At 39.0% G+C, this 996922-nt stretch overlaps 3 protein-coding genes and 1 pseudogene across 6 annotated transcripts; 2 read left to right on the forward strand and 2 right to left on the reverse strand.

Moving 5' to 3' along the window:
• Positions 1–283468: 283468 nt before the first annotated feature.
• Positions 283469–912284, forward strand: KCNQ5 (potassium voltage-gated channel subfamily Q member 5). 2 transcript variants are annotated; one of them, XM_064287960.1, is made up of 14 exons: positions 283901–283922; positions 683372–683462; positions 702560–702950; positions 736954–737080; positions 787356–787531; positions 787791–787916; positions 809364–809474; positions 815978–816073; positions 827307–827401; positions 840584–840804; positions 874265–874373; positions 903619–903750; positions 905696–905822; positions 906813–912284. In XM_064287960.1, the coding sequence occupies exons 4-14, from the start codon at positions 736963–736965 to the stop codon at positions 907773–907775; spliced, it is 2274 nt and encodes a 757-aa protein (XP_064144030.1). In that variant the 5' UTR covers positions 283901–283922; positions 683372–683462; positions 702560–702950; positions 736954–736962; the 3' UTR covers positions 907776–912284. The 2 variants fall into 2 exon arrangements, with proteins under 2 accessions (XP_003404443.1, XP_064144030.1); XM_003404395.4 differs by lacking the exon at positions 702560–702950 and having other exon boundaries at positions 283469–283922.
• Positions 387070–389171, reverse strand: LOC100660154 (elongation factor 1-alpha 1-like; annotated as a pseudogene).
• Positions 912285–924176: 11892 nt separating the features above from the next.
• KHDC1L (KH domain containing 1 like) lies at positions 924177–925438 on the reverse strand. The gene is made up of 3 exons (XM_064287981.1): positions 924961–925438; positions 924630–924812; positions 924177–924367 (listed from the first exon to the last, which is right to left on the reverse strand). Exons 1-3 carry the CDS (start codon positions 925079–925081, stop codon positions 924288–924290), a joined length of 384 nt encoding a protein of 127 aa, XP_064144051.1. The 5' UTR covers positions 925082–925438; the 3' UTR covers positions 924177–924287.
• A 44258-nt stretch (positions 925439–969696) lies between these two features.
• Positions 969697–987863, forward strand: LOC100665748 (developmental pluripotency-associated 5 protein-like). Of its 3 annotated transcripts, none has more exons than XM_003404115.4 (5): positions 969697–969871; positions 974848–974960; positions 979096–979356; positions 979541–979720; positions 980470–987863. In XM_003404115.4, exons 3-5 carry the CDS (start codon positions 979143–979145, stop codon positions 980631–980633), a joined length of 558 nt encoding a protein of 185 aa, XP_003404163.2. In that variant the 5' UTR covers positions 969697–969871; positions 974848–974960; positions 979096–979142; the 3' UTR covers positions 980634–987863. The 3 variants fall into 3 exon arrangements, with proteins under 3 accessions (XP_003404163.2, XP_023400171.1, XP_023400174.1); XM_023544403.2 differs by having other exon boundaries at positions 974852–974960; XM_023544406.2 differs by lacking the exon at positions 969697–969871 and adding an exon at positions 970297–974088.
• Positions 987864–996922: the final 9059 nt, after the last annotated feature.

Here is a 996922-nt window from a genome sequence, read left to right on the forward strand (position 1 = left end):
ATTATTTATTATTATTTATACATGCCAGAATTACCTGCCCATCATTCCACAGGGCACAGATTGACTACTGCTCACCATGCAGAGCAGGAAGACCTGAAGCATTGGTGCACTTCTACTAGATTCCGTTCTGTCTTAGTGGCCAACAATCAACTAATTTTAATTGGGTAGTATCTTTCTATTTTGACCACTTGTCTTAACACTCCCCTGTGCTTTTAAATGAACTTCCAACTCATGTTATGTAAACATGTTTAATAAAATTTACTTTTCATGTCAGTTGGTAGCCATCTGTGTTCTATGTTTTGCCAGGTTTCCATTGTGGGTTCTGTGGTACAAAATGGAAGCCAGATCATGGGAAGGGGAGACTGGGATTTGTTGTTTGTTGCGGGCATTTGACTTGAGTTGTGACTGCACTATATATGTCTTAATCTACAGCCCAAAGGGTACTTTGCATCACATACAAGTTTTCACTTGTCAGCCTGTCTAAGTGAGCACATGATGACACTTCTGAAAAGTGGCATTATTAAAGACAATAAATCTCACTGAGAATCAAATGGAAGGTTGTTTTTCTGCTGCTGTTTGAGTGTGCTAATAAAAGAGGCAACCCTGTTGTCCAGTTGCCAAGTCATTTCAACACATGTGCCATATCAAAATACTGAGCTTTGCATCTCTCTTCATAGCATCTGGTTCCTCTTTCCGTGTCTTCCTTCTGAAAACCAAAGAAACCCAAACCCATTGCCATCAACTCAATTCTGACTCATCTATAGGACAGAGTAGAACCGCCCCATAGAGTTTATAAGGAGCGCCTGGTGGATTTGAACTGCCAACCTTTTGGTTAGTAGCCATGGCTTGCCATAGCTCTTAACCACTGTACCACCAGGGTCGCTATGCGTTGGAATCAACTAGGAAGCAATGGTTTTTCTTCCTTCTGAACGCTTCACTAATTTGAAAGCCTTGCCTTAGAGTAGGCAGACTGAACAAAAATAAGCAATACATTTACTGTAATCATCTTCAGTAGAGTCTTGGTGAGTAAACATATCTTCAAATATAGATAAGTCTAAAAATATTAAAATACCATAGTAAAAAAAAAGTAACTTTCTTAATTTCATGATCTTTCTCTTTTCTCCTTCAAAAGTACATTCATACATTTCACCGTCATCCCTCACAAAGCACTTGGCAAGCACTAATGGCATGTTGCATTGTGGTTAAATAACTGTCCAAATATAGTTTCCTTCACCTTCTGAGCACTCTTAATTTTTTGTAGACCACACTGGCTTTAACCTTCTAAAGCCAAATAAACACAGCTAAAACAATATCAAATTTGAGACAACAAAGCAAACCATATCACCAAATCAGTCATTTACAGTTTTTAAAACAGATGACTGAATTTTACTCAACCAGTTGTTTGGTCTACAAGACATGAAATTATCTGTTAGGCTGGGTGAACAGGAGGCAGAAGCAACCGATCAGTTTAAAACAAACTGTCAGAGTAAAGCTGTTCGATAGACAAACAATAAGATAGCACATACTGGGAGAGGGGCAGGGACAAGTCTGCCACTGATGGGAGGCAGCTGAAGATAATGTTAGAATTCCTTGTCTAGGCAGAAGTAGAAAAGCAGCCATTTCTCCTCAAATCAGATAAACGTCGGAAGCCTTCTGCTCTGTGTTACGATTTCAGGCCCTACGTTGGTAGAGAGAAGTAACTTGAGAAAAAGCAGTTGTGTTAAGTTTTTGTGGTTTCTTTTGGACTCTGACAACTTAAATTTCTTGAAATCCTAGCCTCAGGTATAGCATGTGATTATGCTTAACCAACAGTGTTAAGGGCTTTGTTGCATACCAGATATTAAGTAAGTATTTAATACAAAAAGGAAAAAAAACATTGACCCTACATGAAGGCACTCCTTACAGGTAAAGGAAGAATCACAATGCCATGTATTTGATTTGTTTACAAGAGACTAAGGAGCCCTGGTGGTGTAATAGTTATTCCCTCAGTTGTTAACCAAAATGTTGACAGTTGGGACTTACCAGCAGCTCCATGGAAGAAAGACCTAGCTATCTACTTCCCGTAAGGATTATAGCCAAGAAAGCCCTGTGGGGCAGTTCTACTCTATTGCACGGGGTCACTGTGTGTCGGAATCAACTCAAAGGCACACAAAAACATACCAAATGCTCTAGATTCCTTTGAAATCTCACAGCAGCTCTATGAAGTAAGTAGTATTATGACCCCCATTTTACATATAAAGATCTGAAGCTTAGGGCTAAACAACAGGCCAAAGGTCACAATGCTGGTTAGTAATGGAGCTGGCATAGGAATCCAGGTCTGGCTGACTCAGGAGCCTGCCTTCCTAGATACTCAGTTTCCTCCACTAAGCGCAGACACCTGAGCTGAATCTTTAAGCATGGTGAGGAGTAGGGAAAGGGGGGAGGTGAACTCTCTTCCATTCTGTGAACCCTCTAAGACTTCTCTATCTCTTTGCTCTGTGTCTTCCTCCGACTTCACTCAAACCATTTGCATTACCAAGCTGCGTGGAGGCATCATATGCAGCTCTCAAAAACAGTATGAGTAAAGGGGATAGAACAAAATTTTCTTTACTTGAATTCCAATTTTATTCTTTGGTTCCAAGTTACTATTGCCTTTTGATAACCCCAACCTGACTTCCTGCACCTGGTCCCAATGCAATGTTGTTGTTTTGTGCCATCTAGTCGATTCTGACTCATAGAGACTGCATGTTGAAGAGTAGAACTTCCCCACAGGGTTTTCTTGACTGTAATCTTTATGGAAGCAGATGGCCAGGTCTTTCTCCCTTGAAGTCACCAGATGAGTTCAAGCCACCGACCTTTGGTTAGCAGCCGAGCACTTAACCCTTGTGCCACCGTGGCTCCTTCTCAATGCAAAATCAAACCTGTTGCCTTCAAGTCTATTCCTACTCATAGCAGCCCTATAGGACAGGGTAGAACTGCCCCGTATAGTTTCCAATAAGCGCCTGGTGGACTGAACTGCCAACCTTTGGTTAGCAGCCATAGCTCTTAAGCACTACGCCACCTGGGTTTCCCTCAACACAATAAAAAAAAGTGTTCCTCAATTCTGTATCAGTCCCAAAAATTTGCATCTTAAAGGTGAATTGATCAGGCTTGAATCTTAGTCCCATAGACCCGCAGTGGCTTTTCAGTTCTTTCATAATCAGTCCATCTGCCTTCTAAGTTATTACTTCCAAAATAGATTCCATGGCTCTTCATACATGTGCAGAGTACCTTCTCCTCAGAGGAGCTTATTAATCCCTTGCAGAGCCCCCACAGCCTACACAGAGCTTCTGTCCTGAGTCCCCTCAGGTACCTCTCAAGAGGATACAACATATGTAAGTCTTCACATTTCCTCAGTGTGTCATGGCCATGACATAATGACATTTTTATTTAGTGGCCTCACGTAGGCTAAACGCGTATTTTGGGACAAAGTCTTAGCTTGTTTTTTAATTGCCACAAAAGGATTCTCCAGTGTCATCACGTTCAATCATGCTGAAACAGTTTCTTTTGTCCCAGTAGCCCCAAGATGAGAAATGTTATCCCCTGCCCCACTGATGGGCGTACATGTGATGGCACGTGTGATCTCAGGTAACATGGGGTCAGATCTTCATTGCTAATAAGACCCTTTCTAATTATATAAAACTTTTAGTTTCTCTCTCTCCCCTTTATGTCCATACTTTTCAAAAGCAGTCTTTCTTCTTCACCTCCAATACCTCACCCACTGCTCATCCAGTTTAGTGTTGCCAGATGAAATACAGGACATCTGGTTAATCTTAAATTTCAGGCAATCAAAGAATAATTAAATATTTTAAGAATTAAAAATAATTTATTGTTTATCTGGAATTCAAATTTAACTGGGTATCCTGTTTTCTTATTTGCTAAATCTGGCAACTCTACCCCTATTGCCGTCTGATTTGTGCCGCTACTACCTTGCTGATAAAGCTCTCCTAAATGCTGTCTAACCACAGACAAATGCCAACAACCTTTCTCAGCATAGTTTATTGACCCCTCTGTATCTTGGAAATTTTTCTTTACCCTACTCCCCCTACCTCTGCATTGTCCGAATGGATGGAGATTGAATTCTATTCCCAATTTTTTACTCCTTTTTGTTGGTGTGTGCCATCTAGTAGATTCTAACTCATAGCGACTCTATAGGATAGAGTGGGACTGCTCCATAGGGTTTCCTAGGCTGTAATCTTTACGATTACAGATCGAGAGCAGATCACCGGGTCTTTTCTCCCACAGAGCTGCTGGTGGGTTAGAACCACTGAGCTTTCAGTTAGTAGCAACATTCTTAACTACTGCACAACCAGGGCTCCTTTCTAAGGGAATTATATATCCACATCCATTGCTGTGTTACTTTGCAGTATGTACAATAGGCCAGGCAGGAAAAATACATATATTTCTATCCCACTGACCTTGGGCTTGGCTAGATGCATTGCTTCTGTGTATCAGGGAAAGTTAGTGATGACACAAGTAGAGGCCATTCTCCATGGGAAGGACTTGCCACAAGTAGGCTTTGCCCTGTCAACCTGGTCCTTGAATGACAGACACATGCATCAGACCTGAACCCAACTCCCAGCCTGAAGCAGAGATACCCCAGCCAAACCCCAGATCCATGGACAAGAAAAAATGTTTTTGTTATGAGCCACTAAGATTTGGAGGTTGGTTGTTATGAAGCATTATTATAACAAAACCTATTATATCATTCCATCTTTATCAGTTCCTCTTCATGCAACCACTATGTATGATTATTGTGCCAGGTACTGAGTAAGGAACCTTGTTTATTCCACAAGGTTCTGGCCTTGCTTTTCTTTTTCTGGTCTTTTTCCAGGATCTTATCTATTCCCAGATTTCAATTGTCATCTCTGTAAAAAAAAAAAAAAAAAAAATTTGCATCTGTAGTACTACAGTTTCTCCAGTTAACAGATCTGAGTCTCAAACCACATACAGGGTATCCTTCAGTGATTCAGCATCTCAAATTGAACAGGTCTAAGCTGAATTAGATCATATACCCGCAGTCATCCTATTTCTGTTGAAGATCACCACCTTCCAACATTTCAAATATTTGTTTAATTCCTGAAGTTGATAATAAAGTCAATGTAAGAATAATTAATGAAACAAAGTCCCTGAGGAGTTGAAGAGGATGGGTTTCATTCATACCTTATTCAGTCAACAGAGTTTTACTGAGGATTTATTTTATGCCGGATGCCTTACCATGTAACCAACCATATAATGTTAAAGAAATGGAGCCTTACCCTAAAGGAGCCTACAATCTAGTGGGGAAGAAAGGCATTATTCAAATAATGACTCATATACATAATGATAAATTATAACTAATTCTATGAAGTAAAATTACAGAGGGCTATGAAAGTATAAAACAGTCCACACTTGGGGCTAGGCTGAGAAAATGGTGTGGCTAGACTGTGAAGACTTTCTTTAGGAAACGAAGTTTCAGTTAAGACCCATAGGGTAGAGGGAAGAATAAGACGTTCCAGGCAGAGAAGACAAGCTATACAAAGGCCAGAGTTAGGAGAGAATGTGGTAAATTCTAAGAACTGAAAGGAGGGCACTGTGAATGAAACACAGAGAACAAAGTGGCCAGCAAGGTAGTCAAGGGTAGGTCATGAGATGATCTCTTTCACCTCTCAAAAAATCGCAGGGCCTTACAACTCTCTATAGTTCTTAAAATTATTGTTGTTGTTGCTAGTTGCCCTAGAGTCGATTCTAACTCATGAAGGCCTCATGCGTGTTAGAGTAGAACTGTATTTCATGTGGTCTGCAATGGCTGATATTTGGAAGTAGATCACCAGGATTTTTTTCTAAGGAGCCTCTTGAGTGGACTTGAACCACCAAACTTTCCATTAACAGCCGAACATGTTAACTGTTGCACCACTCAGGGGCTCCAGCTCTTGCTGTAGAACTCCTTTAATTAAAATTATATACCTGTGCAGCCCTAGTAGCACAGTGGTTATAGAGCTTGGCTACTAACCAAACGGCTGGCAGTTCAAATCCACCAGGTGCTCCTTGGAAACTCTATGGGGTAGTTCTACTCTGTCCTGTAGGGTCACTATGAGTCGGAATTGACTTAATGGCAATGGGTTTGGGGTTTTTTTTTTTTTTTTTTTACCACATAGTTGGAAACCCTGGTGGTGTAGTGGTTAAGAGCCACAGCTGCTAACCAAAAGCTTGGCAGTTCGAATCCACCAGGAGCTCCTTGGAAACTCTATGGGGCAGTTCTACTCTGTCCTGTAGGGTCGCTATGAGTCAGAATCAACTCGACAGCAATGGGTTTGGTTTTTGGGTTTTGGTTACCACATAGTTGGTGCTCAATACTTAAGTGGTATATGTATGTTAGGGGAGGATAACCACTGTGAAAAATAGACCCCCAAACATATAATGCCTTAAGCACAACAGAGATTTACTTCTTACTAGCTAATGGTATTGGGAGGGTGAACAGGTCAGTGGAATGGCCCTCCTCTGCACAGTCATTCAGGAACTCAGGTTGATGGAGGCCCTGGTATCTTCAACACATGGCTTCAGAAGCTTCTTGGATATTGGTTCCATTGCTGCCATCTAGAAGGGGAAAAGAAAATGAAGGAACACAGTGGGAGATGTTTATAGGGCAGGTCTGAAGTGGGGTACATGACTTTCACTGACATTCACCAGCTAGAATTCAGTCATGTCCTTCACCTGAGTGCCAGAGAGGGTGGGAAGGCCCAGAGTGGAACATGGACTTTAATGAGCAATGAGCAGTCTCTTCCCAGTGAACAAATGAATTATGGAAGTCAAAGTACCTTTTTATGCCAGTACTGGTGTCTTTAGGTTTGAGAACTTTCCTTTTGGTTTCAGCAACATGGCTAACACACTGGAAGCAATTAGAGGACAAAGCTGAGGCTAGGATGACAATCCCAAGACACACATCAGTTCTTCAAAAACCACTCAGCTTTGGCATGACCTCATCTTCAGAACACTTTCACGAGGCTCTCCAAATTACTGGCCCCAAGAAGCTTTCTCTCACCTTCGACTGGATCCAAGCAATCGGATCAGCCGTCAATTATTCAGTATTTCCACCTGCTGTGGAGACATTCTGTTCTTCAGGAATATGCTTCTTATTTATCACCTAACTGAGATATACAGTACTAACAGATTCTGCGAAGGGGTGCAAGTGGTTAAACTTGACTACTAAATGCACGGTTGAAAGCTCAAACCCACCCAGCGGCTCTGCAGGGACAGATTACCCAACAAGCAAGGTACATATGGGCTTACCTGTGCTTATTTAATAAGTGTAGTGCACAATTTCACCTGTGACTACAGAATAGTAAGTAAACACAATTAAACCTGTGCATACTTTCTTACTGGTTAATCTGCCCCTGCTACGTGGGAAAAAGACTTGACAATCTGCTTCCGTAAAGACTACAGCCTAGAAAACCCTATGGGGCAGTTTTCATCTGTCACATGGAGTCACTCTGAGTCAGAATCAACTTAGTGGTGCCTAGCCTAACAAGAATGCTTTTTGATGGAGTGATAGATATGTAGATGAAAGGCATAAACCAAATAAAGGAATTTATGGACTCTTATAATAGAAAATTCTATAGGTAGATTTGGTTGAGATAGAATCTGGAGCTAGTGGACTAAAGATATCACCAACAATCTGTCTCTCCCCACCTCTTAGTTTTGATGTCCTTCTATTGATGTCATGCTCAGGTAGTTACCTCTCATGCTGTAGCAAAATAGCTGCTGGCAGTCCTAGACTCACAAATCTCAGTTTAGCAACCTCAGAGGAAGAAGTACAAAAGCTTCCCAGGCATCCCGGCAAAATCCCAGCCCTGACACTTTTGGCTCATCTTGGGTCATTGCCTAACACTGAATTCAATTTCACTGGCCTGAGAGATGAAATACATTGATGGGTGCTTGTGTCAACTGTCCAGCCCTGGATCCAGGAAGTAAAATTCCGTTCAAACCACTTTGAACAAGAGTGAGGGTGGTTTCCCCAAGGCAACTCTGAAAGTCTGGATGTTATTAGAAGAAAGACAATGTTGCTGGTCTAACCTCTGTCAACTCTACATCTATTCTCTCAAAACTGGGGGGAGGTAGGACAAGAATTCTCCAGGCTGACCGTGCTCCACCACACCTACCCCTCTCTCTAATGGTACTCATCATTCACTGTCTTACAAATTAGGGAGCCACTTGTCTGCCGCCTAAAAGGTCTCTAAAGCTCCAAGCTGGCTTTGGAAGAATATGCCATTGTGATACCCATAGCAAACAGATTTATTTTTATTTACCTGTGAATTCCCAAGGCCAAGTTGATAACTTACCTTGGCTCACGCTTCTGGAAATATCTGAAACTGGGGACAGCTGCTTTTAACCATACTATTCTATTAAGAGTTGAATTAGCCTAAAATGCTATACAACGTAGCTGTTAAATGGCATAACAACCGTACCGAATTCACAGAGTTATTTTGAGGATTAAAGTAGTAAATATTAAATTCTTACGACAAAATCTGAACTCATAGTCCACTCAATAAATGTTCGCAATAATTGTTATGCATCAAATACTGATAATTATTCATCACAGTAAAACGTGTGAAAACTGCACATGAACATAGTTGTCGTTAGGTGCCATCAAGTTGATTTTCGACTCATGGTGACCCCACGTAACAGAGCAGAACTGCCGCATAGGGTTTTCTAAACTGTAGTCCTTACAGGAGCAGATTGCGAGGTCTTTCTCTCATGGAACTGCTGGGTGGGTTGAACCACCATTGTTTTGGTTAGCAGCCAAGCTGCTTAACCACTGCACCACCAGGGTTCCTTATGAACACAGTATCCTTGGGCAGATCTAGCCTTTAGTGCCTGCTTATTTATCCAACCCACCATCACTGATGGACTGTTCTGATGCTGGCAGCAGGGGCAGATTAACCAGTAAGCAAGGTATGCATGGGTTTACTTGTTTTTACTTACTAAGCTGAGGTGAACAATTTCACATGGGTTTCACCTTATTTTTGATGTGGTGAAAAACAGGTGAAATTGTTCACTACAGATTAGTAACAAAACACAAGTAAGCCGATTTGCACCTTGATTACTGGGTAATCCAGGCCTGGCTGGCAGATAAGACTAGAGGAAGATTTTCTGTTCAAGCCACAGAAGTTATTAGCTTTCATGGTCCAACCACACATGCTTTCTTCAGCCCACTCCATGCACCTTCAGTGGGGCTGACTGCTCATTCCTTTCCTAGACCAGCCCTCACTTTTAGTCAGCACCCCAACTTGGGAGAGGCAGAGAACATCCTCTCTGGCCCAGCCCAGCAGAACTGCTTTTTTGCCACCATTTTCAGCGCCATTACCTGATGATTTAATTAACAATCCCCGCAAATTTCCTGTTCCAGGTACTCTCCATCTCAAGGTTCTCTGACTGCTTCTGCTTTATAAGATTACCAGCCCACTCGCTGCTCCCGTGTCACTCGCTTCTTGCCAACTTCTCCAGATAGAGAGGAACATTTTTGCACTGAAATTGTCACTGTTTTCTCTCTCCCTTTCTGGATGCCCAATCTAGACCTATTTTTAAAGACAATGGGACACCTCTGAGGAGATGGTTATGCATTTAGCTGCTAACCTAAAGGTCAGCAGTTTGAACCCACCAGTTGCTTCATGGGAGAAGAGACCTAGTGATCAGCTCCAGTAAAGACTACAGCCAAGAAAACACTACGGCACATTTCTAGTCTGTCCTACAGGGTCACTGTGAGTCAGAATCCTCTCAACAGCACACAACAACAACAGGACATCTTTTCATCCTCCTCTATCAATACTTTCATTCCAGGAGACTCCTCCCCCTAATGTACCTCCTATAAGATGTGGCTATGGCTTTTCTGATTATTATTTGTTAGCTTATCTATCAATATATGAAATAAAATCACCAGAAACCACACTTTCGGATCATGCTAGTTTATCCCGTTACCATGTCCACACTACCATAATTTCCCTAAGATTTTCTCTAACTTTTTGCCTTGGCTTTTCACTGAGTGTGAATGAAAGATTCTTATTGCACTGGCTATATATTTTTCTCAAGGATATTTTCCATTATGTCACTCAATATCTTGCTTTTTACAAGTAGATGCACATGGCTTTTTGTTTTTCCTTTGTTTTATTGCTTAGTATTTAGTATTACCAATTTTTTTTTTTCTTATGGACTTTTTATTCATTCCTGTGCCATGGAGTTTTTAACCTCTTTATGCTTTGAGCCTTTTTGAAGCTTATAGCCTCTCTCAGAAGAATGACATGAACTGCATTTTTAAAGTATGCAGGATTAAAAGGGAACTAATTACACTGAAAACTAATACTGAAATGAAACTAATTTAATACATGTATGTATGTAATATATGTAGCAATATATGTAACTTCTTTATTAATGTATTCAACAAAATCTAGAGTGGCAGGTCCAGTAACTACTATATTTTTTGAAGAAGTGATGAGTATAAAGGGTCGAGATATCTGTAACATGTGTAATGTGATACCTGTGAGTTCTGTTGGTGTCAAGGTCAGGGAACTACTACGATACTGTGATTTGTTGCCTACAGTGACAATTAAAAGAAATGCCAAATTTAAATTAGAGGTTAGGAAGAAAAACAGAGATGTAATTATTTTTCTTGGCCAACTCAGAGACCTCCTAAATCTTTCCTGGGCCCACAGCAGTAATTATATAACTAACTCATTACTGTTGCTGTTATTACGTGCTGTCAACGTGATTTTTGACACAGGGTGACCCAATGTGACAGAGTAGAACTGCCCCATAGGGTTTTCTAAAGAGTAATCTTTATGGGAGTGGATTGCCAGGTCTTTCTGCCGATTAGCAGCTGGGTGGGCTCGAACTGCCAACTTTTCAGCTAGCAGTGGCTGCTTAACCATTGCTCTACCAGGGTGTCTTAATTTGCCCTGGCTACCCATGACACTGTACAATTACATGATCACAACGCCCGCCATAGAGCTCATGGCTGGCTTCTTTTTATGCCTGTCTTAGTTAACTAGTGCTGTCGTAACACAGGAGCCTTGGTGGTGAAATGTTTAAGTGCTCAGCTGCTAACCGGAAGATTGGTGGTTGGAACCTACCAGCCACTCTGTGGGATAAAGATGTGGCAGTCTGCTTCTGTAAAGATTTACGGCCTTGGAAACCCAATGGGGCAGTTCCACTTTGTCCTACAGGGCCACTATGGTCCAAATAGACTCAATGACAGTAGGTTTGGTTTTTTTACTTTGGTTGTAATAAAAATACCAAAAGTCGATGGCTTTAAAGAACAGAAATTTATTTTCTCATAATTTTGGAGGCTAAAAGTCCACATCAGGGTCTCAGCTGTGCCAACTCCTTCGATGTTGGTAGCCCCAGGCACTCCTTGGTCCTTAGTAATCCTTATATGGCATCTGTCTTCCCTAGTGTGTATCTAATCTGCTCTTTTTAGAACTCGGGAGTGATTAGGTTTAAGATATATCCCTCATTAACATAACAAAGAAAACCCTATTTCCAAACCAGATTATATCCACAGGAATAGGCGTTAGGGTTCTAATTTTTTTTTTTTTTGGTTATTGTTGTGGGGGGCGGGAAGGGATTCAATCTATAAAAAAGCCTTATTCCAATAATCTCATTATGAAATGGCTTGAAGAATCTCCTTGTAAATATTTTTGAAAAGATTCAAGGAAAAAAGAAAAAAGACATGAATTAGTACTTCCATGCCTGGGACATAGAATGTGTGCAAAAAGCATGATGGTAGAATGAATGAATGGCCAGAAGATTGAGGACTCAATGTTCTCCTATATCACTGTCTCTGTCTATTAAAATTTGACCTCCTTTTGATAAACATAAAAATATCATTCTTCACTCCCAACAGGGCTACAGTTACAATGTCCATAGATCCATGTCTATTCCTACCATTGAGAATGAAGGGAAAGTTTACATTTCATGGTTGCCGCTAGTCAATATTTTCTTGCATGCTGCTCTCTAGCCTGTAGTCCAAAAACAATACTTGTGTTTTGTTTTCCTTTAATTATATTATCCTATCGAAGCCACTGTTTTGCTTTCTCAAACTATGCATACCCATGTGGAGATTTCTATACTGGGAATGTAATAACCAGACTCATGAAAAGTCCAAGTATAACCAATAGGAAGTGTTCTATGACTCCAAGAAGGAAAAAAGTCCTCATTATTTTTTTTGCAACAGTATATTTTTTAAATTATAAGTTGATTTAAACTCTATAAATCACCTCCACTATTTCTAGCAGTTGGCCAGTTGGAGTCTTTTCCTTAGGGATTTCTTGTTCTTCTGAAAACAACCACAGCCTGAAGTCATAGTCTCAGCCAATCTGTTCTTTTGTAAAAGTGTAACAGCCACCCTGCCCCCACCTCCACCACGAGATGAAGTGAGGTGTGCTTGCTGGGAAGAAGAGAGGAGGGAAGGGACTTGAGAGCTTGAAGGGAAATAACTGCCATGGAGTCAGTTCTGACTCTGACCCTATGGAACTGCGTAGAACTGCCCCATAGGGTTTCCAAGGCTGTAATCTTTACCGAAGCAGACTGCCCTATCGTTCTCTCACTGAGTAGCTGGTGAGTTCAAACCTTTCAGTTAACAGCTGAGAACTTAACCACTGTGCCACAAGGGGCTCCTTCCTGAAGGAAAATAGAGAGGGCATTTCTGGAAACAGTGAGAAGAAATAAACAGCAACTTGCCCTGATCAGTGGAAATCCCTACCCCATTCCATCCAGTGGCCAGACTGTATCCCAAAGTAAAAAAAAAAAGTCATTGTTCAGTTTCGTTTTTTTTACTATAATGTTAGAACTGAGTTTTTAAACAATGTTTGACAGGTCACTAAGGTGTAAAAGAAATAGTAGCTACTCCCTGTATTGAATAGTCTACTCCCAATATTGTAAAATAATTTCTCCTTATTCTCCTTCTCCCTCCCCCAATTTAACCACCTCCCAGGCACCCCTACATACTAACCCTCTAATCAAAATGTCTTTCGTCGATTTCTCTGCTCTGAAGAGAGTGCAGATCTTCCCTGTGTTCTCAGCCAAGGACTCACATGCCAGTGACTCATCTGAGCCCTCCTAATCCAACCATGTAGCCTAGGCCATGGCCTCTCAAAATTTAATGTTCTCACCATTTACATGGATTGTTGTTGTTAGGTGCCATTGAGTCAGTTCTGACTCATAGCGACCCTATATACAACAGAAAGAAACACTGCCCGGTCCTACACCATCCCCACAATTGTTGTTATGCTTGAACCCATCATTGTAGCCACTGTGTCAGTCCCTCTCATTGAGGGTCTTCCTCTTTTTTGTGACCCTCTATTTTACCAAGCATGATGTCCTTCTCTAGGGACTGGTCCCTCCTGATAACATGTCCAAGTATGTGAGCTGAAGCTTTGCCAACCTCAATTCTAAGGAACATTCTGGCTGTACTTCTTCCAAGATAGATTTGTTCATTCTTCTGGCAGTCCATGGTATATTCAATATTCTTCACCAACACCATAATTCAAAGGAATCAATTCTTCTTTTGTCTTCTTTATTCCTTGCCCAGCTTTTGCATCCACGAGGCGACTGAAAATATAATGACTTGGGTCAGGCACACCTTAGTCCTCAAAGTGACATTTTTGCTTTTTAACATTTTATTTAAAGAGGTCTTTTGCAGCAGATTTGCCCAATGCAATATGTCCCTGGTCATTGATTGTAGATCCAAGTAAAATGAAATTGTTGACAACTTCAATATTTTTTCCATTTATCATGATGTTGTTTATTGGTCCAGTTGTGAGGGTTTTTATTTTCTTTATGTTGAGCTATAATTCATACTGAAGACTGTGGTCTTTGATCTTCATCAGTAAGTGCCTCATGTTCTCTTCACTTTCAGCAAGCAAGGTTCTGTCATCTGCCTATCACAGGTTGTTACAGAGTCCTCCTCCAGTCCTGATGCTTCATTCTTCTTCCTATAGTCTAGCTTCTCATATCATGTGCTCAGAATACAGACGCAACAAGTATGGCGTGTCAAGGTACCTGGGTATCTCGTTAAAAATGAAGATTCTGTTTTAGAGGTCTAGGTTTTGGCTTCAGACTCTGTGTGTCGAATAAACTCCCAGGCAGAACCTGCCACACAGTTTAAGGGGACCAGTGCAAAGTGGGAGTCCCTGGATGGAGCAAACATCTAACTAAAAGTTTACAGGTCCACCCAGAGGCACCTTGGGAGAAAGGTGTGGCCATCTACTTCCAAAAAATCAGCCATTAAAACCCCATGGAGCACATTTCTACTCTCACACACATGAGGTTGCCATGAGTCGGAACTGACTACACTGCAACAGGTTTTGTTTTTGATTTAGTGTAAAACGAAAATGCAGGGACTCTTGTTCAAAAATTAGCAAGAATTTCAGAATGGAGACAACAGAAAATTAAACCAAGTCCAGGGGCCCTTCTAAGCACCCAGTCACCTGTGACTGCACCAGTAGAGCACCTGTGAAGCTGGCCTGTTCCCAGCTGAGGAGGGGCTGCTGGATCACACTTTAAGTTGAGAGGTGTGAGTACTCAGGCCTGGAAAGCAGAACCTTGTGGTCGGCCACTATTTCCAGGAGCTTTCTCCCTGTGCAGACTGAACAAACAAACCAGCAAACAAACCAGTTGCCGTCAAGTAGATTCTGACTCATGGATATCCCATATGTGTTAGAGTAAAACTGTGCTCCATAGGGTTTTCAAGGCTGTGCCTTTTGGAAGCAGACCAGCCAGAACTTTTTTCCGAGTTGCCTTTGCATGGGTTCGAACCAAGCATTTAACCTTTTGCACCATCCAGGTACTCCTTACCTGGATCAGTGCCCAGATAAAACTGGTCGTGGTTTTTCAGCCCTTTAGATCTCTGACTCATTTGATTAAAATTGATAAGGTGATACCCCTGAAGCAATGTCTAGGAATTCATTTATTTTTCTTTGGGACAATGTTTTTCTTGACCAATGTTTTGCAAATTATGTTCTAGAGACACAAGGGGTAGTTTTTCAGCTTGCCTCTAGGTAGTAGTGAAAGAGACAAACGGGAAGGACAAGCAAGGGGGACTCAGAGCTTTCACTCTTGCTCCACCCAGACCTCTGGGCTTTAATCTGCTTGGGGGTTTTATGGGGGTTAGAGAAAGGGAATGTTGACGTGTGCCAAGTGGGAAAGTTCCACTGTTATGAAAAATTAAAACAACAAAAACAAAAACTCCAGATGGAGACTGAGAATGACTCTTTGATAGCAACCACACACAAATATGACTCTGGGCTATATTAACCCTCTTTCCTAAGTGATTAGGCCATCAAAACCCTATTTGTTAGAATGTTAAACAACAAACAAATAAAATGACAGGCAAACAAAGCTTCACGAGTTTAGGGTTAGGTGGCCTCTCAGTTTCAAATGTAACAGGAAGCTCAGGAGCCGGTTGGGTATTAGCTGTTGTGTGCCATGGAGTAGATTCAGACTCAAAGCAACGCTATAGGACAGAGCAGAACTGCCCCACAGGGTTTCCAAGGCTGACTGCCACATCTTTCTCCCACCGAGTGGCTGGTGAGTTCAAAGCGCCGGACTTTTGGTCAAAGCAGCCGAGCGTTTTAACCACTGCACCACCAGGGCCCCTCTGGGTATCAGCTAGCCTCCTTAAACTGTGACCTGCCTGCCTGTTACCACGACAGCATAGGATGGCTGGGAACTAAGAAAACTGGAAACTCAAAATAATTCATCCTGTGTCATGTTTTTTTACCTCCAGGGAGGCTGGGGAGTATTTGTGAATTTCCACTGCTTTAGCAAACAGCAATTGCATTAAATGGCTCTTACGCAATATTCAGTGTCAAAACGGTTAATATAAATTATAAACAAGGGTTTCAATCTCCAGTCAGGGGGCTCAATCCCTTCCTTTTGTGGATGAGAGCTAACCAACTAGTTGGCATAGAGTCATTCCGACTCATGGCAACCCTACGTGTTTCAGGGTGGAACTGCTCCATAGCTAAACCAAAAACCAAACCCAGTGCCGTCGAGTCGACTCCTACTCATAGCGAGCCTATAGGACAGAGTAGAACTGCCCCATAGAGTTTCCAAAGAGCACCTGGTGGATTCGAACTGCACTTTGGTTAGCAGCCATAGCACTTAGCCACGAGGGTTTCCCATAGCGGGACCTGTATGAAACAAACGGGTGTGGTGGCGCATCTAAGCCACAAGATGGCAGTCCTGCTTCATGCAGCTCTGGGAAGGGGCTAAAGGCCGGTCGTCGTCCTCTTGAGGAGGCAATACATTTGTGTAAGTCTTGAGCGAGATGGACTGTCTAAATTTTACGGTTAAGGACAAAACTGGAAAATTAGCCTTTTTCACGACATAAAAATATTTATCGTAATGTATAAATATTTCATAATTATAAACATACACAAACGTTCCCATCTTTATCTCCATCAAGAATCCGTTAAGAGGTCTTATCTGTCGTTAAATTAATTCTGCATTGTGACTCATCTTCCTAGATTTAGTATGTTGAAACAGTGAGTTCATCTTCACTCCCTGAATGTGTCTGATCAGAGAATCTCTATTGCTTCTGTTTTGCTAATAGAACCCCCAGACCAATGGCACCGTGCTGCATGCCAGCCTCCACATAGGTGGTAGGAGCTGAAGCCCAGTGCCAGGACAGTAGGTAGGAGGACTTGCAACATCAGCAGCACTGAAGGACCTTCTCAAGGCTGGACTCTTTGGGGCCATTGAAAAGTTTGCAGGGGTTCGGGGACAGGTAATTCTAACAGCTTTTTAATTATTCTCATTAGCACTATGAACTTTCAATAAATCTGAACAAATGCCAACAAATATCTGGCCAAGGGAGCAAAGTTGACCAGACTATGAATGTGTAAATTTCTCCAGACGAATCATTGGTAAAGAAACTCGCCTCCCCTGGAGATGTCCGAGTCTTCTGTGGTTTTATGAAATATTTCCTAATAACCTAAACGCAGGGAATGCAATGGTGTAACGGTTAAACGCTGGGCTGCTAACACACCCAGCAGCTCCTCGGGAGAAAGACCTGGTGATCTGCTCCCATAAAGATGACAGCCTAGAAACCCCAATGGGGAAGTCCTACTCTGTCAAGTGGGTTCACTTGCTATGAGTTGAAAATTGACTTGATGGCATTTAACAACCTAAACTCACTTGGTTTAGAGCATTTCAATAGTTTCTCTGTGTGTGTTGTTAACAGCAGTCATAATGATGATATTCTAATACATACGGGAATACTATAATAATGGTAAAAATACTCTGGTTAGTCTTTTATGGTGAATAGGTGTGAAAAATGGGACCTGAACTCTCGTTGGCTGTATGTCATTGGACAACTCACTTTACTCCTCTTTTTTGTCGTTGTTGTTTTTGAAAGTTGGGGTAATAATACCTACCCTGCTTACCTAAGAGGAATGTAGATAAAAGTGCTTCAGAATATAATAATAGCTTTCAAGAATGGCTGCTGTGCCTTTTTTGCCCTCTCCTACTTCAGCCGCACACACAGACACATGTGTGAGTGTGTGTACACAAACACAGCCTGAGCCAGTGTTCCTCACAATACTGGCCTCCGACCACCAGCATTGGCATCACTGGGAGCTTGCAGACGTGCAGAACGTCAGGTCCTGTCCCACACCAAATCTGCTGTTGATGCCCAGGTGATGCATATACATGTGAAAGTTTGAGAAGTTGTGCTCTGAAACGACCCCTGTTTGATAAGTTGCAGATACTGAATAAACCAGAAAACCAAACCAGTTGCCGTCGAGTCAATTCTGACTCATGCCAATTCCATGTATTTCGGAGGAGAACTGTAGCTCCATAGGGTTTTCAAGGCTGTGGTCCTTCAGAAATAGATTGCCAGCTTTCTTCTCTGGCACCTCTGGATGAATTCCAACTGCCAACTACCTGGGCTCTTAACATTTGTACCACCTAGAGACTCCTACATATACCGAATAGGGATTCTCAGTATTTTTCTGACCATTAGGGGTTCCATGGGAACCCTCCAAGTATGAGCAGGGGCTGGCGGAGAAGGAGGAGGGAAGAGAAAGCACTTTTATTCCCTATGTGGTCCCTCTTTGCTGACCATCTCAACAAGCCAGATTGTGAAATGTAATTACATTGCCCTGGACATCAGTTGGGTTTGTTGTTGTTGTTAGGCGTCATCAAGGTGGTTCCAACGACCCTAAATACAACAGAATGAAACAGTGCCCACCCCTGCCCCTCCTCACAGTCATTGTTATGCTTGAGCCCAGGTGAGTTTAGCTTTGATCAGTTTGGAAGATCCGTGGAGCTGTACTGACTTGGGAACCATACAATACTCTGTGATCTTGACTCTGATCTTTGAATGTGGCATTTTCACAGGCAGCTGAAAGAGTAACTGCAAGGGAGTGCCATGAACATTGGTTAAAAAAAAGTTAGGAGGACAAAAAGGAGCCCATTGGAAAATCCTTTGATTTTCCTCACTCCTGATTCCTTACAAGAAAAATGTGAGTAATGATGACATTCATCTCAGAAGATGAATTAAGAGGGTAAGGCCTACGTTGTGAAAACATTCCTGCTCTAAGTTGTCCAGGTAAAAGGTGCTATAAACACGAAATGAGGGCAGCTGGGTTGGTATTTGAGCGGGAGAGAGAGTCTTCGGCATCATCTTTTTAAAAGCAGGGAGTGCAATGGCAGAGCTACAGGGTTTCACTGGGCTCTGTTGTGGATTGGCATGCTCTCTGCCTGGGCTCTGGTTGCCAAGGAAACTGCTGTAGGAAAGACTGGGGCTGCCGGGGTTCTTAGTCTATTAGTGGAGCTGAGAGCAGAATTTCATATGAACGACATGTATTTTCGGTGACAAGGGGAAAAGCAAAGCACGGCCACTGGTAGAGATCATGACTATCTTCTCCTCTAGTCGTGCTCATTCAGATGGAAATTATTAGAAATGAGGAAAATAGCCTCTACAAGATCAACAAATAGGACTCAGAAACCTTAAACTGGAGTTATGGACTCTATGGGGAGCCATTGTCTTAGCTGGTCCAAGTCTTACCCTGCCACTTTGAGGGAGACCAGGGGAATGCGATGACTAGGCCAACCTCAGAAGCAGCATTGCCTGATCTTGGCGCAATGCTCAGTAAGGACCACAGAGAAATGTTGTCTTGCCATCTTCTCCTTTTGGGCAGGATGCAGGAGTGTGACTTGCGTTTAATTGTCTTGCTTACTAAACATCAGAACACTTTTCTTGACACCCACCCTCCCCCCAGGCAGATATAATTTTTCGTCTGTACTCCTATATTACAATATTCAAGACTTTATTACCAGATTCTATCGTACCCCCACGCGTCTGTCAGTTTGTCGTACTGTGGGGGCTTGCATGTTGCTGTGATGCTGGAAGCTATGCCACTTATATCCAAATACCAGCAGGGTCTTACATGGTAGACAGGTTTCTACTGAGCTTCCAGACTAAAACAGACTAGGAAGAAGGACCCGGCGGTCTACTTCTGAAAAAAACTGGCCGGTGAAAATCTTATGAATAGCAGGGAAACATCGTCTGATATAGTGAGCAGATGAGCTGCTCAGGTTGGAATACACTTAAAATAAGACTGGGGAAGAGCCGCCTCCTCAACGTAAAGTTGGCCTTATGATGTGGATGGAGTCAAGCTTTTGGGACCATCATTTGCTGATGTGGCATGACTCAAAATGAGAAGAAACAGCTACAAATATCCATTAATAATTGGAACATGGAATGTCGTATGAAGTATGAAACTAGGAAAGTTGGAAAGTGTCAAAATTAAATGGAACACATAAACATCCATCGATATCCTAGACATTAAAAGACATTAGAGAGCTGAAATGGACTAGTATTGGCCATTTTGAATCAGACAATCATACGGTCTACTATGGGGTGAATAACAAATTGAAGAGTAATGCCGCTGCATTCATTGTCAAAAAGAACATTTCAAGATCTATCCTGAAGTACAACGCTGTCAGTGATAGGATAATATCCACACGCCTACAAGGAAGCCCTGCTAACATGACTATTATTCAAATTTAGACACTAACCACTAAGGCCAACAATGAACAAAATTGAACATTTTTTACCAATTTATGCAGTCTGAAATTGATCAAACATGCAATCAAGATGCATTGATGATTAGTGGCAATTGGAATACAAAAGTAGGAATCAAAAAAGAAGGAACAGTAGTTGGAAAATATGGCCTTGGTGATAGAAATGACTCTGGAGATCACAAGACAGAATTTTTCAAGACCAACGATTTCTTCATTGCAATACCTTTTTCAACAACGTAAACAGCAACTATACACGTGAACCTCACCAGATGGAATGCACAGGAATGAAATTGACTATATCTGTGGCAAGAGAAGATGAAAAAGCTCAATATCATCAGTCAGAACAAGGCCAGGGGCCAACCGTGGAATCAACCATCAATTGCTCAAATGCAAGTTCAAGTTGAAGTTGAAGAAAATTAAAGCAAGTCCAGGAGAGCCAAAGAACAACCTTGAGTATATCCCACCTAAATTAAAGACCGTCTCAAGGATAGATTTGATGTGTTGAACAGTAATGACCAAAGACCACAGGAGTTGTGGTATGACATCAAAGACATCATACAAGAAGAAAGCAAGAGGCCATTAAAAAGACAGGAAAGAAAGAAAAGACCAAAATGGATGTCAGAAGAGACTCTAAACTTGCTCTTGAACATAGAGTATCTAAAGCAAAAGGAAGAATGTTGAAGTAAAAGAACTGAACAGAAAATTTCAAACGTCAGCTCAAGAAGACAAAGTATTATAATGAAATGTGCAAAGACCTGGAGATAGAAAACCAAAAGGGAAGAACACGCTCAGCATTTCTCAAGCTGAAAGGACTGAAGAAAAAAAAAAGAGATCAAGCCTTGAGTTGCAATATTGAAGTATTATACAGGGAAAATATTAAATGATGCAGGAAGCATCAAAAGAAAATGGAATGAATATACAGAGTCACTATAACAAAAGAATTGTTCAATGTCCAGCCATCTCAGGAGGTAGCATATGATCAAGAACCAGTGGTACTGAAGGAAGAAGTACAAGCTGTACTGAAAGCACTGGCAAAAACAATGCTTCAGGAATTGACCAAATACCAATCTAGATGTTTCAACAAATGGATACAGTGCTAGAAGTGCAGAAATTATTGAACACTATCAGTAATATGGAAACCCTGGTTGCATAGCGGTTCAGTGCTATGGCTGCTAACCAAAGGGTTGGCAGTTCGAATCCGCCAGGCACTCCTTGGAAACTCTACGCGGCAGTTCTACTCTGTCCTATAGGGTCGCTATGAGTCAGAATCGAGGGCAGTGGGTGGTTTTTTTTTTTTTTTTTTTTATCATTAATATCACTGTGATGGTTAAGATTGTGTGTCGACTTGGCTGGACTGTGATTCTCGGTGTTTATATGTGTTCACCTCCATAATGGGATTTGCTGTGAGTAGCCAATCCGTTAAAAGGAATTTCCTTGGGCATGTGGCCTACATCTGAATATAAGTGGACGTTTTGGCTTTTGCCTGCTCTGGATCCTGCAGCTGCCTCTTGTTCATCTGACCTCCAGTTCTTGGGACTTGAGCTAGTGGCTTACCTGCCTATCTTGGGATTTGTCAATCTTCACAGCCTGTGAGCAAGAGCCCTTCTCTCCAACCTGCCGACCTTGGGTTCACCAGACCCTGCGGCTACTTCAATTAGGAAAAGCCTCTAACCTGATATGTGGGCTTGGGATGTTCCAGATTCTACAGTCGTATGAGCTGTTTCCTTGATATAAATATATAGGTAGATTTATACACTTTACTGGTTTTGCTTCTCTAGAGAACCCAGCCTAAGACATTCACACACAAGTTAAATTTTGCTCAAGATCATTCGAAAGCAGCTGTAGCATTACATTGAAAGGGAACTGCCAGAAATTCAAGCCAGATTCAGAAGAGGGCATGGAATGACAGATATCATTGCTAATGTCAGATGGATCCTGGCTGAAAGCAGAGAATACCAGAAAGATGTTTACTTGTGTTTAATTGACTATGCAAAGGCATCAGACTGTGTGGAGCATAACAAATTATGTATAACATTGCAAAGAATAAGAATTTCAGAACACTTAATTGTGCTCATGAGGAACCTGGACTTAGATTAAGAGGCAGTAGTTTGAACAGAACTAGAGTATACTGCATGGTTTAAAATCAGGAAAGGTGTGTGTCAGGGTTGTATCCTTTTACCATACTTATTCAATCTGTATGCTGAGCAAATAACCCAAGAAGCTGGACTATATGAAGAAGAATGGGGCATCAGCATTGAAGGAAAACTCATTAAAAACCTGTGATATGCAGATGATACAACCTCGACTGCTGAAAGTGAAGAAGACTTAAAACACTTACTGATGAAGATGAAAGATCACTGCCTTCAGCATGGATTACACCTCAACATTAAAAAAGAAAAGAAAAAATCCTCACAACTGGACCAATAAGCACCATTATGATAAACAGAATACATATTGAAGTTGTCAAAGATTTCATTTTACTTGGATCCACAATCAATGCCCATGGATGCAGCAGTCAAGAAATCAAGCAATGTATTGCATCGGACAAATCTGCTACAAAAACCTCTTTAAAGTGTTAAAAAGCAAAGATGTCACTCTGAGGCCTAAGGCACCCCTGATCGAAGTTATGGTATTTTCAATTGCCTCATATGCATGCATGCAAAACCTGGACAATGAATAAGGGAGACAGAAGAAGAATTGATGCATTTGAATAATGGTTTTGGCAACGAATATTGAATATGTCATGAACTGCCAGAAGAATGAACAAATCTGTCTCGGAAGAAGTATGGATATAATGTTCCTTAGAAGTGAGGCTGGCAAAGCTTCATCTCACACACTTGGACATGTTATCAGGAGAGACGAGTCCCTGTAGAAGGACGTGTTCGGTAAAGTAGAGGGTCAGTGAAAAAGAGGCAGACCCTGGACAAGACGGACTGACACAGTGGCTGCAACAATGAGGTCAAGCATAACAATGATTGTGAAGGTGGTACAGAACTAGGCAGTGTTTCATTCTGTTGTACATGATATTATCATTAATATCATGTACAACATAAACAGTGACTATACACGTGAACCTCGCCAGATGGAATGCACAGGAATGAAATTGACTATATGAGTCGGAACCGACTCGAGGGCACCTAACAACAACAGCAACAGCAACCACAACCATAATTATTTTGGGGGTGTTGGTGGTTCGAACCCACTCAGAGGCTCTACTTCCGTAAAGATCACAGCCAAGAAAACCCTATGGGGAAGTTCTAGTCTGTCACATGGAGTTGCTGTCGGTCAGAATCAACTCGAAGGCACCCAACAACAGCAACAACTCCCTTTATCAGTCAAGTAAATTCTCTGTTCTCAGTGCCTGGCACAGGACCTGACACAGCAGGACTTCCATAATTATTCGAGTAAGTTACCCTTCCCTTAGTGAAGGCTGAGATGAGGTGGAGCAGACACAGCCAACAATTATGAGATTTTTCAGAAAACCTCAATGAAGCAGAGTCAATGTAGTCATCACATTGAGGATTTATTATTTGCCAGCACCTTATATAGTTATTGCATTTAACTCGTATATTCACAAAGTAGGTGGGGTTGTCCAACGTAATAGAAAAGGAAGCCGAAGGTTCAGTAACTTAATCAAGTGTCACAACCAGTCTTTTGCTGAATCAGGATTTGCACCCAGGTCTATCTTATGCAAAGCTATCTTCTTAGCCTTTATGCCAGACTCCCTCACTACCTTGAACTGTATCGTGTAGAGTCTCTCATATGGTGTTCTCCAGAGTGTGAAGGATACAGATTGCTTGTGGTACTGAAACCCTCCTTGATTAAACGGCATGAAGTAAGATAGCAGACTGAGTGGCATTCATCCAGGACCTGGTGATCAGTGCATGATGATGACAGGAGAATAGTATAGATGAGAAGCATTGGAGTCAAATCCAAGCTCCAACAATCCCTAACTTTGTAGCCTTTTACGAATAACTCAGACACTCTGTGCTCCAGATCCCTTATCTCCAAATTAGAGCAAATAAATATTACCTTCCTGTTAGAGATTGAATTGTGGCCCGCCACCCCCCCCCCCCATATGTATTAGAATCCTAACCCCTGTGCTTGTGGATATAATTCCATTTGGGAATAGGTTTTTCTTTGTTATGTAAATGAAATCATATCAGTGTACCTTACGCCAATCACTCCTGATTTATAAAAAGGGCAGTTTGGCACAGAAGAAAGGAAGCACAGATGGGGGAAGACAGATGCCATGCCACATGAAGATCACCAAGGAACAGAAGCTGAAAAGACGCAAGGACTTTCAAGAGCTGACAGAGAGAGGAAGACTTCCTCTAGAGCCAGTGCCCTGAATTTGGACTTCTGGCTCCTAAGCTGTGGGAAAATAAATTCCTCTTTGTTAAAGCCTCCCACTTGTGGTATTTCTGTTACAGCAACGCTAGATAACTAACTAAAACATTTCCTAAAGGGTTATTGTGAGAATTAAATTAGATCACATGTGCAAAAGTGCTCAGTACGATTTCCAGCACCTGGTATAACATTCAACTAATTATTATTATCTTTATATCTATTATCAATACCTTTACGATAATTTAATTATTGGTATTATTTTTATAACACAATGTGTTACTTTTAAAGGCTTAAGGAACTACTCAGTTTGAGTGTCACTTGAACCTCCTTTCAAAATCACCCCTCCATTAAAAGCTAAGAGAATCCAGAAAAGTGTTACCCAAGAGAAGAGAAAGGATCCTGTCTTGGCAGTTGACATTCGCATCACAACCTGCCAACAGATCCTTGTGGATTTGCATAAGTCGTTTGACATCTTTTCCACATCTGTGAAAGGAGGTAGTAAAATCAAAGAAAAATTTGTGGAAATGCTTCAAAATCTAAAAAGCACCATGAAAAGACTCTAATTTCATGTTCCTCAGCTAAAATTTACACACACACACACACACACACACACACATCCCATTTCTGTCTTTTTCCCTACTTAATTTGGACAGATTGGAAAACCTTTGGATTTCCTTACCTTCCCCATTAGCTTGTCAGGGGCGAAGACAGAAAAGGAACATGTTTTCTGTCCATGAAACTCATTGCTAACTTTTTAAGGACGTGGTCTTTGCTTTATATTTTTTGGTGACTTTCCTATTTCTGTAAATTCATTATCACACGCTAATCCATATCGCCATAATTAGAAGACTCTGTGTGGCCTGGAGAAGTTGTCTACAAGTAATTTGATAGCCTGAGAAGCACACTTTGTTGGTTACTTCAACCACTAGTTGCTGGAGGCTATGGGCAGAGCCAGTTCCCAGCTGAGCCTCTGTACTGCCAGTTCAGAGTATTTGCCTCCACAGCTCAGTCGTCTCTTCAGATCAGCTGCCTCAGCCTTTACTACTTAACAAGGGTACATAGCAGATCAATGGTTCTCTAGTTTCAAGCGTTCTTCTGGCTATCTTAAGACCGTTGTGCTGCAAACACCAAGTCAATGTTCATTTTAATTGGACATACTTGGTAACATTCACAGAACACAACACCTCCAGTCCAATGATGGCTCCATGAAGATTGCTAACTTTCATCCTATAGTGTTTATACAATTGGGTTTACTTTGCTCCAGAATGTTCTTCAGTTGATGGGATCCGTGTAAGCAGAAATACAGGCAGTCCCCAGATTACTAAAGAGTTAAGTTCCTAAATCTGTCTTTAAGTTGAATGTGCACGTAAGTCGGAACATTTAGGTACAGTTCATATCTAATGTCATTAGTCAAATGTTTGCCTTAGTATATAGTGTACCTTTCTATGCATAAAAAACATTAAAGAAACTCTTCCAGATGCACTAAAACATCTTTAACATAATAATAAAGTAATAATAATAATAATGTTTTGATGCATGTTCCTGTTTGTCATTAGGAACCATTGTATGTACCTCAAATTTTTAATATAATAGACTTTATGGGGTTGGTTTGTAACTATGAGAGTCAGAAGTTCATTAGCCAGGGACTGGCCATATTACAGCTCCAATGTTCGTTCGTTTATTCCGTTAATACAATCTTTGCCTTTGCAATTATCGACAGTTATTAAGGCTACACCTCTGCTTGAGATTCCTGCTGCTTTTCCAAAGACAGTTCTAGAAAGCCTGCAGTTATAGGCAGCACAGTTTGAACATGTTCAACATGCTCAAGCTATCTAGTTTTGAACCAAACAGGCTCATCTTGGCTTAGGCAAAGAAGCCATAAACAGAGGCAGAAATGCAGTTTAAAGTATTATATTTAGAATTGCATGTGCTTCGGTCAAAACCAGTCTTACAAAATAACAGTGCCAGAAACCTGCTTCAACTTCCTAAATATGACTGAATCCTAAAGTGGTAAAGCTGGAAGGAACTACTAATTTTATAAATGAAGTAACTATACCTAGAAAGGCGATGTGAGCTTTTTGCGCTCCTAGTTGGCGACAGAGCCAGGACTGGCCCCAGATTATCATTATCTCCAGTACCACCCTCACCAGTGTCTCACGGTCTCTCATTTTGTTTGTGCATCAGCGTTAATAAATTGTCTACAGACGTAATCTCATTTGATTGGCATGCATGTTGTATTGATTTCTGCAACAGTCTCTCAAGTGAAAAAGGAAGCATCCTGAGCTCATTTACCATTCCCCCTGCTTCACTCCTGGAGTTCACTACCCAACCAGAAAGACCTCAGTTTGGATCCATGCCTGAAATGTCAAAATGCCGGAAGTCAGAGATCCAGGTGCATGGAGACAGCTTCGCTCTCTTGTTTTTCTTCAATACAGGTTCAGGGATTCAGAGTAAACTGAGCAGGCTCAGGAAGAATTATTCAGTGACAGATACACAAAGGGACAAGACAAAGAAGACAGCACATGAGAGGGATCTGTTTGGGGAGAGACTTGTTCCTCATCCCTGGCTGTTGCAGACACTCAGAGGGATTAAAACGGAAGGAAGGATGAATATCACAACGGCCTGCTCACCAAGAGTGCAGTTACTGTGGGTCCCTGCTCTGTGCTGGGGGTTCAGAGCCCCTGCAGAGGGAGCAGAACTGCACAGATCTGGGTGGGTGATAGTATCAGGGGGCCTGGATTCCCACCCTGTTCCTGCCTCAAGCTTGGACAAGTCATCCACTCCCTCTCTACCCCTTTCCTCATCCAGGATATGGGAGAATTGAACCATATCAATGGTATTTAAATTTATTATTACTATTACTATTGCTACCGCTACTGCTACTGCTGTTACTATTAGCCACAGTAGAAGACGTTCTTCAGGGGTAAACAGAAGCCTAACCCATAAAGAATTTTTTTTTTTTTTTAATAGAGCAGCTGGCTTTGATGGTCAGAGTGGATGAAAACTCTCCCATTACAGGCCCACCCCTGCCCAGGCACGGGGAGATGCCCCTGCTCCTCTGCTGGGCAAAGTCTGAAAGCAAAGGGCTGGTCTCAAAGAGTCTCTCATTTCTCACCTTATTATTTTCATGTAAACCTGTCCTCCATGTACCTTCTAACACGTCACCAGGAGAGTGGAGGGAATCCAGATGGTTTACTTCAGACTCTGTCATCCCTAGAGTCAACGGGAACATTGCCTCTCAGATGGCACTGAAAATAAGATTTCCCTCATCCTCCTCACAACTCAGTGTCTTAAGACTTATAGCTAAAAGGTAGGAGCCCTGGTGGTGCACATGGTTAAGCACTCGACTGCTAACCGAAAGATTGGTGGTTTGAATCCACCCAGCCACTCTGCAGGAAAAAGACCTGGCAGTGTGTTTCCATAAAGATTACAGTGTAGAAAACTCTATGGAGCAGTTGTGCTCTATCATGGGGGCCTATGAATCAGAAGAGACTTGTTAACAGCTAACACCAGCACCTAAAAGGTAGAAATTAAGGAGAATTTTTTAAAACATATATATAAGATGCCTTAAAATTTTTAGGCAACAATATCAATAAGGCTATTCCTCTTCTTGAATACAAGATATGAGCTATATGAAAATTGACATAAAAGTCTTTTTGTTAATAAGGATGATGTCAACTGGGTACATTTCTCAGTTTCATGTCTTGCCATTAAGAGTGCGTAGGCCTTTATTAGGTTCAGCAGTTTGTTTCGATCTCAAAAATCAAACAACTTATTGCATTGGGCAAATCTCCTTCAAAAGACCTTTTTAAAGTGTTAAAAAGCAAAGGTGTTACTCTGAGGACTAAGGTATGCCTGACCCAAGCCATGATATTTTCAATCACCTCATATGCATGAAATGGAAAAAGGTATTTGCAATGAAGAAGTCATCAGTCTTAACAAAATTCTATCATGTGATCTCTGGCATCATTTCTATCATCAAGGCACCTTTTCCAACTACTGATCCTTCTTCTTTCTTTCTAACCTTCACATTCCAATCACCAGTAATTATCTTGATTCCATGTTTGATCAATTTCAGACTGCAGACGTTGAAAAAAATCTTCAGTTTCTTCATCTTTGTTGATAGTGACTGCTGTGTAAATTTGAATAATAGCTGTATTAACTGGCTTTCCTTGTAGGTTATGGATATTATCCTGTCACTGACAGCATTGTACTTCAGGATAAATCTTGAAATGTTCTTTTTGACAATGAATGAGATTCCTTTCCTCTTCAATTTGTCATTACTAGCATAGCAGACCATATGATTATCCGATTCAAAGCTGTCAATACCAGTCCATTTCAGCTCACTAATGCCTAGCATGTTGGTCTTTATGCTTTCTCTTTCATTTTTGACAACATCCAATTATCCTAGGTTCGTACTTAGTACATAACGCATTCTGATTATTAATGGATGTTTGCAGCTGTTTCTTCACATTTTGAGTCGTGCCACATCAGCAAATGAAGGTCCCTAAAGCTGAACTCCATCCATGTCATTGAAATCAACTCTACTTTGAGGAGGCAGCTCTTCACCAGTCATATTTGGAGTGCCTTCCAGCCTGAGGGACTCATCTTCCTGGCACCATATCAGACAATGTTCTGCTGCTATTGATAAGGTTTTCACTGGTAAATTTATTCAGAAATAGACTGCCAGATCCATCTTCCTAGCTTGTCTTAGTCTGGTTGCTCCACTGAAACCTGTTTACCAAGGGTGATCCTAATGGCATTTGAAATACCAGTGGCAAAACTTCCAACATCACAGCAACACATAAGCCACCATATTATGACAAACTGACAGATGCATGGTGGCAACGACTTCTTCATTGCAAATACCTTTTCCAGCAACACAAACAGCAATTATACACATGGACTTCCCCAGATGGAATATGCAGGAAGCAAATTGAATACATCTGTAGAAAGAGACAATGGAGAAGGTCAATATCATCAATCAGAACAATGCCAGGGGCTGACTGCAGAACAGACCATCAATTACTCATGTCTAATTCAAGTTAAAGTTGAGGAAAATTAGAGAAAGTCCACAAGAGCCAAAATACGACCTTCGATATAGCCCACCTGAATTTAGAAACCATCTCAGGAATAGATTTGATGCATTGAACACTAATGACTGAAGACCAGACAAGTTGTGTTATGACATCTAGGACGTTATACACGAAGAAAGCAAAATGTCATTAAACAGACAGCAAAGAAAGAAAAAACTAAAATGGATGTCTGAAGAGACTCTGAAACTTGATCTTGGACATAGAGCAGCTAAAGCAAAAAGAAGAAATGATGAAGTAAAAGAGTTGAACAGAAAATTTCAAACGTGGGCTCGAGAAGACAAAGTATTATAATGAAATGTGCAAACACCTGGAGATAGGAAACCAAAAGGGAAGAACATGCTCAGCATTTCTCAAGCTGAAAGACTGAAGAAAAAAAAATCAAGCCTTGGCTTGCAATATTGAAGGATTCTACAGGGAAAATATTAAACAATGCAGGAAGCATCAAAAGAAAATGGAAGGAATACACAGAGTCACCATACCAAAAAGAACTGGTCAATGTTCAACCATTTCAGGAAGTAGCATATGATCAAGAACTAATGGTACTGAAGGAAGAAGTCCAAGCTTCACTGAAGCATTGGCAAAAAACAAGGCTTCGGGAACTGAGAGAATAGCAACTGATAGTTTCAATGAACTGATACAGTGCTAGAGGTGCTCACTCTTCTGACTAGACTGCCAAGAAATCTGGAGGACAGCTGACTGGCTAACCTACTGGAAGACATTCATATTTGTACCCATTCCAAAGAAAGGTGATCCCACAGAATGTAGAAATTATTGAATAATATCATTAATATTACACACAAGTAAAATTATGCTGAAGATCATTCAAAAGCTGTTGCAGCAGGACATTGTAAGCGAACTGCCAGAAATTCAAGTCGGATTCAGAAGAGGACTTGGAATGAAGGATATCATTGCTGATGTCAGATGGACCATGACTGAAAGCAGAGAATACGAGAAAGATGTTTACCTGTGTTTTATTGACTATGCAAAGGCATTTGACTGTGTGGATCATAACAAATTACGGATAATATTGCAAAGAATGAGACTCCAGAACACTTAATTGTGCTCATGAGGAACCTGGACTTAGATTAAGAGGCAGTAGTTTGAACAGAACTAGGGGATACTGATTGGTTTAAAGTCAGGAAAGGTGTGTGTCAGGGGTATATCCTTTCACTATACTTATTCAATCTGTATGCTGAGCAAATAATCCAAGAAGCTGGACTGTATGAAGAAGAATAAGGCATCAGGATTGGAGGGAAACTCATTAAAAACCTGTGATATGTGGATGATACAGCCTTGCTTGCTGAAAGTGAAGAGCATTTGAAGCACTTACTGATGAAGTTCAAAGACCACAGCTTTCAGTATGGATTGCACCTCAACATAAAGGAAGCAAAAATCCTCAAGCAATAAGCAAAATCATGATAAATGGAGAAAATATTGAAGTTGTCAGAGACTTCATTTTATTTGGATCCACAATCAATGCACAAAGAAGCAACAGTGAAGAAATCAAAGGATGTATCTGCTGCAAAAGACCTATTTAAAGTATTGAAAAGCAAAGATGTCACTTTGAGGACTAAGGTGTGCCTGACCCAAGTCATGGTATTTTCAATTGCCTGATATGCATATAAAAGCTGGACAAAGAATAAGGAAGACTGAAAAAGAATTGATGCCTCTGATTTATAGTGTTGGTGAGGAATATTGAATATGCCACGGACTGCAAGAAGAATGAACAAATCTGTCTTGGAAGGATTACAACCAGGATGCTCCTTAGAATCAAGGATGGTGAGACATCATTTCACATACTTTGGACACGTTTTTAGGAGGGACCAGTCCCTGGAGAAGGACATCATGGTTGGTGAAGTAGAGGGTCCGTGAAAAAGAGGAAGATCCTAGATGAGATGGACTGACACAGTTGCTACGACAATGGGTTCAAACATAGCAACAATTGTGAGGATGGTAAAAGACTGGGCAGTGTTTTGTTCTGTTGTACATAGGGTTAGTATGAGTTGGAACTGACTAGATAACACCTAACAACAATAGTTTCCATTCAGAAAAGAATGTTGTTAAGTGCTGGGCACTGACAATTTCTCCTTCATTCTTTTATTTTTTGTCTTCATTTTCAATATCTAGTGTTTGACAGCAATGGGTTAAGGGGTTAGTGTTTAAAAAGTCAGGTCCTATACCCTGATTTAATACAACAAAGATCTTTCTGAGTAGTAATAGATGGGATAGTAATAACCTTTTTCCAGCTTCCATTGGTTCCTTTGGCTCTAGGCCTTTAAAATCACTTGAGTCTAGTACTTTGTAAACTCAAATTGTGAGCCCTTTTCCATAATACCTCATATTTTTATATCAGTGTTGTGCACCTATAATGTTTGTTGTTTGTCCCCAAAATGTGATTTCTATTGATTCCTAAGAGGTTTTACAAAACAATCATCAATGACACTTGAGGTATAAGTAATAATAGATGTATAACAGATACATAAGCCTGGGAGTGGAAGGAATGAAGATGGAGATGGGGTGGGGTGAGGTGGGTGGTTATAAATGGATAGCCAGAGATAGCATCACTTTGCCTAGGAATTCAGACAGCAGGCAGTCCCACATGAAAGGGTTCAGAAAGTCTGAGGAAATCCATAAAAATAAAATGACCCCAAATCTAGCATTTGGGCACCTGCCACACCCAGGAGGGCACCAGTGCTAGAAGACAACCTTCTCAGTCCCTTACTTCTCCTTCTGGATCTTAATGCAGCCCTAAAGTAGCCAGAAGCAATACAGATATGGAGGTGAGGAGGAATTCAGAAATATATGAAAATGGAAAGAAACTGGTCACATTCTCCAGTCCCCACTGCAGGTTTCTGAGCCTGAATCAGGACCATATTGGCACAGCAAAAAGCTTAAATTTGATGAGAGGTTGAAATTTTGATATTGGACTGCACTAGACTTTTTAAAAACTATTATGGAAAATTTCAAACATGCTAAAACAGAAATAATAGTATAATAAACTTCCATGTACCTACCACCCAGCTCAGATAGTTCTTACCTATGTAGACACTGGAGTCTTTGGGTGGTGTAAATGGTTAGCTGGCTGGGCTGCTAAGCTAAAGGTTGCAGGTTTGAGCCCACCCAGAGGCACCTAAGAAGAAAATCCTGATGATTTACTTCCAAAAAATCAGCTATTGAAAATCATATGGGGCACAGTTCTGCTCTGACACACGTGGTATTTCCATGAGTCGGACTCAACTTCACAGCAGCTGGTGTGTCTAGAACCTATGTACACCAATGTCCATATGAAGTTGAAGCAAAATTGTACTTGGCTATTTGAATACCTAAATGCAATAAAGAGCCTGACTCTGTTTTGAGGTTTGATCTCTGGAAGCTTTCAGGCCCCACTCCTCCCCCTTTCTTCCCCACTTCTAGGCAAACCAGTGAGAAAGCCCCTCTTGGTGCAAACCACGCATATATGTAGTAGTGCAGACTCCACAAATCTTCCGGCCTCTCCTAAATACTAACAAATAGTCTTATTTTTAGTGTTTTGTGGTTGCTTCATTGAGGGAGGGATCAATGCCCCACTCAGTATTGATTCCGGTGTCAGGACTGATGATGATACCACATGCACCCAGAAGGTATGAAAAGACATATTACTCATATAATGGGACTTTCTGGGACCAGTAGGCAGGCATCCAAGGCTTTCTGGACTGGCTTGAGCCAAGTGAGGAAGAAGTGATTTTGGTTTTTATTGTGCTGAGTGGGTGGGGGAGCCTGGGTGAGGCTCATGCAGCTCACCAAGCTCCCCACCCTGACCCCCAGACATCACCTCAGGGTGTCCATGCTTCCTGTGCCTGCGAGCTCTCCTGGCTGGGCCCTGAGGCAGTATCTGAACTAGAGACAAAAGTTGCTGCAAAGAGTGGTTCCTCCCAGCACAGCAGTCTTGTGCCAGAACACAGAGGCCAGCGGTGGTGTGGCACTTTTCCCAGTATCAGCTCTCACTGGGAACTCTGAACCTCCATTATATATTATAGCTCTTCAAAGATGAGTTTCTAGGAATATTTTTGTTCCCTATTTTTATTACTCGTTCCTCCCTACTGATAGATGCTAGGGACCTTAACTGGCTCACAGGAGATTCAGCAAATCATCCAGCAACACTGTGGCTTCCGCATCTGGATAAATTCATTGTTTTCAACCCCAGAATTTTGAGATTAGCTCATAAACTGAGAAGCTATTCAAGGTCCTGATAACTTTTGAATGGAATATCATAAAAACTTCCAGGGAAAATTGCTTCTTCCCTCTGAATTTTTTCAGGAATGATCCCAGCCCTCAATATAGTTTCTTTCTGGGGTTTATCACTTCTCAACTAAGAGCCCATTTTGATGGTATAAACAGTACTGTATTGGAGCCAGATCACAAGAGCTAATTGTGCTCATTTCTTCCCAATTCGGCATTCAGTGATGTCACATTGGTAGCTTGAAATAGCCATGATGGGGCATTTACACCATGGGAATTGACAAATGTTACAAATCGGGGCTTCCATTTCAGACAGCCAGTTGGTAAACACTTACCAGCACTCTACCAGTTAAGGTAGAACTAGGAGAAAACCAAAATTCTTGTCATAGAGTTGATTCCAATTCATGGTGACCCCAACTGTTCCATAGGGTTTTCTTGGCTGTAATCGTTACGGAGTGAGCCCTGGTGGAGCAATGGTTAAGCTCTTGGCTGCAAACAGAAAAGTTGGTGGTTCGAACTCATAGGTTCCACAGGAGAATGAGCTGGTGATCTGCTTCTGTAAAGATTACAACCTAGGTGTGATGGTTAAGATTGTGTGTCAACTTGACTGGGCCATGATTCTCAGAGTTTTGGCAGCTGTATAATGTTAAGGTTTAATACATGGTCAACCCCATGATGGGATTTCCTATGGTACCTGGGTGGGTGGTGCCTGCGGCAGAACACACCACACTCCCCTCCAGCCTTCATCACTCTCTGCCCTTAGCTGCCTAGCACTTCCTGCTCACTTTGCCAGAGCTTTTGCTTGTTCTAGATCCTGCAGCTGGCTCCTGTTCATCTGACTCCCAGTTCTTGGGACTTGAGCTGTTCACTTGTCTGCGGTCTTGCGTGCCTATCCTGAGATTCGTCAAACTTTACAGGCCACAACCACCCTGCTCTCCAGCCTGCAGATCTTGGATTCACCAGCCCCTGTGGCTACATGAATCAGCAGAAGTCTGCAGCAGCCCAGCTTTCGGCCTGCTGAATTTGGGGACGCTGGCCCCTGCCAGTAAGTGAATCAGGAGAATCCTCTTTTTTGACCCACAGACTTTGGACATTACAGACCCTAAAGACCGTGTAAGCTATTTTCCTTGATATAAGTCTCTCTCTCTTTCTCTCTCTATATATACTTTACTGGTTTTGCTTCCCTGGAGAAGCCAGTCTAAGACACTAGGAAACCCATGGAGCAGCTCTACTCTGTCCCATTTGGATCATCAAAAATTGCCTGAAGTGCACCTAGCAACAACAATCTTTACGGAAGTAGACTGCCAGATTTTTCTTCCATAAAGCCACTGGGTAGGTTAGCAGCCAGACCGCTTGTACTAGGAGAGAGGGAAGTAAATGAAACTTTGAAGATTTTACCTAATCATGGCAAAAATGTATAACTTTTTAAAGTGGAATGCCTTAATTCTCATCTCTCTTTCCTTCACTTTTACTTGACTCATCTCCTTGCTCTTTCTATGGAACAAAGTTATGCACTGCCATTTACCTTCATAATTCCAGGTTTGGTGCCTTGTAGGAGACACTAAGGCATCTGATTTAAGAACTTGGGCTCTGAAGTCAGAATCCTGGTTCTGCCACTTTCTAATTATGTGACCATGGGAAATATCATTAAGCCCAAAAATCTGTTTCCACAGTACAAAATAGGGATAACAAGAGTCCTTATCCTGTAGAGTTACAATGAAAAATAAATAAGACAATGCCTAGCATATAATGGGAACCTAATAGGTATTTCTTAAGTAAATGTATGTTATGAACTGAAGTGTGTCCCCCCAAAAGACAAGTCCTAATCCTCAGTACCTGTGAATGTGGCCTTGTTTAGAAAAAGGGTCTTTGAAGATGCTATCAGTTAACATGATGTCATACTGAAGTAGGGTGAATGTTAACCCCATCTGAGTGGTGTGCTTATAAAAAGAAGAGACACAGAGAGATACACAGAGGGAAGACAGCCCTCTGAAAATGCATCCTACAAGCCAAAGAATGCCAAGAATCACCTGGAGCTCCTGGAAGAGACAAGGTAAGATCTTCCCCCAGAGTGGACAGAAAGGGAGTATTGCCCTGCTGATGTCTAGACCACCAGAAGTATGAGACAACAAATTTGTGTTCTTATAAGCCACCCAGTTGGTGGTGTTTTGCTACAGCAGCCCTAGGAAGCTAATACCGCATATGAGTGCTTAAAAAAGCATTTGGTCAATGCCTACCATAAATCAAGTGCTTAATAAATGTTAAATAATACAATTAGTAATTTTAGTAGCCTAGAATTATATTCAGTTATTAATTCATTCACGTTCTTAATCCTGTCCACATACACATTAGTTTCTCAAAATGGTATAAATTAGGACCTATTTTTTCGTCTCTCAAAAGAATCAATACAAATTTATTTTCCCTCAAACAAAACTCCATTCACTGCTCAAATAAGCTGGAGAAGAAAGAGAGGCTAGATTGAGGATGGCAGATGTGAGCTGGTGCGTCCACGCATGACAGTTTGCAGATTCGGGATGGCTATAACATATCCTCAAGTAATATTTATCAACCATCCTTCTGTGCCTACTGCTTTATATGTTTTGAAAACATGACCTTTGAACATGCTTATCATAACACTCATTTTTATATTTGAATTTTAAAATTTATCTTAACAATCTTTAACTCTTACATTGTTCAGTTATCTTGGAACATTTAGAAAAAAATATATAACTAAAGAAAACAACACAGCTTAAAATTGCAGAATTTTTAATTTAAGTACCTATATATTTCTTTGAGTGTCTGTCTTATCTGGTATTGGGGGTAGATTTATGTCTCTCTGTAAAACTCATTGGAGAGATTAATGGTAGCAATAACCATTACAGGAAATAGAGACAATAAGAACTATTTGCTGCGCCCCAAAAGAAGGAAAAATAAAACAAATTGCAAATTTAATGCACTGGTAGTCAGCTGTCAGAGGAAGCTGTGCTTTCATATAGCAATGAGTATATAGCAGCTTATAAATCATATTTAGAATGGCGAGAACTTTCATAAGAAAAAGTAACCAGGATTAATGGAGGTCCCTACAGATTCTTCCCTGGTGATTTCCTTGCCACCACCACCTCCACTTCCTGTTTCTTTTCCATTCCCTGAAAATTGGTTCAAATTCAAGTGTCAGCAAATGAATTGCATGAGCAGTTAACAGCCTGTTCTGCAGGGAGATTTCAATTAGGTAACCCAGGTCCTTTCCTTCTTATAATTTTCCTCCTTCCTCTTTAGTACTCCTGTGGGAAACTGTAGCTCAAGCAATAAGTATGTGTTAAATATATTCTCAATGTTTTCTCAGGGTAGATACTACAAAAGTATGAAACATGGTGCCTGCCCCTCAAAGTTTTCAGCCTTTATAGGGAATAAAGACTTAGACACATGCTGTAATACTGAACAATATTGTTGTTATTAGCTATTGTCAAGTCTACCCCCAACTCATGGCGTACCCACCCCCCTGCCCCATGTACAAGGGATCGAAATGCTGCCTGCACCATCTCCATGATTGGTTGTGGATCAGATCACTGGTTTTTATTGGTTGATTTTTGGAAGTAGATCATCAAGCCTGTCTTCCTAGTCTGTCCTAGTCTGGAAGCTCCACCGAAATCTGTTCAGCATCACACAAGCCTCCACTGACAGACAGATGGTAGCTGGTTATGAGGTGCACTGGCCTGGGAATCAAACCCAGGGCTCCCGTATAGACGGGGGGAACAATACAGCACCATGCAATTTGAGATAACAGTCCACAACACCCAGGTGAAATAATTCAGATGCAGATGAAATCACTGAAACTCGAGGCCATCACAGTTGAGACAGAATTGCATTAGAACATTGGGAAGGGATAGTATTTGAATATTTAAGGGATATGAAAGATTTGGGAGTTGGGGTAGAGGCAAAAATGCCTGTCAATAGGGAAGCCAGCAAGGTTGGTCTATATTTGGTCTAAATATAGTCCTCAGGGCAAAGTTGGGGGGATATTCTACAGATCATCTCCAAGTCTCGTTTCCTCAGCACCTGGCTGATCTGTTTACTTTGTATTGGAACCCCAAAGTGTTGATTTTCCTTGTGAATTCTGTGCGCTTAAATGCAATCTGTTTATATTGGATTTGAATCATTTTTACTTCTGCCAGGTACAGGTTTTGAGTAGACAAAGGATGAGCTAGAAATTTGTTCTTGAAAATTTGCTATAGCAAAATGTACCTGTATTTCTCTATTTACTACCTAGGTTATGAAAAAAAAAATCAGAAATTTTCTTTTATATTTTATATAATAGAGTGGTGGTAAATGTTGTAATTGCTTGATTGTAATGTGCTTATTTTTTAATTAATGTAATAGTAGAGAATATAATGTCACATCACATAGCCACTATGGAAATATCCAGAGTTGGCTGCGTATTCTGTCAAAACAAATCCACAGTTGATAGACACTAAGATGCTAAAAGACCAGAGCACACCCATCCGGGGCTCTTAAAAGCACTTTTCTTTTTCATCATCAAATACAGCACACGATTTTCTCAAGATAAGAGTGACTTGGGGGTTTTCATTTGCAACATCACAGAAATTGTTAAAATGGTGGTTATAGTGACTATCATAAAACTGAGAATATTGGTTTAAGCCAACACCAAGGATAGCCAGCCTGGACAGAATAGGGAATAACCAAAAAGTTTCACAAATCAGTGTGTTTTTAAAGAAGATTTAATACCAAAAGCTTGGGAAAACTTCATTTTACCTCATAGTCATCGTTACTTAACAGATGGTAATTTAAAAAGACTAAGTAGTAACCTAAGGGCACGTTAAGGAGCCCTGGTGGTGCAATGGTTAAGTGTAGCAACATTTAAAAAGCTTTACATTTGTCCAAAACTTCAGTGCTTGCCAATTTACAGTCTAATTAACCTCTGTTCATCACCTTTCATTCCTTGTCTTCTTAGTCACATACGCACACTCACCCTGACTCACTCAACCAATCTCTCACAACCCCGAAACACCAGAAGTCTTGAGTCCAAATAGCTATTGACATGATTTTTATAAATCATATATAGGCTATTTGGATCTTATATTTAGCCATTATAGTGATGGTTACAAATAAGGCAGCAACATGGGTTCAGTAACAGTAAAGTCTTCTGGTGTCCAGGAACTAAATCAGTGCAACCCAGCCAAAGGCCTTTTCATTTTTATTCAGGCATTTTTAGTGTGTCTCTCATATGTCCCTAAACTGCCATCCCAGCCCTCTTCACACCTCCCCATATTCATGTCACAGGTTCTTGCATTCTTGCCATTTCTATGTTGTCAGGGACAGAGATTTTCTTCCCATCTGTGTTGTTATACCCTGTTGCTCCAAATGAGGGCGCCATCACTTTCTGTTTCTAATAACCCTAGTGTTATGATTCTTTCCTTTTATTTTATTTCAGTTTATGATGTCATAATACACTCTCCTGCCAGGAGTATCTCATCCTGGAAGCTGCCTCAGAGGCTGAAGATGCCACCATGATTCCCTAACATTACTATGAGTTTCCTATGTTCTGCCATTCTCCCTCCCATGAGGTCAATGGTGCCTCTGGATACACATGACCTACTTTGGCCAGTCCTGCCCTGGTAATCTCTACCATTAAGGAGCTCCCATTTATAAGACAGTAGACATACAAACTAATAGTTTTATTGCAGTGTTGTGAACACTTACACAAGTAAATATAACTTGCCATGGGAACAGAAAGAAAGGAGGTGCTGATTATGTCTAAGGTTGTCAGAAGAGATGAATGAGAGTATTTCCTATGACAGGGCACAGCACACTCATCAGAGAGGGTGCCATAGGTAAGGCATGGTACCAAAAAGAATATAAATGATTCCCAAAATTACAAATGGTGGACTGGAATTCCTACCATAGATGGAGAATTCTTGAGAGATAAGAGTAGGGAGGAAGAAAACCCCAGATTTTGAAGTTTCTCTCATGCTTCGCTATGGGATTTGGGTTTTATTAAAGGTCCTGTCTATTTGGAGCTGTTGGTAACTTGCTGTGAGTTGAGTAGCCACCTACCACCAAAAAGAATCAGAAAGCTATTGATCTATACTAAGACAGGGCAGTGGAGATTATAAGGAAAATGTATAGAATATATTCTACATGTATTGGTAAATGATTAGATATGAGAAACAAAGTAAACTAGGATGACTCTTCTAGCTTGGACTATAGGAGAAAGGTATTACTATTCATATTATTGAAAACGAAGAAGGAGAAGAAGGTCAGGAGGAGGCAATGACTGGTTATGATCTGGATCTTTTGAATTTAAGGTACCTGTGCAACACACCCAGGACAAGATACTCAATGGAGAGTTAAGAATCTGGTTTGGGGGCTCATGTCATTTGTGTGATTGCATCTCTGGAAGCCATGGATGTGGATGTGATTCACCCAGGGAGACCATGTAGAGTAACAGGAGGAGAGAATCCAAGAGTCGGAAACAATAATTCATGACACAGGGAGAGTAAGTAACAGTAAGGAGTGAGAGGCACTATTGTATTTCTTACTTAGAAAATTATTGGTGGTGACTTTTGTAAGCAAAGACATAGCACAGTGTGGCAGAGTCATGATGGCATGGGACTGAGCTACAAATTGGAGAATAGAAATCAGAAATATTGAGTATTGATTGATGTTATTCTTTCAAGAAGTTTGTCCATGAAGGAGAGAGAGAGAGTGTGTATTATACTTGTTACATTGGTCTATTTCTCTATTTGGTGACAAACACAATATACAAAAAGATAGGAAAGCATAGAGAAGATTAAAAACTTTAACGACAGTTCAGAAGGAATGAACATGACCATATTACTAGTGGAAGGAGAGTAATTGATTTAAAAGAAAAAAGTAAATAACTGCTGGCCAAATCTTTGGAGAAACCAGCAATGGTTGGGAGGGATTAGTTCTACACAGGGAATACGTTCCATGAAATTGGAAGTACCAAAGAAGGAAGCTGAAGGAAAGAATTAGTTTCTTTTCACTAGGGAGGAGGAGGCAAGGCCATCTGCCAAGAGGACTGGGGAGGGGACTTGAAGAATTAAACTGAGGCGTTGAGTTGAAGAGAGTGGTGGGAAGTGGGAAAGTGATGTTTCCAAGAACAAGGAAATCAAAGCTACATGAAAGGCTCAACTGACACTGGAAATCATACATTTGTACAAACTCCAATCTGAAAAGTTTTGAGATTTTTTTAATCTTTAGCAGGCCTCCCAAATCTTTGTGGAGGAGGAGAAAAGGTAGACAGATGGATGACTTGCGCAGAACTGTGTGTTTATAGAGCAGGTAGACCAGAAGCTCAAGTTGGCAAGACTGAATTATTGGGAAAGTTTAGTTGAAGTGGTTTGAATACAGTATTTGAGCAGTAAAGTTAACAAAGGAAGTCACCATAGGGAATTATCAATTGAATTAAAAGAAAGCAGTCAAAGAACTAAGGGTCTTTGTTAGTAAAAGGGCAGATTTAATGACATTAAATGAGTAGAGTGGGAAAAAAGGAGGTGTAGTTGTAGAGGGGCCTATCAATGCTATTTTTTCTAACAAGGATCCAATTAAGTTTCGTGTAGTTGCATTTGGTTATTATGTCTCCTTACCCATTGCCATTGAGTCAATTTCAACTCATGGTGACTCCGTTTGTTATAGAGCAGAACTGCTTCATAAGATGTTCTTGGCTAGACTCTTGACAGAAGCAGATTGCCAGGACTTTCTTCTGTGACACTGCTGGATGGGTTCAACCTGCCAATCTTTAGGTTAGTAATGGGCTGCAAACCACTTGTACCACCCAAAGACCTAAAAAGGTTGTTGTTTTTATTTATGGTTTCAGAGAAAACAATACAGATTAATAACAAGATAATGGTAATTGATTTAACATGGTCATGAAACTGAGCTTTGTCTATGAGATGGTTTATTTCCTTTGGAAATTAAATTCTTCCAGGGTTATGGCTGGAGGTGGGAAGAGCAAGATGTTTGAGCCAGATATTCAAATCCTCGAAGTGTGTCAGTGAACATGAGGAACTGCACATGACTGTATTGTTTATAACCAGAGAATGATAGAACGGCATGATATGATTCTAGAAATAATACTTTGATGTTCAGAAAAATGTGGGAAAGCAAGGACTCCAAGGGGCAATGGAGAATAACATGGATTTCTTCAGAATTCTTTTAGTTATTTAGGTGTTGGGCATGAAGAATAATGTTAAATCAAAATGCTCTATTAATAAACATAATACTTCCAAATAGTTTTTATAGCTCAGCTTTTTCATTTTTTAAGGTAGGTTCAACGTTCAGAAAACAAAATAAGTAAATAAAACAAGTTCTTAAATTTAAGTATGAGGATAATGGAAGCCATACTACGTTATAAGGAAACAGACCTGCTCAGTTCTAAAATAAGCAGTCATCCCTATCTGTCAATAGTAAAAGATATCTAGGAAACCCTAGTGGTGTAGTGGTTAAGAGCTACAGCTGCTAACCAAAAGGTCTGCAGGAAGTGGAGGTGGTGGTGGCAAGGAAATCAACAGGGAAGAACTCAGTAGAGACCTCCATTAATCCCAGGTACTTTTCCTTATGAAAGTTCTCTCCATTCTAAATATAATATATAAGCTGCTATATACTCATTGCTACATGAAAGCACAGCTTCTTCTGACAGCTGACTACCAGTGCATTAAATTTCAACTAGTTTCTATTTCTCCTTTTGGGGCACAGCAAATAGTTCTTATTTTCTCTATTTCCTGTAATGGTTATTCCCACAATAACTCTAGGAGGTAAGCACTGTTAATGTCTCCGATTAAACAGATGAGGAAACTGAGCCAAATGTAGCGTAGGCAACTTGCCCGAGTTTGTTGTTGTGGTGTTGTGGTGGTGTTGGTGTGCTGTGGAGTCCATTCTGACTCACAGCGACCCTATAGGACAGGGTAGAATTGCCCCATAGGGTTTCCTAGGCTGTACTCTTAAAGGGAGCAGATTGCCAGGTCTTTTCTCCCAAGGAGTTGCTGGTGGGTTCAAATCACTTACTTTTCAGTTAGCATCCGGGTGCTTAGCCATTACGCTACCAACGCCCCTTTGCCTGAAGTATAACCCTAAATAGTGGAACCAGGATTTGAATATAGGCAGCTTGGCTACAGAGCCCAGCTTTTGATCCCGATCAGTGTCTTGTCTTAAATGTGATTTAGTTTTTTCTGCTGTAAAAGCAATATATACTCACTGTAGAAAATTTGAAAAATACAGAAAAGAGAGGAAAACTTAACATTTGTGTATGTAGCTTCTAGAATGGCTTAAAACAACAGAAATGTATTCTCTCACAGTTCTGGAGGCTAAAAATGCAGATCTAGGGTATGCGCAGGGCCATGCTCTCTTCAAAGGTTCTAGGGGAAGAGCCTCCTTGTCTCTCCCTGCTTCTGGTAATGCCAGGCTTTCCTTGGCTCATAGTAGCTTAACTCTAGTCTCTGCCTCTGTCTTCACATGTCTGTTTTCCCTCTGTGTCTCTTTTCTTTTTATAAGGCTACCAATCACATAGGGTTAGGACCTATCCCACTGTGGTGACCTCACGTTAACTAATTGAAAAAAAAAAGAAAGTTTTTTTTTTTTTTCAATTACATATACAAAAATCTTATTTGGAATATGGTCACATTCACAGGTACCAAAGGTTAGCACCTCAACACATTTTGCGGGGGGGATACATTTTAACCCATAACAGGCATATTTTCTTCAAATTTAAAAAAAAAAAATAGGAAGTATGTACAGAAGAGCTTTCTACCACTCATGGCTAGATCTTTAATTCTTCCCTGGCTTATAATTCAAGGCCCAGCTCATTCTTCCTCCTCTCTCCAGCACTAACTCAATTTGCTCTCATCTTCCCACTCCCTGAACTTCTCCAATGCTAGATGTATCACTCAATTTAGCACTTGAGAATTCTGTGATTTGAAAGATGAAGAGTTTATGCTTTCCTTTACAAAATACACGTGCACGTGCATATAGTAACAAGACACACTGTTCTTCTTGCCAATTGGCGAAACAGCATGTCTCCCATCATCTACTCCAAGTTCTGGACTCTGACCATCATATTTAAAACGCGAGCCAGGTTAGGACTCACACAGAGTTGAAATGTGAGTACAGTCCAGATTCTCCAGAGGCTAAATTGAACACTTTCCCCTGAGCAAACCATCGGCAGGGGTAGCTCACAAAAGGATGGAGATGAGAATCCTCCTAGAGGGAAGCATGAAGACATGCCACTCTTTCTTCTTTGAGATTGGTGCCATTAAGACCTCAAGAAAGATAAGCTCTGTGGCTTTGACAGTCAGTACCAATCACAATGTTTCAAAAGCTTGCTTGGAGTGTAGCATACTATTTATAGGATGGACTCACTCTTTCTAGGGAATTTGCTAAAATGCTTTTCTCTGCTCTGGGCCACCAGAATAGTAATCCTGTATAGACATATTTTTGACAATTAGACATAAGCATTGATAGTTGTTTTTCTTCAAGAAGAACAGAGTGCCTTATTGAAATATGTATGTGTTTGTGTGTGTGTTTTCTAAAGGGAAATATGGATTTGTTAACCCTTTTTGTTTAAAATCAATTTCATAAGTAGTGAGTCCTTACTTGGAAGAGCATAGACGTTTGGTTTTGTTGATCCATGTAATTGAAAAAAAGCTCTGAAAGTCTAGTTTTGATTGGAACACATAGAACAGCATTTGATGTAGCACATAATGGATCAAGAAAAACGGTAGGGATTTGGCCTTACAAGGACTGGTTTGGAGAAAGTTTTGGGGGAGAGAGACGAGGTTTCCCAAAGGATTGTGTGCCTCTTGACATAGTTGGAGAGAGACTCTGAAAATATTTTCTTGTGATATGAACTAAAACCCCTTCTGGCACTGGGTTGAGCTGTGGCAGTAATGATTTAAATTTCTTCTAATTTTTTTCCTGGATTTGAGGTTTGTGTTTCTTTGGCTTCAACAGCCTGTTGAAACTGGCTTAAAGGCTGTCTGGCTTTGTGCAGGTTATACCAAACCATCAGCTGGAAAACCACTTCCACTAACCCAAAATACTAAACATGACAGAGGGTGCCATCCTATAGATAGTAACTATGACTGCACTTCTATTGAGAAGCAACTTCCCAAATGGGAGTTACACCAAGTGTGGATTTCAGGGGCAGATGCAATGGTGGATGAGTCCTAAGCAAATATAACAGATGACAAAGGTGAAGTCATCCTACGAGAAGGAAACAGAGCAGAGTGCTTCATGCCAGCTTCTTTGGCAAATACGTGTTAGAGTGAAGCTGAACAACTGAAGAGGCAGAAGAGTAAGCTGATGGAAAACTAAAGCCAGGAGGCTGTACAGGCTTTCTGGGAAGTGGCCAGGTTCTGTTTTGGTACGGTGAGTTCTACTTTTTAATTATATTTAATTAATCTTGGTTCTCTCCTGCTGTCCTTTTGGCATTTTGGAAACTGATAGATAATTCATTTCCATCATTAGTTTGACTTTAGAAGACGTAGTTAACCATTTTTTTTTTCTCCTCTTTCTTACAGTTGAACCACTCAGGTCATAAGTAATGTTGTCAAGTGCCCATCTTCTATGCTTCTGAGACTTGCAGTTCAGTAACTTCCCAGAAGGTGACACATATTCTCTTTTCCCTAACTCCTCTTCTCTCTTCTTCTCCATTTCTCCCACCACACAACACCTGCCCAAAAGAAATCTGTGAATTTTGAACGTAACTATGGATGTCCTGGTCTTTTCACTTCTCTATATCCAAATAAGTTTTATAAAAACACATCCCTGAACTTCTCGGTCAGGGCTAAGCCTCTGTTGTTATACCAGGAGATATGTTGTTCTGATTAAGAGTGCTGGTGGAATTATCAAAGGTCACTACTAGTAAGACGAGCATTTGGAGAAAAGAACCTTCTTCAAAGGCTTCAGCACTTTCTGACAGAGTGAAAATAAAAGAAATATTTCGAAAGAAGAAGAAGAAAAGCAAATGAAAGTCACTCCAAAAGAGCACCATATGGCCCACGAGATGTGTGGGTATGGAAAACTCATGTGCTGAGGGAAACACACAGATTCTGGAAATCAAAAATGAAAACCCCCCACAAAGTAGGTCATCCCTCATAACCAGATTTTAAGACCACATTTCTGTTGCATTAACATCTCATACTTCTAATTTAGTTTTCCTCTGCCGGCATAAGTGTATCTTTTAAAAGTGAATTCAATTCTCACCTCAGCGTGGTTCGTATTTGTGGATTGCTAAATGGCTTCATCTTAAGGGTGATGTTATGGAGCATATGCTCCTCAATTATAACATCATCTTCTGATTTAAAAAAAAAAGAGAGAGAGAGATGTATGTCTGAGCTCATTTTGGAAGTATATATACACAAAATTACTAACCTTTGCAATAGCTCACATCGCCATAAAAGTTGAAAGTGGGTTAGGAAGTAGGAGAGAACACTTGTGGCTTACTTCAGGGTAGGATCTGTCAACCTTGGCACTACTGACACTTGGGACTGGATAACTCTTTGTTGTGGGGGCTGTCCAGGGGCCTAGTTGTGGAAAATAGCACCTACGGCAGTTAGTTTTAAATTGCTGAATGATCCTTCACAGCTGGTGATGGAAACTGCAATGGCCAATCGAAACTGCTCATTGGTGCCCTCCTCAAGCAGTGCCCAGGGCATGCACCATACCTTCATTATGCCTCTGGGAGCTGTCCTGTGCACGCAGTATCCACGAGCTCTACCTAGTAGATTCTAGCAGCACCCCTTTCCCAGCTGTGACAATCAAAAATGTCTCCCCAACACCACTGCTGCCAAGTTGATTCCAACTCATAGCAACCTTATAGAATAGAGTAGAACTGCCCCCAGAGGGTTTCCAAGGAGCAGCTGGTGAATTTGAAGTGCTGACATTTTGGTTAGCTGCCAAGCTCTTAACCACTGCAACACCAGGGCTATAGTGTTGCTGTGAGTTGGAATCGACTCAATGGCCATGGGTAAACATATCTCTAAAAAAAAAAAACCCAGTGCCATTGAGTCAATTCTGACTCATAGCGACCCTATAGGGCAGAGTAGAACTGCCCCGTAGAGTTTCCAAGGAACCCCTGGTGGATTCGAACTGCCGACCCTTTAGTTAGCAGCTGTAGCACTTAATCACTACGCCGCCAGGGTTTCCAAACATATCTCTAAACCCTGGTGGGCAAAATTGTCAGCATTGAAAAATATTGTTTCAGACTTTATCTTTACCCCTGTAGGAAAAATAGGAGATAGATTCTCTCTTCTAGTTTCTTAAGAGGCATCGTCTGTGACCCCTCCTTGACTAAAATAGCAAAGCCTGGCTGGTTGTTTTATAAATACTTAATAACTCCAGCTAAAACCACTATAAACTCATTATAAATATTTGAGAAAGATTAGATGGTTTGTGGAATGGGGGTGACGGCAGAGATGTTCCTTAACAAAGACTTTCCACATGACAGTAATTCAGTGTCTTTCTCCAGGTTTATAAGACCAGAAGCTCAATACGTTTAAAATAATAAACATAGAAAAATTGATCAGACTCAAGGGTTTCAATTCACAGGAACAAAGCTCACAGGAGGTTATTAAATAGAACAGCCTTGACCATTCATTTGCAACAAGAAGCATCACTGTGAGAAGGACCAAAATCCATATTGGCTTTTCCTGCACAGTCTCCTCAAGTAGATCAGTTACATGGGGAACTAAACTGTCAGAGGGTGCTTAGTGAGCATGGCATCCAAACAGTCCAAACACTTCTATGGCCTCAGGATTTACTCAGCCTGATTACGCCCATCTCCACAATCAGGACACTGCTCTCTGCCCTCCGCTCTGTGCAGCCCTGGGGAGAGCAATGTTTGCATTATTGCTCCCACAGTTATTGTGCCAAAAAAGCATCAAGCAGCTAGTTAAAATTCAGATTCATGGGCTCCATGCCCAGAGATCCCAGTTTAATAGCACTAAGATGGGGCCCAGTCATCAGCATTTTAAAAAATCACCCCAGGTGCTGTGTGAAACATTGGTGTGTGGTCTCCTTTGCAACTGCCTTTTCCATCTGCTTCCCTGGGATTCTGATCAATCCTGCTCTAGTCAACACAATCATTCTTTTCATATATTAACACCTTGAGAGGTTGCAGCAAAGCCTGCCAGCCTGGAAAACTCTGTCAGGTGACTGAATATACGGGTATTGATTTCCACTTCATCAAAATGTAGTCATATCTGTCTTATTTCCTGGTGAGAATGGAGGGTGGAAGTAGGGTCCTATGGTATCAATCCCATGTGACACCTACATGTACTAAAAAAAATGTTTTTCATAAAATATTGTTGAAGATAATTAAAGAGAGGACGTTCCTCTCTTTTAAGCAGATTGAGACCATTCTGTCATTGGTTTTAGGGTGCTGATTTTAGTGAAATCACCTGACTCACGAGCAGAACTTTTCATACTGAGTAATAGGCATCACTTCTCTCACCAGTCCCCCAATTACTAATCTGAATGTCCTGTTATTTGTATTAAAAGCCCATCTGTCCATTCATTTGAGGAACATTTGAGTGTTTATTATGGGGCAGCTGTGATTATAAGTTTTTGAGACATAAAGCTGAGCTAGATAAATCCTCTGCTCTAAGGCTCACGGTTATAAGACTGGGGTTCAGGGAGGCAGAGACGTAAACAAAGCGTGCTCTGGGTGCAAAGAGGAGAAATATTAGAGTAAGGGGTGGTGTGGAGGTAGAAGGTGGGGCAGGCAAAGCTCCTCGAGGAGGTCATACCTGAACTGGGTCGAGAGGCTGAGGAGGAGCTCCCTAAGCAGAGCAAGGAAGAGATGACCTTCTAAGAAATTGAAACGGGATATGCAAGGACAGGGTGGTGGGACAGAGCCTGGCGCAGCCTGAGATCTCTCTGTTACTGGTTTGGCTGGAATATCGGATGCATGTGGGGATGCAATGGGCGGTGAGCAGGAGCCACTCCGTGATCAGTGTGGAAATGAGTCATTAGATGATTTTAAGCGAGGAAAGTGACAGGAGCCGGTTTGTGTTTCAGGGAGATCACACTACAGCAGAGGGGAGCTTTCCTGATGAGAGACTTGAGCAGGGGCTGAAAGCTTGACATGATGAAAGAGCATGAACAAGGACAAGGTACAGGATTGTCAAGCAGTGTCGAACATCTTGCTGCAGTTGCCTTAAACAATACATTTGCTTTAGGGACTTTTTCTGGCAGTGCTCAGAAGTCCAGTTGTATAACAGAGAAAGACGATGACTGAATTAATTCACAATTGTCACATGTAATTATTTTAGGTCAAGGGGTGAGAATGTACAGATTTGAACAAGAGCTGTGGTGGAAGAAGATGTTGGACAAGGAGGAAGAAGAAGGATCAAATACTATTAGGCCTTAGTGAATTTGAAGAGGATGTTTGCAGTGGCAATGAGGAAGTAAAAAAGCTAGAGAGAGATTGATCATGAGAAAAAGTGAAATGTTAAAAGATGAGCATTTAAGAGGCTGAACCATTCTAGGTGATGTGTCAGTACTGTGTATGACCATGCCAGGAAGTCACTGCAATAGATACTTTTTGGGGTATCTTCCTAACCCACTACTCATTCCCTTTCTCTTACCCTTGAAACCACAGTGGGCAGAATAGTGGGCCTTGTGCCCATATTGATGATACTATGTGGCACCTTCCATTAAACTGGATCAATCAGTTTCTCACTACGGGGACTCTGAAATCAGAATTATCAGTCATTCTGTTTTGCTTGAACTCTGGCTCTATGGTGCATCATCATCTTTGCCATGTGCCCAGATCAGCAGAGGAAACTGGCAGAGATAGAAAGAACATGCAGAGAAAAACAGGAATATGAACCCTTATACCCATGAGAGAGAAGAGCTGCTGTTTTTCCCCAGTGGCTTTTGAGTTCTCAATCCATTTCCTTGGATGTTTTTCCTAAGATTGGTTTTCCTGAGCTGGTCCTGTATGAGATAATTCCTTCGAGAAAAAAAAAATGCTCATTCACACATGTATTAAGCCGTTCAAATCTAAACAACATGATTAGTTTATCAGATAGGCTAAAATGTTAGTGTTTGGTAATAGCTTCAGTAATAGAAAGGAATACATATGGGCACAATCTTTCTGAAGGGCAATTTGGCAATATCTGTAAACATTTCATATAGACCTTTCTTTTGACATAGCGATTCCATCTTATGTATTTTCAAAAGTACATGAATTTTCTGTATGTTTTATTATATCTATTGCAATATTATTTTTAATAGGAAAAAGAAAAAAATGGAAAGGTAGTTCATGTCAACAAATGGATGTTTGATTGTTACATTATGACACACATATATATAATGTGATATGCTTATTCTACAGCCCTTGAATGGAATGAGATAGATTTATATTTCCCGATATACTAGCATTTCTAAGAAATATTAAATGAAAAAGCAAAATCCAAATAATGTGAATACCGTAAATCCATTTGTATACAGTTTAAAAGTGTACACATACATATGCAGATAACACACATAGTATTTTTCTGACTGGATACACAAGAAATTGCTTGAAGTGATTTACCTTTGGGGAGAAGGGCTTAAGTAGGTTGTGAGATAGAGGAGAAGGGAAGCTTTTTCTTTTAGTTTCGTGTCTCCATTCTGTACTATTTTTATTTTATTATATGCATGTATTACTTTGGTTTAAAGAATAAAATAAACCAGATTTCAGTAACAGTTCTAATGTAGATCATTTATACTGGGGCTACTCAAAGTACTGGTTCATGACAAGCTAAGGGCCTTATGTAAATCAACACATTGCTTCCTTCACTAAGAAAGTCCTATGAGAAAATACTGTCAACTAAACAGTGTGCTTAGTGATATAGTTGACTTACACCCCAGTGCAAGCTTGTTATCCCTCACTGGCTGGCAACAAACAGTTCTCATGTGGTTTTCAGATCATCCTTTGAGTAACACTGATTTATACTTTAATATTATTTTAGGACAAATTCATACCTCTATCAAGTGTACATGTATATTAATGGCTCTTTCTTTACACCGGGTAATAATAAATTTCAGACATATGCTTAAGGCATTTTCTTGGGCAGAATTCCTTTTCCAGTGCCCCTGGTCCATGCAGGCACTCCGGGACCCAGGCTAACAGAGGTTCTGCCACCTTTAATAAGCGGCTTTAAGGGTAGGTCTCTGTGTTAACATCGAAATAGCAGATGAGGAAGAAAGAGAGTACACTGGCAAGAACTAGGATGCAGTCCTGCCTATTTGCAAAGGGGGAAAGGGGAGGCACTGGAATATGCAGTCCCTGACTAGGCAGCTTCTTCCTAGCAACAACATCCTCCATACCAAAATGAGAAATGAATCTTTGGGATATCTCTGGCACAGCAATCTGGATTATCTGTTCCTCACTGAAATGCAAAACTATAAAAATTAAACGTGCTTTTCCCAAACAGGCACTGACATAATCCCATTCCCATTACTATTGAGTCGATTCCAACTCATAGTGACCCTATAAGACAGAGTCGAACTGCCCCATAGGATTTCTAGGCTGAAATCTTTACAAGCCTACTGCCACATCTTTCTCCCGTAGAGTGGCTGGTGGGTTGGAATTGCCTTCCTTTTGAAAGCGCCTTAACCACTTCACCACCAGGGCTCCTTACTGATATAATACCAAGAAAAAGAAAGCCAAACCCATTGCCATCCAGTCGATTCTCACTTGTAGCAACCTATAGGACAGAGTAGAACTGCCCCCTAGGGTTTCCAAGGAGCTGCTGGTGAATTCGAACTGCTGACCTTTTGGTTAGTAGCCGAGCTCAACCAGTGCACCACTAGGACTCCACTGATATAATAAGGAAAAAAAAAAAACCATTGCCACTGAGCCCCTTTTGATTCATGGCAACCCTATACGACAGAGTAGAACTTCGCCATATGGTTTCTAAGGAGCGCCTGGTGAATTTAAACTGCCAAGCTTTTGGTTAGCAGCCATAACAACCACTATACCACCAGGGCTTCCACTGATAGGGGGTTATAATTCTGACCTTTAACTTTAAATATATCTTTTTATATGCTAAGTAAAATGCCTAAATCTCAACTCAAATCAAATATCAAATACTTACTTTTTCTGACACTATGAGGATATAACAAATCCCTACTTACCATGGCTCTCTTCAGCTCTGACACCAGATGCCCATGTGGCACTTTTTCCTCTGACCCTAACTACCAGAATCTAGGTCAGATCTCACAGGTTAAAGGACACAATCTGGCAGACTGTCAAGTAGGCCTAAGACTTCAGATACTAGCAGCAAGCTTGGGGGTCCATAAGCTATCCACACTTTTGACCTTCTGGCTACAAATTTGGGAGTTCCTTCTATCTTCTCAGTATACCAGACATAAGCTCAGGGGTTGCCAGTCCCCCTCACATTTGACCTGCTGGCTCCCAGTACTCTCTTGGTTTGATAACTGTTGGAATGACTCACAGTTATGATTACAACTTTATTAAAGCAAAAAAGAACATAAGCAAAGAGATATGGGCAAGGTCTGAAAGATTTCTCAACTTGGAGCTTCCATGTCCCAAAAAAGGGCTGCAATACCCTCCCATGTGCATCGATGTCTTTCACCAACCAGGAAGCTCAAGGAACTTCTATGGTCAAAGCCTTGACTTTGTTACATAGGCATGATTGGGGCCTCATTGCTTAGGCATGAGTGATTGAATCATGCTTCCCCATTCCCTGAGGTTGCCTGATATCAGGTCAAACCCGTTGCTGTCGAGTCGACTCAGACTCATAGTGACCCTATGGGAAAGAGTAAAATTGCCCCATAGAGTTTCCAAGGAGAGCCTGGTAGATTTGAACTGCTGACCTTTTGGTTAGCAGCTGTAGCACTTAACCACTACGCCACCAGGGTTTCTTATATCTGGCCACCAGGTGGTATTTCTGGCTTGGCCAGCCCCCTACTCATTTGCACAAACCTTTAGGTGTTGTCTGGAAATCTTAGAAAATAACAGCATCTCAGTTACTCAGGAAATTTCAAGGGTTATTTCTCAGGAACATGGACAAAGGCCAAGTTACTTTGTGTAAGTTAATTCTTTACCTCACACCTTGCTTAAGCTATGAATAATAATTGATGTTTAACTCTTCTAAAGTGTATTTAATTTAAGAAAGCAGGGTACTATGGTAACTAACTTGGGATTTAATGTGATGTAGTAACCAATCCTACTACTGTTATAGATATATTTTTTGGTTGCCTCCCCAGCATATTTTGAGAATAGTTCATTCATCCAAGGGCATGAGCCCTGGCAGCCATGTTTAAATTGCAACATCCATTTCTTGTCCGTTGCCTGGAGTGAACTTGAACAACATAAGCCAATTCAATTCTTTTTAACAATCGGGATTGTTAAAACTAGTCAGTCTCTGCTGGACTCTTAATTAGGATATGATGTAAGGGGGGCTAAGGCAGCTGTTCTGGTAATGGAAGAAAAAAATTCAATTGGCAAAGAGGAGCGAATAAACGTAACTGTCATGTATAAGCAGAGATGAGAAAAACCATGTGGCCCCCAAAACCAAACCAAACTCACCATCTAGTCAATTCCGACTCATAGTGACCATATAGGACAGTGTAGAACTGTCCATGGGGATTCCAAGGCTGTGATCATATGGAAGCAGATTGCCACATCTTTCTGTCACAAGAGTGGCAGGTGGGTTCAACCACCAACCTTTTGGTTAGCAGCCAAGTGCTTTAACCACTGCACCACCAGGGCTCATGTGGCCTCAGAGAGTGAGATTTACTGCAAAAGTAGTGTCTGGGTCCTCATGGCTTTCCCGTTCTTGTTTCTAGTCCCCCCCAAAGTCTACTTGTACTCCTTGGATCTTTCTGATTAATTACCCCTTCATTGTTTGTTTAATAAGTTAGTTTTTGGTGGGCTTCTGTTACTTGCAAACAGCTCTAGGACACAGTTTTATCATTCCTTCTTTCCACATTTCTTGCTTCTGCAAATCAGGGTGTGAAGGAAAATCTTTATTAGCCCATAGAATTTAGGTGTCTATAACTTTTTTTAGGAGACCTGACTTAGGACCTCACATTTATTTCTGAGTAATTAATACAGAGGAGTCTACTCCCATGTTTTACTCCTGCAGACTTACTTGTTGCAAGCATAGGTGTGAGGCATAAAACCACTGGCAGTTCTGCTTTTTAAAATGATATTTTTTGCTTTCTTATGCTTTCATCTCATATAGCACTAGTTACTTCACCTTGTACCTTGCACCCTGACTCTATGCAAGACACTCCATACTTGACACATGAGCTACTACTCCAACCCACACTGAGTTCTTCATCTTTTGGCTCTTCACCAACTGTGGATTCACAATAAAAAGTACTCAAAGCTTTTGCTTGAATGATAACGAAACCCAAATTGCTGATTTTGATCCCAAAACCATAACTCCGAACATGAGCAATAATTTATTTTGTCCGTTTTCAAGGATCAGTTCTGTTATATGGAGGGTATTTTTCTTTCACTGACTTGCCTATCCAGATAAGTAATTTCCTTCTATGTAGTTTCAAAGGAAGTACATTTATACTTATTCCACAGATGCACCCAGTGGTGCGCCTGTCTTATGACTTTATCGTCACGAACAGACTTCCTCAGTCAAAAATACTTTCTCCCCTTTTCTACCTCTGTTTTATTCAGTAGTGCTCTCTGCTCTTTTTCTGCTCTGAATTTCCAGCGAGCTGTCCTGTAGCCTGAGAGACCCTGGGAAGAGACCTGTGAGCTGTGGGGCAGGCTGAGGTCAGGTGCCCAGGTCAGGCTGAGGAAAGGGCCTCATCGGGAAGCTTGATTGGCCTCTCTGTTTGTTGCAGATTGAGGTTAAGATGTTACTGTGTAAGGCTGGGGATGAAGATCATGAAAAGGGGAGGTTCTAATCAGTGTTATCAAAAAAAGTTTGTCATGGCTTGTTAAGGCTAATACCTTTAATACGCTCACCAAAAACCAAACCCAGAGCCGTCGAGTCGATTCCAACTCATAGTGACCCCAGAGAACAGAGTAGAACTGCCCCATAGAGTTTCCAAGGAGCACCTGGCAGATTCGAACTGCCGACCCTTTGGTTAGCAGCTGTAGCACTTAACCACTATGCCACCAGGGTTTCCTTAATATGCTCAGTTCATACTAATTCTTCCCCATTTCTCCTTGTTCATGAAAATCATGGTGTTTAAATATCTTTTCCAAGAGAATTGAAGTTTTCGTTAAGAATTTTAGGAAATCAGAGATGTATGGGTAAAACAAGATAAGGAAGAAATCAAGTCATATTTCAGCTAATAGCTTATTCCTTTTCATGATGTACTAAGATCATAGGAGCTCAGTGTTCTTACCCTAGATGACTTTTTTTTTTTTTTAATTAATGGCATGAAAACTCATTAGCTAAGGAGGAAGAGATTCTTATTTTCTCAGCAAGCCTTTATATGAATCCCTAAAATCTAGCCTGTTTTTACATGCCCATCTTGTTCCTCTCTCTGCTCTTTCTCCTCTCTGCCCTACCCCCGCTTGACTGATCTTACTTAAAAGCAATTATTGCAATTATCTCTTCCTCTTCAGTCTTTTGTGAAGCTCCCTATCTTTTATACCTGCAGACCTACAGCCTCAGGAGATAGTGGCATGCATATCAAACTTGTTTACTCTAACGAAGACTTTAATTGGAGACTGGTATTTGCTCTCAATCTCATTATAAGTGAAATTGATTCTGAATGTCTAACTTTCTCCTCCTACAAAGGGTGGTCTCCCCAGCTCTCTAGTCCTTTAATATTATATTGCTCTGTGTAATAGCTTGTATTAAGAGTCTTAGCCCACTTAGCTCTTTCGTGACCCAATTATTTTTTCCTTTTAATTTTGTGTTGGTACCATGTGTTTTCAGTAGTGGAGGGCATGCTGAATCATTGCGTGTCTGAATTTTTGGTAGATAATATGGTTTTTGTTTTATGCCTCATTCCACAAATCATACCCATGGAGTCCAGTGGTACATATGTGTCTTTCTTGTGAACAAAAACTCCACCCCCAGAGCCCCGGAAGTACATATGTGTACCAAATAAAAATGTTCAAAATGCATGTGTTTCCTACCAAAAATTCAATGATTCAGCACCACCTTGAACAATGCCCTGTAAAAACAGTAATTTGTAATATGTACTGGTTTTTTCCATTTCAAACTGTTATATAGGGCCCTGCTTGCTAGCAGCACATACTGTCAGTGGGATAGTAGCTTCCCAGTGAACCCCAGAGGTACAAAAAGCAAGTGGTAGCTACATAGACTGCCTGTCCTGAAAGGGTTAAATGTAGTGGTTATGAGCTTAATGATTTTCTATCTTATGTATATATATATTTAAAAAAAATATATCCAATATCATAACCATTTTTGATTGGGTATTTTGGGGGGATTTTGGGGGGATACCAAGAGATATTTGGGTTCAGAGTTGACCCTCTCCCAGCACCATGGAAACAGGAAATTCCTGTCCACTACCTATCACTCTTCTTGCCTCTTCTGTTTTTTAAACTTCTCTGGCTCTCAGTTTATTCATCTGGGAAATCCAGGATATTTGACTAGATAGTTCATAACTGTCCCTTCCAGCTCTGAAATTCTTGTCACCTTGTTCGTAAGGCAGTCAATTTTCTTTGTTACAAATATCTTTAGAACGGCCCCACAGAGAACTAGCCAAGGATATGTGCTAAGACTGTGATTCATTACCAGTTAGTTTCTCTAAGCCCCAGTTTTCACATATATACAAAGAGATGCTTTCTAAGACCTGTTTAAGACCTAAAATCACTACTAGACAGGTGATAGAGTCTTGCTGCCTTTTAATTTAGGAACATTTTTTCACTGCAGATGAATTTATATGTTTTCTGTTATCAGAAACCAGAAACTCTAGAGCCCCAGTGGATTTCCTGGCTATAAGAAAGTTTAGAGCCAAATCTATCCTCCAAATGCTGTAATATGCCAAATTCTGTAGCTGAGGAAAGCATCTATTTCCTTTCAGATGGATGGATTTTGTTCTCTATTATCCTCAAATGCCCCTACTTGGAGAGTTTTAATTTGTAGGTATGAGCAGAATGCAAGACTGAAATTCAATTCACAGTACAATTTTGAATTCTATGTTGATAAATTTTCAGGTTCTTGGTTACAAACTAATTGACTCATTTGCAATTGTTCACCTTCCCAATCTGCTGGGAGAAGTCTGTGAGCAAAGATCTATTATCTCCTGTAGGCATCTCATTCAGAGGATTAAGGGTCTATTGCAGAATTGCCATGCGAGAAGATAGTTCCTTAGAGATCGTAAGTCCATGGGGGCCAAAGTGGATAAGCTGTCTAGTAACTGTGGGAGTTTATGCAAGACATCTCCTCACCTGTGCTCGAATGGAACTGCTCTGCATAAACAGATCATATAGCTTCCCCTGGCCTGAAGTTTCCAATCTTCTATACCGTAGAGGGAGAGCCCTGGTGGTGCAGTGTAAAAGCACTGAGCCGCTAACAAAAAGATTTGAACCCATCAGCCTTTCTGTGGGAGAAAGATGTGGCAGTCTGGTTGCTTCTGTAAAGATTTATAGTCTTAGAAACCCCATGGGGCAATTCTACTCTGTCCTATAGGGTCACTATGAGTCAGAACCAACTCCATGGAGCTAAGTTTGGTTGGATACCCCAGAGGATAGCCCCAGTGGTTAGAAATATGTTCATATGCTGAGATCTGTCACTGGTTCGTTCTACTATATCTCAAAGGCCTTTTTTCTGGGCTCAGGGACCATGGGATTTTTGTGTTAAGTCAAAACAGTCATGTATAAGACTGAGGGTGCCCTAAAGTTGTGTAGTGCACTACCTGTACAACTGTAAACAGCTACCCTGCAGAATGCTTCCCTCATCTAGCTCAGGAGAGGTCTTTTTGATTCCCACTTTTAACTTTACTCAATCCCACACTACCCAAACTCAAATAAATGTCCAGAAATCAGGTTCTAACTAAGGATATTCCTGATGTCCTTAAAAATCACACAACATATGCTATTCATTGAATGTTAACCACCTCCTGTTTGTACTCCTACTCTCCTTTATCCAGTGTGAACTCAGTAGTAAAGGTGAACAATGGGGAGCATGGCAAAGCAACTACTAAAAAAAAAAAAAAGCAGCGGCAATATTTTTGAGGTATAATTAGGAAAAGAGAGATCAGTCAGCTTAAATAAATTAAATAATATATTCAATTACTGATATTATTTAAAAAATAACTCTAAAAAAGTAGAAATGAGTTTCAATTGCATCTATAGGAATTTAGTTTAGACTTTCTGCTAAGCCATGAAAAAGTCTCCAAGGAAATGTTAAGGATGTTAGTCTGTTCCTTAAAAAGCAAGTGAGATGTGAAAAGTGTTTTAAACTTCTATGTGTATTATCTCTGGGTCCCAGATCAAGGGCTAGGTTTTTGAGCTATAGATAATCTTTGATAAATTAGATTTTGTAAACAATTGTATTTATTTATTTTTATTTGCTGTCTGGCAGTTTTAGGGCAAAATAAATAAATAAATAAAAAGGGAGGCATTATCAAAGACTAGATTTATACTTTTCAGAGGAGGTTCTGTGGCTGGTACACATTCAGTTTACTTCTCTATAATATCAAAAGACAAAGATTGTTAAATTCTGTTTAAAACAATGACATTACAGCAGATGAGGGTCTAAAACACTAGCAAAACATTTAACTGTCTCAGCTTACCATTCTATTTCAGGCAGGATTAAAAAAAAAATGGGTGATTTAGAAAAAAGTCTCAATATAGGAAGAATTAAAACAAAAAGGTTTTTAGCTGACTGCTGAGTTATACACTACTTTGAAGCAATTTTTCTTAGAAAATAAAAATCTCATGATTTTATGTAAATAAAGAAACAAAACCCGAAAACCTCTGGTTTGAAACTAGTTTATAGAAAGCCTGAATTGGAAAAAGGGGATGAACCACTAGTTATTTCTTGAGGTTTATTTACGAGTCTCATGTCACTGCCCCATGCACGAAGAGTTTCCAGTATTCTATACTCCAGGCGACATTCCCAACATTGGGAAATATGTTTTCTTTCTGAGGAATTTCCCCCATATACCCTGCAAATCAGCAACCCAACTGCATGAAGACAGACACTCAGCATTCCATCTTGCCTGAGTCTGTGTCCTCACTCTCTGCCCTCCACCCATCTTGTCTTCACAGCACTTACCACGCACGGCTTGCCTTGATTTTAACTGTTCATTACTTGTCTTCCAAATGAGAGCGCAAACTCTATGAGGGTAGGGATTTTTGATGGTTTTGTCCATTGTTACAAACCCAGAACCTAGAACAATGCAGTATACATAGAGATCACTCCATACTTTTTTGAATAAATAAATCTTGGAGAATTCTACTAGTGAATTGTCCTTTATTCAGCTTTATTATGTGTCTAGGAAAAATCAGAATGCTAGCTGGAATAACTCAGCTTTTATGATACTCTGAGGTATTAAGTAAATGCCAATGATAAAAGTTTTTTTTATTTAAAATCTCTTCTATTTTCTTTACTGTTTGATAGTGCTTTGCTTTTGATTGTTTTTTTTCCTAATTATTTGTCTAGACACTGAAAGATTTGAATGCTTAATATCAAAATGTAAGTTCATCTCTAGGAAATATTTAATTCCACTCAGTTGTTCAGGCAATCCATCACCAAAATGGAGACACTAAGCAGAGCTAGGCAGTGAGTGTTCAATGAAATATTTCGCATTAGACAACACACAATATTTTTTGTAAAATGCAAAGTTCTCTTAAGAACTGGCAATATAGAACTCTGATTCTCATTTTAACTGGTTTCATGAACATCTTTTTCTTAATTGATACTTGTTTGGGGTAAAGTTTAATTTTATTCAACTTCGTTCATCAAGTATTATATTTAAAAACAATTTTATAGTGAAATAGGATAAACATAACTAAGAGTACATAAAACATACATTAGCAGTTTATTAAAAAATAAAATAAAAATCTCTGTAATCTTCCCTCAGGGTAAAAAAAAAAAGAGAGTATTACCAGCATCCTAGAAATTCCCTCAGACTTCTTCTCAATTCTTCCCACACCTGAATTTTTCCCACTAGCCTGAATTTTATTATAATCACAACTTGTCTGATCTTCGGTCACTAGTGTGCAGCGCATCAAATATGTTCTTGAGATGATCTCTAAATTCAGGCGGGATATACTCAAGGTCATACTTTGACTCTTGTAGACTTGTTCTAATTTTCTTCAGCTTCAGCTTGAGTTGCATACGAGCAACTGATGGTTTGTTTTGCAGTCAGCTTCTGGCCTTGTTCTGACTGATGATATTGAGTTTATCCACCATCTCTTTCCATAGATATAGTTGATTTGATTTCTGAGTATTCCATCTGGTGAGGTCCGTGTGTATAGTTGCAATTTATGTTGTTGAAAAAGGTGTTTGCAATGAATAAGTCACTGGTTTTACAAAATTCTATCCTGTGATCTCCAGCATTGTTCCTGTCACCAAGGCCATATTTTCCGATTACTCTTCCTTCTTCTTTGCTTCTAATTTTCACATTCCCATTACCAGTAATAATCAGTGCATCTTGATTGCATGTGTTATCAATTTTAGACTGCAGAAGTTGGTAAAAATCTTCAATTTCTTCGTCTTTGGCATTAGTGGTTTATGCTTAAATTTGAATAATGGTCATATTAATTGGTCTTCCTTGTAGGTATATGGATATTATCCTATCACTGACAGCACTGTACTTCTGGAAAGGTTTTGAAGTGTTCTTTTTGATGGTGAATGTAACACCAATCCTCTTCAATTTGTCATGCCAAGCATAGTACACCATATGATTTTTCTGATTCATAATGACCAATACCAGTCCATTTCGTCTCATTAATGCCCAGGACATTGATCTTTATGCATTCCATTTCATTTTTAATGACATCCAATTTTCCTAGATTCACACTTTGTGCATTCTACATTCTGATTATTAATGGATGTTTGCAGCTATTTCTTCTCATTTTCAGTAGTGCCCCATCAGCAAATGAAGGTTCTGAAAGCTTTACTCCATACATATCATCAAGATCGACTTTACTTTGAGGAGTCAACTCTTCCCCAGTCATATTCTGAGTGCCTTCCAACCTGAGAAGCTCATCTTCCAGCACTGTATCAGACAATATTTCACTGCTATTCATAAAGCTTCACTGGCCAATTTTTTTTTGGAGACTGCCGAGTCCTTCTTCCTAGTCTGTCTTAGTCTGGAAGCTCTGCTGACACGTGTACTCCATCGGTATTTGAAATACTAGTGCCATAACTTCCAGCACCACAGCAACATGCAAGCCACCACCGTATGACAACTGACAGGTGAGTGGTGGAATTTTATTAGGTTCTTGATATTCTTGTTATTATACAAATGTATCTTTTATAAATTTAATTTTCTAATATTTGTTGTATAGAGATATACAATCAATTTTTATTGATCATGTATTTAGTAATTTTGCTAAACTCTATCAAAATTGAAAATTTATCAATAGATTCTTTTGAATGTTTTGTTTCAAAATTATATAATTTATAAAAAGTGACAATTCCTTGCTGATTCCTTTAACATATGTATATATATTTTCCCTTATTGCAATTACTAAGACTCTGAATACTGAGATGAGTGGAAGTGGAACAGTGGCACCCTCAGTTTCTGCTTCAAAGCATCGTACCAGTAAGTACGATGTTTCCTGTAGATTTCTTTGTACATACTTCTTTTCAACTACAGGAAAGTTAATGACAGTCTTTTATTCTTATTTTTAAAGTCTTTCATCACAAATGAATGTTGAATTTTGGCAAATGCTTTTTCTACACCTATTCAAATGGTAATATAATTTTCCCACTTTAATGTGTTAATATGCAAAATTATATTGACTGATCTTTGAATGTCAAGCCAATCTTGAATTCTGTCATTAACTCAACTTAGTCATACATATTACTTCTTTTATATATTGCTGTACTTGTTTGCTAATTTTTGAAGGGTTTTTGCATCTATGTTCATTTGTGAGATTGACCTATAATTTTGCTCCTGTGATTTTAGTACCAGGTTTATGCTATCCTTATAAAATGACTTGGGGAGTCTACCCTCTTTTTTTCTACTAGTTAGAAGAGTTGTAAGATTAGAGGATTTCTTCTTTAAATATTTGGAAGACCTCTCTGACAAAGCCACTGGGCATGGAGTTTTCTTTGTAGGAAGGTTTTTAATTACTATTTCTTTGATAGTTGTAGATGAATTATTCAGGTTTGTCTTTTCCTGTCAGTTCTGGCAAGTTACTTCAATTTTATTACTTTTTAAAAGGACTAATGTTTGGCTCTTTTGATCCTCTTTATTGTATGATTTATTTCTATTTCATGAATTTCTGCTTTTATAGTCATTTTTTCCTTACTGTTACTTTTCTTGGCTTATTATGCCCTTCTTTCAATTACTCTTGAAATAGTTGTTTACTTCACTTATTTTCAACATTTCTAATTTTCTAATAAATGTATTTTAAATTAAAAAATCCCCCTTAGTAATCATTTAACAGCATCTCACAAGTTATGAAATGTGGTTTTTTCATTATCATTTAATTTGAAATATTATCTAATACATTATGATTTCTTCTTTGAACCATATGTTATTTAGATGATTGGATTTTTTTCTTCTTCTTTGAACCATATGTTATTAAGATACTTTCCAAATATATGGCTATTTCTTACTTTTATTGTTGCTTTTCATTTTAAACATAATTCTTTTATGATTGAAAACAATGCTTGTAGCATTTCAGTCCTTAATGTGTTGAGCCATGCTTTATGGCCAATATGTGGTCAATTTTTCTAAATATTGGTATGTGCTTGAGAAGAACGTGTACTCTGCAGTTTATTTTAATAATGAAAGAATGAATCAACAAATACACCCTGATGTCATAAAATACTATCAAAGAAAAGAAATTGAGTTACCCAAGAAAGATTAGATATCTCTTTTCTTCTTCTTATGCTGTGTGTTCTCCTGACTCCTTTACAGCATCTGGTGATAAGATGGAAAAGAAAGGGCCAGTTGTGTCTACAGTTACTGGTTCTATACAGTTCTTTCAACTTTGCTCAGCTGAGAGGCCCTCAGCAACGTGATTATGTCTAATCTTGTTTTATGTTTTTCCAATAAATGTGGAAACAGCATATTTTTAGAATTTCAAGTATGAGTAAAAAAATGCGTCTGGGAAAAAAGTTTGCTGTTAGTAACTCACGCCAGCTAACCTATAATGAATAACTATAAATTTCATGTTCTCCCTTAGAAAAGAGCCTCAGAGAGTAATATTTGAGATCGCTATTTTTTTTTTAACCTGGGCATTTGTTCTTAGTTTAGCACTATTGTGAAAAGAACCAGTTTTACTTTCTGCCTCTAGAAAAGCCATTTTATTTTCCCTTAATAATATACCTAGAATCACAGCAGTGTCAAAACAGTAGGGATGCCATAAACCAAAAAAAAAAAAAAAAAAACCAAACCCACCGCCATTAAGTCGATTCCAACTCATAGTGACCCTATAGGACAGAGTAGAGCTGCCCCATAGAGTTTCCAAGGAGCGCCTAGTGGATTTGAACCACTAACTTCTTGGTTAGCAGCTGTAGCACTTAACCACTATGTCACCAGGGTTTTCAGGGATGCCATGGCAAAGGAAAATCCAAGACAATGGGACCCCCTGAACAACGAATTTCCAGTGAATTTATGTAACTAGAAATATATAAGACCAGTTACAAGACACTGATTGATGTCCAGACAGCAAGAAGTAATGTGGTATAAAAAGCTTCTTTTGAATCTTGTTTTGAGTTTTCCAAATTCAGCTAGAATTCCATGAAGGCTGTGGCTCCATTTTTTAGTAAGTTTTCTATTATTTTGAATGGAAGGGCTTGAACAATATCCACTGAGGACAACGGAAATAATGGAGAGGTGGAGAACAAAGAGGCTGAGTGGAAATGAGTGTTTGTATCCCTACCCTTGGTGGCTGTGGCAACTTGAACAAAGGGCTTAACCCCTGTAGCCTCAGTATTCTCATCTGTGAAATTAGAAAAACCATACCTATATTGCAAGGTTGCTGTTGAGGGCTAAATGTGAGTATTCCTCTATGTGACTGTACAATATCCACGGCACATTGTGAGGGCACAGCACTTTGAAGATTTGATTATTTCTGTGATTTTTAGATTAGTTTTAGCCTCTGGAGACCTGGAGGAAAGTGAACCTGTAACACCAGGGGGAGGGACTTGCTGGTATTAGGAGGCAAATGGATAAAGGCTTTTAAAATAGCTAACTCTCTCCTTATGACTGTTTCCCAAAAGCAACAATTTCCATTTAAATCTAAGGAATTACAACAAGACAAAGTGCTTTTCAAATGACAAGGTTCATGCCAAGACACAAGTGGCTTTTACACAGAAAATAACTGGATAATCAAAACAATATCCAAAGCTTCCTGTCAGACATTATCCTCTTCCACTGTGATTCATTTCATTTCAGGTACAGACATGTTGGTGTCATTGTGGGGTCTGGTTTCTTTTAGATGTCCTTTCAGGTACAAAGGAAAATGATTTTTCAGGCTTTCTCAGACAGGAAAAGCAAAACACAATTAATTTATTTATGATTCTGTTTTGTTCAACTCAGTGAATTTTTTTTTCTCTTAGCTTTGTTCCACAAAAATAAAAATATGGCTCTCTTTACCAGAAAGGTTTGAGAAGGGAATACCTTCCTGAATGCCATCAAGTAATTCATTGTATTACTTAAGATAAGCCACTTAAATTGTCTCTCCCTAACATTCTACCTTAGAAAAATGGATAGTAAAAATATTCCTTCCTTAAGCAAAAAGAGACAGAAAAAAGCAAAGTTAATACAGTAATAATAGTAGCCGATGTTTTTTGATCACTGTCTATAAACCAGGTATAATTATAAGCACTTCACATGTTGTTAATAATTTTTAATCCACATAATAACCCTATACAAATGCCTCTAGATTATCCCTATTTTCAGATAATGAGGAAGCAGAGTCAGAGAGAGGTTAAATAACTTGCCTAAAGTCACAGAGCAGGAAGTGGTATTGTATTCAAACCCAAGCCATCTGTCTCCACAAGTGGTCCTTGCTGCTTTTCCAGTGAAATGACAGATATAAGTCCTCATCTCAAATACCAAACTTTAGTGGGTCAGCAGAGATCCACAAGTCTTAAAGTTAGTAATATTCTACCAATTTTATTTTTTAAAAGTAAGGCATCTTCTTCATGCCTCAGGCAAACATAGGTCTATGATTGCCTCTCTCTTTTGAGGAGGAAAGCCAGTACTTTGTAATCATTGTGATATATGAACAGCAAACATCTTACAGTTGTTCTGCAGTATCTTCAATGTGGCCCATCCTCTGAGCTCCAGGGCCTTATTCTGCATGTCTTCTCATGAGAGTTTCTTCTAGAAATCTTGGTTGAAGCGGAATTGGCCGCATGTCAGCCTTCCCCACCTGCATAGTCAAAGTCTCCAAAAGCTGGTTCCAGCTGTGCTTCATAATATTCTTGCAGCAACTTTCCCTCCCCACAATACACATATCTGGCTTGAGGGTGTTTCCATTCAGCTGAGCACAAAGTGTAAACTTTCACAACAAGCCTGCCAAGGCAAGGAAGAATTAAAATTGATGCTTCCTCGCTTGAGTTTCTCTTTCTGCTCCATCCCATACTCTGCTGTCAGAGGAATCTCTCTCCAGTATCAGAAAGGTTTATTGATTTCCATCATTCTGCCACAGAAAACAAATGCATTATCTTTCTTCCTAGGCCCCCTTGACCTGGTTGTACCTTGACATTCAACCCTGCCGTCACAGCTCTAGTTGGGCTGGACCACTCTCTAGTGCTGTTTTGCCTTTCTAGTTTGTTTTTTCCAATAAATACAGACTGAGCAGCTATTATGTGCTAGGTGTAGAGCAAAACATTTGTCAGGAGTGACTTCTCTCACAGTCTATAAGTTCTCACCCATATTTGAAATTCCCTCTCATTCTACTTCTTCCATTAACACCCATTGGACTTTTTCAGGACTGATTGTTTATTACTAATTTAATCCTGTCTGATCAATTAGATAACAGCTACTTTTTTACTTATAGGCTTTAGACTTCTGTATCCTTCCAAAGTGTCTAGCATTGTGCTGAGTAGATGCTACACCAGTTGCCACAGGGTTGACACTGGCTCACAGCAACCCAGTGTGTGTGGAGTAGAACTGTGCTCCGTAAAGTTTTCAACAGCTGATTTTTTGGAAGTAGAACGCCAGGCTTTTCTTCCAAGATGCCTGTGGGTAGACTTTAACTTCCAACTTTTCCATTAGCAGCCAAACACACTGTTTCTACCACCCAGTGACTCCAAAGAGATGCTAAGTGAGCAAAAAACACTTATTAGTAGAGAAACTTCAGTGAAACCCTCAGACTTATTAGAGCTTCATTTCAGCGAAGTTCACCAACCTTTACTTACAAAGTGATGATGAATTGTTAGGAAACTGATGAATTATTGCTGCCATCTGTGCAGATGTAAGTGCGGAACATGGAGTTACTTTTGCTCGTTAAAAACGGAGGGTGTTGACATGTGTCTGAGGACAGCGGGGGCGGAATGCAGGGAGAGAGAAGGAACATACTTTTAATACGACCCAGTCTAAATCCTTTGGTTTTCTACCTTAGTACCTTGCCACTAGTACAAAACTTCTTTTTGACATGTTATTGCTCCCATTTCTCTACATTTTCTAAGCACAATTTTTAAGATCTAGGAATTAACCCAGAACTCTGACCCCTGTCTTGTAAGATCACACTTTCTAAAATTCTTATTTTATGCTTATCCAGCCCTGGTGCTGCACACATAGTGTTTTCTTCGTTTGCTTTGCAGTATCTCAGCTGTTTCCAACATATTATCATACCGTAAGTATTTTGGCTTGCTCATATAATGAAAAGCTTACTTCGTTAATTTTACTTTGTAATTCAGTTCTCAACTCATCTTTTGCAGCACAATTGTTACGAATATTCAATTTATTTTTCTATCTATTTTTATAGCTGCCACTTCTACAGTGTGGCAAGCTTTTTTTCTCTTAACTTTAAAAACATCATTTCCGAAAGAAAGCTGTTCTAAAATCTGGCTTTTTCAGCAAACTGAACACCCACACAATGAAGAGAGAATGACAGAACTTTGGGGTGGAAAGATGCATAAGGTCACCTTGCCTGTTCTTTTAGCAAATACAAAGATACGTGTGCAATGATGTCTGAGTTTATGTAACTTCTCTTTTTAGACTTAGAACATGTTGTTGACCCTCCATTATCTATCCTCTTATCTACAGGTTTTGTTAGAACCTAATGAACTTTGCTATCAGTTCACATTTTCTTTGAAATTGATTTATATCCTTGTGGTAGAATCGGATAGTGTGATTGATTCCAAATTTACTTTGCCTTTTAAAGGATAAAAATAACTTTTTTTTTTTTTTTCTTAAACATGTCTTATTGTGTTTTTAGGAGTAATGTTCTCCTTATCTATTGCTTCATAACAAACCATATGAAAACTTTAATAACTGAAAACTGGGCTCAGGTAGGCAATTCTTGCTCAAGGTCTCTCATGCAGCTGTAGTCAGGGAGTGGTGGCAGCTGAAGGCATCTTAAAGGCTTCCTCACACACATAGCTATTGGCTGGAATTTCATCTGGGACTTTCAGTTGGAACACTTATTATTGGTCTTTCCAAATGGCCTGGCCTTCTCTCACAGCACGGGGACTTGATCTAAAGATCAAATATCTAAAGATAAAGGTGGAAGCTGTATTGCCCTGTATGAACTTGCCTCAATTAGTATCACTTTCACCAAGTAGTCACAAAGGACCACCCAAAATTAAGGGTTGGGAGGGAATTGAGGGTGTAGGGTGGGTGAGGTGGGGAAACAGACTCCACCTCCAGTTAAGGAAAGTAGCAAGGTCACATTACAAGAAAGACATGTGGGATGAGAGATATAGTTACTGACATCTTTGGAAAATATAATCTTCCACAAGTAATCACATAATCAACTACTTATTATTTGCCAATAGATAAGGAATTAAAGATTCCAATTTAGATACCAGTTTCAACCTCTTTTCACACCAAACCATACAAAAAACTAGTTGCCATTGAGTCAGCTCCAACTCACGACAACCCATGTGTGTCAGAGTAGAACTGTGCTCCATAGGATTTTCAATGTGTTTTGGAAGTAATTTTCCAGGCCTTTCTTCCAAAGTGCCTCTGGGTGGACTTCAGCCTCCAACCTTTCACTTAGCAGCTAAGCACATAATTGTTTGTACCAACCAGGCACTGCAAACCATATACAGGCACTACTAATAGATCTAGCAAAATGTAAAGCTCTTTACTTATTTTATCTTAGTGTTTCTTGATCATTCCCTTTAAACTAGATACAATCATCATAAAAGGGAGGAGAGGAAAAAAAGGCTTGCTAATTCACAGTCTGTACACTCTATCTTTGAACAATTGGCTCTAATCATATCCTTCTATGAGTGCGAGCTATTTCTCTACTAGCTGTGTGACCTTGAGCATCTGTTGACTTACCTGGGCTACAGTGTAGTTAAATTATCTCCACGTTGTCTTCTAGCTCTAATGCCCTTATCTTTGCAGGTCTAAAACTAATTTCATCTGTTAAAAATGAAAGTGCATGTTTATTTTTCCATTTTGAACCCCATGGAAAATCATGAAATCAATTCATATCATATGCTCCCTATTCCCAAATGAGATAAGAGGATTATGTTTCCACCTGGAGTTGAGTTTATCTAAATTACACACATTACTTTTCCTCTCCCTTTTATCCTAGAACAGTCCATCAGCCTCAGAAGTTTTCCAGTGAAAATAATAACATTATTCAGAAAACATGTCCTTAATAGGCTTGTTGATAACATCTTTCTCTATCAAACATGAATCTGTGGTAACACGCTGAAATGAAAAATCTGGATCCTACCAGAAACATGAAACTCAATTGGGAAACTAGTTAGTCATGTGTGGGTCTTTCATAACACAACAATAACTTAGTGGATGTATAAATTTGTAAAACCCAAATCTCCGAAATAGCCACTTGTTAGTTGCTGTCGAGTCAGCCTCCAGCGCGTGGCAACCTCAGGCACAATGGAACAAGATGCCGCCCAGTGCTGTGCCATTTCCATGATTGGTTGGGGATTGGAACATTGTCATCCACAAGGCTTTTATTGCTAATTTTCAGAAGTAGGTGGGTAGATCTTTCTTTCTAGTATGTCTTAGTCTGGAAATTCCACTGAAACATGTTCAGCATCATAGCAACACACGGGCCTTCACTGGCAAATGAAGGTGGCTTCACATGAGGTGGATTGGCCCAGATCTTCTTCATGGAAGGCAAGGATTGTACCACTGAAGCCCATTGCCCCCAAAACAGTCACTAAAGCTACCTAAACTGATGCTAACCAGAGTTGGCAAAGCAATATTTAATATTGGTCCCTAATGCCATAGTAATATAGGAAAAAAAAAAAATATATTGCCAGCAAGCTGACTCACAGCAACCCTATCTGCTTCAGAGCAGAACTGCCCAGTGTAATCTTACAGAAGCAGATTGCCAGGCCTGTCTTCTATGGAGCCTCTGGTTGGATTCAAACCACCAATCTTTCTGTTAGTTGCTGAGTGCAAATTGTTCGCACCATCCAGGGGCCTTGTAACCCAAGAGTAATCTTTTATTATTAGTCCCAGTCACTCTGAGTAAAATACTTGGTTAAGTATAAAAACAAGACCTTTTTCTTTTCTCTCAATTATAATTCAAGAGTTTAATTCACACTTTCCTGTATCTCCTAAGAGCTTTTCTCTATTTCCCCAGACTTGCTGTTATAAATAAGATGGTTTTTCTCCACTTCTTCAGTTTTCCCTCTCCCACTTCTGAGAGTGACTCAAAGCATCCTTCCCCCCTTTTTTATACAATAAACCATCCCTCTAAAAAGTTTTCCTGGTTTTCTTTACCCTGTGTCTAAATACAAGTTGTAATCCTAGATGAAATCCTCTGGGAATGCTCTGCTTACATGTATGGCCCTACTTACAAACATATGTACTGACACTTAGTGGAGTACTGGGGTAATATAGCTATTTTCTCTATCTTTATTCATTGTGTTTTGGTAGTTCTAGCTCCAGTCTTGACTATGCCTTTGAATTGACTTTTGTAAGCCAAACCAAGAATGGCTCAGGAGCTCTTCATCCCTGGGTCTCTGGAAGCTTCTAGTCAAGGCCAAGTGCAGAGCAGGAGTGCAGCAGAAGACAATGAGTGTCGGCTGTAGAGTATGGTCTCCTTTGAACCACCATGACTTATGCTCCTGAGGGGGAAAGTCAAAGCATTTTCTGGCTTTTCTCTCCATCCCTTATGTGTCATCATGCCTTGGAAGCAAAACATTTCTAAAGGCAGCTTGAGACTTAGGGGACAAAAGTGACCCACATTGAAAATGCCACTGTCTCATCACAGTCTGTTATCCAAATTAGCATTTGGAAAGTGGTTGGACCTAACACCCTATCAATGAACCTTGTTTACTTAATGATCTCATCCATAAATATCTGGCCAAGGAAAGGACGAGAAGGAATGTGTCTGCACTAACACTAGCAATATGTCACCTGGTGTACAGAAAGGCAAAGCTCCAGAGCAGCCCAGCACTGCACAGCATCCTTGCTATGGAAGGTAGTTTAGATGGCCCTTACCACTACTGCAGCCTACAGCTGCGGCTCCTTTTCTTTTTGTTGGAAAAAAAAAAAGTACTTATTTGAGTACCCCATTAGGGAAAATACAGAGTTTTTTCTCTTCTTACCTATCCCTAAAAGCAGGAATGCTATTTTCAACATATAGAAAAAAACACTGAAACTCATAAAAATCAACACTGTTCTTATGCTTCCCCTCTTCCATCCGTAAACACTACGCTTTTCATCCTTTAATGGCCAAGAGAATACATAAACGTAACTGAATTAAAAATTTTATTCTTAAAATTGAAGAGAATACTCATAATGTAAGCACATTCTGACAAAATGATAGAAACATCTCTCTACGAATTATGGTAAAAAAAAAAAGGAAAGAAAATTAGAAGAAAGACATATACACAGTCTGCACTGGCTCTAATTACAAATTAAAATCAAAAGTATGTTGGAGCAGACTAATAGGTAGGGTTGATAGATTTTTTGTTTTTTTTCTTTACCATTGAATGCTAGTGGCAGGGAAATGGAAATGGAGAGGCATTTAGGAGTCATGAGAATTAGCGATGTTTCTGATAATTGTTTCTGCTCATATAAACAAAATATTGTATTGCTAACGTAAACAGTTGAAATTCGAATGTATCTGCTGAAGTTACCAAAATTTCAAAAACCAAATATGGTGTCGAAGGAGGGGAACAGGACTGTTGGCATCATCTCCTTGGCAACCGTGGGCGTTTCTGTGGTGAGAGGGCTTAATTATCCTTCTCACTAACCTATGCCATGAACTACATAAATGTCTTGTTCCTCAGAAACACAAGTCTGGGCTTGAGGTAGTAGACCAGGGCCAGCTGTGCTGATGGCCAAACACACACTCACTCACTCACAGACTCACACCCAAACCAGTTATGCGCGTGTACAGTATGGGGGCAGAAAATACATTCACAAATTGTAAGTAGTCACTACAGCACTTGTATTCCTAGAACTAAGAACACTTTGTGCAAAGTTTAAGGTCAAGCAGAATATAAGGTTTACTTTTTAAACGGCAAAATTGCCACAGTTTGCATTCTTGGATGCATCTGTGTATTTGTTTTTAAGCTAAAATAGACTAATGGATGTCTCAATAGCTTACCTTAGGATGGAAATGAAAGTTCTGGTCATTTAGAATTCAAATTAAATTTGACAAAAATATATTAAATAAAACTTATTAAATAACCATTTGCTCTGGTCTATGTCTACAAAATGATGTCGCATTAATTTTTAAGACCCAATATCCTCTTTTATGAGTCTCCAAAAGGAGGTTCTACATGAAACCACAACCAGTTTGTCAGCTGCAGTCTATACTCAATGTCTTCTACCTTCTTCTTTAGCTCCAGTTGCCACTTGTCCATGATCTCTGGCCATGAATCTCCATGAAGACTCACAGACATTGTTGACTGCACCTGTTGTGTGAACACCATTATAACATTAAAGTTGTGTTTCTTGACCCTTCCAAAGCTTCCCAAAGCTGTTTTGAGTTGTCAGAGCAATAACGGTCTTAAAGAGAACGAGGTGCTCTCCCACTGTCTATCTCTTCTATCAGTTCAGGTTTAGATCTATCCAAACAATTTCTCCCTGATGCAATTTTTTTCCCTCCAAAGAAAATGTTTTTCTGTTAGAGCCACAGATTCAAAACAATCTGTATTTCAGTTGTGGGTTTTCTCTTACCTATACTTTACCAAAAACAAAGCAAAACAACCCCACCCCCAGCCACCAAACTGCAATCTTTTGTCTAAAATAAAGGAATGGTATGACACAAAAGTGATCTCCCTGAGGAGCACAAACAGTTAAGCACTTGACTACTAGCCAGATGATTGACAGTTGGAACCCACCCAGAGGCATCACGGAAAACAGACCTGGTAATGTATTTCTGAAAGGTCACAGCTGTGGAAACCCTATGGCGCAGTTCTACTCAGCACACATGGGGTCACCATGAGTTGAAATCTACTAGACAGCAACTAACAAAAACAACAGCTCTTGTACATAGAAAATAGCTTGAAGCTTTGAAATTACATTTTTTTTCCAATTTCTACTCTCCCTATGAAGATTCATAAGTTTAATTCAAGCTACTTTCAAAGCCCATGTGCTTCCTCTCCTCTCAGCAGTCTCTGAAAGCAGATAGTCTTGAATAAGGACTTAAATTCTGAATGATGATGGTGGGTTCTCAAAGGATGGGTTTTTCCATATTCCACTCTAGAAATAATGTCCTTTGCTTTTATTATGTAAAGCGTCTTATTAGATGCTTTGAAACTTGCAAAGGTTAAATACATACCTATCGTCTATTGGCATATAGCCTGGAAGAAAAAGGAGACTCATATATACACAATTCAATTCCAAGGCAATCTGTGAATGACTATAGTTATTGCATAATTTTGATCTGAGTTTTTAAGAATTCTTGGAATGGTTGAGTTTTGACCTGGGCTTTCAAAGATGAACAGTGCATTGACAGGCAGCTGAAAATAGGAAGGGCATTGCAGGCAGCCCCAAGGTAACAACCAGGTCAAAGTCATGGAGGCAGTGAAGTAGAGGGCGAGTTTGTGAAAGAATGGATATGAAGTAAGGAAGGAATATTGAGAAAATTAAAAGTGGTTAATTGAGATAACCAAATTTTTGAGACATGTCAGCAGCTGGCTAAGATGTTTGAACTTTATCCTTGTTTAAGTGATTGGATGTTGACTGTTTTGGAGCAGAGTAATATGACCAGATTTGGGTTTGAAGGAAAATAAAAAGCCCATGAGCTTAAAAAATAACTGATAACCTCAAAGTAGAGAGCTTGGGAGAGGCTAACTGTAATCCTTCATTCTACTGTGAAAAGCCAGTGATATCATGGACCCATCTGGGACTGTCGCATGACACCCAAAAATACTGGCTGTTAATAGGAAATAATGCTCTCAGTCTCTGCTTATCTCAAATTCAAATACCGATTTCTTTGCTTCTTGGCAAGAGAGCAAAGATAAATGTTGCGCAATTATATAAGGTTAAGTAAACCCTGTCTGGAAACAAACTTCTTCCTTTAAAGTGTTTTCTCCAAACGGTCTCATTGTTTATATAATAATAATCATGAATTGTGCTTGTGTGTTTTAGTAAGGATTTATATTTAGATATGATGATCTTAGACCATATTGTGGCAGTCTGGAAATATTTTCAAAACTGTTATCCCTTGGAATTTAGAAATATACTTAATGGCTGTGAACCGTGCAACCAGCTGAAAAAAATGACAAATGAAATGCATTTTATTATTCGAAGGAACAATTGGGCTAATCGTGCTGTCATCAAGCTATCAGTCTTGTATTGAGCTATTCACTCTCCCTGATGGCTTCATTACATAGCTAAGTCAGAACAAAAGCCAGTAAAAGGAAGAATCCCTTCCCTTAAAATCGAAACCACTGGAAGTGGAAATTCAGGAAGGAGAAAGCAGCAATTTATTGACCAGGACAGTTCTCCCTCCTTACTAAATTATCAAAAATAATAAAAAATTATCAAAGCAGTACATAAATTCAGAAAGTTCAATTTCAAAACTCCTTCTTAAATGGTACCGGTTATAATCCATAAATATTGTCTAAAGATTAATTCAAGCAATGCACACTTTGCAATCACGTAATTCAAGAGGTTGAAAGTGTTAAAAGCAGTTTCTTTGCTATTTTGCTTTTAGTCTTCAGTTTTATTCATGACTTTATTTTTCCATAGCAAGCGGATACTTTCTCCATATAGCTTCAGTGTTCTATTAGCATGTATATAGCAAAAGCTTCATCCAACTGAAAAGAAAAACTTTAATTTACAGCAGGGGTCAGCAAACTACAGCCCATGGATCAAATCTGGGCCATCATCTTTTATAAAGCCTGTGAACTAAGAATGGTTTTCACATTTTTAAATGGTTGTAAAAAGTTAAAAGAAGAATAATATTTTGTGACACGTGAAAAGTACATGAAATTCAAATTCCAATGTCCATAAATAAAGTACTATTGGAACACAGCCATGCCCATTCATTTACATGGCTGCTGGTGAGCTATGACGGAAGTTGAGCAGTTGTAACCGGGGCCTTATGGTCCACAAAGCATAAGATATTTACTATCTGGTCCTGTGCAGAAAAAAGTTTGTCAAACTCTGATTTATAGCTTTCCTGAAACAAGAAATCATCGAGTCACTTTTTTTTTTTTTTAAGCCAAAGAGTTTTTAAAAATTATATTTATCTACCAAGAGAGCAAAGATTTCCTTCAGTAAGGTTTTGGGTTGTGTGACAATAAAGCCAGAATTCCTACATGGGTAGTTGAAAGTATGTGATTTTGAACTGAGGAAAAATACGGGTGAACAAGTAAAATAATATATGAAAGACCACAGTGTAGGCTTGAGAAAATATTACTCTCCTTACAGAGTGTGTGCCTGTTTGCGTTTTCTCTTTGGCAGGCACGTAGAACTGAACTATTTATAGTGTATCAAGCAATGGATAAATGCATGCTAGTTAAAGAACTACCTTAGAAAATAAAGGAAATGTTTTTTGTTTTTGTTTTTTTGGGGGGGAGGGATAGAGGAGAACGTAGAAGGAAAAGCTACCTTAAATGAATCATAATAGTAAAAAGTGAAAGAAAAAGAAGTAAGACTTATTTGAAAACATGCACGCAAGGGAATGGCTAAACCCTCAAAGGCCTCTTGGCTTTAACCTACTCTGACGTCCTTAATCCCTCTCAGAGTACGACTGACTCCGCCACAGGATGCTTCCGGTTTCAGTCCCCTAACCTGGTACCTGAAGTCCATTCCAGCACGCATAGCCAGTGTTTCCAATGTCTTTACAAGGCATTTCAGACAGAATTGCGATTTTTCCATTCAGACAATGACAAATTAACCATAACGCAACTGGCAAACCCCTTGTGGTCTAAAACGGAAGAGGACAAAACAACCTTTAGAGGCTTCTGCTTTTATTTGCTATTCCCTACAGATCAAGAAAACAAAACCAAGCTAAAGGATTTCAGGCTTCCATGGCAGCATGCGCTGTTTACTGGCATCGCAGGACAAATGGGCTAATAAAACTGCCGCTCCTGTGAAAAAAGACGCGGAGCTCAAAGGGAGCCATTTGCAGCCCTCCATCATGACGCAGAACGTCTCATTTGGGCTTCCAGCGCCCTCCGGACATACCAATTTGTGCGTATTTTAATATACATCACTATGATTCATCTTTTCCTTTTTAAATCAGGGGCCAGTTCTGTACATCAGCACTCAGGCCCCCAGATGTCTGAATAGTGCCTCTGTTCTTTACAGCTGGCAGTGGGGAATCGGAGCATACTGCTTGCAGGAACAACTGTTGCTTTGGGGCCAGCATCGTTATTATTGCTTCACTTCCTTGGCATAGCCATTTTCTGTTTCACTACCTTAGCTTTGTGGCTCTGTCTAGCTTTTATTTGATTTCTCTATTTATTCATTGAATTTGAAGCAGCTGTTTTGAGATTCACTCAGACTTTTCTTGCTGTCTTTCATCCTTGCATACAGCTCCTTATTTCTCGAGTACTGAAAAAAGGAAAAGTATTTTCCTTGTATAAAAAAAGAAAATTGTTCTTAACTAACTGTGTGGGTTTAACCTGGTAACTCTAATTATGACATCTACACTTTCCCTCGGTTGGTGCTACCACCATTTTTCTGAGGTCTTGCTCTAGTTTTTGCAGCAGTTTCCAGTAAAAGAACAACCAACATACTATAATTTGGCAATCTCCTTTTAGCCGTTGGTTAACTTTTCTCCAAGTGTAACACCTCAAAATCTTAATTTCTCACTCACGCATCCAGTTAGAGCCTTTATAATTAGGGGTTTCATTGTGTGAACCACTGACATTTTTAGCAAAGTTAGAAAATTGACAGTCATCATCTAAAATGTAACAAAGATAAGAAACAAGCAATAATATGATAGGAAATAAGTACTAAAAGTTGGCAATCAGTGAAAATACTGAGAACATCTTCTGTGCCTAAGACTTATAAAAGTAAAGGAATAAATCCAGTGAAGAGAGAGAAAGATTCTAATTTATATGAAACATTATACAGAATGTAAAAGTATAAGTATTAAAATGTATATCAATTTGATCGTAGAAACACCTAACATAGAGAGATTAAAGAAAAATTTTAACCCTCATTTTATTGCATCTTAAGCTCTAAAATAACACTTTATCTAGAAATTATTATTTTAGCAAAATGTTCAACACTGTGATGGCTAGGAATTAAATTATCTCTTTGTGGGAAGAGGAAGTAAAGATATTCAATGGGATCATTGCAAAATTTGTTCACCCAATCAATTGTAAGTGGCAGACAGTGAGGTTGGGTGAATTTTCTGACAAATACAGATGCAATGTGTAATGCATGGTAAGCAGGTCTTTAAAATTATCACAGCCAGTTTGCAATCAAAAGAGCATAGGGTTTGAAATAAAATGGCTTGTATTTAATTACTGGTTTTATTCCTTATTCTGCAAAAGACTTCTTTAAAGTGTTGAAAAGCAAAGATGTCACTTCACAGACTAAGGTGAGCCTGACCTACGACATGGTATTTTCAGTCACCTCATATGCATGTGAAAGTTGGACAATAAATGAGGAAGACCAAAGAAGAATGGATGCCTTTGAATTATGGTATTGGTGAAGAATATTGAATATACTGTGGACTGCCAGAAAAATGAACAAATCTGTCTTGGAAGAAATACACCCAGAATACTCCTTAGAAGCAAAGATATCGGGACTTCGTCTTATGTACTTTGGACATGTTGTCAGGAAGGACCTGTCCCTGGAGAAAGACATCATGATTGGTAAAGTAGGGGGTCAGTGAAAAAGAGAAAGATCCTCAACAAGATGGACTGACACAGCGGCTGCAACAATGGGCTCAAGCATAGCAATGATTGTGAGGACGGTGCAGGAAGGCGCGGTGTTTTGTTCTGTTGTACATAGCATAGCTATGAGTAGGAACCAACTCAATGTCACCTAACAATTCCTTATTAGCTGGGTGATTTTAGACAAGTGACTTATATTTCCCAAATTTTGGTTTTTTTGGCTTTAAAAGCAAGAATAGAAATACTTGTCTCCACAGAGTTTGAGAAAAATATGTGAAAACTCTTTGTAAATCAGGGAGCAATGACATGAAAGTGAGTTTTATTAGACAGACTTTCTGTCTAATGTCAATACTACTGACATTACTAATAGTTTGTGTTTCTTGAGCACCTACTCTATACTAGGCCTCCTGCTAAGGGCTCATAGTACATTTTCTCTAGTCTTCATGCTCATAGTACATTTTCTCTAGTCTTCATAGCAACCCCGAAAAATTAGGTATTATTACAACTCTGACTACAGCACACACTTTCTGGGAACTTAGTTTTTATCTGTTACACATGCACAGCTTCTTCACCCACTATGTTGTAGAAGAAGTCCTAAATATCGGACTGTCTCTTATTCATCCTTCAAGAACTGACTTCAGTATTACCTGCACCCCCTGTACTGGGCCTCCCCTAAAGCTCCAGGCAGGGTACCTTCTGTGAGGGTGAAGACACTATCACAGATAAACAGGGTAAGGTACATAAGGACCTTCGGGGAGAGAATGGAGGAAGGAAGATCTTTGGATTTTGTATATATGACAAAAAAAAAAAAGTGATTTGGAGGAAAGGAATCAATGATGAATTATAATTATGGGCCAGGGACTGTGATATTTACAGATGTGGAGCCTGGGTGGCACAAGTGGTTTGTGCTCCACTGCTAAGCTGAAGGTTAGCAATTTGAACCTACCCAGAGGTTCCGTGGAAGAAGGCCTGGTAAACTGCTTTCATAAGGATTACAGCCAAGAAAACCCTATAGAGAAGTTCTGCTCTGTAACACATGGGGTTGCCATGGGTTGGAATCAACTCGATGGCAGTGGGTTTGGTTTTTAATCTTTACAGAAGCACATTGCCAGGCCTTTCTTCCACAGTGTCGCTGGGTGGATTCAAACTACAAACCTTCAGGTTAGTAGTTGAGCACAAACTGTTTTGTACCACCCAGTGACCTTTTAAAACAATAAATTTGAGTTTGGTGCTGGCGAGATTTTTAGACTAATGGGCCTCAACTTGCTATGAAGAAATGAACAACCTGGGGCCAATACACAGAGGCCATTTTGATTTATTTGTGTAACAGTCATGATAAATGACAGTTAAGGCATATAGCACCATGGAAGGAACAACAGGTCTGTCATAGTGACAAGCACAGTTAACGACACAGCTCCCAGCCCTTGCTTGCTACAACGTTGATTTGATACCGTCTTTTTTTTATAGGTACAAAAAATTTTTTCTTTTTTATAGGTGCAGTGGAAACCCTGGTGGTGTACTGATTAAGTGCTATGGCTGCTAATCCAAGGGTTGGTAGTTCAAATCCACCAGGTGCTCCTTGGAAACTCTACAGGGCAGTTCTACTCTGTCCTATGGGGTCCCTTTGAGTTGGAATCGACTTGATGGTACTGGGTTTGGTTTTTGGTTTATAGGTGTGCTGGAAATCTTGGTGGTGTAGTGGCTAAGAGCTACAGCTGCTAACCAAAAGGTCAGCAGTGCGAATCCACCAGGCGTTTCTTGGAAACTCTATGGGGCAGTACCACTCTGTCGTATAGGGTCGCTATGAGTCAGAATCGAATTGATGGCAATAAGTCTGGGTTTTTTTTTTTTAATAGGTGAGCTACAAGTTGGAATTGACTCGATGGCAATGCGCTTGATTTTCTTGGTATAGGAGCCCTGGTTGGCCAGTAGTTAAGAACTCAGCTGCTAACCAAAAAGGTCGGCATTTCAAATCTACCAACTGCTTCTTGGAAGCCCTATGGTGCAGTTCTACTCCGACCTATATAGTTCCTATGAGTTAGAATCAGCTGCATCTCGATGAGTCTGGTTTGGCTATAGGGTCTTTAAGAAGCCCTGATGACCCAGTGGTTAAAGTGCTTGGCTACTAACCGAAAAGTTGGTGGTTCAAACCCACCAGCCACTATGCAGGAGAGATGTGGCAATCTGCGTCCACAAAGATTACAGCCTTGAAAACCTTATGAGGCAGCTCTGTTCTGTCCTATAGAAGTTGCTGTGAATCAGAATCAACTCAATGGCAAGAGGTTTGGTTTGGTTTTAGGGATGCCTGCCTGAGTCCTCACCACACATTGCAGGTTTTTGTTATGGAACAAGGTAGAAACATACTGTGTTTAGATTAAAACCCTTGTTTTTTCACAAAGCATAATAAATTACCAGTCATCAAAGAGACACTACTAGATGTGTGCAGGAAAATAAAGTTATGAATGAGAAAATGAATCCCAAAGCAGGTGCTCTTATTCTCACAATGATCAAATACAGAGATTTCTCTGACACATTCTGTTAAACCTAAATGTTGCTAGAACGGTTGTCAAGCCACCAACTAAAGCAGGGTCCATTATGAGTTTTGTATGTTATAGACTCTTATGCCCTTCTGCCATTAAAAAAAAAAAAAAAGATACTAAAAATTATATATTATAACTGTGTTGGTGTACCCAACCCAGCCCAACTATATTCATATATTAAAAAACCTTATTCAACCTAAAAGTTTATTTTTTCTTCTGATTTTAAATGAAATGAAAACTTTTAAAAAACATTTTTAGTGTTCTTTAAGTGAAAGTTTAAAAATCAAGTCAATCTCTCATACAAAAATTATACACACCTTGCTATACACTCCTAATTGCTCTCTCCGTAACGAGACAGCACACTCCTTCCCTCAACTCTTTGTTTTCGTGTCCATTCGGCCAGCTTCTGACTCACTCTGCTCTCTCATCTCTGCTCCAGACAGGAGATGCAACATAGTCTCATGCGTCTACTTGATCCAAGAAGCTCATTCTTCACGAGTATCATTTTCTATCTCATAGTCCAGTCCAATCCCCGTCTGAAGAGTTGGCTTTGGGAATGGTTCCTATCCTGGGCCAACAGAAGGTCTCGGGACCATAACCTCTGGGGTCCTTCTAGTCTCAGTCAGACCATTAAGTCTGGTCTCTTGACGAGAATTTGGGGTCTGCATCCCACTGCTCTCCTGCTACCTCAGAAGCTCTCCGTTGCGCTTCCTGTCAGGGCAGTCATCTGTTGTAGCCAGACACCATCTGGCTCTTCTGGCCTCCGGCCGATCCAGTCTCTGGTTTATATGGTCCTTTCTGTCTCTTGGGCTCATAGTTACCTTGTGTCTTTGGTGTTCTTCATTCTGGCCTTCGAAGCATTCAGTTTTTTCAGGAAACTTCTTTGCTTTTAGTTCAGTCCAGTTGTGCTGACCTCACCTGTATTGTGTGTTGTCCTTCCCTTTACCCAAAATAATTCCTATCCACTATCTAACCAGTGAAAACCCCTCTCCCTCCCTCTCCCCCTCCCCCCCTCATAACTGTCAAAGAGTATTTTCTTCTCTGTTTCAACTGTTTCTCCAATTATTATAATAGTGGCCTTATACAATATTTGTCCTTTTGCAAATGACTAATTTCACTCAGCATAATGCCTTCCAGATTCCTCCATGTTATGAAATGTTTGATGCATAATATTCCATTGTGTGAATATACCATAATTTATCCATTCATCCGTTGATGGGCACCTTGGTTGCTTCCAACTTTTTGCTATTGTAAATAGTGCTGCAATGAACAGGGGTGTCCATGTATCAGTTCGTATAGAGGCTCTTAATTCTCTAGGATATATTCCAAGGAGTGGGATTGCTGGATCGTGTGGTAATTCTATTTCTAGCTTTTTAAGGAAGCGCCAAATCCATTTCCAAAGTGGTTGTACCATTTTTCATTCCTACCAGCAGTGTATAAGTGCCCCAGCCTCTCCACAGCCTCTCTAACATTTATTATTTTGTGTTTTTTGGATTAATGCCAGCCTTGTTGGAGTGAGATGGAATCCCATTGTAGTTTTGATTTGCATTTCTCTAATGGCTAATGATGGTGAGCATTTCCTCATGTATCTGTTAGATACATGAATGTCTTCTTTAGTGAAGTGCCTGTTCATATCCTTTGCCCATTTTTTAATTGGGTTATTTGTCTTTTTGTAGCTGAGTTTTTGCACTATCATGTAGATTTTAGAGATCAGGCACTGATCAGAAATGTCATAGCTAAAAACTTTTCCCCAGTCCATAGGTAATTTTTTTACTCTTTTGGTGAAGTCTGTGGAAGAGCATAGGTGTTTGATTTTTAGGAACTCCCAGTTATCTAGTTTCTCTTCTGCATTGTTAGTAATGTTTTGTATACTGTTTATGCCATGTATTAGGGCTCTTAGCATTGTCCCTATTTTTTCTTCCATGATCTTTATCGTTTTAGGTTTTATATTTAGGTCTTTGATCCATTTTGACTTTGTTTTTGTGCATGGTGTGAGGTATGGTTCTTGTTTCATTATTTGCAGATGGATATCTAGTTATGCCACCACCATTTGTTAAAGAGACTCTCTTTTCCCCATTTAACTGACTTTGGGCCTCTGTCAAATATTAGCTGCTCATATGTGGATGGATTATTTCTGGATTCTTAATTCTGTTCCTTTGGGCTATGTATCTGTTGTTGTACCAATACTAGGCTGTTTTGACTATTGTGGCAGTATAATAGGTTCTAAATCAGGTAGAGTGAGGCCTCCCACTTTGTTCTTCTTTTTCAGTAATGCTTTACTTATCCAGGGCCCCTTTCCTTCCTTATGAAGTTGGTGATTTGTTTCTCTAGCTCATTAAAAAATGTTGTTGGAATTTGAATTGGAATTGCTTTGTATCTATAAATAGCTTTTGGTAGAATAGACATTTTTACAATGTTAAGTCTTCTTATCCATGAGCAAGGTATGTTCTTTCACTTATGTAGGCAGGTCTCTTTTGGTTTCTTGCAGTAGTGCCTTATAGTTTTCTTTGTATAGGTCTTTTACATCTCTGGTAAGATTTATTCCAAAGTATTTTATCTTCTTGGGGGCTACTGTAAATGGTATTGATTTGGCGATTTCCTCTTTGATGTTCTTTTCGTTGGTGTAGAGGAATCCAACTGATTTTTGTATGTTTTTCAGTATCCTGATACTCTGGTGAACTCTTCTATTAGTTTCAGTAGTTTTCTTGAGGATTCTTTAGAGTTTTCTGTGTATAAGATCATGTCATCTGCAAATAGAGATATTTTTACTTCTTCCTTACCAATCTGGATGCCTTCTATTTCTTTATCTAGACTACTTGCTCTGGCTAGGACCTCTAGCACACTGTTGAATAAGAGTGGTGATAAAGGGCATCCTTGTCTGGTTCCCGTTCTCAAGGGGAATGCTTTCAGACTCTCTCCATTTAGGATGATGTTGGCTGTTCCTTTGTATAAATGTCCTTTATTATGTTGAGAAATTTTCCTTCTATCCCTATTTTGCTGAGAGTTTTTATCATGAATGGGTGTTGAACTTTGTCAAATGTCATTTCTGCATTGATTGATAAAATCTTGTGGTTCTTGTCTTGTTTTATTTATATGAGGGCTTACATTAATTGTTTTTCTAATGTTGACCCATCCCTGCATACCTGGTATGAATCCCACTTGGTCATGGTGAATTACTTTTTTGATATGTTGTTGAATTCTATTGGCTAGAATTTTGTTGAGGATTTTCGTGTCTAAGTTCTTGAGGGATATAGGTCTGTAATTTTCTTTTTTCGTGGTTTTTTTTTTTTTTTTTTACCTGATTTTGGTATCAGGGATATGCTAGCCTCATAGAATGAGTTTGGGAATATTCAGTCTTTTTCTATGCCCTGAAATACCTTTAGTAGTAGTGGTGTTAACTCTTCTCTGAAAGTTTGGCAGAACTCTGCAGTGAAGCTGTCCAGGCCAGGGTTTTTATTTGCTGGAAGTTTTTTGATTACCTTTTCAATCTCTTCTTTTGTTATGGGTCTATTTAGTTGTTCTACCTCTGTTTGTGTTAGTGTAGGTAGGTAGTGTGTTTCTAGGAATTCATCCATTCTTCTAGGTTTTCAAATTTGTTAGAGTACGATTTTTCATAGTAATCTGTTATGATTCTTTTAGTTTCAGTCAGGTCTGTTGTAATATCACCCATCTCATTTCTTATTTGAGTTATTTCCTTCCTCTTCTGTTTTTCTTTTGTCAGTTTGGCCAGTGGTTTATCAGTTTTGTTAATTTTTTGAAAGAACCAGCTTTTGGTCTTGTTAACTCTTTCAATCGTTTTTCTGTTTTCTATTTCATTTAGTTCTGCTCTAATTTTTATTATTTGTTTTCTTCTGGTGTCTGAGGGTTTTTTTTTTTTTTCTTTTGCTCTCTTTCTATTCAAGTTGTAGGGATAATTCTTTGATTCTGGCCCTTTCTTCTTTTTGTATGTGTGCATTTATTGATATAAATTGACCTCTGAGCCCTGCTTTCACTGTGTCCCAAAGGTTCTGATAGGAAGTGTTTTCATTCTTATCGGACTCTATGAAGTTCTTTATTCCATCCTTAACGTCTTCTATAACCCAGTTGTTTTTGAGCAGGGTTTTTTTTTTTTTTTTTTTTTTTATTGTTCAGTTTCCAAGTGTTTGATTTCTTTTTCTTGTTTTTTCTCTTATTGATTTCTACTTTTATGGCCTCATGGTCAGAGAAGATGCTTTGTAATATTTCGATGTTTTGGATTTTCCTAAGGCTTGCTTTATGTCCTAATATGTGGTCTATTCTAGAGAATGTTCCATGTGCAGTAGAAAAGAAAGTTTACTTGGCTGCTGTTGAGTGGAGTGTTCTGTTTATGCCTGTGAGGTCAAGTTGGTTGATTGTGGCATTTAGATCTTCCGTGTCTTTATTGGGCTTCTTTCTGGATGTCCTGTCCTTCACCAAAAGTGGTGTGTTGAAGTCTCCTACTATAATCGTGGAGCTGTCTATCTCACTTTTCAATGCAGATAGAGTTTGTTTTATGTATCTTGCAGCCCTGTCATTGGGTGCATAAGTATTTAATATGGTTATATCCTGCTGGTATATTGTCCCTTTAATCATTGTATAGTGTCCTTCCTTGTCCTTTGTGGTAGATTTAAAGTCTATTTTTTTGGATAATAATTTTTTTTATTATTGTTTGCTTGATAGATTTTTTTCCATCTTTTGAGTTTTAGTTTGTTTGTGTCTCTAAGTCTAAGGTCTGTCTCTTGTTGGCAACATAGAGATGGATCTTTTTTTATCTGTTCTGCCACTCTGTCTTTATTGGTGCATTTAGTCCATTTACATTTAGTGTAATTATAGACAGGTATGAGTTTAGTGCTGTGATTTTGATTTTTTTGTGTGTGTGTTGTTGACAGTTTCTTTTTCCCAGTTAATTTTTTGTTCTGAGTAGTTTGTCTTTATATATTGTCTTTTCTTCTTATTCGTTCTTGTTGATTTTGTTTCTCCTGAGTCTATTTTTTTCTTGTGTTTTATTTTGATGAGTAGGATAGTTAGTCTTCTTTGTGGTTACCTTAATATTTACCCCTACTTTTCTAAGTTTAAACCTAACTTTTATTTCTTTAGTATCGCCTTGTCTTCCTCTCTACATGAAAGATCTATGACTACATTCCTTAGTCCCTCTTTATTGTTTTAATGTTGTCTTTTTTTACGTAATAACATCGCTGTTTCTCTGTTTTGAGTGTTTTTTATCTTGATTTATTTTTGTGATTTCCATGGCTGGGTTGACATCTGATTGTTCTGTCCAGTGTTCCAGTCTTGGGTTGATGCCTGATATTATTGATCTTCTAACCAAAGAACTCCCTTTAGTATTTCTTGTAGTTTTGGTTTGTTTTTTACAAACTCCCTAAACTTCTGTTTACCTGGAAATATCCTAATTTCACCTTCATATTTGAGAGAGAGTTTTGCTGGATATATGATTCTTGGCTGGCAATTTTTTTCTTTCAATGCTTTATATAAGTCATCCCATTGCCTTCTTGCCTGCATGGTTTCTGCCAAGTAGTCCAAGCTTATTCTTATTGACTCTCTTGTGTAGGTGATTTTTCGTTTATCCCTAGCTGCTCTTAAAAGTCTCTCTTTACCTTTGGTTTCGGTAAGTTTGATTATAATATGTCTTGGTGACTTTCTTTTAAGATCTACCTTATGTGGAGTTCGATGAGCATCTTGGATTGATATCTTCTCATCTTTCATGATATCAGGGAAGTTTTCTGCCAACAAATCTTCAACAGTTCTCTCTGTATTTTCTGTTGTCTCTCTCTGTCCTGGTACTCTAATCACTCATAGGTTATTTCTGTTGATAGAGTCCCACATGATTCTTAAGTTTTCTTCATTTTTTTAAATTCTTTTATCTGAGTCTTCTTCAGATGTATTGGTGCCAAGTGCTTTATCTTCAAGGTCACCAGTTCTGCCTTCCACTTGTTCAATTCTGCTCCTCTGACTTTCTATTGAGTTGTCTAATTCTGTAATTTTATTGTTAATCTTCTGAATTTCTGATTGCTCTCTCTCTATGGATTCTTGCAGCTTATTAAATTTTTCATTATGTTCTTGAATAACCTTTTTAATTTTTTCAACTGCTTTATCTGTGTGTTCTTTGGCTTGTTCTGCGTATTGCCTGATCTCCTTCCTAATCTTGTTCCTGATGTCTTGAAGAGTTCTGTATATTAATCTTTTGAATTCTGCATCCAGTAATTCCAGGAAGGCACCTTGTCCTGAAGATCTGTTGATTCTTTGTTTTGAGAGCTTGTTGAGGCAATCATGGTCTGTTTCTTTATGTGACTTGATATCAACTGTTGTCTCCGAGCCATCTATAAGTTATTGTATTAGTTTGTTTTATGTTTGCTTACTGTGTCGTAGCTTCTCGCTTTGTTTTGATATGCCCAAATGGGTTGCTCGAGTGAGCTAGCTTGATTATTTTCACCTTTGAAGCTGTGACGTCTGGTCATCGGATGGCTAGAGCTCTTATCAGGTATATCAGTCTAGAATTCCATTCACTTTTCTTGTATGAATTCAGCTCATGTGTCCAGGTAGCTGGTCATCATGTGCGTGGTACATGCTCTGTCTTACAGTCATAGACGGGCAAGGGTGATTGGTGTAGGTACCTGTATCTGCTTGCAGCAGGGGGTCACACTCTGAATAAGGCAGGGGGCTGAGAACCATCCCCGAGTGTTTGTGAGGAAAGTGTGTCCCTGTTCTCTGGAGCATACAGGTGGGTGGGTTCTGCAGACAGACTATGGGCACCCAGGGCTTTTGGTTGTAAGGACTGGGAGGTACCAGTTATCCTTGGACCCCTGTCATGGGTGGCTGGGTGACCTGAGTGGAGCCACCAGGCCTTAGGCCCCTGATGTGGGTAGGTGAGAACCCTGTTTTATAGGCAAAGCAGTGTCGAATATCAAACACCACCTCTTCACCACACAGCTGAAACGGTTACAATCTGCCAGCAAGGGCCTATTCTCCTGCAATAGGCCCACACAGGTCCATGCAAGGGGAAAATGTATTCAAAGTCCACAGACCATTTATGATTGGACAGGAGCCACTTCTGTCCTGATATCCCCCAGTTAGTGGCCCTGGCAAATTATCTTTTCCACCGATTGTGAATTTATTCCTACTCCGAGGATGGTTCCAGACACTCAACAAGGCCTATCTCAGGCCCAGGGAAATCAACAGCCTCTAAAGCCAGCTTGGGGGCAGGGGGCATGGTAAAACACATGCAAGTAGTTAGCTCTGGCTGAGAGCACCGTTCTTCTCTGGTGCCAGAGGTGTGAGTAGGCTGTGCAGCTGGCTGCTTCTCTCTGAGGAAACTGCAGCCAAATGCTATTACCAGCCTGCTGCAGCCACTCCTGGGAATGGTGCCTAAGGGATCCCGGCGATTCAGGTCCAGCAAGTCCTCTCTGTTTCTGAACCATCTCTCTCTCCCCCTTCTACTCAGTCCATTTTCCAACTTCACCTTTGATGTTTAGGCCTCCTAGGTTGTCACAGATATAATCGTTTCGCTTGTTTTTTTGGGTCTTTGTTGTATGAGGGATTGCAGGAAGAGTCTGGCTATTCTGCCATCTTGGCCCTGCCTCCAAATGAAAACATTTTTATGGACCCCTGAGAGTATTGTGGAACCTGGGTACTGTGTCTCCTGTGCCCATTAACCAAGTCGTTCCTGGCATAATTTCCTTTTTAAATGATGGATTTATGTAACTATGTTCATAAATAAGAATGCTTTCTAGGTTCAAAACAAAACAAAACTTAAGCTGCTTTTGTCACATTCTGACATCAAGGTTACACTAGCTTGATTTAAAAAAAAAAAGGAATTTCCTTCTAATTTTTTTTTTTCTGAAAATTATGTGTTGTAGGAATCATCTTTTCTTTGAATTAAAACTTATCTAATAAAATTATTTGAACCCTGTTAGCACCTTGGGTGGTAATGAGGAAGAGAGAAGAATTCTTATTTTCATTTTCATTTCAATAACATTTTTTCCATTTCTTTTTTGGATATTAGTCTATTCCATGTTCCTTCTTCTACTTAGGCCAGTTTTCCCAGAAAAGTTATCCATTTTAGCACTTTCTTATTAGCCAGGACTTGAATATATTCTCCTAAAAATTTTATCTGCTTGGAATCCATGGTTGTCTAATAGTCCTCATTCTTAAAGTTCATATGTTTTCTTTCCCTGTTACTTGATTTGCTCTCTCAGAGGATTGGCTGTTTTAATCATCCTTTCAAATAAGATCTTTGAGATTATGGATCAATTCCACCATCATGATTTTCCTAATTTTTAAATTTCTATTTTATCTTTATTAAGCCTTTTGTCCTACTTTCTTTTTCTTTTATAAAAATAGATTCTTAGGATGAATGCTTATTTCATTAATTTTCATTCTTTTTAATTTAATAATGAAGTAATTTCAGTGATTTATTTCTCCTGATTATAGGTTTGGCTACATGCTATGAGTTTTGTATATAGGAGTTTCTTTGGTGATTTCTAATTAATCTTTGTAATTTTAATTTCCTCTTAATCCAAGAGGAATTCTTTTTTTTTAAATGCCAGGTGGTTGCTTTTGTGGTAGTTAACCCTTTTAAAAATAAAATTCTGCTTATATTTCATCATGCCAAGAAAATGTAGACTGTACATTTTCTGCTTTGGAATTTACTAAGATTTCCTTTCTAGACTGATAGTTTTAAAATTTCCTGAAGGCACTGGAAAATCAGATCATTCACTGTATGATAAAAGTTCAGTATAGATCTTTTAATTCCAGTTAATTACATTACCCAAATTCTATATATCTTGTGTGTTTATTTTTTTGGAATGTAACTAGTCAAAGATTAAGAGAAATATGTTAAAAAGCCCTCCCAGTATTATAATTTGTTAACTTTTCCTTTTTGTGTGTGTGAGTTTTTTTCTTTATGTATCTCAATATGAGGTATTCAGCTCATTAATGTTCATTAAAATTATATCTACATAATGATTTGGACTCTGTCAAGATAACCCACCACTTCAGTTCCTCATTTAACATTTTTCCCTTCATTCTTCTTTGTTTGATGTTTACTTCAACTCACTTGATTTCTTGCTTTCTCTTTATTTACTTACTATCCTCATATTTCCACCACGTCTCTGTCAGTTTGTCGTGCTGTGGTGCCTTTCCTGTTGATGTGATACTGGAAGCTTTGCTAGCCATATTTCAAATAGCAGCAGGATCACTCTTGGCGGACAGGTTTCAGTGGAGATCCCAGACTAAGACAGACTAGGAAGAAGGACCTGGTAATCTAACTTCTTAAAAAATGGCTAGTGACAATCTTATAAATAGCAGCGAAACGTTGTCTGATACAGTGTTGGAGATGGACCCTTCAGGTTAGAAGACACTCAAATGAAGACTGGGAAAGAGCTGCCTGCTCAAAGTAGAGTTGACCTTAATCGCATGGATGGAGTCAAGCTTTCAAGACATTGATTTGCTGATGTGGCATGACTCAAAATGAGATGAAACAGCTGCAAACATCCATTAATAATTGGAATGTAAATTGTACAAAATATGAATCTAGGAAAATTGTAAGTCATCAAAAATGAAATGGAACACATAAACATCGATATCCTAGGCATTAGTGAGCTGAAATGAACTGGTATGGGCCATTTTGAATCAGACAATCATATGGGCTACTACGGGGTGAATAACAAATTGAAGAGGAATGGCACTGCATTCATTGTCAAAAAGAACATTTCAAGATCTATCCTGAAGTACAACGCTGTCAGTGATAGGATAATATCCATATGACTACAAGGAAGACCTGTTAATACAACTGTTACTCAAATTTACCCACCAACCACTAAGGCCAAAAATGAAGAAATTGAAATTTTTACCAACTTCTGCAGTCTGAAATTGATCAAACATGCAATCAAGATGCATTGATAATTACTGGTGATTGGAATACAAAAGTTGGAAACAAAGAGGAAGGATTGGTAGTTGGAGAATATGGCCTTGGTGATAGAAATCACACCAAGATCTCTTGAAAGAATTTTGCAAGACCAACGACTTCTTGATTGCAAATATCTTTTTTCAACAACATAAACAGTGACTATACATGTGAACCTCACCAGATGGAGTACACAGGAATCAAATTTGTGGAAAGAGACTTTGGAAAAACTCAATATCATCGGTCAGAACAAGGCCAGTGGCCGACTGTGGAACAGATCATCAGTTGCTAATATGCAAATTCAAGTCCAACTTGAAGAAAAGCAGAACAAGTCCATGAGAACCAAAGTATGACCTTGAGTACATCCCACCTGGATTTAGACACCTTCTCCAGAATAGATTTGACGCATAGAACGCTAATGACAGAAGACCAAATGAGTTATGGGATAACATCAAGGACATCATACATGAAGAAAGGAAGAGGTCATTAAGGAGACAGGAAAGAAAGAAAAGACCAAAGTGGATGTCAGAAGAGACTCTGAAATTTGTTCTTGAATATAGAGTAGTTAAAGCAAATAGAAGAAATGGTGAAGTAAAAGTGCTACAGAAGATTTCAAAGGACAGCTCAAGAAAAAGTAAAGTATTATAAAGAAATATGCAAAGTCCTGGAGATAGAAAACCAAAAGGGAAGAACACACTCAGCATTTCTCAAACTGAAAGAACTGAAGAAAAACTTCAAGCCTTGAGTTGCAATAATGAAGGGTTCTATGAAAAAAATATTAAACAATGCAGGAAGCATCAAAAGAAGACGGAAAGAATACATAGAGTCATTGTACCAAAAAGAATTGATTGATGTTCCACCATTTCAGGAGGTAGCATATGGTCAAGAATCGATGGTATTGAAGGAAGAAGTCCAAGCTGCATTGAATGCAAAAAACAAGTCTACAAGAATTGACGGGATACCAATTGAGATGTTTCAACAAACTGATGCAGTGCTGAAAGCAGTCACTCATCTTTGCCAAGAAATTTGGAGGTCAGCTACCTGGCCAATGGACTGGAAGAGATCCATATTTGTATCCATTCCAAAGAAAGGTGATCCAACCAAATGTGGAAATTATCGAACAATATCATTTATATCACACATAAGTAAAATTTTGCTGAAGATCTTTCAAAGCAGTTGCAGCAGTACATCCACAGGGATTGCCAGAAATTCAAGCCAGATTCAGAAGAGGACGTGGAATGAAGGGTATCATTGCTGATGTCAGATGGATCCTGGCTGAAAGCAGAGAATACCAGAAAGATGTTTACCTGTGTTTTGTTGATATGCAAAGGCATTCGACTGTGTGGATCATAACAAATTATGGATAGCATTGTGAAGAATGGGAATTCCAGAACACTTAATTGTGCTCATCAGGAAACTGTTCTTAGACCAAGAGGCAGTCATTATATCAGAACAAGGTGTTTAAAGTCAGGAAAGGTGTGCATAGGGTTGTATCCTCTCACCATACTTATTCAATCTGTATGCTGAGCAATCTGTATGCTGAGAAGCTGGACTATAAGAAGAACGGGGCATCAGGTTTGGAGGAAGACTCATAAACCACCTGTGATATGCAGATGAGAGTACCTTGCTAGCTGAAAGTGAAGACTTGAAGCATTTCTTTTTTAAAATTTTTTTTATTGTACTTTAGATGAAGGTTTACATTGAAGCATTTATTGATGAAGAGCAAAGACCACAGCCTTCAGTATGGATTATACCTCAACATAAAGAAAACAAAAATCCTCGCAACTGGACCAATAAGGAACATCATGATAAATGGAGAAAAAATTGAAGTCGTCAAAGATTTCATTTTACTTGGATGTACAGTCAATACTTGTCATGGATTGAGTTATGTCCCCCCCCCCAAAAATGTGTGCATCAGTTTGGCTGGGCCATGATTCCCCCCGGTATTGTGTGATTTTCCTATATGTTATAAATCCCGCCTCTATGATGTTAATGAGGAAGGATGGGCTGCACTTGCGTTAGTGAGGCAGGACTCAGTCTACAAGATAGGATTGTGTTTTGAGGCAATGTCTTGAGATATAAAAGAGAGAAGCCAGCACAGAGACAAGGGGACCTCATACCACCAAGAAAGCAGTGCTGGGAGCAGAGTGTGTCCTTTGGATCCAGGGTCTCTGTGTGGAGAAACTCCTAGTAAGAGGGAAGATTGATGAGAAGGCCGGCAGAGAGAGAAAGGCTTCCCCTGGAGCTGACCCCCTGAATTTTTAGCCTACTTTACCATGAGGAAATAAACTTCTCTTTGTTAAAGCCATCCACTTGTAGTGTTTCTATTATAGCAGCCATAGAAGATTAAGATAACACCCATGGAAGCTGCAGTCGAGAAATCAAATGACACACTGTGTTGGGCAAATCTGCTGCAAAGGACCTCTTTAAAGTGTTAAAAAGCAAAGATGTCACTTTGAGAACTAAGGTGTGCCTGACCCAAGCCAAGGTGTTTTCAGTCACCTCATATGCATGTGAAAGCTGGACAATGAATAAGGAAGACCGAAGAAGAATGGATGCTTTTGAATTATGGTGTTGGTAAAGAATATTGAATATACCATGGATTGTCAGAAGAACAAACAAATCTGTCTAGGAAGAAATACAGCCAGAATGCTCATTAGAAAGAAGGATGGCAAGACTTTGTCTCACATACTTTGGAGAAATTATCAGGAGGGACCAGTCCCTGAATAAGGACATCATGCTTGGTAAAGCAGAGGGTCAGAAAAAGAGGAAGACCTTCAAGGAAATGGAATGACACAGTGGCTGTAACAATGGGCTGAAATATAGCAATGATTGTGAGGATGGCCCAAGAGCAGGCAGCGTTTCCTTCTGTTGTACATAGGGTGGCTATGAGTCGGAATCGACTGGACATCACCTAACAATAACATCCTTATTCTCTATTTTTTGATGTCGCTTTTTTTGGTGTAGTTCATACGGATAGCCTATCAGTGGATATTGCTTTTGACTCCATAAGAGTGTCTTCTTTATGTTTGTGTTTCTTTACTTGGAATGTTTAATCTATTTGTATTTTTCCTAAAACAAATATTGAGTCCTCTTTCTGTCATTTTATTCTAAACTCTTTCATAGCTTTCTATATAATTGTTTTTGTTCTTTTGATGTAAGGACTATTCTTTTTTATTAATTTGTTTTAGTCTTTCCTACAAATTTGAAAGCTACATTCCTCATTTTCTCCATTTTACTGATACCTTGCATTTTGTAAAAGCAGCATTCCATAATCTCTTTTTCTGTCTAATTATTAAACTAAAGAATAAAGTGAAATATTTTGAATCCTCCATACTCAAAAGAAAGATGTTTAAAATATTTTTATTTCTTCCCTTATCTCTTAGATTTTCAATCTTAGTAATACAATTGATGATTTCAAATACAGATTACTGCGATTAGTACTATTATTTTTACACTAATAATTTCTCTTTAAAATTTATATTTACTTTTATAAAAATCTTCTTTTTTCCCTCTTTTTCCTATTTTTATTTATTTTTTTAAACCTCTGTTATTGAGCCAAACCATGACCACCTGACTCAATCAGAGACAGTCTGAACCTTAAATGAGATTTTTATATATGAATCTGTCGAGAAAGAAGTCTTTCTTTCCTCTTGTGTCAGATGCTATAAGCATATGATTTAGATGGTCTCTCTTTATAGCAGTGCTTGAGATAGAGACAGGTTTACCAAAAGAAGCTGAGATAAGAGATGGAGAGAATAAGAGTTTTGAAAGTGTCACTTAAGTTGAAAGAGTGAAAGAGAGAAATGTCTAAAGCCAGCTTACTCTGTTTCCTTACACTATTACATTCCTTTAATTATGTATACTAGGGTTGCTATAGAGTCACTATGAGTCAGAATCAACTTGACGGCAAAGGGTTGGTTTTGGTTTTTGGTATTATGCTAATTAAACACTATTTTCTTATTCATCTTTCTATTAAAAATATTTACTGTGGTGCCAAACTTGCACATAACAAATAATAAATGTTTTTTAACATTAATTACTAGAAAAAAACCTGTCCCAAAGCTCCTAATAGAGATCAAATACATTGTAATAGAGAACAAATAGAATTATTTCTTTAAGTGTCACCTCCCTTGGTTGTACCAGGTTCTTGGATGAATGAAAAATTTCTATCTCTAGAACTGGCCACCACTTTACCAAATAACAAATGTAAAACTAAAAAGAACCTATTGCCCTTGAGTCAATTCTGACTCATAGCAACCCTATAGGACAGATTAGAACTGCCCCATAGGGTTTCGAAGGAGTGGCTGGTGTATTCAAACTGCCAACCTTTTGGTTAGCTGTGGAGCTCTTAACCGCTTTGCCACCAGGGCTCCATAGCAAGTGTAAGTGAAGCTAAACTAATGTCTAATATGGTTACTGAAGGCCAAGTATCTCTGAAGAGATAATAATATTCACCTACTCATCAAATACATATTCATGGATTATCTACCACCTTCCAGGCCTATATCAAGTATTGGGTATATGCTGATGAGTAAGAAGACATGATGCCTATCCTAACAGAGCTTATAGTACTGTCTTGTTGATTCTCAGAAGTTGACCATATTTTAGCTATACCTTTTTGCTTTTTTGTACTTAAGAACTGTAGTCATCTAAAAATCAACATTGGATACTCATGTGTAGGTAGCAGTGAGAGAAGATGGCGTAGTAATATTTGGAACTAAAGAAAAAAATTCTAAAGTCTTTTATATGTATGTTTGTCAACAAATCTCACCTCCCATTAGTAAACTAATAAAAGTAGAGATATGCATTTTATATTCATCTTATTTATTTATTTTGGTAGTTAAATATTTCTTTTCCATCTCCAAGCTCCTGCATCCAAAAACAGATCCATTTTCCTGCATTTCTTTTATATTTGCAAGCCATGAATTTTTGGAGTCACCACTGGAAGTGTGGCCCAATATGGGGGTTCTTCTACTAAGTTAGCTGCCACACAAATTTGTACAGATTAAGTTAGAAAACATCATATGTTAAGGGCCAGTTCAAAATTTGCTACCTATCTGATGTTGCTCTCTATCCTATTCTTCTTCTTATCCATCCTCCACTCAACCCAAACTCAAAAAAATTAAGAATAACCTCTTGGAAACTTTCCATGAAAAAATTCCTGTCACAGCCTCAGAGGCTGTAAGAAGACATGGGCAGGGTGTCAGGTCCCAGTGACAGTCCTGTCTCCTCTACCAAATAATTGTGTGACTTGAACAAGCTGTTTTTCTTTTGGAGTTTTCAGTTTACTCATGCATAAAATGAAGATCTTGGTCAGATAATATCTAAAATCTCTTCCATCTCTGACAAGCTATGTTCTCATGAATGTTTGGAATCAAAGATGTTTCATCAAAATAAATTTGTTCCTTTTTTTCTGTGACACAATTATAGGCCTACAGTATTCCTTGTATCTGCAAAGTTGGCTTGATGTTGATATTTGATCTTAAAACATACAGCATACACTCTGTCAACATGTGTCTCTAAAGATGGGTTGTACTTTGTATATCTTAAATTTTATAGCAAAGACACACTTACAGATATAAATATCTATATGTAGGTTAAATACTTCTGTTGTCTAGCTTTTATTTTTAGGTAAAATTGAAAATGTTATTTGAATGGGTAAGAGTAATTACTTTCTACATTGTTATAAAACAATATTGACTGTAAAGGAAATCTCATTTTCCCATAGACCTACTTTTTAACGTAAAGGATTTGGCCTCAAGGAAAATGTCACTCAGTAAATTGACAAGGATACTTCTGACAAACAAGGGGTTAAAATGATGGGCAAGACATACATCAGACTAGGCATCATAATATCATGAGTATTTTTATTGTACTTTGTAGATTTCTAGATCCTCTCCCCACTATTAATTTTACAGCTGTCTCCTAAGAATTTCTCCATATCTAGAATCAGAATTTCGTTCTCCTTCTTTTGGCTATAATTAAAAAGTGATTTATGAAGAAAGATTTAAAACAAGAAAGAGTTTGCACATATATAATGTCCCAGTCATTCTCTTATCAATCACCTCATTTAATTTTCACACAATCTTTCTATATGTATTATTGTATAACGGAAGACATAGAAGTTCAGAAAAGTGAATTAACAGGCTAATAAATGGTAGAACAGAATTGACGCCAAGTGTGTCTGACTTTATATACCATATAATAAGATTCTAGAAAGAAATGTTGAAAGGTCTTTTCCGTGTAACTGGGAAAGACTGTACAGTTTTTTATATGGTTTATCAAACATTTAAGAACAAATATCAGCTTCAAAAATTGATTAAAAATGAACTTTTGTTGTTGCTTTTTTTTTTAAAAACTAATGGTAATAACAATGTTATTATTACTTGGCCCTGAGTAAGGGCAACTTGAAGTTTAATAGAATAAAACATTGTCTGGTCCTCTCGGCGTCTTCATGATCATCGGTATGTTTGAGTCCATTGTTGTAACTACTTTATCAATCCATCTCCAGGGTTTCCTTTATTTTTGTTGGCCCTCTATCAAACATGATGTCCTTTTCTAGCTATTGGTCTTTGTTGATAATGTGTCCGAGGTAAACAAGTAAAAAATGAAGCCATCCTTGCTTCTAAGGAATATTCTGGCTGTATTTCTTCTAAGACTGTTTTGTTAGCAGCAAGTGGCTTAAGCATTTGCACTATCCAAGGCCTCAATAGCTACCATTTATTTAGCACTTATTAAGGGCCAAGTACTGTACAAAATATTATATGGTATCTTTTAATCCTCACACGAACTTTGTGCAATGGGAACTCTTATTTCCACTTTACATATTTATATTTTAAGGCTCTGTAAGGTTAAGTAATTTGATTTGTTCAAAGTATACAGTTAGTAAGTAGAAGAGCTAGGAACTTAGGTCTTAGGTGTCCCTGGCTGTAGGGCCCAAGCTTAATCACTATACTGCAGTACTGGTCACTGGATTAGAAGGAGAGCTGGGTTCTATGCTGATCTCCCACTAACTCACTGAGTAACTTTGATAATTAATTTCAGTTCTCTTGGCCTCAGCTTTCTCCTCTGTAAAGTTAAGGGGTGGAACCAAAGTATTTTTAAGATTCTTTCCTCTTTTTAACATACTGTGAGTTTCCATGGCTTAGGGCAATTATCAAAAGTGCATAGACCAAACTCTCCAGACTTCTTCCACCCTGACTCAGAATGAAAAAAATTAAGACTCAGCCTGCCATTTCTGAACTTACCCCACGCTGAGTTTTGATTTGGGAAATACTACTGGTTTCCTACTGCCTGTGACACAAATAATGACTGAGTTCATAACTCAATCTGTACATGGTAGCCTCCTGTGCAAGTTTAGGATTTAGTATGAAAGAGTGGAGCCCTGGTGGCATAGTGGTTAAGAGAATGGCTGCTAACCAAAAGGTTGGCAGTTTGAATCTACCAGCCCCTCCTTGGAAACCTTGTGGGGCAGTTTTACTCTGCCCTATAGAGTCACTATGAGTCGGAATTAACTCAGTGTCATTGAGTTTATGAAAAAGTACAATGGTTTATAAAAGAGGGAATTTAAAATTATTGTATTTTAAAAATCAGAGTAAAAACAGCAGAATCTACAACAAACCCATAATTTTTTCCCCATATTTAAAAGTTTGAACAGGTAGGAGAAAAGTCTCCAACTATGTCAATAATCAAGATGGTTGGTGGAAGAAAATCACATATTCTTGTACTTTCTTTTTACAAATTGCAAAATATACAGACAGGAGCATTTTACATACATGTACAATGTGCGTACACAATTCATCTTAAGGAGTAGAGTATTACCAGATCCACTGAAACCCTGTGTGTCTGCCTCAAATCACAGCCCCAGTCATCCTCCTAGAGTTAACCTCTCAACCGATCTTTGTGTTCCTGATTCCCTTGCTTTTCTTTATGCTTTTGCCATTCAAGTGTATACCAATAGTGATTTAAGGTTTAGTTTTGCCTGTTTGTGAACTTTATATAAATCAAATATTCACACTGAGTATATTTTTCTATGACTATTCTATACATTTTCACACTTTATTCCTTAAATATTCATGCATGTAGTGTTTATAGCTATTCTTTCTTTGTCACTGATTTATAGCATTTTATTGTACTATTGGGAAACCCTGGTGGCATAGTGATCAAGAGCTATAGCTGCTAACCAAAAGATTGGCAGTTCAAATCCACCAGGTGCTCCTTGGAAACCCTATGGGGCAGTTCTACTCTGTCCTACAGGGTCGCTGTGAGTCGGAATCAACTCTACGGCAATGGGTTTTTTGGTCTGGATTGTACTACTGCATCATGATTTATTTATCCATTCTATTGTTAACGGACCTGTAGGTTATTCCCGTTTTAATCCTGTCACAGGTATGAACACTCATCTACCTGTTCTCTGGAACTACAAGCAAGAGTTATCTAGCATTATACATGGGAGGGGGATTGCAGGAACTTTGGGTACACACATTTCAGTGGTTAAGAGCTCGTCAGCTAACCAAAAGGTTGCACTTTGAATTCACCAGCCATTCCTTGGAAACTCTAGCGGGCAGATCTACTCTGTTTTATAGGGTTGTTATGAGTTGGAATTGACTTGACAGCAATAGGTTATTATAAATAGTAAAGGAGGCCTGGTGGTGCAGTGGTTAAAGAGCTCAGCTGCTAACCAAAAGGTCAGCGGCAGTTTGAACCCACCAGCTACTCTGCAGGAGAAAGGTGTGGCAGTCTGCTTAGAAGCCCTATGGAGTGGTTCTACTCAGTCCTATAGGGTTACTATGAGCCAGAATTGACTCGAGAGAACAGTGGTTTTTTATTTTTATTTTTTATAAGTATTTAACTTTCCAGAACATGAAAGAAATCATAAAACCAGACTTCCTAACTGTACATTAAGCATATGTTGTTGTTGTTGTTGTTGTTGTTGTTAGGTGCCATGGAGTCAGTTCTGACTCACAGCTACCCTATGTACAAGAGAATGAAACACTGCCCAGTTCTGCGCCATCCTGATGATCATTGTTATGCTTGAGCCCGTTGCTGCAGCCACTGTGTCAATCCATCTCATTGAGCGTCTGTCTCTTTTTCGCTGACCCTCTACTTTACCAAGCATGATGTCCTTCTCTGGGGACTAGTCCCTCCTGATGACATGTCCAAACTGTGTGGGACGTAGTCTCACCATTAAACATATACAAGAATACTATTCCCAGTTAATCTCAAATGTCTTGAACCATGATATTAGTAAAACCCATAAGGACAGCAGAACTTTACCCTGAGCTGGGCTACTGAAATAAGGAGAAATGGTCAGTTCATAAGAACTGTAAAAAAAAAATCAGCAAAGGCATGGACAAATGAAGAAAGTAGCAAGTAGGAACTTCAGGCTCTTCTCTCCCTAGAAAAATAACTTAAAAGTGTGGGCAGGTCTTGTTTCTTTTCTATGAAGGATTAGTTACTATGTTATTTCAGCCCCCTGAACATGACCAGCTTTCTGTGAATTTTATATCAATGAATGTAAATATACAAACTAGGAACACCAAATAAAGAACCTACGTTGAATTTACCTCACCCATAAAAAAAAAAAAAATTTTTTTTTTTTTTTTTATCCCTCTCATAGGAGCCCTGGTGGCATAGTAATTAAGAGCTCAGTTGCTAGCCAAAAGGTTGACAGGTCAAATCCACCAGCCTCGCCTTGGAAACCCTATAAGGCAGTTCTACTCTGCCCTATAGAGTTGCTATGAGTTGGAATCAACTTGAAGGCTTTTTGTTTTTAATCGTTGTTTGTTTATCCTTCTCACCCACACCTCGTCATTCCTCCTCCCCACTCCGCATACACCATTTCCATTTATGCCAATTCAGTCATTATCAATTCTAAGAATAAGTTTCTACTCATACTTTCGATGAAACTCCATGGAATTCATAGTGTAGAAGATTAAAAAAAGCTCAGAATATTCCAGGTAATTGACATCCTAAGGAACATATTCTTAGAAATGTAAAAGACAGTACGGAGTTTGCATTTATTTTATGAGTTTGTTCTGTTTTCCGTTCTGGAATCTCTTGGGAATCATTTCAAATGACTCTCAAAAAGAATTGCATGAATGTCCCTCAATACAATTCAGTATTGTCACTCAGAAACACAATTTCTTCCAGACCAGAAAATAATTATTATACTTATTACTACTGTTGCTAACTATTAGAAAGTAATTCATTAGCTGTGAATATACATGTAGATGTGTTTATTCTTTTTCTTCATTTGAACTTTTTTTCAAGTACTATAAAAATCACACCCCCTACATCTAACTCAATTTCATGATTGAACTCTTCAAATAAAAATAAAAATAACAAGAATGACTCTTCAAATGGCTAAGACTCAGCATAAGGATTTCTCTTGCTAACTCCTCTCAGAGAACTGCTAAGGAAAATAAATAAACTGGCTTCTGACAATGTTTTCATATATAAAACAAAGTATAAATGACAGTGTTTTCATTACTACTAATAATGAAAATATTACTGTCTAAATGTTTATACTCTGGAAAAACATGAGATGAGAGCTTGACTGAATTTTTAAAAGTTGTTGTTGTCAGGTGCCATCAAGTCGGTTCCAACTCATAAGGACCCTATGTACAACAGAATGAAATGCTGCCTGGTCCTGCACCATCTTCACAGTCATTGCTACGTTTGAGCCCATTGTTGCAGCCACTGTGTCAATCCATCTTCCTCTTTTTCACTGACCCTCTACCTTACTAAACATGATGTCCTTCTCCAGGGACTATTCCCTCCTGATAACATGTTCAAAGCACATGAGACAAAGTCTCGCCGTTTTTCCTTCTAAGGAGTTTTCTGGCTGTACTGTTTCAAGACAGATTTGTTTATTTTTTTGGCAGTCCATGGTATATTCATTATTCTTCACCAACACCATATTTCAAAGGCATCAATTCTTCTTTGGTCTTCCTTATTCATTGTCCAGCTTTCACATGCATATGAGGCAGTTGAAAACACCATGGCTTGGGTCAGGTACACCTTAGTCCTTGAAGTGATAGCTTTGCTTTTTAACACATTAAAGAGTACATAAAAAATAAAACGTGTGTTGATCGCTGAAATCGATTTTTTTTTTTTTTAATTTATGGAACAATTGGTGTCTAATGCTCTGTGAGGAGTTGCGTGCTCTTAAGATGAGAGGATTCTTCAAGAGAGAGGGAAAAGTTGGGAGAGGAAAAGATGAAGCAAATATACCAAGGAAAATGATGAATTATTTTAAAAAATTCTTAATTAGATGATCCACAAGGTCCCCACTCTTGTTTTTTTCCATGGATCCGTCAATAAATAACAAGCTTGAGAGAGTTCATGTAAACAGTGTCTTGGCATCAGAGAAAGGTGAGATTAAAACTGACTCCTGGAAGAGGTCCTGGCAGCTTCTTTGAACCGAGCGGTTCCTTGGTGTGAGTTGATCCACAGAGATTATGTGCAGGACACTATTATAAATGTGACACAGTTTTTTCTTGCTTTACCTTTCAGTAGAAACTTTTCTTTTCCCACATAGAAAGAAAAATTTTGCAAGGGCAATACCAGGCTAAGGAATATTAGTGTGTACCTTTTCTGGTTGGAGAGTGAGGGTGGTCTCTGTATAGAATGTTTGGAGTCACTGACAACCCTAACTGCTAATAAGCAGGGAACGTCTACAAGGTCAGACTCCTTGTAGGAGGCTGGACCCTGAATCTTAGTAATAATAACTCCAGACAAGTTCCTGGACTCAAAAATACATGATTTCCTCAAAGCAGAGTGTTCCCAGGCAGTTACTTCCGATTACTTATTTCCCATTCTGAAAGGACAATGAAAACTCTCTTCCTCTTGAAATTGACTGCTTCCACATTGCAACAAGATCCCCTTAGCTACTAGATACATGCCTTGCAGTAACTTTATAGTGGTCCTTCTGTTACCCCAGACAGGTTCTGCTCAGTGTGGCTACTCGTCAATGAAGACACACTGAGGTAAAGAGGGAGGAAGAGCATTTATTGCAAGTGTGCAGGCAAGGAGCAAGGAGGTGTATATCTCAAATCAAGCTCCCTGGACAAAGGGAGGCAGAACCTTTCATACCGTCTCTCACAAAGAAGTACATACAAACATTATGGACTATGAAGTTTATGATGGCGCACAGGTGCAATAAGGCAAATTGCATCTTTTTTCCTTTGGCACGTAGGTTAGTAAACTGGGTTTGACTGGCTTGGGCCACACCCAGAACTTTGAGGACAACAGACAGGTGGGGCAGGTTCTGATTGGTCTGAGCATCTCCCAATTTAGCCACACCCACTGCTATCACTTAAGACTTTGTTTCATGATGGTTAAACAGCTCCTGGAGCCGTGGTCGTGCAGCGGTTAAGAGCTACAGTGAGCTACAGCTGCTAACCAGAAGGATGGCAGTTAGAATCCACCAGCTAGCTGCTCCTTGAAAACTCTGTCCCATAGGGTCACTATTAGTTGGAATCGACTTGACGGCAACGGGATTGGTTTTTGGTTTTTAAGGAGCTCCTGGCTACATTGGCTATCATTTCTACTAGACTGAATTGATTTTCTCCCCCAAAACAAGAGGGTGTGTTTTGTTATGTGTTCAAACTTTGCTTATATTTCAAAATTGTGTCAACTTTCTCATCTTAGATTCAATTAGACATAATGCGCACCAATCCTGGCAATGCTTCTATTTTGTGAAACAGTGTAACAAGCAATTAAGTACAACTATCAAACCATTCCTAATTCTGCTTGGCATCTGAGGCATTTAGGTTTCTGTGTCGACTGCTTTAGAGCAATCCTGCAGATTTTTGGCATTGTAATTTTGAATTTGTTTAACATACAATGTTGAATTGTGTCATCCTCAAGGCTAATATGTGGGAACAAGTCACTTGGTCCAGCTGGATGCCCTGGGGTATAAAAAAAAAATTTTTTTTTTTTAATAGAACTCTCTAATTAAAATTGATTCATGTTACCACTTCACACCCCCTAGGATGGCTACTATGAGACAAACTTCTAGAAAATAACAAATATTGACAAGGATGTGGAGAAATTGGAACATGCCATTGCTGGTGTGAATGTAATAAGGCTCGGCCGCTATTGAAAACATTCTGGCTGTTCTTCAAAAAGTTAAATATAGAATTTTCCCATATGACCCAGCAATTCCACTTTAAATTTAAAAGATTTAAAAGCAGGGACTCAAACAGATACTTGCACATCAATGTTTACTGCAGAATTATTCACAATAGCCAAATGGTGGAAACAACCCAAATATGAATGGATAAACAAAATGTAGCATACACATACAATGGGATATTATCAACCATAAAAAGAAGTTAAATCCTGGTATATTCCACAACATGAATGAACCTTGAGAACATTATAATAAGTCAGACACAAAAGGACAATTTTTTTCTTTTTTTTTTTTTTTATAAAAGGACAGATATTTTATGATCCCACTTACATGAAATAACTAGAGTGGGCAAATGTATAAAGGCAAAAGTTTATTAGTGGTTACCAGAGGCTGAAGGAAAGGGGGAATGGGGAGCTATTACTTAAGGAGTACTGAGTTTCTATTTGGGGTGATGAAAAACTTGGAAATAGATAGTAATAGTGGTTGTACAACATGGTGAATGTAATTAATGTCACTGAATCGTACACTGAAAATGGTTAAAATGGCAATCTTTTTGTTATACAGTGTACATAATTTACCACAATTAAAAAAAAATTGGACTCACGTTATACCAAAAAAACCAAACCAAACTCATTGCTCTCCAGTTGATTCTGACTCATAGCAACCCTATAGAACAGAATAGAACCCTACAAGGTTTCCAAGGAGCATCTGGTGGACTTGAACTGCTGACCGTTTGGTTAGCAGCTGTAGCTCTTAACCACTATACCACCAGGGTTTCCGACTCATGTTATAGAGTACCTAATCTTATGGAGATATGAAAACTCTGTTTCTTGTTGAAAAATGATTCCCTCAGAGAAGCCGTGCTTAACGTTTTAAAGAAATCATCCAAAATGAAAATGTCAAAGTTTGAGAGAGTACCCTACAAATAACAAAGGCTTGTGTAATTAATATTTTCATGTTTTCATGGTATAAAACAGTTCCTTCTAGAAACTTTTGAGAACATCTACATTAGGGTTCTGAGTTACACGAGACGTAACGAATTCAAATGAAAAAAGAAAAAAAAAACCCTGCCGTTGAGTTGATTCAGACTCATAGCGACCCTATAGGACAGGGTAGTACTGCCTCCACAGGGTTTCCAAAGAGGGCCCGGTGGATTCAAACTGCCAAACTTTTGGTTAGCTGCCATAGCTTTTGACCACTACACCATGGAGCTTTCCATGGGATCATTCAAAAAATACACAAATAAAGAGGAATTCAATGTTTCACGTAACTGAAAAAGTCCAGGGAGCAGGGATGGCTTCAGGTGTAGCTTGGTGTGGTGGCTTAGTAGGTATCACTCAGCCCCTTCCTCTGAGTTGGTGGCTCATGCGGGTTCTTATTTCCTAGTAGCAAGATGGCTGTAGCATTTATCCTCATATCCTCCTACCCTTGAGTCTAACGGAAAGAGTCCCTTCCTCTGTCATATATTCCCAGTGCAAAGTTTCATTATGTCTGATTGGCTCTGATTGTGACACTTATCCACCATTTAATCAATTACTGCAACAAGGAGAATACAAGAATTCAACGTGCTGTTGGTCTTAGGTCTTAATCACATATTCTACAGCTAGAGCTGGGCATGGAGGCCCATCAGACTAAAGGAAAAAGAGAGTGGGAAATAAATGGAGGCATAAACTAAAACTGGAAGCTTTTGCTGGAAGAGTGGTCACTGTTGGTAACACAAAATGCTCATTATTCCACCCTCCTGGAGCCTTTTGCCATCAGCTCATCAGATACAGCTTCATCTAGTAATTTTCCTTATCCGTCAAGGATGGTTAAAAAGCTATGGATAAAGGTGTAATTTTATAGATCTAATAAAAACAAAATAAAACCCATTGCTGTCAAGTCAATTCCCACTCATGGTGACCCTATGTGTTACAGAGTAGAACTGCTTCATAGGGTTTTCTTGGCCGTAGTCTTTACAGAAGCAGATCTCCAGACCTTTCTTTTGTGGCATGCTGGGTGAGTTCAAACTGCCAACCTTTCAGTTAGCAGTCTAGAACAAACTGTTTGTGCCACCCAAGGACATTATGTTGTTGTTGTTAGGTGCCGTGGAGTTAGTTCCAACTCACAACTGCCCTGTGTACGACAGAACAAAACACTGCCCAGTCCCGCGCCACCCACACAATCGTGCTCGAGCCCATCGTTGCAACCATTGTGTCAATTCATCTCATTGAGAGTCTTCCTCTCTTTTACTTACCCTCTACTTTCCAAAGTATGATGTTGTGACTGTAATACTCCCCCACATGTTTTCTCCTTTTGAGAATGGGAAACTGAAAGCTTTTCATAACTAACACCATAATGAACCCATAAGTTCTTCTTCCTCTGCCCGCCTGCTCCTTCACATACCTTTGTTTGATCTAATGGCAATGACTTTGTTCTTTGTTTTGATCTGATGCTAATGACTTCGTTTTGTTCTGTCCAGCCACCTGTGACTTAAAACACCCCCCCTCCCATGGAGATTAGAGCCCAGGAGTCTGACATGAATATCTTTAGCCTGATAAGAACATGCCCAGCATGTATCTCTTTAGTCTGGTAAAGAGTCTCTTGTCTCTATCTTGTAATGATTAATTCCTTCAGTCATGCCATCTGAGGGCTACAAAGACACTTCTAAGTCTTGTAAACATTCTATGTAAGCTCTAACGTAAAAGTGCTTTTTGGGACTCCATAGAGACAGTCTGCACTACTGTCAGATCCCCAGTGTGTGGACAGCTCCTAAATAAACTTTCTCACTCTTTCTGACTTGGAGTACATTTCTTTGGCTTGGCTGCTCCAGGACACGGACCCTAATTGGGCAACAATGTCCTTCTCTAGGGACTGGTCCCTCTTGATAACATGTCCAAGGTATGTGAGACAAAATCTCACCATCCTCACTTCCAAAGAGCACTCTGGCTGTATTTCTTCCAAGACAGGATTGTTCATTCTTCTGGCAGTCCATGGTATAGCCAATATTCTTTACTAACACCATAATTCAAAGGCAACAATTCTTCTTTGATCTTCCTTATTCATTGTCCAGCATTTGCTGTAATGTAAAAAAAAAAAAAAAAAATTTTTTATTATTTAAATCACTAATAAAAGTAGTGTTTTTTTAAATATTGAATTCAGTATTAACTACTGCATAAGTGGGTTCTTTGTATTGATATGCACAAATACTTGTAATTTTAATCCAAAATGCAGAGTTCAAATTTTATTTTCTTCAATTTAGGGCAAAGGATAATATTAGGATAATTTATACTGTCATTAATGTAAGCAAAATCATTAAACTCTTCCCTCCCTGCCATGAAAGCATTGTGTAAAGTATTTTTTTATCAAGATTTAAAAAATAATAAGAGCAAGATCATTTAAAAACAGTATGAGCTACAAATAGTACAGAATAAAGATAAAAAGATATTACAAGGTGTAAATACTCCAAGAAGCACATACAGGAAAAAAAAAAAAACCCTCCATCATTATAGTTTTTAAAGTACTACCATATTTAATATCATATTAAATACTAATTTTTCATGGCTGAAAGGGACTATACCAAAAAACGAAAGAAAACCCACTGCCATCGAGTCAATTCTGACTCACAGTGCCCCTGTAAGACAGAGTAGATCTGCCCTGTAGGGCTTCCAAGGCTGTAAATCTTTACAGAAGCAGATTGCCACATATTTCTTCCAAGGAGCGGGTTTCAATATTGGATCTTTTGGTTAGCAGCCGAGTGCTTTAACCACTGCACCACCAGGGCTCGAAAGGGACTATAACCAAAAAAAACAAACTTGTTGTCTTCGAGTCGATTCCGACTCATAGTGACCCCATAGGGTAGAGTAGAACTGCCCCATAGGGTTTCCAAAGAGCAACTGGTGGATTTGAACTGCTGACCTTTTGGTTAGCAGCCTGAATTCTTAACAACTGTGCCACCAGGACTCCAAAGGGACTATAGAGCTCATTTAATCCTGAAATTCATTAATAAAAATATTTTCTCTGTAAGCTATTTGTAACCATTTTCTCCATAACACAGTGCAGCCAGGAAGACAAGGAAGAAATTTATAATTAACGTTGTCAACTGAAATAGAGTAATTTGGGGCTGGTTTGGCCAAGAGTGACATTATTGGAGGGGAAAGATTTGACATTATATTTGAGAAAATTTTTGAAAATAAAATCTAAAGATACATTGGTTCTCAGCAATTTTTAAGTCACTGAATTCCATCAAGTTTTTTTTTTCCAGTGTACTTTTTGAGAGGTTCAATAACCTGCCTCAGCTTTCTGAATGAGATTCAATAAAACTGCCATTCTGTGACAGCCACATTCTTTTATTTTACAAATGGTATATAAGCAATGACACCCTAGGAACAATGATGCCTAAACTCTATAGTTTTCTGGTTAGTGCAAATAACTGTTGATGGTTGGCCTGTATTTCTGATCTGGTAAACTCAAGTCTCTTTGCTGCTGATTGAACTCACAGACACCTTTTGATGTGTAAAAAGATGCAATAACTCGGGGTGTCTGTATTTGAAAACCTTCTGAATCATACCATACTTTATAGATACCAGTTTATAAAATCCATACATTTACATGATACGAAGTACTTTACTAATCAGTAAAAGTAGTAGACATGATATATACACTCTGCGGATATTGACCCTTAAGCAAATGCTATTTCTTAAATTAAAAATGATGTTGGAATGATTACATGCTTTGCAAATCTCCCATTCTGACCCCACTTCCGCCTTTCCTTCCCTGGCTCCTTCAGTACTGGTCTTGCCCAGAGTCCCCTTGTAGGTCATTCCCAAATCACTGACACTGCTCCTGAGATCTTGACCTTCATGTCCAGCTACTCAGGTAAGAAATATTTTTGAGAACCTATTCTATCTCAGTCCCTATTAAATATCTCCCTAAGATGAACCTCCAGCAACTCAAAACCACATATCTAAAAATTAATCATCAGGCCCTCCTCAAATCTACCCTTTAAATATATCCACTATCTCAGCCAGGATTAACATAATCCGCTTGCTGTAGCTGAACAGCCCATTGCTTTACTCACCGCTTGCCTTCATCACTCCCTGCCCTCAAACTCCAGTCACAAGACCTACTGCTCTTCCTCTTAAAACTCTTTCAAATCTTCACCTTTTTCTGCTTTCACTAAATAAGAGCCTTGCTGCACACTCTTGTCAACTCTAATGTAATAAACTCACAGTGGGTTTCCTTTCTTCCAAGTGGGGCCCGCTTGCCAATTCATCCTTGCAATCCAAGCCATCTATTAGAAAGGCCGATCTAATGCCACTCGTGTGATTGAAAACTTCAAGCAGGATGTTTCCTCATTACTTTAGGATAAAGCACCTCAATTAGGAAACAGGACCCCTAGGAATGTGCTCTTTCACCCTTCAGCTATAATATGACGCCAGCCTTCCCCCACCCTCCAGGCTTCAGTTGCAAATGACTTCTTGTTCTGTGGGTACTTCAGTTTTCATGTCTATGCATTTGCCCCTCCTTCTGTCTCCCTGTCTTCATTACACTTCATCTTTCAAGACTCAGTTCTAATATTACTTCTCTGCAGAGGATTTTCAGTGCTAGGCCCACATGCTCCCCTGCCATAACACTTTGTCCATCTATTTACCAGGACACTTGCATGAAGTTTACTACAATCATTTGTTCATGTCTCACTCTCTCACACTCAGCCAAACCTTCTGGAGCATGGATTACCTTTTTATCCTCCAGGATGCATGAAATATAATCAGTGTTCAATAAACATTTGTTGCACCAGTATTGGTAACTATAATAATATTTTTAAATGGCTACGATGCAATGAATTGGTTTTATAAGGCCTTTCTTTTTTTTTTTTTTCTAGCCATGGTCTTGTAACTACCACAAAATGATTGACGGGGCCACAATCTTACAATGGATTGGCTGGATTAATATGCAAATTGTATGATTTTTTTATGATTTTTATGATTTATGGCCCACCAAGGGGATTGGTCAGTTTACTATGCAAATTGAGTGACTTACAGTCCTCTAAGGGGATTGGTCAGTTCATAGTCCTGGTGGGAGGGCCATGCCCTGAAATTGACAATGATTTTGCTAATATAAGGGCCAATCCTGCAGAGGTTTAGGCGACCTCACAGAGTAAGTCCTTTGCACCTAGGACCCAGGATCCCTGAGCTGAGAACCCCCTGGACCCAGAAGAAAGAGCAGATGGTAAAGATGGTATGAGATCACAAGACAGCGGCAGTGGGTTTGCTAGTCCACAGAGCAAGGAGAATGTAGTGGGCGTGCCAGCCCGCAGAGCAAAAGCTGAGTGCCTACGGGCAGGAGGCTTGCTGGTGGAGCTAAAAGAGCTGTAATACTTGTCCATGCAGGTCAGAGGCCTGAGTATGGCCAGTGCAGGGGTTGCACACCTTCCCGCCCTGGGCAGTGGGGGCCCAGTAACCTGGCAGCAAGACAGCCCTGCAGGCCTGGGTAGTATGGCAGAGGTTTGGAAGGGAAGCAGGCAGAGACATGGGAAATCCTGTGCAGGGGTCTTTCCACTGGCAAGTCAGAGCCCAGTGAGGCCCAGCAGCAGAGCAGAAACCTTGGGAAGTGTAGTAGTAGCCAAGGGCAGCAGTGACGTGAAGACAGCATCTGACATCTGACCTGAACCATGGTGTACCAGATTAATGATATTAGATTAAAAAAAAAAAAAAAACCCTGTTGCCATCTAGTCGATTCTGACTCATAGCAACCCTATAGGACAGGGTAAGACTGCCCCATAGCAGTTCCAAGGAGCACCTGGTGGATTTGAACCACTGACCTTTTGGTTAGCTGCCATAGCTCTTAACCACTATGCCACCAGGGCTTCTGTGATATAAGATGGACCTGAGGGATAATCTGTTCTCCTTTAGGGAATCTGTTGTTCCTGTTTACTGTTTTGCTTTCTTGAAATAGTAATAATGGCTTTCACTTTGTCAACACTGTGTAAGTGTCTCACGTGTCTGGCTTGATCACAGATGAACACAACACCCATTGATTGATTGATTGACTGGTTGATGCCAGTGGGCGTGTGTGTCTCATTCCAAGAAGTCTTATGACTGTCTGGAAGTTTGAGGCACAGTCTGTCTGTACATGCAATGCAGACAGACAGACATGAGCTAACTGCTTAGCGTGTTCTAAATGTTTTAGCAAGTTTGGGAGAAACACACACAAGATCAAGGAAAGAATTGAATTAAAGCTTGAGTAAGAATAAATAGGTAAACGTAATGAACTCACTATGAGGCTCGTTTAACAGAATGGCTTTCAATTTTTTTTTTTTCCACCACTAACAATAAAAATATATTTTATGTCATGGCCCTTCACCATCCAATCATATAGAAAATGGAAATAAAAAATTTAATAAGAACAATGACTCTTACTACGTATGATACATTCTCATATTTTTTCTATAACCGTTTCATTTTTTAAATGCTGGCTATAAACTACTAAATGTAGTTCTTGGCTTATTATTTTTTAATTCAGCTTTAGCACTTTTACCATATTTGCTTTATGCTGGTGTTCATTAGTACAACTTCTGTAAATAATTAATCATGCATATCAAAAATAAATAAGCAATTTGTTCATTTTTAGGGTTACTCAACACTCATCAATTTCCTAAACATGCCAATACCACCACTATTTTTAATGACAACAAAGAGCTGGTAATGAGAATTTTTTGACATATTTCATGCACCCATGAAGATCATTAGAAGCAGAGTGAGTGACCCTGAGCAGGGTTTGGAATCACTGGATTGGCTGGTTCCCATTTTCAGTCTTCTATGTTGAGTCTAAACACTGAATCCACATTTCCTGTTATAAAAGAGTTAAGACTCTCTGGTGGCACTCCATTTCTATTAGATGTGCTTTCTTTCTTTTTTTTTTTTTATAATCCTTTAGTATAAAACACAATTATGACATAGTTCTCTCAAAACTGGCGATACAAATCAATGCAACGTATATATTCTTCCCAGAATATTATTTCCTATTTCTTTTCTTTCCTATTTCTCGGCAACTCTATTACTGTGAATAAATCACATATAGCTCTCCTATCACCATGAATGTTTGGCAAGGAAATTTGCAATGTTTCTTCTTTAATCTTCAGAAGCACGTGTCTGCCAAGTTTTATGTTGCTTCATGAAAAGTAATAAATACTACACTTCATATGTCACGGCTTCAGTGCCCGGGAAAGGAGTGAACAGTCATTGTTTTTCTAAATGAGAGTATAAAAATTTCAGAAAGGTAAAAAGATTTTTCTTTCAAAAAAAAAAAAAAATCTGTTACAAGAACTCTCCAGGGCTGGGGACATGGATGGTGATGATATATGCCTTCGCCACTAAAGTTGTGAATGTTTTAAACTGAGATTTTGAAAAGCACAATGTATATAAATAAGTGTTGTGCTTTTAAATAATTTACTGTTCTAAACAAGATTTAAGCTGTGTTGAGAAATTTGTCAAAATTAAATTTCCATCCCTATCCTCCTGCTAAGTATAGTAGCACAGATGCCATGAATCCTAAATTTGAGTACATAACTTGTATAATTGGGACATGGAATGCCTTTTCTCAAATAGAATATGAGGTCCTCTTGATATGTCTCAAGGCCATGAGTTTTCTTCTTACATTTTGCCAACTATTCTGGTGGTGATACTAAAACTGAAGGCTTCTTCATAGAGAATGTAGGTTATGTGATATCTATCCTCATATCGGTATTTCGTTAATGTATATGACTAAACAGAGGAAAATTATTCCAACTAGAAATGTCAAAGTTATTTATTGCAAATTTTCCATATTGTTTGTGGATTTAAAAAAAACAGGTGAGGATGATTTTTCATAGGAGGGCAGCCCCACTCAAGGTGCGGAAGGAGAATGTTCCCACCAAGGGTGCTCAGATAGTCCACAGGGTGGGGGGTGGCAGGGATCTGCAGTGGTGGTTTTCCAACATGGGGTGTCAGTGCCTAAGTGGGGTGAGGAAACCACTTGAAGAGAGATGACATAGAGTGTTGTAGCTACAGGGGGGCCAGTAGGGGGCTGCTTAGGGGACAGTAGTGATGGTACCCTGGCAAGTGGTGTGAGAGCCTAAGTAAAGTAGGAGGGTGTCAGTGTAGTTAGATAGGAGGGGGCAGCAATACTAATAATTGGCTATATAGAGAGGGTGTCTGATGAAAGAAGAAAAAATATTAAGGATAATGGGAGCCAGGTTTCTTACAGTCAGGGAATTAAACGAAAACCAAAGCTTTGCCATCAAGCAGATTCCAACTCATAGTGACCTTATAGGACAGAGTAAAACTGCCCTATAGGGTTTCCAAGGAGTGGCTGGTAGATTCGAACATGCCAACCTTTTGGTTAGTAGCTGAGCTCTAAACTACTGTGCCACCAAGGCTCTTCATGGTCTGAGTAGAGCTGCCCCATAGGGTTTCCAAGGAGTGGTTGGTGGATTCGAACATGCAAACCTTTTGGTTAGCAGCAGAGCTCTTAACCACTGCACCACCAAGGTTCCTTAAGGTGGGAGAAGGGAGGTACAAATATGGAAAGGGAGAAAACTAGGATGTATCCTGTGGTATGACACTGAAATTGGAGATACTGATGTGAACTTATGCTCTTCAATATATTTAGATAGACATAGAAATAAATGTAGATGTCAGTGTGTGTGCATGCTTTTGTGTCTGTGTTTAAATGACCTAGCACCCAAGTCTTTGTTATTAAATACTCTTCTCCCTTAAGAGGAGTCAGGGCTATTTGGAGTGACAACTGAATGCAAGGGTGGACAAGGAAAGTACAATATGAGCCTGGAACATCTTGTAATGCCATAAAGTAAGGAAATGTTTAAAGAATGATGAGGACGTGTCAAAAGGAACCAGCTGGAAGAGGATTCCCCTGGCCAAATATGGGACAATTTGAACATCAAAATAATAATAGCAACAAATTATAACAGCATACTCATATTAATATTTTAAAAGTTTGGAGGAATGGGATATTTACATGATCTCAAAGTACATTCCCACTAAATATGTATTAATTTCAAAGAGAGCAACAGTCACTTTCCAGTGAAGAATCCTGGCAGACACTTCTTAAATCCAGTGGTCAATGTTAACATACACAGTAATAATAAAAAAAAAAAGGCCAAACCCATTGCCATCAAGGCAATTCCAATTCATAGAGACCCTATGGACAGAGTAGAACTGCCCCATAGAGTTTCCAAGGAGCACCTGGTGGATTCAAACTGCCGACCTTTTGGGTAGCAGTTGTAACTGTTAACCACTATGCCGCCAGGGTTTTCTACACACAGTAATAGGATGAATCAAATCATGGCCTAGCTGATAAGATGTGCAATGAAAAGAGCACAGTATCACTTCTGTAGTACTACTGCACGAAATAAAACGCATATCTTGAACCTAATTATAAAGAAACACAAGACTCAAGCATACCAACAATTATGAGGATGGCACAGGACCAGGCGACGTTTTCTTCTGTTGTACCTAAGGTCGCCATGAGTCTGAGCCAACTCTACAGCAAATAGCAACCATCAACTCCACCAACTACAAACTTGTATGTAACTGAACTGTAATTAAGATTTGAGGTTTTGGAGGAAAACTATAATTCAGAACAGAAAACAACTTGCAACCTACAATAGATGTTCCTAAAGATCGTAGACTTTTCCCCAACATCTCTTGTTAACCTTTTCTCTGCTCAGGCTCCAGCCTACCAATGTATTGTGAGACTTCCACCTCCACCGACAGAGATTTTTCTCCCAGCATATTCTCAATGCTTCATTGTCCAGAAAATTTAGCTTCACCTGTCTCACATTTTCTCTCTTAAATAAATCCATACATCTGATTCACAGAGTGCCACTAATATGTCTTTCCAAGCCAAAGAGCTATCCCCTACCCTTGATGGGAGAGTGGCTCTATTTGAAAAGAGCAGAGCTATTATATCCCTCATTTTAGATAACTGACTTCTGTCGACAATGTCTAATACTAAATTTAGTTTCAGATTAAGCACGTTACACAACTGACTCATTGAATACTGTTTAGTTGAAATTTTTAAGTCTTTTACAAGGGTTGCCTTTAACTGCATCTCTCTCATACTACACTTGTTCAGTTGGAATTTTAACCAAAGTGCATAGCATTTATCCCTGTTAAGTTTCATCTTATTATACTTGGCCCATCACTTCAGCCTGTCAAGATCTTTTTGAATCTTGATTCTGGCATGCAATACAGTCACTATCCCTGCCAACTTCATGTCAAATGCAACTTGCTTAAGTATGTTCTTTATCCTTACATAAGCCACCCAAAATGGCTAATAGGCATGTGCTGTTTTGTTACAGGATTCCAAGAACTAAAAAGAAGATAAAATAACCAAATAATCGTGCTAAGGACAAGCATTTTCACATTGGAAGTGAAGGTCTCATGTTCAGGCATGAGCCTCATTTCTCTTTATAATTCCTTAACTACTTACTTTGAGTTATGAGCTGTTGTGGTGACGGAATGGATCATGAAATGGGTGGGAACCTTCAAAAATGTTATTATGTGGCAGGGCTAAGGTAAGGCAAGTGAGAGAACAGAGGCATACATTTTAAGGAGTCACTCATTCTCAGGGTCTTATAAGAGCAGGGTGGCATCCTTAAATTTTGCATTCTAGGCTTCTTACTTGTCTCACCCTAGCCCAGGCCCTATAATGTGGAGAAGAATTTAACTTACAGAAGGTGTCTTTGTCAAAGATTTCTCTTTGAACGTACACTTGAACTGTCATATTACCACCTTCCTCACTGCTGGCTGAAAACTACACAGTCGATAACCCTGGCAACCTTCAAGCCAGGTTTAAATTTGTCTTCAGTTCATTTCTCTAGTGACCCAAAGTCACAGCTACTGAGGGAAATTGCAAGCAACAGTAATAATAAGTAATTGGCTTATTCCAACTTTTAATTAAGAACATACACCAACAAGGTCATATTTGTTATTCTTAAAACATTTTAGAACCCTCTGTGCCAGATACTGCATCATTTTCTTTGCTCTGCCTTCCCTATTTCTTTGCAGCTTGGTCTACCAATACCCATCATCTCCAGGGACACCAGGTTAAAAACCAATTCTGGCCTGGTTAGAAGTTGTATTGGGATCCTCATGGTATCCCTGTGTTGGAGCATGGGATTAACATGCCCTGTCCAGATCTGCTCAGCACCATTTCTGGGGATCTGTGTTTCTGCTACTCTGAATCCACTCCAGGACTAATGCCTAAGTGATTATGTAGCCCCAAGCAACGGCATTGCTCCCTTTCCCTTTCCCTTTCCTCAGGCCCATGACTATTTCACCAGTGTGCTGAGGGCTTGTGGAGGTTGTATGCTCTGCTAAAATACTGTATGTTGCTTGATCCATGCTGGTTTTCATATAGCTGTTAACTTGGTTTTATATACACAATCCCACCTCCTTTGCTTTTTTAAGTAGTAAGTATTTCGTTGTTTTTGATGAGTGGATGGATCAACTAACGAGGATGAGCAATAGGCACTAGGGATCCAACACTCGTGATTAAATTAACTTCCCTTCTAAACTACCTTCCAGTGGAAATGCTTGGGAGCCAGGCATTATGGCAGCTGTGACACCTGGCATCTCCAATACAGCTGCTCCTCATCACCTGTGAAGAGTGCTTTACTTAATCACCCTATCTGGCCAAATCATAATTAACAACTTCAAAGCCGAATTAATAAAGAGGATTCAGAGAACTATAATGAAAATGGTGCACACACACCATTTAAATATAAATTCTAAATGGCAGCTACTCCCAAAACAAGCCAAGTTCTTTTCCAATCTTTGGTATTAAAAGTTTGCTCCAGTATCACCCTTTTCATTGCTCAGGAACAACTAGCTATGGTGGTCTCAATTAGCTAAAGTAGGTTATTACGTTAACATTTTCGGTTTTGATATAACTGGATTAAAAGTTAAATCTTTATTTTTGTATTTGCACATTCTCTTGTTAGGTCTTTACAATTTCTGTTTGCCCTTTCAGTGACTATATTTTAAGACATTATTAGACATTACGATAGGCACTGGGGATACAGCAGTGAAAACACTCATTATCCCTACCTTGATAGAGCTTATAAACTAGAGACAGACAGAATTGAACCTTACTTAAGGAAACATTCTATTAAAGATGTATTTTATCTTCTCCACAAAGATCCTCATTAAAATGATATGAATCCACTATTTGGAAAAAGAAGAGGAGAGGGACCATTGATAGATGGGAGATTTTAACAAATTTATGGAATGCATAAAGGAAGTGGAAGCATGGTAACTGGTGAGTTAGGTCAGAGGAGATCTCTAGCCTAGAACACACAGAGAGGCTTATAGTCTAATTTCATCTGAAATGCAGAATCTGGGATATGCTTAGGACTAAAAATGCTAGATTCCATTGAAGACAAAGTTAGGCAGGAACCTAAAAATAGGAGGGATAATAGAATTTCTGTATTTGGAACAGTTGACTAACTCCCACACATAAAGCTTCCTAACCCCCAAATGAAGATGCTCAAAAGGAGGCTCTGTGCACCAGGCAATGAAAGGAGGGTACGTCCCTAAAGTTCAGCAGCCCTAGAGAAAATAGCTTAGTTATTTTCCTCAGTATAAGAAGGAGCCCTGGTGGCACAATGGTTAAGTGCTAGCCTGCTAACTGAAAGGCCAGTGGTTCAAGTCCGCGAGCCCCTTTTCAAGAGAAAAGACCTGGTGATGGGCTCCATAAAGATTATGGCCTAGGAAACCCTATGGTTCAGTTCTACTCTGTCCTATAGGGTTGCTATGAGTCGGAATCAACTGAACGGCACACAACAACAGCATAAGAAACTTATATACAAGTAGGATTCCCTAAGTGTCCCCTACATTGCAATAAAGAAGTGCTTGTCTATCAGTTAACATGGTCAACATACACAAAGCCATCGACTAGCTTTTTTATTGCTTTTTTTGTAAAAATAAATGGATAAACAAGATGCAGTGAAACCTGCAAGAAGCCTTCAGTATTAAAGTGTGACCAAAATAAGCAAAAATAAAACCTAACCTCAACAAAAAACATAATTTTTTTCCTCAGACTCATGAAGAAATTAGTCACAAAACTAGTAGCTACAAAAGCAACGAAGAATTAAAAGGATTTCTTTCACGCGAAATACACTGCTGCCAAAAAAGACAGATTAAAAGATAAAGATGAAGAATTCTCCCAGAACATACAGCAAAAAAAATACTGAAGATATGAGTAAAAACATTAGAAGCGTAGAAGAAGCAACCAATCCAGAATAGACTAATAGAATAGAATAGAATTTCTAGAAATAAAGAGTAGATAAAATAGATGACAGAAATTGTCAAATAAATAGTTGAAGATGAGTCTCCAGAGTAAAAGGTTCAAGTCTCCACATTGCAAGAGAACACTAACTATAGACAAAAAAAAAAAAATTTTTTTTTTAAATGAATTAAAATAGACCTCATCTGGATTCCTCAATTCTGGAACTTCGGACCACTAAATATATAGGTAAGGTTTTTAAATCTTTCAGAGGGGAAAAGTCAAGGCGTGTACAAAGGTGAGGGAATTGCCAAGTGTGAGTTTTTGTTTTGTTTTGTTTTTTTAACACCAACTGTGGTTACTGGAAGGTAATGAAGTAATGTCATGGGAGTTATAGGAATTATTTTCAGCCTAGAATTTTATATTCAATCAAAAGTTGTATCAAGTGAGGCACTAACCAACACTACCCCCTTTTTTTTGCAAAAAAAAAAAAAAATTGCTGTTGACTCAACTCCATCTCATAGGGGCCCAGAGTAAAATTGCCCCATAGGGTTTCCAAGGAGTGGCTGGTGTATTCAAACTGCTGACCTTTTGGTTAGCAGCCTGAGCTCTTAGCCACTGTGCCACCAGCGCTCCTAGTGTGAAAAAAAAAAAAGTTTCAGACATGTGAGGAATCAGAAAAATTACCTTCCCACACTTACAGATAAAGGGAAGTCTCTAGATGCTAGCTGTGCATCAGGCTTAGAGAAGAACAAGTGCAGACTGAAGCAGAAAGATTGAGGCTATGCATGTAGCTTTGTAAGAAGACAACAATTAAAATGTCCAAGCATGTGTAATGGCTGCATAAATCATGGCCCTTCTATACAGCCTGATAAAATAAATGTCATCCAAGACTATTTATGGTCATGTTCATTATATCTTAATTAATAAAAACAGGTTACAAGACAGCAATTTGCTGATTTAAGTACACTGTGTATGTGTGTACCTTTCCACACATACAAAAATTCTGTAAGATTGTACACTAAAATTTAAAGATCAATAGTGGTTTTCTCTGAAGTTGCAAGCGTTTCAACACCTGAAATTTTACTTCCCCAATGAGCCTATATTACTTTTATGATAAAGATACAAAGAAGCATTTGGTTGCTCTATGGTTTTTGTTCTTAAGTAGCCTACATATACTGTCTCCACTTCCTGTTTTTTTTTTTTTTTCCAGTTCCTTCTTAATCCTCTGCAATCTAGCCTCTGCTCCCAAGTTTTCATAAAAACTTCTCTCACCAAGGTAATAAATGGCTTCCTAACAGCAAAAGCTGAAGCCCTGGTGGCACAGTAGTTAAGAGCTATGCTGCTAACCAAAAGGTCAGCAGTTCGAATCCACCAGCCGCTCCTTGGAAACCCTATGGGGTAGTTCTATTCTGTCCTATAGGGTCGCTATAAGTCGAAATCGACTTGACAGCAACAGGTAATAGCAAAAGCCAGTGGGTATTTGTTGTTATCATATTATTCAACCTCTCCATGCTATTTGGTATTATTAATTACTGTCCTTTTCTTTAAATTCTCAAACCCTTTGGCTTCCATGAGCCTACGTACTCTGGGCTTCCTTCCTACCCCTCTGTACTCCGCCAGCTGCTCCATGGCAGAAAGATGTGGCAGTCTTCTTCCATGAAGATCACAGCCTTCGAAACCCCATGGGGCAATTCTACTCTGTCCTGTACAATTGCTATGAGTTGGAATCATGAATTTGGTTTTTGGTGGTTATATGCCGTTGGCCCTGTTATCTGTATTTCTAATTCGGATTTCTCTTGTGGTCTCAAAAGAGTAGAGTTAAGCTGCCAGCTAGATAAGTCTACTTGGATATGTAAAACTGGGTTTATTATGTTCATCCTTGCCCTCATCCAGATCTAATTCTCCTGTAGTTCCTATCTCAGTTTTACATACCCAGCTTCTGGATTCCTCTCTCAGGTTCATTCCACACGAGTTCCTTATTTCCCTAGTGTAATTGACCCCACCTCACCACTTTTTTGCCATAGCTTTTGCGTAGATCATTTATCACTTCACATCTATAGTGAAGCAATAACTTCTAAGTGATCTCCCAGCCATTAGTCCTGTCCAACTAAAGCTCCCACCACCACCACCACTACCTGCCCCACACACTACTGCTAGAGTGATCTTCCCAAAATGCAAATCTTTCTTTTCATTTCCTCCCTCAAAATCATTTGATGTTACCCAGTTGCTCTCAGTAAAAATCTCTCTACCTAAGAGGCTTTGTGGTTGAAGGCTATTTCTCCAGTTAAACCAAAAAAGAAAGAAAAAAAAAAAAGAAACCCGCTGCCATCTAGTCAATTCGAATTCATAGACTCATAGCAACCCTATAGGACATAGAACTGCCCCACAGCGTTTCCAAGGAGCACCTGGTAGATTCCAACTACCGACCTTTTGGTTAGCAGCCATAGCTCTTAACCACTACGCCACCAGCTTTCCATTTCTCCAGTTCGGACGCATCATTTTCCTGATTGCCTCCTAGAATTTAGATCTCTCCGTGCATACTTCTTTCCAGTCAGAAAGGACATTCTTTTCCAGGAAACTTCACCCAGCTCTTTTCACTCATCCTTCTGGATGCAGCTCAAATATTTCCTCAAGGAAGCTTTCCAGAATCCCTCAAACTTATAATTTTGTTTATTTTGTGAGTTTTCTCTACTAGATTATGAGATCTTCTTGGAAGGAACTACATTTTTCATTTCTATTAAATTGAAAATTGGGAAATTGCTGTTTTTAGGTTAAAAATGGTCATATATTAACAATTTCATGTGATTTAACTTAATTTATCCTAGCACATAATACCTGGCAAACTTGATGAATGTTGGATACTGTTTTTGTTGAAGGAAAAATAGATTTTTACCAAAAATCAGGGAAAGTTACTCTTGACATCTGAATCTGAAATTTATCAGTACCATACAAGAATAAAAAATAAAAGCTTCATTGTTATACAGTCAATTATTTAGTGTTTTAAGATCAGAAACTAAACTGACAGTATTTATGTCAGTGAAGTATATTAATGATTCCAGCAATACTAGTATTTTTGGAGTGCAATCACAAAACCCCTCAAACACAGGAAGGGAATCATTAGTTGGAATACGAAGAATGCCATGAATATGAAGCAAAAATGCACTTAATTCTTAATGTATAAATTACAGAGTGCTTTTCTATATGATCTATGTGAAGAGATTTTTTCTTATGGAAGAGAGACATAGATTTGCTATTGAATGTTCTGTCTTCTGCCTCCCTGTGGTTAATTTTCAGTTAACAGTATGTGGTAAAATCGAACATATTTTTCAGTCGTTCTTGGTTTACATGGATGTTTAAAAGAATGCCACCTGCTGAATTGAGAATGAAAAACTATTGATTGGGCTTAGTGAAATCTGTTGGACCTTTTAGTGTTTTACATGTGTTTGTTTCCTAGTAACTTTTAAACAGTTTGACTGATTTTGACCGAATCTGCTGCACTCCAATTTTAAGTATCAAAATCAAAGCCACTCTTAGGAGAAACTTTTTGGTAGGCAAGGCTTGTCTTCAGGTTAGACTAGAGCATTTCTTGAGTGAAATCTTAAAGTGGATCCAATATGTCCCAGATAACCCTACATCTACATTTTCTCTATTTTCTGTTTATGTGACCTCCCTTTCCTTTCCATACTGGGATCAGACCCATCTCTAATTAGAAATTCAAAGGTCTTACTCTTGGCAGAGGAAGTGTAGGCATCAATGAACAAGAGCAAGGGATTAATAGAGGCAGCAGGCTTTCCACCACCTCTGAAAGCATCCCAGGTTCCATGGCATTTATTAGTAGCATAGGCTCTGGAGTCAGAACAATTTGTAGTTTGAATTGTTTTTATTATTTGTGAAAACTAGGGAAACTAACCTTTCTTAGCTTCTATTTTGTCATCTGAAATATGGATTAATACCTATGTCACAAATTTGAGTATTAAAAATATCCATAGACCCATGAGTAAGACCAGTAAATATGGCTATTATTCATATTTACCCATCAACAACTAATGCCAAAGATGAAGAAAATGAAGAATTTTACCAACTTCTGCAGTCTGAAATTGATCAAACATGCAGTCAAGATGCATTGATAATTACTGGTGATTGGAATGCCAAAGTTGGAAGCAAAGAAAAAGGATCAGTAGTTGGAAAATATGGCCTTGGTGATAGGATAGAGATTGCATATAGAATTTTGCAAGAACAAGGACCAATTCATTCAAAATACCTTTTTTCAGCAACATAATGGTGACACATGGACCTCACCAGATGGAATACACAAGAATCAAATCAACTACGTTTGTGGAAAGAGACAATGAAGAAGCTCAATATCGTCAGTCAGAATAAGGCCAGGCGACAACTGCAAAACAGACCATCAGTTGCTCACATGCAAATACAAGCTGATGCTGAAGAAAATTAAATAAATCCAATAGAGCCAAAGCACAACACTGAGAATATCCTACTTGAATTTAAAGACCACTTCAAGAATAGATTTGACACTTTGAACACTGATGACCGAAGACCAGACAAGTTGTGGGATGACATCAAGGACAGCATAAATGAAGAAAGTAAAAGGTCATTAAAATGACAGGAAAGAAAGCAAAGACCAAAATGGATGTCAGAAGAGATTCTTAGTCTCTTAGTGCATGGAGCAGCTAAAGAAAATGGAAGAAATAATGAAGTAAAGATAAAGTATTATAATGACATGTGCAAAGACCTGGAGTTAGAAAACCAGAAGGGAAGAACACACTTGGCATTTCTTAAGCTGAAAGAACTGAAGAAAAAATTCAAGCCTCGAGTTGCAATATTAAAGGATTCTATGGACAAATATTGAAATATGCAGAAAGCATCAAAATAAGATGGAAGGATTACACAGTCACTGTACGAAAAAGAATTGTTCATCAACAATCAACCATTTCAGGAGGTTGCATGTGACCAAGAAGCCATGGTACTGAAGGAAGAAATCCAAGCTGTACTGAAGGCATTGGCAAAAAAACAAGGCTCCAGGAATTGAAAAAATACCAACTGAGGTGTTTCAACAAATTAATGCAACAGTAGATGCTCTCACTCATCTATGCCAAGAAATTTGGAAGACAGCTATCTGGTCTACCAACTAGAAGCGACCCGTATTTGTGCCCATTCCAAAGAAAGGTGATCCAACAGAATGTGGAAATTATCGAACATTTCGTTAATACCACAAGCAAGTAAAATTTTCCTGAATATAATTCAAATGTGGTTGAAGGAATACATCGACAGGGAAATGCCAGAAATTCAACCCAGATTAAGAGGAAGATATGGAACTAAGATATCATTGTTGATGTCAGATAGATCTTAGCTGAAAGCGGAGAATACCAGAAAGATGTTTACATATGTTTTATTGACTATGCAAAGGCATTTGACTGAGGGAATCATAACAAATTATGGAAAACATTGTGAAGAATGGGAATTTCAGAGCACTTAGTTGTGCTTATGTGCAACCTGTACATAAAACAAGAGGCACTTGTTTGAACAGAAAAAGGGGATACTGCAGAGTTTAAAATCATGAAAAGTGTGCGTCAGGGTTGTGTCCTTTCACTGTACTTATTCATTCTGTATGCTGAGCAAATAATCTGAGACGCTTGAGTATATGAAGAAGAACAGGGCATCAGGATTGGAGGAAGGATAATTAACAATCTGCGATATGCAGATGACACAAACTTGCTTGCTCAAAGTGAAGAGTCCTTGAAACAGTTACTGATGAAGATGAAAGACCACAGCCTTCAGTATGGATTACACCTCAATATAAAGAAAACAAAAATCCTCACAACCAGACCAATAAGCAGCATCATGATAAATGGAGAAAAGATCAAAGTTGTCAAAGATTTCATTTTACTTGAATCCACAATCAATGTCCATGGAAGCAGCAATCGAGAAATCAAACAACGTATTGCAACGGGCAAATCTGCTGCAAAAGACCTCTTTAAGGTGTTAAAAAGCAAAGATGTCACTTTGAGGATATAGGTGGGCCTGACCCAAGCCATCGTATTTTCAATTGCTTCTCATGCATATGAAAGCTGGATAATGAATAAGGAACACCTAAGAAGAATTGATACCCTTGAATGATGGTGTTGGAGAAGAATATTAAATATACCATGGACTGCCAAAAGAACAAACAAATCTGTCTTGGAAGAAGTACAGCCAAAATGCTCCTTAGAAGCGAGGAAGGCAAGACTTCGTTTCAAGTACTCTGGACATGTTATCAGGAGAGACCAGTCCCTGGAGAAGGACATCATGCTTGGTAAAGTAGAGGGTCAGTGCAAAAGAGCAAAACCCTCAAAGAAATGGATTGACACAGTGGCTGGATCAATGGGCTTAAACGCAGCAATGAATGTGAGGATGGCTCAGGACTGGGCAGTGTTTCATTCCATTGTACATAATAGGGTGGCTGTGAGTTGGAACCAGCTGGACAGCACCAAACAACCAAACACCATATTAAAAAAAATCCATATATGTAGTTCATAGCAGAGCACTTGACATATATTGATTATTTGACAATTTTTAGCTATTGACATTATCCTTCCCCAAGCAGATGATATCTAGCTTACCCCTTAAAACCAGAAGTAGAGGTTCCACAACCTAATTTTACTAAGGCCCTTTTCTGAACTTTTTATTATTCACAGAAAGATGCAAAAATAAAGAAATAAATAAAACAAAAACTATATTATGGCGGTCCTGCATACCCTTCGTCTGATAACTTCTTGCATAATTATAGTAGAGTATCATATCCAGGAAATTAACATTGGTACAATCCACAAAGCTTATTCAGATTTTACCAGTTTTGCATGCATTAATTTGTGAGTGTGTGTATGTGTGCATGTGAGTGTGAGTGTTGTCGCTGTTAGGTGCTTTAGAGTTGGTTCCAACTCATACTGACCCCACGTACAACAGAACGAAATGCTGCCTGGTCCTGAGCCATCCTCACAATCATTGTTATATTTGAGCCCGTTGTTGCAGCCACTGTGTCAATCCACCTTGTTAAGGGGCTTCCTCTTTTTGCTGGCCCTCTATTTACCAAGCATGAGTTCCTTCTCCAGGGACTGATCCCTCCTGATAACATGTCCAAAGTATGTGAGATGAAGTCTCACCATCCTTGCTTCTAAGGAGCATTCTGGCTGTACTTCTTCCAAGACAGATTTGTTTATTCTTCTGGCAGTCCATGGTATATTTACTATTCTTCACCAACACTATCATTCAAAGGCATCAATTTTTCTTAGGTCTTCCTATTCATCGTCCAGCTGTCACATGCATATGAGGGAATTGAAAACACCACGGCTTGGGTGAGGCATACTTTAGTCCTCAAAGTGACATCTTTGCTTTTTAACACTTTTTAAAGAGATCTTTTCCAGCAGATTTGGTCAATGACATGCGTCGTTTGACTTCTTGACTGCTGCTTCCATGGGCATTGATTGCAAATTCAAGTAAAATGAAATCCTTTACAACTTCAATCTTTTCTGTTTATCGTGATGTTGCTTAGTGGCCCAGTTCTGAGAATTTTTGCTTTCTTTATGTTGAGGTGTAACTCATACTGAAGGCTGTGTTCTTTCATCTTCATCAGTAACCCTAAGGGGCAGCTCTACTCTGTCCTGTAGGGTCGCCATGCTTCAAGTCCTCTTCGCTTTGAGCAAGCTTTGATGTTCTTCTTACGAAGAAGATCTTTTATTATACTTCCCACATATTTCTGAAGCTCTGTTTATTTATTTTTTTATTCAGTCTATATCTCTCTATTGTTCAGATTGGGCAATTTCTATTGTACTATTTCTATTGTTCTATTTTCAAGTTCACTCACACACACAAACTTTAAAAGAGTTTAGAAACAGGAGTTCCCAAACTGGAGATTAACCCAATTAACACTACCTTATAGAGATCTGACTTCCATTCCTGACTACATCCTTGCATTCTCCATCATCTTCACTCTTTAGGTTTTGGATTTCTGGCTTTTCCTGGAATATCTCAGGTCTTCGAAATGTAAATACATTGCTCACCCCAATGGCCATGCAGAAATATGTCTCTAGATGACCCATAAATTCTGTCCTAGGATCACGTGTCCTAGGATCACGTGTCCTTATCGCAGTGAAGAATAACAGCAGCAAAGGGAGGGAATGCTTTTAGTCCTTTAACACATCCAGAAGCCCTTAAAGATAGGTGAAAATAGCACATTGGAACAAACAAGAGTATTGGGGTCAGAATTCAGCAACCAGGAGCAACAAAATCTCTTTTCAACAATGTCTAGACGTAAGACCCAGATAAAAAGAGGATTGGAATCTGGAAGAACTGAAACAGAACACTCTCTCTACCCAACTCACTTATATTTCAATATCCCAACTGCTGGAGGAAAGAAAAGCAGCCTGATACCATCAGTTAATATATTTTTGTTCAACTTCCCATCCTGCACAAGGAATGTATGCAAGCTCCAAGTATTTGGGGTGCCAGTACCATCACATCTCTTTGATATCTCCAAGATAAATTTAAACCAACTCAATTGCCTCCCCTATGAATTTGGCAGAGAGCCCAGGATCTCCCCAGTGTAAGAAAATGGCCTCTACCTCCTGGATTGTTCAAAAACTCTGGGGTTTATGCAGTCCCAAAAGGAAGTTTGCCCATCATCCACTTCTAACTCTTGCCAAAGAGGATAAGAGCCCTGCTGGCTTTCAGTCTGCTGCTGCCCACCCTATCCTGCTGTCACAGAAGATACAAAACCCTAAAACCCAAAAGGTGAATTCTACTCTCCCTCTCAGTTTGATTGTCTCTGAGGAGACATGTTCACCATTTCTGGTACAAGTCTCTATGCAGTAGTCAAAAAGGGAGTTACTGTCTCAAGGTTGAGCAGAGGGATTTATGCTAAAGTGGGGAGGGGGGGTGGGAACAGGTTTAGCCTTCAGCAGGTAATATGTTACTTTCTTCTTTGTCAGGACTGCTTGCTACGTTCATTTTTACCAATGAATTTAATCAAAGACTTTATTTTGAGGTAAAATTCTGAGTTGGTGAAACCCTGATGATGCAGTAGCTTAAGAGCTTGGCTGCTAACCAAAAGGTCGGCAGTTTGAATCTACTGGTCACTCCTTGGAAACCCTAAGGGGCAGCTCTACTTTTTCCTGTAGGGCCGCCATGAGTCAGAATCAACTTGATGGCAACAGGTTTGGTTAAGAGTTGGTCTGTGCTGAGAACTTAACTAGGTGTTATTTGGCTTAGGCTAACGTAACTATGATTAATAGCAGTTAGAAAGTATTTATTTAAAAGAATCTAGAGTTCCTATGTACTTTGCCTTACACTTCCTTTAGCTTCTTGAAGAGGTTATAATGGCAATTATGAAGAAGAAGCTATTAGTAACCAGGATATTTGAGAGAGGAACATTTTGTGAAATATGAATTCTCAGAGGAATTGATTACTAATAGTCTCTAAGTTAGAGTGACATTTGGTACACTTCAGGTAAGATTCCTAAAACCAAAGCTTCTCTTCCACTTCACCTATAAGAGCTCTTATGATCACTTTGCTCACCTAAGCAATCATACTTCACAAAAACCAAAGAGCTTTGGGCTCAAAATATCCCTTTTGGAAGAGAGCCTTGAAAATCTATGACAAGAAACCTCTGTCTCCTTGTTTAAGTGCTTTTCAACTCCTGGAATGATTTCTTATTATTTCATTTTGTGCCTCACTGAGTATTTCTCACTTACTCAGCTCTCTTAATCCCTAAGCTGTGGGTTTTTTTCCCCCTGTCATCCTTTAGCTTTTCATTTCTTGTCCTAAAGAAATATCACTCCCATAGATGTTTCCTTCTTTCCTGGGAGTGTAGAGACTTCTAAAATTGTTCCATTGTGCCAGGTGGTGAGATCTTTTCAACCACTAATGAAATGATGTTCACAGAAATTAAGCCAGTTTCATAAAATATATGGTATCCAGACACTTTAGTCATTCGTAACTTTATTAACTATTCTCATGGTGCACCTTTCACAACTCTGTTTTGAGGTGAGCATAGATAACAGAGTCAAATAATGTGTGGAAGTTACAGGGAAGGGTCCAACTCTCTGGCACAGAAAACTGCAGAATTTATTCAAATGTTAAAATATCTACCTGTATTTAGAGAAATATAATTGGGCACTGCAAGTGACAAATAACAGTTTATTTATACAGAGGGATTATGGCCACTAACGAGATCAAAATGGGAGAAAAATGATCATATGAACAAATTACATGAAATGAACAATTTTCTCTTTCTCCTTAAAAGAAGTTTAGCAATTACCTGTTTTTCAGCTTTTCTCTAAAAGCCACCACAGAAATTCAAGATAGAAGAGCTTAAATGGCCCCCAGATATAACCACATTCCTGAAAAATAATCTTTCAGCCTATTTCTAAGCACCTCCAGCAATGGAAAATACCACTTCCAAAGGCAGCCTTTTCCCCTGGATTTCTGACTTTCCCTGGAATAACTCAGTGCCTCTATGAATAAACACTTCAGATAACCACTGTCCCCACACAGGATGCTGCCTCCACATTATCTATAATCCTCCTTCATAGTAAACCAATATCTTTTTTCTCCCTAAAACTTGGACACATTGGTTCTAGCTTTGCCCTCTGAGGCTACACAGAATAAATCTAATCCATCTTTTTTAAACGTAAAAACACCATATTCAGAGACCACCCATCATGTGCCCTCCCTCAAGTATTCATTCCTATAAACTAAACATCCCATTCTCCTACAACCATATGATATGGTTTGTAGACCACTAGCCATTCCAAACCTCTCCTTCTGGACTCCCTTCAGGAATAGCTTTAATGATCACTGAACAGATGATTCCTGGTGAGGTCTAATCAGCACAAAATCCAGCAAGACCACTTAGACACTTTCCATAAACCTAGCCTAAACCACATGAGCTTTCTTGGCAGACACATCTGCTCTTTATTCATTAAGCTCACAGTTGACTAAGCCAAATATCCTCTACCCTAGATCTGTACCATTTGACTTTTCAACCTAAACATGTAACTTTGCCTTTAGATCTTATATTTCTTGGTTGCATTTATCCAAGCATTGTAACTTTTTAAAGTTAGACTCCTGCTTGTTTATCCAACATACTGTTTTTCCTAATTTTCAATCTCTGGATTTGATTGACATAATATTTCATTTGAACTGCTGAATAGAACAGGATGACTGACAGAGACTTTTGCCACGTTCCTACAGAAATCCACCCAGGTTGACATCAGTACAATGATCTTTCCCATTCTCTTCAGGACATGGCCACTGTAACCCAACAGATCCAGACTGTCTTGTTTCCTGGTGCTCACTTCATAAATAATCATCCTTCCCTGCTCTTTCAGTGTGGGAAAAGACAGGGAAATCTAACAATACTTTGCTGAGCTTTAGATACACCACTCCTCCCCTTGAGTACTCAAAGCCCTACTGGCCTGCACAGTGATAAAAACAGCCGAGATTGTTACTGGTGATGCAGGATGGATATATTTAGAGATTTTTTTTTTGTTCCAGGATCCTTTTCATAGCATATCCTGTACATGTGTCATCCCAGCTGCACTGCACTCTACAAGAAAATAAAATCTAAGTGTGTTTGATCCCAAACCAAATTGGGAAGACAAAGGTTGTCCTCAGTGTGTTTCGCCTCTGTATTACACCCCTCTCAGCATCTACCCTTGTCCAAGAGAGTGAAACAGGTGTCCCTCATGTCAACCTCCATCCTTCTACTATGGTGTCCAAGCCAAATCTCACAATACCAGGAATTACCACATACTCCAGAACTTCTTCCTTCCACACTCCTCCAAACTAAAAGCATATAGTCCATGTTTGATACTCTCCTAGAAGTTGCCTATTTTTGTAGGCAAATCTTATTAAATGTATTTGAGTTAAGGTGTTAGGGTTGGCAAGAATTAAAATACCACCACACCAACTAATATTAGCATTTTAGCAAAGGTTGTCAATGTCCTGACAACCACAGAAATAGGCATTGGAGAGGGGTTTGCTGTTAAGCATTCCAGTATTCCTTAAATCAAATCTTGTCAAGGGGGCAGCTATATACCTCCACTCACAGGCAAAGCCATCCCTTAAACCCACAGCCATCCTTGTGTGGCCAGGAAAGCTGACCTGTATGCAGGTGACTCCCCCCAAGGAGAATATTTCACTATCTTTAGTTTTATTTTATGTATTAATGACCAGTCCTGTTGAAATTTTGTTGCCTTCTTTAACATTCCTTAGTCAGAATTAGTGATTTTTTAAAAAAGCTACCTGTTCAGTAAGCATCCATCTTTTACCCCAGAGCTCAGTTTTCTTGTATACTTAAAACACTCAAGTTGAGAACAAAATGTCAGAAAGATTTCAAAAGCAATATCCAAAAAACTATTATCCACAAAAGCAATAATAATACTGCCAATGTAACCAACGCATTGTACCAATAGCCGTAAATGTCAGCTTTCACTGTAAAATATCTCAAACACTGTCTTTGATGCTGCATCTCATCTTCATTAAAACATAATCAAGCTTTTAAAACTGTCATAACAATACCTACATCCAAATATCAGTTTACCAGATCTTGAGTGTTTTATCATTTTTTACCCAATTTAAAGGAAATTAAGCTAATTCATATACATGCAAACATATATGAACATTTTTGGACTGCTTATAAGAAGTTTCAATAAAAAGTTTATTTGTCCCTAAAAATCTTATGGCAATTCTAGCAAGTTTAACAAAGAAAGGGTTTGTTATCAAGTGCCTACCTCAAGTGGTTTGTTAAAGAAAAATTATCATTAAAAATTCACAGCGTCACAGCTTCATAAGGATTTAGAAGGGATATAATAAAAAGTCATCTTTAACTGTTAACTGTGTAGGCTTAAACCAAAGCTAAACTGAAAGAGGTGAGTAACCATTCTTTTTTCTATAGAGATTTATTCCAAAGATTCCATAATCAAGAGCTTCCACGTTTGTCATCATCATTGTTATTAAATAAAAACAAAAACCTAATCACTGACGAAGAACATAACAACCCTGACTTTTTGAAAATCCTCTTTGTGGTCATCCTATTGTTAGTGGAGTGAGAAACTCTTTATTATAATGCATAATGTCCTTGGAAGCTCTTCTGAGGTTATCATGAATTGTCTTTTCTCAAGTTCAAATTCAAGAAAGAGGTAATGCAGAGAAGAAATTTGTCAAAATTTTATCCCCCGAGGAGTTTACTGAGGCTGTTAACCTTCGGAAGTCAGAAATTAACCACTACCACCAACCTTTGAATGTGCTTTACAGTGAAACCAAACCCATTGCCGTCAAGTCGATTCTGACTCAGCAACCCTACCCCTTCACAGCCACCCTAAATTAGTCACTATTACCATGTTGCAGGAGTGCAATAGGTAATAGCAAGGATCCTAGAATCAGATTATGTGGGTTCATATTATTGACTGTATACTACACTGATTAATTTGGCAAGTCACGTGAAATTTTTAACCTTCAGCTTAAGCTTCGGTTTCCTTTCTCATAAAATGAGTATGGTAACAAGATTGATGTGAGGACTTAATAACAAGATGTACGAACCTTACTGCAGTCCTCTGTAAACCTGTAAGCACTTCAGAAAATTTAGTTGTTTCTTCTTGTTCTTGATCTTCCTCCTCCTCACCATCATCCTTATCATCTCATAGCCATTATCATTTAGGCAAGTAACTTGCCCTGGCCACAATTACGTGTTAGAGCTAGACCTTTTGGCTCTAAACCCCAGACTTTTCCCTATACAGTAACTCTCCATTACACTTAACCTTCAACTGCATAGGGAAACGACAGAAGATAAAATAAATCAATCATCGCTGAAACAAGTGAAACTAACAAGTGAAAAGCCTCATGGGCCGAGAACCAGCATGGTCTACTTAAGTGGTTCTAGTATAATGTTGCCAATTCACCATATCATCCACCATAGGAGAAGAGCCTAAGACCTTACGGGACCTTCACAAAAACCTGTGTCAGACAGGGCTGCCAACAGGTTCAGAGGTAACCCAGATTCAGAGAACTTAAACGTCTGTTCATATTGCTTAGGTAGTAAATATTAAACTGGGACCCAAACACAGGTCTCCAGCTTTTAAGCTTGGAACGTTTGCAACCACCTACTCTTCCCATTACTTACTATAAATCATTTTGCCTGAAGCCTAGCTTTACTTTCAATGTACCCACAGTGTTGGGCGCATAGTCAGTGACACTGCTAAGTGAGAAGAGTCCATTATATTTTTTAGAACACTATCGGTTAAAAATCATTTTCCCATTCCACATGAAGGAAAGATTTTTCACTTTTATGCTACCCATGGCTTTTTAGCAGGTTCTAAATGGACTGTAATAAAATTAGCCTTACTGTTGATCACATAGATTTGGCTGATAATTTACCCAATATGCAGCCCCAGAGTCATTTCAGTCAGTGTCCCACATGACTGCAGCCTTGGCCCTGATTGTGAATTTCCTAAATAGCCATCATTTGGTTTTATATCTCTCCAGGTACTTGGTTGAGTTTAAACCACGCCGATCAATCTCTTTTGCCTTGCTGCTTTAAGCAATCTGTGTTGATAGTGCTATGCCACCCTCAGGAATTTTTGATTACAAAAGATTTGCCTATATAAAGATTCTGTAACTTAGTAAAGATGGATTTGGGCACAAAATCAGATTATCTTAGATACATATGTAAGAGCATTCACAAGTGCGTTTATTAATATTTGATGCACTTAAAAAAAACAGAATGGGGAGGGAAGCATCTGTGGTGAGATGAGCATATGTAGCAAGTTTGTTCATTGCTTGTTTGAGACTGTTGACCTGTCAACGTATATGCTCGGTAATTACTCAGCTTGTAAATTCAAGTGCTTAATCTGAGGGATCTGCTAAGAGAAGAAGTACAGCAAATCAGAGTTAGCTAGTATCCAAGAATAGAGACTATTAAAATGCATGGAGGTAAATCTTCCCAAAGGCAGTTCGTAGGTCCCTTGTTCAACCTTAGAAGAGAAGAACACAAGGATATAAACTGCTTTAGTCAACATCTTAGAATTTGCAACAAGGGCATAAAAAAAGATATTATCACTCCACAATATAATTTTCTTAAAATGCCATCTTGACAAAGTTTTGAGGTCCTATCTGGAAGCTGTTCTCCTTCTTGAGAAATTGATTAAGTCCATTCTCCTATCACTCCCCTTATCAGGTTCTCACACTCCTGGGCCACTATGTACCCATCTTAATCACCCTGAGGCTAAGTACCCGACAGCTAGAGACAGTACCTACGTCCCCGGAGCCTGCAGAATTATTCATAATGCCCAGTCCCCCTCCTCACTCCCCAAGCCTGCACTACCTGGCTAACCTCATCCTACTTGCCATACATAAGCCCACTCCTACAATTGCAGCTTCATCCCTAGGTGCAACCCCCTTTGTGGCCCTGCATCATGGCACACGGTGCCTGCTGGTTTCTGGAAGCTGTGAGTATAATAACCCTAATTACATTTCATGACCTCTGTGACTCCCCTTGCCTGCGTTGCACTAAATTACCATTCCCAAATTTGTTAGAAAAAATTTCCTTATGAAAAATTCTTCCTGATGAGTTTTGGCATTAGTCTTCAAATATTTTGTTCACTGCGATCAGTCTTCGGAAGAAAAAGAAAAACCTGTGAGAGTCTATTAGGAGCAGAATAAACAAGATATGGAAGCAAGAGTTAAAGGGCCATTTAGGGGTTTTGTTGAAACAGTAAAAGTAGACTTGTGTTTATTTAATATCACCTTTACTTAACAGAGTGCTAATATAAATGGGATGAGTAATTTGCCTCCCTCGAAAGCCTGTATTCTGACTCTAAGCTGCTGAAAAGTTTGGTTTTCAAATTCAGACATAAACACACATCAACAACAAACCCATCTGCCAAAAGCATTAGTGTATAAAATTTCAGGTTATGCCTAGATATTTTTAGTAAATCTGCATTCTTTGGAATGTATGGAATGGTTTTTAGTTGATTTTAAGCTTTATATATGCGCCCAATTACGCTTGTGCAAACGTTTTGTGGTTTTTCTAATAGACTATGTGGCTACTTTTCAAGAGGCTCTATTAAACCAATTCCTCATTAAAACCTTTTTGGCTCTTTCTTTTTCACAAGTGGGAGGCATTTGGAAGTCTATCACTACCAGATGGAACAGAGAATATACACCCAGGCTGGATAATGCTACCGTGACATCGAGGGATAGAAAGGTTTCTAGAAGACTCTAAAAGTGGAAAAAAGTGCTCACTCTCCAATTGTTACTATTTGTTTTATCTTTTTGATGGGGGTTTTATAGAGGACAAGCATATGTAAACAATGTTTCCCAGATTACCACCCCCAACCAAGGGGAGCCAAGTAATACAGCAACAAAAGCAGCATTACAGGAATGCCATCCCTCCCACTTGAAGATGAATGGCATTGCATTCATCATCAAAAAGAACATTTCAAGATCTATCCTGAAATACAACTCTGTCAGTAATAGGATAATATCCATACCCCTACATGGAAGACCAGTTAATATGACTATTATTCAAATTTACGCACCAACAACTAAGGCCAAAGATGAAGAAGTTGAAAATTTGTTACCAACTTCTGCAGTCTGAAATTGATCAAACATGCAATCAAGATGCATTGGTAATTACTGGAGATTGGAATGTGAAAGTTGGAAACAAAGAAGAAGGATCCATAGTTGAAAAATATGGCCTTGGTGATAGAAATGATGCCAGAGATCACATGATTGAATTTTTGCAAGATCAACAACTTCTTCATTGCAAATATTTTTTTTCACCAACATAAATGGTGACTATACATGTAGACTTCACCAGACGGAATACTCAGGAATCACATTGACTACATCTGTGGGAAGAGACTATGGAAAAGCTCAATATCATCAGTAAGAACAAGGCCAGTGGCTGACTTCAGATCAGACCATCAATTGCTCATATGCAAGTTCAAGTTGAAACTGAAGAAAATCAGAACAAGTCCACGAGAGCCAAAATACGACCTTGAGTATATACTATCTAAATTGAGAGACTGTCTTAGTCATCCAGTGCTGCTACAAAAGAAATACCACAAGTGGATGGCTTTAACAAAGATAAGTTTATTCTCTCACAGTCCAGTGGGCTAGAAGTCTGAATTCAGGGTGCCGCCTCAAGGGGAAGGCTTTCTCTCTCTGTTGGCTCTGGAGGAAGGTCCTTGTCAACAGCCTTCCTTTGGTCTGGTAGCATCTCAGCAGAGGAACCTCAGGTCCAAAGGATGCGCTCTGCTCCCAGCGCTGCTTCTTGGTGGTATGAGTTTCCCTTGTCTCTCTGCTCCCTTCTTTCTTTTACATATCAAAAGAGATTGGCTTAAGACGCTACCTAACCTTGTAAACCTCATCAATATAATTGCTACTAATCCAACTTATTACATCATAGTAATAGGATTTACAACATATAGGAAAATCACATAAAATGGTGAGCAATCACACAGTACTGGGACTCATGGCCCAGCTAAGTTGACAGATATTTTCAGGGGACACAATTCAATCCATGACAGAGACCCTCTCAAGAATAGATTTGAGCACTAATGACTGAAGACCAGACAAATTGTGGAATGACATCAAGGATATCATACACGAAGAAAGCAAGAGATCATTGAAAAGACCAAAATGGATGTCAAGAGAGGCTCTGAAAGTTGCTCTTGAACATCGAGTAGCTTAAGTGAAAGGAAGAAATGATGAAGTGAAAAACTTGGACAGAAGATTTCAAAGGGCAGCTTAAGAAGACTAAAGTATTATAGTGGCATGTGCGAAGACCTGGCAATGAAAAACCAAAACGGAACAACATGCTCAGCATTTCTCAAGCTTAAAGAACTAAAGAAAAAATTCAAGACTCCAGTTGCAATACCGAAGGGTTTTATGGGGAAAATATTAAATAACGCAGGAAGCATCAAAAGAAGATAGAAAAAAAATACAGAGTCAGTATACCAAAAAGAATTGGTCGATGCTCAACCATTTCAAGAGGTACCATTGAGCAGAAACCAATGGTACTGAAGGAAGAAGTCCAAACCGCACTGAAGGCATTGGTGAAAAACAAGGCATCAGGAATTGATGGAATACCAATTGAGATATTTCGACAAACAAATGCAGCACTGGAAGTACTTACTCATCTATGCCAAGAAAATTGGAGGATGATACCTTTCCAACCGACTGGAAGAGATCCATATTTATGTCTATTCCCAAGAAAGGTGATCCCATCAAATGCAGAAATTATCAAACAATATCATTAATGTCACACACAAGTAAAATTTTGCTGAAAAGCATTTAAAAGTGGCTGCAGCAGTATATCCACAGGGAACTGCCAGACATTCAAGCTGGGTTCAGAAGAAGACGCAGAACAAGGGATGTCATTGCTGATGTCAGATGGATCCTGGCTGAAAGCAGAGAAAACCAGAAGTATGTTTACCTGTGTTTTATTGACTAAGCTAAGGCACTCGACTGTGTGGATCATAACAAATTATGGGTAATGTTGCGAAGAGTGGGAATTCCAGAACACTTAATTGTGCTCATGTGCAACCTGTACATAGATCAAGAGGCAGTCGTTGAAACAGAACAAAAGGATACTGCATGGTTTAAAGTCAGGAAAGGTGTGCATCAGGGTTGTATCCTTTCACCATACTTGTTCAGTCTGTATTCTGAGTAAACAATCTGGGAAGCTGGACCAGTTGAAGAAGAATGGAGCATCAGGATTGGAGAAAGACTCATTAACAACCTGCATTATGCAGATGACACAACCTTGCTTGCTGAAAATGAAGAGGACTTGAAGCACTTACTGATTAAGATCAAAGACTACAGCCTTCAGTATGGATTACACCTCAACATAAAGAAAACAAAAATCCTCACAACTGGACCAATAAGCAACATCATTATAAATGGGGAAAATGTCGAAGTTATCAAGGATTTCATCTTACATGGATCTACAATCAACCGCAATGGAAGCAACAGCCAAGAAATCAAAAAATGCGTTGCATTGGGCAAATCTACTGTAAGAGACCTCTTTAAAGTGTTGAAAACCAAGGTGTCACCTTGAAGACTAAGGTGTGCCTGACCCAAGCCATGGTGTTTTCAATCACCTCCTATGCATGTGAAAGTTGGATGATGAATAAGTAAGACCTAAGAATTGATGCTTTTGAATTGTGGTGTTGGAGGAGAATATTGAATATACCATGGACTGCCAAAAGAATGAACAAATCCGTCTTAGAAGAAATACAACCAGAATGCTCCTTAGAAGCAAGGGTGGCGAGACTACTCCTTGCATACTTTGGACATGTTGTCAGGAGGGATCAGTCCCTGGAGAAGGACATCATGGTTGGTAAAGTAGAGGGTCAGTGAAAAAGAGGAAGACCCTCAATGATACAGACTGACACAGTGGCTGCAACAATGGACTTAAGCATAACAACGATTGTGAGGATGGTGCCGGATGGGGCCCTGTTTCGCTTTGTTGTACATACCTAACAACAACAACAACAATTCTCCCACGCATCCTTTACCTCACTTGTAGGGTCCCACTGTGGCTCGCAACTTTACAATACTTTGCTGTTGACCCTACTAACCTTTCTTTCCACAGCTAGGAAATTTCTCCAAATCTGCTCCCAGCCTTGTGGCTCTTTGCTCCCCACTTGTACTGTTTTTCCCTCACAGTGGCCCAGATGAGCACTGTGGGGGGAACCACCCTATGCTCCCATCTCAGGGCTCTGCCACTCCCCTGTGTTCCCCCATCTCTGCACCTCCACAGTGCTCACACCCTTCCACATGGCTACCAGGTTATCTTCCTCTGGTGATGGTCAGCTTGCTAAGCTGCTGCTTTGGGGTAGGGGCTGGGCTTTCCCCTGACGCAGCCTTTCTGAGGGGATGCTTTTCTTTGGTATTAATCTCAGAGGAGTTTGAACCCTTCAGGGATTCACACATCATCCCTCCCCTCACATTTAGGGGTTATACTCCCTGGATGGTGCAGATGGTTAATAGTTAACATGCTCAGTCATGCTAGGCTGCTAACTAAAATGTTGGAAGTTTGGCAGTTCGAGTCCTATCAGAGGTGCCTCAGAACAAGGGCCTGGCAATCTACTTCCCAAACACCAGCCATTGAAAACTCTATGAAGCACATGAATCAGAACCGACTTGATGGAAACTGGAATAGAAAGCTCCTTTTTACTGGAGGGAGTTAGGAGGGACCATCCTTCAACATCCCTCTCAAAGTTTGAAGGGACTGGGTCTCTTCATGCTTCTACCAGAAAATTATTTTCCCTTACCTTGTGGTCTCCTCCTGCAGCTCAGCAAAATCGTAACTCTAATGGTTTTTTATATCTTCTGGATTCATTTCTTTCGTTGAAAACCTAAATTAGGGCCATGAAGAGAAGTGAAAGTGAATCAGCTATCCAGGTATCACATGTTAGCAAATAACTAGAAAGAGTGAGAAATGGGAAAAAGGTGGCATAGTGACACTTTCTTCAGTGTTAACAACCTGAGGCTCCACAGCCAAGCATAGAAGTGCTGGCTCATATCTGTTAGGGCCCCAGAAGCCATGTCTTCCTTTTACTTTTGTGTTCTACTGAATTACTCAGACTTCCTCCAGAAGCTGTATTGCAGAACAGTCCCCTCTGTACTTTAAGTGGGAAGCAATGACTTCTCTGGCTCTCGCAGAAGTCTCCAGCTGGCATCTTGTGAGTGATTCCTGCCCTGCAAATATGTTTACTTTAACCAAACTCACTCTTGTCAAGTTGATTCTAACTCATAGCGATCCAATAGGGTTTCCAAGGCTGGAAATCTCTACCAAAGCAGACTGCCACATCTTTCATCCATGGATTCGCTGGTGGTTTCGAACCACCAACCTTTTGGTTAGCAGTTGGTTCCTTTAACCACTGCACCACTATGATTCCTTATGTTTACTTTACCTACACGGTATTACTGAATAATCTAAATGTTAATGCCTTTAGGCAAGAGGGAGTATTGTCAAGTTTATTAAGTCCTCACCTTTATCTATCACAATACCCTTGGCTGACTTCACTTATTTGCATGATCTGAGTTTTAGGCCCTATAGGCTATGTGCCATGAAAATCTCAACTGCCTTTTTCACTGCGGGATTACTAATATGTTAGCATAATGCCTGACCCATAAGAGACACTCAATAAATATTGAATGAATGAGTGAAAATTTCTATTTGAAAAAAATGTGTGTGATGGGTGAAGAAAAGGTTGCAAAAATATAACAAAATTTATTGCAATCATAAACCCTGCTCAAATTAGATTATCTTCCCTTTCCCCCAGCATTAATATGTTCCTGAACCAGTCTTTATTTCTGAAATTTAGTCCATCCCTGAATATCATCATGTCCCCCGTGTTCCCCCCAGTTCAGTTAGGCTTCTTTTAGTTGTGCTTCCTCAGTACCCTGTTCTTAAGGGTTAGAATAAATGATACAAAAGGGTGTGCACTATAATCACTACTTCTCTGAATCCTTCACTAGTTTTTATTCAACCTGAGGGCAGGGGCTATGTCCTATTCATATCTATATCTATAACCAAAACCAACCCAAACCCATTGCCGTCGAGTTGTTTCCAACTCATAGCAACCCTATAGGACAGAGTAGAACTGCCCTATAGGATTTCCAAGGAGCACCTGGTGGATTTGAACTGCCTACCTTTGGTTAGCAAGTGTAGCACTTAACCACTACACCACCAGGGTTTCTGCTATATCTGTAGCACCCAGCAAAATATTTGACACCTAGTGGACTCTCAATTAATTTTTGTTGTGTAACTAAATAAATCATTCATTGACACAAAGAATTCCAAAATTTTAGTCCTCGTTTTATTTTCTTGCTGTTTTGTTTTTTGGAGCCCTGGTGGTACAGTGGTGAAGAGGTATGGCTACTAACAAAAAGTTGGGCAGTTTAAATCTACCAGGAATAAAGACAGACTCAGGAACGTACTGACGCTGGAGGACAGCAAAGACAATCTAATTTTAGCAGGGTTTATGATTTCAATAAATTTTGTTAAATCTGCCAGCTGTTCCTTGGAAACCCTGTGACACAGTTCTACTCTGTGCTATAGGGTCACTATGTATCAGAATCGACTCTATGGCAATGTTGTTGTTTTGCTTTGTTTTCATCTTTTATGTTGAGAGAGACCAGTCAAAACCACATTAAAATAAAAATACTTGAAAAAAAATGATTTAGCTTTTTTTCTAGTAGCTTAAAATTCATTACATCAGCTCTAAAACAATGACAGGTAAAGTTACTTCTGAGTTTTTGTGTGGAAAGGGAGAAAAGGACAAGAAAGAGAACTGGCTTCAGCGGAGGAATTGAATCTGCCCTTCCCAGATTGTAGCTTGTCTCTCAAGAGCAACATTCTAGCTTCTCAGTGAGATGTGAGGTTCTATCAAGTGAAAGAGAGAACAGCCTTCACCATCCCTCAGGAAGCTCTCAGGAAGAATATCTTTTTTACTCTGGGTATTTCACTGTAGTTTTAGCTATGCAGATTCTGTCAGAAGCAACTTCTTACCCCTCAGTTGTTACGGATTTAATTGTGTCGTCCAAAAATATGTATTAAAGTCCTAGCCCCTGTACCTGTAAATATGACCTGTTAGGAAATAGGGATTTTTCTTTTGTTGTGTTAATGTTATGTTAATGAAGTCATACCAGAGTAGGGTGGGTACTAAACTTAATCACTTGTGATCAGAATAGACACAAACAGAGGGGAGACAGATGACAAAGATCACCAAGAAAAGCCAAGAAACTCCCAGAACTATGAACAAGGAACAAGGAAGGACCTCCTCATAGAGATACTCCCTGAAGTCACATTTTTAGCCCTTTAAACTGTGAGAAAATAAATTCCTGTTCTTTAAAGACAACACTTGTCGTATTTTTTGTTACGGCAGCACTAGGTAATTGAGTTATTAGTGAGCTTGGAAAACAATAGTTCTGTAAGAATGGATCTTTAAAAGCTTTAATAGATTTTTCCTACTATTTTATCATTTTTTTCTTTTGCTTATCTCATTGGAATCCTACCTGTCTCTTGGAGCTTAATGTCCATCCTTGGGAAAAGGATGCCTACAACCCTAAAAAATCCTGCTGCTGGCAACTCAGCCAAATCATATTCTAAAGTTTTCTTTCAGGAGAAATCTTAGGACAGACACAAAGACAGCTCAGGAGATCTGCTGAAATAATGCTATCTCATCTTTAATTTCATGGAGGTGCTAAGTGAGAAAATTTGTGCATTAAATTGCAAAGCCTCCAATAAGACGAGGTTATGAAACAAGAAAGAGGATGGATTGTCAGAAAGATAGAAGAAAGAATGGTTGCAGTATTCTAAATGAAATATGATGAGGCACTAAGTAAAAACAGAGACTATGGGAATGGAGAGACATCTGGATGTGGGACTATATTGCCTTCCATATCCACTAACCAAGTTCAGGTCATCATGTCTCCTTTGGCCAGCTTTATGAACCCAGAGGTCCACATGGTTCTGTCTCAGAGCAATGTTTTGATTCAATAAAGGTAAGATAGCAAGAAAAAACATTTTAAGTTACTCAAGGTCTTTACTAGTATTTTTCTAAAACCATGAAAAGGATCCAAATACACAGAGTGCAATTAACATATTTAGATCCAACTTCTCTCCTACTTCTTTCCCTTGCCAAAACTGCTCCCATACCTCTGTCCAAATGCTCTTCTCCAAATCATTTTCCTGCACTTCTAGCCCTGTGCATGTTTATTCTTTCTCCAGCCCTGGACTCTTCTTGACCTTTGTGACCCCATACTTTCTTGTCATCTCTCCCTATTATCTTTGTTTTGTATCACATGATTCCAAAAAGCTGATTGGGCATCTTCAGATCATTTCCCAGAGAGTGGTGGACAGAAAAGCCTGATGGACAAAGCCAAAACTCCCTTTAGTAGGAAGACTGGAAAAGTAAGGCCAGATTAAGAATTTTGGTTCTAACAGTTAACCAATATGACTGCCTTCAGCCTCTCTAAGATTTGATGGTGCAGAACAGAAAAAGGTAGTAAGAAAGAGGCACAAATTGAAGATTACTCAGATGGCTAGTGCAACCAAGTGGATGTTGTAGTAAGTGATCTAAGTGTGGCCCAACATTTTCCAATTTTCATCTGGGAGAAAAAACAAGAAGGTCCCTAAGTCCTTGGCCTTAGCCCCTGACTCTAGAACTACTAGAACCCATTACAGTTCCTCACCGTCTTTGAGTATGAGTTTGCAAACTTTCTTTAGTAATCATTACATTTCTCTCACTGTGGCTATATACTCAGACTTTAATGATATGATTTTCAACATTGTCATGTAACGTTCCTGTAGATACTCTGAATTCAATATTAGGTTTTCACTATATAGACTGTTGTTAAGAGTGTAGACTAGTATACAATCCTGGGTGACTTTTTCCCTATTTCTACCCAGAGACCTGATTTCAATCTGTATAACCCTTTGCTGTCAAGTCAGTTCCAAATCAGAGCAATTCTATAGAACAGAGGATAACTGCCCCATATGGTTTCCAAGTAGCTGCTGGTGGATTTGAACTGCCAACCTTTTGTTTAGCAGGTGAGCTGTTAGCCACTGTGCTACCAGGCCTCCTGAATCCATATAGTGATACCCAGTACCCCAGTGCCATCGAGTCAATTCCAACTCATAGAGTGATACAGTTACCTATATCTTTGATTGTCTGGGATCCGCATGTGTGTGTGTGTGTGTGTCTTAGGAAGGATTCTGTAGAGAAGCAAAACCAGCGAAGCATATATACATATATACATACAGAGAGAAAGAGAGAGGGAGAAAGAGAGATTTAGCCCAAGGAAATGGCTCATGCAGTTTTAGAGGCTGGCAAGTCCCAAGCCCGTGGGTCAGGCATCAGGCTGGAGGTAAGTGTAAAAAAGTCTCCTAACTCACATAGCTGCAGGGGCTGACAAAACCCAAGATCGACAGGTCAGAGAGCAGGCTGCTAGCCCACAGGCTATGGAGGCTGATGAATCTCAAGATCAGCAGGCAACACAGGCAGCTGCTGGCACAAAGTCCCAAGAACTGGAGATCAGACAATGACGAGACAGATGTAGGATCCGGAGTGAGTGAAAACCAGCGAGATTTGCCAAAACATCCATATATATTGGATGCAGGCCACATCCCTGAGGAAACTCCCTTTATAACTTATTGGCTGATCATATCAGATCACATCATGGAGGTGATTACTTTATATGACAAAATGGAGGATAACTACATCATTACATAACTGCCAAACTGTATCATTATATAACTGCCAAACCACTGAGAATCATGGCCCAGCCAAGTTAACATACAACCTTAACTATCAGAGTGTGTGTGTGTGTTGTGTTTTACTCAAGAGCTTAATCAGTGTAAAAGACTTTTAAATGTCTTCCTCAAGGGTTTGTGATGATCACAGAACACTCTCAAGCTGAACATTTCTCCCTTGAGACTAACACATTTGAACTTCAATAAGTAGGGACAAGCTTTGTTCTTTAACACAGCAGATTTAAAATCTTTTGACACCTCTTCATAATTTCTAATGTGAAAAAAGGCTTATGCTGATGCCTGTGGTGCACATTCTACTCCTAAAACTTTTATCCGATTTGTCAAGAGTTGGAGAAAATTTCTTCAGGACTGTTAATAGCTCATCACTATAGTCCAGGCATCTTTGCTATAGAATACCAATTGCTTTGGCTTTATATTTTACATATTACCTTCTCTCCTATAATGAAGACATCTTTCTTCTCTGTCGATGTCTAAAATTTATGTTATCCTTGACCTGTCATTTTCAGGCCTATGTATCAGAGTTGGGTTTGGTATTAGAATCGCTTCAGACTTTGCACCCTACCTCCATTCACACCTAAAAACCAGTCTCTCTTAATTAGTCGCAAATCTCAATTTAGGTGTCTATGTGTGGTTTATTTGTGATTAAAACCAAAAACCAAACCTAGAGCTGTTAAGTCGATTCCAACTCATAGGACCCTGTAGGACAGAGTAGAACTGCCCCACAGGGTTTCCAAGTAGCAGCTGGTGGATTCGAACAGCTGACCTTTTGGTTAGCAGGTGAGCTCTTAACCAGTGCAACACCGGGGCTCATATTTGTCATAAGCCCAAGCAAGTTTACCTTAAATCAAATTTTGGACATTCGTTGACTTTATGAGCACAAATGCTATCAAATGATGTGTTTCTATAATTTTTGGATAACATGTACTCAATTGCAGAAAATGAGAAACCAAAAATCACAGTTTAAGAAAAAGTCATCCTTAGTAACATCAAGTGCTTAAGTAATGCTTATCGTGTACCAGGAACTTCTAAAAGCACAGTACATTTATTTACTTACTTAATCCTCACAAAATCCTAGGAAATAGATATACATATTTTGGTATAATACAATATATGTGTTCCTGGAAAACAAACAAACATACTCATACTTTGCAGAATTACACACTAACAAGGCTTATTGGAAAAACAGGGTTAGGGCAGTCAAAATCTATATACCATAGTACTAAAAGAAACAATAATTGATACCTTCAGAGTCAACTTTGACAGCCTAGAACAGCCTAGAAAGTTCAGAATGGATGGAGGCTCTCTCAGGGTGGGAAATGCTCGTTTGTAGGCATTTTGGCAATACAGATGGACTTGAAAAGATGAGAAGGTTGGGCTGCATTCAATCTGCATAGCAATACAATTATCTATACTTTTGATTGTCTATTAGGAACAGGAGGAAGTGAACCTGCCAGGAGCTAAAAACCATGCGAGATTGGAGGTGTGCTGTCTGGATGGGGAGTCCCAAATGCTGGTGCTCATTTTCTTAAAACTGATCTGAAAGAGCTTCTGCCTGTATAGAGGCTAAGCTAGGGCCTTTCTTTTCTACTGAAGGTTATAAGTGTGTGTCTACTCTTCTAGTTTCCTTCCCTAGGAAATATCAGATATGAACCAACATAACTTCTGTGATGGTTAAGATTGTGTGTCAACTTAGCTGGGCCATGATTCTCAGTGTTTATATATGATCACCCCCATGATGGGATCTGCTGTGAGTAGCCAGTCAGTTGAAAGGGAGTGTCCTTGGGTGTGGGGCTTGCATCCGAATACAAGTGGATCTTCTGGCTTTTGTCTCCTCTGGATTCTTCAGTTGCCTCTTGTTCCTCTGACCTCCGGTTCTTGGGACTTGAGCTAGCAGCTTATCTGCCAATCTTGGGATTCGTGGATCTTTACAGTTTGTGAGCAAGAGCCCTGCTCTCCAACATGCCCATCTTGGGTTCACCAGCCCCTGCAGCTGCATGAACCAGGAGAAGCCTCTCTCCTGATCCATAGACTTGGGGTGTTCCCGCCTCTACAACTGCATGAGCCATTTCCTTGATACAAATCTCTCTATATATATATTTATACAGTTTACTAGTTTTACTTCTCTAGAGAACCCAGCCTAAGACAACTTGGTTGTAATGCTACATGATTTCCTTATTTATCAATGGCATATGTGAGAGTTGTGTTATAGAAACCATATATTGTTATATTGTATCATAATAGATTTTACCATTATTATTGCTATTTCAGAGAAAACTGAGTAACAGAGAAGTTAAGGAAGTTGCCAAACACAGTTAATAAATAATGGAGAAGAGATTTGAGCTGAGGCTGTCTGAATCTAGTATCCAAGATCAATCACCATGACCTATTACTTCTTAATTATTCAAAGAAAATCACTAAATCTTCTATGAAATTAATTTCACATTGGGCATAATATTTTGAAATCTGCTTTGTACACTTACCAATATATTGTGACAATTTTCCTATGTCAATATTGTAACCATCACTTAGATATATAGAAATTATTGATTCAACCAAATATTACTGGATATCTACAATTTCCTGTGCATTTATATATTTTGCTGGGTGATTGAAGCATGATTTCCTTAATCCCCTATTTACAGTGTTTCTAAGTTTTTACACTTACCAATAATGCTTCAGTGGTGAATATAGTATATAGATTTCTATGTACATCTTCAGGTTTTTCTTTGAGAGAAATTTCTAGAAGTGGAACTGCAGGCTCAGAAAGAACATACATTTTTAAGTTTTTTATATGTATATTCAAATTGTTCTCAGGAAAGTGTATAACAATTAGCATGCCTAATAAAATTATATGATTGGCCACATACTGAAGCTCTTTTTTCAAATTTAAAATGGGCCCTTTATTAGTGGTAGTAAATAAGGTTTAAGTTTTATAGGCTTATTGGTTGTTGGAATTTTCACTTATATCTTTTACTATTTTTCTGATGATTTGTTCATCTTTTTATTATTGAGCTGTAAGAAATCTTTATACACAAGGACAGTAACTTTTTTTCCTTTTTTGTGCTTTAAGTAAAAGTTTACAAATCAAGTCAGTCTCTCACATAAAAACTTATATACAACCTGTTACATACTCCCAATTGCTCTCTCCCTAAGGAGACAGCTGGGTCCCTCCCTCCACTCTCTCTTTTCATATCCATTTTACCAGCTTCTAACCTGCTCTACCCTCTCATCTCCCCTCCAGGCAGGAGACGTCAACATAGTTTCAAGTGTCCGCCTGACCCAAGAAGCTCGCTCCTCACCAGCATCCCTCTCCAACCTGTTGTCCAGTCCAATCCCTGTCTGAAGAGTTGGCGTCGGGAATGGTTCCTGTCCTGGGCCAAAAGAAGGTCTGGGGGCCATGATCACGAGGGCCCTTTTAGTCTCAGTCAGACCATTAAGTCTGGTCTTTTTACGAGAATTTGGGGTCTGCATCCCACTGCTCTCCTGTTCCCTCAGGGGTTCTCTGTTGTGTTCCCTGTCAGGGCAGTCATCGATGGTAGCTGGGCACCATGCAGTTCTTCTGGTCTCAGGATGATGTAGTCTCTGGTTTATGTGGCCCTTTCTGTCTCTTGGGCTCATAATTACCTTGTGTCCTTGGTGTTCTTCATTCTCCTTTGATCCAGGTGGGTTGAGACCAATTGGTGCAACTTAGATGGACGCTTGCTAGCGTTTAAGACCCCAGACGCCATTCTCCAAAGTGGGATGCAGAATGTTTTCTTAATAGATTTTATTATGCCAATTGACTTAGATGTCCCCTGAAACCAGGGTCCCCAAATCCCCACTCCTGCTATGCTGGCCTTCGAGTCATTCAGTTTATTCAGGAAACTTCTTTGCTTTTGGTTTAGTATAGTTGTGCTGACCTCGCCTGTATTGTGTGTTGCCTTTCCCGTCACGTAAAGTAGTTCTACTATCTAATTTAGTGAATACCCTTCTCATACCCTCCCTCCCCCCTCATACCCTCCCTCCCCCCTCTCGTAACCATCAAAGAAGATTTTCTTCTCTGTTTAAACTACTTCTCGAGTTCCTATAATAGTGGTCTTATACAATATTTGTCCTTTTGCAACTGACTAATTTCACTGAGCTTAATGCCTTCCAGATTCCCCATGTTATGAAATGTTTCACAGATTCCTCACTGTTCTTTACGGATGCCTAGTATTCCATTATATGAATATATCATAATTTAGTTATCCATTCATCCATTGATGGGCACCTTGGTTGCTTCCATCTTTTTGCTATTGTAAACAGTGCTGCAGTGAACATGGGTTGCATATATCTGTTCGTGTAAAAGCTCTTATTTCTCTAGGATATATTTCAAGGAGTGGGATTGCTGGATCGTATGGTAGTTATATTTCTAACTTTTTAAGGAACCACCAAATTGATTTCCAAAGTGGTTGTACCATTTTACATTCCCACCAGCAGTGTATAAGTGTTCCAATCTCTCCACAGCCTCTCCAACATTTATTGTCTTGTGTTTTTTGGATTAATGCCAGCCTTGTTGGAGTGAGATGAAATCTCATTGTAGTTTTGATTTGCATTTCTCTAATGGCTAATGATCATGAGCATTTCCTCACACATCTGTTAGCTACCTGAATGTCTTCTTTAGTGAAGTGTCTGTTTATATCTTTTGCCCATTTTTTAATTGGGTTGTCTTTTTGTAGTTGAGTTTTTGCAGTATCATGTAGATTGTAGAGATCAGTCAGTGATCGGAAATGTCATAGCTAAAAACCTTTTCCCAGTCTGTAGGTAATCTTTTTACTCTTTTGGTGAAGTCTTTGGATGAGCATAGGTGTTTGATTTTTAGGAGCTCCCAGTTATCTAGTTTCTCTTCTGTATTGTTGGTAATGTTTCATATTACTGTTTATGCCATGTATCAGGGCTCTTAGCATTGTCCCTATTTTATCGTCCATGATCTTTATTGTTTTATGTTTAGGTCTTCGATCCATTTTGAGTTCATTTTTGTGCATGGTGTGAGGTATGGGTCTTGTTTCATTTTTTGGAGGTGGATATTCAGTTATGCCAGCACCATTTGTTAAACAGACTGTCTTTTCCCCATATAACTGACTTTGGACCTTTGTCAAATATCAGCTGCTCATATGAGTTGGAATCGACTTGACGGCACTAGGTTTTTTTTTTTTTTCATATGTGGATGGATTTATGTTTGGATTCTCAATTCTGTCCCATTGGTCTATGCATCTGTTGTTGTGCCAGTAGCAGGCTTTTTGACTACTGTGGCAGTATAATAGGTTCTAAAATCAGGTAGAGTGAGGCCTCCCACTATGTTCTTCTTTTTCAGTAATGCTTTACTTATCTGGGCCCTCTTTCCCTTCCATATGAAGTAGGTGATTTGTTTCTCCATCTCGTTAAAAAATGTCACTGGAATTTGGATCAGAATTGCATTGCATGTATAGATGGCTTTTGGTAGAAAAGACATTTTTACAATGTTAAGTCTTCTTATCCATGAGCAAGGTATGTTTTTCCACTTATGTAGGTCTCTTTTGGTTTCTTGCAGAAGTGTTTTGTAGTTTTCTTTGCATAAGTCTTTTACATCTCTGGTAAGATTTATTCCTAAGTATTTTATCTTCTTGGGGGCTACTGTAAATGGTATTGATTTGGTGATTTCCTCTTCGATATTCTTTTTGAAGGTGTAGAGGAATCCAACTGATTTTTATGTTTATCTTGTATTCTAATGCTCTGCTGAACTCTTCTATTTCAGTAGTTTTCTTGAGGATTCTTTAGGGTTTTTTGTGTATAAGATCATGTCATCTGCAAATAGAGATACTTTTACTTCTTCCTTGCCAATCTGGATGCTCTTTATTTCTTTATTTACCCTAATTGCTCTGGCTAGGACCTCTAGCACACTGTTGAATAAGAGTGGTGATAAAGGGGATCCTTGTCTGGTTCCCAGTCTCAAGGGGAAAGCTTTCAGACTCTCTTCATTTAGGTTGATGTTAGCTGTTGACTTTGTATAAATCCCCATTATTATGCTGGGGAATTTTCTTTCTATTCCTATTTTGCTAAGAGTGTCTATCAGGAATGGGTGTTAAACTTTGTCAAATGCCTTTTCTTAATTGATAAAATCTCGTGGTTCTTGCCTTTTGTTTTATGTATATGATGGATTACGTTAATTATTTTTCTAAGGTTGAACCATCCCTGTATACCTGATATAAATTCCACTTGGTCATGGTGAGTTCTTTTGATATGTTGTTGAATTCTATTGGCTAGAATTTTGTTGAGGATTTTTGCATCTAAGTTCATGAGGTATATACGTCTGTAATTTTCTTTTTTTTGTGATGTTTTTATTTGGTTTTGGTATCAGGGATATGCTAGCTTCATAGAATGAGTTAGGGACTATTCAGTCCTTTTCTATGCTCTGAATACCTTTAGTAGTAGTGGTGTTAACTCTTCTCTGTAAGTTTCGTAGAACTCTGCAGTGAAGCTGTCCAGGCCAAGGCTTTTTTTTTTTTTTTTTTTTTGGGCGTTTTTTGATTACCTTTTCAATCTCTTTTTTTGTTATGGGTTTATTTAGTTGTTCACCTCTGTTTGTGTTAGTTTAAGTAGGTAGTGTGTTTCTAGGAATTCATCTATTTCTTTTAGGTTTTGAAATTTGTTAGAGTACAATTCTCTATAGTAATCTGATATGATTCTTTTAATTTCAGTTGGATCTGTTATAATATCGCTCATCTCATTTCTTATTTGAGTTGTTTGCTTCCTAACCTGTTTTTCTTTTGTAAGTCTGTCCAATGGTTTATCAATTTTGTTAGTTTTTTCGAAGAATCAGCTTCTGGTCTTGTTACCTCTTTCAATTGTTTCTCTGTTTTCTATTTAATTCAGCTCTAATTTGTATTTCGTGGTTTTTTTCTGGTGCCTCAGGTTTCTTTTGTTGCTCTCTTTCTATTTGTTCAAGTTATAGGGATAATTCTTTGATTTTGGCCCTTTGTTCTTTTTGCATGTGTGCGTTTATTGATATAAATTGATCTCTGAGCACAGCTTTTGCTGTATCCCAAAGGTTCTGATAGGAAGTGTTTTCATTCTCTTTGGATTCTGTGAATTTCTTTATTCCATCCTTAACGTCTTCTATGACCCAGTCATTTTTCAGCAGGGTATTGTTCAGTTTCCAAGTATTTGATTCTTTTTCTTGCTTTTTCTCTTATTGATTTCTACTTTTATGGCCGTATGGTCAGAGAAGATGCTTTGCAATATTTCGATGTTTTGAATTTTCCTAAGGCTTGCCTTATGTCCTAACACGTGGTCTTTTCTAGAGAATGTTTCATGTGCACTAGAAAAGAAAGTATACGTTGTTATCGTTGGGTGAAGTGTTCTGTATATGTCTATGAAGTCAAGTTGGTTTATTGTGGCATTTAGATCTTCCATGTCTTTATTGAGCTTCTTTCTGGATGTCCTGTCCTTTACCGAAAGTGGTGTGTTGAAGTCTCCTACTGTAGTTGTGAAGCTGTCTATCTCACTTTTCAGTGCTGTTAGAGTTTGTCTTATGTATCTTACAGCCCTGTCATTGGGTGCATAAGTATTTAATATGGTTATATCCTGCTGGTATATTGTCTCTTTAATCATTATATAGTGTCCTTCCTTGTCCTTTGTGGTGGATTTAAAGTCTACTTTGTCGGATATTAATACTGCTACTCTTGCTCTTTTTTGATTGTTGTTTGCTTAATATATTTTTTTTTCCATCCTTTGAGTTTTAGTTTGTGTCTCTAAGGTGTGTCTCTTGTAGGCAGCATATAGGTGGGTCATGTTTTTTTATCCATTCTGCCACTCTCAGTCTCTTTATTGGTGCATATAGTCCATTTATATTCAGCATAACTATAGATAGGTAAGAGTTTAGTGCTGTCGTTTTGATATCTTTTGCTGTGTGTTGTTGCCAGTTTCTTTTTCCCACTTAATTTTTTGTGCTGAGTAGTTTATATGTTGTCTTCTCTTATTCGTTGTTGTTGATTTTGTTTCTGCTGAGTCTCTTATTTTTTTCTTAACTTTATTTTGATGAGTAAGATAGTCTCCTTTGTGGTTACATTATTATTTACCCCTATTTTTCTAAGTTTAAACCTAACTTTTATTTCTTAATGTCATCTTGTCTGCCTCTCCATAAGAAAGATCTATGACTACATTTCTCAGTCCCTCTTTATTATTTTAATGTTGTCTTCTTTTGCATAATAACATCGCTGCTTCCCTGTTGTGAGCATTTTTTTATGTTGGTTTATTTTTGTGATTTCCCTGTCTGGTTTGACATCTGATTGTTTTCTCCAGTGTTCTAGTCTTGGGTTGCTAACTGGTATTATTGATCTTCTAAGCAAAGAACTCCCTTAATATTTCCTGTAGTTTTGGTTTGGTTTTTATGAATTCCCTAAACTTCTGTTTATCTGGAAATGTCCTAATTTCACCTTCATATTTGAGAGAGAGTTTTGCTGGATATATGATTCTTGGCTGGCATTTTTTTCCTTCAGCGCTTTATATAAGTCATCCTGTTGCCTTCTTGCCTGTATGGTTTCTACTGAGTAGTCACAGCTTACTGTTATTGACTCTGCTTTGTAGGTGACTTTTTATTTATCCGTAGCTGCTCTTAAAAGTCTCTCTTTTTCTTTGGTTTTGGCATGTTTGATTATAATATGTCTTCTTGGCTTTCTTTTAGAATCTACTTTATGTTGAGTTCGATGAGCATTTTGGATAGATACCTTCTCATCTTTCATGGTATCAGGGAGTTTTCTGCCAACAAATCTTCAACAGTTCCCTCTGTATTTTCTGTTGTCCCTCCCTGTCCTGGTACTCCAATCAGTCATAGGTAATTTCTCTTGATAGAGTCCCACATGGCTCTTAAGGTTTCTTCATTTTTTTTTTTTTTTAATTCTTTTACCTGATTTTTCTTCAAATATATTGGTGCCAAGTGCTTTATCTTCAATTCTGCCTTCCACTTGCTCAATTCTGTTCCTCTGACTTTCTATTGAGTTGTCTAATTCTGTAATTTTATTGTTAATCTTCTGAATTTCTGATTGCTGTCTCTCTATGGATTCTTGCAGCTTATTAAATTTTTCATTATGTTCTTGAATAACCTTTTTAATTTTTTCAACTGCTTTATCTTTGTGTTCTTTGGCTTGTTCTGCATATTGCCTGATCTCCTTCCTAATCTTGTTCCTGATGTCTTGAAGAGTTCTGTATATTAATCTTTTGTATTCTGCCTCCGATAATTCCAGGAAGGCACATTCATCCAGAAGATCCTTTGATTCTTTGTTTTGAGAACTTGTTGAGGTGATCATGGTCTGTTTCTTTACATGACTTGATAGCGACTGTTTTCTCCGAGCCATCTATAAGTTATTGTATTAGTTTATTTTATGTTTGCTTACCGTGTCACAGCTTCATGCTTTGTTTTGTTTTGATATGCCCAAATGGGTTGCCTGAGTGAGTTAGCTTGATTATTTGGAACTCTGACCTCCTGTCCCCAGATGACTAGAGCTGTTATCAGGTATATCAGTCTAGGAGTCCATTCACTTTTCTTGTATGAATTCAGCTGAGGTATCCAGGTAGGTGATCATCAAGCGTGTGGTATAGGCTCTGTCCTACAGTCTTAGAGGGGCAGGGGTGATTAGTGTAGGTACTGGTACCTAGTTGCAGCAGGGGGTCACGTTCTGAACAAGCAAGGGGCTGAGAACCATCCTCCAAATGTCTGTGAGGATAGCATGTCCCTGTTCCCTAGAGCATACAGGTGGGTGGCTGCTAAAGATGGACCATGGGCACCCAATGCTTTTGTTTGTAAGGAATGGGAGGTACCAGTTATTCTTGGACCCCTGTCGTGGGTAGCTGGGTGACCTGAGTGGAGCCATCAGTCCTTATGCCCCTGATGTAGGTAGGTGAGGACCCTATTTAATAGGCAAAGCAGTGTCAAATATCAAACACCCATCTCTTTACTGCATAGCTGAAATGGTTGAAGCCTGCCAACATGGGCCTATTCTCCTGAAATAGGCCCACACAGGTCCATGCAGCGGAGAAACATATTCAACGTTCACAGCCCATTTATGCCTGGACAGGAGCCGCTCCTGTCCAGGTTAGTGGAGCTGGCAAATTATCTTTCCCCCCAGTTGTGAATTTATTCCTACTTTAAGGCCAGTAGGATGGCTCCGGGTGCTCAACAAGCCTATCTTAGGCCCAGGAAAATTAACAGCCACAGAAGCTGGCTTGGGGGCTAGGGGCATGGTAAAATACACGCAAGTACTTAGCTTTTGCCAAGAGCACTCTTCTTCTGTGGTTCCGGAGGTGTGAGTAGGCTGTGCAGCTGGCTGCTTCTCCCTGAGGAAACTGTGCCCAAATGTTAGTATCAGCCCACTGCAGCCACTCCCGGGAATGGTGCCTGAGGGATCCCAGCAATTCTGGTCCGGTAACTCCTCTCTGCTTCTGAACTGTCTCTCCGTACCCCTGCTTCTCAGTCCGTTTTCTGACTTTGTCTTTGATGTTCAGGGCTCCTAGCTTCCTATAAATATAATCATTTCACTTGTTTTTTCAGGTCTTTGTTGTAATAGGGATAGCAGGAAGCATCTGGCTATTCTTTCATCTTGGCCCCCTCCTCCGAGACTTTCTTTAGTGCCTTGTACAGTATATAAAGCATAAATTCCTCAATATTGATAATATTTTTCCAAAGTTTCCCAGGGTTATGCTGGTTTTTACGTTAGTATCTGAAATGACTACCATTCACCTGTCAGCTTGTCATACTGTGGTGGTTTGTGTGTTGCTGTGATGCTGAAAGCCATGCCATCAGTATTTCAAATACCAGCAGGGTCACCCATGGTGGACAGGTTTCAGTGGAGCTTCCAGACTAAGATAGACTATGAAGAAGGACCTGGCAATCTACTGCTTAAAAAATTGGCCAGTGAAAACCTTATGAATAGCAGCAGAACATTGTCTGAAATACTGTTGGAAAATGATCCCCTCAGGTGGGACCAGAAGAAACTAACCTGGTGCCCGTTGCATAGATTCTGACTTACAGCGACCGTATAGAACAGAATTGACCTGCTCCATGTGGTTTCAAGGCTGTAATCCCTACCGAAGCAGACTGCCACATCTTTCTCCCACAGAGCAGCTGGTGGGTTTATATTGCCAATTTTTCTATTAGCGGCTGAGCACTTAAACACTATGGCACCAGAGCTCCTTCCTCAGATTGGAAGGCACTCAAAATACAACTGGAGAAGAGCTGTCTCCTTAGAGTCAATCTTAATGACATAGATGGAATCAAGCTTCCAAGGCCTTCATTTGCTGATGTGATGACTCAAATGAAAAGAAACAGCTGCAAACATCCATTAATAATCAGAATGTACAATGTATGTAGTATGAATCTAGGAAAACTGGAAGTTGTCAATAATGAAACGGAACACATGAAGATCCATGTCCTAGGCATTAGTGAGCTGAAATGGACTGGTATTGGCCATTTTGAATCAGACAATCATTTCGTCTATTATGCCAGGAATGACAAATTGAAGAGGAATGGCATTTTATCCATTGTCAAAAAGAGCAGTTCAAGATCTATACTGAAGTCATTGATAAGATAATACCCATAAGCCTACAAGAAGGACCAGTTAATAGACTACAATTTAAATTTATGCATCCACCACTAAGTCCAAAGATGAAAAAATTGAAGACTTTTACAACTTGGCCCCTCAGGTCTCTTCAGCCAGCCCAGCCTTTGCCCTGCTTAAGCAAGTATTACAAAGCTCTTTAGCTCCACTGGTAAGTGCCCTGGAGCACCCCACCCCACCAGTAAGCCTCAGTTTGAAGGCACTCAGCTGTCTAGCTCCATGGGTTGGCAAGCCTAGCTCTGCCGACAAGTGCCCAGAGGTACCCCACTCCACCAGCAAGCCTGTCCCTGAAGGCACTCAGCTTTCTCTCTTCCTGGGCTGGTAAGCCCACCATGCTGCCTCCTGCTGGTCTCCTGGTCCTGCTGCCTTTGCTATCACCGTTTCTCTGCCACTGCTACTCACCATCTCTAATGTTACAGCTCTCTGTCTCCATCTCCTGGGTCTAGGAGGTTCTCAGTGCAGGGATCCTGGGTACAAAGGACATGCTCCAGTTGTAGCTCTTCTTTCTTGGTGGTAGTGAGGTCCCCTCTTTTGGCCTCTGGGATGGCTCATTTTAAGCCTACCAAGATGGCAAAACTGACCAATCTCCTCATTAGGGTTCCATACACCTTATTTGCATGGTCCCACCCCCAAAAGGTGCGATGTACCTTATTTGTATTATTATCAAGCTGTCCAATCCCCTTGGTGGGCCACAAGCACCTTATTTGCATAGTTTCACCCAATCATTTGGTGAGAACATGACCATGGCTAGAAAGGCCACATAAAAGTGATGCATTGCACCACAGTGCACCTGATCCAAGCCATGGTATTTTCAGCCACCACATATACATGCAAAAGCTGGACAATGAACGAGGAAGACTGAAGAAGAATTGATGCATTTGAATTATGGTGTTGGTGAAGAATATTGAATATTCCACAAACTGCCAGAAGAATGAACAAATCTGTCTTGAATGAAGTATAGCTAGAATGTTCTTTAGAAGTGAGAATGGTGAGACTTCATCTCATGAACTTTGAATATGTTTTCAGGAGAGACCAGTCGCTGGAGAAGGACATCATGCTTGGTAAAGTAGATGGTCAGTGAAAAAGAGGAAGACCCTAAAAGAAATTGACACAGTGGCTGCAGCAATGGATTCATGTGTAACAACTATGGTGAGGATGGCACAGGACCGGGCAGGGTTTCATTCTGTTATACATAGATAGGGTCCCTATGAGTCAGAACCAGCTCAATGGCATCTAAAAACAACCTGAAGTGGTAAAATGTGTTTGCCACCTATGCATTTGGAAATGTTATTGATATTTTTACTACCTCTCTACAAAATGGATAAAATTAAGTAAGACTATGAAAGGATTAAATTATGTCTCAAGAGTATTTCTGTTTCTAAGAATTTATGAATTCTGAAATGGTTATGATCAGAAAATCATGATTTTACTACTTCACTTAAATGAAAGAAAATTTAAGTGGTTACATAATCCACTTATTCCTCTCAGGGAAAATGATAATTAAATCACTTTTTATAGATGAGAATGTGTTCTATTTAATGTTTTCCAAAGAAAACAACTTGTTAAGTACCGTGATTGTACTATTTATCATTTCTGTCTTTAAAGAAGCTTCTTTTGTGCTGAGCCTATGTCTCCTGTCTCTTAGTTATCTCAGCCTTTTTCTGACCTACATGAAGAGAAATGCCAACAGCATTTGTAAATATTCAGGAAAAAGTGAGAATAATTCCGCTTTCTACCTTTGATCAATAAACAATCAAAATCATTGTAACTTTAAGAGATAGATATGATGCAGCTCTTATGTTATCATCCATCTCAAAAGGTTACTATGACAACACCATCACACCAGGACCAACTGGCTTTCCACGTTTTTGAAGAAGCTTAATAAAATGTCTCTGAAAAAGAAAACAATATAACCATAAAAATCTAGCATTTTCTCTATCCTTTAAATACTAGAGCATTATTTTATTTCCCCAAGTTGTTGTTTTTTATGTAGTACTTGATGCCAGCTATTAAATCAGTCTTCAGTTTATTCTGCACCAGGCAAGTCAATCCCTATTCTTATCATTCCTTCTCACAAATCTAATTTTCTCATCCTTTAACATTGTAGTGGCTTTTCTCTGAAATCTCTTCAAACCTATGCTCCTCTCAAGATGAGTCCTCATCATGTAACTTCCATCATCCATATATATATATATATATCTTGTACCTCTGCATGGAAACATTCATATCAATATAGATTGATGTTTCTAAAATTTTTAATTCTAGTTTAACCTATAGATTTATTAATGTTCCTATATGTTGAGAGCAATAAACCAAAGGGTTTCTGATATAAGGCCTTATCTAAGATAGCACTGAAATGGCATTAGAATCATAGGTTCAATCACATAACTTTAGAATGAATAGACAGATAAGTGTGTGATTTTTCTGAATTCTGTCATATACTTTTTTGTGTGGTAAAATTAACATAATATTTACCATTTTAGCCATTTTAAAGTTTACAATTCAGTGGCAATTAGTATATTAGCAATGTTACGCAACAATAACCAATATCTACTTCTAAAACATTTTCATCATCCCAAAAGGAAATTCAGTACCTAGCAAGTAGCTCCTCATTCCTCCCTACCCCCAGCACCTGGCTACCACTAATCTGCCTTCTCTCTCCATGAATTTGCCATTTCTGGCCATTTCATATACATGGAATCACAAAATATGTGGCTTTTTGTGTCTGCCTTCTTTCTCTCAGCATAATATTTTCAAGGTTCAGCCATATTGTAGCATGTATCAGTACTTCTTTCCTTTTATGGCCGATGTATGCCATTTTGATTATCTGTTCATCAGTTGATGGACATTTGGGTTACTTCCACTTTTTGATTATTGTCAATAGTGCTATTATGAACATCCTTCGTACAATTTTTTATTTGAACATGTGTTTTCAATTTTTTTCAGTGTATTCCTATGAATAGAATTGCTGGGTCATATGGTAATTCTACTTGAGGAACCATAAAATTGTTTTCCACAGCTGCTCCACCATTTTATATTCCCATCAACAATATATGAACATTCTAATTTCTCTGCATCTTCATCAGCCCTTCTCATTTTCTTTTTTAAAATTATTATACACATTCTGATTGCTATAAAGTGCCATCTAATTGTTGTTTTGGTTTGAACTTCCCTTTTTTGTTTTTTTTTAGTAATTAAGGATGTTGAGTGAGCATCTTTCCATGGTTTTGTTGATCATAGTATATTTTCTTTGGAAAAATATCTATTCAAGTCCATTTTTCAATTTGGTGGTCTAAGTTTTTTGTTGTTGAATTGTAAAAGTTTTTTTTTTTTTAAATAAGTTCTGAACAGTAGACTCTTCTCACATATATGATTTGCAAATACATTCTCCCATTTGGTAGACTGTCTTTTCACTCCCTTGATTGTGTCTTCTGGTGCACAAAAGTTTTCACTTTTGATAAAATTATTATTTTTTTTTTTCTTTTTGTGGCTCAGACTTTTGATGTTATACCTTGAAGCAAAATCCAAGGTTGCAAAGATTTACCTCTATGTTTTCTTCTAAGAGTTTTGTAGTTTTAGCTTTTACATTTCGGCTTTTAATTCACTTTTACTTACTTTTGCATATGGTGTGAGGTAGGGGTCTAATTTCATTCTTTTGCATGTGGATACCCAGTTGTCCTAGCACCATTTTTTTTTTTAATTTTTATTGAGCTTCAAGTGAACGTTTACAAATCAAGTCAGTCTGTCACATATAAGTTTATATACACCTTACTCCAAACTCCCACTTTCTCTCCCCCTAATGAGTCAGACCTTCCAGTCTCTCCTTTCGTGACAATTTTCCCAGCTTCCAACCCTCTCTACCCTCCCATGCCCCCTCCAAACAGGAGATGCCAACACAGTCTCAAGTGTCCACCTGATACAAATAGCTCACTCTTCATCAGCATCTCTCTCCTACCCACTATCCAGTCCCTTCCATGTCTGATGAGTTGTCTTCGGGAATGGTTCCTGTCCTGGGCCAACAGAAGGTTTGGGGACCATGACCACCAGGATTCCTCTAGTCTCAGTCAGACCATTAAGTATGGTCTTTTTGTGAGAATTTGGGGTCTGCATCCCATTGATCTCCTGCTCCCTCAGGGGTTCTCTGTCGTGCTCCCTGTCAGGGCAGTCATCAGTTGTGGCCAGGCACCAACTAGTTCTTCTGGTCTCAGGATGATATAAGTCTCTGGTTCATGAGGCCCTTTCTGTCTCTTGGGCTCATAGTTATCGTGTGACCTTGGTGTTCTTCATTCTCCTTTGATCCAGGTGGGTTGAGACCAATTGATGCATCTTAGATGGCCGCTTGTTAGCATTTAAGACCCCAGACGCCACATTTCAAAGTGGGATGCAGAATGTCTTCATAATAGAATTATTTTGCCAGTTGACTTAGAAGTCCCCTTAAACCATGGTCCCCAAACCCCTGCCCTTGCTCCGCTGACCTTTGAAGCATTCATTTTATCCCGGAAACTTGTTTGCTTTTGGTCCAGTCCAATTGAGCTGACCTTCCATGTATTGAGTGTTGTCCTTCCCTTCACCTAAAGCAGTTCTTATCTACTAATTAATCAGTGAAAAACCCTCTCCCTCCCTCCCTCCCTCCCCGCCTCGTAACCACAAAAGTATGTGTTCTCAGTTTACACTATTTCTCAAGATCTTATAATAGTGGTCTTATACAATATTTGTCCTTTTGCCTCTAATTTCGCTCAGCATAATGCCTTCCAGGTTCCTCCACGTTATGAAATGTTTCACAGATTCGTCACTGTTCTTTATCGATGTGTAGTATTCCATTGTGTGAATATACCACAATTTATTTAACCATTCATCCGTTGATGGACACCTTGGTTGCTTCCAGCTTTTTGCTATTGTAAACAGGGCTGCAATAAACATGGGTGTGCATATATCCAATGTGTAGGTGGTCTTTTTACTCTTTTGGTGAAGTCTTTAGATGAGCATAGGTGTTGATTTTTAGGAGCTCCCAGTTATCTGGTTTCTCTTCGTCATTTTTGGTATTGTTTTGTATTCTGTTTATGCCTTGTATTAGGGCTCCTAAGGTTGTCCCTATTTTTTCTTCCATGATCTTTATCGTTTTAGTCTTTATGTTTAGGTCTTTGATCCACTTGGAGTTAGTTTTTGTGCATGGTGTGAGGTATGGGTCCTGTTTCATTTTTTTGCAAATGGATATCCAGTTATGCCAGCACCATTTGTTAAAAAGACTATCTTTTCCCCAATTAACTGACACTGGGCCTTTGTCAAATATCAGCTGCTCATATGTGGATGGATTTATATCTGGGTTCTCAATTCTGTTCCATTGGTCTATGTGCCTGTATTGTACCAGTACCAGGCTGTTTTGACTACTGTGGCTGTATAATAGGTTCTGAAATCAGGTAGAGTGAGGCCTCCCACTTTCTTCTTCTTTTTCAGTAATGCTTTACTTAACCAAGGCTTCTTTCCCTTCCATATGAAGTTGGTGGTTTGTTTCTCCAACACATTAAAAAATGATATTGGAATTTGGATCGGAAGTGCATTGTATGTATAGATGGCTTTTGGTAGAATAGACATTTTTACTATGTTAAGTCTTCCTATCCATGAGCAAGGTATGTTTTTCCACTTAAGTAGGTCCTTTTTAGTTTCTTGTAGTAGTACTTTGTAGTTTTCTTTGTATAGGTCTTTTACATCTTTGGTAAGATTTATCCCTAAGTATTTTATCTTCTTGGGGGCTACTGTGAATGGTATAGATTTGGTTATTTCCTCTTCGATGTTCTTTTTGTTGATGTAGAGGAATCCAAGTGATTTTTGTACGTTTATCTTATAACCTGAGACTCTGCCAAACTCTTCTATTAGTTTCAGTAGTTTTCTGGAGGATTCCTTAGGTTTTTCTGTGTATAAGATCATGTCATCTGCAAATAGAGATAATTTTACTTCCTCCTTGCCAATCCGGATGCCCTTTATTTCTTTGTCCAGCCTAATTGCTCTGGCTAGGACCTCTAGCACAATGTTGAATAAGAGCGGTGATAAAGGGCATCCTTGTCTGGTTCCCGTTCTTAAGGGAAATGCTTTCAGGCTCTCTCCATTTAGAGTGATGTTGGCTGTTGGCTTTGTATAAAAAAAAGAGACCCTTTATTATGTTGAGGAATTTTCCTTCAATTCCTATTTTGGAGAGAGTTTTTATCATAAATCGGTGTTGGACTTTGTCAAATGCCTTTTCTGCATCAATTGATAAGATCATGTGGTTTTTGTCTTTTGTTTTATTTATATGCTGGATTACATTAATGGTTTTTCTAGTATTAAACCAGCCTTGCATACCTGGTATAAATCCCACTTGGTCATGGTGGATTATTTTTTTGATATGTTGTTGAATTCTATTGGCTAGAATTTTGTTGAGGATTTTTGCATCTATGTTCATGAGGGATATAGGTCTGTAATTTTCTTTTTTTGTGATGTCTTTACCTGGTTTTGGTATCAGGGAAATGGTGGCTTCATAGAATGAGTTAGGGAGTATTCCGTCATTTTCTATGCTTTGAAATACCTTTAGTAGTAGTGGTGTTAACTCTTCTCTGAAAGTTTGGTAGAACTCTGCAGTAAAGCCGTCCGGGCCAGGGCTTTTTTTTGTTGGGAGTTTTTTGATTACCGTTTCAATCTCTTTTTTTGTTATGGGTCTATTTAGTTTTTCTACTTCTGATTGTGTTAGTTTAAATAGGTAGTGTTTTTCCAGGAATTCATCCATTTCTTCTAGGTTTGCAACTTTGTTAGAGTACAATTTTTCCTAATAATCTGATATGATTTTTTTAATTTCAGTTGGGTCTATTGTGATGTGGCCCATCTCGTTTCTTATTCGGGTTATTTGTTTCCTTTTCTGTATTTCTTTAGTCAGTCTAGCCAATGGTTTATCAATTTTGTTAATTTTTTCGAAGAACCAGCTTTTGGCTTTGTTAATTCTTTCAATTGTTTTTCTGTTCTCTAATTCATTTAGTTCAGCTCTAATTTTTATTATTTGCTTTCTTCTGGTGTCTGATGGATTCTCTTGTTGCTTACTTTCTATTTGTTCAAGTTGTAGGGACAGTTCTCTGATTTTGGCTCTTTCTTCTTTTTGTATGTGTGCATTTATCGATATAAATTGGCCTCTGAGCACTGCTTTTGTTGTGCCCCAGAGGTTTTGATAGGAAGTATTTTCATTCTCGTTGCATTCTATGAATTTCTTTATTCCCTCCTTAATGTCTTCTATAACCCAGTCTTTTTTCAGGAGGATGTTGTTCAGTTTCCAAGTATTTGATTTCTTTTCCCTAATTTTTGTGTTATTGATTTCCACTTTTATGGCCTTGTGGTCTGAGAAGATGCTTTGTAACATTTTGATGTTTTGGATCCTGGAAAGGTTTGTTTTATGACCTAATATATGGTCTATTCTAGAGAATGTTCCATGTGCGCTAGAAAAAGAAGTATACTTTTCAGCAGTTGGGTGGAGAGTTCTGTATAAGTCAATGATGTCAAGTTGGTTGTTGTAGTAATTAGGTCTTCCGTGTCTCTATTGAGTTTCTTACTGGATGTCCAGTCCTTCTCCGAAAGTGGTGTGTTGAAGTCCCCTACTATAATTGTGGAGGTGTCTATCTCACTTTTCAGTTCTGTTAAAATTTGTTTTATGCCCTGTCATTGGGTGCGTAAATATTTAATATGGGTATATCTTCCTGGTCAATTGTCCCTTTTATCATTATCCTTTGTGGTGGATTTAACTTCAAAGTCTATTTTGTCAGAAATTAATTTTGCTACTCCTGCTCTTTTTTGCTTATTGTTTGCTTGATATATTTTTTTCCATCCTTTGAGTTTTAGTTTGTTTGTGTCTCTAAGTCTAAGGTGTGTCTCTTGTAGGCAGCATATAGACGGATCGTGTTTCTTTATCCAGTCTGAGACTCTCTGTCTCTTTATTGGTGCATTTAGTCCATTTACATTCAGCGTAATTATAGATAAGTATGTGTTTAGTGTTGTCATTTTGATGCCTTTTTATGTGTGTTGTTGACAATTTCATTTTTCCACTTACTTTTTTGTGCTGAGACGTTTTTCTTTGTAAATTGTATGTTCCTCTTTTTCATAGTATTTGACTTTATGTTTGCTGAGTCGTTACGTTTTTCTTCGTTTTATTTTGAGTTATGGATTTGTTATACCTCTTTGTGGTTACCTTAATATTTACCCCTATTTTTCTAAGTAAAAACCTAACTTGTATTGTCCTATATTGCCTTGTATCCCTCTCCATATGGCAGTTCTATGCCACCTGTATTTAGTCCCTCTTTTTGATTACTGTGATCTTTTACATATTGACTTCAATGATTACCTGTTTTGAGCATTTTTTTTTTAATCTTAATTTGTTTTTGTGATTTCCCTATTTGAGTTGATATCAGGATGTTCTGTTCTGTGACCTTGTTTTGTGCTGATATCTGATATTATTGGTTTTCTGACCAAACAATTTCCTTTAGTATTTCTTGTAGCTTTGGTTTGGTTTTTGCAAATTCTCTAAGCTTGTGTTTATCTGTAAATATCTTAATTTCACCTTCATATTTCAGAGAGAGTTTTGGTGCATATATGATCCTTGGCTGGCAGTTTTTCTCCTTCAGTGCTCTGTATATGTCATCCCATTGCCTTCTTGCCTGCATGGTTTCTGCTGAGTAGTCTGAACTTATGCTTATTGATTCTCCCTTGTAGGAGACCTTTCTTTTCTCCCTGGCTGCTTTTAAAATATTCTCTTTATCTTTGGTTTTAGCAAGTTTGATGATAATATGTCTTGGTGTTTTTCTTTTTGGATCAATCTTAAATGGGGTTCGATGAGCATCTTGGATAGATATCCTTTCATCTTTCATGATGTCAGGGAAGTTTTCTGCCAGCAGATCTTCATCTATTCTCTCTGTGTTTTCTGTTATCCCTCCCTGTTCTGGAACTCCAATCACACTCAAGTTATCCTTCTTGATAGAGTCCCACATGATTCTTAGGGTTTCTTCATTTTTTTTAATTCTTTTATCTGATTTTTTTTTGCTGTGCTGGTGTTAATTCCCTGGTCCTCCAGATTTCCCACTCTGCATTCTAATTGCTCTAGTCTGCTCCTCTGACTTTCTATTGCGTTGTCAAATTCTGTAATTTTATTGTTAATCTTTTGGATTTCTACATGCTTTCTCTCTGTGGATTCTTGCAACTTATTAATTTTTCCACTATGTTCTTGAATAATCTTTTTGAGTTCTTTAACTGCTTTATCAGTGTGTTCCTTGGCTTTTTCTGTAGCTTGCCTTATTTCATTTCTGAGGTCATCCCTGATGTCTTTAAGCATTCTGTAAATTAGTTTTTTATATTCTGTATCTGGTAATTCTAGGATTGTATCTTCATTTGGGAAAGATTTTGATTCTTTAGTTTGGGGGGTTGTAGAAGCAGTCATGGTCTGCTTCTTTATGTGGTTTGATATCGACTGCTGTCTCCAAGCCATCACTAAGATATTGTAGTGATTTATTCTATATTTGCTCCCTGAGGCTTATCTTGTTTTGTTTTCTTTCAATATATGTAGATGGGCTACTAGATTGCACTGTCTTGATTGTTGTAGCCCTTGACTCACTTATGACCTATTACCAGCTGGTTTGGGCTGTTACCAGATATATAAGCCTAAGAGTCCATTCACTATTCTTGAGTAGAATCTGATTTTGGGTCATCAAGTGTGTGATGCACACTGTCACCTATCCACCTTGAGAAGTAGTGGTGATAGTTGTGTGCACCAGATTCTATTAGCAGCTGGGGTTCACACTCCGGGGGGGCAGGATGCTGACAGGCTTCCCCCAAGTGTCAGTGAGGTAGGTGTGTCTCTATTCCTAAAGCACCTTGGAGGGTGGGCTCTGCAGCTGTACCTTAGGCCCCTAATCCAAGTACCTCTACAGATTGGTAGATGTCACCCTCCTTAGACCCCTAAGGCAGGAGGCTAGGTGGTCTGGGGGGAGCTTCAGCCCTCAGTTCCCTGTTGTGGGTCAGTGAGGGCTCTGTTGAATACGCAGAGATATCAGACCTGGGAAACTTGTCTTTCCAGTAAATCGGCTAAAACAAATGCAGTCAGATCCCTATCAGAAATGCCTTTGCATTGTAATAGCCACCTTGTTCCCTGTAGGGATGAAAGCCCAAGACTGTGGATCACATATGCTTGGCTGGAGCTCGTTCTGTGTTTTTAGTCCAATTAGGGAAGGATTTTTGGTCCCTGGGTTTTTGTGGTTGCTTCTCTCAGGCCAGAAGAATGGGTTAGGAAAAGACCAAAAAAAAAAAAAGAAAAGAAAGGAAAAGAAAAACCACGGAGCAGTTCTCCCTCTGGCTCAGGAAATTCCAATGTTAATGAAGCCACCTGGGAAGGGGAGGGGAGGGTTCAGAAAAACAGGAGAGAGTAGCACCCCGGAATATAGACAAAGTTACTTATCTTGCTTGGGATGACTCTTTTACCTGAGATTCCCAAGGGGCGCATCGCCTGTGTGTGCTGGCTGGGTAGAGATTGCCCCCGAGGGTCAGGCCCGCATCCCGTGCTTGTGCTGTCTCAGAAGCCGCGGTCAGTTCCTCCACTGCCAGTCCAACCTAGCACCATTTTTTGAGAAGACTATTCTTTTTCCCATTGGTCTTGGCACCCTTGTTGGAAATCACTTGACCATAGAAGTACCGTTTTATTTCTGGAGTCTCATTTCTATTTTATTGATCTGTATGTGTATCCTTATGCCAGTACCACACAGTTTTGATCACAGTAGCTTTGTAATAAATTTTGAAATCAGGATGTGTAAGTCTTTCAATATTGTTCTTCTTTTCCAAGATTTTTGGCTACTTGGAGTCATTTGTAATTCTATATGAATTTTAGGATTAGCTTATTAATTGCTGCCAAAAAAAAAAGTCATTGGAATTTTGATAGGGAATACATTTAATCAGTAGATTGCTTTGGGAAGTAGTGCCATCTTAACAATATTAAATTTCCCAACCCATGAACACAGGATGTCTTTTCGTTTCTCCTTACAAAGCCTTGTTCTGTAGTTTTCAGTGTACAAGGCTTCAATCTTTTTGGCTAAGCTTAAAAAAAAAAAAAAAAAAAAAATTTTTTTTTTATTCCTAAGTATTTTATTCTTTTCAGTGTTTTCATAAATGGAATTTTTTCTGAACTTCTTTTTTGATTGTTCGTTACTAGTGTATAGAAATACAACTGATTTTGTGTGTTGATCTTGAATTGTACAACTTTGCTGAATTAGTTTGGTAGCTCTAACAGTTATTTTGTGAATTTTTCAGGAGTTTCTGTATGTAAGATCACGCCATCTGCAAATACAAATAATTTTACTTCTTCCTTTCCAATTTGAACATTTTTATTACTTTTTCTTTTTTTATATCATTTACCTACACTCTAATCTTTATTTCCTCTCTTCTGGTAGCTTTGGTTCCAGGTTGCTCCTTTTTTTCCTAGTTCCTTAAGATATAAAGTTAGTTTATTGATTTGAGATTTTTTTTTAATGTGTTTACAACTATAAATTTACCTATGAGCACTGCCTTTATTTCATCCTGTAAGTATTGGTATGTTGTGTTTTTGTTTTCATCCAACTCAAAGTAGTTTCTAATTTCCCTTGTGTTTTCTTCTTTGGCCTATTGATTGTTTAAGAGTACGTTGTTAAATTTATACATATTTGTAAAATTTCCAGTATTCATTCTGTTATTGATGTTTAGTTTCATTTCACTGTGGTCAGAGATGATACTTTGTATGATTTCAATCTTTTTAAACCTGAGACTTATTTAGTTGCCTAAGAATGGCCTATCTTGTAAAACTTTCCATGTGCGCTTGAAAAGAATATGTACCCTGCAGCTGTTGGTGGAGTGTTCTGTATATGTCTGGCAGACCTAGTTGGTTCATACTGTTGTTCAAGTCTTCTTTTTCCTAATTGATATTCTGTCTAGTTGTTCTATCCATTATTAAAATTGAGGTATTGATGTCTCCAACTACTATTGTAAAACTGTGTATTTCCACCTTCAGCTCTATCAAGTTTTGCTTGGTATTTTGCAGTATTTTAGGGCTCTATCATTAGGTGTGTATATGTTTCTAATCAATATATATTTTTGATGGATTACCCTTTTACCAATATCTAATACTTTTCTTTGTCTCTATAAGAATTTTTGTGTTAAAGTCCATTTTGTCTGATATTAGCATAGCCAATCTAGCTCTCTTCTGTTTACCATTTGCATGGAATATCTTTTCCACCCTTTCAGTTTCAGTCTGTATGTGCCTATGGATCTAAAATGAGTCTCATGTAGATAACATATTATATATAACTGGATCATTTTTAATCCATTCTGCCAATCATTGCTTTTTAATTGTAGCATTTAATCTCGCTTAAAGTACATTTAAAGTAATTACTAATAAGGAAGGACTTCTGCCATTTTGCTATTTGTTCTCTGTTTTATATCATGGATCAACACCCTATTTTGTAAGTTTTATAGGGATGCAGCCACACCTATTCCCTTGCATGTTATCTGTAGCTCATTTCATGTTACAACAGCATAGTTGAATAGTTTTGACAAAGCTGAAAATATGTATGATCTGACCCTTTATAGAAAAAGTTCACAGACCCCTGGACTAAGGTACTGATACTAAATTTTGAGAAAAAAAGATTAAAGTCTCTATCTCTATTACATGTGTGTATGTGTACATGTTATAATTACATTACATTTCAAATACAGAGGAAGATGAAGAATAAATTATTAGAAGATATTTATTTCCTCTCAATATGGAAACAAAATCTCTTCATATAAAAGAGAAATTCCATAAAGGAAATATTGAAAGATTTGACTGCATACAATGAAAAAAATATTTATTAATGAAACAGTTAATAGGCTTACTGCATAGATAGCTTTTGTAAGTCAATGAGGAAAAAAGGTACATTGTAATATAAAAATGTAGAAATAACAAGCCTGGGCAATCACCAAATAAGAAATATAATAAGTAAAAATGAGGAAAAAAACATATTAAAAATGCCAATTAAAACTACAGATAACTACCGTTTATCACTTATCTATTAGCAAATATTTCTAAAACTGATAATACTCATTTTGGGGAAAGAAGCAATATCATATACTGTTGTTAGAAATATAAGGTTGTACATCTTTTTTAGAGGGTAATTTTGTAATACATATTAAATGCCTTAAAAATGTTCATTCTCGGAAATCTATAATTCTACGCCTAGAAATTTGTACTTATCAGACATGTGCACAAAAATTTGCCTATAAGTATGTTCAAGCAGGGCATTGTTTATAGCAATAGCAATTAGAAGCCATGTCACCTTTACTTGGCTAGGAATAACTGTACAATAGAGTGTTGTACAACAATTAAGAGTGCTTTTATAGAAGAATATTTAATGACAGGTAAAGATGCTTAGAATATAATATAAAGGAACAAAATTTGACTATAAGAAGGTATGAACAGCATGATTCCATGTATTTGTGCAGGCACGCACATGCCTATCTATACATTTGAAAAACCTAAAAAGATAAACTACAAAATTTCATGGTGGTCATTTCTTAGTGGTAATTATCACTTCTTCCTTCTGTGTAATTGTATTGTCCACAATGACTACACATTACTTTTATTATAAGATGCTACTAAAAATAAAAACAAAGCAAAATCAATACCATAAATTAACATATTAAATGAACAATTTTTCTTGACAGTTGATAAATTGATTCATTCAATAAAATTGATTTGCTATCCACAGCATGCCACAGTTACAGAAATCTGTATGTGTGGATCTGATAAGGGAAAGATTTGTAAATTTACTTTGTGATTATCTAGGCCTACAGCTTAACCTTTGTGTATAAGCCTGAGATTTTAAATATAATTTGCACATCACTCTATTATTACATTTTACCCATACAATTCTGTGCTGAAAATCATGTCCTGATTTTAGGCAATAGAGGGGTTCTATAATTACCTAGCATCAGAAAAGATGTGTTCCAGATTTGCAGGATAGACTTAGCCTAAAGAGAAGAGGATTTGTTTGTATTAAGTCAAAGAATGATTTGATACAGTTTCATGAAGGCTATTATAGAAACATAACCACTTGACAACTGACTAGACATTGATGAGGTACTCAATCTTAAAAGCAAGTAAATCCACCCAGAGAGACAAGGAAGCTGGTGAGGGATTATTTTACTGACCTCAGGAAAGAAAAGAATTTCACACTCATTTGTCACTAACACAATGTCCTATAGGGAGGACACAGTTTTGCTTCTCAGAAAGAAGACCTCAGCATTATAATAGTACTGGTGGAGAAGTGAGTCCAAAGAAACTGAGAAAATTAGTACTATAAAAATTGTTTTAGCCACAACACTCTTCAGCACACTTCTAATCACAGTGTTTTTTGCCTCTCGGGCACAAAGATTAGAGATATACATCATTTCTTTGCACCCTAAAGAACTAAGACTAGCACTAGACTGCTCTCTAGAAAGTGCTTGAACCAGTTTACCTAAAGCCTGAAAGCAATTACTATAAAAATACCTGAGCTATGTATTGCTACAAGGTTAGAACTTCTAAGAGCACTGCTGGCTCATAAAATGACATAAGGCAATATGCTTTTTATTGTCTTTCTTAATCTTGAAAGAATTGCTGATTTAATTAAAACAAAGCTTTTTTAGAGCAAGACTCAAATCATCAATATAAAGCAATGTATTTGGCCATCCCCAAGGACACCATCTGTGGAAAAAGACAAAGGAGAAAAGCTCAATATCATCAATTAGAACAAAGCCAGGGGCCGACTGTGGAACAAATCATCAATTGCTCATATGCAAGTTCATGTTGAAACTGAAGAAAATTAGAACAAGCCCACGAGAGCCAAAGCATGACCTTGAGTATATCCCACCTGAATTTAGAGACCATCTCAAGAACAGATTCGATGCGCTGGACACTAATGACCGAAGACCAGGCGAGTTATGGAATTGACATCAAGAACATCATACATGAAGAAAGCAAGAAGTCATTAAAAAGACAGAAAGAAAGAAAAGACCGAAATGGATTTCAAAAGAGACTCTGAAACTTGCTCTTGAATGTCAAGCAGCTAAAGGAAAAGGAAGAAATGAGGAAATAAAAGAACAGAGCAGAAGATTTCAAAGTACGTCTTAAGAAGACAAAATATTATAATGACGTGCAGACAGCTGGAGATAGAAAACCAAAAGGGAAAAACACGCTGGGCATTTCTCAAGCTGAAAGAACTGAAGAAGAAATTAAGCCCCGAGTTGCAATAGTAAAGGATTCTATGGGGAAAATATTAAACGATGCAGGAAGCATAAAAAAAAAAGATGGAAAAGAATACACAGAGTCATTATACCATAAAGAATTGGTTGACATTCAACCATTTCAAGAGGTAGCACACGATCAGGAACCCGTGGTGCTGAAGGAAGAAGTCCAAGCTGCGCTGAAGGCATTGGCAAAACAAGGCTCCAGGAATTGATGGAATATCAATTGAGATGTTTCAACAAATGGATGCAGCGTGGAAGTGCTTATTCGTCTATGCCAAGAAATTGGGAAGACAGCTACCTGCCAGCCAGCTGGAGGAGATCCATATTTATGCCTATTCCCAAGAAAGGTGATCCAACAAATGTGGAAATTATTAAATAATATCATTAATATTACACACAATAAAATTTAGCTGAAGATCATTCAAAAGCAGCTGCACCAGTATATCAACAGGGGACTGCCAGAAATTCAGGCTGGATTCAGAAGAGGATGTGGAACCAGAGATATCATTGCTGATGTCAGATGGATCCTGGCTGAAAGAGAATAACAGAAAGATGTTTACCTCTGTTTTACTGACTATGAAAAGCCATTCGACTATGTGGATCATAACGAATTATGGATAACATTGTGAAGAATGGGAATTCCAGAACACTTAATTGTGCTCATGAGGAACCTTTACATAGATCAAGAGGCAGTTGTTCAGACAGAACAAGGAGATACTGCATGGTTTAAAGTCAGGAAAGGCACACATCAGGGTTGTATCCTTTCACCATACCTATTCAATCTGCATGCTGAGCAAATAATCCGGGAAGCTGGACTATATGAAGAAGAACATAGCATCAGGATTGCAGGAAGACTCTTTAACAACCTGTGTTACACAGATGACACACCCTTGCATACTGAAAGTGAAAAAGACTTGAAGCACTTACTGATGAAGATTAAAGACTACAGCCTTTAGTACGGATTACACCTCAACGTAAAGAAAACAAAAATCCCCACAACTGGACCAATAAGCAACATCATGATAAATGGAGAAAAGATTGAAGTTGTCAAGGATTTCATTTTACTTGGATCCACAATCAACACCCATGGAAGCAGCAGTTAAAAAAATCAAAAGATGCATTGCATTGGGTAAATCTGCTGCAAAAGGCCTCTTTAAAGTGTTGAAAAGTAAAGATGTCACCTTAAAGACTAAGGTGTGCCTAACCCAAGCCACGGTATTTTGAATCACATCATATGCATGCGAAAGCTGGACAATGAATAAGGAAGAACTGATGCCTTTGAATTGTGGACTGTCAAAAGGACAAACAAATCTGCCTTGGAAGAAGTACAACCAGAATGCTCCTTAGAAGTAAGGATAGCAAGACTGCTTCTTACATACTTGGGACGTTGTCAGGAGGGATCAGTCCCTGGAGAAGGACATCATGCTTGGTAGAGGGTCAGCAAAAAAAAGGACGACCCTCAACGAGATGGATTGACACAGTGGCTGCGACAATGGATGGGCTCAAGCATAACAATGACTGAGACCATGGTGCAGGACCTGGCAGTGTTTCATTCTTTGGTATATAGGGTCGCTATGAGTCAGAACTGACTCGACAGCACACCTAACATCAACGACAAGGACACCATGTTAACTTTGTCTTTTAATACAACATATGAATGTCAATTAATGTCAAATTAAATCCAAAAAGGACACATTAAATTTCCATTGGCTTGAAACAGTTAATTAGAAGTTTTTGAACATTTTCCCTCATAGAGATTTTTCTTGTAATCATTGAAGAATGTGTGTCAGAAGTTGAATCTTTGCCTCTCATGGCTATACTGCTTCCCAATCTTCTAAATGTTATGTTTTCCCTGGAATTCACAGGTGATGAGGCTGGCAAAGAAACTGAAGCAAGCAAATACTGGCATCTGTAAAATCTGAAACAAGATACTTTAACCGGGTGACAACTGACAGTGTTTATACATGAATGTCTTTTCTATGGTTGAATATTATTCAGACCTACTTTGAGAACCCAGATTAATTAGCAATTCAACCTCTTAGCACTGTTAATACTCAAGGCATCATTACAAAGGGGTTACAAATCTGCAAAAGGAATTTTCTGTTAGAGTCTGAAATTATAAATGTATGTTGTCTTAGAGTTTAATTTTGTTTGTCTTTGTATTTGTCCTAAAACAAACCAACCAAACCCACTGACATCAGTCAATTTCAACTCATAGCAATCGCACGTATTACAGAGTAGAACTGCTCCACACGGTTTTCTTGGCTGTAATCTTTACAGAAGCAGGTCACCTTTCATCTGTATAAAAGCAGATTGCGTTTCTTCCTTGAAACCACTGGCTGGGTTCGAACTGACAACCTTTAAGGTTAGTAGTCAAGGCAAACCATTTGCACTACCCAGGGATCTTGTATTTGCCCTACAACTTTGAAAAAACAACAGGGAACTCTTAGAGCTTTGCTCCTCTGTATTTGGCTCCCTGCACAACTCCTTCACTTCACTCTGGTCTGACATCTTGTCTTCATCAAGCTTTGGCTCATTTGGTGCAGGAGAAGCATCATCAAACCTAGCTGAGACAGGGGACTTAAAGAATGCAAGAAAATAACAACGAAATCCTAATGCCATAGATCCAGGGTCACGGTGCAGAGCTTATAATCGTGCATTTAATAGAGAAGAAAAAGTAGTTGATTAAAATTTACCAACACGTATGTCTAGAAATCACACAGTTCAAAGAGGCCTTTTCATTTTTTATTTTTTTTAAATCTACTTTCTGATGCTTTGGTAAGGGTAGTGATGGATTTGAGAAGAAAAGAGAAAGCAGACTATCAGAGAAAGGAGTATGGCAGTACCTTTGATATGAGACTCTGAAATAAGAGGTTGTAGCATATCTTGTAGGAACGATCAGCATTGCTGCACCAAATTTGGTGTGAGAAGGGATTACAGTGATACCCAGAAAAATTATGAGAGGATGAATTTAATAGGATTATCTCCAAGTGAGTTGAACAAAACTCATAAAACATGGCCTTGGCTAGCAGTACTGGATCCTCCCTCCTACGCAGTAGGAACCAGGAAAGAGTTGAATTTATTGAGTGAGCTTTTGCAAACAACATTATGTTGTGTAAACAGAAACTATAAATACTGTGGGGAAGAAGAAGAAAAACAGAAACCTTGTCAAAAAATCAAACCCACTTGCCATCGAGTCAATTCTGACTCATAGGGGTCCCACAGGACAGAGCAGAACTGCCTATAGGGTTTTCAAGGCTGTAATATTACAGAAGCAGGATGCCACATCTTTCTCTCATGGAGCGGCTGGTGGATTTGAACTGCTGACCTTTTGGTTATGAGCTCTTTAACCACTGTACCACCAGGGCTCCTTTCAGGTATATTAGCACTGAAAATAATAGACCAATAAAAACTGAGAGCTGGACAAAGTTTTAATGATGCAAACCAAACCAAACCCACTGCCGTCGAGCTGATTCTGTCTCATAGTGACCCTATAGGATGGAAAAGAACTGCCCCATAGGGTTTCCAAGGCCGTAATCTATATGGAGGCTGACTGCCACATCTTTCTCCCTAGGAGTGTCTGGTGGGTTTGAATCACCGACCTTTCAGTTAGCAGCCGAGTGCTTAACCACTGCCCCACCAGGGTTCCTTTCTTTTATGATACCTACTACCAAACCAGGGACCACGTAGTTGAGTAGTCACTATGACTTAAAATATTTTATAAATCACCAGGAAACCAAACTCTTTATAAAGTAAGAGAGTAATAGAATTTCTGACATATAAATATTTTATAACAATGTGCTAGAAATAGATAAATAAATATTAAGCAAGCACTCCATCTAATTAAACAGTCAGTGATAATTTGATGGGAATTAACATCATCTACGTGTGGTGATTATAGGCAGCTTCTGAGGCTGTCTTCTTTATCAAATTTGGAGCTAGTATTCACTTTTACATTTTGATATTTTGGAAACATTGTAAATAACTTTCCTAAATGTGAAAACCTGTTGCCGTTGATTCGATTCCAAATCCTAGCGACCCTATATGACAGAGGAGAACTGCCCTATAAGGTTTCCAAGGCTGTAAATCTTAATGGAAGCAGGCTGCCATATCTTTCTCCCACGGAGCGGCTGGTAGGTTCAGGACTGTTGACATTTCAGTTAGTGGCTGAGTGCTTAATCACGGCATCACCAAGGCTGCTTCATAAGAAGGGATAGAAAACACTACTAACAGCATTCACTAACTTTATGCCCTCATTTGATAAATTCTATGGCCATTATTCCCGGATATCACATTGTAATTTAATGTGCAGAGGTATGTAATAGGTGTAGAGTTTTTAGACCTGGAAAGAATCTTCAAAACGTTCTCATTCCACTTCTTCAGATGAGAAAGCAGGAACCAAAAGGTGAAGTTATTTACTTAAAATCAGTTGGCAAGTTAGTAATAACTTGAGATGGGACAAATGTGCTAATCAACATGTATAAATGTGTTTTCTCATATGCAATCAAACTAGAGAAGGAAAATAGGTATAGCTACCTCAGGAGTTCATTAAATATTCTAGGATAAGCATAAGCAAAAGCTGCCTCTAATACAGGATTTTGCTCATTTTGTAATTTTCTGTTTAATAAACCTTGCTTTGTCTTAGTTAATATCCAGCACTACCCAATGCTTCCACTTTCAAATTACAATTGAAATTCCTAACACTGTTCCTTACAAATAGAGCAGTATGAGAACAAGTGGATTCTTGCCAATTTCCCAATCACTCATTTTGTAAACTTTCTATTTTTTGCCCTTATCCTGTGACTAAATCAAACCTATGAAGTCTGACTGCCTAATTTTCCTTCATCTTGTGTTGAAAAGAGTTCTTCCTGCAACTTAATGTACAATTGAAAAATTCAAACTGGTAGTAAATAGCATGGATTCCTGGGTTGGAAAGCAGGCCATCTGTGCACCAAACACCTGGGTGTAAGGAACAAAGCTTCTCATTATCTATTCAAAACATGAAGATAAATTGGAGAACTTTAGAATACCTCCAGACAAGACATCAGAAGGTGTTAATAAACTAAAAATTTCACACAGCGCCCTATAGATGTTCTTCAACTTCTCTTCAGTTTTTCTTCTTTTCATTTCTTTATATGCAGAGTTACCACCAGATTTAGCAAATAAAAGAACAAGACACCCAGTTATATTTGGATTTTAGATAAACAAATAATTTTTTTTTGTTAAGTATGTCCCATACAATATGTAGGATATACCAAACCAAAAACCAAACCTGTTGCCGTCAAGTTGATTCCAACTCATAGCGACCCTATAGGACAGAGTAGAACTGCCCCATGTGGTTTCCAAGGAGCACCTGGTGGATTCGAACTGCCGACCTTTTGGTTAGCAGCCATAGCTCTTAACCACTCTGCTACCAGGGTTTTCATGTAGGATATACTTATACTAAAACTATCTTTGCTGTTTATCTGAAATTCATATTTAATTGAGCATCATGTGTTTTCTCTTTCAATCCTATTTGTACGCAAATACATATAGGCTATCTCTGAAGATAATCTGGTCTTTTCTATAAAAAATGCATGTGATTTTCACAAATTTGGAGGAAAGAGATCTTCAGTCAGTGACCACCCCTCCAGCTCTATAAACTTTGCCTCAAGGACTAATTTGGAAATTTGCCAGATTTGATGAATAAGTTGTTCCAGGAGTTGGCAAGCTTTTACTCAAAGGGCAGAGAGCAAATATATTAGGCCTTGCAGGCTATACAGCTTCTGTCATGACTATTCAATTCTGCCTTTGTAGTATGGAAGTAGGAAAAGACAATACATAAATAAATGGGTATGGCTGGGTTCGAATAAAATTTTATTTACAAAAACAATGTCAGGAGATATTTGGCCCCCCAAAATCATAAAATAGCAAAATTATTAAGGGAAATGGAAATCAAAATTTTGCATATGCAATACAGTGAATTACTTAATATGGTTCTTTTAGCCATAGTCTTTGTAACTCACACCAAATGACTGAGACTATGCAAATGAGGTGCTTGTGGCCGACCAAGGGAATTGCATAGCTTCCTAATAATGTAAATAAGGTTTATGGTACATTTGTGGGGATGAGACCATGCAAATAAGTATATGGATTCCTAGTGAGGGGATTGGTCACTTTTGCCATCCTACTAGGCTTAAAATGAGCCATCCCAGAGGTGGGAAGGGAGGTTGTCAACATTACCAAGAAAGAATAGCCAGGAGTGGAGTGCATTCTTTGGAGCCAGGATTCCTGTGCTGAGAAGGTCCTGGAACCAGGAAGACTGAGAGAGAGAGCCATAACACTGAAGATGGCAATAAGCACCAAAAGAGAAACAGCAGCAGCGGAGGCAGGAGACTGGGAGAAGACTGGCAAGAGACAGCGCAGTGGGCTTCCTGGCCCATGGAGAGAGAAAGCTGAGTGCCTTTGAGCCAAGGCTTACTGGCAGAGTGGGGTGCCACAGGCACTTATCAGCAGAGCTAGAAGAGTTTTATAACACTTGCCTGAACAAGGCAGAGGCTGAAGGGCCAGAGGATGGCATGCCTGTGGGCACAGCTGAGAAGAGGCTGTCCTGATTAAATAACTGTATCCTGAGCGTTCCTGAATCTGAATCATAAGCTTTTACTTTCCTAATAAACCCTATAATCCTATTTTCTGTGAGTTCCATGTGACCATTGCAATGATTTACCAAACCTATTTTTTTTTTTTTTTTAGAGAAGTAGAGAGTGTTGTGGGAGGGCTGGTGGGTGTCAAAGTTGGTTATAAAAAAGAGACGGAGGAAGCATCTCTGACCTCTGCCTCACAGGAATCACCCCTGAGCTGTTGATCTTGATTTCCCTTCCCCCTTGTGAAGTTAGAGGAGCTGGCACCAGGAGCGGGATTTGTTGCAATAGCTCCAGACTCATGGAAGCATAAAACTTTGTAAGAGAAAGAATGAAGGGGTGTGGGAAGTGAAACTTTTGATTCTTAGATGGTTACTTTGGTTGTTGTCTGTAATGGCTGAAAGGAAAGTGAGAGATGTTATGCTACAGCTGAGGGGAGAAAAGCTGCATCTGGAGTGGCTTGGGGCATGGGCAGTCCTGTTAAATGGGATGATCGATAGGTGGCCAGGGTCATCTGGTTCAATCAAGCCAGAGGCCCAAGTCCATATGTATATAAATGGGAAGGTAGTCAAGCAGTGTAGAAGATAAAACTGAATGTTCTTAGAAAGGTTTATGTGTTTATTTGAATGTACTATGGATATTGCCTGTTTCTCCTACCTAGTGTTGTAAAACAAACCTAAATGTATGATAGAAATTAATATTGGGTATTAGAGATTACAGAGTGTGTAATCCTGCCTTCAGCCAATACTTGATTGGATATGCTAGAAAGGGAATTAGGATTTGCCCAAAAGAAACACAGGATGGTTTGAGTGCAGTAGCCCTGTGTAGAGTATTGGAGGCTTAGCTGGAAAACCTGAGCCCCACCCAGGAAATTGACATTTGAAAAGACATGCGGACCTACCCAGAGAACAGGAGATTCGCATTTGAAGGAAGGACCTGCAGGGAAAAAAAAAGGACTGTTTTGCTTTTGGAATTTCAAGGGTGCACTGAGGCAGGAAAAAATCAGTGCCCATCAGAAGAACCCCCTTCTAGGACTGGAAATTAAAGGAAGCTAATGATTTTTTTAATGACTAGACAGCCTGGTGTGCTTGTTTGCAGTGACCACTTCCGTGCACTAAAGTGGAAGTAGGGGAGGTGCAAGAAGATACGGTCTGAGTTTGGACATGTTCCATCGGTACCTGTTGACCTAGCCCACAGAGGCTAGGGATGAGAGAGAGAAAGGGCTAGCTGGTCTGAAGTGCAGGGAGTTGTGTAGACTCCTGAGCCTACGGGTGGTGCCTGTTCACCTAGCCCAGGGGGGAGAGGGGTGAGAGAGAGAGAGACTAGGGGCTGAATGGTCTGAAGTGCAGGGAGGTGTGTATGGAGGACTCCTGACCTTATGGCTGGTACCCATTGGCCTAGCCCACAAGGGCTAGAGATGAGCTGACACCAAAGACAGCAAGAAGTGGGGGCAGGGAAACAGCAGCAGCAGAGGCAGGAGAATGAAAGGTAGGCTTCTCAGCTCATGGAGTGAGAAAGCTGAGCAGGAGTCTTGCTGGTGGAGTAGGGCTCCTCCACACAGTTGGTAGAGCTAGGTTTGCCCACCCACAGAGCTAGAGCTGAGCCCCTTCTAGTTGAGGTTTACTGGTGAAGTAGGGTGCCTCAGGGCACTCATCGGCAGAGCTAAAAGAGCTTTGTAACATTTGCCCAAGCAGGGAAGACACTGAGGGGCCAGAGAGAAGCATGCCTGAGAAGAGGCTGTCCTCATCGAAAAACCGTAACCTGAGCATTCCTGAGCCTTAATTGTAACCTGTTACTTCTCTAATAAACCTGTAATCATAAATATTGTCTGTGAGTTCTGCTTGACCATTGCAAGAAATTATCATACCCAGCAGAGAAGTAGAGTGTCGTGGGAGGAACGGTTGGTGTCAGAACTGGTAAAAATGGGAGCGGGGGAGGCATGTATGAACTCCATCTCATAGGAATCAGCCTTGGGCTGTTGGTCTTGATGTTCCTACCCCCTTGTGAAGTTAGAAGATGTCAGATGCTGCCCCCACCATGTCATTTTTAGAGCATATATACAGGCATATCCTGTTCGTTTTATCCTGCTTCACTTTATTGCGCTTCACAGATATTGCATTTTTTACAAACTGAAGGTTTGTGGCAACCCTGCGTCGAGCTCACTTCATGAGCTCGCTTCATATCTCTGTGTCACATTTTGGTAATTCTCACAATATTTCATACTTTTTCATTATTATATCTGTTATGGTGATCTGTGACCAGTGATCTTTGATGTTACTATTGTAATTGTTTTGGGTGTCATGAACTGCCCCCATATAAGACGGTGAACTTAATTGATAAATGTTGTTTGTGTTCTGACTGCCCCACCTACTCCCATTCCCCCGTCTTTCTCCCTCTCCTCAGGCGTCTCTATTCCCTGAGACACAGCAATATTGAAATTGGCCAATTAATAACCCTACAATGGCCTCTAAGCATTCATATGAAAGGAAGAGTCATGTATCTTTCACTTTAAATCAAAAGCTAGAAATCATTAAGCTTAGTGAGGAAGACACATTGAAAGCCGAGATAGGCCAAAAGCTAGGCCTCTTGCACTAAACAGTTAGCCAAGTTGTGAATGCAAAGGAAAAGTTCTTGAAGGAAATTAAAAGTGCTACTCCAGTGAGCACACAAAAGATAAGAAAGCGAAACAGTTTTACTGATGGTACAGAAAAAATTTTAGTGGCCTGGATAGATCAAACCAGCCACAGCATTGCCTTAAGCCAAAGCCTAACCCAGAGCAAGGCCCTAACTCTCTTCAGTTCTGTGAAGGCTGAGAGAGGTGAGAAAGCTGCAGAAGAAAATTTGAAGCTAGCAGAGGTTGATTCATGAGTTTTAAGAAAAGAAGCCATCTCCATAACATAAAAGTGCAAGGTGAAACGGCAACTGCTGATACATAAAATGCAACAAGTTATCCAGAAGATCTAGCTAAGATAGTTCCTGAAGGTGGTTACACTAAACAACAGATTTTCAATGTAGACAAAACAGCCTTATATTGGAAGAAGATGTCATCTAGGACTTTCATAGCTAGAGAGGAGAAGTCAGTGCCTGGCTTCAAAACTTTAAAGGATAAACTGTCTCTCTTGTTAAGGGCTAATGCAGCAAGTGACTTTAAGTTGAAGCCAATGCTCATTTACCATTCTGAAAATCCTAGGGGCCTGAAGAATTATGCTAAATCTACTCACCTATACTTTATAAAAACCCAAACCAAACCCATTGCTGTCCAGTCAATTCTGACTCATAACGACCCTATAGGACAGAGTAGAACCGCCCCATAAGGTTTCCAAGGGGTGGCTGGTGGATTTGAACTGCCAACCTTTTGGTTAGCAGCCAAGCTCCTAACCACCACACCACCAGGGCTCTGTACTCTAGAGATGGAAGAACAAAGCCTGGACGACAGAGCATCTGTTTACAACATGGTTTGCTGAGTATTTTAAGCCCACTGGTGAGACTTATTGCTCAGAAAAAAAAGACTCCTTTCAAAACGTTACTGCTCTTTGACAATGCACCTTGTCACCCAAGAGTTCTGATGGAGATGTACAAGGAGATTAATGTTGTTTTCATGCCTGCTGACAGAGCATCCATTCTGTAGCCCATGGATCAAGGAGTAACTTTGACTTTCAAATCTTTTTATTTAAGAAATACATTTCCTAAGACTGTAGCTGCCATAGATAGTGTTTCTTCTGATGGATCTGGGCAAAGTAAATTGAAAACCTTCTGGAAAGGATTTACCATCCTAGATGCCATTAAGAACATTCATGATTCATGGGAGGGGGTCAAAATATCAACATTAACAGGAGTTAGGAAGAAGTTGGCTGCAACCCTCATGGATGACTTTGAGGGGTTCAAGACTTCATTGGAGGAAATAACTTCAGATGTGGTAGAAGTAGCAAGAGAACTAGAATTAAAAGTGGAGCCTGAAGATGTGACTGAATTATTGCAATCTCGTGATAAAACTTCAACAGATGAGGAGTTGCTTCCTATGGATGAGCAAAGAAAGTAGTTTCTTGCGATGGAACCTACTCCTGGTAAACATACTGTGAACATTGTAGAAATGACAACAAAGGATTCAGAATATTACATAAACTTAGCTGATAAAGCAGGGTTTGAGAGGACTGACCCCAGTTTTGAAAGAAGCTCTATGTGTATAATGCTATCAAACAACATCGCATGCTACAGAGAAATCATTCATGAAAGGAACAGTCAATCGATGTGGCAAACTTCATTGTAGTCTTACTATAGCCACCCCATCCTTCAGCAACCACCAGCCTGATCAGTCAGCAGCCATCAACATTGAGGCAAGCCCCATCACCAGCAAAAACATTACAATTCACTGAAGCCTCAGATGATGGTTAGCATATTTTAGCAATAGAACATTTTTTAATTAAGGCATCTACATTGTTTTTTAGGCATAATCCTGTTGCACACTTAATAGACTACCAAAAAAACCAAACTCATTGCCGTGGAGTCAATTCTGACTCATAGCGACCCTATAGGACAGAGTGGAACTTCCCCCGAGGGTTTCCAAGAAGCACCTGATGGATTTGAACTGCCAACCTTTTGATTAGCAGCCTTAGCTCTTAACCACTACGCCACCAGGGTTTCCTTGTATAGTATAAATATAACTTTTATATGCACTTGAAAACCAAAAATTCGTGTGACTCGCTTTATTGCACTATTCACTTTACCTCGGTCTTCTGGAACTGAACTGGCAGTATCTCCGAGGTCTGCCTAGTCTGAAATTTCGTACTTTATCCCTCAGCTATTGTAGGGAGATGACAATGATCATATGAACACTTAGGTTTGAGACACCATAGGAACTAATTAAATTTAGCATACTGTGCTGTTACATAGCTCATATTACAGAGTGACCCTGTAGAGACACTGTCTGTTATTTATAGAAATTATTACTTTTTAAAAAGGAAATTAATAGACATATTTAAAATTAAAAATGAGGGTGGGGACTGGCAGTTCATGGAAGATGGAAAATTTAAGTAAGAAATATCACGCTGAAAAAGGCAAGGAAAAAGGCATCTCATTACACAAGGGCAGCTGAGAGGCAGACAAATAACAGGATATGGCTGGTAGGATAAATAGAGGGAGACAAGTCTCGAGTAGTTTCCATGACTCATTGCTGAGCCGCAGTAACCAGAGAGGCTCAGAGACAGATTCAAAATGGATACAGGAAAAGTGTATATGTCACCAAAGAATGGGACAAAAAGAGTCAAGGACCAAGAGAGGATAAAATGGAGTGATAGCTTCAAGAGATACATTTCCCAGGGAGAAGTGTGGAAAATAGAAACACAGAGACTGGTTTCGTTTATGATCTCTTGCCAACAACTACTTGTTTACAATCCGAGGGTTAAGTAAAAGACGACGGGTGTACCTGACAATGACAGGAAAGCCTTTTTTTTTTTGCAGTAAGTGTGGTGTGCTTGTCAGAGGGTTTAGTCTGGTGGGAAGGATTCAGGCATACGTTTAAAATCAATCATGCATATGACAGCCAACCAGGCATTTCAGATAATCCATGGGAACAAATGTTTCACTTGCTAAATTTGAGACTCAGATAAAGAGATGCAAAAGCAAATTGAGTGGGAAAAAAATCACATCATTAAATAAGTTTCTTTTTTCTTTCCATCAGCCTCAAAGCCAGAATAAACCTGACACTGAAATGAAGCGAACAGGTTATTGTCATTGAATAGATATTCCCATGGCAATAGAAATAGATCCTGTTCACTAAAGAGTGGAAAGAATGAATGAATAATGAATAAACAGAATATGTATTCTGAGAGAACTCAGAATCAAGCTGATGGTTGTGAGGATGTTTCAGAAAAGATACACAGGAGCCGTGGTATAGACGACCAATGTTCTATCTTTGTAATAATGTGAGACAAAATTCTCCCCAAATTAGAATGCATATATAAAGAAATGACACAGGATAGCTTTAACTACAGCCTAATTATTATCACTAAAACCGTAACTGAGCTAATCTTAGGGAATTTATACACTCCGATCAAATAAACTTTTTTTTTTTAATTTCCATTTCCTGTGTGGTTAGATGTATTTTGTGTTTTGCATTTGTCACGCTAAAATATGTACGAAAGTCTTTTTTCTGATGAATCCACTAGACACCATCGAAGGTTACATTTACCTTGTTGGAATCATAATAACCCTTATTGAGCACTTTTTTTTTAAGTATCAAGCACAGTGGTAAAAGCTTTTACATAAGTCTCACAGCAAGCCAGGGAAGAAGATACTGTTGCTGTATATATTTACATATGGAAAAAAAGGAGGCTTGGAGAGGTTTAGGAACTTGTTAAGAAGTGTAACTAAGAAGTGGCAGTGCAGGAATTATACCACAAGCTGCCTTGCTCGAAAGCCTGGGTGTTGATCACTACTCTACCTTAAAGGGTTTTCTGCGTGTCTAGACTGAAATTTGGCCACTCACCACCACAGGCAACAGCTGATGTGACCTTCACTAACCGGCATCAGTTGTACCTGGGTTCTGTGGGCAAGGTTTCCTGTTCCGGGTAACAAGCATGGCTCACCCCTTCACTCATGGTCCTGGTTCCTGGCTAAAAGAGTGGTGTGGTTGTCTCGTCTGCTTCCACAGTTGATTCAGCTGATCCTCCTGTCTAAGCAGGGATCTCCTTCATCCCTTTCCACCCTGTGGGCAACCCGCCAGAAGCCCATTCCTTGGTTGTGGATATTCATAGAAGTCATTCCAGTTGCCTGATGGAATGAATCAGAGTGCAGTGACCACTTAGGGCAGTTCTGTTCCAAGTATGGTCCTCAAAATGACAGACCAGCAACACCTGAAAGCTTATTAGAAAGACAGCTTCTCAGGCCTCACTCCAGATTTACTATATCAGTATCTTTAGAGTCGAGGTCCAGGAATCTACATTTTACCAAGATTCTGGAGTGCTTTATAAGCATAGTAAAGTTAGAGAAACACCAACTTAGAGTACTTCTTATGGCTGTTACTTTTCCTTCTTTAGGAGATCCAAGGCTCAGTATCTGGGGTGTCTTCCAGGATCCATAATGATTTCTCAGAAGAGCCGAGTGCTGCTGCCATTCCCAACCTCAGCTGACCAGACATTTTTCTGGCTAGAGCTAATATATGTCAGTAGTAGCCACGCTTGAAAATGGCTCTTCTTTTCTTCATATAATTACAAATTGCATTTTTTCTTGGGAGGGAAGGTATAGTTCTCATCAGATGCACAAAGAAATCAATGACAAAAAGGATCAGGCCTTTTCCTGAATGTTGGTTTAATATTCAAGAGATTATGTCTGATTAAGAACCTAGTGCCAAATGAGGGGTTTGTAGTCTGCTTGAGGGAGCACTGTGAGTAAACTATACCAGGATAATAAAAACAAAACAAGAATTTGCAAACAAAATCATCAATTACTTATATTACAAGCTGTATCCAAACAGAACCTGGTCACTTTATTTACAAGCAAGCCCTTGTAAATAATTTGTGTTAAAATAAGGAAACTGGAGTTATAATTGTCCTGAGCCAGGGACCCTCAGTTAAAATCTCAGTATTTCAAAAGTGGTTAATATACGTTTCCTTTTATTTTAAAATTAAGTTTCTTACTATTTTTCATCTCATACTCAAGATTTACCCCCACCTGTCTCCACATCACACTTCCTCGTTGTCTATCTCTGTATCTGTCACCCCATCCTTGAAGTTTTTACATCTCTCTCCTTGTGATCACACAACTTATTTTAGATCTGGCCAGAGTTTCTTCAGAAGGTTTCAATCTGGACTCCTAACACCCAGAATTTAAATTCATTCTGCATCCTGGACAAAGCAGCCATGGAGACATGTAGAAACAGATGAGGCATGAAGGCAGATGCCAAACCATGGTGGGTTGAGCAAAAGACATGTTGAGAGAGCAAAATTCAGGTAGGAGAAAAATGAATCAATAAACACAAAAGCAGAAAGCTAGCTGCTCAAGGAGAATAAAGACTTTATGGAAAGAACTAAGGACAAAAGCAGAAAGCTAGCTGCTCAAGGAGAATGAAGACTTTATGGAAAGAACTACAGGATTTTACAAGGTCTAGTGAAAAGACTCTTTAAATTTCTGGGTATCTGAAACTTAGCCACTAAAATTGGTTTAATTGTTTTATAAATTAAATAGCATAATTTGACTTTATCTTCAGGTGGAATGGTCAAAGTCACTGTTATATCAAAATTTGAATTCAATGATTTTACATTGTAATATTTTGCATCAGCAAAATTATTGCATATACTGTAACTTTCAAAAAAAACAAAAATAAAGAAATACTTTGGCAAGTAGGCAGAGTAGGATATATGATCCAAAATACAGTTTTCAAAAGTGTCTCCTAATCTGTTGTGGATCCAAACAGAAGCATATCGTCAAGTGTGCGACCATTTAGTCTACTAAGAAGAACTAACCACATAAATCTCCATTTTGGCCCTTCTGTGTTGTTGTTGTTGTTAGGTGCCATCGAGTCAGTTCTGACTCATAGCGACCAATGTACAACAGAATGAAACACTGCCCGGTCCTATGCCATCTTCACAATTATTGTTATGCTTAAGCCCACTGTTCCAGCAACTGAGTCGATCCATCTCACTGAGGCTCTTCCTCTTTTTTGCTGACCCTCTACTATACCGAGCATGATGTCCTTCTCCAGGGATTGATCCCTCTTGATAACATGCCCAAAGTGTATGAGACTTAGTCTTGCATCCTTGCTTCCAAGGAGCACTCTGGTCGTACTTCTTCCAAGTCAAAATTTGTTCGTTCCTTTGGCAGTCCATGGTATATTCAATATTCTTCTCCAACACCGCAGTTCAAAGGTGTTAACTCTTCTTCGGCCTTTCTTATTCATCGTCTAGTTTTCACATGAATATAAGGCGATTGAAAACAATATGGCTTGGGTCAAGAGAACATTAATCCTCAAAGTAACATCTTTGCTTTTCAACACTTTAAAGAGGTCTTTTACAGCAGATTTGCCCAATGCAATACATGGTTTGATTTCTTAACTGCTGCTTCCATGGGTGTTGATTGTGGATCCAAGTAAAATGAAATCCTCGAAAACTTCAATCTTTTTTCCATTTATCATGATGTTGCTTATTGGTCTAGTTGTGAGAATTTTTGTTTTCTTTATATTGAAGTGTAATCCATACTGAAGGCTGTGGTCTTTGATCTTCATTAGTAAGTGCTTCAAGTCCTCTTTACTTTCAGCAAGCAAGGTTGAGTCATCTGCATATTGCAGGTTATTAATGAGCCTTCCTCCAATCCTGATGGCCCATACTTCTTCATATAGTCCAGCTTCTTGCATTATTTGCTCAGCATACAGATTGAAAAGGTATGGTGAAGGGATACAAGCCTGACACACAATTTTCCGGACTTTAAACAATGTAGTATCCCCTTGTTCTGTTCCAACGACTGCCTCTTGATCTCTTTACAGGTCCTCATGAGCAGCACAATTAAGTATTCTGGAATTCCCATTCTTCATAATATTATCCATAATTTGATATGATCCACACAGTTGAATGCCTTTCTATAGTCAATAAAACACAGATAAACATCTTTCTGGTATTCTCTGCTTTCAGCCAGGATCCATCCGACATCAGCAATGATATACCTAGTTCTGCATCCTATTCTGAGTCTGGCTTGAGTTTCTGACAGTTTCCTGTCAATATACTGCTATAGCCACTTTTGAATAACTTCAGCAAAATTTTACTTGTTTGTGATAGTAATGAAATTGTGTGATAATTTCCACATTTGGTTGGATCACCTTTCTTGGGAATAGACATAAATATGGATCTCTTCTAGTCAGTTGGCCAGGTATCTGTCTTCCAATTTTCTTGGCATAGATGAGTGAGCACTTCCAGCACTGAGATGTTTGTTGAAACATCTCAACTGATATTCCATCAATTCCTGGAAACTTGTTTTTTGCCAAAGCCTTCAGTGCAGCTTGAACTTCTTCCTTCATTACCATCAGTTCCTGATCATATGCTGCCTCCAGAAATGGTTGAATATAGACCAATTCTCTCTAGTATAGCGACTCCATGTATTCCTTCCATCTTCTTTTGATGCTTGCTGAGTCATTTAATATTTTCCTATTATTAGTTGAGCAGTAGGTAAACAGTTTTTATGTTTACTTCATATTTGAAAAATTAATTCTACAATCAAACACAACTAAATGTATTGTTTAGAGATACATGTGTGATATTACTAATTTTATGAAAGGAAGGGGATGATAAACATAAAATTTAGGATAAAAGTTACTTCCCACAATCTTTGATGGTTACTAGGGAAGGGAGGGATGGGGAAGGAAAACTCTAAATAGACAATAGATAAGTGGTAACTTTGGTGAAGGGTAAGACAGTACACAATACTGAAGATGTCAGCACAACTTGACCGAGGCAAAGTCATGGAAGCTTTATAGACACATCCAAACTTCCTGAGGGACCATATTATTGGGCTGAGGGCTGGGCACCATGGTCTTGGGGAACATCTAGCTCAATGGGCATAATATAATCTATAAAGAAAATAGTCTATATCTTACTTTCATGAGTGGTGTATGGGGTCTTAAAAGCTTGTGAGCACCCATCTGAGATACTCCACTAGTCCCACCCCATCTGGAGCAAGAGAGAATGAAGAAAACCCAAGACACAAGCAAAGATTAGTCCAAAGGACTAATGGACCACAACTACCACAGCCTCAACCAGGCTGAGTCCAGAACAACTAGATGGTGCCCGGCCACCATCACTGACTGCTCTGACAGGGATCACAACTGAGGGTCCCAGTAAGAGCTGGAGAAAAAGGTAGAACAAAATTCTAACTCACGTTTGAATGATCTTCAGCAAAATTTTACTTGTTTGTGATATTAATGAAATTGCACGATAATTTCCACATTTGGTTGGATCACCTTTCTTGGGAATAGACATAAATATGGATCTCTTCCAGTCAGTTGGCCAGGTAGCTGTCTTCCAAATTCTTTGGCATAGATGAGTGAGCACTTCCAGGACTGAGATGTTTGTTGAAACATCTCAACTGGCATTGGCAAAAATTGACAAAGACTGCAGAAATCCCAAGAGTATGGCCCCTGGACACTCTTTCAACTCAATACTGAAGCCACTCCTGAGGTTCACCCTTCAACTAAGGGTTAAACATACACATAAAACAAAATGAAACTAAATGGGAACGCCAGCCCAGTAGCAAGGACGAAAAGGCAGGAGGGGACAGGAAAACTGGTAATGGAGAACCCAAGGTCGAGAAGGGAGAGTATTGACATGTTGTGGGGTTGGCAACCAATGTTACAAAACAATGTGTGCATTAATTTTTTAATGTGAAGCTAATTTGTTCTGTAAACCTTCCTCTAAAGTACGATTTAATAAAAAGTTACTCCCCAGAAGAAGGCAATGGAATGCAATAAGGAAAAGCATGCAGGTACCTGAGATGGTATTAGTGATGTTCTAGTTCTTAAATTATATATATAGATGTAAATTATATATAATGAGTTATAAATTATATATAATGGGTATTTATTTTATTACTATCTGTCATAACTTACTATATAGTACATATTTTACATGCATCAAATGTTACATAATAAAAATTTTAATAAGTAATCCAAAATTTTCATTATCCTGCCAACTCTATAGAATGCCAGTTCAGAAAAAAACCCAGAGTTATGGGAATTTACATGTTTAAACGCCAGTTATGTGGGGGATTAAGGAAGGTTTATGCCCTGAAATATTTTTCCAGTTCAGTTGAAAGCAGAGAAGACATCGCTTTGCCAAAGAAGTCAAGCAAAGGACACCTGGCCCTTCTGTTTCTTGGTTGTTCGTGAACGTAAGAATGACGATTTTTACTTTTTCCAAAAATAATTCAAAAGCAATTTCTCTCAGAAATATGTTTTGCAGATATGCTAATATGTATTTTAAAACTGAATATTTTTCCTTAAATACTGAGGTATATTTTTAAAAGTGTCATTTGAAGTGTTTTATAAACCTTACATCATTTAATCCTTCCTACAATCCAATGAGAGAGATACTATTATCATTTTCACTTGTCAGATAAGGAAACTGAGGCTCAAACAGCTCACACAGCCAGCAGGTGGTAAGACTGATATTCATTCCAATGCTGAGTCCAGAACCCATTTTCTGATTTAACTAATCCAGTCATTCTCAATTCTAGCTAAATACTGGGATCATCTGGAGCACTATTTAGAAACATCAATATCTGAGTCCCACCCTCAGAGATTCAAATTTAATTTAATGCCCAACCATTACTAAAAAATAAATAAAATTAAACTCTTTTCAAGGTGACTCTGATGTGCACCCAGTGTTGTGAACTACTGCACTAGGCTATTCTATTTCTCCTCCTACCATTTCTGTGGTAGAAATGATAGCATAAATCGATACCAACAAAGCTGCCTTTCACCAGCTACCTCTAACTCACCTCAGAACCTACCAAGCTGCTTTCATACTCACCATCCACTCAAACTGCTCATGCTAAGGCAACAATGAACTTCTCACTAACAAATCCACCAAGACCAAAAAACCAAACTTGTTGCCGTTGAGTCTATTCCGACTCATAGCGACCCCATAGGACACGTTAGAACTGCCCCATAGAGTTTCCAAGGAGCAGCTGATGGATTCAAACTGCTGACCTTTTGGTTAGCAATCAAACTCTTAACCACTGTGCCACCAGGGCTCCAACAAATCCACAGTCCTTTTAATGTTCTATCTTCCTGCATCATTTGACACTATAAATACAACATTCTTCTTCATTTTGTAAAATGTTCTATCTAGCTGTTCCTTCTCAGTTCCCAGTGGATTTTCTCCCTTGACTAATCTCTATAGTATCGGCGTTTTCCAGGTTCCATATTCAACCTTTACACTTCTCATTCAACGCATTTGCTTTCCTGTAGAGTTATCTCGCCCAGTCTTACACTATCAACTACCACCTGTAGAAAGACAAACTTCTCTCCAGTCCATTCTCTCTGCTGGGCCCTAAATCCACATATGTAGCTACCTGTTCCAAATATCTCCACCTAGTTCACTGTAGAAGAAGGTGCCTGGGCCTTGATGGAGTTAGCGCCAAGGAGCTGGGGGTGTCCTATTTTATGCAGAACCTCTTTTTCTATGCATTGTGTAGGGTGAAAGTATTCAACTACTCCTTATCTCCTGAGGGTGAGGTAAATCCATAGAGCTTTACAGCCCACCCCCTTAAGCCTCAGAAAGTATTTTTAACTGTTGATATCAAAGCAAAAGATTACCAACAAGAGTATTTTAGAAGAATGCTAAGGAAATAGAAATTAGGAGAAGCATATTTTGCTATGTTCTTTGCCTATTTCCAAATTCTCCTTCTATACACACTTATTCTACAAGGCCACAAGCCAAGGGAGAAACTACTCACAGTCATGGTTGATTTGCTATATCTTAGATCTATTTTTATTTATTATAGCTATTGCTGATACCTATTTCCATATTCTATGGAAATACTCCATATTCATTTACCCTGCTACCTAGAACTGTTACATTCAGTTTTTTCCTTTTATTGCTTAGAACTGTTACATTCAGTTTTCTCCTTTTATTGCTTAAAATATTTAAGTAGGGAAATGTAATTTCTTTTCTAATTACTTCGTTAAAATTGATACATTTTCCTGCTTTTTCTCATTTCGAAGATCACGTTTGTTAAAACATGCTGCCTCTAATAAAGACATATTGTTAGTTATATGTTCCAATTTTATGATAAAATAATGGTCATTAATTTTACCATATAGAGTAATAATTATCCAAACTAAATCCCTTTATTATTTGCTATTTTTAAATTTCTTAGCATATTTCTAACACCCATGACACTGGTGAGAATAGAAATAATCGGTAAACTATTTTCTTTAGTGAAACTTTTTTACAATTTATATTGCCTATCGACTCAACGGCAAGGGGTTTTTCATTACTAGGATGCCAATCTTAAAATTTTTATCAGTAACATATCAGAACAGAAGAATATCGTATCGTCTCATTCTTTATTTTTACTGGAGTTATAAATGACTAATAAAGTTATATAAATTAAGCTCCTAGCCAATAACTAAAGTTTAGTGTATATAAGTTTTGAGCCCAGGAAGTGCTTTCTCAATATCAAGTGATAATTATCTGGGTCGATGCACCATTTTGTTTACAATAAGGCACAAGTGCTTTAGAATTTATACTAAGACAAAGATCCAAATGTAGTTATTCCATTACTGAATATATTAACTTTGTCATATTAAAATAATCTCCCTAGTGTTAAAATTTTTAATCCATTCCAGTCATAACTTCCTTGTGCTTACAAACTTATATGCATACCAGATACAAAAGCATTCAATGGACTCCTTTTTTGCTTCAGCAAGTCTTACACATGAGTTTAATATAAAAAACATGATTTTCACTGTGCTCCATGTAAAACTTGCTGAAACTTGCCTATGAGCAGTTTCTCCAAGGAACTGTAATTTTTCATTTCCCACTTCAAGTATATCCCTAAACCAAAAATTTTAGATAAAATGATTTATTATCTAATTTGTGACAGAAAAAGTTGAGTCAAGAGTTGGAATCTATTGCATTTTTTGATACTAATCATTGTATAGGTGAATAACAGGGAGAAAAACTCAAGTAAGTAGTTTTCCTTGATAAGTTCACCCTAGGAATGTTATGTATGGCCTTCATTTAAGTATGGAATAGGTGAGTTAGAGATAGATTTCACTTCGCTTTCCAACAGGGACCAACCAAAAATCAAGTGCCATTGAGTCAATTGCAACTCACAGCAACGCTATAGTACAGAGTAGAACTTCCCCATAGGGTTTCAAAGGCTGTAAATCTTTACAGAAGCAGACTGCTACATCTTTCTCCCTTGGACTGGCTGGTGGCTTCGAACCACCGACCTTTTGGTTAGCAGCCTAGCACTTTAACCACTGTGCAACCAGGGTTCCTTTCCAACAGGGAAGCACTACCTAATTTGTAAAATAAAAAACCTCCTGAGGAATCCGACTGACTACTGATCTCCAGCTTTATTTCTGAGGAAGCATTTAAGGAAGGAACCAGAATTACTTATCACAGACTATCTGGCCTTGGTCAACCCCAGGAGTCAGGCATTGACCAGTGCCCACCTGGCCTGCTTTGACCCACAGACATTTGCAGCGACTACCAGAGAGTGTTCCAGGCACATTATTCCTTCAGCCTGTGGGCCATAGAAATGCCAATGGAAATGGGATTTATTTTTTCTTAGCTGCCAGAACAACTTCTCTCTTTGGCTATCAAGCAGGAATGAAAAAAAAAAAGCAGGAATACTCAGCCAAAATTCAGAGTCTCCCAGCTCCATCCCTCATTTCGTTTCCCCATCAACACAACCACCAGTAATTAACAGCAAAGAATTTCTAGTTGATATAGAGCCCGAATACTAAAAACAGAAAATAATTAAGCCACTGGAATTTCAAGGGCAAAGACTAGGGGTTGGTTTCCATGTGTGTAGGTTAGGATTTTGTAGTCACTTGTCAAGGAAACTGGATTTCAGAAGAATATCCTATGGCTCTAACTGAAAGATGTGAAGAGTGATATGCTGCTGCTTTATGAAGCTGAATACTGGGACTGCTAAGGTTTATTTCAAGTGAAGGGAAGTATTTGGAGGCCTCCATCAGTATAAAAAATACCAGACATAGGGAGTGCTCTGAACTCAGGCTCTACAGATTTCCCTCCCAGCTAAGCCCCTGCTCTAGGTGCATCCTTCTGGAAGTTAGGAATCAGGCCTGCCTAGGTTTCTTGACATTCTTTTCAGCACATCTTTTGTACAATGGAGATCGTATAATGTGTTGGTTAAGAGCATGAGTGAACTTTGAAGCCAGGTAGCATGGACTTCAATCTCTGTTTTATCACCTGCTTAGCTGAGTGACTTCAGCAAGGTTATTTCACTTTTACCATTCTTAGCAGGGTTTTTTGTTTTTTGTTTAGCTGAAAGATGGAACAAGTAATAAGGTGGTGCGGTGGTTAAGCACCCAGCTGCTAACCAAAAGGTTGGCAATTCAAACTCGGCAGTAGCTCTGAGGGAAAAAGATGTGGCAGTCTGCTTCTGTAAAGATTTACAGCCTTGGAAACCCTATGGGGGCAGTTCTACCCTGTCTTGTAGGATCTCTATAAGATGGAATCTACTTGATAGCAATGGGTTTTTAAGAGTTGTTGAAAAATCGTTTGGGATATGTGCAAAGAAATTAGCACTATGCCTTGCATATAATACTCAAATGCTAACTAATTGCCAACATTTTATATTCTTTGATGATTTTTATACTCTTTAGAAGGTAATAGAATTGAGAGAGAAGAGAATGAGTCCTTCTGCCTTAAAGCCCTAAATTTTAACTCCCTTTCTACAGTGCTGAGCAATTTTCTTAATTTTCTAGTAGCCTTATTAGAGGGTCCCTCTTGCTCCAAGTATATGACTTTAAAAATTTAAAGGTTTTTGTGAGCTTGTGTGTTTAATTTCCTCCATTTCCCACTGTTATCTTTTCTGTGGAATGCATTTAAAGGTCAAGGGCAAGCTCTAATCTCAATTTATCGGTAAAGGTTTTTCTGACCCTCTCAGAATTACAAGTTTCCTCCTCCCACAGACAGCATAGTTCTTAGTTTATTGTCTTTGGTTAATTGTATATGAATGTCTCTCCCTGGATAGCATGTAAGTTCCTTGAGGGTAGAGACTATGACTTATTTGTCCTCATTGAACTTAACAGTGTGAAAAACAGCTTTAAAATACATTTTTTGGGGAAACAAATACTGAGAGTCTTTCTGACCAGCAGTATCAGTTGGCATTTGGAGAGCCACTGGGGATGGAAAAGAGTGGTCAGATGTCTGTTCGATTTTTATAGCAAATGCCACAGTAAAAAGTGACTGGGCATTTGAGAGCCCCCCTGGAGTATCACATTTTGAAGCAGCAGTTTTTGAATGCTGTGTTAGGACTTGTCTCTGCTCTTGATAATTTGTTGTTCAAAGACTATGCACAGCAGTTTATAAAATATCAGCAAATGGTTTTTTAATACTTTCCATCCTTTCTTTTTTTTTCCCCTAAAAGTAAGAGAAAACTATGTTTCATCTTTAAAGATCATTAACTGATCAAGACGTCAGCAATGATGATAATGTGGCTTTTGTTCCACTTCTAAAAGCCTCAAGACACAGAAATAACTTAATTCAGAGTTCAGCTTAGATTTCTAAAATATAAGAAAGATAAAAACAGAATAATTCATAATAACCGTACTCATGGGAGGTCAATGGCATTAGTGATAGCAATCTGAGTATTAATTTGCACTTGCTTAGTAGGTAACATACAACAATCTTTAACTATCCTTTGTAAAACTTATTGGTAATCCTGCTGCTTTAATAAATACTTTGCTCACATATATGGTATTTTTTTGGAGGGATGTAGAGGAGAAGCTCCAGCCAAGAAAGCCAAATAGCTAGTTCAAGAAAGGCACATCTTTCCCGATGTGATGAGAAAAGATCATTCTACTCCTAAATGCAACTTCACATCAATAAAAAATAAGAGAATCGGACTGGAGAATAGAACAGGGTAACAGCTGAACAAATTAAAATATAAATTAGTTTTGAATTTAAACCAAAAAAAAAGCTTAACTACTAGTACATTAACAGAGGGGGCAAAGCAAATTGTATCATCCATTATTCTGAAGACTAATGACTTTGAAGTAGATGGTGATTTCTGATAAATACATTTTAATAGAGAAGATTTTTAAATTTAAAATTATAAATTTTGTTGTGTTTGGGAAGACCTAACTGAGCCTCATGTTTAAAACAAATGAAAAAATTTTTTTTAATTTTTATTTTAACCCTGTTCTTCAGCAGAAACTGGCAAAAGATGGAGCTTTGAAAGGTAATTTCATTTTCCTTTTCAAAAATTACAAAATATTGTCTCTGCTTATAGGGTATTCTAGCTAAAGAAGAAATTAATATTCATTTCAGAAGAAAAAAATCTTTACCTACAATTCCTAGAACTATGATTTCCATTAAATTTGCTATGGGGAATTACATACTTACCAGTCTAATTTTTCTTCTTGAAAAGCAAGAGCGACGTTAGGAAAATTTAAATAGCACTATTAAGTCTAAATATTCCCTTGGCATCTAAAATTTACCCAGGAAGAAATATTCCAATCAACCCTATAATGTAATGCTTTCCAAGGATATCTCAAAAGTATAAACTTCCTTTAAAAAAAAAAAAAACTGCCATCTAGTCAACTTCAACTCATTCCAATCCCATGTGTCATGAATTGATCGTTTCTCCCCCAAATATGTGTCAACATGCCTAGGCCTCGATTCCAAGTATTGCGTGGTTGTCTACCATTTCGTGATCTACTGTGATTATCCTACGTTTTGTAAATCCTAACCTCTATGATGCTAATGAGGCAGGATTAGAGGCAGTTATGGTAATATAAGGCAGGACTCATTCTATAAGATTAAGTTGTATTTTGAGTCAATCTCTTTTGAGTTATAAAAGAGAATCAGGCAAAGAGGAGCAGAACCTCACACCATCAAGAAAGAAGCTCTGGGAGTGGAGTTTGTCCTTTGGACCCAGGGTTCCTGTGCTAAGAAGCTCCTAGACCAGGGGAAGATTGATGGCAAGGAACTTTCTCCAGAACTGTCAGAGAAAGAAAGACTTCCCTGGGACCTGGCACCCTGAATTCGGATTTCTAACCTCCTAGACTATAAGAGAATAAATTTCTGTTTGTTAGAGCCATCCACTTGTATAAGAGTAGAACTATGTAAGGGGATAAATTTCTGTTTGTTAGAGCCATCCACTTGTATAAGAGTAGAACTATGTAAGGGGATAAATTTCTGTTTGTTAGAGCCATCCACTTGTGTACGAGTAGAACTATGCTCCATAGGGTTTTCAATGACTGATTTTTCTGAAGTAGATCACCAGGCCTTTCTGGTGGGTGGACTTTAACCTCCAACATTTTGGTTAGCAGCTGAGCACACTAACTACTTGCACCATCCAGGGACTCTAATAGTTACAGATGGTGATAAAAAGTGCTACCTGGCAACTTAAAAATCTTTAACTAACAATGCCAGTTATCCTCTATACCCTAAACACATTAAAACCCATTGCAGTCGAGTCAATTCTGACTCGTAGCGACCCTACAGAACAGAGTAGAACTGCCCCCATAGAGTTTCCAAGGAGCACCTGGCGGATTCAAACTGCCGACCCTTTGGTTAGCAGCTGTAGCACTTAGCCACTATGCCACCAGGGTTTCTTCTCTATACCCTAGTGCTTAAGAATTAGAAATGTTATCAAACCAACTACCCAACCAACCCAGTGCCGTCGAGTCGATTCCAACTCACAGCGACCCTATATGACAAAGTAGAACTTCCCCACAAAGTTTCCAAGGCTACAGCAAAATTGAAAATAATAGTCTAACTATATGTACACAAAAATATTACTTATCACATAAGATGTAAAAATTTTTCATTCATGTTTCTCTTCCTCTAACTGGTTTGCAGACTTTGTTATTCATGGACCATTGACAACCATGTGATTGCTCTCCAGAGTTGCATAATTCAAACTTATTTGATCCCCAAACAATTTAAAAGTTATAATGTATTGACATAACCACAGCAGGAACTCATTAATTTGTGAACGTTTGATATGCCTTAAGTATTGAAAATATCACCACTGTGTGCTGAAGGTATAGAACCAGAAGATACAACGTGACCAGGTAGTCAATATCATTCTACCAGTGCCCAGGTGTTGGTGGAAACTGCTTCTGCTTTAACACATGGGCTAAAAGGCATGTGCTTATGTTACGGGTACTTTCCTTTTTGACTTCCTAGTTTTCTTGGGAATTTTCCTTAAAATTAGTTTGTAACTTAATAATAAAAAACAAATACATATTTTAGCTTTTTCTTAAATTTTGATAAAAGTATTATTAATGTTTTTACATAAGACGCCTGTTAACATCTTGAAAAACACTAGAATTCTAAAGAACCACACTTGAAAATCTCTGTGCTGGGTATTTAAGCCCCTTCAGAATCAAGGAGGAATATTCTATTGTAAGACCATAAGTGAACAAATAGTGTCTTCTCTTATTCTGGCAAACGTTGGCAAGAAAGTCAGCAGTGAAATTTGCTAAGCCATAGGGTCATGTCTTCTCTTAAGGGACACTGCAGGAAACAGTGCATACCATATTCCTCCAAAAGCTGGTAGTCTCCTAATAGACATATTCATACTGAGCATGTTAAGGGCGGCAAAAACTATTAAAACCTGTTGTTGAAGATGGAGAAGCTTCAAGAATTGATGACTACTAAATTCACAAATCTATAGTCCATTGGTGCCACAGTTTGCTATATGGGGCTTCCAGGGCCTCAGACCTGATAGGCATGTGACTTCCTTCTTCCCTCTCTACACAATAATCCTAGAGGGATTATTTCTACCTAAAGAAAATGGAACAGTAGCAATTATATATCTCTACTTTGCAGCAGGTGTCATATTTGGTTTTGTCTGTGTTATACGTAGAATTAATTTGATTTAAAATGTTCAATTAATGACAACAAAAGAACATGTAACTATTTCATAACGGCTACTTTTTAGAACGTAATGATGACTAGTAGCAGGAAGCCAAGTGGGGCATTGAAGAGTACTGTGACCACAGGCTATTCACGGAGACAGGATATCATTGAGTGATGCAGGCTTTCCAAGCTCTTCCCTGCTTTGTACATCCATATCCTCCAATGAATCAATTTTTAAAAATAAAATTTTAATTACTTAAAGAGAAGGACTTTATAAGCTATTTTTCAATTGTATTATGTATGCATTTCAATACTCGTTGCTCTTTATGGTTTTGATATAAATGTATGCTACTGATGCAAAAAAATGAAATAAATGTAACACATGCACACAAAAAAGTGATGTAAATTTGCACTATGATTACAAAAAATTTAATCTATAATAGAAATTATTTTTAAAAGGGAGCACTGGCTCAGAAACTTGCTTGATTTTTATTTTCCATTGCAGGCATTAACCTAGTTCAGTCTTTTTCTGTAGTTTAGATAATATTATTGATACCTAAAGATATCACCCACCATGCATCTGGTGGCTTGCCTGTTGCTGTGATACTGGAAGCTTTGCCACCAGTATTTCAAATACCAGCAGGGTCACGTTGGTGGACAGATTTCAGTGGAGCTTCCAGGCTAAGACAGACTAGGAAGAAGGACCTGGCAGTCTACTTCGGAAAATATTGGCCAGTGAAAACCTTATGAATAGCAGCAGAACATTGTCTGATATAGTGCCAGAAAATGAGCCCCTCAGTTTGAAAGGCATTCAAAATATGACTGGGGAGGAGCTGCCTCCTCAAAATAGAGTCGACCTTAATCATATGGATGGAGTCAAGCTTTTGGAACCGTCATCTGCTGATGTGCCATAACTCAAAGTGAGAAGAAATGGCTGCAAACACCTATTAATAATCAGAACGTGGAATGTACAAAGTATGAATCTGGGAAAATTGGAAGCCATCAAAAATGAAATGGAGCATATAAAGATCAATATACTAGGCATTAGTGAGCTGAAATGGGCTGGTATTAGCCATTTTGAGTCAGACAACCATATGGTCTTCTATATAGGGAATGACAAATTAAAGAGGAATGGCTTCACATTCATTGCCAAAAATATTTCAAGATCTATCCTGAAGTATAACACTGTCGGTGATTGATAGGATAAAATCCATAGGCCTACAAGGAAGACCAGTTAATAAGACTATTATTCAAATTCACACAACAACCACTAAATCTAAAGATGAAGAAATTGAAGATTTTTTTTACCAACCCGAAGATTTTTTACCAACTTCTGCTGTCTGAAACATGCAATTAAGATGCACTGATAATTACCGGTGATTGGAATGCAAAAGTTGGAAACAAAGAAGAATTGGTAGTTGAAAAATATAGTCTTAGTAATAGAAATGACACTGAAATCATATGATAGAATTTTGCAAGGCCAATGACTTCTTCACTGCAAACACCTTTTTCAACAACATAAGTGGTGACTATACACACATGGACCTTGCCAGAAGGAAAACACAGGAATCAAATTGATTATATTTGTGGAAAGAGACATGGAAAAGCTCAATATCATCAGTCAGGACAAGGCCAGGAGCTGGCTGCAGAACAAACCATCAATTGCTCATATGCAAGTTCAAGTTGAAGCTGAAGAAAATCGAGACAAGTCCGTGAGAGCCAAAATACAACCTTGAGTATACCCCACCTTAATTTGGAGCCCATCTCAAGAATATTTTAGGTGCATTGAACACTAATAACCAAAGATCAGATGAGTTGTGCAATGACATCAAGGACATCATACATGAAGAAAGCAAAAGGTCATTAAAAAGGCAGGAAAGAAAGAAAAGACAAATTTGATGTCAGAAGAGACTCTGGAAATTGCTCTTCGATGTAGAATAGCTAAAGCAAATGGAAGAAACAATGAAGTAAAAGAGCTAAACAGAAGACTTCAAAGGGTGGTTCCAGAAGACAAAGTAAAGTATTATAATAAAATGTGCAAAGATCTGGAGTTAGAAAACCAAAAGGGAAGAGCATGCTCAGAATTTCTCAATCGAAAGAACGGAAAAAAAAAAAAATCAAGCCTTGAGTTGCAATATTGAGGGATTCTACAGAAATACTGAACAATGCAGTAAGCATCAAAAGAAGATGGAAGGAATGCACAGAGTTACCGTGCCAAAAAGAACTGGTCAGCGTTCAACTCTTTCAGCAGGTAGCACATGATCAGGAACCAATGGTACTGAAGGAAGAAGTTCAAACTGCACTGTAGGCTTTGGTGAAAAAACAAGGCTACAGGAATTGATGGAATACCGATTGAGATGTTTCAACAAAGGGATGCAGCACTGAAGGTGCTGACTTGTCTATACCAAGAAATTTGGAGGAGAGCTGCCTGGACAACTGGCTGAAAGAGATCTATATTTGTGCCCATTCCAAAGAAAGGTGATAAAACACAATCCGAAATTATTGAACAATATCATTAATATTGGAAACCCTGGTGGCGAGGGGCTAAGAGCTACGGCTGCTAACCAAAAGATCGGCAATTTGAATCCACCAGGTGCTCCTTGGAAACTCCATGGGGCAGTTTTACTCTGTTCTATAGGGTCACTATGAGTTGGAATTGACTGGACAGCAGTGGGTTTGGTTTTGGTTTTATCATTAATATCACACACAAGTAAGTTTTTGCTAAAGATCATTCAAAAGTGGTTGCAGCAGTACATCAACAGGGAGCTGCCAGAAATGAAGGGGGATTTAGAAGAGGATGTGAAATGACAGATATCATTGCAGATGTCAGATGAATCTTGGCTGAAAGCAGAGAATACCAGAAAGATGTTTACCTGTGTTTTATTGACTATGCAAAGGCAGTTGACTGCGTGAATCATAAGAAATTATGGGTAACATTGCAAAGAATGGGATTTCCAGAACACTTAATTGTGCTCATGCTGAATCTTTACATAGACCGAGAAACAGTCCTTCAAACAGAACAAAGGCATACTGCATGTTTTAAAGTCAGGAAAGTTGTGTCTCAGGTTGGATCTTTTCACCATATTTATTCAATCTGTATGCTGAGCAAATAATCTGAGAATCTGGACTATATGAAGAATTTGGCTTCAGAATTGGTGGAAGACTCATTAACATTCTGAGTTATGCAGATGACACAACCTTGCTTGCTGAAAGTGAAGAAGACTTGAAGCACTTACTGATGAAGATCAAAGACTACAGCCTTCAGTATGGGTTACATCTCAATATAAAGAAAACAAAAATCCTCACAACTGGACCAATATGCAACATCTTGATAATTGGAGAAAAGATTGAAGTTGTCAAAGACTTCATTTTACTTTGCTCCACAGTTAATGCCCATGGAAGCAGCAGTCAAGAAATCAAACAATGTATTGCATTGGGCAAATCTGCTGCAAAAGACCTCTTTAAAGTGTTGAAAAGCAAAGATGTCACTTTGAGGACAAAGGTGTACTGGACCTAAGACATCGTATTTTCAATTGTCTCATAAGCTGGACGATGAATAAGGAAGACTGAAGAAGAATTGATGCCTTTGCTTTATAGTGTTGACAAAGAATATCGAAAATACTTTGGACTGCCAGAAGAGTGAACAAATCTGTCTTGCAAAAAGTACAGCTGGAATGCCCCTTGGAATCAAGGATGGTGAGACTTTGTCTTATGTACTTTGGACACGTTATCAGGAGGAATCAGTCCCTGGAAAAGGACATGATGCTTTGTAAAGTAGAGGGTCAGTGAAAAAGAGGAGGACCCTCACCAAGATGAAGTGACACAGTGGCTGCAACAATGGCCACAAGCATAACAACCATTGTGAGAATAGCATAGGACCAGGTAGCATTTTGTTCTTGTTGTACATAGGGTCAATATGAGTCAGAACTGACTCGATGGCACCTAACAACAACAAAGATATGATAACTTAACCATACATCCTGTAACAAATATCAGCTTGCTAAAGAAAAGCATGAGATAAAGATTGAGAGTGTAATAGACAAAAAGTTCTATAGCATTGCTTCTGTGGAAATGCAGAGAAGGAAGTAATGTGAAAGCATAGAGTTCACTGTGAAACAATGGGATATTTGCTTTGCCATCATTTGTATTACTCACCCCTTTTTCATGGAATATGAAAATTGCACACACTGTATTTTTATGCCTCCAAAGTTCTAACAATTTAATGCTTTTTAATCTAAGGATAAAAAAAGGAATAGCTGTGCTACCTCACATTTCAGAAAGTATCCCAATATTCTAATTTCTGGAAAAGGCATATTTGGAATATTGTAAGTTCTTCTTCTGAGTGGAAAGTAAAGTGTGTAGAACTTGCCGTATCCGTGATGTAACTTACCCTGAGAAGGTCGTGTTTAGTTAGTGTACCTCATTCTTCAGGCAATTTTCTGACCTTGAAGAGCAATTAAGGAAGGACTCTTCTTGGCTACTTTGCGAAATGTTCTTAGTGCCATCTGCTGCATGGTTTTGGCTACTGTACGGAAGACTACTGTACTTAATCACAGTTTATCTAACTAGAAAGAACTGACACCATATTTATCAATTTGCAGTCCATATGTGGAAAAAGAACACTTTATAATACCATCCTGACAGAAAACTCTTTTGAGACTCTCTTAGAATTAGTTAACTATAATGACTTAACTTTGTGATTCTTATACAAAAAATGTCTTTCATATACCCCATTTCTTCTATTAAAAAAAAATTTATGTGTAATAATGTCATCGAATAAATGGTTTATTAGCAGTTTCAGTGCTTCTAAAAATGAAGCAATTTTTATCTTTCAGCTTGTTCTCAAAAGACTAAAGACTCTATTGTATTTGGAGGCAGCAAAAATAATTTAATGGTATTAATAACAAAGCATATGGGGTGATATTCACATTGTTTTCTTTAAGGACTTCTTTTTGAATAAAAAGAAAAGCTAAGAAATAAGTGGGATACACATAGAAACACATGCAAAAACAGATGAGCCCATTATTCTGAAAAGCGTTTTTAAAATGTATGTTGATAGCAAACTATGATCAAAGTGGAAATAAAAGTTGGCTTGTGAAGAGGTTGTTTCGAGAAACAGGGCAACTTGTGTTCAGTTATGCAACCTGATGACTCTTTAACCAACGACACTATTTGGAGGGATGGTATATAACTCTTCTGAGGACTGGCGCATATCATATAACTATACCCCTTTGATTACTTCTAACTTAGGTCGTCTTTTTCTGATACAAAATTCATTGCTGTAAGATCTGATGTGTGTTTGGGTGACTGCCAGCTAGACCAAGCTCTTTTGTCTCCCCTGGTTCTAACTCATCCCTTGTTCTAATTCTGGGGGCCCTGAATCTTCCTGGTGGCGGAGTGGTTAAGAGCTCCCTGGAAACACTATGGGGCATTTCTACTGTGTCCTATAGGGTCGATATGAGTTGGAATGGAAGGGCTTGGTTTTTTTGGTTTTGAATCTTCCTAGGATTCAAGGAAGCATGTTGCCTAGAGTGCCTCCATTTTTGGATGGATGTTTTTCCAGTTCTTCACCTAGTGTATCATTCTTTGGAACACTTGCAAAGAGCTTAGTTAAGTACGAAATTTCAACTAGCTTTTCTCATTTGCTGTTAAATAAGCATGCTGATACATGCTTTGTGAGATAAAGATATCATTTATTCCTTGACAGTCAGATTCATTACCTAAAATATGCGAGTATAATATGCCCAAAGAGGATTAGCACAGTCTCTATCTCTAAAACTATCTACTAGCAACAGTCATTCTGTAACAATTCCTTGAGCTAGTTTTTCTTTTGGTTCCAGAGAATTACACCTTTCTTTTACCCTGACTGCAGACCACCTTCATCTGGTGCATAATCAAAATATTCAAGAACCCTATTCCCTAGAGCTTTTTGTTGTTGCTTTTTATTGTGCTTTAGGTGAAAGTTTACAGAGCTAATTCATTTCCCATTCGAAAGTTTACACATAAAGTGTTCCATGACATTGATTGGATTCCCCCCCATTTCTGCCCTAGATCCCCTGTTTCCTTTCGTCTGAATTTTCTACTCCTTCCTGCCCTCTCAGTTTTGCTTTTTGGCAAATGTTGCCTTTTTCATCTTCTATAACTGATTGCTCTAAGGGGCACTTTCCTCTCTGCTGTTATTGTTTGTTTTATGGGCCTATTGTCTGGCTGAAATGTGGTCCCTGGGAATGGCAGCAGTTCCAGGTCAGAAGGGTGTTTTAGGGCCATAGTCTTGGGGGTTCCTCCAGTCTCTGTCAGATCAATAAGTTTGATCTTTTTTGTGAATTTGATTTTTTGTTCTATGTTTTTCTCCCACTCTGCCCGAGGCCCTCTCTTGTGATCCTAGCCAGAGCAGTCACCCCTATAGTGTTTTAATAACATCGCCTCCTAAAATGCACAAAAGCCATTTCTTAATATTGGAAATAAAGTAGACAATGTGGTAACACAAAAGGTGTTTAATTATGTATAAGACAACTTGTCTCAGTCATCTAGTGCTGCTACAACAAAAATACTACAAGTTGATGGCTTTAACAAAAAGAAGTTTATTCTCTCGCAGTCCAGTAGGCTAGAAGTCTGAATTCAGGGCACTGGCTCCAGGGAAAGGCTTTTTCTCTCTGTTGCCTCTAGAGGAAGGCCCTTCTCATCAGTCTTCCCTTGGTCTGGGAGCATCTCAGTGCAGGAATCTCAGGTCCAAAGGATGTGCTCTGCTCCCTGCACTGCTTTCTTGGTGGTATGAGGTCCCCCACTCTCTGCTTACTTCCCTTTTCTTTTACCACTAGTAAGATAAAACGTGGTGCAGGCCATACCCCAGGGAAACTCCCTTTACATTGGATCAGGGATGTGGCCTGAGTAAGGGTGTTACATTCTACCCTAATCCTCTTTAACCACAGGCAGAGACTATGATTTATAATACATAGGAAAATCACAAAATGGAGGACAACTGCACATGGCCTAAGTTGACACATATTTTGGGGCAACACAATTCAATCCACTGCACAAAGTATAGTGTCAAAATTACAATGAAATTTGAAATATTAGGGTAAAAGACTACAAGAAAAAATATGATCAAAAGCCCTGCAAACTGTAACAGATATATTACAAAAAGTACTTGGATTATCAAAACACTTGAAAGATGATATCACTCATGGTTTCCAAAAGTCAACTGATCAGAGTTGAACAAAGTCTTTCCTAATGGTTCAGCAAATAAAATAGTGTTTCCATTGTCTTTTTCAGTCACTAAGGATAAATGTTATTTTGCATACAACAGAGATAGAAGTTCAGAGTGTCTAACGCAAGTGTTAATGTATTCCTTCCTAGGAATTTTTGTCATAACACCCTAAAATGATTTGGAAAAGAGCATTTGTTTTCCCAGAATGCCTAGAATATCTGCTCTATTTCTTTCCAAGATGTCTGTATTTCAGATTAGGAGTTAAAACTATGAGATGGCTACTGTATTCTGTCCCAAATCTCCCTTTTCTATCTTCCAGCCAATACCCAAGATTCTACGCTCTTCTGACCCTCTCATCCTGTTGTTGTTCTTAGGTGTCATCTAGTCGGTTCCAACTCACAGCAACCCTGTGCACGACAGAACCAAACACTGCCTGGTCCTGCGCCATCATCACAATCATTGCTATGTTTGAGCCCACTGTTGCAGCCACTGTGTCAAACCATGTCATTGAGGGTCTTCTTTTTCACTGACCCTCTACCAAGCATGCTGTCCTTCTCCAGGGACTGGTCCCTCCTGATAACATGTATAAAGTATGTGAGATGAAGTCTTGCCATCCTTGCTTCTAAGGAGAACTCTGGCTGTATTTCATCCAAGACAGTCTTCTCCTTCTTCTGGCATTCTATGGTATATTCAATATTCTTCACCATCATTCAAAGGGGTCAATTCTTCTTCAGTCTTTTTTATTCATTATCTAGCTTTCGCATGCATATGAAGTGATTAAAAATACCATGGTTTGGGTCAGGCGCACCTTAGTCCTCAAAGTGACTTCTTTGCTTTTCAACACTTTAAAGAGGTCTTTTGCAGCAGATTTGCCCAATGCAATACGTAGTTCGATTTCTTGACTGCTGCTTCCGTGGCGTTGAATGTGGATCCAAGTAAAATGAGGCTTTTGGCAACTTCAGTCTTTTCTCCAACTATCATGATGTTGCTTTTTGGTCCAGTTGCGAGGATATTTGTTTTCTTTATGCTGAGGTGTAATCCATTCTGAAGGCTGTGGTCTTCGATCTTCATCAGTAAGTGCTTCAAGTCCTCTTCATTTTCAGCAAGCAAGGTTGTGTCATTTGCATAACTCAGATTGTTAATGAGTCTTAGACCAATCCTGAGGCCAGGTTCTTCACATGGTCAAGCTTCTCCAGTTAATTGCTCAGCATACAGACTGAATACACATGGTAAAAAGGTAAAACTCTGACACATACCTTTATTGATTTTAAACCATGCAGTATCCCCTTGTTCTGTTCAAACAACTGCCTTTTGTTCTATGTACAGATTCCTCAGGAGCACAATTAAATGTTCTGAAATTCCCACTCTTTAAAATGTTATCCATAATTTGTTATAATCACACAGTCAAATGCCTTTGCATAGTCGATAAAACACAGGTAAACATCTTTCTGGTATTCTGTTTTCAGCCAAGATCCATCTGACATCAGCAATGCTATCCATTGTTCCACATCCTCTTTCATAATATTTTGTCTTCTCAAGGTGCCCTTTGAAATCTTCTGTTTAGCTCTTACTTCATCATTTCTACCATTTGCTTTAGATGCTTTACATTCAAGAGTAAGTTCCAGAGTCTCTTCTGATATTCATCTTAGTCTTTTCTATCTTTCCTGTCTTTTGAATGTCATTCCTCTTTCTTCATGTAGGATGTCCTTGATGTCTTCTCACTACTTGTCTGGTCGTCAGTTTTTTGTGTTCAATGTCTCAAATCTATTCTTGAAATGGTCTTCAAATTCACGTGGGATATACTCAAGGTCACATTTTGGCGCTCGTGGACTTTTAATTTTCTTCAGCTTCAACTTGATCTTGAATATGAGCAATTGATGGTCCATTCCGTTGTAATAAGTAAGTCATTGGTCTTACAAAATTCACATCGTTTCTATAACCGAGGCCATATTTTCCAACTACCGATCCTTCTTCTTTGTTTCTAACTTTCACATACCAATCACCAGTAATTATCAATGCATCTTGATCATATGGTGTTATCAATTTCTGCAGAAGGTAGTAAAAATCTTCAATTCCCTCATCTTTGGCCTTAGTGGTTGGTAAATTTGAATAATTGTGGAATTAACTGGTCTTCCTTGTAGGCATATGGATATTATCCTATCACTGACAGCATTTTACTTCAGGATAGATCTTGACATTTTCTTTTTGACAATGAATGTGCCACCATTCCTCTTTAATTTGTCTTTCCTGGCTAGTAGATCATATGATTTTCTAATTCAAAATGGCCAATACCAGTCATTTTCAGCTCACCAGTGCCTAGGATATCGATCTTTATGCAGTCCATCTCATTTTTGATGACTTCCCATTTTCCTACATTCCTAGATTCATACCACATATATTCCATTTCTGATTATTAATGGGTATTTGCAGCTGTTTCTTCTCATTTCGAGTCTGCCTCATCAGCAAATGAAGGTCCCAAAAGCTTGACTCCATCTACATTATTAAGGCCGACTCTACTTTGAGGAAGCAGCTCTTCCCCAGTCATATTTTCAGTGCTTTCCAATTTAAAGGGCTCATCTTCGGCACTATATCAGGCAGTGTTCTGCTGCTGTTCAGAAAGTTTTCAATGGCCAATTTTTTCAGAAGTAGACTGCCAAGGCCTTTTTCTTTGCCTTAGTCTGGAAGCTCCACTGAAACCTGTCCACCAAGGGTGACTGCTGATTTTTGAAATACTGGTGGCAAAGATGCCAGTATCACAGCAACATGCAAGCCACGACAGTATGACAAATGGACAGATACGTAGTAGCCTGTCATCCTAGATTCAATTAATCTGATAAACCTGTTCTCTAAAGTATGGTAATTTGATGTGTTTTTTTTTTTCTCCCATGGGAGACTATACATTATAAAAAGCTATGGAGTACCTACATGGAAAATGTAATGCCTTCTAAACACCGGCATATGCGAAGTAGACCTGACCACAGCTGTATGTTCGGCGGTTTGTTTATCCTTACCTATTATGTTTTTTTTTTTATTATGTTTAGAAAGTGTGTGCTGTATACACTATAAAAATGTTTTGATTTGACATTATTTAAGCCCTAATTGCTCAAGAGAAAGTAGTGGTAAAACTGGTATTTGGACCCAAGTCTGTCTAGCTCCAAAATATACCAACTAATATTAAAAGAGCTACATGAAACATAATGTTGGGTCATGAAATGGCAGATATTATCTGAACACACTTATATGTAATATCTAAAATACACAAACTTATAGAGACCAAAGTTTATTAGTGGTTACCAGGAGGAGGAGGGAGGGGGAAAGGGGAGGCATTGCTTAGAGGACGCTGAGCTTCTGTTAATGTTTTCTATGATGTGTTATGATCCATACAGTCGAATGCCTTTGCATAGTCAATAAAACATAGGTGAACACCCTTCTGGTATTCTCTGCTTTCAGCCACGATCCATCTGACATCAGTAATGATTGTATCCCTGGTTCCACACCCTCTTCTGAATCCAGCTTGAATTTCTGGCAGTTCCCTGTCGATGTACTGCTGCAACAGCTTTTGAATGATCTTCAGCAAAATTTTCCTTGTTTGTGGTAATGATATCATTCAATAATTTCTACATTCGGTTAGATCACCTTTTTTGGAATAAGCATAATTACGGGTCTCTTCCAGTCGGTTGGCCAGGTAGCTATCTTCCAAATTTCTTGTCACAGATGAGTGAGCACTTCTCATGCTGCATCTGTTTGTTGAAGCATCTCAACTGGTATTCCATCAATTCCTGGAACCTTTTTTCTCACCACTGCCTTCAGTGCAGCTTGGACTTCCTCCTTCAGTACCACTGGTTCTTGACCATGCACTACCCCTGAAGTGGTTGAATGTAGAACAATTCTTTTTGGTATAGTGACTCTGTGTATTCCTTCCATCTTCTTTTGATGCTACTTGCATTATTCAATATTTCCCTGTAGAATCCTTCAATATTGCAATTTGAGGCTTGAATTTTGTCTTCAGTTCTTTCAGCTTGAGAAATTCTGAGCATGTCCTTCCTTTTTGGTTTTCTAACTCCAGGTCTTTGCACATGTCATTATAATACTTTGTCTTCTCGAGCAGCCCTTTGAAATCTTCTGTTCAGCTCTGTGTGTGTGTGTGTGTGTGTATACCACAGTAAAAGAGTGAGAGACAGCTACATAAAAATCAGGGAATCAGAGTCAGGCTGAAGCCATTTCACAGGTTTCTGCCAGCGATCTACCCTATTCTGTTCGGAGACTTGGTCAAGAATAGAAAGCCAACATTTACGATTATTTTTCCACCAATGGTTTGGTTTGTTTATTAAAAGCTACTTTTTAAACTATTTGCCTGCCTACCTTCTTATGACACATTTAACATCTAGTCCTGATCACCAAAAAAAAAAAAAAAAAAAAGACTTGTTATCCTTTTCTAGTCCCATCTCAACACTTAGTTCAGCCTGGCTTTCCTGCTTCTCCTCCAAATGTCTTCCCCTTTGGGCTAACCCACATCCTCCATCACAATAACTCCTCAATCATATTTCTTTTCTCCGTTTGAGAGGAGGGTCTTCTTAAAACACTCGAGAAGAAAAGGCCTTGAAATAAATTCTGTCAAAAAAAGTGAGCTGAATATAAAATAAAACTTGCAGGAATAAGTTGGGATTATAAAACAGAAAAGAAGTTCAGGATTTACTGTGATGGAAGAATGGAACTGAACATTTCTAGGTAATGCTGGCTTCACAAAACAGAAAAGCCTCTTGACAGTCAACAGGCATTTCAACCAACACCAGGTATACAGGAATAAACTTTCTGAGAGAGCCTTACTTTAATATTTTATCAAGCATAAAACATCTAATATCTACCAACAAAAATGTAGAAAGTCACTCTTAAGACCCTCTTGGATTCACGCTTTGTTCAATGCCTAAAAATTAAACTTCAGTTCTGTCCCACAAGAGAATATGCTCAGGTGTACATTACAGGAATGAGGCTTCAGTCCTCAGAAGACATCTGGGTAATCTTCTCAGACTCGTCCATTAGCATTTAACGGAGAAAACGCTCTCTGTCCACGGCAATATGTTTAAACATCTCATGCGCCTTAGATGAGACCATCTGCATATTTTTTTCATTTTTTTTTATGCTGAATATTACTTCAGGATGGTATAGTTACCTTATTTCCTTTATGAAATCATACCCACCTCCTTCCTTCCCCCCGTCCCTAATGCATGCTAACCACTATTCTGTTCTCCATTTCTAAAATTTTGTCATTTCAAAAATGTTATATAGGTGGAATCATACAGTATGTAACCTTTTGGAATGGTCCTTTTTCACTCAGCATAATTCCCTGGAGATTCATCCAAGTTGTTATATATATCAACAGTTTATTCTTTTTCATTCCTCAGTATATACCATGGTATGATATAACACAGTTATTTTTTAAGAAATTTGAGTCGTTTCCAGTTTTTGACTATTACAAATAAATCTACTATGAACTTTCACGCACAGGTTTTTATGTGAGTGTAAGTGTTCATTTCTCTCATATAAACTCGCCACAGTGTAATTTGTTGGTTTATATGTTTCTGCATGTTTAGTTTTATAAGAAACTGCTAAACTGTTTTACAGACAGGCTGTACCATTTTACATTCCCACAAATAATATATGAATACTCCAGCTTCTCTACATCCTCACCAGCATTTGGCGTTATCTCTTTGGTGTTACTTTAGCCCTTTGATACGTGTGCAATGATACTCGGGATTTAATTTGTAATTCCTTAACAGTTAGTGGTGTTAACGTATTTCCATATGTTTATTTTCCACCTGTACACAGTTGCAATAGTATATTGACAGCGAACTGCCAGAAATTCAAGATGGATTCAGAAGAGAAAGTGGAACCAGGGATGTCATTGCTGATGTCAGATGGATCCTGGCTGAAGGCAGAGAATACCAGAAAGATGTTTACCTATGTTTTATTGACTGTGCAAAGGCATTTGACTATGTGGACCATAACATTTTATGGATAACATTGCAAAGAATGGGAATTCCAGAACACTTAACTGTGTTCATGAGGAACCTGTATGTAGATCAAGTGAAAGTTGTTCAAACAGAACAAGGGGATATTACATAGTTTAAAGTCAGGAAAAGTGTGCATCAAGATCGTACCCTTTCACCATACTTAACCTGTATGCTGAACAAATAATTGGAGAAGCTGGATTATATGAAGAACTCGGCATCAAAATTGGAGGAAGACTCATTAACAACCTCCATTATGCAGACGACACAACCTTGCTTGCTGAAAGTGCAGAAGTCTTGAGTCACTTACTGATGAAGATCAAAGACCACAGCCTTCAGTATGGATTATACCTCAACATAAAGAAAACAAAAATCCTTACATCTGGACCAATAAGCAACATCATGATAAATGCAGAAACGATTGACGTTGTCAAGGATTTCATTTTACTTGAATCCACGATCAACAGCCATGGAAGCAGCAGTCAAGAAATCGAAAGACACATCGCATTAGGCAAATCTGCTGCAAAAGACCTCTTTAAAGTGTTAAAAAGCAAAGATGTCACCTTGAAGGCTAAGGTTCACCTGACCCATACCATGGCGTTTTCAATTGTTTCATATGCATGTGAAAGCTGGACAATGAATGAGGAAGCCCAAAAAACTGACCCCTTTGAATTGTGGTGTTGGCGAAGAATATTGAATATACCATGGAGTGCCAAAAGAACAAATAAATCTGTCTTGGAAGAAATACAGCCAGAATGCTCCTTGAAAGCAAGTGTGGTGAGACTATGTCTCACATACTTTGGACATGTTATCAGGAGGGACCAGTCCTTGGAGAAGGACATCATGCTTGGTAAAGTAGAGGGTCAGCGAAAAAGAGGAAGACCCTCAACGAGATGGATTGACATGGTGGCTGCAACAATGGGCTCAAACATATCAATGATTATGAGGATGGCGCAGGAGTGGCCAGTGTTTCTTTCTGCTGTACATAGGGTTGCTATGTGTTGGAACTGGCTTGACGGCCCCTAACAACAACAATATAACTTCTTTGATGAAATGTCTGTTCATGTCTTTCATGCATTTTCCTCCTGTTGAGTTTTGAGAGTTCTTTTTATGTTTTAGATATAGTCCTTGGCCAGATATATAATTTACAAATATTTTCTCTTGGTCTGTAGCTTATCTTTTCATCCTCTTCACAAGCCTTTTGAGGAGCAAAAGTTTTTAATTTTCCTGAGGTCAATTGATCAATTTTTACTCGTATGTGGCATGACTTTGGTGTGAACTCTAAGCACTCTTTGCCTAATCCTTTATCCTTAAGATTTTCTCCTACGTCTTTTTCCTAAAATTTTTATATTTTTAAATTTTGTATTTAAGTCTGTGATATATTTTAAGTTAATTTTTTATAAGGTGTGAGGCTTAGATCGAGGTTCATTTTTTGGCTATCATGTCTAATTTCTCCAGCTCCATTTGTTGAAAAGGCTATCTTCCTTCCATTGAGTTGTTTTCTTCACCTTTGTAAAAAAATATGTTTAGCATATTTATGTGGGCCTATTTCAGCGTTCTCTATCCCATTCCATTGATCTATGTGTCTATCTCTTCACCAGCTCCACACCGTCTTGAGTACTGTGCTGTATAGCAAGACTTAATATCGAAAAGAGTGATTCCTCCCACTTCATTCTTCTTTGTAAAGATTGTTTTAGCTATTCTAGGGCCTGTGCCTTTTTGCATAAATTTTAAAATAAACTTGTCTGTGTCTACAAAAAAAATCTTGCTGGTGTATTTCTTTTTATTTATCCTTCTTGGGATACACTGGGCTTCTTGAATCTGTGCATTGGTGTCTTTCTTCAATTATCAGAATTCGTCTGCCATTATTTCTTCAAATATCACTTCTTCCCCATTCACTGTTTTCTCTACCCTTTTGGGACTCAGATTAGATTTGTAATTCATATGGTTAAGTCCAGAACTAAAAGCTGCTCTTACCTGGAGGGTATTTTTCTAATGAAAGAAACAGCTGTGGAAAGGAACTGTGGTTTTGGTAACCTCCAGGGTCCTAAGGAGTCAGACTACCCATGTTATTTTAGATCTTCTTAGTCTAGGTTCTTTGTCTCTTAGTGTCTCTTTGCATTTTCCATTTTTTGTCCTTCAAGCTGCTTTCTGGAAAATATGCTCTAACTTACTTTCCAGTTCACTAATTTTCTTTTCAGCTATTCCTAGTCATATGTTAAACCTTTCCATTGAGTTCTTAATTTTAGTTACACTTTTAAAGATGAGGAAGATTTATTTGATTTCCTTTTTCAAATCGGTGTTGCTTTTTATAATCTTCTATATCTTAAGTTGGTCTTTTTATATTTTTAAACTTGCAAGCATTAGTTGTTTTCTAAGATGTTAATTTTAATATCTGAATTCTTTATGGATCTTTTTTATTGTCTACCCCCCCCACCCCAGTTCTAATTTATGGCATCTTCTTTTCTTGTGTATTTAGTCATTTTTTTTTTTTTAATTGAAGGTATAATTTGAGGCTACCAAAGAGAATTTTCATTTACTTCAGCCAGGGACTTGGGAGCATTAACAAGGTAGCTTCTACTGAAGCTGAAAGTTTGAACAAGGGCTTATTCTGGCTCACTGTAACTCTGAGAGTACAGTCTTCACAGACTCTGCAGTAGGGTAGAAATTAATTTCTGTCCTCTGTTCCTCTTGCCCCAGGAGACTGTCCAAACCACAACTCAGTTCCACAGCTGTTTCTTTCAATTGACAAATACACTCCAGGCAAAAGCAGCTTTTATTTCTGAGCTTGACCCTCTGAATTTTCACTTTATCCTTGATTTTGGTCAGTAATTCCTCTCACTATCTTGTTAACTCACCTCAGCTTTCAAGAAAAGTTTTTAATATTTTATCCAGCTCTTTTTAGTTGTTAGATCAGGACACTGAAGTCTCATTAAATATCTTTTTACATGTTTTTTAGATATCAAATCACATATAGTACAAGTTTAGAAATTATACACACACACACACACACACACACAGTGGAAGGATTCCAAAGATACACTTGTGGGAGTAGGAAAATTTGGGAGAATTTTATCACAGCTACTCACACCATAATACTCTGTAAAATCAGCCACACAACCATGGAGTCTGTGTTTTGTTATTTACTTTTGAGGTTTTAAAAAAAGATGTACAGATTGCCAAGACTTCTTGGCACAAATACAACTAAAACACAGAATGGGGTGTAGGGGTGAGGAGAGCAGACTTATTTTCCATATTAATCACATTAGTGAGTTTACTACTGAAAGTTTCTAAGGCAGTTGAATTTAAAACAATTTATGTTATTTTTCTTTAGTTTTAAAAACTGTGCTTCAAATTAATTAAAAAGAAAGATAACTGGTACCATTAAATTCAGTGTGCCCTCAGCAGCCTGCTGAGCTCTGGAAAAGTCACTAAATGGAGTCTATGAAGATAAGAGAGTAAGAGTGTGTCCTACACAAGAAAGCTCATGCATTGATCTACAATTAACGAAGGCAGATCTCTACACAGCAGCAGCAACTTCAAAAAACAATAGCTTATTGCCTTTTAAATGCGATTTCTTGGTCAGCAATTATTCTTTAAGCAAAGTGTTACAGATTATAAATTTCTTGGAAAGGGGAACAAAAGTAACACTAATAAGGATAGATATAAGGACCCATACAAAGCTGAAAGAAGAAAAGAGTACCTACTTGTTGTCTTAGGCAAGGTTCTCTAGAGAGGCAAAACCGGTGAATCATCTGTATAGAGAGAGAGAGAGAGTGAGACTTTTATCAAGGAAATGGCTCACATGGTTGTAGAGCCTGGAAAGTCTCAAGTTTGTGGGTCAAACTGGAGGCTTCCCCTGAATCACATAGCCACTGGGGCTGGCGAACCCAAGATTGGCAGATCAGACATCAAGCCTCTGGCTCACAGGCTGCAGAGGCCAACAAATCTCAAGATCGGCAGGTAAGCTGCTAGTTCAAATCCTGAGAACCAGAGGTCAGACAAACGGGAGCCAGCTTCAGGATCCAGAGCGAGCAAAACCCCACCAACCTTGCCAGAAAGTCCACCTATATTGGCTGCAGGCCACACCCCCAACGAAACTTCCTTTCAACTTATTGGCTACAGCAGATTACACCATGCAGGTGATCACATCATATCAGATCTCATCATGGAGATTATTACGTCATTATATGACTGCAAAGCTACATCATAACTGCCGCACCACTCAGAATCATGGCCCTGCCAAGTTGGCACATAACCTTAACAATCACACTTGTCAAAGATATTTCTACTTAATATCCTGTAACAAAAAAAAGAAGATGCTAAATCATTTATAATGTAGACTATAAAGCAATACTTTCACATAAAAGAACTATAATTTAAGACAAAATATGATACTGTGGAATGTCTATAAGTGAAACCCATTTAACATTGTCAGTAAGTAAATATCATTCAATTTTAGCTAAAGTATCCCAAATTCACTCAGAGATAAAGCTGCGCTTTTTCCTTAAGATATTTTAAACCTCCACTTACAGTAATCTTAAGAATGTCAAAAACAGTAAAAATTCACTACCAAAAATGGCTTGGTAAGGTCAGAGGGTCTCTACATTGAAAACAGATTCTTAAGAAACTACACCAGGGTTAATTTTTTCAGAATCAGATCTACTCCTTGACAGATGAACTGTTAAAGGAACTTCCTCCGGTTTGTACACTGTGAATATGAGTTTGCCCTACAGCACTTATTGAAGATATTTTTTCTTAATTTTTTTCATCAAATATTGAGTAGCTACAAAAAGATAAGTATAAAATATGTGTAAAGTGTAAAAATGACAACACAACACTTTAATCAGCACATGTTTACTGACAACCCATTTTATACAACACAGCATGGCTACCGTTTGTAAATTCCCTAAATGACCTTCTCCAATTCCATCCCATTTTCAGGCGTTGCTGCCCACCTCAGGCAACAATAATCATATTTCCCTTTGCTTTTAAAAACAGTTATTGCTTATTTTTGCATGGTTTAGCACTTTATATAAATGGATTTATTAGGTATGCCTATATCTCCCTGGACTTACCTTTTTTTGCTCCAGAGATTCATCAGCGTTTTTTTGTGGTTGTAATTCACTCATTTTACTGATGTTTACTATTCCATTGTATGAATATTCTACAGTTTGCTTATTCAGTCTACTATTGAGTTGTTACCAATTTTTCACTGTTAACAAACAGTGCTCCTAAAAGCATTCCTGCCCTATCTCCTGGTACTCATATGAATGAGGCTTCTAGAAATAGACAGGAGTGGAATAGCTAAATCATAGGACTGGGGCATATTCAACTCAATTAGAAAACATCAAATGTTTTTGAAGTAATGGTTCCAATTTACACTTCCAACCAAGGGCCCATAGTGGTTTGGCGGCTCATATACTATCCAAAATATGATGTTCTTAAATTTTAAAATTTTGGCCAATCTAGTGAGTATGAATTAGCTTCTCACTATCATCTTAAATTCCACTCCCCTGATCCTTAATGAGATTGGACATCTTATATATTTTTTGTCTGCCTGTTTTCTTTCACACGAAATGATTCTTCAAGGTTTTTTTTCTTCTTCTTAGCCCGTTCTATTGGGTTATTTGTCTTTCCATTGCTAATTTTTATGACTTCTTTATGTATTCTAGACCCAAATGCTTTGTCCGAACTTAAGCACACCAAAGATCATGAAGATGGCATGGAACCAGGTAACATTTTGTTCTGTTACATATAAGGTCACCATGAGTTGGTATGAACTTGATGACAGCAACAACAAATCCTTTGTCACTACTGCATTGCAAATGTATTCTTTTAAATATGATTTATAATTTCATTTACTTTATGAATGCTTTAAGCAGAAGTTCTTTATTTCAACATACTTATTAATGGATTTTTGGGGATCATGTTTTAGAAAGACTTCTCTAAGCTGTGAACATAAGGACATTCACATCCGCTAGAAATTACCGTATTTTTACACGAACAACGCGTACCTTCTACGTTTGTTTGTCAAATGCTCCCTCCCGCCACCAGGTATTTTGTAAGCATGCTAAAGCGAATTTTTTTACAGCAACATGTTAAAAAAAAAAAAAAAAAAAAACAATTGGCACAGCAGCTCTTTTGAAAATACCTCAAGGAGGGGAGGACGCGGTTGACAAACAAATGCAGAAGGTACGCATATAATTGAGTGATATTACATTCTCCTAGTTGTACAACCAATCTCGTTATCCTTTTCTAAATGATTCCACCACAATTAGCATAAACTCAGTGCCCCCTAAGCAAAAACTCCCCCTTCCCCCTTCCCCTCCCACTGCTAGTAACCACTAATAATTTTTGGTTTCTATATATTTTTATATATATATATATATTTGCTTTTGGCTCTTGTAAGTAGTACTGCAATAAACATTAGTGTACAAGTATCTGTTTGAGTTACTGCTTTTAACTCTCTTGGGCATATACCTAAGAATAGAATTACTGGCTCATATGGCAATTCTATGTTTACCTTTTTTAGGAACCGCCAGACGATTTTCCACAGTGGTTGTACCATTTTATAATCCCACCAGCAGTGAATGAGGATTCCCGTCTCTCTACATCCTCGCCAATACCTGTTCTTTCGTTTTTAATCACAGCTATAAAAAAAAAAATTTTTTTTTTTCTATCCTAAAGGGTGTAAAGTGATACCGCATTGTGGTTTTGACCTGCAATTCCCTAACGACTGATGTTGGAAAACCTGGTGGTGTAGTGGTTAAGCACTGAGGCTGCTAACCAAAAAGTCGGCAGTTCGAACTCACCAGGTGCTCCGTGGAAATGCTCTACTCTGTCCTAAAGGACTCGCTGTGAGTCAGAAGCGACTCGAGGGCACTGGGTTTGGTTTCGGTTTTGGTTTTTGTTGTTCGAGTATGGAAATATAATTGATTTGTTTTCATTTGATTCATGTATCCACAGCTTTGCTAAATTTACTCAATAATTCCTGACAGGTTTCTATGTAGAAAATTATACCATTTGTGTAAAATTAAAGTTTTCTTTTTCTTTCCTATCCTAAACGTTAGTTTTCTTTTTCTTCTCTTACTGCTTGATAAAGTGTCCAACAGAAATAGTAAGAATCTTTGACCTTTGCCTTATCTTCGAAGGAATGCTTTCAAAGTTTTATCTTTAATTATGTTCTGGGGGTTTTAAGGATATCTTTAATTTGGGAAATTTTTTACTTTAAATTCTTGTTTTCATTAGACTTTTAACACAAACAGAAGCTGAATTTTATCAAATTTCTTATCTACATTTAGATGATTGCGCATTTGTTCTTAATTTCTAAAATTTATTTTTTGTTAAACCCCTTACATTATAAATGATCACTATTTGTCAGAATGACTCATCTCTTTTAAACTATGCCAATAATTTGCTTAAGATTTTAACATCTATGTTGACAAGTTAGTTTGGACAGTGATTTTCTTTTCTTATACTCACGGGTCTTGGAATCATGGTAATAAGAGCCAAACGAACAAAAAAGAATAAGAATGTTCCTCTACTTCTATAATCTAGAATAATTTGTGTACCATAGGAAGGAATTCAATTCTTTTAATTTTTGGTAAAATTCACAGGTAAAGTGTTTTTTTTTTTTTTAAAGTGTTAGAACCTTTTAGGGGGAATGGGTATGAGGAAAGACTTCTAACTACTGATTCAGCTTCCTTGGTAGTGAAAAACTTATTTACTGTTATTTTCATTTCTCCTTAAATTTGTTTATTTTTTATTTTCTATGAATTTGTCTATTTTATCTAACTTTTTAAATGTATGATATAAAGTTTTGAATAAAACTTATGATCTTTTTTTAAATTAATTTTTATTGTGTTTTAAGTGAAAGTTTACAAATCAGGTCAGCCCCTCATACAAAAATTTACATACACCTTGCTATACACTCCAAATTGCTCTCCCTCTGATGAGATAGCGCAGTACTTCCCTCCACTCTCTCTCCTTGTGTACACTCGGATAGGTTCTGGCCACCTCTGCCCTCTTGTCTCCCCTCCAGACAGGAAATTCCAACATAGTCTCACGTGCCGACTTGATCCAAGAAGCTTGTTCCTCACCAGTCTCATTTTCCATCCCCTATTCCAGTCTAATCCCTGTTTGAAGAGTTGGCTTTGGGAATGGTTCCTTCCCTGGGGTAACAGAAGGTCTGGGGTCCATGGCCTCTGGGATTCCCCCAGTCCCAGTCTGACCATTAAGTCTGGTGTTTTTGCGAGAATTTGGGGTCTGCATCCCACTGCTCTCCTGCTCCCTCAGGGTTTCTCTGTTGAGTTCCCTGTCAGGGCAGTCATCGGTTGTGGCCAGGTACCATCTAGCTCTTCTGGTCTCAGGCTGATATAGTCTCTGGTTTATGTGGTCCTTCTTGTCTCTTAGGCTCACAATTATTTTGTGCCTTTGGTGTTCTTCATTTTTCCTTCTTCCAGGTAGGTTGAGACCAATTGATGCATCTAGCATTTAAGACCGCAGATGCCACTCTCCAAAGTGGGATGTGGAATGTTTTCTTAATAGATTTTATTATGCCAATTGACTTAGATGTCCCCTGAAACCATGGTCCTGAAACCCCCGCCCCTGCTATGCTGGCCTTTGAAGTGTTCAGTTTTTTAAGGAAACTTCTTTGTTTTGGGTTTAGCCCATTTGTGTTGACCTCTCCTATATTGCATGTCGTCTTTCCCTTCACCTAAAATGAAACTTATCTACTGTCTAATTAGTGAATACCCCTCTCCATCCTTCCTGCCCTCCCCCTTCTCGTAACCATCAAAGAGTATTTTCTTCTCTGCTTAAACTGTTTCTCCAGTTCTCATAATAGTGGTCTTATACAATATTTGTCCTTTTGCAATTATCTGATTTCATCAGCATAATGTCTTCCAGATTTCTCCATGTTATGAAATGTTTCATGGATTCAACATTGTTTTTTATCAACGTGTAGTATTCCATTGTGTAAATATACCATAGTTTATTTATCCTTTCATCCACTGACAGGCACCTTGGTTGCTTCCAACTTTTTGCTATTGTAAACAGTGCTGCCATGAAAGTGGGTGTGCATATATCTGTTCGTGTAAAGGCTCTTATTTCTCTAGGATATATTCAAAGGAATGGAATTGCTGGATTGTATGGTAGTTCTATTTCTAGCTTTTTAAGGAAGTGCCAAATTGGTTTCCAAAGTGGTGGTACCATTTTACATTCCCACCAGCAGTGTATAAGTGTTCCAGTCTCTCCACAACCTCTCCAACATTTATTATTTTGTGTTTTTTGGATTAATGCCAGCCTTGTTGGATGGAGATGGAATCTCATTGTACTTTTGACTTGCATTTGTCTAATGGCTAATGATTGAAAGCATTTCCTCACGTATCTGTTAGCCACCTGAATGTCTTCTTTATTAAAGTGCCTGTTCATATCCTTTGCCCATTTTTTAATTGGGTTATTTCCTTTTTGTGGTTGAGTTTTAGCAGAATCATGGAGATTTTAGAGATCAGGCGCTGGTCGGAGATGTCATAGCTAAAAACTTTTTCCCAGTCTGTAGTTAGTCTTTTTACTCTTTTGGTGAAGTCTTTGGATAAGCATAGGTGTTTGATTTTTAGGAGCTCCCAGTTATCTGGTTTCTCTTCAGCATTTTTAGTAATGTTTTATATTCTGTTTATGCCATGTACTAGGGCTCCTAACGTTGTCCCTATTTTTTCTTCCATGATCTTTATCGTTTTAGATTTTATATTTAGGTCTTTGATCCATTTTGAATTAGTTTTTGTGCATGGTGTGAGGTATGGTTCTTGTTTCATTTTTTTGCAGATGGATATCCAGTTACGCCAGCACCATTTGTTAAAAAGACTATCTTTTCCCCAATTAACTGACACTGGGCCTTTGTCAAATATCAGCTGCTCATATGGGGATAGATTTATGTCTGGATTTTCAGTTCTGTTCCATTGGCCTATGTGTCTGTTGTTGTACCAGTACCAGGCTGTTTTGACTACTGTGGCAGTAAAATAGATTCTAAAATCAGGTAGAGTAAGGCCTCCCACTTTGTTCTTCTTTTTCAGTAATGCTTTACTTGTCTGGGGCTTCTTTCCCTTCTATATAAGGTTGATAATTTGTTTCTCCATCCCATTAAAAAAATGTCGTTGGAATTTGGATTGGAATTGCATTGTATATAAAGATGACTTTTGGTAGATAGACATTTTTGTAATGTTAAGTCTTCCTATGCATGAGCAAGGTATGTTTTTCTGCTTATGTAAGTCTCCTTTGGTTTCTTGCAGTAGTACCTTGTAGTTTTCTTTGTATAGGTCTTTTACATCTCTGGTTAGATTTATTCCTAAGTATTTTACCTTCTTGGGGGCTACTGTGAATGGTATTGATTTGGTGATTTCCTCTTTGATGTTATTTTTGTTGGTGTAGAGGAATCCAACTGATTTTTGTATGTTTATCTTGTATCCCGATACTCTGCCGAACTCTTCTATTAGTTTCAGTAGCTTTCTGGAGGATTCTTTACGGTTTTCTGTATATAAAATCATGTCATCTGCAAATAGAGATACTTTTACTTCTTCCTTACCAGTTTGGATGCCCTTAATTTCTTTATCTAGCCTAATTGCTCTGGCTAAGACCTCTAGCATGGTGTTGAATAAGAGTGGTGATAAGGGGCATCCTTGTCTGGCTCCCATTCTCAAGAGGAATGCTTTCAAAATGTCTCCATTAAGGATGATGTTGGCTGTTGGCTTTGTATAAATGCCCTTTATTATGTTGAGGAATTTTCCTTCTATTCCTATTTTGCTGAGGGTTTTTATCATGAATGGGTGTTGGACTTTGTCAAATGCCTTTTCTGCATTAATTGATAAAATCATGTGGTTCTTGTCTTTTGTTTTACTTATATGGTGGATTATATTAATTGTTTTTCTAATATTGAACCATCCTTGCATACCTGGTATAAATCCCACTTGGTCATGGCGAATTATTTTTTTGATATGTTGTTGAATTCTAATGGCTAGAATTTTGTTGGTGATTTTTGCATCTATGTTCATGAAGGATATAGGTCTGTAATTCTCCTTTTTTGTGGTGTCTTTAGCTGGTTTTGGTATCAGGGATATGCTGGCTTCATAGAATGAGTTAGAGAGTATTCCATCCTTTTCTATGCTTTGAAATACCTTTAGTAGTAGTGGTGTTAACTCTTCTCTGAAAGTTTGGTAGAACTCTGCAGTGAAGCTGTCAGGGCGCGGGCTTTTTTTTTTTGCTGGGAGTTTTTTGTTTAGTTGCTCTACTTCTGTTTGTGTTAGTTTAGGTAGGTAGTGTGTTTCTAGGAATCATTTCTTCTAGGTTTTCAAATTTGTTAGAGTACAATTTTTCGTAGTAATCTGATATGATTCTTTTAATTTCAGTTGGGTCTGTTCTGATATGCCCCATCTCATTTCTTATTTGGGTTATTTGTTTCCTTTCCTGTATTTGTTTAGTCAATCTGGCCAATGGTTTGTCAATTTTGTTAATTTTTTAAAGAACCAGCTTTTGGTTTTATTAACTCTTTCAATTGTTTTTCTGTTCTCTAATTCATTTAATTCTGCTCTAGTTTTTATTATTTGTTTTCTTCTGGTGCCTGATGGTTTCTTTTGTTGCTCATTCTATTTGTTCAAGCTGTATGGACAGTTCTTTGATTGTGGCTCTTTCTTCTTTTTGGATGTGTGCATTTATTGATATAAATTGACTTCTGAGCACTGCTTTCACTGTGTCCCAAAGGTTCTGATAGGAGGTGTTTTCATTCTCATTGGATTCTATGAATTCCTTTATTCCCTCCTTAATGTCTTCTATAACCCAGTCTTTTTTGAGCAGAGTATTGTTCAGTTTCCAAGTATTTAATTTCTTTTCCCTGGTTTTTCCATTATTGATTTCTACTTTATGGCCTTATGGTCCGAGAAGATGCTTTGTAATATTTCAATGTTTTGGATTCTGCAAAGGCTTGTTTTATGACTTAATATGTGGTCTATTCTAGAGAATGGTCCATGTGCACTGGAAAAGAAAGTATACTTTGCAGTTGTTGGGTGGAGTGTTCTGCATAAGTCTATGAGGTCAAGTTGGTTGATTGTGACAATTAGATCTTCCATGTCTTTATTGGGCTTCTTACTGGATATCCTGTCCTTAACTGAAAGTGGTGTGTTGAAGCCTTCTACTTTAATTGTGGAGGTGTCTATCTCACTTTTCAATGCTGTTAGAGTTTGTTTTATGTATCTTGCAGCCTTGTCATTGGGTGCATAAATATTTAATATGGTTGTATCTTCCTGGTAAATTGTCCCTTTAATCATTATGTAGTGTCCTTCTTTATCCTTTGTGGTAGATTTCACTTTAAAGTCTATTTTGTCAGAAATTAATATTGCTACTCCTGCTCTTTTTTGATTGTTGTTTGCTTGATATATATTTTTTCCATCCTTTGAGTTTTTGTTTGTTTGTGTCTCTAAGGTGTGTCTCTTGTAAGCAGAAAATAGCCGGATTATGTTTTTTTTTTAATCCAATCTGCAACTCTCTGTCTCTTTATTGGTGCATTTAGTCCACTTACATGCAACGTAAATATAGATAAGCATGAGTTTAGTGCTGTCATTTTGATGCCTTTTTTTGCATGTTGTTGACAATTTCATTTTTCCATTTACTTTTTTGTGCTAAGTTTTTCTTTTTAAATTGTGTGTTCCTCATTTTCATTGTAGTTGAATATATTTTTGCTGGATCGTTATGTTTATCTTGGTTTTTATTTCGAAGAGCAGAATTGTTAGACCTCTTTGTGGTTACCTTAATACTTACCCCTATTTTTCTAAGTAAAAGCCTAACTTGTATCACCCTATATCGCCTTGGTTTTCTCTCCATATGGAAGATCTATGACTCCTGTATTTAGTCCTTCTTTAGTGATTATCATAATCTTTTACATAATGACATCAATGATTCCCTGTTTTGACCTTTTTTTTTTTAAATTAATCTTATTTTGTTTTTGCGATTTCCCTATCTGAGTTGATATCAGGATGTTCTGTTCTGTGACCTTGTGTTTTGCTGATATCTGATATTATTGATTTTCTGACAGAAGAATTTCCTTTAGTAATTCTTGTAGCTTTGGTTTGGTTTTTGCAAATTCTCTAAGTTTGTGTTTATCTGTAAATCACTTAATTTCACCTTCATATTTGAGAGAGAGTTTTGCTGGATATATGATTCTTGGTGGCAGTTTTTCTCCTTCAGTGCTCTATATATGTCATCCCATTGCCTCCTTGCCTGCATAGTTTCTGCCAAGTAGTCCGAACTTATTCTTATTGATTCTCCTTTGTAGGTGACTTTTTGTTTATCCCTGGCTGCTTTTTAAAATTTTCTCTTTATTTTTGGTTTTGGCAAGCTTGGTGATAATGTCTTGGTGATTTTCTTTTGGGATCTATCTTGTATGGGGTTCAATGAGCATCTTGGATAGATATCCTTTCATCTTTCATGATGCCGGGGAAGTTTTCTGCCAACAGATCTTCAACTATTCTCTCTGTATTTTCTGTTATCCCTCCTTTTCTGGAACTCCAATCACACACAAGTTACTCTTCTTGATAGAGTCCTACATGATTCTTAGGGTTTCTTCATTTTTTTTAATTCTTTTATCTGATGTTTCTTCAAATATATTGGTGCCAATTGCCTTATCTTCCATCTCCCCAATTCTGCATTCCAATTGCTTGATTCTGCTCCTCTGACTTCCTATTGAGTTGTCTAATTCTGTAATTTTATTATTAATCTTTGAATTTCTGAACGTTGTCTCTCTAAGGATTCTTGCAGCTTATCAAATTTTTCACTATGTTCTTGAATAATCTTTTTGCTTTCTTCAACTGCTTTATCTGTGTGTTCCTTGGTTTTTTCTGTGGGTTGCCTTATTTCATTTCTGAGGTTATCCCTGATTTCTTGAAAGATTCTGTATATTAGTTTTTTATATTCTACATTTGGCAATTCCAGAAACGTATCTTCATCTGGGAAAGATTTTGGTTCTCTGATTTGGGGGTTTGTAGAAGTAATCACGGTCTGCTTCTTTATGTGATTTGTTATCAACCGCTGTCTCCAAGTCATCTATAAGTTATTGTAATCATTTTTTTCATATTTGCTCACTGAGTCTTATCTTCCTGTTTTGTTTTATTTCAGTGCACCCAGATGGGCTACTAGAGTGCACTAACTTGATTGTTGGAGCCTTTGAATCACTTATGTCCTGTTACCAGCTGGTTTGAGCTGTTACCAGGTATATAAGCCTATGAGTCTATTCACTATACTTGAGTACAGCTAAAGTGTCCTGATAGTGGGTCACCTAGTGTGTGGTGTAGGTTCCCACCTACTATCTTAGAGGGATAGTGGTGATGTTTGCATGCACTGGTTTCTAGTAGCTCCAGACGGTCACACTCCAAGGAGGGCAGGGTGCTGACAGCCTTCCCCCAAGTGCCAGTGAGGAAGGAGCATCTATGTTCTCTAGAGCGCTCTGGTGGGTGGGCTCGGCAGCTGTACCTTAGGCACCCAGTGCTTGCATCTCTAAAGATTGGTAGGCATCACTATCTTCAGACCCCTTTAGCAGGTGGCTAGGTGGTGTGGATGGAGCCTCAGCCCTCAGTTCCTTGCTGTGGATCAGTGAGTGTTCTGTTTAATAGGTAGAGTGGTATCAGATCTCCAAAACTTGCCTTTCCATTGCTTAGCTATAACAATTACAGTCAGATCTCTAACAGAATTGCCTTCACATTATAATAACCACCTAGTTCCATGTAGGGGTGAAAGCCAAAGAATTTGGATCTCTTATGCCTGTGTGGAGCTGGTTCTGTACTGTTGTTCCAGTTTAGTGAAGTTAGGAAAGGATTTTCCCCCTGATTGTTAATTGCTGCTTTTCCCAGGCCGGGAGAATGGGTTAGGGGGAAAAAAAAAAAAAAAACCCACAGAGCACTTCACTCTCTGGCCCAGGGAATTCCGATGTTAGTGAAGCGGCTGGGGCAGGGAGGGGAGGGATCAGATAGATAGGAGAGAGTATCATGGTAAAATAGACAAAATCACTTATCTTGTTTGGTGAGGACTGTTTTATCTGAGATTCCAGAGGGGTGTGTAGCCTGCGTGTGTTGGCTGGGTCCCCACAGAGATTGCCCCAGGGGGTTAGGGCTATGTCCCGTGCTTGCCTTGTCTCAGGAAGCCACCATCAGCTCTACGGCACTCTCTCCAAAGCCCAGCACCAGAGGATCAGGGCTGGGTGGTTGCTTATGTGTGGTCTCTCAGTCCCGTCACTCAGGTTGGTTTGCAGCCTGTGTATGCTGGCTGGGTCCCTGTGGTAATTGCCCCTAGGGGTTAAGGCTGCATCCGTGCTTGCCTTGTCTCAGGAAGCCGCTATCAGTTCCGCCGCACTTAGTCCAAAGCCCAGCACCAAGGTCTCAGGGCTGGGATGCTGTGCACCAGCCTCCGGAACCAGTCGCTGCTTCCACACAGTCTTTCGTTTCCCTGTCAGCTGCGTCGGTGTATAGCCCGTATGCACTGGCTAGGTCCCTGCCAAGATTGCCCCCAGGGGGTTAAGGCTGTGTCCCCTGCTTGCCTTGTCTCAGGAAGCCATGATCAGCCCCACCACTCTGGTCCCAAGACTGCTCGAGGGCTCAGGTCTGGGGAGGGCACACCGGGCTCTGGAACTGGTTGCTGCTTCAGTGTGTGTTTTCTTGCTCCCCTGAGGGCTCAGGGCCAGGGTGCAGCAAACTGGGCTCCAGAACTGGTCGCTGCTTGAGCGCATGGTTTCTTGCTCTCCTGTCACTCAGGTCAATTCCTTAGTTCTGTGTTTGATGGTCAGGGATCATAGATTGTCAGGTATGTAATTGATTCACTTGTTTTTTTGAGTCTTTGTTGCAAGAGGGATCAGCAGAAGCTTCTGCCTAGTCAGGCATCTTGGATCCGGCTCAATAATAATCATGATCTTTTTATACTATACAGAATGCCTAGTTGTGTTCCCCTTCCCTTTTCACTGCTGTGATTGTTAAGGTCATGTGTCAACTTGGCTGGGCTGTAATTTTCAGTAGTGTGGTAGTCTTATTATGATGTGATCGCTTCTATGATGAGATTTGATACAATGTGATCACCTCCATGATGGAATCTGCTGTGAGTAGCCAGTCAGCTGAAAGGGAGTTTTCTTGGGGGTGTGGCCTGGATTGAGTATAAGTGGACTTTCTGGCAAGGCTCATGGGCTTTTGCTCTCTCTGGATCTTGCAGCTGGCTCCTGTTCATCTGACCTCTGGTTCTTACGACTTGAGCTAGCAGCTTACCCGTGGTCTTGCCTGCTGATCTTGGGATTCATCGGTCTTCGCAGCCTGTAAGAGCCCTGCTCTCTGACTGGTTGATCTTCGGTTTGACAACCCCTGAAGCTACAGGAATCAGGAGAAGCCTCTGTCCTGACCCGCAGACTTGGGATGTTCCGGCCTCTACAATCAGGTGAGCCATTTCCTTGGTATAAATCTCTCTCTTTCTCTCTCTCTGTATGTATGTATATATATTAAAAAAAAAATTATTTATTTTTTTTTTATACACTTTACTGGTTTTGTGTATAGATAACCCAACCTAAGATTTTTGGTACCAGGAGTTAGGTGCTGCTCTAATAGGTACCTAAAATGTGGAAGAGGTTTTGAAACTTTGCATGGATAGATGCTGAGTTTTAAAGTGCCTAATAGTAAAAGCCTAGATTGCATTGAAGATACTGTTGGTGGAATTATGGACACCAAAGACAACCCTGGTGAGGGCTCAGATGGAAGCAAGGAGAGCTTTCACACTGGAGATGGCACAGACAGGAAGAAGCAGCAACACAGAAGCAGCAGCAGCAGAACAAGGAGACCAGTGTGAGACAGTGCTGGAGCTGACCCACAGAGCAAGAGAATTGAGTGCCTTTGCACAGGAGATTTCCTGGAGGAGTGGGGTGCCTCTGAGCAGTTATCACTGGAGCTAGGCTTGCCAACCCATGGAGCAAGAGAGCTGAGTGCCTTCCGGCTGAAGTTTACTAGCAGAGTGGGGTGCCTGCAGGCACTTGTCAGTGGAGCTACAGAGATTTGGAACATTTGTCCCAGCAGGGCAGATGTGGGCGGAGAAGTCTGAGGAGCTGAGAGGCCAAGGAACCAGGATTCAGAAGCTAAAGAAACAAGGAACACAGAAAGCAGAGCTGCCTCAGCCTGAAAAGGTAGGATCACGACTTCTGGGGCCTCAAAGTGTGGAGTTGCCATTCAAATGGACTAGGATAATGGTGCTGCCCAAAGCTAAGGGAGCTGAGTTGCCATTCCAGTGGGCCTGGAAGACAGAGCTGAAGCCCAGGACCAAGGGACCTCCACTCAGAATCTGGAGAGTGTGGCCAATACCTAAAGTCTGGAGGGCAGGGCCGTTGCCTAAATGGGCACAGAGAACACAGTATTATTTTCAAGGTTTGAGAACTAATGTAATGTGTACTGCTGACTTGCTTGGTGCCTGTTATACCTTCTTTCCCTCCAGTTTCTCCCATTTGTAATGGAAATGTCCAGCTTGTGCCTATTACACCATTGTACTTTGGAAACAGATAACTTGTAGTCTAGATTTCACAGATGAAGAGGAATTGTTAGATTTTGGACTTGGAGTTGATGAAGACTTTTGCTATGATATGATAGGATGGGGTAAATGTGTTTTACATGTGGCAAGGGCATGAATTTTGGGGGAGCCAAAGGGTGGAATGTTATGGATTGAATTGTGTCCCCCCAAAATTTATAGCAACTTGGCTAGGCCATGATTCCAAGTATTGTGTGATTGTCTACCATTTTGTCTTCTGATATGATTTTCCTATCTATAAAGCCTATCTCTACGATGTTAATGAGGCAGGATTAGAAGCAGTTATGTTAACGAGGCAGGATTCAATCTGCAATATTAGATTGTATCTTGAGTCAATCTCTTTTGAGATATAAAAAAAAGAAGTAAGCAGAGAGACGGGGAGACATTACACTGTGAAGAAAGCAGCACCAGGAACAGAGCTCATCCTTTAGATCCAGAGTCCTTGTGGTTAGAATCTCTTAGACCAGGGGAAGACTGATGACAAGGACCTTCCCCCAGAGCCAACAGAGAGAGAAAGCCTTCCCCCTGGAGCTGGCACCCTGAATTTGGACTTCTAGCCTCGCAGACTGTGAGAGAATAAATTTCTGTTTGTTAGAGCCATCCACTTGTGGTATTTCTGTTATAGCAGCACTAGATAACTAAGACAACTGCTAATATTAATTTTTTCACTTTTTTTTTTCTCCCTCAGTCTTACTAGAGGTTCGTCTTTTTTGCTATTTATTTCAAAGTATCAACTTTTGGCTTTGTTGATTCTCTCTATTGTATGCCTGTTTAATTTTTTTTTTTCTTTTTATTGTGATTTAGGTGAAAGTTTACAGAGCAAATTAGCTTCTCATTCAGCAATTCATGCACAAATTATTTTGTGGTATTGGTTGCAATCCCAGTGCTCTGTCAACACTTGTCCCTTCTCCATCCCAGTTTACCTATTTCCATTCTCCCCATATTCCTATTCCTTCCTGCCTTCTCATCTTAACTTTTAGTAAGATGTCACCATTTGATCTCATTTCCATGAATGAACTAAGAAACATTTCCTTACGTGTGTTATTGTTTGTCTTATAGACCTGTGTGATCTTTGGCTGAAGGGTAAACATTGGGAGTGAGTTCAGTTCCAAGTTAAAAGGGTATCCTGGGCCATAGTCTCAGGGTTCCTCCGGGCTCTGTCATACCAGTGTGTCTGGTCTTTTTTTGTGAATTTGACTTTTGCTCTACAGTTTTCTCCCACTGTGTCCGTGAGCCTCTATTGTGGTCCCTCTGAGTGGCCAGTGGTGGTAGCTGGGCACCGTCTAGTTGTTCTGCACTCAGACCGATGGAGGCAGTGGAACTTGTGTTCCATTAGTCCTTTGGACTGACATTTACCTTGTGTCTTTGGCTGTCTTCATTCTCCTTTGCTCTAGACAAGATGGGGCCAGTAGATATATCTTAGATGGCCACTTGAAAGCGTTTAAGACCCCAGACACTGCTCACCAAAGTCAGATGCAGAACACTTTCTTTACAAATTCTGTTATGCCAATAGACTTAGATGTTCCCAGACACCACGGTCTGCAGCCCTTAGCCCAGTAACTTGGTCCCTTGGGTTGTTTGAATGTGTCTAGAAAGCTTCTATGACTTTGCCTTGGTCGTGTTGTGCTGACTTCCTCTATAATGTGTATTTTCTGTCCCTTCACCAAAGTTGTCACTTACCTACTACCTAGTTAGTGATTTCTCCTTCCTCGTAACCATCAAAGATTGTTTCTTCCTGTGTGCAAAACTTTCTTCAGATTTTATAATAGTGGTCTTATACAATATTTATCCTTATGTGATTGACTTGTTTCACTCAGCATAATGCCCCCCAGATTCATCCATGTTGTGAGATGTTTCACAGATTCATCCACATAGTATTCCATTGTATGTATATGCCATAATTTTTTTATCCGCTCATCTGTTGATGGGGCACTTAGGTTGTTTTGATCCATTTTGAGTTGGTTTTTATATGTGATGTGGGGCATCGCGGTTATGTTGGCTTCATAGAATGAATTTGGAAGTATCTCTTTCTTTTCTATGCCCTGAAATAGTTTGAGTAGTACCGATTAGATCTCTTCTCTGAATGTTTGGTAGAATTCTCTAGTGAAGCCATCTGGGCCAGAGCATTTTTATTTTTTTGTTACAAGTTTTTTTAATTACCTTTTTAATCTCTTCTCTTGTTATGGGTCTGTGCAGATTTCCCACTTCAGTTTGTGTAAGTTTAGGCTGTGTTAGTCTGGGTTTTCTAGAGGAGCAAAACTAGTGAAGCATAAGAAAGAGAGAGAGAGATTTATGTCAAGGAAAGGGCTCATGTGGTTTTAGAGGCTGGAAAGTCAAGTCCGTGGATCAGGCTGGAGGCTTTGCCTGACTCACATCAATGGGGCTGGTGAACCCAAGATCAGCAGGTCAGACAACAGGCTTCTCACTCAGGCTGTGGAGACTGATGAATCCCCAGATTGGCAGGTAAGATACTAGGCCACTGGCTCACAGGCTGTGGAGGCTCACCCAAGATCAGCAGGTAAGTGGCAAGCTCGAATTCCAAGAACCAGAGGTCAGATGAAAAGCGAGATACAAGATCCAAATGGGAGCAAAAGCTCGTGAACTTTGCCAAAAATTACATATATATATATATATATGGTGCAGGCCACACCCCCAAGGAAACTCACTTTCAACTGATTGGCTGCTCATAGCAAATCTCATCATAGAGGTGATTACATAATCAGGTCTCATTATGGAGGAGATTACATCACTACACAGCTACCAAACTACATCATAACTGCCAAACCACTGAGAATCATGGCTCAGACAAGTTGCCACACAACCTTAACCATCCTAGTCCACCCCTTGTCAACTTGGCACGTATGCACATCTCCCTGAAACATACACAACAACTAAATAAAGACAGTTATAAAGTCATACACGTGCCTAACATGATACAACTAACACACATACTACTGGAAACCCTATTTTATAAGTGAAGAAAACAAAAATATTTGATGCACACATACAAAACAGAAATACTCATAACAATTACAGTCCTAATTTCTACAACTGATCATGTGGTCATAGCTGGTATATAGAACTGCCTTCTTCCACCACTCATTCCATATTCCCTTTATCCTCAGCAAGCACCTCAGTTGGTCCTGGTCCTTTGCTTGGTGAGGTGACCCAAACCTTCATTCCTGAAGGGTCTGGGCCATTAGTAGTCATGTTGGAATTGAGTTGCTATAGTTTTCCGTTGACGTTAATCACAGGGAATGGTAGCACTAAGAGATGTCCTGAGGGATCTCCTGTATTCCAGATATGCAGCTCTTTACCTCCATTATGTAATATCGATCCAATTTCCCCTTGGTAATCAGGATCATTTACACCAGCCAATACAGTAACTCCCTTCTTTGCCTGTTGATTCAGAGGCATGAGGAGCCCCAAGTGGCCAGGTGGCATTCTTAACTACCAGTTCACTGGAATCAGTGTTGTATCTCCTTGTGGAAGCATTTCTCCCTTTGGAACTAAGACTTCTAGACCTTCAGAGCTCAGGATCACGGGGTCAGGGAGCCAAAGTTTTGCAAGTGTGCCACTAGGGGTAATAGTGAATGGTGCTACTCTCATTTCCACCTCCTGATTTCTGGACCCATGAATCCTGGCTATGGGAAAAACTGCATCATATATTGATGCTGGTTTAGAGCGTATACAGCCTCCTGGAGAACTTTACCCCAACCCTGCAAGGTGTTGCCGTCTAGCTGGCACTATAATTATGTCTTTAAAAGACCATTCCATCATTCTATCAATCCACCTGCTTTGCGATGATGGGGAGCATGGTAAGACCAGTGAATTCCATGAGCAGGGACCCATTGCCACACTTCATTTGCTATGAAGGGAGCCCCTTGATCTGAGGTGATGCCATGTGGGATACCATGATGGTGGATTCTGTAAGTCCACAGATGTAGCTTTGGCAGAAGCATGGAATGCAGGGAAGGCAGTCCATGTCCAGAGTAAGTGTCTGTTCCAGTAAGGACAAAATGCTGCAATTTCCATGATGGAAGCAGTCCAATGTAATCAATGTGCTACCAGTTTGCTGGGTGACCACCTAGAGAGATGGTATCATATTAGGGACTCAGTGTTGGTCTCTGCTGCTGGCAGATGAGCACTTATCGGTGGCTACAGTCAAGCTGGCCTTGGTGAGTGAAAGTCCATGTTGCTGAGCTCATACTAACCTCCATCCCTGTGACCGTAGCCACTTTGTTCATGAGCCCATTGAGCAATGATGGGAGCAGCTTGGAAAAGAGGATGACTGGTTTCTACAGAACACATTAGCCTATACATTTGATAGTTAAAATCCTCCTCTGCTGAGATCACCCTTTGGTGGCCATTCACATAGGACACAAATATTTTCACTTCTTTGGCCCATTTAGGGAGGTCTATCCACATTTTTTTTTTTTATCCACATACCTTTCCCCAATCCCTCCTTGTCACCAATTTTCCAATCATGTTCCTTCCAAGTTCCTGACCATCCAGCTAAACCACTGGCCACACCCCATGAATCAGTATACAGACAGAAATCTGGCTATTTCTCCTCCAAAGCAAAGTGATCAACCAGGTGCACTGCTCGAAGCTCTGCCCTTGGGAAGATGTCTCTTCACCACTGTCCTTCAGGGAGATCTCAACAAGTGGCTGAAGTGCCGCCACAGTCCTCTTTCAGGTGGTACCTGCATAACATGCAGAACCATCTGTAAACCAGGCATGAGTTTTCTCTTCCTCAGTCCAACTGATCATAAAGAACTCGTCACGAAGCCACAGGTTTAAACTGGCAGAGGGCAGATAATGTGACAGGAGTGAAGACTATGAACATTTGGGCCACTTCCTCATGCAACTTACTTGTGCTTTCAGGTCCTGCTCAGGCCCAATCTCGTATATACCACTTCCATTTAATGATGGAGTGCTGCTGCTCATGTCCAACTTTATGGCTCTGTGGGTCACACAACACCAAGTTCATGATGGGCAGCTGAGGCTGCCTGATGACTTGGTGGCCCATGGTTAAGTGTTCAGTCTCTACTAAGACCCAGTAATAAGGCAAAACTTATTTCTCAAAAGGAGAGTAGCTATCTGCAAAGGATGGCAGGGCTTTGCTCCAAATCCTAAGGGTCAGCACTGTGATTCACCAAGATGGGTCAGCCAGAGACACAACTAGCATCTCTATCTGCCACTGATACTTCAAGCACCATTGGATCAGCTGGATCATACAGTCCAAGTGGTACAGGCGGCATTCATGGCAGCCTGAACCTGTTGCAGAGCCTTCTCTTGTTCTGGGCCCCACTCAAAACTAGCAGCTTTTCGAGTCACTTGATAAATAAGCCAAAATACACACCCAAATGAGAAATATGTTGCCTCCAAAACCCAAAAAGGTCCACCAGGAGTTGTGCCTCCTTGTTAGTTGTGGGAGGAGCAGATGCAATAACTTATCCTTCACTTTAGAAGGAATGTCTTGACATACTCCACACCACTGGACCCCTAGAATTTCACTGAGGTGGAAGGTGCCTGAATTTTTGTTGGATTAATTCCCCACCCTCTAGCAAACAAATGTTTTGCCAATAAGCCCAGAGTCACTGACGCTTCTTCTTTACTAGGTCCAGTCAGCATAATTTCATCAATGTACAGCATAATCTCATCAATGTAATGGACCAGTGTGACATCTTGTGGATGTGAAAGGTGATCATGGGCCCTGAAGACTAAATTATATCCATCATGGTAACCATGTCCACCTTGTCTTTGTTGATTGAGTGCTGCCATTTGGCCCCCATCATCAAGGGGTCCAATCAGCCCCATTGTAGTTAGGTGCCTTAGGTCAGTTAGGGCAGTTCCCACTGTCAAATCTGACTTATGTAAAATGGCGATCACAGCAGCCTTCAAGGATGCTGGGGCTCCCTTCAAAAATTTGTTCCTCACTCTTGAGGTAAAATGTGTGTCCTCTGGGCACTCCATGTGTGGGTCTGTGGGTCTAAGATGATAAATCCGCTCTAACGTGCCTATTTCCTGAAGCCTTTGGATACCTTCTTCTACAATATACCAAGGCAAAAGTCTGGTGCTTCAACTTGATTAGTGTAGTCTACTGAGTAATCCATGCTTCATCGAACCAACCAAATACACTATTAGATCCTTTCCTAATCTCTCAAGCTGAAACATTGAAAAAGAATCTGTGCTTACTTGGCCCATATCAATATTGTCAGTCTGACCCAACCTTCTGTTCCTTGCACCAGTATCCAACGTGTTTAATAGCCATTCCCATACATATTCCCCAGATTTTTGTCTGTACATATTAGAAAAGTAAAGCAGTTCTTTTGGGATGCACCGTGCCTCCTCCTGGGTCATGTTTTGTACTTTACCTTTTGGAGCTTGCTGGGACTTAAGTTTAGTGATAGGCCTAGAAGCAAAAATGGGTGGTAGGGATGCCTTGTAAGGCATCTGCCTCAGGCAATGTCCCAGGAAATGACTAAGATGCCTCTCCAGCAGATGACTCAGACTATGACTCTTCAAACACAGCTAGGTTAATCTCATCATATGGCATTGAGGGGTTAATAGTTCTACTGGGAAGGGTAGATTAGCAGAAAAAGATGGAGTAATCTCTTCAGATAGGAGTGAGAAGGCTGGTTCTGTCAACGGGAGTGATTGAATGGAATTTAGGGGCTCGGTATCCTGTTTCCTGATCATCTGACCATATGTCCCCATCCCATGTTTCAGGATCCCATTTCTTCCCAATAAATGCCATCTCTTTAGCTACAAACACTATTCAAGGTTAAAAACTCAATTGAAATTTAATTCAGTCACTCTTACATAAGACTCTGGGTTCAGTTTTCAACATTATCAGCTCTGTTACTACAAGAAATAAGGGTTTCCTTGTGAGCAGTCATGTAAGATGCATCAATTGGTCCCAACTTGCCTGGAGCAAAGGAAAATGAAGAACACCAAAGACACTAGGAAAATATTAGCCCAAGAGACAAAAGGGCCATATAAACCAGAGACTCCAGAATAACTAGATAGTTCCTGGCTACCACTAATGACTGCCCTTACAGGGAACACAACAGAGAGTCTGTGAAGGAGCAGGAGAAAAGTTTGGTGCAGAACTCAAATTCACGTAAGAAGACCAGACTGAATGGTCTGACTGAGACTAGAGGAGCCCTTGAACACATGGCCTCCGGACCTTCTGTTAACCCAGAATAAAACTATTCCTGAAGCCGACTCTTCAGACAAAGATTTGACTGGACTATAAAACATAAAATAATACTCATGAAGATTGTACTTCTTAGTTCAAGCAGGTACACGAGACTAAATGGGAGACTCCCGTCTAGAGGCAGGATGAGAAGTCAGAAAGGGATAGGAGCTGATTGGATGAACACTGGAAACCCCAGATAAAAAGGGAGAGTGTGCTGTCATATTTTAGGGCTTGCAACTAGTGTCACATAACAATATGTGTATAAGTTTTTGTATGAGAAATTAACTTGACCTGTAAACTTTCACCGAAAGCCCAGGAAAAAGAAAAAGAAGAAATGAGGCTTTCTTTCAGGGCAAAAGTGGCAACTTTGAGGTCGTTTATGTGGCATTTGAGCTTTCACTCTGAAGCCCTGAGCTCATCTCCTTCTTTCACCACTTTGTATAGTGAAAGTAGCTTCCTTATACTTCTCATTTTAACAAAATTGTAGAAAAATATTGAACACATGATCACCCATGTCCTCGCCTCTCACCAATGCTTGATCTATTTGTGGTGATATTTTGCCCATTTCTATTGCCACCTAAATGCCACGGATTATCAGTGACCTCTTTACTACTGAATGTAGAGCCGTCAACATATTTAAGGCTAACCAGACTTGAGAACAAATTTACAAAACTCATCATTAAGTTTTTTTTTTTTCTCTAGAGCCACACTTGGTACCAAATATTTAGGCTGGGTTCTCTAGAGAAGCAAAACCAGTGAAACTATATATATATATATACATATATATATATATGTATCTGTCAATACATATCTGTCAATATGTATCTGTCAACATATATAAAACCAAAAAGCCAAATCCATTGCCACTGAGTCAATTCCGACTCATAGCTACCCTATAGGACAGAGTAGAACTGCCCCATACGGTTTCCAAGGAACCCCTGGTGGATTCAAACTGCCAGCCTTTTTGTTAGCAGCCGTAGCTCTTAACCACTATGCTACCTGGGTTTCCGTCAATATATGTCAATATGTATGTCAATATATATATGTAAACATATATATGTATGTAAAAACCAAACCCATTGCCGGTGAGTCCATTCTGACTCATAGTGACCTCACAGGACACAGTAGAACTGCCCCCACAGGGTTTTCAAACTGCTGATCTTTTGGTTAGCAGCCGAACTCTTAACCACTGCACCACCAGGTCTCCATGTACATGTATATGTGTGTATATATAAGCACCCAGTGCCATATGTATATGTATATATACATATATATATGGAAACCCTGGTAGCATAGTGGTTGAGTGCTATGGCTGCTAACCAAAGGCACAGCAGTTCGAATCTGCCAGGCACTCCTTGGAAACTCTACAGGGCAGTTCTACTCTGTCCTATAGGGTCGCTATGAGTCGGAATCGACTCGACAGCACTGGGTTTGGTTTGGGTTTTATATATGTGTATACGTGTATATGTATACATATATATATATACATATGTGTACATAGAGAGAGACAGATTTATATCAAAGAAATTGCCCATACAGTTGAAGAGGTTGGAGAGTCCCAAGTCCATGGGTCAGGCATCAGGCTGGAGATTTCACCTGACACCCATAGCTGCAGGGGCTGGCGAACACATGATCAGCAGGTCAGACAGCAAACTGCTGGATCATGTGCTGCAGAGTTCTCACAGACCCAAGATCAGGAAGTAAGACAGTAGGCTGCTGGCTCAAGTACCAAGAACCAGAGGTCAGATGATGGCAATCCGGATGCAGAATCCAGAACAAGCAAAAGCCAGCGAGCTTTGCCAGAAGGTCCACCTATATTGGATGAAGGCCACATGCCTAAGGAAAATCCCTTTCAACTGATTGGCTGCTCATCAAGGAGGTGACTACATCATAATTGCCAAACCACTAAGAATCATGGCCCAGCCACGCTGACCCACAACTTTAACTATCACAAAATGATACCGAAATCAACAATAAAAATGAAAGATAAATTATATATGTAGAAATTTTTTCCTGGGTCAGTAGATTGATAATGCAGTGGGAATTATGGTTTGCCCTGAACTTGAGGAGTTTGTAATGTAACTGGAGTTACAGAAACTGTAGTCATAGGCCAAAAAAAAAAAAAAAAAACCCACATAGATCAGTGAATAAAGTAACATGTATGAAATAATATGACTTTTTCATTGAAATATATGGGAACGGACATTTCCTTTTAGTTACAGAATTTTTGAATCTTTATTAAAACCCCTAAATACATTGATGAATGCTAACGAACATAAAACTTTCATGTTCTGATCATTTACCAAAAGGAACTAGAAGTTAGAATTTTGATCCCTTTCAATACGTGTTATCAATTAGCTACAATGATCAACATTAAGAAGAAGGAAAAAATTTACACCTTTTGGTTGTTAGCATTAGGATTGTTATTTAGAAGGTGAGCAGAATCCTCCTCCTTCTCCTTGTCTTTATCCTTGCTAACATGTATTGAGGGCTCTTATGAGCCTGGCACGTTTTGGAGTGTTTTACCTGTACTAATGTCTTTTTTTTTTTTTTTAATGTCTTTAGTCCCACAACAATTCCAGGCGATAAGTAATGTTAATATCTCCAGTTAACAGATAAGGAAACTGAGCCAAATGTAGAGTAGGCAACTTGCCCGAGTTTGTTCTTGCGGTGGTGTTGGTGTGCTGTGGAGTCAATCCTGACACAGTGACCTCATAAAAAAATTTTTTTTTTTTTTTTAGGACAGAGTAAAACTGTCCCATAGGGTTTCCTAGGTTGTAATCTTTATGGGAGCAGATTGCCAAGACTTTTCTCCTGAGGAGCCGCTCTTGGGTTCAAATCACCAGTCTTTCAGTTAGTAGCCGAGCACTTAATAATTGTGCTGCTAGGGCTCCTTTGCCTGAGGTGTAACACCCTAAATAGTGGAACCAGGATTTGAATATAGGCTGTGGGCTTCTTTGCCACTCTTTTTCTATTTGTTCAAATTGCAAGGTAAAGGTATTGATTTTGGCCCTTCTTTTTTGATGTGCGCATTTATTGCTATAATTTTTTTTTTTTTTTTTTTATTGACCTCTGAGCACTGCCTTTACTGAGTCCCAAAGATTTTGGTATGATGTATTTTCATTCTTACTTGATTCTAGGAATGTTTTGATTCCATCTTGGATTCCTTCTAATACCCAATTGTTTTTAAGTAAGGCGTTATACAGTTTCCAAGTTTTTAATTTTTTTATTTCCCTTGCTTTTCTTGTTATTTTCTACTTTTATGGTGTTGTGATCAGAGACAATACTTTGTATTATTTTGATGTTTTGGATTTTATTGAGGGTTGCTTTGTGGCCTAAAACGTGGTCTATCCCTGAGAGTGTTCTACGTGCACTGGAAAAGAATGTATAATTTGCTGCTGTTGGATGGAGTGTTCTATATATGTCCGTGAGGTCAAGTTGATTGATTGTGGCCTTTAGATCTCCTGTTTCTTTGTTGAATTTCTTTCTAGATGTTCTGTCCTTTACTAAGAGTGGTGTGTTGCAGTCTCCTACTATTATTTTGTGGACCCGTCAATTTCTCTTTCCAGTGACTGTCAGACTTTGTTTTATGTATTTTGGAGCCCTGCCCTTGGGTATATAGATATTTATTAAGGTTATGTCTTCTTAGTAGATTGTTCCTTTAATCATTATATCATGTCCTTCCTTGTCTTTTATGGTTGATTTTGCCTTAGTATATTTTATCTGAGATTAGTATTGCCACTCCTGCTGTCTTTTGGTTGCTGTTTGCTTGATATATTTTTTCTATCCTTTGATTTTTAATATGTTTATGTCTTTGTGTCCAAGGTGTGTCTCTTGTAGAGACCACATTGATGGGTTGTGTTTTTATTATCCATTCTGTCACTCTCTCTTTATGGGTGTATTTAAGCCATTTGCGTTCAGTGTGGTTATCAATAGCTGTGAGTTTTTGTGGTCATTTTGTTGTACTTTTTTCATGGTGCTGACATTTTCTCTGTTCCTCTTACTTTCCTGTACTGAGTTCCTCTCGTTTGTGAAATTTCTTTTCATTTATTTTGTTATTATAGGTTTTGTGTTTATTGAGTCTTTATGTTTTCTTCTTTTTTTATTTTGATGAGTAGGTTTGTTAACTATCTTTGTGGTTATGTTGATATTTATACTTATCTTCATAAGTTTAAACGAGTCATTTATTAATTGAAATTGCCTTGATTTTCTCTCCATTTTAAAGTTTTTACCTACATCGTTTATTCCCCTCTTATTGTTTTGATGTTGTCATCATTTACAGCTTGATATCTCTGGTTCCCTACTTTAAATCATTTAGTTTTGTTTTTATTAATGAGATTTCTTTACCTAGTTGATGCTGTCCTTTGTTCTAGCCTCAGGTTGTTGTCTGTTCTCTAACTGATGGACTCCCTTTAATAATTCTTGTAAGTTTGGTTTTGTTTTTTTTACAAATATTCTTAAATTCTGTTTATCTGGAAATGTTCTAATTTTTCCATCATATTTGAGAGAGAGTTTTGCAAATTGTATTATTCTTGGTTAGCAGTTTTTTTCTTTCAAGGCTTTATACACGTCATCCCATTGCCTTCTTGCCTGCATGGTTTTTGCTGAGAAATCAGACCTTAGTTTTTTTTGTGTCACCTTTGTAAGTGCCTTTTCTTTTTTCTTGAGCTGCTCTCAAGATTCTTTCTTTGACTTTGGTTTTTGCAAGTGTGATTATGATATATCTTGGTGACTTTCTTTTAGGGTCTATCCTACATGGGGTTCATTGAACTTCTTGGATGGTCAGCTATTCACCTTTCATATTAGTGAAGTTTCCCGCCAACAAATCTTCAACAATTTTGTCTGTGTTTTCCATTTTCTCCCATCACATGCAAATTTTTGCTCTTGATTGTGTCCCACATAATTCTTAGGTTGTCTTCATTTTTCTTCATTCTCTTCTCTGATTTTTCTTCAAAGTGGCATGCATGGGTTTGTCTTCAACCTCCCTAATTCTGTTTTCCATTGTTTCAGATTTGCTCCTAAAACCTTCTATTGAGCTGTCCGTTGTTATCTTTTGGATTTCTAATTGCTGTTTTTTGTATGAATTGTCATTGTTCATTTATTTTAATGTTTTGTTCTTGTATTATTTTCCTGAATTCTTCTATTGTTTGTCTGTGTTTCCTTTGATTTTGGCTATGTTTTCACTGATTTGTGGATTTGTGTGTTTTTTCCATGCTTTTGTCTATTTTTTCCTTGAATTTGTTTGTATTTTCCTTGATCTCTTTCCTAATCTCTTAAAAAAAAATTTTTTTTTTTTGGACAGCTGTAAATATTAGTCTTTTGATTTGCATATCAGATAGTTCCACTGTCTTTTCTTCTAATGGAATGTTATCTGATTCTTTATTTTGGTTACTGGTTGGAGCCATCTTGTCTTGCTATTTTATGTTTTGATATTGTCTGCTGTCTTCGAAACATTCAGGTATTTATTTATTGATTGTATGTTTGTTTGTTTCATCCTGACTTTTTGTTTTGTTTTGATATGTCTGGGCAGGCAGGCCAGCCATGCTTTGTTTCTTGCTCATCTGCGAGCACTACAGCTCTCACCACTTTCTGTGAATTGGCAGGGCACTTTACTCAGCTTTAATGCAGTGGGGCAGGGCCAGTGGATAGGGAGGGCATGAGGCCTGGTTGCTCAGCTGAAGGGCAGATTCACAGGGCTCGTGGGAAGGGAGGGATGTGGGGCTGGGTCACTCAGCTGTGGTGCAACTGGATATGGCCAGCAGGGAGGAAGGAGCACGGGGCCAAGATGCTCACCTGAGGTGCAGTAAAGTGGAGCCAGTAGGAATGGAGGAGCCTGGGGCTGGGTGGCTTTGCTGCAGTACGGTAGGACAGAGTCAGTGGAGAGGTGGCAGTTTTCTCAGCTGTGGTGCTACAGGGGGGCTGGTGGGGTGGAGAGGTGCAGGGCCAGGTCACTTAGCTACAGCGCAGCAGGATTGGATGGTGGAGGGGAGGAGCCTCAAAGTTGGGTTGCCCAGCTGAGGTGCAGTGGGGTGGGAGGAGCACAGGGATAGAGGAGCACAAGGTTGGGTTGCCAGGCTATAGTACAGTGGAGCAAAGTCAGCAGGGGGGAAAGGGACATGGGGCCAATTTGTCTGGCTGCAGTGCAGTGCAGTGGCATGGAGATGGCGTAAAAGGATGGGGCACAGGACCAGGTCACCCAGATGGATTACAGCAGTGTGAAGCTGGCAGGGAGGGAGTGGCTGCCTGGGAGGGTCCCTCCTTTGTGATGCAGCTGGACTGGCCGAAAGGGAGGGAGGTGTTCAGAGCCAGGTCCCTTGGCGCAGCACAGCAGGGTTTGGCTAGTGGGAAGATAGAGGTGGAAGGAGGGACTGAGGGGCAGGAGCAGATGGGTATAGATGAGGAGGGAATTAGAGGGGTTGGTATTGTGGTTCTTGGCAGTTAGGGCTGCTGGGATGGGGCAATTCGTGCCACTACTCACCAGGAGGGCTGGTGTTGTAGGAGCGTGCTCCTCTGTTTACCATCTGAGAGTGTCAGGGCACTTTCATGAGCTGTAGCCAGTAAACGGGACTTTACTTCACTCTGGGTATGTTGCACTGTTCCTCTATCTTCTCTTGGGAGTCCCATGAAGAAGTCTTTTTGTGCACTTTGGAGGGGGGGACAGGGTTGGCTTTTTCTCAAGATGGCTGTGCTCCATCATGCCAGTTGTCAGGGAACCTTCATTCCGTATCTCTGCTTGTTTGCTATTTTCAATCAGTTTCTTCTTCTCAGTGACTTTCTCTCTAATACTTTATCCCTTCATTTAAAGTTCAGGGTTCCAGGATTGATGTCTGTATCTGTTTTACTTGGTTTTTCAGGTCTTTGTTGCAAAGGGATCACCTGGTACATCTGACTAGTCTGCTATCTTGGCTCTACCTTGTTTTCTTTTTATTAGTTCTCTCTTTGTTATTTTCTTCCCCTATTTGGGGAGACAAATTGATTTTTTTTTCTAATTTCTTAAGCTCATTCATTTTGAACATAAGGATTTAAAACTCTGTTTCCTTCTAAGAACCATGTTAGCTGCATCGCATAAGTTTGTTATGTGACCTTTTCATTATCATTCAATTCTCAGGGCTTTCTGAGTTTCATTCTGATTTCCTCTTTAATCAATGTGAGGATTTTTTTTTTAGAAATGTTTAATTTCTAAAAGTATGGATTTTATCTTGTTATCCTTTTTTAAATTATTTCTAACTTAATTTCACTATGGCCAGAGAATGTGTTCTATATTACACCAGTCATTCGAAGTTTGGTAAGCCTTGCTTTTATGGCACAATCTATGGTTAAATTTGTAAATGTTCTAAATGTCCTCAAAAGGAATGAGCATTTTGAAGTTGATCCATTAGGTTAACTTGTTAAGTGTATCATTCAAATCTTCTGTATCCTCACTGATTTTATGTACCTGATCTCCCAGTTATTGAGACAAATGTGTTCAAATCTCCCATTCTGATGGTGTATTAGTCTTTTCATCTTTTTCAGTTTATATATATAAAGATTGTTATTAAGTAGATAGATACATGTTAAAATGCTTAAATCTTCCTAGTAAATTGGAATTTTCTCCCCTTTTCAATTACCCTTTTATATCCACTAATGCTTTTTATCTTAAAATATATTTTGTCTGATATTTACATAGTTACATAATTCTTTTGATTATTGTTTTCCCAGTGTATCTTTGTTTTCATCTTCCATTTTCAACCTGTCTCATGATGTCTTACATGGGTCTTCTGTTATTTAATCAAAGCTGAAAATCTTTGTATTTTACATGGATCTTTGTCTATATATTATATTTCTCCATTCCTAGAAACAAAACTAGAAAGTATAATAATAATAATACAAAAAGCTGGATCAATTTCCTCAAACATAACTAATATACTCTCAAACTCATATAATAAGTCACCAAAGATTTCTGCATTATATAAAGCATTTAAGACACAAATTATTGAATTATTTAACAAATAATGGATGATTTATTGAGTATGTATTGTCTAGTGTGTGTATTCTGTGCAGTGTGGGATGCAGAGTACACTGAATTTCTATACTTTAAAATAAATATGTACTATTATGTAATTGTTATGGATTGAATTGTGTCCCCACAAAAATGTGTGTCTATTTAGCTAGGCCATGATTCCCAGTATTATGTGGTTGTCCACCATTTTGTGATCCGATGTGATTATCTTATGTGTTGTAAATCCTAATCTCCATAATTTTGATGAGGCAGGACTCAATCTACAGGATTAGATTGTATCCTGAGTCAATCTCTTCTGAGATATAAAAGAGAGAATCCAGCAAAGAGGAGAAGGACCTCATTACCACCAAGAATGAAGAGCCAGGAGCATAGCACATCATTTGGACCCAGGATCCCTTCACTGAGAAGCTCCTAGACCAGGGGAAGATTGATGGCAAAGGCCTCCCCCATAGCCAACAGAGACAGAAAGCCTTCCCCTGGAGCTGGCATCTTGAATTTGGACTACTAGACTCCTAGACTGTGAGAGGATAAATTTTTGTTAAAGCCACCCACTTGTGGTATTTCTATGCTAGCAGTACTAGGTAACTAAGACAATAACTAAACAAAGAAATCATATCTTAAATATAGTAAAGAAAAAAAAAAAGAGACTATCTAAATTGAATCTAGGTGTAGTGCCTCCAGGCAACTGGTAGAACCAAACACAGAGGCTAAACCCTTAGGAAAATAACATTAGCAGGAGTCAAAACATTATCAGGAAAACAGTGGAAATACTTCTGCAAGACCTGTAAAACCCCCTTCCTGAATATATGCGCAGCTAAACATTTTTGCTGGTGCATACGTGAATATATCCTAGTTGGTTTTCATTTCAGACAGTACATTATTGGTAAAATACAAGTCATTATTTCAAATGTCTAAATACTGACAATTCAGAAGTGAGGGATATCACTTCTTGAATTTTTGTAGGGAAGAAAGGGAGTTTATGTCTACTTTTCAAGTAAGGATACAGCCCTTTGGGGCTCTATGCAGGTTTTGTCTCCTGTCACTACCTGCCTTACCTTGATGACAACTTGAGAAAATTAAATGTCAAGTTCACCTGAGTTTGCATATATTTTCAGGGTGATAATTCTGCTTGCCTGTCAAAATACATATTTTCATTAGTTTTTGGCCTCTGAGAAAGGCTGAATCAGAGTGTATCTTCTTCTACAACGCCAGAAACAGAATACTAATAAAAAGTTTGTTACTTCAGTAATTTATATATATAAAACATCTGCCTACTGTGCATTAAAAAGTCAGTAATTATCTGAATTGCATGTAATGCTTATGTCTTAGGATAACATAAAGATACAGGTGTTTATTTAATAAGGATTTTTTATCATCTAACATTCTCATTTTTGGTTGTTTCACCTTTAGTTGCATTTGAATGCCATGGGAGCCCTTTGGGAAAATCCTCTACATAAAGCCTGTGACCCCTGACAACACCATATAATGATTTTACCTTCTCCTTGAAAGGAGATAAATGAAATTCACATTCTTGTAAATACGTAATGTCATCAAATTCCCTGTAAAGCCTTCGTTTTCATTTATCTTTCAAAATTACATTTGCTGTGTCAGAGTCCCCTAAGGTCTATGTAACAACTCACCTGCTGAATCAATCAGTCCTGAAAATAGATGATGCTGGAACATCAGGCCCATACCTGGCTGTCACTGGCAGTCAGGATGCCTATGAAAGGGACAAGAGCAGGAAGGGTGGCCATACGGCTGCCTGAATCCCTCAACACATGAGTGAAGGTGCAAAAATTCTCAACAAAACTCTAACCAATAGAATTTAGCATCATGTCAAAAAAATAATACACCAGGACCAACTGGGATTCATACCAATCATGCAAGGAAGATTCAACATCAGAAAATCAATCAGTGTAATCCACCACATAAATTAGAACAAAAGAATCACATGATTATATCAGTCAACACACAAAAAAGGCATTTGATAAAGTCCAACACATTCCTGATAAAAATTCTCAGTAATATAGGAATAGAAGGGAAATTACTCAACATAATAAAGGGCATCTATACTAAACCAATAGTCAACATCATTCTCAATGGAGAGAGGCTGAAAAGTATTCCCCCTGAGAATGGGAACAAGACAAAGATGACCTTTATACCACTCCTGCTTAACATTGTGCTGGAAGTTCTAGCTAAAGCAATAAGGCAAGAAAGGGAAAGGGCATCCAAATGGGAAATAAAGAAGTAAAACTATTCCGGTTCACAGATATTATGATCTGTGGCATAGTGGTTAAGAGCTACAGCTGCTAACCAAAAGGTCAGCAGTTCAAATCCACCAGGGACTCCTTGGAAACCCTATGGGGCAGTTCTACTCTGTCCTATAGGGTCTCTATGAGTCAGAATCCGCTCAATGGCAATGGGTTTGGTTTGTTTATATATAGATAACCCCAAAGATTCCCCACCCAAAAAAACGATTGGAACCAATAGAAAGATTCAGCAGAGTAGCAGGATACACGATCAACATACAAAAATCAGTTGGATTCCTATACACCAACAAAGAGAACTTCAAAAAGGAAATCAGGAAAATAACACCACCTATAACATCCCCTGAAAAGATAAAATACTTAGGAATAAATCTAACCAGGGATGTAAAAGACCTATACAAAGAAAACTACAAAACACTACTACAAGAAACCAAAAGAGGCCTACATAAATGGAAAATCATCCCATGGTCATGGATAAGAAGACTCAACATTGTGAAAATATGAATTCTACCCAAAGTGACCTACAGATATAATACAATCCCAATTCAAATACCCATAGCATTCTTTAATGACATGGAAAAACTAATTGCCAACTTCATATGGAAAGGAAAGAGGCCTCGGATAAGTAAAGCATTATTGAAGAAAAAGAACAAAGTAGGTATCACACTACCTGATCTCAGAATTTACTATATAACCACGGTAGTTAAAACAGCCTGGTACTCGAACAACGACAGACACATAAACCAATGGAATAGAACCAAGAATCCACACATAAATCTATCCTCCTATGGTCAGATAATCTTTGACAAAGTACCAAAGCCCATTAAATGGGGAAAAGAGAGTGTTTTTAACAAATGTTGCTGGCAAAACTGGATGCCCATCCACAAAAAAAATGAAACAGGATCCATACCTCACATTATACACAAAAACTCACTCAAAATGGATCAAAGACTGAAATATAAAACTTAAAATGATAAAGATCATGGAAGAAAAAATAGGGACAATGCTAGGGGTCCTAATACATGGCATAAACACAATGCAAACCATAACTAACAATGCACAAACACTGAAGAGAAACCTATATAACTTGGAGCTCCTAAAAATTAAACATTCATGCTCATTGAAAGATTTCACCAGTAGTAAAAAGAGAACCTACAGACTGGGAAAAAAATTTTGGTTATGACATATCCGATAAGGGTATGTCTAAAATCTACAAAATACTGTAACACCTCAACAACAAAAAGACAAATAATCCAATTGCAAAATGAGCAAAGGATATGAACAGACATTTCACCAAAGAAGGCATTCAGGTGGCTACAGACACATGAGGAAATGCTTGTGATCATTAGCCATTAGAGAAATGCAAATCAAAACTATAATGAGATACCATCTCACACCAACATTACTGGCACTAATTAAAAAAAACAAACAAACAGAAAACAACAAACGTCGGAGAGGTTGTGGGGAGATTGGAACTCTTAAGCACTGATGGTGGGAATGTAAAATGGTACAACTACTATGGAAAACAATATGGCGTCTCCTTAAAAAGCTAGAAATAGAAATAGAAATTCGACTCCTAAAAATATATCCTAGAGAAATAAGAGTAGCCACAAGAATAGACATATGCATACCCATGTTCACCGCAGCATTTTTCACAATAGCAAAAAAATAGACACAACCTAAGTGCCCATCATCAGGTAAGTGGATAAACAATGGAATACTATAAAACAGTAAAGAACAATGATAATCTGCAAAACATTTTCATAACATGGATCAATCTGGCGGGTATTATGCTGAGTGAAAAAAGTCAATCACAAAAGGACAAATATTGTATAAGACCATACACAGAGACCAAACTGAAGAAAAGGTTTACAAACAGAAAAAAACAATCTTTGGTGGTTACCAGGGAGGAGAGGGTGGGGAGGAGAAATCACTAACTAGATAGTAGACAAGCGTTAACTTTGGTGAAGGGAAAAACAACATACAATATAGGGGAAGTCAGCACAACTTGACTAAGACAAAGTCATGGAAGCTTCCTAGACACATCCAAACACCTTAAGGGGCAGAATTACTGGAGCTGAGGGCTGGGGACCATAGTCACCTAGAGATATCTATGTAAAGTGCCATAATACAGTACATAAAGAAAATGTTCTACATTCTACTTTGGTGAGCAGCGTCTGGGAACTTAAAAGCTTTTACCTGGCCATCTAAGATACTTCTATTGGTCCCATTCCACCTAGATCAAAGGAGAATGAAAAAAAAACAAAGACTCAAGGAAAATATTAGTCCAAAGGACTAATGAACCACATGAACCATGGCCTCCACCAACCTGAGCCCAAACGAATTAGATGGTGCCCTGCTACAACCACCTACTGCTCTGACAGGGATCACAATAGACGGTCTTGGGCAGAGCAGGAGAAAAATGTAAAAAAAAAAAAAAACCCGAATTTACGCACAAAAAAAGATCAGACTTACTGGTCTGACAGAGCCTGGAGGAACCCCTGAGACTATGGCCCCTGGACACTCTGCTAACTCTGAACTGAAGCCACTCTTTAAATCTACCTTTCAGCCAAAGATATGAGTTGGAATCGACTTGACGGCAATGGGTTTTATACAACAAACGATAACACACATGAGGAACATGCTTCAATCAATATACAAGACCAAATGGGCAACACCTACCCAAAGGCAACGATGAGAAAGCAGGAAGGGAAGTGGAAAAAGGGACGAATGGACACGGAACCTGAGGTGGAAAGGGGGAGAGTGCTGACATATTGCGGGGATTGTAACCACTGTCACAGAACAATTTGTGTATAAATTTTTGAATAAGAAATGAATGTATGCAGTAAACTTTCACCTAAAACACAATAAAATAAAAAAAATACTAATGCCGCCATTTGTACAAAATAATAGAGACAAACGGTAAGTAATTTATGTTCGAATGTCACTCACCACCACCACCACCACCACCTGTTGCCATCGAGTCGATTCCGACTCAGAGGTGTCCTGTAGGACAGAGTAGAACTGCCCCATAGGGCTTCCAAGGAGCAGCTGGGTAGGTTCAAACTGCCGACCCTTTGGTTAGCAGCCGAGCTCTTAACCACTGCACCACCAGTTCTCCTTGAATGTCACTATGAACCCACAATTTCTGCTCTGGGAAAAGTAATACAGGGTATCAGAAAATCTGACATCTTGGGCCGGTAGCTCATTCTGGCCAGTAGAGACAGGGCTACAAAGCTATAAGACATGCTGCTACTCTTTGCCCACCTGATCTCCAAAGGGTCAATGTCATCTCAGGATTCCAGAGCACTTGTATGTTTGAAAAATTTCACTGCAGGCAGAGAGCTGGAAGTACAGTATGTAATATTTAGGTGTTGATGGGCTCTACATTTGTAAGGAGTTAAACAGCATGTAAAATTTTCAGCCAAGTTCCTGCCTTTCATTATCCTGAAAATTTAATCTCACTACGTTATATTATATATTATTATATTTATGTTACATATTATTACATTTATGTTATATTATTATTATATATGTTCTATTATATTTATGTTATGTATTATTATATTTATGTTATATTATTATATTTGGAAACCCTGGTGATATAGTGTTTATATTAAAATAAGTTATTAAATAGAAAAACTAAACTGCAGTTTAGTCCCAATAAGGCAGGAAGCCCTGTGTTTGTCAAACCGCAGAAGAGTCAAACGTCCAGATGAAGTTGTTCAAGGGGAGTTGAACATTTACGTACAAATTTAAGTAAAAAAATTGCTTCCAAAGATAGATATTTAGGAATAATGACCATATAAGAATGACCACATAGGTGGGAGTTAAAGCCATAAAGGTGAATGATGTCACTTGAAACAGTGGGCCTCAAGCTTGGATGTATATGAGAGTCATCTAGAGAGAGCTTAAAACATACGTGGCTGGGCCCTGCTCCCATAGATTCTGATTCAGCAGAAGTGTAACTTAAAATGTATTTGACGGCAAATACCCAAACACCCAAAGAATAGTGACTTAAACAATAAGAACAGCTGTTTATTTAACAAGAAATCTGGAGGTGAGTGGTCTCAGGCAGCTCAATCCTTCTGCTCCACAATCCTGTAAAAGAAAATAAGAAATAGCAATAATAATAATTGTGTGTGTCCGTATTCCTATGGTGATAAGTATTATAAAGAAAATAATTCTAGTTAATGTGCTAGAAAGTGACTGGGGCTTCTAATTTCCTTTTCCATAATGTGTAAAGCACATCCATACCTCGGTGCCTTAACAGATACTATTTCCTCTCGCTTCAATACTCTCTGCTTTCATTCACTAGGGGACAATACACCTTCTGAAGGTCATCCCTTTTATGAAGTCTTCTCCAAACCTTCCAGCTTAGAAAGAATGACATTTTTTCTCTATTCCTGAAGCACTGTGTGCATTCTATTAGCAGAGTTTGGGGTTTACTTATATATTTTTCCCCTTTAGTTATATGCTTCAAGAGGGCAAACAACTATGAGCTGCTTAGCTACTTACCTTTGCATACATAGGCTCATGACAAAGAAGTTTAATAAGTGTTTGACGAAATTTTATTTTCTTTGAAAGACACTCTCCCAGTATTCTAAGATATTAGCAAGTAATAATGTATTAGACACAAACTGCTGTTCAATTTTTTATATAAAATTCCATTGGGAAAATTTGTAAAGATTATTTGGGTATTTATACTGAATTTTTACTTGTTTTTGTCATATAAAAAAAAGAGGAAGTGATATGTAGGTCAGTTTATATAAATGAATAGAGAGACAGTAAAGCTTAGAATAACAATTTATCATCATTTGAGTAATAATAAGGAAGGCAGATATTTCAACCACCCATAATGATTATTGATCATTTTCAAATTTTAAAATAACATACTTATAATCTTAATTTTTTTTTTTAATTCTCAGTTGCCATCTAAATCTTCTTAGATTAAAAGAAAATTTCATGTAATGCTACTTGGATTATGAGCATTTTAGTTGTCAACTTTTACATCAGCCTGTTGCAGTTGTAGTCACCTTTTGAAACTGTGCATTTAAAAAAATAAACCTTCATATCTATTATTAATATTATTTCTCAGCAGTTGTTTATAGATGGTCAAGGACAATTAATTAAAATGAAGATTGTACTCATTATTTGCCAAAGAAAATAAGCACTCAGAGTCACAGGTATTTTTAAGAGATGCCTGAGCAAAGCTACTGTCTAGTACATGCCTATCCTTGAGATAATCAAAACAAAACAAAAAAGCAAAAAACCCACCAAACCCTTTGCTGCCAAGTCCACTCCAACTCATAGCGACCCTATGGGACAGAATAGAACTGCCTTATAGGGTTTCCAAGGATCGGCTGGTGGATTTGAACTGTGGACCTTTTGGTTAGCAGCCAAGCTCTTAAACATTGTGCCAAAATTTAAATTCACCTTAAAGAATGTCAGTTATATTTGTCAAATATACTTTACTCACCATTTTAATTTTTATATTGCAAAATTAGCCATTTCAGACAAAGTAAACCAAACCCTATTGCCATCAAATCGATTCTGACTCATAGAAACCCTATAGAACAGAGAAGAACTGTGCCATAGGGTTTCCAAGGCTGTAATCTTTACAGGAGCAGAATGCCACGTCTTTCTCCCTCGGAACAGCTGGTGGGTTTAAACTGCCAACCTTTCGATTGGCAGCCCTGCACTTAACCACTGTGCCATCAGGGCTTCCTCAGACAAAATAGGCCCCACAAAAAGTTTATTATTATCTTTATTCTGAATTTTGCTCTTCTAATGAAAAAAAAAAATTTTTTTTTTTAATGATATGTAGCACATTTGGTACAACACTTTCAAAACCCTGGTAAAGTGTTCATTTCTTATAGCTTTCTTTACTAATAACACCTGCAGACTCTCTGAGATGGTTCATGCATACCATAATCATTGAAGTATAATAATAACAACAACAAATCTTGTTCTGGAGTTATTCATAAATAACCCCAGAAATAACAAGTGGCATTTTTTTCTTCAATCATCTACCAAAATTTTTTATAAATACTTATTTTGTGGCCACAATTCCGAGGAAGTGTTGACATTGGATATGATTCTGCCTTTATACCTTACAGTCTGTAGGAATTGGACTATCTCAAACCCTGGTGGCACAGCTGCTCCTTGGAAACCTTATGAGGCAGTTCTACCCTATAGGATCACTGTGAGTTAGAATCAACTCAGTGACAACACATTTGTTTTTTTTTAAGAAGACAATTATAAGGTATATTTCTAGCTATTTGTAGTGGACATTGGTCACGTTTTCTAAAGTGCCAGTCTGTTTTGAGTGCTCTTTCTTTGGGGAATTCTCTGCTGTAACAGCCTTACAATACTAAGATAATGGCAGAAGATAATAGGATGTTCCCATTTGAGATTTTGATTCAAGAAGTGAACAACTTAAGGAGGGAGGCCAAACTCAGACTCCATTTTGCCAATGAATATGGCAACCAAGGCAGTTGGCTTTATGGGTCATTGCTGGTTACAAGACCAGCTACTGGCTGAAAACAGGCATTATGCTGTTGGCAATTATGCTATGGTAAAGAGAAGTTCCAGCAAATATTGATGGCAACTATAGATTCAGTCTTCTCTGGAGGCGTTAGCCATGGGGGTTGTATCTTCATCAGACAAATTTTGCCTGGCGTGGCATATGTTCCTAAAAGCTTACTTTGGACTTGCCCTCAATAATATGTGCAACCCAATATTTTTCAGATAAACTTCTTTTTTAATTTAATTAGTCCGAGCCAGCTATTGTTCTTTGGAGTGCTACAGGTAGCAAAGAACTCAACAACTTGCAGCCTGGAAGGCTGGTGGCTTTTAATAGGTGTTAGTTAGGTGGTTGCATACTAAGCCTTGGGTGCAGACAATGTGCCAACTGAGGTTGGAATGTTAAGGAAAATACCATCAAAAATTCAAAATATTTTTGTGTGGTGGATCCAACTTTCTGCTTTTAGCAAATTCCTAAAATAAATAAACTTAGACTAGGACTAGCTGGCCTCCAAAAAGAGATGGAAGAAAAGAGCTGTCTGCCTGTGATTGCAAGGCCCATAATAGTGGCACTGAAAGTTTGGCAGGCCGTCTTCTTTGGTACCTCAAATGGAAGTTGATAAAAGAAGCTGCTGCCAAGCAGTAGCTTTGGAACTGCATAGATCAGGTTCCCAGTGCTTTGCCAAGCAATCTCTAGCAGGAATTTTCAAGCAAATAACAGAAGTTGCCCTCTGGCAAAGATCACATTAAGGGCATTTGTTATTTTGAACTGCTTTAACATAGTGACCATTAGCCAAAGGGCTAGAAAGCTGATGGACAAAAGTTCCATGTCTTCTGGCCTAAAAAGTGAAAAGGTATTTTCTTGTCATTACTGGGAGCTAGAGATTATGACTGACGCTAGCCTACGACTGTTCAATGTTTAATATAATATCAGCACCCAAATTTGTATCAGTGGAAAATTGGGCTGCTAACTAGAAGGAGCCTTCCAGGAGGACATCTGGTGGGACATCCCTAGATGTGGCCATGCTAATTAATGGAGAAGTAAGATCCTTCCAGAAGGAGCTCTGGTGATGTAATAGTTAAGCATTCGGCTGCTCACAGGAAGGTTGGTGGTTAGAACTCACCCAGCTACTCCTCAGGAGAAAGACTTGGTGATCTGCTCCTGTAAAGATGAAACCCGTTGAAACAAACCCATTGCCGTCAATTCAATTCTGACTCATAATGATCCTATAGGATAGATTAGAACTTTCCTATAGGATTTCCAAGAAGCAGCTGGTAGATTCAAACTACCGACCCTTTGGTTAGAAGCAGAGCCCTTAACCACTGCGCCACCAGGGCCCCTCCCTAGGAAACACTGTGAGGGCAGTTCTACTCTATCACATTTGGATCTCATGAGTCAGAAGACTCAGTGGCAACTAACAACAACAACAACAAGATCCTTCCAGGGGGCAGGGTAAAGGGCTGACCTTGGAAGTTACTTCACTGACAGAACAGGAAATTCTTGCTCCCCCATCCAGCCTGATTTGATAAATTCTACCTCTACCATTCTGTCCTTTCCCATGTTTTCCTTTCTCCCCTTTTCTGAATGGGGAGTTTTATTATAGTTTTTTTTTTTTTTCTTTTCTCAACACTTCTGTCCGAGGGTCGGGGACAAATAACTTGCTTGTACGTGTCTAAGTCACTGGACAGCTAAGAGTCACATCCAGACAGCTTGACTCTGAGGGAGATTTACTAGTTTGATAAGATTTAGAGAGTCAAAGGGATGGACTATCATAGCCATTATTGGTTGCATATCCATTTCTCATTAAGTGGATCTCAATTATTTTCCAATGGGTCCAACTAAATTTGCTTTCCTCATCTTAGTGAAGTTATACCTTACTTTGGAAACCCTGGTGGTGTACTGGTTAAGTGCTACGGCTGCTAACCAAAGGGTCAGCAGTTCGAATCTGCCAGGTGCTCCTCGGAAACTCTATGGGGCAGTTCTCCTCTGTCCTATAGGGTCGCTATGAGCCAGAATTGACTCGACAGCACTGGGTTTGGTTTTTTTGATTTATACCTTACTTGGAGGAAACCCTGGTACCTTACTTGGAAAGCAGACATAATGCCTGGAGATACAGCAGCCATTGTTATGATTATAAGGATGAAAGACATGCTAAAAAGGTGGAAGTGGCAAACAGGATGGGCTTGGACTTGATATGCCCGCTTGTCTCAAGACTTCCTTACTTAAAACAAATAAAACTTACTTAAACCACTGTTTGGGGGGTGGGGAGCTTTCTGTTTTTTGCAGCTGAACACATTCTTAATAGATACAATTATAATCTTTGCATTCAAATTACTCAGAAGTAGGGTATATATGTACCTTACTTTTCCCAGAGACACAAGAACCAGCCCATGAGAAGTGACTGCCCATCTCCTTCTCTCCTTTTCATAACTCTGGAGTGATCATTTTGACCCAGTATGTTTATAAGCTTTTACAATTGCATCCTTTTACTTCTCCCAAGTGTTGCTGCTAATGAAATTTCTAAAAAGATACCCCTCCTTTGCTAAGAGTATTTTCCAATTTGGGGAGATGTTATGGTTTTGTGGCTAAGACCACAACCCCTGGAGTCAGATAGCTATTGTTCCAGTTCTCACTTTCTCATTCCTGCCTGTACGATATTGCGTAATTGCTTCTCCTTTCTGAGCCTATTTTCACGTCTCTAAAATAGAGAGCAGAATAATGCCCACCTCATACAGTTGCTGGCAAGATTAAATGCAATCGTGCTGCAAAACATATTATGAGAGAAAAAATACAGCACAGCACCTGGCACCTAGGCAGCTATCAAACATATATTTACTTCTTGAACAAAGAGTTACAATTTTTTCAAGTGAACTATATTTTAGAATTTTTGCATTGCTTGAAAGGGATCTAAACCTCATCCCAACTCTAAAATTCAATAACTCTATCAAACATACGAGGGTTGTGGGGGCAGGGGAAATGCAGAACAGAATGTTGAAAAAAAAGCATTGAATTGGAGTAAGGAAGTGAACTTATTTAGATTCATGGACATGAATGTTTCCATATATTTATTTTAGCTTTGGAGCAATTAAAAACATGAGAATTTATACAGTTGGACTATTTTGGATGTGTCATTTAACCATGTTCTTTTAAAAGATAGATGTTTTAAAAACAAGTAAACATTCCAACAAGTAGTGACTCCTACAGCACTTTTTTTATTTTTCGTATACAAAAACTGCAAAGTATCTGTAAGCGTTATTTAACATTTGAAGAGCACCTACCAGGTGTAAGGCGCTTTGCATATATTATGTCATTTAATTCGTCTCCCAGCTCCAGAACCAAACCCATTGCTGACCAGTCAATTCCTACTCATAGCCACCCTATTAGGACAGAGTAGAACTGCCCCACAGTGTTTCCATAGAGGGCTGGTGGATTTGAACTGCCAACCTTTTAGATAGCAGGCATACCTCACCATATCTCTTAACCACTGCACCACCAGGGCTCCAAATCATCTCCCAGTAACCTTTTATTGTTTCCCAAACATTGTTTTTCTGGTGGTACACTGGTTAAGAGTTTGGCTGCTAACCAGAAATTTGGCAGTTTGAATCCACCAGCCGCTCCTTGAAAACCCTCTGCCCTACAGGGTCACTATGAGTCAGAATTGACTGGATGGCAATGGGAAAGGTAAGGTATTTTGAAAATAAGAAATTGCAGAACAGGGACTAAACAAAGTGTCCAAGTTCATGCGAATATTAGGAGGCACTGAAATTTGAACTACTCCAGGTTAAATCTCTGACTTTTTCAGTATAATACATAGCAGAAAACAATCTAGGACAAGTTCAAACATTTTCATTTAAGCCAAAAATTGAAACATTGTTCAAGGAGTATTAAGGAAATAGGAGTATTTTCACCATCCAAATTTGAAGAGCAGTTTCATTTTTCTTAAAGGAATGACTTTCTTTTCCAGAACAAAAAAGCTTAAGAAGCTTAGTTAATCAGTGATGCGGAAATAAATCCAATACTATTTAGAGTCTCTATGTGTCCATGGGCAAGAGCCCTGGTGGCACATTGGTCAAGCACTTGTCTGCTAACTGAAAGGTGGGCAGTTGAGCTCACCATGAAAGAGATGAGGCAGTCTGCTTCTGTAAAGATTTACAGCCTTGGAAACCCTATGGGGTCCTATAGGGTTGCTATGAGTCAGCATCAGCTTGATGGCAATGGGATCGATTGGTTTTTATGTGCCCGTGTGTCTATAGCAAAGCTGAATATGCATATGTTTATACATACAAAATAAATATTACCTATAGAGAACCTGGAAACCCTGGTGGGGTAGTGGTTAAGTGCTACAGCTGCTAACCAAAAGGTCAGCAGTTGGAATCCACCAGGTGCTCCTTGGAAACCCTATGGGGCAGTTGTACTCTGTCCAAAGGGGTCGCTATGAGTCAGAATCCACTTGATGGCAATGAGTTTGGTTTTTTGGGTTTATAGAAAACATAGCTTTGAATTAGCAAAGAGAGCTTAAAAACAAGCTCTGCCATAAAAAAAAAAGTAAGTTTTGGGCTTTGGCCAAAAAAAATTCATGAATAACATGACAGCAAGAAAATTTATTAAGCCACTTTGTTGCTTTTAATATTTTCCATTCTAACAAATTTCTTCTAACTCAGACCATTGTTATGCAATGAAAATTATTAACTACTATACTGCATTCATATATTAACTGAAGTAAAAAATATTGTCAGTTTGATATAGCTCTTAAGGTTATGATTACCACAAAGAATGCCTTTTTATTAAATATCTCAAAAAAAATGTAGCAACTTGAAATGGAAATAAACCCAAACCAAACCCATTGCCATCAAGTCGATTCTGATTCCTAGCAACCCTACAGGTCAGAGTAGAACTGCCCCCTAGGGTTTGCAAGGAACTGCTGGTGGATTTGAACTGCTGACCTTTGGTTAGCAGCCAAGCTCTTAATCACTGCACCACCAGGGCTCCAAAATGGAAATACCATACTAAAATGACAATCAGGCCAAAGGTTCATGCTTGGATGTCTCATAAAATACCTCTAGTGAAGTGTTGAATAGGCAACTATAAACCATGGTTACTTAAATTTGGTGATTGTCATTTTATTATCATCCTAATCTGAAGAGCTCTTGTATAAATTTATATGGAATTAGATAAGGCTTGATGAACCTATGGTGTCATGTGGAGGATTTGTATTCTACTGCAATCAAGAAATAATGTCTTAAACAGCCCTCAAAACTCTGAACCAATTGGCCTTTCATTTTTATATGAACATCTGGCATCATTTCCCCAGGCATACAGTGAAAACTAAAATTCTAACTGTAGAAACAAATGGCATGTAAACCAACATATATTACCAAATGAGGGCAAGCAAAACCCCCCACCTCAATACATTCAGAGGCTGATTTAAAGAGTTATGTCTAAAGCACAGTTTCTTAAGCTTGACAAGGGGCTATCCTGAATATTATAGGATGCTTAGTAGCATCCATGACCTCTGCCTCTACAGATCCAGTAGTACTGTTCCCCATCCTGCCCCACTTTTGTGCCAACCAAAATGTCTCCAGATATTGCAAACATTCCCAAAGAGGGGGAGGGGGGCTAAAATCACCACTGGTATAAAGGATTACTATGAATGAATGATTAAAAAACACATTGGTTGGTTTTGGATTATCAAGTTTTAATCTACAATTTCATGTTATGTGATTTAAATTTGCTCTAAAATCAACCAGAAGGTTTTAAAGTTTTTTGAAAATTCACAGTTCACTACAGTCTGCATTAGGATAGAGATAATGTCTTTCTTTTTCTACAAATTTTAGCTCATGGTAGCCACTCAATTAGCAATTATTGAATGAAATAATGAGTGGATGAATGAATGAATTCTCACTAAAAGAATGAGATGGGGTCTTATCTAACCTCAGGCATTAATCACAAACCAGCAAACCACTGTAGAACTGAGCTCACTGAGGGGCTGAGGCAAGGACTGGAGAGAACGACTCCAGATTTGGATGTGGTAAGAAATCTAGTCTAGTAGACAGGGAACAATATTCTGTTGCTACAGTACCATGCAGCAGAAGGTTATCCAATATATGTAACACGGTATCTAAAAGGAATAATGGAGACAGTGACAGCAAAGGTTCCAGTGGGTTGGGCAGGCAGGCAGTTGGCATTGCCAAAGTTGGGAACTCAGCATTAGACTCCAGTCACCATTTTGGGACTCAGGGTCAAGACTTCAATTCCTGGGAAAGACTTACAAGAACAAAGCTGAGAATTTCCCACCCTGGGGTATTAGTCAGGCAACAGTGAAAGGGATTTAAGCATAAAAACAACCATGTTTCATTCACCAGAGCTGAAGCCCAGGATGGGCCCATAATCTTCCCTGGTATTGCATAATTTGTTGATTCTTGGTGGTTTGCACATTTTGGTAGCAATATTTTAAAGCACTGGATTCCAATTATATTAATGTGTGTGTGAGAGAGAGAGAGAGAGAGATACTCACTTTGGATTTAAAATAACAAACTCTGGAAAATTGCTTTGGAACATAAATATCATTATTCTGGTAAATGTGCTCCTTTAGTATAGCCATATGAAGAAAGTATTGAGAGTTCAAGGACTCACACAATGCTAGCAGAAAGAGCCGTAACAGAGATTCAAAACCTCAGTTTTGTCAATTCAAAGGCTTTAGAATGATCATGAACTTTGCTGTCTAAGAACCCTCTTGATCAAGGCATCATCAGGGTAATCTCAAATGGAGACTGAAAAATAATCATTCTAGGACTAATCTAGGGTGGTCAAGGAAGTTCTTGCTACTTCTGATTTTCTCATCTGTCTAACACAAGCCATCCTAAAGACAGCCTCTAGAGAATCTCTGTAAAAGGCATTCCTCTGAGAGTACAGTCTAAGAACTCATAACCTGGGACCCATCCTGAGACTGGTTTTATTGATTATTTCAGAGTACCTGAGAACCCCAGAAGTAGTATGAACTATTATATGTATGTTTATCTGATTTTTTCTAAAGCTTTCATCAAATTTTCAAGCCTCCGATATCCAGAAAACCTTTAGAATCATAAATTCAGATATTTTAGAGTGATGAATTAAATACGTATCACCAGCGATCTAAAATATCACAGGTATTTTAGAGTGAAAGAATTAAACACCTTTTACCATTTGGATATTGCTATTAAAAGTAGAATAATCATTTCCAAAGCTATGCATGGTAAGGTTTACTTTGTTTTGTTATATCTAGTGGTCTTTAATAAAACACACGTCTAAGAGTGGTACATCATCAGATATCATTGTTTTCATTTGCTTTTCAGCTTCACAAATTGTTGACTTGAAAGCGCGCATCTGCAAAACTTAGTTTCACTTCTGGATTATCTCAAGGTTTATCCATAGGCAGAGCCAGATTAAGGCATGTGAAGGCCCTAAACACTGATAATCTGTTAAATGAATAATTTATAAGGACCAGCACAAAGCTAGTTCCTATGAGGCAGAGGTTAAAGATGTCCTAAATGTCCAGCTTTTCCAAGCTGCTGTACCACTCCATCATCTCTAACATCAACTACTGCCTCGCCCTCAATACTCTTGCTCTTGTCTTTGGGTTCCCTAATTCACTGCAACGTCACACCAAACTCACAAACTGAATAAAAGAAATGGCTCAGGTGCTTGTGGAGGCTGGCAAGTCCCAAATTTGTGAATCAGGCATAGACTTCTCCTTGGCCCTCAGTCTCTGCCTTGGACTGGGAAGCCCACTGTGCCGCCTCTTGCCAGTCTTTCCTTGGTGGTGGTGGCTCTTCTCTTTTCCTCCTCTGGGTGGCTCATTTCGAGCCCAGCAGAATGGGCAAAACTAACCAATCCCCTTGGTGGGCCACAATTACCCTATTACAAAGTCCCACCCAATCACCTCTGTGGGAGTTACAAGAACATGGCTAGAAATGCCACACAAAAAGCAGTCCATTACACCACATCTGCAGTGCTCCCTCCTCTGCTTACTCACTCATATGAACCAGATATGTGAGTTATATATACATAAGCCAATTGCCATTGAGTTGGTTCCAACTCATAGCGACTCTATATCCATATATATATATACATGTATGTATATATGTGTATGTGTCTTAGATATCCATGATGTAACTTATTTTTAAATGTGACTCTAATATTAGCAATTGAATGCAAAAGTGGTGTATGCCATTTTAATTGAATGAGATGAACTGGATTATAAAATTTTTAGAGGGTGAATGTAGCAAGACTTAAGACTTGACAGCCCACCCTCACCTCTTGTTTGTTAGAAAGAAATAGTATACTCCGAAGAGACCTACCAAGATAAGGTGCTTCAATTACACGAGAGGGGACCATAAGAAGCAGATGTCAACAAAGGTGTTGAAGTGGTAGAGGCCTTATAACTTAAAAAACCTTGCACCTTGTTTACCTACATGTACTTTATATCCAGCTGGCACATTATCACACACTGGAGCTAGTATCAATTTCATTTAGTGCCCTGCCAGTTCCCTTCCACTGTGATGGTCACTTTTCCTTGTGTCCTATCTGCTTGACATCTATGGGTCTTTGCTTTGGACAACTGGTGCCTCTGTTTTGTTGATACCCTAAGCACATGCTTACCTGTCATTTTGGGTAATCTGTCCCTGTCCATTTGTTGTTGTTGTTGTTGTTAGGTGCTGTCGAATCAGTTCCAGCTCATACATAGCAACTATATATTTTTACACGTTTATGTATTGGTAAACTTTGTGTGCGCTAAATTCCCATTAAATGTTAAAAAACATTACAGAAGAAATTTTTTAGAAAATTAACTAGTTATTGTTTCCAAAGTGCAGACTAGGTTAGAAATTGAATATAAGGTAAATCTTCATACCCTTTGTATATTGAGCCATATTTGGCCAAAATCAGTTAATTGATTCTAAATTTATCATGGAATAAATAGTTGGCCATATGAGAAATGCTAAGTATTGAAATTGAAAAACAATTCAAGAATGTGCTTCCATGTTAAATGGCTATATAGTATTTTTGGACATGCCCTTAAGAAGTTTTCAATGTAACTAAGCAACTAGAATTGACATATAACCTTCAGAGAAGAATAAATGCTAAGCTTTGTGTTAATTATTGTACATGCAATGGGAGCTCATAGGAGAAAGAACGCGGTGTGGACTTGTATATGCTTACAAAGAAGGTCCGGGAAGAGGTAGAGCATGAGCTAGCCCATGATAGATAAATAATATTTGGGTAAATGTAATGGAGAGAGGGACATACCAGGTGAGAACAATATGACAAAGTATTACCTGTTGGGGATGGTGAGCAGCTATGCATCATCAAGTGACAATGTATACTCTGTTTAAAATTAAAGTTTTATTGAGAGCAAAAGCAGCTCAAGCCAGGGACACATTGGAATCACAAAGTGGAAAACAGTACTCCAAAATGGCAGAGTTACAGAAGCATTTTTATGAGGTAAAAATACAACATTCTGGGTGGAAGTTGCAAGATGAGGTAAGCAGGAGGTGGGACAACTCGAAGTGGGGTGGGGGTGTGGCTCTACAGTGATTGGTTAACAAAGTATGTGTGGGTTAAGGGGACTGGGTAAACTCACATAATTGTGAAAGTACATGCTTGCAAGAGGGTCAGAAGATGATTGATAGGGGTCCAGGGTCTGCTGGTTCCACACAGCCAGAGGTTGTATGCATATGAATGGAAAAATTAGTCTGCTGGTTCCACCCAGTCAGATGCCCAAGGCCATATGCATATGTATGGGAATAAGTTAGTCTGCTTGTTTCACCCAGCCATAGGCCAAGGACCATATGCATATGAAGAAGTCAAGGTTACAATCTCAAAAATACAGAAGAAGTTACAAGATGGAATTGGGCCTACACCTGAGCCAGCAAACCTAGGCATGCCAGGCACCTCGGTTTTGAGACCATTGCACACCTGCATAAATAATATTAGTAGCAGTAGTTAACATTTATTGAGAACCTACTGTGTGCCAGCGCTGTGCTAAAGTCCTTACATGCACTACTGCATTTAATCCTCACAAAATGCCTGTGGTAAGAGTAATATTATGCCCACTTTAAAATGAAAGAAATAAAGAACTAGATTCCAAAACTCAGCTAGGAACAAGAATCCCAGTTGATAATATTTTTTTCTGATTCCAAATCCCAAGCAAGTCTAAAAGCAGTTTACTGGAGTCTATCGCTCCACTTTAGATTCTGATCCGCCAAAACATCACAATATTGGGTCTTGTGGCTCCCAGCTTCCTCCTCATTTTTAATCTTCCTACTCACTTCAGGAAATTTCTTCTTCCTTAAAACAATTTTCAACATTGTCTCTCTTTTTCTAAAAATGTTTTAATCTTACATACAAAATAATATGTGGAAACAAAAAGAAAAACCTTTAAAGCACACTAAGTAATACTCCCTCTACTTCATTTACCTTATAGTGTATTTCATCAAAATATTACCCTTAGTGGCAAAAAAAACTTGCCTGGCATTCCGCTTTGCTCTGTTTGTTTTCTAAGGCATTTACCTCTCATTCAAATTAACTGTTTTTACTTTCGAGATTCCTAATGTCTCTTTGTGGAAATCCTGGTGACGTAGTGGTTAAGAACTATGGCTGTCAACCAAAAAGTCAGTAGTGTGAACCCACCAGGCGCCCCCTTGGAAACCCTGTGGGGCAGTTCTACTCTGTGTTATAGGGTAGCTATGAGTCGAAATCGACTCAACAACAACGGGTTTGGTGTTGGGTTTTGTTTTTTTTTTTTAATGTTTCTTTGTAGCATCTTTTTCTTTCCTTTTTTTTTTTTAAGTGTGCAAATTAGTTTCTCATTCTAAAATTTATACACAGATTGTTTTGTGACATCAGTTGCAATCCACACAATGTGTCAGCACTCTCCCCCTTTCCACCTCGGAATCCCCATGTCTATTTGTCCACTTCTCTGTCCCTTCCTGCCTTCTCATCTTTGCTTTTGGTCAGGCGTTGCCCATTTGTCTTGTATACTTGGGCAGGCGTTGCCCATTTGTCTTGTATACTTCACCAAAATAAGAAGCACGTTCCTCTAGTGTGTTATTGTTTGGCTGAAAGATTTACTTTGGGAGTGATTTCAGTTCTGAGTGTGGGGTTCCTCCAGTCTCTGTTAGACCAGTAAGTCTGGTCTTTTTTTGTGAATTTGAATTTTGTTCTACATTTTTCTCCTGTTCTATCCGGGACCCTCTATTGTGATCCCTGACAGAGTGGTCAGAGGTTGCAGTCAGGCACCATCTAGTTCTTCTAGGCTCAGGCTTGCGGAGGTTTTGGTTCATGTGGTCCATTAGTCCTTTGGACTAATATTTTCCTTGTGTCTTTGGTTTTCATTTTCCTTTGCTCCGGATGGGAAGAGTCCAGTAGATATATCTTAGATGGTTGCTTGCAAGCTTTTAAGATCCCTGATGCTACTCACAATAGTAGGATGTAGAACATTTTCCTCATGAGCTATGTTGTGCTAATTTACCTAAATGTCCCCCAAGACCATGGTCCCCAGCCCTCAGCACCAGCAACTTGGTCCTCAAGGTGTTCGGATGTATCTAGGAAGCTTCCATGACTTTGCCTTGGTCAAGTTGTGCTGACTTCCCCTATATTGTGTGTTGCCTTTCCGTTCACCAAAGTTAACACTTGTCTGTATATATCTTGTTAGTGATTTCTCCTCCCCACACTTCCCTTCCCTTATAACTATCAAAGTTTTTTTTCTGTGTGTAAACCTTTCCTTGAGTTTTTAAAATAGTAGTCTCATGCAATATTTGTCCTTTTGTGATTGACTTATTTCACTTGCATAATGCCTTCCAAATTCGTCCACGTTATGAGATGTTTTGCAGATTCATTATTGTTCTTTATCTTTGCGTAGTATTCCGTTGTGTGTATGTACCACAATTTGTTTATCCATTTACCTGATGATGGGCAGTTAGGTTGTTTCCATTTTTTGCTATTGTGAATAATGCTGAAATGAACATGAGTGTGCATATGTTAATTCATGTGACAGTTCTCATTTTTCTAGGATATATTCCTAGAAGTGGGATTACTGGATCATATGAAATTTCTATTTCTAGCTTTTTAAGGAGTCATGATATCATGTTCCATAGTGGTTATACCATTTCACATTCCCACCAGAGGTGCATAAGTGTTCCAATCTCCCTGCAATCTCTCCAACATTTATTATTTTCTGTGTTTTTCAATAGTGTCGGTAATGTCGGGGTGAGATAGTATCACATTATAGTTTTAATTTGTATTTCTCTAATGGTTAATGATCAAGAGCATTTCCTCATGTGTCTGTTAGCCACCTGAATGTCTTCTTTGGTGAAGTGCCTGTTCATATTCCTTGTTCATTTTTCAATTGCATTATTTGTCTTTCTGTTGTTGAGGTGTTGAAGTATTTTATGGATTTTAGAGATTAGACTCTTAACGGACATGTTGTCGCCAAAAATTTTTTCCCAGTCTATAGGCTCTCTTTTTATTATTTTGCTGAAGTCTTTCAAAGAGTGAAAGTGTTGAAGTTTTAGGAGCTCCACGTCATCTAGTTTCTCTCTGGTGTTTGTGCATTGTTAGTTATGGTTTGTATTGTATTTATGCCATGTACTAGGGCCCCTAGCATTTTCCCTGCTTTTTCTTCTATGATCTCTATTGTTTTAGGTTTTATATTTAGGTCTTTGATACATTTTGAGTTAGTTTTTGTATATGGTGTGAGGTATGGGTCCTGTTTCATTTTTTGACAGAGGGACATCCAGTTTTGTCAGCACCATTTGTTAAAAAGGTTGTCTTTTCTCCATTTAACGGTCCTTTGTCAAAGATCATCTGACCATAGGAGATGGATTTACATCTGGGTTCTTGGTTCTGTTCCATTGGTTTATGTGTCTATTATTGTACAAGTACCAAGCTGTTTTGACTACCATGGCTATATAATAAATTCTGAGATCAGGTAGTGTGAGGCCTCTTGCTGTGTTCTTTTTCTTCCATAATTCTTTATTTATCTGGGGCCCTTTTCCTTTCCATGTAAACTTGGTCATTAGGTTTTCCATCTCATTAAAGAATTCTGTGAATATTTGAATCAGGATTGCATAATATCTGTAGAACACTTTATGTAGAATTCACATTTTCACAATGTTGAGTCTTCCTCTCCATGAGTATGGTATGTTTTTCCATTTATGTAAGTCTCTTGGTTTCTTGCATACCATTTTATACTTTTCTTTGTATAGCTCTTTTACATCCCTGGTTAGTTTTATTCCTAAGTATCTTATCTTTTTGTTGTTGTTGTTAGGTGCATTGAGTTGGTTCCAACTCATAGTGACCCTATGCACAACAGAATGAAAAACTGCCTGGTTCTGTGCCATCCTTACAATCATTGTTATGCTTGAGCTCATTGTTGTAGCCACTGTGTCAATCCACCTCGCAGAGGGTCTTCCTCTTTTCCGCTGACCCTGTACTTTGCCAAGTGTGATGTCCTTCTCCAGGGACTGATCCCTCCTGACAACATGTCCAAAGTATGTAAGACACAGCCTCGCCATCCTTGCTTCTAAGGAACATTCTGATTGTACTTCTTCCAAGACAGATTTGTTCATTGTTGTGGCAGTCCATCGTATATTCAACATTCTTCACCAACACCACAATTCAAAGGTGTCAATTCTTCTTCAGTCTTCCTTATACGTTGTCCAACTTTCACATGCATATGATGCAACTGAAAATACCATGGCTTGGGCCAGGTGCACCTTAGTCTTCCAGGTGACATCTTTGCTTTTCAACACTTTAAAGAGGTACTTTGCAGCAGATTTACCCAATGCAATGTGTCTTTTGATTTCTTGGCTGCTGCTTCCATGGCTGTTGATCGTGGATCCAGATAAAATGAAACCCTTGACAACTTCAATCTTATCTCCATTTATCATGATGTTGCTCATTGGTCCAGTTGTGAGGATTTTTGTTTTCTTTATGTTGAGGCGCAATCCATACTGAAGGCTGTGGTCTTTGATCTTCATTAGTAAGTGCTTCAAGTCCTCTTCACTTTTGGCAAGCAAGGTTGTGTCATCTGCATAATGCAGTTTTTTACTGAGCCTTCCTCCAATCCTGATGCCCTGTTCTTCTTCATATAGTCCAGCTTCTTGAGTTATTTTATTGGCATACATATTGAATAGGTATGGTGAAAGATACAACCCTGACACACACCTTTCCTGACTTTAAACCAATCAGTATCCCCTTGTTCTGTCTGAACAACTGCCTCTTGATCTATGTAAAGTTTCCTCAGAAGTACAATTCCCATTCTTCACAATGTTATCCATAATTTGTTATGATCTGCACAGTCGAATGCCTTTGCATAGTCAATAAAACACAGGTAAACATCCTTCTGGTATTCTCTGCTTTCAGCCAAGATCCATCTGACATCAGCAATGATATCCCTGGTTCCACGTCTTCTCTGGAAACCAGCCTGAATTTCTGGCAGTTCCCTGTCGATATATTGCTGCAGCCGTTTTTGAACGATCTTCAGCAAAATTTTGCTTGTGTGTAATATTAATGATATTGTTCTATAATTTCAACATTTCGGTTGGACCACCTTTCTTGAGAATAGGCATAAATATGGATCTCTTCCAGTCAGTTGGCCCGGAAGCTGTCTTCCATATTTCTTGGCATAGATTAGTGAGCACCTCCAGTGCTGCATCCATTTGTTGAAACATCTCAATTGATATTCTGTCAATTCCTGGAGGCTTATTTTTTGTCAATGTGTTCAGAGCAGCTTGGACTCTTCCTTCAGTACCATCCGTTCCTGATTATATGCCACCTCTTGAAATGGTTGAACATCGACTAATTCTTTTTGGTATAATGATTCTGTGTATTCCTTCCATCTTCTTCTGATGCTTCCTGCGTCGTTTAATATTTTCCCCATAGAACCCTTAACTACTGCAACTCGAGGCTTAAATGTTTCCTGCAGCTCTTTCAGCTTGAGAAATGCTGAGCGTGTTCTTCTCTTTTGCTTTTCTATCTCCAGCTCTTTGCACATGTCATTATAATACTTTACTTTGTCTTCTCGAGCTGCCCTTGGAAATCTTCGGTTCTTTTACTTCATCAATTCTTCCTTTGCTTTAGCTGCTCAGTGTTTGTGAGCAAGTTTCAGAGTTTCCTCTGACATCCATCTTGGTCTTTTCTTTCTTTCCCGTCTTTTCAATGCCCTCTTGCTTTCTTCATGGGTAATGTCCTTGATGTCATTCCACAACTCGCCTGGTCTTCGGTCACTAGTATTCAACGCATCAAATCTATTGAAATGATCTCTAAATTCAGGTGGGATATACTCAAGGTCATATTTTGGCTCTCATGGACTTGTTCTGATTTTCTTCAATTTCAGCTTGAATTTGCGTATGAGTAATTGATGGTCTGTTCCACAGTCGGCCCCTGGCCTTGTTCTGACTGATGATATTGAGCTTTTTCATCGTTTCTTTTTTTTTGATTCCTGTGTGTTCCATCTGGCGAGGTCCATGTGTATGGTCGCTGTTTGTGTTGGTGAAAGAAGATATTTGCAATGAAGAAGTCGTTAGTCTTGCAAAATTCTATCATCTGATCTTCAGCATTGTTTCTATCACCAAGGCTATATTTTCCACCTACTGATCCTTCTTCATTTCCAACTTTCGCATTCTGATCACCAATGATTATCAATGCATCCTGATTTCATGTTTGATCAATTTCAGACTGCAGTAACTGATAAAAATCTTCCATTTCTTCATTTTTGGCCTTAGTTTTTCATGTGTAAATTTGAATAATGGTCGTATTAACTGGTCTTCCTTGTAGGTGTGTGGATATTATCCTATCACTGATAGCATTGTACTTCAGGACAGATCTTGAAATGTTCTTTTTGACAATGAATGCAGCACCATTCCTCTTCAAGTTGTCTTTTTTTTTTTTTTTTTAGGGGATATTATAAGTGGTATTGTTTTTATGATTTCCTTTTCAAGTTCTCTTTGTTGGTGTATAGGAATCCAGCTGATTTTTGTATGTTGATCTTGTATCCTGCTACTTGGCTGAATCTTTCTATTCGTTCCAGTAGTTTTCTTGTGTAATCTCTGGGGTTCTCTATGTATGGTATCGTATCATCTGCCAATAGGAACAGTTTTACTTCTTCCTTTGCAATTTGGATGGTCTTTATTTCTTTTTCTTGCCTGTTGCTGTAGCTAAGACTTCCAGCACAGTGTTAAATGCCCAGTGCCATCGAGTCGGTTCCGATTCGTAGCAAGCAGTAAAAAGGGTATCTTTGTCTTGTTCCTGCTTTCAGCCTCTCTCTGTTGAGAATGATGTTGGCTGTCAGTTTTGTGGAAACCCTGGTGGCGTAGTGATTAAGTACTACAGCTGCTAACCAAGAGGTCAGCAGTTCAGATCTGCCAGGCACTCCTTGAAAACTCTATGGGGCAGTTCTACTCTGTTCTATAGGGTCATTATGAGTTGGAATCAACTCAACGGCAGCGGGTTTGGTTTTTTTGTGTTTTTTTGTTTTGTATAGATGCCCTTTATTATACTGAAAAATTTTCCTTCAATTCCTATTTTATTGAGAGTCTTTATCGGGAACAAGTGTTGGACTTTATTAAATGCCTTTTCTGTGTTGATTGAGATGATCATGTGATTCTTTCCTTCTATTTACTTGTAGAATTATGTTGATTGGTTTTTCTAAAGTTGACCCATCTTTTCATAACTAGTATGAATCTCAGTTGGTTGTGATGTATTTCTTTTATACAATACTGAATTCTGTTGGCTTGAATTTTTCCATCTATATTCATGAGAGATATTGGTCTGTAATTTTCTGTTTTTATTGTGTCTTTACCTGGCTTTTGTATCAGGGCTACGCAGGCTTCATAGAATGAATTCAGGAGTATTCCTTCCTTTTCTATGCTCTAAATCTAAAATAATTTGAGTAGTGCTGCTGTGAACACTTATCAGAATGTTTGCTTGAATTCTCCAGTGAAGCTGTTGAGCCTGAGCTTTTTTGTTGTTGTTGTTGTTGTTGTTTAAATTAATTCTTCTATCTTTTGTTATGAGTCTGTTCAGATTTTCTATCTCAATTTGTATTAGTTTAGGTAAGTACTGTGTTTCTAGAAAGTTGTCCTTTTCCTTTAGGCTCTCAAATTTGTTGGAGTATAATTTTTCATAATATTCTGTTATGATCCTTTTTATTTCAGCTGAGTCTGTTGTAATGTTCCTCATCTCAATTCTTATTTGGGTTATTTGCTTCTTTTCCTGTTTTTCTTTTGTCAGTTTGGCTAATAGTTTGTCAATTTTGTTGATCTTTTCAAAGAATAAACTTTTAGGCTAGTTGGTTCTTTCTATTGTTTTTCCTTTAACCCTGGTGATGTAGTGGTTAAGTGCTACAGCTACTAACCAAGAGGTCGGCAGTTCAAATCCACCAGGTGCTCCTTGGAAACTCTATGGGGCAGTTCTACTCTGTCCTATAGGGTCACTATGAGTCAGAATCGGCTCAATGGTGGTGGTTTTTGTTTTTTTGTTTTTTTGTTTTTTTTTTGGTTTGTTGCATTTATTCATGCTCTAATCTTTATTGTTTTCTTTCTTCTGTGGGCTCCTTTTGCTGTTTTCTTTCTATTTGTTCAAGTTGTAGGGATTTTGTTTTGATTTTGGCCTATCCTTTTTTTTAATGTGTGCATTTATTGCTATAAATTGACCTCTGAGTACTGCCTTTGCTGTGTCCCAAAGGTTTTTGTATGATATGTTTTCATTCTCATTTGATTTTAGGAATTTTTTTATTCCATCTTTGATATTTTCTATTATCCAGTTGTTTTTAAACAAGATTTTATTTATTTTCCATATATTTGAATTTTTTTTCTTGCTCTCCCTCTTATTGATTTCTATTTTTATGGCTTTGTGATAAGAGAATGTTTTTGTATTATTTTGATGTTTTGGATTTTATTGAGAGTTGCTTTGTGGCCTAAAATGTGGTCTATTCTGGAGAATGTTCCTGTGTTTTGGAAAAGAATGCATACTTTGCTTCTGTTGGGTGAACTGTTGTATATATGTCTATGAGGTCAAGTTGGTTGATTGTGGCCTTTAGATCTTCTGTATCTTTGCTGAGTTTCTTTCTAGATGTTCTGCCCTTTACCAAGAGTGGTGTGTTGCAGTCTCTTACTATTATTGTAGAACTGTCAATTTCTCTTTTCAGTGCTGTCAGAGTTCGTTTTATGCACTTTGGAGCCCTGTTGTTGGATGCATAGATATTTATTAAGGTTATGTCTTCTTGGTGAGTGTCCCTTTAATCATTTTATAATGTCCTTTTTTTGTCTCTTATGATTGGTTTTCTCTTAAAGTCTATTTTATCTGATATTAGTATTGCCACGGCTGCTTTTTTTTTTTGCTTACCCTTTGCTTGCTACATTTTCTTCCATCCTTTGATTTTTATAATATTTATGTCTTTGTGTCTGTCATGAATTGAATTGTGTCCCCCCCAAAATGCGTGTATCAGTTTGGCTAGGCCGTGATTCCCGGTATTGTGTGATTGTTCTTCATTTTGTTATCTGATGTGATTTTCCTATGTGTTGTAAATCCTGCCTCTATAATGTTAACAGGGATGAGCAGCATTTGATGAGGCAGGACTCAGTTTATGGTATTGAGTTGTGTCTTGAGCCAGTTTCTTTTGGGATATAAAAGACAGAAGTGATCAGAGAGACAGGGGGACTTCATACCACCAAGAAAGCAGTGCCAGGAGCAGAGCACGTCCTTTGGACCCGGGGTTCCAGCATGGAGAAGCTCCTAGTCCAGGGAAAGGCTGATGACAAAGACCTTTCTCTAGAGTCGACAGGGAGAGAAAGTCTTCCCCTGGAGCTGACACCCTGAATTTGGACTTTAAGCCTACATTACTGTGAAGAAATAAATTTCTCTTTGTTAAAGCCATCCACTTGTGATATTTCTGTTATAGAAGCACTAGATAACTAATACAGTGTCTAAGGTGTGTCTCTTGAAGACAGCATACTTATGGGTTGTATTTTTTTCATCCATTATGACACTGTCTGTCTCATTATGGATGCATTTAAGCCATTTACTTTCTGTGTGATTATCGATAGGTATGAATTTATTGCTGTCATACTGTCATCTTTTTGTTGTTGTAGTTGTTGGGCTGACCTTTTCTTTGTTCCACTTACTTTCTTGTGCTTAGTTCCTTTTGTTTGTGAATTTTGTTTTCTTTCATTATTATATATTTTGTGTTTACTGAGTCCTTATGTTTTTCTACTTTTTTACCTGATTAGTAGGTTTGTTCACTTTCTTTGTGGTTACCTTGACATTTACCCTTATCTTCCTATGTTTAAACCAATCATTTATTACTTGATATTACCTTGACTTCTCCATTTGAACGTTCTGTACCTACACTGTTTATTCCCCTTTTTATTGTTTGATATTGTCATCATTTACAGGTTGACATCTCTGTTTTAAGTATTTTAACATTGTTTTATTACTGAGAGTTCTTTACCTCGGTTTGTATCTGGCTGATGCTGTCCCTTGTCCTAGACTCAGGTTGTTGTCTGATGTCATTGGTTCCCTAACCAAAGGACTCCCTTTAGTAATTCTTGTCAGTTTAGGTTGGTTTCTACAAATTCCCTTAATTTCTGTTTATCTGGAAATGTCCTAATTTTGCCATTGTATTTGAGAGAGACTTTCCCAGGATATATTACTCTCGATTGGCAGTTTTTTTTTTCCTTCCAAGTTTTATATATGTCATCCCATTGCCTTCTTGCCTGCATAGTTTCTGACAAGTAATCAAACTCAGCATTACTGTTTCCGCTTTGTAAGTGACTTTTCATTTTTCTCAAGCTGCTCTCAGGATCCTTTCTTTGTCTTCGGTTTTGGCAAGCGTGATTATGACATGTTTTAGTGATCTTTTGGGGGGGTATATCCTATGTGGGGTTCATTGAGCTTCCTGGTCAGCTTTTTGTCTTTCATAATATTTGACAAGTTTTCTACCAGCAAATATTCAACAATCACCTCTCCATTTTCCATTTTCTCACCCTGTTCTGGCACTCCAATCAAGCACAAATTTTTGCTCTCAATAGCATCCCACATAATTCTTAGGTATTCTTCATTTTTCTTCACTCCTTTATCTAATTTTTCCTCAAACAAAGCAATGTCCATGGATTTGTCTTCAGTCTCACTGATTCTGTTTTATATTGTTTCAAGTTTGTTCCAAAAACCTTCTATTGATTTGTCCATTTATGAAATTTTGTTCTTTATCTTTTGGATTTCTAGTTACCATTTTTGTATGATTTCTAATTGTTTATTTATTTTGGCATTTTGTCCTTGTATTATTTTCCTAAATTCTTCTATTGCTTTGTTTGTGTTTTCCTTGATTTTATCTACATTTTCTTTGGTTTGTGTGTTTTCTATGATTTTATCTATTTTTCTGTGGTTTTGTGTGTTTTCCCTGATCTCTTGGAGAGCCCTAAACTTTTGAATTCTATATCAGATAGTTCAGCTGCCTTTTCTTCTACCGGAAGGTCATCTGTTTTTTTATTTTTGTCATTTGCTGCGGCCATATCGTACTGCTTTTATATATGTATATATTTTTGACATTGTCCGCTGTCTCTGAGATGTTGATATTATTTTTATTCATTGATTGTGTGTTCATTTGTTTTGTTCTGCTTTCGTTTTGTTTTGATATGTAAGGGCAAGTGGGCCAGGAGCACTTTGGTGCTTGCTCATCTGGGGGCACGATAGGTCTCACCACCTTGTCCAGGTGGGCAGGGCAACAGCAGGCAGGGCAAGCCCACTTTGCTGTACACTGTCTTGGCTAAGTGGCTGAGGGTGAACTGGACAGGCCCTGTCTGCCTCCTGATGTTGGTCCAGTGGTATGGAAGCATTCACAGACTCTCGTTAGATGGGTGGGAGTGCTGGAGAGGAAGTGGTACAGATTCACTGCCCATCCATCGCCAGGTGGTCTAGTGGCAGAAGAGGAGGGGCAGTGCGGGCTTGGTGTGTCAGTGGGCCTGAGCACTAGTGGTGCTCTGGTTGCAGCAGTGGGGGCTAATGAGGAGGATAAGGGAGGTGGTGTATAATGCTAGGTTGGATGGAGAAAGAAAAGAAAAGTGAGAGAGTGAGAAAAAATGGCAATGCAGAGGGAGCTGGTGCATGGGCCAGGGTAGACCTGAAGGCCAGCAGGAAGTGAGGGGCAGGTAGCATACCGGGAGGCAGAAAGAAAAGTGTCATAGGCTTGGCTCTCTAGAGAAGCAAAACCAGTGGAGCATGTAAATATATATATATATATAGACAGAGAGGGAAAGATGTTTATATCAAGGAACTCACTCCTGCAGTTGTACAGGCTGGAAAGTTCCAAGTCTGTGGGTCGGGCTGGAGGCTTCTCTTGATTAACATAGCTGCATGGCTGATGAACTGAAGATCAGCAGTTCAGATGGCAGGCCTCTAACTCACAGGCTATGGAGGTTGAGAAATCCCAAGATTGGCAGGTAAGCTGCTAGCTCAAGTCCCAAGAACCAGAGGTTAGATCTGGGATCCAGAATGAGCAAAATCCAGCAAGTTTTGCCAGAAAGTCCACATATATTGGATGCAGATCACACCCCCAAGGAAACTCCCTTTCAGCTGATTGGCTACTTATAGCAGATCTCATCATGAAGGTGATTACATTATATCAGATCTCATTATGGAGGTGATTATATCATTACATAGCTGCCAGACTACATCTTAACTGCCAAACCATTAAGAATCATGGCCCAGCCAAGTTGACACACAACCTTAACCATCAAAAAAATTAAGAAAGGAAAAAAAAAAGTGCAGCCTGGAGGTAGTTGGTTGGTGGGGGCAGGGTGGACTCAGAGGCTGGTGAGAAATGGGGGAGGTGGTGCACAGGGCTAGGTGGGAGGGAGGAAGGAAGGAAAGAAAAAAAAATGGTGGCATGGCAGAAGCCTGTGGGTGCGGGCGGGGTGGACCCAGTGAAGCAGTGGGCCTGAGCAATGGTGATTCTCTAGCCTCAATGGTGTGGTGAGGGCTGGCGGGAATGGGAGGGGGGAGGTGGTGTATGTGCCTAAGTAGAAAGGAGAAAGAACAGTAACAAAGGGGGAAAAAAAAAAAACCCAGGCGGCAGGAGCAGGTTGGGTAGGCCTGGGGGGTTGAGGAGCTCGTATTGTGGACCTCTTTGGTGGGGGAATCTTACTTCTATTCCGCAGAAACGGGGGGGAGGGAGTGTGTTTCACTGGTTACCAGGTGCTCTGTCTCCTGTTGGGAGCTCCATGAAGTTGCCTTTCCATATTCCCTGATCAGGGTCATTGCCGACTCTATCTCAAGATGGTGACACTGTGCTGTGTTAGTTGGCAGAGGGCCTCCACTCGTATCTCTCCTTATTCTCTATTTTCTGTCAGTTTCATCTTCCATTCAGTGTTTGATCTAGTTTTTACCCCTTCGTTTGATGCTTAAGGTTCCAGGATTGCATTTGCATGTTTTACTTAGTTTTTCGGGTCTTTGCTGCATAGGGACGACATGGTACGTCTCTCTAGGATGCCATGTTGGCTCTGCCCTCTTCTGTAGCATATTTTTTTTACTTTTTATTTTATTGTTTTAAATATATACACAGCAAAGGATATACCATTTCAACCACTTCTTCATGTATACTTTAGTGACATTGTTTACATTCTTCAAGTTGTGTAACCATTCTTTCTCTCCTTTTCCAAATTATTCCAACACCATCAACATATAATTACTGCCCCCTAAGTTGCTCATCTAATCTTTCAAGATGCTGTTGTCAGTTTGTTCATACATAGGTAAATCTTTGAAAGAGCACAATACTCAAGGAAGACATACTTTGACAGTTAAGCCAAATTGTTATTTGGTTCAAAGTGGGCTTCTGAGGAAAGTTTTGGTTTGAGGTTTAAGATCTAATGATTATCTCAGGGCAATAGTTTCAGGTATTCATTCAGCCACAAGGGACCCAAAAGTTCTGGATTCCATTGATAATTCTGATCCTAACCCTTTCCATAATCTAGCGCATCCCAGCCAGTGTGCTACATGCTTCAGAATGGCCAGAACCTTAGGCCTGTCTCCTCTGGATGCCATTGACCTCCTTCTTTTGCTCCAGTGGGCCATTGGTCTTATTTTGTTGCTGAGTTACAACTCAAAAAAGGCAGAAAATTTTATTCCAAGTACCCTTCAAAATAAGACGATTCTCCATTCTCTAGCAGTTTTCAAAATCAATTTTAACAGCTTACTTAGTGGTTGGAAACACTGGTGGCATAGTGGTTAAGTGCTATGGAGGCTAAACCAAAAAGTCAGCAGTTTGAATCCACCACACGCTCCTTGGAAACCCTATGGGGCAGTTCTACTCTGTCCTATAGGGTTGCTATGAGCTGGACTCAACCTGATGGCAAAGGGTTTGGTTTTTTAATTTATTAATATAATTTTATCCAGAAGCCTAATATATAAAAGAGAAAAACAAATCTCTGGTTGAAACTTCAGAAGTTTGAATGCCCCCCCACTCCTGCCCAGCTCCCGGAGACTGTCTGAGAGATTCCAGATATTCCCTCTAGCTTTCAACAGCTCTGTTTGAAAACTGTGTTGAATATTTAGCAGATAAGTGCTTTTTTTTTTTTTTTTTCCAAAATGTTTTTTTTCCTGGATGATCTGGTCAGTTCCTCAGCCTTTTATTATAAATAAAATGAAACTGTTTATCCAACATGCATCTCTCTTCCAGTTAAAACTAAACGTGATAAAAACATATATTTACTAAATTGAATTCTCTGGATATGTTGGAAATAAAAAAATGATTTTTTTTTTTTTAATTAAAACTATTATAAAAGCACTGAATAAAATCAATAGAAGCGGTCCGAGTTCTTTCAGACCTCACAGTTGACAGTGAAACATTGTCAGGCAGAATCACAACTCAGTTGTTCAAATGTCTTGCAGACTCAGCAGAAGGACCTGTGAGAGTGGCTGTGATGGTGACTTGAATCTCATGAGTTAACGTGGTGTTTTATTTAGAATTGTTCTCAAATCCAAATCTTCTATTAGCTAAGTCTCTCTCCTACCTTTTCTAATTATCTCCATTCCTTCATCTTCAAATTCTTTCTTTGCACACTCTGCTCTGATTTCTATGTCTACAATTCTTAAAAAAAAAAAAAACCACAAAAACTAAAACTTTTTCTTCAAATGACTTCCTTGTTGCCAAATCCTAAATCCTTACCTTATTTGCTCTCTTTCCAGCATTTCTCTATTGAAATTCTTTTCTTTTTCTTTTTTTGGTACTTGTGGCAGTAATCCTCGTTGGTTATTCCCTCTATCAACTTTCTATATTTCAGTGTCCTTTTCTTTTTTCTTGGAGCCCTGGTGGCACAATGGTTAAGCGTTCAGCTGCTAACCGAAAGGTCTGTAGTTGGAATCCACCAGCCACTCCTTGGAAACCCTATGGGGCAGTTCTATTCTGTCCTATAGTGTCACTATGAGTCGGAGTCAACTTGATGGTAATGGGTTTTGTTTTTGGGGGTTTCCTTTTCCTTCTTTCTCTCACATCCTAAATACTGAGTTTCACCAGGGTTGGGTCCTCAAAAAACAAACAAAAAAAATTTTTTTATATGGTTTCTCTCGATGGCATAAATGGTTCAGTGCTCCACTACTAGCTGAAAAGTTGGCGGTTGAAACCCACCCAGAGGTGCCTTGGAAGACAGGACTTCTGAAAGGTTGCAGCCTTGAAGTCCCTATGGAGCAGTTCTACTCTGTACGCATAGGGTCTCCATGGGTTGGTATCATTTCAAAGGCAACCATCAAGAACAACAACGTATGCTTTCCAGGTAATCTGGCAGATATCCATCCACCAACTGGATATGTCGACTGGGCTGTCTCAACAAGCCTGTCAAAACTCAATACAAAATTGAACTCAACATCTTCTCCTTCTCACTCCCCTTCGGTCTTTCCTAGTTCTGTGAATGATGCCACCATTCACACAGACACTCATGCCTGAAAAGTGACGTAACATCTGTCTGTAGATTGGTGGCTCTCACTAACCTCCAACATTGACACTGCACCGTTTTCATCTCTGAGACCCCAGGCTTGGAACAGTGTGTGCCACTCACAGGTGCTCCAAACACATTTTCTTCATTAAACTAGGCTGTGCTTTTCTAAAGTACTCCCTGGGTGGTGAGATGCTTAAAAACTAAAGGTTGGTGATTCAACCCGCCCAGAGGTACTTCAGAAGAAAGGCCTAGACATCTGCTTTTGAAAGTTCACAGTTTTGAAAAATCTATGGAGTGCAGTTGTACTCTGAAACACATGCGGTCACCATGAGTCATAATTCATTTGACGGCAACCGGTGTGTGTGTATGCATGCATGTGTGTGTGCGTGTGTATGCGTGCGTGTGTGTGTGTGTGCACATGTGCACGTGAGCTCTTTTAAGGTGCTTTTCTAAATATGAAAGTATGAACATGTAGATTTCTTGTGTAACATTCTTCAGTGGCTCCCACTCAATTCAGGATAAAACTCAATGTTCTTCACAACAGAGAACCCCTGAGGGAGCAGGAGAGCAGTGGGATACAGTCCCCAAATTCTCATAAAACCAGACTTAATGGTCGGACTGACACTGGAAGGACCCCGGTAGTCATGGCCTCCAGACCTTCTGTTGCCCCAGGACGGGAACCATTCCTGCAGCCAATTCTTCAGACATGGATTGGACTGGACAATGTGTTGGAGAGGGATGCTGGTGAGGAGTGAGCTTCTTGGATCAGGTGGACACTTGAGACTATGTTGGCATCTCCTGCCTGGAGGGGAGATGAGAGGGTGGAGGGGTTAGAAGCTGGTGAAAAGGACACGAAAGAGAGAGTGAAGGGAGAGAGCAGGCTGTCTCAAGGGGGAGAGTAATTGGGAGTGCGTAGCAAGGTGTATGTGGGTTTTTGTGTGAGAGACTGACTTGATTTGTAAACTTTCACTTAAAGCACAATAAAAATTATTAACAAAAAAACTCAATGTTCTTGCCCAGGCCCTTAGCCATACAGCCCCTTTTCCTGCTTCCAACTTACAGACACAGCCACACTCTTCAAAGACACCCCTGATCCAGATGGATTCAACTCCTTGTCATTCTCAGAGGATGATCAGTTAGTTCTCAAGACTTCACATTTTCTCAAATGGTTTCCCTTCGAATACCCTGCCCCCATGTCTTCACCAATATCCAGTTATTTCTCAAGACTTAATCTCTGCTATCACATACTTCAGGAAACTCTCTGTAGCTTCCTACAATGTCATGCGCAAACCTAAGTGAACTCATCACTTCATTATAACTACCTGCCTATTTATCCATCTCTCCCACTATTCCCTTAACATGAGAAGAATCAGGACTGTTTTTTTTTTAATCTCTGCACCTACTCCAGCTAGCACAGCACGTGCTGCTTAATGATTGCTGGGTGTAGGAATAAATAACATTTTGTGAGCTTGACCAAGGGTGCTTTCTTAATTCCCCTTTGAAAAATTAAAGGGAAATGTCAGTACCACTAGGGGGCACAGAATTATAACAGAATTTTCCAGTACACTAGCTCAAAGGAGATAGTTTGTATCAATCTCTTCACACAGTTTTTAAATACATGGGTCTTAAGAAAAGCAAATAACTTTATCCAAATTAATTCTAAAAAGAAATATTTAAGTAGTTAACTAAAAGAAAGTAGTACTGGCATGTTAGAAAACACGAAATTAGGTAGAAACAAATACAAACAACCCGCTGTCCTCAAGTCGATTCCGACTCATAGCAACCCTAAAGGACTGAGTAGAACTGCCCTACAGGGTTTCTAAGGCTGTAAATCTTTACGGAAGCAGACTGCCACATCTTTCTCTTGTGGAGCGGGTGGTGGGTTCAAACCACAAACCTTTTGGCTAGCAGCTGAACACTGAACCACTGCACAACCAGGGCTCCTCCAAATACAATAATCAGGGTTTTATTAATAAAACTGAAGGTAATGTTAAGAAAAAGATAAAAATGTAAACACAATTTCAAGGAATTGATACTATGAGACTTTGGACTGTTTCAAAATTTTCAATACAGAAAACAGTCTATGCACTGAAACCCTTCTGTAGGAAAAGTGAAGAGAAATATCAAAGACGTTTTTGTGTTTATAATAAAAGCCAAATTTCTGGTTCAAAACAATAGAAGCTTTTCAATACTTCTCTTTAGCAAAGAGAAATTGTCAAGATTATTAACACACAATAAGAGGCTAAGATTTTAATCTCAAATGTTGATTTCATTTAGTAGTTAAAAATCCATTTTGTTTTTGTTTTTGCTTTGTATGTGTGTGGGTGGGGGGATGGGGATTAGATAGCTCTAAGTTTAAGTCCTGACAGTGCTACCTATTACTAACTTGTCTATACCTCACCTATATGATTGTAATGCCTTCTTTATGAGACTATTGTCAGGATCAGATGAAATAATTCTTGTAAATCACAGTGCCTAGCACATAGTAAGGAGTTTCTGGATGGCTCAAATGGTTAAGCACTTGGGTACTAAAGATTGGAGGTTTGAATGCACGCAGAAGGGCCTCGGAAGAAAGGCCTGGCAATCTATCCCCCTGAAAGGTCGCAGTTATGAAAACCCTATGGAATGCAGTTCTATATACCGCAACATATGTAATCACTGTAAGTCAGAATGGATTCTTGGCAACTGGAACTGAAAGCACACAGTAAATACATGCTAAGTATTCACCATTATTTTCTTTCACAATGGTGATCACATTATTTTAGTCATTCCTAGAAAAGTAATTTTTTTTTATTTGTAATCTAGTAGCTGCTGGAATGAAAATGGTGAAACTTTACTGGAGCCCTTTTCCTGCTATTTTTCCGCCCCCTCCTACCCTCTCCTTACGTCCACATCCACTCACACCCACATCCTCTCTGCAACCGGGAGGCAGAGATCTTTCTGTAGGAGCCATGCCTCACTCCCTGTGAGATGCAGGTCTGGGGTCCCTACTGTGTTAGAACCTTCGTGCAGTCTGACCAATCTCAGATGACATCTGATACTGCCCTGGGTTCTCTGATTGATTTCTGCTTCTTCGAGAAACATTTTGAGAAGCTCTTATCTCTTAAAGATAAGAATTCCTGATTGACAAAAAAAAGTACTGTGGTACACTATGCTGATGCATTTAAAATAATAAGAGGTAAAAATATAAGTATTGAACCAATTGTTATGATAAGATACCTAAGAAATGCTATGTTTATTGGTTTTGTTATGACCTGATAAGAGGAGGAGGAGAAGAATAGAATAAGAAAGAGAAGGAGAAGGAGAAGAAGGAAAAATAATAATAATAAAACTAAGGAGAAGGGTGGTGTACTTTAAAAAGCATTCTATTTAGGAGTTAGGAGACTTTAGTTCTACTTTGAGGCATTCAAGGCAAATAGCTGAGCCTCGGGTAAGTCCATGAGTAGCAGCCAACCATGGATTTCTACTTCTTTATTAGTAAGTTCCCTTCTGCTCTAAAATCTGAGTATCCTGTTTATCATGACTGCTCTGGCCGGCCCAGGAATCTTCCCACTGGATGAAAGCGCATCCATATCACGAGAGTGGCACTATGCCACTCACTAGGTGGTCAGGATCATGAACATGGCTTGATGGGAGGGTGGGTTGGGGATGCAAGCGCTTGAGAAATTTGGAAAATGAAGAGGTATGGAGAGGGAAAGGAGAGTAACCAGATCACTGATATCTTGTGAAATCAGTCCAGGTTGAGTTATTCGGCCCCTCTGGTGGATGCGGAAAGCCTCTCTTGTGCACCTGTAGCTCATCTATGTAATTTTCAATATTACTATTTCAAAGGACCTTTCAGAAGAAAACTATTATGGGATAGAAAACACACCAAAATAAAACATTTCTAGTAAATATTTTCAATAGAAGCTATCTCCATCTTCAAAGGATAAACGGCTCCAAGGTCATAAATTTCAGGCAGGTATCTTATGTGTGTGTAGAATGAATGGTTGAAAGCAAACCCATCACTGAAGGATGGGAATGGCCAATCAACTCACATGCTCTACACTGGAAAAATATTTTTCCTTTGAAAAAAATCAGTTTTCATCTACCTCTTTAGCTCTTGATAATGCTCTAATGTAATTTTCACTCACAGAATCTACACTATATTGTTTCACTCTGTTCAGTATGCCTACCCTTCTTCTGATATTGGGTTTTAGTATTACAGCAAAAAGAACTAATAAAAGGCAGTTTCCTAGCAACATCTGTATTCAAAGGAACAACAACAACAAAACACTTTACTTTCCCCAAAGTTAATTCCTGCCTTTTGAGGGAAGTCGGCAAGGACATACAGAGCATCTTTGGGGGAGGCGTGCAGCCTCACCTGGGCTTTCCTTCTTGTGCATACCGTTCCTGAAAACAAGGGCAGGATGGTTAGCACTGGCAGCTAACCTGCCTTTCTGAATAGCAGTAAACACAGGCATTGAAAGAAGACCATGTGCTGTTTTTAAATCTTCTGCTGGAGACGCTCACTGCCAGGTGGAAGGAATACTGAACTGAAAGGCAAGGCTCTTAGAAACTCTCACACCACCTACCTGTGAACATTGGGTGGGTCCCCTTCTCAGGGCCTTATCTGTAACCCAGAGTTACTCTAGAATAGATGATCTCAAAGGTCCTTCCTAACTCGAAACCGCTGCTGATCACTGTATCTGAGTTGTTATTTTAAAAAGTGTAATGGCATTTGCTTAATCAACATTACAGTTTCACTAACATTATTGCTGCACTCCCAGGAAAGCATCACTTGGAAGTTAAGCAACTGGCTTTGTTCCAGGGGAACGTGTTCCTGTGTCCCGCCTTCCCCAGACTTCCTGCCTGCACAAGGGATCCAGCCGGCCAGCTAGATGGAAGTGACCTGACCTACTCAGCAGTAGTTGAACTCTGCAAGACAGAAAACAGCTTGGGTAAGAAGAGGTGGTTTTCATTTTACTGTCTGCAGAAAAGCAGAGTTTTTCAGTTTTAAAGTGTGCAACGAGTCATTTTAAGTATCTAGATCTATCACCCTGAAAGTCCCTTGCACAGATACTCCGCGGGGTATCTAAATATAGCAATAGCAAACTCCCCCCGCCCCCAGCCCGGGTCCCTGGGCAGCTCCAGGATTGGAGAGCTTGCTCTAGGGCGCTCTCTGCATCTGCCTCGAATAGCAAGGCACGGAGCATTCTCTCTCGCACCTCCACAGTGCGTGGGTGTGAAGTGTATTAGGGGAAAGCAAGAGTGACTCTGGTATTGGTGCTCGGCGCACAGTCAGTCACATGGCACTGCTGCCAGCTGCACCAAGCGGCCAGGAGCTGTTGCCTGTGTTGCTCTTCAAAAAGGTTGGAGGAAGGGAGGGAGGGAATCAGGATCCTGCCGGTGGCCAGGAGCCGGTGAGGGGGCTTCACACAGTTAATAACGACAACAATAAAAAATAAAGCGTTTAAATGGAGCTACTACCCCAGGCAGAAAGCCAGAGAGGCACTGCCGCGGGCGTGGGTGTGTGTACGGGAGTGAGTTCAGAGAATATCAGCCTTGCAGGGGAGGAGCCAAGCTGCAATAAGACTTTTGCTTTATTGTTTCAGTTTTAGCTTACGGGAACGAAAAAAGCACACAGAATCACCACCTTGCAACTCTCTGCTACGGCTTTGTGGTGGAAGCTTAGTTCTCCCTTCATTTTAACTTGGCAATCGTTTTCTTTAATATTTTGGGGGGAAATGCACTCCGTTGGAAGAAGTTCCCAAGCCTGGCTTCTTTGCAGTTTCCCCATGCTGATTGTGATGTTTAACACAGTTTTAATACACTGTTTCTGAAGGCCTCAGAGGCCGCAGCCAGAGGCAAAGTGGCCTCCCTCCCGGTCAAGGGTGAGCGCTCTGGGCCGCCCGAGTGACAGAGGTGGGGGGAGACCCACACACAGTCGCTCCTCGTCACAGGTCTTTAGCCGTGCAAGTTACAGCATACGGGGTGAAGTGAGGACCACCAGAAGCCCGCCTCCAGGGCTCCCCACCCTTCAGGATTCTTCTCTCAGGCACTGGGGCCACAGCTGCCCCTGCCGAGACTTAGCAGTTTTATGACTTTCTCGGACTTACATGGAAATTTCTTGCCCGAGGTAACTGGGTTCGTTCTCCCAGGGAGGGATTCTCCGCCGACTTTGCGCCGCTGTCAGGCGGAGCTGGTGGACAGCTTGCTCACTGCGGAGGAGCCCCTTTGGAGTTTAACGACCTCCCCACAATCCACCATCGCGCTGGGAAGGATATGCAGTTACTCGCGGGCTTCTTGTCTGATACTGGGCTGGGAAGTCACAGCTCGCAGGCTGGAGTGAGCCACAGGGAGATGCCAGGTCCCCACCTCGCGGGCTCAGCAGCCGCGTCCTGCGGATCTGCGCGTTGAAATGCCTAGGATTCCCCGGCTGCGTGGGGACCTGAGCGCCACTGCCGGCAGCATCGCCCTCGCGTCTGCTTGAGGACTGGCTGGTACCCAGAGGACAGGGCAGGGCAGGACGGTTTCTGCTCACACCCCAACGGAAGAATGGCAGGACCGGGAGCTGCAGCGTAGCGGCGGGACAGCGTAGCGACCTGCGTCTTCGGCTCCTACTCGGGGAACCTGGCTGACTTAACCTTCCAACAACCCTAAAGCCCCTAAGAGAACCAAACCAAACTCTCTCTTCTAACTGTAGCTTTGGAGCCCAGTCCCCTGCTGGGGGGGGGGGGCGGGGGGGAGGTGGGGCGAACGCAGTCCAGGCGTGGGGAAGGCGAGAAGAAAAGGGGAGCCGGGGGTTGGGTGTGCGCGCGTGGGAGCGCGCCTTGTAGCGCCCCGCACTCCTCGTCTTAGCCTGGGGACACTTAGGGGAGGAGGGAGTAGTAGTCTCAAGAATAAGAGAGAGCAAGAGAAAACCTCTCAAAGTGACTCCCCAAACAGGTCCAGATTTTGAATTCGAAGCTAAAGGCGGCTAGAAATTGGGACGCTTCTGCCTCCTCCGCAACCCCCTGCCCCCGCCCCGAGGCCCCGCGGTTTGCTGGCTGACTGCTTCCCCGCCCCCGGCTCGGGAGGTCGCGGGCGGGCGGGCGGGCGCCCCGTCGGCCGCTGGCTTCCTCTTCGCAACTCGCCGACGCGCATGAGGCCGCTGCCCCCGCCGCAGGCGCTGGCTACCCCCTCGCGGTGACCGTGGTGATGCCATGCCCCGCCACCACGCGGGAGGAGAGGAGGGCGGCGCCGCCGGGCTCTGGGTGAAGAGCGGTGCGGCGGTGGCGGCCGCGGGCGGGGGGCGCCTGGGCAGCGGCATGAAGGATGTGGAGTCGGGCCGGGGCAGGGTGCTGCTGAACTCGGCGGCCGCCAGGGGCGACGGCCTCCTGCTGCTGGGCACCCGCGCGGCCGCGCTCGGCGGCGGCGGCGGCGGCGGCCTGAGAGAGAGCCGCCGGGGCAAGCAGGGGGCCCGGATGAGCCTACTGGGGAAACCGCTCTCGTACACCAGTAGCCAGAGCTGCCGGCGCAACGTCAAGTACCGGCGGGTGCAGAACTATTTGTACAACGTGCTGGAGAGACCCCGAGGCTGGGCATTCATCTACCACGCGTTTGTGTGAGTACCCGCGCCCCTCGCGAGCCCCCAGCCACGCCCGCGCCGAGGGGAGGGGGAAGGAGGGTCGTGCTCCTGGCCCAGGGGACGCGCTTCGCGCCCTGGCCCACCGCGCGCGCTCGCGCGCGTATACACACACACACACACACACAACACAAACACACACAACACACACACACTCTCTCAGGCGCGCACACGTGGTAGCTTTTATTTCTTTGCACGTGTTTGTGATCTTCCCTCTAGAGCCTTCCGCCTCCCCTAGCTCCACTTCTCTGACCTCTACAGCTTGAACCTTCGCCCCTAGGACGCCCAGTGAGCTGCCTGGCAGCTCCAAGCACCGCGGGCGAGAGTACGGCAGATGCAACACTTGGGCGTCACGGATAACAGGGAGCGATTAGGTCCCAAGATACGTAAACTTCAACCGAGCGGGGCGCCCGGGAGCTGAGAAATGCAAAGGGAGGACGTGAGCCCGTGTGAGGCTTGTGAGTGTATTAGAGAGGTTAAGAGGTGATGGGGTAGGGCGAGGTGGAGAGAGGTGAAACGTTGGGTTGTGCCCTCAGTCCTGGGGGTGGAGCTGTGGAAGCTGTTACTCGTTGGGGAGAGCTACTAGTTTTTTAGTGCGCCCGGAAACACGCCTCGTCACCAACCCAGCCACCACCAAACGGAAAATCTGTCAGTGCATATAACCCTTCCCGCCACACCACAGAAAAGGTGGCCAAGGTCTAGAAGAGGCGAGCAGGGCCGGGCGAGGCTATACTCCCTCGTTGTGACCAGAGCTAGAGGGGAAACTGGGGTGCTATAGCGGACTCTCAAATGGGCCGCCTCGGACGGAGTTCAGGCAGTGGCTTAAGTAGGCATTTGTGGTGCTGAGTCAAAGTGTGTGAGTGTAAGTAAGCCCTCGCCATCTAGCAGAGAATGCTTAATGAGAAAATGATTGGAAGCAAATGTTTATTTTTCCCTTAGGCATTAAAAACCTTTCAGTGGCTTTAAAGTTTACTACTGTTTTTCCCACAACGTCCATTTATCCAGTCTCCTGCTAGAGTTAGGTTTATCTGGACATTTTAAGGTTGTTTTTACGCCTTTACGCTCAATTTTTTTTCTTCTTTTCCTTCTTTCCTTCCCTTTGCTTCTTTTTTTCCTCCTACTCCTCTCTCTCTTTTGTTTCCGCTTCTTATGTTAAAATGGAATGTAAAGGAATCAGCCTTAGCAGGCCAGTAGAGAGTTGTAGGCACTCACTGATGCATTACTTGTTCCTTAGTGAAATAGGTTTTAAACACACAAACTAGGTTTGTTTTTGAAATGAGGTATATCATCCAAACTTAACTCCCACCACTGATGGCATTCACACCAGAAACATTTTTTGAAATAACGTGGGAGAAAGGGCTGGTTTGATAATAGGTGAACCTGGAATTTGACCATGGAGGAGTCAGGAAATTGGTGGAGTCTACAATCGTGGGGCTCTGGTGTCTGGAAAATTTTACAGTCCCAGATTGATGTGAACATATAGCATTAGGTAGAATATTCCAGCCAACTTTCCGTTTTACAATATACACAAGGAGAAAGTTGTGTTACATCATAGTTGCGTCAAACAGCACAACTTTTATTATTAATTCAAGTAAAATTGACATTGATTTGGGTGTGGTTACTGTAATAAATGATAAACAGAGAGAAATGCTACTGATACTTTTCATGTTCATCTCACCTGAGTGGATACATAATTTATCTTATTAGGTGATGAACCTGATAAATTATTTTCAGCATCAGAATTTATTAAACACTTAGCAATAATGATCCGTGCTCAATTTGGGAGCAAGTATATACTGCGTAGATAATGATTTTTTTTTCTACAGAATTATGCTCAGTATATTCTTCAGCTTTGAATTTACAGTATCATACCTTGTACGGCCATTCATTTTTGGAAAATTATGCATTGTGTTTTCACAGAGTGTTAGAGAAAACTTTGGTTAGTCCACATATCTTATACCTTCTCACTGTTGTCTTTGAAAATGAATGAGGATTTCTTGCAATTTAACATTTTCTTTTCAAAATGTTAGTGTTTAAATAGGTTTCAGTGACTAAAGAATTTTAAAATTTTGATAAATGAGTTTTCAAAACGTTGAAGTTTGGATAATTCTTTATTCATCGGGCTTTATCAGTTTAGCCATGTCTTTAGTAGTAGAAAGGAAGTGTATTCTTATCAATACAATGTTGCTAATATGAAGTTTTGCATTATATATTTCTAGAGTCTGAAACTGTAATGCCTGAGCAATTAGATGGGGGTGCTAGATTCACATTAGCATAAAGAGAGAATGGATAGTATCATCTTCTGGGAGGGTTGTGTGTAGCTATAGCAGACCCTGGGGAAAGAGACTGCCTTTGGCAGTTGTTACTTATGATTTTAAATAAGCTTTAGAATAGCTGGACTTTACACATTAAATTAATAAACTCAAAGTTGCCTTGAGCTATAGGTCTAACAAGCTCATTAATAATAAAGAAATTAAAAGCAAACAATTTCTAGAAAGGTGTAATTAATTCCTTGCCAACCTGGGAATCCCCAAATCTTACTTTAATAACAGTTTTTGTAGCACATTAAGGTTCTTGCCAAGAACAAGTGCACTGTGATTAATGAGGTACTTCAGGGATGGATTTACTTGGTTGACCAGTATTTTCACTGCCAAGAAAAAAGAGAAGTATCTTTAAAGTTTGTGTTTCATGTAAGGAAAAACTTCTGTTAACTATGCAAAAATCATTATTATGATGATATTTTAATGGTATAAATGTGGTTTCAAAAGTATAGATCCTAGCCTACTGACGATATGGCTGGCAAGAGGTGACCTTACTCAAATACGTTCTTCCAATATTTATAAATTGTTGGAAATCAGGAGTGAGAGCCATGCTTGTTGTTCTTTAGGATTTACCAGATAGCCACGTGTCCTTTTTTCAGCTCTCAGATGAGCGCTTCAAATGTGAGGTAGCGATTTTTTTTTTTTTTTAAATACGGGTTGCTCCTTTTTAACTTCTCTTCTAAAGAAATTTTTTCAAGAATGATGTTGGTAATAGAGGAACACGTGACGGGGTCCATATGCAAATTTGCATTGATGTAGCAAATGTAGTTCTAAGAAATTACACAGGAAACAGCACTGTCAAGCCCAAGCCCACTGCCATTCAGTCGATTCTGATTCATATCAACCCTGTAGGTTAGAGCAGAATTCCCCTATAGGATTTCCAAGGCTGTAATCTTTACAAAAGCAGATTGCCACATCTTTATCCTGCAGAGCAGCTGGTGGTTTCAAACTGCCAACCTTTCTGTTGGCAGCCAAATGCTTTAACCACTGCACCACCAGGGCTCCAACAGTGTTGCAGATACATGTAACTCATCGCTTTGTCTCCGGTATCTTTGCCTGGTTTAATGCTGTGGATCAGAAATTATAATAATTTAAACTAGAGAAGCTTTAGATTATCATTCGTAAATCTGTTTTCTGAAAAATTACTTACTAGTAAACAGAAAAATGCCACCCAAGCTAGGAGCCCAGAAGTTGTCCTTGATGCCTTCATTTTTCTCATCCCTGCTCCTACTGGCCATCCAAAAGGTCATTAAATTCTCATTTGTTCACCTTCTAAATATCTCTCAAATCTATTCCCTCCTCTCCTTTCCTACTGCCACAATCTCACTCTCTTTCTCAATCTCTTGGATGGTTTGTAATGTTTTCCTGACTGATGATCTGATGTATGTACTTAGCTTTCCAGCTCTCTGACACCATAGTGCTTTTCCTAAAATGCAAATCTTGCCATATCATTCCCTTGCCTACAATTGTTCTGTGACTCTCCATCATTCATTCATTCATTTACTCAGCTATCTATCATAGCCTACTGTGTGCTAATTCCCAAATTAATAAGGCAAAGACCTCCACTTCAAGGTATGAGAAAGACTTCAGCTTGGAATTACTACAAGTGTGTGAACAATTAAGTGTGAAACAATGTTACAGGTACCATTACAGAGGTACATTCAAAGTCACATAGGAAAAGAGAAGGAAGTGGGGCAGATGGCAGCAGAGAGGTCAGTTTACCCTTTAAAGAGGAAGTGAGGCATGAGCTGAATTTTGATAGATCAGCTATTAATTTTCAGGTGAGCAAAGCTTGAGGGGAGGGTGATCAATCTTGATAGAGAAAACAGCTAGAGCAAAGATATGGAATTAGGAATTAGCACAGTAATTCTAGGTACTGTTAAGTATTTTCAGAATGAGGGCAGCACCAAGAAAAGAGGGGAAGAGCAAAGAACACGTATTTAACCTTGGATAGACTCAGATGTTGGCCATGGAGTCCGGTCTTTATCCTGTAGGTGGTAGTGGTCATTGAAAGGTGGTAAGTAGGGGAATGACATAATCAGATGAATTTTGGAAAGGTCTTTCTTTTAGCAGTTTGGTAAATGGATGGAAGGGTGCAAAAATGGAATTAATATGGCCTGTTAGTTGACAATTTTTCAATGAATTCATTCCACAAATGTTTCTTGACTATCCATTATGTGGCATGGACTGTTCTAGAAAAGTGAGAGATGGTTACCTAAGGAACTAAGGCATTAACTGTGGAGAAGAGAGAGGGTTTAATTAGAGAAATGTTAAGGAGGTAGAATTGGTATATAGTTTTCATGAGTCTGATATGTAGAGTAAGGAAGATGATTCTGGCTTGGGTAATTTGAGGAATGGAAGTGCCATTCACTAATACATGGGCCAAAGAATGAGGGACAGTCTTTCAAGGCAGTATAATGAGTTCTTGTTTTTACCATATTGAGTTTCAGATGTTTGTGAGTCATTTAGGTGGAAATTGTAAGTGGTAGAAATACTCATTCTCTTTCCAATGTACCTTAGATTGGCAACCAGAACCATTCCTGGTAGATAGCACTCAAATTTTTTTTTGAATGAATGAATGCATTTACAAATCTGGAGCTTAATCTGGATGTCTGGATCAGTGGCATCAGTAGGGGAATGTGAGGGGTGCAGACCCTACTGTGTGACACTATCAGAGGGAGTGACAGCAAAATAACTATCTATAAAATTTTTGTGCAGTGTTTCAACAGAGATTTATTATTTTTTATAAAAATATTCCTGTAGTTAATTATAACAACAAAACCTTTTTTTTATGAGTTCAGGTTACATATATCAGTATACCTGCAAGGCTAAAACTCTATGCTGATTTACTTTTTGAACCTTCTAATGTGCTCTGGTTAGAGCTGTCATTATTACTCAATTACAGTGATGCTTTGAATCACGTGATTTCATCTGCAGGCATGTACTATTGTTTTTGTTGTTGTCAGTGTTTTTATAGTTGCTGATTTTGTCAAATTTTCTGGTGTTTTAGCTACAATATTTTGGTAATTAGCATGGGGGTGTGACACCATGAGTTATCGTACTGTGTGACACCAACCCTAGTGGCACCATTGATCTGGATTTGAGATTTAGGTTTGAAGACTCTAGAAGTTTCATGCTTATTAAAACAGCAAATGAAATGAATGAGATAGCTCAGAAAATATAGAATGTGATGAAGACATGGTGGAGGACAGAGCCAGAGGAACACCAACATCAAGCAGTAGATGGAAGAGTAAAGGCCCACAGAGAAACCTGGAAAAATCATGACAGAGCAGCCAAAAGGCCAAGATGAAAGCCAGGAGAAAGCAAAGGAAGGAAGGTGTGCAGCAAAGAGGTTACGGTTAGCAGTTTCTAGTGCAGCAGAAAGGCGTAGAAAAGTTGGATGAGATTTCACGGTATTGGTCATAAAGTGTGTCACTGGTGGCCTTTACTGTGACAACTTCAGTGGATCAGTGAGGGTCATAAATGTGATTTAAGTGGATTGAGGAATTGTTAAGAATTGAGACAGTGAAGACAGTAGTGTAAGTTAATTCTAAACTCTTTGAAATGGCTCCCAAAACCCTTCATGACATGGCCTCTGCCCACCTTTCCTTCCTCATCTACACACCCTCCTCTCTAATATGCATCCTGAGCTCCAGCCTTACTGAACTTCTCCATCCTTTATCTCACTACCATGCCTTTGCTCATACTGTTCTCTTGGACTCTGCCCACTCCTTGCACTCTACCTACTTTTTCTTCAAAACAAAATTCAAAGATCACTTCCTCTTGGGCACACTTTACAGACAGTTCCCTCCATTTGCCAAGATGAGTTAGGAGCCCTGGTGGCACAGTGATTAAGCACTCGGCTGGCTGCTAACCAAAAGGTTAGCAGTTCAAACCCACCAGCTGCTCACAGGAGATAGATGTGGCAGGCTGCTTCTGTAAAGGTTATATATAGCCTTCGAAGTCCTCTGGGGACGTTCTATTCTGTCCTGCAGGGTCACTACGAGTCGGAATTGACTTGATGGCGCTGGATTTGGTTTGGTATCGGGTTCTATGGTACTCTGAAAATATTATTATAATGGCGCTTGTTCCAGTGTGCTGTAATTGTAGACTACTTGTCTATCCTTCCCACAAGATGGTGAGCTTCCCACATAGAAAATCCCTTACTTATCTCTGAAACTCAAACACTTAGCAAAGTGCCTTGTATCTAGTAGACCCACAATATGTGCTCTCTCAATGAGTAAGTAAATCATTTTCCTTGGAAGGCTTCCATGGAGGGCTTTCAGAGCAAGCCAATGTGGAAGGAACTACCAAGCCTTTCTGGTTGTCTTAGAAGTAAGACACTCCTCTGGACACCCTTTTAACTTAGTACTGAAGTCACTCCTGAGGTTCACCCTTCAGACAAAGATTAGACAGGCCTGTAAAACAAAATGAGACTAAATGGGCACACCAACCCAAGGACAAAGACGAGAAGGAAGGAGGGGACAGGAGAGCTGTTAATGGGGAACGCAAGATCCGGAAGGGGAGAGTGTTGACATGTTGTAGAGTTGGCAACCAATGTCACAAAACAGTATATGTATTAATTGTTTGATGAGAAACTAATTTCCTCTGTAAACCTGCATCTGAAGCACAATAAAAGAATAAAATAAAGAAGTAAGATACTGATCATTCATTTAGAAGAGTAAAGTACGGGGCTGGAAATAGGAGACCAGTGCTTTGCTCTCAGCTCCAGCGTTAATTAGCTTTACGATCCGGAGTAAAGTCACTTCACCGTCTGGATCTCCAGTTCTTCCTCTGTGAAGCAAGCACAATAATGTCTGTTTTCCATCAGAGACGGTGGAGGATACTGTTGAGAATCCAAAGCACTATGATAAAGTGAAGGAGTATTTGGAATAAAAAATAATCTGATTCTTTTATCATTTGCGTTCTTTATGTCTTAGTGCGAAAGCTGCCTCCTAACTGGTATCTTGAACTTTACTTTTCATCCATGTGGTCATGTGCCCCATAGTGGCCAGAGTGAGCTTTCTAAAGAGGTAAACAGAACATATCACTTCTCTGCTTGGAGGAAGAATCTGTTTATTGCCTGTCTCCCCTACCCAGTTTTTTAAACACCAGGGCAGTGTGTCTTGTTCCGTGCTGTATCACCAGAACAAGTGTCTACCACATAAAGATGCTCCGCACATATATGTTCATTCACTTACTAACACCCCAGATCTCCATAATACGGTACTAGGTCACTGTTGGAGGATGGAATTTTACTCTCCTGGCCACTCTCTGTGTCAAGACTCAATGAGACCCAATGAATTACTTTATTATTTACCTACATATTCTGTTTTGAATTAAGTCTGTATCTATAGAAATCAATGTTTGCATTTCATTTTGCTCCTGTGTGCAGAGAGGCCGTACACAAGTTATACTGCACTAATATTGTAACATAAAATACTCCATACCCTACAAATCAATCTGTCTTCAGAAATATAAACAATGCTATAATATTTGAGAATCATAATTAGAAATTTAAAAAAATTAAAATTTTAGTATTGGGAGTATTATTACTTCAAAAAACACACACACACACAAGAAAGAATATTTCAAAACAGAATGAAGTCTTGATACAAGAAACACTATAAACAAGGAATGTAGCCAGCAGCCTTTTGATAATTGCATTCAAAGTAATAGTGCCAGTTTTAATTTTTGGTTACAAATGGCTGTTTTGGCTGATGAAAATGCTAGCAGTGCGTGTTTTATCCTCGCCCAGTGGTGTGAAACAACTCGAAGTCCAACTGCGGAACAGCCACAGCTCATAGTTATGCTTAATGATTGGTAGATGCTTCCATTTTAATTTCCTTTTTGTTCAACCATTTATAAATATGTTAATTGAAATTTTATTTGGTTGCAATCTGGGGGAGAGATTGGCCACACAACTGCAGTTGTTCACAATTAGTGAAATCCTTAGATGGGTTTCAGAGTTTCAGGTGATGTTTTTATTCCTTTGCTAGCAGCTTGTCAAAAGAATGAGTTTTGTACAATGTTATTGAAGTCATCAGTTTATAAACATATGTATAATATATGGTAACTCTGGTGGTGTAGTGGTTAAGTGCTACAGCTGTTAACCCAAGGGTCAGTAGTTCGAATCTGCCAGGCGCTCCTTGGGAACTCTATGGGGCAGTCCTACTCTGTCCTATAGGGTCGCTATGAGTCGGAGTTGACTCGATGGCACTGGGTAGTGTAATATATGTGCGTATACACTCCATATACACACACACACTGTGTTCTTCAGCAAAGAAGTTACATTAGTGGAAATAATTATGTTTCCCTTCTTTTTGCTCCTCTAAAATGGAATAAAACACAAATTAAAAAAAGAATCTTAAGGTTAGTCTTGATAATGTGGAGATTGTACTGTATTTTGAAAGATATTTAAGTTTAATTCTACATGAAGAGAAGAGATAAACGTTTTAGAAACTCAGTCATAGAAGTCTTTGTTTCCATTTGTAGTACCTGTGAAATAATTCTAGCATCTTTATCCTTCATTGGCGGAATGGCCTTTTATAATTACGATTTTATAATCCCTTTCTCTCTCTCTCTTTTTTTTTTTTTTTTACAGTCCAGTCAGTTTAACATTTAATTAACAGCCACCCTGTGTACCAGGTAATGTACTAGATGCTGATGGCTCAGAAAAGGGGATGGATGATGTGGACCTCAAGGAAATTCTGTTGGGGAATATGATTCATATTTGGATTTAATTATCAACTCTTCCTTTGCTGATTCGATGACTCTGAGCAAGTTGCTTCGAATACGAGCTTTTTAATCTGTAAAAGGAGCCCTGGTGGTGCAGTGGTTAAGAGATTGGCTGCTAACCAAAGGTCAGCAGTTCGAATTCACCAGCCGCTCCTTGGAAACACCGTGGGGCAGTTCTACTTTGTCTACACAGGGTCGCTATGAGTTGAAATCAACTCAAAGGCAACAGGTTTGGGTTTTTTGCTAGTCAGTAAAATAGAGATGATCATTTTACATCAACGTGTTGTGATATTTTTTAAAATATGTAACACACTTAGCATGGTGGCTGTTATATATCAAGGACTTAAATGTGTTAACTATGATATTATTGAAACTAGAGAGAAAAATAGAGAACATGTGGTAAAGGGCTGTACTTGCTATGATAAAGGCCTGAAATTTTATCTTGTTGCAGGGTGGAGTTTAGGCAGGTAATAATATCATTAGATTTCCAGTTTAGATTGATCACTCTGCCAGTTCTGTGAATGGTGACTTGAAAAGGACAAAACTCTTCATGAGGAGGTCACTTTTGAAACGGTGGTTCCACCACAGGCAAGAGACAATGAGGGCTACGAGTGGGGCAATGGTAGTAAGGATGGAGAAAAAGTGTGGTGATGCAGCTCAGATATATTAATGAATGATTGTGAAAGATGAGGAATTTATTTTTTCCAAACAGGAGTTTCCTAAAGTTCTTCTAGCTTAAATTACATAGCAATTTTGTATTGAGGATTCAAATTGCTATAACTTGTTAATATCATTTGCTATGAATATTACATTACCAATTTATGCTTTCATTACAGGATACCTAAGAATCATTAACATGTAGCAGCAGTTGCTTCGTTTAAACCTCATAATGGCCGAATATAGAACATATTTATTTCGAACTGATTTAGTAGGGCTTGCTTTCTCTCTTCAACGAATAACACATCTTTTCTTCACGCTGATATAAATACATACCATTTACCTTCCATGCTTCTCCCTGTCTCTCCTCTCCCACATATACTTCTTCGCTGGACGTTTCTTCCTTTATTTTTCCACTCTGTCCTGTCACCCTCTACCTTCCAATTACAATATTCCTAGTTTGTTTTTTCCTCTTTCTCTGTGTATCTGCCTTTCTGGAATTGTTATTTCTCTTCATTCTTTTTACCGTGTTGTGTAATTCGATTTCTCTTTCTATTAAAGCTGTCTGCTCTTAATCAAGAGATGCACTGACCCTCTAATTACTGACGGAGACCAAGAGTGTAGTGCAGAAGCAGACTGGGCTACCTAATTTACATATCACTGTGCAGTAATTAACAGAGGTCTCCAGAAAGATGTGGGGGTTTGATGTGCAAGGGGAGAACCTTGTTTTTCTTGGAGTTTTACTTAGACTCAAATTTCTTAGTAAGGGGGTGAAGCCTTACAATTTTTCTGAAATCTGGGAATACTCAGATACTCAGTGAGTACTTTTTGAAAAGATTATGCTTTCCATTTGGGGAGTTGACTACTTTATTGAACTGAGAAATGTATCAGAAGTTAATTTTTATTCCAGAGAGAATTATTATAGAAAAAGGCACATTATTGTTCTTAGTTGTTGTCGAGCTCTGATGCATGGTGAGCTTATATATAACAAAACGAAACGTTGCCTGCTCCTCTGCTATCTTCATGATCGTTAGTATGTTTGAGTCCATTGTTGCAGCTCTTGTGTTCGTCCATCTCATTGAGGGTCTCTCTCGTTGTTGCTGACCCTCTCCTGTACCAACCATGTGTCATTTTCTGGTCTTTCCTGATGATGTGTCCATCTTCATTTCTCAGGAGCATTCTGGTTGTATATTTCCTAAGACTGATTTGTTTGTTTTTCTGGCAGTCCATGGTTAAATGAATAATTTCTTTTATAAGGATCAGCACAAAGCTGGTTCGTGTGAGGCAGAGGTTAAAGATATCCCAAATGTTCAACTTTTCCAAGCCGCTGTACCATTCCATCATCTCTAACATCAACTACTCCCTCTCCCCTCAGTGCTCTCTCCCTCCTGTTTTGGGGTTCCTTAATTTGCTACAATGTCTCACAAAACTCACAAACCATATAAAGGAAATGGCTTACGTGGTTCTGGAGGCAGGCAAGTCCCAAATTCGTGAATCAGGTGTAGACTACTTGCTGGCCCTCAGTCCCTGCCCAAAGGTACTCAGCTTTCTGACTCCGTGGGCTGGGAAGCCCACTGCACTGTCTCCCGCGGGTCTCTGCTGTGGATCTCTCCTTCTTCAGTGGTGGTGGGCTCTCTTCCCTGCTCTGGAATTGGCGCTTTTTGAAGGCAAAACTGACCATCCCCTCGGTAGGCTACAATCAACTTGTTTACACAGCTCTGCCCAGTCACCTGGGTAGGAGTCACAAGACCATGGTTAGAAAGGCCACACATAAAAGTAATTCATCACACCGCGATGGTATTTTCGATATTCTTTGCCAGCAGCACAATTTTAATGCATCAATTCTAAATAGGTTTGTAACATATCGTTACATAGCAGTTAACTTAAAAATATTTACCACTTAGACTGTTAGAGTTGGTGAGGGTTTCCTCGCTCAGTGAGCCAAGAAATAGATCTACAATTTGGCAGCAGAGAAGAGATCTGCAGTTTTCATGTTTAATTGGGAGGCTAAAAGGTGGTCTAAAAATGCAGGTGTATCGTCGGAGTACATATGAGGTAGAAAACCAACTGTATTTTTTCCTAGTTGAAGAATTTTCTGAAGCATAGGCTTTGGGAGAGCTATTCGCATAACCTTTTGTTGTATGGGAACAAAGTTTAGGGCTTCCTTTTCCCTAAACCTGTTTTCTTTTCACATCTGAATGAATAGGAAGACCAGATGGGCTTAAGAGTTTAGATTCTCCTCATGTTTTGAGTCATTGGATGCGTTTCTCAGCATTCTGACTTGTAAAATGAGTACATAATTCCTCAGTGTTGATTCGCTAACTTGACCTCAGGCTGTGTGTGAGATCCAGGAGTAGAAACTACAGGGCATAAAAGGTAAACCAGACAAGTCTATTCCGTCAAGGAATTCTTAGTTCAGAAGGATAGTAGTTTATGATTTACTGAGCTGCAAAAACCTTCTCTCTGACATGACTTAGGATAAAAGCAAAGGTTGGCCCTTTTTCAGCAGCATTTAGCTATTGCTTCTCTTGAAGAGCTTTACAAGGTAAACTCCAGGATCACCATGTAGGGAGCTGCTGATTGCCAGTTCTCTTGACCCCTTGGGAAACTTTGGAGCTGGGTGTTCAGCGCCTGTGCAGGTGGGCGTTCTGCTCAGGGTATTCCCACGCAGAGACCCAACACAGGAGTTCCCACTGATCATAGTAATTTCTAAAGAGTAGTAATTAAACGAGTTCGACTAAACATTCTAGTTAATAAAGCATTCTGAATATGTTTAATTTGCTCCAAAGTATTTTTAAAAATAGAAAAGAAACCAATGCTCTTTCATAATACTTTGTTTTGGGATTTTGCTTCCCCCCCAAAAAATGGCTTAAGAAAAATAATGTGAACTAAAAGTTTATTTTTTTAATCAAATGAGATAATTAGATGCCTGTTTATTTTCAGCATACGCTTCCAATATTGTGGGCTTTTTTTATTTTAGTACATGGAAAGAAAATATTATACTAGTCTTCCATGAAGCCTAAAATATCTTTCTCCTCCCTCCTTCCCTCCCTGCTTTCCTTCCTCTCTTTCTCCCTTTCTTAATATTATTGAGTTCCTACCACATATCATGTATTTGGAAACCCTGGTGGCGTAGTGGTTAAGTGCTACAGCTGCTAACCAAAAGGTTGGCAGTTTGAATCCACCAAGCGCTCCTTGGAAACTCTATGGGGCAGTTCTACTCTGTCCTATAGCGTCGCTTTGAGTCGGAATTGACTCGACGGCAGTGGGTTTGGTTTTTTTTTTAATCATGTCTTTGGAACACTTTGGAAACACTTCTTCCCAATTGATCTTCTCAAGGAGTATGAAAAATGTCTCTTTTTTTCAACTAAAGCTTGGTGCTTAAGAGTGAAAGCTAAGGTCAGTAAGTTTTAACATGGGTGTTCATTGTGATCCGTAAGATGCTCTTGATCCATTTTCTTTAGCCTACATCCTTAAACTTCAAATAGATTTCTGAACTAGATCAGCAGTCAGGGAGAACTGCCCCATAGAGTTTCCAGGGAGCACCTGGATGGATTTGAACTGCTGACCTTTTGGTTAGCAGACGTAGTAGCTCTTAACCGATATGCCACCAGCGTTTCCAGAGAAGTACAGGGAAAGATTAAACTAGTTTTAAATTTATCATGCCGGATGATAAAAATCCTATATTTCTGTTTTGCTCCATCAAATGGAAAATGCAGAGAAGTTGAATGACAATACAAATGATTTTTGGAGAACTCATTTATAACCTTCACGATAAGATCTTGAACCCAAGGAGCATCTACTGTTGTTCATGTAGTGCTGACATGACACTTTGTTTAGGGGCAGCACTTTTACCAAGCATGAACATTCCAGTGGGCATCCAAGTGTTTTCCCACAGAGGAAAGCCAAGTAAATTCCTTTAGATTCAGATCCACCAAGGGATACACAGAGTGAGATGGGTTAGAATCGGCCCAAAGGACCAGCCACCCTAGTCACCGGGTCCTACTTCAGGCTCCTACTGAGCTGGTCCTGCAGTCCTTTCAAAGTAGGACGTGAAACACACAAAGAGAAGTATCCAGTCTTTGTGTTTGTACCAGTCATGTTGACTTCTAGACAGTCACTCGGGCCACCAGTTTGATTTGACCATGCCACAGTATCCGTTTTTCCTTTCTTTCGTTGGAATGACCCTCAGCCATTCCACTGAAAGGTGGCAGTTAGAATTTTCACAGTAACTCTGACAGGGAGGATTTCCTTACATGGTTCTAGAGCTTTTGCCTCCCGTATTGGACTTGATAAGTTACTTTACCAATTACTGTTGCTAAACTAGTTGGGTCATGCTACTGAGAGCTGTTTTCCAGAGCTCGCGGGCATGGAGTTTTATTCCAGGCTTCAGGGCAGAAAGTGGATAATAAAAATAAGTTTATAGATGGCACTAAGTAAGGTAGCCTAGACAACCATAAACAAGAATAGTCAAGAAACTACCACATTGTGCTGGAGAAAAGAGACTATTCCTCTAATTCAGGGGAAAGTACCATAATTCACAGTTGTCATCAATGAGAGATCATACTTTTTTTTTCCTTCAAAAAAGGTTAAAGACAAGTGTGTTTTTTTTTTTTTCCATGTTGCTTCAAAGTCCTTTTCCACATTGTAAGATTAACATAAATTTCCAAAGCACATGATGATATACTGAAAAGATTGTATTATGGATTTTTTATACTTGCTTCCAGGACCGCATGTAAAGGTAGTGGCTGCTCCAGAAGAAGTGTTTGGGAGTGGTACAGCAATGTAACAGGACAAGGGCCTGGCCTTGAGTATCAGCTCAGAAATGTGTAGGAAGGGAGAATAGGGGAGAGTTCAAAAGGAGAGCCTGAGTTCCTAGTCCCTGATGAGCTTCTGGTAGGCAAACGAGATGAAAGTCAAAATTTTCAAAGTTTCAAACAACTATGACTGTGACCAAGAAGAAGTCGATTAATTCAGTTTTAGGGAGACCCAGGATACACAAATGAACACGAATCCTGTTTGGACTTTGGGGGAGAGATAAAGACAAAGGGTTGACAGTTACCAAAATAAAGGAGATGGATGAAAAAATAATAAAGGTGCTAGGAGAAGAGAGTAGGGAGATCTGTTTGGGGAATACTGGCACTCGGGAGATAAGAGGAGAAAGAGGTTTGTGAGAGAGAAGAGACGGACTAGAGCAATATGGCATCCACAGAGGAAAGGAGTCTCGAAGAAGGATTACAGTGGGGTGAGAGTATTAGAAAGAAGAGATGTGAAGATGTGAATTAAGAAAGCTAATAATGTGCATGGTCAGTATAAAGCAGGAGGGGACAGACCCTAGAAGAAAACTCAGTCATCTAGGAATGGCTAGCATCTGCAGCACCATGTGTTAGGACATCCAGTTTCATTGGAAAAAAATAAAATAGGATGTCCTGTTACAAAGCACTGCCCCCCCCCCCCCCCGCCTCCAATCCAACAACTAGGTAGTGTGCAGTCACAGTAACCAGCATCACAAAAGGCACCAAGCATGGTGAGGGGTGTCCCAGCAGGAGCAACTGGAATGTAGACTCCAGGGAAGATGGTAATATTTACAGAGCCTAGTGGGAATGCAGGGACATTTGATTTTGAAAGCTATCTTCCATTCCCTGCTAGAGATGCTGGTAAGTGCAAAGCAGTTCAGAAGAGCTTGAGATAAGGCACAAAACAGTGCTTGGAGAGGGAAGGAGACAGATTAGGCTGCTTAATTGAGAAGTTTAGCAATGAGTGGATAAAAAGAGAGAGAAAATGGTAGTTTAGGGAGCAACAAAGTAAAGCTAAACATTTTATTTCTCTAAGCAGCTGATGGTCTGCACAATTATAAAAGCATAGAGAGTGCTCCCCATAGAAGAGGAAAGATTAAAGCAATTGAGATAGCAAGACAGGGTGGAAAATAGAAGTTTGGGATGACAGCTTTGGGTGGTGGTAAGGTAGCCTTGACAGATGAATGACATGGTTTCTTGATAAGAGCAAAGGCCTTGATGGAGTTTTACCATGACCAGAGAGATGACTCTGTGTGCAATCCTGAGAAGTTCTCTAACAGAGTTATGCACAGGAAGTAAAAATGTAAGCGGAGCCATAACTCAGAACTGGCAACTGTGTAGCCAAGGTAAAGGGGAATAAGGTCTCCAGATGTACCCACATTGAACATGTGTGACTTTGTGCAAATCATTAGTAACCTCTCTAAGTACTAAAAAATGTGGAAATAATAAGGAAACAAGCTGTGAAAGCTCTTTATATAATTCCTGGCACACAAATCGTAGTATCTATGCTCGCTGACCAAATGTAATGTATTGGCCTCTTCAGGTGAAGAAAGGCTGCAGTAATAGGCACACTTAACAGACATGTTCAGTGAATAAATGAGTGAATAGAAGAAGCCCTTCAATGAGATGAATTGACACAGTGGTTGCAACAATGGGCTCAAACGTAACAACGATTGTGAGGAAGGCACAGGACTGGGCGGTGTTTCATTCTATCGTACATAGGGTCACTGTGAGTCAGAACCAACTCAACAGTGCCTAACAACAATAACAACAATACTTATCTTAAAACAGCATTTGTGTGTACAAGCTCACTGAGCTTGAGTAAAAAATTTTTCTCAGAAATCAGGAACTATTTTATAATCTTTTTATTTTTGAATACTTGGAATAAAGCATTTTTTTAAAGTTTCAGTTTGAAAAAAAATATATCAGGGACTACTAACTGCTTTGGCAAGTGTAGGTAATAGGATTATAGAGCTGAAAGGATCTGCTCTAACACCAATACTGTCCTTTCTTAGGTGGAAAAACTGAGACTGCAAAAATGTTAAGTAACTTGCTCAGATCAAACAGTTACAGTGGGAGCCAGCACTAATGGCCAGGTCTTCGTGCGGGGTACAGAAATCACTTCCATTTTTGATTATGTAATCTGCCTTAACCTTGCTCTTTGAAGGCACTCTATGCTTTTTAAAAACTCAATAACTCCCATGCCGTTGAGTCAATTCTGAACCATAGCGACCCTATAGAACAGAATGGAACTGCCCCACAGGGTTTCCAAGGAGTGGCTGGTAGATCCAGACTGTGGACCTTTTGGTTAGCAGCTGAGCTCTTAACCACTATGCCACCAGGGTTCCAAAAAAACTCATTAGTGACATTAATTTCAAGTACTAGTATTTGACTATTGGGTGAAGAATATTCTTTCAAAAAGCATTTTAGTAACTTTTCATTCTGTATACTAATAGAGCAAAATACATCTCCCTTTTAGAATAACCAGCAAAAGACAATTCCTGTAATTTTTTTTTCTTCTAAAGAAGATAAGTTCTGAAGAAGGGGTTTCTTTTGGGGTTAAAACATATATTTACTTGATCTTTAAAGGTTCCAGCAACTAAATATCTTAATCAAGGGGAAAAAAAAGTGTTTAGTTCATTCTTTTGCAGCACTGTGGTTTCTTTCCAGATGTGAAAATTTTTGTGATAACCATCTCCAGAATTTGAACAGGCGGTAGTGGGAAAGTGTGTGCTAATAAACATTACATGAGGATTCCAAGAGCATCTCTCTCGTCTCTCTCACACATGTGCTACCTGTGCATGTGTGTAAGCAAAAAACAATATCTCGTTGTTGTTGTTGTTAGGTGCCATTGCGTTCGCTCTGACTCGTGGGGACTTTACACACAAGAGAATGAAACGTCGCCTGGTCGTGCATCATCCTTACAATCGCTGGCATGTTTGAGTCCATCATTGCTGCTATTGTGCCAATATTATCTCCGTCTCTGCGAGGTCCTTCCACACCCTTGTTGCCCTCTATTTCACCAGATATGATTTCCTTCTCTAGCAATTGATCCCTCCTGATGATGTGTCCAAAGCAAGCAAGTTGGACAACCTTCTGTTGTGACCCATAAGGATTTGTTTGGCTAAGTTTTGGAAGCAGATCATCCGGCCTTTCTTCTTAGCCTGGAAGCTCTGCTGAAACCTGGCGCCCGTGGGTGAGCCTGCTGGTATTTGAAATACTGATGGCTAGCTTGCAGCACCGCAACAACATGAAAGCCACCACAGCACCACAGACTGACAGACGGGCAGTGGACGATCTCATTACACGTGGCATCATTAGGCCAAGGCAAATGTGTTCCTCTAGAAATTCACATAACCTCAAACTTTTAAATCTGCCGTGTTAAACAGACCCAGCATCCTGTTTATATGCCCAGAAGAGGCTGTCCCCCAACAGGCAGACACGCAGGTGCAGCCAGGGGAGAGGACCTTGACTCCTGAAAATCGTTCTTGCCCTACTTCAGGAGAACTGAGGCACACTGCCGGCTCTGCAAATGTCTTTTTTTCTTATTGTGAATGATTGGTATTAACTTAAGCTTGGTTACCACACTCCTGGTTTTTTCTTGTCTATATTTAATGCGTTTTTTATGGTTACTATTATCTTTAGAAAGGTAGTAGTTTCACTAATCATTTGTGAATTAGGTGGGAAAATGGAATTTTGGTGGTGGTTTAAAATTGTTGACATGTAAATGAACATTGCAGAGGTCACATCATACATCAGTACATATATATGTTGTTATATGTGCTTCTTCAGACATCTTCCTTCCTTTTAGCTAGAAAAATCATGAGGCATAGAAGTGACTTAGAAAAAATGAAGGGTCCCCATTTATGTATGTACACATTTAGTATTTTTGGGCTCCTACTTATTTTTATGAACATTTCTTTTTGCCCTAAGTTACTCCTGTAACTTTTTAAACACCTAGAATATTCTTTCTCAGTTGTTAAAATCTCCTCACTGATGGTTCTGATTCAGAGCTACTTCATTCAGAGTCTACAGCCTGAAGGAAGGGACTAGGTAAAGGAGGGAAGACCTGATTCCCTTTGGTCTGTGACTTGATTTTTCCTTCAGGGAAGAGGGTTGGTGTGGTACTTCAAGACATAGAGCACTTCACAAAGGCCTCCCATCATGGAACAGATTTGTACACAAACACGAGCACTTACCCTCAGATAAAGGGGCCCTGAAGTAACCCCAGCCCTACTACCCAAGGTCTAACTATGTGACATTTGTTAAACACCCTCAGTGTGGTGGCCGCTGCTCAGCCACCTCAGGTACACATGCCAAATCTACACCTCACGTAGCAGTATCAGTCCATTGAAATTTTTGATGGTGCCTAAAGACAGTCACAGCTGTTACATATTTGTTACAGAGACCAGACTTTTCTGTAATTCAGAGATGCATGTTTGCAAAGGTGTAAGCACAAGAGTGTTTCCTGAAGCATTATTTTGTCATTGATAAAATCCTAGAAACAACATATAAAAGTGGCATGGGGGTGGAGTCTGACCTCCTATCTCTTCACAAGGGGGAAGGAGTATCAAGACCAACAGCCCAAGGCTGATTCGTGTGTGTCAGAGGGCGGACATGCCTCAGCTCTCTGCAATTTTTACCAATTCTGACACCAATCGTGCCTCCCCTGGCACTCTCTACTTCTCTGTTGGATTCGATAATTCATTACAGTGGCCACACAGAACTCACAGACAATACTCAGGATTTGTTTGTGAGGTTTGTTAGGGAAGTAACAGGCCACAATTCAGGCTCAGGAGCACTCAGGATACAGTTTGTCCATCAGGACAGCTCTTCCCAGCAGTGCTTGCAGGCATGCCTCTCTGGCCTTTAGCCTCTGCCCTGCTCAGGCAAGTGTTACAAAGCTCTTTTAGCGCTGCTAGAGGCACCCTACCTCTCCAGCAAGCCTCCTGCCCAAAGGCACTCAGCTTTCTTGTTCTGTAGGCCTGGAAACCCACTGTGCCATCTCCTGCCATCATTTCTGTGCCACCACTTCTCGAGCTTGCTCTCTCTGTCTTCAGGTTCCAGGAGCTTCTCAGTGCAGGGATCCTGCGTCCAAAGGACACTCCTGGTTGTTCTTCCATGGTGGTGGTGGGCTCCTTTCCTTCCCACTTCTGGTATGGCTCATTTCAAGCCCATTGGGATGGCAAAACTGACCAATCCCCTTGGCAGGCCATAATTACGTTATTTACACTGTCCCATCTAATCACTTGGGTGAGAGTTACAAGACCATGGCGAGACGACCACAGAAAAGTGTTCCATCATAGCACACAACATCAGACTCTATCATTAGCAATTGTTTAAAATCAATGATGGCAAAATCATCCAAGGAAGAACTGTGCAGCCTTTGAAAAGAATGTGATGGTATGGCATGGTTGCAAAAATGAATTAGTAAGTGAAAAAAAGTGTATATAATATACACTAGTATTCACTTTTGTAAAAAAAATACATACATATCTATGTATATGTATGCAAATAAGATGGAAGGTTTCAGAAAGGATCAAAAGGAGACTGCTTAATGGAAGTTATCTCTGGGGTATAGGACAGAAAGGCTAGAGTAGGACTGGATGCACTTCTCATTATAACCCTCTCTGTCTTATATGACTTTTTTTTTTTTAATTTCTTCTTCCTTCTCTGTCCCCTCTCTTCCTCCTCTACCACCACTATTGCCATTTTTTCAACACACCGTGTGCATTTTCATACGAGCTGTAATGACAAAATTTCATTTGAATCATATTTATCATAGTGAGTACCCATTGAATCAGGCCCTTGGCAAAGTCAGTCAATATAATTTTACAAATAAAGAGTGTTTTTCCAGTGCTTTTTTTTTTTTTTTTTAAGTATGACACACAGAAAAAGATCTCCAGGTCATTTGGTTCCACAGAATATTATCACCCTCTCTCCCAGCACCTCAGGGAAGATCTGGACTTTGGGGCACTTTGGAACTGCTAAATGCTCTTGCTTAAATTCTTACCACAAGGTTGTCAGAATGGAAGTTTACTAAATAGAAAATAGATAATATTAAAAATAATAGGTGTTAATTTAGTATATGCCATATGGTCCGGAAATTTCCTTCAGGTAGAATCCCCATTTCTGGTCTCCTTTCACCTTGCTTTTAGTGGCAGAAGAGTGCCCTGGGTTTGATCCCCAATGGCTTCATCTTCATGGTAATCTTATGTGTTACAGAGTAGGACTGCTGTATAGTTCTTTTTTTTTTTTTTTTCCTGACTGTATGGAGGTAGATCTCCAGGCCTTTCTTCCATAGTACCACTGGGTGGGTTCAAAACTCCAACTTTCAGGGTAGTAGTAGAGCCCAAACAATTTGCACCACCTTGCCATGAGTCAGAATCAACTTGAAGGCAACGGATTTTTTGTTTTTGCTTTTTTTTTTGGCTTCGTGCTGGGTCCAATTAGAATTCCTAAGTCCACCTTCCCCAGGACGTCCATTTCTGGCTTGTCTTCAGCTTGTAAGGTTTGTTTCTTGGGCTTTCTTGAAATCTTGCCATTCGTAATTTGAAACCTTAAAAAAAAAAAAGGAGGAAAGAAGAAAAAGCTTTAATTTTTGCATATATTTTCCTTTCTTGCAAATGTCATAGTGTTCTTTTCTGTTATCACCTATGAAAAATCTGAATAGAAAATGACTTCTGGCCTCCCTGAAAGGCTTTCTTCCTAATTAATCTACAGGTCTCCAGCTCTCCCAATGCACTTCTTGTGATATACTGTATCCTTAGTTAAAGGTAGACTGAAACTAAGCAGACAGTGGATAAAGAAAAAATTGTAAAAGACATGTCCATTTCTAATTATAGTTAATTTGGGATATGTTAATATTAATGGTTTCCCATGGACTGTCACCTTATGTTCATTGTTAGTTTGTATACTAAAATAACTCAAATTTCTGTATAACTGGATTTTTATCAGCAGTATTCCATCCATTATTGTACCTCTTCTCAAATATTGAGAACATTGTCTTTCAGATATTTTTATGTGCATATACACAAGTATAATCAAAACGTGTGAAACACCCCTTCATTTAAAAAAACCCCACAGGCTTGAGAAGAATAACTTTAGCAGCAAATGGTAAATTTATTTTAAGAATAAACTTCATAAATGTATGGATCTCTAAAAATAAAAATAGTAAAATTTCTCAAATGTTTATTTTCCTTAGCAAATTTGAGTTTTCCACAAGTGGAACAGATTTTGGTTATGCCTGGTCCAATGCCTGCAAAACCACACGTGTTTTGGGAAAGAGCATATGGATATCTATTGGTCTGTATAATTTACTGTTGCATCTGTACACGAAAGCCTTCAGTAAAACTAATGGTACCTTTCCTGATCACCTTGTGTAGCTGATGTGTCTCTACCAGTCCAGGCTCAGTTGAATTATTGAGAAGCCTTTCTGATAGGTAACTAGCTGGGAATAAGTTCTTGTGAGATTGGTTTGGTGTCTGCTGCCAGTGGTAGTGGCAAGTGCACAGCCCAGATGCAATGTCCCATTGACAAATCATCATTCAGCCATGTCTATGAACATTGAGATATGAGTCGCCATTATTTTATACATACCAGTCATATTTGAAGGCGTTCTTCTTGCTTACTAGCCCTGTAAAACTCTGAAATGAGTTAGAATCCTCAAATTCCCGTAACTTTTTTTTTTTTTTAGCCTAATTCTCTTCATGAGTAGGCAGAACCATTTGCAAAATCAAACCATTATCAAAAGGTCTCTTGGCAAGCATAAGTAATGAACAGTCGGATTCTGTTCAGTCTATTAGTCATTGCCTATTTCTCTTCTGATTTGCTCTGAGGGATGTCAGTAGATGCCTCCCACTCACACTGCTTCAGGCTGCCATTGCCTAGGCTAAGGGTCAGTAACTCTGGCCTGTGGGCCAGAATCAACCCATCAGCTGTTTTTATGAATAAAGTTTTATTGGAATACAGTCATTCACACTTGTTATCTATTGTTGTTGAATGACTATTTTTGCGCTATGATAGTAGACCTGAGTAGTTAAGATAGCAACCTTATGGCCTGCAAAGTGGAAAATATTTACTATCTGACCCAGGCAACTATGTTTTCTGTCAAATGTCCCTGCCCTGTGGCAGATGACTTGTAGAGATCTGAGCTGAAAAGATGAACATGGTGAGCGAATTATCAGCAGGGTTGAAATTGAAAGGATGCCCTTAGGTGGAGTAAGGGTAATGGTGAGTGATGGACAGTGCAAGTTGAAATTATGAGGGAGCGGAAACCTTGAGAAAACAAAGGACCTGGAGACAGAAGAGTGGAGCAGACCCATAGAAAAGCAGAGCATGCCATAAGATGAGAGAGAGACCACATGGACAGAGATTAGCTCGTTTCTCAAGCTCTCTGGGTTTCTGACAGCTCCTGTGCAGTGCACAGGTATGGTTACATAACCCCCTTTTGGGCTATGTAGTACAAGGAGATCTCCTTGCAATCAAAAGAGAGGGGATAAAAGAGACCATTATGTGTTTGGCCATTATGAGACAAATTTATTTCCCTAATTTCTAAGTTCCTATTGGGATGACTCCCCTTTTAGATCTCAGTATTGACAGTAAGCACTAATATGCTTAGGTTTTTTACTAATAAGCTGGTTTGAGTAGCAGTCACTTGATGTAACAGATAAGGACCATGCTGATAGGAAACCTAAATGTAATGTGGACTGCAGTTAAAATACCCTATACTTAATGAAATTAAATAACATTTTCCCATTATATCCCTTGTTCAGTCATACAGTAAATATTGAAAACCTACAAAGCGTAAAAAACTTGTGCAAGACAGCTTGATGGGTGAGAACATGTATGTAACAAGACCCACTCCCGAGGAGTATAGGCAATCTCGTAAGAAGGTTGAGAGAGGTATACCAACATCTACCATACAGAGAAACCCATGGTAATTAAATTAATAAATATTTATGGCAGATTAATTATGTTCCAAAGTATAATGTCAGGTACCATGCATACTGAGATGAATGAGGCTGAGTCCTTGCCCTTGGAAGAACAACAGTGCTGTGCACGAGAAGGGAGAATCATTTCCTACATGGAGATGAGAGAAGGCATGATGAGGTATTGTGTAGATGAGTACATGGGATGTACTTAGAATGTTAATTGCAGCATCACTGGTAATAGAAAAAAATATTCATAAACAGAATAATGGGTAAATGAATAACATTGTCATCATATAGCAAAATACTATACAGTAGTTGAAAGGGATGAGCTAGATCTACATGGATAAATATTGAGAAATCTCAAGCCTAATCTTGACCAAAAATAAAGTTGCAAAAGCATTCTTACGGTATGAGACCAGTTATATAGAAATTTAAAAACATGGAAACCAATACTTATTATTATTTATATCAGCATATATATATGTTATAAACATTTTTTTTTTAATGTTTAGAACAGATAGATACAACAATCACTTTTAAATCTAGGGAAAGAGAGAGGGAAATGGCATTAAGGATGGGAATGCAGGAGGGTCAACTGTGTCTGAATATTTTAATTCTTAAAAAAAGAAAAAAACCGAGGCGGAGCCAAGATGGCGGACTAGGCAGACGTTACCTCGGATCCCTCTTACAACAAAGACACGGAAAAACAAGTGAATCGATCACATACATAACAATCTACGAACCCTGAACAACAAACATAGATTTAGAGACGGAGAACGAACTAATACAGGGAAGCAGCGATAGTTTCCAGAGCCTGGAGCCAGCGTACCAGTCAGGTACGGCACAAGCACAGAGACCTGCTCCACCCCCCTGAACTAACCCCGGGAGGGGGACCAGCCGGTTCCACGGGCGGCGTGGGACGCAGCCGGTAGGAGAAGTCCCCGGGAGGCTGTGACCGATCTTGGAGCAGAAAGAGCAGCATCCGAGCCGGGGAACCGTCCCGCAGGGATTTGGACTGCTCGCAGGTACGCCATAAACACGGAGAGTTGCTCCACCCCCTGAACTAACCCTGGGAAGGGGACCAGCCGGGTCGCGCGGGCGGCGGGAGGCAACGACTGGTATTGGAGTGGGGAGAACAGCGTTCCAGCCGGGACACTTGGTAGCGGCACAAGCACGGGGAGCTACTCCACCCATCTGAACTAACCCCGGGAGGGGGCCCACCTGGTTCACGGGGGCGGCACGGCCACGCGGCTGGAGGGACGAGAAGTCCCCGGGAGGCAGCGACTGATTTTGGAGTTGAGAGTGCACCGTCCCAGTAGGGGAGCCTTGACGCTGGGCGTGGGGCTGGAAGCGGAGGATCTGACCGTGACTCCAGCGGGCCAGACCCCCTGGGGGCAATCTCCACACAGCCAGCACACATAGGCGACGCGCCCGTGGGAATCTCAGATATAACAGTCATTCCAAGCAAGACAAGCAACTCTGGCTATATTCTGAGGTGCTACTCTCCTATCTCTCTGTTCCCTCCCCCACCCTCCCCAGGCGGCTTCATTAACATCTGAATAGCCTGAGCCAGAGGGAGAACTCTGATAGGGATCTGACTGCAGTTTTTTTTTAGCGGATTTTCTGGAAAAACTAGTTTCCCAGTGATGGCTCGGAGACAACAATCCATATCAAACCACTTAAAGAAGCAGACCGTGACAGCTTCTCCAACCCCCCAAACAAAAGAATCAAAATCTTTCCCAAATGAAGATACAATTTTGGAATTATCAGATACAGAATATAAAAAACTAATTTACAGAATGCTTAATGATATCACAAATGAAATTAGGATATCTGCAGAAAAAGCCAAGGAACACACCGATAAAACTGTTGAAGAACTCAAAAAGATTATTCAAGAACATACTGGAAAAATTAATAAGTTGCAAGAATCCATAGAGAGACAACATGTAGAAATCCAAAAGATTAACAATAAAATAACAGAATTAGACAACACACTAGGAAGTCAGAGGAGCAGACTCGAGCAATTAGAATGCAGACTGGGACATCTGGAGGACCAGGGAATCAACACCAACATAGCTGAAAAAAAATCAGATAAAAGAATTAAAAAAAATGAAGAAACCCTAAGAATTATGTGGGACTCTATCAAGAAGGATAACCTGCGGATGATTGGAGTCCCAGAACAGGGAGGGGGGACAGAAAACACAGAGAAAATAGTTGAAGAACTTCTGACAGAAAACTTCCCTGACATCATGAAAGACGAAAGGATATCTATCCAAGATGCTCATCGAACCCCATTTAAGATTGATACAAAAAGAAAAACACCAAGACATATTATCATCAAACTCACCAAAACCAAAGATAAACAGAAAATTTTAAAAGCAGCCAGGGAGAAAAGAAAGGTTTCCTTCAAGGGAGAATCAATAAGAATATGTTCTGACTACTCAGCAGAAACCATGCAGGCAAGAAGGGAGTGGGACGACATATACAGAACACTGAAGGAGAAAAACTGCCAACCAAGGATCATATATCCAGCAAAACTCTCTCTGAAATATGAAGGCGAAATTAAGATATTTACAGACAAACACAAGTTTAGAGAATTTGCAAAAACCAAACCAAAGCTACAAGAAATACTAAAGGATATTGTTTGGTCACAGAACCAATAATATCAGATATCAGCACAACACAAGGTCACAAAACAGAACGTCCTGATATCAACTCAAATAGGGAAATCACAAAAACAAACAAATTAAGATTAATTAAAAAAAAAAATACACATAACAGGGAATCATGGAAGTCAATAGGTAAAAGATCACAGTAATCAAAAAGAGGGACTAAATACAGGAGGCATTGAACTGCCATATGGAGAGTGATACAAGGCGATATAGAACAACACAACTTAGGTTTTTACTTAGAAAAATAGGGGTATATAATGAGGTAACCACAAAAAGGCATAACAACTCTATAACTCAAGACAAAAACCAAGAAAAACGTAACGACTCAACTAACATAAAGTCAAACACTATGAAAATGAGGGTCTCACAATTTACTAAGAAAAACGCCTCAGCACAAAAAAGTGTGTGGAAAAATGAAATTGTCAACAACACACATAAAAAGGCATCAAAATGACAGCACTAAAAACTTATTTATCTATAATTACCCTGAATGTAAATGGACTAAATGCACCAATAAAGAGACAGAGAGTCACAGACTGGATAAAGAAACACGATCCATCTATATGCTGCCTACAAGAGACACACCTTAGACTTAGAGACACAAACAAACTAAAACTCAAAGGATGGAAAAAAGTATATCAAGCAAACAATAAGCAAAAAAGAAGAGGAGTAGCAATATTAATTTCTGACAAAATAGACTTTAGACTTAAATCCACCACAAAGGATAAAGAAGGACACTATATAATGATAAAAGGGACAATTGATCAGGAAGACATAACCATATTAAATATTTACGCACCCAATGACAGGGCTGCAAGATACATAAATCAAATTTTAACAGAACTGAAAAGCGAGATAGATACCTCCACAATTATAGTAGGAGACTTCAACACACCACTTTCGGAGAAGGACAGGACATCCAGTAAGAAGCTCAACAGAGACACGGAAGATCTAATTACAACAATCAACCAACTTGACCTCATTGACTTATACAGAACTCTCCACCCAACTGCTGCAAAATATACTTTTTTTTCCAGCGCACATGGAACATTCTCTAGAATAGACCACATATTAGGTCATAAAACAAACCTTTGCAGAGTCCAAAACATCGAAATATTACAAAGCATCTTCTCAGACCACAAGGCAATAAAACTAGAGATCAATAACAGAAAAACGAGGGAAAAGAAATCAAATACTTGGAAAATGAACAATACCCTCCTGAAAAAAGACTGGGTTATACAAGACATCAAGGAGGGAATAAGGAATTTCATAGAAAGCAACGAGAATGAAAATACTTCCTATCAAAACCTCTGGGACACAGCAAAAGCAGTGCTCAGAGGCCAATTTATATCAATAAATGCACACATACAAAAAGAAGAAAGAGCCAAAATCAGAGAACTGTCCCTACAACTTGAACAAATAGAAAGTGAGCAACAAAAGAATCCATCAGGCACCAGAAGAAAACAAATAATAAAAATTAGAGCTGAACTAAATGAATTAGAGAACAGAAAAACAATCGAAAGAATTAACAAAGCCAAAAGCAGGTTCTTTGAAAAAATTAACAAAATTGATAAACCATTGGCTAGACTGACTAAAGAAATACAGGAAAGGAAACAAATAACCCGAATAAGAAATGAGAAGGACCACATCACAACAGAACCAAATGAAATTAAAAGAATCATTTCAGATTATTATGAAAAATTGTACTCTAACAAATTTGAAAACCTAGAAGAAATGGATGAATTCCTGGAAAAACACTACCTACCTAAACTAACACATTCAGAAGTAGAACAACTAAATAGACCCATAACAAAAAAAGAGATTGAAACGGTAATCAAAAAACTCCCAACAAAAAAAAGTCCTGGCCCGGACGGCTTCACTGCAGAGTTCTACCAAATTTTCAGAGAAGAGTTAACACCACTACTACTAAAGGTATTCCAAAGCATAGAAAATGACGGAATACTACCCAACTCATTCTACGAAGCCACCATCTCCCTGATACCAAAACCAGGTAAAGACATTACAAAAAAAGAAAATTATAGACCTATATCCCTCATGAACATTGATGCAAAAATCCTCAACAAAATTCTAGCCAATAGAATCCAACGACACATCAAAAAAATAATTCACCCTGATCAAGTGGGATTTATACCAGGTATGCAAGGCTGGTTTAATATCAGAAAAACCATTAATGTAATCCATCACATAAATAAAGCAAAAGACAAAAACCACATGATCTTATCAATTGATGCAGAAAAGGCATTTGACAAAGTCCAACACCCATTCATGATAAAAACTCTTACCAAAATAGGAATTGAAGGAAAATTCCTCAACATAATAAAGGGCATCTATGCAAAGCCAACAGCCAATATCACTCTAAATGGAGAGAACCTGAAAGCATTTCCCTTGAGAACGGGAACCAGACAAGGATGCCCTTTATCACCACTCTTATTCAACATCGTGTTGGAAGTCTTAGCCAGGGCAATCAGGCTAGACAAAGAAATAAAAGGTATCCGGATTGGCAAGGAAGAAGTAAAGTTATCACTATTTGCAGATGACATGATTATATACACAGAAAACCCTAAGGAATCCTCCAGAAAACTACTGAAACTAATAGAAGAGTTTGGCAGAGTCTCAGGTTATAAAATAAACATACAAAAATCACTTGGATTCCTCTACATCAACAAAAAGAACACCGAAGAGGAAATAACCAAATCAATACCATTCACAGTAGCCCCCAAGAAGATAAGATACTTAGGAATAAATCTTACCAAGGATGTAAAAGACCTATACAAAGAAAACTACAAAGCTCTACTACAAGAAATTCAAAAGGACATACTTAAGTGGAAAAACATACCTTGCTCATGGATAGGAAGACTTAACATAGTAAAAATGTCTATTCTACCAAAAGCCATCTATACATTTAACGCACTTCCGATCCAAATTCCAATGTCATATTTTAAGGGGATAGAGAAACAAATCACCAATTTCATATGGAAGGGAAAGAAGCCCCGGATAAGCAAAGCACTACTGAAAAAGAAGAAGAAAGTGGGAGGCCTCACCTTACCTGACTTCAGAACCTATTATACAGCCACAGTAGTCAAAACAGCCTGGTATTGGTACAACAACAGACACATAGACCAATGGAACAGAATTGAGAACCCAGACATAGATCCATCCACGTATGAGCAGCTGATATTTGACAAAGGACCAGTGTCAATTAACTGGGAAAAAGACAGCCTTTTTAACAAATGGTGCTGGCATAACTGGATATCCATTTGCAAAAAAATGAAACAGGACCCATACCTCACACCGTGCACAAAAACTAACTCCAAGTGGATCAAAGACCTAAACATAAAGACTAAAACGATAAAGATCATGGAAGAAAAAATTGGGACAACCCTAGGAGCCCTAATACAAGGTATAAACAGAATACAAAACATTACCAAAAATGATGAAGAGAAACCCGATAATTGGGAGCTCCTAAAAATCAAACACCTATGCTCATCTAAAGACTTCACCAAAAGAGTAAAAAGACCACCTACAGATTGGGAAAGAATTTTCAGCTATGACATCTCCGACCAGCGCCTGATCTCTAAAATCTACATGATTCTGTCAAAACTCAACCACAAAAAGACAAACAACCCAATCAAGAAGTGGGCAAAGGATATGAACACACATTTCTCTAAAGAAGATATTCAGGCAGCCAACAGATACATGAGAAAATGCTCTCGATCATTAGCCATTAGAGAAATGCAAATTAAAACTACGATGAGATTCCATCTCACACCAGCAAGGCTGGCATTAATCCAAAAAACACAAAATAATAAATGTTGGAGAGGCTGCGGAGAGATTGGAACTCTCATACACTGCTGGTGGGAATGTAAAATGGTACAACCACTTTGGAAATCTATCTGGCGTTATCTTAAACAGTTAGAAATAGAACTACCATACAAGCCAGAAATCCCACTCCTAGGAATATACCCTAGAGATACAAGAGCCTTCATACAAACAGATATATGCACACCCATGTTTATTGCAGCTCTGTTTACAATAGCAAAAAGTTGGAAGCAACCAAGGTGTCCATCAACGGATGAATGGTTAAATAAATTGTGGTATATTCACACAATGGAATACTACGCATCGATAAAGAACAGTGACGAATCTCTGAAACATTTCATAACATGGAGGAACCTGGAAGGCATTATGCTGAGCGAAATTAGTCAGAGGCAAAAGGACAAATATTGTATAAGACCACTATTATAAGATCTTGAGAAATAGTAAACCTGAGAAGAACACATACTTTTGTGGTTACGAGGGGGGGAGGGAGGGAGGGTGGGAGAGGGTTTTTTTATTGATTAATCAGTAGATAAGAACTGCTTTAGGTGAAGGGAAAGACAACACTCAATACATGGAAGGTCAGCTCAATTGGACTGGACCAAAAGCAAAGAAGTTTCCGGGATAAAATGAATGCTTCAAAGGTCAGCGGAGCAAGCGCGGGGGTCTGGGGAGCATGGTTTGCGGGGACTTCTAAGTCAATTGGCAAAATAATTCTATTATGAAATCATTCTGCATCCCACTTTGAAATGTGGCGTCTGGGGTCTTAAATGCTAACAAGCAGCCATCTAAGATGCAGCAATTCGTCTCAACCCACCTGGAGCAAAGGAAAATGAAGAACACCAAGCCCACATGACAACTAAGAGCCCAAGAGACAAAAAGGGCCACATGAACCAGAGACCTACATCATCCTGAGACCAGAAGAACTAGTTGGTGCCCGGCCACAATTGATGACTGCCCTGACAGGGAGCTCAGCAGAGGACCCCTGAGGGAGCAGGAGATCAGTGGGATGCAGACCCCAAATTCTCATAAGAAGACCAAACTTAATGGTCTGACTGAGACTGGAGGAATCCCGGCGGCCATGCTCCCCAGACCTTCAGTTGACACAGGACAGGAACCATCCCCGAAGACAACTCATGAGAAATGAAAGGGACTGGTCAGCGGGTGGGAGAGAGATGCTGATGAAGAGTGAGCTAATTATATCAGGTGGACACTTGAGATTGTGTTGGCAACTCTTGTCTGGAGGGGGGATGGGAGGATAGAGAGAGAGGGAAGCCGGCAAAATTGTCAAGAAAGGAGAGACTGAAAGGGCTGACTCAAGACGGGGAGAGTAAGTGGGAGTAGGGAGTGAGATGTATGTAAACTTATATGTGACAGACTGATTGGATTTGTAAACGTTCACTTGAAGCTTAATAAAAGTTATTATAAAAAAAAAAAAAAAAACCTAAGGCTGAAGGAAATGTGGCAAAATGGGTATACGGACATTTATTTTAATATTCTTAGGGCTTTTCCTTTTTTTTTCATATCTCAGAAAAACAGATAAGTATATGTTTATATGGAAACACAGCCCAAAGAAAGAAAACATGAGTGGTTATACTCAGCTAATCTCCCAAGCTGGATGATGCGGATTGGGACCCAATTTTAGTTCTGACCTCCCCAGTTTTATTATCTGCCTAATTATATTACCCATATTCGCTTTGTGAATAGAGTGAAGGCGCCACACCATGTGGTCCAGCTAATTAATGCACCCTGGAGATGGCTGTGTTTGAGCACAGGCTTTGTCCTGCTCACAAGTGTGCAGCTGTGCATCTATGGACAGAAGTAGAGGGATTTTGAGAACTCTGAGCAGCAAATATGTCAGGAATCCCTGGCCAGTTCTGCCACTACCAACTTTTTTTTTTTTTTTTTTTATCACAGCCCCTTTCAGGATCGGAAGAAAGCTGTAAACCATCTCTGTAAACAAACATGCATACGTTTCCAGAGGTCTGTAGACATGGATTCTAAGAATACTAGTTAAGGGCCACAGGTATAGACACACTGCCTTAGATAAGTTTGATCAAAAGCTCCAGTGAAGACAATGAATGGTGGTTTCTGTGAATATACAGCTCCTAGTTTTTTTTTTTTTAGAGATGGAGCTGAAGACGCAGTAACGAATTTGTGCAACTCAGTGAGACACAGTAACGAATTTGTGCAACTCAGTGAGACTTTCTAGGTGCATGGATTTAGATGCTCTGTTAACCACTATCAATCTTGGAGCACAAATATCCAAAATATACAGAATCTATACTTGCTAATTGTTTTATAATGGTTCCTTAAATAATGAAGCTACTGGCCATAGAAAATCCTTCAGCCATGAGTTCTATCACCTTATAGGCAATCATTTAGGATGGTGTGATCCAGCAGAAGTATTACATGTGAAAAGGAAGCTTAGATGACAACCAAATTTTTGGCATAAAACCTTGACCACCAAGGCAGAAAATGACTAAGGAATGAAATTTTTAGTGAAAGGTCACAGACAACATGAACTTAACACATTTTTATTCACCAGGTGGCAAAATAGAAATGAAATTGCAGAAGCTTGGTTCATTGAATAAAAATTGTAGTGACTGACACATCCAAGTATATCTAACACAGACAGTCTCTCATTTGAAAGTGCTCTGTTTTTTTCTGACTGTTAGGTATTTTTCTTCATGATCTAAATACTTAATGACTTGAAATATTAAAGTCCATTTTCAGTTGTTCTGAAATAATGTTTACATCATTATTTGGTTAGACAATTAAAATGCACTTACATGAGATATAAAATTAAGTTTCCTTTTCAGGAAACTTTGGTGGCATAGTGGTTAAGAACTATGGCTACTAACCAAAAGGTTGGCAGTTTGAATCCACCAGGTGCTTTTTGGAAACCCTACGGGCCAGTTCTACTCTGCGCTATAGGTTTGGTATGAGTTGGAATCAACTCGATGGCAGTGGGTTTGGTTTTTTGGTTTGGTTTTCCTTTTCTGGTCTTCTTTCTTACAGTTTAACCTGTATCAGATTATTCAACTAGTAATTGTGGTTCAAATAATTTACCCTAGCTTTTTTTTTTTTCTCCCTGAACTGGCTGACTAGCTGAAGTATATAAAAGTAGTGACTCACGGACATCTATTTTGAAATAACCAATATAAATAGGTACAGTCTGGTTGTACCGCATTTAAACAACTGTCCACCCAAATGAAATGAAAAAAGTAAAAAGTACTGTAAATACCTGGAAATGTGTGTTTCAGGCTGACTTTCAGAATAGGTTCACATTTATATAGCTGTGTAAAAAGCAAGGAAAGGAGAAATTCCAGAATATTTTCAAACCACTTAGGGATCTTGACACTCTACTATAATTTTTCTTTGCCAGGAGAGTAAATGAACGGTTTGCTCTCTGGGGGAAATCCGCTTAAGAGAGAAAATATTTTAAATTCTTACCTTCATAGAAAGAAAAAATAAAAAGCATAGTCCTTGGTAGTGGAGGGCACAGTGAAATATATTAGTGTGGGGTCTTCTTCATTTGTAGTTGTTTTCTTCCTTTCATCATTCATCACACATTTACCAAGATAAGCACTATGATATAAAGATGAAAGAAAAGACAACTGCCCTCAAGCAGTTTATAGCCTTGAGGGAGAAACCTCAGGAAACAATGCAGTGTTACATCATCTTAGAGATGCTCTGAGAGTCCAAAAAGGAGGAGGAGGGGAAGCAATGCTTAAGTTTGGTGGACAGGAGGATATAGAGGGTCAGCCTGTTTGAGGGGAGAGGTGGGCAAAAACAGGAACAGAGGCCAAATGCAAGAGAAAATATTTTGTGAACTGTAAATTGTACCCTGTTTGTGGAAGAGAGGTAAGAGGTGAGATTTCTGTCTTAGAATCTTGTTCTCACACCTTTCGTTCAAATGTGTAGGGTAGCACTGCTCTCATTGCAGTATAATTACCTGATTATACTTCAGTCTCCTCTGTACAGTCCTCAAGAGTAGGAACAGTACCTTATTCATTCTTATCCATTCCTCAGTGCCTAGCATAGGGCCAGGCACCTGGTGGGTACAAAATGAATGCTCTTTTAGTTGAACTGAATGAATGAAAGGATGTATGGATAAATGGATGGATGGACGGATAGATGGATGGACGGACGGACGGGTGGGTGGGTGGATGGATGGATGGATAGATACGCTGTATTTAGAAAGAAATGTATTTGGGCCATGACTGCCTGTGGAAAAAAGCAAGAGAGGAGGAAAAAGCTGTAATACACTGGGTGTGGTGGTAGCATGTAAAAATATTTTTACTAGAAATCCTCTTGGACTTTTCTACAAATTAGAAATTATTTTCTCCTATGCTTGGCCCTCCGAAAATTTCACACTCATGCATACACTAGTGTACTTGTTAAATTATTTGACTGAAATTTCTTTGATTCAGGGGTATATTCTTTCATTGAGGTGACAGTTTTTAACTAGTAAATAATGTTTTCCAATCAAAATACTCTGATTTTGCAATGTGTACCTCAATTATGTGAAAATAAACAGCTTAATACCTTGGAAAATCTTAGTTCTGTTAAACTCTTTAAAATCTTACTGCATATCAAAGAGCACACCTTTAAACTAATGGAGGAAAATAAACTAGCAGTGGAGACATGGAGAGAGCAAGCAGACAGCTGGAATTTTTGGGAAATGTCTGTGGTATTTGGGTTTATTTTTAAGGGGAAGAAAATTTTTCCATTAAATTTTACAATGCAATAACATTTAAAAAACTTATACTCAATAAGAATCTTTATAATGCTGATGTAAAACTCATTATATTTTATTTATGAGTTATAGATCTCCTTTTTTGTTGGGGGTGGGTAGGGGAAGAAATAGGTTTTTGTAAATGTCTTCTACCTCCTTTCATTATTGCATCCTCCCGTCTCACTGCACACACTCACACACAGATAAAGACATCTTTTTATTTTTATTTTTTGTGCAATCTATGTGTAAACAACACACACCATGCATAAATTAAAAAAAAACTGCAAATATTCACTGGAACATTAAAAGAAAATAAAACATAAAACATTCTGTAATGCGTAGGCAACTTTAATAGTGCTTGCAACAGAAGCAAAAAAAAAAAGTGAGAGAAAGAGGCTTGCTAGTTGTGTATGTCTTTTTTAGTTAGATATTTCAGAAGATTAAGAAATTTTAATTATGTGCTTCCTTAGCTGAGTGGGATATGCATTCTTCTGAATCATTCTCTCCAACTTTGAGTCCTACTTTCATTTTTCTCTCCTTATTTTCCCCAGACTTTCCCCTCCCCTGTCTTCTTTTCCTTTCCCTCCTTGCTGCCTCCACCCCCGCTCCCCCCCCCCCAAAAAAAAAAGGCTGAAAGAGCTTGCTGGTAATTCTCTAGAATTGAGCAGAGTTGAATGGGTAGTAATCTTACTTTCTTACTACTCTCTACCTTATCCCAAGCACTTTTGGGGATTTGAAAAAAACCTATATATCCTTGAATAATTTAGACTTTTCTTGTCCATATCATAGTCAGCTGCTCACCTCACCCTGGCTCCTGGAATTGCTCAGGATATTGAAGGCACATTTATTAGTATCAAAACAGCTTCATTCTGTTTTATCCCTGAAGAGAAGCTGTGTGATACAGAGGAACAAGCTCAGTTTTAGTCAGAAGGCAGTGTTCAGTCCAGCTTCACAAGTTACTCTTGAGTATGGTCTTGAGCAAAGAAACTCATCTATAAAATGAAAATGAGTAAGTGTCATAAGGATTATGTGAAATGATTGTAAAAAGCCAGGCTCCCAACTAGTGCCTAGTACACCGTTCCTTCCCTCTGTGCTGTTCACGGTGTTTTGGATGTCTTCCCATATCTATCTGTACCATTTATTCACAGATAGTCACAGGTATTCACTGATTGTAAGAATCACAGCAGTAGTTGCTTACTGTAGTTTGTTTATTCCACAAGAGTGGTTTTAATTTATTTTACGAGAGACATCTCCCCTGGGCTTTCATTACAGTATGTCTCAGCTGCTACATTTTCTAAATCTTCCACATCTCAAAGCCTTTGTGTTGGTGTTAATAACTCACCTACAGTTTGTCAGAATCAGTGGAGCAGACCGTTTACTGCTTCTCTTAGGTACACTGAATGATTCTTTCTTCCTTTAGTGCTTCAGTTTTTGCTCTAAGGATCCTCTTTTGTTAAAGTACATTTTTCATAGGTGTCTGCTTAGATAATTTTATCTCCATTTCTAATTGTGAAATTTGTTTTGTAGATGTTAATTTTCTTTCAGAACTATTCAGAGAGAAGAAGATAATGGATGACATCCAAAAGAGAAAGCTAAAAAATGCCCTTTTGCATTTTTACTGTATAGTGGCAATTTTTTTTTTATGAGCTATACTATGTTATGGAGCTCTGGTGGTGCAGTGGTTAAGAGCTATGGCTGCTAACCGAAAGGTCAGCAGTTTGAACCCACCAGCCACTCCTTGAAAACCCTGTGGGGCAGTTCTACTCTGTCCTATAGGGTTGCTATGAGTCGGAATCGACTCGATGGCAGTAGGTTTGGTTTTTGGTATCTTATGTTATTAGTTGTGGTCATTATTCTGCTATTAAAAACAGTTGTTTGAAATTATCGCATTGTCAGTCCCTCAATAATGTATTTATAAACATAGCATTTCATTTTGCCAGTACAATATGTATTAAATATCAATTCCTGTTGCGAAGTGTGGATACAGAGCAGTTCATTGTCTTGCTAAGGACATTCACTTATCAAAGTAAAGCAAAATTATCTTAACATTTTTTCAAGTCAACTATTTCCAAAAGTTTACTAAGGAAACTCTCCTAGGAAGAAAATTAAATTGTAGATATCAAGTATTTTACTGTGATGGGAACTTAAGTAAATTTGGACATCTAATAGTTCCACATACAATTACATATCCTTGTACTCAATAAATATTAGAAAGACTCTGTTTTCTTATCTGTAAAATAGAGATAATATTAGCATCTTCTCATTAGGTTATTTTGAAAATTAATAAAAATAATACATACAGCCCTTTATCCCAGTGTACAGCATGTGGTAAACATTTAATAAATGTTAGATATTATTATTGAGTCATGCTATAAATGTAGCCCAGAACAAGACCCCAGAGACATAATAATATTACTAATCAGCATTTTAGTTAGAAGAACATAAAGGAAATGAACAGAAGTGACTTTCATGTTTTGAGACCATGTGATGTGAGAACAGGAATAGGGAAAGGGGATTGGCAGGGTTTGGGGATTTGTGGAAGAAGGGGAAATACTAAGTTGTGTTTGGGATACAGTGAATTTAAATTGATAATAGGTCATCCTAACAGATGTACTGTAGTCATCTCATGGACTAGAACTTTTATGTTGTTGTTTATTTATTTATTCAGAAGATATTTATTATGGACCAACTATGTACTAGATATTGTGCTTAGATGAGAAACCTAGGATGGAAATATGTAAATTTGTGAGTCAGTGTTCTGAAGGAAGCTTAGGAGTGAGGAACGATGTATTAGGCATGAAGAGTTGGTTACTGATTATAAGTAACAGAGGAGAAAGAAGTCTCCATGAAACCAACACAGGAGGCTGAAGGTATATTATGAGTGTGCTGTATTAACAGGAGAAGAAAACTTCAAGAAATTGTGGTTGTTCAGCAGAATCACTTTATAAGAATTAAATATATTTTCTATAGTATAGGATCATTCTTATAAGTTATAGTGATAGAAAATGAAGATCAAGATAAATAGATTATTCTTGGCCTAAAACAAAACAAATGAACAAAAAACCAAATGTGTTGCCCTTGAGTCAATTCTGACTCATAGTGACCCTCTAGGACAGAGTAGAACTGTCCCATAGAATTTCCAAGGATTGGCTGGTGGATTTGAACTGTTGACTTTTTGGTTAACAGCTGAGCTCTTAACCACTGTGCCATCAGGGTTCCATTCTTGGCTTATATCTACCATATTTAAATATGAAAACAATGACATGTATCTACTTATTCTATTATGAAATCATTGTTTTTGTTAAAGGCATTGAAGTAGTTGTTTAGTGAACAATGAAAATGTTACTTTTGTCTAAATCCGGATTAAGTATGCTTTAATGCTTTAGTGTTTGAAAATGTTTAGCCCTGCGATTTTCTGCATAATTCATAGTAAACCAGATGCATTTCTGAGAAACAATGCTTACCTTCCTTATATTTAGCAACAGAGATTTTTTTTTTTTTTTTAAGAAAAATACTTTGGATGTTTTGGTTCAGTGGCTATGTTCAACCTAAAAGAGAAAAAAATCTGAAAAAAAAAAAGCCATAAGAATCAACTGTGTTGGAGCTATAATGTTTATAACTCAACCGTAAGAATCACCGAAGGAGACCTCAAATACTATTAGATACAGTTCAATTCAAAAACTATGTATTGACCACCCCTTTTTGAATAATATGTTAGGTTCTACAAACCCATATTCAAAAAAAAATGTATTGACCACCCCTTTTTGAATAATATGTTAGGTTCTACAAACCCTAGCTCACAATTTTCAAGTATGAAGAGACTGTTATATAAGTAACCATGATACAAATCACCATGATACTAATCACCATGAGACGTTTCTGAAGGATTATGAAGGTCCAAGGAGAAAGAGCCTATCCAGTTGAGAGACAGCAAGAAAAGGATCATGGAGAAGATAAAATTAGAGAGGACTGGGGAGTACAATAGTGAACAATGCCAGGTTCCAGGGAGCAGGAACAACATAAACACAAACATGGAGATGGTCTTGGCACGTGTTGTTCCTGGGAAAAGAGTGTCTTGTTGGCTGAAAGAAAAGAAACATAAAGGTAGGGGAGTGGTAGGAGATTAGGATAGAGAAGGAGGTGTGGGGGCATACTGTGGGTGCTAGGGTGTGGAATTCTGTTTGACTCAGTAGGCATGGAGAGCCATTAATGAATTCCACATAGGGAAATGACATTACTGGAGCTGCAATTTAGGAAAATTGATATGATAGCAATGCATAGTATGTTCCACAATGAAGACAGACAGGAGTTGGAGAAACTGACTGGGAACCTATTGTTATAGCCCAGCAGTTAAGGAAAGTCTGCACCAGAATGGAATGAAAAGGAAAGATTCTATCTATGGCTCTCTAAAATGCAAATATTTGCAAGCATTTCATGTGGAATTCCATAGAGCACACACTGGAGAGTTGTTTTAATTTTCTCCTTTGTTCTCAGATACTTGACAGACTGAACCATGCTCTGATTTGCCACGGGTGAATCTCTATTGCAGAGGACCACTTTTATTCTGATTTAAAGGCGTCGGTGGTTAAGTGTTTGGCTGCTAACCAAAAGGCTGGCAGTTGGAATCCACCAACCGCTCCTTGGTAACCCTATGGGACAGTTCTACTCCGTCCTGTGGGGTTGCTATGAGTCGGAATTGGCTTGATGGCAATGTTTTTTTTTTTTTTTCCTCACCTTTACTGAGCCACCAAAGTCGATACAGAAGAAAGGGCAGTTGCCACATCTAGTCAGCTTGTCCTGGACACTCACACAGCTAAATCTCACTGGGAATTCAGGACCATGAAACACAGTATAGTGTAGTGAACTGGTTGCCACAGGAGTTTTAGAGATGCTTCTTAATTGCCTTAGAGTGGAAGCTGCTCTCCTTATCCACGATGGTTTGGATAGTACAAATTTGCCCACTGGGTTCAGTCCTCAGATGCCCAGCATTCCATGAGGACTAATTATGACACCTTTGAAATTTATTGTTTTGTTTATTTTTCATGAATCTCAGTTTCCCACCCAGGAAAGAAAGTAATCTCTGAGCAAAGAACATTTTAGTTGTTTTCATTTATTCATCTGTTACATCTTTGCAATATTAAAACACATCTAATTATAATAAAACATCTAACAGAAGTAACTATGAAACAAGAATTTTTGACCATCAAAATCATCCTTAACCTTGTTTTTATCGAGCTTTTCACCTGATGAAAATTGAATTTAGTTTTCTTCATTTATGAATGAAACAAACATAAACTCAACTTCCTGATAATTATGCTCCATAAGGGTTTCTCTATCGCACATGTACATGCCCACTATTTCTGCCTCTCACACTTCGGCCTGACCCATTGACTGGTGGGATGCAGCTTGGCTCTGTCACTAGGTGCTTCAGAACATTATTACACAGCCTTATAAAACAAATTATTTTATTTTTGTAAACAAAATCCTGTGAGTTGAGGTACATTTTCAAGCCTAATAAAGTGATGAGGGGACCTTGCTTTTTTAATCCCATCCCACAAATTTATTTCAGCTTCTACTCAAATATAGCCAGTAATGATATTTTGTTCATAATAATTTTTTTAAGTGAGAGAGGACTTAAAAATGTAAGTAAGTGCCGATGTTGAACATTTAAGGGAGCCATTTATAATTTTTTTCTCATCTTCCTTCAAAATCCATCCCCTGATTGATAAATGGGCACTTTTTCAATGAAACAGTATTATAGTTTAGTTTCTTAGAGGAACAGAGGTTATCTGTTTTACTTTCAAAGTTTTCGGGGTTTGCTTTGTGAAGACTGTTAGCTCCTAAGTGAAAAAAAAAAAACAGTGTTTTGTTCACCCATGATGGTTCCTTGGAGATGCTCAACAGTTGCAGAATGTGCCAAGACCATAAGAATTCTTTTCCTCAAATGGAGTCCTTTGTAGATAGATAGCTGATTTCCAAATGGTGTTATGACATAGTCGTGGCTTATTTTTGTAATAGTTAAAATTGCATAATTATTATAATTTTATAGGATAATTTAGTCACTTGTTTATTGCAGCTTATAAAATAACATTAGCTTTCTTACAGGGTATTTTGGTTGAATGATTTTCCATTAAAATATATTAATAGTCATCCTCCAGTACTTCGTGAACTGACACATCAGTTCAGAACTGTGAGACTCAGTTAACCCCATTTGCTGCAGATCTTATCAGTGCCATATTTGTGGCAGCACTGACTCTGAGGTTTCATTAATACGAGTTGCAGAGAGCTGGGATGGCCAAATTTCAAGGCCTTTTTCAGCTTTGGTCATTAGAAATGTACTCAGGGAAAAATGATGAAATGGTTGTAATTCCTCTTTGATATTCCCAAATCTGCCCATTCCCAGTTGCTATTCTTATCCATCTTCACTTACTCCAACTTAACTTTTCTTGGGAAGATCCTTAGAAAAGGCTGTGATACACTCAGGTCCCACTAAGATAAAAATGATTACCAAACTTCTGAGTGTTTGCATTTTAACCCCGAACTTAGGTCCAGAGGAGTCATGGCTGTTTGTGGTATTTCTGCCATCTTCAGTTCAGGAGGTATGGTGGGCAGCCCAAGAAGCTTAACCCCTGAAATCCTTGCCGTCTGTGCTTAGAACAAACTGTCTGTATTGAAAAAGTAAATGCCCAAATAGGATCTTTTGAAAATAAAGTGAAGTTGTTCTCTGAATTAGATGCATTTCTTGTGGTCATTTTAAATAGCCAATTATTTAATGTTTAGAGATGTGAAGACAGATCAATTTAAAAAATAAGAATAGATTAGCTATAGGGGTGAAGGAAAGCCCATGAGGAAATATCTGCCATTCATATTGTCAATGTAGCAGGTTCCTAATTTTTTCTTTAGATCTACTTGAAAAGTCACTTCCTCTCTGAAACTTGTCCTGGGGTTGCTCGTTTTCATTGTGTGACTCTACCTCTGTGCTTCTCCTGAACTTTGAGAGAACATTTAGTAGGATAAATGGGAATTTCTCCCTCAGCAACCACGTGTTCCCTACTAGACTCCCCTAGGTCCAGGTTTGTCTTTTTTATCTTTACTATCAGTGCCAAGTGACTGGCTGGCTGAATGAATAATGCTAAATTATTAGAGATTATAGCCAGGTTCCAATTTGAATTGGGAGGAGCCATTTTAATATTTGAATCTTGCAACAAACAATGACTAGTGTTCTTTGGATCAATAGCTAAGATCAGTTAACTTCTTTCCTTCCTGGGTATTGGCCACTTCCTGTCTTCTTACTCAAAAATGCTCATTTCATGAGAGACCTTTCTTAGAATCGTGAATTTTTTCACAGTGGTCTGTGGTTTTAAAGAGTTTGAGATTTCTAGATGTATTTAACAACACCAATGTCAGGAAACCCTGGTGGCATAGTGGTTAAGAGCTATAGCCTCTTATTATCATTCCTGTTGTACATGTGAGAAAACTTACCTGTAAAACTTACCTATAGAGAGAGGTTAAATAACTTTCTCAAGATCACTCAGTGAGGTGGCAGAACTATGCTTTGGATTTAAGCAGTCAGATTCCAGAGCACGGGCACTAAATAACTAAGCTAAGTTTGTTTTTTTGCTATGAGTCAAAATCGACGCGACTGCAGTAGTTTAACTGTTCAACTTTGTGATATGATATATTGTTGTAAACAAGATCTATATGATAATCCATTTTTATCAATAAAAGACAAAAATAGCATGTAATATATTTTGAAGCAAAAAAAAACTCAGTGCGTCGAGTCGATTCTGACTCATAGCGACCCTACAGGACAGAATAGAACTGCCCCATATTTTGAAGGGATACTTTATAATGAAATTTCTTAGCATCCTCTTCATGTAAGAAGTAGTTAGTGTGTTGAGTAAACACCTGATACATTGGTCCTAGTAGCGTTTTAATCTTGCTGGAGCTACCACTGGTAAGTTTTAATGTTTATCTTGCATTTCAGTTTTCGTTGAAATTCTGCTAATCAATGTCTTATTTTGACTTTTCCACCATCATTGTGTAAGTGATGAGTATATGGTAAGTGCTGTTTCTGGAAAATTGCATTAATAAATTATATTCTTCATGAGGATTAACAGGAACTAAAATCCCTGTGAGTCAGAATCGACTCAACGGCAACGGGTTTTTTTTTTTTAAGCACTGTTAAAAGTGTATAGAAGAAGACCAATTTTTTGTAGGTGACAAAATTTTTCATATCACAAGTTGAATTATTATATGAACTTAAAAACCCCTTGCTGTGGAGTCGATTCCAACTCATAGCAACCCTATAGGACAGAATAGGGCTGCCCCCATAGGGTTTCCAAGGAGCGATTGGCACTATCAACCTTTTGGATAGCAGTTGTAGCTCTTGACTACTGCGCCACCAGGGCTCCTTATGAAGTTTAAGGCAAGTATAAATTTCATCCACTAAAGAGCCCTGGTGGTACAGTGGTTAAGTGCTAACCAAAAGCTCAAACCCACTAGCCACTCCAAGGGAGAGTGATTTGGCAGTCTCCTTCTGGAAAAATGACAGCCTTGGAAACTCTATGGGGCAGTTCTACTGTGTCCTACAGGGTCACTATGAGTTGGAATTGACTCGACAACAATCGGTCTATTTGTTTGACCTAGCTAATATATTTCTTCTTTTCCAATATTTCTTAAGATATCCACACCTCAATTACTGTCCAAAGGAAACTCATTAAATATAGTGAGATTTAACCCCTTTGCCAAGAGCTAAGCCACTAATATATTCTTTAATCCTTACCTTTTTTAGAAATATAAGTCTACAGAATTCATTATTATTTCTATTTAAATTGCACTAACGCCCTGATGCATAGTGGTTAAAGAGCTTGGTTGCTAATGAAAACGTTGGCAGTTGGAATCCACCAGCTGCTCCTTGGAAGCCCTATGGGGCAGTTTTACCCTGTCCTATAGCATCGCTATGAGTTGGAATCAACTCATCAGCAATGGGTTTGAATTTTTTTTTTCTTTTTGTTAATCACATACTGTGAATTTACTCAGTGAAGTACAACATAAAAATGACATGATTTTACATATTAATATAAAACTAGGTTAGTTTAGTTTTGCCATGCAGGCATATCAACTTTTTTAGCATGATCACTGTTGTAGAATTATGTAATGAAAATAATAAAAAGTGAATGCCTGCCTCAAAGTACTATTCTTAAATTGAGAATTACTCTTGGAAAAATACAAATTAATTTACCATCTGTAATATTATCAAATACTTTAAAATAGTTAAAAGCACATAGATGACTTTTTCCCATAGGAGCCAGCTTCCTTATATATGTTTTCCATTTATCCGGCTTCTTTTTCGTGTGTGTTAATTTAGGCTTGGAAATGTTTTGAAAATTGCCCTGTACTTTCAATGGCGCATACACCAATGTAGATCAGTAGAGTGCAGTGATTACATGAGCTTTAGAGACATAAAGATTTGGATCTAAAGGCTGGAACTGGAGTCCCTGGGTGGTGCAAAATGGTCAAGTGCTCAACAACTAGCCAAAAGGTTGGTGGGTCAAATACATCCAGAGGCACCTTGGAAGAAAAGCCTGACAGTCGGCTTCCTTGCTTCCGAAAGGTCTTAGCCTTGAAAATCATGTGGAGCGCAGTTCTCAGTTCTACTCTGAAACACATGGAGTTGCCATGAGTCAGAATTGATTTGATGGCAACTGGTTTTTGTTTTTTCCTTTTTTGGTTCTTAACTAGTTTTGTTGGCTTTGTAATTTGGTCTGGTTATTTCATTTAACCTCCTTACACTTGATCCTCATGGGTCCATACTTGTAAAACATTTATCATACTGCCTGGCATGTCATCAGCTATTTTTCTGGATTTCTAGAATCTGATCATGAGCTAGAATAAGCTCCTTGAGATGAAGCACTGTATTGTTTCCAATTTATGTATTGTCCTATCTATCACAGCACCTAATATGGTAGAGAGTGCCATGTACAAAATGAACACATGATAGAGGTGAGACCAAACATGTGGTTTCCCACATATTTGATCTTTTTTCATTCAGTGCTTAATTTTTGACTTTGCTCTACTAAACCCATCTTTGGCATGATCTTTTTTCCTATTTCTCTTTTCATCTGATGCATAATTTTTACCTGTTTGGAAAGCAACATCTGTGATTAGCTTTTTTCCTTTTAATACATTTACATCCTGAACCTGATTTTTTGGTGCAGCTGGGAAGAATAAATTATATTACCATGTAGGAATATTTACTTTATTCAAAATTAATGCTTAATTTTTTTTTATGATTACACGTAGCAAGCATGCAAAATAAATATTTATATTCTAGGGATAAGAAGAAAAGTAAACAAAATGTACTTTCTGTGTATAGTATTACATCTGTAGTTAGTGTCTATTTTATTTGTAACTACTTCAGAAGAGCAGTGGTGATGTGATGACGTAAATAACTTTTGTCTGGAATGAAGGCCTCATTTTTTTTTATTGATGAGCAGTTGGGGAGCAGCTACTAGGTGGATAACATTATACCACGTCCATAAGAGGCAATAGATAATTAAAAATTAAACAATATTCAAACTGAAGCAAGTAAGTGATCCAAAACTCCCGTTATCTCCTGGAAAAGAACATTTTTTTTTAATGTACTCAAGGAGATACTTTCCTTTCACCTTTAGAAAGGGCTCATGATGTCATTCAGCAACTACAGCATTTTAAGCAACCTAAAAACTGACTCATTCTTCATCTTTTCAGATTGCTTTTTATGAATTATTTTTCTGTTGTCATTGTTTCGTTTTGTTTTAACCACCTGTTATGGGTTAAACTGTGTCCCCCAAAAATATGTGCTGTAAATCCTAACCTCTCTGCCTGTGGTTATAATCCCATTTGGGAATGGGTTGTCTTTGTTATGTTAATGAGACAGGATTAGGGTGTGTCTTGAGTCAATATTTTACAAAATATGAAAAGAGTAGATTAGGACAAGCAAACAGAAACAGGGGAAGATTGATGCCACGCACCTGGAGATCTCCAAGGAACCAGGAAACAGAAGCTGAAGACACAAGGACTTTCTGCCAGAGCTGACAGAGAGAGAAAGCCTTCCCCTAGAGCTGGTGCCCTGCATTCAGACTTCTAGCCTCCTGAACTATGAGAAAATAAACTTGTATTTGTTAAAGCCATCCACGTGTGATATTTCTGTTGTAGCAGCACTAGGTAACTAAGACATCACCTTAATATATCGGTACAAGAGAAAAAATAAAGGCTGTATTTCATAGCTAAAACTTATAATGTGATGATCTAGAATAATTGCCAGACTTTCCCTGAATGTATAAAGGAATAAAGAATAATATCAATGAGTTTTGTGCTGCTCTTTTAAAACCTTCCAACATGAAATATTTTAAAGGTTTTCCAGAAAACTCATACATGGTACAGTAGTAGCTGCCTAATCATTAAAATAGTCATGTGTCCAAAGGAGACTAATGTTTCATTTCATTAAGATTTGCCAAGGTTGTGAAGTATCACATACTGGAATTATAATTATACTTGGTATTTAGCATAATTCACTTCTTGAGGGATATCCTTTCGAGTCAGTAATTTCAAAGTACTTTTTATCTTCTGCATATAAATGAAGAGACTGAGCCATGCTGAGTCCTGTCTTTCTAAGCCCTCTCCCAGTTCCTCTGCTCCTACAGCCATAGTGTGCACTCCACTCTTCTACGGCTCTCCCCCATTAGTAGTGGCTACTCCAAGGTTGGAGGTGATGTTGGGCCCTATACAAGAATTAATAGAGAAGTGTGGACAGCCTCAGGGTGCAAGCCCATGGCACCTTCAGGACCAGAGGACATTGCTGACTCTAGCTTAGGCCCCACATGTCCCGTCCACTTCTCCTCAGGATCGGTCTGGCCTCCTCTAGAAGTATTGTACAACCAGGTAACTGGAGGGCCATCGACACCTACAAAAAGGTGTAATTCCTTTAAGAAACCTCACAATTTATCCAGAACCCACTCTTTGGATACCTCTTTTATGGTTTTACAAAAACGAAGAGGTATCTCGTTAGAGGTCTCCTGTAAGTTATTTTCATCACACCCTAGAAGTAGAAAGAGAAGAAAACCTCGTGTGTTATCACCATCCTTGACAGGTCTAATAAGGAAACGCCTTAAGGAAAATATCTCCATGGGTTTCAGGGAGCAGTGATGCCAGCTTTTCAGGTAGCAGTGTTCTTCGAAGGTGTAGTATGAGGCCTGGAAGCAGATGACAATTTTAAACTTTCCCTCATATTGTACTGTATGTAGTTGTCATTAGACAATGAAATATAGTTTGTTCTGATACCTAACACTCTAAGATTCTTGCAAGATCACTTCAGAGCTGGAAAAAAATAAGAAAATGTTTACATTTCCATGGGTATATAGACAGGCAAATTTACCATCAAGTTAGTGAACCTTAAGTTCCATGGTCTCTCACTTGCACCTCCCTTTGCAAAGCCCTAGACTTAAGTTCCTAATTTTGTATTTGTAATATTGCATTCTTCTTTCTCGAGGAGAGATCTATCTTTGTATCTATTTTATAGTTCTGTGATAAATTCTATCTAGTTTTAATGTAACCTTAGTCTTGTGTGAAGGAACTCTAGGAAGTAAGCTCTATGGTATGGTGGATGACATAATTTTATCTACAACACTTATAATCATTGTAGTGAAATTTAGTGAAGTTTGGGATTATCTCTGGAGCCCTGGTTAAGAGCTATGGCTGCTAACCAAAAGGTTGGCAGTTCAAATCCATCATCTGCTCCTTGGAAACCCTATGAGTTGCTATGAGTCGGAATTGACTTGACAACAATGGTTTTTTTTTTGTTTGGTTTTTGGTTATGTAAACCAACCAGTGTTGCCTCAGAGCCTCTTAGTAGATTGAACCCTCTGACTCCCTTCTCTAGTATCTTTGGCCTCCTACAGTGTTGTCTAAGACTGAAATTAGGATTCAAGAAGTGAGTACTCTGAAAATACAGTCAGTGTTATCTTAAATGCTGCCCAACATTAAGTTTTTAGGATGTTATACTTCCCTAAAACCAAGCAGAATTTTTTAAAGTATTATTCAGATTTTGATTATAACTATAGGATGTAAAAGAAGAGTAAATTTCAAATTGGCATATCAGGTCAAAAAGATCCCAGGAACAACTGTCCAGATGGGGAAATTGCTTAGAGAAGCACTTTGCTTTTAAAGTATACTTAAGTTTTAAAATAAAATTTTCTTTGAAGGGCACCACTTTTTCAAATTTTGTGAGGTGAAATATGCAAATGTATTCTATAAAAATGCAGCTTATGTCAATGAAATACAATTTTAGTAAATATTATTTGGAAAGCTCTATGACAGAGGCAGGGAGAATAAGCTAAACTCATGAAATGTCAGGTTGAGAAAATAGTGTGATCATATACTTGATTTGAGGCCATGACTAAAACGAACTTTATTGGAATAATGGGAATTAAATAAATAAAAAGAAATATGGTTGTTATGGATTGAGTTGGGTCCCCCAAAACTGTGTGTTAACTTGGCTAGGTCATGATTCCTAATATTGTGTGATTGTCCACTGTTTTGTGATCTGATGTGATTATCTTATATGTTATAAATCCTAACCTCTATGATGTTAATGATGCAGGATTAGAGGCAGTTATGATAATGAGGCAGGACTCAATATACAGGATTAAATTGTATCTTGAGTCAATCTCTTATGAGACATAAAAGAGAGAATTGGAGCAGAGAGGAGAGAGACCTCCTACCACCAAGAAAGAAGAGCCAGGAGCAGAGTGTGTCCTTTAGACCTGGGGTCTCTGCACTGAGAAACTCCTAGACCAGGGGAAGGTTAATGACAAGGACCTTCCCCTATAGCCAACACAGACAGAAGGCCTTCCTCTGGAGCTGGCACCCTGAATTCAGACTTCTAGCCTCCTAAACTGTGAGAGAATAAATTTCTGTTTGTTAAAGCCTTTCACTTGTGTTGTTTCTGTTTTAGGAGCACTAGATAACTAAGACAATGACTTATTATTTAAAACTGTTACTGTCACTATTACTATTAAATCTATTTGTCAGCTTTCTTATAAATCTACCCTGCTAAATTTCTGAAAATATGAAGTGATTAGCTACATAGATATTTTATCTGATAGGCAGACAGACTATAGTTTACTATGTGCTAATTTATTTTAGGATAAAAATATTGTTTTAGAGAAAAACATAGGCTTTTTAAGTATACAATCAAGTCCTGCTTATAAATAAAAAAGTTCCCTTTTCATCAGACAGTGTTTTGTATACTACCTGTTGCACCAATTAAGAATTTGAATTCCAAAACTGTGTATTTTGGGAGAAAAATCCATTCATGTAGTGTGATGTTTAAAAATTACCAGAGTGTATTTTTGTCACTTAGATCCACCTAAAAAATGCCATGAATTTCTGGGAAGAGAATTAGTGGCATCCTTATAAACCTCTCAGTAGCTCTGTGTGGATTATTCATATTGTAGATTGGGCACTATACAAGAAACCACTTTCAGAAGCAGGACTTGTAGGAGATCGTTAAAACCAGGGTAACTCTGCCCAAAGCAATCAAGTTTCTTCCTTCCTTTCCATGTAACTATATGGATAGTCCACCTTTTCAAATTTCCTCCTTGTTTATGCTCATTGGCACAGACTATGAAGGGCTGTCTGTGTGAGAGTAGTTATAGCATTATGTAACCCACACCCTGTTTCCCTTGAGGTAATGTAATCCTGGGAGCCCACACAACTGGCATATTCCAGGGAGGCTATTTCTCAATGTCATTGAAATTGCCTTCAGAGTCACTTAATGAACCACATAAGAATTTCAGTCATTATTTGACTTCTGGTCATACGTGAAATAACCCCAAGCCTGTCACCTGTCTCCCAAATGACTTCATATTTTCATAATTAAATTAAAGAAAACAATTCCAAGCTAGGAGTTCCACAAAGAGCTTCAGTGGTAGGAGTAGAATAGGAATAATTTTATAGCTTCTCCATATAAGTGCATTTTATCCATGAGAGTAGAAGACTTGAGTCTTCAAGGATTTCATGAGGTTATTTCTACACTTTAAAAAATAAAATTAAATATCAGTAATTTAACAGCAAAGGAAAAACATAGAGACATCTTGATTTTAAAAAGGTCTTTAATCCTTTAATACCATTATAAATGATCCAGACTATAAACTTGTATTTATTTTAGAAGTCTATGAAAAGAAAATAACAAATGGAATACATTTTCATATTGATTTGTGGGGGAATCAAGCCTTATCCTAACTTCTTGATATTACCAACTCATTACTGTCAAAGTCATAAAACAAAACTAAAAATGAAAGAGGATTTAATTTTTTTCACCAAATTTAATAAACTGTTAAGTGATTTACCTCTATTTTGAATCGATTTGTCTGTAAGTTTGAATCTCATTTGTGCCTTGAAAAAAAAACTCTGGTTTCCTTTTGAATCACTTAAAATATTGAAACTAAACATAATGCCTATCATGTAGTGAAAAGATTCAGAATTCTTACAGGCTGTACTAGAAGGTAATCTGAAATACAGATTTATTCAGTGTTAACATGAAGACACAGGAAAAATTTTAATTATAGTGCTCTAAAGTAACTTCCTCATAAAAACATTTTAAGTGCACTATTGTAAAATTCACAATAAACTAATATGTAGAGAAAAGTTCAATTAGAAAATCATTAGGTATTGTCATGATATAATGGTGAACTAATTCCTAGGGTTCCAACTAAGTGTACAATTAAGTTACTAGGTTGTTGTTTCCATCTTCCGTAATTATATGTTCCATTATTTATACATGTACTGCAATAAACATTCCTAAAATATTGGCCGTGGTCAACCACCAAATAAATCTATTAAAAATTTTTTAAAAGATATGTGTTACTGTAACATTACCAAATATTCATTAAGAAATCAATGAAATGCCTTATTTACCAAAGGAGACATCAGAAACAGCCTTTGATAATGTGTCTGGTAGCTGCTGCCACTCTTTTCCCATCCTGCCCCTACATCTGTTTTCAATTCCTTTATAACAAACCTTAAAGCTGGCTCAGCTATAAAGCTGGATTCCATCGAATAAAAGGAGAAGAAAAGGAGCAGGATGGGCTTCATCTATCAAATTAAGGCAGCTAGCAAAGCTGACCTGAGCCTAATATCTGTCTCTGCTCTAGATTGAAACATCCTTGAGCTTCCTATTGTACTTACGTTTATCCCTCAGACTCTTATCCTGTCTTCATCCTTTACCTCAATATCTAGGGAAATCCAGGCCTTTGTCTTTTTCTTCCTCTAGAGAAGACTACAGTTGATCAATTTGTTTTGAAAGTTGACAGCTCAAAGAGAAGTTAAAAATCAGCATTAGGCAAAAACTGCAGAACTAATTGTTGCCGGCAAGATCTGTCAGTGAATACTAAAATGAGTAAATAAAATTTGGGGAGAAACAGGATATTTGCATAGTCACAAATATCTCCAAAGGTATTTATTAATTAAAAAGGGAAAAATAGTAACTTCAGAGTGGAGAAACCAAGCAGATACCACTTTAACCAAATGATCAAGATTAACAAAACCAGTAATAAGATGTATGTACATCATTTTTCCTGATCTGAAGATAATAGGATATACTGAATCACAGATCTGAAGATAATAGGACATATTGAAATCACATATTCCTAAATAATGGTATTCATGTTAATAATGCATAACCTCAGTATAATTCTGATAAAATATCAGACAACCTCAAATTGAGGGACATTCTATAAAATAACTGACCAGTAATCTTCGAAAGTTTTAAGTTCATGAAAGGCAAGGAAAGACTGAGGAACTGTCACACATTGGAGGAGACTAAGGAGATATGGCAGCTAAGTGCAATGCAGGGTATCACTTTGTCTCCTGGAACAGAATGAGGACATTAGTGGGAAAACTGGTAAAATTAAAGCCTCTGGCTTAGTTATTAATAATGTAATAATATTGAATCCTTGGTTTCGGTCATTGTACTATGGTTATATAAGATATTGACACTGGGGCAAGCAAGGTGAAGGGTATATATATACCATTTTTGCCTCTTCTGTACATCTAGAATTAATTCAAAATAAAAAATTATTTTTTAAAAAGGAAAGTTGAAGTTCAAACCAATCTAATTCAATTGGACTGACTTGGTAATTATCAAGAAGTTAGGATAAGGGTATGTTGAAGATAATGTGCTCCAAGAATTTATGGTTGGCTGAGAAAAATAAATTAAGCTAGTCATATGAGTATTACAACCTGGCACAAAGGAGGTAGAGATGACTTTCTATTGGGGCTATATATGTGTGTTTTGGGGGGGGATAGTAAGTTTAGAAAAGAATTTTGGGAGTGTGGCATGAGGTGGAACTTGGAGAGTAAATAGAATTTTAACAGGAGGCAGAGAAGAAGCATTCGGGAGAGAGCAGCCTAAAGGAAAGGCAAACCAAAACTGAAACCATACCCGTTGCCATTGAGTTGATTCCAACTCATAGTGACCCAATAGGACAGAGTAGAACTGCACCCATAGGATTTCCAAGGAGCGGCTAGTGGATTCAAACTGCCTACCTTTTGGTTAGCAGCCAAGCTCTTAACCACTCTGCCACCAGGGCTCAAAAAGAAAGGCAAGGGAGTGAGAAATCGAGGGTGTTTGGGAATAATAGGTGGCCCAGTTTGATAAGGCGTAGAATCTTACCATGGTAACATTCCAGGTGACTGATTAGTAGATAACCTGAACCTTGGGACAGTCCAGTGAGTCACTGGTTGAGGAGGAGAGGAGTAGGGCTACTTCGGGTGCTGATGAACTTCATAGGGCATCTACAGTGAGTGTTCGCAGGGCTATGCTGAGGGCTTAGATGTGCTTTTGTCAGAATAGTCAGAAGGTTTCTCAGTTATGATACCAGTGTTTGGATGTTGTTGTTATTAGGTGTCATCCAGTTGGTTCTGACTCATACCGACCCTATAGGACAGAGTAGAACTGCCCCATAGGGTTTCCAAAGAGTGCGTGGTGGATTTGAACTGCCGACCTTTCGGTTAGCAGACATGCTCTTAACCACTACGTCACCAGGGCTCCAGTGTTTGGGTAAAGTCACAGTAATTTGGAATACTCAGATTGTGTGAACGATGTCTCCAAACCATATACCTTTGCATTCCTTACTTGGGTTTTGTTTTTTAGAGAAACAAGGTAATGACAGTAAATACATTTTTAGTCATCACTTTAAAATTGTACTGCCTTTTGGATTTAAATTTCCAAATACCATTTATTCAAGAAATAGCATCAATTTTATATACAGTGTAGTAATTTCACCCATACGTACTGAAATATATTAGAATTGTCAAGAAGTAACCATGACAACAGGCTTCCTTGCAACAATGGCAGCTCATGTGGGATTCACAGATTCTTGGCAGGAAATAACATTTTTAAACACCGCTAAACATATCTGCTTTTGGTAATATTGATTATATATATCTTGCACCAAAAAATGTATGTGTGTATAAAACCAAAACCCATTGCCATGGAGTAAATTTTGATTCATAGCGACCCCATAGGGTTTCCAAGGCTGTAAATCTCTGTGGAAGCAGACTGACACATCTTTCCCTGGTGGAGCCGCTGGTGGTTTCAAACTGGCAACCTTTGGGTTAGCAGCTGATCACTCTAACCACTGCACCACCAGGTCTCCTTGTATGTGTCTGTGTATGGCTATATATATGTATTTTTTTTAAAACAGAAGGCAAAAAAGATCCACAAATATTGTGTATTCTACACTGTGGTGTTAATGGACAGCACAGTATTTTAGAAATAAAAGTTTTGGGTCAGAAGACCCATGTTGTAGTTTAGCCCTTGGTAGTTTCTAGCTATACAGGCTGGTAAAATTACAACCTTCTGGGGCTTCAATGTTCTCATCTGAGGAAAATGAGAGCCATATCCCCGTCCTGGAGCCCTGGTGCTAAAGTGGTTAAGAACTCAGGCTGCTAACCAAAAGAATCTACCAGTCGCTCCTTGAAAACCCTACGGGGCAGTTCTACTGTGTCCTATAGGGTTGCTATGAGTCAGAATCGACTCGACGGCAACAGATTTTTTTTGTTTATTCCCTGCCCTACCTTACAGAGTTGTCCTCATAATCAGAGGCCCTCATGCCCATTATTTCATTACTGTAATGATTATTTTATAATATTTCTCACTTTCAAGTTTCATAATCAAAGGTGATATTAAAAGTCTAGAGCTATCAGTATTACAGTAAAAATTATAGGAGTGAGAAAAAGCACTTGTAGAAAATGTTAAATGATTTGTAGAGATTATGCAAGAGGAAGAGAAGAGTGACAGGCTATTCAATAATTGTCTTCAAGCGCATGAAAACCATTCCAGAGAGTTAATAATGATGAGCAGATTGGGCAAGTTCAGCATGAGTTGTTTAGGCTAATTAAAGAAAATAATTTTCCAATAGTGAGAGTGAAATTGGCTTCTGGGGAGGTTGTGGAATTCTATTCTGTGACAACTGTCTCAATGGCTGGCACCATTTTCCCCTAACCTTGCTTGGAGGCGGGGGCCTGGACTCCAGGGTCTCAGTCTCCCTTTCAGCTTTGTGCTGTTCCCTATGAACCTAGGGTGCTTGATAGTGGGTGAGAGAACTTTTAATTTTCCTGGTAATGATTGCTAATGTGCAGAGAAAGAAACAAACACTGGAAAGCCACACACTGAGAACAAAATTCATCAAATGTATTTCCCCCCTAAAAAATAAAATGTTCAATTTTTATTTTTAAAATATTGGAAACAAGATTTTTATTTAATAAGTGTAGTAAAACATGCTGCTTTCCAGGGTTATGTCCATTTAAAGTGATTGAGTTGAGGGGAGAAGACAAAAGTGGGTGGAGTAGGAGGAGGAGAGGAGGAAGGAAAGGAGACCAGAGGGAGGGATCCGACAATGACGGTTGCATATTGAGGTGGAAATGGAGAGGAGAGTTGAAGAAGGAGGAATCTGAGTGAGAATATTTTAGGTTTAGTACAGGGCACACACCACTGGTGATGCAGTGGTTAAGCGCAGGCTGCTAACTCAAAGGTTGGTGATTTGAAACCACCAGCTTCGTCGCAGATGTGAACAAAGATGTGGCAGTCTGCTTCCATAACAATTACAGCCTCAAGAACCCTGTGGGGCAGTTCTACTCTGTCCTAAAACATTTCCATGAGTCAAAATCGACTCGACAGCAATGGGCTTTGGCAGGGCACACACTACTGTTCTTTTAGACTGTGGAATCAGTATTGCTATCCTTTATCTTTTGCCTTGGTAAGTTGGTTAGCTGATTAACCACTATGCCGAGATCTTCAATCCTCTAACCCTTACCTTTGTTGTTGTTGTTAGGTGCCCTTGAGTCGATTTCCACTCATAGTGACTTCAGGCAACAGAGTAGAACTGCCACATAGGGTTTTTTAGGCTGTAATCTTTATGGGAACAAATCACTAGGTCTTTCTCCTGAGGAGCAACTGGCTGAGTTCGAACCAGCAACCTTTGGGTTAGCAGCTGAGCACTTAACCGTTGTGCTATCAGGGCTCCTAATTCTTACCTTTACTCTGTGCAATAACTTGAGAAGGCCACGAGAGTGGATACTGGAAATTATTTTCTAGACTGGAATAGCAGTGACAAAGCAGTTTCACCCAAATTAAATCAAACCAAGTGTTTCTCCCCTTCAACTTTATGAAGAGGTTAGTATGAATCAGCTTTTAATTTTTAGAATTTCAACCAACCTTAGTACAATATACTATACTACAAGCATTGACACATTATTTTATTCTAATGAAACATTATTTTATAAATTATAGGCATTCCTGACATTGAAAACTTAAAAATCAAAACTATTCAATAAACAATAAATGAAGGAAAAAAAATCTGTATCTATATATCTGTATCATTTATCATCCCTTTTTAGGAAGAAATTATATTTCACTTTCCCAAAATTTTGATAATGATTAGAGTTCAATTTCTTAACTAGATGGATTGGAGGATGGATTCAAGAGATGCTAAATGGAGGCCCTTAAGAAGACTGGGTATAAAAAAAAAAATTGTCTTTTGATAGTCCAACTAAGGCTTATCTACTAATTTTGAGCCCCTCTTTTGTAGAATGTGTGTTTTATTGTTCAGTGAGTATATATGTATGTGAGCATAATTGTATGGATACTACTACATCTCTTTAAGTAAGATAATTATTACATAAAGACTTTTTGTAGAAAGTTCTTTGCTAAATTGCACTGTAGATTTTTCATTATGTAAGGCACTGTAGTTCAGTCTTTAAAAAATACCAGTAGTTATTTTTTGCTTTGGTCAGGCCTTTCTGAGATTTAAAAAAAAAAAAAAGACCCTCTTCTCTTTATATTTCCCAGAAGACGTTGTATATTGGTACCTGGGGATCTCTTGATTCTTTAAATTGAGTACCCAAAATAGTTTTAAGGACACATAAGTCTTAGTCATGAACTTATTTGTTAAATTATCAACTTAATTATACTTTCTGTCCAAGAGCTCTCCAAGAACTTATAAAATTGTCATCTGTTGTAAGTGGAAGTTTAATTCCCATGGAGAATTAGGGAAGGAGATCTAAATTGTATTAATTTATCTTAGAATTAGAGTGATATTTAAGTTAAAACACTGTGCTTTTGAATTCTGTTGTGGAAGGCCAGTCTTTGTTTATGGACCACTGACTGCCAGCTTTCAGTTCTAGCCCTGGTGCCTGCTGCTCTCACTTTGTCTTGAAGCCTTGCTTCTTACACAGACAAACAACAGCCATCTGAGATTAACCATCCGTGGTTAAGATTGAATGACTGGACAATAGTGAGAAATACCAGTGAGATAATGACTGTGAACTTTTTTGGCATGCTTCTCATACCAATTTTCTGAAGGTATGTGTCACAGTTTTCCAGAATGACTGCGAGTAAAACTCTGCCTTTATGGAATTCGTCATCTCTTATTTTGTGTAGATTCTTTTTGACTAAGCCTTAGTTCTTATGTTCTTACACTATTAATTTTTAGAAGGGTGATTTTATGAGATGGGAGCAGTGGCTTTAGAAGAATTGAACCATTTTAGAATTGGGGGAATACATCAGTGGACATTTTAACCCAGTTTGCTAGGATAGTCTTTTCTTTGTTTTTAACATATATCCCGTCTGAGCCTCTTACTGATTTTGAAACTGTCCATTGCTCCTCATGTAACTGTTTAACTAAATTCAGTGCATGGTATTTTTGGAGTTATTGGAGTTACCTTCTGACCTTTGAGGTTACTTAATGGGAAGTGAGCAACCTGCTTTGATCTACTACCCATCCTATTTTGCGTGCCAGAAAAAAGACTTTGTTATCTTCTACTCTTATCTTGAATGCAAAGACACCTCTTAACTTGTGAGCTAGGAATAAGAGAAGTGTTTGGGAATACTGTGCAACCAAAAGAGTGGAAATTTTTTTCTCTCTCTTTTTTTTTTTTTTTCTGGATTATTTAAACACTGGTCTTCTCCAACAAGAACTAATAGAATAAAAATCCCATTATAAAGTACTGCACTCTGTTATAAACTCAATTATACTGAGCAGAATTTGCTGAGGGATGTCATGTCCCTGTCATATGGTAAGTCTAAGAAGTAGCAGGTTGGTATTATATCCCTGAATTCCAGTTTTGGAAGTGAGTTTCTGGAATAAGCGTCTTAAACTTTCATTAAGAAGGAATATAAAGCTTTCCATGTGATAATGATGGAAGCCAAGACTCTGGTTATTCGAAAGGTTTATAGGGTTACCATGAGTTGGAATTGACTCGATGGCAACAGGCTTACTGGTTTTTAACTACTTCTTTATATTGCAGTTGTAACATTAATTTATCAATGTTACTTTTTAAAAATGCTGTCAGCTTTTCATTAGAATCTTACTTTTTCTCCTTCCCATAACTTTGACATTTTCTTAAATTTGGCAAGTAGTATATGTTATACTAATTTACCTTAGTTTCTTATAAAATGCTGATTTTTTAAAAAAACCTCTTTATATGGAAATGAAATTGATGTGTCTAGATCTTTTTTTTTTTTTTTTCATTCAAAAGCCTGCTAGAAAATATAAGACAAAACTTTAAGGATTCTTGCTGGCCTAAACTCATAGCCATGTTTTTAGATAACAGAGTATTATATTTAGGTCTTAGGTACAATTGCTTTTCTGGTTAGTAATTTTGTTTTGGGTTTCATTTGAGGTTTTGTGTGTATGTCTGTGTTTGCATAACAAGCTTTGAGTTTTTAGGCTTATCTCTTTGGGCTTCCAAATCAAATTAGCTCAGTAATTGTGGTACCAGTACATTTTGTCTCCTAACAACAGGATTAGCCAAAACCTGGTTGACAGACTCAAATGCACACCACACATTGGTTGAGTCTCTGAAACCGCACCCCCCCGCCCCCGCACTGCTCCCCCGGTTTGACATGTGGTCAGGTGATCCAGGGCTTGTAGCTGGGGAGCGAGCGTGCTGCCCCCGTCTAGAAACAAGTGTCAGCCTTTGGATATAATACCACCTGGTGTGATTATCTCCAGGAATGATGCAGGTGGGATAATAATTCCCACACAATTTGGGAACCCCAGGGATGGGAATGCTTATATTTAGATGTCATAACTTTCTTTGGTAAAAAAAAAAAATTACCATGACAATTTCTAAACTACTTAAACTTACCTTGAAATGTGACCTACATCTAATATCACAGAGAATAAATGTATCTGACATGAACATTTTACAGTCCTTGCCTTTCCTGAACCTTATCCTGTCGTTGGAAGAACTTGCTTATATTTTATTTGAAATACAGTCTGCCTTGGAAGGTTTAGGTAGGAAAACATGTTTTAACTTACTTTGTGTCTGTCACACCTAGCACGATACTAGGGAATTCAAATGAACAAGAGATTTATTCTGATGACCTACCATGTTCAAAGCACAGTGAGTACCTAGGAGTTACAGTATGAATGTAACACCAAACCCCTTGTTGCTGAGCTGACTTCAACTCATGGAGACCGCGTGTGTCACAGGGTAGGACTGCTCCATGGAGTTTTCTTCACTGTCATCTGGCTGGACGTAGATCACCAAGACTTTTCTTCTGCAGCACCACTGGGTGGGTTAGAATTGCCAACTTTTAGGATAATAGTCAAATGCAAACTGTTTGCGCCTCCCAGGGACCTTAGATGTAACACTGTAGAACTGTAAGTCAAATATGAACACAAAAAGTTGAATGAGCAGCCTTGTTTGTCCCTTTTCATTTTTTGTTACATTGATGGATACCACATGTCTTCCTTATGTGATTTTTTGGGGAGGTGGTTAGTAATTGCTGCCATTATTGTCTGTGATACAGCAGTGCTCAGATAGCAGCTATTCAGCTTATAATCAGATGAACAAGATATTATGTTTGGCTTTGTTTATGGAAAAAAGATATTTTATGAAATTGTGGTTAGAGGCCTGTTAGCAAAAGGATGAATGGTTTCTTGGAATTACAATTTGAATCTTTCGAGAGAAACAAACGAAAAATGTCTCACTCTAGGGCTGAATTGGTTTGTGACCTTGCTTCTTTAGCTGAAATCTGTGTGCTCTTATCAGAAGTTTTATTGGAATAAGAAATGATCCTATAAAATGTACATAAAGCAATGTTAAGAAAAACATGATGATGATAATAATAATGCCTTTAGCTTGTTGTGTGCCCAGTATCATATTTTAAATACAGTATCACATTGAATTACCACAGCCTTATATTATCCTCATTGAAGCCCTAGTGGTACAGTGGTTAAGAGTTCAGCTGCTAACCAAAAGGTTGTCCGTTCAAATCCACCAGCTGCTCCTTGGAAACCCTGGGGTGCAGTTCTGCTCTATCCTGTAGGGTCACTAGGAGTCAGAATCAACCCAACAGCATTTTACATTTTACTAATGGAGAAGCTGAGGCCTAAAGACATTAAGAAGCTTTCTGAAGGGCACAAATAGGAGAATCAGGATTCAAATTAGGCAGTCTGACCCCAGGATTGTTCTCTTAACTGCCATATTGCTATGCCTTATTTTTCAATTATTAAATAAAACCCTGCATTAATGACACATTCAAATGTGTAACATTTAAAAAATAAAGTAGCACTGATCATTTGTGTGTATATTTATTATAAAACTTAGGTTATTATTATTATTTTCTAATTGCATTAAGTTGCTAGAGGACCAAAATATAAAACTTGGCATTTCCTCAGCAAATGTGTATGATGCTTTAGTGTTTAAGATGTACTTGGAGCAACATTTAATTTGCAAAATCTTTTTTTATTAATATAATCAATTAAGTGATTATTTCTTTTCCCACTTTGGATATGTTCCATATTTGACTTTCTGTTGCTTTCAAGAAGCCACACGATATAATTCTTACTGAATCCCATTATAGACTCCACTTCATTCCAAAAAAAAGAAAACGAAGCAGTTCTTTAATCCTATTAGAAAAGCAAATGAAAAGAAAGAGTCTTCCAAGGCAGTTTTTTTTTAAATTTAAAATTGGCAGGAAATTTTGTTTATAAAACTATGGAAACCAAGTTGAAATTTATGTACAAGGATTTCAAAACTTGTTTTGGAAATGTAGTATCGCTGAGGAATGCACTGAACCTCCCAAGGTAAGCTCGTGGTGAATGTTTCTTTTGGGAAGGATGATTATGACAGGCAAGAATTTTCTAGGTAGAAAATTGAGATGTATTTCACATGCCATAAAACTCACCCTTTTAACATGTAAAATTAAGTGGCTTTTAGTATATTCAGAACTGTGCAAATTTTCATCACCAAAAAGAAACCCCACATCCATTAGCAGTCACTCCCCACTTCCCACTCCCCACAACTGCCACCCTAGTCCCAAACAATCACCAAATCTACTTTTGTCCCTGCAGATTTGCCTGTTCTAGAGATACATGGAATCAATATGTGGCCCCTTATGACCGGCTTCTTTCATTTACCATAGTGTTTTCAAAGTTCATCTGTGGGGTAGCCTATAGCAGTACCTCATTCCCTTTTTATTGCCAAATAATATTGCATCGTATGGCTAAACCATATTTAATTTATCCATTCATCAGTTGATGAGCATGATGGACATTTGGGTCCATGTATTTCTTTCATACTCAAACTTTAAAGGGTGGTAGCAAAAATGCAGTCCATGCTGGTTTCCAGCTAGTGAACAATAACACTCTTGCCTTCTCTCTTACATTAAACAAAATCACAGTCTATGAAAAGGAGATACCTTTAGGAAAAAAAAAAAAAAAGAAAAATCCTGACTTTCATTATACAGGCAATAGAGAGCCATGAGGATTTTTTTCCTCATGAAACTGCCTCATCAAGTTAATTTTGCTTTTTCTCACTTTGCCTGACATCTGGTAGTATAAATTCATTGGCTAGACCCCCCCCCCAAAATCTACATTAACAAGAATATAAGAAAAAATACCTCTTTGCACTATTGTGTACCAAATTAAGTCTGAAAATAATCAAAGTAGTAGAATGAGACCCAGAGTAGGAATTAGCATTATGTTTTCCTCATTGTCTTTGTTGGATTATTCCCAGATAACTCAAAAGGAAACATAAATTTCAATTTATAGTGAATTATGTGATCTGATACTTTAAGTGGGTGTTTAACAAGTGGCAATAGAAGAAAGAGCACTAGACTGCGATTACTTACTGCAAATCACAAGCTGCTAGAAATACCACTTACTAATTGTATACCAAAGAGCTTCAGTAAAAAAAGTGTGGATTGGAAAGGAAAGGTTGCTCATCTGGTTACTTGCTTCTGCAAACCATGAAGCAAATTGAATGACCTGTGTGGTTACCATATGATCCTGTAGGGAGACAGACTTCCTGTGTGCTTGGGAAATCACAGTATTGAGGATATGAGAAGCAGGCATGAGGGCGTGCCATGTGATGATACTGTCTGTAACTAGTACTGTAACAACAGCAACGATAATGGCAATGATAATAACAGATAATAACAGCAACTAGTATTCATTGAGTACCTATTATCTACTGGGCCATTTACATCTTTATTTACCTCTTAACTTCACAATCCCCCAAAATAAGTTTTATTTTTCCCATTTTACAGGTGACAAAAGGATGGCACTCTAAGAGTGAGGTGATTGTCCCTATGTCACATAGCTAATAGGTAATAAAAAGAAAAAAAACAAACCCATTGCTGTTGAGTTGACTCTGACTTCTAGCGACCCTGTAGGACATTGTAGAACTACTCCATGGGGTTTCCAAGGAGTGGCTGGTGGATTCAAACTGTGACTTTTTGGTTAGCAACCAAACACTTAACTACTAGGTAAATAAGGCTGGAATTCAAACACAGCCTTGACCAATTCCAAAGTCCTTCTCTTTGCACTAGTCAGAGGTGAGTAATTTTAATAATTAATTATTTAGATAATATATATACAGATAAAATAATTTTAAAAAATACATATACTTAATTAGATAATTAATATTTGTCATCAAAGCTGTAACTGTTACAAACCCGTGATGTTGATGATATGGTTTGCATGACCCAGAAGATGCAGACGTTTCATGCATGCCCCAAGTAAATCCCTTTCACCTGCTTTTGTGCTGGATCTTACACCTTCACGACTGCACCTTCAAACTTATCCCTTGTGGCCTGCCGTCATCCCCGATATTGTGATCTTAGGATATTAGAGATAGAGTTTCAATGGAATCAGCTTGTGAACCATCCTCCTTCAGTAACTTTAGTGCCTATTTCTGACTTACAGAATCTGGAATCACCCTAAAATATCTTAATTTTTTTCTTAAGGAGTCTCTGGACATACCCTGGACTTACTACTGGATTGCCTTGGAGGGGGATGGCGTTCTTCTCCCTTGAACTTCTAGAGTTCTCCAGGATTTGAGGATTTCCTGGAACATCAGGAGCTAGCTTCTTGCCTGTGAGACCCTTCAAATCCTATGACTGTTTTAAGCGCTTTGGAGGAAAGTGCCTCCTTAAGTTACCTGTTGCCATTGAGTCGATTCTGACTCATAGCGACCCTATAGGACAGAGTAGAACTACCCCATAGGGCTTCCAAGGAGCAACTGGTGAATTCAAACTGCTGACCTTTTGGTTAGCAGCCGAGTTCTTAACCACCATGCCACCATGGCTCCCTTAAGTTATCTCTGTACAAAGCCATATAGTAAATTATTTCTTTAAATATTTTAATGTTTAGCTTCCCGTATGGAACACTGAAGGAATTGGATGAATTCGTCCCAAAGTCATGTTCTTTGGGCCAGTACAATTTAATTATTTTTAATTACATTGTTTTTAGGGATGAATGCATCATTCATCAACATTCTCCACAGTCCCTTCTCTACTCATTGCCATTGAGTTAATTCCAACTCATATAGTGACTCCATGTGACAGAGTAGAACTGTTATCTTTACAGAAGCAGACTGCCACATCTTTCTCCCTCAGAGCACTGCTAGGCTCAAACTTCTGACCTTTGGGTTAGCAGCTGAGTACTTTAACCACTGCGCCACCAGGGCTCCTTTTAACAGTTCTCTCCAGTCTGTTGTGACACATCCAGCCCATTACCCTCATTAACATTCCCTCATTTACATGCCTGACCCCTGAAGGCATTTGCATCTGAAGCCTCTGGAAAAGATAATCTAGATTTTGTCCAGCACTGTTGCTGTCTGGTTCTCTGATTATTCTGTTTACAAAACAGGACTTGCACTTTTTTTTTCCCCCTTTAGCCCTACAATCAGACCCTCCTTGCTTCCCTCCCACCCTCTTTCCTTTAATGCCCAGACACCCAGTGCCCTCTACTCACCCTTGGCATCAGAGTTCCTTGCCACAGTCCTTCATAAGCTCCTTGCCCTCTTGCAAAGACCCAGCTCTCAAAGAACTCTTCATGTAACTCCCTTTATCCTTTTATTAAATGGTCTGGATCCTCAGTGTATCTCTGTGAGGAGTCATGAAAGTAAGTTGTTTTACTACATCACACTGAGAATGAATGATTCCAAAGACCACAACCTTCAGTATGGACTACACCTCAACATAAAGAAAACAAAATCTTCAACTGGACCAGTAAGCAACATCATGATAAATGGAGAAAAGATTGAGGTTGTCAAGGATTTCATTTTGCATGGATCCACAATCAATATCCATGGAAGCCCAAAACCAAACCCAACCCAACCCACTGCCGTCGAGTCGATTCTGACTCATAGAGACCCTATAGGACGGAGTAGAACTGCCCCATAGAGTTTCCAAGGAGTGCCTGGCAGATTCGAACTGCCGACATTTTGGTCAGCAGCTGTAGCACTTAACCACTACACCACCAGGGTTTTAGCAGTCAAGAAATCAAAAGCCACGTGGCATTGGGCAAATTGGCTGCAAAAGATTTCTTTAAAGTGTTGAAAAACAAAGATGTAACCTTGAGGACTAAGGTGCGCCTGACCCAAACCATGGTGTTTTCAGTCTCCTCATATGCATGTGAAAGCTGGACAATGAATAAGGAAGACAGAAGAAGAATTGATCCATTTGAATCGTGGTGTTGGCAAAGAATATTGAATATACCATGGACTGCCAAAAGAATGAACAAGTCTGTCTTGGAAGAAGTACAACCAGAATGCTCCTTAGAAGCAAGGATGGCGAGACTATGTCTCACATACTTTGGGCATGTTATCAGGAGAGATCAGTCCCTGGAGAAAGACACCATGCTTGGTAAAACAGAGGGTCAGCGAAAAAGTGGAAGACTGTTGACAAGATGGATTGACACAGTGGCTGCAACAATGGGCTAAAGTATAGCAACAATTGTGAGGATGGCGCAGGACCGGGCAGTGTCTTGTTCTGTTGTGCATAGGGTTGCTATGAGTTGGAATCGACTCAACGGCATCTAACAAAAACAAGTACCTCCTATCTTATGGTTAGGGTGAGGGTGAGAAAGTGTTTATGAACGCCAATGATTCTTTAATTGGTGGAATGCCAGGGTGGTAAGGGTAAAGGGATTATGGAGCGGAAAGACAATTCTGCTTATTTTGTAGTACTTCCCTGAGAGAGGAGAAGGGAAAGAGGAGGCTGTGACTCCCAGCTTCCAGGCAGCTCTTCTCCATCCTGTGATAAAAGAAGCAGCTGCTCCACTTACAGACTTTCCATTCCATTCCTCTCTGCAGTGTACACTCCCTCTAAGGACTATTCTGCCATCAGCACTACATGACTGGGGACCTCACTGTGTCTAACTTGCACTAGAGGCAGTGGATGGACAATGTTGTGCTTAATACATTGCATGTTTTATTTTATTTGTTTTCAATTCTACCAACGGTTCTACAGTGTCTCTGTTCCAGATGTATAGTGGTCACACATTTGAGGAGCAGGTATTGAACCTGGTCCTCAAACTAAAATATGCCTGAACCCAAAGCCACACCTTTGCCTTCAAACTTTCTTGGGCTCTCAGAACCCCTTTTCAGACACCTGTGTTGGTGGGAGGGAGAAACCCGCATGCGTAGTCCCACCCACTCTTGGACTGTGGTTGTTACAGGGACCTTGAAGCAAGTTCTTGTTAGGTACGTATACCCTTTCTCTTTGCCAGCCAATCTCAGTTACACATGGTTTAGCTTTCTCAGAAGAATGCCAAGGCAGCTGTTTGTGTAACTTCTTACCAACTGGGCCCAGTTACGATGAGCACAGGGATTATTTTTAAATGCTCAGATTTACATAGTCTAGAGCTTAGTTTTATAATAGTTGTTAACAACTAGATTTTTCTTTTAGATTTTAGACTTCCACAAAAATCATCATTTTCTTCCCTTACAATAACCCTGTTAGATAGACTTAGTATTTTTATTTTATCAATAATGAAACAGACTAAGAGAGTTACCTGACCTGCACGGTAAATGTTAACACCAGGCCTGGAATACAGGTCTTCTGACTCCAAATCTCATAAGTAAACTCTGGTCTATTTGTATCATGTCATCACCTATTATGTACCTGGTATGATCACCTGGTCTCTACAAGGCAAACAGGCCCACTGTGGCTCCCCCAGCCCCGCTTTCTGCATGAGAGTGATTCTGTCAGCCGTAGCCACCAAGGGCCTTCTTCATTTAAGGCCTCTCCTTAGTCAGGTCCTGGAGCTCTCTTTTGGCTGATGGAGATCATATCCCACACTGTCCCCAACCCCTGTAGGTCACTGATGGACAAGACCCTAGCACTTGCTAATTTTAAAGCACGTTCACATAATGTGGTGAGAGCCTGCACTGACAAACTATTTTGATTTCTTCCCAAGATATTACTTAACTATTTTGTCTGGAAAACTGGGACAGAAGGTAAACCCTTCCAAGAAACTTTTAATCAACGGCTTTTGGGCAGACCTAGCTCTGCCACCCAAGCATTGTTATCAAGCCCCGGGGCATTGTTTTATTCCTTTTACATTTGGGCTGCATTTCTTGGCATACAGGATTGTCTCTCCCTCTATATTATTTGTTTATACATCAGGCCAAAATCAAACAAGCACAAATAAACGTATAGAAGAAGAAAAAAGGGTTTTAGAGATGAGATGATGAGAGTAGGGCGTTGGAGGTGTGGGTTGTGGAGAATGATTGAATCCAGGCAAGCTTTTATTTAGCTTATAACTCTTATCTATTTTAGCAACCTCTATTTAAAGTCTGGGCCCAAAGAGCTGGGGGCCTAGTCCAATGATTTCTGTCTGTGACACACAAAGTTGCTAGCTAAACGCTAAGTAGTTTGCTTAGCATAAATTTCTCAAACCAGCAAAGATCACTGTTTTAAGCTGAAAAGCTGGGTTTTTAGTTAAAAAAAAAACCATTGCTGTTGAGTCAATTACGACTCATAGTGACCCTATAGGACAGAGTAGAACTGCACCATAGAGTTCCCAAAGAGCGCCTGGTGAATTCAAACTGCTGACCTCTTGGTTAGCAGCCATAGCGCTTAAGCACTATGCCACCGGGGTTAATATTTACCCCACGTATATTGGTTTTGTTTGTTTGAACTGGATATGCATGCACATAGCACAAAACTCGAAAGATACAAAATGGTTAACAGTGAGATGTCTTACCCATTCTTATGTGCCCAGATAACTACCTTCCTTCTCCAGGGGCAAACACTACTGTGGCCCTTTTTTTTTTTTTCATTTTGGTATCCTTCCAAACATGCTGTGTACCTTATGAGTATAGATGCAAGTTTTCTTCTTTTCATGTTGTGGTTGTTAGTTATCGTGGAGTTGGCCAACCCATGGTGACTTTATGTATAATAGAACAAAACCTCGTGTGGTCCTGTGCTATCTTCATGATCATTGTTATTGCCGTGGTTATTGTGTCAGTCCATCTCACTGAGGGCTTCCCTCATTTTTGCTAACCCTCTATTTTACCCACTTCTACTTTAATAACTTGCTTTCATAAATATTAGCATATCATCCATTCTGTATATTGTGCCATACAAGTTCATTTAGGGCTGCCTTGTTCTTTTTAAGAAACACTGCATAGAATTGCATTGTATTGATGTACACTAATTTATTTAACCAGTCCCCTGTTATTTCCAATATTATCTAATAACATTTCAATGAAAATACTCATATATATGTCATTTTGTTTTTTGTGTTAAGTATATCCAGAAGATAAACTCATAGAAGTAGAATGGCTGGGTCAAACAGTATTTACAAAATTTTGACATGCGCTGCCAAATTGCTCCACGTCAGGTCCTACTCATTTCCAATATACAAGTAAACCTTTGAAATGTTGCCAACGAAGTGTGTCATCAAACTTTTTGATGTTTCTCAAAATAAAAGGTCAAAAAATAGTAGCTCAGAGTAGTTTTAATTTACATTTCTCTTATTTTATATGAGGCTGAAGAACATTTCATATGTTTAGTAACTATTAGTATTTTCTGTGAATTAGCTTTTCACAGTCCTTGCACATTTTTCTGTTGAGTTGATGGACTTACTATTTTGTAGGAAATTCCTATCAGTCATGTAAATGTCCGTTGGCGCAAGGTATATACACATCCTTTATCCCTTCTGGCGATATCCGACCACATATACGTCTGTCATCCCATAAGGTTATTATTTTCTTTTTAAAGGGAAAGCAGCTTTCCTTTTGTTTATTATTTCCCCCTAATGGTTTTAAAGACCCCAAACTCCCAGAGTGAACTAGCGGTGGGGCTCCAGGGCTTATCCCAATCTCTGTAGTCCCTCCTCCTCCTTCCCCTACTTCTGGTTTCATTCACCCACCCAGCAGCCATGTAGCTGTTCGTTCCAGCACAGGGCAGTGCCTGCCAGGCTCTTCTGCTACTGCCAGAGGGGTGCCAGCAGGCCCGGGGTGCTCATGGGCTCCGGCTCCAGGCAGCAGCTGCTCATGATCAGGAAGCGACCGCATCAACAGGGCTGCTGCTGCCACCGCCAGCCGCACTCTCCACCTAAGTCATGCGTAAAGTCCTGATTTGGTGATCTGGCTGCCGGCTTGGTGCTCACCTGGCCCACAGTCACACACCTAACATTGCCAGCCTCCTGTATCTAGTAGGTACAGCTCTTGGGCTTTGTCAGGCCACAGACTGGGGAGGGGGTCCAGGGCCTGGGCTGCTCTTGCCCCTCAGGCTGGTGAATAGTGGATGGGGCTGGGCACGTAAGGTGCGACCGACCTGTATGGAGTAATGTGGTGTTCACAGGACATCCAAATTGCTCAAGTCCTATTTCACAAAATTAATGTGGATGTTAAGCAACACATGACTTTATACTAAAAATTAGCCCTTTGTCTCTGATATGAACTGTAAATACTTTTCCCAGTTTGACTTGAAGCTTTTGATTTTGTTAATGATGTATTTTCCTGCTGAATTAAAAAAAATTTTTTTTCTTGTGTCTCCATGCTGAGATTACAAAATATCTCATCCATCTTTGGTGTCAGAATCTTTATAACTTCATTTTTTATTTTTCAGTCTTTGATACATCTGGGATCATATTTATATAAGATATAAGGTGTCGTTGTTAGGTGCTGTCAAGTTGCTCCAGCTCATAGTGACCTTATGTATGACAGAATGAAACATCGCCGGGTCCTGTGTCATCCTCACAATCATTGCTATATTGGAGCCCATTGTTGAAACCACTGTGTCAATCCATCTTTACTAAGGGCCTTCCTCTTTTTCGATGACCCTCTACTTTACCAAGCATGATACCTTTCTCCAGCAATTGGTGCCTCCTGATGACATGTCCAAAGTAAGAGAAACAAAATCTAGCCATCCTCTCTTCTAAGGAGCATTCTGGCTGTACTTCCTCCAAGACAGATTTGGTCATTCTTCTCAAAGTCCATGGTATATTCAATATTCTTCACCAACACCACAATTCAAATTTGTCAGCTTTTCTTTCATTGTCCAGCCCCTTCGAGGTGATTGAAAATACTATGGCTTGAGTCAGGTGCACCTGAGTCATCAAAGTGACTTCTTTGCTTTTTAAGACTTTAAAGAGGTCTTTTGCAGCATATTTTCCCAATACGTCATTCAGTTTCTTGACTGCTTTTTCCATGGGCATTGATTATTGACCTAAGAAGAATGAAATCCTTGGCAACTTCAATTTCTTCTCCATTTATCATGATGTTGTTTATTGGTCCAGTTGTAAGGATTTTCATTTTCTTTATGTTCAGGTATAATCCATACTGAAAGCTGTAGTCTTTTACCTTCAACAGTAAGTGTTTCAAGTTGTCTTCATTTTCGGCAGAAATGTGTTATCTGCATATTTCGGGTTGTTAATGAGTCTCCCTCCAATTCTGATGTCACATTCTTATTTATATAGCCCAGCTTCTTGCATTATTTGTTCAGCACATAGGTTGATTAAGTAAGGTAAAAGAGTACAACCCTATCACGTACCTTTTTAAATGTTAAACCAGGCAGTATCCCCTTGTTGTGTTCTAACCACTACCTCTCGATCCATCTGCAGTTTCTGCCGAAGCATAACTAAGTGTTCTAGAATTCCCATTTGTCTTAGTTATCTGGGGCTGCTATAAGAGAAATAACACAAGTGGATGGCTTTAACAAACAAATTTATTTTCTCACAGTTTAGGAAGCTAGAAGTCCGAATTCAGTCACCAGCTCTGGAGGAAGCCTCTCTCTCTGTGGGCTTTGGGGGAAAGTCCTTGTCTTCTTAGCTTCTGTTTCCTGATTCCTTGGAGATATCCCTGTGACATGGCATCTGTCTTCCTCCATCTCTGCTTGCTTAATCTGTTCTTTTTATATTTTGTAAGAGATAGACTCAAGACATGCCCTATGGTAATCCTGTCTTATTAACATAACAAAGACAGCCCATTCCCAAATGGGATTATAACTACAGGCATAGAGGTTAGGATTTATAACACATATTTTTTTAGGACAGAATTAAGTCCGTAACACCATTCTTCACAATGTTATCCATAATTTATTTTGATCCACAGAGTCGAATGCCTTCTCCTAGCTTATAAAACACAGGTATGTTTCTGGTATTCTCTGCTTTTGGCCAATATCCATCTGACATCAGCAATAATATCCCTCCTTCCACATTCCCTTCGGAATCTGGCTTGAACTTCTGTCAGTTTCCTCTCAATTTTCAGCTGTAGCCATTTCTGAATTAAATTCATCAAAATTTTGGTACCATGTGGTATCAGTATTGTTTGGTAATTTCCTCATCCTGTTTGTTTGATGGCCTTTCTTTGAAATGAGCATGGGTGTGGATCTCTTCCAGTCAGTTGGCCAGGTAGCTGTCTTCCACATTTCTTGACATAGACAAGTAAGAGTTTCCAGCATTGTATCTGTTTATTGAAGCATCTCAGTTGGTATCCCATTAATTCCTGGAGGCTGGTTTTTCTCCAGTGAATTCGGCATGGCTTGTACTTCTTTCGGTATCAGTGGTTCTTGATCATATGCTACCTCCTGAAATGGGTGAACTTGAACCAGTTCTTTTTGGTACAGTGACTGTGTATTCCTTTGATCTTCTTTCAATGTTTTCTGCATTAATTCAACTTTTTGCCCATAGAATCTATCAATATTGCAATTTAAGGCTTGAATTTTCTCTTTAGTTCTTTCAGCTTGAGAAATGCTGATTGTGTTTTTCTCTTTTTTTGTTGTTGTTGTTTTTATACTGATTGTCACTCAGTTCTGTATCCGTTGTTTCTTTAAATAAAAGGTTAGTCTTATAAAATGAGGCGAGAAAACCTCATTAAGCCATAACAGCACTAATATAATATGAGCCGGTGTGATTAGCTATTGGTTTCAGTCACTCTAGAGACAATCTGGGTAATTCAGGTAACCTTTTATTTAAAGAAACCAGAGACAGAGAACAGTTAACTGACTGACAATCAGTATAAAAACAATAACAAAACAAAAAAGGGAAGAATGCAGTTGACGTTTCTCAACATTAATCTTTTTTAATCTCTTAATACAGAAGAGTAAAAAAAAAACTTATGGATTCCAGAATTTAGATTTACCATGTATATTTAAGAATAGTAAGATGTCATAAAGCTAGGATAAGTTTATGAAAGTCCTGTGTAACATTTTACCTCTGTTTATATTACATTGTGTCTCATGATAGTAGACTAATGCTTCATTTATTTGGCTTTTTCTTAAACAGTGTTCTTAAAATGTGAAAGGAAAAAGAACTTTAACCTCTAGTGTGCAAAATTTTAGCCTTTTTAGTGATCACTTTTCAAAATGTAAGTGCATGTCTTAATCTAATTATACCCAACAACAGATTTACACTTTTCTGGAGGTTTCATAAATGCCATCTTCTTTTATGTAGCACAGCACCTTCAGACAGTACTCAGGGTCCTCTGGGTATCGAGGTTCTTGAAGTTTTTAAAAAAATTTTTTTTTCTGTTCCCTCTGTTGTCTAGAGTCTAGACTGGAATGTAAATGTCAGTTGCCAGCTTTCTTCTATCTCTACTTTCTCTTTTGCTGCTTCTTCTCATGTATGGTTTGGGAAAAAAGATGAAGAATCTGGTCAGAATTAAGCCTAATAGAACTCACAGGATCCCTCTGGAAGCATGGAGGTTCCCCCTACACATGAAGTACACGGCTATTAGTGCCAGAACACAAGCAGTCAGTTTTGACTGTCATTAGATCTTTAAAATTATTGTTTATTTATCAGCAATGACCAGTACATTTGAGGTTTCTAGATAAGTTATCTGTGAATGGGTGAGGTATGGTCATACATAAAAAGTAAAATATAAAAAGATTTCCCTTAACATTTAATGTCATTCTTTCTACCACTTATTAAATTATGTGATATTTTCTACAAAAATATTTACTTTTTATTATATTTATCCATCAAACTTATTTTCTATGTTTTATAATAATGTAAAATCTCTAGGATTGCAAAAAAAAAGTGAGTTTTTTAAACTTTCAGGTTTAAAATGGTTTTTCCATTTTACCTGAGTTGCTAAAAGATACGAGCTCAGCGAACACCTATTACCTCTGGAAATATTTCATGTCAAAATAAATCACATGTAAAAGTAAAAATAATTGTTTAGAGTGCAAAAAACATATAGCTGTAAAAGTTATTGATTGAAGAGTTTTTACTGTTTAAAATGTCATAAGCCATTAAGCATTCTTTGCTCTCATTCAAAGTTTTCAAAATTGAGAAACTTAATTTACTGATGGGTCGTCTTCAATTACTTCTGAGGTTTAAAATAAACTTCGTAAAGGCAGCCCTCTAGAGTCCTCTGGTTAAAATATAAAAATCTTGCAGCAACTCCCATCATTCCCCAACTGTGTGGAGAGCTCTAACATCGGCAGTTGGAACAGAATGAGTGAGGGCAGTGACAGCCATCCAGTGACTAATGGACCTTAAGGTCACAAGTCTTATTCCCCCGTGGACGACTTGGCCTTCACACAGGAAAAACAAAACAGAATATCTCCAGCAAAAAGAGATAGTCCACCATCTCAGGCAACATCCCTAAACTCATTCAGGCCTCTCACAAACCTGGGTCATCTGTTACCAAGGGAACTGGGTGAGAGAGCACTGAGCATCCACTGAGAAATGAATGGCTCAGGAAGCATCCGGCCAGTCAATACAGGGTCCAGAGCAGCATCCTTGCTGACAGGGTGAAATGCATTTGTAATACATCCATAGCAGAAGATTTCAGTCCCCTTGGAAACAGAAGTATCAGAAGTGACTGACTTACAACAGCTGAAAATCTGTGTTCAGATATAAAGACTGTATATACCCATGCTTACAAAGTATTAAACTGTAGTTTATTCTGTATCCATTACATTAAGCTTTTTATTAGTGTTGAGGTAAAATTTGCATACATAAAATTCACTTCAATTCAGTGACATTACATCAAGTTTTAAAATGACTTAACTATATTTAGTTTTTTTAAGATTAAAAACAACAATTTTAATGCAATCTCAATACTAAACGAAAAAAAAGAGCTGAAACAAAACAAAATAAAAAACCCACAGTAAATTGTCAGTAATCTGTTTCAGTAACTCTGATTTCTATTTAAGCAGTTGCTTAGAGTACAAGATTAAATTTGTAACACGTGACTTTCAAAATTTAGCTAGAAAAGCATAAAAGCATGCTGTTTTGGTAGAATCCTTTTATCATCTAATCTTACATAGTCACTCTCGCGTGTTCATTAATGTAAGTGAATCAGCCTCATTATCATCATATATGCAGACTGGAGTTGGGCTCTCCTTAAATTTCTTATCTGCTTCCGATTTTCTGTGTTTCCATTCCCGCTCTTCCCTCTGCCTTATCTCACTCACTGAATTTTGTTTTTTGAAAGTAGGGCTTGTATCCTATTTAGCTTTGTGGACAGAGCACTAGTAAAATTTTGAATTGAATGAACTTGTTGAATTGAATGGACTTAAACCGTGTAAAACACTGATGTTACCAATTACTAGGCATCCTCCTACAATGACTTACAAGGCAAGAGGCAAAGCCAGTGTGGTGTCAACATAGATGACGCCATTGCCAATGCTGATGTCAACACTTGCTCCCTGCAGACACAAAGCTCTAATACAAGATAGCATATGACTCCTGGGATCTTTTGCCAAAAAAAACCAAAAAACAAAAAAAAATAGTCTGATATTTTAGATTTCTTAAGCTGCAATGGCAGTGGAATTGCATGAGTATTTTTTTTTTCTAGTTCTTTTTATTTCTTCACTCATAGGAAAGATGCCAAGGTATACTCAAAACCCCCGTGCTATGAGTATAGGAAAGATGCCAAGGTATACCCAAAAGCCCCGTGCCGTGTGTATAGTATTTATTAAATATCTTTTAGAGCACTGCACATGAATTTTATACAAATGGGCTTTAAAGAGCACATAAAGAGTGGAAATTACATTTATTCCGTACTTTTTCGTAATAATACACTTAGATTGTTACATATCAGATAATAATTTTTAAAAATCTAGAATTATTTGCTTTGTAATCATTCTATTTCTTAGCTTAGGCTAATAACAGACAATAAGTTGGCTTTGCTTCTTAGCATCAATTCTTGGAAGCTTGAACTCAAGGATCAGTAATTTAAAAAGAATAATAGTTTTAGTGTACTTGGCATTTTTTTTGGCATAATATATTTGAAATGAAGGTTTCTTTCTTTACCTATTTCGGGGATTGCATCTGACTTGTGTCAATTATATGGTTCTCTTTTTTTTTCCTCCATAGCCTTAATAATAAAGAGATTTCAAGTTGGAGTATATAGTTCTGTTTTTACAAGTATTGTTTAGAAACCAATTTATAAATGCTGTGATTTATTAAATGTTTCCGAACAAAACTCTCAATGTCTTTGGAATGATCCAAATGAAAGAGGGTCTTATACTGAGCAATTTGCAGTTGAAGACCTGCCTTTTACAATGGCTGTGCAGTTGACCCTTTAGTCCTATTTTGAGTCCCAGATGAAAATACGGCTTCCCTTCAAGTGGTAGTTGCTAAGGGCAACTGGTACTGACGCCAAAAGATGAATACTCTACCTTCTTAGTATAATGCCTACTTTGTGAGCTAAATAAAGGGCTAAATTGCAGAGAAGAAAGCCGTATAAATGTGAAATATCAAGAGAGGAATGGAAACAGGAATATTAGAGATGTGGAAGTCAGAAAAAGAATTACTGTCAGTATTTTTTTGGTAACTGGCTGGCACTTTGGATAGATGGCCTCATCTCCTGGGCACCCTGTTCTTCTCTCTATCACAGCCAGCAGAGCATTGTTCACTGGAGTAAGACTCTTTTGTAACACGAATGTGTTATTAGTTCTTAGTGGATTTAAAAAAAATGGAAGTGAGGCTCTCATAGGATTGCATAGGGACGTATTTGTCAAATTTTTTACCTTGGATCTTCACACACAAATATATTGTGCCAGCATAGTTGCCTTATTGCCAGAGCATATGCTATTTAGAAAACTTATAGTGGACTCAGTCAGTTATCTAACTGCAGTTCAACAATAGAAGGTTTTATATGTACATTAGTTTAATAAGAGAGACTTTATAGAATATACTTATAGCAGCATCCATAATCTCTGAAAAAAAAAGTTCTGTTTTAATATAGTCATTTGGGGTCACTGGTGGTTCATTGGTAGAATTCTCACCTTCCATGCAGGAGTTGTTGTTTGTGTTGTTGGGTGCCATCTAGTCAGTTCTGACTCATAGAGACCCTATGTACAACAGAACCAAATACTGCCCGGTCCTGTGCCATCCTCGTAATTGTTGTTTTGTTTGAGCCCATTGTTGCAGCCACTATGTTAATCCATCTCATTGAGGGTCTTCCTCTTTTTTGTTAACCCTGTACTTTACCAAGCATGATATCCTTCTCCTGGGACAGTTCCCTCCTAATAACATGTCCAAAGTACGTAAGACAAAGTCTTACCATCCTTGCTGCCAAGGAGCATTCTGGCTGTGTTTCTTCCATGACAGATTTGTTTGTTCTTTTGGCAGTCCATGGTATATTCAATATTCTTCCCCATAATTCAAAGGCATCAATTCTTCTTTGGCCTTCCTTACTCATCATCCAGCTTTTGTATGTATATAAGCCGGTTGAAAACACCATGTTTAGGTCAAGTGCACCTTAGTCCTCAAGGTGACATCTTTGATTTTCAGTACTTTAAAAAGGTCTTTTGCAGCAGATCTGCCCAATGCAATGCATCTTTTGATTTCTTGTCTGCTGCTTCCATGGGTGTTGATTGTGAATCCAAGCAAAATGAAATAATTGACAACCTCAATCTTTTCTCTGTTTATCATGATGTTGCTTATTGGTCCAGTTGTGAGGATTTTTGTTTTCTTTATGTTGAGGTGTAATCCATACTGAAGGCTGTGGTTTTTGATCTTCATCAGTAAGTGCTTCAAGTCCTCTTTCAGCAAAGAAGATTGGCATTTGCACAACATAGGTTGTTAATGAGTCTTCCACCAATTCTGATGGTGCTTTCTTCATATAGTCCAGCTTCTTGGGTTATTTGCTCAGCATACAGATTGAATAGATATGGTGAAAGGATACAACCCTGACGTAAACCTTCCCTGACTTTAAATCATGCAATATCCTCTTGTTCTGTTCGAACAACTGCCTCTTGGTCTATGTACAGGTTCCTCATGAGCACAATTAAGTGTCCTGGAATTCCCATTCTTTACAATGTTATCCCTAATTTGTTATGATCCACATAGTTGAATGCCTTTGCATAGTCAATAAAACACAGGTAAACATCTTTCTGGTGTTCTCTGCTTTCAGCCAGGATCCATCTAACATCAGCTATGATATCCCTGGTTCTGCATCCTCTTCTGAATCCAGCTTGAATTTGTAGCTGTTTCCTGTCAGTATGCTGGTGTAGCCACTTTTGAATGATCTTCAGCAAAATTTTACTTGTGTGTTGTATTAATGATATTGTTCAATAATTTCCGCATTTGGTTGGCTCACCTTTCTTGGGAATAGGCATAAATATGGATCTCTTCCAGTCAGTTGACGAGGTAGCTATCTTTCAAATTCCTTGGTATAGACCATTGAGCACTTCCAGCACTGCATCCTTTTGTTGAATCATCTTTATCGATAGTGCTTCAATTCCTGGAGACTTGTTTATTGCCAGTGCCTTCAGTGCATCTTGGACTTCTTTCTTCCTTTAGTACCATTGGTTCTTGATCATATGCTCCCTCCTGAAATGGTTGAACGTCGACCAGTTCTTTTTGGTATAGTGACTCTGAAGAAGTATGTTATTGTCATTAATTTGTTACTACACCTTTCTCTTTGTTTAAGCAATCATTGTTATAAGCAAAGCATCATATATCTGTATTTCATGATTTTAGTGCTATTAAAAAAGGAAATTAACTTCCTACCTAAGCCCAATAACATTTTTATTTTTTATTATGAATTTTTTAAGCTCAGAAAAAAGTACAGAAAATAATATTCTTGTACCTTTCTCTTAGATAAAATAGTACTGCCGTTTTGCCACATTTCTTTCAGATTTTGTTACAAAACAACAAAGGTTACAGATAACTGCTGAAGGTTCACTTCCCTATGCCTTTTTGATCTTTTTCTCTCCAAATGTTACCATTATCTTTAAGTTGGGGTGTGTCAGTCCCATGCATGTTTTTGTACTTTTACTACATGTGAATCTTTCCACAAACCATACTAAACCTGTACTTAAATTGTTTCATTCAACCCAAAATAATGCCTTGGGAGATTTATCAATATCAATACATATAAATGTAGTTCACTTTGGTAGAAGGCTAAATCCTACAAATTAGATTTGTAGAGCAAGTTGGCAGTATTGAATGGATTTTAGAGAGTGCATATCCTAAGGCCCAGCAATTCCCTTTCTAGATGTAATCTTGAAAAACTCTCACACATGTGCACTAAGATGTGTGTAAGGTTGTTCATAGCAGTGATTTTAATAGTGAGAATGTGGAAGTAATATAAGTATCACTGTTTTTGGTGGCACAAGAGGTTGCCTGCTAACCAAGAGGTCAGCAGTTGACAATCCTGATCCAAATTCCAACAGCATTTTTTAATGAGATGGAGAAACAAGTCACTAACTTCATATGGAAAGGGAAGAGGCCCCGCATAAGTAAAGCATTACTGAAGAAGAACAAAGTGGGAGACCTCACACTACCTGATTTTAGAACCTATTTTACTGCCACAGTAGTCAAAACAGCCTGGTACCGGTACAGCAACGGACACATAGACCAATGGAACAGAATAGAGTAATCCAGACGGAAATACATCCACCTATGAGCAGCTGATATTTGACAAAGGCCCAAAGTCCATTAATTGAGGAAAAAACAGTCTCTTTAACAAATTGTGCTGGCATAACTGAATATCCGTCTGCAAAAGAAATGAAACAAGACCCATACCTCACTCCATGTACAAAAAGTAACTCACAATGGATCAAAGACCTAAATATAAAATCTAAAATGATAAAGATCATGAAAGAAAACATAGGGACAATGCTAGGAGCCCTAATACATGGCATAAGCAGAATACAAAACATTACTAACAATGCACAAACACCATAAGAGAAACTAGATAACTGGGAGCCCCTAAAAATCAAACACTTATGCTCATCTAAAGACTTCACCAAAATAGTAGAAAGACAACCTACAGACTGGGAAAAAAAATTTGGCTACGACAAATTCAGTCAGCATCTAATCTCTAAAATCTACAAGATATTGCAAAACCTCAACAACAAAGAGACAAATAACCCAATTAAAAGATGGGCAAAGGATATGAACAGGCACTTCACCGAAGAAGACATTCAGGTGGCTAACAGATATATGAGGAAATGCTCACAATCATTAGCCATTAGAGAAATGCAAATCAAAACTACAATGAAATACCATCTCACCCCAACAAGGCTAGCATTAATCCAAAAAACACAAAATAATAAATGCTGGAGAGGTTGTGGAGAGACTGGAACACCTATGCATTGCTGGTGGGAATGTAAAATGGCACAACCACTTTGGAAATTGATTTGGAGGCTCCCTAAAAAGCCAAAATAGAAGTCACATACGATCCTGCAATCCCACTTCTTGGAATATATCCTAGAGAAATAAGAGCCCTCATAGGAATAGATACATGCACACCCATGTTCATTGCAGCACTGTTCACAGTAGCAAAAAGATGGAAACAACCTAGGTGCCCATCAGTGGATGAATACATAAACAAATTATCGTATATTCACACAATGGAATACTACGCAATGATAAAGAACAATAATGAATCCTCGAAACATCTCATAACATGGAAGAATCTGGAAGGCACTATGCTGAATGGAATTAGTCTCAAAAGGACAAATACTATATGAGGCCACTATTATAAGAACTCAAGAAAAGGTTTAAACACAGAAGAAAACATTCTTTGATGATCACAAAGGTGGGGAGGGAGAGAGAGGGATATTCACTAACTGGATGGTAGACAAGAATTATCTTAGGTGAAGGGAAGGACAGCACACAATACAAGGGAAGTCAGTACAACTGGACTAAAGCAAAAGCTAAGAAGTTTCCTGAATACAACCAAATACTTCAAAGACAGAGTAGCAGGAGTGGAGTTCTGGAGACCATGGTTTCAGGGGACATCTAGGTCAATTGGCATAACAAAGTTTATTAAAAAAATGTTCTGCATCCCACTTTGGTGAGTGGCATCTGGGATCTTAAAAGCTAGCAAGTGGCCATCTAAGATGCATCAATTGGTCCCAACCCACCTGGAGCAAAGGAGAATGAAGAATACCAAAGACACAAGAAAAATATGAGCTCAAGAGACAGAAAGGGCCCTGTAAATCAGAGACTCCATCAGCCTGAGACCAGAAGAACTAGATGGTGCCTGGCTACCACCAGTGACCACCCTGACAGGGAACACAACAGAGAGTCCCTGACGGAGCAGGAGAAAAGTGGGGTGCAGAAAGGAGAAAAAAAAAAAAAAAAGGTCAGCAGTTTGGTTCCACCAGTCGCTCACTTTCCTGTAAAGTTATTACATGTCGGAATCGACTCAACAGCAGTGGGGTTTTTTTTTTTTTTTTGTCCATTATTTTATTTTTTTTTAATGAACAAATAATGAAATAGTATACAGAAGATAAGGAGTCCTGGTTTTGCAACAGTTAAGTGCTTGGCTGCTAACGGAAAGGTTAGTGGTTGAACCAGCCCAGCAGCTCTGTGGGAGAAAGAGCTGCGATCTGCTCCCGTAAAGCCTACAGCAGTTCTTCTCTGTCACATGGGGTCACTGTGAGTAGGAAATGACTTGATGGCACCTAGCAACAAAAACATACAGCAGATGGAGTCCCTGTGTGGTACAAATCGACTACTAACCGAAAGATTGGCTATTCAAACCCACCCAGAGGAGCCTTGGAAGTAAGGCCTGGCCATCTGCTTCTTTAAGGTCACAACCTTGAATACCTTATGGGAACATTTTACTCTGCACATATGGGGTCACTGTGAGTCAGAATCGACTCAACAGCAACAATGACAATAATACAGCAGATAAAATAGAATTTTGATTAAAAAATTATGTTAATATTAGAAAATTACCAAACCAAACCATCAGGTACGTATAAATCCGTAAACAATACTGGGAAAAATCTAGGTATGGATAATTTTTAAAAGATTAAACATTTTATAAAACAAGGCATATATTCTTATATTACATCTCACCATGGTTTTTACATAATCCGTCTCCCTTTTAAACCGATGTATTGGGATTACATGAAATAAGTGCAGGAAAAAATAAGGCATCTTCAAGAGATTAAAAAAAAAAAAAATCACCGTCAAGTTGATTCCAACTCGCAGTGACACTAGAGGACAGAGTAGAGCTGTCTCCATAGGGTTTCCTAGGCTATAGTCTATACAGAAACAGACTGCCACATCTTTCTCCGCTGGTGGGTTCAAACTGCTGGCCTTTCGGTTAGCAGCCATACACCTAACCACTGCCCCACCAGAGCTCCTTTCCTCAGAGATGGCTTAATAAATAGGCACAATCTACTTTCCAATTTATACACTAATGTTTTTATGCAACGCTACTTGACAACTCTTTGTACTATATCTTAGTGGACCACAATCAGAGAAGGTCTTTAACTTAGAATTATTCATGGATTTTCTGCTTTAAGACAATCTGACATGTTAAAACATGGACTTAAAACACATATTAAATTGAGGATTTCTCAAAACAGAAGTATACTTGACTTTACAATTAGAAACACCTTTGCATAGGGACACTGCAGTATCTTAAATATGATTTAATATAGAAAATTAATTTTTTTTCAGGGCTTCAGGAAAATGTTGCATGGAGAAGTACATCCATACTTTGAAAGGTAGTAATTTTAAATACTAAACAATGATTGACACTTCAACACAACATGTTAGTAACAGCAGTGATAACTCCATTGAAGATGAGGATAACCAGGTTACTGCTGGCCCTTCCAAAGCCTGATATTTGTGGTCAATGGTGATTTCATTCTTCATTTCTATATTTTGACATGTTTATCACTGTAAAACTGAGATATGTTCTTTTAAGTCGTTCTATAGCACTAATATAAATCAGGTGGTCATTAAAGTCAAGCAGGGTTTATTTAGTTCTGTGATTTCATTCTACTTAAAAATTCATTTAGTGACCTCTCGCTTGTGAAACAGTGTTTCAGTACTCTTTGAAAACAGCCAATTCTGCAGCTATGTTATGACAGTTGTTTTTACCAGTCATTTACTTATGTTCAAGATCTTACCAATTATGCTTTTCTGGATATCATTGGAAATGTGGAGGGAGCATGTGAGATGCAGGAGAGGGAGAAAGGGTCACACAGAGTAATCATAGACTGGAATAACTCACGGTGGCTCACGACTGTGTTTATTTCAGCAACTTCTGCTGCTGAAGTTCGGAATACAGTTTCTATGGTTTATTCCTGAAAGGACACTTTTATTTGAACTATATGCAAATAATGCACATGGTGATGATAAAACCAACTATAATCCAAGATGAATTTCAGAACTGAAAAACTCAGAAAAAATGAAGATAAAAAATTCTTCAGGTTAGTGTGAAGAATAAACAAGGCAGGGGCGATGAGGAAGTATTTGATGCTGCAAGGCAAAGAGAATAAATCAAGAGGACAAAATGGAAGTTTTAAGACATGAATGTAGTTACTGCAGTTACATCGATGTTTACATTTTGAACCATGTAGTTAGTCATGGCTCTTACCTGCTATATGGTTTCCTTAAAAGGGTTCTTGACAAAACAAAATGACTTTTAAAAGTTGATGCATGCAATCGATTTCCCCTCAATGCCCAATCAAGTCAGTATTTTCAGGATAAATTTATTCTTTGTCTTAAAGCCCAAATACGTAAATCACCACTAAAAATTAAGGTATTTACATATTTATGTTATTATTTATGGAAACCCTGGTGGCATAGTGATTAAGTGCTATGGCTGCTAACCAAGAGGTCGGCAGTTCAAATCCGCCAGGTGCTCCTTGGAAACTCGATGGGGCAGTTCTGCTCTGTCCTATAGGGTCACTATGCGTCAGAATAGACTCGATGGCAGTGGGTTTGGTTTTTTTGGTTTTGGTTATTATTTATGTTATTATTATTAGAGAACTCTTTGGGCATTATGAAAAGGGGGGATGTTATTATTAGATTATTATGTGATTATTAGATTAGCTATTAGTTAATCTCTAATAGATTATTAAAGATTAACAAGAGGTGGTTTTTGCAGAAGTCAAAAGTTGTAACTGCCCCAACACTGGGCTAGTTTTTTCCAAGGTTTATATCAACTCACCAACCAAGATTAAATATTCATTTGTCCTGTCACAGCATATATGAACATGTTGACAAATATCAAAAAAAAGAAAAGGAGAATAAATGTTCCATGACAAATTTGGAATAGATTTATGCTTTCTTAACGATTCATTATGATTAAAAAAGGCAGACTAGGATTTACAATCTCATAATTAAGAGGGAAAATCTATTTCTTATTGGAGGTTTCAGAAGGCGCCCATCCTAAAGCTTATTTATAAAGAGGACTCTTTGGAAAGACTAGAGGTGGGATGGTGCATGAATGGTTAAATATCTAGAACAGCTAGGTCAGGGCCAGATCAGTGGCTAAATGCTCACAGACTGCCATTTAGAGACTTACAAATACTCCAGTGGCCAAAAGAGGATTGAAACATTTCCTTATTTATGTCAGCTTGGCTCTTTTCTTTACTGCTAAAATTAACGGTCAAAACTTTTTTTTTCTTTTTTACAAGAGTGTTAAATTATACTACTTGGTTGCTTATATCATCAAGTTAATTAAAAGATCACCAAATCATCCACTCATTGTGAGCTAAATATTAAAATTGAAGAACAAATTAAGGCTCTGTTAATCTCAAGAATTTATAATTTGATGAGCTGAGTTTTGGATCCACATAGTTTTGATCCTTAATCACGTACTTGGTTGGTGTTGAGATGAAATGACTAATATGAATTCAGATTAATTCGAACATTTAGCATAATATAAATTAAGCTAAATACTCTTATATTGAAGTACCCCCCCATTCCTTACACTGTTAGATTACATTTCTGTGACCAAATACTTAACCTTGTTGAGTCTGTGTTTCAAGCATCGTGCTTTCCATGTGCCCTGCCTTACTTTTCATTCATATTTAATTGGTCTTTATTTCTGCTCCCTCATCTGTAAAATGGAGATAATAACTAGACCCATTTCAAAGGCTTGTTTAAGGATTAAATAAAATCATTTATTTTTTTTTTTATATAAAGCACTTAGAATAGAACAGCAGAGAGTAATCAATGTAAGATATTAATATCAGCAATTTAGTTACTGAAAAGAGTCATATGAAACCAGTTGCCATTAAGCTGACCCTGACTGATGGCAATCCCATGTGTGTCAGAGTAGAATCATGCTCCATGGTGTTTTCAAGGGCTGATTTTTTGAAAGTGGATCACCAGGCACCTCTTTTGAGGCACCTCTGGGTAGATTTGAACAGCTAGCCTTTCAGATAGCAGCCGAACACATTAACCATTTGTCACTACCCGGGGACTCCACAGTCATACGAGACAGGTATTATTATCATCCCAATTTTTAAATGAGTAAGTATCTCACACAACTAGTACCTGGCAAAACTGAGATGCAGACCCAGTTCTGTTTGTTCCAGAGTCTAATCCCTTACCTTCATTCAAAGAGCTGAGTACCAATAAAAATTTTAATTTAACATAGTCCAAGTTTTTTAAACTAGTCATGCCATGAATAATCCCATCTCTGCTATTATTTCAATGGCACTGGGATTGGCTATTATTTACCTAGCTCAGGCCATTCAACTATTTCCCCCGACCCTTTTTTTTTTAAGCAAATTTAAATCAGGTTTAGTTGGAGTTTCTGTGTTAGAACACAACTTCCAGTTCTCTGCTTCTCAACCACAGTACCTGTGGTTCGGTGTGTCACAGGCCATTTTACTCATACCAGTAAAATAGTACAATAAAGAACTGAAGGTTATAAATGACTTTTTAAGCAAATTGCAGCAGATACAAGATTATTCCTATAACAACATCCCATTCATTCCCTTTGAGCCCTATATGCTTTCTTGAGCAGAAAGAAGAGCAAGGATGGAGTTACAACCAGTCCTCTGGGAATCTTACACAAACCACAGACCAATCCATCAGTCTGCGTATACCCAGGAAAGGGTTTGCCATGTCATCTGTCATGATTAAAAGATCCAGAGTGGCTGAGCAAGCCCACTTCTCAGCTAAACCTTTACTGAGTGAGGTTTTCCTCTTACCTTGAACAGGTTAAAAAAAAAAAAAGCATTACTGTACCTAGAATCATCAGATATCCTCTAAGTTCAGGACCAAAACACTATGTTTTCATTCTTCTATTTTCAGACTAATTACTAATTACTAAGTTCATTAATGGTTTCAGCTCATTTTAAAGATATGATAGCAACATGAACAAATTACTTCCAGTGGGCCTTTACAACCCAAACTAGGGAGAGGAGAGGGGAGATCCCTAATAGCTTTAGTTACTATAAATGACTCTGAGAAGACTGATAAATTGTATTTTGGTGCACTTTGTATGAAAGACTTTTTGTTAATTACCAGCTCAGGATAAAAGGATGTTTATTTAACGCTTTAGATTCATTAAAATTTAACAAGGCAGTCCAGAAAGTCAGCCACTTTTTACATTTTCGTGTAGTTGTTCAAAGGTTAAACTTAACGTATACTCGCACGTAAAGTTTAAAGCTTTTTTGTACCAACTTCAGACCCTCTGAAACAAATGCCTCTTGGTTTAACCTCCAAAATACTAATTTAGACCCCCCCTTTTTTTTTTTTACTTTCTGAAAAGGCAAGTACCAAATATTGTGATACCAGTTTTACAAGTAAAATACTGTCAAAGAATTAATAACAAATTTGGTAGTTTTATAAACAGCAGTACTGTGAACTCTGTAGTTTGGTATTATTTTGTGCTGCATATGTGTGAAGGAAAGAATAGAGCCTTGTAGACTGGGTTCTGACATAGTCAATGAATTCTGTACGGGCTATTACATCACTGTACATTACTGTTAAAGAGAATGTTCAACTAAATTGTTAAATTATTTCCGCAGCAGATTATTATAGGATAATTCAAAGCAAATACAATATTATTTTCTTGGCTATTCTTAATTGGTACATATTTTTCTAGAGTACCCTTTCAGAGGAAAGTTAATATTCACAAATTAATGACTACTCAGTGAAGACCCATTATGAGGCTGAAGTAGGGCAATGGGAGGGGCTGCTTAGATGAAAGGTAGGGGTCAAATGCAATCCCCAGTTCATGTGGCTCAAGGGAAATAAAGGTGGGCAATCCTGAATTATTGGCCAACCTTAAGGAATACAAGGTTTCTTTCTTTCTTTTTAAAGGAGTACAGTATATAAAAGGGTTTAGAGAACAGGTAATTTTTTGCAAGTGATAAAAATATAAAATGTTGGATGTTGCAATAAATAGCTATGGTTCAAATAGAGAGATGTGTTTTCTAATTTCAGGAGACAAAAACTCCCTTTGTTTGATTCCACTCTCTGTGGAAATACTTTTTTAAGACTAAGTAAGCCCTGAGGACTGCCTGGAGCATCAGATAAGTTCTGATGTTCTTCTCCCATTTTGTCCTCTGCATGTGACCCATTCAGATGTCAGAACATGCAGATACAAACATGAGTTCTAATTGTCAAGCAGTGCGCATTTCTCTAGATTTCATTGCAATGGAAAAAAAAAATTGACTTTATGGTATAATTTCACTTCATAAAGCTATACTTTTGGCAGATCTAGGTGAAAAATCATTCGTATTTGTTATTGCCTCAACTGTTCAGCCTTTTCACCTCCCTAAAATCCATCCTGACTCCTTTTTAAAATGTCTTACTAACCTTTCTCCTCCTCTCCATGTCTGGCATCACTGGCCTTACTCAGGTCGTATTTAACCCTCGCCCAGTTAAACCTTCCCCTAACTGAATTGTTCCTTCCGCACTCAATTGTCCTCACAAGAGAGTGGTCTACTGAGGATGCAGATGGTCCGCCCCCTTCTGGAGCCCTACAGCGGCTCCCCATGACCAGGAGACAGAGGACAAGCTCTAATTGCAGGAGACCACACTGCTTGTGGGCAGGAGGGCCCTGGGATATTTATTCAACTCCAGCAACCTTACAGCTTGCAGTTCCCTGCCCTTAGCCATTGCCTTTACCAGTGCCACACCCTTAGTGCCTCCCTCTTTTCTTTCACAGGCAGTCCCCAGATTACGAATGAGTTATGTTCTTAAATCCGTCTTTAAGTCGAATTTGTACAGAAATCAGGACAGTTACATTAGGTTCGTATCTAATGTCAGTCAAATGTTTGTCTATGTACTATAGTATATAGCATACCTTTCTATGCATAAAAACGTTAAAGAAGCACTTCTAGATACACTAAAATATCTTTAACGTAGTAATACAATAAGAATGTTTTGAAGCATGTCACAGAGTATCGCCCGCCCGTTTGTTATTCCGAACCATCGTAGCTACCTCGAATTTTTAATGTAATAGGCTTTACGGGGCTAGTTCGTAACTACGGGATGTAGGTAAGTTGGATGTTGGTAACCCAGGGACTGGCAATACTCTGATTTACTTCTCCTTTTAGACTCAGCTCCTATGTCGCCTGCTTCAAAGGCGAGTTGAGTGGCTAGCCCTTGTCTTTGAGTCCATGTCCTGGGCATATCTCAGTTAGTGCACTTCCATGTTATTTTGTAATGTTTGTTAAATGTTTGCCTCCTTCAGTAAATTGTGAACTTTTGGGGGATAGAAATGATGTCATAAAAATCCAACAACACCAGAAAGGCTGAAAATAGCTAGTTAAACCATCTCTTAAAAAATATTTTATTTGTCTGGAACCGAACAACAGAGACTTAAAATCTTGCAAAGAAGCAAGTTCAGTCCATAAACTAAGAAGTTTCGGTAGTTTAGCTGTATGTCAGCATTTTTAGATATTCTTTCATCTCCATCTGATTTTCTTTTTAAGCATCTTTCCATTTGCCTAATTCTGTTTGCAATGTGTACTTTAATTTTTAACTAAATTGCAAGAATGTATGGGGCAGTGGGAAGGAAGCAATTACCCAGGATGAGGACATTGGATATATTTGCTCTTCCTATGGAACTTGCGGAAACCCTGGTGGCGTAGTGGTTAAGTGCTACGGCTGCAAACCAAGAGGTTGGCAGTTCAGATCCACCAGGTGCTCCTTGGAAACTCTATGGGGCAGTTCTACTCTGTTCTATTGGGTTGCTATGAGTCGGAATCTACTCGATGGCAGTGGGTTTGGTTTTGGTTATGGAACTTGCAAAACTATTCATCCTAAGAGGTTTTCTCTTAGTAAGGAAGGTTTTTAAAAAGGGAAAATATTAGTGATTTGCTTGTGACTGCTTTTAAATACCAATATTTTGTGCCACATTTTTGTGGGCCTTAAAAAATAGGGCCAAACCATACTTTTCTATGAAAATAAAAGTTAACTCTAATTTAGTTCTCTTTGAATATTGGTAAGTGTATATAACATAAGGTATGAGTTATATTTTTAAACATCTGATTAATAGTTTCTATTCTAGAATTGAGTTTCACATTTTTAGACAGTATGTTTTTATTTTCATAATCGGGTTTTAGGGGAATCATTTCCTATTTTCTTTATTGTATATGCAATAAGAAATCTTTAGAAAAAGTATTTCCCCCTATGTTTATATATTATATATTACGTATCTAATGTGTGTATTTCCTCATATATTTATGGGGTGATAATTAGGTCATGTTAAATTTATTTATAAAGCTTGTTTTCTAAAGCCCACAGAGACCAAACCAAAATATTTGCAAGTTCACTATTTAAGTCTTTAAATAATACGTTCACAACATGCTTGTTCTCTTTATCTCTGTATAAATTGCCCTGTTTCTAATTTCTCAGAGATTACCCAATGAGAACCCTGGAGAGATAAAGCCTTCAGTGTCTCATCACGGAAAAGATTAGTACATGCTTGAAAGAGGTGCTCAATATGCTCTTTTAAGTGACTACAATGACTTTCCTTTGCTTAGTATGATGTATTTAGTATTTTGCAAAAATAAAAATCATGTATAGATATTTGCCAGGAGCAATTTTATAATTTGAAGGGCTGGGAGCCTTGGTGGCACAGTGGTTAAGAGCTCAGCCGCTAACCAAAAGATTGACAGTTAAAATCCATCAGCCGTTCCTTGGAAATCCTATGGGGCAGTTCTACTCTGTCCTATACGGTCCCTATGAGTCAGAATCAACTCGACTGCAATGGTTTGGCTTTTTTGGTTTCTTCATAAAAAGAGAACATAAATATGAGTTTCAACTTTGCATATGCCTTGTTCTTGCTTTTTAAAAAGATAATCTTGGTTTTTCTCAAAAATAATTGTTGTAAATGATGAAAGTTATTTCCAGTCATATAAAATGTGAAGTTTCCTCTTAGCTTAAAATTACCATTTCTGTAACTAGAAGGTTTTTTAAACACAGAATGCTATTATTTGACCTTTATCTACCTCTGGCTTCCCATTCTCTCCTATTACAAATCTGTTGATTCAGTGATACTATGCAGAATATTGTTTCCCTTTTTCTTCTCTACTCCATTAAGTTTACTGCATTTAAAAGATAGTTAGAATACTATTACATTAAATATAAAAGTTATTTACAGAGAAGATGTTACAGTTGTAGATGTTATTATATCATCCCTCAGTTCTGAAACAGTGAGAGGCATTCCACCGCTTACATAATACCTTAACACAATTTTCAAGCTATTTCTGACTTGATTCTTTCATGGTGTCTTTACTCCAAATAAACTGAATTGGTCAGCATTTCTCCAACAATTTCTGTTCTTTTCTACCTCTCTGCATTTGTTCAATCTGTTTCTTCCACCTGATGTGCTTCTCTCTGATTTTGAACCCAAATCCCATCCACAGCAATCCCCTTAACCATAGAATGAAGGATGGCATTCTTGACCCTTGATCCCTGGGTGTCCTAAATAACTACTTGTTCAGTTGGGTTTAGGTAGAAGTTATAAGATCAGGTATCCTGGATAATTAGAATTCACTAAGTGTCTATTAATCATTAGTAAGTTAAAACAACAGAAAACAAACAATATGTTTTGTAGTGAGTTCATTTACTTTTGATCTCAGAGTTTGACTAGCACAGACATCCTTTGCAAAATGTAAATGGTAGAATGGCCTCTGTAGAGTAAAAGAAATACTTGTTGCTTCCTTATAGATTCTCTGTGGTTTCTTAAGAGTAGGAAAGTTTAAGTAGACGCAGGTTGAAATATTCAAGTTTCTTTAATTGTGTAACTTCTTAAAAATATGCCTAGAGATTTTACTGTCAAAGTGTTTTTTATGTAAAACACAACCAATAGCTTAATATCTCCTCCAGTAGAATTTTGTGGTCCGTTTAGACAAAAGGTAGGTGAAAAAATTTCAAAGCAATTACCTGTCCTAATTTTTAGCATAAAAAGAACTGTCGGATTTTAGTCCTTAATTACTTTAATCTGGGAGATAATTTCTTATATTGTTACAATGTTGACAGACTCACATTTCTTGAAATAAATGGTCAAAATAAGGAGTCTATTATAAGATAAAAAAAATTTTATCCTTTTTGGTTCTGCTGCTTGACCACAAAATATGAGTTTTTTGTGTGAAAAGTTAAAAGAAACAATGGCAAAACTATTAAAATAAGATATTACGCTTGCATGAATTGGTTTTGCAATAAGTATTTGACAAATGTTTGCTGCATGAAGAGCTTGGTTAATTTACTTTGGAATTTTGGTTAAATGAGGCAACAGAAAGTCAGAAATATTAAAAACCATAAAAATTAAATTTGATTAAAATGCCACTCAAAATGTACTTGTATTTTTTTCTTTTATAATGAATTTTTGAGTGGGTCAAAAAGAAGCACTTTTTTGGCCACTGCAAATCTGGCTGTTATTTTCTATAGAAGCCCTAGATATTCTGAGTGCATGCGGTGAATAAAGAATGTTCTCAGTATAGGTAAGGAGACTCTGATAAATTTAATATTTTATAAAACATCTGTTACAATAGAAATTTAGCAGATACCTGTTTTAAGATAAAAATTTAAAAAAAATTGTCTTTATTCCTTGGACATTTACTGGTGCTTCCCCTGTGACAGGTACTGTAGTAAACATTCAGCATAGAGAAATGAATTGTATACTCTCAGTCCTCAGAGATTTACTCTCCAGTGGAGGTAAATAGACCTGTAAGCAAATGAGTGCAATAGAAACAACATATGCTATGTGGATGTGTGTATAGAATATAGTGGAAGCACACAAACAATGACCTTACTTTGCCCATGACTTTGTGGTGTGTTCTGAATTATTTGTAACATGTTGATATAAATGCGTATTATATAAATATAAGTGCATATCTTTGTAATTGCAAAACTCTGAGTACATATGCAGACATTCATGTTTTTAATCAGTTGTGTGAATAACAGTCCATTGCCATTTGTTTCATATTCCTTTCATTGCACTAATCACTTCTTGATACTAGATTCAGTGTGAAACACATCAACTCCTTTACACAATAAGCCAAACCCAAACCCATTGCCATTAAGTTGATTCCAACTCATAGTGACCCAATAGCACAGAGTAGAACTGCCCCATGGAGTTGCCAATGCTGTAAATCTTTATGGAAGTCAGCTGCCACATCTTTCTCTTATGGAGAAGCTTATAGATTCAAACCACTGACCTTTTGGTTAGCAGCCAAGCACTTTAACCACTGTGCCACTGGGGCTCCTTCCTTTATCAATAGGTTCTTTATTTAGGTCATTTCCTAATGTGGTATATCAATGTGGTATTATAGTGGCCTTGAAAGCATCAAGAAGCCTTCCTATGTAGCTAAATTAAAACCAAGGCAGAATACCATAAAGGAGAATGTGAATACTGCATCTGTTTTTAATGTCCATAAAAAGAAAAGTACAGAATAGTTTTTCTATAGTAATCCACACCATTAGAGATTATAAAGTGTCATCTTTATCTGTTCCCTTCTTGTCAAAAGAACAATACTTACAACCACAGGTAATAATTTTCTATGCTCATTCATATTCATAAACATGAAGACACCCACACCAACGTAATCATTGTATCTGTGTTATACCTAAGATAGTTTCAGGGAAATTTTGTTAACTTAATAATTTCTGGGTTTGTATATCAGGGAGCGAGATGTCTAGCTAACATGGTCACAAAAGCTATGGGTGTGTTCCCTGTGTGTGTCCCTGTTTAGACGTGTGCACCAATCAGGGTGTCCACCTGCAAATGACAATTAGCTACTTCATGAATGGTTTTTGGATTTGCATCTATATTCACAAAGCCACCTACTTTGTCAAAATGTTGACCATTTCCGTTACTAAATGTGAAATTTTGAATTTTACAAATGTTGCCTATCCCAGGAGAGAGCCAGTATTGATAAATACTCTTAACTATCAAGCCAGAAGTCCCTCATTAAACTAACATAAATTAGTGTCAGTTTTTCTTTATATTGGAGGTATTCTGTAGATGATCACTGTTGTCTCACCTGTAGGTGTTGTTGTTGTTGTGTGCGGTTGAGTTAATTCCGACTCATAGCAACCTTATAAGACAGAGTAGAACTGCCCTATGGTGTTTCCATGGAGCGGCTGGTGGATTTGAACCGCAGACCTCTTGGTTAGCGGTCGTGCACTTAACCACTGTACCGCCAGGGCTCCCTGTAGGCATTAGCCAGTTTTTTTTGCATGTGTGTTTTCAGAAGTTTAAGAAATAATATTATTATGGTTTAATACAGATTCAGTAGAAAATGAATTAAATTTGTATTTGTTAAGTGAAACAGATATTACTGAAAACCATCCAAAATAACCCTTGAGATAAATTATTCCTAAGATGAAATGCTTAGGAATGTTCAATTTATTCTATGATCCCTGAAGCTCCTGGAATTTAAATTATACATTAACTTGATAATAGTTAATTTAGATCAGAATAGAAACTAGACACCAGTTATAATTTTTATATGTACACGTTTAACCATTAAGCAGCCCCTGAACTTTGTAATAAAATCTGAATCAAAAAGATTTTTTTTTTTCCATTAACTATCCACAGCAGGTAGACAAGTGTTCTAGGACAAGCTGATATTCAGACCTTTACCCAGCCATCCAGCACAGGCAAAAATCTGACCTTGTCTTGGCTTTGACCCAAGTTTAGCTGCAAAAAATGTATTTTTTCCCCAGGTAAGATTCACATCTTCTCATTTCCTCCATTTCTTTTTCACAAGCCCTAATGCTGCAGTCCCACCTGGGATCACTCACATCATAAGCCTTCAAATCTGCTAATCTAGGACGTCCGACCACTTTAGCAGAAAGTCACCCACCTCTTCAAGTTCCAGCTAGAGTTTAAGAAACCCACCTCTGGCTTAAAAAAAACAAAAAAACCCTTTTTTTGTTTTTGTTTTTGTTTTGCTCCGGCTTAGCCATACCTTTATTTCCTGCCCATTGACATCCCGTCATATTCACCAAGTAACCCCCTAAAGCATTTTCTTCATCCTTTATTTCTTTGGTTTCTCTCAGTCTCTTAGCCCAGTTCTACTTTGGGCCTTTGCAGATATATTCTCCATGCCACATAAAAGGTAGTTTCCTCCTAATTTTGCCTTTCAAAATCCCATCCAGCTCCCAGAACCCATTCCAAGTACTTTTTATAAAGTTCTCCCAGGCATCTCCACTACCCTGGTTGCTCTCCAACTCACCAAACTCATTGCCATTGAGTCGATTCCAACTCCTAGTGACCCTATAGGACAGAGTAGAATTGCCGCATAGCAGTTCCAAGGAGCATCTAGGGATTCAAACTGCCGACCTTTTGGTTAGCAGCTGAGCTCTTAACCACTGCACCACGAGGGCTCCTCTAACTCACCAAAATATTTATTAGCAAGGTGGGACATCTGGGCATGTGTCTTGTGCTGTACTCAGTGGCATGTGTCTTGTGCTGTACTCTGATGATACTATCTCTGTAACATGACCTCAGCTTTTTAAGAGGAGTGTATCTTATTTTTCTATTTATCCTCACCTACAACACAAAGGGACAGAACTGCTACTCAGAAGATACTCCTTTATTGAGTAGGTTACATCATCATTATGAAACCTTGAAATCAGTGGTTCTCAATCAGGGCAATTTTGCCCCCTTGGGAATATTTGGCAATGTCTGGAGGTACTGTTGTTGTCACATCTAGGGAGGAGGTATGACTGGCAGCTAGTGAGTGGAAGTTGGGGAGGGGTCCTATTAAACACACTATGATATATAGCACAGCACCCACAACAATTACCCAATCCCCAAAATATCACCAGTACCAAGTTGAGAAATTGTGCTTTAAAGAAATGTTGCATTTAACTATAAGCAATGAAAAATTTTATATTTCCTCTAAAAAAAAAAAAAAAGCAAGAGAAAAGAACTTCTAGGGATTTAGCTATGGAACACACGTGTCTGTAATTTCTCTTTCTTCTCACTTTTAATGGAGGATCAGAGAAATGCTCTAGCGATAGCCAGAGGTGATTTGAAAACTTAGTTCTTTAAGCCCTTGTATGGCTACCAAACAATAAAATAAAAGATAAGCTAATTCTACACTGTATTTATAAAAATACAGTAGAAACCACTTTAACCCTTTGATAGCAGCTCTTTACTCTTCCTAAATTTACTTTGACCTGTGTATTCTGCAGGCTTTGCTCTCCCTTATTGATATTACCTCCTGTAATATGTTATTTTTTAAATGTATTTCTTGGTATTTAAAGTTTAGCTATAACTAAGTGGCAAAGCATTCATAAATTTGATTTTTTTCTAGTAGTTTCTATTATTAAGACGTATTTTATATGTATGAAGGTGTGAAATCAAAAGTCATGTTAGAAAGAAAATGTTGGAAATATTTTTAGAAGTGGAAAAGGGCTTTCCTCTAGGTAGAAAGGCAAAATAAAATGGCAGTAGGTGCGCTTCCTCTTTTGGCTCATGCCGTTTGCAACTAGGAAACAGGTTCCAATCAGGATATTTTGAGACAGAAAGGGCACAGTACTCTAAGAACTTGAAAATGTTAGATACGTAGTTTTTATTAACATATACCTATTTTGACAGATTCCACAATAAATTGTCTACCTACAATATTGGTCAGTTTTCCTTACTTTTAAGATTCCCTAAAAATAAAACAGGCATAGAGAACATATCCACTTTCTTCAAAGTACTTGCTTTGGAGTAGGAGTGATTCTAAGTGTGTGCTTTTATTGCCTTGTTTTTAAGACGTTTATTCAAACCATAGAAAACATCCAAATAATTTGGTCCTGGAATCCCATTCATTGCTGAACTAAAGAGACCATCCAGATGAATAATAATCTGGGATTACATTTGGTCCTTGGAAAGGAAATATTTCTAGAAACACAAATACTGTTTTTCTCATTCTCCTGTAATTTTCATAGCACTTTGATGGCAGTTTTATGGCCCCTAACAGAGATTTGGCCCGGAAAAGTCCTGCTTAAACTGAGGGTGCACCCCTGCTAAATCAAAATGAATTGTGAAGTAGCTAGAAATGCTACGACTTCTTTTCATGTTCTGCAAATAGGTTCAAGATGTTTTCTATAAACTTTCACTATTTTTGCTTTTATTATTATTTTTTCATTCATTCATTCAGCAAATATTATTAAGAACATACCACGTGCCAGCTACTAGGCCTTAAGTGCCAAATCACTGGCAAGTATAACAGACATTCTTCTTGCACTGTAGAGATTATGGTCTAGTGGCACAAACAGATATGAATCAAATAGTCATAAAAATAAGTACATTCATTTAATTATTGAAAACCTATAAAAAAATTTTTTTTTTTATGTATTGAGTACCTCCTGTGTTCCAGACTTGTTCTAGTCTTAGAGGATACTATGCCTGAACCCATGGAGTTTACATTCTGATGGACAAATAAGACAGTAAAAAAAAAAAAATGAAATTATTATGGAAAGTGGTCCTAAGGGGGATAAAACAAGCTATGCGAGGGCGTATAAAGTTTGGGGATTGGGGAAGTACGTTAGAATATGTTCTGTGGCCAGGATAGACCTCTTGAAGGGGTTGATATTTGAACAGAACCCTAAATGGAGGGAGGGGGCCATGAGAAAAGGATTACAGGTAAGAATATTAGAGGGTCAACAAGGACAATGGAATGAGTGAGGTGGAGAGTGCTAGATGAAGTCAGAGAGATAAGAAGGGACATGTCTTGTGCATGGCGAACAGTTTGGTCGTTAAACTGCGGGAAGTGCCTTGTAATGAGTACAGAGTATTAAAAGAACAGGTAACTGGGAGCCTTAACCCACCCTGGGGAGTCAGGGGAGGCTTCCCTAAGGAGGCAACCTTTGGGCTGAAAACTGAAGAAAGAATAGGAGTTAACCACTTGAAGAGAAGTGGAAGGGAATATCTTGTACAAAGTTTCCACATTTGCAAAGCACATGGTATGTTTGAGAATCTGAAAGAAGGCCATTGGCTGAAAAGTTGTGAGTGGTCCATGGAGAGATGAAGGACGTGAAGGGGAACCAAGTCATGCAAAGTCTGGTAGGTTCTGTGGAAGATTTTAGTTTTTATCCTCAATGGGCTGACATGAAAATATGTGCATTTTTAAAACATCACCTTGGCTGTGGAGAATTGGAGTACAGAAAAGGTGGGTGCACAGGGTGGATCCCAGAAGAGATACGATGGCCTGGACTGGGGTGTTAGTGGTGGAGGTGGGAAGAAATGGTTGATACTTAGGGATAAATTTGACAGGACTTGGGGTTCTGTTGGAAATGGGGGAAGAAGGAGAGGGAGCAACAAAGATTACTTCTGTGTTTCTGAGCTTTCAGATGGAAGGAAGTTGGTGCCATTCTTGAGGCAGGGAACACTGAACTCAAGATTTTACCTCTAAAGATGACTAGATCAACTTTGGACATATTGAATTTGAGTTACTCTGAAAGATTCAAGTGGAAAATCAGTAGGTGGATCAATCTGGAGCTCAGTGGCGATATAAATTTGGCGGTCATTAGCACATATTGGAAACCCTGGTGGCGTAGTGGTTACGTGCTATGGCTGCTAACCAAAAGGTCGGCAGTTCGAATCTGCCAGGCGCTCCTTGAAAACTCTATGGGGCAGTTCTGCTCTGTCCTACAGGGTCGCTATGAGTCGGAATCGACTCGACGGCACTGGGTCTGGGTTAGCATATATTAGCTGCACTGTATGAAAAAGAACAGGGCATCAGGATTGGAGAAAGACTCGTTAACAACCTGGGTTATACAGATGACACAACCTTACTTGCTGAAAGTGAAGAGGACTTGAAGCACTTACTGATGAAGATCAAAGACCACAGCATTCAGTATGGATTATACCTCCACATAAAGAAAACAAAAATCCTCACAACTGGACCAATAAGCAACATCATGATAAATAGAGAAAAGACTGAGATTGTCAAGGATTTCTTTTTACTTGGATCCACAATCAACAGGCATGGAAGCTGCAGTCAAGAAATCAAAAGATGCACTGTGTTGGGTGAATTTGCTGCAAAAGACCTCTTTAAAGTGTTGAAAAGCAAAGATGTCACCTGGAAGACTAACATGCACCTGACCCAAACCATGGTATTTTCAGTTGCCTCATCTGCATGCAAAAGCTGGACAATGAATAAGGAAGACTGAAGAAGAATCGATGCCTTTGAATTGTGGTGTTGGCAAAGAATATTAAGTATACCATGGATGGCGAAAAGAATGAACAAATCTGTCTTGGAAGAACTATACCAGAATACTCCTTAGAAGCAAGGATGGCGAGACTGTGTCTTACATGCTTTGGATGTGTTATCAGGAGGGATCAGTCCCCGAAGCAGGACATCATGCTTGGTAAAGTACAGGGCTAGCGAAAAAGAGGAAGACCCTCAACAAGATGGGTTGACAGTGGCTGCAACAATGGGCTCAAGCATAACAATAATTGTGAGCATGGCACAGGACCAGGCAGTGTTTTGTTCTGTAGTACATAGGGTTGTGATGAGTCGGAACCAACTCGAGGGCACCTAACAACAACTGCATATATATATATATGTATGTATATATGTGCTAACGACATATATATATATGGAGCCCTGGTGGCATAGTGGTTAAGAACTCAGGCTGCTAACCAAAATGTCAAGAGTTTGAATCCACCAGCCTCTCTTTGGAAACCCTATGGGGCAGTTCTACTCTGTTTTGTAGGGTCTCTATGAGTTGGAATTGACTCTACTGCAATGGGTTAGCATATGTATAGAAATTGAAACCTGCCACAATGTAAATTCCCTGTGGACAGGGATTTTGTCTGTTTTGTTCACTGATGTATCTTAAGTGTGTGGGACAGCACTGACATATAATACATACAATAAGTATAAAATAGATACGTGTTGAATGAATCCATGATTAGATTATATGGGGAAAGAAATCCAGAATGAATGAAATCTTGAGGAATACCAACATGTATAGGGTGTGGTAAAGAGAATGAGCTTACAGAAAAACCAGTAAAGGAACAGTCCAAGATAGGAGGAAAATCAGTATAGTCTGATGTTCTGGAAACCAGGGCTATAGAGAGTTTCAAGAAGGAAGCAGAGTCCATCCTCTGGAATGAGTGGCATGCAGCAGCAAGTCTGGCATGGGAATGAACATTTCTGGATCCTGAGGCCTAAATGAGCTTTAAAATACTTATATTTGTTACTGTTGTGACTCTTTGAATTTAAGGAAGATTTGATTTCTTATGTGTAAGATTTACTTCAGACAGTAGCCTCTTGGAACCACCTTTGAAAAATATATCTCTAGCACATTCACAGCGTGGGTATATATATATGTATATATATGTATATATTTACATTTTCATACTTTGTATCAAACTGAGGTCATAATGACAGGTAGGAAAAAATGTATTCAATTAACAGAATGCCAGTAGATACTCTTGACAGGTTCACTTGGAGCCTCCTTTCTGGATGAAAGCTCAACCCTTTTTGCCTGACTACCTCCTCCTTTCCTCCTTTTATTTCACTCTTACTTCCCTGCACTTCTGCGTAACAAAGGTTTTATTAGCTTCATGCATAACCACGTGATGAGTCATAATTAAGATTTGGGTGAGCGGTAAGAAATAATTTCATTTCACCACCTGTGTGTATTCCTTTAAAAAATTTTAAATGATATTCTGGTAAAGATTGTTGTATAATTTGTTTAATCCTAGTTATTGTCATATAGATTCTCTGCATTCCAGGATAGCTGTGGACCATTCCGGGGATTGTGCCTCACACTTATGAGCATGCTTTTCTTAGCACTAAATCAAAGCCACAAGTCTCAACCTAGAGATCAGGAATGTTCAGCAGAAAATCCTCCCTCTTCATCTCATCTGGATGACCTCTTCCTTGAGATGGATAATCTGCTCAACTTTCACATATTATCTGCAGTGGAAAGAAGAAAGAGAAAAGTCATTAACTAGCCTTTGGTTTAAATCTCAACTGTAGTTGACAAATATTTAGTTTAAGGACTATTTCTCCCTCTCTCTGCTTTATATTTCTTCAACATGTTTATCCTACCTGAAATTTTACTATACACAACTTCTCACTTATTGACTATGTTGTTATCTGACATTTCACATTTACAACAATAGTAAAAAATCTACTATCCAACTATTTTGTGAATTAACGATGTACATCTGGCAGTAATGAATGCTGAGATATGAGGTGAGAGTAACACTGGCTTTGATGGTTAAGGTTATGCGTCAGCTTGGCTGGGCCATGATTCTCAGTGGTTTGGCAGTTATGTGATGATGTAGTTTGGCAGTTATGTAATGATGTAGTCATCCTACTTTTTGTGATCTGATGTGGTCATCCTCCATTTTTGCATAAAACTGATTTCACATAACAACCTTGTCTTTAAAACCTAACTATGTCGATAAGTGAGGAGAGGGCTATGTTTATTATTTTATTTGGTTTTAGTCAGTCTTCCCTTGGAATGTAAGCTCAGTTAGGGTGGGAAATTGGTCTCTCCTGTTTGCTGCATCCAAAAGTATGCCTGACATGTTATAGGTGCTCAGTAAATATTTAAAGAATGAATTGATGAATAGATGCTTAAAGCGTACTATCAGGTGGGTATTATGCTGGTTGAGTTTAGAACCTAGTATAGGATGCAATTTCTGGTATCAAGTCACATATTTGAAATCAAAGACTGGCTTGCTAACATCTCTAGCTGACTTTTCTCATAAAATCCAACCCCACATTGAATGTTTTTACATGAAGGTCCAACAAGCACTTTGAACTCAAGGTATTCCAAATACAATTCTTTTTTTTTTTTTTTTTTGCACCCCATTACAATCCTTGCACCTCATTCTTCTCAGCTCTTATCTTTGAGAAAAGTATTACCATCCATCTGCTCAATTGAGCTAAAAACTCCTGTCTCTCCCTTGCCTCAGGCATCCAACCAATCATCAAATCCTATTAATTCTGCTTCTGCAATGCCTTTTATAATCATGTTCACCTTCCAAACCACCTGGCCCCTGTCCTGGTTCATGGAATGACACCTGGCCCCTGACATCCCTTTTCTGGACAGTTGCAGTAACCTTCTACGAAGTTTTGGTGCCTCTTGTCTCTCTCTGGTCCAGTGCATATTCTGTACTGTCAGCTAACAGCTGTTAAAATAAGGTAGTAACTAATTGATGAGGCTATTCATGTGCTGATAAGCAAACAGTTAAGAGTCTTTTATGTGTCTTTTCTAGGCTCAAGGAATAGTCCAAACTCACAGAGACTTCTTGTCTCCTACTAGGGGGAGTAAAGACTAGATATGCTCATGTCACTTCTCTTTTCAAAAATATACAAGAACTTCTCATTTAGAAGAATAAAATTTAAGGGGATCATTCCAGGCGTTTATGTTCTGACTCTCTTGCCGTTCTAGCTTCATCCCAAGCCCCTAAACACAAACACCCTGCATCACACACCTGTGTTGTTTCCAGAGACAGACTGCACTTCTGTTTTCGGTTGTGCTTTCTTTTCTCTCGTTCCCCTAATTGGAATGATTTCCCTTTTCCTCTTAGGCATGTGTAAAAATCCCATTCATTCCTCATTCTTCGAAGCCCAATTTAATTACTAGTTGCTGTTGAGTTGATTCCAGCTCAAGGCAAGCCCATGTGTGTGAGAAGTGAACTGTGCTCTGTAGGATTTTCAACTGCTGATTTTTTTGGAAGTAGGTCCTCAGGCTTTTCTTCCAAGGAACCTCTGGGAGAATCAAACCGCCAGCCATTCTGTTAGCAGCACAGCATGTTAGCTGTTTGACGCAGCCGAGCATGTTAACGTTTTGATGTTTTTTGTTGGTAGGTGCTATTGAGTCAATTTCGACTCGTAGCAACCCCATGTGACAGAATATAAGAGCCTCATAGGATTTTATAGGCTATAATCTCTATGTGAGCAGATTACCATGTCATTTCTCCCATAGAGCCTCTGGGTGGGTTCGAACTGCCAATCTTTGGGTTAACAACTGAGTGCTTAACCATCATACCACTAAACCACCAAAAGCCAACACCATTGCCATTGAGTTGATTCTAACTCATAGCAACCCTATAAGACAGAGTAGAACTGCCCCATATGGTTTCCAAGGCTATAATCTTTACAGAAGCAGACTGCCACATCTTTCTCCTGCAGAACAGCTGGTGGGTTCAAACCGCCCGCCTACCGGTTAGCAGCCGAGTGCTTAACCACTGCACCACCAGATCTTTTTGTACCACCAAGACTCCTTGAACCATTTGACAGAATTCATTTATTCCTTTGTAAGAGCACTTACACCCTGCTGCTGTCGAGTAGGGTGGGTTGAATGTGTAGCCCTCTTGCCAGATTCTGAGCACCTTAGAGAAACATGCTCCTGGTGAGTCCTTTTTTTTTGTTGTTTTTTTTTTTGCTTCATGTCTCTTCTTACGAAGTCTTAATCTTTGCTCTGTTACCTACTTGAGGTTTCCAGTTTTCATCAACTGATGTATTTCTAAGGAGTTCCTAGATTCCCTCCAATATGTTCTGTAAAGTGGTTAGCCATGGCTGTGCAATTCTGCAGTGGTTACTCTGCGTTTTTTTCTCTGAAATTCTTTGTCTCTGAGGTGTAGCAATGGAGGAACATTTTCTAGCCTCTTTGGTAGGAAGGCCCACACCCTCCTTGGAGTTCAATATGGAGATGGATCCTCCACTAAACCAAAAAAAAAGCATTCATAACACACTCTATGCAGTATCATTAAATACTTAGCTTTCCCTTCTCTTTCTGGTGTAGCTCAGGAATTGTTTGTGTACCTCATGCTTAATATTGTATGGGTTACAAAAGAAAATGAAAATATATTTTCATAAATATGGGGAGTGCTAGCCTCAGGTATTGTTTGATAGCTCTACTGTGCCTTTACTAATGACTGTGAGCCTCAGAGCTTAATTTTCAACTGACATATATCAGAACTCCTTAATATACTGGCTAATTTCCATCCATTTCTAAATGATAGCTGCTAATGCCAAGAGAGTTCAACAATAGCAAAAACTTGATTTCTCCTTAATATCCTGAGGATCATATTCATGGGCACCACAGAGGCCAGGCAATAAATCTGATGGATTTTTGCCATCATATTTAGAGCAAACAAATTAAGGCTAGAAACAGTTTCCTACTAGGAGATAATAAAGGAAATGGGCAAACAAAAATCAATGTTACAAAGAGGAAAAATACAGTCTCTGTGAGCAGATTAATTGTTTTCCCCTGCAAATTAGATAGAATTTTCTTAAATGTAGGAAAGGCTTTTTAAATTTTATGATTTAGCTAAATAACATAGCATGTGTTCCTATCTTAAATAGTTGTCTTTCTGTTGGGGCCAGAATTGATGCTTAAATATGTCTTATTACAAAGAAGCACTTGCCAAATTATTTACTAGTGAATGTTTTTTTCATTGGACTGAGGTAAGTGAGAGTGTGATTCATCCCTAATGGGAGTGTAATTTCAGGTGGGTCGTTGAAGGGTGGGTTTGCAGGATTAATTTCAGTCCCTGTACCTACCAGTGAAATCATTGAAGAACCCACTGGGTGTTTGTAGCACACAAAACGGCCACACACCAGGGAGTGCTCACGGAGGTGCACCACCAAGTCCCCCAGGCTGTCCCAGATCCCTCAGGCCCCTGGCTTTCTCCTTGCTGTCTTTGGCTGTCAGATGCAGTTAAAGAGCCGTGTATGCTGCAGGCTCTCAATAAGTGTTTGCCCTTTGATTATTGCAAAGCTTTCTTGGAACTGAGATTCAGACTAGATCCTGCAGCCTGGGATGAAAATAGAGCAAAGGGCTTAAGGAGCCAATTCTAAACTTTGCTGAAGCCAGCTCCTGCCTTCACATACTCGTGAGCCTCTTTGGTCCTTTTCCTAAAGCATAAAGAAGATTGACTCTTCCTGGCTAGAGGCTACCCACCAATTTAATAACATGTAATTTACTTTGAATTATAGGTAACATGTAAATAAAAAATGGAAATCATTGATAAAATGACATTTACAAAATATTCTTTAAAGATTTAGTTCTACACTATGATATTTTAATGATAATTAGATAATAATCAAATACTATGATATTTTAATGACCTTGTAATAATGACCTGGTTCTGAAAGGGATAATTATTACAGAAAATCTGAATATTCTAATACAGTTCTCCATTTTTTATTTTTCTTGAGATAAGCTACATGTAAAAAATTTTTTCCTTCATAAGTTATGTCAGAATTCAAAATTTAGTGATTGATGTTTATAATATAATTACTTTTTTATTGTTACATGTCAAATTGTGAAAATATATTTGAGATCATAATTGAACACCTATTTCAAGGAGATAAGAACTCTCACACGGTTTATTAAGAATGGTAAATAGAAGAGAATGTTTTTCTCATAAAACTAGAATCCACATCCAGAAACATGTTATCGGTTGTTGTTAAGTGTCATCAAATCCGACTCATAGCAACCCTGAATACAACGGATTGAAACACTGCCTGGTCCTGCACCATCCTCACAGTTGCTGTTTGAGGACATTGTTGCAGACACAACAATGTGTCAGTCCATCTCATTGAGGGTCTTCCTCTTTTTTGCTGACCCTCTACTTTACCAAGCATGCTGTCCTTCTCTAGGGACTGGGCCCTCCTGATAACGTGTCCAAAGCACATGAGACGAAGTCTCACCATCCTTGCTTCTAAGGAACATTCTGGTTTTACTTCTTCCAAGACAGATATTTTTGTTCTTCTGGCAGTCCATGGTATGTATATTCAATATTCTCAGCCAACACTGTAATTCAACGACATCAATTCTTCTTTTGTCTTCTTTATTCATTGTCCAGCTTTCACATGCATATGAGGCAATTGAAAATACCATGGATATTTATGTGTAGAATAGACAAATTATGCGATAGATTTCATGTTTAAGTTCTGAAAAATAGATACCTTCACGTAGAACACTTTTTTTTTTTCTTCTCATTAAACTATGTTTTAATGGGTTTCAAAATTCTGTGACAGATTTTTGGTCAAGTTGTCTCCATTTAAAAAGTACTGGTTTTAAAAAGTAGCAACTTAAAACTGCCACACAAAAAAAGAACCAAATGGCCCACAAAACATTCCTTTCCTCCTGAAGGTTTTACGATGCGTTGTTATCATTAACCAGTCTTTTACTATTAAACTTAAGTGGCCAATTGAGACAAACAGTTCTGAGACCATTATTCCACCATTGATTAAGACTGGGATGGCAGGTGTTACGGGTAACATTCATTTAGCCTTCTGAGCTTTCTGAGCAGACTTGGTGACCTTGTCAGCTCCAGTAGCCTTTTTGTCTACTGCCTTGATGACACCCACAGTAACTGTCTCATTGCAAACAGCAAAATGACCCAGAGGAGGATAGTCATAGAAGCTCTCAATACACATGGGCTTGCCAGGAACCATGTCAATGATGACAGCACCACCAGACTGCAAGAATTTGGGTCTGTCTTCTAGCTTCTTACCAGAACAACAGTCTTCTTTGAGCTCAGCAAACCTGCAAGAAATGTGAGCTTTGTGACAATCCAGCACAGGTGCATAGACAGCACTAATTTGGCCTGGATGGTTCAGGTTGATCGCCTGAGCGGTGAATCCAGCTGTTCTCATTGGTGGGTCATTTTTGCTGTCACCAGCCACATTGCCTTGACAGACATTTTTGTCAGAGACATTCTTGACATTGAAGCTTACATTGACCCCTGGCAGAGCTTTGCTCAAAGCTTCATGGTGCATTTCAACAGACTTTATTTCAGTGGTGGCATTGACTGGAGCAAAGGTGACCACCATGCCTGTTTTGAGAACACCAGCCTCCACTCTGCCCACAGGGGTGGTACCAGTACCACCAATTTTGCAGACATCCTGAAGAGGCAGGCACAGGGGCTTATCAGTTGGATGAACTGATGAAAAGATGCAGTCCACACCTGCAAGCGGTATGTTTCCACTGGCATTGCCATCCTTATGGGTGACTTTCCATCCCACGAACCAAGCATATTAATATTTGGCTCTAGTATGTTGCCACCATTCCAATCAGAAATTGGCACAAATGCTACTGTATCAGGGTTATACTCAGTTTTCTTAATGTAGATACTGATTTCCCTTAGCAGTTTCCTCGTATCTCTTTTGGCTGTAGGGTGGCTCAGTGAAATCCGTTTTATTAACACCAATGATTAGTTTTTTCACACCCAGTGTGTAAGCTGATTCTCGGAGATACCAACTTTAAATTCACCAACACCAGCAGCAACAATGAGAACAACAGTCAGCCTGTGATGTTCCTGTAATCATGTTTTTGATAAATCCTGTGTCTTGTGTCATAAATGATGGTCACATAGTACCTGCTGGTCTCAAATTTCTCTAGGGAGCTATCGGTGATGATGCCACGCTCGCATTCAGCTTTCAGTTTACCCAAGACCCAGGCATATGAAGGAGCCCCTTCCCATATCAGCAGTTTCCTTCTCAAAATTTTCAATGATTCTTTTGTTGATCTCACCACGTTTGTAGATCAGGTGAACAGTAGTGGTGGACTTGCCCAAATCTATGTGTCCAGTGATGATGGTATTGATATGGGTCTTTTCCTTTCCCATTTTGGCTTAGATTTTGCAATAGTTTTCAGCAAAACCTGTGTTCTTGTGGCAAACCCTTTGTGAAAAATCTAGAACACTTTTAGTTTATAAGATTTACAACAGATTAAAAGATAGCTGATGAGCTCTTTCAGTGTTTGCAAATATTAATTTTCACACTTAAAACTTTTGCTGTCTTGAACTTTCCATATCCTTATTTGACTTTTTTAGTACAAAGACTTTTTATAACAGATGTTCACTAATTTAGGAAAATAAATTGCCATCTTTCTACTAACTTATGGCAATAATTCTATGAATGTTACCTAATTTAAAAAAATTCCAAAGAACTTATAAAGATTATTAAAACATCAAGAAGTCCTAATATCTGTTATTGCACGTAAATCAGTTAACAAGCTGCATGTCATGAATTGAATTGTGTCCCCCCAAAATATGTGTATCAATTTGGCTAGGCCATGATTCCCATTATTATGTGACTATCCACCATTTTGTCATCTGATGTGATTTTCCTATGTGTTGTAAATTCTACCTCTATGATGTTAATGAGGTGGGATAGGCAGCAGTTATGTTAATGAGGCAGGACTCAATCTACAAGATTGGATTGTATCTTGAGGCAATCTCTTTTGAGATACAAAAGAGAGAAGCGGGCAGAGAGACAGGGGGACTTCATACTACCAAGAAAACAACTCCAGGAGTAGAATGCATCCTTTGGACCTGGGGTTCCTGCATGGAGAAGCTCCTAGTCCAGGGGAAGGTGGATAACAAGGACCTCCCTCCAGAGCTGACAGAGAAAGCCTTTCCCTGGAGCAGATGCCCTGAATTTGGACTTCTAGCCTACTAGACTGTGAGAAAATAAACTTCTGTTTTTTAAAGCCATCCACTTGTGGTATTTCTGTTATAGTAGCACTAGATGATTAAGATACTACCCAGACAACCACTACATATGTCAATTTGGAAGAAAGATCTAATGCTTAAAGGAAATAATATAAAGAATTGGCTATGGGAAAATGATCCAAAGTTGAATGTGAAGAACAGATCAAGTCAAGCACAGGTCAAATTTTCTTTCCCATAGATCCTCTAGGGGACATAAAAAAAAAATTTTTTTTTCATAGTTTCCATTATATTTGATATTTTAATACATTGTCTCTGATTGTGGATTATTTTTAGATCTATTATTAAAAATTATATTTCATTTCTAAATATATAATTTTAAAATGTTTGTAGCAATGTCATTACATGGAATTTCTTTGGGAGAAAAGAAATTCCAATGGTAACATTTACTTCATAACAGAAATCAATGAGGAAAAATCATTTCATTTAAAGCATGTCACAGTATAACCAAAGTTTTAGGAATGCATCTGTGGCAGTTAAGGTTATGTGTAAACTTGGATAGGCCATGATTCTCAGTGGTTTGGCAAAAGAAGAATTTTCTTGGGGTGGCCTGTATCCAATATATATGGATGTTCTGGCAAAGCTCTGTCTTTCTCTCAATCCTGTATCCTTCTTGTCATCCTCTGACCTCTGATTCCTGGGACATGAGCCAGCAACCTACTGCCTGACCTGCAGATCTGGGGATTTGCCAGCTCCCACAATCCTGTGAGCCAGAGCCTTCCACCAGACCTGCTGATTTTGGGTTCATCAGCCCTTGTAACCATTTGAGTCAGGAGAAACCTCCAGCCTCATTTCCTGACCCACAGATTTGGCACTTGCTAGCCTCCACAACTGTGTGAGCCATTTCCTTAAAATAAATCTCTCTATATATTTATTTTTATATATATTTATATATACACACTTTATTGATTTTGCTTATTTAGAGAACCCAGCCTAAGACAGCATCTTTAAAGGGTAAGTAGCAAATACTGAGATTCGAGAACACATACACATAAGTAAGACAGTGAGAACTGACCTTAATAACAGTTACACTGATAAACTTTGTACTCACTCCGATGATATTGCTATTGTTCAAAATTATCTTAGAGCTCCTATTTTGGATTTTCTTTTATAACCAAGTTATAAAATCACATAAAAATTCCTAAAATTTTAGAGCTACATCTTGTTTTTAACTCAAGTGAAATCACCCACCTTGATTATTTATATCATTTATTATAAATTATTTTCAAGGGGCTCCCCAAAATCAAATCCACCCTTGGAGTTTATTTATAAGAATGAACATAGGTTCTTTAGGTAGTTAAAAGTGATTTGAAATATTTCACTGGCTATTCATGAGAATACATGTATAAGCTCATAAATTAACTCTTTTATAGAAGAAAGTAATTATTTGGGTGAGTATAGCATGTACAGTCATATATTTTTATTCATTTATTTATGAATGAGCTACCATAATAGCATGAAAACTAGCAAGGAGTCATTTAAAATTTTTTTGGTTTTGTTTTAAGATTATTTGTTTAGTTGAATATTCATTTGACTTTTGCAGTACTGAAAGCGATGGGTGAATCCCTACCTTAGAGGCTTCTCCGTGGTCTGTAAGCCTTAATCTTAACAGATGCTTTACTTTTTACGCTTTAAGCCTGGAAAACACGTTTTGTGAAGGCTGGGCCTATAGCCACAAGATTAAATCTGTTTCACATTTTTTTATGACATGGATAAGAGCAAGTCTTTTTGGTTCGTTGTGTATGGCCATGATGTTGTCGTTGTTACGTGCTGTTGAGTCATTTCCAACTCATAGTGACCCCAGGTGACAGAATAGAACTTCTCCATAGGGTTTTCTTGGCTGTAATCTTTACAGGGAGCAGATGTCCAGGCCTTTCTCTGTGGAGCCTCTGAGTGGATTTGAACCACTGACCTTTAGGTTAGCTGCTGAGCACATAACATTAAGCCACCAGGGCTCCTTGTAGCCACAATAACCCGTTGCCGTCGAGTTGATTCTGACTTATAGTGACCCTATAGGACAGAGTAGAACTGCCCCATAGGGTTTCCAAGGAGCAACTGATGGATTCAAACTGCTGACTTTTTGGTTAGCAGCCGGATTCTTAACCACTACACCATCAGGGCTCCATCATACAGTAGGTACTGTATGTTGAGTGGATATCAGATGCCAGACACTCACCTTGACATGTTCAGGTTTCCTGACATTTGAGAGAAGTGTTCAGCTTTGATGAGACAAGACAGAAAATTGTGTTTTAATAAACGCAATCTTAAAAATAAATAAATTCAATCTTAGAGACCAGATTATAGGGATACTTATTCATAAAGTGACATATAAACCTCATGTTCCATTTTAGTCATTGTTTCTTCAGCTCCATCTTAAAGCAGCAATTTAAATTCATTTATGCATTTAATCAACAAAATGTTTGTTAAACACCTACTACATTGCAGAGTGTTCTAGGGATTTGGAAAATAGCAATAAACAAAACAAAGCTCCCCATGGAGCTTCTAGTTTAGTCCAGGGGAATGATAATGATTCCCAAAGATAATTGGCCTTTATTTGTGAGCACTCTTTCTGATTGTTGACAAAACATGAATAATGATCCCAGTGTAGTGGGATCTCACTGTCATAATTTGATGAGCTTTATAAATTGTATCAGAGCAGGGAGTGCCGGTTATCCAGGTTGAGCAAATTGCAACAATTTTGATGCTAACACCTCCTGTACTTTAACTGATGCTGTACAGGGACAACTTAAGAGGAATGTTTGACCACACTGGGTTTCCCAGGGGTTGCCAAGGAACACATTTCAGAGCACTCTTGGATGATATATGCTTTAGACAATAACACATGTGAAGGGTCAGAACAGGAATAATTATTTTTGGTATAAACTTAAATAAAAGCTAAAGGCCTTGGGGCTCTTTAACTTAGCATTAACCATGTATTTAAAGGGTAATAGGCACCGCATCACCAAAGTCATTAATTTAGAATCCTTCTCCATGAGGTTGCCTCTAGCTGTTTTTACCATGCATCTAAGCTACAGAAATAAAAAATAAGTGAACTCTTCATTATATACTAATGGATGAGCTTCACAATAGCATGAAAAATATTCCTGGCACTTAAAGAGGTATTCGAAAACTTCCTTTATTATTTTTTATTGTGGTAAAATGTATATAACAAAACATTTGCCATTTTAACCATTTTTAAATGTACAATTCCTGACATTAATTGCATTCACCACATTACATAACTGTCACCCCCATGCATTTTCAAATGTTTTTCATTCCCCTAAACCAAAACTTAGTACCGCTTAAGTAATAACTCTCCATTTCCCTTTCCCCCAGCCCCTGGAAACCACTAATAAACTTCTCTATGCATTTGCCTATTCTAAGTATTTCATACAAGTGGGGTCATGTTTCGTGCCTGACTGATTTTGCTCAGCGTGTTTTCAAGGTTTATCCATGTCGTAGCATGTATCAGAATTTCATTTCATGGATATAGCATATTTTGTTTATCTGCTTACCTGTTGATGGACACTTGAGCTGTTTTCCCTTTTTGGCTATTGTGAATAATGCTGCAGTTAACATTGGGGTATAAGTATCTGAGTCCCCGTTTTAAGTTCTTTGGGGCATATACCTAGGAGTGGAATTGCTGGGTCATATGGTAGTTCTCTTTGTTTTATGGTAGTTCTGTGTTTAACCTTTTTTAAGGAATTGCTGAAATGTTGAAAACTTCCTTTACTTTTAAAAGCCATTTGTTTAGTAGAATACTCACTCGGCTTTTACAGTACAGTATCACCTACAGTAGCTGGAATCCCTCCCGGAAGTCTTCCCAGCATGACCTCACATGAACTCACATGATTATCTTTTTGCCAATCAAACAGCACATTGCCAGTTGCTAAATGCAAATCTCTGGAGGACAAGGATCGTGTTTTATGTGTGTAGTAGCCCTTCCACCCCCCCGCCCCATGACCACCTCAAAGCATACGCAATGACTCATGAGTAGAGCACTTGGATGTCTTTTAAAATTGACTGTGGGGAAGAGGTGTGCAGAGATACCTCTTCTTGCCTTGTATTGCTAAAAGTTTGCCTTGAGTAGCTTTCCTGAGAAAGTGAGGTGGCCCTGGCAGTCAGCATTTACTTTCTCTGAATTACTTTAGCTATCCGTCATCCTACAAAAGAGCTGCTCCGAACTTATTCCTAAGAGGGTCTGGATAGTTAATTATGGTACAAACATATGCAGGGAGTCCTTTGCTGGTGTCTGAGCTCCGCTTGCCAGTTTTCCATCAGCAGTTGGTGGCATTAAGCAGCAGCTGCCTTCTCTTTACCTTGCTTTTCACTTGGAGATTTGGGAGCTAAGCCAGGTCTTGAGACTCTTCCCTTCTGCTGCTTCTTATGGTTTTATTTGAAATCCTTTCACATATATATGTATTTCTATATATGTTATATAAAAGAATATAGTATATATAATTTATATATAATATATAGTATATAGTATTTTTATATAGTATATATAATTTATATATAATATATATATAGTTTATAAAAATATACTTTTTTTGCCAATTCAACTTTTTACAGGTGTGCAATTTATTAACAGCAATTACAATAATTGGCTGTGCAATCCTTAATCAATGTGATATTTCAGTCATGGTAAACCCCCCTCTCCTCCTCCCTCCTGCCCCTGGTAACCACTAATAAACTTTATTCTCTATAGTTTTGACTTTTATTGTCTTCTTATGTAAGTGAGGTCCAATATTTGTCCTTTTGTAATTGGCTTATTTTACTCAGCATAATGTCTTTCATGTGTTTCTTCTTTCATATATTTGGGGTTGCCAGACAAGGAAGCACTAAAAAAAATAAGTTCTCCTCACTCCTCAATGGAAGTCTCGTTTTAGGTTGGATTTTGTATGTGCTTGTATTTTATAAGTTGCTGTTTTTTGCTCTGAAATATAAAAGTATTCTAGCTTTGTATTCTAAAACTAGCTCTTAAGAAATAGTTCAAACATGGATATAAAATCGTCAGTGGAAAAGAGACGCTACAGTGATCAGAGGAGAGGGGTGTTCATTCAGCATCTATTCATTCATTCAGTATCTATTTGATGAGTGTCTACTATTTGTTAGAATCTGTGGGGCATAAAAAGATGAACAAAACATAATTCTACTCCCTTAGAACTTACAGTATAGATGAGAAAATTGTAATTTTGCCCTGAACCAGCAGGAGTCTGAACTCCCACACGGATTTTTTTAGACCCCCACTGTGCCAGATTTTCTGATGGAAACTCTTTGCTGTGAGAAATATTTTTAAAGACTTATTACTGTGTCCCTTCCCCCAAAAAGAATCAGGATGGAATACAGAACCAGAGCTCTCTCCAGAAATCAGACATCCCTTGTTGTTCCATTCTACCTGCTGCTTCCAAAGGTAACTCCACTCAGAAGCCCCATTTGTCATGGGTTTCTCTGGGTGCATCCCAGATTTCTTAGTGTTGATTAAAATAATAGTAATCATAAGTTAGAAAAAATTTAAAATTAACTGAAAGTCAGCTATGTACCAGCAACATTTCATTCAATTCTCATAGCAACCCCTATATGTACATATTATTTCCAATTTTCCTGCTGAAAAACCAGGCTACTGAATGTCCAAGCTGAGCTGGGATTCAAAGCCAGGCCTAGGTGGCTCCAAAGCCATGCACTTTTTAAGTCCCAACTTTGTGGTCATCAGCTTACAGGTCCTTCTTTGTGAAGGTGGAATCATCTCTTTTCAGTGTTGGGTCCCAGTAGGCCCTGTGGAGGTGGCTCTCACAGGTCCCTCTGTCATCTCTGGTAACTCCCCTGCTGCCTCGAACAACTCTGCACTCCTCAGGGATTGGATATTGCAGTATTGCTCTCAGCATCATCTCCAGAACCCTCTGGTACTGGCAACAGGTCTCTACACCTCTCCTAAGGCAATTACTCAAGAATTGACACCCCTGACTTGGACTCTCCTGACTTAATACCACTCCTGACTTAATACCACACAGCCAGAGTCTATCACCAGTGTTTCAGACTATTGAAAGGTTTGACAGGAATCTCATCTTCTTCTGTGTGACTGCCCTTCCTATGCCTGGTATATAAACTAAATTCCGGTGGTGACTCAGTTAATGTTGACTCAATGATAGAGACATAATTCAAACCTGTATCTGCTAGCACCCAAGGCAGTGTCTGTTGTCATTCTACGAATAGGCCCCTGGGGTGTCTTTTGCCCCATACTAAGGAGCTTCAGACACTGTTTTTGAATACTGATTTTCATTGTTTGACTATCTTCTTCCTTGCTTTTTACTATAAGTATACAGCTCACTTAACCTTCTAGTAGGTTGCTGCTTCTAATCTGCTTTGGATTAGATAATCAGATTTTACAGTGCTTGTCCACACTGTATATAAAGTGAGTCTACAGGATTCCCAGTGAAGAATTCATCTATGAATTAGTGTATTAGCTTGAATTTCTGAATCTACTTGAATTGATTGTTGCCTGTTCTGAGGAAATTTTTTGTTTACACTATTGCTGTCATCTGCATCATCTTATTTTTGTTGCTGCATCCTTGGAAAAAGTGAATGGCAAGAGTATTTTTCCCTTCTTTGTTCCCACAGATTCTAGGCAGGGTTCAAGCAAGTGATTTTCTGCATTTTATTTCTTATTTAATCTAGCCATTTTCAGCCAAAGGGATTTCTGCTAACACACCTACTCATTTATCGACTATCTTATTACTGTCTACTGTCAGACTATTTTGTGTATTAATGATGTACATCTGGCAGTAACAAACTCTGAGAAGTGAGGCAAGAGTAATGGTGGCTGTGATGGTCAAGGCTATGTGTCAGCTTGGCTGGGCCGTGATTCTCAGTGGTTTGGCAGTTATGTAATGATGTAATTTGGCAATTATACAATGATGCAATTTGGCAGTTATGTAATGATGTGGCCAGCCTCCATTTTCTCATAACACCAATTTTCACATAATGACCTAGTCTTTGAAACCTAACCATGTCAATAAGTGAGGAGTGGGTATACATAGAAATCTGTCTTCAAGGAAATCATAATCCTATCAGTGTGAAGGGGTACGTGATGTTTTATGTGGTACATAATTCCTCATAAAACTCCAGAAATGTAGAACGGTAAGGGATATTAGGGATTTTCTCATCTAGCGCTCTTATTTTCAGATTGGGGAAATACAGACCATAGAGATGAAGGGATTTGTTCAAGATCTCATAGTTAGTAGGCTGAGAGCCAGGATAAACCCCAACCTCTGTTAACACATTTCTTTTTCTTAAAAAGCTATGAAATTATTAAATAGCTGTTATGGTAGATTTCCTATTTTTATTTTATGAGAAGAGTAGTTAATCCTCCCGTGGATTAGCATCCTCTGGAGGACAAATTAGAAAGCATATGAATTTAGAAGCCAGACAGACAATGACAAGCACTGTTGTTGTTAGCTGCTGTCAGGTCAGCTCCAGCTCGTGGCGACTCCACGTACAACAGAACAAAACGTTGCATGGTCCTGCGCCATCTTCATGACCATTAGTATGCTTAAGTCAATTGTTGTGGCTACTGTGTATTTTGTGTGCCTTCCAACCTAGGGGGGCTCCTTCTAGTACTATATCGGACACTATTCTGTTGTGATTCATAGGCTTTTCATTAGCTAATTTTCTGAAGTTCATTGCGAGGCCTTTCTTCCTAGCCTGTCTTAGTTGGGAAGCTCTGCTGAAACCTCTGCACCACGAGTGACACTGCTGGTATTTGAAATACAAATGCTGTCACTTTCAGTATCATAGCAACACACCAGCCACCGCAGTATGACATGCTGACAGGTGGTGGGACTAAATACTAGTTCTGTCATTTTCTAGCTGTGTGACGTTGGAGAAACTGTTTAATCCTGTTTAACTTCAGTTTTCTCATCCATAAAGCAGAGATCATAAAGCTAAACATGTAGAGTTATTGTGAGGAGTAAATGAATTAATACTTTATAGTACTTAAAATGGTGTCATTCCCATGGTGTGTGCTCAATAAATGGATGTATAAGAATTCTCAGATGTCTTCTTCATCTTTATCAGAAACAGGTAACTTTTTTCCTTTATGCTTAAAGTAGTGACTTTATTGTTGTTATTGCATTAAAATTATTTTAGGCTTATGATAAATGTTGCCAACAGGTATGCTCATAATTAGATTTCAAATGTGTATTTGTTTTGTTTTTTTTTTTGTTTATTTTTGATCCTGACCTGATTGCCTGCATGAATGCGGAAGGAGTGAATATAGAGTTATGAAGGGATTTAAGTGCTGTGGATCCACATTTCTCAATGCAAGATATTATCCCACTTGTGGGGCATCAGAGTCACCTGTGGGGCTGGTTTAAAAAGGAAGATTCTGGGCCCCACAGCAGACTGGGTGAATAAGAGTATCTTGAAACAAAGGAGCCCAGGAATCTGTATTTTATTGCAAATTAAAAATATGATTTTTATACCCTCAGATTTTAAGAATCACTGCTGCAGATGAATCATCCTAAAGGTCAGATTACTCAACCTAAATATTACTTTAATCATACCATTTCCCTTTTTAGATAACCTTCAGTAGCTTCACTAATCTCCAGCTTGACAAGGAAGGTCATCCTCCATCATGCTGTACGAAGTAGCCTGTCCTTTCTTGTAGTAAGTTAAAAATGGCCCCCCAAAAATGTCCATGCTCTAATGATATCTGGAATCTGAGAGTATGCTACCTCACATGGCAAAAAAGACTTTGCAAATATGCATAAATTAAGGATCTTGAGATGGAGATATTATCCTGAATTATTCAAGTGAGCCCATGTTACCACAGGGTACTTAGAAGAGGGAGTCAGGAGGACCAGAGATAGTAGTGGGAGATGTGGTGATAGAAGCAAGATGTTGGAATGATCCAAGAAAGAGGTCATAAACCAAGGGAGGCAGGTATCCTCTAAAAGGCAAGGAAGTAGATTATCCTCTTGGATCCTCCAGAATGAAAAAGCCCTGCCAACACTTTGTTGTTAGCACATTAGACTAACTTCAGACTTCTGTCCACCAGAACTGTAAGAATACATTTATGTTGTTTTAAGCTACTAAATTTGTGGTAATTTGTTACAGAGGCAATACCCAGTAGGAAACTTATACTTTCCTTCCCTTTCCTCCAAATACTCATCTTTCCAGACTCTTGGCCCCTGTTATCTCACTGGTTCTTACACTTTCCCAGAACTAGCCTTGTACTTTCTCGTCTCTGAACGAGGGGCTCATTTTCCACCTGCTAGGAATACTCTCCCCTTTGCTCTCCTTCTGTCCCTCAGTTCTATTAATTTTTCAAAGCTTTGAATAAGTCCTTTCTCCTATCTATATAAAAGTCTTCCTTGACCCTCCCAGACAAGAGTGATTTTCCCTTCTCTGAAATTCTAAAGTAATCAGGATCTCAGCAATTTATTGCACATCCAATTATGAGAAGCTGGAGAGTTTAAGTTAAAAACAAAAAATCTCTCAAATAAGAATGCCTGGATTTAAATCCTGCTTCTGCCATAACTACCTTGGAGAAGTTTCTTAAACTGTAACTCTGAGTGTCTGCACCTGTATTGACTGTGTAGGAGTGTGAAGTTTATAGAAGTGCTCCACCAACCTCAAAGTGAAGGTGGCATGGTAGTTGGAAAAGAGTAAGATCTCCATATGTGTTGACCATCACGTGAATTATCTTTCAGCATATCTCTACGTATTGTTTAGAACTGTTATTCAAACCGTATTGTTTAAATTTTCACATGTTCATGTTTTTGTTTCCCTATATGTTAACTCCATGAAAGGAATCAAGATGATAATGATGACAATGACATAGTGGTATAGTGGAAAGAATATACGTGGCATTTTGGCAGGCTTTTGTTTTAGTTCTGGCTTTACCACTTACTGGTTGTCTAAAAAAAGAAAGAAAATTGAGTTTCTCCATCTGTAAAATGAGAATAATAATGGTACTTACCTCTTAAAATTGATGTGAGGATTAAGTAGGATGATAAATTTAAAGATCTTAACACAGTGCCTAGCACATAGTAAGGGTTCAGTACATGTTAACTGTTATTAGTGTAGTCAGCATTCGATTTTTTTTTACTTATTCTATAATATGAATCGTGTTATACCTGTTACTTCACATATGGCAATAATATAAGAAAGAGGAGGAAGAAAATTTGTATATATCTACTGTCAAATGTCATGCCTTGCTATTGCATGTGTTATAGAATATGAATCCCCCAGGCTTTTAGGACTTGATGTTGGAGCAATGCTCAGATGACTAAAGTGTGCAAGAAACACCTCTAACCTTTCTTCCTTCACTCCTTCACTTCTTCTTTCCTTCCTTCTTTACTCCTTCCCTACTTGGCTCCTTTCCTCCTTCCTTCTATCTATCCTCTTTTTCATCTCTGTAGAATAGTTTGGTATTTTAAGTACTTTGAATACATTGGATTTAGATGAATTTCTGAAAAAAAAAAATCTGTGATTCACTACATTGCCGTTCATCATTACTTTTCCTTTACAACCCTTCATGCTATTTTAGTACAGATGAGCGCCTTCCTATCCCAGCTAATTTGAATTCATTTTTCAAGTAGGGTTCATCAGCTACTATGCTAAAATTAAGGCCTGTTACGTCTTCTGTACTTCCTTTGTCTGCTAATATTGTAATATGATTTTTAAGTAATTTTCTTTTGTCATGATTTCTTATTTAGAAACTTGGGCTTATTTATTTATTTTAATCTTTATAGGTGTTTTTATATTTTGTGTAGATATTTTCTCCCTCATTGCCCTCTAATTATTTTAGAGAGACATGGAATTACTCATTTTTACTTAAACCATATCAAATAGTTCCATATTAGCAGGGAAATATGACACAAGAATGCTAGGGAAAAAAAGATAATAATGTCTACATTTGTCATTAGAAGAAAGGAAGGGAAAATAAACGAATTCCTATAAGAAAAAATAATAAGTATACTTGAATGTACTAAAGCGAAACCTCAGAACTCACCCCTTCTCATTCGTTATTTTTAAAGCAAACAAATATTACCCCCCTGTCTTCTTCCTTTGCTTCATTTATTCCGAGATGTAATTTTGTGAATAATTTCGAGGATTAAATTTACCTAAAAGGCAACAGGGAATTTTCCTTATGACCTATAGAATAGTCTGTTCTTTGTGTCTTCTTCCTAGAATACAAAGGGAGCAATCACAGTGGTTATAGGCTCTCCCTGGAAACTTTGCCTAATAGCCTAGTGCTTTGGAAAATTGTCCCTTTTGCTTTAAGGAGACATCCTGTCTCTGGATACACACACCAATTGCGGATTTAATACGAGAATGGAAAATTCATTTGACAAAGTATAATACGTTTGCTCTTTTGAGAGACCTATGTCCCTTGAGTTCCTCTTTGGCCACCATGAATGAGTCTCATGGCTGAGAAGTAAGGGCCAGGGCTAAACAAAGCCCATACTACTTTATAGACATGGTGATGTGTGGTTTTACTTATGAATAAGCAACAACTCATGCTTGTACAAAATGTCTGTACTCTCTCACTGTGGGTCTCAGTTAAAAAGAGGCATTTGAAGTCAAATAGAAAATGCACTGTTTAACTTACCCTACGATTCAGTGCAGAAATACAAGTTATGTTTTAACTTTTATAAAATGTTTACATTAGAGAAGGAAAACAGCAAATGCGAACAACTCAGTTTAATTCTAATAATGTATTAATCTACCCATGATGAAATTAACAATCTGTCTTCAAAGAATGTTTTTTTAAATTAATTCCTTATGTACTAAAATAAGGATGTATTGTTTACTTACAAATTATACTCTTTACCCGTAAGCATGGCTCATTTTAAAAAATCGGCTATTAGGGGAAATCATGGTATCTTTTCAAATAGACTTTTTAATGCAGTATCAAATTATACTGCAATCTAATGAGTGATAAAATGACATTTATATTGAACTCAATATATATATTCTAAAAATGTACAAACTCAATATATGTAATGAAGGCCAAGTAGAATTCATTTTTCTTGTGTTTATGTAGATTTCCTCCAAACTGGGTAATCATATTAATTACTATTTTGGGGGGAATTTCACTGATGAATTTAAAAGTAATATATGTGGTAGAGTGTACTTTAGTTGAAAAGTGTAGTAGTAAAAAGTAAAACATGTTTAAGAATTATTTTTAGTCACTGAAGATAGTATAACTTGGTTATTTTTATTCTTAGCAAGAACCACATTCCGGATTAGATTATTTGAAATTTACAGTGAAAATCATTTATGAAATCAATCGTGCATTTATCAGTTAGTTTACTGTATAACAAAAAAGTGGATGCACCATCGTCATAGCTTCTTAGTGCAGTGTCCTAAAATGCCTGACTCCCAAAGTAGTTGATATGCAGAATGCATGGATTCATTGTATATAAAAAATTCTCATTTCATATAACCCAGGAGAAAAATTATGCAGGTAGGCAAAAAATTTTACGTAATAACAATAAATGATCTCTTAAATTTGTCATCAGAGAAGCCCAGGTTTTTCACAAACTGTAAAGAACATGTTTTTAATAGTGTCAGCTTCTTACAACTCCTTTTCATAAATTGCAACATTCAAGATACACGGGCGCCTTTTATTTTTCATTCCTGTCAAAAATGACTGGCCGATACAGAGGTGGAAAATAGGCAGAGATGGTTTGGCTATTAGAAAGAAATGTTACGTGGAGAATAAATTATGACATGTTATCAAAAAAATACCAAAAATATATAATATTTCATTCTATTTTGTGGTTAAAGAAAAGGAATAACAGTGAGGAATAAAAACAAAAGAAAAAGAGGAAACAAGAAGAGGGAGTGAAGACAGAGTGAAGGCTTTAAGTTTTGAGGTACGTTTATTAAAGGTAAGCTGTTCAGATCACACCTAATTGTGGCATGCAGGGGAAATTAGTTCTTTTTGAAATATTAGTTGGTTGGTTAACTGCTGTAACAAGTCAGTCCTTAAACATGGAAAAGTTTCTTGAAATAGGGTAAATGTAACCACTAATTTTTTAATTCTGATGAACCATATTCCCTATTAGGACAGCAAGGTTTAAGTATCAACTGCCACAGGGTAGGGGAATGAATGAGTAGTGAGCTATATTCAGAGCAGTAACATTTCACATAGAGAAGACTGTGGACTAGAGATTTCTACTTTTCATCTTGACCAAGACTTACGGGGAAATAAAAAGTAGAGAAAATGTCAAACCCATCTCTGAGATAATGATTCCTAGTTTAAGATTTTGATTTCCTAATAGCCAAACATTGATTGCATTAAGAGTAAATAAAATTACCTAATTAAATTATGATATTTAGGTACTGAATGTCCCTCCCTCTCAAAAAATATCCCCATTATTTTCTGAGTGGCAGCCATTGGATTTCATAATTTTCCTGGATCTTTTTTGGGCTTTGGTAGACATGTACTAAATTGCAATGATTTCCCAACCATTGCTTCTGAAATAAGTTGGAATCAATATCTAGCAACTGGTATTCTTTCAATAATTCTTCAGATTCCTGGATTGGTATATTAGTTAGTTGTTGCCACAATAATACTGTGTAATAGATTACTAAATCTCAGTGGCATTTAGGAAGCATTTATTTCTTGCTCACATGTTGGTTGGGGTTTGACTGACCTAGGTTGTCTCAGCTGTGCTTGGCTTCAAGTTGCAGATTGAGTCCAGGTCTGCTGTACCTTTCTTTCATCCTCTTTGGACCAGCAACTATGTGAGGCATATTCTCATGGCAAAAGGCAGCGTAAATGTATAAAAGCACAGCCCAGCAAGACCATTTTAATCCTTTCCTATGTCACTTCTGCTAACATTTCACTGGCCAAAGCAAGTCATATGGCCAAGCTTAACATCAAAGAGGAAAGAAAATGCTTTGTCTCTAGTAAGAGGTTCTGCAAAGTGATGTAACAAATGACATGGATATGGGAAGGGGTAGAGCATTGGGAGCAATAATTCAATAGCACAAGCTCCATTTTCTAGATCACAGTCATTTATTTACATGTCTTCCACACACAAAATGCCTTAATCCTGATATCTTCTTTCCCCAAACATCCCAGAATTCTCATCTGTTTATAGCATCAGTTCAAAATCCAGGATCTTGTGATCTCTATCAGATCCAGATGCAGCTTCTCTTGACCTGGAGACTTATGAATTTAAAAGACAAGTAATATCCCTCCTTACTCTAACATACACTCCCAACATATAATTGTGAAAGAGGGACTGGATTATCACAATGAACACTCCATTCAAAAAAGGATGAGAGGTGCATAGCAGTCACTGGTCCATTAAAAAAAAAAAAAAAATAGCAATTAGGAAATCCTACTGGACAAATTTTGCCAGGTATCATTATGCTGGAGGGAAAGAATGTTCCTTGATTATGTCCTTATTCTGTTCCCTAATAATTACCCGGAAACCATGGTGGCATAGTGGTTAAGTGCTACGGCTGCTAACCAAAAGGTCAGCAGTTCGAATCCACCAGGCACTCCTTGGAAACTCTATGGGACAGTTCTACTCTGTCCTATAGGGTCTCTATGAATCAGAATTGACTTGACGGTAATGGGTAAGAATTAGCTAGAGAGGAAAGGGGGTTGTATCAGCTCTTACCCTGGTGAATGTATTTAGAAGCCATCAGAGTTTTCAAGATAAACAAAGGAAAAAGTCCTTTTTGAATTACTTTTTACTTTTTCTGTGCTGCTTTAATGTGACATCTTCCAGGACAGAATCACATGGGTCTTCAGATTTGTAAAGTTTTCAGTGGTATGTAAAAATATCCTTTTGTTTCTATATTTTATTAAAAATATATCATTTTGTGATTGACTTATTTAGCACAGCATAATGCCACCAGATTCATCCATGTTGTGAGATATTTTGCAGATTCGTCATTGTTCTTTATCGTTTTGTAGTGTTCCATTGTGTGTATGTACCATAATTTGTTTATCCATTCATATGTTGATGGACACTTAAGTTGTTTCCATGTTTTTGCTATTGTGAATGATGCTGCAATGAACATAAGTGTGCATATGTCTATTTGTGTTATGACCCTTATTTCTCTAGGATATATTCCTAGGAGTGGGATAGTTGGATAGTATGGTATTTTTATTTCTAGCTTTTTAAGGAAGTGCCATCTTGTTTTCCATAGTGCTTGTACCATTTTACATTCTCACCAGCAGCACGTAAGAGTTCCATTCTCTGCACAAACTCTCCAATATTTGTTATTTACGGTGTTTTGGATTAGTGCCAGTATTGTCAGGGGGAGATGGTATCTCAGTGTAGTTTTGATTTGCATTTTTCTAATGGCTAATGATTGTGAGCATTTCTTCAAGTGTCTGTTAGTCACCTGAATCTCTTCTTAGCTGAAGTGTCTGTCATATCCTTTGCCCACTGTTTAATTGGAGTATTTGTCTTTTTGTTGTTGAGGTGTTACAGTATCTTGTAGGTTTTAGAGGTTAGACCCTTGTCAGATATGTCATAGCCAAAATTCTTTTCCCAGTCTGTAGGTTCCGTTTTTACTCTTTTGGTGAAGTCTTTTGATGAGCATAAATGTTTAATTTTTAGGAGCTCCCAGTTATCTAATTTGTCTTCTGATGCTTGTGCATTTGTTGGTTATGGTTTGTTTCCTATTAACGTTGTATATTTGGGCCCCTAGCATTGTCCCTATTTTTCTTCCATTATCTTTATAGTTTTAGGTTTATATTTAGGTCTTTGACTCATTTTGAATTAGTTTTTGTGTATGATGTGAGGTATGGGTCCTGTTTCCGTTTTTGTATAGATGGGCATCCAGTTATGCCAGCACCATTTGTTAGAATCTGTCTTTTCCTCATTTAATGGACTTTGGCCCCTTGTCGAAGATCAGCTGACCATAGGTAGATGGATTTACACCTGGGTTCTCAATTCTGTTCCGTTGGTCTATGTATCTGTCATTGTACAAATACTAGGCTGTTTTGACCGCTGTAGCTGTATAGGAGGTCCCGAGATCAGGTAATATGAGGCATCTGTCATGGATTGAATTGTGTCCCTCCAAAAATATGTGTCAGCTTGGTTAGGCCATGATTCCCAGTATTGTGTGGGTATCCTCCATTTTGTGATTGTAATTGTATGTTGAAAGGATTAGGGTAGGATTGTAACACCAGCCTTACTCAGGTCACCTCCCTGATCCAAGGTAAAGGGAGTTTCCCTGGGGTGTGGCCTGTTCCACCTTTTATCTCTCAAGAGATAAAAGGAAAGGGAAGCAAGCAGAGAGTTGGGGACCTTATGACACCAAGAAAGCAGCACTGGGAGCAGAGTGCATCATTTGGACCTGGGGTTCCTGTGCCTGAGAAGCTCCTTGACCATGGGAAGATTGAGGAGAAGAACCTTCCACCAGAGCCAACAGAGAGAAAAAGCCTTCCCCTGGAGCCGACGCCTTGAATTTGGACTTTTACCCTACTTTTTTTTACTGTGAGGAAATAAATTTCTCTTTGTTAAAGCCATCTACTTGTGGTATTTCTGTTATGGCAGCACTAGATGACTAAGACAGAATTCTACTTTGTCCTTCTTTTTCATTAATCCTTTACTTATCCAGGGCCTCTTTCCTTTCCATATAAAGTTAGTAGTTAGTTTTTCCACTTTGTTAAAGAATGATGTTGTATTTGGATCAAGATTGAGTTATAGCTGTAGATCACTTTGGGTAGGGTTGACATTTTCACAATGCTGAGTCTTCCTGTCCATGAGCATGGTATGTTTTTCCATTTGTGTAGGTCTCTCCTGGTTTCTTGAAGTAGTATTTTGCAGTTTTCTCTGTATAGGTATTTTATGTCCCTGGTCAGATTCATTCCTAAGTATTTTATTTTTTTAGGGATGATTATATGGTATTGCTTTCTCGATTTACTTTTCAAAGTTCTCTTTATGGGTGTATAGAAATCTAACTGATCTTTCTCTTTTTATTGTGTATCCTGCTACTCTGCTGAATCTTTTTATTAGTCACAGTAGCTTTCTTGTAGAATCTTTGGGGTTCTCTATGTATAGTATCTTATCATCTGTGATAGTTTTACTTCTTCCTTTCCAATTTGGATGCCCTTTATTTCTTTTTCTTGCTTTTTTGCTGTAGCTAGGACTTCCAGCATAGTGTTAAATAGGAGTGGTGATAAAGGGCATCCTTGTCTTCTTCCTGTTCTCGGGGAGAATGCTTTCAGCCCCTCTCCATTGAGACTGATACTAGCTTTGGGTTTTGTACAGATGCCATTTATTATATTGAGGAATTTCCCGTCTATTCCTATTTTGCTGAGAGTTTTTATCAGGAATAGGTGTTGGACTTTATCAAATGCCTTTTCTTTGTTGACTGAGATGATCATGTGATTCTTTTCTATTATTTATGTGGCAGATTACATTGATTGCTTTTCTAATGTTGAGCCATCCTTATATAACTGGCATGAATCCCACTTGGCTGTGGTGTATTATTTTTTTCATAGGATGCTGAATTCTCTTGGCTAGAATTTTGTCAAGAATTTTAGTATCTATATTCATGAGAGATATTTGTTTAGTGGTGTCTACCTGGCTTTGGTATCATGGCTATGCTGGCTTCATAAAATGAATTTGGAAGTATTCCTTCCTTTTCTATGCTCTGAAATAGTTTGAGTAGTACTGGTGCGAGCTCTTCTCTGAATGTTTGGTAGAATTCTCCGGTGAAGCCGTCCAGCCAGGGTTTTTTGTTGTTGTTGTTGTTCGGAGGTTTTTAATTGCCTCTTCATTCTCTTCTCTTGTTATGATGAGTCTGTTCAGATTTTCTATCTCAGTTTGTGTTAGTTTAGGTAGGTAGTGCGTTTCTAGAAATTTGTCCATTGCCTCTGCATTCTCATATTCGTTGGAGTACAATTTTTTATAGTATTCTGATATTTCAACTTTATTTCAGTTGGGTCTGTTGTAACGTCTCATTTCTTTAATTTAGGTTATCTGCTTCCTCTCCTGCTTTTCAATTGTTAATTTGGCCAGTGGTTTGTCTATTTTGTTGAACTTTTCAAAGAACCAACTTTTGATCTTGTTTATTCTTTTCTATTGTTTTTCTGTTCTCTATTTCATTTATTTCTACTTTAATCTTTATTATTTCCTTCCTTCTCATGGCTGTAGGCTTCTTTTGCTGTTTTCTTTCTATTCGTTTGAGTTGTAAGGCTTACATTTTGATTTTGGTCCATTGTTCTTTTTGATGTGTGTATTTTTTGCTATAAATTGACCTCTGTGCATTGCTTTTACTGTGTCCCAGAGGTTTTGGTGTGATGTGTTTCCATTCTCATTTGATTCTAGGAATTTTTTTTTATTCCCTCTTTGATTTTTTCTGTTACCCAGTTGTTTTCAAGCGAGGTGTTATTCAGTTTCCCTGTATTCGATTTTTTTTCCCCTTGCTCTTCCTGTTGTTGATTTCTACTTTTATGGTGTATTGATCAGAGAGAATGCTTTGTATTATTTTGATGTTTTGAATTTTATTGAGGGTTACTTTGTGGCCTAAAATGTGGTCTGTTCTTGAGAATGTCCCATGTGCATTGGAAAAGAATGTATACTTTGCTGCCGTTGGGTGGACTGTTCTATATATATGTATGAGGGCCAGTTTTTGATGCAGATCTTAAGATCTTCTGTATGTCTCTTGATTTTCTTTCTAGATATTCTGTCCTTTACTGAGAGTGATCCGTTGAAGTCTCCTACTATTATTGTGAAACTGTATATTTTTCTTTTCAGTGCTGTTAGCGTTTGTTTTTTGTATTTTTGGGCCTTGCCGTTGGGTGCACAGATATATTTATTAAGGTTATGTCTTCTTAGTGGGTTGTCCCTTTAATCGTTGTATAATGTCCTTCCCTGTCTTCTATTGTTGATTTTGCCTTAAAGTCTATTTTATCTGAGGTTAGTGTTGCTACTCCTCCCCTTTTATGGTTATCGTTTGCTTGGTATTCTCTCCTCGCTGCCTCTTCTCCGTCAGTTTCTTCTTACATTTGGTGCTTGGTCTAGTTCTTTATCCTTTCATTTAAGGCTTAGGGTTTGTATCTGTTTTACTTAGTTTTTTGGGTCTTTACTGCAGAGAGACATCATGGTGCTTCTGTCCATATCACCACATTGGCTCCTCTTTTTCTTTTAAGCAAACTGAGTTATTTTGATTTTTAAGAGTTAATGAATTCGGTGTTCTTTTGGGACACTTTGAAAAAATGAGAAAGACTTTGCTTATAATAATAGAGCAACTAGAACTTTAACATCCCTTTACTTGAATTTGAAAATTACTTTGAAAATTCATTTAAACTAAGATTATTGTTGATATATTTTAGTCTAAAAACTTTAAAAACAGAAAATTCTTAGTAGCAGAATTTGTAGTGTATCCCCTTCAAAAACGGTTTCTCACGTTTTGTTTCTTCTTTTGTTAATATTTTTATTTAAAAAAAAAAACATAATTTAAGATTCTCTCTCACACAGACGCATACACACATCGTCCCCAATTCAAATTTTTAACATAGAATTTGTGACACTGGCAATTTGTCAGAACACATCAAAAAATATAGGATATCTAATCTTTTGGATCCATGAATTCTGTTCTTAGGAGTGTATCCCAAGAATATAATTCAAAGGAAGAAAAATACTTTCCATGTTAAGAATTTTAGCAGTGTTATTTTTAGTATAAAAAAACTGGTAACAATCTAAATGCCCAATGATAAGAACATAATAAGTAAATTATGATACACTAGTTTTTTTTTTTTTTAGTGTTATGTTTTGCTGGGAGTATTATGTTTTAGTATTATGGGCTTTTGTATTGGCATAAATATATTACTAAGAAGAAATATGGAAGCTGCTTATGAAGTAATGTTAGATGAAAAAGTATAAAACTAATATAAGTTATGTATATGCTATGTAAAGATCTCAAGGGAAACAATTTAAATAGGCAAAATGTTCATGTGAGTGGATCATCATTTTTTAAAAGTGTTTTAAAATTGATATGATGATAAATTATAGTATAGAGTTTTTAAAGAATTGTCAAGTTATTATTTTTATATTAGTAGTAATAATGGTCACAACTTTTGTGTGTTTATCTCTATGGATATATAATTTAATATGAATAAAATAATGAAAGAATAAAACAGGAGAAATTAGAATTGCCACCGCAAGTGTAGTCCTCAATCCAGCAAGGCAAGCATTACCTCTGAGAGGGCAGAAAAGTACAAAGTATAAAGGTATGTGACTCCCTTCTCTGACGTAAATTTGAAAAAGTTAGTACTTTACCAACACCTAATTATAATTCACAAAGAGTTAATGAGAAAGCGGCTTGAAACCTGCATTTAGCTCCAAAGGACTTTGGAAAATGTAAGGCTTTTTTTTTTCCCCCTCTTTGGAAACCCCCAGACTGGCTAGAGTTAAAGGGTGCCTGAAGGGCCTTGGGTGAGTTTCAGAGGGTGATCTCCACCCTGTGGGTCCTGGTGTTTTCCATTATATTTAATTATTAATGAAGTCACAGTAGATATTGACTTTGTTATATTTTTACTAAATCACAGGTAAAACCCAAAAAACCTATAGGACAGAGTAAAACTGTTCCATAGGGTTCCCAAGGAGCTGCTGGTCAATTCAAACTGCCAACATTTTTGTTAGCAGCCGAGTTATTAACCAAAATCACACATGGTATATTAGAAAACAAACAAACCCATTTCTGTCAAGTTGATTCTGACTTATAACAACCCTGTAGGACAGAACAGAGCTGCCCCAAAGGGTTTCCCAGGAGCAGCTGTTGGATTTGAACTGCTGACCTTTTGGTTAGCAGCCACGCTCTTAACCACTGTGACACCAGGGCTCCTACACATAGTATCGTTAAGTATTATTTCATGAAATTTGTGTAAGTTGTGTGTGTGTGAGAGAGAGAGAGAGATACACAGGCAGAGAGAGAAAAAGAAGGAAGAGAAATAGAAGGGATGGCATAAAATGTATTACTTACTGAAAGGTCTAGGTGAAAAAAGTTTGAAAAATACTACCTTTTAAGGCAAAAATTATCTGTTGACAGGGAAAAGCAGTGAAGACCTTGACTTCCCAACTTCCTCAGTGTCAAAACAGCCTCAGGGTTTTTGTAACCTCATTCGTCTGAAGGAGTTCAATTTTCAGAGACTTCATTATAGAATCCAGATATTCTGGTTTGTACAATAATAATTTTATTATTTAAATGACTATAAAATATTTTAAAATTGTATTTAAAATTCTCAGCTTAAATAAATATATTATTTTTCAATATATCCAAAATGATATACAAATAAGCTGGTGAGGCTTTCCATTCACGTATTCCTGTGAATATCTTATTTTTCTTGATTTCTTTCTGCTTTTGCATTGTATTTATTATTTTTTATGCTCAATTACAAGAATTTGCATGGTCACAAAAAAATTATTTTAAAAAAGGAATTAGAAAATAATATAAGAACTCTGAAAAGAGTAAAATTATGGGAAATAATAGAAATCAGTTCTACGTTGAATAATTTCCATGGAGTAACTTTGCTGAAAAAGTCTGACAAATGTACTACACCTGAAGGCCAGAAGTTGCCATTTGTGATGTGTTATATGGGAACCAAAAAATAAAATAAAAAATTTTAATTTGACCAAAATTCTGTTTTTTCAATGATCTTTCCACTAACGGCTCATTTTAGTTTTATTCTGTTTAGCCTCTATTTCCTCTGAACTGTCATTTTATAACAGAACTTTTGCTGCTTCACTAACTTTCATTTAAAACCTATTCCTTGTTAGAAATAATAATATAGACAGAACTTTTACAAACACACGTTTAAAGAAAATTATAGCCCCTTAAATAATTTCTTTCTCTATCGGAGTAGGCAACAGAGGTACAGATGGTATGTTCAGTGAGCCGAGAATTTAGGGCTGAGGAGCTATTAATTCTCACGGCAGCTCTTCAGCTAATGTATTTCCTGGTCCCAGGAATTGATGTCATTCAGAATTGGCTTCATATACTATAAATCTATAAACTGAGAAAATAAAATTAGCTTTTGTGTTTTAAGACTATTTATAGCATATGATGGTTAAGGTTGTTTGTCAATTTGGCTGGGCCATGATTCTTAGCAGTTTGGTAGTTTTGTAATGGCATAGTTTGGCAGCTATATAATGATGTAGTTGTCCTCCATTTTGTAATATAATGTAATTACCTCCATGATGTGATCAGATGTGATCAGCCAATCACTTGTAAGGGGAGTTTCCTCAGGGATGTGGCCTGTAGCCAATATACATGGACATTCTGGCAAAGCTGGCTGGCTTTTGCTTGCTGTGGATCCTGCACCTGGCTCATCATCATCTGACCTCTGGTTCTTGGGGCCAGTGGCCTGCCATATTGCCTGCTGATCTTGGAATTCGTTGTCCTCCGCAGCCTGTGAGCCAGCAGCCTGCCATCTTACCTGCCAATCTTAGATTCATCAGCCTCCGCAGCTCATGTGCCTGCAGCCTGCCATATAACCTGCTGATCTTGGGTTCATTAGCCCCTACAGGTATGTCAGTCAGAAGAAGCCTCAAGCCTGACACCTGACCCATGGACTTGCGGCTTACCAGCCTCCACAACTGCATGAGCCATTTTCTTGAGATAAATCTCTCTCTCTCCCTCTATCTATATATAATATATATATACACTTCACTGGTTTTGCTTCTCTAGAGATATAAGCCCAAGATACAGATCTATATGCTTAGGTTATTGTATTACTTATCTATTCCAATGTAACAAATTACCACGAACTTAGCACTGAAAGCAACAAATTTTTTACAGTAAAACCTGCGAAAGCTGGAACCCGTGTAAGGCAAAACCTGTCAGAAAAGAAAAACTGAAATACGTATTTTCTACAAATTAGAGTGTGGTAGAAAACTGGTGACTGCGCCCTGTCAAAGGTGGAAAATTTGTCAGACCTAGAAAAACGAGGCCATCCTGTCGAGTTCTGGCTCTCACATTTTCACTGTATTTCAGTTTATGTGGGTTAGAAGCCAAGGCACAGCTTATCCAGTTTCTCTGTTTAGAGTCTTACCAGATTGAAATCAGTGTTGACCACCAAAGAGCTCACAAAAGATACTTACCAGGGAAATCGTTTTTCCAAATCTTTATTACTTTTGGTGGTCCTGTGGCCTTCTCAATGAGTGCATGATGTCTTCCGCAGATAGTGACATCTGCATAGAGCTGCTCTAATTTTTCCAACTATCTTCAGTTCAAAAATGTTTATTGAACACCTCTTATTTGTTAGTTCAATGCACTGGAGATACTGGATGAATAAGAAAATCTAATTTCAGGGAATTTATGATCTAGTAGTGAAGCACATTGAGGGCAGGATGTTAAGGGAGACTAAGCCTTAATCGCTTTGAGAGGAGGAAGGAAACTTGGAGTAGCTGCCCTGATTAATTTTTCTTAAGAGAAACTGCTAAGTTAGTGAATAACTGGAAATTCTCTGAAGATGATAGATTTGCTGCAGGGAAGTATTGTACTGGGAAAATACAGAGCAGCCTGCAGAGCTCATCTGAGGTGACAAGGGTCATCGCAAGAATATAAATCTGAGATGAGATTCCTAATGGAAGTCTTAAGTTAAAGCAGAAGTTTTATGATAGTGTTTGGAGAGATTGCTGGTGAGAGATTTCAGGTAATGGAAATACTTAGGAGAAGTGCCGTGTTTGCCCAGCCCCTAAAGAAAAAAAAATTCTGAGTAGAGGATACAAAACATGGATGAAGTCCCCTCTTAGCATAGGTATACAATCCTGAAAACTTCAACAAGCAGCTGGTGCCATTTATGCCTTTAACCCTAGATAAAAACCTAAAACAGCAGTCTCTAGGGATCTTTGCTGCTAAGGCCAGTCAGCTCTTGTTTCCTTGTCCAGTTCTTTCACCTTTCCTCCATATTGCCTCCTCTAATTATGCTTTGGTTGATGTCAGAATTGAGCATCATTGGGAGGTCTAGGAATTGTTCTACAATTTTTGGTCATGATGGAGGCCACATTCTAGTGTTTTGAGTATAATGAACCTTGTAATTGAAGTAGTACCACTAAAGGGCACTCTCCTGGGGAAGGGCTTAAGCATGTGAGGATAGCATTGATCATCTATAAATTAGGGAAGACAGTGCATGATTGGTGTTCAGGTTAAGTTCTTGATGTGGTTGCCCTTTTCCTGAGGGTGGGTGGCAGGCATCAGAAGGTTCAGGAGAGTTGAATTGGCAGCAAGTTGAACCTTGGTTGGCTTGAACTTTGATGTCAGATTGCCCATTGAATGGGTTCTCAAAGGGAGCTCAGTGATTATGGTGTAAAGTGTCACATCAGATAACACAAGGTTTCCTTTTCTATGGCCTTTCTAATAGTAGTGGATAACCAAGAAGATTTTGTGATTTAATTGAAGGGATGGAGTCCCTCAACTTTGTAGTGCTTCAGGAGCCAGCACAAAAAAAAAAAAAAAAAAAAGAGTCCCAAGAGTGAATGAGACTCAGCCTCTAACCTGGAGAAGCAAAATTCCAAATATGTCTTTGGGAAATGCTTCGTAAACTTCTGTGAGCCTATGAATCACTTGGGGGGTCTTATTAAAATCCAAGTTCTGATGTAATAAGTTAGGGGGTGGGAAGGGAATTTTTATTTCTAACATATTTTTAAATGATACTGATGCTTCTAATATATAGACCATACTTTTTGTAGCAAAACTTGGAACGTTAGAATAAAAAAGGCATACCTTAGAAAGTGTAATTATGGTCATTAATCACTGTGAATCTACAAAACAAGAGGAAACTTGGCTTATCCCATGAAGCTGATGTAATAAATTAAAGAACTCTTCAGGAATACTTCAGGATCTACAAGGAAATAACACAACCCAAACAAACAAAAACTATGCATATCTCTGTCATTTATTTGTAGTCTCTGTCTTTCCTAAAGGTCAGAAATGACAAGAAAGAATAGGAACTCTGACAGTTGATACAGAAGCAGACAAACCTGACTTCATTATTCCCTAACTCTGAAAGATATGGTTCTCTGTTTTAAAACAGGGGCCACTTATCACCAGCTAGTTAAAAAACGCTGCTACCACCACCCCAACGCTCCACCTACCGTTGAGCCCATTCCTACCACTGGCTCTCAAGGGTTATCATACAACAAGGAAGCAACTGAAGGTTTCTTGGTTTGGGAATGGATAATAGGCTTGATTGTTAAATACTATAGAGTGATTTTTTGTGGGGAAGGGGACACGGAATCTCTGTATGGGTGGAGTGGTAGTGAAGGCTGTTTATAGAATAGCTTTAAAAAAAAAAACCGAGTGCCGATTTATAGTAGATCGATCCTTCAAGTATTTAATGTAATGCAATTCAAGGATCACCAAAGAATCTGTATTTCTCTTAAAACTTAGTGTGATGAGAATTCCGTTGTGCAATTCATACTGTTGTAATGCAATCTTGGTAATAGTTTTCAAAGTTCATTAGGGTGCAAAAGCTCTACTTGATCTACTCACGTATATAAATGTGCCTTCCCCTGGTTCTATTGCTATTTATATCAGCTGTCCTACAGGAGATCGGTTTTCTTCTCAGTATCTGATATAAATAACCATAGTTCCCTAAGTATAATCTGCAGAAGATTTCCAGGTAGTTTATGGACTGATACCTGGTTATTTATAGTCATGATTTGGCAGTGATATGATTTTGTTACTAATATAAATTAATACTTTTCATATAAAACACAATAAAAGTTGTTATCTGACCTCAACAATGTTTTTATCACAGATTCTGCTTTTCTTAATGAGCAGGTAAACCAGGTTTGGTCACTGCAGGATCATTCAGAAACAAGCAGCAGTGGCGGTCTTTTTGAGGCCATACCCTTGAACAGGAATTTCCCCAGGAGACTTCAGTTAAGTCCAAATGCAGAAGTGAACATAACTTACTCAACAGGGTGCAGCTGTCTGATTTGCCCCAAGTCCGTTCTGATATCTTTCAGACGTTAAGGAGTGTGGGGTTCTGTTTATTTTCGTGCCCCTTACACTGTAACTGTAAGAAATTTGAATTCTTCGTGCTTTCTTGAGAAAAGCATCAAAATACAAAAATCCCTTTTTAGGGGTGAAACCAATTAATGATATTTTTAGCTTAAAATTGCCAATGTTAAAGGCTACTTGGTCTGGCTTCTGCACAAAATTCTTCAAAAGCCTTTGATCACTTAAATCATTTTAGGTGTATCTTGATCTAAAATGCACTCTTGATTTTTGGATAATGTAGAAATAATCATTAAATACTTACAAGATTTAAAGATCAAAGTATGGAATAAAACCAAAACCAAACCAAACCCAGTGCCGTCAAGTGGATTCCGACTCATAGCAACCCTATAGGACAGAATAGAACTGCCCCACAGAGTTCCCGAGGAGTGCCTGGCGGATTCAAACTGCCATCCCTTTGGTTAGCAGCCATAGCACTTAACCGCTATCCCACCAGGGTTTCCAAGTATGGAATAGAACTATATAAATAAAAGCATTAATAAATATGGGCTATAGTTTTTCTCTACTGGTAGTGAATCCAAAGATTATTAAATCTAATTAATGAAATCTTTCATAATATAAATAATGCATTTTATTTTTTATTATTTTAGTCATTAAAGTCTAATTTAATTATGTTAATAGATTTCAATGGAGTTTAACATTACCATGCAGCTTCATAATTTGAATTTGAAAATGAGTTCACAGTAAATACAAATCCATTTTATTTTTCATTTTTCATTAAACAATATAATGTATTACACCAGAATGTAATGGCAATTTTTATAAATTCAACTTACTGACGTACTTAGTATCGACTGTATCACTATTACATTACAGTAAGCATAAACCCTTGTAAAATCCAAATCTTGTCCTTACTGTCAGGACTATGCTTATATTCACGTTGTGTCTATTATAGGTAACTTACAAAGGAAAGAATGCTGGATCTGAATTCAAATTCTGGCCTGTGTTCTAATCAGATCTGTGATATTAAGACTTAGCTTTCTCTTTGGTGAACTGGTGATTCTAATCTGTGCCCTATCTATCTTATGGAGGAGCATTAACTGAGATGAAAATAAAAATATTGGATGTGATATGAAGTTTTTTTTTTTATTACATCTTTCATTGTTGGAATAATAACTGCAAAAAAAAAAAAAAAAAAGCTCCAAATCTGAGTAGCTTAAAAAACAAATGTTTATTTCTCCCTCATGCTGCACATCTAAAGAAGCTCTGCTCATTGTAGTCCCTTTAAGACCCAGGCTAATAGAAGCTCCATCTTGACATGTGCTTCCACAATCACTAGGGCAGCTGGAAAAGTGCTGGTAAATTGTGCACTGGCGCTTAAAACTTCCTCTCAGAAATGACCCGCCAATTCTACTCACATTTCATTGGCCAAAGCAAGTCACATGGCTGCACCTAACTTCAGAGCAAGTAGAGAAGAACAGTCTTACCATGTACCTACCTGGAAGCAGAGGGGAAGAGGAATATCTGTGAGGAGCTCTAATGACATCACAGATATTTAAAATATTTACTCTGAGACAAATTCAGTGAAGAAAGCATCTTTTTTTTTTTTAGCTTTTTTTCATTGTACTTTATATGAAGGTTTACAGAACAAACTAGCTTCTCATTAAACAGTTGGTGCACATACTGTTTCATGATATTGGTTGTCAGCCCCATGACACCTTGGGTTCCCCATTACTAGCTTTCCTGTCCGCCCCCCTGCCTTCTCATCCTTGCCCCTGGGCTGGTGTGCCCCTTTAGTCTCATTTTATTTTATGGGCCTGTCTAACCTTAAGCTAAAGGGTGAACCTCAGGAGTGACTTTATTACTGAGCTAAAAGGGTATCTGGGGGCCATACTCTTGAGGTTTCTCCATTCTGTCAGACCAGTAAATCTGGTTTTTTGTGTATGTGTGTGAGTTAGAATTTTGTTCTACATTTTTCTCCAGCTTTGTCTGGGACCCTGTATTATGACCCCTGTCAGAGCAATTGGTGGTGGTAGCCTGGCACCATATAGTTGTCCTGGACTCAGTCTGGTGGAGGCTGTGGTAGTTGTGGTCCATTAGTCCTTTGGACTAATCTTTCCCTTGTGTCTTTGGTTTTCCTCATTCTTCCTTGCCCCAGATGGGGTGAGAACAGTTGAGTATTTGACATGGCTTCTCACAGGCTTTTAAGACCTCAGACGCTACTCATCAAAGTAGAATGTAGAACATTTTCTTTATAAACTATGTTATGCCATTTGAGCTAGATGTTCCCCAAGACCGTGGTCCCTACAGCCCTCAGCCCAGTAATTCAGTGCCTTGAGGACTTTGGGTGTATCTGTGGAGCTTCCATGACCTGACCTTGGACAAGTTGTGACAGTTTCCCCAGTACTGTGTATTGTCTTGCCCTTCACCAAAGTTACCGTTTACACATCATCTTTTGCCTTGCAATGATAGGAGGGAAAGTTATGTAACTTTCTACTGTGAATTCTGGGTGTGTATAGTCAAGATTTGAGAAGGGAAGGTGTTTTGATAGAAAATTTAAAAAAAAATTAGGATACTTCCTTCAAGGCATAGGCACTGTTATTAGGAGCATAAAATACATATATATAAAATAGAGAAAATGATAATAAAGGCATAGAGACAACAGGCTTGTGAGGAGTCCTATGGCTAGACTGGGGAAGGTTTCTTGGAAAATGAGTTAAGGACTGGATATTGAAGGATGAGAAAGACATAGATTTATGGAGAGGAAAAGATGAACTAAAATACAGAGAAGTCGAATTCAACAGAGAAATTCTGATTTCCAGGTTATTCTTAATGAGCACATTTATGTTGTTTTTGCAAAATATCAGGACCTTTTAATCTAATGACTCAGCTTTTTTGTGTTTCTGTTGAACTTTGTCTTCTTGCTTTGCCATTTAAAAGTCCACTCATGAGAGAAATTTTGGAACTATGTCCATTTCTATGTATGCAACTGCACCTTAAAACTGTAAAGAACGTTTAGGAAATTATTAGCTTCTTAATACTTCTTTTGTCACCTCTGATCATTTAATTAAGGAGCCCTGGTGATGCAGTAGTTAAGCACTTGGCTGCTAACCAAAAGATCAGCAGTTTGAACCCACGAGTGGCTCCAAGAGAGAAAGATGTGGCAGTCTGCTTCCATAAGGATTACAGCCTTTGAAACATTATGGGGCATTTTTTTTTTAAGTTAATTACTTGAATTAAACTCTCCAGAATTAGCTGAATTAAAGATTAAATCAAGTGAGCAGTATGTAACTTTCACATTTCTTGTAATTTCTAGTTGCTACCCAGAATCGTTCAGCATTGACCTTTAATAGTAGCCTCAATCAAAACTTGGATGACTTAGGGTACTAGCAACTTTTCTTTCTTTCCTAAGCTTTAGCCAATATTTGTGAGGCTATTGGGACCATGTTCTCTTTAAACAGAATTTATATTTTGGTTTGGAATTAAAACAGCTTTTTGGGACAGAAATCAAGGTGCTGCCTTGGTACTGTTGTATTTAGTTGCCATCGAGTCTCCTTCAACTCATGACAACCTTATGTCTCCTTCAACTCATGACAACCTTATGTATACAGAACAAAAACACTTGCCATTCTCACAATATTTGCTATGTTTGAACCCATTGTTGCAGCCACCTTGTAAATCCATCTCATGGACAGTTTCCCTCATTTTTGATGATCCTCTGCTTTACCAGGCATCATGTTCTTTAGTAACTGGCCTTTCCTGATGGTATATCCAAAGTAAGCAAGACAAAGTCTTGCCATCCTTGCTTCTAAAGAGCATTTTGGCTGTACTTCTTCCGAGACAGATTTGTTTGTTCTTCTGGTAGTCTATCGTGTATTCAGTGTTCTTTACCACCACCACAATTCAGTTCTTCTTCGATCTTCCTTTTTCATCGTGCAGTTTTCACATGCATATGAGGCTATTGAAGGTACCATGGCTGGGGTCAGGCGCACCTTAGTCATCAGTGTGGCATCTTTGCTATTTAAGATTTTATAGGGATCTTTTACAGCAGATTTCCCAATGCAATACATTGTTTGATGTCTTACTATAACAGAAGTACCACAAATGGATGGCTTTAACAAAGAGAAATTTATTTTCTCACAGTCTAGTAGCTAGAAGTCCAAATTCAGAGCATCAGCTCCAGGGGAAGGTTTTCTCTGTTGGCTGTGGCCAAAGGTCTTTGTCATCAATCTTCCCTGAACTAGGAGCTTCTCCATGTGGGTACCTTGAGTCTGAAGACTCGCTCTGCTCCCAGCACTGCTTTCTTGGTAGTATGAGGTCCCCAAGCCTCTGCTTGCTTTTCTTTCTTTTAATCTCTTGTAAGATAAAAGGTAGTACAGGCCCCACTCCCGGGAAACTCCCTTTACATTGGATCAGGGATGTGACCTTAGTAAGGGTATTACAATCTCACCCTAATTCTCTTTGACATAAAGTTATAATCACAAAATGAAGGACAACCACACAATACTGGGAATCATGGCCCAGCCAAATTGATACATACGTTTTTTGTAGATATTATTCAATCTGTGACATTTGATTTCTTGACTGCTTTTTCCATGGGCATTGATTGTGGATCCAAGTAGCATGAAATCTTAACAACTTCAATTTCTTTGTCATTTATTATGATGTTGTTTATTGGTCCAATTGTGAGGATTTTCATTTTCTTGATGTTCAGGTGTAAGCCATACTGAATGCATCATCGATAACTGCTTCAAGCCATCTTCACTTCAGACAAGCAAGGTTGTTTCATCTGCATATCACAGGTTGTTAACATCTTAAAGGAGATGGTGTTATTGAAGCTTTCATGTTATTCTCTGGTACTCTGTATGCAGGATCCTGTGGGATCTCTTCCTTTCTATCCGGAAAATATATGACAGATACTAATTTTATCAAAAGGATTCGCTTTGCTTCTGATTGCCACTTAATTTAAAATTCTGCATCATTGTTTACTTGCCCTAAGGCCTGGCTCCTTGATATCAGCTCCTCTCTTCCTGGTGATTTTTCTCAGTGGGACTTGTCAAACTTTTACCTTCTTTCAAAAACCACTCGAGGCAGCTTGGGTGTACCAGAGTAGACATCGCAGTGATCAAGGGTGAGTCACTATTTCCCCCCTGTCAGGGATCTGCTGTCAGATACTAATGGTAGCTGTCATTGAACTGAATCTGAAGCAATGGTGAAAGAAAACAAGGTTGGCCCTGTGTTTTAATGAAGCTGTGGAAAGGTTTTGTTGTTGTTTTTCCCTCTTGCTCTTCAATAACTACCTTGAATACATTTAGCTAAATGCTTTTTGTAAATTTTAATCTAAGCAAAATCTTGGAGCACCATCATTTCTTTCAAAGTAACATTAATATTTTGAGTATGAAAATAAGGAAAAAAGTTAAAAGATTCCCCTAAAGACAGTACATAAATTGAAGCCAAACAGTGTTAAATTATGTTGAACTAATATATGCCATATTATACTAATGTAGCAGTTGCCCAAATTTATGAAATTATTTGATTCTATCTAGTAATTTCTTTTTTACTGCATATTTTTATACTTACAAAAGAATATGTTGCGAGTAAATATTGCCTAGAAGGGTACAAGAGTATAGGTTTTGATGTCTCTTGGAGATTATTTTAAAATTCTAATGTTTACCTGCCTCTAATTCAGGGGTCCATAACCTAAGTTCCAGAACTTGGATATAAAAAAAAAAATGTGTTTTTGTCACAAGGCCAGTATGAGCCCAGGAGACAGAAAGGGCTGCATAAACCAGAGACTACATCAGCCTGAGACCAGAAAAGCTAGATGGTGCCCGGCTCCAACCGATGACTACCCTGACAGGGAACACAACAGAGAATCCCTGATGGAGCAGGAGAGCAGTGGGATGTAGAACTCAAATTCTCGTGAAAAGGCCAAACTTAATAGTCTGACTGACACTTGAAGGACCCTGGAGGTCATCATCCCCAGGCCTTCTATTAGCCCAAGACTGGAACCATTCCCAAAGCCAACTCTTCAGACAGGGATTGGACTGGACTATAAGACAGAAAATGATACTGGTGAGGAGTGAGCTTCTTGGCTCAAGGAGACACATGAGACTATGTGGGCACCTCCTGTCTGGAGGCAAAATGCGAAGTCAGAGGAGGGCAGGAGCTGTTTGAATGGACGTGGGGAATACAGGGTGGAGAGGAGGAATGTGCTGTCTCATTAGCGGGAGAACAGCTAGGAGTACGTAGATGTATGTAAATTTTTGTATGAGGGTCTGACTTGATTTCTAAACTTGCACTTAAAGCATAATTTTTAAAAAATTCATTTTTTTCACATACCTCTAACTGAAATTTGATATTTCCCTCAATCATGAGTGTACACAACAATAGAAATTTTTAATCACATCACAGTTATTGTAAATATCTCAAATATAATTTATACTCATAGCTACTTCAAAATTATGTTAGTTATTAGACCTGCTGTTGACCTTGCTACATAACGCATTAGCAAAGAATCTTCTAATATTTTGGTAGTTGCCTCTATTAATTGATTTTCATTGTAATTTTTTATTTTATGCATTTTAAAACATTGTTTCAAAAATGGTTCCATGGGCTTCATGGGACTGCGAAAGTGATTGATGGCACAGAACAGGATAAGAACCTCTGTGCTAGTTTAGAGCCTTGTGTTTCACAGTGGCACGTTAAAAGATAGGCTCAATGTGAGCAGTAAGTACAACAATTTCTTTTTCAGTCAACCAACTTATTAATCATCTGGAGTCCTGCTTTTTTCTTTTTATTTGTTTGTTTGGAATACTGTGATGCCTGCAACTGGGATAAGTGACTGAAGAGAACAGAGTTTTAAAAATGGACGTATAGCATGTAATTCCTGCCCTTAATGAGGTTACAGTCTAGTTAATTAAGTAGCATATGAATTGCCTTTGCTTATGTTGTATCTTAAAATAAGGACTTATATTTGTTTGTATAAGGCTTTTAAAAACGTTTTCAGGATGGCATCCTACATAAGGACTCATTATATTGTTACCATCAAAGTGGTTGTTCCATTGGTAGAGCAATATCATACCTGATTTATAGGTAAAAAAGTAACTTTTTCTTAAGCAGCAAGAAGTAGAGTGTAAGAAAGGGTCAGCTCTTCCAAACTGTAATTCAGCGGGACTTCCATTTCACATTACTGTTACCTTAGAAAAACCCTCCATTAGAACAGCCTCAGTGTTTTGCAGTGTACAATCTATCCATCTCCTGAAAATGGCTTTTTAGGAATAAAGTAGGCTGATTATGTAAGACATAGAAGACCTCAGAAAGGGGAAAGAGAAAAATGGGGTATGATGATGGATAGGAGACTAGTTGTTGTTCATGAACTTTGATAAAGTTGATGTGTAATTGTTTTTTATCCCAACCTTTTCCTAAGTGCAAATACTGGCAAGAACTAGGGAAAGAAATGGAGTCACACTGAGATTAAACCCAATCTGGGTTCAAGATCCACTGGCTGGTTGTTATCCTCCTATCAAGGACCTGTGCCCTAGGCCCTTGTTACTCAATAGGTATGTCATAGACCAGGAGCTTGTTAGAGCATTACCTGGCAGCCTGTTACAAATAAGAACCTTAGCCCTACTCCCAGACCTACTGAATCAGAATCTGCATTTTAACAAAATCTCCAAGTGATTTGAATGCACATTAAAGCTTCAGAAGCACTGATGACTGTAAATTCAGCCATCATAACTGAGAAATTACCGTAAAGACCTACACCTTTCTCTTCCATGGTTTTAGGAATTTCTTGCCGTTGTATGTAAATTCATCAAGAGGGATAGGCCCATACTAATAAAAATGCATTTAATTATTACTTTGGGTGAAAACCTCATTAAATCAGGCAATTGTTATTAAAGAGCTTATAAACAGATTTTCATAATAGAGAGCACAGTGTATTAGAAAAGCCAGCCTATGTTGACTCCACACAAAGACTTGCCGGGAGAGCTGAGTGAATGTAAGCAGTAAATATTTAGAGGGAGTGAGAAAGGGCCAAGAATCGCATTTAGGCAAATCATGAGTGCATTGTGTGCCAGAGAAAACTAATGTTTTTCCTGCATCAACTCTGACATGTTCACGCATGAATGTATTTCATTCAGAAAAAGTAAAGGCTCTAGAATGGCATAGTCTGGTTTTATGAGAAACAGATGTGTCATGGTTCACCCACTCTGTAGCCACCTGTGGTTTGCCCATGACTCAACTTTCTTGAATAAAGGGAGTTAACTCTTGGACCCTAAACAAATTCTAAATTACCTATTTATTTTCTTTCTCCTCATATTTCTTCTCACTGCTCATTGCCATGACAGGACGTTAAGATCCAGAGAAGTCTAGATGAATTACAAAAGGAATCTCAACACTCCATGCCATTTTCATTTAAAAGCAAATCCTTGCTCTGATATTTAGATTGAGATTCTATTAAAAGTTCAAACAGAGTGCTAGTTTATCAGTCAATTAGAAAGAATTATTTTTGTTTATAGCTTAAAACCACTTGGTTATGAGGTGTTTTTATGTATTGCTTATTTTTTAGTTGAAGGAAAGAATTATTCTCATTCAGAAATATGTTTTTAGATGCCATTGGTCAGTCACTTAACCCTCAGTAACCCCTGTTCCTGGAATAATGTGGACAAATGAAAACCATTAGTATTCCTCAAAAAAAAAAGAAATTTTTTTTTTTTTTTCTCCTGTTAAATCTCACTCTGAACTGTTTGCTCCAATTGCTCACAAGTAGCCAAAGGAAGGATTTGAACTTCATTACATGTTATTTCTCCTGCCCTGCTGTGCTTTCCATTCCACAGCAAATGGGCAGGGAAATGGTCCAAGCATAGGTGAGTAGGTGGAAAAATACAAGGCACAAATAGACCACAGAGGCAATAATCATGACTTGGAACAGTCACCGATAATTTTTTAAAAATATTTTTATTTCCATTTATGCAATCAGCTTAGGGATGTTTTTGACATACCATTGAGGTACTTGGCTGTTTGTTGTTGTTATTTTCATAAAAGCTTCTTAAATAGAGTTCTTCAGAAACTGTCACCTAATTAAAATGCAAAGATGTAAATTAATGTAGCCAGTCAAGGAAATAGTCACTGTTTCCTAGGTCAGATTATAATCATAGTGACAACATTGTCAAAAAATAGTAAACACTTTTTTTAAATCCATAATTACTTCATTGTTTTAAAATGTTTAATTGAAATGCAAATAACGTGGAATTTAAATTCCATAAAGCCTTAGTCTGTATATCTTGTTATCGAAAAACTATTCAGAAATAGCCTGTCACAAGTTATATTTACTTTTAAAAAATGAAGAAACTTAAAAGACAAAGAAGCAAATAATCTGGCCACAATGTGAGTCATTGGCAAGCCTTGGAAGGGAACTCATGAACTGCGTTTCCTAAAAAAGTGTTTTACGAGTCCAACTACACCACCTCCGAAGTGGGGGTGTACTAGAAATCAATACTACGTAAAATCTAATACAAGTAAGTATTAACTATTTAGTAGTAAAGATTTGTTAGAAACCAATTTCAATGCTGTTTTGAGATTTACTTTTCAGAAAAAAATACCTCCTACTTCAAAACAATGGGTTTGGAAACTTAGCACTGCTTAAAGTTTACTCAGATCAGATAATCCTCAATTGAATTATCAGTGTTCTTTGGGATTTATTAGTTTTATAAACAATAAAACCAAATGATGGTAAAGTTTGGTCATAGACTGAGCTGTAGAAAAGTAATGAGCTTTTTTAAAGACAGGTAGCTAAAGTGATGTTTTACAAGGCCACAGGTATGATGCTTCTTAAGTCCATTTGATTTAAAAAGTCACTACACTAATGTTTCCAGATGTAAGTTACTCTGTATGATCAAACATGGTTCTATTTGATACATTAAAATCTCTGAACTTGGAGTTAAAATGCTTTGAACTAAGTAGATATATAATACAAATACTTTATTCATTGGTCACAAGTGTATTGATTAAAAAGTGTAACTTGCCAAAAATAATCCTAATTATAGTATCCTAAAAAACTCTTTAGCTGTCCAGGACTTCCAGTGCCATCCCTTCAACATATATGGAGTGAGTGCCATCAATTCATAAGTCATTAAACAATGTACAACTTCAGAGTGTAGCAGTTGACCAAATATTATTTTAGATGTTTGCTTAGACAGAGCAGGTAGGTAAAGGATGTAAAAATGGCCAAGATAGGGTTCCTACCATGAAATAGCTTAGAGTTCGGCTGAGGAGGAAAAGTCTGTCAAAACTTAGCTTTACTACAAGAGTCATCCAAAGTGGTGGTGGTGGAAAGAGGGGAGTGGAGGGTGAGTAAGAAATAGCATTTGCACTGGGCCTTAGGGAACAGGCATTTTGATAGAAATGTTTAAAAGTAATTCCAGGGAGAGGGTACAGTGTGAGCCAAGGCATGGACTCAGGAAAGTACAGGGCGCAATTAGGTGATGAGTCATCTGGCATGATTTGAGCTCAGAGTGGAGAAAGGTATTAGAAAACATGGATGGAAATATAAGTTGAGTCAAAATTTGGGAAGACTTGAATGATCAGCTGTGGAGCTAAGACTATTTAGGTAATAGGGGACCAGGGCAGAATTTTTGGTGACTTTTTCTTTCATCAAATCACATTGATTATAAAAAAGAGAAAGGATATGTATAATACAAAATTGTCAAATATTAGTTTGAACTACGTGCAAATGCCATTTTGGTGGTTAACAACAGTCGAATATCAGCTATTCCATATGATTCCAATACATTGTTCCTTGAATCTGAAACGTATATTTTACCTTTGACTTGTTTGATGAAAAGACATTCTTAAAATGTAATTAAGACTGAGAGAGCCATCACTGTGAGTTAGTGCAAGAAGCAATGAATCAATTCTATACTTTTTTGACCAGCTATTACGTACTAAATATACTGTGAGGTGTGTTGCATATCTTTATACGAACTTTGGGAGGAATTTTTACTAGACGCATTTTAAAGATAGGAAAATTATGCTTAGAATGTTAATATGAATTTCTCCAAATTATTAGCAAGTAAATGATGGCTTTGGAATTCACATGCACATGTTTTTGGCTTTGTTTCGGGTTTTAGTGATGGTTTTGCTGTACTGTACTCTTCACATTGGGGTTAAGCTGTCTCAGCAACATGACTAGTAATCCACCAGTGAAAAGTCAAGCATTTATTGAGCCCTGGCAGCGAAATGGTTAAGTGCTCAGCCGCTAACTGAAAAGTTGGTGGTTCAAACCCACCCAGTAGCTCTGCTGAAGAAAGAACTGGTGATCTTCTGTAAAGATTGCAGCCAAGAAAACCCTGTGAGGTGGTTCTGCTCTATCAAATGAGGTCGCTATGAGTCTGAATAGACTTGACAGCATACGACAGCAACATCCTGAACAAGGCATAGAATCAGGTGCTGGTGTACACTGGTCACCAAGACAAACATTGTCCTTTTTCTTACGTAGCTTGCATTTGAGTTGGAAGACGGATATAAAACACTAGTTACAAACTAATTACTTCACTAAAATTGTGCTGTGGGCTACAGATGAGGCAAGAGTGAATAAGGGGAGGAACTTGATCCACGCTGGGAGACAGGAAGAATGGCTTCAGGTATTTACGCTAAGACTGAAGATAAGTAGGAGTTAATCAGGTAAAGGAGAGGAGAGGATTTTGGTGGGGTGGTTGCTGTTGAGTGGATTCCTACTACCTAAGTAAAGATTTTTGTTTTCTCTTGGCAAATGAGCTTGGAAGTAAAAGCCAGTTGCCATCAAGTTGGTTCCAATTTGATGAATTTAATTAATAAAGTCCAATTTAACATTTTTACAGTTTTCCTTTTATGGTTCTTGTGTATGTGTGTTATCTGAAAAATCCATTACAAAAAAAATAGTTATTTTTAATTTCTTTGACTCTAGGCTGCATGTACTAAAAACAAAACTTTGGGATTCTTTCAAAATTCTTCTTATTATTAAGGAGCCCTGGTGGTGCAGTGGTTAAGAGCTCAGCTGCTAACCAAAAGGTTGGCAGTTGGAATCCACAGGCTGCTCCTTGGAAACCCGACAGCAACCGTTTTGATTGTTTTGGTTTTATTATTGTTAAATCAGAATTGAGACCGGGTTCTGCATATCAGAAGGTATGTTCGAGCTGTGTGGAATATGTATATATTCACTCAAATATAAAGAATAATATTGATGCTTATGGAATAATTTCACCTGCACTTATTCTGGGATAAAATATTGTGCAGAAATTTAACATTACATATGGATTAATATTAAAAAATGGGTGGACTATAATAGGGCATTTAAATTTAATTTTTCATGTAAGGTGCTCAGATGTTAGCCCTTAAAAATGTGAATCACCCAAAACTAATGCTGTGAGATAATCTTTAAACCTTTAACCAAAACTATCCCTTGAAAGTCCTCTTTAAATCAAACAACAGTTTGGCTTACCTAGTAAAGAATGTCTGCCTTGAGCATTGTGCTCTTTTAGAGAACTATGTATATGGGATCAAATTGACACAGTAACCCTGAAAGATTGGATAGGAAGCTTTGGGGGCAGTGAGTTTATGTCAATGCGGAAGGAATAATTCAGAAAAGGAGGGAGAGAATGGTTAGACAACTTGAAGAATGTAATCAATGTCAGTGAATTGTACATGTAGAAATTGTTGAGTTGGTGTTTTCTTCTGTGTATATTTTCAACAACAATAAAAAAATTTTGGAAAAAAAATGTGAATCATACTAAATCACAGCAGCTTTTTTTTTTTTTCACAGCAGCAGTGAGTGATGATGCATAATTGCCCAGTGAGGCACCTGAGGAAAATGCTATCCACATAACATTGCCTAATCAGTGTGCGTTTCAGTTATATTTAAAGGAAAAATATATACACGTTTGTATGTATGCCTTTATTATTTTACTTTTTAGAATTTTCTGCCATGAAGACGTTAAGATAATTAGGAAACTAACCCTTGATTTAAACCCATTTCTTGGAACAGAAGAAAAATTTTAAAAGAAGTTAATACATAAACCATAGCAATTAGCTCTTTTTGGAATTTACGTTTAGTATTTGAGTCAGAATGACTCAAGAAATATTTGAAAAAGACCAGACTTACTGACCTGACAGAGACTGGAGAAACCCTGAGAATATGGCCCCTGGACACCCTTTTAGCTCAGTAATGAAGTCATTCCCAAGGTTCATCCCTCAGCCAAAGATTAGACAGGCCCATAAAACAAAATGAGACTAAAGAGGCACAACAGCCCAGGGGCAAGAACTAGAAGGCAAGAAGGGACAGGAAAGCTGGTAATAGGGAACCCAAGGTTGAGAAGGGTGAGTGTTGACATGTCATGGAGTTGTTAACCAATGACATAAAACAATAGGGGGAAAAAAAATGTGTACTAACTGTTTAATGAGGAATTTGTTTGTTTGTAAACCTTCATCTAAAGTACAATAAAAGAAAAAAAAGAAAGACATAGTTGTTTGTCAGGCACAGACCAGGTACTTCAAGCAATTTCAGACATACAGATTCTGTTCTCAAGTGGCTTCCAGTTTAGTAGGGGGATGAGTGGATCTCCACTCAAGCGCAGGAAAACAGACCACTAGTGTAAGTGCTGAAGAGGCATGCAGGAGTTCAGAATGCACCGAGGCCTCCTATGAGCCGGGAGCGGGGTCTGCAGAGGATGGAGATTATGGAAGGAGGCAGAGGATAAAAAGGAATCCCATCTGCTTACCCTCATGGACTTAAAGCAGAGATTTTTCTTCTTTAAGAACAGGGAGTTCATGTGCAATTCACTAACATCTATCCAGCCCTCATTTCTGTCATCAGTAATTACTTTTTTATTTTGTTGTTCATATGGATGCACTTTAAAGCCATGCTATTTTAGAACTACCTTTATTTATTTTTCTGAGTTTACATATGTATATATACATACATAACCCTAAAAAACCTGTTGCCGTCGAGTCAACTCCAACTCATAGCGACCCTATAGTTCAGAGTAGAACTGCCCCATAAGGTTTCCAGGGAGCAGCTGGTGGATTCAATTTGCTGACCTTTTGGTTAGTAGCTGTAGCTCTTAATCACTGTGCCACAGGGGCTCCATATGTGTGTGTGTGTGTGTGTGTGTGTGTGTGTGTGTGTGTGTATTTACACATATATATATATAGAAGTTTAGAATGTTATAAATTTTTATAAGAAGATTTTAGTAATTTGAAAAAGCAGAATTCTATAGACTCTGTAGCCACAGATAATACAGGGGAGACATCCTGTTAGAATCAATGAAACATTTGCAAATTACCTCTTTCAGCCCCCAATAGTTACCTAACTATAAGCAAAAAAAAGAAAAAGCTTAGGTCAAACCAGAATTCGAGACAGAGTCGAGAGCTAAAGGCCTAAACTGAGAGCCAGGATTCAGCAAGAAGCTTTTGATGCTATCAGCTACTGGCCAGGAGGAAGTGTGAGAAGAGGCATGCAAACCAGTAAGAGCAGAGCTGAGAGTTAGGGCAATTGTAATATTTTGATTCAATGCCTGTAATCATCTTTCATTGTACTCATTTGTTTAACCACTGCCGTCAAGTTGATTCCAACTCATAGTGACTCTATAGGACAAAGTAGAACTGCCCCATAAAGTTTCCAAGGAGCGCCTGGCAGATTCGAACTGCCAACCTCTTGGTTAGCAGCCGTAGTGCTTAACCACTACGCCACCAGGGTTTCCACTCATTTGTTTAGATTCTGTAATTTGTGATGTGTATTTATTTTTTAATATTTCCGTTAGTTTACCATTCCAAAAACTCATTGCCCTCGAGTTGATTGTGACTCATAGTGACCCTTCAGGACAGGGTAGAACTGCAGCGTAGGGTTTCCAAGGCTGTCACATCTTTCTCCTAAGGAGCGGCTGGTGAGTTTGAACCTCTGACCTTTTGGTTGGCAGTAGAGTGCTTAATCACTGTGCCACCAGGGCTCCTAGTTAGTTTACCACTATAAAAATATATATAATAGCTTATGTATCCATAATAAGGAGGCATGTCAAGCTTAGACCGTCTCCAGAGTTCTTAGTAACTTGGTTGACCTGAAGATATGATCAGAGGAATGAAAGCATGTTAGGAAAAAGTGGTTATTAACATCACCCAGATTGGCCAGAAATTTCAACATGAGTAATTATGAGAGTCAGTTGAAACTAGAAGTTTCATGAGTAGGGGGAGGGGATCTTTGGCTTTCAAAAGGTTTGTACTTAAAGCCAAAGTCAAAGGCACCACCTAACGTTTCTTATTTCAGTTGAGCCTGGCTCTTCAGCCCAGCACCTCCGCTGAACCGCAACCAACACCTGAGGACTAAATAAGCACCTCATTAAGAGTCCTCTCTGACTTAAAGCTCAATAAAAATTGTTAAAAAAAAAAACAAAACAAAAAAAAACAGGTAAAAAAAAAAAAAAAGAGTCCTCTCTGAGAATGTGATAGAATGAGGTCTAAACGCAAAGACTCTTACCCATAAATTTTTGGAGCTGTAAGTCTGCAGCCAAGAGACATCAATCTTAGCAAACAAATTTCCTTTTCTTGAAGGCTTTTAGTTTCTTTTCCACTCCAGTTATAAGCAAAAACTAATTACGGCTGAAGAATGAATGAGCAGTCAAGCAGATCTTGGCCAAGACTCAAGGAGCAGCATCTCTAAGTTCAGTTTATCCAGTAACAGTATATCTCTTTCCACTTTTATTTCTCCCCCCGCCAAAAAAAATAATGATCGTGCAGCAACCATTTAAAAACAATTGTGTCTAATAAAGACATTTCTCAGTTCTTACCTGTAGACATGTGGAGGACTGTTTCCATATGGATAGGTAATCGGACCTCCCAGCTTGCCTGGTACAGTCCCAGTTTATGCCCCTTTTATTCTCAAAACATTGTAGTTTGGATATGAGTGTAAATAAATGGTCACCGTGCTGATGAACCACTCTTCTAGAGCTAGCCCATCTCTCAAGGGGCAACTAAGTAGCCAAAGGCACCCATGGAGAGTGTTACATACCACTGAAGCAAAAACTTTGTAAATTGTATAGCAGCATTAAAAGAACTAAAGTAGAAGACGTACAATATAAGTTAAAGAGATAGATCTTCACACACATACCTACACACACACACATACATAATCACTTCAGTCTTTTTTTTTTTTCAAATTGGCATTGAAGTGTTCCTATGAGACTTAAAAGTATGATTAGAAGAAAAGGGAGGAAAGTAGATAACACGCAAATGAGACAACTCTTACTAAAGAGTTCAAGGACAGGGAGAACCACAGCTATTGCTGAACAGAGCGTAGTGGAACACTCAGCATTTCTGCCCCAAGAATGACATAGGGCTCCTCTGAGCTTATAATGTTATGAGAAGGGAAGAAAAGCCCATTTCCAGATGACGGGCTTGCTCTGCACGATGAGGCTGTGCTGCTATTGGACTTTGTCTATACTTGGTAACTTCTTTAATGAACCAAGTACAGTAATTCATGCTATACCAAGAAAGGCTCTTGTTGGCAGAGCAGCATTAGCGTTCCAGATTTTGGTCTAATAGATGGTGTAGCAAGGTCTCTTGGGTAAAGCTTTAAGAGCAATTAGAGCTAATTAAAAGGACAGACTTGTCAGCACCTGAACAATGTGGAAAAAGAGAACCAGTGATTTGGCTTTTGATTTTGAGCTGCACCCAAGTTAAAGCAGAATACAATTGGTTATTCAGGAGAGAGAGAGAAAGAGAGTTGGGGGTAGGAGGGTTCATAAACATAGATACCAGTTCAGCTTTGGAATAAAAGTGAAAGGCATTCTTAGTTGCTTTCAAATCCTCTAAAAATAGCCACAAGTCTCTGCCAAAGCTAATATAGACAGGATTCCCATGGAAACCCTCTGGGCTAGAAGGGGCGGGTATTATTTTTTCATCAGTTATTGGTTAAATGTCTCCTGCTCTTTTTCTCTTATAACACATCACTCTTCTTCATAATGCATGGCTGTATTTATTGTAAAACTGATGAACCAACTCCTTAAAAACACCTGCTTATCTGGTCTACATACCTAAAGGGGAGAAAAAGCACAGCAGTGTCTATACTTAATAAAAATTTTATTCAAAGAAAGCTTTACAGAAAAAAAAAAAAGCCTGCGCTTGCCATGCTTGTGCTTTTAGTTTTTGTACCTATTTTTTAATTCCTTGTATGAGGCCGTTTATAATATTCATTCCATATATTTATTTGTGTTGATAGCCAACCTTCTTTACATTTTCTCATATTGGGGGTGCTTTTTTAGAACATATTTTTCAATTCTGAGGAACTATAAAGAATTAAAGATATAAGGTAAGCCTAGAATTTGGCATTGAAAAGCTAGCCCTTGAGCAGTATTTCTTCACTTTCAAGTTGAAGGTGAAAATTTCAAAGCATATTATGAGCCAAGAATGATCAATTTATTTGTCTCTTTTCTCTTGGAATTATAGCACCTTTGGGAAAAGAACTTTAACAAAATAACTAGTTGTTAGCACTATCATTTTAGAGATACTGGCATAATAAGAACTTAAATATCTTTAAAGGCTACAGCAAAAACGAATACAGTAAAATTTATAAAACTGTTTTCAAGCATTCTAATCGTTTCCTTCTTTCATTTTATTCTTTCCTCCTTTAGCCTTCTTTCTAATAATGTGTGTTTTCTAAGCCACGTTAGAAATAATAAACATATTCATGTAGTTCCTAATAGCCTACAAAATACTACCATATAAATCTAATTTAATCATCACACATATGAACATAAAAATTATGAAGTCGTAATTTTTTTCATGGTTCTCCCAGGATTGTTCAATAATATGCATATTCTTCATACCTCACTTCATTTCCTTATGCGGTTAACTTCATTTAACCTGTAGTTATAAAAGACATTTTAGTGGTAACTGCATTACGTGTGGAAACCCTGGTGGCATAGTGGTTAAGAGTTCGGCACCTAACCAAAAGATCTGCAGTTCAAATCCACCAGACTCTCCTTGAAAACCCTATCTGCCAGTTCTACTCTGTCCTATGGGGTCTCTATGAGTCGGAATCTACTCAACGGCAACCGTTTTTTTTTTTTTTGGTTTGTAATATGTGTGTTTTATTTCTTTGCTTCCTATTTGCATCTTTAAATAGAGATTGGAGAGAGGACGGAAGGAGCCCTGGTGGTGCAGTGGTTAAGTGCTTGACTACTAACTGAAAGATCCACAGTTCGAACCCACCAGCTTTGGAAACCCTATGGGAAAGTTCTACTCTGTCCTATAGGGTCACTATGAAAGAACTGACTCCATGGCAGCCCTATAGGGTTTTTTTTCCCCCCACAGTTTGGAGAGAGGTTATAATACCGGTAAATATTACAGCTTGCTCTCCCCAAATATATCTTATAGTTGCATTTTAGGATATTCTTATCCTCAAATGGCAATAGTATCAACTGAAAACAAACCTTTGATAAAGCAGATGTTGCCGAGATTCCTAGATAGTACATGAAAGTATCTCCAGAGCCAGTTGCTCTAAAGGTCTGGTTTTCTTCCCCTGTCACCGTGGTCAGGATGCCTATGCAGAGAAAGTTGTGGGTCCCACGCTTACCCTTCCCCATCACTAGAGCTGGATTAGGGGCAGATTCAGGAAACATTTTCCTTTTCCCCAGCCCCACCTGCAGGAGGCATTCACTGTTACCCAAAGAGAACCCCAGTGGATGACCCAGTCAATCTGAAATGTCTGCTGTTACTCTACATATGAAGAATTAGGAAAATTACATTAGAAGTTCATAAAGGTGAACCCCTAAAACCATTGCCCCGAGATAATCTTTAAACCTTAAACCAAAAATGTCCTCTGAAGTCCTCTTTAAAACAAACAACGGTTTAGCTTAACTAGTAAAGAATGTCTGCCTTGAGCATTGGTGCTCTTTTAAGGAAGTGTCTATGTGGGATCAAACTGACAACAGCAACTCAAAAGGGTAGATAGGAAGCTTAGGGGCAGTGAGTTTATGTTAATGGTGGAGGAACAGTTTGGGAAAGGAGGGTGAGAATCGTTGCACAATTTGAAGGATACAGTTAATGTCTCTCAGTTGTACATGCAGAAATTGTTGAAGTATGTTTTGTTGTGTATATTTTCAACAACAACAACAGAAAAGTTTGTAAAGAATTGGACATCACAGGTAAGAATGGAGTGTCCTTTAAAATAACTTTACAGACCTAAAATGAGTCACACATGACACCAGTTTTGTAGGAAGGCACAGAGAGGTAAGAAGTGGAGGCACAGTGTAAAAAACAAAGGCCTTGAAATTCCCCAGGTCTGGATTGGAAACACAGCTTTGCCACCAACTAGGTGGGTAACCCTGGATATTTTTTAAGTGTGTTTTTTATTTGGAATCTCTACATGTTTTGACTGAAGACAACACGTTTAGTGATATGAGATCACATCATTTATCATTATGATCATGGTCAAACAATGGTTGGTACTAAAGGGTGTTTAAAAATATCAGGACTAAAAGGCAGTGTAGTATGATAAAAAAAAAAAAAAGGTACTCTTGGAATCTACTAGAAAGTTAACTTAGATCCAAAAGTTGGCTATATTGTCTAAATAAGAAGATGGCACTGTGTTGTGATTAAATGAGTAATACTACACATTCTTTGCTACTATTTGAATAATTTGGATTTATTTTTGTCTCACACAAATTACTTAGGTATATTACATTCGTTCATTTTAGTTCAATATTCTTTTTATGCCTTCTGCTAAATTGGCCTGTCGCTATCATTTGAATCTAATTTAAGCATTTCGTTTCATCTTCCAAACATATAAAGCTAATTGGGTAGCACTGAAATATTTTGGTGATACTTGAAGTAAACACACAAAATTATAATGATAATTATATTGATTAGCCATTGTCCAGAGTCAGATCTGTTTTTGTATAACAATACTGAAAATTGGTTCCTTAAATATGACCACTGTAAATGGCAGGTCTCACTTCACATAGGAACTGTCAACAATGTAATGCACAGCTTATTTATTACAAAGTTAAAAAAAAAAAATCCACCTTTACATAAAGCAATAGTCTTATAATTTATTTTTCTGAGAAAGTGCTTGTGCCCTGGGCCTGGGGTCTATCACTTCCACAGCACATGGAACATTATTAACAAACCTTACATTAATTATTTTTTAAACAGGCTTAATAGCCACATAGGCAGGATGTGTTGGCCTTAAAGGGATGAGTTATTATAAACACTATCTGTGTAGACATTTGAAAGAAACAGCGTGGGAGTTAAAATTACAGGTTCAAGAACCTATTTTTCGTCTTTCTCCCACACATATACTCATCTCCTGTCATATTCTTTCCCAAAAGTTTGCAAATTTTCAGTGTTTCTCAGTAAATCTTTCTTTTAAATAAATGTATAACATGTCGGTTACAAGTCATGCTTGATGCCCTTTATTGTCTTTTGTCAAGAGTCTTCTTATATGAATGATTGAAATATAAGTTCTTAAAATTATAATACTTTAGCACCAGAACAAATCATGTTACTGGAAGAAAGATGTTTGTTTCAATTCTGAGGCTTCTATTGTAATTTCTGTCACAACAGGAGAGTTCCAGGTGGTGCTTTCCCTCTAAATTTCATGGTATTCTAGTTAAATTTTGGCAAGTAAGGAGACAAAAAGCCTGAAGTTGGAGGAGACATATGGAAGAACATTTCTGATGTTCCATGTTTTCCAAGTAGTCCCTTGGAGGGCAATCATGAGCTATTGTGGAAAGAAGACATTTATGGGGGAAAAAATACCTAAACTGAGTCCTTGAGCAAGTCACTTAATCTCTGCACACTTTAGTCTCCATCTCGAGATAATAATGAAAATAGGGTTTTTTTGGCCAGATCAAGAGCTCTCTTTTGTAAGATGGCTCTGTAAACTCTAATTTATCATACAGATAAATGTAAGGTCTTATTATTTTGACAATAGCCACCTAGAAGAGGGAAAGAAAATCTAAGTAAGTCATGTCCCTAGAAAGACTGTGTTTACCAAGGTCACACTCAGAAGACCAAGCAAACATTGTTAATATGTGACTTCTAATCACCAGAAACACTTTGCTAGTTTAATTGGAAATTTTATTTCAATTAAAAATTACACTCATTTGGAATGACAAAGAGAAAAAAAAATTATAGTACTTTATCAGACTATATTCCTCTGACTGAAAGTAGGTGCTTGACATTAGACAAGGTGAAAGAATACAAGCAATTTCATGCAACAAATATCAAGCTTCTGCTATGGGCCAACTACTGTGTTAGATGTTAGGGTTACAGGGTTGAACAAGATAGGCATAAGCCTTGATCCCTTTATATTCTAGTGTGGGGAGGCAGATAATCAATCATCAGTAAATAAGAATATCAGGTGAAGATGGGGCTAGGCAGAAAACTAAAACAGAGCAACGAATTATAGAGCGACTGGTACTTACTTCCCACAGGGTGGTCAGGGGAGTCCTCTCTCATGACGTAATATTTAAACTGGTCTGAATGACCAAAACAAGCCAGCCCTGTGAAGTTGATTAAGAGTATTCCATGCAGAGGAACCAACTAGCACAAAAAAGCCCCAAAATATGAAGATCATGGCTGGACTGTATTGGCCAAGGTGGAAGAGTAGAGTAACCACTGATAGGCAGGAGGTAGTTCACAGAAACCTTTGTACACCAGTATTAAGGAGTTTGAATTATAAGTGTGATGAGCTGCCACTGGGAAGTTTTAAGGAGTTTTAGCATGCTTTTATGAACATAGTTAAAACATAATGCTGTCTTCTGTGTGAAGGTTAGAATTTAGGAGGCAAGAATGGAATCTGGGAGACCTGTTGGGAGAATATTGCAGTGGTCAAGGCAAGAGACACTAGATGCTTGAACTGGAATGGTAGTAATGAAGATGTATTTGTTCACTTGTTTATTCACTCATTCAATAAATACCTACTGATGACCTTCTGGAAACCCTTGTAGTGTAGTGGTTAAGTGCTATGGCTACTAACCAAAAGGTTGGCAGTTCAAATCCACCAAGTGCTCCTTGGAAACTCTATGGGGCAGTTCTACTCTGTCCTATAGGGTCGTGATGAGTCAGATTCAACTCTGCAGCAACTTGTTTTGTTTTTGTTTTAATCCTTCTATGGGCCACCTCCTGTTCTGGGCATTGAGGATGTAGCAAGGATCAAAAACAAAGAACCTGCCCTAATGTAGCTTATATTCTAGTGAAAGATACAGACATAAGGGTGAATAAAGAGTGGTGGGGCTGGTTATAGATAGAGTGGTCAGAGAAAGCCTCATATCAGACCTAAATAAAGTGAGGGAGCAAGCACTGCAGTTGTCTGGAGAAAGAAGATCTTGAGCAAAGGGAATAGCAAGAAGACTCCTGCATGGGAATGCAGGGTCAGGTATGCCATGGAAAGGACTTTGGCTTTTGTTCTAAATTTTATGAAAAGTATTGAAAAGTTTTGGCTGGGGGAGTGACTTGATATGATCTATATTTTAAAAGAATCACGCTAGCTGCTGTATGAAGAATAGATAATAGACAAGGGATGGGTGACAGATTGAAAGCAGAGACCCATTTGGAGACTGTTGGTGTAAACCAGAGGAGAGATGATGGGACTAGGTTGATAGCAATGGAAGTGGTAAGAAGTGGTCATATTCTGGATGTAATTTGAAGGTAGAGCCTGCAAGATTTGCTAATGCACTGGATATTGAGAGAATGAGAATCCAAGAGAACTCCAAAGCTAGGACATTAAAAAAAATTATGCTGGGTGAAATAAGTCAATCACAAAACGACAAATATTGTATAAGACCACTACTATAAAAACTCCTGAAAAGTTTTACACACAAAAAGAAATGATCTTTGATGGTTATGAGGGAGGGGAAGGATGGGAAGGAAAAATACTAAATAGACAATAAATAAGTGGTAACTTTGGTGAAGGGTAAGACAGTACACAATACTGAGAAAGCCAGCGCAACTTGTCCAAGGCAAGGCCATAGAAGCTCCATAGATACATCCAAACTCCCTGAAGGGTCAGATTACTGGGCTGAGGGCTGTGGGGACCATGATCTTAGAGAGCATCTAGCTCAACTGGCATAATATAGTTTATAAAGAAAATGTTCTACATCCTACTTTGGTGAATAGTGTCTGGGGTCAGGGTCTTAAAAGCTGTGAGCACCCATCTAAGATACTCCACTGTTCTCACCCCATCTGGAGCAAGGGAGAATGAAGAAAACAAAGACACCAGGGAAAGATTAGTCCAAAGGACTAATGGACCACAACTGCCACAGCCTCCACCAGACTGAATCCAGGACAGCTAGATGGGGCCCGGCTACCACCTGACTACTCTGATAGGGATCACAATAGAGGGTCCTAGATAGAGCTGGAGAAAAATGTAGAACAAAATTCTAACTCACAAGAAAAGATCCAGACTTACTGGTCTGACAGAGGCTGGAGAAACCCCGGGAGTATGGCTCCCGGACATCCTTATTATAGCTCAGTAGTGAAGTCACTCCTGAGGTTCACCCTTCAACCAAAGATTAGAGAGGCCCATAAAATGAAATGAGACTAAATGAGACAAGGATGAGAAGGTAGGAGGGGACAGGAAAGCTGGTAATGGGCAACCCAAGCTCAAGAAGGGGAGAGTGTTGACGTGTCATGGGGTTGGCAATCAATGTCACAAAATAATATGTGCACTAATTGTTTAATAAGAAACTACTTTGCTCTGTAAACCTTCATCTAAAGTACAGTAAAAAAAAAAAAAAAAAAAAAAAACCTCCAAAGCTTTTGTTCTTAACAATTAGGTGAAATGGTGTAAGTTTGAGATGTCTTATTAAATATCCAAGGGGAATTGTCTAGTAGCTGAATATATAAGACTAGATAGAGTTCAGAGTAGAAGAAGCAGCTAAGGATATAAATTTGTGTAGTCACAAGGATATAGATAGTATTTACACCATGGGACTGGATGAAATTACCTAAGAAGTGAAGGTAGATAGAGAATAGAGGAGATGAAGAGAATAGATTTGGGATGTGTTTTCAAGATAGAGATAAGAGAACTTATTGATAGATCAGGAAAAAAAATTTAATCAACAATAAAATATTGCTTCTGGGTGTGTGTGTATGTGCCTGTATGTGTGCATGCATGTGTGTGTGTGTGTGTATGTAGTGTGTGTGTATATGTAGTATGTGTAATTCAGTTGTAAAATCCAATTCTGGATTCCTTTCATCATATCCCAGTCTGGGACCATCCTACATGATTTACATTTATAAATATTTTACTATCCACCTCACTGTTGGAGTTATGTGTTCGGCTTCAGCCAACAATTCTTACAGTGGAGAAAGAGGGAAACATCTCATTATGTGGAAAAGAACCACTCCCCAAACACCCAGCCTTCCTAGCCTTGGCTGTAGTCAGGCGCTACCCCAACAGTCCTCCTCCCCTAAATACTTTTCTTTTCCCAATTCTACTCATGTGATAAGATGAGCCACCAATAGAAGATCAGGATAGAGTAAAATAATGTTAACTAGAACAGAAATACTACATCATGACAACAAATGGATGGAGACAAGTACATATATTCTCAACTCTGCTCATCTTTTCAAAAGTGACTTTGGATTTTTTAAAATAACATGGGAATAAAATCAGTGATGTAATGTTTAATAATATGTACATAGTAAAAACACCACTTTTAAGGTAACAGTTGTATTTTGGGTTGTTTCATAGAATTATAAATTGTCAAAATACATCTAGCCATGATCCAATGCAAAATCATATATACATCACAAAATGTAAAGAGTTACCTGTATTTTTCAATCCTTCAAATCACTTAGGGAGCTTTTTAAAAAAGCTAAGTAATTCACCCCAGACCAGTTAAATTAGAATCTTTGGAAAGGGGCCTGAGCATTGATTTTTTTTTTTTAAGCTCTCTAGATGATTCATTGTGCAGCTAGAGTTGAGAGCCATTGAGCTGATCATTGAGAATTTTGGGCTGATCACTGGAAATGCACAGAACCGTATTACGAGCTCGTGTTCTGGACGTTGCAAACTGCCTACCACTGCCATGTGGAGGGGAAAAGCACTAAAATATACTTGTCTTCAGAAACTTCTCTAACTTCACCGCATTGTCTGAAAAGTTTGTGGAAAGGACAAGAAGTTAAAATGATAGGCTTTTTCTCTTGGTTCATTTCAAGAGAAGGAGCAATCTCACAATAAAAAGTTCAACAGACTTTGGAGATGTAAAGGATTCCACAGCTGTTAATTTGATTGAAGTGGGAAGCCAGCCAAACTATTTAAGAACTATTTTTAGGCACTGTGCTGACAGGTGTTATACCTTCTATCACACCCTCCTGGAGAGGGCTGGTCTAAAGTAGATGAGTTTTAAAATCTCTTTCGATTAAAAAAAAAAAAAAACAGAAGCCTATAAACCTGTAAACAGAGAAACAGCACTCCCATGTCAAGCAATGTGTTGAGAAGGATGAAATGTGAGGTATGGCTTAAAAATGGATTTTAATGCCTCACTGACTTAATTTCTTTTAGGGAGAAAGAAATTTTAGAAAATATTGGTATCTCTGTCAGGCAAAATCATTCTGTTATCAATAATCCAAAAATAGAATCAATGGGAAGAGAGGAAAGAGGCAGAAGGAGAAGCCTGCGTAGTTCTGGAGACGACCACCGTGTGTTACCTTACAAGACAACGGAGGACTTCTCTTCTGTGTTGGTATTAAGGGTGTTAAGGCATCGGTAGGTGATTGTGAGATGTTTCAGTGACTAGTTGATATCTGGGGAAGAAGAATGGCGAATAGATTTACTTTAAAGTAAAATTATTTAAAGAAATAAAATACAATGAAATTAAATATTATTGAAAGAAATAAAATACAATGACGTTAAATAATATAATCTGCAAACCAGTTTTATTTTTTAAAAAGTCTGTAAGATGACCTCAATTATTTACAAATGAAGATTATATAGTATGAAGTCCATGGTTATTTCCAGTAGAAAGGAGCCAGTATTCATATATGGAGACCAGTTTTATTTTCTACACTTTTAGGGTGCTCTATCGTAAGTGACAGTTCAGTGATGGAACTCTCCCCTTCCGTGCCAGAGACCCAGGTTCAATTCTCAGCTAATGCCCCTCATATGCAGCCACCAACTCTCTGCCACAGGAGGCTTGTGTGTTGCTATGATGCCGAATGGGTTTTAGTGGAACTGCCAGACTAGGACAGACTAGGAAGAAAGGCCTAGCAATTGACTCCCAAAAATCAGCTGGTGAAAACCCTATGGATCATTAACAGTCCAATTTGCAACTCATCATGAGGATTGTGCAGGACCAGGCATCTTTTTATCACCTTGTACGTGGGGTCACCATGAGTGGGAAGCCAACTTGACAGCAGCTAACAGCAACAGCATTGCTGTGGACTTAGGTATTACCATTCCTTGTCTGTTATGACGATTCCTTTAGTACTTCCATGTGAAGTTTATAAAATAAACTGAAAAACTAAAAGTAGGCACTAAAGGACTCCTTTGTGTATATAATCATAAATTAGCAATATTAGCCCCTAAGGGAAGGTATATATAAATAAACGTACAACTGTAGGGAAGATTCCTTCATTCATTTATTCACTCACTCACAAACTCTTATTGTTGGCTCAAGTGATAAACACTGTAGCAGGCATTCATATACTTAGCTAAATATGAAATCCTCAGTCTCGAGGGGCTCTGCATCTAGAAGTGGGATGGGAGAATTGTAATCAAACAATGGCAGTAAATCATGTGCGCTGAAATTCTTGCAAGTCTAGAGGAGGTACAGAGGCAACACTGAGCAGCTTTCTTGGAAAATGAGGTGAGGATGAAAGAGTCAGAAAAGGCTTTGCCAAGCACATCTACAGTTATATGTGGCTGTGATGGGGTGGGGGCAATGACAAGAGCAGATCTCAAAAGGTGAGTAAACACTCATGGATCAGACAAAATGGGGAGGGTACTCATTCATTCTAACTCAAGAAAATAGCAATTAACGTATTTTGACTTGCATCAAAAAAAAAAAAAAAAAACCCAGTGCCGTCGAGTCGGTTCTGACTCATAGCGACCCTACAGGACAGAGTAGAACTGCCCCATAGAGTTTCCAAGGAGCGCCTGGCGGATTTCAACTGCTGACCCTTGACTTGCATAAACCCTTGAAAAAAGGACTTGCTAAACATGGGGGCTGGGGAGTCCCCAGATGGTGCAAATGGTTAATGGAGCAGCTGGCTGCAAACCGAAAGATTGGAGGTTGCCATTCACCCAGAGGCACCTCAAAAGAAAGGCCTGATGATCTACTTCTGAAAAATCATTCATTGAGAACTTTATGGAACACAGTTCTACTCTGATGCACATGGGGTTGCCGTGAACCAAGGGCCCCTGTTCCAGCAACCATGGGGGAGTGTTTAATCCACTAGGTAACCAAAGTGTTCTTCTGGAATTTGAAAATGGTTTCTGATGGTAATGTGGTTTATAACTGGAAACTTTTATTTCCAGACTTCATTAAAACAGGATTTCTGCAATTTTGAAAAGAGATTTATTTAGTAGTTCTTGAGAGCTGAGAAGCAGAGAGGGGCGGCACTAAATATGGAATCCATGAACAGGGTGTTTATACATAGAGAACAAGGAACCCTGAACTCTTGCATGCAAAAATGTGTGTATGTGTATTTTTCTGAGGCGATGGTCTGTAGCATTCCACAAATTTTAAAATGATTCACAACCCCAAAAGTCTTAGAATCTTTTGCTTTAAAATAAGACTTATTTTACATATTTTATGATTCAGACTTTGCATTAATTCAGTGTCATTATTATTCTGAATTTGTGAAATGTTGCGCTATGAAATTTGGCCCTAAATTAGTGATTATATATCCCAAGGTATTTTTCTCTCTGGTACACTTGTTTTTTTTCCTTTAATGCTGTATAGCTTTTAGAATATTCGCCACAGAGAATACATTGATGTGAAAGATCTTACACAAAATTATGACTTCTGCCTGAGTTTATAATCAGCCACAGCAAAGTGCAATGAGGAAAGTCTTAAAGGCAATTATTGAAAAGTATAAATATTGACAGTTTTAGAAAGTTGATAGCAGTTTATAACATTTGTTCATAGTTCATTGTAAATTGGCAATGGGTTTTATATACCAAGCAGCAGAATTCCTTTTTTATCTTGGTGAAATAAATGGTTTCATAGAAGTGGAAGTTGTTTCAGTGAAGACACAGGTATTTTTGATGGCATTAACATGTATTAGCTTTGCAAACTGGGCATCCCTCCACTGCCTCCCTGGTTGTTGGAGCTGTTGAATGAGATAATATATGTGAGGTGCTGTGTGTCTCACATATACTGTTATCCAATACTAATTCAAAACTCCACTAAACTGCACTGAATGTATTGAAGGGGTGTGCAGAATCCTGACTGCTTAATCTGTCAGTTGTTGCTTGTTGGGCAATAAGACAATATTGTCTTTTTAAACCAGACTTCACTGAAATGAAACATTCGGTAAAAACAACAACAGTGCGGACCCCTATGACTTAAAACTCTATGAAATGTTTGTGTAGAGCTTTTTCGTAAGAATTTTGAAGCCACAGGAAAAAAAGAAAGAAAATTGTGTTATTGAGAAGATAATGTCAGCGCACAACCACCCCCGATTTGTGATGGTTACCTTATGGATATCAACCTAGATATTTCAATGTCACAAGTAGCCTGGATTTTAGCTTGAGTGTTGCACTTTATAAAACACATTGTGGAATATATCAATAAATAAAACTAAGAATGTATAGAAACTATTCACTGGTTTCAGTATTTTTAAATTTCAAAATCGTATTCTGTTTGAAGCTTTTTTTCATATCTGAAAATATATATATAATAAAAAAGGAAACCTTTTTCCTACTTCCCTAATGATCCAGTTATTTGGAAAAATCAATATCAAACCTCCTAAAATGCAACTGGAAATGCAAAAGCCCAACATAGTAGAGGGTTTCCAGAGGATTTACGCTACCAAATGCAAGACGTTATAAAGCCATAGCACTGGAGACAGTTGCAAAGATAGACAGTAATAGATCAGTGGAACATAATAGAGAGCCCAGAAACAGACTCACGTATTACAGGTCACTTGATTTATGACAAAGATGACACTTCAGTAAAAAAAGGATTGTTTTTGTTTGGTGGGTAAGTGGAGCAATATAAATTGGAAAGCCTTACGGAAAGATAAATGAATCTTGACCTCTTCGCAACATACACAAAAATCAATTGCAGGTAAATTGCAAATCTAAATACAAAAGGTAAAAAATAAATTTCTAGAATAGGGCTTGGGCAAACATGTCTAAAAGGCTAAACACTAAATATTTTAGACTTTATAGATCATGGTCTCTGCCACTGTAGCACCAAAGCAGCCATAGACGATATGTGAACACATGAATATGTCTGTGTTCCAATACTATTTATTTAGAAAAACAGGTGGCAGGCCAGATTTGATTTGCAGACTATAGTTTGCCTGTCCCTGCTCTAGAACATCTTTCTGATGTTGGAGTAGGCAGAGATTTCTTAAACAGAACATAAAGGTTGGTAACTGTCTTAGTCATCTAGTGCTTCTATAACAGAAATACTACAAGTAGATGGCTTTAACAAAGAGAAATTTGTTTCTTCACAGTAGTCTAAAAGTCCAAATTCAGGCCATCAGTTCCAGGGGAAGTCTTTCTCTGTCTGTTGGTCTTCTCATCAATCTTTCCCCGGACTAGGAACTTCTTCATGCAGGGACACTGGGTCCAAAGGATGCACTCTGCTCCCTGCAGTGCATTCTTGGTGGTATGAAGTTCCCCCTCTCTGCTTGCTTCCCTTTCCTTTTTATTTCTTGAGAGATAAAAGGTGGTGCAGGCCACACCCCAGGGAAATTCCCTTTACATTGGATCAGGGATGTGACCTGGGTAAGGGTGTTACAATCCTACCCTAATGCTTTTTAACATAATATTACCATCACAAAATGGAGGACAACCACACCATACTGGGAATCATGGCCTAACCAAGTTGACACAAATTTCTGGGGGGACACAATTCAATCCACAACAGTAACCCAAAAAGAAAAAAAATTTTTTTTATAAAGTACATTAAGATTAAAAACTCCTGTTTATCAAAAGACAGTATTAAGTTTGTAAGAAGGCGACCTGTAGCTTGGAAGAAGATACCCAAAATACGTATATCCAGCAAAGGACTCGTATCATCTCACATACTTTGGACATGTTATGAGGAGGGACCAGTCCCTGGAGAAGGACATCATGCTTCATAAAGCAGAGGGTCAGCAAAAGAGAGGAAGACCCTCAACGTGATGTATTGACACAGTGGCCACAGTGGTGGGCTGAAGCATAGCAGTGATTGTAAGGATGGCACAGGACCAGGCAATGTTTCATTCGGTTTTACATATGGAAACCCTGGCGGTGTAGTGGTTAAGTGCTACGGCTGCTAACCCAGAAGTTGGCAGTTTGAATCCACCACGTGCTCCTTGGAAACTCTGTGGGGCAGTCCTTCTCTGTCCTATAGGGTCGCTATGAGTTGGAATCAACTTGATGGCAGTGGGTTTACATATATATATATATATACATACACACACATATATATGTATATGTATCTAAGAAAAAAAGAGTTAAAAGTCTCACAAAAAGAAACTCCAAAAAAGATAATATTCAAATGGCCAATAAACTTATGATAAACTTCTTAACCTTATTAGTCATCAGGAAAATGAAAAAGAAAACTTCAATAATATACTACTACGTTCCTGCAGATGATAAAGTTGGACAATTCTAAGTCTTGTCAAGGACATAGAGCAAATGGAACTCTCCCGCCCTGCTGGTGAGAGTATAAATGGCTACAACTCATTTGGAAACTGCAGTATCTACTAAGGTTGATTATATGCATATTTTATGATCTAACAGTTTCATTCTTAGGTATAAACTCAACACAAATATCTCTGTATGTTCACTAAAAGACATGTCCTTGAATATTCATAGTGGCAGTATTCATAATCATCCCAAACTGAAATCTACCCAATGCCTACCAATAGAAGAAAGCACAAATGCATTCTGGTACCTTCACATGATGGAATGCTGTACAGCAATGAGAATGATCTCCACACATGGCACTGTATAGAGCACTGAAAATAATCTACAGGTAGACTTAGCAATATGAATGAGTCTCTCCCCTACTCAACCCCAAAAAATATTGAGTGAGAGAAGCCAGACACAAAATAATACCTATGATGTTATTTCATTTGGGTGAAGCTCAAAAACAGACAAAACATACCTATGCTGTTAGAATTGAGGAGAGCGGTTACACCAGCATGGAAACGAGGTAGTAAGTGGAAGGAAGTATGAGGCGCTTGTCAGAGTGTCTGTAATATACTGTTTCTTAAACATGGTTCTGGTCACACAGATTCGTTCAACTTGTAAAAATTCACTGAGCGGTACATTTAAGTGGACTTTTCTGTGTGCCTTGTACTTCGCTGTACTTTGCTGGATAGGGGCTTAAATCAGGTGATGAGAATTAGATTAGCATCAGGATAAATAAAAGTGATGTTCCTTGGATCCCTCTCCCATTCTCTGCTTTGTGTTTACTTTGTTCTCCTTTTACTTTAATATAAACTTTGTGTTTCAAAAATAACCCACAATCAAAGCCAGCACAACTTGAACAAGGCAAGGTCATGGAGCTCGATAGACACATCCAAACTCCCTGAGGGATCAAATTACTGGGCTAAGGGCTGTGGGGAACATGGTCTCAGGGAACATCTAGCTCAACTGGTGTAACATAGTTTATAAAGGAAATGTTCTACATTCTACTTTGGTAAAGAGCGTCTGGGGTATTAAAAGCCTGTGAATGGCTAACTAAGGTACTCCACTGGTCTCACCCCATCTGGAGCAAGGGAGAATGAAGAAAACTAAAGCTACAAGGGAAAGATTAGTCCGAAGGACTAATGGACCACAACTACCACAGCCTCCACCAGACTGAGTCCAGTACAACCAGATGGTGTCCAGCTACCACCACTGACTGCTCTGACAGGGATCACAATAAAGGGTCCCGGATAGAGCTGGAGAAAAAAAGTAGAACAAAATTTTAACTCACAAAAAAAGATCCAGACTTACTGGTCTGACAGACTGGAGAAACCTCAAGAGTATGGCCCCCGGACCCCATTTTAGCTCAGTAATGAAGTCACCCCTTAAAGTTCACCCCTCATCCAAAGATTAGACAGGCCCATAAAACAAAACGAGACTAAAGGGGCATACCAGCCCAGGGGCAAGGACTAGAAGGAAGGAGGGAGAGAGGAAAACTGGTAATAGGAACCCAAGATCAAGAATGGAGAGCATTGACATGGGGTTGTCAACCAATGTCATAAAACAATATGTGTACTAACTGTTTAATGAGAAGCTCGTTTGTTCTGTAAACCTTCATCTAAAATACAATTAAAAAGAAAAAGGCCTATAATCCATGAGGTCATGCTGGTATAAATAAATGATTGAATCAATTAATAAGTGGTAGAGAAGAGGCAAATGTTCAATGAAGAAGAATTCCAAATAATTTATGTGGATACTCTGCTCTCAATTTGATGATGCATAAACTTCCCTTCCCTGGCTTTCAGTTGGACTGCCCATCAGGACATGACTTCCTTCCAAAGATTGCAGTATGGAAAGGCAGGGAGGTAACTTTACAGTGGGGAAACCTGACGAACACTACCTCAGCCAGGTTAGCAAGGTTAACATCATCAGTGATGATTCATATTGATCATATGTACCTTTGATATAAGGAGTCCTGGGTGGTGCAAATGGTTAACACGTTCAGCTGTTAAGTGAAAGGTTGGAGGTTCAGTCCACCCAGAGGTACTTTGGAAGAAAGACCTGGTGGCCTACTTCTGAAAAATTAGCCATTGAAAACACTGTGGAGCACAGTCCCACTCTGACACATATGAGGTCTCAGGAGTCAGAATCAACTCCACAACAACTGGTTCAGAATTTTTGGTTTATTGGTTCATTAATTATGACAAATCTACCATAGTGGTGTAAGATGTTTTAAAAAGGGGGGAAATTGGGTGTAGGGTATACTGGAACTCTTTGTACTATCTTTGCAACTTTTTGGTAAATCTAAAATTATCCCCATTTTTTTATAAAGTTTATTTAAAAGAAGAGATAACCTACATGCTTAAACTGTGAAGCATGACCTATGATGAGTTATTAACAATTAAAAAAAAAATACAAGGACAGGAAACAATGACTAGTTTTGTAATCCAATAGCCAGTTATAATGCAGTAACTATCCTTTGCCTTCTTTATAAATTTTAATGCTTTTCTAGTGATTAAACTTTATGAATGTGAATTACTTCTGTTTACTTCAGCACATTAAGGTGAGAGCTTTATGCAATGTGACTTACTCAGAGATATTTTAAGTTAAACTCTTTGCAGATTAAACTTCATGCAGAAGAGCTGAGTAGTGACATAGGGAATGTTTTTGTTAGTAATTGTGGACTATTAAAAATAAATTTTCACTCCATTACACTCTTTCAACAAACATAATAGAAGCATCATAGAATGTTGGAACTAAAAGGGACATTTAAGAGATTAGTTCAGCTCCTTAACTTTATATGAAATAACTGAGAACCACAGAGCTTGGGACTTGCCCAAGGTCATAATAAATCAGTGGGAGAGCTGGAATTCATTTATTCAGTTGAAACAAGCATTTACTGAGTATTTATTATGTTTCAAGCACTGTGAGAGGAGCTAGAGATATAAAAATGAGTAAGACTATGCTTCAGGAGGAAGAGGTGGGGGTGGGGAGAGACAAACAAATGCATTTAAATACAGGATAATGTGGAAGCGATCCAATAGACATGTGTACAGGATGCCATGAAAATGAAGGAGCAGATCACCTGAGCAGCTTGGTTCAGGAGTCATTTGGGCCTTTGGAAGATGGGCAGGATTTATACAGGTGAGGAAGTTGGGGATGGATATTCCAAGCAACACTGATCACAGGAGCCAAAGGTGGTGGTTGTTGCTAGTTTCTGTCTAGCCGATTCCAACTCATGGTGACCTCGTGTGTGTAGAATAGAACTGCTCCGTAGGGTTTTCAAGGCTGTGACCTTTTGGAAGGAAATCACCAGACCTGTCTCCCACAGTGCCTTTGGGTGGGTTCAGATCGCCAGTGTTTTCGCTGATAGTTAAGTGCTTAACCGTTTGCACCACCCAAGGACTCCTGAGCCAAGGGTGAAAAAAAAAAGGGTAGAAGAGGTGAAATAAAGTGTTATACAGGAAACTCTATGCTGTCTTCTGTTTCTGCGGAATAGTGTAAGCAGGGATCAGGGGTAGGTTAAATGGAAAGTGCCAGGTCACAGATAGGGTTTCGTGCCATTTAATGAGCTGGATCTTTATCCTGTGAGAAATGGAAAGTTTTTTGAAAGATTCTGAATTTTAGGGAAGTCACTCAGATGACTCTGTGGAGGATAGTTTTGAGGACAAGACTGTCGCAGTTATGGCATTACTTGAGATGAATGGAAAAGGCCTGGTTTACAAAAGTGGTGATGAATATGAAAAGGAAGAAGTAGAATCAGGAAATATGTAAGAAAAATGATTGGTGAAGAATTGGATAGAAGTGAGGTGAGTGGGGTGGGTAGATGAAGGTGATGGCCAAGGAGTCTTTACATGGGTCCCTAGTCTATACCCAGGTCTTGAGAACTTCAGGTCTCAAAGAACACATATTAGCCCTAGAATCCATTTACACTTATGTCCACCTCCACCTAGAAAGCAGGTGAATACCAACAAATGAAGCAAGTTTTTTTTTTTTTTAATAAGTATTCAAAAGAAAACAAGCGACAACCATGAAACTCTTATCCTAGGACAAAATATACCTTTGCCAATTTTTAAATTAAATTCTGTCCTATTTTCACATAATCAAGAGAGATCATCAAGGTGATTCTTTGCAGAACCAAGAAGATTTGCTTTTGTCTTTACTCCTAGACTCCAGAAAGCCTACCTAAATTTCAAGTATAGCCCTTAGTGGATATCACCTTTAATCTCTGCCCTAAGGCACCCATGTTATATAGACTTCGGTGACTTGGAGGATGATTGTGTGCCTAAAAAGAGAGAGAATATAGGGATATGAGCAGATTAGAGAAAAGATGATGAGTTCTGCTCTAAATAAGCTAGATTTAAGATGCCTGTAGAATTTCAGGTAGAGAAATGCAAAAGGCAGTTGGATAATTGACACTGAAACTCAGTGTTGACAAACCAGTTCAGGGAAGATGAACCAATTTGAGAGCCATAGGTCATGGTAAGAAAAAAAAAAACAAGAAAGAGGAGGAGATTTCTCAAGGATAGGCTGTAGGATAAGAAGAACAGTAGAAAGAATAGCAAACCAAAATGTGAGGCAGAGGGTCAGCAGCATTCAGAGTAGAAGAAAAGTCTTCAATAGAAAGTTAAATGAAATAGAAATCTACCAGGAAAACTAGAATAGAGTCTTATTCCAGAGCATAGATAGTTTTTAGGACAAAGTGATCAATGGCATTAAATACAGAAGAGAAGCTACTAAAAACAGGACATAAAAGTTTGGCAGTGAGGAGGATATAAGGGATTTTAATGAGAGAAATTTCAGTGGAGTTAATGTCCTTGAATGCAGTGAGGGAGGGTTGATGAGTAGATAAGTGATGACAAAGTAGAGACCACTTTTCTGAATGATTCTTCGATGATATTGGACAGAGGAAGACCAGAAAATATATATAGGCAGAGCCAACAGAGACTCTTTTGTCTGTTTTATTTGAGATGAGATGTCTAGCACATCTGTAGGCTACCGGGAAAGATGCCCACTAGAAAGGGACATGTTGATGAAAGTCGACATGATGAGGCAGAGTCCTGGAGGAGGGGGGAGAGGGCACAGATGGAGGGGCTGGCATCAACAGGTGGAAGAGCACTTCCTCCTCTGAAACTGGATGAAAGGAAGCCAATATAAATAATTATGTAGAAAAGTTTGTAGGAGTGTGACTGTGTATGTTTGTCCCAGAGAGGGTGATGGGGCTGTAGGGAGTTGAGAGAGATCATGTTTGAAGACTTTATTTGCTTTTTTTTTTTTTTTTTCTAGTTGGAGCTAGGACCATTGGCTGAAAATGAAGAGGTTAAGTGGAGTCCTTGAGGAGAGAAGTGAGGATTTGAATGAAGGCTGAGAAGAGTGGGCAAAAAAAAATAACTGAAATAAAAGTAAAAAGCTTAAACTGAGGGCTTACTATTAAGGTCCAACTGAATGGGAGATCCTTCACTTGTGGCAGCAGTAATCTTCAGGCTTATATGATTTTTTCAGTTGTGCTCAGCTACCAGAATTTTTTTTAAGGCATTTATTGAGTTGTTATTTTTAGTTGACATAGAGTCGGCTCTGACTCACGATGACCCCATATACAGCAGAATGAAATGTTGCCCAGTCCTGTACCATCTTCACTGGTATGTTTGAATCCATTGTTGTAGTTATTGTGTATTTTGAGTGCCTTTCAACCTAGGGAGTTCATCTTCCAGCACCATATTGGACAATATTCAGTTGTGATATACAAGGTTTTTATTGATTAATTTTTGAAAGTACATTTCCAGGCCTTTCTTCTTAGTCTGTCTTCGTCTGTAAGCTCTGCTGAAACCTGTCCACCATGGGTAACCCTTCTGGTATTTGAAATACCCATGGCATAGCTTCCAGCATCATAGCAACACGCAAGCTACTATAATACGACAAACTGATAGATCTGTGGTAGATTTATTGAGTAGTCCTTATTGTATTCTTGTCATTATGCTTTGCAAACATTACCTCAGCTTCAGGAGGTAGGTACATTTATTATCCCGTTTATAGGTTAAGAAACTTCTCCAAGGTTGCACAGCTGGTAATAAGGCAGAGCCAAGTCTATATGACTCCAAATCTTATGTTCCTAACCAATGTGTTATATTTCCTCCCAAAGAGTTAGAACTCTGAGGAATGATGAGATACATTGCCTGGCCTCAGGGAGCTCCATATCTATAGAAGGAAATATGCCTACTATGTGATTATTTATGCTGATAAATTATCACAGGCAATTATGAGATATTTATAATGCATATCCTCAGAGAGCATAAAAGAGGAGTCCATTACTCTGAGACTTCAGGAAAGCCTGCTTAGGGAGCTGGCACCTGAGAACCCGAGCAGGCCAGAATTGATATTCACCAGGTGGTCAAGGAACAGGGGACATTCCTGCCTCTAGGACTGTATGTACAAAGGCAAGGAGGCATGAGAAGGCATCAGGCTTTTTCTCAATGCAACTGGGACATAGGGTGCCTCTTGCATTAGGAGTGGGAGAATTAGAGAGATAGGGGACCAGATAATAAAGGGCACTATCTCTAGTGAGAACTTAAGCTTTATCTACTGCTTGACTGGATGCCATGTAAGGTTTTAAACAAGAGAATAACCTCAGACTTGAGTTTTAGAGACATGACTGTCTTAGTCATCTAGTGCTGCTATAACAGAAATACCACACATGGATGGCTTGAACAAGGAGAAATTTATTCTCTCACAGACTTCAGGGCACCAGCTCCAGAGGAAGGCTTTCTCTCTCTGTCGGCTCTGGAGGAAGGTCCTTGTCATCAGTCTTTCCCTGGGCAAGGAACTTCCCAGTGCAGGGGCCCTGGGTCCCAAAGACATGCTATTCTCCTGGCTCTTGTTTCTTGATAGTATGAGGTCCCCATGTTTCTCTGCTCGCTTCTCTCTTTTACATCTGAAAAGAGATTGGCTTAAAACAAATCTACTCTTGTAAATTGAGTCTTGCCTCCTTACCATAACTGCCACTAATCCCACCTCATTGGCATCACAGAGGTAGAATTTACAACACATAGGAAAATCACATTAGACAACAAAATGGTGGAAAGTCACACAATACTGGAAATCATGGCCTGTGCAAATTGATACACTTTTTGGGGGGACACAATTCACTCCATGGCAATGACCCTGTCCATAATAGGAAAAATAGATTACAGAACAGAAAGACCATAACTGTAGTAATTATAAGCTGTCTCTTGTATGGTGCTTCCTGTGTGTCAAGCACTATGTAAGTGGTTGACATAGAGTCACTGATTTAATCATCATAGAACCCCTTCGAGGGAGGTATAATCATTGCCATTTTACAGGTGAGGAAATCAAAGCCCTCATAGGTTAAATAACATATTCAAGGTCTCAAAGCTAGTAAGCAGCAGAGGCAGAACTTGAACCCAGGTGGATTGGTTTAGGCAGGGATCTTGTTTGGGAGGCCGTAGCAATGGCCTTGGGCAAAAGATGCTAATGAGCAAGCCCAAGTTAGTAACAATGGAGCTAGAGAAGAAAAAACCAGCCCTAGGTTTCTAGCTCCGAGGCCAGTATCCTTTCCACTATTTCTCATTTTTTGTAGTTTCTTGTTTATATACAAACATAGATATTATGACACCTTTCTTTACTCAAGTTAAATTTGTAGTGTAAGTTATATTCGCATGTATTTAAAATTGCATACAAATAAGTGCATGGTTTATAAAGTATAACCACTCATGGTCGATGATTTCATGGCCTCGCCATGTTTACTGTTACCTCATTTCACTGCCATTTGCTCCATAAATTAACCAGATTTGGGTTCTCAGAGCAAATCTTGCTTTCATTTTTATATTGGTATTGTTACCAACACTCAAATATTTTGGGTTACAATAACAATCTTTTTTTTTTTTTTACCCTAGCCTGACAGTCATATGGAGTTAAGACTTAATTTATAGTTCAAACACCCAACTTTATGCCTGAAAAAAGCTATAAAAGTACTCTAGGCTGGCTTTTGCACTGATCCAGGAGGTGACAGTCTGCTTTTATTCAAGACTGGAAATATCTGGAGCTGTTTGCAAAGTGCATGATAAGCAAGCTAAGCAATCAGACACAAAGGGAATATTTCACATTTTATACAAAGCACTGAGTTTCCATAGTCTAGAATTGTAGAATTTTAAAGCTATCCAGATAGAATTGACATGAAACGAGTAAGAGTTAAAATCATTTTAATTTCCACCAATATAGTGATATCCACTTAACTTTAGCTCTACACCATTTGTTCTTTTCACTGTACATCATTTTCTTGTTGACATGCCACTTACATTTGCTACCTACTTTAAGAATGTTTCTGGAATGGGTTCTTTTTACCATTCATTTTTCACAGAGAAAACCTAGAAACAAATGTATTTGAGGCTTTCTGGGGCTGCCCACTCAGACTCATCAATCATAGAGACAGCCCTACACACACACACACACAAGTGCTTGGGATGCTCAGAGTATCTTCTCCACACCTGCTAAACCGATCCCATAAACCCAGTTCATTTTATGCTTTCCTATAAACAAAAGTATTGGAAGTTGGGTGTGCGCAAGGAGGTGAACACCTACACTGTTCTTCAAAAACAAAAATGCACTGTAGCAAACATGTACTACTTTTTAAATGAACTATTGTAATGTTCTTGCAATTGTTGTTTTGATGAATTAATAATATTAGGACACAGAGGGCAGCCCTTAGGATCCCTGATGAGATTACTGACTTTTAGATTTCAGCTGAAATGCCACTCCCTCAGGGAGATCTCCCATGCCTCTGTATTATAGGACCCCATTTTATTTTATCATAATACTTACTTGAGTTTTCTTATTCATTCATTAGTGTATTGTCTATCTGTCCAGCTAGCAGATCCTTAGCTGCCTCATTCAATGTCTAATCTTCAGAGCCTAGAACCATGCCTGGCACATCTAGGTGCTAATCAAATGTTTGTTCAATGAATACATTGGTGAATGCCAGCTAGATGTCCCAGGAATGGAAAAAGAGCTAGTGATAGAGACAGGGAGAAAGGAGCAGTGGTGGAAGGTATAGGTAGTGGAAGACAGAAGTTCTTTAGCAGAAGAGTAAAAGCAGAGAAACTGGCGGAGATCTAGGGCGAAATCTTGGGTAACACTGAGTAAATGTTGACTTCAGCTTCTGCAAGACAACAGAAGGAGGCATTCAGAGGAGGGACACAGAGCATCTATGGGTTGGGGAAGGAAAGGGCAATTCCTAAAGGTATGTTCTTGGGTCAGGTGTATAGAGAGGCAGTAAAAAATAAATAAATAACCAAACCCATCGCCATGGAGTTGATTCCAACTCATAGTGACCCTGTAAGACTGAGTAGAACCACAGCGTAGTGTTTCCAAGGAACAGCTGGTAGATTCAAACTGCTGACCTTTTAGTTAGCAGCTGAATGCTTAACCACTGCGCCACTAGGGTGTAGGGAATATGTAAGCTGAACTTTTCTAAAGCTTGCTTATGAAATGTGACAAGTAAATCAGACTCTCAAAAAAGGAAGTTACACCATTTCTAGAGGCTTTACAATAAGAATATGCTTTCGGAAACCCTATATATATATTCTCCATGTATCTATATATGTAAAATAGGAAATGGCATTGTAATATAGCAGTGGTGTACAATGCAGTAACATACTTAAAGGGCCTATTTTGGACTTTGAAATGAATTGACTACATTACAATACACAAAATACAGTCAAGCAAATATCCAGGTAAAGTACCTGGCTATGGAATGTACCTTTGCTTGTTCCGTCTGCCTCTGATCCCACATGACTTTTACAGGAAACAAGGGAGGCTTATTTCACCCAAAATATCCTAGGTATTTGCTTCCAGATGAAGAAATTGTAGAAAGAAAGCAGAAGATATCACTGTGTTGAAAGAACAGCAGCGAGCTGTAGCTACATCAACATTACCCAGTGTCACCTAGTTACATTTAAAAGTTCTGAATAAGCAGCTCGAGGGGAAAAACACGTTTTCCTTTTCTGAGTTAATATGCCTCTATGCTATTGTCTGGGCATCTTTTCAATTTTCATTTGTTGATTTTGCTAGTTTTGGATGGGAGGCTTCTTTTTCTATCTGTGGAGAGGAATGTTTTTGTAACTAGAGCCCGATGATTGTTCTGTGATGGCAAGACTTGTGTGGGTTTACCACAGAACGCAAAAGCCTGTGTCACCCATAAAAAACTGAAATATGTCCCAAACTGCTCAAGGGTTCACCAAATGGAGAAATAAAATCAACATTCCAGCACAGGGAGTTGCCACAACCACCTCTCCTGCTTCTACACCTCTGGTGGTGATTTTACCTTCCCTCTGATACTGGGCCTGAGCACATGAATTCGGCAAAGAGCTGTGCTGGACACTTTTTTGCTTGGGAAGAACACAAACAAGATCTCAGGTGGAGATGAGGAAAGGGAATCGGGGCTGCATGTGTTACTGATCATGGTTCTAAACTGTGTTGCTTTTTCAGGACACTGTATTTCTCCTTTGTGCAGGCTTTTCTGGGAATTCTGAATCTGCTGGGGAGGAGGGAAGGGAGAGAGCAGAGGAGAAGAGACAGCTGGATGGAAGATGTAAGAAAGGCACAGTCATTAAGAGATTTCCAGGAAGGAAAAAAAAAAAAAAAACTTTTATTGTGATATCATTACGAATAATAGTTGCAGTATTAGTTAAGGTTGTATTCACTGCAGGTCATAGAAAATTGGACTAACAGTGGCTTAAGAAGTAAGGATCTCTTTTTCTTACGCAAGAAATCTGGAGGAAGCGGGGCTTCAGTCATCAAGAACTGGGTCTGTGGGCTCTAGCCTCCTCAGTGTGTGATCCTGTTGTCCTCCCATGGTCACAAGATGGCTGCTCCACCTCCAGCCTCACAACTGCATTCCAGTCAAGTGGCAAAGGGACCAAGGGACTCCTTTTTATGGGAAACGATCCCCTCCCACAGATTTCTTCCAGTGTCCCTTTGTCTGGAACTGAGTTAAATGTCAATCCTTATCTGCAAGAGAGACTAAGAGCTTGGGGGTTTACTTTTCTCACCTCTGTGGTAGAGAAAAGCACAGGAGAGAGAGAAAGTGACGGTAATGGATTGTGAATGAACCACAATGGATCAAGGCCAAATTACCAAGTCATCAAAGGGAAAGAATAAATCTAAGCACCAGCCTGTGCAAAGCTAAGGAACACTTAGTATGATCAAAGGCCATGCAGGCAGAGGGCCACAACATCAGCCAGTTAGGATGGCAGCAATCACAGTCAATTGGCCAGTAACAAAATGCTTGTTGCCTTTCTTTGCTTTAATTTTCTGTCTTGTAAAACATTTCCATTCTTATACCACTGAAGAATAAATAGAATAGCAATATATATATTTTTTAATTTACATAGGCAATTTTCTCTCCTGGAATTTGGAGGGATTTGTGCCCACCTGAGTCTCTGAGGAACTATGCCTGTCTTCCTTTGCTCTGGGGAGAAGTAAGGGTTCTAGCAGCAAAGGCTGGCAACACCGTGGAGCTGAGACAGCGACTATAACATGTTACAGAGTTCCCGTAACAAAACAGGAACAGGGCAGAATTTATGTATTTTTCTCATCTGTCTTCTTCTTTGGTGAATTGGTGAACTCTTTGCCTTCAAGTCCAAGCTTAACTACCTCCTCCTCCTTGGTGTCTTCTCACATCTCATACCCTCTCTGGTAGCCTAACATAGTTGTCACTCCTATGTGCTCATATCACAGCTAGCATGTCCCTTTATTACAGTAACATCTGCCCACTAACAGAGAGTTATTTAGAGCCAACCATGTTCCAAGCTCTGTCACAAGCCCTGGGGGCAGAGCAGGTAGGTCCCTGTCCTCTACAGCAGCACTGTCCCATGGAAACATAATACAAGCCACGTAGGTAATTTTGTTTTCTATTATCCACATTTAAAAAAGACAAAAAAAAAAAAGTAAAATTAATTTTAATAATATATTTTATTTAAACAAATACATCGAAAATATCATTTTGACATGATAGTTATTATTGCATATAAAGACTATTAGTGAGATATTTTATGCTCTTTTTTTTTTGTACTAAGTCTTCAAAATCTGGCGTGTATTTAACATTTATTAACGTTTATAGCACACCTCAATTTGGACTTGCCATATTTCAAGTCATCAACAGGCACACATTGCTAGGAGCTACCATATTGGACAGCACTGCTCTAGAGCTTGCTGTTGTTGCTATTGTGTGCTGTCAAGTCAATTCCAACCCTATAGGACAGTGTAGAACTGCCCCATAGAGCTTCCTGGTCTATAATCTTTATGGGAGCAGATAATCAAGTCTTTTCTCCTATGGAACTGTTGGTGGCTTTGAACTATCAACCTTTTGGTTATCAGCCAAGTGCTTAACCATTGTACCACCAGGGCTCCTTGCTCTAGACCTTATGTACCTTAGATAATGATTTATAATAAAATATGCTGATAATTATGTCTAATAAATGTCTAGTATGTAGAGAGCGTGGCATGTAGTAAAGGAGGAAGCAAACTCATGTGATGAAAGCCAGTTGTCTTCCTGGTCACTTTCCCAAAGGAAGATATTTATCTTAGTGACTTCACCTTTGCCCAGAATCCAAATTTCAGCCTCATGGATTTAGAAAAATTTGATTTATTCAGAGTTGATTTACTTCAGAGCTCTAGCGGCGTGGTGGTTAAGAGTTCAGCTTTGAACCCAAAGTCAGCAGTTCTAATCCACCAGCTGCTCCGAGGAAACCCTATGAGGCAGTTCTCTGTCCAATAGGGTTGCTATGAGTCAGAATTGACTCGATGGCAGTGGGTTTGGATTTTTTTGCTTTTAATTTGCTTCAGAATCCTGGCTCCCAATGACAGAGCTCCTGAGAGACTGGTGTCTGAGAAGGAGAATTTGCAATGAGATGTGTCAGGAGGTGCATATTTGTGTCCTCTCCTTAGACCTGTGGTTGACCTCTCTTGCCTGCAAGCAAAATCCAGCCCACCCCGTTTTTGTACAGCTATGAGCTACGAATGGCTTTTACATTTTTAAATGTTGGAAAGAAGAATAGTTTTGTGAAATACACAAAAATTATATGAAATTCAAATTTCACTGTCTATAAATAAAGTTTTATTGGAACACAGCCATACTTATTCATTTAAGTATTGTGTATGGTGGCTTTTGTGTTACAATAGCAGAGTTGAATAGTTGCAACTGAGACCATATGGTCCAAAAATCCTAAAATATTTATTATCTAATCCATTACAGAAAACCCATGCCACTCCCTGCCGTAAACCAGTAGTTCTCAAAGCATGTTGTATATGTGAATCACTTGAGCTTTGAGGAAGTACAGCTATCTAGTACCCACCCCCATTACTGTGATTTAATTAGTCTGTAGTGGAGCTGTCCAAGCAAACAAACAAACCTGTTGCTGTCAAGCCGATTCCAACTCATAGCGACCTTATAGGAGAGAGTAGAACTAACTACCCCATAGGGTTTCAAAGGTTATAATCTTTACAGAAGCAGACTGCCACACCTTTCTCCCTCAGAACAACTGATGAGTTTGAGCTGCCGCAGCCCAACGCTTTAACCACTGTACCACCAGGGCACCTCTGATATTTCCAAAAAGAAATTTTGGTTCTAATTCTACAGACAACATGTAGGAAGCCAGAGTAAACAGAAGATTGCCTGGAGAGCATGGACTCAGAACAAAGGGAATCAAGAAAGTAACTTGAATATTCATCTTCACAGTCAGTCTCAGCCTGTCATCATACAGGCTACTGAGTCAGCATGCCAAGGCACATTCTTCCATGCCAGTGCTCATACAGACCCTGTCAATATTCACCTCTGTGACCTTGATGTTCTTATGCTTCCAAACTTAACCAGCTCCTCTGCTGATTGACACATTCTTCCTGTGCATTCACCAGTTAATCCAGCCTGGGGCCTTTCTGTCTCTCTGACAGGGTTTTGTTTATGTCAGTTCTGATTCACTATGTGATGCTTTTATAGCTTTCTCAGGACCAATCTGATTTTCCTTTTTTTTTTAACAAGTATTTCTTGTTTACCTCAGTGCCTGTGCCTTAAAAAAAAAAAAAAAGCCTTAGACAGCTTAAATTCTAATCTTTGCCATCCTTGGGTATCTTTGCGCCTGACATAAAACACTAGTCCCTTAAATGTTTGGTGAATGGGTTCGTTAGTAGTTGAATGAATAAATGAATGAATGAGGAAAGTAAGTTAGAAAAAATACAGAGGAACGTTACCGACTGTGAGTTGTGGCTATGGTGAGTTTAAAATCAGAACACCCAGATTCATATCCTGGCTCTGCTACTTTCCCTGGATAGCCCTTTGGGACGATCACTTCACCTCTCTGAAAAGAAGACTTTGAATAACAGTAAAATGGAGAAAGTAGCACCCACTTCGCAGTGCTGTGTGAGGATGATTTATAAGGTAGCGCCTAGCATAACACCTAGCCCATTGTTATTATTGTTGTTCGTTGCCATAGAGTCAGCTTCTTTTCATAGCAACCTTATGTTACAACAGAACAAATTGTTACCCCATCTTGAACCATCTTGAGCCATCTTCATGATCATTGGTATGCTTGAGTCCATTGTTTAGGCTATTGTGTCAATCCATCTCATTGAGGGTTTCCTTTGTTTTTATTGATCTTCAACTATACAAACTGTCACGGGTTGAATTATGTACCCCCCAAGATGGCTATCAATTGGGCTGGGCCCTGATTCCCGGTATTGTACGATTTTCCTATAAGTTGTAAATCCTGCCTCCATGATGTTAATGAGGGAGATTAGGTGGCAGTTGTGTTAGTGAGGCAGGACTCAACCTACAGGATTCGACTGTGTCTTGAGGCAATCTCTTGAGATACAAAAGGTAGAAGCAAGCAGAGGGACAGGGGGACCTCATATACCACCAAGAAAGCAGTGCCAGAAGCAGAGAGTGTCCTTTGGACCCAGGACACTTAGTCTGGGGAAAAATTGATGAAAAGGCTGACAGAGAGAAAGCCTTCCCCTAGAGCTGACACCCTGCATTTGGACTTTTAGCCTATTTTTCTGGGAGAAAATAAACTTCTCTTTGTTAAAGCCATCCACTTGTGGTATTTCTGTTATAGCAGCACTAGATGACTAAGACACCAATTGTTTTGTCCCTTACTAGTCTGCCCTGATGATATGTCTAAAGTGAACGAGCTGAAGTCTCACCATCCTTGCTTTTAAGAAGCATTCTGATTATATTTCTTCTAAGACTTGCTTTTTCATTCTTGTAGAAGTCCGTGGTATATTCAGTATTCTTCACTAACATCACAATTCGAAAGCATCAACTCTTTTGCCTTCCTTTTTCATTATTGAGATTTCACATGCACATGAGACAATCAAAGACCATAGCTTGAGTCAGATGTACCTTAATCATCAAAGTGACTGTTTGCTTTTTAAAACTTTAAGGAGGCCTTTTGCAATAGATTTATCCAATGAAATATGTCATTTGATTTCTTGACTGCTGCTTCCATGGATATTGATTTCTGATCCAAGTAGAATGAAATCATTGCCAACTTCAATTTCTCCTTTATTTGTCATGGTGTTATCAGTCCAGTTAGGAGAATTTTCATTTTCTTTACATTCAGGTGTAACTCATACTGAAGGCTATGCCTAACCCGTACTAGGTCTTTAATAGAAACTTTCCTCCTCCTTTTTTCTGCATGACTAAGACATCGTTTTGCACTTAAAAACCAAAACCAAACCCATTACCATCAAGTCGATTCCAACTCATAGCAACCCGATGGGACAGATTAGAATTGCCGCATAGGGTTTCCAAGGAGCAGCTAGTGAATTTGAACTGCCAACCTTTTGGTTAGCACCCAAACTCTTAACCACTGCACCACCAGGGCTCCATTTGCACTTCAGGGGCCCTGAATTGTTTATAGTTATAAATAGCTTTAGGTCTTACTTATTAAATTGTGGTGCTGATAGCAGTCATTATTAATAATGGCTTGGTAAAATTATTTATTTTTAGAGCATATATTGTATAATACAAATTTTAAAATAATTTTAGATAATAAAATTCTATAATAAGCTTTGTACTTAAAAGTACCATGGCTCTAATATTAGATTTTTTTCTGTATAATAAAAGTATCACATAAAACTATTCATTTTGTATAACATAAAATTTTATCTGTCTTCAAAGGCTTCTTAGGTTTTGAGGTGGGAAATTCCTTCATTTGAACCTGTCTCTTATCTGATGTATTTAGGGAAAACATGGTTGTGGTGCAATGGGTTTTATGTGGCCTTTCTGACCCTGGGTTTGTAATACTCCCAGAATGATTGGTTGGGCCACGACCTGCTAAAGGATGGGTCAGTTTACAATCCTCCTTTACACGAATTGGTTGGGGGTTTCCACCTAGTAGTTGACCTTTACTGGGATTAACTGGGGAAGCCTACCCAGTCTGACCCTTACCAGGATTGGCTGCCCCCCTCCAGTCAGAGACTGATAAAAATCCTAGAATGTGGGGGCTCCTAATCGACAGGGCCTGAAGAGGAACACACCCTTTGGACCCAGGATCCTTCTACTGAGGACCAACTAGATCCAAGTGAAAGGGCTGTACCGAGCTGGTAACACTGAAGACCAAGAGGAAGATGGCAAACACAGCAGGGCTAAGCAACAGAGAAATGGTGGTAATAGTGCAAGCAACAGGATTCGTGAGACCGGTAGACAGCAGTGGTGGGTGAGTTGGCCCACAGTGAAGATAGCAGCAGTGGGCAGAGTCAGCTTACAGAGTGGAGTTGGGTCGGTCCGGGCAGAGGTTGCCAATGGAGCAGGGCACCTCTGGCAGGAGGTCATCAGTGAAGCTGGGTGGCCTGTAAAGCAGAAGCAGCTGGGTCTGTGCAGGCAGATGCCCAAGAGAAAGAAGCGGCAGTGTGGGGATTTCACAAAGGGCCATTTTATAATAAACTTGGATGGGTCCCAGTGTAAGAGAATAGATGAATAGTATTGAGATGAGAGGATCCTGAAGTGTCCAAATAGAAGCAGAACTAGACTCAACTTGTTAGAATTAATGGTCTGTGTAATTTTCGTGTCTCTCCAAAATTCATGAAAATGTTGATTTAAACATTAACAATTTCTTATAGCAATACCCGTTAGGCTTAAAAAGTTATGCCAAGACATTATTCTTTATTCTTACTTGAATTCTAGATCTTTTGCTCTCTACAGAATGATAGGCCCTCAAAGTACTGAAAGTTCCTCTGTGTAAATGAAAAGGCCAGTGAAGCCCAGAGGAGCCAGCTAACATTACATGAATTAGAATGCAATGAAGGTGAATTTAATGGCTGATGCAGTTTGGCATAAACTTGAGCTACAGATTAAATACAGAAAAATAATGTATAGATGTGTCTTCCTGTGGAGCTTAACACCTATTTGGTAAAGCTAAAGTACCTTAAAAAGCTAAGGAAATGAAAAGTATAATGCACAAGATATTAAACATGAAAATAAAGAAGAGAATATTTAGGTTCAAAGAATTATGTTCAAGGTTCAGTTATTCAACAAAGAATTTTCTGAGTATCTGCTCTGTGCTGGGAACTGTACCAGGTCTGGAGGTAAGAGTGGTAAACAAGACAGTTGCTTATATTCTGATGTTGTTGTTAGTTGATGTGAAATCATTTCTGACTCATGGCAACCCCCTGTATGCAGAGTAGAACTGCTCCATAGGGTTTTTAAGGCTGTGACCTTTTGGAAACAGATTGCCAAGCCTGTCTTCTGAGGCGACTTTGGGTGAGTTTGAACCACCGGCCTTTCAGCTAGTAGTCAAGTGCTTAACTGTTTGCGCCACCCAGTTTACAGCCCACTTGCCTTCTAGTAAAGGGAAATCATCAGAATATACCCAACAAGTCAATAAAAACAAGATCATTGTAGCTTTTCAAGTGCTCTGATGGAAATGAACAGGGTGTGGAGTTAGAGAGTGACTGATGGGGGTAGTGGGAATGGTACCTTCCACTGAGAGTCAGGGAGGTCTTCGCTGAAGAGGTAGCCTTTGAGGTGAGATCTGAAAGCTAAGGAAGAGCCAGCCACTGGACAAGCCAGGGAGGAGCACATCAGGCAGAGGGACCAATTTGTGTAAGTCTCTGAGGTGGCAGCTTTGCATGAGGGCGGGAATAAAAAGGAGGCAGAGTGCATAGCACTATAGTACACACACACACACGCACACACACACACACACACGTGCACATACACACGCGCGCGCGCACACACACACACAGGTTCAACACACACCCTGAGTGCCGATCAAGTGCAAATATCAGCTGGACTACTATCCAGAAATCAAGATGGACAAATTCATTAGTCTCATATTTTAGGCATTCTAACTTAGTCTCCTCCCCATGCCTTCTCCCTCTCCCAAACACACACACATAACTTTGGAAAAGATTAAATATACCAGCTTCCAAAAAGGTGCATCTTTATCTTTAGTTCAGAACGTCATATTAGATGACTCCTACCTGTGCTTGGGTGGTAGATGGTTTTGATAAATTTAACTGTTTGGAAGCCAGAGGACTAGTATGCAGGAGAAGAAGCCTATCTTTTCGTGGAAAGAAAACTAACATAATTAAACTGTATAAATTGACACTCCCAGAAAATAAACTTCAAATTTCATAAGTATAAAACCTTGTTTTGAGATTCAGTTCTTAGTCATGGAGGCAAGTTAAATTGTTGAATACATTTGTGGCTACATAATTATGGGAAAAGCTGTTGTTTTATAGTCCAGTGATCCTTAAATATTTGTTCCTTTTGATCTGTTTTACAGCGTCCCATCTTTTATCTTTTTCTTTTACCACCTCCATGTATTTCTCAAGACCACTGTTCAGGAAACTTCCAAAACCTCATTTTAAATTCAAGCTCCATGTTGTTGTTGTTTCTGCTTTGCTAGGGGAAGATCTTGCTATGTCGTCTTTGCCTTTGAAGCACGATAAAACAAACGTTAGAGACATCTTCTCGTACCAGGATTTTGGAATCAATGTTTTTCCACGTGTCTTACAAGTAAATCAGCTCTTGAATGAAATAGATCTTTAAATAAACATGACTCTTAAAATGGCTTTATTCTGGTAATCATGAAGTCACGAATCAGAGCAGTTCAATGACAGACCATGTGTTTTTAATCTTAATTTAGAATCTTTTCAATTGGTTTTGAGATGCTGTTACCATTCAACCTACCTATGGTGTTTTATGTGCCTCAAAACTTGTTGCTACCGTATAATAACTAGGAGAGTATAACTGCAGGGCTCCAATTACTCTGGCAAAGAAACCTTATTACATTGTCTCTGATTAAGTGTGTAATTAATGTCTCTATTTCAAAGACATTTCAGCAAACTCAAAACTCAGAGACTATCCTATACATATTTAGTGATGCATAGGAACACATATTATGCCTGCACTGCAGTGGACAGTGATACCAGAGGAGTTCTTAGAAGAACATGGAATGAGTTACCATGCATTGCAAATAGCTTATTATAAATAAAGATGTGGTTTAAAATAAAGCATGTGTCACTCAGAAATCTCACTGGGTATAGAATCACCTTACCTCAAACCAAAAACCAAACTCATTGCCTTCAAATCAATTCTGATTCATAGCGACAGAGTAGAACTGCCCCGTAGAGTTACCTAGGGAGAGTCTTAAAAATGGGTGGAGGTGTTTTTACTTTGTCACAATGACTGAACAATGGTTGAAAATGCTAAACATCTCCAGTACATGAGCTAATTGCACTTTGAATATCCTGCCTGAACATTTGTGTAGGTGAAAATCTTGTTTAAAATCATCTTCATGTAAACCTAATTCCATTTTACATATAAACAGAAAGTATTTTAGCACAGTTTTAATATTCATGGCATTTTGCAGGAATGCAAATACCGTGTAAATCAAGAAAAGGTAGTAGTTAGTTGTGTTTGGAATTTACCAAGAATTGGTCACCATTTCAAAAAATCATGCTGTTGATTTCAACAACACAGCTTGTGGCATTTGAGTTGCCGATAAAACATGCCTGAATTATGATACATTTGCAGTAGCCGCAGTCACAAAGATTCTATGTATAGGTGCCACTGTCCAACTACTTGGAACCCTGCTGGTGCAGTGGTTAAGAGCTTGGCTGCTAACTAAAAGGCTGGTAGTTTGAATCCACCAGCTGCTCCTTGGAGACTCTGTGGGGCAGCTCTACTCTGTTTTGTAGGGTCAATATGACTCAGAATTGACATGACAGCAGCAGGTTTTATCCAAGTACTTAATTATGCCTTCTATTCAAGTGTATCATGCCCAAACATTTATTGAGATACATATTTTTTTATTTTGAATTATTTTACCTCATATTACAAGTTGTTTTTGGAATCGTGTGTTTAGGTAAATTGTTTTATCTATGAATTTCATTTTGGTATATTAAAGGGATATTAAAAAAATAATTGTATTTTCAGAAGGTCAGCTCAACTGGACTGGACCAAAAGCAAGGAAGTTTCCAGGATAAACTGAATGCTTCGAAGGTCAGCAGAGCAAGGGCGGGGGTTTGGGGACTATGGCTTAAGGGGACTTCTAAGTCAATTGGCAAAATAAGTCTATTATGAAAACATTCTGCACCCCACTTTGAAATGTGGCATCTGGGATCTTAAATGCTAACAAGTGGCCATCTAAGATGCATCAATTGGTCTCAACCCACCTGGATCAAAGGAGAATAAAGAACACCAAGGTCACAATAACTATGAGCCCAAGAGACAGAAAGGGCCACATGAACCAGAGACTTACATCATCCTGAGACCAGAAGAACTAGATGGTGCCTGGCCACAACCGATGACTGCCCTGACAGGGAGCACAACAGAGAACCCCTGAGGGAGCAGGAGATCAGTGGGATGCAGACCCCAAATTCTCATAAAAAGACCAGACTTAATGGTCTGACTGAGACTAGAAGAATCTCAGCAGTCATGGTCCCCAAACCTTCTGTTGGCCCAGGACAGGAACCATTCCCGAAGACAACTCATCAGACATGGAAGGGACTGGACAGTGGGTAGGAGAGAGATGCTGATGAAGAGTGAGCTACTTGTATCAGGTGGACACTTGAGACTGTGTTGGCATCTCCTGTCTGGAGGGGAGATGGGAGGGTAGAGAGGGTTAGAAACTGGCAAAATTGTCACGAAAGGAGAGACTGGAAGGGTTGACTCATTAGGGGGAGAGTAAGTGTGAGTATGGAGTAAGGTGTATATAAGCCTATATGTGACAGACTGACTTGATTTGTAAATGTTCACTTAAAGCTCAATAAAAATTATTAAAAAATAATAATAATAATTGTATTTGCAAATGAGAGTTAGGCATGATAGAGTGAAGAACAATTCTTCTAAAATATATCACTTCTCCAAGGAGAAGGGGCCTGATGTACATGTACATACAAGTGAATTTTAGCACAAAGGAAAAAAGTCAGGAGAGGGAGTTAGAGAATTGGCCTTGATGTGAGCTCCTACTGCGTGCCGGGCCCTGTGCCCAGCCCTTCATATGCATTATCTCATTTCTGTGCGCGGTGCGGGGAAATGCCATGTGTGTTTTGTACCTCCTGGCCACGCAGTGCCACGTTCTGAGCTGACTGCTTGACATTTGGAGAGCAGAGAAAGACAGGAAATGAGTAGATAAGTATTCTTGACATTGCCATAATGTTAAAATTATTTAAAAGTTCTATTAAGTAAGTGACAGTCTTGGAGCCTGATTTATGCTAGTTGATGAAAATTTTCACGGAAGAAGCATTATCATGAAATTTGAAAAATATAATAGGCACACATTTGAATTCAATACATATGAATGTAGGTGCATGTTGATGGGCTTGTGCTTTCTAGTTGGAACTTTCAGGACAAGTGATAAATGAACATTGAAATGTTACACATATGTTTATATCCGCTTTTAACTATGGGTTTGCTTCAAAAAGTGGTATCTCCTCTGAGCCAAATCTCAGACATTTAGAAAGTAAGAAAACTTTAAAATCTCTCAAGAGAACCAAAAAGAAGGGAGGAGGGGAGACAAGACTGAGAGATATGGCAATTGTAAATTTGATGCAAAACTATTTTTTAAAAGTACTGTATGGAAAATAAAACTTAACAACATTCATTAATAGTAAACCTCCTTTGTTGGTTGATTGTAGTTTTAAAGATTGATAAAAATCTGCCTTTCTGATACATAGATAGTACCTTGGCATTTTTATAAACACTGAAGATAATTTTATGGCATAATGTCTCAGAATTGTCATTGTAAACATATTATCATTTTGAATGGGTGACAGATTGCTTTCTTTTTAAATCCGCAGATAAGGCTAGAGGTTAGTGTTTCATAAGAAGTATGTATCTATGCATCTCATTTTTATTAACAAGAGTCTTGTTGTAAGAGGGGGAAAGAATAAAGTAGGAAAGGCTAAGTTCGGGAAAGACGGGTTCTGAGCTGAAAAGGTGGCATTTTGCAGCCACTCCAATAAAATTGAAGATTGCCTGAATCAATCTTTATAAACCTCTTGATCTTAGGATTCTTTGGGTTGCAAGTTGCAGAAAGTGAAATAAAAATGGTTTAAGCAAAAAAGAAAATGTGTTAAGCTCACCAAACTGAAAAGTCCAAGTGTATTTATTACTTGCTTCAGGCTAGATACAAGGACTGAAATTTTGTTATTAGGTTGGTCTTTTCTTCTCATTTTCCCATCTCTTGACTCTGCTCAGCTCCGTCTGAATTGGCATCACTTTAAAGTAGGCCTTCTGAACATGTTGGCTCACAGGAGCCTTATCCAAGTAAAATGGGAACTTTTTCCCAAAAATTTTTAAGAATACTGGGTTGTGCCTTAGTGAACTAATTTGGGTCACATGCCCATGAAACAATGAGTGTTGGTCGGGGGATGGATGGGAGCGCAAATGGTTAAACACATGAGTACTAACTAAAAGGTTGGTGGTGCAAACTGACACAGAGGAGCCTCAGAGGAAAGGCCTGGCAATCTGCTTCCAAAAGGTCACAGCCTTGAAAGCCCTATAGAGCATGGTTTTACTCTGACACACACAGGGTTGTCATGAGTTGGAATCGACTTGATAGCAACTGGTTTGGTGTGCTTTTGGTTTGGCATATGGATTATGCTGTTTGCTCAAGCCAAGAGCACGTGCCTTCATGGAGTAGGCAGGAGTGGCTGTCAGCTCTATCAGAACCTGGACCCAACGCACTGAAATTGGGGGAAATAAAATTCTACCACCTCCAACTGCCCGTGACCCACCCCAGGAGGAACAGCTAGATATTGAGAAGAAATGTTTTACATATACTGCAGTCACATAAATCCTAATTCTGTTCATCTATTTCTTCAGATTTAAGGATTCATACTTAGGGAATATTTTTTTACTTAGGGAATGACAGAATTTTAGAACCAAAAGAAATCTTGTAAATTATCTAGCTGAACACCATCAACTTAATTTTTGCGAATTCTTCTCTCATCTTTAAATTGAGCCTCGCTAATTGCAAGAGCTGAGTTACCTTGCAGCAGTACAAAATACTGGAGAGGATTAATATAAAATATGAATCAGAAGTTTGTTAAAAGCATTCAGTGTGTGCCCCAGAGGTATTTTAGGAATCACTCCTAGGCTTGGACAGCAAGGGTTACTACCAAAAATTTGTACAAAATTAAAAAAATAAATAAACCCCACCTTTTTCCCTTCCCTGCTAGTTTACCATTTCTAAAATTTTTATTATCATAGTAACTTGCTACTCAGTCTAAGATCTTTACTGAAAAGTAAATTCATTTTTTTTCTTTATATTTTTGGTTCCTCCGATCGCTATTTCTCCTAACTAGCATACCTATGTACAGTTGATATGCCCCCTTCACTAGGAAAAATAATCGTTCCAAAATTATGTATTTGATCATTTCAGAAAATGAGCACCTTTAAAAGGCATCCAAAATGATTCTCAAATGTGGACAGTTTAACTCAGAGAAATAAAGCATTCGAATATGAATAGATCTAACTAAATAGAGAAGTACTTGTGATTCTAATCACCAATGAGTATATAAATAGTTATGTTTACCTACTATGAACAAAAAATTATTATGAAATTATAACTTATGACAGCAGTTACAAAAATAATAGAATGTATATTGAACTCATTGCTGACTGCCCTGTACAGAGGAGGAGAAATTGGACCTCAAACCAATAATCTCCCATCATGTGAAGTTTAACCGCTGTCAATTTTGACTCTCCACATTTGAAAATCCTGTGACTGGCTGTCATCCCACTCCCTACCCCTGATAATGGTGTGAAGCAGGTGTTGTATTTCAAAGCCAGCCAGGACCCTGGGGAGCCAAAGGAACTTGTTTGCGTCTGCAACTGGTTAGGTCATTTCAGTTTATTAGAGCTGGTGATAATGAGGCCAAGGTCAGAGATCTGATCTCTTGGCATTCTCTGAGTGCTCTGGATCGGAGGCCACGGACCATAGCACAGTCATGGTCGTCAGGGGGTATACGACTTGAAAGGATACGGACAGGGTAATGCAGAGCCTCCTCCAGCTGCCAGCCCTATAAGGACATCACCCATCACACTATCCTGTGCTAGTAGCACACTCTTCTTTCCAGAGGCATTTGCATCATAAATGGAAATTGTAAGATGATGGGGAAATCACACTGATTTTTGCTGACCCGAGAAAGCCTATTTAAGGTTTCGACATAATGAGATGTCTTTGTCATATTAAAAACAGTCATATGAAATATCACAGGAAATACTAATTTAAAAAAATTCCAAAGGTCAAAAATTGAAATACAAATAGATACTGTAATAGGATTAAAGGGCAAGAAGAGCTAATGGTGAATCTGTTCATTGAATATAATGAGATTATTCTCCGGCAGATGAGTCCTTAGCTTCAACAAGAAAATGATCTATACAGAGCGGAGATGTAATATTGCATTTTCTATGAGCTCACTGCCTTTTCACATTTTGTTGATATACATTAATCTTGATTTCTTTTTGGAAAACAGAAATACTTGCCATAGAGTCTCAGCAAAGCTTCATGGAAGTAACTAAATTTTTATTTAATCTAAATTTACCTGTATTAACTAAAGTATTAACTATTCTAGTTAATTAATGCCTCATATCAGAACATCATGCCAAATAAAAACTCATAATGACTTGGAACTATGTCACTGTTGATTTATTGAAATCTTAAAAATAAATGCTGTTAGTTATATCGGCTAGTGCCCCTAATATGCTATCAGAGCTCAACCAGTTAAGTTAATGATATATTTAATAGTTTAGTATGGTGCTATTTTTGGAAACTCTATGGGGCTAGTTTGTACTCTGTCCTGTAGGGTCACTATGAGTCGGAATCGACTCGACGGCACTGGTTTTTTGTTTTTTGTTTTTTTTTTTATGGTGCTATTATTATTTAGTTCAATTGTGTTTTTCATTGCATGACTAGTATACATTACATATTAAGAAACTTTATTAGATTTCTATAAAATTATGACTGCAGTACAATGGATCACTTTTATATGACCTTTCTAGGTGTGATCTTGTAACTCCCACCGAAAGATTGAGTGGGACTATGCAAATAAAGTGCTTATGGCCCACCAAAGCGATTGGACAGCTTGCTAGTAATGCAAACAAGGTGCATGGCACACTTGTGGGGGTGAGGCCATGCAAATAAGGTATATGGAACCCTAACCAAGGAATTGGTAAGATTTCCCATCCTGCTAGGCTTAAATTGAGCCACTCCAGAGGCAGAAAGGGGGGACCTAACTACCACCAAGAAAGAAGAGCTAGTTGTGGAGCGTATCCTTTGGACCCAGGATCCTTGCGCTGGAAACTTCCTAGACCTAGGAGACAGAGAGAGAGCTATAACACGGGAGACGGCAAGACGGCTAGACGCAGCGGCACAGAAATAGTGGCAGCAGAGGCAGCAGAAGCAGGAGGCTGGCAGGAGACAGCACGGATGGTTTCCTGGCCCCCAGAGTAAGAAAGCTAAGCATCTTTGAGCAAGAGACTTGCTGTCAAAGTGGAGTGCCTCCAGTCACTTGTTAGCGGAACTAGGCTTGCAGACCCAGCTAGAGAGCTGAACGCCTTTGGGCTAAGGCTTACTGGTGGGGTGGGGTGCCCCTCAGCACTTATTGGTGGAGCTAAAGAGCTTTGTAATATTTGTCTGAAAAGGGCAGAGGCCAGGCCAGCCCAAGAGGCTCAAAAGGCCTGAGAGGCTACAGGCCAAGGAGAGGCCTGTCTGCAAGCACAGTGAGGAAAAAGCTGTCCTGATTGAAGAAATGTACCCGGAGTCATTTCTGATCCCGAATTATACCATTACTCCCCTAATAAACCCTATAATTATGGGTATTATCTGTGACAGTACTGTCTGTGAGTTCTGTGTGGCCATTGCAACAAGTTATCAAACCCAGCAGAGAAGTAGAGAATGCCGTGGGAGGGACAGCTGGCGTCAAAATTGGTAAAGGGGTTGGAGAGAGGAGGTATGCCTGACCTCCACCTCATAGCAACCTGCCTTGGGCCATTGATGCTGGTAATGATTCTCCTCCCCTCCTATGAAGTTAGATGAAGAGGCCCGATGCCATGCCGTCTGTACAGTAACTTATTCCATTAGTTACAACATAGATTTATGGTATGAATAAATAATAATAAATAAGGGTCAAACTTTGGCTAATATTTTCAGCAGAAAAAAATCAACATACTAAATCATTAATATCCTATTTGCAGTTTTTAAAACTCTAATTCTTCATTAGGATTATACCTTCTGTCTTCATTTCTAATCACCATTAATCAATTCTTGAGTGCATAAAATATGAATGTCACCAAGTGTAAGGCATTATGCTATCACTATGGGGAAACAAGTAAATATGAAAATTGTTGACCTTAAAGAATTTACAGCCTAGTTGGGTTTTAAGATGTAAAATATTTAAATAACATTAACAGTATAAAGCATTCTGTGATACCCAGTGAGTGATTTGGAGAGTGAATGCTCTAATAATTTAAAAACAGGGCAAGATTATTGTGGAAATTCAGCTAGTTCTTGAGAGATGAATATAATTCATATTGGCGGAATGTGTTTGGAAGTTCACAAGTATGTCCAGATAACTTTTTATCCAGATATTTCAGTAGATATAGTGATTCTACCTCTTCAAAAAATGTCTTTTTCACTTGAGACTGTGTTGGCATCTCCTGTCTGGAGGGGAGATGGGAGGGTAGAGAGGGTTAGAAACTGGCAAAATCGTCACGGAAGGAGAGACTGGAAGGAGGAAGCGGGCTGACTCATTAGGGGGAGAGTAAGTGGGAGTATGGAGTAAGGTGTATATACGCTTATATGTGACAGGCTGACTTGATTTGTAAACTTTCACTTAAAGCACAATAAAAATTATTAAAAAAAAAAACAAAAAAACTCCATGGAAGAGACTAGAGGAACCCCTGAGACTATTGCCCTATGATAGCCTTTGAACTTGGCACTGCAGCCACTCCTGGAGGTCATCTTTTAGCCAGATAATAGATTGGGTTATAAAATAAATAATATCACCCGTGATAAATGTTGGGTGAGTAATGTGCTGCCTTAAACAATTAGCTATGTGAGACCAAACTGTCAACATTTATCTAAAAGCAAAGATACACTTGAAGGCAAGGAGGGGAAGGGAACCTGGATCAATGGAAACAGAACAGAGTAGAAATAATGAAAATACTGACACATTGTAAAAATTGTAACCCATGGCATGGAACAAGTTGTAAAAATTGTCAAATGGACACCTAATTTGCTATGTAAACTTTCACCTAAACACAATAAAATATTATTATTAAAAAAAAAAAACCCAATGAGGAAAAAAAAATGTCTTTTTAAGCTGGTACTTCAGTTTCAGGTATGAGGTGTAACTTAAGCACATAGTAATATGTAATAATAATATTAAAATGTGAATATTGTCATAGAGGGCACAGAATTGGATGGATCAAGACCTCAGTTCATGGCACATTGACATTATTAGTCCAAAGACTCCATTTTTATATAAAATACAGTTTTTTAAATTGTATTTGTTTACTTCACCACTTATTTTCAATTCTGCTTTCCCACATAGGCACCTATCTATGTATATTTATATAGGACCTTTCACTCCACCTTTTAACTTACGTACATAACAATATACAATGTTTAGGATATTATTTTTAATTTCTAAATATTTAATTATATAAATGGAAGAGCATGGCTTCTGGTTCTCTGTCCTGCTTATCTCCCTTGCCTCATCATATAAATTTATTAACTAAAAATTGTGTGCAAATCTTCAGAGAATACATTTTGAACTTAACTAAGTTATATATCTTTTCTAACTGATGAACAAGGCAGAATCTGTATTCTCTACAGCCCAGTCTAGTAACATTTTCCTTAGATAAAACATAGAGGCTCCAGAGTTGGGATGTGAAATGGATATGAGGAAGGTACTGAAACTGGTTATTGGTGTAACAGTCCTTAACTCTGGGCTGCCCCAGAGTCCCGTTCTTGTATGAGAATAATAACCAAGCTTCATTGAGCACGTCCCATGTGCCAGACTCTGTACCAAGTGGTTTTCATGCAGCTTCATTCAGTTCTCTCAGCAACTTGACAAAATGCTTCCAAATACTATAACATGACTTAGATTTTTGGCCCTCTACATGGTGCTGAAGAAGTATCAAGTCTACTTTGAAAAAATATATATTCTAATTTTATTTAATTATCCTTATCACACAATTTTCTAATTACTGCCTTTTGGAATTATTCAGAATAATTAAGGTTAAACCAAGAAGGGGGGTGGGAAGCAGTTGACTTTGATTACTAGTACTTTATCATTGTGCACATTAGATCATGTAATTTTAATAACCAGACTAATAAATATACTCACTCCTCATATATCAACATGATTAGGTTCCAAAGACCAGGTCATTTCGTGAAAATCAGCATTATATGAAAATGGAAGATTTTTTTTCTGTTTTCAGACCACCCATTTGTCCGATTTTACTTTATTTAGAAAATATGATCATTGAAATAATAACAGCTAGGGTTTACTGATGTGCTTATCACTGGGAGGAGTCCAGCTATGGATTATTCTTCTGAGGAGAAGAAGTCTTGGAGAAGAGAAAGCTGCATAAAGCCGGGCTATGTGACTGGAGGGCCCATGGCTTAACTACTTCACCTTCCTCCTGTGCTGGGTCAGAGCTCCCTCCCGAGCCATCTCCTGGGCTCCACTCACAACTTGTGCCAGCCCTGTGCTCACGGTCCCAGAGCCTGCTCTGCCCCTTGGGCCCACTGGGTCACCAAGGCTCGTGGCTCTTGGGAGGGCACTGGGAGCCTGGCCCCGCACCCATCCCCACTGAGGCAGAGACTTCAGGCCCAGTTCAGCTCACTTTGGGTTATCATTAAACTCACACACATTTATTCCAAACACCGTCTCCAATACCTTTTTCTTTCCTCCCTTCCCACCTCACAGCAATTTTGACTACAGGGCCTCAGGCCATATAGGACCTGGGAACAGGCACCCAGTGGTTCTGCTGCCTGAACTTCTACCCAGAGCCGGTGGCCATAGAAGAAACCAGCCCCACCAGCAGCTGCATGTGGCAGAAGGGAGCAGCAGCGTGGCCCAGCTTCCTGGAGGCTGCCAGGAGACCCTCATCAAGGGAGGGAATGCTCTGCAGCCCTTGCCACCCATGCCCACTACCTCGTTAATGCACAAAATAGTCCGATAGTAGATCTTTTTGTCTTGTAAATGTGAAATGTCAGATAATGAGATAGTAGATAAGTGAGGAGTAGGTGTAATTATAAGGGAAAGGCTACCTTTATTTTCACCCACATGCCCCACTCCCTGAGTTACAGTTGGAGTTTCAAGGAGTAACGCCAAACAATTTTGAATAAAGTCTTATTTGATCTCTTACCCCTCGTGCAGCAAACAGTAGTAGTAATTTTAAATTACTCCAATATTTTACACGACAAAATAAAAAGTCCTCTTCTTACTTAATCTGTAGTTGAAGTTAACCACTGACTCACTTCCTATCCCTCCTACATGCAAAGCAAAACTTGACTTCATATAATTATTGAAACTTAGAATTTTGTTTATTTTAGCTATAGTCTCATTTCAGTAGCAAAGATCAATAGAAGACACATTCCTAAAGAAGGGCTTTTTGTATATTTCTGAATCGAGGTATTTAGTTTAGAAAGAATCTCGGAGTCCATATAGGGTAACCCTCTTGACATCTAAGAGCTCATGTCCTACAGCTAGTTAAAAATAGAGCAGACCAGAACTCTGACCCCCTACGCCAACCACAATCCAGTCCATCACACTGCGTTCTAGTCTTAATAGAGTTCAGTCTCATAAAATTTGTTTCTGCTTGTGAACTCTTCCCTCATATAAACATGCATCTCTGTGTTGAGCTTAAGGAGATTATAACATGTTATCATTATAAGATGATCACTGTTATGGTGAATGATCTTGTTTCCTTATGATTTTTCCACAGCTCTATCAATCCCCAGGCAGCACTGGTGTTAACGTTTCCAGAGGTTATTAGGGAGTTTTCTAAGCGATCCCACCAGCACACTTGTTCTGGTCTCTGACGGCAGGACCTGGCCTTAGTCTTGAGCTAACACAGAGTCCAGTGTCAGGCCAGCCACAATCAATATTTGTCTTGGACACAATCTTTGTTGTCTTCTTGTCATGCCCCTATTAATCCCACTGTTTTAAAATAAAATTCAAATGGGGAGTAGGGAGGTATGTGGAATGTCATCATATATAGGTTTATTTTCAACGTTTTAATTTATAACGTATACAAATCTATTTAACAGCCTCAGGAAAAATCTAAGCCAGGAACAGGTACTTAATGGGAAAAAGTCACCAGACTGACTTATTGCTGAGTCCTAAGAACCATGCCTTCCAGAGAGTCATGTGGGAATTGCCAAGAGGATACATTTCTCCAGGAACCTTAACTTTCATAGGTTTTTCCAAGAGTTTATGCTGAATGGTTTCAGTTTCTAAAAGTAGGGCTTGCTACACCATCGAGGCCTACCCATTGTGTCCACACTGGAATACCCCCCAAAGGATCTGTCCTGTACATTTTGTCCAATACAAGATTTCCCTGCAAAAATCTCCAGCTACAGCTACATTGTATGAATGGCTTAATGTTTTATGTACTTGCAAGAAAAAGAAAAGAGATGCCCAGTATTTTCACAGATCATAGTCACTACAAAGCATTGGTCCTGCTGTTTGTCATCAGAAACTTTGACTTAACTATTTGAGCACTTAATTCCATTTTATTTTCCTTGTGCGTCGGAGTCCTCTACGAGAAACTCTTCTTTCTTAGAAATATTTTCATTTGTGAAAAACCTAAGACCAATAATATTACTTTGAGGGTGCCTGGGTGGTGCAAACAGTTAAGGCATTCAGGCACTAATCTAAAGGTTGGAGGCTCGAACTCACCCAGAGGTGCCTCGGAAGAAAGGTCTGGTAATCTACCTCCAAAAAATCAGCCGTTGAAAACTCTATGAAGCACATTTCTACTTCTGATACACATGGGGAAACCATGAGTTGGAATCGACTTGACAACAACTGTTCCCTCCCCCGCCCCTTGAATAACTTTAGTAACTGGATGCCTTTAAGGAGAGGAATAAAATAAAACTTAGACTCTTGAATATAAGCAAAAGCATTTATAATTCATTTTTTTTATGACCTTACGTTTCACTGTTCTGGCTTTTTGAGAGATGCTTCACAATGTATTTTACTTCTTTCCTGGTGCTTGAAGCCAAATTTATCTGTGTAGCAGGCTAGGGATAGGTTTTCAAGCACTAATGCAAATGTGAATTTTAAAAATGAAACAATTTACATAGGATCTGTTTGGTGGTATGAAACTTAGCTGGTGTGCCCTTTCGGAGTGACATAATATTAAATATGGAAATGTTAATTACCAGGTAACGATGATCATCATTAGTGAATTATGTCATTACATTCATGGAAATAAGCACTCAGAATTTAAAAGAATTTAGTATAGGCTAATGAGAGCGAGAGCGAGAGCTAGAGGAGCCCTGGTGGTGCAGTGTTTAAGCCCTTGGCTACTAACTGAAAGGTCAGCTGTTCAAACCCACCAGCCGCTCCACAGGAGAAAAATGTGGCAGTCTGCTTCAATAAAGATTACTTAAGCCTTGGAAATCTTACGGGGCAGTTCTATGTCCTACGGGATCGCTATGAGTCAGAATCGTCTCGATAGCAACAGGTTTGGTTTTTGGGCTTTAATCTAAGCATTTTTTATGCAAGGAGCAAAAAAAAAAAAAAAAAAAAAAAATGGGACTGACCTGAAGGAATAGGAGTAGAAGCCCAGTACTAAACTTACAGGCCAAATACAGACTGGCATTTAATTTCCTAATTATTCATGCATTGACAAACTTCTTAGAATCTTGGAAATTTCAGACAAAGTTTTATTTCTCATGCAGGCCATCTCAAGATAACCTAATAAAGTTGTTTGAGCCTCATATTTTATGCTTACTAACATTCTATCTGTTGCTAGTTTTTCTTTTTTTTCCCCCCTGCAGTTTTGGTCTTTAGAGCTTTTGCTAAACTGACCCTAACTCCATATATTATTTTTTTGAGGCTAAATCATTTTCTTCTTCTCAATTTTATTGGCTAATTTTGTTTTATTTTTCCATTATTATAAGAATAACATCTACAGAGAGACTTAGAGTTTGAAAAATCTATTTTTTTCTAGCCATAATAAACATTCAACACTACAAGCAGCCTTTGTCTCTCTTCCTATTTGTTATATGTATGTTTCATTTTTCATAGACACTTGTCAATGGGAATGTTCTCTCAATCTGTGTGGCAAGGTGCTTTATCCTACTTGTGTATTTATTTGTGTGTTTGTTTATTTGTAATGTCAGGAAATCCTGCAGTTCTAATTTTATGAGTTCCATTATTTAAATTAGCCAGCCAAGCCAAAAAACCAAACCCATTGATGGAGTCAATTCTGACTCATAGCAACCCTATAGGACAGAGTAGAACTGCCCCACAGGGTTTCCAAGGAGCACCTGGTAGATTCGAACTGCCCACCTTTTGCTTAGCAGCAGAAGTCTTAACCACCACACCACCAGAGTTTCTGAAATTAGCCAACAGAGTAGCTTTAACACCGTGCAGGTTTTGATATACAAATATCTGGGTTCAAGTACCAGCTACCTCTTGTGAATACATACAGTATTCTTTCCTTAGGGCTTGGTTCTTCATAAGCACTCAGGAAAGTTTTATTTTTACCTCATGTTTATTTAGTGTTTATGTGTGTATAGTAATATAGTTTCATGGACATAATTGGTTTATGCAATAGTCATCTTTATTCTCGAGACATTTATCATGTCTCTTCTCATTTTAAATCAACAACATCTTTTTGTACTGAGACATTATTTCTCTATAGTACTTAATCTCTCTTATTCTAAATAATTTTGGGGTGAGGCACTTGTTCACAAAGTTTGGAGTGTATCACAACCACCTGGGGGAGCTTGTCAAATAGGTTTCTCAGACCTACCTCAAATCTGTTAAATAATAGGACTCAAGCAATTATGAGACTCAATAGGGTTTGTAAACCACACTGACTAACATTCTTATAGGGGTTTGTAGGCATCTAACTTTCTATTACTTATTCTTTGGCCCCCATAAACACCAGCTTCCTAGAAGAAGTGACATCTAAGCTAAGATCTGAAGAATAATAAGGAATTGGCCTAGGCAGGAGGCTGAGACAGGGTGCAGGATGGTGTTCTAGACAGAGGAAACTGCCAAGTACAAAGGCCTACAGGACAAGAGAATGTGGTCTTTGGGGATACCTGGAGGAAGTTCAGTATGTTATTGTTTAGAAAAGAAGTTGAAGTAAGTACTATTAAGTGATTTAGACTTGAGATTAATGGAGCCCTGGTGGCACAGCGTTTAAGAGCTATGGCTGTAAACCAAAAGGTTGGCAGTTCAAATCCACCAGCTGCTCCTTGGAAACCCTATGGGACAATTCTGCTGTGTCCTATAGGGTCGCCATGAGCCGGAATCAACTCCATGCAATGGGTTTGGGTTTGGTTTTGAGAGTAACAAATTGCCAAAGAATAGTTTGAAGCAGAAGGTAGATGTGATCAAATACATGTTTTACGAAGATCATTACTCTGGCAGCAGTGTGGAGAGTTGACTTGGGGCGGAACGGGGGACAGAAATCAGGAAAGAGTGAATGGTGGCCTTATCCAGGGTAGTGGCAAAGGAAATGGAGAAATTGGCTTATCTGAGAAAGAGACTATCTAAAGAAAAGGAAGAAGTCCCTGGGTGGTGCAAATGGTTAACGTGCTTGGCTACTACCCGAAAGGTCTGAGGTTTGAGTCCACTCAGAAAAAAAAAAAAAAAAAATGATGCCGTCAAGTCAATTCTGACTTATACCGACCCTGTAGGACAAAGTAAAACTGCCCCCATAAGGTTTCCAAGGCTGTAACTCTTTACAGGAGCAAGTTGCCGGGTCTTTTCTCCTGCAGAACGCCTGGTGGGTTTGAACTTCTAGCTCCTCAGTTTGAAACCGAGCACTTAATCACTGCACCACTAGGGTTCCTTGTCCACTCAGAGGTACCTCGAAAAAGTGCCTGCCTGGGATCAGCCGTTGAAAACCTTATGGAACAACCAAACAACAGTTTGGCTTAATTAATAATGGAAGTCCGCCTTGAGCATTGAGCTGTTTTCAAAGATTTATTTATGTGGGATCAAATTAACAGCAGCATCTCCAAAGGTTAAATGAGAAGCTTAGGGGGCAGTGAGTTTATGTTAATGGTGGTGGAATAAGTTTGAAAACGATAGCGAGAACGGTTACACAACTTGAAAAATGTAAACTGTCACTGAATTATACATGTAGAACTTGCTGAAATGGTCTATCCTTTGCTATGTATATTTTCACCAAGAAAATAAAGAAAACCCTACGAAGCCTAGCTCTACTCTGATACACATGAGGTTCCCTATGAGTCGGAATCGACTCAACAGCAACTGATTTCTGTTTTTATTTTTTTAAGACGAGGAAGTTGTCAAGTATGATTTTGAATTTCCTACTTAGCACAAGTGAATGCATGGTTATGTCACTCCCTGAGGAAGGAAATGCAGAAAGAATATAGACTGTGGTTTGAAGAAAGTGGGGAGGTGCAGCATAATGAAGTAGCAACTGAGTTGATTTGTTCTTGTTTGGTCTGAAATATTCAGTTAAGGCTTATATATCAACCAAGTGAAAAACATAACTGTTAAAAACGTATTTGTTTTACGTCCATGTCACTGCATAAGGCGTAGCCATCCCTAAAGCAGTGTTACCTTTTAATTAGCCAGAAATGTGTTCTCTTTCTTACGTTAGACATCCTGATGATCCACTGTTATTACTTAAAACAAATCAATTAAAAGCAAGAAAAATAAAAGGTGCATTTTATTTGTTATTTTTACTTCTTGTGCCCTGGCACTAACAAAGAGCCTTTCCCAAGCTAGGTGGTGAATGAAGAATGACTGTAAAAACGGCACCACGTTTTTTTGAGTCACATCCGTGTTGACTAAGCAAAATCTGGCGCACAGAAAAGAACACGTGTAAAAATAATAATCTGTGCAGGCTCAGTATTGACTGCATTTGATGGAAATTTGCACATAGAGCTCATGTCCGCAACTTAATCCTAATAAAACACCAGAACAAAGGGGGGCTAGTGACGGTCCATCTGCCTCCATAACAGTGATACGCTGCTTTCTAATGCTTCCTCTTACTTTCACTTCTTTCCAAAGTTCACAGATGTGCTCTTAATGTGGTCCGGGTATTTTTGTGAACTGCTGGAAAATTTCACTCACACACTAATGGTTCCAATGAACACAAAATACCTCTTCCAGAGAGCAGCTGCCAATAAGCAGTATTTTTAGAGGCACATGTCTCAGTTTCTGTTTGCCTCTGTTGTTACTGTTAACGGGCCCTCAATGATTAAGAAACAGCCTCTGATAAAAGTCATTACCCCACTGCTTCATTATATACTATGGGCAGTAAATGTTTAGTACACATTGGGCTCAAGCGAACATGTCATTAAACCATGTTCCAGTCACCTAAATTCCCAGTGCATGGCTGTTACTCACTTGAACATGTTTGTTATTTCCTGTGTCTGAAATAGCAGATCATTCCTTTTGGGCCTTTACAGCTAAATGCCCCTTCACAATGATGTCATATCACTTAGGCATGCTTCCTCAGGGAAGTATTTTAGTTAGTTTTCTAAATTCTTTGGAAAACTTTGCCACTAACTCTAGGAGAACATCCCTGTTTCTGATAATACTCTCTGGCCTGTTGAGTAAAGGAATTCTTTTCAGGGAAGTGGGAGATGGAGAACTCACATTATATGGTTCTAAACACTAGAGATGCTGTGACATTTTATTGCACAGAATGTATATACAATGATAATGCCATATGTCACTGGGAGTATCTTTCCTCTGGGGATTTCAGAACTGGGATTTCTGGTAGCTGTCCAGTGTAGAAATCTATTTTCTTTCCCACTGTAGGAGTAGAGACAGTATCAAAATTCCACATCCTCCATGTCTTTAGGGAACCTTTCTGTTTCTTCGACTGTGTTTCGAAATGAAAAAGGAAATGCTTGCTATGGAAAACACTCCCAGCTCCTATAATGCTAATGCTAGAAAGTATGACTGTGAGCAATTAGAGGGGAAAAGTCATTCAGGTGCCATTTTGGCTTTCCGTAAGCTTGGCTATAAAAATACAGAGCCTCTTTGGGCATGCTTAGTCATTACTTTGGGGTTAAGAATAAAGACAGAAAAAAAAGAAAAACTATCTGAAACACAAACATGTGTTTTTCATTCTGACATATAAACCCACCAAGTTAACATTATTTTCCGTAACTATAACTATAAAGGGTTAGTATCTTTTAATCTGTCCATTTTCTAAAACAACATGGTAACCTTTTTCTGCTGGTGAACCTGGAGGTGCTAATAATACCCTGTGTCTGGTCTGGTTCTCCTTGGTTCAGAGTATTCACTTTTATAAACTGATGAGGTTCATTTCCACGTGTTTATACAAGGGCAGGAAAAGGTCTTTTTGCCTAAAGCTGAGGCATGGCATCATCACACATGGCGTTGCTCAAACACAGACCTCGCCAGGTAGCTTCAGAAATACTCAGGAGGGGAGGGTTGCCAGGGTCAGAGCCTGTGGGCAAAATAAGCTGCCGTTTGATCAGGCCACAGTTGGCAGTGAACGTCCACAACAATTCTCTGTGCTGGGTTTGAAGCAGAGGAAAATTCTGTTGATGGTCAGTTCTGAAAAACATACTTCTGGTAGAAAGGAAGAATTGTGGAAGGAGATTTTTTTTTTCTTTCCTCCTCTTCCCAGAAGAATGTTTTGTTTATGCTTCTTAAACCCAAGGTAGTCTAAGAAAATCCGAATTCTAGAGAATAAATCATGAAGGCTTATTTTAATATCATCAGCTATTCAAGCATCATACATCCCCTCTTAGGAGAGGATTGTAATTTATTTCTCCTCTGTTCATGGGTAAATGTACTATAGATGATATGTGAGTGCATCTCTTTCCTTCTAAAAAAGAACACTATATTCCACCAGTAGTTTTCTTAAGACAGGCCCCTGTTAGAATTAAGCTTCTGTACTTCCACAACTGTATAGCAGTGGAGCACGACGTCTCTTGGTCGGCACTTATTAGAATTATTTAGGAATGATTCTTGCCCGCTGGATTGGGAGCCTGTGGGTGCTAAGTCCCAAGTCTCACTCATGCTTGGACTCCCACAATGCATAGGCCAGTACCATACCCATACCCTGGTGATGCAGAGGTTAAAGCACTTGGCTGCTAACCGAAAGGTCAGTGATTTGAACCCACCAACTGCTCCACAGAGAAAGGTGTGGCATTCTGCTTCCATAAAGATTTACAGCCTTGGAAACCCTATGGGGCAGTTCTGCTGTGTCCTCTAGGGTCACTATGAGTTAGAATCAACCCTATGGCAGTGGATTTGGTTCTGCCATACCCATAAACAAACACATTACTGTTCAGTAGATTCCGACTCAGCAATCCAATAGGACAGAGTAGAACTGCCCCATAGGGTTTTCAAGGAGCAGTTGGTGGATTCCAATTGGCAACCTTTTGGTTAGCAGCTAAGCTCTTAACTACTGAGCCACCAGGGCTCCTGCCATACCCAGTAGATGCTAAAACCATGTTTATTGAACAAAATCATATTGAACACAAAACACGCACACAGTGAAGTATTATTGATACTATACTGAAAACCATTTGGTGTCAGAAATCATTTAATGGCAAAACCCCTATTTACATCGTGTGTACTTTATCATGCACTTACTGCTAAAATCTATACACAGGTTAACTTGGAACTATCATGATAAAAATCAGTGAGAAAAAACTAAAGAACTACTTTGTGTGAGGAACGTCACTCCTGGCCAGGAATGGAGGCAGAGAAGGTAATTCACTTTGCATTGAATGAGTTAGGTTGATTGGATTGGCGTCAAAGGCAGGAGCTACTTAGAAGCCACAGTAAGTAACACTGTAAATGTACAGAAGCTTCATTTCTAACTGTAATGAAACATTACGAAGGTTTTAGAGAGCAAGTAAACAAAATAAGCAGCAAGCTAGCATTTAACCCAATACCTACTATAGACCATCATGAGAATTACGGGGTCATCAGTACCAGTTGCCATTGAGTTGATTCCAACTCATGGCAACCCCATTTGTGTCAGGGTAGAACTGTGCTCCATAGATTTCAGTGGCTGGTTTTTCAAAAGTAGATCACCAGGCCTTCCTTCCAAGTTTGGGTGGACTCAAACCTCCAAACTTTTGGTTAGCAACCAAGCACATTAACAGTTTACACCATCCAGGGACTCGAACGGAGGGGTATTTTAAAGTGCAAGCATTATTTTTTGTTATTTAAATGGACTGCAACGTATATTTCCCAAGGTGATTTATAATCTATTGAGAATTTATTTATAAGATAGTGTTACAGCATAGTATACAATGTCTTGGAGACATTCCAAAGGTGATTGCTTTCCTGGTGAGCACACATCGAGCATTAGTTTTTCCTAGAGGTGCTGTTTATTCCCTTGGAAGGAGCTGTGGTATTTCATCCACTTGATTTTTGCAGTTCATTGTATTTGTTTTTATCAGCAACCTATGACTAAAGTGAACAGTCTGAGGAATGTATATTTAAACCAAACAAAACTTTTTTAAAATAGCCTTTTTTCAGAGACTTGCTTCCAGGATTCTTCTAGTGTGAAGGTCTCACTCTGAGAATCTGTTCAGCTAACTGGGGGAACATTTATTTCTGAAGCCTACTTAGGGATAGTTTATTGCTTTGTAACAGCGATATGAGTTTAAAAGGTTTTTCAGAGGTTTATTAGCATGCTACACATACCTGAGAATAGAGCTATAATAATTTTTATCCAAACGATCCTCTTCTTCCTTTACTTCCCACAATAACGCACATCATTTTATCTCATTCCCACCTCATTCACCTTCACATACCACTTCTTAGCACAAAAGTTTCTTTTAAATTATTTTGTTGGACTCCTTGGATCAGGCATTTATGAATCCTCTCTGGGATATTGATAGATTATTCTGGGCTTGCTGACCTGGTTCGTGCCGCCATCACCCAGAGCCTGTGGGGCCAGACGGGATCAGACAAGAAAGAGAGCTGGCATGGTTGCTGTCAGAGCAAGAGGAGGGCCCAGCCATGGATGCACAACAGGTCAGGGCAGGGAGCCGGATGGAAGCAAAGTGCAGGGACTGAAGACAAAGAATGGTTTGGTACTAGAGAACAGCAGAATAGAGCAGGCTCCCAGCTGAGGGGTGGTGCTCCTGGCCGTCGAGCCTCTGGGGAATGTGAATTTTCTGAGAATAGGATGAATTAGCTACCATCCACTGTCACCCACCACACCCTGTAAAGAAGCAGTTCTTTGGACAACTGTGCAGTCAGGCTGCCTGTCTTCAAACCCTTACTCTGCTACTTACTAATTATGTGGCCTTGGGGAGTTATTTAAGTGCTCAGTGCCCTGTTTCTTCATCTGTAAAATAGAGGTTATAAAATTATTACCAACCTCATAGATTCTTGAAAGATTACTTGGATAATATACGATGCAACACCTGACACAGGAAGTTAAGTATTTTTGCATTGTATTCGTCTCCTGCAACTCCAAGTGCATGCCATTAAACTCTTTAATTCTGCATGGCTTTCTTCCACCAATGGTATTGTAAAGGATTTTTGCATCCTTATCAAATCGTTGGCAGTAAATTAATTTTTAATTTTAAATCCAGCAGTTTGCTCATGTGGAACACCTAAACCTAGAGCTTTAGTCCCACCTATGCCTTTTTCTTCTTGTTAATTGACAAAGGCACTATAGAAACTACCCATCCAGTCCATAGAGACATTAAGAAGAGTAATTTTTTCCTGTTTTATTTTATTTTATTTTTTGGAAGCATTTATTTTAAAGCAGAATAGAACTATTGCTTAGAGGTTTAAGTGAGAAAAACATTGGCAGAATAGAGCCTTCACTTAAAGTTTTAAGTAGGAAATAATTTCATATTCATAATTTTTCATGAGCTTTCGCTTAAAATCTGGTCAGCTGATTTCAGAAAAAAGAGCAGATACCAGCCAGTAGGGTGCATGGGATGGGGGTGGAAGAGTGGACTGTGGTCAGGAATCATTTGGGATCATTTATTTAAATTACATATGGCATTCCAGTACTTGGTGTTTTACCTACCTACTTGGTGTTTTAGGAGATGTTATATTGCTATTAGCAATTTCAGCACTAGAGGTACTAGTACAATGATTTGCACCGGTTAAACTTGAGCGTTCAATGAAAGAAGTTTATTCCGATTCACTGCGTTTTAAAAAGGAGGTTAATTTTGGAATTGTCTTTAGAGATTCACAAATCCTTTTCTTTTTATCTTCTGTGAGGGTTTGTTTTTGCTCTCCACTTAGTTATTGCCGTTTCATTTTACCTGTATATAAAATTATGTCATTTTTTAAATTTGGATCTACTGCCGCACATAAATTCAAATAATTGAAAATAAATAAAAATTACAAAACAAGTAAAATTTATAAAATATAATTTACATTTAAATTTGGACATTAACACAAAAATTTATATTTGAAAATTAGTAAGTAAAAAAATTGATTTCAAACATGTAATTTTGTTCTCGAGGTCTGAGATGGTCAAAAGAAGTAGTACATACAAGGCAGTCAGAAATAATTTCATTCATCATATGATGTTTGTTGGCAGGCCCTTCACAGTTCATTGGACAACTGCTGATATGAGATGGGAGTGAAAGTGATCACAAAGCACATGGCACAAATATAGGGGTATGCTCATCCTGAACACATGTTTTGGTTCACTTTGCATAGGACCAGATACGTCACAAGTGACATGATTATAGTGCCACTGGCACATTCTTATGTGGTCGACAAGAGAGAATTAACTGAATGTGAGGTTATATCCAGTCAGTCCAAAATGAAAGGAAAAATATAATTATTATTGTGTATAAAATTGTATCAATTTCATTTAGTGCTATGCCAGTTCCCTTCCACTGCGGCACTTGTTTTTCCTTTTGTCCTTTGCTTGGCATCTATGGGTCTTTGCTTTGGACAACTGGTACCCCTATCTTGTTGATGCCCTAAACACATGCTTACCTTGCTTGTTGGGTGATCTGTCCCTGGCAACAACACACAAAGAAATGGCAAGAAACCAGGAGAACACCTTGGAGTATCAGGGAAGCCTTGGAGGAAGAAAGTCTCAGAAAGGAAAGAGTTGTTGCAGGTAAATATGGAACCTGAGAATTGATGCTGAATTTGGTGACTAAGAGGAAACTAGTGACCTTTCATGAAAGTGGGAGAGTAGTGAGGGCCAAAGTTATGTTGTAAAAGATTAAGGAGAGAATATGTGGTGAGAAAATAGAATACATATACCAAAAACCAAACCAGTTGCCTTCAAGTTGATTCTGATTCATGGCCACCCCATGTATGTCAGAGTAGAGCAGTGCTCCATAGGGTTTTCCATGGCTGTGAACGTTCAGAAGTAGATCACCAAGCCTTTCTTCTAAGGTGCCTCTGGTTGGACTTGAATCTCCAACTTTTTGGTTAGTAACTGAGCCTGTTAACCATTTGCACAACTCAGGGACTCCAATAAGAGGACAGACATCTTGAAATTATCTTAATTCTATTACTTTTAGAAGTCACTAGTCTAGCTTGGCAACTTAAGGGAATAGTAGAATTCAGGTAACTTTTTAAGAACAGGAAGATTTCAACAGGCCTATAAACTGAACAGAACAGAAGATTTTATCGGGTGGCTCGAGAAGACAAAGTAAAGTATTATAATGACATGTGCAAAGAGCTAGAGATGGAGAACTAAAAGGGAAGAACACACTCAGTGCTTCTCAGGCTGAAAGAACTGAAGAAAAAATTCAAGCCTCAAGTTGCAATAGTAAAGAATTCTATGGGGAAAATATTAAACTATACAGGAAGCACCAAAAGAAGGTGGAAGAAATACACAGAGTCATTATATCAAAAAGAATTAGTCGACTTTCCAGCATTTCAAGAGGTAGCATATGATCAGGAACTGATGGTACCTAGGGAAGAAGTCCAAGCTGCACTGAAGGCATTGGCAAAAAACAAGGCTCCAGGATTTGATGGAATATCAATTGAGATGTTTCAACAAACAGATGCATCACTGGAAGTGCTCACTGGCCAACTGACTGGAATAGATCTATATACCCATTTCCAAGAAAGGTAATCCAACCAAATAGGGAAATTATCAAACAACATCATTAATATCACACACAAGGAAAATTTTGCTGGAGATCATTCAAAAGTGACTGCAGCAGTATATTGACAGGGAACTGCCAGAAATTCGGGCTGGTTTCAGAAGAGGACTTGGAACTGGGGATGTCATTGCTCATGTCAGATGGACACTGGCTGAAAGTAGAGAATGCCAGAAGGGTGTTTACCTGTGTTTCATTGACTATGTAAAGGTATTTGACTGTGTGGATCATAACAAATTATGGATAACATTGAGAAGAATGAGAATTCCAGAACACTTAACTGTGCTCATGAGGAACCTGTACATAGATCAAGAGGCAGTTGTTCGGACAGAACAAGGGGATACCGATTGGTTTAAAGTCAGGAAAGGTGTGTGTCAGGATTGTATCCTTTCAGTACACCTATTCAATCTGTATGCTGAGCAAATAGCCTGAGAAGCTGGACTATATGAAGAAGAACAGGCCATCAGGATTGGAGGAAGACTCATTAACAACCTGAGTTATGCAGATGACACAGCCTTGCTGGCTGAAAGTGAAGAGGACTTGAAGCACTTACTAATGAAGATCAAAGACCATAGCCTTCAGTATGGATTACACTTCAACATAAAGAAAACAAAAAATCCTCACAACTGCACCAGTAAGCAATATCATGATAAACAGAGAAAAGGTTGATGTTGTCAAGGATTTCATTTTACTTGGATCCACAGTCAACACCCATGGCAACCCAGACCCAGAACAACAGCGGTCAGGAAATCAAAAGACTCATTACATTGGGCAAATCTGCTGCAAAGGACCTCTTTAATGTGTTGAAAAGCAAAGATGTCAGCTTGAAGACTAAGGTGCGCCTGACCCAAGCCATGGTATTTTCAGTCGCCTCATATGCATGTGAAAGCTGGACAGTGAATAAGGAAGACCGAAGAAGAATTGACGCCTTTGAATTGTGGTGTTGGTGAAGAATACTGAACATACCAAGGACTGCCAAAAGAACAAACAAATCTGTTTTGGAAGAGGCACAACCAGAATGCTCCTTGGAAGCAAGGCTGGTGACACTGAGTCTTACATACTTTGGACACTTAGGAAGGATCAGTCCCTGGAGAGGGACAGCAGAAGACAGGAAGACCCTCAACAAGGTGGATTTACACAGTGGCTGCAACTATGGACTCAAGCATAACGACGATTGTAAGGATGGCGCAGGAACGGGCAGGGTTTCATTCTGTGGTATATAGGGTTGCTATGAGTTGGAACTGACTCGACAGCACCTAACAACAATAACTTAAACTGAAAGAAAGGCTTTGGTGCACCGTAAGAGAATGAATTTGAAAAATAATAGTTGGTAGTGCAAAATCCCAAAGGACATGATAGGATATAGGATTAATGACATAACTGATACGATTCAGTTTTATTAAATCTGTATTATGCATTTAGATTGTTGTAAGGATTAATGTGACCTACCTAACATCTCAGAACTGGTCGTGAAGAGAATCCCAGTGGTGGATGAGTTATTTTATGATCCAGCCACATGGATGCCCATGGATGTGGCTTATCTTCCCGTGGATGAATTGCTATATTTCTCTGTTACCATTGTCTTTCTATTAGTAGTATCAGAGAAATAGACTGAGTACTCTCTTCACAGGAGAGTTCCTCAAGATGTAATTAAAAAAAGACTCTCAATAATGTATCCACCAAGGAGGAAGGAGAGCATTCCTCCCCAAACCTGCTCTGCATTAGGAAAGACAGGGGTCAGGTACAAGTATTTCATTTACCTGGGAAATCCTGAAAGAAGACATTTGGAGTACTATCCAGGGGCTCCTAGGGTATGTTCAATGTCAATGCTGAGTAAGAATCACTCCAGAGTAAAATATTGGGAAAGACAGGATGAAGACTTGCCTACTTCCACAACCAAGAAAGGATATACAGAAGACTCCATCTTGAAAATATAATCATATTCAAATGCTACAAATTATTGTGGTTATTATTAATATTATTGTCACTAATAGAAATGGTGAAAACTTGTCTTTCCTCTTGCTACTGTTTCTAATTGAGGAATGGTAGAGCTAAGGCTCAATTTATCCTAGTTTAACAATAATTCAATTCAGAATTGAAAACTGATCATGGTATGCTCATTTTCAACACCTTAAATGTAATATTTATTTGGTTGACATTACTCGAAATTAGATTCTAGAAACATGAAACGTATGTTGTTAAAGCAGAAGAACACAGGCAGCTAAAAATGCAACATAAAAGTAGGGATACTGGTTCAGAAGAATGTCTTAAAATTTAGCGTAAGATTAAGAAGTCTCAGGGAGATCGTAGAACTGGAATTACTGTAAAGCTAGGTGGGACCTTGGAGATTGTTTGACAGCAGCCTCCTTATTTCATAATAGAAGAAACTGAGGCCAAGAACCCCATTGCATGAACATTACAGTTAAATCAAGAGCAAAACCCCTTCAGTGTGTAGGTAGAGCAAATTAAACTGTGACAGATTTTTACATTTACAAGTTAATTTTGTCAAATACATAAGCCCAGTTTCAGTGAACCTTAAGTTATGAGCAATATGATTTTCTTTTTTATCTCACAAGATTTAGGCAAATTTGTGAATAAGCACTCACACATGCTTATTTAAACTTGTGTTGAGTGTGAAGAAATGGTGATTAATTTTTTTAAAACTCCACCAAGAAGTCATATGTAAATTTCAGCATGGTTTTAAAAAACTAACTTGCTTGCTCTGTTGATTAAAACCATAAAGCTCCTTATTCAGTAGCTTTTATGGACACTTATTAATACATAATGCAATGTTGTGGGTAGTATTAAGAAACATCCATAGTTTTAAGAAACCGTTTACACACAGACGCATATTGCAAGAAGAGAGCTGCTAGGATGGGTATTTTTCTGCATTACACGTTTTAGTTTTGTTCATAGGGCAGAGGAAAGGATTTGAATTGTTAGTTTTATGAAAGCTAAGCCCAGCTACTTTAAATTCATATAAACATGACTATTAATATTTAACTGAAATCTATGCATTACTTAAAATGGATATGTTATACTTGACTGGTATTTTACGGAAGTCTAAGTGGTACACCATATGGGTGATACTCTTGACCTTTTTGTGTTAACAATTTATTTTAGAGATATTTTGGTAGTTTTTAATAATGGCACTGGTTGACTCGTACAGCTTCCTATTTCACAGTAATACTCCCACTGGATACATGAGAACACTTTGTTAGACTTGACACATGCTTTGAAAAGAGAGTTAATGTCCTTGCGTGCACTCATTACAGGGCAGGAAGGTCTTGCTATCATTGATGCCCATTGTTTCATGATTTGAAGAGTTGAGAAGTTAATAAGTTGTGTAATAGAGGTAGAGAATTAATGTTCATCTATCAATAAGCCCAGTTGCTGTCAGATCGATTCTGACTCATGGCAACCCTATGTGTTACAGAGTAGAACTGCTCCATATGGTTTTCTTGGCTATAATCCTTACGGAAGCAGTTTGCCAGGCTTTTTTTTTCACAGACCCACTAGGTGAGTTCAAACCGCCAACCTTTAGGTTAACAGCTGATCACAAACTGCTTATACCACCCTCATCCATCAGTAAGCTACTAATAAACAGTTACTCTGTGATGAAAGTAGCAAGAATTTTAAAGTGAAATCATGATATCACATAACGTTGTTCATATTTCTCCATAATTTAAGGGTCTTTTTTTTTTTTTCCACATAATCACTACTAAGATTGAAGCTCTGTAGTGTTTCTTCCAAAAGTAATCAAAAGTAAGAATTATCTAATAGTCCCAAAGCAACCCAAGTGAGGAATAACTAGGGTGAGTAATCAGTAAAGTTGATAGGGCCCTTTAGATGGTTCCCCTTGCTCCAGGAAAAACTGCTCTCCCTCATTTTCCACCCTCTGGTCTGACGCACGCCTCACTGGCACGTCTCACTCAGTGGAGTAACTTCTCACTTACCATGTTTTGCCAGCTCAGTTTTGGCCTTGTGCCTCTTGAGCTTCTTTGAAGGTGACCTGGCTTCCTTTTTGCCTGCCTATTGCTGTAGCACCTAATTTCTGCTCTCTGGGCAGCCTGCTGACTTTGGAGCATGCCTCACACTTGGCTTCTCCTCCTGGTCTATTTCCTTGCTTGTCCCTGGCTTCTCGCTCTCCTCTCAGCCACTGCCATTGCCTTATGAACCCCTTTATTGAGGCTCCTCCAGCTGGGCATTGCACTACCCCTCCACTTTCCTCACTCTCTACTTTGGGGCCTTGGAGTCCATCTCCCTGGTACCAATGTAGGCCCATTAGGGGCAGATGGAGACATGCTCTGCCATCGTAACCCTGTCTCAATAAGTAATGATTCAAATTTTCATGATTATTTAAGGTATTTATTTATTTATTTACAGTTTATTTGAATCAGGGTCCAAATAAAGTCCATTCAATTGTGACTGAATGGTATATCTTAAGTCCCTTTTAATCTACAGCTTTTTTCTTCATCTCTCTCTCTTTTTTTACTTACAATTTTTCTTGTTAAAGAAACACTAAACTAGCTATATTAAAAAAAAATTTTTTTATATACATGGAATTAAAAGTTTATTGCCAATTGTGCTAATGGAATTGTGGTTATGTTTTAAAAGAGTCCTTATCTTTTAGAAATAAATATTGAAATATTTACAAATAAAAAAACATAACGTGTCATGTCCTATTGTAGGGAGAGTAAAATGTATTAAAAACAGGAAAATAGAGTAGGCCTGGGGGAAAAGTTCAGAGGAGATGATAGTTTCTTTTACTCTCCCTGGCATCAAATCAAAGACAGAACTAACAAAAAAGAAATAGGCAACACTGGAGATATCAATGAAATGTATCATTCCCCTCTGTCATGAGGCTCTATCTCCAACCTCCCTATCCATCTTTAACTTACAGACCAGAGCACCAGTGGAGCCTTAGACTTATTGCACATGTAGCATTTATGAACTTAGAGTTTTATCAAAGTATCATAGAATTATTATTTTCCAAATAGTGTCTTGGATGCTCACCTTGTGATTGCTGAAATATTTTATGAGTATATTTTAAAACTGTGGAGGAGTTGCATTGAACTATCTCACTGGGCTTTTAGATGGACTTCTGGAGGAGTTGATACACAGGTTATGAACTTGCATGTTGCAACATGATAGAAGGACAGAGAAAGAAAACCAACAAGTTTCACCAATAACTCTGTGACTTCAAAGGCTGAGCGAAAGTGAAGATGATGTAGAGATGCTGAGTTAGAGACTGATAAAGCTGTAGTAGCTGTAAGGGACAGATGCTAGATGTTTGGCAGCGGTTGGGACTATATTGCTAATATAGTCGCAACTATATTTTGGTGGAATATTCAACATAGTCACCTAACACTTGTGTTCTCTAAGCGATCTGAAACCCTCCAGAAAAGGTGCTCTCTATTAAAACTCCAGTTCCATTCACACTGTACCCGTTGAAGAGCCACTCTAAGAAAGGAATACCAGAGACCAGTCCTGGGTTTTAATTCTGTTCTCACTAACATGGGGCACTTCCAGATATTATCTTTTTCCTTGAGCTCAACTGTGGTATTCGTATAAATGAGACATAAATTTACTTGTCTGTCTGGCAAAATGCCTTTCATTGGGTTTCATGTATTGTTTCTGTCACTGTATAAGACGTTTTGAGCTAAATATTTCATCACAACTTAAACACCATAGCCATTTATCTCTCCTTATGAACAGTGTTCGTTGTGGAATGGCCACTCATGACATTTCAAGGGATTTTTTAAAGACATGTTATCCATTTTCTCTACAGATCCAGACTTTTCCCTTTTCTCAAACCATCCCTCCATCTTATTAGCTCCTACTTTTATTAAAGATGCATTATTCTTTTTTTCTAATTTTGTTGTGGTAAATTTAAAATATATATAACATATAATTTGCCATTTTAACCATTTTTAAGTGTTCAATTTAGAGGCATTAATTATATTCACAGTGTTGTATAATCATCATCACTATTTATTTCCAAAAACATTTTCATTACCTCAAACAGTAGCTCAGTACCCCTTATGCAATAACTCCTGATTCCCTCATCCCATCTGCCCCTGGTAACCTCTAATTTACTTTCTGTCTTTATGAATTTGCCTATTCTGGATATTTCATAAAAGCGAAATCATACAAAATTTAATCACACCTGCAGAAGGGAGCCCCGCATGCAGTTGGCACGGCTGGGCCTTATTTGAGTCTCAGACCCAGGCCTTTTCTGGGTTCACCAGATGCTGTACATTTTCCTTCATGCCCTGCTTCTACGACACCACTGAGGTTTGCGCTTTGTGATCCAAACCATATGCTAGCTCAAGGACTCAAAAATAGAGAAAATTAAGATGAATTAAAAAATTCTAATTAACTTTGTGAACCAAATATGCCTGAATGGGTTGTATGGGTTGTGAGGACAACTCAAAGAGACCAAAAATGGTAGCTAAATTAGGAAATTGTTAGTTTTTTTATTGTATCAAAATAATCATTAATTTTAACATTTATTATGTGTTTTTAAAAGAATATTTTTCCCATCAGTTTTCCTCCTTGTGTTTGGCAATTATTGTTATTTTCTGTTGCCTGAATAATTCAAGAGGCTGCAAAATTAACCTGCCTTTTAATTTACACATTTACTTATGAGGGTAAAATCATTATTTTTACCCCACAATTGAGTGTGTGTTTTGCAGTGTAGCGGTCAGAGGAACAAAGCCGTGTGTGCTGGCCAGCAGCAGAGATTTGCAGGTGGGAGAGGACAGGTATCACTCGGATATGGTTCCCTAACAGTTTGATATATGTGTTTACAAGCCAAGCCGTGCAGCCTGTGTCTGTGTCTCTTTCATCTTTATACTGCAGTTAATAAGGTTTGGATACAGGAATAGCCACTCTACTTATCTCCAGCACGGCTCTGCAATAATAACGCCTTACCAGCGAGTAGTGCTTTCATTGTTTTCAAAGCACCTTTATAGCCATTCTCTCCTTTGATCCTCGCAAGGGCCCTATGACGTGGGCAGAAGGGATGTTAATATCCCCATTTTGACACATGAAGAGACCTCTTCAAGCATCAGTGTTTTCGGACCTCTGGGCACAGAAGCCTGTAACTGTACCGACGGAGTTCTGCTATAAGAGCAGTCTGGGGAGAAACAAAAAGTGAGAAAGCACATTTTGCCTGGTACACCTTTGGTAAACCCCAGCCCCCTCTTTCCTCTTTTACCCCACCTTCAAATGTTCGGTGCCATCAGGCTGTCTTCTTTCCCCATCTCCTCTCAAAATTCATTCTGCAGAGAGACTACAGTGCCCACCCACCACCTTCAACACTGTTCCCCTTCATTGTTTTTTTTTTTTTTTTTTTAACCGTTGGACAAACTATGTATTTCACTTATTTGCTTAATGAATTTGATGTGTGGATTCTCCCCTAGAATGTACCAAAAAAAAAAAAAAGCCCGTTGCTGTCAAGTCAATTCTCACTCATAGTGACCCTGTAGGACAGAGTAGAACTGCCCCATACAGTTTCCAAGGAGCGCCTGATGGCTTCGAACTGCCAGCCTTTTGGTTAGCAGCTGTAGCACTTAACCACTATGCCACCAGGGTTTCCCCTGGAATGTAAGCTCCTTGAAAGTAGGAATTTTATCTGTTTTGTGCGTATCTCCGCACCTCCCAGAATAGTGCCTGACTGCTGGCAAAGGGCAGCAAAGGTCAGTGTGAGTCACTGGCTGCAGACTAGAACTCAGGGCAAAAACGGTCAGGAGGTGCTTCAGCCGGGGAGTTCTGTCTTTTTTGTGGGTAAGGGGAAAATAGTCTTGTAAGCAAGACAGGTACAGCCTAAATTAAAGTAACAAACTGTCTGACCTTGGAATCAGCCATTTATAGAAGCTTCTGGAAACCCCACTGTACAGCATGCAAAACCTTGAGAACCCATGATAAGCTGAGTTTGGGAGCAGACTCTCCTGCTTGGAGGCAGGGAGTCCCTCAGTTCAGGTACCTCATTACTAGGCAATTTGGAAATAGTTGTTTCTAGAGTCAGTTCTGTTTGTCTATCCACAATGGCAGATGGGAGGTTCTCTGTTTGCCAAATGAATGAATGAAACCAGTCATTTGTACATTAAAATAAATCAATGTTATGGAATGCTTTGTTTTTAATTGTAGAGAGAAAGCCTTTAATTAGACAAAAAGGTAAGAAAGAAAAGACTAATGGATATCAGCAAGTATGGGAGGGTTATTTGGGGTCTGGAGGGTTGTCTGGTCACAGCTGCCTCCATGGGATCAACCTTAGGTGTTGTGCCAGCAAACACACTTCCCTCATTGAAGATCCACTCTCTCATTCTGAGCCCTTCTCCCACCACTTCGTTTTATACATCCATGGCAAGGATATTGACCCAGGAGACTATAATTCACACATACCAATTCAAGTTTGAAAAGCGAAAATCCAAGATTGCAAAGTAAAGATACCAGTTCAATCTGCTTTAACCATAAAAAAGATAGACATGCACATATATGACGTGAGGAAATACTTTAGTCACCAGTCTCTCTTCCTCTGAGATTAGCTATTAGATCCCCTGATTAGCCTTGTTAATGCCTTAGGAAAAAACAGATAATTATCATGACTAAATTTAGAAACAGCAGTCATTTTTTGTGGATTAGAAATAGTGAGAGTCAGTGTCTTTTATCAGTCTTTTCACCTCAGGAGCTACAAGAAAAGTAAAAGAAATAATGAATAGGAAGTAATATGGCCTGTGTCTATTTGAAAAAAATTGCTTTCATTTCCGTTCCCTTGTATGCCTATCAGCTTTTATTTAAACAAGTTTATGTCTATATTATCTCCTCAGTATTCCTACTGTGGTCTTATTTTTTTAATGTTTTCCTGGTTTTAATATAACCCACCAAGTTTAAAACACACACATGCAAATATATGATATAAACCCAAAAACCTATTAGTCATTAATTTGTTTAACTGTGACTGGTGTGGCCCACATCTGCTTACTGCTTGCCCATTTCTTCTCCTAGCTTACTGTGGCTCTGCAGGGATGCTTTCATGTACTTCTCACAGCCCCCCCACCCCGCCCAACCCCGCTGTTCCAGGAGTCCCACTCTGTAGGCAGACCTCTCATGGAGAGGACCTCATGAACTATTGTTGTTAATGGCTGTTGAGTAGGCTCCTAATCATGGTGACCCTATGTATAACAGAACAAACGTTGTCTGGTCCTGTATCATCTTCATGATTGCTGGTATGTTTGAATCCATTCTTGCAGCTATTTCAATTTCATTGAGAAATTCCCTTGTTTTTGTAGACCCTCTCCTTTACCAAACATGATGTCCTTTTTCTAGTGTTTGGTCTTGCCTGATGTCCAAAGTAAGCAAGTTGAAGTCTTGCCATCCTTGCTTCTAAGGAACATAATGGTTGTATTTCTTCTAAGTCTGGTTTGTTCATTCTCCTAGCAGTCCATGGTATAGTCAATATTCTTTGTCAACATTGATTCTAATCCATCAACTCTTCTTTTTTTTTCGTTATTCAACTTTTGTATGCTTATGAGACGATTGAAAAGACCATGGTGTGGGTCATACACACCTTAGTCCTAAAAGTGACGTCTTTGCTTTTTAAAACTTTGAAGAGGTCTTTTGCAGCAAATTAGCTCAATGCAATATGTCATTTGATTTCTTGACTGCTGACGAATTGTGGGATGACATCAAGGACATTATACATAAAAAAAGCAAAAGTCATTAAAAAGATAGGTAGGAAAGAAAAGACCAATGGATATCCGAAGAGACTCTGAAACTTGCTCTTGAACATAGAGTAGCTAAAGTGAAAGGAAAAAATGATGAAGTAAAAGAGCTGAATGGAAGATTTCAGAGGGCAGCTAGAGAAGACAGAGTAAAGTATTATAATGACATGTGCAAAGACCAGAAGTTAGAAAACCAAGACGGAAGAACACATTCAGCGTTTCTCAAGCTGAAAGAACTGAAGAAAAAATTCAAGCCTTAAGTTGCAATATTGAAGGATTCTATGGGCAAAATTTCGAATGACACAGGACGCATCGAAAGAAGATTGTTAGCCCAGAACAGGAACCATCCCCAAAGCCAACTCTTCAGACAGGGATTGGACGCAAATATGGAATGGAAAATGATACTGGTGAAGAACGAGCTTCTTGGATCAAGCAGACACATGAAACTATGTTGGCATCTCCTTTCTGGAGGGGGGATGAGAGGGCAGAGGGGGCCAGAAGCTACCCGAATGGACAGGAGGAAAGAGAGTGGAGGGAAGAACTGTGCTATCTCATTAGAGGGAGAGCAATCAGAAGTGTATGGCAAGGTGTATGTAAATTTTTATATGAGAGACTGACCTGATTTGTAAACTTTCACTTAAAGCGCAATAAAAATTAATTAAAAAAAAAAAAAAAAAGATCGAAGGAATTTACAGAGTCACTGTACCAAAAAGAATTGGTCGACATTCTCCATTTCAGGAGGTAGCATATGATCAAGAACCAATTGTACTGAAGAAAGAAGTCCAAGCTGCACTGAAGACTTCCGTGAAAAACAAGGCTTCAGGAATTGACGGAATACCAGTTGAGATGTTTCAACAAATGGATGTGGTGCTAGAAGCGCTCACTCGTCTATGCAAAAAAATTTGTAAGACCGTTATCTGGCCAGCCTACTGGAAGAGATCCATATTTGTACTCATTCCAAAGAAAGGTGATCCAACAGAATATGGAAATTATCTAACAATATCATTAATATCACACACAAGTAAAATTTTGTTGAAGATCATTCAAAAGCAGCTGCAGCAGTACATTGACAGAAATTCAAGCTGGATTCAGAAGAGGACGTGGAATAAGGGACATTATTGCTGATGTCAGATGGACCTTTGCTGAAAGCAAAGAATACCAGAAAGATGTTTACCTGTGTTTTAATGACTACACAAAAGCATTCGACTATGTGGATCATAACAAATCATGAATAACATTGCAAAGAATAGAAATTCCGAAAACGTATTTGTGCTCGTGTGCAACCTGTACGTAGAGCAAGAGGCAGTCGTTCGAACAGAACAAGGGGATACTGCATGATTTAAAATCAGGAATGGTGTGCATTAGGGTTGTTTCCTGTCACCATACCTGTATGCTGAGCAAATAATATGAGAAGCTGAACTATATGAAGAACTCGACATCAGGACTGAAGGAAGATTCGTTCACAACCTGCTATATGCAGATGACACAACCTCGCTTGCTGAAAGCAAAGAGGATTTGAAGCACTTACTGATGAAGATCAAAGAGCACAGCCTTCAGTATGAATTACACTTCAACATAAAGGAAACAAAATTCCTCATGACTGAACCAATAAGCAACATCATGATAAACAGAGAAAAGATTGAATTTGTCAAGGATTTCATTTTACTTGGATCCCCAGTCAATGCCTATGGAAGCAGTAGTCAAGAAATCAAAGGACATATTGCATTGGGCAAAATATCTCTTTAAAGTATTAAAAAGCAAAGACATCGCTTTGAGGACTAAGGTGCACCTGACCTGAGCCATGGTATTTACAATCACCTCATATGCATGTGAAAGCTGGAAAATGAATAAGGAAGACTGAAAAAGAATTGATGCCTTTGAATTATGGTGTTGGCAAAGAATATTGAACATACAATGGAATGCCAGAAGAACAAACAAATCTGTCTAGAAGAACTATAGCCAAAATGCTCCTTAGAAGCAAGGATGGTGAGACTTCATCTCATGTACTTGGGACATGTTATTAGGAGGGACCAGTCCCTGAAGAAGGTAAAGTAGAGGGTCAGAGAAAAAGAGGAAGACCCTCAATGAGATGGATTGACACAGTTGCTACAACAATGGGCTCAAACATAGCAACGATTGTGAGGACGGCATAAGACCAGGCATTGTATATTCTGCTGTATATAGGGTCGCTATGAGTTGGAACCAACCAATTCAAGGGCACCTAACAGCAACATAATGAAATCTTTAATAACTTCCATTTCCTAGCTGCTGCTTATTTCGGCACATTCCTGAAATCTGAAAAACCTCAAAACAACAAATGAATTCCTTTTTAAAAGTGGAATTTCATGCATCAGTTAGGAAGATGTGAAATTTTTTGGCCCAAGGCGTTTTTACAGCTCACATTATATAAAGGAACCTTCTTGGTTCTGCTTACAATTTACTTTTATTGTTGTTAGCAATAGTATTAAAGGCTTCTCTCTCTCAACTCTTTCATTCCTTCATTCAATACTTAATCACTGAATGCATTCTGTGTGCCAGGCACAGTGTTAGGAATGATAAGAGAGGTTTTGAATAAAAAAAATTAGACTCTCAAAAATTCTACCCAAATTTATGAATGAATTTGAATTTTCCACATGAGTAGTTTAGACAATTCTACAGGTGCCATATACGCTCTATAGAAAGAATCCTTCCTGCCCAACAAATCAGGGAGGCATTCAGGAGGAGGTGGCATCTAAACTAGCAGGAAGGTGTCTAAATACGAGTAGAAGTTCAGTAAATGTAGAAGGAGAGATCGCAATTCTAGGCAAAGGGAAAAGCACAATTAAAACATGTATATGGGAAGGTGAAATGATGTTTGAGACAAGGCAATTTTTCATGTTTACCTGAAGCAGAAGATTTCTCTAAGAAAGTGGGATTAGAAGGGTTAGTGGTAGACAGATTGTGGATAATCCCAAATGTGGGTTGAGGGATTTTAGATTTGTTTTTTGATAATCCCAAATGTGGGTTGAGGGATTTTAGATTTGTTTATTGATAGGTAAGCAAAGCAATTAAAGAAGTTTCTAAAGGAGGGACAGGGCTATCTGGATCCTCTAGTAGGGTTAAGCTGGTGTATAGAGAAGTTCAGAATGGGGCTTTAGGGAGGTGATGCAGGCCTGATTTTAGGAAGACTTTAAAATCAGGGCAAAGCTAAGTGATTGCGAGGGAGGAACATGGAGGTAGCAGATAGTGAGGAGTCACAGGTAGTCAGGATGTTAATCCAGGATGTCTGGAAGGATAGTGACGCCCTTAATGGAATCAGAAAACCAAGAAGAAGGTAATGACAGTCTCAGTTTCCTACGGATGATAGTAGGTCACCCATAGGGAAATAACCAGCAGGCAACAGGAAATATGGGATTAGGGTTTGGGAGGACAGTCTGAATTGAAGGCACATATTTGGGAGTCCCTCACATACAATCACTATTTGACGGCACTGGGTTTCACATACAATTGAGAATTGATGAGTTATGACAGTGGATGAGGATTCAAAAGAATGAGAGGAAAGAGAACTGAGAACAGAATCTTACTAGTTTTTAATCCAAATTTTAACAGCCAGACCTAGCTTTTATTGTTCTCTCTGTTTTAGATGACTCTCTACACCAGTGGTTCTTCACTATAGGTGATTTTGTTCTCTTGGGGACATGTGGCAATGTTTGGAGACAATTTTGATTATTACAACTGGGGGAGGAATGCTGCTGACATCCAGTGGTTAGAGACCAGGGATATAGCTAAACATCCTACAATGAACAGGACACCCCCACAAGAAAGAATTATCAGCCCATAATGTCAGTAGTGCAGAGATTGAGAAAAACTGCTATGTGGTTGCCAAAAGAAAAGCCTTTCAATGTCTTCTTTAGTAAAACAAGTAATATCTCCCAAATGCTCTCATTTCCACAAGAATTGAAAAAGAAAAAAAATTTTTTAGAAACAAATAAGTTCTTCTACCAAAACAAAAACCAAACTCATTGCCGTTGAGTCGATTCCAACTCAGACAGACCCTATAAGACAGAGTAGAACTGCCCCATAGGGTTTCCAAGGAGTGACTGGTGGATTCAAGTTGCCAGCCTTTTGGTTAGCAGCTGAGCTCTTAACCACTGTACCACCAGGGCTCCAAAGTTTTCCTACAAGAGTCTCTAACTCTTCTCTCATTCTTCCCCATAAAAGAAAAACTAAGTACTCTAGATCAAAATGCCAGATTTGAGCCAAATTATTTTCACAAAAACAGGAAACACTCTTCCTCTTTTTCAAGTAATTCCAACTAAACACATATGCAGTGCAATGAATTAATATGGCCCTTTCAGCCACAGCCTTTGTGATTCAAATGCAACGTTTGGTGGGACTCCGCAAATTCAGTGTATGCAACCTGTGATGGTTGCGGTTATGTGTCAACTGGCTAGGCCATGATTCCCAATAATGCATGATTGTCCTCTGTTTTGTGATCTGATATAATTATCCTCCACTTTGTGATGCATTGTGAATCCTAGTGTCTATGCCTATGGTTGTGTCAACAAGGCAGAATTAGGGAAGTATCTTGAGTCACCACCTTATTAGAGGGCGTGACTGAAGTCATTACCCTTACCCCAGTCACTACCGTTACTAAAGTTGTTGTTGTTGTTAGGTGCCATTGAGTTGTTTCCAACTCATACCAACCCTATGTACAACACAATGCAACACTGACCAGTCCTGCGCCATCCTCACAATTGTTGTTATGTTTGAGCCCATTTTTGCAGCCAGTGTGTCAATCCATCTCATCCGGGGACTTCCTCTTTTTCGCTGACCCTCTGCTTTACCAAGTGTGATGTCCTTCTCCAGGGACTGGTCCCTCCTGATAACATGTCCAAAGTAAAAAAAAAAAAACACGAGATGAAATCTCACCATCCTTGCATCTAAGGAGCATTCTGGCTGTACTTATTCCAAGACAGATTTGTTCATTCTTTTGGCAGTCGGTGGTATATTCAATATTCTTCAGCAACGCCATAATTCAAAGGCATCAATTTTTCTTCTGTCTTCCTTATTCTTGTCCAGCTTTCGCATGCATATGGGGCGATCGAAAATACCATGGCTTGGGTCAGGCACACGTTAGTCCTTAGAGTGATATCTTTGCTTTTTAACACTTTAAAGAAGTCTTTTGCAGCAGATTTGCCCAATGCAATACATCGTCTGATTTCTTGATTGCCACTTCCATGAGTGTTGATTGTGAATTCAAGTAAAATGAAATCCTTGACGTCAATCTTTTCTCCATTTATCATGATATTGCTTATTAATTCAATTCTGAGGATTTTTGTTTTCTTTATGTTGAGGTGTATTCCGAAGGCTGTAACCTTTGACATTCATCAGTAAGTGCTTCAAGTCTTCTTCATTTTCAGCAAAGAGTGTGACTCAAGTCATTGCCTTCTCAAGTAGGTGGAGTGTCTTAGGCCAGATTCTCTAGGGAAGCAAAACCAGTAACGTGTATAAATATAATAGAGAGAGATTTATATTAAAGAAACAGCTCACCCAATTGTAGGGGTTGGAACATCCCAAGTTCTTGGATCAGGATAGAAGCCTTTCCCAATTCACGGAGCTGAAGAAGCTGGTGAGCCCAAGATGAGCAGGTTGGAGAGCAGGGATCCCACTCACAGGTTGTGATGGTTGAGGAATCCCCAAGGTCGGCAGGCAAGACTGCAAGGTTTCTCATGAGTCACTTAGCTGCAGGAGCTGGTGAACCCAAGATAGGCTGGTCGGGGAGCAGAACTCTTGCTTGCAGGCCGTGAAGATCAGCGAATCCCAAGATGGACAGGTAAGGTGCTAGCTTAAGTCCCAAGAACCAGAGGTCAGAAAAGAGACAGCTGCTGGATCTAGAACAAGCCAACAACCTTTGCAAGGTGAGCAGGAAGGAAGTAGGCGGCAGAAGGTGGAGAGATGAAGGCTGAGATGGTGATGAGCCGCCGCAGGCCCCACCCCTGCCGGTACCACTGAGCAGATTCCAGCATGGGGGTAATCACATATCAAATTTCAACAGGAAAGTGATCACAACATTATACAACTGCCAAAGCACTGAGAATCATGGCGCAGCCAAGTTGACACACAATCCTTAACCATCACAGGGAGTTTCCTTGAGGATGTGGCCTGTATCAAATACATATGAATGCTCTGAGGAAGTTCTCTCTCTCTCACTTTGGATCCCGCATCTGGTTCCTAATCATCTGACCTCTGGTTCTTAGAGCTTGAGCCAGTAGCTTGCTGCCTGATCTGCCGATTCTGGGATCTGCCAACTTATGCAGCCCCATGAGCCAGCAGCCTATCATCTGACCCATGGGATTTGGAACTTGCCAGCCTCCCCAACTGCTTGAGCCATTTCCTTGAGATAAAGTTCGTGAGTTCTGTGAAATGTTGGAGCAAATTATGGGACTCAAAGACAGGAGGGAGGCTACTAGGAAGGCGTAGTTGATGTCAGAGATGATGGAGTGGGACGGCAGTTTGGAAAAGTTGGACATTTGGGACATCTTTAACCTCTGCCTCATAAGAACCAGTTTGTGCTGATCCTTATAAAAGAAATTATTCAAGAAATTACTCATTCAACATCTGTGGTAAAAATCATTAGGAAGAAAACCAGGGACAAGTTCACATTTGATCCTGTTTGTTCAGGGTGTTCACTGATAACACATGATAAATCAAAACTTGTTCATGTGCCTGAGCAACCCAGCCTGCCTTTAAGCCACCCTTCCTGCTTCCTGCTGATGATGAAAGCAGTTTATGATTGGCTGGTAACCTAAACATTGACAGTTGAAACCCATCCAGCAGCTCTGCAGAAGAAAGACCTGGCAATCTGTAAAAATTACAGCTAAGAAAACCCTGTGGAGCAGTTCCACTTTGCTAGACATGAGGTCGCCATGAGTCATGGGCTGATGCAACAGCAGCCAACAACAACAATGGCTTGCTTGCCAATGGCAGCATCAGCACACCTGGGCTGTGGTGTGCCCACACTTCACTGTAACCAGTTATTGTATCCAGGTTCCTAGTGTTTCTGCCCTTGGAAATCAGATTTTATTTCTGTAACTTCCTTAATAGATGGCTGTTTGATTCATTGTGATAAAATTAGAACAGTAAATAAATGTGAAAGAGTCAAAATATGCATGAACTCTAAGTGAGAGCACAGTGTTTAAGGGAGGAAGTTCTGTGCTTGTCTGCCCAGATCCAAACCTCAGCCACAACCTCTTATCAGTGTGAATTACCTAACATCTCTTTACCTCATTTTCCTCATCTGTAAAATGGGAATGATAACGTGCCCATCTCGCAGGGCTATTGTGAGGCCAGAATGAGGTAAGTGCCCTGCGCATTAGAAATCACATAGTGATTATTAGTTTTGATAGTTATAATAATTATGACCAATAAGCTACTTGTAAGAATTAAATGAATAGAAAATCTAGAACATAGTAGACATGCAAAAAAAAAAATGTTATCTAAGCTTGTTTGTATTCTTAAAGGTCTTGAATTTGTGTGGGTCCGACGTGATTGTCAGCAAACTATCATCAATAGCAGGAAAACAATGAGAATTTAAATATTCCTTATAACCTAGTTTATAAACAATTAGCTGTATTTCAAAAGATCTGGAACCATCATAATGACATTATTCAGCATTGCTTAGCATTTCACCAAACCAAATTCTTTGTATTCTATCATATTTTATGCTTTGAATTAAAATGGACCAACCTACAGGGGTACAGTTATTCCTTCCCTTGTGAGAGACATAAAAAGTGATCTCTAAATATTGCTTAGTGTGCCAAAAATAGCCTGTACATCAAGGGGTAATTTTGTAAATACATGTATCTTTAGAGCACCAGCATATCAAAAATATTAATAAGTTATTAATATTCATTCTACTTTCTACATCCCAGAATTAAAAGAGATTTTGTTCGTTTTTCACTTGGTTAATTTCTAAATTGTCCACATTGGGATTTAAGTTTTAAACTAGAAAATAGAAAAGAACAAAATTTTAAAGATTACAAATTGCATGTTGTTTCTGGGATTTTTTTAGAAAAATAGAAAATTAATTGTGGCTTATTTATATGGTGGATTAACTGTACAACAATTAAAAGGAATGACGTATCTGTATTTGTTAACATAAATAGATCTCGAAAACATTAAGTTGAACAAGTTACACAATAATATGTAAAATTATACTACTTATGTAAATTTAATATGAAACATTAAATAATACTGTATATGGATTAGATATGTGATAAAAGTATACAAATATAGTCTGCAAAGATATACACCTAAATTGTCATGGTAGTTGTATATGGTAAGAGAGGTAGAAGAATAAGCTTTATCAAGAGTTCTATAGATCTTTTATAAAACCAAATAAGTATATAAGAAGCAAAATGACAAAATATAACATTTGTTAATTTGGGGATAGATACATGAGTGTGGTTATATTATCCTCTGTACTTTTCTGTATTTTTTTAAGCTGAAAAGAAAAAAGTATTTCATGAATTGGGGCTTGAGTTTAGGAAAAAAATCAAACTGAGTAGACATTAACTACCCTAAAATTAAGGTAATTTTCTAAGACCTGTAGTGCTCAAAGGAAGTAACTCTTGTTCCCATTCCTGTGAGGGGTTCAGTATTGAATATTTGGGATGTTCATTTGACTCTGAAGTATGTACCTAACAGAATAAATGATTCTGTTTTTTGAGTAGAGACTCTAAAAGAATATATTTTAAAGATGCTTGGGGAATCTAGGGATTGCTTTTTATAATTTGAGAAGCCTGATTCCAGGTAGTCTGACACTTAACAAGAGCTTTACACAAAATAGACCCTGTGGTAAAATGGCTGAGATAATTAAGTTCTAACCAGTTCACATAAAACCAAAAAAAAAAAAAGAACCCAAACCCGTTGCGTCGAGTTGATTCATAGCGACCCTACAGGACAGAGTAGAACTGCCCCATATAGTTGCCAAGGAGTGCCTAGTGGATTCAAACTGCTGACCTTTTGATTAGCAGCCATAGCTCTAAACCACTACACCACAAGGGTTTCCATAAGGAAACTTTAGAATTGGCTCTCTGATGTTCTTTCTTTTATGTGGAAATGCGATTGCTGTACTCTCTGAAAAGCCAAAGATGGGCCTATCATTTTAACATGCATGTGTAACTTATGCCAACTGATATCCCAGATAATATTCCAGCGTCGTTATTTTTCTTGTATGGCTTTAAAATGGAATGTAGAAATATAGCTAAGAATGTTAACCTTTCTTTTGATTCCAAGTCCCATTTACTTTATATCATTTTCCAGCTGTCCCTTCCTCAAAAACTGTTAAATCAAGCAAGTTTTGTTTTCTTGCTTGTACTCTGAACCATAAATTATATAAATCCTGCATAAAGTCAAAATCATATTTTAGTCAACCTCCATTTCAAATTTGTGACACCCTCAAATCCAGGATTATGTTCAAATGCTGATTTTGTGTGTGTGTGTGTGTGTGTGTGTGTGTGTGTGTGTGGAGTGATACTTAAATTTTCTTCAGACATTCTAAACACAGACCTAGATTAATTTGTTGAATGTACATAATAGTTTTTCTTCTCCATCACTAATGCTTACTTAATAAAGCAACCATTGCTTATATATTAAAGTACTCTTTCCTACTAAGCCTAGAAGCAGCCTCAGAATCTTTCTCAACATCAAAATTTAGCCTGGTGCTCTCTGTTAGTCAGAATTAATATTTCTCATTGTAGATGTATTGCAGAATGTGTGGCATCCCCTTCTGCTTTATGAACGAGTTCCCTTTCATGAAGGAGTTGATTTAAAAAAAATTTTTTTGTTTATATATGTTTTTTCGTTAATGGAATACATGCAGAATCATTGAGTGTGTCTGAATTGTTGGTGGGTGTTATGGATTGTTTTCTTGCCTCATCTCACCGGTCCTACCCGCAGAGCCCAAAGGGACATATGGATTCCCCCAATTTTACCCCCAGAGCCCAGAGGGACATATGTGTCCCAAATAGTATTTATCAAAATTCATATTTCACCTACCAAAAATACTGATTTAGCACCACCTCATACAATACCCTGTAAAAACAGTAATTTGTGGCACACACCCATTTCTTCCATTTCAGTTACAAAGGTCCCTGCAGCATGGACTGTCAGCGTGGTACAGAAGCTTCCCAATAAACCTGAGAAGCAGAAAATGTAGATCGGCACTATGTGTCCCACTATTCATAAAAGGGTTAAAGTCCAGCTAATAAAACATTGCATCAATCATATTGGTTGAGACCATTTTCCCCTTTCAGTTTCTAGTAGATTGCCAACAGTGAACTGTGAAGCAAAATTGGGCTGTCACTTCTTAGATTACAAAATTAGAAATATATGTTCTCAGCAATAAAATTTCACTCATTTGTTTCAGCATGAGCAGCATGATTTTTTCAACCGTGTATTGTAGTAGTAACACTCTGCAATAATGCATTGATTGAATTATTATGTTTCAGACACTGTGCTAAAGGTCGTACTTTTTTTCCTTGTTTTATCTTTGCAATAACTCTACAAAATAGGCACTATTACTATACAGATGAGAACACCGAGGCCTAAAACGATTAAGCATTTTGATGAATAACACCTGAAAGTGGCAGAACTCAGCTTCAAATCCATGTATCACACCTTTAATGAGTACACTACACTCAGTGCTGTTCTGAAGCTGGCTCATACATGCCAACTATTGAATTTTCAGGAATTTTGCAGCAGCTTGTTGTTAAACATGGCCATTCTTAAAAATTAAATTATATAAACTTAAAATTAAATTAATTACATTAAAAACAAAGGTTTTTAATAAATACTCAGTGTCTATCACTTCCTAGTTATTGGCTGCATTTAGCTGTCATCACTCTCAAGTTTATGTAAATCTATTGTATCAAGTCAATTCTGACTCATAGCAACCAGAACGCTCCTTAGAAGCAAGGATGTCAAGATTACTTCTCACGTACTTTGGACATGTTATCAGGAAGGATCAGTCCCTGGAGAAGGACATCATGCTTGGTAAAGAAAACGGTTAGCAAAAAAGAGGAAGACCCTCAGTGAGATGAATTAACACCGTGGCTGCAACAATGACCTTAAGCGTAACAATGATTGTGAGCATGGTGCAGGACTGGGCAGTGTTTCATTCTGCTGTACCCAGGGTCACTATGAGTCAGAACCAACTCAACAGGACCTAAAAACAACAACACAGGACGGAATAGAACTGCCCCATAGGGTTTCCAAGGCTGTAAATCTTTATGGAAGCAGACTGCCACATCTTTCTGTCTCTGCTTGGCTGGTGGGTTGGAACCGCCAACCTTTAGGTTAGTAGTCAAACAGTTAACCACAGACCCACCAGGGCCTGGTAGAAATGCTATAGAATATGGTATTACTGATAGAATAGTGCATTAATGCATTCCTCTTTCCAGCTCCCCGTTCAGTGGCATCATGTTGGTAGCTTGAAATCAGCCATGGATGAAGAATTCGTGCTATGGAAATTGGTAAATGCTTTAAATCAGGGCTTTTGCGGGGAGGGGAGAAGCTAGTTGCTAAACATTTACCAGAACACCACTGACTGCATTGGTTTCATTTTTCTTGTTGTTTGTTTGGGTGGTTGGTTGGTTGCTGTTTTTGTAGCTGTTTTCACCTTCATTGTAGTTCTCACTACCAACATCATTTTGGGTGTGAGTTGAGATTTTTGTGGATATGTGTCTAATAAGAGGAGTCCCTAGGCGATGTGAACAGTTAATGGGTTCACTGCTAACCAAAAGATTCATTGTTCTGAGGCTCCTTGGAAGAAAGGCCTGGTAATCTACTTCCAAAAGTCAGCCACTGAAACCCCTATGGAGCACAGTTCTACTCTGATACTCACAGGGTCACCATAAATAAGAATCAACTCAAGAGCAACTGGCTTGGTCTGGGTCTGGGTCTAATCAGAAAGTGAGAAGAATGATGAGGTTTATTGGATTGTCTAGTCCAGCTGTGTGTAGGTTACTAACAAAACAGGTTGAATTTTAAGAAAAGAAATATTTATTAGATGAGAAATAGGAAAGTAAAGAATGGGGCTCCTGGGCATAAACTGAGGCCTGTGGGCATAATATTGCTTCTGAGCATAATACTGACCCTCAGGTACTTATATGAAGTTTAGATTGTATTTATTAGAACTAAACGAGAAGAGAATTTGGAAATTGGGTAGTATGTGTATTCACTTTTATACAAGCATGATGGTTTACTTTGTAGATGCCAGCTACTTGCAATGCCTGGGACCATTATAAATATCAGATGATCAATTGTTTAAATTTCTAGAGGAAAGCTGTGAGTTTTTGAGAACAGCGTCATGCCTTTTTATCATTATACTTCCATTTGTGATCCCAGCCCTTTGTCTTTGGGTGATGCATTGTAATTTGTAGGTGCTGATAAATGATTGTGAAATTCATTTAGCCACAAGATTGGTGCCTTCAGATGAATCATTTATCACCTCCTGGAGAGCCATAGGAAGTAAAATTTTTAACTTCATAAAATTAGGTCATTTTTCAGACTTTTTTTCATTCATTCCACAAATTTGAGTAAATACAATGATAATATAAGCATAATAATTACTATTTATTGAGCACTTGTTATGTCAGATCCAAACACATGCCCTTTACTTGCTCTCTTTTATGAAGTTGCTGTTATTATTATTCCCAATTAAAAGAAGACAAAAGTGTTGTTTGGAAAATTGAGGTTACTTGTCTAGATCTGAACCCAGAGAAGTGTTTCTTAATCCTGAGCTCTTAATCACCTAGTACCTGCCCCTATGCTTAACACCTAAGCCAGGCACTCTGTTGAATATCAGAGAAACATGTTATAAATATTGAAGAACTTTCAACCTCATTGTAGAAAAGACACATGGAAATGGTTACATAAAAAAAAAGATGAGTATATATACATTGACCAAATATATATATATATAAAAGGCAGAAATGAACAGCTTGCTTTTCAGTTTATAATACTGGTTTTGTTTTGTATATGATTTATTTTTTGCCAGTATAAAAAATTCATATTTTCAATCCCAGCAAGTAGATTTGAAAAATTATGTGTGTGTGTGTGTGTATACACTCTTTCCTAACTTATAGACTTGGTTAGTTAGCTTCCAAAGACCAGATAGTTACATGAAATCAGTGTTATACAAAAATGAAGGATGACCACATCAGATCACAAAATGGAGGATGACTACATCATTGCATAACCACCAAATTACATCATTACATAACTGCCAAACCACTGAGAATCATGGCCTAGCCAAGTTGACACATAACCTTAACCATCAAAGCCAGCATTACCCTCACCTCGCACCTTGGCCATTGTTACTGCCAGACATACATTGTTATTGCACAAAATAGTCAGTAGATTTTTTACTATTGTAAATGCAAAATGTCAGTAAGTGACACGGTGGCTGCAACAATGGGCTCAAACATAACAACTATTTTGAGAATGATGCAGGACTGGGCAGTGTTTCAATCTGTTATACTTAGGCCGGCAGGTTGAATCCACCAGCTGCTCTTTGGAAACCCTGTAGGGAAGTTCTATTCTGTCTTATGAGGTCACTATGAGTTGGAATTGCCTTGATGGCAATGAGTTTAACATATATGTGCATATATGTATATGCATGTGTATATATATACACGCACACACACACACAAAAAAAACCAAAAAACCCAGACTTACTGCCATTGAGTTGATTTTGACTCATAGTGACCCTGTAGGACAGAGTAGAGCTGCACCACAGGGTTTCCAAGGAGCAGCTGGTAAATTCGAACTGCCGGCCTTTGGTTAGCAGCTAAGCTCTCTCTTAACCGATGCACCTCCAGAGCTTCATACATACATTAATACCCTTGATATTTGAAGAATAGATTGAATTAAGATGGCTAAATAAAAACCTACTAATATATATCACAGAAGTATTCTATACACCTGGAAATTAAGTTTTTTGATATCTTTTGCACAGTTTCTTCAAACACCACTCTATATCAGCTACTCTCTGTGTCATTATCTAATACCTCACTAATTCTTTTCCTGTGCACACCACTACTGATTGAATAAATCCTTTGCTTCTTATATAATCTGCTAGAAAGTTCTCATCAAATATTACAAAATCGATCTGTGTTCCCTGAAGAAAAAACAAAATAATACTTTGTAAAAGGAAATCAATACATGGAATTCAAATTGTTACCAACTGAATTCTCAGTAATCAATCACGAATGCTCCTTAACATCTTTTCTGCTATGAATAATACGTACAAACTATATTTTAATAGCATTGTTCACAAATTATATCACTTTCTTTTTTCTTGAATTATTCTATTTATATATTTATATTATACAACCTAAATAAAGCACCAACGTTTAAAAGAAAAAGTTATAGACCAAAAATTTGTGAGAAATTAACTTCACACCATTTTATATAGCTGGTATTCTTTATAAATGTTGCTATATGTTGTATTTCCTGGAAGTCTGTTAGAAAATAGAACTGATTGAAAAATGTTGCATATGTCTGTTCTCACCTAAGATTGCCAAATAGTGTTTTAGCTTACTTCTTATACGGAGTTGATTCCAAGTACTTAAAAAGAGTTTTTCCTGGGTTAATTTTAACTGTTTTATAGCCTTTCAAGGGCAATAAATTTTATATTTTAGGATTTAGATTTTTCAGGAATATGTATTTGTCTGAAAACCCATTCAGCACTTTTGTGCAAACTAACAAAATACATCCCTTCCTCTAGACACTACTTCCATTTGTTTAGAAATTGTGTTAATATATTGGCTTTGGTATTTGTTTTTTATTTTGTCTGCTGAGATTTTATATCATTTTATTCACTATAAGCATATTTTGTTATATTCCATTGAGCATAGTTATAATTGCTGCTTTAAAATCCTTGTCTTATAATTCCAACATCTGGGTCATCTTGAGGTTAACATCTGATATATTTTTCTCTAGAAAATGTGACACATTTTCCTGGCTCTTTTTCAAGGAATTTTAAATTGTATTCTGGACATTGTGCATGTTATATTGTGTAGACTCTGGATTCTGTTATATTACTCTAAAGGGTATTGATGTTTTTGTTTTAGCAGCAATTATCCTGGTTAGACTCCGACTGCAAACTGTCTGATCAGTAGTTGGCAGCTCAGATTGAGGTTCAGATTGCTTTTAGTGTGTGCTGCACATGCCTGCTTCAAGAGTCAGTCAGAGACTTGTGCAGAGTTTATACACAAAATTTGAAATTCTTCTTCTCAGGCTCTCTCCTTTCTGAAGTTCTCTCACTCTTCCGTACCTCCTTCGTCTGGTTCCTCTAGCCAAAAAGACAGAGGGTTTTTCCACTGGAAAGAATTGAAGCTACCCTACCTAGGGTAAGACTGCAAAAACCTGAAACTCAACCCCTGTCGGTCACTTTCTCAAAGTTTTGACTCCCTTCAAAAATCTTCCTACTTTGGTCACTATCTAGGGCCCTCAGGTAGTTATATTCCTCTTTTTCATTAACCCTATACTTTATCAAGCATAATGTCCTCCAGGGACTGATCTCTCCTGACAACATGTCCAAAGTATGTAAGGCGTAGTCTCACCATCCTTGCTTCTAAGGAGCATTCTTGTTGTACTTATTCCAAGACAGATTTGTTTATTCTTTTGGCAGTCCATGGTATATTCAGTATTCTTCACCAACACCGCAATTCAAAGATGTCAATTCTTCTTCTGTCTTCCTTATTCATTGTCCAGCTTTCACATACATATGATGTGATTCAAAATACCATGGCTTGGGTCAGGCACACCTTAATCTTCAAGGTGACATCTTTGCTTTTAAACACTTTAAAACGGTCTTTTGCAGCAATTTGCCCAATGCAGTGCATCTTTTGATTTCTTGACTGCTGCTTCCATGGGTGTTGATTAGTTTTTGTAAAACTATCGTAATTCCCATTGTTATTGTTGCTATTGTTGGCTGTCATTGAGTCTCTTTTCACTCATGGTGACTCCATGTGTGCAGAATGGAACTGCTCCATAGGGTTTTCAAGGCTGTGACCCTTCAGAAGCAGACCACCAGGCCTGTCTTCTGAGGTGCCTCTGGGTAGGTTCCAACTGCCAACCTTTCTGCTCATAGTCGAGTGCTTAACCATTTACACCACCCAGGGATTATAATTTCCATTAGTTTTGTAAAAACATTATTTTGATTATGAACCTCTGATGTTGAAGACTGGTCAGGTGCCTCCTATTACTTAACAAATCGAGAAAAAACTTCTATCTAGCTTGAAAAACCTTCAGAATCTGTTCCGTCCTTCCAACTTTCTTTCCTACTGTATCATGGATAGAAACCCTGGTGGCATAGTGGTTAAGAGCTATGGCTGCTAACCAAGGGTCAGCAGTTCAAATCCATCAGGTGCTCCTTGGAAACCCTATAGGGCTGTTCTGCTCTGTCCTATAGGGTTGCTGTGAGTCAAAATCAAATCGACGGCAATGGGTTTTTGGTTTTGGTGTCATGGACATGCCCCATCCTTACCTAGTCATAGATATACCACATTATCCTCCATCCAGACCTTTTTAAAAAATGCTTAGAATTTTGAAAGAAATACCTCTATAATCTTTGCTTTAAAAAAATACAATTTTTATTCTTTTCAGAACGGTAATCCTTTAAAACTTTAGTGGCAGATTTTTATCTACATGCTGTTTTTATTCACCATGAACCCTAACTCCTTCTCTTGCCAGCGGTTCATCTAATTGTTCCTTAAAATTCATATATGCATGAAAATATTCTTCCTCTCATATAGATGTATAAAATGCTAATTAAACACTTAGTCCCAGTATTTAATTCTATTAAAATGTCGAACTCATATGTCCATTTTTATCAATAACAGATAAATTCTATACATTACTGTAAATCACTATGAAACATTTAAGTGATATTGTTATTTAAATTAATACAACATAAAACAAATGTACCAAATTGATGATGATGATAAATAATTTTCAGAAGATTGTGGGTCTTGATTGTCAAGGGATCCCCAGTTGCTATCGTATTGCTTCTTGACTAATGTACATGAAGCATAAAAATAATTTTTCAACAAAACTAACTCAAGAATAAAATAAATGATAATTATCATAGAATAAGTTCTATTAACTGGAGATTACTACACAGCAACAGTTCTGAGTGATCAGACTAAAAAATTCTAGTGGGGAGTGTCAAATCTAGGAAAGAGCATTTGGAAGTTGGTGGAATGTGGAAATGGGCATGCCAATATGTTGGCACTGCCTGTTGAAATGACTTCCAGAAAGAAAGGGAAAACCCTTTCTCCCTTATTAAGTTCATTGTCAAGTCTCCCATGTCAATTCTACTTTAACTCCAGCCTCCCTACAATAGCTGGAAAGTATTCACTCTATCCTTAGGATGAAACTAAAATTCCAGATAGCAATAGTAATGATCACAAGAATGAACACAGCTGTGAATCGTTGAATGTATACTCTAAGTATGTAATGTGCTAAACACTACATCCGTTAGTTCTGCAAGTGGCAAAACTGGGATCATAATCCAAATCCATCCAACTTTAAAGCCTGGGTTTGTAACTACTGCATGACACAGGCCCCTATGCTTTTGAGGGAATGAGCTCAGTGAATAAAAGCATACCTTGCAAGCTCTCTTTAGAAAGTCATAGAGATGTTGAAAAGCTTTGAAAGCCAGAGTGCTACAGAGATGCAAGGCATTGTTCCTCCTTGCTCGCTCATTTTTCTTTGTCTTTCCCCTTTTCTCTCATCACACTTGGTAAATAGATGAGTCATTCTGAAATTGTGCCCTCCTCTTCAGTTTATTCATCTCTGGATCTATTCTGTACTGAAATATATTCCTCAAAAATTGAAGGCAGCATAAAAATAGTAGAATTAAGGTCAAATAAGCCTCTATAATTCAAAGTCTACATATTAATCTATATTTTCTATTAATCCAACTTTCTGCAGTGCCAAACTGTAATACCAAAACATAGAAATCAACTAACCAATAAACCTTACTCGAGTCTTCACATTCAAGGACTACATAAAGGCAAAATTATAATGACAGAAATAAAAGTCCTACCTGAAAATCCTGCAGAGTGCATCATTTAAAAAACAGAAACGAAAACCCATTGATTATAAACCGATCAGTCCTATAGAAATGACATCCCTAACCTTTCCCTAAATTACATGAAGGTTGTGACATTTCATGGCCACTGGCATAGCTAAATATAAACAGAGATTATTCTGTGCCTGCTCCCTGTGCTTTTGCTGACTGACACAACAATTAAGGAAACAAGTTTCCTTTGTAAATTACAGCTCCACACAGCTTTGAGTAAGCAGAAAGTGTACATTAGAAATATTTTTAGCTTGACATGAAACTTTCCAAAGGCTCCTAATTAAGTATTTAAGCCCCAGAAACTATAATTGCAACTGCCAAAATAACTGGGAAATCAGACCTTTAGTGGGATCAATCTTAAACTAAAGCTATTGTTTGGAAAATCTTATGGGAAGGCTTTATTATTCTTCAACATCCTCCAAAACAGAAGGGTACTTCTAATATTGCCTACCCTGTGAGGTATTCAGGTGCATTGTTTGTATACAGAAAGTAAATAGAACGAATATGTAACCACATACAAGTGAAAAGAATGGCTTTCAGCACCATCCATTTGTGACTTGAACATAAAGGCTTCAGAGTCTTGTGCTAGGGAACCTCAGGGCAGAGCATCGCACACCCAGATCCTGGCCATGCAGCTTAGCTATCAGAAACATTGACAGTGCCTTATTAGAGCATCGTCTTCACCTGTAACTTGAGATCCAAAACTCTTTTAATCCCCTAGGCTGTGTCCCATTTCCAACAGAATAGTAACAGAGTTTTATGCAGAGTATCTCTATACAACTCAGACTTCAAATATTGTTATATGAAGGTAATATGCTTTTTATAGTTTAAATGTTCAGAGCTTTCAGACTATAACATCAGTTGCTTTAATGAGGACTTTCAGGGCTATTAGTATATATGAATTTAAAATAACAATCGTCTAGTTACTGTTGTCATAACAAGTATGTGTGGGTCACTGGTGCAGCAACCTAGATAGATCTTCTGTGAATATTTTTGGAAGATTTACTATCCTTGAATTTCCAAATAAATAATAATATGACAATAGTATGATTTATTTCTTTGTTATTTTTCATTTTAATTCATTTAAGCTATTCATCATTCCTATGATTTAGTTTAATCCCTGACCATGAATTTTGGCAACACAAAGTAGGCAACACAAATGCATGGCTCCCAGTAAAACTTTGGCGATGGCTGACGTTTGTGAAGCACTTACTGTGGGTCCAGGCAGCACATGTATTTACTCAATGAAGCCCCCAATAACACTAAGGATACGTACTATTGTTATATCCATTCTACTCAGTTGAGGAAACTGAGAGTCAGAGAGGTTGGTAACCTATCCAGGGCTCCACAGGGGAAAGTATCCTAATATGGATTTGAACCCAGCCAGTCTGGCTCCAGGTTCCTTCCTATGAACAGTGTGTTGACACATGCACCCTTGTTAAATTAGTGAATGAATGAATGATACTTCAGCTTATAGGAAGACATCAAAGCACTAAAAATATGACTAGAAAATGAAGCTTGTTTCTAAACAAATAACTGGCATTGGCTTTGCATGCATATAGTTTCAGAATAGACCCTTTGGGGTACTCATACACTCTTATTTTATACTAATGCCACCACCATTTCTCAAAACAGTTGTGGACCAGTCCTTGAGAATTGACTTTAGAGCCAATTTATAACCACAAACTCACACAACTTAGCCTTATTGTTTTATAGACCTACCAAAAGGGATAACCCTGCCTAATCATGCCCCTTCCTACCAGACTTGGTTCTGCATAACTTTTGGCTGTTACAAGAGCCAAATCGACCCTCAAACGGTGAAAATGTGCCAGATGTCAAGGTATTCCAGGGGATATGTAGCAATTTAATCAGTTCTGTAAATGTTTTGAGCAATAAAGATGTTATTATAAATGTATAATAATACACTAAGGTGGAAGCTCTGATGGAAATTCTATTCATTTGGATAATTAAGTTATTCAGAAGACCCCAAACAGGCTTCATTCTTTTAAAAACTCACGTGTGAAAATCTCTGCCTTGCACTATGTTCCGTGCTAGAGAATTGGGAATGGAGTAGAGAGCAAGGTGAATAGCTACCGGTGTTTTTTCCTAGAATGTGGAATGTTTTAAGGTTGATGTCCATGGACAAAAGCCTTTTCCTTTTGATATAGTCTTTTACTGGTGATGACGATAGATGAGTGATCAGTAGCAATTTACTGGAAATGGAAGAGTAAAGGATTTCGGGTAGCCATTGAGAATTAGCTTAGGTGAAATTTAGAAGTAGAAACTTTGTCTTTTGAATTCTTATTAGGTCCGCTTTCAGCCTGCTTCCTCTTCTAATTAAATTCTTCCTCCTAGACTCCTTTCCCAGGATCTCAATTTTTGTTCTATGCTGGCTGTCTGCTAACCAATGTTTGCCAAATTATTAACTGTTCGGGAAGGCACTAGCTAATAGCAGTTTGCCATATCAGCAAGCACTTACATTTGCTTTATACAAAGAAACCTTAAGAGAAGGAAAAAGCAACCTAACTCTGCCACAGAGGAAGGCTCCTATACTCTCTACCCGCTGCTCCTCCCTGATGGTAAACAGAGACTTGCAAACGATCTCTGAACCTTACAAAGGGTGCCAGCCCCTTCCTTAGTGGGGAAATCAAATAGCTTAGAAGCTTAAATTAAACTTGCTGATATAATCAGAACAATATAGCACAAGTAGTGAATACCTGAAGAGAACTTTCTTGAATTTCTGGCATTGTATCTCCATCCAGAAATGCTGTAAGAAAAACCATCCAGTTTCAAAGAAAATATCTGAAACCCCAATTTAGCCATGTCCTGGAAGGGGCAGGATACTAGGGCTGTGGTATTTGCAGAGCACTTGAAAGGCTGGCAGCTGCCTTCCTCATGTAAAATTGCCAGGATAAACTCTGAGGACACCCTTTTAACATCGATAACATTTTAACATTGGTAAACATTCACACTGATTAATGCTGATTCGTTAATAACAAATGTACTTAGTTAACAAGATTAAAGTTAAAATTTTCTTGTGCAATTTGGAATGAAGACAGGGGAAATCTAAACTGGCTTTATAACTCAAATAACTCCTTATCCATCCACAAAAGTATATCTAATCAAACAAGGAAAATGGTTACTAGGCAACTTATAAAGACATAATGTCAGCCTTCAGATTTCTGATAGACAAGGTTCAACATATTAATCCAAATCTGCTGCACTGTAAAACAGCCAATAGTGTATTGATTGAAAGAAAAACAAAAGAGAAATAGCCCTGTTTAATTAGCCAGATATCCAGCAGGATTTGGAATTTGAATTATTAAATCTAAGTGTGCCCAAAGCGATTATTAAATATTCAAGTAAATGGAGGAAGACCAAAGCAATGATCCAGGATCAAAGCTATTAAAATGTAAAGGAAAATGAGGGCAGATACTTCTGATTCCTCCTGAGGCACTTTTCTTAAGGAGGTTTGAGAGAAATACAGGTGGGTCATAAACAAGCACCATGAGGCTCTGTGTTGGCATGTGAAAAACTGATGGCGAGGTAGGAGGAGCTAGCACTAAATACTCGCCACACGGATTCAGGGGAAAGAAGATGCTATGCTTCTTTTAATCTAGCCCTGCATGACTGTAGAGAGAAAGTTCCTGTTCAAGCATTGCCCTGATGGCAAAATGGTTAAGAGCTTGGCCGTTAACCAAAAGGTTGGCAATACGAACACACCCAGCAGCTCTGCAGGAGAAAGACCTGGCAATCTGCTTCTGTAAAGATGACAGCCAAGAAAACCCTATGAGGCAGTTCTACTCTGTGACATGGGGTCTCTGTGAGTCGAAAATCGACTCAATGGCACCTAACAACCGGAAGCATGATTTTAGAGAGACATCCTGTTCAAGAGCTGCCCATCATCAGTGGGAGATTCCATGAACCATCCATCCTATGACATCATTCTTCCCCACTCAGGAGCCTCCCCCCTGCGCCTACATTGTAGTAAACTTATTTCCAGTAATTACAAATAGCCCCAGAGTCTCTAACCTTTTGGAACTTATAATAAAAACTGAGAAATACATTTTAGACACTCCTCTAGTGTTTTAAAAATACTTATCTGCATCAAATATACTCTTTATCTAAACATATTGGTCCACTGAGTACATTTTTTGAAAATAGCAACTTTTTGCTGGTTACCTTCTTGTAAACTTAATCAATATATGATTTGGAAAAGGTGAGATTTTTTTTCCTTTAAGAAAATAATAATAATTATTCAGAAACATTCATGATTTCTAGGGAGATTTATTGTCAGATAAAGATATAAGTGAGATGGATTGACACAGTGGCTGCAACAATGGGCTCAACCATAGCGATGATTGTGAGGATGGCATAGGGCTGGGTAGTGTTTCATTCTGCTGTACACAGGGTCGCTGTGAGTCGGAACTGACTCAACAGCACCTAACAACAACAAAGATATAAGCACTTTACTGAAGGCTGGCACAATCTTGGATTAGCCATTTTCAGGGTGGACAGATGGAAGATGGTTCAATTTCTGCCCTTCAGTTTGAATCTAAACTGGCTTACTTATCTGGACTAACTGCACACTCAGTACCATCAAAAATGACAGTTTTTCAAAGTTGCTCAGGGTCTGCTTTCCATGTCAAGGTGAGGCAGAGCTGTGGCTTCTCACCTCCATCTCTGATTCAGATGGATTAAATGATATTTATTAAGAGCTCCAACCCGGGTGGCACAGTGGTTCAGAACCAAAAGGTCAGCAGGTCAAATCTACCAGCCGCTCCTTAGAAACCCTATGGGGCAGTTCTACTCTGTCCTGTAGGGTCACTATGAGTCGGAATTGACTCAACGGCAATGGGTTTGGTTTTTGTGTGTGTGTGTGTTTACTAAAAGCCTACTGCATGCATAGCAGAAGTGCTCTATTAATTTCTTTGTGACTCCTGGCAAACATATCTCCTGTATGACTCCTTGCCCCCGATTCTCCTGTGGGAATAATAATCTTTCACATTTATCTAGTTCCTGGAGATGCTGTGAAAATTGACAAGTGAAATATTTGTAAAGTACGTGAAATCCTCAGATGAACGTGTTATATAAACAGGGAAGAATACTGCCTTTCCAGGCCAGAGTCAGAACCTGGAGCTTCTCTAATGAGCCAGGTTTTCCTGGTTGGGTGCTACTTGCCTGGGGCTGTGTTATTCTGAGATAGCTGGGTGCCTTTTATTGATCCGTATCCCTGACACATGGCCCAGTGGGAGATAAGAATATAAAAATCAAATTATATTTTACATGGACTAAATGTCTCCTAATCTCTTTCACTCCTTCTGAGTGGAGTGCATCAAATCTTTGTGATTTATTATACATGATAAAAAGAATGTGCTTTTTGATGAACAAATATCCCTTGTGTTCAGGAAGAGTCTTGCAAAGATGTTCAAAACTCAAAAGTAATTGTTTGCTTAGAAGGTAGTTCATATATAATCAAAGTGAGTAATTTTTTTTTAAGTCCCATTGAGTTCCAAAGCAATTTAAGAAGTCATTGCATTAAAATGATTCATTACCAGATTAAGGATGGTATTGTTATCACCTTTTCAGGTAGTTCAGGCATTAAAAAGCAATTCATATGAAGGTTTTTAAATGGATTTACTGAACATCTTGTGGATTTATTTTGTAACTTGCAGAAAACCTCTACTATTTAAACTTGTCAACATACTTCTAAAATTATTAGTTCAATGACACTTTCTGCAAAATACAATTTCATGCCTCTTGTAATGTGTGTCAACAGTTAGCATTAATTAGCACTCGGCAGTCAGGAACTGAGCTCATTTCCAGCTGTTAATCTGGGACCAACTCAACAAAAGACTCCTATGATCTAAACTAGTCTGGCTACTCGTCCTTCAATAATTGGGGATCATTATAATATGTCATATTTTCCTGAGTAGAGCTTTATTCCCCGCCCCCCCCCCCGCCTTTTTTTAGTACCTAAACCATTATTGCCACTGCTAGCTAGTAATTAACTCAAAAGGTCACTTTTGGAAGAAAATGTGAAAGGAATAGAGAGGACAAAACACAAAATCATACCTAAGGTGGATTGAAGGGCATTTAGCTTTTTGGCATAAATTCAATCAGTTTGAGTACTACCAACTTCTCTCTTCCCGTTAAAATGATTAGTATAAAACCTAGCTATTCTATAAACACTACAGGGAAAATTAACTCTTTTTCAATGACCTATAGTTGTTCATAAAGTTAAGAATATTTATGATTAGTTTTGTAAAATTCTATTTTTAACGTTGTTTTTATTGAAAATAATTGAGTTTTTTTCCAAAACATAGTTTATATTCATATGTGGATAGATATAGATAGATTTCACCATGTTAATCAATATACATTAGATAGATGATAGATAGGTTAAGAAAAAAAAAACCAAACCCACTGCCACGAAGTCAATCCCCACTCATAGCGACGCTATCGGACAGAGTAGAACTGCCCCACAGAGTTTCCGAGGAGCACCTGGTGGATTCGAACTGCTGACTTTTGGCTAGCAGCTATAGCTCTTAACCACTACACCACCAGGGTTTCCAATAGATAGATAAGGTAAATACAGACATATAGAGATGGAGATAGCAATGAGGTATTCACTACATATGTAAACACACCCACACATAGTATTAGTTAATAACAAACTATCCTTCTCATTTTTCTTTTAGAAAATCTAATTCTTAATCAGCAAATTTCTCTGTGGCCTTTCTAATAATGCTAAGAATAAACTCTTTAGCAATATTAAAAAGAGCACAAACACTAATTTGAGCATAAATAAGTACGATTTACTTCATTAAGTTTGTAGAAACATAAAATTGGAGATGGCTCACACCACCTTGTGAGAGCTGAATGCTAAATTTTCGGGAATTTTGTGCCCCAGTTGTTAAACATAGACATATTAAAATTTTAATTGTATAAAATTGTAATTAAAGAAATTACATTAAAAGCACATATCATAAGTACTCAAAGCTCATCATTCTCTAATTGTTTTCTTATCTATGCCCCTGAGATTATATGCATTTATTATCTATCCGAGGGGAATATTATATAATAACGTGATAATGCACATGTGTTCCCAACTCCTCGTTCAGCATCATCACTTTGGTAGCTTGAAATTAGCCATAGTGGGAGTATTTATAGCACAGAAATTGGCAAATGCTTATTAACTGCCCCATCCCACTGCAGAGAGCTGATTGTTAAACATTTACCAGCACACTACTGAACTATCTTTATTGGATAAATATCTAATTCTTTTGATTTCTTTATACCAGTTTATTCTCCTTCTTCTGATATACTTTAGTAAAAGTGAGAAAGGACAATATTGTATTTTCCAATCAAATATGCAGTTCTCTTGCCTTCTATAAAATGTGCTTTGAGATTTTGTGACTCAGCCCTCTTCTAAACTTGAAATTCAGGTGGGCTCTTGGGTAACACTGAAAAATTCACTTTAAATGCAGGTCAGCAAATAATTTTTGTACCCTTCTCTAGAGCAACCCTAGCTGATGTGCAGCCAGGTTGTACATCTTGCCTTTAAGTACAGTCACAAGAATGAAGCTCAGTTCTAACATCCCCTGAATGAGGAAGAGGAGCAACCTTGAAAAAAGGTGAGTATTCTCAGTCTATATGTAACTCACCAATAATAACTCATCAGTAGTACCCTTTCCATCAGTGGTCTCCAAGTCCTTACAATTCAGTTTCCATTCATTTTTATTTTGCAGCATATTATCATGTTTCTTGAAAACACTGAGAGAAATCTATAGTTGCATTACTAATATATACACTAAAACATAAAGTAACACTCTATTTATTAATGACTACACACCTTCTGGATGGAATTAATTTGCCTTTTTCTGTAAACCACTTCCAACAGGGACCATAACAGACCAGATTATGCCAGTCCCTGCTTTGTAGTGAAGTGTATGTGCATTGAGGTTACAATGGCCTAATAAATGGAAATACCATTAAAATAGTCCTCAAATTGTTAAACATAGAGTTTCCGTATGACCCAGGTATTCCACTTCTAGGTATCTACACAAGACAACGGAAGACATATGCCTGCACAAAAAATTGTATTCAAGTGTTCATAGCAGCATTATTCCTAATATCCAAAATTGGAAAAAACCCAAATGTCCATCAGTTGATGAATGGATAAACAGAATGTGGCCTATCCACACAGTGGAATATTATTTAAAAAAAAAATTAAATCCTGATAAATGCTACATTAGGGTGAGCCTAGAAAACATCATGCTAAGTGAAAGAAACCTGTTATAAAGGACCACGTATCATATGATTCCAGCTATGTGAAATATCCAGAATCTATAGACAGAAGGTAGATTAATGGTTGCCTTTTTTTTTTTTTTTTTTAGGGCTGAGGTTGGGGAGAAAGGTGGGAGGGACAGTTAAGGAGTGCGGGGTTTCATTTTGGGGTAATGAAAATATTCTAAACTTGATCTTGGTAGTGACTGCACAACTCTGAATATTCTAAAAGCCATTAAATTGTATACTTTAAATGGGTGAATTGCATGGTATGAATAATATAGCTCAATACCACTCTTCAAAAAAAAAAAGCAAAAAAAAATTTTTTTAAATATGCTTAGAGCATCACATTCAGGATTTAAATTGTTTTATTATTATTACTGTGTTTTCGGTGAATGTTTACAGCACAAATTAATTTTTCATTCAAAAATTTTATACACAAATTATTTTGTAACATTTGTTGCAATCCCAGCAATGTGCCAGGACTTTCCCCTTTTCTCTTTCCCTCTTGGGTTCTCAGTGTCCATTCATCCAGTTTTCCTGTCCCTGCCTTCTCATCTTTGCTTTTGGGCAGATGTTCCCCAGTTGGTCTCGTATACCTGACTGAACTAAGAAACATGTTCCTCATGACTTGCTAAAAGAGGGAATAAGTGTGAGTAACGCTTGTTGTTTTTGTTAGGTGCCGTCGAGTCTGTTCCAACTCACAGCGACTCTCTGTACGACAGAATGAAACACTGCCCGGTCCTGAGTCATGCTCACAATTGTTATGCTTGAGCCCATTGTTGTAACCACTGTGTCAATCCATCTCATTGAAGGTCTTACTCTTTTCCACTGACCCTGTACTTTACCAAGCATGATGTCCTTCTCCAGGGTCTGATCCGTCCTGTTAACACGTCCAAAGTATGTAAGACGTATTCTCACTATCCTTACCTCTAACGAACATTCTGGTTGTACTTCTTCCAAGACAGATTTCTATGTTCTTTTGGCAGTCCATTGTATATTCAATATTCTTCACCAACACCACAATTCAAAGGGGTCAGTTCTTCTTCCACCTTCCTTATTCATTGTCCAGCTTTCGTATGTACATGATGCGATTGAAAATACCATAGTTTCAGTCAGGCGCACCTTAGTCTTCAAGGTGACATCTTTGCTTTTCAACACTTTAAAGGGGCCCTTTGCAGCAGATTTACCCAATGCAATGTGTCATTTGATTTCTTGACTGCTGCTTCCGTGGCTGTTGATTGTGGATCCAAGTAAAATGAAATCCTTGACAACTTCAATCTTTTCCCCGTTTATCATGATGTTGCTCATTGGTCCAGTTGTGAGGGTTTTTGTTTTCTTTGTGTTGAGGCACAATCCATACTGAAGGCTGTGGTCTTTGATCTTCATTAGTAAGTGCTTCAAGTCCTTTTCACTTTCAGCAAGCAAGGTTGTGTCATCTGCATAACACAGGTTGTTAATGAGTCTTCCTCCAATCCTGATGCCCCATTCTTCATATATATATATATATATATGCACACATACACACCTATATATGTATACACACACACATCATGTTGCATGGGTGATCAAAGCACGTAAATTAGTATTATCATGTTGGTTAAGAAGTGTCATTTATGGATACACAATTTTCCTATTGTAATTACTTGGCCTTGTGGAAGAAAAGGCATAATTATCATTCTCAGCGTCCCTGGCCTCATTGAGCAAATAGCTCTTGATATTGACATTTTGTACCACGGATAATGATACTCTTCCTTCTTTCAAAGGAACAAGAAGTGCTCTATAAGCACTCACTCATCAGTGGCCATTGTTTTATCATCAATTATCGCACATTAGAAAAGAAACAGCACCAAACTTCACCCAGCGCAAATTATTGTTTTCACCAAGCCTTGACAGTATTAACATTCAAATTAAGTTCACACTTTTAATAGAAAGATAAGAAACTATACTAGGATAGACTGAAATCTTTTTTATGTGTTCTAGCGTTTTAAACATCCAAAGTAAAATTAAAGCAATTTGAAACATAAAATTCATTTTTAAGGACCACGCAAACCCTATGAGAATTAACTAGAAGTCTTAGTTACATTAAATGAATTATTTTACTAAGATGCCAGGTTAAAAATAAGGGTATCATTGCTAATGTCAGATGGATCTTGGCTGAAAGCAATGAATACCATGAAAGATATTTACCTGTGTTTTATTGACTATGCAAAGGCATTCAACTGTGTGGATCATAACAAATTATGGATAACGCTGCAAAGAATGGGAATTCCGGAATACTAAATTGTGCTCATATGGAATCTGTACAGAGACCAAGAGGCAGTCATTCAAACAGAATAAGGGAATGCTGCATGGTTTAAAATCAGGCAAAGTGTGCGTCAGGGTTATATCCTTTCACCATTCTTATTCAGTCTATATGATGAGCAAATAATATGAAAACTGGACTGTGAACAAGGACGTGGCATCAAGATTGGAGGGAGACTTATTAACAACCTGTGATATGCAGATGACACAACCTTGCTTGCTGATAGTAAAGAGCACTTGAAGCATTTACTGATGAAGATCAAAGACTACAGCCTTCATTATGGGCTATGTCTTAACATGAAGAAAACAAAAATCCTCACAACTGGACCAATAAACAACATCATGATAAACAGAGAAAAGACTGAAGTCGTCACGGATTTCATTTTATTTGGATCCACAATCAATGCCCATGGAAGCAGGAGTTAAGAAATCAAAGGACATTGGACAAATCTGCAGCGAAAGATTTCTTTAAAGTGTTAAAAAGCAAAGATGTCACCTTGAGGACTAAGGTGCATCTGACCCAATCTATGATATTCCAAATCACCTCATATGCATGTGAAAGCTGGACAATGAATAAGGAGGAATGAAGAAGAATTGATGCCTTTGAATTATGGTGTTGACAAAGAATATTGAATATACCATGGACAGCCAGAATGCTCCTTAAAACAAGGATTGTGAGACTTTGTCTCATATGCTATGGACGGGTTATCAGGAGAGACTAGTTCCTGGAGAAGGACATCATACTTGGCAAAGTTTGGGGTCAATGAAGAAGAGGAAGACCCTCAGCGAAATGAGCAGTGGCTGTAAGGATGAGCTCAAACATAGCAACAATTGTGAGGCTGAAGCAGGACCAGATAGTATTTCGTTCTGTTGTACATAGGATCACTATGAGTAGGAACTTACTCAACAGCACCTAATAACAACAGGTTAAAAAGGACAGTTATTGAAATAAGTGGCAATACAAATGAGGACAGGTAATCTATGTTTCTGACTATATTGGTGCACAAACACACACTCACAAAAATAATTTAAGCACATCTTAATTCTATACACCTCAGTCCAGTAGTATGTAAGACTAGAGTACAAATATTTTGTTCAGTTCAGTCAAGTGTTTTCAGTTATTCTGACAAGACACCAAGGAAATGATATTCTTATGGCTTGATGGATCTTAGAAAGGCACTCTGGTAAAATTTTAGATAATGTTAGACCGGGAGAAAAATCACTATTGTATACATCAAGGACTTGGAAGTAAGTGGTTTGCGGGTCAGGAACATATTAAGCTATAGAAAAACTGAGTGCTTCCAGCTGAGATATAAAATTCACCCTGCAGATTTCACCCTCTGGTACAGATGAGATTTTAAATTAAATTTAGTTAAAGGCTTGTCTTCTGAAAATCTTTTCTTATCTAAAAATAGTGCTTTGAGTGTGCTGGTATATCTGAGTTTACCTTGAGAATTAACCAAGAATCGAATATGGGGTTCTGTATAAAGCCATTGTACATCTATCTGTACCTCTCAATAGAAGCAAAAATGAGGGATTTTGCTCCCTATGAATTGAGGAGAGAATGCACTTTTGCAGTTTAACTTTTGAATGAACAATTTTATATTTATTTATTAGGCACATCTGCATACAATGGTGATTCTATTTTGGCTCTGTTGAGTTAAGAATTCTGTCACTGCCTTTTTTCCTCATCTTCTTCAAGCATTCTGAAAGCAGTTTTTCTGAGCAGTCACCATACATGAAATTTTGGGTTAGCTTACAGCCTGCCTGGCATGTATTGACTTGCCTAATTTTTTATTGTGCCAATGCTAGAGGCTGACAGTGCCATTAGTTGGTGGAGCCTCTTTTCCATAAAATGTTCAGATTGCCTAAGTAAATTTTAGACTCTTGGAGAAGGATTTTTTACATTGTTGGTAAAAGTATGATTTAAGAATAATTTAGTAATACAATTTAGCCAATTGTGGTTTCACCAAAGCCTTAATAGTGTGTTTGTATATACACATATACCTTTATATATATGGTGGTGCTGTGTGCTGTCAAGTCAATTCTGAGTCATAACGACTTTATAGGACAGAGTAGAGCTGCCGCATAGGGTTTCCTAGGCTGTAATCTTTATGGGTGCAAATCTCCAAGTCTTTCTCCCGTAGAGTCCCTGGATGGGTTTGACTGGAAAACCTTTTGGTTAGCTGCTAAGAGCTTAACCATTGTGCAACCAGGGCTCCTATATATATCCCATTGCTGTTGAGTCTGTTTCAGCTCATAGCAACCCTTTAGGACAGATTAAAACTGCTCCATAGGGTTTTGAAGGCTGTAATCTTTACAAAAGCAGACTGCCACATCTTTCTCCCCTGCAGAGCCTGGTGGGTTTGAACCACTGACCCTTCAGTTAGCAGCTGAGCACTTTAACCACTGTGCCGCCAGGGCTACTACATATGTTTGTGTGTGTGTGTGTGTGTGTGTAAATGCATGCATGCACGTGTGTGTGTGTATGTTGCTTGGTCTTTAGGTGCCATTGAGTTGGTTCCTACACACAACCACCTTATGCACAACAGAACAAAATGCTGCCCAGTCCTGTGCCATCCTCACAATCATTGGTATGTTTGAGCCCATTGTTGTAGCCACTGTGTCAATCCATCTCATTGAGAATCTTCTTCTTTTTTACTTTTTTACCAAGCATGATGTCCTTCTCTAGGGATGGTCCCTCCTGATAACATGTCCAATGTGCATGAGGCAAAGTTTCACCATCCTTGCTTCTAAGGAACATTCTGACTGTACTTCTTCCAAGACAGGTTTGTTCATTCTTCTGGCAGTCCATGGTATATTTATTGTCCTTTGCCAACACCATAATTCAAAGGCATTAGTTCTTCTTTGGTCTTCCTTATTTATTGTCCAGCTTTTGCATGCTTATGAGGTGATTGAAGAAATATGTGTGTTGTGTGTTATATATAACTTAAAATGAAGAAGGTTTCAGTATGGTGGAGAACTTGGGAACTGAAACATGGAAATTTGCCAACAGTTACAGTACAGAAAAATGCATTAAATCTGCATATATGGTATTGAATATGGCCAGTAAATAATCCTTTCAAAACTTATCTAATGATACAGGAATACTTGTAAATTAATTATGTAAATTAAGTAAATTTGTTTGATGAATATTCCTGTTTTGGTGCTAGTTCATATCTGCCTTAAATAAACTGACTTTCCAAAGATTTCTTATGGTAACTCTTAGCATTAATATGCCAAACTATAGGCAGTCCTTGATTTGCAGGGTTTCTGTATAAACCAATTTCAGTTACTGTGGTTCAGTTTGAGGTCCTGGTAGTGCAGTGGTTAAGAGCTATAGTTGATAACCAAAAGGTTGGAAGCTCAAATCCACTAGTCACTCCTGGGGAACCCTATGGGGCAGTTCTACTCTGTCCTACAGGGTTACTATGAGTCAGAATTGACTCAAAGCAATTTTTTTTCATTTAATTTATATTTGGTATGGTTCAGTTAAATAATATCAGTCCTCTAACAACATAGTTCAGATTTCAGTTACCACAGTATATTAACTGTGAGTAATTGCATAAAGTAACATACTTCATTGCCAACTCTTCATTTCACTAATCGTTTTGTAAATTGCAGGTATGCATCATAATCAGTGATCAATCTTATCACTGCTTTCAAGGTCTGTCATTGTACATCTGCTATTCAGTTCACGCACAGACAGCAAAGAGTGTATTTGGGTTGCCTCCTTGTCTCCCGGTATATAAAAAAAAAACACAACACTGCCATCAAGTTGATTCCAATTCATAGCGACCCTGTAGGACAGAGTAGAACCATAGGGTTTCCAGGAAGTTGCTGATGGATTCTAACTGCCAAGCTTTTGGTTAGCAGCTGAACTCTTAACCACTGTGCCACCAGGGCTCCACCAGTGATAAGCCATGTAACATTGTATAAAAATTGATAATCCAAAGAGGGAATTGACCAACAAAAATGAAACTGCAGCAAAGATACAAAAAGTGATAATGCTGGAAGTTAAATTTGAATCAAACATAAATGAAGTTATGGAAGAAATAGCTGACCATGAGAATTTTGACACTGCCACTACTCAACAAATTCTAGGTATACATCCAGAGAAACTTAATAAAGGGAACTTATCAACATTCATGAGGAAAGTGGTAATGATAAAAAGGATGAAGATGTCCAAGGGGAAGTGATCCTAGAAAAAAAAAAATTCTTAACAAAAGAATTCTGGGAGATATTTCATAACATCAGGATTGCAAAGGATAGAATACTGGAAGCTGATCCAAACTTAGGAAGGAAGATGACAATTTTCCAAGCCATAAAAAATTATTCCCTATATCATAAGTTATATGATGAGAACAAGAAGGCAATTACTGTCCAAACTACCCTTAATAATTTTTTTTTACCAAGAAAGAAAATACTTTAATTCTCAACGTTTCTAATGTTTTAAATTACAGTGTATGAAATAATTATCAAAGATCCCTGTGGTGCGGTGGTTAAGTACTTGGCTGCTAACTGAAATGTCAGTGGTTTGAACCCACCCAGCAGCACCACAGGAGAAAAGACCTGGCGATCAGCTCCCAAAAAGATTACAGCCTAGAAAACCCTATGGAGCAGGTCTACTCTGTCATATGTAGGGTCACTATGAGTCACAATCAACAACATACAACAACATAACAAATAAATATTCATTTCACTGTTTTTTTTTTTTTTCCTCATTTCCCCATTCATTTGTGAATGACAGTAAGAGAATTTTTCATGTTTTGACAAAAAATTTTGAAGGTCATGGAGCAATCGTAATTTTTCCCATTATTAACATCACTTTGCACAGTTTCATTTTCACAGTCCTGCACTACTGTGCAAAGCAAAAGCTACTGTAAACTTCTAATGTTGGCATCTTCATACAAGAAGAATAGTTTTACATGCAAAACAAGTTCACAAACTTATGTAAACTTCGCAGTCGTCCCAAATATTGACCCCGATAATCTGCCTTTTGAATTAAGTATAAAACTGAAAGAGCTTCGAGTGTAAATGAGCATCTACCCAGTGCAATACTTTGTATTTATTGCATATTTATAGGTTGGAGAGAGAAAACAATGGTGGCTTTGCTGACCCAGGATACTGCCTTGTGAGCATAAATAATGAGACTTCTCTCAGTATGTGTTGTATTACTCATCCTGGTTATTAAAAATCATTTACTGATAGCCCACTATGTACAAATATATTTACTAGTGTAAGATATTTCTTGCACCAAGTACTGGGTAAGTTCTTGGGAACATCAAAGAACAAAACACACAAAGAAATCTGCCTCATGGAACTTCTGTTCCACAGCACTGAGTAAGAAAAATATAGTTAAATGAAGAATAAATAAATACATAGTAAGGGCTTGAGAGTTTCTGGGGAGTCAAGGGAAAAAGCAGAATGTGAGCTGAATCCTAAGTAGTATGTTTATGTAAAAGCCAAAAAACCAAACCCGTTGCTGTCCAGTCAATTCCGACTAAAAGCGACCCTACAGTACAGAGTAGAACTACCCCATAGAGTTTCCAAGGAGTGCCTGGTGGATTCAAACTGCCAACCTTTTGGTTAGCAGCCATAGCACTTAACTACTACGCCACCAGGGTTTCCTGGGGTTATATATGGGGTATATATTAAAACAAAATAACTCTAATTTTTCCTATGGCATTTAACTTTAAAATATTGTTTTGCCTTGGAGAATTAACATATAAATATGGAGGGAAAAATTGCAGATACTGAGCTATGCTTTAAATTGTTCTTATATTTCTATTAAAACACCTGGAGGCAACCATTACGAAGCTCTCTGTCCTTGTCAAATGCAGTGGTGACAGATGAACAAAGTTGTTTCTATCAGCTATAGTTCTTCCCCTTCAAAAGGTATAGTCTAAGACTGATGCTAAACCTTCCTTTCTCCATGTGGACACTGAACTTTCTTCAGGCAAGTGCAGACTTTGGGTAAAACTGAGAGACTCTCCATGGCTAGAGAGAACTACCATTGATTATCCAGACCTAGTGATTGTCCTATATTTATAGAACTTCCTGTCCTTTTTCTGCTTTCATTGGATAGAAAACACCACAGGCCCACATAATGTATATGTATACGTACATGTATATGTATATGTAGTACATGTATATGTATGTGTATGTATGGCACAGAATCATTCATAGTCATATAGCCAGAAAATAGCCTTTCTCTTACCAAAAAAGAGCTAATCTCTAAGATTTCCAGGGTCTGAATTTGAAAAATATATTCAGCCATAAAATGTTTACAAAGAAGCAATCCTAAAATGAACATTTACATTTTTCTGTTCTTTTACTCCAATACCCTTTTCATGCCTGCCTTCAATACCAACACCCCCAGAATTATAAATTTCTTTGTGTAAAAAAGAAAAAAAATCTTTGTTACAGACTTTTTCTATCTCTAAGATAAAACTGTCACTTTTTTGGCACATTTTTAGCTTTTGGTCATTTCTATTCCATTGGAAGAGGTATTAACATAAAGGGCAAAGTATAATGCTTGGCACAGAGCATGTACTTAGTAAACTATTACTGTATTGCTGCTCTGTGATTCCTGGGTGATTGAATAAGAGTACTTTGTTTTCTTGTAATAGAGTTTCTGGCCGTACGTGACTAAAATAATAGGATATTTTTTCAGGTAACAAGAAATCCACACCCAGGGCAGATCTATGATTGGTTCAGTAGCCAGGGCTGTGGTTCAGCTTCTCTGGGGCTCTCTGGGCTTCCCCTCATAGTTGCAAGATGGCTGTAGCAGATCCAAGCATTTAGTACTCACAGAATGTCAATAGCAGGAAAAGAGAGAAGCCTTTCTCTCTCTCTTTTTCACCCTCTCTCTCTCAGCCAGAATGTTAGTAAAGCTGCTAACATCAACCCTTCTCTCTCCCCTACAGATATTACTAAGCAGACTCTTTGTCTCTCAGAACCCAACTCACTGAGGCCCTCCCTGACTGCCCATCTGTACTATTTCTTTATTCACTATCACACCACCCTGTCTTAATTTCTTCATAGAACATATTGCTATCTGGTATTTTCTTGTGCATATTCATATGTGTGTCCTGTCTTTCCCCACTGGTATATAACTTCCACAAGAGCAGGAACCCTGCCTGTCTTGTTCATGGTTGTATCCTCAGTGGTTCAGACAGTGCCTGATACGTAGAGGGTAATCAATAATAGCTGTTCAATGAATGAGATGTGGAGGATGGAGAGAGTGTACATGACTGGAAGGTGAATAATAAAAGGGGAAGACTCTCGCATTTCTGTATGAGTTGTTCTTTCAATCCACAATGCAAGAAAATAGCATTTACTAGATTTTTGTCTTGGTTATCTAGTGCTCCTATAACAGAAATACCACAAGTGGATGGCTTTAACAAAGAGAAATTTATTTCTTCACAGTAAAGTAGGCTAAAAGTCCAAATTCAGGGCATCCAGGGGAAGACTTTCTTTCTCTGTTGGCCTTCTCATCTATCTTCGCCCAGACCAGGAGCTTCTCTGCGTAGGAATCCCAGGTCCAAAGGATGCACTCTGCTCCTGGCACTCTTTCTTGGTGGTATGAGGTCCCCCTTCTCTCTGCTCAATTCTGTCTTTTATGTCTCAAGAGACTGCCTCAAGACACAATCCAAACTTGTAGATTGAGTCCTGTCTCCCCAGTGCAAAGGCCGCCCATCCTCCCTCATTAATATCATAGAGGCAGGATTTATAATATATAGAAAAATCACACAATACTGGGAATCATGGCCCAGCCAAATCGATACACCAATTTTGGGGGGGAACATAATTCAGTCCATGACAATTCTCAATAAATTTTTGTTGAATCGAACTGAATTGAACTGAAGTAGTTACCTGTTAAAAAGCAGTCAAACTTCTTTTCAGTTTCTTTTTCCAACTCAGCCACTTGACATAGACGTACTATTCACACGTAGCAGCTTAGTATTTTCAGGCAGCATGTCTAATAAATAGTCCTTTTTTTTTTTTTTTTTTATTGTCCTTTAGTATTTGTTCCAGGGTCTTTCTAAGGCCTTCTTCAGATTCCAGCTTACTAAAGACTCAGCTTACTCCTCATAACTGCAGAGCAGTTCACCTACTTTGTGACTAAAATCTCTGGTGGTTTCTCTTTTAATAGTGCTGCTTATGTCTTGAGGCTTCCATACTTCCCTTGGCCAACTATGGCAGCTGAATTGCTAGGGTTTCCAGGCATATGTTAGGAAAACTAAGAGCACATATAGCCCTGGCACATGTGTTGGAGTTCTGACTTCACCCTTCATTAAGTGTGTGACCTTGGTTTACTGGGTACGTAGTAGGTATTCATACCTAGCATTCAATTTTCTCATCTGTAAAAGAGTGGAAGTAATAAGATAGAGAAATTCTGAGGATTTTGAGGGATAATTCATGGAAAGCACTTAGCACAATATGAAAAAATTAATCAGCACATCACTGTATATTATGTTCTTCTCCTTTCTTATTTATCAGGGACAGTGATTTTTAGACAATCAATTTATTCATTTCCTAACTGTCAGAAATTTAATCAAACAAGTATCAAGAAAACATTCATTTTCCCCATAAAAATCCATTTATTCCAGATATAGTTCCCCTTCAAAAACATTATTGTATTTCATATACTTTGGGGTATGAATTTAATTCCTAAGGTCTTTATTTCTTTTATCTTGGTGTTAATGTATTTCTGACTCACCGCTGCCCCTTAATGCTCTCTAATCTATGTATGTGTGTGTTAGGGGGATAAAAAAAAGGGGGATAGAGAGAGAGAAAAGAGTTTGTTGTGGTTTGAATTATGTCCCCCACAAAAATGCGTGTATTTATTAGGCTGGGCCATGATTCTCAGCATTGTGTGATTTTCCTATATATTGTAAATCCTGCCTCTATGATGTTAATGACAGAAGATGGACGGCAGTTGTGTTAGTGAGGCTGGACTCAATCTACAAGATTGGATTGTGTCTTGAGGCAATCTCTTGAGATATAAACGAAAGAAACAAGCAGAAAGACAGAGGGACCTCCTACCATCAAGAAAGCAGTGCCAAGAACAGAGCGTGTTCTCTGAACCCGGGGTTCCTGTGCAAAGAAGCTTCTAGTCTGAGGAAAGATTGATAAGAAGGCCAACAGAGAAAGAGAAAGCTTCTCCTGGAGCTGACACCCTAAATTTGTACTTTTAGCCTACTTTACTGTGAAGAAATAAATTTCTCTTTGTTAAAACTATCTTACAGCAGCACTAGATGACTCACACAGAGTTCATCCTCCACTCTGAGTAGTTTTCTGTTTGATTGATTTTTTTGGTTCATTTCATGGTGATTAGAATTGAAGTATACAGTATGAGAAACTTCATCTGAAGTGTCCTGTGTATATTGGGGTTGATGGCTCACATTTTCAGATGGCAACATGAGTAGTGCTGTGCAGTCTCCTAAAGTATCCCAGGCTGATAGAATTAGAAGAGTGGCCACCAGGCAATTTGAAACCTTTCTAGGACGTGATCAGAATGGAGAAGTCTAGCCAAACAGAGAAACAGCATGTACTTCGTGAATTTTCTTCTTTCTTAATAATGACTCAAGAAGAAAGCAGATGGTTGTAACTAAACGGACCAACCAGCAGAGTTCCAAACACAGAAAATTACCATCAGAGATTCCTTTAAAAGATAATTTAAAACACAAGTAAATTCTCAGAAGGCCAGTAGCAAAACTGAAAAAGTAGAAAGACCAGCGAGGTGCGCGGGAGTTAGGCAATGACTTGGTGATGCCCTCAGGCTCCCAAGAGCATCTAAGGCTCCCAAAGGAATGGCAAGAAGAAAAGTGTCTTAGTTTCCTAATGCTGCTGTAACACGAATACCACAAGTGGTGGCTTTAAAGAACAGAAATTTATTTTCTCATAGTTCTGGAGCCTAAAAGTCTAAATCGGGGTATTGTCTGTGTCAGTTCCTTCCATGAGCCTCTTTCCTAGATTGTGGTGTCTGCTGGCAATCCTTGGTATTCACAGGATCTTCACAATTTTCTCTCTTTTCCTGTGTTTGTGTGTGTCTCTGAGCCTATTCTGGCCTTTTTATAACTCAGAAGTGATTTGGATCTACTCTACACTGGTCTGACCTCAACTGATTGATTGATTACATTATATTAGATTATATCATAGAAAGTAGCCTGCTCTGCCCAAGGCCAGCTGACTTAATCACATGTACTGATTTAATCACAACTGCTCCATGACAGGCAACTAGACTAGTGTTTGGCCCAACAACTAGGAAACATAGCCTAGCCATGTCGACAAATAAAATTAACTATTGCAAAAAGATTCACCAGAATGCCCCTAATTAGGTGTCTCTAGAAAATGATCCCTTAACCAAATCAGTCCTGAATCCTCCTGACCTACTGCAAAAGAACCCCCTGCCCCTTAGTATTGTTTTGGATTTTTTCATCAGGAATCACTGGGTGATGAACAGAGGTGAATGTAAACCTAACAGAGTTTAAGCCACAGAGCCCCTTACTTACATGGACCTCTATCTTGAACTTTGAATTGTAATTTTGAATTCTTCTGAAAGAGAGCTCCCAAAATGGTATACGTTTTAGGCCCCACGAAAAGTCAATTTACCTCCAGTTGTAAAACATAGAAACTCATTTAAACTAAATCAAGTAACTCATCTCTCGCAGGTTCTCTAGTTTCTTCCTTCTTTTTCTCAGTGTGGGTACTCCATTTTCCCGCCTCTCTGAAAACCAATTTTCTCTGCCTACTCATGGCTTCCTGGCCCTACTAAATCTTGGGCTTATGTGTAGCTCTGGCTGGCAGTGGTGCCAACTCTGGCTTAGGCTCTGCATGAACTTTCAAATTAAACCCCTTCAAGCAAGTCACCTGCTCCTGTCCTTGCTGCCCCTATTCTAAATTTCTAGGAGAGAACCCAGACTATCTGGCTCAAGTCAGTTGTCATGCCTGTTCCAAACAGCTGTGGCTAGTATAGTTGGGGAGGGTACTATCATGGGCTAATAGGGCTGTTGTGGGGGAACTAGGGAGGCAAATCCTCTAAGGAGAGGTGAGTCATGTGGCAATGAATATCATATCTACTGTATTTAAAAGAAGTTGACTCAGTGTTTTCAATCTACTTAAGAAATGCTAAAAATTGAGCAAGGAGGAGCAATAACAATTGACTTGCTTTCTCACTATAATTCACATACTGCTCAGAAACCTGTTTTCCAGCAGTCTTTTTCTTTGTGTTTTTTAATGATTTTGAAATCTTTCAGCAAGTAACTTTTAAAAGAGATTTTTACTAATTTAGAAAATATCTAAACTATTTTAGTGTTTAGCATCCTTATACTGATTCCACTGAATTAGAGAAATCCTTCTAGTGATTCCATTGGGGTAGGGGCAAAAAATCTAACCAGTGTATTTTTTATATCTAAAGACAGTAACAATTGTTTGTTTTTCTCTAGAGTGAATACCGTGCACTGTTATTCATAGGAACATAGCCAAGTAGAGAAATGATGTTATTTTTCTGGATAACCTAGATTAAAAACTGGAAGAAGCCTATAGCAGGCTTATTGGCTCAGTTGGCTTTATGTGCATAAACATACTCTGTAATGTGGAGAGGATGCATTTCTTAGGAAGTAGGTATGCCTTAAATATGTTAGGTGGGAATGTAGGAAAGGTATGACCCCAGACTTCTAGGAAAAAATCAGGCTTTTTCTAATATCTCTGTTTGTATGTCGATACTGTAAAGCCACATAGAGACTTCACAATTTTTCCAGACCCTTAAAAGTTAGTTCTTGTAAGTTGCCAAGTAGCCCAACATGAATAGGGTCAAGCAAGTCTCTTTCTCAAAAGGCAAAGTGTGTCATCCTGACACCTTAAATCATATCCACTTTAGAAATAAGTATTTCTTTGATCCAACTACCTTTTTTCAAAATATGTTCCTTAGACTTACATTTTTTGATTCCTGTTTTTGAATATGATTATGCAATTTTTTTTCATCATTTAAATCAATGCATTTTGTTGAAAATACTCTAGAGGGCTTAAGGGATGACGAACTTGGTTGTTAAATTGAGAACCAGCTAGACGGTTATTCTGAAAAAATAATAAAACTACTTTTAAAAAATAGCTCAATGGATGGTCTGGGCTAAACATGTACCCTAACTTGCAGAGACTCAATTGTAAGTCCTTCTTAAGGGTAGTCTTCATACCTTAGGTAGCTGAAGGGCATAGTACTTCTAGTTAGCTCAGTGCAGTTGTTATTGACAGTGACGATGATGGTGACAATGATGGAGATCCTAGGAAAGGATTGAAGACATCAATACCCCTCCCCTCTTCCCATTAGGTAAGGAGGGATAGGTAGACCCAGCCGAGACTGGTCAATTTCTACCTGGACCATGAAGTAGTTCATTAGTTTCCTCCAGATACAGGTATTTCTGTAAAAAAAAAAAAAAAAATAGTATTTTAAAAAAATTTGTTAGTGTTTCATTTATTCAAAAATTAATTTCTTTAAAAATATGGCTGAATATAGGTAACACAAAAAAATACAGCTGAAAATACCAAATATGATTTACTTACAGTATTATGGTTTACTTACAATATACAATACTACTAATGAATATTTATTAATATTGTATATTGTAAGTAAACCATAAAATTATAAATTTTCTTTTCTTTTGATTGCCTCTTCCTCCAAGCAGGGAAATAATGGCTCCCTGGTAGTGGCAGTTCATATTTGTCATGTCTCAGTTTGAATTTGTTGTCTGATAACTTGCATTGCTGAAATAGTACAGCCCCCCTCTGCAAGTAACTCAAGGCCCAAATATCAAAACTTTGTCTTGACTCTGCTGCTCATGTCACAAATGCTTTTATCTTAATATCTCATTCTCTATGCTTTACTTTTACTTACATTCTTGTTATTCCCTTATATCCATTCCTTTCTACTGTGTGTTATTATTGTTGTAATGAGTTGTTGACTCAATACCAACTCATAGCAACACCATATGACAGAGCAGAACTGCCCCATAAAGCTTCCTAGGCTGCAATCTTTACAAGAGCAGATCACCAGATCCTTCCTCCTACAGAGCCATTTGTGGGTTTGAACCACTGACCTTTTGGTTAGCAGCTGAGTACTTAACATTGTGCTACCAGGGCTCCCTCTTTTACCGTATACCCGTTACCATCTAGTCAATACTGACTCATAGTGACCCTGTAGGACAGAGTAGAACTACCCCATAGGGTTTCCAAGGCTGTAATCTTTACAGCAGCAGACTGCCACATCTTTCTCCCACAGAGTGGCAGGTGGATTCAAACCGCTGACCTTTCCATTAGCAGGTGAGTGCTTTAACCACTGCACCAATCCAGCATACACACTGGCCTCTTCTATATCCAGTGAATGCTGTTTCCAAAGCGACCTCACTCTCTATGCTGCTACTTTTTTGATAATCAGTAAGGTATTAATGAACCATCAGTACTACTCAGAATACAAAGCTAATTAGCATGCATATGTAGCAAATTACTTAGTGTTATCCTAGTAACCTTATTAACTTTAAGCCATTTCCAAAATGCCAAACTCTTTCCCCAAAAGCCGTGTTTGCTCATCAGAAAAATCTGGATCAGGACATGACCTTAGTTAGACTGCTTGTCTTTTCTTTATCTCAGCTATTTTTCTGTGGTATTAGCCTGGTTATTTGCAAAATAATATCTTCTGATACTCTCAGAGGATAATATTTAATAAACATTAATAAGTAGTAGCCAAATCTTGGGTTAATTTGATTTTAAGAAGCCATGGGGGATTATTTGAAAGTGCTAGTTTTTTTTTTTTTTTTAGTTTATATCAATAATAACATCAATACATAATTTAGTTTCACACAGATGCATTTATACACACACAGTGTCTCAAAAGTTTTGATGTAGTTTTAGGCTTTGTTGTTAGTTGCCGTGAAATAGGCTCTAACTCATAGCAACTGTACGTATAACAGAACGAAGCGTTGCCCAGTCCTGCTCCATCTCCATGATCTTTGATATGTTTGAGCCCATTGTTGAGGCTATTGCGTCAATCTGTTCTTTCACCCTGAGGAATTCATCTTCCAGCACTATATTGAACAACGTTCTGTTGTGATCCATAGTTTTCATTGGCAAATTTTCAGAAGCAGGTTGACAGGCTTTTCTTCCAAGTCTGTCTTGGTTTGGTGGCTTCTCTGATACCTGTCCACTATGGGTGACCCTGCTGGTATTTGAAATACTGGTGGCATAGCTTCCAGCATCACAGCAACACATGTCACCACAGTATGACAAACTGACAGATGGGTGGTGGGTTTTAGGCTTTACTAACTTAGAAATGGAGTCCCTGAGTGGTGCGAACAGTTAATGCTCTTGGCTGCTAACTAAAAGTTTGGAGATGTGAGTCCACCCAGAGGTGCCTTGGAAGAGACTCCTGGTGATCTACTTCTAAAAACTCAGTGGAGCATTGACACACATGGGGTCCTCATGAGCCAGAATCAACTCAATGGCAACTTGTTACTGGCTAACTTAGAAATATTAGTGCTACAAACTTACAAAAAAAATCAGCTGAAAGTTTACTTAGATTTCTTTTTCACTTATTTACTTTGTGAATTTTAAATAGTAAAATTTCAGTTTTAATTTTTTGATTCAGACATCTGTCACCTTCATTCAGAGGGACTGATGTGTGTTCTATGGAAATTGAAAAACTAGAGTAGTAAGAATTATACAGGATATTTCACATCTAAGTCAATATTTGAATATTGTTTCAATTAGCAACTAATAAAGTTTCTGCTATTTGGATAACCACCCCAGAATAAACATTTCATGTCTTTCACCCAATAAACATTTGTTGAGAACCTTCTACCTTTAGGGTCTGCATTCTGTGCTTGCATTGCCTCATTTAACCCTCACAGTGTCTTTGGAGGTGGGTGTTATAATCCTCACTTTGCAAATGAGAAACCTGAAGTCTAGAGTAGTGAAGTAACTTTACCATGACACTCAAATTTGTATGTAGGAACTTGGACCTGAATCCCAAATCACCTGGATTAGAATATTAAATTCTTCCCATCGCACTGTGTTGCCACTCTCTTTTTTGATGTTGTACGTATAGACTTAGTTGCTATTATGTGTGGATATCTCTAAAGTCATCAGGAAAATGTATGTTGAAAGACAGTCTTGGCCAAAGGAAAGAAAATTAGTAAACACAGCATCTCATAAATGCGTATCTCCTTCATCCACCATAATTAAATGAACTAAGTGGAATTAGTGGATTCACTACTGAATATTCATCCTGCCTCAGGGTCATGTAATAGTCCTGTCACCACCTGACTCTTTGTAAGATTGAGTGCATTATCTCTTTGACAGGCTAATCCCCATGCTGAGTTCTTTTGATCATAAGGGATCCCGAACAGGATGTTTTGCCATCCAGAAAACCAGCACTACTGTGATGCCAGCTGGAGACATGTCATGAAAACTTGGCCCCAGTTCCAAAGCCAACAGTGTGTTGAAATTAGGGCATATCATTTACTCAGTTCCTGGCTACATACTTTACAACTGACAACTGGAGATTATTAATAATGTCTTCTATGCATATGTACCCCTCATCCAGGATTACAAGTCATTATATCAGTGTTGTAGCTGTTATTTAACATTCTGACTATAGGATTCCTTTAAATCCCCAGAATCTTCAATGTGGGAAGATGAGAGGAGAAATAGTTTTCTGCAGAGAAGGGCTGCTGTACACATCTCCTCTGTGTGTGTCAATGAAAGCTGCAGAGCACATCAGTTCGAAGTGAAAGAGTACAAGCTGGTATTTGTAACCATCATTGGAAGCAAATAAAAATTATTAAAGATCTAAACCCAGCTATCCATTCCTTTAATCACCTCCTGGAAACAGATTACAAGTTCTGTAGAAGGATCCATTTTGTCTGCATCAACTTTCCTGATAGATAGATAACAACCATTTTATTAAACATATATATCCCAGGAGCTTTACCTAATATAATCTTAATTAATCCTTCCAACAATGCTTCAAAATAGATACTATTAACCCCATATTATGAACAGGCGTGCAAGACTCAGATAGATAACCTGGTAAGATAAAGCGACAGTCAGGATTCAATCCATGCTGATTCTGACCCCCTCCACCCTTTTTATTTCAGCCATCTACCTTTTGGTCCTCTACCAGGGTCATAGTCTGATGTAAAAAAAAAAAGCACAAATGCAGCAATGATATAGATGTGTGTTAATAGCTCTGTCTCCACATAGCTCTGTCTCCAAAACCTACTTTAGTCAAAATCTTTAGTTCACTTCAGTCCTTGCCCCACATCCACATCATCAGTTGATTGTCTTAAAAGCATGGAAACATTTTGAGAATTGGGACTGAGTCATCATCTAGCTACACTGGCTAAGGACCATGAACTTCATGACCTCTCTCATCACCATTGTAAATACCACTCAAGATGTAATTTAGAAGGTCTTTGAAACTCTATGGGGCAGTTCTATTCTGTCTTCTTGGGTCGCTATGAGTCGGAATCGACTCGACAGCACTGGGTATTTTTTTGTTTTTTGGTTTTTTTTTTCCCTTAATACAGAAAACTACATGAACGTCTTCGTTTTTACTACCTCCCCTTGGTCTGCATGAGCTTAAATTATTTGCTTCCAAAATGTATTTAAATTTTTTTCTGTCTAGAAATTATTCTAGTGCATTAAGCTCTGACACAGCTACAAGTGGTATAAGACAGAGATTACATATTACTTTAATAATTAAGTGATAAGTATGGGTGTGTGCAAAGACTTGAAGGGAGTAGTCTGAAATTATGTATGTGAATCCACATTTTCTTTATTGAGGAAAATAAGTTACTAAACCTTAATATAATTAAAATTTGCACACAAAATTGGCTTAAATTTTGCTTCTTCAGAGTAACTCAAAACTTTCTACTCCTTTAAAAAAAAAGGTGATCTTAAGAAAACACATTTGTTTGATAGTTGGTTTGTTAACTTGGAATACTTGATGTTTAAACTTCATGGTCTCTCTTGCCAGCCTATTTCAATTCTCTGCAATCTGAAACTGCTTTAAAAGAAACACAGAATGTTGTGCACAAACCTAATTATGACCCCACTCTACTCCACTTTGGTGAAACCAGCCTGGAGTATTGCTGTGTTCAGTTTAGGGTATAGTTGAAGAAAAATAAGATAATGGAAGTGTCTTAGGCTGGGTTCTCTAGAGAAGCAAAACCAATAAAGCATATAAATATATAGAGAGGGAGATTCGTATCAAGGAAATGGCTCATGCGGTTGTAAAGCCTGGACCGTTCCAAGTCTGTGGAGCCAGAATAGAGGCTTCTCCTGATTCACATAGCCTCAGGGGCTGGTGAACCCAAATCAGCAGGTCAGACAGCAGGGCCCTTGCTCACAGGCTGCGAAGATCAAAGAATCCCAAAATCGGCAGGCAAGACCGTGGGTAAACTCCTACTTAAAGTCCCAAAAACTGGAAGTCGGACAAACAGGAGCCAGCTGCAGGATTCAGAGCAAGCAAAAGCCTACAAGCCTTGCCAGAATGTCCACTTATATTCAATGCAGGCCACGAGCCCAAGGAAACTTCCTTTCGACTGATTGACTACTCACAGCAGATCCCATCATGGAGGTGATCTCATTATATCAAATTTCATCATGGAAGTGATCACAAAGTCATACAACTACCAAACCACCGAGACTCATGGGCCCGCCAGGTAGACACACAGCCTTAACCATCACAGGAAGCATGTTCCAAACAGAGCCAAAAGGAATATGAAAGGATTTGAAAATATTCCTGAAGTGGAATAATTGAAGGAACCTGAGATATTTAATCTAAAGACAAGAAGCTGCACAAGGAATAGAGTAGCTGTTACTAAATAATCGGAGAACTCTTCTATGCAAGAGCAGTTTAGACCTGTTATTTGAGAATTCAAGAAGCAGAACCAGGCCCAATCCATGGACCACCACATGGAGGTGTGTCGTGCACAAGGGCATCCAGTCAAGAGGATAAATGGGGATTGAAAGTTTTCCCATTCTCCTATGTCCATAGCCTTATTTAGGCTGTGGGAGGTAGACATACTTTTTTTAATTTGTTTGCCTAGAGGTGGTACCTTTTTCTGATTTTCACAAATGCACTGTGTACATTAGTGTATGCCCTGATTTCAAGTTCATGTAATAAAAATATTTCCATTAGTCATTAGTCGTCATAAGATAAAATGATCTTCCTTTAAAATTAGTGGATTCTTGGACCTTGAAGGCTCAAGAAATTGGATGATAGCTTAATAAAAATATCATCCTAACCTATAAGATAGACAGACATATTAACCATAGGTAGTCTGGAAAGGACGGGACCTGAACCTAAATTCAGACACTAGCTTTGAGAGCTGGGGTGGGGGACAAGCTGGAAGGGGAGGAAATGGTTTTAGGCAGGTGCCACATTGCATTAAGTGGGTATTGTGACAGGCAACAGAGGGCAGCAGCTGCAGCTAGCATCAAGAGCCAGGGAAGGTAACAGACAGGTGGAGCAGGTCAGGGGAAATACAGGAGCCAGCAAAATCTAGTGATAGAGCCAAATGGACTGTAGTCTACATCACGAAAAGTAGCAGATCTCCCAGTAAAAGGCGATGTTCTGAGAAATCTGAGGGGAGCAAGGGAGCCCCCACTTTCTCAGGAAGTTAATGAAAATAGAGATTCAGGCACAAGAAATAATGTTGAGAGCCAGTTTCAGAAGAGGACTTATTCTCAGATTAAAAAAAAAGAAAATACTGAGCCAGAATTAGCATTCATCTATTGAGCAGGATTTGTGGTGAGATCAAGTACTCTGAGAGTTGAACTGAATTCCTTTTATCCTTGCTGCCTGGGGAGCTGAGCTCAGGGCAGATTGACTTTGCAGGTGAGGGTCAAGTGACTCTTACCTGAAGCAAGAGATGCCTTATAAGAGCAGCGAACCAGGGGGCATATGGAAAAGTCAAATATTCAATGAGGGTTTAGGCTATATGGCCTTGTAGGTATTTTCCAGGCGTTTAACACACAGATGCTAATGTATGGACTTTTTTGCTCTTAATTTTTACATTTACTTTAGATAAATACATGAGAGCCTTTTCTTCCATAGGCTTCCTTGCTAATCTTTTATAAGCATAGCCCTTAATAAAGACACAAAATTTTGGCTCAGGCTTTTTGACTTTCTGTTACTTCAAGATGTAAAATTTTTAAAAAATAAATAAAGGGTGCAGTGTTTTCCAGTAATGAGCAGGAGAGATGTTCCTCCCCGATGCCATCCATCCTCCATGCTGATCTTCATCGGGTGAGTGAGGTACAGTTTCAGGTTAAGGCTGGACACGCGTTGCTCACAAGCCAGGGACATAAGGAGGGTCAAGAATAAAATGGAGATGACTTTTATGCAAATAACATGGTATTTTAAGAAGTTGAGAATTTAATGGCTTGCTCTATAGGGCATATTGGAATGTTCCCTTGACAAAATAGCTGCATCAGAAAGTCCACAGCGTCAAAATGGCCACATCAGAATTTTACCTGCCCATGCTCACATTGTAAAAATACAACTATTTCTGAATTGGTGGCATTTTTAATATAATTTTATTTGACTACTTCTATTAAAAAACAAATAGTAAGACTTGAAATTGTGGTATAATGATTACATTCATATACCTGGATTTTTACTATGATTACCATGACATCAGAATAACCCTGCTACTCCAGCCATATTATGTCTCTTAATATTTCCATACTGATATGCTCTAAAAGCTTGGCAAAAACATATGTATATAATAAATCCCTCATCCTTGTTAAACTGCACCTGAATAATTAAAGTCATCACTCATTTTTAAAATCAGTTTATCAAAATTCTATTGCCCTGAATAAGTTTTATTACTTTTTTGAATGCCCTTTTATCTAACGTGTAACTACGTGGAAACTTTATACTCAGAAAAAAAAATGCACCATTACAAGTAACCAGTAGTGCTAATTTATTGTGTATGTCATCATAATAACTAGAATTTATACTAAATAATATGATATATAAAAAAAAAACCAAACCCATTGCCGTCCAGTTGATTTCGACTCATAGCGACCCTATAGGACACGGTAGAACTGCCCCATAGAGCTTCCAAGGAGTGCCTGGTGGATTCGAACTGCCGACCTTTTGATTAGCAGCTGTAGCACTTAACCACTACGCCACCTAGGCTTATAAAAATCAAATACTGAACAGAAGAGGATAGTGGTTATTTTCCCCTTGCTTCAGTTTTCTCTTACATTAATTTTTCCTTTTATGTTTTAGTCATTTGAAAAGAACAGGGTTTCTAGCTTCTGGGTAGAGACCCAAGAATTTGCATACATAGGCATTGTTTTGGACTGCCTGATGCTTCACATACGGTAAGAGTCAGTGAGGTGACCCTGGTCAATGCTCTAGTCTTGTTCTCTCCTCGGACTGTATCCCTAATCACCACCACGTCCTTTCCAGGAAGGTACTAGTGTCCCCGTTTTATTGACAGAAATTTGTAGCACCAAGAGGGGGTACTTTTTGATGAAATTATTTTTAATTTGGGATAAAAGGCAATTTAAGTATGTGTCACTTCTATATTTGACTTCTAAAGATAGTTTTGAAAAAGTGAAAGATTTTAATATTTTCTTTAACCACACAACATACTGTGATTCTGATTATGTAAAACCTAGTGAGAAATGTTGTTGTCAGGTGCTGTCCAGTCGGTTCCAACTTATAGCGACACTGTGTACAACAGAACGAAACCTTGCCCAGTACTGCATTGTCCTCACAATCATTGCTATATTCAAGCCAATTGTCGCAGCCACTCTGTCAATCCATCTAGTCGAGGGTCTTCCTCTTTTTTGCTGACCCTCTATTTGACTAAGCATGATGTCCTCCTCCAGGGACTGATCCCTCTGACAACATCTCCAAAGTACATGCGACAAAATCTTGCCAACCTCGCTTCTAAGGAGCATTCTGTCTATATTTCTTCCAAGACAAATTTGTTTGTTCTTCTGGCAGTCCATGGTAAATTCAATATTATTCACCAACATCATATTCAAATGCATCAATTCTTCTTTGGTCTTCCTTATTCATTGTCTAGCTTTTGCACGCACCTGAGGCAATTGAAAGTACCATGCATCAGGTGCACCTTAGTCCTCAACATGACATCTTCCCCAGTAGGGAATTTGCTAGCTTTTCTCTTTTACTATTATTTCTCTACTCTAAGGTATTATTATCCATATTTTACAGCCTGGTGTGGTTAAGTGGCTAGACCAGGGGCACACACTAGTCATTGTTAGGTCCAGTATTTCAACCCAGGTCATCTAGCTCCAAAGCCTTTGCTTACTGCCTTAACAAAGAGAAAAATCATTCATTTCCCTATTTGTGCAGAAATGAGGACGTCTAGCTTCAGAGTTACCCTAATGAAATTTACTGCCATCTGTGGGGAGTATTCGAAGAGTATATCCTATAACCAAAATTTTAAAATAAATTTTCAAATTGTTTTCCATATGTTACACTAAATTATTTTTATATATAGTTATTCATTCATACAGATACTGGAGAACTATATATTTCTTATAGACTTACCAGGTGACCCTTTAATTAAAACAAAATCTGAAAGATATACATGATTTTTCTGCACCAAAAGTCTCCAGAAATGAAAATGGTCAAATTTTTCTTGGAGACTTACTCCAGCATCTTGCATACGGAGAGGAACAATTTCTTCTCCTTTTAATCTAAAACTCTCCTAAAATTAATATTGCATGCTTTCTTTTCAGTTAATGAGATCAGATTTTCACTCTCTATAAGGATTTTACTTTCAGATAATTTTTCTATTCACCTTTTCTGTCTGGTATTAATATTGCTAAAGCTAAAATAAAATGTTCCAATTGAAAGTGATACGAAGATTTAATTTTTTTTGTTTTGCGTACTTATTGGAACTTGTTAGATATGTTCTTCACCTAGAGAAATTTGAGAGCAATTATTGTAGGATATGGTTCTCTTTTCTATCTACCATAAGCATGATGTGTCCTTCCTGCAGGACATCCTCGATTTTCCAAAGCAACCTCAAACTCCACTAAATAAAGCAGTTTTGCCAGTACCTGTGTGGTTTCGGTGAGACTTCCTTTGCACCCATCAGAAAACCCACCCCCAGTGCCGTCGAGTCAGAAGTCTTATTTTAATACAATTCTCCAAACTTTTATGGGCAAAAAAAAGAACAGAAATGCTTATGCGATATTTCTACTTCCAGGTATCAGATGTGATTTATTACAGCCGGCAAAATGGTTTTAACTGGCTTAGAAAAGCCTAGCTGTACTTTCTCCTTGATCATGTTAGTAGCCATCTTAGTATTTAATTACATTTCCAGAGCATCTCGATAGGAGTAGAGTTTTTATAGTATATTAAAAATAATCTAGGAAAGCTCAGTTTTTGCCTCCTGAACAGTGAAAGGAGTGAGACCAGAAACATTCTAAGATAGCCATTTTAATAGGTACACGTTTATATTTTATAACTTTTACGAAACTTTAATCACAGTCAACAAATATTATGATGATAGTATAAGTTTGAGAAAGACTGTATCAACCCAGTAATATATAGAGTCAGAGAATGTAAGAGATAAAAAGGTACCTTTGGTTTAGAGTTTCTCATTCTACAGGTGAGTAGGCCCAGTAGTTAAGAGCTCAGGCTGCTAACCAAAAGGTCCACAGTTCAAATCCACCAGTCACTCTTTGGAAACTATGGGGCAGTTCTGCTCTGTCCTGTAGGGTTGCTATGAGTCAGAATTGACTCAACGGCAACAGGTTTGGTTTTGGTTTTATACCTACATCTAGCTGATTTTATAGTTAATGTTTTAATTATAATGTCCTTTAAGCATTAAAAATCATAGTTATTTAACCCAAATCAGAGTACCTCTTCCAATCTGAAAGTACAAATATTTTAATAATCTCAAAAACAATTAATCTTTGCTATAAAAAAAAAAATTTTTTTTTTTTTTATATTCAGAGTAGGAATGTCACTTTTAGTTTTCTGGAAAACACATTATGGATAATCTTACCACATGAGTGAGATAAGCTAGATACAGAGTTTTTCCCCCCTTAGGAATATTTTATAAAGTGAACACATTCATCTACCTAAAAGAAATAAATATGTACTGAATTTCTTAGAGTAAATAAAGCCTTAAGGTGGTAGAAATTGTGGGAAATATAGTTTTCAAACTTAGTAGGTAGCCTATTGACATAAATATGTATTACAAATGATTTAACAGTCATACAATTCTTTTTTGCAGGGAAATTCATTTTCAGTTCAATGACTAAAATAACTAAAAACAAAATGTGTTATTTCTCAAGTCTAATGGGAATAATTTAGTGAGAAGAAACAAAAGTCGACAGGCCTTTTGTCACACTACCAATAATAGCATAAATGATAATAATTGTAATCATAATAGCTGCCTCTTATTGAGTGCTTATCACAAATCAGGCACTGTGCTAGCCCACGGAAGTGTAAGTTCTCTCAACCCCATTTTACAGATGAAGAAACAGATTGTCATACACTAGTTAAAGGGCAGAATAAGAATTCAATCCCAGGCTGAATCTATAGCCTATGTGCCTCACTAAGTTATATTGTTATTATTAGGTCCCCTGGGTCACTTCCCACCCATAGCAGCCCCATGTATAACAGAACAAAATGTTGCCTGGTCCTGTGTCATCCTCACAATAGTAGGTATGTTTGAACCCGTTGTTGCAGCTACTACACTTCTATCCATCCCATTCAGGGTCTTCCTGTTTTTTGCCGACCTTCTACTTTACCAAGCATAATGTTCTTCAGGGATTGGTCCCTCTGATAACTGTCGAAAGAAAGGGAGATGAAGTTTCACCATCCTCACTTCTGAGGAGCATTCTGGAAGAACAGCCAGAATGCTCATTGAGTTATATACATTCCCCAAAATATTTATCTTTAGATGTTCACAGAAAAGCATAAAATGATCAGATGTGTGCAAAATAGAAAGACATTTCTCAAACAAGCATAGTAGGGCTTATACTCAAGCGTTATTTCCTTTAAATAGGCTGTATACAGTTCCACGACAACTTGTCTGTCAGTTTGTCATACCGTGGCAGCTTGCATGTTGCTGTGATGCTGGACGCTATGCCACAAGTATTGCAAGTACCAGCAGGGTCACCCGTGGAAGACAGGTTTCAGCGGAGCTTCCAGACTAAGACAGACTGGGAAAAAGGACTTGTTGATCTGCTTCTGAAAAAAAATTGGCTAGTGAAAACCTTATGGATAGCAACAGAACATTGTCTGACATAGTATCAGAAGATAAGCCCTTCAAGTTGGAAGGCACTTAAACTACAACAAGGGAAGAGTGGCCTCCTCAAAGTTGAGTCAGCCTTAATGATGTGGATGGAGTAAAGGTTTTGGGACCTTCACTTGCTGATGTGGCATGCCTCAAAATTAGAAGAAACAGCTGCATACATCCATTAATAATCAGAATGTGGAATGTACAAAGTATCAATCAAGGAAAACTGGAAGTCCTCAAAAATGAAATTGAATACTTGAAGATCGATGTCCTAGGCCTTAGTGAGCTGAAATGTACTCATGTTGGTCATTTTGAATCAGACAATCATATGGTCTACTATGCTGGGAATGACAAATTCAAGAGGAATGGCATTATATTCATGACTGAAAGGAATATTTCAAGATCTATCCTGAAGTACAACGCTGTCAGTGATAGACTAATATCCATACACCTACAAGGAAGACCAGTTAATACAACTATTATTCAAATTTATGCACCAACCAATAAGGCCAAAGATGAGGAAAAAGATTTTTACCAACTTCTGAAGTCTGAAATTGATCAAACATTCAGTCAAGATGCATTGATAACTACTGGTGATTGGAATGGGAAAGTTGGAAAGAAAGAAGGGTCAGTAGTTGGAAACTATGGCCTTGGTGGTAAAAGTGATGCCAGAGATGCATAATAGACTTCTGCAAGACCAGCAATTTATTCATTGCAAATACCTTTTTTCAACAACATAAACGGCGACTGTACATGTGGCTCAGGAGGTAGTATATGATCAAGAACTGATGGTATTAAAAGAAGTCCAAGCTGAACTGCAGGTATTGGCAAAAAACAAGACTCTAGGAATTGGCAGGATACCAACTGAGATGTTTCAACACACAGATGTAGCACTGAAAGTGCTCACTTGTCTATGCCAAGAAATTTGAAACACAGCTACCTGGCCAACCTACTGGAAGATATCCATATTTGTACCCATTTCAAAGAAAAGTGATTCAAAAAAATGTAGAAATTATCAAACAATATCATTAATATCACATGCAAGTAAAATTTTGCTGAAGATCATTCAAAACCAACTGCAGCAGTACATTGACAGGGATTTGCCAGAAATTCAAGCTGGATTCAGAAGAGGACGTGGAATGAGGGTTATCATTGCTGATATCAGATGGATCTTGGCAGAAAGAAGAGCATACCAGAAAGATGTTAACCTGTGTTTTACTGAGTATGCAAAGGCATTCAACTGTGTGGATCGTAACAAATTGTGGATAACATTTCAAAGAATGGGAATTCCAGAACACTTAAATGTGCTCATGCAGAACCTATACATAGACCAAGAGGTAGTCACTCGAACAGAGCAACGGGACACTGCATGGTTCAAAATCAAAAAAGGTGTGCGCTGGGGTTGTATCCTTTCACCATACTCGTGCAGTCTGTATGCTGAGCGAATAATCTGAGAAGCTGAACTGTAAGAAGAACAGGGCATCAGAATTGGTGGAAGACTCATTAACAGTCTGTGATGTGCAGATGACACACCTTGCCTGCTGAAAATGACATTTTTAAATTGTGAGGATAATGCAGGACTGGGCAGTGTTTTGTTCTGTTGTATGCAGGGTCACTGTGACTTGGAACCAACTGGACACAGTGATGTAGATCAAAGACCATATTCTTCAGTATAAAGGACACATTAACATAAAGAAAACAAAAATACTCACAAATGAACCAATAAGCAACATCATGATAAACAGAGAAAAGATTGACATTTTCAAAGTTTTCATTTTCCTTGGCTCCACAATCAACGCCCATTGAAGCAGCTGTCAAGAAATTAAGTAACGCATTGCATTGGGCAAATCTGCAGCAAAAGAACTCTTTAAAATGTTCAAAAGCAAAAATGTCATCTTGAGGACTGTCATGGATTGAACTGTGTCCCCCAAAAATATGTGTCAACTTGGTTAGGCCATGACTCCCAGTATTGAGTGATTGTCCACCATTTTGTCATTTGATGAGATTTTCCTATGTGTTGTAAATCCTATCACTATGATGTTAATAAGATGTATTAGTGACAGTTATATTGATGAGATCTACAAGATTAGTGTCTTAAGCCAGCCTCTTTTGAGATACAAAAGTAGAGAAGCAAGCAGCGAGACGTGGGGACCTCATATCTATCACCAAGAGGACAGCGCCAGGAGCAGAGTGCATCCTTTGGACCTGAGGTTCCTGCACTGAGATGCTCCCAGACTAAGGAAAGACTGATGACAAGGACCTTCTCCAGAGCAGAAAGAGAGTTTAGAAAGACTTCCTCTGAAGCCAGTGCCCTGAATTTGGACTTGTAGCCTCCTAGACTGTGAGAGAATAAATTTCCATTTGTTAAAGCCATCCACTTATGGCATTTCTGTTATAGGCAGCACAAGATGACCAAGAAAAGGACTAAGGTGTGCTTGACCCAAACCATCGTATTTTCAATCACCTCATATGCATTGGAAAGCTGCACAATAGATGAGGAAAACCAAGGAAGAATTGATGCATTTGAATTGTGGCGTTGAGGAAGAATATTGAATATACCGTAGACTACCAGACGAACTAACAAATTTGTCTCAGAAGAAGTACAGCCAGAATGCTCCTTGAAAGCTAGGATGGCGAGACTTCATCTCACATACTTCGTACATGTAATCAGGAGGGATCAGTCCCTGGAGAAGGACATCATGCTTAGTAAAATAGAGGGTCAGCAAAAAAGAGGAAGACCCTCAGTGAGATGGATTGACAAAGTGGTTCAACAATGGGCGCAAACATAGCAACAATTGTGAGGATAATGCAGGACTGAGCAGTGTTTTGTTCTGTTGTATGCAGGGTTGCTGTGAGTTGGAACCAACTGGACAGCACCTGACAACAAAAACAGCATGCAGTCCCACCAACAATGTTCCCATTAATGAAAATCCTGTGGAATCTGGCTTCGGAATTGCCTCCAAACCCTGTAGCACATTCCTCTTGATTATCTTCACTGGTGGAAAATCTTCGTCCATTGAGGATGGATTTCATTTTTAGAAACAGCCCAAAGACATTTAAAACTTTCTTTTGTGCATAAGGTGGGTGTTTACGGCCGTTAATGTACTATTTGCCCTTTTATAGAAAGTCCATTGTGAGTGGCAACATCGTCATAGCGAAGTCAGTCATGACACCAAAATCCCTTGACTTTATTTTAAACAAAATCTTTCAGATCCATCAAAATTAATTGAATATTTTACCCAGTAATATGAATTCTCTATGAAGAATGTCATTGATATCACAGGAATAAATCAACATTCATTTCACTTAGATTTTGGCAAGAAAACTTTTCTCCATATTGGACTTTCCACTGCAGACTTTTATAGTTTATTTCCAAGTTGTATTGGAAACAACATATTTCATTGTCACTTACTGTTTTCCTCAAATACACATTATTTTGTCCACTTTTCTTGACAGAACACAACAAATGTCAAGTTATCACTGTGTTTGTTCATCACTCATAATGTGTGAGACATCTTGGCAAAACCTTCATTCTTAAATTGTTTATTTTATTTCAAAAGAACATGTTTTGTTATATCATTTTAATTATTCAGCCATCCTCCTCACAGTTAATCTATTTAAACAGCCCAGATCTACTTCTGAAAATCAGCCAACGAAAACTCTATGAATCACAATGGTCTTATTTATTTCCATTGCGGATTACCATTCTTCTACCCTAAATTGCTTAGATTCTATATCTATATGGGCTGCAACTGAGTTCTCTTTCTTTATATTAACCATCATTTTATAGTCATTTTTTAGATAAACATTATATTTACAAGATCTTTCCATTATGTTGTTGTTAACTGCCTGCAATGTCACTATATTCACAAATACTTAAGGAGCATTTGAGGCAAAGCACAGACCAGACACTTGTAATGGGTGATTAACAGGCATTTATTACTTACAGAATAAACAGGACAGGGATGAGCAGAGCAGCATACATCATTAGCAGCCTGGGTTCCCCAAAGTTAAACTCCCATGTTCAGGACTAGACTGCACCCAAGCATGTCCCCGTTCTCACCTTGGGAGGGAAACACCTAAATCCCTTTCTCCTGGGATTAAATACTAATCAGACAGCCATGTCTACGTGCTAAATAACATGTTCAGAAAATAGGTAGGGGAGGGGGCAATAAAAGGGGATAATAAAGATAAAAGGTAGTAATAAAAGTAGGAGGCCCCCTGTAGGCAAGGGATATCATTTATTGCCCCTGTTTAGGCTGTTCTAGATTTACTGGTGCCGGAGAACAGCCCTTCTTCCTTGAACCCACTAAGATACGGCTCTGGGTTTTTCCAGAGCAGAGGGCAGTCATCTCCCCCTAAAACACATACTTCATTTTATGTCCAGTGGTAGCTATTACATCAATTAGCATCTAGGAAGACAATAAAGGGGCAATTATAGCAAGCCTGTGCATCTAATACTGCCATTGAGTTACCCCTCAACTCATAGTGACCCTATCTGTGCACAACAGAACAAAACATTACATGGTCCTGTGCCATCCCCATGATTGGTTGCAGACTGGACAGTTGTGATCTGTAGGGTTTTCATTGGCTAACTTTTGGAAGTAGATCACTAGGCCTTTGTTCCTAACCTGTCTTCGCCTGGAAGCTTCACTGAAACCTGTTCAGCATCATAGCAACATGCAGTCCCCCACTGGCAGATGGGTGGTTATAGCGCGTGAGGTGCATTGCCCGGGAATCAAACCCAGGTCTTCCACGTGGAAAGTGAGAACTCTACCACTGAACAACCAGTGCACCCTTCTTTCTGTTATATATGTGTGTGTGTATATGTTTCTTTTTTCATTTTAACTGGTAGTCCCTCATATGGATATACTGTATTTATCCATGAGATTTGTGGTTTGCTATTTTTTTTTTTTTTTTACTATTAGAGAAATGCTGTAAATGAATATCCTTATAAATGTCTCTGTCACCATGTGCTAGAGTTTCTCTAGGGTTTATATCTAGAAGGACAATTTCTAGAGTATAGGTCTATTTACTTTCCACTTGACTTAATATTGACGAAATATTCTTCAAACTGGGTTAAGGATTTGCACTCCAGCCAGGAACATGTGAGATTTCTGATTTCCCTTCATTCTCACGGATACTTTATATTGTCAGACATTTGACTTTTTTGCCAGTCTGATAACATGAAATGATTCCTTTTCATTATTTTACTTTTCACTGCTTTGCTTGCAAGTGAGGTTGAGCATCTTTTCATTTGTTTATTTATTATTCTGGGTTCCTGTTTAGTGAATTTCCTGTTCACATCCTTGGCCATTTCTCTTTTGTGTCTTCTTCTTTTTCTAAGTGATGTTATATAGTCTAGATGCTTATTGTTATTACATAAGTTCGTATATCATTTCTTTCAGGCACTTTACTTTTAACATTGTTCATAGTGTCTTTTATTGTGGAGGCCTTTTATTTTTGACTTAGCAAATTTATCAGATTTTTAGAATCCTGTGTTTGGTGTCTTGTATAAAAAATATTTTCCTGACTGACGTAGTAAGGATATTCTCCTATAAATTCAAGAGTTTTCAAGTTTTTTTCACATTTAGGTCTTCAAATCATTTGGAGTTTATTTTTATATATCATATGAAAACAGGTCTAATTCCCTTTTGTTTTCACTTCCAAAGGCATTGGCCTCTTGTCACTTAGAGTCCATATTTTCTCTGCTGATTTGTAAAACCTCTTTGTCATATACCGAAATTAATATATGCTTCAGTAAAAAAAAAAAAAAAACTTTTTTTTTTCAGTGGGTGTTTGGGTTCTTTACTCTTTTGTAATACTGTATTATTTGTTTATCCCTGCACCTATACTCTTTTGATTACTATTTATAACATCTGGTAGAGTAACTCTCCACTCCTTGGTTTTATTTATTGTTTTTATTTCTGATGCTCTTATCCAATCTTAGATCTTTACTCTTTTATAGGATAATTAAATTTTTTAAAACTCTCATGATTTTCTTGGAAATTGACAGAATTTAAAAATTAATTTGGAAGAACTGATATCTGGAAAATAATGTGTTTTCCTATCTATGAGTTAGTCTTATCTTGCCACTCATTCTGTTCTTCTGTGAGTAACAATATAGGTCACAGACACATCTGTGTTTGTTATATTTATTCTTGGGTACCTTAGGGTTTTAGCTGACACTCACAATAGTGTCTTTCTACTAGACCTTTGCTGCTGTATAGAAATACTACTGATTTTTATATATTGGTCTTATATCCCAAACTTTTCACAATTGCCTTATTAATATTATCTTCAATTTCTCTGTGAAAATAATCAAATCCATCAATTATGTCAGCCTTTTTCTCTATATTTCCAAAACTCAGATTCTTGTCTTATTACTTTGGCTAGAATCTCCAGTATAATGTTAAATGATAGTATTGATAGCATGCAAATGGAAAATGGCAAGAGCAAAACAATGGACAGTTGGATTGATCCAACATTGATAGAAAAGAAAGGAATTAAGGATGTTGATGAAGATTATATTTGAAACTATTGACTGGTAATCCAGCTGGATGGTGATGATGATGATGGCCAATAGTTAATGAGTGTTACATTGCAGAAAACTGTGCTAAATATTTTACATTTGTGTCATATTTCATCTTAGGAAAATCATATAAGGTAACTACTATTATCACCACCTAAGGGATAAGGAAATGAGTCCTAGAGAAGTTTAGTGACTTGTTCATGGTCATACAACTCATGATTGATGGATCTAGGCTCTCTCCCTTAGAATCCTTAACATTAGATGATCTGTTGATTCTTTAGTTCTGTGAAGAACAGAAGTAAAGATAATGGACTTCAACTCCAGCCTAAGTGACTTTAAGGTCATTTTCACTTCTTTCTCCAGTATGTCTCTGATTACTTTCTCAGGGGGTTTTATAAACCAGAATATAAATCCATGTGCTAAGCATCATGGGACATCCAAAGATAGCTAAATCATCATTTCATCAAAGAGATTTCCATATATTGAAGGAGACAAATGAGAATGTGACCAATCATAATTTTAGAATAATAAGTGTTAAAGGAGTGAACAAAATGCTACTTGGGAGAAAGCCAGGGAATAGATTTGATAACCTTTTGAGACACCTTACCACTGGTGATTCTGTAATTGAGTCTTGATGCTTCAACTTTCCGATAGTGTACTCACTGATAAAAGCAGCAAAAGGAGAAAGAGGGGTGAATTTCTATGAAGACTTGCCCATGTACTTTTTTTTTTCTTAAATGAACAGAATAGGAGGGAAAGAATGACAGTATACCATCCAGTTAAGTAATGATTTTATAAAATATGATTGCCACTTCAAAAACCAAAATATCCCAATTTAAATTTTAAAAGGCCAGCGCTATTATAGATATATTTAAGATCTGAATTTTAGTCCTGCTGTACAAAAAGAGCTTCATGTTACAAGTGGATGTGGATGTGGGCGGCTCTAAGTTTCATTTGCATAATTGTTAGTAATGCAGAGCAGGGTACAGGCATCAGCTGGGAAATAATCTCTTTAAAAGGCCTGAACTTGCATGAGCAAATCTTGGGTGAACTTCTGCTAAATAAACACCATAAAAATAAAGAAAAATGCACCCAAATGCAGTAGGGTGAAATGAAAGAATCCATCAGTTGGTAATGTCTTCAGGGAAAGCACAAGACAGCCATATCATATAAAGTTCTTAAGAGAATCAGATTTAAATGCACAGAAAATTTTGATAGGTTTACTTGACTTGTCTCTAACCTCCAGGTATTCACTTTTCTAAAAATCAGTGCTTTTTAAATACACTTTTCAGGCCTTTGGAGTAATAATTATGCACATGTATGCCTATATTAGAGATCGATTGCTCCGGAAGGTTAGCAGTTTGAAAGATGTGGCTGTCTGCCTCCGTAAAGATTTACAGCCTGGAAACCCTATGGGGTCACTATGAGTCAGAATCGACCAGACAGCAGTGTTTTGTTGTTACGTCTATATTAAGCAGCGTCATGATAAATGGAAGAAATATTGAAGTTGTCAAAGATTTCATTTTACTTGGATCCACAATCAACACCCATGGAAGCAGCAGTCAAGAAATCAGATGAATGTATTGCAGGCAAATCTGCTGCAAAAGACTCCTTAAAAGTGTTGAAAAGCAAAGATGTCACTTTGAGGACTAAGGTGCACCTGACCCAAGCCATGGTATTTTCAATCTCCTTATATGCATTCGAAACGTGGACAATGAATAAGGAAGACCGAAGAAGAATTGATGCCTTTGAATTTTATTATTAGCGAACAATATTGAATATGCCATGTCCTGCCAGAAGAACTAATGAATCTGCCTTGTAAGAAGTATAGCCAGAACGCTCCTTAGAAGCAAGGGTGGCGAGACTTTGTTCTATGTACTTTGGACATGTTATCAGGAGGGATCAGCTCCTGGAGAAGGACATCATCCTTGGTAAAGTACAGCATCAGCAAAAAAGAGGAAGACCCTCAATGAGATGAATTGACACAGTGGCTGCAACAGCGAGCTCAAACATAGCAATGATTGTGAGGATGGTGCAGGACCAGGCAGTGTTTTGTTTCTGTTGTACATGGGGTCACTATGACTTGGAACCAACTAGACAGCACCTAACAACAACATGCATATTTTGCTACTATTTTTTTCTTCTTTTCTGTCGCCACCATCAGCACATATCCTAGAAGCGATTTAACTCGTTTTTCTGCATTCTGCGTGGTTTTTGTTGATGGTGAGATGTTTTTCAGAGGAATTGAGGGAAGTTTGACAACAGAGTATGCATCATTTCAGGAGCTTTATGGTCTTTAATGTTGGAAGCAGCTTTTTTTTTTCCCATGTGGGAAAAATAGACCTATATCCCATTTTATTTTCAACTTGATTTAGATAGAGTTTTAATGTGACTAACAAGTTATGACTCATGCTGTTGTTGGTCTGTAATTAATCACAGGCCTAAGATCCATAAAAAACCCACTCTGCTGTGAGATTTCCAGCAGTTGTGAGACTTAGGCTCATCCATCTTTCTCTACCCTGAAGATGTATCAGGTAATCATTGTCTAATTAGAGCCGCTGAAAGTAAGAAAATCACCTGTGTACTACATGCCTTGAAATGTTAATTTAAACAAGATGGTATTTCCTCTTACGCTGCTTTCATCTATTTACTTATATCATCATTTCTTCTCAGAATAGTTGATGCCTCCTGTTCCCAAATGAACAATGTGTTTTTCCTGGGTGTACTGTCTTTATAAAACAAAGTGAGAATTATAACGTAAAAAATCCTGATAAGACTACTTTTCCTACTGAGCTCATGTTCTATTAAAAATCCCTGAAGCATCCATTGTTGGATTTTATAGACTCCTCTCAAAAAATCAAAGCCAAAACTTTTTAAAGGGATTAGGAAATGAAAGAAAAGAAAAAAAGGGGGGGAGGGGCAGGAAGAATCCAGTAGGAAACATGTACACTTGGGATGAAGCTGACTCGAAAAGAAAAAAGGAGTCATCAGAACAGAGCATTTGCAAGCCACAGGGATAGAGAAAGTCAGAAAGAGAGCATTGTATATGCATAGAGGCCAGGGTTGCAGGAGGACAGAACAGAAACGTTCCTATTGCTACCTGCAGGAAATTCTCATGCTGCAACTCATCACACAGCAGGCAATGGGTGAGAATGAGAGGAGACCTGGCAGCCACCTGGGTTGCCATAAAAGATAAGGAAGTGGAGAGAACAAAAAGAGCAAGAGGCTGCAACCTAAAATAAGGCAGATTAAGGGTACAGGGAGATTTAAAATGTCAAACAAGGAAGAGGGAGGCTGAATAAAGTACAAGTTGCTGCTGAATGGATGTCATTAGTGAAAGTAAATGCAACTATATATTACATAACAACTACTATTGACATTACTTGATGCAGATTAAGAATCTATACCGTGGGTGGGGGAGGCATACACAATATGTTTTCCTCATTTTCTCAGAATTTATATAAGATAAATATCTGCTTCATCAAGTAGATGTTCAAAGATTGAGCTCCATTAAAAATTCACATACATGTAAAATCAAAGTTTGAATTCTTTTAGCAAAAGCTTTCACGTTATAATTGGAATGGCATTAAAGATTCTCAATCCTCAATCCAGGATATGATCTCAGGACCCATCCTCAGGGATAATTCCCCTGTTTTCCTCAGAAATGTTCAAGTGAACCTCTGAAACCATGCATAATGTTGTGTCTATAACAACAAGTGGCTATTTTAATAATTCAATAGAAAGATTGTTTAATTTTTTTTTTAAGTTAGGTCTTGGCTGGTTTATCATAATAGTTATGCACTCCTCTTATGCTCTAATTAGTCCCATAGGGTTGCTATGAGCCAAAATCAATTCGATGCCAGTGAGTTTGGTTTGGTTTTCATACGCCACTTAGAAGTCTTTCTCTCAGCCTCAGGTTTCTTGATCTTTAAAATGAAATAACAATAATGGCAAACTCAAGAGGTAGCTAAAAACCAAAAACCCAGTGCCATTGAGTCGATTCCAACTCATAGCGACCCTATAGGACAGAGTAGAACTGCCCCATAGAACTTCCAAGGAGTGCCTGGCGGATTCGAACTGCCAATCCTTTGGTTAGCAGCCATAGCACTTAACCACTATGCCACCAGGGTTTCCAAGAGATTAATACGAGACTATAAATGTAAGCATTTATCAGAACAACAAAGCCATTTGTTGAACTAGTGTAGTGATTTTGAGGGAGCTCAGAGCTGATCAAGGAAGAAAATATGACCACAAGATAGTAGCGTTGCACAACAGGCTATTTATTGGTGCCCACAGCATTGACAGCTGTGTGTAGGTGGGCAGTCCCACACAGCAGGAGGTCTTCCACAGGCAAGCTGCAGCAGCAGCGCAGAGGGCCACCAGAAAAGGAAGAGACAAAGAAACTCCTGGAGAAGGGGTGGGAGAGAGAAGGCTTACGTATGCCTAGACGTTGTTCTTCTGCAGCAAGATGATGAGTCTCTGGGCCGGAGAGCTCTGAGGAGAGCGGCAACTTGGGGCCCTTATAACTACAGGGTTTTTATCTTGTCTTTTTTTTTTATGGCTAGTAGATGCTAGGTGTGATGTGTAAAGCAGGCTGACCGTAAGTGACTAAAAACCTGCTTATTTGGGCTATTTTTAAAACAATTGCATGTATACAAATTTGAGTTTGGCACTGGCAAACTATTGTTGGGCTAATGGGTCTCAACTTGCTATGAAGAAGTAAATGGACTATGGCCAATACATAGAGGCCATTTTTTGCTCTTTTTTTTTTTTTTTTTTTTATAACAAGTAGTAAGCCTAGGCGGCTACACAGGAGTTGGTGAGTAGTTGGACTTTCAGTATATTTTGAAAGTAGAGCTGATAGAATTTACTGATGGATTATATAATGTGAGAGAAAGAAAAAAATCCAAAGATCATTCCTTGATTTTTGGCCCAAGAAACTAGAAGGTCGGTGGAACAGATATGGGGGCGGGGGGGCCTGGAATGAGGCCAGGAATTTGGTTCCAGACATTTTGAGTTTGAGGTCTCTTCTGAGACATTCATGTGGAGGTGTTAAGTAGACATCATAAAGTGAGCTTTCTGTAGAACTAGAATATAGTTGAAAAAGAACTACACCTTCTCCTCACTTATTGACTGTCTCATTGTCTGTCATTTCACATTCATCATTTCACATTTACGACAATAGTAAAAAACCTGCTATCTGACTATTTTGCACATTAATGCAGTCATCCTCCATTTTCACGTAACACTGACTTTGCATAACAACCTGGTCTTTGGAACCTAACCATGTCGATAAGTGAGGAGAGGGTATATTTTGACCAAATAATCTGTACCAAATAATTCATATATATGGCCAACAATATTCATAAAACCAAGGATATAATATAAATCTCTATAATTGTTTAAAATAGAAAAATTTGGCCATGAGTCCTACAAATGAGCATATGTGAACTCAGGACATTGATTCACCAGGCCATGTAACTCAAGATTTTCAAAGTGAACTTTATTTTCAAGTACCATATTTTGTGTATGGTTCTTTTAAACCTTAGAAATATTCTGGAAATTCTAATACTATAATATGCAAAATATAATATAAGACTACTTCTTGTATATAGAAGTAACCTGGAGTCCCTGGGTGGCACAAATGGTTACGTGCTCAACTACTAATGGAAAAGATTGCTGGTTCATGCCCAGCCACAGGCGCCTTGGAGGACAGGCCTGGCGAACTGCTTCCAAAAGATCACAGCCTTGAAAACCCTATGGAGCAGTTCAACTTTGCACATGTGGGGTCTTCATGAGTTGGAATCAACTCCAAGGCTACTAACAACGACAACAAAAAAAAAGTAAAAGAAGTACACTAAATGTAAAATCTCTTTCAGTGCTAACATGCTGTGATTTTTTAAAAGTAAAATAAAAGTAGCCTAAACATATCTGGTCAGACAATATATTGCCATTTTTGGTTTGGAAAAGGTTAACACTGTAGTGTAGTATATTACATACAACACCTAAACCAATTCTATAGCATCATAAATTTAACCTGATTAATATATGGTTGTGCTAACCAACCAGTAAGTTTTTGCATGCTTATAGGATAGAAGGCCTTTTTACAGTTGATTTGGATGACCTAGAGTTCTTTAGAAAAATGATGATATTGTTGTTGTTAGGTGCCACTGAGTCAGTTCCAACTCATAGTGACCCTGTGAACAGAACAAAATACTGCCCAGTCCTATGACAGCCTCACAATCATTGCCATGTTTGAACTCATTGTCAGTCCATCTCATTGAGGGTCGTCCTCTTTTTCTCTGATCCTCTGCTTTACCAAGCATGATTTCCTTCTCCAGGGACTTGTCCCTCCTAATAATATGACCTCAGAACTTGAGATAAAGACTCACCATGCTCACTCCTAAGCAGCATCTAGCTGTACTTCTTGCCAGACAGATTTGTTGGTTCTTCTGGCAGTCCATTCAATGTTCTTTTCCGACACTATAATCCAAAGGCATCCATTCTTCTTCAGTCTTCCTTATTCATTGTCCAGCTTTCGCATGCATATGAAGTGACTGAAAATACTATGGCTTGGGTCAGGCACACCTTAGTTCTCAAAGCGACATCTTTGCTTTTTAACACTTTAAAGGAATCTTTTGCAGCAGATTTGCCCAGTGCAATACGTTGTCGTTGGATTTCTTGACTGCTGCTCCCATGGGCATTGATTGTGGATCCAAATAAAATGAAATTGTTGACAACTTCAACATTTTCTCCATTTATCATGATGTTGCTGGTCCAGTTGTGAGGAATATCGTTATCATAGAAAAATTATATAATATCTGAAATGTCACCCTTTTTTTTCAATTTATGTGTTTTTTCCTACAAAGCAGAGGTCATCATCTTAGAGTAACTCTGTCATTTACCTGCCCAACGAATACTTGTTATTGGTGGTGATTATGAGGCTGGTGATGTATCTCACAGATATATTCAAGTAAACACTTATCTCACTTTCGCCTCCCCCCCCATTCACCCACCTCTCTTACCATTGTTAGTTATTGAGCGTGTAAAACTGAGTAATACACCAAGCAGAGACCTGGACAGTGGTAGGAGAAACACACTAACCTTTACTGAGCATCTATAATGTGCCAAGCAGTAGAAACTCTACTCCTTTACCTCAATTCAGCAGCAAAATCGATTTATCAGTTTTCTGTGGCACAAAGAAGTGAGCACTTCACAACTTTTAGTGAAAAGTTTTAAAGACAATTGCCAAACTGTAATGCTAGAATTAAAAAAAAAAAGTCCCCAAGCCCTTTCAGAGATTTGATAAAGCACTCATTGCTGTTTGTATCCCTGTGTGCAAAAACCTCTGTGGTAGAACACAAGACAGAAAGAACTGAGATTAGAGCTGAATGGTGCTGGGAACCCACCCAGACTCCAAGAGACTCTGCTTATCCTCAGCCAGCAGGCACGGTACTCTCTGCCAGAAGAGGGCAAGATTAGCTCAGAATCATGGTTGGTCATTTGTGTGGCAACTGCCTGTCTTAGAGAGCTATCGTGGGAGTTGGTAGGGAGAGGGATGTGTGTGACAGGTCAGGCTCATCAGGTTGATTAGGATGTGTGCTAGTGGCTGACTCTGCTGGAGGCTGTATGCAGGGTGGTATGAACTCTGCCTGACTGTGGCATCACTGGCACCATTTGAGGGGGTAAAACACTAGGACACATCATGATCAAAGCCATCTTGCCTAGATTTTCATTCTCAATGGAAACACGTTTGTATTTTAGAAATCATTAGGTAAAAACCTTTATCTCTTAAGTAAAAGTGAAGCAGGGTCCTAGTGACAAGTTCTGCAAAACCATCACATCACATCAGGAGGTTCTAGAAGGAATGCTGAGTATCAAGACTGAAGCCAAACGTCTGGCCCTTGTAAAAGCATGTAGCTCTCCTTAGAGAATTCAAGTCTTTGGAGTGGAATGAACTCTATTCCTGGTACCTGAAAAAAACTTGTAAATGAGATTAATAAACCATTGTCCACCATTGTAGGAGAACTTTAGAATATGGGAAAGGTGCTGGAAGACTAAAGATAGACAAATGCTACTGCTGATTTATTATTGAGAAATTTCTGGAGCCAGTGAACTTCACATTGATTAAAAGCAACATTTTAAAATTGGTTATTTAATAGATATGAGGTGTCCTTGGGATCCTGTAGGGACTCATCAAGAATAAATCACATCAGACTTACCTTATTTCCTTGTTATATAGATTTACTAAATATTTCTACTGTGTTTACTTTGATAGTACTCAAGGGCACTGCTACAGTTAAATCCAGGTTTCAGCAAAGCAGTTGACAAAATCAGACATGAAAGTCTTAGGAAAATGTTGAATGGTTTAAGACTATGCTTAAGGGTAGGTATAAATGGTTGGATCAACATTTTCTAAAAGTGTCAATTCAGATTTCGTAGAAAGTTGTCAAAATTTGAATGAGGATATTCAGATAAAGGACCCTTCATACTCAGATTATCTATCATTCCAAGACTCATACCAGATGACTATGCTATAACCATTAATGCTGGTTAAAAAGTCTAGAAAAATGTAACAAATTAAACCCTATGTAACTGAAATTGCCTGCTATATAAAAAAAAAAAAAAATTTTTTTATATAGACATGTAATGAATGCTTAAAAAAAAATGGAGTTGTATAATATGCCCGTTGATATTAGAAACCAACACCCACCTAAAAGGCAACCACATCATCTTGTTTAATCCTTACCACAATGAAAAAATATATCAGTATATATCAAAGCTCTAGAGGCTTAATTTTAAAACAGAATAATGTCATCCTTATAATCAAGCAACACCGTTCTAGAATTCTATACCCATCAATTCCTCATTCACCTTGAGATCTAGCTGATAGTACTCTTGAAAGCAGAATGGTTTGAATGTCCATACATTGACATCTAGGTTCTCAGAGGCTCTCAGATATAGGATTAATAATAACAATTGTTATGTTAACAGCATCATGAATGCTACACTTTATGGTCAATTTAAAGGAGATTAAGGGTCTTTTTACCATGTGTAATTTCTGGTCTTATTATATTTAGAGCCTAACCTCCATTAAGATCCACCTGTACTGTTTGATTTAACTATATACGTACTATCTCAGAATAATGGACAAGCAGCTCTCTTTCCCCAAACAAAGAAAATCAATTAACATTTACTGGGTACTTGTTATATGAAGGAGCCCTTGTGGTGCAGTGGTTAAGACCTTGGCTGCTAACCAAAAGGTCAGCAGTTCGAATCCACTAGCTGCTCCTTGGAAACCCTATAAGGCAGTTCTACTCTGTCCTATGTGGTCGCTATGAGTCGGAATCAACTCGACAGCAACAGGTTTGATTTTGGTGTTTGCTATATGAAGAGCACTGTTTGAGGGTCCCTATGTACTTTAACTGAAACACAGACCCTTCCTTCAAGAAGATTCCCAGAACGTGCACTTGCAAACACCCCTTTTAGGTTCTTACTGGTCTACGCTATCCTGTGAGGAGCCAGGACCATGAATGTTACAGTCACATGATAGGTTAAATAGATGGTATATAGGTCAAGCTCAGTCAGATAATTTGCAGCCCCTCCATTGGTGAGCCCCTGGGCTTTAAATGAATGTATTTAGACACACACAGGGCTTCCCTAGTTTGGAGGACGAACGTTGCTAACTCACATCTGTGATGAAAATTCACCCAGATGCCTGTAGCAAACAACTAGGACCTTGGCATAACTTCAGACATACCACTCTGGCAGAATTGGAGAATTAGAGCAAATGTATCAAACTGTAATGTACTATGACAGATTTCCTCCACCAATCATGAGACTGGAAATGTCTGGGAACTGTTACTGAATGGGAAGCAAAGCTCTTCCAGCTGAAAAGCAATTTGCAGACTGACACTTATGCTACAGCAATTTTTAACCAGACATTTGTACTTTGTATGGAACCTGCCTTTTTTTTTTTTTTTTTTTTATGGAACCTGCCTTTACAAAAAAAAACACTTATATCATGACTTTTCTATATATTGAAACAGAATATCAATAGCAGAAAATATTTCTATTGGAAACCTCATCTGCTCTATACTAGAATAGCAGGGGGTGGGGGTTCTGCTTAAACAAGAAAGAAGTATAGTGTTTTAACAAAGTATATTGATTATCACACATGATTACTAAGCCCATAAAATGGAACCGTATGAATACAGTCCCTGTACAGTTATAATGAGAAGAATAGGCATATGGACATCCTGGCGTGAGGGGTGGGGAATGGTTTTTCTATTTTCCCACCCCAGAACTTACCATTTTGAGTAAAATTTTCCATCCTTGTGTGTCTACAAAACATGAAAATAAAAATTTTAAAACAGCTTTCTGAACATGGAGCAAGCACAAGAGTAGAGTTAGGCTGGATGACAGAACTAACCACGGGAATGCAAGGAATGTTGGGAAGCAGTGTGGGTCCTGCCCAGCACACGTGCAGTTGGAAGGGGCCATAAACACACTGGAGACTTCTCCGTCTTCAGCTGCATTGAAATGAGCAAATCAGGCTTCTGTATTTTTTTAAACTGCCGATTTTTTCCTTTATATAAAAAAGCTATCAAAAAAGAAGAGTAGCAAAATGTTTCCTCCAGTTTGTGAGTTTCTATGCTGGGCTTTGGACAAGCAACCTGGCTGTTGTCAGCAGGAAGGGAGTGGAATCACCAGGAGATTGGAAGAGATGCTTTTGTAACATAGTTGAGAGAAAATTTTGGCACATAGACTCACCAATTTAATCTGATGCAGTGCTTTAGGAGAGCCAGGTGCCATATTAGATACTTATTAAACTAAATATTGTACTGTTGTCTTGTCTTGGTATGCATTGACTTTGTGTCTTGTGAGAAAAATGATATCCTATATATAAATGAATTTGTGCTACTGGGCCACCTCAGTAAGAATATCCTTTGGAAGGTTTTTTTCTTCTGGTACTAATGATGGATTTATGGGTATTTATCTTCACCATTTTCTGTTATTCAGGTGACACTTTCAAGGCAGTTCACTCATGGTAAGTGTACAGTTCATAGCCATTCTTTCATTTAATAAATTTTAATTAAGCATCTACTATATGCTAGGGATGGAGCCCTGGTGGCACAGTGGTTAAGAGCTCGGCTGCTAACAAAAGGTAGGCAATTCAAATCCATCAGCTGCTCCTTGGAAACCCTGTGGGAGCAGTTCTACTCTGTCCTATAGGGTCACTATGAGTCGGAATTGACTTGACAGCAACAGTTTTGTTTTATGTGCCAGGCACAGTACCTGGCACAATCACGTTAGAAATGTTACCTCTACTACAAGCTCCTACATTTTGAAATTATATCTGGAAGCCCTAGTCCTTCCCAGGTCATCCCAAAGCTCTAACCACACAGCTCTTGTTACTATAACTTTGTTTCAATTATCAATAGATTTTTTTTCTCATAATCTATTCCTCCTACTCTAGTTACCAAAGCAATGATTCTCATGCTTCATGAAGTTCCAATCCTGTATAACCATTAGATATTGTGAGCTACTTTCACTTCTTAATGTATTAGAAGAGTTTATTCTATAAATTAAAGTAAATTGAAAATAGTTTTGTTTAGGACTTTATAGTTGCCTTCAGGATAACTGAAGACATTCTAGAACACTAAAATTCAAATAATCAAATGAATCTTGCCAGGATCCCTGGTATTGACTCAAGTGAGTTAAAGCAATTTTTTGACACTTGAAATTTTACCTATCATGTTTCCTAGGAAGCATAGGCTATACCCACTCCTACCCCCTCCCATGGGGCCAATATATTACATTTAAAGAGGAAGTCATTTGGAAAACAGCCATGAATACACAGTTATTCATTGCCTTGATGTTTCCCATTTCTTTGCTGGCATTCAACCCAACAGCTGTCACTATTACCTCTTTTACAGCTACTTGAGTAGCAGTGAGCTTTAATAGAAGGTCATAACACCTTTGTTAGAAATGATATACAGTTTCCAAGAAGTTATGTCTCAGGTTTTTATTCTGAAAGCAAGAAAGGCCAAAACACAAATTTCTTTGTAAATCAAATATTAAGAGGTGGTGTAAATGAATTTTCCTCTAGCTTTGTCTTGGTTGACAGTTCTTCTGAGATAAGGTTGATTTTTTTATTATTATTATTTCTCATGGAGACAGATCTGTCTGATTAAATGAAAACTAAACGAATATTATTTACATAAAATCATTCACTTTTAGAGGCTAATGAGAAAATTTGTCTTACATAGAGGGAAATTCAGGTACTTTACATTGGTTGCCTTATTTTGATTATCAAAAATAACATTTTGAATTCAGTATGATAACTCCCATGTTTCAGATGATTATTAATCTCAGAGAGAGTAAATAACATGGCCACACAATTATTAAAGATTTGAATAGATCTGCCCCCAAAACTAAAGCACAAACTCTAAAGCAATAGGACATTGTCTCTTAGTTGTCTACGGTTTCCTTTGAATAGATCTGCCCTCAAAACTAAACCACAAACTCTAAAGCAATAAGACATTATTTATTGCTTTGGTTGTCTATGGCTTCCTTCATAATGATTAGGGAAAGGCAATGATGTGACCTGAGGGTGTCCATGTGAACACACAAAAGTTGGCCTTGGCATCACACTTTCTGATTCAGTAGGTTTAAGGTAGGGCCTTGGAGTCTTTCTGTTTAAAAAGTTCCACAGGTGATTCACATGCTCACTGGAAGTTGAGAACCACCACCTGCCAGTTTACCTTCAGCTGGGCTGTGAAATGACAGGAATGCTGGACATACATCTGATAAATAATTCAGACATATGCCATTGAGAACATGATTTTTTTTTTTTTTTTGAAGAGAAAAAAGGTGACATGGATTGAATTATATACCCCTGAAAATGTGTGTATCAATTTGGCTGGGCCATGATTCCCGGTATTGTGTGGTTGTCCTCCATTTTGCAATTGTAATTTTATGTTAAAGAGGCTTAGGGTAGAATTGTAACACTCTTCCTAAGGTCCTAAGGTCACATCCCTGATCCAATGTAAAGGAAGTTTCCCTGAGGTGTGGCTTGCACCACCTTTTATTTTACAAGAAATAAAAGGAAAGGGAACCAAGCAGAGAGTTGAGGACCTCATACCACCAAGAAAGCAGTGCCAGGAGCAGAGAGCATCCTTTGGACCTGGGGTCCCTGCACGGAGAAGCTCCTAGTGCGGGGGAAGGTTGACTAGAAGGCCAACAGAGAGAGAGAGAAAGCCTCCCCTGGAGCTCATGCCCTGAATTTGGACTTTTAGCCTACTTTGCTATGAGGGAATAAATTTCTCATTGTTGAACCATCCACTTGTGGTATTTCTGTTATAGCAGCACTAGATGCCTAAGACATTCAGAACCTTTAAGAGAATACAAAACTGAAGAGAATCAGGGTAAGGAGGAACATTAACTGACACTTTGAATTATTCATTACCGTATACAGTATAATGAACTTGATTTACATGTTATCTAACCACTGATGGTATATTTATAGTCTACCCATAATAGACCTAACACATTCATTTAACTGTTTATATTGAAACTGTTAGTTTTTTTAAAAATGGAAAAAGGACTTTAGAAGCTTTTCTTTAAATCCAAAATGATCTATATTAATTCTGAAAGGATTTATAAAGTGTTAGAGCTCAGAAAGTCTTTTTCTCTACTCTAGAAAATCTATTTACTTACTAGAAAATTCACTGGGACACTTACTAGGTGAGTCAGACAAATTCCAGACTCCAGAGTTTTGGACATTGCAGATTTTTTTTTTTTTTAATACAATTTGCTTGAGTCACAAAATTTTATATTTCAGTATATACATGGGTTAGATTCTAGTGCCTTTCTTTGCAAGCCATATTATTTTATAACAATGTTATTTATAAGTTATTATAAAGTACCCCAATGAGAGTTTGTGAAGGTGGCTACAATGTAACTGAAATATCATATATTTGCCCTAAAAAATAGTAGATAGTGGGTAAAGAATTACTTTACCTCCAGTAATTTGGCCTTTGTCCTTGATTCCTGAGGGATAACCCTTCCAAAATCCAGAGTATGTGGTGTGCTGTTATTATTCAAGGCCTCCAGACCACCATACCTGAGGGTTTGTGCTCATCTGGCCAGGCCACAAAGATTACCCGGTGACCTGATACCAGCTGAGGGGTCACCAAGAGGGGTAGGGGCACGTGTCAATCAATCATGCCTATGCCATGAGGCTTCAATCACACCTTCATAATGAAGCCACAAAGGTTCTGGACACAGAAGCTCCATGAGCTTTCTGCTTGTCGAAAAACATCTGCTGTCAGAGAGGGTTTGCGCCCTTTTTGGGACATGGAAGCTCCACATTCACACCCTCCCAGACCTCACCCTATGCATCTTTCTTTTTTATGCTGATCCTGACTTGTATCCTTTTTTGCTATAATAAACCTGTAATCATAAGTCCAATATAGCACTTGCCATGAGCTCTGTGAGCCATTCCTGCGAATCATCAGACCCAAAGAAGTGGTGGGAGCCGGCAAGTCAGAAGTGAGGGGGGCTGTGAACTCCTGAGCTTACAGCTGAATCCTGAGGGTAGAAGAAATGACCAGATTTGTACCGAACAGGTTAGAAATGAGGCTACTATGTGAATTCCCAAATTTGTGACTTGCATCTGCCTATTTGGCTGTCTGAAGGACAGTATCCTTCTAACCTCTAAGATCTGACCTAGCTCCTGGTAGCTAGGATAAGAGAAAGGAGTGCTGTATGGGCAGCTGCTGTCAGAATCGAACAGAAGTGAAAAGTAGGGGTTCTTTATATCCTTGTAGACAATGACAGAAAAAGTGGATGTTTGATATTATATTTGACATGTTATACCACACAGTAGAAAAGAATACTTCTATAAGCACATTATTTAAAAGAAATTTTTTAATTAATTCCTATAATAGGTAGTGGGTTATAATAGGTATAACTGCATGGTTGGAAATGTCAGAAAGAAAGCAAGCTTTAAGTGTGTATATGTACTGTACCCTAAAGACACCCTCTGTAGATTTTCTCGGAAAACTGTATTGATGATGATCTCCATTAAATGTTTAGAGGAAATTTATGGAAAAGGATCTGAAGGAAACATCTAGGTGTTTTATAAAGTTTTTAGGGTAGTGATTCTCAAATCTCAATTAATAAGTAACTGAGAAACTTGTTTAAAATGAAGATTCCAGGCTCTAATTGCCAAGATTCAAACTCGGAAGGTCGAGAATCCAAGTGTCTATATTTTTTCACAAGTATAGAGCAAGAGGCAGTAAAAGCTTGTCCAGTACAGTTTTGCTTTTCACTTATTGCCGCGATATATTAATAATACCTACTTTCACTCTCAGTGCCCCAGTTTGAATGATAAATTATGGTCAGCTGAAGCTTAAAAAAAAAAATCTCCTTGCCATTGAGTCGATTCTGACTTATTGCGACCCTATAGTATAGAGTAGAACTGCCCAATAAGGTTTCCAGGGAACATCTGGTGGATTCAAACTGCCGAGCTTTTGGTTAGCAGCCTGAACTCTTAACCAGTGCCAAGAGCATCCAAAATTTCCTAAAGTCTCCCAAATGGTAAAAACAATCATCCTTCCTTAGTACATTTAAGATCTGTTTCTTTTATACATAATATTACAGTGAATATTACTGCATATGGCTTTTCCCTATTGCAGATCATTTACTAATGGTAGATTCATAATAGTAGGATTACTGGATCAAGCAGTATGAGGATGTTTGAGGCTCATAATACATATTTCCACATTACTTAGAAAATGAATTTGTACTCTTTACATATTCTGTGTATGTAAATTGCTGATTTATCACAAGTTTTATTATCTTTATGAGAAAATATTGTATTTATTTTTCTTAATTTACATTTCTTTGATTATTGGTTAGGTTAGACATATTTATCCATAATTTACCTTTTTGTAAATTTTCGTTTGTATTGTTGCCTATTTGCTAGTTGGGATCTTAATGTTTTTCTTCCCAGTTTGGAAGAGTTTTATAGTCAGTGGCTGTCAGCAGATTGTTAACCATGCTATGCTTTTCCAGCCAGGTTGTGATCTACCTTTTAAATTTCAATGTATTCTTTTGGATCGCATAGAAATTTAAATTTTTTATTACTTTTACTTTGTCCTATTGTACATGCTTTTAAAAGTCTGCCTTCATATTGATTGTCCATAAATAATCATTTATGTTTTTATTTAGAGTGTTTTGGGCTTCATTATCTATAGCTAATCCCAGTATGGAGCCCTGGCGGCACAATGGTTAAGAGCTCGGCTGCTAACCAAAAGGTCAGCAGTTAGAATCCACCAGCCAATCCTCGGAAATCCTATAGGGCAGTTCTACTCTGTCCTATAAGGATCACTATGAGTCAGAATTGACTCTGTGGCAACAGGTTTGGTTTTGGATTTTGTAACCCCAGTTTATTTGGAATTTCTGAACGGTGAATGAATGATGTGAGACAAAGACTTCAGATGATTTTTTTCTCCATAAATAGCTAACCACTTGTCCTATAATGATTTATTAATTCCTTTCTTCTCCACTAATTGTGACATTACCTTCATTATAAGTAAAATGAACTCCTGTTTGTGTTTCTTTCTAAGCTATTTCTTTACTTCCTTGATACGTCTCTTCATCTATTCTTATGACAGCCATGTATCATCTTAACTGTTATACTTTATATTTTGATTAAAATATAAATTTTCAAAACAGTTTATGACAAGTCATGAGAAGTGATTTTACTTCATTTGGAGAAGAAATTCTCACCTTCAACCTTCATTTGCAAAATAGGTTAGTTCAGGATTCTAAGCAAGCCAGTAAAGATTTTCCATAAAAGTGAATTTTAAGTACTTTTTTTAAAAAGAGGCTGTCACTTAAAAGATTTAATTCCCCAACCCCACATCATTAAGTAAAGGCTTAAAGGTGCATAAAATCAAAAAACCCATTGCCATCAAGATGATTCCAACTCATAGCAAACCTATAGGACAGAGTAAAACTTTCCTGTAGGATTTCCAAGGAGCAACTGATGGATTTGAACTGCTGACCTTTTGGTAGCATCCAATCTCTTAACCACTGCACCACCATGGCTTCTAAAGGTGCCTATTCTCTATTATTTCTAGTCAACTTTCACACTGTGACACCAATGGACATGTAGTCTTTTTCTTTTCCTAAATGATTAGTCCATACAAGAAGCCATGACAGGTAATTATGACCCTTGAGATTTTAATAATTAGGGACATTGTCACATGATGTTATTTTTAGACAGATATCCTAAATTGCTTTATGTTTAGTCTTTTCAATGACATATATCCTGTAAATTCTTTTTTATATCCTGTAAATTCTTAGGCTTCGAGTTAGGGTTTTTTGTTTTTATATCGCTCTATTTAGGGTTATGTCTGTCCCTTGATAGAGTTCTGAAACATAGTTCTTGTTTATTGAAGTGTAACACACAAGAGAGGTATGTATACATCATATATGTATAGCTCAGTGAATTATTGCAAAGTGATCACATTCATATAATCACCACTCCTCTCATGCTGCCATTTCCCCAGAAGTCTCTTCAAGTTAGTTTTAAATCTGCCTAAATGCTGGCATTGCACCTTACTGCTAAGAGGAAGAGGCCATCTGCTCCACTGGCTCCATCAGCCAAGATGAACAGTCCTAGTCCAAGACTGGCTTAAATTTACAAAGGAATAATGGTTAAGCTGGAACTTCAGTACATGTCTCCTGAATGTTGTTCCAGTATTCTCAAACCAGGCCCTCACAGTTTTTATATCAGTCCATGCCATTGTGTTGTTGCCTTATTGAGGTAGAGTCACAAGTTAATTGCCATTCAAGATAGGTATGTGTATTTTCTTGTGTTAAAAAACAAAAATTACAGCCCAGTCTGAATCAGTAATATTAATAGAAAAGTTTTGACAAGCAAAAATGTTTCCTTCCACAACTGCCTTTGCCAAGTAAGTATATTAGTTCAACATTTCTACCATCAAGAATACGCATTTTGATCATTATTTTTCCCTAGACATTTATCTCCAGAATAGATTTGACACATTGAACACTAATGGCCAAAAACCACACAAGTTGTGGAATGACATCAAGAATATCATACATGAAGATAGCAAAATGTCATTTAAAAGACAGGAAAGAAAGAAAAGACCAAAATGGATGTCAGAAGAGATTCTGAAACTTGCTCTTTAATGTAGAGTAGCAAAAACGAATAAAAGAAATAATAAAGTAAAAGAGCTAAACAGAAGATTTCAAAGGGTGGCTCAAGAAGACAAAATAAAGTATTACAATAAAATGTGCAAAGACCTGGAGTTAGAAAACCAAAAGGGAAGAACACCCTTGGCATTTCTCAAGCTGAAAGAACTGAAGAAAAAATTCAAGCCTTGGGGTGCAATATTGAAGAATTCTATGGGCAAAATGCCAAACAATGCAGGAAGTATTAAAAGAATATGGAAGGAATACACAGAGTCATCGTACTAAAAATAATTGGTCAACGTTCAATCATTTCAGGATGTAGCATATGATCAAGAACCAATGGTACTGAAGGAAGAAGTCCAAACTGCACTGAAGGCATTGGTAAAAAACAAGTCTCCAGGAATTCACAGGATACCAACTGAGATGCTTCAACAAATGGATGCAGCACTGGAGGTGCTCACTTGTCTATGCCAAGAAATTTGGAAGACGGCTACCTGGCCAACCAACTGGAAGAGATCAGTATTTGTGCCCATTTCAAAGAAAGGTGATACAACAGAATGCAGAAATTATCAAACAATGTCATTAATATCACACACAAATAAAATTTTGCTGAAGATCATTAAAATCGGCTGCAGCGGTACATTGACAGGGAACTGCAAGCAATTCAAGCTGAATTCAGAAAAGGACATGGAATGAGGGTTATCATTGCTGATGTCAGATGGATCTGGGCTGAAAGCAGAGAATATCAGAAAGATGTTTACCTGTGTTTTATTGACTATGCAAAGGCATTGGACTGTCTGGATCATAACAAATTATGCATAACATGGCAAAGAATGGGAATCCCAGAACACTTAATTGTGCTCATGCTGATACTGTATATAGACCAAGAGGCAATTGTTTGAACAGAACAAAGGCATACTGAGTGTTTTAAAATCAGGAAAGGTGTGTGTCAGGGTTGTAACCTTTCGCCATATTTATTCAATCTGTATGCTGAACAAATAATCAAGAAGCTGGACCATATGAAGGAGAATAGGGCATCAGGATTGGAAGAAGACTCATTAGCAACTTGCCATACAAGGAAGGGTCGCTATGAGTCGGAATCGATTTGACAGCACTGGGTTTGGTTTTGTTTTTTTTTTTAATGAGAGGAAGATACAACCTTGCTTAGTGAAAGCGAAGAGGACTTGAAGTACTTACTGATGAAGATTAAAGACTGCAGCCTTCAGTATGATTATTTTTCAACATAAAGAAAACAAAAATCCTCGTAACTGAACCAATGAGCAACATCATGATAAACAGAAAATACTGAAATTATCAAGGATTTCATCTTACTTGGATCCATTATCAATGCCCATGAAAGAAGCAGTAACAATATTAAATGATATATTGCATTAGGCAAATCTGCTGCAAAAGAGCTCTTCAAAGTTTAAAAAGCAAAGATGTCACTTTGAGGACTAAGGTGCATCTGACCCAAGCCATGACATTTTCAATCACCTCATGTACATGTGAAAGCTGGACAATGAATAAGGAATACCAAAGAAAGATTGAAGCCTTTGAATTATGGTGTTGGTGAAGAATATTGAATATATCATGGACTGCAAGAAGAATGAGCAAATCTGTCTTAGAAGAAGTACAGCCAGAATGCTCCTTAGAAGTGAGGATGGCGAGACTTGTTTCCCATACCATGGACATGTCATCAGGAGGGAACAGTCCCTGGAGAAGGACATCACTCTTGATAAAGTAGAAGGTCAACGAAAAAGAGGAAGACCCTCAATGAGATGGACTGACACAGTGGCTGCAACAACGGGCTCAAAGATAGCAATAATTGTGCTTTGCTGTTCATAGGATCACTACGAGTCGGAACGGCCTTGACAGCACCTAACAGCAACAGACATTTAAAAACATGTGAGAGAATATACTTTATCCGCAGGCTGATTTTCCGTATTCACTTAACTATGTCTCCAGAGAGCATTTATCAACAAAAGCTAAGCAAACAAACAGTCTAAAATTCTTTTGGAACTTGAAGACACTTTCGAATAGGGCTGAATGCAACAAGCTGTAGTGAATTATTCAAAAACAGGAGATCAAAGGAGTAGAGAAAATAACTTTTTTTTGGTAGATTCAAAGCTCTGTAAATTGATATGTGATGATATTTAGAATCACTTAATTTGGTGACGTGGAAGAGAACCAAATGAATCAAAAAAATTCTTATAAATCATCTTATCTTCTTTTTAAAAAATTAAAGTTATCTGCTAATTGGAATATGCCACCTGTGCTTTACTCCAAAGATAAACAACTCCTTTTTATAAATTGAGAAAAATGCATCTAATTCACAAATATTCCTCATTCTCTGCGATTTATATATATATATATATATAAAATATATATATATGTGGTCGCTATGAGTCGAAATCGACTTGACGGCAATGGGCAAGGCTATATATATATATATATATATATATGTCTTAATATTCTTATGAAATTGAATATAAAAAATATGAGAATTGTAACACAGGCCTTACTTTCTGGCCATTCTGTGTTCTCATATATTTTAAAATTGAAGCAATAACATTTCAATGGGGAAAGTTTTCAAATAAAAGGAAAAGCTATAGTGGCATAAGATAGTCAGATCTTAAATCATTTGAAAGAAAATGTAGGTATAAAGAAAAAAGTTACAGGTAATAAGATTTAATGGTTGTGAGAAATATCAGACAAAAACTGATAGCATTCTCTAGAGAAAATAGCTGTGGGGCAGAAGAGTAACAGAAGAGAAATGAGGTGTGATACTGAGTGAAGTTTTAAAAATAAAGAAAACTAAAACACTCATAGCAGAGAAAGAGCAAGAAGAAAAGAGAAGATTAAATCAGAGTATTGTATATAAAGAATCCTAAAACTTTTTCCTTGGTCAATCTAATGGAAAATGAAAACACTAAGTGTAAAAATTTTCTAAGTGACAATGATGATCTTTGACCAATGTCAGGTTACTTCCATGGATAAAAACTCAAAAATGGATAGGAATAAGTAAAGGTGACAGTTGTAGCTTATGTGGGGTGACAACCTGCCTTCGCTGTGGCTCTGGTCTAGGGCTAGGGCCATAAGAACTATGACGAAAGCCAAGCAATTCAAGAAGATACTTTCTAGTCTGTTCAGCCTTCATTGAACCTTAAAGGAGACTGAAAGAGTAGAAGAAACAATGTACAAAGGTAAGCCAATAGGGCCATCATATCCCTATTGGGAAGTTTCTTGGCTTCCTTAATATAGAAGACAGACAATTTAAAGCTGACATACCTAAAGGAATATCTGAGACATTTTTAAATGAATAGACTGAGTATGGATAATGTAGAAAAGAAAAGGACTTAAACTGATAATCACGGGCAATATAAGCTTAAGAAAGATCAAAGATTTAGGACATTCCATCAGAAGGACTTTGGATATCAAGCTCATATTCAGGACGTATGGATAGAATAAAAGGTAGTCATCAGTTAGAAGGGTCCCAGAATTATTCCTTACTTCTGGATGTTACTGAATTTCTTCAATACAGAGTTCTATGTTTGATAATAAAATGTGAGGAAATATACTAATCTTTCCATCAGATACAACACAGTTTTTTACTTGGATTCCATGATACTAGCACATTACTACTGCCTGCTTGAGATACACATAAATTTCAGGATTAACGAGACAGCTAATCTGATCATTGTGTGCGACATTAAACTCTGGAATTCATTATGCATTATTTCTTGCACATTTCTAAGAAAATGCCAATCAAATTATTTAATTTAGAGCTGGACATGACCGTAAAGTTCATTTCCTTTAAACTAGTCATCTTACAGTTGAGAAAATAAACCCATAAAGGTTAAATCTGCTCATGTTACCCAGTTAGTGACAGAGGTGCAAAAGGAACCATCTCCACTGCTTATAATGCTTGTTGAATATCATGAAAATAATATTTTTATTACTATCGCCTGTGAACCATTTTCTTACATGTCATCCTTCACCTGATGAGCTGATTTATGTATAGACCTTTATAAAATTAAAGCCATCCCTTTATAATAATTCTTACAGAATGAAAGGATAGTGTGTGTGTGTGTGTGTGTGTGTGTGTGTGTGGCTGATGAATTATGGTCTCCTGCGTACCACTCTCCTACCCATCATTCTTCACTTCTTGCCTGAACCTCCTACTCTTCTCACTCAACTCCCCTTGAGCTGTAAATTTGATTGCCCTAAGTCTCTGGACAACCTCCTAAATGAGAAGCTGAAAAAAAGAATAAAAATGAACACAAGTAACAATATATGTAAAGTGGTGGACATCACCATGACTTAGTACTCACCCTATAGACAGCATTGAGTCAGGTACTAAGATTCATGAGCATCACATCAGCCGATCACCTCAGGAAGCTGTAGAGAGATGACAGACATTGTCTTAGACACTTGCAAGGGAGAACGGATAGAGAGGCCTGAGTAAGGACATGCATACACAGGATCAGCAACCATGACTCTAGATGAGGCTGGAGAGGAAGACCAAGGCCAGATTGTGAACAGCCTTATTACTCTACTAAGGAGTATTGAACTTTATCCTAAGATCAATGGAAAGCCCATGAGGGGTCTAAAGCAGGAAAACAGCATGACCAGGTTTCTATTGTAGAAAACTCCTTCTGGCTGTGAGGAATGGAGACAGAGTAAGTAGGGAGCACATGGTGAGCAAGACCAATGCCTAGAATGGTGCCTGGAAAATAGGAGGTGATTAATAAATAATTGCTGAGTATGTAAGGCAGCAGAGAGGTCAATTAGGATGCTATTACAGAAATCCAGGCAAGAGAAAGGATTTCCCAGCCAGTGTGGTAGCTGTCATTGACCATGCACTAGGATTAAGTGTCCAATACAAGTCTGCAAAACTAAGAACATCCTATATATTCATGCTGTGTACTGAAACCAGAGTAAAGAAAAAGTTCTCAATTTTGTTTCACAAGATAGCACTTCACTTTGAGCAGTTTCTGTCCCTTAGGATTGTTACATTCTTTAACCACTAAAGTTACATTACTTCTGAGCTGGCAATTTTGCTGATGGCTTCTGTGCTTTAGAGGAGTTGTTCATACACTTTCTTCTTTCCCATTTGGCAGGACATATTTCCGCTGTCATTCTTCAGTGCAACATTCAAATACATAAGCTTTCTAACTACTAAAATTTAAAAGAGACGAAGTCGAAGAACAAACATGCAAATGTAAGCAGATACACAGCTGATGAGTTATTGCAGAGGCTTTCTATTAATTGATGACATTATCATCCCAAACGTTGGTAAATCAAGCTTCAATAAGATCCAAAATACTTAGCATCACTGACAATATTTAATTACTTGAAGGGAGTTGTATGTTACCAACAACACAGGTCTATGCAAACAGAAGATACATGAAAAACACTTAATGAGTTTGTTGTTGTTAGTGTCATCAAGTCAGATCTGACTTATAGCAACCCTGTGTACAACAGAACAAAACACTGTGTCATCCTCACAATCCTGTGTCATCCTCACAATCTTTGTTATATTTGAGCCCGTTGTTGCAGCCACTGTGTCAATTCATCTCATAGGGGTCTTCTTCTTTTTCACTGACCCTCTACTTTACCAAGCATGATGTCCTTCTCCAGGGACTGCTGCCTCCTGATACCATGTCCAAAGCATTTGAGACAAAGTCTCGCCATCCTTGCTTCTAAGGAGCATTCTGGCTATATTTCTTCCCACACAGATTTGTTCTTTCTTCTGGCAGTCTGTGGTATATACCATATTCTTCAAAACACTGTAATTCAAAAGCATCAATTTTTCTTTGGTATTCCTTATTCATTGTCCAGATTTCACATGCATAAGAAGCAATTGAAAATACCATGGCTGGGGCCAGGCACACCTTAGTCCTCAAAGTGACATCTTCATTTTTAACACTTTGAAGAGGCGTTAAAATTGGATCAATATGAATCAATATGCCCTTTGATTTCTTGACTGCTGCTTTGATGGATGTTGATTGTGGATCCAAGTAAAATGGAATCTTAGACAACTTCAGTATTTTCTCCATTTATCATGTTGCTTACTGGTCCAGTTGTGAGGATTTTTGTTTTCTTTATGTTGAGGTGTAATCCATACTGAAGGCTGCAGTCTTTAATCTTCATCAGTAAGTACTTCAAGTCCTCTTTGCTTTCACCAAGCAAGGTTGTATCATCCTCATATCATGGGTTGTTGATGAATCTTCCTCCAATCCTGATGCTCATTCTTCTTCATATAGTCCAGCTTCTTGCTTATTTGCTCAGCATACAGATTGAATAAGTGTGGTGAAAGGATACAACCCTGACACACATCCTTCCTGGTTTTAAACCACGTACTATCTCCTTGTTCTCTTCCAATGACTGCCTCTTGATCTATGCACAGGTTCCACATGAGCACGATTAAATGTTCTGGAATTCCCATTCTTTGCAATATTATCCATAATTTGTTATGATCCACACAATCGAATGTCTTTGCGTAGTCAATAAAACACAGGTAAACATCTTTTGGGTGTTCTCTGCTTTCAACCAAGATCCATCTGACATCAGCAATGATATTTCTCATTCCACGTTCTCTTCTGAATCCAATTTGAATTTCTGGCAGTTTCCTGTGGATGTGGATCACTTTTGAATGATCTTCAGCAAAGTTTTACTTGCGTGTGATATTAGTGATATTGTTCAATAATTTCTGCATTCCGTTGAATCACCTTTCTTTGGAATGGGTATAATTACAGATTTCTTCCAGTCGGTTGACCAGGTACCTGTCTTCCAAATTTCTTGGCATAGATGAGTGAGTGCTTCCAGGCTTGCAGCCATTTGTTGAAACATCTCCACTGGTATTCTATGAATTCTTGGAACCTTGTTTTTCACCAATGCCTTCAGTGCAGCTTGGACTTCTTCCTTCAGTAACATCAGTTCTTCATTATATGCTAGCTCCTGAAATGGTTGAACATCTACCAATTCTTTCTGGTACAGTGACTCTGTGTATTTCTTCCATCCTCTTTAGATGTGACATTCAATATTTTGCCCAAAGAATCCTACAGTATTGCACCTCGAGGCTTGAATTTTTTCTTCAGTTCTTTCAGCTTGAGAAACGCCAAGCATGTTCTTCGCTTTTAGCCTTCTAACTCCAAGTCTTTCCACATTTCATTGTAAACCTTGCTTTGTCTTCTGGAGCTTCCCTTTGAAATCTTCTGTTCAGCTCTTTTGCTTCATTATTTCTTCTTTTCACTTTAGCTACTCTACATTCAAGAGCAACTTTGAGAGTCTCTTCTGACTTCTATTTTCATCTTTTCTTTCTTTCATTTGTTTGTAATGACCTTTTGCTTTCTTCATGTAGGATGTCCTTGCTGTCATCCACAACTCATATGGTTTTCAGCCATTAGTGTTGAATGCTTCAAATCTATTCTGGAGATGGTCTCTAAATTCAGGTGAGATATATTCAAGGTTGTACTTTGGCTCTTGTGGACTTGTTTTAATTTTCTTCAGCTTCAACTTGAACTTGCATATGAGCAATTGATGGTCTGTTCTGTGGCCAGCCCCTGACCTTGTTCTTTCTGATGATATTGAGCTTTTCCATTGTCTCTTTCCAGTATCTGATTCCTGTGTTTTCCATTCAGTGAGTTCCCTGTATATAGCTGTCACTTATATTGTTGAAAAAAGTATTTACAATGAATAAGTCGTTAGTCTTGCAAAATTCTATCATTCAATCTCCAGCATTGTGTCTATCACCAAGGCCGTATTTTCCAACTACAGATCTTTGTTCTTTGTTTCCAGCTTTTGCATTCCAATCACCAGTAATTATCACTGCATCTTGATTGCATGTTTGATCAATTTCAAATTGCAGAAGTTGTAAAAATCTTTAATTTCTTCATCTTTGACATTAGTGGTTGGTTCATAAATTTGAATAATAGTGGTATTAACTGGTCTTCCTTGTAGGTGTGTGGATATAATCCTATCAGTGACAACATTATACTTCAGGGTATGTCTTGAAAAGTTAATGGGTTTATGAATCCATGATTTTTTCATAATGAGTATTTTTGGATTAAACCCGGTCACTGTTCAATAAATTTATAGAAATTTCCAACAGAGAATAAAGCTGTCGACTTCCTTGTTATTGTGGGGACTTTCTTGCTTAGTTTTAGAGTTTTTTGTGATTTCCCATCACTGGCAGCAACTGTTTTCCTTTTTGCTGGATTTATCAGAGAGTTTTGTAGCCTCATGGAGTGGAAAATGCTCAGGCTTTGACCGTACTGATTTGGGTTTAAATTCAAGTCGTGGGACACTTCAGCTGTGTGGACATGTGCCAGTTGTCAAATTTCCTGAGTCTGAGGATCTCCTATCTTATAAGTAATAAGCACAACTTCAAAGTGGTGGTGAGGGGTTTAATTAGATGGTTTAAGTTTAAAAATGTAGCACAATGCGAAGGAGGTTAGTAAAAGTTGTGTAATATATACCTTCATGACCATTATGTCAAATAAAAAAGCACTCCCAAGATTTCTTTGTCATATTTAAAAACATTACATGGGCTAAAAGTATTTTTAAATAGCAGCTTAAAGAAAACCAAACTGGTGTTACTTGAATTCGGTATTATTACTTGGAAGACTTCATTAAATTCTTTAAAAATGACACATACTACTGCATCTTTCATTCACGATATCTGCTTTAAGCTTAATTTAATTTAGGTAAATATGCTAACTTGAAATGTTTGGAGTAATATCTACAATCTGAAATTCCAGGTATGTCTTTCTACTTTTTCTTTTCTCACCAGCAGTAGATTTTAGATTTTAATCAATGGAATTGTTGATGCTAAACACATCTAAGAAACTATCAAGTTAATCCCTGTGGCAAAATTACAAAAATTCAGACTTGAAATAGATCTTCAAGGCCACCTGGATCATCTTGAGAATTTAGAGTAATAAGTGGCACCATGTCAACCGAAGTATTTTCTAGACCACTTGTTCCCATTATGTATCCTAAGGAGGATATTGTGACAAGGGGTCTACTAACAGTTGGCTGTAGAAAAGCAATATTGTATTTATGGTTATTTTGCAAAAGCATATGAATGCTATTGTCATTAGAAAAATAAAAAGTCACTCAAAATCATTACTGAATTCGGGTAGTGTTTTATGTGCTTTCCCAACCAACAGTTGCATAAAGTATATCTACTTTCATATGGCACGTTTGGACATTTCAAATGGGTCCTTGTACTTGAAGATTAGGGGCTTGGAGCTGTTTACATGGGTAAGAGCTTGGAATAGAGAAACCATGAATATGTCCAGATTGCATTTGGAATGGTTACTAACTCAGTCCAAGCTGGAGAAGACTGTAATAAGGAACTTGACAGAATAGAGTAATAAGAGTCCTAGAGAAAAACTGGGTAACACACTTTGGAAAGTTACATGTTGTTGTTATTGTGTGCTGTCGAGTCAATTTCAACTCATAGCAGCCCTATAGGACAGGGTAGAACTGCCTTTTAGGGTTTCCTAGGCTGTAGTCTTTATGGGAACATATCACCAGGTCTTTTCTCCTGCAGAGCTGCTGGTGGGTTTAGACCACCAACCTTTCCATTAGCAGCCAAGCACTTAGTCATTGCACCACCAGAGCTCTTTGGAAAGATACATAGATTTGTTTTATTGACAGGAGGAAGAGAAACAAGATAATTTGAAACTACAAGTTTTTTAATTTGTTGAATTACCAAAGGCAGTGCCTTAAGGATGGGGTTATCAAGGCTCAACGGAGGGCTGTCTTTTAGAATTCAGTCACTCTTGTGACCGCTCTTGTATAAAGAAAAAAAAAATTTCTTTTTCTTTATATAAAAGCGGTAAAGACCTCTTCAGAAGCGGGAAGGGGAAAAGCTGGTCTCATTTTTTCAGGCACCAGCTATCCACTGACCCACTGCCATGCTCCAGGGCTCTCTTTTCCCCAATTTAAGTGTGAAAATATAAAGCACGGTGAAAGCAGATAAACTAAAACTGGAAAACTCCTGTTGCTGTGATAAAAGCATCATCAAGGCAAGGCCCTAAATAACTGCCGAAGGATCAATCTTGGTTTCTTTACCAGGGAGAATGTTCTGTGAGGCTAAGTTGCAGGTGAGCTTTCCAGCCAGCTGTGGTAGCCCAGAGAGAGTCATTGGCCAAGTTCCTACACTCAGGCCTCAAGCCAGACTTGGACAGTTACATTTTTATACACCTGCCCTGGGGAGGGAGGGAGAAGCCTTACAAAAATGCAAGCCCAGCAAGTCTCCTAGTCAAAGGAGACAAGCAAGACGCAGACCACATAAACATTCCTGGCTCCTCTCTGGCTCCCTTTCTCTCCCTACTCTATAAAGAATGTTACCTTTTTTCTGGCTCTGCATTTTCGAAAAAGATGTGGGAAGAAAAGCTACAAGAATGATATAAGAACCAGAAAATAGAACCTATTAATTTAAAAAAGGTAAAAGGGAGTTGAGGTTATTTAGTTGAGAAAAGAGGTGCCAAAGGAACAACTTAATAACGGCTTTTAGCAAAAAAAAAAAAAAAAAATTTGTTGCAGTGAAAATGTAGATTTTTTTTCACACTGAGACAAAATAAGGAGAAGTAGCCAGAGTTGGAAGCAAGCTATATTTAGGTTAGACATGAGGAAGGACTTTTCAGTTATAAGGATGTCTATTCTAATTATAAGGGGCGTATTTTTTTATAGCTTGGCTGCTTAAGATGCAGTCTGGCTTCTAGGATGTTTTGCCTCTTATTTTGAAAAGATTAACTATTGATTATTCTTTCCCAAAAAAAAGGCTCAAATTTTTTTCTTGTTTAAAAAAAACAACCAAAAGGAGTTATAAAAATTGACCAAGTTGCTTCTATGTTGAGTAATTTTTATGAAAAAAAAAAATTTTTTTTTTTGAGCTGCCCTAAAATAAAATCAGACCTGTTGCTGTCAAGTTGATTCTGACTCATAACGACCCTATAGGACAGAGTAGAACTGCCCCATAGGGTTTCTAAGGAGTGGCTAGTGTATTCGAACTGCCGACCTTTTGGTTAGCAGCCATAGCTCTTAACAACTGAGCCACCAGGGCTCCACCCAAAAATAAGCATTCTTAAATCTTCCTGAAAATAGATGATTCTATGTCAAGTATAAATTTTACAAACATTATTTTTTAATAAGCCATGTATGTATCTTGAAGATTTATAGGATGGCAAACTTTTTCCAGTAATGTGTGTGCCTTACCTTGTACACGGACACTCACAAACAGGGACACTGACTAAATTTTAAGTGCTGTCAAAAATCTCCAACCATTAGAAGAATAACAAATTCATTCACTGTTCTTCTGTTTTCATGTCTAGCCTTGTGTAATTGTTTATGTAAGGCCCTATTTGAATATTAACACATAAAAATAAATCTGGCTTGAAATATAAGACCTACAAAATGTGCAGACGCTACTAAAAATCATCATCAGTACCAAGGTTCTCACTGGAACCAATACATGCTGGGAAATTCAAGTGCAAACGGAGCCCTGCACATGAATTTGGTAATTGAACCCATCAATAAAAAATAAATAAATAAAATAATATACTGTGGATATTAGGTGGCTTTGGGTTTTATCCTTGATATATAACCGTGGGGAATTGAGACCTAGCTATAGAATTGGTCTTTTGAAGACAAGTAACTTTTTTAATGTTAAAACTGAGCTCTTTTACACAACTCTGAAAACTATGGTGACAGTGCAGTTATTGGTAGTTTCTATGGCAGCGATTTCTCATTTTATGCCTTCTCCTCAGCCACTTCATTACTTACACAGGATTAGTAATGGGTATTAATTCCTAATACAAAGAAAAAAAAAAGAATTTAGGTTTTACCCTAAGCATTACATGGCCATAACCCAATAACTCAGATATTGTGCCTTTTTGAAATATTTCAGATGCAGCTTATATTAGCTCACACTCTCTTAGACCTTTCAGGGGAATCAGGAGAAAATCTAAGTGAGCAAGAGGGAAATTAAAAAAAAAAAAAAAAAAAAGAGAGAGATTAGGCTGATAGTAAGGAGGAGGAGGTTACTATCCTGAGAGACCAGTGTGGACAATCAACTTGCTCGTCTTTACAAACATTTGTGTGGATGCCATTGCTGCCTAAGCACTATCACAGAGGAAGAGCAGGTTTGCATTCAGCTTGATTGTTCGTTCCATCTATAGATCTTAGCAGTAAGCCTCTTCAGATCTAAAAGGGAAAGCATTCCCCCAGTTGTCAATCCATCCAAGGTGGAAGTGAGTCACCATAATACACACCCCTGTTTCCTGGGCCACTTCTGCCTCTGGAAATGATGTTTCCCAATAAGGAAGAATGTCGCTGAGCTGCATCCTCAAGTGTGGGAAGTTTCAACTTCTATAGTCACCTACAAGGCAGATTTGTGAGGTGCCAGGCAGACTCCCTCCCTCCCCCACCCCGCCTCCACCTACAGATACTTAATATTTCCATGTGAATGTTCATTTCTTTGTTGTCTTCCGGTACCATGAACATGATTCCTGACGATGGAGGAATTAGACTATAATTTTCTGATACGCTCACAGGAATGAGTTTTCTGTCTGGAAAAAAGAGGCTGGTAAGTCAAAAAGGAGCCCAGGGCATTTAAGGAAGAGCTGATATAGAAAGATGGCAAAGACAGGACAGTCCTCAAAATTGCCTCAGTCACACCACGGCCCCCTCTGTGGCTGCATATCTCCCACGGCATGTGGCAGAAATAAATTAGAGTGAGTAAATCTTGAAAAAGCGTGAGGCTAGGGAAGAAAATACCAGTACTTATTTCACCCTTAACTTTTCCTTTTATGTTGTAAATTTGAAACATTTTTAAAAGAATGAATATAATAGGACTAAGAGACGTGAAAAAGCTTTTTGTTAAACTGGGAACATTAGGGACCTGCAGAGAACTTATTCTGGTACAGATTCTGGGAGATTTAAAAGAGCTCTATTTCCATCAAGTGTTTTGCCCTGGGAAGGAGGGATGTGCCCAAGAAGCCAACTGCTACCCATCCTCCACCTCCTCCCTCACCCCCAGCTCCGCTGCTCACATTCCTGTTACTGTGACTGGACCAAGGTCATTCTAGAGCAGTGTTTCTCAGCTTTGGCACTATCAACGTTTTGGGTACAATGATCCTTTGTTGTGGGGGCTATTCTGGGCATTGTAGGATGTTTGGCCGCATCATGGCCTCTCCCCCACTAGATGCAATGGCACCGCTATCACCCCAAGTTAGGACAAACAGAAATGTCTCCAGGCGTTGCCAAATGTTCACTAGGGGCCCAAATTATCTCCAGTCAAGAATCACTGATCTAGAGTAATCTGTTTAAAGTGTTACTCTGTTCCATGAAAAGTAGCCTCTTGGGAACTGGTGCATACTCTCTCCTCTTCTAAAAGACTCCTACTGCACATTAAACCAAACCAAAAACCAAACCTATTGCCGTGAAGTCGATTCTGACTCATAAAAAACCAAACCAAACCCACTGCCTTGGAGTCGATTCAGACTCATAGCGACCCTATGATATTAAAAGCATATTAAAATCTCTCAGAAGTGCTAGAGTAAACAAACCCGCTGGACTTTAAGAACATGCCAAATTTATTTAAGCATGGAGCCCCTGTTTTCCACTAAAGTCTATCAGGATTTTATGGAACTCTGTCCTTGAAACACACTTGGGATGGATTTCACGAAGTATGTAGTACTAGAGGACATTTTATTATTTGGTCGGTTTATGTGTTCAAAAATCACTGAGGAAGAAGTTAATCATTTCTGTGAACTTGTTTGGAGATCATGAGAGAAAAGGGCATTTTTATGAAGACAAAACCAAACCAAACCCATTGCTATCAAGTCAATTCCAACTCACAACCATCCTATAGGACAGAGTAGAACTGCCCCCATAGGGTTTCTAAGGAGCAGGCAGTGGATTTGAATTACCGACCTTTTGGTTAGCAGGCAAATGCTTAACCACTGCACCATCAGGAGAAAGGTAAATTTTATTCTTCTCAGAACCTTGAGAATTTTAGGGAAAAGCAGAGCAATAGGGAAGAAATAAAGATGGAACTGACAGTAAAGTACCTGATCAAAACTTTGAACGAAATTGAATGCCAGTTGCCCCATCTTCCTTTCCCCTCCATAATATCACACCAAACCAAACCAATCAAAACCATGAGAGGGAGGTAAGTGAAACACATGGTCTGGATGGCTACCAAGCAAACCTTTGGGATCCTGTCTCCTCAGTGTGGACCCTTATGCCGTATAGACGTTATAGTGAAAAAACAAAAAGTCATGCAAACAAGCTCAAGTAAACAAGTGGCAAGTATTGAAAAGAAAGGTTGAATAGAAACAAAGTCCAGAATAGTTTTATAGAGACTAGGGCTGGGAACCAGGAAGACAAGGGACTGAACTGTTCTCTCCCCTCCATCTCCCACTCTCCCCCTTCTCTCTCTCTCTCTCTCCACGCTTCCTCATCTCTTCCATTCTCACAATGGCTGCTCCATTCTCTCCACATACAGGCTTCTATTTCCTCATGGTTTCAGTTCTCATAACTTCAGTTGACACATAACTTTGTTTTGCCCTGTAGCTGACTTTGGCCCTGATTCTTTATGACCTTTTCTAAAATGACTAGTTTGTCCATAACCATCCAGTGTACTGGTTGGCCTTTGGTCAGGTGTGTACCTTTGGACCAGCCAGCTACAGCCAAGGCAAGACGCAGAATATGTATAGGGTCATCTAGACCTGTCCACTCAGCTGGCTCTAAGGGCCAAGGTAGCTCTTAAAGACAAAGCTTATGAAATAGACAGAAACCCAAAAACATAGCTATTACAACCCACTGCTGTGTTCAGTTTACAACAATAGCACTGACGTGAACTAGAATAAAAATAATAATAACAGCAACAATGGCCACCATTTTTTGAGTGATTGGGTGTTATGTCAGGCACTTTTCTGAGTGCTTTTTAGACAGTCACTCATTTTATTCTCACAACAAACTTATGAGGTAGATACAATTTTTTTTCCCATTTTATAGGTAAGGAAACAGAGAACCAGTGAAGTTAAGAAAAGTTTCCAAGATCGAGCAGCTGATAAATGATGGAGCCAAGATTTAAACCTGGACAATCTGGGTTCTAAGTTTATGCTTCTTAGTTACTCTGCTGAATTTCCTTTCTGAAGAATAACCAGAAAATAAAATATAACTTAAGACAATCAAATGCCTAGATTATGACGAACTGTCCTGGATGAACTGGTATTTTAGAAAAAGAATTAGCCAATGTTAAGGGAAACCTGCCTTGGTTATAGATCAATTGTGAAGTTTGCATTGAGCTTCCATGCTCAAGATGGAGTGCTGTATAAGGGCTCACTAGTCACTTACAGCATTAGAGTTTGCCTATTGATTAGATACTGATAGGCTCAAGCCCAGCAAGACTCTACCCCAACCCATGGCTGAGCCCTGTTACTCACTGAAACTGTCTTGTATTAGCATTCCCTCTGCCTCCACCTACATGAGAAGTGGTTAAATTCTTGACCACTTGCCAAAAGGTTGGTGGTTTGAACCCATCCAGAGGCACCTCAGAAGGCAAGTCTGGTGATCTGCTTCCAAAAAGTCACAGCCTTAAAAACCCTGTGAAGTAGTTCTACTCTGCACATACAGGATCACTGAGTTAGAATCATCTGAATGGCAACCAACAACCACCTACGTGGGAGACGGGACCTTGCCTCCCTTTTCACCTCACAGTCTGCCTGTCCACCTGTATTCTGATCTGCCCTCTCTTCTGCATAGGTTAATCAAAAGAATTGTGTGAGCCCTTTAAATATAATGAAGAGTTTGAACCAGGGTGTTGGAATCCAAACCTAAGAAGACCTGTGACCTTACACGGATTATTTAGACTCTCCATAGCTTGCTCCATTGTTAATAGTGTGGCCTTACAAGCTACTTCCTGAAGACTTCTGCTCTCAGGTATTATTTCAGAATAGAGAAACTCTGATCTTTAACATTTTACTGGCATTTATTTCAGTGAAGAAAAGGCCCAATGCTCTTTTCTTTTTCTGTGTTCTACATTTTTGCTCAGAATAATATCATCCCCATCTTTTACCCAATTCCAGTCTGTTCTTTAGATTTTTTTTCTTACTAAATCTTAGCCAATCTCTTTTATATCTGCATTTAGTCTTTTATTTTTTTAAAATACGGTGGTTTTAATACACACTAAAATTTGAATGGATCAACCATCTTCCTCAACTATTGAGTCACTTGCTGCCATAGCATTGATCTAGCTTCAGTAGAAATAGTTTTAGGCTGTATATTTGAGTTGCATTCAACTGAGAACAAAAAAATTTATCTTAAACGTTATTCATTATGTGTTCAATTTAACTGAAATTCAGTGGACATTTATTGGAACACCTGAAACATGAAAAACACTATGGTGTTACCAATAGATTCAAAGAATAGTAAAACAAAGCCCTTCCACAAAGGGGTTTATTATCTGGTTAGGGTGAGAAGATGGGGAGGAGAAGGACTTAAAAAAGTGCTAGAGTAAGCAACCCCAAGTTTCAGAATAAGACTGACTTCATAACATAGGGAAGAATATACACATTATATGATCAATATCGTACATTCCAGGTTCCGATTATTAATGGATGTTTGCAGCTGTTTCCTATTTTGAGTCGTGCCACATCAGCAGATGAAGGTCCCAAAAGCTTTACTCCATCCACGTCATTAAGGTCAGCTCTACTATGAGGATGCAGCTCTTCCCCAGTCAACTTTTGAGTACCTTCCAACCTGAGGGGCTCATCTTCCAGCACTATATCAGACAGTGTTCCACTGCTATTCATAAGGTTTTCACTGGCTAATGCTTTTCAGAAGTAGACTGCCGGGTCCTTCTTCCTAATCTGTCTTAGTCTGGAAGCTTGGATCCACAATCAACAGCCATGGAAACAGCAGTCAAGAAATCAAAAGATACATTGCATTGGGTAAATCTGCTGCTAAGGACCTCTTTAAAGTGTTGAAGAGCAAAGATGTCACCTTGAAGACTAAGGTGTGCCTGACCCAAGCCATGGTATTTTCAATCACATCATATGCATATGAAAGCCGGACAATGAATAAGGAAGACCAAAGAAGAATTGACGCCTTTGAATTGTGGTGTTGGCAAAGAATATTGAATATACCATGGACTGCCAAAAGAACGAACAAATCTGTCTTGGAAGAAGTACAACCAGAATGCTCCTTAGAAGCAAGGATGGTGAGACTGCATCTTACATACTTGGACATGTTGTCAGGAGGGATCAGTCCCTGGAGAAGGACGTTATGCTTGGCAGAGTGCAGGGCCAGCGGAAAGGAGGAAGACCCTCAACAAGGTGGATCGACACAGTGGCTGCAACAATGAGCTCAAGGATAACAGTGATTGTAAGGATGGCTTAGGACCGGGCAGCGTTTCGTTCTGTTGTGCATAGGGTCACTATGAGTTGGAACCAACTCGATGGCACCTAACAACAACAACAACATGATCAATATCACAATAATGCTTGAGTTTAAAGGAAATAGCAATAATATTTTATCAGAAATGTATAACTGTATAGGAGAGGCTCCATTGGAGGGAACTGTGCTGGCAGTATAAATAGGAAGACAAAGTGGTCAAATATATGAGTGAAGATATGGAAATAGGAAGGAATATGGCAAGTTTAGAGAATGGTGTGATGGGTGATTGGGCTTAACAACATTTTAAATGTAGGGGAAGAGTGGGAGGTGTGCCAGAAGTATTTGATCAGCAACACTTCTGAAGAGCCCAAGTGTGTAGTCAGTGACAAAGAGCATGGCAGTGGTGCCAGGAGCATCAAGGCTCAAGTTTTGCCTGTGCTACTTACTAACTGTATGATCTCACTTGCAGAAGACACAAATCTCTTTGAGCCTCAATTTCCCTGTGTAAAATGGGGAAAATAAGAGAACCAACTTTACTAGTTTGTTGTAAGAATTACTTGAGCAAAACCATGTTAAGCACTTAGTACCTTACATATAAGGAACACTGGTAGTGCAATGATTGAGCACTCAGCTTCTAACTGAAAGGTTGGTGGTTCAAACCCACCAGTGGCTCTGGGGGAGAAAAGACCTGGTGATCTGTCCCCGTAAAGATTACTGCCTTGGGAATTGTATGGGGCAGTTCTACTCTGTCCTATAGGGTTGCTCTGAGTTGGAATCAACTTGATGGCACACAACAACATAATAAGTACACATAATAAGTATTCAAATTTTCTAGCTAATATTTTGTCCTAGAGAGCCTTGAATTGAACATTCTGACAGTAAATTTCCCAATAGACCAAATCAAAGCTGGGAACCAGGAATTCATAACTCATGGAATCACTGTATGTAAACCTAACTTGGCTTCTTGACACTAATAAAGTAACATATGATTGATTGTCTCAGCTTGAAACTCTTGATACTGTCAAAAGATGTTCCTACAAAAGGGAAAATAGTACCAGGAAAATCTGTTTGCTTATAGCATACTGAATAACAGCAATGATACATAACTAGCAATTCACTCAAAAGGTATCAGAGATAGTAGCTCAGATTCTATATTAAGACTGACTTCATATTTGTGGTCATGCTTTATATTATTTATAAATTTCCTGAAGAATCTAAGTGCATAGAACACTCAGTCAATTCCAGTTGATTATTTTTAAAAGAGCCTATCACTTTTTTCTGTGCTTTAGTTGCCTATTCTATAATGTTCTACTTCTGGTAATATACAAACTTTAAATAAAAGAGAACTATAAACACAGTTTTTGTCTTTGGGGATGATTTTGAACACAGTGGTTTCATTTTTAGGTCAAGATGAGTTTGAAGAAAGGTACTGAAATAATTCAATCATAGTTTACAAATGAAAATGTTCTGCTAATACATCATAGGTAACATTTAATTTGGGAGATATTTATACTAATTTTTATTTAAATTCTTTCCTAAAGAATTTTTAATGTGAAAAGAACTTTCCTTATAATTCATCTTCTTCTCTTCATTAAAAAAAAAAAAAAAATTTTTTTTTCTCTTCATTACATACCATAAATTCCTCATCAAAGACCTACCATTGTTTTCAAAACAACTTCCAATGTAGCTTAGATGTGAACTCATAACAGGATTTTTTGAGACTATGAAGCAGAAATAGACATTTTTTCTGAATAGAAATTAATATCTACTGTAAACATAGACTAATACCTATTGGCTTGGATCTATCAAGTCAATAATTTTATATAAAAGTCAAAATTGTAGTCGCCAAAATCCCAACTTCATGTTGAAGAGTTGAGATAAAAATGCCTTTTTGAGATGGGACCCATTCACACCTTGGTTATAGGTGTCATCTTGTCCTTCCAGACCCCACTGCCTAATTATCATCAAGCACACATCCCTAGCTCTGTGATTAGTTCAGCATGTTTTGAAATCTGCTGTTCAGGCTCAAAGGCTTCTCTAGGTGGCAGATCCCTCCCTTCCCTTCCCAGAGCTGTGCAGAATCCTTCTTTCACCCATTCCCCTATTCCCATCCCCCACATCCCACATACACATACCTACCTCTTCATCCCTCCAATCTCCCTTGTAGGATGAGCAACTATTCCAGTTTGCCTGCAACCACAGGATTTTTTGGAAAGTAATTCTAAAACCAGGAGAGTTGGTTACCTAGGTTGGTTACCTAAGGGGTTAATCTTTCAGCCATATATTGGACAATATTCTGTTGTGATCAATAGAGTTTTCATTGGGTAATCTTTGGATGTAGATCACCAGGATCCTCATCCAAGTCTGTGTTAGTCTAGAAACTTCACTGAAACCTGTGCACCATGGTTAACCCTGCTGCTATTTGAAATACAGGTAGCATAGTTTCCAGCATCATAGTGAAACCAGACCTATGGGTCCATGCCCAGTGTGCAAGAAGCGTAACTCTCAGATGCTGTCTTTGAGAGGAAGGAGTTTATTTTGCAGGCTAGCAAGCAGTAACTCAGAGATATTGACCTCAGGTTGAGTTCCCCAATCTGCGTAAGCAATGTATAATTTATACTTATACATATCCATTTAGGGGTGGAGCGAAATGGTAGGCAGGATCAGAGGTTTTACCTATTCATAATTTCTACCAACTATTTATTTTTATTTATGTATTATGAGGCGAAGCTAAGACTCAGCATGGAAGTGGCCAGCAGGCCAAACACTTTTGAAATGGACTTGACTATTGTCAATGATGCACTTTCGGTGATTTTGGTTCCTTGACATGAGTCTTGGTTTCTTGACATAAGTTCCCTTGCATTATTGAGCAGGTATGGCAGCCCAGGGTCGTTTGTCGGTCAACGTGGTCTGCTCAGCGCGTGTCAGGCTGCTCTGAGCCAGTTAGATCTGGACTTTTCCAGGGATCTCTGCAGGGTGTGAAAAACAACTTAGAGGAAGTGAGTGACGTGGTGGGGAGGTGACCAGAAGCAGCCTGATACCTGGTGAAGTACTAATTAATTAGATGTCTTCAGCCTCCAGAGTCCCCTAACAGTAGCACCATACGAGCCACCACAGTACAGCAACCTGACAGAAAGGTGGTAACTGACAGGTGGGAAGTAAAACATTAGGACCTCTTAATAAAAGAATAATTTTAATGATTTTTTTTCAGAAGGGTATATAAATAAGTATGCCCAATATTCTAGATAAGCCCATTCTTATATAGCACCCTGTGAACAGGTGGGAAAGGAGCAGTGGCAGGATATCAATCTACATGTTGTTGTTGTTGTTAGGTGCCATCAAGTCCATTCCAACTCACAGCCACCCTATGTACAACAGAACAAAATATTGCCAAGTCCCTTACCATCCTCACAATCATTGTTATGCTTCAGCCTGTTGTTACAGCCACTGTGTCAATCCATCTCGTTGAGGGTCTTCCTCTTTTTCACTGACCCTCTACTTTACCAAGCATAATGTCTTTTCCAGGGACTGATCCCTCCTGATAACATGTCCAAAGTATATGAGATGGAGCATTCTGGTTGTACTTCTTCCAAGACAGATACGTTCATTCTTCTGGCAGTCCATGATATATTCACTATTCTTCGCCAGCACCACAATTCAAAGGTGTCAGTTCTTCTTCGGTCTTCCTTATTCATTGTCCACCTTTCACACGCACAGAGGGCTATTGAAAATACTATGGCTTGGGTCAGACACACCTTAGTCTTCAAGGTAACATCGTTGCTTTTTAACACTTAAGTCTTTTGCGTCAGATTTGCCCAATGCAATATGCCTTTTGATTTCTTTTTTTTTTAATTTTTATCGTACCTTAAGAGAAAGTTTACGAATCAAGTCAGTCTCTCATACAAAGAATTATATACACCTTGCTATATACTCCTAGTTGCTCTCTCCCTAATGAGGTAGCACATTCCTTCTCTCCATCCTGTGTTTCTGTGTCCATTCAGCCAGCTTCTGTCCCCCTTGGCCTTCACATCTCCCCTCCAGACAGGAGGTGCCCACATAGTCTCACGTGTCTACTTCATCCAAGAGGCTCACTCCTCACCAGTATCATTTTCTATGTTATAGTCCAGTCCAATCCCTGTCCGAAGAGTTGACATTGGGAATGGTTCCTGTCTTGGGCTAACAGAAGGTCTGGGGACTGTGACCTCCGGGGTCCTCCTAGTCTCAGTGAGACAATTAAGTCTGGTCTTTTTACGAGAATTTGAGGTCTGCATCCCACTGTTCTCCTGCTCCTTCAGAGATTCTCTGTTGTGTTCCCTGTCATGGCAGTCATCAGTGGTAGCCAGGCAGCATCTAGTTCTTCTGTTCTCAGGCTGATGTAGTCTCTGATTTATGTGGTCCTTTCTGTCCCTTGGGCTCATAATTGCCCTGTGTCTTTGGTGTTCTTCATTCTCCTTTGTTCCAGGTGGGTTGAGACCAGTTAATGGATCTTAGATGGCTGCTTGCTAGCATTTAAAACCCCAGACACCACTCTCCAAAATGGGATGCAGAATGTTTTCTTAATGGATTTTATTATGCCAGTTGACCTAGATGTTGCCCGAAAACATGGTCCCCAAACCCCCACCTCTGCTACACTGACCTTCAAAGCATTCGGTTTATTCAGGAAACTTCTTTGCTTTTGCTTTAGTCCAGTTGTGCTGACCTCTTCTGTATTGTGTGTTGTCTTTCCCTTCACCTAAATTAGTTCTTTTCTGCTATCTACTTAGTGAATCCCTCTCTCCCTCCCTCCCTCCCTCCTTCCTCTCGTAACCATCAAAGAATATTTTCTTCTCTGTTTAAACTATTTCCTGAGTTCTTATAATAGCAGTCTCATACAATATTTGTCATTTTGCAACTGACTAATTTCACTCAGCATAATGCCTTCCAGATTTCCTCCATATTATGAAATGTTTCACAGATTCATCGTTGTCCTTTATTGATGCATAGTTTTCCATTGTGTGAATGTACCATAATTTATCCATTCATCCGTTGATGGGCACCTTGGCTGCTTCCATCTTTTTGCTATCGTAAACAGTGCTGCAGTGAACATGGGTGTGCATATATCTGTTTGTGTAAAGGCTCCTATTTCTCTAGGATATGTTCCAAGGAGTGGGATTGCTGGATTGTATGGTAGTTCTATTTCTAGCTTTTTAAGGAAGCACCAAATCAGTTCCAAAGTGGTTATACTATTTTACATTCCCACCAGCCATCTGTAAGTTTCGAGTCTCTCCACAACCTCTCCAACATTTATTAGTTTGTGTTTTTTGGATTAATGTCAGCCTTGTTGGAGTAAGATGGAATCTCATTGTAGTTTTGATTTTCATTTCTCTAATGGCTAATGACAGTGAGCATTTCCTCATGTATCTGTTAGCTACCTGAATGTCTTCTGTATTGAAGTGTCTGTTCCTATCCTTTGCCCATTTTTTAATTTGGTTACTTGTCTTTTTGTTGTTGAGTTTTTGCAGCATCATACAGATTTTAGAGATCAGACCCTGATCGGAAATGTCATAGCTAAAAACTTTTTCCCAGTCTGCAGGTAATCTTTTTACTCTTTTGGTGAAGTCTTTGGATGAGCATAGGTGTTTGACTTTCAGGAGTTCCCAGTTATCTAATTTCTCTTCTGGTGTTTGTACATTTCTAGTAATGTTTTTTATACTGTTTATGCCATGTATTGGGGCTCCTAGTGTTGTCCCTATTTTTTCTTCCATGATCTTTATCGTTTTAGATTTTATATTTAGGTCTTTGATCCATTTTGAGTTGTTTTTTGTGCATGGTGTGAGGTATGGGTCTTGTTACATTTTTTTGCAGATGGTTATCCACTTATGCTATCACCATTTGTTAAACAGACTATCTTTTCCCCATTTAACAGATGCTGGGCCTTTGTCAAATATCAGCTACTCACATGTGGATGGATTTATGTCTGGATTTGCAATTCTGTTCCATTGGTCTATGTATCTGTTGTTGTACCAGTATCAGGCTGTTTTGACTACTGTGGCAGTATAATAGGTTCTGAAATCAGGTAGAGTGAGGCCTCCCACTTTGTTCTTCTTTTTCAGTAATACTTTACTTATCTGGGGCCTCTTTCCCTTCCATATGAAGTTGGTGATTTGTTTTTCCATCTCATTAAAAAATGTCACTAGTATTTGGATCAGGATTGCATTGTATCTACAAATTGCTTTGGGCAGAATAGACGTTTCTACAATGTTGAGTCTTCCTATCCATGAGCAAAGTATGTTTTTCCACTTATGTAGGTCTCTCTTGGTTTCTTGCTGTAGTATCTTTTAGTTTTCTTTGCATAGGTCTTTTAAGTCTCTGGCTAGGTTTATTCCTAAGTATTTTATCTTCTTAGGGGCTATTGTAAATGGTTTTGATTTGGTGATTTCCTCTTCAACGCTCTCTTTGTTGGTGTAGAGAAATCCAACTGATTTATGTATGTTTATCTTGTATCCTGATACTCTGCTAAACTCTTTTGTTAGTTTCAGTAGTTTTCTTGAGGATTCTTATGTTTTTCTGTGTATAAGATCATGTCATCTGCATACAGAGATACTTTTATTTTTTTGCCAATTTAGATGCCCTTTGTTTCTTTATCTACCCTAACAGCTCTGGCTAGGACCTCTAGCACAATGTTGAATAAGAGCAGTGATAAAAGGCATCCTTGTCTGGTTTGTGTTCTCAAGGGAAATGCTTTCAGTCTCTCTCCGTTTAGGATGATGTTGGCTGTTGGTTTTGTATAAATGCCCTCTATGATGTTTAGGAATTTTCCTTCTATTCCTATTTTGCTAAGAGTTTTTGTCATGAATCGGTGTTGGACTCTGTCAAATGCCTTTTCTGTGTCAATTGGTAAGATCATATGGTTCTTGTCTTTTGTTTTATTTACGTGATGGATTACATTGATTGTTTTTCTATGTTGAACTACCCCTGCATACCTGGTATGAATCCCACTTGGTCATGGTGAATTATTTTTTTGATATGTTGTTGAATTCTACTGGCTAGAATTTTGTTAAGGATTTTCGCGTCTAAGTTCATGAGGGATATTGGTCTGTAATTTTCTTTTTTTTGTGGAGTCTTTACCTGGTTTGGTATCAGTGTTATGCCAGCTTCATAGAATGAGTATGGGAGTATTCCATCCTTTCTATGCTCTGAAATACCTTTAGTAGTAGTGGTGTTAACTCTTCTCTAAAAGTTTGGTAGAACTCTCTAATGAAGCCGTCAGGGACAGGGCTTTTCTTTGTTGGGAGTTTTTTAATTACTTTTTCAATCTCTTCTTTTGTTATGGATTTATTTAGTTCTGCCTCTGTTTGTGTTAGTTTTGGTAGGTAGTGTGTTTCTAGAAATTTGTCCATTTCCTGTAGGTTTTCAAATTTGTTAGAGTACAACTTTTTATAGTAGTCCGTTATGATTCTTTTAATTTCAGTTGGGTCTGTTGTGATACTGCCCATCTCATTTCTTATTCAGGTTATTTGCTTCCTCTCCTGTTTTTCTTTTGTCAGCCTGGTCAATAGTTTATCGATTTTGTTAATCTTTTCAAAGAACCGTCTTTTGGTCTTGTTAACTTTTTCAATTTTTCTGTTTTCTATTTCATTTAATTCTGCTCTAATTTTTATTATTTTCTTTCTTCTGAAGCCTGAAGATTTCTTTTGCTGGTCTTTTAATTTCTTGACTGCTGCTTCTATGGGTGTTAATTGTGGATCCAAATAAAATAAAATCCTTGACAACTTCAGTATTTTCTCTGTTTATCATGATGTTGCTTATTGGTCCAGCTGTGAGGATTTTTGTTTTCTCTGTGTTGAGGAAACTCTGTGGGGCAGTTCTACTTTGTTCTATAGCGTCGCTATGAGTCGCACTCAGCTCAACAGCACTGGGTTTAGTTTTTGGTTTGCTGTGTTGAGGTGTAGCCTATACTGAAGGCTGTGGTCTTTGATCTTCATTGGTAAGTGCTTTGAGTCCTCTTCACTTTCAGCAAGGAAGGTTGTATCATCTGCGTAACACAGGTTGTTAATGAGTCTTCCTCCAATCCTGATCCCTGGTTCTGCTTATATAATCCAGTTTCTCAGATTGTTTGCTCAGCATACAGATTGAATATGTATGGTGAAAGCGTACAACCCTGACGCACACCTTTCCTGACATTAAACCACACAGTATTCCCTTGTTCTGTTTAAACAACTGCCTCTTGGTCTATGTACAAGTTCCTCATGAGCACAATTAAGTGTTCTTGAATTCCCATTCTTCGCAATGTTGTCCATAATTTGTTATGATCAACACAGTCAAATGCCTTTGCATAGTCAATAAAACACAGGTAAACATCTTTCTGGTATTCTCTGCTTTCAGCCATGATCCATCTGACATGAGCAATGATATCCCTGGTTCCACATCCTCTTTTGAATCCTGCTTGTATTTCTGACAGTTCCCTGTAGATGTACTGCTGCAACCACTTTTGAATGATCCTCAGCAAAATTTTACAATCAATGTACGTAGAGTGTTGGAAATTTAAATGAGTTCCCAAGTGGAATTCTTCAATCTAAATGTGTCTCTTCAGTAAAGATGTTTACAAAATTCAGTCAAAACAGCAGTCAAGCATCTGAATCCATTAATTAAATGCTTTATACCTCAACTAGGTAATTTTGCATCTGGTAATTATACCCCTAATAAGCCAACATTGTCAGAATAGATCTACAAATAATCATTCATTTATGCATTCAACCATCTTTTTTAGTTGATCACCTACTATGTGCCAGTTGCTCTTCTTGCCATATTCTAGGCAAGTGTTGGTGCCTGGACTCATGAAGTTTATAATATAGTGAGGTATAGAATGAAAAACAAATATTCCAATAAACATATAATTAGAACTCATGATAAGTGCTTTGGAGAATATAAATAGGTACAACAATGGAGAGAAAAACAAAGTGGCCTTGTTGAAATCTGAAGGTTGGTATCCAGGCAGGGGTGCAGGAGGATTCCAGTTGGAGAGTACAGTTTACAGTTTACATGAAGGAGGAGGTGGCTTGGTAATTTAAAGAATCCCAGAGAGACACTGCAGCTGGAGTATTGTAGCAAAGGTAGAGATACTACAGAAGGTGACAGTCATCAATCATATAGAACCTTGCAAGATAAACAAATTTGTATATGAAATATAAAGAGAAGCCATCAAGGGGTTTTACACTTAGACTCTTAAATATGTAGTCCAACTGATGGTCTATAAAAATTACTCTGTCCACCTTAGTGAAAACAGACAGTGGAAAAAGAGAGAAATAGCGGAGTCAGAAGAGCCTGCATCTCAGCAACATGGTGGGTCCAGGAATGGGTCTCCTCTGCAGTCGGCAGTTGGGGATTGAGAGCAGAGACTTGAGTGTCTGCATGCTCACTCCTTTGCCTTCAGTTACCCACCCTCACTCATTCCACTGACTGCCAAGGAAGAGGACAAACTACTGTGCCCCACAGAATTTTATTGGTTTGGGACACAGAACTAACTAGAAAAGATTAATTAATATTATGGCTGCTAGAAATTATCAGCTCATGACAAGCTACACTGTATTAAAAACTAACATGCTTACGTTGTTTATGGGAAACATTTGTCCAGAGTGGCTGCTGAGGCATCATTTCTTCCCACTTCTCTGTGTTCTCTCTTGTTTTCTAGAAACCGATGTATTTTTTACTTCAGTCATTTCTTCTGGTCATGTAGTTGGTTATGTAAGCAATAGTACCTAATGATTCCATTAATCTTTAATTATATGAGCAATACCTATCAGGTGCCAAAAACCCTAGTGTTCCCTAGAATTTTCAGTTTAATACTTTGGGGAAAAAAAGCCTCTACTTTTGAAAATTCAAAATCCTCATCATATAACACTTTTAAGGGAAAGATAAGAAGACTTACATTTTCATTAAAGGCATGTAGGGACAAGTGATGTGCTCCAACAAGTTTCTCATTATCATGGGGACTTCTTATCTTTTTTAGTTCAACAAGTCATTTTTACAACTTAGTAAATGTTAGATACTCAAGATTCAGAGGCTTCATTTAAAAAAAATGAAGTCTCAGAAAATTTTGACACAAGGAATTAAATTTTACGAAACTGGCTAACTTTGGTCCCAAGGGGGAAAAATTTATAGTGGTTTCACTATTTAGTGTCTCTTCATTAGCTTTGAGGAAATGCTGAAACTTTTACAATCAGAATTCTGTAGTTTTATTATGTAGTAAATATCTCTGGACTAAGTCCCACTGAGCTCTTCAAATATTTCAACTATGATAAGTTTAATTTTTTTTTCCAGAAAATACAGCTTATTCATATCTCACTTTGGAAAACCAGCTTGTTTTTTACTACAAATCAGAGAAGCAAGTAATCTCTTATGATGAATTGTTTTTGTTAGGTGTTCTCCCACAACTCTGGAGGTCTTAGAGATTTCCGTAAACAAAGGCATTTAATGCAATGTACGTGACAATGAGACTAACACAATAAGAATTCAAATAAAATCAATGTCTCAGAATCATTTTAGTCTAGAAAAGTCTAGAGAAATGAGAAAATGGCGTAGGTGGGTAGGAGAATCTGGCTAATTTGTTCCTATGGGAAAAGAAGGTATTTAAGGATCCTGATGTACATGGAATGAATGACAACTCAAAAATACTCTGGCTTTTTTTAATATTGCATACTTCGTTGCCTTCATTAATTTTGAGTTTTCTAAGTTTATATTGCGTTTATCATTTTTTTATTTTTTAATTACACATATTGATATTAATTCATAGGCATTAATAGGTGACCAGTACAAGTGTTTTTCCCCCAGCATATTTTGTAAATGGTAATTCTGAACTCACAGATCTCTAGGTCATGGCAGGTATTCAACAAACATTGGTTCCCATTTCTGTACCTGAGGCCTTCAAAGCACTGGCGGAAGAAATAATATGACCCTTGGAAAACTTAGTCCAGGGAATAAATAGGTGAAAAGAAGGAAGAATGGAAAAATGGTGTTAAAAAAAAAAAATGTACTGCTTAAGAATTCTTCAAACAACAAAATTGTTCTTCCCAGCATAAGCAGACCTGTAAGGATGCCCGAAAAGAAACTGACATCTTCATGTTAATCTCTCTGGTCACAAGTGCTCACACACACAACAGATTCTGAAGGTCTTGGTTTGTGTTACTTTAATTCCACAGGCTAAAATCAGAATTACAAATTTGCTTTTAGCCAGTTATACTTGAAAAATACTTTATTGAGTGTTACACTGAATTTACAAAAGAGAATGTTTCAAAATATGCCCAAACATCTAATGGTAAGACAACAATAAGCAGTTGAAAGTTTCTATTCCAAAAAAAAAAACCAGAAGACTCCTGGAGATACCTCATACGGTGCTTCATAATTACTCTTTGGGTTACATTTATATTAATATCTTTTCTACATATGAAGAACCTTAGAGATTTTTTTATGAGTCTTTTAACAATCCCCCAAAGTTTTGAAGAATATTCATCCAAATTAAATTTAATATGAGGGAATGTAAGCAGGAGGCTCCATATTTTTCAGATCAGTGGTGGCATAAGAAATCTTCATTTTACTTTCAAATAAGCCTCAATTTAAAAAAATAAATAAACCCCTAGATAGATAATAGGTTAGACGATAGATAGATACATAGATGAAAGGAAAGAAAGTATAAGTATAATCTCTGAAATATGTCTATATATGTGTCTATGAAGAAAAGTAATTCCTAGTCTAATTTCTATGGAAATTAGACAGAATAAATGGCTCATATACCCAGGACAATTCCCTACTATGCAGATGCCAATAAACTTTTGAGTTTTCATTCATTAATGTCTTTATTCAGTCAACCAGTATTTATTAAGCATTCTGTGCCAGGCAGTTTGCTGAGTATTAGCAATATAAAGGTAAGTAAGACTTGGTTCTTTCGTTGGAAGACTCACAAAGCATCCTGAGGCTAGCTACCAGCCCTGAATCATGTGTACAGAAGTATAGCAGGGTTATTAAGATTATATAATTAATCAGTTATATAAATGAAAGGATCCTTGGTGGTACATTGGTTATAGTGCTCTGCTTCTAACCCAAAGGTTGGCAGTTTGAACCCACCCAGCTGCTCTGCAGGAGAAAGATATGGCAGTCTGATTCTGTAAAGATTACAGCCTTGGAAACCCTATGGGGCAATTCTGCCCAGCCCTATAGGATCGCTATGAGTTGGGATTGACTGGACGGCAGAGGGTTTGGGTTTTTACCTAAATGATATTTTAAAACCCTAACCTGACTATAACTGAGGCTACTTAACTGGTGGTAAAGCCATAAACAAGTCGCTTAACCTCTTAATGAATTGGTTTAGATTTTAAAATGTGGTGTTCAAACTAAGATCTCTTCTGTATGTGTAGAATTCAGCTGAGAGTGATCGTTGATCAAATGCCTCATTGATGTGGATGAGGAGAAGACAGATGAAAGCTTGTGTCAGCTAACCAAAGGAGAGAGAAAATAAAATTCTGTGGAATGAGACCAAATGGACAGTGTAAACTGCCCACCCCGCCTACAATCTCCCACAGGCATATAAAGTGACTGCCAGAAAATGCGCTTTCAGTTGACTGGGCACAAGGAACTATCTGGAATAGTCTCTTATTCGTTAAAACCCTAGATGTACTAATTAAGAACTTTATCTTTTGGAATTACAAAACCAGCTCCATGTGCTTCATGTGGTTTTAAACTGCAAAGCTGTCAATTGGCAAACCTTCAGTTGTGCCAAATGGAATACATACAATACATTAGGTTCAACCAGAAATTTAGTAGGGCATAGGAAAGTGACCCAGGGTAAGAATATGCAAAATCCAGAACATTCATTTTATCCAGGATCATTTAAATGTATGTAATTTATAAAATATAATTGTTGACAAAATTAATAAATACCATGAAAACCATTTACTAGATGTCAATATCAGACACAGCCTTGTGATGGGAAATACCAAGGGCATGGACTACATTTTATTCTTTTTTTTTTTTTTTTAATGAAACCTATGTTATTTAACTTATTTTCTTTTTGCCATGACCTTCAGACAGTTTAGCATAAGATTTGATGCTCCATCCCAGTAACTGCTTGCTTTCGCCTTCTTTTCTTATTCTGTTAATTTCATTATTATTATATTAGTAAGCATTTTTATAAGCATTCTTGAAACATCTTTGCAAAGAGGTGGTATATAATAGAAAAAATGTATCTTTATATCATAGAGTCGAACACAGTTTCTTGCACAGAGTAGGAGCTTAGCACACCTTCGAGGCACTAGTGTTAATTAATTGGTGGTATCATTCATACCTAAAGCAAGTAAGGAGAAGAAGATATCAACCAATTTATTAAAAGCAATTCAAATTCATCTTGGTAGAGCAACTACAATATGCTTTTTAACCTTAAAACTTACAGAGGGTAGTTGGTTTTATATAAAATGTGTTAGTTAAATCCAGAAAGATTGATACTTGATTGGCTTTTGTGTTTTTTAACCAGTCTTGGTTTACTAGGAAACCCTGGTGGCATAGTAGTTAAGAGTTCAGCTGCTAACCAAAAGTCTGGCAGTTCAAATCCACCAGGTGCTCCTTGGAAACCCTGTGGGGCAGTTCTGCTCTGTCCTATAGGGATGCTATGAGTTAGAATCGACTCGATGGCCACGGGTTTGGGTTTTTTTGGGGGGGAGGGTTTACTAAGTCATCTTGAAAACAGAGCACTTGATCCATGTTTGCTGCTACATAAGTAATAAGAGGTTTTAGTTAATTTTTTGAGGTCATTAATATAATGCACTAAATCACCTTAGTTAAGATTTATGAGCACTAATAAAAAAACCTTTGCCAGTGGTCCTTGAAATAAGGTTAAATAGATCTAATTTATGTTAAACTTTAATTAGCCATATGCATTCCTACACGATAACGTTCATGCATATGTTGCTTTCATTAATTGCCTTCATAAGTTAATTACTGCAACACACTTTGGCTTCTGTTCATTTGAAACTTAACAAATGTTCACACCAGCTGTGGAAGTGATCGAAGGCAATAAATGAGTGAGTAAACCATTGGTTTACTTGTTTAAATTAAATCTGCTGTCTCAAGCTGTCCTGTGTCTTAATACATTAGAAAAAACACCTGGGAATTGATGGTCGTGTAATTCTAATTTTTATCACTCTTTAGTCATACTTGTTTAAGTAACAGAATTATTGAACTTTAACATTTATTTGCTAACCTTTGCTCTGTCTAGTTAGTTGGGTCATCACTGACTGTGGTTTACTTCTATTGTAGCGGAATTGATCTGTTCTTTCACACAATCAAACATATGCCTTGTGCTTCTCCAGAAATACACAGACTATGCCATGTCTGCTGTCTTTTATGATCCACTTTTAATGGAACACTGAAGTCTGTGTTTAGAGAGATGATTCATATAGACAAATGAAATTTATAAAAATATTAAAACATGTCTTGTATTAACACAGAAGCCTACTTTTTATTACATCAGTTTTCCCCCTCTAGATCTTTTTCTTTTTTTTTTTTAGATCTATAGCGTATTGGCCAGTGTAGTATGATAAGAAGTTACTACTGAAGTATCTCATATGAAAAACTATATTTTTCTTAGGAAGTATTTGAGTCACTTTTATTAAGAATCATATTTCAGGATGTTTGGTTAAAGGTGGTAGATTGAACGTGTGCATTAGGGTCTGATAGCCTTCTGAAACCACAATAAAATGAGGATAAGGAGTATTTTAAAAGGCCCTAATCACTCTTCCACTGCCGTCAATTCTCGTTCCTAGCGACCCTATAGGAGAGAGTAGAACTCTCCCATAAGGACTCCAAGGCTGTAAATCTTTAGAGAAGCAGACTGCTGCATCTTTTTCCCCAAGGAGTGGCTGGTGGGCTTGAACCGCTGACCTTTTGTTTAGCTGCTGACTGCTTTAACCACTGTGCCACCAGGGTTCCTTCCTAATCACTAGGGCACAGAACATCAAAGAAAGAGCACAAACAACAACCCTGAAAAGCATATGGACAAGTGGTAACTGACTTAGCAGAACCTAAAACGTTAAATCCTAAGTCAGCAGCTGAGAAAGCTAAGAAGCAACCTGATTTATAATGCAGACCAAAAGGTACCAAGTACCACTGGAAGGGGGAGTGAAGGAGGGTTGCAACAGAAGCCTTCTTGTAAGTTTGTTTAAGGGCATTTAGACCCTAGAGCTCTGCCCCAATCCCATACAACCAAGTGACTGACCCTTCCCCACCCTGGCAAAAATTGGAGATGCATTCTCTAAAGAGGGTACAACAAGGAGCTTCTAGACTGGGGTCCTCAGGCCCGGTTGAGGGAGGAATACTGCACTAAAAACAGGGAGGTAAAATGAAAGTTGACATATCAGGGGTAAACTCTCTTCTGCCTAATTTCCAGAACATTTGTAAAGATGATTACACCATTCAGGCACTAGAAGAACCTTCTCTGGAAAATCCCTATATCCTAAGATCAACGACATTACTCCATGGAAATGGGGCATTCCTTATGAAAAGGCCCAGACAGTTTACCCAACAGAAGCTCACAGAGCTCCCAGTCGTCTTTTTAGCTCCTCACTCTTACAAGTGGTTAGCCAAGGAGAGTATCCAATATGAAAGATGGAGACAAAGCCAACAAAGAAACACTAAATCACCAGCAATGCCTTCAAGATTTTAGGGAAAAATTAAGCTGAATGTTAAATAAAATCATATTCAGATGAGCAATGTGTCAAGAAATTTACCTCCCATACATCATTTTTTATGATGCTGTAAGAAGACCTTACAGCATCTACCAAACAAAGGGAGTAGAAGATAGGCAATGCAAGAAATAGGGGACCCAGCACAAGAGGGAGGTGAAGATAACCCCAGGATATTGGTTTAGATACCAGGATGGCAACTCTGTAAGTCTAGAGGTCAACCAATCTAGACTAGATCAGGTCAAAAGACGCCAGGAGAGACTTCTTCAAGAAGACAAAATTGAAGACAAACTTAATGGGTATAAACGTATTAAGTGGAGATTTATACAACTGGGAGAGAGTTTGGGGATAAGAAAGTGATGGGTACATAAATAAATATCAGATTAAAAAACCAAGACACGTATTAACTGAAGGAAAATAAAAGGTTGTGCAGGAGAGCAAAAGCAAAGGGAGTCTACTACTTGACACTTGACTCAGCTGAGGGTAGGAATCGTATTGTCTTAATGGAAACACTGAACATGAGGTATGGGATGTATGTGAGTGTGCGTGTACGTGTGCCTGTGCGTGTGTGTGTGTAGTGAGGATGAAGGAGAAATGATAAGAGAGGGAGCTAAATCCTTATCTTCCTAATAGGAAGTCAATACGTTAAATCCTAAGTCAGCAGCTGAGAACCAAACACAAATAATCAAGAAGCAGCAAATAGGCATCTTATTTAGTTTTTATTTTTTAAATAAATTAAAAGATTGGAAAGCAGTTGGCTTGTGAGCAGAAAACTATTTGACTGTCTCAATGACATGCATGTATCACTGTGACAAAAATAAAAACTAAATTTAAAATTATAATTCATACTTACATAGCTCTCATTTTAAAAACACACTTTAAAGAGAGTAAGGAAAAGATAGCTGCAGTGGGTTTATTCTTTCTTTACCAATTCCCCAGACTTTGTCCTTTATAACTTGTTTTCATGTATAACCTCATGACTGTCTGCCCCTTTAAGACCCTCCACAGCCTTAGGAATTATCATATTAAATAGCTTAAAATATATCTGAAGAATAAAGTTTATGTGACATAAAATTTAAAAGAATTTTTTATAATTTTGCTTTTGAAGCTTTATTGCTTCAAGGAATTTGTTCCCTTTATGACTTTCAGCTTCTCTGGACCTTAGTTTACCCTAAAACCGTTTGTGAAAATGCTTTGAAAATGTCTCTTTAAATTTCCCATGAACTAGTGTGTAATGTTTTCTCTCTCAACAAATAACACAAATCTGCCGATTGGCTGTGATTTATATGAAACACAAATTAATTCTATTGCTTTGAAATGGGTTTTAACATGAAGAAACAGATGCAGCACCATTCTTGGGTAACAGTGCTCAAAAAAGCAGCAAGAAGGGGGAAAAAACTGAATTTTCATAAAGCAATGTATTTTGGAGCCTCTTAAATAAAAAACCACCTTCAGATTCTCAGATTGGAAGGAATTATGAACAGAATCTACTATGCTAATTGTTTTAGGACTTTAAATTAAAAACTTGGTAGGTATTATGAAAACCATAGGCGAGAGCCAAGGGGAAATATGATATTATCCTTCTCTGGGCTAGAATGTTTTATTTCTCAGCATCAGGTTAGTTCCTATCATCTCTTGAAGGATTATGCCCTTGCTTCTGATCACAGCTCATTCTTAACACTCATAGGATGAGCTTCCCAGTCCCACAACGGAGGCAGCACGCTTATCCTTCTCGGGATTTGCAGCCTCGCCTCTGACCAGGTTATATTAGTACAGGCTCTGCAGTGAGCGCTAATTAATTCCTTCCCTCATCTGCTAAGATTCTACTTGATTGTTTCAAATTAGCTCTAATGAGTTGACCAATACTTACCTTCTACTCTACAGACCTAAATTTGGAGATTTTTTAAAAATAACTTCCATTAGAAACATGAGTTAATAAATAATAATCATGCAAAATAATCTCAATGTATAATTGGATTCTCTTTAAATTATAAACTGTTATTATCTTCCTTTACATTGCATTGAGAAATATATCTTCCCATAATAATAACAGTTACTGCTGCTAGAAGAGTTTGCCTTTTCATTCACAAATACTGATTCATCACTGCTATATGCCAGTTATTCTAATTTTAGGCAAAGTCTCTAACCCCAAAGAATTTTATTTTTTGAGAAAGGCAATACAAACAGTAAACAAGTAAATGTATATTTCCCATTAACAATAAAACTCCATATAGCCGTAAGTGCAATAAGAAATTGGTTTTATGAACAGAGAGTGTGAGAAGGCAGGGGGTCCTCCTTTAGTCTGGGTGACTAGGCTGCTCTGAGGAGGTGATATTTGAAATGAAAACAAAATAGCCCAGAGGAGCCTGCTGAGCAAAGATATGGGGGCAGGGTGTTCCATGCAGAACCAGTGAAAAGGCTCAAATTAATTATAGCAACCCATTGTAGTGAGGCTGATGGTGATAGCGGTGATGATGATGGTGGTGGTGGTGATGGTGATGATGATGATAGATCACTGGTAATGATAATGATGATATTGGAGGTGATGATACCCTTCTTTCACAAATGAAGCTCAATACAATTAAATAAAATGTTCATGGCTAAATGATTAGTAAATAGTACAGCCTCAAATCAAAACAATTATTGACAACAAGATTTAAGAGGTCACCTGGAATTTGGCCTCTTGGCTGTTGTAGCAGAAAGATTCTTAGAATACTGGCATGTTTTTACAGGAAACTCCTAACTTCAGAATTCCTCGTTAAGCACTTCCCAAATTACAGGAGCTTATTCCATGCCTAAGGACCCTAATGTTCCAGCTGGATAACAAGCCCACCGTCGCTCTTTTCCGTTTGTCTGGGTTTTTGTGTTCTGCTTAGCTTCGCTAGGTGGTTTCACTGCACCAATCAACCATGTCACCTACTCTAAAAACTTAACTTTACCCCTCTCACTTCCTATCCTTCTAATACTTTGGTATCCCCAATGCTACTAAATCTTCAGCCCATTGGAACCTCCAATCCAGTAACCTTAACACTTTTCACTACCCATCACCACCCTCACATGTTCACTTCCCTTTTTCAGACAGTGTGAATTCCATGGCCCCTCACTATGACACTCCTTTGCAATCCCCTCTCAGCAAACCTCAATCCTTAGTAAATACAAATATCCACTTTCTCCTAGCCTATGCTTGAGAAACTAAACTGTGCTTGAGAAAACAGTCTCATGTTGATTGGTCTCGCTTTAAATTCATGACCATATATCTCAAATGAGTCTTCACCGTTCAGTGTACTTTCCAACACTCAGAGACAATCTGCATCAAACCTTCTCTCCTTTGCGTTGTTAATTGCTTCCTTTCTACTACATCTTTTTTTTTTCATTTTTTATTTAAGTGAAAGTTTACAAATCAAGTCAGTCTCTCGCACAAAAATTTATATACACTTTGCTATATACTCCTAGTTGCTCTCCCCCTAATGAGACAGCACGCTCCTTCTCTCCACTCTATTTTCAAGTCCATTCAGCCAGCCTCTGACCCCCTCTGCCCTCTCATCTCTCCTCCAGACGGGAGCTGCCCACATAGTCTCATGTGTCTACTTGATCCAAGAAGCTCACTCCTTACCAGTATCGTTTTCTATCCCATAGTCCAGTCCAATCCCTGTCTGAAGAGTTGGCTTTGGGAATGGTTCCTGTCTTGGACTAACAGAAGGTCTGGGGACCATAACCTCTGGGGTCCTTCCAGTCTCAGTCAGACCATTAAGTCTGGTCTTTTTATGAGAATTTGAGGTCTACATCCATGGCTCTCCTGCTCCCTCAGGGGCTCTCTGTTGTGTTCCCTGTCAGGGCAGCCATCGGTTGTAGCCAGGCACCATCTAGTTCTTCTGGTCTGAGGCTGATTTGTGCTACATCATTCTTATCAGCATATAAACATGATCTAATATCTCCCATTAGGAGCCCTGGTGGTACAGTGTTTAAGCACTCGGAGGCTAACAGAAAGGTCAGCAGTTCAAACCCACCAGCCGCTCCATGGGGGAAAGATGTGACAGTCTGCTTCCATAAGATTTACAGCCTTGGAAACCCTTTGAGACAGTTCTAATTTGCCCTTTAGGGTAGCTATGAGTTGGTTCAACTGGACGACAATGGGTAATATCTCCCGTTAAAAATACAAAAAAAAGCAAAAGAAAACGAACACTTTAGTCTCAGACTGCCACCCAGCTTTTGCCTATCTCTCGGTTCCTCTTCACGCCAGAACTTCTCAAACGAATGGTCTGTGCTTTCTGTCTCCACTTCCTTAGCCTTCCATCCACTTTAATTCATTCCAGTTGAGTTTCTGTCCCCACCTTTCTACCGAAACTGCTTTTGCCAAATTCAAAGTCTTCATGATGCCAAATTCGCTGGTATCTCCTCTGTTCTCTCACTCTGCCTCACAGCAGTATCCCATATGGATAACTAGCTTCCTTCTTGAAATTTTCTTTTCTTGTATTTTAAGACTCCACACTCTCCTGATTTCCTCCTCTCTCTTAGAAAAACCCTTTCAGTCTCCTTAATGGCTTCTCTAATCTACAACTACAGGTGGGATGGCCCCAGGGCTTAGCGCTGGGCTTTCTTTCTGTCTTTATTTTCACATTTTCCCTACATGGTCTCATTTCATACTGTATTTGAATCATTTTTTACATGTTGCCCTGACCTTTCCCATGAACTCCAGGCTCACACAACTAAAAGCTTCTTTGACATTTCCACTTACTCGTGTCAGAGTCATCTCAAACTTAACACATTCAACACAGACCTTGATGTCACCCCAGAAATATTACTCTTCTTGCAGTGATCCACATCTTCAGTAACGGGCACCTTCCACTAAGTTGCTTATACTGAAAAATCTAGGAATCATTCTTGACCCTTCCCTTTTCCTCATTTCACATCCAGTACATCAGAAAATCCTGTCAACTCAACTTTTAGAATCTTTCAAATCTGTCTACTTTTCTAACTCTGCTACTTCCCTAATAACTCAGCTCCCATCGTTTCTGCCTGGGTCACTGCAATAGCATACTAACTACTCCCTCTGCTTCCACTGTTGCCCTTTATAATCCTTTCTCCAACCAGCAGCCAAGATAACTTTTTAAAAATTAAGTCAGATTATGACTATTTTGCTTAAAATTTTCTTGGCTTTCTTAAAATAAGGTCTGCCTGTCTTAGTTATCTCGTGCTGCTGTAACAGAAATACCACAAGTGGATAGCTTTAACAAAAAGAAGTTTACTCTCTCACAGTCTAGTAGACTAGAAATCCAAATTCAGGGTACCGGCTCCAGGGAAAGGCTTTCTCTTTGTCAGCTCTGGAGGAAGGTCCTTGTCATCAGTCTTATCCTGGTCTAGGAGCTTCTCCACACAGGAACCCCGAGTCCAAAGGATGTGCTCTGCTCCCAGCACTGCTTTCTTGGCGGTTTGAGGCCCCCACGTCTCTCTGCTTGCTTTTCTCTTTTATATCTCAAAAAAGATTGGCTCAGGACATAATCCAATCTTGTAGATCGAGTCCTTCCTCATTAACATAACTGCTGTTAATCCTCTCTCATCACCATCATGGAGATAGGATTTGCATCACATAGGAAAATCACCTCAGATGGCAAATGGCAAAATGGTGGACAATCACACAATACTGGGAATCATGGCCTAGCCAAATTAATACATATATTTTTGGGGGATACATTTCAACCCATGACACTGCCCTTAAAATAAAATCTCAACTCCTTATCCTGGCCTGCAAGAAAATACATGATCTGTTCCTTGACTATTTTTTAAATTATTTTACCACTTTCCCTCTTCCTCACTAATTTCCAGACACCTTGGCCTTTCTGTTTCGGAAATACGTTAGACGTCTTTTTGCCTCAGGGTCTTTGTTCTTGCTATTCACTCCACAAAAAAGACCCTTCACACTCTGCTTTTCTCAGGATTTTCTTCTCTACTCGGGTCTCAACTCAAACATCCCCTTCATAAAAAAGACTTCCCTGGCCATCTTATCTAAAATAGCCTCTTTCCCCAGTCACTATCTGTCTTGTTACCTTTTTTAGTTTTCTTCGTTACACATGTTGCTATCAAAAATTCTTATTTATTGATCTTCTTGCTTTTCCAACTAGAATGTAGACTCCACAGGGGCAGGGGACTCACCTGACTTAGTCTAGCATTAGTCCCAGAGCATACAATCGTGCCTGGCTCATAAGAGGCACTCAATAAATATATGTTATTGAATTAGTGAGCAAATGAATGAATGAAAGATTGCAATACATTAAGCACTTCAGTGTAACTCAAAAATACATTTGAAAGATTTTCCTAGAATGAGGGAGGATAGTATAACATTAGGTGTTGTATTAAAACAAGTCATATGCAAAGTTTTAAACTGATACATTTACCATTTTTCCAAACTCTTACAACTGAAATTTCAACCATGACAAATATGTTTGACATTCTATAATTCAGTACAAAATTTATATACATAGACAAAGGTATATATATAGATAGATAAAGATATATACATATATATACTTTTTTTTTTTTTTAAGGAGCCTTGGTGTCTCATTGGTCAAGCCCTGGGCTACAAACAGATAGGCCAGCAGTTCATACCCACCCGAGCGCTCCACAGGAGAAAGACCTGGTGATCTGCTTCTGTAAAGATTACAGCCAAGAAAACCCTATGGGGCAGTTCTACTTTGTCACATGGGGTTGCTAAGAGTTGAAAATCAACTTGATGACACCTAACAACAACAATATATATATTAACCAGATTTTTAATTAATAAATTTACTTAACTCATTAAAATATAAAGTCTATATAGCAAATTCTTGGCTTTTGTCAAAACTTCTTTCTTGCCTCTCTCTCTTCCTTAACTTAAATTTCCACAAGTTATTTAATCTCGCTAGACCTTAGTTTTCTCATCTTGGACTTGGTGACTTCCCATTTTCAAACTCTCTGACTCCATCTTAATGTTTTTATTGTTGATAGTTGCTGAAGAGTCAGCCCCCAACTCATGGTGACCCCATGTGTTACAGAGTAAAACTGCTCCTTAGGGTTTTCTTAGCTGTCGTCTTCAAGGAAGCAGATCACCAGGCCTTTTCCTCCTCAGAGCTGCTGGGTGGGTTCGAATGCCAACCTTTCATTCAGCAACTGATGCAAACCGCTTGTGCCACCCAGGCTCTTAATATTTGCCTGTCTCAGTTATTTCCCCACATTCTCGACTGTGCATTTTGCATAACTGAGCTAGAACAGAGGTTGTAACTTGAACCAGGGCTGTAAGAGTCCCCAGGGAACCATTGCTCTGAGATACTCTTTAAATGAACCAGAACTGACCCCTGAGGTCACCTTTTAGCTGAATAACAGATTGGCTCACAAAATAAAGAATATCACCGTGAGTACTGTACTCCTTTAGGAAATAACCTATATGAGACCAGACTGTCAACAATTACTTTAAAACAATGATGAGGAGGTATGGTGTCCTCAAAAAGCTGTGCACTCCTAAATTAGCCAAATAACAGGAGGAAATGTTTGGGTTTAGAAACCCTAAATAATTTCTTCAATTCTCTATTCTGCATGTGTAAGCCTAATATTAAATTAAAAATAAAAGCTTATTGTACTACCATTCAATAAAGCCAGAGTTAAAGATAGGGAGTTTTTATTTTGAGCTTTATGTAAAACTCCAAATGTAATTATGTAGATCACACATTTTCTCAAAATTGTATCATCCTCATGGAGTATGAAGTAAATACTTCATAAGTTCGCAAAAGTCATAGCTTTGCCCCTTACAGCTGGGTGATTTGAGCACCCATCCTCTCTGGGTCTGTTTTATCATTTTTGGAAAGCATCATCCTGCCCTGACCACCTCACAATGTTGTAATGATGAGGTGAGATGACACCATATTAAAGTACTTTGTACACAAATGAAAGGTAGGATTTCATTAGCAGAATGTGCTGTATTCCTAGTACCCAGTTAATTAATTAAGACATTGATTTAAAGAATTTTTATTAAGTGCTTACTAGGTGCCAGGCATTTCCCTAGGCACAGGGGCTTCAAAAATAAATAGGACAACTCAACAATAAAGTGGTAAACAACTCAATTTAAAAATGGGCCAAGGACTTGAATAGGCATTTCTCCAAACACAGTGGCCAACAAGGACGTGATAATATGCTCAGTATCATTACTCATTCGGGAAATGCATAGCAAAACCACAATAAGATACCACTTCACACCCACGAGGATGACTGTAATTTTAAAAAGCAGAAAATAAATGGAGAAATTCGTACCCTCATCAGTTGCTCATGGGAATGTAAAATGATTCAGTCGCTGTGGAATAGTTTGGCAGCTCCTCGATAAGTTAAAAATAGAATTGCCATATGATCCAGCAGTTCCACTTCCTGGTATATCCCCAGAACAACTGAAAATAGGCGTTCAAACAAAGACTTGTACATGAATTATAGCAGCACTGTTCACAGTAGCCAAAAGGTAGGAACAACCTCAGTTTCCACCAAATGATAAATGGATAAACAAAATGTGTTCTATTCACACAATGGAATCTTATTTGGTAATAGAAAGAAATGAAATACGATACATGCTACAACACGGATGAACCTTGAAAACATTTTGCTGAGTGAAATAATTTAGACACAAAAGGACAAATACATCGTTCCATTTTTATGAAATATCTATTTTAGGCAAATTTATAGAGACAAAGGATATTAGAGGTTACCAGAGCCTGGGAAGGGGGTGGGAATGTGGAGTTAATTGTTAATGAGCATAGAGTTTCAGTTTGCCGTGATAAAATAGTTTTGGAAATAGAGAATGGTGATGGTTTCACAGCAGTGTGATTGTAATTAATGTCACTGAATTGCACGCTTTAAAATGGTTAAAATGGTGAATTTTTGGACATGTGAATTTTTCCACAATAAAAATAAAAAAAAAAAAAACACTAATTGGCTGAAGTAGTTTACATAGTGGTTTCCTTCGGCTAGGGGTCAGAATGGGAGTGAAGGCATATGAGCACAAGGTTTATACTTGGTGAGATGAAAATTATTCAAAATAAAATTGTGATGATAGTTGCACAACTCTGTCAATTTACTAATGATCATAGAATTGTACAATTAAAACAGGTGAATTTTATGTTATGTATATTATACCTCAATAAACCTTTAAAAAATAAATAAGACATAGTCCCTACCCTCAAAAAGCATATAGTTTAATGAGGAAGACATATATAAGCAATAGAGTGGTACAGTATGCTAGTCTACAGTTGTACATAACTATACTTAAATGTTTTAAGTGCTAAAAAGTAAACATTAAAGTACTACTAACTTTAGCAATACTGTTTCAAACCAAGAACAGATTTCGTGCTGTATTGAAAGACAACCAGTAACCCATTGTCGTAGAGTAGATTCCAACTCACAGTGACTCCCTGTGTGTCAGAGTAGTACTGTGCTCCAGAGAATTTGCAGTGGCTGAGGTTTTGGAAGCAGCTTGCCAGGACTTTCTTGCAAGGCACTTCTGGGTAGACTCAAACTGCCAACCTTTCGTTGCCAGCCATTCATGTTAACCATTTATACCACTCAGGACTTCTTGAGAGACATACAATGTCTAAATTGGCAAAACCCCATTAACCCTTATACCAATCTTGGCATGTATAGGACTGTATTTTAAGAAACAAGGCCTCAACCTGTCTAAAACTGTGTAGCTGGTACTGTCAATTTGATGTTCTTCAAACAAAAAAGAACCTTTAATGCTGTTTGAAGAGCAAGTGGAAGCTAGGCTGAGGAGAACGGCTGAGCCCTGGCACACTCACTTGCTTCAACCATTGATACTCATTTGCATTGTCCCCATGGGGACACTGGCTGGCAGGGCTCCCAGATTATTACAAAACAAGCAGGATAGGAGAGGACAGGCAGAGCGATGACCCCTATCCCACCCCACCTCAGAGGGAATGAATCAAAGATGCCAATTCATGCTGTCTCTTTTCTGCTTTAGGAAAATTTGAAAAACAACCTTGCTCTGAATTTTAAGTTTGCTATCAACACTTCTGAGTTTTCTCGTATTTCCAGCACTCAGCCCCTGGCCACCCCATAAGCCTGTGTTCCCTTAGCACAGAGAGGTCAGCGCTTCTTTACATTCGCTTCTGTTTAAGATGAGTAAAATGTGAAAATGAGTACAAAGATTAGTGGCAACAATCACATATTTATTGATTTTCTCAGCTTTGTAACTAAAAAAAAAATGTAAGGGTAGCACATAAAAAATGTTTATTCTCCACAGTATATTCCTCTTTCTGAGTCATTTTAAATCTGAGAGAGACATTCGTTCTTCTTAAACTGTCTTTCTGGGCCTTTGTTATGGATTAAATTATATCCCCCCAAAGTATGTGTTATAAATCCTAATTTCTATGTCTGTGGTTATAATCCCATTTGGGAATGGGTTGTCTTTGTTACGTTAATGAGACAGGATTAGAGTAGGGTATATCTTGAGTCAATCTCTTTTGAGATACTAAAAAAAAAAAAAAAGTGCCATCGAGTCATATAAAAGAGATTAAACAAGCTAAAAGAGGAGAGATGAGCTAAGGTAGATACCAAGGCACATGGAGATCTCCAAGGAACCAGGAAGCAGATGCTGCAAAGACAAGGACCTTCCTCTAGAGCCGACAAAGAAAGAAAACCTTCCCCTAGAGCTGGAGCTCTGAATCTGAACTTTAGCCTCCTAAACTGTGAGCAGATAAATTTGTTTTTGTTAAAGCCATCCACTTGTGGTATTTCTGTTAGACAATCACTAGATAACTAAGACAGCCTTAGTTTTCTTTACTATAAAATGAGGGGATTGGTTTCATGACCTCCATGGCCTCTTTAAGCTTGAATCATCTTTGATACCCTGAATCATAACCAAAAATCAACATTTATCTTCACAGTGAAGTTTGAAGAACCAAATTGGCTGACCGTTCCCAAAAACAAGACTTAGTAACTTGACTATTTCTACCAGAGAAAACATTTTATCAACCTGAATTATTTATACATTGTCACTGAAATGGTTATCATTTCTGTCAAATTATTAAAGTTTCAGTAGGAAAAGTCTTTTTGCCCAGCTCTGATACTTGTTTTCATGCATAGAATGGATGTCATCTAATTTTCCCTGAATCTTGTCTGACTGGAGAGTATCTCCCCAGCCCTCCTAACATCTCACCCACCGTGGCAGCAGTGCTTATGCCCATCCACTGGCAGTGTGGTCACTGGGGGAGTAGGAAGACAGGCCAGGTGTGAACCAGGATTCTGTGATGCTACCAGCTATCAGTCAACACTCCATGTTGGGGGCAGGCAAGACATTAGTATGTGTGTCCAGGCAAACCATTTTGGTTACAGTAATAAAGACCACTCAGGTATATCACCTGTTTGCTCAACAATTTGTTCATATGAAGAGGCAATATAAGGTAGTGGTTAAGTGCATGGACTCCAAATCTGTCCCGCCTGGCTTCAGATATACTAGCTCTGTGATGCTTAGCTTTAGTGTTTCCTATTGGTAAAATGGGAATAACATTAGGGTTGTTCTAACGATTAAGTGAAGTATATAAGGCATTTAGAAAAATGCCAGGCACCAATAAGCACTCTGTGTTAGTTATCTGCATGTTGTACCTTCATGTGAAAGAGAAAAAAAATTAAACCCACAAAGAAAATAACAGATGAGGAAGGAAAATGTGGTTATAAATATGAAGGGCACTGGCTTTGGATGGGGTATTGAGTTTGAATTTCTGTTTCATAAGGTTGTTATGAGGCTTAAGTGAGATGTTTATAAAGTGTCTACACTAAGGTAGGCCTCAGTATTAGTTCCCTTCCCCTAGCTTCAATTTCCTTTCTTTATATCCTTTTTCTCTTTCTTCTTTTCTTTATTTCCTCTTTCCTTTCTCCTTCCTTCCTTCCTTTATTTTTCTTCCTCCTTGCCTCTTTCCCTCTCTCCCTCCCTTCCTTCTTTCTTCCTTTTCTTCTTTCTTTCTTTCTAACTAATGATTGTTTGTTGCCTTCTTCATGATAGGCACTCTGTATATTCTGGGGATAAAATTGGGAAACAAAACAAACATTGTCCTGACTCTCATAGTCTAATGGAAGAGCGAGGTATTAACCAAATTACCAACCTAATGAATGTATAATTACATACTTTAGATAAGTGCTCTGAAGGAACAGAACACTTATGTAAGGGCATATGTCGGAAGAACCTGACCCATGAAGAGTGAAGGGAGTGTTGGCTATCTCTGAAGCCAGAAAGGAGTTTACCAGGTCCAAAAGAAGGAACGGCCATTCTCTGCTGAAGCCATAGTTTATGCAGAGGACCTGTGGCTGGAGCAGCCGTTTGAGGGACGTGGCTGGAGCTCAGGGAGGGAGGCAACAATGGTATGGAGGCTGAAGAGGGATGCAATGGAGAGATTTGAGAGAAATATCATAATATCTAGAAAAAAAATTCTTTGCCTTACAAGTAACCAAACAGTATCTTGTGATTTATTTCTAAATAAGATTTCTTTTCCATTTATGGAATAACGTATTTTAAAAATACATAAGAAGTAGTTCACTAATTTACCTGGAGTATTTAAATTAAACCTATTCCTATGGTTCTACAAATTTATGTTAATATAATTACCTTAATCATCCACAGATTTAGCCAAACATTCATCAAGGATTACTCCATTTAAAAATTGAAAAATGTAGTCATTCTTGACACATCAGCTCTGTACCTGTCAGGTAGGCATCTAGAATAGGCTCAAAAATACATTTTACAGATAAAAAATTAAAGAGATTGACAGACAAAAGAGTTCGAAAAATAACCTCAGTTGCAGAGAAATTCTGCTTTCGGTATATTAATTGCCTTCTAACTTTTCAGATTATTTGGGAAAAATTTGAATATAGAATTGAAGCTTCAAAAGTATAACTGAATTTTTTAAGTAGAAAGACCAGTTTCTTTTTCATTGAAAGAAAAAGCAAGCAAACAAAATAACAAAACTTTAATTTTTCCTTTGATATTCACTGTGATGATGTAGAGACACTGGTGACATGGGATTCCTGCAGTAGAAACGGTATCTAATCCCCTTGTCATCGAGTTGGATTCTGGCTCATAATGACCCTATAGGACAGAGCAGAACTGCCTCTTAGTGTTTCTAAGGAGTGACTGGTGAATTCGAATCACTGACCTTTTGGTTAGCAGCCAAGTTCTTAACCATTGGGCCACCAGGGCCTCTAGAAACAGTATCTAAAACCAAAACCCACTGTGGTAAGTCGATTCCAACTCATAGCGACCCTATAGGACAGACAGAACTGCCCCATAGGGTTTCCAAGGAGCAGCTAGTGGATTCGAACTGCCGACATTTTGGTTAGCAGCCATAGCTCTTAACCACTGTACCACCAAGGGCCCCAGAAATAGTGTCTAGAGCTAAATAAATAGTTAATTAGCCAAAAAAATTTATCACTTTAGTCTTGGACCGCATCTACATATATAAACCTATTTGGTGATTTTAGAAAGGAAAATTGTAATTTTTAATGGAAAATTAACCTTTCAAAGTTTTAATTTTTCACTTTATAAATAGCCTGTTTGGCAAACTTGGCCAAGTTTCACAGGCTATTTAAACTGATGAAGTTAAACTGTTCTGAGGGGAGATTTGGAAAAGAGATTATCAATTTTTCTTTTTACCCTTTTCATAATCACATCATTGAGGCAGCTAAAGAGGCAATTCAGCATTAAAACAAACACAGTATCTTCTCATTTACTATTGAAATATAGTCTTCACTGCTTAGTAATACATGTTACTGTCCCGCTTTTTTGTTTAATTAAACGTGTGGTTCAACTATTTTTCAAAAGTGCCAACTTCCTATACATTGAATTATAACTCTTATATCATTGAAATATAATTTTGCCCTCCCTTATGCCTTACAGAATGTGCATGAATCCATCCTAAACTACGGCTATTGTTGAGAATCCATCACTTCAGATGGACAATTCAGATGAACATAAGGAAGTTGTTAGTATCAAATGCATACAGAGCTGGTCTCACTGAGATGAGGCTTATTTTTAGTCTAACAATTTTTGAAGACTAAATTACAGAAAATAGCAATAATTTTCTAGTGTACTAGCTCTTAAAATTAATCAAGCAACTGTGTTAATAATAGCGTATTTTTATTAATAACCTACAGAAACACCTGTACTTATTCATCAGAAATCTTCCAAATGATATGCTAGCCAAGGAGTGTCAAATTATCATTTGAAAATTATTGAATAAATTCTCGGAGCAATTTATTATTAAAAGTGAATTAACTATATCTTCAGCAAATTCATTTGGGGAAAAACGGTGGCATAGAGGTTAAGAGCAAAAACTCTAGAATTAGACTACCCGGGTTACAATCTTAGTTTCAATATCTACTAGCTGTGTGACCTTGAGTAAGTTATTCAACTGCTCTGAGCCTCAATTTCCTCATCTATAAAATGGAGATGATAATGATTGCTAACATTTACATAGCTCCCGCTTTGCACAAGGCACTGTTTTAAGCTAGAGACAGAGAGAAAGGCAGAGAGATGATAAATATTACATGCCTGATTCTATTCTAGGATTATTTGTTTAATCTTCACAACAACCCTATGAGGCAGGAACTATTATCCCCTTCTCACAAGTAATAAAATTGGGGAACCAAGAAGTTAAATAACTTGCCAGAGGCAGCAAAGTGCCAGATCTCGTATTTAGACCCAGTCTGTCTAGCCCTAAAGTCCGTACTCAAACACTGCCCTATAATGCCTGATGCACACATCATAAAACCAAACCAAACCCATTGCTGACTAGTTGATTCCGACTCCTAGTGACCCAATAGGACAGAGTAGAACTGCCCCCATAGGGTTTTCTAGGACCGCCTGGTGGATTCGAACTGCCTGCCAACCGTTTGGTTAGCAGCCAAGCTGTTAACCACTGCACTAGCAAGGCTCCGCATAAATCACTACCCATTGCTGTTGAGTAGATTCCAACTCATAGCGACCGTATAGGACAGAGTAGAACTGCCCGGTAGAGTTCCCAAGAAGAGCCTGGTGGATTCAAACTGCCGACTTTTTGGTTAGCAGCCTTAGCACTTAACCACTACACCACCAGGGTTTCCGCACACATCATTAGAGGGTTGTTATTTAATGAGGTTGTATAAATGAACCACTTAAACCATTGTGTGGTTCTAGAACATATTCAATGAACATTGGTCACATTTATTATAGAGATTATTTGCATATTTTACTATATATTGTCTCTTTTATTAAACATTCATTTTCCAATAAAATTTTCTTTTTTTTTTTTACACTATGTTTTGCTGCACTTTGTGGGATTTGGTAAGGTTATCTTGGGATCTACATATACTGAAAGGCATTACACATTTTTTGGTTTTTATAATTTCATACACCAAACTGGGAAACAGTCAAGGTCGACTTTTTTAAAAGCACTGGTTCATTTATTCTACAAATATTTGTTGAGCTTCTACTACATGCCTGGTGCTATTCCAGGACCAATTCTAGAGCATTCGGGAGAGAACAAGACAGACAAAGTCCTGGCCCTCACGGAGCTTGCCTTCTAGTGAATCATTTTATCACTTACTGCATTTAGTCTTGCCCCTTTAATCCTGGGAAATAATGCCACTACTAGAGTTGAAATCTTCCATTGTTGAACTTGGGAAACTAGCAGGGAGACGCACTACACAGACCACTGCGCTATATTACAGGCTTTCCCCACCCCACCCCATGCACTTAAGAAACTGCTTCAGAGCAAACCTCTGACAAACCTGCCACCCACCTGTGCCAACCTGCCTCAAACCAGCAGCAAGGGACAGAGCACTGAGTCCAGAAATGAAGCCCATTCTAAAGGAATGCGTTTGGCCTTGTTTTTCTCCACTGGTACATTAGTGCATGAAGAAAAACCAAGATAGACACTGAGGATTCAAATCCCTGAAAACAGAATTTGATTTTCCATCTAGTTCCTTTATGTTATTTTCTCTTGCATTTCGTCCTTAAAAAAAAAAAATCATATTCTGCTACTATCAATGTCGTGTGAAATGATTAAATTAGTAAAAGCTTTTCATTTCAGATTATGCCATTTGACTATACAAGGAATTGTTATAACAATATTATTATTTAAGATACTTATTTTAGCAAATTTATTATTTGAGGGAATATTTTTCAGTTTATAAAAAGTTTAATTCTCTGAAAATGTAAGGGGAGAGCACGTGTGTTTCCTTTTTCTCCAATTCTTGTGATTTTTTTCTTCACAGATTACTGGGGGAGAAAGGAAATTTACATTTATCGACCACTCACAGATTTAGCACACACAATCTCATAGAATTAAATGTTGTCTTATAGAATTAAATACACTTTCTTCCAGCATTGATGTGAAGATTAACCTATCTACACGGGAAGCAAATTTATTTAACCTCCATTTAACCAAGTGAAAATAGAGTTACAGAAAAACCATATAACTGGCTCAAGTTCACTCAGATAGCAAAGCCAGGAGTTGCCAGGTCTGTTCAAAGACCATGTCCTTCCCAGGAAGCCTCAGCAGTCATGAAGATAAGTGTAAGAACAATGCTGTTTAAAAGATAAAGCAGTTCTGAACAGTTTTTATAGAGCTTATTCTTACATCCAAAAACCAAAAACCAAACCGAGTGCCATCGAGTCGATCCCGATTCATAGCAACCCTGGGTTTCCAATGAGTCTATGAGTATTGTTACATATATTGCATTAATATTAGCATGAAGAACCATCTCTACATTTTAAATTTGTAATTCACAGGATAAAAACATTAAATTAGTAGCCGTTTACAACATTTTTAATCAACTTCACTTCTCAGATTAAATGCTACCTTTTCAACAAATTACTTGATAATTAGATTAAAAGGAGTAAAAATGATGTAATTGGCATAGATAAGATTAGCAACTTTCCCCATTTATTTTATGATATACCTTTAAACTCATCATCATCATCAAACAATATTTGGTGGCACAGTGGTTAAGAGCTCAGCTGATAACTAAAAGGTTGGCAGTTCAAATCCACCAGCTGCTTCTTGGAAACCCTATAGGGCAGTTCTACTCTGTCCTATAGGGTCGCTATGGGTCGGAATCAACTCAACGGCATTGGCTTTTTGTTTGTTTATACTTCATAAAAGAAGTGCAGGTTATGCACTGGTAAACATAACTGAGATACAAGAAAAATTTAAAAACCCATTGCGGTCAAGTTGATTCCAACACAGAGTGACCCTGTAAGACAGAGTAGAACTGCTCCAAAGGTTTCCAAGGCTGTAAATCTTTATAGAGGCAAACTGCCACATCTTTCTCTCGTGGAGCGTCTAGTGAGTTTCAACTATCGATCTTCTGGTTAGCGGCCGAATGCTTAACCACTGTACCATCTGGGCTCCTTCAGCAAATCTTACTACTTATTTAATAAGTCGTGAGCCATTTTAACTACTGTAGAGGTGATAAGTATGTACTGACTTAGAATATCTAAAAATCAGCAGAGCATCTCTAACGAAACAACATCCTTAGAAGCGTTAGAGGGTTTTTCACTCTTAGTATAAGATTCTAATAGATACAATTGTCTGAGCCACACCCAGAACCATTATCTGTTTATGTCTCTGTACTTGGAAAAAAAAAAAAAGATTTCCCTTATAAAGAGAGCTCCATGGCATATATCTAGAAGTTTATCAACCCGTTTTTCTATCTTTCGTTGCCATTTTTATTCTGTAAAATTTTAAATAATGAGATTTATTATTACAGCCACAGAGGGTAGGTCTACTTGGAAAATTCTATAGATAGGTTACATAGAGATAGTTTATCGTTCATTTTGTTTCACAACACAATGCTTTAACTAGACCTTTGCCTTGTGCACAATTTAGATACAGTAAAATATAAACAACTACCTAAAAAAACTTTATGGAAGTCTTAGGGATCCAATTATACAATGTTATGAAGAGGTTCCAACATGCTGGGGATTTCCCAGGACACCAAAAAATCAATTACTGTAGCACCACATCTGTTTAAAAAGCAATTATCAACTTTCCCTCCCAACTCATGGTCAAATTTCTTGATGGTCAAATACTTAATTTTAAAATAATTACTGGGCTGAACTTTGATTAACAAGACCACAAATTTCAAAGAAAATTTAAGTTTCCTTGAGGTCATTCTTATGAGATTTAAAAAACAAGGACTGACTTTCCAAAGGTCCAAGACCTTGACAAAACCAGCTGGCTTACAAATTCAACTGACCTGTTGTTACTATACCTCGCAGTTAAAAATCTTGAGAACAACTTGTTCGGAATTTTCTGGCTGCCTCCCCACTCAGAGTGAGCATTGAGTATCTTCTGTAATTAGCATATAAACAGTGTTTTACTGAGTTTTGGCTTCCTTTTCTCCTATGGAGCAGATAATTCTTTTTATGTTTTTTATATGGTCAGTACCAACTTTTCCTCTCAAAGTATGTATTATGGGATAAGAGAAAGTGGAGATCAATTTTATACTATCTTTACATCCTTGTCAGTTTCTACGTCTCAAAGCTGAATCTATCCCTAAATAATATGTTTTTATGAAAAATATTTCCGTATGTTATTGTCTGTATTTCAGTATTTAGGTTACGTGTAGTACTAATAGATAAGCACATATCAAGAGTTTTTTTTTTTTTAATAGTCTCAGAAAGAAAAGCCTGAAAGAGCTAGAATTTTAACAAGATGAAGATTTTTATATGTGATGACTTTGATAACCAAAGTAAACTACATTATCTTCTTAAATTTCCATATGAGAGGATGAGAGCAGATCCGTGGGCCAAAGGAGGTTTTAAGCAGCAAATGAATGCGTGTATACTGTCTCTTTAGAGCCTGTAACACCAAGCTCCCCTTTTTTTCCTGTTTCTTTTTTAACTAATTTTTATACACATTCTTCTAATTAGTGTCATTTTGTTGTTAGTTGCCATTGAGTCAACTCCAACTCATAGCAACCTTACCTGTAACAGAATGAAGCACTGCCAGTTTCTCTGCCATCTTCATGATTGAGTCCATTGTCTTGGCCACCATCTCAATCCATCTCACCAAGGGCCTCCCTCACCTTCACTGACCCTCCACTGTTCCAACCATGACGTCCTTTTCTAGCTATTGGTCTTTCCTGATGACATGTCCAAAGTAAACCAAAGTCTCACCACCATCCTCATTTCCAAGGACCATTCTGGTTTTATCCCTTCTAAGACCGATTTGTTCATTCTTCTGGCAGTCCATGATATATTCAATATTCTTTACCAGCACCACAATTCGAATGCATCAATTCTTCTGTCTTCCTTAGTATTATTACTGAAGCAAAAATCAAAGCAGTGCCTCAACTGGCAGTATTCATATTTATTTATATTGACTTGGGGAGAAGCAGAACAGAATATTTTGGTTTTTAACTTTTTAAAATTAAAGCAAAACTCAGACACAAGATCTTTGGCCCTCTCAAATGGGTGCTCAAGCCTGGAAATTTGAGAGCTGGCTTGCAAATAATATTAATTCTTTACCACATTAAATAAAAAATCTGCCTGTACAGCCTCATATGACACATGAATAGTGTAAATACTGCTTCCTTTCCTGGAGATAGTATGGCATTTGGCTTTCATGGTCTGAAGTCAAAGGGTGCAGAATAAAATTACATGTGGCAAATAGCATTTCCAACCATGTAAAGTGGAGTAGTAACACTTGAATCCCCCATGTTGGAACAGAGCCTCCCCTGCTATAGTGATGGGCAAGGACAGCTGTAAATACCCTTGAACTTTTACATCTCTCCAGTTTCTTTAAAAGAGACTACTGAAATATAAACATCAGTCAATGTGAGTTTATATACGGTATCCATATTGTAATATCAGTATTACGAAATGTGCAGTAAAAGTTTAACTACATTGGCATAGCTTTAAAGGATTTAAAGGCATTGATATTGTTCTCATTTGTACATAAACCTCAAGTCAATATTTGGTCATATTCAGTTGCTGGAACTTGAATATGAATGGACATTTCTGCAGTGAATAATAAATCATTTTTGCCTTTCTTTTTCATAAATCACAGTGGAATGAAGGTGGCTGCTATCCCCCTGAAGTTACACTGGGAAGCAGGAGCAGCATTTGCTTGACCTCTCCTTCCCCACCAAAACTAAATTTATTCTGGAAAATGATTATCAACTTAATGCTATATTTAATCATAAGGGAAGAACAAGAGATTTTTTTCCCCTCCAAAACTCCCTACCCTCTCAAATTGTTTTTTATTCAAAACTATCTTGCACTACGTTTTTTATTCAAATTCCCAAAGGAAATGCAAGAAATTTGGGTTCGTACCTTAAGAAGCAGAATTAATATATCACAGAAATTTCTCTTGAATATTTTTTCCAGCCACTATTTTGGTTGAACCAGATCACTAAAAATCAAGAATAGCTAAGAAAACTTGAAAGCTGTGCTGTTAAGGTCCACTAGACATTTGATCCCTTACTATTTTTTTTTAACATGTCTTAGTTGTAGTTTGTATTAAAAATTAGTATATACAATATCATTTCTTCATGACATGCCACTAGCAGCCGATCTTGGTAAACAGACTGATTAAAAGATTGTCTGTCACTCAGCATTTCATCATCCTCCACACACTGATTCACTTGTTTGGAGTCAGGGTACAGTCTGAGGTCACTGAATGTAGATGATGACATGAATCCCTTACGACATAGAAATTAAGATACCAAAATGAAAAGCCAAACCCAATGCCATCAATTCCGACCCATAGAAATTAAGATTAAAAAAACAACCAAACCTGTTGCCGTCAAGTCGATTCCAACTCATAGAGACTCTATAGGACAGAGTAGAGCTGCCCCATAGGGTTTCTAAGGAGCACCTGGTGGATTCGAACTGCTGACCTTTGGTTAGCAGCAGTAGCTCTTAACCACTATGCCACCAGGGTTTCCATAGATAGTTGTCTAAAAATCAGGCAGAAAATCCTCACCACTTATTGCCAACTTGTGTGATGATTGAAAGTAAAGCTCAAACTGGTTGGGAAGACTCCAACTGTATGTTCTCCATTCATGAGTCAGAGGTGCCACAGGTTGTAACACAACTTCCCCAGCTGTCTCATTGCCCTGTGTGGCATGAACCACACAGTGACTGATGACTAAGACACTCACACCTGCTGCAACTGTGACCACACTGATGTTGTAGGCAGTTGTTGCACATCTGTGTGTGTGTTGGAGGGGATTGGAGAAGAGGTGAATTTCAGGGACTGAAGCAGTAGAACAATTCTATTCTAGCATGTCTGTCTTGAATTCTAAGGATATATTTTCATAACTTGTATGCAGGTCATATGGAGGATAGAAACCCAAAAATTGACTGTATCGCCAGTGAAGATGTCAGATGGATTAATTATCCAAACATAACTTTGTGAATGCTGAGCTCTACAAAAGGTCATGCGAAATCAAGTTTCTATTAATGATTAGATTAGAATTTGATTGTCAAGACCTTAAAACAAACTTCTCTAGCCCTTTCGCTACTTCATAGAGCTAAGATTATAGATTGTTTTTCTGAAAACTTTGAGCCTGATTTCTAGTTCCTTCTGCTGCTTCCCAGATCCTGAAAAACCATTGTTGAGAGCTTCAGTATTTCACAGCTGAAGAAGCATTTGAACATTGAGCAAGAGTGGACACACTCATCGTAATCTGAAATTTCAACTCTTTCCTTCTTCCCAGATCCTCTTTTCCCAAAAATTATTCTCCCTTGATTTGACACCTCAGTCTTGTAAAATAGAGAGAAAGATCTACATCCTCTAAGTATGTAACCTGTCAATAATAATGAAAATATATGTTCACCTTTTATTTAATGATAGTGTTTTTATCTCATTCAAATCCAGTTATTTTCCATAGAACATTCCAAGAACAAATACATTTAGGGATGAGGATTATTTACCTAAAACGAAGGCAGAGTTTAATTCTTACTACATGACAAAGAGATAAAGCTGATGTCATCCCTGAAGGGTGCAGAGAAATGTAATTTTAGAACTTCATCTTCTATCCAAAACCACTAAATTAAAAAGAGAGATTGAAGGGACTGGGTGGGAAAGTAGTTAACGTTTCACCAAACAAAATGGGAATCATCTCTCTGAAATTTAATAGGGTGGCTTGTATAACCCTGGTTAGATATGAAAGGGCCGTGTTAGTGCCTGACACTCTGAAGTAATAACTTAAGAATAATTTGTCCATGTTCATCCAGTTTGCTGAGTCAAAGAAGGGAAGCAAAGAGAAAGGATTTGGTAAGATTAGTAACATTTTGTTAAATAAAGGTAGTTGCTGTGTCACAGAAAGGAGCCAAGCCACAGCTTCAAAGAAAACTTTCCAAGAAAACACAGATGTGCACATACCCATACGTACTCAAAGTAAACACAGACACTCAGTACTCTCACTTTTACTTGTGCCTACAGTTTCTCCATTCTATTTGGCCGGTTGTTTTTAGTTGCCATGGAGTCTATTCCAACTCATGGAGACCCCACGTGTGCAGAGTAGAAGCGCTCCATAGGGTTTCCAAGGCTGTGGCCTTTTGGAAGCAAATCACCAGGACTGTCTTCAGAGTCACCTCCGGATGATTTCAACTGCCAGCCTTTCAGCAAGTAGACGAGCGTTTAAACATTTGCATCACCCACGGAGTCCCTCTGTTTGGCCTAGGATTCATTTTTTTATTTTTGAGATGTGTAATCATTTGCATCATTGAAAAGCAATTTTATTATATATGATACTAAGCCTACTTTTATACGAGCCCTAGTGGCATAGTGGTTAAGAGCTTGGTTGCTAACCAAAAGGTCTGTAGTTTGAATCCACCAGCCGCTCCTTGAAAACCCCATGGGGCAGTTCTACTCTGTCTGATAGGGTCTCTATGAGCCGGAACCGGCTCAATGGCATCTAACAACAACAAACCTAGTTTAGGACTTTGCATTTGTATATTCCTGTAATGTACGTAGCTCAGAACTTCTCCTTACAGACCATAGTATTCTAAAATCTGTTTCTTGCAGCTGTTTCCAGAAGCACTCCAAATTTTTAGAAAGAAAATATTTTCACGGTGGTGTGAAATCACCTTAATGAAATATTAAACTTCATAAAAATACTTTAGCACCCTACACCAAAGCTGGAGTCCTGGTGGTGCAGTGGTTAAGAGTTCAGCTACTAACCAAAAGGTCCACAGTTCGAATTCACCAGCTGCTCCTCGGAAACACCGTAGGGAAGTTCTACCCTGTTCTATAGAGTCACTGTGAGCAGAATCAACTCTACAGCAACGGGTTTAGGTTTGGTTGCACCAATGCTGAATTCTAAATCTAAGTCCATTTTGTAAATTATTTCCCAGTTTGAACTGAGCTTAGGTATTGTGAGACTTGAAGCCGGATTACCAGATTCTACCTTCTTTGAAGGAGTCCTGGTGGTGCAATGGTTAAAACACTTGACTGCTAACCAACAGGTCAGCCACTCTGCAGGAGAAAAGACCTGGCAATCTGCTTCTGTAAAGATTACTGCCTACTCTGTCTTACAGGGTCACTATGAATCGAACTCAATGATACACAACAACAACCTTCTTCAAAATTCCCTTTTCCCCCTTGATAATAACTTCTTCTTTCCTCAATAACTTTCTAATTAGCTAAGCTCTTGAAGACTTTTCTCAGAAATCTTCCATACTATTCATTTCCCCTTTCACCACTCTGCCAAAATCTTTCATCAACTGAAGCTTTTTTCTTCAGATAACTCTATTTTGTTGTTTTAAATCAAAAGACATAAGCTCATAAGCTACATTCAGGTTGTAAATTCCGGAAACAGAGATCTTCTCTCTTTCCCGATTTTTTGGTTTTTGTTTTTTTAAGGCCTGATAATGTTCTCCTAACAAAAAAACCACTGCTGCCAAGTCAATTCTGACTCATAGTGACCCTACAGGACAAAGTAGAACTACCTATAGGGTTTCCAAGGCTGTAAATCTTTACAGAAGCAGACTACCACGTCTTTCTTTTGTGGAATGACTAGTGAGTTCGAACCATCAACCTTTTGGTTAGCAGGTGAGCACTTTAACCGCTGCACCACCAGGGTTCCTAATGTGCTCCTGGATGCAATAAATGCATAGTGATAAATCTCCACTAGCTGGTTCCACCTAATTCTCTCATCCACCCAGTCATCAATTATTTGTTGAGTACTTACGTATGCCAGGCACAGTGGTAGCTTCTAGATACCAGGTGAGTTGAAGACTTAACTTCTGCCCTCAGGGATTTTATAGTTCAGTGATGAAGATTACGTAGAGAGAATTTCTCCTAACACACATTTTTTTTTTAATCCAATGAAGACGTACGTATTTATATAAACAATTAGACTAATATTTTCCCAGATGGTCTTCGGCCTGACTCGCAATCAGTTTACTATAATCCAAGATTTTCTTCTCATGCGTAACAATTTCAGTTGGCAAAACTGTGAATCACAAGACCTTTCTAGCCCTCAAAAGAAGAGCTGGTGATGCATCCTTTGTTTCTCAGAAGGGAGATTATTAACATTACAAGGCCATTCCTATTGGACCCTTAAGTGTTTTAGTTGTTGAGTATCTTTCTAACATAGAAAATGACATTAACAAATTGTAAAATGTTTAAACCTCGCCAAAACAACAATTACACCTAAACCTACCTTCGAATCCAACAAGTCGTACTAACCTGTCAGCTCTGCCCCCTTTCTCCCACAGAGTGAATCCTCCTCTCTTAGGGCAGCCCCCACCCTATCCCTACTGCCCCACATAGGAATTCTCCATGTTCATTCTTCTTGTCACTAAGAAATCTTGGACCATTTGTACGTGCTTCAAGAAACACAGCAAGGACTCTCACTTTTGTGATTACCTCCCACTGATTACCTAGGGAAAGGGAAAAGAGCTTTGATGGCACAGTAGTTAAAGCACTCAGCTGCTAACCAAAAGATCGGCTGTTCAAATCCACCAGCTGTTCCATGGGAGAAAGATGGAGCAGTCTGCTTCCATAAAGATTATAGCCTTGGAAGCCCCATGGAGCAGTTCTACTCTGTCGTATAGGGTTGCTGCGAGTCAGAATAGACTCAACGGGAGAGGGTTGGGTATTTTTTTCTTTTTCTTTTTTTATGGAAAGGAGAGCAGGATAAACAAAGTCAGTGGTGGAATGAGACTCCCTCAACATATACTTGTTACAAAATTTTGACTTTTGTGGAATGAGGGTATATTATCTACTCAAAAACAAAGCAAACAAAATTCAAAAGAAAATGAAGAGAAGCAACATGGTGAGAAAATGTACAATGTTGGAGGAGGCACCATAGCCAGTATTTCACTCTAAATCATCATCCATTACCTCATCTTTCTTTGCCTGGGGTGACTCAGGAGATTCCAGTTAACCATCCACTAGCAAAGAACAGTGGCAAAACTGAGTCAACAAATGTCCTTGGCAATCTTTCAAGGTTTTTCCTTGTAGGTTTCAATATGACCATGGGAGAATATAATGTCTTTGAGATCATCTTCGGGTACTTCACCCAGCTTCCTTGATTTGTGACACAGTACAACATTCACTCAGAACATACCAAGCTGGTTCCAACTAAGGCCTGTGCTAGAGGGTCTCATGAGAAAAATCAAGTGTGTCGCATCCGACCCATATGACTCCAGAACTGTGTTAAAGAGGAACGTGGAGGAGGGTAGAGGCTAGGAGAAGGAAGGCTTGGTGACAGTGGAAGTTGATGGTGAAGAATGACTAAAAAAAAGTACAAAACAATGTTGTCAGGAAAACAATTTGAGAAAACTAAGGCTGCATCCAAATGTGTCCACTTAAGGAAGGGTTATTAAATAATGCAGTTATATTTTTGTGGACAGGGGTTCACTTAGTATATAATTGTATTCTCGGAAAATTTTTCAAGATGTGTGTGTGTGTGCATAAAAAACTCTCATGTATAGCAAATGTCTTAAGCTATATCAGTGATTATGGAAAATATCACTCTATAGTAAGGGAGGATAGGAATTTAAGTATGGCTACACAATGTGCTTTTCTAGATATGCATCCCTCCTCTAGACAGACTTAGCAAAGCACAGAGTTAGCATAAATGGTTATCTCCATCTTTGTAGTAAAATTGTGTCTGACATCTGTTTAATAAGTGCATGGTGCTTGATAAAGATGGGTGAAGCTCAGTTCTGACCCTGACAGAATCTGGGAGTCATTGCACTGTGCGCACATGTGCCAGCTCATGAGCTCACTAGGTTTACCAGTCTTGTCAGCTGTTACTACCTTTTTATCTGGATCCTGTTAACTTGAGATTTGTTCTTAGCTCATGGAAAAGGTCTGCCTTTGTTTTCTCCCTACAGATAGGAGAAGTCTCTTGGCAGAGTTCTTCAAAGCCAGTGCACTCGGTAGCATCATGGAAATTTGGCAGCTACTTGAGTACTAGGGCAGCTTTAAACATTACTTTAGGTTATTTTCACAAGCAATTGTTCCATAATTTTTCATCCTTTTATTTCAGCAGTTAGCATAATCACTCACAGCCATCATTCCTAAAGTGATCCCTCTGGTCCAGTCTTATTGTTGTATAGTCTGAGTAACCATGAAATTTAAATTTAAATTGGATACATAAACATTATAGCAGAACATGAATAAATCATCCAAAGTTTTTCTCAGCTTTTCAGTTTACACCTCTTTAAACTCAATACAAAAAAATCCAATTGAAGACTTCGATTAAAAAAAAAACGAACAATTAGATTACTTTGATGTATACGCCTCTGGTAATTTTGTCTTTTTGCCTTTTAAATCGTTTTTAATTGCTTTGAGTGTTGCCATAGTACATACTCACTCTAATCGATTACAACAGCAAGTAGGAACTTTGTGCTTCCAATAAAACAAAGAGGAAATGCGTATATTCTAGGTGATTTAATCTACCTTATACTGGTTGGGTTACTTGAGGAGTGGTGCCGATTAATATAGAAAGAATTAGGACCTGGTCCTTGAATAATGTCTTGGATATTAACACTCTTGAGGCTGAATTATTTTGTATCTTGTATTTTGTACTTTGGAAGCACTGTGATGCACTAAAGTAATGTAAAAATGGGTCTTCTAACGTTATATTTTCTAAAGATACTATGTAAAAACAATAAAGTTCTCAAATTAAGGTCAACCTTAAAATTGTTTAAGCACTAAATTCTTTAGCCTATAATCCTAAAGATTGTTGTTAGGTGCCGGCAAGTCAATTCCAACCCATACTGACACCATGGGACAGAATAGAACTGCCCGACAGGATTTTCTAGGCTATAATAATTTTTACATAGACCAAGAAGCAGTCCTTGGAATGCGACAAGGGAATACTGCATGGTTTAGAATCAGGAAAGGTGTGTGTCAGGGTTGTATCCTTTTACCATAGTTCTTCAGTCCGCAGGCTGAGCAAATAATCTGAAACCTGGACTATATGAAGATGAAAGAGGCATCAGGATTGGTGGCAGAATCATTAACAACCTGCCATATGCAGATGAGACAACTTTGCTCACTCAAAGCAAAGAGGACTTAAAGCACTTACTGATGAAGATCAAACATTACAGCCTTCAGTATAGATTATACCTCAACATAAAGAAAACAAAAATCTTCACAGTAAGCAACATCATGATAAATAGAGAAAAGGTTAAAGTTGTCCAGGATTTCATTTTACTTGGACCTACAATCAGTGCCCATGGAAGCAGCACAATGTATTGCATTGGGCAAATCTGTTGCAAAAGACCTCTTTAAAGTCTTGAAAAGCAAAGATATCACTTTGGGGACTAAGGTGCACCTAGCTCAAGCCATGGTATTTTCAATAGCCTCATATGCATGTGAAAGCTGAACAATGAATAAGGAAGACTGAAGAATTGGTGCCTTAGAATTACCATGTTGGCAAAGAATATTGACTATACCACGGACTGCCAGAAGAACAAACAAGTCTGTCTTGGAAGAAGTACAGCCAGAGTGCTTTTTGGAAGCAAGGATGGTGAGAGTTTGCCTCATGTACTTTGGATATGTTATCAGGAGGGACCAGTCCCTGGAGAAGGACATCTCATGCTTGGTAAGGTAGAAGGTCATTGAAAAAGAGGAAGACCCTCAAACAGATGAACTGACACAGTGACTGCAACAATGGACTCAAAGATAGCAATGATTGTGAGAATTGCCTAGGGCCAGGCAGTGTTCATTCTGTTGTACATAGGGTGTCTATGAGTCAGAACTGCTTCGATGGCACCTAACAACAACAACAATAAATATATACGAAAGCAGATTGCCAGGTCTTTCTTCTGTGGAGCTGCTTGATGGGTTCAAACCACCAACTTTGCAGTTAGCAGCTGAGCACTTAACCATTTGCGCCAGTAGGGCTCCTTAATCCTATCTAACCTTTTATTAGAAATTCTTCCATTGCTGTCAACTAAAAGTGAAGAGAAGAAAATGGAGCTAATAAATTTTGAGCACCTTCTTCATGTTGGAAGCTGCATTTTGTGCTTTACATATGCTCTGTTGTGCTAAATGTTTTACTACATTTATCATTTCATGTAATACTTGTAACAACAGAGGACAGTATCCTTATTTTGCATATGAAAAATCACTGAGGCTTAGAGAGGTTACTCAAAGCCAGATAGCAAATCAGTTATCACGGAAGAGGTCCAAATCAGGGCCAAAATCATTTAGCAACCTCATAATTATATTGCCTTCAATACATAACCCTCGTTTATACATAAATACACTCTCAAGTATACCCGATACTCCTTGCCTTCTAGTCGATTCTGACTTATAGCAACCCTATAGGACAGAGTAGAAATACCCCCATAGGGTTTCCAAGGCTGTAGTCTTTACAGAAGCAGACTGCTTGCTACATCTTTCTTCCGTGGTACGGCTAGTGGTTTCACACTACTGACCTTTCTGTTAGCAGCTAAGCGCTTAACTACTGTGCCACCAGGGCTCCCTCTCAAGGATAGGAGTTCTTATTTAAATAAACATCTAAACAAGAACTCAAGCAATTATTCCTTAAGGGTAGGGAAGATGAAATTGATGTTCATTGTTTCAGCTTTTTTCTTTACATTAAATCCTATACAGAAAACCAATATATACAACAGATAAAAACTGAGATACTGTGCTTGAAGGAGGGAAGAAATAGAGAAGGCCAAACTCCTGAAATTCTGGCCTTCCCCCTTCCCTACCAGGATGGGCTTTTGCCATCTCAAGGGAGACATTTCAGGGGAATCACTGCTATAAGTTACATCAGACTTTCAGAATGTGTAGTAGAGATGATGTCGGTAGACTATCCAAAACCAATTGCCATCAGGTTGATTCTGACTCATGGCAACGCCATGTGTGTCAGAGTAGAACTATGCTCCATAGGGATTTCAATGGCTGGTTTTTCAGGGGATTGCCAGGCCTTTCTTCCTAAGTGCCTCTGGGTGCACTCGAATCTCTAACTTTTCAGTTAGTAGCTAGCGAGTTTGCAGTACCCAGAGCCTCCAAACCAAAAAAAAAAAAAAAAAACTGAACTCATTGCTATCAAGTCAATTCTGACTCACAGCGATCCTATAGACAGGTAGAAGGGTAGAACCGCACCATAGGGTTTCAAAGGAGCAGCTGGTATATTCAAACTGCTGACCTTTTGGTTAGCAGCCGAGCTCTTAACCACTGTACCACCAGGGCTCCAAAGCCTCCAGAAAATTCCTCAAAAGTCAACACGAACAAAAGCAGATGTTTGGAGCAATAGGTGTTCAGGCCACTTTCATTACAGTATCTAGAACCTAGCAGTATGACCTTGGGTGTGTCACTTAACCTTGGGGATCTGGGTTTTCCAACCTTTGAGGTGAGTGAGGGTTGACCTAGAGTAGTAGATCTCAACCCTGGCTTCACACTAGAATTAAACAGGGAGCTTTTTTAAGCTCACTAAGCCTCACCCCCAGACATTCCAGTTTACAGTGTTTGGATGAGGTCTGGACATGAGTATTTTTTAAACGCTCCCCAGATAATTCTAAATGCGCGACCAGAACAGAGAACCACTGGTCCGTGTGATCTCCCTGCTTCTTTCCATTTCTAAAATTGATGTTGCCGTTGAAATGCTAATGAGGATATTCTTAAGTGTCTCAGCCATCCTGCTCCAGAGCAGCTGGAGCTTAAGGAAAGTTCATTCTTGAAAATGTCATGCTCCTGGTGTTCCTATCATTCGTGGACTGCATGTAATCACCCGATTGGCCTTCCCACAGAAAACCTGAGGAAAGCAGATAGCTTAAGAGGTCTCCCAGGAAAGATCTCATTCCTGTCCTCATCCTTTTTTAGGTGATTTCAATGTTTCCTGTCAATCATTCTTAAGTCCTAAATCTTACAGATTTGAAAAAGAAAAATTCTGAGCCCTCTTTCAGAATGCCTACCTTATTTTACCAGATTCCTTGGGCAGGTACTATGCCTTTAAGTACTGTTGTGTCCCCATGCCTAACATAGGGAGTGCATAGAACATAACAGGTGCTCCTTTTTTTTTTTTTTTTCGTCTTTTAATGAATGAAAGGTATCTAACTCTAGCCAATGGAATTTTGAAAGTTGAGTAGTGTTGCAAAAATATGGTTCCCTCATGAAGCCTCAAACTACCCATAACAAGAGAATAATCCCATCCCAAGCTTACCAGTTAGGAAAATGAGCGATTAATTTGCTTGAATTACAGCATCAAAGATACAGATTGTCTCAAATAACCTATCTGTAACATATAGGTAATAAAGCACAAAAATGTTATGTTCGGTTTATGTACATTGTTTCACAGTTTTTTTTTATGTGAGGTAGACAGCACTGGGTTCTGGGTTATAATATCCTGCCCATCTAGCTCCACAAAGCCATTCTACACTGCCTCTGTAGTTCCCATAGGCACGAACAAAGCACTCTCCTCTATTATAAACATGCCCAGTTTTCTAGGTTTTCATTTGAAATTACATGTCTGTCCTGGGTGCTCTATTAAAGTCAAACATTGCCTCTCTATTGAACACCATGGTAGAGGAATTTAGATATTTTCATGTTGATATATTAAGGTACAACAATGTATGAAAACTGTGTGAGGGCTCACACACGACATGCACAATAAATATGTGTTAAATTGGTGTTGTTGAAAGGCCTTAAACTAAGGTCAAGAATCAGGCAGCAATCTTGTTGACATTAATGGGAGAACTGCCTTAATTGACACGAGAGAATTGAACACTAGGGAATATCATTTCTTACATTTTCAAAGTGCAATATATTATCTGAAAACAGGAAAACGTGGTAAACATCCATTAGTACCATGTTAGTACCACAGCTAGGATTCATTTTACTAATGACACCAACTAAAGCAAAGCTTCATGGAAACCTATATATGTGCTATCTGTTTAGTAAAATAGGATAAATGGGCTTGGAAATTGTTTTATCCATCTCTTTTGTCCTATATACTTTTGGATTCTATTTCAGTACACGGGGCATTAGCAGTCAGCCAGTACCCTTCACTTTCACTTTTGAAAATGTGAACTTTAAATCAGATTTTTTGCAGGAGAAAATGAGTTTAGTAATCTCTGGTCTTGTTATGAGGCAGAGCATGCATCAATAAGCAGAATAAAATGCATTTAGCTTTCAGGCTAGGCTTGGACAGTAATGATCCTGCAAATCAGAGCTAAAATTCTCGATGTGCTGCCTGGGAATCTTGCCCAGGGCCTTTTGGGCTCTCATTTTTGCTGCTTCATATTTGTTACCTCATTTACATGCATTAAATTAACAGTAGCTTTCGTACCTCAGCAAAAAGAAGACAACTCTGGCAAGTTGCTAGAGCCAAACTCTCCAAAGACCGTAGCTCCTAATCCAGTCTCAGGTTTCCATATTTTTAGAAAATATGTATGTATGTATATACACACACACACACGGGTTATCTACAAAAATATTCAGCGTACACCTTTAATTCTAGAAATTGCACTACTGATTAAGGACAGCATAAAAATAATTTAGGAGACATGGTTTAGTATAACATATCTGAATCTAAGGAGTGTAACAAGCAATATCATTTAGCTTGTATTATATGCTGGACAGCCCTGATATACAGAAATGTTAAGGAAAACAAGAATTCTTTCCTGTGGGGCTAATGAATAAATCACACTTTCTGATTTCAGAGTTTACAATACAAGATGATAATCTTATCATTAAAAAAAAAGAAAAGAAAAAAATTGCTTTGGGGGAAACGAAAACAGAAATTGTTGGTGAGTAAACTTATCTGTAAGCTTGAGGATCTAGAAGATTCACAATACAACTCAAATCTAATTACAATACAGGAATGACATCCCTGAGCACAAAAGTGTGGGAAGTGTCTTGAATGTATTTCATTTCTAAACTGAACGTTCAGTAATAGCTTTCTTCATCTAACACTTTCTAAGACAAATAAATATAATATGGAGTGATTTTTGTGCTGTTAAAGATTTTCAAAAACATGTCAACATGGGTCAGAGTAGAAACAGAATGCTTCGATACACATTATTTTGTGTTCTGAGTTTTCTTCTATGATATGCTGGAAGAAAGAAACTGAACCACACAGTCCTTCCACACACATTGCCATGACATCTGAGCTTGCCAAATAATGAGAATTACCAGCATAAGTCTGAGAACCCAACCCATTGCCAGCGAGTTGATTCCGACTCATGACCGCCCTACAGGACAGAGTAGAACTGCCCCATACGGTTTCCAAGGAGTGGCTTGTGGACTCAAACTGACCTTTTGGTTAACAGTTGTAGCTCTTAACCACTGCGCCACCAGGGCTCCAATAAACGAAACAATCATTACCCATGATGTCAATTTATAAAAACATTTATTTATAAAATAGACTATTACTTTATTACCTTTTTAATAGCTATTAAATGTATTCCTCAATGTTGTTTTAATGCCCCCAGATCAGTTACTTTTAAACAGAAAATCACATTCAACAAAAAAGTAGCTATTCTTAATAGTTAATAGTTCAATTAATTCACCTGTGAAGCTGATGCAATTTAGTAAACTAAAAAATTATAAAATATGATGCTGCTCTTCAACATCTGTTATGGACAAGAATGACATATATAAATTCAAAGTTAGATAACAATGTGCAAAAGTATATAATCACTCTAGAAGATGAAATCTGAGTGAAGTGGAGTGGACTGGAGAAGGCAAGATTTGTGGGATTTTGGATGTATTGAGATGGCAGGGAAAGGTATTTCAAGTATGAACTTGAAGAAGAATGCAGAAATGGCCATGAAAATGGTAAAACTCACATAGGGAATTCTGCCTATGGAGAGCAGTGGTTAACACATGACAATAGAAAGGCCAGATCTGGGTCAAGCATGATGGCCTTGGAAGGCAACCAAAACCTTGTTCAGTGCAAGAGGCCATACGGAGCCACTGAAAATTGTTGGAGTGGACTGATAAAAGGAGAATTTAGGAGTACTAATCTTTGCACAAGTGGTTAAGCACTCAAACTGCTAGCCAAAATGTTAGCGGTTCAAACACACCCAGAGGTACCTAGGAAGACAGGTCTGGCTACCTGCTTCCAAAAGGTCACATCCTTGAAAACCCTATGGAGCAGTTCTACTGTGCACACATGGGGTCACCATGAGTCAGAATCCACTCGGTGACAACTAACAACAACAACCTGACAGGGAGTCCCTGGGTGGTGTAAACAGTTTAGAAGCTCAGCTGCTAACTGAAAGGTTGGCATTTTAAGTCCACCCAGAAGCACCTTGGAAGAAATGCTTGGTGATCTACTTTCAAAAAATCAGTCATTGAAAATTTTGTGGAACACAGTTCTACACTGACACACGTGGGGTTACCATGAGTTAAAGACGACTCATTAGCCACTGTTGTTTTTTGTTTGTTTGTTTTTTTTAATCTGACAGCAGTTTGTGGACTATGGCAGCAGAGAAAAAGTAAAACAAGAGAGACCAATAAGAACCAATTGCAGGATCCAGTTGTGACGCTATGGGAGCCTTGAGTGGATTGAGGACAATTTTATTGCTTATCAAGGCCTTACTCTCTCTCTGTAAAGAACATTAAGCTTATTAAATGCCTACTATAACTAATAACTCTCTTACATTCAGAAATTTTATTACCTGAAGACTTGGACTCATATTTCTGGTATTTTTTCCCACTAGTAATGACATTTATATGTCACTCTTTTCTAAGGAAAAAAGTTTCATCCATGGCCTAATATTTACAAGCTAAAACATTATATTCCCCACGTGTCTGTCAGTTTGTTGTACTGTGGGGCTTGCATGTTGCTGTGATGCTGGAAGCTATGCCACCAGTTCAAATACCAGCAGGGTTACCCAGGGCAGACAGGTTTCTCCTGAGCTTCCAGACTAAGACAGACTAGGAAGAAGGACTCAGCAATTTACTTCTGCCTCCAGTTGCAATATTGAAGGATTCTACGGGGAAAATATTAAAAGACACGAGAAGCATCCAAAGAAGATGGAAGGAATACACAGAGTCACTATACCAAAAAGAATTGGTTGACGTTTGACCATTTCAGGAGGTAACATATGATCAGGAACCAATGGTACTGAAGGAAGAAGTCCAAGCTGCACTGAAGGTATTGGCACAAAACAAGGCTCTGGGAATTGATGGAATACCAGTTGAGATGTTTCAGCAAACAGATGCAATGCTAAAAGAGCTCACTCATCTATGCCAAGAAATCTGGAAGACAGCTACATGGCCAACTGGCTGGCAGAGATCCATATTTATGCCTATTCCCAAGGAAGGTGATCAAACCAAATGTGGACATTATTGAACAATATCATTAATATCACACACAAGTAAAATTTTGCTGAAGATCATTCAAAAGCAGCTGCAGTAGTATATCGATAGGGAAATGCCAGAAATTCAGGCAGATGACACAACCTTGCTTGCTGAAAATGAAGAGGAATTGAAGCACTTACTGATGAAGGTCAAAGACTACAGCCTTCGATATGGATTACACCTCAACATAAAGAAAACAAAAATCCTCACAACTGGACCAATAAGCGACATCATGATAAACAGAGAAAATACTGAAGTTGTCAAGGATTTCATTTTACTTGGATCCACAATCAACACCCATGGAAGCGGCAGTCAAGAAATCAAAAGACGCGTTGCATTGGGCATATCTGCTGCAAAAGACCTCTCTAAATTGTTAAAAAAGCAAAGATGTCACTTGAAGACTTACATGCGTCTGACCCAAGCCATGGTGTTTTAAATTGCCTCACATGCATGTGAAAACTGGACAATGAATAAGGAAAACCGAAGAAGAATTGATGCCTTTGAGTTATTGGTGAAGAATGTTGAATTTACCATGGACAGCCAAAAGAATGAACAAATCTGTCTCGAAAAAAGTACAACTAGAATGCTCTTTAGAAGCAAGGATGGCAAGACTGCTTCTCAACATACTTTGGACATGTTATCAGGAGGATAAGTTTCTGGAGAAGGACATCATACTTGGTAAAGTAGAGGGTGATCGAAAAAGATGAAGACCTTCCACAAGATGGATCGACACAGTGGCTGCAATAATGGGCTCAAGCATAACAACGATTGTGAGGGTAGTGCAGGACCAGGCAGTGTTCTGTACCCAGAACTGACTCGACAGCACATAACAACTCAAAAACCTGCCCACGCATCTAGGTTAATATACATATTTGCAAAAGAAAAAACATTCTGGAGCTGGTTGAATTTAAGTGACTGGAGATATTTTCAGACATTTTGGAGTTGGTTTCCTTAGGAGGTAGCAATAATTTTCAAGTACAGATCTCAAGTAAAAATAGGAAGTTATCTAATGGAGAAGGGAAAACAAAATCTCTTTGGTTGATCACTATGCAACACATGGGCTGCAAATATGGAGTTCGTACTTGTGAAGAATCTGTTTAAAGCTGAGTGCAAATATGATTTAACTAATTTATTTTAATTCCTGTGTTTCATCAAACAAACCTTAGTCTTGCTGAAATTAAATTTTTTATCTTAATTTATGACTACCCTTTCTCACTAAATGCCATGGAAAACCAATTTATAGCTACATGAAAATACCTAAAATCTAGAACAAGTATAAACCCATTGCCGTCGAGTGGATTCTGACTCATAGTGACCCTATAGGACAGAGTAGAACTGCCCCATATGGTTTCCAAGCAGCCCCTAGTGGATTCAAACTGCCCACCTTTCGGTTAGCAGCCATAGCTCTTGACCACTGCGCCACTAGGGTTTCCAGAACAAGTATAGTTTAGCAAATACACATTTCTTAAAGGATAGTAGAAAACATTCATGTTAAAGACTGTTTGAAGCTTTCATTTAGAATCTATAGCTATTAACCACAGCTCTTGTGTTTTTCTAGCTAAGTTTATTTCTTGTCAAGTCGGTCATGACAAGTCTCAGTGCCTCACTATAGTTGCCACAATAATCTACTGTTCGGAAAAATGAAAAAGAGTGGATATCTGCCTAAACAGATCACAGCAGTGTTCTCTTGGCCACTTTTACAACCTTAGTTCTCAAGCCACAGAGCCAGTGCCTTGGCAACTTTATATTTATTCAGTCAGTGTACTCAGTAATTGTAATTGTTCCCTGATAGGGCACAATTACTTTTAAGTGTAATCTGTGAAACATTAAGAATAATGACATCGTCTAAATTGCTCATTTTATTCCTCTGTATGACCCTGACAGTTGTATGTGGGTTATAGTAAGGATGTGGTCGAATGATTTGTGTTAATCAATAGTAGGAAGGAACAAGCCTCATTACTCTTACGTTCCCCGAGAGCGTTTGCAGCCTCCATCATTTTTCATGTTGTACCAGCCATTTGTTGATTCAAAAAGAAACCACCTTTATTCCCAGTGAAATTATGTGCACATGGAGACATTATTTTTATGTGAACTATAAATAATTTATTGATTTCACATACTCTGTGTTTATTAGAAAGTATTCTTTTATGCTAATATTTTACACAAATGGGTAATACTAGTATCATTCTTTGCTTGTTAAGTGAAGAAAGTAATGATATTTAGACATTTGCGTATCTTGAAATTTATTTGCGGTTTCTCCATACTTTCTTCTGCTTTGTTCTCTTCTAGAACCCGTTTTCCCAACATTTCATCATGAACCATGTGGCTTGGTTGAGAATGTGAAATGTATCATTTCAGCAGAAATTCCTATGCCCACTTTTCTTTTTCTTTTTTTTTTTTTACTATGCATTGACCCATAGCATCAAACGTTTTGCAGGCGAGAGGTAGCCCAGTAGTCTGTAGAAGTGTTAACCATTTGGTTGCTTATACACAATGATCAGACTGCTGTTAAGGCTTAGCTGATTATTAGGTTTACGCATTATCATTTAAATCCTTAGCATAAGTTTATAACTGGATTGTTTAAGTACAATAAAATCATATTGTTTTAGAGCTAGTCGTGCCTAACAAAGTGCTTTACGTGAAATAGAAAATAACCCACTTTGTCTACATATAAAAGATTCTAGAGCATACTTTTATATGGAGTAGTAATGTCATGGATTTGGATTTAGGTGAAAGAGATGTTTGAGCTCATGCTCAAACTTTTGGTTTCACAAAAAAGAGATGCCAATTCCACGGAGGTTAAAGCCCTAGGCAACGAGCCCGGGGCAGAGCCAGAGAAGTGCTACCTTCCAGTGGTGGTTGTGCTTCCTTCTGTCAGACCGCGCTTCCTGTGAGGTTCTGAAGCCAATTACAGGGCAGAGCATACATTTTTACTACCTTTAAGTGTCACTCCAAACCCAGCAGGAATTTCTTCTTCATGTCTATTAAACATTACTTTTTTTTTTTCATTAGTTAAGAACATGAGTTAAAAAAAAAAAAAAAGCTGTTGCAATTGAGTCGATGCCAACTCATAGTGACCCATGTGCTACAGAGTAGACCTGTTCCATAGGGTTTTCTTGGCTGTAATCTTTATGGAAGCAAATTGCCAGGCCTTTCTTCTGCAGCACCACTGAGTGGGTTCAACCTGCCTGTCTTTGGGTTAGTAGTTCAGCCACCTAGGGATGAAGTCAAATATTCCCAATTAGTTTAGGATCAGATATTTTATTTTCTCTTGTCATTGTAAAAGGAAAACTAATGTTTTGAAAGGTACCCTTCTCTTAAATTTGTGGTGACAATCAAATATCTATATTAAGCTGAACTTTCATTAAGAAAACAGAAACTCAACTGTGTACAATTGAAACCCATGACTAGATTATGAACAGGTCAAAGTGTGAGACACTGTGGGCTAGGGTAGCATTGCAAAGCAAGAGCTTCAAGAAGAATTTATTCCAGCCCAGCACTTCCTCTGTTACTCAATAACTGGCACCGGTGATTGGCAGAGGCTACCAACAGCTGATTTCAAATAAAATGCACTCAGTTATGCCTTGAGGACTCACTGTTTTTGGAGGGAGTTGGAGAAGTTAAGGAATGAAAACAGATTTTTTTAATATATCTTGTAGAAGTCAAAAGAAGATATACAAGGACAGAGATATATTTAAGGAACAATATTATTCCTCTATTTTTTTTTTATACATTTTATTATATGCAGCAAAATTTTAGCACTGGCTCTCTTCAGCTGTGACAAAAGAGAAAGTCAACAGTTACAAAGTTTTCCATTAGATTCCATCCACACATTGGAAGTGAACTGCCCAATGGTATTAATCTTAGGGTTTTATTTTCCCCTTTTCAGAGCCCTCTTTAGAACAGAAACATTTCTTGCCCTATAAATTTTCTAGTCAATAAATTTTTCAGGTTTTCTCAGTGATTTGATAATCAGTCTCTGTACTCCTCCCTATAATGACTTTTAATGAGTATACCAAAAACCAAAACCAAACTCATTGCCATCGAGTCATTTCCGACTCATAGCAACGCTATAGGACAGAGTAGAACTGCCCCATAGAATTTCCAAAGAGCCGCTGGTAGGTTTGAACTGCCAACCTTTTGCTTAGCAGCCAAGCTCTTAACCACTGTGCCACCAGGGTTTGTTTGGTGAGTATAGTGAGTAATAATGGCATTATGTAATCTTGAGGTGGACATATAAAACAAGAGGCATCCCTTTAATTAAATATAAATCAATCAATGAGAAAAATGTTTGGTGAAAGTCTCTGGCACGTATTTACTTCTCAATATAGTTTTTATTCCTTTCTTCTTATTTTTTTTCAACCATCTAAAGCAGTCAACAAATATTTATTGAGTACTTCGATGTTTTTAGAACTATGTTATGCACTTCCAGGGTCTCAAAGGGAATAAAGAACATGATCCCTGCTCTCAAGAATGTAATGTTTTCCACACCAGGTTCTAAAGGAACACAGGTGTCACTTAAGGTGTCAATAAGAGGTGGGTAGGAATGATATTCCTTGATCCAAGTTTTAGAAACATGACATATTAAAATCTCCCACTAGAAATACACCTTTTGGATTGAATGTTCAAATTTCTTAGAAGTCCTGCAATAAAGAAATCCAGTTACTGTCATTGAACCCAAAACCAAAAACACATTGCTGTTGAGTCAATTCTGACTCATCGTGACTCTATAGGACAGACTAGAACTGCCCCATAGGGTTTCCCAGGAACTGTTGGTGGATTCAGTCTGCTGACCTTTTGGTTAGCAGCCAAGCTCTTAACCACTGTGCCATCAGGGCTCCTCACTGAATTCCTAAATATTCCCTAAATATATTTGCCACAGAATTTTTTCTTCTTAATTTTTTTTTAGGAAGAGCTATAAAAATCTTTTGGGATGCTGGGACTCAGTGGAAAACAGTTTGGGAAATGCTGAATTAGAAAGCCATATGAGACAGTTTATTACTGAAGTTTGAGTGCAAATTTAAAATGCTGAAAGTGTACAGAAGAGAAAGATCATTATGACCTAGGCTGGTGAAGAAGAGTCTTAGAGGGGGCTGGACTTTAAAAGAAATAAAAGTATAGCTGAGAAAAGGCAAAACACTGGGGCGAGGAGAAGGAAACTATGTTTATATGTCCTAAGTAGTTGACACTGATTATTATTTTGAGGTCAAAAGTACAGGCAATGATCACTAGGGACTTTGACTTTCTACATTATACATTTTTCTATTGTTTGCGTTGTCTTTTCAATGAAGGTGGCTTATTCTTATAATCCAGATAGTTTCCAAAACTCACTAAAGTTTACCTATTCGATTATCTAAGAATGTGTATAGCTCTTTACTTCCGTATATAAACATGTACATATATATATTCAACATTTACAAAACCAAAACCTATTGCCACTGAGTCAATTCCGAGTCATAGTGACCACACAGGACAGAGTAAAACTGCCCCATAGGGTTTTCAAGGTTGTAATCTTTATGGAAGCAGGCTGCCACATCTTTCTCCTGCAGAGCCGCTGATAGGTTCGAACCGCTAACCTTTCAGTTAGCAGCTGAGCACTTTAACCACTGTGCCACCAGGGCTCCTTCAATTTTTACAAACGTGTGAAAATACAATATCTTGGCCAAAAACAAGTTGAAGCACCAAGTCAGCCTGAGTTGTAAACTTGGGCAACACCTGTTATTTATTCATCTCTCAAGTGTGGTTGATTTACGGATGAGAAATAAGCAAAGTGGTCTCTTACCAAGTTTCCCGTTTGGCTAGTCACCCAATCACTATGTGCTGACTTCATATCTGAAACTGAGTTGAGGAGCAAGCTGCCAGCTAGATTATCTGTGGGGCAAAGAACTACTTTACCTCAAGTAATTTTACCTTTGTCCTTAGTTCCTGAGAAACAACTCTAAACCCTTGGAGTTTTCTACGTTATCAGTTGTTATCTAGATCTTTAGACCACACCTGGGAGTTTGTGCTAATGGGGGGGGGGGGCTCACCTAACCAGAAGATCACCACTGGCCTGATACCAGAAGGCAGCATGATCCAATCAATCATGTCTATGCAATGAGGCCTCAATCATGACTACGTATCTTAGTCATCTAGTGCTGCTACAGAAATACACAAGTGGATGGCTTTAGCAGAGAGAAATTTATTTCTTCACAGTAAAGTATGCTAAAAGTCCAAATTCAGGGCATCAACTCTGGGGGAAGCCATTCTTTTTTTATCCACCTTCTCATCAATCTTACCCCAGACTAGGAGCTTCTCCGCACAGGGACCCTGGGTCCCAAGGATGTGCTTTGCTCCTGGCACTGTTTTCTTGGTGGTATGAGGTCCCCCGTCTCTCTGCTCACTTCTCTCTTTTATATCTCAAAAGAGATTGCCTTAAAACACAAATCCAATCTTGTAGATTGAGTCTGCCTCACTAACACAACTGCTGCCCATTCCCCTCATTAACATCATAGAGGCAGAATTTTACAACATACAGGAAAATCACACAGTACTGGAAATCATGGCCCACATTTTTGGGGACACATAATTCGATCCATGACACTATGTAATGAAGCCGATAAAAGCTCTGAACACAGAAATTCCATGGGCTCCCTGGGTGGTGAAACACATTGATGCATGTGGAAGGTAGGGAGACTTTTGGACATGGAAGGTTCGTGCTGGGAACCTCCCCAGACTCTCCCTAGGAGTTTCTTTTTTTTTTTTTTTGCTATAATAAACCTGTAATCGTAAGTATAGCACTTTCCATGAGTTCTGTGAGTCATTCCAGCAAGCTATAGAACCCAAAGGAGTAGTGGGAGCCAGCAGGTTAGAAGTAAGGATGTGTGGACTCCCCAGTTTGTGGCTGACGTCTACCTATTTGGCAGTCTGAAGGATGGCGTCCTTTTAACTTGTGATATGACCTATTTTAGGGTCAGAGAAAGACAGGCAACTAATGTCAGAACTGAACAGAAAAGTAAAAAGTGCAGATATGTCCTACCCTCACAGTTAAGGAAAGAATAGTGAAATTCTGAGATTTCCACACAGCACAGTTTCCTAACTACAGTTTGGCTTCTGTGAGAAAATTTTGGTTGTTCCTCAATTTGAGTGTATTCATTTTTAAGAGGATATTTTATATTGACAAATTCAGGTATTCTTTAATACTTAATAAACTATTTATCTCCAAAACACAAGGTACATTTTTTATCTGGAAATATAACCACGTTTGAAAGTAACTGAACTGAAGTCTTGCTATCCCTTTAGACAAAGGAAATGTTTTATATATATATTGTAGTCAGCTTGGAAAGCCATCTCTTTCTTCATCTGCCTAAGATATTAGTCTTAGGGGATTTTTTTTTATTTTGGAAAAGGATATACATGAACTTTGTGTCGGAAATATATATAAATATGTATTACTGTTGGTGGTGCTGTTGAGTCGATTCTGATTCATACATAGCAACCACGAGTGTCAGAGTAGAACTGCTGGAACCCTGGATGGGTTCAAACCACCAACCTCAGTTAGCAGCCAAGCGCTTAACCATTGCGCCACCAGGGCTCCCTATACATATGTATGTATATTGTTGTTATGTGCCATCAAGTCATTCATAGCGACCCCATGTGACAGAGTAAATCTTCCCCATAGGGTTTCCTTGGCTGTAATCTTCAGGAGAGCAGATCTTCAGGTCTTTCTCCCTCGGGGCACTGGATGGGTTCAAACCATCGACCTTTTGGTTAGCAGCCAAGCACTTAACTGTTCTGCCACCAGGGCTCTTTATATATAGGTACATGCATACATACATACACAGCAAACTATAAGCACAATACAAGTATAACATATAAGGTGAAACAAGGTAAAATTGCTGAAATTTGATCATTTATGACCTATGATAATGGCAGTTTCATGGTTCAACCTGGGAGTTTAGTTCAGTCATTAGTTAGTGGTCCCGACTCACCTGGGTAAAGAATTTGCCAGTTATATTGAGGTGGTATTTTGACTCCTGTCGCATTCCCAATTTAGGTCAGAATTCCTCTCTTCCTGCCTCTCCACTTATATGCCTGTCTATTATCTTTTTGTCTGTTTCTAAATATCACAGTAATTGTTAATGGACGGGCTGATTACTTATAGCAGTCTTTATATGCTCATCCTTTTCCTGGTTGGCAGTTTCTCAGACCTCTAACCTTAAAGGTCTAACAGAGTCCTTGTGTTGAGTTCAGTATCATGTACACAGAATTCATCAGCCATTGCTAATCTTTCCCTATTATCTGTTCTTACTTCTATTACACTTGTTGTTGTCCAGGAGTATCTAGAATATCCAAAAACACAGATACCTGAGCATTGCCTTGGGATGATAGCCTCTGACGTCTGCTGTCACCACTGAACTGCTTGGCAGGAGTTCTAAAGACCTGAATAGAAGACTAGTTCTGGGACAGATACTCTTCCGATAATTTATACATGCATATTTCTATTTTGTTACCTGTATTTCATTCTCCATTGCTTCCCCCCACTATGACTGTGGATCAAAATAGCTACCACATTCCATGGATTAAGTATCTAAACATTGACTTGTCTGTTCAATCATTTGATTACCACTGTGTATATATTATGTGGAAACCCTGGTGGTGTAGTGGTTAAGTGCTACAGCTGCTAACCAAAAGGTTAGCAGTTCAAATCCACCAGGTGCTCCTTGGAAACTCTATGGGGCAGTTTTACTCTGACCTATAGGGCCGCTATGAGTCAAAATCGACTCGACAGCAATGGGTTTCGTTTTGGTTTGTTTTTTTTTTTTAATATATATATTATGTCTACACATGTATACAACATTCAAAAATCCTTCCAGCTTTCTACACAATGATCTGAAAAGAGAAAATTACAGTGGGTTTTTTCCAAACTTAACTTCAGTAATACCAAATCTAATTCCCTACGTGAAGAGAATTAGACTTTACTTGTTGCTGTTGATAGTTGCCGTGAAGTTGGCTCTGACTCATGTCAACCTTACGTGTAACAGAATGAAACATTGCCCATTCCACTGCCATCTTCATGATCGTTGGTATGTTTGAGTCCATTCTTTTGGCTGTTGTGTCAATCCATCTCATCAATGGTTTCCTTTTTTTTTCACTGATCCTCTGTTTTATTAACGATGATGTCCTTTTATTAGTCTATTAGTTTATTAGGCTATTAGTCTTTCCTAGTGATGTGCCTAAAGTCAGTGAGCAGTAGTCTTGGCATTCTTGCTTATATTGGTTGTATTTCTTCTAAGACTGATTTATTCCTTCTTCTGGCAGTCTACAGTATGTTCAGTATTCTTTGCCACCACCACAATTCTAATGCATCTTTTCTCCTTCTCTTTTCCTTGTTCGTTGTCCAACTTTCACATGAATATGAGGCAATTGAAAAGACCATGGTTTGGGTCAAGTGTACCTTAGTCATCAAAGTCCTATTGTTAAGTGCCGTCTAGTCAGTTCTGACTCGTAGCAACCCTATGTACAACAGAACAAAACACTACCTGGTTCTGCGCCACCCTCACAATCGTTTCTATGCTGGAGCCCATAATTACAACCACTGTGTCAGTCTTATTGAGGGTTTTCCTTTCACTGACCCTCTACCAAAGTTCTGTTGTTGTTGTTAGGTGCCATTGAGTCAGTTCTGACTCATAGCAACCCTGTGTACAACAGAACTAAACACTGACCAGTCCTGCGTCATCCTCACCATCATTGTTATGCTTGAGCCCATTGTGCAGCTACTGTGCCATCCATCTCCTTGAGGGTCTTCCTCTTTTTGATCACCCTCTACTTTACCAAGCATGATGTCCTTCTTCAGGGGCTGATCCCTCCATATAACATGTCCAAAGTATGTGAGTCATATTCTCGCCATCCTTCCTTCTAAGGAGCATTCTGGCTGTACTTCTTCCAAGACAGATTTGTCCCTTCTTTTGGCGGTCCATGGTATATTCAATATTCCCCGCCAACACCATAATTCAAAGGCGTCAATTCTTCTTCAGTCTTCCATATTCATTGTCCAGCTTTCACATGCAAATGAGGCAATTGAACACACCATGGCTTGGGTCAGGCACACCTTAGTCTCCAAGGTGACATCTTTGCTTTTTAACACTTTAAAAGGTCTTTTGCAGCAGATTTGCCCAATGCAATGCGTCTTTTGATTTCTTGACTGTGCTTCCATGGGTGTTCATTGTGGATCCAAGTAAAATGAAATCCTTGACAACTTCAGTATTTTCTCTGTTTATCATGAAGTTGCTTATTGGTCCGGTTGTGAGGATTTTTGTTTTCTTATGTTGAGGTGTAATCCACACTGAAGGCTGTAGTCTTTGATCTTCATCAGTAAGTACTTCAAATCCTCTTCACTTTTAGCAAGCAAGGTTGTGTCATCTGCATAACGCAGGTTGTTAGTGAGGCTTTCTCCAATCCTGATGCCTGGTTCTTCTTCATATAGTCCAGCTTCTCAGATTATTATTTGCTCAGCATACAGATTGAATAAACAAGTCCTATAGGCTTTATTGGAAACCCTGGTGGCGTAGTGGTTAAGTGCTACTGCTGCTAACCAAGAGGTCAGCAGTTCAAATCCGCCAGGCGCTCCTTAGAAACTCTATGGGGCAGTTCTACTCTGTCCTATACGGTCGCTGTGAGTCAGAATCGACTTGACAGCAGTGGGTTTGGTTTGGTTTTGCTTATAGACTTTATTAAAAAAAAAAAAAAAAACTTGCCATCAAGTTGATTTTCTTGGCTGTAATTTTTACAGAAGCAGATCACCAGGCCTTTCTTTTGTGGTGCCTCTGGGTGAGTTCTAACCACTAGCCAGCCAAGTGCAAACCATTTGCACCACCCAGGGTCCTTATAGACTCTATAAAAACCAAAACCAAATCCAGTGCCATCGAGTCGATTCTGACTCATAGTGACCCTACAGGACAGAGTAGAACTGCCCCTCAGAGTTTTCAAGGAGTGCCTGGTGGATTGGAACTGCCAGCCTTTTGGTTAGCAGCCGTGGCACTTAACCACTACGCCACCAGGGTTTCCATAGACTCTATAAAAAAAATATATAGGAGGTACTAAATATGATCTAATGAGTTTTGTGGTAGATACTTTTTAAGCAGAAATAAAAACAATCATTTATTATGGCTTTTCCATGGTGGCAAAAGCGGCACTGTTTTCCTACGTATAAGGAAATTCTCTAACTGTAACACTTGTCACAGCCCCTACCTCTGGAAACCATTCTCGATCTGAATGAAATCTGCCATGCCAGAAGGCCAGTTTCCTTTCAGAATTCTAATTTAGAAACAGACACAGTCTTGTCAGGACCTGCGTTTTCTATTCATTAGTGATGGATCAATATTGATCTATCATTAAAAATAGCATTTAACCAAGAAAATTCGACAAATAAATATTGATCTGCTTATGTGCGTAAGGCCCTGGTATGCATCAAGTAGGTGTCCAACAAATTTTTCTTAAATTCAAAGAAGTAAGACAAACACCTGCTTTTAGGGACTTTATAATCCTCTCTCAGGAATGCCCTGTGTTTATATAATACTTTCATTTCATCACATACGTAATCAAATCCTGCTTTCACACAGCAGGTATTAGACTCCTCATTTTACAAATGAGGAAAACGAAGCCCAGAGGGGAGAAGGGCTTTGCCCAAGGTTCCAAGCTATGAACTAGTGAAGTTAACCTAAGATCTAGGCTTCCTGCTGCTAGTTCCACCGAATCTTACTGGCTCCCTAAATCAAACTGAAAAGGAAGAAAACAGTAGCCATTCATTCATTGATACCCCCAAATGGGTAGAAAAATCTGTCCTCTTTTTCTACAATGTGTGACTCTCAGTTAATAGTTTATAGGTCATAAGTTACTCGTTACCACAGGCATATCGTATTGCAAGGGCTGTAAATTTTTTTATCATTAAGAAAAACCCATATGTCTTAACATTTTTTTATTTTGCTCAGTGGAAAGAACCTTGGGGTCAACAGTACTTTTTTATAGATGCCATGAATTTTATTTAGAGCATTAAATGTTGGAGATTTAGTCTCAGAAGCATTAAAAAATGTGTGTGTGTGTGCATTAAAACATTTGCGTTTTTATTGCCATATAAGGATCTTGTGGAAATCCTTTAAAAGATTGAACGATTATAGAAAATCATGTTGAAACTTGAGAACACTATATTGCTCTGTTTCCCAAAGCTTCATGTTAAAAAAGGGACACTCTAGAAAGCTTTTCAAGTACTTAGGACTTTATAATGACATAAAAGTTGCCTGACACCCTTTACAGATAATAGGACCTGGCTAATGGCCTATTGCTTTTCTTTCAATTATGGTTTTCCACCAAGCAACATTAAACTCAGAAGACAAAGATCAAATACTCTTCTGATCAGCCAATACTCATTTTATCTACTACAAATGAAAAGCAATAATAAGAAAGAAAGGAAACTGATTTTCTCTGAGTTCTGTCAATCACAAAATAGCACTGAGGTACTTACAGAGAGCTTAGTTCCGCCAAAAGATTTCAAAATATGTGACACTGCTTTGCCTACATCTATTTGTCCTTTGGTTATTTTTGTATTTAAAGACACAAAAAATGTTCAGTACTGTGCATAAATTTTTTATGTGTTTTAAATCTATTTTTGAATGATAATCTTAAACTCTGCCATAAATTCTGAACTGAAAATGTATTCATAATGCACCCTTTATTACAAGGGCTTGAGTAGGAGGAGATACTGAAAACTTTTCTGGAGGATGAGTGGTAGATAGATGATAGATAAACAAATAGATAGATTTATTTCTGCCTTCAGGTTGACTCCAGCTCATGGTGACCTTACGTAGAACAGAATGAAATGCTGAAGGTTCTATCTCATCCTCACAGCTGCCTCTGTGTTCAAGTCGATCATTGCTGCTACTGTGCCAATCCATCTTCCAGAGGGTCTCCCTCACCCTTGCTGACCCTGTAGTTCGCCAAACTTGATGTCCTCCTCTAGGAATTGATCCACCCTGATAATGTGTCCAAAGTGAGACAGATAATGTGAGTCAGATAAATCCATAGGTTTTCGTTGGCTAATTTTTGGCAGTAGATCACCAGGCCTTTCTTCCTACTCTGTCTTAGTTTGGAAGTTCTACTGGAGCCTGTCCACCATGATGATCCTTCCTACTGATATTTGAAATACCAGTGGCATAGCTTCCAGCATCACAGCAACACGCAAACCACCATAGTGACAAACTGATAGAGGGATGGTGAATTATCATTGCCTTGCCCACTGAGACTGGGAAGCACGGTGTTGTTGTTATTACGTGCCGTTGAGTCGAATTTCAACTCATAGCACATCCATGTAACAGAGAAGAGCTGCCCCATAGGGTTTTCTAGACTGTAAACTTTATGGAAGCAGATCATCACGTCTTTCTCCTACAAGGGCGCTGGGTGGGTTCGAACCACCAGCCTTTCAGTTAGCAGCCAGACACACCATTGCACCACCAAGCTCCTTCAGGAAATCATATTGCTGCCCCTCAAAATACTATAGACCAAGAGTTGACAAACTGTGGCCTGTGGATGAAATTAGGCCTGCTGTTATTGGAACACAGCCTTGCCCATTCGTGTATGTATTGTCTATGGGTATTTTGTACTACAACAACAGAGCTGAGTAGTTGCAATAGGGACAATATGGCTTTCAAAGCCTAAAATAATTACTATCTAATGCTTTACAGAAAGATTGCCCACCCCTATCTAAACCTTTCCCCTTCTCTCCCACAGATGGCAATAGCTAGTGGGAAAAGAGAAAAAAAAAAATTTTTTTTTTTCATAGCCTAAAATCTCTTATGCCGAGAAGTAGAACATAATGCATGTTTTTGCCAGGATTTTGCAGTGGCTATTTCTGGGTCCCTGCCAAGCACATGCATTTTGAAGTGCCCAGGAATCTGAAGCCATTTCTGGTCATTCAACAGCATGACCTTCCTGCCTCCCCTCTCTGAACAGAAGCAGAGACATCAGGGTACGCGTAAAGAGCTGAATGCTTAACTGATGGGACATAAGGGCTCATTTAGTGCATCCCTGCCTCTTTACTGATAAGACAACTGAGACGTGTTTCCACTTAAAAATAGAAAGAAGGATGCCCATGAAAACTGAGAATTTGGGCTGAAATAGCCACACTAAGACCACTTTCTACTTTCACATCTCCCATTACTACTTAATTGTTTTTATTTCAATCACACACCTGCAACAATAGTAACAAAACTCAAGTAAACATCTTTGGAATTTTTAGTGACAGGTATAATATGTTAAAAAAAAAATAAAATAAAATAATATGTTAGATACATCCAATTTTGTCTTTTTTTTTTTTTCTTCAATGGTGTCTGTATCTACGTGGAATCACCAACTTCAACGTTTTGGTCAAAAAGATCCCTAATACCTCTCTATATAGCAGCACCATCAAGGGGCCCTGGTAGCACAGTGATTACGAGTTCAGCTGCTAACCAAAATGTCGGCAGTTCAAATCCCCCAGCCACTCCCTGGAAACCCTATGGGGTAGTTCTACTCTGTCCTATAGGATTGCTATAAGTTGGAATCCACTAGACAATGTATTTTTTATGTAGCAGCAAGGAGCCCTAGTAGCACAGTGGGTAAGCCCTGAACTGCTAACCCAAAAGTTGGCAGTTCAAACCCACCAGCCACTCCATGGGAGAACGATGTGGCAGTCTGCTTCCATAAAGACATACAGTCTTGGAAACCCTATGGGGCAGTTCTACTCTGTCCTACAGGGTCTCTATGACTAGGAATCGACTCCCCGGCAATGGGTAATGTAGCAGCAGCAAGAGAAAATGTTCGCTTTTACTTAGTGGACCACGGAGGAGTGTCTGCAGTTTTCAAAGCTGACTGTGAATATGTTTTGGAGGCTAAAGTACGTGTTCTCTACTGTCTACCCAATGCTTCCAAATTTTCTGGTCTTTAAAATATTTCAATGACTCCACATACTGCTGTGCTGGCTTTCAACTTCCTTTCAACTGTATTCACCAAAATCAACAAGTGCCACTGTATGGGGATCCTGGGAGAAATGGGTATCTTCTTTATTTCTTGGGCAGGTACTTACAAGTGTAGTAGTTTCAAAGTTTATGGTTATTACTCTCTGGAGACATCTGTCTGCTGGGTTTATTTTTTCCTGATGTTGTACCACATCATAAAGTCTCTTGCCAAGAGTACTTTAACTATTCAAGAAGATTTCATTTCCTGTTTTCACCACCGCTCTGTTTTAGCTGTGGCCTGGTGGCACGGTGGTTAAGGTTAAGCATTTGGCTGCTAACCATAAAGGTCAGCAGTTCAAATCCAGCAGCTGCTCCTTGGAAACCCTATGGGGCAGTTCTACTCTGTCCTACAGGGTGGCTGTGAGTTGGAATCACCTCGACGGCAATGGAGTTTCTGTTTTAGTCACTTTGATACTTAATTTCTCTAGGCCAAATAAGGTCAAGAAAATCAGCCATTCTCTGCTCCATAGCCCCCGTAGCATTACCTGGCTCGATTTGGTTGCAAGTTTTTATGCTGCAACAGCTTTAAAACACTCTCGTTGCTTGTGTTACAAAATGCTGTATTGAGATTTTTCATGAAATGTGAATGCCCTTCAAGGAAAATAAATTTTTTAAGAAAGTAGATCATATGGGTCTAATCAGGTGAAAAGAACGAAAACCACAATTGATTTTTTATTATCATATGTGGCACTTAAAAATAGCTTCTATTTTTCTTTGCAGGGGAAAAAATCTTCAATTCTATTTTTGTTCTCTTTTATTTTCATTAGTAATATTTATATAAATGTACTCAGGAATTTCTATTTTTCATTTGTGGATAATATATCATATATTCATAGAAGATGGCAATGATTAAGTCATTATTTGCCTAATAAATTTGCAACCTTTTTAATGGAAAAATTATTCAGTCCAGACAACTATTGTCAAACATCTTTTAACATACGTTTTCAACCTTTGCCATGGCTCACTTTCTTGCATAAACAAACCTTTTGAAACAAAGCACGGAAAATTTAATCCACACGGGTTCATATTATCAAAACTATTAGCCTGGATTATTTTCCATGGTGTCAGCATTGAAACTATCTCTTGGAAAGATGACTTTAAAAGGAACACTCACATAGATTTCACAAATTTTTTCTCCCCCTCACTGTTATGGATAACTTTTATTTCATTCATGCCTCTAATTATGTATCCCTAGAGGCAGCCCCTTGCTCGATTGTGGAGAAGTAGATTTCCGGTTCATTGGCATGGCATCTCGGTCAGCAGGGTCATTAGTGGTCATTTAAATGATAAATTGGAATAGCTTTCTGGCTAAATTAGCCAAGGCTCGTTCCCGTGTATGACTGTAGCCAAGCAGTTTCACTGTGTTACTTAGAACAGTTTCAAGTTATTTCCCAGAAATTAGAATAAAAAGGGAAGGATACTGAGGTCCAGCTTACCAAAGCTGTTGTGTACTGAGAAGATACTGTGACTAGAGAACTTTTTAAACTTGGAGGTACATGTTCAAACTCAGCTGTTAGATCGTCATTCTTCAAAGGGGTTTACTTAGACACAGTCAAGTGACTTGAGCACCTCAGACCTAGTTTCCTGTTTTCAAATACCCAGCTTTACGTGCAGAGATTTTAAATGGTGAATCAATTTAATTTTTTGTCACAATTGTTCCAAGTGTTAACGGTTTAGTTACTACTGGTTTAACGGTATACCAGCCACTTTTTATACCTCTGGACCTCGTAGGGAACGCTTATCCTGGTTCTCATGCATTTAGCATCAAGGTGGCCCCCTTTTGAAATGAGTGAAGCTCATCAGACCAGAGTTGGAGCCTCATTGTTGTATAGGCTGAGCATTCTATTAGGTGATACTTCCTGGATGTGTTGGTTTTGTAAACTTTTGCCTTTTTTTTTCCCTCTTAATTTCTGTGTGATTAGGCTTGCAAGCATAATTATGGCTTTCCCGTGTGATAGGGAGTCCTGATGGCTGTGTTTTGGTTTTTCTGTGTCATATTTGGAAAAAAGAGATTCCCCATGTAACCTCATGAAAAGGCACCCACGATAAATTCTCTATTTAGTTCTTATGAATATATTGTCATACCACAGATCAGTGGCTCAAGAGTGCCACTCACTTTATTGGTGGCTTGTATTACCAGATCATGTTTCTCAAAATCCATATTACCAACCAAAAATTTAAACACACTCAATTAATAGGCATGTATTCCAATACTGAAAACATGCCATCAAAAATGTGAAAAAGAAAAATTTGGTAGCTAAAAGGTTTTAACAAAGACATGTAGAACATATGTAGTACTCATGTGTCAATGTGACACTCAGTAGGCATTTTTTAACTCAATCTGTGTATTCACTCAAGATTTTAAAACACAGATTCTCAGTTTGTCACTACTCAATCCTTAAAGCAACTCTAGGAGAGAGGCAGTGAGATCTGTGGAAAAGGAGGCCGTGAGGTATGGAAACAGCATGAGCTTGAGGATTGGCTGGCTGCACATGGGACTTGCTGACTGTGGCTAGGGCAGTGGAAGCAGCTCAAGAAAGGATGAAGTTCTGCTATTATATTACACTGTGATTTTACACAGAAAATAGAATGGAGACTGGTCTGCCCAGAAGGTCTACTCTGGAGGAATGTCAGAATTAATATTCTGGTGTTGGATCTTAAAACCCAGACAAAGGTGTTTGGAGGCAATAGCAAGAGAGAGGAACCATAACTTTTCTGACAAGGATTTGCACCATAGAAGCAATTCTTCAAGGATAAGGATCTGGAAGGCCTATGCAGGCTGAATTCCAAATGTGCCATTGCTTTCACTTGATAGAACATGGGATTTCGCTTTTGCAATATGATGTCATCTTTTCAGTGAGACCTTCCCTGTCCACTCTGTCTAAAATGTCAACTCCCCCCATTTCTGCATACTATCCTCCTCCTTCTCTGCTGTGTTTTCTCCTTAGTGGTTATCATTCCCTAACACCAAACTATTGCTGTTGAGTCGAGTCCAACTCATAGCGTCCCTAGTACAGTGGATATTTATTTATTTATATTGTGTATGGGTGATATCTCCTTCTAGAATGTAAACACCATAAGGGCAGGGATTGTGTCTAGTTTATTCATTACTATACTCCCAGTACCTAGAACACTGGCTGGCACAAAGTTAAAGCCTGAATAATATATGTTACATGAGTAAATGAATTTACTAGCCTCTTATTCTGGATACTAGTGATAAAGTGGTGAATAAGAAAAACAAGATTCGTGCCCTCATGGAGCTTACATTCTAGCAGAGGAGACCAAAATAAACACTCAGATAAATAAGATAATTTCAGATGGTGCTATTTGCTCAGAGAAAAATGTAAAAGGGTAACAAGAATATAAAATAAAGAAGGTAAATGTGGCAGAATGATAGCAATGGGTGAATCTAATTGAAGGGTGTACACTGTATTTTTTTTTAACTTTTCAATGAGTTTGAAAATTTCAAAATAAAGAGTTAAAAAACATAGAATTCACAACTAATGCACTTCTGTTGCATGCTTTGAATATTTGACAGTGGGAAAGGCTTTGTTTTTCTTTCTTTTTTAAAAAAAATTTTATTGTGTTTTAGGTGAAAGTTTACAGCATGAATTAGTTTTTCATTCAAAGATTTATATCCAAATTTTTTTGTGTGTGTGACATTGGTTGCAATTCCCACAACATGCCAGCACTCTCCGCCTCTCCCTTTCCACCCTGGGTTCTCTGTGTCCATTCATCCAGTTTTCCTGTCTCTTCCCCCTTCTCATCTTTGCTTTTGGCAAGTGTTGCCCATTTGTTCTCCTAAACTGAATTGAATGAAGAAGAACATTCCTCATGTGTCTTATTGTTTGTTTTACAGGCCTGTCTAATCTTTGGTTGAAAAGTGGACTTGGGGAGTGGCTTAGGTTCTGAGTTAGCAGGGTGTCTGGGGACCATAGTCTTCTGGGTTCCTCCAGCCTCTGTCAGGCCAGAAGTCTGGTCTTTTATTGCAAATTTGTATTTTCTTCTACATTTTTCTCCCGCTGTGTATGGGACCTTCTATTTTGATCCCTGTCAGAGTGGTTGGAGGTGGTGGCCAGGCACCATCTGGTTCTTCTGGGCCCAGGCTGGTGGAGACTGTGGTTCATGTGGCCCATTATTCCTTTGGACTTATATTTCCCTGGTGTCTTTGGTTTTCTTCATGCTCCTTTGTTCCGAATGTGATGGGACCAAAAGATGTATCTTAGACGGCCACTCGTAAACTTTTAGGATCCCAGACACTACTCACCAAAGTGACATTTAGAACATTTCCTTTATGAACTATGTTATGCTAGTTGACCTAGATGTCCCCCAACAGTATGATCCCCAGCCCTCAACTCCAGTAACTCTCCCTCAAGGTGTTTGGGCGTACCTAGGAAGGCTTCTATGTCTTTGCCTTGGTCAATTTGTACTGACTTCCCCTGTATTGTGTGTTGTCTTTTCCTCCACCAAAGTTAACACTTGTCTATTGTCTAGTTAGTGATTTCCACTCTCCATCCACCCCCTCTCGTAACCATCAAAGATTGTTTTTTGTTGTTGCTGTTGTTTGTTTGTTTCTGTGTATAAACCTTTTGTTGGGTTTTTATAATAGTGGTCTCATTCAACATTTGTCCTTTTGTGATTGACTTATTTCACTCAGCATAATGCCCTCCAGATTCATCCATGTTGTGAGATGTTTTGAGGATTCATCATTGTTCTTTATTTTTGCATAGTACTCCATTGTGTGCATGTACCATAATTTGTTATCCATTCATCTGTTGATGAACACTTAGGCTGTTTCCATCTTTTTGCTATTGTGAATAATGCTGCAGTGAACATGGATGTGCATACATCTGTTCATGTGATGGCTCTTATTTCTCTAGGATATATTCCCAGGAGTGGGATTGCTGGATCATATGGTATTTCTATTTCTAGCTTTTTAAGAAGGAACCATATTTTCCATAGTGGTTGTACCAGTTTACATTCCCACCAGCAGTGCATAAACATTCCAAACTCCCTGCAAACTCTCTAACATTTGTTATTTTCTGTTTTTTTAATTAGTGCCAGTAATATTGGGGTGAGATGGTATCTCATTGTAGTTTTTATTTATATTTCTTTTCTCTATTGGTTAATGATAATGTCAGGATGGCCAAGTGGTCTAAGGCACCAGACTCAACCTTTGTTTCTGGTGTCCAAATGGAGGCATGGGTTCAAATGCCAATTCTGACATGGTTCTATTCGGAGCCCTGGTTGCACAGTGATTAAGCTTTCAGCTGCTAACCATAAGGTCAGTTGGAATTCACCAGCTGCTCCTTGAAAACCCTATGGGGCAGTTCTATTCCATCCAATAGGGTTGCTATGAGTAGGAATCGACTCAACGTTCACGGGGTACAGGTAATGGCTAATGATCGTGAGCATTTCCTCAGGTGTTTATTAGCCGCCTAAATGTCTTCTCTGGTGAAGTGTCTGTTCATATCCTTTGCCCATTTTTTAATTGGATTATTTGTCTTTTTGTTATTGACGTGTTGAAGTATTCTATAGATTTTAGAGTTTAGACCTTTGTTGGATATGTCATGGCCCAAAATTTTTTCCCAGTCTGTAAGTTCTCTTTCTAATCTTTTGATGAAGTCTTTTGATACCATCAGTGTTAAATTTTTAGGAGCTCCCAGTTATCTACTTTATCTTCTGATGTTTGTGCATTGTTATTTATGGTTTGTATTGAATTTATACCATGTATTAGGGCCCCTAGTGTTATCCCTATTTTTCCTCCTATGACCTTTACCATTTTAGGTTTTATATTCAGGCTTTTGATCTATTTTGAGTTAGTTTTTGTGTATGGTGTAAGGTATGGGTCCTGTTTCATTTTTTTTCAGATGGACATCCAGTTTTGCCAGCACCATTTGTTAAAAAGACTGTCTTTTCCTCATTTAATGAACTTTGGCCTTTGTCAAAGATCAGCTGATCATAGGTAGATGGACTTATATCTGGGTTCTCAATTCTGTTCCATTGGTCTATGTGCCTGTAGTTGTACCAGTCCCAAGTTGTTTTGACTACTGTGGCTATATAGTAGGTTCTGAGATCAGGTAGCTTGAGGCCTCCTACTCTGTTCTTTTTCTTCAATAATGTTTTGCTTATCTGAGGCCTCTTTCCTTTCCATATAAAGTTGATGGTTAGTTCTTCCATCTCCTTAAAGAATGCTGTTGGTATTTGCATTGGAATTGCATTATATCTGTAGATTGCTTTGGGTAGAATTGACATTTTCACAATGTTGAATCTTCCTATCCATGAGCATGGTATGTTTTTCCATTTATGTAGGTCTCTTGATTTCTTGCAATAGTGTTTTGTAGTTTTCCTTGTATAGGTCTTTTATGTCCCTGGTTAGATTTATTCCTTAGTATTTTGTCTTTCTAGGGGCTATTATAAGTGATATTGTTTTCCCGATTTCCTTTTCAAAGTTCTTTTTGTTGGTATATAGGAATCCAGCTGATTTTTGTATGTTGATCTTATATCCTGCAACTCTGTTGAATCTTTATTAGTTCCAGAAGTTTGTTTCTGGAATCTTTGGTGTACTGTATGTATGGGATCATATCATTTGTGAATAGGGGTAATTTTACTTCTATCTTTCCGATTTGGATGACCTTTATTTCTTTTTCTTGCCTTATTACTCTACTTAGGACTTCCAGCACAATGTTAAATAGAAGTGGTGATATGAGATATCTTTGTCTTGTTCCCATTTTGAGCCTCTGTCCATTGAGAATGATGTTGGCTGTTGGTTTTGTATACATGCCATTTATTATGTTGAGGGGTTTTCCTTCTATTCCAAATTTCTTCAGAGTTTTTATTAGGAATGGGTGTTGAGCTTTATCAGATACATTTTCTGCATTGACTGAGATAATCATGTCATTCCTTTCTTTTGTTCTATTTATGTGGTGTATCACATTGATTGATTTTCTGATGCTGAACTCTCCTTGCATACCTAGTATGAATCCCACTTGGTTGTGATTTTTTTTTTTTTTTTTTGATGCTGAATTCTTTTGGCTAGAATTTTGTTGAGAATTTTTGCATCTACATTCATGAGAGATATTGGTCTGTAATTTTCTTTTTTGTGGTGTCTTTGCCTGGTTTTGGTATCAGGGCTATTGTCTTAGTCATCTAATGCTTCTATAACAGAAATACCACAAGTGGATGGCTTTAACAAAGAGAAATTTATTCTCTCACCATTTAGGAGGCTAGAAGTCCAAATCAAGGGGCCAGCTTCAGAGGAAGGCTTTCTCTCTCTTTTGGTTCTGGGGGAAGGCCCTTGTCATCAATCTTTCCCTGGTCTTGGAGCTTCTCATAGCAGGGACCCCAGGTCCAAAGGATGTGCTATTCTCCTGGCTCTTGTTTCTTGGTGATATAAGGTCCCTATGTCTTTCTGCTCACTTCTGTCTTTTGTATCTCAAGAGAGATTGGCTTAAGACACAATCTAATCTTGTAGATTGAGTCCTGCCTCATCGACATAACTGCCGATAATCCCATCTCATTAACATCATACAGATAGGATTTACAACACAGGAAAATCACATCAGATGACAAAATGGTGTATAATTACACAATAAGAGGAATCACAGCCTAGCCAAATTGATACACATGTTTTTGGGAGGCACAGTTCAATCCATAACAGTTATGCTAGCTTCATATAATGAATTTGGGAGTATTCCTTCCTTTTCTATGCTATGAAATAATTTCCGTAGTACTAGTGTGACCTATGAGTTAGAATCGACTCGATGGCAGTGGGTTTGTTTTTTGTTTTTTTTTTTGTTTTAGTGTGAGCTCTTCTGTGAATGTTTGGTAGTATTCTCCAGTGAAGCTGTTATGGATTGAATTGTGTCCCCCCAAAATATCTGTCAATTTGGCTAGGCCACGATTCCCAGTATTGTGTGATTGTCCACCATTTTGTGATTTCCCTATGTGTTATAAATCCTATCACTATGATGTAATGAGATGAATTAGTGGCAGTCATATTGATGAGATCTTCAAGGTTAGATAGTGTCTTAAGCCAATTTCTTTTGAGATATAAAAGAGAGAAGCAACCAGAGAGACATGAGGACTTCATGCCACCAAGAAAGCAGTGCTGGGAGCAGAGCACATCATTTGGACCTGAGAGGTTCCTACGCTGAGATGCCCCCATTCCAAGGGAAGACTGATGACAAGGACTTTTCTCCAGAGCTGACAAAGAAAGCATTCCCCTGGAGCTGGCACCCTGAATTCAGACTAGCCTATTGGACTATGAGAGAATAAACTTCTCTTTGTTAAAGCAATCCACTTGTGGTATTTCTGTTATAGCAGCACTAAATAACTAAGACAGAAGCCATCTGGGCCAGCATTTGTTGTTGTTGTTGAGAGTTTTTTTTAATTGCCTCTTCAATCTCTTCTCTTCTTATAGGTCTATTCAGATTTTCTATCTCAGTTTGTGTTAGTTTCTGTAGGTAGTGCATTTCTAGACATTTGTTCATTTCCTCTAGGTTCTCAAATTTGTTGAAGTACAGTTTTTCATAGTATTCTGTTATGATCCTTTTTATTTCAGTTGGGACTGTTGTAATGTCTCCCATCTCATTTCTTACTTGGGTTATTTACTTCCTCTCCTGTTTTTCTTTTGTCAGTTTGGCAGTTGGTTTGTCAATTTTGTTGTTCTTTTCAAAGACCCAACTTTCAGTCTTTTTGATTCTTTCTGTTGTTTTTCTGTTCTCTATTTCATTTATTTCTGCTCTGATCTTTAATTTTTTCCTTTCTTCTGGTGGCTGTGGCCTTCTTTAGCTGTTCTCTTTCTATTTGTTCGAGTCATAGGACTAACACTGGTTACTTGCTGGAGCCATCTTATCCTGCTTTTTTTAACTTTTGGTATTATCTGCTGTCACTAAGACATTAAGGTATTATTTTCTGTATTTATCAATTGTGTGTTCATTTGTTTCATCCTGCTTCTTTGTTTTGTTTTGATATGTCAGGGCAGGTGGGCCAGCTGTGCTTTGCTGCTTGCTAGTCTGGGCATGATAGCTCTCACCACCTTGTCTGAGTGGGTAGGGCAGCAGCAGACAGGGTGAGCCTGCTGCCTGTGCACTGGTTTGGTGAGGATGGAGTGAGTTGATGCTGTCTGCCTCCTGCTGTTGGTCCAGCAGTGTGAAAGCATTCACAACCCCTCACCAGATAGGCAGGGGCATTGGACAGGGAGTGATGCAGGCTCACTTCCCTCTGTACAGCAGTTGGTTGAGTGGCGGGAATGGAGAGGCAGTACAGGCTGGTGTGGCAGCCAGCCTGATCCAGAGACACTCTAGTTGCAGTTGTATGGCAAGGACTAGTGGGAGAGTAGGTGGCATACGGGGCTAGATGGGAGAACAAAGAAATGAGAGAGAAAGAAAAAAAAGGGGAGCACACAGGTGGGGGTTTAGTGAGCCTATGGGCTGACAGGAAGAGGAGGAAGATGGTGTATGGACTTAGGTGTAAGGTAGAAAGTAAATCAAGAAAGGGAAAAAAAAAATCATGCAGTGGGACCCAGCAGGATGGGGCGGAGTGGACCTAAGCTGGTGGCGGACCAGTGGCTCTCTTCCCACAGCAGTGTGGTATGGCCCACCAGGGAGGGGTAGTGGTGGCATGCAGGGCTAGATGGGAGGGAGAAAGAAAAGAAAGAAAGGGGGGGGGATGGCATGGTGATAGCCAGCAAGTGGTGGTAGGGGGGGACCTGGGATGGCAGTGGACCACTGGCTCTCTAACCAAGGTGGCACTGTGTGGCCTGGTGGGAAGGGGTAGAGGTAGAATATGGGGCCAGGTGGGAGGGAGAAAGAAAAAGAGGAAAAGGAAAAAAGGAAGAAAAAAATGGTGTGGCTGGAGCTGGTGGGTGGGGGCAAGGCCAACTCGGGGTGACAGCAGGTCAGTAGTTCCCTAGCCAAGTAGCCTGGCACGGTCTGTCAAGAAGGGGTGGGGGTGGAATACAGGACTGGGTGAGAGGGAGAAAGAAAAGGAAAAAAGGAGGAAAAAACTAAAAAAAAAAAAGTGCAGCAGGAACCGGTAGGTAGGGGCAGGGTAGACCCAAGCTGACAGCAGACCAGTAGCTCTCTAGTGAAGTGGCGCGACATGACCCACTGGGAAGGAGTGGGGGTGGCATACTGGGCAGAAGGGTGAGGGGTAGGAAAGTGTGTTTCTCTGGTTCCTGAGTGCTCTGTCTCCTGTTGGAAGCTCCATGAAGTTGCCTTCCCATACTCCCTGTCAGTGGTCATTGCTGGCTGTGCTCCAAGATGGCAATACTGTGCCATGTTAGTTGGCCAGGGGTCTTCACTCCATATCTCTCCCCATTCTCTGTTTTCCTTTTGTTTCTTCTTCCATTTGGTGTTCGATCTAGTTCTTTATCCCTTCATTTGATGCTTAGGATTCCAGGATTTGATGTTTTACTTAGTTTTACTTAGTTTTTCAGGTCTTGGATGTAGACGGGTAGCTTGTTAGTTCCGCCTCCTTGTTTTTCATTTTTAATTCATTGTCTCCGAGCAATATATTCTGGTTTTCAACCCCAGGTACTTTTCCTGGAAAGGACAGAGAAACAAAGCTTGGAGAGGCAAGAGCTTAACTGTGACAGATTTCTAAATGCAGGCCTCAGGCATTTTAAGAAATATTGTTCTGTTCCCTGCTCTATTCAGAGAAGCTATTCCCAGCCATTCCATTTACCCACAAACCTCTAGCCTCATTTTCTAGGATAAAAACATGCTTTTTTGGCTGCTATAGAAAATAGAGATTTTCAATTAACTTTGATGGGCCATGATCAATTCAATTCATTCTAGACCAAGTGAGTGTCTTCAGGAAACTCCATGTGATAACACATGGAGATGGGGCAGCAATTGAGAAGAGCCTGGGCCTGCCCATCTTAAGGCCTCTTTTCAGGGGGGTTACAATCCTTTTAAAAATAAACATAATAATTATAATCTAGGAAAACAAATTTTTTTCATAATAATAATAAAAAAAGATATCTCAACCCCTGGACAGAGACCTATAAGAGAAACGAGCCTGGTGATCTCTAATAAGGTTATTTTCCAAACTTGAGGTCCTATGACCTGTGACTATAGATCAGAATGAATTTGAGGCTCAAAATGGAGAAATAAGCCCAATGGAAAAAAAAAAGGGGTGGTATCATGGAATGAAACCAAGCTTGTTCACCCAGAAATTCTACAAATGACTAGATTTTTATTTTTAAATACAGAGAAAATGAAAGGCATATAACTAAGGACATATACAAAAAAGAAGGAGATGTGGACTAAAAGCCAGATAAACCAGAACATGCCATCTCCACCCTCAAAAAAAAGTCTTTTTTCTTGGAAAAGAAAGAAAAGAATAGTAAGAATTAGTTCTACTGTTGGGGGCCATTATTATAAAGATAGCACAGAGAAGCAAAGCTTTTTAAATCCTGTCCTATTCCATATTTTCAATCAAAAAGGATTCCTTTCATATGAAAAGGAATAAAAATATTATTATGAAAATATAAAATGGGCAAATCGTTGGCCATTTTTAATGAATTCATGTTATGGGGGCAGATTAATTGTATTTAACATTTGTGGATAAAATTTAAGAATTTTATTAATAAACTTCAGTAAATCTTGATAAATGGGCTAGGTGCCAAAAGACTAGAGAGAGGAAAATACTATGAGCATCAAACAAGAGTACAATAGAAGGCCTTGGACTTTTATGTTGATAAACTTGATAACAATTCTTACAAATATGCAGATAGAACATTAAGTAAATGATTTATGGTAAATTCAGAAACATAGCTATAATTACTAGGAAGCAATAGAATTTCCCCCATGAACAACAAACATTAAACTATGTTTACTTCCTCTTTGTATCAGTTTATTATCTTGCTGCATCAGGGGAAGAGAGTAGATAAAACGTCTTGATTTCAGCAAAGCATGGAAAAGTGGTTTATAATATCCTTAAGGAAAAGAAAAAACAATGCAGGCTGTATGATAGTACTCTTGGGAGGACTTGTAGCTGGAGAAAAGTCTCCAGAGACAGCCACAAGATTTGTAAGAGAATCCTGAATACAAGTTTTAGAGGATAGAATTTCATGGACTAGAGAGTTGGTTGCTCATGCTAGGAATAAATGAATCAAGATTAACATAATGAAATGTAAAAGCAACAAATATAAAGACTTACCAGCAATCCAAGGGGGTAAAATCTGTGAGTTTTTGTTTACTTTAAGCTGATTCTGAGCCAGTAGTGTCATTTGGGTTTTTATAGGCTATATTAATAGCCCCTATTTTTATCAAATAGAGAGTAGTGACAGAAAAAGCACATCTTAATTGCTTTCATATGTTTTTAGTCAGGTATACCCTGCTTCATTCAAAAAGTATTTGAAGCTGCTAACAGAATATGTATAATGTAAATGGATGAACATAGGCAAAGGGTCTATCTTCCCACTAAACTGCAAGCCCTCTTAGGGCGTAGACTATGCCCAAGTCCCTAGTACCTGGTACAGTGCCTGTAAATATTGTGACTGAAATTACACAATGAAAGTAAGATAAGGTTTAAATAATATAAAGAAGCCAGAGTGGAGTTATTCCATAAACATATATACCAGAGTGATCTGCACCATTATTTTTGGTGGATCACAGATTCATCTCTGAGCTTCCTAGTAGTCAAAGCAAGAGATACATACATTAGAAGATCACCGTCTCCATAAACTAAAACCCCATCTTTTTCTCCAGAAGCATAGATTTTTCTTGCAGTAAAATCCCTAGAGAAATTTCTCACATGATGGCTCACTGATTGACTACAGTGCGAAGTACTGAGAAGCTGTTAAAACATAGTAAATTGAATGTTTTTACCCCAACTCAAGAAAGTAGCAGAAAACCAAATATTGTTTAGTCAAAGTAATTATATGAGGGAGTAAAAAAAAAAAAGGAACAAGGTCCAAGTATACAGGTTTTTGATGGCCTAGTTTACTCCAGGCTCTGTGGTGTGGTGGGAAAAGCATAGGAGATGAAGTAACTGCATATTCTCAAAACAATCCTCCATGAATATTATGTTTGAATCTTTACTGAGGAATAATTTATATGGAATACTATTTGCCAATTTTAAGTGAACACTGTGATGATTTTTCCCCCTTCGCTCCTCCCTTCAATCCCTTGGTAATCTTTTGTGTTTTGTGTTGACGGATTTACCTATTCCAAATATTTCATAGCAGTGGGATTATACAATATTTGTTCTTTTCTGTCTGGCTTATTTCACTCGACATAATGTTTTCAAGGCTCATCCATGTGGTAGCATGTATCAAAACCCCTTTTTTCATTGTAACTGAAAAATATTATGTGTTTACCCATTGTTGGTGGACACCTTTTATCTACTGTGAATACCACTGCAATAAACATTGGTGTGCATGTGTCTTTGTGAGTTGCTGCTTTAAGTTCTTTTAGATATATACCTAGGAGTGGAATTGCTTAGTCACCTGGTATTTCTGTTTAACATTTTAGAAACCACCAAACTGTTTTCCACAGTAGCTGCATCATTTTGCATTCCCACCAGTAATGTACAAATGTTCTTATTTCCCCACATCCTCACCAACAATTATTATTTTCTGGGTTGTTTTTTGTTTCAACAATAGCCATCCTTGTGGGTGTGAAGTCGTATGTCATTATTGTTTTGAACTGCAGTTCCCTGATAACTGATGATGTTGAGCATCTTTTTATATACTTGTTGGTCATTTGTATGTTTTCTTTGGAGAAATGTCTATTCATGTCTTTTGCCCCTTTTTTTAATTGGATTATTAGTCACTTTGTTATTGAGTTGTAGGAGTTCTTTATAAATTCTGGATATTAAACCCTTATCTGGTAGTTTCCAAATATTTCCACCCATTCTGTAGGTTGTCTCTCCACTTTCTTGACAATGTCCTTTGATGTACAAAAGTTCTGCATTTTGATGAAGTCCAATTTATCTATATTTTCTCTTATTGCTCATCATTTTGGTGTCATATCTAAAAATCCATCGCCTAAAAGAAGGTCTTGAAGCTTTACCCCTAAGTTTTCTTCTAAAAGTTTCATGGCTTAAGTTATTACATTTAAGTCCTTGATTCATTTCGAGTTAATTTTTATATACAGTGTGAGCTATGGGTCTAGCTTCTTTCTTTTGCATGTGGAAATCCAGTTGTCCCAAATACCATTTCTTGAGGAGGTCTATTCTTTCCCTCATTGAATAAATTTGGTACCCTTGTCGAAAATCAATTGGCCAAAATATACAGGTTTGTTTCTGGATTCTCAGTTCTATTCCATTGGTCTATATATGTCTATCCTTATACCAGTGCCACACTGCTTTTATTTCTGTAGCTTTGTAGTACATTTTAAGATCAGGAAGGGAAGTGTAAGTCCTACTATACTTCCTACACTGTTCATTTTTTTCAACATCGTTTTGGCTATTTGGGGCCCCTCGCAATTTGACACAAATTTAAGGATTAGCTCTCCCAGTTCTTCAAAAGAGACTGTTGGAATTTTACTAGGAATTGCATTGTATCTGTAGATCACTTTGGATAGAATTAACATCTTAATAATATTAAGTCTCTCAATCCACCATAAATGTTATTTTTTAAAACCAAATTTTTGTTAATAACTGGGCATTAGAAAGTTTGAACTTTGATTCCCGGGCAAGAACCTACAATGCAAATAATTTTGTGTTAGCTATTAAATGCCAATTCTTTTGCTTTAGCTGGAGTATTATGATAGATGTGAGTCTTACTCTGAGGGATGCAATAACAAACTGGGTATACTTAAAGAACAGTGACAGGGAGAATGACAGATGTGGACATTGTTTCATATGCAGAATGCACAAAGAACTGGGCTTGATGTATTCAATCTGAAGACTGACAGGAAAGTCATGATAAAACCAACTTCAGGTATTGTAAGGAGGAGGAAGTACATGTCCTCTGTGGTGATCTTGAACCTGAACTAGGACTAGTGAGTAAAGGTCCTATAAGGAGACAAGTCAGAGGGGAAAATAGTTTTCCAACAATAGAGCTGTCTGTAATAGGACTGTGCTTCCTTAAAAATACCAGGGGTTCTGGATGCTGGAAGGTTGTGAGAAATTGCACAACCATTTATCAGTGATATTTTAAGAATAATCCCTACTTTGAAAGGGGGGCTTAATAAAAAATCCTTCTAGCTACAGAATAAAAAAATCCTGGGATGAGAATCAGGCGAAGAATGTTCTAGGTCTATGAATCCAACGACTGCTCTGAGGGAATGCTCTCAAACTGTCTGTGGATTCTCTTGCATTGCTCTAGCTACTTTACATTAGCCATACTCCTCTAACAAAACACACTTTGCAAGCAGAAAGCACTATTTCCTATACCCTCTAATTTCCTCTTAACACCACACACATGGAAAATGCAACCTTTCATTTTTAAAAACTGTTAGCAGATAGGCCTGTTTTTACAACTTCACAGAGGTTACAGGGTAGTGTTTATTGATTAGGGCCTTTGTTAATATTTAAGGTATATTGCACTTGAAAAATAAAATCTTGCACTGTTTTTAATCAAATTTCCAAATTACCTTTAAAGATGCTAAAAATGCCATGTGTAATTTTTATTGCTTTGCAATGGAAACTGGACTTGCTGTAGCTGTATTTCATGTACAAAATGCACTTCCTTTCTAGAAGAATTATGCAGAAAGGACATTTTACAAAGTATAAAGTTTAGAAAGAAAGTTAAATTTAGAATTTTGGAACAAAAACTGGGCCCACCCAGTCTCTCTTATGATGAGGTTTTAATTTCATTAGGTGGCATGTCTTCCAGGCAGCATCATGGCCAGCGGATCATCTGTGGTCACCAATGCCAGCATGAGTACTCCAGTCATCATAATTCATGATACACTCACAAGGTCTTCCATCAAATGTACTGAAGTGCATATTTTATCAAAGCAAAACTTAAAATTCTATGAAAAGTCAGAGGTACAGTTTTATAAAAGTCAGAGGCACGGTTAAATTTCCTTTGATGGTTGTTTTTGAAGAATTGTTTTCCAAAAAGAATCTATATCTACTTCCTATTAGCATCCTTTATTTTAACACCATGATTCCATTTAAGACCTTTCTCCCCTCCCAAGTGCTTTCTTAATGAGTATAATTGACTTCTATGGAAAGCTGCACCACTGGACCACCAAGACTGCAAAGCTTATAGACCACAAAGCTTGTAGACCACCAAGCCTATAGACCACCAAGATGCTTACGGAGCTCACCTTCCAGGTGGGAACGTGTGGCAATCAGTACCAAAGCCCATGCTGTTAATTTGCCTGCTACATCAGACCCAGCTCAGAGAGATGTCTTCTTTAAACAGCAGCTCCATTTTTCCTTTCTTTGTGTGTATCAGGCTTGCATAATTCATAATTGCTTGTGAGTGTCTGGGGGTTGTGTGTTTGTGTGAATGACAGTGATGTAGCATGCCACAGTTTGTTTGACAAAGCAACAGCATAGTTTTTCTGAATGCTTTATTTTCATGCCGTTTTACTTCTTGCTAAAGGAATCCGTGAAATGGCTTTTTAAAGTGTTTTGAGAGGATGGTATCGTCAGGATGGTATCATCTCCCAGGGACTGAAGCATGAACTTAGGAAGCTGGACATCATCTGTTTCACAACTACCCATGAGATGTCCAAGTAAAACATTTTATCAAATTAAATCTGACAAATGAATTCCTAACCAACCCATAAGAAAAGTTGGTGGTAGTTTCCTTGAGTAAACTTAGAGGACTCTGAACTGATTTTTTTTTTTTTCCATAAATACCTTTCTTCTCCTTTTGCAATAATCAGTGCCTTCCAAGGAAGGCGTTTTGGATAAAAGATCTACATCAAAGTGAATTTCCTCAGAAACAAAATATAAATGATTGCTTCAGGAAAAATAAAGGCCAAGAGTGGAAACAGAATAATTTTGAAGGAATATGCAGCCTGTGATATCTCAGGATTTATGTATAAAAGAAAAATATCCATATTTGTCAAACAGATCATAAAATTCACCTGTGCCAAAATGGGCCATTTTTTCCACTCCCAGCCATGCCTTCCTAATCCTCCACCACAGACATCTTAACCTTTTGTGTGCCATGCACCTTATTAGCAGTCTGATGAACAATTCCTCAAAATATTATTTTAAAATACATAAAATATATATGATTATAAAAGAAAAAATATATGGAAATACTATTACTAAAATATTTTAAAAAGCAAATTTGTGATGTCATAATACATATGCTTTTTTATTAATGCATTTAAAAACAACATCTAGCAGTGGACCTAATAACTGCCATAATTTTAAAGTGTTGTTAGCTGTCCTCTCGTTGACTCCAACTCATGGTGACCTTAAATACAACAGAATGAAATGCTGCCCAGCCCAGGGTCATTCTTACAATCAATAACATGTTCAAGTCTATTATTGTGCCTATTGTGCCAATCCATCTTACCAAGGCTATCCCATGCCCTCTTTGATGCTCTACTGTACCAAACATGATGTCCTCTGCTAGCAATTGATTCCTCTTAATGACGTGTCTAAAGCAAGCTAGTTGAACAATGTTCTGTTACGATCCATAAGGTTTTTTTTTTATTATTTTGTTGCAGTTGTCTGGGATATATACAGTAAAACATACACCAATCCAACCATTTCCACATGTACAATTCAGTGACACTGATTACATTCTTCGAGTTGTGCAGTCGTTCTCACTGGCCAATTAACTGGGATGTCCATGAAACCAGGAACCAGATTCCATGAGGTTTTTAGTTGTTCATAAGCAGCCTCAGCAGCTACTCTTTTTATTTTTGTCATTGCTGTAAGTGTATCTATCACAAAACTTTTGCCAATTCAACTTTTTATGCATGTACAGCTATTGACAGCAATTTTAGTAATCAATTGTGCTTCCCTACCCTTAGTCAATGCAATTTTTCCATCATCCTTAACCCCTTCCTTCCTCCTTCCTCTTGCCCCCGGTAACCATTAATTAATTTTGGTCTCTATACATTTGCTTTTCTTTTCTTTTTATATAAATGAGGCCATACAATATTTGTCCTTTTGTGATTGACTTATTTCACTCAGCATAATGTCTTCAAGGTTTTAATTGGCTTATTTTTAGAGGTAGATTGCCAGACTTTTCCTCTTAGTCTGTCTTAATCTGGAAAATCTGCTGAAACCTGTCCACCACAGGTGAGACCCTGCTGGTATTTAAAATACCAGTCACATAGCTTCCAGCATCATAGCAGTATGAAAGCCACTACAATATGACAAACTAACAGATGGGTGATGGAATTTTGAAGTAGTGATGAACAAAAACAATATTCAAGATGGAACAATTACACTTTCATCAGCAACTGAAAATATCTGTGATTTCTATTAGTTACTAAATTACCCGTACTGCTAATACTATCATGGTTTGTTGCCAGGGTCCTTGGTTATTGTTAGGTGCCATCAAGTCAGTTCCAACTCATGGTGACCCTATGCACAGCAGAATGAAATGCTGCCTGGTCCTGTGCCATGCTCACAATCGTTGCTATACTTGAGCCTGTTGTTACAGCCACCGTGTCAATCCATCTCATTGAGGGTCTTCCTCTCTTTGGATGACACTCTATTTACCAAGTATGATGCCCTTCTCCAGGGACTGGTCCCTCCTGATAACATGTCTAGAGTAAGTGAGATGAAGTCTCACCATTCTCACTTCTGAGAAGCATTGTGGCTGTATTTCTTCCAAGACAGATTTGTTTCTTCTTCTGGCAGCCCATGGTATACTCGATATTCCTCATCAGCACCATAATTCAAAGGCATCAATTCTTCATCAGCTTATTCATTACCCAGCTTTCACATGCATATGAGGTAATTGAAAATGCCATGACTTGGGTCAGGCACTGCTACCTGTGGCATAGCTTCCAGCATCACAACAACACACAGCCACCACAGTATGACAAACTTACAGACAAGTGGTGGGTTGCCATGGTTATGAAATACAAATGTCTTTTTTTTCCCACCCAAGTTCTAAGACTCCCTAAATTCTATCCACAGACCCCTTGGAGGCACATGGACCCTAGATTAAGAAACCCTGAGGCCAGTGAGTCTTGCCACTGCTCCCACCTTTATCCAACCACTAGAAAGGTGGAAGTGTAATGGTTAATCTCCAGCAGGCACAGGTGTGCTTGGGACTCACAGAAGCAATGACATCAGCAGAACCACACTCAAACTCCAGCAATGTGCCATGTCACTGCCAGCGAGCCCAAAGTCTCAACACTGTGGCCTCAGAGGAGTCATTTTTTTGTCAGGCCAGTGCTTTCTTCACTGAAGGGGTCTATCTCTAGAAAGGCTATGAGGAGAGGATATGTTGGTCGTTCTCCATGAGATCATCCCCCAAGGTCAAGAATTGTTCCTGAAATAACCTTTATGTTTATTTGCCTAAACTTCTCCTAAACCTTACCTGCTTGGTCTCCACTGTCCTTAGTATAGCATATTCCATACATTTACTTGTTCCAGGAAAAAGGTACTTATATACCTCTCACTAGATTTTGTGCCCAAGGTTTATATCTACATTTCCATGTGGATGTCAAAAACTGAATTTATCATCTTCTCCCCAAAATTAGTTTTTCCTCCTGACTTCCACATTAGGAGAACCACCCATAACTACACATGAAAAACTTAAAGCCATTGGTCACTTTCAGCCACTATGCTCCCTTCCCAGCCTCTACTCCCCAGTCTTCTCCCCAGATGGTGTCTCTGATGATAGTAGTATCTTGCTCAAAAGTCTTCAATGGTTCTTCACTACCTAGTGAACTAAATGCAGATCCCGCCATACAAACTTCTCCCCAGCATGGCCCAGACTTCCAATCAGCTGCTGTGTCACCCTGTGCTACAGTCAGACTTGGTAGCTTTATGTTCCATGAAAACAAGGAGCAGAAGTTTTGCTTCATTTATTTTCCAGCTTGCTGCCTTTCTCATATTGTACACTCCTTCTGGAATGTGTTTCCCAGACACTTCTTTTGTTAAAATCCTACCCTTCAAAGCCTATCTCAAGCACCATGTTTTTTGAAGACTTTTTTGATTTGCTCCCACCTCCTCCAGTTGAATAGAGGCCATTCCCACTTTCAGCCCCTATAGCTTTTTTCAGTGCTTATCTGCCTCTAACTTTCATTATGGTCCAACTTGTTCACCCTGCCCACTTCACTAGATTATAAATTCCTCAAGAGTACAGATTGCTTTAATTTATCCTTATACCTCCTGTAGTGTTTGGCATAGTACCTTTCACGTGCTACTCAATAGATGTTTTCAATTGAACTGAAATTATTTCTATGCAAAAAATAAATTCTCGGTAATGACCTGCCTTACACTTCTCATGTATTGTAGAATGATTAGCTAGCTAGTGAGTGTTCACAAACCTTTGTTAACTGATTAATTAGTAAATTCTAATGATTCTCTTCTTCTGGTCTTCATCCTTACCATCTAATGGACTAGAGTGCTCTTTCTCCACCATCAGTGCCCTAACTCTAGCTGGACCCTCAGGTCTCAGTTTGGTCAGCACTTCCTCCGGGAAGCCTTGACTAACCCCAGGACTGGCCTCATGGGTGTGCATCTTGGTTTCATGCTCTACTGTTACCATCTTGAAATTCTTAATAATTTTTAAGCAAGACACCTTGCATTTTCCTTTTGCACTAGACCCTGGAAGTTAATAACCAGTCCCAGTTAACATTTTCCTCCTTGTATTTTCCATAGCTTTGTAATAATCATCACACAGAAATTTAATTTTTCATTTATATCTGTGTAGTTCTCTGTATGCTTCAATGGAACTTAGACTCTGTGAAGACCAAAAAAAGAAAAGAATTAGACTTGTTTACTGTTACTTCCCTGTGGCTCATACTAGCGTTACTATATGCTTAATCAGTATTTGCTGATTGGGTAAATGGATGAACAGTTGAATGAATGAATTCATGAATGAATGAGTGAATGAATTTGCCCATCAACAGCCCCTTGGACAGCCTAAGCTGCAGAGACACTCCTACGCACAGGTCTTTGACCTCTGCTGTGCAGATGGACCCCTGTAGAAATGAGAGAATGCTGGTACAAAAGCTACTCTTGTAAAAAAGGAGGATGAGATTATCTCAAAAAAGAAAATGGGCAAAGTGGGGACAGGAAAGAACAAGATTAAGCAAGACCAAATATTTATGAAGAAGAAACCCGCAGAGGACTCCTGATATAGATCTGTTTTGAACATAAGCATAACATCATGAAGATACTATTGGGATGATCTTGGAAGAAAAAGATGTCTCGGTTATTAAATAACCCTCTGCTTGCTTTTTAAAATGTTTTCTGGTAAAGCCAGAGTCAACAGGCATATTTAGATAGTGACTGTTCACCAGAGGGGTAATATCTGTCACTGTCCATATTTAATGCCACATCCTCTTCCCAACTATCTTAGTGATCCCTGAATTTCATTTTCTAATTGGTAGTGCAGGGATGATGGAGGTGCACTAGAATTTGATTTCTAGTTTATAATTTCCTGTCTGTTCCGGCCCAGTTAAAGTATAACCCAGAGTATCCTGAACCACTAGATGCATGAGTCAAAAGCATGATGAGTAGTTACTAACATCAAGTAGTAAGTTCTCTTCGCTAGTAGGTTCTTTCCCCTTGGAGGCTTTCTGTTGAGAATGGGAACTACTTCCCTCTCTATTTGAGGAGATAGAGCAGTATCCCCAAGAGTCTTGCGGGGCCAGGAAAGTTACCTGAGACTCACCTATGAATGCCTATTCTTCAACACTGTGTGGCAGCTTACACTACACAGACAGTGCTTGAAAACCCTCCTTCCACTACACAACCTTAGGGTGAGTTGGTAAACGTTCCCAATTCTCAGTTTCCACATCTATAAAATGGAGATAATGATATTTCTACTCCATAAATTTATGAGGATTAGGTGGACTAATGCATGTGAAAAGGGCTCCGCACAGTGTCCAGCATATAGGAAACTCCACAGTACATGAGCAGTTATAAACTTCCACTCCAGTTCTGTGTTGAGATAGATACAAAGAAATACAGGTCATACCATCTGTCACAACTACTCAGTTCTGCAGCTATAGCATGAAAGCAACCATAGATAATACATGAACAAGTGAGCGTGACTTGTGTTCCAATAGAACTTTATTTACAAAAACAGGCATTGGGGGCCATATTTGTCCTCCAGGCCGTAATTTGCCAACCCCCGGCTTTAAGCCCTTAGGAGACCCCAGTCAAGAATGGTAGAAAGACTTGTAATAGTTCAGTCAGGTCAAGCAAAGAGAAGGATGGGACTAACTCTGCTGCCATACTGGAAAACATGGAAGCTGATATTTTAAGGGAGCTTATTGTATAACTTCCCAGAAATTAGTGAAAATGAAAATTATAGACTACAGCAAGCAGGTCAAGTTTTTCTTTCTTTTTCAATCTTGTTTTTCAGGATAAGTAACATCAACTTTGAAACAAAGCTTTTATTTTTATTAGATATTTTCTTCAGGAACTCAGCTCCCTCTCTGGATCTCAGAAGTTCATATTACTAAGAATAAAAATGAATGTAGATTAATTGGTAGAAAATGCCTGCTCCTGACTTGTACTTTCTGTCATTATAGTAAGAACAGAGAGAGAGCTGAGGGTCATTTCTCTAAGCATTTGGCTTTAAGGAAGTGGAAAGTGCATGGGTAGCAAAGGAAATCATTCCCTTCCTCTTCTGTTCTTATTATCTTTATGAAGAAATGACAACTCCAAATCCATGAGCAATATCGGACTCTGAAAATGAGCCGTTGGCTCAGTAACAATCATTAGAACACTTGACGGTTTATCACAGCTACCAAAGGTGAGACAGACTCCGCCTCTTTGAAAGGAAGAAGGCTGTTAGCCTGTGCTCTTGGTATAAGAGAATTAGAACACACTTTCTGGGCCTTTCTCAGGATTCCTGCTTGGGAAAGGAATTGTGTGGGAAATTCATGGATTCTTAGACTTGGATCTTAAAATACAGCACACAACACATGCACACACACACACACACACAAACCCACACGTGCAACCTTCCATCAATAAATTTGCAAAAGCTCTTTATTTGCACTCTATATGGTATTTTGATATTCAAAATGTCAGTTCCTCCCAGTGATTTAATTGAACCTCTGCTAATTCAAATGGGTCTGATGCTTTATTAGAAACAAGAAATTAAGTCTGTAATAATAAATCAGTATTCTTAAAATCAAATTCCTCTTTTTTTTTTTTTGTCTCTTTTACAGTTTCCTCCTTGTCTTCGGTTGCTTGATTTTGTCAGTGTTTTCTACCATCCCTGAGCACACAAAATTGGCCTCAAGTTGCCTGTTGATTCTGGTAAGTGAAACATATGAACAAGAATCTACATAAAGTTTTTGTACTGTAAGAACTGTGTAAAATGTTTGTGTTATGCATTTTATCCTATAAAAAGTTCTATCTAGAAAAAAAGAGATTCAGTGGAGTATAAAATTTTCAAAGATCCTTGAAATATTTGTCAACTGTTTTAACCATTAGCCAATCCTCCGGCATACATACAAATATTTAGTGTTGCTATTACATAGCAGTGTCTTGTGTTGTATGTACATCAGAAATAGAAGGCAATACTTGGAAGCAGTTTTAATTATGGTCATCACTGCTAATAAACAAATTATAAGGAGAATCAGTAGCTATGAGATCTCTTATTATATTGCTAAAGGTTAAAGGATAGAGAACATTTTCCAATAACTGCAACTTGGCTGTGTTGTTGTTAGGTGTCCTCCAGTTGGTTCCTACTCATAGCAATCCTATGTACAACAAAAAGAAACACTACCCTGTCTTGTGCCAGCCTCACAATCGTTGCTAGCTTTGAGCCCCTTGTTACCCCACTGTGTCAGTCCATCTCATTGAGATTCTTCTTCTTTTTCGCTGACCCTCTACTTTACCAAGTGTCGTGGATTGAATTATGTTCCAAAAAAAAAAAATGTGTGCATCAGTTTGGCTGGGCCATGATTCCCCCCGGTATTGTGTGATTTTCCTGTATGTTGTAAATCCTGCCTCTATGATGTTAACGAGGGAAGATGGACTGCTGTCGTGTCAGTGAGGCAGAACTCATCTACAAGATTGGATTGTGTCTTGAGGCAATCTCTTGAGACATAAAAGAGTGAAACAAGCAGAGAGACAGGGGTACCTCATACCACAAAAAAAAGCAGTGCCGGGAGCAAGGTGCGTCCTTTGGACCTGGGGTCTCTGTGCAGAGAAGCTCCTGGCCTGGGGAAACATTGATGAGAAGGCCAACAGAGAGAGAAAACCTTCCCCTGGGCCTACGCCCTGAATTTGGACTTTTAGCCTACTTCACTGTAAAAGAAATAAAAGTCTCTTGGTTAAAGCCATCTACTTGTGGTATTGCTCTTATAGCACCACTAAATGACTAAGACACCAAGCATGATGTCCTTCTTGGTCCTTCCTGATAACGTGTCCAAAGCATGTGAGATGAAGTCTCGCCATCCTCCCTTCTAAGGAGCATTCTGCTGTACTTCTTCGAAGACAGATTTGTTCCTTCTTCTGGCAGTCCATGGTATACTCAATATTCTTCACCAACACCATAATTTATAATTCATAATTTGCCAAGAACTATAAGAATGTGGCATCTCATAGGAAAACAGAAAACCCCTTCATGCTTTTTTCAACCAACAGACTGCGTTATGAGTTTTGCTGCTAATACGGTTACCCGGTGAGAAATTCTTCAGTTTGTTCTGTTTCTATTATGCTGTCAATCCTCAACCACACAGAATTGCTCAATTTACTTTAAAATGGAAAAAGACCCCAAGATATTTTAGGATGAATTATTCTGGGCATTTTAGCTCTAATACTTTCTATTACAACTAAACTATACTGCTGTGTACTCAAATCACATCTGATTGAAAGTTTGGTTCATTTACATTCATTTTGACCCATTTACTTAGTCCAAAAATATCAGACTTGAGAGTCTTGGGACTGTCTGAATGAACTCTAAATGTGAACAACTCAATCCTTCTGTAAAGCCTGATGGACTATAGAGGGAGGAGAGAGAGAGAAGATATAGATGGCTTATGTGCCTAATAAACAGAAATTATGCATAGCAATAAGCATTTAATATTTAAAAATGATTCTTATCTTGAATGTGGAAACTGAAGGATGTCAACTCATATAACCTAAGAGGAGAGCAGATGCTTCTCCTACCTGGGCTTTCAGATGGCTAGTTTGTTCCTGAGGTTGTGCTTGAGGCTGCCAAGATACCATCGAGTCTTGAAAGGGAGAAATCGTTTTTGAGCCTGGATTTGTTTCCATACAAATTGTGTTCAGAGTATTTTGCTAATGTTTAGATTAATGTTTCAAAACTCAAGATAGACTAAAGAGTACATGAGGATTTTTTCCATTTATAAGGTTTCCAAGTGGGCGTTTAGCCTCATCTATCTCTTTGATAACAACGTAAGATCTGATCCCAAAGTCTAAGGCACAGCTGGCTTTTAAGTTCACATACAAAATTACAACCTGGAATTTTAAATTGAAAATATAAATCTTATTTTTAACTTGGGAACATGAAACACTCTGTGCACTGCATGACCAGGGGTATAAATAATGAATAAATCTATCATTAGGAATCCAATAAAAAGGTTTAATCCAAAATTTAGGTTTACATCTTTCAGATCTATATCATATAAATTCAGTCATTGCTGGTAAGATTCTAAATTGTCCAAAGAAACCCATGTAATCACAAATACCAAAGGTGATTTGTATGTTAATTTTTAAAATCTGTTTAACAGTGAGCAATTGATCAGTTTAGTAACTAAAGTACATTTTAGTAGATAAAAATGTAGAGGTTGTCTCTCATCCCCAGGTCTCGAATGCCTTTGGATTTAGCAAGGGTCTGTGCAAATGAGACCTTTGTTTTAAGCAATGCAATTAGTGCTACAGATAGAATTTCTCAGAAAGTTGTTTCTACATGGCTTTCCATAAGGGAGAGATTTGTTCACACTCCTGTTTTTGTGCTACAGTGATAAATTATCAAAATGTGTGTTTTAAACTAAAATGTATTCCTAAAATCTGCCTAGAAATATGCAGAGTATGTTACATATCTAAGATTTATTCACCAATGTTTTCTCCAAAATCAGATTTACTTAGACCAAAAAAAAAAAACCAAATATAGGCATGGTTTTCCTTCTTTGTCTCGGTTGGAATAATAATATATAATAATAAATTGGAATTTCTATAACAAATTGGAAACGCAGACACATTTTAATTATTTTGTTACAGTGAATTACTATAAACCAAAAAAACCAAGCCCACTGCCATCAGTCGATTCCAACTCATAGCAACCCTATAGGACACAGTAGAACTGCCCCATAGGGTTTCTAATGCTGTAAGCTTTATGGAAGCAGACTGCCACATCTTTCTCCCACAAAGTAGCTGGTGGGTTCCAACCACTGACCTTTTGGGTAGCAGCCAAGCGCTTTAACCACTGTACCACCAGAGCTCCTAGAGTTAACATAGTATATCATAAATATTCATTCAATTATAGAACATTGGAGAAAGCTTTGAGAAATGTTGGCATGCTTAACGATTTAGCAGATCTCTTATTATCTTTTAACATGTGTGTTTGAGCCAGTTAATCTGATTTCAAAGCCTGTCTATCCTCTGAACATCTAATCAAACAGAATCCATACAACACAATTCTGACTAGCTGTGCCTTCAGTTTCCAAGATGGAGCATATTAAAGGGTTAGCATATCCAAATAGGAGTAGGAATTACTTTAAAAATATTTGCAAAAAATTACAACAAAGTCACTTTTGTACATAAATCAAATCACAATTTTTTATTTTTTCATAACTGTCCCATTTATTTGTTTATTTTAACATTTTAAAATATGTTCAGAGATTTACCCATATTCTAACTCTACTTCTGTGCAAGTAAAAGGCACCCACACTACAGGCAAACTTGACCCCTGGACAAACTTCCCAGAGCCCTCTTTGGCACTCACTCTTTTCCACTGAGTTGTTTCCTCAAGGGCAAGAGCACATTGGGTGCATGCCATTGCTTTGAACTTTGTCTTACTCACCTCCTGCGGCACCCGTGGAGTCTGCAGCTCTCCATTCCACATTCCAAAGGAGACGCTCCCATTATTCTCATTATTCCACTCCCAATGCTACTCTTTAACTTGTAACTTCATGAACTTGCCTAGGTTGGAAGCCAAATGAATATCTATGTTATTTTGCTTGTTTAATTTTTTTCAGTTCAATGAACTGTGGTTTCATGCCATACACCAGATTCCCTTATTTCTCATCACAGAGGCGGTGGAGTATAGACTTAAGAATGCAGACTCTGTAGCCAGGCACCCTGCGTTCAAATTCCACTTCTACTACTTTCTAACTGTGTGGCTTTGGGAAATCACTTAACTTCTCTGTACTTTAGTTTTCTCATCTGTTAAAAGTGGATAATAATATACCCTACTTCCTAAGATTATTGTGAGGATTAAATAAATTCATGTGCCTAGAGCCAGGTCTAGCACAAAGAAAACTCTCAGAAACTAGCTAATATTATCATCACAGGTTCTTCCATATATAATTGGGACCTAATGGGGACACAAATACAGGTGACCCATGAAATATTTGAAAATGCCACATTCAAGAAAATATTGTACTTTCCAAATAGAAAGCAATTTTTTTAAAATAGTTTTCTCCTCACAATCAGACACTATTAATTATGACAGCTTTCTACACAAACATGTTCATCTAATTAAATGTGACTGAACTTTTTTTTGGGAACGGCATGTGTTTAGCATGCGTCATACGTTCACAGTAACTCCTCATTTCGGGTGACTAACAAAACAGAAATGTATCTGATGACAGTGTTCATGACTCGATCAGCTCTTCTCTCAATGTCTGAGTTGGCTGACACCGGAGCACTGAGCAGCGCTAAGCCCGGACCTGACAGACTTGCTTGCTCTGATCTCACTCTGGGGATAAAACTTATGAACTCAAGAACATGATATGAAGCTGGGCAGCCAAATTCCAAGGACAGTTAAAAATTGATGCTACTTTGTCCTGTGTTTTGTAAATTCTTCAAAACTGAAATGGAGCTAGCATTTTTTAAGTACCTTTCTTATAAAAAAAATAAACAAAACTTTGCAAGTATTATTCTCTACCCTTCACCAAATGGTTGGATGAGTTGAACAAATTGTCACAAGCGTAAGACGGAGCCCAGATTCCAACCCAGGCCTGTCTAACTGAAGAGGCTGGGTCGTCACCAGTGCGTCTGACTGCCTTAGGTTCACTTACCTCTTACTAAGGAATGACAGGTTCACCAAAGTACATCTACCACCACCTGATGAAGCACTAATATCTAAAGCTGTTTTTTGATCCCAAGCATACAAATTAATGCTTACAGCTCTTTTAATTAGGGTCATTTTGTTTGTTTTCTCATAAAGGGTTCATTTACAAAGTTATCACAAATGGGTTAAGTCAATCAGAGCACTAAACTTCTTTGTATCAAGAATCTAAATACTATTTGGTAAAGATAGTTGTAAGGAATTAAAAGACTAACCCACAGGATACATACCAAAATCAACCAAACCCATTGCCATCAAGTCAATTCTGACTCACAGTGACCCTATAGGACAGACTAGAACTGCCCTGTAGGGTTTCCGAGGTGGATTCGAACTGCCGACCTTTTGGTTAGCAGCCATAGCTCTTAACCACTTCACCACCAGGGCTCCGCAGGATACATAGTCAAGTATAAAATTGCATTGAAGTCCATGGATGGTTAACACATTCAGCTGCTAATGAAAAGGTTGGAGGTTCGAGTCCACCCAGAGATACCTTGGAAGAAAGGCCTGGTGATTGACTTCTGAAAAACCAGCCATCGAAAACCCCATGGAGCACAGTTCTACTCTGACACACATGGGGTCACTGCAACAGCAACTTTACCTCCCAGACAACTAAGCCTGCTTTGTTCAGGTGAACATCATGTTGTTAAAGTAAACTCTCCTATTTCCAGATTCAACTATTATGGAAAGGTTTTGTTTTGACTTGTTTTAGGAGGTTTTGTGTTCTAGCATTTCATATACCACCTTCTTGAAAACAGTGCTGTTTGGAGTGCATTTCTTCTCTATTGAACAACTCCTTGCCTTCCAGATTAATTTTAAAGTATTCGTTTTAGCCCTTTCAACATAGATTGTTTACTACATTGAAAACAGAAAATCCCTCTACTTCCTGGAAGTGACATATATTCTTTGCAAAATTTCCATTGAAGCTGGTCATTTCTAAAATTGCCCGTTTAAAATGGTAGGGCTCCCCCACCACCCACAAGCAGTAAAGGGACATTATAGATCTTAATAAGATGAGAGAGTGTCTCAGCGTATTTGTTCCTCTGCCTTCCTGCTGCCTTACAAGCCTCCAAACCACAAATGCATTGTGCTGAGCAGCTGGATGAGTACTCAAACACGTGGTCAAATATCCAAGTTTTCCCAAACATCTGGGTGTCTGGCACCTTCTAGATAGAGCATATGCATATTTGCAGCTTATGCTTTATGTAACAAAGCAAACATGGATTTGCGTTTTCCTTGCACAATGAATGAATTCCTATAACGTGTACAAATCCAATTTAGGCAAATCTAATTTTATCTTAAAGGCACTGGTGGTGCTTACTATTTAAAGAAAATCTGTAGTGAATCTTAGAAGAGGAGTTCCCTTGAAAAGCTAATAGCAACTACATAATTAATCTGTGTCACATGTTTGCTTTGTTTTTTTTTTCTAATATGGGTGCGTGTACTTTTTTTTTAAGCTACTATATATAAATATCCACTATATAACATGGTACTGAATAATTAGAAGAGACGTTGTTGCCATTTCCCAAAAAACCTGAAACCTGTTGCTGTCGTGTTGATTCCAACTCATAGCAACCCTATAGGACAGAGTAGAACTGCCCCATGGGGTTTCCAAGGAGCAGCTGGTGGATTCAAACTGCGAACCTTTAGGTTAGCAGCTGTGCTCTTAACCACTGCACCACCAGCGTTCCTGCCATTTCCTATCTACCAGTATGTTTGTAGAAGGAGAAAAAATGAGCCACAAACACATTTTCCAACCCTTGCAAAGTAGAAGGATTTGTGCATAAAATTGTATGGATTCAGTGTAGAAGGTATTATATTAAGTTTTTACATCTAAAGCTTCTGGCATTAAACATTGTAAGAGAGGATAACAGAGCATAAGGGTAAGAATCCATTCGAGGCTCTTCAATCTTGTGTTGGTAATGAAGTGACAGAAGATGAGATACAAAGCAATCAGATGTGAGGAATGAGTGATGCTTCTTTAGGTTCGTCACATCCCTGCAATTTACTGCAGAAAGCTCTTAAAATATCCCACTGAACATTGAAAACTGCAATTATTTTCCTTTGCTTTTCTTTCATCAAGGAAAATGCAAATAAACATTAAAGTGATTCATGGAGACTAACGACCCTCATCAATCTGCTGATGACTGAAAAGAAAAAGCAGGAGTAGTTTAACACCTACACTGAATCTTAACTGAGGGATGATAATATATTAAATTGCCCTGTGTAAAATACTTCAGATATTAGAGGAAAGAGTTGTTCAAGCTAAAGATAATGAAATCATACCTGAAAAAACCATGAAACTATCTACAGTTAAGAAAGGAAAGAACGTTTCACATTTCTGGCACAAGCTTTGGTATCTAACCAAGTGATCCAGTCTATACTACAGAACCTCTCTGAACAATTTCCTTTCCAGAATTTATGGGCAGCCCAGCAACTATCTTTAGAGCTATCGATGAGCCACACTCATTCAGTTCCACACCAACGCCGATCTGCTGTGTACTTTCTAGCTCCACAAAAGTATTCAACATAGAGAGGAAGAGAGACACAAGGTGGTGGGAAGAACATTACAGAATTGTTAGAATTCAAGATTGTTGGCAATGGAAGGAAGAAACCCTTCTCTTACCGTCTTTCCATGTTTAAATTATTTCCATCATTTGAAACCTGAACCAAACACCTCCTCCTTCCCGCAACAAGCTCTCTTTCCTCTAACTCCCCTCAGTGCAGTCTACTTAGTGTTGTAGTTCCTCCATTATTCACTTATTCTACAATATTAATGCAGCCCAATATGAGTAAGGCATTCTTTTCAGGACTGAGGATATATCAATGAACAAAACAGGCAAAATCTCTGTCCTAAGGTACCTCACATTTTTGTGGGAAAGATAGAATCCAAACAAATAAGTACTATGAATAAAAGTAAAGCAGGAATAGAATGCAGTAAAGTGTTTAGAAAGGTTATTTAGAGAAATTCACTCAAAAGAGTAGCATTTTAGCAGAAACCTAAACAGTGAGGCAACACACTATGCAGAGATTAGGGCAAAGAACATTCCAGACAGATGGAGCATCAAGGACAAAAGCCCTGGGCAGGAGTGGACTTGCTTAGCCAAGGAAGGGCAAGAAGGCCAGAGTAGCTGAAGGAAAGTGAGCTGGGGGCAGAGGAGAAAAGCACTAGTTGGACTGTAGACGTCTTGAGAATAGAATCCAAGGCTGATTCAGTGACAGCATTTAATACAGTGAGATAGATACCAGTAGCAAATTATCAGTAAATATTTGATGAAACATGACCAATTTTTAAATTGCACATCGATACTGAAAATTCTATAGTAGCATGTACATGGCAGCAAAATTAAAACAAGATGCGGGATTTGACTTTAGCTGCTATATAAATATCGACTATAGAACATGGTGGTCGTTCAGTGATAGAATTCTCACCTTCCATGCAGGAGCCCTATATTTGATTCCTGGCCAATGCACCTCATGCGCAACCACCACCTGTCTATCAGAGGAGGCTTTCGTGTTGCTATGGTGCTGAACAGGTTTCAGCAGAGCTTCCTGATTAAGACAGGCTAGGAAGAAAAGTCTGGTGATCTACTTCCGAAAATCAGCCAATAAAAACCTTATGAATCAGACTTTATCAGCCTGAGACCAGAAGAACTAGATGGTACCCGGCTCCCACCGGTGACAGGGAACACAACAGAGAATCCCTGATGGAGCAGGAGGAAAGTGGGATGCAGATCTCAAATTCTAGTAAAAAGACCAGACTTAATGGTCTGACTGAGACTGGAGGGATCCCAGAGGTCACGGCCCCCAGACTCTCTGTTTGCCCAAAACTAAAACCATTCTCAAAGCCAACTCTTCAGACGAAGATTAGACTGCACTATAAGACATAAATGATACTGGAAAGGAGTGTGCTTCTTAGCTCAAGTAGACACATGAGACTATGTGGGCAGTTCCTGTCTGGAGGCGAGATGAGAAGGCAGAGAGGGACAGGAGCTGGTTGAATAAAAAAAAAAAATTAGACACGAGAAATACAGGGTAGAGAAAAGAAGTGTGCTGTCACATTGTAGGGAGAGCAACTAGGGTCACATAACAATGTGTATGTAAGTTTCTGTGTGAGAAACTGACTTGAATTGTGAACTTTCACTTAAAGCACAATTTAAAAAACTTACGAATCGCAATGGTCCAATCCACAACCAATCATGGGCGTGGTGTAGGACTGGGTGGCATTTCATTGTGCATGGGATGGTCATGAATTGGCTGGAGGTAAGGGGGCAACTCAATGGTAGCTAACAACAACAGCATATCCCACAGTATTGAAAAATTAGATGTCATTACCGCTTTCCATTTACCACTATTAGTAGATGGAAGAAAAAGAGCCACAAACACATTTACCAATCCTTGCAAAGTGGAAAGGTTTGTGTGTAAAATTGTATGAATTCGGTATAGGAGATTATATTAAGTCCAAAAGCTTCTAGCATTAAAAATTGTAAGAGAGAACAGTGTAATTTTTACTCATGCCCTCTTTGCAGCTAGATATAATCATGACTTTGATTCTTTCGTTTTCCCCTTTCTGTTTCTACCTTCTTTCTTTTCTTTCCATTTGTTGAATACCTACAGCATCAGTTAGGGTGAGAAAAGCTGCTATATGAAATAAACACTAACATTTCAGTGGCTTAACATAATAGAAATGTTTATTTCACATAGCAGTCCAAAGCAGGTGATCCTCATTGGTGGTGGCTTTCTGTTATTCAGTGTCTCAGGGACCAGGATCCTTCCACGATGTGACTCTATGTGCATTAAAGCCCTGTCATCCCGTGTTCCCCTGTAATGGAGGGGAAAGAGACAGTATGGCAGAGGCACACCCATTGTAAAGACCTTAACCCAGAAAACAGACAATTCTGCTCATATTCTATTCTCAAGGACTAATCACATGACCTTTTTTTTTCTCATCTTGCTGCCACAAGGCTGTCAATGTAGTCCCTGGCTGAGCAGCCACTTTATCAGACTATGATGTAGAAAGCAAGCTGTTTCGCACCTACTCGGGATAAGGCCCTGACCAGGATACTCATAGTCCCCTTCCGGGAGCCAACCACTGGGGCGGCAGAAGATCAATACCTACCCCTTCAGTTACTACTTAGCTACAGGTTGCTTGCCTCCTGCCTGGTTTCATGTGCTGTTTGCTCTGTGGCTCCCATTTGCCCTCCACTTCCTCACTATCTCTCTGGTTTAGATTCCACCATTTGCTCTGAAATAAGTAGCCTCCAAATCACGGGTTTATGAGTAAAAGGTGAAGTTAGGATGTAAAGAAGCAAAGGGTTAATTTATCGTTTAAATTTTTTCACCTCAAGACATAGCCACAGAAGAAAACAGCCCTATCTCAAGTCATCAATTTCTCATGAAAATTCAAAATACGATTGTAAAACCCTACTCTCACTGATAGGTTACTGTGAGCCATGCTCGTGGATTGAACATTGGTTTGGTGGTGCACAAAGGCAAAGACCGGAAGCAGTGGGGTGGCGTACCGTTCAGGCATACATCAGGGATCATAATTAAGGCGAGAGGGCACATCACCCTTCTGCAAAGTAGATTAGAGAAAAAATTTTCCGAGCTGTAAATGGCAGCTTGACAAACAACGTTACAGTCTGGATTCGATGAAAATGCTGCAGGCCTGACTTCCTCCAGGGCTATAAATCACAGTGAGTCCAGAAAACATCACTGGAAAATGCAGAATAGAAAAGAGACTGCGAGTGATACAGGCCCTCCAGCCTTGACTCGATGAAGACTAATTGAGGAAGATTCAGTGCTGTAAGATCTCAGCATCATGGGAAAATCTGCAAAGTCCTGCTCATGAAAGAGCACTGCAGAACAGCCTTAACAAAGAAACGGAAACTGAAGATTAAACAACCCTCAGGCGAGGCCAGGGGCCTCAACAGTGAGGAGCATCACCTCTCGGCTACAGTGCTGGACAGACGGAGGACTCAAACTGCTTTCTCACTCCCTCCCCTCAATCTCCTGAATGTTATTTTTGGGTTCAGGTGAAATCAAGTACAAATCAAAGTCAAACGCAACCTCAAAATAAAGAGAATTCCCTCTATAGTTGGAATGGTGCTCTGCACAAGTGGGCCCAGGTGGGATGGAGGGAGCACCTGCCTCTTTGACTTAATCATATAATGACTAGAGAATTTTTAAGGTGATTAGACATTTATGATATGACAATTGGTGAAACCATCTGCTGCTCTCCAACAAGCTCCTTCCTGAGTCACTTTTCTAATCCTGACCTACAACTAGGGAAACTTGGATGCTCCGGGTCACAGCAGCCAGGCAGAGCTTGTGGGATGTATGACCAGGTAGGGAAGCTTGTCCATTTGTAGAGCTGAGTAAAAAGCTCTAGGCTGGAGGTCAGAGACAGGAAAGTTCTTGGGAAACCTCCAGCCAGGCCAGGCAGTGCCCAACACTGTGAGAACAAAGACTTCTTTGAGTCAACTCTGCAGACTGAAGGATATTTTTTTTTTAGCCCTGAACTGCTTATTCATTCATTCATTTGCTCATCAAATATTCACTGAGCACCTAGCAGGTATGCTGTGAGCCGAGGCACAGCACACATTACACACCATTTGTACATTGAGATACTTGTATGTCCCGATCGCTGTCTGTGATGCTCTTTTAAAATTATTTTACTAGTTAAATCAGGTGGAGTTTAGGGTATTATGCATATACTGTCTGTTCTACTACCTCACGTGTTTCCTTCATACAAATTACCTCTCAGGCACTTGTAAATAGGGTAATTATGTCAGCGTAACATGGAAATTAGAGATGATTTTTCCCAAATAACAGAAGCTGCGCATAAAGCACATCGGCCTAGCTGAACACAAGCCTCAAGGGATGCAATACTGTCCATTGTCTGCTTTCTTCTTTTTGACACTTGCTCTGTCTTGGAAGATCTTATAAGGCAACTCTCCCCAGTCCTTGAGCAAAAGACACAAACATAAGATGATAAACCAAAGCAATTCATGGGCAGCATCACTGTTTTTTGTGTAAAACACGAGCTCTCTCTCTACCTGTGTCATGTAATGTGGGACCCTTGTCTCTATAACTCAGCAACCTACCCCCTCCTTACATCCCTTCCATCGAGCTGTCTTCGCCTTTGTTTAAGTGAGTGAGAAGACTAATATTACTGCCCACCACCTGTCTATCATTTGGTCATGCTGTGGTGGCTTGTATGTTGCTGTGATGCCAGAAGTTATCCCACTGGCGTTTCAAGTGCTTTGGTGTACAGGTTTCAGAGGAACTTCTGGACTAAGACAGACTAGGAAGAAAGGCCTGTCGATCTACTTCTGAAAATTAGCCAGTTAAAACCTTACAGATCACAACAGAATAATATTGATCTAGTGCTGGAAGTTGAACCCCATAGGTTGGAAGGCACTTAAAATACACAATGACCCCCCTACACCAATGATCATGCAGATGGCACAGCACTGGGCAACATTTTGTTCTGGTGCCATGAGTCAGAGCCAACGCAACAGCAACTAACAATATTACTCCAGCATTTCCTTATTAGAATCTGACATCTTTGGAGCCCTGGTATTGCACCGGTTAAGAGTTCGGCTGCTAACCAAAATGTTGGCAATTCAAATCCACCAGCCACTCCTTGGAAACCCTATGGGGCAGCTCTACTCTGTCCAGTAGGATCACTGTGAGTCGGAACCTAACAACAGTAGTGTATTAGGATTGTTGTTGTTTTTGCTAGAGCTCCGTTTACAAAGTTCCATAGGTTTTGAGTGGTTTGCCTTAGCTCTATTTTCATCATAAACTTTGTTCTTTTTTAGTGTGCAATCTTGCATAAAACCAGTTGTTTTGGGCACTGTGTATATTGCACTGGGCTGAGTATATTGCCCTGTGGCAGGAAAGCCAGTATTTTATAAAATGGATATGAATTTACCCATTCTGCCTATTCGGATGCAAATGTTGCATTCTATTTGAAAATATGGTCTTTTCAAGTGAAAGGCATCAGCAGTACAAACAAAGTTGGGTAGTATCTTTAGGATAAAAACCTATACCTGACCATGGTTTGGAATAGTCTTCATTCAATCAAAGTTTTCTACTCTCCCTTTATCAAGGTATGTTAAGAAACCTTTAAGATTTACAAACCTATTCCTCTAAAGTTCAAATTTTTTAAATTTACCCAAATTTTAAGAAAGGAAACATATACAATTCAGACTGAAAAAATTTTTATAGGGTGCTGAGGGCAGAAACAAACTTAAAGAGTGTTAGAATAGAGCAAATTGAGGATGGTTTTATTGAAAATATAAGATAATTTGATTTAATAATTGTAAATAGTCCCACTTTAAGTATTTTGACATCTCAGTATGTATATCTGTACCATTTGGATTATTCTATCTTTTCCTGCTTTTAACCTTAAGTAAAATTCCAAATAATTTTCAGACTTAAAAGATCCAATTCCTAACCTTGACACACATGGCTTCCCACACTCTGGTCTTTCCGCTATCTCTAGGTCAATTCCTACAACAGTTTGCCTTAAAGGTGCTCACACAGGCCCCAGTACCTACATGCATGTGGCACACACAGTCATTCTCTAAACTTTGGTAATACTGGACCATTCATATTTTCCATGCACACTGCCTCTGTGCCTTTATAAATGAGGTTCCTTCTATTTGAGAAGCTTAGTTCTACCATTTCCCTTTGCTGCCTTTTTAAGTCTCAGCTCAAGGTCCCTCTTCATGAAAGCTTTTTCTGGCTTTCCAGGAGTTGTTAGATTCCTCTTCTCTATGTTCTGGCATCCAGCACAGCTTGGAGGGAATGGTCTTTAACAGTGATCATCACACTCTGGTGTAGTTATTGGCTTCCATACGTATGTTTTATTTCTGCCAGACTGAAAACTACAGAAGAGTAGGAACTGTGTGTCATTAGTCTTTGTATTTCATAGTATCTATGACAGTGCCTAGCACATTAAAAAAAAAAAAAAACCTGTTGCCACCAAGTCAATTCCAACTCATAGTGACCCTACAGGACAGAGTAGAACTGTCCGATAAAGTTTCTAAGGAGACCCTGGTGGATTCGAACTGTCAACCTTTTGTTTAAAAGCCTTAGCTCTTAACTACTACATCACCAGGGTTTCCACCTAGAACATAGGAGGTGCTCAATAAATGTGAAAACTAAATGACCTGACCATCCAATCTAAAGAAGTTGCCAGTAATTAATTCTCCATCATGTAAACCTGTCCTGTTGTCTTAATAGCATCTATTACTATTTGATATTTCCGTGCTTATTTGTTGTTGTTTTTTAAATTAGTGATCTTTGCCATAAGAAAATAAGCTCCCTAAAAGGAAGGCTTTGGTTGTCTTGTTCATCACCCTAGCCCCAGTGCCTAGAACAAAATAGGTGCTCAATACTTGGATGAAAATAGTTGCTAGATAGAACTATCACATGAGTGAAATGAATGAGTAGATCCAGATTTTGCTCTACTCTACTAACAGCAAGATTTTTAATAAATCAGCATATAGGCTTTTTTTTTTTTTTTGTGCCTCCATGGGGGATTAAAATGCTCTGGTTTCAGATGATCTTTTAATTTTAGCAGTATTCAATTCTGAAAATAATTTTTCACTCATTTGGAAAACCTATAAAAGCAAGAACAATTAAGTAATATGGGACACAAGTTTCAAAATCTAAAATAAATTTTTGCTAATTTTAGCCACTTTTCTCTCCCATTCTCATTTTTTACTAGGTTTCATTTACCCTTCTGAATCTGGGCTAATCCAGTATTTATGTTATTAAAGCCAATACTCTTACCTAATATCAAAGCAGGCTGATCATTAACATTAAATAATAATAGTATAACAAGTCTTTGGCCAACATCAAAAATGAATAGAATCATATAACAAGAGAGAATTACTGCATTGGCCTTGCCAGTTATTCAACACTAACATATTTTAATTAAGAAGTCATTTAGTAATGACTGAGTCATTCACTAATGGTCCCTAGAAGCAAAAAGAGGTAGATACTCATGTCTCCAAACAGCTTCTTATGGTAACATTTTAGACCCACTGAGCCTAATCATACTAAGACATAGTTAGCACTCTTTCCTCAGACCTCTCACAGTGCTTTATTTAGATTTCACTTTCAGTACATAGTTTGCTTTAAATTTAAATAAAAGCATTTCTTGAGTACCTACTGTATTTTAGGCTCTGTGATCTAGTCTAATCCCTGATCTCATTCACACTTAAGTGACAAAACCAAAAGTAAATGGATTAGATAGATTAGAACTGCCCCATAGGGTTTCCAAGGAGAGGCTGGTGGATTTCAACTACCAACCTTTTGGTTAGCAGCCACGCTCTTAACCATGGCACCACCAGGGCCCCATTAGAGTGTTATGTGATACATAAAGATGATAGTATAATAAAACCAAACCTGTTGCCATTGAGTCACTTCCAACTCGTAGAGACCCGATAGAACAGAGTAGAACTGTCCCATAGGGCTTCCAAGGAGAGACTGGTGGATTCAAACTGCCAACCTTTTTTTTAGAAGCTAGCTCTTAACCACTGTGCCACCAGGGGAATGTGTAAAAAAAGCACAACTGGTTACAACAGAGGGCACGGCTAACTCTCTACTGGGAGTTGGGGGAGGTTTCCAGAGGTGGAGATACTTGAGTTGGTCTAGAGTCCTTGGGAGGTGCAAACAATTAAACACAATTGGCTGCTAACCAAAAGTTTGGAGGTTTGAGTCCACCCAGAAGCACCTCAGAAGAACAGCCTGAAAATCTGCTTCCAAAAAAATCACCCAATAAAAACCCTATGGAGCACATTTCTCTCTGACATACATGGGGCCATGAGTCAGAATCAACTCAATGGTAACTGGTTTTGGGGTTATTGAGCATCACAGAGGCCTGAGTTCAGTCTGACTAGATTTTAGGGGGGTCAGACAGACAAACAGAAACTCAGAGGAAGGTTGGGACTAGACAGAGAAGAACCTAGTTTTCTAAATAAAGTCATTTGGATTTCATTCTGTAAGTGGTAGAAATAGAAAGCATGCCTTTAAGTAGGCTGATGACCTGATCAAATTTGGTTTTGAGACAGATAATTCTGACTACTCTTTGGAGGATATCTGAAATAAAGAAGGAACAGTGGAGGACAGGTAAGAATGGAAACAGTGCATGCCCAGGTGGCCCATAATTTGAATGTCTGGACTAAAACAGAGGAAGGCAGGATGGAGAGAAAAGGCTGAATTCAGGGCACATTTCTGAGACAGAGCCAACCAGGGGAGGTGATTGAGGTGAGAGACCAGAAGCTTTGGGGCAGAATGAGATAGTGAGGCCATTAGCCAAGACAAGATACAGGGCATTCAATAGATTCGGTGGAAAGATAGACTGGTTTTTAATATTTGATTCATGTGGGGACCATCAAGAGATATTGAAAATATATATCTGTATTCCAAGAGATGTGGGTATCTAAATTTGGGGATCACAGGTATATAGGGGAAATGAAGGAAGAGAGTGAAAAAATTAGACAAGGAAATAATAGCTGGATGAGCAGACCACTCTGAGAACAAATCCAATATTAACATCCTTTTCTTTGTGTCGCGCCCCTAGGAACCTTAATGTCAAGCACCATTCTGTTAAAATTCGGACTTGATCCACCCTTCAGCCAAAGATTAGACAGGCCTATAAAACAAATAAAAACATATGTGAGAAATGTGCTTCTTAGTTCAATCAACTATATAATACCAAATAACCAACACCTGCCCAAAAGCAAAGACAAGAAGACAGGAAAGGACAAGAAAACTGAACAAATGGACACAGAGAACCCAGGGTGGAAAGGGAAAGGGGGAGAGTACTGACACATTGTGGAGGTTACACCCAATGTCACAAAACAATTTGTGTACAAATTTTTGAACGAGAAACTAATTTGTGCTGTCAACTTTCACCTAAAACACAATTTAAAAAAATTAGATGAGGCATTTCATTAGGTGGTTCCCCAGAACATGACTTACCATCTACATCATCCTCAACCACACCGTTGAACTCACTGGAGTATTTGCTTACAGCTGTCTTCATCCAATTTTGGTCATCCCGAATGTCTGGAAGCAAAATTGGGATGGAGTTATATTCCTTTGAAGGAGCTATGGATCAAAATTGCACTGAGGACCCAGTGTGAATAATTAATAAAATGAAACAAACAAAAGCAAAATTTTAGAAAAAGGTTCACTGAGGACCATTCTTAATCCTGAATCTAGAATAAAAGTCGTGAAGCTTGAGACGATTGCAGTCACCCGCTGCTGCTCATTTTTCTGCAGGACAGAGGGATGAAGGTCTCCATGAAATGGAGCATCCAGGAGTGCTTCGTTTCTTCCATCTACATAAATGTCCAAGGTTGTATAGGATGGGCATTTTGCTGGACATCTAGTACCCTCTTCCCAAATGTCAGCTCTTTTGCCAAAAAATAATGGGTCAATCAAAATTGCCTCCCAGCACATCATAGGGAATGCCATGCCCCCTTTAAGTTTTTGTGAAACATAAGTAGTTAGTCTTTAGTCTTAATTTTCGAACATAAATAAGCCTGGTCAAATACCTGAGCAACAAATATAAATATTGGCACAACATCTGCATCATTCAAAAGGACAAAATTTTTTAAAGCTTTGGGTTAACTATATATGTGAACTACCCTTACTAGGTCATCAAATGATGCATTGTTGTTGTTGCTAGGTGCCTTCCAGTAGGTTCCAACTAATAATGACCCTCTGTACAACAGAATGAAACACTGCTCAGTCCTGCACCATCCTCACAATCATTGCTATGTTTGAGCCCATTGTTGCAGCCGCTGCGTTAGTCAGTCTCGTTGAGGGTCGTCCTCTCTTTCACTGACCTTCTACTTCACCAAGCATGATGTCCTTCTCCAGGAACTGATCCCTCCTGATAATGTGTCCAGGGCATGTGAGACGGCGTCTCGCCATCCTCCTTTCTAAGGAGCATTCTGGCTATACTTCTTCCAAGACAGACTTGTTCATTCTTCTGGCAGTTGATGGTATACTCAATATTTTTCACCAACACCATAATTCAATTGCATGAATTCTTCTTCAGTCTTCCTTATTCATTGTCCAGCTTTCACATGCATATGAGCTGATTGAAAACACCATGGTGTGGGTCAGGCACATCTGAATCCTCAAGGTTACCTCTTTGCTTTCTAACACTTTAAAGAAGTCTTTTGTAGCTAATTTTCCCAGTGCAATGCGTCCTTTGGTGTCTTGACTGCTGCTTCCGTGGGCATTGATTGTGGATCCAGGTAAAATGAAATCCTTGACAACTTCCATCAAATGATAGCTGGAGATTTTTTTTTTTTTAATTTAAGTTTAGGATTTGCAGTAGAGGAGGAGAGAAGGCAAGAGAGAATAACTAATTGCTTGGGAAAATCTCCAGGAAAAAAAGTCTGAAATGAGGAATTACGCTTTCTCTTGACTCAGTGATATTCAGAAAAGTAAAGGAATGAAATAAAATCTCAACATGATTTGGCCCTAGCCAGAGCCAGAATTCATTTTTATGTTTCTGTCAACTGCCAACACCTTTTTTTTTAATTATGTTTTTTAATATATAACCACTATGGTGGCTAGCCACATTTTGTAAGACTGACATTTCAGATTAACAATAAATTTACTTGGGTAGGTTCTCTTTCCAACGGACAAAATATAACTGAAGCAAATAATGCCACTCAACTTCTTTGAATCTGGCCCTGGCCTAGGATGCCCAGTGCACATTGCCTGAATGAGCGTTATCTTCACAACCCTCCTTATCACAGCATGGCACCATTGTTTTAGTCTCTCTCCTCAACACCCGAAGAAGTCAACATTTAAGTAGTAGAATCAATTATACCCCATATGTTTTTCTTAACATCTTGAACACTCGACATTTAGTTGACAGACAGGGGAAGATAGTACTATTTTGTCCCTAATCTCTTTGATAGTATCCCACTTGGTCACTCCATTACATGCAGCCCAAAGTTCAGAAAAAGGCAAATAAGAGAATTTTGGCTTAGCAGCCAGAAAAAGTGAAAAATGATCCAATTCTCACTATCTTCATACTCTTCTCCAGGGACTTCTGAGCCAGACATTTATCAAATTTGGAGAAAAAGAGAACAGTTTATCAAAATTGTTGCAACATGTTCGATGATCTTACTTCCCAGCAAGATGAATTTGAGCAGAAGACCAAGATAAGCAACCATTGTAGGGTTTATATCCTGTAAACCTATAAATAAAAACATTTAAGTGTTCTGGATTTCCATTTAAATTTATCTTGGAAAGTATATAAAAAGTCAAATGTAAGATGATTCTTTCCATATCTGCTGTTTTTCTTTCCTTTACTACAGATAAACAACATCAACCCTAACATGGTTTCTCATCTTCTCAAAGCCACTTTTGGAAGCTTGTCTGTTCAGGGAAGCATTGAAGACTAGGAATGAAGAACTGTGGCTTGGCACTTGACAGTGAGCAGAATAGCATCTACTTGAAGGTTCTGATAATTATGGGAAACCGTCTAATTAGGATATGATATGAGAATATATTTACATTTTTACACTCTGCTTTTAGCATGACAGGGAATGCAGTGTTCTTAGCTTAGCTTCCTATTCCTATTCCCTTGCCTAGAATAGACATATGGGCCCTGTCCCAGTTTCCATGCTCTGCTTCTTAGGTTATCTGTGGCTGTCCCGTTCCTCTCACAGAGATCTGTCACCTTTACCTAAGCCTGGTGAGTGACAAGAGCAGCTGTGGTGAAGGGACAGAGATTACAAACGGTTCTGCCTGAGGTCTTTGTCCTGGAACACAACTCTCCTTTTGTCTCAAAATAAAAGCCTTAGTTCTTACAATGACTTTAAAGAACCTACACATTCTGGCCCTCCATTCCCACCTGGCTTCACCTCCTACCACTATCCCTCTCAAAATTCGCTGAATTTCTGCCATCCCATCGCACTGTTCCTAATTCATACCCCAGGGCCTTTGCACCAGCTGATCCCTTTGCCTAAAAGGCTCTTCTGTCAGATTTTTGTTTGACTCATTCCCTTAACTCCTTTGAGTCTGCTCAGAAAAACCTACCCTGACTCTCCTGTTTAAGGCTGTAAATCTGCCAGCTCTCATCACCTTTACCTCCCCCCCCACCTTTATGGTTCTCTATAGCACTTATCTTGTAATGTTCTATAACATGTACTTATTTATTATGTTTATTGTCTGCCTCCCTCCACTAGAAGCATCAAGAAGGCAGGGATTTTTGACTTTTTGTTCACTTCTGTATCCTCAGCATCTAGAAGAGTAGGCACTCAATAAATATTGAATGAATGAATTTATTATATTCAACAGTTATAAAGTGATTTTTCTGTATCAGGCACTGTTCTAAGCACCTTAAAAATATTCACTCATTTGTAAATGAGTTAACTCATCTGTAAACTCATTGGTTAACCCTGGTAACAACCCTGCCTAGAGTCCTTGGGTGGTACAAACGGTTAACTCACTTGGCTACTAACCAGAAGGTTGGAGGTTTGAGTCTACCAAGAAGTGCCTCAGAAAAAAGGCCTGGTGATCTACTTGGGGGGAAAAAATCAGCCATTAAAACCCTGTAGAGCACAGTTCTACTCTGACACACATGGGATTGCCACAAGCCAGAGTTGACTAGACGGCAACAGTTTTTGTTCTGTTTTATTGTTCATTTTTACTGGTAACAACCCTATAAGAAGGCATTATTATTCCCATTTTACAAAGAAGACTGAGGCACAGAGAGGCTAATTTAAATTGACCACACAGCTAGAAAATGACAGAGGCCCTGCCTGCTCCTAACCCCTAAGCTCTGCTAAATGAGTGAATAAAACATGGTGGAATCTCCATTTTCTGGACTTTGTCCTGAGCTTCCCACTATGATGAAATTAATGACCCCAGCCTTAGACACTGACCTCATCACGTCACTGTGCTGGCACTCAGCTTTCCCTGGAATGTGAACTTGTAGCTTCTTAGGTCTCCAGGGGCCATCCCTCTAAGCCAGTATCAATGAGAGAGAGGCAAGAAGTCCTGTCTACTGGGGCAGGTCACAAGACAGATACAAAGAGAATTAGAACAGAACATGCAGATTCAGGGCAAGGGACTGGTGAAGACTGGGTCATGGAAATGGACCTCGAGCCCCTTGGATCAGTCAGAGAGCCCCTTCCTTTAGGTCCAGCTAATTATGCATCTACTAGGATGGGGGCTGCCTCCCAGGATCACAGGGGCCTAGAGGTAACTGTGTGATAGACTGACACTTATTTGCATGCTACCTTATACAGCTGGCTATAGCATATTGGAATGATTACCTCTAAGTTTGAGAAACATTTAAGATGACTGAAAGGGGGTAAATAGAATTTGGGAGGAGGCATATTTCTTACCAATTTTCCCTTGAGAAGAGATACTCTGCTAATAAACTGTTGCCAAATAAAGATCCTGCTGGGTTTTCTTTAATTAACGAGATGGCTTGGTATAATTATTCCATTAATTGTTTAAAGGCAAATAAGTGCTATTAAGAATCTTGAAAAGTGTTTCCTCTTAAATATAGTAAACCTTCCTGCTTGTCCTCTCATTTCCATTCTTAATTTGCCTAGTAAATCTTCTTTCAATAAATGGTACAAAAATAAATGTCAACCAAACTCTAGTGGAATGGTCACAAATTCTGAATCAGTGGAGTCTGAAGAGAAGTAACGAATTGTATTTGTGCTCTTGAAGAAGATAACATTCCACTGAGCCAACTTTTATTATGCAAAAAGGAGACTAAAATAATAGAAGAAAGTATACTTTCAACAGCATAAACAATGTATATATGCATTTTGATAAAATACAAATCTTCGGTATAAAAGGTAGCCTTTGAAAACCATCTTCAGTGACTCATAACCAAACTAGTTGCCACTCATGGTGACCTCATATGTGTCAGAGTAACTATGCTCCATAGGGATTTCAATGGCTGATTTTTGGAAGTAAATTGCCAGGCCTTTTTTCCAAGGTGCCTATGCATAGACTCGAACTGCCAACCTTTCAGTTAAGAGTTGAGCACGTTTACTGTTAGGTACTATTTATTTTTAAAAAAACTTTAATACAATTCTATTACCTGCCTGCCAAAAGACAAGATTAGGGGATTATGAACCACAGGGAAGAGACTCCACAATTCCCACACCTGCTTAGAGATTAGTGGGGCTTCAGCCATGAAAAGAGGCTGCAATGGATGTGACTGCAACTCAAGCCGCCTTGAGTTGAGGTGGGCCTCCCTGAGGGCTTCATGGACTGCCCTGGAAAGTAGGCAAGAGTGAAAAAGGAGGACACAGATAAGAGAGAGGAGAGAGCTGTTTCCCTTTCAGACAAGAAAACTTTCCCAGTACAATGCTTGTTTCAAGGGGAGAACCCACCTCTGTGTGTTCCTTGTTCCTTTTTCCTCCAGCTTAGCCACCACTGTTCACCCTGAGCCGGGCTGTAAATTTGCTTTCAACACACCTTGCTCCAGGACTTCTTTTGTCTAGATTTTACAAAAGGTCAGCGTGACACTTCTGTATCACTTTACGTCTACTCAGGCATTCCAGGCTGCTTAGGAAATGCTAAGGAGTACACTTTCTCTCGCAAATGCATCATTTCTGGGGCAGAGCCTTGCTTCTGAATACGTGGTTATTTTTGTTCAGAGCCTACTTGTTAATGGCCTGTAAAGTCAATGTATGAGTCTATATTCCCACAACTTTTGTCGCTAATTGTGCGCCGGATGCTTTATTCATTAAAATTCATATATTGTTACTCTACTGCCATGATCTCCATATCAAGTCTCACGTTGCCTGGGTAGGAATAAGTCTACAACGAAATAAAAGACCAGGCAAGAAGAACATGGTTTCAAGTTACTGTGACGATCCATTCCCTCCTATACTAAGTGATTTTCCAAATCAGTCCAAGTGATGACAATTTATCCAGCTGATGCAGGCCATCACCAATCAGGGGTTGTTTGGTGAGTGTGCATAATGAGTGACAAGCAGGCCGAAACCAAACAAAACCAGTTGCTATCGAGTCCATTCTGACTCACAGTAAACCCTTGTGTTTCAGAGTAGAGCTCCTCTGTAGGGTACTCGTGGCTGTGACCTTTCAGAAGGCCTTTTTCTGAGGTGCTTCTGGGTGGGTTCGAACCACCAAACTTTGGTTAGTTCAGCGCTTAACCATTTGTACAACCCTAACTTTCAAGCTGAAAGAACTAAAGAAAAAATTCAAGTGTCAAATACCAATATTGAAGGATTCTATGGATAAAATATTGAATGATGCAGAAAGCATTAAAAGAAGGTAGAAGGAATACAGAGCCACTGTATAGAAAAGAATTGGTCAATGTTCAGCCATTTCAGGAGGCAGTTTATGATCAAGAACTAATGGTACAGAAGGAAGAAGTCCAAGCTGCACTGAAGGCATTGGCGAAAAACAAGGCCCCAGGAATTCACAGGATACCAATTGCGGTCTTTCAATAAACAGATGCAGCACTGGAAGTGCTCACTCATCTATGCCAAGAAATTTGGAAGACAGCTACCTGGCCAACCGACTAGAAGAAATCCATATTTATGCCCATTCCAAAGAAAGGCGATCTAACAGAATGCAGGAATTATTGAACAATATCATGAATATCACACACAAGTTAATTTTGCTTAAGATAATTTGAAAAAATTACAGCAGTACATCCATAGGGAACTGCCAGAAGTTCAAGCCAGATTCAGAAGAGGACATGGAACCAGCGATGTCATTGCTGATGTCAGACAGATCTTAGATGAAAGCAGAGAATACCAGAAAGATGCTTACCTGCATTTTCATTGACTACGCAAAGGCACTCAATTGTATGGATCGTAACAAATTATGGATAACATTGCAAAGAATGGGGATTCCAGAACATATAATTGTGCTCTTGAGGAACCTGTACATAGACCAAGAGGCACTCATTCAAACAGAAGAAGGGGATATTGCATGGTTTAAAATCAGGAAAGGTGTGCATCAGGGTTATATCCCTTCACCATACTTATTCAATCTGTATGCTGGGCAAATAATCCAAGAAGCTAGACTATATGAAGAATTTGATATCAAGATTGGAGAAAGACTCATTAACAACCTTTGATATGCAGGCGACACAACCTATTTTGCTAAAAGTGAAGAGGATTTGAAGCACTTACTGATGAAGATCAAAGAGTACACACAGCCTTTGGTATGGATTATACCTCAACATAAAAAAAAAAAAGAAAAGAAAAATTCATAAAGCAACATCACGATAAACAGAGAAAACATTGAAGTTGTCAAGGATTTCATATTACTTGGATCCACTCAAAGCAGCAGTCAAGAAATCAAATGACATATTGCAAATCTGCTGCAAAGATCTCTTTAAAGTGTCAAAAAGCGAAGATGTCACTTTGAGGACTAAGGTGCACCTGACCAAAGCCATGGTATTTCAATCACCACATATTCTTGTGAAAGCTGGACACAAATAAGGAAGACTGAAGAAGAATTGGTACATTCGAATTATGGTGCTGGCAAAGAATATACCATGGACTGCCAGAAGAAGGAACAAATTTGTCCTGGAATAAATACAGCCAGAATGCTCCTCAGAAACGAGGATGGCAAGACTTCATCTTACATACTTCGGACATGTTATCAAGAGGGACCAGTCCCTGGAGAAGGACATCATGCTTGGTAAATTAGAAAGTCAGTGAAAAAGAGAAAGACTCTCAACAAGATGAATTGACACAGTGGCTGCAGTGATGGCTCCAAGTATAGCAATGATTGTGAGGATGGTGTGGGACCGGACAGTGTTTTGATCTGCTGTATGTAGGGTTGCTATGGGTCGGAACTGACTCAATGGCACCTAACAACAACACCAACAACCCTAAGCCATATTTTGATGATGTCTGCAGAGATGTTTAGCAGGAACAACATTCCAAATACAATTATGGACAAATAAAAGTGATGGTTTATGTACAGTAGGAGCCATCTCCATCTAAGTTAAAGGCTAGCCTTAAGAAGATAAGGCATTTCTCTCTGAACATTGAAGTTAGAAAAACAAATTGGGGTCAGAAGGTAGCTTGGTGAACAACACAACAGAGAAATGGATTATGATAGAAACAAGAGATACCCCCATGTATTCTTTATATTCAACTGTCAGGATAATTTACCATTAAATCAAATTGATAAATATTTACCACGTGGTGTGTCTTATGTTTAGAGATCATAAGAAATAGACATTCTGAAACACAAAAATTTCTTTGGTAGTTTTCTTGTTTTTATCCTCATCTCAGTTTTTCTTAAGTCAGTAGGTATAGAAAACATATTCATTCTTAGTCTATTTTTTAGTAGTTCAAAATGAACAGGCATAGAAGCTCATTAAATTAGTCGAAGGTTACCTATGAACAGGCCTTTCATCTTACTCAATTTAAAAGTATAATTGATTTATGGCATGGCTGGTCTTGGATGATTTTGATGGATGACTAGAAACAATGAGAGACATAAATAAATATTCCAGAATCATGACAGATTTCATAAGGAATACAGTGTGACGATCCAGATGGTTAATACAATTTGAACTATTAAAACAACTGATCTTGCATATATTTGATTTTGCATGTGTATGATCTGGATGTTCAAAATGGCAGAAAACGTCAAAATTTCCTTCAATTTAGAAACTGTTATTAATGGAATATTGTTATAATGCCATTGATTTCCATACTTTTGGAATACTTAATTTTTTATGTTTATTAGAGATTGAACTGTACTTTCTGTTTGTGGTGTTATGTTCTATTACTAGGGTCTGCTGTAGCTTTTGCATCCTTAGATTTATGTCCCACTTTTTCTTCTCCGTTAGCTTAATAGATTGAGTCCCAACATCAATTTTAAAGCTTTTGGGCAAATACTTGTACGAGTATGCATGCAACTAAGTGTGCTACTGTGTGTGCAATATGCACAGACAGAGGTGTCTGTCTTCCTACCTCTCAAAGACCAAAAGATATTACTCAAGTTTCCAGAGTATGTTAACATCAATAATACATACTGTAGTAATGGGGAAAATGTACAATCATAGGCAATAAAATGCACTTTGGTGCTTATAAGGAAAAATAATCATCATGGGTAGGAGAGAAGGAAGCCAAGATTAAGTTTTGAATCAAATTGGCCCCTGTTCTTCTAGGAAGTCTAGAGGAAGATGGGTCAGATGATCCAAAATAGCACCGAAACTTTCCTCACTGGCACATGGGTGTCTTCAATGCACTCTGTAGTTTATAGGCATAGAAAGAAAGCAAGATAGCATCTGGTTCCCACTGGACTCCAGCACTACTCTGCCCATAGCCTCTGTTTTTCTAAAAGCCATGGTCCCAAATGCTTCTATTTCTCTCAAGTTACGCCTGCTATTTTGAGCTTGTGCTACATATCCTACCAACAAGTGGAGTTTCTTTCTTACTGGACAGCTCAATAATTGAGGATCTCAGAGTTTAGCCTTTCTACCAACACAGCCTCTGCCTTCCTCATTACTGAGTAAACAAAGAACTGGCTGCTTCTGCTCAGGCCTGGGCTCCACTCTCAGGTTCCATTTACTCCAGAATCTAAGACAGTTGGGTTTTCTGCCAAAAACATGCTCAAATAAAAGAAATGAACTGTCCCTAGCTTTCCTTTTTTTTTCCCCTAGCCAATCTTAAGAAACTTTCTTAACCAATGATGAAAAATCCTATCATTCTTTAAGAAAGTAAAAAGATCAAAGATATCATCAAATGACCTCAAATTAAAACAAAATTGTTCAGTGTTATAAATCATAGGAGTAAAATTAGATAATTACTGTTATTGACCTATAGATTAATCAAAAGAAGCACATACTGACATGGAGACATCTTGTAATAAGAAGCCATTCACCCTCTTATTGCAATTAATGTCAATAAAGCTGAACATTCAAGTTAGAAAAAAAACATAGGCTAATTAACTTATTCCAGTATTTCCACCTTTGTTGTTATTAGTTGCTGTAGTGTTGGCTCCAACTCCAGGCAACGCCATATACAACAGGAAGAAGCATTGCCTAGCCCTGCACCATCTTCATAATCATTTGTATGCTCCAGGCAATTGTTGTAGCAACTGTGGTGTTTTTAGTGCCTTCCAACATGGTGTATATTGGACAGTATTCTGTTGCGATCTGTAGGGTTTCCACTGGCTAATTTTCAAAAGTAGATTGCCAGGGGAGCCAAGATGGCGGAATAGACAGATGCTTCTGGCAAGCCCTCTTTACAAGAAAGACCCAAAAAAACAAATGTAATGAGTATATTTGTAACAAGCTGGGAGACCTGAGTTTCAAAGGCAACCTTAGAAAATGAACTGAGGGGCAGCGGGAGGAAGAGACGGTTCAGAAGCAGAGAGGATTTACTGGATCTGAATTGAGGGGAACCCTCAGGCACCATTCCCAGAGCGGTGGCAGCAGGCTGGTACTAGCCATCGGCCGCGGTTTCCTCAGGGAGAAGCAGCCAGCCACACACCCTACTCACACTTCTGGAACCTGAGAAGAACGGCGCTTGCGGCAAAAGCAAGTCTTGCTTATATTTTACCGAGCTCCCCCCCCCCCCCCCCCGCTCAAGCCGGCTTCAGCAGCTGAATTCCCTAGGCTTGAGATAGGCCCTGTTGAGCACCTAGAGCCATCCTCCTGGCCTTGGGGAAGGAAAAAACTTGCAAATGGAGGAAAAGATAATTTGCTAGATCCACTAACTTTGGGAGCTCAGGACAGAAGCGGCTCCTGTCCAGGCATAAACGGTCTGTGGACTTTGAGCAACTTTCCCTTCTGCATGGACCTGTGTGGGCCTATTCAGGAGAATAGGCCCTTGTTGGCAGACTCCAACTGTTTCAGCTCTGCGGTGGAGAGGTGGGTGTTTGATGTTTGACATTGCTTTGCCTATTAAACAAGGTCCTCACCTACCCACATCAGGGACCTACGGACTGGTAGCTCCACTCAGGTCACCCAGCCACCCGTAACGGGTCCAAAGATAACTGCTACCTCCCAGTCCTCACAACCAAAAACTTTGGGTGCCCATGGTCTGTCTGCAAAACCCACCCACCTGCACATTCCAGGGAACAGGGACGCGCTTTCCTCACAGACACTCAGGGTCGGTTCTCAGCCCCCTGCCTTGTTCAGAGCATGACCCCCTGCTGCAATCAGATACCAGTATATATGGCAATCACCCCTGCCCCTCTAAGACTGTGGGACAGAGCCTGTACCACACACTTGATATCAGCTACCTGGAAACCTGAGCTGAATTCATACAAGAAAAGTGAATGGACTCCTAGAATGATATACATAATAACAGCTCTAGCCATCTGGGGACAGGACGTCAGAGCTCCAAAGGTGAAAATAATCAAGCTAGCTCACTCAAGCAACCCATAGGGGTATACCAAAACAAAACAAAGCAAGAAGCTACAACACAGTAAGCAAGCATAAAATAATACAATAACTTATAAATGGCTCAGAGACAACAGTCAATATCAAGTCACATAAAGAAACAGACTATAATCACTTCAACAGACTCTCAAAACAAAGAATCCAGGGAACTTCTAGATGAAAGTGCATTGCTGGAATTACCAGATGCAGAATACAAAAGTTTAATATACAGAACCCTTCAAGACATCAGGAAGGAAATGAGGCAATACGCAGAACAAGCCAAGGAACACACAGATAAAGCAATTGAAGCAATTATTAAGATTATTCAAGAACATAATGAAAGTTTAATAAGCTGGAAAAATCCACAGACAGCAATCGGAAATTCAGAAGACTAACAATAAAATTACAGAAGTAGACAACTCAATAGAAAGTCAGAGGAGAAGACTTGAGCAAGTGGAAGGCAGAATTTCTGAACTCGAAGATAAATCACTTGGCACTAACATATTTGAAAAAATCAGATAAAAGAATTTAAAAAAATAAAGAAACCTTAAGAATCATGTGGGACTCTATCAAGAGAAATAACCTACAAGTGATTAGAGTACCAGAATAAACCAGAATAGGGAGGGATAACAGAAGATACAGAGAGAATTGTTGAAGATTTCTTGGCAGAAAACTTCCCTGATATCATGAAAGATAAGAAGGTATCTATCCAAGATGCTCATCAAACTCCACATAAGGTAGGTGTTAAAAGAAAGTCACCAAGACATATTATAATCAAACTTGCCAAAACCAAAGATAAAGAGAGAATTATAAGAAAAGCGAGGAATAAACGAAAAGTCACCTACAAAGGAGAGCCAATAAGAATAAGCTCAGACTACTTGGCAGAAACCATGCAGGCAAGAAGGCAATGGGATGACATATTTAAAAAATTGAAGGAAAAAAATTGCCTGCCAAGAATCATATATCGAGCAAAACTGTCTCTTAAATATGAAGGTGAAATTAAGACATTTCCAGATAAACATAAATTGAGGAATTTGTAAAAACCAAACCAAAACTACAAGAAATACTGAAGGGAGTTCTTTGGTTAGAAAATCAATAAAATCAGGTATCGAACCAAGTCTAGAACACTGGGCAGGGCAACCAGAAGTCAACCCAGACAGGGAAATCCAAAAAACAAAGCAAGATTATTAAAAAAAAAAAAAAAAAAAAGCTCAAAACAGGGTAACAGCGATCTTATTATATAAAAAGAAAAATTATAAAAGAAGACAAAATTAAAATAATAAAGAGGGACTAAGAAATATAATCATACACCTTCCATATGGAGAGGAAGATAGGACGATACAAAGAAGTAAAAGTTAGGTTTAAATTTAGAAAAATAAGGGTAAATAATGAGGTAACCACAAAGGAGACAAACTATTCTACTCATCAAAATAAAATACAAGAAAAAATACTCAGCAGAAACAAAATCAACAACAACAAATATGAGGAAAGGACAATATATAATCTACTCAGCACATAAAATTAAGTGGGAAAAAGGAATTGTCAACAGCACGAAAAAAAAAGACATTGAAATGATAGCACTAAATTCAGACCTATCCATAATTAGCCTGAATGTAAATGAACTAAATGCACCAATAAAGAGACAGAGAGTGGCAGAATGGATTAAAAAACATATGCTGCCTACAAGAGACACACCTTAGACTTAGAGACACAAACAAACTAAAACTCAAAGGGCAGAAAAAAATATATCAAGCAAACAACAATCAAAAAAAAAGAGCAGGAGTGGCAATATTAATTTCTGATAAAATAGACTTTAAAGTTAAATCCATCAGAAAGGATAAGGAAGGACAATATATAATGATTAAAGGGACAATATACCAGGAGGATATAACCATATTAAATATTTATGCACCCGATGACAGGGCTGCAAGATACATAAAACAAACTCTATTACCATTGAAAAGTGAGATAGACAGCTCCACAATAATAGTAGGAGACTTCAACACACCACTTTTGGTGAAGGACAGAACATCCAGAAAGAAGCTCAGTAAAGACACGGAAGATCTAAATGCCACAGTCAACCAACTTGACCTCATAGACGTATACAGAACACTCCACCCAACGGCAACCAAGTATACTTTCTTTTCTAGTGCACATGGAACATTCTCTAGAATAGACCACATATTAGGTCATAAAGCAAGCCTTAGCAGAATCCAAAACATTGAAATATTACAAAGCATCTTCTCTGACGATAAGGCCATAAAAGTGGAAATGAATAACAGGAAAAGCAGGGAAAAGAAATCAAACACTTGGAAACTGAACAATACCCTGCTCAAAAAAGACTGGATTATAGAAGACATTAAGGATGGAAGAAAGAAATTCATACAATCCAATGAGAATGAAAACACTTCCTATCAGAACCTTTGGGACACAGCAAAAGCAGTGCCCAGAGGCCAATTTGTATCAATAAATGCACACATACAAAAAGAAGGGCCAAAATCAAAGAATTATCCCTACAACTTGAACAAATAGAAAGAGAGCAACAAAAGAAACCCACAGGCACCAGAAGAAAACAAATAATAAAAATTATAGCAGAACTAAATGAAATAGAAAACAGAAAAGCAATTGAAAGAATTAACAAGACCAAAAGCTGGTTTTTTTAAAAAATCATCAAAATTGATAAGCCACTGGCCAAACTGACAAAAGAAAAACAGGAGAGGAAGCAAATAACCCGAATCAGAAATGAGATGGGCGATATTACAATAGACCCAACTGAAATTAAAAGAATCATATCAGATTACTATGAAAAATTGTACTCTAACAAATATGAAAACCTAGAAGAAGTGGATGAATTCCTAGAAACACAGTACCTGCCTAACCTAACACAAACTTCCTTAAAAGCTAGAAAGAAAACTACCATACGATCCAGCAATCCCACTCCTCGGAATATATCCTAGAGAAATAAGAGCCTTTACACGAACAGATATATGCACACCCATGTTTATTGCAGCACTGTTTACCAATAGCAAAAAGATGGAAGCAACCAAGGTGCCCATCAATGGATGAATGGATAAATAAATTATGGTATATTCACACAATGGAATTCTATGCATCAATAAAGAACAGTGAGGAATCTGTGAAACATTCCATAACATGGAGGAATCTGGAGGGCATTATGCTGAGTGAAATTAGTCAGTTGCAAAAGGCCAAATATTGTATAAGACCACTATTATAAGAACGTGAAAAATAGTTTAAACTGAGAAGAAAACATCTTTTGTGGTTACGAGAGGGGGAGGGAGGGAGGAGGGTGGGAGAGGGGCATTCACTAATTAGATAGTAGATAAGAAGTACTTTAGGTGAAGGGAAAGACAACACACAATACAGGGGAGGTCAGCACAACTGGACTAAACCAAAAGCAAAGGAGTTTCTTGAATAAACTGAATGCTTCGAAGGCCAGTGTAGCAGGGGCAGGGGTTTGGGGACCATGGGTTCAGGGGACATCTAAGTCAATTGGCATAATAAAATCTATTAAGAAAACATTCCGCATCCCACTTTGAAGAGTGGCGTCTGGGGTCTTAAACGCTAGCAAACAGCCATCTAAGATGCATCAATTGGTTTCAACCCACCTGGATCAAAGGAGAATGAAGAACACCAAGGACACAAGGTAACTATGAGCCCAAGAGACAGAAAAGGGCCATATGAACCAGAGACTACATCATCTTGAGACCAGAAGAACTAGATGGTGCCCAGCTACAACCGATGACTTAACGGCACCTAACAACAGAATGTGCTAATTTTATTTCTGGTAGGAGTGTTAATTTTAAATTGTTAATTGCATTATTTGAGGGCAAACCCATAACAGGGAACATAACAGAGAACCCCCGAGGGAGCAGGAGAGCAGTGGAATGCAGACCCCAAATTCTCATAAAAAGACCAGACTTAATGGTCTGACTGAGACTAGAAGGACCCCGGTGGTCATGGCCCCCAGACCTTCTGTTGGTCCAGGACAGGAATCATTCCCAAAGCCAACTCTTCAGACATGGATTAGACTGGACAATGGGTTGGAGAGGGATGCTGGTGAGGAGTGAGCTTCTTGGATCAGGTGGACACTTGAGACTATGTTGTCACCTCCTGCCTGGAGGGGAGATGAGAGGGTAGAGGGGCTTAGAAGCTGGCAAAATGGACACGAAAAGAGAGAGTGGAGGGAGAGAGCAGGCAGTCTCATCAGGGGGAAAGTAATTGGGAGTGTGTAGCAAGGTGTATATAAGTTTTTGTGCGAGAGACTGACTTGATTTGTAAACTTTCACTTAAAGCACAATAAAAATCATAAAAAAAAAAAAAGTAGATTGCCAGACCTTTTTTCCCAGTCGGTCTTCGTCTGAAAGCTGTGCTAAACCTGTCCACTATGGCAACTCTGCTGGTATTTGAAATACCAGTGGCATAGCCTCCAGCATCATAGAAACATGCAAGCCACCACAGTACAACAAACTGACTGATGGGCGGTGGTTTTCACCTTTAGCTAGTTCTTTTTTTGATCCTAAGGGGTTGATAAAGCAGTATAAACCCAGTGTCTACTGGCTGGTTTTTGCTGAACCAGAAGCCTTGAACTGAAGGAACCCCCAACAAACATTTATGAAGGGCCTGCCTAGGTAGTGGAGTTACAGCAATGGGTAAGTAGTTTCTCAAGGACTGCCACTTAGATAGTACTTATACATCATTGTGTATGTGTGCTAGTATGTGACTTTTCTTCCCCAAATAGATTATAAACTCCTCTAGGGTAGTAGAACACATTGTTCTTCTCCCTATGCTACATGCTATTGTATTCCGTATGCATTTGTATTTGACTTGCTTACGTTGGACACATTACAAGAAAGAACAATTGCTAGAAAAGGACATCGTGTTTTGGTAAAGTGGTGGGCCTTCGAGGTCAAGGGAAGCCCTTGGTGAGACAGATTGACGTGATAGCCACAACAATGGGCTCAAGCATACCAACAATCATGAAGATGGTGCAGGACCGGGCAGTATTTCATTCTGTTATACACAGGGTCAGCACGACTCAGAGTCAACGCAACTGCAACTAACAACATACATTTGTAAAGTGAATTCATGAAAAACAGAACACCTATAAATAAACATTGCAGAGCAGTTAGTTATACTACATCATGTAAATACCTTTAAAAGAAAAAAAAAAGGAGGGAAGTGACAGGTTTTCTGGAAGTCAAGGGATCTCTCAGCAATTTCTTTGGTCTGGGAAATGCCAGCTCTAAGGGCAGAGACCTAACTCCTGAGTAAGAAAGTAAAAAGTTCTGAAGGTTCATGAGTACCTCCAGGTCTGACCTGACTCTCAGTCTCTCAATAACACAGAAGCAGTATCCACCTCAACCCACAGGGCTTTTTCCCTATGGCATAAATATCACCTACAGAAGAAGATAAGATTTGCTTTATAGTCAACTTGGGTGGCATGTACCAATTTCTTAAGGCCAGAGATGTCTCTTTGGATTAAAATACATTATTTATTTGTTTTAAGGAATTTTAAAGTTTTACGAGTGAAAAAAAGGAAACTCATTGCCTTTGCATATTTTCTTATAATAAAACTAATAGAATGGCCTGGAGCCCTGGTGGCGTAGTGGCTAAGAGCTCTAACCAAGAGGTTGGCAGTTCAAATCCACCAGTCACTTCCTGGAAACCCTATGGGGCAGTTCTACTCTCTCCTACAGGGTCACTATGAGTCAGAACTGACTCGACGGCACCTAACAACAGAATGTGCTGATTTTATTTCTGGTAGGAGTGTTAATTTTAAATTGTTAATTGCATTATTTGAGGGCAAACCCATAAAATTCTTAAGAGAAATAAAAGCCTATAGGTTATTGAGAAATTGATGAATTAGCAATTTGAATCAAATGGAAACCTGGCTTGATTTAATTCATTTTGGGGACTATCATGATGTGCCTGTTTTGATTTGATTTGAGGCTTTCAGTTTCAATTCAAATTGAACTGGTTTATTTGAGATTATTTGCAACGTTGTCACGGAGTGAATATCTGGGTTCAGTTCAAGGTGCAGCAAACCATTTTCAATGTTTCTGGTTTGGAGTTCATGATCCAGAGGTTTAGTCCTAGTCCCTGCTATATACACATGTGTCTGCATGCATACACTACTACCAGTTACTGTCAAGTCAATTCCGACTCATGGCAACCCCATGTGTGTCAGAGTAGAACTGCACTGCATAGGGTTTTCAATTAGCTGATTTTTTGGAAGGAGATCACCAGACCTTTCTTCCAAGGGCCTCTGGGTGAACTCAAACCTCCAACCTTTTGGTTAGCAGCTGAGCGCTTAACCATTTGCACCACCCAGGGACTCCACATGCAGACACAAGCCAATATAAACCTCAAACAAATTAAGGTATAATTAGGCTTGAGGTAGGGGAAGGTGGACAACTGAAGAAAACTCAGTGAGTCTGTTTTCTGTTCCCTGTGGAGGGGCAAAGAGAACCTGAGTAAATCCCACTGCATTGCCAGCTTTGGCTCCTTAATGAAGGGCACCATTCTGATCCTATCCCGTAGACACACCTTAGCCCAGTCAAGTAGAAGGGAAAGCCTAAGACATCCCTTTCGCTGAAGAAGATGTGACTTTAAGAACACAAACATGAACACAGTAGGGGTCATTTGAATGGCTGCCTCATACCAGAGAGGCATTACAGAGTGTGACCGAAATCATTACAAGAGTTCAAAAGTCCTCACCACAGCATCCTAACTGGCAGCTAGGATGCACAGGACCACTCCTAGGCTAAACTGTGGGGTAAAAGAAGAATGTCCTGCTGTTCCCAAAGGCTGTAGTGCTGCTCTTCTCCCAACAAGAAGGCGTCCCCTGCTTGTCCCCAGCCCATAATGCTCTCAACCTGTCCTCCAACCAAACCAAACCCGTTGAATGGAGCCGATTCCGACTCATAGTGACCCTATAGGACAGAGTAGAGCTGCCTTATAGGGTTTCCAAGGAGCAGCTGATGGATTCAAACTGCCAAGCTTTTGGTTTTTAGCAGCCGAACTCTTAACCACTGTGCCACCAGAGCTTCAAATAGCTAGAAAAAATCTGTCTTTGATCCTTTTTCGGTAACAAAGTATAGATCAGTCATTTGCAACAGGGCATTTTCAAACTATTCTCTGTGCCTCTCTGAAGAACCTCTGAGGTAAATGAACGTGATCATGTAAGTGTGTTTAAAATGGATTACTTTTCAGAGGGAGATTTATGTTTTAACAGGTATGAAAAACGTAAAGCAAAGGGTCAGATCATTTCTAGAGAAAATTCAGGGTTCAAACCAACCAAAGAAGGGAAGACCTATGGAGACACTGGATTTTCCTGGAACTCCTGAAACAAATTCATCTACCAATGTCTTCCTACACCTTCTTGCCAATGATATCAGTTATACTTTCACAGGTGTCTCAATCCCTTTCCCCTGAGGCAGGAAGCATCTATGCCCCTTTACAATGTATTCTAATCCCCCTCATCCCCATGCCACTTGACTTCTAGGCCTCCCTTCTCCCCACACTCCCACTCAGTGTCTACTAAGCATCTTAATATAGCAGGTCTGTCTTATTCTCATCACCATCCCCCACACAGGCATGATTCTTAAAGTACTGATGCATCTTCAACTCCAAGAGAAAAGCGGTCAAATCAACCCCTTTAGGTAAAAACATTCAGTCCTTCAAATGCTCTCCCAATGCACAAATAGTGGCTTAGAGTGTATATATTAGTGTATAACTATTAGTGTATAGGAAACCCTGGTGGCATAGTGGTTAAGAGCTACGACTGCTAACCTAAAAGGTCGGCAGTTCAGATCTACCAGGCACTCCTTGAAAACCCTACGGGGTAGTTCTACTCTGTCCTTTAGGGTCGCTGTGAGTTGGAATCAACTCGACAGCAATGGATTTGGGTTTTTGGCTTTTTGTTTTAATCAGTGTATACCACTACCCATCTGTCAGTTTGTTGTGCTGTGGTTGCTTGCATGTTGCTTTGATGCTGGAAGCTTATGCCACTGCTATTTTAAATACCAGCAGGGTCACCCATGGTGGACAGGTTTCAAAGGAGCTTCCAGATTAAGGCAGACTAGGAAGAAAGGCCTGGTGTTCTACTTCTGAAAATTAGCCAATGAAAACCTGATGGATCACAAAGTTTTCCTTGTGTCCAACTCACTTTCTTTGGACACCTCTACAGAAGAGATTAATTGCTACAAAAGGACATCATATTTGGTGAAGTAGAGGGCCAGTGAAGGCAGGGGATTGGCACAATAGCCACAACAATGGACTCGGACATGCTGGCAATCGTGAGGATGTTGTGGGACCTGGCAACATTTTGCTTTGTTGTATGTAGGGTTGTTATGAGTCAGAATCAACTTGATAGCAGCTATCTATCTGTCTATTAGTGTGTATACCTTCTCAGAAAGTGAAGAGAAATTTGAAAGGTAACTAGATTGGTGATAGCATGGGATGTCTGTAGGTAATGGCTAGTAGGCTAATGTTAAGGATTTTTTCTGCTTTTCAAAGACCCAAAACTCCAAAAGATTATTTGCTTTGTATATTTATTTACACATTCCGATTTAAGTGTGAAGCTATCTCTAGATCTTAATTTCATTACCTTAAAATTTATTATACTGGTAGAATTTTCCAAACTACTAAGAATTATAACTGCAACCCTTCTGACTGAGGCCTTGCTTTGAGATTTACAACTCAGTTTACGTCACAAATTCTTTCCCTGCAGGGATTCTGTGAGGAGACTTGCTGGTCTGCTAGTCCTATGTTACTTTAAGTAGACACACACAAAAAGGAGCAAAAATAGCTGAAAATTGATTATGTTGATATTCTGAATAAAAGCGATATCTCCACTTTTGTATGTCTAATTACCCACAGCTCTTTAAGAATTGGTGCAAATGTCACACAGTTTTTATGTTGGCATTTCATCTTTACAAAAATGGTATTTGATGGCATGAAACCAGAAAAGACTAATGGTCACAGCAGACAGCTTGTACATTAGACAAAGGTCACTGTGTTTTAATCAACAGTGCTGTTAATTAATGAGAACCTGAGCTGTTAAAAAAAAAAAAATAGGCACTGTGAATTTGCACACACAGATACACACATAAAATCAATCAATCTTTACCTAAAGCCACTTTGAGTAACTCAAAAAATAATAGTAACTGCAAGAACAGGTTTTACATCTCAAGTGATACAGCAAAGCCGCATTACAGTTCCATGGCATGGCATATGAAGATCCTTCCTCAATATCTAGAAAAGAGGGTTCATGCTAAATTAGTATTCTAGATACATATTCTAGATAGAATCTAGGACTAGCTCTACCATCGCTTCTTGGGTTTCTCAATTTCTATATTCATTTCCTTCATTTTTAAGAAGAATAAAAAAGATATTTTTACCTTAAAATTTTTAACTTTTTATCTATTTTGCCAAAATTCTGTGAAGACAAATGTGGAAACACTGTAAGTCCACCGAGACAGGTGGTAAAAATAATAAACATTTCCTTTGGTTCAGTGGAGGGCTGTCAAAGCCAAGCTTCTAAGGGAAGGACAGAACCATTGTTAATAACACCAGCTTTACATCATAGCTTTCTTCCAAGTAGGTAACGTACTCTAAATATTATTCGTTCTTGTTTTCAATTCCTTTAATAGCCATTTGAGTAATAGGGGGCATTTTATTTCAACACCAAGCCAGAGGAAATGAACCGATTCGTCTGAGGTACCGTAGCAAAGGCACCAGAACTTGTCTCATTGCTGACCCAGCCAGGTTCTGAAGAACTATCCCTAGTCTAAATCATTTCAGGTGAATGTAACAGATTTTGTGTTTGAAAACAAAATGAATAGACCCCCATCCAAAGGGTGATTTAGAGAGAACCATCAGCCAAAACACAATGAGGTCAGATCTAGCATCTGAACTTGAAGGGACCACCTTTCTTCTTATGAATCTACCCCATTAGCTAGAATACTGGCAATGACTTTTTTCAAAATTGAAATTTTTATTGATGTAACTGTAGATTCACATGCAGTCATAAGAAATAACACAGAGAGATCCCATAGACACTTTACCTAGTTTTCCCAAATGGTAACATTTTGCAAACTACAGTATAGTATCACAATCATCGTAATAATACTGATACTATCCACAAATCCTGGAGCCCTGGTGGTGCAGTGGTTAAGAGCTACTCCAGCTTAGCAGTGCGATGAATTCAAGAGCAGCTCCTTAGAAACTCTATGGGGCAATTCTCCCCTGTCCTTTAGGGTCACTATGAATCGGAATTGACTCGACAGCAATGGGTGTTTTTTTTGTTTTGTTTTTTTAATCCACAAATGTTACTCAGATTTCTTCAATTTTACTTGGATATGCTTATGGTAACCAATTGCTCCAACATCATTTGTTGAAAAGGCTATTCTTTCTCTATTTAGTTGCTTCTGCACTTTTATCAAAAACCAGTTGAGTATATTTGTGTGGGTCTATTTCTCAGTTCTCCGTTTAGTTCATTGATCTATATGTCTATCCCTCTACCTTACGGTCTTGATTTCCGGAGCTATGTAGTAAGCCTGAATGTCAGGTAGAATGATTCCTCCCATTTTGCCAAGATCGTTTTAGCTATTTTAGAGCCTGTGCCTTCCCACATAAATTTTAGATTAAGTTTGTTTATATCTACAAAAAAAGCCTTGCTGAAATTTTGATAGGAATTTCATTAAAACTACAGATCAATTTAGGAAGAATTCACCTCAGTACTATGTTGAGTCTTCTAATTCATGAACATGATATTTCTCTCCACATATTTTTGGCCTTCTCTGATTTCTTTCACCAGCATTTTGTAATTTTCAGCCTATAGATCTTGTACAAGTTTTGCTAAGTGTAGACCTAAGTAATTTTCTTTGGAATGATTGTAGATGGTATTGTGTTTTTAATTTCAGTTTCCACTTGTTCACTGCTAGTATTGAGATATATGATTGACTTTTGAGTGTTGTCTTGTATCCTGCAACTTTGTTGAACTCACCTATTGGTTCTAAGGGATTTTTTTGTAAATTCCTTGGGATTTTTCTCCATAGACAATCATGTCATCTGCAAATACAGTTTTATTTCTTTTTTTTTTCAATTTTTATGCCTGTTATTTATTTTACTTGCCTTATTCCAGTAGCTAGAACTTCTAGTACTATGTCTAATGTTGTTGTTGTTGTTATTAGTGGCTATTGTATCAATTCCAACTCATGGTGTCCCCAAGTATGCAGAGTAAAACTGCACTCCATAGGGTTTTCAAGTCTGTGACCTTTCTGAAGCAGATCACGAAGCCGTACTTCCAGGCACCTCTAGGTGGGTTTGAACTGCCAAACTTTTGGTTAGTAGTCCAGCACTTAACCATTTGCATCAGCCAGGGACTCGCCACTACATCTAATAAAAATGGTGAAAGTAAATAAACATCATGCCTTGTTCGTGACCTTAGGGGAAAACCATTTAGTCTTTCACCACTAAGTATGCTGTTCAAAAAAACCAAACCCAGTGCCGTCGAGTCGATTCTGACTCATAGCGACCCTATAGGACAGAGTAGAACTGCCCCATAGAATTTCCAGGGAGCACCTGCTGGATTCGAACTGCCGACCCTTTGGTTAGCAGCTGTAGCACTTAACCACTACGCCACCACGGTTAAGCTATAGATTTTTTGTAGATGCTCTTTATCAAATTGAGGCAGTTTCACCATATTCCTAACTTGCTGAGAGTTTTTATCATGAATAGTTGTTGGATTCTGTTACATGATTTTTCTTTGTCAATTGAAATGATTATGTGATTTTTCCTTCTTCATCTAGTTGATATAGTGGGTTACACTGACTGATTTTTAAATGTCGGATCAGCCTTGCATCCCTGGAATAAATCCCACTTGATCATGGTGTATAATACTTTTTACACATTGATGGATTCAGTTTGCTAATATTTTGTTGAGTATTTTTATATCCAAGTTCGAGAGAGACATTGGTTTGTAGTTTTTTGTTTTGTACTGCATTTGGTTTTATTATCAGGGAAATATTAGCATAATAAAATGAGTCAGGAAGTGTTTTCTTCTCTTCTGTTTTCTGGAAGAAACTGCAAAATTCTTGTTAATTCTTCTTTAAATTTTTGGTAGATTTTTCCAGTGCAATCATCTGGCCTGGAGATTTCTTTTTGGGGAGCATTTTAATTACAGATTTAATTTCTTTCATATTATAGGGTATTATGGACTGAATTGTGTCCCCCCCCCCGCCAAAAATGTGTGTCAACTTGGCTAGTCCATGATTCCCATTATTGTGTGATTGTCCACCATTTTGTCATCTGGTGTGATTTTCCTAAGTGTTGTAAATCCTACCTTTATGATGTTAATGAGGTGGGATTAGTGGCAATTATGTTAACGAGGCAGGACTGTTTTGAGATATAAAAGATCAGAGAGAGAGACATGGGGGACCTCATACCACCAAGAAACAAGAACCAGGAGAATAGCACATTGCTTGGACATGGGTTCCCTGCACTGAGAAGCTCCTCAACTAGGGAAGACTGGCAACAAGGACCTTCTCCCAGAGCCAACAGAAAGAGAAAGACTCCCCCTGGAGCTGACACCCTAAATTCAGACTTCTAACCTCCTAGGCTCTGAGAATAAATTTCTCTTTGTTAAAGCCATTTATATGTGGTATTTCTGTTAAACCAGCACTAGATAAATAAGACATAGGGTTATTCAGATTATCTATTTCTTCTTGGTTGAGATTTGGTAGTTTGTATTTTTTGAGGAATTGGCTCATTTCTTCTAAACTGTCAAATTTATGGGTATAAAATTACTCAGTGCTCCCTTGTTATCTTTTTAATGTCTGCAGGACCTGTAGTGATATTCCATATTTCATTCCCAATATTGGTGATTTTTGTCTTTTTATTTTTTATCAACCTTGCTAGAGGCTTATCAATTTTATAGATTTTTTTTCAAATAGCCAGCTTTTTGTTTCACTGATTTTCTTTATTGTTTTCCTATTTTTACTTTCATTGATTTGTGATCTTATCAAAATTATTTCCTTTTTTCTGCCGTCTTTGGGTTTATTTTATTCTTCTTTTTTCTAACTTCTTGAGGTAGGAATTTCGACTGTTGCCTTGATGCCTTTCTTCATTTCCAATATAAGCATTTAGGGCTGTAAGTTTTCCTCTCAGCATTGCTCCAGCTGAGTCCCACATATTTTGATATGTTCTGTTTTCATTTTCATTCATTCTATATATTTTTTTATTCCCTTTAAGACTTCCTCTTTGGCTCATGAATTATTTAAAAGTATGTTGTTTCATTTCCACGTTTATGGATTTGCTTGTTGTCTTTCTGTTATTGGTTTCTAGTTTGATCCCATTGTAGTTTCAGAACACACTCTTTATGATTTCATTCTCTTAAATTTGCTGCGATTTGTTTTATGGCCCAGGACATGGTTCAGCTTAGTGAAGGCTTCATGGCCTATATTCTGTTGTTAATCGATTGTGTTGTCCAGATCATTCTAGTAGTTATATCAGTTGCTGAGAAGGAGGCGATGAAGTCTCCAACTATAATTCCAGATTTGTCTGTTTCTCCTTTCAGCTCTATTAGCTTTTGCTTTATGTATTATGAGGCTCTTTTGTTTGGTGCATAGACATTTTGGATCATTATGTCTTCTTGGTAGATTGAGTCATTTATCATTATGTAATGTTGCTCTCTAACTTGAGTAGTTTTCTTTGCTCTGAAGCTGATTTTATCAACCGATACTATGCATAGCCAATAAATTAGCCAGTCTACTTTATAGCCAAATCTGCTTTTTTTTTTTAATTAATGTTTGCATGGTATATCTTTTTCTATCCCTTTACTTTTAAATTGAATGGCAGTGATTTTTTTATTCCTCATTTACTTCCAGATATTTTCTGAGAGTCTACTGTGTGCCCAATAGTGGGTAAATAGAGTGGAAGAAGGCTGGCATGTTTTCCTGCCCTAAAGCCCACGAGGCCTATGAAGAATGGTTGCACGTGCACTTGACATCTAGTAGACCATAGTACATGTTTGTTGAATGTTTATGTGAGGGTTTGTGAGAAAATTAGGTGCATCCACAGGAAACTCTGGACCCTGGCACCTTTCTTAAAGGCCCCATAAGAGTGAACTCAAAGCAGTAGATAGGAAAATTGGAAAAAAGTTATATTTTTTCCTACCTGTTCTAAGGCCTGCCAAATTAAAGACACTTTCCCTTTTCTAGGCCAATAGCACTTTGTTTTTTGTTTGTTTTGTTTTGTTGCTTTAATTGAAATAAGGTATAAATTTCAGAAACTAAGAGACAAAATCTGGTGAAAGTTTTTTCCCTGCAACATAAATGCCAAACCCAAGCCCTACAGAAACAACATCCCCATGGCCTGCAATTCTGGACTTGAAGGGAACTCTCAACAATCATCTACCAAGTTCTCATCTCATTGCTGCTCACTCAGAGATTGGAGGTTTTTTAGGTTTTTATTTTTCATCAGTCTAAAACCAAGCCCTTATAGGGATTACTAAGTGTTCCTGTTAGATGCTGTCGAGTCTGTTCCAACTCATAGCAACCCCATGTGCAACAGAATGAAACAATACCTAGTCCTGCACCATCCTCACAACTGTTGTTAAGCTTGAGCCCATTGTTTCAGCCACTGTGTCAATCCGTCTCATTGAGGGTCTTCCTCTTTTTTGCTGACCCTCCATTTTACCAAACATGATGTCCTTCTTAAGGGACTGGTTCTTTCCGATAACATATCCAAAGCAGTGAGACAAAGTCTCACCATCCTTGCTTCTAAGGAGCATTCTGGTTATACTTCTTTCAAGACAGATTTGTTTGCTTTTCTGGCAATGTCCATGACATATTCAATATTCCTCACCAATACTTCAAAGGCATCAATTCTTCTTTGGTCTTCCTTATTCACTGGTACATATGAGGCAATTGAAAATACCATGGCACAAGGAATAGTAAGTAATAGTCGAATAAGGAGAGGGGTATTCTGACCCTAGTATTTCTTTCATCAAGGCATAAATGAATCCAATTATGACTTCCTATTGCTTTATTAAGAAATGAACAAAACATCTTTCTAAGCTATAAATATAAAAAGGCAGCAACCAATATTCCTGAACCAGGAGCCTAAGAAAAGAATCTGTAGATGTCATTTATCCTGCCTAATGGCCATCCAAGTAGACCTGGTGGTTCAGTGGTTAAGTGCTTGGCTACTAACTGAAGGTTGGAGGTTCAAATCCACAAGCTGCTCCATGGGAGAAAGATGTGGCAATCTGCTTCTATAAAGATTACAGCCTTGGAAACCCTATGGGGCAGTTCTACTCTATCATATACAGTCTCTATGAGTCAGATTCGATTTGATGGCAACAGGTTTGGCTTTTGGTTTTAATGGTCATCCATCAATTAGCTTCATCTGTTCCCATGAAAAGGGAAAATCATATGGAAATACCTGGGCACTCAGGCCACATTTGGGATTTCCTTGGATATCCCTCATAGTATGACCTCTCACCCCTGGAGAGCCAAACTTACTGGCGTAAGTAGGAGTTAGGGACATGCACCAAAAAGTGGACCTGCCATTAAACCTAGATTGGGCTACAGAAAAAACCAAACCCATTACCGTCGAGTTGATTCTGACTTATAGCAACCCTGATTGGGGTACGGTCACGGTCAATGTCACCATGACAGGACTAAACATAAAGTCATGTTGGGCCTCGGCATGCTTTGTATAGGTGGAAAGATGTGTGGATTAAAGATAGGTGAGCTTTAGCCATTTAATGAATTAATAGAATCAACTACCTAAATATACTCTCAAGACCAAAACAAAACCCTCATATCACTAATGAATGTGTATTGACCATAGTTTTGGTTGTCTGTGTATGAAGTCATCTTCAGAGATTTGTACCGTAAGTAACTTTAAGCCATGGTAAGTAAACAATGATAATATTGGAGATTTGTTCCTCATCATGAAATAGTGCAAAATAAAAGAAGGGTGGAATGACATATCTCTACTAGACATTTCAAAAGTGCAGTATATCATCACTTGCTCTAACTAAAGAAACAGACATTTGCCAAAAGCTTACAACAAAAAGGCCGTTTTCTAAATTCATCAACAGTTTTTTTCTTGGGGCTTGGGGTGGGAGAGTGGGGAGTGGATTGGGACCTTTACTTTCTACACCTATATTTCTGCAGCATTTGAATATTTTAATAATGACCACATATTGCTTTTATAATTAATAAAAATGACTTAATACATATGCTCTTGTATTATAAAGATCAGGCCAACCCTTCTTTAAAAACAATCGAAGGAATTATTTTTAAAAGGAAAGCCAATTTTGATAAACTCAGTATCTGTCCCTAGGATGCTTTCCTCTTACAAATTCCATTTGGTTTTTCATTCTATGACTGACTGCTTAATGAACCACTTTAGTTGCCCTTTCCCCAGGGTTAACTCACGACTCTTCCTAAATAATCTCCAAATCAGTTTACTAGAGCAGGTGTTGTTTTCTAGGCAGCTCTTGCCAAAGGGCAGCATGATAATTAACAAGCTTCAGATCTGGAGAATTCAGGGTCTTATTTCTGGCAAGGAATACATGTGCTACATACACAATACAGGCAGTCTCCAGGTTGCAAATGTCTGACCAGTGGTTATGATCCAACCTCTATAAAGCCTAGTATATTAAAATTTTGAGGTACATATAATGGTTCCTAATAACAAATGGGCACTAATTTGTGATGTACATCAAATATTATTATTATTATTACTGTATTATCATGTTAAAGGTGTTTTATATTATCTGGAAGTGTTTCTTTAATGCTTTTTATGCATAGGAAGGTACACTATATACTATACACTAGAAGAAATATTTGACTAACTGACATTTCAATAAAACTCTACCTTACGGTTCCAATTTAAGTACAAATTTGACTTAAAGACAGACTTAGGGGAGGCGAGGCCAAGAGGACAGAATAGCTAGATGCTTCCTGCAATCTCTCTTACAACAAAAACCTGAAAAAACAAGTGAAACGGTTATATGTATGACAAGCTAGGAGCCTTGAACATCAAAGACAAAGTTAGAAAATGGACTGAGTGGCAGGGGCAGGGAGAGACACTTTAGAAGCAGAGAGGAATTACCAGATGTGAATCGCCAGGATCCCTCAGGCACCATTCCCGGGAGCGGCTGCAGCAGGCTGGTACTAGCATTCAGCCACAGTTTCCTCAGGGAGAAACAGCCAGCCGCACAGCCTACTCACACCTCTGGAACCAGAGAAGAATGGCGCTCCCAGCAAAAGCTAAGTACTTGCGTATATTTTACCACACCCCCCCCCCGCCCCCAAGCTGGCTTCAGTGGCTGTTGATTTCCCTGGGCCTGAGATAGGTCTTGTTGAGCGCCCGGAGCCATCCTCCCAGCCTTGGAATAGAAATAAACTCACAACTGGGAGAAAAGATAATTTGCCAGCTCCACTAATCGGGGGAGCTCAGGACAGAAGTGGCTCCTGTCCAGGCATAAATGGTTCATGGACTTTGAGTACCTTTCCTGCCTGCATGGACCTATGTGGGCCTATTTCAGGAGAATAGACCCTTGTTGGCAGACTGCAGCTGTTTCAGCCGTGCGGTAAAGAGGTGGGTGTTTGATATTTGACACCACTTTGCCTATTAAGTAGGATCCTCACCTGCCCACATCAAGGATATAAGGACTGGTGGCTCCACTCAGTTCACCCAGCCACCTTCAACAAGGATCCAAGGATAACTGGTACCTCCCTGTCCTTACAAACAAAAGCATTGGATGCCCATGGTCCATCTGCAAAACCCACCCACCTGTACAGTCTAGGGAACAGTGATGCACTTTCCTCAGAGACACTCGGGGAAAGAATCTCAGCCCCCTGCCTTGTTCAAAGTGTGACCCCCTGCTGCAACCAGATACAGGTACATACGCCAATCACCCCTGCGCCTCTAAGACTGTAGGACAGAGCCTGTACCACACACTTGATGATCAGCTACCTGGATGCCTGAGCTGAATTCATGCAAGAAAAGTGAATGGACCCCTAGACTGATATACCTGATAACAGCTCTACCCATCTGATGACAGGACATCAGAGAATCAAAGGCAAAAATAATCAAGCTAGCTTACTCCAGCAACCCATTTGGGCATATCAAAACAAAACAAAGCAAGAAGCTACAATACAGTAAGCAAACATAAAGTAAACTAATACAATAACTTATAGATGGCTCGGAGACAACAGTCAGTATCAAGTCACATAAAGAAACAGACCATGATCGCCTCAACAAGCTCTCAGAACAAAGAATCAGTGGATCTTCTGGATGAAGGTGCCTTCCTGGAATTACCAGATGCAGAATTCAAAACTTTAATATACAGAGCTCTTCAAGACATCAGGAACAAAATTAGGAAGGAGATCAGGCAATACACAGAACAAGCCAAAGAACACACAGATAAAATAGTTGAAGAAATTAAAAAGATTATTCAAGAACATAATGAAAAATTTAATAAGCTGCAAGAATCTATAGAGAGACAGCAATCAGAAACTCAGAATATTAACAACAAAATCACGGAATTAAACAACCCAGTAGAAAGAGGAGTAGAATTGAGCAAGTGGAAGGCAGAACTGGTGAGCTTGAAAATAAAGCACTTGGCACCAATATATTGAAGAAAAATCAGATAAAAGAATTTTAAAAAATGAAGAAACCCTAAGAATCATGTGGGACTCTATCAAGAGGAATAATCTATGAGTGATTGGAGTACCAGAACAAGGAGGCACAACACAAAATACAGAGATAATTGTTGAAGATTTGTTGGCAGAAAACTTCCCTTATACCATGAAAGATGAGAAGATATCTATCCAAGATGCTCATCGAACTGCACATAAGGTAGATTCTAAAAGAAAGTCACCAAGACATATTATAATCACACTTGCCAAAACCAAAGATAAAGAGAGAATTTTAATAGCAGCTAAGGAAAAAGAAAAAGTCAAAGGAGAGTCAATAATAATCTCACAATACTCGGCGGAAACCATGCAGGCAAAAAGGCAATGGGATGACTTATATAAAGCATTGACGGAAAAAAATTGCCATCTAAGAATCATATATCCAGCAAAACTGTCTCTCAAATATGAAGGTGAAATTAGGACATTTCCAGATAAACAGAAGTTTAGGGAATTTGTAAAAACCGAACCAAAACTACAAGATATAATAAAGGGAGTTCTTTGGTTAGATAAGCAATAATATCAGGTATCAACCCAAGATTAGAACACTGGGTAGGGAAATCAGATGTCAACCAAGACAGGGAAATCACAAAAATAAATCAAGACTAAGAAACGCTCCAAACAGGGAAACAGCGATGTTATTATGTAAAAGAAGACAACATTAAAACAATGAAGAGGGACTAAGAAATGTAGTCATAGATCTTTCATATGGAGAGGAAGACAAGGTGATATAAAGAAACAAAAAGGTTTAAATTTAGAAAAATAGGGGTAAATATTAAGATAACCACAAAAGAGACAAACTGTCCTACACATCAAAATAAAATGCAAGAAAAAAGTAAAGACTCAACAGAAACAAAGTCAACAACATCAAAGAAGAGGAAAAGACAATATATAAAGATAAACCACTTAGCACAAAAGTTAAGTGGGAAAAAGAAACTGTCAACAACACACAAAAAAGACATCAAAATGCCAGCACTAAATTCATAAAAAAAAAAAAAATTTTTTCTATCCATAATTATGCTGAATGTAAATAGGCTAAATGTACCAATAAAGAGACAGAGATTGGCAGAATGGATAAAAAAACATGATCCATCTATATGCTGCCTACAAAAGACACACCTTAGACTTAGAGACACAAAGGATAGAGAAAAATATATCAAGCAAACAACAATCAAAAAAGAGCAGGAGTGGCAATATTAATTTCTGATAAAATAGACTTTAAAGTTAAATCCACCACCAAGGATAAGGAAGGACACTATATAATGATTAAAGGGACAATATACCAGGAGGATATAACCATATTAAATATTTATGAACCCAATGACAGGGCTGCAAGATACATAAAACAAACTCTCACAGCTTTGGAAAGTGAGATAGACAGCTCCACAATTACAGTAGGAGACTTTAACACACCACTTTCGGTGGAGAACAGGACATCCAGAAAGAAGCTCAATAAAGACACAGAAGATCTAAATGCCACAGTCAACCAACTTGACTTCATAGACATATACAGAACACTCCACCCAACAAGCAGCCAAGTATACATTCTCTTCTAGTGTACGTGGAACGTTCTCTAGAATAACCACATATTAGGTCATAAAGCAAGCATTACCAGAATCCAAAACATCAAAATATTACAAAACATCTCCTGTGACCATAAGGCCGTAAAAGTAGAAATCAATAACAGAAAAAGCAAGGAAAAGAAATCTAACTGTTGGAAACTGAACAATACCCTGCTCAAAAAAGACTGGATTATAGAAGACATTAAGGATGGAAGAAAGAAATTCATAGAGTCCAATGAGAATGAACACACTTTCTATCAGAACCTTTGGGACATAGGGAAAGCAGGGCTCAGAGGTCAATTTATATCAAATGCACACATACAAAAAGAAGAAAAGGCCAAAATCAAAGAATTTTCCCTAAAACTTGAACAAATAGAAAGAGAGCAACAAAAGAAACCATCAGGCACCAGAAGAAAGCAAATAATAAAAATTAGAACAGAATTAAATGAAGTAGACAACAGAAAAATAATTGAAAGAGTTAACAAGACCAAAAGCTGGTTCTTTGAAAAAATTAACAAAATTGATAAACCACTGGCCAAACTGACAAGGTGAGGAAGCAAATAACCCAATATCACAATAGACCCAACTGAAATTAAAGGAATCATATCAGATTACTACGAAAAATTTTACTCTAACAAATTCGAAAGCCTAGAAGAAACAGATGAATTCTTAGAAACACACTACCACCTAAACTAACCCAAATAGGCAGAACAACTAAACAGACCCATAAAAAAAGAAGAGATTGAAAAGGTAATCAAAAAACTCCCAACAAAAAAAAAGCCCTCATCTAGATGGCTTCACTGCAGAGTTCTACCAAACTTTCAGAGAAGAGTTAACACTACTACTGCTAAAGGTTATTTCAGAGCATAGAAAAGGGTAGAATACTCCCAAACTCATTCTGCAAAACCAGCATATCCCTGATACCAAAACCAGGTAAAGACTCCACAAAAAAAGAAAATTACTGATCTATATCCCTCATGAACTTAGATGCAAAAATCCTCAACAAAATTCTAGCCAATAGAATTCAACAACACATCAAAAATGATTCCCCATGACCAAGTGGGATTCATACCAGGTATGCAGGGATGGTTCATCATTAGAAAAACAATTAATGTAACCCATCATATAAATAAAATACAAGAACCACATGATTTTATCAATCGATGCAGAAAAGGCATTTGACAAAGTTCAACACCCATTGATGATAAAAAAAACTCTCAGCTAAATAGGAATAGAAGGAAAATTCCTCAACATAATAAAGGGCATTTATACAAAGCCAACAGCTAACATTGTCCTAAATGGAGAGAGTCTGAAAGCATTCCTTTTGAGATCGGGAACCAGACAAGGATGCCCTTTTATCACCATTCTTATTCAACATTGTGCTGGAGGTCCTAGCGAGAGCAATTAGGCTAGATAAAAAAATAAAGGGCATCCAGACTGGTAAGGAAAAAGTAAAAGTATCTCTATTTGCAGATGACATGATCTTATACACAGAAAACCCAAAAGAAGCCTCAAGAAAACTACTGAAACTAATAGGAGAGTTCAGCAAAGTATCAGCATTCAAGATAAACATACAAAAATCGGTTGGATTCCTCTACCCCAACAAAAAGAACATCAAAGAGGAAATCACCAAATCAATACCATTTACGGTAGCCTGCAAGAAGATAAAATACTTTGGAATAAATCTTACCAGAGTTGTAAAAGACCTATACAAAGAGAACTAAAAGACACTACTGCAAGAAACCAAAAGAGACCTACATAAGTGGAAAAACACACCTTGCTCATGGATAGGAAGATTTAACATTGTAAAAATGTCTGTTCTACCAAAAGCCATCTATAGATACAATGCAATTCCGATTCAAATTCCAACAGCATTTTTTAATGAGGTGGAGAAACAATCACCAACTTCATATGGAAGGGAACAAGGCCCCAGATAAGTAAAGCATTACTAAAAAAGAAGAAGAAAGTGGGAGGCCTCACTCTACCTGATTTTAGAACCTCTTTTTTTTTATACAGCCACAGTAGTCAAAACAGCGTGGTGCTGTTACAAAAACAGATACATAGACCAATGGAACAGAATTGAGAATCCAGACATAAGTCCATTCATATATGAGCAGCTGATATTTGACAAAGGCCCAAAGTCAGTTAAATGGGGAAAACACAGTCTGTTTAACAAATGGTGCTGGCATAACTGGATATCCATCTGCAAAAAGATGAAACAAGACCCATACCTCACACCATGCACAAAAACAAACTCAAAATGGATCAAAGACCTAAATATAAAATCTAAAATGATAAAGATCATGGAAGAAAAAATAGGGACAATGCTAGGAGCCCTAATACATGGCATAAATAGTATACAAAACATTACTAACAATGCAGAAGAGAGAAACTAGATAACTGGGAGCTCCTAAAAATCAAACACCTATGCTCATCCAAAGACTTCACCAAAAGAATAAAAAGATTACTTGCAGACTGGGAAAAAGTTTTTAGCTATGACATTTCTGGTCAGCATCTGGTCTCTAAAATCTACATGACACTGCAAAAACTCCACTATGAAAAGACAAATAACCAAATTAAAAAATGGACAAAGGATATGAACAGGCACTTCATTAAAGAAGACATTCAGGTAGCTAACAGATACGTGAGGAAATGCTCACTATCATTAGCCATTAGAGAAATGCAAATCAAAACTACAATGAGATTCCATCTCACTCCAACAAGGCTGAAATTAATCCAAAAGCCACAAAATAATAAGTGTTGGAGAGGTTGTGGAGAGACTGGAAACTTACACATGGCTGGTGGGAATGTAAAATGGTACAACCACTTTGGGAAAATATTTGGCACTTCCTTAAAAAAGTTAGAAATAGAACTACCATACGATCCAGCAATCCCAGTCCTTGGAATATATCCCAGAGAATTAAGAGCCTTTACACGAACAGATATATACACACCCATGTTCATTGCAGTGCTGTTTACAATAGCAAAAAGATGGAAGCAACCAAGGTGCCCATCAACGGATGAATGGATATATAAATTATGGTATATTCACACAATGGAATTCTACGCATCGATAAAGGACAATGAGGAATCCGTGAAGCATTTCATAACATGGAGGAATCTGGAAGACATTATGCTGAGTGAAATTAGTCAGTTGCAAACGGACAAATATTGTAGAAGACCACTATTATAATAACTGGAGAAATAGTTGAAACAGAGAAAAATATATTCTTTGATGGTTACAAGAAGGGGGAGGGAGGGAGGGAGAGAGAGGAGTTTTCACTAATTAGGTAGTAGATAAGAATTATTTTAGGTGAAGGGAAAGACAACACAATACAGGCGAGGTCAGCACAACTGGACTAAACTATAAGTAGTTTCCTGAATAAACTGAATGCTTTGAAGGCCAGCGTAGCAGGGGCAGGGGTTTGGGAACCATCGTTTCAGGGGACACCTAAGTCAATTGGCATATAAAATCCATTAAGAAAACATTATGCATCCCACTTTGGAGAGAGGCATCTGGGGTCTTAAATGCTAGCAAGTGGTCATCTAAGATGCATCAATGGGTCTCAGCCCACCTGGAGCAAAGGAGCATGAAGAACACCAAAGATACAAGGTAAGTATGAGCCCAAGAGACAGAAAGGACCACATAAACCAGAGACTACATCAGCCTGAGACCAGAAGAACTAGATGGTGCCTGGCCACAGACAATGACTGCCCTGACAGGGAACACAACAGAGAACCCCTGAGGGAGCAGGAGAGCAGTGGGATGCAGACCCCAAATTCTCATAAAAAGACCACATTTAATGGTCTGACTGACACTAGAAGGACCCCAGAGGTCATGGTCCCCAGACCTTCTGTTAGCCCAAGACAGGAACCATTCCCAAAGCCAACTCTTCAGACAGGGGTTGGCCTGTACTATGGGATAGAAAATGGTACTGGGAAAGAGTGAGCTTCTTGGATCAAGTAGACACATGAGACTATGTGGGCAGCCCCTGTCTGGAGAGGAGATGAGAGGGCAGAGGGGGTCAGAAGCTGGACGAATGGACACAAAAATAGAGAATGGAGAGAAGGAGTGTGCTGTCTCATCAGGGAGAGAGCAATTAGGAGTATATAGCAACGTGTATATAAATTTTTATATGAGAGACTGACTCAATTTGTAAACTTTCACTTAAAGCACAATGAAAATTAAAATAAATAAATAAAGACAGACCTAGGAGAGGAACTCATTCGTAATCTGGGAACAGCCTGTAATGCTTTTGAAACTTGCTATTTTATAAGGACATTTTGAATCCATAACAAAATAACTCAATATATTTTTAAATATGTCTTCTTCTCTGAGAGCAGCTCTTAAAGGTGTAGAGATTATGTCATTCCTTGCAGCAAAATGAAACTCTGTCTTTTGTAAAACTTGCCATTGTGTCTCAGGGCCCACTCTTTGATTTCAGGTATTTCACATGTTACCAGATAGCTAAAGTCTACATATGCCATATAAGCTAGATCAGTTATTCAGCCTGCAAGTTTAGTATTGAAACTGACTCCTAAATGTGCCAAGTGTTCGAGGCTCGAAAAGGAATAATGTTCTATGATAGATATGCAGACAATGTGCGTTTCAGGTGTTCTCCAGGTTTAGTTGATTTGGAGAAAAGATGTTCTTAACTTTAGACATTAACCACTAGACATTTCAAACAAAATGCCTAAATGCCCAGAAATATCCATAGAGTTTCTTGCTGTGGTTTACTCCATAATGCTTCTCTCTGACACATTTTATTTGATATTTTAGGAGTTTGTGATGATTGTCGTCTTTGGTTTGGAGTTCATCATTCGAATCTGGTCTGCAGGTTGCTGTTGTCGGTATAGAGGATGGCAAGGAAGATTGAGGTTTGCCCGAAAGCCTTTCTGTGTTATAGGTGAGTTTCAAAGCCTGAATATCAAAATCCCAGGATAGGCCTAAGTTTAAAGTACCACATCTTTCTTGTCTGTTTCTTGTTTTGCAACATTTGGTTAATATTGAAAGCCAGCATTCATTGAGTACTAACTGTGGGTCAAGCAGTGTTGTGATTTAAAGTGTTGACTTATTTAATCCTCACCACAACACTGTGAGTTAGGTATTTTTATCATCCCCATGCTACAGATGAAGAAACTGAGGCAAAGAGCGGTGAAGTAAGTTGCTAAAAGTTACGCAGGCAGTAATTGGTGGAGCTGGGATTTGAACTCAGGTGTTTTGGCTCTAGAACACCAACTTTTATGAGCTAAGTTACACTGAAATATACAATAATAATAGTATAATAATAATTCGGTGTTACCCTGAATTAAGAAAGCGTTGATTACAATGAGTATAAAAATCCCTTTTTGCTCTGTGATATGACATCAGGCTATACTCTTGATCAGCTGGAATGAGTAACAGTGCATTAGCTCTGGTAAAGTACATCAATTAGAATGCTTCAAGAATGATTACAAGTGTGGTTTATTTTTTCCAATGATAACGTTAGAACTGATAAAGTGTTCTGAACTCTGAAATATGAGTCCTCCGTACCTGCAACCTCCAAATAAAGAGCACACCTCTATACCTCCCTAGCTGCTGTGATTTCAAAGGAACTCCATTCACCTGGGTACCAGCTTGAAATGACAATTCTTAATGAAAATGCCATATGACATTCTGGAATTAAGATCTGGCATCTCCCAGTAATATATTTAAAAGTATACCATAAAATTGTAAACCCTATGTATGTTATTACTATTATTATTAAAGTTTGATTCCCTTGGTCTTTTTCCCTTCTCAGTTCTTAGGCATCAATACAAACTCAAACACTGAAAGTTCTTGGTGAAGGTTTACTTATTTCAACTATTTCCAAGCTGGAAAAGTGAGTTTTGCATTTGCAAGGTAGTTTAGATTATTTCAGATTTTCCGTTTTAATAGTGAGGAAACTTTCGAGTAATCCTTTTATTTTCTCCTTTACCCCTTTTTCCTGTGGTGCAGGAAGCGTGGGTGAAGAAGGACTTGGACAAAGTGTCTCCCCAGACTTGGGGACTGTTAAGAAGAGTCCTTTATTCCAGCCTCTCTGTGTAGGCAGAACACTCCCCTGGGAATGGAAGAACTAGTGGTCTCCCTAGACACTCTCTGCCACTGAAGTAGTCCCACAGTATGCATACTTCAAAAGAGTCGCCATGTATTGAACCAAAATTTAAGGAAATTTGGCTGTTGATTGAGGCACTGGAATTACAAGAGTGAATCAAGAGAAAAATCTAAGTTAAATCAATCTTAAAATACCATGTTTGGCCTTCACTAGTGCAATGCTTGCCCAACCACCTCTCTTTTCCAAAATAGGATTTATTTCTTTTTGAAAGTTGTTAATGCTAAGGTGTAGAAGAAGGTAGGTGCTAAATTCCCAGCCTTGCAGGCCCATCAAGCCCCAAGGCATATTAATGAAGGCATTTGATTTTACACCCTGGAGGTTTTTTTCTCTTTCTGAATTCCCTGCTCATGCAGGATTATGAAGGACTGTAGCCTGATGTGAGGCTACTGCACAACAAGTACTTTCTGTCCCTTACAGGCCTAAACAAACCATTCACAAGGCAGATGGTTGGCCAAGATTCACTCAACTTCTGCAGGATAAGGTCGGTTCATGGATGACTACAGAAATGTTCCGTTCCAGATTTTAAAACCAATTAAAACTTGGTTTTGTTCCAATTCCAGAGGCAATGCCAACGTAGTTCTGGCCTCCAAGCTATAATGAAAGTTTCTCAGATGCCTGCTGCCTTTTGATAGCTGTTTTCAGCCATGGATACATCAGCCGATCTTAGTCCTTTAATCTTTCTTTTATTGTCTCAGATCCTCGCAGGTCTTCATAATAACATGTGATTCTAACAATGAGGTACATTGTCTCATTTGCCTTTAGACCCATCAATAGTGACCTTACAAATTCAGTATGACATGGTAACTCCACTTCAGTTAGCTCTTCAGGCCTTTGCTTCATTTGGATATTTTACCTCTAATAAATTAATTGCTTTGGAGGAAAATTTCGTAGATAAATAATGAATCCCCATTAGAACAAAGACAAGATTTATACTTCCATTTGTGATAACCGTGCATTTGGGGGGGGGGCGTCTTTTGTTGAATGCACGTGTAACAGTTTGATCCATGGTTCAAATGTGGCTCTTTAGTATGAGTTCAATAAAATTTAACCTACAGAGAAGAACCAAATGTCAAGCTACCCAAAGGCAACAGGTTTCACCGGATCACTGCTAAAACCCTTTCTACACCCGTTTAATAGGTCCATAAAAATGATTGATGTCACAGGTAAAATGATAAAGTAAAATGAGCCTTGTAGTTTCCTTGTTCAACCTAATTTACCTTGGTGAAATGAAAAAAATAGTATCTCACTCATCTGTTCATCTCTCAACTGTTCTGAGAGTTGGGAAACATTGTTAGACCTCTCAAGATTCCATGCATTTATAAGATTTGATTCCTCTGAACATGTCAAATACACATCCAAATGTTTTTAGAAGTTTTGAGCATTCAAAATAACATAAAAAAAGTTGTGGTAGCTTAGCTATGTCTTCAACATGGGAAATGCATTCTGTAAGTACACCAATGATATTCTTTCCAGTTGGTAACAGATTGATGCTGCTACCGTGTTAGCTAGTGAGCCTTGTACAGTGTTGAGCTCCATAGACCAACTGATAGTATTTGGACACAATTTAATAGAGGCCCAAGAGCTAATTCCCAAAGACTTTAGCACTTCCGCCCGCCCTTAAACTGTCCGTCCTCTTTACCTCTGCCCTCTAGCCATGGCCAGGAGTATTTCTAAACCTTGTTGATTTAAGAAATCATAAAATCATTGTAGAGTTGTGTTTGGAAAACATTTTAAACAATTGTAACCTAAAAGAAGAGTAAATCTATTTAATTTTTTTATTAGCTTGGTTTTGACAGTGTGTTTTATCCCTCTCAGGACTGGCGGTATGCAGCTACCACTTTTTGTGCCTCTGGGGTTCATTGGGAAGCTGCTGTCCCACTGACAGTATGTGCAGCCAGCAGACAAGCCCTATATAACAGTTTGAAAATGGAAAAAACAGGCCTGTTCTGCAAATTACTGTTTTTACAGGGTATTGTGTGATACAGTGCTGAATCATTGGATTTTTGGTAGGAAAAACATAAATTTTGAACTTTTTTTATTTGGTACACATATGTACCTCTGGACTCTGAGGGTAGAATTTGTGTCCACAAGGGGTACATATATGTACCTATGGATTCCGAGAGTACAGTTTGTGGAATGAAACACAAAACAAAAACCGTATTGCCTACCAAAAATTTACGCACATTCAATGATTACTGAAAATGCATAGCATCGGCAAAAAATTAAAAGGAAAAAAATAATTGGGTCATGAAAGGGTTAAAATTGGTAAAATCTTATTTTGAATTACAACATCTCTTCCTTATACCTATGTGTTCAATTTCCATCTCTCCCCTAAGACTGTATCTTAATAACATTACTACGGCTGTGGGCAACAATTGCTGCATTACCGATTTGGAGAGTCAAGACTATCTCGGGATGACGACCAAGTTGCCTTTCATTTCTCTGGGCTGGCCACCTTGCCGCATCACCAGTGCTTTATGATTTCTCTACATCCCAACACAAATCACTCACCCAGTGGCCTCACTGTTGAGAATGTGTGAAAGAACCCCAAAGACTGATTTCATAGTCATTCCTTTTCCCAACTTCCATTAATGACCTACCTGAAAATTGCAAATAGTATGAGAGGCTGGTACTTAGATTGTAATGAGCCTAATGTGTCTGGAAGCCAACAAATTGCTCCAAATGGTGGCTTTTTTGGATTCTTTGGTGACTCCTTCTACAGACAGTTGTTAACAGGCCCATATTTTCCAGTCTTGCAGTGGATCTCAGGGAAGCAGAAAGTGCTGGCCTGATATTAATCTTGGATCTGTATTTGGTGCTAAATATAAGTTGATTTTTTATTGCTATTTTAAGAGTTTTGCTACAATGTAAAATTTCCGCAGGAGAAATAGAGAAGCAAACCACAGCACAGATGTTTCCCCCATGAATCGAGCATATACGCCTTTGACATGAGATAGCAGTCTCTCAGGAAAATACCAACAACTGCATTTTTTTAATGAGAGAAAATATAGCCAGCTTCTTACCTCCTAAAACAAAGTTAAAGCGTTTATTAAAATCAACCACATGGAGGAGGTAACGCTAATATATCTGTGAGTTCATCTTGTGAAAAGGCAGTTTAAGCTGCTAATGTGTTCTAAAGTTAGATCGGAGACTACCAGAACTGCCACTGGCTTCTGAGCTGAAGACACAAGCCATCATTTGTCTGCTTCTCTGCCTTCATTATCTTTTGTTCTATGAAATGTGCTCTTGCATTGCATCATCTTCTATACCTTGTAATTTCTTCTCCCTTTTAGTAGAAATTATGTTCTCTCAGGTTATTTCCTGTCAGCCATGTACTCTTCTGCTCCTTCTCTTTACTTCTAAGTGTCCAAACTCCTCCAGCACACATAGACTCCTTAACTGGATCATCTGATGTTAACTAAACCCCATTAGGTTGATTGATCACCAAACATTAAAGCTATTTAAATCCCTTTAGTTAATAACAGCTAATGTTGATTGAGACCTATTATATGCTACATACTGCTCTAAACGCTTTGTAAATATTGCCGTATTTATCCCACATAAGTACTATAATCTCCCATTTCAAGAGCTAGGAAGATAGCAAGTGAAAGAACCAGGATTCACTGGTAGGTGATTTCACTCCACCTGACTGTGAGAAAATTGCCCCTATTGTTTATTAGTATTTTAAAATTCAGTTAAACTGAACCTGTCCATTGTCATCAACTTATAAACAAAGAACATCATACTTTTATGTTCACCATTAGCAATTCATAATCTTTGAATGAGAAACCAGACTTCACAGAATGACATTAATTGGAGAATAAACCTTAATTATATCAGCTGAATCAGGTAACTTTTGCTGCTTTCTCACCTGAAGAGGATCTCAAACAGACTTATTGGCCTTGTTTAAAATTGGCAAGTAAGCATACACTCTTGAGCAATGCTATTAGGAGGTTCCCTGGGTATTTCCCAACTGGAAACATCTTCAGGCTAAACAATGTTATCCCTGTGACTGCCTTAGAATGTTTGTTAACATTAATAGACCATCAGGAGATCTATTTAGGTAATTGTTGAGCCGGTGCATGAACTTGAACGCATGAAATAGTTTGATTAGCTAATGTGACTTGACTATATAGAGAATGTCCTTAGAGATAAATGAGTAACAAAAGATTATTCTCACTCCTTCTATAAACTTCAGTAGAGCACTATGCTATAATGTACTAATATTCTGTGCTATAATGTGTTATGTAAGAAAACTCCTTCACAAACAGAGTACATCTCATGTGCCAAGCGCGACCGTAGGTGCAAAGGATACAAAGATGAATAAAACATGGTCCCTGCCTTTAAGGGTGCATAACTGGAAGAGGTAGCGTCCAGAGACAAGCCTCCTGGTAGAGACTAAGAAGTAAACTATAAAACATCATCAAAACAGTGTGGTAATTGCTATAATAGAGGCATATTTGGGAAGGTCGAAGAGTGCTTCCCAAAGGATGTGCTGCCTGAGCTTCCTTGAAAAATGAAGAGGAATTATCTAGTCAGTGAGAGAGACGGTGGAAAGATGGGGAGAGGCAGGATATACCAGGCAGAGAAGACAGTATGTAGAGATGCTTGGAGATAAGAGAAGGCATGACGTATTAAGTAATCTGCAAATATTGAGAGTGCCTGGAGGGGCGTGCTAAGAATTGAAGTTCTGAGGTCAGACAGAGGTCAGGTAAGGAGAGGTCTTTTAAGTCATTCTCGGGAGATTGGATTCTAACCAGCAAGATACAATAAGACACTGAAGGATTTAATCTGGAGAGTGGTATTGTTATGGATTAAATTGTGTCCCCCAAAAATATATGTTGACGTCCTAACAACTAGATACCTGTGAAAATGGCCATGTTTGGAATTTGGGTCCTTGAAGTGTTATTAGTTAAATTAAGATGAGGTCATATTGGAATAGGGTGGGTCCTAATCCCATCTGAGAGGTCTTATAAAAGAGAAAAGAAACAAAAAGACGGAGGGAAAATGGCCATGTGAGAATGTAGTTGTGCTGCAGCTACAAGCCAAGGAATGCCTGAGGCTACCAAAAGCTGAACGGCATGAGGAAAATCTTCCTTGAGAGCCTTCAGAGAGAGCATGGTCCTGCCAAACCCACCAAAACCCACTGCCGTCGAGTTGATTCCGACTCATAGTGACCCTATCAGGCACTTCTTGGAAACTCTACGGGGCAGTTCTACTCTGTCCTATAGGGTCGCTATGAGTCAGAATCAACTCAACAGCAATAGGTTATGGCCCTGCCGAGGCCCTGAATTCACATTCCTAGCCTCCAGAACTGTGAGGCAATACATTTTTGTTTTTTCAAGCCACCCAATTTATGGTACTTTTTTACAGTACCCTGGGAAATTAATAATGGTATATCTAGGTTTGTCTTTTATAGAGGTTCGCACTCACACCAATGTATAGATTGGCTTACAGAAGGACAAAGCTGGAAGGAGAGAGATTAATTATGGTGACATACACAGAAAAGGTGACAGAAGTAGAAGTAGCTATGGAAAGAAGGCTACAGAATTTCATAACTGAATGGATAGGGCAGAGGAGTGAAAGATCCCCCCCAGGTTTTGAGCTTAGTTTTCCAACAAACATGTGTGCAGTGGCCATTACATGCAAGCATGGTTCTGAATTCCGGGGAGGCTCTGATTTACCAAATGGACAAGGTCTTCGTTCTCACAGAGCTAACATTCCAGTGGGCAGAGATATACACGAACATTATTTAAAAAAAAAAAAAAGACAATTTCAACTAGAGATGAGTACAATGAAGAAAATCTAACAGAGAGGGTAGGGGCTACCTTCGATTGGGTAGTCAGAGAGGGTCTTTTGAAGGAGTGGACCCTCAAGTTGATCTGAATATTAAAAAAGAGATGGCCATGAGAAGCGTTAGGCACAGATCCTTCCAGGCCAGGGAAATGGTAATTGCAAAGATACTTTAGAGCCAGTGAACTTGGCCTATACAAGAAAGAGACAATTGTGGCTGGAGTTCAAAGAGCAGTAGGACAGTAGTAGTAGGTGGAGGGGGAGACAGGCAGAGGTCACACCCTGAGAGCCAGGTACACCATGTGAAGGCATATATAATTTATCTTGATATGAGACAGCTTCCAGAGATGGACCACGAGGCTAAAGTCCAGTTGGTTACTGGCAGGCCTAACACTGACTATTTAGTTTGAAGAAACAACATTTTGATCAGATGACAAAAAGCATGACTATACAAAGCCATACTTTATATGGTTTAATCATCTATGCCCTTTGAGCTTCATATCAGCAATATATAAATTATTACCCATTCAAAAAAAATCTAAAATCATTCCCTCTGACTTTTCTACGTATCTGTATTTCTGCCCTGATAAACATGAAGTTTCAAGATTGAAAAGAAAATGCATTATTTTCTATGAGCAACTAGAGTTAAGAAAATGCAATAAAAACTCTTTTACGGCTCCATTGGTAACTATCTCCAAGAAGCATTTCCCAAGAGCCTTCTTACCAAAGAACTGTTTCAGACTCTTAGTAATGATGGTTGCAATGCAGATTTATTTCCTTAAAGATTATTTATTTCCTTTGAGAAGTTGTCCCTTTTTGCCTTGAGATGTTATCTGAAGACATGTGATCAATACGAAGCATTAAACTGTCACTATGGGGTAAATTTTCGAAGTGGTGCTTGGAGCTTGCCAGCATGAGTCCCATTAACTTCAGTGGAAGTCCTGCAGTTAGTACTGCACATGGCTTTGGAAATGTTCTACAGTACATCTATAATACGTCTTTAATAAATATCACAGAGCAACTCAGTGCACAGCTGATTGCAGTATTTAAGAACGTGGATAATGTACTGTTCAGTAGGAGGCTTTTAAAATTAGATTTTAAATCTTCCTTCCTATTAAGAGTCATAACAATATGAATACATCTTTAATTCTTCAAAGAGCACCTTTATGTGGAGGAATTGGGAGCTTATTTGGAATATAGAGCTCATAAAACAGCGCTGTGTCCCTCAGAGACGTTGTTTATCTCACTCTATAGATGGAAAAATTGAGGCACCATAAAGTGGGGTGCTTTGTCCTCAGCCGGTAAGTCAGCAGTGAAGCTAGGAATAGAATACCGGCCTCCCGGTAGATCATTGCTCTGAGGCACTCACTGCCTCTTGTTAGAGTCAAATTTAATTACAGTATAATCCGTTTAATCTACTCATGGAAGAAAAATGAGGGAGGCAGGAAAAACTGGATTTATTAACAGGTTGGTGGGAGACCACGTTATGTAGATTAGCAACTTTCTTCTCAGGGTTCCAATTTTCAGCATGTTCTAGGTGGTGCCTGATGCCGTGATAGAGATTACTGTAATTCTGCTGACCACTATTAGCAAAGGACTTTATTTTTCTCACTTTGAAACAAAAGGAAAATTTCCGTTTGAAAAAGCTGCAGAGCCATCTTTTTTGGTCAAGAATAAAACTTACCGATATTTTAAAAAACCACTATGAGTGAAGAGTGCATACTTCCCCTCTGAACGCTTCTGAGCTGAAAGAATTATTTTGAGTTTAATGCTTGGGTCACAGCCCTCTTTGAAACAAAGATGAATGTGCCTTCTGTTTTTTGTTTTTGTTTTTGGCTTTTAATTACTTTCCCACTAATTCACAGTGACTGCGTACGTGCTAACCTATCCCGTGTCTATATGTATTAGCGAAGGGACAAGAATTTAAGAGTTATCACAAAAAAAAAAAAAAAAAACAGGCTTACTGGTCTGACAGGGACTGAAGAAACCCCAAGAGTATGGCCCTTTGACACCCTTTAACTCAGTACTAAATTCACTCCCAAGGTTCACCCTTCAGGCAAATGTTAGACAGGCCCATAAAACAAAATGAGACTAAATGGGCACACCAGCTTAGGGGCAAGGACTAGAAGCCAGGAAGGTACAGGAAAGCTGATAACAGGGAACTCGAAATCAAAAAGGGGAAAGTGTTGACATGTTGTAGGGTTGGCAACAAATGTCACAAAGCAATATGTGTATTAATTGTTTAATGAGAAACTAATTTCCTCTGTAAACCTTCATCTGAAGTACAATTAAAAAATAAAAAAGCTAATTGAATAACAGGAGCGCTATTGCTGATATCCCATTAAAAAAAAAAAAAACTTTTTTGTACTGCTATACAAACCTAATCTTTGGAACTATGTTACATGGTGTGACGACCAAAAAAATAATAATAATAATTTAAGAGCTCTAGTAGGAGTCCCTGGGTGATGCAAGCAGTTGACACACTAGCCTGCTAATCAAAAGGTTGTTGGTTCAAGTCCATCCATATTGGTGCCTCAGAAGAAAGGCCTGGTGATCTACTTCCCAAAAACCAGCCATTGAAAATCCTATGGACCACAGTTGTACTCTGACACACATGGGGTCACCATGAGTTGGAATTGACTTGACAGCAACTGGTTTTATTTAGATAAGTAAATTTTCTTTGATGTTGGGAATAACAGGAGGTCAGGTATTGGGCTACCCATTAATACAACATAAATGTGAATAAATTTTATGGTTCAGATTACAAGTTGTATTTCTATACTCTCTCATATAACTCCCATGACAACTTACTGAAGATGGAAGAAGTTATGATTCCCATTTTATGCATTAAAAAACTGGAACTTAGATAGATTAAGGACCTTGCCAAAGTTCACACAATACATAAGCAAAAGAGCCAGAACACCAAAAAGAGAGTTTACTCTCTCCAAGTCCTGATTCTTTCCATAACACCATGTTATCTTCCCTGCACCATCCATGAGTGGGCCAGGCACAGATTAATAAACCGTATGATGAGGTCTACCTCCAAACTCCCCCTCCACCAAGGAGACATTATCTAACCTGAAATCTAAAAGAAAATAGATGTCGATGCCATAAAAGGTACAATTCCTTTTCTTCTCATTATATCTAAGATCTAATCTTTTTTAAACTTAATTTTGAGATAACTTTAGACTTATTTAGAAGTCACAGAAATAGTTTAGAGCATTCCCATGTACCCTTCACCCAGCCTCCCCCATCATAACATCTTGTATAGACACTGAGCAATTTTCAAAACCAGGAAATTGACATGGATACAATACTATTAACCAAACTACAAAGCTTATTCAGATCTATGGAGCCCTGGTGGCAGAGTAGTTAAAAGCGCTTAGCTACTAACCAAAAGATAGGCAGTTCAAACTCCCCACGGGAGAAAGATGTGGCAGTCTGCTTCTATAAAGATTACAGCCTTGTACACACTATGGGGCGGTTTTCTCTGTCCTCTAGGGTCACTACGAGTCGGAATCAACTCAATGGCAACGGGGTGATATATATATAGAAATATATATTTACATTTATATTGAAACATATATATCTGTGAAATTCTATCACATGCGTAGATTTGTTTAACCACCAACCACCACGTCAGGATACAGAACTTTCCTATCACCCTAAAGTAACTCCCTTGTGCTCTTCCTTTATAGCCTACCCCTCCCCCAGACCTAACCCCTGGGACACATTAATCTGTTCTCCATCATTATAATTTCTTCATTTGAGAATGTTATATAAATGGAATCACACGACAGGTACCCTTTGAGGCTGACTCTTTTTTTCACTTGGCATAATGCTCTTGAGATCCAGTCAAGTCTTTTTGCGTGTCCATAGTTTACTCCTTTTTGTTGCTGAACAGTATTCCATGATATGGACGTGCCACAGTTTGTTTATCCATTTACCTGTTCATGGTCATTTATGTTGTTTTTTCATTTGGGCCATTACAAATGAAGCTGTGGTGAATATTTGGGTATCGGTTTTTATATGAATATAAATTTTTAATTTCTCCAGAATAAATACCTAGGAATAGGAATACTGGGTTATATGGTGTTTGTTTAACTTTATAAGAAACTGCTGGACTGTTTTCCAGTGTGGCCATTCCTTTAAAAATATGAAAATGCCAAGAATGTTTCATGGCAATAAATTATATCTATGCTGACTTGAAAGACATTTTTTTCTTTTTATAGAAAACGCATTTTTTGCTTTCTGTTTTTCTATGAAAATTATTTTAATGAGCAGAAGTTACTTAAATTCATATTTCACCGTTTCGGTCAAAAAACAAATGAAAACATAGCCAATTAAGGGGCAGTTCCTCCTGCTTTGATAAATGAAGGTCAGTTTTATGTTTATGTAGATGAAGTGTTTAGAGACCAGTTAATGTAAGAAGCTAATACTGTACAAATTCCTGAAGGACCATTACTTAAATTTAACTTTACTTTGTAGAAAAGTCCTTATTCAAGCAAATTTTAGTAGACCAATACTAATGATGCCTGACTGCTAAACAATACATGTAGTCATCACATTAGTTAGAACCTCAGACATGATTCCAACAGAATAAAATGTTTAAAAGCACCACCAAGGTCCAATGGTGCTTTAAAGCAAGTATTTAGACCCAGTATTCATCTTCATGGTTCTAACGTGATCTAAAAAAGGTCATTTTTCTACCCACCTTCAGAAATCCTCATATCCTTAAGGCAGTTCTCTAAGACTTTGCTTTTCCTCCAAAACTCTCCTTAAAGTTTCCCAGTGTATTTTCCATCGCAACCAACAGATAAGTCATTTTCTCAAAAGCTAATAACAACCCCAGGTGGCCAAATTCAAGAGTTTCAACTTCATCCTGACTCTGGTTATAAATGGTATTGGACGAACTAAATACAAATTTGGAGAAAGATTGGTTGGATCCATGTCTACTTACCATATTCCAAACTAAACTCCAAATAGATCAAAGATTGTATTAAACCAAAAAATACTGTTATGCAGAGATGGGTAAATTCCCTTGTTAATTTTGGAAGAGGAAAATCTAACTAAAAATAAAGAAATCATAGAAGAAAATATTGATAAATTAGGCTACATAAAATCAAGAAATACTGCATGACAAAGCAAAATAACAAGCGAAGTCAAAACACAAATGTGGAAAAATATTTATGACTCATATCAGAGACAAAGAACTAATCACCTTAAAATATGAAGAGCTCTATAAATCAAGAAACCTTCAACAACCCAGTAAAAAATAAAAGATGGAAAATGCATATGAATAGGTCACAGAAAAAGAAATGTATATATATAATATCTTAAATATACTCAACCTCACCTATTTAAAAAAAAAAAAAAGCAATGCAAATGATAGCATTTTATCACCTATCAGATGGTCAAAAATTCCAAATTTGACTCCTTACTTTTTTTTAGTGAGACTGTCAAGAAACAGACACTTATACAAAGTGGTATGACCCTTATGGAAGAGAATTTGTCAGTATCTCCCAAAATTACATGAGCATTTACTCTTTGACCCAGAAATTCTACTTCCTAATAGTGTCATCAATATATAGTAAGTATTCAGTGTTGAATGAACTAAGGTACATCCACACAATAGAACACAATGAGGAAGATCTCTCTGTAGAGCTATAGAAGGATCTCAGAATATATTAAGAGAAAAAAATTATAATACTGTGTATGTAATATGCTACTTTTTGTGCAAGAAGGAAAATAAGTGTATATATTCATATTGTTTTTTTTTGTTTGTTTGTTTTTGTATAAAGAAGCATTAGAAGGATTTAAAAAAGGAAAGAAAAATGTTCCCCTGAAAAGTGGAGACAAAGTGAATGGTAACAGGAATGGGAGCAGGACTTCTCACTATTTACCTCTTTATATCATTTTGATATTTGAACCATATAAATATACTGGAAACCCTGGTGGCATAGTGGTTAAGTGCTACAGGTGCTAACCAAGAGGTCGGCAGTTCAAATCCACCAGGCACTCCTTGGAAGCTCTATGGGGCTGTTCTACTCTGTCCTATAGGGTCGCTATGAGTCGGAATCGACTAGACAGCAGTGGGTTTTTTGGTTTTATAAATATACTAATTATTCAAAGACTAAAAAGAACTGCTTCCTGGCACACAGTAAGTACAGTAGAAGTGTTGACTATTATATTTGCCTATCGATATTGGGGTGGATTGATCAGTTCATTCCTATTCATAAAAATATAATATATCCTTGTGCAGAATCTCATACTCAGGCATGTTTGTCATTGCAAAGAACAATGTCAAGGGTAATTTGCCATGGATTTTTGTGTGAATACCCTCAGTTCTATGAAAAAGTAACACAGGATTGCATCTTTAACTCTTTAACAGATCTCTAGTCTAAAAGGTGTTTTGTAATTTGCCCTCTATAGATTTCTTTATTTTAAACTTGGAATTTTGGTTGTACCTTCTCAAATGATTGCCCAAGAAAATTAAATGATATAATTGCATGTAAATTGCTTGGCTCAGTGCCTGGTATTTAATAGTCTATAACTGGTAGTTGTATTAACCTAATCATAAGAGTGGATGGATTCAGTATAATCTCTGATCAATCCTAGAACAGAATAAAAAATTTACCATCTCCATAAGACCTCTTTATATTGTTTTTGTTGATTACTTGTCCTCAAAACATCTGCATCAATACCGTATTCCTGGAATTTAATGGTTATTAATCGCCATTTAGTCGGCTTCGACCCTAGCAATCTTATGTATAACAGAATGAAACATTGCCCAGTCCTGTGCCATCTTCATGATGGCATGCTATGTTTGAGTCCATTGTTGTGGTTATTGTGTCAGCCCATCTCGTTGAGGGTTTCTGTCATTTTCACTGGCCTTCTATTTCACCAAACAAGATGTCCTTTTCTAGAGATTAGTCTTTCATGGTGTCCAGAGTAAGCAGGATGAAGTGCCACCATCCTTGCTTCCAAGGAGCATTCTGGTTTTATTTCTTCGAAGACTTATTTGTTTTTATTCTTCTGGCAGTCCACAATATATTCAATATTCTTTACCAATACCACAATTTGAATGCATCAACTCTTCTTCTTTCTTTTTCATTGTCCAGCTTAAGCCTGCATATGAGGCATATGTGAAAAGACCATGCCTTGAGTCAGGCGTAAGGTCCCCTGATGGCAAAAACGGTTTGCACTCAGCTACTACTCTAAAGGTTGGCAGTTCAAGCCCACCCAACAGTGCCACGGAAAAAGGCCTGCTGATCTGCTTTTCTAAAAGATTACAGCCAAGAAAACCCTATGGAGCAGTTCTACTCTGTAATACATGGGGTCTCCATAAATCGGAATTGACTCAATGGCAATGGGTTTGGTTTTTTGGGTTTTTTTGTTTTTGTTTTTTACTCAGGTGCACCTTAGACATCCTTTCTGTTTAAAACTTTAGAGTCTTTTGCAACAGATTTGTCCAATGCAATACTTCATTTGATTTCTTGATCGCTGCTTCCCTGGACGTTGATTGTTAATCCAAGTAGAATGAAATCCTTGGCAGCTTCAATTTATTCTTCATTTATCATGACAAAGAGAATTTGAGGTATATTTTTTTAAATAAGAGTAAATTTTATTTTTAAAACAGGGCGAGGTGGGAGAATGAATCAAGCCAGGTATTTTTTTAGTCTAGGGCTCTTTAGATATAATAAGTAATTTCAAGAATGGTTGTGTTATAGAACCCAAAAAAGTTGGGTTAATTAGAGGATTTTTTGTAGCTTTGGTTTTGATTGGTTGTTAATAGTGGCTTAACCTACATTTAAGAAGCCCTAGTCTTACAGTTGGTTAAGCCCTCGGCTGCTATCCGAAAGGTCAGTGTTTCAAACCCACCAGCCACTCCACAGAAGAAAGATGTGGCAGTCTGCTTCTGTAAAGATTTACAGCCTTGGAAACTCTATGGGGCAGTTCTACTCTGTCCTATAGCCTTGCCATGAGTCAGAATCATCTCGATGGCAATGGGTTTGTTGGTTTGATAACACAGGAGAGCTTTCTTGGCCTCTTAATGAGGTTAGCTGTCCCTGCAATATGCTCTTGTTTTTCTCCTATTATAACATCCAGAGGGTATCTGTCTTGCCTGCCCTATCAATGCCCTATCCGTGCCCTTAACTATTATATCTCCAAGTCCTAGCACACACAGTATGTCATCACTATAAATTTATATTGAAAGAATAAAAATTTTAGAAAATTGTAAGCTAGTAAACATGGACATGCAGGCCCCTTCCCCATCGCATCCCCTGCACACACAATGTAAAAATGACACATGCTACGTTAGCAAATGAAGACAAAATCTGAGGCAATTATCCAAGCAATGCAAGACAAAAATGAGTGCCTTTACCTCAGTTATCAGGAGTTTTCAGAAGAATAATTTTTTTCTGCATTATTTGTCTAATTGCTTTATTCTCTAATTTAGTTGTGTGAATGTGATTGCATTTTTTAATAAAGTGCCTATTTTATGTCTTGTCATTCTGGACTCCTTTACAGGAGGCTCTTCTACTCCCATACTGCCATTTTTACTTCTGGTTTTTTTCATAAAATTTTAAATATTTGACTTTAGCCACTACCACAAACTCCAAATCTGTATTTGGAATTTGGAGATCAAAGTACTGTAGCTAATCCTTGGGACATTTGCCATGGTATGACTCAAGAATCCATCTCTTATCAAGTTTCTGTGGATTTCTGCAGTATTTACTTGTCATGATGTTAAAATGTACAGATCTGAAACTATTTTGAATTACGTTGTCTTGATTCTTTTCCATATTTAGTTTATGGGAAAAATATCCAGCTCCCGAATAGTATTGAATTCTACTAGGCCATGTCTAGCCTCTTTATAAAGAATTCCTAGGTTGTATCATCACATGTTCTCAATAAGCCTTGTTTTTTGTTCTCCTTTAAACAGAGCATGTCTTATTCAAAAAGCTCATGATGGTAGGAAAGGAATTGATACTGAAAAGAGAAGTGAGTCCAAAGCAGGATTTTTCCCCGTAGCTTTAGGATTTGTTACGAGACAGTGTGTTTCATAGTCTGAGCTGCAGCTGCAGCTTCGGGAGTTGGTTACCATGAATTCTAATCCTGTCTCTGGAAGTAACTCATTGCATTTTCGTATACAAGCCCTTCTGGGACATTATGTCTTTCCTCTTAAGCAGATAAGAACAGCAATACACTTTGTGGGGTTCATAGTCAGTAACACAGAAAAGCAAATATGAATTTATGAAGCTCTAACAACTGCCCTCTATCTAGCATCAATGAAAGCAAATTTTGGCAAGGATTTTATAAGATGGGATTTAGATGCATAATTAAACATGGTCTATTTGGCTGATAATCTCCCTGAAAATAGAGATAGTTCAGTACATGCAACAAGCAGAATTTTCAAAATTATAATGACTTTCAGGTATTTATTTGTGTCTTGTATGTACTCAAATTCACTCCTTTAAAGCACTATCTTTTTATTCTTTCACAGAAGGAAAAGTCCATTTTCACACCCCAATGTTTATCCTTATGGATTATCCTAGAGTCAAAACTGTATCCATTTCTTATTGCTAAAAATATGAAATTGTGCATCGAAAAAGATTAAGAAAGCCAGGTGAACTAGGTAGTTCTCAATTTCCCCGGATAATAGTTGGAATAAATTTCCACCCATAGGTGTCCATTGCTTAGAGATATTTTAGCTAAGTGGTGTCTCCATCTATAAAATCCAAATAGCACAGTCTATTCAAAGAACTTCCTGAAGCTATCCTTTCAAAAACTTTTAGTAGTAGGTGATGATTCATCATAACCTTCATGCCATCTGAAAAGAAGTATCAAGTTTCTCAGAGAAAAACCACGTATCGCAACACTACTGAACATAATCAGCTGCCAAGATTCAAAGAGTCACTATCATTCAACTGCTTAGAGGAAGTGCAAAAAGGGAGTATTGAAAGTTAGGTTTAAGTTTACAGAGTAAATTGTAAGGGCGTTGTTTGCCTGTTGATCTATAAACATTCAGGTTATGACATTGAACGAGATACCCAAGCATTGGATTTCATCGTACGATGTTAGGGGATTTCCAGTAGACAGTTCGACTTTGACCATTCATTGGTGGAAATCCAAATCTTTTTTTAGATGTGTAGTCAAATACTGGCATGGGGCTGTATTTAGGAATTGAAAGTGACTGCAGTTTTGCCACTTGGTATGTATGAAAATAGGTGTGAGAAGAAAAATTTAAACAACTGAGAACATCAAAGCGCAAAATTGCTGCTTCTAAAGCCCTTTTTGAACACTAGTGCATTCTACAAATTTTAGAAACCTGAGGGATTTCTTTTTTTTTTTAATTTTTTTATGTAATACTTTTTTTTTAGTTTTTATAGTTGCATTTATGTATTTTCCATATAAAAACCAACCAAAAATCAAACCCATTGCCATGGAGTAATTCCAACTCATAGCAACCCTATAAGCCAGAGTAGAACCAACCCAAAGCGTTTCTAAGGAGGGGCTGAAGGATTCAAACTGCCAACCTTTTGGTTAGCAGCTCAGCGATTAACTACTATGCCACTAGAGCTCCTTCTGTATAAAGGAACATCATTTAAAGCTGCTGTGGAAATTGCCCTAAAACATGTTCTGAATCATCCAAAAATACACTGGACTTTTCATCCCTTTGATTTATTAAGGACGATGGAATTACACCCAGGCAAGACCAATTACCCAATAAGCAAGGTACCCATGGATTTACTTGTACATACTTACTAATCTGTGCTGAACAATTTCACATGTTTCCCACCACGTTAATGCGTGGTGAAACCCATGTGAAATTGTTCAGTGCAGATTAGGAAGTAAATACAAGTAAGCCTGTGTGTACCTTGCTTACTGGTGAATCCACCCCTGCACCTAGGTAATTTACTAAAAACAAGCCCTGCTAGCCAAAAGATCAGAAGTTCTAACCAATGAGCTGATCTGTGGGAGAAAGATGTGGCAGTCTGCTTCCGTAAATACTACAGCCTTGGAAACCCTAGGAGGCAGCTCTACTATGTCCCATAGGGTCACTGTGAGTCAGAATTGACTCAACGGCAATGGGTTTAGTTTTGGGGTTTTTTTATTTACTCAAGATACTATAATGTGCCTTAAATAGGGTATGTTTGCCTCCTACTTATTCACAATGACTCTCAGGAGACAAATGCTTCTTTCTTATTTTATAAATACAGGAACACAGCCTCCTTACATCCTCCAATCTGTAACCCTCATCTGAAATTAAACATTTGTAATCACACTTTGAAGCAATAGTTTCAGCAGATTACTGATATTGGAGGGAATCTGACTTGATATTTAATGTCATCTAGTTCTGGGGCTGCTAACCAAAGGGTCAGCAGTTCGAATCCGCCAGGTGCTCCTTAGAAACTCTATGGGGCAGTTTTACCCTGTCCTGTGGGGTCGCTATGAGTCAGAATTAACTCGACAGCACTGGTTTTTGACTGGGTAGTTCTGGGGCATTAAAAAAAAAAAAAAAACTAAAACCCTATCACCTGACTCTGCAGCCCTGACTTCTCCCTCAAACTCTAGCCTCTCCCACTGTCTATTAGGCATCTCAAAATTAACATGGCCAAAACCCAGCTATTGATTTTGCCCCGCAAAACACCCTCCACGGCCCCACCGCACAGTGTTCCCTATCATTAAATATTACTAGATTCATCCTGGAAACCCTGGTGGCATAGTGGTTAAGAGCCACAGCTGCTAACGAAAAGGTCTGCAGTTTGAATCCACCAGGCGCTCCTTGGAAACTATATGGGGCAGTTCTATTCTGTCCTATAGGGTCCCTATGAGTCAGAATCGACTCAATGGCAATGGTTTGGGTTTTCTGTTTTGTTATTGTTTTTTTGGTTTTCATCCAAGTGCTCAGGCCAAAATCCCTGAAGTTGCCCTTGACTCCCTTCTTTGTCTCACACTCCACAACCAATCCTTCAGCAAGTCCTGCCAACTCTACCTTCACAACATGTCCCAAATCTAGCCCCTTCCTACTCCCCTCAATTAAACCTCACTTTTATAAAGCCACTTTTGTTCTTTGTCCAGACCACGGCAGCAGCTTAACTGGTCTTCCTGCTTTCACTCTTGCCACCTACCCCGTCGCAGTCTGTTTCCCACACAGCAACCCAAATGATCTGGTAAAACAAGAATCTGATCCTGTTATTCCTCAGCCCAAAACCCTTTCACCCCTGCAGATCACTCTTAGAACGACATCTAAAACCATGATCATGGCCTCAGGGCTCTATGTGATCTGGCCAGAATCTACTCGCCCCCATCCTCACTCCACTCAAGCTAAACTGACCTCCTTTTGAACACAGTGATCATGCTTCTGCCTCATCTTTATACTTTCTGCCAGGAATACTTTTCCCACAGATATGGTTACGGCCACCTCTTTACTTCTTTTGATCTTGGCTCAAATACCATCAGATGTGCTTTCCCTGACCATCCCTTCCAACATAGCACCCCCTGCTCTTATGTGACTGCACCTCTTACCTTGCTTTTTATTTCCCCAGGGCCCTTGTCACCATTTGACCTTATATTCTGTATTTACATATTTGTTTAATGTCAACCTACGAACATAAGCTCCCAGAGGGCAGAACTTTTCTCTGTTTTATTCACTGCTCTATCCCTGGTGTTTGGCTCAGAGCAGACATGTAATAAAAAATATTTGTTGAATAAATTAATGGATAAATAAATAAACTACCTTATCAATTAACAAGAAAAACCATTTCCAAAACACTCCTGCTGATGCTTTGTAAACCTGGCATTGTTCAATGTTCTTTATGCTCTCGCACGTCTGTTCCTTTCGAGAGGTTAGAATTTTGTTAGGCAACTACAATCGAATGACAAAATTTCAATTCCTCCTTGTCTTGCTGCTCTGCTGGCATTAAATATATCCAGGCACAATATATACATGGGACACTAAAAAATTACAAGGCCTTGCAGAAATGGTCCCATGTAGTCAGGACAAACTGGCCAGTCTTTACACCCTGCTGTCCCATTAGACTCCATCTAAAATATAAACGTTTGTTAATTATTGGATTTCTGCTAAATTTGTCTGCATGTCAAACATTTGCAAGTAGTTATATTCCCTGTTACTAAATAATATTTACTCTTTGAGGTTTCACATTTAAGCTTTTATTAACTCTTTATCCCTGTTTACCTGTCTTTATCAAAAAAGAAGCACAAAATGAAATGTAAGTGCTTTGGAATCAGGCAGATGTGGGTTTGATTCTTGGCTCCAATTAACAAGAAAATATCCCTGGACAAGATCTTGAACTCCCTTAGTATCTTACTGGTCTATAAATGTGAACGGAGGTGTACAAAATAGTTTTTTTTTTTTAAGTCAACAGCTTAATGTCATCCTAAGCACGCTAAGGCAGACTAAGGGCTGTGTGGTATAATCTCATTTAATCCTCACAACAGCCCTGTGAGAAAAATAGTTCTATCCCCTATTTACAGGTAAGGATTCCAAGGGTCAGCAAGATCAATAGGTCCAAGGCCACACTGCTAGGAAAGGACAGAACTAGGAATCCCTGAGCTGTCTCACTCCACAAAGTCTACACTCATAACCTCTCTGTGCCTTCTCCAAAGGCCATTTCAGAGAAGAAGTGAAGTAATCTGTGAACTGAACACCCTGCATAGCCCAGTACATCAGAGGCAGTCAATGCATTTGCCATTTTCCTTTCTCTTTCCCTGCCACTAACTAGATAAATGACCTTGGTCAATTTACTAACCTTCTTGGGCTATTGGTTCTTATCTTAAATAAGTAATATTCTTCATTTTTCTCATTACAAAAGTAATACATGCTTAGTAAAGATCATTTGGACAAAAGGATATGTATCAAGAAGCTAAACTTTACCCATAATCCCACCCTCATAGATAACCGCTGTTAACACACTGGTTATATGTACTTACAGTATTTATTTTTATATATACTATAAGAATACGTACTCCTTTGGGGAGGCAAAATTGGAATCATCCCCTGTATGCTACTATCTAATCAATTCTTTACATAATGGTGTATTGGAAACATTTTCTGATGCCACCAATATTCTTCTAAAACATTGTTTTTTTATGGTTGCATAGTTACTCATTATAATAATGATAGTAAGATTTATTATATTTTAGCACTGTATTGACATCTGTCACGTGTGTTAACTTGTTTAATTTTCACAACAACATTATGACACAGGTACTTTTATTATCCTTATTTTACAGATGAAGAAACAGAGACACAGAGAGGTTTAGTAACTTAAACAGGGTAATCCAGTCAAACTGAGGCAGAACCAGGGTTGGAACTCACACAGATAGGCTCCACAGTCCATGTTCTAGAATGCATATACCATATTGTATTTAGTGAATCCATTTTTATTAGAAATTTGGGTTGGCTCTAACTTTTTATATTATTAACAATAGTGTGATAAGCATTCTTGTGTAAACCTTTGTGGACATCTCTGCTTTCTTTTAAGATAAGTTTCTATAAGTAGAATTACTTAAATAAAAGATATTCACATTGTTAATACTTACAGCAAATAATGCCAAATTTCCCTCCAAAAAAAATTATACACTTTATCCTTGCAGAAAATCTTCATGAAAAGATTTTTTCTTCTCCTCTTTGTCAATATTAGCTATTCATTTTTTTTTTATTTTGTCAGTTCGATAGGTACCTTAGTGCTATTTTTTAAATTGCAAGACCAGAAACCGTAAAGAACATCTTTCCATATATTTAATGGCCATTTTTACTTCTTTCTAGGCTAAATTTGAGGGGATGGTTCAGGAGTCTCTGGGTGGCACAAACAGTTAAGCGTTTGACCACTAGCCAAAAAGTTGTTTGTTTGAACCCATCCAGAGGCACCTTGGAACTGACAGGCCTGCTGATCAGCCTCCAAAAGGTCACAGCCTGGGAAGCCCTGTGGAGCAGGTCTACTCTGCACACAAAGAGTCACCATGAGTTGGAATCAACTCAGTGGCAACTAACAACAACAGTGGTGGCCCTCTGGTAGAAGCCTCACCTTCCATGAAGGAGACCTGGGTTCAATTCATGGCCACTGCACCTCTCGCACAGCCCACCACCCATCTCTTAGAGGCTTGCATATCACTGTGATGCCAAACAGGTTTCAGTGGAGCTTCCAAACTAAGATGAACTAGGAAGAAAGGTGATCTGCTTCCTAAAATCAGCCAATGAAAACCTTGTGGATCACAACAGCACAATCCACAACTGCTCATGGAGATGGTGCAGGAATGGGCAGTTCCGTTGCATGTGGAGTTACCATACATTGGGGGCCGACTGGACAGTAACTAACAAGAACAGACTAGACTTATGTTTGTGTCTTCTGTCCATTTTTCTATGGGCATGATTTCTTATTAGTTCATTTTTATATCTTGGGTTTTTTTTTAAGGCTGTTAGCCCTTTGTTCATTCATCACATATGTTGTAAAATTTTTTTCCAAATTTCTTTTTTGTATTTCAATCACTGTGGGGTTTTATTAACATAGAGGAATTTTGTATATTTTGTATATTTGTGCCTCAGTTTCTCAACAGCAAAATGAAGAAGATTTAACTTTATTGTTCCTAAGACCCTTGAAATTTTAAAACTGTATTCTGTTTTTTTGCTTATTACTAGTCACTCAGCCATCAAATAATTATTGAACATCTACAGTATGTCAGATACTGAGGTAGGCTCTAAGGTTACAAAGAAACATAAGCGCATCTACATGCCATCAATTTCTTACAGTCTTCTGGGACAGACCAGCAAGTAAACAAATTACTATAATAGTGGATACTAAGTGTTATGGCGCAACAGTTAAGTGCAGAGCTGAAAATGAAAAGTTGGTGGTTCAAACCCACCCAGCAGCTCCATGAGAGAAAGACTTGGTAATTGCTCCCATAAAGATTACAATCTAGAAAACCCTATGGGGCAGGTCTGCTCTGTCACATGGGATCGCTATGAGTCAAGATTGACTCAACATCAGCCAACAAGTGTTAACATAAGTGGGACACTAGTGGTATGATGCCTGTGCCAGTTTCTGGAAGCAAGGAAGAGTTAGCCAGGCAGGGAAGGGGGAAGGGCTTTCCAGGCAGAGTAGCTTGATTCTGTAGGGTGCTTCAAATGCCAGGCAGCAGCATTTGATCCTTTTTCTAGTACTGAAAAATTTTTGAGCAGGAAAGCAATATAATAGCTTTAACATTGTAAACTGGCTGTAGAATATAAAACGGTTTAGAGAAAGGAAAGACAGAAGAGTGGAGACCAGGTCAGAGATTGTAGAGATGGCCGGGAGAAAGGCAGCAGAGGCCTGAAGCAGAAGGAGACAGGATAAATAGAATGAAGAAAAAAGATGTAAGAGGTATTATGGAGGCTGAATCAATAGAACTTAACAATTCAGTGGATATGAGATGGGGGAGATAATGAAGAAGGAAATGTTAGTCTATAAATTGAATATGCTTCTAAGGGATGTTAGTGTATAGAAATATTTGTAAAAGGATAGACATTTTATTTACATGGTATTAGGAAACTTAGCTATCATATGGGATAAAAACTGAGGTGAATTCTCTGCAGAGACGAAATAAATTCCATGAAAGTTAAAGACTGTTTGAATTCCAGAACCAAACCCATTGTTACTGAGCTGATTCCAACTCATAGAGACCCTATAGAACAGAGTAGAAATGCCCCATACGGTTTCCGAGGAGCGGCTGGTGGATTCGAACTTGCGACCTTTCTGGTTAGCAGCAGAGCTTTTAACCAATGGGCCACCAGGGCTTCACTGTATGAATTAGGATAATATTGTTATAACATGCAAATCCCCAGATAGCATTAACTTAACAAGATAAAATTTTATTTCTTACTTGCATAATAGTTCAATGAAGGTGCTCCTTGTTGGGGTTTGGGGAATGCAATCATTCAGGTATCTAGGCTGACAAAAACATTGCCATCTTCACCATATGGCTTCTAAGGGCACCCTTGATACCAACTGGCAGATAGGAAACAAGAGTCTAGGTATGGCACAGGAGCTTCCACTTAGCCTGGAGGGGAAGTATCATTTCCACTTACCTTCCTTTATCTAGAACTTGTTACATCACCCCACCTAGAGGCAAGGAGACCTAGGAAGTGAGGTCAGTAGCTTGGCAGCCACTTCTTTTGAACAGTTCTATACCCTGAAAGGGAGGCACACATCTGTGGTGGACAGCTGGCTACCTTTGTCACAAAGACATTCTCAATGGTAAAAGTAAATACATTTACTAAATAAACATACAAATACGTGAAAATGTAGGAAACTATTTTTTATGATCTTGAAATTGGGGAAGTCTTTCTAGATGACTTGACTTCTGTGACTTGAAATCCAGAATCTGTTAAAAAAAAAAAAATGAGGAAGAAAGAGGAGGAGGAGGAGGAAAAAGAAAAACAATGATGTTTTTACCTATTAGACTGGCAAATATTAAAATTTATAGTATTCCCTGTAATACAGGAAAATGCTTAAAACCATTCTACGACATAATAAACAGTAAATTTTAGGTGTTACTATTACAATTATTATTATCATCATTATTATTTTGTATCAGCAAGGAGAAAGAGAAATAGTTACTTTTATACGCTGTTATTGAGAATTCTGCCATCATTTGGCAGGCATATTTATATCCATCAAAATTCAAAATGTGCCAACATTCAATCCAGCAATCTAAACTCTAGGAATTTATTGTTAAAAAGAATATCTACAAAACAGATGTACAGGGCTGTTCATTTCAGCATCATTTTGATAGCAAAATTGGAAGTAACCTAAAAAATCTATTAATAGGTCATCAGTTAACGAAATAAATTTGTTTCCTACCTTATATACATTTCTATTGTTTTGATATAACAAATATCAAATACTTTTATGTGACTAAACCATGTATTTCATTAAAGTTACCCAAAATTTTTCTAATAGTGAGGCCACTGATGATAGCTCAAGGAATTGGAAGAAAAAAGGTGAGGGAAGGGGAGGACCTAATCGCCAGAACATTGTGTTTGTTGCAGTTCTGTTTTTCCCAGGAAGAACAAAATAAAACGAGTTTAAAGTGCAAGAAGGAAGTTTATGTTAGACTCTAGGGGAAACTTTCTGAGACTCTGAATAATTAACAAAAATTTTAAAAGCCTGAAGTCTCTAGACAGTTTTTAGGAGTCAAGATACCGTCTCTGTGGTTTACTTCTAGAGAATTTGTCTATCCTTACAACTTCCACTTTTGAAGTGTTCAAACATGCTTTAATTCATATAGCTTAGTCCTTCCCATTGTGGTTTTAAGTTGAGCCAAGGGTATTAGGAAATCCTGGTGGCATAGTGGTTAAGTGCTATGGATGGCTATTAACCAAAAAGTTGGCAGTTTGAACCTACCAGGCACTCCTTGGAACTATGCTATGCTATGGGGCAGCTCTGCTCTGTCCTGTAGGGTTGCTATGAGTCGGAACTGACTCCCCAGCAATGAGTTTGGGGTTTTTTTTTTTTTCAAGAGTATTAAAATAAACTCTCTAATAGATGCATTATGTCGTGTAATTTTAGCAACACAACATAGCTCTTCAAGCACCGTTGGTCTTATGTACCCCAATCCTTAGGTCCATGAGAAGGTAATCTTAGATAGGAATCCATCATATGTTGTTGTTGTGTGCCATCGAGTCAATTCCAATTCCTACTGACCCTATAGGACAGAGTAGAAGTGCCCCATAGGATTTCCAAGGCTATTGTCTTTACAGAAGCAGATTGACACCTCTTTCTCCCATGGAGTGGCTGGTGGGTTCCAACCTCTGACCTTTCGGTTAGCAACCAAGTGCTTAACCACCATGCTATGAGGGTTCCTATCCACATTATAAATGAGGGCTTTTGAATATTTTGATGACTAATCATTTTTAGACAAGGGCCCAGTGTGACCAACACATACTGATTTTGCAGACCAAATGATACTGGTGCAAATTTCCAGTGGAGTCTAATAATAAGCTCTTTCACAGTCCCTATGTACCTTAAATATAATTATAGTATATACTTCATTCAAATCTTTGCAGTCTCCTCAAATCTCAAAAATTCATCTATAAATCATTGTTAAGTGAATCAGTAAGAATATGAACCTATTTCCAAATACCTATTAAGTCTGTATTTCACATTTACACTGGGCTGCTTTCAATCAATAACTGTTTCTTTGCTACTTCCCAACTTGTTCATATTTGTCTCTTTTGGGAGATGTAGATTTTAAGAGCTCAGGGATTACAATCTTTTTTTCATGCAATTTAGAGCTCCCCCTTGTTTATTAGCAGCTCTATTTCTTTCTCTAGCCCCATTTTCTCTTGATGCATCCATAAAAGTGCCATCTGTTTTGGGCATTTTATTTCTGCTTTATCCTCCCTGCACATCTTTCTTCCCTAGATGTTTTATGTGATAACAATTTGTTCTTGCTTCATTACCCACCTGTTTTCACAGCCTCCTCCTTCCTCCCCACCCCTGCCCTGAATTTTCTTTATCCAAGGTGTGGTGTACATAACCTTTAAGGGCCCAGCTTTGGAGTCAAATAAGAACAAGCTCTGCCTTGTGTGGATGTTGGGCCTTGGGCAGTTACTTGACCACTCACTACAAGCCTCAATTTCTTCATTTGTAAGAGAGAGATGGTAATAATATTATCTACCTCATATGGTTGCTTAGAGGATTAAATAAAATAATGTGTATAATGGCCTCTCAACCACATCACTGTTGACATTTTGGGCTGGATAATTCTCTGTTAAAGTCCCTAGCTGGCACTTGACTGCTAACCTAAAAGCTGGTAGTTCAAACCTGCCCAGCAGAACCACAGAAGAAAAGCCCTTAATGGGCTGCCTCTGTTAAGATTATAGTCAAGAAGACCCTGTGGAACAGCTCTACTCTGTAACACATGTGGTCTCCTTATGTCAGAATCAACTCAAAAGCAATTAACAATATTCTTTGTCGTGGTGCTGTCCTGTGCATTTTTGGATGTTTAATAACATCTCTGGCCTCTACCTACTAGATACCAGTAACAACCCACCCATGCCCCTAGTTGTGATAACAAAACGTGTCTCTAGACATTTCCAAATGCCCCCTGGGAGGAAAAATCACCCCCATTGTACATAAAGCATTCAGCACAGTGCCTGGGTGCATAGAAAGAAAAAAAAAAAAAAAACATTGCCATTGAGTCCATTCCGACTCATAGCAACCCTATAGCACAGAGTAGAACTGCCCCATGGGGTTTCCAAGGAGTGCCTGGTGCATAGTAGGCACTTGATAAATATTTGTAGAATGGATGCATGAATGATGAGTGGATGGTCAGATGATGAATGAATATTTATGTTTAATCCAAGTGTCTAATATAATCCTCAACACTCAATAACTGCTTAATGAATGAGCAAATAAACAAATTAAGGCTGGAACCAATGAGCTCTGACTGTCTAGTTTCTACTTGTAGTTTCTGTACTAAAATGTAATGTGAACTCTTGCCTTAAAAGGCTCCTATGTTTCAAAAAATGTTATAGATAATTAACAAAATTGTGCAACTTAAGCTACTCTCTCAATTTAACATACATAGGTGTGTGTACATATAAATGTATATGTATATATATGTATTCTAAACCTTAGTGAGATTTATTTTTATAAACTCTAATGGATGATAAGAGCCCTGGTGGCACAGTAGTTAAGTGTTAGGCTGCTAACCAAAAGGTCAGCAGTTTAAATCCAACAGCCATTCCTTGGAAACCCTATGGGGCAGTACTACTCTGTCCTACAGGGTTGCTATTAGTCAGAATCAGCTCAATGACAACAGGTTTAATGGGTGATAGTTATGAACTATTATGTTGTAGTAGAATTCAATGCTAAATATGAAAGTGACCCATACATTAAGAGTATTTTAGCCTGATGTACCAGTTATTAAGCCATTGATGTGGTAACAGAAAAAAGCTCAAGCTACATTTAAGTGTTTATTAATCTAAGTACATTCTATAGCTATAATATAATTCCAGAAAGATATTTACCTATGTTTTATTGACTATGCAAAGGCATTTGACTGTGTGGATCATAACAAATAATGGATAACAGTGCAAAGAATGGGAATTCCAGAACACATAATTGTGCTCATAAGGAACCTGTATGTAGATCAAGAGGCAATTGTTCAAACAGAGCAAGGGGATACTGCATGGTTTAAAGTCAAGAAAGGTGTGCATCAGGGTGGTATTCTTTCACCTTACTTATTTAATCTGTATGCTGAGAAAATAATCTGAGAAGCTGGACTATATGAAGAAGAACAGGGCATCAGGATTGGTGGAAGACTCATTAACAACCTGCATTATGCAGATGACACAACCTTGCTTGCTGAAAGTGAAGGGGACTTACTGGTGAAGTTCAAAGACCACAACCTTCAGTACAGATTACACTTCAACATAAAACAAAAATCCTCACAACTGGATCAATAAGGAACATCATGATAAACAAAGAAAAGATTGAAGTTGTCAAGGATTTCATTTTACGTGAATCCACAATCAACGCCCATGGAAGCAGCAGTCAAGAAATCAAATGATGTATTGCATTGGGCAAATCTGTTGCAAAGGACCTCTTCAAAGTGTTAAAAAGCAAAGACGCTTGACTCAAGGTACGCTTGACTCAAGCCATGGTATTTTCAATCGCCTCATGTGCATGCAAAAGCTGGACAGTGAATAAGGAAGACCAAAGAAGAATTGACGCCTTTGAATTATGGTGTTGGCGAAGAATATTGAATATGCCATGGACTTCCAAAAGAACAAAAATATCTGTCTTAGAAGAAGTACAGCCAGAATGCTCCTTAGAAGTAAGGATGGTGAGACTTCATCTCACATATTTTGGACATGTTGTCAGAAGGGATCAGACCCTGGAGGAGGACATCATGCTTGGTAAAGTAGAGGGTCAGGGAAAAAGAGGAAGACCCTCAATGAGATGGATTGACACAGTGGTGTAACAATGGGCTTAAGCATAACAATGATTGTGAGAATGGCTCAGGACCCGGCAGTGTTTTGTTCTGTTTTACATAGTGTTGCTGTGAGTTGAAGTGGACTAGACGGCACCTAACAACAACAGTAACAACATAACACCAAAATATAGGTTCCACAGGGTTGGAACTTCGTTTTGTTCACTAATGTATTCCAAATACCAACGACAGTGGTAGGCACTCAACATATTTACAGAATATGTTGTTGTTGTTGTTGTTAGGTGCCATCTGGTCAGTTCAGCATTTTACTTCATCATTTCTTCCATTCACTTTAGCTACTGTACTTTCAAGAGCTAGTTTCAGAGTCTCTTCTGACATCCATTTGGGACTTTTCTTTCTTTCCTGTTTTTAATGACCTTTTACTTTCTTCATGTATGATGTCCTTGATGTCTTCCCAAAACTCGTCTGGTCTTCAGTCGTTAGTATTCAATGCATCAAATCTATTCTTGAGATGGTCTCTAAATTCAGGTGGGATATACTCAAGGTTGTGTTTTGGCTTTCATGGACTTGTTTTAATTTTCTTCAGCTTCAGCTTGAACTTGCGTATGAGCAATTGATGGTCTGTTACACGGTGGGGCCCTGGTCTTGTTCTGACTGATGATATTGAGCTTTTCCGTCCTCTCTTTCCACAGATGTAGTCTATTTGATCCCTGTGTTTTCCATCCAGTGAGGTCCACATGTATAGTCAGTGTTATGAAGAAGTCATTGGTGTTGCAAAATTTTATCATACAATCTCTGCCATCGTTTCTATTACTAAAGGCCATATTTTCCAACTACCGATCCTTCTTTTTCATTTCCAACTTTCCCATTCCAATCACCAGTAATTACCAATGCATGATGATTGCTTGCGTGTTCCATCAATTTCAGACTGCAGATGTTGGAAAAAATCTTCAATTTCCTCTTCTTTGGCATTAGTGATTGGTGCATAAATTTGAAAAATAGTTGTATTAACTGGTCTTCCTTGTAGGCATATGGATGTTATCCTATCACTGACAGCATTGTACTTCAGGATAGACAGATCCCGGAATGTTCTTTTTGACGATGAACGCAACGTCTTTCTTCATTTTTTCATTCCTGGCATAGCAGACCATATAGTTGTCTGATTCAAAATGGCCAATATCATTCCATTTCAGCTCACTGATGCCTAGGATATTGATCTCTATGGATTCCATTTCATTTTTGATGACTTCCAATTTTCCTCTATTCATACTTCATGCATTCCATGTTCCTATCATTAATGGATATTTGCAGCACATCAGCAAACGAAGGTCCCAAAAGCTTGACTCCATCCACATCATTAATATCGACTCTACTTTGAGGAGACAGCTCTTCCCCAGTCGTATTTTGAGTGCCTTCTAACCTGGGGGCTCATCTTCCAGCGCTATATCAGACAATGATCCGCTGCTAGTCATAAGGTTTTCACTGGCCAATTTTTTCAGAAGTAGATTGCCAGGTCCTTCTTCCTAGTCTGTCTTACTCTGGAAGCTCCTTTGAAACCTGTCCACCAAGGGTGACCCTGCTGGTATTTGAAATACCAGTGGCAAAGTTTCCCGTATCACAGCAACACACAAAATACCCAGCAAGACAAACTGACAGACGCATCGTGCATCGTGTTATAGTCCCTAAAAAATGGGCAACTTAAGATTGAAGCCACACCACTAAAGACTGGGTAAAGTATCAGTGGAATATAAAATAATTGGCCAAAAAAAAATAAAGAATACAAAATAAAGTTAAAGATTACTTACAATTTGTAAAATGTTGTTGTTAGGTGCCATCAAGTTGGTTCCGACTCATATCAACCCTATGTACAACAGAACAAAACACTGCCCGATCCTGTGCCATCCTCACAATCATTTTTATGCTTGAGCCCATTGTTGCAGCTACTGTCAATCCATCTTGTTGAAGGTCTTCCTCTTTTTGGATCACCCTCAACCTTACCAAACGTGATGTCCTTCTCGAAGGACTGATCCCTCCTGATAAAGTGTCCAAAGTATGTGAGACAAAGTCTCGCCATCCTTGCTCCTAAGGAGCATTCTGGCTGCACTTCCCTCCAAGACAGATTTTTTTGTTCTTTTGGCAGTCCACAATATGTTCAATATTTCCTGCCAATACCGTAATTCAAAGGTGTCAGTTCTTCTTTGGCCGTCCTTATTCACTGTCCAGCTTTTGCATGCATATGAAGCAGTTGAAACCACCATGGCTTGAGTCAGTAGTACCTTAGTTCTTAGAGTGACATCTTTGCTTTTTAACACTTTAAAGAGGTCTTTTGCAACAGATTTGCCCAATGCAATGCATCATTTGATTTCTCGACTGCTGCTTCCATGGGCATTGATTGTGGATTCGAGAAAAATGAAATCCTTGACAACTTCAATCTTTTCTTCGTTCATCATGATGTTGCTTATTGGTCCATTTGTGAGGATTTTTGTTTTCTTTATGTTGAGGCAAATCTATACTGAAATATTAGCCTAGGAAATATTCTAGGTGGTACTGATGGCGAAATTCCAGTGGATGATTCTAACCCATCCAGTGAATGACTCTAGAAATTTTTGTGACTGCTTTTACACTTTGCCACTTGGTTTCTCATCTATGGTTTTATTTTACTGTATTCTGACTTTCTCCTCTGAGCTGCATTTCAACAATTGTATTAAATCAAACCTGTGGTTATGTTTGTGTATTTTGTGACTTCAAATATTTAAATCATGATTTACTGTTTACATAATTTTTTAATTGTCTGAAACCAGCAGTTTCAGGTTTTCTCTAATGAACTAATTTCATAGCATGCTTTTTGTGGTGCAGTCTATCAGATTTGTAGCAGTTTGTGTGTGTGTGTGTGTGTGCGCGCACGGGCACACAAGCTTTATGTGAAAGTTACAGCACAAATTAGTTTCTCATTCAAAAATTTGTACACAAATTTGTTGCAATCCCCGCAATGTGTCAGCACTCTTCTGCTTTCCCTTTACACCCCAGGTTTCCTGTGTCCATTCTTGCAGTTGTCCTGTCCGTTCCTGCTTTTTTGTCTTTGTTTTATGGCTGGTGTTGCATATTTGGGCTCATACACTTGATTGAACTAAGAAGCATACTCCTCATTTGTGTTATTGTTAGTTTTATTTAAAAAACCTATTGCCGTCAAGTCGATTCTGACTCATAGCAACCCTATAGGACAGAGAAGAACTGCCCCATAGGGTTTCCAAGGAGTGGTTCATGGATTTGAACTGCCGACCTTTTGGTTAGCAGCCTGAGCTCTTCACCACTTCATCACCAAGGCTCTGTTTGTTTTATAGGCCTGACTAAACTTTGGCTGAAAGGCGGGCTTCCGTAGTAGCTTCAATTCTGAGTTAGCAGGGTGTCCAGGGGCCATAGTCTCAGGGGTTCCTCCAGTCTCTGTCATACCAGTAAGTCATGTCTTTTTTGTGTGTGTATGAATATGAATTTTGTTCTACGTTTTCCTCCAGCTCTGTCCAGGACAGTGTATTGTGATCCCTGTCAGAACCCTCCATGGTATTAGCCAGGTATCACCTAGTTCTTCTGGGCTCAAGGTGGTGGAGGCTGTGGTTCATGTGGTCTGTCAGCCTTTTGGACTAATATTTCCCTTGTGTCTTTGGTTTTCTTGATTCTCCTTTGCTCCAAACATGATGAAACCAATAGAAGTATCTTAAATGGCTGCTCACATCTAAGACTCCGACCCTGCTCACCAAAGTAGGCTGTAGATCCTTTTTTTATGAACTATATTATCCCAGTTGACCTAGATGTTCCCTGACACTGCGGTTCTCAGCCCTCAGCCCAATAACTCTCAAGGTGTTTGGGTGTGTCTAGAAAGCTTCTATGACTGTGCCTTGGTCAAGTTGTGCTGACTTTCTCTACATTGTATGTTGTCTTTCCCTTCACCAAAGTTAACATTTCCCTACTATCTAGTTGTTGATTTCCCCTTCCCTTTACTCCCCTCCCTTGTAACCATCAAAGATTTTTTTTTTTTTCTGTGTACACTTTTCTTGGGTTTTTATAATAGTGGTCTCATATAATATTTGTCCTTTTGTGATTGACTTATTTCACTCAGCATAATGCCCACCAAATTCATCCATGCTGTGAGATGTTTCACAGATTCATCATTGTTCTTCACCATTGGGCAATATTCCATTACATGTATGTACCATAATTTAGGTTGTTTCCATATTTTTGCTATTGTGAATAATGCTGCATTGAACATGAGTGTGCATATGTCTATTCATGTGATGGCTCTTATTTCTCTAGGATATATTCCTAGGAGTGGGATTGCTGAATCATATGGTATTTCTATTTCTAGATTTTTAAGGAGGTGCCATGTTGTTTTCCATAGTGGTTGTACCAGTTTACATTCCCACTAGCAGTGTAGGAGAGCTCCAGTCTCCCTGCAACCTCTCCAACATGTGTTATTTTCTGTTTTTTTTTTTTTTTTTTTTTTTGGTGGGGGGGCTGGTTTTTGTTTTTTGGGTTTTTTTGTTTAGTGCCAGAAATGGGGTAAGATGGTATCTCATTGCAGTTTTGATTTGGCTAATGATCATGTGCATTTCCTCATGTGTCTGTTAGGTCTTCTTTGGTGACATGTCTATTCATATCTTTTGCCCATTTTTAAATTGGATTGTTTGTCTTTTTGTTGTTAAGGTGTTGAAGTATCCTACAAATTTTAGCAATTAGACCCTTGCCAGATATGTCATAGCCAAAAATTCTTTCCCAGTCCGTAGGTTCTCTTTTTACTCCTTTAGTGAACTCTTTTGATGAGCATAAGCGTTAAATTTTTAGGGGCTCCCAGTTATCTAGTTCATCTTCTGGTGTTTGTGCATTGTTAGTTATGGTTTATATTATATTTATGCTATGTATTAGGGCCCCAAGCATTGTCGCTATCTTTAATTCCATGGTCTTTATCGTTTTAGGATTTATATTTAGGTCTCTGATCCATTTTGAGTTAGCTTTTGTGTATGATGTGAGGTATGGGTCCTGTTTCACTTTTTTACAGATGGGCATCCAATTTTGCTGACACCATTTGTTAAAGAGACTGGGTCTTTTCCCCATTTAATGGACTTTAGTCCTTTGTCAAAGATCAGCTGATCATAGGTGGATGGATTTACATCTGGGTTTTTGATTCTGTTCCATTGGCCTATGTGTCTGTTTTTGTACCAGTACCGGGCTGTTTTGAGTACCACATCCATAAAGTAGGTTCTGAGATCAGGTAGTGTGAGGCTTCTTACTTTGTTCTTTTTCTTCGATAATGCTTTGCTTATCCAGGGCCTCTCTGCTTTCCATACAAAGTTGGTGATTAGTTTTTCCGTCTCGTTAAAGAATGCTGTTGGTATTTGGATTATGTCTGATTTTTAAACTAACACAATACATGCTTTTTGTGCCTCTCTTTTTTCATCTGTAAAATGGGATCACAAGGTTGTTAAGAGGTTAGATAATATTAAGTCTAAAGAAAGTGCCAGGCACATAGTAAGTCCCTCTTTCTAGCTTTTTCTGTAACCCTATTAGTCATTTACTTATTTCGCCTATTTCTAATATTTTAACATAGTAAATGGGGTGTTATTTTTTTCTTTTTTTGTACAGTTAGGAGGAAACAGTGTGTTTAAAATGAGAAATAAGGTAAAACATATATTCGGTAGGGCCATATAAGAGATGTCTCTGTCTATAAACTGCTAATCTCAGGAGTAAATCCCCTCAAATGATGAAAAGGAATAGATATGTTTACACATAACTCTTTTTTAAAAAATAGATTTTTTCTAATTACAAAAGAAATATTTATAAATGCTTATAAATTTCAGGCATCACAAAAATGAATAATTTAGAAAGTAAAAAACTCTTTACCCACATACCCCCATCCTTCTACCCCTAGACATAATTGATGTTAATAATATACATATATTCTTGCACATTTTTTCTATTCCTATACTAATATATACTTTTATTAAAATAAGATCACATTTTACACACTGTTTTTGTAACTTATTTTTTTTCACTTAAAGTATGTCTACAGCATCTGTGTCAACACACTCGATTCTTTTTCATTTCCAACAGGACAGAGAGCTATAACTCAAGGATGCACTTTTGGCTCTCTGTACTTTCCCACAAACTCACCCAGTGTTCAGATTTGTTTGGAAAAAGCCCTTCAGCTGACCCTTGCACTGCCAACCACTGACACTCTCTCTCCAACCACTGACTCAAAGGGACACTAGGAGAGTGGCTTGAAAGATCATCTCAGTCCATATGAGGAGACCTGACAGGGGACCAGAACTTTCCCAGTGCTTGGAGCCAGACCAAAATGAATGATGAATACTCATTCATACAACAGTTAATCCTGAGGATCACAGACATGTTATAAATTCAACACCCTTGAAGTGTTTAACTCTTCTTTGGAGTATGGAAGCCCAGTCGTGCACAGCCAACTTGGAACAGGAAGGAAATTTTATTTGAAGATGTTAAGGTCAAGCTTGCTTAAGTTAAAATTGCCATAGGAGGCCATTCATCCCCACTTCACTTCTCCCCCTTCAAAGTCTACTTCCCTCTTTTATCTTTTTTTTTTTTTAATCTTTCCTATGCTTTCATTAGCTGCTCTTTTTCTCTTTTTAGCTTACAAAAGGGTAGATATTTTGTAAGCCAAATGTCAATATGTCAAATATTAATTATCCATTTCCATGCAATGCATAGAGTACATAATTACATACATTGTTATAACAAATGTAATATTATTTAATTTGTGCAGTAGACTTACATATAATTGACTGACCAGGTATAAAGAAGACCCTATACAGAAAGCAGAGCATATTCATCTTTAGTTGAGGCCTTTGTCAAATAGTATGCAAAGTTGGAGACTCCGCAGCATAAGGAAATTTTTCACAGACTGTAACTTGTTTGAACAAAAAGCAAGAGACATGATTAAACTAAGTGGTGCCTTCATGCCTGGACAGGCCACAGTGCCTCTGCTGCATCATCCAGGAAACCATGTCTTTAGGACTGAAGCAAGAGCTCTTTTCTGCCGAACAGTAATATTAATGAAACCAGAGATGTTACGGAAGGCTGCGCAATAGCACTAAGGTCTCCTGAATCACTAAACATTCTAGGGGCCATTGTCCAATTTGTTGAGGTTAAATATTATGTGGTTCAAAATTGGATATGTAGGAACCCTCATCCATTGCTGGTTGGATTGTAAAATGGTGCGGCTGCTGTAGAAAACAGTATGGATGTTCGTCAAAAGTTAAACATAGAGTTACCATTTGACCGAGCAATTCCACTCCTAGGTATATACCCAAGAGACTTGAAAGCAGGAACTCAGATACTTGTACACCAATGTTCACTGCAGCATTATTCACAGTAGCCAAAAGGTGGAAACAACCCAAGTGTCCATCAACAGATGAATGGATAAACAAAATGTGGTATATACATACAATGGGATATTATTCAGTCACAAAAAGAAATGATGTTCTGATACATGCTACAACATGGCTGAACCTTGAAAACATTATGCTAAGTGAAATAAGTCATACATAATAGGACAGCTATTATATGATCCCACATATACAAAATATCTAGAATATGCAGATGCACGGAGACCAAAGCCTGTTAGTGGTTGCCAGTGGCAAGTGGGAGAGGAAACATGGAGTACTGCTTAAGCAGTTTCTGTTAATTGTGCTAAAAAAAAATGTTTGAAGTGAATAGTGGTGAACAGGACCAGATTAAGGCATGTGAGGGCCATAAAAACTGATAACCTGTAGTGCCCCTCCTCTGCCTACTCACACATTCGAATTGGATATGTGAGTTATATATATATATATGTGTGTGTGTGTGTGCATGTATGTATATATATATATATATATATATATATATGAAATTTGAAATGTGATCACCTGCATGATGGAATCTGCTGAGCAGTACTGGTGGGGGTGGGGCCTGTGGTGGCTCACCGCCCCCAGCCTTCATCTCCCCGCCTTCCGCCACCTACTTGTTCCTGCTCGCCTTGCAAAGGCTTGTTCTGGATCCAGCAGCTGTCTCTTGTCTGACCCCTCCTTCTTGGAAATTGAGCTGGCAGCTTACCTGTCCACCTTGGGATTCGTCGATCTTCACAGTCTGCAAGCAAGAGTCCTGCTCCCCAACATGCCTATCTTTGGTTCACCAGCCCCTGCAGCTAAGTGATTCAGGAGAAACCTCGTGGTCTTGCCTACCGACCTTGGGGGTTCCTCCACTGTCACAACCTGTGAGTGGAATCCCTGCTCTCCAGCCTGCTCATCTTGGGTTCACCAGTTTCAGCGACTCCATGAATTGGGAAAGGACTCTATCCGATCCAAGGACTTGGGACATTCCAACCCCTACAATCGCATGAGCTGTTTCTTTAATATAAACCTCTCTATGTATATTTATGGGCATTACTGGTTTTGCTTCTCTAGAGAACCCAGCCTAAGACATATATCTATACATATTCATACCCATATGTATATATGGAGCCCTGGCAGCACGGTGGTTAAGAGCTTGGCTGCTAACCAAAAGGTCAGCAGTTCGTATCCACCAGCCACTCTTTGGAAACCCTATGGGGCGATTCTACTCTGTCCTATAGGGTTGCTATGAGTCAGAACCAACTCGATGGCTATGGTTTATATATATATATGTGTGTGTGTGTGTGTGTGTCTTAGCTGCCCATGATGTAACTTCTTTTTAAATGCGACTATAATATCAGCAGTTGAACACAAATGTGACATATACCATTTTAGCGGAATGAGATGAACCAGATTATAAAATTTTTAGTGGCTGCAGGGTACTAAGATTTTTACTATACACCACGTTTTCTACAAAAAGAATATTCTGCATATTATACAGCAAAGAAAAGGAGCCAGTGAACTTAGTTGTTTCAATAATCAATGTAAAATTCTGTTGATCTCCCACAACAAAAAGTTGACTGTCCACCAATTTTGTTTACACAGCTTGTATTTCAGTTGTGATGCTTTTTTTGTAATAAATGCTATCATTATAAATGAACAAATGAAAAGATGTCATAAAAGAAAATTTAATGATCAGAAAACAAATATTGCAACAAATTACATACTTTATTTTTAGATAGATCTTTCATCTCTAATATGTTATAATTAAAAACATTTCTATTCTTTGCTTTTAAAAATTCTTCAATGATGTCATCACCATTAAGCTGCCAAACAATATCTACTTCCATACATAACAAGGATAATGAATCGAGTCTTTCTTGGATCATTGTTGTACACTAAGGGTTTCTGGGTCTCTTTAGGGACGAAAATGAGCATTCTGTTGTACAGTTTATGATCATTAAAGTTAGGAATATGGGTAAAGCAATTTCAACGTTGGGAAATATGCACTGTGTTTTATCTTCTATTATGGAATTATGCATGCCTACATGAGTAAAATTTGTCATTCCTGAATCTAGAAACTTAGTTCTCATATAAGAATAAAATTGTTGTACTTCCCTAGAAAGGTTTATATTTAAGTCATCTGGATAAGCCTGCACTAAGTTCTTGGATGTCTTCATACATTCTTTATCAGGTGAATTCACATTGTTTAAAAAGGAATTTATATGTGAAAGAACTTCATATACTTTCACGCTTCTTTCCATACAAGATTCAAGTGTGTCAATGATGGTGTATAATGTGGATACGCAAAATTGATCTCTGGCACTCAATGATACTTCTGGAGCACTTTCTTCATTTACTTGTTTCTTTCTTATGCTGCAACAGTGAATCGCTTAATTATCAGTATTTGACAGTATTTGTTTCATTGTGTTTTCAAAATTTTCAAAATCTACTCTTAAATTATGTAAATACCAAGGCGGGGCCAAGATGGCTGACTGGGTAGAAGCTACCTCAGATCCTTCTTGCAACAAAGAATCAGAAAAACCAGTGAATCGATCACATACATGACAATCTACGAACCCTGACCACCAAACACAGATCTAAAGAGTTGACCTGAGTGACAGGGGAGTGAAAAGCCATGCCCTGAAGCAGCGACCACTTCTGGAACCGGTGTCCCCCTTCACAGCCTTGAGCACTCGCAGCTCCCTGGTGCCAAGTGGCGGGGCTGATTGCGGCTGGCTGAGGCAGGGCAGGCACGGGACACAGCCCTAACCCCTAGCCCCCTGGGGTAACCTCGGTAGAGACTCAGCCAGTGCAAGCAGGCTGCACACTGACGCAGCTAACGAGAGAATAAGCAACCACAGGGAAGCAGCGACTGTTTCCAGAGCCTGGAGCCAGTGTCCCAGTCAGAAAACCTTGGCACCGGGCTCTGGACTGGGCACAGGGGAGCTGAGCATGGCTTCCTGAGAAGGTGCAAGCACAGGATGCAGCCCTAGCCCCCTGAAGTGACCTCGGGGGAAGCCCAGCCAGCATATGCAGGCAGCGCAATGATGCGGCAGACAGGAGGAGAAGTCACCGGGAGGCAGCCACTGGTTTTGGAGCCTGGAGTGCAGTGTCCCAGCCAGGGAACCTTGGCGCTGGGCTTTGGACTGGGAGCAGAGGAGATGACCCTGGCTTCTGAGACAGCACAAGCATGGGACGTGGGCCTGACCCTCGGGGGCAGTCTCGACCCAGCCAGCGCACACAGGCTACTTGTCCTTCGGGAATCTCAGATAAAACAGTCATCACCAAGCAAGATAAGTAATTTTGCCTATATTGCTGGGTGCTACTCTCTCCTATCTCTCTGATCTCTCCCCTCCCTACCCCAGGTGACTTCATTAACATTGGAATTTCCTGGGCCAGGGAGTGAAGTGCTCTGCGGTTTTGTTTTGTTTTTTTTTTTCCTAACCCATTCTCCTGGCCTGAGAGAAGCAGCTACTAACAACCCAGGGATGAAAAATCCTTCCCTAACTTCCCTAAACTGGAATAAAAATACAGAGCCAGCTCCAGCCAAGCATATGAGATCCACAGTCTTTGGCTTTCATCCCTACAGGGAACAAGGTGGCTATTATAATACAAAGGCACTTCTCATAGAGATCTGACTGTAATTGTTTTAGAGGATCACTGGAAAGACAAGTTTTCCAGGTCTGATATCTCTACCTATTAAACAGAGCCCTCACTGATCCACAACGGGGAACTGAGGGCTGAAGCTCCACCCAAACCACCTAGCCACCTGCCAAAGGGGTCTGAGGATACTGACGCCTACCAATCTTTAGAGGTACAAGCACTGGGTGCCTAAGGTACAGCTGCAGAGCCCACCCACCAAAGTGCTTTAGGAATAGAGACACACCTGCTTCACTGGCACATGGGGGAAGGCTGTCAGCATCCTGCCCCCCCCCCAGAGTGTGACTCCCTGCCGCAACTAGAATCTGGTGCACACAACTATCACCACTACGCCTCTATGTTAATAGATGACAGTCTACACCACACACTTGGTGACCCAAAATCAGAACACCTAAGCTGATTCTATTCAAGAATAGTGAATGGACTCTTAGGCTTATATATCTGGTAACAGCACAAACCAGCTGGTAATAGAACATAAGTGATTCAAAGGCTACAACAATCAAGACAGCGCAATCTAGTAGCCCATCTGGGTATACTGAAACAAAACAAGGTAAGACTCAGTGAGCAAATATAAAATAAATCCTTACAATATCTTATAGATGGCTCGGAGACAACAGTCGATATCAAACCACATAAAGAAGCAGACCGTGATTGCTTCTACAACTCCCCAAATTAAACAATCAAAATCTTTCCAAATGAAGATACAATCCTGGAATTGCCAGATGCAGAAGATAAAAAACTAATATACTAAATGCTTCATGACATCAGGGATGACCTCAGAAATGAAATAAGGCAATCTACAGAAAAAGCCAAGGAACATGCTGATAAAGCAGTTGAAGAAATCAAAAAGATTATTCAAGAACATAGTGGAAAAATTAATAAGCTGCAAGAATCCATAGAGGGACAGCATTCAGAAATCCAAAAGATTAACAATAAAATTACAGAATTAGACAACTCAATAGGAAGTCAGAGGAGCAGAACTGAGCAATTGGCATGCAGAATGGGGGAGCAGGAGGATAAGGCAATTGACACCAACATAGATGAAGAAAAACCAGATAAAATAATTTAAAAAAATGAAGAAACCCTAAGAATCATGTGGGACTCTATCAAGAAGAATAACTTGTATGTGATTGGAGTTCCAGAACAGGGAGGGATAGCAGAAAATACAGAGAGAATAGTTGAAGATCTGTTGGCAGAAAACTTCCCTGGCATCATGAAAGATGAAAGGATATCTATCCAAGATGCTCATCGAACCCCATATGAGATTGATCCAAAAAGAAAATCACCAAGGCATATTATCATCAAACTTGCCAAAGCCAAAGAGAAAGAGAAAATTCTAAAAGCAGCCAGGGATAAAAGAAAAGCCACCTACAAAGGAGACTTAATAAGAATAAGTTCAGACTATTCAGCAGAAACCATGCAGGCAAGAAGGCAATGGGATGACATATATAGAGCACAGAAGGAGAAGAACTGCCAGCCAAGGATCATATATCCAGCAAAACTCTCTCTCAAATATGAAGGTGAAATTAAAACATTTACAGATAAACACAAGCTTAGAGAATTTACAAAAGCCAAACCAAAGCTATAAGAATTACTAAAGGTCAGAAAATCAATAATATCAGATACGAACACAACACAAGGTCACAGAACAGAACATCCTGATATCAACTCAAATAGGGAAATCACAAAAACAAAATAAGATTAATTTAAAAAAGAAAAAAATGCTGAAAACAGGGAATCATTGAAGTCATTATGTAAAAGATCACAATAATCAAAAAGAGGGACTAAATACAGGAGGCATAGATCTTCCATATGGAGAGGAAAACAAGGCGATATAGGACAATACAAGTTGGGTTTTTACTTAGAAAAATAGGGGTAAATATTAAGGTAACCAAAAAGAGGTCTAACAATTCCATAATTCAAAAAAAAAAACCAAGAAAAACATAATGACTGAGCAAACATAAATTCACCTACTGTGAAAATGAGGAACACACAATTTACAAAAAACTTTTCAGCACAAAAAAGTAAGTGGAAAAATGAAATTGTCAACAACACACACAAAAAGGCATCAAAATGACAGCACTAAACTCATACTTATCTATAATTGCACTGAATGTAAATGGACTAAATGCACCAATAAAGAGACAGAGAGTCCCAGACTGGATAAAGAAACACGATCCGTCTATATGCTGCCTACAAGAGACACACCTTAGACTCAGAGACACAAACAAATTAAAACTCAAAGGATGGAAAAAATATATCAAGCAAACAACAATCAAAAAAGAGCAGGAGTAACAATATTAATTTCTGACAAAATAGACTTCAAAGTTAAATCCACCACAAAGGATAAAGAAAGACACTACATAATGATTAAAGGGACAATTTACCAGAAGTTATAACCATATTAAATATTTATGCACCCAATGATAGGGCTGCAAGATACATAAAACAAACTTTAACAGAATTGAAAAGTGAGATAGACAGCTCCACAATTATAGTAGGAGCCTTCAACACAGCACTTTCAGAGAAGGATAGGACTTCCAGCAAGAAGCTCAATAGAGACACAGAAGATCTAATTGCTACAATCAACCAACGTGACCTCAAAGACTTATACAGAACACTCCACCCAATAGCTGCAAAGTATACTTTTTTTTCTTGTGCACATGGAACATTCTTCAGAATAGATCACATATTAGGTCATAAAACAAACCTTTGCAGAATCCAAAACATCGAAATATTACGAAGCATCTTCACAGACCACAAGGCCATAAAAGTGGAAATCAAGAACAGAAAAATCAGGGAAAAAAAATCAAATACTTGGAAACTGAACAATACCCTGCTCAGAAAAGACTGGGTTATAGAAGACATTAAGGAGGGAATAAAGAAATTCATAGAATGCAACGAGAATGAAAACACTTCCTATCAAAACCTCTGGGACACAGCAAAAGCAGTGCTCAGAGGTCAATTTACATCGATTCATGCACACATACATAAAGAAGAAAAAGCCAGAATCAGAGAACTGTCCCTACAACTTGAACAAATAGAAAGCGAGCAACAAAAGAATCCATCAGGCACCAGAAGAAAACAAATAATAAAAGTTAGAGCTGAACTAAATGAAATAGAGAACAGAAAAACAATTGAAATAATTAGCAAAGCCAAAAGCTGGTTCTTTGAAAAAATTAACAAAATTGATAAACCATTGGCCAGACTGACTAAACAAATACAGGAAAAGAAACAAATAACCTGAATAAGAAATGAGATGGGCCATATCACAACAGACCCAACTGAAATTAAAAAAATCATATCAGATTATTACGAAAAATTGTACTCTAACAAATTTGCAAACCTAGAAGAAATGGATGAATTCCTAGAAAAACACTACCTACCTAAACTAACACAATCAAAAGTAGAACAACTAAATAGACCCATAACAAAAAAAGAGATTGAAACGGTAATCAAAAAAAAAGCCCTGGCGCGGACGACTTCACTGCAGAGTTATACCAAACTTTCAGAGAAGAGTTAACACCACTACTACTAAAGGTATTTCAAAGCATAGAAAATGATGGAATACTCCCTAACTCATTATACGAAGCCAGCATATCCCTGATACCAAAACCAGGTAAAGACACCACAAAAAAAGAAAATTACAGACCTATATCCCTCACGAACATAGATGCAAAAATCCTCAACAAAATTCTAGCCAACAGAATTCAACAACATATCAAAAAAACAATCCACCACGACCAAGTGGGATTTATACCAGGTATGCAAGTTTGGTTCAATATTAGCAAAACCATTAATGTAATCTACCATATAAATAAAACAAAAGACAAAAAGCACATGATCTTATCAATTGATGCAGAAAAGGCATTTGACAAAGTCCAACACCCATTCATGATAAAAACTCGCAGCAAAATAGGAATTGAAGGAAAATTCCTCAACATAATAAAGGGCATCTATACAAAGCCAACAGCCAACATCATTCTAAATGGAGAGAGCCTTAAAGCATTTCCCTTGAAAACGAGAACCAGACAAGAATGCCCTTTATCACCGCTCTTATTCAACATTGTGCTGGAGGTCCTAGCCAGAGCAATTAGGCTAGACAAAGAAATAAAGGGCATCGAGATTGGCAAGGAAGAAGTAAAATTATCTCTATTTGCAGATGACATGATCTTATACACAGAAAACCCTAAGGAATCCTCCAGAAAACTACTGAAACTAATAGAAGAGTTCAGCAGAGCTTCAGGTTACAAGATAAACATACAAAAATCACTTGGATTCCTCTACATCAACAAAAAGAACATCGACGAGGAAATCACCAAATGAATACCATTCACAGTAGCCTCCAAGAAGATAAAATACTTAGGAATAAATCTTACCAAAGACGTAAAAGACCTATACAAAGAAAACTACAAAGTACTAGTACAAGAAACTAAAAGGGACCTACATAAGTGGAAAAACATACCTTGCTCATGGATAGGAAGACTCAACATAGTAAAAATGTCTTTTCTACCAAAAGCCATCTATACATACAATGCACTTCCAATCCAAATTCCAATGACATTTTTTAATATGATGGAGAAACAAATCACGAACTTCATGTGGAAGGGAAAGAAGCCCCGGATAAGTAAAACATTACTGAAAAAGAAGAAGAAAGTGGGAGGCCTCACTCTACCTGATTTTAGAACATGTTATACAGCCACAGTAGTCAAAACAGCCTGGTACTGGTACAACAACAGGCACATAGACCAATGGAACAGAATTGAGAACCCAGATATAAATCCATCCACATAAGAGTAGCTGATATTTGACAAAGGCCCAGTGTCAGTTAATTGGGGAAAAGATAGTCTTTTTAACAAATGGTGCTGGCATAACTGGATATCCATTTGCAAAAATATGAAACAGGACCCATACCTTACACCATGCACAAAAACTAACTCCAAGTGGATCAAAGACCTAAACATAAAGATTAAAACGATAAAGATCATGGAAGAAAAAATAGGGATAACTTCAGGAGCCCAAATACAAGGCATAAACAGAATACAAAATATTACCAAAAATGATGAAGAGAAACCCGATAACTGGGAGCTCCTAAAAATGAAACACCTATGCTCATCTAAAGACTTCTCCAAAAGAGTAAAAAGACCACCTACAGATTGGGAAAGAATTTTCAGCTATGACATCTCCGACCAGTGCCTGTATGATTGTGTTAAAACTCAACCACAAAAAGACAAACAACCCAATTAAAAATTGGGCAATGGATATGAACACACACTTCACTAAAGAAGATATTCAGGCAGCTAACACATACATGAGAAAATGCTCTGGATCATTAGCCATTAGAGAAATGCAAATTAAAACTACGATGAGATTCCATCTCACTCCAACAAGACTGGCATTAATCCAAAAAACACAAAATAATAAATGTTGGAGAGGCTGCGGAGAGATTGGAACTCTTATACACTGCTGGTGGGAATGTAAAATGGTACAACCACTTTGGAAATCTATCTGGCGTTTCCTTAAAAAGTTAGAAATAGAACTACCATACAACCCAGAAATCCCACTCCTCAGAATATATCCTAGAGAAATAAGAGCCTTCACACAAACAGATATATGCACACCCATGTTTATTGCAGCACTGTTTACAATAGCAAAAAGCTGGAAGCAACCAAGGTATCCATCAACAGGTGAATGGATAAATAAATTATGGTATATTCACACAATGGAATACTACACATCGATAAGGAACAGTGATGAATCTGTGAAACATTTCATAACATGGAGGAAACTGGAAGGCATTATGGTGAGTGAAATTAGTCAGATGCAAAAGGACAAATATTGTATAAGACCTCTATTATAAGATCTTGAGATATAGTTTAAACTGAGAACACATTCAGGGGGGAGGGAAGGACGGTGGGAGAGGGTTATTTACTGATTAGATAGTAGATAAGAACTACTTTAGGTGAAGGGAAGGACAACACTCAATACAGGGAAGGTCAGCTCAACTGGACTGGACCATACGCAAAGAAGTTTCCTGAATAAACTGAATGCTTCAAAGGTCAGCGGAGCAAGGGTGGGGATTTGGGGACTATGGCTTCAGGGGACATCTAAGTCAACTGGCAAAATAATACTATTATGAAAACCTTCTGCATCCCACTTTGAAAAGTAGCGTATGGGGTCTTAAATGCTAACAAGCGGCCATCTAAGATGCATCAATCCGTCTCAAGCCACCTGGATCAAAGGAGAATGAAGAACACCAAGGTCACACGACAACTATCAGCCCAAGAGACAGAAAGGTCCACAGGAACCAGAGACTTATATCATCCTGAGACCAGAAGAACTAGATGGTGCCCGGCCACAACCGATGACTGCCCTGACAGGGAGCATAACAGAGAACCCCTGAGGGAGCAGGAGATCAGTGGGATGCAGACCGCAAATTCTCATAAAAAGACCAGACTTAATGGTCTGACTGAGACTAGAGGAATCCCGGTGGTCATGATCCCCAAACCTTCTGTTGGCCCAGGACAGGAACCATTCCCGAAGACAACTCATCAGACATGGAAGGAACTGGACAATGGGTTGGAGAGAGATGCTGATGAAGAGTGAGCTACTTGTATCAGGTGAACACTTGAGACTGTGTTGGCATCTCCTGTCTGGAGGGGAGATGGGAGGGTAGAGAAGGTTAGAAACTGGCAAAACAGTCACGAAAGGAGAGACTGGAAGGAGGGAGTGGGCTGACTCATTAGGAGGAGACTAAATGGGAGTATGTAGTAAGGTGTATATAAGTTTATAAGTGAGAAACTGACTTGATTTGTAAACTTTCACTTAAAGCACAATAAAAATTATTTTTAAAAAATTATGTAAATACCTTGTTGATGACTGTAGAGAGCTGTGCGTGTCTTTAAATTTACTCCTGAATCTTGGAGAGCTTGACTCATCTGATGAAAATTCCGCAATGTATTATTCCACATAAAACCCAAACCAAGCCCATTGCCATCTAATCGATTCCAATTGAAGCAGAGTAGAATTGCCCCATAGGGTATCCAAGGCTGTAATCTTTGCAGAAGCAGATTGCCACATCTTTCTCTCGTGGAGTGACCGGTAGGTTCAAACCACTGACCTTTCAGTTAGCAGCCGAACACTTACTCAATGCACCAAAAGGGCTTCTTCATTATTCCGCATAACCAACATAAATACACACTCTAGTGTTTGCGTTTTGTTGGCAATGTTTTCACCTTCCTTTTGGTATCTCCTTTTTGTGTCTGGTCTTCAGCAATATTTTCTAAGGCATCTAGAATCTGGGTGTATGATTCTAGGATTACACTCATCGCTACAGCCTGCGCTTCCCAACGTGTATTAGAAACAGATTTTAATACTCAATCATTTGCCTGAATATATTTTTAAGAACTGCCCATCTGTGAGCAGAGGTGGCAAAAATTGTGTAGAGTAACTGAACAGTAGAAAAAAAAAATCAACTGCTTGGGAACAACAATCTACTGCTCTGGATTCTACAGGATTACGTGAATGCACAGCGCATGGTATGAAAATGGCATATTCATTATGTTCTAAAATTGTCTGTTGCACGCCTTTATAATGCCCTGACATATTGGCAGCGTTGTCATAGGACTGGCCTCTGCACTTAGAAAAATCAACTTTGCAAACTTCACATAAATAGTGAAGTACTTGATTTGCAGTTTCTTCACCAGCATGACTTTCTAAGCTAGTAAATGTGATAAATTGCTTGGCAGGTGTTCCATCTGTTGGAGATACATATTTTAAAACAATACTTAGCTGATCTGTAGGAGAAAAATCAGGAGTGGAATCGATAAACACACTGAAATATAGAGCGATACTTATTTCATTGAAACAAGTTCATGAACTTTATCACTTATTAAATTTATTTAATTCATCATGCATTGTTTTAGACATATACAGTGGGTTGCCCTTTCCTGTGTTACCATATGTTGAGATGTGACCTGCTAAAAGTGGACAATAAGTTCAAGTAAACCCAAAAAATTTGCATTTTGTGGAAACCCAAACACTTCATTTCTTCCTCAAAAAGATAATCCACATTCAGCAGTCATTACAATGACAGGAACAATGCTTTGCAAAATGAATTTGCAGTAGTGATGCTCTTCATTAATTCGTGTTTCCAGTTTAAGCCAAAACCATGTCTTTGGTTTAAATATGACAACATACAATCTCTGTGGATTGAACTGTTTTCATGTTAATCAATCATATTTGAGTGGCACCAATCGCTAAATCCAACCATAGCAAATTGAGAATTGAGTGATTTAGGACTGCATCGTTTGCAAACAAAGCAATATACAGAGCTGACTGATGGGGAATACGGTAGCCACACTCTCTTAAAATTTTCGTCATTATCTTTGCAGCCTAGAAATATATTCCGGCTACAGAACCTTGTTTGTTTACCATCCAGAAACTTTCGCCACAATTTTCAAATGGCCCACTGTGATGCTGACAATCACTTGGCCCCCTTTCAATCCAGTAATTTATATCATTAAAAGAAAAATTATTCCACAAAGCAGAATCTGTATTTCTGTTACTTATGAAGTAAGCAGATGCAACAATTTCAGATTCTAAAATAGTTTCACTTTCTACACCGTTATTAATTTTTTTACTACAGCAAGGAATGATGCAGAACTTGGACCAAATTCTGTCATATTTGTATTACTATTAGTAATTTCAGCACTAGCAGTACTAGTACAATGATTTGCACCCATGAAACTTGAGCATTCAGCAAAAGAAGTCTCTTCTGACTCATGTAAGTTTTAAAAAGGAGGTTCATTTTGGAATTGTTTTTTAGGAATTCACAAACCCTTTTCTTTTTGTCTTCTGTGAACTTTTAATTTTTCACTCCACTTCATTATTGCCGGAAACCCTGGTGGTGCAGTGGTTAAGTGCTACGGCTGCTAACCAAAAGGTCAGCAGTTCGAATCCACCAGGCGCTCCTTGGAAACTCTATGGGGCAGTTCTACTCTGTCCTATAGGGTCGCTATGCATCGGTATCGACTTGACAGCAGCGGGTTTGGTTTTGGTTTAGTTATTGCCATTTCATTTTACCTGGATATAAAATCATATCACTTTTTAAATTTGGTCCTACCATAGCAAATAAATTTGGGTAATTGAGAATAAATAGAATTTACAAAACAAGTAAAATTTATAGAATTAAAATTTGCATTTCAATTTGGGTGTCAACACAAAAATTTATATTTGATAAACAGTAAGTAAAAAAATTGATTTGGGTCATGTGATTTTGTTATTCAGGTCTGAGATAGTCAAAAGAAATAGTACTTACAAGACAGAAATAATTTCATTCATTTGTCATACAATATTTGCTGGTTGGCCCTTCGCAGATCTCCACGAGTGCTTTTCATCTTGAAATAATACTTAAAAACTTGCACACTAACTTTCTGTCCTTTGATGCTACATCGTCACAGTTCATTTGGACTACTGCTGATCCATAACGGGGGCAAGAGTGATCACAAAGAGCATGATACAAATGCAAGGGCATGCTTATCCTAAAGATGTGTTTTGGTTCACTTTACAAAGGACCAGATCCGAATCACGCGATTGTAGTGCTGCTGACGTGTTCTTATGCGGTCAGTGAGAGAGAACTGAATGTGAAGTTATACCCAATTGGTTTGAAATTAAAAGGAAAATATAATTGTTATCATATACAAAATTTATAAAATGTTATCAATTTAATTTGTGCCCTGCCAGTTCCCTTCTTCTGTGGTGCTCACTTTTCCTTGTGTCCTCTCTGGTTGGCACCTGTAGGTCTTCTCTTTGGACAATTGGTGCCCCTATTTGTTGATGCCCTAAGCGTGAACTTGTCTTGCTTATTGAGTGATCTGTCCCTGAGGGTGATGGTTGCACAACATAGTAAACATAATTAAAGTCACTGAACTGTTTACATGAAAATGGTTGAAATGGAAAATACTATATATTTTTCACCAATTAATTTTTAAAAAGAAAAGGATAATAAAACACATGGCCAAGGGGTCAGACCTAAGGCAATAGATAGGTCTAGGTCATGTGCTCTGTCTTCACTCTTCAGTCATCATAGAGCTCAAGTAGTGCTATGCAAGGCTAGGGTTCAGGTTCTGTTTATTTTGTGCCTTAAATCAAAGTGAACCTTTCTAACATATTGTTTTGAGAAATAAAAATTCCTAGTCATGTTACTTATGGCTGTTTCAACCTGTTTCTTTCAGATACCATTGTTCTTATCGCTTCAATAGCAGTCGTTTCTGCAAAAACTCAGGGTAATATTTTTGCCACGTCTGCACTCAGAAGTCTCCGTTTCCTGCAGATTCTCCGTATGGTGCGCATGGACCGAAGGGGAGGCACTTGGAAATTACTAGGCTCTGTGGTTTACGCACACAGCAAGGTAAGATTTGCTTACTGAATTATAGAACAAGATCTTTAAACTTTTTCATTGATTGCTGCAATATTTAATGAACCTATCACAAGCAAACTAAGTCATTTCAGAAGTTAGTTAAAACAGTTTGGAGACATGGTATGTAACGGATTGTTGAAAATTCATCACAATTGTCCCAGAAGTAGCACAGTGAATGGAATCATGGGTCTTTTTTTTTTTTTTCAAATATTTTTTGCCTTTAAAAATCTTTCATTCTTCTTATATCTAGGAATTAATCACAGCTTGGTACATTGGATTTTTGGTTCTTATTTTTTCATCTTTCCTTGTCTATCTGGTGGAAAAGGATGCCAATAAAGAGTTTTCTACATATGCAGATGCTCTCTGGTGGGGCACAGTAAGTATACAAATCTGCTTTTTATTCATTGGATATTGTGAAGTGTTCCCTCTGAATGCCATGTAATGGTTCCTATGAATGATCTCAATAAAAATAGTAACTTTAGAATAGTAACTTCATATGAGGTAAAAAAAAAAAAAAAAAAAGGAATAGATGCTAAATGAAAGTTAGTAGAGGAGTAAAATCACAGCATAAAAGATGGAAAAGAGAAAACTGGTAATAGTGTTTCATATTAGAGATTACAACCTCATTTTTTTTTAATTTTTATTGTGCTTTAAGTGAAAGTTTACAAACCAAGTCAGTCTCTCATACAAAAACTTATATATACCTTGCTGTATATTCCTGGAAACCCTGGTGGTGTAGTGGTTAAGTGCTACAGCTGCTAAGCAAAAGGTCAGCAGTTTGAATCCACCAGGTGCTCCTTGGATACTCTACGGGACAGTTCTACTCTGTCCTGTAGGGTTGCTATGAGTCGGAATCAACTCGACAGCAGTGGTTTTTTTATATACTCCTAGTTGCTCTCCCTCTGATGAGACAGCACACTCCTTCCCTCCACTCTTTATTTTCATGTCCATTCAACCGGCTTCTGCCCCCTCTGCCCTCTCATCTCTAGATAGGAGCTGCCCACATAGTCTCATGTGTCCACTTGATCCAAGGAGCTCACTCTTCACCAGTATCATTTTCTGTCCCATAGTCCAGTCCAATCCCTGTCTGAAGAGTTGGCTTTGGGAATGGTTCCTGTCTTGGGCTAGCAGAAGGTCTGGGGACCATGACCTCTGGGGTCCTTCTAGTCTCAGTCAGACCATTAAGTCTGGTCTTTTTACAGGAATTTGGAGTCTGCATCTCACTGCTCTCCTGCTCCTTCAGGGGTTCTCTGTTGTGTTCCCTGCCAGGGCAGTCATCCGTTACAGCCGGGCCCCATCTAGTTCTTCTGGTCTCAGGTTGATGTAGTCTCTGGTTTATGTGGCCCTTTCTGTTGCTTGAACTCATAATTACCTTGTGTCTTTGGTGTTCTTTATTCTCCTTTGCTCTGGGTGGGTTAAGACCAATTGATGCATCTTAGATGGCCACTTGCTAGTGTTTAAGACCCCAGATGCCACTCTCCAAAGTGGGATGCAGAATGTTTTCTTAATAGATTTTATTATGCCAATTGACTTAGAAGTCCCCTGAAACCATGGTCCCCCAACGCCTGCCCCTGCTATTCTGGCCTTCGAAGCGTTCAGTTTATGCAGCAAACTCCTTTCCTTTTGGTTTAGTCCAGTTGTGCTGACCTCTTCTATATTGTGTGTTTTCTTTCCCTTTCCCAAAATAGTTCTTATCTACTATTTAATTAGTGAAAACCCCTCTCACCCTCCCTCCCTCTCTCCTTCCCCACTCTCATAACCATCAAAGTATATTTTCTTCTTTGTTTAAACTGTTTTTCAAGTTCTTATAATAGTGGTCTCATACAATATTTGTCCTTTTGCAACTGACTAATTTCACTCACCATAATGCCTTCCAGATTCCTCCATGGTATGAAATGTTTCATGGATTCATCATTGTTCTTTATCGATGCGTAGTATTCCATTGTGTGAATATGCCATAATTTATTTATCCGTTTATCCATTGATGGGCACCTTGGTTGCTTCCATCTTTTTGGTATTGTAAACAATACTGCAAGGAACATGGGCGTGCATATATCTGTTAGTGTAAAGGCTCTTATTTCTCTGGGATATATTCCAAGGACAAACAACCTCATTTTAAAGCTTTCCACTCAAACCCTGCTTTTCCTTTATATTGTTGTTAAAGAATAATTTCCAAAAAAATGATAAAATCATGGCTTAAACAGATATTTAACTCATATTTTTAAAAGTTAAATCATTATTAATGAGGGAATTTAGTAAGGTGTTACAACCATCTCAAAGCCTATCTGAAGAACAGACACATTTAAAGATCAAGAATATTGAAATGCATGTGCAAAGAAAGACAAAACTGTCTTCTTCCACACAGTTTGGAGAGAAGTCAGTTGAACCTCACCAGACAGAATTTAGTTACATGTCTATAAGACAAGAATTATTTTGCAATGCTACCTACCAGTTATCTACAACTTAAAACCTATTACTCTGGCGTCGATTCTGACTCATAGCGACCCTATAGAACAGAATAGAACTGCCCCATAGGGTTTCCTAGGAGCAACTGGTGGATTCAAACTGCAGGCCTTTTGGTTAGCAGCCAGGCTTTTAACCATTACACCACCAGAGCTCCATCTAGAGCTTATAGAATTGTAAAACAGCTCAAAGGCCGTGAAATGTGGTGGTGTTTTTAGGTGCCATCAAGTCGCTTCCAACTTATATCGACCTTATGTACAACAGAACGCAAGGTGCAGAGTCCCATAAAATTGAATCAGATAATCCAGAGTTGTGCTCTACACAAGGCAGCGTTTTCCATGGAAGCACATTGTAAAGAATGTAAATATTGCAAAGAATTTATAAAGCAATTCTTTTTAACATGTACCCTAATAAGGATGTCATACAATATGGAAGTGCTTCCTGAAATGTGTAAACTAGATTTCTTTTTATTTTATTCCTTTAAGACATTCCAAAAGGGAGTTATGTGAAAATATACAGCATTTTTGTGATTGTGTAGTTTCTGCATCTCTTTGATCCAACAAAATTAAGTTCTTTTATAAATTTTCAGGAGTTACTTCTTGAGTGTTAGATTATTGCTAAAATAAAAAATATATCATTTTCTTAAACTGTCATTAAAACCTTAACAGATTTTTTATTTGTTTGTTTGTTTTTAATTTTATGGAGCACAGATTTAAGATACCAATTGTTACATTGATCCATCACTCATCAGAAGCTCATTAACAGAAACTAGAAATCTTCAGAAACAAGAAAAATTTGTCAGGGCTTGTATTAAGCAGAACATGGTATGTTTGTTGATTGCATAGCAGCAATAAAATGGATAAGAATCAGAAATATATTCACCTGAAGATTAGTCTGACTTTTTTTTTTTTTTTTCTTAAACCGTTGGAGTAAATATTGACAAGATTGGGCCGTAGGTAACAAAGCATTCTATTGGTAATAATTTGGTTTCCAACTCCTCTTCCCCACTCACAAGCAACAATGGACATTTTGGAAAGATGCAAGTGGAAAACCTGAAAGGGAGCAGTTATCGGACATTCTTAAAATACTTTGTATATGTACAGGGCAAATGAAACTGTATGACTCATGATCGATAAGTTATGTAAACTGAGAAAACAGAAGGCTTTCCATGCCAACAAGGGGAAGACAATTTGTCATTCCAGCCTTGGAAGCAACATTTGAATTCAAGTTTAGTTTTTGTTTCTTTTGGATAATTCTAACCTAAATAAATTACTGAGGTATTCAGGTGCACCTTTTCCCATTGAAATACTGGTAATGGTGAATTCAGCCTGGCAGCTCTCTATCCTTCTTCCCGTTGGTCTTCCTTTTCTCCTTATTACTGTTAAGAATTGCTGTATTGTGTGTTAAACAGTGTGTGGGACACTCTTAATATACCTCGCACTTAGTCACCAGCTTGTTTCTTTTCCCAGAATAGCCGACGTAGCAAGTTTTCAAAGGTCATATTTGTGACTTTCAGGGGGAAGTAACATATTTTCATTGATCTCTTTATTTCAGTAATGCTATTTTGACTCAAGTTTAACCTGTACTTCACAGACTGCTGAATGGCCTAATTATGCCTCTATTTAAACAAACAAACAAAAAATCTAGTTCTGAATATGAGAGTAAACACTTTTCCAGATGTCAAGCTTCTAGGAATAAAAAAGGGCTGTTATTTCACAGTGTTTGTTTATATTAGCTGACTCATTAATGAAAGTGTCTGAAGCCTAAAAAGACACAAAAAAGCAAACGAAAGGGCTCATTACTTCTATTTGTTATATGAAGAGCATAAACTAGGTCTCCAGTGTGAAATAAAATAAATGTAGAATATTATGTCTTTATCATACATTAATCGAGACCTTAAACAAAATATATGACTGGATATTTTTTAGTTAAAATTTTCCATGTTGTGCATAATAAAAGCCTTAATAACTATGGAAGTATCCATAATAAATACAGAAATGAAAGCATTCTGCACTAAAGAAAGGAAATCGCCTTCATTAAAAGAGCCCAAAGAATCAACATTAAGTATCGAAATGTAATTTGTGTCCTATAGATTAAGTATCCCAAGGAATTCCAACTACCAAACTCCTTCCATTAAGACGTTGCTGGTTTGTTCATCAAAAGATTTTACACACAGCACAACTTGACCAAAGCAAGGTTGTGTAAGCTTTGTCAAGAGAGCCAGTGCCGTCGAGTAGATTCCGATTCATAGCGACCCGATAGGACAGAGTAGAACTGCCCCCCAGAGTTTCCAAGGAGTGCCTGGCGGATTTGAAACTGCTGACCAAATTCCCTGAGGAATGAAAATACTAGGCTGAGGACTGGGGACCATGGTCTCAGGGGACATCTAGCTCAATTGGTATAACATAGTTTATAAAGAAAATGTCCTATATCCTACTTCGGTGAGTAGCATCTGGGGTCTTAAAAGCTTGTCAGCGGCCACTGAAGATACCCACTGATCCCACCCTGTTTGGAGCAAGGGAAAATGAAGAAAACCAAAGACACAAGGGAAAGATTAGTCCAAAGGACTAATGGACCACAACTACCACAACCTCCACCAGACTAAAGTAATTCCTGAGATTCAGCCGAAGATTAGACAGGCCCATAAAACAAAATGAGACTAAATGGACACACCAGCCCAGGGGCAAGGACAAGAAGGTAGGAGGGAATGGAAAAGCTGGTGATGGGGAACCCAAAGTCAAAAGGGGAGAGTGTTGACACATCATGTGGTTGGCAAGCAATATCACAAAACAATATGTGTATTAATTGCTTAATGAGAAACTAATTTACTCTGTAAACATTCATCTAAAGCACAATAAAAAAAATAAGTTTGGAAAAAAAGAAAAGACTACAAAAAAAGTGAAAAGACAAGCTACTGACTGGGAGAATATCTTAGGAAACCATATATCCAATATGCATCTAATAACCAAAATATACATAAAACTTTAGCAACTTAACAAAAAGACAAATAACTCAATCATAAAATGCGCAAAGGACTTGAATAGACATTTCACCAAAGAGAACATTCAGATGACCACCAAACACATGCAAAGATGCTTAACATCACTAGCCATCCAAAAAAAACCAAACCCATTGCCATCAATTCTGCCTCAAAGCAACCCTGTAGGCCACAGTAGAACTGCCCCATAGTATTTCCAAGGAGCAGCTAGTAGGTTTGACCTGCCAACCTTTTGGTTACAGCTGAGCTCTTAACCACTGTGCCACTAGGACTCCCATTAGCCATCAGAAAGATACAAATCAAAACCACAATGAGATACCACTTCACTTCCACTAGGATGGCTAAGATTAAAAAAAGAAGAAGAAGAAAATAACAAATGTTGGTGAGGATGAAGGGAAATTGAAATCCTTATCCATTGCTGGTAAAAATGCAAAATGGTACAGCCATTAAGGAGAACAGTGTGACAGTTCCTCAAAAAACTAAAAATAGAACTACCATATGACCCAGCAATTCCACTCCTAGGTATATACCCAAAAGTCTTGAAAGCAGAGACTCAGAGACTTATACACGATGTTCATTGCAGCCCTTTTCACAATAGCCAAAAGGTGGAAACAGCCTAAATGCCTATCAACAGATGAATGGATAAACAAAATGTGGTACATACATACAATGGAATATTATTCAGCCAGTAGGAGAAATGAAGTCTTGAAACATGTTCATTACTGAACATTGTGGTCAAAGATCTATAGCAGAATCCTGATCAAAAAGAGAAAAATGCAGAACAGAATCTCAAATTCTCATGGACTCCAGACTTTCTAGAACCATAGAGGCTAGACGAACTCCTGAAACTATTGCCCTGAGATAGAACGTGAAGACATTATACTGAGTGAAGTAAATCAGTCTCAAAAGGACAAATACTGTATGACCTTACTTATATAAAAAAGATAAGAAAAGGGAAATGTATAGAGATCAAAGTTTATTAGTACTTACCAGGGCAGGAGGGAGGGGGAAAGGGAGGTTTATTGTTTATGGAGTACTGAGTTCCAGTTTCTAGTAATAGAAAAATGCATTGATTAACGGTGGTGTTGCACAGCCAATTATTGTTAAGTGCTGTCAATAAGTTGCACAGTTGTACAAAGAATTGACAAAAGTTGTATGATAGACATATTTGCAAAAATGACCCAAAAAAAAGTAGCTGCTGAGGCTGCTTATATACAATCAAACACCTCATGGGATTTGGTTTCTTGATTTGGAGGTTTAAGGTCATGGTTTCATGGGCTATCAGTTAATTGGACTAATAACAAATTTAGTGCTTCTGTTCTTCCTCCTATTTCATTGCATAGTTCCTAGGGTCTTAGACACTTGCAAGCATCCATCCAAGACACAATGATTGGTCTCTATTTGACTGGAGCAACAGAGGAAGAAGCAGGAAGAGGAGGAGGAAATGGAATGAGTGGCTAATTGCCTCCATGAACAACTGCCTTCTATGCCATGAGACCCCAACTAGATGGTGCCCAGCTACCATTACTGAACATTTTGGTCAAAGACCCAATAGCAGAATCCTGATCAAAAGGGGAAAAATGCAGAACAGAATTTCAAATTCTCATGTACTCCAGACTTTCTCATAGAGGCTGGATGAACCCTTGAAACTGTTGCCCTAAAATAAGCTTTAAACCTTAAATCAAAAATATCCCCGGAAGTCTTCTTAAAACCAAACAATAGTTTAGCTTAACTAATAAAAAAAAAAAAGTCCTCCTTGATCATTATACTCTTTTAAGAACTATCTATATAGGATCAAATTGACAACAGTAATGTGGAAGATTACATAGGAACCTTAGGGTACAGTTAGTTTATGTTAATAGGGTAGGAACAACTCAGAAGAGGAGGGTGAGAGTGGTTGCACAACTCAAAGAATGTAATCAATGTCACTGAGTTGTACATGTAGAATCTGTTGAATTGGTATATGTTTTGCTGTGTATATTCTCAACAACAACAAAATAAAATAAAAAAAGAAGATACAGAGGAGGGCTTCCTCCTGACTCTTTCCCTGCTCTTGAGACTGCCATCTGACTGGCTTTCCTCTATCCAGCATAGAGTTTGTCCTCTACAATCTCTGTTCTGTGTCTAAGAAATGGCCATAAGCCCTAGGCTCCTTTCTGAGAAATTCCTACCCCTCTCCAGAACAGGTTCAGAAACATTTGGCACTGGATCAGTAGTTTCATTTCAGAAAGGCAAAATCCAGACTATTAAATATAAGAAAGGAAAGTTGACAATCGTAGAAAAACAGCACTGACACTCAATGTCCAAGGACTTACTGCAGGTCAAGAAATTCCCATAAAGCCAGACCACAACACTGTATAGAACTTTCAGAGGAATGGGTATCTGGGACGAAAACTTTTTAGGCCTATTAGTTGGGTTGCTTTTGCTGCACGTAACAGAAAATCCCAACTTAAACTGAATAAAAGGAAATATATTGTCTCACATAAACAGGAAGACCAGAGGTAGGAATCTTAGGAGGAGAAGGCTGTCCCCAAGACAGGGCTACCATGGTATGTTAAACACTACTCAAAACCCATAACAATTCAAAGAATGTTTATCCCTAAAAGCAATTCCATACAAATGAATAACAACACCAAGCTCATTGTGTATATGAAATAACCCAAATAAAGAGCCTGGTACCAAGACCATAGCAAGTGTCTAGTCAAAGATGGTGGCTATTGTTGTTGTAGACATTGCTGTTCTGCTTATTAGATGAAAGCTCCTGTATAACAAAAGGAAATGAAAAGGAGCTATATGCTTCAAGGCAGACTCACAGTTTAAGCACAGGACGGGCTTGGGAATAGAGGGTTGTAATAAGATCACCTGGGTTCTACAGTGGCAACTAAAGAGTCACTGATGGCAGAAGAAGTGGAGAAGTAGGAAGAGGAGGTAACTCCAGCAGCTTGCAGCTGAGGCACTTGTAGCTACTGGAAAAGAGGATCTTTTGCTTGCCTGGTGGACCTACATTTAATGTTATTTCCTATTATTATTTTCCTACTTCTGAGTTGCTTTTGATTTATTCTGAAATAATTTAAAATTGGATTTTCCTGGAGTTATTTTCTATTGTTATCTCCTTCTTTCCTGTTATTATTTTTCTCCTTTTGATTTGCTTCATATTTATTCTGAAATAACTTAAGATGAGGTTTTCCTGAAGTAATTTTTTCTGCTAAAGACCTGTTCTTGAAGGCCAGCTTGTCCTCTTACTATTTACTGGTATTCCTGTGATGAAGATAGTGTTACAGGTTTATAAAAAAGATAAGTGCAACAGCAGATATATAAATCCGCTCTTGAGTAAGCATCTTAATAGAGCCTCCATCTGAGAGTATGTGCTTGAAATTATTACATCAGGCATGTAGAAAAATTTTATAGCAAGCCGAGTTAGTCCTGGAATTATACTGAAAATCTTACAATCTTTCTCAAAGTAATCAATATAGAAAGCTCTGCATGTAATGTACTGTGTACTCAACAAGTTGTGCAGGTCAAATATATACTGTGAGTCTTATCACCCCAAAACCATCTAACAGTAAAATAGTATGTAAATTGTGAACAAAGACCGCCTTGTCCTTGATAATACCAGTTACTTTTCAGAAAATCAACTCTCCTTACATTGGGTTCACCAGCACAAAATATTTTCTGCAACAACTTACAAGCTTTCTGACTCTGTGCTGGTACATTAAATGAAAGTTAAAATTTGTTTCTTACTACCAGTGCATTATTTGATGGTATCAAAGCTTTACCTGACCGTGAAATCATCAACACACCAGTTCATGACTGTTCAAGAACATTATCAAACACCAGGCAAGAACTGTCACATGCACTCCAGGCACTGCTTGCCAAATATCCTACTGTTTCATATAAGTCCCACACCTATCTTGATAGGATGCCTTTATGAAGTATATTGGTCATAAAGCTCTTTGGGGAATTCTTAAGGAGAGGCCTGTTCCTTTAATTATATCATCTCACACATGGCTCCGGAGCACTTTTGCTCAGTGAATATTATTCCATAACCACATGCTGTATTGAAAAGTATGGAAGAATTAGAGTCAGGAAACCTGGTTTCAGCCCCAATATTATGATTTAGCTGAGGTGTGATATTAAGCAATTATTTAACAACTCTACAAATGGAGACAATACTATTACCCAAGTACGAAGTTGTCATGTGTATTAAGTTAGATTAGGACATGTAGATGGACTTTATCAAGGCAAATGTTAGTCATTACTATTATTACATATTTGACAATAAGCCTGGAAGAATAATGTGGAATGCTAATGCCCTGAGCCACAGCAGAACCCAGATTATATGGTCTTACTTCTACAAGAGTTTCTGATATTTGAAAATGAAGACGTTTCTGATCCACTAGTTCAAGGTGACACAACCTTGCTTGCTGTAAGTGAAGAGGGCTTGAAGCACTTACCTCTGAAAATCAAAGACTACAGCCATCACTATGGATTACACCTCAGCATAAAGAAAACAAAAATCTTCACACCTGAACTAATAAGCAACATCATGATAAATGGAGAAAATATTCAAGTCAAGAATTTCATTTTACTTGGATCTACAATCAATGCCCATGGAAACAGCAGTCAAGAAATCAAACAACATATTGCATTGGGCCAATCTGCTGCAAAAGACCTCTTTAAAGTGTTAAAAAGCAAAGATGTCACTTTGAGGACTAAGGTGCACCTGACTCAAGCCACAGTGTTTTCAGTCACCTCATATGCATGTGAAAGCCAGACTGTGAATAACAAAGACCGAAGAAGAATTGATGCCTTTGAATGATGGTGATGGCGAACAATGTTGAATATACAGGCATACCTTGGAGATATTGCGGATTCGGCTCCAGACCACCACAATAAAGCAAATATCGCAAGTCACATGGATTTTTTGGTTTACCAGTACATGTAAAAGTTATGTTTATGCTATAATGTAGTCTATTAAGTGTGCAATAGCATTATGTCTTGAAAACCAATGTACATACCTTAATTAAAAAATACTTTATTGCTAAAAAATGCTAACCATCATCTGAGCCTTGTGCAAGTGGTAATCTTTTTGCTGGTGGAGGGGCTTGCCTTGATGTTGATAGCTGCTGACTGATCAGGGTGGTGATCACTGAAGGTTGGGGTGGCTGTGGCAGTTTCTTAAAATAAGACAATTCTGTTTGCCCCATTGATTGATGTTTCCTTTCATGAAAGATTTCTCTGTAGCATCCGATGCTATTTGATAGCATTTTTCCTACAGCAAAACTTCTTTCAAAATTGGAGTCAATCCTCTCAAGCCCTGCCATTCTTTATTAACTAAGTTTATGTAATATTCTAAATCCTTTGTTGTCATTTCAACAACATTCACAGCATCTTCACCAGGAGTAGATTCCATCTCAAGAAACCACATTCTTTGCTCATCCATAAGAAGCAACTCCCCATCTGTTAAAGTTTTATCATGAGATTGCAGCAATTCACTCACATCTTCTGGCTCTACTTCTAATTCTCCTTCTCTTGCTATTTCCACCATGTCTGTAGTTACTTCCCCCACTGAAGTCTTGATCCCCTCAAAGTCATCCATAAGGGCTGAAATCAACTTCTTCCAAACTCCTGTTCATGTTGAGGTTTTGACCTCCTCCCATGAATGGTGAATGTTCTTGATGGCATCTAGAATGTTGAATCCTTTTCAGAAGGTTTTCAGTTTACTTTGCCCAGATCCATCAGAGGAATCACCATCTGTGGCAGCTATAGCCTTACAAAATGTATTTCTTAAATAAGACTTAAAAGTTGAAATTACTCCTTGACCCATGGGCTGCAGAATGGATAATGTCATGTTAGCAGGCATGAAAACAACATTAACCTCCTTGTACATCTCCATCAGAGCTCTTAGGTGACCAGGTGCATTGTCAATGAGCAGTAATATTTTGAAAGGAATCTGTTTTTCTGAGCGGTATATCTCAACAATATTCAGTAAACCATGTTGTAAACAGATGTGCTGTCATCCAGGTTTGTGACTGTAACATTTATCCAGCACAGGCAGAGTTGTTGTTGTTAGATGCCATTGAGTCAGTTCTCACTCACAGCGACCCCAGGTACAACAGAACAAAACACTGTCCAGTCCTACACCATCCTCATGATTACTGTTATGTTTGAACCCATTGTTGCAGCCACTGTGTCAGTCCATCTCATTGAGGGCCTTCCTCTATTTTGCTGACCCTCTGCTTTACACAGCATGATGTCCTTCTCCAAGGACTACTCCCTCCTGGTAACACGTCCAAAGTATGTGATACAAAGTCTCGCCATCCTTGCTTCTAAGGAACATTCTGGCTTTTCTTCCAAGACAGATTTGTTCGTTCTTTTGGCAGTCCGTGGTATATTCAGTATTCTTCACCAACAACAAAATTGAAAGGCATCAATTCTTCTTCAGTCTTCCTTATTCATTGCCCAGGTTTTGCATGCATATGAGGCAATTGAAAACACCATGGCTTGGGTCAAGTGCACCTTAGTCCTTAAAGTGACATCTTTGCTTTAGAACACTTTAAAGAGGTCTTTTCCAGCAGATTTGCCCAACGCAATGTGTCTGTACACATGGACCTTACTGGATGGAATGCACAGGAATCAAATCAACTACATTTGTGGAAAGAGATGATGGAAAAGCTCAATATCAGTTAAAGCAAGGCCAGGGACTGACTGCGGAACAGACCATCAATTTCTCATATGCAAGTTCAAGTTGAAGCTGAAGAAAATTAGAACAAGTCCACTAGAGCCAAACTATGACCTTGAGTGTATCCCACCTGAATTTAGAGACCATCTCAAGAATAGATTTGATGCATTGAACGCTAATGACCAAAGACCAGAAGAGTTGTGAAAGGACATCATACATGAAGAAAGCAAGAGGTCATTAAAAAGACAGGAAAGAAAGAAAAGACCAAAATGGATGTCAGAAGAGACTCTGAAACTTGCTCTTGAACATCAAGTAGCTAAAGCGAATGGAAAAAATGATGAAATAAAAGAGTTGAACAGAAGATTTTAAAGGGTGGATCAAGAAAACAAAGTAAAGCATTATAAAGACATGCAAAGACCTGGAGTTAGAAAACCAAAACGAAAGAACACACTTGGCATTTCTCAAGCTGAAAGACCTGAAGAAAAAATTCAAGCCTCGAGTTGCAAGAGTGAAGGATTCTTGTGAACAACACAAGAAGCATCAAAAGAAGATGGAAGGAATACACAGAGTCACTATACCAAAAATTGGTGGAAGTTCAAGCATTTCAGGAGGTAGCATATGATCAAAACCTGAAGATACTGAAGGACGAAGTCCAAGCTGCACTAAAGACAATGGGCAAAACACAAGACTCCAGGAATTAATGGAATACCAATTGAGATGTTTCAACAAACGGATTCAGCACTGGAAGTGCTCACTCATCTATGCCAAGAAATTTGGAAGACAGCTACCTGGCCAACCAACTGAAAGAGATCCATATTTATGCCTATTCCAAAGAAAGGTGATCCAACTGAATGTGGAAATTATCGAACAATATCATTAATACCACAGACAGAGTAGTTTTAGTATAATTCTTAAGGGCCCTTGGATTTTTGGAATAGCAAATGAGCACTGGCTTCAAGTCACCGCTGTTACCCCCTAACAAGAGAGAAGCTTCGAAGCCAGGCATTGATTTCTCTTTGGCTATGAAAGTCCAAGTTGACGTCTTCTTTCAATATAAGGTTGTTCCATCTACAGTAAGAATTAGTTGTTTTGTGTAACCTCCTTCATCCGTTATCCTGGCTAGATCTTCTGGACAACCTGCTGCAACTTCTACGTCAACACTTGCTGCTTCGCCTTGCACTTTTATGTTATGGAGACGGCTTCTTCCCTTAAACCTCGTCAACCAACCTCTGCTGGCTTCAGACTTTTCTTCTGCAGCTTCCTTACCTCTCTCAACCTTCATGGAATTGAAGAGAGTTAGGGCCTGCACTAGATTAGGTTTTGGCTTAAGGGAATATTGTGGCTGGTTTGATCTTCTATCCAGACCACTAAAACTTTCTCCGTGTCATCAATAAGGCTGTTCTGCTTTCTTATCATTCGTGTGTTCACTGGAATAGCACTTTTAATTTCTTTCAAGAATCTTTCCTTTCCATTACAACTTGGTTGACTGTTTGGCACGAGATGCCTATCTCAGCTTTTGACGTGCCTTCCTCACTAAGCTTAATCATTTCTAGATTTTTATTTAAAGTGACAGATATATAACTCTACCTTTCATTTGAACACTTAGCAGTCACTGTCGGGTTATTAATTGGCCTAATTTCAATATTGTCATATCTCAGGGACTAGGGAGGCCGAGGAAAGGGAGAGAGACAGGGAAACAGCTGGTCAGTGGAGCAGTCAGAACACACACAATATTTATCGATTAAGTTCATCGTCTTATATGGACGCAGTTCGTGGTGCCCAAAACAGTTACAATAGTAACATCAAAGATCGCTGATCACAAATCGCCATAACAGATATAGTAATAATGAAAAAGTTGGAAATATTTTGAGAATTACCAAAACGTGACATGAAGTAAGCACATGCTGTTAGAAAAATGGCGCCAATAGACTTGCTCCATGCAGGGCTGCCACAAACCTTCAATTTGTAAAAAACAAAATGTCCGTGAAGTGCAGTAAATCGAGGCACAATAAAACAAGCTATGCGTGTACTATGGACTGCAGAAGAATGAACAAATCTGTCTTGGAAAAAGTATAGCCAGAATGCTCCTTAGAAGCGAGGATAGTGAGACTTCATCTCACGTACTTTGAACATGTCATCAGGAGGGACCAGTCCCTGGAAAAGGATATCATGCTTGTTAAAGAAAAGGGTTGGGGAAAAAGAGGAAGACCTGCAACAAGATGGATTGACACAGTGGCTGCAACAATGGGCTCAAACAGCAATGATTGTGAGGATGGCGCAGGACCAGGAGTGTTCTGTTGTACATAGGGTCGCTATGACTCGGAACTGACTTGACAGCACCTAACACACACACACGCAGTTCAAAGTGATCAAATTTTAAAATTAACTGCACAGATTCTATGACTACCCAGTCTCTGCAACTAGGTGATATAGAAATGGCATAGAGAGGGGAGCAGAAGAGAAAAGAAAGGAGAGTGAGAATAGAAAACAGAATTTTTTACAAACTGCCAACATGAATCATCTTCCCTTAGAGGACCCAAAACCAAAGCAAACCCATTACTGTGGAATCACTTTTGACTCATGGTGACTCTATGTGTTACAGAGTAGAACAGCTCCAGGGAGTTTTCTTGACTGTAATCTTTAGCTTAGGATGGGTTTGAACCACCAACCTTTAGGTTAGTAAAGGAGCATCAACCTTTTGTACCCCCCAGGGATCTTCCTTAAAGGATCTCATCTGAGGAAATCATGTTTTGTGGAAATCTACAGATAGTATAGTCTTAACTTGTTCACATGAATGCATTAGCTGTAAACTAATATTCTTAGTTGTATCCTTAAAATCAGGTCAATAAATATTTGTCGATTTGTTGTTTGAGAGAAGGGAAGAAGAATGGTCTGTAATTAACTATGCTATTTGAGGGAAAAAAAAACTGTAGCATAAACCAGTGTCTAAATTATAATCTGAGCATAGCATCTGCCAGCCCATAAAAAAAATCAAGAAAACTTGGATCAGAATTTACATTTGTTTTGCAGTATTATCCCTGAGGAAGAATTCTTGATTGCCAAACACACTAGGGAACCTCCACTCTACCTCAGACTTTGCTAGTACAATTACACCTTTATGCCAACATTTGTAGCCTACAGATTTTCAGAAAATGTATTTTTTCACCTCGGGTTTATATTGACTGCAATTGAGCATATGGAAGCTGAAGACAAAAATGTATCTGAGCTATACCCATCTGCCAAATCACCTTCAAGTAAATGGTCCAACTGAAGAGATGACACTAACTACCACTCATTTCTAAGGTAGACTGAGGTGCGGCAACAGGGTAAAATGAAGTAGGCCCTACTCACTCAGGTCTTTGTTCTTTCTGTCAGGCTACAAGCTGAGAGTCATCTGCTAGCTTCACCTCAGTATAGCAATAAATGGCATCCTCTCAATTAAAGTATTCATCTGCCTAAAACTGCACTGAAAGAGATGTTGGAATTTTTTTTAGGCAGTGAATTCAAAACTTCAAAACCATCCCAATGATACTGGAAATGCCATATTCAAAAGTCAGTCTCTAGAGAACTTAAATAGACATTTCTCCAAAGAAGATATACAAATGAGCAATAAAACACACGAAAAGATGCTAGACTTAGTCACTAAAAAAAAAATAAATAATGCAAATCAAAACCACATTGAGATGCCACCTCACACTCACTAACAAAGCTATTATCAAAAAAAAAGGAGGGGCAGGGATAACAACTGTCAATTAAGGTGTGGAGCAATTGGAACTCTTATACATTGCTGGTAGGATTGTAAAATGGCGTAGCCCACTGTTGATAACGGTTTGGTGGTTCCTCAAAAACTTAAGCATAGCATTACCTTAAAAAATAATAATAATGATGACCCAGCAATTCCTCCCCTAGGTACATACCCACTTGAAAGCAGTGACTCAAATAGATATTTATGCACCAATGTTTATTGCAGCATTATTCACAATAGAGGCTCTTACGACATTTCCTTTTCACTGACTGGTCTGACAAACCAACGCTCCGTACATCTTCCATGACTGACTGAGGACTGTGGCACACCAAATGCCCTTTAACATACATGATTTTTCTCTCACCAGTTGTTTGAATGCTTGCAAAGAGTCAGTCTGTTTGTTTCCAAACCTTTTTTATGCCCATTATAATTTGCAATTGTAATGGCATGGTTTAATTTAACATTATGGCATAAACCAATGAAATATGGTACAGAAAAAAAGGTTGACATTTTTATGAAAACTGAATATAATGCTTTAGAAAAAATCTGTAAATGCCAAATACTAAAAAATCATATGCATGTGAAAGGTGAACAATGAATAAGGAAGACCAAAGAAGAACTGATGCCTTTGAATTGTGGTTTTGGCAAAGAATATTGAATATACCATGGACTGCCAAAAGAATGAACAAATCTGTCTTAGAAGAAGTACAACCAGAATGCTCCTTAGAAGCAAGGATCACAAGACTACATCTTACATACTTTGAACATGTTGTCAGGAGGGATCAGTCCCTGGAGAAGGACATCATGCTTGGCAGAGTACAGGGTCAGCGGAAAAGAGGAAGACCCTCAGTGAGGTGGATTGACACAGTGGCTGCAACAATGGGCTCAAGGGTAACAACGGTTGTGAGGATGGCTCAGGACCCGGCAGCGTTTCATTCTGTTGTGCATAGGGTTGCTATGAGTCGGAACCAACTCGATGGCATCTAGCAACAACAACAACAAAAACTTACTGCTGTAGAATTGAGGAGCAGAACCACACAACTATGTGAGGAAAAAAATCCAAAATATCTAGGATTCTATACTCAGATGACGTTACAAAAGCCAAGTTCATGCTCTCCTAAATTAAGAAATAATAGCTGACGCAGTGTGGTGGGGTTCATGCAGAAAGACAAGGCAGAAACTCCATTGCAGAGCACATTCTTTATCAAGAATATTGGGAAATGAAAGTACATTTATGTACTTAAGTTAAAGTAAAACATTATATATATATGTTTGTATTTTGTGATTTTTGTGGTGTGAGTGTGATTATCTACTTTAATCATAATTTTCGATTAACCAACCAACTAGCTATCACAGGAGCCTCAATTAAGAAGGCTTCTTGTATATTCTCATGCATTAATATGTAATTTCAGAATACAAAGAATAATAGGACTCTCTCCTAAGGAAGTTAATTTTACATTGATTCACCTGTACCGTGTTTCAACTCATTCCCTTAAAACACATATGCTATGTAGAGGAACCCTGGTGGTACAATGCTTAAGCATTTGGCTGATTACTGAAACGTCAGCAGTTCAGACCCACCAGTGCCTCCATGGGAGAAAAGACCTGGTGATCTGCTCCTATAAAGATTACAGCCTGGGAAACCCTATGGAACAGTTCTAGTCTATAATATAGGATGGCTATGAGTCGGGGTGGAGCCCTGGCAGCACAGTGGTTAAGAGTTCGGCTGTTAACCAAAAGGTTGGCAGTTCAAATCCACCCGCCACCCCTTAGAAACCCTATGGGGCAGTTCTACTCTGTCCTGTAGCATCACTATGAGTTGGAACAGACTCGACAGCATGTAGCAAAAGCGTGAGTCAGCGTCAATTTGACAGCACACAACAGCAACAACAACATACAGAGTAAATGTCTGATGTATTATGATTCACTTTTAACACTGTGTACATTAGATGAGAATTACATGCTTTGACACAGGAATTATCAGCAATGTATTAGTATGAGAAGAACCCATTAACCAACCACACTTCCATTTTTTCTGTCGTCCTGAATTCCCCATCCCCATAATCCCACCCACCCCATCGTCAGGGCTCATCCAAGATGAAGAAGTCAGTGAGTTTGATTCCAGCATCATCACCTACTGGACTCAACTCTTGCACCCTAAGGCCATGTGCACATGTAGAACTGGCAGCGGATTACAAAACACGGGGATGAGGAAGGCATCTTCAGAGGAGGAACTGTATTGTTTACTTAATGTTGGACCTCTCAGTATACAGAGACTAGCCTTTTGGGAGAAGTGCATTATTTATTTGTTTTTCATTATAGCAATGCTTTATTATTAGATTTCATTTTTCCAAAATCAACTCTGGCTCTTTAGATTCATGCCAGCCCATATCACTGTGTTAACTGTGCACGGTAATTAATGATCACCACCTGTCCTTCTGGTTGGGTGTCACTGAGGTACTCAGTGTAGGAGCAGCTGCCACATCTCATTTCAGCTCTAGTGGCGAAGTGCTCCCAAGAGGTCTCCAGGGAGAGTTAGATCTTTTGACAAGCATTTCTTGTACTCCTGTTGCTCATTGGGCCCAGTTCACAGTCTTACTTTAAACCACTTCTAAAGGCAATGTAGATATGATGGATTCAATAGCATGAGTCATCTTGCCATGCCATCAGCATGCTACTATGTTCTTGCAGATTTGTGAAGATTTTTTCCAGAAAATGAATCAACTGCCCTATCAATCAATCCAGCCACAAAGTACAGGTGGGATTTTCTACAATCCCCTGAAGATTACCTATGCAATCTCACAGGGTTCTCTGAAACAAGCTGCTGTTCCCAGAGTTCCCCAAGGGTTAGGGTTCCTTCCTCTGACTCTGGACCCAAATGAAACTAATCATTCCAGGGTCAGCTACTGAAAGATTCACAAGATTCCTAGAAGGTGGAAATGGGTTCATTGTTTAGCACAACAATGGAAGAATAAACACCAAGAAGGTGTCTGCTACATAGTTCATGTGCAAAGGATCAACTGATGAACACTAGCAGGGCCTTCCAAGTGCTAGGAAAAGAAAAGGAACATAACATGTACTGTTCCAAGGAGAATTGCTGGTATATCAAGGACAGCTTGACCCAAAAATCCAGAAAATCAATGAATATCTATGCAGTGCTCATCTGAGGCAAGACCACCTCAGGATTTTATCGAATGTGGCTGGTCATTGCCTTAGAAAGCCAGCAGCTAGGTCAAGCAGATTGGTCAGTGTGAATTCCTGGAGAAGGCTCACATCTTTTTGTTTGTTAGAAAATAGCTTCATCATTGGTGCTACTTCTCATGTTCACATCATGAAGCCCAGTTATCTCCTTTGTACCCACAAGAAGTGAAATGATGCATGCTCCAGGCATGAAGCAAGAAGAAATCCCCACCAACCCCATCCCAGGAATGCAGAGAGAAAAAACTCTCTCCAACCCTCTCCCAGGAATCAGGTCTGGAGGAAAATGAAAGGCTCCACCAACCCTCTCCCAGGCATGGAGGGAGAAAAAACTATCCCTATTTTGCCAGATCCTTCTCAGGCCTAGCCAGGCAACACAAGGCCCCTGAACATCCAACCAAGCAACTTCCCAAACTCTTTTGAAACCAGAGTGGAAAAAGTTGTAGAGGCAGGGGACTCAGCTCTTGGTCAGTCAGGTCCCCTGCACTCAGCAAAAAGTGATTATCACAGAAACCGAACCAGAGTGCAGACAGGTGAGCGGAGCCTATGCCCTGGGCGCTGCTCTCAGAGTTCACAACATACTACTGTCCCCCACAAACTACCCCTCTAAGAGGAAGGGACAATTCTGCATACAGAATGTAAGAAGGCATCACTTTTCTGCATCTCATTCTTTGGAATAAGAGACAGTGGTTAAAACCTACTTTCTGAGCAACAGAATAACTTAAATGCAGTTTTTAAAATGTGAAGAAAACCGTGAAATATAACATTTTTGCTGTGACTAAACCGTGAGGTTCTTCCTTCAGATTATTGTTATGAATGATAATAAAAACACCCCATTGCTGTCAAGTTGATTCTGACTCATGGCAGCCCCATGTGTTACAGACTAGAACTGCTGCATAGAATTTTCTTGGCTGTAACCTTTACCGAGACAGATTGCCAGGCCTTGCTTCTGTGTTGCATCTAGGCAGGTTCAAACCATCAACCTTTAGATTAGCAGTCAAGTGCAAACTATTTGTGCCATTGAGGAAGCTACTGTAAAAAGATTAATGTCTACTTTGCAGAAAAAAATATAGTAGATTAATTTTTTCCCACAAATTTAAGATTACCCAAAAAACCCATTGCTGTTGAGTCAATTCTGACTCTAGTGACCCTACAGAACAGAGTAGAACTGCCCCACAGAGTTTCCAAGGAGTACCTAAAACCACTAAGAAAATTGAACCCGGAATTTTTTTTTTTTCTTTTGCCATCACAAGGACTTCTTTTGAGAGTCCCATATACTGCTGGTGACATCTAAATAACTTGGCTACTAGGTTCTGCTGCAGATTCCTTCCCTCTGACCCCGGAGAGCCTCATCATCCCAGTAGGCTTTTTGTTGACTTCTACTTGACATCCTCTCACATCTTCACAGCCCCAGATCTTTTCATCTTCCAAGCTCCTTTCACTCTTCACGGATGATCCCACCGTCTCTTTCATTGGAATTGAAGGTAATTGACACAAGCATTGCCAACCCTCCTGCTTGCCTCACACTGTGTCTGCATCTTTCCCCAAGAGTGGAAAAAGTATCCTTTCACATTGCCAAGGCTAACCCTTCAACTACATATTTCTTCTGCCTCCCTGGGCACCTTACCCCGTTAATTGAAGCCACGATTCCTTGCTCTTCAGTTTCACCCTCTATTCAAACATGCACAAATACATCCTAGAAACCTTCAGTTCAAGTCTGTGTTTCTCACTCTGATGCCAACCTTGTTGAAGTGATTCATTTATTTACTAAATATTTACTGAGTTCCTCCTACTTTGGGGCAAGCATCATGCTACGTGTTAGGGAGATCCTAAAGAGTAAGAATGATTCCTCCTTCAAGTAAAGAAAAACACAGCATATTACCACTTATGATAAGTGGTATTAAGAAGCAAGGTGCTGGGGGGAAAAAAAGAAACAACATGAGAAAATGGAGAGTGAGCAGGGACCCTACTGTAGACTGGTTGAGTAGGGCAGGCCTCTGATGAGAAAGTATTTTGGATAAGACCTGAAGGATGAAAAGGAGCCCTGGGAAGAGTCAGGGAGAAGAGTAATCCTGGCAGAGGAAACAAGATGGGCAAAGCCCCCGATGCAGGAAAGACCTTGGCTTGTTTAAGGAGATAAAAAGTCACCGTGGTTAAAGTACCATGAAAAAAAAAAAAAAAAAAGTACCATGAGCAAGGGGAAAATCAGGATGATCTTAGAGAGGTAGATAGAGACTGCCTCATGGAGCCTCTCATTAGCTTAGAATTCATTATGAATCCAATGAGTAGTCATTGAAGGATTTTTAGAGGGGAGTAAGAAAGTGAGACACCTTGCTGGTGTGTGGAGAAGGAACTGGAGGGAGACAAGAGCAAATCAAGCTGCTGCCGAAGCATCCCGAGTGAACAAAACACTGACTTGGTCAAATCCTAAATCCACGGTGCTATCATTTCTGTATCACTGATGGTTATCTACTTACTTAAATAAACTTTCTTTGAGTACACTTAGAAAAGATGGAAAATTGTGTTATAGGAGAGGAACAAGTATGTAGGTTATTCCTGTCCTTAAACAAAGACAAGTTCTGTTATGCGTCACGGAAAATTAAAGCATAGTAATAAAATGTGCCACCAAGACGTGTTGAATAATGATTTAGTGGAAACGTTGCTTTGTCTTCTGTTCATAGGTCCTAACTTTCCTCTCAAGTACTTAAGTTGCACGTTCTATTTATTCTGTTTTTAGATTACGTTAACAACGATTGGCTATGGAGACAAAACTCCCCTCACTTGGCTGGGAAGATTGCTTTCTGCAGGCTTTGCACTCCTTGGCATTTCTTTCTTTGCCCTTCCTGCCGTGAGTATCTTTGTAAAAATAAAACAGTTTGAACTAAGTCTTTAAGGTTTATTAGAGTGAGATGTCCACAAGCTGATATGCCTGTGAATATATCTATATCATTTACAAATGTAATTTTTATGATATAATGATGACTTTTTTCTAAATACTATATCTAGTTGAGTAATTTATAAGATGTGGTCTTCCCTTGGAGCCCTGGTGGCACAGTGGTTAAGAGCTTGGCTGCTAAACAAAAGGTTGGCAGTTTGCCAGCCGCTCCTTGGAAACCCTATGGGGCAGTTCTTTTCTGTCCTGTAGGGTTGCTATGAGTCAGAATTGACTCGACAGCAACAGATTTTACAGTCTTCTCTTAGAGATACTTAACCTGAGAATTTAATATCAACTAGGTGTTTATGACCAAATTATAACACAGAGGCATCACCTCTCAGTCAGCATGCTATGAATCCATTTTAAATGTTTGTAAAATTCTAAAGACATTTTATTTTTAAGCTGATAGCCCCAATTTGGCTTACGATGTGTGCTACTAAAGAGATGGGTGTGTACAAGTGGAGGATTTAACTCTTTAGGTCCATTTGAGTGAAAAGCATGTGACCTTACAATGTTTTAAATATGTCGGATGATTTATTCTTTGTGTCATCATTGATTTTTCTTAATGAGCAGTTTCTGCATCTTATTAGAATGATGTACACAATTATCTTGCCCCCAGCTTCTGATTACTTTCTCCTTAATAGATGAAGCTTGCCTTTCTGATCATTTTATCCTCTTATTTCTCTAAAGGCAGTTGGTTAAATATTTCAATTTGCCGCCATCCCCAAGCCCTCACTTCTGTTCATTCCACTCCAGGGAGAAGAGAGTCAACAAAAAGGAGTATTTAAGTGGTGGTGGCCCGCACACTTAAGGAGACTAGACCACCCCTCTTGTCCCAGACAAAAGCCGATGCTTTGGCACAGCCTCCACCAAGCAGAGACCTCAGAATACCCCTCAGAAAGAAGCCAAGAGAATAGGGAGGTCAGACGGGGATTTTCAGCAGTTTTAGCTCACAGAGCTTCTCCTCTTCCTGTTAATGAGTGCAGAGGACACTCTTGTCTTTCCTATAGCCAGCACCCAACTCTGGGTTGACCAGCTGGTTCTATCCAGACAAAACCAAATCAGTGCTGTTGAGTTGATTCTGACTTACAGTGACCCTGTGTGTATCCTAGTAGAACTGCACTCCATAGGGTTTTCAATGGCTGATTTTTCAGAAGTAGGTCACTAGACCTTTCTTCCAAGGTACCTCTGAGTAGACTCAAACCACCAGCCTTTTGGTTAGTAGTCAAGCACATTAACCATTTGCACCACTCAGGGACTCCTGGTTCTGCCCTACGCCACACAAAAATCACAGAGACGAGAAAGACCATACATAAGCCTAACATTAGATCTCAGTTTGAATTCTGTCTTTGTCATTCACTACCTATGTGACCTTGAGTACATTTCTTCATCAGTAAAATAAAGAAATTATATGAAGATCAAGATGATGAACTAAGTGCTTGTCATGAAGAAATTTTTTTTAATTTATTGTGCTATAAATGAAAGCTTACAAATCAAGTCAGCCTCTTATACAAAAACTAATACACACCTTGCTATGTACTCCTAGCTGCTGTCCCCCTAATGAGACAGCACATTCCTCCTCTCCACCCTGTATTCCCTGTGACCATTCAGCCAGCTTCTGTCCCCCTGGGTCTTCTCATCTCTCCTCCAGACAGGAGCTGCTGACATAGTCTCATGTGTCTACTTGAGCCAAGAAGCTCACTCCTCACCAGTATCCTTTTCTGTCTTACAGTCCAGTCCAATCTCTGCTTGAAGAGTTGGCTTCAGGAATGTTTCATTCTTGGGCTAACAGAGGGCGTGGAGGCCATGACCTCTGGGTCCTTCCAGTCTCAGTCAGACCATTAAGTCTGGTCTTTTTACAAGAATTTGAGGTCTGCATCCCACTGTTCTCCTGCTCCATCAGGAATTCTCTGTTGTGTTCCCTGTCAAGGCAGTCATTGGTGGTAGCCAGGATGAAGAAAATTTTTAGTAAATGTTACTTCCCTTTACCTGTCTAAATCTGGAAATGTATGTTTTTTATTGCAAAATGACAAAACCAAGGAGGATAATAAAAGCACCTCAGTTATCCAGAGTCAACTCCTCTAACAAACTTAGCAATCCAGAACAGAGCAGAGACTCACTCGATAACTAGATTCCCTAAGGTAAAATGTCTTTAAAAGCAATAAAATGCAGGCTTTTTTTTTTTTTTTACCCAAAAGAGTGGCATAAAATATCTGCTGATTTTGTGCTTATACTTATCCTGAGACCACATATACAACAACTTCTGTGATCCAGAGAAAAACTAAGACAAGGAAGTCGGCAACCTCTGAGCTATTAAAATAGACAGCAATGTGTTGCTGCCCTTATAGGAGAGTCTCCTCAGACCTAATTCATTGTCTATTCTTAATTTGGAAAATTCTGGCAAATGGGGTTATATAGTTTCACAATTCTTTGAAGATTAGAAACAGCATGTGCATGGGTGGCAAATAGTGCAACAGGAGCAGGAAGATGTGATGAAAGACTACCAGTGAGGGGGGGAAGAAAAACAGGAAGGAAACAGAAATTTAGCATTAGGGTAAAACCACCTCTGGAAGTGTGGCTGGTTCCAGCAAGGTGAAATACCCAGCATCCATAATGAAAATCTGGGCAATCACAGAGAGGTTAAACTGTGTCTGTATGTTGGGATACATGTCAAAGACTCCATAGTCCATCTTGGATAGGTGTTCCACAAAGTGATTACATTTTTTTAATACGTGAATTAAATTAATACATGTTGGAAATCTGAAAAACTTTCTTGCCCAGAACAGAACATTCCCTAACAATGCCAAGAAAAGTAGCCTTTACAGTGGAAGTTTTGAATGCAACCTCACAGTAGGTGCTGAGATCTTGCTGATCAAATGAAAGACTAAATGGTCCATATGTACCTTTAAAAAAAAAAAAAACCAAGGTGGCTGGAAACGTCATCCTGTCCCATGCTTCCTGGCAATCAACAGTGTTGTCTGATTGAGAGTTGAGAGAGTACGTTGGCATTCTGCTAAGAAAGTTAAAGGTGAATCGTGTGCCATTCCTATTTGGGGTTTCCTCCCACCAGGAAACCTGAGGACCAAGGAAAAGAAGTTCCCTCATCTTTCCTTCGAAGCAGAAGGACTCTCCTTGACATCTCAGAGTCATACAGACCACGGGGGTTCAGCTTTCCTGAGGCCCCAGCTCCTCTGTTTTGCCCAGACGAGCAGTTCTTCCTCTCTGAAGGACACTCCCTGCTACAGCTGAGACTATCTTTCAGCATTGCTTGTTCTTCATGTGTAGGGTACAAATTAGGTCATTTAATCTAAAAGATAACAGAAGGGTAATTATTAAGGTTTACCAAAACATGTTTTCTTTCCAGTTGGTGTTTATTTAGCACTGCTTAGCATAGTCCTAAAACTTCAAACCTAACAACTTAAGTTTGATTATTTTAGAACATGAATTAAAACAAAACTCAGTTTGTAAGAATTTGCATCTATTGGTGTCAATATGTGAAGGGATGGCACGTATGTTCAAAGATTAAGTTGTGTTGTGTGTGTATTTGTACGTGTGTGTGTATCATGATAGAATATTTTAACCGACTTCTATTTAGGTGCACTGATCTGTGTTAAGAGTGGTGGAGGAAAACTGGAAAGGAGTCCTAACAAGACAATGAGCAGACCTGGTTTAATAACTGTTGTAATGTACAGTCTGGCGCAAGAGATTATGTAGTAAACATTTGCCATCTACTAATATATGTTTCTAAGCAATGCCAATGTGATTTTCAGCACATTTTCATTTGTTTGGCAGATGGTAGATTTATGCTATGTAAGGCCTGTGTTCATTTTCCAAAAGGGATTTAACTCTGAGACTCGTATCCATATAATAAATGCTCAAAAATGATAGCTATTGCTGTTAATTCAATGTCTATACAACCTGAATTATGCTCCAAATGAGTGGATGTGTATGCTTATGTATGATGTACTGTAAATATATTCTATGAATTCTGATGTTTCATATTCCCTCACTTGTTTGTACTTTATGGAAAATGACATTAAGAGAAAAAAATCATTTTTTCTAAAATGATCTTAAATAGAGCAGAAAAAAAATTAGGAATGTGCACAACTAGAGTTGATCTTGATTTGGAAATGAAGTGCCATTTTTATAACCTCTAAATGGAGGAAAATAATGTTTAAGTCTGCAAGCAGGATCACAGAGACCAGGTTTTTATAACACTCAGTTTGTGCAGTCACAACCTGCATGGGATACAGAGCCTAGACATAAGGCGGTCACTGGAAAAAAGATGGAAAACAGATCCTATGACGTCGTCTGTAATTTCAAGGCAGCTATTTATCATAATTAGTAATGGAACGGATCATTGTTCATTAATAGCAAATAGTATTATTGTGTAATTCTGTATTTTAAATATGATTGCATTATTTATTATCTGGTTATTGTCACAGATGTACTCACAATTGTAGAATCTCAAAGGAAGTTTAAGGTCTTCTAGTCCTCAAAAATATCACGGCCAAGTTGTCATCTAGCCAAGTCTTAACACCTCCTTAGAGATGAGCATCCATCACTTCTCTGGCAGCCTGTACCATCTTTAAACTGCTTTTTTATTTTATTTATTTATTTTTTTACTGTCTTACTTTTCACCAAAATTACTACTTATCTATTGTCTATTTAGTTAACCTGCTTTTTTAAAAGAAAGAAAACAACCATTCCTTACCTATGGCAAATATTTCATTAGCTCTTATAAGACACTGGTCTCTAACCTAAAGGTTAGACTCCTTGAAGTTTAATAAAAAGCTAATAATTTATAGCTAGCAAGAAAAATCTACAGACTTGAAAGCTGTGGGACTCCAAGTCCTGCACATATAGACCAAGTGCAGAGACTGAATTTAGCAAGTCCCAGTAGCCAACCCAAAGCTGAGACAAAGTGTCCTGGCCTCTCAAATGTTAGACCAAAGCAAATTGAAAAGAGGAGGCAATACTAAAGAACTAGAATTTTGGCAGATCGAGATGATAAGCCAAAGGAAAGCAAACCAGCCAAAAAACTACTGTAAACGTGGAAGGGACATACTAATCTTACTAGCACCAAAATCTGAATTAAAAAAGAGAAACCATTGCCATGGAGTCAATTCCAACTCATAGCCACCCTTTAGGACAGAGTAGAACTGCACCATAGGGTTTCCAAGGAGTGGCTGGTGGATTCAAACTGTCAATGTTTTGGTTGACGGTCATAGCTCTTAACCACTGTACTGTACTACCAGGACTCCAAAATCTGATTAGGTGACCCAAAACCAAAAATGAATGCTCAGAATGTGAGAGTAAAGCTGAAGAAAATAGGAATGTGCTTTGCAGTAACCTACGTTCTTATCTTTATTGTATGAACACGGCAAAATAGAAAACCTTCTGCCTCTTCAGAACTGAATAACTGCCTCCACTCCCCATTATACTTTGTTTTGGTAGCTGTAAAATTATAGCATCATTGAGAACTAAAGCTAGGACAAATTTTAAACACTTCTCCCTCCATTTAATGGATGAAAATATAAAATTTTGTGATTTCATCATAGTAATTGAAATACTACCATGTCCACAGCAAGGCCTTGGTGGCTCACTGGTTAAGAGCTATGGCTGCTAACCAAAAGTTCAGCATTCGAAATCTACCAGGGAAGTTCTACTCTGTCCTCTAGGGTCACTATGAGTTGGAATCGACTCAATGGTAACGGTTTTGGTTTTGATATCCCAAAGTTAAGATCCTTGGGTGGTGCAAATGGTTTACGCTTGTCTACTAACTAAAGGCTGGTGGATCAAGCCCATCCAGTGGTTTGGTGGAAGAAAGGCCTGGCAACCTGCTTCTGTTAAGATCACAGCCAAGAAAACCCTATGGAGCAGTTGTACTCTGTAATACATGGGGTCAACATGAGCTAAAATTGACTTGATGGCAACAAGTTTGGTTGATTTTTTTTTTTATCCCAAAAACTTAAAACCTATCTCTGTTCAAAGCCAGAATTCACGGCCTGTCACTCCATCACTGAATAAGACCATTGACTGTAACTCAAGCATAAAGAAATGTCACCAAAATGGCCACACACAAAAAAAAAAAATTTTTTTAAATATTGTAGTTTTTATTTATAATTATGGTGCCTCTTAATATACCAAAAATGACATTGCCTAGCTGATTTACTAGAGAAAAGAAGTTGTTAGATTTTTGGCTGTATTGTCCCAACAACTTGCCATTAGCCAATGGCATTATAATAGTGATAGTGTTTGTTTTAATAAGTGACATACTTGTGGATAAGTTGCATAATGTTTGTGTTTTCTCAACCTCTGCTTAGAGGGTCTTTTTTAATATTCAGGTTATTTAACAGTGCTTTTGAAGTTTGTTTGGTTTTTTTTTTAAGTACTGTTTTTATATTTTGTTCCAGGGCATTCTTGGGTCAGGTTTTGCACTAAAAGTACAAGAACAGCACCGCCAGAAACATTTTGAGAAAAGAAGGAACCCAGCTGCCAATCTTATCCAGGTAAATGTCAGTATAATAGGCAGATGGCAACATCTATCTCCATAAGTGCTTGTTGCCTCTTTTTCCAATCTCTGTTCTTCATTGCTTGGTAGAGCACTGTTTTTTGAAAAATGAAACCAGTACTCAATGCACTGTCTTGGATTTAGGCAGGTGTTCCCACCCACCCCCATCCCCACAAAAAAAAACAGAAAAAAATATATTTTCAGCAAATAGCACATACATTGTTCAGATTAATTAACAGTACCAGCAAAGCCGTGCAGAGGTTAGGAGTCATATGGCTTCTGGAATGACCTAATCTGTCTTATGAATTACTTGGTGAAGCATAATTGATCATTAAGTGATGGAGCAAAACGTGGCATTGTTCCCTGCATTACAATTGCTTTCTCTAGTCAAATGTATGACACTGCTCTAAAGAACAACCTATTTGTGTTAATTGTCAAGGTTTAGTACCTGTGGAATTGCTTTTAATACCATCTCAGGCAATTACTTGGAATAGTTATCCCATCTAAGAGCTAGTGGGACTATAGAATACATCAATGTTTGAGAATACAAACAATAAGCATATTATTTATATAGGTTTTGTTTAGCATTTAATTTTCTTTTCAATAACTTAGGCTTGGCTTCCTCACTAATAGGAATACTTTCTCTTTCACCATTCATACTTCTCGGGAGCAGAGCCATCCTAGAACCAGATTGTTTCAGAACCACAAATTATATTTTTCTCTTGATCCATAATGTGCAGTCAACTTTTAGATATGGACAAGATGATTATACAATCTAAAGCTTCTCCTTGTCCTGCCAGACAGTGAAAGCTCCAAAAAACATCTAAACAGGAAGGGTTTGGGGTAACCATCTGAAGTGCTAGGAGACTTGTCTCACACTTCCAGAGGCGTGTTTCCAAAATATCCTAGGTCCAAAACTTATAGCTTGTCATTCTTTGGAGCTTCTTAACTGGTCATGAGGTGTTTCCACTCTTCTAATGAATTTTTTTTCTTGCTATTCTTATTCTTCAATTTCCCTTTACTCTAGAACAATACCTGCCAACCTTGAGTGCAGAAGGGTTCCTTGCATGAATAGGGGCAGCAAGTCCTGTCTATGCATGGAGCCAAAAATACATCTTACACATAGTTAGACTTCTTGCTTTTAAGACACTGGAGATACTCTTGTAATTAGTAAGGTTCACATTTATTTAAAATCTCTACTAAATTATTTATTAGCCTTTTTATTGTGACTTTTCTTAATTGACACATACTCAAAATACAACCACTTCTGTGTACAGATCCCTGATACTTCTGAACCTTAAAAGGGAAACTCATAGCAAAAAACTGCAAAACTATCAGCTGTTCTGTTAGAATGTGAACCCTTTGAGGAATTTCTTGTACATGTAGTAGTTGTACACTGTCCAGTACAGTAGCCATTAGCCACAAGTGGCTATCTAAATTTAAATTAAATTAGAAATTGTTCCTCACTGGCACTAGCCACATTTCAAGTGTTCAGTATTCACATGAGACTAGAGGCTACCAGACTGCATAAGACAGATATAGAGAATAATAGGAGGAACATGTCTGATCTGACTTAAGTTATCCTTGATTACTAAATTGTGCAAAAATAAGTTCAATGGAACTTGAAAATAAATTTCTATTCCTACACCAAAACATTAGGGTAAAGGCATTTGTATGTCTACAGCCCTGGTGGCACAGTGGTTAAGAGTTTGGCTGCTAACCAAAAGGTTGGCAGTTGGAATCCACCAGGTGCTCCTTAGAAACTCTATGGGGCAGTTCTACTCTGTCCTATAGGGTCGCTATGAGTCAATATTGACTCGATGTCAACAGGTTTTGGGTTAGCCAAAGCAAGGCAAGACCTCCCTCATAGGTAACTCGTAAGAGGTAGATAAGAGGCTGATTGGACAGTTTTGCTTGGAAGCCTAGAGGATTTTATGGCACTGAGTTATATAACATATATTGTGATCAATAATTGAACTTGTACAAATGTAGGTGATAAAAAAATTTTTCTTATACTTAAAACTCCAACTTAAATGTTCTTATCAAGCAAAAGCATGGAATCTAAAGCTTGAAAAATTCAAGTATACCTTAATATCTAATTTACAGTTTCCTTAACCAAAGTAGAATCTACTGATTTTTTAAAAGCAATTGCTACTCCATTCAAAGGCAATTAATGTATTTATCAGATTAGAAATAATAAGATGATTATTAAATTTATTCATTCTTCTTCCTTGCTGTGGCCGTTAGCCAGAATTCAGGGCTTTAAGTCTATATTGTATATTGTATAAATTTCTTTTTAAGGATGTACTAGATTGAAGAGCAAGCCTTATTTGCTGATCCATTCATTTTCTTACAGGCTTTGCTAAACACACAGAGCATCAAGACCAAGAGCAATCTCATTTGTTTTAAGCCAGAGACACCGTCTTTCTAAAAGGGCAACTGAGATGCCCAGGTTGCTTTGTCATTTGGTTAGTGAGACAACTAAATTAACCAACGTTGTAGGGTTTTAGGAAAAAGTTTAGAACCCCAGCAACTTGCAGCAAATTTAGCTGTGTCAATATCTTTGCATGATTCACTTAAATTAACTTTTCATTTTCAAGTAAAGCAGTCTGGGAAAAGAAAGCAGCTCTCTGTAACTTTTTGAATACCTGCCCAAATGTCACAGCTTTTATTAATAGTGCTATTTAGTTTGCAGAGTGCTTCTAATACATTGTCATTTAATCCTCAGGACAACCCTAGGAGGGTAGTGTTACCCTTAGCATGAGGAAGCTGAGCCCCAGAGAAATTACTGACTTGAGTTTATGCAATGATAAAATATGAAAGAGCTAGGACTCAAATCCCTGTTGTCTGAATCTGAATCTATTACTCCTCTCACTAGGTAACAGTTGCATCCTATATACACAGTACTGAATCTTTGAAATTTGCATTTAAAAGCTCATGTTAGAGGTTTATTTCTGGAGAAGTTGGACCTGTTGAGGGTGAAGGCCAGACACTTTACTGAAAACAGAACAGAGAAATTAAGTGTAAGTTTGTGAAGTGAAAGCTAACAGAAAGGCATTTCCTTCAGGGAAGCGATTAGAAGATGCTGCTCCGGAATTGAGAACCCAGATATAAATCCATCCACATATGAGCAGCTGATATTTGACAAAGGCCCAGTGTCAGTTAATTGGGGAAAAGATAGTCTTTTTAACAAATGGTGCTGGCATAACTGGATATCCATTTGCAAAAAAATGAAACAGGACCCATACCTCACACCATGCACAAAAACTAACTCCAAGTGGATCAAAGACCTAAACATAAAGACTAAAACGATAAAGATCATGGAAGAAAAAATAGGGACAACCTCAGGAGCCCTAATGCAAGGCATAAACAGAATACAAAACATTACCAAAAATGACGAAGAGAAACCAGATAACTGGGAGCTTCTAAAAATCAAACACCTATGCTCATCTAAAGACTTCACCAAAAGAGTAAAAAGACCACCTACAGACTGGGAAAGAATTTTCAGCTATGACATCTCCAACCAGCGCCTGATCTCTAAAATCTATATGATTCTGTCAAAACTCAACCACAAAAGACAAACAACCCAATCAAGAAGTGGGCAAAGGATATGAACACGGACTTCACTAAAGAAGATATTCAGGCAGCTAACAGATACATGAGAAAATGCTCTGGATCATTAGCCATTAGAGAAATGCAAATTAAAACTACGATGAGATTCCATCTCACTCCAACAAGGCTGGCATTAATCCAAAAAACACAAAATAATAAATGTTGGAGAGGCTGCGGAGAGATTGGAACTCTTATACACTGCTGGTGGGAATGTAAAATGGTACAACCACTTTGGAAATCTATCTGGCGTTATCTTAAACAGTTAGAAATAGAACTACCATACAACCCAGAAATCCCACTCCTTGGAATATACCCTAGAGAAATAAGAGCCTTCACAGAAACAGATATATGCACACCCATGTTTATTGCAGCTCCGTTTACAATAGCAAAAAGCTGGAAGCAACCAAGGTGTCCATGGATGAATGGTTAATAAATTGTGGTATATTCACACAATGGAATACTACGCATCGATAAAGAACAGTGACGAATCTGTGAAACATTTCATAACATGGAGGAACCTGGAAGGCATTATGCTGAGCGAAACTAGTCAGAGACAAAAGGACAAATATTGTATAAGACCACTATTATAAGATCTTGAGAAATAGTATAAACTGAGAAGAACACATACTTTTGTGGTTACGGGGGTGGGAGGGAGGGTGGGAGAGGGTTTTTTACTGATTAGTTAGTAGATAAGAACTGCTTTAGGTGAAGGGAAGGACAGTACTCAATACATGGAAGGTCAGCTCAACTGGACTGGACCAAAAGCAAAGAAGTTTCTGGGATAAAATGAATGCTTCAAAGGTCAGCGGAGCAAGGGCGGGGGTTTGGGGACCATGGTTTAAGGGGACTTCTAAGTCGATTGGCATAATAAACTCTATTATGAAAACATTCTGCATCCCACTTTGAAATGTGGCATCTGGGGTCTTAAATGCTAACAAGCGGCCATCTAAGAAGCATCAATTGGTCTCAAGCCACCTGGATCAAAGGAGAATGAAGAACACCAAGGTCACACGATAACTAAGAGCCCAAGAGACAGAAAGGGCCACATGAACCAGAGACCTACATCATCCTGAGACTAGAAGAACTAGTTGGTACCCAGCCACAACCGATGACTGCCCTGACAGGGAGCACAATAGAGAACCCCTGAGGGAGCAAGAGGTCAGTGGGATGCAGACCCCAAATTCTCATAAAAAGACCATACTTAATGGTCTGACTGAGACTAGAGGAATCCCGGCGGTCACGGTCCCCAAACCTTCTCTTGGCCCAGGACAGGAACCATCCCCGAAGACAACTCATCAGACATGAAAGGGACTGGACAGTGGGTAGGAGAGAGATGCTGACAAAGAGTGAGCTATTTGTATCAGGTGGACACTTGTGTTGGTATCTCCTATCTGGAGGGGGGATGGGAGGATAGAGAGAGTTGGAAGCTGGCAAATTTGTCACGAGAGTCTGGAAGAGCTGACTCAAGTGGGAGTACGGAGTAAGGTGTATATAAACTTATATGTGACAGTTTGACTTGATTTGTAAACGTTCACTTGAAGCTCAATAAAAGGTAATAAAAAAAAAAGAAGATGCTGCTCTGGGGAAGCTAACTGATCCAAAATATATGTTGAAATGTTGGCTTTTCTTGGTGAAATACTTTGGCCTTCACCTAGTTACCCTAAAGTGAGACTGGCAGTCGAAAAGTCCAAACCACTTAAACAGAGCTTGTATATCTTTTCTAGTGCCTCACTCATAAATAGAAACAGACTCAGAAAAAAAAAAAAAAGTCCTAGATGTGAAAAACATAACAGTAGGAAAAAAAAAACCACTAGAAGACGGAATAAAGTTGTAAAAATCTCCCAGAAAGTAGGAAAATAAGAAAGAAATGGAAAATAATAGAAAAAGTTGAGAAAATCAGAATATCCTTCCAGGAGGTTCAATATCCAACTAATAGGAGTACGTCGAAAGAGTAAAGGGAAACTGAGGAGAAGACTTTATTTAAAAAAAAAAATCAAATTACAATTATCTCAAGCTGAAGGACAGGAGTGGCCACAGTGAAAGGGCCCACCAAGTGCCTATCCCTATGGACAAAATCTTCACAGCAAGGATATCAGAAAGAAATATCAGAACATCTGCAAAAAGGAGATATTAAATGCTTTCTGAGAGAGTGAACAGGTCATAGCCAAAGGATCAGGAATCCAGATTACATTGGTTTTCTCATTAGTAACCCTAAAATCTGAAGGCCCCCAAGCCCATTGCCACTGAGTCAATTCTGACTCATAGCAGAACAATATTTTCAAAATTATGGAGGAAAATTATATCCAACCTAGAATTCTATATCCAGCCAAACTATTCAAGTGTGAATAGCATCAAGACATTTTTAGACGTACAAGATCTCAGAGAACTTACCTACTATTTACCCATACTCAGGAAGTTACTTGTATAGAATTGCTTTTCCAAAACCAGAGGATAAATCAAGAAAGAGAGAGATGGGATCCAGGAAACAAGAGATTCCACACAGGAAAAGAGCAAAAGGCATACTTAGGATGATGGTGAAGTAAAGTCCAGGACAAAAGGTACAGCAAGCCTGAAAGCACAGAGTGAACGGGAAGCTGGAGAGCTCCAGGAAAAAGGTCTTCAAGAAAACAAAATGGAACTGACAGAATTCATGATGTTTTTGATTGCTGTTGTTGTTAGGTTCCATCGAGTTGGTTCTGACTCCTACAACCCTATGCACAGCAGAATGAAACACTGCCCAGTCCTGCACCATCCTTGCAATCGTTGTTATACTTGAGCCCATTGTTGCAGCCACTGTGCCAATCCACCTTGTTGAGGGTCTTCCTCTTTTCCGCTGACCCTGTACTTTGCCAAGCATGATGTCCTTCTCCAGGGACTGGAGGAATTTTATAGGTCTGTTGGAGAATTCAGGAATGTGCTCAAAATAGGTACATAGAAAACAAAGCAAACCAAAAATAAAAATAGTTTTTATTAACTTCAAGAAACAAAAAATACATAAGGAAGAAAGAGTAGTCATAGTATATTACATTGCTGAACAGGGAACAATAGTTACATGGTCATAATAATGCAAACACTAAATACTAACTTAATTAAAAATTGTGATATAAAAATACTGAAAAGATGAGAGGAAAAGATGGGGTCTTTTAGGCGGGATATGTCATTTTTCCTGGTAGAAATTTCATTGATAATGCTTAAAATTGAAAGACGAGGAAATATAAGTAGGATCATAATTTTTTAAAATAAGAATCATTAAAAATAGAAAAAAACAACTATAAGAGTTGAGGGTGTTGTCTCTAAGGAACAGGAATTGAAATAAAGAAAGATTAGGAAAAGGTTTATCAGTTTTTTTCCTAAATATTTTAGGACCGTGACGTTTTAAACTCTGCACATGTATTACCTGAAAAAATTAAGTTTAGTATTAATTACATCATTGGATAGTCAGCTGAAACTAAAATGTCTAGCAAGGGTCAAATGCGCATTAACTGTAATACTGGAGATAATTCAAATTGAATGCTCCCTGAAAACAATTATGCTGACACTGTATATATAATTATAGACCAAAGTTTGAATTTGTTTGCCTGCATAAAACACCTAGGGTCACCTGACAAGTGCTAAATTTGGCTTTCATTTTCTTTTTGTTGACTTGCCTTTGGAGTATTTAAAAAAAAAAAAAAAATCAAACCCAGTGCCGTCGAGTCCATGCCAACTCACAGCGACCCTATAGGACAAAGTAGAACTGCCTCATAAAGTTAGCAGCCAAGTTCTTTTGGAGTATATATGCCACTAAATTAACCCTAAGACATCTCTCCAGGGCATTATTTTTCTTTTGCCAAACATTTTGTGATTTTGGCTTTAAATATAAGAGCATCAGCTACTTGATCATATGGTTGTGGGCTTGAGGTTCAGCTACTTGAAGCAATTAGCTGAGAAAGAGAGAGCTAAGGACCAGACAAAGTTATAAGAGTATAAGAGTAACGGGGTTACACTTTCCACTTCCATTTTGACTGTTAGCTAATATCAGCCCTGAGATAGATGCCACTTGCCCCTTTTGCACCTCTCATCTACAAGACATTTTTAGAAGAGTTATGAAAGAAATAAGAGCTTAGCTGTTAAGATCAATTTGATTTAAAAAAAAGAGAGAGAGAAAGAGAGCAAGAAGCAGATCTCATTGTAAAGAAAATTTTTAATTTTCTCAAAGTGGCCTCTTTTGCCCTCAATTCTTTATAACATTGGCAGATAATGTCTTGGTCCCATTTGTTGTATGGTTGTTTGGGATTTTTTTCACTGATATCTGGCAGTGCACACACCTGCTGTATGCTTCTAGGTTGACTGTGAGTCTGGCTTTCAAAGTATCTGAGTTTACGAATATATGATGGTCTCTATAGAAATCATTTAATTAAAAAGCAGTCATCTGTGTCGTCACAGAACTGGAGGATCTCTGGGCCTCACTACAGAAGAAGCAGCACTAATAAATCCATGTATGCTCATTGATTACTCTAAATCACTCTATAAATTGTGTAGTCATAAAAATTTGCAAAAACTAACATTTAAAGATGACAAAACAATAATTGCTTTATTCCCTACCAGATGTCAAGATTATTAACATAAGTTTTCACGGATTTGTATGAACCATGGAAGCAAGGCTCCGGGCAAAAATCCCTCCACCAATGATTTAAAACTTCCTTAATAATGTTAAAAAAAAAAAAAACCTCAGGCCCTACTGTATATTTTCCTAGTTTTTTGCTTCACATTTTGCATATTTTATTGAAGTATATTGTACACACAGAAAAGAACACATATCCTCAGAGAACCAAGTACCCATGTGTAATCAACACTTGGATAAAGAAACAAAACACGACCAGCACCTCAGATGCTTCCTGTATGCCCTTTCTCAATCCTTGTACCCCAAGGATAACTAGTATGAGGTCTTCTAACAACAAAGATTAGTTTTCCCTGGTTTTTGCACTTATTGGAAACGCAATCATACAGTTTGTACTCTTCGTGTCTGGTTTCTCTTACTCATTATTTGTGTAAAATTCATCCATATTATTGAGTGTAGTTGTAGCATACTACTGTTGTGTACTATTCTGTTATGTGAATATGCCACAGTTTATCTATTTATTCTGCTTTTGATAGATATTTGAGCATTTTCAGTTTTGGTTTAATAAAAATAGTACTGTTTTGAACATTATTGTGCATGTCTGTTGGTGAACATATGTAAGCATTTCTGTTGAGTATATACTTAAGAATGTGTAGCTGTATCATAAACCAAACAAAACCAAACCCAGCGCCATCGAGTGGATTCCGACTCTACCCTATAGGACAGAGTAGAACTGCCCCATAGAGTTTCCAAGGAGCACCTGGTGGATTCGAACTGCCGACCCTTTGGCCGTAGCACTTAACCACTACGCCACTAACAGCACTTAACCAGCTGTATCATAGGATATGTATATGTTCAGGCTTAATAGATAACACCAAATAGTTTTCCAAAGTAGTTGTACCAATTTTTAACTCTCTTATCCAGCAAACGTTTATTCAATATTATCCTCAGGAAAAGGAATATTATTCCACCACTCGTGTGTCAGTTTGTCATACTGTGGTGGCTTGAGTATTGCTGTGATGCTAAAAGCTACGCCACTGGTATTTCAAATACCAGCAGGATCACCCATGGTGGACAGGTTTCAGTGGAGCATCTAGACTAAGACAGACTAGGAAGAAGGACCTGACAATCTACTTCTAAAAAATTGACCAGTGAAAACCTTAGGATAGCAGCAGAGCATTATTATTAGATCATCGTTTTCTTTGTTGTAGTTTTCAAAATCGTGACTGATGGTTATATGATAAGAGATATGACTCATTTAAATTAGTTTGTCCTATAAAGTAGAACGTTCTGATTAATGAATTATAAAAGGAATTTTCTCTCAAGAAATTGGAGAAACACTTGGCCATTAGACATGTTTGCAGACTCATTACAAAGGAAGAAATCTAAAGAAACCTACCAAAACCTGCATGGCAAAGTAAGTTCAGACAACCTCTCAAATGAACACTTAAATTGGAAGCTTTTCCTACAATAGTCAGCAAGATACAGAAGAAAGATTTTAGGACCAAAAGCCAAGCAATCTGAAATATTGTCTCAACTCTATGAACCTTGTGAAAACTTCTTAATTTATCTGAGCCTTTGTTATCTAATCTACAAAACAGGGGTCTTCCGCATTCATTGCTGGTGGAAATGTAAGATGGTAGCCACCCAGCAATTTTATTCCTGGATATACACCCAAAGGAATTGAAAACATGGACTCAAACAGATACTTGTACACCAATGTTCACAGCAGCATTATTCACAATAGCCAAAAGGTGGAAAGTGTCCAAGTGTTCATCAATAGATGAATGGATAAATAGAATGTGGTATACATACAAAATGGGATATTATTCAGCCATAAAAAAAGAATAAAATGGATGGACCTTGAAAATATTATGCTAAGTGAAGTAAGCCAGACACAAAAGGACAAGGGTTATATGTTTCCACTTATATGAAATTTCTAGAATAGGCAAATTAATAGAGACAGAAAGTAGATGAGAGCTTGGAGAAGGGGGCAATGAGGAGTTATTGCTCAATAGGTAGAGTTCCTGCTTAGGGTAATGAAAATTTTTGGAAATAGTGGTGGTGATTGCAGAACGTTGTAAATGTAATTAATGTCACTGAATTCACTTAAAAATGACTAAAATGGTAAATTTTATGTTATATATATTTTAACACAATAAAGTCTTTAAAAATAGCAATTAGGTGTTCAATAAAGGCTAATCGAATCCTAAAAAAATAAAAAGAGGTCTTAATCTCTTCCTTGATTGTCAGGATCAAATGAAAATACTTTGTATTTTGTGTGTCATTTATAATGACATGAAGTAGAGAAAGCTTATGTTTTATGTCAAAGAGCTATAAACATATTCTTAGGCCCTCGCCTTAAATCCTTAAGTGCTTTCCAATTACATTCCTTGGAGAATGCGTTTTCCCTTACCTTGTTTTAGTTCTGCTTCTGATTACCATTATTTATCTTCATTTTTAGTATTAGAAGTATTGCACAGTCCAACTTTAGGGAATTTCACTAATTAAACCATTTACATACACTGGCAGTCATTAGTGGACTAGTTAGTTTACTAGTTGGATTGTGGATTTTCAGTAATTTTTAGTGTCTAACTTATCAAACATTAATTATGTGCAGCTGGTTCCTGGAATGCATGTTTGTGATAGGGTAATTTCTCTAACTAGTATCTTGGACATCAATACATACTGACCCGGCCAATCAAGACTTTTTTTGTTTCAGATAATATATCTTTCCCTAACCAATTCATGAATTACTTTAGGTTATACTTTTTGTACTTTCGGGTTTTGGTGTGAGTTGTTTTGAAAAGCAATTCTAGTAACGTGATGAAACATATTTAACAGCCAGCTAAAAGGTCAATGATAATCTTCTCCATCCTTTAGACATATGTCAAGGCCAAGTATGATAAGGAAAAGATTTTTATTGCATCTTAACTTAATAACCTTCTTTGTCATTTTCATTCTATCTTCTACTCTCTTTTGTTTTCCTTTTTTATGTTCCCTTGTATGCCATGTGCAGTGCGTTTGGCGTAGTTATGCAGCTGATGAAAAATCTGTTTCCATTGCGACCTGGAAGCCACATTTGAAGGCCTTGCACACCTGCAGTCCTACCAAGTAGGTATCAGTATGACAGCTGGTGATATAGTTGAGTCTCTTCAAGTTTATAAAATAAGCCAAATGCAAAAAAAAAAAAAAAATGTTCATTTTGGCTTGTCTTAATCTCTGTCGCTCTTTGAGAGATTCAAGCTTGCTTAGTAGCAACTCAGGCACAAAACTAAATGATTCAGTATCATTCTTCACCATCCACAGACTAGGCTTAAAGACTAAAGCAATCTGAACTTTTGTAGAGATTTATTTTTGCTACTTCATGCTTATTTTCTAACATCTCATCTCTTAAAGCCCAACAGAATTCTAAAAGTAAGCACCATTGATCTTGAAAAACAGTAATTATTTATCATCCACCCATCACCCAAACCCAAAAGGTCAGTGCTTTGAGAGCAGTATATCTTCTCACATTTAAGTCTCTCAAAGACATTCTTCACCTGGATCTCCTTAGGGGATGGTCCTTGAGCTTTCACTTGCAGATCGAATTAATATCAATAGCAAAGGAAGAGAAGAATCAGAGTCTTAATAGGATTATAGTTCATGATGAGACAATGGGATTAATGAGACTAAAATCTGAAATTAACATTCAGAATTTTTAAATAATGAAATTACTTCCATTCACGTTTCATTGACCAAAGTAAATTAGATGGCCGTGCCTAAACTCAAAGAGGGTAAGGAAATGCAATTCTACCATGTGCCTGGAAGGAGAGAGAACCAGAGAAATTACAAACAATTCTGATAATTATCACAATAAACTTTAATTTAAAAAAAAAAAAAATTCCTTAGTCATGGAATCCTGGACTCCAGTTCAAGCAGCAGAGCACATACATGTTACATCATACCAAATCAAAAATCCAGTGCTGTTGAGTCGATTCCGACTCATAGCGACCTTATAGGACAGAGTAGAACTGCCCCATAGAGTTTCCAAGGAGCGCCTGGCAGATTTGAACTGCCAACCCTTTGGTTAGCAGCTGTAGCACTTAACCACTCCGCCACCAGGGTTTCCATGTTATATCATAAAAAAAAAAAAGTTATAATCATAACCACCATTTAATTAAAGAAGCCGTCAGTTGAAACAACCAATGCAAATCAAGGGAAAGAATTTCCGTGAGCCATCTAGCGTGATTGGAATAGTCAGTTCCTCAGGTGGTTCCAAAGTTATCAAGCTGTTCATCTGAATTAGTATTTTAGCATACTTGCTGTTTCCCTTCATAGCCCAACAAAACTCGAATCCTAGGGCTTCATGGGTTTTGGAGCACCTAACTATGGTGACTCAGTCAGAAAGACCTCCTCTTTCTTCCTGATCTGGAAGGGTAATTGGCTAGGGAAAACTTTAAGACTTGTTCCCTGGAATTGGAGTCTTAAAGGAGGTTTGCAGTCCAGCAGAACACACACTGGGCTGGGAAGCAGCAGATCTAGTTTGCAGATCAAACTATTATCAGCAGCAAAAGAGAAGAATCAGGATCTTAATAGAATTATAGTTTACAATGAGACAATAGGACTAATCAGATTAAATTTTAAAGTTAACATTCAAATTTTTGCATTTGTCTATTTATATTTATTGTAAACAAATATTTGTATTATATTATTACTAATTGCATTGTTTCCCTGCCTTGCCCTGGACCTCAGTTTTCCCGTCCACAAAGTGAGGGACAAGGGCTGGGCAAGATAATTTTTAAACACTAATGGGACATGTCTCCTAGAGGTTGGTGTCTAAATCCTTGTCAACACCTGGGCTAGAGATATGCATAGACCCCTCTCCATCACCACCACCCCCCTCCCCTCCCCACGATCTTAGGGCTGGATGGAAACTTGGAAAGGCTAGAAACGCAAGTGCTGGTTGAATGAAAGTGTGGCTGAGAATCCTCTTTTTGTTTAGATCTTAAGATTTACTTGAATTTCCTTTATTGAGTATTAGACCCTTTCAAAACTGTGATATTAAAAAAAAATGAAGATAGCTCTTGTGCCAGCTATTCCTTGGATGTATGAATAAAAAAAGGCAATTATATAGAAATTGTTCTCCTTGTTTCACGAAGGTTGCTAGATAAATGAAAAGGGGGAAGGTTAGTAGGAAAACCAAGAGAGGATTCTCAAGTGACAGAAGAGAATGGTCTATTATCATACATGATTATTTGGCTTCCCACTTAATGCAGTTTTTGGATGAAACGTCATTCAGAAGCCTGGAAAACTACTTAAATAGTGAGTCAAATTCTCCCAGTGCATAAACTGTTACTTTATTTTCTCTTTTCCTCTGATATTTTCTCAGCCTTAAGTGGAGGTAGGAGAATGGAAGGGTTTAGGCAAACACCTGCATACATCTTGTCCCACCATGACTATCAACCATCTCCCTCACTCTCCTTTCCCTGCACCTCTCATTAACTTCTGAGTCTCAGCTCCATTTACTGAACAACAATTGTTTGTCCAGAAGGACACAGCAGTCACTGGCAAAGAACATGGGAACCTGGATGTCCTAACATCGCTCCTTCCAGCATACTTCATTGTTTCAAATTGCAGTGGTTCTTGTCGTTGTTGCTGTTCTTTGTTAAACCACCGAGAATGTGATGGAAATTATGGACTTTTTCTCAAGAAAAATATTCAATGCACAAAATATCAAAACTTTGAATACAATTTTAATGTATTCATATACTCCCTGAAGCCGAGTTCAGAACCTGTGCTTTAGAAAGCAAACCTGCTTTAATCAAGTCTGTAGATTTGTGAGGAGAATAATTCACAATGGTTTAGAGGGATATTTTTATATTTATAACTCACTGGCTTACTGAGTGCAGAGTAATGCCATGAGAAGCAGACTGGAACTTCTTTTTGTTTACATAGTTGCCTTTCCCTTTACATTTGGGATTTAATAACTTCTGGAAAGAAAGAGAATTCATTCATTCATGCATTTGATCAACAAGTATTCATTGAGCACCTATTATGTGCCAGGCACTGTGCCAGGCTCTAGGAATGCAGCAGTGGGAGAAAACAACAGGGTAAAATCCCAGCTCTCATAGAGTATATATTCAAGGGACCCTGGGAATAGACAATTAAAAATAATAAGTAAAGTGGTAAGTTCTAAGGAGAAAAGTAAAGTAAGGGAAGGATTTAGGGGGTATCAGAGGATGCAGTTTTAAATAGGTTGCCAGGGGAGAGGTCATATCATCATCAGTGTCGTCGTCATCATAGTCTTCATCCTCGTTTTTATGATCATCATAGAAAGGCACCAACCCTGTGCTCTTCTTGCTCCCCACAGTATTAAAGATACAGTGGGGTACTTTGACTCCACAACTTTATCCTGGGGAGTAGGATGGGAAAGAGTTCTGAGAAGCAACTGTTCCAGGGATGAGGGAGGAAGAAGAGAGAGAGGGAAACATGCCATACCCACTCAGATCTGCCAGGGATAGAGCCCAGCCATTTCCTATTCTCTTTCTTTTCTGCTCTGGTTTGCCTCTTCCATACACTTTGGAGGTCTTAGCAGTTGATATTTCAAAGTTTGGTTCTAATAGCAGAAGGCTTTATATAAGGAAAGTATTTGTCTTGATGTTCTTATCAAAGGGAGTGCGGGCTATGCAAAGGGTGAAACACAGGTAAATGTGTTATTTTAGGGAATGAGTCAGATATTTTATGAAGCTATGAGGAACTTTCAAACTCCAAGGATACCACATAGTGCCTTAAGAAGTTAGAGATTAGCTAGTCCAGTGCCTTCAATTTATTCACGAGAAAGGCAGGACCCACAGAAAATGATGCCCAAGGATGCACAGCTCATTTGCAAAGAGGAGGGACTCAGATGTGCCCCCTATACCATGTTGCCGAAACCTGAGTCATTAAACATGCCACTCAGCAGTAGGCTGGAAGAGTTCTAATAGATTTTCTATGTGCCAAATTTACTGCAAGGCAATTCATACTTTATACAATATGAAAAAAAAAATCTGCCTCAACAAGTGACTGAGGTACAAGGCCACAATCACACATGAATACAGATTAAGAAACTGAGATGTCCACCTAAAGCACAGGAACAACCGCTACAGTGTAACTAGCATTGTTCTAAGTGCTTTTGCTAATGCCAGTTAGATCAGAAACACTTTTTCTTAACCAAGGATAACTTTGGCTAAGAATCATCTATGGGTTTTGGTTACATGTAGACCGTATTGGTTTTAGAAGTTAATGTACTTTTTCAGGTCTGTGCCACAAAGAATATGGTAGAAAGTCAAGTGCCTTTTTAAAAAAGAATATTGCTTTTGTGGCTCTTGCTTGAAATGGGTGCTGAAGGTACCTGATTTCCCAATCTCCAATTTGGCCATTCTCAAGTGCTGTAAATGTATTCATCAGTTTATCATCATTTCTCTTCCGTCTGCACGCACCTGAAGGAAAGAACAAGGGGAAGCGTCGAGCAGGTTTGTGATTTCTCTTCTGCTACATGTTTGTTTATAAATCTGGTGCCTAACAGATGTTTTAAATGTGTCTTATATGAGTAAAATCGATCAACAAATACAGGATGATTAAAAGTGACCTTTCATAAGATTGCCTGCAAAGATTGATGCTTTACTGATTTTTTTTCTTTTTTTTTTTTTTTTTGTAACTTGGGAGCAGAAGTATCTTCCCCTAACTCACTCACTGCTTTTTAAAATCTGCAGGGTATGGAAAATTCTAGGGAGAAAAGTAATCATTATTGTCTTTGGTTATTTCTCGCTGCTATTTTCCCATAAAGAAGTCTTATCCAAGTGTTAGAATTCAGTGATTTAGGGGATGAAAGAAAGGAATATTTTTTTTTTCTGGATGTTATAGTCCCTGGAAACAATATAAGACATACCCCCCTTCATTTGGGCCCTTCTTCTGGGCTGAGAAATTGTTTTACTGGCAAAAGGAACACTGTGTACAGGAGCTGAGAGCAATATGTCTGTGACATCTCCAGCCCATTGGGGTTTGCTCTGATGATCTGAGCCCCCATCCTTTAGGACGAAAATAACCTTCCCAAAAACTTCACTCTTTAATGCCTCAGAAGATAGTGCATAATCAGACTAAATAGCAGAGTTAGACCTAGAAGGAATAGGAGGTGAAAGAGAATATTGATTTGTGTTAGAGAGTGTCAGGAAGTGTCCAGATATTGAAGGAAAGCCCTGAAGAATAGTTCCAGGAACATTCCAGCACTGATGTTGTGAGGAGTGGCAGAGGGAGAAGCAGAAGGAGAATCCCAGGTGCCCAAAAGGGAAGAAGGAACATGTGTGTATGTTTTTTTTCCTATCATTGTCATTTGCTTCAAAAAAGTGGAAACAAAGGAATCCCCCTGCTCAGAGTCAGTCCCTGAGCGGGGGTCAATGCAGGTCCAGGAATTGTTCCCTTAGTTTTGTACCATTTCAGTAAAAACATTAATAATAATATATTTATTTTTACAGTAGTGAAACTAGTTGTGAAGGTTTACTTGGGGTGATGAGCCTTTAGGTAATCTGTTTCTGCTTACTGTTAATAACATAAAAATTCACAAACCAAAACGTATATGTATTCATTTATGATGGGAGATAGAATAGATACAGTGGGACAAACATTGGGCACTCTCTCCTGGGTAGGTAGGCCTACACAAGGGATGGTATTAAAGATTCTTCTCTTATTTGGTAGACATAGAGTTAGAACAAAGGGCATTGAATATTCCTGGGTGATGTTTCCAGAAAGTTTTAGTAGCCTTAAGAGTTTCTCTTCTCCACTTCAGAGATATATTTCTGCCCGAAGAGATGTCCTCGTCATTAGACTCAGGGCGTTCTTTGCGTGGACACTGAAATAGGCAGGCTAATCGATTCTGACCCTTTAGCCCTCCTTTATCTAGACTCCATGCAGATCCCACCATCATTTTTTTTGTGACAGCTTTACTTTAAAAAAAAAAAGGCACTACAAAATAAATCATAGCCATTATTAGCTATGATATATATCATATATAATATAATTTTTTTATAATAATTTATAAATTATCTCCAAGGGTGATTTGTCTCCACATTCTAAGGACAGAGGCCACCTTTGGTGTGAACGCTATCGCTACCTGAGAACCTGCCTCAATTCCATCCTTCAAAAACAAGGTTGTCGACACATAAAGGGGAAGTTAGTAGGTGCTTGAAAAGCAAAATCCCTGCAGCAGTCTTGAGTGAGGAATCACCCTAGACCAACTCAGTGATGTTACACTTTTTCAAATGTTAGCAAGGCGGAGAAAAATGACAAAATTAATGTGTAATTATTGAGCTACTGCTCCCCAGTCCAAAAACAAACCTCCTCATCACCTGTCACAATTCAAGGGCTACCAACCAAATTTTCTAAATGTCATGATGTTCACATATATGTAAAATGTTAAAATCTATTCTGCATGTTTATGATTGAGGTTTTCAAAGGTAACTCACATGTAGGTTCCAATATGCACAGAACGACTGAACTGGGTTGGTGATTAGGAGAATCACACACAGATTTCTTGGGTTTTCTACGGTCGTTAGACATTTGGCAGAAAACCACACTGAACATGGCATATAGTACTATACCGTATACCTTACTTTATGCTTCATACACTTAAGTTTTTTATTCCTCCATCTGTCATGTCACCCTATATAAAGCCATGACAGAGAATGTGCTCCACAAGTCTTTATAAGTCATTTTTCGATAGAATAATAAAGTCCCTGACCTCAAGTAGTTTACATTGTAAACATAAAACAGCAACAAAAATGAGAAAAAAAGAAGGAATATTAAAAGAGAAAAATAAAAACATTGCAATAATCTGAAGGAATAAGCTGAAGTTTCTATTTTAATATTGCCTTAGCTTTTTTACCTTGTATTCCATATGCATTGCAATTTTCAGTACTGCATAATGAATGCAGAAAGACTGTCGTAATAGCAATAGCAGCAGTACCATCTTAGGAAATAACAAATTTGTCCTTACCAAAGCAAAACATGCACACAGGGAAATGCATTTATAATGAGAGCTCTCCCTTGGAAGAAAGCAGTTCTAGATCCAGAATATTGTTGATTAATTCTTGACTCAATTGCAGATAGGCTGATTAACACCACCCAAGTACAGAGCCATTTACTGCCGTTGGGTTATTGATTGTGATTCAGATAAACAGAATAAACAAGCTTCAACCCAAGTAGAGGCCAACTCTGTCATCTTTCAGGTATCTCAAAGCCTGAAATTTCCTACCTCCTTCTTCCTAGTTTTTATGGTTTGAAGAACTGGGGGTAACCTGATCATAGAGTAGTTCAATTTACCAGTGAGTAAATCTCTGTGGTGCCTGGCACTTTCTCCAAATGAGAGGGCCTTGTAGACTGGGCCATACTGAGATGCTCTTCTCTCTGCAGTGTGGATTGAGACATCACACACATTCATATACACCCTTAGTTAGCAATGTTCCCTGCTCTGGAATATTCTTATTAAAAAAAAGAAAAGGAAATTTTGTTTTTCTGCATCGAGGCGAGGATATATTTAAACAGAATTCATCTACAATGTCTTAGGCAAGAAAAGACATCCGATTCCAAATGGGTTTGTGACAGATTCAAAATTTTTCTTTAAAAAATACAAACCATCAGTCACAAGAATTGCTTCTTAATGTAGTCCAACTGAATGATAGTGAAAATGTCTCTTTGACTCTCTTTGGCACAGGGTCAGGTACAAATCACTATTAGTCTCAACTGAGCCAGCTCTGTTCTCTTTCTACCTGCACCATAAATACAACTTCCTTAGCATCATTTAATTACCCATTTGTTTTTCTCTTCCCACTAAAACAGTTCTAATCTCATACTAAGTGAGGTATAAATTATAATTTGCAGGGAATAGAATTTACCCATCTGACCATGTTAACCCAGTGTCCTCATCTCGAGGTCCTATGTCCTCCTCCCTTCCTCCCTACCACCTTCACCAGAAGGTTAGTCATCAAATAGTTAGTTCTCACTTAGTCATTCAATTGGTAAAAGAAGGATTTAACTTCTTCCTGCCTGCTAAGTTTTTATTACTATAAGAGTAGATCGTACGATATGAGGTTTGGGAATTGTCTGTAATAATAATTACACTGTATAAATTTTATGGTGCATAAAAATACACTGTCTGGGCTTACCCTGTCTCCTTTATCAACAATGGTTGCCTATATGACCCCTTCATGTGCTAAGCTGCTTTAGCCACAATTTATAAAGCATTAACAGAATTCTTTTAAGCTTCTTAGTAGATTATCTAAAGTTGCTTTAACAGGTATCCCTAAGATTGTTATAAAGGTGCATGTCATAGAAGTTAAAGCACAAATGATATGTTTATTACGTTAGTCTTGTGCTATGATCTGCTGAGTGCTTTATCTGAACCACTCCTTCTTGGTTGGCCTTCTGATGAAGTGTGTGACTGTGTGACTCTTGAGAGAAAACTCTAGAACAGTGGTAGATATGGCTGTGTGTTCTTTTTAGATTTTTTCTGCATTTATTTTCCAGTATTTACGTTTTCTTCCTTCTGTGTGCAATGAATGATCTGCATGTGTTGTTAAACTAAACCCAGTAAGACTAGACTCTTTTTTTAGCATAGTCAACTTGTGTCCTTATGGACAAAATGGTAGATTGTTTCAGAAACAATCTTTTCAAAATGGTCTATCCTTCTGTTCACCTGTATTGATAGAGGGAACACGTTTAGCCTTTAAAAAACACATCGTAGGACTTAAGAAACTTAATTTTTTTTTTTTTTAATAAACTAGTAACCAAGAATTTTTTCTTCTGTCTTTTTGAACATGTATTCTATCTGATAATTGGTTACCTAGACTAACTATAACTGCAGATCTTTCACACAAATCAATAACTTTTTTTTTCAAAGCAATTAATGTTATCTACTACATTGATTTCTGGAAATATTTGTTTTTTAAAGTCCTGAAATATTTTATTCCTCAATCATTTATACTATGTTGTATTGATGTTTATTACCAGGGCTGCTGTATTCTAACATGTCTATCCATATATATACATACATAGATAGGTATTTTCATGTGAAACAGATGTTGGCACATAGACTGCCATCATTTGTAATGCCTATTTCAAATCTAATTATTTGAAAGTAACCATTAAGAGTATCAGATATATTTCAAGCAGCACAATTAAGCTACAGAGTTAGTGCTTACTGCTAACATAGTCTGTGTATTTATATACGATAAACAGTAAAGCCAAATGGCTTTATTTTTAGAAAAAGAAAAAAAAAATCCCTAAGCACTTTCCTGGTGGTGAAATGCTTAGTAATGCCCTGCTCTATTTCCCTCACTCCTAGTAAGTTCTGTAGTAATAAGCAGAAGCTCTTCAGAGTGTACACCTCACGGAAGCAGAGGTACCCAGCATCCGGCTATTGACATGAGATTTGAGAATGCCAACTAACTTCAGGTGCATGACCGGGTTACACCGCCACCCTCACCTGAGCCCTGTTCAGAGACTCACTCTTCCTAGGGACTTCTTGAATGAGGTTTTCAACCCGCTTGTAATTTTACTTTGTTGCCTGTTGCCTGCTTTGATACTCTCTACCACTGGGGCAATAGGCAGGGTCCAGCGTAGTGCTGGCAGTCAGCCCCTTTGCGCCCCCTTGTGGATGGACAACTGCTGAGCTGCTGCCCGCACTGGATTGTTATAGCTCAAATGCCATATTGTGCCTGAGGCGAGAATTTGTAGAATGCTTATCCTGTGAAGGGCTGAAACCCTAATTAAGTATTACAATAACTACAGCATTCTAAATCCAAGAGGATTACTGTGGGGTTACAATGAAGCCACAGAGTTCCCTGGCAGGGAATATCCAGTAATAGACTAAATGCTGGGCCATTTGAACAGCTCGCACATCTGGTTCCTAGAGAGGGAAGAATTCCCTTGCAGAGCGGTTGTGCAGGCTCCCCTAAGTACAGTCCTCCGCTGGGGATGCAGGACTGAATGCTAAGAAAGATGCTCCAATCAATGACCTTAGTGACCTTTTGGTTACTTTCTCTGAAGAGAGACCTTCTTGGTCTCCCAGGCATAATTCCTGGCTTTCTTCCTAAAAACACTGTTGCATAAATCTTCCTGAAAAATCATGCTTGTAAGATGCCACAAAAGAAAAGCAAGAAAATAATGAAAACTAATGTGCCAGTGGGAAAGTCTATATTTTTAATCAATGTGTGTTTTCAATAATAGCTACCTAATCAGTTTAATAGCCATCTAATCAAGATGCTCTGTTGATTTCCAAAGGGGAGAGGAAGTAGAAAACTAGTAAAAAGGAGCTTTTCGTAAGAGGACACAAGAACAGATCTTTGCCTTTGGGAAGAAAATTTTGCCTGGTTAAAAAGTTCTGGATTAGGATCTTATTTTTAGCTTTCATACAGTTATGTCAAAATGAAGTGAAAACATTGCATTTTTTCTAATTTAGTGTGTAAGATGTTGAGTTCATTTTTAAAATCGTTCTTGAGAATTTTTGTTTAATATTAGACATTGGCAAATAGTCATAGTCCAGAAGGATGAACAGGTAAATGATATCCAGAACTAATTTATATCACCTTTAAATACTTTTTAAATGCTACTGGGATTCGGAGAATAATATTTTCCCCATTTTTATTCATTCTTAAAGGTAATATCGAATGTTTTATAGGGGTAATTTTAAAAAGTGTTTTCACAGGAACAATTTTAAAACACACTTTTGTTATTTTAGATAAATCATGGTGGATTTGATGCTTATGCCTTCATTTTAGATATTTTTTGGTTTTCAGTAACTGAAATTTTTAAGAAGGAAAAAATAAGGTTCATTTTAAATGATGCTATGATGCTTTTACCGGTTTCCTGTTTGTTTAGTTGGCATAAGAAAGACATATCTTGAAAGTTTGAGAAAATAATTTGGTATTAACCAAACCCAGCCTTCCACAATAATCAGTACCTGGTAGTTCTAGAAAGTTCTAGAAAAGGCAATAGGATCAGAAAAGGCAGAGTGAGGACACTTGTAAAGATAGCTATGTCAACGTGAGCCACTCAATAATACTAAAGAAAGGGGGGCAGATCATGGTAATGTTAAGTGATGGAACAGATGTGCTGAAACTAAAAAGAGATTTGGAATTTTTACAATTTAAAAAAAGAAAAAGCTGAGGAAAAAATAGACATTTTGGGCACTATCCCTTTGATGTGTTTGTTTAATTGAAGGCTTTTGGATGACATTGAGAACCCAGCCTGAGAATAAAAAGATGCAGTTTTATGATGTTATTGTTGCTGTTGTTTAATATAATCTATCATTTAATCACATTCGTGGAGTACAGATAAATCCTTCGACTGATGGGATTGTTTGAAAGAACTCTTGAACCCACCTGACCCCATCGCAAAACTGCCCAGCCCGTTCTTTGCATGTTGCCTTTCAGCTAATCGTGCTAGACTTAGCTGTGTTTGCATTTCAGAAGAGGAGCTGACAGTTGCATGGTGAACTTGTTTATTGTTACCAGGACTCTCTGACCACCATAGTTCACGATTTGATTTGTCTTCATATAAACACCCATAAAATGTGGTGTCTTCTTAGAATCTCATTTGTTAAACAATGAGGCATGGAAAAATAAATGTTGCTGTTTCTTCTTATACAAAACACAAATCCACTAAACACATTTGCTGTTGGCAAGCTGCAGTTTGGGACAGTGGACGTTGCAGTAAGTGGAAAAGGAAAGGCCTCCACTTCGTCTCAGATAATTCTTGTCCATGACAACAGGTCTCTGTATCTCAAAGTGGTCGCTCCAAGTGGCTCCCCGTCAAGCCCACTGTGCCATCATTTCTTTAGGCCCTGCGGAGTCCTGGATCTCTCACATTGCTAACAGTGTCACCATCTAATGAATATCACAAGTAGTTTCTGAAAGAAACAAGGAGACAAACAAAATGGGTACACAAAGCTTCTCACACATGACAACATTCCTGTGGAATGGAAAATAATCCCCATATGCATACGCTGAATGTGGGGTCAACCTCAACAGTCTATGCAGGGAACCAGACTTTTTTTTTTTTTTACTTTTCTTGTGTGTGGCAAATATATATGAACAGAATATTTGACACTTCGACAATTTTCATAGGTACAGCTGACATTTTGTTCATCATGTTGTTCAACCAGGGAACCAAACATTTTATCAAACGTTTACCATGTACCAGGCAGTTCACATACTCATTACAGTTCATTTGATCCTCACAAAAATCACTTAGCTATATTGCTGTTTTTATCTCTGTGTTAGAGATAAGGACTCCAAAACCCAGAAAGGTGAAGTGACTTGGCTGATAAGGCAGGGAAAGCTCGGATTCCAACCCAGTCCAGGTCTCTCTGACCCCACCATGCACTTCCTACCACATCACAACACATCTCTTCGTTAGGAAAGTATGGAGTACACTTTGGATTTTGTTGCTGCCGTTGTTTGTAATGCTTCCTTTATCAGCCCACAGGAATTCAATCTTAGCTGGCATCTGAGAACCGAATGGCTGGACAAATATAATTTACCAGTAGCTGCCACAGCAAAATCAATAACCTGTTTAATAGCAGGAAATTGTCTTAGCAAACATAACATCTCATTCCGTTAATCAGTCATTACATTCATTATATGTTGGAGCTGTTCTATCTTGCCTGTTTTTGTCTCACGAGAATGAATGAAAGCATAAAAGAAATGTGATGTTAAGAGTCGTGTGTTTAATATTATGTATGCAGTGCTACCAACTGCTATGAAATTGCATGAATTTATGGATATCATAATCTTGCCTGAAATATAAAATGCATGCAGAATGTAGATATATATGAAATTGTCATCCCGATTTTCCAGTAGAAATGTTTAGAAATTACAGAGAGATATGCTCCGAAATAAGAATTTTTTTTTTAATCTCCAGAGATGAGGTTAAAACTAAAATCACCCACCTTTTTCTAAAGTGAACGCCAAACCAGTTCTTGGTTGTTTCCAGTGCAATTGTGTACAAACTGCTGTACTTTGTCTCAGTCCTCTCTATGATGAATTCAAGAAGGAGTGTGTATACCTGTAGAATGAGATTAATTTCAAATGAATATAAACATAGAGATTAAATAAAGCTCAAATTTTCAATAAGGGGAAAAATGCATTGCTATGCTCCTGTTTACTGAAAACATTTTATCTATCAAAACGTTTAATAACCATCTAGAGTTTCATCAAATTATTTACCCAAGTGGAGTGGAAGAAATTGCTTGAAATGGAATAATCATGCCTCTGTTCTCCACAGTCAGAAGCTAAGTTTTAAGGAGCGAGTGCGCATGGCTAGCCCGAGGGGCCAGAGTATTAAGAGCAGACAAGCCTCGGTAGGTGACAGGAGGTCCCCGAGCACCGACATCACAGCCGAGGGCAGCCCCACCAAAGTGCAGAAGAGCTGGAGCTTCAACGACCGAACCCGCTTCCGGCCCTCGCTGCGCCTCAAAAGTTCTCAGCCAAAACCAGTGATAGATGGTAAGGCCTGTTTTTCCATAACCATTCACTGGATAGGCTATAGTGAGAGGGATTATGAAGTCATTCATTCACCATGGTACCACTTGAAGATAGAAGGAAACAACCCCAGGGAAAGAATTATTTGTTTTGTTAGAAATTTATTCACTACCTTGGGCAAAGGTAGAAAACGTTGTTTACTTTTGGAACCAGCTTTAGCAGCAAAATCTACATTTCAAAGAAGCCAAACAAAATTTTGTTAACTCCTCACTCAGATCTACAACACGCAGACCTGGTGTCACAGTGGTTAAGAGCTTGGCTGTTAACCAAAAAGCCGGCAGTTTGAACCCACCAGCTGCTCCTTAGAGACCTTATGGAGCAGTTCTACTCTGTCCTATAGGGTTGCTATGAGTCAGAATCGACTCAACAGCAACGAGTTTTTTGTTTTTTTAATCTACAACATATTATTTATTTCACAGACAAGATTTGTATCAAGATCAATGTGACTGTTCTGATATATATCTTGGATCTGAGAAGCAAAGGTCCAAGGACAATGGTGTTCTATGCGTGTCTTGAAATACAATTAGTTGAATAATAGCATCTTTCTGGACAACAGTGAAGGTGCCGTTACCATTTCCAATATGCTGCATCTACCGCTAAATCGAGACCACTGCTTACATTCTTTAGAAAGATTCCTGTTGAAAGTTCTTTCAAAATCTTCCAATGATAAATGAAATGCAAGTTCTTCTCCCAAGAGGAATTAACCTGTTTTATTTATCATATGATGTAGCAGAAGTTTAGTGGCCAACACGTTTTACTGAAAAAAAAAAAAAACCAAATTACTGAGTGCCACAGAATTTTCATGTTTATAAAATAAAACATTTTATTTTTCATTTAAGATTAGCTTGGCTTTCCTTTTAAGTATGCCCCCTGGGATCTCTTATGCTGGGCAAAGAACCAAAATCAAATAGCATCTTCTATTACTGTGTAAAAATTGCAAAGGCTATCAGCCCTTCTGTTCTCATTCCCTAGCATAACCTGTATTTTCCCAGGCCCTGGAAGCCCCAGGGATAAAATTAACAACTGTGGGTCAGTAATCGCAGTGGTCTCAGGCTCTCTGCAGAGAAATCCCTGGAACCTCAGCCCACGGTCCCTCCCTGATCATTCAGAGATCCTTGGGGACATTTCTCACACTCCCAAGTGACCAGTACAAGTCCCCTCTTCACATGTCCCCATTCCCCATGGACCGGTAGATCCCATGCTCTCCATGTCAACTCCAAGTTGTGACCTGGTTTGTCCCCTCCTGGCAGAGTTTACTGCTTCCATCTCAGTCCTAGGACATGCTGATCCTGCTACGCTTCCCTTCACCTGTTGCTGTGCTAAGGTGGGAGACGCCTCTTCCACTGGCGCTCAGCACTCCTCCATCAAGCCACTCGTGGTGTCCTGAGTCACTGCCGGCACAGCTTTTCAGTGTACTCCGGTTTCCACTCTTCTCCCTAGGAATTTGGCTGAAAGCCCAATAGCAGCTGAGTCAAGAGTAACTAGTGACAAAGCTTTATGCTGCGCTCAAAATAGACTCTCTGGATGTAAATGGGTGCACCCTTTCTGGAAGGCAATTTGGCAATATATACCAAAAACCTTTAAATATGCATAATCTTGGACACATACCACGCACCAATTCCATCTCTAGGAACTTATCCTAATGAAATAACAAAGGACTTAATTACAAGGAAATTCCTCCAAGTATTGTTTACAGTAGTGAAAATTAGTAAATAACTTATATTTCCAGTAGAGTTTTGAAAACTTATATAATCAACAGGGATTTGATTAAACAAATTAAAAAAAAATAGGATGCATTAATATAATAAAATACTATCAGACATTAAAAATGATACTGTAAATTGAAATTTATTGACAGGGAAAGATGATCACAGAGAAATGTTCCATTTTTGTTTATATATATACATAATATATATTTATATATACACACCCATTCCTCACTTATTGACATGGTTCTAAAAACCAGGTGGCTTATGCAAAAACTGGAGTTATGCTAAAATGGAGGAGGACCACATCAGATCACAAAATGCAGGGTGACTACATGATTACATAGCTGCCAAATTACATCATTACATAACTACCAAACCACTGAGAATCATGGCCTAGCCAAGTTGACACATAACATTAACTATCACAGCCAGGGTTACTCTTGTCTCACACCTGGGTGTTTGTTACTGTCAGACATATATTGATAATGCAAAAAAATAGCTGGGTAGCAGATTTTTTACTACTGTCATAAATGGGATATGTCAGATAATGAGATAGTCGATAAATGAGGACTAGTTTATATTATATATATATATAACATGAATATATAAATATATACATATAATACATATTACATATATATAAATAAATACATATATAATGCATATATAATAAATTCATGTATTTATAAAAAAGGGTCTGGAAAGATTTACAGCCATGTTTGTTTTTTGTTTTTTTTTTTATCAACAGTTACCTCCAAGTGGTGGGATGCTAGGTATATTTTGTTCCTTCATTTTTTTCATCTGTGTTTCCTACTATTTCTACAATGAACATGTAAAGATTTTATAATAAGAAAACAAAAGATTTTCCAGTAAAAAATTAGCCCTCCCTGTCACACATTGCCCTGTCCTCTTTGCCAACAACTGGAGGGGCCCTCAGTAGTTCTAACTGGAACTCACCAAACCTCTCTCCTTACGCTGATTTCCTCCCGACTGATGTGTTGCCTGGGTGGGTCCTGATGCTGGGGACCAGCCCTCATTGAGGGCAGCCATCTACTCTCTAATGAGATTTAACTGCTTCTGCTACAAACAGAGCTCCTGCTCACCCACATCACAGCATCCCTGGGTGTGCTGCCATGTAGATCCATATCTTCAACCCTGGCCCTGAGTTCACACTTTACAAGAAATGCATACATTACACACATGGGTCCATACTCTACTAAAGTGAGCTTCAAAGCACTCAGCTCCATGCTGTGAGGCCTTTAGGGTTGGCTTGGCACATTTAAATATAAAATTCATAGAACCTGGATCCTGAATATGGAAAATGAATTCTACTTGTACTGTTTGTCCAGAGGAAAAGAGTTTTTCAAGGACTTGCTAGAGCTAGCCTTATCCATCACAGTATTTTCAGTATGTGCAAAGATATCTAATGGTCAGATAGATAGAAAAAAAAAAAAAGATAGAAACAGAAGTCCTATTCCCTCTCAGATCACAAATTGGAAAGGCCTTCTGTCATCTCTTTTATGCATCATTTCATACAAGTGCAATTCTGTTTGGTGAGACAGGGATTGCTTTTCCCTGGTTGATGACCATCTCAGTTGGTTCTGAGTTCCCTGAGGGATCGGAGGCCTGCCTGCGGCTCTGTTTCAGTACCTGTGCTGGCTGCCCACCTGCAGCAGGAGATCATGGTTCCTGACTCATTTTACCTGATAGTCCGGTGTCTTGACCTCTGATTTAACTCGACACTAGGTCTTTGGAAAACAGAAATTTTTGTTATTGTTGTTGTTGGAAAAAACTGATGTAGCTGTTGGAAAAAAGGAATGTAAAGTTCAATTATACATTTTTAGTTATAGGGTCTCTCCAGGTTTTAAGTATTTCTGAAACCACTTACTAGCCATAGAAAATAATGTGTAAACACTACAGCCAACTCCCAATTATTCCAGGCCTATTTGCTTGTTCATTTGTAGAGCTCTTTTTTTTTCCTACTTCTCTCTTTCCTGTACGTACTTTAGGCATTTCAGTGCCCCTTAGCATGCTCAGGGAGAGTGGATGAATAGCAGATAGAATAATGGAAATTTAGATCAATCTTGTAGTTAATAACTAAAAGTTACTTTTGGAAAATAATGGGCCTGTAACTGAAAGATACTATAATAGAAAAACAAAAGAAATTTAGGATTAATGTATAAACTCTAATAATTGCTGCCAAACCTGAACCCCTTTACTTCAGATGGATCCCTGGTGGCGCAGTGGTTAAGCGTTTGGCGGCTAACCAAAAGGTCAGCAGTTTGAATCCACCAGCCACTCCTTGGAAACCATGTGAGGCAGTTCTACTCTGTCCTTACAGGGTCACTGTGAGTCAAAATAGACTCAACAGCAACAGGTTTTGATTTTACTTCAGATGGTATTTTTTTTTAATTTAATGACTTACAAAAGGTTATTGTCTCGGTCATCTAGTGCTGCTATAACAGAAATACCGTAAGTGGGTGGCTTTAACAAACAGAAATTTATTTTCTCACAGTTTAGGAGGCTAACAGTCTGAATTCAGGGTGCTGGTCCTAGGGGAAGGCTTTCTCTGTGTGTGTGTGTACTCTGGGGGAAGGTCCTTGTCGCCTTTCAGCTTTTATTTCGTGGTTTCATGGCGATCTCATTTGGTATGACATCTATCTTCCCCCATCTCGGCTGGCTTGCTTAATCTGCTGAATTCATTATCCCTTTTTTCCCTTCAGTTTCTCCATTTGAAGTGGAAATATCTGCTCTTTTGAATCTCTGAAGAGATTGACTAATGCTGCCTCATTAACATAAAAAAAACCCATTCCCAAATGGAATTATAACCACAGGTATAAAAAAAAAAACAAACCCAGTCCCGTTGAGTCGATTCCGACTCCTAGCGACCCTATAGGACAGAGCAGAACTGCCCCATAGAGTTTCCAAGGAGTGCCTGGCGGATTCAAACTGCTGACCCTGTGGTTAGCAGCCATAGCACTTAACCACTACGCCACCAGGGTTTCCAACCACAGGTATAGGGGTTAGGATTTACAACAAATCTTTTAGGGGGACACAATTCAATCTACAACTGTTATCAAATATCCTATTGTTTTTCTTTGCTGTAACGTTTTAATGGAATTAACATGTTACACTTAAACCCAAACCAGACCCAGTGCTGTGGAGTAGATTCCGACTCAAAGCGACCCTATAGGACAGAGTAGAACTGCCCCATAGAGTTTCCAAGGAGCCCCTGGCAGATTCGAACTGCCAATTCTTTGGTTAGCAGCCGTAGCATTTCACCACTATGCCACCAGGGTTTCCAATTTAGAGGTAGCATAATTGTTCCCTGATATTCTACGCTGTGTGTACCGAAGAGGTGGAAAGTAGCAGGCAGATATAGAAGCCAGAGATTTACAAGTGACAAGGGAGAAAGTAAATTATAAGAGAGCCCTCGTGGCATAATGGTTAAGAGTTCTGCTGCTGATAAATCAGCAGTTTGAATACACCCACCACTCCTTGAAAACCCTATGGGGCAGTTCTACACTGTCCTATAGGGTCACTGTGAGTTGAAATCAACTAGAGGGCAATGGGTTTGGTTTGCGCTTAATGTGGTGTTGTCATAGCAAATTTATTTTGACCGATGTGATGTGAATAATATTTACAGATTATAAATCCTATAATAAGACACAGAAATGTTCCATTAGTTAACCAACTAGCATTTAAGTCTCCTCATGTAATTTTATAAATTAGGAAGAATGGAAATTATATCCTTATCTCATGTATATAAGAGTAATAATAATAATTAACATTTATTGAATGCTTCTTTGTGGCCAACGTTGTTCTAAATTACCTCTATTATCTCATTTAATCCTCTCAACACTCTATGAAGTAGGTACATTCTTATGCTCATTTTATAAATGAGGAAACTGAGACTTGAAGCTAAGTGCTTGCCCAAAGTCTACCAGATGTCAGTAAGGGAGCCACAACCAGCAGCCTAATTTCAGGGTCCTCCTCTAGGACAGACCCTAAGAAGTATTCCCAAACATCGTATCAATTTCCTTTAAAAAAAAAAAAAAAAAACCATTGCCGTCACATCAATTCCGACTCATTTAGGCACTTTTATTTCTTCTTCTCCCTCAGCTTTTGCTCTTCTATCTTCAATTGGTCAGATTCCTCTTCCCATAAAGACCTTTTAACCTTGCCACTATCCCATCCCATCTTTCTCCCAGCCCCAGCTCCTGAACCTTTCAACTATATCATTTTCAAAGGCTGCCAGAGCGAGAGGATTAAGCAAATTGGGGAAGTGGCCATTCAATGACCTTGTGTTTTGATCAGGTATCTGGAGGAGACTAAGGATGGCAGCAGTGCTGGTCTAGGGGAGGGAAGCAAGTGGTGGGTCATTTGGGACCTGTGTCAAGATGCAAAAAGGCAGTAACAGAAGGTGGACAGCAATCAACAACAGGAGAGCAACTGGAAGGTGGTAGATTGCAAGTAAAAGGGATAAAACGGGTAGAGCTAGGGGAAGTCTTCAGGTTTAGGCGACTAGTTTGATATCAAGGAGAGCTACACTTCCTGACCCTACTGCACTTGGGATTGCCTTTCAGAATCGCACTATAAAGAAGAGAACATAGAGGTAACTCCAAACTGTAAACAAAACCAAACACCAAACCTGTTGCCATCAAGTCGGTTCTGACTCACAGCCACCCTACAGGGCATAGTAGAAGTGCCCCATAGGGTTTTCAAGGAACAGCTGTTAGATTCGAACGTGCTGACCTTTTGCTTAGCAGTCGTAACCCGTTGCATTCAAGTCAATTCCAACTCATGGTGATCTCATGTGTGTCACAGTAGAATTGTGCTCTGTAGGCTTTTCAGTGGCTGATTTTTCAGACGTAGATTACCAAAACGTTCTTCCAAGGCACCTCTGGGTACACTGAAACCTCCAATCTTTTGGTTAGTAGCTGAGTGTGTTAACCATTTGCACCACCTGGGGATTTCATTTCGAGCTGTAGTGCTTAAAAAAAGAGATTGGCCTTATATACATGTGTAACTGTGTGTATTTTAATGTATTTAATATTGTTTCTGCTTAGGGGAAAGGTATTGTTCCTGCTGAGCAATTCTCAGGTCTCATGCTGGCTGCTATGAAAGGTGCATCCTCACCAGGTGTTTATGGGACAGACTGGCATGCTGTGGGTATAGGAGATGTGTGGGGTTCATCTGAGTGGAGGTAGGGTGAGCTGAACAGGCTGACTAACTTCCAACCCTGGGAGTCCCTTAAAGCCAGTCCCCTTGTTCTGAGACACCACTGATAGCTCTTCTCTCTTCTATTCTCTTCCATGCTCCTTTCTTCCCTCAGTAGGTAAATCTGTTAAGATGCATTTGGCTGCAAGTCATAAAGCAACAGCTTCAGATACTTCAAACAACAACAAAATTCACAATACCACATGAAAAGGAGTTCAGAGATAGGACAGCTTCCCACAAGGAGCATCAGGGCCCTAGCTTCGCTTCTCTAAGATCCTCTTGAGTGTTCTTTTGACTCTGCCCCATCTGTGTGTCACAGCCTCATCTGGCTAGGAGCAAAATGCAATTCCAAGCATCTTATCCAGACACAACACTCCCAGAGGTAGAAAAGGGGCCATCTTATCCTTCTGTTTCTTCTTAAAAGTGAGGAAACCTGAACGTTTGCATCTCGTTTTCCAGAATTGGGTCTTGTGCTCATTACTGAAACCATCACTGTTAAAGTGAAAACGGAACCACTGTCATTGGCAGCCACGTCAGGACCAAGTGTCTGGAGCTGGGTCAGACTCCTCTGTTGTGCATGGGTCAAGTATGGGGTAAGGTACCTACCTAGTTAAATTTAAGTATAGGGACTGGATATCAGGAAAGCAAGGTCTGTCAGTGTCTGATACAGCCAACAAATCTTTTCTACTTCGTGAGCGATAGTGAGGAGGAAGTATGCTCTTAAACGTGATGTTTTCTCCCAAATATTTTGTCTACATGTCATTTCTGTTCCTCTAAGGGCCTTGGCTTTTTAAACATAAAACCAGGTTTAGAATTCCTTTTTTTTTTTTTTTTTTCTTTCTTTTCTGCTTTCTTTTGTCACATCACTTCCATAAGACAGTGAGCACCGACTGGCCTAACTCCTTGAGTTGCAAAGGACAAAGGGGTAAAGGAGCAACTAGGAAAAAAAATTAACTAGGATTGTGATAGTATAATCCCTCCTCACATACCATCGGCCCATGCATTTTCTTCACCACCACTGTCAAGAGAAAGCTGGTACATTTCCCTTCCTCACTACCTTGTCACCAGCCCCCACGACCCTTCACTCCCCAATCTGATTCCCTTGGTGACTTTGAGGCTAATGAAAACTTTAGTTTCACTAAAAACTGTAAAAATACACAATGTGGAAGATGCCAGAACACCCTAAAAGATAGCAAGTTCACCCCCTTCTTTTCTTCTTTAACCTCTCTTTTCTGGGCGCCAGACCCACCAGTCTACTAAATTGAGGCTATCAATTTAAAAAAAAAACAGACCCATTGCCATCGAGTCGATTCTGACTCATAGCTACCCTAAAGGACAGAGTACAACTGCCCCATAGCATTTCCAAGGAGCGCCCAGTGAATTTGAACTGCTGACGTTTATGGTTAGCAGTTGTAGCTCTTAACCACTACACCACCAGGGTTTCCGATTCAAGGTTGCTGAAAATACTGGCAAGGAAATACTGACATTTTAATGCATTGGCTTTGATACTGTCCTGAACTAACAATCTCCTATATCAACGATGGGATATTTTCTTCCAAGCAATATAAATCATAAACTATCAACATTTTAGAGTTGACTAATTTTATGCATATGGATCTTTTTTCTTAAACTAATCCCCTTTTGCATTTATTTTCCAAAGCACGTTCATCTCTCAGTCTCCCCAGTTGACATTTTTTGGTGTTTCCACAAAATACCAAGCAGTGCCCTAGACTTAACATTTTTTCTGACTTTCCATATTGATTGCCCAGCTTCACCCAGACCTTGGTTATAATTTTCCTCAGTATATAATACTTCCTGGCACTTTCTGAAATTGCCTGATAATGAGTCTGCAGTGTGTTGACAGAAGTAACTCTTGTTGAAGCAATATTCTGTTAGATCTTATACTTTATCTCTTTCTATACATTCTATACATTCCTGGCCTGGGATTCCTGACTAAGAAGTACACCCATTCCTGTCAGGTCTACCTGTGAAACATGCAGGTTTTCTTCAACAATTTTTTATACATTCTATACATTCCTGGCCTGGGATTCCTGACTAAGAAGTACACCCATTCCTGTCAGGTCTACCTGTGAAACATGCAGGTTTTCTTCAACAATGAGAACAAAAGGATTTATTGAGAATGGCTGGAAATATACACTCCATATTTAACTCTATACTCAACTTAATTGTTAACATAATTCTACACAGAAAATCTACAAAGGATATTCAGTAGGACCCTGAAACATACTTTCATGTCTCCCTCACTAAGGAATTGGTGAAAACCATTACCTGAAGGAATAGTCTCAGTTCTGGTCCATAGGTTTCTTTTCACTTTAGTTGTCCATGTTCTTCATTAAGTTTGTCAGCCGTTTCTTCATCCAAAAACATATTCTTATGCTCCCCTGTGTGTTCTACACTGTTCCTGTTCCCCGGAGGTCAGCTTCTGCATTCCAAAGTTCTTATTACTAATTGGGGGTGAGAGGATCCTCTCAGTGTCTGACTACAGACTCAAGATGACTAAGTATTTATGTTATTTCTGAGAAGGGTTGCTTCTTCTAATACTTTTAATGAAATGCCTGATCCTAGTTTTTAATTACTAGGGAAATGGCTTTTCTCTTTTTATTGGATTGGAATTTTTTCTGGCTTTCTACTTTAATGCAAGTGCTCTTTGTATTATACAAGATTTCTGTTCAGATTTCTCTAGGTTTTACCCAAATGTTTGCTGTCACCCTACAGTGATAGGGAAGATTATATTCTGTTCCTTTGGGCTAGAAAAATAGCACCCTGGTTGATATATGAGCAGTGAATGGATTCCACTGCCACCTCCCAGCAGAAACTAGGCTGCCAAATGACCTCTGAGTACAACGTTAAGCCACACCTTTCTGGCCTCCAAAGAACAAGACTTTGTTGAGTGACCCAGCATTGTAAAAAGGATCTCTGTATTTTGTTTCAAGAACAAAGTGTGTATGCATGTGTACGTTGATGCTGTAAAATGAATTAGAATGTTATATTACTTATCTATTGCTACATAACCCCAACCCCCAGTGCCGTCGAGTCGATTCTGACCCATAGTGACCCTATAGGACAGAGTAGAACTGCCCCATAGAGTATTGCTACATAACAGATTATCCCAAATATAGAGGCTTAAAACAACACTTATAATCTCAAAGTTCCTGTGGTCAGGAGTTCAGGAATTGCTTAGGAGGGTGATTAAGGCCTAGTCAAGCTGTCAGCTGGGGATACAGTCATTTCAAGGCTCAACTCAGGGAGGATCCCCTTCCAAGCTCACTCATGCAATGCCTGGCACGCCTTAGTGCCTCAGCACATGGGCTCTCCATAGGTAGCCTGAATGTCCTTATAACATGCAGCTGGCTTCCCCCAGAACTAGTAATTCAAGAGAATTATGCATGCATGCATGAGGAAGGGACAGAGCACCCAGACAGAAACTTCAATCTTTTATAACCTAACCTCAGAAGTGACATCCCATCACTTCTGCCATATGCTAATGGTCACACAGACCAAGCCTAGTACAATGTAGGAAGGGACTAAGCCAAAACTAAAACCAAACCCGTTGCCATCGAGTCAATTCCAACTCATAACAACTCTATAGGACAGAGTAGGACTGCCCCCATAGAGTTTCCAAGGAGCACCTGGTAGATTCGAACTGCCAACCTTTTGGTTAGCAGCCATAGCACTTAACCACTATACCACCAGGGTTTCCAGGAAGGGACTACACAGGGGTAAATACCAGAAGGCGAGTGTCACTGGGGACCATTTAAAGGCTAGCTGCCACATATGCCTTTAAATTGGGTATGTCTCTCAAGTCACCAGGCTTCCACTTCTCCCTGATGTCTTTCCAGGAACCCCAATAGCCAACTCTCCATCCTTTTCAAACATTTGTTTGCATTACCTGCCTGCCCCTAAAGGCACTTGAGTTTGTGACCTCTAGTCTAACCATTTCATGTCCAGTATCCTATGTATTATATCTGGGGGGAAAAAAAATCACATCCTGGCCCTCAACATTGATTACATTACAGCTAAAATATTATATTCTATTCCTGGTACAATCTTTCAAAATTTGCTGTTATTGTCGTTAGGTACTGTCGAGTCTTCCAACTTATAGTGATCCTATAGGGCAGAGTAGATCTGCCCCATGTGGTTTCCAAGGAGCAGCTGGCGGATTTGAACTACCAACAGTTTGGTTAGCAGCCAAGCTCTTAACCACTTTGCCACCAGGGTTCCAAGTTAATATTAACAAAATATTGAGCATACAATTATTGTGATTTAAAAAAAAAGTGGGAGCAAGGAACCAACTAGTGTTCTTATCTCTAATCCAGCACTCTTTCTTTAACCACGTGTGGCTCATCTTCAGCTACTTCAAGAGGTTGAAGTTAATGTCCTTAGTTACTTCAAAGGGCAGAGCCAGCACCACAAGGTGTGCAATATGGATTTTAGTTTAATATAATGACAGCCTAGCAGAGATCCCACAGCAATAGAGTGGATCCCATCGTTAGAAGTATTCAACCCAAACTTGGATGATAGTCAGGGATTTTTGGACTCTTCAGGTGATTCAGTGGTAGAATTCTCACCTTCCATACATGAGTCCCGGGGTGGAACAAATGGTTAATGCTTGGCTACTAACCGACAGTGGTAGCTTGAGTCCACCCAGAAGTGGCTTAGAAGAAAGCCCGGCTATCTGCTTCTAAAACTTCTAAAAAACCAGTCATTGAAAATCCTCTGAAGTACAGTTCTACTCTGACACACATGGGGTTAACATGAGCTGGGATCGACTCAACAGCAACTGGTTCCGCTATATGGGAGACCCAGGTTCATTTCCAGGACAACACTCTTCATCCACAACCACCACCCATCTGTCAGTAAAGGCTGGCATAGTTGTTATGATACTGAACAGATTTCAGCAGAGCTTCCAGACTAAGATAGACTTGGAAGAAAAGCCTAGCAGTCTACTTCCAAAAATCAGCCAATGAAAACCGTATGGATCAAAAAGATCCAGGGTTGAATGAGACTAAAGGGGCACTCCAGCCCTGGGGCAAGGACTAGAAGGCAGGAGGGGACCAGAAAGCTGGTAATAGGGAACCCAGGGTTGAGAAGGGAGAGTGTTGACTTGCTATGGGGTTGTTGACCAATGTCATAAAATAATATGTGTGTTAATTGTTTAATGAGAAATGGGTTTGTTCTGTAAACCTTCATCTAAAGTACAACAAAAAAAGAAAAATAGCAATAATAATAAAAAGAGCCAGGGTTGGTCCTATCCCAGCTGGAGCAAAGGAGAATGAAGAAGATCAAAGACACAACGGAAAGATTAGTCCAAAGGATGAATGGACCACAACTACCACAACCCCTGCCAGACAGAGTCCAGAAAAACTGGATGGTGCCCGGTTCCACCACCAGCTGCTCTGGCAGGATCACAATAAAGAGTCCCAGACAGAGGGGGAGAAAAATGTAGAAAAAAATTCAAATTCACGAAAAAAAGAAAAAAAATACCAGGCTCGCTGGTCTGACAGAGGCTGGAGAAACTCCAAGAGTATGGCCCCCGGACATCCCCTTTAAACTCAGTACTGAAATCACTCCTGAGGTTCACCCTTCAGCCAAAGATGAGACAGCAGCACACATAAGGGATGTGCTTCATAGTTCAATCACGTATACAAGACTAATGGGCGCACCAGCCTAAAAGCAAAGATGAGAAGGCAGGAAGGGACAGTAAAAGTGGATGAATGGAAGAAGAGAACCACGGGTGAAGAAGAGGAGAGTGCTGACACATTGCAGGGTTGGCAGCCCATGTCACAAAACAATTTGTTATTAATTGTTTAATGAGAAACTAATTTGCTCTGTAAACTTTCACTTAAATCAGAATTTAAAAAAAAAAAAAAAAAGGTCCGGGGTTGCCTTGAGTCCGTGGCCAAGTCCACAGCAACTAACAACAACAGCAAGGAGATCAAACCAGACAACCTCTAAGAAATTTTCCTCCAAAACTGAGTTTTCTATAATCCGCTCTTCTGGCCTGATGTAAAGTAACTTCCTTAGCCATTACCACTTATCCTCGCTGGCTAATACAAACTGAAACATGGGAAAGGGAGGGAAGGACTGACTGAGGAATGACAGGGACAAGTTTTCTGTTTTCTGTCATGGGCCTGGTCTCACCTTTCTTTGAGCCAGAAAAAGTGTTTCCTGTTGCTTCTTACCTCTTCACTAGTTCCACTCTTTTTCCTCCTGCTTGGCTGTCAGCGACAGCCCTTGATTTCCCCAGGAGCGAGTCATGAGTGTCCCACTTACAACTATGAGGTGTATGTGTGCCCCACACTGAGTACTCACAGAATTCGAGTGAACCCTCAACTAGCAGATTTCAGTTCAAGTCAACAAGTAATGTGGGGCTGCTTTTCAGGGCTAACGTTTTCCTGGGCGTGCTGTCTACACAACAAAGCAAGTAGACATCAGGACTGTCACCTCAAGAACTTGGTATTTGTTTTTAAGTTTCAGCTTTGCAACCCACCCCAGTTACAGCATTGATTGGCACTGGCAGGAACGAAAGGCATGTTCTTTACTTCTCAGACCTCACACTTTTTCAGGAATAACCCCTGAGTGACCTCTGAAATTCACACAAAGTTAACTATTACACAAATCACAGGATTTAGCCCATATTTAAGAGAAGCACTTTTCAGCTGCATGGTGATTTTTTGTTCGTATATCTCAAATTATTTCCTTCAAAGGCACATTTAGTTGTCTGCTTCACAAAGAAAAACCAATATGACACAATTCTAAAATTATATTTAATCACTTCCGTGGTGTGCTCTACTTGGTAAAGAAGGGGAAAAAAAGGTTAGGTAAAGGCCAGTATCCTTTTTCTGCAATACGCAGCTGACACAGGAAAAAGACAAGTTACCCAGGTTGTGTTTTTTGCTATCTGCAATATGAAACTCACTTATATTGTCCCAAATTTCTTTATTTAATGTTCATTACCTAATTTTTTCCAACTTTTCTTCTATTGCCATCTTTTTCCTGTTTCCTTGTACAATGTGTAGCAACAGTTTCTAAACTCGGAAAATATATAAAATCTCAGAAGAATATTGCCTGGGGAAAATTAACCTCTGTACATCCAGGTACAAAGATTCATTTGCACATGAAACCCTTAATTCCTACCAGTGAGAGATTTGCATCTTTCATGGATCTAATGCAGTAGAACTAAAGGTGGGAACTAATCATTCCCAAAATTGTTTTGAACCTATGTTCCCATGATACTGTGTTTTGGTTGGAAAATGTCATGACCCCATGCCTTCTTACGTTTGTATCAGCTATCTGTTGCTGCAGAACTACCCCCACCCCCACCTGTGCCCTCCCCACCCCCCTCCACACACACACACACACACACACACACACACATAATTTAATGGCTTAAAACAGCAAGCATTTATTTAGCCCACAATTCTGCTGGGCAGTTCTTCTGGTATGGGCTAGACTCACTTACACATCTGTGATCAGCTGCTGGGTTGACTGGGGCTGACTGGCCTAAGGAGGCCTCAGCTGAGATGACTCATGTCTGCTCCATGTAGCCTCCAGCAGGATGGGCTGGTCACATGGTGGTGGCTGGGTTTCCAACAGCAGTAAGAGTAGAACCTAAAAAATGTCTTGAAGCTTAGACTCAAACTGTCACAGTGTCACTTCACAGCATTCTGTTGGTCAAAGCAAATCACAAGGACAGCCCAAATGCAAGGGGTAGGAAAAGGGACTCTACTCTTAGTGTGAGGAGCTGCAAGTATTGTGACCATTATTGCAATCTACCACCCCAGCTGTTTGTAGCTTATTCACTTTTACTATTTTCAACATCCTCTTGGTTCTAACAGACTCAACAATGGGCTCAAACATATCAAAGATCATGGAGGTGGCACAGGACTGGGGAACATCTTGCTGCCTTATGCATAAGGTCTCCATGAGTTGGAGCCAGCTCAGCAACTAACAAGAACAGTTGGTTCTACGAGGACAGTGTTAGGGTTTAATTAATTATGTATCTCTCTCTGTGCTTTCTTTCCCTTCTAGAGCCTAAGAAGCACTGTTAGCACTTAATATATGCCAAGGATTCACTAGGCATTTTATATCTACTGAGTCACTTAATACCCAAATGATTGTTTTGCAGATGAGGAAATGGAGACCCAGAAAATGTATATAACTTCCCCATTTAACTCAGTCAAAATGCCAGAACTGGAGTTTGAAATTGCATATATGTCTAACTCCAAAGCTTTACTCTATCATGCTCCCTAATTTGTTTTCTTTCATGTAATTCAAATTACTAATGAGTTAGTGAATGAAGCAGTATAAATTGGCTGTATGTTTAGTGTTAGTCAAATGACCTGTTGTCTTCTTTTTCAATTAATATGCCAAATCTCCTCAATTCATATCCCTTTGTCATTTGTATACCAGTTGTCATGGAGTCAGTTTTAACTCATGGTGACCCCATGTGTGTCAGGGTAGAACTGTGCTCCATAGGGTCTTTAGTGACTGATTTTTCAGTAGTAGATGGCCAGCTCTTTTTTCCACGCACCTCTGGGTGGGCTTGAACCTCCAAACTTTCAGTTAGCAGCTGAGTATGTTAACACTTTGCACCACCCCAGGACTCTTTGTCATTGTATGCTCTACAAATATTCTTCCCATCCCCCTTCAAGTATCAATTAAGGTAATGTACCAGTAATCCCCATTATTCTTTTGAAAGCAACATTTCAGTTGCTATCTCTGGTCAAGCTAGTCTAAATGTATCCAGGTTAAAACGTTGGCATGGCATTTTCTGGCAGTATCACTGCTAGCCTAATAAGAGTTGAAAGTTGAGAATAATTTATCATTTCTACTTCCAATTCCCCACAGATCTGATTAATGAATGATGCATATTCGTGATTCTGCAGTTCGTCAGGCCAATGCAAACCATGACTGGTTTGATTGGAGTTAGATGTCTCTGAACATGATTCAAAGGAAACAAATCTCACCTTTGTGGAGACAGAATTTAACAAGTCCCCATATGTCACTTTGCCATAAATTCAGAATGTTTCTTCCCAAAGTGAAGAGGCATTGGCTGTCTTAGCCTAGGCTGGTAAAATCAGTTGATCGTTCTTTTCGAATTTGACCTAGTTCAGTTATGTTACTATTCCAACAAGGCTGTCTGAGATGATGCTATCAGGTGTGGAACAACTACTATCTCCATTATCTGAATGTGGTTGGTCACTTGGCTTTCCTGGAATTGCCCAAACATTTGTTCTAATCAAGGCATCCCTTCCAGATTATGAATTTACCTTGCTTTTGTTGCAAGCACCTAGATGATTTACTGGTGGTACTACAAAAAATCTACAAGACTACGTTTTTTGTGTGTGAGCAAAATGCTTTCACAAAGCTTTGAGTTTTATGTCTTTGATGTCAATTGGGAAGATTCACAATGTCTTGAGTATGGTGAGTTCCTAATTCAATTTTTTATAAAAATTGAATTAATCAGACACAGTGGTTAGGAACATGATTCTGGATGAAACAGGCTTGGGTTCAAATCTTTGCTCCCCCACTTACTGGCTGAATGAGAGACGGTAAGTGACTTAGTTTCACTGTACTTTAGTTCTCTGTGTGTGTGTGTCTGAAGTAGCAGGAGTAATACCTACCTAATAGGGCTGTCTGAGTACAAATGAGATAAAATGTATGTAAAGTCTTTGTACAATGCCCAGCACGCAAGAGGTTCTCAATAAATTGAAAATATTATTATTATTCATTCATTCATTAATGCTAATCTCTGTATCAATTATGATGAGTTAGAGTCCTAGGCTTGATTAATTTGCATGTTTTCCTCTTCCCTTCTTCCAGGACTTAGCAAATCCTATAGTAAATGGAAATCTAATATTAGCAATTCAAACGTTATAGCAGCATACAAACTTTACTTCTGTATACCTTGGGGTGAGCTTTAGGAATCCTGACGTTGAAAAGCTATCTTCATTATATGCCATGCTATTACTATCCGTCAGGCATCACTACCTACATTAAAGATGACAGACCTAGTACATTTGCTCTGAGACAAAGGGCATCCATTTACTGTGACAGCACCGTGAGTGATAAGTAACACTTGCTTAGAAAATATTTATTATGAATGAATTAATAATAAGCAGATAATGAACAAATCAGTGATTTGATATTTAGCTATAAAGGAGTCAATTAATTAAACCTTATCAATAAAAATTTCTTTGGGATCGTGAAAAGCCCCCACATACGAATGAGATGCATCAGCGAGGCACAGGGTGTAATATTATTAAAATTATTATTGCCAAGTCACAGAATACCAAGGTATTTAATAAAGTTGATATCTGAGTGATTTTTAAGAAGATAATGAAACCCCTGTATTGCTTTGTAGTGCCAATAATTTAGAAAGAACACGTAAAAGCATACTCTAGTGTTCTATTCAAATAAAGATTGCTAATATAGTAACATATGCCATTAAAAAGGACAAAGAAAACAAAATTCTTGCCTTTTTTTTTCCTTTTTTACCTTATAAGCCATTATTATGGTGTGATCAGCAGTTTTAGCAGTAGAGACCGTATTGCTTTTGAAAACTCTCTAGTGCTTCATATCGTCCCCTGAAACAGAAAGAGTCCTTTTAATTAAGTGTCAGGAACTCTTCCATGAAATCTTGCCAGCACTTCTGCTAGCTAGTAAGGTTAATTGGCAATGCTTAATAAAGAATCTTAGAGAAATTCATATCATAATTAACGTAATTTAAGATGCTGTTAATGCATGACCTATCTACTCGGTGTAAATGGGGTACTTGATCTTAAAGAGAAACTGGTCAAGTGCAGTAGTATCCCCTCATTAGTGTGAATTAGTATTTCTGAATATTGCTAATTAGCAAGCCTGAGAACAAATGCAATAAAAATCAAGTTTGCCAAATCACAAAATAGTGCTAGTTAGTGTATTTGGTAAACAAGTTTTGATTGCTGTTTTCATTGACCCCTCCTAGCGTGCTGTGGTTGGCAGGCACTGTGCGGCATTTCACTAGTCATAGGGATACTCAACCATGTACTGACATTTGTACTGACAGCTGAGATAATAACAATATTTGGGGAAGTTACAAAGAAGGTAGCTTTGTGAAGAATAAGGAGGTGGTGTTCTATTTCTGTGGTGACTGTAGAAAGGTACAGAAATTTGATAGAAGAGAAAATGACTGTCTTTCTCATTTTCCTGTTATGTGCCGTTGACTCATAGTGGCTCTATAGGGCAGAGTAGAACTGCCCCTCTAGGGTTTCCTAGGCTGTAATCTTTACAGGAGCAGATCGTCAGTTCTTTTCTCCCAAACGGAGTTCAAACCACAGAACTTTCGGTTAGCAGCCAAGTGCTTAATTATATTGTGCACCAGGGTTCCTTCTCGTTTTCCTAGGCCTTAAATATTTCTACTAGGCATTGAACCTACCCATATTCACTCTTGTACATTAAGGCAGTTATATTAAGCAGGCTGTAGGCCATGTGCGTATCTGGCCACCGCTAAGGGAGCATGTGAGAAAGGAACACAAAATAAACCCAAGATAAAAAAAAACAGCTTTTTTACATTTTGCATCAAAGAGCACTGGGTGTTCTTTTAAACAGCTGAGATAGAAAGGATTATGGAGAAGGTAGAAAAGATGAAAGATTGGAGAGAAGTAAAAATGAGGGATGTAAATCAGGCAGGGAAGACTCTCTAGAGTGCTTTAAAAGCTATGATAGAGTGTCATGAAGTCAAATGAATGAGTTATGATCAGCATTTTTTAATGAAATGAAATGGGGAAGGATGAGAAGTTATGGGGTAAGATGGGGTGGCGTTGGTCAGAATAGAATAGAATATATCACAAGCAGTTAAGAGCCAGTTTATTTTATGAAATAAACTTTTAGGCTTTTTTCAGTGGTTTTTTTTATCTTACTAAAGTAACACATTTACCTGGTCTTAAAAGCCAAATAATAAAAATTAACTCAAAATGGATCACAGTCTTACAAGTAAAACATGAGACTATAAAACTTTTGGGAAAAAAAAAATCAGAGAAAATCTTTGGTGTCTAGGGCTAAGCAAAGAGCTCTTAGACTTGACACCAAAAGTACGGTTCATAAAAAGAAAATTAATAAACTAGACTTCATCAAAATTTTATAATATTGCTCTGAGAAAGACCCTCTTAAGAGGATGAAAAGACAAGGTATAGACTGGGAGAAAATATTTGCAAACCACATATCCAACAAAAGACTAGTGTCTAGAATATATATAAGGAACTCTCAAAACTCAACAGTTAAAAAAATTCAATTAGAAAATGGGCAAAAGACATGAACAGACATTTCACTGAAGATAATATACAGATGTCAAATAAACACTTGAAAAGATGTTCAGCATCACCAGCCACTAGGAAAATGTAAGTTAAAACCACAAGGAGATATTACTACATATCCATCAGAATGGCTAAAATAAAAAATAGTGACAACATCAAATGCTGGCAAGGTTGTGAAGAAACTGGATATTGCTGGTGGAAATGAAAAATGATACAGCCTCTCTGGAAAACAGTTAGGCTTTGTTTTTGTTATAAGTTGTGGTCAAGTCGATTCCAACTCATGGCAACCCCACATGTGCAAAGTAGAACTTCTCCACACGGTTTTCAAGGTTGTGACCTTTTGGAAGCAGATCGCCAGGCCTGTCTTCCAAATCACCTCTGGGTGGGTTTGAACTGCCAGCCTTTCAGCTAGTAAGTAGTCAAGCACTTAACTATTTGTGCCACCCAGCCACTTAGAACAGGCAGTTTCTTTAAAAAACTAAATATTCAATGACCATACAACCCAGCAACTGTACTCTTCGGCATTTGTCCCAGAGAAATGAAAACTTATGTTAGCACAAAAAACTTATATACATATGTTCATAGCAGCTTTATTTATAGTAGCCAAAAACTGGAAACAATGTAAATATCCTTCAATGAGTGAGTGTTTGAACAAACTATGATACGCCCATACCACGGAACACTAAAAATGGAACACTAGACAGCAATAAAAGGAACAAAGTTTTGGTATATACAACAGTTTGGGTGAATTTTGTGGGAATTATGCTGAGTGAAAAAAAGCCAACTCCCGAAGGTCATATGATTCCACTTATATAACATTCTTGAAATGATGAAATTCTTGTAATAGAAACAGATTAGTGGTCACCAAGAGTCAGGGATGGGATAGGGAGGCCTGTTATAAAAGGGCACCATGGAAACTCAGTGGTGATGGCACTGTTGAGTATCTTGACTATACCAATGTCAGTATCTTGATTGTGATATTGCACTATAGTTTTGCAAAATATTACCACTGGAAGAAACCAGGTAAAGAGTACATGGAATCTCTCTATATTATTTCTTACAGTTGCATGTGAATCTACAATTATCTCAAAATAGAACGTTTAATTTAAAAAGATAAAATTAAAGTAATCAATTAAATACTTATAACAGAATATGATGGTTTCCTGCCTCAACTCTCCTAATCCCTCCATTCTTCTTTCCAGAAGCAACCGCTATTTTTTTTTAGCTGTTTCTTCTGATATTTTATTTACATATTTTTAAATAATATTTGTGTACTACTAACTTCTCATTGATCAATTTTGAACATTATTTACTTCTTATTCTGGTAAATGAGGCTTTAGCTCTTTTTCACTGCCTGATCCTCTGCTTATCCTCCCCTGCCCTTCCTGTATAACTTACTGTAATTTTTTATAAGACAAAATTCAGTGTCTTATTATGCCTGTGTACTATACTGTACTATCATTGTTTCTTTTAGTTAATACCTTTTTTTTTTTCATAATTCTTTTCACATCTTCCAGTGCGGAAGTAAAACTTTCTACAAGGTCAGTTGCATTAGGTAACCAATAAGTTCCATTGTGATTGCTCTTAGAAAATACGTCCTAAAAATCTCCATTCTCTTTTCATCTAAACTGGCTCCTCGCTAAGCCTACTGCACTATTCTTTGAATTCCTTTTGCCTTTCTCCTAGATGGGAGCCCTGGAGGCGTGGTGGTTAAGTGCTACAGCAGCTAATCAAAAGGTCTGCAGTTCAAGTCTACCAGGCACTCCTTGGAAACTCTATGGGGCAGTTCTCCTTTGTCCTATAGGGTTGCTATAAGTTGGAACTGAGTCGATGGCAACGGGTTTAGTTTTTTGACTCCCCTAGATTGTATTCTCAATTTTCTGGATTTCATGTTTTCTCCTTTCTTGAATTACTCCCTTATTTCAGGAAGTAAAAGTGCAATATTTTTTCAGGTAAAAAATGATAGGTGACCAGGGCATGACAATGACAGTTGTCAACATCCCTGTCTCTTGATTCACACTAGTCCTATCTGGACTGATTACCCTCTACCCCTGGTGCACTGCTGTCACACAAGGAGTTTTCTTCATCAGCATCCTGTGATTCCAAGTGTTTCTCTCATGTTTTCTGTGCCTGTGTCTTCCTCTCTCTTGGTTTACTTACCCCATTTTGAAGTTTATCCTCCAATACATTCTTGAGAAAAAGTACATGAAAATAAATGTTTTGAGACCTTGCATGTCTAAAACATGGCTTTATTCCATCCCCACACTGATTGATGGTTTGGCTTGATGTAGAATTTTAGGCTGGAAATTCCTTCAGAATTCTGAAAGCACTGTACCCTTGTTTGCTTGTTTTCAGTATTGTTGTTGTAAAGTCCAAAGCCATACTCATCTTCATATGTGACCGTTTTTTTTTTTCTTTTTATAAGCTGGTAGAATCTACTCTGCGCCCCCAACATTCTGAAATTTTTTAATGATATTCCTTGGTGTGGGTATATTTTTATCCATTGTACTGGATACTCAGTGGGCCATTTCAAACTGGTAATTCTGGAACTTTTTTTTTTTTAATGATTTACTCCTTTTTTTTTTTATTATTCTTTCTTTATGAAAATCTGTTATTTTAAGATTGGACTTTCTGGACTAGGCCTCTGATTTTATCTTTCCTCCCCCATTTTCCATCTCTTTGTCTTTTTGCTCTGCTTTCTAGGTTTGGCCATCTTTATCTTTCAGCTGTCTTACTGAGATTTTCATTTCTAGGAGTCCCTAAGTATTTCCTAAGTATTTCTTTATTTTGGCATCTTATTCTTATCTCATGTATCTCATGTATACAATATCTTGCCTTAATTCTGTGAGGATATTAATGGCAGATTTTTGAAATTTTCTTTTCCTTGCATACTTTTCTGTTTCCTTTTAGTTGCTTTTGATCTCTATCTTTACAAATATTTCCTCAGTTATTTACCAAACCTTGGCTATTTCCTCATGATTAAGTGTGGCACACTTGGAAGTTCCGAGTGTATGGTTGAGGCTTTCATCTTCACCGTAGATCGATCTGGTGTCAGTATATTTGTTTTTTTTTAATTCAGCTGGTGTCAGTATATTTAAGAATTCCTGGTGTCAGTATATTTAAGTTGTTTTTTTTTTAATTCAGCTGGTCAGATTTCTCAGAAAGAACTTATCCAAATTTCTACCTGGAGGATAAAAGTCTTGCTGCCATTGTTATTATGGTAGGGGAGTGGTAATGGGTAGTCAATGTTCAAGCTGTAGGTGGTCACTTAATGTCCCAGGTTTCCGTATAATACCCATGTCTTAGTCATCTAGTGCTCCTATAACAGAAATACCAGAAGTGGATGGCTTTAACAAAGAGATGTTCATTCTCTCACAGTCTGGTAGGTTATAAGTCCAAATTTAGGGTATCAGCTCCAGGGTAAGGCTTCCTCTCTCTGTCAGCTCTGGAGGAAGATTCCTTGTCATCAATCTTTCCCTGGTCGAAGAGCTACTCAGGTGCAGGGACGCCAGGTCCAAAGGATATGCTCTGCTCCTGGTGCTGCTTTCTTGGTGGTAGGAGGTCGCCAACTCTCTGCTTGCATCCCTTTCCTTTTATCTCTTGATAAAAGGTGGTGCAGGCCATACCCCAGGGAAACTCCTGTTACCTTGGATCAGGGAGATGACCTGAGTAAGGGTGGTAGTACAATCCCACCCTAATCCTCTCAACATAAAATTACAATCACAAAATGGAGGACAACCACACAATACTGGGAATCACGGCCTAACCACGTTGATACACACATTTTGGGGGTGACATAATTCAATCCATGTACAACCCATCTGTCAACTGGGCTTGATGACCCCTAGTCCAGAGACTTCCAGTCTTCTTCGAGAAGAAGAGACAGCCATATGCCCAAGGGGGTGGAGTAGTCTGCACACAATCTTCCTCATCTTAATTATCCCCCCTGTACCCCCTGAATTCAAAGTTACCTAGTGCTACCAATTCCTGAGACTTTTGAGCATTCCGAAGCACAAGCCTTGTTGTTTCTTAGCTTTTTCCACTGTTGGCATAGGGTTTTCTCTCTAATATCAGCTAGCCAGTTGCCTAACTTGTCCATCTGCTTTCCCATTTCCAGATTTGTGTTGTTGCTGCTTCCACTCCTGTTCTCTCTTTCCTTTATGAGTTTGTGTCTTTTTTTAAAGTATATCATTACTACAGTTTCCGTGTGTTTTTCAGAGGGAACAAGATTAGATGTGTACATTCAGTCTACCATCTTAACCCAAAAGTGAACTTCTGTTTTATGCTAGTTGTTGTTAGCTGCTGTTGAGTGGGCCCTGACTCATGATGACCCCATGCACAATGGAATGAAATGGTGCCCAGTCCTGGGCCATCCTCATAATTGGTTGTGGATCAGACCATTGTGATCGATGGGGTTTTCATTGGTTGATTTTCAGAAGTAGATCTCCAGGCCTTTCTTCTTAGTCTGTCTTAATCTGGAAGTTCCACTGAAACCTGTTCGGCATCCCAGCTACATGCAAGCTTCCAGTGACAGACAAGTGGTGGCTGCACATGAGGTACATTGACCAGGAATCGAACCTGGGTCTCCCACATAGAAGGTGAGAATTCTACCACTAAACCACCTCTGTTGAACTTGTTTTAATTATAAGCATAGCAAATCTTTGTGTGTGTACTGTATCACAATATGAAATGTATTTCTTATTGTGGATGGAAGTCAAAAAAGTTAAAAAACCATTGCCAATAACATGCCAACCATGCCAACAACAAAATAGGCAAGCTCAGTCAAAGGTTAATGGTGTTTGCTCTTAACAATGAGTATCTCCTTTAATGCTCAGAGAGTTTTAAAGGTATATAAGACCTTTTTTCAGAATTTGGTATTCACAGAAAACTAGACCTAATTCTAATGAGGAAAAAAATAATGGAAGCTGCACTTTATTTCTGTTTTAGGTACTAAGACTACTATTCTGGGTCACAAATTTTCTGCTCCACGTCAAAGATGTCATATCACTAAAAAGTAAAATAAAATAAACAGCAAACCAGCTAAATTACACAATATCAATCGGTAATCTTCAGTTGTGCTAATAATATTTGCTACATGAATTACATCAACTTTGGTGAAAATATAAAGGACAATGCAATTACTTGTTCAAATATTAGAAGTAGCTCTTTAACTAGAATATCGCTTTAAAAAGTTCAAAAGGATATATTAATTTTGAAACCAGTGCCTGTTGCAGATATGAATTTCAGACTTTTTTCAATTAATTTTTTCTATTTTTCAGAATTTTTTCAAATACTGTATTATTTTAATTTTACAGACTAAAAAAATTAGTAATAATGTGTTTATTAATGCATCAGAAATTCCATATAGCATTATCTTTTATTTCTATGGGAACTCAATGAGATGATTTCCTAATTCTTAATAAGAATTCATTTATAAGCTATTTACTCCAAAATTCCTAGAATTCAGAGTTAATTAATTGTGGCTGAAATATCACAATTTGTCCCTGTAGTGCCAGTAATATACAGTGCTGGGATAAGGTCGTATTTGGAAAAGCACATGGGAATGAAAAATCCAAAAGGAACATATGAAGTTACACTATATCTCACTGTAATATTTACACTACCATTAATATTACATTGTCTCTGAAGAGAAAATAAGTCCGGATTACCTTCTTTGCAGGAGTCTGGGTAGCACAAGCAGTTTGCAATCCACTGCTAACCTAAAAGTTGACAGTTCGAACCCACCCAGTGGCTCTGCAGAAGGAGGGCCTGGCAAACTGCTTCCATAAGATTACAGCCAAGAAAACCCTATGAAGTAGTTCTACTCTACAACACATGGGGTCTCCATGAGTTGGATACCAACTTGACAGCAACAAACAACAACCTTTCTTTGCTATAGTAATATGAATTAGAGAGAGAAAGGAGGGAGAGAGATCCCTCTTGCTTTTTGTACAGATGTTAAAATTCTTCTATTAGTTACAGTTATAAACTCATTGACTCAAGAATTTAGAGCCGGTCTTTAAGTTGCATTTCAACGTAAAATAAAAAAGTGTGGTATATAATATTTGTTATAATTCAATAAATATTTCCTGAGTTCTACTATAGAAGTTATTCATTCTTTAACTTTCTTTTGCCTCAAGTATTTTCACTGGCTACTGGGAGGAAATCCTACAAAAATTATATAAAAATTAAACATTACATACTTTTTTTCAAAGTAGTATGCTTAGTAATGAATGGTCATCTTTAAAAAAAAAAAGACAAAAAAGCCACAGTACAAGAAAGTGAAACTCATAGGATACTAGTCGTCAGTTATACTTTGTAGCCACTAAGATACATAGCGGGTGAGGTATCAGTGTCATCCTCAATAAAGTTTAGCTTGCACCTGGAGCAGAGGAGAATGAAGAACACCAAAGACACAAGGAAAATATTAGCCCAAGAGACAGAAAGGACCACATAAACCAGAGATTCCATTAGCCTGAGACCAGAACTAAATGGTGCCCACCTACCACCAATGACCACCCTGACAGTAAACAAAACAGAGAGTTCCTGAAGGAGCAGAAGAAAAGTGGGGTGCAGAACGCAAATTCTGGTAAAAAGACCAGACTTAATGGTCTGACTAAGACTGGAGGAACCCTGGAAGACATGGCCTCCAGATTCTCTGTTAACCCAGAGCTACCAACTCTTCAGACAAAGATTAGACTGGACTGTAAGACATAAAATGATCCTCGTGAAGAGTGTGCTTCTTAGTTCAATTAGATACATGAGACTAAATGGACAGCTCCTGTCTAGAGGTGGGATGATAAGGCAGAAAGGGACAGGAGCTGATTGAATGGACACAAGAAATCCCAAGTGGAAAGGAGGAATGTGCTGTCGCATTATAGAAGGAGCAACTAGAGTCACATAACAATGTGTGTATAAATTTTTGTATGAAAAACTAACTATAAACTTTTGCTTAAAGCACAAAAAAAAAAAAAAAAAAAGACTAGCTTGCTTACCATGCTCCGGGCATACTGTTCTAGATGCCGGAGATACATCAGAGAACAAAAACAGATACCACAGTCCCAGACTTAGTGGACCTTACATTCTAATGTTGTTATTGTTGTTTGCTGTGGAGTTGATTCCAGCTCATACCGACCCCATAGGACGGAGTAGAACTGCCCCATGAGGTTTCCAAGGCTGTCACCTTTACGAAAGCAGACTACCATATCTTTCTCCCAGGGAGCAGCTAGTGGGTTCAAACCACCATTTTTTCAGTTAGCAGCCAAGCACCTAACCACTGAGTCATGAGGGCTCCATTTTACAGTCTAGGAGGAAGGGTAAATAATAAATAAACAACTAAATTATTTAGTATGTTGGAAGATGACAGGTCCTATGGAAAAAAAGAAAAAAGAGAGCTGGATAAGGAGATACAGATTGGAGTGGGGTGCGAAGGTTTGACGTGGGGCAGGAGTTGCAACCTTAAATAATCCAGCATGTCCTCCTGAAGAGCTGATATTGAAAAGAGACTTAAAGGAGCTAAGGAAGTAGCCAGGAGGCTATCTAAAAAGACAGGAATATTTCAGGAAGAGAGAGGTGGCTGGCTCTTTCAAGAAGCAACTGGGAGGCCTGGGTGGCTAGAGGGGCAAGAGCAAGAAGGAGAGTAATAAGAGATGTGGTCAGACAAGTAAGTGGGGGAGGAAGAAGATCCACAGGGTTTGTAGGCCCTTCTGGACCCTTGGACTTTTACCGTGGAAAAAAATGAGGAACCATTGAAAAGTTGTGAGCCAGAGAGACATGATCTCAATTTTGAAAGAATTGCTGTGCCCTTAATAGCGCAGTAGCCTTAAGCAGGCCTTGAACCTTGCTGAGCTGCAGTTTCTTCATCTGTAAAAGGATTATAATATTTCCAATCTGGCAGAATTATTTTTATAGTTCATATTTGTAAACTACCTCACATAGAAGGGCTAAATAAATTATAACTTTCACTAATAAAATAAAGGACTCAACTTCCTTCCTGTATAGTACTCAAGGCAAAAGCCTTGAATTCAGCTATCCCTGCACGGAAAGTTGAAAAGCCAGGGCCATCTTGACCTCTCAGCTGCCAACTTCTTCAGTGAAGACACTCATCACCTAATATCCAGGGGATGATTCACTAAGTGAGTGAGAACACAGGTCCGATCTGAAACAGATCATGGCAATGGCATAGGACGGGGCAGCAATTCGTTCCATCGTACGTGGGTCACCATGGTCACCATGAGTCAGGGGCCGACCCCATGTCAGGCAACAACAACAATAACCCAATCTCATAGTTAATGTATTTTTGGAATCCTAAATTGAGATATTGTTAAAGTCAAGGGAAATGCTGTCATGGTGCCAGGGGAAAACTTAAGCATTTGTTATGCAAACATGCATTTCATATCTTCTTTGCACCAGGTACCACTGTTCTAGGTGCAGAAGATACATAAATGAGACGGCATGGTCCCTGGCCTCATGAAGCTACTGTCTAGCAAGGAAATAAGCTTATAAACAATCAAATACATTAGTGTGTAAGAACTGTTGTAATAGATATGTGTACACAATTAAAAGAAGAAAGTTTGAGTCAGTGTTGGGTGATGAGGAAGAATTTCATAAAGATGGTAGACTCTTGAAGGGCTTGTAGACAATTGCAGCACTGGATTTAAGGTGCTAAACTCTCCTGTCATGCTGCCCTACATCCCTCTTTGCTTTGAATAAAATAACTGTCAAATTGCAAAATAACGATTTTCAAAGTGACATAAAAGTTATGTGTATTCTGAAATTTAAATGGTTTGTTCTAAATGTTCTGATATTCTCCCCCATTTTTTGGTGCCCCTTGCTATGCTGGTGCCCTATGCATATCATAATCTGTCCATTCCAAACTCAGAAGGGTGGGTGGGATATGCAGACAACATTCCTTGGGAGAGTATCCAAAACGAGGGCAATGATGCTTACAACACCTCAAGAAACTGCTTATAGTTTCTCTGTGGCTGGAGCATGGGATGAAAAGGCCATGATAAGATAGGAGGGCTCCTGGCTATTAGAATAAAGTTCCCTCATGGCAACCAGAGACGTTCAACTTTCGATCTTTGTTGAAAGATTGACTTTAAACATCAGTTGATGCAAAGGAAAAGAGAGTGGAAGGGAATATGCCAAAATTTAGTAGTATTTACCTCAGAGTGTTAGAACCATTTTTTTCTCGTTTTTTTTATGATTTAATTTTCAAAGTTTCTACAATGATCATGCATTACTATTGTAATGAGAGAAAAATTAAGTTAAAACAAAAGGTATTTGAAAGGAGAAAAGTCTAGGAAAAAATATTTTATCTTGAGCATTTTTCTGGGCTCCTTAGTAATGCCTGGGAGACCCAGTGAGTGTCCTGATGACTTAGCCGTATCTAGCATGCAACAGAAAAATACAGCTATAGCCAAGGACATAGAGAAATGAAATGGTGCTACAGCATCAGAGTCCAAGCAGTTATCCTAAGCTCTAGTTGGATTAAGGGAATTGCCTTTGGACTAGCACGTGGCTAAAATGTAGCCTCTAAATTTAGGATGATATTTAAGGTGTTGGGAATTTATAATGGGGGAAGCGAGAGGTAGAAGGTTATTGAAACACAACCAGCAGCAGAAGGAAAGAACCTTTGGAAAATAGATTACAATTCATGACAGGTTGTAATAAATCAGTGATCATCGTCATTCTCAATGGCTGTTTTATTGTGTGTTCCCCATAGCATAACCAAATAGAATCATTACAAGCTTCATCTAAATTCCTAAAATAAAAATATATCATGGATTTCTAGCCCCATACTTTTACTGTAAGAAGCATACTACAATAGCATTTGCCTTTAAGTTGTAGAACTTGGAAAGATTTTTTTCTTCATTCTAATTGTTTTCTGTTTTTCAAATACTCTGTTGCAAAAAGCATATATTATCTTTGTGGTAGAAAAAACATTCTTATATTTCTTAAGGAACTCTAAAAGAAATACAAATCATTTATACTCTCATGCCCTAGTACAGTTCACTTCATTTTTACATATTTTCTTCAATCGTATTTTTACACAAATAATGCTCACCTTGTACATTTGTTTGCCAGCCACACCTCCCTCCCCCGGCAAGGTATTTTCGTAAGCTATGCTCATCATTTTTACAGCAACATGTAAAAACAAATTGGTATAGCAGTGCTTATGAAAATACCATGTGGGAGGAGGGCACAGCTGGCAAACAAACGTAGAAGGCGTGTGTTATTTGTGTAAAAATATGGTAGTTGGTTTTTCTTTTCACATGTTATACATAATTATCAACATGAGGGTTTAGTTTCATATTTTCATTTTATTGAACATTTAAAAATACTTTCATATTATTACATACTATTCATAATTATCTGTTTCATAGTTGTGTAGTACACAATCATTGTCAAATAGAATAATTTATAGTCTTCTACTTTGGACGTTGACTTTTATATAACTTTCTCTACAGTAGGCAACAGTGTAATAAATATTATTGCAAGAAGCTTTCTTTTTTTTCTTCTTGAAATTATTTCCCAGAGTAAACTTCCCTGGAAGATTGCACGGTCTAGTTTTTTGTTTTGTGTTGTTTTTTCCTTAATTTTTATTGGCATAAAAAATTTTGTTCCAATTTACATTGTTACCAAAAATGTCAAAGTGTACAATATTCACCTCAAATTTGCCAGTGTAAATTATTAGTCTTTTGAAAATTAAATAGGTATAAGTCCATACTTTCATATAATTTTTTTTTCCAGTAGAGTTGAATGGTTTTCAGTGATTGTTTGCTACTAATAGTCTCTCCTGACTCATTTATTTGCACATTTATATTTTAGATTGTGATCCATTCAAATAAACTCATGATACATTATAGATATTAAACCTTCCTTATATCTTGGAATTTTTTCTAATCAAGCATTTTTCTTTACACTGTAATTTAGTCATTTCTCCTTTTGAATTTCTTCTATTGCCCCAAGCCTAAGAACATTATCATTTCTCCACAGACATAACAAATGTTTTCTGCTAGGTTTTCAACAATTTAAATTTCTTTGATCCATGAAAATCCAAGCTTCTTGTGTATAATAAAAACAGTAATGACTCCTTTGAGAGAGAAAGAGTGCCTAGACCTGAAAACAGGGGGATTTCAGTTGGCTGGGAGTGGAAGAAACCAACCGGTGTTCAGACGGCTGAGGGCTTCAGTCTGTAACACTGTGGCTAGACAAAACCTTGTCCCTATATTACCAATTTGTAAAGGGATGTAATTTTTTTTTTCTGTTTTTTTATGATACGGTCATTTCCTGTTGTCTTGTGAGGCACCAAATATTATCTCAAATTGTTTTTGTGGAAAATATGCCAGTGGCACCAGGGGAAACACAGAGAAAGGCAGATTTGTCAAACACACTCTTCACTCTGGCTGAGGGAACCCAGGGGATATCACTTTCCCACCTACAATCAGTGGTCCTTACCCTTGACTGTGCATTAGATTCCTCTGGGGAACTTAGGGGGAAAAAAAAAACTCTAGTTTCTAATGTTACCGGGATTGGGTAAGTCCTGGATATCAGAATTTTTTTGAAAAAGCTCCTTAGGTGATTCTAATATGCAGCCAAGATCAAAAACCATTGTAATCATTTTGTCAAGAAATGTCAAAAAGGAATCTAATCTGAAATAAGAGGTAGCCAAGAAAAAGAACTAGAAACTGCCTTTCTGTCTTTCATCAATATCTGGACCTTGATGATGAAATTTCATAGTGGACACGGAAAAGCGGTCTTTGGCCATCACCAAGTTACTGTGTCTCACTTTCATAATCTCTAAAACAGGCAATAATAATAATAGATACCTCTTGGGATTTTATGGCAATTAATTAGAGCTCTTGGCACGTAATTAGATTTTCCTTAAAAACCTCTTATTGGTATTATTACCATCAACATTATCGTCCTTGAGTGAAAAGTTGAAAACCATGAAGAAAAGTCTTCCCAACTAAGACCAAGGTGGGTTCAAATTGGAGGAAGAAGTCATGAACAACTCCTGGAAGAACATCAGCTAACTTTGGGCGTGATGTTTACTGGGTAAAAGGGCTGTTTTGTGTGGGTGATCAATCAAGCAAATTGGGCCAGCTACCCTAGATGTCATCTCTGAGTCAGAACTATCAGAGAGTTCATTTGTGGCCAACTTCTCTGGAGAGAGTAGGGACATGGACAGCCTGCACCCATCAGGCAATATATGTTGGGAACTCTTGCCCCTGCTCTCTCGAGACTTGTTTTGTGCCACTATTAAACCCTGAACACATTCTGATTCTAAGTAATACAATTTAAAGGGCTTTAGAACCTCAGGGAACTGGATTTTATTAACACACACTGCAACTTACTAGCTCCACTTACCAGCTACATGGCCTCAGGCAAAGTACTTACTCTCTCTGAGCCTCAATTTCCGCATCTGAACACCGGGCATAATAATACCAGCGACTTTGTAGACTCCCCCTAAGTATGAAAACTAATATATGCAGAAGTGTCAACAGTGATAATAATAGCAACCCCTCATTGGATTTATGCCAGAGAGTGGTTGCTGTTATTATCACTATTGTAAAGTGGTAGTTATGCCTATCCACCTTACTAGGCTTGAGGGCAAGAAGGCTGGAGAAGATGCATCTACATGTATTCCATCATCTCTTCCCCACACCACCATCTCCACTCCCAGCACACAGTAAACTGAATAAACACTCAGTAAAAATTTAAATATAAGTCGAATTAAATGGGACACCAAATGCATTCAAAATATGAGTGTCTCAATGAATGGATCTCCAATAGCCTATCAAGGTTTTGAACCCAACCAGGACAGCCCATGGTAAAGTCCCTCCCTTTTGTAACTTAGCAAACGAACACTGGGAAGAGCAAAGGGGAGACAGAAAGCACTAATTAGTCCTTTAGTGTATGTCAGCTTTCAAAGAAGTTTGGACCATATAAAAATGGTATTTGGAGGCTATATAATTCATCTCTCATGAGTGTGTTTTCATCACTTTGTTGACTTTTTATTACAAAGGTAGTACATGTTCATTGCAGCAATGTTAGAAAATACAGCTTAGCAAAAAAAAAAGAACAATTTTTAGTCCCAGATAGATCAATATACAGATCTTTTTAACATATTTTTACATTTTTCCAGTCATTAATTTTCAACATCATTTTTAACAGCTTCATAATATTTTACTCTATAGACCTACCAATATTTATTTTACTTGTATCCTGTTGTTGTTTTGTGCTGTTGAGCCATTTCCAACTCACAGCAACCCTATAGGACAGAGTAGAACTGCCCCATACGGTTTCCTAGGCTGTAATCTTTATAGAAGCAGATCGCCAGGTCTTTTCTCCCTAAGAGCCGCTGACAGGTTCAAACCACTGACTTTTCAGTTAGCAGCTGAGCACTTAACCGTTGTGCCGCCAGGGCTCATTAACTCATGTTCTACTACTGGAATTTTAACTGGTTTTCAATATTTTTTATTTTGAAAACAGCCTCAATGATAGTTTATTCCTTACTGATTTTATAAAGCCTTCCCAATTTGACAATTGTCCAACCCTGCCCGCTTTCCAAACTTTGCAATGAACCTCAAAGTAAATTTGCTCAGTTTATGAGGAATTGATTTTCTTATTCAAACTACAAATCTGCCTTCAGCTTTGGCTTTGCTATCTTAAGCAAACTCTGTCCTGGACTTCCACGTCTAGGAACTGATAAGTAGTCAGCCTTCTTGGGTCTGGCTGCTTAGCTCACTTGTTCAGGGTGTGGAACTAATAGGGACATGGTCATGGGATTCAGTGTCCGTATATACAGGCTAGTAAGTTAAGTGTCTACACACACTTTCCCTAGCTCCAAACAGCTGTTATTTAAATACTAGCTGTTAGTTTCAGAAGAACCAGGCAAAAGATCATGGGTGGATCAACACAAATTTATCACCACTACTGGAAAGACTGTGTCAACAGCTTAATCTTCCCCTGGAAAACATTTTTTTTAAGTATTCGTGTCAAATCACATAAAATTGGTGAGATTGTAGAAAAGGAAGAAAGAATAATATTGGGAAAAACAATTGGCTAGACTCAGACCTCGGTTTACAAGCATTCCTATGTGAGACAAATTCAGCAGCATGTTTTAAATTGCTGGCTTGTTGTTTCTTAACTGGCGCTTCTCTCTTGCAGCTGACACAGCTCTTGGCACTGATGATGTATATGATGAGAAAGGATGCCAGTGTGATGTATCAGTAGAAGACCTCACCCCACCGCTTAAAACTGTTATTCGAGCCATCAGGTTGGTAAAAACCTTTGATAAAAATGATTGAGAAACCTAAAAAAATAAAACAAACCTAATGCTGTCCAGCTGATTCTGACTCATTGAGACCTTATAGGACAGAGAAGAACTGCCCTGTAGGGTTACCAAGGCTGTAATCTTTTACAGAAGCCGATTGTCACATCTTTCTCCTAAGTAGTGGTTGGTTCGAACCACCACCAGTTTGGTTTGCAGCCAAGTGCTTTAACCACTGTGTCGCCAGGGTTCCTTCATTCAGAGACCTACTACTGGTTATTTGAATTACTGTGTTGATAAATTTTTTCCCTTACGGGTAAATCTCCTGGAATAACTACTTTCACTTTCCTATTCATCCACATGCCTATTAAATTTTGAAATTTTTTTTCTTAATACAAAACTCTGCTGTGTTCAACACAAAGTATGTTACAAAAGGTGGGTGAAATTTGAAAAGCCAAGCCATGCCAGAGAGCTTACATGAGAATTGGCTTATCATGTGAATTCGTTACTTTAAGGACATTTAGTTTTATAGATACAACTGGATTTTTTTAATTATTTTCATGACTTGATGCTCCAATCCATGTTCAGTATTTTGAATCAAAAAAAAAAAAAGACCCTTTCGGTCATTTTCAAATAGGTTGAGTTCTGAAAATGGGAAACAAAGTGTTTTGCAATGACTTGCTCCCATTTTGCTGAAATGTTAACTTTTAAAAGCAGATCTTAATATGTTTCCTCAACTGATGGCCAAGAGCTAAGAAAGTCACTCAGAGCAGCTTACATTTTGGACCACTCTCCCCGGCCACCCCCCCAAAAAAAATCCAGGTTCTGGACTATACTAACTGCTTCACGTTCAACATTCAGCCTGCCCAGTTTAACCCCTTTGGGAGAATTTGTACCTATCGGGGAATACTGAATATATTACAAAGAAATATCTCTGCTCTTTTTGGCTCTTTCTGCCTCTTACCAAAAAACTAAAGGAAAAGTTTAAAATATCTGAACCAATTTAACTATTCTTTCTAATCCCAGCTATCAGTATGATTATTTCCATTTTTTGTTAGTTGTTTGGTATCAAGTTAGATATTGCCTTTCTCTATGATTGAAGTCACGAGGAAGCAGAAATTTTTTATAAAGATTCTGGTAAATGTTTGGGGGGCAAAGAAAATCATGGTATGATGAATATATGTGTATTCCAGAAGTTGTTTTAAAACTCATCTGTAACAGCAGCCTAAAAACAAGTGAAGTAAAGCCCAGTTACTTCCCATGAGAACCCTCAAGAAACCAACCCTATGTGTGGGGAGACCACACTTTCTTAATTTGCCTTGGAGAGTCCCATATTATGCCTCTTGTCTCGTCATAATTATTAATAACATTCTCTGTCTTTCTCAAAGTGCCATGATTTGAGCAACAAATTATATGGTCACTGTACCCCTGGGGAACCTAGGGATGTTTTAAGCCCAGAAAACCCAAGGATATGTATTAGAATGATGCCTGAAGCTTCCAGTTAAAGCAACAGAAAGGATCCAGAACTGCACTGTGCAATACAGTAGCCACTGGCCACACGTGGCTATTTAAACTTGAACTAATTAAAATTAAAGAAAATTTTAATTCAGTTCATCCATTGCACTACCATGTTTCAAGCGCTTGATAGCCACAGGTGGTTAGTGGCTACTGTATTAAATTGAGAAAATATAGAACATTTCCATCATTTGCAGAAAGTTCTCCTGGACATGGCTGGTCTAGAAGTCACCGTGAAATTCTTTACATGCATTAATTATATCCATCAAAGACCCTAAAATAAAGATGGGACAATTCAGTCCGTAGATTAGTCTAACCTGCAGCAAGTACCATAAAATCTTATCTAGTGGGAGCAGATTAGGTTTCCTAAATATCATACTTAACCCAGTTGTGTGTCATTTCCCAAGACCTTCTGCAGCTTTCTGCATTTGCCTCACCACCTATAAAAAGAATTTTGATCTGCAAGGAAGAAAATGAAATAGATTTATTTTGCTAGCTTAGCAGTGTAGCAGCCACTTAAGATTTACTTTATTATGCCTTCCTCTTGAAACTTGACCGATTTTTGTAAAGTCCTTTGCAGAATTTCTTTGCTTTTCAGAACTCTTTCTTCCTCCTTATTTTTTAACAAAATTTTATTACTTACAGGTCTATCATTTTTGTGGGTTTCTGAAGCTTTGTGCCTCCTACTTTGTGACACTTGAGGAAAGGGATGTTTTTCTCCCCCATAACCTGATTCTGCTCCCTGGGTTTTTTTTGTTTTAGTTTTTTGGGTGTTTTTTTTTTTTTTTATATATATATATATAATTTTAAGTTCCTTTTGAAATTATAGGGTTCTATAAAAACATAATAGATACATTCAATAGTTTAATAATTTAATTGGAACTCTTTGATTCTATATAGTGTTTAATTTCTAAAGATATTTGATTAAAAGACCGACAAATAAAATTAGCACATCTGAAAATGAGTTTATGGGTTTAAGCACTGAGTCTTACGCAAAAGGGACTTTTCCTGAGGAGTTCAATTACATAAATAAGTTCAAGGTCAGTTGGTCAGATTTTTTTGCCAGAAGATGCCCGTCTTTTGCACCTCACCTGAAAAGATATTTTATATGTATATTACACATTGCAGGTATGAACTATCTATTACTTTTCTCTAAAATTGTGACTTTATTTTGGCATTTTCCTTGTTATGTTTTGGCTGTTTGATTGTTTAATATGAACACTTGAATAGGCCTTTTGTATTTCAGTAATTTTTACAATAGTAGTTTCTCATAAAAGCTAAATTAAAATGTGTAACCGAAAATATGTATTTCACTGCAAGGATAAGAGTATAGAAAATAATATTATTACATTCACAAAGAGCGAAGAAGAAAATCTTATTTTCATTTATTAAGACTTATTACTTGTCACCTTTTTCTAGTTACTTTTGAGAATAAAGATTTCTCAGGCAACGAGATGATTTAGGGCAGACTCCAAACTTGTCTGGATCGTATTTCTCAAATGAACTTGGAGACTTTTTTAAATGAGTAATGTCACTTATTAATTTTATGTAGTAAAAAACAACTGTTCTTAAACTATTTCCAAAACATGTTTTTTACTCATAAGAAAACTTAGCTTTGTACATTTCTTCCAGGATTACCACAGATTTTTCTCAAAATGTTATTTTGTGGACTTGTAGGAAGTAGTTGAAAATGTGTTTTCAAAATTCATCTCTGAGAGTGGAGACTATACTTATTTTTAACAAAATCTCTGTATCTTGTATCTTAGTTATCTAGTCCTGCAATGACAGAAATACAAGTGGATGGCTTTAACAAACAGAAATTTATTTTCTCACAGTTTAGAAGGCTAGAAGTCCGAATTCTGAGTGCTGGCTGTTAAGTGAAGGCTTTCTCTCTCTGTCAGCTCTGGAGGAAGGTCCTTATCTCTCCAGCCTCTGTTTCCTGGTTCCTTGGAGATCTCCATGTGTCTCAGGATCTATCTTACCCCATCTTTCTTCTGCTTACTTGATTAATCTGTTTTATATCTCAAAAGAGATTGACTGAAAATACACCCTACACTAATCCTGCCTCCTTAACATAACAAAGACAACCCAATCCCAAGTGGGATTGTAACCACAAGCATAGAATTTAGGATTTACAACACATATTTTGGGCAGACACAGTTCAATCCATAATATCTTGTTAATGATTCAGTTCAAACGATGTTAGGTTTCCTTTCATCCACTCACAGAGATTAGTTTCTAAAAGGAAAGATAAAATTATTAGGGAAGTAAAGTAATAAGCAAATTGATAAACTCTAGAACATTCTGGAAACCCTGGTGGCGTAGTGGTTAAGTGCTACAGCTGCTAACCAAAAGGTTCTACTCATTTGCTCTTATTTATATCATGGTAACACAGCAGTTTTCCTATCACTGTTTGAAAAATATTTTCTTAAGCACAACATCAAAATCTTCAGATGAAAAATTTTAAAACCCATCAGTTACCTGGATATGTTCCTTCAAAATGTCAAGCAGCTGAATATTTGGGGATATCTGAAGGAACTGACTAACTGTTACCCCTCCTCCTACTGCTTGGCATCATGTAGACACTACAAAAGTATGACTCTCGGGCAAAATTTCATGCAAAAATTAATATGTCTTATTTGGAATAATAAATAGAATTTTGAAAGTCATATCCAAAACAACCAGAAAAGGATCTCAGAATAATATTTGTTAATACAAAAGAAATTGTGTTGTAACTTTTTTTCCTGTACTGAATTAGCTAGATAATTTCTCAGATGTGCACACCAAGGCAACATATAAGTGCTGTGTAAAGGATGGGCATTTGGGGAAAGAGCTTTGTCTGTTTAGATGACACAATGCAAAGCTTACACACTTCTTACCAGTATCTTTTTGGTAGAATTACTACATCTAGGACGGAGGCCACTCTTAATGAGATCCTCAACAACAATTTTTCTCTCATTAGCTTGTTTTATACAATCATGTTTTCTGTCAATCATCAAGAAACAAATCAAATTTATTGTACAACCCATTCTTCTTATGAAGATAATCAGAATAACCCAATGGAGATTACTCATTATTTTGAAGAGAAATGGCTGGGAAACTGTTGACTATATCATGTGCTTAACTTCTCTTAATACCTCCATGCAAAAATCGTCATGCCTGCTCTGTTTTACTCTATGCGGTCTTTTCCTGTCCAGGCCAAAACAAATAAAACTTGAAGATTTATTAAAGAAGAATTATTTGGTTGAAGCCGCAGCTTGACTTTACACTGGCACCATTAGTTGGTTCTGCCCTGGCTTTGCCCTTTCCCCAGAGCAGGTTAGGAAAGGTAGTCTAAGGAACGTGGCAACCTCTGTGTGCCTTTGGGTAACTCAGGTCACCTCCTTGTGCTTGCATGTCCTTAATGGTGAAGTGAGGATAGTAAAAGTATTTACCTCATAGGGTTGTGGCAAGGACTAAATTAATTAAAATTTTCAAAGCACTTGGAAGGGTATCTGGCACATGGTAAGCACTGTGTAAATGCACTATAATTATCCTTACTTTGTCTAGGCTCCTTAGTGCCTTCCCAGCATGCTGCTTCCAATGCCTATCCTCTGCTCTGTCCAGGTAGACCCTCTCCTCTCAGAACTCCACCTACTCCCGTGGGGAGTCACCTGAGAGGAGCACTCCTTTCACTCTTCTGAGGGGTGCTCCCAACTTTCAAATGCTTACAGCCTTGTCTGCCTGCACCTTTTCCCCAGAAAGCACTCAATGTTGCCTCCTGACATTACCTCCTTACCACCTGGGCAGGGACATTACTTGGAGTAGTCACTTAGGGCTGGAAGAGCAATTTTTACCCCAATCATAAGGCAATGTTACTAGTAGATCTCTCCAACTTCCTCCTCAGGATGAGCTTGCTGCTTCCTAGGGATCTTCTCAAGGAGTTAGGGTGCAGTGAGAAGTAGAAGTTACCCTCTTTTCTCCCTGCTCCACCCCACGCAGAGGCCTGACTATAAACTCTTTTAAAGATTCCCCCCAGGAGGTCAGTTCATGCACTCAAAAAACACTTGCTGAGCTTCTCCTCTGCACCAGGCACAGGGATAAAAGTTAACAAGAAAGATGAACCTCTGCTTAGAGTCTTGAGGGGCAACCAGAAAAGTAGAGTCAGTTGTAACATAGAGTAATGTGTCACTGCAATAATAGAGGTGGAGGATGGTGTAAGCAGATGTAAGATCAGCACTTATGTGGGAGGTAGCATTCCAGAAGGCATCCTGGAAGAAAGAGTATCCAAGCAGAGATCTGGTGGACAAATAGGTACTGGGGAGCAGAGGGATGCTTAGGCAGAGGGAGCTGCAATTACAAAGAACCAGAGGTGAAGTTAGAGATAAAAACCATGTGCACTGGTAGAAGACAGAGGATGAGGAAAGTAGAGATTAGACTGGAGAGAGGAGCAGGAATCCAAAGGCTTTTAAGTACAGAATTAAATTTATCAGATTGGTGCTTTTGATTTTAAACTTTAGATAGATGACTCTGATTGTAGTGTGAAGAATGGATTGGAAAGAGGGGACTATAATTGTAACAATAACTGTATCTGTTGGAACCTGAGCCAAGCAACCATGATGAAGAGTAGTGAAGGAAGGATTTCAGAGATCTTAGGAGATAGAAGGAGTCCCCGGGTGGCACAAATGGTTTGCATTGGTCTACTTACAAACCTAGATGTTCTAACCCGCCCAGCAGCACCATGGAAGGAAGGCCTGGTGGTCTGCATCCATAAAGATTACAGCCAAGAAAACTCTATGAAGCAATTCTACTCTGTAGCACATGGGGTCGCCATGAGTGAGAGTCAGGTTCAGTGTATAAGAAATAACAGAATTTGTATACTTACTGGTGGGAGAGGATGGAGCGAAAGAGCTGGAGTAATCAGGGATGGTACATCTGGGAGCAGAGGGTGCATTATTGTGAGAATTGAGTTTGAGGGGTCACAGTGGGGCCCAGCGAGGAGATGGATGTCTGGATCTGAAGCCCAGGAGAAACATCTGAGTTGCAGACAAACTTTTGGTAATCATCCGCACAGAGAGAGATGGTTTACAAAAGTCTCACCCCAAGAGGCGTGTGCAAGTATAAAGAGAAGGTGGCCAACACAGAATTCTAAGGCTCACAGGCATATAAGAGGCTGTGGAGGAAAGAAGGCTGTAGAGGAGACAAATTTGGAGCAGCCAGACAGATGGAAAAGCAGCAGAGCATGGTATAAGACGAGTCAAAGGAGGAGAGGGTTTCAAGGAAGAAGCAGTGGTAAACTGCGTTCAGGGCTACTAAGTGGTTGAAGAAAAAAAGTAAGCAAGTCCTCTGAAGTGGCAACAAGGAGGTCATCAGTGCCTCTGGGGAGAAATTCGGTAGAAGGGTAGGGTTTGAAGCCAGATTGTAAACAGCACACTTTTCAAAATTATCAGAATCTTTCACTCAAATATGAACATAGATGAGACATGAAGAGTCACTTTATAACTAGCCGAGACTTATCAACTCTTCTAAAATAGCTCAGATCTGATCGGCGAAGTGAAGAAGCACTGATGATATTTCAGAGCTCCTGAGATGGGTATGCAAATCAGGCCTCACAGTAACCCTGAGCTAGAGGATAAGATTTTCCGGTTCTCTTTCCCTTGTGAGCTTCCTATTCTGAAGAGGCACCTGCGGGACCATTCTCTTGACCATTCCCTCAAATGCAATTTCAACTCTGGATCCTTCTTAAATCTCACTTTATACTTCAGACAAGAATACTCCACAAAAAAGACCAGAGGCACAGGTTTGCCCTCGTGGGTTTTGTTAAATCTACAAGCTGTTTAACCATCGCCAGTTCTGAATTTTACTTATGGCATCTCTGCTATTTTAGCCGAGGTGATGAGTCTTTGTTTGCAAATAACTATGAAGACATTCTTGACAGCCAAGTCTATGACATGTTAAAGTAAAGGATGCTGCTAGAGGAACATTTTATGGGTTGTTTAGCACATATTTTAAAAATAAGCCAATATATTCCCTGGAATATTCCTTTTATTTTGAAGATAATTATGTGTGGCAACATTCTGCTTTGAGGCTGCAATAAATTAGGGTTTTCATTGAGAACACACTTATTTCATGTTGTTTTTGGGTCCCATTGAGTTGATTCCAACTCGTAGCAACCCTGTGTACAACAGAGCATAACACTGCACCATCCTCACATTGGTTGATATGTTTGAGCCCGTTGTTGCAGCCACTGTGTCAATCCACCCCGTTGAGGGTCTTCCTCTTTTTCACTGACCCTCTACTTTACCAAGCATGATGTCCTTTTTCAGGGATTGGTTCCACCTGATAACATGTCCAAAGAAAGTGAGACAAAGTCTTACCATTCTTACTTCTAAGGAGCATTCTGGCTGTACTTCTCCCAAGACGGATTTATTCGTTCTTCTGGCAGTCCACAGTATATTCAGTGTTCTTTGATTCTTCTTCGGTCTTCCTTATTCATTGTCCAGCTTTCACATGCATATGAGGCAATTGAAAATACCATCGCTTGGGTCAGGTACACCTTAGTCCTCAAGGTGACAACTTTGCTTTTTAACACTTTAAAGTGGTCTTTTGCAACCGATTTGCCCAATGCTATACATCATTTGATTTCTTGACTGCTGCTTCCCTGTGCATTGATTGTGGATTCAAGTAAAATGAAGTCCTTGACAACTTCAATCTTTTCTTCATTTATCATGATGTTATTTTACTGGTCCAGTTGTGAGGATTTTTGTTTTCTTTATGTTGAGGCATAATCCCTACTGAAGGCTGTAGTCTTTGACCTTCATCAGTAAGTGCTTCAAGTTTTCTTTGTTTTCAGTAAGTAAAGTGCCATCTGCATATCCCAGTTGTTCATGAGTCTTGCACCAATCCTCTTGCCACTTTCTTCATATAGTCCAACTTCTTGGATTATTTGCTCAGCATACCGATTGAATAAGTATGGTGAAAGGCTGTATATAACCCTGACGCACACCTTTCCTGACTTAAACCATGTGGTATCCCCTTGTTCTGTTTGAATGACTGCCTCTTGGTCTATGTACAGGTTCCTCAGGAGCACAATTAAGTATTCTGGAATTCCCATTCTTCTCAGTGTTATCCATAATTTGCTATGATCCACACAAGTAAATGCCTTTACATAGTCAATAAAACACAGGTAAATATCTTTCTGGTATTCTCTACTTTTTCAGCCAAGATCCGTCTGACATCAGCAGTGATATTCCTTGTTCCACATCCACTTCTGAATCCGCCTTGAATTTCTGGCAGTTCCCTGTCAATGTACTGCTGTAACCATTTTTTAATTGTCTTCAGCAAAATTTTACTTGCATATGATATTATTTGAAAATTTCCACATTCTGTCGGATCACCTTTCTTTGGAATGGACCCACATATGGATATCTTTTCCAATTGTTTGGCCATGTAGCTGTCTTCCAAATTTCTTGGCATAGATGAGTGACTGCTTCCAGCATTGCATCCATTTATTAAAACATCTCAATTAGTATTCCGTCAATTCCCGGAGCCTTGTTTTTCACCAATGCCTTCAGTGAAGCTTCATCTTCTTCCTTCAATACCATTGGTTCTTGATCATACACTATGGTACAGTGACTGTGTATTCCTTCCACCTTCTTTTGAAGACATTGTTCAATATCTTGCCCATAGAATCCTTCAATATCGCAACTCGAGGCTTGAACTTTTTCTTTCAGGTTGAGAAATACTGATCATGTTCTTTCTTTTTGGTTTTCTAACTCCAGGTCTTTGCACATTTCATTATAATACTTCACTTTGTCTTCTCAAGCTGCCCTTTGAAATACTTTGTTCAGCTCTTTTACTTTATCATTTCTTCCATTTGCTTTAGCTACTCTACTTTCGAGAGCAAGTTTCAGAGGCTCTTCTGACATCCATTTGGGTCTTTTCTTTCTTTCCTGTCTTTTTAATGACGTTTTGCTTTCTTTATGTACAATGTCCTTAATGTCATCCCGAACTCATCTGATTTTCAATCATTAGCATTGAACACATCAAATCTGTTTCTTGAGATGGTCTCTAATTCAGGTGGGATATGCTCAAGGTTGTACTTTGTCTCTTATGGACTTGTTTTAATTTTCTTCAGTTTCAACTTAAACTTGCATATGAGCACTTGATGGTCTGTTTCATAGTCAGCCCCTGGCCTTGTTCTGATTGATAATGTTAAGCCTTTCCATCTCTTTCCACAGATGTAGTCTATTTGATTCCTGTGTATTCCATCCAGTGAGGCCCGTGTGTATAGTCACTGTTCGTGTTGTTGAAAAAGGTATTTCCAATGAGTAAGTCATCGGTCTTGCAAAATTCTATCCTGTGATCTCCACTTACTTCACATCAGCTGATTTTTAACCTTTTATTTGGTTATAATTTAAACAGAATCTCCTATTCATTGCCATGACTAAAAATATTCAAGAGAAATCAACACTTTGGGGCACTTTGTTTGTTTACTTATTCATTTCAGACTTTAAATTTATCCAGGATTTTATACTAGGAAAACAAAATTCCCAAATTTAAAGTAAACAAAGTGAATCACTTACAGGCTTACTTGGGCCCAGAAGTTCTTACTTGGGTTTTTCTACTGTTATGCCTTCAAAGGGGTCCCTGGGTAGTGCAAACGGTTAAGCAGTATGCTGCTAATCGAAAGATCAGAGGTTCAAGTCCACCCAGAGACACTTCAGAAGAAAGGCCTAGTGTCTGTTCCGAAAAATCAGCCATTCAGTGTCCTATGGAGCACTGTTCTACTCTGACACACATGAGGTCACCATCAGTCAGAGTTGACCCTATGGCAACTGAGTTTATGGGGGGTTATCCCCTAAAAAGAAACCCCAACAGAAAAAAAAAAAAAAAAGAAGAACCTACTAAATCTTAAATGTAAAGAATAATAATAACAAGCATTAGAAGACCAACCCTACTCCCATTGGTGGAAGAACTATGACCACAGAAATTGTCCCAATGCCGTGAGTCAGTCAAATGGAATATTTGCTTGCCCCTGCAGATTATACAAAAGTGGAGCTAATTAACATGTCTGTATTAAGAGTTGAAGGCAAGAAAATGAGACTGGCCTGTGTGTCCAGGAATTGCTGAGTTTCTTTAGTCACTGCCCAATCTGAGATAAAAGAAGAGTGGAGGAGTCTTGGGCATATAATTCTATCATTTTTTCAGTCTTTCAGCCTAAATACTGTATACCAGTTGCCATCAAGTTGATTCTGGCTCATGATGACCACATGTGTTTCAGAATATAACTTTGCTCTACAGGGTTTTCAAGACTGTGACCTTTCAGAAGCAAATTGCCAGGCCTTTTCTCAGAGGCACCTCTAGGTGCGTTCAAAACACCAACCTTTCAGTTAGTAGCCCAATGCTTAACCATTTGTTGAGGGACTCCTCAATTCTGGCTGTATACAGAGTGCAAATCTGTATTATCTAATCATAATTATGTATTAAAAGAAAATCTGTGTTATCAAGTCATACTTATGTATTAACAGGAAAATAGTATTAATAACACTTCCAAACAAGTAACATAGACACCTTTAATAGTGAACCAGATCATCGAATTCAGTAGTCCTAGTTGTCTGCTGAATTTGCTCCATGATCAACATCATCCCTTGACCAACCTCTAAAAAAAATGAGAGAAAGCTGCCTTGGAGGAGTCCAGGCTCTGGGTCACCTCAAAGATGAGCCCTAGGACCCTTGCTTTCAAGCCAGAAGATAGATGCTGGATTTCTTGCAGAGTCAGAAATCAGGGAATAGAAGTTTCAAAATTGGGAAAAGGAGGTCAGGGAATGCCTGTCAGTAGAATAAATCTCCCCAACTTATCCACATAAAGTAAGGAAAGGGATGTGGGGACAAACATACATCCACACAAAAGCACAAGATCTGGGAACATAAGGGGCGCGTTTTAGCAGCCTTTAGAAACTTATGAGATGGGGGTACAGAGTGGGCAAATGACTGTCACCTCCTCCAGAAATAGTGTCCTATCACCTGTACCAGACTAGGTTAAACACCCCTCTCCTGCACTCCTGTATGAACCTGTGCCTCCCACCATCTCACAATGAAATTGGATTATAACTGTCTGCCCTTACTAGACTGGAAGCCCTCCAGCAACAGGGTTTATTTCTTCTTTCTTGTATCTCTCCCTGGCATCTAGGCACAGAGCCTAGAACATAGCCCGAAACTCCTCCATTGCTGTTGAGTCAATTCCAACTCACAGCAACCTTATAGGAGTAAAATTGCCCTGCAGGGTTTCCAAGGCGGTAATCTTTACAGGAGCAGATTGCCAGCTCTTTTCTCTCACAAAGCAACAGCTGGGTTTAAACCACTGACCTTTCAGTTAGCAGCCTGGCACTTAACCATTACACTACCAGGGCTCCTTTCATCACATAGTAGGTTTCTTCAACTCTTCCAGCCCCCTCCCACAGAGTCATTGCTCCTGTTCCTCAGAGCCTAGCACAGTAGCCAGGAAAACACAATGAGTGCTCAATGAATATTTATTGAAAGAATGAAGCTGTAGATCAGTCACTCGGTTTCCCTTCAAGGTGGTCCTTCAGAAAAATACTGACACTTCTTAACTACTTCTCGCATGAAATTTCAGGCCTCACTCAGAGAAGAGGAAGCAAGAAGCATTTGGGGACTGAAGAGAGTCCTGACAGTAGGTGCACCAACATTCTGACTTAATGGTTTTAACCTGTTCGAGTCAGGAGGTTTATGGAAAACCCACCTTGGCTTTTTTGCCTGGAGGCATGGAGATTGCTCCACCCTCTCCAAGCTCACCGCTATTTCAGTGGTTCTCAGGGAAACCCTGATGGCATAGTGGTTAAGTTCTACAGCTGCTAACCAAAAGGTTGGCTGTTCGAATCTACCAGGCACTCCTTGGAAACTCAATGGGGCAGTTCTGCTCCGTTCTATAGAGTCACTATGAGCCAGAATTGACTCGATGGCAGTGGGGTGGGTTGGTTGGTTCAGTGGTGAAGAGCTCAGGCTGCTAACCAAAAGGTGGGCAGTTCAAATCCACCAGCTGCTCCTTGGAAACCCTATGGGGCAGTTCTACTTTGTCATATAGGGTCACTATGGGTTGGAATCGACTCGAAAGCAACGAGTCTGGTATGTTTTGTTTTGTTTTGTTTGTTTGTTTTTTCAGAATGGGCTGCACCTTAGAATCACTTGAGGAGTTTTATAACATTTCTAGCCCACAGTCTAGACCAATTAAATCAGAATTCCTGGAGGCGGGGCCCAGGCATTAGCATTTCTTAAAGCTCCCTGGGTGATTCCAAGGAGCAGCCAAGCCTGAGAAGTACTGCTGGCTTTGCAGTCAATCAAAGTGCCTCCTCAGTTCACAGTCTGCTGCGCCCTCTCCACCCTGCACATGCTTTGGCTGCTGGCCGGGCTCGGCCATCTGTTTGGTGGCAGCCGTCACTGCTGCTTCTGTTTTCTAATCGTTCTTATCTCTGCATATTCATAGGCAATGTTTTTACCCTGATTTAGAGGGCTGGAACAAGACTTTTGCAAAATTTCATAACTCATGGCAGCACAACAAATGTACCTACATTTCCTTATAAGCGCACATGTGTTTGTGTGTATATATAGCTATAGTCTACCCAGAGTTTGACTTTGCTTTAGTTACTTCTCCACGCTCAGAAAATTGTATGCTCAGACCGCCTTCAGTTTCCTGGCAAGTTGCCATTTAGGTTTGTAATGCATCTTTTCCACCCTCTAGTGGTATTATTGGGGCATGTCATTTTTGTGTACCAGGTTTACTTCTCTTACTAGTTACTAAGAGCACCAGAAGAGACTGACTTTAGGGGTCTTTTGTTCTTTGTTGTGGTGTAATTTACCCTCATGAAGATAAGAAACCAGTGAGAGGGTAACTCACTTTTAGGCCTCGTGTTAGTCCTCAATAGAGCCTTCCAACAGTACCAAGAACAGGATACTGACTTAGAAAAGTTTTACTGAGCACCTACTATGTGCCAGGCATATGTGAGTGAAAAAAGCCATATATAAACCGGTTGTTACTTTGTGTTAAAATATTAAAAAAAAAAAAAAATCCGTTGCTGTCGAGTCGATTCCAACTCATAGCGACCCTCTAGGACAGAGTAGAACTTCCCCATACGGTTCCCAAGGAGCACCTGGTGGATTCAAACTGCTGACCTTCTGGTTAGCAGCTGTATCTCTTAACCACTATGCTACCAGGGTTTCCTGTTAAAATATTAATATCTTAATATTAACACAATAGTAGAACATTGTAATTAAGAGATCAGCACTGGAGCCAGGCTGGTTCAAATCCCAATTTGATATTTACTAGGGTTCAACTTCAGACAAATTACTTAACCCCTCTGTGCCTCAGCTTCCTCATCTGCAAAATGGGGATGATAGTAATACCCTTCTCATGAGTTTATACCATATACTACTGCCTAGTATTACCATCATCTTAATCATTAAATATATTTTAAGTTGCTCATTTATGGATAATTGTGAAGAATGGGAATTCCAGAACACTTAATTGTGCTCATCAGGAACCTGTACATAGATCAAGGGGCAGTTGTTTGGACAGAACAAGGGGATACTGAGTGGCTTAAAGTCAGGAAAGGTGTGCGTCAGGGTTGTATCCTTTCACCATACCTATTCAATCTGTATGCTGAGCAAATAATCTGAGAAGCTGGACTATATGAAGAACTGGGCGTCAGGATTGGAGGAAGACTCATTAACAACCTGCATTATGCAGATAACACAACCTTCCTTGCTGAAAGTGAAAAGGACTTGAAGCACTTACTGATGAAGATCAAAGATCATAGCCTTCAGTACTGATTACACCTCAACATAAAGAAAACAAGAATCCTCACAACTGGACCAATAATCAACATCACGATAAATGGAGAAAGGATTGAAATTGTCAAGGATTTCATTTTACTTGAATCCGCAATGGACACCCACGGAAGCAGCAGTCAAGAAATCAAAAGACTCATTGCATTGGGCAAATCTGCTGCAAAGGACCTCTTTAAAGTGTTGAAAAGCAAAGATGTCACCTTGAAGACTAAGGTGCGCCTGACCCAAGCCATGGTATCTTCAATCGCCATGTGAAAGCTGGACAATGAATAAGGAAGACCAAAGCAGAACTGACACCTTTGAATTGTGGTGTTCGCAAAGAATATTGAATATACCATGAACTGCCAAAAGAATGAACAAATCTGTCTTGGAAGAAGTACAACCAGAATGCTCCTTAGAAGCAAGGATGTCGAAACTGATTCTTACATACTTTGGGCATGTTGTCAGGAGGGACCAGTCCCTGGAGAAGGACATCATGCTTGGAAAAGTACAGGGTCAGTGGAAAAGAGGAAGACCCTCAGCAAGATGGATTGACACAGTGGCTGCAACAAATGGGCTCAAGCATAGCAACAATTGTAAGAATGGCACCGGACCAGGCAGTGTTTCGTTCTGTTGTGCACAGGGCCGCTATGAGTCGGAAGCGACTCGACTGCACCTAACAACAACAGCAACAGTTTTACTCTAAAAGTCCTGGGTGGAGCAAACTGTTAAATGATAGGTTGACAGTTTGAACTCACCCAGAGATACCTCAGAAGAAAAGCCTGGTGATACACTTCCAAAAGGTCACAGTCTTGAAAACTCTGTGGAGTGCAGTTTCACTCTACAACACATGGGGTCACCATGAGTCAGAAACAACTCAACAGCAACTGGTTTGGTTTGTTTTAGTTTAATTTTACTCTAGAATGACTTGCTCAAACAATCCTTTCCACCAGGCCATATATAGATCATATTAAACTTATTTTATAAGCATGTAAGAGACCACCAAAGCCTTCTGCCCCTTCCCTTGAGCTAACTCATGGTCTTTCATCTATTCCTGGCCTCAGACCTTCGTCATTCTTTTTCTTATCTAGACCAGGAGACAGCAAACTACAAGCCAAAGCCAAACTAGTTGCCATGGAGTCAGTTCCGACTCATGGTGACCTTGTATGTGTCGAAGTAGAACTGTGCTCCACAGAGTTTCCAGTGGCTGATTTTTCAGAAGTAAATCACCAAGCCTTTCTTACCAGGCACTTCTGGGTAGACTCAAGCCTCTAATGTTTCAGTTAGCAGCCAAGCACTTAACTGTTTGTACCACCCAGAGACTCCAGACGGGGCCAAAATCCAAACCAATGCCTGTTTTTGTGAAGTTGTGTAAATTCTATTGAAAGAGATCTACACTCATTTGTTTACAGATTGTCTGTCTGCTTTCATGCTATAGCAGCAGAGTTGAGTGGTTTCAACAGAGACTATAGGACTTCAAAGCATAAAATATTTACTATCTGGCCCTTGCCAGGAAAAGTTCCGTAAACAGAAAAAAGCAGCAAAGAAAGGTCACTCTGGATCTATGCCCAGCTGCGTTTTGAGAGTCGAGACGCGTAACGTTCAAGCTAGGCTGTGTGAGAACCAACACATGAAACCAGCTCGCTCTGCACCTGTCAACCCGGGACCCCCGCCCAAACTCGGGGCTCTCCCCTTCTCCCCTTCACCTTGTAGTTAAAAGTTAAAAGTACTGGAAATGCAATGGTCTTGGAGAGAAAAAAAAAATTGAAGATTTGCACGACTTCGAAATCATAGTCTGACAACTACTTTCAGATATTCTCCTAAATTTTCTGCACCCTCATATTCTCCTGAGGTCTATAATTACTCAACTCTGGGCTCAGTTTCTCCCCCAAAGTAACCAGGAAATGATCTACTCTCTCCTCTGTTCTCAAAAGCAATTTTGGAGCCTTTTGCTTAGGATGTTGCTGTTGTTGTTAGTTGCCGCCCAGTCAATTCTGACTCATAGCAACCCTATGTACAGCAGAATGAAACACTACCCAGTCCTGCACTATCCTCACAATCGTTGTTATGCTTGAGCCCATCTCGTTGAGGTCTTCCTCTTTTTTTCACTGACCCTCTACTGGGTTTTTACTGGGCTAGTTTACCATGCATGGTGTCCTTCTCTGGGGACTGGTCCCTCCTGATAGCATGCCCAAAGTATGTGAGACAAAGTCTCGCCATCTTGCTTCTGAGGAACATTCTGGCTGTACTTCTTCCAAGACAGATTTGTTCATTCTTCTAGCAGTCCGTGGTATAGTCAATATTCAAACAGTTTGTGCTCATCTACTTACCTAAAGGTTGGCAGTTCAAACCCATCCAGGAGTGCCACAGAAGAAAGGCCTGGTAATCTGCTTCCATAAAGATTACAGCCAGCTAGACAAAAGCAAAGCCATAAAAGTTTCCTAGACACATCCAAATACCTTGAGGGGCTGAGGTGCTGGGGCTGGGGACTGGGAACCATAGTTTCGGGGGACATCTATGTTGATTGGCATAACATAGTTCATAAATAAAATGTTCTACATCCTACTTTGGTGAAAAGTGTCTGGGGTCTTAAAAGTTTGTGAGCGGCCACCTAAGATCCATCTATTGGTCCCATCCTGTCTGGAGCAAAGGAAATGAAGAAAACCAAGGACACAGGGAAAATATTAGCCCAAAGAACTGAAGGACCGTATGAACCAGAGCCTCCATCAGCCTGAGCCCAGAAGAACTAGATGGTGCACAGCTACCACCACCGACCGCTCTGACTAGGGATCACAACAGATCCCGGACAGAGAAGGAAAAAAGTGTAGAACAAATTCACAAAAAAAGAGCAGACTTACTGGTCTGACAGAGACTGGAGAGACTCCCGAGACTATGGCCCACGAACACTCTAACTCAGACCTAAAACCACTCCCAAAGCCCACTTTTCAGACAAAGATTAGACAGGTCTATAAAACAAATGGAAACCCTGGTGGCATAGTGGTTAAGTGCTCCAGCTGCTAACCAAAAGGTCAGCAGTTCGAATCCACCAGGTGCTCCTTGGAAACTCTATGGGGCAGTTCTACTCTGTCCTCTAGGGTCAATAACATACTTGAGGAACGTGCTTCTTAGTTCAATCAAATGTATGAGACCAAATGGGCAACTCCTGCCCAAAAGCAAGATGAGAAGGCAAGAAGGGACAGGAACTGGACAAATGGACACAGGGAACCTGGGGTGGAAAGAGGGAGAGTGCTGTCGCATTGTTGGGATTGTAACCAATGTCACAAAACAATATATGCATAACTTGAGCTGTAAACTTTCACCTAAAGCACAATAAAAGTTAAAAAAAGATTACAGCCAAGAAAACCCTATTGAGTAGTTGTACTGTGTAACACACGGGATTGCCATGAGTCAGAATCAACTCCATGGCAATGGGTTTGGTTTTGGGTGTGAGATGCTATGGTCAAAAGCAAGATCCCTGACATCAACAAATTCCAGTGGGTGAGATACACTCCACACCCACAGATTTTGCTATGTGCCAGCATTTGTGAACATAGAGTAAGGTCATCTTCCCCACTGGGGTGGTCACAGAAGATTTCCTAGAAAGTCAATGCATCAACTGAATCTGGAAGAGTTAGCACCTTGGAGGATGAGCACTTTGGTGATAAGACCATCCAGAGGGCTGGAGTGCGCAGCATCCAAAGGGATAGAGGCGCAAAAGTATGATTGGATCATGTGCCCTTCCTTTCCTTTGTAATAGGTTCAAGGGTTCTTTGCTTTTCTATGATGAAGTCTCAACACAGTGTGGGCTTGGAAAATACCAGTTAAGTTTATAGGTGGAAGCACCTGGGGCAGGCCTAAACTGGTTATGGTTGTTTCTGGTTGACGGTTCTGGTACATGAAGGTGGGAAAATCTATGAGTGAAACACTGAGGGTGAGACACTACTACCAGAGGATTGGTTTGACCTGTAAAAATAAATAGTAAGCCTATTAACCAAAAAAAAAACCAAACCTGTTGCCGTGGAGTCGATTGTGACTCATAGTGACCCTATAGGACAGATTAGAACTGCCCCATAGGGTTTACATGGAGCAGCTGATGGATTTGAACTGCTGACGGTTTGGTTAGCAGCCAAATGTTTAACCACTGCACCACCAGGGCCCCAGTAAGCCTATTAGGAATTTTAAAATCAATGTGGCATACCTATCATCATGTAGCCATACTGAAACTACATAAAAGACTAGATCATTGTTTCCTACTCAGTATTGATCAAGATTATAAAACTGGATTTTATTTTGACTGGCTCACAGGTAGTGAATTATGTAGATAAAAGTGAAATTACTTAAGGTCGACATAAAATATTATGACTGGGTGAAGACTAGTGTGCAATATTGTCTATTGAATGCCTTAAAAATATATCTCCTGTTAAAACATGTATAAAAGGGAAAGAGAAAAGCAATGTGCAATTTTTAAACAAATTACCATGTAATGAACTCACAAAACTTCCCACCGAGGAACAAGGGCCGGTCCCCATTTGGGCAAGAAAAGATAATTCTCCTCGGAAGTGTGTGGGTCCACCTCTCAGCAGACATGACAGAGACCCCAAGTGCCTAAGCTACAGTCAGGGAACACATTAACTCATGCCAAAGCTTGCCCTTCTGCATATAAAGTAGCTTCTGCCACCGTGGGCAAGAAAGAACTCCCAAAGATGCTAGTCAGCTTTCAATTGGCCAGAGTTGACACCCCAGGAACCTGGAGATGGTCCAGGGGTGAGAACCAGACAGATCTGGGCTTCGCCTCGTACTGGCTACTTGTTTAGGGGAAAATCACTCCACTTCTCTGATCCTCAGTTTCCCTAAATACAAAAGGGAGCTAAGAATGACTCATTGAGTGCTATTGAAGGGATTAGAGATCAGGTATTTAAAGGACTTCACATAAAAAATGTAGCTCAGTAAGTGGTACACTGATGTTAATGAACACACAAGCAACAACAACAAAACTACCGGTTGTTGTGTGCTGCCCAGTTGATTCTGACTCCTAGAGACCCTATAGGACAGAGTTGAACTTTCCCATAGGGTTTCCTAGGCTGTACACAGAAGCAGATCTCCAGCTGTTGGTTTCTAACTGAGGACCTCTCGGTTAGCAGCCAAACACTTAGCCAATGCAGCACCAGGGATCCTTGAGAACCTGCTAGGGATACATAAACATGTTATCCCCTTTTTCCTGCCCATGCAAGCACCATTAGCTATTTCAAAGAAAAGCAAGGGAGGGTTTTGGACTGCTATGTTAGCTCTTGACCTAGTTTAATTCTTAGTATTATCCAGATTAGAAGACCTTTACTATTCTTTTCTCTCTTTCTTTCCTTGCCTTATTCAACAAATACTTCTTCAGCACCTGCCTGTCAGGAACTGTGCTGAGTTCTGGGCACACAGTATTGAAGAAGAACAGCAGTAGTAGCAGTAGGAGTAAGAGCAGTGGTGGTAACAATAAAAAAAAATAGCTAATGTTTATTAAGCACAGACTGTTACATGAGAGGCCCACCCCGCCTTCACATAACTGACAGTTTGATGTAGGAAGACAGAGGTTTAAAAATAATCACTAGGACCAGACATTTGACAGAATATGCATTTCACTATTATTCTCAGCTTTTCAACATAGGAGACTGAGATGCAATCAAACCTAAGTGCTGGTAAACAAATTCGGAACCAAAGTAAAACACTAAGAAATTGAAACGCAGATTTCCTTTACTTTCTGCAGAATAAATTTGCTCAAATGTCTTTCCAAATAAAGAAGAAGAAAGGAAAAAACTAACCTGAATAAAGAGGAGATTGGTGAAAAAAAAAAATCTTAGAGAACAGGAGTAAGAGTATGATGGATAAAAGTGATTCAGGAACAATTACCAAAATCAAACCTGTTGCAGTGGAGTCAATTCTGAATCATAGCAACTTCAGGTGTTACACAGTAGAACTACTCCATAGGATTCTCTTAGCTTTATGGAAGCAGTTCACCAGGCCTTTCTTCCACAGAACCACTGGGTGGGTTTGAACCTCCAACCTTTAGGCTAGCAGCCTATGGCAAACAACTTTTCCTACCCAGGTTCCTTCAGGAATCATTAGGGTACGACTAATTTGAAGTTAATAATACAATTATATGGTGGGGTTCGCGGGTTTTTAACCAATAAAACAGTTTGGATTCCTTGTAATCAACTATCACTTAAGATTAGTAATGGGTATTTGCTTCTTTTTTTTTTTTTCCATCTCAACAATTTCTACTTGTACAATTCAGCAACATTGATTACGTTCCTCAAGCTGTGCAACCATTACCACTGTCCTTTTCCAAATCATTCCAGCACCATTAACATAAACTCAATGACCCCCTTAAGAAAAAGAAAGAAAAAAAACCTCTTTATCCTTCCCTCCCACCCCTGGTAGCCACTAATAATCTTTATTTTCTCTATATTTGCTTATTTCATATAGTTGAGATCATACAGTATTTGTCCTTTTGTGACTGACTTATTTCATTCAGCATGATATTTTCCAGGTTCATCCATGTTGTGGTGTGCATCAAGACGTCATTTCTCTTTATGGCAGAGTAGCATTCCATTGTGTGTATGTACTACATTTTGTTTATCCATTTATCTGTTGATGGACATTGATGGACATTCTGCCCCTCTATTTTTAATACATTACTTGTTTCTGGACAGTAACTCCAAAGCTTGTCTTCATCATGACTTGCGGTAGTCCCGTACCAGTGGCTCCCTTTCTGCTCCTCACTCTCCAGGCAGTGGTAGGACTGAGTTTCTTGTGAAGGAAAAGGAAGACAGTCTGCTGTGTTGCTGTTGCCCCTGTAGTCTTGGTAGGTTGAAGGCGAAATAATAGGGCTCCTACACTGAGCTGCCACCATGAGGTGTTGCTGTGATGCTGGAAGCCATGCCACTAGTATTCTAACACCAGCAGGGTCACCCATGGTGAGGTATTTGCCTCTTAAACTCTACATTTGTTCTTAATTTTTCCACTTTCCACCAAGAGACGATAAATCTGGATACTTGAGCCTAGTTGACTGATTCCCAGACTAGAATCCATAAGTGTGGTAATGGGAGTCTACGAACATTTCATAGTTGACAAACGACAACAGGTTTTAAGGTTTACCTATAATAAGGCTACACAGACTAATTAAAATGTTACGTGTGCTTCTTCGCTTTCATCAGGAATCATATCAAATTATTGCAGTAACTGGTTATCTTAGGCAGATTGACTATTAACGACATCATGGAATTTATTGGTGCAACACTGTTTTAAAACATGGGGTCCATGTTGGGGGAGGCATTGTAATAAAAGAGATCTCTGGTTCTGAAAAGCTTAGGCACCCAACCTTAGTTGATGCGTGCATTAGTTTAAAACAAAAGGAACTTGGTTAACTAATCAAGCAGTATTCTGCAGAAATAACATATGAAAAAAATCTTGTTTTTTAAATTCCTATGCAAATGTACATTTCTCTAGAGAAAATAAGAGAGTTTTACAAACATCTGCATCTCTAAAATGCATGCAGTTATGTTAAAAAACATTTTAATAGTTTAGAGATTTTTTTCTGAATTTTTTAATTGGTTTTCTTTGCACTGCTTTTGTAACTCATTCCCATCAGGTCTTTCACTTTTAAGAATTATTATTATTATAAGTTAACTATGACCACTCTTAAGTTTTGTCATCTGGAGATAGGTTTTTACTTCGCTGACTCACTGAAAATGCTTGACCAAAATATTTCATCAAAAGATAGACTATATGGCCATACAACAAGGTGGTGCCCAGCTACCGCCATTGACTGCTCTGACAGAGATCACAATAGAGGGTCCCAGACAGAGCTGGAGAAAAATGTAGAACAAAGTTCTAACTGAAAAAGAATGACTAGTCTTACTGGCCCGACAGAGACTGGAGAAACCCCAGGATTATGGCCCCCAGACACCCTTTTAGCTCGGTAATGAAGTCACTCTGGAGGTTCACCTTTTAGCCTAAGGTTAGGCAGACCCATAGGACAAAACCAGTCTAAAGGGGCACACCAGCCCAGGGGCAAGGACTAGAAGGCAGGAGGGGACAGGAAAACTGGTAGTAGGGGACCCAAGCTCAAGAAGGAAGAGTACTGACATGTCATAGGGTTGTTAACCAATGTCATAAAACAATATATGTACTAACTGTTTAATAAGAAACTAGTTTGTTCTATAAACCTTCATCTAAAGTACAGTTTTAAAAAAGTGAAAAAAAAAAAAGATGGACTACATCAGTCTTACGAAAAAGGACTGTGATAGATACTTTGAACATGGTTACTACTGGACTGAATCAACAGAACTCTTGTGTAGACACTGCAGCTGATCCAGAATTGCATGAAACAGAAATTAACTACATAGGACTGCGTGGACTAAAAAAATTATGGGTTTTATGTGGGGATATTGCTGATGTTTTAATGTTCTATTTTCTGGATTAAAAAAAAAAAACCGTTTCTCCTTTCTCCTAAACTAATGGCTTCGTTTTTTTACATGCAGATTTGAACTGGTTCTTGTTATGCTATTCCTATGTGTTTATATATAGTCAATTAATGAACAGGACAAATAAGAAATATAAGAGGAACGTAAAATTGAGACCAAAAAAGAAGTTTTAGAAGGGATTAAAAGTAGAATTAAGAGATGAGGAAAACCCTTACCATAGGATATTGTGTAGCCAGCATAGTGCTATTAGTTATGGACATAGCCGACTCTTGCATTAAAGGAAATGAGACTAAATGGGTTTAGAATCGTATCTCTTGAATTAGAAGTTTCTGTTGATAAACTTAGCAAAGTTGTAGAGACATAACTAGAGAAGTACCTGAAGTTCGAGCTAGGACTTTATAAAATAGATCAGCATTAGATTTCCTGTTAGTGTCTGTGAAATGGCAGTAGGAGTAATAGGAGTAGCAGTGTCCTAACCTGTCTAACTTCACCAGGGGAATGATGAGAATTACCATCAGCACAAAGCTGATTCCTGTGAGGTGGAGGTCAGACATACCTCCACTCTCCAATCTTTTTATCAATTCTGACACCAACCATCCCTCCCACAGCACTCTCTACTTCTTTGCTGGGCTCAATAATCCACTGCAGTGGCTACACAGAAATCGCAGACTGTACTTACAGTTAAATTAAATGGTTTATTAAGAAACAGGGTGCAACTCGGGATCAGTATCAACAAGCTGCAACTCAGGATCAGGAAGCATGTAGGCAAAGTCTCCCGTCTTCAGTGCAGGACAGCCCTCTCAGCTCCTCTCAGCACTGCAGGTATCTCTCTCTCAGGACAATCTCCTCTTGGTCCTGCCATCTGTCACCACCTACTCTGCCCTTGGGCCCCTTCCAGGCCTGTTGTTGTCTTCAGTGTTAGAGTCCTTGACCCGTGTTATAGTTCTTTTAGGAGATTCCTTGCCTCCTCTGTTTGTTTCTTCTCTCTTCTTTCTTCTTTCTTCCTTCTGCTTCTCTTCCTGCTTCTCTCTCTCTCTAAAAAACCTGTCTGGGGATGGCTGCTTAAGTATACAAACTCCTTTTCAATTTTAAGGCATGGCCCTCCTACCAGGGCCGTGAATTGACCAATTCCCTCTTGGTAGGCCAGACACTTATTTTGCATGGTAGGCTACAACTCACCTCATTTGCATAGTCTATTGACCAATCCTTGCAAGGTACATACCAATCACAGGTCAGGCTGCGTACCAGGACCATAAAAAATGTATCAAACTAAGTTGTTTACAGCTTACCCAGGAAATATCAATCAACCTGGACAAAGGTAACAAATCCTCTGGGGTAGAAAACTAGGGCAAAAGTAACTCCTCAGGGCTTGGGGGAAAAATCTCTCAAGCTATTTTTCCAAAGGACCAAAGCAAAAGGCCACAAAATGAAGCTCATTTCATCACAGTCTCCCAAGGAGGAGTTTGTGCCTTGAAAGATGAATGTTGGTGATGGAAATGACTCTGGAGACAGAATGATCGAATTTTGTAAGAACAACAAATTCATTGCAAATACCTTTTCTCAACAACATAAATGGCAACTATACAGATGGACCTCACTGAATGGGAAACACAGGAATCAAACTAACTACATCTGTTGAAAGAGATGATGGAAAAGCTCAATATCATCAGTCAGAACAAGGTCAGGGGCCAATTGCAGAACAGACCATCAATTGCTCATATGCAAGTTTAAGTTGAAGCTGAAGAAAATTAAAAGAAGTCCACAAGAACCAAAATACAACCTTGAGTATATCCCACCTGAATTTGGAGACCATTTCAAGAATAGATTTGATGCATTGCACACTAATGACAAAAGACATGACGAGCTGTGGGATGACATCGAGGACATCATACATGAAGAAAGCAAGAGGTTATTAAAAAGAAAGGAAAGAAAGAAAAAGAAAAGACCAAAATGGGTGTCAGGAGAAACTTTCTCTTGAATGTAGAGCAGCTAAAATGAATGGAAGAAATGATGAAGCAAAAGAGCTTAACAGAAGATTTCGAAGGGGGGCTCAAGAAGACAAAGTAAAGTATTATAATGAAATGTGCAAAGACTCGGAGTTAGAAAACCAAAAGGGAAGAACATGCTTGGCATTTCCCCAGCTGAAAGAACTGAAGAAAAAAATTCATGCCTCAAGTTCCAACATTGAAGAAGTCTATGGGCAAAATATCAAACGACCCAGGAAGCATCAAAAGAAGATGGAAGGAATACACAGAGTCACTGTTCCAAAAAGAGTTGTTCGATGTTCAACCATTTCAGGAGGTAGTGTGTGATCAAGAACTAATGGTATTGAAGAAAGAAGTTCAAGCTGCACTGAAGGCACTGGCGAAAAACAAGACTCCAGGAACTGACCAAATAACCACTGAGATGTTTCAACAAAGGGATGCGGCACTGGAGGTGCTCATTCATCTATGCCAAGAAATTTGGGAAACAGCTAATTGGCCAAGTGACAGGAAGAGATCCATATTTGTGTTTATTCCAGAAAGAGGTGATCCAACAGAATGCAGAAATTATTGAACAATATCACTAGTATCACACGCAAGTAAAATTTTGCTAAAGATAATTCAAAAATGATTGCAGCAGTACTTCAACAGGGAACTTCCCGAAATTCAGGCCAGATTCAGAAGAGGGCATGGAACAAGGGATGTAATTCCTGATGTCAGATGAATCTTGGCTGAAAAAGTAGAGAATATCAGAAAGATGTTTACCTGTGTTTTATTGACTATGCAAAGGCACTTGACTGTGTGGATCGTAACAAATTATGGATAACATTGTGAAGAATGGGAATTCCAGAACACTTAATCGTGCTCATGTGGAATCTGTACATAGACCATGAGGCAGTTTTTCGAACAGAACAAAGGGATACTGTGTTTAAATCACCTAGTGCTGCCATAACAGATATACCACAAGGGGATGGCTTTAACAAAGTCAAATTTATTTTCTCACCGTCTAGTAGGTTACAAGACCAAATTCAGGGCATCAGCTTCAGTAGCTTCTCAGGCACAGGGACCCTGTGTCCAAAGGATGCGCTCTGCTCCTGGTGCTGCTTTCTTGGTGGTAAGAGGTCCCCAACTCTCTGCTTGCTTCCCTTTCCTTTTTATCTCTTGAGAGATAAAAGGTGGTGCAGGCCACACCCCAGGGAAACTCCCTTTACATTGGATCAGGGTTGTAACCTGGGTAAGGGTGGTGTTACAATCCCACCGTAATCCTTTTAACATAAAATTACAATCACAAAATGGAGGACAAAAACACAATGCTGGAAGTCATTGCCCAACCAAATTGATACACGCATTTTTGGGAGGACATAATTTAATCCATAACATACTGCATGGTTTAAAATCAAGGAAGGTGTGCATCAGGGTTGTATCCCTTTCACCATACTTATTCAATCTGTATGCTGAGCAAATAATCCAAGAAGCTGGACTATATAAAGAAGAAAGGAGCATCAGGTTTGGTGGAAAACTCACTAACAACCTACGATATGCAGATGACGCAAACTTGCTGGCTGAGAGCAAACTTACTAATGAAGATCAAGGGCCACAGCCTTCAGTATGAATTACACCTCAACGTAAAGAAAACAAAAATCCTCACAACTGGACCAGTATGCAATACCATGATTGTTGTTGTCGTTGTTAGGTGCCGTTGAGTCGGTTCCGACTCATAGCGACCCTATGCACAACAGAACGAAATACTGCCCAGTCCTGCGCCATCCTTAGAATCGTTGTTATGCTTGAGCTCATTGTTGCAGCCACTGTGTCAATCCACCTCACTGAGGGTCTTCCTCTTTTCGGCTGACCTTGTACTCTGCCAAGCATGATGTCCTTCTCCAGGGACTGATCCCTCCTGACAACATGTCCAAAGTATGTAAGACACAGCCTCGCCATCCTTGCCTCTAAGGAGCATTCTGGCCGCACTTCTTCTGAGACAGGATTTGTTCGTTCTTTTGGAAGTCCATGGTATATTCAATATTGTTCGCCAATATCATGATAAATGGAGAAAAGTTTGAAGTTGTCAAGGATTTCATTTTACTTGGATACACAACACCAATGAAAGCAGGAGTCGAGAAATCAAACGACACATTACAATGGGTAAATCTGCTGCAAAAGACTTCTATGAAGTGTTGAAAAGCAAAGATGTCACTTTGAGGACTAAGGTACGCCTGACCCAAACCGTGGTATTTTCAATTGCCTCATATGCATGCAAAAGCCGGACAATGAATAAGGAAGACAGAAGAAGAATAGATGCCTTCGAATTATGGTGTTGGTGAAGAATATTGAATATACTATGGACTGCCAGAAGAAGGAACAGAAGTACAGCCAGAGTGTTCCTTGAAAGTGAAGATGGCGAGACTTCATCTCTCATACTTTGGACATGTTATCAGGAAGGGCTAGTCCCTGAAGAAAGACATCATGCTTGGTAAAGTAGAGGAAAGACCCTTGAAGAGATGGATTGACACGGTGGCAGCAGCAATGAGCTCAAACATGGCATTGAGTGTACGGATTGCACAAGACTGGACAGTGTTTCCTCCTGTTGTACATAGGGTCACTATGAGTTGGAGCTGACTCGATGGCACCTAACAACAGCAGATGAATGTTGCTGTGTTTATATTAGTAATATGCAATCTGAGGTTTTGCAGAATGTAGCTGCTGTTGAAGAGTATGAAAAACAGTTCCTGATTCTGCTTGTGTATAAACAAACACCTCATGGATTTGTTTCCTTAGTTCAAAGACCTAGGATCATGGTATTTTTGGTCATTTCAGTCACTTGGCCTAATATTATTCTCAGTGTTTCTGTGTAGTTCACCGTGTAGCATCTGGGGTCTTAAAAGCTTGCAAGCAGATATCCAAAGTGCAACAATTGGCTTCTGTTCATCTAGAGCAGGAGAGGAAAGGAGAGCCAGGCAGAGGAGGAACTAGACTTTATGTCTGAAGTCCTCTATTAACAACCATCTCCTTTGCCATGAGGCCGAGAGAATTGGATGGTGCAGGCTCCCATTATTGAACATTTGTGATCAAATATTCTATAGCAGAATCCTGATCAATTGGGAGGAAATGAGAAACAGTTTTAATTTTCCTGGAATCCAGATTTCTGGGTCCATGGAGTTGGGATGACCCACTCAGGCCATTTGCCCTTAGGTGTCTTTTTGAACCTTGAGCCTTTAAGGAAGTGTTTCCATAAACCAAAGCCACTGCTGTCAAGTCGATCAGACTCATAGAGACCCCATAGGATTCCTGAGGCTGTGAATCGCTGTGGAACAGACGGCCACATCTTTCTCCCGCAGAGCCGATGGTGGTTTAGAACGACTGGCCTTTTGGTTAGCAGTTAATCACTTTAACCACTATGCCACCAGGGTCACCTTCAAGTCAAACAATAGCCTAGTAAGCATCTTATTGGAGATTGTTTTGCCTTAGGCTTTGGGCTCTTTTGGAAACTTACAACGACCTTCAGGAGACTGGAAACCCTGGAAGCATAGTAGTTAAGAGCTATAGGTGCTATCCAAAAGGTTGGCAGTTTGAATCCTCCAGGTGCTCCTTGGAAACCCTATGGGGCAGTTCTACTCTGTCCTATACGGTCGCTATGAGTCAGAATTGACTCAACAGCCAAAGGTTTGGTTTTTGGGGTTTTTTTTTTTGGTTCAGGAGACTACCCTGCCCAGACCCTGCCTGTATAACCTGTTTTCACTATCCCCTCTTTGGAGCACTTTCCCAATACTTCCGTGTTAACACTCCCAGATTCAAATCATAAATATATTGTTACACTAAAAAAAAAAAGTTTTCATAACCTTCATATTTTTTAAGGGAGGAGTCAGAATCGACTCGACAGCAACAAGTTTGGGTTGTTTGTTATCACTAGGGATTATAGGTGCCCTGATGGTGCAGTGGTTAAAGTACTTGGCTGCTAAAGGAAACGTCAGCAGTTCAAATCCACAAGCTGCTCCATGGGAGAAAGATGTGGCAGTCTGTTTCTGTAAAGATTACAGCCTTGGAAACCCTATGGGGCAGTTCTACTCTGTCTTATACGGTCACTATGAATCGGAATTGACTCCATGGCTAGGGGTTTGGTTTTTGTACTAGGGATTATATCTAGAATTTCTCAGGATAACATGTAAAAAGTACAATTGGATTTTGACTTTGATTTTAATCCAGGGTTTCAATGGATATTAAAAAGTTCAACACTTAGTATTTATAGTTTCCTTTTTAGTGTGATTTTCTATTCTCAAGGTCAGTCTCACATGAAATGTTCTTAAATTGTCTACCGTAATATCAGGTTTTTATGTTGCATTTCTCTAGGAGCATAAAACAATTTGGTGCATGGCTTTTTCCTCCAGAGTTTCTAGTATTTTAGTAAGCTATTTCTTTCAGTAAAATTAGGAAGATTAATATGTTAATATGTTGCTTTTACAGAATTATGAAATTCCATGTTGCAAAACGGAAATTTAAAGAAACATTACGTCCATATGATGTAAAAGATGTCATTGAACAATATTCTGCTGGCCATCTGGACATGTTGTGTAGAATTAAAAGCCTTCAAACACGGTAAGCCGTGAAAGTGTTATTCTTTGTAGTGAAATGGGCATAGAAACTCTCCAGGAGACACGTCTCTTTAGTAGAGAAAATTTATGAATTCCATATATGAGTCGGAATCGACTCAACCACAGCAGGTTTGGTTTTGGTTTCTATTCCTCTTCTAATCTATTTCTAATTCATTTTTAATGGACAGCCACACTTTTGCTTTTAACACAGATTTTATTTAAGGGTGTTAATCAGGCATTACAAGCCTCCAACTATACGCAGTGTCACAGTTTTCTCATCTGTAAAAATAGGGATGATATCCGTGCTTGTTTCAGAGGCTTGTCATGAAGATTAAATGAGTTAATACAGATAACATGGAGTACCTAATAGGTCTGGCACTGAGTGTTCAGTAAATATTAATGGTTGTTGCTGATATTGTTTGCATTATTGCTGCTGCTACTGCTCCTGTTGTTGTTTTTGTTGTTATCTAAATCCTAACCATCCTTCAGAAACTAGCTTGTCTTTCTCCTTCATTAAACTTTACCCAACTATCCAGCCCACAGAGCCAGACCTTGCCCTTCTCTGACCTCCTACCATAGTTAGAGCCTACTACAGAGCTTAAGAAGGAGCTCTGGTGGTACAGTGGTTAAGTGTTTTGCTGCCAACTGAACGGTTGACAGTTTGAACCCATCAGCCACTCCACAGGAGAAAAGACCTGGGGATCTGCTTTTATAAAGGAATACAATACAATACAATGCCTAGGAAATCTTATGGGGTAGTTATAGTTTGTTATATAGGGTCACTATGAGTTGGAATCTACTCAACAACACACAGTAGCATCAACAACGTACAGCTTAAGTAGTTTGTGGGTGGCACAAATTGTTAAGCATCCAGCTACCAATGGAAAGTTTGGCAGTTCTAATCCACCCAGAGGTGCCTCAGAAGAAAGACCTGGCAATTTGCTTCCAAACGGTCACAACCATGAAAATCCTGTGGAGCACTGTTCTACTCTGAAGCATAACCGGTCACCATTAGTCAGAATCAGCTCAACCACTACTGGTTTGAGTGTTTTGTTTTGTTTTGTTTTGTTTTGTTTTGTTTTGTTTTGTTTTGTTTTGTTTTGTTTTGTTTTGTTTTGTTTTGTTTTGTCTTGTTTTGTTTTACAGAGCATATAACCACTCACTTTTGCTATGCTGGGTCAGATAGTCAAGACTTAGAATGAGTGGTTGGCTGTTGTATTGTTTCCTGGTTCCAAGCGTGTTCTCCTTGCTCTTGACTAAGACCGAGCCCTTCTTTATTGTCCCTTATGATGGTAGGTGGTGGATTCCCACCTAGCATCATATGGGACAATAAAGAAGGTAGGAATCCATAGGTGGTGCAAATGGCTGACTTGGTTGGCTGCTAACTGAAAGGTTAGAGGTTCAAATCTACCCACAGGTGCCTCAGAAGAAAATCCTAGCGATCTACCTCTGAAAAATCAGCCATCGAAAACCCTCTGGAGCACAGTTCTACTCTGACACACTGGGGTCACCATGAGTCAGAATCAATTAGACAGCAACTAGTTAGGTTAGGTTTGTTTATGAAGCTAGATACACACCATCCTTCCCATGAGCATCTTATTGAGCAATTAAAAGAAGTGGGTTCAATATGCTAATTCCAACCACATGTGATGACTGTGTCGTCTCAAAGCCAAAATATTTAATCAATTCAGATTTTTAAGAGTCTTGCTTCACTATTAGGCACATAGTTACCTGCATTTGTGATTTAACAATTCTTAAAATGTAGGGACTGAGTCTTAAATATTTTTATATCCGCACAGCACACACTTAGCCAAGTGTGAGGCCTGTTCTAGACCCTTAATAAAAAGACTTGTTGATCAGTTATAGAGATCGCCATTTGTTCATTCATCCATTTACTCAGCAAATAACTACTGAGCCACTCCTAATCAGATTTCCTTTTTCTCTGACAGTGTCGATCAAATTCTTGGAAAAGGGCAAATCACATCAGACAAGAAAAGCCGAGAGAAAATAATGGCAGAACATGAGACCACTGATGACCTCAGTATGCTCGGCCGGGTAGTCAAGGTTGAAAAACAGGTACAACTCAACTACACTGGTTAACTTTTTAGCCAGAATTCTTTAAATCAAAATAGATTATGGGCAATTGGATGTATTTTGGTGATTAATATATTTTAAAAACAGTTTGCTCTGTAAACCTTCATCTAAAGGACAGCTAAAAAAAATTTTTAAATACATATATATTTTAAAAAGAATAAAATCGAGAAAGAATTAATGAAATTCATCTTTGTGTGTAGACAGTGTTCTCTAAAGCACCTTTGGATTTTCATATAAGGAACAGACAATTTCATCTCATCAATTAATACTAGAACTGGAAGCAACTGTGGATTTTCATTAGTAAAATAACCGAAACATGGTTTTCATTTGTGTTTTGGTTGATTTCATTATCTCTTTTGGTCACTCTTTTTGAAAACAAGACAAAACCTCGTTACAATTATGATGACACATTTATTGTTTGTTAACCCGGAGGCTATATCTTCACATACAAAGACTTTTTTTCTAGAAATCATATTACTCCCCCAATTTAATCAGAAATATTCCATGTATTAATTTTGAAACATTTTATACCTTTATTTTTACATTCAGAATCACCTTGACTGGTATCTTAATTTCATCATAAGTTCCCTATTAGATTGCAGTAGAGATCCAGAATGTCTTCCTAGAACCGGATTAGGAAAGGTAATCTGATTGGGGTGGAGGTTCTTGAAGTTCCATTTATATAGTGCTTCTATGATTTTGACAACATCAATTGTCCCTTTTAAAGAGTTAGGAGAAGGGGCTCCTGATGGTGATTATGTAGGAGCCAAAGCATCCATCTCCCTGTAAATTCTCCTTTTGCCCCACCGCCAATAGACTGTACATTCACTACAGCTCAGGACTGCATTGTACTTTACACTCAATGTTTATTTAACTGTGTTAACACACCTTGATTTCATTTTTTAATCCTAGAAGTGAAGTCCCTTCTTAATGACAGATTATACTCATGTGCAATCATTTCTCCCCTTTTAGGTACAGTCCATTGAGTCCAAACTGGACTGCCTACTAGACATATATCAACAGGTCCTCCGGAAAGGCTCCACCTCAGCCCTCACTTTGGCTTCATTCCAGATCCCACCTTTTGAATGTGAACAGACATCTGACTATCAAAGCCCTGTGGACAGCAAAGACCTATCCACTTCCGCACAAAACAGTGGCTGCTTATCTAGATCAGCTAGTGCCAACATCTCACGGGGCCTGCAGTTCATTCTGACGCCAAATGAGTTCAGCACTCAGACTTTCTATGCGCTTAGCCCTACTATGCACAGTCAAGCAACACAGGTGCCAATGAGTCAAAGTGATGGCTCCGCAATGGCGGCCACCAACAATATTGCAAACCAAATAAACGCGGCACCCAAGCCAGCAGCCCCAACAACTTTACAGATCCCTCCTCCTCTCCCAGCCATCAAGCATCTGCCCAGGCCAGAACCCCTGCACTCAAACCCTACAGGCTTACAGGAAAGCATTTCTGACGTCACCACCTGCCTTGTTGCCTCCAAGGAAAATGTTCAGGTTGCACAGTCAAGTCTGACCAAGGACCGTTCTCTGAGGAAAAGTTTTGACATGGGAGGAGAAACTCTGTTATCTGTCCGTCCCATGGTGCCGAAGGATTTGGGCAAATCCTTGTCTGTACAAAACCTGATCAGGTCAACAGAAGAACTGAATATACAGCTTTCAGGGAGTGAGTCAAGTGGCTCCAGAGGCAGTCAAGATTTCTACCCCAAATGGAGGGAATCCAAATTGTTTATAACTGATGAAGAGGTGGGTCCCGAAGAGACCGAGACAGACACTTTTGATACCACGCTGCAGCCCGCCAGGGAAGCTACTTTTGCGTCAGACTCTTTAAGGACTGGAAGATCACGATCATCTCAAAGCATTTGTAAGGCAGGAGAAAGTACAGATGCCCTCAGCTTGCCTCATGTCAAACTGAAATAATTTCTTCGTTTTCTTTCTAGACATAGCAATTCCTTTAGCCATACATATCATTGCATGAACTATTCTGAAAGCCCTTCTAAAAAGCTGAAATTGCAGTTATCAGGAAGAACATGAAAGGTAGTTTGTAAGCCCGTTATCTTTTAATTGCATGAAAATGCATGTTTAGGGATGGCTGAAATTCCAAGGTACATCGACATTAATCCACTCATTTAGTAACGTACCTTGAGTTACAAATTCTGAGAAACCAAACACTGTTAATGCTGGGGGGTATATGAAAAAGCCAAGCTTAGGTCAGTTAGAAGATTCGACACTGTGTCTTGAAATTATGGGTGGAAGCACCTTCAAATTTCAGGCATTTCTGCTTTGTGGTTAAATACAAAATACATTTTCTAAATTAGGCCATAATGTATATTTAAACGCAATGGTTACCAGCAGCTGCTAGCAAAGAACCAAGTAAAGCAGATTTGGGGAATAATAGAAATGGCTGCTTATTCCGAGATGTATTTACCAACTCATTCCTCTTCAGTCATTTTATTATTAATGTAATTTGAATGTCAATTTGTGTGCTTTTGGTGATTTAGTGCTGTGGCGAGCAGTTTCGCACATCATTTTCATATTGTTCTTTAAGATGAGAATGTTCTTCAGTTAGAAAGTGTGCAAATAATGAAATTCAGGGCCAGTGGAGCAGATAAACTATTTGACATATTTGACTTTATGGAAACATATTCCCTGCTGGCTGGATCAACTATATAAGTGGTCAACTTCTGCACATGCAGATAAACCACTGATGGATAGAATAGCCAATGTGACTGGGTTGATCTCTCTGCACTGGCGCCAACCCCAGGGGGAGTGTGAGAAGCTATTCTCATTAAGCTGGCATATGGGCAGGACCCTGGGCAGGGCGGAGGGGGACATTTGAGTGGGACTAGAATGGAAAAGGTTTGAGAAGAATGCAGAAACAACACTGGGAAGTAGATGAGGATAAAGAACATGGCTTCCCCCATCAGAGGGGAATGAGAAGGAGAGAAACCAAAATAGAACTAGATTTTTTTTTAAATAAGGATCGCTAGGAAATTTAACTACTTAAACATCCCTTATTCTTATATATAAACACAGACTTTTGAAAGGTATTTATTTTTTAATACGCCCTTGAATGTCTTTTGCTATTATGTAGTACATTTTGCATATGAAAGTCTAAAGCTGAACTGCCTTTACTTTTTATACTGTAGTGAACATTTTCTATCCTCCCCAAGAATGTTGCCCCAGATCTGAAATCGCCCTGCCAGGTAACGCCGGCAGGGTCTGCAAATCAAAACACTTAATAATACAAGCAGGGCAGCAAAAAGACCAAGGGAAAACCAATGGAAAACATTTGCCAGAGAGCAAGCAACGCTGAACTGCTTGTTAGAAACCAATCTAGCTATCTCAGATCACCAGAACTTCAGCCAGAGTAATGGCCTTCTAAAGACAAAGAGAAGAGAGGTGTCATTTAAACTCAGCTAAAACCAGCCACAAGAAAGCAGGACATTAGCAGACATTAGTGCTGCCTTCAGAAAAACTTCAGCAGCCAGGGAGAATAAGCAGGGATATTAACTCATTGTTCAAAAGAGGAAGGAGGTTGTACAACAGAAGATCCTTCCCAAGTCTCAACCCCAACAGTCTTCACCATTGAATCTCCTCCTACTTAAACTGCTTATTGGTTACCTGCCATCGTTTTGCTTCTGAACTTCACTAGGCTTCAACCAGCCTCCATTCCCAAGTCAATCACGTCTCCTCTCCACCTAAATTGTGCTTCTCAACGTTTTAAAATCTTTGTCCCTTTTGATAAGCACTGACATTTTAAAAGCTTCCTTTCCTCACCTCCCTGCATCCCAACACACTCCCCTGGAGTGTATCATTCAGAATCTTCTTGGCTGCTGGAGAGATACAGAAGACAGAGTCTAAATTTTACAGTACAGTTAAAAAGATTTTGTCAAGCTTTTAAAGCAATTATTTTCTTTTTCCAAATATAGAAATTTAGTAAATTATTTTTATCTACCTATGTCTCCACTCATCCAGAAGCTGTGATACACCTTCCCAGGGAGACTGTACTGGCACACACAGGCACACAAACACACCCCTCCACTGTCCTAAGCCAGATACCTGCCATGCACTCAGTAGGCTCTTTCCAAATATTAGCGGAGGAAGAAAAAAGAGGCAGCAACTTTCAGGTAGCACTGATTCTTGGACACACTGTCCTGGGTCGAACCCCACTGGCAGCAGGAATTGTGAATGTACTGGGGACCCCTCCTTAGGCCTCTTCAGACCTCAAACACAGGCAGTTCATCCAGCACTGCTGAGGACTGAACATTCAAAAAACAAAACCTAAACTCATCACTGCAGTCTTAATCATAGCAAAATGTGATAAACCATGTTGTGAAAAAATTTTTATACATTGAAGCCATTTTGTGTCTATCTTTCTCTAGCACAAAAACTCATGGATGTCAAAAGATAGTTGTATTGTGTGAAAACTGTAGGGTTTGTCTGTTGTGTTACTCTCTATGAATATTAGAGGGGTCTCCCATTTACACTTGGCAAAGTCCCATTGGTCAATCCCAGATGGTGTCTTGAAGCACAATTTAGTGGCAAACTGGGTAGCCATGTGCTTGCAGTTCAAGTTTGTCTGCCGCCTTCAATAGGTTGGGTTGATCAAGCTAAGACTTAATTGCAAACATCCCTTGTATGACGTGAACTAAAAAATTTTGGTGTGTCTGATCTAAATGTTTGCATTTTGTTCAACTAAATCAGTATCTGTAGATCGCAAGTTTTGTTAAAAGTAAGCCGCTTTTTTGAGTTTTTAAGTCTTCATCTCCTGCTCTAAGGTGCCTTTCTCACCTCCCATTGACTCAGCAATTCTGAAAGCTCTTAATTTGCAGGTAAAACAACCCTAATAAAAAAAAAAAAATAGAGAGGAGGAAATCAGGCACAAAGTGACTAATTCTCATGCCCATTTGCAAAGCAAAACTACAAGGAATGATGAAATCTAGCCAACTAAATTAGTGGAACACTTCGTTCAATCAAATTGAGGAAATATCATAAATATTAACTTATCTCCCTAGAAGCTGAATTTTTTTTTTTTTTGCCTTAAATGACATGGTTGTGTCTTTGTAAGAGAAACTTAATTTAATATAATTATGTGCGTTTAAGTGAGCAGTTCTAAAGTCATGTATGACAATGCAATTATCTGTTTCCTGAAAACAAATAAATTGGGAATATTATATCCATTTCAAGCTATGGTTAAAAAGTAATTTCCTTTGCTCTTTTACTGAGATTATTTGTTTTAAAGTAAAACATTAAAAAGATGTCTATAAACAGCTAGTGTGACTACTTTTATCTGGAACTAACTGGTTGCTTTGCTTCTGAACTGACTGGTGGAAGTCAACCAAACTATATACAGATTTTGGACTGAAATATAAAAGTTATCTTTTTGCAGTGTTGCTGAGGCAATCCTTAATAATTTGGGTAGGAGGAAGGTTTGCAAATGTTTTTTAAAGGTATCATAAGAAAAATTAATTTGACTCGATATTGATCAAAAGTCACATAGTAGCTCATATGAGCATTGTGTTAGCTATACAAAAAGAGTTTGTGAAACAAGTGATAAGAAATGGGGAAGAGGCAGGTGACCAAATGCTGTAACCCCTGGCTACTCAGAACTACTACTTTTAGCACCTACCCAGCTCTACCATAACGCAGGAGGGCTTCTGCTCCAAGGGGATCTTTTCTCCTTCCCTAGATATCCCGTTGCTTCTGTCCCACTAGCAAATGTGTACTAAGTGTCCATGATTAACTCCAGTGGAAATACCTTAAAGGAGGCTCAAAATGTTAGAACTTCTGATACAAAACACCAAAGTTCTAACAGTCATTTTGGACAGAGGGAAGAAGGAGGGAGTGTTATCTTGGGGGGGAGGGGAGACTTCCAGCATAGTTCTCATGAGATCAAACAGATACGTGCCTATTCTATGAAAATTGTGTGTGGAATATGCTTGCTTGACCAACTTAAAAACGTAAAGTGCTTCTAAACACTCTTAGAACTACTTTAGCAGTACCTCACAAATAAAAGCAAATAATGAATATGTTTACAACAATTATTCCACCATCACCACCTCTTAATTGATAGGAGTCATGGGTGGTGCAAAATGCTGTTAATTGAAAGGTTGGAGATTTGAGTCCATCCACAGATGTCTCAGAAGAAAGGCCTGGTGATCTACTTCTGAAAAATCAGTTCTTGAAAACCCTATGGAGCACAGTTCTGCTATGGCACACATGAGGTCACCCTATGGAGCACAGTTCTACTATGGCACACATGAGGTCACTATGAGATGGAATTGACTCACTGGTGATTGGTAACCACTGATAACAATAGATCCCCAGACCTTGAACTGGCAACTTTCATGTCTTAGACTGGGTTCTAAGCAAAACCAGTGAAGTTTTGGAGAGATTATCTCAAGGAAATGGCTCACTTGGTTGTGGAGAAGGCAAGTCCCAAGTATGTGTGTCAGGTGTCCGGCTGGAAGTGTCTCCTGCCTCACACAACTGCAGAGGCTAACAAACTCAAGATTGGCAGGTCAGATGGCAGGCTGCCGAATCATGGCTGTGGAGGTGAACAAACCCAAGGTTAACAGGTAAGATGGCAGACTGCTGGCTCAAGCCCCAAGAACCAGAGGTCAGATGATGACAAGCCAGTTGCAGGATCCAGAGTAAGAGCCCACAAGCTTTGCTACAACATCCATGTATATATTGGATGCAGGTCACACCACTGAGGAAACCCCCCTTACAATTGATTGGCTTATCACATCAGATCACATCATGGAGGATGACTACCTTGTTACATATTTGCCAAATTACATCATTACGTAACTGCCAACCACTGAGAATCATGGCTCAGCCAAGCTGACATGCAAACTTAATCACCAAAGTCCACCCCTTGTCAGCTTGGCACCTGTACACATCTCCTTAAGCCATACACTCTTTAAATAAAGACAATTAGGAAGTCATACTTGGGCCTAACATGATGCAATTAACATGCATATAACCAAAAACACACTAGCCCCATTTACATCTTACACTCTTTTTCACCTCCATTATGCAACATCAATTCGACTTCCCCTTGGTAGTCAGAGTCAATCACACCAGCCAATATGGTAACTTCCTTCTTTGCCTGTTGATCTGGAGGCAATAGGAGCCCAAAGTGGCCAGGTGGCATTATTAACTTCTATTTCAATAGAATTTGTGTTGTGTCTCCAGGTGATAGCATTCCTCCCTTTGGAACTAAGACCTCTAGACCCACAGAGCATGGGGTCATGGGGACAGGAAGCAAAAATTTTGCGAGTGGGTCACCAGGGATGACAGGGAGTGGTACCACCCCCCTTTCCACCCCTTGATTCCTGGAACTGTGAATCCTAGCTATGGGAGAAACAGCACCATATATTGGACACCTGTTTAGAGCATATACAACCTTCTTGAGAACATTGTTCCAACACTATGAAGTGTTCCCACCCAACTGGCACTATAATTGTGTCTTTAGAATTCTTTTCCATCATGCTACCAAGCCAGCTGCTTCAGGATGATGGGGAAAGTGGTAAGACCAGGGAATTCCATGAGCATGGGCCATTGCTGTACATCATTTGCTGTAAATTGAGCCCATTGATTCAAGGCAAAGCTGAGTGGGATACCATGACGGTGGATAAGACATTCTGTGAGTCCACAGATGGTAGTTTTGGCACAGGCATTACATACAGGGAAGGCAGATCTGTACTCAGAGTGTCTATCCCAGTAAGAATGAAATGCTGCCTTTTCCATGATGGAAGCAGTCCAGTATAGTCAGCCTGCCAACAAATTACTGGCTGATCACCTCAAGGGATGGTGTCATATTGGGAACTCAGTGTTGGTCTCTGCTTCTGGTAGATTGGCCTTCAGCAGTGGTGTAACCAAGTCAGCCTTGGTGAGTAGAAGTCCATGTTGCCGAGCCATGAAAAACCTACGTCCTAGCCACCGTGGCTACTTTGTTCATGAGCTCATTGGGCAAAGACAGGAGTGGCTGAGGAAAAGAGGATGGTTGGTTTCCACAGAACGCATCACCCTTCCATATGATTGTTAAAATCCTTCTCTGCTAAGGTCACCCTTATGTGAGAATTCACGTGAGACACAAATAACTCACTTCTTTGGTCCATTCAGAGAGGTCTATCCACATAACCTCTTCCCCATAACTCCTTGTCTCTAATTTTCCAATAATGTTCCTTCCAAGTCTCTGATCATCCAGCTAAACCATTGGCCACAACCCAAGAATTGAGATTTTCAGCCTCCTATACTGTGAGTGAATAAATTTCTGTTTGTTTGAGCCATCCACTGGTGGTATTTGTATTGTAGCAGCTCTGGATTAACTAAGACATGGAGTAAGAGCTATTATGGTAGGAAAAGCCAAGTGGAAACCCTCTCTTTTCCTTTGCGTACACTGATGTAATACCCTTCCTGGATTGCCAATCACTGTCCCTACCTGTGCCCCCAAATTACTAGGTACTCACACCTTCCCCTTCCTGTAGCTCAGATTGCCACCACCCTCATGTAAGCCATGAGGACAGCAGAGGTGCTTTTGGGATCCCTAGATCTCCACCCCTGAGCCTTCTGGGTTATGCTCTGAATCTGCCTCCTGTTACCAGAGATCCAAGAGCTCACATGGTGGGGGCAGATAGGGGACGGCAGGCAAGAGGGCCTCTCACAAGAGGGATGTGATGGCAACTCTTCACCTTTAAGGTTAACTAACTCTAATGCTCTGGGTCTACAAGCCTCTGATTGCCACCTATTTTCCCTCCCTTTCTTCCTATGTACAGCACCTCTCCCTTACTCTCCCCTGGAAGTCACTGTTTTCACTCAATCTAGAGCAGCAGAACCAGACTGCCAGTAGTCTGAGTGCAGCAGTGCATGTAAGAACAGTTTTTTGTGTGTTTCAGACTCTTTACCTTAGCTGGGCCCCCCTAGAGTACCCCAAAGGCCAGCCCATCACCTTGTCCCCAGAGCTGAACACTGGGACTACACCCAGGAGACCTTCCTGGGCAGGATAAGCTCTCCAAAACCAATGAGGACAGCGCTTTTTTTTTAATAATTTTTATTGAGCTTTAAGTGAACGTTTACAAACCAAGTCAGTCTGTGTCACATATAAGCTTATATACACCTTACTCCTTACTCCCAATTACTCTCCCCTTAATGAGTCAGCCCTTCCAGTCTCTCCTTTTGTGACAATTTTGCCAGTTTCTAACCCTCTCTACCCTCCTATCTTCCCTCCAGACAGGAGATGCCAACACAGTCTCAAGTGTCCACCTGATATAAGTAGCTCACTCTTCATCAGCATCTCTCTCCAACCCATTGTCCAGTCCCTTCCATGTCTGATGAGTTGTCTTCGGGAATGGCTCTTGTCCTGGGCCAACAGAAGGTTTGGGGACCATGACCGCTGGGATTCCTCTAGTCTCAGTCAGACCACTAAGTCTGGTCTTTTTATGAGAATTTGGGGACTGCATGCCATTGATCTCCTGCTCCCTCAGGGGTTCTCTGTTGTGCTTCCTGTCAGGGCAGTCATCGGTTGTGGCCAGGCACCATCTAGTTCTCCTGGTCTCAGGATGATGCAAGTCTCTGGTTCATGTGGCCCTTTCTGTCTCTTGGGGAGGACAGCACTTTGAAAGGCCATGCACATTAACTTACTTTTTTTATTGGCTGTATTTCTGGGTAAAACACTTTCTTACATTTAGGAGACTTAGAAAAAACGACCAAATGGCAATGGGATGCCTGCAAACCTCGCAAGAGAGACGACCTCACCCATTCCAGACGCCACTGCCACTTCTAGGGAATGAGGTCGTAGGATGGAAAAGGAGCACAGGTCGCTCTCAGTCAGGGGCTGGTTCCTGACATGCTGCAGCATCTCCAGGCCTGTAGGGAAAGAGACTATCAAGGGCTGGTGAAGCTGGAGCACAACTGGGGCCTCAGGGCAGGCCAGACCCCCATGGCATGCTGCCGGGGGTAGGAGAAGTCACACCCAGCCCAGGCCTTGCCAGAGGCACCCTTCACACAAGCTAGGTCATCCCCTTCCCTCTTCAACTGCAGGCAACCAAAATGCCTGTGGCTACAAGGCACCTCCCTCTCCAACAGGCTCCAGGAGCATCAATTCCTAGCCACCCCAATGGCTCTTGAGAAACCAGAATCCCCCACAACTCCACCAGAACTCCATCTCTGAGCCCTCAACCAATAATTCAGCCAGAAACACCTACCTTGTGCCTGACGTTTGAAGCCCTGAATGCCCAAGCACAGGAACGTCTCCAGCAGCCAGCGCCTTGCCAATATCGGTCCAACTACTGTGACTCGCATCTGGCCCGAGGCAGAGAACCACGGTTCCAGCTGAATGAGGGTGCAGCTATGCTCCTCTATGCAACAAAGGTCAGCGTTGGATGGGCCTGTGAGCACAAGAGGTGGGAGGTGGGACATGCATAGAACCCTAGCACCTCCCTGAGGACAGAGGTTCATGGGTAGGGACCTGAGACAGATGAGGTGGAAGGGAAAGGGAAGGTTTAAAGACCAGAAGAGGATGGGAAGGAGGGTGGGAGATGGGCAAGGACCACTCACCAAAGATATGCTCCTCTAGCTCCTGATCCATGTAAAACACCAACGGATCCACAAAGTTTTCAGGCACAGTCCACCATGGCTTCTCCCTGCGAGCCCTCTCCCTGCGACCCCTCTCTGCCATGTCTTCCTCTGCTCTGACCTAGTCCAGAATGGGGCAAATTAAGTCCTAGGCCCAGGGCAACCCATTTATAAAGGACTTGGATAAAGTCAAGAGGAACACACGCCCTATGCTAAATAATGACCTTTCACAGACCCACCTCTTAGACCACTTGTGGTTCGACTCCAGAAAATCCACTCTGATTGTCTACTCTGAGTGAGGAAAATCCTTTCATGCCAAAATGAATGAGTGGATCAGTTTTTACTCCTCTGATCCCCAGGAAGCCAGAATTTTCTTCACTTTAATTTCAAAGGATTTTGTAGGCCACCCAAGCTGGGCATGAGCCAGAGCAGAGGTTGAGGGATGGAAGATACTGGAGGAGGAAGACCCCCAAACTCCCTCCCTGGATTGGAACAGACATTGCCAGCCAGCCAATGACTACCTGGAACACAAGTGTAGTCAAACAATATTGGGTTTATTTTGTGTGCTGCAGCAAAAGAGAACAAACAACACAGGAACATAGAGCCTCCTTATAAGAGGGAATTCTGGGGAGATTCTTACAGGATTTGGGTGGTTGATTCTAAAGAGGGATAAGGGAAGCACAGGCCATTTCTATCAATGGTGACAACTCGGTGGTTATCCTTGCAGTTTGGATCCAGGAGGTAGGGAGATTAATGTGGTCTTGATTGCAGAGTTTCCTTGTCTCTCTCTGGCTTCAGACATAGTTACTAAGCAGCCTTTTGTATATGTTGTTCCACACAGTCACTGAGCGGTCTTAATTGGTTAGAGTATTTTGCAAGAGATGTTTGTGTTTGGTAGGGAACATTAGGAGGCACAAAGGGTTTGCAGTGGACTCCTAGCCTAAAGGTTGAGGATTTGGACCCACCCACCTATACTAAAGAAGAAAGGTCTGGTGATCTGCTTCTGCCAAGATTATAGCCGAGAAAGCCCTCTGGAGCAGTTCTGCTCTGTCACACATGGGGTCACCATGAGTCAGAATCAACTCAAAGGTAATGTGTAGGGAACGTTAGAGTCTACCCGTCAGCTTGCATCTGTAAGCTCCTAGAACTCATTCTTTGCTTTTTGGGTTTTATTTTTGCTTTTTCACTTTCTCACTCTCCCTATTTGGCCAAAGGAAGACAAACTCCGTCCCTAGGACGTTCGTCTGTGGGTTTCAGAGTGACACCTTTGTCAAAATCCATTTGTCAGAAGGCTATTCAGAGAACACTGTCTACATCTGCACTACAGTTAGTCTCTCCTGGCACTTTTGTTGAAAGATTAGATGTTGAATCATCTGAAAATGACAATGACTGCACTTAAGACTGGACATAATGCATTGGTCAACTGCAATACAGACAATTAGAAGAAACAAAACCATCATCAGTCCTAATAACCTGCAAAGGCAGGGGCCTAGATTTCTAAACCAGGACATAAAGTCACGTCCCAAAATCCATGAGAATCTGTCCTAGAGAGCCAGGTAGTCTTTTTCTTTGAATCTGGGCACAAATGGTTCTCTCTGACCAATAATGTTTTGAGTGGTTGCCTCAAGTAGTGTTTGCTGTTTAAATTAAAAAAAAAAAAAAAAAAAAACTTCTTGTCTAGTCAAGAGAAACCAAGGCTAAGGAATCAGCATGAAATTTAAACTAGTTTGTTGGGCCTCCAAAGCAGAGGTAGCATCCATTATGACTTTTGCTAGGGTCATAAACAAATGTTGTTCCACCTTTTATGTTTGTATTATTCCTATTAGGAGATCGGAGCTCTCGGAATATAGATGAATTAGGGAATGGATGATCTCTCCTGGGAGCTCTTCAGAATAGTGCACGCTTTTAGGTCTCTGAGTGTCTTTCTCAGAGAAACATATTTTCCTGTAGAAGTAGATGTTTTCAAATATCAGAAAGTCTCCAGTAGTTATTCCAACCATTTCCACAAGACAGGCTGGTGTAAGAATCAAGTGAAAGCCTCATGTCCACAAAAGAAGTTGTACCTTAGTGACCCACAAAATTTATGAGACATGTAAGTGTCATTTATCACAATGAAAGCAAAACAGTTACTGGGCCATTAAGGTGTGAAGACTCCTTATGATGGGTCTGGGAACTCACTGAAAATAACTACTGACCAATGCAGCAAGGATAGCCTCAATATTTGTTCTTGCCCTTATCATCCTACCCCTACTAACATTACTGCAATAATTTCAGCAGAAGTATTTTGTTACTTGGGGTCAATGTTCAGTATGGATAGGACTGGAGGTCAGGATTAAAACTGTGAGGAAAAGTCAAATTCCAGAAGGGACCTGTAGAAGGGAATCTGCCTTTCTGTGTTGAAGGGGACGGCTATTAAATTTTTGTTAGCTGAATCAGATGGAGAATGGTAGACCCTGTAATCCAATTTAGCACAATAGCTGTAGTCTGAGAAAAACACATGAGAGGAGCTTTTACATTTCCTGAGGTACCAGAGAAATACTACAGAGGATGAACATGAAATATGGTTTGTGAGAGCATCTTGAAAGCTTTTGGTTGATCACTAGGGGGCACCAAACTACAATGATAAGTAGGGCAAACTGAAAAAGGGAGGACAGAGCTATCAGAAAATGAATCTTGTTTTTTTGTCTGGGACGGAAACTATATATTTCATGTCATCTTCGGCTTAATGTGAGAGCTTTGAATCAGCAGTCTTCCTCCAAAGATCACTTGCTTCTGGAAGATACTTAACATTCCTTATTCAGATTTTCTGATGAATTCCTTTCCATGAAGTCCCAAGGCAGATTCACTCTGATTTTTTGAAGTTGAGTCTCTTCCAAAAGATGAAATCTCCAGGTTTCCAGTCATGCAGAGGCTGACTAGCTGGCTCTTTTGGGAGGGCTGCTTATACCTATCAATGATACGGCTAGATGTATCAAATGAGTCCTTTGTAATACTTTAGAAATCTGAGCTTGCTAACGTGGCAGTGTACAGGCTCAGAGGTGAAACTCTAAATGCATGAGGTAGCTTATGGGCCCTATCTTGGTTATCTAGTGCTACTATAACAGAAATACCACGGGAGGATGGCTTTAACAAAGAGAAATTTATTCTCTCACAGCCTAGTAGGCTAGAAACCTGAATTCAGGAAACTAGCTCCAGGGGAAGGCTTTTTCTCTTGGTCAGCTCTGGAAGAAGGTCCTTGTCATCCATCTTCCCTTGGTCTTGGAGCTTCTCCAAGCAGGAACCGAAGCTCCAAAGGACACACTTGGCTGCCAGCACTGCTTTCTTGGTAGTATGAGGTCCCCTACTCTCTGCTACCTTCCCTTTCCTTTTTCTCTTGTAAGATAAAAGGTGGTGCAGGCCAAACCCCAGGGAAACTCCCTTTACATTGGATCAGGGATGTGACCTGGGTGAAGGTGTTGCATCCCAACCTAATCCCCTTCGATGTAATCCCATCTTGCCTCATTAACCATAGGCAGAGATTAGGATTTACAATACATAGGAAAATTATATCACAAAATGGAGGACAGCCACACAGTACTGGGAATCATGGCCTAATTGAGTTGACACATATTTTGAGGGGACACAATTCAATCCATGACAGGTCCTATGAGCATTTCATTTCATTGTCATCAAAATTAATACCAAGGTCTCGAGACCTTTCTCAAATTTAGTTTAAAATTCATTTTTTCTTTCTGCTGTTTTGTTTTTTTAATATTGACTTCTTTTTTTTTTCCAAAAAGGTGATTTATTTATTAATGGGTATCTTGGACCTTTTTTTTTTTTTTTTTTAGCAATAGTCATATCTCACTTAAAAAAATAAGTTGGAATTTCCTAGATTCGGGAAAAAAAAATCAAGCAATGTTTTGTTACCATCAGAACCTTGGCTATCAGTCAACAAATAGCCTCAATCCATTCTAAAAATAAGCAAACAAAGTCCAGAACATATATCTAAGCTATTCCTGGGGGCAATGCTTTGGTGAATGCTACTTGTTCAGTTGGCTGGGACTCATAGCAAACTCTAGAGAACAGAGTAGAACTGCCCCATAGGGTTTCCTAGGCTGTAATCTTTAATCTACAGATTGCCTTTTGTACCCTTGGAGCATCTGGTGGGTTCCACCCCCTGATTTTTATGTTAAGAGCCAAGCACTTAACTGTTGAGCCACCAGGAGTCAAACTCAGCCCCTAGTAGCCAGCAATCATTGGTATTCCTGGGCTTCCAGACACATCTATCTGCCTCCATCATCTTCCCATAGTGTCTGTCTTCCCCCTGTATCTCCTTGCTTGTGTGTGTGCCTGATGTTCTTCTCCGGGGACTGGTCCCTCCTGATAACATGTCCAAAGTATACAAGACAAAGTCTCATCATCCTCATTTCCAAGGAGCACTCTGGCTATACTTCTTCCAAGGCAGATTTGTTTGCTCTTCTGGCAGTCAATGATTTATTCGATAATCTTTACCAATGCCATAAATCAAAAGCATGAGTTCTCCTTCAGTCTTCCTTATTCATTGTCCAGCATTTGCATGCATATGAGGCAATTGAAAACGCCATTACTTGGGTCAGACCCACCTTAGTGCTCAAAGTGATATCTTGTTTTTCAACACTTTCAGGTCTTTTGCAACAGACTTGCCCAGTGCAATTCATCCTTGGATTTGTTGACTGCTTCTTCCATGGACACTGATTTTGGATCCAAGTAAAATGAAACCCTTGACAACTTCAGTGTTTTCTCCCCTTATCATGAATGTTGCTTTTTGGTCCATTTGTGAGGAGTTTTGTTCTCTTCCTGTTGAGGTATAAACCATCCTGAAGGTTACATTCTCTGATCTTCACCAATTAGTGCTTCAATTCCTCCTAGTTGTCAGCAAGCGAGATTGTGTCATCTGCATATTACAGGTTGTTAATGAGTCTTCCTCTGATCCTGATACCACTTTCTTCTTCATATAGGCCAGTTTCTCGGATTATTTGCTCAGCATACAGAATGAGTAAATACAGTGAAAGGTTACACCCTGACACAAACCTTTTCTGATTTCAAAGCACACAATATCCCATTGTTTGAACAACTGCCTCTTGGTCTAGGTACAGGTTCCTGAGGAGCACAATTATGTGTTCTGGAATTCCTATTCTTCCCAACATTACACATAATTTGTTATGATCCACACAGTGGAATGCTATTGCATTATCAATAAAACACAGGTAAACATCTTTCTGGGATTCTCTGCTTTCAGGCAGGATACACCTAAAATAAACAATAATATATCCCTCATTTCACGTCGTCTTCTGAAGCTGGCTTGATTTCCTGGCAACTTTCTTCGATGTACTGCTGCATTGGTTTTTTAATTTCCTTCAGCAAAATTTCACTTGCGACTGATATTAATAATATTTTCAATAATTGCCACATTCTGTTGGCTCAACTTTCTTTGGAATGGACACAAATACTGATCTCTTCTAGTCGGTGGCCAGGTAGCTTTCTTCCAAATTTCTTGGCACAGATAAGTGTGCATCCGTTTGTTGAAATATCTCAATGGATATTCCTTCAATTCCTTTGTTTTTCGCCAATGCCTTCAGTACAGCTTGACTTCTTCCTTCAGTACATCAGTTCTTGATCCTATGCTACCTTCTGAAATGGTTGAACATCGACAAATGGTTTTTGAAAAAGTATATTCTTCCCGTCTTTTTCTGACTCTTCCTGTGTCATTCAGTATATCGCCCATAGGATCCTTCAAAATTGCAACTTGAGGCCTCAAATTTTTCTTCCACTCCTTCAGCTTAGAAATGCCAAGCATATTCTTCACTTTTTGTTTGTCTAACTCCAGGACTTTCCACTCTTCACTATATGCTTTACGTTGTCTTCTCGAGGTACCCAGGTATGGAATAGAAATTCCTTCTTGCCGCCTAATTAGACTAATGCAGGTCAACTGGGCATTCCTGGACCAGTAACAGTCACTATGGATGTGTGGGCCCTGATTGGCTTAGGCAGATTAGGATTCCTCCTTTGGAGCTAGGGAGGCTGGACAAACCTACTCAAAGCTGTAGTTCCATCAGAAAAAAAAAAAAAAGGGTGGTAGATAGATGTGGCCGGAAAAAAAATTTTTTAGTAACTTGCCCAAGATTATGAAGCTATGTAGTGGTACAGGTAGGATTCAAACACATGGAGTCTCAGTCCGGTGTCTGAGCTATTAATATGAACTTGTTGATCCTGGGCTGTGTCCACACAGAAAGCTTTGGTGACTGGGATTTAGAGATCAGAATTACAGCCTTGAGAAGGCACAATGTTAATTTGATCATTCCTGGGTGTGAAAGTCAGAGGCAGAAAATATTCCTTTTGCAAGTGTCTTTTAAAAACAGAGCTTCGGGGCAAAGAAGAGGCACTTCACCAAAGACATTCAGGCAGCTAACAGGGACATAAGGAAATACTCATGATTGTTAGCCATTAAAAAAAAGAGAGAGAGAGAGAAACGCAAATCAAAACTACATCGCACACCAACAAGTCTGGCATTAATCCAAAAAAACACAAAATAGTAAATGTTGGAGAGGTTGTAGAGAGACTGGAACACTTATACACTGCTGGTGGGAATGTAGAATGGTACAACTACTTTGGAAGTTGATTTGGCGCTTCCTTGAAAAGCTAGAAATAGAAGTACCATACGATCCAGCAATCCCACTCCTTGGAATATATCCTAAAGAAATAAGAGCCCTCACACAAACAGATGTATGCAAACCCATGTCCATGGCAGCACTGTTAACAATAGCAAAAAGATGGAAACAACCAAAGTGTCTGTCCATCAATGGATGAATGGATAAACAAATTATGGTATATTCACATAATGGAATACTTCGCAATCATAAGGAACAAAGATGAATCTGTGAAACATCTCATAACATGGATGAATCTGGAAGGCATTATGCGGAGTGAAATGAGTCACAAAAGGGCAGATACTGTATGAGACCACTATTATAAGAACTCAAGAAAAAGTATGAACACAGAAGAAAACATTGTTTGATGCTTATGACAATCAGGGGGAGGAGGTAGAGGGGTATTCACTAACTAGATAGTAGACAAGAATTATTTTAGGTGAAGGGAAGGACAAAACACAATACAGGGGAAGTCAGTACAACTGTACTAAACCAAAAGCTAAGAAATTTCCTGTTACAATCAAACCCTTCAAGGGACAGAGTAGCACTTCAAGGGCAGGGGTCTGGGGACCATGGTTTCAGGGGACATCTAGGTCAATTGGCATAATAAAATGTATTAAGAAAATGTTCTGTATCCCACTTTAGTGAGTGGCATCTGGGGTCTTAAAGCTAACAACCGGCCATCTAAGATGCATCAATTAATACCAACCCACATGGAGTAAAGGAGAATGAAGAACACCAAAGACACAAGGGAAATATTACCCCAAGAAACAAAAGGGCCATGTAAACCAGAGACTCCATCAGTCTATGACCAGAAGAACTAGATGGTGCCTGGCTACCACCAGTGATTGCCCCGACAGTGAATACAACAGAGAATCCCTGATGGAGCAGGAGAAAAGTGGGATGCAGATCTCAAATTCTAGTAAAAAGACCAGACACCTCAGCACCGGGCATGCACAGAGAAGACCTTCCTGGGCTGAATAACCACTTCCAAAGCAATGAGGACAACCATGTTAAAGGCCTTGTGCATTAGCTTGCTTTATTTTATTGACTATATTTGTTAGTGCAGATATCATTTACGAGGAGACCTAGGAGAAACAAGCGATGCATACTAAACCACAATAGAAATGGGTGCCTGCGAATCCACAAGAGAGGCAGGCACACCCACTGGGTCTTCAAATCATGGCTTCAGAATGGGAAGGGAGCTGAGGACTTCATCCGTTAGGGGCTGGCTCCGGACACGCTGCAGCATCTTGAGGCCTGTGTGTGGAGAGAGAAAGAGAAAATAGATTCATCTTAGCCTGGTGCCCCATCCACACCCACTCCATCTTCACAGTCCCTTCTCCACTACAGGCAGAGAAAAGGCTGTAGCTTGGGACCCTTCTTCTTTCCCTCTCCAACAAGCTGGAGGAGCCCAGATTCCCCGCCACCCAAGCAATTCTGGAGAGGCCAAGATGCCACATAACTCTGCCAGTGCTCCACTACGCATACCTAAACCCACAATTCAGCCAGAGTCGCCTACCTTGGGCTTGAAGTTCAAAGTCCGAGCTCCCCAAGCTCAGGGCCATGTTCAGCAGCCACCACCTTGCCCGAAACGGTCCGACTATTATGACGCGCGTCTGGCCAGAGGCGGAGAACCACCGTTCCAGCTGAATGAGAGTGCCGCTGTGCTCCTCTATGCGGCGAAGGTCAGCGTCCCCGGGGCCTGTGTGCACCAGAGGTGGGAGGTGGGACACTCATAAGCCCCTAACACTTCCTGGGGGGCTGGACGGGGTGGAAGAGGAGGGCAAGGTTGGAAGCTGGGAAGAGAAGGATGGGCGTCAGGGGGCTGGACGTGCCCAAGAACCACTCACCGAAGATGCGTTCCTCCAGCTCCTCGTCCATGTAAAACACGTTTGGAGCCACAAAGTTGTCAGGCACGGTCCACCACGGCTTCTCCGTGCAAACGGTCTCCCGGTGAGCCCTTGATGCCATATCGTCCTCTGCTCGGACCTGATCCAAAATGGGGCAAGTTCAAACCCCAGTTGCTAATAAAGGACTTGGATAAAGTCAAGAGGAGGCCACGCCCTAATCTAGATAGTAATCTTTTCACAACCACACCTCTTGGACCCCCTGTGCTTCCTCCCAGAAAATCCACTTAAAGTGATTGTCTACTCTGAGCGTAATACTTTCACGGCCAAACTGAATGATTGGATCAGTTCTTCCTTCTCTGATGCCCAGAGATCAAAAACCAAACCTGTTGCTGTGGAGTCAATTTGGACTCATAGCAACCCTAAAGAACAGAGTAAAACTGTCCCATAGAGTTTCCAAGGAGCACCTGGTGGATTTGAACTGCCGACCTTTTGGTTAGCAGCCATAACTCCTAGCCACTATGCCACCAGGGTTTCCCTCTGATGCCCAGGAAGCCAGAATTTTCTTCAACCGAATTTCAAAGGATTTTGTAGGCCATCTAACCTGCTTCTGCTGTCGTTGTGGCAATAAGTTCAGCAGAACTATTTTGTTACTTGGGGTTAGTGTCCAATTTTGATAGGACAGGAGGTCAGGATTAAGGCTGTGAGGAAAAGTCAAATTCCAGACGGGACCTGTAGAGAAAATCTGCCTTTCAGTGTATTAAAGGGAACGGCTATTAGGTTTTTGTTAGCTGAATCGGGTGAAGGATGACAGATCCAGTAATCTGATTTAGAACAATAGCTGTACATTGAGAAAAGCACTCAAGACAGTTTTTGCCTTTCCTGAGGTGCCAAAGAAATACTGTGGAGGATGAAGATGAAATGTGGAAAGTGAAAGCATCTTGAAAGCTTTTGGTTGATCACTAGGGGGCACCAAACTGTAATAATGGAAACCTCGGTAGCGTAGTGGTTAAGAGTTCAGCAGCACTATAATGATAAAAAATATATAATGATAAGTAATGCAAACTGAAAAAGGGAGGAAAGGGACACCAGAAAAAGAACCTTGTTTTATTGTGTGGGGTGGCAGCTATCTGATATGGAATACAAATTCCTTCTTGCCAACTGATTAGACCAATGCAGGTCTACTGGGCATTCCTGGACCAGTAACAGTCACCATGGATGTGTACGCCCTGATTGGTTTAGGCAGATCAGGATTCCTCCTTTGGAGTTAGGCAGGCAGGGGAGACCTATACAAAGCTGTAGCTCTGTTAGGAAAAAAGGTGGTGGATTGATACAGATTAAAAAAAAAAAAAAATTATTAGCTTCCCCAAGACCATAAAGCTATGTAGTGGTACAGGTAGGATTCAAACACATGAGTCTCATTCTGGTGTCTGAGCTGTTAATATGACCATGATGATTCCAGGTAGTGTCCGCACAGAAAGCTTTGGTGACTGGGATTTAGAGATCAGAATTACAGCCTTGACAAGGCACAATATTAATTTGATCATTCCTGGGTGTGAAAATCAGAGACAGAGAACATTCTTTTTGCAAGTGCCTTTTAAAAACAGAGTTTCTTCTCTTTCTGAGCCATCCATCTTTACATTGTCCATTCAGAAGTAAGCATAACATTCCCTTGGAGACCGGGGTGGTTTCGTTGTTTTCTTCCAGCTAAACTCAGCGATTTTCTACAGAGAATCCAGTATTTCTAACTTTCATTTAGTAACTGGCCAAAAGCTTTGAAATAAGCAAATCCTGTCAGATACAAAATGTATTCCAAATTCAACCATTTCCTAACACTTCCACCACTACCCTCTGCTCCAACGCAGAGGTCTCCAGCCTAGGGTGCTGTAATCGCCTCGATTGTTGTAAGACAGAGACTGCTGGAGGAGCAGATGTGCAGAACTCAAATGAGGACCAGTTAGTTGGACATTCTCTGGAGAAGAGATGCACATGTGGATTTGGCATTCTTGAGAAAGTTCTTGACTGGAAAGCCTTACTAGTCTAGTCCACTTAGTCATGGCTTGAGAGCCCTCAGGATTCTTTGCTGCCCTCCTCCACCCCATCCCCAAATTTCTAGCCATCTCAGACAATGTCTGCTACCTAAAGTTGTATGGCTTCACCAGTCAGGTGGTAAAGAACTATTTTCTGTCCTCTTTTGTTCATACACACACCTTTCTTCTTGCCTCACTTGTTGGAACATATGAAGGTACAGAAGGATCATGGGGTACCTGGGAGGATCCCTTCTTTCCCAGAAGCCACTGTTTTCACACAGCCTATAGCAGCCTGAACAAGCTCCTGGTGTGGGAGCAACAGTGTGTCAAAGAAGGGTCTTTTCTGTTTGGGACTGCTTCACTTGGAAAGGACCCCCCAGAGTGCCCCCAAAGGCCAGCTCTTCACCTTATCCCACACCTCAGCACCGGGCCTGCACGCAGAAGGCCTTCCTGGGCTGGATAAGCACTTCCGAAACAATGAGGACAACCGTGTTAAAGGCCTTGCACCTTAGCTTGCTTATTTTATTGACTGTATTTGCTAGTACAGATACCATTTACGAGGAGACTTCCGGGAAACAAGTGATGCCTGCAAACCCACGATAAGCATGGATGCCTGGGAATCCACAGGAGAGATGAGTCTACCCACCAGGGCTTCCAAATAGGGCTGCAGGATGGGAAGGGAGCTCAGGAATTGGTCTGTCAGGGGCTGGCTCCTGATGTGCTGCAGCATGGAGAGGCCTGTGGGATAGGGGGGCGGGGAGAGAAAGAGACAGCGCCCCAGGCTGGTGAAGGGGGCCCACGACTGGGGCCTTAGGGCAGGCCCGGATCCCCACTGAATGCTGGTGGGGTAAGGGAAGTTACCCCAGCCCAGGCCTTACCGGGTGCCCCATAAACACCTGGCCCCATCCACACCTTCCGAGTCCCTTCCGGACTACAGGCAGGGAAGATGGCTGTGGCTCCGAACCCCTCCCTCTTTCCCTCCCAAACAGGCTCCAGGAGAGCTGATTCTCAGCCAACGGAGAAATTCTTGAGAAGCCTAGAGGCCACGTAACTCCTCCACGACTCCGCTACCCAACCGTGAACCCACAATTCAACCAGGGTCGCCTACCTCGGGCCTGAAGTTCAAATTCCGAGCTCCCCAAGTTCAGGGCCATATCCAGCAGCCACCGCCTTGCAGGAATCGGCCCAACTATCATGACGCGCGTCTGGCAGGAGGCGGAGAACCACTTATCTAGCTGAATGAGGATGCCGCTGTGCTCCTCGATGCGGTGAAGGTCAGCGTCCCGGGGGCCTGTGTGCACAAGAGGTGGGAGGTGGTCCACTCATAAGCCCCTAGCACCTCCTGGGGGCAGTCATTCGGGGTAAGGGACACACGGGATGGAAGAAGAGGGGAAGGCTGGAAGCCGGGAAGGGAAGGATGGGCGCCGGGGGACTGGACGTGGGCAAGGACCACTCACCGAAGACACTCTCCTCCAGCTCCTCGTCCATGTAAAACATCAATGGAGCCACAAAGTTTTCAGGCACGGTCCACCATGGCTTCTCTGCGCGAGCGGCCTCTCCGCGCGCCCTCTCCGCGCGCCCAGGCTGCCTTGTGTCCACTGCTCAGACGTGATCCAGAATGGGCAAGGCATAGGACAAGCCATTAATAAAAGACTTGAGTAAAGTCAAGAAGAGGCCACTCCTTATGCTAAATTGTGACCATTTCACATCCCCACCTCTTGGACCATCTGTGATTCCCCTCCAGAAAATCTGCTCTCACTGATTGCCTACTCTGAGCATAGTCCCTTTATGCCAAACTGGATGATTGGATCAGCTCTTACTCCTCTGATCCCCAGGAATCCAGAAGTTTCTTCACCCAAATTTCAAAGAATTTGGTATGCCCTCTAAGCTGCCTCTGCTGACATTGTTGGGATCATTTCAGCAGAGCTATTTTGTTACTTGGGGTCAGTGTCCAATTTTGATAGGACTGGAGGTCAGAATTAATGCTGTGAGGAAAATTTAAATTCCAGAAGGGACTTGTAGAAGGCAATCTGCCTTTCAGAGTGTTGAAAGGGACAGCCATTAGATTTTCGTTAACTGAATCAGGTGAAGGATGACAGATCCTGTAATCCAGTCTAGAACAATAGCTGTAAAACGATTGTTTTGCAGAAAAGGAACCTTGTTTTATCATCTGGGGTGGAAGCTATCTGTTTCATTTCATCTTCCGCTTATTGTGAGGGCTTTGGACCAGCAGTCTTCCTCCAAAGATCACTTGCTTCTGGAAGATACTTAACATTCCTTATTCAGATTTTCTGATGAATTCCTTTCCATGAAGTCCCAAGGCAGATTCACCTCTGATTTTTTGAAGTTGAGTCTCTTCCAAAAGATGAAATCTCCAGGTTTCCAGTCATGCAGAGGCTGCCTAGCTGGCTCTTTTGGGAGGGCTGCTTATACCTATCAATGATAAGGCTAGATGTATCACATGAGTCCTTTGTAATACTTTAGAAATCTGAGCTTGCTAACGTGGCAGTGTACAGGCTCAGAGGTGAAATTCTAAATGCATGAGGTAGCTTATCAGTCCCGAGAGCAGTTCACCTCACTATCATCAGGATTAATAGCAAGGTTTCAGACCTTTTCTCAAATTTAGTTTTAAAACTCATTTTTCCTTTCTGCTTTTTTTTCAGTACTGGTTTGTTTAAAAAAGAAAAAACAGTAATTTTTTTATAAACAGGTATCTTTTACCTGTTTTTCAGTAATAACCATAGTGAAATGTGTGTCCTATCTCACTGAAGAAATAAGTTGGAATTCCTGACGTCTGGACAAGAAAAATCTAGCAGTGTTTTGTTACCATCAGAACCTTGGCTATCCATCAACGAATAGCCCAGATCCATTCTAAAAATAAGCAAACAATGTCCAGAACACATTTCTAAACCCATTCCTGTGGTCAACTGCTTTGTTGACTGTTAGAACAGTCCCATAGGGTTTCCTAGGCTGTAATCTTTAAGGGAGCTGATTGCCAGGTCTTTTCCCCTGCAGGGCATCTTGTAGGTTCCAACACTCACTGAGAGCTTAACCGTTGAGCCACCAGTGTGCTCCATTTCAGCTTCTAGTAATCAGCAATTCTTGGTATTCCTGGGCTTCCAGATACATCAATCTGCCTCCATCATCTTCCCATAGTGCCTTTCTTTCCACTACATCTCCTTGCTCATCTCTGTGCCTGGTGTCCTTCTCCAGGAACTGGTCCCTCCTGATAACTTGTCCCAAGTACATGAGACAAAGTCTCACCATCCTTGTTTCCAAGGAGCACTCTGGCTGTAATTCTTCCAAGGCAGACTTGTTCATTCTTCTGGTAGTCCATGGTATATTCAATATTCTTTGCCAACACCATAAATCAAACAGATCGATTCTCTTCAATCTTCCTTATTCTTTGTCCAGCCTTCACATGCATATGAGGCAATTGAAAATACCATGGCTTGGGTCTAGCACACCTCAGTCCTCAAAGTGACATGCTTGCTTTTCAACACTTTAAAGAGGTCCTTGGCAACAGATTTGCCCAGTGCAATATATCGTTGGATTTTTTGCCTGCTGTACCCATGGGCCTTGATTGTGGATCCAAGTAAGATGAAATCCTTGACAACTTCAATCTTTTCTCCATTTATCATGAATGTTGCTTATTGCTCCATTTGTGAGGATTTTTGTTTTCTTTGTGTTGAGGTATAATCCATCCTGAAGGCTGCAGTCTTTGACCTTCACCAATTAGTGTTTCAATTCCTCCTAGCTGTCAGCAAGCAAGGTTGTGTCATCTGCATATTAAAAAAAAAAAAAAGCATATTACAGGTTGTTAATGAGTCTTTCTCCAATCCTGATGCTGTTTTCTTCTTCATATAGTTCAGCTTCTCAGATTATTTGCTCAGCACACAGATTGAATAAGTATGGTGAAAGGATACAACCTTGACGATGCACACCTTTCCTGATTTTAAACCACAAAATATTCCATTATTCTCTTTTTTTTTTCCATTGTTTTCTTTGAATGACTGCCTCTTGGTCTGTGTACAGGTTCCTCTGGAGCACAATTAAGTGCTCTGGAATTCCCATTCTTCACAGTGTTACCCATAATTTGTTATGATCCACACAGTCGAATACCTTTGCATAGTCAATAAAACACAGGTAAATATCCTTCTGGTATTCTCTGCTTTCAGCCAGAATCCATCTGACATCAGCAATGATATCCCTGGTTCCACATCCTCTTCTGAAACCGACCTGAATTTCTGGCAGTTCCCTGTCGATATACTGCTCCAGCAGGTAGGATTCAAAAACATGAAGTATCAGTCCAGTGTCTGAGCTATTAATATGACCATGATGATTCCAGACTGTGACCATACAGAAAGCTTTGGTGGCTGGGATTTAGAAATGAGAATTACATTCTTGAGAAGGCACAATGTTAATGTGATCATTCCTGGGTGTGAAAGTCAGAGGCAGAGAACATTCCTTTTGGAAGTGTCTTAAAAACAGTACTTCCTCTGCTTTTTGAGCCATCCATCTTTATGTTGTCCATTCAGAAGTAAGCATAACATTCTCTTGGAGAATAGCATGGTTTGGTTGTTTTCTTCTAGCCAAACTCAGTGTTTTTCTACTGAGAATCCAGTATTTCTAACTTGTTTAGTAACTGGCGAAAAGCTTTGAAATGAGCAAATCCTGTTTGATACAAAACATTCCAAATTCAACCATTTTCTAACACTTCCACTACTACCCTCTGCTCTAAGACACCGTGGCCTCTCCTTGAGTGCTGTAATCACCTCAATTTCTGTAAGACAGAGACTGCTGGAGGAGCAGATTTGCAGAACTCAAGTGAGGACCAGTTAGTTGGACATTCCTGAAGAAGAGATGCACATGTGGATTTGGCATTCCCGAGAAAGTTCTTGACTGGAGATTTAGGAAACCTTGCTAGTCTAATCCATTTAGTCATGGCTTCAGGGACGTCAGGATCCTTTGCTGCCAGAAAACTACCCCTTCCCCACACCACCCCCAAATTTCTGGCAGTCTCAGACAATGCCTGGCTACCTATACTTGTATGGTTTAGCGGTCATGTGGTGAAGTACCATTTCCTGTACCCATTTGTGCATGCGTACACACTCATGCCCCACTTATCAGAGAATATGAAGGTACAAAAGGATACTGGGGTATCTGGGAAGTCCCTTCTTTCCTGGAAGCCCGTTTTCACACAACCTATAGCAGCCTGAACAAGCTCCTGGTGTGGGAGCAACAGTGTGTCAAAGAAGGGTCTTTTCTGTTTGGGACTGCTTCACTTGGAAAGGACCCCCCAGAGTGCCCCCAAAGGCCAGCTCTTCACCTTATCCCACACCTCAGCACCGGGCCTGCACGCAGAAGGCCTTCCTGGGCTGGATAAGCACTTCCGAAACAATGAGGACAACCGTGTTAAAGGCCTTGCACCTTAGCTTGCTTATTTTATTGACTGTATTTGCTAGTACAGATACCATTTACGAGGAGACTTCCGGGAAACAAGTGATGCCTGCAAACCCACGATAAGCATGGATGCCTGGGAATCCACAGGAGAGATGAGTCTACCCACCAGGGCTTCCAAATAGGGCTGCAGGATGGGAAGGGAGCTCAGGAATTGGTCTGTCAGGGGCTGGCTCCTGATGTGCTGCAGCATGGAGAGGCCTGTGGGATAGGGGGGCGGGGAGAGAAAGAGACAGCGCCCCAGGCTGGTGAAGGGGGCCCACGACTGGGGCCTTAGGGCAGGCCCGGATCCCCACTGAATGCTGGTGGGGTAAGGGAAGTTACCCCAGCCCAGGCCTTACCGGGTGCCCCATAAACACCTGGCCCCATCCACACCTTCCGAGTCCCTTTCGGACTACAGGCAGGGAAAATGGCTGTGGTTCCGAACCCCTCCCTCTTTCCCTCCCAAACAGGCTCCAGGAGAGCTGATTCTCAGCCAACGGAGAAATTCTTGAGAAGCCTAGAGGCCACGTAACTCCTCCATGACTCCGCCACCCAGCCGCGAACCCACAATTCAGCCAGAGTCGCCTACCTTGGGCTTGAAGTTCAAAGTCCGAGCTCCCCAAGCTCAAGGCCATGTCCAGCAGCCACCTCCTTGCCGGAATTGGTCCAACTATCATGACGCACGTCTGGCCAGAGGCGGAGAACCACCGTTCCAGCTGAATGAGGGTGCCACTGTGCTCCTCGATGCGGCGAAGGTCAGCGTCCCGGGGGCCTGTGTGCACAAGAGGTGGGAGGTGGTCCACTCATAAGCCCCTAGCACCTCCTGGGGGGCGGTCATTCGGGGTAGGGACCAGGGACAGATGAGGTAGGATGAGAAGGGAAGGTTGGAAGCTGGGAAGAGGGGGTTGGGCGCCGGGAGACTGGATGTGGGCAAGAACCACTCACCGAAGATACTTTCCTCCAGCTCCTCGTCCATGTAAAACACCAATGGAGCCACAAAGTTTTCAGGTACGGTCCACCATGGCTTCTCCTTGCCAGCGGTCTCCCCTCGAGTCCTAGCTGCCATGTCCTCCTCCATTCCAACCTGATCCAGAAGGGGGCAAGTTCAAGCTCCAGGCCCAGGACAATCCATTAATAAAGGACTTGGATAAAGTCAACAGGAACCCATGCCCTATGCTAAATAATGACCTTTCACAGCCCCACCTCTTGGACCACCTGTGATTCCTTTCCAGAAAATCCATTCAGATTGTCCACTCTGAGTGAGGAAAATCCTTTCATGCCAAAATGAATGAGTGGGATCAGTTCACACTTCTCTGAGGCCCAGAAAGCCAGAATTTTCTTCACTCTAACTTGAAAGGATTTTGTAGGCCACCCAAGCTGGGCATGAGCTAGGGCAGAAGTTGAGGGATGGAAGGTGCTGGAGCAGGAAGACCCCAAAACTCCCTCCCTGGATTGGAACAGACATTGCCAGCCAGCCAATGACTACCTGGAACACAAGTGTAGTCAAACAATATTGGGTTTATTTTGTGTGCTGCAGCAAGAGCGAACAAACAACACAGGAACATAGAGCCTCCTTATAAAAGGGAATTCTGGGGAGATTCTTACAGGATTTGGGTGGTTGATTCTAAAGAGGGATAAGGGAAGCACAGGCCATTTCTATCAATGGTGACAACTCGGTGGTTATCCTTGCAGTTTGGATCCAGGAGGTAGGGAGATTAATGTGGTCTTGATTGCAGAGTGTCCTTGTCTCTCTCTGGCTTCAGACATAGTTACTAAGCAGCCTTTTGTATATGTTGTTCCACACAGTCACTGAGCAGTCTTAATTGGTTAGAGTATTTTGCAAGAGATGTTTGTGTTTGGTAGGGAACATTAGGAGGCACAAAGGGTTTGCAGTGGACTCCTAGCCTAAAGGTTGAGGGTTTGGACCCGCCCACCTGTACTGAAGAAGGAAGGCCTGGTGATCTGCTTCTGCCAAGATTATAGCCAAGAAAGCCTTCTGGAGCAGTTTTACTCTGTCACACATGGGGTCACCATGGGTCAGAATCGACTTGAAAGCAATGTGTAGGGAACATTAGAGTCTACACATCAGCATGGCATCTGTAAGCTCCTAGAACTCATTCTTTGCTTTTTTGGTCTTGTTGTTCTTTCACTTTCTCAATTTCACCTTTTGGCCAAAGGAAGACAAACTCCGTCCCTAGGACATTCGTCTGTGGGTTTCAGGGTGACATCTTTGTCAGAATCCATTCATCAGAAGGCTATTCAGAGAACACTGTCTGCATCTGCACTACAGTTAGTCTCTCCTGGCACTTTTGTTGAAAGACTAGATGTTGAATCATCTGAAAATGACAATGACAGCATTTAAGACTGGACATAATGCATTGGTCAGCTGCAATACAGGTAATTACCAGAAACAAAACCATCATTAGTCATACTAATAGGCTGCAAAGACAGGGGCCTAGATTTCCAAGCCAGGCCATAAAATCATTTCCCAAAATCCATGGGAATCTATCCTAGAGAACCAGGTAGTCTTCTTCTTTGAATCTAACTACAAATGATTCTCCCTGAGCAATAATGCCTTTTGTAGTTACCCCAAGTAGTGTAGTAGTGTTTGCTGTTAAAAAAAAAAAAAAAATCTTGGCTAGCTAAGAGAAACCAAGGCTAAGGAATCACCCATAATCATCATGAAATTTAATTTAAACTAGTTTGTTGGGCTTCCAAAGCAGAGGTAGCATCCATTATGACTTCTGCTAGGGCCATAAACAAATGTTGTTCCACCTTTTATATTTGTATTATTCCTATTAGGAGATCGGAGCTCTCGGAACATAGATGAAGAGGGAATGGATGATCTCTCCTGGGAGCTCTCCAGAATAGTGCACGCTTTTAGGTCTGGGAGTATCTTTCTCAGGGAAACATAGTTTTCTGTAGGAGTAGGTGTTGGAAAGTCTCTAATCCCTTTCCACAAGACAGGCTGGTGTAAGAGTTACATGAAAGCCTGATGTCCACACAGAAAGTTATAACTTAGTGTCCCACAAAATGTATGGGGAATATAAGTGTCATTTGTTACAATGAAAGCAAAACAGCTAGTGGACCCTTAAGGTGTGAAGCCTCCTGAAGATGAGCCTGGGAAATCACTGAAGATCACTACTGACCAATGCAGCAAGGACAGCCTCAATATTTGTTCCCGCTCCGTCACTGTGCTTCTGCTGACGTTGCAATAATTGCAGCAGAACTGCTTTGTTACTTGGGATCAATATCCAATTTGGATAGGACTGGAGGTCAGGATTAATACTGTGAAGAAAAGTCAAATTCCAGAAGGGACCTGTAGAAGAAAATCTGCTTTTCAGAGTGTGAAGGGAACGGCTATTACATTTTTGTTAACTGAATCAGGTGAAAGATGACAAAGCCAGTAATCCAATTTAGAACAATAGCTGTAGTCTGAGAAAAACACACAAGAGAGTTTTTTGCCTTTCCCCAGGTGCCAGAGAAATACCACAGAGGATGAAAATGAAATATGAAGGTTTATAAGAGGATCTTGAAAACTTTTGGTTGATCACTAGGGGGCACCAAACTACAATGGTTAAAAAAAAAAAAAAGTCCAAAAATCCGAACCAAACCCAGTGCCGTTGAGTCGATTCCGACTCATAGCGACCCTATAGGACAGAGTTGAACTGCCCCATAGAGTTTCCAAGGAGCGCCTGGGGGATTCAAACTGCCGACCCTTTGATTAGCAGCCGTGGCACTTAACCACTACGCCACCAGTGTTTCCATGGTAAGTAGTACAAACTGAAAAAAGGGAGAACAGAAATATCAGAAAAGGAACCTTCTTTTGCTATCTGGGGTGGAAGCTATATATTTCATGTCATCTTCAGCTTAACGTGAGGGCTTTGGATCAACAGTCTTCCTCCAAAGACGTGCTTCTGGAGGATACTTAACATTCCTCACTTTCAGATTTTCTGATGAATTCCTTTCCATCAAGTCCCAAGGCAGATTCACCTCTAATTTTTAGAAGTTGAGTCTCTTCCAAAAGATGAAATCTCCAGGTTTCCAGTCATGCAGAGGCTGACTGGCTTTTTTGGGAGGGTTGCTTATACCTATCTATGATAAGGCTAGATGTATCAAGTGAGTCCTTTGTCATACTTGAGAAATGTGAGCTTGCCTATATGGCAGCATATAGGCTCAGAGGTGAAACTCTAAACGCATAGGTAGCTTATAGGTCCCATGAGCAGTTCATCTCATGGTCATCAAAACTGATTGCAAGGTTTCAGAGATTTTTCTTCAACTTAGATTCAAATTTCATTTTTTCTGCTTCTCTTTAATGTTGTTTTGGGATGGTGAAGTTTTTTATTAAAAGATATTTTCGTAACAGCTATAGTGAAATGTGTGCCCCATATCACTGAACAAATAAGTTGGAATTACCTAGGCATGGAAAAATATCTAGCAATTTTTTTTTATAGTTTATTTTTTGTTGGGAATATACACAGCAGAACACACATGGATTCAACAATTTCTACACATACAATTCAGTGACATTGATTACATTCTTTGAGTTGTGAAACCATTCTCACACTCTTTTTCTGAATCGTTCCTCCCCCATTAATATAAACTCGCTGTCCCCTAAGTTTTCTATCTAATCTTCCCAATTGCTATTGTCAGTTTTGTTCCATGTAGATAGAGCACAATACTTAAGGCAGACATTCTTTACTAGTTAAGTTACACTGTTGTTTGGTTCTAAGAAGACTTCAGTTTAAGGATTATCTCAGGCCCATAGTTTCAGGGGTTCATCCAGCCTCCATGGATCTAGAAAGTCCGGATTCCATGAGAATTTGAAATTCCGTTCTGCATTTTCTCACTTTTTTGTTATGCTTTAGATGAAGATTTACAGAACAGATTAGTTTCTCATTAAACAATACACTTATGGTTTTGTGACATTGGTTGCTGACCATGCAGTGTGTCAACACTCTCCCCTTCTCAACCTTGGGTTCCTCATTTCTATTCATCCAGGTTTCCTGTTCCCTCCTGCCTTCTCGTCTTTGCCTCTGGGCTGGCGTGCCCATTTAGTCTTGTGTATGTGGTTGAAGTATGTGCATTATTGTTTGTTTTATGGGCCTGCCTAACCTTTGGCTGAAAGGTGAACCTCAGGAGTGACTTCAGTACTGAGTTAAAAGGGTGTCCAGGGGCCATATTCTCAGGGTTTCTCCAGTCTCTGTCAAGCCAGTAAATCTGGTCTTCTTTTGGGAGTTTGAATTTTGTTTTACATTTTTCTCCAGCTCTGTTCGGTACCCTCTATTGTGATCCCTGACATAGCAGTTGGTGGTGGTAGCTGGACACCATCTAGTTGTGCTGGACTCAGTCTGGTGGAGGCTGTAGTAGTTGTGGTTCATTAGTCCTTTGGACTAATCTTTCCCTTGTGTCTTTGTTTTCTTCCTTTGCTCCACAAGGGGGTGGGGGAGACCAGTGGACTATCTTAGATGAACACTCATAAGCTTTTAAGACCCCAGACACTACTGTCATCAGTTTAGGATGTAGAACATTTTCTTTATAAACCATGTTATGCCAGTTGAGCTAGATGTCCTCCAAGACCATGGTTCCCCACTCTTAGCCTAGCAATTCTGTCAAGCAATTTTTTGTTAACGTCAGATCCTTGGCTGTCCATCAAGTAATATCCTCACTCCATTCTAAAAAAAAAAAAAAATAGAGGCCAGAACATATTCATAAACCATTACTGTGGGCAATTGTTTTAGTTAATGCTATTTTTTTAGCATAGCGGTTGTCTTAGTTATCTAGTGCTGCTATAACAGAAATACCACAAGTGGATGACTTTAACAAATAGAAATTCATACTCTCACAGCCTGGGAGGGTAAGTGCACATCCAAATTCTGGGCACCAGCTCCAGGGGAAGGCTTTCTCTCTCTGTCAGCTCTGGGGGAAGGTCTTTGTCATCAATCTTGCGCTGGCCTAGGAGTTTCTCAGCATAGGGACCCCAGGTCCAAAGGATGTGCTCCTCTCCCAGCTCTTCTTTCTTGATGGCAGGAAGTCCCTCTCCTCTCTGCTAGTTTCTTTTATATCTCAGAAGAGACTGACTCAAGATACAACCTAATCCTGTAGATTTTGTCCTGCCTTGTTGACAAAACTGTCTTTAATCCTGCCTCGTTAACATCATAGGTTAGGATTTACAGCACACAAAATAATTACATTAGATCACAAAATGGAGGACAACCACACACAATACTGAGAATCATGGCCTACTCAAGTTGACACACACTTTGGGGGGACACAATTCAATACATAACAGTGATAAACTAAGTTATTTCCTGGGTATTCTGATCTTTGCTCTTTGAATGAGCCTCTATATATTTTTCTTCAATTATGTCCTTCTCCTTACATAAGAGCAAAGCTTCTAAAAGTTCTTTAATGTTTTGCCATTTTTAATGAGTCTTCCAAAAGAGGACAGAAAAATCTCTGTATTTCCAAAGCTTTCTGAAATAGACCAAAACAATTGCATACATACTGCTTATGTAAATACTTTGTTTGTTTGTTTGTTTGTTTGTTTGTTTGTTTGTTTTGTACTCTCTTGTTAACTGGCACTCTCAAGTGAGGAAGAATAATATATCCATTTGAGCTGATTTAAATTCTGAGAGAGGGTTGTGGTCTAATGGTGAATTCAGTTCTGTGGTAACAAAGAATACTTGAGAAATTCTGGCTTATATTTTTAAATATGAACCATTAACAAGCAACATTAAGTATTCTTAACCAAAGCAGTTTTCAAAACATCTGTACAAAGCATGGATCATTCCCTAATTATAGAAACAAAAAAAATCCCTTTGCCATCAAGTCAATTCCATATCACAAAGTAGAACTGCTCCATAGGATTTTCTTAGCTATAATCTTTACAGAAGCAGATCACCAGGCCTTTTTTTTTTTTCCAAATTATGGGTTCAAACTGCCAACCCCTAGGTTCATGGTCAAGTGGAAACCATTTGCACCACCAGGTGCCCCAGTTCCCTAATAAGCCCATTGCCATCAAGTTGATTCCCACTCATAGTGACACTATAGAACAGAGTAGAACTGCCCCATAGAGTTTCCAAGGAGTGCCTGCTGGATTCGAACTGCCTACCTTTTGGTTATCAGCTGTAGCACTTAACCACTAGGCTACCAGGGTTTCCAGTTCCCTAATAGAGGTCAAATAGTCATGGACTTTCCCTCCTCATTTCAGGAGGTAACATATGATGAAGAACCCATGGTACTGAAGAGAGAAGTCTGAGCTGCACTGAAGGTACTGGCAAGAAACAAGTCTCCAGGAATTGACAGAATAACCAACTGAGAGGTTTCAACAAACAGATGCAGCACTGGAGGTGCTGACTCATCTATGCCAAGAATTTTGGAAGAGAGCTACCTGGCCAACCCACTGGAAGAGATCCATATTTGTGCCCATTTCAAAGAAAGGTGACCCAAGAGAATGCATAAATTATCGAACAACATCATTAATATCATATGCAAGTAAAATTTTGCTGAAGATCATTAAAACATGGTTGCAGCAGTACATCAACAGGGAACTACCAGAAGTTCAAGCTGCATTCAGAAGAGGACATGGAATGAGGGATGTCATTGCTGATGTCAGGTGGATCTTATTTGAAAGCAGAGAATAACAAAAAGATGTTTATCTGTGTTTTATTGACCATGCAAAGGCGTTCAACTATGTGGAACCATCGAAGTATGGATACAAATTATGGATAACATTGCTAAGAATGGGAATTCCAGAACACTGAATTTTGCTTGTGAGGAACCTGTCCATAGACCAAGAGGCAGTCATTTGACAGAACAAGGGGATACTGCATGGTGTAAAATCAGGAAAAGTGTGCCTCAGGATTGTATTCTTTTACCATACTTATTCAAGCTGCATGCTGAGCAAATAATCCGAGAAGCTGCATTGTATGAAGAAGAAAGCGGCATCAGGATTGGAGGAAGACTCATTTACAACCAGCAATGTGCAGATGACACAACCTTGCTTACTAAAAGCAGAAAGGACTTGAAACACTTAGTGATGAAAATTAGAAACTACAGCCTTCGGTATGGATTACACCTCAGCATAAAGAAAACAAAAATCCTCACAACTGGAACAATAAACAACAGTATGATAAACGGAGAAAAGCTGAGAGTTTCAAGGATTTCATATTGCTTGGATCCAAAATCAAAGCCCATGGAAGCACCAGCAAAGAAATCAAACAATCTATTGCATTGGGCAGATCTGTTGCAAAAGACATCTTTAAAGTGCTGAAAAGCAAAGATGTCACTTTGCGGGCCAAGGTGTGCCTGACTCAAGTCATATTTTCAATAGCCTCATATGCATGGGAAAGCTAGACAGTAAATAAGGAATACGGAAAAAAAAAATTGATGCCTTTGAATGATGGTATTGGTGAAGAATATTGAATATACCATAGAGTGCTGGAAGAATGACCAAGTCTGTCTTGGAAAAAATAAAGCCACGAGGATGGCGATACTTTATCTCATGTACTTTTGGACGTGTTATCAGGAGGGACGAATCCTTGGAGAAGGACATCTTGCTTGGTAAAGCAGGGGGTCAGTGAAAAAGAGGAAGACCCTCAACAAGAGGGATTGACACAGTGGCTGAACAACGGGCTCAAGCGTAGCAACAATTGTGAGGATGGTACAGGACCGGGCAGAGTTTCATTCTGTTGTACACAGGGTCGTTATGAGTCAGAACCGACTCAATGACACCTAACAACAACAGCTCCATTCTCAAGTAAAAGAAAGAGATTCTCAGTGAGAGTTAATGAGGCCATTAATAAATACCCAGAGACTTTAATTTATTCCGTAAATTGTACTATGAATGTTACCAATTGACAATTGACAAAGGATTTTTCTTTTTGTAAATCAAGGTGTTGACAATCAAGGTGTTAGTCTATATCATGAACAAGTGTATTTTTTTAACTTTAGAAATACCTAATCATTTTATTATAAATAATTAACCTAGGAAAAAACTCAACTTTTTTTGATTTGTCAGTTTTTTATGTTTTTCTAAGTTTGGTAACGAAAAGAGTGCACATAAGTTTGAGTTGTTCAAAATTTGGAGAATGCCAAGTAAACCTAAATATTCTTATTACTCTTTCCTTTACAAAAGAGTAAATGTTTTGTTAACTGGTGGCCATCCCAAGAAACCCAAATAAAAGATATTTGATTATTTTGCATTTGGGGCCTGAATTTTAGAAAAATTAACAAGATATGCCTTAGACTGTAGTGCTAGTGGCTGAAATAGTAGGAACTGCGAATTTGGGATACATTTTGAAGAAAGAGCCAATACGATTTTCTGATTTCAAGACTATGGGCAAGTTGCTCAAAACATGTTAGAAAAAAATCAATGTAGAAAAGTTATCTTTGAAAAACCTCAAACTACTTATTAATCTATTCATGCATAATTACACACATATTATTATCCAAAGTACCACAATAGGAACAGAAACACAGAGTCAGACAAAGTGTGCAGTGGATTACCCAATGTTAACTGTGCACAATATTTGTTTGCTTATATTTTAGAACAATAAAAAAAAAGGCACATGAAGTAAAGTTTTTTGTTCAATTTTTTTTTTTTTTTAAGTGTGTGCACATGAAGACAGAATCCCTACCGCATCTGAAAGCAGAAGTGCCAATAGTTTTCTGACAGCAGAGTTTTTAAAAAGCAGGAAAATACGCTAACAAACATGAATTCAAATGAAATATATTTTCTATCACACACACAGAAGGCTTTAAAGGTTCCTTACACTCAGGCAGGAGCCCTGGTGATGCAGCGGTTAAGAGCTCAGCTGCTAACCCAAAAATCAGCAGTTCAAATCCACCAGCTGCTCCTTGGAAACCCTATGGGGTAGTTCTACTCTTCCCTACAGGATCGCTGTGAGTCAGAATGCACTCGATGGCAACTGATTTATGCTTAGGCAAATAGACAATATGTGAGAAATAGACAACTTCAAATTTATGGGTTTCATTTAATACAGCTTCTTAGGTTCACAGGTCCTTCAGGAAAGTCCATTTGATATTCAGAAGCTCTATCACTCTGCCACTCTCTGGCTAACAGTAGGGGCATTTTCAATTCTCAGATGACTTCAAAATATAGGAAAAGAGATTCCTCTAGCGGTAATGGCCAGTAACCCCTAATATCAGTTCAACCCCAACTGACATTAAATTATCTGGTTAAGTAAGAGGTCCAGGAGCCCCTGTGTAGTGCAAAGAATTAATGAACTCAGCTGCTAACAAAAGCTTGGTGGTTTGAATTCACCCAGAGGCACCTCAGAAGAAAGGCCTGGCAATCTACTTCATAAAAATCAGCGATAAGAAGAAAAAAATAACTCCAGATGGAGAACATATTTTGTTAAGGCTTAAGTAGACATTTTAGAAAAATAAACATTATGCCTATTGAACAGGAAATAACAAGTTTAGAAGGAAATTCCAGTAAGCCTTCTTTACCAGTCTCCTCAAGGGTGTGCATCAGGGAGGCATCCTTCTGTGGACCACTTACTTGCAAATCATTAAAGAGTGACAGTTCAGGTTCCTTAAATTCCACTGAGGTATCTACAGACCAGGGAGTCCTGGTGGAACACTGGTTAAGCACTCAGCTGCTAACAAAAAGTTGAACGGTTCAAATCCACCAGCTACCCCACAGGAAAAAGATGTGGCAGTCTGCGTCCATAAAGATTACAGCCTAGAAAACTGTACGGGGGAATCAACTCGGCTGGATGGCAACCGGTTTGTGTAAAAGATGTTTTCGCATAATTTGTGTAATGGAAACATCTAACACAGAGCCATGATTATCGTGGCAGAAGTATGGATAGCTTTGGGTGCACTTTAGTGCCTTTAACAATCATTAAATTCTTCCCTAGGAATGTTTTTGTGAAATAAATGTTGGTTCTTGCACAAAAGTAAGGTATTTATATGTTTATGTCTAGTAGCTTAAAAAGTGCTCTGTCCCTTTACAGTTTGTTCCCCCCCACCCCACAATATTAGAATAAATTCCCAGCCATTAGAAAGACCTTCGTTCATTTATTCAACAAATAATTGTTGAATGCCTACTATATGGCAGACACTGTACTAGACCTCAGGACTACAACAGTGAACAACTGGTTTCTAGACAATGCCTTCATTGAACAATTGTCAAGTATGCTATTTTTAAATTTATGGAAAATAACATCGTCTCCACATAAAAAGGTGGCCTTTATGTGTAGATTATTTGTACTGGTAGTCTGTGAGGGCTTGAATTCTTTAAACACTTACTCTATAACCCAGCTCTAGATTCAGACCACTTTGATTCAGACATGAGTCAACCAGGGAACCAGGGGAGTTACTTATGATGTTTGATCATTAGGAAGCAGCAGGACAGAAAGTTCTTACAACTTTAACAGCCAGTTTACAAAGTGTAACTGGGCTAACTGGTGACTCTGAGCATTAGCATTCCATGTTTTCTTCCTAGCCAAACTCAAATATGTAACAATAGAAATAACACTTGGACAGTACTTACCAATTTATAAAGCATTTCTACATTCTTCATCCCATATAATCCACACTTTTGTTATCTCCATTTTACTATGAGGAAGATAATTTTACGACAAGCAGCATGAGTAAAAATGGTGGAGTTAGAACTGCAACCCAAGTCATCTGGTGCTAAGGCACGTGCTCAATGTTTATAGAATAATATGTGTCATGTAGGATTTTAAGAATCTTAGAAAATTAACAGAGAGATACTCAGGTTTGACATGCATATACTTGTTTAGTTTATTTCAAGATAGCCATAGCAAGGCACACAAGTAAGACCTTACAACATTCATTTAGAACTGGAGAATCAGGACTTACAATTACAATGTTAGTTCAATGGTTAGAGTCCAAATCTTTAGACTTCAGGCTTTTGCCTCTAACAAGAGGTCTGGAGAGGAAGGCTTAACTATGGCTGGAATTCAGCGGAGGTCCAAGGTCAGTGGCAGCGGACAGAATCTCAGTTCCATCTCTGACTTGTGTCAGTAAATGAGCGGAAATTTAAGATTTATATGTGAATTTGTCACCTTGGTTCCACACAACAGGGCCAGTATGACGTCAACAACTAGTATGTTATATCTTTTCTGCAGAGTTAGAGGGTAGCCAAATGACGCATCTTTTCTTCAAGGTTAGATATTAGGGAGGTCGTTTAGATTTATGTTATGTTTTCTTGTGTCACAGTATGCCGGGTCAAAGTGAACTTAAAGGTTGTTTATATCTAAGTTCAGAAATTTCCTAAATAGCTCTCTTATGACTTACAGGTTTCTAATGATTTATAGTTAATGTTAGAACGCCTCACAAAGGTAGACAAATTCCTCTTTCTAAATTCATATTATAAATGATTATACGTATATCTTTTGAAAGCATAGTAGTGACTTATATCTTATGGGATTTGAGGGCATTATAGAAATATACAGAACAATGCACCCATGGATCTCAAGTCACATTTTAGATTTCAAATCTTAGCACACAATCTTTTTAAAACAAGTTTTAACAGAAATATTCCCCCATACAGTTAGTATGATAAAAAAAATTAGAGCTGCTTTTACACGGCTTAAAATCCAATCCCCAAAATTCCAAAAGGTTAGTTTATTTAATCATCAAAACAAAATTCCTTGACAATTCTTTGTCCAGGTAAACATCATTTTTATCACACTTATGGGGGTACAGAAGCCCTGGTGGCACAGTCATTAAGAGCTCAGCTGCTAATCAAAATGTCGACAGTTCAACTCCACCAGCCGCTCCTTGGAAACTATGGGGAAGCTCTACTCTGCCATACAGGGCCGCTATGAGCTGGAACCGACTCGCCAACAATAGGTTTGGTTTTTTTGGTATTAGTAGCATGCTTTAAGGCATGTGCAGATGCCATAAATGCTGTGTTTAAGGCTGCCATTATTTTTGGAAATTTATCATCCTGGTCTTTATTTCGGATTATGGATTGTATATGCTTCATTTTCTGCTTCAGATTGTTGCTTACCTGTTCATATTTATCCAGGGTTGATTTTACATCAACCAGAGAAATATTTGTTTTAGTTAGATGATAAATTTCATTAGTAATTTTTATTATTCCTTTGTCTTGTATGGACCTGTAATAGTATGTTTTGTCTCCATAATAATATTCAGAGTATGAATTAATTTAATGCAATCTTGAAGGAGAAACTCTTCATTATTACCATGTATTCAAAATTTTGGAGCATGGTATAAAGGCCCAGTTTCCCAAATTATAGACAACTGTTTGTTGAGGCATCAAGACCATAGTCATAGGAATTTGGACATCCAGAACATTAATGTTATCAGGAATTATTCTGGTATCAGGGTTCCATTCTAATAACTGATCATGTGGGGCATGTATTCCTTCTATGTACAGAGGTGCTTCCTCAGCTCCAAGCACCCATTTTCCCTTTTGGATTCGGGGTATCACCTGGTATGATAACCTGATTTCACAACATTGTCTTTTAGAGCTAAGATTTTGATTTCATATGTCCAGTGGTATCACATCTATTGCGACTTTAGACTTAGTGGGATTGTCCATTTAGCAGGGCTCCAATACCTACTTGTTATCATTAGTAGATAAGTAGGACAGTTTGTCTTAAAGTATTACACATTGCGGTTAATTTAGTTTGTAGGCTACCACATTGTGTCTTAATTTATAGATTTTCAAGTTGCTTTTTAATCACTTGATTTTTCATCCCTGTTCAATATCTTTGCTTAAGATGTCCCTATTTTTTCTAGCACTATGTTTATTAGTGATATCAATTATTTTAAAAACTATCCATGATTTGTGGGCCTAAATGTGACAAAGCAGACACAGCATGAGAATTAAAATTCTGTTACTATTTCTAAAAATATTTCAGTCTGTCAGATCATTAATCTGGAATTTGATAGTAAAGTTTTTATCAGGCTTCCTACAAGACTACCTAACATTGTCAGGGCTTTTTTTAGCTTTAAGGAGTTTTTTATTGACTTATTAAAGTTGAAGCATAAGATTCAACAGACTGTTCAAAGCAAGTAGGTGCTCTTCTATTTGCCAAGAAGTTGAACTGATTAGAAACTAAGGTATAAGATACAATAGTAGGATTAATTAAAACAGAATAGTCTAGAATTAAACACGACTTCCAATACACCTGGGTCAGTAACAATAGGTAATAATAACAGTAACGACAGATGTGGAATGTTCAGTTGAGTTAGAACATGTTGGTGATTCAGTATCAGACAGTGCACACGGCAGATTGTAATATTTGAAGGAAGTGGAGAAATCCATGCTGTTCATTTGGGATCTGCTGCAATGAGTTAGCCTGCTAAGACAAAAATGCTGAGAGCATCCTAGAGATATAAGAGCAGTGATGTGAATAGACATATGCACACCCATGTTCATTGCAGCATTATTCACAATAGCAAAAAGATGAAAACAACCTAAGTGTCCATCAATGGATAAATGGATACACAAATTGTGGTACATACCTAGGATGGAATACTACGCAATGATAAAGAACAATGATGAATCCATGGAACATCCTATAAAATGGATGAATCTGGAGGACATTACACTGAGTGAAATAACTCAAACACAAAAGGACAAATATTATCTGGTACTACTTTTATAAAAAGTCAAGAATAGGTATACACACAGAAAGCAAAATTCTTTGATGGTTACCAGAGATAGGAGGCAGAGGGAGGGGCTATCACTTACTAGACAGTAGATAAATGTTAATTCTGGTGAAGGGAAAGGGAGTGCACACTATGGGGGAAGTCAGCACAACTTGACCAAGGTAAATGAAGACTCTGAGAGGTAAACAAGAATAGAGAACAACTGGGACAAATGCTGTAGCATATGTAATTTGACAACAACAGTAATAACAAGCAAAAAATATGTGAAAGGTTTGATAGGTAGACATGCATGCTATACGGGTGTGTGAAGGTGCATGAGAGTACATATGTGTGCATATATAGGTATATTTGTGGGCATATGTATATACATTCATATGTATATATTCATGTATGTATATTCGTATGTACAATGCAGCACATAGGGGACACAGTTAGTGATACTTTCCAGACACAACCAAACACCTTGCAAGATTGGTTTGCTGGGTTTGAAGGCTTAGGATCATGGTCACAGGGGCAGCTAGGTCAATCGGCACAACATTGTGCTAAGCAGCATCTGCGTTCTTAAAAGCTTAAGAGCAACCATGTAAAATACAACTATTGGTCTCTACTTATCTGTAGCAGAAAAGAAATAAGGAAACCAAAGACTCAAGGAAGAAATTAGTCCACAGGACTAATGGCTCACGCAAACCACAGTGTTTTAGTTTTCTAGTTCTGCTATAACAGAAATACCACAAATGGATGGCTTTAACAAAGAGAAATTTATTCTCTCACAGCCTTGGAGGCTAGAAGTCTAAATTTAGAGTGTCAGCTCTCGAGAAAGGCTTTCTCTCTCTGTCAGCTTTGGGGAAGGTCCTTATCATCAATCTTCCCCTGGCTTAGGAACTTAGAATTTACAACACATAGAATAATTATATCAAATAACAAAATGGAGGGCAACCACTTAATACTGGGAATCATGGCCTAGCCAAGCTGACACACATTTCTGTGGGACAAGATTCAATCTATAACACACAGCCTCTTCTAGCCTGAGACCAGAAGAACTAGATAGTGCCCAGCTCCTACTACCAACCATTCTGACCAGGGACACAACAGAAGTTCCTGATTAGAATGGGAGGAAAATGTAGAACAAAACTCAAATTCATAAGAAAAGGCCAGACTTACTGCACTGATAGAGACTAGAGGAACCACCAAGACTATCACCCAAAGACACCCTTTTAACTTGGAACTGAAACCACTCCTGAAGTCACCTTTCAGCCAAATAATAGACTAGCTTATAAAATAAACAATAACACCGTGAGGAATGCGCTCCTTTAAACAGTCAACTATATGAGACCAAGCAGTCAGCGTTTACCCAAAAGCAAAGATAAGAGGACAAGTAGGGGCAGGAATAGAATGGATGGATGGAAACGGGGCAGGTGGGGTGCAAACATTATGAGTGCTGACACATTGCAGGAATTGTAACCAATGTCACGGAACAATCTGTGAATGAATTGTTGAATAGGAATCTAATTTGCTGTGGAAACTTTTACCTAAATCATAATAATTTTTTTTTTTTTTTTTTTAATGCTGAGAGCAGTAAATGTGAGCAATAGGGTTCTAAGAAGACAGCGTAGCTTTAGGTCACACATAAAAAGAACCAAATGAGAACTAGAGAAGTGTCCTGAATCTGTAGGAGTCCAGATTTCCCTGAAGTTACCTAATATGTCTTTCTAGTGGCTGGGGCAATAATTTCCCCTTTGCTAAATGTGTTATTATTAGATTTTATAATGGCTTTTCCATAAAGATTATTACACTGTTTATTATTTATGGTATTAACGAAATATCAGTAGGAGAAGTAAGCATCATATCTGCAGGACTGGGGGTGTTAATGTTTTCTCTGTAATTAAGTGATTCAGCTGCTGCCCATAATTGTTTAGACCATCTTCTAAGTTTCTGATCATTGGTAAGGAGTCTTAATTTCTGTTTAAATAAGCCATTATATCTTACAACTTCAATGTGCTATAGGGTTTTAAGAAGGTAAATCTAAATTTCATGAGACTCCTTCATCTTCAGCCCATTTTTGCACTTGATGTCCAGTGAAATGTGTGCTTTGATCTGATTCTATAATATGAGCTATGTCAAAGCAAGAGACCTATAGGTCTAATTTTTTTTTTTTTTTTTTTGGTGTTTAGTATTATTGTGGTTTTAATCAGAACCAGATATGATTTTAGAAAAATAAATACGTGTGATGTTCTTAGACGTGGGTATTAGGGAGTAATTCATAACTATTACACAGGTGAATGATGATTTTATAACAGAGGTATATGTGGAGCTATGGAAGGAAAAAAGAAGATATCCCAAGAGGGCTGTCTAGGACACCACCACTGTGTGCGTACAGCAGGTGGTTGTTGTTGTTAGTTGCCATTGAGTTGATTCTGACTCACAGTGACTTTATGTACAACATAACAAAACATTGCCCTGTCCTGTGCCATTTTCCTGTTTGAGTCAATCATTGCAGTTATTGTGTCAATCTATCTCATTGGGGGGTTTCCTTCATTTTTGCTAACCCTCTACTTTACCAAACAGGATGTCCTTTTCTAGTTACTGGTCTTTCCTGATGACGTGTCCAAAGTAAACGAGTAGAAGTCTAGCCAACCTCACTTCTAAGGAGCATTCTGGTTGTATTACTTCTAAGACTGATTCGTTTGTTCTTCTTGTAGTCTGAGGTTTATTTAATATTCTTCACCAGCACCGCAATTGAAATGCATGAATTCTTCTGTCTTCCTTTTTCATTATCCAGCTTTCTCATAAAAAAAAAAAGAGGGCTGGAAATCAGGTCCTGTGCAGGCTGAAGGACTCCTGGGTGCATAGCACTGGATCTCCCCATTCCCACGACCTTTTTACCCATCCTGGGCCCCCAACTTGTGCCTCCAACTCGGGTTTAGCAAGGTCACAGCAAACTCCTCCCCAAAGCAGGCACCAGCTTCCCAGACACCTGTTGAAGCCACCAGACCAAAACTCTCCTGTGCTTTACGGCTATTAAATCCTGCCTTCTTGCTCTTTATTATGCTGATGGGAAACTTATGCAAATAATTTCTTTTGGAAAAATGCCTGGGATGACTGGAAAAAAAACCCAGACCTCCCCAAAGCTGGAGGCAGCTGATGCTCCCTGCAGGAACTGGTAGGCTGCCCTGGCAGCTGGAAAGCTTGAGCCAGTCAATCATTTACCCAGCAGGGATAGGGAGGGTGGCAAGCTTTAAACTAGAAAGCCCCTAAGGAGAAAGGAATTGAAGTGTAGTTTGTACTGGGCTTTCCTGGGGTGAGGCTGGCAGGAACATGAGGTGATGTTAGGGAGATGCGGGTGATCAACCCTCCCCGGGGCTAGGCTCTCCCTGATTTATGGGGTGACCTCCACTGGCCTTTCTCAGGCAGGAAATGGGCTGTTTGCTAATGCCTTTCCCCGTCACACACCTGCAAAAGCCAGTTAGTAGTATTTTAAAATAATTTACTAGAATGAAGTTTTTGTGTTTTCTTTTGGACAGTTGCCCAGTAATTAATTGGCTTTGTGTGTATGTTTTAGTCAAGAAATGGCTTGAAAGAATATGCAGAACTTGGAATTCAATATTCTCCCCTCTGTTGTCTTTCTCTGTTTGTGTGTCTGTCTCTGTCTCTCTCTGTGTCTCTGTATCTCTGTTTTTATCTGTCCCTCTCTGTGTGTGTCTCTCTCTTTTTTTTTATTGTGCTTTAGGTAAAAGTTTACAGCTCAAGTTAATTTCACATACAAAAGTTTATTAACATATCATTACGTGACATTGGTTGCAATCCCTATAATGTGACAGCACACTCTCCCTTTACACCCCAGCTTTCTTGTGTCCATTCAATCAGTTCTTGTCCCTTCTGCCTTCTCATCCTGCCTCTGGACAGGAGCTGCCCATTTGGTCTTGTATATCTGATTGAAATAAGAAGCACACTCTTCATGAGCATTATTTTATAGTCCAGCTTAATCTTTGTCTGAAGAGTGGGCTTTGAAAATGGTTTTAGTTCTAGGTTAACAAAGCACCCAAGGGCCATGGCTTCAGGGGTTCCTCCAGCCTCAGCCAGACCATTAAGTCTGATCTTTTCAAGCGAATTTGAGTTTTGCTCTGCACTTTTCTCCTGCTCAGTCAGGGACTCTGTTGTGTTCCCTATCAGGGTGGTCATTGTTGGTGGCCAGGCAACACCTTGTTCTTTTCATCTCAGGCTGATGGAGTCTCTGGTTTATGTGACCCTTTTGTCTCTTGGGCTAGTATTTTCCTTGTGTCTTTGGTGTTCATTCTCCTTTGCTCCAAGTGAGTTGGGATCAAATGATGCATCTTAGAGGGCCACTCGCAAGCTCTTAAGACCCCAGACACCACACACCAACGTGGGGTGTAAAACATTTTCTTAATAAACTTTGTTGTGCCAATTGACCTAGATGTCCCCCAAAACCATGGTCACCAGACCCCAGCCCCAGCTACTCCGTCCCTCAAAGTGTTTGATAGTCTTGAGGAAACTTCTTAGCTTTTGCTTTAGCCCAGTTGTGTTGACTTCCCCTGTATTGTGTGTTGCCCATCCTTCCCTTCACCTAAGATAATTCTTGTCTACTATCTAGTTAGTGAGTTTTCCCTCTCCCTCCCTCCCCACCCTCATAACCATCAAAAAATGTTTTCTTCTGTGTTTAAACCTTTTCTTCAGCTCTCATAATAGTGGTCTCATATAATACTTGTCCTTTTGCAACTAATTTCTCTCAGCATAATGCCCTCCAGATTCATCCATATTGTGAGATGTTTTGCCAATTCATCATTGTCCTTTATCGTTTTGTAGTATTCCATTGTGTGTATGTACCATAATTTGTTTATCCATTCTTCTGTTGATGGGCACCTAGGCTGATTCCATCTCTTTGCTATTGTGAACAGTGCTGCAGTGAACATAGGTCTGCATTTGTGTGACGGCTCTTATTTCTCTAAGATATATTTCAAGGAGTGGGGTTGCTGGATCGTATGGAACTTCTATTTCTAGCTTTTGAAGGAAGCACCAAATCCATTCCCAAAGTGATCGTACCATTTTACATCCCCACCAGCAGTGCATAAATGTTCCTGTCTCTCCACAAACTGATGTTTTTATGATGGAGAGCTAATTACAAGTTTTACAAGGATATGATAATCCTAAAACAGACCGTATATCTACTATGCTGCAAGAATATTTCTTATTTTCAGAAGTAAATAAAGGACCAATGCCGTCTTATTTAAATAATTTGAAAAGGCCTGTTAGGCTTTCTCTTAACAGTGTATTCCTTAGGGTGTTTTCATGTCTTAATGTCCTACAAGGTTCACAGTGTATAACTACATATTGTAAAGTTTTCTATGATATGTGCAAATTTTGTCCAAATGCCCAATTTTTGGTAGCATGAAATCCTGCATGTCCACATAGTTCTTGTGCCCATTTATACCCATTGCTAAAAAATATTGATGGAGATCTATCTATTTGCCAACTATCAGTAACGTTTCATTCTAGCTTAATCTTAGATATCCTCTGTCTAATTTCCCACGTGTCCTGGTTCTTAGTGTCATTTTGGTGGATGCATTGAACTTACCTCACCTACTGCATGACTGTATTGTGTTTCCTTGCTATCATCTGATTGATGTTAGAAATGTGTGCGATTTAAATTTTATTGTTAGTGTTTACAATATTTTGCCAAATGTCCTTTCCCCAAGTCTTTTGGTTGCCACTTTTCCAGTTATTTTGTTGTCAAGCGCTGGACCATATGGCCAAGCTATTAGCAACTGCCCACAAATCCATATATAATGTATATTTTTTCTGTCTTTAGGGCTTATCTAATTAATAAGTTCACAGCCATCAATTTTGTATACTGCACCAATTTACCTACACCTTTTTTGGTTAGGGTCATGCCATCTGAAGCTCTCAAGGCTACTACCTTATAGCATACTCTGGATGGGGTCATGGTGGCTCCACCATCTATAAACCATGTGTTAATTAATGCCAAAGGACTAGGGTAATTCCCATTGTCCTCGGATTGGCTCACCCCTCAGAAATTCCAGCAAGCCACCTATTGGCAATGCTGAGATTTCCTCAGTTAACACAGAGGCTCACCGTGTCCCACTCAGAAATATACTATTTCCAACTGAGAACTCTTTGGTCAGATGTTACAGTTTTTTGTTTGTCAGGTATCTGCTGGACCCATGCCAGGACTGGTTGAAGTATGCAGAGCTGAATACTCCTTTATTCAGTTAGTGACTCTGGGTGTTGTAGCACCCCAAAGCACATGTAAACTTTTCCATAGGGGAGCATTTGTGTTCCACCAAGGAAATTTTTTAGAACAAAAGCCAATCAGGTTAAATTTACAGCCTGCAGGATTTTTAATCCATAAGAACCATGTGGCAAAACCTTGTGAATACAAACATTCTAATCTGAGTTTTGATGCAGAATGCATAGATGCAAGAGTCTGATATGTTTGGACTGCTCTTTTAAAAGTGTTAGAGAATGTTCCTGTGGAAGCCACCAAGTGAATGTCTTACTCTTTCTAGTTGTTTCAGAAACGGGTTTAAGAATTATTCCTAAATATGGTATATGTTGTCTCCAATATCCAAATAAACATAAATTTTTGTACTTCTTCTTTGGAGGTGGGGGTTAATAGCTGTAACAATTTGTTGATTACAGGATTAAGAATTGAAAGCCAATAGAAAAGGTCCCAAGGCATCTTATTCAGTGTGCGTTGTCTCAACCACGTCCCTAGCATGCACCTTGGCAGTTGTCTCTCTTTGAGCAACTTCACTTTGAGTGGCATTGTGTAAAAATGGCATGGGGGTGGTGTCTGACCTCCTCTAACTTCACAAGGGAGAAGAAGAATTAAGATCAACAGCCCAAGGCTCATTCCTATGAGGTGGAGGTCAGACATGCCTCCTCTCTCCACCAATTCTAACCAATTCTAACACCTCCTATCCCTCCCACAGCAGTCTCTACTTCTCTGATGAGTTCAACAACTCATTGCAATGATCACAAAGAAGTCACGGACAATACTTACGATTATGCAGTTTATTAGGGAAGTAACAGTCTACAATTGAGATGCACGAAAGCTCAGGATACAGTTCTTCCTTTAGAACCTCCCCTTCTCAGCCGTGCCAGCAGGCATGTCTCTCTGGTCCTTGGGGCAAATGTTACAAAGCTCTTTTAGCTCTGCATCCCATTCTGCCAGTAAGCCTTAGCCTGAAGGCACTCAGCTTTAGCTTCATAGGTATGCAAACTTAGCTAAACCAGGTGCTGGAAGCACTCTACTCCACCAACAATCCTCCTGCCTGAAGGCACTCAGCTTTCTCATTCCACCGGCCTGAAAGCCGGTCTTTCCTGCTGTTCTCTCCTGGAAATGGCTCTCTTTTAAGTCTAGTGGCATGGCAAAACTGACCAATCCCCTTGGTGGGCCACAATTACCTTATTCGCAGTCTCACCTAATCACTTGGGTGGGAGTTACGAGACCATGGCAAGAAAAGCCATACAAAAGGGATAATTTCACCGCAGGCCACACCCTGGCTTTTCTAGCTATGGTTCATATTTGGAGAATAACTTCCCCATTCCAATTACTTTACCAGTCCAAAACAGTCATCAACAATTAATCCTTCAGTAGGGCAAAGATTCTTAAGGATGAGGTTACTCAGGTACCAGTTATTCAGGTCTGCTGCAGGTGTCCATCTGATCTGGTCAGGTTCTCTAAAAGTCATCTCAGCTTCATCCTTTCTGGTGTGTTAGTTATCTAGTGCTACTACAACAGAAATACCACAGGTGGATGGCTTCAACAAACAGAAGTTTATTCTCTCACAGACTAGGAGGCTAGAAGTCCAAATTCAGGGCACTAGCTCCAGGGGAAGGCTTCCTCCGTCAACTCTGGAGGAAGGTCCTTGTCATCAATCTTTCTGTGGTCTAGGAGCTTCTCTGCATAGGAACCTCACGTCCAAAGGACGAGCTCTTCTCCTGGCACTACTTTCTTGGTGCTCCTCCCTTTCCTTTTATCTCTTATAAAAGGTGACAGAGGCTATACCCCAGGGAAACCTATTGTCTCATTAACCACAGTCAGAGACCAGGATTTACAACACATAGGAAAATTTCATCAATCACAAAGTGGAGGACAACCACACAATACTGGGAAACATGGCCTAACCAAGCTGACACATATTTTGGGCTGAAACAATTCCATCCATGCCACGGTGTCTGAAAAAATTTAACTGAGAGAAAAGCATTCCCTTACTCTGAGCCTCGTGAGGTATCAGCATAGCACAACCTTTAAGGGATTTTAGGTTCAGCCACTGTACTGCACGCCAGCAGTTCCTCCCCCTTAGTCCACTCTTTCATAGTTACAGCTTCTACAATTACAGTTTTAACAATCACAATTAACCCTGTTAACAATTAAAACACACAACTGAATCATACAATCCTATCAGCATCTTCCTCTACCCTCTCTTCCCCAGGCCCATCAGGAAAAGAGAAAATCTATTCATTGGGGATCTTCCCTTGTTCCCCTCATTTTGAGTGTAAGCACACCCACAAAAACATGTAACCCAGCCACTTCATGCCTTTATCTCCCCCCATTTAGGTAGCCAATTTTAAACTGTCCATCCCTATCAAACCAGTACTCTGAGGAGATAAGCATGTTCTTTTATCTTAAGAATCTTCTATTCTGGTTGGAACTTTGAGCATCTGCATTCTTAAGCAAAGTCCAGTCCAGAGCAAGCCGACAAATTGCAGCAATCTACACCAGCTCACACTATCAAACATCTTTCTCTTCATTCAGTTGGATTCTGGTCAGCTCATCCCTAGCCATCCAAGCCAGGTCACAATAGGTAGCAGCCTTAGGCTCAAGAGTTCACACATATCTCCTGGCACTTCAGACAGCCTCTCACAGTCTCATTGGGCAAATCCTAGTTCCCCTTTTAGCATATCCAATCAAATACTGGATGAAGACAGAGTTACATATTCTCTGTAATCTATAATACCCAATATTCATTTCTATCGTACATTTAGGTCTGTTTTACAACACTAAATAAGGGAAAAATTCAATACCCATAGTACATTCAAATTAATACATAATTTAAACATATAACCCTTTTAAAAACATTCTAGTTTCATCTTCTCCATTCTTTGACTATATTCCCATTTATAAGCATATGGCCTTGGGCCTTTGGCTGGGTAGAACCACAAGGCCCTGGCCCCCTATTAATCATCCTGTTTAACTGGTCTGGCTCTTGCCTGTAGCCACTCCAGATGGGGCTTTTCTCCCCTCAGCTGCAAACATAACATTTCTTACTTTCCTTTCAACCATTACAGATAACAACCAAAGTAACCACCTAACAATCAAAAGCTTCACTTGCCACGCCCCTTTGCACATTGATATACACACAACATTGTTTACCAACTAAAGCCCATACACCACCCTGAGACTAACATATAATCTAAAGCTAGCCTGTTTTATAAAATTATTTCATGTAAATTTTCAATTCTCAGGAAATGGTCATTATAATGACCATTAGCAAACCCTAAATACTGTACCAAATCCTGTAATTCTAAACCAATTCTTTTAAAAACCATTTGAAGCCTAATATTAATTCTTTAAATGCATGACATACCAATACCAGATAAAAAGGAAATGGATCCTACAATTGAGCATCAAAATAGGATTTGTTTGGTTAAGGGCCCTTCAGCCCTATGGGCCAAAGTTATAGACAAGATAATGTCCTTTTTGCTTAATGTTATAGCCTATAGAAGAAAATAAAGAGTTTTGGTGATGCAGTGGTCAAGCACTTGGCTGCTAACTGAAAGGCCAGCAGATAGATTCCACCAGCTACTCCTCAGGGGAGAGATGTGGCAATCTGCTTCCATAAAGATTACAGCCTTGGAAACCCTATGGGGACAATCCTATCCTGTCCTATAGGGTCACTATGAGTCATCAGAATTGACTGAACAGCAATGGGGTTTTTTTTATAGAAGAAAATTAGCTTGATACCACAATTAAGACTATATCCCAAATGGGGCTGTGTAGCCACCTAAATTTTTAGATATTTTATCAATTTTAGTGTTATTAAGCTAGGAATTAGATAAGTATCTTTAAGAAAAAAATAAAAGTCAACAAATAGTGCTTGTATTATGAAAACAGTAACCATTTTTCTACATTTTAGTTAGACCTTGACTAGTCCCATTTTATATCCCTAGTCTGACATTGACAAAACACCAGTGTCCTTGAGTGGGTTTAGCTTTGTCATAATCTCAATCATTAGGATCCCTGAGTTTAATAGAAGCTTTATTCCAAAAAGGGGAAGCACGGAGCCCATCTGAATGAATATATTGTACAGTAATCACCATTTCTTCTAATGTCCAGGTAACAACTAACAAAGAAATTCTAGTTCTGGAACTAAGAGGAGTCTTAGCATATCCCCAACAATCACTTTGATTTGTTTGCTTAGCCACATAGTAAGTTAAAGAAACAAAAGTATTTAGCAGTGAAGTAAAATAAGTAGGTATACACACAAGAAAAAAAAAAAATAACATTTCTGAACAATATTATCTATTTTAGTTAGTCCCAATTTTAAATCACTCAGCAAAAATGTCTTGAACCTGCGAAAGGTATCTTCTTGCATATGTCATTAGAGATTTACAATCATGATTTCCAATAGAGAAACTCCAAGAAGATTAATAAATAAATGGCAAGGGCATTTCAATGATAATGTCATAAGGAGTTAATTTACAATATAGGACAAGAAGTAATATCTTAGACTATGAAAGTCCTGTCCTTTCAGCAATCTTTGATGTTTTAAATTTAAGTAATCTATTTACTCTTTCATTTTATTAGAAGATTGAGGGTGCTATAATGTCCTATACCTCTGACTAGTTATTTCAATTACTTGCTCTGTAAAGATGAGTATCTTAGTCATTTACTATATAAAGAGGAATTACCAAAATGGGAAATTATGTTTTAATAATTTTTTTGTTACTGTGATGGTATCCACCTTTTGTCAAGGAAAAACTTTTATGCAGATAGTAAACAACACATAGGAAAATCTCATAGCTGGGGAAAACTGAATAAAATCCATCTAAAGGTGTTCAAATGGACAGTTTGATGGTGGCGGTTGACCAGTCTCAACTAGTTAGTTGATGAGGATTTAAATGAACATATTTTATTTTATATTTTATGAGCAGCATATATAACTAAATTCTGATTTAATGCTGCCTCCATTTTATTATGGCAACAGTCTTGAAAGCAGTTCATTCATTTGTGATGTATTTTTAATACTTTCACCATTTGAAATAAAAAAAAAACTTTCCTCTGTTCTCATAATAGGTTCTTTGTATAAATATTAGCACTTTTTCCAGAAGCTATTTGATAAACCATGGCCAAAACAGGCCTGAGTCAAGGCAGGAATTGGTAAAAGTGTGGCAAGGTTAAAACATTATATCTTTTCAAAATAATATAAGATAGAGAAAGCAATACTAACTCATAAGAGGTTAAATGGCTCAAACTCTGCAGAGGTCCCTCATAGCTAGGATCCAAGGCCAGTGACAGCAGACAAAATCTCAGTTCCATCTCTGCCTCCTCTCAGTGAGTGAGAAGAAATTTAAGATTTGTATGTGAATTTGTCACCTCAGTTCTACACAAAGGCCAGTGTGACATCAAAGAGTAGTATGTTATGTCTTTCTGCAGCTTTAGAGAGCAGCTGAAGGATGCATCTTTTCTTAAAGGTTAGAGATTAGGGAGGCTGTTTAGATTTATGTTATATTTTCTTGTGTCACAGCATGCTGGATCAAAGGAAACTTAAAGGTTGTTTATGTTTTACATACTTCACATTGCTTCTATTTTTCTATGCCGAAGCTCAGAAATTTTCTAAATAACTTTCTTATGACTTACAGTTTCTAATTGACTTATAGTTAATATTAGAGAGCCTCACAAAAGTGGAAATATTTCTATTTCTAAATTCATATTATGAGTGATTATACATATATATTTTGACAGCATAATAGTGACATATCTTATGGGATTTGAGAGCATTATAGAAACATACAGAACAATATGCTTTAAGCAAATTCTCTACAGGTACACCTGAGATAACAATTAAAAATGCCAATTTATCCTTGGAAAAAATTCCTCAAAGAAGCTAATGACTAATAAGCGTTATAAAAGCATGGTTTTTTGCAGGCATTTGGTTGGATTCAGTAACAATGTCAAGCAGTTATCTAATAATTTGTTGTGTTTGATATTTGTGCCCAAGTAAAATTCTTTGACTCTCAAAGGTTCTGCGTCCACGGTAATAAGTGATGGTTGAATTTCATCCTAACATAGCAACAAAAAGTCTCTCAAACTACTGCTTGGCCTATAAGGAAGAGCCACATAAGTGCTGCTGTTAGTGGGCCTTTCTTCCTAGTCTGTCTTAGTCTAGAAGCTTCACTGAAACCTGTCCAGCATGGGTGACCCTGTTGGTATTTGAAATACCAGCTGCATAGCTTCCAGAAGGATAGCAACACACAAGCCCTCACAGTACAACAAACTGACAGAGGGTGTCGAACGTAAGTGTTAGTTCAGTACAATGAATGTTCCGTCTTTAGATTCTAACCAGTGCTGTTGGTGAGCAGTGTGCATTTGATCATTCCACAGCCCAAAAGGTCAGCAGTTTGAATCCACCAGCCACTCCTTGGAAATCCTCTGAGGCAGTTCTCTGTCCTATAGGGTTGCTATGAGTTGGAATCGACTCAGCGGCAATGGGTTTTTGTTTGTTTGTTTTATGGAAGTATATATAGAGAGATTTATCTCAAGAAAATGGCTCATGCAGCTATGGAGGCTGGCAAATTCCAAATTGGTGGGTCAGATGTCAGGATGGAGGTTTCTCTTGACTCACGTGGTTGCAGGGGATGACAGACCCAAAATCGTCAGGTCAGGCATTAGGTTGCATGCTCATGGGGTTACAGGAGCTTGCAAATCCCAAGACCTGCAGGTCAAGCAGCAAGCTACTGGCTCACATCCCAAGAAGCGGAGGTAGGAGGATAATGAGTCAGATGCAGGATCCAGAGCAAGCGAACTTTGCCAAAACATTTATATACATATTGGAGGTAGGCCACACCCCCAAAGAAACTCCTTTTTCAACTGATCGCCTGCTCACATCAGATCACAAATTGAGAGATGACTACGTTAGATAACAAAAAAAGAGGATGATTACATCATCACGTAATGGCCAAATTACATTATTACGTAACTGCCAAACTACATCATTACAAAACTACCAAACCACTGAGAATCATGGCTCAGCCAAGTTGACATGCAACTGTAACCATCACATCTCCTTAAACCATACATAATCTCTAAATAAAGTCATACTTGCACCTAATATGATACAATACACATACAACCAAAAATGCACTAGCCCCATTTACATTTTATATTTTATAGTAATGGAATAAAGAAGGGAAGGAAACAAAGATGTTATTTATATAGTTATACATTTATTTATGTGTTTATTATATAAATTTTATATGTATTATATAAATTTTATATTTTTAAATATTTATTATTATTAAATTTTATATTTATTATATAAATTTATATATTTATATATACTTATATATATACATACCCAAACCCATTACTGTCGAGTCAAATCTGACTCATAGCAACCCTATGTACAACAGAACGAAACACTGCCTGGTCCTGCACTATCCTCACAATCATTGTCATGCTTGAGCCCATCGTTGCAGCCCCTGTATCAGTTCATCTCCTTGAGGATCCTCCTCTTTTTCACTGACCCTGTTCTTTACAAAGCATGATGTCCTTGATTTTCCAACTGCCGTTGGCACTACAAAGAAGAATATTTGCCTTCTTTTGAATTCCAATCACTGGTAATTATCAATGCATCTTGATTGTGTGTTTGATGAATTTCAAACCGCAGAAGTTGGTAAAAATTTTCAATTTCTTCATCTTTGGCCTTAGTGGTTGGTGCATAAATTTGAATAATAGTCATATTAATTGGTTTTCCTTGTAGGCATATGGATATTATCCCATCAGTGACAGCAACGTACTTCAGGATAGATCTTGAAATGTTCTTTTTGACAATGAATGCAACGTCATTCCTCTTCAATTTGTCACTCCTGGCATAAAAGACAATATGATTGTCCAATTCACAATGCTCAATACGAATCCATTTCAGCTCACTAATGCCTACAATATTGATGTTTATGCATTCCATTTCATTTTTTATTTCCAATTTTCCTATGTTCATACTTTGTACATTCCACATTCCAATTAGTGGATGTTTACAGCTGCTTCTTCTCACGTTGAATCATGCCACATCAGCAAATGAAGGTCCTGAATGTTTGACTCCATCCATGTCATTGAAGTTGACTCTCCTTTGAGAAGCCAGCTCTTCTCCAGTCATATGTTGAGTGTCTTCCAAACTAAGGGGTTCATCTTTCAGCACTATATCAGACAATGTTCTGCTGCTATTCATAAGGTTTTCAATGGCTAATTTTTTTTTCAGAAGTAAAACGCTAGGTCCTTCTTCCCAGTCTGTCATAGTCCGGAAGCTCAGCTGAAACCTGTCCACCATGGGTGACCATGCCAGTATTTGAAATACCAGCAGCATAGCTTCCAACATCACAGCAATGAACAAGCCACCACAGTACAACAACCTGACAAGCATGTGGGGATACACACAGAGACACACACAAACACACACATATATGCACACATACATGTATAACAAAACAAGGAAGAAATACTAAAAATACAGTCCCCATTTTTGCAACTAGTCATGTGGTTGTAGCTGGTATTTAGAACTACTTTCTTCCACCACCCATTCCATTTTCCCTTTGCCTTCAGCAAGCACCTCAGCAGATCATGGTTCTTTGCCTGGTGGGGTGACCCAAGTCTTTATTCCTGAAGAGTCTGGGCTATTATTAGTCATGTCAGAATTGGGTTGCTGTAGTTTTCCAGTGACTTTAATCACATGGCATGGTAGTACTAAGAGATGTCCTATATTCCAGAATACTTTTCTTTACCTCCATTATGTAATACCAGTCCAATTTCCCCTTGGTAATCAGGATCAATCACACCAGCCAAAATATTAACTACGTTTTTTGCCTGTTGATCCAGAGGCATGAAGAGCCCAAAGTGGCCAGGTGGCATTCTTAACTTCCAGCTCAATGGAATTCATGTTGGGTCTCCTGGTGGGAGTATTCATCTCTTTGGAACTAAGATCCCTAGACCCACACAGCATAGGGTCAGAGGGATAAGAAGCAAAAATTTTGTGAGTGGGTCACTAAGGGTAATAGTGAGTGGTGGCACTCTCATTTCCACCCCTTGATTCCTGGACCCATGAATCCTGGCTATGGAGAAACAGTACCATAAATTGGAGGCAGAATTAGAGTATACACAGCCTCCTGGAAAACATTGCTCAACCATACAAGGTATTGCCACTTAGCTGGCACTGTAATTGTGTCTTCAGAAAGCCATTCCATCATTCTATCAATCAAATTGCTTCAGGATGATGGAGAACATGGTAAGACCAGTGAATTCCATGAACATGGGCCCATTGTTGCATTTCATTTGCTGAGAAGTGAGTCCCTTGATCTCCAGCAATGGCATGTGGAATACCATGACAGTAGATAAGGCATTCTGTGAGTGCAGGGTGGTAACTTTGGCAGAAGCATTGTATGCAGAGAAGACAAATCTGTATCCAGAGTGTCTATCCCAGTAAGAACAAAATGCTGCCCTTTCTGTGATGAAAGTGGTCCAATGCAATCAACCTGACACCACATTGCTGACTGCCCCTAGGAATGGTGCCATATCGGGAACACAGTGTTGGTCTATGCTCCTAGCAGGTTGGGTTCTTAGCAGTGGCTCTAACCAAGTCGGTCCTGGTGAGTGAAAGTCCATGTTGCTGAGCCCATGCATAACCTCCGTCCCTGCCATCATGGCCACTTTGTTCATGACCTCTTGGGCAATGACAGGAGTGGCTGGGGAAAGAAGACCAGTGGTTTCCACAGAGCACACCATCCTATATACTTGATTGTTAAAATCCTCCTCTGCCGAGGTGACCCTTTGTTGAGCACTCACATGAGACACAAATATTTTCACTCTTTGGCCCATTTACAGAGGTATATCCACATACCTCTTCCCCATACCCCCTTGTCACCAATTTTCCAATCACCTTCCCTCCAAGTCCCTCATCATCCAGCCAAACCACTGGCAATAGCCATGAATCAGTATACATTCACACATCTGAACATGTCTCCTTCCAAGAAAAGTGAACAACCAGATACACTGCTCGAAGTTCTGCTCATTGGGAGGATTTCTCTTAGCCACTATCCTTCAGGGAGGTCCCAGAAAGGGGCTGCAGTGCTGCCCCTGTCCACTTTCTAGTGGTGCCTGCATATTGCATAGAACCATCTATAAACCAGGCAAGAGTTTTCTCTTCCTCAGTCAACTGATCATATGGAACTCTCCACGAGGCCACAGGTGAAGACTGGAAGAGGAAGGTAATGCGACAGGAGACCATGGGCATTTGGGCCACATCCTCATGTAACTTACTTGTGCCTTCAGGTCCTGCTCTGGCCTGATCTCGTATATACCACTTCCATTTAATAACGGAGTGCTGTTGTGTATATCTGACTTTATGACTCTGTGGGTCAGGCAACATCCAGTTCATGATGGGCAGCTCAGGCCGCATGGTGACTTGGTGGTCCGTGGATAAGTGTTCAGTCTCAACTAAGGCCCAGTAACAAGTCAAAAGCTGTAGTTACCCAACAGGAAAGCAGTAATCTGCAAAGGATGGCAGGGCTTTACATCAAAATCCTAAGGTTCTATGCTGGGATTCACCAATACGGACCTGACAAAAACTCTAAACGGCATTTCTATCTGCCACTGACACTTCAAGCACCATTGGATCAACCGGATTATATGGCCCAAGTGGCACAGTGGTTTGCCCGGCAGCTTGAACTTGTTGCAGAGCCTTCTCTTGTTCTGGGCCCCACTCAAAACTAATAGCTTTTTGGGTCACTTTATGAATAGGCCAGAGTACCACACCCAAATGAGGGATATGTTGCCTCCAAAATCCAAAGAGACCCACTAGGCACTGTGCCTCCTTTGCAGTTGTGGGAGTGGCCAGTTGCAACAACTTATCCTTCACTTTAGAAGGAATAACTGATGCTGTTGGTGAGAAATGTGCATTTGATCATTCCACATTTGATCATGCCCCACACCACTGGACTCCTAGAAATATCACTAAGGTGGAAGGCGCCTGAATTTCTGTGAGATGAATTTCCCACCCTCTAGCACACAAATGGAAACCCTGGTGGCATAGTGGTTAAGAGCGATGGCTGCTAACCAAAAGGTCAGCAGTTTGAAATGTTTTACCAATAAGTCTAGAGTCACTGATACTTCTTCCTTACTAGGTCCAATCAGTATAATGTGATCAATTTAATGGATAGTGTGACGTCTTGTGGAAGGAAAGGTGATCAACATCCCTGCTAACTAAATTATGGCATAGGGCTGGAGAGTTGATATACCTCTGAGGTAGGACAGTGAAGATGTATTGCTGGCCTTGCCAACTAAAGGCAAACAGCTTCAGGTGTTCCTTCAAAACCAGAATTGAGAAAAAGGCATTGACCATATGAGTAGCTGCATACTAGATACCAGGAGATGCATTAATTTGCTCGAGCAATGAAACCACATCTGGAACAGCAGCTACAATTGGAGTCACTGCCTGGTTAAGTTTAAAATCATCCATTGTCATTCTCTAAGATCCATCTGTTTTTTGGACAGGCCACATAAGTGAGTTAAATGGGGATGTGGTGGGAATCACCACCCCTGCAGCCTTCAAGTCCCTGATGGTGGCAGTAATCCCTGCAATCCCTCTAGGAATGCAGTATTGCTTTTGGTTTACTATTTTCCTAGATAGGGGAAGGCTTAATGTCTTCCATTTGTCTTTTCCCGCCACAATAGCCTTACTCCACATGCCAGGGAACCAATGTGGGGGTTCTGCCAGTTATTGAATATCTCTATTCCAATTATGAATTCTGGAACTGGGGAAATCATTACAGGAAGGGTTCAAGGACCCATTGGACCTGCTGTGAGATGAACATGAGCTAAGACTCCATTAATATCCTGATTTCCATACACTCCCACTCTGACTGGTGGGCCACTGTGACATTTTGGGTCTCCTGGAATTAGTGTTAGTTCAGAACAACCCCTGAAAAGTCTGATTATTTACTTTTCCCCTATGAACAGTCATTCTTGTAAAAGACTGTAGATCCCTTTAGGGAAAGGTGGGAGAAAGACTAACAGTATAAATTTTTGGCAGTGTAATGAGGACCTTTCTCAAGGGGACCTGGCCTCTCCTTCATTCAAGGGATTGTGGGTCTGTAAACTGGCTCAAGTCTGGGAGTTGACTGAGGGGCCACGACTCTTTATTCTGGTGATTTGAGATATAGTACCATTCACTTGACCTAGAATTTTTCTGCTTGTACAAATCAAGGGGTAAATGTTTAGTAGATTTCTCATCTATTTCACTCCTAGGGACACCATGACTAAGTAGCCAACATCATAAGTTCATATGAGCCCGACTATTCTGATTACTGGTTTGACTCTGCTGTCCATGATGGTAACCACATCCACCTTGTCTTTGCCTTTGTAAGTCTAGTTATAGGTCTAGAAGCAAAAATGTGTGGTGGCTATAGATCCTGGGGATATTTAGCAATGTTTTGTAAGGCATCTATCTCAGATGTTGCCCCCAAGCAATGCTTCAGGCACCACGCCAGGCAATGATGTCTCAAAGAACTCTTCAGGCACAGCTGGGTTAACCTCATCGTACAGATGTGGAAAGGATAGTATTTTTACTAGGGAGGGTGGCTTATCAAACAAAGATGGAGTAATCTCTTTAAATGGGAGTGAGATGGTTGGTTCTGTTCGCAAGAGTGATTCACTGGAGTTTAGGGGCTCAGTGTCCCCAGCTCCCTGATTATCTGCCCATACGTCCCCATCCCAAGATCCCAAGTTTCATGATTCCATTTCTTCCCATTCGATGCCCTCACTTTAACATCAGACACCATTCAAAGTTGGGGAATTCAATTGGCATTGTAATTCAGCCACTCTTATGGCAAGACTCTGGGTTTGGTTTCTGGCAATATCTCCTTTGTTACTACAAGAAATAAGGCTCTCTTTCAGGGCACAAATGGTAACTTTCATGTGGTGCTTGAGCTATGACTGTGAGACCCTGAACTCACTTCTTCCTTTTACCACTTTGTCTAGCAAAAGTAGGACCAACCAACCAGCTTCCTTATACTTCTCATTCTGACAAAATTGTAGAAAAGTATCAAATATACAATCACCTAGAGCCTTGTTTCTCACAAGCTTTTGGTCTACTGGTGGTGATATTTTGTGTATTTCTATTGCCACCTCACACCATGCATTGGCAGTGACCTCTTTACTACCATAGGTAGAGTCGTCAGTGCCTTTAAGACTAGCTAGACTTGGGAACCAATTCAGAAAACCTATCCTTACGATTTTGTTTCTCTAGAACCACTTTGAATACCAACATCTTAGGCTGGGTTCTCTAGAGAAGTAAAACCAGTGAGGCATATATATATATATACATTTATAGAGAGAGAGAGATTTTTCTCAAGGAAATAGCTCACACAGTGTGGATGCTGGCAAGTCTCAAATCGGTGGATCAGGCATCAGGTTGGAGGCTCCTCCTGACTTGTGTGGTTGCAGGGGCTGACTCAAAATCAGCTGGTCAAGTGGAAGGCTGCTGGCTCATGGGTTGCAGGACCTGTGAATCTCAAGATCTGCAGGTCAGACTGTAGGCTCCTGGCTTGCGTCTCAAGAACCAGAGGTCAGAAGATGACTAGCCAAATGCAGAGCAAGTGAGCTCTGCCAGAACATATATACTGGATGCAGGCCAAACCCCTCAAAGAAACTCCCTTTTCAACTGATTGGCTGCTCATATCAGATCAAAAATGGGGGATGACTATATCAGATCACAAAACAAAGTGATTACATCATTACACAACTGCCAAATTACATTATCACATAACTGCCAAACCACTGAGAATCATGGCCCAGCCAAGTTGACACATAACCTTAACCATCACAGCTGCTAACCAAAAGGTTGGCAGTCAAATCCACCCAGCAACTCTGCAGGAAAAAAGACCTGGTAATCTGCTCCTGTAAAGATTACAGTCTAGAAAACCCTATAGGGCAGTTCTACTCTGTCACATGGGATTGCTATGAGTCGAAATTAACTCAACAGCACACAACAGAAAATTTCTTATTGGGAATCCAATGGGTATGGGCAGGAGGTGGAGAAGGGGAGGTGTGAACTTTGAAACCATAAAGACCTAAATTCAAAAAGCTGTTCTGTGTGATCTCAGAAAAGATACTGTCTTATTTAGTGCTACTGTAACAGAAATTCCACAAAAGGGTGGCTTTAACAAATGGAAATTTATTTTCTTACAGTTTAGGAGGCTAGAAGTCTGAATTCAGGGTACCTGCTCTAGAGGAAGGCTTTCTCCCTGTAGAAGTCGGCTCTGAAGGAAGGTCTTTGTCTCTTTTCAGCTTCTGTTTCTTGGCTCCTTGGTGATCTTCGTGTGGCATGGCATCTATCTTCCTCATCTCTGCTTGCCTGCTTAATCTGGTTTTATATCTCAAAAGAGATTGATTTAAGACACACCCTACACTAATACTGCCTCATTAACATAACAAAGAAAACCCATTCTCAGATGGGATTATAACCACAGGTATAGTGGTTAGGATTCACAACATATGTTTTAGAGGGGTACAATTCCATCCATAACAGGTGGTAATCCCTCTGAACCTCACTTTCCTTACCTGTAAAATGGCGTTGTTATTGTTAGGACAGAGTAGAACTGCCCCATAGGGTTTCCAAAGAGCAGCTAGTAACTTTGAACTCCTGATCTTTTGGTTAGCAGCCTGAGCTCTTAACCACTGCACCCGTTGCTGTCGAGTCAATCCCAACTCATATTAACCCTATAGGACAGAGTAGAACTGACCCACAAGGTTTCCAAGGAGCAGTTGGTGGATTCGAACTGCCCACCTTTTGGTTAGCAGCTGAGCTCTTAACCACTGCACCACCAGAGCTTCGTATATATATGCTTCACTGGTTTTGCTTCTCTAGAGAACCTGGCCTAAGACACTTACCTAACTAGTTTCAGCTCATAGTGATCCCAAGTGCTTCAGAGTAGAACTGCACCATAGGGTTTTTCTGGCTATAAACTGTAGAAGCAGAGTTCCAGGCCCTTTTTCCACAGCACCGCTGGGGGGACTCTAACCCCCAACTTTTCTATTAGTAAAAAAAAAAAATAGTAGCCAAGAGCAAATGGCACATAAGTCCTATGTAAATGTTAACTCTTACTGTCCTTTTCATCTGTCCCTCCTGTTTCCTGTTACAATATTCCTTCTCCCTGTTTTTTATTGCACACTAAGGCTTTTGCTTGAATATTGGCCTTTAAAGAACCAGTAAACATTCTTGCCATTGTTTCAAATGGCTTCCAAATAATACAAATATATCAAAGTATAATGGTTTGCATACTGAAGGCATTAGGTCCATTTTGTTCTGAAATGTGTCAACAGAAAAACATGCTTCTATTTCTTAGTTTAGAATGGCCCCAAATCACTTGACAGTCGAGTAGAAGCCAGGATGTCTGGGTTAGTTTTCTCTTAATGTTGCTATCTTCTGTTTCCACTGTTTCTTTACTTCTTTGGGTCTCATCAGCGAGATATCTTTAGAGATGAATTTAAAAAGAAATATGCAAAATCTACATGAAGACTCACAAGTTTGGATGTTTTCTGCTATAAAGTAACAGAACTCATAGCTGGACCTGACTAAAGCAATAAGGAAATTAGCCCACAAAGTAGATAGTCCAAACCAAAACCCACGGGCAAAGAATCAATTCTGACTCATAGTGACTGTATAGGACACAGCAGAATTGTCCCATAGGGTTTCCAAGGGTGTTAATCTTCCGAGCAGACTGCCACATCATCCTCCCTGGAAGGGGCTGCTGGGTTCCAACCGCCGACTCTGATTATCAGCTGAGCGCTTAAACCACTGCACTACTGGGACTCCTTTTAGAGAGTTCAAAACCGGTCGCCGTCAATTCCAAATCAGAGCGACCCTATAGGACACAGTGGAACTGGCCCCTAGGGTAGCAAGGAGCAGCTGGTGGGAAGGGCAGAATTCAGGACTGAGCATCTCCCTGATGCCATCGGGGACCTGGCTTCTCAGTCCCTTCAGGGGACTAGCCGTGTGGGAGACCACACAGGGGATCGGTGGCCAAGGCGGCGCTTGGCCGGCATACGTGAACGTGGGGCGTCGTGCCACGGGCTGTGCCCCGCCAGCCCTCTAAGCGGGGGCTCCGCGTCGGCGGCCGGACGGAAAGCTGAGAGCAGTGCCAACCGGCTGCCCCTTCTCCGTGCTCCCGGCTCGCCGGGTGCGAGGCGCACCCGGGCGGAAGTAGAGGCGGCCCCGCCGGAAGCGCGCTGAGGCCGCGCGGGGAGCCGCCAGGGCCCCCTCGGGCGCTTTTCGCGTGTGGTTCCGCGGGAGCCGGGCTGGCGAGGGCGCGTCAGCCTACCCGCCTGCGGTTCCACACTCAACGCGCCGCGGGCCGAGGCGCATCTGAGCCCGGGGAGTCGGGGCAGCTCGGGTCCGCGGGTCGCGTCCAGGGCCGCAGGTGCAGGGGGGGGTCTGCGGCGATGATCCAGGCATGGACGCACCCGCAGACTGAGCCGGCGAAGCTGCGCGGTGAGTGGCCTCCCGGCAACGTCTTGCGTTTGAGTCGGGCCGAGGCCTGGGGACGTAGGCTGCGGGGCTGGGGCCTCCAGGGAGCTCCACGTTCCCAGGAATGTCGCCTGGGGAGAGGGTGCCTTACACGCTCCAGGGACTGAGGTGTGACCTGGGCTCATCCTCAGGGAGGCACTTGAAATGCTCCACATTCCTAGTGAACAGCCTCTTAAGCGTCACGTGCAGCGTCTGTAGGATCCCGCTGGCCGTCTTTACCCCTCGGGCTAGAGGAGAAGGCACGCCTGGATCTTTGCCATTCCTTCCTTTGAATCCCGTTTTTTATCCCTTTTGGCTTATGGTCTCAAGCATGAATTTGAAGAATAGAATGAAAAAAAATTTTTTTAGATTTTTTTTTCTGTGTTCCTCCCCCTTCCCCCCCCGCCCCGCCCCCGACGATATTGAGAGGGAGGTACTTTGTTCAGCTCCGGGTGGACAGTGAGTTAAGAATATTGACAAAAGGTCCGCTCTGTCCCCCAGTGCCATGGGGCCCGCAGCCTCCTCTAAGTTCGTGTCTTTTTCAGTGATATCACTATTGTAGGGAGGGAGGGCTCAGTAGTGAGGGGAAACAGGTATCTACAAAAGTTCCGGCTTTAGGGCTTGACTGATTGTTTTTAGCCTAGGCTTCTGACCTATCAGCCAATTGAGACAAAAGCCTAAGAGTCTTAAGTCAGAGCAGATGCAAGGAGGTTAATTGGCATGTTGGGGCAAAGCTGTGCTCCCACCCTGGGTGAAAAGGGCCTGCAGGAATCCAGGACCTGTGAATTGACTGAGACCTGCCGCTGTGAAGATTCTGTGGAAAGATGTACCCAGTGCCAGTGCTCAACCAGAAACTTGACGTGCCCTCCAGGACAGGAATAGGTAGAGCTGCTCTGGGGACACTGCCTAACAACCCAGGCCAGAGACATGTTGTTAGGGATTAAACATGAGTTATCCTAGACCTAGTTTGTCATACTGTAGTGCCTGACATGTTGCTTTGATGCTGGAAGCTATGCTACCAGTATTTGAAATACCAGCAGGGTCACCCATGGTAGACAGGTTTCAATGGATCTTCCAGACTAAGACTAGGAAGAAAGGCCTGGTGATCTGCTTCCAAAAATTAGCCTGTGAAAACCCTATGGATCACAACACAATATTAACTGATACAGTGCTGGAAGATAAGCCCCCCTACGTTGGAAGACACTCAAAATATATAGTGGCTGCAACAATGGACTTGAGCATTGATGCAGAACTGGACAACATTTTCTTATGTTGTATATGGGGTTACCGTGAGCTAGAGCAAGCTGAAAGGCAACTAACAGGATCCTACACCCAGGGCTAGGAGCAAATGAGCCAGAGTGGAACCAGGACCAGCCAGGGGCAGGGCAGGGAGAGGAGCTACTTTGGCTGACATTGGCCAGAGGATGGACTGGAATGGTCCACTTACCAGACTGGAAGCTGTTTACTGATCTAGGCAGCCAGCAGTATCTGGCCTCTGAGTGAGCATGAAGGATTTTAGAATGAGCTCACAACCTCAACTATGTACAGTTTGACAATATCTATCAAGACCCTCTTCACTTAAGGTTCTAAAAGAGATGATCCTAAAGGTAGAAAACAGTTTAAGGGGTAAAGGCATACATCTGTTTTTATTTGTACAATGAGGTTGAAACATGCCTAACTAAAATCCACTGCATTGAACATGACTAAATAGTAAACATAAAAACCTATATTCTTACATATAGTCATTAAAAAAAAAAAAAAACTAAACCTGTTGCCGTCGAGTCGATTCTGACTCACAGTGACTCTATAGGGCAGAGTAGAACTGCCCTATAGTGTTTCCAAGGGGTGCCTGGCAGATTCGAACTGCTGACCTTTTGGTTAGCAGCCATAGCACTTAACCACTACTCCACCAGGGTTTCCGAATATATATTCATATATACATGGAAATCTGTAGAACATATACTGGTAAGAAATATATGACTACATTATTCTGGTGGTGGAGCTAAGAGATTTTCTATTTTGTGATAGAAAGATGACCACAGTTTCTGCATAGAGCACAGGTGATAGTCATGAAAAATTACAGTGTAGTGTCAGGGAGATATATGAGCCCCTTAAGGAAAAGTGAGATATGTGACTAGGGAGATTTAAAAATGAGGTGTGATTAGAGCACAGTATTAGAACAGCTGGACTAACTGATACAACAAAACAGTAAGAACAACCTAGTGAAGTAAAATAATGTGATGAGTATTTAAGCACAATCAGTTATACCACCAACACCCCAAACCAAAACCAAACCCATTGCCATTGAGTCGATTCCAACTCACAGCGACCATATGTGATATGGGATAGAACTGCCTCACAGGGTTTCCAAGGAGCAGCTGGTGGATTCAAACTGCCAACCTTTGGTTAGCGGTCGAGCTCTTAACCAAAACCCCAGTATACAGTATTTTTACACACATAACACAAGCTTTGTGCATTTGTTTGCAGGTGACACCACCTCCCCCACCCCAGGTAATTTTGTAAGCGGCGCTGTGATAATTTTTTTTTTTTAACAGCAACATGTGGAAGAGGATTGGCATGGTGGCATCAAAGTGGGCGTGGGGTGGCACACCCAGCAAACACAGAGGGGGTGTGTTATTTGTGTAAAAACATGATAGTTTTTAAAGTGTATATATGCTTATTTAGTAGCAGATAAGAAGCTTTACCTAAATCTGTAGGCTGGTAATTCAAGAGCTGGGTCCAGAACCTTGGTGATCATAGTGTATTCAAATGCTCACAGCATAGAGGCCTCACCTGGAAGCCCGTTTGTAAACCCAATTGGGCCAGAAACTATGATAATTAGTTTAATGGTCCCCTTCCCTCAGCTTTTGGGATTGCTGGGGCAGAGCCCAGGCATAAGGAGAGAGCCCAGGGCCTTACTAGGGCAGGGGAAAATTGGGAATGGTTCTAGGAGCAGCCAAAGTGCAGAGTCAGGGACCCTGAGATGTGGCAGAAAGAAAAAGGACTGGAGCCTAGGGAACCTGGAACTGCCCCTCTTTTTCCTAAGTCGTAAAGGATCTCGCATTGTGATAACCACTATCAGCATCCTATGGAGTCTGTCCCATTTAAAATATTTGCAGAAGGATCAATTTATAATAATGTGGGAGCATTATTTATAACTGAAATGAATAAATGAGACACTTTTTTTTTTTTTAGGGAAATGGTCAGTTAATAAATGGTAATATTTTCCACACTGCAGACAGTGACCCATTACAGGGTGGAGAAATCAGTTCAGTGGGTAGAATGGAATAAAGTTTTTTTTTTTTTCCAGATACATATTTGTGATTAAAAAAAAAGTCTGTTTTTCACTATGTGTCCATGTGAAAAAAGCTTGAGAAACATGTATGGGACATTCATACATTGTAATAATAAATATACATTAAGAAGACTGAGGTAGATCTGTATGTACTGACAGGTAGGGTGTCCTTGCCACATGTGGGCTAAAAAAAAAAAGTAACACAACACTCTTTATAGTGTGACCCCTTTAAAAAAAAAAAAAAAAAGGCAGTTTACAAAATATGCTTTTATATATGTTGGCTGTTGACTCCCCAAAAGCTCACCAGAAAAAACCCTTGATCATGCAAAGCTGAGTTTGTTAGAATTCCTACACCACCTTGACAGACTCTTACTACAGTCTTAAAAAAAAAGAAGAGGAAAATTAGGGAAGGCCTTTATAGGGCTTTAGGGCCTCAGCTTGGTGATTTTTAAGTCAGGTCTTGAATAGTTGGGAGCTGGTTCAGATTGGGCAGAAACTGCAACATAATAGTTTTAAATTGGTGGGCGCAGTAAAGTGAGAATCTTGAAACCAGTCTTAACCTGGCAAGCTGTTAAAAAAAGTTAGTCCTGATAAATTAGCCATTTTAATTGATTCACAGTCTTATCTTTCAAGAGCAGATATTTCCTGGAGCAAGTAGTTAATTTATTATGCGTGGACCCAGTATTATGTAGCATAGAAACAGGAACGTATGCTTGGTCCCAGAATAGTTTACCACACAAACAGGAAAGTACATCACTTTCAGTTCTCAGATCCCCTTTCGTCATTATTGAGCCTAAGCCGGAAGGTAGGCTGTTACCTTCTGGGGGACATGCTCAGTCCAGATCTACACTGCCACTTCATTTGTCCTGATCATGTAGTGATTCTGATAGTAGATGTTTCAACGTCTGTAAGCATCAGATTCTCCTTTTCTTTCTTTTTTGGGTGGTTATTTAGGGTGGGCCATAAGGGTTGGAAGGAGCCCTGGGAGCGCAGTGGCTGAAGCGCTCAGTGGGAAGCAGGGAATGATTAGTCCCCTGTTGCCTGGCCCCTCTATTTCTTCTTTGTTCTGAATCCTACTTGGTTGCATTCCTGCTCCACCACTCTTCCCCACACCTCCCATTTTCACATCACCTCAAAGTTCACAGCCTGTGGACTTCCTTCAGGAACCTTTGGCTTCAGGCCCATTACCTGTGCTGCTTCTATGCAGAATACTTTGGTATCTGGGACTTGGGTTTCCCAAGCAGAAACCCTTACAGCACTTTGGTGAGAATTCAGCTCTGCACTCAGGAGTCTCAGCCCTGTTCCTCTCATGTGGCTCACCCTTTCTGCCAGCTCCTATGCTGGCCTGATGCACTATGCTACCATCCTGAAAAGATCAAGGCTTAGAGATAAAAATGGTGGCTTTGAAAAGACGGAATATTTATTTGAACATTCAATTCTTGCATATGAATTTTCATTCTTGAAGGAAAATTTGCTGAGTTTTTTTTTTTTTCATTTTTAGCAAAAGATGCACCTCATTTTAAAATAATGCGATGTACCGTCCATAAGAGAAAGCAACAAATTTGAGACATTAATTAAGAAATAACTATAAAATTGTAAGATTTTGGTTTTTTCTCCCTTAATTGTGATTCTCCGGCCACTTATCTTTTTTGTTTTTGTTTTCAAGACAGAGAAGATATGTGTCAGAGACTACCAGAGTCCACCCAGCCAAATTCAGAGCTTGATGGAGGAGAGACACTCTCTCCATATTTCTTCTGTAAAGTAAAAGCCATCTTGGAGGTAAGAATGAAAGGATGGTGTGTGTGTGTGTGTGTGTGTGTGTGTGTGTAGCTTCCGAATAAGACATAGAATCCACTTGAAGTACCTGGGAGGGATGAAGTACCTGGGAGAAAGAGGGGCCCTATTCAGTCAAAACCATGATTTTTAAGTTGCTCATTCCTCAAGGAGCATTAGCGTGATGAAAGATAAAGGATCTTCTAAGTTCCATGTTTGGAATCTGTGGTCACTATATATTATTTAAGTAAATGTTTTGTTGACAAATGTCACTCCATGAGAAAACTAGACTCTCTGGAATTCAGATGTGAAGTGGTTGTCTTGCTTGAAACGTGTATCTACCCAGAAGGGTCCTTTCCTTCACCTACACACACACACACAATTTATTTCTTTAGCTAGAATGTTTTGTTTTTGTTTTTTAATTAAAATAGTTTAATTACTCAGAGTATCTTCAACAATAAATAAATGTAATTATTTTAACTAGACAGGGTCATAAAGGAAATGATTAAAGAAATCAGAACTAGTTCAGCCATAAAAGAAATTTCCACTGGGAGTGGGAAAAGACACATGATAGAGCTAACTTTACCTCATTGAATGATTATCATTATTTAAGAAGTCCCATGGTCAGAGGTTTGGGAGGTAGATTGTGGCTTAAAATGGAGAAGAGGTTTCTAAGCATTAGAACTATTTTAGCAATGCATGTAGTGTGCTGCTACGGTATCAAGTATAGAGTGGCATCTTTGTGGGGCATTAGGTTCTAAAGTTAACCTTCTAAGGTGGTTACTTTGTTAGCTTATAGTTTGTGGTTTAGCAAGAGGTGAATTGGAATATTGAACCATTAGAGTGAAACCTGCAAGAGCCGGAACTCGATGGATGGGACTGCCTTATTTTTCCAGATCTCTCAAGCTTTCTGCTGTTGAAGTGCAGCTTACCACTTTTCTGTTGCTTTTGATTAGTGGAAAATACTTAGTTTTCCTTCTCTAACAGGTTTCCACCTTACACGGGTTCCAGTTTATTGTATAATCACACACATCATGATGAGATGCTCACATACCAGGTGGCCTTCAGACACCAAGATTGACCAAGGGAACAACAGTCACACTTGTTCATTGAGTGGAATGACAGGAAGAATCACTTGTACAATTTAAATTATTATTTCTTGAACTACCTGCCTCCTTTCCCTTCCGCCCTTTACTCTTGTCCTATAGTTAAATTCTGGTAAGTTTAAATGTAAATATGATGTAAGTCCACTTTATACCAACATATATGTTTATATATTTTATACATATATTTTTTATATATATATATATAATCTTTCTGAAAGGACAAATAATAAACTAAACAGTGTTGCCTCTAGAGAAGGGAATGGGATTTTGGAGTGCGAAGAATATCCGCTATCTGCCACATACCTTTATAAGCTCTTTACCCTGCCCTTGCATTTTTTAAAAATTAATAATTATCTTTTTTTAATAGTTCCTACAAAAAAGAGTATGCTTGTTGACTTTCTAATGCCATTGAAACTGTTGTTACTTTCCAGCTTTTTAATGTGAAAACTTAAGAACTTGCAGATTGGAAAGAATTGTACAATGCCCACCCACAAGCCTTCCATCTTGGTTCAACAATTTTATTATCTTTTTGCACTACTTTATATCTATGTAGATATGTTTATAGAGAGGGTTTTTTGGGGTTTTTTTTTTTTTTGCTAAACAATTTGAAAGTAAGTTGTCAACGTCATGTTATTTCATGCCTAAATACTTGAGCATGCAGCTCTTAAGAATAAGGTGTGTATTTTTTAAATTACTCTCATAAGGTCTTAAGTAGTCAAGCATCTAAACTTCTAAGTGTGATCTGGGTTCTGCAGTGACAGACGGATCAGGGCTTTAGAAGTCTACTACCCACCACCCAGGCTTTTGGTCAAACGTAGATTAATTACTGACATTTGTTTAGTGCTTGATAATTTGTTTTTTTTCTCATCTGTATAACATTTCCATATAATAAAATATTAATCTCCTAAATTTATAGTGAATAAATCTAAAGCTGAGAGAGGCAAATAAAATTGCATTCAGATAGTAAGTGGAGAAGTCAAAGCTGTATACAAAGCCTCCTGACATCATGTCATAGGTTTTTTCTACTAGGGTAAAAACTAGTTGCTGTCAAATCGATTTTGATTCATGACAATTCCATGTGTGTCAGAGTAGAACTGTGCTCCATAGGGTTTTCAGTAGCTGATTTTTCAGAAGTAGATCGCCAGGCCTTCTTTTTGAGGCACCTCTGGGTAGTCTTGAACTCCAGCCTTTCAGTTAGCAGCAAGCACTTAACCATTTGTACCACCTAAGAATGCCTTTCTACTAGGGAGTAGTTGTCAAACTTTCTGATTTCAGGACTCCTTTATATTAAAAAAAAAAATTTTTTTTTTTTTATATTGATGACCTCAAAGAGCTTTTCTTTGTGTGATATTTACTGTATTAGAAATTAAAACAGAAACCTAAAAATATTTCTTTATTCATTTAGAAATATCAATGAATTACATATTAACATAAATAACATTTTTATGAAAAGTAACTACTTTCCAAAACAAAAGAGTTTTATTGAAAAGCGTAACATTCTACATTTTTTCACATCTTTAATGCCTGCCTTAGAAAACAGCTGGGTTTTCATATCTGCTTTGCATTCAGTCTGCTGTAATACCACATATCACACACCACATAGCCTCTGGAAAACTCCACTGTACATTTGTGAAAGAATGGGAGTGAAAAAGGCTAATAAGGTATTATTATCAAAATAGTTTGACCTCATTGTTATTGTGTGCTATAGAGTCCATTCCTTCTCATAGACTCCCAGGGATCCCTGAGACCACACACTTTGAGAACCACTGTATTAGGGCATGTGCTAAATGATTGCTAAAACTACTCTTTAAGTGACAACCTTAGAGAAGAGGCTTATAATCAGTGTGCATTATAAAGGCATTCCATCAAAGTAGGTGTTAGGTTTTTGAATTCCATAATATCAGCAAGGGATTTGGGATCACTGTAAATTTTTTTTGGTAGCTGATGTTTTGAATCCTAAGAGACAATTGTGTTTGATATGTTGTGGACAAGCAAAGCTATAGTAACATCAGCATTATAGTACAGCAAAGCTTTCACAGCCTCCTTATTTCCTGCATTCATCCTAATCCCACCACTTCCATTACCAAATCTTCCTCAAAAAGTTGTTGTAAAGTGCTTAACCCACAATAAACATTAGTTATTATTATAGTTAGGCCCCTGGGTGTTGGCAGACTGTTTGCAAAAATGGTTTGTACTCATCTACTAACAGAAAAGTTGGCAGTTTGAATCCACCCAGCAGCACCATGGAAGAAAGACCTGGCAGGCTACTTCCCTTTAAGATTAAAAACAAAAAACAAACCAGTTGCTGCCATCTAATCCATGCTGACCCTATGTGTGCATAGTAGAGCTGCTCCACAGGGTTTTCAAAGTTGTGACCTTTCTGAAGGCAAATTGCCAGTCTCGTTTCTGAAAGTGCCTCTGGGTGAGTCTGAACTCTCCCACCCTTTGGGTTAAGAGTCGAGCGGTTAACTGTGCCACCCACCAAAAAAAAAAAAAAAACCGTTGCCTTAGAGTCTGTTCAGAATCATAGCGACCCAATAATGCCACCCAGCGACTCCTCAATTCCAACTGCAGCCATTGAAAACCCCGTGACATGCAGTTCTACTCTGAGACACGTGAGGTCGCCATAAATACCAGTCTACTGTATGGAAACGGTATTAGCTGCGTGTCACTGCAGAAATGATCCTCATACTAGTGTGTCCAGTGCTCAGAGACATGAATCTCTGAGCCATATCTAGCGTTGGTGACCATTGCACCTTTGATAACCCCACAATTTTATAACATTTATTACGGGGGAAACAATGGAACTCATGGAAAGCTTACATTCCAATCCAGGTTTCTCTCTCCCGGTGGGCTGGCTGGAGGTTAGCACTAGTTGCTGCTGAGACCCTTCATTGGCTGGCCCCAGTCCGAGGGTGCCAATGAGCGGGCGCTCTTGGAGGGGGCGGGGCTTATGAAAGGAACTATCCAGGCGCTGTGGGCCGCGCACGCATTCTCGCCTCCGCCGCTAGTTCATATGGGGTTTTCGCTTACAGATCCTATCCTGGGTGCGAGCGATGGCGCCCGGCCAGAGGGCGAACCCATGCAGCAGGGCGATCCCGTGCAGCAGGGCGGCCCTGTGCAGCCGGGTGATGCAGTGCAGCAGGGCGGCGCTATACAGCGCCGAAGCCGACGGGAAGGGTTTCCACTCCGGGAAGGGATGCCTTTTGTACACTTGCAGCACTGGTGCAGGTTTAAGCACTTTATGAAACCATTGGTGCTTCACGTTGAGGCGTGTCTGCTGGAAAAGATATTCGGTAAGTGCGCTGGAGTATTTACCACCCCTCCCCACCTTGGTCTTCCAGGACCCACCCTAAGCCACCCATAGCAGACCCAAGGCAGGGCCAGGATCCCAATGCCTAACTTCCCCTCTCTTCCCCAGGCTCCTCCTAGCCTTTCCCCATCCCGCCTAGTCCTTCAAGAACCCTCTTTTCTACACAGGCCCAAGCAGAGTCCTCCTCCCGGGGTTCGAGCGCGAGTTCAAAGTCGTGCTCCAGGTGGGAGAGCCAGACTCTGATGGCATGGTTGAGATCCTCATCTCCGGGACACACTGGTACCGGAAACGCGCTAAAAGGCTTATTCACATCTTGGCGGCGAGGTCCCGAAGGAAGCAGTCTGGAGGTGAGGAGCGTCATTGCGCCCAGGCTCCAGGTGTTGCAGACCTAGGCCCTGCTAAGGGATCTTCACTTCCCACCACTCCTCCGCTGTACTGGGAGCCCTTCACATCCTGGGATGCTAGGATTCCTTGGTTTCTAGCGTAATCATGGAAGCCCAGAACTGAGTCACTGTGGGAGGCAGCTGGGAAATCTAGGGAAGCCCAGCTCCTTCCCACCCGTCTGTGCAGGTCAGTTTCCCTTTTCAGGGATGGGGAAGGGGTCAAGTGGCTCCCACTTTCTAAGATAAAACTCCAGAATGGAAGGTTTTGCATTCAGTGATTCGCAGGCACAGAATTAAACCCAGTTAAGAAAAAACCCAGGAGAGCTGTAAAAATGCAAATTGCCCAGCATGGCTTCCCCACCACCACTGGAATTGGCATGCTGGCAAAACTACTTAACCTCTCTGTTCCTTGGTTTCCTCCTCTGTAAAATGGGCTGTGCTTTTTAACTGGCCTACTTATAGGTTTTTCCAAAGGATTAAATGAATGAATATGCTAAAGCACTTAGAACACATAGGAAGTACTTGATAAATATTAACTATATTAACTATTATTTTATTGGGTGTCCTGGCTGTTGCTAGTGCAGGTAGTCTGCTCTAAGGGCGACCAGTAGGGTAGCCTCAGCAGTGTTTTCGGTGGGATCACATTCCCTTTATATCCTGTATGTTCTGAGCAGTGTACATGCTACATACTCAATTCCATGCTCTCCTTCCAGGCACAGTGATGCTCGGTCTGGAATCCATGAAGTCACTTGAAACCGAGGATGCTCAGTCCAGTGCTTTCCTCTCAGCTGAAGCGATGAGCAGCCTGGATAAAGCAATGCAGTCCCTGGAAATAGGTCGGGAGACTGTCGGGAAACCTGTTACCAAAGCATTGTGATCTTTTTGATCAGAACCTCAGTGCATGGAGTGGGGCTGTGTCAGGAGCCTTGGCTTCTGCAGCCTTATCTGAATTCTGCTTTTTTGCCCCTATGGCTGAGGGGAAACAAATGTTTTTTCACCCTCCCTACTCCTACGCAGAGACTTGTTTAAAGATTCAAACATGAATTCTAATAAAAAATGAAAAAACAACATATCTGGATTAGTGTTGATGGGAGAAAAAGGCTTCCTTGCTTTGTTGTGAGATCAGAAAAGGCTAGGAATTACCAAGGATTGGTTCTGCTTTTCACAGTTTTCTGTACTAGGTAGCTGTGACTAGGAGTTGTCATGCCCCAGGTGGGAGAAGAGGAATATTCCTGTTTACTCTTTCATTAACGCTAATCTAGAAAAATTGTTTTCAACTTTACAACTTTTACAACTTTACAAGTCAGATTCTTTTTTTTTTAATACTTTATTGTGTTCTCAGTGAAGGTTTACACAGCAGCTTAGCACATTCAACAATTTCTGCACAAGTTGTTCAGTGACATTGGTTACCTTCTTCACAATGCCAGAACAATCTCTTTTATTTCCACTCCGGTTATTCCATTTCCATTAATCTAGTTTCCTGCTCCGCTTACATTCTCATTTTTGTTTTAAAGTACCTGCTGACTGTTTGGTCTCGCAGAGGTGATTTTTAAAGAAGCGTAGTACTTGTGAGTGATATTCATTATTTTGTGAGCCAATTTGTTATTTAGCTACAAGGTAACCTCAGGGGCTAGTTTTGATTCAAGGTTTGAAAAGTATCTCCGGGCAATAGTCTCAGGTTGTAAGTGAAGTACCTAAGTGTTGAAGCATCAATAACAAACTGACTTCATTCTGCTTAACTTTTCGTTAAAAAGAACAAGTCTATCATGTCTTTCTTTAATAACTTCAGTGGCACAACACATACTATCAGTGAGTGCACAACTTACTACCCAGCTGTAGCGAAAGCATCAGTGTGAAGTTATTCTGTACAGAATAGCTTCTTGAATTCAACAATTTTACTGTCACTTATTTCTGTACATTTTAGAGTATTATTATGAATTTTAAAAACAAACAAAGGATTTCATCTCACACCAAATGATGCTGCATATTCCGGGTCACTGACCAATTACTTCTAGATCACATCCCAAAACCTGTTGACCAAACCTGCTCCCCCCCTTTTTTTAATTTTAAAATATCATTCGTTGAGCATTTAAGATGTGCCACGTTCTTCATTAAGTGTATTATTTAACCTGCTTTTCCTAATCTGTGAAGTAAATGTGATCATACCCCATTTTACAAATAAAAGGGCTGCCTGTATTCTTAGTTTCCTAGTGTTGCTATAACAGAAACATCACAAGTCGGTGGCTCTGGAGAACAGAAATTTATTAAAGTTCTGGAGGCTAAAAGCCCAAATCAGAGTCTCAGTCATATGAATTCCTTTCTTGTCAGTAGCCTGGGGTGTTTATTGGTTCTTTGGTAATCCTCACATGGTATCTATCTTCCCCAGTTCGGATGTGCCTCTGTGTCTAATCTGCTCTTTATACCTTCTATGATTGAGTTTAGGACACATCCTATGCTGGTGTGACCTTATTAGCATAACAAAGAAACATCTATTTTCCATCAGGGTTACAAGATTCCAATACATATTTTGGGGGCACAATGCAATCCATAACACCTACCTTTTGCCATTTTTCTTCTCATATGAATACATTCTCTCACACTAGACTATAAACACCTTTATGGTAGCTGAGATATTTATACTTTCTTCTACCCCTGAGGCCCTAGCTAGGTACAGTTAATCCTTGGATGGTTACTAACTACCATATGTATTAACCATTAGCCTTAATGCAGATGTGTTATAAATGAATAAAAACCCACTGTACCATGTGGCCAGGGGACCATTTGAGCCCCTGTGTAAGCTGTAAACCTGTTGCCTGTCAAGTCGATTCTGACTCACAGTGACCCTAAAGGGCAGAGTACAACTGCCCCATATCGTTTCCAAGGAATGGCTGGTGGATTTGAACTGCCAGCCTTTCAGTTAGCAGCCTGAGCTCTTAACCAGTGTACCACCAGGGTTCCACATATGCTGTAGAGGATCTTAATTATCAAGAAAAGTTGCTGCTTAAGTTGTTGTTGTGTGCCATTGAGTGAATTCCGACTCAGCAACCCTGTAGGACAGAGTAGAACTGCCCTATAGGGTTTCCTGGGCTGTAATCTTTATAGGTGCTGGTCTCCATGTGTTTTCTCCTGCAGAGTCACTGGCAGGTTCCAACAACTGACCTTTCAGTTAGCAGCTGAGCATTTAACTATTGCGCCACCACAGCTCCTTTTAAGTTGTATATTATCAGGAAAATTTACTGAAATGTTTTTTTTTTTCCCATTTCCCTCACTGATAAGATGGGGCCCCAGATTCTTTTCAGCCTCAGCTCTGAGGAAACAACTTGCTGCTGGCCTTGAAATTACTTGCAGTACGTGCAGGAGTTTCTGGTGTTAGTCACCAGCCAAAGCACAGGGTAAACAGGAAGCTCCAGAGAGTCTCCAATGGCTCCAGACCATGTAACACTGGAGACTTCTCCAAGGAGAAAAAGCCCAGACCTCACCTTCGGTAGCTTAGTCTTCCCAGTTACCCACAGCCTGCAAGAGCAAGGCAAGGTGGACCGATGGTCAGCAGCAAACACTGAAGGGCACCGATGTCTAAAGCTTCTTTGTAATCTTCCACATCATTCAGCTTGGCCGTGATCAGACCAGATTCTTGTAGGGATCCTAACTTAAGGCTCTTTCAGGCCAGGGCAGTGGTCAGATGCTTGAGGACTCTGGTCAGCTGGGGCCTGAGGCCTCTGGGACTGGTCTGCTGCAGGGGGCGTTGATTCTGTGCTGCCTGATTGTCACTGACAACGACCTTGGGGATCTGCCACACTTAGGCTCAGAGGAGCAGTGCTTCATCTCTGTCTAGAGCTGCAAATCTGCATTTTTTAAATAAACTTTGAAATTTTTTAAAACTGTTTTAGATTTACAGAAAATTGTGAAGATAGTACAGAGAGTCCCCATATTACCCCACACTCAGTTTTCCCTATTGTTAACATCTTACAGTGTTGTTAGTTGCCATCAAGTTGACTCCGACTCATGATGAACCTATGTACAACAGAACAAAACATTGCCCAGTCCTATGCCATGGTGGACAGGTTTCAGTGGAACATCTAGACTAAAACAGACTAGGAAGAAAGACCTGGCAACCTGCTTCTGGAAATTAGCCAGTTAAAACCATCTGGATCGCAACATTGCTGGATCACAACAGTGCTGGAAAATGAGCCCCCTAGATTTGGAAAACTGAAAACACATGGCAACCCCATGTGTTACAGAGTAGAACTACCCCACAGGGTTTGCTTTGCTATAATCTTGACAGAAGCAGATGGCCAGACTTTTCTTCTACAGTGGCTCAAACTGCCAGCCTTTAGGTTAATATTCGAGTGCAAACCATTTGTACCGCCTAGGGACCTCCTAGTTTGGAAGGCACTCAGAATACCCAGTGCCCTTAACATCTTACATTAGTATGGTACATCTGTTGCAATTGATGAACTGATAATTATTAATAACATACTGTATTCTTACACAAATACCAGACACCTATGTTTGCCAAATGTGCCCTCCCCTCTTGAGGTATTTTCATAAGCACCGCTATGCCAATTCTTTTCTACATGTTGCTGTAGAAAAAATTAGCATTGTGCACTTATGCAAATAACTTGCAGGGGGAGGGCACAGTTGGCAAAAAACAGGTAGACAGTGTGTGTTATTTGTATGAGAATATGGTATATGTGTATATGTAGTATACATGTATACACATAAATGTATATAACGTTATTAACTAAAGTCTATATTCAAATTTCCTTCATTTTTAACCTAATTTCCTTTTTCTGTTCTAAGACCCCATCTAGGATACCATGTTACATTTAATGGTATCTTTTTACACTTTTCTTGGCTGTGACAATTTCTTAAATTTTTCCTTGTTTTTGATAACCTCGATAGTTTTGAGGAGCTCTGGTCAGGTATTTTATAGAATGCCCCTTAGGTGGCATTTGTCTAATGTTTTTCTCAGGATTAGACTGGAGTCTTGGATTTTGGAGAGGAAAATGCTAGAGGTAAAGTGTCCTTTTCATCACATCATATCAAGGGTACATACTATCAACATAACTTCACTGCTCATGTTGACCTTGATCACCTGGCCGAGGTAGTCTTTGTCAGGTGTCTCCACTGTAAGGTTTTGTTACTCCCATCACTCTATCCTACTGTATTCTTTGAAAGCAAGTCACTAAGTACAGCTCATACTTAAGAAAGTAAAGACTTATTTTCCACCTCCTTGAAGGCAAAGTAGCTACATAAATTACTTAGAATTTTTCTGCATGGGAAATTTGTATATTGTCCCTGTGCTGAGTTAAGTAGTGTCATGTCCACCAAAAATTCATGTCTACCCAGAACCTGTGAATGTGACCTTATTTAGAACATCACTTCATTGACTTTTTGCACAAAAATATTGCTTTTTTGTGGATGTAATCTAGCTAAGATGAGGTCATGCTGGATTAGGATAGACCCTAAATCCAATATGACTGATATCCTTTATAAGAAAAGGAAAATTTGGACACAGAGTCACAGACACACAGGGGAGAAGGCCATGATGTGAAGATGGAGGCAGAGATTGGAGTGATGCGTCTACAAGCCAAGGAATATCACGGATTGCTGGCAACCACCGAGAGCTGGAAAAGGCAAGGAAGGATTCTTTCCTAGAGTCTTCTGAAGGAGCATGGCTCTGCCCCACCTTGACTTTGAACCTCTAGCTACCACAGCTGTAAAAGAATAAATTTCTATTGTTCTAAACTATCCAGTTTGTGGAAATTTGTTACACCAGCCCTAGGAAATTAAGACACTTTCCCAATTCTGTCTTTTATTTCTATCACTATGGACTCATGTGCTAATAATCTGTTCAAAAACCAGATTTTGGTTTTGTTCATCCTGTCTTAGTTTCCTAGGGCTGCTCTAACAAAATAACAGAAGATTTTTTTTTTTTCCAGTTCTGGAGGCTAAAAGTCCAAGTCAGGGTATTAGCTGTGCTGATTCCTTCTGAGGACAGAGAAACAAAGTGTTGTTCCACAAATCTCTCCTAGTTTTTGGTGGCTGTGGGCAACCCTTGATGTTCCTTTGCTTGCAGCTACATCTGGTCTGTTACATGGCCCTTCTTCCTCATGTGCGACTCCCTGTTCTCCCCTTTTATAAGACACCACTCAGAAGGATTTCCACCCACCCTTCTCTGGCGTGACCTCCTTTAACTTAATTGTTCACAAAAGAAAAACCCTATTTCCAAGCAGTCATGTTCACAGGTACAGGATTAGGACTTCAGTATATCTTTTTGGGGAACACAACTCAATGCATAACCCTCTCATAATTTTGTCTGTGTATTTCATATTCCATTGGTTTCTGCTTTAACCATTTTATTTCTTAATTTTTTGTTTCTTTGGGATTTGTCATGAATTGAATTATGTCCCCCCAAAAATGTGTTTATCAGTTTGGCTGGGCCATAATTCCCAGTACTGTGTGATTTTCCTTTGTGTTGTGAATGAATCCTGCCTCTATGATGTTAATGAGGGTGGACGCACAGCAGTTGTGTTAGTGAGGTAGGATTCAATCTACACTTGTGGTATTTCTGTTATAGCAGCGCTAGATGACTAAGACAGAATTTGGTATCGAAAGAGTGGGGTGCTGCTCTAACAGATACCTAAAATGTGGACGCAGTTTTGAAACTGTGAATGGATAGAGATGAGACAGTGGCCGAGGACCAGCACAGCAGAGAACCTGCAGCAGCAGAGAAGCGACGACAGCAGAGAACCAGTTAACAGCAGAACCAGGAGACCAGCAAGAGACGGCACTAGAGCTGATCCACGGAGCGAGAGAACTGAGTGCCTGTACACAAGAGGCCTCCTGGAGCAGTGGGGTGCCTCCAGGCACTTATCGGTGGAGCTAGAGCCAGGGAGCCTTGGAACACTTGCCCTAGCAAGGCAGATGCGGGTGTGAGGCCCCAGGAGCTGAGAGGCCAAGAAACCAGGAAACAGAAGCTGAAGAGACAAGGAACACAAGAAGCCAAGATGCCTCAGTCTCAAAAGGTATGCCCATGACCTCAGGGGTTTCAAAGGGTGGAGCCATGGCCTCTGGTATTTCTAAGGGTGGAGTCACCATTCAGATGGTCTAGGAGAATGGTGCACCTAAAGAGTTGCTGTCCCAGCCGGCCTGGAAGGCAGAGCTGAAGTCCAGGGCCCAGGGGCCTTCACTTAGAATCTGGAGAGTGTGGCCAATACCTAGAGTCTGGATGGCAGGGCTATTATGTAAATTGCCTTAGAGAACAGAGGATTATTTTCAAGCCTTGACAGCTAATGTAATGTGGTCTGCTAACCTGCTTGGTGCCTGTGACCCCTTCTTTTCCTCCAGTTTCTCCCATTTGCAATGGCAGTGTCTGGCTTGTGCCTGTTCTGCCATTGTACCCTTAGAAGCAGATAACTTGTATTCTAGATTTCATAGATTAAGAGGAATTTTTGGATTTGGGACTTGGAGTTAAGACTTTTGCTATGATATGATGGGGTGAATATGTTTTGCATATTGCAAGGATGTGATTTTTGGGGGCCCAAAGGGTGGAATGTCATGGATTGAATCATGTCCCCCCGCAAAATGTGTATATCAGTTTGGCTGGGCTGTGATTCCCAGTATTGTGTGATTTTTCTAAATGTTGTAAATCCTGTCTCTATGATGTTTATGAGGGAGGATAGGCAGCAGTTGTGTTAGTAAGGCAGTACTCAATCTACACTCGTGGTATTTCTGTTTAGCAGCATTAGATGACTAAGACAGGATTATTCTGATTTTTCTAATTTTTTGAGTTAAATGTTTACCTCATTTCTTTTCCTTCTTTCTTGTTTTTGATAATTACACTACAAAGAGGGAAATTTATTACTTTTAAAGTTTTATAATAAAATGTTTAATTTCCAGATCTCCTTTTGTAATTGAATTTTTATTTACAGAACATATTGTATTCACGATTTTTTGTAATTTACTGAGGATTCCATTGTGACCAATTTGAAGTAAACTTTGGTGAATATTCCATGTGTGCTTGAAAAGGATATGTATTCTCTACTTGTTAGGTGGAAAATTCCTTGTCAAAAGATCAAGCTTATTCATTTGATTTATTGTTTCTTTTACCAGTATGTAGTGCTCTTTTTTGTCATTTTTTTTTATATTTTTCACCTTAAAAATCTATCTTTCTAATATTAACATTATTAATCTGGATATCTTTTTGTTCTTATTTGCCAGCTATATCTTTCTCCATCCCTTTATTTTCAAAATTTATATTTTTTTTTCTAGGTGTATTTCTTAGAGCTAACATAGTGCTGCATCTTATTTTTGCACACAAGTCTCTATCCTGTTTTGGTGAATTTAACCAATTAAATTTTTTTTTTTACATTGATTATAAATACTTATTTCAGCCATCTTATTTAATGTTTTGTATTTACTATACTTTATCTTTGTATAAAGACAGTTCAGTAGTTGGAAAATATGGCCTTGGTGATAGAAATACCACTGGAGATTGCACGATAGAATTTTGCAAAACCAGTGACTTCTTCATTACAAACACGCTTTTCAGCAACATAAACGATGACTATACACATGGACCTCGCCAGACAGAATACACAGGAATCAAATCAACTACATCTGTGGAAACAGATGATGGAGAAGCTCAATATTAGCAGTCAGAACAAGGCCAGGGGCCACTTGCAGAACAGACTATCGATTGCTCGTATGCATGTTTATGTTGAAGCTGAAGAAAATTAAAACAAGTCCATGAGAGCCAAAGTACAACCTTGAGTATATCCCACCTGAATTTAGAGACCATCTCAAGAGTAGATTTGACTCACTGAACACTAATGACCAAAGACCAGATGAGTTATGGGTTGACATCAAGGACAGCAAACATGAAGAAAGCAAAAGGTCATTAAGAAAACAGGAAAGAAAGAAGAGACCAAAATGGATGTCAGAAAAAAATGAAACTTGTTATTCAACATAGAGTAGCTAAAGCAAATGGAAAAAATGATGAAGTAAAAGAGCTGAGCAGAAGATTTCAAAGGGCAGCTTGAGAAGACAAAGTATTACAGTGAAATGTGCAAAGACCTGGAGTTAGAAAAACAAAAGGGAAAAACATGCTCAGCATTTCTCAAGCAGAAAGAACTGAAGAAAAAATTCAAGCCTCAAGTTGCAACACCGAAGGATGCTATGGGCAAAATATTGAACGAAACAGGAAGAATCAAAAGAAAATGGAAGGAATATACAGAGTCATTTTACCGAAAAGAATTGGTCGACATTCAACCATTTCAGGAGGTAGCATATGATCAAGAACCGATGGTATTGAAGGAAGAAGTCCCTGCTGCACTGAAGTCATTGGCAAAAAACAAGGCTCCAGGAATAAACGGAATACCAATTGAGATGTTTCAATAAACAGATGCAACCCTGGAGTGCTCACTCGTCTAGTCCAAGAAATTTAGAAGACAGCTACCTGGTCAACCAACTGGAAGCGATCCATATTTGTGTCCATTCTAAAAAAAGTCATCCCACAGAATGTGGAAATTATCTAATAATATCATTAATATAACATGCAAGTAAAATTTTGCTGAAGATAATTAAAAAACGGTAGCAGTATATTGACAGGTAACTGCCAGAAAGTCTAGCCAGATTCAGAAGAGGACATGAAACTAGGGATGTCTTTGCTGATGTCAGATGGTCCTGGCTGAGAATCAGTCAGGCTGAGAAACAGAGAATACCAGAAAGATATTTACCTGTGTTTTATTGGCTATGCAAAGGCATTCAACTGTGTGGATCATAACAAATTATGGATGATATTGTAAGCCAAAACTCAAACCAAACACACTGCCATCAAGTCGATTCTGACTCATAGCAACCCTATCGGATAGAGTAGAACTGCCCCATAGAGTTTCCAAGGAGCGCCTGGTGGATTCGAACTGCTGACCTCTTGGTTAGCAGCTGTAGCACTTAATCACTACAACACCAGGGTTTCCAGATAACATTGCAAACAATAGGAATTCCAGAACACTTAACCGTGCCCATGAGGAACCTGTACATAGACCAAGAGGCAGTTGTTTGAACGGAACAAAGGGATGCTGCAAGGTTTAAAATCAGGAAAGATGTGCGTCAGGGTTGTATCCTGTCACCATATTTATTCAATCTGTATGCTAAGCAAATAATCCAAGAAGCTGGACTATATGAAGAAAAATGTGGCATCAGGATTAGAGAATGACTCATTAACAACCTGCAATACGCAGGTGACAACCTTGCTTGCTGAAAGTGAAGAGGAATTGAAGAACTTACTGAAGAAGTTCAAAGACTATACCCTTCACTATGGATTACACCTCAACATAAAGAAAACAAAAATCCTCACAACCGGACCAATAAGCAACATCATGATAAACAGAGAAAAGACTGAAGTTGTCAAGGATTTCATTTTACTTGGGTCCACAATCAACACCCATGGAAGCAGAAGTCAAGAAATCAAATGACATATTTTATTGGGCAAATCTGCTGCCAAATGCCTCTTTAAAGTGTTAAAAAGCCAAGATGTGACCTTGAAGACTAAAGTGCTCCTGAGCCAAGCCATGGTATGTTCGGGCGCCTCATATGCATGCAAATCTGGACAATGAATAAGGAAGACCAAAGAAGAATTAATGCACTGAAATTACAGTGTTGGCGATGAATATTGAATATACCATGGACTGCCAGAAGGAACAAATCTGTCTTGGAAGAAGTACAGCCAGAATGCTCCTTAGAAGCAAGGATGGCACAACTTCATCTCATGTACTTTGGACGTGTTATCAGGTGGGACCAGTTCCTAGAGAAGGACATAAAGCTTGGTAAAGTAGAAGGTCAGCAAGCAAAAAAGAGGAAGACCCTCAATCAGATGGACTGACACTGTGGCTGCCACAGTGGGCTCAAACACAGCAATGATGGTGAGGATGGAGCAGGACAAGGCAGTGTTTTGTTCTGTTGTATACAGGGTCACTATGAGTCAGAACTGACTTGTTGGCACCTAACAAAAACAACAACATCTTTTTTTCCCCTTTTTCTCCTATCTGCTCTTCACTTGGTGGATGAAATTTTATTCTTCCGCATGCTACCCTAATTTCTGAAGACCCGTACTTCTTTTGTCCCCTAAAAAATTATATCTATAACTTCCTATACAGTACAAGTACCCTAATACACTCATCTCCCTCTCAACTTCCCACCCACATATCACCCCTTTCCATGTTGGATTTTCTAGAATTTTAGTTTTGGATGGAGATACACTTTTTATTTTGGTCCTAGCTTATTTAGACAACAGAAAACTTCACATTGCTGTTTTAAAAAAACTGTTTAATCATGCTTAATTCCCGTATCTCCATTTTCTCCTGAATTTATTATTTGCTAATTACTGAAGTGTTTCTTTCAAGCATGTTTTCAGAGAATATCTTTTTGTGGTGAATTTTCTAGGCTCTGTATCCCAGAAAATATCCTTATTTTATACCCATTTAAATCATAGTTTGGCTGGATGTAATATTCTAGCTTCAAAGTTCTTTCCTTTCAATACTTCGAACATTGACTTTCTGCACAAAAATATTGCTCTTGAGGAGCCCTGGTGGCACAGTGGTTAAGAGCTATGGATGCTAACCAAAAGGCTGGCAGTTCAAACCCACCTCCTTGGAATACTATGTAAGGCAGCTCTACTCTGCCCTATAGGGTCCCCATGAGTCGGAATCAAATCGATAGGGAATAGGTATTGCTCTTGACAAATCTAGTCAATCTAATTCTTATTAATTATAACTGATTTCCTTGCTCTCTCTAAAGCTTTTAGTTTTTTTTTTTTTTATATATATGTTCCTAAATTTCACTATAATATACCTGTGGGTTTTTTCCTCCTTATTGTTTGGTACTCAATGAGTCTTTCCAATTTCAGATCTTACGTCTTTCTCTAATTCTGGGAAATTTTTATTATCTCTTCAAATAGTCCCTTCCCTCTTTCCTGTTCTTTTTGGGTTCTATTTTAAAGATGATAACACTTTTTTCATCCACCATGTAGTTTTCTCTATATTATTTTCACTCTATCCCTTCCAGGACCACCTTATCTTATCTTAGTAACCCACTGATGCATGGATGATATGCTAGCAAGAGCTAGAATTCCCTCCCTTGATTTCAGCCATGAAGATAAGCAAGAGGGAGATTCATGGATCTGTCAAGTTAGTATTTTAAAAGTCAGAAACCCCTGGGACATAGAAACCCCTGGATCCCAGTTGTTGATATTAATAACTTCTTTAATGACTAAGGGACTTTCAGTGTAATTATTCAGGAAAGGAAAATTATACCCTCTCTATTTTTTTTTTATCTTCCAGGAGGAGCCCTGGTGGCACAGTGGTTAAGTGCTCAGCTGCTAATGGAAGGGTTGGCGGTTCGAACCCACCAGCTCTCCATGGGAGAAAGATGTTGCAGTCTGCTTCTGTAAAGATTTACAGTTTTGGAAACCCTTTGACGCAGTTCTACCCTGTCCTATAGTCCTATGAGTTGGAATCAGTTTGGGTTTGGTCTATCCCCCAGTGATGAAAAGAGTTCCTCTCCACAGATTTCTCTGATGAGGACTAATTCTGATAATGATTCTAAAAGCCCCTGATTCTTGCATGTTGTGTTTTATTCAAAGCACAGGACTTTAGCATTCAGTTTAGGGTCTTTCCTAACAGATGTGTTATAGGAATGGACCAGGAGGAAAAGAGCACAAGAGCTACTTCTCCTTTCCCCTTGTGAGAACCCATCCTTGTCTTTGAGACAAGGCCCTCTAAATTCCGAAAGATCTGGATAAGCCACAGAACTTTCTTTGGAAGTGCTCTCTTGCTCTTTAGATGCTGAGAGGAAATCACCCTTAAGATTTCTGAGGTCTTCATCTCTTTGTTCCCTCATTTGTCTCTGTTCTCATCTCTCTTGAATCAACAACCTGTTACCTTTCAAATTAAGGCTTTCTCATGGGTGTTATATCATTCTCTTTTGTACGTAATTTTTAATCCACCTAGGAGCCTATTACAGATGTGGGTATTTGTGTCTCAGAAATCCATGACTATACACTCTCTCTCCATCCAGGCAGGACTAAGAACTTGAAATCTTTAATCCTTCTCAGTAGCCAGTTCTCCTGCAGGAGCCCTGCCTCCACTGCAGCTGTTCAGACAGTAAGATAGAAATCTTCTGGAGGAGACTTAAGAAGCAAGTTAACCAACATTTCACATGGTTGTAAATCGTCTGGAGACATTTACCCTTGGCTGAACCAGAGGGGAGGCACATGCATAGAGCCCATCCTCTTTTTTCAGCATTTTATATTTTTTAATAGAAAAATTCCACCAAATATCATGTTTCTCTGCTATCTTCCGTCTTTAACAATTACTAAAACAAGGCCAGTGTGGTTTCTTCTCTATACCCTCTCTCACCACCACCACTACCCCTCTCCACAGCTAGATGATTTTGAACCAAATCCGAAACATTATATCATTTTGTCTGTAAAGACTTTAGTATGTAACCCTGTAAGAAAAAAGGTCTTCATTCCTAATACCACTGACTCCTTCATGCCCCCTGACTGTCATCCTCAAATGGAGGTCACTGTGATATCCATTGAATTGTGCCCTATTGTAAAGTCACATTTAGGGACGTACACTCCCCAAGGTTTCCAATTTTCTCCAGTTCAGCATGGCCTAAGTTGACCATGGAGCCTTGGTGGCACAGTGGTTAAAGCATTCAGCTGCTAACCAAAAGGGCGGCAGTTCAAACCCACTAGCCACTGTGCAGAAGAAAGGTGTGACAGTCGGCTTCCATAAAGATTTACAGCCTTGGAAACCCTGTGGGACAATTTTACTCTGTCTTATAGGGTCTCTATGAATCAGAATCAGCTCATGGCAGTGGGTTTTGGTTTTGAAGTTGACCACCCCCTGCCTTTACACTACAGTCAATAGCCAAGACAATCTGTCCTGTATGGTGCACCAAGAGAAGTCCCCCTGCATATCACACCTGCAGCCTGGACCTCTTGTGAGGCATAGTGCCAGCCCTTTCAACAACTTGTTAACTGTCTGGTAGTTTCCTGCAAGGCTCCTCTTCAGCTCTGTGATGGTTATTATGCAAGTCTGAGGAGATTTACAAAGGAGGCCCAAATCCCTGTGGTTTTCCTGCAGAAGCCTGGGGAGAAGAAGGGAGGAAGAGTGTGGGCTGGAACAAACCTGGTCAACAACTGTCCCCAGCCCACACCAGGCATCCCTCCTGGCATTCTGGAAATTTTAGAGGGCTGATAGCAGCCTCATCTGCCAGGCTCCAGATCTTTTCTCAGAGCTGCCTTTTCTCTTGGGATATCAGGCTTCTTTACCACCCCAGACAGTCCTCTTTTCAAGCACTATCAGTAAAGGACTGTTTCTGTTACTTTGCATTATAATTATCCCACTCTCTTTACATTGCCATAGGGCTTGTTTTGCCATTGAAAGACAGTTACATTTTATTGATCTTCTTTTAAAGCCCTGCCAAGAATCCCACATGCTCTGCCAAAAACTGTACATTTACTCTGCTGGCTTGGACTCTGTACCCTTTTGCATGCTTATTAATGATTTTTTTTTCTATTATTATTTTTTAAAGAATTATGGCATTTCCAGATTTGGTCAATTCCAAGTTCCAAAGCTGATTCCTAAGGCTAGCCACTAGGTGGATCAATCTTATGCCAATGAATTACACTGCCAGCTACCTTTTTAGAAGATAAAATGAAAGGCTTTTGCCTCAGAATTTTTAGGCTACTTCTCCACAGCACTCCAGATTTTCTTGTAGATAACCACATTCAGAAAGAAAAAGGGAAAGGAAAAAACTACTAAGCTTATCTAGCCACATGATTCAGCAAAATTGTCTACTCAAGAAGGCATGACTTACAACCCATCGGATCAGCCAGTACAAAGTCTGCACCCACTCCCAGCCTTATCCTGCAGCTAGACGATAACAGACTATCTCAGGGAATAAGGGACACTTTTCCTTGCTCGGTCCTAAATGAATTCACTAGGTTGTTTTTAAAGGCAGTGAAGGAAACATTGAGAACTCTGACAGAAATACATGAAAGGGGGTTTCCAAAAAAGTCCCTTGTATAGTTTATATAACACTGATGCTGCAGAAGAAAGACCTGAAAATCTGGCTCCGTAAGATTCCTGTTGCTGTCAAGTCGACTCTCACTCATAGCGACCCTATAGGACTCAGTGGAACTGCCCCTTAGGGTTTCCAAGGATGTAAATCTTGACAGAAGCAGAACGCTACATCTTTTTCTTGCAGAGCAGCTGGTGGGTTCAAACTGCCAACCATTTGGTTAGCAGCAAAGGTCTTAACCACTGTACCACCAGGGCTCCTCTGTAAAGATTACAGCCAAGAAAACCCTGTGAAGCAGTTCTACTCTATCACACATGGGGCTGCGATTGAAGATGTTGGTAATTGATGTTACCCACACTCATTTCTCAGCTCTCTGCTTTTAGGGTTTCTTTCTTTGAACTACATCAAAATGCAGAACTATGAAGAAGAAGAGAGGCTAGTGATGAAGAGCCCTGTTTCTCTCAATTATACCTGAGATAATAGACAGTGTCACAAACAACATCAACTTTCCATGGTCAATTAAGGTACTGAGAACCAGTTCTTTGTTTCATTGATTTCTTTATTTTCCTGTTTTCAATTTCATTAATTTCTGCTTTTATCTTTATTATCTCCTTCTCTTTGCTTGCTTTGGATTTATTTTCATCTTGTTTTTCTAGGTTCTTGAGAGTTTAGGTTATTATTTTAGACTTTTCCTCTTCTCCAATACAGAATATAAGCATTTGGTGCTGTTCAACTCCCTCTCAGCACTGCTTTAGCTGTGTCCCCCAAACTTTGATATGCTGTCTTTTCATTTTAATACAGCTTAATGTATTTTTTTATTCTCTAAAGAAATACTACAAAGACAATCATTCAGAATTTTTAATGAAAAACAGCACTATATAAATATTTTGAAGAACCATATGGTGCTTTCACCTTGCCATACTCCTCTCCTTGTTGAAACTTGTCTAAACAGACTCTCAAGAATGGCCCAGCATAAATCTAGCTTCTCTAGGCTCTATTAAAAAAAAAAAATATTAGTGACATTTTATTAAGCTTGTCTTTGTCGCAGATGAAGAAAGAAACATCCCGTAGTGTGGTGACCTCTGGAATGTGGCACTCCAATCATCTTCAAGAATGAGGCCCCAACTGAAGGCAGAGCTTGAGGCAGCAAGCCCTCAGCTGTCAACAGTATGCGCCCAGCCTCCACTGAAGAGAACTGCCTCACTGAGGTAACGCCTCCTTCCCAAGGATCCTACATCCAATGCCTGACCTGTGTAAGGGTGTAAGGCCTGGATTCCTCACCACAACTCAGAATTTCTAACTACAAACAGCTGTCCTAGTCCCAGAGAGCCCTGTAGGATCAGCTGAGGCCTTCACTGGGCCAGCATCACAGCTCCGCTTCTCCCTCTGCCCAGTCCTGTTTCCTCCACAGGTGCTAATCCCAAGAGCACTCCCTAATGAACATCCTGCATGCTAATCTCCATCTCAAAATCTTCTTCCAGCCAAACTCAACCTGCAATAATTTGTGTCAGGAATGGCCCAGGAAAACAGGCAGTAAGATGGAGTTTTGAAGCTGGATCACTACTGCCTGGCAGGGAATGAGAACCCCATCACTGCCATAGATGGAGCACAGATGGCCTCTGACACAGGTTGTGATCCAATTATTAAAATTTTCATCACTGGTGAGTTTGAATAGTGTAAAAAAAAAAAAAAAAACTAGTGCCATCGATACCAATGGAAAAGTAAAATATTGAGGAAATATGAGGACAATAGAATTGGGTGGTTATTGCTAAGCTTGATTAATGCTCTTATCTAGAACAGTGGTTCTTAAACTCTGGTATATGCATCAGAACCACTTGATTGTTGTTGTCATTAGGTGCCGTAGAGTCAGTTCTGACTCACAGCCACCCTCTTTGTACAACAGAACGAAACATTGCCTGGTCCTGTGCCATCTTCACAATCATTGTTATGCCTGAGCCCATTGTTATAGCCACAGATTACTGTGTCCATCCCCAGAATCTTGTGGTCAGTAGGTTGGGGGTGTTTTCTGAGAATTTGCATTTCTAACAAGTTCTCTGATGATGCTGGTGCTGC

The sequence above is a fragment of the Loxodonta africana genome, chromosome 1, assembly GCF_030014295.1.
Source record: "Loxodonta africana isolate mLoxAfr1 chromosome 1, mLoxAfr1.hap2, whole genome shotgun sequence".
NCBI classification, from domain to species: domain Eukaryota; kingdom Metazoa; phylum Chordata; class Mammalia; order Proboscidea; family Elephantidae; genus Loxodonta; species Loxodonta africana.

Coding starts and splice junctions, on each gene's coding strand:
- KCNQ5 (XM_003404395.4), top strand. CDS start 283,522: ATGCCCCGCCACCACGCGGGAGGAGAGGAGGGCGGCGCCGCCGGGCTC. Junction 683,463..736,953: donor CAAGTTGCCTGTTGATTCTG/GTAAGTGAAACA, acceptor TTGATATTTTAG/GAGTTTGTGATGATTGTCGT. Junction 809,475..815,977: donor CTTTCTTTGCCCTTCCTGCC/GTGAGTATCTTT, acceptor ATTTTGTTCCAG/GGCATTCTTGGGTCAGGTTT.
- LOC100665748 (XM_003404115.4), top strand. CDS start 979,143: ATGCAGCAGGGCGATCCCGTGCAGCAGGGCGGCCCTGTGCAGCCGGGT. Junction 979,357..979,540: donor TCTGCTGGAAAAGATATTCG/GTAAGTGCGCTG, acceptor TTTTCTACACAG/GCCCAAGCAGAGTCCTCCTC. Junction 979,721..980,469: donor CCGAAGGAAGCAGTCTGGAG/GTGAGGAGCGTC, acceptor CTCTCCTTCCAG/GCACAGTGATGCTCGGTCTG.
- KHDC1L (XM_064287981.1), bottom strand. CDS start 925,081: ATGGCATCAAGGGCTCACCGGGAGACCGTTTGCACGGAGAAGCCGTGG. Junction 924,813..924,960: donor GCTGGAGGAACGCATCTTCG/GTGAGTGGTTCT, acceptor TGGTGCACACAG/GCCCCGGGGACGCTGACCTT. Junction 924,368..924,629: donor CTTTGAACTTCAAGCCCAAG/GTAGGCGACTCT, acceptor CTCCACACACAG/GCCTCAAGATGCTGCAGCGT.